The sequence below is a fragment of the Cervus elaphus genome, chromosome 24 (assembly GCF_910594005.1).
Source record: "Cervus elaphus chromosome 24, mCerEla1.1, whole genome shotgun sequence".
In the NCBI taxonomy this organism is placed as follows: domain Eukaryota; kingdom Metazoa; phylum Chordata; class Mammalia; order Artiodactyla; family Cervidae; genus Cervus; species Cervus elaphus.
In genome coordinates this window covers 56910191-58063623 of record NC_057838.1, presented here as the reverse complement: position 1 = coordinate 58063623, position 1153433 = coordinate 56910191, and the positions used below count along the sequence as shown (strand labels likewise).

The 1153433-nt window shown below is 41.7% G+C and overlaps 2 protein-coding genes, 1 long non-coding RNA gene, 3 other non-coding genes and 1 pseudogene across 11 annotated transcripts in view; 4 read left to right on the top strand and 3 right to left on the bottom strand.

The window, feature by feature from the left end:
- The first annotated feature begins 165343 nt into the window (after positions 1-165343).
- Positions 165344-165437, top strand: LOC122683366 (annotated as a pseudogene).
- A 29782-nt stretch (positions 165438-195219) lies between these two features.
- Positions 195220-1042095, top strand: CACNA2D3 (calcium voltage-gated channel auxiliary subunit alpha2delta 3). 4 transcript variants are annotated; one of them, XM_043885641.1, is made up of 38 exons: positions 195220-195495; positions 196187-196268; positions 374830-374946; positions 472852-472911; positions 566764-566926; positions 616280-616411; positions 622117-622177; positions 622272-622422; positions 635034-635108; positions 661681-661770; positions 671427-671540; positions 765829-765907; positions 778336-778469; positions 816117-816134; positions 835507-835578; positions 836834-836914; positions 844137-844211; positions 870569-870652; positions 875561-875632; positions 875895-875956; positions 877340-877407; positions 880881-880926; positions 881085-881182; positions 883283-883376; positions 886297-886392; positions 889917-890038; positions 892789-892869; positions 954936-954997; positions 956149-956193; positions 962371-962433; positions 965662-965732; positions 980224-980299; positions 982847-982899; positions 984573-984628; positions 992090-992201; positions 1036828-1036940; positions 1037145-1037227; positions 1041685-1042095. In XM_043885641.1, the coding sequence occupies exons 1-38, from the start codon at positions 195374-195376 to the stop codon at positions 1041775-1041777; spliced, it is 3276 nt and encodes a 1091-aa protein (XP_043741576.1). In that variant the 5' UTR covers positions 195220-195373; the 3' UTR covers positions 1041778-1042095. The 4 variants fall into 4 exon arrangements, 3 of the variants coding, with proteins under 3 accessions (XP_043741576.1, XP_043741577.1, XP_043741578.1); XM_043885642.1 differs by lacking the exon at positions 816117-816134 and having other exon boundaries at positions 195242-195495; XM_043885643.1 differs by lacking the exon at positions 886297-886392 and having other exon boundaries at positions 195242-195495.
- TRNAG-CCC lies at positions 229504-229576 on the bottom strand. The gene has a single exon. It is a non-coding gene; the product is annotated as a tRNA-Gly (tRNA).
- Positions 288388-288537, top strand: LOC122683368. The gene has a single exon (XR_006337715.1). It is a non-coding gene; the product is annotated as a small nucleolar RNA SNORA62/SNORA6 family (small nucleolar RNA).
- LOC122683344 lies at positions 741699-741806 on the bottom strand. The gene has a single exon (XR_006337696.1). It is a non-coding gene; the product is annotated as a U6 spliceosomal RNA (small nuclear RNA).
- On the bottom strand, positions 905172-916577 carry LRTM1 (leucine rich repeats and transmembrane domains 1). Of its 3 annotated transcripts, none has more exons than XM_043885646.1 (3): positions 916038-916577; positions 913113-913709; positions 905172-907783 (listed from the first exon to the last, which is right to left on the bottom strand). In XM_043885646.1, the coding sequence occupies exons 1-3, from the start codon at positions 916042-916044 to the stop codon at positions 907350-907352; spliced, it is 1038 nt and encodes a 345-aa protein (XP_043741581.1). In that variant the 5' UTR covers positions 916045-916577; the 3' UTR covers positions 905172-907349. The 3 variants fall into 3 exon arrangements, with proteins under 3 accessions (XP_043741581.1, XP_043741579.1, XP_043741582.1); XM_043885644.1 differs by having other exon boundaries at positions 916087-916577; XM_043885647.1 differs by lacking the exon at positions 916038-916577 and adding an exon at positions 913929-914211.
- Positions 1042096-1107396: 65301 nt separating the features above from the next.
- The window catches only part of LOC122682653, a 277721-nt gene continuing 231684 nt past the window's right edge, over positions 1107397-1153433 (top strand). Inside the window, exons 1-6 of the long non-coding RNA XR_006337466.1 lie at positions 1107397-1107584; positions 1107697-1107854; positions 1108961-1109156; positions 1112067-1112191; positions 1121645-1121768; positions 1123301-1123527. This is a non-coding gene — a long non-coding RNA (uncharacterized LOC122682653). The remainder of the gene's footprint in view (positions 1107585-1107696; positions 1107855-1108960; positions 1109157-1112066; positions 1112192-1121644; positions 1121769-1123300; positions 1123528-1153433) is intronic.

The following is a 1153433-nucleotide window of genomic DNA, read 5'->3' as shown; positions in this document are numbered from 1 at the left end:
GTCAATGTAATATACCATATTAACAGAATAGAGGCATAAACGACATGTTGTCTTAATAGTTGCAGAATATGCACTTGACAAAATCCAAAACTTTTAAAGCTAAAAAAGTCAATAAATGAGGAATAGATGTGAACTCCCTCAACCCAATAAAGGGCTCTACAAAACAAAACCAAACAGCAGAGCCAAGATCATATTTAATGGGTGAAAGAATAAGTGTTTTCCTCATAAGATCAGGAACAAGACAAAGATATTCACTCTCACTATTTCTGTTAACATTATACTGGAGTATCTAGCCAAGACAATTAGGCAAGAAAAAGAAATAAAAGGAGTTATGATTGAAAAATAAGAAATAAAACTATCTTAATTTGCAAATGACCTGTTCTTATATGTAGAAAATCCTAAGGAATACACACTCATGTACATGCATGTATACATACACACATATACACATACGGGCTTAGAGATAACAAATGAATCCAACTGGATTAAAAGATTCAAGATTAATGTACATAAATACCCTGTATTTCTATATGCTAGCAATGAATGATCCAAAAGTGAAGTCATGAAAACTACTGTATTTATCATAGAATTAAAAATAATAAAATAGGAATAAATTTCACCAAAAAAGGGGCATAACTTGTAAACTGAAGCCTCTAAAACATTGTTGGGAGAAATTAAGGGACACCTACATAAGTGTAAAGATATCATGTTCATGGACAGTAAGACTAAATATTAAGGTGATGATACTTCCCAAATTGATCTATACTTTCAACAAAACTTCTATCAAAATCTCAGTTTTTCTTTATAGAAATTGGCAATGTAATCCCAAAATTCATATGGAAATTCAAGGGACTCAAAACAGTCTTTAGTCTAGAAAAATAATAAAAGTTGGAGGACTCACACTTCCTGATTTCAGAATGTATTATAAAGCAACAGTAATCAAGATAATTCAGTACTGGCATAAAGACAAACACAGAGGGGGAGGGGCCAAGATGGCGGAGGAATAGGACGGGAAGACCACTTTCTCCCCTACAAATTCATCAAAAGAACAATTGAATGCAGAGCAAACTTCACAAAACTGAGGACATCAGGAGCCCAGAAAAGCAGCCCATTGTCTTCGAAAGGAGGTAGGACAAAATATAAAAGATAAAAAGAGAGACCAAAGAGCTAAGGACGGAGATCTGTCCCGGGAAGGGAGTCTTAATAGAGGAAGTTTCCAAACACCAGGAAACCCTTGCACTGGTGGGTCTGGGGGAAGTTTTCGAATCTCAGAGGCCAACCTAACTGGGAGAAAAATAAATAAAACCCACAGATTACATGCCTAAAAGCAACTCCCAGCAGAAAAGTACCCCAGATGCCCACATCCGCCACCAGCAAGTGGGGGCGGAATGGAGAGGAGCGGGAGGCATTGCTTAGGGTACAGACCGGGCCTGAGTGCCCTGAGGACAATCGGAGGGAGCTTTTGTGAGATTCCAACTTAAACTGTGGGAAAGCAAGAGAGAAAGAGATAATTAACCGGCCCAAACACACTGCCAGCCATTCACAGAACAAAGGCTCTGAGCAAGTCCAGAGAAGAGCTAGCCAGCTGCGGACCGGCCCGCCCAGCCGGAGGCAGAAGGGAGGGGGGAGGGGAAAGGGGCAGGCTCGGCCCCAAAGACGGCATCCCCTCCCACACTGCAAACAGGCTTCCAGTTTCTAACCAAAGACTTCCTGAGATTCTGGATGGTCGACATCTGCCCGGAGGGTCGTGGCTAAACTCAAGGCGCACACATCTGACCGGCGCGGGCGGAAACTGAGGCTGGGGCCACGGAGGGGAGAAGGCGCACCGCACCAGGGAGAGTGCGCCCGTCAAGCTCCTGGCTGCCTGAGCTGCTTGGGCCGGGGAAGGCACAAAACGCAAGCACAACTAAGTCTACACTTTGTGGAATACCCGAAAACTGGAACCGCACGCAACGCAGGGTACGCTCCACATAGAGCAGCCGGGAGCCTGAGCAGCGTAAACAGGGAAAACAGTGCCCCCCACCTCCCCGCAGCGCGACGGAACTAGCGAACCTGAGCAAGAGACCACCTCTGCCTGCCTGTGTCAGGGCAGAAATTAGGCACTGAAGAGACCGGCAAACAGAAGCCAAATAAACAAAGGGAACCGCTTCAGAAGGGACTGGTGCAACAGATTAAAATCCCTGTAGGTAACACCAACTATACCGGAAGGGGCCTATAGATATCGAGAAGTGTAAGCTGGAACTAGGAGCTATCTGAAACTGAACCGAACCCACACGGACCGCAGCAGCTCCAGAGAAATTCCTAGATATATTTTTACCTTTTTTTTTTTAATTAAAAAAATTTTTTTTTCTTTTCTATTTTTTCTCTTATTTTCTTTTAAAATTCCCTATTACTCCCCCATTACTCCTTAACTTTCATTTTCATAGATTTTATGATTTTTTTAATTAGGAAAAAAATTTTTTTCTCTTTTTTTTTTCTTTCTTTTCTTTTTTTTCTTTTTCTCTTATTTTCATTTAAAGTCCTCTATTACTCCTCTACTACTCCTTAATTTTCATTTTCATTTCACTATAACTTTGCAAAAAAAAAAAAAAGAGAAGCCCTATTTTTAAACTGAACTTCATATATATTTCTAAAATTTTTTGTATTTTTGTTTTTAATATTGTATTTTTAAGAGTCTAACCTCTACTCTAAATTTTTAATCTTTGTTTTTCAGTATGTGATATAAATTTTGGACATTTAAGAATCCAATATTCAGTTCCCATGTTTATCCAGGAGTGTGTTGATTACTCTCTCCCACTTTTGACTCTCTGTTTTCTACCTCAGAACACCTCTATTTCCTCCTTTCCCCTTCTCTTCCCAATCCAATTCTGTGAATCTTTGTGGGTGTCTGGGCTACGGAGAACACTTTGGGGACAGATAACTGCGTAGATCTGTCTCTCTCCTCTTGAGCCCCTCTTTTTCTCCTCCTGCTCATCTATATCTCCCTCCTCCCTCTCCTTTTTTTCATGTAACTCTGTGAACCTCTCTGGGTGTCCCTCACGGTGGAGAATCTTTTCACCATTAACCTAGAAGTTTTATTATCAGTGCTGTATAGTTGGAGAAGTCTTGAGACTACTAGAAGAATAAAACTGAAATCCAGAGGCAGGAGACTTAAGCCCCAAACCGAGAACACCAGAAAACTCCTGACTACATGAAACGTTAAGTAATAAGAGACCATCCAAAAGCCTCCATGCCTACACTGAAACCAACCACCACCCAAAAGCCAGTAAGTTTCAGAGCAAGACATACCACACAAATTCTCCAGCAATGCAGGAACATAGCCCTGAGTGTCAACATACAGGCTGCCCAAGGTCACACCTAACACATAGACCCATCTCAAAACTCATTACTGGGCACTCCATAGCACTCCAGAGAGAAGAAATCAAGTTCCACGCACCAGAACACCGACGCAAGCTTCCCTAACCAGGAAACCTTGACAAGCCAATCGTCCAACCCCACCCACTCGGTAAAACCTCCACAATAAAAAGGAACCACAGACCTCCAGAATACAGAAAGCCCACTCCAGACACAGCAATCTAAACAAGATGAAAAGGCAGAGAAATACCCAACAGGTAAAGGAACATGAAAAATGCCCACCAAGTCAAACAAAAGAGGAGGAGATAGGGAATCTACCTGAAAAAGAATTTAGAATAATGATAATAAAAATGATCCAAAATCTTGAAAACAAAATGGAGTTACAGATAAATAGCCTGGAGACAAAGATTGAGAAGATGCAAGAAATGTTTAATAAAGACCTAGAAGAAATAAAAAAAGAGTCAATTAAAAATGAATAATGCAATAAATGAGATCAAAAACACCCTAGAAGGAACCAAGAGTAGAATAAAGGAGACAGAAGATAGGATAAGTGAGGTAGAAGATAAAATGGTGGAAATAAATGAAGCAGAGAGGAAAAAAGAAAGAAGAATCAAAAGAAATGAGGACAACCTCAGGGACCTCTGGGACAATGTGAAACGCCCCAACATTTGAATCATAGGAGTCCCAGAAGAAGAAGACAAAAAGAAAGGCCATCAGAAAATATTAAAGGAGATTATAGCTGAAAACTTCCCTAAAATGGGGAAGGAAATAGCCGCCCAAGTCCAAGAAACCCAGAGAGTCCCAAACAGGATAAGCCCAAGGCGAAACACCCCAAGACACATATTAATCAAATTAACAAAGATCAAACACAAAGAACAAATATTAAAAGCAGTAAGGGAGAAACAACAAATAACACACAAAGGGATCCCCATAAGGATAACAGCTGATCTATCAACAGAAACCCTCCAGGCCAGAAGGGAATGGCAGGACATACTTAAAATAATGAAAGAGAATAACGTACAGCCTAGATTACTGTATCCAGCAAGGATCTCATTCAGATATGAAGGAGAACTCAAAAGCTTTACAGACAAGCAAAAGCTGAGAGAATTCAGCACCACCAAACCAGCTCTTCAACAAATGCTAAAGGATTTTCTCTAGACAGGAAATGCAGAAAGGTTGTATAAACATGAACCCAAAACAACAAAGTAAATGGCAACGGGACCACACCTATCAATAATTACCTTAAATGTAAATGGGTTGAATGCCCCAACCAAAAGACAAAGACTGGCTGAATGGATACAAAAACAAGACCCCTATATATGCTGTCTACAAGAGACCCACCTCAAAACAAGAGACACATACAGACTAAAAGTGAAGGGCTGGAAAAAAATATTTCATGCAAACAGAGAACAAAAGAAAGCAGGAGTCACAATACTCATATCAGATAAAATAGACTTTCAAATAAAGGCTGTGAAAAGAGACAAAGAAGGACACTACATAATGATCAAAGGATCAATCCAAAAAGAAGATATAACAGTTATAAATATATATGCACCCAACATAGGAGCACCGCAATATGTAAGGCAAACGCAAACGAGTATGAAAGAGGAAATTAATAGTAACACAATAATAGTGGGAGACTTTAATACCCCACTCACAACTATGGATAGATCAACTAAACAGAAAATTAACAAGGAAACACAAACTTTAAATGACACAATGGACCAGCTAGACCTAATTGATATCTATAGGACATTTCCCCCTAAACAATCAACTTCACCTTTTTCTCAAGTGCACATAGAATCTTCTCCAGAATAGATCACATCCTGGGCCATAAATCTAGTCTTGGTAAATTCAAAAAAATTGAAATCATTCCAGTCATCTTTTCTGACCACAGTGCAGTAAGATTAGATCTCAATTACAGGAAAAAAATTGTTAAAAATTCAAACATATGGAGGCTAAATAACACGCTTCTGAATAACCAACAAATCATAGAAGAAATAAAAAAAGAAATCAAAATATGCATAGAAATGAATGAAAATGAAAACACAACAACCCACAACCTATGGGACACTGTAAAAGTAGTGCTAAGGGGAAGGTTCATAGCATTACAGGCTTACCTCAAGAAACAAGAAAAAAGTCAAATAAATAACCTAACTCTACACCTAAAGCAACTAGAGAAGGAAGACTTGAAGAACCCCAGGGTTAGCAGAAGGAAAGAAATCTTAAAAATTAGGGCAGAAATAAATGCAAAGGAAACTAAAGAGACCATAGCAAAAATCAACAAAGTTAAAAGTTGGTTTTTTGAAAAAATAAACAAAATTGACAAACTATTAGCAAGATTCAATAAGAAACAAAGGGAGAAGAACCAAATTAACAAAATTAGAAATGAAAATGGAGAGATCACAACAGACAACACTGAAATACAAAGGATCATAAGAGACTACTACCAGCAGCTCTATGCCAATAAAATGGACAACTTGGAAGAAATGGACAAATTCTTAGAAAAGTGTAACTTTCCAAAACTGAACCAGGAAGAAATAGAAGATCTTAACAGACCCATCACAAGCAAGGAAATAAAAACTGTAATCAGAAATCTCCCAGCAAACAAAACCCCAGGACCAGATGGTTTCACAGCTGAATTCTACCAAAAATTTAGAGAAGAGCTAACACCTATCTTACTCAAACTCTTCCAGAGAACTGCAGAAGAAGGTAAACTTCCAAACTCATTCTATGAGGCCACCATCACCCTAATTCCAAAACCAGACAAAGATGCCACAAAAAAAGAAAACTACAGGCCAATATCACTGATGAACATAGATGCAAAAATCCTTAACAAAATTCTAGCAAACAGAATCCAACAACATATTAAAAAAATCATACACCATGACCAAGTGGGCTTTATCCCAGGAATGCAAGGATTCTTTAATATCCGCAAATCAATCAATGTAATACACCACATTAACAAATTGAAAGATAAAAACCATATGATTATCTCAATAGATGCAGAGAAAGCCTTTGACAAAATTCAACACCCATTTATGATTAAAACTCTCCAGAAAGTAGGAATAGAAGGAACATACCTCAACATAATAAAAGCTATATATGACAAACCCACAGCAAGCATCACCCTCAATGGTGAAAAATTGAAAGCATTTCCCCTGAAATCAGAAACAAGACAAGGGTGCCCACTCTCACCACTACTATTCAACATAGTGTTGGAAGTTTTGGCAACAGCAATCAGAGCAGAAAAAGAAGTAAAAGGAATCCAGACAGGAAAAGAAGAAGTGAAACTCTCGCTGTTTGCAGATGACATGATCCTCTATATAGAAAACCCTAAAGACTCTTCCAGAAAATTACTAGAGCTGATCAACAAATATAGTAAAGTTGCAGGATATAAAATTAACACACAGAAATCCCTTGCATTCCTATACACTAACAATGAGATAACAGACAGAGAAATTAAGGAAACAATACCATTCACCATTGCAACAAAAAGAATAAAATACTTAGGAGTATATCTACCTAAAGAAACAAAAAACCTATACATAGAAAACTATAAAACACTGATGAAAGAAATCAAAGAGGACACAAACAGATGGAGAAACATACCGTGTTCATGGATTGGAAGAATCAATATTGTCAAAATGGCTATACTACCCAAAGCAGTCTATAGCTTCCATGCAATGCCTATCAAGCTACCAACGGTATTTTTCACAGAACTAGAACAAATAATTTCACAATTTGTATGGAAATACAAAAAACCTCGAATAGCCAAAGTAATCTTGAGAAAGAAGAATGGAACTGGAGGAATCAACCTGTCTGACTTCAGACTCTACTACAAAGCCACAGTCATCAAGACAGTACGGTACTGGCACAAAGACAGAAATATAGATCAATGGAACAGAATAGAAAGCCCAGAGATAAATCCACGCACCTATGGACACCTTATCTTCGACAAAGGAGGCAAGGATATACAATGGAAAAAAGACAACCTCTTTAACAAGTGGTGCTGGGAAAACTGGTCAACCACTTGTAAAAGAATGAAACTAGAACACTTTCTAACACCATACACAAAAATAAACTCAAAATGGATTAAAGATCTAAATGTCAGACCAGAAACTATAAAACTCCTAGAGGAGAACATAGGCAAAACACTCTCCAACATGAATCACAGCAGGATCCTCTATGACCCACCTCCCAGAATAGTGGAAATAAAAGCAAAACTAAACAAATGGGACCTAATGAAACTTAAAAGCTTTTGCACAACAAAGGAAACTATAAGTAAGGTGAAAAGACAGCCCTCAGATTGGGAGAAAATAATAGCAAATGATGCAACAAAGGATTAATCTCAAAAATATACAAGCAACTCCTGCAGCTCAATTCCAGAGAAATAAATGACCCAATCAAAAAATGGGCCAAAGAACTAAACAGACATTTCTCCAAAGAAGACACAGATGGCTAACAAACACATGAAAAGATGCTCAACATCACTCATTATCAGAGAAATGCAAATCAAAACCACAATGAGGTACCATTACACGCCAGTCAGGATGGCTGCTATCCAAAAGTCTACAAGCATTAAATGCTGGAGAAGGTGTGGAGAAAAGGGAACCCTCTTACACTGTTGGTGGGAATGCAAACTAGTACAGCCACTATGGAGAACAGTGTGGAGATTTCTTAAAAAACTGGAAATAGAACTGCCATATGACCCAGCAATCCTACTTCTGCGCATACACACTGAGGAAACCAGATCTGAAAGAGACACGTGCACCCCAATGTTCATCGCAGCACTGTTTATAATAGCCAGGACATGGAAGCAACCTAGATGCCCATCAGCAGATGAATGGATAAGGAAGCTGTGGTACATATACACCATGGAATATTACTCAGCCGTTAAAAAGAATTCATTTGAATCAGTTCTAATGAGATGGATGAAACTGGAGCCCATTATACAGAGTGAAGTAAGCCAGAAAGAACATTACAGCATACTAACACATATATATGGAATTTAGAAAGATGGTAACGATAACCCTATATGCAAAACAGAAAAAGAGACACAGATGTACAGAACAGACTTTTGGACTCTGTGGGAGAAGGCGAGGGTGGGATGTTTCAAGAGAACAGCATGTATATTATCTATAGTGAAACAGATCACCAGCCCAGGTGGGATGCATGAGACAAGTGCTCGGGCCTGGTGCACTGGGAAGACCCAGAGGAATCGGGTGGAGAGGGAGGTGGGAGGGTGGATCAGGATGGGGAATACATGTAACTCCATGGCTGATTCATGTCAATGTATGACAAAACCCACTGCAATGTTGTGAAGTAATTAGCCTCCAACTAATAAAAATAAATGAAAAAAAATATGAGCTAAACACTTGTAAAAAAAATAAATAAAAATAAAACCTTTTGTGCATCAAAGGACACTACAAGAAAATGAAAAGACACAGGATGGATAAATTTTTTTATAGCTCATGTATCTGATGAGAGTATTCAGAATATATAAAGACTCATCAATAAAAAGACAAATAACCTAATTTTAAAATGAGCAAATGATCTGAATAGGCCTTTCTTCAAAGAAGATACAAAAATGGCTAATAAGCACATGAGAAGATGCTCAGCAACATTTAATAATCAGGGAAATGCAAACCAAAAGCACAAGAAATATCTCATACTAGGTGAGTGATACCACACATGAGGATGACTATGATAAAAAAAAAAAAAATGGACAATAAGAAGTGTTGATGAGGATGTGGAGAAACTGGAACACACCATTGCTGATGAGAATGTACAACTCTGTAAAACACTTTGTTTCACGAACAGTTAAACACAGATTTCCCAGAATGACCCAGCAATTTCACTCCTAGGAAAACACCCAAGAGACTTGAAAACATATGTCCATACAAAAATGTGTATGGCAGCATTATTTATAATAATCGAAAAGGTAAAACAACTCAAATGTCCCTCAACTAACGACTGGATAAACAAAATGTGGTATATGAACACCCTCCGATTTTGTATACCTGAAAATGTCTTAGTTTCCTCTCTCGCTCTTGAAGTGCAGTTTTGCCAGATAATCCTCATCTAAAGAATCTTAACAGTTTTTTTCTTTTTCTCTTTTTCTTTTAGCATGTTTAGTATATTAGCCACTACCTCTAGCTTCCAAATTTCTTAGGAGAAATCTGATTATCTTTTTTGAGGATTCATTGTGTATGATAAGTAACTTCTGTTTTACTTCTAAAATTCTCTGTGTCTTTGCCTTTCATCAATTGGATTATAACGTTTCCTGGTGTGGTATATGTATGCATGCACATTCAGTCTTTCTGACTCTTTGCAACCCCATGGACTATAGCCTGCCAGGCTCCTCTGTCCATGGAATTTTCCAGTCAAGAATACTGGAGTGGGTTGCCATCTTGTACTCCAGGGGATCTTTCCAATCCAGAGATCGAACTGGTGTCTCTTGTGTCTCCTGCATCTCCTGTACTGGCAGCCTGATTCTTTACAACTGTGCCACCTGGGAAGCCTTCCTGATGTGGCATTCTTTAGCAACTGGGAGTTCTTTGAGTTTCTTAGATGCTTATATTTGTGTCTTTTATAAAGTTTTGGAGGCTTTTGGCCACTATAAAAACTTTCATGGCTCAGTTAATTAGTACCCTCTTCTTCTCCCCTCACCCTCTTCCTTCCTGATGATCAGAAACTCCTTTGTGATCAATTTTATTGCAGATTGTTATTTGTTGGTTGCTATTTTTTCCTTCTTTTTAAAATTTTTTCCTTTTAAAAAATGTATTATTATTTTTTAGTCTGCCATCTTCTTGGTCAGTTGGCTTTCCAAATAAAGTTGTAGTCCTTGCCTCAAAACCTTGTCTCTCAGTTAATTGGCCTGTTGTGTGGCGAGCAGACCAAGTTTGGACTCATTAACAGGTTTTTTTTTTCCCCTCTGGCATACTCAAGTTAAGTTTTATGATTTAAGTGGCACCATGCATTTTTAACTACAATTAACAGAACAAAATTTACCTCTCATCTGGTCTCATGCAATTTTCTTGGCAGAAAAAAATTGGTGATTCATGGCCATATTTAACCCTCAAACTCTACAGAAAAAAAAAATGTTCACAGGCCAATGTATCCAAATAATTTATGTTTGTACAAACAGCTGGGAGATACAAAGTGTTTGTAGTCAGCTGGAACCTGCTTGATTCCACGGGATCCAATCACTATTTTATAGATTTATTATTAAGGTTCTGATATGCTGTTGTTCAGTTGTTCAGCCATGTCTGACTCTTTGTGACCTCATGGACTGCAGCTACCAGGCTTCCCTGTCCTTCACTATGTCCTGGAGTTTGCTTAAACTTATGTCTATTGAGTCTGTGATGCCATCCAACCATCTCATTCTCTGCCAGCCCCTACTCCTCCTTCCCTCAATCTTTCCCAGCATCAGGGCCTTCTTCAATGAGTTGGCTCTTTGCATCAGCTGGCCAAAGTATTAGACCTTCAGCTTCAGCATCAATCCTTCCAATGAATATTCAGGGTTGATTTCCTTTAGGATTGACTGGTTTAATCTCCTTGCTGTCCAAGGGACTCTCAGAAGTCTTCTCCAGCACCATAGTTCGAAAGCATCAATTCTTTGGCGATCAGTCTTCTTTATGGTCCAACACTGACATCCATACACGACTACTGGAAAAAGCATGGCTTTGACTGCATGGACCTTTGTCAGCAAAGTGATGTCTTTGCTTTTTAATACACTGTCTAGGTTTGTCATAGTTCTTCTTCCAAGGAGCAAGCATCTTTTTGTTTCAACAGGAGAATGTTGGTACTCACCAAAAAGAGATACCCTATGTTCAAGGGCAAAGGAGAAGCCATAGCAAGATGGTAGGAGGGGTGCAGTCACTTTTAAAATCAAACCTCATACGCTCCCGAGACACTTGGAGGGCACAAACAAAACCTTGTGCTCATCAGGACCCAGGGAAAGAAGTGACCTCCACAGTAGACTGAACCAGACTTGCCTGTGACTGTTTGAGGGTCTCCTGTGGAGGCATGAGTCAGGAGTGGCCTGCCACAGGGATGGGGGGGCCTCTGACAGCCGCAGCCCTGGGAGGCGCAGCATGTGGCATAAGTCCTCTTGGAGGAGGTCGCCATTAGCCCCACCACAGAACCTCAAAATGGGTGATACACAAACTAGAGAACAATTATACCAAAGAAGTTCTCACACTGTTGCAAAAGTTCTAGGCCCCACAATGGACTTCCCTACCTAGGGATCTGGCATAGAGGCTGAGAATCCCCAGGGAATCTGATTTTGACAGTCAGCAGGATTTGATTACAGAACTTCCATGGGTCTGGAGAAATAGAGACTCTTGGAAGGCACGAGCAAAACCTTATTTGGAGATAAGGTCTTTACAGAGGTTCTCAAGTTGAAGTGAGTCATTACCATGCCTTAATCATATATGACTGGTGTCTTTATAAAGAGAGAAAGCTGCGCACAGGGATACGCAGAAAAGGAAGATAACATGAACAGACATGGGAAGAAGACAGCCAGAAGGAAGGCATGGAACAGATCTTTCTCTCACAGCTCTCAGAAGGAACGAACTCTAAGGACATTTTGATTTTGGACTTTTAGCTTTCAGGACTGTGAGACAATATATTTCTATGGTTTAAACCACTCAATTTGTGATTCTTTGTTATAGTGACCCCAGCAAATGAATACATTACTTGTATACTTTTTTTTTTTTAAAGAAAGCCAACTCTTTAAGAAAGCTACAGGGACTTCCCTGGTGATCCAGTGGCTAAGACTCTGTGCTCCCAATGCAGGGGGCCCAGGTTCCATTCCTGGTCAGGGAACTAGATCCCACGTGCTGTAACTAAAGATCTCATTTGCTGCAACCAAGACCCAGTGCAGCCAAACAAAGAAATATTTTTAAATAAATAAAAAAGGCCCTGATGCTGGGAAAGGTTGAGGGCAAGAGGAGAGAAAGGAGCTACAGAGGACGAGATGGTTGGATGGCATCATTGACTCAATGGACATGAATTTGAGCAACTCTGGGAGATAGCAAAGGACAGGGAAGCCTGGTGTGCTGCAGTTCATGGGGTCAAAAAGAGTAGCACATGACTTAGCAACTGAACAACAATAACAACAACAACAACAACAAAAAGCTATAGAAGTGGGAGTATTTTGTGGCTGTTTTATTTTGCGATTTTTCAAGTTTGCAAGAATGTACAGATTATTTCTCTGTCATGCATCTATTCTTAGTGAAGATCTAATTTCATGCAATGAGGAAATAAATATTGCCCTGGCCTCATTTCTTTTCATTATTTAAAAAGAACCCTGTGACATGATGCCATCAGCTAAGTTTTTGCTTTCATGTATCTTGCTCAAAGGGAAACTCACTTTTGATGTTGTTCTCATCAAAGGTTTCAGAGCATCTGTACTTCATGGTTCTTGGCAGAATCACCTGCAACATAGCCGAGGTCTGAAAGCTGTCTTCCTCATAGTGCCTTGCAGACTGATTTGTAGGTTGCTGAACGTAGCTAAATTGAAAACTGCCCTATTTGAAAGAAATGGATGTCGTCAATCCTTCTGGAATATCAAAAGCTACAGGACAGACAGCCCACAAAATATAATGACTGCCTAGAAAACCACCTGGAGAATGGCAGCAAATGTAACCTGCTGCATTTTAATCATCTACATGACATATTGACTATGCTATCATTGAATTTTGAAAGACTCACTCTACATTTCAATGGCCTGTGTGGTAACTTGCATTGGAGTTAGAGAAAGGGAGACCTCCCAGTCTTGCAGAATCTTTCTGGGATATTTTTATTAAATTGTAGCCCACCTTTTACTAGAGTCCTCGGAGCAGAACAGACAGACAGACAGATAGCAGGCCTTGAAGAAATTAACTGATTCCCACTGACTATATGACTCACCAGGTTGGTTATGGCAGTGAGCCTTCAAGTCTCCTTCTCCTCAGGCTCTTTGATGGAATTGGGTCTCCAAAACCTTTTGGTATATCTGTATCTCCTGAATCCCTAGATTAACCCAGAGATAACTGTGTATTTGTGAGGATGGAGGTGTGTGGGCTTGTCAAATCCCTTCAAATGTTTTGAGATGATTATCAAAGCTACAGAGGGAACTTTACTTGTGGGAGGACTTAAAGTGGTTATACAATGACTAAGACAACTAAAGCCAATGTTGAAATGCCCATGATGATGTCATAAATGTGAACACAGTTTCACAGGTAGTCAAACAGGTACAGGTTGACATCTTTCCAGAGGATGTGGAGCAAGAGTAGGAGGCAGTAGGGGAACAGTCACAGTTTATCTTACATGTTTCAATTTAGTTTTTCTTTGAAAATGAGGATAATTATATTACCTATTATTATTATTTCTTTTTGGCCACGCCACACAGCTTGTGAGATCTTAGTTCCCCAACCAGGGATTAACCTGCTCCCTACAGTGGAATCACAGAGTCCTAACCATTGGACTGCCAGGGAAGTCCCTTATGTATTCATTTTATCAATGAAGGTAAAAATATAAATTTTGAACTAAACTGAAAACAAAACCCAAAATACTTGGGTAATTAACACCAAATGTTTTGATGCTTTTTTTTGGAAAATGGTAAGTGGTTGTGAACTGATTAACAGAAACATAATTTTCTTTTCTCCTTCCTGACTCTTATGTTACACTTTTTAAAATACTATCTCCACAATCCATAAAAAGTAATAGTAGCCTGCACTCCCTAAGCATTGACCTAATGTGTAGGGCACTGTGTTAAGTGTATCACAAATGTCTTCCCCTTCAGTCCTTACCAATTTTAGTATATGTGCTGCCGAAGCGAGCACTTCCCCTTCAATCCTTACCAGAATCCTTGGGATGAAAAAGGGTGACCTTTAGAGAATTGATATGATCTACAGCTACTGCATCAACTGTTTTATTCTCAGGAATACATTGCAAGTACGAAACTCCACAGAACATCATTTGGAGATACTGTCTTTTCATTGGATTTACTATCAATTTGATGAGTTGTTCAAGCAGGAATAAATATAACTGTCTTTTTCTCTTTAAGTCATCCTGTTGCTGCTAGAGAATAGATCTCTGATGGTCACAGTGAGATGTCTCTCAGAACATCTGTACCGATAACTAACGTTTCAGAGTTTTGGCTTGAAGGTCACATCCCAGACTAGAAGAAACAAAGTGTCAAGATATATCCATAAGTGAATTTAGAAATATATGATATTCTGAAAGAGACTGAGCCATCCCACAGAAGTAAATTTTTCAGATAACTGATACTCAAGCATCAGAGATTTTAATGACTTATTCTTTGCTCTTTGTTTCTTTGTTTCATAGCTGGTGTATTATTTTTTTTAATTTTTATTGGAGTATAGTTGGTTTACAGTGTTGGGTTAGCTTCTGTTGCACAGCAAAGAGAATCAGTTACACATATACATTTATTTACTCCTTTCTAGCTTCTTTTCCTGGAGAAGGAAATGGCAACCCATTCCAGTGTTCTTGCCTAGAGAATCCTGTGGAAAGAGGAGCCTGGTGGGCTGCTGTCCATAGGGTCACACAGAGTCGGACATGACTGAAGTGACTTAGCAGCAGCAGCTTCTTTTCCCATATAGGTCACCACAGAGTATTGAGTAGAATTCCCTGTACTATATAGTGGGCCCTTAATAGTTATATATTTTATATATAGTAATGTGTACATGTCAATCTTTCAATTTATCCCTTCTCTCCCCACCCCATTCCATTCCCCAGCTTCCTCTGACCCCCACCCATTTACATCTGTGATTCTGTTTTGTAAATAAGTTCATGTGTACCATTTTTTTTTAAGATTCCACATATAAGCTATATATGACTTATTCTTTTTTTTTGAATTTTCAATTAGTTCTTTTTTTTTTAATAATATATATGTTTTTTTATTAGTTGGAGGCTAATTACTTCACATTGGAAGTCTTTCAAATAGAACTGTATCACGCCTGTGGTAAACAGTATATTACTTATAATTTAATCTTGATAAAATAAGCTTATCATTATGAACATCCATTATTGTTCTGTGCTAGAGCATGAAAAAAATGCAGTTTATTTAGAAGGCTCTTTTAACGTATACCTCCACTAGGATATAGTCCTTTTCCAAATAGTTAACTCATGGGATTATTATACTATTCTAACAATGCTGTTACTGGTACAACATGTCTGAAGCGCTTCCTTATGAATGAATGTTGCACTTAGCCTTAGCAATATTAGCTGAGATTTCTTTAGTGGGGGAAGATCCCATCTTTTGAAGGTAAATTTGATTTTTGGAAATACCTTGTAGTCACTTGGAACCAAATCTAAATTACCATATGGGGTCAGAAACAACCTGTCATTATCAAGTAAGAATGCAGTTTGTCACTTGCCTTGGATATTTTCACTTGCCTCTACCTTGATCTCTGCATCTGAGATCTCCTTTTTATTGAAAAAGGAAGACACATTTCTTTACATTCTAGGACAGAAGAATAATGCATATTTATAATGATAAGCTAGATATGAGACTTTGAGGAAACAGATGAGTAGATAATTTTTAGGCTTTGCTATGTGCTGTGTGACATAAGCTGTCCTTTTCAAAAGGTCTTCAAGACAGACTTATACAAGTGTTCCCCAACATTTTATGATAATTTTTTTTAATATACAGAAAAGTTGGAGACTTTTATAGTGAATAGCCACGTATCTACCTCCTAGTTTCGCCTGTTGACAGTTTATTGTACTTGCTTTATCTTCTTATCTATCAATATTCATTTTTTGGATTAATTTCAAACTTCTAAGTTTTTTTAAAATATACTTTTTGGATATTCTAGATCCTTTCCATTTCTATAAATATTTCAGAACCACCTTATCAGTTTCTACAAAAAAGCTGCTGGAATTATGACAGAAATTGTGTTGAATCTACAGATCAATGTGGAGAGAATTCACATGCTAATAATATTGAGTCACCCATTCCATGAACATGGGCTCCATTTAACTAGGTTACCTTAAATTCTCTCAGAATGTTTCATGGTTTTCAGTACAGAGGTCTTACATTTCTTTTGTGAAATCTATCCCTAAATATCTTTTTCTTCTTCATAGTACTGCTAATGGAATTAAACACCTATCTTCAAATGGTTTGCTCTTACACATAAAATATAATTTAGTTTTATATATTAACCTTCTATCCTGCCATCTTGCTATATTCACTTATTCATTCTAGTAGTTGTTTTGTAGATTCCTTTGGATTTCCTATGTAAATGTAGAAGGCAGAAACTTTCTTCCACTCTTTTAGGTTCTGTGTTAGACCTAAGAATTAAACTGTCATAAGACAAATTAACAGGAGAAAAATATATACATTTTACCTACTGTTCTTACATGTACATAGTAGTCTTCAGGAGGAAAATAAAGACCCGAAGAGGCCATTAGGCCTCAAGGCTTATATATTTTATTAAACAAAGTCAATAAACTGTGGGGATGTAACAAGATAGACAGGCTTGATCAAGATGCAGGACATGGCCGGACAGTGTCTAGGGAATATTTGCTGAAAACTGATGGAAGACAAGGCCTTTGTTAGTAGTTTTTATGTACATGTCCTCTCTGGCGTCAAATCCCAGTTCTGTTAAAAAAAAAAAATCCAAGTTCTGTTGATAAGAATGTTCTCTTCCTGGTGCAGACAGTGCACTCTTCACAGGGGAAGTTTTATGACCTGCTTTGAGGTAGAAAAAGGGGAGGTCAGAGAGCCCTTTCTGTATCTGCAATTTGTCAAATGCCTTCAGCCCAAAATAAACAAGCAGCATATTTTGGGGTGGGATGTTCTGAACTCCTTCATAATCAAGCATGTCATCTGTAAATAGAGATAATTTTACTTTTTCTTTCTTAATTTATGCCTTTTAATTTCTTTTTCCTTTCCTCATTACACTGGCTAGGACCTCTGCTGCTTGGTGAATACTTGTGGTGAAATGGGACATCTGTACTTTGTTCACAATTTTAGCATTGAATATATCACTATTAAGATAAAGAGGATTTGCTATATATATGTGTGTGTGAGTGCATGTGTGTACATATACACACACACAATGGAATATTAGTCATAAAAAAATGAAATATTGCCATTTGCAGCAACATAGATGGACCGAAAGAATACCATATTAAAGTGAAGTCAGAGAAAGACAAATATCATATGATAGCACTTATATGTGGAATTTGAAACAAATGAACTTATTTACAAAATAGGAAGGGACTCACAGACATGGAAAACAAACTTATGTTAGCAAAGGGGAAAGGGAGGCAGAGGAAGGATAAATGAGGAGTACGGGATTAACAGATACACACTACTATATATAAAACAGATAAGCAACAAGGATTTACTATATAACAAAGGAAAGTATATTCAATATCTTAAAATAACCTATAATGGAAAATAATCTGAAAAAAATATATATAACTGAATCACTTTGCCAGGTGGTGCTAGTGGTAAAGAACCCACCTGCCAATGCTAGAGACATAAGAGGTGTGGGTTTAATCCCTGGGTCAGGAAGATCCCCTGGAGGAGGGTATGGCAACCCACTCCAAGATTCTTGCCTGGAGAGTCCAAGGACAGAGGAGCTCAGCCTGCAGAACTGCAACTTACACAATGTTGTAAGTCAACTATATTTCAATAAAAAGATGAAAAAATATTTCACTGTTAAGAAAAATGTGAGCTGTAGGTTTTTCAGGCTCTTATTAGATTGAGGAGGTTTCCTTTTACTCCTAATTTCCTGAATTGGATTTTGCCAAGTGCTTTTTTCTACATATATTCAAATGGTTGTCTGGATTTTTCTCCTTTAGTATCTTCATATTGTGAATTACACTGATTAGTTTTTGTATGGTAAGACAACCTTGCACCTTAAAAGAAACCACCCTTGATTATAATATATTATTCTTTTCTATATTTTCTTACTCAAATGCGACATACAATTTACAAGTCCATCCTTCAGATAGTGAGGACAGGTTTTTCTCTTCTTATAAAAAATTAAATGACTCGGTTGAGTCGTTTGGGCCTGGCAAAGTTTACTGAGGAAGGTTTTCTTTAAAAAAACAAAACAAAAAACTACCTGGAGAGGCTAAAGTCGGAACTTAGCAAGATGAGAAGGTGGGTGCTGTAATGAAAATAACGATTTGATCTTATTTCCCAATTCCTGACATGTGCATGTGCTAAGGCGCTTCTGTCCTGTCTGACCCTCTGTGACCCCGCAGACAGTAGCCTGCCAGGCTGCTCTGTCTATGGGGTTCTCCAGGCAAAAATACTGGAGTGGCTTGCCATTTCCTTCTCCAGGGGATCTTCCCAATCCGGGGAATGAATCCACATCTCTTACATCTCCTGCACTGGCAGGCAGGTTCTTTACTACTTGCTACAGCTCTGGGAATCTTAGGAGTGAAGAGTGCCTTTTGTATGCTAATGAGATGGCTGGTGGCTGGGGGCTCCTAGGATGGGGGCAGAAACACAGCAGAGGGGTCAGGCAAGAATTGTCCACTCTCCCAAACGACTCAACCAAGTCATTTACTTTTTTATAAGAAGAGGAAAACCTGCCCTCACTATCTGAAGGATGGACTTGTGAATTGTATGTCACATTTTAGTAAGAAAATATAGAAAAGAATAATATATTATAATCAAGGGTGGTTTCTTTTAAGGTGCAAGGTTGTCTTACCATATAAAAACTAATCAGTGTAATTCACAATATTAAGATATTAAAGGAGAAAAGTCCATGACCCTTCCTCCTTGATCTCTAAGAAGGTGAGATGGGCTAGAGGTGGAGGTCAGTCAACAATGGCCAGTGATTCAATTGATCACACCTCTGTAACACAGCCTTCATAAAACTCCTGAACTGGCACAGTTCAGCCAGCCTCTGGATACGTGAACACGTCTATGAGGCAGAAGGGTGCCCCACCCCAATCCCGTGAGACAGAAGCTCCTATGTGCCACACTTCATGCTATGTGCCTCTTTGTCTGGCCATTGATTTGTATCCTTTATAATATCCTTTATAATAAACTGGTGATAGTAAGTACAGTGCTTTCCTGAGTTTTATGAGTCCGACTGGTGAATCATTCAGGTGGGGGTGTGAGAACCTCCTAAATGCACAGCTGGTTGGTCAGAAGTGACAACCTAGGTCTTGGAACTCTGACCTGTGAAGAAGGAGGAAGTCTTGAGGACTGAGCCCTAAACTGGTGGGATCCGAGACTAACCCTAAGTAGAAGGTTAGAATTAAAGTGAATTATGGAAAAAGTAAATAAATAAAGTGAACAGTAGGATGCTCAGCTGGTTTTGAAGAGTTGGAGAAGCACTGGAAAAGAAATCACACATTTGGTGGGTTAAAAAAAAACACCAAAGATTCAACCAAGTAAATTTGAAGATCTCATTGGTTTGATTCAGAAATCCCTTTATCAAGCAGCATCCAGCCCAGTAAACAGAAGAGTGGTCTGAGCAGGCTGTCCAAAATGGACACTGCAGAGGCAGCAGAAGGGTGTGGCAAGGAAGCTATTAGCAAAGAAAAGGAAGGATTATTTCAGGCCTGGTCACCTTATTTGGGGGGAAGGCTTAGGGAGATCATGCAGATGACCTTACTGGTGCTGACCAGAAAATCCCAGTTAAGATTACATTCCCAAGGAAGGTTAAAACAGCAATTAGACATTAAACCTAAGTTTGGAATTGAGGCCTTTAGCAGAAGTGACCCCACTTTAGGCCTGTGGTTTTACTCTTTATCAGGGGTCAGCAGCATCAGGAGTTCAAATGGTTTGGAGGTGACAAAACCATCATGGGTTCCTCCTTCCTTTCCTCTCCTTCCCGTCTCTCCCTTTCCAGGATCCATTCTCTCCCTGTAACTGCACTTACTCCATTTTCATCAAGGTCTAGATCCCAGCTCTTCCCTGGTAGCTCAGTTGGTAAACAATCTGCCTGTATTGAAGGAGACCCAGGTTCGATTCCTGGGTCGGGACGATCCCCTGGAGAAGGGATAGGCTACCCACTCCAGTATTCTTGGGCTTCCCTGGGTGGTTCAGATGGTAAAGAACCTGCCTGCCAATGCGGGAGACCTGGGTTCAATCCCTGGCTTGGGACGATACCCTGGAGAAGGGAATGGCTACCCATTCCAGTATTCTGGCCTGGAGAATTCCATAGACAGAGGAGACTGGCAGGCTACAGTTCATGGGGTCTCAAAGAGTCAGACACGACTGAGCGACTTTCACACACTAGATCCCAGCTGGTTGTCATAACCCCACAAGGAACTCTCAACGTCATTTAGTTTGATCCAATATATACATTCCCCTTCTCATACATCTTAATGAACTTGGTCCCTTTGCCCAGTGAGCAGCCATCCAAAATGCTGATGACTACTGAGATTTGCAGCCAAATAAGGAGATGGGAGAAAAAGCCTTAGATCCACCACCATGAAGACAAGAGGGCTTGTGTACTTATGGATAAAGAGGTGAGGTAGGGGCTTCCCTGGGCTTCCTGAGTAGCTCAGCTGGTAAAGAATCCATCAGCAATGTGGGAAACCCTGGTTCGATTCCTGAGTTGGGAAGTTCCCCTGGAGAAGGGATAGGCTACCCACTCCAGTATTCTTGAGCTTCCCTGATGGTAAAGATGGTAAAGAACCTGCCTGCCAATGCAAGAGATGTAAGAGATGCGGATTCGATCTCTGGATTGGGAAGATGCCCTGGAGGAGGGCATGGCAACCCATTCCAGTATTCTTGCCTGGAGAACCCCCGTGGACACAGGACCCTGGAGGGCTACAGTCCCTGGGGTTACAGAGAGTCAGACACGACTGAGCAGCTATGCAGAGCACAGGGGCTTCCCTGGTGGTCCTGGGGCTAAGACGCAGTGTGCCCAAGTCAGGGGGCCAAGGTTCAACCCCTGGTCAGGAAGCTAGATCCCACATGCCGCAACTAAGACCCAAGACAGGCAAATACATAATAAAATAAATTTAAAAAAAATTTTTTTAAAGAAGCGTGGCAGTCTGAGGCAAAGGGATGTGGGGAAGGGTGACTGGAGATAAGAGAAAGGGGAAGTAATCATTGTAGTAAGCTGTAAGCTTCTACATGGGACACCTGTTCAGAAAATGGTGGGCTCACATGTTTTGAGGGTGGCGTTTCGGGCCCTCTAATGTTTAAGGGTCACTGAGTGGACATTTGCACATGCCCAACTGTAAGGTCGGCAGTCTTAACCTGCCTTGTCCAGCTCAAGCTTGAAAGTGAAAAGTGTTAGTCACTCAGCTGTGTCCAAGTCTTTGCGGCCCCATGGATTGTAGCCTGCCAGGCTCCTCTGTCCATGGGCTTCTCTAGGAAAGAATACTGGAATGGGTAGCCATTCCTTTCTCTGGGGGATCTTCCCCAACCCAGGGATTGAACCTGGGTCTCCTGCACTGCAGGCAGATTCTTTACTGTCTGAGCCACCACGGAGGGCTGACTCCAAATTCTTGGAAAATAACTTGGGCAAACATCTGACAGTTTAGGCTCCAGCTGCTTAGAGGACATGCAAGTTTTTTTTTTTTTTTTTTTTTTTGTAGCAACAATGAAAATTAGTTTGATCAGTGAAGGGAGGTTTCAGGTATAATACATCTAATTGGTGACTACTCAGTTTCACTCTTTTAATAATCAGGTGGTCCCATCTTTAACTTACCTTCCTTCCTCAGAATGTAATGTTAGCAAAGCTTAAACTATGATCCATTTCAGAGTGATTAGCTCTTAGAATGTGTTTTTAGGGGGCCTTCCCTGGTGACTCAGTGGTAAAGGATCCGCCTGCCAATGAGAGACCCAGGTTTGATCCCTGGGTGGGAAGATCCCATGGTGAAGGAAATGGCAACCCACTCCAGTATTCTTGCCTGGGAAATCCCATGGACAGAGGAGCCCGGGGGGCTATAGGCCATGGGGTTGCAAAAGAGTCAGATGCGACTTTAGGACTAAACAGCAACAACAATGTGTTACTAAGGCCTGCAGAAAGTTCTCCTGGGTCAAAGTAATGGGCTGCAAAGTGATGGAAACCCAGACACTGATACCGGTGAAGAAGAAAGCATGTGGAAGGCAGAGAAGTCTTTCCAGCTTCCCTAGTATCAGACGGACTATGCTGTTTCCTAGTCTGTCCATCCTTAAAGTTCCCTGATCAGCTGTGGGACTACTTGCTTTAAGTGACATAGTTCTTTCCATCTTTGAATGTCTACCTTCAGGCCTAGAACAAGAGACATTTCTGCGGGAGAAGTGTTTTTGGACAGCACAGTGTTTATTAATGTCTCACCTCTCTGCCTGATCTGGTCACAAAACGTTTTAAGAGGATATAAGGCTACGTTTGTTATTGGCAATCAAGGAAACACACCAGGGTTTTAAATAGGAACAGGTGCCTCTGCCCACCCCAAGTTCTATGAACTTCGCAGAAACAGGATCACCAAAAATGCATTTTTTTTTTCAGGCTCCTGCTTGGCTGCTCCCTTTCTTGCTCCCACTAGATGTCACCACACTACACAGTAATAAAGGGAAAAGACACAAGTGATGGGCTTCTGGACTGTAGAGAAATAGCTATCGGCAAATCGAGCCTAATTAGTTTATTTAATAAGCTGTATCTTTAAGGAATGAAAATCATACATAATCAGGCCAGAAAGTAAGTTACCTCGTTCACTCTCTTAAAATGCTATCAGTCCTGGAAACCCAAGCACAGAGGAGCTTACCGTCACTCTGTCTGTAAAAACCTGGCTGGATTAAATCAGCCGATGACCCTGCAAAGGCTGAGTGGATCTCACCCTGCAGGATATTAAATCTCTTTGTTGAGAGCTTGGATTACTGCTAGATCCCTTTATCACTTGAGCTGAGCTCCTGCGGCTGCTGGGGATTAGACATGATCCTTCTCCGTTGACGGCCTCTCACATCCTTCCTCTTCCCAGTGCTCCTTTGTGGTCACTCTTCTGTGACGGCGAAGATAAGATGCCAGAGATAAGGGGCAAGTGAACGTGGCAGCCTCTGCAGCATTTCATTTCCAATACCCTAGCTGCTGAGCTGTCCCACTGGTACTATAAACATTCTTCCTGGTCCCCAACATCAAACAGCCTCTGAAAGCCAGGTCTACGATTATCAGCTTGATCTCAGACCTAATTTAGGATATCAGGATGCTTGGTGGAAAGTAAAGCCCAGCAAATTCTATGTATCTCACAGGATGGGTGATAAACGCTTGGGAATGTATCTAAATCTAACGAAGCTTAGTTCCATGAGGCTGACTCCTTCCATCTCCCAGACAGTTCTCCCTGGGTACCACCATCTAACTTCCTATGGATAATAATTCAGCATCCAGGGTTCAAGAAGCTGGTGGGTCAGTGATTGCTCTGTGTTCTGTTCTTTGACGAAGACAAGATGCCACTGACATCTGGCTTTCCTTTTGATACAAGGTTTAGTTTCATTTCAGCTAGGTCATCTGAGATTGCTGTTAAAATGTCCTGGGAGTTAGCAGGCTCTCAGAAAGAAGAATGAGATTCAGCTGCCATCATTAACATCAAGCAGGTTTCCCAGGTGGCTCAGCAGTAAAGAATACATCTGCCAATGCAAGAGGTGTGGGTTCGATCCCTCGGTCAGGAAGATTCCCTGGTGAATGGCAAAGCTCCAAATGGCAACCCATTCCAGTATTCTTGCCTGGGGAATCCCCACGGACAGAGGAGCCTGGTGGGCTTCAGTCTGTGGGGTCGCAAAAGAGTTGGACACGACTTAGCAACTAAACAACATTTATAAACTATTAAACTCAGCACGGCTGTGGGGGAATCTCAAATGTGTTTACTTGAAAGAGAACACCTTCCCCTCCCCACTTCTATATGAAACAGGCAAAACTAGAGCTGCCACATGTAGTCGTGCACCACCCTAGGGGGTGCCGTTTGCGATGTTTTCTGTGTAACCATAGGTGGTACCTGGGCAGCACTCCCAAACATAAAGCAAATAAAATCAGTATTTTATTGATATAAAAATTGTATATTCTAATTTTGAACCTTTATTTAAAAGCCGGTCAGTGGGAAATACCACTTTGACTAAAATTAAACTTTGAAATTGTGAGTTGTGGTTGAAAGTTGCCCTCGACTGCATCTCAGATCATGCGGATAGGCAACTCAAATCTTAGAAACACCTGAAATCAGACAGATCCAGACACTCACAGACAAGAGTGGCAGGAATCACAGACTTTGAAATTTGGGTAATTTCTGTGCAAGAGGAGAAGGGAATATCTATCAAATGGAGGTACTGTTTAACTCAGCAATTCTGCTTCTAGCATGTTATCTGATGTACTTTCAAATATGAAAAATGATCTGTAGATGAGAGTTAGTCATTGCTGCATTGTTGGTAACAGCAAAAAACTGGAAACAACCTAAATGTCTGATAGAGGACAAATCACACAAGGGAACACTTGGGAGCTCTCACCAGGAATGAGGAAGCTCTCTGTGCACAGATGGAATGGTAGACAGACACAGGGTCCCAGGCAAGGAGCAAGGTGCAGAAAAGTGTGAATAAAAGGGTATCTTGAGTGAGTGTATGTGGGTGTGTTTATTCATCTCCTTGTATATGCATAAGAAATTCCTGGAAAGATACTTAAGAAACCAATAACACTGTTTGCCTCCAGGCCAAGGTACTGACTACATGGGCAGGGATAGAGGGCACCTACTCAATATTTATTGTACCTTCTCAATTGTAAACTACATGAAAGTGAAAGTTGCTCAGTCATGTCCAACTCTTTGTGACCCCATGGACTATAGAGTCCATGGAATTCTCCAGGCCAGAATACTGGAGTGGGTAGCCTTTCCCTTCTCCAGGGAATCTTCCCAACCCAGGGATCAAACCCAGGTCTCCCGCACTGCAGGCGGATTCTTTACTAGCTGAGCCACAAGGAAAGCCAAAGAACACTGGAGTGGGTAGCCTATCCCTTCTCCAGCAGATCTTCCCGACCCAGGAATCAAACCGGGGTCTCCTGCATTGCAGGTGAATTCTTTACCAACTGAGCTATCAGGGAACAATACAAATGTATTACCTAATCTAATAGCAACAAAAATAGTCTTATTAATAATAGTCAGATTCCCACTCACCCTCCCCGAAGAAAGTCCCCCCACCGAAAACACATGAGAATCACAGTAGCTTTCTAAAATACAATGTTCTCACAGCACAGCTGAACCCACTGCTGATTCACTTTGGTGCAGCTTTGCCCCAAGACCAGCTCCACTATTGACAAGATCGTGTTAAGTTAGCACTGAAGTTTAATCCTGCTTCCATTACTTATAAGTTGTGTGACCTACGGCAGATCTGCTTAGCTTCCCTGTGCCTCAGTTCCCTTTTTAATAAGTGATGGTAAATCCTACCTTGAAGGGTTATTGAAAGGACTGGACCATTTGGTATCTGTTCAGTGTTCAATGAAACGTTTAAAAAGAACACAACAGAACAAAGAACCCCACTGTGCTTGGTTCATTATCAGGGTGTGTGGAGGCTGCAGTGGTGTAACTGATAACAGACAGCACGTAAGTGCAACCCTTGACACACAGTATATACTTACTAAGACATGCATTCCCTCCTCATGGGAATTGGGCTGCAGGGGATTTACAGACTCTGAGCAGGCTGGGCAGTCATTTTCTACTGGACAGATTTGTGATGTCTCCATTTTAGTCTGCAGATGGACCCTTTGAGCTGTCTTAGACTGGGTCACGGTGCTTTTTGAAAACAACTATTTGGCTGTATTGTTTTATGTCAGTTTCTTATGTTTATCTAAGCAAACATTTCCATATTTTTTTGTCTAAGTTTTATATGGATTTAATTGTTTCAGTGGAAACGTGCCTTGCTGTAAAATGCAAAATCTGAGGTTCTGACTTCAAGCATAAATTGAAGAAAGTTGAGAGGCAATTAGAGGAATAACTCTTAGAGAAGCCGAAATAAAAACAAAAATAAATAGCCAATATTTTTAGAACATTAGGGGCTGTGCCCAGCACTTTACAAGGTTTATCATTAACCCCTTTGAGTTAGTTATGATCAGTTCCAGTTTATACTTGAGATTAAACTGAGGCAACTTACTCAAGGTTACAAGATAGTAACTGGTTTGTTCTTTTTGTTATCTAGTCACTAAGTCATGTCCGACTCTTTGTGACCCAGTGGACTGTAACCCACCAGGCTCCTCTGTCCACGGGATTTCCCAGGCAAGAATACTGGAGCGGGTTGCCATTTCCTTCACCATGGGATCTTCCCACCCAAGGATCGAACCCACGTCTCCTGCCTTGACAGGTGGATTCTTTACCTCTGAGCCACCAGGGAAACCCAGTAAATGGTAGAGATAGGATTTAAACTCAAGTCTGGATAATTTCAATTTCCAAATTTTGTGTAAATATCTTTTCTTCTGAGGCAAAGCATCACAAAACTTAATTTATAATCTTTAAACAGAAACTGCTAATTGATTTTAAGAGGTAATTTTCTAAGTAACGAAGGGACCACTGTTTGTTTGATTTCAATGCATTCTTGGGTTCTTGTGTGCTGGGTCTTTTATGTTTTCACATTTATTGTGAGTTAGGGATTGCCTTTGTCTTTCAGGCAAGGAAACCAAGACTCAGGGATGTTAGGTAACTTGTCTAAGATTGCACAGCAAGTGGAGGATTGCACAGCATTTAAACCAAGGTCTGTCTACTTCTGGAGTACTCAGACTTACAGTTTTGAAGAACTTCTAGTCATCTTCAGTCTTGTCTTGTTTATCCTGAGACCCTCTGCTGGCATACAGGGTCAAAGGCAGTTCCACAAAAGGCCCTCAAAATTTGTCTCAAGGAGTTGTTTCTCTTGGTTAGATACCTATGCGACCCAAAGTAAAAAACAAACTTTCACATTAAGATAAGTCTCTGTCTCTGTATTTAGATTCCATTCACTCTCTATCTGATATATTTCTCATTAGAGCTTACATTGCTGACATGAGTTTTGTAACAATGCAACAGTTTCTGCAATTCTTTATAGTCTGAGTTGTCAGTGCCTTCAATTAGGTGGAACAGAATTCCTTTCAGACTATGAGTCTCTGACGTTTGTTTCGATTCCCTTGAAGCAACGGTTTTCAGCCAGAGGTTCCCGGTCTGAGAGCCCAGAACCCGGGGGACTGACAATAGAGGAGGGGAGACCCCCACGCAGAGAATGCTCCCGGGAGAAGTTCCTGACAGCAGGGAGAGAGGCTGGGAAGGTGGGTGGGTGCTCTGCCATTGCAGGCTCTGGGATTCCGTATCTGTACAAGGAGGTTGGACCAGGTGGTCTCTCAGCAGGTGTGAAGCCCGAAGCTGGGTCATTGACCTCTGGCAGAACATGGAGGCATTTTCCACATATGAGACCTGAGTACTTACCATGTGCCAAACAAGATGCTGAGCATCCTTGAGGGGTGATTTGATCATCCCTCACAACAGCCCTGTGGGAGGTTCCGCTTGTCCCCTTGTTTCACAGATGAGCAATTTGAGACTCTGAGAGTGTCACTCATTTTACCCAAGGTCCCACAGGCAGCAAGTGGCAGAGTAGGGATACAAACCCAGGCCACCAGGCTCAGGAACTTACTCCTTAGCCACTTAGCTCTCCAACCCTGAAGTTAATAGAATTACCTCTCATTCTGCGGCTCAAGAGGGTTTCCCAGGTGGCACTAATGATAAAGAACCCACTTGCAAATGCAGGTTAGATGCAAGACAGGCAGGTTCGATCCCTGGGTTGGGAAGATCCCCTGGAGGGGGGCATGACAACCCACTCCAGTATTCTTGCCTGGAGAATCCCAAGGACAGAGGAGCCTGGTAGGCTACAGTCCACGGGGTTGCAAAGAGCAGGCCACGACTGAAGTGACTTAGCACGCACACACTGTTGCCCAGAAAGAACTCATTCTCTGTGCAAATGTATCCATGTGCATCTTGAGGTCAAAACTGGATCCTACGGTGTTACTGTTTAGAAATTTCTTTTTCTCTTAGCAATATCCTTGAAAGTTTATCTTCATTTTTAAGATAATCCCTGCAGAGTTGGGAGGATTGATGCTAAGAGCACACAAGCAATGTGGAAGGAACTCACTGTTAAAGGAACAAGCCAGGGCCTTTAAATGACCCCCAAACAGTCAGATCCTATTCAGCAAAGGCAGAAAAAAAATAAAAGAATTTTCTTGGCTGTGTTTTATAGCTTCCATTAGCTTAACTGGCATCAAGAACAATGCTGAGTCAGGACCTGAATGATCTTCTCTGCTTGGGTTCTTGTCCTGGCTTGCTGCCATTCTCTGCATGCTACAAGGCATGAAGACAGGTCTCTGCCTCGTCCATCCCTCAAGAGAGGTGGTAGATAGTATACATATTTTAATAGGGAGCAACACAGTATGCATTAGGAGGAAGCCTTTGAGTCCTGGCTCCAAGTTTGTGGAGCCGTGTGTCCTTGAGCATGAGATTTAACTCAGAGCCTTGGTTTCTTCATCTGGAAAGCACAGATGCTGAGACTGCCTCCCCTCTAGGACTGCGGTCAGCTGGAATCCGACAGGCATGAGAGTGTCTGGCCCACAGCCGACACTCCTGGGGCAATGCCACTCTGTGCTCCTCACGGCCACTGGGACCATGTTTCTATTCCTGACACACTTGGTGAGGCTACCTGGAACTTCTCTGACTAGACAAAAATCCCCACCCTGGCTCTGGGAACTCTGGGTCTTGCTACCTACCAGATTTGCAGGGGACAAGGGCATAGCTCTTCTTTTCTCAAATGTCCAGGTCTGTCTTCTTCTTCACCAGGAATCTGGCCAAGAGAAAGGACGCAGGAACCTTCTCAGGGATGCATTAGATTTATGGTTTGTTTTTTTTTCTCCTTTTCTTTTGACTTCCCCTCTTTCCCACTAGTTCCTTCCTACCAAGCCAAGGGATTTTTAATCTACCCTGGGGCGGGGGAGGGAGTGATTAGACAGGAAAGCTGTCTCCTACCATACTTTTTCTGCATCCCTGGGTTGGTTGGGAAGTTCCCCTGGAGAAGGAATTGGCAACCCACTTCAGCATTCTTGCCTGGAAAATCCCATGGACATAGCAGCCTGGCGGTCTACAGACCATGGGGTTGCAAAGAGTCGGACACGACTTAGCGACTAAACAACAAAAACAACCACGCTGTTTTTGTTTTTTGGCTCAGAGGGTAAAGCGTCTGCCTACAAGGCTGGAGACCCAGGTTCAATCCCTGCGTCGGGAAGATCCCCTGGAGAAGGAAATGGCAACCCACTCCAGTATTCTTGCCTGGAAAATCCCATGGGTGGAGAAGCCTGGTAGGCTACAGTCCATGGGGTCACAAAGGGTTGGACATGACTGAGCAACTTCACTAACTAATTTAAGGAGAGGCTTTTAAAACTCAAAAGCCAAGCATTGATCCCTATATGTGTTATGTTTCCCTATTTCAAAACAGTATCCTGCCATAGTGACATGGCTTTATTTGATGGAGAAAGCTAAGCAACTCAGCATCTTGGGTTGCCTGGCTGCACAGATGGCTGTTTCAGGATCCTCGTGTGAGGACCAGCACAAGGAACCCACAAACGCTTCAGTCTTTGGCACCCAGCACGGTGTCCGTCTGCGACACAGCAGGAGTTTCATACACGCCTCTTTAATGATATCCTATCCCATCCAAGAGATAGCCTGGATCTCTTATCTGGCTCCAACTTGTTAAATGTGATTTTTAAGGTCCTCAATGGTAGTTTTTGTGAAAAACATAGATTATTCAAAAGTGTGACTTTTTATGATTTTTAAATTAGTCCTTGATTTACTAAAGTTAAAAACATTACAAAGCCTTGTATTTATTAAGCTATTTATTTTGTTTATAAGCTCAGCAAGTTCTAACAGTCACTTTTAAGGGGACTTTGATTAATATTGGATTCCATTTACAAACTTGATTGAACTCCTTTTAAACTGCTTTTATAAATTTAATATATTCAGTTTCCATTTAAGTATTATAATAGTCTTGACTTAACAAAAGCTTCCTGCATATTTCATTAACTCTTATAAACCTAACACATTAAACTTATAAATATGATAAACCTTCAGCTCTATTAAATTACTCAGTTTGTAACATACTTATTAAGATTTGAACTTAAAAATCACAAGTCTAAATCAAGTATATATTTAAAATTAGAATCACAAAGATGACTTCTTGCTTCATAAGGCCAATTCTCTTAAACGTAAGAGAATTTAAAGTATATAAACGCCAAAAATGCACTGACTCCTTAACCTGAAAATATTAATATGACACATTTGAGATTCTTAAATACTTCTAGATTTATGTTTAAATCATCCTGGAGCTAAAAGATACTGAGGCACCTAGAAAATAACTATGTCACCCTAAATAACCTTCCTTTTCTTTCATTCTTCTCTTCTATACATTTGTTCCCCAACCAACCTGGCTACATGTCAACGAAGGCCTTCATTGCCCTGGAGATCGAATCTATTGCCCTCATGGAATTTCTGTTTCTCTCCCCGTAAGAAAATAGATGGGGTTAGGTTAGATGATCTCTAAGGCCTTATTTGGGTGCACTGGGTCTTAGTTGCAGCATAGAAGATTTCGTTCCCTGCCCAGGGATCCAACCTGGGCTCTCTGCATTGGGAGCTCAGAGTCTTAACCACTGAACAGGGACGTCCCTGGAATTCAAATTTTTATGTTTATTCACAAGTATGGTTTTCTATTTAGGCTAATAAGAATGGACAAAATTACTAAATCAGAGCACGTGCTGCTCATGGAAAGCTACCATCAGAGACTGCCCACCACTGCACGTATTATGTTTGCAGTCTGCTCCTGCTCAGGGTCACCCACATGGTGGCAAGGACCGTAATGATTTTTATCTTTAGGCTTTTGATGTAAGAGCACAAGCAGTCAAGAAGTCACATCTGGGAACATCTAGGAAGAGTTTTAAAACTAGAAGGATTCATTTGCAAAGTGTATGTTCCAGTTTATTTTAAAATCATGACGTTCATTGATGGCTTGGGTCATTGCTACTGCCTCTGAGTACAATTTGGGGGCTTCAATAAGACATCCTTTTGTTTCAACCCCAGATTCACTCCTTAAAACCATGTGACTCTGGTGACCGATTTTATGCAAACAAATTTGATAATTCAAGATGAAATGAAAAAATTCCTGGAAAGATACAAATCACTCAATGAAATATTGGGTTTCTATAATTATTTTGAAATATCAGGAAAAAAGGTCCGAAGAAATAAGAGACATTTGTTTCATTTATAAAATATACTGATATATTAAAAACCACTTGAAAAGACATGAATGCTTATTAAATGTATATTACTATGTGCAAAAAGCCAATCTGAAAAGGCTACATATGATATGAGTCCAAGTATATGACATTCTGGAAAAGTCAAGACTGTGGAGATAATAAAAAGATCAGTGGTTGTCAGGGGCTGGGTGTGAGGTGTGGGGTGAAGAGGAGGGGCACACAGGATTTTTAGGGTAGTAAAAATACTCTGTACACCATAATGGTGGACATATCATTATATATTTATCCAAACCCATAAAAATGTAAAACACCAAGTGTGAACTGTAATGTAAACTACAGATTTTGGTTAATGATGTGTCAGTGTAGTGTCTTTATTCATAATAAAGGTACCACTTTGATGGGGATGTTGACAATGGAGGAGGCCATGCATGTATGAGGGCAAGGTGTGTGTATGGGAACTCTCTATATCTTCCTCTCAATTTCTCTGTGAACTTCAATTATTCTAAAACAGCAAAGTCTGAACAATAACTTAAAAAACCCACTTACCTCTTTTCCAACCCTAAATTCTCCATCTGTAACATTGAAAACCTGGAAAGAAAGAAAAAAAAAAAAACAACAAACTTGTGGGAAACTGAAAATTTGGCTTAACAGGTCAAACAGGCAAAAATAATTCATTTTAAGGGATAATAAAAGTAGAAATATTTTGTCATTTCTTTTTATGAAATTCCAGCTTGGTAGAAGTGAAAGATTTTGTTAGCCGATGTAAACGTCAATCAAGACCCAGTAAATGTTTTTCTTTTTTATTCAAGATGTTTAAGTATGTGAAATGTTTTTATAGTTCCAAATTCAAAATTACACAATAAAGTACATCAAGAAGTCTAGCTTCTATATTCATTCCCTCTACCTAGTTCCTTCTTCACTCTACAGGTAATCCTTTTGGGGGGGGGTGGAATTGCAATTAACTCTCTGTTTTTTATTTTTTAAACTATAAGGAAATCCCCTTTCTGACCAAAAGATACCAAACATAAAGTTTGTCTCTCTGCTTCTTATGTTCACTTCACAATATATCCTTGTGATTATGCCAGGTGACAGACAGAGATCCCTGTGTTTCCGTGGCATTGTCCTCCACTGTGTAATGCACCATGGTTTTCAGCCAGTTTCTTGGTGATGAATATTTAGCTTGTTTCCAGTTTTTCACTAGTATACATAATGCTGCAATGCATAGCCTTGAAGTTGTAGTAAATTAAAGGTGCAAACTATGAACATTCCTTGGCACCTGAATGAGTCTGTCCTTTGGCAAACCAAACTAACTATGGCTTATATAACTGATCCAATACTGTTTGTCATGAAATTCCCTTTGGACTACCTGTTGCTTTGAATCACTTTGAAATTATCTTTCTAAGCTAAAGCGTTTTCAAGACAAATCCTCTATACAGATGCCATTTCTTATCGATCATCGTATGTAAATGCTGGATTGCTTAATGCCTACAACCAAATTGTTTAACTATCTTCAGCATTTATGGGACTTTTCAATTCTCTGTATCAGTTCTTGTTAAAGTGAGGAAAGTTGGGGTCTAAAAAAATTCATCAAGTCAAATGTCAGGTTTCTGGAGTCTGATAGAGCCCTAGATATACTTTGCAAAGACTTTTAAATGTCTTGAGTCTTTATAAACATTTCTATTTTTAACTTCTATTGATTTTTTAACATAACTCATCTGTATTCGCTGGACAAATACTAGGAAGTTCAGACAAGAAGAACAAACAAAAAACCTACCTATAAACCCAACTCTCAGAGATAACCAATATTAGCCTTTGTCTTTCTAAGACTTTTTCAATGAACATAAACAGCTTCTCTACCCTAGCACACATGCTTATGTAATTTCTCATGTCTTGTCCTATAGGTAGTTTAAGGGAAATTTCATCTTTTCTAGTCATTAGGTTTTTTCCCTTTAACTTTGCTGTTTGCTTTGCACACCATAGTTTTTTTTTTTTTTTTTTTTCTTTTCTGTTTCCCCATCATAGTTAGTTCTTTGTATTTGTCTCTACAGTGTTTACCTTAGAAATAGAAAATCAAGTTTTCTTTATCCAGGATAAATAAATCAAAAGCCCCCAATATTTCTTTCTCATGGTATTCTAAGTCCTTAAACTGCCCTCTGTGTTTGTACTAGGGCCATTTACTGATTCCTAAAAGGAAATAAGTATAACAGACCCAGCAGAGATCTGCTCTTAAAGAGACTGGTTATGCAGAAAGTCAAGTCAAGCAGATTGGACATGATCTTTATTCTGCTATTCAAAGATTCATTGGAAAAGGATGCTTTCTGCAGTCATGATTGCCTATATCTTGTTCTAACCACTAAAATTGAATATTTAAATAAAACCTGAGGTTTATTCACCAAAAATAAATCCTGATAATGAACTAAAGTTTAAATTTTTTGACATGGATGGATTTTGACATTTTGCACAGTAGAGTTGTGCACCGAGGGCAAAAGTGGGATATTTTCTTCTGCCATGGGTCACTAAAATCAGGGGCCACATGAAACTATTTTAATTCTTGTGTTTTATTACCTTTTCTTAACAAAGAGATCTATACAAAAGATAAAACTACCTGATTATTTATTTAACAAGTGGGAACTGAAAATATGTTTTTTTTTCTTTTTTTTTCTTTATTTTGTCATACATTGATATGAATCAGCCATAGATTTACACTTATTCCCCATCCCGATCCCCCCTCCCACCTCCCTCTCCACCCGATTCCTCTGGGTCTTCCCAGTGCACCAGGCCCGAGCACTTGTCTCATGCATCCCACCTGGGCTGGTGATCTGTTTCACCATAGATAGTATACATGCTGTTCTTTTGAAATATCCCACCCTCACATTCTCCCACAGAGTTCAAAAGTCTGTTCTGTATTTCTGTGTCTCTTTTTCCGTTTTGCATATAGGGTTATCGTTATCATCTTTCTAAATTCCATATATATGTGTTAGTATGCTGTAATGTTCTTTATCTTTCTGGCTTACTTCACTCTGTATAAGGGGCTCCAGTTTCATCCATCTCATTAGGACTGATTCAAATGAATTCTTTTTAACGGCTGAGTAATATTCCATGGTGTATATGTACCACAGCTTCCTTATCCATTCATCTGCTGATGGGCATCTAGGTTGCTTCCATGTCCTGGCTATTATAAACAGTGCTGCGATGAACATTGGGGTGCATGTGTCTCTTTCAGATCTGGTTTCCTCAGTGTGTATGCCCAGAAGTGGGATTGCTGGGTCATATGGCAGTTCTATTTCCAGTTTTTTAAGAAATCTCCACACTGTTTTCCATAGTGGCTGTACTAGTTTGCATTCCCACCAACAGTGTAAGAGGGTTCCCTTTTCTCCACAGCCTCTCCAGCATTTATTGCTTGTAGACTTTTGGATAGCAGCCATCCTCACTGGCGTGTAATGGTACCTCATTGTGGTTTTGATTTGCATTTCTCTAATAATGAGTGATGTTGAGCATCTTTTCATGTGTTTGTTAGCCATCTGTATGTCTTCTTTGGAGAAATGTCTGTTTAGTTCTTTGGCCCATTTTTTGATTGGGTCATTTATTTTTCTGGAATTGAGCTGCAGGAGTTGCTTGTATATTTTTGAGATTAATCCTTTGTCTGTTTCTTCATTTGCTATTATTTTCTCCCAATCTGAGGGCTGTCTTTTCACCTTACTTATAGTTTCCTTTGTAGTGCAAAAGCTTTTAAGTTTCATTAGGTCCCATTTGTTTAGTTTTGCTTTTATTTCCACTATTCTGGGAGGTGGGTCATAGAGGATCTTGCTGTGATTTATGTCGGAGAGTGTTTTGCCTATGTTCTCCTCTAGGAGTTTTATAGTTTCTGGTCTTACATTTAGATCTTTAATCCATTTTGAGTTTATTTTTGTGTATGGTGTTAGAAAGTGTTCTAGTTTCATTCTTTTACAAGTGGTTGACCAGTTATCCCAGCACCACTTGTTAAAGAGGTTGTCTTTTTTCCATTGTATATCCTTGCCTCCTTTGTCAAAGATAAGGTGTCCATAGGTGCGTGGATTTATCTCTGGGCTTTCTATTCTGTTCCATTGATCTATATTTCTGTCTTTGTGCCAGTACCATACTGTCTTGATGACTGTGGCTTTGTAGTAGAGTCTGAAGTCAGGCAGGTTGATTCCTCCAGTTCCATTCTTCTTTCTCAAGATTACTTTGGCTATTCGAGGTTTTTTGTATTTCCATACAAATTGTGAAATTCTTTGGTCTAGTTCTGTGAAAAATACCGTTGGTAACTTGATAGGGATTGCATTGAATCTATAGATTGCTTTGTGTAGAATAGCCATTTTGACAATATTGATTCTTCCAATCCATGAACACGGTATGTTTCTCCATCTGTTTGTGTCCTCTTTGATTTCTTTCATCAGTGTTTTATAGTTTTCTATGTATAGGTCTTTTGTTTCTTTAGGTAGATATACTCCTAAGTATTTTATTCTTTTTGTTGCAATGGTGAATGGTATTGTTTCTTTAATTTCTCTGTTTTTTCATTGTTAGTATATAGGAATGCAAGGGATTTCTGTGTGTTAATTTTATATCCTGCAACTTTACTATATTCATTGATTAGCTCTAGTAATTTTCTGGTAGAGTCTTTAGGGTTTTCTATGTAGAGGATCATGTCATCTGCAAACAGTGAGAGTTTCACTTCTTCTTTTCCTATCTGGATTCCTTTTACTTCTTTTTCTGCTCTGATTGCTGTGGCCAAAACTTCCAACACTATGTTGAATAGTAGTGGTGAGAGTGGGCACCCTTGTCTTGTTTCTGATTTCAGGGGAAATGCTTTCAATTTTTCACCATTGAGGGTGATGCTTGCTGTGGGTTTGTCATATATAGCTTTTATTCTGTTGAGGTATGTTCCTTCTATTCCTGCTTTCTGGAGAGTTTTAATCATAAATGAGTGTTGAATTTTGTCAAAGGCTTTCTCTGCATCTATTGAGATAATCATATGATTTTTATCTTTCAATTTGTTAATGTGGTGTATTACATTGATTGATTTGCGGATATTAAAGAATCCTTGCATTCCTGGGATAAAGCCCACTTGGTCATGGTGTATGATTTTTTTAATATGTTGTTGGATTCTGTTTGCTAGAATTTTGTTAAGGATTTTTGCATCTATGTTCATCAGTGATATTGGCCTGTAGTTTTCTTTTTTTGTGGCATCTTTGTCTGGTTTTGGAATTAGGGTGATGGTGGCCTCATAGAATGAGTTTGGAAGCTTACCTTCATCTGCAATTTTCTGGAAGAGTTTGAGTAAGGTAGGTGTTAGCTCTTCTCTAAATTTTTGGTAGAATTCAGCTGTGAAGCCATCTGGTCCTGGGCTTTTGTTTGCTGGGAGATTTCTGATTACAGTTTCGATTTCCTTGCTTGTGATGGGTCTGTTAAGATCTTCTATTTCTTCCTGGTTCAGTTTTGGAAAGTTACACTTTTCTAAGAATTTGGCCATTTCATCCAAGTTGTCCATTTTATTGGCATAGAGCTGCTGGTAGTAGTCTCTTATGATCCTTTGTATTTCAGTGTTGTCTGTTGTGATCTCTCCATTTTCATTTCTAATTTTGTTAATTTGGTTCTTCTCTCTTTGTTTCTTAATGAGTCTTGCTGATGGTTTGTCAATTTTGCTTATTTTTTCAAAAAACCAGCTTTTAGCTTTGTTGATTTTTGCTATGTTCTCTTTAGTTTCCTTTGCATTTATTTCTGCCCTGATTTTTAAGATTTCTTTCCTTCTGCTAACCCTGGGGTTCTTTATTTCTTCCTTCTCTAGTTGCTTTAGGTGTAGAGTTAGGTTATTTATTTGGTTTTTTCTTGTTTCTTGATGTAAGCCTGTAATGCTATGAACCTTCCCCTTAGCACTGCTTTTACAGTGTCCCATAGGTTTTGGGTTGTTGTGTTTTCATTTTCATTCATTTCTATGCATATTTTGATTTCTTTTTTGATTTCTTCTATGATTTGTTGGTTATTCAGAAGCGTGTTATTTAGCCTCCATATGTTTGAATTTTTAACAATTTTTTTCCTGTAATTGAGATCTAATCTTACTGCACTGTGGTCAGAAAAGATGACTGGAATGATTTCAATTTTTTTGAATTTTCCAAGACCAGATTTATGGCCCAGGATGTGATCTATTCTGGAGAAGATTCTATGTGCACTTGAGAAAAAGGTGAAGTTGATTGTTTTGGGGTGAAATGTCCTATAGATATCAATTAGGTCTAGCTGGTCCATTGTGTCATTTAAAGTTTGTGTTTCCTTGTTAATTTTCTGTTTAGTTGATCTATCCATAGTTGTAAGTGGGGTATTAAAGTCTCCCACTATTATTGTGTTACTATTAATTTCCTCTTTCATACTCGTTAGTGTTTGCCGTACATATTGCGGTGCTCCTATGTTGGGTGCATATATATTTATAATTGTTATATATTCTTCTTGGATTGATCCTTTGATCATTATGTAGTGTCCTTCTTTGTCTCTTTTCACATCCTTTATTTGAAAGTCTATTTTATCTGATATGAGTATTGCGACTCCTGCTTTCTTTTGGTCTCCGTTTGCATGAAATATTTTTTTCCAGCCCTTCACTTTTAGTCTGTATGTGTCTCTTGCTTTGAGGTGGGTCTCTTGTAGACAGCATATATAGGGGTCTTGTTTTTGTATCCATTCAGCCAATCTTTGTCTTTTGGTTGGGGCATTCAACCCATTTACATTTAGGGTAATTATTGATAGGTGTGGTCCCATTGCCATTTACTTTGTTGTTTTGGGTTCACGTTTATACAACCTTTCTGCATTTCCTGTATAGAGAAGATCCTTTAGCATTTGTTGAAGAGCTGGTTTGGTGGTGCTGAATTCTCTCAGCTTTTGCTTATCTGTAAAGCTTTTGAGTTCTCCTTCATATCTGAATGAGATCCTTGCTGGATACAGTAATCTAGGCTGTACGTTATTCTCTTTCATTACTTTCAGGACGTCCTGCCAATCCCTTCTGGCCTGGAGGGTTTCTATTGATAGATCAGCTGTTATCCTTATGGGGATCCCTTTGTGTGTTATTTGTTGTTTCTCCCTTGTTGCTTTTAATATTTGTTCTTTGTGTTTGATCTTTGTTAATTTGATTAATATGTGTCTTGGGGTGTTTCGCCTTGGGTTTATCCTGTTTGGGACTCTCTGGGTTTCTTGGACTTGGGTGGCTATTTCCTTCCCCATTTTAGGGAAGTTTTCAGCTATTATCTCCTCGAGTATTTTCTGATGGCCTTTCTTTTTGTCTTCTTCTTCTGGGACTCCTATGATTCGAATGTTGGGGCGTTTCACATTGTCCCAGAGGTCCCTGAGGTTGTCCTCATTTCTTTTGATCCTTTTTTCTTTTTTCCTCTCTGCTTCATTTATTTCCACCATTTTATCTTCTACCTCACTTATCCTATCTTCTGCTTCCGTTAGTCTACTCTTGGTTCCCTCCAAAGTGTTTTTGATCTCATTCATTGCATTATTCATTTTTAATTGACTCTTTTTTATTTCTTCTAGGTCTTTATTAAACATTTCTTGTATTTTTTCAATCTTTGTCTCCAGGCTATTTATCTGTAACTCCATTTTGTTTTCAAGATTTTGGATCATTTTTATTATCATTATTCTAAATTATTTTTCAGGTAGATTCCCTATCTCCTCCTCTTTTGTTTGACTTGGTGGGCATTTTTCATGTTCCTTTACCTGTTGGGTATTTCTTTGCCTTTTCATCTTGTTTAGTTTGCTGTGTCTGGAGTGGGCTTTTTGTATTCTGGAGGTCTGTGGTTCCGTTTTATTGTGGAGGATTTACCCCGTGCGTGGGGTTAGACGATTGGCTTGTCAAGGTTTCCTGGTTAGGGAAGCTTGCGTCAAATAGCACTGGTGCGTGCTATTTGATTTCTTCTCTTTGGAGAGCAATGGAGTGCCCAGTAATGAGTTTTGAGATGGGTCTATGTGTTAGGTGTGTCCTTGGGCAGTCTGTATGTTGACGTTCACGGCTATGTTCCTGCATTGCTGGAGAATTTGCGTGGTATGTCTTGCTCTAAAACTTATTGGCTCTTGGGTGGTGGTTGGTTTCAGTGTAGGTATGGAGGCTTTTGGACAGTCACTTATTACTTAAAGTTCCATGTAGTCAGGAGTTTTCTGGTGTTCTCAGGTTTTGGGCTTAAGTCTCCTGCCTCTGGATTTCAGTTTTATTCTTCCTATAGTCTCAGGACTTCTCCAACTATACAGCACTGATAAGAAAACTTCTAGGTTAATGGCGAAAAGATTCTCCCCCGTTAGTGACACCCCGTTAGAGAGGTTCACAGAGTTACATGAAGAAGAGGAGAGGGAGGAGGGAGATATAGATGAGCAAGAGGAGAAAAAGGGGAACTCAAGAGGAGAGAGACAGATCTACGCAGCTGTCTGTTCCCAGAGTGTTCTCCGTAGCCCAGTCACCTACAAGGATTCACAGAATTGGATTGGGAAGAGAAGGGGAAAGGAGGAAATAGAGGTGTTCTGAGGTAGAAAACAGAGAGTCAAGATTGGGAGAGAATAATCTTCGGTTTTAAAATAGGGCTTCTCTTCTTTTTTTTTTTTTTTGGTAAGGTTATAGTGTATTGAAAATGAAAATTAAGGAGTAGTAGAGGAGTACTAGAGGACTTTAAAAGAAATAAGAGAAAAAGAAAAATAGAAAATAGAAGAGAAAAAGGAAAGAAAAAAAAGAAGAAGAAAGAAAAAAAAAGAAAAAAAGAAAGAAAAAAAAAATTTTTTTTTTCCCCAGTTAAAAAAATTGTAAAAATCTATGGAAATGAAAGTTAAGGAGTAATGGGGGTGTAATAGGGGATTTTAAATGAAAATAAAAGAGAAAAAAAATAAAAAATAATAAAAAAGAAAAAAAACAAAAAGAGAAAAAAGTAAAATTATATCTAGGAGCTTCTCTGGAGCTGTTGTGGTCAGTGTGGGTTCGGCTCAGTTTCAGATAGCTCCTCGTTCTAGCTTACACTTCTCGATATCTACAGGCCCCTTCCGGTGTAGTTGGTGTTTTCTAGAGGGATTTTAATCTGTTGCACCAGTCCCTTCTGAGGCGGTTCCCTTTGTTTATTTGGCTTCTGTTTGCCGGTCTCTTCAGAGCCTCATTTCCGCCCTGACACAGGCGGGCGGAGGTGGACTCTTATTCAGGTAGCTAGTTCCGTCGCTCTGCGGGGCAGGGATGGGCTGGGGCTGCCGGGAGGGGCTGGCGCTGCGGGGACGGGCTGGTGCTGCTTTCTCCGTCTGCGCTGCTCAGGCTTCCGGCTGTTCTATATGGAGTGCACCGCGCTGCGCGAGGTTCCAGCCCTCGGGTGTTCCACAAAAGCGCAGAACGAAAAGCTGCGCCTGCCCTCTGTGCCTTCCCCGTCAGAGCGGTCCAGGCAGCCAGAGGCTTGTTGGGCGCACTCTCCCCAGGTGTGGTGCGCCCACTCCCTTCCGTGGACCCAGTCTCAGTTTCCTCTGGCGCCAGTCGGGTGCGCGCGCCTTCTGCTCTCCGCGTCCCCAGCCCCAGCCCCCACCCGCGCCGGTCGGGTGCCTACGCCCTGTGTCTCGCCACGACCTTCCCCTCCCCCCTGCCTCCTGCGTCCGGCGGGGCTGGGCCGGTCCCGCAGCCTGCGAGCTCTTCTCTGGATTTTCTCGGTCTCTTTGTTCTGCGAACGGCCGGCAGTGTGTTCGGGCCGGTTAATTTACTCTCTCTCCTTTGGTCTCCCACAGTTCAAGTTGGCAACTCACAGAAGCTCCCTCCGATTGCCCTCAGGGCACTCAGGCCCGGACCCTACTCCAAGCAATGCCACCTAAGATTCCCTTCCCGGGACGGATCTCCGTCCTTAGCTCTTTTGTCTCTCCTTTAATCTTTTATATTTTGTCCTACCTCCTTTCGAAGACAATGGGCTGCTTTTCTGGGTGCCTGATGACCTCAGCTAGCGATCAGAAGTTGTTTTGCGAAGTTTGCTCTGCGTTCAGTTATTCTTTTGATGAATTTGTAGGAGAGAAAGTGGTCTCCCCGTCCTACTCCTCCGCCATCTTGGCTCCTCCTCCGAAAATATGTTTTAAATGTCATTTTATAGTCAGTTAAACAGGGTGGTAAAAACAATGGTGAGGTATAAGTAGACAGAAGCAGAAAGTAGACCAGCAAAGGTGAGGAAGACAGATATGAGGGGAGAAGGGTAGGGAGATGTAGACTAAATACCATCCCTCAAAGCAGGAGAGGAACACACACTGAAAATGAAGTTGATTAAGAAAGTCATTTAGAGAGAAATTTTACAGTGTCCATCTAATATTTATGTGCCTAAATCTTTAACCCAGCAGCATTATTAATATTTCTGAGTATCTATACTATAGAAATACTCATGTAGGTATGCAGGGGTGCTTAGTGAAGCATGTTTATAACAGCAAAAACTACATACAAATTAAATGTTGAACAGTAAGAAAATGGTTAAATAGGTAAGAGTACATTCGTTCAAAGTTGGGAAAGGAGTACAACAAGGCTGTTTATTTAACTTACATGCAGAGTACATCATGTGAAATGCTGGGCTGGATGAAGCACAAGCTGGATCAAGACCTCAGGGAGAAATATCAACAATCTCAGATATATAGATGATACCACTCTAATGGCAGAAAGTGAAGAGGAACTAAAGAGCCTTTTGATGAAGGTGAAAGAGGAGAGTGAAAAAGCTGGCTTGAAACTCAACATTCAAAAAACTAAGGTCATGGCATCTGGTCCCATCACTTTATGGCAAATAGATGGGTAAAAAGTGGAAGCAGTGACAGATTTTATTTTCTGGGGCTCCAAAAGCACTGCAGACAGTGATGGTGATTGTAGACATGAAATTAAAAGCTGTCTGCTCCTTGGAGGTAAAGCTATGACAAAACTAGACAGTGTTTTAAAATGCAGAGACTCACTTTGCTGACAAAGGTCCATATAGTCAAAGCTATGGTTTTTCCAGTAGTCATGTACGTATGTGAGAGTTGGACCATAAAGAAGGCTGAGTGCTAAAGAATTGATGTTTTTGAATTGTGGTGCTAGAGAAGACTCTTGCGAGTCACTTGGACAGCAAGGAGATCAAACCAGTCAATTCTAAAGGAAAACAACAAAACCCACTGCAATGTTGCAAAGTAATTAGCCTCCAACTAATAAAAATAATTGAAAAAAAAAGTCTACGAATAAAAAAAGATATTTAAATTTCAAAAAAAAAAAAAAGGAAAACAACCTTGAATATTCATTGGAAGTACTGTTACTACAACTGAAGCTCCAATACTTCGGCCACCTGATGAGAAGAGCTGACACATTGGAAAAGACCCTGATGTTGGGAAAGATTGAGAGCAAGAGGATAAGGGTGCGGCAAAGGATGAGATGGTTAGATAGCATCACCGACTCGATGGACATGAATTTAAGCAAACTTCAGGAGATACTGAAGGACAGGGAAGCCTGGCATGCTGCCGTCCATGGGCTCGCAAAGAGTTGGTTACAACTTAGTGACTGAACAACAACAACAAACATTCATTCAGTGCAATTCTAAGCAGTCCTTGAAAAGAACAAGGTAGAAGTATGTATAATGATGTGGAAAGATAGACACACCTGTGATCAAGTAAAAAAAAAAAAGCTGCCATACGTTATGCATAGTATGATTCTAATTTTGTAAAAGCAAAAAAAGTATGTATGTATTATATGTGAATACCTTGAAAAGGAGTCTAAGTGGATAAACTTAAAGATTGATGATTTTGGTTGGGAGAGTTTAAATTGTTACAGTGCTATTTTATTAGTCTTTGAGAGGATAAACACAAGAGAATAACTCATGTGTCCAAATGCATCAAGAAGAAATTTCACAACTGGCACTGAGGTGCTCTCTGAGTTCCAGCAGGAGCCCAAACAAATTCAGATGAGGGCTGAGCCCAGCCTGAGGGTCTGCCCTGTGTCTAGTGTACACCATGGAGCCCAGACCTGCGTAATTCTGTACTTGGATATTAGTAGACAATATTCATTACACTTGTGGGAATTTTGGGAAAGCCACTGAAGGAAAGGGGATTTTTCTCATCTCTAATTTGAGGATAATAATAACCTCCTTATTGCCTTATTAAGGCAATAATATCCTTGCCTTAAAGGATTATTTTGAGAGAGAGTTAAATGTAGTAATATATATAAAATGTCTAGCTCAGTGCTTGGCACATCGTCAGGACTTACAAATGCCACTCCACCTTTGTTATTAATATTTTGGAGGGGTTCAGGATTAAATTCCCATTTTTCTATTATTCCTTGTAGAATCGAAAGCAATTTAAAATATGGAATTGGAGGTGGACAAAAGCACCTAACATTTTATTTTAGGTCATCACAGCTTCTGTTCTATGCCTGTATGAGGAAGAATCTTTTGTTCATTTTGACTCCTAACTCATCATGACCCAATTATCTGATAATTTGTATTAGTCATTAAGGTAGTCTCCAAAAAGGATCTGTTTATTTCCTGAGCATAGACTTTCAAACTTTAATAATTTACATAATAACTTATATAATTTTGGACATTTTTATTATTTTTAAATGAAGTGACTTTCAACACATTAAATTTTTTCTGAGAGATGACATTAGGCTGTGTATCTTGTCTGCTTTCTTGAGTAGATTTAATGTACTTCCACATCCTTAAAATGTTTTTATAATAGCTTCATAATTACAAGTGATGCTTTTTAAATGTGTTGTCATCTCAAAAAAGAGCGACTCTGACTTACAGTTTTTATGAATTTTGCTATTTCCTTAATGTTCCAACTTTACCGGCTTGTGGGAAGAAAAAGGTCAAGTTGCACAAAGAGCCGGTTCAGCTGCAGATGTCAGGACTCCTCATGATTATGAGTCTCGGCAGCACTACTCATGATTATCATGCATGGCGGGAATGAGATGGTTGTGTTCCTGGTCATATTTATTTAATAATTTACTTTAACAACTGAGAAAATTATCTACTTAGACAAAAAAAAATCTGCCCTTCAGTGGAGACATGTAAATAGGACATTTGAATTTTTAAAATTTTATTTATTTTTTTGTTTTAATTTTTATTTAATTTTTTTTGGCCATGCTTATAGCATGTGGGATCTTAGTTCCCCGACCAGGGGTTGAACCTGTGCCCCCTAAAGTGGAAGCTCAGAGTCTTAACCACTGGACTGCCAAGGAAGTCCCCAAATATTTGTATTTTTGAAACAGATTAAAAAAAAAAATCAAAGGGCCAAAGATTCCCTTGTGTAATAATATGTAATGATAACCCAGTACCCTCCTCCAATATGTATTATCATGGTTCGATGCCCATAACAGGGCAATATGACACCATATGTGGCACAAGTGCTGCTCCTCACCCCCTCCACTGCAACTCCCACCCACTGTCTATCCTTGTCCCCGCAGTCCTTTTCCATCACCCCCACCCCTGTGATGGCCATCACCAATCATTTAGCAAATGGATTTCCTGGGGTCACTGAGCCTGCCTGTGGCCTCAGAACCCCTTGAAATCCAGAGCCCCAGGTAACCGCTTATACTGTCAACTGCTACAAGAAGGACACCTATCAAAATTCCAAGATTAACCAAACATTAACAGCATATCCAGCCAGTGTAGGCAATTCAGCTCTCAAAGCAGTTAGCTCAGTTTTCAAAAAGATGGCCACATTATTTTTGGACATAGTGTAAATAAAAACAGTTAATTCATGGCAGAGATTTTTACTTTTCAAACTGCTGTCTCAATACAACACTGGTAAAGTTTGAACAACTAGCTATATAATTAACCACAACATATAAGGAACATTACGTGACGAAAAGTTGATTGTGAAACAGCTGACACTTAGGCAGGATCTTGTCAGCTCAGTGTGAATGTGTCCCAAATTTCTGCTTTGAAACAGATTTCTCACTGACCCTTCTTTGCTGTCCTCCCAGCATATAGTGTAGATGATGTTTTCTGCCCCATGAAAATTCATCACCATATCCCCGCACTGTGGCAGATGGAAAGATGAGTGGCCTGGCATCTTTTTTGGAGATCTTCCCTGCCTATTCACTGCTGCTGAGTAGTTGGATGACTTGGGTTCATTTAGTATGGAAGGGGAAATAAATCTGACCCTCATGCCATATATACCAATCAGAGGCACAGAAAGACCTTAGATTCCTCTCAAATAGCACAGTCAAGGCAGTTGGCACCTGGGTGCTGTGGGGTATGTTTTCTCCTTTTCCCCCATACCCTGCTGACCTTAGATGGGATTTGCAACAGCTGGTAATCCCCTAGACCGAACACCCAGGGATACAGGACCCCCGCTGTCTCGCCTTAGCTGTGCCCTTCTCAGGCTCTCTCTTTTTTTGCCATACTGCGTGCATGTGGGATCTTACTGACCAGGAATCAACCTGTGCCCCCTGCACTGCAAGCATGAAGTCTTAACCACTGGAGTGCCAGGGAGACGTCCTCAGTCTCCTTTGACACCCACGGGAACTAAGCTGAGGAGAAGCAGGGGTGAGACTCTGTCCCCCAAGGACAGCCTCTTCAGATGTTAGACTGTGGGGAAAAAGCATGAGAAAGTGTGAAATTAACACATGAAATGGAGAGAAAAGGATCAAAAAGTCATTTCATTTTTAGATGCTTTCTGCCTTACCAACAACCAGGGCCCTGTCCCTGTCCCTGTAGGACCCCACCCTGGGCTTAGTCACATTAGTCTTAGCCCCTGCCAGTTGGAGGCCCCAGGCCCCGGGCCTCACACTGGCCTCTCTGTGTGCATGTCCCTGCCTCGCCCACTCGTGAACTTCGGATAAGCTGCAGGTGTGGCCCAGAGGTGTGCACTCACACACTCAGCATGCTGTCTGTGTTCTTCTGCAAGAGCTGCCAGCTCCTTCTCTTTTGTTGCCCTCTAAGGTGACCTGGCAGCCCAACCTGCACTTTTCAGGACAGCTCAATTCCTGAGGCAATTAAGGTAGGTAATGACTGGCTAATTCATTCTCTTTCATTTTGACAATTAGAATTTTATTAAAGTAAATTCCTTACAACAGGACTTTTGATCTAAACTGCCTGCTAATGTTGTGTTTGATAAATAATTAATGGCTCATTGCTCACACTAGTCAATAATTATGAACGCCTCATTTGCATGTGAAATTAATATTCCATATGGTTGTTCAGATCATGTAAGGTAAGCCTAAGTTGACAGGAGGCAGAATGCTGACGTGAGCAGAAATTTGGGTTGCCATTGAATAAAAAATTGGGTTGTTATCAATACTTTGATGCTCTCATGCCCAGGGCTGGAGGCCAGCTACAAGGACATATTTTTCATATTTTGGTGATGCCTTTGCAATAACAGACTTGTTCTGAATCCCAAGTACCGTGAAGATCATTCTGTCATGCCACAAATATTTGTTAGATTCCTACAGTGCACCTACCACCGTGTCCAGAGCACCTGTATTAGATACTTCTATGGTTATTAGGAATGCAGGAAAAAAAAACTAAAAATTTACCTCCACTTTAATACGAAATTGGTTTCTAGACTCTAAGCACAGACTATTGTCAATGCTTTGAAACTCCCTGGTTGCTTGATATTTGTCAGTATTTGATAATGAGTCATCTAACCAAGGGGTTCTTTGAACCTTTGTTTCATCATCAACAATGGTTATCAATTAAGTTCACCATCAATATTCTATTAATAAGCAAAGAATATTTTTTTCAAGTTGTGTCCAGCCCTTTGTGACCCCATCGACTATAGTTTCCCAGGCTCCTCTGTCCATGGAATTCTCCAGGCAAGAATACTGGTGTGGGTTGCCATTTCTTTCTCCAGGGGATCTTCCTGACCCAAGGATCAATCCTGTATCTCCTGTGTGGCAGGCAGATTCTTTACCACTGGGCCACCAGGGAAGCCCATGAATATTTTCTTATATAATGGGAGTTTCAAAGCTCATTTTTATCAACGCAAGAACATAAAGATTACTATTTGTTCCCTACCATATTGTAATGGATTTTCATAAATATATGAAGAGTAGAATCTGATGGCTTAGGAAGTGTGTTGGATAAACTACAGCTTGGGGGTTCTGCCAGTGATGTCCTTATATGCTTTTTCCTTCTTTTGGTGGTAGCATAGAGAAGGATACTTCTATTTCATAGATAGGCCATGTACCAGTCAAGATAGGCAATATTATGTTTTGTCAGGGAGAAGACATAATTTTCCTTCCATTCTTCTAAGTTCTTGGCTGAGACTCCTGTAATAAATGACAAACAAGAGAAAAACTAACAGAAGTTTATAAATATGTACACCACATGTATATACAGCAGAAACCCAGGGAAAATGAGGAACTCAGGTGGCTTAGAATTCAGGATAAAATGCCATCTGAATAGGGAAATGTGAGGATAAATATAGGCTTATTAGGGAAGAGTAATAATTTGGGGGAAAGATGAATGGGACATTAGAAAACTAGATGGGAGCTACAATACTTTGTCACAAAGTTTGGGCTTACTGTTGACTTCTAGTCTTCTCTCCTGTGATAGGAGTTGGTTTTTCCTGGCAGGGGACTTATGGGAATTTAGTTTCTTTTGGAGGATATGTGCTTAGGCAGATAAGGAGATATCAGAGAATGTTTCAGGATGTGTCAGTCTTAAGCCACATCCGTGCTAACTGCTCTTCTGTGATTATTGCATCAGGGAGACAGAAGACTGAAGAGTGGAACAATGGCCATTAAATGCTTCCACCAATAAAATGTAGCAGAGGAGATTCATGCTACTTCCAGGCTCCTGGAAGGACTGCAAGTCAATTGGCCATGTTCATCTTTAAGGGAATAAGCTCTTCCTTCCATAAGCCTGGAAGTAGAGGTGTTGGAGCAATGATGAACAGGATGCTTGCCTGTTGGCTCCCTTCAGACCATTAGAAAATCCAGAAGAACTTTTATCTTTTGTTTCATTAGTGAGCTTGAAAAACAAAGGTCCCTGAATAAGATTTTCTTTACTATAAGTGTGATGAAATATGTGGGAAATGCTTGCAGATCATTGACTGTATCACAAAAATTATAAGTAACTAGTATTAGTAATCTATATATGTTGATATCTTCAGAAATAGGACTTGTTAAATCCCTTCAGGGAGAGCATATTTGGACTTCTTAGACGAATCAGAAGGATGGTGCCCTAAAAATATCCATGTCCTAGTCCATGAAACCTGTGAATAAGCTGTGTTACAGGGCAAGAAGGAGTCAGGGTTGAAGAACTTGGCCCAGCATAAATAACTGTTGATGACTGTTCAATGAATAGTCCCCAAAATCAGCAATGGTAGACACCCAACTAGGCAGGTAGTTAACAATCATTATCTTTTACCAAATCCCAATAGAAAAGCTCCCTTTTCTATCCTGTTTGCTGAAATTCTACATTGATCAGAGTAAGAAGTGCTCCTAAGCTCCTCTCTGTCTATACTAACCCATGCCACTTGCCATTATTCCCCTCCCTGCTTCCTCTCCTAATTACCAGGAGCCCTGTTCTACTCTAGAGTGCTGTGTTTCAGCATTAGTAGCTGCTTTACAATAACGATGGCAAAGATAGCTAATAGTTCTATTATTTATTTCACTCCCACCCTGTTCCAAAAAGAATTTAAGGTGGGTTGCAAAGATGCATGCAACACAGCAAGATGAAACAAAGATTAGTATAGTGAGGAAATTCAGGCAAAAGGAGGATAAAGGTGGGAAAAAGAAGAAACTAGGAGTACAAAATGTGCTCCCTGAGGCTCTGAGCCTTTGCCAGGGGTGGACTCCAATTTTGGCCCTCGCTTTCTAAAACAGCCAGGTTAAGTGGAGGAAAGTGATCAGTAACATGAGTCAGTTGATCAGAAGCAGAACAATAATCCCTGGAATTTAGACGAGAGAGCAATTTTTCTCATATGGCTTTGAAAAGAGGACCTTTGTAGAATTTTCCACCGGGAAGAAATGACAAATTCCTCAGGGTTATGTCTTGTTACATCCTTCAGTAATGGACTGTGATGCCATCCCCTGAAGAATTCAGTGAAAACCTTCTCCAGGGATCACAGGGACTTTTCCAGGTACTCTATGTGATGCTGGTTTAACCAAGTAGAGGGTAAGAGTGTTTAGAGGAACAGGATGAGCATCCTCTGGAAACACTGTTTCTTCTCAACTGGGCCCTGCAGGAGTTAAAAGCGTCTGCTGTTCGCTCTGCTTCAGTGAAAGGGTGGACAGTCAAGGCGCTTGCAGAGAACTTCAAGATCTAGGAAAGAGTTCCTGTCTCCCTTTTTGTGTTTGGGAGTTCTAGAGTGGAACTCCAAAGGGCCAGCAGAGATGTCAGGAGGAAGTAAGGAAGGGTGTGGGGATATATGGGATGTGTTACAAAGGGTGGGACGTGGAGTGATGGTGGTGTTGGTCTCAGGCTTCTCCAGGGTGGGGAGGGTCCCCTCCCAGCAGCAGAAGCAGTTCAGCTCTGGGACTTCCCTGGTTGTCCAGTGGTTAAGACTCCTCACTTCCACTACAGGGGACAACACAGTTTCCATCCCTCGTTGGGGAACTAAGATTCCGCATGCTGCACAACAACAACGACAAAAAAAAGCAGCAGCAGCAGCAGTTCAACTCTATGCTATTGCCTTCAAGGGCGCCTGGGTCCAGGAGTCATTGGGCAGAGGGAGCCCCATCCGTGTGTTGGGGACCCTGATGGTGCCCTGTGAGCTCAAGCTCGCTGGCTAGGACCCCTCAGCCATCAGGGGGGATCTGTCTCCATCTGGGGCTCCCTCCCACAAGCAGACCTCCTCCGGGACTCTGGGTGTTCATCTGGCTCCCTGACATGTTGTAAACAAAGACTGCTGATGCTGTCCCCGGCAGCCCAGCACCTGCCTCTCAAAAACTCCTGAGGCCTCAGCGGGATTTGGGAACCCCTCCAGGCTCCAGCAGTGGGCCACTCACATTTTTTCTAGCAGCATTGTCCTTGTACACTTTTGGCAGGAAGAGGAAATAATGAACATGTGTTCTTCCAAAAATACTCCAATTCATTCTCCACACTACAGTCACTGTGATCTTTCTAAAACATAAATCTCATCATGTCACTTCCCTGATGAAAACCTGCCCATTCTTTCCATGCCCCTCAGGATAAAGCTGCAGGTTTGAGTACAGTTAAGCAGATCCTCATGCTCAACTATCTCCATTTCTCTTCCTCTGTGCTTGTCACCACCTATTCTCTACAGATGTCCACATTTTTGCTTTTTTAGCTGACCCATGCCTACTTCTATTTCAGGTGACAGCCCAGAAATTAATCCCTGTGGGGAGTGGTCCTGGAGGTACCTCTGCTGGGTGCTCTGGGGAAATCTTTGCTTTCTCCAACATAACACTGTGTTAGGAAAATGCCAACTGCAGAGATAAACCCCAACATTTCAGTGGCTTTCAATTCTGTTTGCAACAGAACTGTATTTCTCCTTCATCTAACCATCCAAGGCAGGTGATCCTGGCTGTTAAGTGATTCTCTCCAGGTTGACTCAAGGCTCCAAGTTCTTCCCATATTGCTGCCTTGCCATCTTCTATTGTTGTTCAATCACTAAGTCATGTCTGACTCTTTGTGATCCCATGGACTGCAGGACACCAGGCTTCCCTGTCCATTACTATCTCCCTGAGGTTGCTCAAACTCATGTCCATTGAGTCGATCATGCCATCCAACCATCTCATCTTCTGTTGTCCCCTTCTCCTCTTGCCTTCAATCTTTCCCAGCATCAGGGTCTTTTCCAATGAGTTGGATCTTCACATCAGGTGGCCAAAGTATTGGAGCTTCAGCTTCAGCATCAGTTCTTCCAATGAATATCTGGGATTGATTTCCTTTAGGATTGACAGGTTTGATCTTCTTGCTGTCCAAGGAGCTCTCAAGAGTCTTCTCCAGCACCACAATTTGAAAGCATCAATTCTTTGGCATCAGCCTTCTTTACGGTCCAATTCTCACATCCATATATGACTACTGGAAAAAACCATAGGTTTGACTAGGCGAACCTTTGTTGGCAAAGTGATGTCTCTGCTTTTTTAAAAGTTTTTTAAAAGTTTAAAAAATACAACTTTTTAAAAAGTTGTCTAGGTTTGTCATAGTTTTTCTTCCAAAGAGCAAGCATCTTTTAATTTCATGGCTGCAGTCACCGTCCTCAGTGATTTTGGAGCCCAAGAAAATAAACTCTTCTAGGGCCTCAAAATGGATGTGAGAGTTGGACTATGATGAAAGCTGAGCGCCGAAGAATTGATGCTTTTGAACTGTGGTGTTGGAAAGACTCTTGAGAGTCCCTTGGACTGCAAGGAAATCCAACCAGTCCATCCTAAAGGAGATCAGTCCTGGGTATTCATTGGAAGGACTAATGTTGAAGCTGAAACTCCAATACTTTGGCCACCTCATGGGAAGAGTTGACTCATTGGAAAAGACCCTGATGCTGGGAGGGATTGGGGGCAGGAGGAGAAGGGGATGACAGAGGATGCGATGGCTGGGTGGCATCACTGATTCGATAGATATGAGTTTGAGTAAACTCCGGGAGTTGGTGATGGACAGGGAGGCCTGGCATGCTGCGATTCATGGGGTTGCAAAGAGTCGGACACAACTGAGAGACTGAACTGAACTGAGGGCCTCAGAAACCTTAACATGCATCTGGGACAGGAGAGACAGGGGCAGGAAGGCCCATATGCCCCTTACTGCTTAAATGTGAGGGCCTCTCTTGTCCCTCCACCTGATTCCATTGGCACGAACATAATGTCATGCTGCTCCCTGGGGCGGCTGCAGCCGCAGTGACAGTGTTACAACATGGACGGAAGAGCACAAAGCTCAGTGGGCACACAGGCTCCCCCAAAGCCTCATTTTAATTGCCTGTGGGTCGACTAGACTCTGAACTCAGTGAGGGGAAAAAAAGTGACAGATCGCTGTGCCAGCACCATCACTGGCACTCTGGGGCAAACAGTGACTGAGGAGTGCCTGGCTGAAGGAGGGAGACAGCACGTGGACAAGTCCTCCTCCCGAACCCCCTCCCCCATGCTGCGAGTGCCGGTGGAGGGGGCGGGGGAGAGCCGGCAAGCGGACAGGTGTTCCCTGCTGCTGTTGCCGGGCCAGCCCCTTGAAAAAAGTGCCAATTTCCCTCACAGAAAGGCATTCATTGTGAGTGGAGAGGCTCTGTAATCACAGGTGCCCGTCAAGGCGTGAGCCTCCTCTTGGATGATGGGGCCTTCTGATTAAAGACTTGTTGTTGGTACTTTATGGGGCAGAGAGAAAACGTGCTGCTGTTGGTGCTGGCATCGCAGCTCCACAACACAGCACATCTGGCACCTGCCTCTGAGTCCAAGGAGATGGATGGTGAATGCTTTTTTCTCCCCTCTTTATACGCCAGCTACATCTTTAAAGTGTCTCTTCGCAAGCTGTTTGTGTGTGTGTGTGTGTATGTTGCTATGAGCATATAATAGTAAGAAGGCAATCACCTATCATATTGTCCAGGTTGAAAAGAAGGAATCAATAGATGTGATGTCTAATTGACTTATGAAATGGGAAAGATAGAATTCACTGTCTCAAGTGGTGAGATTTTTTTCTATTTCTGAAAACCCTCAGGTGGGATTGTAGTGGCTTGACTTGTGAAATTGGGACCTTGTGCTCTACAATTTGAGGTTTGAATACTGACTTGAGGTCGTGTCACAAATGAAAACACTGGAGGGCCCGATCCCCACAGGCCCATGGCGGGGAGGAAGTCTGGTACTCCACTCGGCCAGGCTCCCTTCTTCTAAGTCAAGAACCCCAGGACTGACTCAGTCCAAAAAGCTCAGTACTCACTTCCTTTGTGTCACTGCACAAAGTCCAGCAGTCTTGACGATACAGTTCAGGACTATAGCCCTCCAGGCTCCTTGGTCCATGGGGGTTCTCCAGGCAAGAATGCTGGAGTGGGTTGCCATGCCCTCCTCCAGGGGATCCTCCCAACCCAGGGATTGAACCTAGGTCTCCAACATTGCAGGCAGATTCTTTACCGACTGAGCCACCAGGGAAGCCCATAGTTCAGGACATGCTATCCCAAATCTGACACCTTGGCATACTGAATATTTCAAGCAGGTGGGTCACTCTGACGTCCTGCCCCCTTGCCCTTCTTCCCTGAAATAGATCCTAAAACCTTCCTGTGAGAGGTGCCCTCCCTAGACTTGTAGGAAAGGAGCATCATTATCTCTGAAGACAAACAGATGGCAAGACAAATTTGAACAAACAAGCCTTGCTAAGTTACCCCCAGTTTACTGCACTTACATGCTTTAAGCTATCCTATTTCTCCATGACTGTCCATTTATCATCAAACCTAGCATAAAAATACACAGGTCAAGCTGGCTTTTTTTGTTGTTGTTGGGTTTTCATTTCACTATGAAGTAAAGCTCCTGTGTCTTGTAAAACTTACACTAGATAAATCTGTATGTTTTGCTCCTGTTAACCTGTCTTTGTCAGTTGACTTTTCAGGCCCAGACTTTTCAGGGATCCTAAGAGGGTAGAAGGAAACTTTCTCTTCCTACTACACCAGGCAGCCGCTGTCCAGCACAGGGGGCACGTGGAGGCCCAGCAGCGCCTTGCTGTCTCTGGTCTTGCCAGTTTTCTCAGGGTTTGGGGGAAGGAGGAAGCCTCTGTTCTCCCCTGCCAGGGGTCCTCTCAGCTGTGTGCTACTGCAGGCCAAGAGGGCAGCACGGAGCCAGGTCACAGCTCTCCATTGAGACGGTCCTGTTCCGGACGGTGATGTTTCCATCTCCAGGGGAGCCGGGGCCTCCTGTGATGGCTTCATGTGACGCCTCTCCGCTCACGGCCTAAGAGCCAGCCTCCTGGACCTGATTCTATGGACCCTTAGGGTCAATCTGACATTAATCTCACTGCCCCTCCCTAGCGCTCAGTTTTGGCTACAGCCATTTCGGGCCTAAACAGGTGCCAGTGACTTTGAACCTCAGAGATGTTTTCGGTTCTTTTCCCCCAAGAAAGCTCAGGATATCTGACCCCTTCCAGGGATCATCGTTCTCCAAAGAGTGGATTCCTACATTCCTTACGATAAATAAAAATCACTTATATTTACGAGTACTTACTATGTGCAAGCATTGTTTTAATTCTCTTACACTGATTTGCTCATTTTAATCTTCACACACACACCCCCCCACACACACCTGGATTAAGTAGGCCTTAATTTCATCCTCATATAGGCACAAAGAAAATAACTGCCGCAAACTAGGCAGTGTCTGGTTCGAACCCACACTCCTCAGGCTGGGTTCTTCACCTGCTCCCTGCTCCCTCATTTACACAAGAGCCAATTCTTCTCAGAACAGAGCTGGGCCCGAGGCCACTGCACTGCTTTGGCTACTGTCACCACTGGGGTCTCCAGGAAAAAATCAGATGGAATCGAGGTGGTAAGGTCTAACCTTTTGAGCTTAGTGGAGTTTCACGTGACTACAGGGGGCTGTGTGCGAGATCCTGCACCTAACATGTTGGATGAGAGTTTGCAGCACGGAACCCCTGCTCCCCACACCCCCAGGTTGGCTTTACTGTGTGCAGAAGTGCTGCACAGGCTACCTCCATTCAAGGTGGCAGAGCTCCAGCAGAGACGCTGTCCCCGGCACTGAGATCGGAGCTGAGCCCGGCGCGAGACCCCGCCCCCTTCCCCAGCGACCACACCCTAGAGAGCAGCCCCGCCCACCGCCTGATGGGCAGACCCCTGGGCTCTCCAGTAGGAGCTCAACCTCTTCACTCTTGAATCAAAGGATAAAACTTGCCTTTGCTCCTAAACTGAACTTGGTCTCACTCCACTGATGCAAGCAGTACCAGGCAGAAAGATCCTTCTCAGGACTCCAACTCGAATGAAAGTAACACTGACATTATTAAAAATGTACACCATGAAGAAGTTTAAAAAATACAGAGTAAATTCCTCATCCCCTACTTAATTATCCTTTATAAGAAATGAACACTGAGAGCAGCTGGGTGTATGTTCTTCCAAGCCTTCTCCCAGCCTTTGAGAACATGCCCATGGGTTTCTACAAAACAGAGAGTGGAATAGCTGGTGGTATCTTCTGCAGAAAAGTATTTTGCAAAAAAGTTCTATCTCTGGACACTTTGCTCTGCTCATAAATCAGCGAGATCTTCCTGACCACTTTTACAAAAGTAGCACACAGACTGAATGCTTGTGTCCTTCCCAAATGCATATGTAGAAACCTAATCCCTGGGGTGATAGTATTAGGAGTTGAGGCTCTTGGGAGGAAATTAAGTCACTAGGTATTAGGGTGGAGCATCATGAATGAGACTAGTGCCCTTAAAAGAGACCTCAGTGTGGCCCCTCCACCATCGGAGGTTACAGTGAGGAGATGTATGAACCAGGAAACAGGTTCTGATCAGAAAATGAATCTGCTAGTACATTGGTCTTAGACTTCCCAACCTCCAGAACTGTGAAGAATAAACATTTGTTGTAAAAGCCACCCAGTTTCTAGACTTCTGTGATAGCAACCTCAACAATACAGAAGCAGGCATTGCACATATACAGAACTAGATCCCCCACGAGCCCCGAGTTTACTGCATACCACAGAAGGGATGTGCTTTGCTTCATGTCTTGTGCTCTTCGTGCCAGCGGAATGAAAGGATAGAAGGAATTAAAAAGACATGAACCCAGTTGTCAACATGCTCTGTAAGGCACTGCATCAGACCAGGATACCCGAGCTTGCTTTGTCCAGTCATTTCATTTGAAGTCGGGCAGCGCCTCCTCACTTGCATATGGCCAGTCATGCTCTTTCTCCTGTGAGATGCTCCAGCCAGACCTAAAATGCTTAAGTCTGCAGACTAAGACCATCTGCTTCCTGGTCACTGGACTTTAAGACCCTATCAAGGGTTACCGCAGCCTTAGTAAACAGCTTTTGGGATTTCAGTTTTCCCTGGGAGGGGTACTATAAGAGCACTCTTGTGCTTTCAGAGCAGGCATCCAGGTATTCAAAACAGCCCCCGAAGACAGGGCGGGCACACGCTTTGCTGAAGGTGACTGAATGAGGCCAGAGCTGGCACTAAGAGCCTTCAGACCCTGTACTGCCAACTCCCTCCTCACATCCATTCAACAGCCTCTTTAAGACGGTACTTTTAAAAACAGATAAGGAAGCCCCCAAAGGGAAAAGTCCTCCTCTTAAAGTTGATTGTGGGCTTCCCTACTGGCTCAGTGGTAAAGAATCCATCCGTCTACAATGTAGGAGACCTGGATTTGATCCATGGATTGGGAAGATCCCCTGGAGGAGGGTATGGGAATCCACTCTAGTAATCTTGCCTGGAGAATCCCATGTACAGAGGAGCCTGGCAGGCTACAGTCCATGGGATCGCAAAGAGTAGGACATGACTGAAGCAACTGAGCTCGCACAAAGTTGATTGTACACCACCCCTCCCCAGTTAATGGTCATTCTGGTTTCTTCAGTTCAGTTCAGTTGCTCAGTTGTGTCCAACTCTTTGTGACCCCATGGACTGCAGCATGCCAGGCTTCCCTGTTCATCACCAACTCCCAGAGCTTGCTCAAACATGTCCGTTGAATCGGTGATGCCATCCAACCATCTCATCCTCTGTTGTCCCCTTCTCCTCCTGCCTTCAATCAACTATGATCTGCTTTGTGGGAAAAGATTATTCTATTTAAGTGTCAAATGTACAAAATAAATTAGGAATTGATTTTTAAAAGACTTCACCAAAAGCTTTCTTTAAACAGAAAGTTACCTTGCAGGCATTTCAAATTATTTGATTTATAAACACTTAATCTGCACACAACTTTTCAAGGAAAATACAGTGTGTAGAGAGGAAGGTAGACACGTGTGGTTTGCAGGGCACAAGGTGTGCATGCTTCCAAACCTCGAACGCATCCTGTGATCTGCTCTATATTATTCTGTATGTGGTGATTACCTGTCTTCCTGTTTGTTATTGCCATTCGAGTGTGAGTTCTCCGCTGGCAGGCAGCACACCTTAGTCACGTGAGCATCTCCAGTATCTGACAAGGTTGTTGACAGTTGGGTTCATATCTTATTAATTCCTTCTATCCTTGGCACCTAATTTTGAAACTGGCATTCAGGGGCACTCAGAAAATGTTTATTGAGTTGAAAAAGCTAACTACAAGTTTTCCTCTTCGACAGTAGTATGGACTTTTGTAATTGTAAAGTTCCTCTCATTAGTATAGCCCATTAAAACAATTATTTAATGTTCCTGGCCATAGGCTATCCATAGGAAGTCTGGTTTCCCACTGATGAATTCATTTATGGGAAGTCTATCACGTACCCGGCACTGAGCTAGTAGGTGGGGGTACAGTGAGCGAGGCAGATGGGGTTTCTGCCCCTGTGGAGCTTACGGTCAAGGGGACAAGGCAGACGCATAAGAGATAACAACAGCGTGGTAAGTTCTGGTGAGAGCACAGGGCAGGAGCAGAAGTGATGTTTGAGCTAAAACCTGAAGGACGGGGAGGAGGTAGTCAGGCAGTACAGATGGGAAAGGGGTTCTAGGTACAAGGATCCAGAATCCAGAAAGGCCAGAGACTAGAGAGGAAGTCACAGAGCAGAAAGAGATGGTGGGGAGGTTGGCCAAGGCAGGTGGGCAGAGGCTGTGTTATCTACATGGAGGAGTTTGGAGTGGATAGTGAGGAGGGGGAAGGGAAACAGGAAAGGTGACTGACTGCAGCACAGACGGTGAATTGGAGACACCAATCCCTAGGTTGGTTTGGATTTTTAATGTCCAAGGGAGCATTTATTGTGGAAATAAATGAAGACCAACCAAACGAGAATGAGCAAAGGCTCTGAGCTTGCTATACAAGGGAGTTAGCCACCATCACCTATGGTTCATCAGAGACCTGAAGGCAGACAGAGGAGGGGGAAGGCTTTAAGGTTTGAAAAAAGGGAAAGCTTGGGACTTCCCTAGTAGTCCAGTGGCTAAGATTCCATGCTCGAAATGCAGGGGGCTCTGGTTTGATCCCTGGTCAGGAAACTGTATCTCACGTGCTGAAACTAAGAGTTCACATGTCACAATTAAGAGATCTAGTGTGCCACAATGAAAACAGATGGTCCCGAGTGCCACAACTAAGACCTGGTGCAGCTAAATAAATAAATATTAAAAAACAGATAAAGGGGAAAGCTTGAGTCTTATTATCAGCAGGGAGAACTACAGTATTTATGGTTGCAGGTATTTAAATGATAGTTGCAAATAAGAGCACTTTCATTAACATGTATTAAATTCCCCTAAATATTTATTCCTAAGTATATTATTAGTCAATTAATGATAAGGATCTAAGCCACATGTTACTACATTTATAGATTTATTTAATATATCCGACTTCTTCAAAGTACTCCATATCCCTGACTGGGAGGACTTACACCTTTAAAAACTTTTTAAAAATTCCAAATCTGAAAAACATCATATAGATTCAGCAACATGCCACTAACTGCTCCATTTTTAAAGAACAAATGTACACAGATTGTCCTAAAGATTACAAAACTTAGTTCTGTAATGAACAGTACTACATTGAAGCTAAGGAACGGATCTAATAAGGGTTTCTCAGGTAGCGCTAGTGGTAAAGAACCTGCCTGCCAACGCAGGAGACGTAAGAGACATGGGTTCTATCCCTGGATCGGGAAGATCCCCTGGAGAGGGGCATGGCAACCCACTCCAGTATTCTTGCCTAGAGAATCCCATGTACAGAGGAGCCTGGCGGGTATGGCCCATGGGCTCGAAAATAGTCAGACATGACTGAGAGACTTAGCATGTACTGACCTGTAAACCATCTCAGCTTGTGAAGTCACATCCCCAAATAAGAAGAGCAGTTTTACCATCTCAGGCAGGCTAAGGGTACTAAGTAAAAAAAACAAAAAAACAAAAAAAGATTATGATTGCAATATTCTTACTCATCAATCATACCTGAGACTGTGACCTGGGACCTGATGCTACATCTTCCTAGGTAATTCTACCCCTGTCACCAGAAAACATACCGGGCCCTTGGTTAGCATCATTTTCTGTCTTTTGTTGTTGGCTGATGCCTCCCGGCCATTCCTTGCACTGGGATTTATTGCAACTAAGCACATTCAATTTCTCTTGGGAGTCTTTCAGTATTACTGATGTTTTCCCTTAACTTCAACTCTTGTCACCACTTGATTGCATTACTCTCTTTACCATCCCTTTGGATTCCTTATATACTTTGCTTGACAACCTCCCCGGGGACCCAGGTTAAGAGGCTGTCCCGGTCAGAGGCGGAGGGGACCCTCTGAAGTCCTTTGTGCTCTTACAGTGACTGTGACAGTGTTACTCGCTCAGCTGTGTCCAACTCTTTGAGACCCCATGGGCTGTAGCTGCCAGGCCTCTCTGTCCATGGAGTTCTCCAGGCAAGAATACTGAAGTGGGTAGCCATTCCCTTCTCCAGGTGATCTTCCTGACCCAGAAACACCTCTGATTTTATGATTCTCTGATCAAAGACAGGCCCTCATTGGCATTTTAAATCACCTTATCTCTTACAAAGAAACAAGGATAAAAATGATGCTGCCTTCCTTAGTTGCTGTGTTCTTTCTTTTCCCTCTGGATTATCAAGGCCCCCCCCCCCTTTTTTTTTTAAGCAGCGCTGTGTAGCATGTGGGATCTTATTTCCCCAAACAGGGATCAAATCTGCGTCTCTTGCAGTGGAAGCTCAGAGTCTTAACCACTTGATTACCAGGGAATTTGTTTCCAAGAATCCATGTCTCACACAGTATCAGAATATATACATATAAAGTATGTATATTCCATACATATATATTATGTAGACTATAACAGTCTTGAATACAGGTCACTCTAGGTTATATGTATATATTAAATATATATTTAATAAATATGTATATTCAAGAATGATTTGAACCCATAATGATAGAAAACTAAGATCATGGCATCTGGTCCCATCACTTCATGGGAAATAGATGGGGAAACAGTGGAAACAGTGGCTGACTTAATTTTGGGGGGCTCCAAAATCACTGCAGATGGTGATTGCAGCCATGAAATTAAAAGATGTTTACTCCTTGGAAGGAAAGTTATGACCAACCTGGACAGCATATTAAAAAACAGAGACATTACTTTGCCAACAAAGGTCTGACTAGTCAAGGCTATGGTTTTTCCAGTGGTCATGTATGGATGTGAGAGTTGGACTATAAAGAAAGCTGAGCGCTGAAGAATTGATGCTTCTGAACTGTGGTGTTGGAGAAGACTCTTGAGAGTCCCTTGGACTGCAAGGAGATCCAACCAGTCCATTCTAAAGGAGATCAGTCCTGGGTGTTCATTGGAAGGACTGCTGCTGAAGCTGAAACTCCAATACTTTGGCCACCCCATGCGAAGAGTTGACTCATTGGAAAAGACCCTGATGCTGGGAGGGATTGGGGGCAGGAGCAGAAGGGGACAAGAGAGGATGAGATGGCTGGATGGCATCATCGACTCAATGGACATGGATTTGGGTGAACTCTGGGAGTTGGTGATGGACAGGGAGGCCTGGTGTGCTGCGATTCATAGGGTTGCGGAGAGTTGGACATGACTAAGTGACTGAACTGAATGATAGTAATCATCTTTGCTTAAAACTCAACATTCAAAAAATGAAGATTATGGCATCTGGTCCTGTCACAGTACAGACTTAATTTTCTTGGGCTCCAAAATCACTGTGGATGGTGACTGCAGCCATGAAATTAAAAGATGCTTGCTCCTCAGAAGAAAAGCTATAATGAACATAGACAGCGTATTAAAAAGCAGAGACATCACTTTGCCAACAACGGTCTGTATAGTCAAAGTTTTGGTTTTTCCCATAGTCATGTATGGATGTGAGAGGTGGACCATAAAGAATTGCTGCTTTCAAACTGTGGTTCTGGAGAAGACTCTTGAGAGTCCTTTGACTGCAAGGAGATCAAATCAGTCAACCATTAAGGAAATTAATCCCAAATATTAATTGGAAGGACTGATGCTGAAGCTGAAGCTCCCATACTTTCACAACCTTATTCGTAGACCTGACTCACTGGAAAAGACCCTGATGCTGGGAAAGATTGAGGACATGAGGAGAAGGGGATGACAGAGGATGAGATGGTTAGATGGCATCATTGACTCTATGGACATGAGTTTGAGTGAACTCCGGGAGATAGTGAAGGACAGGGAAGCCTCGCATGCTGCAGTTCATGGGGTTGCAACGAATGGGACACGACTGAGCAACTGAACAATAACAAAATCTTTGTTGTTGCTGTTTAGTCACTAAGTCATTTCTGACTCCTTTGTGACCCTATGGACTGTAGCCTCCCAGGCTCATCTGTCCAGGGGTTTTCCCAGGCAAGAATAGTGGAATGGGTTGCCATTTCCTCCTCCAGGGGATCTTCCGGACCCAGGGATCAAACCACCGTCTCATGCATTGGCAGGTGGATTCTTTACCGCTGAGTCATCAGGGAAGCTCCAATAATAATTTTTCAGTCCAGTTCAGTTCAGTCGCTAGGTCGTGTCCGACTCTTTGCGACCACATGAATCGCAGCACACCAGGCCTCCCTGTCCATCACCAACTCCCAGAGTTCACCCAAATCCATGTCCATCGAGTCGATGATGCCATCCAGCCATCTCATCCTCTCTTGTCCCCTTCTGCTCCTGCCCCCAATCCCTCCCAGCATCAGGGTCTTTTCCAATGAGTCAACTCTTCGCATGGGGTGGCCAAAGTATTGGAGTTTCAGCTTCAGCAGCAGTCCTTCCAATGAACACCCAGGACTGATCTCCTTTAGAATGGACTGGTTGGATCTCCTTGCAGTCCAAGGGACTCTCAAGAGTCTTCTCCAACACCACAGTTCAGAAGCATCAATTCTTCAGCGCTCAGCTTTCTTTATAGTCCAACTCTCACATCCATACATGACCACTGGAAAAACCATAGCCTTGACTAGTCAGACCTTTGTTGGCAAAGTAATGTCTCTGTTTTTTAATATGCTGTCCAGGTTGGTCATAACTTTCCTTCCAAGGAGTAAACATCTTTTAATTTCATGGCTGCAATCACCATCTGCAGTGATTTTGGAGCCCCCCAAAATTAAGTCAGCCACTGTTTCCACTGTTTCCCCATCTATTTCCCATGAAGTGATGGGACCAGATGCCATGATCTTAGTTTTCTGAATGTTGAGCTTTAAGCCAACTTTTTCACTCTCCTCTTTCACTTTCATCAAGAGGCTTTTTAGTTCCTCTTCACTTTCTGCCATAGGGCTGGTTCATCTGCATATCTGAGGTTATTGATATTTCTCCCGGCAATCTTGATTCCAGCTTGTGCTTCTTCCAGCCCAGCGTTTCTCATGATGTATTCTGCATATAAGTTAAATAAGCAGGGTGACAATATACAGCCTTGATGTACTCCTTTCCCTATTTGGAACCAGTCTGTTGTTCCATGCCCAGTTCTAACTGTTGCTTCCTGACCTGCACATAGGTTTCTCAAGAGGCAGGTCAGGTGGTCTGGTATTCCCATCTCTTTCAGAATTTTCCACAGTGTGTTGTGATCCACACATTCAAAGGCTCTGGCATAGTCAATAAAGCAGAAATACATGTTTTTCTGGAACTCTCTTGATTTTTTGATGATCCAGCAGATGTTGGCAATTTGGTCTCTGATTCCTCTGCCTTTTCTAAAACCAGCTTGAACATCTGGAAGTTCACGGTTCACGTATTGCTGAAGCCTGGCTTGGAGAATTTTCAGCATTACTTTACTTGTGTGTGAGATGAGTGGAAATTGTGCAGTAATTTGAGCATTCTTTGGGATTGGAATGAAAACTGACCTTTTCCAGTCCTGTGGCCACTGCTGAGTTTTCCAAATTTGCTGGCATATTGAGTGCAGCACTTTCACAGCATCATCTTTCAGGATTTGAAAAAGCTCAACTGGAATTCTATCACCTCCACTAGCTTTGTTCGTAGTGATGGTTTCTAAGGCCCACTTGACTTCACATTCCAGGATGTCTGGCTCTAGGTGAGTGATCACACCATCATGATTATCTCGGTCATGAAGATCTTTTTTGTACAGTTCTTCTGTGTATTTTTGCCACCTCTTCTTAGTATCTTCTGCTTCTGTTAGGTCCATACCATTTCTGTCCTTTATCAAACACATCTTTGCATGAACTGTTCCCTTGGTATCTCTAATTTTCTTGAAGAGATCTCTAGTCTTTCCCATTCTGTTGTAATAATCTTTAGGCCCAGGTAATCTTATTGCCAGATGAAGTATATGCAGAATTGTTTGTCCCTGGACTACAGATTTTGGTTTCATTAGAGTTATAGAGGCACAAGTGAAAGGTTGTTGTTGAACCATGAAAGATGCCAGGCTTCTTGGCCTCCAGAGGAGAAGAATTCAATCCGGGGCCAGAGACAAGACTTGATTGCTCAGAGCTTTTGTGTAATAAAGTTTTGTTAAAGCATAAAAGAGGTAGAGAAAGCTTCTGACATAGACATCAGAAGGGGGCAGAAAGAGTGCCCCCTCACTAGTGTTAGCAATGGAGTTGTATACTTTTAATTAGTTATTATAGTGAATCAAAAGAATATCTGGAGGTTGTAAAGACCTTACTAGACCCACTCCCATAAGTTACATTTTAAAATAACAGGATTAGCCAGAAGGATTTTTCCAGAAGCAGTCCTCAAGCAGGATACATTATTGTTATATAATCCTAAGGAATGTAGAGGAAAAAAAGCATTTGTCCTTTCCTCCTCCTTGAGAATTCCAGATCCCTCTCCCCTTGGGGATCCCCAGACTTCTTATCAACGTGCCTAGGAATTGACGCTCTCACAAGTAGTTCAAAGAGATTTAGGTCTGATTAAAAAAAGAGTAGTTCACAGTCTGCCTTGCATCTTTTTTCCCTTCTCCTTTACATTTTAAAACTGATTTTTAAAAATTTCTTTCCATATCTATGAATAACATGGTCATGTTTCTCCTTGTTTATTTTTGTCTTTGTGGCTTTATCTGTTGACTTCCTACTATGGAAGATGAGGATTTAACTCTTGCATTTTCCCTCTCCTATCACACATGCTCACTTTCCATACTCTGAAGATGATTTATCATAATTTTAGTTACACCAGTATTCAGTGTTTACATATTGTGATCCAATACACTATTCAGAGCTCACCATGTAGAAAACAAGAATTACTTTTCTTTTCCTGGATAACTTTGTTTTCTCTCAAGTTAATACTTATCCTTTAAAAAAATTGCTTCCATTTTCTGTGTCTTTATTTCTGCTTCAGCTTAGTAGTGCTTCTAAAGCAATCTAGGATGAAGGACCAGCTTTTTCTTTTAAAAAAATTCTAATCTGTTACAGATGCTTTTATAAAATATAAAAAAAATTATTTCTAGAACAGTTCATGGATAGCCCCAGGCAACCAATCATACTTCATGTGGCACTGTCAGATCACCTGTTAATACAGCAAAACATATTGAGTATTCTGTCAGTTTCATCCTCTTAAAGAAGTCTTTTTGGTGCTTCCTTACTTGTCCCTATAAATTGATTACCTTCTGTATATGAGGTATGTATGCATGTGTGGTAAGTCACTTCAGTCATGTCTGACTCTTTGAGACCCTGTGGACTGCCAGTCACCAGGCTCCTCTGTTCACAGGATTCTTCAGGCAAGAATACTGGAGTGGGTTTCCATGCTCTCCTCCAGGGGATCTTCCTGACTCAGGTATCGAACCCATGTCCCTTATGTCTCCTGCACTGGCAGGCAGGTTCTTTACCACTAGGGTCACCTGGGAAGCTTACATACAAGGTATACAGTTTTTAATGGGTCTGGTTTCTCCTCCTTAAGTATCAGGCTTCTCTTTGTCTTCCTTTTTTTCTGGTTCCCATGCCTGCCTCATTCTTGATTTACTCCCTTGTTTTTACGGAGCATATCTTGCAATGCAGGAGACTCAAGAGATGCAGGTTCAATCCTTGGGTCAGGAAGGTCCCCCGGAGGAAAGCATGGCAAACCACTCCAGTATTCTTGCCTGGAGAATCCCATGGACAGAGGAGACTGGTAGGCTACAGTCCATGGGGTCGCAAAGAACTGGATACGACTGAAATGACTTAGCACACACGCATGCATCCTGCAACAGCTTCCTGGAAAAGGGTGCGTGGAAAAGATTTTTTGAGACCCCAACGTCAAAAAATGAAAATGTTGACTGCTTGTTTGACTGAGTATAGAATTTTTGATTGGAACTGATTTTTCTTCAGAAAACTTTCTTGTCTTCCAGCTTCCATAGTTGTTGTTAAGAAGTTGAAGACCATTTGGACTCCGGACCCTTTTTATGGGATCTGTTTTTATTCCTCAGTTCAATTCAGTCACTCAGTCGTGTCTGACTCTTTGCGACCCCATGGACCACAGCATGCCAGGCTTCCCTGTCCACCACCAATTCCCGGAGCTTAGTCAAACTCATGTCCATTCAGTCGGTGATGCCATCCAACCATCTCATCCTCTGTTTTTATTCCTGGAAGCTTGTAAAATGTTTCACACATTATAGATTGACTTAACATTCATTGGACTGGGCACTTGTGAGGTTTTTTATTCCTTGAAAATGTTCCTGAATGATTTCTTTTATTCTCTCTCCTTTTTTTCCCCTCTGTACTTTCTTTTTGGAAACATTATTTGGACATAGGGTGTGCTAGATGGGTCTCTCTGGTGAGGATTCCCCATGTAAATGGACTTGGCTCTCTCCTTTCCTCTCTGCTGACTTAAGAATCAGCATTCTCTAGGCTAAGTTACCTGCCTCCTCTCTACTTCTCCAGATCCAAGTAGTAATTTTTTAATAGCAATATTAGTAGGGGCTTGGGAGAGAGAAAAATTAGGTGTGTTCAGTCTTCCGTCTTTATCCAGTATCTGGTGTCTGCCTTCTACATACTGCTGTCTGTTTTCCATTGTGTTCTGGCTTCCAGCTGTCTCTTTCCTTTCATTGAGTAACATATAAGGTGAAGATGCAGCTGTTGGTTTCCTTAGTACCAGCCCCATTGACATAATTTCCCAACCATACGACCTTGGACAAATCACTTCACCTCTCAGAAATTTAGTTTCTTCATCAGTCTGATGGAAGGAATCATAATACCTAGTGTTTGTGGAGAGGAGGTAGCACTCAGGACTTAAGGTCGCTGTTCCAGAAATGGCACTTGGTGTTTCGGCTACTGCTCGGGCTTGACCCTGCCCACTTCCTCCTCCCTCTCACAGTCTGTGAACTAGAAAGTTGAATTGCCTTGCATGCTTAGACTGAAGTAAGACTCCCTAGAGGGCTCTCCTAAGGTGTAAGGGGAAACATCATTTCAGGGACTTGGCAGTGTCTAGTTTGGCTGCCCAGAGACTCATCTATTGGTTTTAGCTCTTGCAGCATCAGCCAGGGTCCTCTCTCCCATATGCAGACCTTCTTACTGAGTCTCTTGAGCCTTCATGGTACAGGCAGTTTTGCACTATGTCCACATGTCCTCCTGCATGTCCAGCCACAGACCCCCCCCACTTGTGGCTCTCAGACTCCATGCTGTTGCTTTCATCCCTGCCCTTCTAGTTCTGGTTTCCCAGCTCTGCAGATCCCAGAGACAAGCCTGCTTTTCCTGCAGTTAGGTCAGCTTTCACTCTTTTTGGAAAGCTTTTCCTGACCTCCCCCCTGAAGAACCCTGTCTCTCAGACCCCATTCTGGGTTAGTGTGCTTCACACGCCTCATCACATTCTATAGGTGTACACCTCTGTCACGGGCTTCCCCGGTGGCTCAGTGGTAAAGAATCTGCCTGTGATACAGAAGACACAGGAGATGTAGGTTTGATCCCTAGGTTGGGAAGACCCCCTGGAAGAGGACATGGGAACACACTCCAGTATGCTTGCCTAGAGAATGCCATGGGCAGATGAGCCTGGCAGGCCACAGTCCATAGTGTCCCAGAGTCAGACATGATTGAAGTGACTGAGCACACATGCACGTACACCTCTGTCACAGCACTTGTGTTTCTTCTGTACCTGGTTACTTATCTTTCTCAACTGCAGAACTGTAACAGCTCTGGGAATAGAATATGTGACCTTCTTATCTTATTCTTAGCATCCAACATGGTGCCTGGTGTATCTCTAGTGTGTGCAATTTTTGAAGTAGAATGATATTTTTGAGTTAATGAATGAACAAAAAGATCTTAAATAATAATTTGGTTTTGTGTACTTAAAGAATGAAATCCTTGAGTCAAGGAAATGATAAATGTAATTCTCTTTGCAAATCTTCAGAGATCAAAATCTTCCCCCAAATAAAAATATTTACTTAGCATTTTCCTACCAGTTTGGGGAGGGAAACTATGATTGAGGGGTTGGAAATGCTCTGATCCTTTTCTTCATGCTTGCCAGCCACTCAATGCACCGACACAAGAGCAATTACTGTATTACAATTGTCCAAGGCACGCATAGGCAGCTTTGTAACTCCTCTAATCAGCCTAGCAATAATATTTCAGGCACATTTCTGGGTGCTCGTTGCTCTTCTTAAAATACAAACTATCTTCATGCTGTTTCCAGCCAAACAAAGACAGGGCAAGCTTTACATGTCTAATGAAGGAACAGCTCAAAGCTTAGGAAAAAAGGATTTTGGTCACACCAACATGCACTGCAGACATGTGAGGGCAAGGACTCACATGCTCATATACCAATAGGTTCTGTCTGCCTCAGCTTTTCTCCTGGTCACTCCTGAAAGAACCTGGATTAACATAAGGAGGGTGCTTGAGAACCAGCTCATATCATTTTACAAAACTTCAGGGTCGAACAAAACACCAGACTTTATGTTCAGGCTGCACTACCAACAGACAATTTACTTGATGAACTATTTTCTGCTTACAGATGGAGGTTGGAGTTGTACTCACAAGCTTTAAATGTCAGCCTGCATCTTTAGACTTAGAGAAGGGAAGAAAAGACAAAACCTTGTTATCCCAAATGTGGGCACCTAGCTTCTAAAGGATACTTTGATTCCTCTCTTGGCCTCACTGATGGAGGAGTAGGCCAGGTGGAATTCGTATACAGAGGAAGTTACTGAAGAAATTCACCAATCTGTCTGATTAGCACTATCATTTCAAATGTAAACAAACAGCCCTTGAGATTTTAGGTGAAAACTGGATTTTTCAAAGATGGTTTCTCTCTGTAGCTGTAATGAGTGAACTGGACAATCCTGATTTGTGGTTAGCTTTACATCCTAAATATATTTTCCATCTCTCAATATGCCTTCATGTTTTACCAAAAGACAGGGAAGACTCATCCATAGCAATCTTTTAGGAAAGTCAGGACAAAGTAAGATCAAAGTTGCAAAATTGACACTGAGGAACAGTGATGGCATTAATAGCCTTATTATTATTAAATGGAATAAAAAGTCATTAAATGCCTATGAACTCAAAGCAAAATTGATGGCAAGAGTTAATCACTCTCATTAAGTCACTTTTCTGTACCTCTGGGTACAAGTTATCACTAATCTTGGACACTAGCTGTTCATCCCTTCAAGGGCAATAGACTCAGTGCTGGGAGCAGCCCTGTTTTAGCTTGGGGCTGAGACAGAGAAGGAGAGAGGAGAATCCTTGACCACATGGATTCCATTTATGTTGCTCAAGAGATTAGCGGTTCCACTGACTCCAATCAATTTGGATTCACAGATACATTATAAAATAACCTTTGTATTTAAAGGACTTTCATCTCATCTGGGGAGATGTAACATGTCTTGTATTCTAGGTAAATTGAATTTGTTGTTTAGTGCTTTGAGCCACATGTAGTCAGGGAACTTTATTGAATAATTACATTGATTGATTCACAATCTCTTGGCTATAAGAAAGTCACAAGGGAGAGCTATTAAGGGCCAGCCAAATGTATCCATCCAACTCATGGTCTCTCCGGGCAGGAACTGGTGGACTGTGGATTTCCTCGAGGCATCTAAAATCCTGAGACTTATCTAATATGGCTCTGCTTTTACTCATCACCCATAAATTGGACATACAGAGGCATTAATTTTACACATAAAAAAATATGACCTTCTTCTTCTGTTTCATAAAACTAAGGAAAACTATTTATCCACTGCCCATTCTGCTAGTCATTTTCCCCATCTGAAATCAAATCTTCAAGATACATTTTATTATTCCCATTTTTACAGAAGAGGAAACTGAAGCTCTGAGAGGTGAAGTGACTTGCCCAAGATTTAGAAATTGTACAGCCACAGTTTATTCCCAGGTCCCTCTGATTCAAAGGGCATCTTCTTTCCACTCTTAATCAACAAGAGATTATATGAGAGTGGAATATCTATATTTATATCTACATAAAATTGCTACTATAATCTAAGTGGAGAAAGCCTGAATTTCTAAAAAAAAAAAACCATTAAGCATGAAATTACCCCAGAAATTCCAGTCCTATGTATATACTCAAATAATTGAAAATAAGAACTCAGATACTGGTATACCAGTGTTCATGGTGGCCCTATTCACAGTGGCCAAAAGGTGAAAACAACCCAAGTGTACATTGACAGATGAATGGATAAACAAAATGTGAGATATATACATATATCTCTCATGATCACAGATATCATTCAGCCATAAAAAGGAATACCATTCTGACACATGCTACCAAGTGGATGAACCTTGAAGACATCATGCTAAGTTAAAGAAGCCAGTCACAAGATGACAAATACTGTATGATTCCACTTACCTTACCTGGATAGGCAAATTTATAGAGACACAAAGTAGTGTAGAGCTTACCAAGTCCTGGGGAAAGGGGATGTCGAGTTACTGGGGTATAGAGTTTCTGTTCTGAGTGGTAAAAACATTTTGGAACTAGATGTGGGGAACAACGTTATACAACAATCTTGTACAACATTGTGAATATGCTTAATGACACAAAAGCAGTGAAAACGGTAAGCTTTATGTTATGTACACAATTTACAAAAAAGTCTGGCATGATGAAAAGAGTCAAGCAGTTTTAGTGTGAATCCCTGACCTGCCTCCCACCTGTGTGAACTGGGCAAATGACTTAAAAGTCTCTGAGCCTCCATTTCCTCACTTTAAAAGTGAAGGTGATGATGCCTAACTCACTAGGTAGGTAGAATGTAAATCACCGAGCCTGTACTTAGCACCAAGTATGAGCACTCAGTAGATGCGGAGGTGACAACCATGGTAGGAAGTTATTCCTCTCTTTAGCTCTCAAGTTCCACACCAGAAACTTAAACACAGGAAGAGTATTTCTCACCACACACACTGAAGGGTGGTTAAATCATAACTGAGATTTTGTTCTTGTTCTGGAAGAACTTTTTTTCAACAGAATGCCAATGAAGAACCAGGTGTTTGAAAAATGTGTCTGTGTTAAGTTAAATGAGCCTTTTTTGGATGCCAGATGGGAACATAAAGCTGTTTGAAACCCCAACGGTCTTTTCTGGTTGATTTTCACATGACTGGAAAAAGATTTGACCACAGGACAGAGGAGCTGCCCAAGTGTTCTTGCTGCCAGCTCCTCGGCTGCAGTTTAAGGAAAAGAGGAGATATTTTAGAGCAAAAATGCATAACCCTTAAAAATAGGACGGTTGTGTTCGCAGCCTCTGAGGAAGCCTTTAATAATGGCATTGCTGAGGTGACATGCTCGTTACAGGCCTCTCTGACAACCCCCTCTGCTGAATGTCCTTGTCTGTTGTGTCATGAAAGGGGAAATTGAGTTCCATAGTGAAAGCAGTGGAAGAAACCTACCAAGGTGAAAAAGACCCACAGAAAGCATTTAAACACATCTGCCAGACTGATTTCTGTCTTCCATAAAGTGGATGACCAATCTCCGTTCCCCATATACATGAAATCTGCTTTCAATGCACGTGAACATTTTCTAGAATAAGTTTACGCCAAATTCTTACGGATATTGACTGTAGCTCCCTAATAAAACACAGCCATGGAACCTGGAAATGTGTCCTTTGAACATTTGGAAACATCTCTGCAGGCTCCTTTCTTTGCTTGAGATACATATGGCTACTAAAAAATAATGTGCCTTCGTATTTAACCCTTGGAGTCTTACAAGGAATTCTTTTGTGGAGCAGAATGTATTTGGTGGCTCCCTAGTCATCTCCAAGAGTGAACACACCTACTAAAAATCAAGCTTAGCTCCTTCTATGGCCCCCCATGCATGCTCTCTGTTTGTCTTGAAGTAAATAGATTGTCTAGTGTTACTTAGTGTCTCATCCAGGGTTGGATGCCTAATACCTGTCCCTTTTATGAAATTAACTAGATACTTTGTATAGAAACTCAGACTAATCACCACAGTCCAACTACTCATAAATAACTAGTTACATTTAGGTGTATAACTCACCAAACTTTTCAATACTTGAAAAACAATTATCTTTTATAAAAATGAGGTTATACTGAATATACTCTCAAAAACTCTGCCTTTGTCAAATACCAATATATTGTGAACATCTTTTCATACAATATCATTGTAAATGGCTGCTTAGTTTTTATCATACGGATTTCACATATTTTATTTATCTAGCCTTCAACTGTTGGGTTTTTAGGTTACCTAATCTATGTAGTAGCTAAAGTTAGGTTCAGCTTTATTTATAGAAAACTCCAAAGAGCAGTGGCTTAAATAAGATGAGTGTTTATTTCTCCTTAATGTTATTTTTAACCCAGAGGTGGGCAGTCTAGGAGTGGTATATCAGTCATCAAAGACTAAGGCTTCTTCTACCTTTTTGCTCCACCATTTTTATGGAGATATTCCATTTTCAGGATCACTTGTTGGCCCAAAATAACTACAGGAGCTCTGAACATCACATCAAAGTTTTAGGTAGTGCAGGACAAGGGCTTAATTTCCAAAATATACAAACAGCTCATACAACTCAACAACAACAACAAACCGCCCCCCCCCCAAAATGGCCAGAAGATCTAAATAGACATTTCTCCAAAGAAGACATACAGATGGCCAACAGACGCATGAAAAGATGCTCAACATCACTAATTATTAGAGAAATGCAAATCAAAGCTACAGGGAGATAAACCTCAGACCCATCAAAATGGCCATCATTAAAAAGTCTACAAATAGCAAAGGTAACTTTCCTACACTGTTGGTGGAAATGTAAGTTGGTACAGCCACTATGAAAATTAGTATGGAGGTTCCTTAAAAAACTAAAAATAGAGTTGCCATGTGATCCCGCAATCCCACTCCTGGGCATATACCAGACAAAACTCTAGTTTGAAAATATACCTTCACCCCAATGCTCAAAGCAGCACTGTTGACAATAGCCAAGACAAGGAAACAACGTAAATGTCCATTAACAGAAGAATGAATAAAGATGTGAGATATATATACATATATATATATCAGCCATCAGAAAGAATGAAATAATTTCATTTACAGCATTAGCAAACTAATTAAAATAAGTCAGAAAAAGAAAGACAAATACCATATCACTTACATGTGAAATCTAAAATGCAATACAAATCAACATATCCATGAAACAAAAACAGACTCACGAACAGAATAGACTTGTTATTGCCAAGGGGGAGGTTAGGGAGGGAAGAATGGGCATTTGGGATTAGCAAATTATTGTATACAGAATGGATAAACAACAAGGTCCTACTGTATACTATAGGGAATGATGTTCACAACGGAAAAGAATATATGTATATGTTAATATGATTATATATATATATATATAACAGAATCACTTTGCTGTACAGAAGAAATTAACACAACATTGTAAATCAACTATATTTCAATAAAATTAAGAATCAAAAGCCCCCCCCACCCCCCGCAAAGTTCTAGGTAGTACAGAGGAGAAAGCAAGGAAGGGTTCAAAAGGCTCCTCCCCAACCAAATGAGCTGCCTTTAAGTAGCCTCCCTGGAAATCCTATGCAACACTTCTGCTTTTTTGTAATTGGCCATATTCAGCTGCTAGGCGGGCTTTGAAGGGAATTCAAAACAGTTCTATTGTTAACAAAAAGGGGAAGAATGGGTATTGTGTAGCAACTAGTGGTTTCTGCCACACCAATTTTTTGTCCTTATAATCCACGCTGTCATGTATGGCTTCTAGCTAAATACTTTTACACACCCATGGTTATTTCCATTTAGAATTTATGCTGAGGAAAGAACTGTGTCAGGGGAACACCTTTTAAAATACTATTTTTTTCCTATTGCTAAGCAATGTATGTTTGCTGAAAGATATCCAAAATAGTAGAAATATAAGCTGTTTTCATACATGGTACTACTCTGAAATGTTAATTAGAGTGAACAAAGGGGTCAATTTCCCCGTATTTTTACCGGTTCCCTCCTGCCCTGTTGTCACATCAACTAATCTAATAAGAAGTATATTAATTTGTACTTTGATTATTCACCTATTGAGATCCTTTGCTTACTTTTCTAAAAGGGTACTCATTAAAAATAACTTAAAAGGGCTCATATATTTAATAGTTATTTGATAATTACTATGTGTTCTAATACTTTTTCAAATTGTCACTTTCTTTTATGTTGATTTTACAGTGTTTCTGTAATGTAAAATTTTTAAACTTTATACACTCAAATCTGTTAATCTTTTTCTTTAAGGTTGTCCCTTTGGTGTAGGTGCTAACACTTAAAGAAATAAACTACTTTTTATTTTCTCAAATTGTATTTGGAATTACATTGCCAAGAGCCAGCCATTAAAATAGGCAGTCGGTAAGGAAGTAACCTTTCTTTTCTCCCGGCACAGAGCTTTGCGCTGATAGCTGAGGGGGAAGATTTGTTCCAACAATAAAGCAATGAAAGTGACTCTCACCTGCAGTGGTTAGGTTTCATCTCAGTGGTTACATTTCAGTCTGATGACTGAAATGTAAATAACATATTTGCTTCACTAGAATCCTATTTTCCTTTCACTTAGGTTATGCCTCACCTTAGGGATGGCTTCCCTAGTGGCTCAGAGGTAAAGAACCTGCCTGCCAAGGCAGGAGATGCAGGTTCGATCCCTGGGTCGAAAAGATCCCCTGGAGAAGGAAACGGCAACCCAGTCTAGTATTCCTGCCTGGAAAATTCCTATGGTCTGAGGAGCCTGGGGGGCTAGAGTCCATGAAGTCCCAAAAGAGTTAGCAGGACTTAGCGACTAAACAACAAAAATCTTTGGGAACTATGTTACAAACCAAACACTTAACTCTGAGTTCAAATGGAGCCTTCTTGTGCTTGAGAAACAGCATGGAATTGTAGGAAGAACATAAGCCTCAAAGTGAAACAACCCGAGTTGAAATCCTACCAACATTTATTACTTACAGAATTTTAGGCAGGTTACATGACCTGGATGGGTCTCATTGTGTTGGGACACTAAAAGGATCAGAGGAGATAATTAATGTGAAAGCATCTAGCACCATAACGAGCTCATGGTGCCGGAGACCATCAACAGATGTTTCCCCAACCTGCCAAGAAACTGAAGACTTTAAGTGTATCAGCCATGAAATTAAAAGATGCTTGCTCCTTGGGAAAAAAGCTATATTCAACCTAGATAGCATATTAAAAAGCAGAGACATCACTTTGTTGACAAAGGTCCGTATAGTAAAAGCTATGGTTTTTCCAGTAGTCATGTATGGATGTGAGAGTTGGACCATAAAGAAGGCTGTGTGTCGAAGAACTGCTGCCTTTGAATTGTGGTGCTGGAGAAGACTCTTGAGAGTCCCTTGAACTGCAAAGAGATCAAACCAGTCAATCCTAAAGGAAATCAACCCTGATTATTCATTGGAAGGATTGATGCTGAAGCTGAAGGTCTAATACTTTGGCTGTTTGATTAAAAGAGCTGACTCACTGGAAAAGATGATGATGCTAGAAAAGATTGAAGGCAAAAAGAGAAGGGATGTGATGGTTAGATAGTGTCATTGACCCAAATTTGAGCAAACTTCAGGAGACAGTGGAGGACAGGAAAGCCTGGCATGCTGCAGTCCACGGGGTCATGAAGAGTCAGACATGACTGAGTGACTGATCAACAACAAAGGCCCCTAACAACTAACTCTAACAACAAAGAGTTAGTAGGCAGTGAGCCAGGTATCAGTCCCATGTGTGATTCCTTCTCTTGCCTTTTAAGATTTCAAATTGTTCAGATTTCTTTTCTTGGAGAGTTATGTTTTATTTGGCAAGAGTGTTTAGGACTTCAAGCTCAGGAGGCAGCATCTCAAGTTACCCTGAGAGAACTGCTCTGAGGGGCTAGAATATATAGGAATTTTGCAGCAAAGGGCAGGTAGTAGGACCATCAAGTCATTCAGATCTCACAGACTGAGTGGGACATTGATATCCTCGAGGAGTAGAGGGCCAGGGGTTTTTTGCTTATGCTCTGGCCAGACCTGGAGAAACTGAAGTCCAGAGGAAGAACAGGCTTGTGTAAAATTCATAGTCAGCCAGGACTGCAGCGCCAGGGCCCCTGTTCTTTCTCCCAGTCCTTCAATACTGATGCCTGGACACAATGAGTTGCTCCTAAGTATGAGCGGCTGAGGTCAAGACATCATTAGTTGCAGCCTGGAGAAGAGCCATTTCATATCCAAGGGGAATCATATGCCAGATTAATAGGAACATTAGTGATTTTCATTTGCTATGCACTAATTTCTCTTGAGAAAGGTGAGCAGACTTTTTAAAGCCACTGCTGGCAGATTTCAGTTTGTGCTATTTCTGAGGTCTTGGCAGCACAGCTGACGCTCCATCCCAGATCTCCGAGAACTCCAAAGAATCCGGTGCAGGGTGTTCCTGTGAATTCAGATTTTGAAGCATCAACAGAATCTGGGTGCTGTGGACAAAATGGGGATGCATGGTGAGCTACTCAGGCCCCAAAGTCCCCATGGGCTTCTGGTAAATGAACTGACTGCCAGCCTGAGGATTCAGGAAAACCATTTATGGGGCTCTTACCGCTGAGATGGGTGTGGAGGGAGTGTGAAAGTGAGGTTTGTTGGGAGTGGGTAACCCACCACGTGCCAGCCAGATTCCCCCATCTGGGGGGATACTGTTCACAAACATTAATTACCAATTATCCATCTGGGCCTGGCAGGTTCCATGAACTTACAAGCAAAAATACCCTTAATAATTTCGTCTCTGAAATTCACTGCTCCGGAGCTTTTGTTTACTCTCTGGGAAGTTCACATAACGCATGTTTGTGTGATAAGTGGGTGGGTTGTGGTGCATGCTGGGAAAATAGTTTGACTCACACATTTATTAATAAATTTAGAATTGAAAAAAATTACTCTGGCACTAGCAAAATATGCTCTGGCTCCTTTATACTTTTGGAATGCTAAAGCAGCTTAATTGGTTCAGTTCATCCTGACTCTAACAGTACCTGCTCCCCTCCACCATCTCTAGACCCTTCTTGGGGATGCATAGGGTCAAAAGCTCTTGGTAACAGTCTGAGGTTCATGTTCCCTCTCTGTGCTGCAGAAAGGGACCTTCGAAACCACTCTCTCCTTGCATCCCTGTCTCCTACATTTTATCAAAGTGCCTGGCCTCACAGTGATGGTGCTAACCAAAGATCAGGAGTCCCAGACTGGGTCTGTGGTTGGAATTCTGATGGTTCAGGATGTATTTGCTGAAGTTAGAGGAGCAGGTGGCCAGCCTCTGCAGGAATGAATTTATATGGATAAGAGAGACTTGCTCAGAGAGGAAGCTCTGTACCCAGGAAGAGATGGGAATGTGGCAGACAGGAGAAGAGCAAGCTGTGTGTTTCAGGCATGAGTTCTCCTACTGGTACCCTGAACTTCATCTGAGATCTTTGGAGACCTTTGCAGCCACAAGCTGAGCAGGAGTTTTCCTTGGGACAGTGGCTTGTAGCAGCCCAGCAGAGGCATTTCAGGGTCCAGGAGACTCAGTACAGCACACAGTAGGACAGAGGAGTGCCTCAGAGAGTTGCTTTGATGCAGTGGGAACTCCAGCGAACTGGCTTGGCCTTGGCACTGAGAGGGGTACTGCTCTGGTATTGCCTTCAGACATGAGTGTTCTCATGGAGGGTGGCCAGCATCAATGGCATGGAAGAATCCAGCCCTCGATTGGCTTTGTAAGGAGCTGACATCAACTAAGGGCCCAAATGGGGACTTCCCAGGCCACAGCTGTAAAGAATCCCTGCTAATGCAGGAGGTGCAAGAGATGTGGGTTCCATCCCTAGGTTGGGAAGATCCCCTGGAGGAGGAAATGGCAACTCACTCCAATATTCTTGCCTGAAAAATTCCATGGACAGAGGAGCCTGACGGACTACATTCCATGGGGTTGCAAAGAGTTGGACACAACTGAGTGCATGCACTTGCACACACACACACAGCTCAAGAAGAACACCAAAGGGATGTCTGTGAATCTCAGGTTCTCTTGGAAGTAACTAGATGAGACTCTGCGTGGGACAAGATCTAGTGAATTTGGGCTATTAACGACTGTCACAGAGCCCCGGGAAGCTCAGGCTGTTTTGAAATCTCTTCCTTCATCAAAAAGAAGAGGAACTAAGGAGTATGGAGTACACAGCAATGATAACAGTTTTGAGTCCCCATTCACTGTTCTTTTTGGAATCCAACACACACTCTGCAATTCTCTTCCAGTTGTCATTCAATTGTTCCACCTGCCCCTTCAGGGCTGCTACCTCTTTCTCCCCGTTCTTCCTTTTTCCTTATATACTGGCTGTTTTGCCTAACTGTTCTTTCCCCTTGCACCGACTCCAGTTTCTCCCATCCACGCTGGTGCTTCTACCACCATAGACCCTGATGCCAAACCCATCTCTGCCAAGCGAGGGTGCTTTCTCTCCATCAGAGTTAAACGTTTATTTGGCTCTTTTGCTCTTCAAAATAGTATCTTTTCCTCTCTAATGTACTTATTGCCTCCCCATTCAATGAACTTAAGAACAAGTTAATGCCAAGCATGGTTGCAAGACATGTGAACAGTTTTGCAAAATGTCTTATGGGAGAGTTCCCTGTTCACTCATAGTCAAAGACGGTCATCTCACATGATACCATAAAACTCCAGAAGAGAGCACAGGCAAAACATTCTTTGACATAAACCGTAGCAAAGTTTTCTTCGGTCAGTCCTCCAAGGCAATAGAGATAAAAGCAAAAATAAACAAATGAGACCTAATCAAACTTATCAACTATTGCACAGCAAAGGAAACCATAAACAAAATGAAGAGACAGCCTACAACCTGGGAGAAAATATCTTCAAATAATGCAACTGACAAGGGCTTAATTTCCAAAATACACAAATAGCTCATACAACTCAATAACAAGAAAACAAACAATCCAATCAAGAAATGGGCAGAAGATTTTAGTAGACACTTCTCTAGAGAAGACATACAGATGGCCAACAGCACATGAAAAGATGCTCAACATCACTAATTATTAGAGAAATGAAAATCAAAACTACAATGGGGTACCACCTTACACCAGTCAGAACAGCCATCATCAAAAAGTCTACAAATAATAAATGCTGGAGAGAGTGTGGGGAAAAGGGAACCCTCCTACACTGTTGGTAGGAATGTAAATTGGTGTAACCACTGCGTAAAGCTGGCTTAAAATGCAACATTCAAATAACTAAGATCACGGCATCTGATCCTATCACTTCATGGCAAATAGATGGGGAAACAATGGCCACAGTGAGAGGCTTTATTTTCTTGGGCTCCAAAATCACTGCAGGGGGTGACTGCAGCCATGAATTTAAAAGACGCTTGCTTCTTGGAAGAAAAGCTATGACAAACCTAGACAGCGTATTAAAAAGCAGACACTACTCTGCTGACAAGGGTCTGCATAGTCAAAGCTATGGTTTTTCCAGTAGTTACATATGGATGTGAGAGTTGTACCATAAAGAAGGCTAAGCACCAAAGAACTGCTGCTTTTGAACTGTGGTGTTGGAGGAGACTCTTGAGAGTCCCTTGCACTATAAGGAGATCAACCAGTCAATCCTAAAGGAAATCAACCCTGAATATTCATTGGAAATACTGTTGCTAAAGCTGAAGCTCCAATACTTTGGCCATCTGATGAGAAGAGCCGACTCATTGGAAAAGACTGGGAAAGACTGAAGGTAGGAGGAGAAGGGGATGACAGAAGACAAGATGGTTGGATGGCATCACTGACTCAATGGCCATGAGTTTGAACTAACTCTGGGAGATGGTGAAGGACAGGGAAGCCTGGTGTGCTACAGTCCATGGGGTCACAAAGAGTCAGATACAACTGAGTGACTGAAAAACAACAACTGTGGAAAGCAGTATGGAGTTTCCTTAAAAAACTAAAAATAGAGTTGCTGGATGATGCTGCAATCTCCCTCCTGGGCATATATCCAAACAAAACTCTAATTTAAAAAAATGCATGCCGTGTGCTAAGACTCTTTGCAACCCTATGGACTGTAGCCTGCCAGGCTCCTCTGTCCATGGGATTCTCCAAGAAAAGATACTGGAGTGGGCTGCCATTTCCTGCTCCAGGGGATCTTCCTGACCCGGGGATCGAACCCTCATCTCTTAGGTCTCCTGCATTGGTAGGTGGGTTCTTTACCACTAGCACCACCTGGGAAGCCCAGTTCGAAAAAATACACGCATCTAATGTTCAAAGCAGCACTCTTTACAATAGCCAGGACACAGAAGCAACCTAAATGACCATCAACAGATGAATGGAGAAAGATGTGTGAACACACACACACACACATACACACACACACACATACAGGTTTCCTTGATGGCTGAGTGGTAAAGAATTTGCCTGCCAACGCTGGAGACATGGGTTTGATCCCTGGGTCAGAAAGATAATCTGGAGAAGGAAATGGCAACCCACTCCAGTATTCTTGCCTGGGAAGTCCCATGGACAGAGAAGCCTGGCGGGCTATAGTCCATGGAGTCGCAAGAATAAGATGGACTCAGCAACTAAACAACAATAACAATAACACATATACACAATGGAATATCACTCAGACATAAAAAAGAATGACATAATACCACTCGCAGCAACATGGATGGAATTTAGATTATCATACTAAGTGAAGTAAGTCAGAAAGAGAAAGACGAATGTCACATGATATCACTTATATGTGGAATCTGAAAAATGAAATGAATGAACTTATTTACAAAACAGAAACAGACATCACAGACATAGAAAACAAACACGGTTATGTAAGGGGAAAGGGGGTGGGGAAGGGATAAATTAGGAATTTGGGATTAGCTGATACTATTATATGTAAAAATAGATAAACAACAAGGTCCTACTGTGTAGCACAGGGAACTATACTAACTATATTCATTATCTTATAATAAACCATAATAGAAAATATGAAAAAGAATATATTAATACATAGATACAGATACACAGATAACTGAATCACTTTGCTGTACACCAGAAACGAATACAACGTTGCCAATCTATACTTTAATTTAAAAAACACCACCAGCAAAGAGGGTCACCTCAAATTTCTTCTGCTATAGGAGAATTCTATTCTCCACATCCATCTGCTCATTGATCATTTTTCACACATTTAAAAATTCCACATTGCTTATTCTTTAGCATTTCTCCTTCCAGAATGAAATGCACTGAAACAAACTAATACTCTCTTTCAGAAGATTTTCTGTATGAAATATCTGGCAGTTGCTTCTGTTTGTTTAAACTTAGAAAAATCGATGATTTCAAATTGCAAATTCAGTTAAAATTTACTTTGTGATAATGTTGTAGGATAATATTTGCTAGAGTTTGGAAGCAGGAAGCAAATGAGGCAGGAAAACAAGATAATGGAGAGGATGATAGAAGAGGATCTCTGATTAGTGAAGCACAATTACACGGAATAAATATAATATCGACTTTTGTGTAAAAATCACCCACAGAAGGGGAAAAAAGGAGGGTCCTTTGTCATCTTTCCTTTTCATTTCTATTTTTCAAGATATTTCCAAGTTCTCTGAACCATATTAATCTTTTTTTTAAAAAAAATACAATTCTGACTTAGATGATTGATACTGCTTTAGATGCCTCTGGTATTCCCTTTTTGGAAATCTTTCTTCTGAACCCCTGTAGCCTTGTGTCAGGTCCACTCTGACATTCCTCATTTTCTACATGCTGTTATCAGTGTTAATAGTATTTGTGTTATTAGTAATTATTCATATAGCATTCATATAGTAATATTAATATTAGTAATATTTGTGTCCATGCCTTCACTCCTTTGTTTGGCTGTAAATTTATTGAGAGTAGACCTATACTCATATGTGCTTTATCAACAGTGAATTCCCTGGTGGCATGAGTAGGTGGAGTTATTTTAAGAGTAGGTTTTAAAAATTGGAGTTTATAAAATCCATCATAATTAATGAGAATTTTTCACAGGGGATGTATGTTTTGGTGAACCTGAGATGGAGAATACAATTATATCTCTAATAATTTGTAGGGAGAGAAAGGTATTTCAGCTGTAAACCAGTTTCTTTCTTTCTTTTTTTTAGTTACTTGTATTTGTTTATGGTTCCCAGGGCACATGTGAAAGACAGACACACTCACAGAAACCTTGAAAGGGGTGGAGATGCCACGGTGCCCTTGTGGGGGGTACAGATGTGTCCCTGATCCCGGCACACACACACACAGGGGATAGATGTGTCCCTGATCCCGGCACACACACACAAGGAGCAGATGTGTCCCTGATCCTGGCACACACACACACAGGGAGCAGATGTGTCCCTGATCCCGGCACACACACACACAGGGGACAGATGTGTCCCTGATCCTGGCACACACACACACAAGGAGCAGATGTGTCCCTGATCCTGGCACACACACACACAGGGAGCAGATGTGTCCCTGATCCCGGCACACACACACAGGGGACAGATGTGTCCCTGATCCCGGCACACACACACAGGGAGCAGATGTGTCCCTGATCCCGGCACACACACACAGGGGACAGATGTGTCCCTGACCCCGGCACACACACACAGGGAGCAGATGTGTCCCAGATCCCGGCACACACACACAGGGGACAGATGTGTCCCTGACCCCGGCACACACACACAGGGAGCAGATGTGTCCCTGATCCCGGCACACACACACACACAGAGGACAGATGTGTCCCTGATCCTGGCACACACACACAGCGAACAGATGTGTCCCTGATTCTGGCACACACACACACAGGGGACAGATGTGTCCCTGACCCCGGCACACACACACACAGGGAACAGATATGTCCCTGACCCCGGCACACACACACAGGGAACAGATGTGTCCCTGATCCTGGCACACACACACACAAGGAGCAGATGTGTCCCTGATGCTGGCACACACACACAGGGAGCAGATGTGTCCCTGATCCCGGCACACACACACAGGGGACAGATGTGTCCCTGATCCCGGCACACACACACAGGGAGCAGATGTGTCCCTGATCCCGGCACACACACACAGGGGACAGATGTGTCCCTGATCCCGGCACACACACACAGGGAGCAGATGTGTCCCTGATCCCGGCACACACACACAGGGAGCAGATGTGTCTCTGATCCCGGCACACACACACACAGGGAGCAGATGTGTCCCTGATCCTGGCACACACACACACAGGGGACAGATGTGTCCCTGATCCCGGCACAAACACACAGCGAACAGATGTGTCCCTGATTCTGGCACACACACACACAGGGGACAGATGTGTCCCTGATCCCGGCACACACACACACAGGGAACAGATGTGTCCCTGATCCCGGCACACAGACACAGGGAACAGATGTGTCCCTGATCCCAGCACACACACACAAAGACCCTGAAAGGGGTGGAGATGCCACGGTGCCCTTGTGGGAGGGGAACAGATGTGTTCCCAGCACGAAGTAGAAGGTTCGCTATTCCCGGAGGGCTGGGGATCACAGTTTTCAAGGGTTGAAGTTGGTGATGGGGGCCTGCTGACACTTAGAGGCAGGAACTGTGAGGCGAGCAGAAGTAACGCAACTTAGATTAGGAGTAGGCCTTCCTACTTGGTAAGATTATCAGGTAGCTTTCGCTTAACAATGACACTGTTTGCCAATTAGGACCAATTAGCATCACTTAACACTGACCGATGTTTGCCAATTAGGAAATTAGGAACGGGGTGGAAACTCCCAGGAAAGTCCCGCGAGCGCGAAAGTATTGACCAGTGAAATTGTTTAACCAATCCGCTTCTCACCCTATAAAATTGTGTAACAGCTTGGGCTCCGGGCTCTCTGACTTGCACCACTGCGTTGGTTGCGGGCGGAGAGTCCTGGCTCGAGTCAGTAATAAACTTCCCTTCCTGTGAGTTGCATTGTCTTGGAAGCCTTCTCTCTTCCCGCTCGGGGACTCGGACATCGGGCATAACAGAACTACCTGGGAGAGGGGAGGTCTGGTTGTGGCCCTGTTGACCAGCAAGCCCTCTCAACCTCACTGCTCCAAAGGAGAGACCTAGAGAACGCAGAGATGGTTCCTGTTTCCTTTCTGGATTTATTTTTTGGTGTTTGATAATTCTGAATTTGTCTAAGGACTCTTCATGTGGTTTTTAGCTTAACCCTTGGAACTCAAGGATTCTTTGGAAATTTTATTGTGTAAGTAACTGTACAGAAAGAATCTTGAATATTCCTTTGGGAATTCATGGAAGACCTGTTAGAGAAAGACTGAATTGGACTTGTGTACTCTATTTTGTGAACTCCTTAGACAGCCTAGAGAGTATAGGTCAGGTGCTCAGGGCCCAGAGCCAGAACAGTTTTTTTATTGGAGTATAACTGCTTTACAATGTTGTGTTAGCTTCTGCTGCACAATGCCATGAATCCGCCATATGTATACGTATCCTTCCTCCCACCTTCCCATTTCACTCACCTAGGTCATCACAGAGCGCTGAGCTGAGCTCTCTGCGCTATATAGCAACTTCCTGCTAGCTATTTCACACATGGTAGTATATACGTCTGGAGAAGGAAATGGCAATCCACTCCAGTATTCTTGCTTGGAGAATGCCATGGACAGAGAAGCCTGGCAGGCTACAGTCCATGAAGTTGCAAAGAGTCGGACACGACTTAGTGACTAAACCACCACAGTGTACATATGTCAATGCTACTCTCTCAATTCATCCCACCCTCTCCTTTCCACACTCACCCACCCTGACGTGTTCACAAGTCTGCTCTCTATGCCTTTGTTTCTGCCCTGCAAATAGGTTCATCAGTACCATTTTTCTAGATTTCATATACATGTATTAGTATAATATTTGTTTTGAGCCAGAACATCTTTGAATTTGGGATCCATCATGCACTAACTGTGCAGAGGCCAGTGTACCGTGAAGCTGGTGACAATAAAATTTCATCAGATTTGCTTCCTTCCTAGAGAGACCATAGCCACGTGACTAACATACTCAATTAGTTAATATTGTCAATCAGTTACTACTAATGTCTCTTTCCACTCTGATTCCCACTTGGTCTCTGTTTACTTTGTATAAGGTGGCACTGGAGTGGCCAAGGGCATTTTGGGAATATGAGTAAGGGGAAATTACGTGGAGGATATTCCATTTCAACTACAATTTGTAGAGTCGTTTTGGAATGTGTTGATAAAATAAGTGAGAAATTACATACTCCTGATTTGAATATGGGTAAGTGATCCTTTTTTGTGTCCATCTTTCAGCTCACTAAAGAACTGAAAGAAAACTCATTTAAAGATGAAAACATGAACTAGAACTGAGAAAGATGAGCAATAAAATCAGGAAACACTGAGAAACAAATTATAACAAAAATTTTTCAGATCATATCAAACTCTCTCAATTAATAGAAAAAATTATTCATTCATTTAGCAGGAAGGAAATACTGACTAGAAATAATGAAGAAGCACTTGGAGCTTTGATAATCCAATTAACGATGGGGAGTGAGTCATACAAGCACACTGAGAAAAGATTTAAATTAAGTGCTAATTCGACACAGAACAAAGATAAAGTCAAAGTCAGTATGGTGAAGATGTCTGTTGACAGCAAACAGGTTAATGAGTGTTGTCTAGTGTGATGTTGATTCAAGATTAATCATTGACAAGAAAACTTCAAGTGCCCTGAAGTCTTAAGGCTCAGATACGAAAGAAACTTGATAGAGCTTTTACCCACATTTGATGACAACCCTAAGGACTTACCTGCTATCATCTATATTGAGTCTTGAAGCTGAAAGATATTTCCTTAACTAACAATGTCGAGCAACCACAATAAGGAAAGATAAATTGCTTTTTTGTTCTCTTTGTGGAAAACAATATGCAGCCAAGAAATAAAAGAGGCATGTCAGGCAAATGATAAAAGTGACTGATCTTTTTCCATCTTTTACGATATTTGTAATACTTTTACATTTGTAATTTGTTGAATTTTGTTTCTTCATTCTCAATAGATATTTACTTAAATCCCTAAATTTATTACTTACATACCTAAATTTATACAGTATTCAGTTCCTTAAAGCAAGAATCTCCAAGTTGTACACATTTCAGGTTCCACAAAAGCAGATCTGCCCTATAGACAGATGATCCTGAAGAGGTGAAGTGCATGCTTTGAATCTCAGTTTCCTCAAAACAGAACAGGGATGTACAGATTCCTGGTGATGAAATCAAGAGGTTTAAATGGGATCATGATGATGAAGTAGTTAGCACAGAATCTGGCACATGGTAAACACTCCTGTAAGTATCATCCATCTATTCAGTCAGTAGATGTGTATGAAGCTCCTGAGTGATTAAGCACTGCAAATTCAGCAGGGAACAGGATGAGAAAAAAGCCTCTGTTTCTTTTTCCTTTTTTTTTTTTTAAGATTTTTCAATGTGGACCACTTTTAAAGTTTTTACTGAATTTGTTACAGTATTTTTTCTCTTCTCTGGTTTGTTTTTTTGGTCCTGAGGCATGTGGGATCTTAGCTCCCCAACCAGGGATCGAACCTACACCCCTTTCATTGAAGCCTTAACCCCTGGACCACCAGGGTTGTTGTTCAGTCACTCGGTTGTGTCTGACTCTTTGCGGCCCCATGGACTGCAGCACACTGGGCTTCTGGGTCCTTCACTATCTCCTGGAGTTTGCTCAAATTCATATCCATTGAGTTGGTGATGCCACACAACCAACTCATCCCTGGTTGCCCCCTTCTCCTCATGCCCTCAAAGAGCAGACTTATTGGAAAAGACCCTGATGATGGGAAAGGTTGAGGACCACCAGGGAAATCCCCAAAAGCCTCTGTTCTTCAGTTCAGTTCAGTCACTCAGCCGTGTCCGACTCTTTGCAACCCCATGAATTGCAGCACACCAGGCCTCCCTGTCCATCACCAACTCCCGGAGTTTACTCAAACTCATGCCCATTGAGTTGGCGATGCCATCCAGCCATCTCATCCACTGTCATCCCCTTCTCCTCCTGCCCCCAATCCCTCCCAGCATCAGGGTCTTTTCCAATGAATCAACTCTTCACATGAGGTGGCCAAAGTACTGGAGTTTCAGCTTCAACATCAGTCCTTCCAATGAACACCCAGGACTGATCTCCTTTAGGATGGACTGGTTGAATCTCCTTCCAGTCCAAGGGACTCTCAAGAGTCTTCTCCAACACCATAGTTCAAAAGCATCAATTTTTCGGCGTTCAGCTTTCTTCACAGTCCAACTCTCACATCCATATGTGACCACTGGAAAAACCATAGCCTTGAAGCTGGACCTTTGTTGGCAAAGTAATGTCTCTGCTTTTTAATATGCTATCCAGGTTGGTCATAAGAAGCTTATATTCTAGTTTGTTCTAACTGCTACTATTATTTACTACTCTCATTATTGGGTCTCTTTATATTCCTCTTCCTCCTAAAAGAGTTTCTGGTTTTTTACCTTTTCAAATGAAAGGAATGAAAATTTACTTGTTTTGAAAATGATGTACCATCCTTTAGATATATGGTCCCCTCAGGGATGTATAAAAATCAGAGTTGGAAATTGATGACTTGATATCCATTCTAATCTTGCAGTGGGATGAGGTTGGCTTGAACTGTGACTTGGCATTCTGGGTGGTCAGTGATGGAGACCAGCCAGCTTAACAAGGACTTCATCATGGTATCCTGAAAGAGGCCTGTCTAGAGACTTTCACTCCTAACTTCCCTTGGAACTTCAGGATAGAAGAGACATCTCAGAACTAGGACGCAGAGCTCACTCACTTCTTTTGGGAGCTACCTATTTTTGAAGAGTTTTCTGGGGTAACTCATCATTCTGGAAATACTGTTTTCTGCACTAATAGCTTCCCAAAACACAGCTTTCTAAAGCTGGCGAGGGGTCAGGAAAGGAGGCAGCACGCATGTTTCTGAGGACCAGAGGGTTGGCTTTCCACTTGGACTCTTTGAGTCCAAGCATCTGCTGAAATTTATTTATAGGTTTACAGAAAGGGTCTTGGTTCTTCTATAGCAGAAGCCCAGGGTACTGGCTTTGGTCCAGTTTTGGAAAGCTGAAATGTTTGACTCTTTTTGTTTTATTTAAGGAGTGTGCTATACTGGTGGAGTCAAATGAGGAAGCAGTGATTTTTGAGCACAATACTTTTATTTTTCTTTAAGATGAATGGCTTGGTTAGAGGTCTGATAATATTTGGTCACTTAGTGATAGCTATATTCAGTTATTAAGACCCCAGATCTAGAGAATCTACTGATTTTTTTTTCTTGCACTGTGAATCTGTTTTTGACACCTAAAATCCCACTAGTAGTCTGTGAGTTCTGGACACCTCATTTTGAACAACCCTAGGTGTATACTATAAGCTCCTTAATGGCAATAAACTCATCAGCAGAGTTCTAGGAATCAGCAAGGTATCTGGTACTTAGTAGTTGCTCAATAAATGTTTCTTGAGTGAATGAATTAATGAACAATGAATGAAGGACCACATAAGCAAACAGCATTTCCAAAATGGAAAAGGAGGCCTCCTCTATCAAAACAGGTTCCTAAGGTATTCATTTAAGGCATGCAAAGAAGACTCTGTTAAATAAAGTTTATTTCAAAAATAAAGGTTGAGTTTTGGGACTAAATCAGTTCCTGTGTTGACACAGAATAAAGTGCTTTGTAGCTGTAGAGGCATTTCTCCAAATGAGAAACATTTAAATAGTGTCAAGGTGACTGAGCTCTTTGTTAAGAACAGGGTAGGTTGTCTGAGCCATCAGGGAAGTCCAGGTCCCTGAGTTAGCCAATAGGGTTCAAATCAAAGAGCCTGGCGTCTAAACTCAACTGTGCTCAAAACATACTGGTTTTGGCTAAGTTACCTAAGCTCTCTGAATTTTCTCGTCTATGTAATGGGGGTATCAATAATGAATTTCATAGGATTGTGGGAAAGACTGAATGAGGTAATGCCTGCTACCAAGCCAAGTGTTCAATAATAAATTCTCCTCCTCTTCCTCTTCACCCTCATCTGTCCCCTGCTGACTAACCTGGGCACTGCCAATGTCTCCTGTGCGTGGCCTCTGCTGATCTCGCCTGGAAGCAAGTTAGTATCTAGGAACAGTTTCTGAAGCCCACTATTCAGCTCTACCTGGGAGTAACAATTTTGTATCCTCTTGGAATGTTCAGAGAGGAAAAAATATTCTATCCCCAGATTTTTTTTTTTATTAATTTTTTTTTTGGCCACAGGGTATGTGTGATCTTAGTTCCCCAACCAGGGCTCAAACCCCTGCACCGGAAGTACTAAGTCTTAAGCACTGGACCACCAGGGGAAGTCTCTACCTAGACTTCATGAAGAGTCCAGCACTCACGTGTTTGCTCATTTATTTAGTGAGTATTCCCCACCTACTCCTACCCTCTCCCCAAGTTGGATTTCACAAGCATTCCAAATCCTCTGGGATTGCTCTGAGCTACCCGCCCCCAACCCTGCTTTTTTTTTTTTTTTTTTGGTTGCTCCTTTCCCTGTCTTGGGCAGCAGTGGGAGCATGGAGTCTCAACCACTGGACCACAGGGAATTCCCTCTGAACTCCTTTTCCTTCTTGGAATGCAGGCCGACTTTTATTTTTCCTTTCAGAGATTTTACTGGGAGCGTTGAAGACAGTTTCCCAAGGGCTTGGGCCATAAAGGTGACTGACTTTTTCAAAGCTATTAGTGATGTCAAGAAGCCGAGCAAAACCTGCCCTTCTGGAGGGAACCACCCACAACTCTCTTAAACAGCCCTTTCTCCTAACTCCTCTGTGACCACCCAAGGTCAAGCTCGTTCGTGGTGGTGGCTGAATTTTGCTCATTTTGTATATTATTTATGTAACAGGCGAGTTGTGAGGGAGTGTGGATGTAGATGATTCATAGGCACAAGCAGTTGGGAACAGATTGCAGAAGCCCAGCTCCGTTACTTGGGTGTCCCCCATGCCCCGCCCCCCAAGCTGCTTCCTGCGTGACCGCAGTGCTGCTCCAGCTCCAGGCAGCCCTAGGTCCCCCATCCCTGTAGAGCAGGGGGTCCTTGGACAGTTTAGAGGTTCTAAGCCTATCACAGACTCTGCAGGCAAATCCACTTCCCAAGATGTAATCCTCATAAAAAAAACAAAATAATAACCTAAACCATAAACCAGCATAAGGAATTCTGAAAAAGTTATGATGACTACTTCAATGCTTATTTTTTGAAATATCAAGTTCTTAAAAAAAAAAGTTTCTCATTTTTGTGTTGCTGCCCTGATTCTCTAGGCTCTGTCTGGCACCTGTGCTTAGACCACCTCTTGGGCAGCCTGGTGCCCGGTGGGCATGCCATCCTCACATGCCCAAGTTGCAAAGGAAAATCTCTTCTCTAATTTTTACATGTTTTATCCGGGCCAGGAGACCTGCCTTCAGGTGACATCCACTACTGTGTGATGCACGGGGCAGAGCACAGACTGTGGGAGTAACAGAATTGGACAGGTGACTCCTCAGTTCTATGTGAAAATAATTATTGTGAAAATGACTCAGTGGAACACACCCCTCCAAAATCTCCACGGCTTACAAAGCATTAATTGCTCATGCTTCGGGGTGTTCAGCTAGGCAGTTTTGTTGATCTTAATGAGTTTATTTACATATATGGGGGGTTAGATGACCACCGACCTAGGATGGCCTAGCCTGGGGTAATGGGGTGTCTTGACTCTGTGCCCCATATCTCCCGCCCTCCAGCATGCTAGCCTGTACATGTTCTCTTGGCAATGGCAGACCAAGAATGAGAATGTTCCCAGTTTATGTTAATCTCATCCAAAAACACCCTCAAAGAAACATCCAAAATAATATTTGAGCATATATCTGGATACCATGGCCCAGACACATTGTACTACAGGTCTATAACTAATTATGAATTCAACAAATTCAACAAGTATTTAATGAATATTAAACACAGGTCTACTGCAAGCCTGGAACTATGTTTATCCGTTAGAATACAGCAGTCAGGATGTTATTAAGCCTGCCTTCAAAGAACTGACAGTCTAGTATGGGTAATTAAGCAGATAAGAAAACCCAGCAGGGCCAGGGCTGTGAGTCAGCATTTGTGCAGTGAGCTCACGTACTGAATGGAGGTTTTTGCCTATGCATCATCTCATTCAGTTCCTGCAACAAACCCGGGAGGCAGGCATTGCTGTCCCTATAGTTCAGATGAGGAAAATGAGGTTTGGAGAGATTAAACGAGCTGTGTGGAGGTCCCAAAGTAAGTGCAGAGCTCAAATGGAGTTCATCTCTGCCTGGTGCCCAAGCCCAGGCTGTTGATGCCTTCACTGTCCCACTCAGGTCCTCATTCTGTGACTTCTCGCAGACGCAGGGTGCAGAGGAGGAGTGGGACAGTGTGAGCCTAAGGTCAGCCTGGAAGGTTGTGTGTCTGGGGGAGCTCTGCTGTGCTCCGGGACACACGTGCCCTCTCACTCCTGCTAGCCACTTCCCACTGTCATTTCCGGAGCCTCTGGGGTGTAGGCGGCCAAGAGCCCCCAGGGTTATCCTGGAGCCTGCAAATCCATCCTGGGAAACAACCCTCTCAGGTTCTTCAAGCTTTAAAGGAACAAACGAGCTTGTGTCTGTGTGTAGGTAGCAGGATGGAAGATTAAGCCCTTTTCAAGGAAGCCACTGCTCTATCCTGCTCAGGGTCATGCTCTGGGTGAGTGTAATACACATGTGATATTTTCAGACTTTATCTACTTCCAAACTGCATGCAGCAGGGGTGCAAATAGAGCTCTATGCTGACAGATGTGGGAGAAGCAAGCTACCCATGTGACTGTTGCTCCTCTGTATGTTTAGAGCAAGCTATCCACTAAGGGCTTCGCTCCCTAGCAGCTAGCTCTGGGCTCTGCATGGCTGTGCACACATTTGCCATGGGCCTGGTGTAGCTGGCCAAAAGCCTGACCTGGCTCACAGATGAAGAACCAGCGGAGGCGAGGGAGAAGGGGGCGCTTTATGTAAGTGGTTTTTAGACAGATGGAGGATTTATTTTAACTGCGTAAGAAGCAATCTTTCTTGAGTAGAGATGTAGGTCCTTTCGCAAACCTGTGTTAGACAAAATTTGCTGCTGCTGCTGATACTTTCCTAAATGCCCCTCTATATCCATGATAATGGCGCAAGGGGGTGTCCAGTTGCACCTGGGCCATTAGCCGCTTATATGGATGCTCAGCAATTCTCAGTATACCCCCTGCTCAGTGTAAGTTGATTGTAGTCCCACTTGTAGCATCTTGAGATAGGCTGTAACCCTTCCAGTGGGTTTTGAAAACGGACAAGTAGATATTCACAACATGGGGCAATGAGGAGATTGAACAAAGCAAGTTCAAGCTGTGCCCCAAGGATGGTCCAGCTCCAGGGAAAACCCATTTACCTACATATCTTTGCCCCATTTGAGTTCACCCTTGAGAGGACCTCCAAGTTCTCCCAGACGAAACACCCATGAGAGTTAGAGGAATCTGAGTTTCAGCATCTCCATTTTTGGAGCTCATGCTGGGTACCATCTTTAGTGGCCTTTCCCTTGAGGACCTGGAGGAAGGAGAGGCTGGCTTCCTGGGAATGCTTTGGGCAGAAGAATTCTAACAACAAAGACATCAGCTTGGATCATCCAGCTCCCAGGCTGCTATAATCAAGATGAAAACACTTATACCAGCTGTTTATCAGTGAAGAGTAAAACCTGATCTCTCCAGCAGGAAGCAGCTTTTTTCGAGCTCAAAGCTCTGTAGGATGAGATTTTCACAAGAAAGAACAAAGAGGTTTGAGGTATTACATGGGGAGATCCTTTGTCCTAACTAGTTACATACTGGGTGGAAGGAAGCTCATCTCAGGAGTGGGTTTGTGTAGGCACTGTGCCAATTTTGCTAATCTCTGTCAAGCTAGCACCCTTCACTGAGAGGAACACAATACGTGTTTGTTAGATGGATAAGTGCTGAGACCAGCCAGAATGGAGGCAGCCTCAACCAAAATAATCCTAACCTATTTGTAAACAGTGTGTTGGGCCAAGTCCTTGTGCAGGTTGCAGGGGACAACTGTAGCAGGGGACAAGAAAGGGCACAGAGCTTCTCAGACTCTGTCACTGGCCCTTCCACACTGCCAGTCACAGAAATTCCAAGAATTTCTTCTCTGGTCTGTCCACCATCTGCACCTTGGAGCTTTTGCCTTCCTCCATAAGAGGCACGTTGTTTCTCAGCTCTGTGGCTCTGTCAGCTCTGCCAGGAGTGCTTCCCCTCCTCGCCTGGTGGCCTCTCTCCAGAACCAGCCCACTTGCATTTCTGTGCTGGGGCTGTCACTACTATCTGTGACCTTGGCAACTTGCCCAGATCACCTAATAATTTTCCTCTGGTGAACAGGAGTTATAATAACAGTGCCCAAATCAGAAGGTTGCTATAAGGACTGAATCAGTGAGTACACACAAAATAGCCAGAACAGAGACCAGAACACAGCACATAGCACCCATCAGCCACCGTCTCGCTTGTGATTTCTTCCTCTTCTGCCACCCTTGTAGGAGCTGTTTTCTTTTCTGCCCATGAACACTACTTTATTCTCTTCTCTTTCTCTCTCAGCACCTTGGCTGGCCTGCTTCCTTATTCAGCAACTCTCCAGGGCTGGCCAATACCCGCCCAATTACATTCAAAGCTCTTTAGCAGAACTCAAGCCTTCCACTTTCCAGGCCAGCAATTCTGACACTGTTTCCGGATCCACACTTGGCCTGTCTGCCTCACGGTGCTCTACCTTCGCCCATAACAAGTTCCCTGCCCGCTCACCTCCGTGCTCTGGCTGGCCCTTTCCTTCCCAGCCTCCGCCTGCCTAGGCGTCAGCCTGTAGGGGAGGAAGAGCCACAGCCACCAGGGTTGGCCTTTCTTGATCTTCAGGCTTCAAAGACCCCAGGTTTGGTTCTGGATGTCAGATTCTACCCTCACATTCAGAAAGGCAGTACATCCTTGGATCATATTCCGAGGTACCTTTGCACACTGTAGCCAACTGAAGCCCATCAGCTTTCAAGTTTATAAAAGGTTAACGCTCCCTCCTCACCCAAAGTGCCCTGATGGGCTTGCCTTCTTGTGACATTGGTTTTATTGCACTGAATGTGGTTACTTCAAGGGCCAGCACCGGTCATCTTGAGGGATTTTATTTTAGAGAATATAAAGGACACTGCTTGTGCTATAGAGGGTCACTGCATCTTGTTGTCCCTGAATACGTATGGCTTTTAAAATCGCCATTTAATGATTCACATGTGGCAGAAAGTGCTTATCATATAATGTTAGCTGAAAAATCAGAATATGAAATTGCACTTACAATATGATTATAACTATGTATGAATCATGTGGGTCAGGACTAGACAAGGCCTGGGGCAAATGACAATAGCTTGACTTGTTGGGGTGATAGGATTAGAGACAACTTTTTCTTCTTCTTTTTTTTTTAACTATTGTGTAAATGTTGTGCTATTATGCAAAGTAAAAATCTCAATTAGTAATGTTAATAGCTACCATTTCTGATATTACATTCACAATGTACAAATAAATGCATGCTCAGTCTGAACCACGGAGCTCTGCACTGGCTCATTGAATCTTCCCTGCATGTCTGTGAGGTGGGCGTATTCACCCCCAGTGCACAGCGAGAGAGGGAAGGATTCCTGCCAAGCGGCACAGCCCCCGAGGGGCAGTCGAGTGGCTTTCTGCACCATGGCTCCTGTCACTTTCAACCTATTCTCTTACCCACTGCCTCCTTCTTATCAAAACAAAACCCAACAACGTTTCATGAGCCAATCAGACAAACTTATTATAGAATAATTAGAGAATACCAGAAAGAAATAAACTTTTAAGATAAAACTTAGTCTGAGTGTCAAAACCTGGGAAGTCTGTTGTCAATCGTTGGACATGCCTTCCAGTTCATTTCCTTTCATGGCAGCCACTGTGATCCTCCTGCAAGTGGTTCACGAGGACTTTTGGTATGTTTTGCCCATCTGAGAGGTAGAGAAGAAGGAGAATATTTGTTCTTAAACCATAGCCTTTCAAAAAAAATTTATTATGGTGATGCATGCACAAGTCTAGGAATATATTAAAAGCCCTCAAGTTGTACACTTTATTTATTTTTGGCCATGCTACACGGCGGGCAAGATTGAACCCATGGATCGAACCCATGCCCCCTGCAGTGGAAACACAGAGTCTTAACCATCGGATGGTCAGGGAAGCCCGAAGTCTTTTTTTGTTGTTGTTGGCTGTTTTTAAATTGAAGTGTAGTTAATATACACTTCTTTATAAATTACAGGTGTACAATATAGTGATTCACAATTTTTAAATAGTTATTACAAAATATTGGCTATATTCCTCACACTGGACAATATATCCTTGTAGCTTATTTTAAGGGATTTGTACCTCTTAATCCCTTACCCCTAGGTTGTCCTTTCCACCTTCAGTTTCCCCACTGGTAAATACTAGTTTATTCTTTATATTGGTGAGTCTGCTTCTTTTTTGTTATATTCACTATTCTGTTGTATTTTCTTTTAGGTTCCACATGGAATTGATATCATACAGTATTTGTCTTTCTCTTTCTGTCTTATTTCACTTAGCATAATGCTCTCCAAGTCCACCCATGTTGTTGCAAATGGCAAAAGTTCATTCTTTTTATGGCTGAGTAGTATTCCATTGTATATATATATATATATGTACCACATCTTCTTTATCCATTTATTCATTGATGGACATTTAGGCTGCTTCCATAACTTGGCAATTGCAAATAATGCTGCTATGAACATTGGGGTGCATGTCTGAAGCCTTAGTCTTTAGACTGAATGAGTGAGTGAGTGTTGTGTGCTCAGCCTTATGTGATTCTTTGCGAACCATGGATTGTAACTGGCCAGGCTCCTCTGTCCGTGGAATTATCCAGGCAAGAAAACTGGAGTGGGTTGCCATCTCCTTCTCCAGGGAAAACACTAGCACCTAGAAAACTCATAAAATTACTGCTGGGTGGCAGAATTTCCTCTCTTGAAATCTAAGATAGGAATGACTGAAGAATTGCAGTTTGGATGGATTGAGTCTATCCCATTGACAGAAGGGCAACGCTGTGCATAATGGCTGTTCAATCTCTCATATTGCCATTGTCTAGGGAGTAGACAGATTTTAGGAACTCCTGAAAAATCTTTAAGTTTTGACCTTTAAACAACTTACACATATTTTGAATGAAGAATGAAGACCACTTTATCCTAATATTACCATAAAATTATAAAGCAATTAGATATTGCCAAAAGCTTTATGATTGTTCTACGTGTTTGTGCTCAGTCACTTCAGTCATGTCTGACTCTTTGTGACCCCATGGACTGTAGCTGGCCAGGCTCCTCTGCCCATGGGATTTTCCCAGCAAAAATATTGGAGTGGGCTGCCATGCCCTCCTCCAGGGGATCTTCCCCAACCAGAGATCAAACCCACATCTCCTGCACTGCAGGCAGATATTTTTTACCATCTGAGACACTAGGGAAGCCACTATTAGTACTATCAGAAGATAGACCAGAGTTTCCCAATATTTTCATTTGATTGAAACAGTTAATAGCTTCAATACAGTTTAGGTTTTTAAAAAAATAATTTCTTTATTGGGATGATTGCATTCTTTGTTTGGCATTTAGTTCTTTCATACTGACAAACCTATGAAGGATGTGTGAGATAAGAATGCAACAGACTTGATTTATCTTTTATTCATAATTTATTTACTTATTATTTAACCTAGTAAATACTTATTGGAAAACAACTATATGAAAATCATTACTTTTACATTTGCTATAAAATTATAGTCAAGTGCATTGCCTATTATGCATATTAATATACATTAATGTTCTATGTATGAAATCCACATGAAAAGTTTTAGAATTAAGTTACAGAAAAACACTCTAGTTTATTTGAGTTATACCAAACTTTCTCTTTTCTGATGATAGCCATTTATGCTTCCTATTTTGCCCAGGCTGCCAGGAAATTCAGAGATACTCTTGATACTTAGTCACAGCATCATATTAACCTCCTGCTTGGTATATTTATCCCTTTCTCCTTTTTATGGCCCTGATTTTCTGCTTTATTAATGTAACTATGTATCTATTTCTTTGATAGCCCACCTCAGTTCTTGTAGATATCCTCATCAGATGCATCAGTGGGAACTAGATAGAGGTGATGGTTGCCTAGCCTTGTGAAAGAACTAAATGTCACTTTAAAATGATTAATTTTGTTAGGTGAATTTTACTTCAATAAAAAAATTAAAAGAAAAGCATATCAGTGACTAAATGACTTTGATGATGATAATGGTGATGGGGATGACTAGGCTATAACTGAAGAGAGAGTGTTTTCCATGATGGTCAAAGGGAACTGTGGTAAAATCATCCAGTGAACCTGCCTCATTGCTTTAGAAAAGCAGTGATTAACATTGGCATGTATACATGCTGACTTTGAGAATAAGAGCTTTCTCCCTCCGTCTCCATCCCTTCTCCAGTCATCTTTTAAAAATTAAACAATTACAAAACAGCTTGATATTTAAATATTACAAAACAGAAATGTTTATTGTGGGAAAAATCATCAAATAAAAACCACCCATACTTCTAATAGCCAGACAGAATCACTGTTAACATTTTGTATGTACTTATAGACTTCTATATTGATTCATTAAGGCATACATTCAATTATTTATCCATCTTTCCAAAGCATGGCCCTCAGGACACCACTTTCATGATTAAATAGGTTTTAGAAAATGACCCACAATAGTACCTCCTCTTGGAAATTCATGATGCTCATTGGCATATTCAAAAAGACGTGAGAAATTTAATAGCAAAGTTCATTTCACCGTGATTAATCAAGATTTTTCCAATTTACTTGGGCATGGGATCCTTAAACTCTATAGCTAAAGGATCTAATAATGCAAGTTATTGTGGAAGACAAAAAAACTGAGGAATATTGGGCTTAAATTCTATTACAGATCATATTTAATCTATATAATTGTATGACAGACTGCCTGAACTGATTCTATGGTGTAAATATCTCTCTATGTCAATTACATACTCCTAAATATAATTTTTAATGGCTGCAAAGAATTTTATTGTTTAAGGGTCCCATGGCTTTTGGAATCAATATCTTATTGTTAGGGATTTGGATTTTTCCCATCTTTGTCTCTCATAATGAATAAACATTACTGCTAACTAAGGTTCACTCCCTTAAACATCTTATCACATGAAGGTCAGTTTTCCTAAAGAGTTGTATCTGCACAGATTCTCCATAAATGTTTATTATTTTTTTGACCTCTAGTAAAAGACCAGGAACATGAAAGAAAGGAAGAAAGAAAAAGAAAGAAAGAATAAACAGTAAGAATAGAAGGGTAAAAGAAGGGATGATTTTACTGTTAAATTGGATTTTTTAAATTAAAAAAAAAATTTAAACCTGTGTATCTGGTGGCCAGAATTCTGGTCTAGCTTTGGCCACTCCAAGAGAAGTTTGGATGTACTGAGACTGCTGAGCTTAGATTTTCTGGGGTTTGTGGGTATAGATCCTCAGACAAACGTTAGGAAACTCATGGAATGTGGGAGCATTTTGTAGTAGTGTGAAATCAACCTTTCTATGAGCATTTAACCTCATCCTTAAACGGTGGGATAAGCCCCACTGGTGTGTGGAGGGATTCAAGAGGGTGAAGAAGATGATTTTTAGGTGGCATTCTATGGGCACAGATCACATCATGAGAAAGATATTCCCTTTTCAATCCTTGTTCAGTCTTCCTGATGTTTGCTAAGGAGCCAGTCTCAGTCGGGTGCTGGGATACCCTCTAACTTCCCCTGATGACAAACTCAGAGCCTTGGCAGTGCCATTGTTTTGTTTCACTGTATGCATTTAAATAGCTATCTCCTAGTCATGGCATGAGATCTTAATAAGATTTCTTTAAAAATAAATGTCAGTAAAGAAAGCAAAATAAGCAAGTGGATATCAACGAAAATTATAAGTAAATAGTGGTGCTCAGATATGGCAAGAAAAAAAAAAAGAAAGAAACAATGACAAGTAATTGGAATTTGAGGGAAAAAGTGAGTCAACCGAGGTCTCCTGACCCCTGGTCAGTGTGAGATCATTATAATTGTATCTCTATGATTTTCATTAATGGATTTATTCTGGGTCCTCAGTCTGGCTTTCTCTCTTCTTTCTCATCTGCTTTCACCTTCCTGGAGGACCCAAGAAAGACTTCACACGGTAGGGACATCTAGCTGGGCTTTAAAAGGTGTGAGCATTTGCCATATAATGGTGAATATGTATATATATAGTAGTATAATTATAATTTTGCAATTGGCTAATCATCAAACAAAAAATATGGAAATACTTGGTGATCAGTTAATAATAATAATAATAAAAGATAATACTTGTGAAAAAAATAAAAGTAAAAAGTAAAAAAAAAAAATAGTGAATATAGAGACACCTCAGGCTTCCCTGGTGGCTCGGCAGTAAAGAATCCACCTGTGATGCAGGGGACAGGGGTGAGGGTTTGATCCCTGGGTTGGGAAGATCCCCTGAGGAGGGCATGCAACCCACTCCAATAGTTTTGTCTGGAGAATCCCATGGACAGAGGAGCCTGGCTGGCTACAGTCCATGGGGTCACAAAGAGCCGAATATGACTGAGCACGCACCCACTTACGCATAGAGATCTCTCAAGGGATCTGACCCTCCTCGTGGGTCACAGTCAGCTTTTCCTTTATCATAAGGGAAATTGCTTACAATGGGAATAAATAACTCTTGGAGCCAATAAATATAGAAGAATTCACTGAAAAACAGTTTGGCCAATAACAACACTACCCGGGAATTGGAGAAATATTTCTCCTTTCCCCTTTGGCAGCTGGGAGAGTGAACAGCCGTAACAGAGACTCAGCAAATAAGAGCAATAAAAACTTAGGTCCATGCACAAGACTGAGGGGGAGATGTGGGTGTTGAGGAGGGCAAGGACTAGAAGTGGAGCAGAACAAACAAAGGCAGGTAGAAGCCCATGAGGCACAGGGCAGATTTTTTATATTAAGCAAACAGAAGATTACAGAAGCAGGGAGAAGCAGGCTGCCTTTATTTTTTATGACATAATCAATAGAATCTAATCTAGTTTTGACTGCAATCAGAGTAAGATGAGAAATCCCAAGTAGGTCCCCTTAGGCAGTAACTAGAACATAATTGTGTCCACAAGGGATTACCAAAGTGATGTTCCACATTTCTCTCTAAGCCCCTCGGGGGCCGAGACGCTGAAATTGAGAAAGGGTGACACGGTTTCAGGTTCATGTCCCTGGAGCTTTTTTTTTTTTATTTATTTTTGGCTGTGTTGAGTCTTTGCTGCTATGTGGGCTCTTTGCTCTAATCGTGGCGATCGGGGACTGCACTTCAGTTGTAGTGTGTGGGCTTCTCCCTGCCGTGGCTTCTCTTGTTGCAGAGCACGGGCTCTAGGTGAGCAGGCTTCAGTAGTCGAGGCACGTGGGCTCAGGAGTTGCGGCTCCCAGGCTCTAGAGCACAGGCTCTATTAGTTGCAGCATATGAACTTAGTTGCTCCGAGGCATGTGGGATCCTCCCAGACTAGGGATGGAACCTGTGTCTCCTGCGTTAGCAGGTGGATTCTTTACCACTGAGGCACGTGGGAAGCCCGTCCCCAGAGTTTTGATGCTTTGTTTTATGTTGATTTTTTTCGTTCTCTGTAGGAGCTCCCGAGAGACTGTTCTCAGTTCAGAAAGGAAATGATATAATTCAGTTTCAGTTTAGTCGCTCGGTCGTGTCCAATGCTTTGTGACCTCATGGACTGCAGCACGACATGCCACCCTATCCAACACCAACTCCCAGAGCTCACCCAAACTCATGTCCATTGAGTCAGTGATGCCATCCAACCATCTCATCCTCTGTCATCCCCTTCTCCTCCTGACCTCAATCTTTCCCAGCATCAGGGTCTTTCCAAATGAGTCAGCTCTTCGCATCAGGTGGCCAAAGTATTGGAGTTTCAGCTTCAACATCAGTCCTTCCAGTGAACACACCTAGGACTGATCTCCTTTAAGACAGACTGGTTGAATCTCCTTCCAGTCCAAGGGACTCTCAAGAGTCTTCTCCAACATCACAGTTCAAAAGCATCAATTCTTCAGCACTCAGCTTTGTTTACAGTCCAACTCTCACATCCATCCATGACTACTGGAAAAATCATAGACTTGACTAGACAGACCTTTGTTGACAAAGTAATGTCTCTGCTTTTTATTTTATTTTTTTATGTTTCTGCTTTTTAATATGCTGTCCAGGTTGGTCATAACTTTCCTTCCAACGAGTAAGTGTCCTTTAATTTCATGGCTGCAGTCACCATCTGCAGTGATTCTGGAGCAGAAAAAAATAAAGTCAACCGCTGTTTCCCCATCTATTTCCCATGAAGTTGTGGGATCAATGCCATGATCTTAGTTTTCTGAATGTTGAGCTTTAAGCCAACTTTTTCACTCTCCTCTTTCACTTTCATCAAGAGGCTCTTTAGATATTCTTTGCTTTCTGCCGTAAGGGTGGTGTCATCTGTATATCTGAGGTTATTGATCTTTCTCCCAGCAATCTTGATTCCAGCTTGTGCTTCTTCCAGCCCAGCATTTCTCATGATGTACTCTACATAGAAGTTAAATAAGCAGGGTGACAATATATAGCCTTGACATACTGCTTTCCCTATTTGGAACCAGTCTGTTACTCCATGTCTAGTTCTGTTGCTTCCTGACCTGCATACAGATTTCTCAGGAGGCAGGTCAGGTGGTCTGGTATTTCCATCTCTTTTAGAATATTCCACAGTGTGTTGTGATCCACACAGTCAAAGGCTTTGGCAAAGTCAATAAAGCAGAAATAGATGTTTTTCTGGAATTCTCTTGCTTTTTTGATGATCCAGTGGATGCTGGCAATTTGATCTCTGGTTCCTCTGCCTTTTCTAAAACAAGCTTGAACATCTGGAAGTTCATGGTTCACATATTGCTGAAGCCTGGCTTGGAGAATTTTCAGCATTATTTTAGTAGCGTGTGAGATGAGTGCAATTGTGCGGTAGTTTGAGCATTCTTTGGCATTGCCTTTCTTTGGGATTGGAATGAAAACTGACCTTTTCCAGTCCTGTGGCCACTGCTGAGTTTTCCAAATTTGCTGGCATATTGAGTGCAGCACCTTCACAGCATCATCTTTTAGGATTTGAAATAGCTCAACTGGAACTCCATCACCTCCACTTGCTTTGTTCGTAGTGATGCTTTCTAAGGCCTACTTGACTTCACATTCCAGGATGTCTGGCTCCAGGTGAGTGATTACACCATTGTGATTATCTGGGTCATGAAGATCTTTTTTGTACAGTTCTTCTGTGTATTCTTGCCACCTCTTCTTAATACCTTCTGTTAGGTCCCTATCATTTCTGTCCTTTATTGAGCCCATCTTTGCATGAAATGTTCCCTTGGTATCTCTAATTTTCCTGAAGAGATCTTTAGTCTTTCCCATTCTATTATTTTCCTGTTTCTTTGTGCTGATCACTGAGGAAGGCCTTCTTATCTCTCCTTGCTCTTCTTTGGAACTTTGCATTCAAATGGGTATATCTTTCCTTTTCTCCTTTGCTTTTCACTTCTCTTCTTTTCACAGCTATTTGTAAGGCCTCCTCAGACAGCCATTTTGCTTTTTTGCATTTCTTTTTTCTTGGGGATGGTTTTGCTCCCTGTTTCCTGTACAATGTCACGAACCTCCATCCATAGTTCATCAGGCACTCTGTCTGTCAGATCTAGTCTGGTGTCTCCTCTCGGCCGTGGGGTACCTCCTCTCAGTCGCTCAATGGTATAACAGGAAAATGTTGTTCTAGTGAGGGGCGTCATATGTACTTTCTAGGGTGTGCGTGCATGTCTGCTAAGTGGTTTCAGTCGTGTCCAACTCTTTGTTGCTCTAAGGACTGTAGCCCACCAGGCTCCTCTGTCCATGGGATTCTCCAGACAAGAATACTGCAGTGGACTGCCATGCCCTCCTCCCGAGGATCTTCCCAACCCAGAGATTGAACCTACATCTCTTGCATTGGCAGGCAAGTTCTTTACCACTAGTGCCACTAGACTCAGAAAGGAGAAAAGCAACTGGAAAGTGTTAAGGATCGGGAACTGTCAAGGTGGTGGGAGGGTCAAGCTACCGTCTTCATGTACACTCTGCCCTGCTGCTGCTGCTGCTAAGTCACTTCAGTTGTGTCCGACTCTGCCCTAGTCACCCTGTATACAAAAAATTCAGACAAAATCTGAGTGCTAACCGTGCTAATGCAGCTCCAAGCTTCCCAGTGCAATCCACTTACAAGAGGGTGGGACTTCCCTGGTGGCTTAGCAATAGAGAACCCTTTGGTCAATGCAGGAGACATGCTTTCCATTCCTGGGTTGGGAAGATTCCCTTAAGAATGAAATGGCAAGCCACTACAGTATTCTTGCCTGGGAAATCCCACAGACAGAGGAGCATGGCAGGCTACAGTCCATGGGGTTGCAAAATGTTGGACACAACTGAGTGAGTGAGCACACACACACATTCTTACAAGGCCCCTAAGGAAGTAGTTTGTTACCTCTCCCATTCTGGAAGGCCCTTCCAGAGCCCCAGCATGGAGTTTATCTGTCTCAAGTCCAGATGATTCAATAAAAAAAATAAAAGAAAAAAAACAAGAGGGTGGCTCATCACATGTTGCTCGAGCCCCCGACTAGGTGCCCCTCCTCAGCACCTCACATAGCATGCTCCTGAAACCACCACTGAAAGGTGATTGTGACTTGAATTCATTGATTCTGCAAGGATCATGAGAAAAAGAAAATCCACTTACTTGCGCAGGCTTTAACATCATTAATTATATAGGATCTGACTTACAAGGTCTGGGTGCTAGGCCCTAGGGAGACAGGGCTGGGTTGGAAACCGATCTGTGCCCTTGAGGAGCCCTCTCTGTCCAGGTGGGTGACAGAGACACACAGTCAATAATGTAACACCATCAACTTGGGCTGTGATGGGGGCCCTGGCCCAGGGCTGTGGAAGTCAGAGGAGGCTATTACTCACTTTGCTGGTGAATGGGGTTGGGAAAAGAAGCAAAGGCAACTAGTGAACATTGATTTTAACCCAAAAGAGTGGTCTAGGGACTTCTCTGGTGGTTCAGTGGTTGAGGCTTTGCCTTTCAATGCAGTGGGGTGAGTTAGATTCCTGGTCTCAGAGCTGAGATCTCATGTGCCTTGTGGCCAAAAAACCAAAAACATGAAACAGAAGCAATATTGTAACAAATTCAAAAAAAGACTTAAAAATGGCCCACATCAAAAAAAATCCAAAAAAAATATCAAGTGGTCTAAAGCCATACAGTTCCTGGGATGGGAGCTGTATTATTCCTTCTGGCACACAGTTCATGTTCAAGAAGCACTTGTGAACAGTTGGATGAGGGAATAAACACGACAGTCTCCGATGAAGAAACTGGGCCTCAGAAAAGAAATAATGTGCCTGAGGTGACACAGCTCATACACAGCAAAGCTGGGGATCAGACCTAAGAACCTCATCCTCTTTCTTTCACACACACGGCATTTACTGGAAGGAGGAGTAGAAAGAGCTAGCAAGCCCCAGCAGCCACGAGAGGAAAACGATAGGAACTAACCAAGGCTGAGATTTTAGGACGGACTCGGCCATTGTTTGTAGATGTCTGTTGCCTTCTCAGTCCGGCAAGATCACAGCAGAGAGCATGCTGTTCATCTGTACTCATATTTGTCTTTAAAAACACAATATTTAAATAAACTGCTGTTCTCTTCACTCTGATATCTCAGCGGGTAGCTCTGGGCTATGCTCTGAATGAGGCCTTCTAAGAATATTCTCTTTTCAGTTCACCTGGTTTGGATATTTGATTCTGAAACCACTGATGAAGTCCACTTGCCATATGGGTAAGGGAACTTGTTTTAAGTAGGTGTTCTGCCTCCCTGCAGCTCTAGGAGCTGTTGTCATAGTAACATTTCCCCCTTCCACTTGCAGAATGCACAGTCCACAGAACCAATGGCAATGTAGGTCATGAGTGAATAGAGGTTTGGTGGCATCACTTTGGTGCCCAGTTTGGCATAGCTGGGGGTTCAGAGTGTTCTCTACTAGGACTGACTGCGGAGGAGGGGGCGGGGGAACCAGGCGGTATGGAAACTGTGAGGGAAGGCTGGCAGGAGCCCCTGCATGGAGATTCAGAACGTGCCAGAGCTCAGGGTGACCTGAGGGAGGAGGGAGTGGATCCTTGGCAGCTCGATGTCTCTGCTACCGGGTGTGTATTGGCGCCCCCTGCAGTTCAGAACCCCTTCCAAGTTGGTTCACGAAATCGGTATAGTCACTCAGTCGTGTCCGACTCCGTGTGACCCCATGGACTGTATTTCACCAGGCTCCTCTGTCCATGGGGATTCTCCAGGCAAGAATACAGGAGTGGGTTGCCATTTCCTCCTCCAGGGATCGAACTTGGGTCTCCTACATTGGAGGCAGATCCTTTACCATCTGAGCCACAGGGGTTCATGATGGCCTACATCAATTATCTATATAAAAAGTTTGCCTGCTGAGAGACCTCAGCTTCCTATACAGCTTGGAAATGTATTCAGAGATATATTTTATATGCATGCTACCACCATCTATTTATCTATCTATCTTCTATCTATCCATCCATCCATCCACCCATCGTTTGTGAAAAGGAAATTCAAAGAACTTTACTAGATATGGATATTATATTGAGAAACAAAATGTTCAAAAACTGTCAGAAACTCAGAGGCTCATCACAGAATGGTTTACAAAGTGAAAATGAGGACATTGCTTGATCTTATAATGACTGGTTATTTCAGTGGAGTTTTCCAGATACAGAGGACTGGTTAAAAGTGATTCAGTTTGGGTGCTCAGTCGTGTCCGACTCTTTGTGACCCCATGGACTGGAGCACACCAGGCTTCCCTGTCCATCACCAACTCCCGAAGCTTGCTCAAACTCATGTCCATTGAGTCGGTGATGCCATCCAACCATCTCATCCTCTGTCGTCCCCTTCTCCTCCTGCCCTCAATCCCTCCCAGCATCAGGGTCTTTTCCAATTAGTCAGCTCTTCCCATCAGGTGGCCAAATTACTGGAGTTTCAGCTTCAGCATCAGTCCTTCCAATGAATATTCAGGATTGATTTCCCTTAGAATTGAGTGGTTTTTATCTCCTTGCAGTCCAAGGGACTCTCAAGAGTCTCCTCCAACACCACAGTTCAAAGAATTCTTTGGCGCTCAGCTTTCTTTATAGTCCAACTCTCACTTCCATACCTGACTGCTGGAAAAACCATAGCTTTGACTAGGTGGACCTTTGTCGGCAAAGTAACATCTCTGCTTTTAAATATACTATCTAGGTTGATCATAGCTTTTCTTCCAAAGAACAAGCATCTTTTAATTTCTTGGCTGTAGTCACCATCTGTAGTGATTTTGGAGCCCAAGAAAATAAAGTCTCTCACTGTTTCCATTGTTTCCCCATCTGTTTACCATGAAGTGATGGGACTGGCTGCCATGATCTTAGTTTTTTGAATGTTAAATTTTTTTAAAATAAATTTATTCATTTTAATTGGAGGCTAATTACTTTACAATATTGTAGTGGTTTTGCCATACATTGCCATGAATCAGCCATGGGTGTACATGTGTTCCCCATCCTGAACCCCCCTCCCACCTCCATCCCCATCCCATCCCTCTGGGTCATCCCAGTGCACCAGCCCCGAGCACCCTGTCCCATGCATTGAACCTGGACTGGCACTCTGTTTCACATATGATAATATACATGTTTAAGCCAGCTTTTTCACTCTCCTCTTTCACTTTCATCAAGAGCCTCTTTAGTTTCTCTTCTTTTTCTGCGTAAGGGTGGTGTCATCTGCATATCTGAGGTAATTGATATATTCCTGCTTGTGCTTCATCCAGCCTGGCATTTCCCATGAGGTACTCTGCATATAAGTTAAATAAGCAGGGTGACAATATACAGCCTTGACGTGCTCCTTTTCTTATTTGGAACCAGTCTGTTGTTCCATGTCCAGTTCTAACTGTTGCTTCTTGACTTGCGTACAGATTTCTCAGGAGGCAGGTCAGGTGGTTTGGTATTCCCATCTCTTTAAGAGTTTTCCACTATTTAATTAAAAGTTAAGAGTGATTAACTAAAATTAATTAAAATTTAAAATTAATTAAAAGGTTAAAAGTGATTATCTGATATCATTTTAGAAAGATGATAAGTTTTGTTTATGATTATCAGAGGCATTTACAGGAAATATGATAAAGTTTTTCTTTATGTTCATGCAATTAGCTAGAATAAGTTTTGCTTAACTGGCTTCGTCTGCTTGAGGGATCCTCAAGCCTGGTCTCCATTTTGTTTTCTTTTAACATCATCCATCCACCCATCTATCCATCCATCCATCCAATCTACCAGTTGTTTGATCTTGAGTTGTAGACATGATAGAATGTCCTTTTGCTGCTAAATAATGAAGAGTGTACTCCTAAAAACAAGACCGTTCTCTTACATCACCATAATATAGTTATCAAAATCAGGGAATTAACATTTACACACCATTGTCTATGCACAAATCTTACTCAGATTTTGCCCATCATCCCAATAATGTTCTTGATAACAAAATGAAGTTTCTTTTTCACAGGGTACATTCATTTGTCTATTCAGTTTCCTATAATCTGGAATAGTTCCTAGTCTTTTACCCCTGATATTGATAGTTTTAAAGAGTGTGGATCAGTTATATTTTAAAAAATCAGGTGTGCCAAGGCATAATCTCCATACAGTAAAATCTACCCACTCCTGGTGAGCAGGCCAGTTATCTTACGGAACGGTACTTACTTTGGATCAGTCTGATATTTCCCCATGATTAGATTTAGACTCTTGTTTCTTTAGCAGAAACATCACAGAAGAAATGTTTCATTTTTCATCACATCAGAAAGCACATCTCATTACTTGATGCTACTGGAGACTGTGGATATCTCCTGTTACTCCCCAAACTCCTGCCCAGTAGCAGTCATTATTGATGATTCTCCCTCAAAATTTCTTAATATAGTGTTTGCCAAATGGTGATTTTCTAATTCCTTTCATATTTGTCTTTCTTCTGTCAGAGAGTAGGGGGAAGGTGGGCAACACACAGTGATGGGGAAAAGGTGCAGGTCTGTGGCAAGGGGTTTTCCAGAGGAAGGGAAGTGAGGGTGGGGCTGGGAAAGAGCCAGCTTGGTTGGATGACAAAGCAAGAAGTAGAGTGTGAGCCTAGAGCCATAATTCAGAGAGATGAAGGACGCAGGAGGTGAGCTGGGGACAATATAATTATAAAATAATAGGCAAACTGGTGATAATCAAAAAATAGCATCCCCATCTGACTAAGGAGGGAACAAGGCTCTGAGAGTTTGGAGGTAGAGAACAGGGTGCAGGGAAGGCAGGTCTGAATCTACTAACACAGAGCAGGAAATATTCTAGGACCGAACAGTTACATCTCTCACTATACACTCCACGGAAACACTCTCTCATACAGGAGGAGATGCATTCACGAATGTTCATAGCAGCAGTGACTGTAATCACAAAACCTAAATGCCCATCATTGTGGGAATGGGTGAATGGTCTATGCTACACCCTTGTCATGCTATGTTGTGCAGCAAGGAAGAACAGAACAAATCTCGTGCTACATGGAAACTCTCCAAGATATATGACTGCAGGAAAGCACAAGGCAGGACAGTTGGTCATCTGGGTAAATGGAAAAAAATACTATCCCTTCGCTCCTTATGGGTACATGGTGGTGATGGTTTAGTCGCTAAGTCATGTCCAACTCTTGCAACACCATGGACTGTAGCCCGCCAGGCTCCTCTGTCCATGGGATTTCCCAGGCAAGAATACTGGAATGGGTTGCCATTTCTTTCTCCAGGGAATCTTCCCAACCCAGGCATTGAACCTGAGTCTCCCGCATTGCTTCACCACTGAGTCACCCTATATGTAGTTCTAAATGCCCAGAAAAATGTATGAAAGGGTTCAAAGCAAACTGGAAACAGTGGTTACATAAGGAGAGTCCTAGGATTAGGGTTAGGACCACTAGGTGAGGTCAAAGGGAATTTCAGCTTTATCTGTAATGTCATAATTTTATTGTAAGCTCCCAAGTACCTGTCAATCCACATATTCCTTCCTCCAGAATTACTTTAAAGCACACTCCATTCATTGTATTCCATTCATAATTTTTCTAACAGATAAGAACCATTTAAATAAAACATAACCATAATATCATGGTCACACATAAAAGTAAAATGATAATTTCTTAGAATTTATTAAATACTCAACTAGTGTTCACTGTTCCTTTTCTTGTTATTACAATTGACTGTTCAAATCTGGATGCAAATGAGCCCTATACATTGCAATTGGTTTATATGTCTCTTATGTCTTTTTTATGTGTTTTTGACAGCACATCTCCAGGATAGATTGCTAGAAGTGACTATGTTGGGTCAAAGGTCAAGGGCATGTGTAATTTTGCTAGAGTTGTAGACATTTACATTCCCACTGGCAATGGGTGAGCGTGGCCGTTTCCCCTGGAGACTTACCAACAGACTAGTCTATCGAACTTTTGGATTTTTGCCAATCTGATAGATGAGAAATGGTGTCTCAATGTACTCTTCATTTCTTTAAATTAGGTTTCAAAAGAAAATCAGCTCAGGGAAAATTCTGAGTTTGTAGAGGAAAGAAGTAATTTGCATAGAAATAATACTATTGCCAACTACCATTCAGCACATCTATTATTTTATTGTACTTAATCCTCCCAACTCTTTAAGGAAGGTGGAGTCCAGAAACAGGAACCTACCAGATTCAGACTTCTAAGTGAGCATCCTTCTGTCAAACACCTTTTGATTACTGAAATACTGCTTTGCACAATTCACTGCAAGAATGGAAAATCTGTTTTTAGCCTTTCAACATTACTCCAACAAGTGAGGATGGCCACTTGCATTCTAGCCCCTCTCCAGAGGAGGAGACTGAGTGATAAGTTATGTCAGGGACTCTACAAGGCTGCAGAAGAAGCAAGGACCAAGACTGCAGTTCTTGGGACTTCCCTAGTGGTCCAATGGTTAAGACTCCACCGTTCCATTGCAGCGGGCAGAGGTTTAATCCCGGGCTGGGGAACTAAGATCCCACATGCTACGTGGTGTGGCCATAAGCTTAAAAAAAAAAAAAAAAAAGACTGCAGTTCCTTTAGGGAATGTTAGCGAGGATCCTCTACAAAATGGATTTTGGTCAAAGTTTGAACTTTAGGAAGAAAGGTCCTCATCTGCTTCCCTTAGCACCCTGAGGGCTGAGAACCCAACTTTTCCATCTTCTGTCTTCTTCACTCCTCAGCACCAGCTGGGTTTGGGGACTACAATGGGGATAAATGTGCAGGGCCCTCAAGGAGCTGAGAGAAGAGGAGAGGGAGGCATACAATTAGGTGACTAAAAAAGAAAATCACAAACCAGTCTCTGTCCCCTTTACCCACATGATGGACACATGCATATTCACCCAGCACTGTTCAAAAGCTCGACTGAGCCTTGGAAGAGGTGGGTTTGAGCTCTGGAGCTGCCACTTCACGGCTGGGTGGTTTGGGGCAAGTCACTTTCCCTCCTTAAGCCTCAGTCTCCCCCTCTGAAAAATGGGGTTGATAATGCTTTAGTCATGGAGATTCTGTGAAGACAAAATGAAATGCATGCAGCAGGGCCAGATGACATGGTTAGCGCAGTGTCTGGGGCAGAGTAAGTGTTCAGGAAACCTTGATGGAAGCTGATCCTGTAAGCCTCAGGACTGCTAGAAGTGAGAGGACCTGGGAGGGCTAGCATCCATTCTCATTATCCTTGGCAGTTGTGGGTAAGGAGCACTGTGCTGTGCCTTGCTCTGATTAGGGGCAAGGCTTGCCCTGGTACCAGTCTTCTGACATGTGATCTAGGCCCTCACTGCCACACAGGCCAGCTCAGGACCGTTCAAACACATGTATGTGTTCACAGGTCATTCCCATTTCCTTTCCACTAGTGCTTAAGACCAGCCCTACCACACACATCTTTCAGAAAACAGAACAAAGAGCTGCATCTGCACCTTTGTCTTTAAAACATGTTTTGAATGATTTGCTTTTCTTTACTAAGTGGGTTTTTGGTACTTTATCCACCCCTCCCCCACTTCCTATTAATCATGAGTGCTTGCAAATATTCATTTCAGGGTGATAAAGAGGGGAGTCAGTTTAGTAGGACTCCACGCACCTTTTCCCCAATAAAAACTCAACAACTCAGTAACAACTCCCCCCTTCCCCCAAATCTAAAGATCTGGTCTCTTCCCTCTCCAAGGGCTCTGGGAAAAAGAACTGGACAATTACTCTGGGCCCTGGCAGGACTTCAGATTCTTTTTTTTCCCCAATAGAAGCTCAATAATTCTCAAGATTTAGAAGCTTGTACGGAGAGCCCCGAGAAATCAGTAGTAAGACAGCCAGACTTTCTAACTTTTTTTTTTACCCAAGAAATCTAATAAAGCTATTGCACAGTCATTTCCCAAGGTCAATTTTCAGCTTTTAATAGTTTTAATGAGCTGTTTAAAAGGCTCCTCAACTTGTGCTCATCCAAGCTTGCACATGCTTGGGAGTAGAGAGGAAAGGAAGGAGGAAGGGGAATGAGCAGTAGACAGGAAAGAGGGGGGCGGTTAGTCCTGCTAACTGGGGACAGGAAGGGGACCAGCTCAAGGGTTAGTGACTCTACAGGATGTCCCAGGGATGCAAATGCAACTGCTGTTGCACCCTTGGGATCAGATCTAAATAATGCAGCGACTTGAAAGGCAGCCACTTCTATCTCCAAGCAAGACCCATGAGCGCCCCCTAACCCTTGGGGTCTGCAGGAAGGTGGAGGAGGAAGCAGAGTTAGAGAGTGATCATAAAGACAGTGGGAGAGATGAGAGAGATGAGCCTCAAGTGTCTAATGAACATATGAAGGTGCTGAGGAGGAGAAAGGAGAGACAGAAGAAAGAGAAGGCAGCAGCTCATGGGTAGTGATGCTCCAAACATAAGCCAGCACTGTGTATTAGGTGGTCTGATGCTAATAATCACCACTGTAATTATGGTAATGCCAGTGATGCCCAACACTATTCATATGCAGCGTCTGTGTTCCAGGCTCGAGGCAAAGCATGCTGTAGGTCTTCACGCTTTCAATTCTCACAACTGCTAGGGAAGTGCGTGTATGCTAAGTTGCTTCAGTTGTGTCCGACTCTGTGTGACCCCATGGACTGTAGCCTGCTGGGCTCCTCTGTCCTCGGGATTCTCCAGGCAAGAATACTGGAGTGAGTTGGCATGCCCTTCTCCAGGAGTATCTTCCCAATCCAGGGATCGAACCTGGGTCTCCTGCATTGCAGGTGGATTCTTTACCATCTGAGCCACCAGGGAAGGAGGTTCTACTATTGAGGAAAGGAGAGGATCACAGAGGGGAAGTCATGGATCAAAGTTCACCCAGTTAGTAAGGCTAATTTGCATCCAGTTTGACTCCAGAACCCGAGATTATAACCATCACTTTTGGTTTGTTGTGAGAGCAATGTGAAACTTTCAGAAAAATCCAGATACCTACACAAGGAAATAAAAATATGCCTAAGCCGACTTCATAGTCATAGCTCAAAACTCTCAAAATGTGAGAGTTTTGGTGTCTGTGGCACGCACTGTGGGCTGTTTACCAAAGCCATTCTTCTGCTTTCCACAGGGATGGAATTATAGCCAGGCCTCTGCTGCCCCTCTGGACAGCCTTTCTGCACCTCCCCGGAAGTTAGATGTGAGCAGGTGATGTGGCCGTCATCATGGACATGATGGACATGAGCGGAGCTGATTGGACCATCCACAGGCCTGGGGAGACGTGGGGGCGAGTCCTCCGGACTCTTTCACCTTCCTGATGGCGGGACCTGCATGCGCAGCCACCCAGTGTCAACCAGTGACTGTGACGACACTGCCAAGGTGGGGGCACATAGTGCAAGGAGAGGTGCCCACCGCTTGCACCACCCACTTTGACACTGTGGTATAAGAGGGAAATACAGCTCTTTGTTTTTCTGGTCACTATGTTGCTCCATCTCTTTGTTACAGCAGTTTTCTCTGAACATTATGGTATGCTTCCTTCTAATTGTCCTCTGAGGAGTTCTTTTCCTCACATTTCATGGTCCTCTCTCAGATCAGTGAGTCCAGGTTCACTGTCTAATTGCACAACAGTATTTATTAAAAAGGATGGTCCAAATATAAGCCACCCATTCCCGACCTCTTCTGATTTGAGAAAACCTTCTGTCTTGGGCCCTCAGTGGGGCAAAATCCAGTTCCCACAGTACTGTCAAGTATATCCAAAGTTTTTCAGACTGTAGGGTAATGCAGTCACCTCTCTACTTTGTGTAAGCATGAAACCCTATCCTTGCATCTTGTGCTATGACATGCAAAGCCCCAGCATCCTAGTTTCCTCATCTTGAGAATTTGGTGAGCACTATGTTCTAATTAGGACCCAGCAGGTCTATTTTATAAATTAACACACTGTGGTTCACAGAGGATCTGGTTTTCTGGGCTCCAGCCCTGGTCAAGGATGGACTTTGAGGGTCAGAGGATGTACTGAGCTCTTTTGCTTTCAAAACTGGAAACTTTTAAAAAATTAAAAAAATTTTTTCTTGTGTTTTCAAAAGTAATCTGTGTTCTTTGTACACACTATCTCAACAGCAGTCAGAATAAGCCTTTTATATCGTAAGTCCTAAAATGACAAATAACCCCATTTTTTAAATGGGCAGGGATTTGAGTAAACATTTCTTCAAAGATATAGAAATGGTTAGTAAGCACTAGAAAAGATGCTTAGGAGGAGAAGAGGGTGAGAAAGGATGAGACGGTTGGATAGTATCATGGACTCAATGGACATGCTGCTACTGCTGCTGCTAAGTCGCTTCAGTCATGTCCGACTCTGTGCGATCCCATAGATGGCAGCCCACCAGGCTCCTCTGTCCATGGGATTTTCCAGGCAAGAGTACTGGAGTGGGTTGCCATTGTCTTCTCCCAATGAGCATGAGTCTGAGCAAACTCAGGGAGACAGTGAAGAGCAGGGAAGCCCGGTGTGCTGCAGTCCATGGGGTCACAAAGAGTCAGACACAACGTAGTGACTGAACAACAACAACATTAGTAATCAGAGAAATGCAAATAAAACCCACTTTACACCTGCTGGGCTTCTCCGATAGCGCAGTTGATAAAGAATCTGCCTGCAGTGCAGGAGACCCCAGTTCAATTCCTGGGTCGGGAAGATCCACTGGAGAAGGGATAGGCTACGCACTCCAATATTCTTGGGCTTCCCTTGTGGCTCAGTTGGTAAAGAATCCATCTGCAATGCAGGAGATCTGGGTTGGATCCCTGGGTTGGGAAGATCCCCTGGAGAAGGTACCCACTCCATTATTCTGGCCTGGAGAATTCCATGGACTGTAGAGTCCATAGGGTAGCAGAGGCAAACACGACTAAGTGACTTTCACCTTCACTTTACACCTACTAGAATGGCTATAATGAAAAAAACCCAGGAAATAACAAGCATTGGTGAGAATATGAAGAAATTGGAATCCTCATACACTGCTGTTGGGAATGCAAAATGGTGCAGCCAGCTGCCTTGAAGAGTTTGGCAGTTCCTCAGAATGAACTGAAAACATGCTGCTGCTGCTGCTGCTAAGTCGCTTCAGTCATGTCTGACTCTGTGCAACCCCATAGACGGCAGCCCACCAGGCTCCGCTGTCCTTGGGATTCTCCAAGCAAGAACACTGGAGTGTGTTGCCATTTCCTTCTCCAATGCATGAAAGTTAAAAGTGAAAGTGAAGTCGCTCAGTCGTGTCCGGCTCTTAGCGACCCCATGGACTGCAGCCTACCAGGCTCCTCCATCCATGGGGTTTTCCAGGCAAGAGTCCTGGAGTGGGTTGCCATCGCCTTCTCCGTAACTGAAAACATATGTCTACATAAAGTCTTATAAATGTTCATAGTAGCATTATTTATAGTAGCCAAAAGAGGAGACCACCCAAATATCCACCAGCTGGGGAACAGATAAACAAAATGTGGTATATCCTTACAATGGAACATTATTTGACAATAAAAAGGAATGACAATAAAAAGGAAGTACTCATACTGGCTACAACATGTATGAACCTTGAAGACACTATGCTAAATGAAAGAGGCTAGCCACATATTATAAGATTCCAGTTGTATAAAATGTCCAGAATAGGCTAATCCATAGAGACAGAAGAGATTGTGATTGCATGTGGTTGGAGGAAGGGGGACTAGAGGGTGACTGCTAATAGGTATGCACTTTTTTGGGGAGAGAAGGGCATGACAATCTTCAGAAATGGGATAACGGTGATGGTTGAACGATCCTGTTAATATACTAAAAATCACTGAATTACATAATTTAAATGGATGAATTAAGCTATATGTAAATTATATCTTAATAAATAAAGTTGTCTAAAAATGTAAATTAAACTCTGTCATTTCTTTGCTCTGACCCTCCAGGATGGTCCCTGATTTCCTTAATACTCACATACCCATGTCACCCTGCAAGGCCCCTGGTACCTTGGCCTTCAATTTCCTGACTGTATACTCACTCTGCCCAAGATGTGCCAGGACCACACCTGCTACAGGGCCTTTGCCCAGGCTGTTCCCTCACCTGGAGAAGCCCCATCCCCATGTGGCCTCCCAATAAGCTCCTGTTCATCTGTCAAATCTCCTGTCCTGGAGGTGTTCCTAAGCCACTCTGTTTGGAATTACAATCCTACCCTGCCTGGCAAGCCTTACATTTCTGCCTTATTTCTTTATCCAACACACTATACTATATAATTTATTATTTTATCAAACTGTCTGACTTTTTCCACTAGAATGTAAGCCCTAGGAGATCCAGGATTTTGTCTATCTTATCACTGCTGTGGCCCATCACCAAGAATAATGCCTGGCACATAGCAGGTACTCAGTAAATAACTGTCCAATGTCATGTACACACTGCTATATTAAAATGGATAATCCACAAGGACCTACCGTATGGCACAGGGAACTCTGATTAATGTTATGTGGCAGCCTGGATGGGAGGAGAGTTTAGGGGAGAAAGGGTACATGGGTATGTATGGTTGAGTCCTTTTGCTGTCCGCCTGAAACTATCACAATCATAACTATAGCTGTTAATCAGCTATACTCCAATATAAAGTAAAAAACTGAAAAAGATATAAATATTTGCCCAATGAATGACTGGGACTGTATGGGGCAAACACTGCTGATCACTCCCAATTCCCTTCTTCCATGTCCACCTCCTACGAGGGAGCTGAGGACCCAGGTTCTCAACTTCCCCAGTTTACCTCAGTCGTGGGCGCCCATAGGACCAGGCTGCCAGGAAGTTTCTAAGTAAAATGTTAATTCCTCAGTAAAACAGAAAAAGGCCTCTTAGGAGAAGAAATGAGTGTCCTGTCTGCATCTACCCTTAGTTCTCACCTTTTAAGTGTTGACATGTAGGGCATCTTTTCAGAATTTTTTCCTTTTCACTTCCATACTTTTTATACAGTTTAACATTGGATTATCCTCTCTAGACACATTTGAAAATCTGCTTTTTCCCACTGACTATGTCATGGCCATCCTGACTTGTCTGTCATTCTGTCCCCCAGAGGGGAGCTCACTCTGCCTCTGTTTATTCGCTCACTCATCCTGCACTTACTTTGTGATGGTAAGTGCTCACATTCCCTGGTGGCTCAGATGGTAAAGAATCTGCCTACAATGCAGGAGACCTGAGTTCGATCCCTGGGTTCGGAAGATCCCCTGGTGGAGGGAACGGCTACGCACTCCAATATCCTGGCCTGGAGAATTCTATGGACTGTATAGTCCATGAGATCGCAAGAGCCGGACAGGACTGAGCGACTTTCACTTTCACTGCAGCAAGAGTCAGGCAGCACAGAACAAAGACAGTAGTGTGTCTGGGTGCAGAGAGGCTGGGGAGGAATGATGAAAGGCCAGGCCTGGTGTGGGGGACAGCTGGGATCTAACTGGGGAATGCCGCAGGGAGGATTCAGGGACCGACCCCAGGAAGGAAGGGTGGCTGGCTCATCAGTAAGGTTGGTCGTGAGTCTGCAGGGGCCACAGGGCCCCTTTTGATCAGACTCTCCCCGCTCTGGTTGCAGACACGCTCTAGGTGTGCCTCTTCCACCGGGAGGCGTCTTGCTGGCAACAATACATATACCTCTGAATCTGGGAGGAGCCAGGCATAGGGTGGGGGTGTCTCATTCTTGTACTTGGCGCATAATGCAAATGTAATTAATCATGTCTACAATGGTTTATAGTTCAGCATTTTTTCCCCATTTTGAACAGTCTAATTAAATTCATTTAAACTTTATAAGTAGCTATTTTAGAATTTTTCTTTGCACCCCCACTGGTGCACTGGTGTGAAAACTCACAATAAATATGTCTCAAGGTAGCTACTGCTGTTTTCAAAATGAATCTTAAAGGCTATTCGAGTGAAAACTATTATTGTGTTACTATAACTTGGATTAGCCATAGGAAAAAACTGGAGAACTGTTTCTTGTTTTTTTATCCTAACGGCGACAGTACTTTAAAGCATTAGGATGGAAACTGCCACAAGCTGGGGAAGAGCCACTTAGCAAGATCTTTACCCTGGACGGGTCGAGGCGTAGAGGTCGTCTGTGCTTCTAGGACACAGCTCTGCAGGCAAAGCTCTCAGCTGTCTGATTTGGAAAAGAAACCACACACATCTTCCTTGTCTCTCAAACAAAAGCCACTTCCAGATATGTTGTGCAGAGCTCATTTTAATGGTGCAGTAATTAAGTTAGAAATACGTGGAGCTTATCCCTTTTATGAATGCTCAAATCGCCGAGTTTATAATTTCTCAGTGGAAGTCAGAGAAACATTACTTAAAATGAGGATTAAGGGGGGAAAAGTCTATTAATGAAGATAGAAATGCAAAGGAAAGCAACACAAGGATGCCATTTTCCTCCCACCAAATTGTCAAAGATGTATAGCAATGATTAATATGCTGGAGTTGGCAGTGGTGCTGGCAGAAATTTGCAAAGGTACAATCTTTGTGGGGATAATCTGAACAGTTAGTAACCGGGATGTTTGTCTTGGATAACTTTTTGTTTTTGAGGGCAATTTTTTGGGGAATTGGAACCAGAAATCCCCTCCTCAGATTGTATCTGAAGCAGATATGCAGAGAAGAGGATTTGCATTCACCCAGTCATTATTGTAGACAGTTGGCCCTCCATGTCCACAGATTCTACGTTTGCAGATTCAACCAAATCCAGGTGGAAAATATTTTTTTTAAAAATTCCAGAAAATTCCAAAAAGCAAAAGTCATAGTTAGGAAGTGCAAAAGCAGTTATTTTGGTTACTTCCCCAGAATGTATTTTTCTTGTCCTTGTTTTTTCTTCTTCTCTTACCTCTCACATTCTTGGTATTACAGATAATTGCTTTCATCTAGGAGCTTGTCTTATTTCAGATCTGCTGATTATGTCTAGAACAAAAAAAAAATTGGATGGCAGACCAAGTATCTTTGCTTTGCTTTATAAATCACGGCTGTGTTCTATTGTTATGGAACAAATGCCCGTGTTCTATAAAATGCAGGCTTTGTAGAGCAAAGCTCTTCAATTTCCCAGACTTTTTTCAACTCGTGTTTTGTTGCACATGACCTAACAAGCTACCACTGTAGGGGAGACTGATAATTGCCGTTAATAACGACCATGGAATATGTTGACCTCCCATCACCGTTCCTTCCTCAGCACTTTTGGTTCCTGTGCGATGAATCAAGCCTTCTCCTCCTTCTGCTATATTAGTACACCAGAAAAGGTTCACTCCAAATGGGTATCGAGTTGGTGTATTTTTGGAGACACTGGTATGTCTGTTATTGTCAGACCAACTGCTAGTATTGTGTTACATTTGTCTCCGGTTGCTGTCTTATTCAGTGGATTTTTTTTTTAGAGCTTTGTGGGTGAGCACATTGATGGCATGCTGATCAGCCTTCCAGGCTGCCATGGCTCTGTGAGGAGAGCTAATAAACTGGATGAAAGAACGGTGAGCCAAAGCAATGGTAACAGCCTGGGAAACATCCTGGACCATCACAGAGACCAGATCAATGCAAAGCCCAGCACTTGGGTACAAATGACAACTTGCAGGAGGACTGAAGGTGATGGAATCCGCCAAAGCATCTGAAAAACGGTCATGTGATGTAGTAAATGGCAACCTGAAGGTGTGAGGTGGTTGCCAAGAAAGTGAAATTGGAGGATATGAAGACAGACAGGGAACAGCTCTGTCCTAAGTTGCTGTCACCAGGGGCTTGTGTTGAGTTTTCCTCACCATACCACAGGGATGGTACTGAGGAGACAGGTTAGGATGGTAGGGCTGAGGTCAGGACTTGAAATGTCATATGAAACTCAGCAGAGGAGCCTGGACACCTGAGGCTCTTGTGAGCTATCACAGGTGGAAACATATTCCTTTACAATTTAGGGAAAGCTCAGCTAGCAGTGGTTAGATGATAAAATGTGATTATCTCAGAGAATAAGATGTCTGGATGGGAGGCCACTCCAGGGTGAGCAGCAGGGGCTTAATGATACCACTCAAGGCCCAGGCTCCTTTTACATTTACGTTTTGCATCCCTGGCACGTTGGCTTCTTAGGTTTGTCGCCTTATGGTACAAAGATGATTGCCACGGTTCCAAGCATCAGGCTTCACATGACCACATTCGAGACAAGGAGAAGTGGGGAGAGGCAGAGCCTAGGAGCTCATCTCAAACATCTTAACCTTCTATCTGGAAGCAAACACTTTTCCAGAAGTTCCTTAGCACACTTCCCTTATACCTCATTGGCCAGACTGTGTCATGTTACTGGCCCTTCAGCTCTTTAGTTTCAAAGACTAACTAGACCTGGGGCTGGGGAAGAGATATCTTTCTTTGAACATATTTCTGTCCATCTCATAACCAAACAGTATTGGCGTTCTTTTAGCTAGGAAGGAGGAGGTATGAAGGATGGCTGTTGGGTGGGCAACCAAGTTTATCTGCCACTGGGCAGAGCTTCTTTTTCAAATCAGAGAAGGTATCTCCTCTTGGGATGCAGAAAAGGGTTTCTGAGGCTCCAGACACAAAATCCAGGCAAATGTGTGTCAATGGGTAGAAGTTATAAGAAAGCCAGTTTTTAGTCCTACCAGGGTCAAGATATTCTGAAAGCTGTAGTTATTTAGAAATAGAAGGTGCTGCTTCTACGGAGACATGAAGCAGGATTATCTTCTACCTGGTAGGGACATCATAAGGAGGATTCTCATATCAGTTGAGGGCTGTGGAAGGTGGAGAGAGAGGGTGGGCATTCACACTGGCCTGTGAGTTTCCATCCAACCCAAAGAGTCTGTGATTCTAGTAATTAGATTTTCCCTTTTGAATGTTCATTAGATAATTATGCTAATTGGAGATACTGTTTTACTAAGTGAGGTGTAATTTGAAGTTGAATGGTAGTTTTTTAATCTTTAGCATCACTTAGTGAGACACAAGAGTTTGCCTTGGACTTACATTTGTACTTTGTAACTGCTACTCATACAAAGACAGAGCAAGGAAGGACGCAGTCCCTTTGAGTTAGATTATACTGACAGATAACTTGTACTCTGTGTGTGTGTGTGTGTGTGTTGCTCAATCCTGCCCAACTCTTTGTGACTGCGTGGACTGTGCCTGCCAGGACCCTCTGTTCATGGGATTCTCCAGGCAAGAAAACTGGAGTGTGCAGCCAGTCCCTTCTCCAGGGGGTCTTCCTGATTCAGGGATCGAAACTGCTCTCCCTTATTGCAGGCAGATTCTTTACCGTCTGAGCTACCAGGGAAGCCCTCAACTTACACCGTGGGGTGCACTAACTGGCATCGTAAGTACCAACTTCTGTGGTCCCACAAATACTGCTGGAGTTCCCACACTGAGGCAGAGGATCAGCCAGGTAGAGCCACCCTCTTACACCTCAGATATTTTATGCCTGAGAAGCAGCAACCTCATATGGATCAGGGTATCAAGGAGAAAAGGGTGAAGTCCACCAACTCAAAGAACTTGCTAAGTTTCTCTTCAAATGAGAGATTTCTAGTGGTTTCCAGTATTTGAGGAAAACACTATCTTTTGTATAAAGAGATGACTGGTCATGTAAACAGTGTGGGTCACCACTTCCTACCATGAAGAGAGACCACATGGGCCAAAGAGAATGCTGAGGCATTGTCTGCTGTGACTTGTCATGCTATCTGGCCCTGGCCCCGCTTCCTCCAAGGCCGCTGGATGCTTATTAACCTCCTCTTTTGTGTCACAATTCAGAGTCCATCCTGTAACTCCTTCTCCATTTAAGCTGGTTTGCATGGATTTTTGTTATTTACAGGAACTTGAGGGAAATGTGATCTTTAGAAAGGCCTCATAGAAAGTGAGTATGAATTTTAAAAAGAATTTTTTGAAATACAGAATTATAAATGTTCATTGTAATAGCTATACATATATATATGGATTCCCTGGTAACTCAGATGGTAAAGAATCCACCTGCAATGCAGGAGAACCCAGTTCAATTCCTGGGTCAGGAAGATCCTCTGGAGAAGGGATAGGCTACCCACTCCAGTATTCTTGGGCTTCCCTGGTGGCTCAGCTGGTAAAGAATCCGCCTGCAATGTGGGAGACCTGAGTTCGATCCCTGGGGAGAAGAGCACTCCTTCTCCATTGAAGCTGGTTTGCATGGATTTTTGTTATTTATAGGAACCCGAGGGAAATCTGAGCTTCAGAAAGGCCTAACAGAAAGCGAGTATGAATTTTTAAAAGAATTTTTTTGAAATACAAAATTATAAAATGTTCACTGGAGTATATATATACTCCAGTGAACATATATATGTATCTGTATGGCTCCAAATGTGAAAATTCTAATACTGCTCTTTAGAGATAACTGCTCTCTATAGTTTAGAGGCAAGGCCATGAGCAGGTACAATCCAGCAAGTATTAAACTTAATTGGTTCTTACCAAACATGTATAAAGGACACAAATAGTAAGGACCTACAGAGGCAGAAGAGATTAAGAAGAGGTGGCAAGAATACACAGAAGGACTATATTAAAAAGGTCTTAATCACTCAGGTAACCACAATAGTGTGGTCACTCACCTAGAGCCAGACATTCTGCAGTGTGAAGTCAAGTGGGCATTAGGAAGCATTACTACGAACAAAGCTAGTAGAGATGATGGAATTCCAGCTGAGTTATTTCAAATTATAAAAGATGATGCTGCTAAAGTGCTGCACTCAAGATGCCAGCAAATTTGGAAAACTCAGCAGTGGCCACAGGACTAGAAAACGTCAGTTTTTATTCCAATCCCAAAGAAGGACAATGCCAAAGAATGTTCAAACTACTGCACAATTGCACTTATTTCACATTCTAGTAAGGTTATGCTCAAAATCCTTCAAGCTAGGCTTCAGCAGTATGTGAACCAAGACCTTCCAGATATACAAGACGGGTTTAGAAAAGGCAAAGAAATCAGAGATTAAATTACTAGCCTTTGCTGGATCATAGAGAAAGGAAGGGACTTTCAGAAAAACAACTACTTCTCCTTCACTGATTATACCAAAGCATTTGACTGTGTGGTTCACAACAAACTGTGGAAAGTTCTTAAAAAGACGGGAATAGCAGACCTCTTTACCTGTCTCCTGAGAAACCTGTATGTGGGTCAAGAAGCAACAAAACCTTACATGGAACAACAGACTGGTTCCAAATAGGGAAAGGAGTACATCAAGGCTGTATATTGTCACCCTGTTTATTTAACTTACATGCAGAGTACCTCATGTGAAATGCCAGCCTGGATGAATCACAAGCAGGAATCAAGACTGCTCGGAGAAATACCAACAGCCTCAGATATGCAGATGATACCACTCTAATGGCAGAAAGTGAAGAGAACTAAAGAGCTTCTTGATGAAAGTGAAAAAGGAGAGTGAAAAGGCTGACTTAAAACTCAACATTCAAAAAACTAACATCACGGCATCCAGTCCCATCACTTCGTGGCAAATAGATGGGAAGAAAATGGAAACAGTGACAGATTTTATTTTCTTGGCTCCAAAATCACTGCAGATGACAACTGTAGCCATGAAATTAAAAGACACTTACTTGCTCCTTGGAAGGAAAGCTATGACAAATCTAGACAGGCTATTCAAAAGTGGAGATATTACTTTGCCGACAAAGTTCCATCTAGTCAAAGCTATGGTTTTTCCAGTGGTCATGTATGGATGTGAGAGTTGGACCATAAAGAAGGCTGAGCACTGAAGAATTGATGTTTTTGAACTGTGGTGCTAAAGAAGGCTCTTGAGAGTCCTTTGGACAGCAAGGAGATTCAACCAGTCAATCCTAAAGGAAATCAACCCTGAATATTCCATTTGAAAGATTGATACTGAAGCTGAAGCTCCAATACTTTGTTCACCTGATGGGAAGAACTGACTCATTGGAAAAGACCCTAATGCTAGGAAAGATTGATGGCAAAAGGAAAAGAGAGCGACAGAGGTTGAGATGGTTAGACAGCATCACCAGTTCAATGGAAATGAATTTGAGCAAACTCCAGGAGATAGTAAAGGACAGGGAAGCCTCACATGCCGCAGTCTATGGGGTCACAAAGAGATGGACGTGACTTAGTGACTGACACCAACCTCGTATAGTTTTAACTCACTGAGTTCTTTCCACAAGGCCAGTCAGTTCAGTCAGTTCAGTAGCTCAGTCATGTCTGACTCTTTGCAACTTCATGGACTGCAGCACGCCAGGCCTCCCTGTCCATCACCAACTCCCGGAGTTTACTCAAACTCATGTCCATTGAATCGGTGATGCCATCCAACCATCTCATCCCCTGTCATCCCCTTCTCCTCCTGCCCTCAATCTTTCCCAGCATCAGGGTCTTTTCAAATGAGTTAGTTTTTCGCATCAGATGCTCAAAGTACTGGAGTTCAGCTTCAGAATCAGTCCTTTCAATGAATATTCAGGACTGATTTCCTTTAGGGTGAACTGGTTGAATCTCCTTGCTGTCCAAGGGACTCTCAAGAGTGTTCTCCAACACCACAGTTCAAAAGCATCAATTCTTCAGTGCTCAGCCTTCTTTATGGTCCAACTCTCACATCCATACATGACTACTGGAAAAACCATAGCTTTGACTAGACGGACCTTTGTTGACAAAGTAATGTCTCTGCTTTTTAATATGCTATATAGGTTGGTCATAACTTTTCACACGGCCATGGGGTAGTATTACTTCTACCTTCATTCTAAAGATGATGGAACTTAGGCACAGAGAGGTTAAGCAGGGAGGCAGGATTTGAATCCAAGCTGTCAAGCTCCAGACCCTGGGCCCTTAAAGAGGTTCCTGGGCAGGGACTCCTCTGAGGCTTGACTGGTATGGGATCCACTGTCAAGCTCATATGGTTGTTGGCAGGTGCTTGTGGGCTCTTGACTGAGGGCTTCAGAACCTTACTCACTGTTGGCCAGTTCCTCACCATGTGGGCAGTTCTCAACAGGGTAGCTGGCTTCATCACAGTCAGCACAGGAGGGAGTCTGCCAGAAAGACAGTGATCACTAAATAACGTAACCTAAACATCTCACCACTCGTGCCATATTCTACTGATTGGAAAATTCCCCAAACTAGCCTATATTAAGGAGAGAGGGTTACACAAGTATGTGAATCCAGGAGCCAGAGATCATCAAGGATCATTTTTAGAGTCTGCCATATCACTCATATTTTTCACTTTCATATTTTTGACAAATCTCTGGTAGTAGCTGGATTGGAGCAGTTGGCTTCAGGTAAGACCAAGATGGTATGCTGAATTGGAGACAGCCAGCCTCACAGCTCAGGGCAGGGATGGTTTGATCCCCACCCCCTGATGCAGGAGCAGGAGCTGGAGCAGAGACAGAAGCCTGGATCTATTCACCTCTTCTTGCCCCTGTGCCACTTGTCTCCCATCTGGGGACAGGAAACCTGGGGAAAGGGGCCTGAGAGATGGCACAAGCGCTTGCCACACCTGGAAGCAGGCGATTCAAGGTCTGGGAGGCCTCGGGTCCTTCCTAACTTCACTGCCTTCTAGAAAAGATGGCGCAAGGGGTGGTCCTCCTGGGGAGTGCGAGTCAGGGATGGAGAGAGAGGGGAGTGCTGGCTGCAGGTCTTCTCCACTCACGTGCACACTGGCGGGAAGGGGGAGGTAAGGTTCTCCCTGACCCATGTCCGACAGGGAGGTCTGCACCTTGCTTTTATCACTAGACATGCATTTGGACATCTTTTTCTGTTAGAACACAGGGATCTGATTTGTCCTTTTTTTTTTTCTGGCTGCTTAGCATTCTACAGCATCGATGGCCTGATAGAACTGGAGCTGTAGGTCTTTGGAGGCCATCCTGCCTTTGTCTGAAGTGCACGTTTGTGGAGTGCCCTTGAGGTGGGCTCCTTGGGCTGTGTCATTGTGGAAGTCTGCGCTCCTCAAAAAACTTCTTTCCAAGTTTGGTGTATGTGTATCCCCCAAGGGCCCAAAATGGGCTTCTGAGACCTTCCATTAACGAGGATGACTCCCAGCTGTCTTTGAGGAGGTCCTGGGGCCACTGAAGGGAACACAGCCAAGCCCCTGCCACTCCTGGGAAGGAGGAAGGACTCTGTGCATTAGGAGAGGCAGGTGTGTGAAACCCTGGCTGACCTCCCGCTATTAGCTCATCTCCTACCAGATGAAAGGAGGTGTTATTTCCTTTCAAGCAGCCTCACCTTTTGCCCCCACACTTGCTTCTGTTTCATGTTCAGCTGGCTCTTTCTCTGAGCACACTACAATTACCGGCGTCTATTTCATGTGCGCCACCCCAATAACAGGCTGCAGATATTCTTTCGTTTCCCCTTTGCTTTATTTAGAGTTTTAATAAAAATAACCTTTTCTCTCATCTTTTTTCCCCCTACAAAATCCAAAATCATATGATGTGACTTCTGTGTACAGCTCAGTTTCCTTTCAAGTCTCTCCTGTTTGTGTTTCCAGAGGTTAGGGTTTTAGCTTAATGATTTAAAATAATAGTCTTTATTAACTGAGATTTTAGCATGCAGTGGGCTTCTCAGGTGGTTCCAGTGGTAAAGAACCTGCCTGCCAATGCAGGATACATAAGAGAGGAGGATTTGACCCCTGGGTTAGGAAGATCCCCTGGAGGAGGGCATGGCAACCCACTCCAGTATTCTGACTTGGAGAATCCCATGTTCAGAGGAGCCTGTCAGGCTACAGTCCATAGGGTCCCAAAGAGTTGGACACAACTGAAGTGACTTAGCATGCTTAGCATGTATAGCATGCATGCATAGTGTACACCAGGCCCTGTGCTCAAAGCTTTGCAGGATAAAGTGCCTGGAAGCTTCAGCATATATAAGCCCTAGAAGATGTTTTTGCCATCCCTGTTTTACAGAGGAGGAAACCCAGGCTGAGAGAGGGCCTCACTCAAGATTACCTAGGAAGGGCCTGAATTTGAAGCCACCCTTGCTTAGAAACCCCAAACTCATGCAGAATTATCGTCCTAAGTCCTCTGAAGGTTCACAATGGGCCCGCTAAGAACAAGGTTATTCAGCCTCTCAGGAGGACAAGGAGAAACTGGAGAGCCTCCAGGGTCCTGGAAAGTGATTAAGAGGATGAGAGCAAGACTGGTGAGAGGGCTCAGAGGAATAAGAGTAATTTAATCTGGAGAAATAAATTCTAGGGGCAAAATTAATGGCATACCACTGATGTCTTCATGAGAATCAATTAAAATATTTTAAAAGCAGGAACCAGTCTGCTAGTTTTATTATACAATGTCAAAGGAAGGATTTAAATATTATTTTATGTAATGAACTCAACAAATACAGAGTAAGCAGCTGCATAGGACCAGATACAGATTAAATAGGACGAGCAAGGACCTATTTGTCTAGTAGGACTCACATTTTGGTGGTGGCAATGAGGATGGAGGGAAGAGGAAACCAGCTGTGAACAAGGAAACCACACAGGAATAGAATCATTCTAGTCAACGATAAACACCATGAAGAGACTGGCACAGGAGGATGGGGAAGTCAGTGTCTGCAAATGGGCTTCTCTTAGGAAAGGACTGCAAGCTGAGACCTTAAAGCCACGTGACGCTCAGGGAACAGAATGGAGGGGGATAAGGCTGGTGGTGGAGAATGGTGGGCCATCCACTGTGACGTCATGGTGGAGCCTCAATACTCGTGGTTCTAGGAAGCAGGTGAGCAAAGGAGTCAAGTGTGAAGGAGCTCCTCCTGACAGAGAGAGGGAATGGATTGTAGGAGGTCAAAGTGAATGATGCTGTGGCAGCTTGGACTAGGGTGGATGTAGAGGGAAGTGTATCTTTTGGATCCATCTTGCGCTGTTTTTACTGATAGATCATGGTGGATGAGAGGTAAGGCGGGGGCAGAGTAAGAGGGAGAGAAGACTCAGGCATGACCGTCAGATTTGGGGGAAGAGAAACCAACTATTTCTTTTGTTGTAATTTCACTCGGAGAAGGACATTTTGAGGGTACCCTGCTTGGGAGTTTTCAGCTGGTACTCCCGAGTCATCAATTCCAGGTGCCATTGTGGATCTCTGTATATTTTCTAGGGAGAAGACCCACACCTCTCATCTGTTTCTTGGAGGAGAAAATCTCACCCTCCTCAACTGCCAGCAATGAAAAGGCTGGGTCTGACCCAGGCCAAACTCCCCACCTCACATCATTCCGCAAGCAGGGAATCTGAAGCTCAGAGTTGTTTGTACAAAGTCACACCCCACCTGGTCCTCGGCAGAGTCTGAGGTCTCCTGATGCCTCAGCCTGGGTTTTCTCCACTGTATGAGCTGACTCAAGGCACAGGGGGACAGAGTTATGAACTAGCAGTGATTCCAGCCCTCCTATCCTGGACTGATAAAAGGTCCTTGCTGTTTTAGAGGTCAGTGCTCAGAATTGGCTGCCTCAGCTCCAGCCATGCCAGCACCTTCCCTCTGGCCAGCCTAACAAAAATTTAAAGAGGTCTGTTGCTAAGAAACATCCCCCATATTCAAGTGTGTATGAAATACAAGTAAGATCCAGGTGTCACTGGAACATAAATTAGGCAGCAGTGAGGTATGTGTGTTGATCTATTTTGGGTGCAAATCACTAAGGTTTTGGGTCTGTGGGAGGGTGGTAAGCTCCGGCAGCAAGTGTTTCCTAAATATTTCTCCAGTAAGTCCTGAATTATAGTCTATCAGACAGGATCTTGAACAGAAGTCTCAAGTCGTAATAATGCCACTATATACTTTTTAAAAGCAGGAGTTAGAGTATTAGAATAATCCAAGGTGACATGAATGCATGCTTCTTTTCAGTTTCAGCTTTCTGAAATTCAGGCACACTTTATGGGTTAATCTCTGAAGGTCAGCTAAAGGAAACAGAGGAGACAAAAAGAAGTTCTTTAAAAAAAAAAAGGCTCGTACTCGGAAGACAAAACCATGATGTTTTTAAAGGGTGGGTTGATAAAATGGAGACTTCCTCCAGGAAATTTTCAAATGAAACTTTAAAAATCTTTATAATGATCTTTTTTGTAGCCTGGAGAGCCAATGCACAAAATAATGAAAGTATTACAATTATAGTGCTCCTTACCCAGAAGCTTAATGCAGTGTGGTGAGAACTTACGAGTCTGTAGCCACGTTCCTTGTGGCATTGTAACTGCCTCAAGACTGGCGGCCGAGTTTTACAGTATGGTCCACTTTTAACCACACTGGAACTGATAAGAATTTCCAGGACAGAGAAATGTCTTCTCAACCACTAGTCTTAACTCCACTAGAATCTGTAGATTTACTTTTTGTGTTTTGTCTCATGGTAGTTTGTGTCAAAGAGGCTTAAAGCTGCTGAATCTGCTTAAAGGAATAAATGTTGTTTGGAAAATGCTATCATGGTTAACCATGAATTACATGATCAAGTTGATTGGTTGCTGAGTGGTTTTTGGCAAAGATCTGGGGGAATGAGATATCCCACAAATAAGTTTTGACACGTTAAGGAAGGGAACAAAAGTCCTGAGGCTGGGGGGGTTGCCTGGTGAGGGGAAACTCTGCACTGAGCAACGCTGGAGTGGCTGTTTGGAGTATCGAAAACCAAGCTAATCTTCTGGTCTGGCCCTACTGGGACTTGTCAAAGCTTTCTTTGCAAACAGCTTAGTTTTCCTTGAAAGTACATAGAAACCTGACATTAGACAGTTTGCTTTAAGCTTCATGCATGATGTTTATGATCCAGAGAGTGTGAGTGAGGCTCTTACTGTTCAAATGACAAAATCTGAGTCTCCAGCTAGCTGTCATTCTATCTGACAAGGGCTTGCAAAGCACCTGGAATTCAGTCACCTCTATAAAAGGAGCTACTCCCTCCCTGGAAGGGGAAGTGATACTGTCCTCATTTGAATCTTGGAGAGGCACTAGTCTGTCTTCATCTCTTGCTTAGCTAGCCAAGTTGAAGAATTATGAAGACTGAATCAGCAAAGCACATTCTGGGAGCAACATGTTTCCTATGTGAAAGTGAATTTACCTCTAAAAAGGGTTAGTTTCCCTCACTCTCAGAACTTGTACAGTTTCCCTGGATGTATACTTAGTTTTAGTACCCTAGCCACAAAACGTCAGGAAAATGTACCATACTCTTGACACCCCCAGGAGATGCTTGTTGAGTACTAGTTTAGGCTGAACAGATGAGCAACCTACTGCTCAGAGAGCTTAACTGCTTGCCCAAACTAGAAACAAATAGAGCCCGAGTTTGAACTCAGGTCCGCCTGGCTGTAAAACCAGCCACATTTCCACTGTCCCATGTTTGACAAAACATTTCAGCAAATTGGTAGCTATGGTGGGGCGGCAGGACAGAAAGATGTTTCTGGCATCTCGGGAGGGAGGAACTCCTTTTCATTATTTCTCTGGGAGGGGGTTGGGGCTTAAAAATCTCTGCTTCACTACTTCAGTTTTGAGTGACCTAGGAAATGCCCTTTCTTTTTCACTATGCCCATCTGTCCAAGTAGACAGTAGAACCAGATCACCTCTCAGGACCCTGCTGGCACTGACTTAATGTCTGCCTGACCAGAGGAGAACCAGTGGGCCATTCTGGCTGTGTGTCAGGTATGGGTTGGGTTTGCCTTAGTATCACAGATTGGCCAGGTGGCCAGAAAGTCTGTTTTCTCTTCTTAGGCACACAATTGAACTGTATTTCCCAGCCCCCTTTGCATCTGTATGGGGTCACGTGACTAAGTTCTTATCAGCGAATGCAAGGACAGATTGATGTGTCATCCTGAGGCCAAGGCAGCTGAAAGCAGTTATGCCTTGCCCAGCTCGCCCTTCCCCTTCCACACAACCTTGGAGGTGACGCGGACAGCAGCATTCCCAAGATGGAAGAAGTTTGGATTCCTGAGTCAGGGCTTGGCGGAGAGCTGCCAAGGGAGCTGCCCAACCAGAACACTCTGCACTGGATTTCGTGTGAGAGAAAAACACAGCTTAATGTGAAACCAAAGGCAACTTTAAGTATCTTACTGTTAAGATATTTGGGGTTGCTTATCACAGTAGCTACTGTTAGTCACTTTGACTAACGTGACTGTCAAATGATAATCCCAGGGCACATCTTCCAATCCATCCTGTGGGAGCTCAGATGGTAAAGAATCTGCCTGAATTCAGGAGAGCCAGGTTCAATCCATGGGTCAGGAAGATTCTCTAGAGAAGGTAATGGCAACCCACTCCAGCATTCTTGCCTGGGAAATCCCATGGACAGAGGAATCTGGTGGGCTATCGTCCATGGGCTTGCAAAGAGTACAACATGACTGAGCAGCTGACACTTTCTCCACACTTGGCTAACATGGCCATCCAGTATCCATTTTTCTTTCTGAGGGACAGAGCATCATTCCCTGTCCATATGCTCCAAAAGATATATAAGTAATACAGGCCTGACCAATCATAGCATAGCATGATTGGTCATCCTCCCAGCCATAGTGACAGGTTTCAAAATGGGCATTTGAGCCAAGCAGGGCCTTTCTGCTAGATTTGAAGCTGTGATTAGAGTACAAGCTGCTGGGGGCTTCCACATGAGGAGAGAATGGCCTTAGAAGAGAACAGAGCCAAAAGACAAGGAGAGTGAGGCTGGGATGACCTGCGCACACTGCCTAAGTCCCTGGGTTTAGTCACACTTGATCTGCCCAAGGTTACTTCAGTTGCCTAAGCCAATAAAGTCTCCTTTTGTTATCTTGAATTGGGTTGGTTTTTTTTTTTTTTTGGTCACTTGTGACCAAAAGAATATTGACTTATACAGGCAGTAAAGATGAGGAATGTCAATTTTCTACATTTTGTAAATAATCCATCTTCACCCACTCAATTTCAGAATGAGTGAGTGAATGAATGGCCACAGAGGCTGGAGTCATGGGCAGAGTTAACTACGATTCAGCCAAAACACTAGAGCATTTGGTGAAAGGTCTTAAAGTTACATCACTTGTTTTCTATATAATGTTTGAAAACGTGATGTATTAGAATAAATGATTATAACTTTAAGTTACCTAATGAGTATGCATTATAATACAGGATGTACAAATAAATGCAAAACCTGTAAATTATTTGATGGATTTCTTTGACAATTCACAGTGGTCTGCCTTAAACTCTTTCTGAATGGTGAGGCTCAATTATCATTGCAGGAGTGATTGCACAATTATAGTTAGGCTTGGTGTGAAAGCCTTAGTAATTGTGAGAAGAGAAAAAATGATCTTTATGAGGCAGAAAATAATATATACATTTCAGTAAGTATTTTCTGTATTGAGTTTTCCTTGGTCCATTTTCAAATTCATATGGATTGTGATACTTCCTTACTCGGCCAAATTCAGAATAAATGAGTGAGTGATGCAAGGTTTTATGCAAAGTTGCATAATTTAGAACTGAAAACTCAAATCAGGTTGCTTACCAGCAGATAGCCCCATGAAACTGCGAAGTCCTGAAGACCAGATGTGAGGTCAGTATTGATCCAGATAATAAGTGACTGCAATCCTCTAAGACCCATTTCTCCCAATTAATGCCTCCGATTTTCCTCATGGAGCAGTTTTGCATCGGTAGACTTCACACAGCACAATCCTGATGGGCCGGCTTTCTTCTGGGCAACAGAAAGATGGATAGAGAACACTTCAAAAAAGATACACAGATGGACAATAAGCAAAAAGAAAGATACTCCAGGGCTTCCCTCGCGGCTCCGTGGTAAAGAATCTACCTGCCAGTGCAGGAGACATGGGTTCGATCCCTGGTCTGGGAAGATCCCACATGCCATGGAGCACCAGAACCTGTGCACCACAACTACTGACAACTACTGAAGCCCCTGCACCCTAGAGACTCTGCTTCACAACAGGAGAAGCAACCACAATGAGGAGACCTCGCATTGCAACGAAGAGTGGCCCCCACTCTCTGCAACTAGAGAAAAGTCCGTGCAGCAACGAAGACCCAGCACAGCCAAAAATGAATAAATAGATAAATAATTTAAAATATGTTCCCTATCATATGTCATCAGAGAAATGCAAATTAAAATAACAATGATAAACCACTGCACATCTATTGGAATAGTCAAAATCTGTAACATTGATGACACCAAAAGCTGGCTAGGATGCAGTAGAACTACTTGTATGACACTGTAATTGTCATGTCACTGACCCATTGTACATTTGTCTGAACCCACAGAATGTACGACGCCAAGAGTGAACCCTCATGTAAACTATGGACGTTGTGTGATAAAGAGGTATCAGTGTGGGTGTGCTGATTGTGATAAATGTACTACTCTGGTGTGAGATGTTGATGGTGGGGGGGAAGGTGTATATGAGAAATCTAGGTTTCTCTCTGGTGTGAGTGAGATACTGATAGTGAGGGGAAACTGTACATGTATGGGGCAAAGTGTATATGAGAAATCTTAGTTTCTTCTGTTGCCATGAACTGAAAACTGTTGTACAAAAATACTCTTCAAAAATAAGATAGCTACAGCGTTCCATACTTTGACATCATTGCAATGTACTCTCAAGGGTGAGACAGAAGATCTTTTGAACTAGCTTTTGCAGAGGAAGAGAAATACTTTAATGCTGGACAGACTCAGCAATGTCACCTCATGCCCTTGTGTTTCACTGTAGCCAGAGAGTGAGGGACACTGGTTGACCTAAGCCAACCTGGAGTTTCAGCTTCACCTAAATCACATGGCTGGGTGGGAAGGAGGATGGCTTCCCAGGAAGAGGGTGAATGAGTGATGAGTAGGAGATAAAGATGTTCCCAATAAATGGGAAGTTTATTTTCCTCCCTGAACCTGAATATCCCCATATCTCAAAATTCTATAGCATTTCTCTGAAGAGCCATTTAATTTTGGTCCACTGAACTGGTCTCCAAAGGACACAGAAATTATACAATAGACATTACTTAAAGAAAGCCCATCAGGAAAAGTAATACTTGTAATGTTCCCATATTTCAGTGGCTGAACACAACAGAAGTTAGTTTTTGCTCCTCTGAAAGAGATGGATTGCCAGGTGGTTTATCACACTTTGATTCAGAAATCCTGGTTTCTTCTGTCTTTTGCCTCAGTCAAAGATCTCAGAAGTCTTCACTTCCAGATGATAGATGGGAAAAGAGTGGAGAGTTGCCTGTAGGAAGTTTTTATGCACATCACTTCATTCACATTCTTTTGGGCAGAACTCAGTCTCAAGGCTATGCCTTCACTGCAAAGGAGGCTGGGAAATGTAGTCCAGCCAAGTGTCAGGAAAAAAAAGTCATAAAAAAGGAAAGGAAGGACAATGAAAGAAATTTCATTCACCTAGTGCATATGCTGATAAAGAAAATCTTTATCTAAATTAAAATATATCAGTAAGACAGTAGGTGAGAATAGCTACAGGTTACATGGGACAAGCATGCTAACATTATTTAAAATCTTTTAAAAGTTGATTTGTATGGAGCTGACATGCATAAATTACAGTTTCACATAGTTCTACTTAATAACAATTCAATATGAAATCTAGGAAAACGATGAAGTTGAAAATATACTGGAGTAACTCCCTTTGAGTATTCGTGTATCTTTATTTTTGAAACAACTTTTCTGAGGTATAATTTACTTACAATAAAATGTTGGCATTTAAGGTGTATAGCTTGATGGGTTTTAACAACCTTATTACATTTTTTGATGAGGAAAATGTCCAAGGAAGCAGGTCTGTATTACGACTATACAAAGAAGAGTGTTGAGGGAATGTCTAGAAACTTCTGTAAAGCAATTTGTCTTTCTTTGAGTTAATTAATAGTGAAGAATGAATTTGGCCAAAACAGCTAGATTAACATTTCAGTTTGCTTGGACAGAACAGATGTGACTTTAGCCTTTGAGCAGCAAGAGTACTTCTAGGCTCCAGGATGACCATAAGTACTACATTCCAGATAAACCACATACACTGTGGCTAAGAGGCTTTGGCATTAAACAGATCTGGGGCTGAGTTGTGGCTCTGCCAATTTCAACCTATGTTGACCTTGAGTATTCTGAACCTCCATTTTCTCTTCTGCAAAATGGGACGATTAACAGACCTACTTGATAGGGTTAGAATGAAGATTAAAAGAGATAATGCATGAAAGCACTAGTGCAATGACTAACACCTGATAAGCGCTTAATTCCTGCTAGATGCTATCATTAGTTACTTATCTTCCATTAGAAAAATACCCATTCTTGGAAAATCATTGATTTTTATACTATATGCCCCTGAAAGGCTCCTAAGGAAATCATGCTCAGCTTGACTTCTGCAGCCCTTTTTTATTCACCAAAAAATGCCATTATTTTCTATAAGATATTTTGAATTCCCTGTGGAAGCAAGAACCATAGTAACAAGCTTTCAGCTTCATTTTGCTTCTGAGATGATCATTAATGGAGTTATTTTGATACTTTTTTTTTTTTTTTACAAGACAGCCTTAAGCTGTAACTACAAATGCTTTTTCAAAATTCCTTGATTTATTTTCCCGCTTGGCTGCGCTCTTGCGTCTGTCTTCATCTGTTTTTGATGAATGGATGATGTTGTCTTCAGATGTTCTCAACCATCCTGGGCACATTAAAATCCACTCGATGGCTTTCATCAAATGGAACACAAGAAGGGGAAACCCAAGCAAGAGACACACAGGCACCTGCTGAGGGACTAGTGTTCGGGAAGTTTACAAAGTCAGCCTCTGATTATAAAGATTCTTCCTTAAGGAGAAAAGAAGAAAAGAAAAGAAAAGCAAAAGAGAAACAACACACATTTACTTCAAAGAACTCCTGTCTGATTGAGGGAAGAAAAAGTAGCCTCGCGGCTTTGATCCCTTCACTGAGAGAAACAACATGAAAAGAAAAGAGAAAACAAGGCTCAAAACATGGGCTTTTGTTGAGAGCATCATTAGGGGTGTTTATTGGCTGCAGCAAACTCACACCGCGGCTCTGGAGAGCTCAGTGAGGCCTCATCAGCTTCTGCCTGGATGGCCAGGCCGTTCACTCTGGGCCACACTTTTTTCCAAGTGAGGCAGCAGGTCTCAAACCTCCTTGACCTCTACTGAGTTCAAGCTTTAGAAACAAACTGGGGTTTTTAAAATTTTTTTCACGACTTTGCTTTGTTTACCTTTGGTAAACACTGTCTGATTCTTTGTTCCCCTTGAAGAGAAAAGCTCTTCAAAGAGCTGATGAAAAGCCTTTTTGCACATCAGCTTCTTCAAAACAACATTGTGATGAGTTAAGTGCAAACAAATCAGGATCAGATGAATTACATTTTCCCTTTAAAATTCAGAGTTGAACAAATTTAAGGTGGTGGGGGAAGTGTTTTGTAAAAGTGCTCTTCAAATCCAGAATACTGAGTGGCAATCAATATGGGCCAAATTTGCCCCTCTGTACTTATAGGACAGTATTTCTCAACTGGTGTGCACGACCTCAGTTCCTTCCGGGTGAGCTGTCAAATTTTGATGAATGTATGACATTAATTTGTCCTGTATTTATGTATATGTATCGCTGATTCACTTTGCTGTATGATTTAGGAACTAACACAATACTGTAAAGCAACTATATGCCAATAAAAATTGACTTTAAAAAATTCGTCCTGCAATGAGGAAATTCCTAATCCAGCGACATTGAAGAGACAGAATGGGAAGCTGAGTGCACAGCTACTGCTTATTGCAAAGAGGTAAAAGGTACAATTTAACAGGAAACTGGCACCAAAGATTGAGTAATGTGGGGACTGTGAGATTTTTCTTCCATGAGCATATAAGAGTGTGGTCAGGGCGAGACATGGTCACAAAAAACTGATGGTGAGAGCAAATGTCCCATCAGCGCAAAGAAAGATACATTTTGCTGCAACGGGTCTTGCCTTTGAAAAGAGCCACAAATGCCTTTATTTCATCATTTCTGATGCTTCTCTAGTTTTCAGGGCTCTTTCAGGGCAACAGACGATGAGATGGTTGGATATTATTGACATGAGTTTGAGCAAACTCCGGGAGATAATGAAGGACAGGGAAGCCTGGTGTGCTGCAGTCCATGGGGTTGCAGACTCGGACATGACTGAGTGACTGAACAACAAAAACAACTCTCTCTTTGTCTTCTTCCATCAAAAGCATAAAGAAGAGATTTATGGAGTCCCGAAGCTAGCTCTTGTGTTTTCAGATGACTCTTTTGGATAAACTTGGGTGAGTAAATTCATATAACTAAATAGCTTATTCCAAGGGAGAGAGCTGCTTTGAGACTGTTCTAAAATAAGCAATGTTTGTAGGCTTTTTCTTTTAAATATTGAAAAATTGTTTTTACAGTTAATTTTTAAGTTTCTATTGTTTTTATTTATTGGGCCTTTTGAAGGAAAAATGATCTGAGAACCAAATTCTTACCATCCCCAAAGTGTCGAGTTTCACTATATGTATTACAATATTACTTAAATTTATATTGCAGAAAAATAGATATAAATTTATGTCTGTAATTCTTATAAACTATAAAAGGAAAAACCAATTTACAGGTTAAAACCAAACAGTCAAACCAATAAAACTCAAATTCACAACATTAATGTGAAAGATGACATAGTTTTTCTGGAACTAAATCACTGCTCAAAACAAGATGCTGACCACGTTTGCTTTTGGGGAAATTTTCTGGGCACAAAGGCAGCCCTTCAGTGTTATGTTCAACTTGGTTCTTTACTGCCTAGCCTTTGACAAACTATTAATAATACTACTGGGTGCCAAGATAAATGTAACCACGAAGCAATTTGGTTGCTGGGATTGCCTTGTATATAGGTGTATGGCTGTGTGGCTGTGTGCATAGTCATGCCGGACCCTTTATGACCCCATGGACTGTAGGCTCCTCTGTCCATGGAATTTTCCAGGCAAGAATACTGCCATTTCCTACTCCAGGGGATCTTCCCAACCCAGGGATGGAATCCGCATCTCTGGTCTCTCCTGCATCAACAGGCGGATTCTTTACCACTAGCATCACTGACATAGGTGTATAGGTCTGTCTTTACATATAGGTTGGCTATCTAGGTGATACAGAATATGCTCATATTGATTTTTTTATCTTCAACCTGAAAGCCCCAAATTTGAAAACTCCCCTTTAGACAGTTCATAGGTACTCATAAATTCTTTTCAGTAACCCAGTAAATATGTGGGTGTAGAGTTAAACTATTCAACTCAAGCTTAGAATGAAATGGTTTTGATTATAACACAAAGAACATTTTTCAGGATGGTTTTGACTTTCATAAGAACATTGTTGAGCTTATTTATCATTTACCAAATAGGGAATGCGTTTTTCAACAGAAACACAAAAGGCCTTTGAAGGAATTCAAGTACCCGTTCCCTTTTTTTTCCTTCTATCCAATTAGTATAGGCTTGGTTATGCTGTGCTAGGCTTTCCCTGGTGGCTCAGATGGTAAAGAATCCACCTGCAATGCAAGAGACCTGGGTTTGATCCTTGGGTCAGAAAGATCCCCTGGAGAAGGGAATGGCTACCCACTCCAGTATTCTCGCCCGGAGAATTCCAGGGACAGAGGAGCCTGGTGTGTTACAGTCCATGGGGTTGCAAAGAGTCAGACATAACTGAGTGACTAAGCGCACACGTGCTGCACTAACAACCAACCCCTAAAGTGCAGTGACTTAACAAAATGCACTTGTCCTGTGCTGGTTGGAAGTGGGCCTCTGCTCTTGATGGTCCCTTAATGGCTCAGGCTGATGGAAGTATGACCTTGATATGTGCTTCCAGCATCTCCCTGGCTAGGGAATGAGGTGTAATGACTCACACTCAGCTCTCTGTCAACCTAGAAGTGACACAATTACTTCTATCCATAAACCACTGGCCACAGAAAGTAACACAGGCTTCCTAATTTCAAAGAAAGGTAGCCCTATCACAAGCTCCCCGAGGGGAGAACTGGAATGTTTGTGGCCAGCCCTGAGGCCCACTATCTCTTCCTTTATCATCTCTCACTCATTACAGGGGCAGAAACTGAGGTGGGAGGTGCTGCCTCTGATGTATCTGTTAGGTTGTCTGGCTTTGTTATCCAAAAATACTCCTGCCATCTTAGAAAGAAAATGGTTAGTGTGAAATAACAAGGTCTATTTATTACTTTGGGGGAAAAAAGGAAGAAGTACATAGTGGAGGAAAGACTGAATTAAAAATGCAAATTTTATAATTAAAGGGAATTAATAAAAATGATACTATCTTCCATCCTAGAATAGAGCTTATCTCAAATGACTCTGATAGTAGGAAGGTAGGCTTTAGAATTTGAATCTTGTAATAGGTATTGGTCAGCAAACAGGGATCCCAAATCATTTGAGGTACATGGACCATTTAGGGGTATTGGGTAATTATGAATTTTTTGGTAACTGAGTTATGGACGAAAAAACTTCCATGAATATTTTGTATTTTCACTTTTGTATTTTATTTTTAAGTGGCAGTGGGGATCAAAGATAATTATGCATGTAGTTTGTATTTAAATAAGGCATGTGAGTGGAAATATCATTTAATTTTCCTCTCAGAAATCAGTTTCAATAGCAGTGTTGAAATGTGCCATTAAGAGTACCTCATGCTATGATAATTAAATATTATGTTTTCCAAAGATGCTAAATGATATCTCCTGAGGGTCTCAAAATTTGCAAGTGTCTCTATTTTATTTAATGGAACTTTGAAATGAATAAGAGTAACTATTTTATAAATTGAGGATTTAAAATGAAAATTGGACATACTCATGCTCTCAAGATATTTTATTCTATGATAAGACCAAAGATAAATCCTTAACTGTCTGGATACAGTACATAAAGACTAGAAATCTTTCTCTTTTCCAATAGACTATGTTAGATATGTTATTTTTTAGTTTTATTTTGGCCATTACATTTTTCAAAAAAATTAAAGTAGCCTCTTTGGTGGTGAAATGAAGTGAAGTTGCTCAGTCATGTCTGACTCTTTGCAACCCCATGGACTATAGCCTACCAGGCTCCTCCGTCCATGCAATTCTCCAGGCAAGAATACTAGAGTGGGTTGCCATTTCCTTCTCCAGAAGATCTTCCCAAACCAGGGATCGAACCCGGGTATCCCGCATTGCAGGCAGATGCTTTACCATTGTAGACGATGTCAATTTAGGGGGAAAACATTTTTATGTTGACTTTGATGTTAAAGTCAAAGAGTCGGACATGACTGAGGAACTGAACTGAACTGATGTTTAATTATAAAGTATATTCATTGTAGAAAAATCAGGAAATACTGAAGTACATAAATAGCCAAACCAAAAAAAAAAATTAAAAGCCTGCTAATAATCTCCCTACCTTGGAGCCAGCATTTAACATAGTATTTTTCTTACCAGTCTTGCCTTTAATGTGTGTGTGTGTGTGTGTGTGTGTGTGTATTTCTGTGTTTGTGCACTCAGAGGCACTTAACTCCATTGAGATCATGTATGAGGAATTCTATTTCCAACATTTTTCATTTAACACTAGAATACTTTGGGTGGTGGTGGTAGCAAGGAATGTACCGAGTCCTGTTTCATAAATGTTTTTCTCAGAATTATGGACTCTGCACCCAAATTTCAGACCACTGTTCTTCTTGGAATAAAGGCAACAATTCTTATGCATGATATGTATCCAGCAAAATGCTTTTGGGAGCAAGTGTTAAAAACTTGGCTCAGACTGGCTTGAACAAAAAGAATCTTTGTTATCTTGTATTATAAGAAGTCTAGAGGCAATTCAGGCTTCAGGCTTGCTTGGTTTAGTGATACAACAATATGGTCAAGGACCAAGGTTCTTCCCATCTCTCCTCTTCACTATCCACCCACCTGGCTTTATCCCATGGTCGACAACAGCAACTAAACACAATTATCAAAGTTTAAATATGCAGATATGCAGATGACACCACCCTTATGGCAGAAAGTGAAGAAGAACTAAAGATCCTCTTGATGAAAGTGAAAGAGGAGAGCAAAAATGTTGGCTTAAAGCTCAACATTCAGAAAACTAAGATCATGGCATCCGGTCCCATTACTTCATGGCAGATAGATGGGGAAACAGTGGAAACAGTGGCTGACTTTATTTTTGGGGGCTCCCAAAGCACTGCAGATGGTGACTGCAGCCATGAAATTAAAAGATACTTACTCCTTAGAAGGAAAGTTATGACCAACCTAGGCAGCATATTAAAAAGCAGAGACATTACTTTGTCAACAAAGGTCCATCTAGTCAAGGCTATGGTTTTTCCAGTGGTCATGTATGGATGTGAGAGTTGGACTATAAAGAAAACTGAGTGCCGAAGAATTGATGCTTCTGAACTGTGGCGTTGGAGAAGACTCTTGAGACTCCCTTGGACCGCAAGGAGATCCAACCAGTCCATTCTAAAGGAGATCAGTCCTGGGTGTTCACTGAAGGACTAATGTTGAAGCTGAAACTCCAATACTTTGGTTACCTCAGGTGAAGAGCTGGCTCATTTAAAAAGACCGTGATGCTGGGAAAGATTGAGGGCAGGAGGAGAAGAGGCTGACAGAGGATGAGATGGTTGGATGGCATCACCAACTCAATGGACATGGGTTTGGGTGGACTCTGGGAGTTGGCGATGGACAGGGAGGTCTGGCGTGCTGCAGTTCATGGGGTCACAAAGAGTCGGACACGACTGAGCGACTGAACTGAACTCACAACAGCAATAGGTCAACAGGCTTCCTGCTTTATTCCTCGAAGGAGAGCAAAAGACCTCTTCCCTGTCATGGAATTAAACCCCTCTCATCATTTCAGGGTCCAGTTGGTCCAGTTTAGGTTACCTGGCACAATCAGCAGTTGTCTCTTGCAGGGATTAAACCAAGGATTGAGAAGGACTGACTTAGATTTCTTGGAACCCATCCTTAGAGGTGAGAGTGCACCATTTAAGCTAACATGGAGAAGGTAGAATACCTAAAGAAATTTAAATTCTACTGGGAAAGATGCTGGATAGGCATCTGACATTATCCAGCAAAAATGGTGAATAATGCTTGGTGGTCCAGTGGTTAAGACTCCATGCTCCCAATGCTGGGGACCTGGGTTTGATTCCTGGCCAGGGAGCTAGATTTTCCCACATGCCATAACTAAGACCTGGAACTGAGGGGGAAAAAAAAAAAAAGCCCCTTACAATGTCTGCTATCCTAGTCATATTCTAGTCTTACCTTCCACCATGTTCTCCCACCTCTTTCTTGATTGCAGTTTCAAATGAGGTGGTTATATTCTCTACCTCAGGGCCTTTGCACATGCTATTTCCTATTCCTGGGCTGCTCTTCTCTCCTCTTTTTTTCTTAGCTAACTCCTACTCATCCTTCTTGCATCATCTCAGCACTCACCCTGACGAGGTCAAATCCTTTATTCTTCTCCTTGCTAGCACTGTTAGTGTTTAGCCTTTAGTGAATAGTGTCTTTTTTCCCTTTCTTGGCTACCTTTTTTTTCCTCACTAACTCTAGTAAGAAAATTACTAATTTCCTTACTAATCTCTGTTCCTTCAGGGCAGAGATTAACTCACCATTTTATTTCTTGGGCCTAACACAGAGTCTGAAATGTGTAAAGTGCTCAATAAATAATTTCTAAATAAAAACTGAGCAACTGAAGCTAATTTTAAAGAGATTAGATGCCTGTATATCAAGATGAAATTTAATGTTCAAAACATAAAGTCAGTTCTTATTAATCTCTGTTTTAAGTATTTTCTTATAGAGTAATAGGATGGTGCTTTAGAGTTGACACCTACAGGAGGTGTTTAGAATGTGGAGGCCAGGGCCTGGAGAGGATGTACCAACTGCTGGCAATACCAGGTAGTTAAATGAAAACTTCCCACATTATTGTGGCAGATCTCATGGGATTGTTTAGGAGGAAAGTTCGTCCCATATCCCTTTTTCCCTTGGTTAATGTCACCTGAGGAATCTCCTTTTTTCTATGAGAAAAGAGATCACCATGGATATAAATCACGATGAGAAATAATATAGTCATGATACGTCGTTTCCTGTGGGTAGTATTTTCCTGTTTCATCTAATGAAAAAAATGTAGGTGTTAAAAAATTAAAGAGTTTTTTCAAATGTTTAATATACATGAAGAATATTATTTACTAGAATGCTAGTAACTCACTAGATTTCAAATAATTAATATCAAACATCAATAAAAACACTAACACAAATGGTCATGGAGGTAATATATAGAAGAAATCCACTTTGTACAGAAGAGCTATTTGGTTAATATTTTCCCCAAGTATTTTATTTTATTTTCCCATGTATTTTAAACACTCTTTGTTACATTGTCTTAGTGTCTGCCTACTCTCTTATGTCTGAAAATACCATTTCTAATCTTAGATTAAGACATTTCATCCCCTCCCCCTCTTGCTTTGTAAGTAAAGCTCAGATGACCATCTCAGCATAAATCCACATGCCAGATTTTGTCCTCCAGACTGATTATCAGAAATAGCATTAGTGGGATCTCCACTTTCCACGTCCAGCTTTGAAAGGCTTCAGTGAGTTCAATGTTCTAAAAGTGAGTTGGCTCACTGTGGTTTGAAATTGGAGACGACTAAGCTGGGGAGATGAGGTGTCTAGCTCATGGTGTTTCACTGATTCACTGGTGACATTCAATAAAGGAGGACTCAGCAATTGTCCCTGGGGTGGGGGCACTGGGATCTGCCCAGATGTGCTGATTGTCAGAGAGATGGCTGCGTCGGAAAAGACACAAGGAAATTTCCTGCCTGGGCCCGGTGTGTGAGAACCTTGAGGGAAACTCAGGTGAAGTCCATGTCAGCATCTCACCTTTAAATACTGGACTTGGAATGTGATCAATCAGCAGGACACAAGGGAGGAAGTATAAATAAAACATGTCCCTTGCAAAGAGGGCAAAGCTGCAATTTGCCAAGTGCACTGTAATTGCTTCTGGTTAATTATCTCAGTGGTGTGATGGGAGCACCAAAAGCACACATTTACATTCATACTACGGATAAAAATAATGCCACTCCTTGGATGATCCTGATTTTGTTGTTGAGATGTGGACAATGCATTCCCATGTGCCCTGGATGGTAAGTGGTAGATGGTGACCTCATACAGCTCTGCTGTTCGGGTTGTCAATTTTTATCATCATTGTAATTGCTTACAATAATTATGCTACTCTAATTATTATATATTTAATTTAATATGATAATTATATTGCTGTAATTAATAAAAAGTACTGATAATTACAATAATACTGAATGCAGTCACTGGACTAAGTAGTTTGGCACATGCATAAGCTCACTGAATGCTCAAAACAACCCTAAGAGGAAAGATTCTTTTTCTAATTTTCAGATTTGGCACCTGAAGCTCAGAGAGGTTTAGTGACTTGTTTGGGATCACAGAGCAGACACTGAATCCCAGTTGTTAGGCTGGGATCCAGAGAACTTCGTCTGAAGGTCAGTAGCAGCCACCTAGGTGCCCCACCTAGACCTCCAGCGGCCCTTCTTACCATTCAGGGTACCCACCCACCCAACTGCTGGAGGTGCTCTTTTTAACAGTTCACTCCTGATGCCTAGCTGGGAACACTGCTCTTCAGAGACTAGAGCCGATTTGCCTGGAAGTACCTGAGAATAATGGCCCCCACACTGGATGAGCCCATAACTAATAACTAGCTGGTGCAGAAATATAAAAGAATAATACCCTTGTCTAAGGGGGTTCAAGTTCCGTAAGGCAGTGTGCGGTCTAGATCTCTCCACAGGATCAAGCTATGGTTAGATGTCACTGGAAACTACAGACTTGTTTAAAACTTCTCCTTCCTTATCCTATTTCCTTCCTTCCTCCCCATTCAGGTTCAGATCACTCTTTTAAATAAATCCCTTCTCAGGCTCTGCTTCTCGGAAGCCTGACCAAAGACAGTCACTATACAAAGTGGGCCCCTGGTAAGTCTGCTGACTTACTGAAGGCATCCTTGCCATGGAAGCAGTATTACCTTGTCTGTATGACCTTGGATAAGTCCCTTACCTCTCGGGGCCTCATGTCCCTTCTCTGAAAGAAGAGAAGAATAGACTGGATGGTCCCCAAAGCCTCTTCTAGTCCTGAGCCACTGACATTTCCACTTTCTAAAAATCCTTCTGTTTGTAGATAGCTTTACGGCTGTGCCCAGAGAGGGACGTTGGTTTGGCAGCTTGCACTGAATAGGAAGGCTCCCAGAGACTGTGAACATTTCTCCCCCTGCTGAGAGGACTCCGGAAGAGACTGGAGCCCCCTAGGTACTTCTGTGGGTGACCCTGAGTATCCAGTTAAATCTGGAATGTCTCTGGGAAGAAATAGTACTCCTGAGGTTGGCAAGAAGGGCAGCATCCCCCAGAGAGGCAAGTTGGGATTTTTGAGAGAGACGTGGTCTGGATGTGGCAAGGAGAAGCAAAAAGGACACTGACCCCACTTTTGGGACATAAATCAATTTTCAGCCAAGAGACCTGTAGGAAATCTGTGCTCCCAGGAACAGCCAGCTTTCAGAAGCAGGTGGTGCTCAGAGATTCCTTAAGATACCAGACCAGGCAGCGCAGTCACCAGGGAAAGAGAAAGTGACCAGCGAGTCATACCACAGGACTTCTATCAGGAAATCGTTTGTCAGGCTCTTGTGAAAAATGGAAGGCAAGTGCTTGGCATCAATTCTGGCCTCCGTTGTAAGTGTCTCCTGTTCTGCAAAGGCTGAAGAGGGAAGATGGAATTTCCCAGACTCCCTTGCATCTATATTTCCAGAGGTGCTCCAACTTCAGCTAAGCGTATATGCTCAGGAGGGAATCAGGAGACAGAAAATGAGGCAGAGGCATGTTTCTACAGCTTCTCCTGACACTAACAGTGACAGGGCTGTGGGGGGTGGAGAGCTGGGGGGTGGTAAGTAGTGGACGGGGCACCCATTTTTGGCGCTGCAGATTGTAGCAGGCAGTGAGGGTGTGGGGTTGGAGGCACCAATGGAGACTTCCTGACTTAGGTGCCTCTCTGACAATGGTAGTAATTGCATGGGTATGGGGCCAACAGTTGTAACAGAAGTTCCTGGATCAGTCAATGCTTTCTTGTCATAGAAAAGGCAGGAGACTTTTGGAAGGTCCAATTCTGCCAGTTTAGAAAACTTAAGCTAGAGTCATTTTCTTCAAGTCTCTAATGATTCTGTAGGCCACATAATACTTTGAACTAAACGCCTTCTGCCTATAGTTGCTACAATGTATTTTATGCTCTATAACCAGACCCTGATGGGTTTATGGGCCCAAGTTACACAGTAGAAGTAAAGTTGCCCTAAAAACATAAAGTACATAGGGCCCTCAATAAAAAACACTGGGTCACTAGGGAATAAGAATGTACCCAGAGCAACTATTTTTTTAAAGATTTTTCTAATGTGGATAATATTTTTAAAGTCTTTTATTGAATTTGTTACAATACTGCTTTTGTTTTATGTTTTGGTTTCTTGGCCCTGAGGCATGTGGGATTCTTACACCTCCAGCAGGGATTGAACCTGCACCCGCTGCATTGGAAGGCAAAGTCTTAACCAGGGAGCTCCAGGAACATCCCCAGAGCAGATCTTAAGAACCCATTCTGTGCTGGCCATCACCTCACGTCCTCATAAAGTCCTGCAGAGCAGACGTGATCACCCCATTGAGTAAATGAGAGAATTAAGCACAGAGAAACTGCTTCTTTTCTATGGCTACACTGCTGGGAGGTGGGAGGTGGCAGAACCAGATTAAATTGTCAGCCTACCACGGGGTTCTCCAGGCGAGAATACTGGAGTATTTCCTCCTCCAGGGGACCATGTTTTGTTAAAACTCTTCACTATGCTCCATCCCTCTTGGCTGGCCCTGCATGACATGGCTCATAAATTCATGAGTCATGAAAGCCTCTTCACCAAAACAACATGTGATCATAGAAGGGGTCAGCCTACCACACAGCCTCATTGGGTAAGGATGGCTCTATTTCAGACACAAGGACCTGGCAAAGTTCTTAAATTCAGAAAAGTGATTTTTGTGCTAAGATATATCTCTGGGGACATTTTCCCTCTTAAATGCTTTAGTAACGCTGGAGTAACTTTATTTTATGCAAGGCTGTTTTGACCATCATATCAGCACTAACACACCAAGATTCGTAAATAGTAAGGATTTGACGATGAGACAAGAAGGGTTGTTGAAATCCCGTGCTCCCAGTGATAGGGAAAAAGGAGGGTCATTGTAGCAAAGGGAAGATGGTCTGGGAGCTTCCATGAAAGGTGCTGAGCCCGGCTATACAGACGGGCAATGTGATGGATGCTCAAGTCAGGATTTAAGTTTCAACCAGAAGAACAAAGGAGTCACAGGCTGAAAAAAGAAGTGAGAGTGGAAGAGGGAAAGAGCCATCCTTCTAGAAGATGCTCTGCACATGAGGCCACCATTCTAGCTCAGAAATGAGGAGAATCCATCAGTATTGGGGAAAGGGCAGGAGAGAAGCCAATGGGGGGAAAAGGTAGGAAAAGAAAAAAATCAAGAAGAAAAACATGCATGTGGCCAAGCTTTGATTGGCTGTGAGAGAGAGAGAGACAGCAACGTGATTCTGACCCATCTGTCTTGGCAGCACAGCCACTGCTCTCCAGCCATCCTAGGATCCAACTGTCGTTAACCTAATCTGAACGCCACCTCCAAGACCCCGTGCCTTCCTTGAGGGTGGCACTTCCATGTCATTCAGCTCTTGCTTTTCCATTTCTCAAAAGCTGTTAACAGCACAAAGGCTCGGACCCAGGCTAGGTGAGGCTAGACCAGCCATGCAACCTTGGGCGAGTTACCCAGTCTCTCTGAACCTCGAAGTTCTCACCAGTACAATGAAAACAATAATCATGCTTGTGATACAGCTTAAATGAGATAATACATGCAAAAGGTTCAACCAAGGGCTTGGCATTCAGGAAGTTCTCAACTAATGGAAACTTCTGTTCTCTTTATCTAGCCTCCTGTCCTTTCTCTTTACACCTGTTACAGGTACTGTGCTGTACCCGCAAGCCTGCAAGCCCTGTGCTTGCCAACTTTAAGACCAAAGAAAGAGCCCGGAGTCAGTGACAGAGACGTCAGTGGTTTAATGGATAGGGAGATCTTACGTGTCTGAAGCAAGGTCCTGGAGCAACCCCCAACCACTGCGGCAGATGCTGGGCAGGACATGGTGACAGTCTTCGCTCCGGCAGAGAAAAGGAGGTTTACAGTGACAGTGGGAATTGATGTCAGGTTGGCTCATCAGTTACCAGCGAAACCAGGAAATAAGCTATCTCAGTGAAGATGTTCTGATATTATGCTAGAACAATAATGAGCTGGGACAGGGTCAAGTATGTTGGAAGTCATGTGAGTAGAGGGTAGGTGAAGAAGGCTCTGGTGGAGCCAGGCGTATACAGAGAGCAAGGGAGCAGCCATCCTGGGTGGCCTGACCATGCACCCCAACCCCTACATACCCTGCACGACACTTACAAGACCTGGAGCTGACTGTAGCTCAGATCATGAACTCCTTATTGCCAAATTCAGACTTAAACTGAAGAGAGTAGGGATAACCACTAGACCATTCATGTATGACCTAAATCAAATCCCTTATGATTATACAGTGGAAGTGAGAAATAGATTTAAGGGACTAGATCTGATAGACACAGAGCCTGATGAACTATGGACGGAGGTTCATGACATTGTACAGGAGACAGGGAGCAAGACCATCCCCATGGAAAAGAAATGCAAAAAGGCAAAATGGTTGTCTGAGGAGGCCTTACAAATAGCTGTGAAAAGAAGAAAGGCAAAGGAGAAAAGGAAAGATATTCCCATTTGAATGCAGAGTTCCAAAGAATAGCCAGGAGAGATATGAAAGCCTTCCTCAGCGATCAATGCAAAGAAATAGAGGAAAACAACAGAATGGGAAAGACTAGAGATCTTTTCAAGAAAATTAGAGATACCAAGGGAACATTTCATGCAAAGATGGGCTCAATAAAGGACAGAAATGGTATGGACCTAACAGAAGCAGAAGATACTAAGAAGAGGTGGCAAAAATACACAGAAGAACTGTACAAAAAAGATCTTCATGACCCAGATAATCACAATGGTGTGATCACTCACCTAGAGCCAGACATCCTGGAATGTGAAGTCAAGTGGGCCTTAGAAAGCATCACTACGAACAAAGCTAGTGGATGTGATGAAATTCCAGTTGAGGTATTTCAAATCCTGAAAGATGATGCTGTGAAGGTGCTGCACTCAATATGCCAGCAAATTTGGAAAACTCAGCAGTGGCCACAGGACTGGAAAAGGTCAGTTTTCATTCCAATCCCAAAGAAAGGCAATGCCAAAGAATGCTCAAACTACCGCACAATTACACTCATCTCACACGCTACTAAAGTAATGCTCAAAATTCTCCAAGCCAGGCTTCAGCAATACATGAACCATGAACTTCCAGACGTTCAAGCTGGATTTAGAAAAGGCAGAGGAACCAGAGATCAAATTGCCAATATCCGCTGGATCATTGAAAAAGCAAGAGAATTCCAGAAAAACATCTATTTCTGCTTTATTGACTACGCCAAAGCCTTTACTGTGTGGATCACAATAAACTGTGGAAAATTCCGAAGGTTTTCCATTAGGATTCTTTAATTTCTTACTCAGTTCAGGAGTATGATCTGAAATTTATCAGAGACCTGTACTTGTCAAAAGTCCTTCCTATGAATCTTCTTGAAGATGAAGAACTTTTGCAAGAGTATCAGATAACAAACATAACTGTCTATAAATGACAAAAAGACAAACTGACTGGTTAAACATCTTATTACAATGTAACCAATAAAGAAACTTGGTAACAATAACTAGAATTATGACTGATTATAATCTTAATCCTTAAAAACTTTAATCTCTGGCAAAAACCAAGAAGCAAGTAATTGTGCACTGCTTGTCATACCAGCATTTTCAATTGGAAAACTTATGTTTTAGTCTTTCTCTCCTAAGAAGGCAAAGGTAGGTAAACTTACGTGTGCCCAGAAATTAATGTTCCAATATTATCCTATTTGAAATGACCCAAATAGTCAATGAATTCTCATTTAATACAGTTTAGTTTCAAGTTACCCCAGAGACTAATTTTTTTAGATAGACATTCTCAAAATATAATAATTTCTATCAGTTCAGTTCAGTTCATTGCTCAGTCATGTCTGACTCTTTGCGACCGCATGAACTGCAGCATGCCAGGCCTCCCTATCCATCACCAACTACAGGAGTTTACTCAAATTCATGTCCACTGAGTTGGTGATGCCATCCAACCATCTCATCCTCTGTTGTCCCCTTCTCCTCCCGCTTTCTATCTTTCCCAGCATCAGGGTCTTTTCAAATGAGTCAGTTCTTTGCATCAGCTGGCTAAAGTATTGGAGTTTCAGCTTCAGCATCAGTCCTTCCAATGAATATTCAGGACTGATTTCCTTTAGGATGGACCGGTTGGATCTCCTTGCAGTCCGAGGGAATTTCAAGAGTCTTCGCCAACACCACAGTTCAAAAGCATCAGTTCTTTGGTGCTCAGCTTTGCTTTCTGTATAGTCCAACTCTTACATCCATACATGACAACTGGAAAAACCATAGCTTTGATTAGATGGACCTTTGTTGGCAAAATAATGTCTCTGCTTTTTAATACACTGTCTAGTTTGGTCATAGCTTTTCTTCCAAGGAATAAGCGTCTTTTAATTTCATGGCTGCAGTAGAGCTTTTTTAAGAGCTCTAATCTCATTTAACATTTGCTTAAAGTTCCATCCTATCAAGTTATTTTCCTTGCTGACAAATCTGCAACAGATATAATGAGGTCTTATTTGATCGCTAGTATACCAACGTACAACAACAATATTATACTTAACCCTGATAACTCTAAAAACACGTCTACATTAATCAAACCAGCAAGCTTCAGCTAGCTTCAATATCAGATATCGATTCCATACTGAATATTTTCCTGATCACCTGAAATTCATTCTGGCCAGTTTTTTTATATTTCTGAGAATTCACCTAAGCACATAATTTCTTTTATACTAGTTAAACAGCGCTCATTCACAAAGCAATCGTGGCAATACCATTTGGAGGCTGAGACACCTCATATTTATAAGAAATACATTCAGTTCAGTTCAGTTTCTTGGTCTTGTCCGACTCTTTGCAACCCCATGGACTGCAGCATGCCAGGCCTCCTTGTCCATCACCAACTCCTGGAGTTTACTCAAACTCATGTCCATTGAGTCAGTGATACCATCCAACCATCTCATCCTCTGTCGTCCCCTTCTCCTCCTGCCTTCAATCTTTCCCAGCATCAGGGTCTTTTCAAATGAGTCAGTTCTTTGCATCAGGTAGCCAAATTATTGGAGTTTCAGTTTCAGCATCAGTTCTTTCAGTGAATATTCAGGACTGATTTCCTTTAGGATTGACTGATTGGATCTGCTTGCTGTCCAAGGAATTCTCAAGAGTCTTCTCCAACACCACAGCTCAAAAGCATTAATTCTTTGGCGTTCAGCTTTCTTTATAGTCCAACTCTCATATCCATATATGGTTACAGGAAACACCATTGCTTTGACTAGACAGACCTTTGTCCGAAAAGTAATGTCTCTACTTTTTAATAAGCTGTCTAGGTTGGTCATAGCTTTTCTTCTAAGGAGCAAGCGTCTTTTAATTTCACGGCTGCAATCACCATCTGCAGTGATTTTGGAGCCCCAAAAGATAAAGTCTGTAACTGTTTCCACTGTTTCCCCACCTATTTACCATGAACTGTTGGGACTGGATGCCATGATCTTAGTTTTCTGAATGTTGAGTTTTAACCCAACTTTTTCACTCTCCTCTTTCACTTTCATCAAGAGGCTCTTTAGATCTTCTTTGCTTTCTGCCATAAGGGTGGTGTCATCTGCATATCTGAGGTTATTGATATTTCTTTCAGCAATCTTGATTCCAGCTTGTGCTTCATCCAGTCCAGCACTTCTCATGATGTACAGTGCATATAAGTTAAATAAGCAGGGTGACAATATGCAGCCTTGATGTTCTCCTTTCCAGATTTGGAACCAGTCTGTTGTTCCATGTCCAGTTCTAACTGTTGTTCCTTGACCTGCATACAGATTTCTCAGGAGGCAGGTTAGGTGGTCTGCTATCCCCATCTTTTGAAGAATTTTTCACAGTTTGTGGTGATCCACACAGTCAAAGGCTTTGGCATAGTGAATAAAGCAGAAGTAGATGTTTTTCTGAAACTCTCTGACTTTTTCAATGATCCAATGGATGTTGGCAATTTGATCTCTGGTTCCTCTGCCTTTTCTAAATCCAGCTTGAGCATCTGGAAGCTCATGGTTCACGTACTGTTGAAGCCTGGCTTGGAGAATTTTCAGCATTACTTTGCTAGCATGTGAGATGAGTATAATTGTGCAGTAGTTTGAGCATTCTTCAGCATGCCTTTCTTAGGGATTGGAATGAAAACTGACCTTTTCCAGTCCTGTGGCCACTGCTGAGTTTTCCAAATTTGCTGGCATATTGAGTGCAGCACCTTCACAGCATCATCTTTTAGGATTTGAAATAGCTCAACTGGAATCCCATCATCTCCACTAGCTTTGTTGGTAGTGATACTTCATAAGGCCCACTTGACTTCACATTCCATGATGTCTGGCTCTAGGTAAGTTATCACACCATAGTGATTATCTGGGTCGTGGGATTAGAGACACAAACTACTGTATATAAAATAAACAAACAAAAAGATTCTACTATATATAACACAGAGAACTATATTCAATATCTTATAATAACCTAATGGAAAAGAATATTAAAAAAATACATTTTATATACATATATGTATATACATTTATAAGTGAATTACTGCTATATACCTGAAAACATTTACAAATCAATTATATATTAATTTTTAAAAAGTAAAATTCTGAAAATACTCTCAAATTTAAGAAAAAGGGAAAAATACAAGATTAATAAATACGTTAATATAACATAATTAATAAAATGGTTACATTTTTATTTTTTACTTTTAAAAGAAAACAAACAAACAAAAAGCAGTGGCCAGTCCACAGATGTGGCTGCTGCCTTACAATTTTACTTTTTTTTCTCACTGTAATTGTGGCCAATAGCACCACAAAAGCCTTAGTTCGCTGTACTCTCGTGGCGGCCGCCATTCACCAAGGACAGCCACCACAGAGTCTCACATACTAGTGGACAACCACCGCAGGATCACCCCCGCAACTTCTGCGCCCCAAATGCTAACCGACAGCCACCTCAGGATCACATCCCTAACTTTCAGGCCCCCATAGCTTCCCCGTCCTTACTTCCCAAAGTCTCGGCACTCTTGGGAGTCTCCTCAGACTCCTAGCTGCTTCACCAATCGTTTGGACGCACCTTGCAGGCCAACACGCCCTGTAGCTGTCAGCTTGAAGACTGAAGAAACAGCCTGGTGTCAGTGACAGAGACATCAAAGGTTCATGGATAGAGGGAGCTTACTTGTGTGAAGCAAGGTCCTGGAGTGACAACCCACTGTGTGTGGTGAACGGGGGCCTCTGGACACGGCAGCATGGACACAGCGGCCATCTTCACACCCTGCAAGCCAAGGTTACTGGTTATAGGCGGAAGTGACCTGGCGTCTGATTGGTTCATTGGTTGCTAGGAAACCAGCGGAGGAACACGCCCCTCAAGGGCCCCTGTGATAAGTTATCCTGGTGCTGGTGTTTTGATTTAAAGGTTAGAGCAATCACCAGGACTTCCCTGGTGGTCCAGTGGTAAAGAATCCCCCTGCCTATGCAGGAGACATGGGTTCGATCTCTGGTCTAAGGAAGTCCCATATGCTGAAGAGCAACCAAGCTGGCGAATCACAGCTACTGAACCCCACCCTCTAGAGCCTGTGCTCCACAAAAAGAGAAGCCACCTCAATGAGAAGCCCACACAGTGCATCGAAGAGTAGCCCCGTTCAGGCAACTAGAGAAAGCCGGTGTACGGCAATAAAAACAACCCAGTGCAGCCAAACATAAATAAATAAATAAAAATTTAAAAGAGAACAATCACCAGCCCACCTGTTAGTGAGGGTCAGGGCAAGTATGTAGCAAGGTCAATCAGGTGAGGAGGGTGTAGGTGAAGCAGGCAGGGGATGTACAGTAAGCAAGAGAATACCCACCTTGGGTGGCCTGACCGTACAGCTGGTGAGATAGAAAATAGTAAGACTTAAAGAATCTGGACTTCTACTTGGCTCAACCATTTACTATGTGATTTGTGGGGAAATCTCTAGACCCTCTGGGCATCACTGTTTCCATCTCTGAAATGGTGGCACATGGGAAAAAGTTCAAATAAATGAGATCTGTCTTTCACATGATCATATCATTTCTACTCTGGCAGAGAGACTCCTGGAAAGTCAGAACTAACTCTTCTGGTCTTTGTAAGTTGAAGTAGTCTTTGTCTCAGGCTCTGCATTGATCCACTGCTGTTCCAAAAACCATTTGTTAAGGACATTTTTTTTTGGCCATGCTATGCTGGATCTCAGTTCCCCCACCAGGGATGAACCCATGGCCCCTGTACTGGAAACGTGGAGTCTTAACTACTCAAAGGGGACTACAAGGGAAGTCCTGCTTGAGGACTTCTTTATGCTAAACCCCCATCTCTAGGATAATTCATGTCTACTCTTCTTGGAAATAGCTGCAGCTCAAATACAATTGCTTTTCCTGACCTGCTAGTGGGGTGCTGGGCTGGCTCATATTGTCTTGTCAGAGCTGATTTGTTAGATTTTGGGGAATTCTATAAGGCAATTGGGCTTCCCTGGTGGTGCAGTGGTAAAGAAACTGCTTGCCAATGCAGGAGACGTGGGTTTGGATCCTTGAGTGGGAAGATCTCGTGGAGGAGGAAATGGCAACCCATTCTGGTATTCTTGTCTGGGAAATCCCATGGACAGAGGAGCCTGGAAGGCTGCAGTCAATGGGGTCACAAAAGAGTTGGACACGATTTAGTGACTAAACAACACGAGGTAGTTATTAAGCATTTATTTATTAAGTTTTACTTATAAAGCATTTAGTTATTAAGCAGTTATTAAGCAATTATTAAACATCAAATTATAACTACTTGCAATTAAATGTTATATTAAAAACAAAGATAATAAATACTTGAATCTCATCACTTTCTAGTTATCTTATACATTTTACCCATAGCCATGCTCTTGAGGTTATCTGCATCTATTTGAGATATACACTGGTATGCACAGATCTTTCCAACTCTGTGTTCAGTGACTTCATGTTGGTAGCTTGAAATCAGGCATGGTGGGAATATTTATAACTCAGAAATCAGCAGATGTTACAAATAAAGGCTTCCGCCCTCCAAGAGTTGGCTGTGAAACATTTGCCAGCACCCCACTGCCCTTAGGCACTGGGAGAAGGCGGCCTTCCCCAAGGAGCATTATTGGCAAACACATGAGTCACACTCAGTTCCACCAGCAAGTCAGCATGGCCTGCAGGCTGGAAGCTATTCTGTATTTGTCACCCATTTATTAATACAATTTCCTCCCAGCAAAAGTTTCCCAGCCTGTTCCTAAGAGGCAGATACACTTGATTCACCCACAGGCCTATTATCATTACTGCATTCCTATTTGACTCTTTACAATTTAATTAATATGGAGCAGTCAAGATGCTCCTTTTCTTTCTCTCTCTCCCTCTCCTCGTTCACCTGAGACACTGTCTAAGCACACTACAGGAGCCCTCGGTGCTTGGGCGCTTGCTGTTAAAGGCAGATGGCATACGGATGATCTGGGCTTTGTGGGGAAACGATTCCACACTTCCTCTCACCCCTACCGAGAAGACAATGCTGAAACCCCATCTCTACTCCGCCAACTGTGAACTGGAGGGACGTAAGGCGTTCCACCTTCTGGCCCCTCTACCCAGAGGGATGGGATGGAATTAGTTGTGATATCCCGGAGACTATTAATCAACTGGCCTCTTCCGATCTCCCAAATCCACACCTGGGCTGTTGGAGTGGGTAGAGGTAGCAAAGTGGGAGCGAGCTTTAAAACAAGACCCCGGTTATCACTGCAGACCAAAATCTTCCCCAGAGCAGTGGACAGGAAAGCCTGGGAATGCTGTTGAGTGAGGAAGGGCACAGACGTAGCTTGTAGTAAAGAGCCTGGAGTGGTGGTACCTTTTTGGTGCACTGGGAAACCACCTGCTTTCATACCTGAAATAAACCCATGGAAGCCAAGTGACTTTGAGGCTTAGGGGTAACTTTGCAAACAGAATCTGCAGTGGAAAAGTCCTGGCTCAAGTGGGAGGGGCCAGGCGTGCAGACAAGGTCGAGGGGGTGGGCTTTGGAGACCAACAGTTAGGTTTGGTGTCCTGGTCTGTCCTTACCATCGTAGCCTCCATGTCATCACCTTAAATGGAGATATGAATGATACCACTTGCCACTTAGAGTTGTTTTGAAGATTAAATGGAGAATGTAAGAAGCTTAGGGACACTCCTGGTAGTCCAGTGGCTAAGACTCCAAGCTCCCAATGCAGGTGGCCTGGATTTGGTCCCTGGTCAGGGAACTAGATTCCACACACCACAACTAAGAGTTTGCATGCCACAACTAAAGATATCACGTGTTGAAACTGAGACCCAGCATAGCCAAAATAAATAAATATTAAAAAAACAAAAAAAGTTTAGCAGCGGGCCGGACATCTTGAAAGTACTCAGTTGATATTGGGGCTGGGGCCAGGGGATGGGAGAGGGACATTTTACACAAAGATCTTTTTTATTGGTTCCATTTTTTAAGATTATGTGTTTATAATACCTATTTCTTTTTTAAGGTGAAAAAAATAATGCTATTTAAGCAGAGTTTTACTGGATTGGGAAAAGGATGTGAAATATTCATAAAACTCCTTCTTCTCTAGGTAAAAAATAATTTTACCTCATTTTACATCAAAATGGGGTAAAAATAGCACTGACATCATGAGGTGTTTGTGAGGATGAGGGCTCAACCCCGTGCTTGGCATGTGGTTGTGCTCTGTAAATGTGAATCCCGCCTCTATTAGTGCAAAGCCTATGGTCTGAGATCCTGCATGGAGCCTGCTCTTCTGGTCCCATGTCTGCCATCCTCTCAGCCAATACTTAAGGTGGTCTCTAGGGAGGAGAACCCCTGCAACTAACTAGCCCCAGCAGGAACCTCAGAACTCAGGGCTGAGTCTGAGCCTCTTCTGCAGTCTGGCTAAATTCCAGGGTCATCAGTTCCTGGAAGGTGGCCAGCAGACAGGTTCCAGCGGTGCTGCTTGCTTGTCCTGACTTTGGTTACCTGCAGGCAAGGATGCAGGACATAGGAAGACAAAGGGCTCTCTGGCATCTTTGGGCTTGGCAGGGATGAGAGGTTTGGTGGGAAAGTTAGGAGACCTGGATTAAATGTGGAATGAAAGGCTGACCAGGTAAAGAGCTTTCCATTGCAAGTTACAGCAGAGGAATGTGTCAGTGGGAAGCTTGCCCTTGACACCCTGGAGGATGTAGTGGCAATGACAGATTTGCAGAGAGGAATGGCCACATGGTGGTCCTGGAAGACTGGTGCTCTCCTCCCCACCCCCCAACCCTGCCCCAGGCACTGTGATAGGATCCTCAGCCTGGATGGAGGAGGGGAAGAGCCTCTGCCTCCAAGGACCATACTGGCCTGGCCCTGAGTAGCAGCAGTGACCACAGAGACTGAAGGCCAGAGGCTCACCTTGAATGTTCCAGAACCAATATGGTCTGCACCATCAAATAGCACTGGTGGGAGGAGAGTGCTGGGGGAAAGATTCATCCTGGTGAGTGGGAACGTGGAGTAAGATTTAATTTCATTAGGAAAATAAAGTAACATGATATTTACTTCAGATTCAGACCTCTCTCTGCAGTATTGATCTGGGACCTCAGTTATGCCCAGCACTGGACTGGATGCTTTTACATAAAGGATCCTATGTGAGGGGTCTTCCATCTTTTACACGCCCTATGGTTGAGGAACTGTGAGGATGGCTTATGCTCAGGGCCTTAGACCTGCCTCACGCCCTGCGGCCTGGGATGAGTAAACAGGTGCAGTCTGTAAGGCTGAGGTGGTGTCCAAGAGTGTTTTTAAGCTGGTTTTCTTGTAGGGGAGAGTGCTGTAAAGCATTCTTCTCAATCTCCTGTCGGTATAGAAATTAATGAAATGACTACACGTGCACTCAATTGGCTGGTCGGCACTTTCTCTTTGAGCAGAAAGTTCTTTCATGTACAATCTGCCACAAATGCCTCCCCAACATTGTCCCCCCACCATCTTCTGAGACACCTTCCCTGACCATGGCTCTCTTGCCAATAACGCCGCCAAAGCTACAACTGAAGATCAAAGAACATTTTTAATGAAAAAGGCCCTTTATAACCCTTTTGCTGCAAATCCACTGCAATAATTTTGAGACTGTTAGTGACATTTAAACCCTCCTAGATACTCCTCTCCTGGAGGGAGGCTGTTCATCCAACACAGTCTCAAATACTAAAAAAAAAAAAAAAAAAAAGACTCTTTACATTTCACCTGTGACCTTTCCTTTCATATAATGTCAACAATATATAAAATAAATGTTGGACGTTTCCGAGACAGATTTTGGTGCTTGGGTAGCCAACCTTCTCGCCATTATTCAGAAAGTGTCTTTGGAGTACCTCTTTTGTAAGGGTAATTTGCATATGCATGTCTCTTTTGTACTTCATGCTATCTGAGCATGACACACACTCACTTTAAAAAAAAAAAAATCCTTTCACATTATGATACTATTAAGAGGGATTTCTTAAATTAAGCATCCTGACAAACTGATCTTCCTTGGTGAGGCAAAGAATGAGTGGCTGGCATCTGAAAAACACATTATTTGGGAACCGAGTAAGGTTTGCTTCTGCACTGATGAGTAATAAATGCCCCCTGGCAATCTTGTTTGGAGCCTACAATCTAAGAATTTTTAAGCACCTATTAGTGCCAGAATTTTGTCTGCCTTATCTTATTTAATCCTTACTGCATCCTTGCAAACTAGGGGTTATCATTCTGCTTTGAAAAGGAAACAACAGGCCTAAAATGGAGTCACTTGTGCTAAGCGCCACAACAGCAGACTAAGACTTAATACCTGACTGCATTCTAACCTAAACTAACCTAACATCCTCCCCGCTTCAGTCTAAACTTCTCTGGTCAGTACCAATAAGGTAATCTGCCACATAGTCCCCTTCTGTCCTCCATAGGTAGGTTTCCTAAGCCTGGAAACAATCCACTGTTTTCCTCCTTCCGCCTATAGAGACTTTTCATTCTGTACACCTTTGAGTCTCTCTACTTGTTACATGAGATGGTGACTGAGTCATGAATCATTCAATATAGACAATGAGACCTTTAAAATTTACTTGGTTGAAAACTTTTTTTTAAAACCGTTTCCATTTCATAGAAAAGGAAGGTGAGGCTCAGAGAGATGAGTTAGCTTGTCCACTTACGACTTGGGTCATAGGCGGTAGGGCAGGGTCCTACTCTCGGTGCTGTCTGAATATAAAACCGAGGACGTCTCTCCTCAGTTGCGCTACAATTCACAGTGGAGGTGGTGCTTGGATGACATCGAGACACCCCCCTCCCAGTCCACTTGAATTAGAACTGGGGCAGGGGCACATGCAGACATCTGCTTTTAAAAGCCTCCTCTGAAGGTCATGAATGATAAGGAAAAGCTGAGGAGCAGTTATATCATTTCATATATATATATTTCCTGGGTGGCTCAGATGGTGAAGAATCTGCTTGCAGTGTGGGAGACCCAGGTTTGATTCCTGGGTCGAGAAGATCTTCAGGAGGAGGACATGGCAACCCAGTCCAGTATTCTTGCCTGGAGAATCCCATGGACAGAGAAGCCTGGTGGTTACAGTCCATGGGGTGGCAAAGAGTTGGACACAACTGAGCAAGTAACGTTTTCCCTTTAACAGGGTGAGCTGGGTATTCAGGAACTCTCTGGGCCATTCTTGTGATATTTATGGAAACTAAATAATTTCAAAGTAAAAAGCTTTAAAATTTTGTATAATTAAAAAACAAGTTTGATTTTGAAAAATAATAATAATAAAAAATAAAGCTCTCCTCAACCAAGGTGACCCCACATGCTGCTGGGGTTGATGGAGAATGACCCTGGGAGATGCCAACCTAGATCCATGGGCAACCCCTGGCTGAAGTGAGGAGGTTCGGTTTGAAACAGTTCTGTCTCCCTTATGTGGACTTGATGTATTTCTACTGCTTAAGCAGGGGGAGAAAACAAAGATGTTTGTGCTAAAAAGGGAATGACTTGACTTGGGCTCAAGAAACAGGCAAGATGTGCTTTCTGCTAGGAGGGGAAGCTTAATGATCATGATTTTTTCATTCCCCCAATTCACCCTCCCTTATTCTGGTAATAGCACATTGTGTTTAGGGGAGAGAGCCACCTCCGCCCCATTTCTAAGGTGCAGGAGTGGCCGCAGGCACAGACGTGTGACCCAGGCCTGTCAATGAGGACACAGTATCCCCCAGCTCAAGGACTGATGCAGGATGAAGACATGACCCAGGTCAACCAGTCAAGTCCCATCATCCAATCTGGAGATTTCTGCTTGGGTTTCAAAAGAGAGGTACTCTTTCATTTTTCCCCTTGGACTAGAATCTGTGAGAGGCTGGAGCTGCTAGGAGCCATCGTGGTTCACAAGAGAAGAGTTCGTCTGAGCATGGAGCCAACAAGGATAAGATGGGGCTGAGAAGCAGTGGAAGACCAAGACTTTTGAGCTTTGGACTCAGCCAAAGCTATGCTTAGAAACATCATGCTGTGATAGACAATGAATCTCCCCTTTTGCTTAAGATGATTTGGATTGGTTTTTTTTTTGTCATTTAAAACTGAGAAGAAGTCTAACTGACCCAGGGTATCAGACATCAGACTCACATAAATCTAAATAGAGGAAATATGCTTTTCTGGTCCAGTCTTTCATTCCATAAATATTTATTGAGCTTCTGCTATGTGCCATTCACTCTCCTACGTGCTGCGGGAGTTTCAGAAGCAGCCCTTAAGGGACAGATGGCCTGATTGAAAGAGGATCTGAAGTAGAAGACAAGGGTAAAACAAGGTGGGACGGGAAGCTGCCCCAAGAGATGTAGATCATATGGTAGCAGGAGCCAGGGGGGAACGCTCACACTGAAGAAAGGCTTCTCTTCTAATCACGGGACTGTATCTTCCTGTCCTCTGAGTCCCAGATGCTCAGCTCAGCGCCTGGCACAGGATGAGTGCTCAGTAAATCCTTAAAGGATGGATGGCTTTGTGGAGGGTGTAACACTGAGAAATAGGTGGACTGTACCCTTGAGCCAGGCCTCCAGGCAGAAAGGTGGGAAATCACGGACCCCTGCCCATAATTCATGCTGGCTGGCTGGTCTGGTGGAAAAGAGGAAGCTTTCCTGTTTAAGAGCAGACGTGTGAACTCAGTTCAAATTGCATGTTCAGCAGCCAACTGATTTCTATCCTTTAGGTTATATGGGAACTTCCTAGATTGGTTTTTGTCCTCAGGTTTCTTGATAAGTAGTCTTTTTAAAGAAATAGAAAAATCATTATTGATTTTTTTCCTGATCATAATTTTTCTGTTCTCACAAAACTTATATGGGATAAACACATATATAAAGAAGCAAACTCTCATAATCCTACCACTAAGAATAATCACTGCTAACACACATGGAGCTTCCCAGGTGGTGCGGTGGTTAAGATCTGCCTGCAATGCAGGAGACGCAGGTTCACTCCCTGAGTGGGGAAGATCCCTTGGAGAAGGAAAGGGGAAGCCACTCCAGTAATCTTGCCTGGGAAATCCTATTGACAGAGAAGCCTGGTGGGCCACAGTCCATGGGGGGTCACCAAGAGACATACATGACAGAAAACACACAGAGAACCATCCTGATTTAATCCACTTTAACATTGGGTCATGTCTTTCCTTGTCAACAGAGTTGTACATTATTGTTTTAATGACTGCTGAGTATTTCGTTGCAGAGATGAACGAAAATTAATTGAACTAATTTCCTGTTGATGGACATTTAGGTCAAATAGAGTTTTAGGCCATTGTAAAAACACTGAGTGAAATGAACATCCTTACAGTGAAAATATTACACATTTAAAATTATTTCCTTTGGATAAATTCCTAGAAGTGGAACTGCTGGGTCCAAAGAAATGCATGCTTCTGAAGATCTGTGACACACCTTACTAGCCTGACTTCTGGTATTTATCCTCCCCAAAGCCCAGGCTTCTACTCTCTCTCCAGTACTGGGTATTATCATTGTTCCTTCTCTTTTGCCCATCTGAAGGGCAAGGAGGTGTAGCCTTGGCAACAGCGTGGGGCAAAGGTCATGTTGGTCTCTCCTGTCCCTTTCCATATACCTTCCTGACAAGGACACCTTTCTCCAGGACATGGGTCTGAGCAGAACATCCAGTGCTCCCTCTAGGAGCCTCACTCCTAGAATTAGAGACGCCGGAGACCTCATTTCTTCAGTCTCAGGTTCCAGAAGAATTACCTCCTTCTCCCTTCAGTCCCAGGCCAGTGCTCCTCTGACCTCTTTGGATGTTAGCTTCCTGGCACACGTGGAGATGGAGGAGGGAAAAGGCAGGTCCTGTTCGCAGCCTGGAGAGAACTAGGTGTTCCCATGTCTCTCAGCGGCAGTGCAGACTCTCATCACACCACAGGCCAACCAGCCTTTCAAAGTTCCAAGGAAATCAAGGATGATTAGAGCATAAGCTTTGTTGGAAAAAAGCCTAGTTTCTTCTAGCCACAGTTCCTCTTTTTCCCCCTTTCTCCCATGAAAATTTAATGCTGCACTCTCAGCGTGGAGGTTTCTTCTTAATCGATGGGCACTCCCTCTACTGAACCACCTCAGGGGAAACCAAATGATAATTTAGAGAAGATCCAGCCCCCTTCACCAAGCAGTGTTCTCCCAGGAGTCTCCGCAGAGAGAATCCAGAACCAGTCTCCCTCATTCATTTGACAACTAATTACTGAAGATCTGTTCTGTGGAACACCCTGGGCTGGCTCAACACTGCTTCAGGAAGCTCTTTGCTCATGGTCTTCAAAGGGATTTTTCTCCAACTGTTAGGGCTCAGTCAAACTGAAGCCTTATGGTGTAGTAAAAAAAATCACAGGCTTTGGAGTCATGGGGACCTGGGTTCCATTCTTGTTTGGATGCTGCTGACACCCATCATTTCTCCTCCCTGAGCCTCAGTTTCCTCATCTGTGAAATGGGGATGGTAATGATCCCAACTTCATAGAGCTGTGAGGATTCAGCAAGGTGATCTGTGCAAAGTGCTTAGCACAGAACTGCAGGCATAGCAGGCACTCAATACATCTTAGCTCCATGAATACAGTGAAAAGACATCTATGAACCAGGAGGGGGCCCTCACTAAACACCAAATCTGCTGGTGCCTTGATCTTGGACTTTCTAGTCTCCAGAACTATGAGAGATAAACTTGCACAATATATAAGTTAAAAAAAAAACAAACACTTAGCTTTATTACGATTATCATCCGTAAAATAGAGAGACTGAGCCAATCATATAGGGCCATTATAAAGATGAAATCAACTAAGACTTGTTAAGCACATGGCTAAGAATATAGAAAGTTCTCATAAAATAGCAGTTTTAGGGCCATTTCTACTAGAAATAGCATTCTCAAAGGGTAAGGGATGGAGGGGCTTCCCAGGTGGCGCTAGTGGTAAAAAACCCACCTGCAATGCAGGAGACACAGGTTCGATCCCTGGGTCAGGAAGATCGCCTGGAGGAGGAAATGGCAATCCACTCAAGTATTGTTGCCTGAGAATCCCATGGACAGAGGAGCCTGGAGGGCTACAGTCCATACAATCGCAAAAAGTCAGACACGGCTGAAGAGACTTAGCATGCACACAAGAGAAATGGAGGTGCAGGAAGATTCAAACCTAAGGGAGCTGTTGAATTTTGAAACAGAACTTGTAGGTTTTGACTTTTAAAGGCAGAATCCTGTTCTTGAAGGGTCTCCAGTAAAAGTACAACAGGGAGGAAATAATTGCTATTTGAGAAGATAACATGTCTCTAGTTGCTTTCTGAATGACAGGGTAATATTGGAATCCATCTGGAGAAAAAGAAAGAGAAAAAAGCTCTTGGAGAAAAGGGGCCAGTGACCCAAGGGCCCAAAGAGACTACAGCAAGGAAGAGACAGTCTTGGCCAAGGGACAGTCGGTGGGTTTGGGGGAAATATCCATGTCCAGTGTTCAGCCCCTGCCCTATGCTGCAATTACTTTCTGTTGACTCCAGATTTTATTAATATACAGCCAGTCACACACAGAGCCTTGATTGGTGGCACTGGGGAAACGAAAGGGACGTGGCTTTGCTTGCATTTGACCAGAATGGGCTAGGGGCATGAGCTCTGGACAGGAATTCAAGAGCCAAAGGGGGGACTTCCATAGTGGACTGGTGGTTAATATTTGGCCTTCCAGTGCAGAGGGTGTGGGTTCGATCCTTGGTCAAGGAACTAAGATCCCATGTGCCTCCTGGCCAAAAAACCAAAACATACAACAGAAGCAATATTATAACAAATTCAATAAAAACTTCAACAATGGTCCACATTAAAAAAAAATCTTAAAAAAAAAAAAAAAAAAAAGAGCAAGAGGGTTCAGGAACATGTGTCCTTGAGCTATTGGGGAAAACTTTCGACCTGTCACCAATAGTGGGAAGACAATGTAAGTCATCTCAGTCAGACTTTTAAACCAAGGGTGACTGTCCCAGAAGGCTGAAGAACTCAAATAACCAAATTCAAATGCAACTTCAGGATAAGTTGCTTATTGAGTAAGTTTCCAAGAAGATCTCTTGGAAACCAAAGTACTTGAAAACAAAACAAAACAAAATGCAACATATGCATGAGTGTCTGGAGAGTACACTGTGCCAATTTTTTTTTTGAGAAGCCAAGGTTATTGGTGATTTCTGCCACAGTAGGGAGATGAGCTTTGACAGATCAAAACTGCGTGTATGGCAGCAGTGAACATGGTTTCCAAAATGCTTTTCCAGTCCCAGAGGGACCAATTTGGCACTCGGGGCACATAACAGTGTCCATGCACCAGATAAAGCTGTGGCATGGAAATCAAGGAGGAGGAACTTAATGATGAATTAGAACATTCCCTTCGGGTATAAATTATCTGTCTCTTAAAGTCCCGACTAGAAAGTCCTTCTTATCTTGCCAGTTGATTGTGCAAATGTCCACTAGCCCTACCCAGATTTGAGCTATCCTAGGCGTAAACAGATATTTGTTTAAGAGGCAAGAGCATCCTGGATTTTTTCCCCTTTATAATCTAGCTGGATGACTTCCCTCTTCTGTTTGGCACTGCAAGGAATTGTTAAATATGTTATACAACAAAATGAGAAGAAAGAAGAGGGAAGAATACAGAAGGTAGAATCCATGACCTTCAAATTGGGAAGAGGAAAACGGGAGAAATGAGAGCAACATTTAGCTTGAAGAGAGGGAAGGAAACAGAAAGGGAGATGACTACGCATGAAGATTTGAGACAATAATGTAGAAATAGATGCTGTTTTATGAGAACTTCCTATGTGCTAGCCCTGGGCTAGCAAGTTCGGCAAACAAGGGACTTTCCTGGTGATCCAGTGGCTAAGACCCTGTGCTCCCAATGCAAGGGGCCTGAGTTCGATTCCTGGTTAAGGAACTAGATCCCACATGCCACAACTAGAGATCTGCATACCGAAATGAAGATAGAGGATCCCATGTGCAGCAAATTTATTTGGTGCAGCCAAATAATAAATATATAATTTTTAAAAATGGTAGCTTGGTCCCTGTTCTCATGGTTCTCATTCTCTATGTGGTCTATAGCACTGAGGGTAGATTCCCTGGCAAAGTCATGTTCAGTAATATGCTAGAATCTCTCTAACGTCACCTGTTACCACTCTCTTCCTTATCTTTCCCCTTCAGTCATTCTGGAATCTTCTTGGTTTTTCCATCCCACCAGGCTCTCCTGAATTCTGGTCCTCACGCATGCTCTCCAAAGCTTCAAGTGCTCCTTGCCTGGCTCTCTCCTTTTCAACTCAACTGGGGTTCTTCCTTCCTTGAGGAAACTTTCTAGGCCCCAGGTTAGATTTGATTCTCCTGATATGTTTCTGTATCCCCCTGAATGATTTAATTAGCAACTAGTGACCTCAAGTCTGTCTCCCCCTGGGCTCTGTGAGTCCAGGAAGGCTAGGGCCGAGTCTGTTTTGTTTTCAGGGCCTGACCCTGGGCCTGGCACATGATAGACACTCCATAAACAGGGAGACAGCTCTATTTCTCACAGCCTAGAAGGTATATGGGAAGATTAGCGTGGCCCCTGTGTAAAGATGACACACGCATTCGTGAAGCATTTCATATTTTGGGGGTTTCCCTGGTGGCTCAGTGGTAAAGAATCTGCCTGCCAATGCAGAAGATGGGGGTTTGTCCTCTGGGTCAGGAAGATCCCTTAGAAAAGGAAATGGCAACCCACTCCAGTATTCTTACCTGTGAAACCCCAAGGAGAGAGGACCCTGGTGGGTTATAGTCCATGAAGTACAAAGGAATAGGACACAATTTGGCAACTAAACAACTAGAAAGCATAGGTCTTAATTTAATTTTTAAAACTTAGATTGTTGGTCCTCTTTTTGTGCTGCTTCTATGACATCCAGGTATTTTTTATTAGTACATTTAGTTTTTGCTACATCATTAAGACAAAATAAAAGGAGAGATGCAGCTAAAGAAATTTTCTTCTGACATGATAAGCAGGTCTTAAGAGAATGGAAATTTTTCTTCAAGGGGAAAACTGGAGATTTGGTAAAGATGTTGCTCTAAATCTCAGACTTGGACAGACACTCCATTTTAAACTCTATGGCATTAATCTAGGACTATGGCTTTTTCTCATTTCTCACATCTGAAGAGGAAATACACATTGTCATTGTGACTTAAGATTACAGTGCTTTATGAAGGCTTTAAGCCCAAGGACACTGAAAAAGAGAAAAATCTGCATCAGAAAATGTAAGCAAGGAAATATGCTTTCTTGATTCTGATATCAGTGTGGGCAGATGCGTTTCTATGTAAAGTGCACGCACGTGAATGCCAGATTGCACCTAGATTCACCAGCCGGCAGGAGAGCTGACAAGTGCCACACCTCTACTGCCTAGTCAAGGAAATGAAATACAGTCTTCTTTAAGGTGGAGTTTTAGAAGCTGCAAGTGGTCTACAAAGGGTTAACACAGCCACAACAGAAAATAGCAGTCACTCTGTTTGTAGCTGATTGTATTAACTTGAGTGGTGGCTAAAATCACTAGTAATCAGTGAGAATCAGATGGGGCATGAGAAGAGGTTCGAGAGCACTTGAAGAACCACAGACCAGGATTCCTGACCTAAATCTACATCTTACAAAGGAGGGCACCTTGGGCAAGTCCCTCATGCCCAAACCTCAACTTCCTTTCTGTAGAATGGGTTCAGTAACACCATCTAGGCACGTGGATGCTGGTCAGACCTGGGCCTGGTAGATACTCAGCAGAAGGGAGCCGGTTTCCCTCTAACCTCACTCAGCTCGGTTTGGGGAGGGGGGTGTCACAGGTTTCAGCCCTGCAGGCAGAGTTCTGAACTAGAAGGTCCAAGCCTGTCCCTCTGGTTGAGTCTCAGGTTTAAAGGCGATTGACAGGTTCGGAAAACAGTTTTCTTCCACTTCAGAGGTTTGGTTTATGAGAAGGGCCCAAGGGTATTCCTAGGGCCATTAGGATGTTCCAATACTGTCTTGGGTACAATGCAAAGAGACTTCTTGGGGGTCAATATTTCCTTCAACCAAATGCACTTAAGAGGGCGTTGGGGCAGAGGTAAAGGAGACTGCAAGGAGAAAAACAATGAAAAGAAGGGGCGGGGATGCATGTGCCAGGCGGACCAGCACTTACAAAAAAGAAAAGAAACAACCGGATCCTCAACGCCCTAGGGGCTCAGAGAGGAAGCGCGTCCTCACCCGCGCTCCGAGTCGGCCCGGGCGAGTGGGGTTAAGGGAGGGCGGGGGTGCGCCCAGGGGTAGCGGGGCACAGCCGCAGGTGGTCCCTTGAGGCTGCTCGAGTGGCGCTAATTGACCTGCTGTTTTCTTTATTTCCTCGTTAATAGCTTTTCTTCCCCACGCCATCTGGGACCCCGGGAGGAATGGCCCATCTCCTCCCTGCAGGGCACATCCCGACTCTCTCCGCCTCTTCCGCATTCGGTCGAAGACCTGGCTTCTGGGACCCGGTCCCTAGGATCCCGGCTGCCGTGCAGGCCGGGCGCAGGACCCCGGAGACGGGGTGCACAGGGCGCCCCTTGATGGCAGCAGTGAGCCTTTCTGGGAGCGCCCCGGGCCCCGCCCCTCGTCCCCGGGTCTCGGGCTCCCGCAGCAGGTGTGTATGAAGTCCCCCAGCAGTTCCAGAAGATTTGGAAGCACCACCCCTGGTTTTATTAGAAGAAAGGCAGAGCTGTTAACACCCCACAAAATGCGGAGACGGGCAGCCGGGCGATTTCCGCCAGCCTTGGACTGTTCCTGCATTCTCTGATGGAGGGAACACGTCCTTCCTGAGCGCCTGATGGGCGACAGGCTCTGACCGGCTCTGAACTGCTGAGCTATCACTCTGCCTTAGCCCTGGGAGTGTGACTGGTTAGTGTTTTTCTCACACTCCTGCAGGGGAGTGCATTAGAGCTCGGGGTCAGACTGAAATGGCTCAATGAGGTCAGCAATAGCTCCGGGCTTCCCTGGGGACCATTCCTCAGATTTTCCTCTTGGGGAATTCCCTTCCCTTACTCCCAGCAGGTTGGCATGGACTTGGAAGTTACTGCATCCTGATCAGGGGGAGGGGCACTTAGTTGATCTAAATCCCTCAATACACCCCACCCCTGGCCAAAGGGATTGGGGCAAGGAAGGAGTGTGACCAGCATAGGCCAATCAGGACCTGGTCCAGGATCAGGACCAGGTCCAGGCCCCAGTGTTGGAGGAGAAAAGGTTCCTTTGACCTAACCAGGAGGCAATTAGGAAATATTGAGATGGAGGCTGAGGTTGGTGGGGGGAAGGCCATCCCTGAGTCACAGTCAAGGCTGAATAATTTTATTTAAAGCCACCCACTTTTTTAAATGGAGGGAAATTCAATATCCTTATCACAAATGACAAAACAGCATTGTTTGTCTTAAATGAGTATATTGAAAGTAAAGCCATATTATTAAATTCTCATTTGATTGTGTTGCTTTGCTACAGCCGTTGAGCCTGAGGCTCCTTCTCTCTTCAGTCAGATTCTAGCGAGTTATTAGATGTCAAATGAGGCTTTCTCCTGAAGTAATAAGAAGAATTGAAAGATAATCAATTTAATAACATGGCTACCTTTCACTAAAATCACCTCACAGCTGCTCTTGGTATGTTTCCTATGTGTGAAGTGATGTTATCTGTACTCAGTAGAAGTGAAAGAAACACATTCAACCTGGGAGGTTCTAGAAAGACTGCTTTATGAAGGATCTACAGGAGATAAGAATTTTCCTCCCTAAGGCTCAGAGAGGTTAAGTAACTTGCTCAAGGCCACAGAGCTAGTGCAGAAGCAGGAATAGAATCATGACCCTTAATGCTCTTTTCATTAAACTCTCTCCTCCTGGGAAAAGGAGAGACTCATTGGAATAACAATTGAGTGCCTGGCACTGGGCCTCATATTTAGGGACATTCAATAAATATTTGACTATACAGTTACTGAGTTTTTTGTTTTTTTTTAAATGTGTCTGGCACTGTTCTAAGTCCTGGTGCACAAAGCAAATAGGTCTTGCCAGAGCTTAGAGTTTATTGAGAAAGTGATATTAATCAAATATTATATAAATAGTAAAAGTAATAAAATACACATATTTTACTATATAGTAGATAATCTAGTTAGGTAGACCCTTGTATGTAATTGAATTCTTTTTTCATTCATTGAGTCTTTACGTAATGTCTGCCAGATACTAGACAGAAACATATTTGCTGTTGTTTAGTTTCTAGATTGTGTCCAACTCTTTTGCGATCCCATAGAGTGTAGCCCACCAGGCTCCTCTGTCCATGGGATTTCCCTGGCAAGGATACTAGAGTGGGTTGCCATTTCCTTCTCCAGGGGATCTTCCTGACCCAGGGATCAAACCCATGTGTACTGTATTGGCAGGAGGGCTCTTTACCACTGAGCCACCAGGGAAACCCACACAAATATATATTGTTAACTTATTTAGGAAAGTGACTTAGATCCTATCCTTTGACATAGATCCCTCTTCTGTATATTACGAATTATGGACTAGTAGCCTATGCTAAATATTGGGCGATGTGGCGAAACTTTATTCAAACCTGTATTACACATTTTTGGTGCTCAAAAGTAAAACAAATAATCCTGTAAAATGAGAATGTACATTTGCACAAAGACCAATTGTACTGGCATTTTAGATGAATCAGTCCATAATCCCACCGTACCCAAATGGTAGAAATAGAAAACAAGACAGGACTTCCCTGGTGGTCCAGTGGTTAAGAATCTACCTGCCAATGCAGGGGACACAGGTTTGATCCCTGGTCCAGGAAGATTCCACATGCTGTGGGGCAACTAAGCCCTTGTGCCACAACTACTGAACCTGCACCTTACTGCCTGTGCTCTGCAACGAGAAGCCACCACAATGAGAAGCCCATGCGCCGCGACTAGAAAGCAGCCCCCACTCGCTGCAACTAGAGAAAGCCCGTGTGCAGCAACAAAGACCCAGAGTAGCCAAATGTAAAATAAATAAACAGATGAGTAAATAAGAAAGCGAGAAAAAAGGGGATGAATAACCTTCCTAGGATTTCTCAGCTGGTTGGATGTGCACAAGGCTTGGGTGGTCTCACTGTCAAAGGCTCTGCTCTGTCCCCTGGCTAGGCAAGGATAGATGGAGAGAATAAAGGTAAGGGAGATGTGTGGCCTAGGACAAGTCACTTCTCTTTGGGTTTAGATTCTTTCATTCAAGGACAGGACACCGAAGGACAGTTCATTCTTCTGAAGTACAGTTGGCCAAAGGGGTCTGCAGGCCAAGAGCACACGACTGTTGAATGATGCTGACTTCCCTGCTCGGCTGCTCGCCTGACAAGGAATTAACCCCTGGAGACTTCTGCTTCCTCTGACAGTACTTGTCTCTATGCAACAGAGTTGTCCCCAGGGCTTGGTGAGGTCACTGAGGAAGCAGGCAGCACAGTGGACAGTAAGCGCTCAGTGGACATTAGCTATTGCTACTGTTTTTCTAAAACTTATTTTGTCTTGAATAAAAGTAGACTTTTGCACATGGTACTTTGGAGGTTGGAAGCATAGGTCCTTCAGAACACCTGCCCAACAGGTGCGGGACACAGCAGACTGTACACTGCTGTTCTGTACTCTCTGTTGTTAAGCAAATGGCAGCTGTGTGGTGAAACTCTCCCAGGCTTTCCTTAGTTTTGGCCATTTAATTGTGGATGATGGTTCCATGGAAACTGAGGGTGAACCGAGCTCATTGAATCTGCTTTCCTCTAGCTAAGAACTGCTGATTCTGTGTGACACTATGGATTGTAGCCCTCCAGGCTCCTCCGTCCATGGGATTCTTCATGCAAGAATACTGGAGTGGGTAAGCCATGCCCTCCTCCAGGGGATCCTCCCCGCTCAGGGATCTAACCTGCATCTCTTCTGTCTCCTGCATTGCAGGCGGGTTCTTTACCACTAGCGCCACCTGGGAAGGCTAAGAACTGCTGAAGATTTGCATAAATCTCTCTAGGAGCTGATAGAGCTTCAGCACACGGTTAGTTCCTTTGTCTTTCATCGTTAAGAACTGTGATTGGATTCCCTACCAGACCCAGCTCCCTGGGGAGTTGGACTGGGTTGTTCCCCTTCCCTAGAGGGGCCAGAGTCAAGAGTCCAGCCTGGCTTCCACCCTGCATGGCCCCAGCCTGTGTTCCCACTCAGGCTCACAGGGTAAATAGAGAGCAGACTCTTTTGGCTCCTGGGAAGAGGCTATGTGGCTGGGGAGAGAAGGAGCTCTCTGTGAGAACATGGGCCTTGCTGTACGTGTAGCTTGATTGTAACTTTCAAATACGTAAACATTTAGTATATGGGCTTCCATTTGTACTCTTGGTTTACACCCATACATTTGGAATCTGGCTGCCTACCACCCCCCCCCCCCCTTTATCCCCCACCCCCAATAAAATCTAATAGGCCTTTTAAACTTCCAGGAGGTATAAACTTAAGGTGGAAGAGACAAGGAAGTGGCATTTCCACTATGACTCTAATGTGATCTCCTCCCCTCCAGCTCCTGGTTCCAACTGCCTGGACAGCTGACTGGATTAGCACATATATTTGAGCATGGAGACCATATCATCTGAAACAACTCTGAGTCACCTGCTAAGCTGAGCCTCACATTTCAATATGAATGTGTCCATGGGAGTGATGCTCTGCCATGCATGAATTTATTAGCGTATTAGTTATCTATTGCTGTGTAAAAAAATTACCCCAAAGGAAATGGCAGCCCATTCTAGTATTCTTGCCTGGAAAATTCCATGGACAGAGGAGTCTGGTGGCCTACAATCCCTGGGGTTGTAAAGAGTCAGACACGACTGAGCGATGAACACAACACAGTGATTTAAAAGAACAACATTTACTGGGACTCCTTTGGGAGTCCAGTGGTTAAGAGTTCCCCTGCTGATACAAGGGACACGGGTTCGACCTCTGGTCTGGGAAGATTCCACATGCCATAGAGCAACTGAGCCCATGCATCACGACTACTGAGGCTGGATGCTGCAGCTCCCAAAGCCCATGACCATGGAGCTCACAATCTGCAGCCAAAGAAGCCTGCGCACGGCAAGGAGGAACCAACCCCGTTCACTGCAAGTAGAGAAAGCCTGCGCCCAGCAACGAAGACCCAGCACGGCCAAAATAAATAAGTTACAGAAACAAACAAAAAAGCATCTACTGTCTCATCTCATTGTTTCTGCTGGTGAAGAATCTGGGCACAGCTTAGGTCTCTTACAGGCTGCAACTGAGATGCTGGCTGGGGCTGCAGTCATCTGAAGGCTGCAACTCAGAGGGTCCCGCCTCCCATGCTCTCTCACGTGGTGGTTGGGAGGATTCAGTTTCCTGTGGGCTACTGAGCGGAGTCTCAGTTCCTTGCTGACCATTGGCTAGAGGACAGCCTTAGTTCCTTGCTGTGTGGGTCTGTCTCCAGGGCAGCTTGTTTGATCCGTGTCAACTGAAAAAAAGGAAAGCATGAACTAAAAGTTGAGAATTATGTTTTATTTGGCAGACAAAACTTAGAACGCAAGCCCTGAAGACAACCTCTCACATAGTTCTGAGGAACCTTGCTCGGAAGAGGCAAGGGAGGAGCCAGGATACAGAGGAGTTTTGCAACAGAAACCGGGTAGTCAGAACATCAAAAGATTACTGTTAATTAAAGAAAGCCAGACATCTCAAGTTAATGAATTTAGCAGTTTTCTACCTAAGAGAAGATGCAAGAGTCTGGGTTAATTGAATTCCTTTGATACGCACCTTAACTGTGTAGGGCCAGTATCCTGCTTTTTTTTTTTCCCCCATCCTGAATCCCCTCTGGGAGCATCATTAGGGGCAGCAGCAGGGACTGCTGGTGTGATGGCTGCAGCAGCCTTTGTTTACTGATACGACAGGCAACAGTCTTGGTCGACTAGAGGCAGAGAGGAGAGGCCTATGAGCCAAAGGGAAGTTGTAGTCTCTTGTAAATTGGTCTTGGCAGTGACATGCCATCACTTTAACCACATTCTATGCCTTAGAAAGAAGTCACTGGGTCCTGGCCATACCCAAGGGAGGAGATTACACAGACTATGAATTCCGGAAAGCAGAGCTTACTGGAAACAATAAGAGGGGGCTGCCTTTCCCAGTTAATTAGTTCTATCCATTCACTCATTCAGTCTAGAGCTTTCTAGGCACTGGGCATTGGCCTTCTTCAACTCATACACTAAACTAGTTCATCTCAGTTACCTAGTACAAAATTTTATGTTACATGAGGAATTTTTAAGGATTAGAAATTCAGATTAGTATTATCACCACGTTGGCGACTTATAAATCCCCACTTTCTCAGAGGGGAATCACATTAATCAATTCTCATTTTCATGTAATTTCAGAGAATTTCAGAAAATTCTCTTTTTGATGAAAAACAAAAATGTTTCAAATTCAGTCTGTGAAGCTAAGGCATTTACTAAAGGAAAAACACAACTATATACATGACAGGCAAAGAAGGGGAGAAATTTTTAAATAAATAAGATGATGTAGGTTGATTCACCTAACCAAATTATGGTTATTTCATTAACTCCTCAATTGAATTCCAAATCCTCATTCTATTTGCTGAGGTAAATTTGTTTAACATGAAGCCTTGACACCCTTTAAAATAATTATACTTCTAAATGAAAGTTTAATTTTTAATCATTTGCTTTGCTAAAATAGCGGCAAATGAGAGGATAATATGACAATTTAAAGGATTTGCAATAGATCCCTTGGAGCTGAGACAGGAATTCTTCCTGAGTGCTACTGACTAGCAGAGGAATTAAATACGGTAATAGAACTACTTCCTCACAATGTTTGCTTGTTTGATGCAAGTTAAACTGGAGGGAATTAGAAGTCAACAGAGGTGAGGGATCAGTCTCTGACCTTAATGGGCACTGCCTTTTCTCTGCACTCTGGCAGGCTATCCCCTCCAGTGGACCTCCACAGTGCAAGTCCCATTATGAAAAAGAGCGAATCCCCAGCAAAACAGTATGAAAACCAATTTCATCTTAGGAGGCAGGAGGCAGGTGAGACTGGATATTTGCAAATAAAGGAGTCTTTACAGTAGATGTGGCAGGTTAGTTTAACTTTTGGCTAAAGGGCTTGATTGGGGGTTTATTAGCTTTTCAAATCACTGGGCAGCAGTTGAATAGAAGGCCTGCCCAGTTCAGGTTAGGAATGCAAATTCATTTAAGAGATGCTTTTAACTAGAACTCCCAAACTCAAGTGATTAATGAAAAACAAAGCATCTCTTAATTAATAACTCTGTACATGAGGGGTCTTTTGTAAGACAGTTTTGCAAAGAAGCAAGATTTTTTTTCTCTCTCTCTCTTCAATTCACAATTGTACTGATTCTCTTTACCTCCTCACATCCTCCATGGCTTCTCAAGGCAGAAGACACAATTTTCAATACCACATGTTCTTTTCTTCCCCTTGAAATAAAATGAAGAAGGGATAAAAGGGAAATGTACTTGTGTTTCCATGTTGTCAGGCTGCTTCGAGGCAATGAGCTCAGGGGTGAGGGCTCATTTTGCAATGGCCCTGACTTGTAATCTATATTTTGTTTGTTTGATTAACTGTCTCTGGTCCTTTTAAAGCCAGTGAGAGTGCAGTGACATTCACGGTAGTCAGAGTTGTTAGGAGTTCATAAATGATTTTTTTTTTAAAGCTTACTATCATTCTTTATTGCACAAGCAACCTTATAGCACTGTTGATATAAATTAAAATGAAAGAAAAAGCAGACCTACTCAAACTTTTTTCATTTTCCAAGTTCCCTCCCAAATCCTGGTTATTTCCAGAAGTAATTTTTCACAGAATTATAGCAGTAGGCTAGATAAGACTTTGCATTTTACTTTTAAACTTAAGGGGTCATACACACTTTATTTTTCTCTTCACAATTCAAATGTTAATGTCTGCATAATATTCCTTTGAATATAGTGAGACCCCAATTCACCTAATCACTTTTCAATTTTGAACATTTAGATAAAATAAAGCATATAGATATTAGTGTATATATATATATGTGTGTGTGTCACTATAAAGAATATTTTTATTGCATAATTTAAAAAATTCTTTTGAATTATTTTCTTGGTGTAAGGTGCCCAAAGTGAGGTAAAAGAGAAGAGTATGAATATTTTTACCCTTTTTGTTGTTATTGTTCAATTGCTAAGTCATGTCCAACTCTTTGTGACCCCATGGACTGCAGCATGCCAGGCTTCTCTGTCCATCACTATCTCCTTGAGTTTGCTCAAACTCATGTCCATTGAATCAGTGATGCCATCCAACCATCTCATCCTCTGTCACCCCCTTCTCTTGCCCTCAATTTTTTTCAGCATCAAGGTCTTAGCATAGCCCAAATCTGTATCTTTAATGAGTTGTATCATTTACACTGCAATTTTTGACCATGTGTCAGTTTTACCAGCTGGCACTGGGACTTCTCATTCAAATCTTCTCCTTCTTGAATGGCTGAAAAGTGGGTGCATTTTGATATCATTATATCATTCTTTCTCCAAATGGAAGTCTTTGCTCTCTGGGGAAATAGGCAATATAAGGAAAAAATATTTAGGCAGCTCAGCATAATTTAGTTTTTCATGTTCCCTCACGTTCTTTTGGGCCTCCCTCGTGGCTCAGTGGTAAAGAATCTCCCTGCAGTGCAGGAGCCACAGGAGATGTGGGTTCGATCCCTAGGTCGGGAAGATCCCCTGGAGGAGGGCATGGCAACCCACTCCAGTATGCTTGCCTGGGAAATTCCATGGACAGAGGAACCTAGCAGGCTATAGTCCATTGGGCTGCGAAGAGCTGGACATGACTGAAGCGACTTAGCACGCACACACACACACACACTTTCTTTGGTCTGGTTTCAGTTGGGATGTTAGAAGTAGAGGTGGCCACAGCTGAGACTGAAGTAGGTTTCCGTGTTGCTGATCCCCAGTTACTTGTTGCCCTGTAATTCTCATGTCTCTGCTTATGCTCTTCATGTAGCCTGGAATGTTCTTTGCTTCTATCCCCACTTAAATGACTGTGGTAAGAAGAATTCTGAAAATGGCTCCCAAGATTCCACTACTCCAATCCTTGGAGCCCACTGATAAAATAAGGCAAAATAAATAAATAAATAAATAAAATAAAACCAATAAATAATAACTGGTAGCTAATCTTCAAAGTCAAGGTCCAAAATATCCCCTCCCTGAAGTTTCTCTGGGTTCACATGAGGCTTCATAAATCACTTACGTCTTTATGCTCCCATAGGTCCTTTCTTACACCTCTGGTGTCCCACTTAATTAGTTCTGATATTTAGCATAGCCGTTTGTGCCTTTTCCTCTCATCTGAGAGCAGGGACCATGACTTATGAATATCCACATTCCATAAGTCTAAGACAGTTCCCACCATTGAGGAGGTACTCATCAAATGAGTGAATGAATGAATTGTAGTCACAGATATATCAGAAACAAACAGATAAAAAAGCACTCTCTCTCTTACTGTCCTTTGGTAAGCAGTGGTAAAGTCATATACTCCGGCCTACGTGATCCATATCATCTGTTTCAGCATCTCAGGTAATCTGATGAGCAAAGGCCATATACCCAGGCCTTGAGCAGAAACCTTCTGGGCAAAATGAGAACAGTTTTACGCAAAACCCAGCGCTGGCTGTTCAGGCAGCACACAGATGCTAGCCAGGCTCTGCAAGAATCCACCTAAATCGGATGTTCCCTTGACTTTCCCCTTCCGTCCAGCATCTAGACTACACGTGAGGAAGCCCTCTGTGTGTGGAGGGGAACATCTGTCAAGTCTTCTTGAGTTTGCATCTCCTGCAAGCAGACTGGCCTCTGTCCTGATTTTGTTAGTGTGATTGCTGAAAATGGAGTGGTCTATTAAAAAGTAATGGTCGCCACCGCCTGACGGATGTGCTTCTTGCAACATTAGTGTCACCGTGATGTATGAGCAGAATCTCCAAAGTGGAAAGGCATGTTTCCACAAAGATTTTGTGTAAACATAAATTCACTTGTAAATGTTACTCATTTTCCTTTTATTTTTTATTTATTATCCTTTGATATTTGCCATCCATCTTTCAGCACACATGTGGTCCTTACTGGCAGGCTCTGATAAGCGACTCTGGGAAAGAGCCAGAGGATCCTCAGGATTGTCTTATGCCCATGTTGAGAGTTTTCCCTCTACTTTTGGTTGCTTATAGAGGGGGAAGAGAAAAAAGAAAAAAACCTACAAGGCAGGATCAAGTAACCTCATTGGGCTAGGAAAGCTCTGAGGGGGGTTTCTTTTTATTAGAAAGATGTGTCTGTGTTGTGATGTGAAAACTTCCTGTCATTGGGGAATTGGGGTAAGGGAAGTAGGAGAGATGAACAGGCAGAGCACAAATTTTTAGAGCAGTGAAAACACTCTGTATGATATTATGATGATGGATACATATCACTATGGGCCTCCCAGGTGGCTCAGGGGTAAAGAATCCTCCTGCCAATGCAGGAGACAGGACATGTGGGATCTATTCCTGGGACAGGAAGATCCCCTAGAGGAAGAAATGGCAACCCACTCCAGTATTCTTGCCTGGAGAATCCCATGGACAGAGGAGCCTAGTAGTCTGTAGTCCATGGCATTGCAAAGAGTTGGACCTGACTAGCAACTGAGCACTCTCACACATACACAACACTACACTTTAGATCAAACACATAGAATATAAACACCAAGAGGGAACCCTAAGGGAAACTACGGTCTTTAGATAATTATGATGTTTCAATGTAAACATCATTCTTGGTAAAAAAAAAAAAAAAAAAGTATCATTCTGGCAAGTGATATTGATCAAGGAGGAGGTACAAGGGTAGAATGTGTGGGTACAAGGGTTATAGGGGAAATACTTGAACTTTCCTCTCAATTTTGTTGTAAAACTAAAACTGCTCTTAAAAACAAAGTCTTAGCAACAACAACAAAAAACAAGCCTTCTGTCTTCATCTTTCACTGAAAAACTGAATGACTGTTTCTTTTGTTGCCTCCCAACAGCTAGAAGAACCAAATCATGACATGAATGATTTCACCCACTAAGACTGGACTCAACAGCCTAGATAGCTGGACTATGATGTGTTTCCAGGGATTGCGACCAAAACACTCTTTCCCTTAAGGCCATTGCATCAAGGATTTTATAACATGCATTTAACTGGAGATAAGGTTTATCTGCCTGGGAGAGGACATTAGGAAGCTTGCTAAGTGGGCCAACAAGCTTGCGGGACCCAGAGTCCTGAGAGACTGGGTTGCCACTGGGAGAAGAGCCAAGGCTAGTTACTTCAGAAGTATCAGTGACCTGGGCATTTGAATGGAAAGAGAGAACACACACCAATGAGGATCCCTTCTCTATGTTTGTGGAGCCCTGTTTTCATCTAGGCCTGGATCTATCGATACCCATCTGCTGGCTTTGTCTGCCTGGGATCCATTCCGTCTTCTGCTGGTCGCTGCTCTCTGATCTTCCCTGTGGGAAGCTGTGTTCACTGCTCTCAGATTAAGGTTTGGATGAAGTTGACTTCCAGTTGAGCTATTTCAAATCCTGAAAGATGATGCTGTGAAAGTGCTGCACTCAATATGCCAGCAAATTTGGAAAACTCAGCAGTGGCCACAGGACTGGAAAAGGTCAGTTTTCATCCCAATCCCAAAGAAAGGCAATGCCAAAGAATGCTCAAACTACCACACAACTGCACTCATTTCACATCCTAGTAAAGTAACGCTCAGAATTCTCCAAGCCAGGTTTCAGCAATACGTGAACCGAGAACTTCCAGATGTTCAAGCTGGTTTTAGAAAAGGCAGAGGAACCAGAGATCAAATTGCCAACATCCGCTGGATCATTGAAAAAGCAAGAGAGTTCCAGAAAGACATCTACTTCTGCTTTATTGACTATGCCAAAGCTTTTGACTGTGTGGATCACAATAAACTGTGGAAAATTCTGAAACAGAAGGGAATACCAGACCACCCGACCTGCCTCTTGAGAAACCTATATGCAGGTTAGGAAGCAACAGTTAGAACTGGACATGGAACAACAGACTGGTTCCAAAAGGGAAAGGAGTACATCAAGGCTGTATATGTCATCCTGCTTATTTAACTTATATGCAGAGTACATAATGAGAAATGCTGGGCTGGAAGAAGCACAAGCTGGAGTCAAGATTGCTGGGAGAAATATCAATAACTTCAGATATGCAGATGACAGCACCCTTATGGCAGAAAGTGAAGAGGAACTAAAAAGCCTCTTAATGAAAGTGAAAGAGGAGAGTGAAAAAGTTGGCTTAAAGCTCAACATTCAGAAAACTAAGATCATGGCATCTGGTCCCATCACTTCATGGGAAATAGACGGGGAGACAGTGGAAACAGTGGTTGACTTTATTTTGGGGGGCTCCAAAATCACTGCAGATGGTGACTGTGGCCATAAAATTAAAAGACGCTTACTCCTTGGAAGGAAAGTTATGACCAACCTAGATAGCTATAAAGCAGAGACATTACTTTGACAACAAAGGTCCTTCTAGTCAAGGCTATGGTTTTTCCAGTGGTCATGTGTAGATGTGAGAGTTGGACTGTGAAGAAAGCTGAGCACAGAAAAATCGATGCTTTTGAACTGTGGTGTTGGAGAAGACTCTTGAGAGTCCCTTGGACTGCAAGGAGATCCAACCAGTCCATCCTAAAGGAGATAAGTCCTGGGTGTTCATTGGAAGGACTGATGCTGAAGTTGAAACTCCAATACTTTGGCCACATCATGCAAAGAGCTGACTCATTGGAAAAGACCCTGATGCTGGGAGGGATTGGGGGCAGGAGGAGAAGGGGATGACAGAGGATGAGATGGCTGGATGGCATCACTGACTCAATGGACATGAGTTTGGGTAAACTCCGAGAGTTGGTGATGGACAGGGAGGCCTGGAGTGCTGCGATTCATGGGGTTGCAAAGAGTCAGACACGACTGAGCCTCTGAACTGAGCTAAACTGAAGTTGACTTTGGCCTTCTCAGGTGGCACTAGCAGTAAAGAACCTGTCTGCCAATGCAGGAGACATAAGAAACATGGGCTCAGTCCCTGTGTTGGAAAGATCCCTGGAGGAGGGCATGGCAAACCACTACAGTATTCTTGCATGGGAAACCCCATGGACAGAGGAGCCTGGCAGGCTACAGTCCACAGACTCAAAGAATCAGATAAGACTGAAGCGACTTAGCACATATGTGCAAAGGTGATTTCACCTCTGACCTCAGGGCTGGGCATGTGACCCAGATGTGGTAAGGAAAGTAGTACACTCTTCGAGGCTAGTATAGAGATGGGTGCACGACCCAGTCAAGTAGACATTCAATTACTGTATTTTGGATGGGTTAAGAATTCAGCCTTCTATATGTGGAGGACTTTCTTGGTTGCATCATGTAAAAAGCTCCCTAGCAACAATATTTATTTCATTATGCTTAATACTTGTCTCTTTTTGTTGTTGTTTTCAATATTAGAGAATTTGTAATGCAGTTGAATTAACACACGCAGTACTGGAGCAGCCTTGGGGGTTAAAGATAGTTAAACAGCTGGGAGAAGAATTCATTGTCTAGCTTAATATTCAGAGATATGTGAAAGCAGGGGACTTTTGGTGGTTGAGCATTCTAAGATAAACGAACCTTATAAGAAATGAGACTTGCAGACTGGTGTCCACTGGATTGCTTCAACCAAATCTGGTTAGCTGTAAACATCATTAGCTTAAAATGTTTTCTCTTACCCCTGTTGTCTGTGATAAGATGGGCCTCCTAAAAGGGAAAGTGCTGTTCTTTCACATTTGAACTCCTTCTGGGGGTGTTAAAGCTAGCTGAAATCAGGCTTCCTGCAAGCTACATTAAGCTTGTGTTCCTCCAGGCCAGAAGGGAAATTGGAATGTCTCTCCCGACTTTAGAGGTTCCAAAGGCAACACAGCTTTCTTCCTAAAATCAAGGTTTTAATAACAAAAAATAAGTAGATAGATAGATCAGTCAACTTGTATGCTAGTTTTAAGGCAATCTTTCCTCTCCCCACTTCCCTCCTCACCAAATGCATTATGTTCTTGATGTCCAAGATCAAGATTTGCAAAATTTAGATGTTAAACTGTGAATCTGGCATTGTGTTTAGAGATGACACTTTTTGCAGTGAGTTCTTTGGTGGTTTTCTCAAATCATTCTTTAAACTGTCACTTAATGGAATAGCTCAAGTTTCTTTAAGCAATAACCTTATTTTAAAAATTAAAAAGAGGGACTTCCCTGGTGGTTCAGTGGTTAAGACTGAGCCTTCCAATGCAGGGGGGTGAGAGTTCAATCCCTGGTCAGGGAGCTGGGATCCCACATGCCTCACAGCCAAAGGACCAGAACATAAAACAAGCAACACTGTGACAAATTCAGTAAAAACTTAAGAAATGATCCACATCAAAAAATATCTTTAAAAAAATTAAAGAGAAAAAAAGTGGTGTTGACGATGGAAACTGTTCTGGATTTAAAGACGACTAGATTTTAGAAAAGAAATGGTTAGTTGGACCTTAGGTGGATCCCTAAGTTCAACAAATAACTGCAAAAGTACATTTTGGGAATCAATAGGGGAAATTTGAATATGGTTTAAATATCAGATGATATTAAGAAATTATAGGTAATTTTGTTATATGTGAAAATGGCTTTGTGGTTTTGTGAAAGTGAAAGCATTAGTTGCTCAGTGGTGTCCAACTCTTCGAGCCCACCAGGCTCCTCTGTCCATGGAATTCTCCAGGCAAGAATACTGGAGTGGGTAGCCATTCCCTTCTCCAGGGGATCTTCATGATCCAGGGATCAAACTCAGGTCTCCTGCATTGCAGGCAGATTCTTTACCATCTGAGTTAAGATGTCTATTTTTTAGAAATGCTTGCCTAAGAATCTAGGGATGAAATGTCACAATTACTAATTTATTTTTAAAATGATGAAGCAAAAATATTTGTTCAATCTAGGTTATGGTTATACAAGGTTCACTAAATAATTCTCTATTTTTTAATGCATGTTTGAAATATAATAAAAGGCTTTTTTGAAGGATAAATAACTCGTCAGCAGATTCCTTTCCTACATCTATTTTAAGAAACCAATATGGGCACCATCTCTGATGGAAACTATAGAAGAAAACTCCAAATATATGTTAGGTAGATTTAAATGAGCTTTAAAATATATTCTCTGCTGTTGGAATATAAAATTATGCAGCATTGATAAGTAAAAGTTCATGAAGCTCTCTTATTTCACCCATATTCTGTGGGTGGGTGGGGATAAATGAATAATAAAAGCTTTGCCTGTAGAAGGAAAAAAAATTTCAACTCATAAATTGAGTTCCATGAAAATTATTTAAAGTACTTGTAAGTATAATAGGTTCAGCAGAAATAGTTCTCATTTGCATGATAACATTTCCTATAAACGTACAGAAAGTAATATATAGTCATTGTAAAAAACACAGATAATCCATAAGAAGAGAAAAATCTCCCACAGCTTCACTGCCTGTTATTAATATGTTGATATACTTCTATTTAGTTCATTTTCTGAGCATGGGTATGTACCTATCTGCTTCTTCCCTCCCATCCTTCCTGCTCTCTTGCTGATCTCTTTCTTACTCTTTCCCTCCCTTTCTCCCAAACCACCATTAGACAGGGAAATAAAACCAGAAACAAGAAAAGTGGCTTCATCCAAGTGTGGATTCTACTCTAAAGCACTTCACTCTGAGAAAAAAAGCCATCTTTACTTCAGTAGCTTACAGTATTTTTAAAATAAGTTTTTAAGGAATCTTATACACGTGAGTGCTCAGTCACTTAGTTGTGCCCAACCCTTTGTGACCCCATGGACTGTTTAGCCTTCGAGGCTCCTCTGTTCATGGGATTTTCCAGGCAAGAAGACTGGAGTGGATTGCCATTTCCTTCTCCAGGGTATCTTTCCGACCCAGGGATCGAAGCCTCGTCTGTCTCCTCTCTGCAGGTAGATTCTTTACTGCTGAGCCAGCGGGGAAGCCTATATAGGTGATTAGCTCTTTATCTGAGAGATGAGTTGGAAATACTTCCCTCCGCTAGTTGTAATTTTTAAGTGTTCCATAACTTTATTATTGCAATTGATCGTATTCATGAAGATTTCATAAAGTTACAAATAGCTGTAACACAAAAAAGCAGTTATGACCAATGCAACATAGTCCATCAGCATCTCTTGATAATAACAGTATCATTGCTGGGCAACAATATTGCACAGAAAAATCTAATAACTATATATATTTTTTAAAAATAGAGGCATATTTTACACACAATAAAATGCATAGATTTTAAGCACTCAGTTTTATGAGTTTTAGCAACAGTATTCACCTATGCAAACACCACTCAAAACAAAAATGTGGATCATTTGCATCATCCCAGAAAGTGTCTTTGTGCCCTTTCTAGACAATTACCCAATGCCTCCTGGCTGGGCAAACATTTTCTGATAGATTAGTTTTTGTTTTTTCCATATTTTGGAATCATTATAGTGTACACTGTTTTGTATATTATTCAAGCATAATGCTTTTGAGGTTCATTCATGTTGTCTGTTGCATATATTAGTAATTCATTTTTAGTGCTGAGTAGCATTTCAGGATATGAATGTACTGCTTTTTAAATTTTTATTGGAGTATAGTTGATTTACAATGTTATGTTAGTTTCAGCAGTACAGCAAAGTGAATCCATTTTACATATACATATATTTCATTTTAGTTGAGGGGGAAAATGTTCAATGTTGTCAAATTAATGTTAATTACTCAAGTTCATTAGAGATTAGGTCTCATGCTCCTTAACTTCAAACATTAAATATATGATTTGCAAAAATCTACTACAGAAAAAATGACCATGTTTATTTGACCACTTAGAATATTTGACTAATCAGGCTATTACCTGATGAGGGACCCACTCCTCACCAGTCCATGTAACTGGAAATATGTAGATGCAAAATCATGATTGAATGAAACAGTCATCCAATGAAGGGACCTCTATACTCTCTAGGGGCTTCCCAGTTGGCTCAGTGGTAAAGAATCTGCCTGCCAGGCAGGAGACGCAGGAGATGCTGGTTTGATCCCTGGGCCGAGAAGATCCCCTGGAGAAGGAAACAACAACCAACTCCAGTATTCTTGCCAGGGAAATGTCACAGACAGAGGAGCCTGGCGGGCTATAGTCCACGGGATTGCAAAGCGTCAGACACGACTTAGTGACAAACGACCTCCACCTCCACTCTCTAAATGAGCCGAGGATGCAGAGTCCTCTATTCCCAACAGGAAGTTATGCTCAGTGCTTCCTGCCAAGTCTAGTCCACGGTGAGAGTGAGACAGCAGAGAACCATTGACAAAGAGTGCTTAAAACAGGGGCTCATCTCATCCACACTTACATTTGCCTTCGGAATGTATGTATGTTTAAACAGATCAAGTATTGACTTGGCCAAAAAGTTCATTTAGGTTATGAAAAAAAAAAAAAGTTAACATTTTGGCCAACCCAGTGAGTGAAAGTCACTCAGTCATGTCTGACTCTTTGCAACCCCAGAGACTATACAGTCCATGGAACTCTCCAGGCCAGAATACTGGAGTGGGTAGCCTTTCCCTTCTCCGGGGGATTTTCCCGACCCAGGGATCAAACCCAGGTCTCCCACATTGCAGGCAGATTCTTTACCAGCTGAGCCACAAGGGAAGTCCAAAAGTGAAAGTCACTCAGTTGTGTCCCACTCTTTGTGACCCCATGGACTATTTTGGCCAACCTAATATGAACCTCGGAGAAGGAAACCGCAACCCACTCCATTATTCTTGCCAGGAGAATCCCATGGACAGAGAAGCTTGGCGGGCTTCAGTCCATGGGGTCGCAAAGAATCGGACATGACTGAGCCCACACACAACATGAACCTAAATGATTTTTATCCTATTTAAAAGTTAGTTTATTTTCCAAAGTGTACCTTACTGAATACTGTGAGAGGTTACTGACTGGCATTGGGGGAAGCTGACCTGGGATGAGTAACTGAGGGTGGATCATCCAAAAATTGGCTTCAAGCAGAGAGTTTACTGTATTTGAAACCTGATTATTTCATACAAAATTTTGAATAATATATTTAATATGTAACATAGCAGAAAACCATTTACCTTTTAATTACTGATATTCCTAGAGTTTATATACATTTTATCTCCCAAACACAGTCATGAAAATACATGTTTTAACATGTGAGAGATATTTACACAACTGCAATTCAACATTTTAAAAAAACGTTGTCATCAGTGAAAACAACTCAATGAAGGGAAAGCCACAAATGAACTCGCTGTAAGAACATCGGGGGCCACTCGTCGGCCACACTGCCATCTGGTCCTGCTGATGTGGTCGTTTTCTCAACTCAGAAAACATGTATCAGTTCCTCCTGATTTGATATCCGTTCCAGCTCTGAGGAGTGACCTCCCTCCCCACCTGCCCCCACCAGCCGCTCATTCATTAGCACTGATGGATCTTCCTTTCCCACCACATCATGATTTTGAACAATGGGGTGAGACTACCCTGGTGGTCCAGTGGGCTAAGACTTCATGCTCCCAATGCAGGAGGCTGGCGTTTGACCCCTAGTCAGGGAACTAGATCCCACATGCAGCAACTAAGAGTCCTCAAGCCACAGCTAAAAAAAGATCCTGTGTGCTGCCATGAAGACCCAGCTGAAAAAAAGAAAAGAGGCGATGACACGCATATCATCTTTTTGGAACATCTGTGTTGCTCGGATGCTGCCTGGACTAATACCTCCAGACACACTGCATTCACTTTCTATACTCTCCTTCCTCATGCTTCTACTCTCTGTGCTTTTTGTAAGGATTCAAACTGTGCCAAAGTGCTGAAAGTAGAAAGTGGAATGTTTCAGTTCCACTTCCCAGTCCTGTCTTCTAGAGGGAACTGGCGCTGATAGTGTAGCGTATGACTCTCCAGTTTGTTCCATGCGTACACACTCGGATGGTATCCAGTATGATACGGCCTTACTACACTTACACCTAGGGGGCTTTCCAGATGGCTCAGCAGTAAAGAATCCACCTGCAATGCAGGAGCAAGAGACTTGGGTTCCATCCCTGGGTTGGGTTGGGAAGATCCCCTGGAGGAGGACATGGCAATCCACTCCAGTATTCTTGCCTGGAGAATTCCCATAGACAGAGGAGCCTGGCACGCTATAGTCCATGGGGTCACAGAGTTGGATGCAACTGACAACAGAGGATGAGTGAGATGGTTAGATGGCATTGCCAACTCAATGGACACGAGTTTGGGTAAACGCCGGGAGTTGGTGATGGACAGGGAGGCCTGGCGTGCTGCAGTTCATGGGGTCGCAGAGTCGGACATGACTGAGCGACTGAACTGAGCTGAAATAAAGTGACTTAACATGTACGCATACTTACACCTATACCTTACAGCCACATATTTTTAAAAACCAGAAATGGGTTTAGACTGCACATGTTGTTCTACAACCTGTTGGTTTTTTCCACTTAACATTTTCACTTGTTATGGGCCACTTGCCATGTGGGCATGGCAGTACATGGAAGTCAGACTTTACCCTTTTTAATGGCTTTATGAAATTCCATTATGTGATGAACTGTGATTAATTTAACCAGTTCTCTTTGATGGACACTTAGAAACCTTGTGTTTAAGATATTCACAAAGAAATGGATTCAATTTTGGAAGGACCTTTTCCTACATCTCTAACCCCCAGAAGGCGGCGCTGCCCTCTCTGAAAATAGGCAACTTTAGATTCAGATAATTAGAAGGTGTGCTATGCGTGAACACTTTCTGCTCTTTCTCCACTTGGCTTGATGTTTTAAATGTAAAACAAAACCAGAATAGTAGGCTTGGCATATGTTGCAGCTGTTCATTTAAGGGCTCTTCATTGCACACAAGCATTCTTCTCTTGCCTGGAGAATGGTTGCCGAGAAGCTGTGTCACTGAGTGTGTGAGTGTGGGTGTGAGGCCACTGTTCGCCAAGGACCAAGTCAGAGCTGGTTTAAGGAATCCCCTCAACTGAGCACTAGACCTGCTTTGCCTTAGGACAGATTCTTTTGCAGACCAGGTAACTGAGAAGTGATGAGCGCTGCACTCACATGCACACACATGCACAGTCACAGACACACACAAAGCATTACGTCTATACACTCGCACACACAATCACTCCCACATGCAGGCACTCACAGACACATACACAGACTTGCACACCCACCCACTCACACAGTCATACATTCACATCGAGATATTTTGCACACATATACATACATGTGCCGGTGTGCATATGTGTATAATATACATGTGTATATGTGTATATATATAGTCATAATGTATATATATGTGTATATGGGCAGAATGTCTCAATAGGAGTATATAATTATATATTTATAATATATACAATGAACACACACATACACAAAGAGAGTCACTTATTCAATAAAATGTTGTGGGATAACAGCATTGCAAATCAACTATACTTCAATTAAAAAGAAAACCACTGAATCATTTAAATAAACATTTGCCCTGCTTTCCATGAACAACAAGTTGAGGTTCACAGCATGCCAGAGCTTGGGGTTGAGGATGGGCAGGGGAGGGCTGGGCAAACCCTACTGTGCTGTTGGTGGGAATGTAAATTGGCAATAGCCATCATGGAGAACAGTATGGAAGTTTCTTAAAAAATGAAAAATACAGCTACCACAGGAGCCGAGAATCCTATTCCTGGGCGTATACCCAGAGAAAACGATCCTTCCAAGAGACATACGCACCCCAAGGGTTGTTGCAGCACTCTTTACAATGGCCATGGCATGGAAACAACCAAAGTGTCCATCGACAGATAAATGGAGAAAGAAATGCGCTACATGTACTCAATGCATATCACTCAGCCAGAAAACAGAATAAAATCATGCCATTTGTAGCAAAAATGAATGGACTAGGAGATGATCACACTAGGTCCAGTAAGTCAGACAGAGAAAAACAAATGTCCACTTATAGATGGGACTGAAAAACTGGTGCAGATGAACTATGTACAAAAAAACAGGCTCACAGACTTAGAAAAGAAACTTAGACTTACTGAAGAGGGAAACTCAGTCCCCACCCGAGAAGGAGGGGAACAGCCGCCTCTGACGTGTGTGGGCCAGCGCCTCGCCAGGTTTGGGTAAGCTGCTCTGTGGCCAGCTGGTCCTTCCAGGTCCTTCATCTGGGATAGTCCTTGCCATTGACCAAGGACAACCTCCTCAGAGTTGGGGACAGATCTTAGAGAGGAGACGTTTATCACAAAGTACCCACATACATACCCATTGCCTTCTCCTATGTTGGGAATCCAAGAGCTCTTTTCCATTCAGGGGAAGGGTTAGAAATGTTTCAAAGGGTCATCTAGTTTGGTGGGATTCACCAGAAGCTGCCTTCATGCTTGCTCTATGCAAGGAGGTTTGGCACAGTGAACCCGACACTGTCTTTGGGGCTATCTTTTCAAGGGCTGCGTTTCAGACATCTTCAGAATGTATCTTCTAAGAGTGGAATACTTCTGGCTCACAGTGGTCTCCTTGGGACACGTCTACACCCTGAACACCATTGTGGAGCTGGAAATAATGTCACCAGTGTACAGTAAATAGAATTTTCAAGATGACAAGTACATTTCTTTCCTCTAATAGCCTAAAAAACAGCATTCAGGAAGGCATTCTCATAGTGTGTTGAAACTTTCGAGTTGTCTTCCTGTCTCTCTTTTCTTCCTCCAACTAGCATCCTCCCACAGAGATGTGACCGAGCACTTCTCCCCAGAGAAACAGTTTCTCTGATTCTCTCCTTGGCAAATCTTGTGCTTTTTCAAAGGCTCTGTCTTGGGTGAGGTGGATGCAAGAGCTTGAGGAAGAAGGAAACAGGGAGAAAGGAATTTCAAGCTGACACATGTTCTCGTCGTTTAGTAGACGTGTATTGAGCCCCCATGACATCAAAGTCCTTGCTGAAATCATTATAATATTAATGATAAAGGTGGGCATGTCCCATCCCATGGGGCATACACTGTGTAAACAAATAAATCACTCCATCATTAGTGGTAAATGCCAGGAAGAAGACTGAAGCAAGGCTAAGAGCACAGAGGTGTATGAGTGTGTGTGGATGGGGAAAAGTGTGTGGATGGGTGTGTCTGTGCGTATGCATTCCTCCTTTATAGGGGTGGGGGAGTCCGGGAAATTTTCCCCAGATAAATGACATTTAAGCACAGACCTGAATACAGTGAGAAACAGTCATCCATGCAGTGAAAGTTGCTCAGTCGTGTCCGATTCTTTGCGACCCCATGGACTGTACAGTCCATCCATGAAATTCTCCAGATGAGCATACTGGAGTGGGTAGCCTTTCCCTTCTCCAGGGGCTCTTCCCAACCCAGGGATTGAACCCAGGTCTCCCACATTGCAGGCGGATTCTTTACCAGCTGAGCCAGAAGGGAAGCTCATCCAGGCAGAGGTCACAGCATATGCAAAGGCCCAAGATGGAAAGTCACCCCAAGGAGACAGGCTAGAGCACAGTGAGCAATGGGGAGAGAGATGAAAGTGAGGCTGAGAAAGGAGGGCGGCAGCCAGGGCCTTGGGGGCCTTGGCAAGCAACCTGCATTTTAATTAAAAACAGAAACCACTGGAGGATTGTGAGCAGGGGAATGACTATGGTTTGATTTTTGCTTTTGAAAAGATGGCTCTGGTTACCATGGGAAGAAGGAGCGTATGTGAGAGGGGTGCAGGGAAGGGATGTCTTTATGGAGGATGGGGAGAGCAGGGTGGGCTGGGCAGCGTGGTAGCGATGGAGAGGTGGGTTCTGTGTGAGTGTATATGTGTGGATGGTGATGGTGAAGCAGGGAGCTTTGACACTCTGAATAAGAATAAGGCACACTTTTTTTTGGTAAGCCAGGGAAATGGCCCAGGTGTGGAAATCTTGCTGTATTTGCAGAATGGAAGAAGTAATGAACATTTGTTGAATTCTTAGCTGCGTTGTCCCACTGCATCTTTATGTCTGTGTGAGGTCTGCTCTCTGGTGTTATCATTATCCATCTTTTGTGGTTGAAAAAGCATGGCTCAGAGAGGTTAGGTAACTTGCCCAATTCTCACTGCCGATGTGAGGGTGAGCCACGACTTGAACATAGGTTTGTTTGAACCCAAAGTCCATAATGCCACCAGGCTCCACACTACATTTCATGTAAAAGAAACTGGATGCTTGCCAATGGTGGGTCCATGGCCACCAGCATTAGCATCAGAATCCTCTGAAGGGGTTATTAGAGACAAAGATCCTCCTCCACCTACTAACCCAACTTGAACCTACAGAATCCAACCTCTGAGGGTTTGAGAACCACCTCTGTAGGGCACCAAGGACTTTAAGTGTCTCTCACATTCCACCCCAACGACTACTTCCTCCACTCCAGCCCTGGCCCCAGTGTCTAAACTGTTTTAAGAGCTATTAATATTTGTCTTCTCATTGTTTTGAATAAGTAATACATCCACAAGGCTTAAAAATCAAAATGGTTTAACATGATAAACGTTGTGAAATGTCACTCTGAATCCTGTCCCCATCTACTCTGTTCCTCCTAATTTCCAACAGGGAGTAACTATTAGTAGTTTCTTGTGTATCTTCCATTGTTTTCTTAAGCAAATAAAAATATCTATTCTTATTTTCCCTCTTTCTTACAGAAAGGCAATGTCATACACATTGCTATGTACCTTGCTTTTTCTTTTTTTCCTTGCTTTTTATAAAAAATTTAATATACTCAAGATCTTTTCACATTTACATGTAGAAAGCATTCTCATTTTTAAAACTGCATAATATTCCACTGTGTGGGAGCACCAGTTTCTTTAACCAAATATGTACTGATAGCCAGTTGGGTTGGTTCCAGACTTCTGCTCTTAGAGATAATGTGGTGATGAATAACTGCATATGAACATCATTTAGCAATTGTAAGATAAATTCCCAGAAGAGGGACTGCTGGGTCAAAGGTTAAAGCATTTGTCATTTTGCTTCTTCAGGGTGAACCATTTTGTATCACCACCAGCAACATCATAGCCTTTCACTGGTGTTTCTAATATAGAGCAGTAGATCTTCACCCCCTTTTGCCATTCTGATATGAAATTCTGAGACAATATAACCTACTCAAGGTCAGAATTAAAACAAAAAAATTGGTCTTCCCTGGTGGTCCAATAGTTGAGCCCACCTGCCAATGCAGGGGACACAGGTTCGATCGCTGATTGGGGAAGATTCCACGTACTGTGGTGCAACTAAGCCCGTCTACCACAGCTACTTAGCTTGTGTTCTAGAGCCCATGAGCCGCAACAACTGAAGCCTGCGTGCTCTGGCGCTCATGCTCTGCAACAAGAGAAGCCACTGCAATGAGAAGCCTGTGCACTGCAACTAGACAGTAGCCCCCACTTGCTGCAACTACAGAAAGCCAGCTCACAGCAATGTGAGAAAGCCAGCAGAATCAGAAATATATAAAATTATTTTTTAAAAAACAAAAAAATCAATATGATGCTTCATCTGATAATATCAAAGGTAAAGAAAATATTGTTTGTATCAAATATTATTATTAAATATTATTTATATTTATAAATATTATTTATATTACTTATATTAAAATAAGAAGCATTTCACTGTGAGTGCTCATGGACTTGCCCCTATATGCAGGCTGATTATGAATTCCGCACCCCAAGTGCAGACTGACATAGAGGGGCTCTACTGGTGACCTGGGACCCTGAGCACAGCTACAGTTGGAGAAGTGCTTTTCCAAAATGGTAAAACACAACCAACCAACCAAAGCCCTCTTGCTAAGATTCTGAACAAAACAGAAGACAATGTTCTTTTTATTTATACTGCAGTTGCATTCCTGGAAAATCCACTGTTTTTTTTTAAACCATGCAAAAACTTCTTTATATTTACATATTAAATAAATAAGTTCTAGAAGCAGGTGATTATAAGCAGATTTTTGTCCTACCTGAATGTCCAGTGGGTCTTTTGAGAGTCCAGTGGGACATGGAATAATTCCTTCTTGTGTGGGACTGTCCTGATCTCATCCAAGAAATGCCAGTAGGATTCCAAGTCACTGTGATAAATAGAAAAGTCCCAACCATTTAATAGTCCCTCTCCCGCTCTGCGAACAGCTGCTTTTGGGTCTCCTCTGGAATCCATTCCTTAGACCAGGACTGGGTGAGCATTTCTAAAACTTGCACCTCTTGCATTTCATCATGTTCCACTTCTGCGTAAACCCTCTTTAAATAGAGTCTGCAGGTCTGTCAGTGAAATGTTCATTGGTTAGATTCAAAGCTTCATGGAGAGTTGGGTGTGGAAGTATAGGCTTTTGGGTGAAAATGACAAGTAGGACCTGATGCCTGGGGCTGCACTTGGCATATCTGAAGCCTTTCTTGGTCCCTTGTCCTGATGTGGCTGCACAAACCCTCTGCTTTGGTTTGGAGACCCTCCTTTAAGTGGCTGTGTGTTTTCGAGTAATTGGCTAAACATTTCTGGGTCTCTTCTATTAAATCAGAGTATGGGGCTAGACAGCTGGCATTAATTTTTATGATTCTGGAAGGGATGATAGAGTTTGAAACTGATAGGACTTCAAATTTGTGACACTTTGTGACAAATTTGTGACAATTCTTATCAATATCAGATAGTTTAAATATTGTTTTTTGAGAGAGAGAGTAGGAAGTGTTTCAGAGAAGGCAATGGCAACCCACTCTAGTACTCTTGCCTGGAAAATCCTATGGACTGAGAAGCCTGGTAGGCTGCAGTCCATGGGGTCGCTGGGAGTCAGACATGACTGAGCGATTTCACTTTCACTTCTCACTTTTATGCCTTGGAGAAGGAAATGGCAACCCACTCCAGTGTTCTTGCCTGGAGAATCCCAGGGATGGGGGAGCCTGGTGGGCTGCCATCTATGGGGTCGCACAGAATTGGACACGACTGAGGCGACTTAGCAGCAGCAACAGCAGCAGCAGCAAGTGTTCAGTGGAATTTATTTTAAAAGCATTGGACCAATGCGCTGTTTAAGATGGTCCGTGTGTACGTTATAAAGGTTTAAGATGCTCTGATTCTGTAGGACTGTGGATTCCTCTCCTGGTTCACCTTCAGCTGCCCTGAAATGGCTGCAGTGTTCACCCGCATATGACTGGCTTTCATCATAAATTGTTGTCATGACCCTGGTGCCCAAGTGGTCCTCAATATAGTCCAGCAGTCTAGTGGTTGTTTGACTAAGCTGTATTATTTTAGGGTGCCTCAATTTTCTCCCAAGTTAATAGAGATAGCAATAATATGAACATTTCAGGTACTTTTTTTCTTCATGCATACTATCGTTGACCTCTTGTCAAACTATATAATTATGCATTTATCATTATGGCTTTTGGAGTAAAGCTTTTTCCCTTTGATAGTGTATAAAATCCTCGAGGGGGAGGTGTATGATTCGTTCACCGCTGGGTCCCTGGTACACCCGACGGTCCTATCACAGATGCTTGGCAGTTACTCACTGGATGAATGAGGGAATGCCTGAAGGCCATTATCATACAGATATTACAGTGGCAGTGGATTGTAGGCTTACAAATAAGGACCAGTATGCTTTCACTCACTTACACACTTACTCATTTAGAAAGAAGGCGCCTGGGATATGACAGGAAAATTATTTTTCTCCCGCCCCCAGTGCGAGCGTCAAAGCCATCCGGACCCTTTGCCCGGGGGTCAGGCCGCGCTCTTCTCGGTTTGGAACTGCCAGCACACTTCCATAGATCGGAGGTGTGCACAGAAGCGGAGAATTCATTATAACCGGTTAGTCATCCGTGGAGATTGTAGACGCTGCCCGTGGGCGGGAAGCACCTGGCGCTTCCCGGGTGGGGCCTGTTCCCTGAGCTGCTCCCCGAGGTGGGGGCACGACCCGCCCACGAGAGCCGGGGCTCCTCCGCACTCGGCAGAGACACCAAGGCCCCTGCGCGGTCCTTCTCCCCGCGCAGCCAACTGTGAGATCCAGACCCACGTCTGCCGGGGTAACTTTTGGCGGGGGTGCTGGGCAGGAGAGCCCGCCTGGCTTGTCGCCCGACACCACCAGGCGGAAGCTGGAGCCCACCCTCGCTCTCTCCCCGGAGAGCTGAGGGCGGTGAGGCTGAAGGCGGGTGACGGGGAAGAGAGCCCAAAGCCCTGTAGGGGGAGTCCCGCAAACCCGGCGAACCCAGGCGGCGGACGCCCCCAGAGACCCCGCGGTATCTTGAGCGCGCGGCTTGCCCGGGGTCAGTCGAGTTGCGCTCGGCGAGTCAAGGATGACTCAGCCCGGCTCGGGTCGGTCTCGACTGCCGGTCGGCGCGAGGGCCCCACAAAGTTCCCAGGCACATACCCAGACCTCTAGCCGGAGCCGGGGCTCCGAGAGACGGGTCGCGGGCTGGGGGCGGCGGCGGGAGAGGCCGCGGGGAAGCCTGGTTCCTCAGGCGCCCGGGGCTTCCCCGACTTCCTGCCTCCGCCCGCGCGACCGCGCCTCCTACCCAGCGGGTGGGGGTCCGAGTGGGGAGATGGTGAATCCCCGAGCTTCGGAGGACTCCCTCATTCCCGAAATCCAGGGAGTCCGCCAGTCAGGATGGACCCGGAGCCGCAGTGCCGCCCCTCCCCGCCCCGCCGGCCGCTGCAGTCGCGCGGACCCCGGGCCTCCGCGGGTCAGAGCTCGAGCTGCTCGGCAGCCCGGCCCGGGTTCGGGCGCGCCAAGCCGGCCCCGCCGCGGCCCGAAGCCCGGAGCCCCGCGCTCGTGAGCCCGCGCCGCGCCGGCAGCGCCGCCCTCCGCGCCTTCCCTGGTCGGCGCCGCGACCGGAGGAGCGGCGGCAGGCGGCCACGCAGCAGTGCCCGCGCCTGACCGCCGAGCCCCGCTGCCATCCCCGCCGCACTCCACCCCGCGCGACCCAGTACTCCGCCGCGAGCCCCGGCCCCTGCTTCAGACTTTGGCCTCTTCCTCGCACCCCTTGCCCGCCGGAAAACTGCCCGGCGGGGCCGGGGGTCGCGCCACCTCTGCGCTCCTCAGCACCCTGTGACCCAGCCAGGGGGCCCTGGCCTCCAGCCTGCGCGGCTCCCCACACCCCCCATCTCCAACCAGCTCGGGGTGCGGGGTCGCTGGGGCCGGCCGGGGGTCAGCCCGAGAGTGGCGCCCGCGGCGGCGGACTGCGGAGTTGTAAAGAACTCGGCGGCCGCAGTGGGCCGGGCGGGGCAGGGCGCGCTCCGCCGCGGCCAAGGACACGCGAGTTTGCAAGTCCCCGCCCGCGCGGCGCCTCCCGCCCTCCCGCCGCGGCCCGCCGGACTCCCGGGGCCGCCGAGGCGGGGCCGGGCGGCCGCCGCTGCGAGAGGCGCGTCTCCCTGCCTCCTCCCCCGCCTGCCTCCCTCTCCACCTCTCCCCACTCCCTCCTCCTCTCCGCCCTCCGCCCCCCACCCCGCCCCGCTCCTTTTTCTGCTCCCCAAGTGCGCCCGGCGCGCGAGAGGCAGGCGGGGCGGCGCGGAGCAGGCAGCCCGGCGCGCTCGCCCACCGCCCGCTCGGCGCAGCTCCCCGCGGCCGCTTCTGTCGCTGCTGCCGGCGCGTCGGAGGGAGCCCAGCATGGCCGGACTGGGCTGGCAGCGCCGCGCGTCCCGGGGGCCCTGGGCGCTCCTGGCCGCCGCGCTTCTCTACGCCGCGCTGGGGGACGTGGTGCGCTCGGAGCAGCAGATCCCTCTCTCCGTGTAAGTGCGGGGTCCTGCGCCGCCCGGGGAGGGGATCCCGGCCTCCCGCGACCCGCTGTGCCCAAGTTTGGGCTCCTGCAGGTGCGGCCGGACGGGACCTGCCGCGGTCGTCGGCCTCGTCTCTAGCACCTGCCGGCCCGCACCCGCGTGGGGCGGCCAGGCTGGGGTGGGAGTCCCTCGCCCCCTCCCCGGGCTGGCGAGTGAGACCTGGAGAGGAGACCTGGAGAGGCTCACCGCCAGTGACAGCACGAACTTTGAAGCCTGTTTACCGCATCCAACTTACGTGGGTCGTTTACCGGAGCTCTTTGCTATCTTGCCGTCTCACTTCTTTGGGGGGCGGGAGAGGGTGGGTGAATTTCTTCCGACTAATCTTTGCCAGGTGATGCCCAGTTTGGGTGGTCAAGTTCTCAGGCAATGATTCACGTAAAATTTAGTGATCTTTCCAGAGAGCCTGGGGGCACTTTGCGCATTTTGAACTATGTGACCCCACCCCCCCCCCTCGAGCCCCCTCCGCGGTGCGCTCTGCAGTTTGGTGCTGGCAGTTTCTACCAAGGCGCTTTTTCTTTTTCTTTTTTTTCCCTCCAGTGTTATACCTCCCGGTTCCTTCAGCCACAGCCCCCGTGTGTGCGTGTGCGTGCGTGTTGACTGTGACACGCTGTTACATTTGTTCCTCTGCCCTTTCTCCCTATAGGGTGAAGCTCTGGGCCTCTGCGTTTGGTGGAGAGATAAAATCTATCGCCGCGAAGTACTCCGGCTCCCAGCTTCTGCAAAAGGTAAGATTTCTGTGGTGGCAGGAAGCGATGATTTTTTCCAGCACAGAAAATGGAGGCAGATTTAGTTTTCCAAACAAACGTGAACCCAGAGCAGCATCAGTTATCAGAGGTGCCTCTGATCCTCCGGTTTCTTGGCAATGTACTGTGCCAGTGACTTCTCCCTACCAACCAGTTATTTTTAGATGACACTTGATTCTAAACACAAAGAAAAGCAGGATACTCAGTGGCACTGTCCTGGCCGAGGCTCGGAAACTGAGTGTTTTTTGCATGGCTCTCCTCTCTCTGTCGGTATTGCTGTTTCAGTATGAGAGCAGATGCTCCTCTGGCCAAAAAATGCTAACTTCATGCAAGGGGCAGAATCAGAGCCTATGTTATGCTGGTTTTCACCTTGCCCACGCTGCAGGCTGGGGTTCAGTGTATCAGGGAAAGACGCTGCACTATTGTTTGTCATCCCTGCAGTTGTACAATCCCATTATTCCCCAATCATCTAGACCCAGGGCTAGCATGCATTACATCATTACAGATAAGGGGAATGAATGTGGTTATCTTTCCACTCAGCTGCACTGCTGGGTAATAACCTATGAGAGTACTCCTCAAACTTAAGACATTGGTCCGCGTCCATATATTCTAGAGAGTCATGAGAATGGAGAATTGATTATTAGGCTTTTATCAGAAGCTGCATCAATTTTAATTCAAACAGGCAGCATTATGCTTAAAATTACACTGTGAGATAGATAGTCCTTTGCGCTCCCCTCCAAGGGGAAAAAAAAAAGGGGCAGGGGAAATGGGCTGGGGAGGAGAGATTAGAGGGGATAAAAAAGAATTTCAAGTTAACAAATCAATAGGATTAATCCAAGAATTCTCTCAAAGATAGAAAATAAAATTGCCCTTTCAGGGTAATTCTCTGAAAATGGGTACAAACAGCTTAAATTGTTAAGTTAACTTTTAAGCATTTAAAGCTGTGCTTTTTGGGCCAATGTAACATATGTGTCATGCATGCTGCCTGGTAACCAAGTACGTATTTTATTTATGGCATTCTGCTTTAGAGAGTAGCGTTTTTGGGGACATTGTATGAAACAGTTTGTCACATGAAATCTAAGTATCGTAATGAAGCATCATCCCACAATGGAATGACAGAGGTTAGCCTGGCTTAAAAATTGTCAGTAGCCATATTCTCTGAAACCTTGGAAAGACTGTTTTCTCACCTGTTATTTGGGGATGGAATTCATTGAATTATAGGCAGTTGATAAAACCTTGAGGTTATGATGTGCCTTTATGGACAATGGTAATTCACATACCTGTGACCTGCCTCTCAGCTTATAGGAGTTGCTTCTTTTGCTCGTGTTCTTTTAATCTGGACCAGTCTGTAGCCTGCTTTGGCATTTTGCCTGTGTGTCAGATGTTTTATGTGAAGAGTTCTGGCCTATTGCATTGCCTGTGTATTTAGCTTATGCTTTTAAAGAAGAGAATATTTTGTATAACTTTAAAGAAATATTTTTCATCTGCCTGTTGTAGTTTAGTTATAGCAACTCTGAAAGTATCTCCTCAGAGCCTGTGAGCGTTTTGTTTTTTTTTTATTGTGCTTACATATCTTGTACTCACATTTTGTAGGAGCCCATGAAATATATTTTTTCCTTCTCTCTGAAGTTCACACACACACACACCCCACACAAAATCCCATCAACCAAGCATATTGTTGGCTACTCTCTGATAGCAAACTGGAAAAAGCTAAAACCCTTCTGTTACCTTCTCATCAGCATCCTTTCTGATACTGAATTCACAAGCCTTACTTTGCTTTTGTCATGCTTACTGCTGGACAATTGGGTAATTATTTCCAGCTGTTTATGTCTTTTTTGTCATTTCTTACTGTTGCCTGGCATTCTGTAATCTGACACCAAGGGGAAGATGAGGTGTTGCTGGCCATTAGGTGCTGGGGTGGGCATTTCTTCTGCTCTGAATTGCAGTCACCGACCATGACGTCCTCTGACTGTGGCTTTCTCTGGCTAGGCAAGGACTTCCATGGGGCAGGGCATGGTAGACAACTTGGGGAGATATCTTTTGGCTGTCTTGGCCCGTTGCCCTTCATTATGCCCTTCATTATGATCTTTATAATCAACAATGAAGATTGATTTAGAGAGCTCAGAGTATGAATGAGAAATGATGTGAGGTGCTCAGAGTGTGGGGAGGCGTAGCATCATTTGGAAAAGCAAGGAGACTGTTGCCTTTCTCTTCTTTTTAAGTTTCTGGCCATGAGACATTACTCCTCTGAGTTAAAACTTTCTATACCCTTTTGTCACATCATTGCATCTTTGACAATTAAGATACTCTCGAAATGAGTTTGGAAACTTGGTTGAACAATGCATTAACACTGCAATAAGAGGATTCAAGGGTGTTGCATGATAGATTGTAATTATACTTTTAAGGCATGGACATTTAAACTTGATTTCAGTTAAGTAAGGTATATTGTATACCACTGAACAATTTTATGTACTCTATGTAATTTTTCTAATTGACATTTTATGTTATGAATTGATGTAAGGTGTTCATTTTTAGAATGGGAGTTTAGTAATTTTTGAACTAAGGCAAAAACTTTGCAAAATAGTTATTGTGAATGTAAGTTAAATAATAATTGGCCACCTATTTTAAGGAGTTTGGAGACTGGGAAAACTGCCGTTTTTATAACAGGGTAACAGGTTTTTTTTTAGATAATATAATTCAAGATAGCAGTATTATCAGTGATTTTATCAATATAATTATAGGTATTTAATAATGTGCCTCATTGTCACGGATTTAGAAAGGAGAATATTTCATTAGTTGTCTCTTTGTTCATTACCATGGCTTTAGCTTACAATAATATATCTGATATCCACTGCCAGACTTCCTATTTTTTGTCTTTTTGTTTTCTTTGCCTAGTGCAGGAATAGCAATCTATTAGTTCTTTATAAAGAGGATATTTTTGATTGTAATAAAAAAAGAATCTGCTTTTTAGCAAAGTAGACTGTTTCCAATGCAGAATGGAAGAACATGGGACTTGTATGTTGGAGTTGGAGTCAATTTTGAGAGGTTTTTCTGGTTGTTAGAAGACCTCGGGCCCCTGAAAGCGAAGTGCTCTTATGCGGCTGTGTGCCTGTGTCCTGCCCTCCTTAGCTGGCAGATACTGCAGGGGTTTCCATTCACTTCAACTTTTAATTAACTTTCCTATTTGACATATTCATGCCAATATTCAGCTGCCTCTATCTTGCTTCATTTTCCCCAGAGAATGCGCTTTGTGTGGGTTCTCTTGGAGAGGTACTGTTTCATTATCTTTCTATTTTGGGATTCAGTGAGAAGCATTCTAGTAGGTCCAGTAACCTAGTCTGTTAAACACTTGGGCTCCACACCCCTAACATTCACAATAAAAGGTATTAAACTGATGTGATTCTCATTTCATCCCTCTCTGGGAGAATTTGGTTGGAGCTGGATTTGTCGTTCTATTTAGTTCTGCATTCAGGGAATGTATGTTCACGGGAATGAAGGATTCTAATTACATTTTCCAGAATCATGGTGATAAATACACAGCGGAAATACAGGTACTGTATGTCTCTGCCATTAATGCTAGAAAAGAATTGACATTTACCTTGGACACCTCGTGCCGCACTTATCAAATGTGCTCTCCTTGGAATGCATAACCAGTTTTTTGCATTATCAACTATTTATTGAGAGGGCGGCTTTAATATATGAATGTGATGTCTCTTTCCACAGGACAGAGTCAGCAAAGTGAAAGGTTGGGTCTTTATTGCCATTTTGATAATTATGACTTTTCATCAATGTGGAAATCGATGGTCTTTTAAATAATTAAATAGGAGTATTCACTTATCAGGAATTAGGTAGCAGCGCTGTGTTGCCTATAGGAAGCCTGACACTCTACAGATTGCTTTTACTGGGGAGGCGCTACTTGGCTGAACATTTTTGTTGAATAAACACAGTTATTTGTCATCCTGCGAGATTAATGCATTCAATCTACGCTGCCCATGTTTTAATTCATGGCACCACTTCAATTACTGGACTTCTCCCTGGCAGATTATTTTTCAAAGTCTTGAAATCTTGGAAATGACAGTTTTCAGTCTTTCAGGGCAGTTTATTGGTCTCATTAGCCCAATCACCAGGACATCAGCAGAGCAGGGTAAACCGGTTGGAATTCATTTCATGCTTCTTACCCACGCATATATCTTACTGCATTTATACACTCATACTCGGTCACTTGCTGACCAGATAAAGTTCTTTTTGTACGACTTTGCTAAGCCTGAGCTTCTTTTGTTCTTTTCTTTTTCTTTCCTTCTTTTTCTCAAAGTTTCTTTTCTGCCAGAAATATTTCTGCTTTGCTTTTTCCCTTATTAGGAACTGCTGCAGCCTGCATTGCTCAGATTTACAACGCTAGTCAAAGTTAAGTGAGGTGAAAACGTAGGCATGGTTTTCTCATCGGAGGTAAACTTCAGATTTTTAATCCAATGTAGTTATTAAATTTGATCAATTGCTCTGGTGCTCTCAGGCTAGTTTTATCTTGTCTTATTTATTCTAATACCAATGTGCTTTTAGGCAAACACACGAGTACCAAGCTACCTCATAAAATCTGTCGGGCAGGGGCAAGCACAAATAACATTTCCAGTTTTGAAGAAGACATAGCCATGTATCTGGAGAAGGAAATGGCAACCCACTCCAGTCATCTTGCCTGGAGAATTCCATGAACAGAGGAGTCTGGCAGGCTGCCGTCCACGGGGTTGCAAAGAGTCAGGCATGATTGAGCAACCATCACTCACTCGCACTAGCCATGTATCAGGATGAACAAAAGTAAAAGAAATGTGAAACAGTACCCTGGGCACCTGTGGCCCTGCCGGATATCCCATTGTCCTGCACTTTGGAGCACACATTTGTGGAAGTCAAGTTTGGGGGTTTAGGTTTTTCAGTCATCGATTGACCCTTGCTAGGTGTTTAATGCTCCTGCACACCTAGAGCAATAAATGACTTGCTATGTTGGGCTTAGTGAAAGAGGTGTACATTCTCTCAAGGATCCTTTGTTTCCAGACTGTCATTAGTCTGGATCTCTCATTACAGATACCAACTCATGGCTTTTTCTTTATCCAAGTATGTAGCCTCCGTCAGAAGTGAGTGGTGTTTATTTCAGGGGTCCCCATCTTTTGCAGTCACAGTGCTTGCCAAAACAGCCTCCCAAACTGAGATCCACAGCGTCTTCCAGACAGAGACTTTTCACAGCTTTCATGTTCCCTGGGACACTCTGATTGGACTTAGAGATTTGCTATGGCTGAGACTGAGAAAAAATGAAATAGATGTCGTAAATGCCAGCCTATGAATTAGCATATGAGAGCCCCCCTCCCCCACTCCTCTTTTAATGTAATTTTTATACAAGAGACATAATGGCCTTTGCTTCATCTCCAGTGGCTGCAGTGAGGCTTTTGTGTATCATGTAGCGAGAGGAAAAGTTCCTCATGTCAGGCTCCTGGCGATATTGATAGAATCTTCATCAGCCCTCTCTGGTCCATTAAGCAAAAGTGAGCTTCTCCTTCAAGAGAAGAAAATGGAGAGGAAGGGGAGGATGCTTGCTTTCCCTGAGTATTTAGTGACCAGCACATTTAGCTGATGGTCCCTGAAATGCAAAGCCAGCCTCAGAGACTCGTTCCTGACAGTCCGACCTGGACCACAGCTCACCCTCTGAAGGTGAGGCATCTGCTCAGCTGATGTGTTTTAAGGGATTTCTCTTTGTGTAGCCAGCGTGTCTACTTTTCAGAAGAAAGTCATTTTACAGGCATAACTTTGAAAAGGGTGCAGGGTGTCTTTAATAAATGGTATAACACTCGTTGGGTGCTCATTCCAAGGCTGTTTAAATAAGGCATTACATATAAGGTGTATCATGGTTAGATGTTGCTGAGCTTCTTGGTTATCCCACATCAAGATTATGGAAATAAACAACTCGGTAGCCACCTATTAATGGGCAGTTCAAGGCCATATTGGAAAGGAGAGCATTATCTCTTGACAAGAAATAGATGCTTCTTTCTTCACTTTGTGCCCTCCCGTGTATTCATCTTGGCATCCAGTATTGGAAAACAGTACCCCCCCAAGGTTAAGAGAGCCATTACCACGTAAACAATCTGGACAGGCAAGTTGGACATGGTTATGTATGGCTGTGGGTTCGCAGACCATACTGCTGGTTATTCATTTTAGGTGAAGCAACTGCCAGATGATATTTGGGGCTGGTACATGTCCTTACCACTTATTAAGTTTGTGCATGCATGTGCACGCATGCCAGTAGAGACAGAGGCTGCTCATCACAGAATGTGCCAGATGCTGCCTGCTGATGGGGAAGGTTGTCCTTGTCCTCTTGGGCTGCTAGCAAGTGCGGCTTGAGTGGGTGAACTGGGGTGCTAGGACAGAACCGAATGATCCAGTCCACTAGGCTCAGGTTGTCTGGCATCTGAGACATTATAGGCAGCTGCAGTGGAGGACCTGCTGAGACCAGGACCAGCTACATCAGGGGTCCCTAGTCTCCGGGATCTCATGCCTGATGATCTGAGGTGGAGCTGATGTATTAATAATAGAAATGAAGTGCACAATAAATGTAATGCACTGGAATCATCCTCAAACCATCCACCCCATCCCTGATCCCATGGAAGAATGGTCTTTCATGAAAAGGGTCCCTGGTGCCAGAAAGATTGGGGACCACTGACATAATTTGCGGGACCCAGTGGGAAAGCAAAACGTGGTTCCATTTGTTAAAAAGTTATGAAGAATTTCAAGATGATGATAGCTGAGCATCACAGCAAGGAGGGGGCCCATCGGGACTCGGGTGAAGCCCCCTGCAGGACAGGTCGTGCTCATTTTGGCTTTCTCTTTTCCCTGCTGGGTAGCTCATCCTCTCATTCTATTTTGATGTTCTGGCCACAGTCAGCTGGGGAGGCGTCCTTTGCCCATCTTTTTTCATCATTGTAATAGGTGCAGAGCTTGGAGCGTTTTCAGAGACATACATCTTGGAAGCTGCAGTGTTGTTAAAGCATAGAAAAAGGTCACTGGCCTAGGAGTCTAAGAGCTGTGGTGTTTGTCTTCGTGTCTTTTCTGTAGGTATTTCCTGAGTGGCCTTGGGCAAACTGTCTAATGTAATAGTAAGAACAGGTAGCATTCCCTCAGGAGTTCCTACATTCCAGGTACCGGATGAATACCTGACATGCGTCATCCCACTGAAATCTCTTGGCTACCTGATGACTCAGGTACTACCATTCGCCCATTTTTCAGATTTGGAAGTTGAGGCTTATGGAAATGAAGCAGCTGCCCCCAGGTGACTGAGCTGGGCTTCTGGAGTCTGCTTGCCTGGCCGCAGTACTGCTGTCCTCTCTTGTCTTTGTGTGACCTTTTTTCATCCCCCCTTCCTGTTTGAAAACAATGTGAGTAATACCTGCATTTCCCTACTTCCTGGGTGTTTTGGAGGATTAAATGAGATAACATCTGGGAAATTACTTCGAAAACAATTAGAACCTAAGAAAACAGCTGAGAGGACAGGGTTTGGCGTCAGATGGACTTGGCGTTGAGTCCCAGATCTGCCGTTTCCTAGCTGGGTCACCTTGCAGCATGATGCTTCTGAACCTGCTCTCTCCAATGTGAGAGGAGACTGGTATCTTCTACTTTACAGGCTGTGATGAAGATTAAATGAAATAAAAGGCGTAAAGCACTTAGCGCGGTGCCTGGCACGTAGAAGCTTTCCGCGATTGAGCTGTGAAAGTCATTATTGGTGGCGTGAGACAGAGACGAGCTCTTCAGATAACCTTCAGTGAGCATCTGTGGGGCCAACTCCATAGACGCAAGTGAGCGAGTGCCTGAACGGGGGAGTGGGTGCCAGGTGCCGGCAGGGAGGAAGGTGGTCCCACCTGGCACCTGACGAGAGGAGTCTGAGGAGCCAGGTACTGCAGAGTGGGAGGAGGAGGCCACAGTGGACCCAGCCTCTGCCCAGACCTTTTATTCTCCTCCTCAAGGTCGGCTCACTTCCTCCTAGAGTCGGGGCGATGCCCACATGAGACATCGGGGTTGAGGAACTATCTCGGGGGCTTCCTGGTACCCCGTTCCTGGCTTGCCCTGCTGTGCAGGTGGTGGATCAACTGAGGAAGGACCACATAGTTTAGAAAATCACCCCCAAACCATTGGTACCCGGGACTGATGGATCCAGAGAGTCTGACTGCCCTGGAGGCTTCTTAAAATCTACCAAGATTCTAACCGGCTCAGGAGAACAGACTTTTCAGTGGGACTAGACAGGAAGGAAAGGGACTTTTTGGGGGGAGAGTAATGAGACAAGCATTCTTTGTATTAAAGTAGATAATGCAAGACGTCTGCTGGGGTCTTTAGTTGCACTGGGAGATGGCCTGTGTTTTCTACCTGTCACCGGTGGCTTGCGGCTCAGGGAGATGGAACGCAAGAAGATGGTGGGGCTGGACTCAGATGGGAGCGTTCTGACCCCCAAGCCTTTGACTTTTCTCTGCACTGTGCATCACCTGTGTGGGCTGCTCCCACATGAGCACAGCTTCAGTGGGGTCGTCAGGACCTCAGCAGGATGAGAAGGGCTGGGTGGGTGGATGCTGGCGGCCTCTCTGGTTTCTTTCCTCTAGATGTGCTTCCACAGGTGGGATTTCAGGAGGTGTTCTGTTGGCAGCAAAGACTGACTTTGTGGGTGATGGGCCCCCACAAGTTGGGGGAAGACTTCCCTTGTTCCATGGGAGTTTGTGCCATGATGGGCCAGGAATGGTTCCTAAGGGAGACAGGGAAGGTTGACTAGAGGGGCCCTGGCTGGCAGGGCAGAAGGGGGGCTGTTGAGTACCTTACACCTCTGCTCAACCAGAGCTGCCAAGGAAAAGAATAACCTTGCGGAGCTCCTGAGCAGGATTCAGTCTTGGCTAAGGAACAAGGCCTCAGCCATTCTGCAAAAAGCAGGGAGCATTTCCCATCACGTTTTCCTCCAAAAGTCAAACCTGCTCTTTATCCGTTTGCTCAGGTCCCTGAGTTTGGCTCCTGAGGACATGTTTCTCACACTTGATGGTTTGATTCCTTTTTCTGAGACTTTAGTGTTGTGTGTTAAAATGGAATCAGTGGTAAAATTTGCCCTTGGAGATGCCACCACGTTTTAGACACCGCCCCCCGCTCCCCCCCCCCCCGCCCCGAACCGATGCTATAAACGTGACCTTGCATTTCCTTCTTTGGAACTCTGGGCTCCCAGTAAAGAATCTGTTGTTGTTGTTTAGTTGCTCAGTCATGTCTGACTCTTCATGACCCCGTGGACTGCAGCACGTCAGGCCTCCCTGTTCTTCACCATCTCCCAGAGTTTGTTCAGTCTCATGCCATCCAACCATCTCATCCTCTGTCATCCCCTTCTATTCCTGCCTTCAATCTTTCCCAGCATCAGGGTCTTTTCCAATGAGTTGGCTCTTCACATCAGGTGGCAAAAGTATTGTAGCTTCAGCCATCAGTCCTTCCAATGAATATTCAGGGTTGATTTCCTTTAGGATTGACTGGTTTCATCTCTTTGCTGTCCACGGACTGTCAAGAATCTTCTCCAACACCACAGTTCAAAAGCAGCAATTCTTCGGAGCTCAGCCTTCTTTATGGTCCAGCTCTCACATCTGTGCATGACTACTGGAAAAACCATAGCTTTGACTAGCCGGACTTTTGTTGGCAAAGTAATGTCTCTGCTTTTTAATACACTGCCTAGGTTTGTCATAGCTTTTCTTCCAAGGAGCAAGCGTCTTTTAATTTCATGGCTGCAGTCACTATCCACAGTGATTTTGGAGCCCAAGAAAATAAAGTCTGTCACTGTTTCCATTGTATCCCCATGTATTTGCCATGAAGTGATGGGACCGGATACCATGATCTTAGTCTTTTTTAATGTTTTAAACCAACTTTTTCACTCTCCTCTTTCACTTTCATCAAGAGGCTGCTTAGCTCCTCTTCACTTTCTGCCATAAGGGTGGTGTCATCTGCATATCTGAGGTTATTGATATTTCTCCCAGCAATCTTGATTCCAGTTTGTGCTTCATCCAGCCTGGCATTTCACATGATGTACTCTGCATATAAGTTAAATAAACAGGGTCTAGATTTCTATTGCAGTGAGCCATGCACAGCTGAAAGGAGATTTTTAAAACACTTTTATTTATTTGTAAAACTGTGTTAATTTTAACTTTTGGCTGCACTGGATCTTTGTTGCTGCACCTGGCTTTCTCTGCTCGTGGTGCATGAGCTTCTCATTGTGGTGGCGTCTCGTTTCCGAGCAGAAGCTCTTGGGCACACAGGCTTAGTAGCTGTGGTACATGGGCTCAGTTGCCGCACGACATGTGGGATCCTCCTGGACCAGGGGTCGAACCTGTGTCCCCTGCATTGGCAAGCAGACTCTTAACCCCTGGACTACCAGGGAAGACCCTGAAGAGATTTTTTTTTTTCTTCAAAGCATGTGCTTTGGTGTTGAATTCCACTCTGTCAGTCACTAACTTTCTCTCTCTGGGCCTTGGTTTATGCTTTGACAGAGTAGAACTATTAATAAAAGCTCCTGTATCATAGGACTTTGGGGAGGGCTAGATGGTAGAACACAGATGACGTAGCTTCGAACAATAGGTGGCACCTGGGAAGCCTTAGTTCTCTGGGCCACTCTCTCACTTACAGTTTCAACTTCATTATTAATGAAGAGCAAGAGAAACTTCTGGAATTTTAGTCACTTTGATCCCACAATGAGTTCATAGGATAAGGCCATATATGTCTCGCACATTTAATGTGACGGGGCACAAAGGCAAACAGAAGTATTCATTATGTTCCCATGGAGGTGGATGTTTTTATTTTTTGCTTTCTTTTCCTAATTCTTCCCATCCCGTCTTTTGTACAGTACAGGTGGGCAGTTGGGGAAGTCACTTTTGTTCCTGTTATCCGTGTGTACTGTAATTTGCAAGGCAAGGTGAGAGAAACACGGGGCAGGCGTTTGGCTCTTTGTACCTGCGCCATCCGAAATACCGCTTCCATTGTGCTTTGTCAAGGCAGAGGTGGAAAAATAGTGTAAAAAGAACAATAGGTGTGGGAGGCAGTAAATCCGTTGGAGGTAGGTAATCTTTGGCCACGAGTCATAACATATGGCTTTACTCCTAGCCTCCTACCAGTTTCCATCATCAGTGAAATTTCTCTTAACTCAATATACTGCATCATGTCCAAACAGCTCAGTAAGCATAGGTTTTTGCCCCCCTTGACATCAATGAAGGGGCTTCCCAGGTGGCTGAGTGGTAAAGAAACTGCCTGCCAATGAGGAGACGCAAGAGACTCAGGTCTAATCTCTGGGTCAGAAAGATCCCCTGGAGTAGGAAATGACGACCCACTCCAATATTCTTGCCTAAAGAATAGGCAAGCATTATCCATAAAATTCCATGGACAGAGGAGCCTGACTACAGTGCTTGGGGTCACAAAGAGTCGGATGTGACTGAACATGCACGCAGGCAGTCATGTCAGTGATGATTGTTTGATTTCTGGGACCCTCAAGCTCAAGTTCGAATGTTATTTCTTTTTGATATTGGCTTGGGTTTCTTTCAGAAAGCTGTGCTTTTGAAGGCATACGTTGAAGGAATCATCGTCAGGCAACCAGTAAAAGACGTATGTGTGTGTGTGTGTGTGTGTGTGTGTGTGTGTTGGCGTGTTTTGATATACACACGCTGTCTTCCCTTTGTTAAAGACTAGTAACTACTTTAAAATTCCAGGGTCTGTAGCTAGGTTCCAGTATTTCAGAACATCAGGAGTCATCTGGTCACCCCAAAATAAGATGTAAGCCTCTCAGGAAAGGGCTCACAGCTCACTAATCTATTGAAAAAAGCCAGCAAGACACATTTCCTGGAACAGGAATTTCAGAATTATGGAAACATAGTTGGAATTCCTATTTAAACAACAAGATTTTCAGTTACTTTTGCATGAAACAAATGCCTTATGAGTGATATGAAAAATATATAAACTGAGAAAGAAATTAGAGGATTATGGGTTTTTTACATTTTATTTTAAAGAGAAGCAGTTGGTCTTGGGAAGACAGAACCATGTAGAGGTAAAAGTCTGGATCTGAGACCCACCTCCCAAGGGTACAGTCCAATGCTACTGCTGACTAGTCTCAGACCCCTGACAAGTCAGTTGCTGAACCTCAGTGTTCTTATCTGTCAAATGGGCACAATGGTACTGACTTCTAGGGTGGTGATGAGAGATGCAAGTGAGAAGATGCACACAGGATGGTTGACAATAAGTGGCTCAGAGGAAATATTTACAAAAGGCAAGCGACTGCTGCTGTTGTTATTATTTTTCTTCAGGAGCTGCTTCCACATATCAGGGCTGGTTGGCTGCTGAAGACAGTAGTTTGTGCACTGAGGGGGTAAGCTTTAAATCAGGCCACTCGGCAGTCCCTCCACCAGAGCTGCCCACCACTGAGCCCCACAGGGTCTTCTTAGGCAGGAATCATAATAATGAGGCAGGTACTTTGCATGTGGTGCCATATGTGCTTTATTTGTATGGTTTCGTTTAATTTCTCACAACCACTCCTGTGTTTGGTTCTGTCATTATCTGTATGTTAGAGATGCAGAAACCAAGACAGAGAATATTCCTTTGACCAAGAATGCCCAGCTCCAAGTGACCCAGGCAGGCATGGAACTGTGTCTTGTGAGTCCTGTTCAGCTGCCTGGCCTGGGGTGAGGTCTGAGGAGGGACATCTGGGTACTCCTAGGATGAAATATTCCCCACGCTTTGGTCTTGGCCTGCTAGTGACTCCTCAGGCGGTTGGTGGCAATTTCTTCTATGCTGTTAATCCTTTCCCCAACAGAATTCTCATTTTGGTGAACTGTCATCTGCTTTCATAATACAGAATGAAAAAGGAGCTGGAAAGAGGGATGAGCCCAGTTCGCCCTCTAGGTTTCTATACTTTTCCTTTTTTTTTTTTTTTTTTTGGTACTAAAACAATATTGCTTGTCTTTTGATTTCTTTTGAGGGTCAGCCATCCCTCCCCTTTTGAGGGCTGACTCTTAAGAAGCCTTTTTGAGAATCTCACTGAATTTGACTAAGTTTCCCTTTGTGTATATCCCATGATGTGGAAGAGCCAGGTTGGGCTCTGGGACCCCGGTATTAATACATGATGGATCTGACTTTGAGATCCAGCCTGGCTCTAGTGAGTTTCACTTCCTTATTTGTAAAATGGGATCATGGTGAGCATTGTCAATATGCAGTAACAGTCTTAGCATAGAACTGGACATCTGGAAAGTGCCCACTAAATTTTAGCTTCCCCTTTTTTGTCATCCCCACTCTTTGTCTTTCCTGGATATTTGTTGGAGCTTCTTTTTCTTTTTCTCTCTGGGAAAAGAGAATCATGCATGTTTTTCTGCATGATTGACAGTTAACTTGAAGGCTCCAGCCCTTGGGCCCACAGGGTCAGCTGTATTTTGCATGGAAAGAGTCTGGCGGATCTGTCTGAGCCCAGGCAGTTCTGGGGAAGTGTGATATCCTGAGGACCCTTATCTCTTTCACTGGGGGTGGGGATGTGGAGAAGGAGGCAGGTAAGCTGGACCTGAAATCTCCCAGGGCAGGCTCGTTCAGGGAGAGGGTCTTCCTTTGGCACTTAGGGCAGAGCTGCCTTTGGGGTGGGCTTCCGGGGCTGTCTGTGGAATGCATGAATGTGCAGATACACAAAGGAGCCTTTTCCTGATGCTCACGCGCTGGTGATGGGAACAGCGCTCTTGAGCACAGACCAAAGCATGGTCTTTCACATTCCTTTCTGCATTACCCTCCAACACTGGGTTTTCTGAGCCCCCATCATCAGGTGCAAATGCTGCAAAAAGTCAGGGCTGCCTCCCAGCTCCAGCTCTCCAACCCTGAAGCCCTGGGGATGGGTCCCTTGCCCACAGCCTGCTTGGTGCCAGCAGGGACTGCCAGACCTTCCAGCCAGCTGGTCCTCACTTCCAGCCCACGACCCTCTCTCTCCTTCTCCTTGGGGAACATCCCAGCCCAACTCCATCAGCCCCCTGAAAACGTGGCTGAGTCTCCCCACTCTGGAGCCTTCCAGCCCAGCAGAGGGGTCCTGGCGGTGCCTCCGCAGTGCCAAGCTGAGCCGCTGCGGCAGGAGCACCAGGCGAGACCGATGGGGCCGCTGCAGCCGCCGCCATCAACCTGGGGGCGGCAGCTCGGCAGAGGCAATTAGGAAGCTGCTGCAGCTAATTCCACCAAGTGCTCCACTGCCACGTTCCTGGTGACATTAGGGAGAAATGTGAATTTTAATTTCCCTTCCTTTCACCTTCGCGTGGGGTCATTACCTGGCCTTCTCCAGCGCCCTGCTGACCTCGAGATGCCGCACGGTGTTTGCTGAGCATGTCACCTTCCCTGTGTGGCTTCCTTTTGTTTTACAAGTGTTTAGGTATTTTGTTTGGTTATTTTGTACATCCTGGGGACAGTGTTTCTGCGTCTGTGCATTGCAGGCGTTTGGGAACTGCGTCTTCGTCTGCTGCAGCATCCACGGTGCAGCGCTCCCCGCTCCTGGGCATCCTCTCTGCATAGGCTCCTTCCAGCACCTCCACCAGGATGAGACCTTGTGAGAAACCAGAAAGCAAGTTTGGGTGATTTGCATTGGTATCGTGGGAGTTCAATTGTCCCTTCTCTTCCTCCGGCCTGGCCCCTGCACACGCTGAGAATCTGCACCCAGCACAGCCCCTCTGAGCTGAGCTGGAGCATCTGGCTGGGAGGAGAGAACTAAATGATATGGGTTTAATGGGGGGTCGTTTAGCTCCAGCCCCGCCTTCTCCCAGTATCAGGTCCACAGAATCTGGCATTTTGAGGTTCCTGAAGAGTCTTGAGTCTGGCTCCTCCCTGGCATGTTAGTCTATGGAGCCTGGTGAAACTTGCCGGGTGATTTTTGCTCTGTGGAGCCCTCCGTGTCTTATCATAGCGGGAATTTGCTGTGTGGTCTGTGGTGGCTCAGTGGTAAAGAATCCGCCTGCAAAGCAGGAGACACAGGTTTGATCCTTGGGCTGGGAAGATCCTCTGGAGAAGGAAATGGCAACCCACTTGAGTATTTTTGCCTGGGAAGTCCCATGGAGAGGGGAGCCTGGTGGGCTCCAGTGCATGGGATCAGAAAGAGCTGGACATGACTGAGCGCCTGAACGGCCACAACATCAACACCCCACAGCCATCAGAATTTGGTGCCGTCTCCTACCTTCCTACTGAGCCTGAAGACTCACCCAGAAGGGCGTGAGATCTCCTAGTTGGGGCAGGTTGTGGGAACCGGCCCAGCCCTTCCAACTTGGGGGTACGTGCTTGGGACCTGGTGGCATGCCCCAGGGGTCACCGTGCTTCAGGAGTGGGCCATGTGTGACCTCTGACATTTCCCCCTCAGCCCGCTCGCTTGTGTGTTGATCAGGGCACTGAGGCCATAGACGGGAGAAAGGCGTCATGACCCTGTGCTGGCTTCTCCCAGGACCAGGGGAGGCAGCCTCTAGCCTCATGGCCTCCCCTCCCTGCCCCAGCTTTTCAAAGCTCCCCTGCCGCCCTCCACAGGAAGTCTTCTCTACTCCCCAGGCAGAGGGGCCTTTGTAACAGTTCTTCGGATTACATCACATTTAAGCCTGACTTTCACCTAGAGAAACTGTTCCCCCAAGGTCTCTCTTTTTTAACAGCCAAGATATCTTGTCCCAATGCATCAACGGGGAATGGCCCCCTTAGTAACGGGATCTACATTAGTGAAGTGAGTAGGAAACTGAATGATTAATCAAGTGTGTGTGTGTATGTGTGCACGCTCAGTTGCTCAACTGTGTCTGACTCTTTGCAACCCCGTGGACTTAGCTTGCCACGGACTGTAGCCCGCTAGGCTCTTCTGTCCATAGCATTTTTCTGGCAAGGATACTGGAGTGGGTTGCCATTTCCTTCTCCAAGGGATCTTCCGACCCAGGGATCAAACCTTCGTCTTCTGCATTGGCAGGCGGATTCTTTACCACTGAGTCACCTGGGAAGCCTGACAGTTGAGTGTTTATATATTACTAATAAATCCATCTGATAACCTGAGGTCTCAACCTTCTCCTTTTCCACAAGAGAGGTTCACAGGACCAAATGCTTCTTTTGGGGGAGAATCTCATGGTTTAGGAAAATTGTTAGCTGTCTTAACAGACTTATAAGAACCCATTGGCTTTTGACCAAATGTTGGGAATGTTTTCTTGCTTCTTCCTTCCCTCATTCCTTCCTTCCTGCTTCAACAAGCACTCGTGGAATACTCAATGAGGCATGCAGGGCTGTGCGGGGTGCCAAAGTCGCTTTTCTGCTGTGGTCACCTTTGGCATCCTTGCCCCAGATGCTTTGGTGACAGCACGCCGCGCACAGTCCCACACCCGTCAGGCTGGGTCACGCCTCCGTGCCTCGGCCCAGGCCATTCCAGCCGTCGACACTGCTGACCCTGTTGTCCTTGTCTGGTTGCTGGGCCCGGACTCTGGAGGATGTCAGACTTCGGTGTGCAGAAATACCACCCGAGGAGCTGCTTAAAATGTATAATTCCGAGGGACCTATCATAAAAGATCTGGACTCAGTAAGCTTGGTCCAGGGCCCAGGAATCTGCATTAACAAGTGTCTGTTAATTCTGATGGGTTCTGGAGACCGTGCTTTGAGAAATGCTATTGTATGCCACCCCAGGAAGGCCCTGGCTTCCCCCAGAGATCCAGTTATTCCCTCTCTTTTCTGCTGGGAGGAAATACGCACATCTTTCTGCCATGGTTTGCTTCCATGTCTGTGTGTCCATGTGGAGTCTGTTCCATCCTGGGCCTGGGCCGGTGGCACTCAGCCTCTGAGCCCAGCCTAAAGCTGGCACTGGGCGCAGCCCTCTGTGGCGTGCATGGCATGACTGGAGGTTTTCTCTGCAATAGGTATGGGGGCTTTGTCAGGCATTTTATCTTGTTAGTCAGAAGGTACCCAGGAGCATGTCTGATTGTTGAAGCAGCTTATTTATAAATCACTGAGCGGGGTTACAGCGGCCATTCTCCAATTTGTAAGATGGGGAGAAATTTGTTGACCTGTCAACGATGGTTTTTTCTTCTTACCAAATAGGTTCCTGGGACCTGTGGTTACCAACCCTGTAACAGAAAATTGTTTGGTGAACATCACTATGAAAGACGCCATCTGCTTCCCATAAAGGTTATTCCTAATCGCCCTGGTACAAGAATTGCTCCCCCGGGGGCTCCTTGGGCATACAACTGCATTTTTTCTAAGTCAGTGGCTTTCAAACTTTTTTGGCCATGGTCCACAGTGAGAAAAACATGGTTCAGTGAACCCATTCCGCACAGCTTCACATGGGAAACACCAGTTTCATGAATCCACTAGGCTTTATTTCCTGCAGTGCAGTCTGGTCTATTTGATCAGACTGCACTCTGCCCTACTGTATTTTATTCTCTTCTCTTCTCTTCTCTTCTACCCTAATCTAGACTACCCTAACCTATTCTATTCTATTCATTTTAGAGGGCTGGCTGTGAGCAATACATTGATTTCATAACCTAATAAATGTGTTAAGGGAAGAAAAGTGGTCTAAATGTTACCAGGGTAAATGATTGGCTGAATTAATTTTGTTCTGGAATGTGTAGCATTCATCTTTGAGACTAAAGTTGTGTTTTCCACAATAACAATAATAGATGGTGATAGCTAATGTCCATCAGCCTCTTTTGATGCTAAGGTCTCTGTGCAAATTTCATTTCGTCTTCTCAAGAACTCCATGTGATGGGTGCTGTGAGAGCCCCATTTTCTCGATGGGAACCTTTAGATTCCGGGAGGTGAAGTGACTTATCCAAGGTCACAAAGCTAGTATAAGTGGTGGCATTGGTTCTTGATCTTAGGGCCACCTGACTGTGACCCCTGTAGTCTTAATTACCCGTGTTTGCATTTGCCTCTTCCTATTGCCAGTGGCCACCTTAATTGGTCCCAAGTGTTGCCGTTGGCATGGGAAACCCAGTTAGTGGCAATGTGGGGATGGCATGATGGGGGCAATGGGGAGGAGATGTGAGAAGATGTGAGAGGGAAGTTTGGGAAGCACAGATGAGCAGTAGTCTTCAAAATACCTGATCTCTTGCTTAGCACTTAGAGAATTTGCAAAGAATATTTGTACCCGTGTTATATCGGGTCTCCTCCTCGCAGAGCAGCCGCTGCATCTGGTATTTGTTATTATACCTAGTGGGCAGTTATTTGTTTTCTCATCTCCTCTCTGACCAGGGGTCTTCATTCAGAGGGGAGGCATGAGGCCTTGGTCCTTCTTGGCATGCCCAGTGGCTGGCCCAAGGAGATGCTGCCTGAGCATCTGTTGAATGAGCAAGTGCATGAAGAGACCCTTTCACTTTAATCCTCACAACCAGCCCTGAGTAGTTTTCCATCCTGTGTTGCATTTGAGGAACCTGGGCCCAAGATCACAAAGCTAGTGCTGGGACAGTCAGGTGGAGGACCAGTCCAACTCCCAGATGCAAAAGTGACTATTCCATTCATATTTATTTCTTTTTGGAAGGTCAGTTTGGTGACCCCACCTCCTTCCAAGAATTTATCTTCCTACCCTCTGGATGTGGGTTTGCTGACTTGGTTTCCTGGGTTTTTCTGGTTGTTTGGATGTGATGGGGCTGGGCCCGAGGGTTGCAGGTCTAGAGAGGGCAGGACTCTGGCTCGAGTCTGAGGTCCAGGTTCCAGCTCTGGCTCTGATGCTGCTGAGCTCTGGGATCTACTTCTCCCTGAGTCTGCTGCACTCCATAGAGCTCCAATGACCCTCGGCGCTGAGACTCAGCATGGTTGCCAAGGACGGCCCATCCTACACGTTGCCTGTCAGCTCCACCGTGAGATGGGTGGTACTCTTACCATTTTGCCATTGACCGTCCATCCTCCCAAGATCTGTTACTCTTCCTTTGTCTGAACCAGGCCCCTGCTGGAGTAGAGGGAGGTAGGGAGATCCTGCTGCCTCCACCTTTAGGTACTTAGAGTCTCTGAGGAGCAGTGAGGGCAAACTCTTGAGAAGACAAGGCGGACTCAGCAACATGGCCAAGAGAAGACAGAGTAGAATCCATGCTGGGGGAGGCAGAAAACACATCCCATCGTGCTAAAGTCTCCCCTGCATCTTTGCTAATGTTATTTCCCAGGAGTCTTTGTACCATAAACTTGTTCTACTTGTGTCAGGGAATGGATTCATCTTTAAATGTAAAAAAGCAAAAATAAAAGGGACTGAAATATTTGACATATGATGAAGTTCTGTGATATTTTAGTCAGTGAGTAAATTGATATTTATATAACCTGGTATATTCATTTCCCCTGATCCACCCTCCCTTGAATGTTGACTTAATAACATGCCTGACTAAATGACGTTAATTACTTTAAATTGCCAAACTGGAAAAAAAAAAAAAGTAAGCCAGCATTCATTCAACAAGTGTGCTGTGATCTTTTCTGGCTGAAGCCAGAAGAGCTGAAGTGTCTTAGGGGAGAGAAGGGTGGGATGTAACCTGAGCAGCTCAGGAAAAGGGACTTGTACATCCTGGGAACACGGGCTGCTTGGGCCAGACATAGAGTGGGGCTGGGGGTTAAGTTGAAGCCACTAGAAGCTGGCTCTGGGTTTGAATCCTGGCTCCACCTGTGACTAGTATATGGCCTCGAGAGCTGCTTAACTTCTTATTTTATATTTTCTCCCTCTTTAAGTGATCTCTATCTCACTGAACTGTTGTGAAGATTCCATTAGATCATGAGTCTCAAATTGAGCTCGGGGTCTGGCAGTCGTAGGAATCCAATGAATGGCAGCCATCATTATTCTTACTGTCTTGGAGTCACGCACCCACCATCTGAGGTCATTGTCATTGCCTGATCTGGAGGCCATCAACTCTCCAAAAAAAGGCCATTGGCTTGTTCATGGCTCTATTTTTGGTTCCCACAATAGTTTCCATCAGTGACTATTTGGGGAATAAATGAATGATTGCGGGGAATGAATGAACTTTACAGGTGGAAAGAACTGAGGCTCAGGGCGGTTGGCTGGATCATAAGGGACAGCATAGAGATTCCCACCAGCTCTGCTGTGTCCTCAGCCATGACCATAAGCTACTGGTGACTTGATGGCTCCACTCTTTGGTGCTTACCTAAATTCCTGGGAGCTATCCCATTCGTTCCCAGTGATTTAAAGGTGAAGTGTGTGTGTGTGTGTGTGCACTTTCCAGGACAGCATCCAAGAAGATAGGTCGTATTAGATGTAGCCTCCTGGTTGTTTAGAAACTAATTGGTCATTTTCATTCTGTGGCAAAATAGCAGACTGGTAACCCTTTGCTCTTTGGGGAAAAACTCCTTAAATGCTCCTATGTTCTGACATATTGCAAAGTCCCACTGGAATGTTGACATAGTTTATACCCATCAAGGCCACACTAGAGGTACTTTTTCTGGATCTTGGGAAGGGAAAGCTTGTCCCTTTGAGCTCCGTGTGTAGGTGTCATCTTTCTCTTGTAGGTTGCAATGGTGATTTTAAATCTCCCAGTTCACCTCCTAGCCCCTAAGATTCCCATTGCAATGGGCTGTGAAGCTCCACTGTTTCTCTTCTTTTTCAGATCCGTTTTGCGGGCAAGATTGCTAGGTTAAGAGAAGAAGAGAAGGAGAGGCAGAGTGGCTGAAGTGTGAAGAGGAGTACTTGCTGCTGTTTTTAAAAAGTCCTTGAATTCAGCCCTTGAGTAGTGCAGTATAAATTTGAGAGATGATGGCTATTAATTCTTTGCTTCTTGTATAACAGCTTTTAGTCTAGAATGTCAAAATATATCAATAACACTTTCTTTCTCCATTTCTCCACTTTGTGTGTAGGAGGGAGGTAGAGAGCATTTCCAGAGAGATCACTGCTGCTCGGACCGTGGCTGGTCCTTAGCAGGAGCATGAGAAAAATTCTTAATTTGATAGTTTCCTTTGTTTATTCATTCTTCATTCATTCATTTATCCAACAAACATTTTTACCTCTTGCTACTTTGTCCCGGGTACTACGTTCAGCTGGGGATAGAGGACAAGAGAAATGAAGCGTAGCCTTTACCCTCGTGGAGATTACAGTCTAGTGCAGGAATCAGGCATTCCTCAAAGAGCTAGACCAATGTGTGCACGTGTCCCTGCAGCGCTCTCAAAGTGTACTGACAGTATGTCGCTGGGGGGCCTGCTCTGGTCCGGGGCCACAGGGGGCTCTGCCGAGGGGATGAGCTTCATCAGAAAACTGAGGGATGGCAGGAATGAACATGACAGCGAGACGGAAGAGGGGACCATGGATCCTGTCCAGCCTCACCGCCTCGCCTGGGCCCATGCTTCAGCTTCTTGCAGAGGTTCTTGGCCCCAAAAGTCATCCCCCACTTTCTTTTCAGCCTTTGCTGCTTCTTATCCCACTGCCCTAAACTCCCGCCCTTGTCCCTAGAGCTGCCTGTTGAGTTTTCAGTTGAGCTTCTGCTAAGCCAGGGGCTCAGTCCTCCATTGCTGCTGCCTTTGGGAAGCCTTCTCCCATCTTGACCTCTTTTCCCTTTTATACCTCCCTATGGTCACCGTAATTGACCTTGGATTCTTATTCCTGTCGTACCCTCTTTAGACCTTTCCCCTCAACTCCACAAGCTGTTTGAAGCCCTCTGTCTTTATCATCTTCGAGTTCCTTGTGGCTTCCTTGGGTGGGCAAAGCCCTGGGATGATGACGATGAAAACACACAGATACTTGTTGAACGTTTACCAAGAGATGGACAGATTGAAAACACCTAACACATATTAACTCATTTAATCCTCACAACAACCCACAAGAGCAAGTTACTCTATTATTATCCATATTTAGCCAATGAAGAAACTGAGGCCCAGAGTCTGTTAGTGACTTTCCAAGAGTCACTTAGCTAGGAAGTGGCAGGACTGTAGCTCAGGCCTTTTGACTCCCTGGTCTGGGTTGGTAACCACCGCAGCACACTTCCTTCCTAGCTCGGCCCGCGTTAGTCGAGCTGTATGTGAGCGGTCTGGCAGGTACAGCCCGGCCCCGTCCAAGACCGTGCACACGTGCAGCCGCCCTGAGTGATGAAGGAGCAACTGGCTGAGGCTGGTCCTTCAGATGGGAGGAGAGGCAGGGGCGGGAGTCGCCTTCCGTGCTTGAGAGCTTGTTCCCATCACAGCAAGCAGGGAGCAAGGTTGATGTGCACACTGTTCATGGCAGGAGCCTGGCTGGACTCCGAGCAGATCCTTTTTCCCTAGTTTCTTTTCTTCCCAGGTGTGAAGAAGTCCCTAGACCAGTCCAAGTTGTCGTGTGAATGACTTCCCCTCAACAGAAATGCCAAGTTCATTATTACAGGTGTGGGTTTTCTGTGTGAACATGTGGGCTTCAAAAGGCACCAGAGACAAGAGTGGCCTTGCATTGCAGGGTTTGAGCTCAGACACTTCGATGACCACCTGGAAAGACGTAATGGCTGTGACAAACTATAGTTTTTAAAATTACAAAGTGTTGTCTATTTATTACACTGTAGAAAATTTTGGAAATATGGAAAAGTAAAAAGAAAGTGAAGACAAACTGCTATCGCGTTATCTTGGCCTGATTACTGTTAATATTTTGGTGTGTTTCTTCCTTTGAATATGTGTGTATATATATGCACATATGTATATTTATTTTACATAAATGAGATCATGTTGTACAAACTATAAGACATCTCAGAGTTGATCCCGGCAGGGTAGGGACCACTTAAAATAATTATTTTTCCTGTGAAAAATTAAATCAGTTGAATAACTGATAAGTACCGAATGACACAGTAAGAAAAAAAAATCCTAATCCTGTGATGCGGGAGTTGTTATTTAGTCACTAAGTCGTGTCCGACTCTTTTGTGACCCTTTGGGCTGTAGCCCGTCAGGCTCCTCTGCCCATGGGGTTTCCCAGGTAAGAATACTAGAGTGGGTTGCTATTTCCTTCTCCAGAGGATCTTCCCAACCCAAGGATGGAACCTGTGTCTCCTGCATTGCAGCCAGGTTCTTTATCACTGAGTCAGTCACCAGGGAAGCCCGTGATCCAGGAATAACCACATCAAAATTTCGTGGCATTTCCTTTGGGCTGTTTGAAGTTGGAATCAAACTGTCTACATGAAGTTATTTTGTTTTTCCCCCTAAGTTTATCTCATGACCGTGTCTCCTTTTTATTAAGTATTCTTCAAAATGATTTGTTTTTACAAAGCATTTCACTCTGTGGGTGTAGTGTCACGTCTTCACCTTTCTCCCACTGTCGGACACGAAGATTGAAGCCCAAGTTTCCCCTTGGTGTGGACAAGGCTTTGATGCACACCCCTGTCTGTCTCTGTTCCATTTCTGATCACGTCCCTCAGAGCCAGTCTCACCGAGAGAGTCTCTGGGCCAGAGGGTGGGAAGTTTGTAAGCACACCTCTTTCCTATTGCTGCTGCAGTGTGTGTGTGTGTCTGTGTGGGTGGGTGTGAGTGTGAGTGCACACCCGCGCGTGCATAGCTGTATGCTCATCTGCCCTCTTTGTTTCTCCCATAGCATCCAGCTCTGTTCCATGGCTCAGTCTTGCCTGGGAGAGCAGACAGCATAGACTGGACTAAACGGCCTTGACTTCTCTTTACATGTGCAAGACAGTTGGCATGGAGTTCAAAGCAAGACTTGGAGGTCAGGTGTCCCTGGGTTCCAACCTAGGCTCTGCTGCCTACTAGATGTGCAGACTGAGGCAAATTATCTGACCTCCCTGAGTTTCAGTGGGCTAAGGGAAAAATGATATCTACTTGTGGGGGCTATTAGGAGTATTAGATCAAATAGTACATGTCAAGTGCTTAAGGGCTCAGTAACAGCAAATGTTATTATTTTTTACTATTTATTCCAACTTTCATTCCTCAGGGCTATAGGAATTTGACTCATTTTTAAACTGCTACTGTCTGTACAAATAGAGAGGTAGAATATTCTATGGAGCAGTGGTGTGTGTTTTAGCTGCTCTCTGTGTAGTTTAGCGGGAGATTTTAGGGTGTCAGATGTTACTTTAAAAGAGTTTGAAATTTTGGATTGGCTCTTACTCTAGAAGCCTGGCTTGAAAAAGACAGATGAGGAGCTAAGTGTTGGCTGGGGGAACACAAGCTGCCTCTGTAGTCTCCCCAGTGCAATTGTTTTTGCAGTCAAATAAATTAAGGGTAACACTAATAATAGGAATTACCAACAGCTAATTATAAAATGGGGTATGTTGCCAATTATGCAGCGATATCTCAACCCCAGAGTAAGTGGAGATATTTGCAGATGCAACTTGTGCTGCACATAATATCAGGAGGCCAGGGGTTGCATTTTGAAAAAGACAGTGCCTGGGATGTGTGTACATGGACTTCTGTATCCTGGTTGCCAAACTAGACTCTGTTTACTGCTGATTTGAAAACCTGGGGCTCTAGACACTGTTAAGAATTGTGTTTTTCTTTTGAGGAAGTGTCCCCTTATCCGTTTAATAGCATTAGAACGTATAAGGAAGAAGAGGAGCAATTCCCGGGGGCTTTCTGAGTGTGTGTCTTGGGGTCTGAAACAGCAAACCTTCATCCTGACACTGAATGTTTCTGGGTCTCAGGGGACTTTCCAGGCAAGAGATGGACATAACAGAGCAAGAGAACATCGATAGAAAGAGAGATTAGACTTCCCTAGGAGGCAGAAGGGGTGAGGCTGTGGGGAGAGTGGTCAGGTGATGATGCTGTCCCTTCAAATGGTCCCTCTTCATGGTGAGCTCCTTGCAGCACAGCACCCCCCATGCATCCAGCATGGCCTCAGGGAGTGATCAGTGATCCTGGAGGGTGGAGTCTGTCTTTAGACAAGTTGCTGAATCTCTCAGCCTTTTTACCCTGATCTCAGGGAATAAGATATTGCACCTGCCTGGAAGGGGGTCACAACAGGATGAAACAGCTCACAGTGGTGCTTTATAAGCTGTCCTGGGGGGCTCAGACCTCTTGGTGGTTGTGCAGATCTGCAACCATGCTGTCTCCTAGGGACCTGAGTGGCCACTTTGCCCTGGGGAGACACTCAGAGGTGGCCCCAGGCTCCCCAGATCATGCTCAGAGCCCTAGCCTTTTCTGCAAACTGGAACCGGCAACACCCACCATCAGGGCGTGTGGTTTGTGTTCACACTGCTGCCGTGGATTAAGCATCAGAAACCAGGAGAGCAGGAGACAGACGGGGCAAAGCCATGCTGGGCCCTCCTCTCGCGTTGGATTCCTGCCCTGTGGTCCCTCCAGGTGACTGATGCCCTTTGCTGCCTGCATCCGCTTTTGACTCGTCTCTCTGCCCACTGATGTTCTGCTGCTCGGTTATGTAAATCCCTTCTCTCCACTGGAAGGAAATCAGGCTGCAACAGTTTACAGCCTGGCAGGGAGACTGCTCTCCTTTCTCCAGCCGAGGACAAATTGAGGAGCCCGTTGTCAGCTTGGTGGGAGCCCCTTTGGAGCTAACATGAAGCTGAAGCCCCATTTCCTGTGCAGAGAAATTCTGGCCCGAAGCTCTTCCTCCGCCACCGGCAGGGGTTGCAGCTTGAGCGCCCCCTCCCTGGACTCCTCTCCACCACCCTGAATTTCAGCGAGGGCAAGCGTTCTCTATCAGAGGTAGCATTTATGGAGAGTTTTCTCCGGGCAAGGCAGTGTCCTCAACCCTGAGCTTACATTGTTCGGTTTAATCCTCACCACATCCTTCTGAGATAGCTGTGCTTCTGCTCTGCCTGTCTTCTGGATGGTGAGTCATAAGTGCAAGCAGCCAAGTAACTTATTCGAGGTCCTACCATTGAGGATTTGAGGGAGACACAGTAAATACGGTAAAAGCAAACAGTTCGGAGCCCCCGACTGCTCAGCACTCTGCAGAAGGACCCACGTTCTTCTCATGGAGTTCTCCTTATGACCCAGGGACCAGGTGTGATCATCTCCACGGTACGGACAGGAGCTGTGTTTAGGAAGGGCCGGCCCAGGTCACACAGGGCACGATCCATGGGAGCCGTTTGTGCTCGGATCCATCCAACTCCAAACCTGGAACTTCAGCCCCTCTGCTCTTCTCTTCGGGGTCTACACCCGAGATGTTTCCCTGACCCTGGGGACTGTGGACTCCCTACTCTGACTCCAAAGGAAATATAGTCTGATTCATCTCCCAGAAAAATAAACCCACGGCCCAGAGTATATTTAAGAAAGAGCATGCTAAGAGAACAGCTTCCAAAAAGGTACGGACCACGACTGAGGCAGGAACTCTGTGCCCACCACCTCCCCTGCGAGGGCAGTGGGCGCTCCTTGCTCCCCCGTGGGATGAAGGGGATGGAGTCCCGGGGTCTCCAAGGTCTCGGGCAGAGTGTCTGGCTGTGCACCCAGGATCCTGCCTGGGAGCTTTGGGACGTCACCCCTCGGGGGCACTTTAGCCTGGGTGCCCCAGCAGAAGAGGAGACGGCTGCCTTGGAGCTGTCACCGTCTTGTCTTCCTGGGGCCCCACACCCCTCTAGCCACCAACTTGTTCACCCAGGACTGGGATCTACTTCCCTGGGGGCTGGCGCCACGTCCCATCCGCCTGGGCTTCTGAATCTCTCAGAGGGCAAGCCTAAGGGATTCTCCCTGAATCAGTGTTGGGGACCCCAGCTGTCCTCGCCCCCGCGGATGGGCGCCGTGTTCCCCTCCTGCGATTGCATCAGTTCGTCACAAGGTGGCAGCAAGTGGTCAGATGCGAGGCTGCGGCTGGTCTCCTCCTTGCTTTAGGAATGACCCATCTCTACCACACCCCAGGCCCGGCCACGGATGAAGCTCAGCGTCACTCATGGGCTTTTCTTGCCTGCGTGGCACTTCAGCGAGGAATGAAAATTTTGCCTCTTTAGTGCATAATGCTAATAATATACTTTGATTTCTAATTGGTTCTTTCTGCATTAAAAACCCACACTTTGCCAGGAGAACCCGTGCACAGCTACCCAAAAAGATGACAAATAAGTGTGAGGGAAGAGCTGGGGATGAGGATGTAGCTGAGAATCCCCTCTGCTCCGTCGCTTGGGCACGTGGTGTTACTCTTTGGGGGCCTCAGTGTTCCCATCTGTAAAATGGGGAAATGACAGCTTCAGCTTCATGAGGCCATTGTGAGGAGCAAGGAACTCATGCATTTGAGGCAATCACCACAGTGCCTGGGACAGAGGAACCATTAGCTCCTCTGATTCTTGTTGGAGAAGATTGTTGAGAGTTCCTTGGACTGCCAGGAGATCCAACCAGTCCATCCTAAAGGAAATCAGTCCTGAATATTCATTGGAAGGACTGATGCCGAAGCTGAAACTCCAATACTTTGGCCACCTGATACGAAGAGCTGACTCATTTGAAAAGACCCTGATGCTGGGAAAGATTGAGGGCAGAAGGAGAAGGGGACGACAGAGGATGAGATGGTTGGTTGGCATCACTGACTAATGGACATGAATTTGACTAAACTCCAGGAGTTGGTGATGGACAGGGAGGCCTGGCGTGCTGCAGTTCCTGGGGTCACAAAGAGTCAGACACGACTGAACGATTGAACTGAACTTGGTGTACAGAGTGTTACCAGGTGAATGGAGTCAGGGAAGCCCTTGCTTGGAGAATTTCCTCCTAGTTTCTGGTAAGAGAGCACAAAACAGACCCTTCCTTCTTTATCCTTCTCTGTTGCCGTCCATGGTGTTGTACGGAAGAAGAGACAACAGACTTTGGAGCCAGACAGGGTCAGGTCCTGACTCTTCCATACTCTGTGTGATCTTGGGCAAGTTACATAACTCTCTGTGCCTCTGTTTCTTCATCTATGAAGTGGAGATAACTAAGATTTTTGTGGGGATTACAGTGTCAAGACACATGGGGAACACTGGGTTAATGTTTGCTTTCATTGTCCGGCTTGGCCATCTGCTTGACTGAGGGCCAAGGCGAACTTTTCCAAAGGTTTCACAGGAAGAGTTTTGATTGGGTGGTTCTTCTACAACCGGCTTCCATGATGCTTCAGATATGCTCACTGAGGTGCCCAGGGCCTCTCACCCTTAGGTGTGTCCTCCGTTCTCGTGGGCCCAGTATGTGCTGCACTCAGGGCTGGGATGCAGAGACGAAGCTAGGGGTTCACAGTGCCGCAGGACAGCTGGACACAGAACGAAACTTCAGCATGGTCAGCAATCCCTCCTTGTACAGACCACAGCCCCAGAGAGAGCGTGGCTGCCTGGTTCAACCTCCTGGGGCTGCTTGTCGTTCAGTCGCTGAGTTGTACCCGATGCTTTGCGACCCCATCGACTGTAGCCTGCCAGGCTCCTCTGTCCTCCACTATCTTCCAGAGTTTGCTCAAGTTCATGTCCACTGAGTTGATGATGCCCTCTAACCACCTCATCCTCTGTCGCCCTCCTCCTTTTGCCTTCAGTCTTTCCCAGTGTCAGGGTCTTTTCCAACAAGTCAGCACTTCGTACCTAGTGACTCGGTGGTAAAGAATCTGCCTGCAATGCAGGAGACACGGGTTGGATCCCTGGGTGGGGAAGATCTCCTGGAGAAGGAAATGGCAACCCACTCTAGTATTCTTGCCTAGAGAATCCCATGCGCAGAGGAGCCTGGTGGGCTAAAGTCCATGGGTTCACAAAGAGTTGGACATGACTTACGACTACATGACATCCTGGGGTGCAGGAGACCTCGAAACAGGAGGGGCCTATGGAACCAGCCAGGACTTGGGAGTAGGGACAGATTTGTCAAGTAGAGGCTGTATCCCAGAGTGAGGGGCAGCTGGGCATCACTGAGTTCAGAAGGGAGGCAAATAAAGTTTTTGGTTATTCCTGGGGAGAAAAAGCAAAAACACAGAAAGCCCCTAAAACTCCAGTGAGTTAAGATGCAGCTCACCTACTGGGAACTGATTTTGTCATTTTCCAGTTTCCCCCATTTAGTTTTTACTTTAGGGGTTAGAGATTTAAACTTTGGAAGATGCTCAGAGGATTTTCAAGGGAAAATGAAAATGAAAGACAGATGGGATAGTCTTATTCCAGGGGCAGGAGGAGAATGGAACTGAATGAGACTCAGGCATCCCTCCCCACACCCCTCCCCTCTCCTGTGATCAGGGGCAGGGTCTGCGCAGACCTGCACCTCCCATTCCGGCCTTGTTTCTGTAGCATTGTGTCCATGGGGTTTAAGCTGGGGGTGATTGTGGTGTCTCTGAGAGCCATCGTGAGGTTTTGTCAAATAATCTGGACATAGTAAATTCTCAATAAATGATAACATCATTATTATTTCTATTATAGGTACCCGAACTTAATTCTCTTAAATGATAGAGCTGTGGTCACATTTTCCAGGGAGAGACATGAATCGTGTGTTAAAATAAAACCATGTAGTGGAATAAACAAGGTGGTAATTAAAATTCAGCCAGGATTAGGGAGTATTCCGGGAGGAGATAGCTCCTGAAGTAACTGCAGAATTGGTGTTTAATACATGATGGATGAATGGATATAGATGGGTGGATGGAAAGAGAAAGAGGTAGAGGGAGGGGCGCTCGGAGGGATGAACGGCTGGATTGGATGAGTGGATGGATGGATGGGTGAATGGATGGATGGAGGGATGAGTGAATGGATTGGATCAGTGGTTGGGTGAATGGAGGGAGGGAAGAAGGAGGGGAGGGCTGGATAAAGGGATGGATGGTTGATTGGGTGAAGGACTAGATAGAAGGCTGGGTAGATGGACGATTGGGTAGGTAGGTTGATGGATGGAGAAATGGGTGAATGGGTGGGTAATCGGGTGGATGAATGGATGGATTGTTGAATTGATGGTGAATGGATGGATGAATGAGTACATGAGAGGATGGCTGTGGTTAATATTCCATACTTGAAGCAAATGATATTAAATGAAAGTTTCTCATCTCAGGAGAGTGGACATTATCCTGAAGCTGACTTCATACTCAATGCCACACCTGGAATGTTTTGGCCATTGAGCTTGTGCCTCTTTCTTTAAAAGCTGCATTTCTATTGACAGATCCTCTTATTTGGTAGGACTTTAAATGGTGCTTATTCTTCCATCCACTCATTCATCCAATCATTCATTTAATTAAAAGAGTTCCTGAGAGAGTTTGGTTTCTTTTCAAAACCTTCTCTGATGAAATACATGCGAACTCAAGTCTCACACAGTCTAGCACTTAGTAGGTGCCTCAAATATTTTTTAAGGAATAAATGCATGTTTCTCAGATGTTGGTTATTTGTCCATACTGTGGCCCAAGAAGTGGACAAATTGAGAAAGAAGTGAATCACTTAGGGCCCCAGAAAGGGGAGAGGCAAAGGCAAAAGGAAACCTCAGAATGTAATTGTTCCATCTTTCCTTCTTAATTTTTAATAGTGTTTATAGAACAAAAACACATGGGTAAAATATTTTAAAGAGACATTTATAGATATTTTGAAGTGCAAGCTATGATTGATCTTTTTAATACCAGAAGAATTTTTATCTCGGTGTGAGAGAAAGTGTGCGGTTGTGTGACTCCAGTCTTATTTATTGTGACCAGATTGCTGAGACAGCCCCTCTTGTTTTACAGACTTTCCGGAGAAGCAAAGAGGTCTCCTGGGAAGGAGTTTTATCTCAGTTGGACCCGTATAGGTGACACTGGGGTTGCAGCCAGGAATTGAGAATCGTGGGAGAGTGTCCCCACACTCAGTTTCCTGTGAGCTCATTGTATCGGGTAAATGGGTCAGAGGTCCCCTGGGACCCCAGTCTCCACTTGGAGGAGAACGTAGACAAGTTTCTCTGTACTGAGTATCCACAGCCTTTGCAGGGCAGTGGGTGTCGGATTATAGTGACATGTGGCAGCTCTGTGACCTTGGGCAGATTAAGACACTGCTCTGGGCCTCAGGGTCCACATTTGTAAGATGAGGAAAATGTTCTCCTGGGAAAGGTTGGGTCACATATGTAAGCACAGACCACTGACCACAGTTGGTAGGGAAACCAGTCAATGCCAGCAGCCTACCTCAATCCCTGAGTTCAAGACAGTGGAAGGAAATAGGAAAGGAGAAATGCACACATGATACTTTGGAGTCAAAATAAATATACTTACTGAAAAATGAGTGGACTCGAGGTTTGTGGGGCTTGTGGAATAATGTAAATCTCATCAACATATTGAATATGTGCTGTGTGTCAGGCACTGGGCTTGTGTTATTGTTTATGAACAATGAACAAGACAAATGTGGTCTCAGAGAATGTGGTTGAGGGGTTCTGGCTGGATAGATGCTAAATAAAGGAATAGATATAATGACTAATGAAAGAAACCATAAAGGAGCTATAGTCCATCTTTTGAACTTTTTAACACAACTCACAGTAAGAAACATATTTACGTGGCAAAGTGGTGTGTCTGTGTGTGCATGTGTGTTTCAATTGTTTTTTTCTTAAATGTGCATTGCACTGAATTTTTTATTCTACTTATTTAAAAATGGCAGTTCCAAAAAAAAAATAAATAAATAAAAATGGCAGTTCCAACCCACTAAATTAATTATATTACTTCTTACAATTGGCTTGCTATTACTTGCAGCCTGAAAAAGGTTGTAGAATGAGATTTTTTCTGCTGGATTTGAGACTTGGCTGGTGTGTCCTCACGATAAAGCGAAATGCGATCTAACACCCTTTCAGAACCTCCATTTAGGGTAGCATGGGCACTCAGCCAGTGAAAAATGAGAGGCTAAGTAATGTGGCAGAAGACAATCACACGCTGAATTCTAGAGCTAGTTCATAGCTTTTTAGCTGAAAACTGTGTGGATTTGGGGGCTTCCCTGGTGGCTCAGTTGGTAAAAAATCTGCCTGCAATGCGGGAGACTTGGGTTTGATCCCTGGGTTGGGAAGATCCCCTGGAGAAGGGAAAGGCTACCCACTCCAGTATTCTGCCTTTAGAATCCCATGGACATATAGTCCATGGGGTTGCAAAGAGTTGGACACGACTGAGCGACTTTCACTTTCACTTTTTCACTGGTGCCTCATCGATAAGGAATCTGCCTGTCAATGCAGGAGACATGGGTTTGATCCTGGGTCGGGAAGATCCCCTGATGAAGGAAATGGCAAGTCACTCCAGTATTGTTGCCTGGAGAATTCCATGGACAGAGGAGCCTGGCAGGCTATAGTGCATGGAGTTGCAAAGAGTTGGACACGACTTAATGACTAAACAACAACAATGTGGATTTGTATCAGGATATGCATATTCCAATATGATTGGAATGGCACCTGTTTTACAAAAAATCTCCAGGGTAGTTGAGCAAAATGGCTTTTTTGATCTAACTAGCTAATTTGAATGCTATTCCCCATACAAATCATTATTTTCTTTCATTCTAAATCAAACAATTTTACTAAGGTTCTGCCCTGTACCAAGTGTAAAAAAAAAGACATAGCTATATTTCTGTACCATTTGTTATGCATTGGATTGGCCAAAAAGTTTGTTCAGATTTTTCCATATGCTGTAACAGAAGAATTCAAATGAACTTTTTGGCCAACCCAATATGAGGTACTAATCTAAACACTTAGGGTAAAAAATCTTTTAATATTCCTGGTAACCTGATTATTCTTACTATCCCCATTTCACAAATGGGACCCAAGCCTAGGAAGGTAAAGTAACTTGCCCAAGATCAAGGACTGGGTCAGTTCTTATCCAGAACTCTTGGGTTTAGGAACCTGTGTCTTTCACCATTGTCCTATTTTGCTAGCACATTTCAAGTAGTATATTGAATGCCTCTTACTGTTTATTCCCCCAGCTTATTATTATCCCCCCAACTGCAACCAATATACCTCTGCAATTTTTCTCTTCTATAATCTTCTCCCAGAGATAGCCATCAACCTCCAGTTACATGGCTTAGTCCAGGGGCAAGGGACATTGGGAGAAAAGGAGGATCAATGGGTGTTTTGTTAAAGATAACCTTGAACACAGCATTGAGGTTTCTTTCCTTTTTTTCTTAACATGATCCAAGGGATGAAAAGCAAGTTGTAGAGAGAACTCCCTCATAGTGTGGATGAATGCTATTTCATGTGAGATCATCTCTTGAGTCCAGTCTATTAAAAAACTTATCAGCAGGTCCCAGCACCGGAGCCATGACTGTGGGGCAAGTGAGGAAGGTCATTCAGGAGCAGGGCCACTTCTTGGAGCAAATATTCAACCTGGACACATTTTGTCTGTTTTTGTAGATGCCTTCCAGAAGCTTTATTTACTGTAGTTTATTTACTACAGTTTATTTCAAATTTATTTATTTGGCTGCAGTGGGTCTTAATTGTGGCATGTGAAATCTCATTCCCTGACCGGGGATTGAACCTGGGTCCCCTGCATTGGGAGTGCAGCGTCTTAGCCACTGGACCACCAGGGAAGTCCCTACTTACTGTAGTTTAAAAATACATAGAATGTGACTTTTATTGTTACCCCACCACCCCTCTGTTTTTCATGTGATCTTGCCAACTGAGGTTTTGCCAAACATGGTATTTTCTTTAAGAACCTAATTATTAGCTTACAGCTCGTTTTTGAGGCCATGAAGCCTGATTTATAGGCACTTGTTTTGCCTCCCAGCTCAATGAAAGCTCCATGAATACAGGAAGCTTGTCAGTGCCCTCCCGGCCTTCGGTTGGCTCCCAGAAGCAGAACCTGAGTTAGTAATCTCAGTGCATATGGTTTATGTATGAGATGAACCCAGGAAACACCAGCTGGGGAGTGGGGAAGTGAGAAAGGGTGTTTTTGTTAAGCCAGTTGCCATGGTGCAACTGGAGTGTAATTCACTGGGGGTTCCCACTCTAAGCCTGAGGGATCTGGTCCCTGTGTACACTGAGGCCCATCAGTCACTGAGGAGGGCTGCTCAACCCTCAGAAATTCCGGCCAGATTGGAAGGTGGGTGGGTGTGGGTGGGGCGTCTGCTCCACCCCATGGCACCTAATGGTCAGTGTCTTAGACTCCCTGGGAGCCAGATTCTGAGATGGCTCCTGGTCTTCATGTTCCTGTATAGTCCTCTCCTTCACTGGCTCAGGGCTGGTCCTTCCTGGCAGGTCTGACGATCTGTGACTTCCGAGGCTTGGTCTCTGTCCTGGTGTCTAGGATCCCTTGCTCTGCAGCAGCTAGCTGCTGTGTCTTGAGGGACCCACGTGGACAGGAGTTGAGGTCCCTGGCCAACAGCCAGCACCAACTTGTTAGCTAGGTGAGTGAGCCACTTTAAAAATGGATCCTCTGAGACTTCCCTGGTGGTCCAGTGGTTAAGACTCTGCATTTCCCCTGTAGAGGGCGTGGGTTTGATCCTAGATCAGGGAACCAAGATCTTGCATGCTTCGAGATGCAGCCAAAATTAAAAGTTAATAAAGCACACTGCCACCATTGGAATAAAAAATGGATCCTCTAACCTGGTCTCAAGCGATACCATCCCCAACTGAGTCTTGACGGTAATCACTTGTGAGACCCCACACGGGAACTGCTCAGCTGAGCCTTTCCCCAGTTTCCACCCCACAGAAACCATGAGAAATAAGAAATGACCATTGACATTTAGGTCACTAGGTTTTGGGGTGCCTTGTTACACAGCAGTCTGTAACTAACACACTCAGGGAAGCCTTCGCGTGCTTGGCCTTTGCTCGAGTTATTTCCTCTTCCAGTGAGGGATGACGAATGTGCTGAACAAAGATGATGACTTGAGTGGGAATAGTGAGAAGAAAGAGGATAAATTCTCCATGCAGAGGCTCTTTTCATGTAGCAACTTCCTTGTAATCATTACATTCAGAAGTTCTTTGAGGCTGGGGAGAAGCAACATATAATTTTAAAAGGCGCTGCGCTATTTCAGAAGGAAATTGCCAGCCAGGCCTGGAGGCATCGCAGCTCCACGGTACCGCGCGAGACTGTCCTCTCTGTTGTCTGTAATCTCTGCTTCCTGCAGTCTGCCTACTTAATGCTCCATGATTCTTTGCAGGGGCTGGGGATGTTATTAGGAGCCCCCTGGCTCGCTATTTCTGTGGGCTTCTATTTGGCTCTCTAGGGGGTATCTCTTCCAGTTGCAGCTTTGAGGTTATCCTGGGTGCAGTTACAGAAATCCCCCTACCTGTTAATATAGATCCTTTGGTGAGCTATTCTATTTCAGATGCCTTCTGTGGAAATTTTGTTCCAGACCAACTTGGAAATGTTTTCAGTATCGATTCTGCCTTTGAACAATATCCTGGAGTTCACTGCTTGCCAGGAGAGAAGGAGACCAGCTTGAGCCGCCAGAGCCCTGTGGGGTGGGCTTCTTGCACCCGACCCCTCCCAGGCAGAATTTTGTGTGGCATCTTCTCTCCAGGACAAACAGACTTTCCCTTTGGACATCAAATCTTTTTTAAAAAAATACTTAATTTTAAATGGTTACTTTCCATTTACAGTTATTACAACATATGGGCTATATTCCTCATGCTGTACAACACATCTTTGAGCCTATTTTATACCCAACTGGGGCTTCCCTGGTGCCTCAGATGGTAAAGAATCTGCCTGCAGTGTGGCAGACTCCAAGGTTCGATCCCTGGGTCAGGAAGATCCCCTAGAGAAGGAATGGCAACCCACTCCAGTATTCTTACCTGGAGAATCCCTGGACAGAGGAGCCTGGTGGGCTACAGCCCATGGGGTCACAAAGAGTCAAAAATGACTGAGTGGGTAACCCTTTGACTGTCACTTTACACCCAATAGTTTGTACCTCCCACTTCCCCATACCTGTCTTGCCCCTTACCCCTTCCTTCTCCCTACTGGAAACCACTAGCTCATTGTCTATATCTGTGAGTTTACTGCTTTTTTGTTTTTTTGCTTTTTTGTTTTACTTACTAATTTGTTGTATTTAGAAGATTCCACATATAAGTGATGTCATATAGTTTTTGTCTTTCTCTGTTTGACGCATTTCACTTTTAGGATAATGCTTTCCAAGTTTACCCATGTTGCTGCAAATGGCAAAATCTCATTATTTTTCATGGCTGTGTAGTATTCCACTGGTCTTCGCTGGTGGCTCAGCAGTAAAGAATCTACCTGCCAATGCAGGAGACGAGGGTTGGATTCCTGGGTTGGAAAGATCCCCTGGAGAAGGAAATGGCAATCCACTCCAATGTTCTCGCCTAGGAAATCCAATGGACAGAGGAGCCTGGCAGGCTACAGTCCATGGGGTCGCAGGGGAGTCAGACTTAACTTAAGGACTAAACAACAAGGATTCCATTCTGTGAATGTGTTTATACATAGATAGATATCAATCACATAATTTTTATCCATTTATCTTACATCAAATCTTGAATAACAAGAGTGTCAATACTATCAAGGGTGAAACAGATCACCAGCCCAGGTTGGATGCATGAGACAAGTGCTCAGGGCTGGTGCACTGGGAAGACCCAGATGATGGGATGGAGATGGAGGCGGGAGGGGGGATCAGGATGGGGAACACATGTAAATCCATGGCTGATTCATGTCAATGTATGGCAAAAACCACTACAATATTGTAAAGTAATTAGCCTCCAACTAATAAATATAAATGGAAAAAAAAAAGAGTGTCAATGAAGAATTGGCTTCTTGAAATTGGATGGTCATGCTCAGTTTTCAAGGGTTGGTGGTGTTTTCCTCTGTCTTTCCTTTGGAGGATTTGATCTAGATCCCACATGGTTTCACCCACTGTGCTGTTTCTGTGTTGAGGTGTTGGAAACAGGGTACTTCCTCTTGGGGCAGTGATTTCATTTGTTCAGCCAGCATGCCTTTTTGGACCTTGTGCTGCTCGGAGCTTTGGGTCAGACTCACTCATTTGCAGAAATGCAAAGAAAATTGGCTCTCTGGATCTACCCCCTGTGATGGTCACTAGTGATGTTCATGAATATTTCCTTTGTCTTCCCTCTGGGGGCATATTAAATCCTGTTGAAATGTGGTCATATAGCTTGCTTTTGGCTGATGGAATATGAGTGGAGGTGAGATGTGTTATTTCTGGCACAAGAATCCTGTGAGTCTGCTCACCCTGCAACTGCAGTGTTTCAGAGGGTAAAACTGTCAACCCCTCCATTTAAAATCATCCCTGGTAACCAAACACTCTTCAAATTATTGCAGTTTGCTTTTTTCATTTATTTTCTATTGGGGTCCTGGTTGATTCAGTCATCATTAAACTAGTACATGATCATTCACGACATTTTGGAAAATGGGGACTAAATTGGAAGTGGTCAAACAGGAGATGGCAAGAGTGAATATCGACGTTTTGGGAATCAGTGAACTAAAATGGACTGGAATGGGTGAATTTAACTCAGATGGCCATTATATCTACTACTGTGGGCAAAAATCATTTAGAAGAAATGGAGTAGCCCTTATAGTCAACAAAAGAGTTCGAAATGCAGTACTTGAATGCAATCTCAAAAAAGACAGAATGATCTCTGTTCGTTTCCAAGGCAAACCATTCAATATCACAGTAATCCAAGTCTATGCCCCAACCAGTAATGCTGAGGAAGCTGAAGTTGAATGGTTCTATGAAGACCTACAAGACCTTTTAGAACTAACACCCAAAAAAGATGTTCTTTTCATCATAGGGGACTGGAATGCAAAAGTAGGAAGTCAACAGATACCTGGAGTAACAGGCAAATTTGGCCTCAGAGTACAAAATGAAGCAGGGAAAAGACTAACAGTTTTGCCAAGAAAACGCACTGGTTGTAACAACCGCCGTCTTCCAACAACACAAGAGAAGACTCTAACATGGACATCACCAGATGATCAATACTGAAATCAGATTGATTATATTCTTTGCAGCCAAAGATAGAGAAGCCCTATACAGTCAGCAAAAACAAGACTGGGAGCTGACTGTGGCTTAGATCATGAACTCCTTATTGCTAAATTCAGACTTAAATTGAAGAAAGTAGGGAAAACCACTGAATGGAAAACCATTCAGTTATGACCTAAATCGAATCCTTTACGATTGTACAGTGGAAGTGACAAATAGATACAAGGGATTAGATTTGATAGACAGAGTACCTGAAAAACTATGGATGGAGGTTCGTGACCTTGTACAGGAGGCAGGGATTAAGACCATGCCCAATAAAAAGAAATGCAAAAAGGTAGAATGATTGTCTGAGGAGGCCTTACAAATAGCTGAGAAAAGAAGAAAAGCAAAAGGCAAAGGAGAAAAGGAAAGATATACCCGTTTGAATGCAGAGTTCCAAAGCATAGCAAGGAGAGATAAGAAAGCCTTCCTCAGTGATCATTGCAGAGAAATAGAGGAAAACAATAGAATGGGAAAGACTAGAGATCTCTTCAAGAAAATTAGAGATACCAAGGGAACATTTCATGCAAATGTGGGCACAATAAAGGACAGACAATGGTACGGACCTAACAGAAGCAGAAGATGTTAAGAAGAGGTGGTAACAATATACAGAAGAACTATACAAAAAAGATCTTCATGACCCAGATAACCACAATGGTGTGACCACTCACCTAGAGCCAGATATCCTGGAATGTGAAGTCAAGTGGGCCTTAGGAAGCATCACCACGAGCAAAGCTAGTGGAGGTGATGGAGTTCCAGCTGAGCTATTTCAAATCCTAAAAGATGATGCTGTGAAAGGGCTGCACTCAATATACCAGCAAATTTGGAAACCTCAGCAGTGGCCACAGGACTGGAAAAGGGCAGTTTTCATTCCAATCCCAAAGAAAGGCGATGCTAAAGAATGTTCAAACAACCACACAATTGCACTCATCTCACATGCTAGCAAAGTAATTCTCAAAATTCTCCAAGCCAGGCTTCAACAGTATGTGAACTGTGAACTTCCAGATGTTCAAGCTGGATTTAGAAAAGGCAGAGGAACCAGAGATCAAATTGCCAACATCTACTGGATCATCGAAAAAGCCAGAGAGTTCCAGAAAAACATCTACTTCTGCTTTATTGACTATGCCAAAGCCTTTGACTGTGTGGATCACAATAAACTGTGGAAAATTCTGAAAGAAATGAGAATACCAGACCACCTGACCTGCCTCTTGAGAAATCTGTATGCAGGTCAGGAAGCAACAGTTAGAACTGGACATGGAACAACAGACTGGTTCCAAATAGGAAAAGGAGTATGTAAAGTCTATATATTGTCACCCTGCTTATTTAACTTACATAAGAGTACATCATGCGAAATGCCAGGCAGGATGACGCACAAGCTGGAATCAAGATTGCCGGGAGAAATATCAATAACCTCAGATATGCAGATGACACCACCCTTATGGCAGAAAGCAGAGAAGATCTAAAGAGCCTTTTGATGAAAGTGAAAGAGGAGAGTGAAAAAGTTAGCTTAAAGCTCAACATTCAGAAAGCTAAGATGGTGGCATCCGGTCCCATCACTTCATGGTAAATAGATGGGGAAACAATGGAAACAGTAACAGACTTTATCTTTTTAGGCTCCAAAATCACTGCAGATAGTGACTGCAGCCATGAAATTAAGACACTGGCTCCTTGGAAGAAAAGCTATGACCAACCTAGACAGCATATTAAAAAGCAGAGACATTACTTTGCCAACCAAGGTCCAAATAGTCAAAGCTAGGGTTTTTCTAGTAGTCATGTATGGATGTGAGAGTTGGATTATAAAGAAAGCTGAGCACCAAAGAATTGATGCTTTTGAATTGTGGTGTTGGGGAAGACTCTTTGACAGTCTCTTGGACTGCAAGGCGATCAAACCAGTCAATCCTCAAGGAAATCAGTCCTGAATATTCATTGGAAGGACCGATGCTGAAGCTGAAACTCCAATACTTTGAGCACTTGATGGGAAGAACTGACTCATTGTAAAAGACCCTGATGCTGGGAAAGATTGAAGGCAGGAGGAGAAGGGGATGACAGAGGATGAGATGGTTGGATGGCATCACCAACTCAATGGACATGAGTTTGAGTAAGCTCCGGGAGTAAGGGATGGACAGGAAAGCCTGGAGTGCTCCAGTCCATGGGCTCGCAAAGAGTTGGACTTGACTGAGCGACTGAATTGATAGTAAGAGGAGAAAAAAAATCCATAATTTTATTTGCAGTATTGCTGTTATTAACATGTCATTTTTTTTTTTTCTAGACTTTTTGCTTGCTCAGTGCAGATTTTTTTTTTTAACTTGAGTTCAGTGATTTGGGATGTACAGCTTTATGTCCTGTATCCTTCTTGCTATTAATCCAAACTTTTCCTAAGAGTTCCTTTTAATGATTGTGTAATAGGATTAAGCAAACATTTAAATGAAAAACTTTTAAACTTCAAAACCATAAAAAAAAAAAAACCTTATATTTTTCATAGCTGTAGTCAAGGAAGGAATAAGTAAAAAAAAAAAATAACAAATTTCTCACTAGTACCTCCCATGTACCAGGCTTGTGCTGAACATGGAGGCGAATATGACAGAATTATCAAGCTCTGTGGGGCTGGTGCTATTGAATGCTGATGCTATCTTTAATCTCCTTGCATTTGTTACCCACCAAGTTCTTTGCCTTTCTTGGCTAATGGAATCTACCTATTTTGAAAAACACACACAAAATTTCCTCTTTTCCCAGGGGAGAACTCAAGCTTCTACATTTGGGGAGTCCACTTTATGAATACAAAATTTATGAACACAAAATTATGTTTTTTTTATGAACTTTTGTGTTCACTTTATGAACACAAAATTATGAATAGAAAAGAAATCACAACACATGATTTAAAAGTTGTATCATTTATGTAACATACCATAAACATTACAAAATCCAGAAAATAACATAAAGTTATTATTACTATTATTATTATTTTTTGGGGAGTCCACTTTATGAATACAAAATTTATGAACACAAAATTATGTTTTTTTTATGAACTTTTGTGTTCACTTTATGAACACAAAATTATGAATAGAAAAGAAATCACAACACATGATTTAAAAGTTGTATCATTTATGTAACATACCATAAACATTACAAAATCCAGAAAATAACATAAAGTTATTATTACTATTATTATTATTTTAATTCATTGCCTAACATGTTCCCAAATCTCTCTCTCTCTCTTTTTTTTTTTCCCTACAGTTTTTGGCTGAAAGCTCATTGATCTGCTTTTCACATGATGATGGTTTTGTAATATCATTTTCTATGGAAGAAATAGAAAGATGACTCATTCTTTTTTGGCAGTGGTCCTGCCCATGGGGTGCCCAGTAGAATAATCTGGGAACTGTTACAATCCCAAAGCTAAGGATGCTCCCCAGGCTAATTAAATCAGAATCAGTGGGACCCAGGCATTTGCCTTTTGTAAAAGCACTGGGGGAGAACCACCACTCTGGAATAGAATGGAAACTTGACTTTTATTATTGGTAGTGTAGAAAACTTTCACTCCTTATGACTGGTATTGTCATGTATATTTTTAGGTGTGTCAAATTTGGGAAAACTCCCATCAGACTGCTTTCATACAGGAGCTGTGAGACTTCGGGGCATTTTGCATTTTCTGTGCAGTGACTAATCTTAAATGTCCTTTGAATTGAAGACACTCGTTAACCAGTTTGTCATTGGTGTCCTCATTTTTTCAGGCATTTTAATGAGATTTCTGCTGGTTTTCATTGAGATCAGTATTTTGTGTCAAAGGAGTAAGAAATTAAATGACCTCAGGAAATGTGATTGAGACCATTTTCGCCGAAGGAAGGAAGTGAGCAGAGGCGAGGTGGAGCCAGCTAGGCCAGTGTGGATGGAGGGCAGTGGAGGGTGGGGTAGCCATGGGCGAGGTGACTGGAAAGGGAACCTGGGCCCAGGGGAGACAGTGCCTCCTACCGCAAGTGCTGGAGGGGGCACGCCTGCCATCACATAAGGGGTCAGGAGCGTCGGGGTTACTCCCTTCAGAGGCACGTGAAGCTTTGTGTGAATCCCAAACATTACTAATTATGAACTAACATTGACTATATAGGAAAATAAGACGTATATACACCCCTCTACGGGCTTCCCTTGTGGCTCAAACGGTCAAGAATCTGCCTGTAATGCAAGAGACGTGGCTTGGATCGCTGAGTTGGGAAGATCCCCTGGAAGAAGGCATGGCAATCCATTCCAGTATTCTTGCCTGGAGAATCCCCATGGACAGAGGAGCCTGGTGAGGTACAGTCCCTGGGATTGCAAAGAGTCAGACACGACTGAGCGACTAAATACAGCACAGCACACCCCTTTACACGCCTTTTGAATGGACTTCCCCAACTGAGCTTGCCCTTCCCTACATCCCTACAAGCCCCTGGCCCACCAGTGTCCCCCCACAGTGAGTTAAGTGTGACAGAGGGCAAGTTGGAGTGAAGGAGACAGTGGTCTTAACCAACTGAAGTTAAAATATTTCACTTTTGTTATTTAGACAAAAACATATGCATGTGAACACAATGCTGGGTCCCTGGGAGGGACCCGTGGGATAGGTCCTGAAGCTTGGGTCTCTTTCTCTCTCTCTCTTTTTTTTAAATAAAATCAGTTTTCTTTTTGTCTGCCCCACACAGCATGCAGGATCTTAGTTCCCAGACTAGGGGTTGAACCTGTGCTCCCTGCAATGGCAGCACAGAGTGTTTAACCACTGGACCACCAGGGGCGTCCCTTGGGTCTCTTTTGCTTCACAGTTCATCACTGAACCTCTGCTTCAGCGCAGGAATTAGTAACTGAATGTCATGTGTGCTGGTCAAATTGCAGCTTAAGAGGGAATAAAAGAGCTACTGATGACAAAGTTTCAGCCCCGGGACCTTAAGAAGTGGTTCAAACGTCTGTGCCTTTCCTTCTGTTTTCATTACATGAGAAATGACTGTCTGAGGCAGCAGGCTCTCAGCCTGAAGGATATCATGATATGAAAAGCATCATTCTTCCCCTGCCATCCTGTTTCCGTTGTGCGCCTTGACCAGAGGCTCCTTTAGGAAATACAGGAAAGGCTGAACCGCGGCCAGCCGGGGAGGGGCTCCCGGTCTCGTCACCCCCTGACATGAAGACAGCGATGATTGCTCCTCAGGGAGGAGCCAGTCACTCTGTGTTCATAGCTTCCTAGCCAGGGACACGGAGGTTTGTGGGCTCATAATCTGGATTCGCCTTCACGGTCTCGGCCACTTCTGAGGCAGACTGACCCCCAGAAATCCTGGAGGCGTCCTAGTCACAGACGGTGATGCTCCTCTGGGTCAGTTTTCTGGTCGCTTGAAAGTTCTGGAAGGGAAGGCATGGTGACCTTCTGGTCCTTGACGTGTCTCCCGAAGGGCCTTAGGAGGCGGGCACTTTGTGATGAGGGGAGGCGTGGCCTGGTGTTATCCTTGGCCTCTGTCCATCATTCCTTGTGTGGTGAACATGGTGGTGCCCAGCTCTGGGCAGAACAGGCCTGTCAGTGAGAGCCATAGCCTGCCACTTTCAGGCTGTGTGGCTTCTGGCAAGTTAGTTACCCTCTCTGAGACCTAGATTCCTATCAGGGTCCTTGTGCAGATTCAATCAAAGTGTGCAAAACCCTTAACCCAGGCCCGGGCCATGGCGAAGGCTCAGTAAATAGTACCCATCACCTCTGTTCCTGCTTCCACCTTCCTGATGGTGGAGTAGAGAGAGGAAGCCAGGAAGCTCAGATTTCTGCCTCTTAACTAGAGGGGTGAGCAAGGGCAGGATGTACCACTCCTCTGAATATTATGTTTCTTTTCTGTCCAAGATGAATGAGGGAAATCAGTTTTTTTTTTTTTTTAAATAGAAAACCTGAATGGCATTTGGGGAAGGATCATTCCGTATCTGCTGGGACAGATTCTGGCATATGTCCACACTCAATGTTCCCCTGCATGGTGACGACTCAAATATTTCTAAATGTCCTTGGGAGCTGGTGATGGGACTGCCACCGCTTGAAAACCACTAAGCCAGCAGCTCCTCCTGAACTTTGATCCTGTCTGACCTGGGGTGGGTGGTGGACTGAGAATCCAGCGGGGTGGTTGGACGGGGACCTGTTCACTGGGTCCCTCTGCCGTTGTGATTCTGAGACCGCTTAATTTCCTCTGATGCAGAAGCTTCTCGGCTCCCACGGGCATGGAGGAAGGAAAGGGTTTCTAACAAGTGAAAACCAAACCTGATTTTGTTCTCAGGATTCCTCTGTGGCTCCTACTCACATTCTTGGCTGTTGATCTATGGTATCTTCCTGGAATGGTGGCCACCAGAAATAACTTTGACCCCCAGGGGTGTGGAGGATTGAAGTCTACCACCCAGAGAAAGAACTGTGTCATGAGCACCCTAAGCGAGGATCTCAGTGCACGGTGACTACTGCTGGCTCCTGGCATTCTTGTCTCCCTGTTTGCCAAGAACCATCCAGATGGACAGGGGCTTTGTTTAAACCCTGAAAATTTGCAGCATGGATCCCTGTGGAGCTGGCTGCATTTCCTTCCAGACTGTCTCCGCATTTCAGAGAGAAAGTCCAAGGCTGGAGATTTGACCCTGGTGGGCCTCTGTGCTTTTGGTCCCCAGGGCCACTGGCAGCCCGAGTCCATCATGTCCCTTTGCCCATTTATTCTCCGGAGGTTGACAGTCCTAAATTATAATGCTCCTTGCTGAATACCATTAATCTTAAGCAAGCAACTTACTGCAAGTTATTAGCTGCTCACCTTGAAATCCTGTGAATACAGAAGAAAATTGCCCTACTGTCCTAGAGCCCCTTATTAATTGAATATGTGGCAGAAGAACACAGAGAGTGCCATTAATTTACAGATATGGGAGTTTGTTGTCCCCCTTTATTTTTATTTTATCCCTGAATGTTCATCTAATTAAATTATTTAAACCTGCTAATTTGGGGGAAGGCTTGCCTTTCTTCGCCTGTTCCTTTCATTTTAAGCATCTTAGTTAAAAGGATGTTGGTGATGCTTCTGACTCTGTGGTGCTCAGTTTATAGAAGATGAATTTTGAAGAGTTTGTTGCCTTCATCAGATAATTTTATGAACCTTTGGGAACATTTGTAATGAGTTTTTATGAGACTTTCTGTGACAATATTTTGTGTATCTCTTTAGCACAGAGAGATGAAGATTGCTGATTTAATGGTCTGAAAAATTCTGACGCCTTTATTTACATTTGACTGATGAGAGATTTTACATCATTTCTCTTAGCAAAGATATCCTGATGAAAGTTAACACTCTGTGGAAGATTTTAAGAGTTCTAATATTACCTGGATAACAGTTTTCGTAAATTTAAAAAAAAAGGCTGCTGAGATTGTTTTGGGGAAAAGGACTGTGATCCAGTCTTTGGGTGTTAGGGGAAATTTCTCTCATTACCTGTATATATATATAGTATATATACAGAAAATCTTACATTATATGTATATATATATATATAAAAGAATTTCTACTGACACAGCATATGCCAGTTTGTGTGTGTGTGTTTTGCAGTCAATTCCTTCTGCCTTGTGTTCTTATTGAGTTATTCCATTGTCTGAGTTATTGAGACAACTGTGTTCCTCAGGGACTCAATAGTAATGCATCCGCCTGCAATGCAGGAGGATCTGGGTTTGATCCCTGGCTGGGGGAGATCCCTTGGAGGAAGAAATGGCAACCCACTCCAGTATTCTTGCCTGGGAAATCCCGTGGACAGAGGAGTCTGGTGGACTATAGTCCATGGGTCACTGAAGAGTTGGGCATGACTTAGCGACTGACCACAGTGTTCCCCACTAGGGTGTTAGCTGTCCGTTGGGTGTCTCAGTCAGTCAGTCAGTTCAGTTGCTCAGTCGTGTCCGACTCTTTGCGACCCCATGAACTGCAGCACGCCAGGCCTCCCTGTCCATCACCAACTCCCGGAGTTTACCCAAACTCATGTCCATCGAGTCGGTGGTGCCATCCAGCCATCTCATCCTCTGTCGTCCCCTTCTCCTCCTGCCCTCAATCTTTCCCAGCATCAGGGTCTTTTCAAATGAGTCAGCTCTTAGCATCAGGTGGCCAAAGTACTGGGTGTTTAGAAGTCTCCTAATGGGGCATACAGATGACTGGCAGTAGAATGTTTTCAGTAAAGGTTTGTCAAAGGGGAAAAATGTATGATTTCTTTAATTCTTCAGAGACACTGCCGTGCACCAGCCATCAGAATGGGCCTGATACCCTTGTACCCTGATTATTCATCCCCAAGCTTTCTTCTTTTCTCTCTTCAAGACACAGCATCTTCCAGTGGGTTCCTTACATCCCTGGACCTTTTATTGTTGGCATACACAGCAGTGTCTGTGAAGACGGTCAGTGACAGCTCAACCTTGTTAAAGTAAGTTCAAGATGATGGGCTTCAGTAACCTTGGTGAGGTTGAGGAGGACCATGTTCAAATCTGGTTGTTTTTTGTTTTTTTTTTTCGAGGGGGGACTGAAGTATAATTTTTAATTTTTTTTAAGTTATAAAAGTTTTTTTGTATTGGGGTAGAGCTGATTAACAATGTTGTGATAAGTTTCAGGTGGGGAGCAAAGGGACTCAGCCATACAGATACATGGATCCATTCTCTCCAGACCTGGGGTTGGGGGGGACATTGATTAAGTGCAGACCCAACTTTCAGAACTAAAGGGTATGGGGGGCAGGGGCTGGGCCTTTGGTGAGGGGAGTGAATGCCCCCTGTAGTTTGGGTGGACAGGGCCACCTTGTGGGAGATGGAACTTCCTTCACTGGAGAGGTACAGGCAGAGAAGCCCCTTTGGTAAGGACTGTTCTGGGAGCCTTTGTATCCTGGGAGTGGGGGGCAGTCTGTGGGAGGGGAGTTTAGAGGAGAGGAGCTTAAATGGCTCTTTAGATTTTGAACAGTTTTCTCGAGTCTTGCCTGATTAAGGGATGAGTGCTGGGTTTATACATTTGTTGACTTAAAAAAAAAAAGCACAACATGAGAGTTGTGAGTTAAGTTATATTTGGGGCAAAATGAGGACTGCAGCCTGGGAGACAGCACCTCAGATAGCTCTGAGAGACTGCTCCTAAGAGGCAGGGGGCAGGTCACCATATATGTGATTTTGGTGAAGGGGGAATACGTGCAATCCAGCACATATTTTTTTCCAGAAGGTTTCTGCTAGTCACAGGGAGCAGTCATCACCATGAAGGATTTTAGTGTTTTTCTAGATACGGAGATACAAGAATTAAGCTCATAACATTGGCTCCTGAGACTATCTAACTCTCTGAAGGCCTGTCCTGCCAGTTTTTCCCTGAACACAGAGTGCCTCATTCTGCTCTCCACCCTGAAGTCCTTTCAGGGGGTGTTGAAGGTCAGCAGCCACAACAGCTCCTGATAACCCTTGTAGAGGGAGATGGCAAGTGCCCATTTGTAGTTGACACATTCTTCATTGCTTTCACCTCCTCCCCTCCCTAAAGAGCAGTCTCTCTGTTGTCTTCCTTTTTTCCTAGGACCCCCTTCTTCAGTCCTCTCTCTCTATCCTCGTTTTTGTCCTAAGCCCTCTCTTTCACTCCTTTCTACATTATTTTTTACCTCTATTACTCTTTCTCTCCTTTCCTATATTTGCTTCTTAGTGAGCCCTCTAATAGAACAAATGCAGGAAGGCTATCTTTGAGTCCTTCTGATTGAAGGAATAGATCTTGAGAATGGGAAGAGCTAGAACGAGTGTGGAAAATGAGGTCAGTGGGAGCCTCCCGCCCACAATCTGGGACACGGGGCTTCTCCAGAAAGGCTGGTGGAATGAATGAGGGAGGAACTTTCATTCACTTCTGCTAGCCTCATTGTGCATTTGCATAATGGTGAGTAGGTTTTGTTTTGTTAAATCGTGCAAAAATATCCATTGAGATTTCTCCCAGATTGAAGTACTCGTCTTTTAAAATATGAGGATGAGTGAACAACCTATGGGGTGAGGTTGAAGGAGTCAGGAGGAGCTGGGGTGGTAGTTGTGTGCAGGTGTACATGGAGAGTCTGATTTGGAATTTGAGGATGCTGTCCTCCCAAGGTTGCGCGGTGGGAGCTGCCGAGGTGCTCCTCTGGGAAGGCTGGCTGTGTTCTGTTTACCATCTGGATGAGATTCCAGGCATCTTTGCTGAGGATTTGCAGCCTTCTCTGCACTCCTGCCTCTATTACTGCGGTTGCCCCCAGGGCACTTTGCTCAGGCCTTACTCCGGAGTGTTATTGTTGACTCTCTGGAGTTTGCTTATGCAAATAAATGCACAAATCGATGCAAATAAGAGGCAAAAGGAAGTCCCCTTCGGGTGGCCTGGCCCCGAGCTCCACGGAGCCCAGAGGCTCAGGAGAGCACCCTCTGCGGCATTCCCTAACAGGAAACCTGCTGTTGTAAGTATTTCATCCCAGAGCTTCCATTCTGAACGCTCACCATCCTGCCAGGACGTTCTTCTGTCCGCTGGCTTGAAGTTCCCTGCCAGTTTGGGTCTGCACTGAGTCATGCCCAAGCTGTGAGATTGAAATGGACGTTTCAGGATGACCAGGAATATGATCAGGAATAAACTTCAAAACCGGCAGACAGGGGTGTTGCTTATTGTAGGAGACCGGCTGTGAGCTGTTAGGGTGTAGATGAAAGAGACGCCCTGAGTAAGGATAGGGGGTGGTCTCAAGAACGTAAAGCTGCAAAGCAAACAGAAATACATTTCTTCAAATTTCTTTCAAGGTATCCAGGTGGAAAAATCATCAAGCTCTGACCCCGAACTTATAAAGAAAATAGCGGTGGCTTCTGGGTGGTGAGGCCAGACACACCCAGCTCAAGGAAAATTGTTTTTAGCAGGAAGAACTTTTTCCTAGACTCCAAATGTTACCAAGTCAGGTCCATTTGCAAGACTGAGAGTAATGCCTTATGGTCCCTGGAATGGGATGGGGACCCAGGTTACATTTTGTGAGTGGGCCATAGCTTCTCACCTCTGACTCCCTTTCCTCCATTTATTTTTCAGTTTATTATTGCATGTTTACTTTTTTGTGCCAGACACTTGCCCTCAAGGAGCTTCCAGTGTACTGGGAGAAACAGAAAAGAAAAAATAATTAAACAAATAAATAAAAAAAATGAAATGGTGAGAAATGCAATAATGCAAACAGGAAACAGTGATAAAAAATAGTGTGCATGTGGGCTGGTGTGTGTGGGTGTGGGTGTGTGTGTGGTAGATGGGGGAAATATTTCTTAATTTTTTTCTTTTTTAATTAAAAAATTGTTACTGAATTATATAGTTCATTTACAATGTTGTGTTAGTTTTAGGTGTACAGCAAAGTGATTCAGTTATATATGTGTATTTATATATATGTATTTTTTTTCAGGTTCTTTTCCATTATAAGTTGTTACAAGATGTTGAATATAGTTCCCTGTGCTATATAGTAGGTCCTTTTTGTTTGTCTATTTTATATACAGTAGTGTGAAAGTGAAAGTGAAGTCGCTCAGTCATGTCCAACTCTTTGCGACCCCATGGACCGTAGCCTCCCAGGATCTTCCGTCCATGGGATTTTCCAGGCAAGAGTACTGGAGTGGGTTGCCAGTAGTGTGTATCTATTAAATCCAAGCTCCTAATTTATCCCTTTCCACCTTTCCCCTTCAGTAACCATAAGTTTGGTTTGGACCAAACTCTGTGTCTGTGAGTCTATTTTTGTTTTGCTAATAAGTTCTTTTGTAACATTAAAAAAATTCCATATATAAGCAATATCATATATTTGTCTTTCTTTGTCTGACTTACTTCACTTAGTATGATAATCTAGATCCATCCGTCTTGCTACAAATGGCATTATCTCATTCTTTATTGCTGAGTAGTATTCCATTGTGCATATATTAGTATAGATGCCATATTTTTTTTTATCCATTCATCTGTTAATGAAAATTTAAGTTGTTTCCATGTCTTGGCTATTGTACATAGTGCTACTATGAACACTGGGTGGATGTACCTTTTTAAATTAGACTTTTCTCCAGATATATGCCTAGGAGTGGGATTACTGGATCATATGGCAACTCTATTTTTAGTTTTTTAAGGAAACTCTGTTTTCTATATTAATTACACCAATTTACATTCCCACCAACAGTGTGGGAGGGTTCCCTTTTCTCTATACCCTCTCCAGCATTTATTATTTGTAGACTTTCTGATGATGGCCATTCTAACCAGTGTGAAGTGGTATCTCATTGTGATTTTGATTTGCATTTTTCTTAATATTAGTAATTAGTGGTGTTGAGCATGGAAATATTTCTTATACAAGGCAATGAAAGAAGACTTCTGTCTGAGGAGGTGACATTTCAGCCAAGAAGTGAGTGAGGAGAATGAGCTCTTCAGATAAAAAGTCCAGGGGAAAATGGCCTGGGAATAAGCCAGCTCAGCAACAAGCTTTGCTAAGAGACCCTGTGAGGAGGGAACCAGGACAATGCGCCCTTCAGGTAGAGGATTCCACATCAGGCCCATTAGAAGCAGAAGCTTGCTGCTTTCTAGTACAAAAAGATTAGCCAGTAAAATTCACAGCACACTTAGCAGTTGAACAAAGTATGTGAAAAAACATTCCTTATTCAGGTAATTGTTAATGGTCAGATTTTAGGACACTCCGGAGCACAGTTTGGAATTTCAGAATATCAACAGTTGTGGACTTTTTAGTATTGATGGGGCTTCCCTGGTGGTTCAGACCAGGGAATCTGCCTTCAGTGTGGGAGACCCAGGTTTGATCCTGGGTGAGAAAGATCCCCTGGAGAAGGAAATGTCTACCCACTCCAGTATTCTTGCCTGGAGAATTCCATGGACAGAGGTGGCTGGTGGGCTACAGTCCATGGGGTCACAAAAAGTCGGACAAGGATGAGCAAATAACACTTCACTTCTGTATTGATACTTGTGTCTCCAGAGAGTCAAGAAGCATCCCTCCCACCCTGCCTCTGTCCTTGCAGTCCAGCAGTATTAACCAAAGGCAGATCAGTGAGTAAACCTGTCTTCTACCAGAATCAATTTTCTTCAGTAAAAGCTTTCTATATGAGATCTGGCACATCTACATTTTAAAGCTTCTATTTAAGAAACCTAATTTTTGTGAAACTTGAACTCAGCTGGAAAGATGAGTAAGTTTTATTATGTTTGCCATGTCAAGAGACTTCAGCCTTTCTATAGGCTTTGTCAGATATTTTAAATGAAAAATATAGATGGAATAATTTTTATACAGTAAAAAAGTCCTTAGACTGAATAATCAGAGACTTTGTGTGTTATTGGAAAGACTCTTACAAAGGTGATCTGACAGTGTGGCTGGGCTGAGAGAGGGTGGTGTGTGGACTGAAAGTTACTAAAGAACGGTACAGTCTGAACTTTAAGGCTTCTCTATTTTAGGCATCTTCATAGAACTGTTTAATGATGCTTTTTAAAAAAAAAAAAAAAAAAAAAACAGACTCTAATTTAGAGATTATAACCATTTCTTAGTAATAGCTAAGTGATGAAGTTACTTGCTGAGGGCTTTTCTGAATTCTATAACTGTGTTATAACAATCACTTTGATATTTGTCCTGAGATACCAACTTGTCTGCTGTGCTGAAGTGATCTATGTGAGTTACAGTGAGAGGTGCCAAGGAAGATACCTGGTGATTCTTAAACTGAAGGCTCTTGGTTTACAATCTGGCCATCCTGAAATCTGCATGGTTGCAACTTCTTGGGGACAGGGCTGCCCCCTGGCGGTGGGATGGTTCACACCAAGACGCCTTCCAAGCCCTCAGGAGCCACTCTGACAAATGCACACAGACTGTTAACAAATTTTCACATTCCAGACATGAAGTGTTTTACGTCCTAAAGTGTTGAGATATGGTCATCTAAAATAAAGGTTGATCAAAGAAATTCAGGTCTCTTGATAATTAGAAGGACAAATGATTAGGAAAGGTGGGACTCCAATCACTTGAAAGCTTAACCCATTCAAGCCGCCAGCCAGTTGATGAGGGCCCTTTGTCTCCAGTTCAGAGTGTTTGGCTGGCACGACCATGTTGGCTGTTGGAGAAATGGCACGTTACTCCCACGCGGTGCCTTTCCATTGAACTTTGAAATACTCTAGGCTGAAACCCTTGGTTCTCTCTCTTCCTCTCCATCTATTGTCTGTTCCTTCACAAAAATTTCTCTCCATCTCCCTCTTTTCTGCTTTTCTTGCCTGCTTTTTCCTGTGACATTCATTTTTCTCTTTAGCGTCCTTCCTCCTTCACCAAGAGTCTAAAGCAGGTCATACTCTGTCATTCCTGCTCTCCCGTATCCTCTCAATGGTCCATCAGAAAGCTCTCTCTCATGAATGGCCTCTTTTTCGAGAAAGGGCCGGTCTAACATCCCTACTGCCCACATGCCTTTGCACAGTTGAGTGATCCTGATATTCGACCCTCCCTGTGTCTCTTTCCAGGCTTCTGCCACCTCCACCATTCCCTTCCAAACACAGAAATGCTGTCTCTTCTCCCTGGGCTGCCCACATAAGCCCACATGGATAGGGGTTCATTTGAGCTGGCAGAAAACATGTTATTCATATTGAGCGGACGTGTGTGTTTTCTGCTGAGGCTTTGACAGGTAGTCTTTGGCAAGCCCTGGTCCTACACACAGCAGTGCTCTGCCAGCTTGGATGTGGGAGAATCGTCGGACTTTCCCTTTTGGATTCTAAACCTAGAGCTCCTCTCCATACCTTGTACATGAAAGTGTTGCAAGAAAATGGAGCCGGGGGGATGGTCATGTCCCAGGTCTCAAGTGAGTCCCTCTGATGAGCCTCCAAGTGAGGGTCCTTTGCTTCACTCAGGAAAGAATTTGAGAGTGAGCCACGGTAAAGTGAAAGTAAAAGTCGCTCAGTCCTGTCCAACTCTTTGCGACCCCACGGACTATATCCCGCCAGGCTCCTCTGCCCATGGAATTTTCTAGGCTCCTCTGCCCGTGGATTTCTCCAGAATACTAGAGTGGGTAGCTAGCTGTTCCCTTCTCCAGGGGATCTTCCCAACCCAGGCATCGAACCCAGGTCTCCCACATCGCAGGCGGATTCTTCACCAGCTGAGTCACCAGGGAAGCCCGCAGTAAAGTGGAAGCCAGCTTATTTAGAGAGCTACACATTCCATACACAGTCCATCTCAGAAGGGGAGCACAGCCCTGAGAGAGACACATTCCATAGAGTGGACGTCTCCGATGTCCAGAGCGGCTCTGAGAGAGACGCCTTCCATAGAGTGGATGTCTTAGATGTCCAGAGAGGCCCCGAGAGAGACGTGTTCCATAGAGTGGACATCTCAGACTACCAGAGCTAGAGAGGCCCTGAGAGAGACACGTTCCATAGAGTGGATGTCTCAGGTGACCAGAGAGGCCCTGAGAGAGAGGCATTCCATAGAGTGGACGTCTCAGATGTCCAGAGCGACTCTGAGAGAGACACATTCCATAGAGTGGACCTCTCAGACGACCAGAGAGGCCCTGAGAGAGATGCGTTCCATAGAGTGGACATCTCAGACTACCAGAGAGAGGCCCTGAGAGAGACACGTTCCATAGAGTGGACGTCTCAGACGACCACAGAGGTCCTGAGAGAGACGCGTTCCATAGAGTGGACATCTCAGACTACCAGAGAGAGAGAGAGAGAGAGAGACCCTGAGAGAGACACGTTCCATAGAGTGGACGTCTCAGACGACCAGAGAGGCCCTGAGAGAGACGCGTTCCATAGAGTGGACGTCTCAGATGTTCAGAGCGACTCTGAGAGAGACACATTCCATAGAGTGGACGTCTCAGACGACCAGAGAGGTCCTGAGAGAGACGCGTTCCATAGAGTGGACATCTCAGACTACCGGAGAGAGAGAGAGAGAGACCCTGAGAGAGACACGTTCCACAGAGTGGACGTCTCAGACGACCAGAGAGGCCCTGAGAGAAACGCGTTCCATAGAGTGGACGTCTCAGACATCCAGAGCCGCCCTGAAATAAAAGCATTCCATAGAATGGCCAACGCCCAGAGCGGCCCTGAGAGAATCGCGTTCCATAGAGTGTGGACATCTCAGCTATCCCGAGCAGCGCTGAGAGGCGCATTTGCACCATAAAATGGAAGTTTCAGAGGGCGCGAGGTGCCCTGAGAGAAACTCCGTCCACAGAGTGTGCGCGTCTCAGTGGCAGCAAGGGCCCTGAGCGAAACCTGTTCTGTAGAGTGTGAAAGCCTCGGAGGGCAAGAGTGCGGCCCTGAGAGAAATTAGCTTTGCAGACAGTCGGCGGACCATCTCTGAAGGTGAGGAAGGCCCCGGAGGTGTGGGTGGTGGTTATTTTTTATGGGCTGGGTAATTTCATGGGCTAAGATGTGGGAGGGTTTTTCCAACTATTTTGGAGAAGGGTCTGGGATTTCCTGAAATTGGGTCACTGTCCATTTTTGGTGTTTTTGGGGTTTGCCGGAAACCTGGCTCGGTGCCTGTGGGGTGGCAGGGAGCTCATGTTTTGCTGTGAGGGTATAATGAGGCTTGAGGTCTACTGGAAGTGACTCTCCCACCATATCTGGGGCCTAGTTGGTTCTAAGTAGTTTATATGGTATCCTCAGGGGCTGTCATTTCTTTCAAGGTTGTGCCCTTCTCTCCTGTGTAGGAAGGTTGGTCTCACTGTCTGAATGGCCCTTTAAATATAGGTTAAGATGATGTATGATGTACACATGGTTGGGTGGGGCTTTCTTGGTGGCTCAGACGGTACAGAATCCGCTTTAAATGCAGGAGACCTGGGTTTCATTCCTGGGTTGGGAAGATCCCCTGGAGAAGGGAATGGCAACCCACTCTAGTATTCTTGACTGGAGAATTCCAGGGACAGAGCTGCCTGGTGGACTACAGTCCATGGGGTGGCAAAGAGTGGCTATGACTGAGCAGCTAACATTTTCACTTTCTTACACTTCACACATCGTTAAGCAAGGTTTTGGGTATCTAATCCTGACCAAATGGAGAAAGTGGCTACCAACTCTCTATTTTTGCATATGCAAACCTTGCTTCTAGAATAAAAGTATGTGTTGGGTTGAAACATGAAATTCCCCATATCTGACTATTTTTTACCTATAAAAATGGCAATTTCATAGTAGTTTTGAGTGAAGAAAAGGAGTGGGTCTGTTTAGAAGGACTCTCTACTTTCTATTTAATTCGTTTATTCAAGACATACCTGTGGAGGATTTTGGTAGGTGCTGGGGTTCCAAAGAGACATTGAGTCTGTTCTCTGTCCTTTATGCAGGAAGATAAACTCAACCAACTCTAATACAAATGTCTGGTGATCTAAGGAAAGCCAGTGTGCTGAGGGCATGGTGGAATGACCAGTTGTCTTGGTTTGTCCCAGTTTTAACACTGGCATAAGGCTCCATGGTGGCTCACTTGGTAACTGCCTACAATGTGGGAGACCCAGGTTCGATCCCTGGGTGGGGAAGATTCCTTGGAGAAGGAAATGGCAATCCACTCCAGTATTCTTGCCTGGAGAATTCCAGGGACAGAGGAGCCTGGTTGGGCAACGGTCCATGGGATCACGAGTTGGACACGACTGTGTGACTGACACTTTCACTTTCACTTTAACACTGAAAGTCCTGAGCAAACTAGGACTAGATTATGGTAAGGCCAGAGGTAGGGGGAATGGGGAGTGGCAGTTATGGCTCTCCGGGGGGGAAAAAAAAAAAAGAAAGAGCGAACTAAAGAAGTTTAGGACTGGAAAGAAAGCCCACCCATTTATCCTTGGAGAGGCAAGAAACACATTAGAAAAATAAAGGCTGTAGGAAGTCTCAGCAGAGAAAGCTGTTTAATTTGTGCAACCAGGATTTTGCTAACTTACTTGACCTGGGAACTCTGTGCACTTAACATTCTGTGAGCATCTTAGGGTTCTCCCCTCTTTGTCCTTTGGGGAAAATTGCACTGTTCTCTATGCTAAAATGCATATTATTACCGTATATTATTAGTCTTATCCATGAGTTGGGCGACAATTAGTATCAAAATAGCCCACCACAAGAAAATTTAATAATAATGCAACCTTGAGATGAAAAGGTTTTTCAGAAGGGTTGCTAATGTGCTCTGGAGGGTTGCAAGTACCAAAGGGCTATATTTTCTGGCTGATGCACATAGAGCCAGGCTGGCTACTTGCGCACCTCTTTCTGCAAGTGCTTTTTTTTTTTGCACTGAAGGCTTAACCAAGTTGTTATGGAAACGGAAACCGTCTCCCCTGCCTGAGAACAGCGCCTTGCTAATAATTAGAGAGCATAGCTGAGTAAACTTCAGTGGTAACGATTAATCTTAGCAAAGCATAGGTAAGCCTAAAAGATTGAACAGGTGTTTCTTGGCCTTTGCACTTCACAGCCCTAGAAAATTTCATTTTGGATAGAGCTGAGCTGGCTGAGGCTTGGAGTTTTTACTTCAAAAAGGAAAGTCATCCTTTAATATTATGGTAATTGGCTTTTTAAATTTAAATGTTTAAAGACATCTCTTAAGCCTATAGAGTTTCTGAGTGTGGTTGGTGACCCTCTTTGAGCTTGTTAAGATGCAGATTTCAGCCTCTCTACGGATCCACTGAGACAGAACGTTTTGGGCTGGTCTTGGAATTTGATTCTGTAACAAGCACTCCGGCTCAGTCTGATGTTTGCTTACTGGTGTTAGTTTTGCTGTAGGACAGGACAAACTTTTTTAAAGAGATAGGTCATTAGTAGTTTAGGCTTTTGAACTCTATCCAGTATTCTTGCCTGGGGAATTCCCATGCGTAGAGGTTCCTGGCTGGTTACAGTCTATGGGATCACAAAGAGTTGGACACCACTGAGTGACTAAGCACACACACATAGTGTGGAAGCAGCCATAAGCAATATGTAAAATAATGGCCGTGGCTGTGTTCCAGACTCTCTTTACAGACAGACAGTGGTCGAATTTGCCCCTTGGTTGTACTTTGCTGACCCTTGCCATAGGATCTGCACAGTCCTGCCCACTTAATGAGATTCCAGCTTTCAAATGCATTTGTGCTAAAAACCACCCAAGTTTCCAGGTACCTCCTTCAGTCCAGCTTGAATAAAGGCAAAAGGAGGTTACAGTTTTACTGGGGGTGGGGAGGAAGTGAGTTTTGAATGATTTAGCGGTAAGTGGTTCTCCTGACAACCATAGTTGCTGAGATGAGTTTTAAAATGGGTTGGAATCTCCATCTTTGATGATGACTAAAAGCAATTTCTTGATCTGGTAGCTAGAAGTGAATTGATGGACTTGGATTTGTTTTGAGGAAAAACCTCAGGTTTTTCTTGAAAGAGGGGATGGAAGTTTGGTGGTGATGGAGTTTGGCTTTAGAGGTGCTGTTTCCCCCTCTTTTTTTCTGCTCTACTTGTTGTCTAGGCCCTATTTGCTGAATCATACTCTGTCTCTCTGGCCTGGCCTTTGGAGTCGCCCAAAGGCCCCCATCCTCAGAGCTGGCTTTGCCTCTATGCCCTGACTTCAGAGAATATTGAACTTGTCTTTGGGAGTCCAGATATGTTCAGCGACTTGAGTTTTTCTTGCAGTCTTCAAATGCCACATTCTGTATTACATTCTTTGTAGCTAATTTTTTTTTGCTCTTAAAAGGGTTTTAAAGTGAAAAGGAGCCCAGTTCTCCAAGGGTTGGAATACTAAGCATTAGAGAATGTATGCTTCCATGCTTTGTTGTGTTAGACTTGGTGCGGGGTTCGATTGTCCTAACTGCGTACATCCAGCCAGATTATGAGTTTTTCTGCTTCCCTTGTTCCAGTATCCTGTCTTTCCAAATGGTTTGCTCTGTTTGAAATTTTCTTTTTATGTGTTTAAGGAAGAAATAGTTCCTCTGGACCACAGCCATGAATGCACCAACTAATGTTGCTTTCAGAGCATATTTCTGTTCACATCCTTGAAGCCTTTCTTCTTTGTGTCACAGCAATTCCTTGTTATTATCTTATTTTCTGGTTTCTTTTGAAGGGATAATGATGGTGGCCAATTTGTGCATTTTATAATGTTTTAATTCAGTTATGCTCATACTCTAGCTTATGTTGCAAACATAATGGCATGCACACCTGAGCTGTTCTCTTTGATTCAGCCTTAAAATCTGTTTCCCACATGGTTTGTGTCTGTATATTGTGGTATCATTAGCTTGTGTAGCTTTGCAGTGTCATTGTCATCTCACTGTTATCAAATAGAGGAACATTTTTTTTGATGCATTTATATCCACTTTGAAAACTACTTTGTAGTCATTTATCAAAAGGTGGTTTAAAGCCTTCTCTTGTTCATTATTGTTTTTTTTTTTTTAAACTTTGGCTTTTACATATTTTTTAAATATGGAAATTTATGTTTTGCTTGTTTTTTTGTCATTTTCCATCTTGATTTTTGTTTTTTAATTTCTTCTTTCCAGTGTATTTTTATCTTTCATCCAGAAAACATTTAATCAGTGCTTTCTATGGGCAACAAATATTCCTCCACTCATTTTTAAAAATTAATTTATTTTTGGCTGTGTTGGGTCTTTGTTGCTGTGCACGGGCTTTCTCTACTTGTGGAGGGTCGGGGCTGCTCTCTAGTTGCAGTGCAGGGGCTTCTCTTTGAGGTGGCTTCTCTTGTTGCAGAGCACAGGTTCTGTGGCACTCAGGCTTCATTAGTTGTGGCTACTGGGCTCTAGAGTGTGGGCTCAGTAGCTGTGCACATAAGCCTGAGTAATGTGGGATCTTCCCAGACCAGGGATTGAACTTGCATCCACTAGCAGGAGGTTTCTTAACCACTGGACCATGAGACAAGTCCCCCTCCACTCATTTACATGGACTTTGCTTATTAACCAGCTCTCTGGAGATTGTGCTTTCTCCTTTGGTTGACGGTGTTTGCAGGGACCATTTCGGGCAGCCTCATGAAGGCTTAGGAGGCTTGGGGGCAGGAGTCAGGGGGCCTGGATATCCAGCACAGGCCAGACTCTCGAACCTCAGGCCCCCTTTCTGCTACATGGGGATGATAGTACCTCCCTGAGACGGGGTTGTATCCCGTGAGTGTAAAATGTCTTGCATATGCCTGTGGGAGAGCCAGTCCCCAAACTCAGGAGCTGTTACATGATAACAAGGAAAAGATGGACAAATCTGTTCTCTTTACTTCACAGCGTGAATTCCTGCCCATCCGCTTAAGAAGAAATACCATCTATCTGAATATGCCAGTTCCCACAAACCGTGTTTCCAACCTGAATTGCTGTGATTCTTTATATTTTAATCCTGCAAATTCAGGTTCTTTATCTGTGGCTGGCTATTTTGGGTATTGGACCCACAATTATTTCACAAGAAGGATTTGGCAGCATGTCTTAAGTTTCCTCAGTTTCATGCCTGTAACAGAATGGTAGGTGGAACAGGTATATTTCACAACCAGGTTGCTGCCCTGGTCACCTTGGAGGTGTTTTTTCAACCCTACTGGACAGTGGAGGCTCCTTGTGCTTTTATTTTTAAATGGGGCAATTAGCTTTGGAGAATTCTCGGTTTCAGACTCTAATCCTGTCCCTACACTTAATCTTTCTTGTTTTAAAGCTTCCATGAGAGTTTAGTTTTCAGGAAGCATCTTTACTCAGTGAAAACCATCATCACATGGTGGTAGTGCTTACAGGAGTTGATGAGGGGCTTAAGCTAAAGCTTGTATGCTGAGCGTGGAACCTTCTACTTCAGGCTCTTGTGATTGCTGCCGAAATGAACTCATCTTAATTTCCCTGGTTTCCCGTGGTTGTATTCTTGCTTCTTTGTCCTCAACATTTATCTGTAACCTCAAGAGAATGTTGTTGCTTTTGTAGCTCATGAGCAATGTATGCTCAAATTTTAGCTCTGTGAAATTGGTGGAAAATTTAGGTAAGGAAAAATTTTTTTAAAGAAAGGATTACCTTATTTAAAAACATTACCTTATTTCCACTGATCTGTCATCTGTTTCCATGGAAATAGAATTAGGAGTTAGTTTCTGACAAGCATTTTCAGGGCTGGCTCCTGATTCCCACTCCGGTTTCCATAGAGATGGAAGCACGCTGGTGAAGACAGGGTAAAAAGGATTCCAGAAAGTAGTGAGGTGCTGTGTAGACTGTGGTCTGGACTCTGCCCTGGAGATTAGAGTGTGGTCAGATTGCTTAGGACCCCTCTGTGATGCTAGTGCTTGCTGGAAGCTCAGAGGTTAATACTTAGAAAAGGACCTTGGCCCTAAGATGGGAGGCTCTCTTTTCCACACTTTGCCTTCTAGAATCATCTTCAGAGACAGCTTCAGCCTTCCTGGACACTTACCCCTGCCTCCTCCTCGGCATTGACTCTAAAGCAGTTGAGACAGTCAGGTATTGATTGCCTGGTGATTTGGGTAGCTCCAGTCTCCCAAGTGGGCAGAAGCTGGTTTTTGTCTGCCGGTTCAATCTCCCTGAATCTATACACTGGCAGAAGCTTTCAGATTTTCTATGTACTTTTAGTAAGCAGACATAGGAACAAAAAGGCAAGGTTGAGTGGCTTTGTCACGAACCCTGCTTTGCTATTTCTGAGGATGGTCTTGGTTATTTGCCTGGAAATTATGAAATTGGCTTTCCCAGTTCAGTTCAGTTCAGTCGCTCAGTCATGTCCGACTCTTTGTGACTGCATGGACCACAGCACGCCAGGCCTCCCTGTCCATCACCAACTCCCGGAGTTTACCCAAACTCATGTCCATTGAGTCGGTGATGCCATCCAACCATCTCATCCTCTGTCATCCCCTTCTCCTCCTGCCCTCAATCTTTCCCAGCATCAGGGTCTTTCCAAATGAGTCAGCTCTTTGCATGAGGTGGCCAAAGTATTGGAGTTTCAGCTTCAACATCAGTTCTTCCAATGAACACTCAGGACTGATCTCCTTTAGGATGGACTGGTTGGATCTCCTTTCAGTCCAAGGGACTCTCAAGAGTCTTCTCCAACACCACAGTTCCGAAGCATCCATTCTTCGGTGCTCTGCTTTCTTTATAGTCCAACTCTCACATCCATACATGACCAATGGGAAAACCATAACCTTAACAAGACAGACCTTTGTTGATAAAGTAATGTCTCTGCTTTTTAATATGCTGTCTAGGTTGTTCATAACTTTCGTTCCAAGGAGTAAGTGTCTTTTAATTTCATGGCTGCAGTCACCATCTGCAGTGATTTTGGAGCCCCCAAAAATAAAGTCAGTCACTGTTTTCCCCAGCTATTTGCCATGAAGTGCTGGGATCAGATGCCATGATCTTAGGTTTCTGAATGTTGAGCTTTAAGCCAACTTTTTCACTCTCCTCTTACACTTTCATCAAGAGGTTCTTTAGTTCTTTTTCAATTTCTGTCATAAGGGTGGTGTCATCTGCATATCTGAGGTTATTGATATTTCTCCCAGAAATCTTTTTTTTTCCCATTTATTTTTACTAGTTGGAGGCTAATTACTTTATTTCCCAGAAATCTTGATTCCAGCTTGTGCTTCATCCAGCCCAGCATTTCTCATGATGTACTCTGCATATAAGTTAAATAAGCAGGGTGACAGTATACAGCCTTGATGTGCTCCTTTCTCGATTTGGAACCAGTCTGTTGTTCCATGTCCAGTTGCTTGGACTGACCTGCATACAGGTCAGTATGCATAACTGTTGCTTCCTGACCTGCATACAGATTTCTCACAGGAGGCAGGTCAGGTGGTCTGGTATTCCCATCTCTTGAAGAATTTTCCACAATTTATTGTGATCCAGTCAAAGGCCCTGGTGTAATCAATAAAGCAGTAATAGATGTTTTTCTGGAATTCTCTTGCCTTTTTGATGATCCAGTGGATGTTGGCAATTTGATCTCTGGTTCCTCTGCCTTTTCTAAATCCAGCTTGAACATCTGGAAGTTCATGGCTCACGTATTGCTGAAGCCTGGCTTGGAGAATTTTGAGTATTACTTTACTAGCGTGTGAGATGAGTGCGATTGTGTGGTAGTTTGAGCATTCTTTGGCATTTCCTTTCTTTGGGACTGGAATGAAAACTGACCTTTTCCAGTCCTGTGGCCACTGCTGAGGTTTCCAAATTTGCTGGCATATTGAGTACAGCACTTTCACAGCATCATCTTTTAGGATTTGAAATAGCTCAACTGGAACTCCATCACCTCCACTAGCTTTTTTTTTTTCTAGTGATCCTTCCTAAGGCCCACTTGACTTCACATTCCAGGATGTCTGGCTCTAGGTGAGTGATCACACCATCGTGATTATCTGGGTTGTGAAGATCTTTTTTGAGCAGTTCTTCTGTGTATTCTTGCCACCTCTTCTTAATATCTTCTGCTTCTGTTATGTCCATACCACTTCTGTCCTTTATTGTGCCCACCTTTGCATGAAATCTTCCCTTGGTATCTCTAATTTTTTTGAAGAGATCTCTAGTCTTTCCCATTCTATTATATTCCTCTCTTTGCATTGTTCACTGAGGAAGGCTTTCTTATCTCTCCTTGGTGTTTTTTGGAACTCTGCATTCAAATGGGTATATCTTTCCTTTTCTCGTTTGTTTTTTTGCTTCTCTTCTTTTCACAGCTTTTGTAAGGCCACCTCAGACAGCCATTTTGCTTTTTTGCATTTCTTTTTCTTGGGGACGGTCTTGCTCCCTGTCTCTTGTACAATGTCACCTCCTTCCGTAGTTCATCAGGCACTCTGTCTATCAGATCTAGTCCCCTGAATCTATTTCTCACTTCCACTGTATAATCATAAGGGATTTGATTTAGGTCATACCTGAATCTCGGAGAAGGCAATGGCACCCCGCTCCAGTACTCTTGCCTGGAAGATCCCACGGATGGAGGAGCCTGGTAGGCTGCAGTCTGTGGGGTCGCACAGAGTCGGACACAACTGAAGAGTCTTAGTAGCAGCAGCAGCAGAATGATCTAGTGGTTTTCCCTACTTTCTTCAATTTAAGTCTGAATTTGGCAATAAGGAGTTCATGATCTGACCACAGTCAGCTCTGGGTCTTGTTTTTGCTGACTGTATAGAGCTTCTCCATCTTTGGCTTCAAAGAATATAATCAATCTGATTTCGGTGTTGACCATCTGGTGATGTCCATGTGTAGAGTCTTCTCTTGTGTTGCTGGAAGAGGGTGTTTGCTAATGACCAGTGCATTCTCTTGCCAAAACTCTGTTAGTCTTTGCCCTGCTTCATTCTGTACTTCAAGGCCAAATTTGCCCGTTACTCCAGGTGTTTCTTGACTTCCTACTTTTGCATTCCAGTCCCCTGTAATGAAAAGGACATCTTTTTTGGGTGTTAGTTCTAAAAGATCTTGTAAATCTTCATAGAACTTGTTCAACTTCAGCTTCTTCAGCGTTGCTGGTTGGGGCATAGACTTATTACCATGATAGTGAATGGTTTGCCTTGGAAACGAACAGAGATCATTGCATCCAAGTACTGCATTTTGGACTCTTTTGTTTACTATGATGACTGCTCCATTTCTTCTAAGGGATTCCTGCCCACAGTAGTAGATATAATGGCCATCCGAGTTAAATTCACCCATTCCAGTCTGTTTTAGTTTCCTGATTCCTAAAACGTTGACGTTCACTCTTGCCATCTCCTGTTTGACCACTTCTAATTTGCCTTGATTCATGGACCTAACATTCCATGTTCTTATGCAATATTGCTCTTTATAGCATCAGACCTTGCTTTTATCACCAGTCACATCCACAACTGGGTGTTGTTTTTGCTTTGGCTCTGTCTCTTCATTCTTTCTGGAGTTATTTCTCCACTGATCTCCAGTAGCATATTGGGCACCTACCAACCTGGGGAGTTCATCTTCCAGTGTCCTATCTTTTTGCCTTTACATACTGTTCATGGGGTTCTCAAGGCAAGAATACTGAAGTGGTTTGCCATTCCCTTCTCCAGTGGACCACGTTTTGTCAGAACTCTCCACCATGACCCGTCTGTCTTGGGTGGTCCTCCACGGCATGGCTCATAGTTTCTTTGAGTTAGGCAAGGCTGTGGTCCATGTGATCAGATTGGCTAGTTTTCTGTGATTGTGGTTTTCATTCTGTCTGCCCTCTGATGCCCTCTCTCAGTGCATACCATCTTAGTGGGATTTCTCTTACCTTGTACATGGGGTACTCTTCACGGCTGCTCCAGCAAAGTGCAGCTGCTGCTCCTTTCCTTGGACATGGGCTATCTCCTCTTGGCTGCCGCTCCTGACCTTGGACGTGGGGTATCTCCTCTTGGCCTGCTTTTACCTAAATCCAGTCACTCTGCACCTTTACTCAAAAAATTGGTCAAAAGATAACTGATACCATTGACAGAAATAATCTGTTTATAAAAAAAGATGTCGTTTGAAAAAAGTAGTTTAAAAATAAATGAAAATAAAATGGGATGTTTGAGTGGATTTCTCCCCTCTGGACCCACAGCTTTTGGTGCTGGGTAGAGTGTGGGACCAGAAGGGTTGAGGCTGCCTGGGGAGGAGTTGGTTTCCAGAATCTCCAGGTTTCTGTTGGGGAGGTACTTCAGGGGTTGGTCTTGAAACTTCACTGGCACAGCCAGCATGTCTCTTAAACTTCAGCACCAGATTGCTTTGAATTGGTGGCTGATGGTACCTGTAGAGGCTTGACACTCTTCCTGAGAGGCTGTAGCTCATCTAGCTCATCCTGGGAAGGTCAGGACCCTCCTCACAGATTCACACTGTTTTTATTTCAAAAGAATAAAAAGGGAATGAGAAATAACCAAGGATTTACTGAGAATTCTACTCATTGGCCCAAAGTGGGACTGTGACCACTTGCGTCTTCTGCTGGCATCTCAGTAGTTGGATGTGGGTTACCAATGAGGAGAAAGATGTGAAAGCCAGGCCTTCATGCAGCCCCACTCCCCAGGGAAGCCCCTTTTAGGGACATCCTGCTGCTGCCCTTGGGGTATTTGTCCTCTGTTCTTCAACTCTCACCTGGCTTGATCTTGACTCTTCAGGGTGCCTGGCTGAGCTGTCTGCACCTCCACCCCTCCTGCCTGATGGTGGAGGTACCTCACTTGGTGGGATTTTACTGAGATCCTCCAGAATTGACTTCTTTATGGCTGGGACTATCTCATTCTGTGCCTTGGATATTCCTAGCTTTAGTTTCTGAAAGATATTCCCCACCCCCTCTTTTTCCCGATTCTGTGTTTTCACTAATTTTTTTTTTGTTGTTGTTGTTAAGCCATAATTGGGAAAAAAAGGAAAACCTTCCAGAAACAAGTGCAATATGAAGAACAGCCTTAGCTTGACAGAGCGACTGCATTTCAGAGACGCTAGTCCAACCGTGTGAAGAGGTGGGTGGGAGTGCATGCGGCCCTCAGTTTCCCAGGTGGGACTATGCACAGCCCCTTTGCTGCACGCTGGCTTTGTGCCTGGTGGGACACCAAGTGACCTTGCTTAGTGCCATGATACTGAGTGGGCTTGTGGAAAAGATCTGTCCAGTGAGTGAGTAATGCAGTTACTATCTGCATTTCATAGACCGGGAATCTGAGGCTCATGACTGGTGTCAGCCCAGTGCTATAAACCTTAGAGCCCCACAGCCACTGAAGTACTTGAATGCACTGCTGGGCTGGAGTCTCACCCCACTCTTACATCAGTTCAAGGAGACTGGGAGCCAGGCCTCCTGACCACCAGCTCCTGCTCCCTTTGTTAGTAGCTCCTAGTGTAGTAACTGTCTTATCCTTGGAGGCCTGGTGTATGTGTTGCTTCCTCTGTAGAGTCTTCCAAGAACCATGTCTGCCTCTTGCTTCAGCAGGGCTTTCCTGGTGGCTCAGACAGTAAAGAGTCCGCCTGCAGTGCAGGAGTCCTGAGTTCAATCCCTGGGTCAGGAAGATTCCCTGGAGAAGGGAATGGATACCCACTCCAGTATTCTTGCCTGGAGAATGCCATGGACAGAGGAGCCTGGCGGGCTACAGTCCATGGGATGGCAAAGATTCAGACATGGCTGAGCGACTAACGCTTCCACTTTCAGCAGGCCTGACTGCTCCCCTGCTGGTGTCCTGGGATGTGCTCAGTCAGCGACCAGAGCTGGGTGTGTTGCTTGCTCTAAGCCTGTGCTGTGTCTGACCTCCCAGCCTAGCAAATCCTTGAGGGCCAGGGCTGCATCCTCCACCCTGGCATCCAGCAGGCGCTCAGCAGATGTTTGTGGAAGGAGGGTACCCTCTAGATGTTAGCTGAGTGGATTCTGTGAGCTAGCAGACCATCTGGTTGACCCCGTAATGATGAATAAAGAAGGCTTCCTAGGATCCCTAGGATCCTAGAGGATATAGACCTAGAATTGCTCTCTTCTGTGAGAACAGTGGATGATGGTTCAAACTTGAGTGGAAACAGCAGAACAGCTGACACTTACAATATTCACTCTCTACTGTGTGAAAGGGTTTGATTGAAGGGTTGTTAATGAAGCTTTCAGGTAAAACATGAAGGTCTTATTTATTATATAAGGAGGTACTTTATGAAGAAATTGAGCTGTGGCAGATATTGGACACTAGTTACGTTGCTGTTATTAATCAAGATATTCATTTTTAGCAGTAACAGCTACCATGAGGGATTGTAAAAGTATATAAACTTAGCCAAGAATGAATTATACCATTTGATGATTAACTCCTTGGTAAGAACACTGGCTGTTTACAATTAGATTTTTTAAAAATTTAGTAATAACTCTTTTATTGCATTTAAACAATAGTTATGGTTAGGCATACCAACAGAAGGAGACACTGCTAATTACTTTCAGTTAATTCTAAATAAATTATTGGATTTAAAATGTATGCTTTTATTAAAAATCTGTCATAATCTAGACCTCTACTAAATAAAGAATGCTTTATTCATGCGTGTCACTTGCTCCAGGGTCACAGCTGTTTCAGCAGGATTAAAATTTGAACCTATCACTTATACTTCAAAATGCTTTTCAAGTGCTTTGCCACGAACAATGTCGCTTACTTTTTAGACAGTTCTTGTGAGCTGGACCAAGTCCCACGTGACTTGTATTGAAGAGGAAAGGGGTTGTCTGTGGACACAAGTTTTGGAGTGGATTCTGTCTTCTGTCCCAGTGTTCTTGTGGTAGGTGTCCCTCCTGTCATGGTTGTGGGGGGAAATGAAACTGTGGATGTCCTGGGTTCAGAGTCTGGCACATATTGTGCTAACACATGGGCTATTTTTAAAATGATAATCTTTAGTGGTTTGAAGCAAATATCTAAATTTGGAAGCTGGTTTTAATACCTTAAATAATCTGGTGGGCTCAAAGATCGATAAATATACCCTCTGGAAATGTGTTTACAGGCAATAATATTTATCAGAGTTGAGTTTTGTCTTGCCCCAAAGCTGAAGTTATAGTAATTTTAATGAAATTTCTTGGGTTTTCTATGCCAGGACTGATGACAAATGAGGGTGTTTTGGGTAAGCCACTTAGCAGTGCTACCTTTTCCAGCACTCACGGAGGAGACCTCATCAGCATTCAACAGCCTTGTCCGGGTGGAAAAGTCTGTTTTCTTTAAATGAGATTTCTGCTGGATTGCTATTTTTGTCTTGAAAATCCAATTTTAGCTTTTTGTCTCACATAATAATGAGTTTTCTGATAAATATTGTCACCCTTTATTAAAAGTGTAAGGGAGAGGTAACAAAGAGCTTTCTGCAATGAGATGGTGTAATAAATAAAATCAGATGCTCGAAGTCGGCTTGTCATTTGGCATAAATAAATACATCCCTTCTTACTGGACAGAGAGGCAGAGGGTGTTGATGGTAACTTTGAAGAAATTTGATGCTGCCTTTGAAAATCCAGAAACTGAAATGACTGTTACTGCCTTATTTGATTTAGAGTGGCTACGATTAGATAGCTTGGACAGTTGATTCTGGTTGGGTTTCACTGTGCTGTAGCTGGGTGCTTTAGTCATGCAGTGGGTGATCACTGGGAAAGGGCCCTAGGCAATCACTTCCACACTGTGGGTTTCCTTTGGGATGGCAGAAGCTGCTTATCATGGCCCAGGACAGAGAATAAATCCTGGAAGCACCATACAGCTCAGATGACAATCTGAAAATAGCAATCAGAGCAGGGACTAGAAGCTCAGGCACAAATTCAGTTAGCAAATAGAACTCATCTGTCAGGCACTGGATGGAAAGCCTATTTCTAAGTTTATTTCACAGCATATTATGACAACATTTCTTTAAATTACAATTCATCTCCATTTAAAAGATATAATCTACATGTCCTCCTGGGAAATAATCAGAGATAAAACTTGACTGTTTTTTTCCCCCTTGAAGTTGACCTTGACTCCTCAAAAAATATTATTCACACTGTGAAATGTGATTCACTTGACCCCAACAAAATTGGAATAAAACTCACTACAGTTAACAGTGAGCAAGAAAGTGAATTTGGGTTTGGGAGAATCAGGGATAAAAATGAGTTGTTTTTTTTTTTTTTTTGCTATTCAAAAAATGAATATACCGAAGAGGATGCTGGAGTGCCCCATAACTTTATAGTAGTTTGCACGCATTTCTGTTTTGTAGCATGGAGTGTATTTGAGAGTGGAGTTGGTGGTGGTCCTGCCCCTGGTTTGGCTGAGAGGAGCCTGGAGCCTGGGAAGAGAGGCAGGCTGAGAGTCACGGGGCCGGTTCAGGTGGGATCTGCATCTTGGACCCTGTATTCAGGGAACTGTTTGCCAGTGTGCCCTTTGCCTCTCTGGAAGTTTGCTTTCGGGTAGCCTTCTAAGTTTGTTGATTCACATTTGTTTGCGTTTAAAAGGAGCCACAAAATACCTGTCTCTTCAACATAGATTTGAGCAGTGAGTGACTGGTGGGGTGCACTTCTGTCCTCTTGGACTCACTTCCTTTCAATTTAAGGAATGTGAAATTGCCTCGACTGTCACCTGCTTTTTCCAGGGCATCTGTCCCCGTGTGTTTGTGACCAACTTTTTAGATGAGACTCAACTGTCAGAGGTCAAGTTCAAAGGCAGTATAGTTGTCATGAGAACAGGAGGATGTAGTTGTCAGTCTCTCTGAGTGCTGAAAACAAGTGCTTTTATGGAGCTGGGGAAATAGAATGATTAGAGCTTCAGGCCAGTAGGGACAAGCCAGGGCCCTAAAAATTTCTGTCTGAACATTGGCTGCACACTTGGCAAATCCTTGACTTGTCAAATCCTTGTCACTGCCTTGGTCTTTGCTGTATTCCCCAGGATGTGGTTGGTATTCATGACCTATTTGAGTGAATACCATCCACTTCTGTGATTGTTGACTCTGCTAAGGCCTTATGACCTCCCTTCTCTGATTTTAGAGGCAAAAAAGTGAGGTCTGAGAGTGTGTGTCATTTGCCCAAGGTCAGCACCCCAGAGTCCCTAGGTCTGGCTCTCATCCCAGGTTGCACTCAGCACTGGCGATCGGAGCACAGAACTTTGGAGCCCCCCAGTGCAGCGTACCCATCCCCCTTCCCCCCTCCCCACCTCATCTTTTGTTTGCCCGCTTGGTGATAAGCCATCACACGTGGAAGCCCTTTATGGCTTACACGGGTTATTATTAAACCTGAGCAACTTGAACTCATTTTGGGAGGTGGCCTCCTTTCCTAACCATGCTGCATGTTCTCATTGCTTCTTGGCTCAGATTTCTGTTTTTCCTTTGATTCAGAGTAGTGAACGTGGGCGAAATGAAGGTTTTCTCTGAAACTGGGATTCCGGAGTTTTCCAGAGCTAATAGCAGAAGGCTGCAGAGTTTGTCTCTGTCAGCAACATTCTGAGGCAAGAATCCCAACCACAGCCAGGTTCCTGGGAGGAGAATGACTTCTCAGTTACCAGTGACTGAGGCAGTAGCCCTAAATGGAGAGAACTCAGTCACATTGTGTTATTACCCAGAGGGCCTGAGTGGCAGCAGGAGGGGTTTGTCTGCACTTTCTGTAGATTCTGTTCATAAATGTTGGAATTGTTCTGATGACGGAGCAGTGATGAGCCCATTGGTTTAGAAGGTGAAATCATGCAAAAACCTATTTCAGCACCACAAAGTTAGGATTCTTGTACGTTTTCAGATTATAGCTCTTCTAAATGGCTCACAGAGTCCAGAGGCTTTCAAGCTCTGCTTTAGCCTGACCATTTTAGGATACAAAAGGAAATACTTACCTTAGAATTAAATGACTTTCTTACAGAAGAGAGGTTCCTCACGAAGTCATTTGAACAAATAACTTTGGGAAATTCTGCTTTCTCAACAATTTTTCCCTTTGGCAGTTGTGTATTTGCATACTAAAGGCTCTGAGAAGGCCTGAGAAAAGAAGCCTGTTTGAATTTACCAACCTTAATGGCATTTTGCAACCTTATTTAGCACCCTGAGCCCACAGCATACTTCTAGAAATGGAGTTCTAGGTACTTAGAGGCCAATCTCACATCTAAAGATTACATTGTAACATCTAAAGGTTACATTATATTTATTCATGGACAGATAGTCTATAGATTCAAGGCCAAATCCTTAATACCAGGAATCAGTAAACTTTTTCTTTAAAGGGTCAGATAGTAGATATTTGGAACTTTGCAGACCATGGGGTTTCTGTTGCAACCACTGTACTCTACTAGCAATAAAACTTTACTGAAATGAATGGTAGGCTGCTGGTCTGTGGGTCATAGTTTGCCCATCCTGTGTTAGATTCTTGGTCCCCAGATCACTCTGCTGCAGGTTCTGTGCTATCGCCTCTGGCTGTAATGCGTCTTGATTCAGCAACTCCTACTCCTGGACTCCCGGGACTGCTCGAGCACCTGCTCCTCTGTCCTCCCGTGGCTCTTCTCCTCCTGCCCCTAAGCAGGCTGCTGTCACCACTCACTTCCTTCCCTGCCCTACCCCCATGGCAAGCTCTGTAACAGAGACCTTATTTCTAGTGTGTCTCCAGCTCTGATCATGGGGATGGAGGCGGTCCCAGACACTCAGCAGGCACTCACTGGGAGCTTGTTGGATGAATAATATGACTTGATACAATGTTTCATCTTGTTTTGTTTGGATGAATTCTTAGAGTTAATAGTAAATACAGCAAGAGGGAATGCTCTTTCCAAATAAAAATTTCAGATGTTCCCAAAGATACGGCTCATTTGGATGAATCTGGAGATGAATCCTGCCTCTTCCCAGGATACATGCTTCTCGGGTAAAGGAAGAAATGAAGCTGCTGTGAACTGTGGTAAATTATGCGTGTGGAAGAGAAAAGCCAAGTGAAAATGATAATTTAGGGGGCAATGGGGAGGTATTTGAAAGATCTGAAGGCATATTTTTCTCCTTCTTTCTCCATGTATTAGAGATTAAATGATATAGACCTTTTTCTCTTTTCACCCAGGCCTTTAAAATATTTTTTTTCTGGTAATTTCTCTTCATATTACATGACTGCTCTAATTACATCTCTAGTTTTAAGATAATAGAACTGCATTTTTAATGTGCTCTCTGCTCTGTCTGGATTTATGATATCTCTCCTTCCTTACTGCTGAAAAAAAGTAACTGAGTTAATGCTAAAATAAAATAGGTGAATTAAAAGGAAATGAGCCTTTAAAGTCTCAGATCCAACCCAAGCGCTCATTGAACAGCTGGGCTCCTCATCTCTGAAACCATGAGAGCCCTGCTCCACTTGCCTTTACTGATGGGAAGCCCCACCAAGCTCCAGGGGTGGCCACGATCCTGAGATGGCCTGAAGAGGACGAAAGGAAAGCCTGGCCTGATGTTTCTATGGACTGGAGAAGACCCTGGAAGAGGGACTTTTCATCTAGAAAAGGCATCGTGACTGTCCCAGAGTCCACTGTTGGGCATCCGAGAATCTCTCAGCAGTTTTTCTCGGAGATCACTCCAGGGTATGGTGACTTTCAGGTGTTGGCAGGCAGAGTACTCCTAACTCTGTGCCCCTGCTGATGAATGGGGTGACCTTGGGGCAGTCACTTGACATCTTGGTCTTCTCCGAATGACTCCATTTGTGTCTAGAGTGATCAACTGGCCTCCAGGGTTGTCTTCAATGTTAACAAATAAACCTCCATGTAGTCAGTGGTATTCACCATATAGAGGGCCAGGGTGCTGAGCATTCCTCGTAAAGAAAGAAGAACTCTCCTGTAATTATCAGATCCACAGACACAGCATCAGCGGAATAACAGGAACTTGTGTTTTTTTCCAGCCAGATGCTCTGAACTGTAGAATATATGCACATGAAAGTCATGGTATAGATTGCTGAACATAGGTCATGGTTGTGCTTATTTAATCTTTTCCATTGTTACACTTGCATTTATCAAGTATAAAAGATGAAGCAAGAAAAACTGTATCTAGGAGAAACTGTGCAGGAATCACCCTGAACAGATGACACTGCTGGGACGAGCAGTCATGGTTCAGCACCAAGGACAGTGACATGCAGCCTGCCCAGCTCTGGGACCCGTTAACTCCTCTGTTGATGATTCACTGGTCTTGGATGTAACAAGGAATAGCATTCATTGCAGAGATTATATTCACTGTGCCCTCAGGGGTGCACCCAAGTCAAGCTTGACTGCCTGTCATAGGTTAGGTTATGACACCCCTCTGTTAGTATCTAAATCCACATTCCATAGTATAGACAGACCCCTTGGAGTTGGGATCAGATCTCAAGGGTTCTGCTCCTGAAACAAGTGGAAGGACATGCTTGGTATGTTTTCTGCCAGACAGTTGGCCCAAGGTTATAATTTTGTTCTCAATTCCTTCATGCATGAGAAATTTCCATGTCTTCCAGGTCATAGGTTATGAACACAGGGCCCCTTCTCTAATAGATCCCCAGATCTCACATTTCCAGAATAGCTTGTTTTTCTGTTTATCAGTAGAGTGGCATTAGTGGTGATATAAGCTGCCAAATTATGTAGCATAGAAAGCGTCACTCATTTAGAACTTGGCAGGCCACTCCAGTACCATTTGTAGTATTTGTCCCTCAGTAACTCGGGATAATGAATTTGGCCTTTGACTGACTTTTAACAAATCAATAGAATTTTCTCCACCTCTATCCAATACTCCAGCTTCAACCAGAAGTGAAGCTGAGGTGTCTGAGCCTCCAGCATGGCTCTGCATATTGTATTGGAAGCATTAAAATAACCCCTTTACATTTACTTTGGAAATGATGGCTCAACTTTGTTGAAGGAATTTTTGGGTTTTGTGGTATTAAGTCCTGATTTTTCCACTCCCTCTTAGCCAAGTTGTTGACTGAGAAACATTTGTGTGGGGGCTTGGCTCCCTGAAGATATACAGTGGAGAGTCTTATTTGTCTGTATAGTGATAGCTAGAAGGATTAACAAGAGTCTTTGCATGGAACTGGCCCACTGATCATGTGTGTGTGTCTCTGGTCTGAAAAAGATGGTTTCTTTTTAAATATGTTCATATGACTATTTCAAAACATGCTCGAGTTAGCTGTGCTCAGGAACTTTGGTCCTGGTATAACCAGGACCAGCATTGTGTGTGTATGTGTGCTATTCAGTCACATAGATTAGAAGGCTCTGCATTTGGTTTAGTGATCTGTTGCCAATTTCTTGAAATTCTTTATGCTTTTTTAACAGAGGGCCCCACATTGTTATTTTGGACTCAGTTCCATAAATTACATAGCTGGTCCTGGGCATACTCTGGTGTGGAAAGAGTGTAGCAATTAGAGTATGAGGACCTTTAAGAGACTTGAGGAGTTCTGAGGCTACAAAAGGTAGAAGGAATTTTAATAACTGTTCTGTTCCTTAATAAAGGTTGCATAACCATCATCTGTGGTAGATAGTTTTAGCATAAGGCCAGTGAGGGACAGAACCAAAGTCAAAGACAAAGGCGGTCAGTGGCCTTGTGTCTGTCCAAGCAGACTGATCCCTTTCTGTCCCAGCCCCCAACCTGTCCTCTGAGATGGAGAGCCAGGAGGCAATGGGGAGGGGTCCCAGTCCTGCTGGGTGGGGCTGGATTAATGTCCTCAGTGAGCTGGAGCAGCTGGCGGGCTGGACATCTCTGGGTATAGGATTGACGAGTTACTGGGATGCAGGATGATTCCCGCCCAGCTTTAGGAGGAAGTTGTCTGGAGCGGTGAGAGTTTGAAGAGCTCTCTTGGAAGGCCTTTCTCAGCCCCGTGGGCGTGAAGGAGAGGCAGGGTTAGCCAGGCGCACCGCAGGCAGGCCTGTCTGCCCTGGCAGCTGATTCTAGGCCCTTTGTGCGTTCATCTTAGATGCTTTTAAAGGAAAGTTTTAATTCTTATGTCATTAAGGTTAATGAAAACACACAGTTTTCTCCTTTTTAGCCTTCACATGTAACAATCCATTCTCATAAATGCTTTCCCCATTATTCCTCATCGAAGGCAGGGTTATGACCAAATGTTAGCAGCAGGGAAAGGGAGGTATGTTTCTTAAATGTTTCTTAAAACCTCTTCCCTGAATAGAAGGCAAAGAGATAACAGGAGAATACAGGATTTAGGACCAACTGCTGACAGTTAGAAGATAATGTTCCAGACAAGTGGCACCTCTCCCTGCCCTGCCGTCAGTGCACACTGCCACTTTCCCCCTTCCTGAAATCTAGAGATTTAAAACCTCACATCCCTGTAACCTTTGATTTTTAGCTCCAGCTTAAATCTCTAAGCATGTCACTATCAGAGTTTCTGTCTGTAGAAAGCTTTGAAAGTGAAGCTCAAAGCGATCCCTCTGGTGTGGTTTCTCATCTCCTCTTTCACAATGACGGCACTTGGCAGTAAGCCATTTTTCTTCCAGGGAAAGTGAATCTCTTTCTTCTGATTCTCCTTGTAAGATTATATAGGATTATAAGTACAATATTCTAGAGATATTTTCCAACCATCCTCTTGCACCTGCAGAGCTGTCCAGGTGTTGTGGATAGAACACAGGTTCGGGATCTGCAGAGCTGGCTGCATCCTGACCCTGTCGCTCAGTGCTCATATGATCTTGGGCAAAACACTTAACCTCTTTGTGCCTCAGTTTTCCCATCCGTAAATTGGGAATCTGTCTGAAGAAGAAGGGAAAAACTCTCCAAGGACTGTCACTGGGACCCCCAAGGAGGTAAATATCAGAGCCTGACATGGTGTTTGGTGTGGTTGCTACTTTGACCAGTGTTGGCGGAACCTGAAGAAACCCTTCCCTTTGTTGAGTTGGATTTATTTTAATTAGTCATGGTGAACTCACTCTTAAGACTCACATGTGAAGGACTCACATGGAGTCAAAACGCATCCTGCTCTGAGGAAATAAAGGACAACCTTGAGGCTTAGATGGAATAGGCTTTTCCATCCTCTAAAAAGGAAGCAGAACTTGGGCAGCCGGAAGGAGCAGGGGCAGTGTTTGGGGACAAACGTAATCTTCAATGTCTTTTTGTAATGGGAGAGCTCATCAGATTAATGACTTTAAAATGAGCATTTTTCTGCCTTCTGGCTGTATTTAATGTTCTAATGCTTTTTTTTAAAAAAAATCATCAACAGCATCATCATCATCATTATCAGACTACTCAGTTTAGTATTTTTGGTTTTATAACCTTGCCGAGCAGTCTAAACTGTTGAATGGACTTCATAATCTGGTATCCTGGGAGCTCCTTAGAAGGAGACAGGCAGTTTTTTGTCTGGTATCCTCACTGAGCTGACTAAGCATGTGCAACTTCTTAGCATGCGCTCCGTCCCTGCGGTAGGGGAGTGGGTGGCGTGTTCAGCCCCTCTGTGGACAGTTGCCTTGGAAAAGCTCAGCTTTGGTGTCAGGCTGAGTGGAGTTTGGGTGTCAGGGCCGTTGAGGTAGCGTAAGCTGTGTAACTTCTCTGGGCTTCCATTTTCTGATACTTGAGGATAATGATGGGTCATGGTACCCAGTTGCATAGTGCTGCTGAAGATTGAGAATGTGTGAAGAACACAGAGCTGGCAGGCAAGGAAGGGCTCTGCAGGTTTTAGCTGCTGCTGTTGCTGATGCTGTTGTACCGTAATAGCTGATTCTCTGTTTCTGTCCTGAACTTGGAAGTGGAGGACCCTAAGATATATTGACGTTGGATTTGTCTGGAGGAGGTTTGGATGTTTGGGATCTGCCAGCTGCCTTCTCGTGCATTCATGCTCTCCCTGTGAGTTTTCTTCAGAATGTCTTTTGCCATCTAAAATGACAGAACCTGGGATGCAGTGTTTTTTTTTTTAATTCCCTGTCAGTCAGCAGTGCCAAGTGACTCAAGAGTGGGTGGCCCTTCATCTTCCCACTTCCAGAAACTTCTTTTAAAGATTGCTTGGAGGTGGTGGTGAAGACTTTTCTTTTTAACACAAATGATGGGTTTTGACAAAAATATATCACCGTGGTGAGTTTATGCTAAAGGGGAAATGCTTGCTCTTACAAACTGTGCTTATTTTTCCTTCTGCGAAGAGGGCATTGACACCAAGTCCCCCATGCAACCTGGGAAGATAACTCCTGACTGAGGCAGGACTGGTGTGATAGGTCCATTCATCCTTGCTAAAAACGTCGAAACCACAGCAGTGCTCCAGCAGACTCTTGGGACATTTAAAAACCAGAGACCTAAAGTGGGGTGGGGGGTCCAGCAGCCCACGGGGAGTGCATGTTTTGTTTGTGCAAACATCAGGTCCCAGGGCTGCTGCTGCTCTGGGGTCTGGGGCAAATGGTTCTCCTCTGAGTGTGTTTCTTTCTCAGTAAAGTCACACAAGAGGCATGAAGCTGCCGCAGCTCCCCACCTGCTTGTTCCCACCACATTCAAGGGCTCTGTGTGCGTGTGTGTGTGTGTGTTCGTGTGTGCACACACTGTTGGTTATGGGCTGTCCTCTGGGGAACCACTGATGCGGATCTCCAGGTAACTCGGTGGGAGTAAAGGTGACAGCAGATGCCTACTGCAGGCTCTGCAGCTGGTGCGAAGGAGACTGACTTTTAGCTGAGTGAGTATTGTGGAGCCTCAGAGAGACTCAGAGAGTCTGTCATTATAGAAGAACCGTGATAGGGAGGAGCAGTCTGAGAATTAGGGGCAATGACATAGTGTTAGTTGTAGCCCTGTTAGGGCTGGGTAGGTTGTCCTTCAAAGGTTCTTTCTCTTGTTACTGTGCTGAGGAGACTGCTTGTGAGACTGCTTGTGATTCTAGTTAACCTTTATTCTGCACATGACCTTGGCAGGCACTGTGCTAAGTGATTCATGTTTAATTCTCACGACAACCCTCTGAGGGAGGGGCTCTTCTTATGGAATCCATTTTTCAGGTGAGGGCATGAGACTTGGAGGGGTGAAGTGACACTCCCTGTCATGAGGTCAGTTGGGGAGACTGGTTCCAGCCCAGGTGGTAGGATTTTGCGATCCTTGTCTTTGGCCTCAATGCTGAAACTGAGGCTATGGGATGTAAGGCTGCTCTGAATGAGTGTTGTGCTGTCCACAGTCACACATGTGAAAAAGCAGCCAGCAGGGCTTTTGCACATCTTGCAAATTGTGTGTTGTAGCCCATGCCTTTTCCAAGGTCCAGTTTTTTCCTGATGTTAGCTAAGGCTTCTCCTGTCTCCAATGATGGCATCAGATGACATAATGATAATAAATATATGAACCCTAGTTTCTAGGCATAAATATATGAACCCTAGTTTCTAGGCACTGTTGTAAGAATTTTTCAAACATTGTCGCATTTGATTTATTAAATAAATACTGTGATTAGACCCATTTTCCTGATGGGGAAACTGAGTCATTTGCCTGCCATTTTGGGACCAGTGGGTGACCATCTAACCTTCACTGTCTGTCTATAGAGCTCCACCCCATAACCACTGGGCTGTGCACTCTTGAGAAGGACCCCCAACCTGGGAGATTTTGTTTCAGGAAGAATGTTCATCAGGGCTGATTTAGGGTGTTGCTGGGAGCATCAGCTCCATGTCCTGAGAGACCTGGGTTCAAATTTGGGTTCCCTCACTTACAGACCATGTGGCTATGGGACAGTCATTGTTTCCCTGTGCCTGTTCCTTTTATAAAAGTAAGACAGGAGAAGAGTATCTACCTCCCTGGGACGTGGAGAGCCCAGAGTGTGGCCCATAGTCAACTTACGGAATTTGGGAGCTAGCATTAAATTCACAGTTGAGAAGCAAGGATGTGAGGTGGGGCCATCCCCCGGTTGCTGAACCCAGACGCTGACACCAGTTCCTGCTCCTGCCTCTCTTCCACGTCCCCATCTTTCTAAGCAGTATTTCTCCTGGCTTCCTTCCTCTCCGTGTGATTACCCCATGCTGTCCTTTGAGAGGGCTGCCTCCTGCCTGGCCTCCTTGTGTCTGGCTGTTCCATTTCCCACATGGTCCCCAGCTTGCTCTGCCAGAAGAGCACACCTGACCTGGTCACTTCTGTGCTGAAGAGTCCTGAGTGTCTCCCAGCCAGTTCCTGAGTCTCACAGTCGTTAGACCTGAGGAAGGCGATTAGTATGCGTATTCTGGAGTCCCACACCCTAGTGGGTCTAAGTTAGGCCCAGGAATCTGCCGTCAGGCTGTTGTCGCAGGTGGTTCTGGCCCAAGAGATCTGGACTGAAACTGATCTGTGAGAATCAGTCCAGGTTCCTTACCTATCTCCTCAGCCTGGCTGATTTCTGCTTCTCTGTCTCTACTAGGCTGCCCACTCTGTCCCCTGCCCCTGCTTCCCTTTTGACCTGGCTTCTGTGTTTTAAGATTTAGCTTTGAGAGGGACTAACATGAAGAGATAGTGGCAGAGATAATCATCATAGTATCTAGTATTCACTCATTGAAGATTCATCATATGCTGGGGAAGCTTTTACATATATTGAGCCATTTACTCCTCATAGCCCTGTGAGGTCAGTACAGATGTTGTCCCCACTTTGGTTGATGTGGAAAGTGAGGTGTGGGAAAGCTGGGTAATTTGCTGCGGGGCTGGTGGCCAGTAAGCAAGGGAGAAGGCCAGGTCTTGGCAGATGTGTGCGTGGGGGCTCCTTCCCGTGGACTTTTGTGGCACTTGTTTGGGTTGTCCCAAATCATGATGATTGGAGGAAACTGCTAGTGTTTGGTGTGCAGGGCTCAGGGGAGTCTACTGTGTAGGTCAACAGCAGGTAGTTTGCTGGGCTTTCCTACAGGTGACAAACCTGACCGTTGTGATTTGAGCCTAGAATCTAATCTAAACACATGGTTTTAAAACACTCTCCGACATAAATCACAGCAGGATCCTCTATGACCCACCTCCCAGAATATTGGAAATAAAAGCAAAAATAAATAAATGGGACCTAATTAAAAGCTTTTGCACAACAAAGGAAACAATAAGCAAGGTGAAAAGACAGCCCTCAGATTGGGAGAAAATAATAGCAAATGAAGCAACAGACAAAGGATTAATCTCAAAAATATACAAGCAACTCCTGCAGCTCAATTCCAGAAAAATAAATGACCCAATCAAAAATAGGGCCAAAGAACTAAACAGACATTTCTCCAAAGAAGACATATAGATGGCTAACAAACACATAAAAAGATGCTCAACATCACTCATTATCAGAGAAATGCAAATCAAAACCACAGTGAGGTACCATTACATGCCAGTCAGGATGGCTGCTATCCAAAAGTCTACAAGCATTATATGCTGGAGAGGGTGTGGAGAAAAGAGAACCCTCTTACACTGTTGGTGGGAATGCAAACTAGTACAGCCACTATGGAAAACAGTGTGGAGATTTCTTAAAAAACTGGAATTAGAACTGCCATATGACCCAGCAAGCCCACTTTTGGGCATACACACCGAGGAAACCAGATCTGAAAGAGACACGTGCACCCCAATGTTCATCGCAGCACTGTTTATAATAGCCAGGACATGGAAGCAACCTAGATGCCCATCAGCAGACGAATGGATAAGGAAGCTGTGGTACATATACACCATGGAATATTACTCAGCCGTTAAAAAGAATTCATTTAAATCAGTTCTAATGAGATGGATGAAACTGGAGCCCATTATACAGAGTGAAGTAAGCCAGAAAGATAAAAGACCAATACAGTATACTAACGCATATATATGGAATTTAGAAAGATGGTAACGATAACCCTATATGCAAAACAGAAAAAGAGACACAGTTGTACAGAACAGACTTTTGGACTCTGTGGGAGAAGGCGAGGGTGGGATGTTTCGAGAGAACAGCATTGAAAGATGTATATTATCTAGGGTGAAACAGATCACCAGCCTAGGCTGGATGCATGAGACAAGTGCTCGGGCCTGGTGCACTGGGAAGAGCCAAAGGAATCGGGTGGAGAGGGAGGTGGGAGGGGGGATCGGGATGGGGAATACATGTAATCCATGGCTGATTCATGTCAATGTATGACAAAAACCACTACAATATTGTAAAGTAATTAGCCTCCAACTAATAAAAATAAATGGAAAAAAAAAGAAAAAAAATAAATAAAATTTCCATGGTTTTGATAAACACTGAACTTTCCTGGAGCATGACGTTTGTAAGTTATCAGAGTTATTCAAGATTTTGAAAAAATCACATCACCAAGGACAGTGCTAATAGACGTTAAAACATACCTGTGTGTGCTTGCACTTGTAGCTGTTGAATTTTCAGTGATTCTATATCGAGGTATAGACATCTGACTGTTTATGTTTTAGTGTAGTTGTGCCCAAGTTTTTAATCTACTGAAATACCTATTACATTATTACAAACCACTTGCCTTTGATTTTCTATTATATTACAGGTCAGGCATGCTGATTTTTTTTTAAATGTTATAAGTTAATATCTCAGTTTCATTTTAAGGAAATAAAGGTGACTTTGCAAAATGATTGCTTTATTTATTTATTTATTTTAAATGATTGCTTTAAAAAGAGTCTTTAGTCTCATCAGGTGAAGAACCACTGCTCTACAAAATAAAGCCTGTTAAGGGGTGGGAGGGCAGCGAGTTCTCAGGAGGGAAACCTAATGGAAGGATCCTCACAGGAAAGTTGTTGAAAGGAAGCTTGAGTCTGGAATGCCTTTGCTAGACCTCTGCTTGCCTCCTGCCCACGTATCACAGCCCTCCCGGTTTTCTTTGAGATGTTAATTTGTTGCTAGGAAAATTATCTTGTCACTGACAAACGAAATCTGGAAGAATCAGCTCTTCTTATAAAGTGGTTCCTATGGTATCTGCAGGGCTTTGTCGATTGCAAGTTATGAATATTTATGTCTCAGGAAAAAAATTCCTCATTTAAATTGCATTTTCAGTAATTTCTCACTTAATTTCCCACAGAAAATAATGACATTTCCAGCCTTTGCCTAGGTGAATGTCTTCAGAGACAGCAGTTTTCACACTTGGACTCAGGGGGCATTGGATTATACCCAATTCCAAACACACAGGCAGGCTTACTGCCCTGCAATTGCTTCCATATAAAATAGCGCATGTGCCTGATACATTATTGACTGAAGATAAAATGCCAGACGTGATTATGATAAATTAGACCTTTTGCATTATTTATAAGATTCAGTGTAAACTGTGTTTCACTTTTCCCCCACTCACATTTACATAAAAACTATTGTAGGACTTGTTAGTAAACAGTTTTAAAATTTATCATATAATCGACCAAGTTTGAAAGGCAGTTCTAGCCCAGGTTTCCTCCTCTTTATCCACGAGCTGTTCTGTTCAAAATGTTATGCACCTATGTTGTATGGGCCTGAGCAAAGTCAAGGAGAAGCTGAGCCTGGCGCTGGCAGGAGATGTCTCTTCTGTGGCTTCACGTCTTCTCGTCCTGGACATGGCTATTTGAGCATCTGTGGGAAGGAGTTGCCATCTACAGCATGTCTTTCTCCCTTCTCGATACTCAGGACAGTATGTAATGCCTAACTCCAGTGTGGATCCACCTTCAGCATTTTCTCCTGATCAAAACTTTTCAGAAGTGGTTTTTTTTTTTTGGTGCCGTTTTTTCCCTCCTTCTGGTCTTACACTTATCTCTTGAGGGAAACAAGGAGAATGAGCCCACAGATAAAATTCCTTTCTTGAGTTGTGTGTTTTGCTTTTGCGTGGCAGGTCATCACAATAACATCTTACGTTTGTCTGAGATCTTACAGTGTCGGAACTGCTTCTGTATGTGAGCGTCTCTGATCCTCTGGCTGCTGGGAGGAGCTGAACTGTGAGTGGGTATAGGCCCTGGAGGGAACAGGGCTGAACGGGAGAGGGTCACTAGCCATCCTTTCCATATTCATTCCTCCATTTCTTAGCATATTCTTTGATGAGCCCTGTCTACACTTCCCCCTTCTCCACTTCCTCATTATCTCCAAACTGACGTTAAAAGTTTCTAGCCTTTGGGTGTTGGAGATACCCTTGGGAACCGCTTTCTCTGTGTGGAAAGAGAAATCTTGGGCTTGGGCTTTGATTAGTGAAGTGATGCTGTATCTTTGGACACACTCACGGTGAAAGTCAGAATAGCATGTGTGAAGTTCCAAGGAAAGGAAGATGTCAGAAGCTAAACTGATGCCTTCTTCTTATCAGACTTTTCTTTTTTTAACCTAAAAGAGCTAAAAGACTAGCTCTGTTCTTTACCTGTGCATAACAAAGATGAGGGCAAGCTCCTGTCTTTGTATTTCTTTGTGTGTCTTTGTCTTTGTAATATCTAAAAGAGCCCCCTTCCTAATAGGCTCCTTGTGGCTCTGCCAGTCAGACCCCCAGAGGTCTGACACAGCGAACCCGCCATTGCCATAAAGGCCTGACTTTTGTGTGTCAACTCAGCTTCTCCAAGGGGATTTTAATGTGTCTTGAACCCTCTTCACGTGGATGATCTAGGGCTAGCAGCCTGATGTTAGGCCAGAGCCTCTGGCTTCCCATGGCACAGCGTATTTCTGTAAACCAGCTGGAAGTTGCTGGCCAGGCTTCCTCCATAGAGCATTGATGGGCCAGATGCTCTGTGGGGCTCTATTTGCTAATTTATACTATTTGCCCACTTTTTATGCTTTAGTTCCAGTATGTCTGGATAATAAAATTAAACTGGCCCGTTTGTAGCACATTAAATGGCTTTGTTCTCCTGCTTTGGCACTGAGCCTCATGTGGAATTGTGTGAAAGGAAGACTCTTCACTTGGGAGCCCAGTGGAATTCAGGGTTTCATAGCCAGCTGTCAGTTCAAGGCCATAGATTTGCTCGTCAGGCCCCGGGTGGTGATGGGCTTTGTGCGTTTACCTGGTGGCATCCTCTGCAGCCCTAGACGTGGTGAGGCCTCCCTGCATCTGGACCCTGAGTGCACAGATCTGGTTGCGCAGGTCATTCACCAGGTCTTTTGTTCTTCACTTGACTTTCCTGTGCTGAATGATGGCTACTGCCATTTGATTCTTTGTGCCTGGTTCCTTACTTTTGCTATGGAATAGAAAGCTACGGGCTTCATAAAATTTATAAATTTCTTTTCTTCCTGGCATCCTATGTTTTCTTTTTCCCCCTCTCTTCTTCCTTTTTAAGCCCTTATTTCTGCTCTTATTTTCCTTTCTCACCCTGTACTTGACCCCTTTCTTCTAGGGCTAAGGATTATATTCTCTATTTATATATATATATATATAAATATTTTTTTTTTAGATTTATTTATTTAGTTAGTACTATTTTTTGGCTGTGGAGGGTCTTTGTTGCTGCACATGGGCTTTCTCTAGTTGCAGTGAGGGGGGCTACACTTGGTTGCTGTGTGTGGGCTCCTTGTGGAGGAGTTTCCTGTTGCAGAGCCAGGCTGTAGGCACTGGGCCTCACTAGTTGCAGTGTATAGGCTCAGTAGTTGTGGCTCACGGGCTCTAGAGCACTGGCTCAGTAGTTGTGGGGCATGGGCTTACTTGCTCTGTGTCTTGTGAGATCTGGAACCAGGGATTGAACCACTGTCCCTGGCATTGCAGGGCAGATTCTTAACCACTGGCACATCAGGAAAGCCCCTATATTCTCTATTTTGATACTATCTTTTTCTCTCTTTTTTGAAAACTTTAAAAAATGGACATCCTTAAACATATTCAAAATAATAAGATTATCCAAATTCTACACCTATATCTACTAATCTGTTGCACTGCCCCCTGGATTATTCTGAAGCAGTTCTCATGCATCATATCATCTTTTCTCTCAGTATTTCAGTGTGTGTCTTTAAGAGAAGGACTTCTCCTTTAGACAAAAGACTTTTAAAGGAGAGCATCATAGAAATTTGATTATTCAGAGGCTGTTAATGGTCATTGAAAGCAGTATTTCTCCAAATACAGTGTAGACTATGATAGAACTAACACTAGTAAAATGAATAAATTTTAAAATAAAAGTATTCGTATAGGGCAGTGGTCAGAAAACTAAGACTTGAGGGCCAGATTTGGCCCACTGCCTATTTTTTGTAAATAAAGTCATATTGGACCACATCCTTTCTCATTTGCTTGCATATTATTTATGGCGGCTTTTGTGTGACAGTGGCTGAGTGGAGTAGTTGTGAAACAGACTGTCTGGCCTACAAAGTAGAAGACATTTACTGTATGGCTCTTCAAGGGAAAATGTTTGCTGATCCATGGAATAGGAAGTTTGTGGGTGGAGCGTATGTTGGCACATGAGTGGCTAAAGTTTGAGAAATATCAATCAGACCCAATCTCTTGCTTTGTAGCTGATGGAGCTATAAATACCCAGGGAGGAGAGGTTTGCCTTGGGCCACACGCTGGGAAGTGGTAAGTCCATCCTGTAGCTGATTCTGCCCACTTTCCATCCTTGGGCTTTCCCCCTAAAACATGCTGCTCCAGACCTTGCACTAACATCTTTAAGCATTTCACATTGGTTCTAGGTCTTACGCTGGATCGTTGTTCTTTCCAGATCGAAATAATTTCTTATTTTTAGTAATGTAGCACAAAATGCTTTGTATAAGCTTGCTGTTGTGTAGCCCCTCAAATTATTAATGACTAGGAGACAATTTCAAAGACATGAAAAGAATATTTTTAAAGTTGAGTAATTTACTACCAAATAAAATAGATTGAAGGTCTCTTAACATAGACTACAAGGCTGACTTTACTCAGGGATAGCAATTTCATCTTTAGCTTTAGTGGCAAATATCTAGCTGGGAGGAAAGCATCAAGGTAAAATAAAATGTGAAAGAGTTCTCTAGCAGATACTTATGCTTTTCTCATTTCAGTATCCATTTCTGTTGTAATGATCAGAGTAGGGGCAGTGCTATAGGCACAAATGTTATTATGTTTTGTACCGTTCATTTACTTAGGGTCAAATAGCCATGAGGTTGTATCAACCCGTAGACTTTTCTGATGTTTCCCATTTTCCTGTGTTTTAGACAAGTGCTTAAGAAAATAGGAAGTTGTTTTTTTGGTTGAGGTTTTAAGATTTTGAGGTGAAAATATTGTTCTTTACTTATAATTCAAAATTATTATTATTATTTTCTTGTGGTATAGGCAACTTGCTAAAATGATTCTGTGGTTTACGTAGAACTTCACTGTCCAATTTGATAGCCACTGTCACATCTGGCCGTTGAGTGCTTGAAATATGGCTGGTATCAATGGAGATGCTCTGTTACTGTGAAATAAACATGGGATTTTGAAAATACAGTGCAAGAAAGAGAATGTAATACATCTCATCATTTAAAAATATTGATAATATGTTGATAGTATTTTGGATATATTGGATTAAGCCAACTTTAGTATTGAAGTTATTTGTTTTTTATGTTTTAATGTCACTACTAGAAAATTTAAACTTATATGTGTAATTATATATTTATTTTGGAAAGTGCTGTATGTTAGGGTGAAAATAATTAAGGAAAATTTTGAACAATTAGAGCAATAACAAGGAAGCTTGATTTATTTGATGCTGGAGACTTGCTATAATGTTTGAAGCTACAGTACTGGAAGGAGTGGGCATTGGTTCAGCACTCATCAATTGATGGAACAAACCATCTAGCATAGAAACGAACTCTAGGGTTTGTATTGAGTAAATGTAAAGGTGGTCTCTGATCGCTTACAGCCATGTGAGATTATTTCATAAACAGTCTGCAATTCGTTCACTATTTGTTAAAAAATTTGAGTTTGAATCTACTGTTATGTTATACCCCCAAATAAATGCCAAGTAGACTGAGAAAATAAATTTAGGAAATGAAACTATCAAAAAGAACTAAAGCATCATCTAGTCAAATGTGTATTTGATCTCAGAATAAAAGCAGTAGAAGAATTGTAAAGGAAGAGATTGATCACAGAGAAATCTAGTTTTATTCCTTAAAAGAAATCTGATAGAACTAAAAAGTTGGAGCAAGCCAGTTGTAAAACAGGAAACTCGTCTAAACTTCTGATTCGCTGAAGATACAATGTTCAGAAGACCACATTTAATGGACACGAGAGTTCTATGAATTTAATTGGCCTTATCCTTGCCAGTTTTCTGTTCATTAATAGGATTGTCAGATTTAACAAATACAAATATGGAACATCCAGTTAAATTTGAATTTCAGATAAAAAACAGATAATTTTTAGTATAATTGCATTCCAAACAATATTTGGAACGTACTTTTACCAAAACAAATTTGTTGTTTATCTGAAATTCTAGTTTAATTGGGCATCCTGTGTTTTACTTGGCAAACCCAGCCTTGGGAATCCCAACCCCCATTATGCAGAAGGAGAAGGAAGGCTAGGAGTTAAGTAGTTACATGGCTGGTCTTGGTGGAGAGGAACCTGGGGTCCGACTGCCCTGCAAAAAGGATTTCAATTAATTGCCCTCATGAACCCTGCATCTCATCTCTGCCTCCTGGACTGTGGGGCACCTGTGTGTCCCAAGGCTCCCTCAAGGTGCAGGCGGTTATCAGAGTGGAGGGATCCAGCCCCAGGTCCCAGTTACGACATCTTCTTTGTACCATCTTTTAAAATTCATGAATCTTGTTTCTGTCATTAATAGAAAAGCAGCCTTAATCAGAACACATGTTTTAATTATCCAGTTAATACACAGATTCATTTTTGTTGAGAGAAAAATATGTACACAGTGAGAGTTCTGATTCTTCAGTTCCTGGCAAGCAATCAAGAAGATGAGGGAAATGAATGTAGGTAAGAAGACTGTATGTCCTAGGACAATCCCAATTTATGCCTGATGTCTCAGTAGTTATTAACTGTTGTTATTAATAATGTCCCTCTTCTCCTCCCAAACTTTATTCTCCAAAGAGTCTTTGTTCTGGTAGGAAATTACATGGTTAAGCTAGGCCTAGGAGAGCATGGATATTAAGTGCAGGGAGGAAACACATATTAATAGATAGGAGATGGGAGACTTGTTCTTTGGAGAAAATGATTGGCTCTGGGGAAACCTGGCAGTAACACACCCAGTCCTATAGGAATAGACATCCAAGGATAACCAGACTTAAAGCAAGTCGCTAGGATGCAAGAGAGAGGCCAACCAATCAGAAAGAAGGAATCCTGGGAAATGCAGAAATGGAAGACAAGAAGACATTTAAGAAACCTACAGTACCTTCAAACATAAAAGGATATATTGAAGATAAAAGTAAGAGTAGGAAGCTATAAAAGAATATGGAAGAGAAGGGAAAAGTACCCGGAAATGAAAAGTGATAGCCAAAGTAAGTTCAATAGATGATTTGAAAGATAAAATTAAAGACATTCCCCATAAGTAGGCTAAAATAGCAACGATATAGGATCAGGTAAAAGAAGAAGAGAAAGCCAAGAGATTAACCTAGGTGTTCTGACATCTGACTAACCACAGCTCCACAATGAAATGAATAGAAGGGAGGAAATTGTCATAAATATAAAAGACAGCTTTCCTGAACTGCAAACTGGAGTCTTAAGATGAAACAGTCTCACCTAGCAGAGTAGGGGATGGCTGTAGATGGGGAGCCCCTACTTAGGCACATAGGAATGAGATTGGGAACACCAGGCCCAAGACATTCCTAAAGCATCCAGACGAAGAATGAGGAATCCAATTGGCATCAAAGTTCTCAACAGTAATGGTGGCAGCTAGCAGACAGTCTAGATGGAACTATAACTTCTGGTTTAGACTTTGGTGCCCTGATAAACTCTCAGTCGTGAGTGAGAGTAGAGAAATGATGCTCAGAACTAACTAGAGCATGGGCTCCTCCTTTTTCTCCTTCACCAAGTGGGAGATAACCAGTGTAGGACAGATAATCCAGTGTGCACCCCAGGAAAGTCCCAGCGTGACAACTGGTCAGGAAGCTCTGGTTCTGCTGGAGCAGCAGAAAGGTGGGAACCAGAGTGCGGACTCCAAGAAAAAAGGAAACAGGGCCAGTAGATCATCTGAGGTGATGGGAGTATAAACAGTCAGCAAATGAAAATACAAGGCAGCTCTTAACATTAGGAAAAACAGTGTTCCACAAGAGAGGACATGTGATGATGGCATATCCTTAGCTTCGTATGCTTAGGGTCAGTGTTTACATCATTGACTGTTTTCAAAATTATGATGACTCTATTGGGAGGATGGAGGGAGGAAAAGAAAGCAGAGGATTGTGATGAGAGTTAAATCTTTGTCACAACAGGTCATCAACTGATAATGTCTGTAATTGATAATGTGCCTATATTGCTATTTCTTGATATTTTGCAACATGGAAGAAAATGCCAGAGTGAAAAAGCTCAAAGAGTTGACAGTAGTTGCTTTGGTGCTAGAATGGGGCAGGAGACAAAAAGGGAGGTATGGAGGTTTGGGACGGAGGATATCTTTTTTATTAAATAGGCAACATTGCTATGTTAGGGTTATCACATAAAATACAGAATGTTCAATTGAATTTGAATTTCAGATAAACACTTAAAGTATAAGTATGCCCATGTAATATTTGGGATGGGCTTATTCTAAAAATTTATCCATTGTTTATCTAAAATTCCAATGTAGGAACTTCCCTGGTAGTCCAGTGGCTAAGACTCCATGCTCCCAATGCAGGGGGCACAGGTTCAATTCCTGGTTGGGGAACTAGATCCCACATGCCACAACTTAGAGTTCTTACATTGCAAATAAAAAGTTCTCATGCTGCAGCTAAAGATCCTGTGTGCTGCAACTAAGACCCGGTGCAGCCAAACAAATAAATAATAAAATAAAATTAAAACATTCAAGTGTATCTAGACAAGCTGTATTCTTTGTTGCTTAATCGGACAACCCTAGGTTATGTGTATGTATTAGCTTGATAAAAATATTGGGTTGGAAAATCCCAAATTTAACTTTTTGGCTAGCCCAATGCATAGAATGTATAATTATATACAGATAACAAAAGGTTCGAAGATGATGCATCTAACTTAGTTGTAGCTGATTCTAGGGTGTGTCATTGGGAAAGAGGAATGACCTCAATTTCTTCTTTTTCATATTTGAATTGTTTTACTGCAAGCATATATGTGGCTCGGCGGTACAGAATCTACCTGCAATGCAGGAGATCCGAGTTCGATTCCTGGGTCAGGAAGATCTCCTGGAGGAGGAAATGGCAACCCACTCCACTATTCTTGCCTGGGAAATCCCAAGGACAGAGGAACCTGGTGGGCTACAGTCCATGAAGTCACAAAGAGTCGGACATGACTGAGTGACTAAACAAAAACAATATATTCTTTTGAGGAGTAAAGAAGGAGTCAAAGAAACTCAGCAGAGTGACAGTGCTGACTGGGGCATGTGCCTGCCTTGCGGGTGTTCTGAGAGCTACAGGGCGTGAGAAGGGGCGGCTGTCTGTGGACTGGGAAGTGAGGTCAAGGAGGCTTAACTGTGGGGAAAGTCTCAGCTCAGCTCAAGGTTCTTACAAGGTCACCTCTAGGAAGACGAAAACTGCCTGTGTTGAGACTGTGTTAGCATTAGAAGAGCATTGGAGACTTTTTGTCCTGTGAAGACGATCTCATTGCTATTAACGTTTCCAAATTGTGATGGCTCATTCTTATTCTTCTGAGGTATATTGATTGGCCTTGAAAAGAAAACAGTGAAACTCGGCCATTACCCAGCACAGAGAGAGTATAAAACTAATGCTGAGCTTTGCAGTAACCGTGTTGGGTGGAGCTGTACTGGTTAGGTATGGGTTTTCAGTTGATTCTGAAAAGAAGATCCATGTAATAGCTGAATTAGTTAGGGCTGCTGAAAGAAGTAACCCAGAAATTACAGGGCCTTAATATAAAACAAATTTATTTCATTTTCTTAATAGTCTAGTGCAGTTCTCTTCCCCGGAGTGACTGGGGCACCTGGGCTCCTTTCATATGGAGGCTCCTCTGTCCCTCAGGACTTGTAGAGCACTTGACAGGACTCACCCTGCCAGCCAGCCACGAGCAAACAGTGACATGGGTAGGGGCGCATGTTTTAGGGGCATGTCAGATGTGATGTCCGTCACTTCTGCCCCCATTCACGGGCCAGAATTCTGTCCTGTGACCCCACTGTCCCTGCAAGGGAGGCTGGAAGACGTAATCTTCTTGAGTTCCCAGGGAGAAGAACGGGCTTTAGGTGAGCCTGAAGGCCGTGTCTGCCGCAAGAGCTATTGTGTGCTGAACTCACTGTAATTGTGTCAACATATTAGTCGTTCATATACATACACTGTCTCACAAATCCTGGGAGATGTGTTCTAAGATTCCCATCTTCTTCACCAAGAAAGTGAAGTTCAGAGACACTGTGTTTACTGAGGTCCCACAGAGCTGCAAGTGGGAGAGTTGGACTTGCCCGTTATCTGGTACCACTATATCCTGAGTGGTCCTCTGTTTGCGTTTTAATCATCTATTTAAAAAGAAGGGACACCATGAGCAAATTTAAGATCATGTTTAAAATCCCTCTTGGGTCCATCCTAATGTTCTTTCCTTATTGTGTCTAAGGCTTAGAGCTAGGTACTTCTCTCCCTTGCACAAGCCTGCTGCTAACCTTTCGGAATGAATGGAAATTGGTGCAAGATTCCTGGTGGCAGTCTTCCAGCCCAGCAGAGGCGGGGAGCTCGTATTTGTCTGCCTTACCGCTGGAATGTGAGGGACATCCTCTGCACGTTGTGCCGTGTGGGGAATAGGCCGTGGCCCGTGGTCACTAGACAGTGAGGACAGTGCTGATGGCATGAGGGAAAGTGACAGATCTCTTCTGCCTGTAACTGCATCATGGGAGCCTTGGGATGGAGCTGCTTGACAGAACGCATTTCCACAAGATTACTTTGGATTAGCTTCCCTGGGTGCATCTATTCTCACTTATCCATCATTCAGGAAGGTGATCTACAGCCCAGCTGGCCGAGTGCCTGTCTAGCCATATCCTGTCAGTCCAGTCCAGTGATTCACAACCCCACTAAGTTGGGGTTACTTAGTATTACTGACTCGATTTGGTGATGCATTTTCTCTACTTTGTTTTTTTCTAAAAAGTAGAGAATTTAGTGTATTCTGGAACTTTTTAATTGGCTCACTTTGTTTGCCACCTGCCCTTCAACATGTTGGTCTGCTCCAGAGGCCTCTAGAGGGGACCTGGGTACCCAGCAGGCCCAAGTAGTGGCTTGGTAAGGCTCCTGTTGTATGTGGGGTTTTGGGTTCCGCGTGGCCTCACCTTAGGTCCTGGGTAGCCTGCAGTCCTGTCCCGGGGACCTGGGTGCCACCTCCCCCTCCCCTCACCTCCAGGTTGGGAGTATCTGGTCCCAGTGTTCGTGTGCCAGGCCCCTGTCAGTCACCAGTGTCTCTGTTCTCGGCAACTTGGGTCCCTCCTGCTTCATTTTTGGAGAGGGGTATCAGTTCTGCCCTCTCTAGGTTTCCTTTCCTTGATGTAGAGCATCACGTGTGGGTGGTACTGAAAAAAATTTTTTTTTCTAATTAATCCAAGATGTTTGAACCAAGGGTTCACAGAAATTTTAGAGAATTCAAGATATGCATTGAAATAATTGGAGACCCCCGAGGATGTAGCAAAATAATGTTGGGACATAATTTTGGCCCTTGGAAAAGCCCTTTAATAAGGCCAGTTGTCCATTATGCCTCACCCTCCGGTCCCTTTGTTTGCACCTGGTGATCCTCCTGCATACTAAAACTCTGACTGGGGTTGTGACTCGAGGGATATGAAAGAACTTTCTGCCGAACTTTTAGCTAATGAAAATAGAGGTAAAAAATAATTATTCCTCTATCCATTATATACCGAGTGAGGCTGAAAGGAGTTCACCCATTAAATTACATTTTCAGTGCTCTGTTCCAATGTATGCTCCTTTACAACTTTATTTAAAGAAAGCATAACGTGAAAGGCTTTTAACTCTGATGGAAGAAAAACAGGAGCCTTAGTCAGTAATAGTAGAATCTCTCATCTCATCGTCTGTTCCAAGAACAAAGATTTTTTTTTTTTTTTTAAATTGGGACTCCAGCAGTCTCTTGGATTATATTAATGGAACGTAACCTTAATATACCTCTCCAGAGGATAATCTAAAGTGTATGTTAGTTCTCTGTAAGTATTTTTGATCTTAAACTTTTTATTTTGCTGTGTTTTCTGTGCTCTTGCCTCCATCACTTTACTGAATATCTAAGCAGTTTATTTAAAAAAACCAAAAGTCCCCCCAGAGATGAATGTTGCATATATATCTCTTTTATTCTATGGGGATTTTTAATTACTGAATCAGAGATGTATTCAGCAAGAATTTATTAAGCATCTACTATGCACCATGCACTTTCTAGGCCCTTAGGATTCATTAGCCAGCAGAAGAGGATCCATGATAGGGGATTATAGTCTAGAAAGCAAAAGACAGACATTAAAGATAAACATAATAAATAAGAAAAGCACTGCACATTGTTAGAGCTTGGAGTTGAGGCTGCTGGCCCATGGACTCACAAGTGTAGGTAGTGTGCTACACGAGGGGCAAGTGTTTCGCTAACACCACAAGGGTCTCTGGCCCAATGAGTGGAGTTGGATAGTAATACTTGCTACAAAACTATGATTTTAAGGAATGAGAGCTTATTTAAGGAGAGATGAAAACATTTAAAAAATACCTTTTTTTCTCTTCAATATTCCTAACTCTTCAGGCAGTACTTGACTTTTCTGTTTTCTCAGTTGACGTATCCTGCTCTGAGATCCTAAAAAGGGAGCGCACTCAGTGGGTCTCATGTGGTGGATGCTTGCCCGGGAAGTTCTGCGCATGCGTGGCACCATCTCCCGAGAACACCCATGGGAGGTCATGCCGGATCTCTACTTCTACAGAGATCCTGAAGAGATTGAGAAAGAAGAGCAGGCAGCAGCTGAGAAGGCTGTGACCAAGGAGGAGTTTCAGGGAGAGTGGACTGCTCCAGCCCCCGAGTTCACCGCCACTCAGCCCGAGGTGGCAGACTGGTCCGAGGGCATGCAGGTGCCTTCCGTGCCGATTCAGCAGTTCCCCACGGAAGACTGGAGTGCTCAGCCTTCCACTGAAGACTGGTCTGCAGCTCCCACCGCCCAGGCCACTGAATGGGTAGGAACCACCACAGAGTGGTCGTAAGCTGTTCTTCAACAGACTTCCACCAAAATGGAAAATAAACTGTTTCTAAAAAAAAAAAAAAAAAAAAAAGAAAAGCGTAAAGTTTGTTAGCATATGATATGGAAAAAAGTAGAGAGGTTAGGAAGGTTAGGAGTATCTGGGATGTAGGGGTGGTGGAGATTGAAGTGTACTATCCAGAGGTGTCACCTATAGCCCAGCTCACCACCCCTTCATTTTCTATTATGTAAAATCGGAATGTTGAGAAATGGTCTTTGAGCAAGAGGTAGACTTTTTAAAAATTGTCTTGTAAGATTACCTAAACAGCTGTTGTTTCTTAGGTAATAAGCCTGTTTAGAGTGTTTCTTTGTAGGAAAATTAACAAATAAGATTTAACAATTTGCATACGCTGCAAAAATACATATTTCATAGTGTAAGAAAGCTCATATTGGCTTAAAAAAGAGCTGTGGTTTTTTATATGACATTATATGTTAACTTGATAAGGGCATTAGACTTCTATAGACTCAGTTTCCTCCTCTATCAGACATGGATTGGGTGTCAGAGGAATAAATGAACATGAAAAGGCTCTGTGAAATGTCATTTGTTCCATCCTGGAGTGAATCCACGTGGGATTCACAGTAATTCACATCAGCTGCTGGGGTAGGAGTTAGTAAACCCATCAGGTTCCTGTCTCCAGGACTTTCTACTGTTTGATGTTCCCTTCATGTTTCCTCTTCCCAGGCCTGCCTAACCCCCCGACACAGGTCCATCAGATTTGCCCTCTTGTCTCTACCCTGTGCCAAGGCGATGAGTCAGGCAGAGGATGGAGGCAGTGAATTCTAATTCTTGATAGTGTGTGAATGATGATCGAATGCATCCTGAGAAAGGGGGCTGCGTACTAATGATTTAATAAAGGGATTATGTTAACAACTTATTGACCAAAGATGAGTTAATTAATACATCTTTTGATACCTGAACTTTATTGACTAGAGACACATCAATTTTCACTTACATAGCAAATTGCCAGTCACAGGCGTTAGTTTCTGCAAAAATCGTCTGGTCAATAACGTGTTAATAGAACTAGATAGATGTTTATGTGATACAGGTCACTCCAAATATATGTTCTTGTTTCCCTCTTTTTTATATAAGTGATAGCATGTTTTATATCTGTATACATATATACTTAAATTGGAGTATAATTGATTTACAATGTTGTGTTCATTTCTGCTGTATAGCAGAGTGAATCAGTTATACATATACATATTTCCGCTCTTTTTTAGATTCTCTTGCCACAGGTCATTACAGAGTATTGGCTGGAGGTCCCTCTGCCATACAGTAGGTTATTCGTGGTCTGTTTTATATAGAGTAGTGTGTATATGTCAGTCCCAACCTCCCAGTTCATCCCTCCCCGACCTGTTCCCTCTCGGTAACCATAAGTTTGTTTTCTACATCTGTGACTCAACTTCTGTTTTGTAAATAGGTTCATTTGAACCAGCATGTTATATGTGGTGCTACAAGCCCTCCTTTTTAAAAATTTATGAATGTATTTCAGAAATCTTCCCATATTAGACCCCAGATACTTCCCAGATTCCCTTTACAGCTGCCCAGAAGGGAATTTTCTGACTGGATCATTACAGTTTTAGCCAGGTCCTTTTCAGAGGTCATCCTTTTTGCTGTTCTTCACACATGCTATCATAAAACCTTGCACAGACATCATTTTACCTCTGGGCACCTTCTTTGAGGATAAATCTCTAGAAACAGAAATGTAGGGATAAAGTCTGTATGCGTTGGTAATGTTCATGTGTACTCAGCCACTCAGTCGTGGCTGACTGACTCTTTGTGACCCCGTGGACTGTAGCCTGCCAGGCTCCTCTGTTCATGGAATTTTCCAGGCAAGAATGTTGGAGTGGGTTGCCGTTTCCTTCTCCAGGTAATGTTGATAGATGTTGCTAAATTAATTTTAGAGTGTTTGTACCAGTGCTGTACATGACTGTACACCCCTATCAGTCATGAATGAACAATAATCCTTTTGTTACTCAGTTTATGCTCACTCTGCTCGCCTCATGACAGGCCAGTTAACTGAGAGACAAGGTGTTGAGGCAAGGAATACGACTTTATTCAGAAAGCTGGCTGACCAACAAGATAGCAGACTAATGTCTCAAAATAACCATCTTATGGGCTCTTGATGAAAGTAAAAGAGGAGAGTGAAATACTCACTTTTTTTGAATTAAAAAAATAAAAAACTTTTTTGGCTTAAAACTCAGCATTCAAAAAACTAAGATCATGGCATCTGATTCCATCACTTCATGGCAAATAGATGGGGAAACAATGGAAACAGTGAAAGTCTTTATTTTTTTGGGCTCCAAAATCACTGCAGATGGTGACTTGCAGCCATGAAATTAAAAGACACTTGCCCCTTGGAAGAAAAGCTATGACCAACCAAGACAACATGTTAAAAAGCAGAGATGTTACTTTGCTGACAAAGGCCCGTCTAGTCAAAGCTATGGTTTTTCCAGTAGTCATGTATGGATGTGAGAGTTGGACAGTAAAGAAAGCTGAGCATCAAAGAATTGATGTTGGAGGAGACTCTTGAGAGTCCTTTGGACTGCAAGGAGATCCAACCAGTGAATCCTCAAGGAAATCAGTCCTGAATATTCATTGGAAAGACTGATGCTGAAGTTGAAACTTCAATAATTTGGCCACCTGATATGGAGAACTGACTCATTGGAAAAGACCCTGATGCTGGGAAAGATTGAAGGCAGGAGAAGAAGGGAACGACAGAGGATGAGATGGTTGGATGGCATCACCAACTTGATGGACATGAGTTTGAGCAAGCTCCGGGAGTTGGTGATGGACAGGGAAGCCTGGCATGCTGCAGTCCATGGGATTGCAAAGAGTTGGATAGTCTGAGCCACTAAACTGAACTGATGGGATCTTGATGCTAGGTTCTTTCATAGGACAGAGACTGGGGAGGGTGAGGAAGTAAAGTAAAAAGGCCATTAATCTTACAGATATCTCCTGGAATGGCAAGCCTGAGGGCAAAATGTACTAATTTCTTTCTTCCTGTAGCCATCCGCAGGTGGGCAAGGTCCTGAACAAAGGCACCTTGGTTTAACTAGGCAGAGGGGCAAGGTTCCCTGAGGCAGGCCGTTATGTATGGACAGTATCCTTTTAGTGAACAAAAAAAGTGGGAAGCAAAAGTTAAATTAAAAGCAACAGATCCAACATGGAGTCACTTCCTCCCTGTAACACCGTGTTTCCCCACAGTCTTGCCAGGATGATGTGCTAGTGAAATTTTGCTCACCTGATAGATAAAAAAAGGATATAGTTATTTTAATTAAATTAATTTATTTGGCTGCGCCCAGTTTTAATTACAGCATGCAGGATCTTTGATCTTTGTTGACAAGCAGGATCTTTTTGGTTGAGGCCTGCCAACTATGAGTTGTGACATGTGGGATCTATTACTAGTTCCCTGACCACGGGTCAAATCCTGGCCCTCTGCATTGGGAGCCCAGAGAGAATCTTAGCCATTGGACCACCAGGGAAGTGGTGGACCAATTGGACCACCAGAGGAGATGCAGCTTTGAGAAGAAGTTTTCCTGAGTCGCCTTGTACCTCCTGGATTGCCAACTTCTCTGTGTTCTGCATCCTCCCAGGAGAGCAGGTGACTAGCACCTGGGAACCACATCCCTGGATGAAACCATAATCCACTGGGCACTGCGTGTCTTCATTGTCTTTGTATGTAAAACTCAGGCCCATTTTATTGTTTACAAACCAAATACTTCTCTCCCCCTGTGTAGATGTACTTAATGCTGTCTTGGTTGGCAGCAACTCAATTATTTACTTTTAATTTTCTCTGTCATTAGCTTCCTTACCACAGTAGATAGTCATCTATGAATTAATGCCTAATTAATGAAAGAGATTCTGCTGTTTAAAGATACTTGCAAATTGTTTTCTAAAAACTATATTCAGAAGATGTAAATGATTTCATTTTTTCTATTCTTTTACATTTTAGGTCTTTAGATGTTAGATTTGTTTTTCAAAAAGAGAGGCTGAGGTGTGCCGTGAAGCAAAGGCACCATTAAAACTGAATTGAATTTATTTAGCTAGGAAGACTGCAAGGGATGTTATGAAAATCTTGATTCCATGTCTTGCCAAGGCATCCCCCAGACACTTTGCGGACTTACTTTTTAAGGCTCAGGGAATGAAGGAAAGCCTCACCAGTACTCATGAGATAGGTGAGCTTAAAGTTGAGTGTCTTTCTGTACTTAGGTGTGGAGGGAATGGAGTGCTCAGCCTCTGGCTCGAGGCTTCAGTTTCTTCACCTGTGAAATGGGCTGGATACCCTCCTCCTAGGATATTCTACTCGGAATAATGAGATGCTATGTGACATAGTACGTGCAGCGCCCGGGCTCTGGAGGCCCTCCTTGCCTCCTTTTTACCCCACCTTACACGTTGACTCCTGTAAATATTTTCATGTTTCCTCCAAACAGCCTTTAACCTGTGAGGATCGAAGGTCTGAATATCCACTGTCAGTTGTTCCTTGTGGAACCTCCAGATAACCTGCTTCCGTGGCCAGGATGAAGGTGCAGAGCTAACAATGCTTCCATAAACTGCTCCTGGTCCCTGAAACTGGGTCACATTTCCTTCCTTTAGGAAGATATTCAGGTGTTTGCTTCCTGAAAACCTTATTTTTCACCCTTTTGAAAGGTTGTTCAAGGGATAGTTTTAAATATTAATAGAAATAATAAGACCTCTTTTCTTCTGGTCCTGTCTGGCTGTATTAATTAGTACATTGCTATTATGTTAAAACAGCTATTTACCAGCGAGGGTTTGAGTCATTGATGGCCCCCTCCTGCCCTAAGACCCTTGCCCCTGCCCCAAGATAATACCGGAACAATTGCTACCTTGGTCTTTCTCCTGGGTTGTAGTTCATTCTTCTTTACGGGATGCCTCTGTCAGTGTCTGCTTGTGCAAGGTAACAGCACTCTCTCTCTTCTGTGGTCCTCACCCCAAGGATGGTTTGTTCCCTTTCACAGCTCAGAGGGTGGAGACTGAGTTAAGGAATTCCTTGTGACCTGCTGTTCACTTTAAGGGTGGTCTGATGCCTTCAGGCTGCCAAATGCTGAGATTGGATATAGAATCCCCAGACTTGTTTTACACCACAGGGTCAATAGTAGCTAGAGTCAAACAGCATGTTTTCCTCTAATAATTAAGGACATGTGATAAGATGACATTAGGATAGAAGTAAAAATGATGTCAAGTGGAGAGACTTATTTATCTTGCTGTCTACTTGGGTTGAGGGATTTGGATAGGAATAGGGGGCAAAAGAGGGCTTCCCAGGTGAGTCAGTAGTAAAGAATCCGCCTGCCGATACAGGAAACACAGGAGACCTGGGTTCACTCCCTGGGTCGGAAAGATCCCCTGGATTAGGACTGACCAACCACTCCAGTATTCTGGCCTGAGAAATCTCATGGACAGAGGAGCCTACTGGGTCACAATCCATGGGGTCGGAAGGAATTAGACATGACTGAGCTATTGAGCACACACACAACCAGGGGACAAAAGGAAGCTTAAAGGTTTGCTGCCTCTGGCCTTGAGTTCCTCTCCAGCACCTGCTGCTGACAGAGCTTTTCCAGTACGAGTCAGACAAGTAACTGGTCTACCACAGGGGCAGCCCTGCCACTCTGGGGATGCTCAGAGCCTTGGCATTTCACATGGAAATACTGGGTTGAAGGCATTTACTGAGATCTCTTGGACCCTGGAGCTCAAGCCTTGTGGGAATGGGGCCCTCTTGACGACTCATAAAGACTCAAGATGCCTCTGGCAGAAACAAAACTGGCATTCAAAAAGTCTTCTGGGGAAATTCTCATATTTCAGAAGACTCTGACTTACTTAATTTGTTAGACCTGTCAATTACCATGCCTCAAGCATCCACTATTAACATCTTGTCTAGCAGGTATTTCCAAGTATTTGTTAATATCTCACAGGCCTTTATTTTGATGACTAAACACAGAGGAGATCTAAAATTCACCGTTACATCACAGCTACTGAGACAAGTGGGGACCTCTTTTTCTCTGGTCTCTAAGGGACCAGATCTGGAGCTGAGGGGCAGTATTGGTCAGTGTCCAGTGTGCTACCACTAAAGCACACTTTTGTGCTGTGGCTTTTGTCAAGGATGATGTAGTGCTTCCACTGCAGGGCTTATACGGAGCTACTCAAGATGTCTGCATTAGAGTTGAAAGGTATGGTTAGCATTCTTGTTCTAAACAGTTCATGGTTCTGTGGCCGTGAAGCAACCTAGGGTGTGGAGAGGCTGACCCAGCTTAGTCAGGAAGAAGCAGCTCTGATGGATTCATGTCCCATTCTAGAGGTGACAAGACCAGACAAAGATGGTGGCACCAGCACTTCAGTGTCTCATGATTCCTGAACATCAGTATCAGAGACCGTGTGAGAAGTAGTTACCATGGTTCTCATCTTGCGATACTCAGGTATTGACACCATCGATGGCTGGGCTGCAGGACCCAGATCCTCTGTCTTTTGGCTGAAGTCTTTCCTACAAGTCTGATGGGAGCATATTGTCCTGCATTAAACACAGTGCCCTGGAGGAGGTGTCCTCATACGTGACCTCTTGCCAAGTGTCTGTCAGCTGAGACACGGCTGTGACCTCATCCCATCCCCTCAAGCAGGTCCCCGCCCAAGCATGCCCCTCCTCTCTCTCAGCTGAGGTTAGCTCCTCAGAGCAGCCATGGAGTGCAGAGGCCTTGGATTGATGGGGTAGTGAAAGGTTCTGGCCCACTTCATCTCCCTTCAGATTTTCTTCTGTGCATGTGAACTTGACCTTTTGATTTTTGAAGCTAAGGTTTATCTTGTCTTTGTGTGCTAGATTTGCCATGCCTTGCCCGGGGGAACTTCCTCTTTTCCAAGTGAGTAAATCTGGTGAGGGTAAGAGGTGGGCCAACATATTCTTTTGCTTTTCATATGTCACTTCACCTTTCCCATATGATTTCCAAACTTGGGTCCACACCCCAGTGTCTGTGGGTGTTAAATTTATTTACTCTGATCTCAGTTGGCCAAAGAGAAAGAAGAGCAGTGCAGGGAGGTGTTCATATACATAAATATATTTCATTCAAGGGCTATGCTTTTTTATTCTGAGCTTGCTCTTCTTTTTTGATTTAAAATATCCTTTACAAAATAACTGTGGTAATAGATGGTGGAGTGTGTGTGTGTGTATGTGTGTGCATGCACACACACATATGTGGCTATTTCCTCTTTAATTTTCTTACTTTGTTGAATAAAAACCCAACAGTCTTGTGCTGGTCCCTCAGATTAGGTGATCCTCTCCTTTTTTGGGGTTATGGAGTCTTTTGGGAGCTGTGTCCTCTGTTCCTAGGTTCCCACTTTGAGTTTCAGGGAGGTGGCACAATTTAAGAAGCCAGCATGTACTGTTTGCAGAAGATATTTTACAACTGATGAAGCAGAGGCCTTGAAAGATTAAATCTCTGTATTCTGAACTAATAGGCTTTTTAATAGCAATCTTCTCTCAATAATACATTTCTTTGCAATTCAGTGATTTTGAAAAATTTATGTTTTGGAAATGTTTAAATATTCCATATATATGTACTTCATATAATAAAAAACAAAAAGTATTCATATAATTGTTGGGATACCCTGAGTTTGTATGAACAGGTTGTTATCCAGGTTTTCTCCCAAGTGTGTGGGGGTGGGCTTAGGGCACCAAAGTGCTCAGTCTGCAATTAAACTTGTGGATTACTATCAACATTTTAAACTAATTAGGTGAGGAAAAAGCATTTTAAAGAAGATATAATGGCTTCTTGAATTCCTGCTGGAAGGCAGCACAATATAGTTGTCTGGTTAGAAAATTTTTTTAACATCAATGATTTAACAGAGTACATTTGAAGGTAACCCAGGAAAAAAGTGCATTACCTGTTTCGTGTTTGTCAAAAATAAGCCCAGGTAGAAGAAAGCAGTGTCCAGCCAGGACTTAAAATCATCCTTGGTGTGAAGTGGGGCAAGCTTTCAGTTAGCTGTGGTTTTTCTGAGCACCTGCCCTGTGGGCTTTGAAGATGCTGTGGAAATAAGTTCAGCAAAACTCCCTGGTTTCCTGGAGCTTCTGTTTGGTGGAGGGAGATGAAGGAGAATGAAATGGCCTGAAATGAGTAATTCAGGAAGTGACAGATCCTGGAAAAAGGGAAGGTGAGCCAGTGGTGCTGTTGGGTCAGGTGATGGAGAGGCCTTTTGAAGGAGGTCTCATCTGGGCTGGGAGTGGGAGGAGCCCGCCCTGCTGGGGAGTCAGACGGGGCTGACTGGGAGGAGGGGATGGGGCATAGGGGGCTGGTGACCCTGGAGTCTGAGAGACAGGTGGGTTTCTTTTCTGATGCAGTGGGGAAGAAACCAGAGGGTTGTTCAGCAGGGCAGTGACGTAGAGGGCAGGTGGGGTTGCAGGGCACAAAAATCATGGCTTCTGAGTGTCCCATACCCCCTCATTCCCACAGCCCTGGTCAGTGTTGGGGTCCCTTCTTGTGTCTTTTCTGCCCCAGACAGTGCCCTGGCCTAGGGAAGCTGGTGATGGAAATGGAAGCAGATTGAATATTGGCCACCCCAAGAGACCAAGTGCTAATCCCTTGAATTTGTAGACATCACTTTGTTGAGAAAAACGGTCTTTGCAAGCGTAAGGAAGGATTTTAAGATGAAGTGGTTACTCTGAATTACTGGAGGGGGCCCTACATGCCTTCTCAAGTCTCCTTATCAGAGAGAGGCCAAGGCAGGTACAGACAGCTGGAGGAGAAGAGGAGGTGAAAGCAGAGCCAGGGAACACAAAGGAATGCCAATGGCCACCAGAAACTGGAAGAGAAAGGGAATGGATTCTCCTGAGGGCCATCTTGATTTCAGACTTACAGCCTCTTAAACTGTGGTAGAATGAATCCTGTTGTTTAAAGCCACTCGTTTGTGGTAATTTGCTGTGGCAGCCACAGAAAGCTAGTGCAGGTCCTAGTACAGGAGAAAGAGAAGGATGGAGGGGTGTTAGCACCTCTCTTCTTTGGACCTCCCAAAACTCCAGCATGGTGGGTGGTGATGGAGGGGGAAGAAGGGTGGGAAAAACCCACCCTCCCACTTTGTGAGACTGCCCACTCACATCCCCCCTCTTTTACGCTAAAACCGAGCTCAGTTTGGAGACGGGATTGTCCACTCTCATATGTCCAGCAGCCAGACTGGCCATACTCTGTGGATGAGGGTGGTTGGGATGGGAGTTTGGCAATCTGGACTGGCGCAGGCCGGGACTGCTACACTGCTCCTCAGCTGATGTTGCCCGTGGGATGTGGGCCAGTGGGGTCAGACATCCTAGTTTCCTGGACAAACCTGAAAAACATCTAAAAATTTTTTTTAAACATAGAATTTCCTGGCATTGAAATCTGGTTCAAGCATTTTAGTTTACAGGTATGATTTGACTATAGGGTGAGGTGAAGGGCTCTATTTTGTAACTTCTGTCCTACAGTGTTTATTTGTCCCAGAAGTTAGCATTTTAACTTCCACTCTCATTTTTAAGGGTCTGACTGGGTTTTAGTCAGTATGTTAATTTCTTATTGCTGTTATGACAAATGACCACAAACCTAGCTGCTTAAAACAATGCATGTTGATTATTTTATATTTCTAGAGGTCAAAGTTCCAAAATAGACTTTATAGGTCTAAAATCAAGGTATTTGCAAAGCTGTGTTCCTGCTCTAGGCTATAGGGGAAAATCTGTTCCCTGCCCTGTCCAGCTTAGTCAAAGCTAAGGTTTCTCCATTGGTCATGTAGGCATGTGAGAGTTGGACCACAAAGAAAGCTGAGCAGCACAGAATTGATACTTTCAAATCATGGTGCTGGAGAAGACTCTTGAGAATTTTTTGGGCAGCAAGGAGATCATACCAGTCAGTCCTAAAGGAAATCAACCATGAATATTCACCGGAAGGACTGAAGCTGAAGCTCTAATACTTTGGCTACCTGATGAGAGGAGTCGACTCACTGGAAAAGACCCTGAGGCTGAGAAAGATTGAAGGCAAAAGAAGAAGGGGGCATCAGAGAATGAGATGGTTAGATAGCATTACCAACTCAATGGACATGAATCTGAACAAACTCCAGGAGATATTGGAGGAGATAAAGGAAGTCTGGCATGTTGCAGTCCACAGGGTCGCAAAGAGCTGGACATGACTTAGTGACTGAATAACAATAGCAAAGGCATTCACAAGTCCTGGGTTTTAGGATATGGACATTCTTGAGAGGCCATTGCGGTGCCTTCCATTTCCATGCCCTGCATATAAGAAATCCCTAGCTACCTTGTCTCTCTCATCCATTCTTGCTTGTGCTGGAGCTGGCTGATACCAGATCTCAAGAGGCAGTATCTTTTCTTGGTTTCGTGTTTAGTGACTTTATGTAGGTAGCTTGGAATCAGCCAGGGTAGAGTTTACATGATTATACCATGGAAATCAACTGCTACAGTTCATGCTTTCCTACCTTCCTCCCCTAACCTCTTCATTTGGGCTGAGATTCCTGTTTTTGGGGACACCCTGTTTATTGTTCTATGGATTGTCATTGTACATTTGGGAAGATGGATATGGATGAATAACAAGAATTATGGAGATCTTGGTATGGAGGCCATAATTAACACTTGTTTGAACTTTATAGGTTTGGATAATAAACATGCGCCTTTTATATTTTCCTTCTTTCAGAGAAATCTTTTTTTTTTCTTCTCATTTCTGGCTGGCATTACAATTCTCCTTTTCTTGAGCAAGGGAAATCATAAATAATTTCCAGCTTTAAACAGATGACCTTCTCCCTCCATGAGCACTTTGGCCTTATTTCTTCTGAATCCCTTGTAGTATTTTGACTTTTGATGGATGTGTGCAGTCCCCCAGATCCTCCTAGAATATGGTGCATCTTGAAGCATGCTGGCAAGGTGGTGGCAGTTAATTAAAGAATTTGCTTAATGAAATGTCTTTCCTTAATAATTGAAAGATTCTCGTTGAGGAAATATTCTAACAAATCCTGAAGCCTGATTTTGCACTTGTCATTTTATCATGCTGTCTTTTGAATCTCTGAAATTGTTTGCTATTCTCTTTTCTAATGGAATTTCTAGCAGCTTTTTGATCAAGACCTTTCATGCAATGAGCTATCTAAAATATTAAAAAATTACAGTGTTTCCCCTTTGATGTCCACATTTAGTTAATTGTTTCCTGGTGAATGCTATGAATGTTTCTTCCAACTTAGTTTTCAGTCAGTGTCCTCTGATAGGAATAGTATTTTCATCACACAGATTGCAAGCATGTTTCGTACATAATTGCTCTTATCAGTTAGGTTTTTGGTAAAGCCTCATTAATTAGGCATGCAATTATTGTCTAACATTCCCTTTATAGAGGACTTTTTAAATAGATTTTTAAAAATAATGAAGATTTACCAAAATATTGCTAAATTTACAAAAGCTCTGATACTCTTGTAGCCAAAAAAGAATGGTTAATGATTAGCTTAGAAAATCAAGCCATTCTCAGATGCGACATCTGGTTCCAAAAGGGCTTTTCATTGGCTTGAGTCAGTGCTATACACACATTATTCAGGCTGGAGTTTTGCATGGCGGCAAGTTGCAAACAAATCACCTGTTGCCCAGGCCTGTTTTGGGCATTTCCCCTGGTCCCTTTTACCAATCTTGAGAGAAGTTGTTTTTTTGAAGCAGTGACTCTTGGATGCAATGGAAGTGACTTCCATGCTCTTGGGCCCACTTTGTTCCAGGAACTTTTTGTGGGGGATCCTTTATTTCAATTTAAGATTTTTGTGATCAGAAGAGGAATATGATCATGACCTAGTTTCTCCCTTGTAGCTCGGACACCAGGGACAGTCAAATAGTAGACTTTCAGAAGAGAATTTATTCATTCTCTTAACATTACTGATTAGAAAACTGAAACCTGTTCAGAAATCTGTATCTCGAGTCTTAACTGGTCTTCGGTTTGGTTTCCTTAGCAGATTGGGGCAGCAGAAATGAGGATTCACAACCTAGCTCTGGCCCTTAACTGAGTGGGGTCTTATGTAGAGATCTGTTTCTTTGAGTTTTGATTTCATTATCTGTACCTTGGGAATAGCACTTACCTCTCAGTAAGATTTAGACTCAGTGTATATAAATCACCCACCCCTCAATACTACTGAGTGTTGTTAAAATGACTGATCTAATATTTGTTGACATTGGCCAGACGCCTTGGTGGGAGCATGGGCCCTGTCTTTGAGGAGGTGGCCACAGTCCGGCAGTGATCTCTCTAGCAGGTTCATAGAGATTCTAGTCTTTTATTAGAATCCTTTTATTTCACACATTGAGTTCAGACCTTGAAGTCAGAACCCTGAGAACAAGGACCTGTGACCTATTTTGCCTGCAGCTTTATTCGGCCCCCATTATTGCTCTCAGTAGATCCTTACCAGTATTTATTAAGATGCTCACTGTGGTGACCAGATAATATCCTCATAATCTGAACTGAGAGATAACGGAATCACTGTTTCACAGATAAGGGTAGAGGTGCCACATTATTGCTTATATTTTCATGAGTGGAGTTTGGGTTTTCATGTATGGGTTTCAGATGTCCCAGGGGTGTGTTGATTTAGGTACATTTGCTCGTGATTCTATTCTCTCCCCTGGAAGCTCACATTCATTTTCATGAAAGGCCTGGAGATCTTTCTGGAGGCGAGGCATTCCTGCAGACATATAGGTCTGGGACTCCTCCCAGCTGTTGTGCCCACTATGTCGGAGCTTCCTGTGCGTTGTATTGAAGCATCAGGAATGAATCAGACGTTTTTTAAACTAGCAACACTGCTGGCATCCAGTCTGGGGAGACATGATTCTGTCTTGTTTGGGACTTTTGTTCCACTACAGATGATTCTGATTTTGACATTGACCACCTGGTGATGTCCATGTGTAGAGTCTTCTCTTATGTTGTTGGAAGAGGGTGTTTGCTGTGAGCAGTGCATTCTCTTGGCAAAACAGTGTTAGCCTTTGCCCTGCTTCATTCTGTACTCCAAGGCCAAATTTGCCTGTTACTCCAGGTATCACTTGACTTCCTACTTTTTCATCACAGTCCCCTATAATGAAAAGGACGTCTTTTTTGGATGTTAGTTCTAAAATGTCTTGTAGGTCTTCAGAGAACCATTCAACTTCAGCTTCTTCAGCATTACTGGTCGGGACATAGACTTGGATTACCATGATACTGAATAGTTTGCCTTGGAAACGAACAGAGATCATTCTGTCATTTTTGAGATTGCATCCAAGTACTGCATTTCAGACTCTTTTGTTGACTATGAGGGCTACTTCATTTCTTCTAAGGGATTCTTGCCCACAGTAGTAGATATAATGGTCATCTGAGTTCAATTCACCCATTCCAGTCCATTTTAGTTCGCTGATTCCTAGAATGTCAATGATCACTCTTGCCATCTCCTGTTTGACCACTTCCAATTTGCCTTAATTCATGGACCTAACATTCCAATTTCCTACGCAATATTGCTCTCACAGCATCGGACTTTACTTCTGTTGTCAGTCACATTCACAGCTGGATTTTGCTTTTGCTTTTGCTCTGTCTCTTCATTCTTTCTGGAGTTATTTCTCCACTGATCTCCAATAGCATATTGGGCACCTACCAACCTGGGGATTTCATCTTTCAGTGTCCTATCTTTTTGCCTTTTTATACTGTTCATGGGGTTCTCAAGGCAAGAGTACTGAAGTGGTTTGCCATTCCCTTCTCCAGTCGACCACGTTTTGTCAGAACTCTCCACCATGACCCATCTGTTTTGGGTTGCCCTACACAGCATGGCTCATAGTTTCATTGAGTTAGACAAGGCTGTGGTCTGTGTGATCAGATTGGCTAGTTTTCTGTGACTGTGGTTTTTTTTTTTTTTTTTAATTTTCATTTATTTTTATTAGTTGGAGGCTAATTACTTTACAATATTGTAGTGGTTTTTGTCATACATTGACTTGAATTAGCCATGGATTTACATGTATTCCCCATCCCGATCCCCCCTCCCACCTCCCTCTCCACCCAGTTCCTCTGGGTCTTCCCAGTGCACCAGGCCCGAGCACTTGTCTCATGCATCCAACCTGGGCTGGTGATCTGTTTCACCCTAGATAATATACATGTTTTGTTGCTGTTCTCTCGAAACATCCCACCCTCGCCTTCTCCCACAGAGTCCAAAATTCTATTCTGTACATCTGTGTCTCTTTTTCTGTTTTGCATATAGGGTTATCGTTACCATCTTTCTAAATTCCATATATATGTGTTAGTATACTGTAATGGTCTTTATCTTTCTGGCTTACTTCACTCTGTATAATGGGCTCCAGTTTCATCCATCTCATTAGAACTGATTCAAATGAATTCTTTTTAATGGCTGAGTAATATTCCATGGTGTATATGTACCACAGCTTCCTTATCCATTCATCTGCTGATGGGCATCTGTGACTGTGGTTTTCATTCTCTCTGCCCTCTGATGGAGAAGGATAAGAAGTTTATGGAAGCTTCCTGATGGGAGTGACTGATGAGGGGGAAACTGGGTCTTGTTCTCAAGGGTGGGGCCATGCTCAGTAAATCTTTAATCCAATTTTCTGTTGATGGGAGGGGCTGTGTTCCCTCTTTGATGTTTTATCTGAGGACAAATTATGATGAAGTTAATGAAGATAATGGTGACCTCCTTCAAAAGGTCCCATGTAGGCACTGCTGCACTCAGGGCCCCCAACCCTGCAGCAGGCCACCGCTGACCCACGCCTCTGCTGGAGGCTCCTGGACACGCATGGGCAAGTCTGAGTCAGTCTCTTGTGGGGTCACTGCTCCTTTCTCCTGGGTCCTGGTGCTCACAAGATTTTGTTTGTGCCCTCCAAGAGTCTGTTTCCCCAGTCCTGTGTAAGTTCTGGCAGCTCAGTGGTAGGGTTAATGGCGACCTTCTCTAAGAGGGCTTATGCCATACCCAGGTCTGCTGCACCCAGAGCCCCTGCGCCTGCAGCAGTCCACTGCTGACCTGTACCTCTGCAGGAGACACTCAAACACAGTTTTTGCTCAGTCTGTGTGGGCTCTCTGGGTCCTGGTGCACACAAGGTTTATTTGTTCCAAGCATCTCAGGCAGGAATGGGGTTGATTCTAAATGCAACTTCGCCCCTCCTACCATCTTGCTGGGGTTTCTCCTTTGCCCTTGGAATTAGGGTATCTTTTTTTTTGGTGGGATCCAACATTCTCCTGTTGACGATTGTTCAGCAGCAAGTTGTAATTTTGGAGTTCTCTCAGAAGATGAGTACACGTCCTTCTACTCCACCATCTTGGAGAAATCAGATTGATTATATTCTTTGCAGCCAAAGATGGAGAAGCTCTATACAGTTAGCAAAACAAAATTGGGAGCTGACTGTGGCTCAGATCATGAACTCCTTATTGCCAAATTCAGACTTAAATTGAAGAAAGTAGGGAAAACCACTAGACCATTCAGGTATGAGCTAAATCATATCCCTTATGATTATACAGTGGAAGTGACAAATAGATTCAGGGGATTAGATCTGATATACAGAGTACCTGAAGAACTATGGAAGAAGGTTCTTGACATTGTACAGGAGGCCATGATCAAGACCATCCCCAAGAAAAAGAAATAAAAAAAGGCAAAATGGTTGTCTGATGAGACGTTACAAACAGCTGAGAAAAGAAGAGAAGTGAAAGGCAAAGGAGAAAAGGAATGGTATACCCATTTGAATGCAGGGTTCCAAAGAATAGCAAGGAGAGAGAAGAAAGCCTTCCTCAGTGATCAGTGCAAAGAAATAGAGAAAAACAATAGAATGGGAAATACTGGAGATATCTTCAAGAAAATTAGAGATACCAAATGAATATTTCATGCAAAGATGAGCACAATAAAGGACAGAAATGGTATGAACCTAACAGATGCAGAATATATTAAGAAGAGGTGGCAAGAATACACAGAAGAACTATACAAAAAAGATCTTCATGACCCAGATAACCACGATGGTGTGATCACTTACCTAGAGCCAGACATCATGGAATGTGAAGTCAAGTGGGACTTAGGAAGTATCACTGCAAACAAAACTAGTGGAGGTGATGGAATTCCAGTTGAGCTATTTCAAATCCTAAAAGATGATGCTGTGAAAGTGTTGCACTCAATATGCCAGCAAATTTGGAAACCTCAGCAGTGGCCACAGGACTGGAAAAGGTCAGTTTTCATCCCAATCCCAAAGAAAGACAATGCCAAAGAATGTTCAAACTACCACACAGTTGCACTCAGCTCACACGCTAGCAAGGTGATGCTCAAAATTCTCCAAGCCAGGCTTCAGCAGTACATGAACCTTGAACTTCCAGATGTTCAAGCTGGATTTAGAAAAGGCAGAGGAACCAGAGATCAAATTGCCAACATCTGCTGGATCTCAGAAAAAGCAAGAGAGTTCCTTAAAAACATCTATTTCTGCTTTATTGACTATGCCAAAGCCTTTGACTGTTGGACCACAACAAACTGTGGAAAAATAAGAGATGGGAATAGCAGACTACCTGACCTGCCTCCTGAGAAATGTGTATGCAGGTCAAGAAGCAACAATTGAACTGGAGATGGAACAACAGACTGGTTCCAAATTGGGAAAGGAGTATGTCAGGGCTATGTATTGTCACCTGGCTTATTTAACTTATATGCAGAGTACATCATGAGAAATGCTGGAGTGGATGAAACACAAGCTGGAATCAAGATTGCTGGCAGAAATATCAATAACCTCAGATATGCAGGTAACACCACCCTTATGGTAGAAAGTAATGAGGAACTAAAGAGCCTCTTGATGAGAGTGAAAAAGCTGGCTTAAAACTCAACTTTGAAAAAACGAAGATCATGGCATCCAGTCCCATCACTTCATGACAAATAGATGGGGAAACAATGGAAACAGTGACTTTATTTTCTTGGGCTCCAAAATCACTGCAGGTGGTGACTGCAGCCATGAAATTAAGAGACACTTACTCCTTGGAAGAAAAGCTATGACCAACCTATACAGCATATTAAAAAGCAGAGACATTACTTTGCTGACAGAGGTCCATCTAGTCAAAGCTATGATTTTTCCAGTAGTCATGTATGGATGTGAGATTTGGATTATAAAGAAAGCTGAGCACCAAAGAATTGATGCTTTTGAGCTGTGGTGTTGGAGAAGACTCTTTAGAGTCCCTTTGCACTGCATGGAGATTCAGCCAGTCCATCCTAAAGGAAATCAGTCCTGAGTATTCACTGGAAGGACTGATGCTGAAGCTGAGACTTTGGCCACCTGATGCGAAGAACTGACTCATTGGAAAAGAGCCTGATGCTAGGAAATATTGAAGGCAGGAGGAGAAGGGGACGACAGAAGAGATGGTTGAATGGCATCACCAACTTGATGCTTTGAGTAAGCTCTGGGAGTTGGTGATGGACAGGGAAGCCTGGCATCCATGGGGCTGACCCCACGCAGTCCATGTCATGGCAGAGTTGGACATGACTGAGTGACTGAACTGAACGGAACAGATGATTCTAGTTTATCTGATGTTTGTAAGGCCTGAAGGACTAGTGATTTCTATTCAGGATTTGAAAGTTTGTTATAAGTTAAGGAAGTTTGAATCCTTCCTGAAGTTTGCTGGATTCATTTCTGCCTTTTTCCTTCTTATGCTCTGTTTTGCTCACATGGCATTTACCCAGTTATAAAAATTCCCATTTTCCCCCTGAGTATCAATTGCCTTGGCAAGCTTTTCATATAATGCACCAAATTTACTGTTCTTGGATCCGTTTTATTATATCTTATTCAGAGCACTCATTTCAAGAGGGAATTTTAATCTTTTGGATGGCTGCAGATTACAGAGATCTTGCTTCCATTGTCATCTTGATAAGACTGTCATGCATTCTTTGCCACTTCAACCTAAGATGCTTCTAAATAACCTGGATAGAAGAAGCATCAATCTTGACAAAGTATTATGCAAGTTGGAAATTTTGCCAAAGGTGGGTTTAATTTTAAGCAAAATAGTTAAAAATAAGTAAGTAAAATCAGTCCTAGTCACAGTGTTGACTATAAAATTTTTGTCTGTTTTGCCTTGTAGTTTAAAGTATTTTCAATTTATTACTGTTTGTATTTTCTGGTCTTAAAAACAGACATGAATTTAAGAGGTAGCATAGGTTAGTATAGGAACCAGAGATCAAATTGCCAACATTTGTTAGATCATAGAGAAAGCAAGGGAATTCCAGAAAAACATCTACTTCATTGACGACACTAAAGCCTTTGACTGTGTGAATCACAACAAACTATGGAAAATCTTTTTAAAGAGATGGGTGTATTAGACCACCTTACCTTTCTGCAGAGAAACATGTATGTGAGTTAAGAAACAGCAGTTAGAACTGAACATAGAATAATGGACTGGTTCAAAATTGGGAAAGGAGTACAACAAGGCTGTATATTGTCACCTTGCTTATTTAACTTATATGCAGTGTCCATCATGTGAAATGCCTGACTGAATGAATCACAATTTGGAATCAAGATTGCCAGGAGAAATATCAACAACCTCCAGCATGTAGATGATACCACTCTAATGGCAGAAAGTGAAGAGGAACTAAAGAGCTTCTTGATGAGGATGAAAGAGGAAAATGAAAACGCTGTTTTTAAAGTCAACATTAAAAAAACCCGATGATCATGGCATCCGGTTCCCATCATTTCATGGCAAATAGAAGGAGAAAAAGTGAAATCAGTGACAGATTTTATTTTCTTGGGCTGCAAAATCACTGCTGATGATGACTGCAGCCATGAAATTAAAAGATGCTCTCTCCTTGGAAAGAAAGCTATGACAAACCTAAGCAGTGTATTAAAAAGCAGAGACTTCGCTTTGCCAACAAAGGCTCATATAGTCAGTGCCTTGGTTTCTCCTGTAGTCATGTGGGGATGTGAGAGTTGGACCATAAAGATGGCTGAGTGCCGAAGAATTGATGCTTTTGAATTGTGGTGCTTCAGGAGTCTCTTGAGAGTCTCTTGGACTGTGGGGAGATCAAATCAGTCAATCCTAAAGGAAATCATCCCTGAATCTTCATTGGAGTGACTGATGTTGAAGCTGAAGCTCCAATACTTTGGCCATCTGATGCAAAGAGCCAACTCATTGGAAAAGAGCCTGATGCTGGGAAAGATTGAATGCAAAAGGAGAAGGGGGGGGGGCACAGAGGATGAGATGGTTAGGTCTCAAAGGACATGAATTTGAGCAAACTCTGAGAGAGAGTCGAGGAGAGAGGAACCTGGTGTGCTGCAGTCCATGATGTCACAGTCAGACACAGCTTGGCAACTTAACAACCACCACAATAGTTTTATTGTAGGAAAAATATAGCACATTTCATTTTTTCCCCTCCATTCTTCTCAGTGGAGTATTTTCTAGCCTATTTGGACACCACAAAAGATGAAGATCCAAGAGTTTATGAAATTCTTTTTTTCTGACTGCTATGACCTGAATTGTGCATTCCCTGGAAGTTTGTGTCAGAACCCTAGCCCCCAGTGTGATAGATCTTTGGGAGGTAATTAGGTTTTGATGGAGTCATGAGGGTGGAGTCTTCATGATGGGATTTGTGACCTTATAAAAGCGGGCAAGAGAGCGGGTCTCTCTGTCTGCTGTGTGAGGATATAGCAAGAAGGTACTGCCTGCAAACTGGGAAGAGAGCCCTTACCCCTCATTGGCTGTGCTGGCTCTTGAATCTTGGACTCCCTAATCTCCGGAACTGTCAGAAATAAATCTCCGGAACTGTGGATTATGTTATGGTGGATTATGTTATGGTGGATTTTGTTACAGCAGCCCAAACTGATAGAGACTTAACCATACTCATATTCAAGAAAATGTTTCTCAAATCTCATAAGAATATCTAAGCCAGTACATGTTTAAATTAGTAAATTGTGAGGGTCATTAATTTCTGAAAAGGGATAATGATTTTTGTAGATAATTCTGGAGTATGTCCTGTCATCTATGAATGAGCTCATCTTAGGAAATAGTCTCTGAGCCACAGTTAGACACAGGAGATTCTAAAGGCAAACTCTGCTGGACTCTGTGGGAGACAGGTTACAAATGTGGAGCTTCATTAAACATGTTATACTTACTGCTCAGGAAATGAAATACATTTGTATGAGAGATTATTCAGGCCACATGTCACCTCCACAGTCGTATAAAATTCTTGCCAAAGAATCTAGATTTGACATTTTAATTTCTACAATATTTTATATAGATAGATGTGGATAAATAAATCTCCCTGTAAAAAAGAAGAATTTTAAATGCTAATTCGTTCAATTGAGCTGTAAACATTTTCTTTGCTGCTTAATAGAACAAAATACCTAAAGATTAATTAAATGATCAAAAATTTCCAAGCTTCTTTTTAATTGTGTATATTGAATTCGTTGCCAAAAGATATCCAGCTCTGGTAAACACGATAGATGGTGATAGGGACACATGGTGACTTGGATCGATTCCATCCCTGGCTTCTGCCTGAGTATGTTGGCCACAGGCTGTGGCTTACAAAAAATATCTATTCTGCCAACATGTAACCCAGGGCTAAGTGGTCATTGGTTTTTGCCTGATGTCTTTAGGGTGCTACCACGTTGAGATGAGAAAGGGGAATGCTTAGTGGTTGGGGTTTTGGCTCTTTTGGAAATGGGTGACACAAATGTCATAGCTGTCAAATATCTGGGTTTCTGTTGAAATCTGATGTTGTATCTTGGTTCAATAGGTGAAGTTCTTAAACAGGAATTAGGAAGCCCATTTTCTGGTCCTTGCTCTGAGAGCTAACCACATGGAACTGTCCATCATCTGTAAGATAGGGGCAATATCACTTGTTTCTTGAAGTATTACTTTAAAGGATAAATGTACGGAGCCCTTGGAAGTGATGATTGTCAAGGTTTCTTGAAAAATGAAAAGCAGTATGCTAGTTAATATGTTAGTTGATTTACTGTGTTAGTTGGTTCTTCAAATACTCTGTGTGCATCTCTGGAGACGTAGGCCCTGTCCTGTCTGGACCAGCCTTGTGAGCAGAAGGCCCACACATTCATGTAACTAACATGCAGTTGTGTTGTAAGAATGCTTTTAGAAACTGCTAGAATGCCATCTTGGAGCTGAAAGGGATTTTTGTCCATTTTGGTCACCTTGTATATTTCCAGTGTATAAAGGAGTACCTGGCATGTGCTCATGGTTCCATAAAATTGGTTTAATGATTAACTGAATGAATAGATAGTTTGCATAGGCGTTATAGTTATTAGCATGTGGTTTTGTCAAGGTCAGGGTTATAGGTTTCATGATTATAGAGGCTTATTTATTGTATTGTATTCCACAGAGACAGGCAGCTGCCTAAAGTGAAGCTGCTGTGTGAGGAATGGCGGGGTGGTCCTAGGGCAGGGTGGGAGGGGACTTCACAAGAACTCAGCTAGTAGTGCCAAGGCTGTGCACTGGGTGTGACCCCTTGCCCCCTACTTTTGGGCCCATGACTTTGTTATCCAAGCACAGGCATATTCCCTGGAATGATCCCCTCTGTGCTGTGGTGGCTTGGCCTCCACTGTTTAGACTCACATATGAGTGTGTGTCTGCCTGACATGAAGACCTTAGCTACAGAGTCAAACAGTTCTATGGGTGCAGTCCTGGGTCATCCATTGGGTTCTCAGCTGCAGGGAGGGGAGTGAGAGCACCAGGTTCGTAGGGTTACTGTGAGCAGTAAGTGAGTTAGTGTCCCCAAGCTTTTAGCAAGTTGGGTGGTTGAATGTGTGAGTGAGTGTTGTTTGTTGCTGCTTTCATATCAGTGGTACTGACTGGGATTACTGGGAGCTGGGTCCTGGGCTGTGACTCTTAATGCATATAATCTTTGTTAATTTTCATAACAGTACTATGAGATGGGTTTTTAAGTCCAGAAGAAAATGTATCACAGGCACTGATTTACACGAGGATTTGTGTTTCTTTATTTTGACCCCAAGACCTTCCTTTTAAGAAACATGTCTGATTCATGTCAATGTATGGCAAAAACCATTACAATATTATAAAGTAATTAGCCTCCAATTAAAATAAATAATTAATTTTTAAAAAAGGAAATCTCATCTTCAGATAATCTCTGACCACCATTCCCAAATTGTATATGTTGCCCCTCCTCACCATGCTTTTAAGATTTGTTTCTTTTACACCCATTGTTTGGATTTTTCCCTGCATGGCTCTTCCTAATACTGAATAGCTTATTCCTCTAAATAGAGATGTAGAACACATGGGCAGTTTGATTGATGATAGCACAAGAGGCAGACTTCAAATTATGTAATTAGGGTACAAAATGTGTTGCAGTCTATGCCCCTATTGTTTGCAGGATCTCATGCCAGTCAGTTGCTTTGGGGTTTGATGGATCCTCTCTGGATACTGGCTCTCTGTAAAATGCTGTATGGATGAGATAAACCTAATCTATCTGTGCTCCCAAGGAGTTGTCTACTAGGGGAGACAGACAAACAGACAAATAGTTATATTCGCATAGTGAATGACCTGATAGTGCTAGAAAGATGTATACAGTGGCTGAGGAGGGTTGAGTGGTGGTGGCATGCTCAGGAAGATCCCTCTGATGAGGAGGCACTTGTACAAAAACTAGCTGTCCCCTTCCTTATTCACTCCACTTTTCTTCTCAGCACGTAACCACCATCTGATATTTTTCTGTCCCCCTTGCACTCCCCTGGAATATCCATTCTGTGAGAACAGAGCCTTAGTCTTTAGTGCTTACTCTCGTATCCCAGGTCTAGGGCCTGGACTACCCTGGTACAGCGTGGAATGAATGGATGACAGATGGAGCCACAGAGCAGTCATCCGTAGACTGTGGACAGTACGTAAGAGGTTGCTGGTTAGACAAGTGTGAGTCTCACACAGAGATGGGGAGAGGGACTGTCAGGCCACAGGAGCAGCTTATGCAAAGGCACAGTGTCTCAGAATACCGCAGATGAATGTATCCTGAGTGTGTGTTTTTAAGAGACTGCCCTGCCTCCTTGACTTCTGTGGCCTTCTGTACCTTTGTAAGCACATCCAGTGACAGAGCACTGATAAAGCAGGACAGTGGCTTTTTGTGCTCCATTTTCAGAAAGAGTGTAGGAGCACTCATTGTGGGGACAGAATTCTCACAACACTGGGGGAATGAGCAACCTGGACACAGTGAACTACCTGACAGCATAACCCAAGGAAGATTTGTTTGCCGGCAAGAGGTCTGGATCCTTTCTCAACTCAAAGGGAAGTTGAGAATTATTAGGTGTGGAGGACTTAAATTCTCTATTTGATCATCATACAGTTTGTTTTCAGTTGTCTTGTATGGTCACATTAGACAGGAACGGATTCTGTTTAAAAGACTAAGGATGGGTTGACTGTTGGTAAAAATAGAATCAAGCAGGTTTTTATGAACATTAAAGAAAGAAAAAACCTACTCTCCTGAATCTTGATTTCTAATACCATTTTCCGGTGGAAAGAACCAAGGCTCCTCGGAGAAATGGTAGATTTTAGGACTGGGGCAGGGAATTTATAAGATGAGCCCAGAACATTTGTAGTGTCAGAAAGTAATAAGTAATTTCTCAAAGACAAAAAAAAAAAGCAATAAAAATAGAATGGTGAGTATGTGCCAAAAAGACACAGGAATCAACTGGCTGTTGGTTCCCAGTGGCCAAACTAGAATAATTTGAATAACAAAATAAAGTGGTATTGTATTACAACCCAAAGTATAAAGTAAAATAGTTTCCCATGCAGAAGAATTCCAAATCATGTGTATAGCTACTGTGGCCTGAAGGAGGTGGAGCACAACTCCCACTCCTTAGCTGTGGGCTGTGTGACTTCCTTCCAAAGAATACAATATGGAAAGGGAGAAGAAAAAAGAGTAACTTTACAGTGGGAACCTTGACTATTACCACCTCAGTCATATGATCAGGGTTAACATCAACAGTGATCAAGTCATGTGATGTGGTGAGAGTGGCACTTCTTCCCCCAAACCCATAAACGCCACTTTAATCATGAGAAAGTATCTGTCGTCAACACCTCTATTTCCCCTCGGGAGAATTAATTGTGTTAAATAATTTGTGTTAAACATTACCATATCTCTTTCAAGCTGCTCATGTCCCTAGGAGGAATAACACATCTGGTGTGAAAGGGCTTACAAGATTTGCTTTGCAGGGGAGACAGACACACCAGAGCCTTGGAACCTTCGAGGCAGGGGCTTGGAGGGGGAAATGAGTGAGGCTGAAGCCCCATTGCTTATTTCCCAAATCCACCTACATCTGCCAGCGATGGCCCTGTTGCTGTTTATCGAGGAAGTTAGTATTTTATATCCCTAGCTAATCTAAGTATCCATGCAGTTTGGATTTATCTAAGTTGTACAAATGAAATGTAGGTCAAAAGCATTTTTACACATTTTCATGGTACAGATTAATCTTTACCCAAGCAACTTGATCTCTGGAACTTGACTTTTATGAAGAGGAATGCTAGCTGACCTACCAAGACTTCATTTAATGGATTCAACTTTGTAATTCTCTTTTTTCCTGCCTCTCAGGAATTGTTATGTCAACATGTTCTATGCGCATTGAACACTCCAGTATTTCTGCAGTTGACATGTGCCGCAGCAGAGCATGAGGGCTTTGGCTCAGTCCCCCTCTCTGCTGCATTTCCCGGTTTTCTTCCCTTTCCAGTGCTGAATTTCCCCAAAGCTACCTGAGTTTAGCTAGTTTAATAGATGTTAAGTGGGGAAAAAAATGGCTTCATGCATAGATGGATTTAGGAAATAAGCCTTCAGTATTTGTGAGCTCCATAGCTTCGGATTCAACCAATCATGGATTGAAAATATTTGTAAAAAATATTCCAGAAAGTTTCAAAAAGAAGAACTTGAATTTGCTGCACACTGGCAACTATTTACATAATAGTTACATTGCATTAGATATTATATATTATAAGTAACCTAGAGGTGATTTGTAGTATATGGGAGAATATGCTGTAGGTTGTATGCAAATATTAACACTGTTTTGTGTGGATTGTGGATTTCGGAGTCTGCGTATGTCCTGCGACCTGTGGGTGCTGAAACTCTGGGGGTGCTGAGGGACAGCTGTACAGAGTTAATCCAAGCTAAGCAAGTTTCTTACTGCAGGACTTTTCTGTGATGTGCGCTGTGAGTCTCTAAGACTGTGTACGGTCTCGTCTCCAAACCCCTGTGAAACCTCCTCCTTATAGTGTCTCTGGAGCCTGTTGCTGAGGGAATAGTCTTAGAGGTGCATATTTGAAAAACACTGTTTTATACTATTTTTTTTTTCAATTTCTTTGCCTTCATCAGTGTTCATTTATGTCCGTAAGTCATCTGTAGCATAATTTACACACTATTAAATTTTTCCTCCATATCATTGCTCTAATATATATGTATGTAATTTTTTAAATAGGATAGTTGAACCTCTATAGAACTTCAGGTTTTATTTTAGTCACATAAGCTCCTATACTGGCATTAGTGAATTGTTACTCACCTATGTATATTAAAAAGGCATAAGCAAGTTGCTGCTGAACCCAGAGGAAGAGCAAATCACCTCAAATGATAATGAAAAAATCCAATTTGAGTCTTTTAATTGTTTTCTTGTGGCAGTCCCACTTGCTTAGATATTTTCTTTCCATCTTCATCAAGTGTCTTCCATTAAGGACAAAAGAGTAAATTTCAAGTCATGTAGTTTTTATGGTGTCAGTTTTTATATGTGACAGTACCTGGTAGGGAAGTAGATACAATAGAGCAAATATATCTTGCTTTTCCTAAGAAGGAAAAACACTAAAGATCATTTCTGATTTAAGTCTAAATAATGTAAAAAGGGTTTTACAAGAGCTGTTGAGACAAAGACCCCAAAACACTTGGGAGTTACCTTTCTACTGTGGTCTGAATTGCCCATCATGGGGTCAACTGGGACTTCGTACAAATCAACTCTCTTTCTTCCTGTGGTTCAAGGATATTAATTTTCTTATGCCTTTTAAATGCTTACCAGAATGTAAATCACAGCACTAATAAACCATTTGAGGTCTTTAGATTGTTTTGAGTATTTTATTTATTAGCAACATTTAAACCAACATATGTGTTTATTGTTGTAAAATGCAAACATATTGAGGATGTGAGGCTTATAAATCCATTATCAGTCATTCTTTCTAATGTTTGTTAAAATGTTGTTATTTATTATGCAACAAGCAGTGGGCATCTGGCCCTGTGGCTAAAGTAAAGGACTCAAGGAAGTATTGGACAATAATTATTAAGTCAGTTAAGTAAATAAAGTGTAAAATCACTATACACTTTGGCTCTGGGGGAAGGACTTGATTGGAGTAGGATCAAGACCTTTGAAAGGCTCTTGAAGAACAGGAAAATGTAGGGATATTTTTGAGTAGGGAATTTATGTAGGGAATTTTTGAGATGCTTTGCTTTCAACCCTGTAAGCCAGAAGGCAGTTATTGTACTAGTTAAATGTGGAAATAAATCAGTAGGTATTTATAGGGTAACCACTATGCCAAGGGAAGGATGCAGAGCAGTAAACCCAACTCTTTTAGTCTTCAGTGCAATTCATTTAGAGAGATAAGACATAAACTCGGTGGCAGAGTTCATTGCCAATGCTAGGATCAAAGAATGCTGAGGTACCCAGAGATTTTCTTTCAGTAACTGCATTTGAAAAACATTACTGTGTCTGTTATGATCTGAGTTGTCAAATGAATAGTCCAGACTAAAGACTTGGGTCAGAAGAAAGATCATCATGTATGGAAGAGGTTTGGGGAGGACAAATGTGATTCTACTAGCTGCCATAGTTTAGAATTGTAATGTTACTTCCCGAAAAAGCAGAAAATTTGAGTCCTGCTCAAAATATCGACATAGGAGGTGATAAAGTATAGTGGGTAAATGTTAGGGCTTCAAGTCTAACTTAGGTGGCATTTGGGGCAGGTTATTTGAATCTTTGGGCTTCCCTGATAGCTCAGTTGGTAAAGAATCTCCTTGCAGTGTGGGAGAGCTGGGTTTGATGCTTGGGTTGGGAAGATCCCCTGGAGAAGGGATAGGCTACCCACTCCAGTATTCTTGGGCTTCCCTTGTGGCTCAGCTGGTAAAGAATCTACCTGCAATGTGGGAGACCTGGGTTTGATCCCTGGCTTGGGAAAATCCCCTGGAGAAGGGAAAGGCTACCCACTCCAGTATTCTGGCCTGGAGAATTCCATGGACTATATAGTCCATGGGGTCACAGTCTTTGATCCTCACTTTATTCATCATTAAAATAGGTATACATTTATATATATATATATATATATATATATATATATAATATACAACTATATTGTATATATATATACAATATATATATTATATTGTGAAATATATAATACAACTATAATAACTACCAACAGAGTTTCTCTAAGAATAAAGTCAGACAATACTTCAAAAATAAAACCACTTTACACTGTGTCAGGCACTTGGTAAAGTCTCACTAAACATCACCTGCTATGAGAATTGCTGTAACAACACCTGTGGAATCTTATTTGGCGCCAGGAATAGAAAATAGAAATACAGAATAGGGAATAGAAACATATTGTTAAATGACTTAATTTCCAATTTTTAATATGAAATATTCTTTTGGCATTTATGCTAGACTGTCCACAACTGCCTTGAGTGTTCCAAGACGCTGGAGGAGCTCTCCAAATAAGAGTGAATTTGGAATTTTCAACACATCAAGATGTGTGAGAGGAATTAACTAGTGATGGTCTTATTAAGTGGCCCCAAACAGGGGCCACCAAGGGTACTGGCAGATCCTGTTGGTTGGTTGTTGCAGGTCAGAAGCCCAGCAGCTTGTGTTGAAAGATCAGTGATGATAAGCAAGTCTGTTTTGTTCCAACCTACCCACGAGAACAGTCATTACTAGATATAATCATGCTTGTCAAAAGCGGTTACTGAAAACCCTCTGCTGCTTCAGCATAATCAGAACGACAGAAGTTGCAGGATGGTTTTCCTTGTGAGAGGCGTCCAGGCAGAATGCTAATTAGGTGAAGTAAAAGGAAAATGGATCAGCAGCTGAGAGATGCATTTCTCTCTAGTGAGTGAACACAAGAAAGGAAATAGGAGGAGGAAGAGTGTGACTTACCTGTGTTATGGTTCATGATGTGATTCTCTACGTTGATTTCAGGCTTTTAATTCTTCTCATCTGCTGATTTTTTAAAGAGGTGCTGGGAAAAACCACAGCAGAGAGAAAGCTGGGTTTTTCTATCTGAAACGTTGGAGGTGCTTTCATTTGGAAATAACTTTGTGCAGAGAAAAAATGACCTTAAAACTCAGTGCCAGTAGTTATCATCCAACCCCCTGGAAAGAAAGCTATCTAAAAATAAAGTTTGGAGTCTTTATTTATTTATTTATTTATTTTTTGCCCACTTCTGCTGTCTCTTGGGTGACCTCAGATGGAACTTGAATCCAGTGACAAATGGACCAAACAACTAAGATCTAGCCCCCTTGGAGTAACTCTGGTATTTTTGCTTTTATTTCCTTCCAAACATTCAGTTTGAAAGGGAAATCTAAACATTTAACCAGAAAATCTCACATGGTTATTGTCTAGGGGAACATGACAGAGGGCTTCCTGCCTGTCTAAAGCACTAATATAAACTCTTCACAAGCAGAACTTCATATAATTCTCATAGCATACTGAGAGGTCAGTCTAATTACTCTCATGAGTACCTACGTAAGAAATGAGAAAAGGTAGCACAGTGGGGTTGTACATGTGGTCCGAGGTCACACAATTCCTAAGTGATGGAGCTAGGTTTCAGCCCCCGGCCACCAGGCTCCAGAGTTCAAAGTCTAAGAAAGAAAGCATATTAATCACAAAGAGGCTTTGGAGGCAGCATTTAGAAGAAGAAATGGCCTGCAGGATAAGGTCTGAGCCAACTTGTCATTATGGAGACACAGTTGGACATGCCCAACTCTTAATTGCTTACGAGATTACAAGCAATTAGGCTGATATAGGCTGGATTAAGCTGGTATAAGACCTGTGTGCTGCTCTGGTGGCTGTTTTGGAGGTGGAAGGTGGACGGAGTGGATGGCAGGTGGCAATATCTCGGAAGGCCCTGTGCGGGTCTGTAATAAAGAGGTTGGCCTGTGGGGACCACGCAACCAGCTTCTAATGCTGAGCGTTGGTGGTGGTAGTTGGTCAATAGTTCTAACACTTGCTTCCAGTGTGACCCTGGGGAAGTTCTATCAACTTCTTAAGTCTCAGTTTCTCCATCTAAAATATGACAATAAGAATACCTATGAATGGGCATTTCCTGGCAGACCAGTGGTTAGGACTCCGCATTCTCACTGCAGAGGACCCAGGTTCATTCCCTGGTTGGGGAACTGAAGTCACACAAGCTGTTCAATGAGGCAAAAAACAACAAAAACAAAAACACCTATGAAGTAAGGCTACCTTGAGGTTAGTGGGAGAGAAATGAGTAAAAGCTATATATAATTATAGGGCATGGAACGGAGTAAGTGTGCAGTTGGTGGTGGATGTGATTGCTTTTGTTTGGTTGTTGGTCCTAGGGCAAGGGGGAGGGGTTCTGAAGATAACTGACAGTAATAAAGCACCTTCCACCCACTGTCAAAATATGGAAATGCTCTTTGGAAAGCATTTTTCCTAACATCAGAAATCCTGGAGGAGATTGGGGTCTAGGTGAATTGCAGTCAAAGTTGGCCAGAACTCCAATTTCAGATCATAAAATAAGGGTCCCCTGGTTCCACGTCTTCCCCAAGATTGTGCCCTCTGCCTCCAGTTATCTGCTCTGTAGCTCAGCAGTGCTTTTCCCTTCATCCTGTGTCCTTGTGGACACCTGGACACCCAAGGCTGCTCAGAGGGAGGGTTTACTACCTGGGAAGGCAAGGAGGCGGGGGTGTGGGAAGACTTGAGACCTAGGGGGCCATCAGATGCTTGGCAAATGCCAGGTGATGCCAGAAGCATCTGTTAAAAAATTGAATGGGTTCTTTTAGTTATATTCAGTGTTTAGTCTTCTATTGTAAGTTTACCTAGTTCCACTTTATTTTCAGAACTCTTTTTTTTTTTTTTTTTTTTTTTTTGAGGGAAGTCCTTGATTTTTTCACTGCTTTCTTGTTCCTAAAGTCAAGGTGTTGACCCATCTCCACTGTCTGAAAGCTATGTTTGGGTTAGGACTAAAACAGAAGGCTTGGGAATTATTCCTATTGCACAGAGAGCTGTGTGTGTCTTTTATGTTGTGCAAATAACCTCATGCTTCAGGTCAAAGAAGCAGTTGATAGTTTTCCTAAAAATGATTGGTAAATTAAAATCGAAAGGGGAGAAGCAAAATCAAAGCAAAACATCCCCTCCCATATACATAAAGCACCCCTTAGGGAGGCGGGGCCTTAGAAGTTGTAAATTACCTGGATCCACACTCTAGGCTTTGAATAGCCTACCAGAAAGTTCTGAGCTTTCTCACTTTCTTTTTAGCAATGTGACCATGAACAAGTCACTGATCCATCTGAGCCAGTTTTCCTTAGCTCTCAGTATGGATCATGATGCCTGCCCAGCCTTCCTGACTCAATTCATAAATTCAGTTCAAGCCTGAAACAGGCATAAATCTGGAGGCGTATATGTATGCATGCACATATAACACACATAAATGGTACTTTATGATTTCATATTGATATTTTTAATTCAAATATGAGATGATATAGTTTTTAGCCTTTTGTGTATTGTATCTGTATCTCTGTCTTTCATATCAAGCAACTTAATTCTAAGGACTCAGGGATGATAGCATTTGAATATCTCAGAACTCACAATAAATCATTTGCTTGGTCTCGCATTATGTATAAAGCATTTCAGACTAATATTAACCCTACGAATATGATTACTAGAAATACTTAAAACACTTCTTTTGCATATTTTTCCAATTATCCCTATTAAAAATAGTTTTATCATATTTACATTTTGAAGCATATAGCCATTACACACTATACTCTCACTTTTAACCTTCATTTAGTCTTAATTTCCCCAAAATCTATGTATTTAGTCTTTACCACCAGTCCTAATCTCTGCTCAATAGCCGTTTTGATTGCCTGATATTTATTCTCTTATATTTTTCTCAGAAATGCCTCAAGGGAACAATATTCCCTAAGTTCCTACATATTACTTGTGTCCTTTATATTTGAAAATGATTTTGCTGAGTATAAAATCCCTGACTCATATTTAATTTGAGTAGTTAAATATGTTACTCTATTTTCTTTTGCAAAAATTGTTACTTTCAAAGTCTAGTTATAATACTCTTTTCCTTACAAGTCTCTGGTTTTTTTTTTTTTTCTCATATGCTCTGAAAATTATTTTTCTTCTTAAGGTTTAATAATGAAAGTGGTTACTGAGGTAGAAATGGGGCCAGAAAATCTCAGCAGGCAAGCTTCTCTGGTGGCTTAGTAGTAAAGGATCTGCCTTCCAATGCAGGAGATGTGGGTTCAATCCTTGAGTGGGGAAGATCCCTTAGAGCAGGAAATGGCAACCCACTCCAGTATCCTTGCCTGGGAAATCTCAGACAGAGGAGCCTGGGGGGCTGCAGTTCATGGGTTCACAAAGAGTCAAACATGACGTAGTGACTAGACAACAACAACAATCTTAGAAAGCAACCAATATATATATATATATATTTTAATTTATTTATTTATTTTTTCAGTGGGTTTTGTCATACATTGACATGAATCAGCAATAGATTTACACGTATTCCCCATCCCGATCCCCCCTCCCCCCTCCCTCTCCACCCGATTCCTCTGGGTCTCCCCAGTGCACCAGGTTCCAGCACTTGTTTCATGCATCCCACCTGGGCTGGTGACCTGTTTCACCATAGATAATATACATGCTGTTCTTTCGCAACATCCCACCCTCACCTTCTCCCACAGAGTTCAAAAGTCTGTTCTGTACTTCTGTGTCTCTTTTTCTGTTTTGCATATAGGGTTGTCGTTACCATCTTTCTAAATTCCATATATATGTGTAAACACTACAGGCAAACAACAGAAGGGGGAGCTCTGAAGTTAGAAAGACTATTGTGAATTGTACTTTTCCCGGAATGTTTAGGAAAATTAGTTTCATATAAATATAAGCCATAGAAAAGGATGGAGATAAAATCCTGTACAGAAAAAAAAAAAAAAAAAACCAGTTTGAAAAGAGTAAGGAGCAGAGTAATCTCTCTACACACAACTCACCAAGTAGACATGCTCACCAAACAGAACTGTCTTATTATTGTTAAAATGAACCAAATTCATTAAGAAAGAAGTCAAAGATATGAGAGAACAGCATAAACCAAAATAGAAGAATCTACCAAATGAGGTGACAGAAGTGAGGAAAGCGTTGGAAGTTAAAAAAAAGAAGTTAGACATAAAGATTAAATTAGAAGGAACACACACAGATAATGCCTTAAAGTAAATAAAAGGTGAAAATTAGGAACATTTAAAACAGGAAAAATAGAAAAAAGAATTCAATAGAAAGGGACAAACATTGAAAAGAAGCAAAGGAGATCTAACATATAACTAATCGGAGTTCCTGAAAAAGAAAACTAGATCAAAGGACAGAACTAGCACTAAAACTGTATTTCAAGGAAAATCACCTGAAATGAAAAAGATTTGAAATTCCCCGTTGGGACTTCTTATATGCAAAGAGTGGCTTACAATGACCAACACCCAAGATATACTCTGGTGTCTTATATGATCATTGCTTATATCTGCCATCATGCTCAGTACAGTGCTGGTGCATAGATGGTGCTCAGACAGTTGGCCAAATGCATTCATGTTAGGTGAATAAAATAAAGATGCTCTAAAATGCCTAGAAAATGTGATAATCTTATTTTCCTTAATTATTACTTGCTCTATATTATCCTGGTTGAGATTGAGAATATCATCACAAGCTGTTATGCTCTGAATTGTGTCCCCCCTGCCACACCCCAGTTCATAAGTTGAACCCCTTACCCTGAATGTGGCTGTATTTGGAGATAGGACCTTAAAGAGGTAATTCAGATTAAATGAGGGCATCAGTCCTAATCTCATAGGACGGATATCCTTTTAAGGGATGCTCAGGCACGGAGAAAAGGCCGTGTGAGGACACAGTAAGAAGTGGCCATAAGTAAGCCAAAGAGAGAGCCTCGCTAGAAACCTACTGTGCTGGCACTTTGACCTTGTACTTCCAACCTCCAGAACTATTGGAAAATAAATTCCTGTTGTTTAAGCCACCCAGCCTGTGGTATTTTTTTTTAGCACAACCCTAGGTGACTAATACAGATTTTAAAGTTTGTGTCACCCCATCAAATAAAGAACCACCACCAGCTAAGGTGTTTGCTGAAGGCGAAAGGAATACAGAATAGGTAGAAGAAGGTAGTTAAAATACCAGGTATGACCCTGAGACTGGCTACAGAAAGGAGGACCATAACTGTCCTGAGAATTTCCTGCCTATTTTGTTATGAATATATGTCTATAGCAAATATCTTTGTTTTCTGCCCTCTGTTATCCCCTTGTCATATTGCATATTATGTATTAACATTTATGTGATAATATTTTAGTATTGTTAGCTGTACCTCATGGTACAACTCTTCAATGCAAGTCAATATCCTTGTATTATGGAGTTAAAAGATACTGAGTATATCTGCATAATCAACTTAATTTCAAACCATAGATTATTTAGAATGGAATAAGATGACCATCCCAAGATTTTTTGTGGAAGATTATTGCTGCCTCCTGCCACTGTTTATTTAGAATCTGTAGACTCACATTGTAGTGAGTGAGAATAAGTATATATTTCAGATGTTAACCTATTTTGGTCTTCTTTACACTGATCCCATCTTGTCCATCTCTTAAGGCAGTTTTGGAGATAGAGTAGTGGTATTGCCTCCCTGAACAACGTTTGCCTTTCATCTGTTCCAACACTTGGAGCCTTTCTCTTAAATCCAGATGAGTACTGTTTCTTTAGAACATAGGTATGACACTGATATGGAGCAGAATTAGTATTAAATGTACTGGCTCCAAGGGGCTAGTTAGATAAATATCAAAATGATATTTCATCAAATAATTTAATTTATAAGGCAGAACAATACTGTGAAATTTGAGGACCCACAGAGTTATAGCGAGACCCTGGTGTTTTACTGTTTGAGCTCTCCTGTTAAACTCTGCTTGGTTCCAGTATTTGAGTACTATTAGCAGCTTTTGAAATTTTTTATTCATGCAGTAATCTCTCCAGATATTCTCCTTAATTGAGGTCCTAAGATACATCTATGTAAAATGTCTGGATCCCAGTATTGCAGTTTCTCTTTTTGCAAAGCTGCCTTTTGGGCATGATTATTTCATTTCTTAAACAAAATTCCCTTTTGCTAAAGGACAAGCACATCCCTGAAGGAGAATTCTCTGCCTTTTTACAGGATGGTCTGGTGATGAGATTGTTGGAAAACCAGCTCTGGATTTAGGCTGAGCCTCTGTATTGGATATCATGCTAAAAATTATTTGAGAGAAACTTAATCATAATATGGTTATACGTAGACTTACTAGTAGATAATGTCAACCCTGCCTGTTATAGAAACGTGATGGCATTTATGGATCAGTTGTGTGGTCAAGGGCGGTGGGCTTGTATCTGGGTTGTGTCATGTTCACTAGGTTTTATTTTTACTCTTTCTTTTCTTTGTCTCAGAGGTGTTTTAGGGGCTTCTGTAAAGACTTAACTGGATAGAGACTGTCACTAGGACTTGGCTACGATTCCTTAAACATTTTTCTGTCTGGGGTCCTACACACTCTGCACCAGGAGTTTTATTGTCTCTGCTCCTTCTGGTGTTTTCCGTGCTGGCTGCCTAGCCTGGGACCCAGAACTGCCTTCCTTTGCTCTCTACTCTGTTCTCATGGGACCAGGCATTTGCCACCTGACCCCTACCAGATGTCAGTGAACCCCCAGCTCATCTGTGCCAGGATGTGAGAATGACGCTTCCTGTATCTTCCATCCTGGAGTCTGCTATCATCCCAAGGCTGTTGAATTGGAGAAATTTGGGGGTATCGGGAGGAGCAGAGCCAACAAGAGGACTTGGACCTAAGAAAAACAAAGTGGATTAACTTCCAGGCATCAGTCCTGGTTCTTATGTTAAATCCTTTCCTGGCCTCAGCATTGTGTCCACATTTCCAGAGACTTGGTTGGCCACCCTGCAGTCACACAAATTTCCCCTTTTCTATGACCCTGTGGTTTCGGCTGGTCTATTAAGGTCAGGATTTCCTGAATAATTTTGTGCCTCTCTGATTTACAGGTGGCTCTGATACTGGACTTTCAGGCTACCCGGAATGTGGCCGGCTGTCACAGGCACTCTTGCTCAGAGCATCTTGGTGTTGCTGTGACATTTGAAATACAGTCACTGTGCTCTTAACGGTGTTTCTTCGCTCAGCTCAGCAAGCCTTGTGTGTTCGTTTTTGAGAGTGAAAGGTTATGACTGGGTTTCTTTATTCCTGTTATCCCATGTTTTGATTTGGAAGAGACATTTGTGAGTTTGCATATCTGTGTGTGGCCTTTGGGGGAGGATTCCATGGATGGCAGGATGGGGATAACTTCAGTCTCTAATCCAGGGATTCTTTATAAAATCACAGGGTGGTTGTTGTTTAGCCGCTAAGTCATGAGTGACTCTTACAACCCCATGGACTGTGGCCTGCCAGACTCCTTTCTCCATGGGATTTCCTGGGCAAGAATACTGGAGTGGGTTGCCATTTCCTGCTCCAGGGGATCTTCCTGACCCAGAGATTGAACCTGCATCTCCTGCATGGGCAGGCAGATTCTTTACCACAGGTTCTTCCACCAGGGAAGCCCTTAAAATTACAGGGATCTTGTTTAAATGTGTTTTCTCCTGTTTCTTCACAGTGAGGCACTGGGCTATGTCTGGGCTGGGCTCAAGAACATGAATTTTTCTGTATTCCTAGATGATGTTGGTAGAGTCACTTGAGAGGTCCCTAAGGAGGGATGCTTACCCATAAAATGATAGTTTTGGGTTTGCAGGGATGTGTCCAGTCTCTCGAAAGTCATTTTCCACTTTCAGAGAGGAAACTGGTGTTAATGGCATCTTTATCTCACAGTTCACTGCTTCTTCCAACCTACACATTTCCCCTTCTAGGGGCTCACTTAGGGACCCCTGAGAATTGTCACTTAGCTGCTAATAAACTACTGTTGCTTTTTGGAACAATACAGTGTATTTAGAGGAGTGTAATGATGTATCCACCAAATATAGTCTTCTGGTAGCTTCTTGGCTGTGATAGGTGAATGTGTCTGTGTGTTAAGGGGAGAAGATAAGACTCAGGCAAATTACTTGACCCCTTTGACCCTCAGTTTCCCTGTTTGAAAATGGAGATGATGATGGTACTCAGCGCACAGGTTGTTCTGAAGATTAAATGCTAGCAGTGGAGTCTAGCATATGTAATAAATGCTACATGAGAGTTAGTTGCTGTTAGTATTATTGTTTTTGTTGCTATTTTATTGGAATTAAAGTGAAAAATCTTCTTTGTCAGTAATTCATAGGTGTCAACAAGAAAGATTTGGGAGAACCCTTTGCATGCAGGCTGGTGTGCTCTAAGGGAGTGCAATATCTGGAATAATCGTGGCCCTTATCTGTAATGTGGAGGCTTTATCAATGCATCTGCTGTGTAGAGCATTGCCAGGAAATTTTCCTGTGCCCCAGGCTCAGCTCAAAGGTGCTGTCAATTGCAGATAAAAGCACTGCAGTAATCTCAGTTGACTATTGTCTGCCTCCTTAATCTCATCATCAGTGAAATTAATATTTGGTTGCTGAAGGAAGACAAACATCCATACATTTTTGCCTTCTGGAATATCTCTTTGGTTTCTATTGCCCATATTTTTCTCTCAGATTAAAAACTATCTAAACTCAGTTTTTCCTTTTAAAAGTAGAATCATGTTTGACTTAATGGTAGAGCTTCGAGCACTAAGGAGAGTTGAGTCATTCTGATTTTAAAACCTTCTAAGCCTTTCAGTAAATTTTTGTTATCTCGAAACTCTCCAAATTGCACTTGGAATTCGCTCAGGCATTATAGAGCTTTGATATATAAGAGAAGGACAACTAATGACCCTGTAAATTCCTAATAACATTGTGGCCACTCTTGCAGCTTGCATATAACAAAATGAAACTTGGCATAAAGATGTATGTCAGCAAATGTCCACACAAGTATTTATCAACCTGTTGTTTGAAATAATGTCTCAATTACAAAAGACTTATTTAGGAAGAATTTGGTGTTTTATCATCATCTCTCCTCTGAATGATTGTGGCAATCTCCTAACAGGCTCCATGCTCCTTTTCCCTTCAATTCATCTTGTAAAATGATTCTTGGGATACCTTTTCTAAAAGTGTTTCCATCAGCTCAGTCCCTTGCTCAGAAATCCAGGGTAGCTCCCACTGTCGACAGATGAAGTATAGACCTTGGAGCTCTGTGTTCCATGTCCTTCCCTGTCTGCTTTCCACAGTGCTTGGCCGTCTCTCCCCCAACACTTCTGTGCTGAGGATAACATGGTATACTCTCTGTTCATCCTCAAAGCCTTTGCTAAAGTTGTTTATTCTGCCTGAGGACCACTTCCCCACCTCCATTGCCAAGCACTCTGGCGCTTGGGGAGTCCCTCAAGTCCCCTCAAATGTCTTTTAGGAGCCTTTTCCAGACACTCTACCATCAGAATTAATAATTTCCTCCTCCTTTACTGGAGTGGAAAGGGACTTATAGAGGCACAGAGAAGTTAAGTAACGTACCCCAGGTTACACATGTCTTTAGTGTCAGCTGGAGTGGGAAACAAACTCCTTCCTGAAAAAGAAATGAAAATGCAAAAGCAGAGTTGGGAAGAGAAGATCATTGTCAAATACAGGGACGAAAAATAGGATCTGTGAGGCCTCCTCAGTGGACTATATACTCTTTTCCTGTATCCTGGAAAGGGAAGTCCCTAAGCTTGAGGTTTGGTGTCACTGGGAGTGTGAATCCCCTACTGTGTGTGGTAGGAAGCCTTCTGCTGAGTCCTAGGATTGAATAGGTACACTTTCTCTAACCAAGGGTAGATGTGACATGTGGCAGTTTCTGAGTCCCTAGTCCATGAAGTTCAGTTCAGTTCAGTTCAGTTTCTCAGTCGTGTCTGACTCTTTTCAACTCCATGGACTGCAGCACGCCAGGCTTCCCTGTCCATCACCATTTCCTGGAGCTTGCTCAAACTTGTCTATTGAGTTGATGATGCCATCCAACCATCTCATCTTCTGTCATCCCCTTCTCCTCCTGCTTTCAGTCTTTCCCAGTGTCAGGGTTTTTTTCTGATGAATCAATTCTTTGCATCAGGTGGCCAAAGTATTGGAGCTTCAGCTTCAGCATCAGTCCTTCCAATGAATATTCAGGACTGATTTCTTTCACAATTGACTGGTTTGATCTCCTTGCAGTCAAAGCAAGGAGATCAAGGGTTTCCATGAAGAGGCTGCCCTAAATATAGAGCCTGATTGTGAATCAGTGGGCATTTGAATGAGGGAAAAGAGAAAAGATTTATTAGGCTCATGTGCTATTTTTGGTCTTTCCAAGTTTCTGCTTCCCAGAGAGTCAAAATTTCTCCACATAAACTAGAATATAGTGAATGGTACATACATGAGAATTTCAAATCAGTGACATTGTACTCTTTGTTACTGATGGCGTCAACATTGAAACGCAGCATTTTCTTCTCTTGTCAGGCATCCCTGTAAGAGCAGCATCTGTTAAATAAGCTGTTTTCTTCTCGGTGCACCTTCTCACCCAGAAATTCTGTAAAAAATAGTAACAATAATGAGCTTCTCTGATTAACAGGACACGGTAAAATTACTAAAAGTATTTGGAGACTTCTCTGGCAGTCCAGTGGTTAAGACACTGTGATCTCAAAGCAGGAAGCATGTGTTCAACCCCTGGTTGAGGAACTAATATCCCACATGCCATTCATTCTGCATGGCGTGGCCAGAAAAGGAAAAAAACAGATAGCTTTCCACATTATTTATTCTAACCCCTTTTGGCCCATGCTGGCACTTTATAAATCTCTGTTTGGCCCTTCCTTCTTCCACTTGGAGTGACTTTCAGGCTACACTAAACAGGGTCTAGTTATGACCACCGAAGCAGAAATGCAGATTCAATGAGTAATTATTAAGAACTTTCCAGAATATTAGCTGTTTCAGTTGCTGCAGTGACTAGTGATGGAATAGTCCATTAGACATTTCAGTTCCCAGCAACTCCTGAGAATTGATTCCCATCTGAAGCAGCCAACCACTTTGATCAATACCATAATTACTCTTATTGATGGATTGTTTTACAATGGTAGCCATCAAGGCAGTCCATCAGCTCAGGAGGCACCAGAACTGTCCCCTGCAAGCTGTAATGTACTGCAAATATCTGATTCAAATCAACTTACTATTGAGGCCAGGATGACAAGCGTGAAATTAATTGTTCCACTTCATGTAAGACCTGCATTCTTCTTTTGAGAGAGTAATTGGTTGCCGCATGTAGCGTGAGAGCTGGGGGAGCCTTGCCTCTCTGCAATGTTTATGGACTTAAGTTTTTTCCCCCACCAGCTATTTTTTTCCCCTACTCTTTTAGATGTCAGCAATGTTGTATAGCTGCTGTTCCTGCTGCTGTTGGTTTTTTAGTGGGTCTTGTCATGTCAGAGAGAATAGTTTCCTTCTAGAAAGGTTGATTGCTTCTAGAGTAAATTTCTTACATGAAAAGCTTGCTTACAAAAAGAGGGAGTTTGTTGGCCAACATGAAAACAAGAAGACCTCAAAGCATCTGAATGACTGTGTAAAAATAATTAGGTAAATGACAGTGGATCTCCTGTTCTTCTCTGGTTGCAATAGGCTAATTTAAGAAGCGAGAAGGTTTTCCTGAGATTTTTTTGAATACAAAAGCTTGACTTCAAAAGGGTGTTAATGGGAGAACGGACTAGAGCACTTCAGAAGGGAAGTCAAGGGCAACTTGAGGAAATTAGAAGATGAGGACTGTCCCAACAGTGGCTTGTCATTCAGTCCTCATGAACCAGCTGACCAGTAGTTGGATGAAAGAGTGGTCTTAGTAGAACTCGAGGGAAGTGTTATAAAATATTTTTATGAGAAAATCAAGTGCATAAGTTTATAATGGGTGCAGGACTGTGGAAGTGCTTAGAAACAGGAGCATCAAAGCACAGTAACCTTCATGGCCTGATTAGTTGGAGATCCTACTTGGGGGTGGAAATCTCTTAGATTCTAGGGATAAATCAGAAGCTAGTACTTCTAGGCATGGTAATGTCTTTAAATTTAATAGTTGTTTATTATAGCATTCCAACATGGATCTTACAGGAATTGATTACAGAAACAGGGGATTCTACAGACAACTAATCTTATACCCAAACCAATATATTAAGTGCTTGTGTTGTATAAGCATTATTTGGGACTGGGATTGCCCAAGTAGATGAGCTTCTGGACCTCTGAAGCTTATACTTTCATGGAAAGCTTGGGAAGACAGGCAGTAGTGTACCCTCAAATACGTCAGACAGTGTTTGGGGTGGCAGGTGACAGAAGGAACAAATGATGTTGAATTTCAAGGTCAAGAAAGAGTAAAAGTAAGGTAGGTTAGACTCTAACCCAGCTCGTGGCTTGCATTCACTTTCACCATTAAACTTGGTTTGCCTTTGAGACAGTCTCGTAGCAGAGCTTTCCTTTTACACTTTGGAAGGAGGAGAGTTTATGCTATCAGCATTCAATGCAGGAGAAAGAGCCAGTATAAAATACCTGATTGAGAATGTTTTGGATGGCTTTAGAGGTAAGTGATTCCATTTCTGCTCAGTCGTGTAAGGGTTTGAAAGTATTGATTGAACACTTTCCTAACACCTGAAGGGACCAGGAGTGATTAATAATAAATGACCTATGAAAGCAAAACTCAGAGAATTGCAAAGCTCCAGGCGAGGCTGGCTAGGGAGGAGGATTCCACAGTACTCAATCGCATATGTTTAGATGCAGCACATAACCTTGTTAAACAGTCCACCTTAGTGAACTGAAGTGACTGAAGTATTAACCTGATTATTGTGCTTTCCTGCCTCCTAGTTTTGCATTTCTTGGAGGATTATCTCCTCATTCCTTTTGATGCTGGAGTCCTTTAAGCTCCAGCCAAAGATGGGAAGAATGCCCAGGCTTGGTCTACCAAGGTTCTAGATCTCCCCAGACACAGGAATTGCCTCAGAAAAGGACCTGTGACTCAGACTAGGCCAATCAGAGCCTACCCTGGACTTCTGTCCAGAAAATGGTGAGAAAGATATCCTTTCTGCCCTGTGGATAAGCTGATGGGATAGAGTCTGGCATGGTAATGTGGACCTAATAGGCCCCAGAATGGCCCATGTATATGGAGGGAGATCAGGCAGAGCTGAAAGCTGTATTGGAAACAGAAACAAACACAGCAGATGTAGACACAACCCATAATTGTGAGTCATTGGTTCTTTCGGTTATCTTGTTTAGACCAGTATATGGATTAAGTAGGGTAAAAAATCATCCAAAACAAAAAAATTGAAATATGCTTCCACTTAAGCCACATCAGTGAGATTTCATCTCTGCTGTACAGAGAGCTGGCTCCAGAAGTGCTTTTACTATGCAGTGTGATTACAGAATGTCCTCCCAGAGGGAATAGCTAAGCTGAAACTCAGCCGCTTGTTTTCAGGTCTTATGAGGCCTGAGCCGTTGCCTTTGGAAGCACTTGCAGTGACTGTGAGAGTCCTCTCAAGTAACTTTTATAATGTCAGCATCATGAATATATAGCATAAAGACTTTCTGTGGAGGAAACATACAAAATTATAAGTCCATTTAGTAAAACAGAAGCCTGCCGATACATTGATGTAGCTACAAAACAGGGTCTTCTGAGAAAAGACAAAATTTGCAGCTGCTTAAGCAAAGAGCTGCTTTCTAGTCACTCAGCTTTTGCAGTGCTCGGAAATTTTCAGAACCAGCTGCTCTGCTTAGATTCAGTAATATATGGGCAAAGGGGTCTTGAATGAATATGGTTTCTCCTTGTCCTCTTTGAGTATCCTGGGTTTTAGCCCTAACTTCTTATAAGAATTGAATCCAATAGCATTTACTGACTTGCTTGTGCTATTTCTTATATAGAACCAGCACGTGACAAACTTGTCTGTCTTCTAACAGAAACTGTATTTGCCATATCTGTGCCGAGATGTCACTCTTTGGAAGCTTTCACGTTGATGTCTTTTTTCCTCTGAGGACAAGTTACCTAGAGTTGAGTGCCTTGAATTCCTCCATTGGCTTATAAAGCTCCTAGAATATGTCTCCTGTTCATTCTCCCTCTTGCTCGGCAAGGTTTCGGCCACACTCTTTTTCCTTCCTTAAACACGTCAACCTTTTTCTGTTCAGGACCTTCAGTCTCATATTCCCTCTGTCTTGACCACTCATCTCCCCGACCTGGTTCATACCCAGGTCTCAGCTCATATGTCATCACTCTAAAGGAGCTCACACTGACCAGGCAATCTTGTGTCTTTTGCCTAGTGACTAAGTCCATATCATGCAACTCTCCATCTTTTTCTTCATAGTAACTTTGTCTGAAACCCGAACTCATTTCCCATGTGTTCTGTCTGTCTTCCCACTAGAATATAAGCGGCATGAGGGAGGGTGTATTTTTGGCACCTGTGTCCTGGCACATAGTAGATGTTCAGTTTTATTTCTAGGAAGAATAAATGGCTTAGTAATTTACCCATTCCCCTGAGCGGTGAGCTCATTCAAGTAAGTTAAGCAGTTTATTTCAGCATCTCTCTCCAGATCTCTGGTCTGGAGGGTGAATTGGAATGAGATAGTCAAGTTTGAGACTTCACATTAAGCTGGATGCTTTAATGATTTCATTTAATTTTTATAAAAGGCTTAGAAACCAGCACGACTCAAGCTTATCTTCTTACTTATCGCTTGAGTCTGGTTTTGTTTTTTGGCACCTAGGTTTCTTCTAGGCACTTGCTACTGTGGGAATTAGCTGAATTTTTAATTTCATGTGTACTCTCTTCCTCCTCTGTTGGACCCTTTAGCCTGTCCTAGGACTACTATATTTGCTGCTGAACCCTCTGAGTCTTGCAAATGTCTTGGCACACAGTGGGCATTCGAGGCATGTCGTGGAGCCTAATGATAAGAGTGGAGGAAAGTTCCTGACCGAAACCCTTACTCTGCCTGGTCTGGACACAGGATTTTTCAACCACAAAAATCCTTCTGAGTAAATTCTGTTTCGTTATGGCTGGAAGAGCATTTAAAAACTCTTTGCTCACCTGTTCTGCAGGAGTTGAGGAAAATGTAAAGTCTTTCTCGCCAGCATAGGCAGCGTGAGTTCAGAAGACTCCCTTGTCTTTAGTGAGACTGGTTCTTAGAGTTAGCACCACACTACCCTTGGTTTAAGGAGGGGAAAAGTCAGGTCTGTGGTTCAGAATGCACACTTTAAGGGGCAACATGCTGTAATGTATGACATGTCCTGTTCTTCCCCCATAGAAATTGCACAGATCCCTCATGGTGCTTGAATATGACTCACCCTAATAAGCAGTTAAGATGGGTGGCTCTTTGTAGCCCATAGGGGTCTACTTGGGACTTGTGACCTTAGTCCAGGGGAGGGGGTTGGTGTAAGGAAGCAGAAGTTTCGATTTTTTGCTGCTGCTCTCTAAGGAATTCTTCTATATTTCACTTTAGCGTGTTCCCAGAGCCCATGACAGCCTGTATAATTGCTGGACCGACATAAATCTATAGCAACGATGGGTAGATTTTGCTGACGTGTTTGCTTCAGCCTGCAAGACTCGGTCGACCGTGTCTGCATATCATATCACAATCTCAGGCGTCGATGGGATGGGGAAAGAAGGCTATTTATTGTGCCTTCAAGGTCACGATGTGAGATGGGGGGAGGTGCATAATAAAAGGAGCCCTGTTTTGGCAGGGAGAGTTCCCAAATATCTATGATTTAAATGCACTGGTTAAACTCTTGACTAATCAGAACTCATACTTTGAAAGTTAAATAACTAAAGGCGCTTAGGCTTTCAAAAAAGATACTGAAAACAAAAAGACCTTATCAGATTGCTGAAAGGATTTTGGAATGTTTCTTAAACGCATTCTTTCAGTCTACAGACACATGCTGAGCACCTACTGTGTGCATAGTTCTGATCAGTGCTGGGGACACAAGACTAATAACGAGGCAGGAGGATTCCTTGCCAGGCTGAGCCTGTGATACAGCCAAGAAGAAGTCATTATCCATGTAATTACAACTCCCTGCTCAGGCAAGCACATGGAGAGCTCCCTTGCAGTGGTGTTGCCAGAGGAAGCAATTTTTCTTTTTTGTTTCATTTTTATTTTTGGTATACATGTTAAAGGTTTGTTTTAACTTTTTAATGATAATTTAGGAAAACAATTCACTTGCTTTATACTTAGAATATTACAGATAAAACTAAAGTTCGTTTATACCTCCCTGACTCCAGTCCCACTGTGTTAAATTTGACTTCGCACAGACTTCTTCTTGTACTTCCACATGTGCGCACACACTGTGTATGAGCTACTACTGTTGTTCTGACATAAAGGCAGCACATGCTATGCGTATATCTTCAGGCAGCTTGCTTCTTTTATTCCGTAGACTATTTTTACATTAGTTCGTATTGATCCCTGGGAATGTGGTTGGTTAATTTTAGTTACTAAAAGTTGTGCCTCTTCTTGGAGGCTTGTATGTTGGTGGCTGTCTGCTGACCCAGAGTAGTAAAAGAAATAGAAATAGTGTGCATGTATTGAGTGCTTCATGTTTGCCAGGCTGTTCTAAGTCTCACGTAGATTATCTCAGTTATTTATGAGAGCATCTAAGTGGTCTAAGTGCTGTTTTTATCATCATTTCACAGGAGAAGGAAGTTGAGGCATGGAGAGAGAATGTAATTTGTCTCAGGTCACAGAACTAGGAAGTGATGACAAGGTTAGAAGCCAGGTAGTGCAACTGAGATTTCTTGGCTCTCTTGAGCACCTGCAGTTTCTAGGACTTTAGGTGCTGAATTCAGTCAGTGAAGCAGGATGTGATAGGATGGTACACGACTCACTCAGGGGCTAAGAGGGTGATTTTCACGCTTACCAGTTCACTGATTCAGCAAACACCTGTTGATGCCTTCTATGTGAGTCCCCAGAAACAGCACAGGGAGGACGCAGCCCTGGCGTATGTGTCCTGTAGGATGACATTGCGTGGCCATGTGTGCGAGGCGTGTGTGATGTCTGTACCTGGTAGGGCAGGAATCTCGTCCCCTGTGGGATTCCATGGTGTTTGCCCTGTTTTTGCTTTGTTTAATTTTCTTGCATGTCACATGACATTTGTTAAATCGTGCTATTAACGTGACCCCCGTGGCGTGTTTGGAGGAGACTAGCCTTTCTGTGGTGACATCGCTGCCTTCCATCTATGTGCGTCTGTGCAGACAGAAGGAAAGGACCAGCAGCGTGTCCTGGATGCTGGTGTTTCTTATCCACTTGCTGCCCAGCCACAATATAACAGATTTGCTATTCATCCAGCTCAATCATAATTAGCATAATCGGCTCTGGTGCCTACCCAGATGTGGTGGGTGTTGTCCTCAGCTGATTACAAAGATTGTAGTTCCAGCTTTTTGGGAAACTGCTCTTACTTCCTGTCCTCCTATCACTTTTGAGCTTTTTTTTTTTTTCCCTTTTTGCCCTTGTGTTGAAAAAGGAAGCAAGGGAAAGGTTCTCTTATATTTAGTCTGTCATGTGTAATGATGAAGAATAATCATGGTGCCCGTGATTTTTTTTTTCCTTTGAGAATCAGAACCATTTAGGACAGAATAAAGTATAAGTCACTTGGCTTTGAACTCTAAGATGAATTAATTGTTCTGCAGACTGAGATATGAAGGGGGCATACTCATCTTTTTCTCTTTATTTGGACCTAGAATAGTCTTTCAGTTTAGGAGGGGAAAAGGTTTAATGTTTTGTCCTTGTCTTTTTTTTTTTTTTAATTTTTTTTCAGATTTTTTCCTATTAACAGTGAAATGGAAGAGAAGCCTGTAGGTGATGTTGAGCAGAGTTTCTATCCAGTGTTTTAGTTTGTAATGGGCTCAATGTGCTGGTGGATTTATACCAGCTGCTGTGAGACATACATAACTCTTATTTAAATCTTTATTTGGGAACACTTGGGCAAATTAAATTACGGCCTTCTACTTCTTAGTCTGTTGAAGATTTCATTGCTTAAAGAGCACATTTTTAAGAGCTGCATCATCTTTCTCCGTAACATCTTTCTCATTTTGATATGCACATGAGGGACAAATGGAAAAAACATATACTTAAGAGAAGAAAGCATAATTTTTCTCTTGGGTTAGAACCCTCTTGTACTTTGAGGAGGTTTAAATTTCAGACCGACCTAAAACCTTTTAAGGTTCAAGTTTGGTTTGTTCTTAGCTAAAAAGGCAGCTTCCTAGTTCAAAGAGGGGGGAAAATGTAAAGGCTTATAAAATACTCACATACCTTCTTGGATATCAAAAAGGTCTCAGTGAAAGCATTTGATGAATGAAGGACGTTGGAATTAGAAAAATATGAGCCATTTTTTCTTATATATAATCATGTTCGAAAACAGTGGAAAAAGTTTTTAGGTCTAAGAGAATTGGGGCTTAAATCAGTGACTCTTGGAAAATTTCGGTTGTTGCCAAATCCAGAAAATGGTTCGGTTTGGTCTGAGCCTTACAAAAATGGAAAGTTATTTAGCCATCGCTATGATACATGAAATGAATATGAGAGATGTTGGAACAGGAGATCTCAGTAATACTTCTTATAATTAGAAATGGATAGTCCTCTAGCTGCCGTCAATAATGTATTTAATGATATTTTTCTGGCTGTTATTCCAGATAACTGAAGATAGAGTTAAGGTTGAGAGACATCAAGAGTCTTTTAACCTTTCCTAAGAACGCCAGTTTCCTGAATTCAGAGGCTTTGGATTTTGGGGTTTAATGTTACCTGAAGTTACTCTGCCTCCTGGCTGAAAGTGTTGGATTATAGTTATGGAGAATAGAGGACCCTGTTGTTGCATTGCCAGCTCACAGTTGGCTGTCTCTTCAGGAACCCAAACACAAGGGCCCAATGAAACATCTTACACACGCACCTCACAGGGCATTATGGCCAGTTTGTTGCCATCAGGGTCTCCGTTCTCACACAAAGGTCTTTCATGTAATAATGGTACTGGCCGAATGACTGAGTAGGTCACTGAGTAAGTGATTGCGCCGATAAGAAACAGAATTCAAGGCTGGAGCGAGGAAGATTCCAGTTTGGAGAACCACCACTGGCAAAGGGCAAGGAGGCTGCGTGGGTGACCTGCAGCCTGACCAGATTGCCTGCTCACGCTCCTTACCGTGAATCTGTGCCTGGCTTGTTTCCCGGTCATGTCAGTGGTTGTTGGCACCAAGCCACCCAATCAGCAGATACCTGGTTTCAGTGGTTCACAAGAACAGACAAAACAGCCCTTATAAGAAGAGTGTGGAGAGAGTCCACAGCTTTATTTTCAACGGCTCTGCCTGGTCCTTTATACACTTCATCTCAGCCTTGCTCTGAGCATGGACCAAAGATGGGTTGGTGTTTATCTTAATGTGAAAACAGTAACTAGCACAACCACTATGTCACTGTCATTTGGGCTTAAGGGTAAGGCTAAAGTAGCCAGTAGGAAGAAAATATGAGTTTATTAAAAAACAAATGTTGCAGATGGTGTTCAGACTTTTCAGTTGTGGCAGTGCAACTCAAATAGTGGAAGTTAGGAAGCACTGTCTTTGCATACTCACTGATAATCATTTGTGTATCTTTACTTCTCACAGCTTGGGTCTTGCAAAGTGATATTTTTGGTGTGGAATGTGTACTCAGCCTCCTTAAATAACCCTCCTTGAATACTCTTTAAAGACAGTGACTTATGGGAGTTGCAGTGGAGGCAATGACAAGCCAGGACCTCCAGTGTTGGGTTATTCATGCCAATTTAAATATATGGTTTTAGGACTTCCGTGGTGGCCCAGTAGTTAAGACTTTGACCTTCTACTGCAGGAGGCATGAGTTCAATCCCTGGTCAGGGAACTAAGATCCCATATGCCACACAACTAAAAAAGGAACCCCTCCCCCAAAAATGTGGTTTTAAGACATTTATAAGTCTCCATGGGAGGCGCAGGGTAGACTCTCTCCTGTAGTTATTGGGATGAGAGCTTGTCAAGTTTCAGCAACATGGTTAGCATATAGCAGATACTCAGTACTTTTTAAAAAGAGAATTGTATTCCCCATCCTAAATCCATGGCTAATTCAAGTCAATGTATGACAAAAACCACTACAATATTGTAAAGTAATTAGCCTCCAACTAATAAAAATAAATGAAAAAAAAATAAAAAGAGAATTGAAAGAATCCTTTCTGAACCAGACAGAACTTAGTCACTGTTTTCAGAAGCTCAGAGGTGGATGTGAGTGTAAAATCATGATGCTTTTTACACTGAAGGCTGATGTTCAGGGCAAAGAACACTTAATCCCTAGCTGTTTCAAGATTTTCTTAAACCTGAGAAAGTATATCCTACTGAAATACAGAAGATGAGGTAACATGTAATGTTTTGGTGTCAGTGGGGCAAGGTATTCTAAGTGATTATTCCACAGCCCAGGGCTCTGAGTTATTTTTTCCATCCCAAACAGGTATGATTTTCAGAGGTTTGCAAGTCATTCATATAATGATTTTTGGGCTTAAGCTGATGGCACAAAAAGGTTTCATCCTGGGAGCAAGGATGTTTTGGGGATGTTTTTACAATGTTTAAAATACAAATCTCCTTGGTTGCTCCAAGTTAGAAATGATAACATAAAAAGAAGGAAAAGGAAGGAAGTTGATGGTCTGAAACCTGTGGTTGGTATTTATTTATATTCAGAATCGGAACAGAATGCTGGCTTTGGCAATCAGGAAATCTTAATATTCTGATATTCTGAGTTGTGGCATGAGAATTGGTAAAGTATATAGAAGGAGCTCATAGGACAAAATTTTAGCGGGAAAGAAGCCTCTGCCCACGTGTAAGAAGTATTGCTAGTCTATCCTGAGTTGCTATGTGAAGGCTCTGCCTTCACATATGTGAAGAGCCTTCACATAGCAACCACTCAAGGGGTCATGTCACTTTGGCTGATGTCATGGCTGATGGCTGCCAGTACTGAGCATCTGCTGCTCACTGCCCTGAGATGTGTGTCTGATCTCACTCTGCCCTCACAGTGGCCCTGTGCAGGAGGGACAGTTTACTGTCAGCATTTTAGAGATGAGGAAACCAAGGTTTGGAGAAGGGGAAAAGAACTCATGTGAGGTCACTCAGCTGGTGAATGTCAGAGCTGGGACTTGATCCCAGGCTTCTCTTTGTATTCTAACTGTTAATAAAAAGATAAAAGAAGCAAAGCACTTGGGAATGAGAACCTTGGAGGCACTGGTTCTGAAATCATTTTAGGTTTCTTGAATTTGATTGATGAAAGACGCTAAAACTATGTCAAATATTTAGGAGAGTGTCTGGCACGTGAGGAAAGACCTCAATACATGGTATCTATTATGTTGTCTTTGTTTAGCAATAGTAATATTAGTATCTTCTACATCTAGAAGGTAAGGGGAGGGAGAGATAGATGACACATATACTCTGCTATATATAAAATAGATAACTAATGACTAATAAGGACCTAGTATATAGCACAGGGAACTCTACTCAATACTCTGTAATGGCCTATATGGGAAAAGAATCTAAAAAAGAGTGGATGTATGTATGTATATGTAACTGATTCACTTTGCTATACACCTGAAACTAACACAACATTATAAATCAATTATACCTCAATAAAAAATTTTAAAAAAATTAGTATTGATTAGATTTTAGCCCTAGCAAACAGACAAGTAAAAACTTGCTTTGAAGTATTATACCAGAACTGGAAGCCACTGGTCTGAGTTCGAGGGTGGGCAGAGTCATAGGTGGACACCATTTAATTCAGACCTTGTGATCCTGAGCTTGGAAGCACCTTATTCTCCCTGTATTTAGCATTCTTCTCAAGCATACTGAAGATTTAATTTTTAAAGCAATGTTCAGCAAACTTTCCTGTGCTGAATTTGCAAATATGAATGAGAAAAAGAATTTCTTTTCTCTGACTTGTTTAGCCTCTACTTGGAGATGATTTTATTTTCACTGTTGTTATGATACAAATCTTGTTTTATTTAAATATAAAATGTAGAAATATTGTATAGTGAATGTTGCAGGAATTCATTGACCTGGTCCAGCCATTACCTTGATGCTCTTCTTGAGTTACCATGTCAGTCTCTTTCTACCATTGCCACCACTCCACAACATGTTGATAGTCCTCATTCTTTAAATGCGGCTTTGCCAGTCGCCCACAGGAAACGTGTTTCAGCTGCCATCTCGGCTGGCTTTCCATTCCTGCATGACACTTTACCTACGACCTGGCAATTGAAACCACTCCCATTGATGATCTGACAGTTCATTGGTCAGCAGTCCAGTGTGTCTGTCACTGACCGAAATCGAGATGCCATCTTGGTTAGGCTGTGATCTGGAGGCTCCGGGAAGAATATTCAGTCTTCAATCAGGTTTTCCACTGGACTCCATCTCTCACAGTGGTGGGACTGAAGTCTCTATCTGTTGGCTGTCTCTGAGTCATAGACATTTTACAGCATGTTAAGGCTGCTCATCTTCAAAGACAATGGTGGTCCCTTGAGGCCCTCGCAAGCTTCCAGTCTCTGACTTTCCCTTTTGTCATCAGTTGGAAAAAGTTTCCTGCCTTTAAGAAGTTACTTAGTTTTATGCATTGTTTTTATGTAAGATCAGAAACAATGAGCTACCAAGAGACACTGGAGAAAGGCGCAGGAGGGCTGCATCTCATTTGCATTTTTAGAAGCAATTCCTTCTGAGCCACAGCTGGTGATAATAGAATGACAATAAATAGGAATTCAGAGATGAAGATTCAAGTCTTGGTTCTGAGACCATGTATCTGGAGAGCTTTGGGCTCATTTTTCTGGGCCTTGACTTCTCATCTGTAAAATGAGATAGCTGGGCTCTTAGGGTCAGCTCAGTTTTCTTTTTTCCTATTTTTTTCCCCTGCTCACATGCTCTCATTCTGCCTTCCCCTGGCAGCTCTCATTAATCATCCATCCTTACTCTTCCCCACTGAGCCTGGAAACAGTCCTAGAATCCTTTTGACACGGCCCTCCAGGAAGTCACCAGCAGTCCAGTGGAGCTGGCACTGGAGGTGAAACGTGTGTGTCATCTCAGCACTTGGAGGTCCTGTTTCATCCCTAAATGCTGCAATTCTCTGAAATGAGAAATTATCAGCTCCTTTGGCCAAATTGCAGGCAGCCAGAGAAGAGCCAGTTGGCCTTGGCTTTACTTGTTATGCAGACATCTGGGGAGTGGTTTCAGTTTTCAAACCACAAATTGAGGTGTGCAGGAAAAGGCACTTTCTTTCCCTCTAATTGAACTTCATTTCTAGGTTGAGCCCCTATTCTGTCAAGTTGTTGAAATGAAATCTCAGTCAAGTCCTGGTACACCCTCTGGCTCTCCCAGGCATTGTCTGAGTCCCACGGACCCGTCTAGAGCCCAGGCTTGGAGGGGAGGCTGCTGGCACTTCACTCTCACCTGCCTGTGATGGCATCTGTGAGACATCCTTGTTAACGGTCGTCTGATTTTGTTCAAGAAAGGTTGGGTTAACATATAAACCTCCAAAGTTGAGCAATGCATGAGGTATTTTCTTGGTCTGCAAAGTCCTCCATGACTTGGGTAATTTTCCAGGGCATCTTTCAGCTGTACAGTGGTCAAGGAACTAGCGGTTTCTGTCTTATTTCAGTATGATGCTTCTAGTCACCCAGGCAGGGAAGAGAGAGCTGGAAGGTCATTGGGTGGGTCTTAAAAGCATTGATCAGGATATGACCCATACTTTTTCATTTCCATTGGCCAGGGATGGACACATGAACCCACCCAACCACAGGGAGCTGAATAATGTGTATGTGTATGGACTGACACATGGATGTCAGGCGAGCATTACCAGTAGCTACCACAGTGGTTGATTCCTTTTGAGTAGTTTCTGCATTTTATCATCCTATCTGCAAGTCCTGAGCAGGATGCCAGCTCTCCATGCTCTGCTCAAGCTGCTCTCAGCCAATGGGGAAACTTTCTGTTCTCCTTGTCCCTCCCAGGGCTTGGGGCTGTGTCTCTTCTACCCACCTATTCCACACACCTATGCCTTTTGCACACTTTTTTTGGACAACAGATGTGTTCATTACTTTACATCAAGCTGGTTTTGAGGCACATGACATTCTCAGGAACCCCGACCATGCTGGAAAATCAGCCAAATGCCAGTGGACCGACCCTTACCATGGGCACTGGTGAGCATGGGTGAGCAGGATGACAGGGAAGCAATGACTCCAGTGCCTCTGACCTCGGTGTTCCCAGGCTTGTTGATTCTGAGCTCTGTGCTTGAGAAGTTAAAGCCAGGCCCTGGACTCCCTTGCTCTGAGTCCTTCTGTGGCTGTGAGCAGAGCCAGCCTCTCTTCCTGGTTAGTACATTAGCATATGACTCTCTTCATCATGTGTTCAGTTCTCATCCTGTCTTGTTCATTGTAAACATGTCACTATAGAGAAAGGAGAGCAGATTTTTGTGGTTGCACATGCCCAAGACAAGAATATCTTTTGATGAGGAAACTTGTGGAATTTGTGAAGGTTTCAGGTTTGTTCTTTCCTCTCATCCAGCTGTGCTTATTGGCTGGAAAGAAAGGTTTGGATTCGTCTCATTACTCTTGGCTGCTGGGCCCCCTTTTTTTTCTCAACTGTTCATAAGTTAAAAAATAGATTTCTCTCTCTCTCTCTCTCTCACTCTCTCACACACACACACCTCTATCCTCCAATCCCACTCTGGCCTCCTTGATTTATTTCCCATTGCTTTTTTCAAGCTTCCTATTGTCTGCATAAATCACATCTCTTTCTGTTCCTTCTTTCTTCCTCTCTTTGTGGTATTTAGTCCACTGGAAAAGACCTTCTCTTGAAGCATCCAAATCTAAAATCTTCCCCATTCTTTAAAAATATCTCATATAAAGCAGTATGTATAAATTCTAGACAGTCTGGAAAATATAGAAAGATATATCTCTGTATTTGTCAAATTATTTCCATCTAATAGGAGCATCTAAGAAATACAGAAAAGCATAAGGTAGAAAGGAAAAACCCTTTATCACCTGGCTGTAATTATTTTGTGTCATTTTCTTTTGACTTTTTTTTTTTAACTCTGATGAATTTGAGTGTCTGTGTGATATCCTCATTTCTGAGGCGACTTCAAGTGTAAGTATCTTCAGATACCTTTTTGTACAATCACTCCCAGCTAAATTATACAAAGTCTTCCTCAGGATCCATAGAATGTTAAGCGTTCCTGCTCATTACTGGGTGTGGTCTGGGTTGTCATATAACAGATTGCCTCAAGGCATGGTGGCTTAAAACAGCAAGCCTTGGTTATCTCACCATGGGTCAGGAACTGGAGCCCAGCTTAACTGAGTCCTCTGCCTCTGGATCTTGTACACGCTTCAGTCAAATATCAGCCTGGCTGTAGCCTCAACTGAAGGCTTGACTGGGGGAGGGTCCACTTGTAAGTTCACTCCTGTGGTTGTTGGACTGAGGGCTTCATCTCCTTGCTGGCTGTTGGCTTCCTTTGGGTCTTTGCCGCGTGAGCCTCTCTGTAGAGCAGCTCACGACATGGCAAGCAAAAGAGAAGCCAGACTTTATATGATCTTGTGGAAGTGGCATCATTTTACTTTTGCCATATTCTATTCATGGAAAGATGTTACCTGATTCAGTCACATTCGTGGGAAGGATGTTACACAAAGGCACACCTGCCAGGAAGCAGGATGGGACTATTGGGGGAAGCCCCTTACCACAGACAGGCTTATTTAGTAGACTACGGTCTCCTGCACACTGGACTGAGTGGCATCCTGTGCAGAGTCTCACTCAATCACCTTCATATCTGATCTCCACAATTTAGTCAGATGATGCATCTTGCACTCGAGGTAGGCACACAGAGACCAGCTTTGCCGTGCAATAAAACAAGGTCTGTACTGTGGTTATTTCTGTGGACCAGCGCTGGTGTACCGTGGCCAGCTCCACGACTTGGAGGTGGTGCTTAGAGACAAACACCAAGTGCGTGTCCCCGGGGAACTTGCTGTACCTGCTGTCTTTCAGGTCCTCATGCCTTGGCACAAATCCACCCTGCAGGCCGCGCCACTGCCGTTTTAACAGACGTCGGCACTTTCCTTACCTCTTTCAAACATGCTGGTATCGACAGCCCAGCTACAGAGCTGACAGAATCAAATTAGCATTCTTTAATGTACACGGATACTGGAAAGATATCTAATTCACCACCATAAATGAACTTGTTTCCTCATTCCCCAAAGCTTCGTCCACTCCCCGGAGAGGCTCCAGTGATGAAGAGATTGGCTGTGTCACCTTGATGACTCACTTAATTTCCAGAGACATGAGTGGAATATACAAGTCCAAGGCAAGGGCAAGGCATGAATTCTGACTAAGGAATTGAAGCATCACAGGCCATTTTCTCAGCTCCTCTCAACCAAGACTGCAGGCAGGTGGTGATGACCTTTTCTGTGTGCATGAGGGTGGACCAAACGGGATGGCCAGCTATTACGGGAACACTGTGGGCAGTGGTCCATCTAGTTAAAGCTATGGTTTTTCCAGTAGTCATGTATGGATGTGAGAGTTCAACCATAAAGAAAGCTGAGCACCAAAGAATTGATACTTTTGAACTGTGGTGTTGGAGAAGACTTTTGAGAGTCCCTTGAACTGCAAGGAGATCAAACCAATCAATCCTCAAGGAAATCAGTACTGAGTATTCATTGGAAGGACGGATGCTGAAGCTGAAACTCCAATATTTTGGCCACTTGATGTGAAGAACTGACTCATTTGAAAAGTCCCTGATGCTGGGAAAGATTGAAAGCATGAAGAGAAGGGGACAACAGAGGGTGAGATGGTTGGATGGCATCACCGACTCGATGAATATGAATTTGAATAAGCTCTTGGAGCTGGTGATGAACAGGGAAGCCTGGTGTGCTGCAGTGCATGGGGTCGCAAAGAGTTGGACACGACTGAGTGACTGAACTGAGCTGAGGGGCAGTGGATTTATGCAATACTGGAATCCTGACAAGCTCTGTCCCCGCCTGTCTCTGATAGTGTGCCTACCCAGAGATGACCTGGGCTGTGCCAAGATTGCACTCAGTTCACACCTGGCAAGAGGCCTTGTCTACATGTGGCATGAAGATGTTTGGTTTTCTAGAACTTTCCTTCTCCATCTTGCTGTCTTAGCTACTGGAGAGCACTATGTATTTGCAAGCAACACTGCACCTACAGGTGCAAAATTCTGGGTGCTAATAATTCTAGTGCTAATAATTGAAACTCTTTTGAGCCCTAGTGTCTTGTGTACAGAACTGTCTGTGCCTTCAAATCAAGGACTGAGGACCCTGGCTGGGGAAGCTGGTGCTTTGAGTAGCTTCCTTGACTATTCACAGAGGTCAGGAGGCTGTGATCAGCATATGACTTAGTTATTTGTTTAATTTTTGCATTTGGTGCAGCCTGCACTGTCATTTTTACAAGAAGCAAGGGTTCCTGACATTCCAGTTTATATTCTGAGTTTTCAGTAGTAGATGCAATGCAATGTTGCCTCCACCTGCAGAGAATTTCAACAATTTCAATAGTAGAACAACGAGGCATAAATGAAACCAACAAATATGACTTGCATGTTTATTTGACATGTTTGTTGAATACCTGGGCCTCTTGGGACCCAGGCTTGGTGCTGGTGTGCAGTGGGGACATACACAAAAACTTAAGTGTTCATAAGAGTTCTGATCTAGTGGTGGGGGGCACCAGTGAATGGGTAAATACAAACTGTGGGGTGCTATGAAGTCCATGAACCCTGCACTAAGAGAGAGAAGGTGGGGCTAGTCAAGGTAGGCCTCAGAGAGGAGGTGACATAGAAGTTTATGAGTTCCCTTCTGGGCTGTGCCTACCTTACAAATTCATGCTGCCCACTTCTCCCTTCATCTCCCAGATAACTGTCCTCCCAGATGACTTTTTCTCTTGTGGCCTCCAAGCTTTAGCCTTTTAGACTCTGCACTGCTGTTCCCTGTGCATTTTTATCTCATTCTCACACTCATCTTTCTTAACCAACTGCTGCTAATCCTCTGGGTCTCACCTTAGGTCCCCTTCCTAGGACAGCCCTTTGTGATCCTCTAGTCTGCAGTGGGTGCCGCTCTCAGAGATTGTACATCCTCTACATCCCTTATCAAGAAAGCTGAGCACACTGTTTCTTGTTTTCCCCATTGATGGGACTGTGAGCTCAAGGAGGGTAAGGATTGTGGGTTTCTCATTCATTCCTCTATTTCCAGTGGCCACCCTGAGTGTCTGGTATGCTTAGGCTGTGTGGCCCTTGAAACACGTGGAGCTGAGAGGAGAAAGGTAGCTTCCCAGGGGGCAGCAGGGAGTATGAGAGTGCATGCTCATAGCTCCCATCTCAGTTAGGATGGAAGGCACTGCAGAAGAAGACAGCACCAAGAACAGTGCCCTTCCCAGTGGTGTGGAACTGGTAGGAATGTTGCACGATTTCTGAAAAAGGAAGGAATCATCTTTGCTGTGTAGATTCTCACACATTTTGTAACTCCTCATCTTTTCCACCGTACTTGTGGGTAGCCGAAAGGCGAATGGTGACCTAACTGTGTGTGACCAGGCAGGAGGCATGTAGACAGACCTGACCAACTTGCCCCTCTCCCCACCCCATGTTATGACGGACTCTGAGGGGAGGGGATGGCCAAGCACCGAGGCCATCAGACCCCAGACCCCAGAGCTCCCTCAAGCATGGCAGCTGTGTAATGAGGTAATTCCTCATTCCTTAGACTGCTGAGCGTGAGCAGCACAGGCGTGTGCCCATGGCGGTCACGTGGTGCCTCACACACTCAGAGAACCCATGAAACATCCAGTTGGTGAGGCTGTGTTTTATTGATGTCTCCTCTCCTCTGCAGATTCTTTCTGGGAATAAATGAATTCTATTTTGTTGTGTAAAATAAAGCTCCAAGTGAAGTGCCTCAGCTCTGTACTACAGCAGGTATTAGGAGGTGAAGTGGATCTCAGTCAATGGATGGCTCCACTCCTGTCACTTAGGAATGGGTATTTGCCTGTAGAAGGCGTACAGTCCCAGTGTGTCTGATGTCTGTTTGCCAGGAGGTTTTTACCATGTCATCCTGACCTGAGTTAACACTGCTCACCAAACATCACTGGATGGAGGCTTGTTGGCATGTGTTAATGTCAACTAATCACTCTCTCAACATTTATAATATTGAACAAAAAGGATTGATTCCTTAGGTGGTCTCAGCAAATCAGAGTATGATTAACAATAACAATATTTACAACAAAAGTGCTTATTGATATAGAAAACTTTTCATCACATAATGCATAAAAACACTTCCATAAAATGGCATATATGGTACAATTTGAATTTGTTAAAATATGTTTCAGCATAGAGAAAAATTAAGGTCACACATCAAAATATTAAGTTTTAAAAAATATTTTGGTGGGGCTAGTGGGTTGATGGAATAATCACTGGATTTCCTGTTTTTATTACTTGTAATTTTTAAAATAGACATTTATTAGTTTAGTAACAAACTGACAAAGATATAGAGAAGGAGACTTTGGAATTAAGTGTCAGCAGTATGCAAAGGCAAAAGGATATGACACAACAAGATGAGCCCCCGAGATCAGAAGGTGTCCAGTATGCTACTGGGGAAGAGTGGTGGGCAATTATGAATAGCTATAGAAAGAATGAAGCAACTGGGCCAAAGTGGAAATGAAGCTCAGTTTTGGATGATTCTGGTGGTGAAAGTGAAATCCAATGCTGTAAAGAACAATATCACATAGGAACCTGGAATATTAGGTCAATGAGTCAAGGTAAGTTGGACGTGGTCAAGCAGGAGATGGCAAGAGTGAATAGCAACATCTTAGGAAGCAGTTAACTAAAATGGACAGAAATGGGTGAATTTAATTCAGATTACCATTATATCTACTATTGTAGGCAAGAATTTCATAGAAGAAATGGAGTAACCCTCATAAGTCAATAAAAGAGTTTGAAATGCAGTACTTGAGTGCAATCTCAAAAGCAGCAGAATGATCTGTTTGTTTCCAGGGCAAACCATTCAATATCATAGTAATTCAAGTGCCCCAACCACTGATGCTGAAGAAGCCAAAAGTGATCGGCTCTATGAAGACCTACAAGACCTTCTAGAACTAACATCAAAAAAGATGTTGTTTTTATCATAAGGGATTGGAATGCAAAAGTAGAAAATCAAGACGTACTTAGAGTAACAGGCAAGTGTGGCCTTGAAGTACAAAATGAAGCAGAGCAAAGGCTAACAGTTTTTCCAAGAGAACACACTGGTCATAGCAAATACCCTCTTCCAACAATACAGGAGACGACTCTACACATGGACATCACCAGATGGTTAATACTGAAATCAAATAGATTATATTCTTTGCAGCTGAAGATGGAGAAGCTCTATACAGTCAGCAAAAACAAGACCTGAAACTGACTGTGGCTCAGATCATGAACTCCTTACTGCAAAATTCAGGCTAAAATTGAAGAAAGTAGGCAAACCCTTAGGGCATTCAGGTATGACTCAAAGTCCCTTATGATTATACAGTAGAGGTGATGAATAAATTCAAAGGATTAGATCTGGTAGACAGAGTTCCTGAATGAAGAACTATGGACGGATGTTCGTAACACTATACAAGAGGTGGTAACCAAGACTATCCCCAGAAAAAGAAATTCAAGAATGCAAGATAATTGTCTGAGGAGGCCTTACGAATAGTGAAGAAGGGAAGCAAAAGGCAAAGGAGAACGGAAAAGATATGTCCAACTGAATGCAGAGTTCCAGAGAATAACAAGGAGAGACAAAACAGCCTTTTAAAGTGAACAAGGCAAAGAAATAGAGGAAAAAATACAATGGGAAATGCTAGAGATCTCCTCCTGAAAATTGGAGATACCAAGGGGACATTTCATGCCAAGATGGGCACAATAAAGAACAGAAATGGCAAGGACCTAACATAAGCAGAAGAAGTTAAGACTAGATGGCAGGAATACACAGAAGAAATACAAAAAAGGCCTTTATGACCCAGATAACCACGATGGTGTGGTCACTCACCTAGAGCCAGACATCCTGGAGTGTTTAGTCAAGTGTGTTTTAGGAAGCATCACTACAAACAAAGGTAGTGGAGGTAATGGAATTCCAGCTGAGACTATTTCAAATCCTAAAAGATGATGCTGTTAAAGTGCTGCACTAATATATCGGCAGAATTGGAAAACTCATCAGTGACTACAGGACTGATAAAGATCAGTTTGCATTCCAATCCCAAAGAAAGACAATGCCAAAGAATGTTCACTACCATACAGTTATGCTCATGTCACATACTATTAAGGTTATGCTCAAAATCCTTCAAGGTAGGCTTCAGCAGTATGTGAACCAAGAATTTCCACATGTACAATCTGGGTTTAGAGAAGGCAGAGAAACCAGGGATCAAATTGCCAGCATTCACTGGATCACAGAGAAAGAAAGAGAAAGCCAGAGAAACATCTACTTCTGCTTCGTTGACTACACTAAATCTTTTCACTGTGTGAAGTCAAAGTCATTCAGCTGTGTCCTACTTTTTGTGACCCCATGAACTATACAATTCTCCAGGCCAGAATACTGGAGTGGGTAGCCTTTCCCTTCTCCAGAGGTTCTTCACTGTGTGAATCACAACAAATTGTGGAAAATTCTTAAAGAGATGGGAATACCAGACCACCTAACCTATCCCATGAGAAATGTGTACGCAGGTCAAGAGGCAACATTGAACAACAGGCTGTTTAAAAATTGGGAAAGGACTACAACAAGGCTGTATATTGTCACCCTACTTAGAAATGCTGGAGTGGATAAATCACAAGCTGTAATCAAGATTACTGGAGAAATATCAATAACCTCAGATATGCAGATGATATTAACCATTCTAATGGTAGAATGTAAAGGGGAACTAAAGGGCCTTTTGATGAGGGTGAAAGAAAAGACTGAAAAAGCTGCCTTAAAATTTACCATTCAAAAAACTAAGCTCATGGCATCCTGTCCCATCACTTCATGCTATGACAAACCCAGATAGTATATTAAAAAGCAGAGACATCACTTTGCAGATAAAGTTCTGTATAGTCAAAGCTATGGTTTTTTTCCTAGTAGTCATGTACAGATATGACAGTTGGATCATAAAGAAGGCTGAACACTGAAGAAATGATGCTTTCAAATTGTGGTGCTGGAGAAGACTCTTGAGAATCCCTTGGACTGCAAAGAGATCAAATCAGTAAATCCTGAAGAAAATCAACTCTGAATCATTGAGAGGACTGATACTGAAGCTGAAGCTCCAATACTTTGCTACCTGATACTAAGAACTGACTCATTGGTAGAGACCCTGATGCTGGGAAAGATTGAAGGCAAAAGGAGAAGAGGGTGGCAGAGGATGAGATGGGGTTGGATAGAACCACTGACTTAACAGACACGAATTAGAGCAAACTCCTAGAGATAGGGAAGGACAGGAAATCCTGGCATGCTGCAGTCCATGTGGTGACAAAGAGTTGGACATGACCTAGCAACTTAGCAACAGCAATGAGCTCTTTAGATCACCTCTAAGATTAGGAGAAGGCAATGGCACCCCACTCCAGTACTCTTGCCTGGAAAATCCCATGGACGGAGGAGCCTGGTAGGCTGCGGTCCATGGGATCACGAAGAGTCGGATGCGACTGACCGACTTCACTTTCCCTTTCCACTTTCATGCATTGGAGAAGGAAATGGCAACCCACTCCAGTGTTCTTGCCTGGAGAATCCCAGGCACTGGGGAGCCTGGTGGGCTGCCGTCTATGGGGTCGCACAGAGTCGGACATGACTGAAGCAACTTAGCAGCAGCAGCAGCAGCAAGACTAGTTTTACACAGTAATCGCCTTCCTGGATAGTAGCCATTGGTTTAAGTAACAAACCTTTAGATGTGAAGAATAGAAATATCAGTATAGGGACACAGAGGTACTGTGTGGGGCATTCTGGGGCTCCAGTTCCCTTATGATAAGTGGACATACCTGCTTGTGGAGATGAGGAATAGAAGCTTTACCATCTTTGTGTTAACATCACGTACATTTCTAGATGTCTAAAGTGACCTAGGAAACGAATGACTGTGGAGGATGTACTGTTCTCAGGGATCTGAAGTCATCAATCTATGCCCTGGGCTCTGAGGATGCAATGGTCATTTATACCTTCATAAGTGTAGTGTTATGATTTAAAAGACATTAAATGAATAAATATGGAAGTATTAATAATCGTGATGTGTTATGAAAAACAGGTTGCAAGGTGATAGAATAAGAAACATCACTTTCTGTAGGAATTAGCCTCTAAGATGAGTGTAAATTATCACTTTTGACTTTTTCAATCAAATACAGTTATTATTAGAAGGGTCACAAATCCTGACATGATATCATTGTTTGTGCTTGTAAATTAAAGTCTATTTTCAAATGGAGAACAATGTGCATGAGAAATAGGTCTTTATTTCCTGAAGGCAAATTTACCTTGTGATGAAGTAGTTTTGTGCTGGAATATGTAGCTTTATGTGACACTAAGGTTATTTTTTACCTTAAAAAAAAGAGAGAGTGATTTGGACTTTGAGCTAGCAGGACTTAGAAATGTGATTATAATTATAGGATACAAATTGCATGGTTTTTGTGAGAAGAAATTTTGTCTAAAGAGAATTAATACGGAAGGCATATCCATGTAGCTGAAAAATTAGTCCAGCTGTCCCAAGTTCTGATTCTGGCAGGTCTAATTCAATTTTGACCTCTCTGGAACAAATCTCTCCCTTTTTGGGGTCATAATTCTTCTTTGGAATAGAAAGAGATAGACCCTTAAAGTCCATTGTACCAATATTAATTTTTAGTTTTGATAAATGTGCCAGGTCAGGTATAATGTTCCCTTTGGGGAAGTCGGGTGAAGGATCTATAGGAATGCAACTTCCTTTGTAACTTTACTGTAAAAAAGAACTATTTCAAAATAAACCTAATTAGGAAATTTTTTATTAAAATATTTTAACTGTAAGGATGATATCTAATGTACTCAACAGTAAATATCTCAATGTTGATAACCAACTTCAGTGTGAGAATATAGAGTATAAAATGTCAATTTGGTTGAAAGAAAGCTCCTTCAATATCTGAGCTTATTAATAAAAACAGTCATCAGATTGCCTGCTTCAGCAGTTTTGCTAAAGTCAGAATCAGAGGAGCATGTTCATTGCAGCATTATTTATACAAGTAAAAGATGTTCCAAATTAAGGGATTGAGAATAAATAAAGGCCCTTCAATATCCTGGAATGCTTTGCGGCAGTAACAATGTTGAATGTATTTGACTTTAATAGTGTTCTTGCTATGTGGAAAAAGAGATCATAAAGGAGTATGTAAATAAAACATGTACCCACACACACAGGAGGGTAGAAAACATTTTAGCAGGCTGCATGCCAAATACAAATTATTGTTTTTAGTTAGTTTATTTGGAAGGTGGTTGTTATGCAGTAGCTAAATCGTGTCTGACTCTTTGTGACCCCATGGATTGCAGCATGCCACACTTCCCTGACCTTCACTATCCCCTGGAGTTTGCTCAGATTCATATCCCATTGAGTGTGTGATGTTATTGGGAAGGTACCTGGAGTATCAGGGTAGCAGTTCAGTTCAGTTCAGTTCAGTCGCTCAGTTGTGTCCAACTCTTTGTGACCCCATGAATCGCAGCATGCCAGGCCTCCCTGTCCATCACCAACTCCCGGAGTTTACTCAAACTCATGTCCATCAAGTCAGTAATGCCATCCAGCCATCTCATCCTCTGTCGTCCCCTTCTCCTCCTGCCCCCAATCCCTCCCAGCATCAGGGTCTTTTCCAATGAGTCAACTCTTTGCATGAAGTGGCCAAAGTATTGGAAGCACAGTGGGTGTGAATTGGACTTGGTGGTTGGGATGGTTGGAAGTGAACAGATTTTAGCAAACTTCATGTGTAAAACAAATGGCTAGTGGGAACCCACTGTATAACTCAGGGAGCTCATCTTGGTGCTCTGTGGTGACCTGGGTAGATGGGATGGGGGAGAGGGAGGCAGGAGGAAGGTCCAAGAAGGAGGAGATATATGTATACTTATAGCTGATTCACTTTGTTGTTCAGCGGAAACTAACACAACATAGTAAAGTAATTGCACCCCAGTTTAAAAAAATCCAAGGGAATGATTCAACCAGATCTTTCTCAGAGAGTTTCTTTGACTTTTCCCTTCCCTCTCCTATTCCTTTCGTTTCCCGCTACAGCAGTTTTACAGGAAGGTCTGCTTTGTCCTGCAGTTTTCATTTCTTGCCCTTGGCCCCCACTGCATGGACCCAGGTCTGCTGGACAGGGAATCTTACTAACATAAGATGAATGGGTTTGGCCACAGGGAGTTGCGCATTTCCCAGGATAACATTTGTCTTTATTTTAAATCATCAAAACAGCATTGAAGCATGAAGAAGGATCTGTGCATGCTTTTACTTGGCGTGTTTTCCAGTCCCTGGCATTACCCTCTAATAACGGGATGTGTACACGATAGGATACAGAGGCCGCTGGGCTACAGAGCAGTCATTAGGTTTCCCTCAGAAACAGAGAGAGAGGCTGCCGTTTGAATAATGATCCCTGGCTGTTTTCTTTGTACATGGGCCATTTCCTTAATTAGGTTTCAAGCTTCATCTCTCTTGTTTTTAACTAAAAAGCCAAGTGAGAGAGAGACAAATTGTATTGTGAGGAAATGGGAGAGGAATGTGTTCCATGCAGAATAAAGGGCAAATGAGTAGAATGGGAGATCAGTGGATGCCCAGTGATCAGGCCAACTTGACAGAGCCAAGCTTGTCGGGCTGAATTCAGCATCTTCTGGGGTCAGGGGGACCTTTCTGCACATCCCAAGGGGAATCCCTCTCCTGCTTCCCATCCAGAGTTTGTGATCCGGATCTCAGAATTTGTCTTTAGGGTCATGCTTTCCTTCACTGTACCTTGAAATGACCTTGGCATTATGTCTCTCAGACACCATGCTTACGAGTCAGGCAGCCCAGGTTTCCATCCTACCCTCTGTGAACTGGCTCTGTGACCTTGGGCAAACCAAATTATATCTCATAAACCAAGGTTGTTCTTTGGTAAAATGAAGGTGATAATGGTACCTTCCTTTTGTGGGGTTAAAATACTTACTTTTTATCTGAGGTCCTTAGTGCATGCGACAGGGTGAGTGCTCAGTTAAGTGTGGGGTTTCTGCAACCTCTATGGTTATTATTATTAGCTTCTGAGGGAGAGTCCTAGCAGAGGGTTTAGGACAGACATAGTATTGTTATTTTATAACCCAGTCTGTAGTGAGGGGAAGGGAGCCAGCATGTTGGGGCCATAAATTACAAAGAACATTGACAACCTCATTTATTTTCTCTCAGAATGTTGTGTTTTCTCACCTATTGTTTTTAACTTCTGAACTCCCTGAGATGCTGAAGATGGTGTCATATTTTTAATCTACTGAATATGATAGGAAACAACTTTCCTGACCTACCCATGTAGGTCAGGAATTCTTTATTCCCTCGGTGAGCCTCCCTCCTCACCTCCTCTCCTGCAGCTCTATACATGGAAAATGTGGAGATGAAACCCAGAGTCTCTTTCCTTTAGACCTCAGTTTGTGGTTCAGGGACCAATAGCATCATCATCTTGAGGGATCTTGTTAGAACTCCTGATCTGAATCCGAATCTGCTTTGTAATAACTCCCCTTGGGAGATTCACATGCATACTAAACTATGTCTAGTGATGTGGTATCTCACTCTCATTTGGAAGAGGGATCAATAAGCCAGTTGGACCAAAGTCTTACCCGGGGGAATGAGGGGACTTCCTATAGGTGGTGACTCTTGATCAGGTGTTGACTTCAGGTCAGGAGTTGGCTGGGGAGAAGGATGGGTGGGAGCAAATAGAGGGAGGGATGAGCTTCTAAAAGAAAAACTTGGATGTATAAAGCCCATGATGGCAAGATCATGTGACCTGCTGCTATTACTTTTCATTTGCTGAGTCATTTTTAGCACTCATGCAGGACATGTGCTTGGGTCATGTGAAATAATTTTTGAATAGCATAGGAGCACTTTGCTTCCCAAACTCTGATATATAAAATGGGAATTCATAAAACAGATGCAGAGGTATTACCACTTTGCAAAGAGATGACTAAACTCTCAGATTGATTCCTTGGGGCTAAGAAGGAAAGTGTATGAATGGGCTTTGAAGTCCTTCATCTGGGACTGGATCCAGACTATGCCATTTGTGGGAAGAAACTTGGGCCAGTTGGTAGTGGTGGTATTGTTCAATTGCTCAGTCATGTCCAACTCTTTGTGACCCTGTGGACTGCAGCATGCCAGGCTTCCCTGTCCTTCACCATCCTCCAGAACTTGCTCAAACTCATGTCCATTGAGTTGGTGATGCCATCCAACCATCTTGTCTTCTGTCATTCCCTTCTCCTAGCGTCAGTCTTTCCCAGCATCAGGGGTTCTATCAGAGCTCATCAGAGTCAGCTCTGTGCATCAGGTGGCCAAAGTACTGGAGTTTCAGCTTCAGCATCTGTCCTTCCAGTAAATACTGAGGTTTGATTTTCTTTAGGATTGACTCCTTTGATCTCTGTAATCCTAGGGACTCTCCAGAGTCTTCTCCAATACCACAGTTCAAAAGCATGAATTCCTCGGGGCTCAGTCTTCTTTATGGTCCAACTCTCACATCTCCATACATGACTACTGGAAAAACCATAGCTTTGACTATATGGACCTTTCTTGGCAAAGTAATGTCTCTGCTTTTTAACACACTGTCCAGGTTTGTCGTAGCTTTTCTTCCAAAGAGCAAGCGTCTTTTCATTTCATGGCTGCAGGATTTTGAGCTTGGGCCAGTTGGTAGCCTCTGTGATTCTCCGAGTCTTCATTTGTGATATGTACCTTTGGATGTTTCACTGTGAAGTTCATGCTTCTTTATCTTAAGATATATGGTTTCATATTGTTTTTAAGTCAGTGCTTTATAGCATAACTAAACCATCATAGCAGTGAAGTCGCTCAGTCGTGTCCGACTCTTAGCGACCCCATGAACTATAGCCTACCAGGCTCCTCTGTCCATGGGATTTTCCAGGCAAGAGTACTGGAGTGGGGTGCCATTGCCTTCTCCAGTGAGGATGAGGCTAAAGAGACACGCACCACACTCCTGGTCCAGGGCTGTGGAATCACTGCCCCCCACCCCCGCCCCCGCATTCTGTTTCAAGAAGAGTGTTGGCCCAAGTGCCTTCACTGGGTGCTTCTTCAACTAATACGTACATCATGTTTTTAAAGTTATTAAATAATTCTCTCTTTCCATTTTTGGTTGCTGTCCCAATTATTTCCTTTTCCTTTCCTTTTTCTTGTTAACCTTTTATAGCCCACCACAGTATTTAATGAAAGATGAATGAATTAAAGGAAGCATGTTGATAATGAGGAAATGGAACAGCTGAAAAAGCATTTCAATTAATGAGAGAGACCACAGAACACAAAATGAAGGCAAGGAAAGGCACGTGAATTCAAGGCTTGTTTATTAAGTACAATTCACCTTGAATTCAAAAAAGGGAACTTTTTCAGTAAAGGATAAGTGACAAGATTTGAAAAGAGTCCCCCTAGGGAAAGAGGATTAACAAAAGGAGACATTATAGAATGAAATAGAAGTGAATTAACAAATTGATTTTCTGTAAGGGTGAGAAGACATGAGATTTATTTGGAAGATAAATATTTGGTAATTGAAACCTGAAAGTGTTTTGTTGCTGGTTTTTACCCCGTGAAGCGATGCCCGCAGTGAAACGCTGATGAACGTGAATGGTATATATCCTATAGAAAGGCTGCCAGACCTCTTTCTTCTCTCAGTATTTATTTTGGTGGCCTAAGGGATGAACTGTTTTGTACCTAGGATTCCTGGGGACACAATTTGAAAATATATTCCATTGACATGTATAGGATGGTCTCACTTTGTGTGTGAAGAAACAATTCCATTTATGATCTTACATTTCAAAAATGGAAAATAGCTGTAAGGATTTTTTTTTTTTCAGTTTTAGAACTTGAGAACGTTTATTCTGTTAGAGTGCTTTTCTTAGATTATGCCACACATCTGTAAGGATTTTAATCACAGAATAGCCCCTGGTATTTTGACAGTGGGACTGGGGTTTTTTGTTTTCTTCTATTTGCTTATATCCACCTTTTGTTTGCTCTTCCTACAGTGAGAACATTTAGCTTTTAGAATAACAAAATAGTCTCATTTTACTTTCAACTATTTTAGCAGACAGGAATGGCAAACTACTTCAGTATTCTTGCCTTGAGAACCCCATGAACAGTATGAAAAGGCAAAAAGATAGGAAACTGAAAGATGAACTCCCCAGGTCAGTAGGTGCCTAATATGCTACTGAAGATCAGTGGAGAAATAACTCCAGAAAGAATGAAGAGACGGAGACAAAGCGAAAACAATACCCAGTTGTGGATGGGACTGGTGATGGAAGCAAGGTCCGATACTGTAAGAGCAATACTGCATAGGAACCTGGAATGTTAGGTCCATGAATCAAGGCAAATTGGAAGTCGTCAAACAGGAGATGGCAAGAGTTAACATCAATATTTTAGGAATCAGAAAACTAAAACAGACTGGAATGGGTGAATTGAACTCAGATGACTATTATATCTACTACTGTGGGCAAGAATCCCTTGGAAGAAATGGAGTAGCCATCATAGTCAACAAAAGAGCCCGAAATGCAGTACTTGGATGCAATCTCAAAAATGACAGAATGATCTCTGTTCATTTCCAAGGCAAACCATTCAATATTACGGTAATCCAAATCTATGCCCCAACCAGTAATGCTGAAGAAGCTGAAGTTGAACAGTTCTCTGAAGACCTACAAGACCTTCCAGAACTAACACCCAAAAAAGGTGTCCTTTTCCTTATGAGGGACTGCATTACAAAAGTAGGAAGTCAAGAGATACCTGGAGTAACAGGCAAATTTAGCCTTGGAGTACGGAATGAAGCAGGCAGAAGCTCATAGAGTTTTGCCAAGAGAACGCACTGGTCATAGCAAACACCCTCTTCCAACGACACAAGAGAAGATTCTGTGCATGGACATCACCAGATGGCCAACACCGAAACCAGACTGATTATATTCTTTGCAGCCAAAGATGGAGAAGCTCTATACACTCAGCAAAAATAAGACTGGGAGCTGACTGTGGCTCAGATCATGAACTCCTTATTGCCAAATTCAGACTTAAACTGAAGAAAGTGGGGAAAACCACTAAACCATTCAGGTATGACCTAAATCAAATGCCTTATGATTATGCAGTGGAAGTGAGAAATAGATTTAAGGGACTAGAGCTGATAGAGTTCCTGATGAACTATGGATGGAGGTTCATGACATTGTACAGGAGACAGGGAGCAAGACCATCCCCAAGAAAAAGAAATGCAAAAAAGCAAAATGGCTGTCTGAGGAGGCCTTATAAATAGCTGTGAGAAGAAGAGAAGCGAAAAGTAAAGGAGAAAAGGAAAGATATACCCATTTGAATGTAGAGTTCCAAAAAATAGCAAGGAGAGATAAGAAAGCCTTCCTCAGTGCAAAGTGATCAGTGCAAAGAAATAGAGGAAAACAATAGAATGGGAAAGACTAGAGATCTCTTCAAGAAAATTAGAGATACTATGGGAACATTTCATGCAAAGATGGGCTCAATAAAGGGCAGAAATGATGTGGACCTAACAGAAGCAGAAGATATTAAGAAGAGGTGGCAAGAATACACAGAAGAACTATACAAAAAAGATCTTTTCGACCCAGATAATAACGATGGTGTGATCACTTACCTAGAGCCAGACACCCTGGAATGTGAAGTCAAATGGGTCTTACGAAGCATCACTGCAAACAAAGCTAGTGGAGGTGATGGAATTCCAGTTGAGGTATTTCAAATCCTAAAAGATGATGCTGTGAAAGTGCTGCACTCAATACACTAGCAAATTTGGAAAACTCAGCAGTGGCCACCAGACTGGGAAAGGTCACTTTTCATTCCAGTCCCAAAGAAAGGCAATGGCAAGGAATGCTTAAAGTACCACACAATTGCTCTCATCTCACACACTAGTAAAGTAATTCTCAAAATTCTCCAAGCTCAGCTTCAACAATACATGAACTGTGAACTTCCAGATGTTCAAGCTTGTTTTAGAAAAGGCAGAGGAACCAGAGATCAAAATGCCAACATCCGTTGGATCATCAAAAAAGCAGGAGAGTCCCAGAAAAACATCTATTTCTGCTTTATTGACTATGCCAAAGCCTTTGACTGTGTGGATCACAATAAACTGTAGAAAATTCTGAAAGAGATGGGAATACCAGACCACTTGAGCTGCCTCTTGAGAAACCTGTATGCAGGTCAGGAAGCAACAGTTAGATCTGGATATGGAACAGCAGACTGGTTCCAAATAGGAAAAGGAGTACGTCAAGGCTGTCTATTGTCCCCATGCTTATTTAACTTATATGCAGAGTACATCATGAGAAACGTTGGGCTGGATGAAGCACAAGCTGGAATCAAGATTGCTGGGAGAAATGTCGATAACCTCAGATATGCAGATGACACCACTCTTATGGCAGAAAGTGAAGAAGAACTAAAGAATCTCCTGATGAAAGTGAAAGAGGAGAGTGAAAAAGTTGGCTTAAAGCTCAACATTCAGAAAACTAAGATCATGGCATCTGATTCCATCACTTCATGGCAAATAGATGGAGACACAGTGGAAACAGTGTGAGACTTTATTTTTTTGGGCTCCAAAATCACTGCAGATGGTGACTGCAGCCATGAAATTAAAAGACACTTACTCCTTGGCAGGAAAGTTATGACCAAGCTAGATAGCATTTTAAAAAGCAGAGACATTACTTTGCCAACAAAGGTCTACCTAGTCAAGGCTATGGTTTTTCCAGTAGTCATGTATGGATGTGAGCGTTGTACTATAAAGAAAGCTGAGTGCCGAAGAATTGATACTTTTGAACTGTGGTGTTAGAGAAGACTCTTGAGAGTCCCTTGGACTGTAAGGAGATCCAGCCAGTCCATCCTAAAAGAGATCAGTCCTGGGTGTTCATTGGAAGGACTGATGTTGAAGTTGAAACTCCAGTACTTTGGCCACCTGATGCGAAGAACTGACTCATTTGAAAAGACCCTGATGCTTGGAAAGATTGAAAGTGGGAGAAGAAGGGGATGACAGAGGATGAGATGATTGGATGGCATCACTAACTCAATGGACATGAGTTTTGTGATTGATGACAGACAGGGAGGCCTGGCTTGCTGCAGTCCATAGAGTCGCAAAGAGTTGGATTTGACTAAGCGACTGAACTGAACTGAACTGAATTTTAGGAGAGTTTTAGGGGAAATCAAAGCATGGGCTCTGGAGCCAGCCTGCCTGGACTTGAATTCCAGCCTCACTGTTCTATTTTTCTCCATCTTAGACTTTACATTTGCCATTTGAAAGGCAACTTTGCAAAACATGTTTAGAAAACTGGAAAAATTCATCCAAAATTCTGCCACCCTAACTTAACCAGCCATGGTTTGAATTTTGTTGTGGTCCCTCACACTCCTTTGCTCTGTGTTTTTACATGGCTTTAATTATAGACATAATGTTCTTCACTTAGCAATATTTCATGAGCAGAGTTCTCTAATAGTATGCAGTGAAATATTTTTTGACACAGTCATCTAGTAGCTGTGGACAAAGATCAGGCTTGTTCAATGGGTTGTTTAATTCATGTATCAAGTATACGGCTTCTGAGCCAGACAATTCCTCTTTTCACATTATGGGGCATTTATTATATTTTTATACCAATGATTACTAAATTTCTTTGAACTTGACACTTTATGTATTTTTAATCATACAAATAATACATGAATATATGCTCTTTGTGAAGAAATCTAATAACCCAGTGGTTACATAAGGAAAAAATTATAGTTCTCTTTAGCTCTGCTTGAATAACATGGACTGAGATAAATACTGTTTCCAGTTTGATGTTTACCCTTCCCTTACCATTTGAGAAATCATCATTTATTGATAGAGCACCCAGGGAAATTCATAAGCTGCAATCCATGCTTACATAGACAGCAGAACCATCTTCCAGAATTAATTATTACAGGAAATTTCTATAATTTGGTATGTATGTTTAATGTACATACATCTTACATTGGATTGTAAATATAAGCCAATGATCATACAGTTCTTGTGACTTACACCAACAGTCAACAATGAGCATTGCCCATCCCTTCGGGGCAGGTGCATCAGGGACAGATACCTTATCAATGTTCACACATCGGGTGATCTTTTCTGAGAACTCTTGGGGACTAGGTAGGGTGATGAACCTGTGTCCACTCCATGGAGAGAATTCAGGAGGCTGTGAACTTAGGTGGGGAAAAAAATAGCAGCTTTTATTTTCACTAACCTCCAACTGAAATTTATTATTTTAGCTTACAAATGTAGTTAACAAACCACAACAGTTCCTATGACTTTGTCACCAATGGAAATCACAGATATTCTCATGTCGTATCATGGCCGACGCAGCTATCTCTTTGCTGTTGATGCTTATCCTCGACATGGATGGCTATGAGAGCTATAGTGCCACCACTGGTTCTTGTTATTTAATGTGCTAATGACGTAACATCTGCATGACCCTATCACAAACTGATATTCTAAACATTTTGAAGACTGCATTTCAGTATTATTGGTTACTTTCCTTTGTGTTTTCTTTTTGGCATTTGAAAATATTTTGAGAAGTGGGGGTCCATGGACTTTACCACTACCCAAACCCTCTACCCACAAATTCTCATCTTAAAGTCATAACATAGCATGTCTGTAAGAATAGTAAGAGTGAGGTGAATGTGTTGATTAATTTCCTTCTATTTTCCTAAATACACTTTAGGAGAAAAATATTGGTAGCATATGACCCTGTTTGTGTGTGTGTGTGTGTATAGAGAGAGAGGGGGGCAGAGACAGAGACAAAGACAGAGAGAGGAACATTAGTTAACATTTCTTAGGACTCTAGAATTCTTCAAACTGATGTAGATCAGTCCCCATTTCAACAGTAATGTGTGGGCTTCTCTCAACATGCCTATAGATTCTTCAACTTGAGAGTCTCATCCCATGCCTAGCAACTCTGAATGCGTGAGGAGTCAAAGTGCTTTTGGTCATACATTGCAGTTTCTAGGGGAGGACATGCTCAAGTCCTCAGCCCCTGTGTAGCCAGGGAGCCCCAAATGGTAAAGAGGGCCCAGGCTCTTTCCCCACTAACTGAGACCCTGCTGAGCATCTGTCTCGTTATTGACCTCGGCTGGCTGCTGCCTTCTCCATGCCTTAGACTCACGTGGTGGTGCTCATAGCAGTGCCTGCTTCAAGGATTAGCAGGAGATGGCTGGAAACCTTCCACACACTGTCCAGCCCATCACTGCCCTGTGGGAGATATGAGACCGTGTTATTCTGTCTTGGTCTCCTCATGTGAAGATGAATGAGGAGGAAGATGTTTAGAGACATTTTGTATCTGGGCCCCAGACTGTTCAAGGAAATGAACTCAGTGGGAGATTTCACAGAAAAACATAGATTTCTGGCTTCTTTTAACAAATGGAAGATTGGGTAATCACAGTGTGCCCCTTACCTCACAGAGATGAGCAGGAGCCGAAAAGTGGCCACCATTTAGGATGAGACAGTGACTCTGCTGTCCACTGCAGGCTCTAGACTGGCCCAAGTCTTTCACTTGATATGAACCATCTGGCCTCTGGAGGCATTCGGATTATAGCTTCCAAAATGGATTATTCCTAAGGTCCTTTTGGATTCTAACACTGTGACTTTAAGGCTGTTGAGGAAAGTCCTTTGTGTTGGGCTTGATGAAGGATGTCAGAAAATCATTTGATTCTGAAGTTGGTGACATCTAAATTTTTACAGGGCTCAGATGATGTTTTTGCAACTCAGCCTACGGAAAGCCCTGTATAAAGTCTTCACTTTTGTTGATGGTGGGTGAAATTGGAGGGAGTCACCCACTGCAAATTCCTGAGGCACACTTGGGCAGGTGGAGGAAGGTGATGTTTCAATGAAGGATGCTCATGTGATGGGTCATCTTTCTTAGTCTCTGATATTAGTGGCAGGGAATTCTATACCAGAATCTTTTTACAAGAGAAGGTTTACAAAAGAAGGTTTAAACATGAGAAGGGAGACCAAGTCTTCATCTCTTCCTTTGAACAGGAGGGAGGGTGGGCTTATAACTTTTAAGTAACACCTCACCATGGTTCTCTACACTCACCAAAGAAAAGCTAGGATTCACCTGTGGCATAAGTCATCATCTCCATATTCAGTTTGTAGTTAGTCTGTAGTTGACAGAGTTAAGGATTCATTCAGATGCAGGGTCCTAACACTCTTTTCTAGCTTTTGACTTTGTAAGTACAGAAACCACTTGAGCAGCTGCAAGTAGTATTAGCTCTAAGCTTGTTACAGGTCTTGCAGACTTATCCACTGATTGCCTTCGATTTCCAGGACATTTTGGATATAGAATTAAAAAGACTTTAGGTAAGCCAATTAACTTCCGTGGCGCCTGGGCAACGAATATCCTGTACTGGAGAAGGTCATTGATGTTATTCAAATAGCAGTTTTATTTGAGCTGTGATTAAAGAAATTGGACAAAAGGTCTAAGAATTGTTTATAATGTGTTCTTTTCTGTGTGTAAGATCTTGGTCTTTACCATTGACTCCTGACCGTAATTACACATACAAGTGGTCAGGTCATATTATCCTTCCTGGAGATTATGACTTGATTGCACCAACTCTAAAGTGTCCATCTTGCAGATGGTTCCCAGCTAAGTTTTAATCTGAAGTTTCATCTAGCAGCAGTTTATATCAAGCATTTAAAGTGTGGTGGTTATGTGCATGGAATCTGGGACGATGCTGCCTGGGTTCAAATCCAGACAGCTAACACTCCTCTGATGATTTAGGCTCCCATTTCTACCGTGTTGACTTCGAGCCTGGAGATGGCTCCCCAGCCACCAGTTCGATTTCCAGAGCCCTCTTACTTTGGGTTGGACTGGGAGCTGGTTGCCGCCAGTGGAGCGTGAGCAGAGCTAATGCATGTCATTTCCGGGCTAAGGAGTTCAAGAAGCAGGTGCATCTTCTCTATCCCTTCCCCTGTGTTTCATGGCTGAATGCGAAAGACTCTAAAGCCTGGGGAGCTGATGGGAGGATCCTGGGTTCCTGAATAACTATGTGGAAAAGACTGGTGACAAAGAACCCCCTCCTGGGAGGGTTACCCGAACAGGAAGTAAACTTCTGTTGTGTTAAGCCTCTGAAGTTTTGGGATATTTTTATTATAGTAGCTAGTATTTCCTGAATTAATAAAATCACTTGCTTGGTCCAGCCATGGCTAAGTTACCTTATTTATCTGTGCCTCACTTCCCTAACCTGTAAAATGGGGAGGGGGGGGGCGGAGATAATATCTGCCTGACCCAAAGTAAGTACTTGATAAATGCTGTTGCTATTATTAGTAATAACTTATTATTGTTGTTGTTATTGTTCCCACTGATCTTTAGGGAGTAGGAAGGATGAATTATTTTAAATTGGAACATCAGAAAAATGTGTTTGAAAAATGTAAGCTGCAGGAAATAATCTATACAAGTGGTCCAGGCTTTGTAAAGTAATAGCTTATTATTTGCAGTTTGGCTGTAGTTAAATTTGTTGGCATACATAAAACACACTCATAAATGCATACATTGAGATTTTTCTTCTCTAACACACATGGATCTGTAATCATTAGTTTGGCTTTTCATGTTGTGTAGATGTATGTACAGCATAAATATTCATATTTCGTAGCCTCAGATCCCCATGCAGTAATCCAGAAAACACCCAGAAATTTGAGTTTTAATTTTTTTAGATATGCAATGGAACCATATTTTTTTTGTTTGTTCAGTAAACAGATGAATTTCCCAATTTTAAAGCAGTATGTTACACTCCCATGCTAGGACAGAGATACTTGTATCAACAGCAGGTTTAATAGCTTGCCTCTGACTTAATTTCCCTTGTATAAAACAGCATTCCTTGTATAAAAAATCTAATGCAGCATTCACACTCAGTTTTATCACTACAGAGCTAAAATTTATCAGTGGCATTTGTCCAGTTGTCTGTGTGGAACAGTAAAAGCTTATGAGACTTATCAGGATTTAAAAAAAAAAAGATTATAGACAGTAAAACAGGGAGAGAAGAGATATCCATCTTTAATTCAGGACCTGACAATCTGAAAGTAGTAGAGATCTGTCAGAGACCACCCACAGCAGAGCCAGCTGTTCTGAAGAGCAGTCTCTCTGGAACTCTGATTTAGAAGGACATTCCAGACAGCTCACTGGGAACAAGTGCTCCAGGCCCAGTGGGGCTGGGGACCCTGATAATTCTTGTGACAGTGCTTTCTTGAGGTGAATATCAGAAAGTACCTTGAGAAGTAATTTAGACCATACCACTGCTTCCCCTGATCCACCCCCCTCCCCTGCCCCTCTAGCTGGAAGTTCTTAAAAACGTGTTGAGGAAAACCACTGCCTTTAGTGGTGGTCCATTTCCATGCTTCTCACCCCATGGAACAACAGCTGCCTACAGGTGATATTCCGCATTCCTCAAGTGGTCCCCATTTCCTGCAGCCCTGAAGAAGTGAGAGTCCAGCTACTCCCTGCCTCCTCTCTGCTTATTTTTTGGTGGTAATTGGGTGCTCTTCCTCCTTTCTTTTCTGTCATTCCTAAACAGGGTCTCTAATTCTTGTGCAAATTGTCTCTTACTCTGATGACTTTGACAGAGAAAAATTTCATTCTTCAAGAATGTTCCTCAGACTTAACTAGATCTGGAAGAGCACTGCAGTAATAATTTTTTTTTTTTGACCTTGGAGACACTTGATCGGAATACCTCTGTGAAACAGAATGATTTGTACAAAATACCTTTTTCCATTTTCCAGTAGAAAAATACTCTCCTGTGACCTTGAGTTTCATGAATTCATCTAGGTTTGTTGTTGTTATGGTTAAGAAGTGTTTCTAACATCAGCTTAAAGGATTTAGAAATATATTTACTTGGAAACATAATTGCTTTGGAGTGTTGTATTTTGAAGTGACACTTCCACATGCAATAATTGAGTTGAGAGGAATACTAAGTACATTTATGTCATAATAAGAAAATGACACTGCCTATAAGGAGAAAATCCAGAAATTGTAGATGATTAGTTTTTATTGCAACATCTTTAGCAACATATCGAAAACTGTCATTCACCCTTTACACAAATAAAGACTTCTACCATCCAGTTTCCGCCAGAAGGGAACTATCTCCAAACAGTTACTGTTGAAGAACCCCTAGGCCTTGGGAATGTATTTGAAATATACCTTTGCCCACAGCAGCATTCAAAGGTAATTCATCTGTTAGGTTCTGCACCTTGGTTGGAAGTTTTTGTCTTGAGGTAAGAGAATTCATTTTTCAGAACTTAAAGGACAAAGTGAAGTGAGTGAAAGTCACTCACTCATGTCTGACTTGGCGACCTCATGGACTGTAAGCCACCAGGCTCCTCTGTCATTGGTATTCTCAAGATACGAATCCTGGAGTGGGAACCATACCCTCCTCCAGGGGATCTTACCGACCCAGGGATCAAACCTGCATCTCCTGCATTGCAGCTAGATTCTTTACTGTCTGAACCACCAGGGAAGCCTTAAAGAAAAAATGTTGGCATTCATTAGCACTTCTGCAAGAACCACTGACACTGTTTGAGTGTTTTACTTTGTGTCCCTAGCATCCTGGTGGGGTCTTCACACTCGACCTCATTTGACCATCCCAAGAACAGCAGGAGGTCTGGTATCACTCACTCTGCTATTGAAGGAAATGAGGCTGATGGAGGCTAAGCAACTTGTCACATTGCTAGGACTTGCACTTAGTATATCAGAATGGAGAATCCTTGGTCTTAGCCCCACGCCAAACAGCCCACAAGCGGGATGCACATGGTTGATTTTCCTCTGATTTGAACCCTGCCTAGTGATTCTAAGCCAAGTAAATATTGCTTATCAGGCTCCAAATCATTAGCATGCCAGCAAAATCCATGCAGATTCTTTCCCACCCACCCCATAAGGCAGAGGAGACAGAACAGGAACGCCATTACTTTCTCCTCACTGGAGGTGATTCTACCTGGTGCTGCCATTGAAATGTGTCTTTGACAAGTTACTTATTGAGTCTCAGTCTCTAATTTGTAAAAGGTGGGCACTTACCTGGGTCTGTAACATAGTCTGTTTCTTTATCGTTTCTTCTCTTTCTAGTTAAGATCCTTTTAGTAGAACAAGTTTCTATATAATAATCTTATACTTGCACAAAACTAGATGCTGGGTAGGATTTGGTATTATTAACTGTTGGATTCTTCTCAATATTTATTAAATTCTGGGTTGTTTGGCCTTTAGGCTATAATTTTTTGTACTATACAGGAAAATACTCCTGTTATCATTTTATCCCAGTTGAACTAAAATAAAGAATCAACTTTAGCCCAATTCTTAGGAGAGGTACTTTAAACTTGAAGGTATATGTACCTTATATGTGGCTGACCATCATAATACATAGTTATTTAAGCTTCTTGTCGCCCTGCATTTAAGGTTATATTTATAAACCAAAAATTTTAATGATATTGATTTTTAAAATGCTTTTTAAAATTAGTTTCTAAAAAATATTTAATATGTGTATCTATTTAATATGTATATTTAAACAGTATCTATTTAACATGTATTACATTCTTTCCTGAGACCCTCTTCCTACCTGTTGACCGTCATGTCACTCTTGTTCCTGGCCAGTTTTTCAGTGTTTACAGATCAGTTTGGATTGCCCACATTTCCTGCTACTCACCCTTCCCTACTCAGGGAGGAATACTTGTCCCGTGCTTTACAGACTGTTCTGCACTTACTGGAGCATACACAATGCTCTCCCCACATCTGGTGAAAGTGACACACCTACACGACAGACAGGTGTGACCCTGGGAGGAGACACACATGTAACATCTGTGTGGGACATCATAGCTCAGATTTTGATTGAAGTAACTAGTGTGACTCTGCTTCAGCTTATTTATTATTTATTGTTAATAAAAAGAACAAAAAATTAGCCTTCTCATATCCAAGGGAAGATGTATATTTGTCGGTGGCTCCCTACTACCCACCCCCACCTGCCTGCACGTGGTTTTTTGAAAGTCACTCAGTCGTGTCTGACTCTTTGTGACCCCATGGACTACACAGCCCATGGAATTCTCCAGGCCAGAGTACTGGAGTGGATAGCCTTGTTCCTTCTCCAGGGGATCTTCCCAACCCAGGAATTGAACCCAGGTCTCCTGTATTGCAGGCAGATTCTTTACAATGCTGGAGACCTGGATTCAATCCCTGGATTGCAGGCAATTTGTAAATATTAGTTGAATGAATGAAAATAGCAGTAATTTCAGTCTAGGTTCCTTTCTAATATTGGTGTGATCTTTACCTAAATAGTTTAATGATTTTATCTCCTGTTCTGTGTCTACTTCAGAGCTTGAAGAAGTGAGAATTAGACCAAAAATGGAATCTTCAGGTAGGAACATGAGGCATCTTCCGCTTTTACATAGCATGCCCCTTTGAAGGCTTCTGGTCTGGGCTTAACCTGTGTGGGTTGCTTTCTCAGTAGCAGAGTTTACTGGGAAACTGGGACAGGAGTTTTTAGGGGAAGTGCTGGAGGCTTAGGGGTGGGATGAAGAAGAGGCCAGTTTCTCTCAAGTTTTAGTCTTTTAGGCAACCTCTCCAGATTCTCACTTGGGGACAAGCCTGTCTTTGCTTTACCGTCTTCTCCCCTGGACTGTCTGTCAATCGTCATTTAGTGATTTAATTATACTGACTCTAGAAATGTAATTTCAGTTTGTGATGAGAAAATTTGGCCAAGAGACCATGTTCAGATGTTCCAGCTCTTGGCTAATGGTACTCCTCCATCCATCCTCTGCAAGAGGGTCTTTTGTGCTGATGTGGAACACACTCAGAGCTCCTCTTCAGTGTTTGGCTGCTATACTAATTAATTGTGATTGGTCAGAAGTCTCCTGACTGAAGCCCTGTCTCTGGGGGCTGTTCTAGGTGACTTGCTCCTAGATATGCAGTTATCACGTAGGAGAAAAAAATGACCCAAAGGTATGAACAACATTAAGTGTTCTGACAGTGAAGTAGTGCTTTTCTCTTCCTGGTGTTTGTGTGAAATGATCTGGCAAAATAGATGCTACAGAAATAATGCATTTCTGTGTCTCCCTTCTCAAATGATAAATGTTCTTGGCTCATCACAAGATTTCTTGCCAAATGCTGATTCTGCTAACAGAAGGAATGGAAGCTTCAGATGTTCTCCTGTGACAGGGAATAAAAAGTTTCTTGGACTGCCTTCCTTCTGTGTCATGAATGCTGAAAGGTGCTCTTATGAAGGGCTGTGTTCTGCCTTGACCCTGGCCTTGGCTAAAGGCACACAGGCTGTGTTGCCCAGGTGTCTGCAGCTTCTTGCCCAAGCCAGAGAGAGGCCCAGAGGATGGTCAGGGGTGGCAGAGTGAAGTACATCAGTGTCATCAACCACCTCATTGGAATTTGTCTCCTGCATTAGAAAGTCAGGAAGGCATTCGTATGAAAATACTACATATACCAGAATTTTCTATAGCAGATATTCAAAGAGTGCAGAACAGCAGAACACGAAGATTTAGAGTGGCCTGTTCTGTGTAGGCACTGTGCCGCTGTGTCTGGCCATCAGACTGCTTGATGTCTCCCAAGGAGCCCACCTCTCATTCCCTGACTCTTCTTTTCTCCAGTGCTGTTTCCCAAGTCCTGGTTATCTCACTTTCCCAATTTCTTGCCAGTTTTATGTTCCTCCTTCCCATTCTGCACACTGAGATTTTTCAAAACCATGAATCTGGTCATTGGGTCCCTTCTACCCTTAAATCCTTCAGTGGTTCTGATTGTTGTTTGAATCCATACCCTCAGCCTCCTACCCATGGTAAGATAACATCCAAACTCTTCATCCTAGCATATTACCTTTGATGGCCTGGCCCTGCTCACTTCTTTGATCTCGTCTCTCACCAGAGTCCCCTGTCCTAGCCATCCATGCACCAGGGAAGTGGAACAGGGGTAGTTCCCTGTGTTCCAGGCAGCCTTTTGTCTTGGATATCCACACCTACCATTCCTTCTGCTCATCCCTTGTTTCATCTCCCTACTTCTTAGCCTAGTCATCCTTTAGGGGTCCAGAAAGTTGGAGTGACTGCCTTGAGCACCCCATCAGGGTAGTCACAATGATGTTGTGTCTTCTTTTCTGATTTAGTCATCAGAACATGCCTGACCATTAGACCATGAGCCTTCTTTAGCTTTGCTTTACTCATCATATTCTGCTTGGTACCCCACCCCTGCCTGGCATACCAGAGGCACAAAATAGATGTTTGTGGAACAAGTGAATGGAGTTTTGGAGTCAGAGGTCCAATCCAAACTGGCCTGAATCTTTGATCAGGTGGCACAGGGTCTCTTCCACTTGGTCTTCCCCTCTGCCTTCGTTGTGTGAGACGTGCTGATACTTTCCGTATTCCTTTACCCAGTTGACAAATGGCTGTTTTTTACACAAAACAAAGTAATTTCCAGAGCAACCCTTGAGGCTATAGAAAATAAAGTGTTACTGCCATCACAGCTGTGTGGCTTCCGGTTGTTCTTGATACTTTGGAGAATAGGACAATGTGTAAACCACAGCACAGCCATGGAGTAATATATTGGATTGGCCAATAAGTTCGTTGGGGTTTTTCCATTGTATCTTACTAATGAGCCTTTTGGCCAACTCAGTATAATTAAGATGGCTTCCCTGGTGGGTCAGCAGTGAAGAATCTACCTGTAGTGCAGGAGACACAGGAGATTCGGGTTTGATCCTTGAGTTGGGAACAATCCCTGGAGGAGGGCATGGCAGCTTATTCCAGAAAATCCCATGAACAGAGGAGCCTGGTGGGCTATGGTCCATGACGTCACATAGAGGCGAACATGACTGACGTGACTGACCCCCCCCCCCCCCCCGCCCCACAATACAGTTAAGGCTCTGGGCCTCTTTCTGGAGAAGGACATGGCAATCCACTCCAGTGTTCTTGCCTGGAGAATCCCAGAGATGGGGGAGCCTGGTGGGCTGCCGTCTATGGGGTTGCACAGAGTTGGACACGACTGAAGCGACTTAGCAGCTGCAGCAGAAGGGCCTCTTTCAAGAGTCAAGAGCTGCGTCTGCTTCTCTGGGGTCAGGCTCTAAGCTCATCCCCCAAATAGAGGGATAGCATCTCCTCCTATGACATCCAGCCAGCCCTGGCCGGCTTTTGCTCGCCTGGAGGAGACTTGTAAACAGCTGCTGCCCTTCTTAACTGATGATGTCTCTGGTTTTAGGTATTTGAGTCTCTTGGTTAGTTTAAGCCACTAAAAGCTATGAATCAATGAAACAGGCACTGTGATGGCAGTGAAATGGGCCCGCTGAAACAAGATCACAAATATTTAGATTATCAGCCCTTCACCCTCTACCTGCTAAGTTCAAAAGACCAAGCAGTTTGAAGTCAGACCTTGATAAGTTTAAAACTCATTCTCTAACCATTTGACTTTCAACAATGACTAAGTCTTTCTTTGCCTCAGTTCCCCATCTGCAACATGGGGATGATACCTGCCCTGGAGGGTAGCTGTGAGGATTAGACAAATTGATACATGAACAGCTCCTGGAGCCGTGCTGGGCCTGTGACACACGGAAGACTAATTTTGCCAACTTCCTTAGGCTCAGCTAATGAAGACATGCTGCTTAACTACACAGATTCTAATTGGGGCTGCATTCCCTACAGAAATTTGTTAGTAAGTGCCCATCTTCTGTTCTGCATATAACTACGGCTCATATACATTCTCTAGTTTCTAAAATAGTATGCTCATTACAAAAATTAGAAAATACAGGTGAACAGAAAGAAGAAAGAAAAATAATTATTTGTAATAGCTCAGCCAGCTGTGAGCATTTGGCATCTGTCCTCACAATGTTCGTGTGTGTGTGTGTGTGTGTGTGTGTGTGTGTGTGTGTATAGGCAGTTTAGTAATTTAAAGCAAAAAGTCACCGATTACTATCTGTAACCAATTGTAACATTCTGTATACTAGTTTCCTACATTCTTTTGCACAATTCGGGATGGCTGTGTGGAATTTGCTATACTGTTGCCACTTACTCTGTTCAGTTGCCGGAGGTCATATTGCCTGGTTTTGTACCGTAGGTACATTTTTGATGCTTTTGGTGTATATCACCATTCTGAGCTGCTCAAAGTTTGAAGTTGATTAATGACTATCACTTGGTTACTCTCTCTGTTCTTCAAAATCTTTTGATTCCAGCAAAGAGTAATGTTTCCTAGTGAGAGTAAGACATTACATTGTTCTGACCTGATTCCAATAGGCATTAACACACCTTGGAAAGCAGAATGTTTTTTGCTTACGGGATTACTTCCCTGGGTTGGTGAGAAAGTAGTATGAGACTTGGCTCATTGGCAAAGAGGACCCATTGTCACATGTCCTAAGGGGAGAGAGCTTATGCTGGAAGAGGAGTAGAACCAGTGACCTGCTAAGTTTGTCCCAGATCTGGAATCCTTGGCTGGCACAGAGCTTCACGTTGAGCTTAATTAGCTAGGTCACAAGGCACAAGGAATCCCGGGACACCAGCAGACCTTCATAAAATCAGTGGCTCCTTTTTACGGAGAAGATTGAGAAGAGAGGATGCAGGAAGGTCTCATTGAGAACTTGGTGGATAAGTCAGAGTTGTATAAACTGGTTCCCTTCTAGAAGTCTGTTTGGAGGAAAAAAACATGAAAGTAACAGATATGATCAGAATAATGGAACTCAATGTAAAAAACAAAAGATTTAGGTAAAGGCTAATTACAAAATTCATTTTCTTTTTCTTTATCTTAAGCTTCTAGATCACCTTTAGGTTCAGAATTACGGTAGAGATTTATTTCCCTGACTGTAAATATTAGACCGACATTAGTTTTGTTTTGTTTTACTTGCTTCTTGAACTTTGTATTTTGGATAGTGAATCAACCTTGTGTCTAAGCTGGCCTTGGCTCTTGGCTTTTGGAGCACATCTGGCAGGCAGCAGAGAACCCCCAGAATTTTTGGCTCGAAAGATATCACTGGCTTGCATTTGAACTTAGGGAAAGTTTCCAGTGATTGTCATTGAAGTTTTATTCATACACCAGAGGACACTGTTAGCCTGAGCCAGGCTTGGGCTGGCTAGAGTCCCACATCCGGGGCCAAGCCAGCCAACCTCCCAAGGAGTAGGGAGGTCACCCTTACAAGGAGCATCAGTCAGCTGCATCCTTACTTGAATCTTTCTTGTATTGTAGCATTGCAGTTGTGCTGCAACAGGCTTCATCCAGAGAAGTTATGTGAGTGTCTGCTGTGGGTTGGGGGGTTGTCCTTAACTTCTGGACCACACCAGCTCTGATGCCAGGAGAGGTGAGGGAGAGGTGAGCACAGAATGCTCTGGGAACCTGGAGGGAAGGTGTAGCCTCCTTGTTTGGGAAATGAGGAGAGTCTTATGAAAGAGTGAGGGAAGGCTAGGAAAAGAAATGATGGTTTTCCAAGGAAGTGAAGGACTCAATACAAATATCTAAGATTTTTATGGACATTTTCAGGGAGCAGGGAGAAGAAAGTCACTTACAACTCATGGTCCATTATAGCAGTGGTCCCCAACCGTTTTTGGCACCAGGGACTGGTTTCGTAGCAGACCATTTTTTCATGGACCAGTGTTGGGGGATGGTTTCAGGATGATTCAAGTGCCTTACATTTGTTGTGCACTTTATTTCTATTATTATTACATCAGCTCCATCTCACATCATCAGGCATTAGATCCTGGATGTTGGGGACCCTTGTATTATTACGACCATGCAGAGCTCTCAGAGCATGTTTTAAATGATGTAGTAGATCATTTGTAGTAGTAGATCATACACATACTCCCTTCCTTGGGGCAAGGAAAGACTTCCTCCTGGTTTACATTTTTGAAGGAGATGAAGAGGACATAGAGAAAAAATAGAAATTTGTATCTTGAAATTATCCTGCATTAAAAAGTTGGTTTATTTTCCATTTTAGAAATTACTCTTAAAGTCTCTATAGTCCAGATTATATGTGGATCCTTGTGTTTTCCTTAAGTAGAAACTTGGCAGGGTGAGTAACTGATTCAGGTTTTTCATCCAAATGAGGGGAAATGTAAGGCCCCCAGTATTTTTAGTTCTCTAGACTTTTGATAGCTACATAAATGTAAATGATTCTTCTTGATATTCAAAATATTTTGAGCTCCACTTAGAAGGTTTTTTTAAATTAATAAGCAATATTTCCTTTTAGTGGGAACAAAATTAAATGTTTAGTTATATCAAACTTTTTGGCCTCAGGACCCTCTTACACACTTAGAAAATACTGAGGACCCTTAAGAGCTTCTGTTGTTATGAAAGTTTTATGTATAAATATTTGCCACGTTAGAAATTAAAACCAATAATTCATTAATTTAAAAATTAACAAATTCAAAATAAAAAAAAGACTCATTGCATGTTAACATACATTAACATATTTTATTAAAAATAACTTAAAAAGAACAAATTAAAGGAGTGGCATTTTTTTCATTTTTGCAAATCTTTTCAAGATTTGGTTTTGGAGAAGACAGGTAGATTTTATTATCTGCCTTTGTGTTCAATCTACTGTGATTTGTTAAAATCAAGTAAGAAGATATGACTTCATATAAATAATCTGTTGGAAAAACGGAGGACTTTGTGGACCCTTGAAAGGGTCTTAGGGACCCTACAGGTGTTCTAGGGTCACTTTAAGAACTGCTGGTTTAGACAGATAAATTTCTGAGTTATTCGGTGGGTTTTGACTCAGACGGTAAAGAATCTGCCTACAATGCAGGAGACCTGAGTTCTATTCCTGGGTCAGGAAGATCCCCTAGAGGAGAAAATGGCAACCCACTCCAATATTCTTGCCTGGAGAATTCCATGGACTTAGGAGCCTGGTGGGCTACGTACAGTTCATGGGGTTGCAAAGAGTCAGACATAACTGAGCAACTAACACTTCCCTTTCACTTGAAATGACAAGTTGTCCTTGAGAATTTGAGTATACTGTGGGATAAATTAGTTGCTTATGAACAGACTCACAAACCATGATATCAAGGTTATCCTAATATATGTTGCTGTTTACTGTTGTTTGTGTACATGCTTCTTTTTGCGAGTTCCTTAAGGATATATAGGAAGTCCTCAGTAACTGAGTTGAATCAAAATACTAAAAATTGACAGCAAGGACTCTCCCACTATAAAATGTGTATAAGGTGCTCTACTTTGATTGCTTTAGGGTTGAATTTTTTTTTTCCTGGTTACTAATTAAGCTTCAAGAGAGCCAGAGCCAATTTTCACTTTTCTCTTTAGTTAGTTTAATAATTTTGAAATACAGTCCAATCTCCCCAAATCCAACAGAAATTTTTATTTTTACTTATTCCTTTTAAGTAAATGTGCTCTGGCATCATGGGCATTGTGTTTTATGGTATCTTGTGCCTTTAATGTTGTCCATCCTCCTTACAGAAATACAAAGAGTATGAGAAGGATGTTGCCATAGAAGAAATTGATGGTCTCCAGCTGGTGAAAAAGCTGGCAAAGAACATGGAAGAGATGTTTCACAAGAAGTCTGAAGCAGTGAGGGTAAGTGTTTCTGGTTTCTGCTGCTCAGTATTGCCCAAAGACACAAAGGTAACTGGCATTGATGAGCCCAACTCTCAGAAATTAAAAGTTGACTCACCCATATATACATAATTTCTTAAGTCTAGTTAAAGAAGATAAGTAGGTACTAGGGGCACAGTCACCCCTTTTCTAGGGTAAACTAGGGTTTAGGTGCTAGTTTTTGTTTTATGATAGTGAACTTTCAGTGGAGGTATCCCTGATTGCTTGCCAAACAAACAAATTGCCTAATTGTTTGCCTAATTAATTGCCTAAGTACATTCAAGGGTACGTTGTGGTTGAACTAAGCAGTTGTTAAAAAAAAGTTAATCGGTGTTTACCAAAATATGGAATTGAAAATCTCCATGTAGTAAATGAGTCTAGATGAAGTCTGAAGTTGTTTTTACTATTTTTGGAATATTACTATAATTATGTTTATCTTGACTGGCAAGAGCTCCCTGAAATCTTTTTATAAAAGTTTTTTTGGAGTATAGTTGATTTACAATGTTGTTTTAGTTTTAGGTGTACAGCAAAGTGAAGCAGTTAAACACATACATATATCCACTCATTTTAAGATTTTTTTCCTATATAGGCCATTATCCCTGAAATGTTGTATTAGCAGGAAGAATGGAACTGCAGTGCACATGTGGTGTTATTTTAGATTTCCAAGATTGCCTCTGACTTCGTTCTTTGTTGCCAACAAAATGGGGCATCTGAATTCTTGATTTAGGACATGTGAATGTTACAGTATCCTTTTTAAATACTATATTGGCACAGGATTATGGGAAAGAATTTTGATCTAAAGAGTTCTTTATTTCTAACTTGTGGTTTACTTTCAGTTCAGTTCAGTTCAGTCACTCTTTGCGACCCCATGGATCGCAGCACACCAGGCTTCCCTGTCCATCACCAACTGCCGGAGTTTATCCAAACTCATGTCCATTGAGTTGGTAATGCCATCCAACCATCTCATCCTCTGTCATCCCCTTCTCCTCCTGCCTTCAGTCTTTCCCAGCATCAGGGTCTTTCCAAATGAGTCAGCTCTTTGCATCAGTTGGCCAAAGTATTGGAGTTTCAGCTTCAACATCAGTCCTTCCAATGAACACTCAGGACTGATCTCCTTTAGGATGGACTGGTTGGATCTCCTTGCAGTGTAGTTTACTTACCTTTCTGTTTTATTATCTCCAGAATGACTTTGTTATAAAAGTTCATTTCCTAGTTTTGTTTTTCTCATCCTTAATTGGCCAAACCAAATTGCCACAAGATATTTCTGCCTTAGACCCTATAATCCCATACATTTCCTTGTTTCTAAAATATGTTGTACTATTTTGATTTAGGGAAGAAGGGACTGCAGTTTAGGTAGAAGCATGAGCTTGACCTGGGTTCAGTGTCAAACAGAATAGCCCTTGTGAGCTTCCATTTCCCCATCTGTTAAATAGGAAAAACTCACACAGGGAGTGTAAAAATCAAACACAGTTGTGGTTTTGAGCCGTTAAGCACAGACCCTGGCACATGAGCAGTGCTTAGTGAATAGTTAACTTCTGCTGCTACTGTGGTTATTAATTTAAATAAGATGAGCCTTCTTGGTGGAAACTCTGAAGTGCCTTGGAAGGAAAAAAAGTGCTTTTTATGTGCCATAGACATACTGCACTGACCACCATTCCTGGAGCTGAATGGTGGCCTCTGGTGTGTGTCTCTGTCAGTGCCTTAGAGCAGGTTGTAGTCTATTCTTCACAGACATGGCAGCATGACAGGCATTGGCACCTCACAGTCAGAGAACCCTGAGGTAAACATTTAAAAAACACAGTTACTATTTTATGTTTATAAAATGAGCACCTTCTTTGTTGGAACTTTTAGAATGTATTGAGAAGTATCAAAAAGAGAAAAAAAGTCACCTAAATCCTGCTACCTAGCAGGAAAACAACACTTATTTTCTTGGGTTTTCTTCCTTCTAGTCTTTTTTCTTTACATTTATATGCATATCCTTGTGTGTGTTTTTCTTTTATCAAAGTAGTAATTGTATTGCCTGTTTGCTTTTGTATCCCGCTTTTTTTTCTTCTTTATACCTAAATAGTGTGAGCATTATCTTGTCTCCCTGTGTTTTGTGATTTTCTTTTTTTTTTAAATTAATTAAAATTTAAAATTGGAGGCTCACTACTTTACAGTATGTGGTGGTTTTTCCCATACATCAACATGAATCAGCCACAGGTGTACATGTGTTCCCCCATCTTTCTAAATTCCATATATATGTGTTAATGTACTGTATTGGTGTTTCTGACTTCACTCTGTGTAAGAGGCTCCAGTTTCATACATCTCATTAGAACTGACTGAAATGTGTTCTTTTTTTATAGCTGAGTAATATTTCATTGTGTATATGTACCACATCTTCCTTATCCATTCTTCTGCCAAATGGACATCTAGGTTGCTTCCATGTCCTAGCTATTGCAGACAGTGTTGAAATGAACATTGGTGTACATGTGTCTCTTTCAGTTCTGACTTCCTCAGTGTGTATGCCCAGCAGTGTGATTGCTGGCTCGTATAGCAATCTATTTCCATATTTCCAGTTCTATTTCCAGTATTTTAAGAAATCTCCACACTATTCTCCATAGTGGCTGTACTATTTTGCATTCTCATCAACAGTTTAAGGGGGTTTCTCCACATCCTCTCCAGCATTTATTGTTTGTAGACTGAAATGGCAGCCATTCTGACTGGCATGAGATGGTACCTTACTGTGGTTTTGATTTGCATTTCTTTGATAATGAGTGATGTTTAGCATCTTTTCTTGTGTTTGTTAGCTGTCTATATGTCTTCTTTGGAGAAATGTCTGTTTAGCTTTGGCCCACTTTTTGATTGGATCATTTATTTTTCTGATATTGAGCTTCATGAGCTGCTTGTATATTTTGGAGATTAATTCTTTGTCAGTTGTTTCATTTGCTATTATTTTCTCCCATTCTGAAGGCTGCCTTTTCACCTTGCTTATAGTTTTCCTTCGTTGTGCAAAAGCTTTTAAGTTTAATTTGGTCCCATTTGTTTATTTTTGTTTTTATTTCCATTACTCTGGGAGGTGGGTCATAGAGGATCTTGCTGTGATTTATATCAGAGAGTGTTATGCCTATGTTTTCCTCTAAGAGTTTTATAGTTTCTGGCCTTACATTTAGATCTTTAATCCATTTTGAGTTTATTTTTGTGTATGGTGTTAGAAAGTGTTCTAGTTTCATTGTTTTACAGGTGGTTGACCAGTTTTCCCAGAACAACTTGTTAAAGAGATTGCCTTTTCTCCATTGTATACATTTGCCTCCTTTGTCAAACATAAGGTGTCCATAGGTGCATGGATTTATCTCTGGGTTTTCTGTTTTGTTCCAATGTTCTATATTTCTGTCTTTGTGCCAGTACCGTACTGTCTTGATGAGTGTGGCTTTGTGGTAGTCTGAAGTCAGGCAGGTTGATTCCTCCAGTTCCATTCTTCTTTCTCAAGATTGCTTTGGCTATTCAAGTTTTTTTTTGTTTGTTTGTTTCCATACAAATTGTGAACTTATTTATTCTAGTTCTGTGAAAAAATACCATTGGTAGCTTGATAGGGATTGCATTGAATCTATAGATTGCTTTGGATAGCATACTCATTTTCACTATATTGATTCTTCCAATCCATGAACATTGTATATGTCTCTATTTGTGTCATCTTCATTTCTTTCATCAGTGTTTTATCATTTTCTGTATATAGATCTTTTGTTTCTTTAGGTAAATTTATTCCTGAATATTTTATTATTTTCATTGCAATGGTGAATGGGATTGTTTCCTTAATTTCTTTTTCTGTTCTCTTATTGTTAGTGTATAGGAATGCAAGGGATTTCAGTGTATTAATTTTATATCCTGCAACTTTACTATATTCACTGATGAGCTCTAATAATTTTCTGGTGGTGTCTTTAGGGTTTTCTATGTAGAGGATCATGTCATCTTCAAACAGTGAGAGTTTTATTTCTTCTTTTCCAATCTGGATTCCTTTTATTTCTTTTTCTTCTCTGATTGCTGTAGCTGGGACTTCCAAAACTATATTGAATAGTAGTGGTGAGAGTGGTCACCTTTGTCTTGTTCCTGATTTTAGAGGAAATGCTTTCAATTTTTCTCCATTGAGGATAATGTTCGCTGTGGGTTTGTTGTATATGGCTTTTTTTATGTTGAGGCATATTCCTTCTATGCCTGTGTTCTGGAGAGTTTTTATCATAAATGGGTGTTGGATTTTGTCAAAGGGTTTCTCTGCATCTATTGAGATAATCATATGGTTTTTATCTTCAATTTGTTAATATGGTGTGTCACATTGGTTGATTTGTGAATATTGAAGAATCTTTGCATTCCTGGAATAAAGCCCACTTGGTCATGATGTATGATCTTTTTAATATGTTGTTGAATTCTGTTTGCTAGAATTTTGTTGAGGATTTTTGCGTCTGTGTTGATCAGTGATACTGGCCTGTAGTTTTCTTTTTTTGTGGCATCTTTGTCTGGTTTTGGTATTAGGGTGGTGGTGGCCTCATAGAATGAGCTTGGGAGTTTACCTTCCTCTGCAATTTTCTGGAAGAGTTTGAGTAAGATAGATGTTAGCTCTTCTCTAAATTTTTGGTAGAATTCACCTGTGAGGCCATCTGGTCCTGGGCTTTTGTTTGTTGGAAGATTTTTTATTACAGTTTTGATTTCTGTACTTTTGATGGGTCTGTTATGATTTTCTATATCTTCCTGGTTCAGTTTTGGAAGGTTATACTTTTCTAAGAATTTTTCCATTTCTTCCAAGTTGTCCATTTTATTGGCATATAATTGCTCATAGTAGTCTCTTATGATCTTTTGTATTTCTGTGTTGTCTGTTGTGATTTCTCCATTTTCTTTTCTAACTTTATTGATTTGACTCTTCTCCCTTTTTTTCTTGATGAGTCTGGTTAATGGTTTGTCTATTTTATTTATCTTCTCAAAGAACCAGGTTTTAGTTTGCTGATTTTTGGTATAGTCTCCTTCATTTCTTTTTCATTTATTTCTGTTTGATTTTTATAATTTCTTTCCTTCTTCTAACTTTGGGGTTCTTCTTTTCTTCTTTTTCTAGTTGCTTTTGGTGTAAAGTTAGGTTGTTTATTTGGAGTTTCTCTTGTTTCTTGAGGTAGCCTTGTATTGCTATGCTTTTACTGAATCCCTTAAATTTTGGACTGTCGTGTTTTCATTTTCATTTGTTTCTTTGCATATTTTGATTTCCTTTTTGATTTCTTCCATGATCTGTTGGTTATTCAGAAGTTTGTTGTTTTAGCCTCCCTATGTTTGTATTTTAAATAGTTTTTTTTCCTGTAGTTGACATCTAATCTTACCACATTGTGGTCAGAAAAGATGCTTGAAATGATTTCAGTTTTTTAAAATATACCAAGGGTAGATTTATGGCCCAGGATGTGATCTGTCCTGGAGAATGTTCCGTGTGCACTTGAGTAAAAGGTGAAATCCATTGTTTGGGGTGAAATGCCCTATAGATATCAATTACGTCTAATTAGTCCATTGTATCATTTAAAGCTTCTGTTTCCTTGCTCATTTTCTGTTTGGTTGATCTATCCATAGTTGTGAGTGGGCTATTAAAGTCCCCCAGTACAATTGTGTTACTGTTAATTTCCCCTTTCATACTTACTAGCATTTGCTTTACGTATTGAGGTGCTCCTAAGTTGGGTGCATATGTATTTATAACTGTTATATCTACTTCTTGGATTGATCCATTGATCATTATGTAGTGTTCTTCTTTGTCTCTTTTCATGGCCTTTAGTTCAAAGTCTATTTTATCTCTTATGAGGATTGCTACTTCTGCTTTCTCTTGCTCTCCATTTGCCTGAAATATCTTTTTCCAGCCCTTCACTTTCAGTCTGTATGTGTCCCTGGGTTTGAGGTGCGTCTCTTAGAGACAGCATATATAGGGGTCTTGTTTTTGTATTTATTCACCCAGTCTTTGTCTTTTGGTTGGAGCTTTTAACCCATTTACATTTGAGGTAATTATTGATAAGTATGATCCCATTACCATGTACTTTGTTCTTTTGGGTTCGTTTTTATAAACCTTTTCTGTGTTTCCTGTATAGAGAAGATCCTTTAGCATTTGTTGAAAAGCTGGTTTGGTGGTGCTGAATTATCTCAGCTTTTGCTTGTCTGTCAAGTTTTTGATTTCTCCTTCATATCTGAATGAGATCCTTGCTGGGTAGAGTAATCTTGGTTGTGGGTTTTTCTCTTTCATCACTTTACGTATATTCTCCCATTCCCTTTTGACTTGAAGAGTTTCTATTGAAAGATCAACTGTTACCCTTATGGGGATCCCCTTGTGTTTATTTGTAGCTTTTCCCTTGTTGCTTTTAATATTTGCTCTTTGGGTTTGATTTTTGTTATTTCGATTAATATGTGTCTTGGGGTGTTTCACCTTGGGTTTATCCTGTTTGGGACTGTCTGGGTTTCTTGGAATTGGGTGGCTATTTCTTTCCCCATTTTAGGGAAGTTTTCAACTACTATCTCCTCAAGTATTTTCTCATGCCCTTTCTTTTTGTCTTCTTCTTCTGGGACACCTATGATTCAAATGTTAGGGCATTTAACATTGTCCCAGAGGTCTCTGAGATCGTCCTCATTTCTTTTAATTCTTTTTTCCTTATTCCTCTCTGCTTCATTTATTTCCACCATTCTATCTTCCATCTCACTTATCCTCTCTTCTGATTCAGTTATTCTACTGTTGATTTCCTCCAGAGTGCTTTTAATCTTAGTTATTACATTGTTTATTATTGATTGACTCTTCTTTATTTCTTCTAGGTCCTTGTTAAACATTCCTTGCATCTTCTCAATCCTTGTGTCTGGTCTATTTATCTGTAACTCCATTTTGTTTTCAAGATTTTGGATCATCTTTGGTATCATTTTTCTGTATTCTTTTTCAGGTAGACTCCCTATCTTCACTTCTTTTTTTTGTTTGGTGGGTTTTTATCATATTTTTTCACCTGCTGAATATTTCTCTGCCTTTTCATTTTATTTAGATTGCTGTGTTTGGGGTGCCCTTTCTGCAGGCTGGAAGTTCATGGTTCCCCTTAATTGTGGAGTCTGCTCTCTGTGGTGGGGTTGGACTAGTGACTTGTCAGGGTTTCCTGGTTGGGGGAGCTTGTGTCTGTGTTCTGGTGGGTGGTGCTGAATCTCTTCTCTCTGTAGCACAGTGACATGTCCAGTAGTGAGTTTTGGAGTGTCTATGGGTTTGCCATGGCCTTGGACAGCCTATCTTTTAATGTTCAGGGTTGTGTTTCTGTTTGCTGGAGAATTAGCATGGTATGTCTTGCACTGGAACTTGTAGGCTCTTGGGTGGATCTTGGTTTCATTGTAGGTATGGAGACTTTTGGGTCAGCTCTTGTCTATTAATGTTCCCTGGAGTCAGGAGTTCTGTTATGTTCTAAAGTTTTGGAGCTAAGCCTCCTGGATTTCCTGTCCTTCTCTGACAGTAGCCTCAGGACTTCTCTATCCATATAGCACAGAAGATAAAACCCCTACATTAAAGGTAAAACAATTCTCAGCAGGCAGGAACACCCAGAGAGATTCACAGAATTACATAGAGAAGAGAAGAAGGAGGAGGGAGATACAGGTGACCAGGAGAAGAAGAGGGGGAGTCAAAAGGGGAGAGAGCAATCTAGCCAGTAATCAAATCCCTAAGTGCTCTCCACAGCCCAGAACACCCAGAGAGATTCACAGAGATATATAGAGAAGAGAAGAAGGAGGAAGGAGATAGAGGTGTCTGGAGGAGAAAAGGGAGAGTCAAAAGACAAGAGAGCAATTAAGCCAGTAATCAAGTCCCTATGTGAAAATGGATACTGATGATTAGAATCTTAAAGGTACAAAATTGATAATAAATATCAAAAAACAAAGATTAAAAACATAGAGTAGAGGTTAGACTCCCAAAAATACAGTATAAAAATACAGAACAAAATTAATCAGAAAAATTAAAAAATATATATAAAATTTGTTTTTAAAAAACAGGGTTTTTTGGGAAAGGTAACAGTAGGCTATAAAAATGAAAGTTAAAGGAGTAATAAAGAACTAAAATTTTTTTAAAAATTGAAAAGTGATAATACTAAAAATACTGAAGCTGTAGGAACTTCTCTAGTACTGTTATGGGCAGTGTGGGGTCAGTTCAGTGTCAGATAGTCCCTTGTTCTGGCTTGTACTTGTTCTCAAGGTCTATAGGTGCCACTCAAATGCACATTCTCAGCATTCACTGCAGGATTTTAATCTGTTGCACCTGTCACCTCCAAAGTGGTTTTCCCTTCTTTGTTTATTTTGGCTTCCTTTGTTTGCAAGTCTCTTCGGCATCTAATTTGCACACTGACACAAGAGGGCAAAGGTAGCCCCTTATTTAGGCTCACTTCTTCAGTTGTATTGTGGGGAAGGGGGGACATTGCACAGAAATACTGCTGGCATATGTGGGGAGTGCTCACAATGGATGGACCACACTGGGTTTGCCACAGCCCAAGGGTCCACACCGCTCAGGTTCCAGGGTGCTCTGCAAGGGCACTGTCCCAGGTGGACCTTGCATTTCATGCCCTTCTCAGATCTAAGCTGCTCAGGTTCTTGGGTGCTCCACAGGGGCAAGAACCGGATGGGCTGTGCATTTTGTGCTCTTCCCAGATCCTAGCAGCTCAGGTGACCAGGTGCTTGGTGAGCGCACTGTTCCAGGTGGTCCATGCGTCTTATTCACTTCCCTGGTCTCGGCCACTCAGTTTCCTGGGTGCGGCTCAAGAGCACAGTCCTAGGTGTGCTTTGTTTCCTCTGGAGAGCTGATCTCATGCTGTGCCACTCCTGGCAGATGTCAGCTGTCCAGGATCCCAGAAAGACATGGTTAGCAAATGGGAGCCTGCTCACAATTTGGTGGAAGATGTGGTCTCTGGGGCCTAGACTGCAGCAGTCCTTTGCCTTCCAGCTCTGGCTGTCACAAGCCTGCATCTCTGCCTCCAGGGAGGGAGGGCCCTATGTGGCAGCTGGCTTGCTCTCCTTTGATATTTGCTCAGTCCGTTGTTTTGGGAGCGTGCCAGGGGTCACTGTGTTGCATTAGAGCCTTTTGCGGCAAAGGTCTTTTTTTTTTTTTTTGTCTCTCTGGCAGTCCCAAGGTTTGGGTTGCTATCTCACATTAGCTCCCTCAGATTGTCCTCAGGGCATTCAGGCCTGGTCCTTACCCTAAAGGACCGATGATGCAGTGAATATTAAGAGACAATACCTAAAATAAAATCCTACATATAAAGATAATAAAGTGAAAATTAGCATTAAGAAGAAAATTAGCATTAAAAAAGCAACTACTTCATTTATCATTTATTATTAAATTAACATTATAATTTTGTGTTTTAGGAATACATTGTACAGAATTATAAATGATATAGGGCATAATAATGTTTTTCAAAATTGTTATTAATATAACATTTATTAGTAAACAATTCTTACTGGGCTGAAAATCAAGAAATTGACAAGTCAACACAACACAAAATATGTTATGTTATTTTATTTAAATATTGTATTGTAAACTGCTTCATATCTATTTTGGGAAGATGTGGGATGTATAAAAATATAAATGTATTAACTCAAATTATTACTAACAACCAGAGCATAAGAACTTTAATGTACTTTAAATGCAACATAAACCCCTCCCTGCCCAACCCCCACTTGCTGGTGACAGATGTGAGTGTCTGGGTCACTTCCCAGTCCCTGCTTGCAGTTGTGTTTTAGGCAGGCATTCTGTTGATAGCTTACGATGATAGGTGAACGATGTCGGATTCCTGATCTCTGAAGAAGAAGATTTAGCTTCAGGACCAGGGACCAGGCTTGATTACTCAAGAGCTTTTGTGTAGCAGCGTTTTATTTAAGTATAAAAAGGGACAGAGAAAGCTTCTGATGTAGATACCAGAAAGGGGATGGAGAATGCCCCACTTGCTAGTCTTGACAAGGGAGCTATGTACTTTTTTAATTAGTTATAACAATAAATCAAAAGAATGTCTCAATGTTGTAAAGATTTTACCAGACCCATTTCCACAATTTACACTTTAAGATAACAGGATTAGAACTAATAATAGAAAGATCTTACCAGTTCAGTTCAGTTCAGTTCAGTCGCTCAGTCGTGTCCGATTCTGCAACCCCATGAATCGCAGCACGCCAGGCCTCTCTGTCCATCACAAACTCCTGGAGTTTACTCAAACTCATGCCCATTGAGTCGGTGATGCCATCCAGCCATCTCATCCTCTGTCGCCCCCTTCTCCTCCTGCCCCCAATCCCTCCCAGCATCAGGGTCTTTTCCAATGAGCCAACTCTTCCCATGAGGTGGCCAAAGTATTGAAGTTTCAGCTTCAGCATCAGTCCGTCCAATGAACACCCAGGCCTTATCTCCTTCAGGATGGACTGGTTGGATCTCCTTGCAGTCCAAGGGACTCTCAAGAGTCTTCTCCAACACCACAGTTCAAAAGCATCAATTTTTCGGCTTACCATACCCACTCCCATAATATACATTTTAGGATAATAGGATTAGTCAGGAGGTTTTCCCGAAGGAGACACTGTCCTCAAGCAGGATACATTGTTGTTATATAATCCTTAGTACAGAGCTTAAGCTGAATTGTGTTGATGTGTAATCATCAGCTTAAGGAAAGAAACATTTTATGTGATTAAGACTAAGGAATATAGAAAAAAAAAGTTTTTCCTTTCCTCCTACTTGAAAATTCCTGACTCCTATCTCCTCCTTGGGAGCCCCATACCCCTTTCTCCTCCTCAGAGACCCTGGACTTCTTATCAGCCTGCCTAGGAATTGACTCTCTCACTGTGGATTTTTTTTTCTCCCTGTTACATTGCCCTCTGAGATTCCCAGCTGCCCACTCCAGTATTCTTGGGCTTCCCCTTGTGGCTCATTTGGTAAAGAATCTGGCTGTAGTGTGGGAGACCTGGATTTGATCCCAGGGTTGGGAAGATCCCCTGGAGAAGAGAAAGGCTACCCACTCCAGTATTCTGGCCAGGAGAATTCCATGGATTATATAGTCTATGGGGCCACAAAGAGTCAGACATGACCGAACGACTTTCACTAAAATTCCAAAACTCCCCACAAACATGTCTGTGGGAAGGTTTCCTGCTATGTGGGAACTTCTCCTTCACGACTCCCTGCCCAGGACAAGTCTCCATCCCTAAATCTTTTGTCTTTGTTTTTATCTTTTATATTTTGTTCTACCTCCTTTTGAAGAGATTGGGCTGCCTTTCTGGGTGCCTGGTATCCTCCACCAGCATTCAGAAGTTGTTTTGCGGAAGTTGCTCAACATTCAAATGATCTTTTGATGAATTTATGGGGGAGAAAGTGGTCTCCCCATCCTATTCCTCCACCATCTTGGGACCGCCTCTCGTGATTTTCTTAAATGGCTACATAACATTCCAATCTGTGGCTGTGTGTGTGTCACAACTGATTTGACTGTTCCTCTCTATCTTGATATTTTAAGTTGTTTGTAAACTTTGATATAAATAATTAATGCTGCAGTAAATCTTCTTATATGTTAACAATAGATCAATGGACATAGCATTCACTGTGTGTTGGGTGCTTTTGTAAGGACTTGACATATATTCACTTATACAGGTAATGGTCCTATATAGTCAAAGCTATGGTTTTTCCAGTAGTCATGTATGGATGTTAGAATTGGAGCCTTAAGAAGGCTGAGCGCCAGAGAATTGATGCCTTCAAATTGTGTGCTGGGGAAGATTCTTCAGAGCCCCTTGGACTTCAGGGAGATCAAACCTGTCAATCCTAAAGGAAATCTGTCCTGAATTTTCACTGGAAGAACTGATGCTGAAGCTCCAAAACTTTGGCCACCTGATGAAAAGAGCCGACTCATTGGAAAAGACCTTGATACTGGGAAAGATGGAAGGCAAAAGGAGAAGAGGGTGGCAGAGGATAAGATAGCCATCTTATAGTATAGTTGTATAGATGTATAGTATATCTATACATCTTATAGATAGTATCACTGACTCAGTGGACATGCATTTGAGAAAACTCCAGGAGATAGTGGAGGACAGAGGAGCTTGGCATGCTGCAGTCCATGGGGTCACAAAGAGTTGAACACAACTTAGCAATAACAATAACAACAATAGGAGTTACTATTAGTATCCTCATTTTACAAAAGAAGAGACTCAGAACAGAAGTTGTCACTTACCTGTAGTCACATGGGGAATGAGGGATGGGCCCCAGGCACAGGGACCCCAGAGTCCACTTCCTTCATCACTTCTATGCTCTCAGGAGCCTTCATTGTATGCTGATTTCCTTAAGATGTGTTCCCAAACACAGAAACAGTTCTGAGGCTCTGAACTGGTCTTTAAGGCTCTTTATGCCTATGGAAATATTTCTGTTCAAATAAGGTCATGCCAATCCACAGTCCTTCCAGCAGGAATAGTGTGTAAATGCACATTTTCCTAATCCTCGACAAACAAATATTAATGTTTTATTTTGTTTTAAATACTAGTAACAACATTGTCTATTGAGAGAGGGAAGTGCTATTACTGTCCCAAATTGGATTTCTTCATGAATCAGAGAATTTTGGAGTGAAAGAGAAAAATAAGTATCCTTAGGTTCTGTCTCTGCAATTGACAGACAAGGAAGGCCTGGTGTCTGGAATTCAGGGAGATGGAGGGGAGGTGGGGAGACTTGTGGGTGATGCTATCACGATACAGAGTTCCAGCCAGCACCAGACCCTGGACCTGGGCCCTCAGAGGCAGGAGCCCATGTGGTGGGTGAGACATGGGCTCTGGAGTAGAGAGAACTGTTCTGAATCTCAGTTCTGTCCCAAGGTGTACAACTGGTGAGAAAAGTAGAGTGAGCGCAGTAGAGGTCTTCTTGTTCACTGCTCTGGAGATTTTAGGATTCAGTGACTTACTAATAGCTTGCTTATGTTGAGTTCACTATGCACCAGGTCTAGGACTTCCCTGATGGCTCAGTGGTAAAGAATCTGCCTGCCAATGCAGGGATACGAGATCCCTGAATTGGGAAGATCCCCTGGAGAAGGAAACAGAAACCCACTTCAGTATTCTTAGCTGTGAAATCCCATAGACAGAGGAGCCTGGCGGCTACAGTCCATGGGATCACAAAAGAGTTGGACACAGCTTAGTGACTAAAGAACAAAAACAATGCACCTGGTCCTGTGCTAAGCACTTTGCACATGGCATCGCATTTCATTCTTAAATCAACTCTGAGAATGAGACACGTTACTGTCATAGGTTTAGAGATGAGCCAACAGGCTTGGCCCTGGTTACTTGGGCAGGTTCAGTAGAGTTTTACTGGCACTCAGGCTGTGGGAGTGTGTGTATCTGTGTCAAGTGTTTAACACAGGCCTGGTAAACAGTAAAAGTTCAGTAGATGTTTGCTGTTACTGCTGATTACAGGACCTCCCAGTTTGTGAACATTTAATAATGAGTCTTGTAGCTTCAGGAAGTCACTAGATGATGACAGGAGGAGAACCTAAGTTTGAATTTTTTTTGCTTTAAATTGGTGAGGTGAAAAAAAATTACTGATATGATTGATACAGTTCCTTGGAGAAGGAAAAAACTATTTTTGCCCTATTTGAATTGAAATGTTCCCAGAGTAAAGCTATCCAGAACTGTGTGTTTTATGTAGTTTAAAACAGAGGACAAGGGCCTTTGTAAGCATACTTGATGCCATAAAATTTAGGGTAACTGGTCCAGCAATATGTGGTTCTCCCCTGCTCCCAATTGTTAAACAGGAAAGAGGGCTTGTATGTCAAATTGGGTTTGGTTTGGAGACGGTTTCTTTGTTGAGATCAGCCTGGTCCCTGTTGTGAACTCTGCCTCTCTACTGGCCAGTCACGGACCATGTGACATTTGGAGTGAGCCGAGGTGGCCACTGACAGGCCTCCTGGATGCTGGTTTATGTTAAGACCAGGGAAGCACTGGGTCTGACTGTTTTTTACACTACAGTGACACCTCTCTTCTCCAAAAGGAAAGGTTGTTAATGCCCACGAGATTTGTGATCATTTGACGTGCAAAGACTTCAGATTCCAATTTGCCGGTGCATTTGCTGTGGAATCGTCTTTTGCCACAATACAGTAGAATGTACCACTGCGCACCAGGGCCCTGCCTTTCCAGTCCATGCCACCAAATGTCCCAGGAAAACACTGGATCTTAGAATTTGCTCCATCCCTGTGATGCACTATGCCTAGCAGCCTCCCATTTGAGCCCTGATCCCCATTAAGCCAAGTCAGGTCAGAGATTCTAGAGCCTCCTCTAGTGCCTTCCTGCCCAAAACTGACTTACCACCAAGTGCTCATCGATGGTGGATGGCTAGGAGGACTCAAGAACACAGAGGAATAAAACTAGCTCACAAGCAATGTTGATTATTAAAATTTCCATTGATGTATATAAAATATTTATGAGACTGGCAGTAGCAATTTAAAAGACTGCAATAATACCTTTAGTCTGATGACGAGAGGTTCAGTTAGTGCTGGGAGGAAAAAAAAGTACTACCGTAACCCAGTCTTTTAACATGTCTGTCACCTCTTAGCTGTTAAACAGTGTTGATCTTTTTCTCTTTCTCTCCAGACTTGATTTCATCATTTCCCCCCATCACTTTTCCCAATGATTAGTTGAATCAGAGTGATTTTATCATACTCATCCCCTATTTGAATTACTCTCCACTATGCAATTATCCTATCACAGAAAATCCTGTTTTTCTCCCCGTCAGATGCCTGAAGTAAATGTGAAACCCAAAGTGGCCTGCCCATTACATAACCTCTGTCATCTGGTGGGTAATGGACTATATGTGATCTTTTTTTTCCAGGCTAGCAAATTACAAATAACATTAGCTTTAATAATTGCCATTAACATAATGGGGCCATCATTATGGTACCATTTCATAACTAATATTTTCTAGCACTGTTTAATGCCATTGGTGGTTTAAATAATTTTTTCGTTTCCACTCGGAGACTTGATGTAGGTTGTTTTAACATAAAGGCACATAGGTTTGATGCAGCAGTGCTGCTCTTTGCTTTTGTGTATAAAGATTACACCCAAAGAATCATTTCCCAGCTTCTTTGTTCAAACATATTTGTGCTACCAAGCCCTCGATTAATGTTGCTGAGCACTTTATCAAGTTTTAAGTCCCTATGAATGGACCAGAAATGGAATCAATTTGTTTTCAGTTCATTAGCATTTGGAGGGAGATATTTCATATGCTGGACGTGGAAGAAGTGATGTGTCCTCTGCCAGCTGTGTACTCCCGTGGGTCTGTTCCTGAGTGACACCTGGAAATGCTTGGCTGTGTCACAAGTCAGAGCTTATCTGATGGGAGGCAAATTTGACACAGCTTCCCTTTCTCCTGCTGATGGTGGCAAACTCTGTTCTCTGTTTGAGGGAAGGGAGAAGGCAAAGGATATGCATTCCGTGGCATTGATGCAGACAGCTGCCCCCGCCTTTCCTTTGTCTTTAAATCTGAGCGTCTGGTAGGAGTAGCGCAAACCATCACACAGCTGGAAGGATCATCTGAGGCTCCAGGGAATTCCGAGCAGGCACAGCGAAACATGGGGTTGGAGGAGACTCTGTAGGAAGTAGATCTGAGTAACTGTGGGCATCTCTGTTTATAGAGACAGACTTTTAGGACAGATTCCAACACAGCTAGGGGGAGGTAATGATCCTCTGATTTCCATACGGTCCATATCAGCTAGATGAGTAGCACACCCTGAAAAATGTAGGTAAAACAAAGAAATGACAAAAAGAATGACTTCTCAGAGAATTTATGAATTTATACTATTGTTCTCCAGGATGATTTTCTAAGGGTGAATTCCGCAGCATGTTTTCTTTCTTTCTTTTTTCCTTTCATTGTGTGGCGCAACTTTGGGGTTATCACACTGATTTGCATCAAAATTATAACATCCTTCTGGCTTCCCTGGTGTTTCTGGGTTCTGATCCACATGGCTTTCTCTGCCAGGATGTACTGAGTTCAGGACTCCACAAACTTAAAACACTCCAAAGAAACAGAAAGGATTCTAGGATGGTCTCTATTTTGGTAGCACATTAGCCAAATCATTAAGTATTTTATTTGCTGTTCAAACTTATTTTCTCCCCCACACAATTAATTAGAAGTGTCTAAATGAAGAAACTTCATTGGAAACTGTGAAAAGACATAGCAAGCGAATTGCAGCTAAACTCACTAAGTGAAGAGTCTGTTGTTTCCAAACTTTGGGTAACTATTTCATAAATTTTAAAATTTATGTTATACCGTGAAGTATAAATATTATATTTGTACTCTGATACTTATACCTGAGAATAAATTTAATCCTGTTTCACTCTTATTTTCTGTTTTATATTGATAAAATGATAAACTGGGTCCCTTGAAAAAGAGTGTTTTGCTTAAAAATAAGCATCTGTGCTTCTTGGGAAAAGCTAAAGGAGACTAGACTATATATTAAGGTTTTCCCCCTTCCTATAGCTACCTGCTGTTCATTGCGGAACTGATTCCCATTATAGCTGTGCTGTGGAAAGTAATTGCTGTTGTACAGTAATTCAATTTCAGTGCATTCACGCATCAGTTCACCGATAGGGGCTTATCTGGAGAAACCTGGGACTTGAAAGCTTTTTATCGGGAAATTCCACATGCAGCAAGACATTTTTCTTAGGTAACGAATATCAGTATTTGCATTTAATAAACATTTACCTTCTCAGAAAAAATGGATTTTTTTCTCTCTCCTACAGAAGAGATTTATGCCAGTTTTCCAGAAAGCCAGAGGGTACTATTAAAGTGACTTCCTCTAGCTGTTTTTTTGACTGGTGTATGTCTACATATGTATGACCATAAAACACATCTATGTTTTTATGTAAATACATACACTGAGGCATGAAAAGCAGGATGCACCCAAGGGAGACATGCTATGTATCAAAAATATATGCTGCAGAAGCATTTCATATTTACAGGGGCTATGAGAATACTTTTGGTGTAAAAACTCACCTATATTGGCAGGCATTGTGAAAATTGTTGGTGAGGAGTGCTTTCAGAAGCATACGCATTAAGTTGGAAATGAAATCAACCATTTTGTTTACAGATTTCTAAATTAAGGAAAGATTATTAAGACAGAACTGATTCTCCCTGTATAAAATGACTCTTAGGTCATAAAGTCTCTTTAGATGCTAAGTCCAAAATTAGCTGAGGTCTTAGGAGTTGAATAGACCAAACATTGCCAAGACAGACTTTAGTTATCAGCCAATGTAAGTAGCTGTACTCATCTAAAAATATTTTTCTGTCTTGTGTTCATTTCTGATCTCATATCAAACTTTTAAAACTTGTTCCTTGAAAAAGGAGTGAATTTGTTTCAGGAAAAAAAATGTTTTGAGTCACCAACACAGATGGAAAAGACTATTATTTTACTGTTGCTGTTGTTGAATCTTGTGATCTGGGTTTCTCTGGTAAAGAATCTACCTGCAATGAGGGAGACCTGGGTTTGATCCCTGAGTCAGGGTGTTCCCTGGAGAAGGGAATAGTTACCCACTCCAGTATTCTTGCCTGGAGAATTCCATGGACAAAGGAACCTGGTGGGCTACAATCCGTGAAGTTGCAGAGAGTTGGACACGTCTGAGTGACTAACACTTTCACTTTGATTTTGTGACCTATTTGCCCTCCTTCCTTTCTTCCTTCCTTCCCTCCAGCACTCCTTCCCTTCCTTCCTTCATTCTTTCTTTTGTTTTTGGCAAACTGGGTTGCAAAATTCCATACATATGCGTAAGGAAATTTAGAGCAGAAACCTCAAACCAGAAGAAACTTAAAAAATAGCAACAGTCTGGATTCACCAGTTTTGATGAGGTCAGCGAACCATCCTTGTTTAATGATTGAGGGCAAAACCACATGGATCTGCGTGGTCTTCGTGGGTTTCACCCCAAATTGGGTTGGGGTTTCCTCTAACTTACTTCAGATTGTATCAACCTGAGCCTCACAGAGAGGCCCAGGAGGCTGTTTTCCTGCCCACATTGAGAGTAAGCCCCCAGCCAGTCTCCTGAGGGAGATGTGCTTGCTGTAAAGAGATGGAAGGAGAATGGCTGGTCATTTTGTATCATTTCCCCTCCAGTCTCCTCAAGCCCTTCATTTTTTTTTAAGCCTGTATGGGGAGTTGGGTGACTTGGTGAACTGCATCCTAGCTTTCTTGTGTATTCTGGGGCCGTTGGCCGCAGAAAGATTTCTTTGTGGGTGGAACAACTGTGCCAAACCCTCCCCAACTTCATGGTTATTTGTCCCATTCCCAAATATTTAACTTAAGACCTCTTTTTTCAAAGCTTTATGAAAGACTTAGATTTAGGTTTTCTATGTAGCTCATGTCACCATGTTGGTTTTCTTAGTTTTTTTTTTTTTTTTTTTGCTTTGTATTTTACTGATTATACTGTATGTGTTCACTGGAAAGGAAAAAAAATGTGCAGAAAATATAAAGGAGAAATTAGATGTCACAGCCTCAGGAGGTATTGAAAGACATTTGACATCTTTCAATATCTTTTATTTTTAAATATCTTAATTTCTATGCTTCTAGATGTTTCCTTCCTGTATGTGTATGTGTATATGCATATGTGTGTGTATATAAACTTCCAAAACACTGGCTTATTCTTTCTTGTAACCAGATTTTTAAAAAGTTTTACATATTGTAGACATTTTTCCACATTAATGAATATATAGCAGATGATTGTATCATCATCTGCTTTGTGGATATCAATCAAAGAGTTTTCTCGGTGAACATTGATGTCATGTAACGTTTCAGGATTAGAAGCAATAATATGATAAACTCTCTTGGAGAGAAACTTTTCTTCCATTTATTTGATGCACTTATTAGGATGTATAAATCAAGGCTTTTGGTATGCCTTGCCAGCTTGTCCTCCAGATACTGTCCACATGCTCGTGCTCCCACCTTTGTGGTCAGAAAGGTACTATTTATCTGCTTTCCCCTCTGTTTTTGTTGTTGTTCAGTCACCAGGTCGTGTCCAACTCTTTTCAACCCAATAGACTGCAGCACGCCAGGCTTCCTTGTTCCGTACCATGTTCCGGAGTCTGCCCAAGTTCATGTCCTTTGAATTTCTGATGTCATCCAACCATCTCATCCTCTGTCATCCCCTTCTCCTCCTGCCTTCTGTCTTTCCCAGAATCAGGATCTTTTCCAATGAGTTGGTTCTTTGTATCAGGTGGCCAAAGTATTGAAACTTCAGCTTCAACCTCAGTCTTTCCAATGAGTATTCGGGGTTTATTTCCTTTAGGATTGACTGATTTGATCTCCTTGCAGTCCAAGGGACTCTCAAGAGTCTTCTCCAGCAACACAGTTTGAAAGCATCAATTCTTTAGCACTCTGCTTCCTTATGGTCCAACTCTCACATCCATACATGACTGCTAGAAAGATCAATCATATATGGGTTTTTATCAGAAGTTAGTCTTTTGGTCTTGGTCAATCTCACAACCAAAAAGCAGTGTCTCATTTTACTTTACTTTCTTTAGCAACTAACATTTGGCATGGTGGGTCCTTTCTGGCTCCCTTCCTGCACTGCATGAAGGTTTGAGACAAAGTCACAGAGAATGGGTGCAGTGCCACAACATAGAGAAGGCCCACATGCCAGTCCCTCATCTCACAGAGAAGTGTGCCCAGGCACTCGATTGGTATCTTCCATCAGTTTCTTATGTTCTTCAGAGTATAGAGGAAATACTTTCAACCTTTCACTATTGAATATGATGTTGCCTTTATGTTTGTTATATATGGCTTTTATTATGGTGAAGTGTGTTTCCTCCGTACCCGCTTTGTTTTTTATTATAAATGGATGTTGAGTGTTGTCATATGTGCTTTCTGCATCTATTGAGATGATCATATGATTTTTATTCTTTAATTTGCTAATGTGGTATATATCACATTGATTGGTTTTTTGTTGTTGTTCAGTTGCTCAGTCATGTCCAACTCTTTGCAACCCCATGGACTGCAGCACGCTAGGCTTTTCAGTCCTTCACCATCTCCCAGAGCCTGCTCAAACTCATGTCCAAACTGAGTCAGTGAGGCCATCCAACCACCTCGCCCTCTGTTGTCCCCTTCTTTCTTCTACCTTCAATCTTTCCCAGCATCACGGTCTATTCTAATGAGTCAGCTCTTTGCGTCAGGTGGCCAAAGTGTTGGAGCTTCACCTTCACCATTAGTCCTTCAAATGAATATTCAGGATTGATTTCTTGAACCAAGTCAAGTGGCTCTGACTCAGGCTTCTTTCAAACTACTGCCTCCATGCTAAGACTGAGAGAACGTGAGATTTTGCACATGCCCTTTAAGAGAAGAGCCTCTGTTTCCTGTAGCCTTCTGACTCTCCTGTACACGAGTCCCACTGGGCTTCAAAGCCAGTTGTTCTGAGGGACCACTTTCCCAGTGCAGGACTTTCAGCCTGGGAGCCCATTTGGGATTCAAGCCTTCTCAGTCCTTTGGAAGAACCTCTGTAGCTATGATTATCTTCCTGTTTATGGGTAACCCATCTGGGGGTGTGATACTGAATTGTACTCTTCTCTGCCTCTCCTCCCCATCTCATCGTGGCACCTTCTTTATGTCTTTAGTTGTGGGAAATCTTTTCTGCTAGTCTTCAGGTCATTGTAGATAGTTTCTCTGTAAGTTGTGGTAATTTTAGTGCGCCCGTAGGAGGAAGTGAGTTCAGCCATCTTGGCCATACAACCCTCCCTCCCTCCCTTTCTTCTTTCTTTCTTTCCTTCCTTTTTTGTTGGATCTGGTGAAGGAAGACTTGATTTCTAGATACGACAAGGAGAAAGTGAGTCTGGTGGGGCTGTGACTTAGCAGGAAAACCATGGCTTTCCCTGGTGTCCTCTGTGCCTGGCTGAAGGAGCTCTGCTTGTAATGCACAGGCTCGATACTCGAACTAGGGTGTGTGCCTCCAGGCCCGGCACATGTTTCTCTTCATGTAGCAGATGGTAAACATGAGCAGCTCACAACCCCCCGAGAAATAGAACAAACTGATGTTATGAGCAAGTTCAAGAGGGTCTTCATAAATCAGAGAGTGATGTCATGAAGGAAAACGGAGCGATGCTAAAAGCAGTTGCCAAATTCCTTTCCTGTATCTGGACTTGTCCCAGCTATATGTAGCCTGTCTGGGTCAGGGCACCCATGTAGAGCCCTGCCCCACCCTTGTCAGTTAGCTGTCACAGCGTCCTGCTTTTCTTTTATACAATGTTTTGAAAGTTGTGCTTTGTGTATCTCGATTTTGGCTTGCATATTGTCAGCCTGCACCGTAGAACCCCATTATCATGCAGGCAAGGACCTTCACGCTCATGCTTCCTTTCTTCAGCACCCGAACAGGGTACCTGGGTGTCTGTGAATAAATGAATTGGTCACACTGATAATGATGCTGTCATTGGGGTCAGCACCTCCTGCTTGGGATGAGTGTCTGGTCACCAGGACACAGGGCTGGTTAAAGTCTCAAGCATTTCCTGTGTGTTGGTGCCCTCTCTGCCCTCTCTTCCCCACCAAGTGATCCATTTCTCCCCTGCCTCACATATGAAATTTGAATTTGGTTTATGTTGTGCATGGTTTATATTATGTTTCTTTTTCCTTTCAAAGTAAAATGTCATTTAAACTCATGTTTCCTGTTTTCATTGCCTATTTTTATTCTCTGCTTACAAAATTGGTTTTGAAAGATTTCCTGTCACTTTGGTCAAGACCCAGTGGGTCAAGCAGCCTGGAGAAGAGGGGCTCATGGCTACGAAGACCCTGTGTGAAATTACAGTGCTGGCCACTTCTGTTAACCAAGGAGCAATTACCCCCCATCAGGGAGCCCATGTGGAGATGCTGGGCTCACCCTGCAGTGCTCTGACTGCCTTGCTCACTGCAGCTAGAAGAACACGGTGTCGTGTGCAGATGGATGACATGCTTGACACTTGGAAGTTAAGTGGTTGGGTCAGGGAGAGCTGAACACAACAGTACTGCATCAAAAGTCTTCTTTTTTTTTTCCGGAATATTACATGGTTGTTCTAACAAAACAGACCAGGTAGAAAATAATGCCACTTAATTTATACCCAGGCAAGGTGAAAGAAATCTTAAAAGGTTTGTGGGTGGGATGAAATTATATTGAATCACTGAAGTGTCACCATCAATATATCCGAATGACAGAACAAAGCAATAATAGTAATAATAATAATAAAAGACCACTAGCTGTAATTGTATAAATTACTGGGAATGAATGAAAGGTTTTCAGGAATGTTTTGAATGTGTATTTAGGATGTTTAACTGGGGATGTGTTGCCAGCATCCATTGTCTTTTTTCGTTCTTTGCTCAGTTTCCCATATGGAGGTAAGGAGCAGCTGGTTCTGTAAACACAGTGAAGTTATTTACGTTTTCTAAATTAGGTTATGAAGGGAAGATGAAAAGGTAGTTAGGAATTCAATGGCGTTTCATTTACAATGCATTCAGGGGAGGGTTGACAGCCCTTTCAAATAATCAGAGTCTTTGTTAAAAATCAGCTGGGATATCCTTGATTGCCCATCCCAAGCTGTACAGGCTGCTTGAACAGACAAATAGCGCTTAGTACAATCAAGGACGAATGGGGATTTTTGTGTGTGTGGTTTTTAACTGATGTTTTTGCTTGTCAGTTGGGGAGTAAAATCATATCCTTCGGAATATACTTGTGAGGCCTCCCTCGCTGTACACCTGGGGATTCCCAAGCATCATCTCATCGGGGTGTTTGTTGGTTTTGTAGGGAGGGATTTCTCCAGGGACGCTAGAAGACATGGTGGCGTCAGCAAGCAGATGGAGGTGAGCAGATAGGTGCAGCTTCAGAGGGGCGATGGAAGCGGCCAGGCAGCAGCACAGACAGTCTTGCAGGGGGCGATGCTGGTAGGCAGCTGTTTGGCTGGCTACGCGGTGGCCTCTGGTATGGGGCTTTTGGAGCCGAACAGCTGGTCTTCTTGAGAACTTCCCCATAACCCCCAACAAAGAGCTCAGGAAACCTTTCCTCTTACTGTGGTGAGAGTCTGTCACTGACTCTCAGTGCCTAGACTACAACCGCAGGGGGAAGTCAGACATGGTAGAGATGAACTGACTGTAGAAAAGTGTGCTTATCCTTCTTCTTTTGGCAAAATGAACATAGAGTGGAGCGAGCGGGTGGCTGTTCACAATCATAGGAATTGCTTCTGTGGTAATAGGGAAGGTCATAGACAGGTTTTGCTTGATCTTTGTGGGCTTTGAGAAAAAAATGAAATCACATATAGAAATATGAAGTAATAAAAAATGTCCAGATTTAAAGCTTGAAAAATTGAGAGGTGTAGCCACCCGAGGCCCCCATTCCCACATAGTTACAGTCCAAATGAACTGTCCAGTTGGTTGATTTCCATGCTGCTTCCCTGTCATTTCTGTTGCCACTCTGCCTGCATCGCCGACCCCGCCCCCCGCAAAGAGTTGAGTTTGCAATCCCTGGATCAGTCAGATCAAGGCCACAGCCTCTTTTAGGGAACATGGCAGAGTGTTTGAATGTATGAGGTCTGAAAACTTAGAGGTGGGATATTTGCAGCATTTACAATTTAATCTGCAAGAAGTAAGCAGGGGTCACTGTCATTTGACACAGTTTGAAGGGCTTCTCTTCTGCTAAGCCACTATCTATTCTCTATGTCTGTTATTCTCTACACCTATTATCTCATTTAAATATTAGTTTTGTTTTGGATTAAAAAGAACTTCTTGGCTGAAGGCAAAAGAAAGATTGTTCAGAAGAAAGAGGATAAGGACACCCTATAAGGAGACAAAGGTTTTCTTTGTCAAGTTTGTGATTGACTGGATGGGACTGTTTCTGAGATTTTCTTCACCTTTAACATTAATTTTAGCTTTTGTTTTGGGCTCTTATCTGTGAGTTGGGTTTGTTTCATTGTGCCTTTTCTCTCATCTCAAAGTCATGTAAATAATTCCTGATCTGTTATCATTCCCAGAATCAGGAAACAGAAATCAAAGTGATACCCTCTCTGCCTAAATCCCCTCCCCCCACCACATACTCTGCTACTAGAATGATGACTGGGATAATATCTCACATGAAGAAGGGGGTGAAAAATGTTCAAAGTGGTTACATTTGAATATGGAGCAGTTATCTCTCTGTGCAGGCATCTTATAGAAAAAATAATTCAACAGACTTTGTTCAAGAAAAAAGAGTATTAAGCCTTCAACAACAACAACATCAAGAGCTCACCATGGCAGGAATGGAACAATAAAGGAGTTATTTTAGCAGAATTAACAGGAAGAAATTAGCCCCATGTATCCTTCCTTTTTATTATGGTGTGATTCATTTGCATATTTTGAAATTTCACATTTGCATAGTCAATGATTTTAAATTAGATTCTCACATTTCCTCTCTGATATTTCTCATGTGTATAACTTGTTTTAATAACTGAGTTATTAGCATTTAAAAAACAGTTATCTAATCATTGGTTCAGCGTCCAGTTGCTTTTGCAGTTTTTTAACAGATTTACTGAGATATAATTCACATATGATACAATTCACACACCTCAAGTATACAGTTCAATTTTTTTTAGTATATTCATATAATTTGCACACCCATCACCCCAATAGTTTCATCAACCCGAAGAGAAAACCCTATACCCATTATCAGTATTCTTTCTTCCTCAAAACACTATTCTCCTTTCTATTTCTATAGATTTACCTATGCTGGACAGTTCATGTAAATGGAATAAAATAATGTGTGGTCTTTTGTGGCTGGTTTCTGTCACTGAGCGTGATGTTTTCAAGGTTTATGTAAGGTTATATACCCATAGTATATGTAACAAGTATCAATACTTCATTCTTTGTTACAGTGACGTATTATCCCACCATATGGATATATCACATCCGTTCATTGTTTATTCATTCATCAGTTGATAATCAGTTGAGTTGCTTCCACTTTTTAGCTATAATGAGTAATACGGCGGTGAACATTTGTGTACACATTTTTATATAGACATATGTTTTGATTTCTTTTGTGTATATATGAGGGATTGCTGGCTCACATGATAACTCTATGTTTAACCTTTCGAGGAACTGTCAGACTTTTCTGAAGTGGCTGTGTAATTTTATATTGCTACCACTAGTGTATGAGAGTTTGACTTCCCCATATCCTTGACAATACTTGTTTGTTATCTGACATTTTGATTATAGCCATCCTGGTGAGGGTAAAGTAGTATCTCATTGTGTTTTTGACTTGCACTTCCCTAATGACTAATACTGTTGAGCATCTTTTCATGTGCTTATTGTATATCTTATTTGTGTTTCTTCCTTGGAGAAATTTATATGCGAATCCTTTGCCACTGAAAAAATTGTGTTAGTCTTTTAATGAGTTATTTGTGTATTCTAGATACTAGTACCTTACAGGATTTATGGTTTGAACATACTTTTTCCCATCCTGTGGGTTGTCTTTTCACTTTCACTTTCCTTTGATAGTCCTTTATAACTTTGACAAAGTATAATTTATTTTTCCTTCTTTGTTGCTTGTACTTTTGGTATCATATCTAAGAAACCATTGCCTAATCCATGATCTGTGTGTGTTCTCTTCTAAGAGTTTTATAGTTTTTTAGTTCTTACATTTAGGTCTTTGATCCATTCTAAGTTAACTTTTGGATTTAGTTTGAAGTGATGATCCAACTTTTGCATTCTGTTGTTTTCCTCTATTTCTTTGCATTGATCATTGAGGAAGGCTTTCTTATCTCTCCTTGCTATTCTTTGGAACTCTGCATTCAAATGGGAATATCTTTCCTTTTCTCCTTTGCTTTTCGCTTCTCTTCTTTTCATAGCTATTTGTAAGGCCTCCACAGACAGCCATTTTGCTTTTTTGCATTTCTTTTCCATTGGGATGTTCTTGATCCCTGTCTCCTGTACAATGTCACGAACCTTCGTCCATAGTTCATCAGGCACTCTGTCTATCCGCTCTAGTCCCTTAAATCTATTTCTCACTTCCACTGTATAATCATAAGGGAATTGATTTAGGTCATACCTGAATGGTCTAGTGGTTTTCCCCACTTTCTTCAATTGAAGTCTGAATTTGGCAATAAGGGGTTCATGATCTGAGCCACAGTCAGCTCCTGGTCTTGTTTTTGCCGACTGTATAGAGCTTATCCATCTTTGGCTGCAAAGAATATAATCAGTTTGATTTCAGTGTTGGTCATCTGGTGATGTCCATGTGTAGAGTCATCTCTTGTGTCATTGGAAGAGGGTGTTTGCTATGACCAGTGTGTTCTCTTGGCAAAACTCTATTAGCCTTTGCCCTGCTTCATTCCATACTCCACGGCCAAATTTGCCTGTTACTCCAGGTGTTTCTTGACTTCCTACTTTTTTTTTAATCTTTTTTTTTTTCATTTATTTTTATTAGTTGGAGGCTAATTACTTCACAACATTGCAGTGGGTTTTGTCATACATTGACATGAATCAGCCATGGAGTTATATTTGTTCCCCATCCCGATCCCCCCTCCCACCTCCCTCTCCACCCAGTTCCTCTGGGTCTTCCCAGTGCACCAGGCCTGAGCACTTGTCTCATGCATCCCACCTGGGCTGGTGATCTGTTTCCCTATAGATAATATACATGCTGTTCTCTCGAAACATCCCACCCTCACCTTCTCCCACAGAGTCCAAAAGTCTGTTCTGTACATCTGTGTCTCTTTTTCTGTTTTGCATATAGGGTTATCGTTACCATCTTTCTAAATTCCATATATATGTGTTAGTATGCTGTAATGATCTTTATCTTTCTGGCTTACTTCACTCTGTATAATGGGCTCCAGTTTCATCCATCTCATTAGAACTGATTCAAATGAATTCTTTTTAATGGCTGAGTAATATTCCATGGTGTATATGTACACAGCTTCCTTATCCATTCATCTGCTGATGGGTATCTAGGTTGCTTCCATGTCCTGGCTATTATAAACAGTGCTGCGATGAACATTGGGGTGCACGTGTCTCTTTCAGATCTGGTTTCTTCAGTGTGTATGCCCAGAAGTGGTATTGCTGGGTCATATGGCAGTTCTAATTCCAGTTTTTTAAGAAATCTCCACACTGTTCTCCATAGTGGCTGTACTAGTTTGCATTCCCACCAACAGTGTAAGAGGGTTCCCTTTTCTCCATACCCTCTCCAGCATTTATTGCTTGTAGACTTTTGGATAGCAGCCATCCTGACTGGCGTGTAATGGTACCTCATTGTGGTTTTGATTTGCATTTCTCTGATAATGAGTGATGTTGAGCATCTTTTCATATGTTTGTTAGCCATCTGTATGTCTTCTTTGGAGAAATGTCTATTTAGTTCTTTGGCCCATTTTTTGATTGGGTCATTTATTTTTCTGGAATTGAGCTGCAGGAGTTGCTTGTATATTTTTGAGATTAATCCTTTGTCTGTTTCTTCATTTGCTATTATCTTCTCCCAATCTGAGGGCTGTCTTTTCACCTTACTTATAGTTTCCTTTGTAGTGCAAAAGCTTTTAAGTTTCATTAGGTCCCATTTGTTTATTTTTGCTTTTATTGCCAATATTCTGGGAGGTGAGTCATAGAGGATCTTGCTGTGATTTATGTCGGAGAGTGTTTTGCCTATGTTCTCCTCTAGGAGTTTTATAGTTTCTGGTCTTACATTTAGATCTTTAATCCATTTTGAGTTTGTTTTTGTGTATGGTGTTAGAAAGTGTTCTAGTTTCATTCTTTTACAAGTGGTTGACCAGTTTTCCCAGCACCACTTGTTAAAGAGGTTGTCTTTTTTCCATTGTATGTCCTTGCCTCCTTTGTCAAAGATAAGGTGTCCACAGGTTCGTGGATTTATCTCTGGGCTTTCTGTTCTGTTCCATTGATCTATATTTCAGTCTTTGTGCCAGTACCATACTGTCTTGATGACTGTGGCTTTGTAGTAGAGTCTGATTGACTTCCTACTTTTGCATTCCAGTCCCCTATAATGAAAAGGACATCTTTTTTGGGTGTTAGTTCTAAAAGGTCTTATAGGTCTATAGAACCATTCAACTTCAGCTTCTTCAGCATTACTGATTGGGGTATAGACTTGGATTACTGTGATATTGAATGGTTTGCCTTAGAAATGAACAGAGATCATTCTGTCACTTTTGAGATTGCATCCAAGTACTGCATTTTGGGCTCTTTTGTTGACTATGATGGCTACTCCATTTCTTCTAAGGGATTCCTGCCCTCAGTAGTAGATATAATAGTCATCTGAGTTCAATTCACCCAATCCAGTCCATTTTAGTTTGCTGATTGAAAGAATGTCAACATTCACTCTTGCCATCTCCTGTTTGACCACTTCCAATTTGCCTTGATTCATGGACCTAACATTCCAGGTTCCTATGCAATATTGTTCTTTACAGCATCGGACCTTGCTTCTATCACCAGTCACATCCACAACTGGGCATTGTTTTTGCTTTGGCTCCATCCCTTCATTCTTTCTGGAGTTATTTCTCCACTGATCTTCAGTAGTATATTGGGCACCTACCAACCTGGGGAGTTCCTCTTTCAGTATCCTGTCGTTTTTGCCTTTTCATACTGTTCATGGGGTTCTCAAGGCAAGAACAGAGATCTCTTCAAGAAAATTACAGTTACCAAGGGAACATTTCATGCAAAGATGGGCACAATAAAGGAAGACAATGGTATGGACCTAACAGAAGCAGAAGATATTAAGAAGAGGTGGCAAGAATACACAGAAGAACTGTATAAAAAATATCCTCACAACCTAGATAATCATGATGGTGTGATCACTCACCTAGAGCCAGACATCCTGGAATGTGAAGTCAAGTGGGCCTTAGAAAGCATCACTACAAACAAAGCTAGTGGAGATGATGGAATTCCAGTTGAGCTATGTCAAATCCTGAAAGATGATGCTGTGAAAGCACTGCTCTCCATGTGTCAGCAAATTTGGAAAGCTCAGCAGTGGCCACAGGACTGGAAAAGGTCAGTTTTCTTTCCAATCCCAAAGAAAGGCAATGCTAAAGAATGCTCAAGCTACCGAACAATTGCACTCATCTCACATGCTAGTAAAGTGATGCTCAAAATTCTCCAAGCCAGACTTCAGCAATACATGAACCAAGAACTTCCAGATGTTCAAGCTGATTTTAGAAAAGGCAGAGGAACCAGAGATCAAATTGCCAGCATCCACTGGATCATCGAAAAAGCAAGAGAATTCCGGAAAAACATCTATTTCTGCTTTACTGACTACGCCAAAGCCTTTGACTGTGTGGATCACAGTAAACTGTGGAAGATTCTGAAAGAGCTGGGCATACCAGACCACCTGCCCTGCCTCTTGAGAAACCTATATGCAGGTCAGGAAGCAACAGTTAGAATGGGACATGGAACAACAGACCGGTTCCAAATAGGAAAAGGAGTACATCAAGGCTGTATATTGTCACCCTGCTTATTTAACTTACATACAGAGTACATCATGGGAAATGCTGGGCTGGAAGAAGCACAAGCTGGAATCAAGACTGCCAGGAGAAATATCAATAACCTCAGATATGCCGATGACACCACCCTTATGGCAGAAAGTGAAGAGGAACTAAAAAGCCTCTTGATGAAAGTGAAAGAGGAGAGTGAAAAAGTTGGCTTAGAGCTCAACATTCAGAAAATTAAGATCATGGCATCTGGTCCCATCACTTCATGGGAAATAGATGGTGAGACAGTGGAAACAGTGTCAGACTTTATTTTTTTGGGCTCCAAAATCACTGCAGATGGTGATTGCATCATGAAATTAAAAGATACTTACTCCTTAGAAGGAAAGTTATGACCAACCTAGATAGCATATTAAAAAGCAGAGACATTACTTTACCAACAAAGGTCCATCTAGTTAAGGCTATGGTTTTTCCATAGTCATGCATGGATGTAAGAGTTGGACTGTGAAGAAAGCTGAGTGCAGAAGAATTGATGCTTTTGAACTGTGATGTTGGAGAAGACTCTTGAGAGTCCCTTGGACTGCAAGGAGATCCAACTAGTCCATCCTAAAGGAGTTCAGTTCTGGGTGTTCATTGGAAGGACTGATGCCAAAGCTGAACCTCCAATGCTTTGGCCACCTCATGCAAAAAGTTGACTCATTGGAAAAGACCGTGATGCTGGGAAGGATTGTGGGCAGGAGGAGAAGGGGACGACAGAGGATAAGATGGCTGGATTGCATCACTGATTCAATGGACATGAGTTTGAGTAAATTCCGGGATTTGGTGATGGACAGGGAGGCCTGGCATGTTGTGATTCATGGGGTCACAAAGAGTTGGACACGACTGAGCGACTGAACTGAACTGAACTAATGATCCAATTTCATTTCTTCATGTGAATATCAGTTGTCCCACCATCATTTGTTTAAAAGTATCCTTGCAATTTAAGGTGAGTTCCTTTCAGCTGTGACATTTAATCAACCCACTGCTATCACCTAAAAAGTTGTATCCTTACTGCTGCAATCACAACAGGGCTGCTGACTCTGATAAGCTATGTTATCTGACAAGCTATGTTTCCATATTATCTGATTTGATACTCACAATCTTCTCTGAGTTGGGTAGTGTTATCACCAGTTATTGGAGAAGGAAATGGCAACCCACTCCAGTATTCTTACCTGGAAAATCCCATGGACAGAGGAGCCTGGTGGGCTACAGTCCATGGGGTTGCAAAGAGTTGGACACGACTGAGCGACTTCACCTTCACCACCTTCATCACCAATTATTAACCCATGTGTTAGGTGAAGCAACTGAGGCTCAGTTTATTATTATAAGAAACCTATTACACTATCGGCTGTAGGTAGTTGAGATTGCAACCTAGACAGACTTTTTTCAACCTCTGTCCTATACTCCCTATCCTTAGGTTGTTAATAAGATCCCATCAACAGTGGCTGCCAGGGGCAAGTAACTATGCTAAGCACTTAAAGTGAATGATCTCAGCACTTTTCATAGCATAAATTTCATCAGAATAACCTGGGAGAAGATGGCGTTTCAGTCATCTGAGTTTACAGTTCTTATGAGTTCACAGGTGATACTGCTGCTGGTGGTTAAAGGGCAATATTTCAGGCAGAAAGGGATTCACCCATTGCTTCTCAAACTTGACTGCACATTGAAATCACTTGGAGGCTTACAAAATACTTATGGCTGACTGGTCTGTCAGGGTTCTCATTGACTTGGTTTAGGGTGTGGCCTTGGCAAGGAGGGTTTTCATAAAGTCTCCAGGATATTCTAATGTGCCGCCTGAGTAGTGTCATCTCATCCTGCAGTGAGCTCCAGGGGTAGTCACTTGAGTCTGACTGACTTGCTCAAGGTCACACAGCTGCTAAGTAGAAGAGCTGGAATTTTAGTTCAGGTCTGTCTAAGTCCAGCTTCTAACTCTTGCATCCACACCTTGCAGTGGCTTCCCTTCTGAAGGCAATTTGTAAGGGACCCTCAGTTAAGGGGGTGATGTCCCCTCTCCTGAAGGGAGTCCTTGGAGAGCGTCATTCAATGCCTATGCCCCTGGTCTGCTGAACCCCTCCCAAACCCTCCCCATGCAAGGGCTCTGTTCTCTTGTGGCGTGCCTATGGGACCTGGGCACAGGTATTTACTTTTTGCTGCTTTGACAGAATTGGGATGTGGGGTCTCAGTCCCTCTAAATCAAGTTTGTTCATGTTTTCTCATTTATCAGGTTACTTTATGAGGGAATTGGGCAGGGCAGGGTGAGCATATGCTTCCAGCTAATGTCTGTTGAGAGTAGGATAAGATACTCATTTCTTAAGAGAATTCCTGTGATTTCAAGGAGGAGAAAATAAAGGTTTGGTAATAGGGGCTCGATTTATTTGTCTTCTCTTCTGCCTAAGCCACCTGTGTGGCCTGTGTATGAGTACAAGTACTCATCTCGGCTGCTGTGTCTGTCCTCAGCCCTGCATCCTTTAACATCGTGCTCCCGTTGTGGACTGTGAGCTGTGTCCCATGAAGTGGCAAAGGGAAGGGGCTCTGGGCAGGAGCAACAGCACGTGTGAGGCTGGAGAGTGAGCAGAACACATGGCAAGTTGAAGAAGTTGAAAGAAGGATGATGTAGGTTGGAGGGAACAAGACGAGGGAACATTGGGAGATCTGGGGGGTGATGGGGCAGCACAGGGCCTGTTGAAGTGGGATAAATGTGATCTATTTATGTGGTTATTTGAAATGCTTCTCTTGATACCCCCTACTGGGGCCGTGGCTGGGTCCATCTTGCTCCCCACCTCCTGGCAGCAGCTCACTACCTGGCTTGAGGATCCAGTAGGTGTTCGCTGAGAGGTTGGAGTGTCCTCCTGAGGATGCAGGAAGCTGCAGGAGGATTTGCACTTTTGTCTCTGCATCACTTTCACTTGCTGTCTACCTTCCCCTTTGTGGGGAGGGCAACTCTGTCATCTTGCCCACTTTTCTCTCTGTTTTTCATTTATGTTCACCCTCCCTTACCTCAGGAAAGTATACAACCCTTTCAGTAATCGGAAGCGTTACCATGAGAGAGGGCTCCTCCAGATCTCAGTGGGAGGCTTGGCTCCTTTGTCCTCTGTCCCTCTCCTCCAGCCAACTGTGCTTCAGTGGCTGGAGAGAATGAAGCCAAGAGCATTGCTTTATTTTCAGCTGCATTTAGCAGACGAATCGGTTCTGGATTGTCTGACTTTGGGGTGTCTGACCCGCCCCTTTTGCATCTCCTTGCAGAAGAAAGATGATGTGGGTCATGCCTGGCCTTGCAGTGTTCTCCCAGGGGACAGCGGGCAATGCTCCAAGGTTTCACTTGGTCCTCCTGCAGCCCTGATTTGTCTGAGGGGAGGCAAGGATGCAGAGTAGAGAGAACATTTGGGGAAGAGAACTCTGTTGGTAACCTGAGCTTGTCAGCCCCAGACTTTTAGCAGGGTATAGGCTGGTGTCCAGTGCGGGCAGTCCTAGGCCAGCCTCTAATGAAGTGAGGGGAGCCCAGGAATCACACAGACATAACTGCCTGACAATTTTAATAGTTATATGTATATTTTAATCCTGCAAAGAACAGATGTAAGTGCCCTTTAAAACTAATTTATCTAAGCTATGTGCATTGATTTAAAGAAATGTAGTCAGGAAAGGTGAGATGAGGAGATGGGTTGTGGCATGGTTTGGGGGTGGTGGTTGTAGATTCTTTAGGACCCTGTCGTTAAGGAAGGGAACAGGTCAGATGTACCAGATGTAAATAGAGCAACCCATGCTGACCTGGTGTGAAACAGTGCGTAAAAGATAGAACAAGACTTATAGCATAATACAATAGTATTTGTATAAATTAAATGCATGTAAAACAACATGCATTTTACATAAACACACACACAGTTAAGGATGTCTATCGTATTCATTAGAGTGGGTGTCTATGGGGACAAGGGGTAAGAGTGTGGGTCAGAGCTGAAGGGGGAAGTATAAATCAAGAGGGGGCCTTGCATGATGATCAATGATAGGAGTATGAGTAACTCAATCTTCAGTCTGAGTTGTAGGTACATACACACACACACACACACACACACACACACACACACACACAGAGCTATCTGTCCACAGGATGATAGACTGAGAAACTGAATAGTATGGTGGTATGCTAGCATATAGGATTTCCCAGGTGGCTTAGTGGTCAAGAATTCACCTGCCAATGCAGGAGACATAGGAGACACCGGTTCAATCCCTGGGTTAGGAAAATGCCCTGGAGGAGGAAATGGCAACCCACTCTAGTATTCTTGGCTCGAAAATCCCATGGACAGAGGCCTGGCGGGCTATAGTCCATGGGATCGCAAAGAGTTGAACGACTGACAAAGCCCCTGTCTGTCATTTCTGTAGCTACACAACCCCCTTTAGTTTAAGAATTCCTTTTAAGTGGGTGTACCTTTAACAACCTGGCTAATTAGTGCCTGCATTGCTTGACTTGTGCCATCTCTACATTAGCAGAAAACAGAGCTAATTCCCCACTGTTTGAAGTTGAAGGCCCTGTGGGGAGGACTAGGTTAGATCTTTTGGGTGGAGGAAGATTTGTTGCTGCAGCCCTTTTGCTGTTTCTAATAACTTGATTTTGTTCCTCTGTAGTCCCACATTTTATCATTTTATCTTTTCCTATTTTTTTGTTTGTCATTGGCAGTATTGTCCCAATGCCATTCCCTGCACTACCACACCCTCCCACCATCCCATGAATCAGCCAGGCAAATAATTATATAACATTGGACATCTGTATGTGTGTCTTCAAAGTAATTTACCAGGAAGATGCACTATGCAGTGGGCAGCCATATCACCCGGAATGCTTTATAAATTGTTTCACTGCCCATCCTGGTCATTAAGATGTAGTCTGGCTTTTGCCTCCAAAGGGTTTGGGTGCCTTAAGCGAGAGCCTTGTCAGACCCAGCGGCTGTTGGCAGGGCTCTGGGAGTGTACCCCGAGGGCAGGCAACATCGGTGAATCGTAATCACAGTGCAACACAAGCAAAGAAGCAAACAGTCCTGAAACTGTGCTATAAATTGTCATCCAGTGATGACTCTCTTATTATGGAGGTTAAATTACAGCAATCACCAGCACACAAAGGCGCTGCAGTAAGAAAACATTTGGGAACAATGTTTTTCTTCTAAGGCTTGAGTGATGGGTGTGCAGGAATAAAACACCATAACCTGTTTACAGTGGGCCAGAAAGGAAAATATGAACTATTGCCCACTGCAAGGGAACACTCTCTTTTTCTTTTATGTACTAAACAGGCTATGAGTGTGTTGCTGTTGCCACAGAGAGAGATGATAAACTTGACTGGAAGACAACTTCCAGTTGTTTTTCTTCTTTCTGTATCTTCTTTCCTTCTCTCTTCCTCCCCTCAACGTGTGTGTGTGTGTGTGTGTGTGTGTGTGTGTGTGTGTGTGTATCTATTTGGGCTAGGATGAGCTAGGACAAAACAAACCAGAGAGCAATATCATCTCATTGATGACCAGCTTACGGATGCTGTCTTTCTCAGGTTTCCCAAGCATGCCATCAAAAGGACTTGCATATGGTGCATCACTTGATTCAGTGGTGAAGAAGAGGGACGTTGGAACTCCCTGAATTCAGAGGCTGGGTGATTTAGGGGAGTTCATTTCTCTCTCTGATCCTCAGGATCGTCAACTGCAAAATGAGAGAAGGGACTTGACGTCATTCCTGGGGGCCTGTAAAGCATGTGTTCCAATTCTGCACACACAGGAAGTGCTTAGTAATTGTTTCTTCTCATTATTATTGTCTAGCAGCAGCAGCAGAAGCAAGGATTAGCAGCATCACCACAGATCTTCAGGCATCCCTTTGTAGTGGCTGTACTGGCCTTATGTTGCCGTCTTTAGAATTTATACATAAAAGCAACTGTGTTAACTCTGGAAGTTCATTTTGTTATTGCAGAGAGCTTATCACCCTCCATTATTTCTCATTTTATTTACATTGAAACCAAAACCCATTCATTGGCAAGGCTATTGCAAGATCTTGGTCCTGCCCGCCTTTCCCAGCCTCACTCCTGCCAAGTTAGCACACAGACCTTCTGCTTGTTTTATGAACTCACCAAGCCCAGTTCTCTCTGCAGTGCCCCTTCTTGTGGGGTTCTCTCTGAGTGGAATCTTCCTTGGCAGATCTGGTTCCTCTTTTTTATTCAGGATTTAGCTCAGATTCTCCTTCTTAAGGCAGCCTTCCTTGGTAAGCTTGCCTAAGATAGAATCTGCTCCTATCCTATGCAAAACACCACCCTCACTCTCCAGCCTAACCATTGTCCTCTCATTGCTGGTTTATGCCTCTTCTTATGGAATTCTTCAGTATCTGAAATTATCTTTTAATGTATCTGGCTTTTGTTTCCTCCTCACCAGATTTTAAGCCCCAAGAAGAGGAACGTATAACCTATTCACCGAGGACAGTGCTGTCTATAGTGCAAATAAATCAAAGGTATCCCTTGAATGAGGAATGAATGTTTCCTGATGTGCAGGAGACCAGATTGGAATATTTTACCTATGAAAATATTGGAAACTAAATTTAAATAAATCCTCATTAATAGCCTTTTAAACTAGTAGAAACAACTTTTTTTTTTTTTTTTTTGGAGAGTGAGTTGTAAGATGCACTCTAGTGGGTAGAATTAAAACTCCTAGTGACACCACTGGTTCCTGGTAATTACAGGGTGGAAAATAATATGCAATATAATTGTCAAACCTTAATTTTCTCATGGCTTTAAAGAGTATAATTTGTGATGACATGTAAATATTTACTGAATAATTAATTATGAATTTTACATGCACGTATTTAATGATACTGCAGGGTTATTTTTTGGAGGAAAGATTTCCTCAAGGGTGACAAGTAGCAGTGCTTAACTTGTTTTTGATTGTGACAAAGGACAAAGAAAAGTGACATTATTGCAAGAGAAATGATGTTAGAACATTCAGGTTATAGGCAAGCAAAATCCCATTGATTTTTAAAAAATGCTTAGTAATATTACTTCCATCAATGTTATTCTTTAATTTGAGCTTATAGTGTTCCCCCAACAACATTTTGTTTTGAAAAAGTTCAAACATACAGCAAAATTTAAAGTTTTGCTCCCCAAAACTATACTTAATCTATATACTTATCACACATATCTGTCCATCTACCCATCCCATATATTAATACATCTTACTTTTGGTGCATTTCAAAACAAATTGTAGGCTTTGGGTAATATTGCTAACAATTCATTTTTTCATTGGAAAAGAAAGATGTTTTATGGAGGTTGGGTTGATATTTAAGTCTAACATTTTGCATGCAAAAGTTTGAAGTGAAGTTTTCAGCCTAATTAAACAGAAGCCACAGTCTTTCTGGGCTCTTTCCTTAGGTTTGAAATGATACGCTGTTATCATGTGCACTGTGTTAGACAGATACACTGCTGACAGATTTTAAACTTTTGAAAGTGTAAGGAAAGACACAGAAATCTCTTCAGGTGTTTCAAACAGGAAGTGCTTGAACACAGGGAATTCAAGGCTGAGGGAAGCAATATCAGAGAAAGCCAACTCTTATTTTTAGGAAACCAGGAAGTTTGGGGATACCAGGTGATATACCACCTATAATTTCAGCTGCCTTCAGTACTGAGGTAGATGATTTGCTAGAACATGCTGGAAGCTTCTGGCAAAGGCTCCTTCTGCCCTCCAGCTGAAAAAGCCTCCAGCTGAAGCTCAAATACTTGTGGCTCATTGCTTTAGGGTCAATATGACTGCTCTGCTTCTCCTGCTCTTGCAGGTCTCCCAGGAGGCCTCTCACTTTCTAAATCCAACCTGTACCCTGCCTGGAGGATACTGGGAAATGAAGTACCTGGCCTACAAGACTCTGCTATAAGGGATACCAATAATAAGCACAAGTGTATTTATTAGTAGGAAATTTTATATATATAATTCTATACCTGGCCTGTTGAGAGAAGTAGTTAGCCACTTCAGTAGTTTTTCATGGAATATGCACAGTATTCTAGTGTCATTTGGTGATACAAATGATAGTCTATTGCTATTGGAAATGTTTAGAATTAAAATCCATGACTTGTATTCTGTCATATTGAACTTGAATAGATTCACACTGACCAAACAAGTATGTTTGGGTGGATGGATGAATGACTGGTGGAAAATGAGCTTATCTAACAATGCATCAGCAAAGTGTATGTTTCAAGTGGTCTCTTAAGGGGCCAAGGATGGGAATCTTTCCAAAGTGCAGAGGAATAAAATGGAAATGATGGACTGACACAGCATGGAGTTGTGTTTACTGGGAAGGACTGCCTGGCCTGGAGCCCTGTGGAATCATTTATGGCCCTGCTCCCGCCCCCAAGGCTCTCCAGGATTCCATGTTAGACTTGCATAATCAGGTTAATGCATGTTTTGGACAGATTTGAGCTCAAAGGACACCTGCCCCTTCTGGCATGGATGTCTGCTGTGTCCTGCCTTCCAAGTATCCAACTCCCCAGCTCAGGCAGCTGCATTTTGCCTTTCTTTCTTCATTCTAGGCCATAGTGGGGTGGGGTGATGTGTGACACATGGCCCAGGTCTGGACAGTCTGTGTGTTTCTTCCCCTGACAGTCATTTATCTCAGGATAAGTGCTTGACTTGGGTCAGCCCAAAGAAACCCCATTAGGGACTTTTTCAGAAAAATAAGTGTAGCTCAGCTGCTGGGATATACTGTGGAGATGCCACAGCTATGTTCCCTTAGCTCCATAAGGGGAGTGCTTATTGAGAACAAAGCCCATCAGTGATACAGGCCATGCATTCAGGCTCACACATGCAGACATGGAGGTACACGATGACAAGGTTGATACTCTGAATCCTGCTGTGGCTACAGCTGGCATTAGGCTGTGCATTTTACTTTTATGTGCCAATTAGTTTTCTCTCCTCCCACTATTTTTAAGTTGAGCCAGTTTGCTATATCTATCCCAAGTGTGTCTTACATACCATTCATTTAAAAAACCGAGAACCCGAGCCCATTCTATAGTTTTACCATAGGGCACCTCTTTTGGACTTAGATGTTTCTGCATTGAGGCACTGCCACCCCACCTTCCCTTTTGGTATCCATCTGGGCTGTAACCCCCTGAAAGCAGACTTGGCACCCTTTGCTTCAGTACCTTATAGAGCTGTCAGCTCTCCATAGAGGGAATTAAGTCTACTTTGAATGAATAAATAGCTCCTCTCTCTGCTTTCAGAATTTACTTCTGGGCTGTGGCTGATTGAAGCTCCATAAAAGTTAGGGGTCTCCTGACCCTTACCTGCACGATGTCCTCGGCACAGGCCACCTTGGCCTCAGAACTTGCTTAAGGTTCCTGTACATCCTGGCTACATTGTAAACACTGATCTAATATGACTGTTGACCAACCAACCTATTCCTCTTTGATGCCTCAGGCTCAGATCACAAACAAAATCACTTGTTAATTTCCAGTCTCTAATGTGAAGCCTGGCCATGATCAGATCATGTCAAAACAGTGCCTGAATTGAAATAGACATAAATATGTGTTGCTTCCTAGTCCTTTATAAGGGGGTTGCAAAGTAATTACAAGCATGCAAGAACAAAGCTGTGAGAGAATCACTGTGTGGTCTTATTAATGTCTCTTTCATCAAGTCATTTTTGTCAGACTATGTATGTGTGTGTTTTCCATTTTGGGCATTGGAGTTGGTTCATTCAGATTTGCATTCCATAGAGGGAAAGCTGTGTTAGTGTTATGATTCCAAGACCCTCGAATCATCACCCGGCTGTTCAATTGTAAAACGTGATGTGATTGGGAAAGTGGGACTTGTTCCAGATGAAGTTAGTTTATTATCAGAAGTCTGTGATTTTCTGATAATAGATGTTGTGCTTCCCTCTCTCCCCCACCTTTCTTTTCTATGCAACATCCTTTAATCTACTTCCTGGTACTCTCTGATTTTCCGTGGAATCTGCCCCTTCCTTACTGTCAGTCCACAAGGTTTGGATAGAGGAGATTCTAGGCCTGAGTATGAGGGCTTGGTTTGTCTATTCAGTAGGTCGCACAGTCCTTACCACAGGGCATAAAGTCCGAGGTGCTCTGGCCTCATGATCTCCCTGACCTCACTTCTTGCCATTTTCTCCTTCACTCACTGAATTCCACTTCTCACCTCTGAGCCTTTGTATCTGTTGCCTCCTTTACCTGACCCGTTCTTTCCTCAGACAGTCGCATGGTTTGCCCTGTACTCCATTCTGGTCCCAGTTCAGATGTCAATTCTGAAAGAAGCATTCCCTGTCACCTTCACTAAGATAGCATCTCTGGCTCTTTTACATGAGCTATATAACATGAGCTAATAACATCCTACCTTGTGTAAGCAGCCTTTGAGTTAGATTTCTGTTCCTCACTGGTAAAGGAATCCAGATGGGAATGCTGCTTTTGGTCAAGCTCCTTCAGTGTTTCTTCTCACTCTGCATCTAGATCCTAGCACTCCAGACTCACCAGGGGCTGGTCCCCGCAGTAGAGCCCTGCGGTAGACCCTGACATGGGCCTGAGCTGGCACTACAGTGCCTGTCTGCTCCCAGCCAGGTAACTCAACGGAGATTTAGTGGGAGGCTGTGCAGAGAGATGATGTGCCTAGAAGTATAATATAGAGACAAATTCAGAGTCAGAATACGCCACCTTCCTCACCTTCCTTCTGACCTGAAGGGGACCCCTAAGGTTGCTAAACCCTGTCATTTGGTGTACACACACACACACACACACACACACACACACACACACACACACACACACACACACACACACACACACACACACACACACACAGGACAGCATGGCAGGGATATAAAGTCTGGGGAAGGGGACCTGGTGGTATTGCCACTAGCATCCCCTTCTGTAAGAGCTCAAAGTGCTGAGAATCTGGAAATGTTAAGAGCCTCTTTAGCAATTGATAGCTAATAGGTCCGGAGCACTTTCTCCATTCATCCATCTGCCGATTCTTCAGATAGATGCAGATCTTTACATTGTTTTAGCTCTTGAAATGACACTTGTGTAGGGTATTTATCTGTACTATCTCTGCTTTCCAAGCTACAGTGAGGCCTTTTTGTTTTGTTTTTCTGTTTTTATAGTCTAAATATGTAGCATAGGGCCTCAGTCAATAATCAGTTCAGTTGCTCAGTCATGTCCGACTCCCGCAACCCCATGGACTGCAGCATGTCAGGCTTCCCTGTCTATCACCAGCTCCTGGAGCTTGCTCAGACTCATGTCCATCGACTCCGTGATGCAGTACAACCATCTCACCCTCTGTCATCCCCTTCTCCTTCTGCCTTCAGTCTTTTCCTGCACTGGGGTCTTTTCCAATGAGTCAGTTCTTCACATCAGGTGGCCAAAGTACTGTAGTTTTAGCTTCAGGATCAGTGAATGAATATTCACTTTCAATGAATATTCAGGACTGATTTCCTTTAAGATTGACTGGTTGGATCTCCTTGTAGTCCAAGGGACTCTCAAGAGTCTACTCCAGCACCACAGTTCAGAAGCATCAATTTTTCGGCTCTCAGTTTTCTTATTGGTGCAACTTTCACATCCATACATGACTACTGGAAAAATCATAGCTTTGACTAGACAGACCTTTGTTGGCAAAGTACTGTCTCTGCTTTCTAATATACTGTCTAGGTTGGTCCTAGCTTTTCTTTTGAGGATCAAGCATGTTTTAATTTCATGGCTACAATCACCATCTGCAGTGATTTTGGAGCCCCCCAAAATAAAGTCTGTCACTGTTTCCATTGTTTCCCCATCTATTTGCCATGAAGTGATGGGGCTGGATGCCGTGATCTTAGTTATTTGAATGTTGAGTTTTAAGCCAGCTTTTCCACTCTCCTCAAGAGGCTCTTTAGATCTTCTTTGCTTTCTGCCATAAGGGTGGTGTCATCTGCCTATCAGAGGTTATTGATATTTCTCCTGGCAATCTTGATTCCAGCTTGTGCTTCTTCCAGCCCAGCATTTCCCATGATGTAATCTGCATATAGGTTAAATAAGCAAGGTGACAGTGTACAGCCTTGATGTTCTCCTTTCCCAATTTGGAACCAGTCTGTTGTTCCATGTACAATTCTAACTGTCAATTATGACAGTCGATAATTTTCAAATTAATAGACTAATAAGTAGCAATTACTGACTGTTTACAGTGACCAGACTTGGTTCTAATCCCATTACATATGTAAATTTATTTGATCTTCATAACGATATTAAGGGGGTCAGTCAGTCACTTCAGTTGCTCAGTCGTGTCCGACTCTTTGCAACCCCATGAACTGCAGCACTCCAGGCCTCCCTGTCCATCACCAACTCACGAAGTTCACCCAAACTCATGTCTATTGAGTCGGTGATGCCATCCAACCATCTCATCCTTTGCCGTCCCCTTCTCCTTCTGCCCTCGATCTTTGCCAGACTCAGGGTCTTTTCAAATGAGTCAGCTCTTCGCATCAGGTGGCCAAAGTATTGGAGTTTTAGCTTTAACATCAGTCCTTCCAATGAACACCCAGGACTGATCTCCCCTAGGATGGAATGGTTGGATCTCCTTGCAGTCCAAAGGACTCTCAAGAGTCTTCTCCAACACCACAGTTCAAAAGCATCAATTCTTCTGCACTCAGCTTTCTTTATAGTCAAACTGTCACATCCATACATGACTATGGAAAAACCATAGCTTTGACTAGACAGACCTTTGTTGGTAAAGTAATGTCTATGCTTTTTAATATGTTATCTAGGTTGGTCATAACTTTCCTTCCAAGGAGTATCTTTTAATTTCATGGCTGCAATCACCATCTGCAGTGATTTTGGAGCCCAAAAAAATAAAGTCTGACACTGTTTCTACTGTCTCCCCATCTATTTGCCATGAAGTGATGGGACCAGATGCCATGATCTTAGTTTTCTGAATGTTGAGCTCTAAGCCAACTTTTTCAGTCTCCTCTTTCACTTTCATCAAGAGGCTTTTTAGTTCCTCTTCATTTTCTGCCATAAGGGTGGTGTCATATGCATATCTGAGGTTATCGACATTTCTCCCAGCAATCTTGATTCCAGCTTGTGCTTCTTGCAGCCCTGCGTTTCTCATGATGTGCTCTGCATATAAGTTAAATAAGCAGGGTGACAATATACAGCCTTGATGTACTCCTTTTCCTATTTGGAACCAGTCTGTTGTTCCATGTCCCGTTCTAACTGTTGCTTCCTGACCTGCATACAGGTTTCTCAAGAGGTAGGTCAGATGGTCTGCTATGCCCATCTCTTTCAGAATTTTCTACAGTTTATTGTGTTCCACACAGTCAAAGGCTTTGGCGTAGTCAATAAAGCAGAAATAGATGTTTTTCTGGAACTCTCTTGCTTTTTTGATGATCCAGCGGATGTTGGCAATTTGATCTCTGGTTCCTCTGCCTTTTCTAAAATCAGCTTGAACATCTGGAAGTTCTTGGTTCATGTATTGCTGAAGCCTGGCTTGGAGAATTTTGAGCATTATTTTAGTAGCGTGTGAGATGAGTGCAATTGTGCAGTAGTTTGAGCATTCTTTGGCATTGCCTTTCTTTGGGATTGGAAAGAAAACTGACCTTTTCCAGTCCTGTGGCCACTGCTGAGCTTTCCAAATTTGCTGACTTGTGGACAGCAGCACTTTCACAGCATCATCTTTCAGGATTTGACATAGCTCAACTGGAATTCCATCATCTCCACTAGCTTTGTTCGCAGTGATGATTCCTAAGGCCCACTTGACTTCACATTCCAGGATATCTGGCTCTAGGTAAGTGATCACACCATCGTGATTATCTGGGTTATGAAGATCTTTTTTGTACAGTTCTTCTGTGTATTCTTGCCACCTCTTCTTAATATCTTCTGCTTCTGTTAGGTCCATACCATTTCTGTCTTTTATTGTGCCCATCTTTGCATGAAATGTTCCCTTGGTATCTCTAATTTTCTTGACGATATCTCTAGTCTTTCCCATTCTATTGTTTTCCTCTATTTCTTTGCATTGATCCCTGAGGAAGGCTTTCTTATCTCTCCTTGCTCTTCTTTGGAACTCTGCATTCAAATGGGAATATCTTTCCTTTTCTCCTTTGCTTTTCGCTTCCAGTCTTTTCACAGCTATTTGTAAGGCCTCCTGATACAGCCATTTTGTTTTTTGCATTTTGTTTTCTTAGGGATGGTCTTCCTCCCTGTCTCCCGTAAAATGTCACAAACCTCCATCCATAGTTCATCAGGCACTCTGTCTATCAGATCTAGTCCCTTAAATCTATTTCTCACTTCCACTGTATAATCATAAGGCATTTGATTTAGGTCATACCTGATTGGTCTAGTGGTTTTCCCCACTTTCTTCAATTGAAGGCTGAATTTAGCAATAAGGTGTTCATGATCTGAGCCACAGTCAGCTCCCGGTCTTGTTTTTGCTGACTGTATAGAGCTTATCCATCTTTGGCTGCAAAGAATATAATCAGTTTGATTTCAGTGTTGGTCATCTGATGATGTCCATGTGTGGAGTCTTCTCTTGTGTTGTTGGAAGAGGGTGTTTGCTATGACCCGTGCGTTCTCTTAGCAAAACTCTATTAGCTTTGGCCCTGCTTCAGTCTCTACTCCAAGGCCAAATTTACCTGTTACTAGTTAGTACTATTTCTTTGACTTATAGATGAAGAAACTGGGTCACAGAGCTGTTAAGTGACTAGCCGGAAATCACACAGTTGGCAAGTGGAAGAGCTTGGACTTGGGCTTATCTATATTCATGTAATTCACTTTAATAATTCACTTTAATAATATGCAAAAATAATAGAGTAGTTTTACATTTTTTCTGTGTCCCCTAAACATATGTTAGAATGTTTGTAAGAAGAGTGTCATAGGCTGCTTATGCACTGCACATTTACTGAACCATGCTATGTGTAAATGATAGGTATTAGAGAGACTGAAAGATGGGTGGGTAGTTTCAGAGTCTGAGACACTTGCAATAGAAACCTATGCACAAAGATGTTCTATGAGGTGATGGGACTGAGTGTTATGATAGAGACTTACAATAGAAATGTACAGGAGATGGTGATTGATGTTGGTCTCTGCCAGGAGAGGGCTCTGAGAAGAGGTGGAAAAGGCAGATGAATTAAAGGGAGAACCATGTGATCAATGACTTAGGAAGGGGGCATTCCCCTAGCCTCGTGTTCCTTCCTAACTTATAGGTTAGATGATAAAGCATTGATAAGAACAGAGTTGAAGAAATTACTGAGCAGTTTAAACTTCTAAAACACCTCCTGGATCCCTGGAGGTGAAACTGACATCAATAAAGAGAGTGTCTAAGATGGCTGACCAGGACTGGTTTTAGGTTGACAAGGTGGGTACCTGGCTCTGGGCAGACATGGTGCCTCTGAAGCCTAATCTGGGCTGAAGCTGCTTGGAAGAGGAGGCACCAGGCCTTTGGCTCTCTGTTTGTCTGGGGCTCTGAGCAGGAAGCCTTGGGGCCTGGATGGGAGTGGGTCTGGGGAACCCCCCGCCCTGTGTAGCTGTGTGTTCACACGCACCTGCACACCTCAGAACGGTTTACTGTCCATGCTGTTTGGAGTGAGTGTTCTTGGATAGTGAGCACTTGAAACAGATTTATTGCATTAAAGGTATTCTTAAATTGTTTTTTCCTCTTGGGAAAATGTGTTTAATCTAGAGAAGTACTTCCATATCTTCAGTGAATTTAAAGCTCACTTGAGAAGCTTTTTAAATGCAGATTCGTGCGCCCTCCTTGGAGTACTGATTTGGTAAACTTGGAGGAGGACTGGGGAGCTGAAATTTTAAAACCATCCCTACCTCTCCTTCCCACCTCCACCTGCCAGAAGGATTTCAGCCAGAGAGGTTGTGGAATCTTATTTTGAAAAGCCTTTAGCCAGAGCAGAAATTTCTGAAGGAGGGTATATCAGATATACCTCTACTGTGCAGGAAGGAAATATTAGAGGGTGTCTTTTATCTATTTTTGTGTATGTCTTATAATGTACATAGTAGAGAAATAATACACTAAGATAATGTACACAGTAGTAATATTTATGTAATTTGTTTATAAATGTACTTATTTGCAGATCTGTGATAACTTTTTTGCTGCTAAGAATATACATGTGAAAAATTCAGACAGTTTAAAGGAAATCTGGGGGATTTATATTGCTGAAATAGACCAGGCCTACTGTGTCACAGGTAATTAGAGGAAGTTGTAGCAGAGTATTATACTTCACTTATAATTAGTGAATAATAAGCATTATTATTAAGGTACACTGCTGAGTAATACTTGCCCTGCCTCTCTCTCTCTCACTCACTCACTCACTCACTCACCTCTCTCTTTCCAGGAGCCCATCTCCCTGTGGTTTTACCAGGGAGTGCCTTATTCCCTGGTGGCTGGCCCTCTGATTAGACTATGAGTTCCTCCAAGGCAGAGCCAGTGTGTCCTTATTCAGCTTTGTTTCTCTGTGTCTACCACAGTATCTGGGTCCTCCAATGTTTGGTCACTATATGAAGATGAGAGGAAGGGAAGGACGCTATTCTCTGCTTTCGGTCACTGTCCTTGACATAGTGGGAGCCCTGTGTGTGTGCTCAGTCATGTCTGACTCTTTGCAACCCCATAGACCGTAGCCCACCAGGCTCCTCTGTCCATTGCTATTTCCTACTCCAGGGGATTTTCCCAACCTAGGGATCGAACCTGAGTCTATTGAATCTCCTGCATTGGCAGGCAGATTCTTTACCATTGTGCCACCTGGGAAGCCCAGTGGGAACCATTAACAAGAGCAAATTGTGTTTTGGTAGAGATGAATGATTTTCCCCCATACAGTTCTTTTCAGTCTAGTATGCCATCTGACAGCTCTATTTCCTAGGGAGCTTCTCTTTGGATGGAGACATAGACTCACAGGACCTGGTTTGGGTTCTGACTGGGCTGTAACCTTCACATAAATTATTTCTCCTCTGGGGAGTGAGGGATGTCTCTGTGTTGCCATCAGTGAAATAAGGGAGTTGGAGTGACCCAAATTCCAGGGGTTCTTTTTTTTGCCTTCATCATTTTTGCCTCACTGAGTATCACCTATAAAAATGTTGAACTATATTTTTTCTTTACATTGAATTCCTTAAATTTATTTAAAAAACTGCCTTCAAATCACTAGCATTGGAATAAAACCTACTGGCCATAAAAGAAGACATGTAAGGCAGTAGCTGCTGCTGCTAAGTTGCTTCAGTCGTGTCTGACTTTGTGCGACCCCATAGACGGCAGGCCACCAGGCTCCTCCATCCCTGGGATTCTCCAGGTAAGAATGCTGAAGAGGGCTGCCATGTCTTTCTCCAATGCACGCATGCATGCTAAGTCGCTTCAGTCACGTCGGACTCTGTGCGACCCCATGGACAGCAGCCCACCAGGCTTCTCTGCCCATGGGAGTCTCTAGGCAAGAATACTGGAGTGGGTTGCCATTTCCTTCTCCATAAGGCAGTATAGTGACCGGGAACAGCCTTGCTCAGTTCTAGCTCATTGCTTTGGCCTGCAGGGCTTGGAGCCAGGGGCCTGTGGGGAGCGGGAGATGAGTCCACGTTGGAAAGGCGTTAGAGATTCAGAATGCTGGGCTGAGACTTCCCTTTTCCTTGTCTCAATCATGAGACTGGAAGGAAAGAAGGAAAATAAATACTTTTCTCTCTCTGAGGTTCAGTGTTATTTAATATGGTGTCTAGTGACTACCTACTGTCACTTCCCAAAGTACCTGAATCCCTACGTGACTCCCACTGGCCTCTGCCTCTGACCCTGGAGGATTCCAGGATTCCAGACCTTTCTTACCTTAGTTAGGAACTGATTAGTTACTGAGTCTCTCATGTTGCCTTCCCCCCACCCCACCCCCCGCCAAAATTGCATGTTTAGTGTTTAAATCACAGCTTCCCAGGAAACCAGGTGTTTCTTACAGCTGTTTTCAGTTTAAATAAGTATAGGGGTTTGGAAAGATCCCACTCTTATCATGACATCTGTCCTCCTATGCCAGGATTTATAGGATGCTGCCCTGTACCTATGGACTGAGCAGACCTCCTTCCTTAGACCCTTGCTTGGGGCTAAGGAGGGTTAAAATAAATGTTCCCATCTTGGAGGAGGGCTCAAGAGGTTTGAGGACCCTGCCTTGAAGTTGGGCTGTTGTTAGTTCAGGCCAGATTTATAGTGATCCCTTTGTAAGTGTCACTTTTTCAGATGATGATAAAATGCATGGCAGTGGGGAGAGATGACCGGACACAGAGCACTGAGTAACAGGTATCACGTGTCTCATCTAGCATCTGGTCCAGCCTGACACCAGGGAGGACAGCAGCCTGAAGATCCTTTGGGTCTGTCAGAATAGCACAGCATGGAACTGATTTCTCCTTCAGAATACTAAATGGCCTTTGCCATAGTTTTGTTTCCTGTTCATAATATTTAGATATTAATTGTTCTTGGGATCTCTGTAAACTGGTTTGCTATTGAATAATTGGTACCTATTATTCTCCTCTGCAATGTGGGAGACCAAGGTTCGATCCCTGGATCGGGGACGTCCCCGGAGAAGGAAATGGCAACCCACTCCAGTATTCTTGCCTGGAGAATTCCATGGACCGAGGGGCCTGGTGGGCTACAGTCCATGGGGTCATAAAGAGTTGGACATGACTGAGCGACTGACACACACACTCTGCCTTGAACATACTTTCTTCCTCTCCTAAGGACTTGTCTTCCTGAACACTTTCTCAAGGATTCTCCTCATGTATCTTTTTAAATTAAGAAACTTTATTTTTGGCCCTTCCTGGAGGTCCAGTGATCAATAATCTGCCTACCGATGCAGGGACATGGATTTGATCCCTGGTCTGGGAGGATTCAGCATGCCTCAGGGCAGCTAAGCCCGTGCCAGATTCCAGGTGCCACGACTGTGGAATCCTGCGCGCCCGAGAGCCTGTGCTCTGCAACAAGAGGAGTCACGAAAACGAGAAGTCCCCACACCACAACTAGAGAAAGCCCTCCAGCAGCAACAATGACCACCCAGTGCAGCCAAAAATAAATAAATAAACAAATAAAACTTTAAGAAAGGAAACTATATCTTTTATAATAGGTTTATATTTATAGAAATACTGAGCATAAAATAGAGTATTCCCATATGCCTCTTCCTTCCCCCTAACTGCATTCAGTATTTCCTTTTATTAACATTTTGCATTACTGTGGTATATTTGTTAAAACCAGTGAATGAATATTGATACATTATTTTTAACTGAAGTCCATAGTTACACTGGGGTCCATTCTTCGTGTTGTACAGGGTCTCAGTTTGGGATGCCATAACAAGGTGCTGTCAACTACCAGGTATGTAAACAGCAGGAGTTTATGTCTCCAAATTCTGGAGGTCGGGTATCCAAGATCAGAGTGCTGGCATGGTCGGGTTCTGATGAGTGTCCTCTTCCTGGCTCCAGAAGGCTGATGTCTTGTTGTGTCCTCACATGGCGGAAGGAAAAACCTGGCTGTCAGTCCTCTTCTTATAAAGGCACTCATCCCATTCATGAGGGCTCCACCCTCTTGATCTAATAATTCATCAAGCCTCACCTCTAAACACCATCACACTGGGGATTAGATGTCAACATCTAAATTTTGTAGATACAAGCATTCTGTTCCTAACGTACAGTTCTGCAGGCTTTAACCAATGAATAGTGTCATGTATCTACTATTTTAATGTTGTACAGAATAGTTTCACTGCTCTAAAATTCTGCTGGGTTCCTGGCAACCAGCAATCTTTTTACTATCTCTATAATTTTGTCTTTTCCTATAATTTTTTTTTTGAACTGTGGTTAAATATACTTGATTTTGTGTCTCTGAAATCCTGTGCCTTCTTGTCTTATGTGGAGTGTTTGTGGAGCCTTGACCACTGACAGAGAGCCTTGCTGTGTATTTTCCATGTGGGGTCACCTTCAGTCCCTCTCCCCACCAAAACACACATAGGGACGGAGAGGCACGGAGGCTAGTAGCTGAGCCTGCATACGGCAAAGATCGGATTAAATCCCCATCTGTTCAACCCCAAAGATCCCTCTCTTCATCAGTTCACTTTCCTGCTGGCATGGGCTGTAGATGAAGAAGTGATTTAAATGCTCTTCTGAGAGCTGTAATACTCACTGTCTTTCATTTTGGGGATCAGCTGAAATAGAGATCTTTATTCTGCCTTATTAATAAGTTTTTTAGATCTGGTTTCCTCAGTGTGTATGCCCAGAAGTGGTATTGCTGGGTCATATGGCAGTTCTATTTCCAGTTTTTTAAGGAATCTCCACACTGTTTTCCATAGTGGCTGTACTAGTTTGCATTCCCACCAACAGTGTAAGAGGGTTCCCTTTTCTCCACAGCCTCTCCAGCATTTATTGCTTGTAGACTTTTGGATAGCAGCCATCCTGACTGGTGTGTAATGGTACCTCATTGTGGTTTTGATTTGCATTTCTCTAATAATGAGTGATGTTGAGCACCTTTTCATCTGTTTGTTAGCCATCTGTATGTCTTCTTTGGAGAAATGTCTGTTTAGTTCTCTGGCCCATTTTTTGATTGGGTCATTTATTTTTCTGGAATTGAGCTGCAGGAGTTGCTTGTATATTTTTTAGATTAATCCTTTGTCTGTTTCTTCATTTGCTATTATCTTCTCCCAATCTGACGGCTGTCTTTTCACCTTACTTATAGTTTCTTTTGTAGTGCAAAAGCTTTTAAGTTTCATTAGATCCCATTTGTTTAGTTTTGCTTTTATTTCCAATATTCTGGGAGGTGGGTCATAGAGGATCTTGCTGTGATTTATGTCGGAGAGTGTTTTGCCTATGTTCTCCTCTAGGAGTTTTATAGTTTCTGGTCTTACATTTAGATCTTTAATCCATTTTGAGTTTATTTTTGTGTATGGTGTTAGAAAGTGTTCTAGTTTCATTCTTTTGCAAGTGGTTGACCAGTTTTCCCAGCACCACTTGTTAAAGAGGTTGTCTTTTTTCCATTGTATATCCTTGCCTCCTTTGTCAAAGATAAGGTGTCCATAGGTTCGTGGATTTATCTCTGGGCTTTCTGTTCTGTTCCATTGGTCTATATTTCTGTCTTTGTGCCAGTACCACACTGTCTTGATGACTGTGGCTTTGTAGTAGAGTCTGAAGTCAGGCAGGTTGATTCCTCCAGTTCCATTCTTCTTTCTCAAGATTACTTTGGCTATTCGAGGTTTTTTGTATTTCCATACAAATTGTGAAATTCTTTGGTCTAGTTCTGTGAAAAATACCGTTGGTAGCTTGATAGGGATTGCATTGAATCTATAGATTGCTTTGGGTAGAATAGCCATTTTGACAATATTGATTCTTCCAATCCATGAACACGGTATGTTTCTCCATCTGTTTGTGTCCTCTTTGATTTCTTTCATCAGTGTTTTATAGTTTTCCATGTATAGGTCTTTTGTTTCTTTAGGTAGATATACTCCTAAGTATTTTATTCTTTTTGTTGCAATGGTGAATGGTATTGTTTCCTTAATTTCTCTTTCTGTTTTTTCATTGTTAGTATATAGGAATGCAAGGGATTTCTGTGTGTTAATTTTATATCCTGCAACTTTACTCTATTCATTGATTAGTTCTAGTAATTTTCTGGTAGAGTCTTTAGGGTTTTCTATGTAGAGGATCATGTCATCTGCAAACAGTGAGAGTTTCACTTCTTCTTTTCCTATCTGGATTCCTTTTACTTCTTTTTCTGCTCTGATTGCTGTGGCCAAAACTTCCAACACTATGTTGAACAGTAGTGGTGAGAGTGGGCACCCTTGTCTTGTTCCTGATTTCAGGGGGAATGCTTTCAATTTTTCACCATTGAGGGTGATGCTTGCTGTGGGTTTGTCATATATAGCTTTTATTATGTTGAGGTATGTTCCTTCTATTCCTGCTTTTTGGAGAGTTTTAATCATAAATGAGTGTTGAATTTTGTCAAAGGCTTTCTCTGCATCTATTGAGATAATCATATGGTTTTTATCTTTCAATTTGTTAATGTGGTGTATTACATTGATTGATTTGCGGATATTGAAGAATCCTTGCATTCCTGGGATAAAGCCCACTTGGTCGTGGTGTATGATTTTTTTAATATGTTGTTGGATTAGAGACACATGCACCCCAATGTTCATCGCAGCACTGTTTATAATAGCCAGGACATGGAAGCAACCTAGATGCCCATCAGCAGATGAATGGATAAGGAAGCTGTGGTACATATACACCATGGAATTTTACTCAGCCATCAAAAAGAATTCATTTGAACCAGTCCTAATGAGATGGATGAAACTGGAACCCCTTATACAGAGTGAAGTAAGCCAGAAAGATAAAGAACATTACAGCATACTAACACATATATATGGAATTTAGAAAGATGGTAACGATAACCCTATATGCAAAACAGAAAAAGAGACACAGAAATACAGAACAGACTTTTGAACTCTGTGGGAGAAGGTGAGGGTGGGATGTTTCAAAAGAACAGCATGTATACTATCTATGGTGAAACAGATCACCAGCCCAGGTGGGATGCATGAGACAAGTGCTTGGGCCTGGTGCACTGGGAAGACCCAGAGGAATCGGGTGGAGAGGGAGATGGGAGGGGGGATCGGGATGGGGAATAAGTGTAAATCTATGGCTGATTCATATCAATGAAAAAAAAAAAATAAAAATAAGTTTTTTAGAGGATAACTTAAGATGCTTGAGCTTTTCTGCTGCTTATGTTTCTATCAGATTTGATATATGCCTTGTAATAAACACTCTTAACACAGCACCTGCTCATTTCTATGTTAAACATCAGACGTTTGGCGGGCACAGATAAAAAATCAGAAATAACTTGTTTTGATTGGGTTTTCATTTTTATTTTTTTTAATTTTTTGGTTGAGTTTTTAAAATCACCGACTTCTTTGTAGAAGGCTCTTTTGCGGTCTGTTTACCAGGTGGCCCCATGGATCTGGTCAGATCCCCCAAGGCTTCCCTCCGCCCTATCCAAGGTGGAGGCACTACTTCCTCCACCACTGTGCATACACAGATGACCTCAGGGCCATTCCATGCGCTGACCAGTCTGTGGGCCCGCCTTTCTCTCCCAGACTTTCAGCCCTTAGAAAGCAGGAACCCCTCTCAGGGCATGGTATACTGTGGGCACCTAGGAAAGGCATAGTCAATAAATGTAATTAAATAAAGGGCTATATGCTTGTCAAAGCAGGCTTGTGTGTACAAAGTCACATCTTACATTTATTCAGCTCTCATATGTCAATGCAGAGAAGTTAATGCTTCTTGAAAGAAAATTCTGGGATTGTTTTCCTCTTGGGTTCATTGGAGTGATGAGCTGATTGCAGCACAAAATTTGATTGATCAGGAACACCCAAGGTGTCAGCCAGGATCTGCACCTTGACTGTAGCTCAGTCCTATAACTATAGACTCCTTTGCTGCCTGTGAATGGGTTCAACATAGCCAGTTTTTGTTTGTTTTGGAATTTGACCTTCCCATAGCAAGTAGTGACTCGTTTTGGTGGAGTTCTTTTTAATTTTACTGGCTGACATTGTGGCCGAAAGAACTGTGATCGTGATTCATTGAAACATTTTAACTGCAAGATAAAATATTTTTTAATTGACAGAATCTCCATATACAAGTCATAATGGGTAATTTTCTGGTAATTTTATTGCCAGTGCTCTGATATCTACAGTATTATGTTTTAGTTCGAAAATGCTTGATCCTCTGAACTCATAGACATTTATTTCCTTTTAAATGGAAATTCAAGGCACATTATCAGGATTCTCTTGTTCACAGAAGAAATGCTTCTACTTCTTTACCCATAACTCAAGTTTTTCTCATTCTGTGGATATTGCAGATGGCATGAAAGTTATTTGCTCATCCTCTTTCTATTAAAAAGGAGAGATTTTTGTGTTAGAAAGACACCTAATTGCCACTGTGGCTTTTTCGATTAGCATCCCGCAGTAGGAAGTAAGAGGCTTGTGGCTCTGTCCCAGGGAGGGGGAGAAAAAATGGATCTGGGGTGGTGATGAGGATGGGGTGATGGGGCAGGGCAGAAAGTTCAGGGAGCAAGGGACTGGGTTTCTGAGCTGTTTCACAGTTGGCACTCTCATTTCCACAGTCACACTGCAGGACTAAAGAAGAGGGACTTAGGAGGATGGCATGAAGCAGAGCACGTAGCGCCCACACCCTGAGCCCACTGAGCCTGTGGATTGAATCTGCCCAGGACTGGCCTCCCGCAACCATTCGTTCTGAACGTTGCGCTTTCTCATTAGGAATCTCTCATTAAGAGACATTCCTCAGAGGCAACTCCTTTTAGGAATTCTGAAGCAAAGACTTCCTGGAGCCCATCAGTGGTACCAGCCCATCTGTCACTCCTCCTCCCCACTACCCTTAATGGCTCCCCTGACTCTGCACCAAGCTGTTTGCTTCTTATCTTCCCAGAGCATTGCTGTGTTTATCTTTATTTCACTATGCTTCCTTAATTTTTGTCTGTCTAACTTCTCATTATTTGCTTCCTTATCTCTAAAATCATCAATGAGCTTCTTTTTTCTTTTTAATTAGGTTTAAGCCTCTTTTGTCCACAAAGTTTCCTGGAAAATCACACCACCCAGGCGTCCATCGTGGCAGCCGGTAGCCTGGCTTTGTTAAGGGACGTTCTGCCCGTACCCAGAGTCGCTCCTTTGTTGGGACGGATGTCCCCTTCTGTTTAATCATGTCTTCCTTAAATCCTAACCTCTGCTTCCAACCTCAGTACTTCCTGCATCTCAGCATCAGGAACCTCTGTTATTTACCCTGTTGTTCAGGTGCTTGCCTTCTGAGAAGTGTCTGAATGCCGGCCACCGTGATGTACATTCCCTTTAACACAGTCCCCAGAAAGAGAGCCCTTGGGTTACGAAATTGCCTGTGCACTTGTCTTATGTTTTGGCTCTTAATGCAGCTTTCAATATCTTATGACCAAAGTAGTTGAATTCAGTTGCACTTTCAGCTCTGATCACTCATCCGGGTGGAGTTAACAGATCTGCCCAGTGGGCCGGGTTCCCTTCCCCATACCTGTTCAATCTTTACAACTTTTCAGTGAGAGTGAAGAGAAAGGCCTTTGAAAAGAAAGTGGACTGCCCTCTCCCCCCAACCCCCTCCAGCCTTTTAAAAATGGTGTTCAAATAGCTGCACTCTTGCTAGAAACTCCAAGTGGGCTTCTGGTTGCATAATTTAACTTTAGCTCTTATTTTGTTTCAGTAGATAGTTCCAATAAGTGTCGTATTTTCCTGACTGAAGCTTATCACTTTTCCGTTCATTTTAAAAAATTAATCCAACCTTTATTAAGCATCCATTATACTTCAGATGCCATGTTAGGCCCTGAGATAGAGAAATAAACAAGATAGCTATGGTCTTTCCCTCATTGAGCTTAAGGTCTGGGTATTTGGGGACTCAGTGTTATTTATAACATTAGGAGAAGTCTACAGAGGCTGTACCACAGAGGCGCAGAGCATTTTAGGTTCTTCTAAACTAAGCTGAGCTTCCCTGGTGGCTCAGATAGTAGAGTCTGCCAGCAATATAGGAGACCCAGGTTAGATCCCTGGGTTGGAAAGATCCTCTGGAGAAGGGAATGGCAACCCACTCCAGTATTCTTGCCTGGAGAATTCCATGGACAGAGGAGGCTGGCGGGCTACAGTCCATGGGGTCACAGAGCTGAACATGACTTAGTCACCTTCACTTTCAAGCAAAGCAGAAAAACAATTCACATTTTGTGCATTCTTTCTTGGAGCACAGTCAGAAACATCTAAAAGCTTTGGAATAACTGACTCAACACTTGTTATCAGCCTGAAAGTGAAAGTCATTCAGTCATGTCCGACTCTTTTCGACTCCATGGATAGTCCATGGAATTCTCTAGGCCAGAATACTGGAGTGGGTAGCCTATCCCTTCTACAGTGGATCTTCCCTACCCAGGAATTGAACCAGGATCTCCTGCATTGCAGGCAGATTCTCTACAAGCTGAGCTACTAGGGAATCCCTAGCTTCCTGTTTTCAGCCTAGCCTTTTGTATCTTCTTGTTCACATCCCAGGTAAATGATCTGCAGGAAAGAGCTTTCCACTTCCTTGAAGCATCAAGCCTTGTAAAATGATGTGAATTTTGTGGGACCTCTGTCTTGAATGTATTCTCTACCTGTCTGCCTACCTGCATGGTATTATAATTTAATATTTCCTTTGTGGTCTCACCAATGACTTTTAACACCCTTTGGTTGTGACATAATCATTTTGTAAGGCAGACCAAGGTTGTTTGCATCTGGGTCAAAACTTTCTGGACTGGTATGAATTTTGAGTTCGTGAGTTTGATTTTTAAACATTTTTCTGTTCCCTTTCCTTGTCAGAGTCATTAGTGGCTTCTTGCTGCTCTTGCTGCCATTTTCTATTTTTTAAAGAATGATGTTCAAACAAAAAGTTAAAAGATCTTCACACATTTATGTTCCCTGCTGTGTACAACCCTTTAGCTCTCAGCTTTGTCTTCATGTTTGAACATTCTAGGTAACAAATGGTACCTGGGATGTAACAACATTAAAAGGTAATTAATCTCAACATTTTGTGTGGTTCTACCTTGTGTTGCAAGGTAAGAAACTCTTTCAGTAGCCAATTTGTAGCCTTCTTTTTGGACTCACTCTCACCACCAAGAGCACATTAATTTTTGTGAAGAAAGTTCTTGGAAACTGAGCACTGGCTGCCTGTCCACCACCCTGTATTCAAAGCTATGCCTGCTGCCAGGTGACTTTCTGAGGCACATTGTGATTACATCATCCTTTGTTCAGCCCTCTCTCAGCTTCCCACAGTGTGGTCTTCAGCTACTCATCCTATGCACCCTAACTCATGGGGCCTCTCCCTTTTCAAAGTCTAATTTCCTATTTTCTGCACTTCTCTCAGAGCCTGGAGCTTAGTCTCTTTTCTTCTGATCCTCATGTCTCTTGGCAATTTGCTTTTGATGACCTGTGCTGCATTGATACATGGATACATATGCTGTTCTTATTTCCCCAGTTGAGGACAGGCCCTTTATGAGCCCTGGGGATTCTCCTTTATTCTTGTAATGCCCTTGCACTTGGTGTAATGGAAGGTCATACAGCTTAGGGGTCAGAGCACAGCAGGGCACCTCGTTTCCAGTTCTGCCTCTGCCTCTTTGCCCCTCACTGTGTAAGCGATTTCATTTTCATGAGCCACTATTGAGCCATTTGCCAGATGGTATCACCTCCCTACTAGGGTAGTTGTAAGGATAGAGTCCAAGGTCAGTACAATTAAAGACAGGATGTGGTACTGCTGATTGTATGATTATTGCTACTCCTAGCATTAGTATTACTATACTTCTACAAGATATTCAATCAATACTTGTTAAAGTGATTTGAATATGAGCAAATTGGTCTGTGCCAATCACAGAAAAAAACCTGGGAAACTTTAAGTGTAACTTATGGGGTCACTAGCACATAAGCCAACATGAGAAAAGGCCACAAACAAAATTGGTGACCTCTAAGGTTTTTAAAGGTTCCTCCCAACCAAATGAGGCATATCTTTGTCCCTGGGGCAACAGTGGAGCCCACCCTGGATAGACTGGCACACAGCTCCAGCAATGTGGTGTCATTCCAGAAATCACCGTGTATCTCCCAAATATGTCACTCTCAAATGTGAGCGGGTATGAAGGCAGTGGTACTCTGCTCAAAGGTATCCATAAATGTTAGAAACAGCAAGTTCCAGAAGCTTTGGAATACAGCTGTGGTAGTAAATCATAATAAGTTCTGGCCAATAAATCTGGTGGTTTTCTAGTCACCTCATTTAAGTCATATGGTTAACTTACTGATATAGCTGCTGCCTCAAAGTCAGAAACAGTTGGACAGTGAGAGCAGCAGAATTTCTTTGTAGCTCTGAAAGAAATGCAGAGATGGATATGTGAAGTTGTTGGTTAAGGTAGCTGTCCCCCGCCCCCCGACGGTGACGGGCAGCTGAGTACAGTCTTGGAACCAGGCTGATGTAGGTTTGACTCGCACCTATGCCCCTACCCTTGTGGCTCAGCTGGTAAAGAATCTGCCTGCAATGCAGGAGACCTGGGTTCGATCCCTGGGTGGGAAAGATCCCCTGGAGAAGGGAAAGTATTCTTCCACTCCAGTATTCTGGTCTGGAGAATCCCATGGACCCCATAGTCCATGGAGTCACAAAGAGTTGGACACGACTAAGCGACTTTCACTTCACTTCACTTCTGCCCCTACTGGTGGTGTGGTCCTGGTAGAGCAGGTATGGGTGTGGGGAGGTCCAGGAATGGTGTTTTTATAAAGCCACCATCCTGTCCCCACTTCCCAGGTGGTTTTGATTATCAGCTGAGTTTGGGGATCACAGCTCTAAACAGAGGTGATCTCAGTGGCAGGACATTTTGGTGAGTAACCTAGCACTCTCTCTCCTCTAGCAATGCATTAGACACGAGTGGTGTCTGAAGATGCCAGCCTCAGCTCCAAAACCTGAAATGACCGTTTGGAAACATTCCCCTCTCCCTGGCAAGCTTCAGGGAGGGCTGTGGAGTGGGGTGATGAGATGCTGGAGCCATTGGCCAAGCCACTTTCCCCCAGACTTGGGCTTTTTGCCATCTTGTCCTTGTAGAAAAGTCAGGCCAACTCATCTTGCCCCAGGTGAAGTGGTGGGACCCCCAGAAAAGGCCTCTCCAGGTAGTGCTCTATCCTGGAATAAGAACTGTTCTTTCATCTAGAAATCTTCCTGCCAGGATGCTTTTTTATCACCCTGGCCCAAGATTCCCATTACCCCTGATTGCCTCCTTTGTCTAGCTTGGGCCATTGTTTTCTTTGCCCTTTGGTGTTTACTCTGTCAATTATTTAAGGGCAGTTATCATGTCTCTTTAGCCAAGCTATACATGTTCAAGGTCTTTTCATCTCTGCACATAAATCTCAGCCTTCCAGCCCTTCAACACCTACCCAAACGTGCTGTGCAGTGTTTGCTTTGGATTGGATCATGGAAATAGAGGAATTTTTCTCTTTAGAATTATTGGCATTGTGTGCACTTTATAAGTCTGCCACAAACATATTCACACAGGGAATTAGGGAGACATGATCCAGTTTACTATTGTTTTAAGCACAGCACAGGGCCTTTTAGCCCCCCTGATGATATCTCTTTAAATTGAATTTGAGGCATGGGCAAAAGTCAACAGTGACTAGTGTTTCCATTACTTTAAAGCTTATAAACTATGAAGGATATTTTTTAAGGCCTAACACCAAGTATAATAAAACATGACAAACAGTGCTGTGGTGAGCTGCAAGTTTAGTGGGGTTCCAGTGTTTTCTATCCATGGGCTCCTCGGAAGTATCTTTGAGTCTTGTTATTGTGCATTCAGGGTTTCTGTCAAGGCTTTTGCTTTTCAACAGAGCAAATTTAGCTCATGAAAAATCAGCCAAAAGGAGAAAAAAGGGCAAACATATTTAAATATTACATTTAATTCCACTTGTCATTCTCCTCAGTGGCTAGAATGTGAGATCTAAGACCTGTGTCCTCGGGCTACATGGTTCTCACATGCCTCTCCCTGAGTTTGAGAGGGATTCTGGTGTTCAGTGATACATATCTTTTGTACAACATGGTCCACAAATGCAAGACAATTACTTAATCTTTTACTCTACAACAAAAACTCAAACAAAAATCATTTGCCAAAGCAGAGAGGAGAATGACTGTCTTGTGCTTACTGAGATATGGCTTATCAGTTTCCATTTCTTCAACAGAGTATTTATTGAGGACATTCTCTGTCCTGGATATACTTCTGGGCAGTGGAGATACTGTTGTAAACAAACTTTATAGGTGTTTATGTGTATGTGCATGCACGTGCGTACAAAAATTTATGATATGGAGAATGAAAATAACAAGATATGAGAAAGTGATTGGGTGGTAGTCTCTCAAGTCTGCAGATGTGATAGTATGACACTGGGGTCTTTATGAAGGATAAGGTTGAGGAGGTAAACAAGGGTTGGGCTATAAACAGCTCTGCAGACAGGGGTAGATTTTACTCAGAGTACAAATGGAGACCATTGAAAGATTTCAAGGAGTAACATATGTGATCTGATTTATATTTTGATTATGCCAGCTGCTGTGGGGAGACTAGTCTGGAGGGAGTGAGAGTGGGAACTAGGCTACCTAGAGGGCTCCTATGGTCATCAACTTTCAGTGGGTTGAGAACTTATGTCTACATTCATCAGCAAAGCAGTGCGAAAATGGGGTTATATCAGTAGAGATGGAGAGAGATACAGTCAGAGTGCATTTGAAGTTGGTGTCTTTGGAAACTGCTCATAGATTGGCCCTGGGGGAGTTTGTGTGGGAATGCTGAGGGAAGGAGAAAAACAAATGAGAACCCCTAGTCTTTGTTTTATATCCCCTGTTCTGTTCCAGCCACCCAAGTGTGAGATATCTGTCAGACATGCAAGTGGAGATGAAAAAGATGCCATTGGCTCTATGAGGCTTAAGCCCAGGGCAGGAGTCTGGGCTAATGATAGAGGCTTGGGCTGATTGGTGTATAGGTGTATATTAAGTCATGTGACTGGGAAGGGTGTATGGTTGGAGGAAAGAGGAAAAGAACCCAATTAGCCTACATATCCTTTTTACCTCATTAACCCTGGTTAGACTGGAAACTCCATTTTAAAAGTATACATGTACCGAGACTCTTCACTGCTCTCCTTCCATTGACTGCTCTAAAGGCTAAGGCCAGTGCCTGTGGAATTGCTTTGTTGTTGGTCGGTAGAATATTTGGAGGTCCACAAGGACTGGCTGGGTTATCCCAGTATGATTTCCTGACAGACTGCAGTGGTCCCTTTCGATGTGCTGTGTGATGACAATTCCTCAGTGTCCAGATCTGGAGGGCAGGTCCCAGAATCAAATCTGGTCAGCTTGTTCCAAGGTTAAGATAAATACTGTGTAGGTTAGTTGTCCCCAGAGAGAGAGAGCTCATAGAAGAGAACTGAGCTGAGCTAATGGTGTTTCCTAAAATAATTTTCATTTTCTTTTTTGGTCATCTGTGTTTAGGCTGCTATTCTCTACCTTTGTTGCCTTGTATAAGAATGAAGAGCTGTCTTTTAGTCTCACTTTTTCTCTTTACTGAGAACTTCCAGAACCCTGTGCCAACCTGAGTGCTCAGGTCACTGCAAAGACACTGCTGATTCAGGTTTTTGAACCTAATAAATCTTTATTGGCACTGAGATCTAACCTTGACACAGTGTGTTGAGTTATGCCTTGGCAGCCACTCTCAGGCACTGTTCTTCTGTCCCTGAGAAACCCTTTGTAAGTAATAAGGTGGGCTGACTCAGAGATGCTACCACCACAACAGTCTGTGAGTGTTGTTAAAGAGTAGGGGGTGGATGGGATGGTAGCCTTAAAATACAAGGAGGATTCAGTACTAAATGTCAATGAATATCCTCCCTCAGATATTGAGAAATGATTGTTGGTGCAGTTTATTTAAAGTGGACTATATGAATCTAACAAGTCTAAAACTGTGGTATTAATTTTTAAAGATTGCATTCCTGCAGCATTTGTATTAGAACACTTTCAGGGATGATATACACTCTTGATTCAGAAACCTCTGCCAGCACTTCCTTATTTAAGTTTTTCTGTCACTTTTCTCCCTTGATTTTCTGGCAGAGCAAATTCTTCCTGGCGACTTTTCAAAAACACAGTTGCGAGGAGTGTAAGCCCTTTGTTCTGTCATCCTAGTGATGTGTATAGGGCCCTCTCCTCAGGGCTGCATGATTGAGGGCTCACCATGAAAGATGATCACAGTTGCTTCCTCCCTTACCTAATCATACTCTCACTGGACAATCCAGAAATTATGCTGCTTGGTATTTATTCAAATGGCTTAAAACTTATGTCTATACTAAAACATGCACATAATTATTTACAACATCTTTATTTGTAACTGCCAAAACTTGAAAGCAATGATGATTCTTCAGTAAGAGAATGGGTAAACTGTGGTATATACTTATAATGGAATATTATGTAGTGATTAAAAATGAGCTGTTAAGCTATGTAAAGGCATGGAGGAACTTTAAATGTATAATATGATGAGCGAAGGAATTCATTGTGGAAAGGCTGCATATCACATGATTCCAGCTATCTGACATTCTGGAAAAATCCAAACTATAGAAACAGTAAAATGATCTTGTATTACTAGGACTTTGCAGAGAGGGAGGGATGAATAGATGGAGTACAGGGAGTTTTTGGATCTGTGAAGCCATTCTGTATGATAGAGTATGGTAGATGCATGTCATCACACATTTGTCCAAACCCATAAAATGTACAACACAAAGAATGAACCCTAATGTAAACTATGAACTTCGGTTAATGTATTGGCCTATTAGTCATAACATGTGTACCACACTAATGCAAGCTGTTAATAATATAGGAAATTGAGAGTGGGGTTGAGGTGATATATGGGAGTTCCCTGTACTTGCCCCTCATTTTTTCTGTGAATCTACAACTTCTCTAAAAAATAAAATCTACCTTTAAAAACGTAAAATAAGCAACATAAGAGGTTGAAAGGAGAGAATTGATTATACCTTTTTTCTTTGGCTTTTTAAAAAAAGTATTATTTATGTCTAAGCCAGAATTCATTAAATTATTTCTTTGTGAAGAAGAATATGTGGTTTCGTTTAACTAAGGAAAATGTTCTCCCTCTGAGGCCACAGCTGCAAGAAGGACAGATTGTGACATTTTGGCATTAACATTCAGTGTTCAAGTGAGTCGCTTGGGCAGGCCACTCAATTTCTCCTTGCCCTGATTTCATCATCTGTAAAATTAGGACAATAATGCCTGAAGATATGTAAAATCAGAGACCCAGGGAAGCATAAGAGGGGTGCCTCGTGGCCCTTGAACAATCTCCTGAAATGTGAGGCTGCTGGGGCGAGGCGCCTCCCTGCTGGCCCTTGGTTTCCTTATCTGAAAAATGATCACGTTGTTCCCTCCGGCCCTGGTGTTCAGTAATTCCTGTGCTGATATTTAGTGTGTGAAATTGCCTATGAGTCAAGTCAACAACACGGCAAATTGGGTATCAACCAGAATCAAGTAAGAGGACCAGTGTTCAGTTATTAAAAGTCAAAAGATAGAAGGAAAACTCTGGGAAGCCAATAAGATGATTAATTTTAATGGTTTATACTTGGTCTTTGTGGGATATGTTTTAGGAAAATTTCCTTGCCTCCTGCCCTCTTTCCTGTCCTCCCATAAACATTCCCTGTATCCTTCCACTTAATCATCCCTTTATGCTCTCTGAAGAGTCCCCATTAAATAATATGGGGTAGTGAGAGATAGGGGAGTATATTTAGTATATTCATGATATGTGCTTTATGGGAGCAGTAACCTTCTATTAAACTGAATGTATTGCACCAGATTTGAGAAGCTAATAGGAAAGGATTCAGTCTGTCCTCAAATTAGTCATCCAAGGTCACAAATTCAAATGGGAAGTCTAGCTTCCACCAGGATTCTGTTGCTTAGCACCAGGTTTAGAATAAACCAAGCTGCATGGGATGATTGAGTTATTATTTCAAATATTCTCTGAGCACAAAGGCCTGGGGAATAGACTTTATGGGGGAGATTGTTTAAAAGCTGAGCTGGTCCGGCAGTATAGAATTTGTCAAGCATGGGTGTGTTTCAGCATGTGTTGTGCCAAAGAGAGATTAAAAAACCCTAATGTGCAGCTCCAGGAAACAGGGTGGAGGATACACTAAAAGGGTCCTGGCAAGTGCCAATGGGAACTCTGTATAGTTGTGGGCCAGATTATAAAGGAATGTATCACATGGGAGTATTTCCCATGGTACATCCCCTGGGATGCAAGTTCCAAGTGATACTCTGTGGAAATGAAAGGTTCTGTGGTCAAAAGTGTTTGGGAAATGATTCTTGTTCCCTGAGACTGCCTGATACACTTAGTGCTTGGTGTACAGTCCTCAGAAGTCCTTCAATAAAGGACTCCTTAACTTTGTCAAAGCTAAAGTGGGCATTTCTCATACAAATGGTATTGAAGATAGTAGTACCCTTTTGTGCATAACTCACTCATGAGTATCTGAACTAACACCAGAATATTTTGGGCATAGATTTGGGGTGCTTCTCTAGCTAGTGGGAGGCACATAATGTTTGACAGGAGAAGGGCATGCTAGGAGGGATAGGGATCTGGACACAGCTGGAGGATGGAGTGGGAGGAGGGACATGTGTTGGAACACTGTCCAGGAAACCGAAGGCTGTGCCAGTGCAGAAATTATGAGGGACCTGGTGGCTGTGTTTTCTGAGACCTAAGTCAGGAGTCTGCAAATGACAGCCCGTGGGCCCAGTCTGATTAGTCCACCAACTGTTTTTAGAAGAAAGGTTATGTTGGAACATACATTGTGCTACAAAGAAAGCTGAGCACCAAAGAATTGATGCTTTTAAACTGTGGTGTTGGAGAAGACTCTTGAGAGTCCCTTGGACTGCAAGGAGATCCAACCAGTCCATCCTAAGGGAAATCAGTCCTGAATATTCACTGGAAAGACTGATGCTGAAGCTGAAAGTCCATTACCTTGGCCACCTGATGTGAAGAACTGACTCATTGGAAAAGACCTTGATGCTGGGAAAGATTGAAGACAGGAAGAGAAGGGGACGACACAGGATGAGATAGTTGGATGGCATCACTGACTCGATGGACATGAGTTTGAGTAAGCTCTGGGAGTTGGTGATGGACAGGGAAGCCTGGCGTGCTGCAGTCCCTGGGGTCATAAAGAGTCAGACATGATTTAGCGACTGAACTGAGCTGAGCTGAGCTGATATTGAAAAATAGCCATACCCACTCCCTGACATGTTGCTGTCTTTGCACTACCAACAGCAGAGTTGAGGAGTTGAGCAGAGACCATGTGGCCTGCAAAGCCAAAACATTTACCATCTGGCCCTTTCTAGAAATGTTTGTTGACTGCTGATCTGGGTGGGTGGTTGGATTGGTTTCAGTCTTTCCAGCGTAAGAGGACTATCTGGGTTTTTTAGTTCCAGTTTCTTCAAACAGATGAATGAAAAAAGGTATATAAACTCAAAATCTCAAATACTAAATTCTAGGAATTAGCCCTAACTCGAATGTTGAATACAAGTGGCAGAGACTGTGATTGTCACCTGCCTTTTCATCTCTGAAGGAACCGAAGACCTGCCTTCATGTCTGGTGGGCTGTTATGCCTTCCACGGTGGGACCCAGACTGCAGGGGCTTTCATCAAGAGGCTACTTGCATCCTTGGATTTTGAGCGCTGTAAGCTCTCAATCATTAGCTTTGGCACTGCCTCAGTCTATGTCACACCTCCCTCGGAATCCAGCTGCAATTTCTGGTTCCTCTGAGCCCAGTTTCCTCCACACACTGTTGATACTGGCAGACATTGTCTCCTCTCTCCCATGGAGAGCAACTTTATACACATATTTCTTGGGGCACATATGTTTGTACGCCATTTATAATGTAAAGTCTTGTGATGATAAAGTATGTGGTTACCCCAAAAGGTTGAGTGGAGCCATTTAACTCCATTCCTCCCACAGGACAGACTTATGTGGTCCAGGCTAGGCCTGGGCTACCCAACACCCAGTATATGTTTTATTTTATTTTTGTATCATCTATATAGCTGTTCAAGAATCTGAAAATGTATTTTTCAGTGGTGTGGATGCCTTCGAGAATCTACTAAAGTTAAGCGGGGAAACGGGAAGATATATAAGCATTGCTAATATATGTCACTTTATTTGTGGTAGCGAGTGTTTAAGAGAATGCTATATTTTCAGAGAGCTGCACACAAAACATAAAAAATATAATCTTTCTTAGCTGTGAAATCTGCCAGTGAAAATGTTCACCCCAATCATGATTTGAATATTTGCTTTTATGGAAAGTTAAGTACCAGAAAAGAATTCCACAGCTTATAAAATAGGGGGTTGTAAATGAAGTGCAAAAGTTGATATGGACCCTGTAAAGTGGACTGAAAACATTGTGTACCTAGCTAGAAGCTCTGAAGTCATGTGCAGGTCAAAGAGGACAAATCTGGCCAGTGCACTGTGTCTTCATATCCCCAATACAGTTGGTCTGCTTTTTAATTATCATGGCAAAAAGCTATATCTAAAAATTAGGAATTTTAGGTCCAATTCAATTTCCATTTGCTTATGGGAATATCTATTTTTTTTTAATTTGAGAACCAGAAAATACAGTTTGCAGTGTGATTTAAGATGGATAGAGACCTTGTTGTAATCAATAACATCTGTGATGTTTGCAAAAACTTTTTTTGAAACCATAGGAGGTGACTTATTGTAGTGAAAGAAATCTTTACATTTAAAAATGAAACTTCTATGGATTATTTTGAAAAGATAGGCTTATGATCTGGTTCTGCTATGAGCCAACTGGCTATGTGACCTTGGGTGGAGTCTGAGCATCAGATTTTTCTCTGGTGTAATAAAAATGGTGGTGTTACCTTATTGACTTCCCAGGCTTATGACAAATATCAAGAGAGATATGAGAGGGACCCAATAGATCTAAGCCAGTTTTTTAAAATGATAGGCAGATTGTTCTCTGTAGGGATACCCATGAAGTCTGTTAGAATTTTATGTGTGTCAATGTGTGTGTTTGTACATGCATATACTTTAGTACCTATATAAATAGGCCTAAATGGGTTATGAAAACTAATCACCAACATGGGCTTAACAGCTACTGTGTACTGAATGATTGAGGCATATTCAGCACTTCCCATAAATTATTTCTTATCCTTGCAGCAACCCCAGCATTAGTAGGTATGGCACTCTGTAATAGTTTCTGTTCTTGCATAACAAAGCAACAACCATTTAGTATTATTATCTATAGGCCAGAGGTCTGGACAGAGCAGAGCTGAGTTCTCTGCTCAGGACTCACTAGGCTGAAACAAAAGTGTTTTCAGGGGCTATGTGCTCATCTGAGGCTCAGGGCTCTATTCCAGGCTCATTCAGGTTGTTGATAGAACTCAGTCCCTTGAGGGGAATTGAGCTGAAGACCCTGTTTCTTGCTGGCCATTGGCCAGAGGTTGTTTTCTGCTCCTGTTCACCACCTGCAGGTCTTAGGCATATGGCCTTCTCACAGTGTGACAGCTTACTTCTTCAAAACCAATAGTGGAGACTTCCCCAGTGATCCAGTGGCTGGGAGTCTGGGCTCCCAATGCAGGGGTCATGAGTTCAATCCCTGATCAGGAAACTAGATCCTGCATGCTGTAGCTGAAGATCTCAACTCCTGCAACTAAGACGTGGCACAGCAAAATAAATAAACAAATATTACAAACAAACAAAAAATCCCCAACCCAACAGTGAATCAATCTCTCCCATTTCTACTTATAAAGCATCTTATACAATGTAATTTCATCGAGGGAGTGGCTATCCCATCATATTCACAAACCCTGCCCACACTCAAGGGAAAAGAATTTTGCAAGGTGTACTACCTGAGAATGGAGACACTTGGGGAGCAGTCTTAGAATTCTGCCTACCATACACTCACATTTTGCAGTTGCAGAGGAATTCTCAGAGAGGTTACATTCCTAGCTCAGAATCACAGTGCCAGTAATTACAAAGCAGGGACTTGATTATTACCAGGCAGGATGTACCTCTATTTTGTACCAGCTAGGCTATCACAGTGTCTACAAGAAAGTTCTGGGTGGGGACAACTGAGCAGCCATGTATATTGAGCACTGGGACAGCTGTAGTGTAGACCAGAGCTTCTAAAATTGTGGACCATGGGCTGGTGTGGTTTAGGAACTGTTATTGTTGCAGTGAGATATGAACAGAAATTGAGAGCAAGTGTTGAGAATTATATATCACAATATGACATTGGTGTGACATCAAACACACTACTTCTGTGTTTTATAAAAGTATTGCACTCCAATAAATTGGAAGACACATACAGAACAAAATAAAAACAAAACTGATAAACCAAAAGCTAGCCCTTCACCATTTATAGTGTGAGGAGCCCTTGTGTAGAACAGTTTATCAATCTTACTGTCATTGAATAGGGCCCAGTGCCTCTTGTTCTTAGAGCGAAGAGTAGAATCCACCTGGGAAATATGACTACATTCACCTCCTGGGCTGAAATAGTAGCTGAGATCTATGACAACTTTTTCTGATCAGTTGCTCTAGCACATTGTTTCTTTTGAAGCCAAGCCTAAAAATACTCCTACTGAATTTCCAAGGATTTTTTTTTTTTTTAATTTTTTTATTAGTTGGAGGCTAATTACTTCACAACATTTCAGTGGGTTTTGTCATACATTGATATGAATCAGCCATAGATTTACACTTATTCCCCATCCCGATCCCCCCTCCCACCTCCCTCTCCACCCGATTGCAGTGACTTTTGAATCAGAATGTTCAGAAGCCCCTGATGGTCATTAACGTGTCATTGTTTTTAGAGTTTGTAGAGAAGTTGTCTTGCTGGCCTGCCAAACAGTCAAGGTTAGTTAACAAGGTTGTCCCAAGGTTCTTTTGGTAACAAGTCACCAAAACCCACAGAAAAATGAGGATTTGATAGTGAAAGTGAGGATTTGATGGAAAAGCAGCAGAGGTGTGTGACAGAGCGTGACAGAGAGGTTGGGGCCGGGCAGTGGGTAGGAGCTGAGGCAGCTGCCCTGGTCTCTCACCTCTGCTGCTTCTCCTCCTGCTTCATTCTCCTGTCAGCACCTGGCTTTCTCTGGGCTCTATGCACTGTTGTTGATGGCGGCTACCACATCTTTCCCAGGCTCACACGCTTTACTTCTAAGGTCCTATAGATGCTGATAAACATCTTCAACCTCCAGTTCCAAATTCTCAGGGAAGAGTGTCTGAGGATCCCAGTTTTTTCAGATGTCCACTCTTGAGACGAGTACAAAGTGACATCTGAGCCCGTCAGCTGCGTTTTCAGCAGTTCTCAGAGAAAGGGGTTGTGGGCTGGGCAGACACTGCTGGGTGCCTTTTAAATGGACCCATGTGTAGACCTTGGGGGAACATTAACATTCTTTACATGTACCGTATGTTGATTAGCTTTCTAAAAAAATAATTAGTGAAGGCCTTCTTGACACTTTGTAGCTCAATCACTGTCTAAAACATGACCCTCTTTTCACTGAGACCAAATATCAAAACAATAGAGACAAACAATTTTATCTTCCTGAAAAATCTTTCCCTTCAGAATAGAAAGACCTTGGGTAGTGTCTAATTATTCCTGTCTCTTAATTTGATAGCTTGAAAAATGTTTGTAGTGTTTAAGAATGTCTTTGGAAATTTCCTGTCCCTGCCACAGATCAAATTGTTTAAATGATGGATGGCAATTTTATATTGAACTGTGATAATAGTATCTCATTTACTGCTACTTAAGTGATTTCTTTTCCTCTTAACACATGTAGGTCAAGTTACTCCTTCAGTTGAAAAAAAAGTGAATAAAACGGATAGCAAATGGAGGAAAGTCAATTATACAACAATTTTCAGACTTTTGAAATAAGACCATTGCACTTCCCAATATTGATTATTTTTCGCTTGATTACAGTGAGTCTCTTCAGCTGTTTATTACAATATAGATCATAATTCACAGACTGCATTTGTTCTAAACTAAAAATAAGTGCAAGGGAGCAGAGTGAGGATAGGGGTGAATGAAAAGTAGCATTTTTTGACACGAGTGAATAAGCATTGAATAAATAGTTATATTTAGCTTTTCTAAGCATCGTATTTGAGTAATAACCTATTGAAACTCAAATTTCTTCATATGCACCATCTCATGCGCTTTCCCCTTTATTTTCTGTAGGAAGTTGAAGACATTTTAGGTCATTTCAGTCTGATACAGGAGAAATGGGTCAATGAAATGGCTGACAGGAATCACAGAGGTTTGTGGTCTGAAATTAGGAAATCTTGTGTTTCTGAAAACTGAACTCAGCTCACCAGCTTGTGTTGATGAGACTGATATGCCTCACAAAAAGGACCTTCATTGAGTGAACTAGAGTCACCTCAGATGTTCTATAATCCCATGTAGTCTTTGCTGACTGACTGTGCAACAGACATTTGAGTAACTTCTGGGCTCAATAGGCTCCACTGTGTTCATTGAGAAATTCAGCAAGTTCTGGACCTCAGGGGGCTTTCATTCCAGGAGAAGTGTGTGTGAACCTATAAGAAGTGTGTCTATGAACCTATAAAATACAAGGTAGAAAACGTGGCATGACAGGAAGGATACACAGATAAGGAATTTCTAAGAAAGGAACCATCAATTGAACAACTGCGTTGAATGCTTTAAGGGGACTGGGCACTGTTTGCTTTTCTTTTGTTCATTCATTCATTCACTGATACATTTAGCCCATATTTACTGGGCAGTGACTGTGCTAGAGGGTGTAAAAAGACAGGTAGATAAGACAGTCCACTGTCCTCAAGTTCAGCCTAATGGGAAAGGGATGAGCCAGGAAATACGAGAAGTATCACTACTTATTTAACAGATGCTGGGGAAGCACCGTCATGGAAGGGGTACTCAGCTAAGCCCTATGCATACAGTTGTGGACAAGCCCAGAGTATCCAGGAAGTATTTGCCCTGTGGGTGGTGTTTACAATACATTGTAGATGAAGCATAGCTCTCTGCTTAATTCAAGTTTGTCAAATATTGCAGTGAAAAGGGTCTGCCCCCCACCCCCACCCCCACAGACTAAGGAATCCTTGCTTTGGAGTGTTTAACAAAGGTTTCACAGTACAGAGGATATTTGATTATGGTGCTGATGGAGGAATAGGGTTGGGCAGGGTTGGGCAGGATTGAAATGAGTTTAGCCAGAGACACCATATATGGAAAAGATGCACCTGCCTGCTGTTGGTTTAGATAATGTGTAATATTCAATGATTTTGGCATGGGAATTACTTTCCCAACTATACTGCACTTTATCTAGAAAGCTCCTGGAAATGAAAGAGGAGTTAGGCTTTACTTTTGACAATAACCCTTGGGCTAGAAAATAGTTTACTCTGAATCTTGGAAGGAAAACGTTGAATACATTTTCCCCCCAGGCCAGAAAATGTTTAAATCTATTAGGATGCAAAGATTAGGGGTTTATATTGGATTCACAGAAGATATGCCAACTCCCATATGTACTAGATTATTTTTTTGGAAATGATATAGGCATTTCGCCCATAAAGTAGAGTAAGGTTTCTCAATACAACTGAAAAACTAAGAATTCTTATAGAAGTGTCTATGCATTTCACCTTGGAAACTACTAGCTTAACTGTTCAATAGACATAGTTCCTGCATTTTAGTTTATTTATTTATTAATTAAAGAATAATTGCCTTACAGAATTTTGTTGTTTTCTGTCAAACCTCAACATGAATCAGCCATAGGTATACATACATACCCTCCCTTCTGAACCTCCCTCCCATCTCCCTCGCCATCCCACTGCTCTAGGTTGATACAGAGCCCCTGTTTGAGTTTCCTGAGCCATACAGCAAATTCCCATTGGCTATCTCTTTTACATGTGGTAATATAAGATTCCATGTTACTCTTTCCATACGTCTCACCCTCTCCTCCCCTCTCCCCATGTCCATAAGTCTATTCTCTATGTCTGTTTCTCCACTGCTGCCCTGAAAATCAATTATTCAGTACCATTTTTCTAGATTCTGTATATATGAGTTAGTATCTGATATTTGTCTTTCTCTTTCTGACTCACTTCACTCTGTATAATAGGCTCTAGATTCATCCACCTCATTAGAACTGACTCAAATATGTTCCTTTTTATGGCTGAGCAGTATTCCATTGTATATATGTACCACAACTTCTTTATCCATTAATCTGTCAATGGACATCTAGGTTGCTTCCATGTTCTAGCTATTGTAAATAGTGCTGCAGTAAATAATGGGATACATATGTCTTTTTCAATTTTGGTTTCCTCAGGATATATGCCTAGGAATGGGATTGCTGGGTCATAAGGTGGTTTTATTCCTAGTTTTTTAAGGAATCTCCATACTGTCTTCCATAGTGGCTGTATCAATTTACATTCCCACCAACAGTGCAAGAGCATTACCTTTTCTCCACATCCTCTCCAGCATTTATTGTTTGTAGACTTTTTGATGATGGCCATTCTGACCAGTGTGAGGTGATATCTCATGTACTGTTGATTTGCATTTCTCTAATAATGAGTGATGTTGAGCATCTTTTCATGTGTTTGTTGGCCATCTGTATGTCTTCTTTGGAGAAATGTCTGTTTAGGTCTTTTCCCCACGTTTTTATTAGGTGGTTTGTTTTTCTGTTATTGAATTGTATGAGCTGCTTGTATATTTTGGAAATTAATCCTTTGTCAGTTGTTTCATTTGCTATTATTTTCTCCCATTCTGAGGGCTGTCTTTTCACCTTGCTTGTAGTTTCCTTTGCTGTGCATAAATTTTTAAGTTTAATCAGGACCTACTTGTTTACTTTTGTTTTTATTTCCATTACTCTAGGAGGTGGGTCATAGAGGATCTTGCTTTGATTTATGTCATTGAGTGTTCTGTATATGTTTTCCTCTAAGAGTTTTATAGTTTCTGGTCTTACATTTAGGTCTTTAATCCATTTTGAGTTTATCTTTATGTGTGGTGTTATAAAGTGTTCTAATTTCATTCTTTAACACGTAGATATCCAGTTTTCCCATTACCATTTATTGAGGAGTCTGTCTTTGCCCTATTGTATCTGCTTGCTTCCTTTGTCAAAAATAAGGTACCCATAGGTGCATGGGTTTATTTCTTGGCTTTCTATCTTATTCCATTGGTCTATATTTCTGTTTTTGTGCCAGTATCATACTGTCTTGATGACTGTAGCTTTGTAGTATAATTTGAAGTCAGGAAAGTTGATTCCTCCAGCTTCATTCTTGTTTTTCAATATTGTTTTTGCTATTTGGGGTCTTTTGTGTTTCCATATGAATTGTGAAATTTTTTGTTCTAGTTCTGTGAGAAATGCCATTGGTAATTTGATAGGGATCAGATTGAATCTGTAGATTGCGTTTGGTAGTATAGTCATCTTCACAATATTGATTCTTCTTACCCAGGAACGTGGTTTATGGTTTATGGTAGGACATAAACATCTGTTTATGTGTCTTTGATTTCTTTCATCACTGTCTTATAATTTTCTGTGTACAGTTCTTTTGTCTCCTTAGGTGAGTTTATTCCTAGATATTTTATTCTTTTTGTTGCAGTTATTTCTGATTTTTCTTTGCTAGTATATATAAATGCAAGTGATTTCCATGTGTTGATTTTATATCCTATGACTTTGCTAAATTCACTGATTAGCTCTAGTAATTTTCTGATAGTATTGTTAGGGTTTTCTGTGTACAGTATCATGTCATCTACAAACAGTGAGAGTTTTACTTCTTCTTTTCTGATCTGGATTCCTTTTATTTCTTTTTGTTTTCTTGATTGCTATAGCTAGGACTTCCAAAACTATGTTGAATAATAGTGGTGAAAGTGGATACCCTTGTCTTGTTCCTGATCTTAGGGGGAATGCTTTCAATTCTTCACCACTGAGAATGATGTTTGCTGTAGGGTTATCATATATGGCCTTTACTATGTTGAGGTTGGAGAAGGAAATGGCAACCCATTCCAATATTCTTGCCGGGAAAATTCCATGGACAGAGGAGCCTGTTGGGCTATAGTCCATGGGGTCGCAAAAGAGTTGGACATGACTCAGTGACTAAACAACATGTTGAAGTAGGTTCATTCTATGCCCATTTTGTGAAGAGTTTTAATCATAACTTGGTGCTGAATTTTGTCAAAGGCTTTTTCTGCATCTGTTTAGATTATCATATGGTTTTTATCTTTCAATTTGTTAATATGGTGTATCACATTGATTGATTTGCATATATTGAAGAATCCTTGCATCCCTGGAATAAACCCAACTTGACCATGGTGTATGAGCTTTTTGATTTGTTGTTGAATTCTGTTTGCTAAAATTTTGTTGAGGATTTTTGCATCTATGTTAATCAGTGGTCCTGGCCTGTAGCTTCTTTTTTTGTGTTGTCTTTGTCTGATTTTGGTATCAAGGTGATGGTGGCCTCACAGAATAAGTTTGGAAGTGTTCCTTCCTCTGCAATTTTTTTGAAAGAGTTTAGAAGGAAGGATAGGCATTAGCCCTTCTCTAAATGTTTGATAGAATTCTTCTGTGAAGCCATCTGGTCCTGGGCTTTAGTTTTTTGGGAGATTTTTTATCACAGCTTCAATTTCAGTGCTTGTATTGGGTTGCTCATAATTTCTATTTCTTCCTGGTTCAGTCTTGGAAGATTGAACTTTTCTAAGAATCTGTCCATTTCTTCTAGGTTATCCATTTTATTGTCACATAGTTGTTCATAATAGTCTCTTATAATCCTTTGTATTTCTGCATTGTCTGTTGTAACCTCTCCTTTTTCATTTCTACTTTTTTAATTTGATTTCTCTGTCTTTTTCCCTTGATGAGTCTAGCTAAAGGTTTGTCAATTTTGTTTATCTTCTCAAAGAACCAGCTTTTAGTTTTTTTTTTAGCTTTTAGTTTTATTAATCTTTACTATTGTTTCATTTCTTTTTCATTCATTTCTGCTCTCATTTTATGATTTCTTTCCTTTTGTTAATTTTGGGGTGTTTTTGTTCTTCTTTTTCCAGTTGTTTTATGTGTAAAGTTAGGTTGTTTATTCAGTGTTTTTCTTGTTTCTTGAGGTAGGATTGTATTGCTATAAACTTTCCTCTTAGAACTGTTTTTGCTGTATCCCATAGGTTTTGAGTTGTCGCATTTTCATTGTTACTTGTTTCTAGAAATTTTTTGATTTCCCTTTTGATTTTTTTAGTAACCTGTTGGTTATTTAGAAACATATTGTTTAATCTCCATGTGTTTTTGTTTCTTACAGTTTTTTTCTTGTAATTGGTATCTTGTCTCATAGTGTTGTGGTTGGAAAATGATGCTTGATATGATACCAATTTTCTTAAATTTACAGAGGTTTGACTTGTGACCCAAGATGTGGTCTATCCTGGAGAATGTTCCATGTGCACTTGAGAAGAAGGTGTATCCTACTGCATTTGGATGGAATGTCCTGAAGATTATCAATGAGATCCATCTCATCTAATGTATCATTTAAGACTTATGTTTCCTTATTAGTTTTGTTTTGATAATCTGTCCATTGGTGTGAGTGGAGTGTTAAAGTCTCCTACTATTATTGTGCTATTGTCAATTTCTCCTTTTATGTCTGTTAGTATTTGTTTTATGTATTGAGGTGCTTCTATGTTTGCTTAGATACTTAGATTTGTTATGTCTTCCTCTTGGATTGATCTCTTGATCATTATGTAGTGTCTTTCCTTATCGCTTGTAATATTCTTTAAGGTCTATTTTGTCTGATAGGAGAATTGCTACTCTAGATTTCTTTTGCTTTTCATTTGCATGGAATATATTTTTCCATCCTCTTTCAGTCTATATGTGTCTTTAGGTATGAAGTGGGTTTCTTGTAGATGGCATATATATTGGTCTTGTTTTTGTATCCATTCAGCCAGTCTGTGTCTTTTTTTTTTTTTTTTAGCATTTAATCTGTTTACATTTAAAGTAATTATTGATATATATTGCTATTGCCATTTCTTAATTGGTTGGGGTTTGATTTTGTAGATGTTTTTCTTCTCCTGCATCTTGACTGTATAAGTTTCTTTAACGTTTGTTGTAAAGCTGGTTTGGTGGTACTGAATTCTCTTAACTTTTGCTTGTCTGAAAAGCTTTTGATTTCTTCATCAGTCTTGAATGAGATACTTCCCAGGTAGAGTAATCTTGGTTGTAGACGTTTCCCTTTCAGTAGTTTAAATATATCTTGCTTTTCCCTTCTGGCCTGCAGAGTTTCTGCTGAAAGATCTGCTGTTAAATGTATGGGATTTCCCTTTTATGTTACTTGTTGCTTTTCCCTTGTTGCTTTTAATGTTCTTTCTTTGTGTTTAATCTTTGTTAGTTTGATTAGTACATGTCTTAGTGTGTTTCTCCTTAGGTTTGCCCTGTATGGGACTCTGTGCCTCTTGGCCTTGATTGACTATTTCCTTTTCCATGCTGGGGAAATTTTCAACTATAATCTCTTCAAAAATTTTCTCATACCCTTTCTTTTTCTCTTCTTCTTCTGGGACATCTATAATTCAAATGTTAATGTGTTTGATATTGTCCCAGACATCTCTGAGACTATCCTCAGTTCTTTTCATTCTTTTTACTTTATTCTGCTCTTCAGAAGTTATTTCCACCATTTTATCTTCCAGCTCACTGATTCATTCTTCTGCCTCAGCTCTTCTGCTATTGGCTTCTTCTAGAGTATTTTTAATTTCAGTAATTGTGTTCTTTGTCTGCATTTTAGACTGAGCTTTTCTTAACTTTCCTTCCTTTTCCTTCTTTTCCCAGATTACTTGATATGAAAAAGGCAGCTGTTTAACTCCATACATATTTGCATTATTCTATGTGATCTTATAATTATGGTTAATATTCTTAGAAGGGGCTACAAAGCTTAAAAAGAGAAAAGCAATCTCAAAATAGAAGGGTGCTACAGATTGAAAGCAGAGAGCAAACAAAACTAGGGTAACAAAACAAACATATTTTGCAAGTAAATATTGTGGCAGGAATCCAGGCACCTGCCAGGTCAAAGTTGTTAGGAGTGATAAAATGGTTTTTGACTGAGAATTCATCTATCCTCTCCTGTTTATATTTGATAAACTGTGAGGTCTAATTCTCTTAGTACCAACTTGCTGTAGTTGTTCAGTCGTGAAGACATATGCAACTCTTTGGACCCTATGGACTGTAGTATGCCAGGCTCCTCTGTACTTTACATACCCTGAAGCTTGCTCAACTCCATGTCCATTGAATCAGTGATACTATCTAAGCATCTCATCTTTACTGCCCCTTCTCCTTTTTCCTTCAATCTGTACCAGCATAAAGTTTTTTTTTTTCCAGTGAGACAGCTCTTTTCATCAGGTGGCCAAGGTGTTGGACTTTCATCTTCAGCATTAGTCCTTCCAATGAATATTTAGGATTGATTGGATTGATTCCTTGCAGTCAAGAGTCTTCTCCTGCACAACAATTAGAAAGCATCAGTTCTTCAGTACTCAGCCTTCTTTATGGTCCAGCACTCACATCCTTACATGACTACTGGAAAAACCATAGCTTTGACTAGATGGACCTTTGTCAGCAAAGTGATGTCTCTGTTTTTTAATACGCTCTCTAGGTTTTTCATAGCTTTCCTTCCAAGGAGCAAGCATCTTTTAATTTCATGGCTGCAATCACTGTCTGCAGTGATTTTGGAGCCCAAGAAAATAAAATCTGTCACTGCTTCCACTTTTTTCCCTTCTATTTGCCATGAAGTGATGGGACCAAATGGCATGATCTTTGTTTTTTGAATGTTGAACTTCAAATCAGCTGTTTCACTCTCCTCTTTCACCCTCATCAGAAGTGATATATCTGCCATTAGAGTGATATCATCTGCATATATGAGGTTTTGTTTTCTCCAGGCAACCTTGATTCCAGCTTGTGATTTATCCAGCCCAGCATTTTGCCTGATGGACTCTGTATGTAAGTTAAATAAATAAGGTGCCAGTATACATTCTTGTACTCCTTTCCCAATTTTGAACCTGTCCATTGTTCCATGTCTGGTTCTAACTGTTGCTTCTTGATCTGCATATACGTTTCTCAGGAGACAGGTAAAATGATCTGGTACTCCCATCTCTTTAAAAATTTTCCACAGTTTGTTGTAATCCACACAGTCAAAGACTTTAGCATAGTCAATGAAGCAGAAGTAGAGCTTTTTCTGAAATTCCCTTGCTTTCTTCATGATACAACAGATGTTGGCAATTTGATCTCCAGTCCCTTTGCCTCTTTTGAAACCCAACTTGTACATCTGGACATTCTCTGGTCAGGTACTGCTGAAGTCTAGCTTGAAGGATTTTGAGCATTACCTTGTTAGTGTGTTCAATGGAGTGCAATTGTATGGTAGTTTGAATGTTGTTTGGTGTTGCCCTTATTTCAGATTGGAATGAAAACCAACCTTTTCTCCCTTCATGGATCACGGTCTTGTTGTGCCAAAGGGGATTGCATAACTCAATGAAGCTATGAGCCATGCCTTGCAGGGCCACCCAAGATGGCTGGGTCATAGTGAAGAGTTCTGACAAAATGTGGTCCAGTAGAGGAGGAAATGGCAACCCACTGTAGTATTCTTGCTTTGAGAACCTGTGAACAGTACTAACTGTTTTCTAGTTACCTTCTAGTACTTTCTAGTACTAACATGTTCTCTAGTGTTTCCTCTCTAATGGCTGTCCGGTCATATTGCTTAGAGTTTTTGAAACTCATAGGACTAACCAGTGTTTCTGTTAAAATATTTGTTTATTTTTGACTGTCCTGGGTCTTTGTTGCTGCATGGGCTTTTCTTTAGTTGCGTGGAACAGGGGCTGCTCTCTAGTTGTGGAGCTCTGACTTCACATTGTGATGGCTTCTCTTGTTGCAGAGCATGGGCTCTAGGGCATGTGCACTCAGTAGTTGTGATGCAGGCTTAGCTGCTCCATGGCATGTGGGGTCTTCCTGGATCAGGGATCAAGCCTGTGTCTCCTTCTTTGGCAAGCAGATTCTTTACCCCAGAGCCATCAGGGAAACCTATAGTAGTCTTCTTTTAAGCTTGCCAACTTGCCTTCCCAATAAACTTATTTTAATGGATCCAGGATCTTTGTCATGTTTTCCCAGAGTATCCTAGATTTTGTGCCCACTGGCCACTCTGGCCTTTGTAACACTCTTTTGCTCCTTCCATGTCCCTTACTCTGAAACATTACCTACCACCTGCATAGTTTAGATGCCTCCCACCTTTACCTCTACTAGTGGTGTGTCCTATGACTCCCCACCCACTGTCTGACTATTGCTTATAATATTATTTATCATTGAAGTGAAGAGCATTATTGATGATTTTCATTGAGTACCTGCATATTAAAAATTCTATTAGACAGCATTAAGGTAGTGGTTTGTTTTAGTGAAATATTGGTAAATGAAGGAAATTATATAAGGTGCAAGATTTTATTAGAATACATGGACACAAGTTGGTATTCCTTTTTTGACTTTTTATTAACAGGTATTATTTTAGTGCTTATTTTAAAGATATCAAATCTGAATTACATATAATGTTCATCATATTAAATAGCAGTGATTTGATAACATATTTATCTCCTTTACTATTTTGTGCAATCTTTGAGGAGGACTGTGTCTCATTAATCTTTACTTTCTAAATAATATTTGAACTTAACTTCTTTTGAGAGAGAGACAGAGAGGGAGAGAAAACCAAGATGAGTCCCTGATTGCTTCTGGTTCACATAAGCTTTGTTTTTAGCATATAACCAGCATATCCGATATATTCAGTTTAATAATCAGTGTATGTGTCCTGAAGTTAATATTCAGGTGTATTTCCATTTTAACCTGTTCTACTTGATATGCTAATCACCCTACTTACTTCATCTCGCCCCCTGTGAAAGCTTAGTGAACATAATAGAAATAATCTTAGATATGTATACATATGATATATCAATATTCCACGGTTATAGAAGGTCACCAAAAGGCTTGTCTTATTATTTTCTCCTGACCTAAGACTTTACAAAGGAACATTTCTCTTTTTAAAGAAACCTATTAAATAATTTAAAGACACAAATCTTTTTTAAGAATACTGATAGAGAATAAGACTATTGTTAGGTGTGATTAGACTTGACAGTGATGGGGCCATGTATGTCCTGGGCACCATCTGCGTGGTGTTCAGTGCTGGACACACTGCTTCAGTTGGTTGGCATGGGTGAACCACAGCCCTCTGCTTTCTTGTATCTCTTCACCTTTGCTCTGTTGCCATCCCCAGGGGACCCTGGCCCCTGGTTGTCTTGGGTCACTTTTCCTCTAGCATCTCTCTGAACTGATTTAGGATGAAGTGCGGCACTCACACAGTTTAGTCCAGGCTTCTGCCCCGCACCTGTCCCAGCTGTGCAGTGTCCTTGCCTGGCTGCCCAGGCTGATGTGCCCTCCATCCCCAAAAGTGCAGCTTGGCCTTTCACAGCTTTTCCTATTTATGATATCTGCCTTCTTTACTTGGAACCTGCCTAAATTTTACACCTCTTAAAGTTAGTTCAGAATTCATCTCCAGTCTCTCGGTGGTCTCAGAAGTTGGGTGTCATCACTCCATTCATCTCTTACACCACTTATTAATTGGAGACATTATTTGAAATCTGACAAATAGCATTAGGGATTGTTTTTTATTGTTGCAAGATGTGACTACAAATTCCTAGAGGGCAGAAACTACCATAAATATTTTGTCGGTCCTTTCAGTGTCTGGCCCTGTTTTCTGTATATAGTCGATGCTTAATAAATATTTGTTGACAAACTGGTTTAATGTTCCTTAAGATCAAATGTTCTAAATTAATTTAATAATCGAGGTTTTATTTCACTTTTTCTTCTTGATGTATCATAGCAATGAGGAGAAAATCTATTTGAAGTGCAATGAGATATAAATAAATAGTAATACATTATTATAAACCTTCCAAAATGTTGTTGCTGGTCTATGAGCTTTTCCTCCATTTGGTGTTTACTTTCTCAAAAAGCAAGAAAATTTTTAGTTAGCATTATGTGTTTGATAACTCTGTATTGACCTAGAATCCTGCTAGGTGTACGTGCACGCTAAGATACTTCAGTCATTTCTGACTCATTGTGACTGTAGCCTGCCAGGGTTCTCTGCCCATGGGATTTTTCAGATAAGAATACTGGAGTGAGTGGGTTGCCCTGCCCTCCTCCAGGGTATCTTTCTGACTCAAGAATCATACCCACGTCTCCTGCAGCTCCTGCATTGCAAGCAGATTCTTTATCACTGAGCCACTGGGGAAGCCCCCCCTAGGCACCATCAGTTTTATTTCTAGATTGCTGTGGTTGAATGTTCACACGAGAAGACTCTTCCAAGGATCACTTTAATATACTTACTTTTATCTCAATGATATTTATTGTTTCTTGTCACAGTTATTGCAAATGATAATACTTTAACTAGTTAATCTGAAATGCGCTGTTGTGCTAAAGGTGCATAAGAAATCCTAACTGAGAGCCAAGTAAATAAGTAAGTCTTTAAAGGAGATTTAAATCCCTTCACAGGCTTGTCCAATGTCATAGTTGGAAAACGAGAACTTTCCCCCTGTTAATGGTGATTGGCAGTCACAGGTCACGTTCTATGAAGACGGGTTATACTCACTAATCTGGCAGATGTCATGGAGTCATTTGTGCTTTGAGGAACATCAGACAGTAATGCATATTTAATTCCATCTTAATGTACCAAACACAGTGTTTTTGGTGATAGTTTTATTGAAATATAACTTATATACCATGCAATTTATCCATATGAAGTGTAAATTCACTCTAAATTTTAGCATATATGTATTTATATATTAGTATATATGTTAAATTAAATATATATACTAAATATGTATATTTAATATATAGCACATATATTAAATGTTATATAAATTAAATTTAATATATGCTAAAGATATTCAACATTTATATTAAATCTCATATATGTATTTATATATATTTAGTAAATATATTAAGCCTTAAATGCTTGCAGTTGTAAAACTATCACCAGAACTAAGTTTAGAACAATTTCATTATCCTGGAAAGAAGCCCAGTAACTTTAGCTCCTGTCCTTCAATTTTACCATCTTCCCCAGCGCTGCATCTGGTAATTTGCTTTCTGTTTCTGTGAATTTCCCCTTTTTTGGACATTTCGTATACATGGGATCATATAAGATGTGATTTTGTGTGACTGACTCTTTTCACATAGCCTGCTGTTTTCAAGTTCCATCCATGTTGTGTGCTGATGTGCTTCATTTCTCTTTCCTGCAGACTAGTATTCCACTGTATGGATTTACTGCATTTGTTTATCCATTCATCGGCTCCTGGGCTCTAGAGTTATTCTCACTTTGGGGCCATTATGAAAAGCGCAGCTGTGAACATCTGTGTATAAGTTTTTGTGTCAACTTAATTTTTCATTTTTCTTGAAAAATGAAAGAGTGGGAGTCTGGGTTGTATGATAAGTCTGTGTTTAACCTTTTAGTAACTGCCAGATTGTTTTCCAAAATAGATGTATCATTTTACATTACTGGGAACACTTTTACTGTGAGAAAATGGATCACGTTATAGATAAAAGGGTTTTTGCAGACTTGTGAGTATATTAATTAACATTTCTGAGTTTCTCTCATTGATGTTTTTTCTAACAATCTTCAGCTCAGTTCAGTCGCTCGGTTGTGTCCGACTCTTTGCGACACCATGGACTTCAGCACGCCAGGCTTCCCTGTCCATCACCAACTCCCAGAGCTTCCTCAAACTCATGTCCATTGAGTCGGTGATGCCATCCAACCATCTCATTCTCTGTGGTCCCCTTCTCCTCCTGTCTTCAATCTTTCCCAGCATCAGGGTCTTTTCTAAAGAGTCAGTTTTTCGCATCAGGTGGCCAAAGCATTGGAACTTCAGCTTCAGCATCAGCCCTTCCAGTGAATATTCAGGACTGATTTCCTTTAGGATTGAACCAGGTGTCATCTGGTTGGATTTCCTTGCAGTCTAAGGGACTCTTGAGTCTTCTCCAACACCACAGTTCAAAAGCATCAGTTCTTCAGTGCTCAGCTTTGTTTATGGTCCAACTCTCACATCAATAAATGCCTACTGTAAAAAACCATAACTTTGACAATACAGACCTTTGTTGACAAAGTGATTTCTCTGCTTTTTAATATGCTGTTTAGGTTTGTCATAGTTTTTCTTCCAAGGATCAAGCATCTTTTAATTTCATGGCTGCAATCACCATCTGTAGTGATTTTTTTTGGAGCCCGAGAAAATAAAGTCTCTCACTGTTTCCATTGTTTCCCCATCTATTTGCTGTGAAGTGATGGGACTAGATGCCATGATCTTAGTTTTCTGAATGAATGTTGAGTATTAAGCCAGCTTTTTCACTCTTCTCTTTCACATTGATCAAGAGGCTCTTTAGTTCCTCTTCATTTTCTGTCATAAGGGTGGTGTCATCTGCATATCTGAGGTTAATGATATTTCTCCTGGCAATCTTGATTCCAGCTTTGCTTCTTCCAGCCCGTCATTTCTCATGATGTACTCTGTGTATAAGTTAAATAAGCAGGGTGACAACATATAGCCTTGACGTACTCCTTTCCTGATTTGGAAACAGTCCTTTGTTCCATGTCCGATTCTAATTGTTGCTTCTTGACCAGCATTAGGACTTCCCTGTGGCTCAGATGGTAAAGTTTCTGCCTGCAATGTGGGAGACCCAGGTTCAATCCCTGGGTTGGGAAGATCCCCTGGAGAAGGAAATGGCAACCCGCTCCAATACTCTTGCCTGGAAAAATCCCATGGACGGAGGAGCCTGGTAGGCAACAGCCCATGGGGTTGCAAAGAGTCGGAACGACTGAACAACTTCACTTTCCTTTTTCCTTTCCTGACCTGCATAAAGATTTCTCAGGAAATCTTGTGCATGCATTTTCATCACTCCAATAAGGTCTCTCCTCCATTTGCATTTATTTGTTCTGTCCTTTCTCATTTAATTTGGTGATTTGTTGGCTCATGTGATAGCCAAGCTAAAGGGCTGAGAATACTTTGTGGCTAACATAAAGTTGAGAAATGCCTATGAACTTAAATTTTTTAAAGTTTGAGTAGGTTCACAAACTCGTACTCCAATTTTGTAATACAGATAGCTCTGAAGGTTGAAACTTTTTTCATAACTCATTTGGTGGAAACGAATTGAATTAACAGGTGGTTATGTATAATATTTATTTGTTCTCCTTAGTGTGAATAATGATATGTCTTATTATAGAAATATTAATACTGATTATGGAGTACTTCCTCAGCCCTCACTGGGGGTGATTTGTAACAAATATGTGATATGTGTATCACTGTACCTTTCTAGAATTCAAATAATCCTGAACTAGGCACACCTGTCACCACGGGTTTCAGATTGTGGATCTGTGTTTGAGTTAAGTAGCCAGCACCCTCAGAGCCTGTGCACTTGCTGTTTTTCCACCTGGGTGGCTCTTAGCCCAGATAGCCTCTGGGCTCCTTCTTGTTATTCAAGTACATGTTGATTTTGTGGGAATCTCTTTTCTGAGCACCACAAACATTCCTGCCCCTGTCACTTTCTACCATGCCACCTTGTTTTATAACCTTTACGACACTCATTCTTACCTGATGTGACCTACTGCATCTGTTCTCTGTTTGCATCTGTCCCCTTTGTCTCTTCCAACATAAGCCCATGAAGGCTGGGGTCCTGTCTGCTGGTTCGTGCTTGGGAGGCACTGACGGTGCAGTGGGAGGACCGTGTTTTCCAGGTGCAGCAGCCTGTTCCTGCTCAGTGTCTTGCTCCTACTGAGCTGATTCTGCAAGGCTCCCTGTGGGGATCAAGTGGAACTTGGCCTAAAGGACACGTATGAGCAGCTGCTCTCAGACCACATAAGGCTACTGCCTCTCCCATCACATCAAGAACTAGATGTTTGGTCTTGACTCTTGTACGAACTCCTTGTTACCATGGAGATGAGTTCTCTAAAAGGTCTCCAGGCCTGAAAGGGAGGATCACTGAGCTGTGAGAGATAATAGGTAATGATCACCCATCAGATTGTGTTTTTTTTTTTCCCCTCAATGATAGATTTGCATCCATGTTTTGGGGCACGATAAAAATTGTGACCAGGACATCAGTCTGTTTTTCTTTCATCAGATAATTAGATGGCAGGCACGGTTTCTGATATAGTGCAAAAGATATGAGGGTGTATCATTTCCTCCAGTCTAGCTCTTATGCCTCTTTCTACCCCATTTTGAAGCTTAATATTCATGACAGTCAGGATCCAATCAAGACATCATGTCATCAGTTTATTTGTTTGTTAGACTTAAGTCTTTGCTTAAGGACTAGTTGAGGCAGCTGCTAGTGGCCATGGTTCCAAGGATCCATATCACGACAGAGGGTGTCCACATTGGTACTGATGAGCCAAGTGTTTATAACAGCTTAGCCAAGTGGGAGTGTCCTGAGTTTCTTTGCTGGGGGAGGGAATCAAGCCATTTTATTGAAGGACTTTGGGGAAGGGTCAAAAGTCTGGGAGGATAATGAAATCCAACATCCTTCTCCCAGCCAGGATCTCCCCATCTTCATAGTCACTGGAAAATGAGCATCATTCTTAACACTATAACTCATTTTCTGGATCACTTTGGGGGTAGTCCCTTCACCTTTTAAAACTGTTTCTCATCCATGTGTTAAGGATAGTTCCCCAAGGGTTTATTGTAAAGCTTAAGTGGGCAAACAGTGTAAAGTTCTGGGCACAAAGAAGGGCCTCTGTTGTATTCATTCCCATCTTCTATATCTTCGTCGAACTCTTAGTTTGCTCAAAATAATTTTGCTCCTTTAGACTATTAAAGGGAATTTAAAGCCCACTAAAGGCCAGATCTATTTGCTAAAACTGCATAGACTTGCTGAGATTTAACTGCTTTTGATTCACAGAGTGGACATTTTATGTGGTTGAATTTACTACTGCTGTGTGTGTCTAGGGGCTGGATGTTTGGAGAAAGGCAACCATAGACTGTCAGTGTGTTGTCCATTTTGTTTGAGTCCTGTGAGAGCATTGGAAAGTTACAAGACTCCAGACTGAAGGGCATGACCGATCAGGAGGGAGTACGTGTGAGCAAAGCATGATGAATGTCAAAAGCAGGTCGATGATACTTTCCTGGCAGTCCAATGTTTAAGACTTCACCTTCCAATGCAGGCAGTGCAGATTCAATCCTTGGTCAGATATCTAAGATCCCATATGCCTCATGGCCAAAGAAACCAAAAGGTAAAACAGAAGCAATATTGTAACAAGCTCAATAAAGACTGAAAAATGTTCCATGTCAAGAAAAAAAAAAAAAAGCAAGTCTGGTGTACAAATGAATTGCATAAACATTTGAAAGAATTTAAGTTTTTGGTCTCAGATTACTTTTAGGTACTGTGGAATCAGTCCTTTGTTAGTTCTTTTCTTCATTAAAAAAAAAAAAAAATCCTCCAATCTTTTACCACTAGCATGTGTTCATATATCTGCTTACTTGATTGTCATTTTGAAATAAAGTTATAATTAAAAGTTGACAGAGGAGAAAGAGAATTGAAGCAGAGAGAATAAAGTATATGAATAACTTTCTATAAAATTCAAATCTGCTATGTAATTTCAGTTCATTACCTGGGCATTAAAAAAGGGAGAGCCAGCTTATCCGTTAAGCTGGCTTCTCATCCTTGGAATTTTAAAATGGTAAGCCTGATTCCAAATGGTGAAAATGTCATTCCTTGAATACAAAAGGGGCATATAAGAATTAGAAGGGAAAGAGAACAGAAGATGAGTTGAAGGCACACACACTTCATTCAGAACCAGCCCCTTGCTTTACTCAGCTTCCAGTGGACTTAAAAGCTCATATATAGCTTTTGTATAGCTCATATCTAGACAGGATCCTGCCCCCAGAACTGCTCCCCTTGTTGCCCAGTATCTTAAATTGAAGCAGTCATTTTTTGGGGAAAGTATCAGGCAGGGTTTAGAATGCTGGCTTCAGGATCTTCTTTCTTTTCCTGGAGGAGGGCCTTTTCTGTGCACACTGAAGCAAGGGACTTACATAAAATGCTTGGGGACCAAGATCACGGGAATGGTCTTATTTTTCACTATTTATTCTTGATTTCATTTTAAGTCAGCTTCACACATATGTATGTGTGGTTGACTTTACCTTAGAAAAGTAAAAGCCAACTTGGTCTGATAACTCAAGGTCCTTCAAAAATCAAGAGGGACCCAGGCCATTTTCATTTGTCAAGTTTCCCTGTCTGTTAAGAAATATTGTTGTTGCTCAGTCATGTCCAACTCTTTGCAACCCTGTGGACTGCAGCACGCCAGGCTTCCCCGCCTTTCACTGTCTCCCAGAGTTTGCTCAAACTCATGTCCATTGAGTCAGTGATGCCATCCAACCATCTCATCCTCTGTCACCCCTTTCTCCTCCTGCCCTCAATCTTTCCCAACATCAGGGTGTTTTCCACTGAGTCAGCTCTTCTCATCAGGTGGCCAAAGTAATGGAGCTTCAGCTTCAGCATCAGTCCTTCCAATGAATGTTGAGGGCTGATTTCGAGATTGACTCGTTTGATCTTCTTGCAGTCCAAGGGCTCTCAAGAGTTTTCTCCATCCCCACAATTTGAAGACATCAATTCTTTGACGCTCAGCCTTCTTTATGGTCCAACTCTCACACTCATATGTGACTATTGGAAAAATCATAGCTTTGACTATACAGACCTAATGACAAAACTGAGTTGAGAACTGGGATATATTTTAAATATTTGCATTTAACACATTAATTTTTTTTAAAGCAAAGAGTGCTTATACAGTGTGACTGAGTTTTTCCCAAGAAGTAAAAGATACAGTAAAGAAAAATTATATGCACCATAGGCTGTGTGGTCCAGGAAAGAGATGCATCTTCTTCCAGTGCTATGGTTTCTCTGTGACTATACCTGTGCTTTCTTTAGGAGATTAATGCAGGAAGTCTAAGTTTAAGGCTCTTTGAATTGGAGGCCTGCTAATTGCTTTCTGGTCCTCAGGAAGTATCTGAGTACTGCCCGACCTGGGTCTGCAGGGACCTTTTCATGACAGTTCTTATTACTGCTTTTTGCTTATTACTGTTCACAGACTGAGCATATTTTCACCTTAAAACCTTCCTTCACCCTGCATTCCTTTCCTGGTATGCCCCAAATCCATCCCTTCCTTCCTCCCAATCTAGATATAGGAGTCTAATCTATTTTTTAAATCATTACTACCAGATTACTTTAAAGATGACTTCAGTTTCAGAACTGATCATGTTGCTTTTATGCCCAGTCAGACCTCTTTGCTCCTCACCCTGACTGTAGTGCACAGAGTGTAGTATTCCTTGGCCTTGCTCCTTGCCCTTGCTCATCTGAACCCCACTTGCCTGCCTCTTTGTACCCTTCTCCCCACACCACTGGCCTTCCCCATTCCAAACCACCTACAGCTCTGCAGACTCATGAGGCTTCTTCCTTGGAGCCTTTGCTGCTCAGTCTCCCGTCACTTCTCTTAGCCAGTTGGCTGACTTCCACTCAGCCTTTAACTCAAACTCACTGTCACATCATTTATGAAACCTTCCTCACACTGGTACCCTGTTCCCTGGCAGAGTTATCTTACTTTGAGTTCCTTACTTTGAGTTGTCATAACACCTTAAACCTCTTTGCTTTGTGGTTCTACCATGTGTAAAGTTGGGATAAGTGTATGTGCTTTCCTTTATAGGATGGCTATGAGGATTAACTGGATTAATTGACTAAAGTACTTAGAACAGTTTGGCACTGGGATAGGAAGTGTGAAACTAAATAATTTGCTGTTATCTCCTTGTGGGGCCTCCTGTAATAGCCCACACTACACTGTCTAATTATAAATACTTGCTGCTCCTCAGAGCTGAACTGTGAATGTGTTGGTCATCTTCATGGCCCAGCTTTTAGTGTAATTCTTCTCATATATTTAATTATCATCAGCATTGTCTTGTCATCATCATCAACAATAATAAGAGCTGACACTAATGAACATTCATTAGGTACCAAGAACTTTTGCCCAGAGTACTCTAATGAAGTAGCTCAAGCCAGGATTCAAGTCAGGTTGTCTGACCCTGGAGCCTACTCTTGGACCAACATAATATGTTCCCTTTCAAACTGAAGTTGCCTGGTAAACATCTGGATGGATGGATACAGGAGAGAATAGAAACAGAATTGAAATAGCTTTTCCCCTGCATCATATTTACATAAAAATCCATCTGAGTAGATAAAATCTGATTAGACATGGAAATTGTTCAATATCTCTCTGTTTTCAAGAGTGAAGGGAATTTTCCTTCCCGGACTATAGTTGGGGCCCAGGGGCTGGGAGCTGCTTGCCATATTCACTATCCTGTTCTGTGTCTCACTGGTACCATCCGTCAAAGGAGCTTGCTTTGGCAAACACCTTAATTTCTGTGTTTGTGCCATTTTGAGGACATCAGTCAAAACTTTATAAAGGCCCTTGCCTCATTCATTTCCACCCCACTGATCACAGATTTTTCTGTTGAAGCTAAAAAAAGAGTGGTGGATTCTGAAAGCCAGTCCTTAAGGAGCAGGTGCACAGCCTTGTATTTGAGAACACAGATTTTGGAGTCCCTTTCTTGGCAGCAGAATTAACTTTCACATAACCTCCATGCAACTGTGAACTTGCATTGCTGTTCCAAGTTCTCCCCACATGGGAGCCAACTATGGAAGTCATAGACTCTGTGGTCTTTTCTTGTTCCAGTCAAACTGTGTTATGCTTGAAAATTTTGTCTCCTCCCCTGCCCCATTACCATGATAGCTTAATTACATTTGTGTGGAATTCTTCAGGAAATGTTTTGCATGTACATGCTCATCAAATTCACACATGGAGATACAGACTAAAAATGGTATTATTTCAGTTCACTGGGTAAGAAAACCAAAACTCAGAGAAGTTAAGGTTTTCACAGAGTCAAGTAACTACTGAGCAGAAAGATCTGGATTCAAACTTTTGTTCTTGGGCTGTGAGACTGTTCTAATTCTATTGAGCTGTAATATTTAAAAGGCCAAAAGCTTAGAGCCATGATTAAGTCATCTCTTCTTAGTGTCCCACTCAGTTCTTGTTGCTGTTCTGATTACTTAATAGGTTCTGAACAAATACTCGTTAAACTAAATTGAACAGAAGTGATGGGAACTTGTTGTTACAGCCAGGATTGGAAACTCTGTACCGTAGACATTCTCTCCAGGACTATCGCCTTCTTAACTTGGCTGCACCTTATCTTATCTTTCTTATCTTAGGCAGATGCTCCCATCTTCCTTAGCTAGTTGGACAGTACCCTCAATGCTCTGCCACTGTGGGTTCTGGTCAGAACCTCTGAGTCAGCCCTGGAAAGATATAATTAAGGGCTGGAACAAAATTTCGTTCAACATGGTCAGAGCCCTAAGTGATAGATGATTTCCATTGTGTAAAAAAGATATGTTTATCCTTAAATTGACTTAATATCATAGCTCTTTTCACACTGGACTTATATCCTCCCAGGAAGTTAATGACAGTTCCATTGTCCATGAAGGAAAGAGTTCAGTTATCTTAAAACTGAAGGATTCAGAGGGAAGTTAACAAGGCTCATGGTTAAGTAGCCTTGATTTTGATAATCCAACTCTATAAACCACTGTCAGGAGGATACCTACGTAGAAGACCACATTCTAAAATGCTGGATCATTTGGAAAAACGTGCTTGGGCTGAAATGTAAGACTGTCTTTTCTTTCTGTCTCCTCCCAGCTGCTTTGGCCCCTGGGTAGCCTTTTGAGCAGTTTGGCTATTTCCATGTTCAATAGTTTTGCAAATGTTACATTTTGGCAAATGCAGCCTTAGGTGTAAAATGAGATAGCTTTGGTTTGGAAATTGGCCACACATGTTGATAACAGTTATTAATCGAATCAGCCTCAAATTGATAACAGGTATCTCCTGTGGAAACAAAGATAATTTGTTATTGATTGTGATCCAGCCTTCTGTTGTAAACTCTAGGCTTATTTTGTCTTGTAAAAGGTTGGTGTAGCCTTATGCAATCTGAAGGAGACAGGAAGAGAGGGGGTGGAGGAAGGAAAGAAAACTCTCCCCACATACACACGATGTGTTTACTCCATTGTTCTGTTACCTGCTTTCTCTGGAAACTTTATAGATTAGCTTTTATAATCTACTTTGAAATGTTTGCTGTTTTTAAAGCAGAAGCAATCTTTGTAGCTTTCAAGCAGAAGGTCATTTTATACAAAATGTTCATTCGTGTGCAACAAAGCTTATTTCTTCTACAGGAACAAAGAAATAATGAAGTCTCCTTAAAAGTTGTTTTTCTCTAAAGGAACGATCATCTTGATAGCTAGTGATTTGTATATGCCTTTTCTATTGGAGTTGAAAAGCAAAAACATTCGTATCAATAAGGATTACTGAATATTATTAGACTCAGATATGACTCTAACTTCAGCCTCAGTGTTTCAGAGTAGGAGGGAAAGATGTCTTGGATTTCTTGTCTAGTTGGTGTCCATCTCTCCAGGTTATTCCTTTTGCCCTGATTTACTACCTGATGGTAATCTAGCCATTGATGTGGTCTCTGCATAGCTCTACAAGATCCAGCTCTTTCTAGAACAAAGTCCTAAATGTTTTCTTGTCTCCAAAACTTTGTTTGCCATGTTTCTTTGGGCTGGAACACTCTCTTAGCAACGTCCCGCTTTCCTTTAGAGCTCAACTTAAATGTAATTTTTTTTTCCGGGAAGCTTCGTGGCTTATTGTTACCATGATTTGTCATTTAGCTCTTTATTGGGAAATAGCTATTTTCTTTATGCATGTCCTCCGCCTTTATGCATGTCCTCCACCCTCCAGCTCTTTATTGGGAAATAGCTATTGTCTTTATGCATGTCCTCCACCCTCTGTAAACCACCTCATGATGTTCCATGGTTCACTGGTGATACAAGTCCTTCAATTACTTTAGCTACAAAAGCATCAAAGATTAATCTACACTGTTGCCTCTGCGCTTAGTTGTGTCGGACTATGTGACCTTACTGACTATAGCCTGCCAGGCTCCTCTGTCCATGGGATTCTCCAGGCAAGAATACTGGATTGGGTTGCTATTTCTTTCTCCCAGGTATCTTCTCAACCCAGGGATTGAACCCACATCTCCTGGGTCTTCTGCATTGGCAGGTGAAGTCTTTAACCACTGAGTCTCTTGGGGAGCCCTAATCTACACTGTAACAGAGTGATAAAAATTCTATCCAGATTGGAGAAGAGATTAACACCAGATGGAGTGAAAATGTAAATTTAAATATCTTAGTTTTCCCCCCAATGTGACAGTTCTTAAACTGTTGGTTTCTGACTCTTCATACAAGGATGCAGTGTTTGGAATTAATCCTGGGACAAATCAGTCTCATTTTGTCCAGATTTCTGGACAGATCTTTTGATGAACTAATGGCATTTAATGAGAATAGAGATTTGTCATTTTTATTTCTAGGATCAGTTGAGTTTGAAATCTGTGACTATAGAGAGAACCTGGGTTTCCTCTGTCCTTATCTCTTCAGGTGGTCAGTATGTCAAGTTTAAGACATGATCGTGATGTGGTACTAGGATAATAATCACCTGCTGTACACACTGATCTGCACAGCATGTAGCTTTTACTCCATCACACTCATCGGCAGTCCCTAAAACAAAAGCTGCTAACCCTTTGTGGAAGGAGAAGATGAACCGTGTCACGCTGGGTGTGGTTGTGACAGTTAGTGTTGCTTCTCTTTGATTGCTCCATTTAGCTGCTTTTCTGCAAGTTTAGCTCTTGTTGATTTGAAGGAAGAGTCACGTGATCTTTTTAATGGTATTAAAGACAATTTAATAACTAGTGTTATCTTAACATGACCACAGATTTTCCTTAGAATCCCTTCTGTTGAATTTAAGCATTATTTGAGAAAGAATCTTACACTCATTTCAGAGAAAAAGGGCAATAAAAACCGGATATGAGCATTAAATGTCTTTGTAAAACACAAAGTGAAATCACTAGTCATATTAAATAGTTTGAAATTTTCATTAAAATTCCTGTATCCCATGATCATAGAATTTACAAGCCAAAGCTTTTTATCTTTAACATGAGAAATAAAAATAACATTCTTATTTGCTTTTCATGTGTTTTTTAAAAAAATCTATTGACGTATTTATTTATTTTTGGTTGCACTAGATCTTCGTTGCTGCCCTCAGACTTTGTCCAGCTGAGGCGAGTGGGGTCTCCTTTTTGCTCTTGGTCCACGGGCCTCTCACTGTGGCGGCTTCTCTCGTTGGTGGAGCACAGGCTGTGGGCTCACGGGTGTCAGCAGTGCCGCACCTGGGCTCAGGACCTGCGGCTCAGGGGCTCTAGAGGACAGGCTCGATAGTTGTGGTTCATGAGCTTAGTTGCTTCTCAGGATGTGGAATCTTCCTGGACCAGGAGTCAAACCTGTGTCCTCTGCATTGGCAGGCAGATTCTTAACCACTGTACCACCCGGGAAGTCCTGCATATGGTTTTTATATTTCTGTTTTAAGGCTTTTGGACCATAGTTGTCCCTGCTCCAATTTTAGGGATATTTATTAAAAACTTTTTTCACTTGTGCACAATTTGTTCACCTGATAGAATCAGTAGGATTCCAGTAATAAGTTACTTTGGTTGTGGAACTGCATTTTCCATTACTCTCCCCACTTTTCACTGCATATTTCTTTCCATCTTTTCTCCTTTTAAGCCAAAAAGATCTGGAACCAAAAAATGAAATAAAGTAGAACAAAAAATCATTTTCTTCTTCTGATCCAGGTTTTACTTTAACTTGGTGTCCTATTTTCCCCCCATCTGGACCATGACAGAGAATGTGACATCTCCAATGTCTTTAACGCTAACCTTGATTTAAGTGTTTTCAGGGGAGGAGATGGGAGACTGTGCATTCTGTATTGTTGCATGATACATGTGGAGTCATTGTAACAACAAATAAGATGTGATTTTAAATGAAATGCCTTAATACCCCTGCTGTTCCCCTTGGCAGTTTTGCGTTCACCAGAGCTATAAATACTATCTATGGTCCATGGCTTATAGCATTTTATATATATAAAGATAACTTTTGTGTTTATTCCACTAAAAAGGAACAGTTATTTAGAAATCTTAAAAGCCAATGTAGTATGTATCAATTGATGAATTGCAAGTTTTTAGCTTGTAGGTGCTTTGTTTCAAGGCCAGGATGTATATTCCACTATATTGCTCCCATTTTTATTTAGTAAGGAGATGCTTGGTTATTAAGGGGGAAAGGGTACCTATGGACAAAACTGCTGCTTTCTCAAATCTCAATTTTGAATACCAGTCTTCAAAACCATTTTTATTTCCAGTGTGTAGTTTTAATTAAAAAACACACAATTCTGTAGTCCCATCTGCAAAGCCAAAAGAGGAATTCATATAAGAGAAAATTAACTTATTATTAAAAGAACACTGCCTTTCTAATAGATACGATAGAGTAACAGTTCTTCTCAGGCTCAGTGGCAGTCCCTTATATAATAACTAAAATATTAGCACATTTAAATTGATTTTCCTTGCCTGCAAGTAATAATCAAAATTATTTAAATAACATACCTAATTTGACTTAGATGATAAGGATATTTGCTCAGAAAAGGACACTCTGGGCTATTATTTTCTGCTGGCAAGCATGAGTTGGAAGTTGAGTGGTTTTGATTTTGTTAATGATGATTCAGTTTATTTTTATTTTATTAACAATGGGAACACTGTCTCCAGGACTCCTCTGTTTTAGGTAAATTCATGGCACATGATTTCTTTCTTAAATAACATTTCTTATATTTCATTTATCTTTATACGAATGTTTTGAGAAAGATCAACAATGTTTTGTTCTTTCCAAAAGGTGTCCATGGTTCTTGATGTGCTTTTTGTCATTATCACTGTGCATAGCAACTGAGTCTATTCTTGTTGGTGTGGGAGAGGCCAGGGGTTCCCTGAATTCTCTCATATGATGTAAGCCTGTCCCCTGTTGGCATCAGAGCACAAACGGATAACTCCATCACAGGAAGGTTATGTCCTTTCAAAGAGCCCTGTTCCAAAGTGCTTCCGTGCTTCACATGAGACAGTATTATGTGTGGCTGCCAGTTAACTAACTTTTTCTGAATCATATCTCCTAAAGCACTGTAGTGAGCATGATGGGAAAATATCTTTATGGAAACAAGAAATGTGTGAGATAAATTAAGTTAAAAAAAGGCATGCAACAGATTTAACTTGAAAATGAACGTAAAAACCAGCCAGCAGGATTCAAATTCTCATGGACTCACCTGCTCCACACAAAGATCAGTGTTCTGGCTGGTGTCAGTGGTTTGTACAGTATTATAGAATTGTTTCTAGTGTGTTATCTTCTTGTGCCCTGTGGCTTGTATTGCAGTATTTGGAGTTGAAATACTGTTCATGTTATGCCATACACAGATTTTTTAAAAGATATTTTAATTAATTACTTTATTTTTGGTTGTAATGGGTCTTTATTCCTTTGTGGGTTTTTCTCTGGTTGCATTGCTCAAGCTTCACATTGCAGTGGCTTCTTCTGTTGCAGAGCATGGGCTCCAGGGCTGGCAGCTTCAGCAGTTGCGGCGTGTGGGCTCAGTGATTGCCGCTCCTGGGCTCTAAGGCTCAGGCTCAATAGTTGTGGTGCATGGGCTTAGCTGCTACACTGTGGCATGTGGGATCCTCCCAGATCAGGTATCAAACCCGTATCTCTTCCATTGGGAGGCGGATTATTTAGCGCTGAACCACCAGGGAAGCTCTATACACAAATTTGTTTATGGCATGTATGAGATATACATAAATATAAATGTAAATAAAACATCATATGAAATGCATTTAATGCTGTGTTGTTTCCTGATAACTTCAAGTTCCCTGTTTCTTATTTGTTCGTCCCATACTGCTTTATTGTTTTCTGGGTTTCCAATTCTTCACTTTTTTCAATATTATCTGTCTCATTCATTAAGAAATTTTTTTTTGTTTTTGTCTTTTGATCATTTGTCCATTTCATTGCAATTTCTTTTCTGCGTTCTACAAGTGCTTAGACACCATGAGAAAACAACTTCTATGACTGTAAATACACAGTCAAAATGAATGGCTTTTTTGATATGTAAGTGTTCAAAGATGTATAATATTTATTATACATACCTTATAACAGTTTGTAAATGATTTCATGATACATGCATATACATTCGAAATCTGTTACAGTGATTAAAAAATTAAGCTCACACAAACACAGATTTCTTTTTTTTTTTTTAAATTAATTAATTTATTTATTTTTTCAGTGGGTTTTGTCATACATTGACACGAACCAGCAATAGATTTACACGTATTCCCCATCCCGATCCCCCCTCCCACCTCCCTCCCCACCCGACTCCTCCGGGTCCTCCCAGTGCACCAGGCTCGAGCACTTGTCCCATGCATCCCACCTGGGCTGGTTACCTGCCTCACCATAGATAATATACATGCTGTTCTTTCGCAACATCCCACCCTCATCTTCTCCCACAGAGTTCAAAAGTCTGTTCTGTACTTCTGTGTCTCTTTTTCTGTTTTGCATATAGGGTTGTCGTTACCATCTTTCTAAATTCCATATATATGTGTTAGTATGCTAACACATATATATGTGTTAGTATGTAATGTTCTTTATCTTTCTGGCTTACTTCACTCTGTATAATGGGCTCCAGTTTCATCCATCTCATTAGAACTGGTTCAAATGAATTCTTTTTAACAGCTGAGTAATATTCCATGGTGTATATGTACCACAGCTTCCTTATCCATTCATCTGCTGATGGATATCTAGGTTGCTTCCATGTCCTGGCTATTATAAACAGTGCTGCGATGAACATTGGGGTGCACGTGTCTCTTTCAGATCTGGACAAACACAGATTTCTTAAATCACTGTCAGTCATTTTTCTTTCAGGGTCCACATTGATACATTTGCAAATTGTATCAAGTCATCACAGGATGTTAATAAGCTTCACTGACCAGGATGTTTCCAAAAAGACCAAGGCCCACTGAAAGTTGGGTCCAGTGTGTCCAGTCTACATAGATAGTGTCTCTTTCTTTTTCTCTGTTTCTCATCATCTTTATTTTATGCCTTTCTCCTATAAAGTATTTTATGTCTTATAGTGAAAAGACATCTATATGTATATGTGTATATACATACACATATTTTTAAAAAGATAAATGAGGTTGTCCTTAGAAGGTTGGTGGAGCTCATTACAAGGGGATCTGGGATGAGTGCTATTTGTAGTCAGTGGCCCTCAAAGTTCTGCAGCTTCTGAGCCATCCAGAGAGCTCCTTAAAACAAATTGCTAGGATAATTTCCCTGTTGGTCCAGTGGCTAAGACTCTGTGCTTCCCAACGCATGGGGACCAGGTTCTATCCCTGGTTGGGGAACTAAATTCCACATGCCCACGTACTGGTGCAGCCAAATAAATAAAAATAATAAATATTAAAAAAAAAAGTTTGCTGGGCTCAGCCCCAGAGCTTCTGATCCTGTAGGACTGGGATGGGACTTGAAAATGTGAGTTTCTAACAGGTTATCAGGTGAAACTGATGTTGCTGGTAGGGGACTCCACTTTGAGAACCACTGATCTGGGATTGTCTTTTCATATGTTTGGGATGAGGAAACCATCCCAAGAATTAGACAGGGGAAGGGCTTGCCCAGATTTCCCAACGGTAGAAGATTGCACCTTCCCTAGAATTGGCCCTGGATCTTCTGGCTCTGGCCCTGTAATATTTTCCTGGGATCTGTTCTTTGACTGAGCAGAGAAGGAGAAGCTTCTTCCCAACTATCTGAAGAGAATCTGGGAAACCAGATTGGCCACGCTTCCCAGTTTCCATTCCATGGGCAGCATTGTCTCTGGCTGACCTGTCACTTTCTTTAAGTGTCCTCTGGAGAGAGAAGGCTTTAGGGCTTCTACTGGTGCCCAACTTACCCAAATATATTTCAGCCTCTGTATTCCCATGTCCAGTTTAATAATTATTCATGGAACATTTATCTGTTGACTTGTGATCATTTAGAAATTAATGTCATAATTTTTGAATTTGAGTTTAACATGGCCTGTTAAACTCAGTTCTATAATATGTGAAAAAAGCAAGCTAAAGACAGCATAGGCTACAAGAATAACTGTGGGAAAAATATAAATGGTTTAATTTTTACCTGGATCTGAAGTTTTTCTTTAAATTCAATAAAATTTCAATGAAATATTATTTTACTAAATGAGTTTTCTGCAATATCCTGTAGCTTACATTTTCATGGGGAGAAATAACTTATTGTTGGTAACTTTAAATTAAAGAATAAATGATTGGCATTAAATGGAATTTTATAAAAATTGTTTCATAACAATACGTGTTGGCTGAATTTCATTGGCAAAGAAGAGAAACAACAGTTGTGTATTTATAGTTGTTAGTTGTTGATTTAATTTTAGTGATTTTCTTATTGGGATGCAGATTGTCAAGATGGCATTGATGTACCATTAACTTCAAATAAATGTTACCTGATAATTATGCACCAGAGCTGGGTGCAGAAAGAGTTGACCTTAAATGATTGAGGAAATAAAAATAAATATTGTTTCCAAACCACTGGGAAAGAAAGCCCACTTAGAGTTGGACTCAGTTCAATTCAATAAATCTTGACCGTGGGCTTTCTATGCCTAAGGAATATACTTTTCTAGGTAGGTTTTGTAGTCCATATCTGGCCTCATGAGCCAGTGTCTTTGAATTTTTATGAAAGTGGATACAGAACATGTGTGCATTTATATACATATATGATTGGATGATGAAAGCAAAAACTAGATTTTGACACTGATATTATTTTCAGTTTCGTGGGAGCATAGGCACTAGGTCACAGTTTGCACGCCATGGTATGATCTGTCATCTTGGGGCAATGAAGAAATGTCAGTGTTTTCACGATGTTGAAATGGGGTCCAGGTCACACTTCTGATTCTTTGTGTTGCTTTCTATCTTTACAGCGTCTTGTGGAGGCTGCGGAAGAGGCACACCTGAAACATGAATTTGATGCCGACTTGCAGGTAACTGATTCTAGTTTGAGTTAAACTGCTTTTTGTGCTTGCTGCTAAAGGAGAAACACTAAGTATACTGGGAATACCAGGGTTCAGATGTTTGGGGAGAAGGCTTTTTAGAGTATGGTACAGAGTTGAAATAAATGTACCTATTTCTTAACAAGACAGGACAACGATCCTCAACCATTTTCTACTGTGTAAATTACAAGTGATAATGCATACTTACACGCATGTAACCAGGTTTCAGTGAACTCCTAATTCTGGGGGAGTTAATCAGTCAACTGACAATAATCACCAGAGCTTTTAATGATAAATTGATAAGATAGATGGCAGAATATATCCAAATCCCTCTTCCATGACTGCATTTTAAGTGACTGAAAGAACATATGGATCTAACGTTGAATTTACTGTTAATTATATTTAAAAATTACATCATTCACAGACCTGGATTTGAACATCTGCTTAATAAGTTTCTTATAGTGAATCTAATATCTAATCATAGCACACATGTTTCTGGTTGGGAAGGATTTCAATGCTGCCATGTATATAGAAAACATAGTAAAAGGCAAGAAGTGAATTGAATAATACTTTGAGGTTCCTTTGGGTCCTTCCAGAAGGAAATTTTATCTGTATTGTCATTTTGAGTTTCTGACTTTTCCTTACTGCTGGCAAAACAGGAGTGAATCTTAACTCCTTAAGGCTGTGCTTTGCTAGAACATACATACTTCTTTTAGTGCCATGTGGTCACAATTAGGAAATAGTGTTTATTTTGCCATGTTTTCACTCATATGGAAAAGATAAATCTTCAAGCACAGAAAAAGATGTTGATACCAAAGATAGCCTTTGACTGTGTCTCTGTCCCTTGGATGTCCCTCTTGTCATCGCTTCCATCTATATTTTTTGCCTTGTGGATAAAGAATGCCAACTCAGATGGAGTAATAGAGGCAAGTTTAATAATGAGAATATTTACAAATACGTGGTAAAAGAAACCAACAAGCAATGTGTTATATTCTTGGGGCAAGCCACACACTTGGCCTGAAGGAGCAAGGGGAGGGGGTGGTTTCTAGAACCCAGGGATGGTAGCCATACAGAAAGGGTACTTGGTAGTGAAATGGTGAGGTGATAAGGGTAGAATTTGGGGGAAAGGATACCTCCAATAACTGTCTCTAGTCTTCTGATTTCTTGCTGTAACCCACCATTGACTGAACCTAACTGTTGGTGTAGTTGATTTGGTTCAGAGTTTCTGAGACTTATGGTGGAGAAGGTTGAAGAATGGGTCTGGAGAGGAAACAATCATTTTTAGTCATAACACTGAATGTATGAAGCAAATAGAACCAAGAATGCAGTTAAGCATCAGAGGCTCCAGGAAGAGGTGGGAAAAGGCTTGGGGATTGTTGGTAACACCTGGAGAGGAATGGGGCAGACAGCCCTGCTCTTTGAGCAAAGTTACAAAGGGCAGAGTCAGCTGAAAATAGCAAGAAGCACCTTGTCTTCCTATAGCCTTACCTGCTTGGTGGCTCCAGGAAGAACCAGGGGGCATTTGTTGGCCCCATTTGTCTGCAGTGTGCCTCCTTTTCAAGGGTTTGAACTTCCTAGAGTGGACTGGAAGGGATTTAATGGAAGCATTAGGAAGCATCTTTGCAAGTGTGACAATTGGATGGACCTTTTAAGTGCCTTGCCAAGGAAACTAACTATCTCTTCTTGGGAGTTCCAGAAGTTTTTTCAGCAATATTCTGGTTGTAATTGACAGAAAGTCAACTCAAATCAACTTAATTTGATGAGAATCTGTGAGTCCAAGCTGATAATAAATAAAAAACAATCTGCGTGCTCAGTTGCTCAGTAGTTTCTGACTTTCTGTGGCCCCATGGATGGTAGCCCGCCATGCTCCTCTGTCCGTGGGATTTACCAGGCAAGAATACTGGAGTGGGTTGCCATTTCCTTCTCCAGGGGAACTTCCCTACACAGGGATCAAACTTGCGTCTCTTGTGTCTCCTGCTTTGGCAGGTGGATTCTTTACCACTAGCGCCACCCGGGAAGCTCAAATAAACAAACAGATGGATAAATAGACAAACACATAAATAACAGAGAAGGGAAAGCTCTTTTAGCCGTGGTCCCCAACCTTTTTGGCACCAGGGACCGGTTTAATAGAAGATCATTTTTCCATGGATGCGAGGTGAAGGATGGTTTCAGTATGATTTAAGTACATTGCATTTAGGGTTCATGCTTCTGTGAGAAGCTAATGCTGCTGCTGATTTGACAAGAGGCAGAGTTCAGGAGATAGTGTGAGCAATGGGGAGCATTATCGGTACAGATGCAGCTTCACTTGCTTGTCTGTTGCTCACTTCTTGCTATTTAGCCTGGTTCCTATCAGGCCATTGTCCAGTACTGATCTTATAATACAGTTGTGCTCATGCTCAGTCACTTATTTCATGTCTGACTCTTTGGGACCCCATAAACTATAGCCTGCCAGGCTCTTCTGTTCAAGACATTAACCTGGCAAAAATACTGGATTTGATTGCCATTTCCTCCTCCAGGGGATCTTCCCAACCCAGGGACTGAACCTGCAACTCCTGCATTGGCAGGTGGATTTTTTACCACTGAGCCACCTGGGAAGCCCCTTATAGTACATTATCAACTACTGAATACAGAAAAAATGATGGCATTATAAAATTATGTTAGTAATTGCTTCAGGCAAGAATCTTCAGTGGATGCTAAAATTGGCAGGTTTGATGAAGAACAAGACATTGATAATTTCAAAGTATCTGTCCACAAATTGCTTATTATTAATAATTACAAAGGGAAAATAGCTTTATTATGGATAATCCTGGCAGACACCATCTTAAACAGGTAATCAAAGTTAATATCAATAATGGCACAAAGAGACAAAGTGCCTTCAGATGTGATAGCCAGGAAAAATAAAATATTGCTTGTGCAGACTCAAATTGATAACCTGAATCTAACTATGATAAAATATCATCAAAATTTTGATTGTGGAACATTAAAGGACAATATAGATACATGACAACTGAATGCAAACACTCATGATCCTAAATAAGATCTGGAGCCAGAAACAAAGATTTGAATACAGACTGTGCTTTAGACATTAATATTGTCTCAATTTTGAATTTCTTCATTTTGCCCCCTGTATGGTGCTTATGCAAGAGAATGTCCTTGTTCTTGAGGTTTTCTGGGTCAAACATTTGGATTCATTGGTCCCAAAGGAAGAAGTAAGTTTGTAAGAGATTGAAAAAGATTATTGGAACTCAGGACTCTTGGAAAGTCAGGTGTTTATGACTCATTTAGTCAATTTTATTTTGAGATCAGTTGTCTTCAAAAAGTAATTGGGTGAGTGAAGGAATGATTTAATTGACTTATAGGATTGTTTTTCCTTCAGGAGAGGAAAATGTTCTGTGGTTTAGTTTAACAAGAGCTCTCTCTCTCTCTTTTTTGTCTTTTTGAATCAGTTGTGATTTTCTAAGAGTGCTCTGACCTCCTTCCTATGATTGAACCCTTACAATAAAATTCTGGTGCAGCATACTGATTCCCTTGTTGAATGTGATGATGGAAACATGAATGCAGCATGAGCATCTCTCTCTGAAAGTATAGAGACTGAGAGAATAGGTCTCTGGGTTCTTAGAGTTTTTGTTCTCTTGGGGACAAAGATGATGGGCTCAGCTTTTCCTCTCCCATTGTCATCTGTTCTGTATAAGTACAAGACGAATATCAGAGGCTATAGCTGTGGTTTGAGCGCAGAGTAGATGCTGAAATAATCTGTCAATATTACAGAGTGTCATTCAGTATCTGGACCATGACAGAATATTCTCTGGGTCAGAGTAAATCACATGCACTTTTGTGGAAAAGTGGAAGAGAGAAGACTTTGAGAAAATAGACGTGCATCCAAGATGTATGTCTGCTTCGATGAAGGTTTTGAAGCTGTGAAACACTGATGCAGTTACGTGCAAGTCTGTTAACAGCGTGGGTGTCGGCCCCATTGCTTTTCCTGGAATAGCAGGTCTGTCTGTATACAGTCTCTGAGTTTATTGCTATGACGGTTCATTAGAGCTGATCAATTGTTAATCTGGGTTCCGCTGACCTCTCTCCAACCCCTGCCAGTAGATTGTTTTTATCAAAGAAATTTCAGACTACCATCTGCTCACCATGAAATAATGCTGAGGAGGTTCCCGTGCTGTTAGCTAACTAAGGAGGAGCAGAAGGAGCTGGGAATCTGTTTTCCTACGTTTAAAAAAAAAAAGTGTTTTTGTGAAATTTCCTAAACTGTGCAGCTTCAGGGTCTATAATGTTAGCCCCTATTTCCCCTCCCCATTTCCAAAATGAAAAAGAAATGCTGGGTCTTCCTCTTCTTTCACTTTAGGTTGGAGTCTTCATGTCTTTGGACCATCTTGTGCTTTAAAGGTGAATAATTTGTTTTTCATTTGTAGAACTATCATTTTGTAATTTTATTTGTCATTTAAATTTTCTCTTACAGTTTCTGCAGAGGTTTGACTCTTTCCTTATGGGCTTACAGCTTTGATATTGTTAATCCTTTCTGTAGGTCCTTAAGTGTGGCACTGAATTGTTAGTTCTTCAGAAAAACTATGTTGGGCAACAGGCAAAATACAGCCTTGAAAGGATGGCATATGTGAGCAACCCACAGTGCAGCGTCCTTCACACACACCGGAGCTGCATGGGTTCACTAGCTGGGAAACTTTCTTATAGACACTAGTGTTGGTTTAGCCCTTGAGCTTGTTCTGCTATCTCGTGTCCTGTGGGTTCCAGACTGGCTTCTTGGTTTTGTTCTTTGTTGCCTGATATTGCCATTTGGGCACTTTTCAGTTAGAATTGATGCAAAAGGACACCTTGTTAAAATGGCATCTTCCCTATTTTTAATCGCACACTTTGAATTAACATAGGGTTTTTAATGTAGAGCTTGTATGAGATTGAAAATTTTAAGAAAGCAGTTTAATAACTTTTAATTAATCACATATGATAATTTTAGCATTTCATTCTCATTATTTTGATGGCAAAACCTAACTCAGGACAAGGGTGGGATGGTGAGCAATAGCCACTCACCCTGATTATTCCAGTTATTAATGAATTTCTGGCAATCTAGGTCTGCACATGTAGTATAATTCAGAGATAAGCCTTCTCCTCTTACATACTCTTTCTTTTTGGATTTTTCCACCAGCAGCAAAGAAGAAAAAAGTCCTTTTGACAGTTTACTAAAAACTTACTTATCTTTGAACTGCAAACATATTTTCTTTGAAAGCTGTCTTAAGTAAGTGCCAATTGCACAGAGCTGTTGCACAGTGGGGGAAAAAAAAAGAATTGTGGTTTTGAATTGTGTATCCTGTGGAAACCTTTTGATTACAAAGTTTTCTATAATAATTTTTCTTTACTGTTTTGTAAATAGTACTGGGAAAAAAAAAAAAGCCTGTAGCCATTCAGAAGGATAGCAAGCTGTGCGTGGAAAGAACTGGGGAGATGCCTTCCTGGTCACTGCCGAGCTGCTGTCGCCTGTTTTGCATACACAGTGTCCTGATTTCAGAGCGGGGTGAGGGGTGTGGATTGGAAGTGTTGTAGAGACCACTAATGGGATATGTTGGGGTGGGGATGGCTTGTGATATTTGCTAGAGCATCTTCTTCCACCTCATTACAACTGCCTGTTGCACTGGGAAGTTGTGTTGAAGGAGACCCCAGGCAGTAGAGAGGGTGGCTCCAGAGGCCCAGAGGCCCCTTTAGAAGTTCTAACTTTAGCCACTGGGAGAAGGAAGCCTTTCTCGGAAGGGTTAGGAAGGGCATCCAGCAAACGGCAGACCAGAGCAGTGTTTCCCTGCTGGCAAGTAAGGCTTTGCCCTGGGGAAAAACCGTATGCTGTGAAGGAGAGCAAAGGACAGGTTTAGCAGAAGTACTTCCTGAGTGGAGGACACGACTGTCCTTACGGGGTTTCTCATGTATTTCTGTCAAGACCCAATCTGTCTTTGTGCTCTTGGACAGAATGAGGTATTGAGCTCTTTCCTGAGGAACAGGGTGGAACACAGAAGACCCAGACCCCAGAACTGGAACTAGAATTGGAATTAGAAGTTTTTGTAAAGATAACTCATCAACTTTTGTGCACTAAATAAGGAAGATAAGGTTCATTTCACATCTAGAGGAGAAATAGATGGAAAGGAAATTTATAAGCACCTTTTTTTTTTCTGATCTAATTTATCAGAGCACGCTTTTCTTTTTTCTTTTTCTTTTTATTAGCTTGGCTAAGGGTCACTCAGCCAAGTGACCTTCTTCATTTTAAGATCTTAAAATGCATTTTAAGATCTTACATTAGATGTTTCTTAATTAGACTGATGTGTAAATAGTTTCTGAGGAATCGTTAAGTGTGAGCATTTAAAAGTCAAAGTCAAAAAAACAAAACAAAACAAAACAAAAAAAGTCAAAGTCATTTCTCTGTTGTTACACACACTGTCTTTTTTGTGTGTATTTGGCTAGAACGTTTTAACTTTTACAGAGAGTACTTCAGTCTAGAGGTCTGAAAAAGTAAGTTCTGATAGTTCTGGTCCAACTGGACTATTTACATGCTCAAAGAACTGATTGCTCATCCAAAAAAGACAAATTGTAATATCTAAATGATTTCTAAGATGTGCCAGGATTCATTCAACGAATAGTTATTAGTGATGTCCTATGGGTCAGCTACTAGGTTATGGTTATGGCCACAAGCTAGACAGATGCTGTCTTTGTTCTCACGGAATTTGCAATCTAGTAAGAGTGACAGATGTTAAAGCCATGACAACAGAAATAATTTTCAAATTTTGATCATGAAGAATGACATGAAACAGAAGTACAGGGTATTATCACAGCTCAGGACAAGGAGACCTTACCTAGTCTGGGAGCTCAAGGGGCCTTGCTACAAATCCCTGAAGATTAAGTCTTTTTCTAGCAAAAGTTTTATAACTGTAGATTCACATTCAGTTGTAAGAAGTAACATAGAAATAGTATGATAAAAATATGCCATGTACCCTTTACCCAGTTACCTCTAAAGATAGCACTTTGCAAATCTATAATACATAGTCACAACCAGTATACTGACACTGACACAATCAAGACACAATACGTTCTTATCACAACCGAGATCCCTCGTGTGTCCTTTGCAGCTACACCCACTTCCTTTCAAATCCAAGGCCACATATTGTTTGATTCCATTTATATGAAATGTTCAGAATATTCACAGCTGTGGAGATAGAAAGTAGAGTAGTGGTTACCAGGACTGGAAAATAAAGAAATGGGGAGTGACTGCTAATGGGTATAGAGGAAGTATTGATGGAGTGGAGATTCTAGATTCACCTCCTCCACAGCTAGAAGAAACCTCTCCACAGAGTAACAATGTTCTAGCCCGGGGAACAAAAACGATAGCACAGTGTATCTATGTGTGTGTGTTTGTGTAACAACAGAGAACCTATAATACCTGTGTTTTTCCATAAGCGTGAAATTACATTTATTTTGTCTTCTTTCTATATAATATAGTCTTCGTCACCTCTGAACTCTGATGATACTTTATTGTTGCCTCTTTTACGGTGCTTATCACTGCCTATCCTGTTACTTTTTTTATTCATATGTTTACATATACTCTTACTCTTGAAAAAGCAAGAGAGTTCTAGAAACACATCTACTGCTTTATTGACTATGCCAAAGCCTTTGATTGTGTGGATCAAAACAAACTGTGGAAAATTCTTAAAGAGATGGTAAAACCAGACTACCTTACCTGCTGCCTGAGAAATCTGTATGTAGGACAAGAAGCAATAGTTAGAACTGGATGTGGAACAACAAACTGGTTTGAAATAGGAAAAGGAGTACGTCAAGGCTGTATATTGTCACCCTGCTTTTTTAACTTATATGCAGAGTACATCATGCAAAATGCTGGGCTGGATGAAGCCCAAGCTGGAATCAAGATTGCCAGGAGAAATATCAATAACCTGAGATACACAAATGACATTACCCTTATGGCAGAAAGTGAAGAACTAAAGAGCTTCTTGATGAAAGTGAAAGAGGAGAGTGAAAAAGCTGGCTTAAAACTCAACATTCAGAAAACTAAGATCATGGCATCTGGTCCCATCACTTCATGGCAAATAGATGGGGAAACAATGGAAACAGCGAGACTTTTATTTTTTGGCGGGGGCGAGGAGGGGCTCTAAAATCACTGCAGATGGTGACTGCAGCCATGAAATTAAAAGACACTTACTCCTTGGAAGAAAAGCTATGACCAACCTAGACAGCATGCTAAAACGCAGACATTACTTTGCTGACAAAGCTCCATTCCATCTAGTCAAAGCTATGGTTTTTCCAGTAGTCATGTATGGATGTGAGAGTTGGACTATAAAGAAAGCTGAGCACCAAAGAATTGATGCTTTTGAACTGTGGTGTTGGAGAAGACTCTTGCGAGTCCCTTGGATTGCAAGGAGATCCAACCAGTCCATCCTAAAGGAAATCAGTCCTGAATATTCATTGGAAGGACTGATGCTGAAGCTGAAACTCCAATACTTTGGCCACCTGCTTCAAAGAACTGACTCATTGGAAAAGACCTTGATGCTGGGAAAGATTGAAGGCAGGAGGAGAAGGGGATGACAGAGGATGAGATAGTTGGATGGCATCACTGACTCGATGGACATGAGTTTGAGCAAGTTCTGGGAGATGGTGATGGACAGGGAAGCCTGGTGTGCTGCAGTCCATGGGGTCACAAAGAGTTGAGCATGACTGACCGACTGAACAGAACTGAACTTACATTTGTTGCTTAATTTAAATTTATTCAGAATTCAGCACCTGTTAGGCCCTCTTCTAGGTTGTGGGACTTCCATAAACTGAGATGTTACCCTCATCCTCCAAGAAAGTTCTAATCTCCCTTTTAAAATGTTGTTAGTTGTGACTTTTAAGGATTACAATAGGTATCTTTAATTTAAGTGCACAGTTTATCTTGAGTTACTTTACTATCCAAAGTATCACTCTTACTGAAATAAGAATACCATATGTCTACCTACCACTATTTTTGTGTAATCGTATATTTTACTGTGACATGTGTTATAAACACCATAAGATTTTAAAATTTTTGTTTTAGTTTTCCTTTAAACCACTGTCTTCTAAAAAGTTAAATAAGAAATAAGGTAGTATATGCCCACACATTTACCATTTCTAGCACTCTTTATTCTTTCATAAAGATTTCTGTTACAATTTCCCTTCAACCTAAAGAAACTCATTCTATTTTTCTTTTCTTTTTGCATTGAATGTCTGGTAGCAGTGACTTCTCTCAGCTTTTGCTTATTTAAAAATATCTGTATTTCACTCTCATTCTTGAAGGATAATTTTGCTGGATACAGAACTTTTACTTGACAGTTTATTTTTTCTTTTACCACTTTGAAGATATAATCCTATTCTCTTCTGATCTTTAAAGTTTCTGATGAAATGTCAGCCATCATTTTTATCTTTGTTCCTCTGGATACAGTGAGTCATTTTTCTCTGCTGCTTTGAAGATTTTTTCTCCTTATCTTTGATTTTCAGTATATTATATAGTATGATAGGTTTAGGATATAACTAGATGTGATTTTCTCTACATTAATTCTGCTTGGAGCTTGCTGAGATTTTTTTAACAATCAGTTCTTCAAAATTTTACCTGCCCAGTTCTCTTTAGAAAAGGCAGAGGAAGCAGAGATCAAATTGCCAACATTTGTTGGGTCATAGAGAAAGCAAGGGAACTTTTTAAAAAATCTGCTGCTGCTTCATTGACTATGCTAAAGCCTTTGACTACATGGATCACAACAAACTGTGGAAAATTCTTAAAGAGATGGGAATGCCAGATCATCTTACTTGTCTCCTGAGAAACCTGTATGCAGGTCAAGAGGCAACAGTTAAAACCTTACATGGGACAACTGACTGGTTCAGAATTGGGAAAGGAGTACATAAAGGCTGTTTATTGTCACCCTGCTTATTTAGCTTACATGCAGAGTCCATCATGCAAAATGCCAGGCTGGATGAATCACAAGGTGGAATCAAGATTGCTGAGAGAAATATCAATGACTGCAGATATGCAGATGATGCCACTCTAATGACAGAAAGTAAAGAGGAACTAAAGAGCCTCTTGACAGTAAAAGAGGAGAGTGAAAAAAACTGGCTTAAAAGCTTAGCCTTGAGAAAACTAAGATCATGGCATCCAGTCCCATCACTTCATGGCAAATAGAAGAGAAACAGTGGAAACAGTGGCGAACTATTTTCTTGGGCTCCAAAATCACTGTGGACAGTGACTGCACCCATGAAATTAAAAGACTCTTGCTCCTTGGAAGGATAGCTGTGATAAACCTAGACAGCATGTTCAAAAGCAGAGGCATCACTTTGCTGACAAAGGTCTGTTTAGTCAAAGCTGTGGCTTTTGCAGTGGTCATGATGGGTGTGAGCTGTGCTTTGCGTAGTCGCCCGGTGGTGTCTGCCTCTTTGTGACCCTGTGGACTGTAGTCCGCCAGGCTCCTCTGTCCATGGGGATTCTCCAGGCAAGAATACTGGAGTGGGTTGCCATGCTCTTCTCCAGGGAATCTTCCCAACCCAGGGATCAACCAAGATCTCCTGCAATGCAGGCAGATTCTTTACTGACTGAGCCACCAAGGAAGCCCAGTGGATGTGAGAGTTGAACCATAAAGAAGGCTGAGCACTGAAGAATTGATGCCTTCAAACTGCGGTGCTGCAAAGACTCTTGAGAGTTTCTCAGACAGCAAGGAGATCAAACCAGTCAGTCCTAAAGGAAATCAACCCTGAATATTCATTGGAAGGACTGATCCTAATGCTGAAGCTCCAGTACTCTGGCTACCTGATGTGAAGAGCCAACTCATTGGAAAAGACCCTAATGCTCGGTAAGACCGAAGGCAAAAGGAGAAGAGGCGACAGAGGATGAGTTGGTTAGATAGCATCACCGACTTAATGAACAGGAATCTGAGCAAACTCTGGGAGATAGTGAAGGACAGGAAGTCTGGCTTGCTGCAGTCCATGGGCTCTCAAAGGGCCAGACACAACTTAGCAACTGAACAAGAACAGCAGCATTCTCTTTACGTTTTTAAGTCACATCTATGTTTTATTCCTTAATATCCTACATGTTACTGTGGCTCTTGTTTTGGTTTGTTTCTAATGTATTTTCTATTAATTGGTCTCCAAGTTTACTAGCTGCTTTTTTTCTGTAGTTTCCAATCTACTGCTAAACTCACCCCAGGAATGTTTCATTTCATATATTGTACTTTTAGCTCTAAAAGTTTCACTGAAGTTTTTTTTTTAAATTGAATTATAGGTAATTTACAATGTTGTATTAGTTTCTGGTTTAGAGCAAAGTGATACACACACACACACACACACACACACACACATATAAATTCTTTTTCATATTCTTTTCCATTATAGGTTTTAAGTTTCCTGTGCTATACAATAGCACCTTATTGTTTATTAAATCTTTTAAAATAGTTTTCATTTCCTGCTGAATTCCCTATCTATGCACCCATTATGTTCATGATTTCTCAAATATTGCCTGCAGTAGCTGTTTCAGATTCTTTCTCTGCTAATTCCAACATCTAGGTCATTTCTGTTTCTGTTGAGTGCTATTTTCCCTTTGAACTCTAAATTTTTTTTCTTCTTCACATGTCTGATTTTTGTTGTGGGGCTTCCCAGATAGCACAGTGGTAAAGAATCCACCTGTCAGTGCAGGAAATGTAAGAGACATGGTTTTGATCCCTGGATTGGCAAGATACCCTGGAGTAGGAAATGGCAACCCTCTCCAGTATTCTTGCCTGGAGAATTCCGTGGACAGAGGAGCCTGGTGGGCTACAGTCCATGGGGTCCAAAAGAGTCTGACATGACTGAGCACACACAATTTTTATGGTAGTTTGGGCATTGTTATTATGTCTTTGAATGATTTTTATAAATTTCCTCAGTGTAGCTTAGCATAAGATGTGCTAAAAATACCAAGTTTATTGAATCCCGTTAAGTTGGAACTAGGAAACCATTATTAAAGAGATGAAGAGAAGAGAATGATAAACTGTACATAAGAGAGAATCCTCTGGTGGTTTGATCTTTTGCATTCTAACAACATAAATAGTGAGTACAATATAGACTTCCTTGTTCCAAAAATACCACAAGGCCATCTTCTAGCTAAAAGAAAGAGAAAAATGCATTTTTGTTATAGAATCTCAGTTACAAATATTATTTCACAAAAGATTATAATTTCTACAGCTTAATTATATTAGTACTATCCTCTGTTCTCAGTCCAGATAAAGATTTTAATATTAACAAATATAAAGACAAAAAGTGCCATTTTATGGCAGTGGTAATTGATTTAGCTTTGTTTGAACAGTCACTGTACTTCATAGTTCAGAGGGGGAAAATGGCGTTATTTTCTCTCCCCAGAGTTGTCGTTTATCTGTCTGTGCAACATTTTCACATTAGTGACTCTTTTTTTCCCTTTACTACTTACGTGTTAGGAGCCCTGGGTGTTTAATTTTTATTAATAATGAATAATCTTATAAAACTCCTATGTGTTTTCTTCTTTGTCTAATCTTTTCTGCTACACCAGTCTTTTGTCTGTCATGATTATGTACAGCTTAAATTTTAGGTAATAGTGGCTAGAGAAATCTGACATTTTGCTTTAGAAAGACATTTTTTTTCCTGTCAAAGTCATTGGTTCTTTTATGATTCTTTTTAATCTTGAAATTTCATAATTGGTTTTCTTAAAACTAGAAATATTTATTTAAAATAAATATTTTTAAGAAGCATTTGTTTTAAATGTGTTTTAAACATAGTAAAACACTAAGGCTTCCCTTGTGGCTCAGTAGTAAGGAATCTGCTTACCAAATGCAAGAGATGTGGTTTCCATCTCTGGGTGGGGACGGTCCCCTAGAGAAAGAAATGGCAAGCCACTCCAGTATTCTTGCCTGGAATAATCCCATGGACAGAGAAGCCTGGTGGGCTACAGTCCATGGGGTTGCAAGAGAGTCAGATACAACTTGGCGGCTCAGCAACAGCAAAAGCACTACCAATTCAAACTTGTTAAACATGCCAATTAAATAAATACTTTTAAAGTGTAGTTTTGTTGTTTCCAGACACATAGTGTGATTGTCATCTTTCAGGTATCAGCCAGTTTGGAAAGGGGACATTATGGGATATCACGGCCCTCTTGGCATATCTGCGGTTACATTAGATAAACACATTGTGGTTCCCACAGTACATTTCCAGAAACTTCAGTGTGTTTCATTAAGACGGCTGACTGTGGAGGTCAGTGGCAGATCTCAGAAGTTACCTTGGGATCTTTCTCCAGCTAATTCTTTGGAAGCCCTTAGGAATGTTCTTACTTTGCTGATTTTTCACCAGGGGTCTATGGTCTAGGAATTTGCCAGTTGTTATTGAATTTTTAAGGTAAAACTTGAATCTGGTGACAATGCAGAAACTCAGCAGAAAATTTCGTTTAATCTCATTTAAGCATAAAGTAGACATGAATTAATTCTCACCTTTTCCACTTTCAGTTTAGTTTACGATGTAGATATTCATAACATAAATAACTCCAAATTCATGCCTTTGGTGTAGTAAACCTAATTCTTCAAATTAAAAAAAAAATTGTGACCAATATTTTTAGGGTAGTTCTCTTTGTTGGTTAATTAATACTAATAGAATATAGGTTCAATGATGAGAGTAGTAGGTACAATTATTAAAGATGTATTAGCTGTATAGGCACTGACTTAAAATGCTTCCCTGGCATTATTTCATTTAATTCTTCTCCCCCAAATCCTATGAGATAGATAACTTTACTGTCTCCATTTTTCCCTAAGGACAAACTAAGATTGAGAGGCCAAATGAGGGGCCCAAGGTTATTTGACAGTGGGTGGATGAGTTCAAGCCAAAATTCACACCCAAGACTGTTTGGCTCCAAAGACCAATCCGTTAATGTTGCCTAAAAGGCAAAATGGTTGTCTGAGGAGGCCTTACAAATAGCTGTGGAACGAAGAGAAGCAAAAAGCAAAGGAGAAAAGGAAAGATATTCCCATTTGAATGCAGAGTTCCAAAAAATAGCCAGGAGAGATAAAAAAGCCTTCCTCAGTGATCAATGCAAAGAAATAGAGGAGAGCAACAGAATGGGAAAGACTAGAGATCTCTTCAGGAAAATTAGAGATACCAAGAGAACATTTCATGCAAAAATGGGCTCAATAAAGGACAGAAATGGTATGGCCCTAACAGAAGCAGAAGATATTAAGAAGAGGTGGCAAGAATACACAGAAGAACTGTACAAAAAAGATCTTCACAACCTAGATAATCACGATGGTGTGATCACTCACCTAGAGCCAGACATCCTGGAATGTGAAGTCAAGTGGGCCTTAGAAAGCATCACTACAAACAAAGCTAGTGGAAGTGATGGAATTCCAGTTGAGCTGTGTCAAATCCTGAAAGATGATGCTGTGAAAGTGCTGCTCTCCATATGCCAGCAAATTTGGAAAACTCAGCAGTGGCCACAGGACTGGAAAAGGTCAGTTTTCATTCGAATCCCAAAGAAAGGTAATGCCAAAGAATGCTCAAACTGCTGCACAATTGCACTCATCTCACACGCTAGTAAATACTCAAAATTCTCCAAACCAGGCTTCAGCAATACGTGAACTGAGAACTTCCAGATGTTCAAGCTGATTTTAGAAAAGGCAGAGATTTTAGAAAAACCAGAGATCAAATTGCCAATATCCTCTGGATCATTGAAAAAGCAAGAGAGTTCCAGAAAAACATCTATTTCTGCTTTATTGACTATGCCAAAGCCTTTGACTGTGTGGATCACAATAAACTGTGGAACATTCTGAAAGAGATGGGAATACCAGACCACCTGACCTGCCTCTTGAGAAACCTGTATGCAGGTCAGGAAGCAACAGTTAGAACTGGACATGGAACAACAGATTGATTCCAAATAGGAAAAGGAGTACATCAAGGCTGTATATTGTCACCCTGCTTATTTAACTTGTATGCAGAGTACATCATGAGAAATGCTGGGCTGGAAGAAGCACAAGCTGGAATTAAGATTGCCGGGAGAAATATCAATAACCTCAGATATGCAGATGACACCACCCTTATGGCAGAAAGTGAAGAGGAACTAAAAAGCCTCTTGATGAAAGTGAAAGAGGAGAGTGAAAAAGTTGGCTGAAAGCTCAACATTCAGAAAACTAAGATCATGGCATCTGGTGCCATCACCTCATGGGAAATAGATGGGGGGACGGTGGAAACAGTGTCAGACTTTATTTTTTTGGGCTCCAAAATCACTGCAGATGGTGACTGCAGCCATGAAATTAAAAGACGCTTACTCCTTAGAAGGAAAGTTATGACCAAGCTAGATAGCATATTAAAAAGCAGAGACATTACTTTGCCAACAAAGGTCCGTCTGGTCAAGGCTATGGTTTTTCCAGTGGTCATGTATCGATGTGAGAGCTGGACTGTGAAGAAAGCTGAGTGCCGAAAAATTGATGCTTTTGAACTGTGGTGTTGGAGAAGACTCCTGAGAGTCCCTTGGACTGCAAGGAGATCCAACCAGTCCATCCTAAAGGAGATCCGTCCTGGGTGTTCACTGGAAGGACTGATGTTGAAGCTGAAACTCCAATACTTTGGCCACGTCATGCGAAGAGTTGACTCATTGGAAAAGACTCTGATGCTGGGAGGGATTGAGGGCAGGAGGAGAAGGGGACGACAGAGGATGAGATGGCTGGATGGCATCACTGACTCGATGGGTATGAGTTTGAGTAAACTCCAGGAGTTTGTGATGGACAGGGAGGCCTGGTGTGCTGCGATTCATGGGGTCGCAAAGAGTTGGACACGACTGAGCGACTGAACTGAACTGAACTCTGGGATCACAAATTTTAACACTGACTTTCAATTGCACTGGACAGAATCTTAAAAAGAAATTTAGGGTGCAAGTTATCATGGATTATTTAAAAGGTCTATGAAAACAAAAGGTCTATCAAATATAACAAAAACATATCCTAGAATGGTAAGTTTTGAACCATAAGCCTGAGTAATAAAAAAAATCTCTTAATATGATATAATGATTTAGTAAAAATGATTAAGCACCACTTTACTGACATTATTAGAAATGAACATAAGGGAGACATCCCTCATTTGGCAATTGGGTCTATTTTCTACATGGTAACCATTGTGACTTTTTAAAACACAAGTTACTTATTGCTTACACTTACACTTTGCTTTTACTAAGAACAAAGTCTGGATGACCCCACATACCTTGCAGAGTGCCACACAATTTTCTCAAGATTACAGGTGAATTAGCAGCTACTTTCCTTTCCTTTGTGTCTGCTAGGTTCCTGGCTTAATCCTTCTGTTTTTTAAGCTCCCGAATAGGATTTGTTTACTTTCTGTCTTCTCCAGCAAAACATAAGTCTCATAAGAGCAGGCATCTGACATCTAGTCATATGTCCACAAATATTTGTTAGAACTAATTGAAATTCATAATGGTGGTACAATCACTAAAATCCACAGCTAACCAGAGTCGTTAGTAATTCATGAAGTTGTCATCTGTTTATTTCAATTAGAAAAGTTAATTCTTTCTTAAAATAAATATTTATGGTTTGACCAGAAGTGATTTAATTTTTGCTGTAATATTCAGACATTTTTGTATGTTAATAGCAGTTTTTATTGAAACAGTTGGCTTTTGCTGTTACTTATAATAAATTCATGAATTGGCTAACTGTCTTCATCCAAATGAGATTTTTCTGCTGTTTAATATGCAGTTACAAATTTATTAGTATACTAATTATACACGGGATAATTGATTAATCATATTTAATGAATATTATATTGAGTATTTATTGTTATTTTATTAAACAGATATGTTCTTATAGAGAAAACACATTTAAAATTGGAAAGAGATCAATTAGAAGGGAAACAGACTCTTCCAACTCAGTTTTCTCTCTTGGGCCGGTCCCCATCCACCTTCCCAGCTCCCGTTGTCAGAGCAAAGACACCTTATGTCTGTGGCAGGGGTAGCCTCTAATAATATAAGTAGGGATTCAGAAGAGACATAATCATCCTCTAAGAATGAGTATTTGACAGCAAAAATGGTTGTGACTTGAGGTCATATCTGAGTCTTTGTGTTTACCAAAACTCGAACTTCTAACATCATCATCTCCTTAGAATACCTTTAAAGTCATAAAGTCAGTCCCTTACTGAAAATCCTCAATCTTACATTTCTCTTGTTCGTTGCAAAATAAAACAACAACAAAATAAATAAAGTCTTCAAAATAAGACAGCTTTTCTCATGGTGCTGTGCTTGGTCACTCAGTCATGTCCGACTCTTTGCGACACCATGGACTGCAGCCTGCCAGACCCCTCTGTCCACGGGGATTCTCCAGGCAAGAACACTGGAGTGGGTTGCCATGCTCTTCTCCAGGGGCTCTTCCCAACCCAGGGATCGAACTCTGGTCTCCCCCATTGCAGGTGGATTCTTTACCATCCGAGCCACCAGGCATTAATAGAGGGGGGAAAAGTAACTTTTTCTCCTTGGAGTGTTGGTTAATAACTAGGGGTCTTGAAGTTTAACTAATCAACTATGTGACCTTGAGAAAGTCAAGTTTCCTTTCATACTTAAGGTTAACCTTGGGTAAATGAGGACATGGGACTGGTTTGCTTTTCCTGCCTGGTCTAGAACTGCCTAAGTCTGTGAGTTTGTGATGTTTTAAAAAAATTTTTATTTATTTTTTATTTTTGGCTACTCTGGATTTTCCTTGCTGCCACAGGCTGTCTCTAGTTGTGGCGAGCGGTACCTCCTTTTCTTTGGGGTGCTTGGGCTTCTCATTGTGGTGGCTTCTCTTGTTGCGGAGCATGGGTTGTAGGACATGTGGGCGCAGTAGTTGTGGTGCATGGTCCTAGTTGCAGTATTGGGATCTTCCCTGATCAGGGATCAAACCCCTGTCTCTGGCATTGGCAGGTGGACTCTCCAGCACTGAACCACCAGGGAATCCCCAGGTTGTGATTTTTTACAGGGAAAGTGTAGCAGTTATTGTTTCATAGAGTGTGCGGGTATTATTTTAGGAAATCCAGCAACTTCCACAAACATAGCATTGTCCTAAGGGAAATATCTCTGGGAAGAAAATCCTGTCTCTATTCTTTCCTCCACAAATAGATATGAACTTTCTACTTTAAAGCTGAAAGAGATAAATTTCAAGGAAGGATTGCTTGATTGAATCATGCACAGTTGCCTATAAATAATTCTATCATTTTAGATTTAACAGGGTTCTTTCGAATAATATAAAGAACTTTGTGTGTGTGTGTGATTTTCAGAACTTAACTCTGGAACGGAAATGGCTCCAAATCTTAGTTTCTGTACCGTTAAAGAAATTCAGGACTAAGTTAAAGCTTTGCTTTTCCTTTATTTGGCAGTGATTACATTGTGCATGTGCATGTAGTAATAATAATAATTGATCCTTCTTCCTGAAAGATTTCAAGTGGCTGAGAACATACAAACACCATGAAAAAAATTTTTTTCTTTAGGTTTTAAAGCCCTTTGTCCTTTCATTCTCCATGAGAGTGGCTGCAATGCAGAGGCTGTTCTGACTAAAAGGGGCGAGATTGGATAGGAGGAGGTAGAATTAGAGCTTCTTAGTAATATATTCTAAAGCACAGGTCAGAACAGTGGACCACAGACAGCTTTTGTCTTGTCAAAATGCTGTTTTGATTGCAAGGAAATACAAAAGGATTCAATTATGTCTGCTTATATTTGCTGATTAATATTCTGGATGAGGTAGATGAGGTGGCTATGAGAGAATGTTTTCCAAAGACAGAAAGACACAGGTTTGAAGGCTGGCTTCTTTTTTCTTACTGGTGGTGAGACTCCTGGCAAATATCCTAGCCCTTTGGAGCCTCAGTTTCTTCTTCTGTATATTTCGGGTGATGATACTTTTCTTGTAAGGATGTCCAGTTTCCATGGGCTTATTGATCTACACAAAGTATTGAGCACACTATGTGGTACAGGTCATGATCCCAGTTCAGGGGAAACATTATCATTACTGTGATCATTATTTTGACCAATACTCCTGAAATACAACGAAGTTGATTACATTTGTTATTGCATATTTAGTCTCTGCCTCTTTTGAGGATTGTGAGTTCTGTAGGGCAGGGGCCACATCTGTTTTCAGCATTTTCATCTGGGCTTAGGCACACAGCTGGCACTCAATAAATATTTGGAGAAGGGCTAAATGACTAAAGGAAAAAAAAAATGAAGCATTATCTCAAGAGTTAGATGCCCAACAGGAAGGAGGTTATCATTAGGCGTCTTTTGCCTAAGAGAAAAATAAATGTGATGGTGCTAGCAGAATTGGTAGTAATTTTGTAGCAGGAGGGCTGTGCCCACTCAGAGCCTGAGCCATTTCTAGCCTTTTGGGGACTCTGGTGGGTGACAGAATTGGGTGTTCTGTATTCATGGAGTGGCTGAATTCAAACTCTCTTTGGTTGTATCTGTGCCTTCATTCTCTGAGTGTATGTGGCAAATGTGTGTGTGAGGCCCCTGTCTAAGTAGACAGAGAGAGCGAAAGACCTGGAACAATTTCCCTTCATAATCATCAGTCAATTTTGGAGCATTGGTCTAGCTAATTGTTCAGTTTTGCTTTCACTGTTTTTTTTTTTTTTTAAGGTTCCTTTATCTGTCAGAAGACAAACATAAATAAAAGACTGCTGTTAGGACATATTGTATATTCCTCTCCCAATTTCATTAATGGTTTTAAAGGAAATCTGTCTTGTGATTGCCTTAAGCATTCTGTCTTCACTATTAAATACCAGCTATTTACTATATTCTACACTTCTTTATGACTCTGTGTGCCATTTTTTCTGGGACTTTCTGAATTTATAATAACATTGAACTGTAGGGCAGGTGGTTCTGAGAGCATGCCCTCCCATTTAAATTTCCAGGAGCACTACCATGCTCTTAGAAAGACAGCATAACTATCAGATTAAAAATCAGCAGAATTCTTTTTGGTTTGGAGCCACACATTACGCTTTATAGGTCTCATACATCCCAACCCTAACATGGGTTCTGATTCTGAATCTCAGTCACATCTCTGCTGGATCCACATCCAGTCTCAGGTTATTATTTGAGAAGAGTTATAAGACGTTGACTCAGAATTAAAAGGAGTGCCTTAAAATCTAGACCATCGCGTTTAATCCTCATACCAGTCTGGTAAGGGTTCAGTTCAGTTCAGTCACTCAGTCATGTCCGACTCTTTGCGACCCCATGAATCGCAGCACGCCAGGCCTCCCTGTCCATCACAAACTCCCGGAGTTTACTCAAATTCATGTCCATCGAGTTGGTGATGCCATCCAGCCGTCTCATCCTCTGTCATCCCCGTCTCCCCCTGCCCCCAATCCCTCCCAGCATCAGGGTCTTTTCCAATGAGTCAACTCTTCGCATGAGGTGGTCAAAGTATTGGAGTTTCAGCTTCAGCATCAGTCCTTCCAATGGACACCCTGGTAAGGGTAGGTACTATGAAACCCCCACTTCAAGAAAGATAAAACTGGCATTTAGAGAAGCTAAATAAATTACTCTAATAAATTAAATAAATTACCTCCACACAGGAGGGCAAGATGAACCCTAGGATCAGAAACTAACTGGTTTTGGTTCCATGAACAATTTATGCCTTAAAGAAAAATTTGTTTATGAGTATTTGTTTTACAGGTCTTTCTTTGACCTGGTGTTGATAAGTGGTTGGAAATGATAAGGAATTTGGAAAGCAGATTACCAAAGGTGCAGGTTGAATCCAGTTGTCAATAGCTGTTGTTTTTATTTTCTTGTCTCATTGGGCTACAGCATTGTCTCCTTCAATATTTGATGCTATTATTCCTATATTTTCTGAAGTCACCCTTTACAAGACACATAATGCTCTTCTAGGTCAGAGCCTCTGTTTCCAGATGAAGGAAGAAGCACCTCTGGCAAGATGATCCTACAACGAGCTTGGTGGTGGTATGGGATCATCTGTCATCTGCAGCATTTCTGTACTAATGGTCCTGAGTACTCATTCATTCATTTATTCATTATTCATTATTTTCTTGAATCTACCTGCAAAGGAAAAGATTCTAGAATATTTCCCCTGAGACTTGGGACAGAGGCCAAGAAGTCAGCAACAACTGGAGGTGCCTGATACAGTGAGTCAGACATGCTGTGCACTCTTTATTTGCTTCCTCTGCCTTTTTCTACTCTCTTTAAGTTTAGTAGACAAAAGATGGGGAAAGGCAGAGCAGGTGACACCTGGTCTTGTGCACCGAGGGCCTTAGAGGGTCCCTTGGGAGTGTCAGCAGATGGGATTTAAGTTATTGATGTCTGTTCTTTCAATGTGGCAGAAATTAGCTCTGGGTTTGAGAAGTTCACCTGGACTCCACAGGAGGGAGGGCTGTTGTTGGTGGATTTGCTTTTCTGAGAGAGGTAACCATTTCCTGCCGCATGATTATCATGTTGGGGGGTTGGGAACACAGGGCACATTGACAATAAGGATTTAATGAATATATATGAGGAGAGGAGATTCAAGCCACTGAGCAGAGTATTGCCCTAGGCCACTTGCCATTTCAGGATGGTAAGATATTTATGGGAGTAGATTTCAGGCGACCGTGGAAGGAAAAATGTTCAAGGGGCATTGAGGTGAGATGTGTCTTGACTGATGTTTCCCACAGCAAGGAGGGTGTCCACCTTGCCGGGAGCCATATAAATCACCTCTTAGGTTTTTCCATTGTCTTTGTTTTTATAATCCACTTACAGCTTTAAAAATACGATTAGGGCTGTCCTTGTGTGCATTATCCCACGTGTCAGTAAGGACATGGTTTTAATTTATTCTTTGCTTCTAATTGTAGTGTCAGCATGTCAGGGTTCATTGGTTAGAGAGGGAATGAGCCTGCTTTTGTAAAGCAGTTAATTGGACCTGGTAACGATTACTGTCAGAAATCTCTGGGGGCGGTCCTGGTCCCCAGGCATCGTCCTTCATAGGGGTTTCCAGTATCTAGCATGCTAGTACACCGAGGGTTTGCCCCAGGGAAACAGTAAATTGGAATTTGTGTACTGCAGACCCCAACTGCAGTCCTTTTAGTGATCCTTTCTGAGTCTGGTTTCTAGGGACTTCTTGAAGAGAATGTTTTCAATTTCAAAGTGTTTGATAAAACATTTGCAATACAGGCAACAGACAAAGGACTAGTATCTAGGCTAGAGACAGAACTCCTCCATAGCAGTCACCAAAATATCACAATAAAATATCCTCCATTTCAATCTACTGTGAAAAGCAGTGGAAAAATGGGCAATCGATATGAAAAGTTAGTTGATAGGAGGAGTAGAATTATGTGGATGAAGAGAAGGTACTCAGTCTCACTAGCAATCATGGAAAAGTAAGTTAAAGCAGTGAAATACCATTTTTACCTATCAAGTGGCAAAATCATAATGATGATGGTGATGATAAAAATACCAAATATTGGTAAGACCTGGGGAAATAGGTCTCCACTGGTCCAGCCCTACTGCAGGTCAGCTTTGCAGAAGTTTGTGAATCTGAAAATGCACAGACCCTGGGAACCATCAACTCCACATGTTGTACCTGCTTACAGAAACATTAGCACCTGTGCACTGGGATACAGCATTATATGATTTAACAAAAGTCCACAAACTGCCTAAATGTCTGCCTGTGCAGCAAAGGCTCATGAAACAGTGGTGTGTCCATGGACTGGGATGCTAGGTAGTAGCCGAAAGGGATGACACCCATTGAGAGGTAATGGCAAGGATAATGCCCAGAGCATATTTTTAACTTTAAAAAGCAAAGGCAGAATTTAGAATTAATTGTACAATGTGATATTGTTTAGGTTAGAAAGAAAACTCTCTTAAGATATTGAGTGAATGTCTATGTATATCTGTTACTACAGAGGAAAAAGTCTGGTGGTGGCACTTGGGGCAGTGTGGTCAAAGGGGACATGACTCCTATCTGGGATGCTTCTCTGATTTTACATGGAAATTATTTGGGATGATTAAAATTGAATTTATAAATTTCTTTTTTTTTAAGAGAAGAAGAGATGAGTTAGTGGGTAAGTACCCATTAGGTCTGCTACTTGTCTTCCATAGAGGGAAGCAGAGATCAGAACCACCCACAGCAGGGTGCTTGCAGCCACTCACTTCCATTCTCTTATCAAGCCCAGAGGGTTTCTGGTGAAGATTAAGTGAGACCATGTGTTTTGGTCTCTCCTCCATCCTCAGCCCCAAGCATATTGCCTGGTATGAAGCTGGCACTGAATAAATGTGCTTTGAGTTGGTATTAAACTTGGAGATCTGATGTGGAGTGCTTTCTTGACTGCCTGCAGGAATGCAGCTGGTGATGGATTATCATTATCTGCCTTACATTCAGAGGTGTCCTAGCTTCTAATTGGACCTTGTACACAGGCTCTGGTTTTCCTTAAGCTTCCACTTGTCTCCTTGAGCAGAATGGCCCTCAGCCTGTGTGAGAGAGGGGCCTCAGCCCTTCCCGCCTGAGGCTTTAGTCTGACTTGCTCAGAGCAATAGATCCAGGACCAGCTTCAGAGCTAGTGAGAACCCTGGAGACTGATGGGAGGAGAAGGTTCTGGCATGTGGCTCTGCAAAAGCAGATGGTACTGATGTTCTAGGTACAAAAGCAGCTCTTTATAACAGTGTGGACTTTCAAGTTCCTCAGAGGAGGCCACTGGATTCTGTTTATGTTTTTCCCAGAGGGCAACAACCACTTCCTCCTCTTGTGCCTGAATGCACAGTAGACCACAGTTCCTGATGGGCCTGCATTCTGTGAAGGGAGGTTATCATTGACCGCTGAAGGTGATGAGGTTTTTATCCTACTGGTAGATGACTGTTCTTCGTTTCAGTTAGTCAGATCCTGAGTATGCATCCAGCATCTCTGGTGGGCTCCGCTTTCTGGGTGATGGAGCAAGTAGCCAGGGGGCAGCTTTTATTACTGGTCCAGCAGCTTTGCTGTGGTCCATAGCGCTTGGATTTCTCCACACTGCTCTCCTCATCATTTCCATCCTCTCTCCACATCCTCATATCATCCTCTATACCTCACACATCCTTGAATTTCTACATCTCTGTATCCCTGCATCCCTTCATTCTGGCATCTCTGTATCTCGCACATCCCTGTATCTCTGCATCCCCACACCCCTGTACTTCCGCATCCCTTTTGTCTTGTTCAGAGACGTCCCTGGCAATATAGGAGGAGGAGATGAGAAGTACGCACAGCTGTTTCTTCTCTTCCTTAAAGCAGTTTAGCTAATAAAGGAATTTAGATTTAGGAGTAAGGTCTAATTTCAAAGCCCACCATGGCCATTTAATAGCTGGGTAAGTTTTTAGGCAAGTTACTTAGCTCCTTTGAGCCACAAGTGGAGGATTATATGAAAACAGGATCTAAGGCACTAGACTCAGGGTTGTTTAAACACTTTCACACTCTTCTGCTATTCTTCTTTTCTGGAATTTTCCACTAGCTTCCCTGTTGTCTCCTCTCCCACTCCCTATCCCATCTGAACAGCTCTGGGGATACCAGAAATGGCCAAAGAAGAGTGGGCTTGGATTTTCCTCTGAAATGCAGATAAAGTTAATATACTTACACATGTTCCGTTAATCACTTGGGGAGCCTCAGCATTCTCTGTGGTTTCAGGGAATGAGTACTGAGCTGCAAGTCCCTCTGAGGTACCAGGCCCGTTTCAGGCATTGAGGATGCCAAGAAGGGCCAGTTCCAGCCCGTGAACATCTCACAGCTCCGCCTTCTTAACTAGCAGCGAGTAAAGCCTTTGGAGGGCTTCCCTGGTGGCTCAGATGATAAACAATCTGCCTGCATTGTGGGAGACCCAGGTTCCATTTCTGGGTTGGGAAGATCTCCTGGAGAATGGCTACCCACTCCAGTATTCTTGCCTGTGGAGTTCCATGGATAGAGAAGCCTGGCGTGCTACAGTCCATAGGGTTGCAAAAAGTCGGACACTTTACTTCAAAGCCTTTGGGAGACCTGGTTCATTGAATGATCTTGATGCTCTTCCATGAATATAGATTGGAAATGGATACATGAGATCTTTGGAAGCCCAACTTTCATCTGAGCAGTTCAAACCAGAGTATTCTTTGCCTTGAAGGCTTTAACCACCTTAGGACACAAGGAAGTTGGTTGGTTTAAGTGAAAGTTGAGTTTCTTCTCCTACTCAGACAATTCAGTTTACTGATTATTGAATTTAATGATTATTAAGTGTGTATCCTGGATAACTTTTCAGACAGATGTTGGTCACTGGCTTATACTGGGCAAGAGAAGAGACAGGAACATGTGTGTATCTTGGATTTTCTAGTTGGAGAGAGTTGGTAGACACATTTTTATTTATATTTTAAAAATACAGGATGTGTACAAAGTTTAGTTCAGGCATCAAACTCTTATATAAATATATTTATGTTTCAAAAATGCCATAAAATAGCAATAGTTTGTATAGTTCCAAATTGTTGTGATCTTTTCAAGCCTTCCATCTTTGTTAACAACTGCACTTTACATGTATGTCATAATATTTGCCTTTCCACTTCTTTTAGTGGGTCAGGATATTTTGGAATCAATTACACAGTGCTTTTGTTTTTTCTCATATTAAATGTAGCATCAGTTCTTTACTTAAATATTTTGAATATTGAAAATAATTTCTTAGGTGACATTAATTATGATGCACACCTCTGCTGAGCTACTCTTCCCTAGTGATATTAATGATAGTGTTTCAGCTTTCCTGACTGTCTTTGTTATTAACCCGTCATAAATACCAGCCCCAGTTATAGTGCAGAAGTGAAATCAGTTCAAGAGTGAAATATATGTGCAGCTGATAAAGAGTCGATGCTGTGTGGAACAACTGAATTTTCTCAATTGTCAAATCTGCGTGCTTAATGGTTCTTTTTGTATAAAAATGCATTCTTTGATTTTCCCCCCATTTACAAAATAATTTGTAACCACTGTTGGTGGTGGTGTGTGTTTGCACAGTCTTGTCCTTTGATTCCTTTCCATTCTGTTAAATCAGAGAATCCTTTTTTAGATTCAAAGATATTATGCTGTATATCTCCTTAGTAATGTCTGTTTGTACTATTACTTTTGTATCTTTCTTTACTCTTGACTTTTTTCCCTTTTCTTCTGTCTCTCCAAGCCCCCAGCTCTATGTTTCCTTCCTCCTCTCTCTTAACTCCTTTCTTCCTTCCTTCCCTCCCTCCCTCCCTCTCTCCTCCCCTTTCTCTTTCCTTCCTTTTTATTCTGTTTTCCCTTTCTTTGTTTTGAAATGTGTCTCCAGAAGTCGGGACTCAAACTGTTGACTTGTGTGTATGCTGTACTCAGCCTAGGATGAACCGGAAATGCTTTCTTCCTGGTCATTTGGCTTTATAGGGTGTTGGAGAGTCCTGACATTTTTGGATTATCAATATATATCTATAGACTAATGAGATTTTTCATAAAGCATATTTTTCAAAGTGTGTAACAGAGAGAAGATTTTACATTAGCAAACATCTTGGGTCCATGTGCTTCTCTTGGATTTCCTTTCCAGAAAATAACTGTTCCTTTGGTTGTTTAAGATGTGCGTCAGGGCCTCTTACATCCATGGCATTGTGCTTGGTGTAGGCTTGGAATTAGGAATCCAAAAGTAGTTTTGCTCAAATCAGGACACTTTTAAAAGTGAAAGAGAAGCTTGTTAAAATACTCTTGGACAAGAGTTGTAAACCAAGATTACTCCAGGCAAAGGAGTAGTTAAGATTGCCAGGTAAAATATAGAATACCCTGTTGAGTTTGAAATTTATTTATTTATTTATTTATTTTTTTATTTTTTTTTTTTTTGAGTTTGAAATTTAAATGTAACTAGAAGTGCAGTGTTTTTGTTATTCTGAATACCCTGTTTGTATTCATAAACACGTGGAATGTGCTTCCTGCCTGCACGGTGCTTCTCGTCCAGTAATCATAACCAGGTTATCAAACTCGGGCACCCAGTTGATTACTTACAACTCTCAGAGGTGGGTAGCGCTTTCCCCCTTTACAGGGGATGATTAACAGGTTAATAACATCCCCAAGGTCAGACAGCTAGGACCTGCAGGGTGAACTAGGAAACAGGGAGTCAGGACCAGCTCCTTAGATCCTTCGACCTTGCAAAATCTGTACCCTGTCTGCCCCACACCCTCTGCCTTCCAACTAGCATGTGATATCAGTGAGCTCCTTTTTCAGGTTTTAAAAGATCCTGCAGGAAAGTGAAGAGTTTTCAAGACTACTTCTCCACTGCTGGATCGGACAGGCAGCAGGAGGCAACCAGCTGTTTTCACTGTATCAAACCCGAAACATGTCACGCAGAAAAAATGTCAAGTCATTTTGAAAAATGTCTGAAGCATAATGTGCTTGACAGGGGTGAAATAGCATTGGCCATAGTCACGTAATTACTACCTCGGTGTTTGTTTACCGTGCAGCCCTCTTTTCTTCCACTCGAATTAAATCAATCTGAGCAGCTATGCAGCCTTATAAAACCCAGGTCTCAGCCTGTACAACAGTCAGATTTTCTCTGGTTCTTCCTAAGCATGATCCTTGCCAGGCTGACTAAGCAACTTAACAGTTTCTTCCATGTTCCTATCTTCAGACTAAACTCAGACAGACTTATTGAATTAAAGTAAGTGGAGGTCACTTATATATACATACGTGTGTGTGTGTGTGTCCCCACCCTACCCCCAACCCCCGCCAATGAAAAATGTTAAGATAGGGTGAGGTACTGAGGTCTGAGATCTGATTTGAATTGAAGCTATAGTCAGACACGTCAATATTGCTGTCCACTAGATGTCGCTGATGATTCACACCAGTGCAACTGTGGGCCCATTTCTGGATGTTAAAAAAAGTCCTTAAAAATGTCAAGCTGGAGCTAAAAATCTGCACTTCCAAGTATTTCTTTTTTTTTTAACCTTTTACTTTTTAGTATTTCTTTGTGTTCATCCAAATGGATCTTCTTTCTCCTTTCAGTGATCTCTCTCTCCCTTTAGCAAAAAACAGTGAAGAGGTTAAGGAAAGCTCTTTCATTTAAACCATCTCACTCTTTGTGTAGGTTGCTTTTGTTTAATTTTTGCAAGACTCCTCAGACTTCATTTCCTTGATGAATTTGGTTAGTGTGTACTAACACAACTTATCTAGTTGCTGTAGATTTCCTCAAGACAGTGAAGTTGATGTGCCTTTTACAGATCTATGCTTGGTTTAGTTTGAAAATGGAAAAAAATATTTATTTACCACTGGCTGTTTGCCCCTGACAATAGGAGGGATTGGATGCTTGTAGTCCAAGGAGGTTGAGTCTTTGGTCAGTCATTCTGACTTAAAGATTCAAGCTGGAGGGATGCTCCTAGAGAAAGATAGGGTAGTTGGATGTGGAGGTAATGAAGCCAGTCCCTCTGGTATACAGAGTAAGTTCTAAGCTGGACAATAACAACAAAAGCAGAAAAACTGGCAGCTGCTGTAGATTTCCACTCCTAATGAGCTACATTTCTTCCCCCAGAGCATGGCTAATAAGGGATGAGATCGTCAAATTTAAAAAAACAATGTTAAAAGGGAGTTAGGATAGCTTTAATCAAACAACAACAACAAAATCATCAAACTGATCTTCAGAAAAGCTTGAGACTCATGGAAAGTTATTTTGTAAGTATTACAATGGCAAAGGCTCTTTCTTTCTTTCTTTTTTTCATTAAAGAGGAAAGAAAATCTCCTATTTTTTAAACAACAAACCATCTGGTGTGAATGTGTGTATTGGGAGAGTTGTTAGAGCCCAATACTAGAGTGGGGATTTGTTCTAGATCCTGTTTTCAACACAGCGGAGCTCTGGTGGTATAGTATCTTCTGCAAGAGTGGTCTTACACTTCTCAACTGTAGTTGGGATGTCAGCAAGAGTTGAAAGGGACTAGTAGATTTCCTGTGGGTTACACTGTGGTGGTACTTTATTGTCAACCGCAGAGTGAATGGCCCTTTGCCAAGCTTTCCTGCTCATTTACCATGCCTACCTTCATACCCAGCAAACTGAAGCTCCTTAAAATATGAAGTGGTTGGGTTTTTTTTGCCATAGACTTTTCTTGGACTGAAGCACTTGCTTGAGTTATTTTTTTTTAAATAATCTTCTTTGGATTTCATTATTTGCAGAAAATGTAACATCCATGAAGTAAGAATAATGTAATCATAAGAAAGTTAGATTTCCCAGCCTTTGGAAGAAAAAGGCCCAAGTTCCCTGATTATAATCTGACATTCTGTTTAGAATTTCAAGGAATGAAAACCCTATAAATGTCTACTTTACTATACTGTGGATGGAGACTGGGGAGAAAAAAGCCACAATGCAGTATCAAAACATAAAATACTTCCTGAGTTTCCTCACAGTATGAATTAATCATATTTGATACTAATTGTGTCCTTGCTACACAACAACTTCCTGTGTAAATTGTGGGAAAATGTGAAAACATTTCCAAGCCCCAAGCAAGTTTTACAATGAGCTTATATATGTGATTTGTTATTTGCTAGATAGCTTCTGCAGATTTACCAAGATGCAGTATTGCTATTTTTCACTTTTGGAAAAATTACAAATATTTCTCCTCCTTCAATCAAACTGTTAAAAGTATTGGGGGTTGGATCAGTAATATAACTTTGATCGAGTTGTTGGGCTCATTTAGAATTATTTGTGTGTATATTAATAAGCTCCCCAATGAATTGTTTGACTTTTGTAATTTATAACTCTTTGTCCCAGAGCCAACATTTAGAATTTAAACTACCAAGTAACCATTTTTTATATCTTTGATTAAAGCTCCTTTTCCAACTCAACATTCTCAGAAGTACGCCTAGTCCTGAACATGGTTTGATTTCCTGATGGTTCTTAGGGTATGTTCAGGGTCTACTGATAAACTGTGGGTCTCACATTTGTTCAGGGTCTACCCTACAGTAAAGTCTGAAACCAGCTTGCCTCTTGAATTTCCTCCAGACCAGACTGTAATGACTTCAACAATCAGCACTTTCAGACTAGAGTGAATAATCTTAAATCTATAAAGATACGGTCAGTGGAGGGTTTCTTTACATTTATTTGATTATTGTGGAAATTTGCTTGAGAATTAATTCTTTCATACAGTAATGAACATGCGTTTGAGCAAATTACGGAAGATAGTGAAGGACAGGGAAGCATGGAGTGCTGTAGTCCATGGGGTCTCAAAGAGTCAGACATAATAGTGACTGAACAACAAATAGATGGGCAACAATGGAAACAGTGAGAGACTTTTATTTTTTTTGGCTCCAAAATCACTGCAGATGGTGACTGCAGCCATGAAATTAAAAGATGCTTGCTCCTTGGAAGAAAAGCTATGTCCAACCTAGACAGCATGCTAAAAAGCAGAGACATTTTTTGCCGACAAAGGTCCATCTAGTCAAAGCTGTGGTGTTTCCAGTGGTCATGTATGGATGTGAGAGTTGGACTATAAAGAAAGCTGAGCACCAAAGAATTGATGCTTTTGAGCTGTGGTGTTGGAGAAGACTCTTGAGAGTCCCTTGGACTGCAAGGAGATCAAACCAGTCAATCCTCAAGGAAATCAGTCCTGAATATTCACTGGAAGGACTGATGCTGAAGCTGAAACTTCAATATTTTAGCCACCTGATGCAAAGAACTGACTCATTGGAAAAGATCCTAATGCTGGGAAAGATTGAAGGCAGGAGGAGAAGGAGAAGGGGATGACAGAGGATGAGATGGTTGGATGGCATCACTGACTCAATGGACATGATTTTGAACAAGCTCTGGGAGATGGTGAAGGACAGGAAAGCCTGGTGTGCTGCAGTCCATGGGGTTGCGAAGAGTTGACATGAATGAGCAACTGAACAACAACAATAATGGTACAACAGGTAGTACAATATTATATGTAATTATATGTGTAGTACTACACATAGTACAATATAACATATATTATATATGTTAATATGCATATAAATATATGCATTAAATATATTAATGTATAATATAAATATATATTACATGTATATACTATATATTTAAATTTATGTCCTTCAACTAAACAACCTTGTAGCTTCATGAACATATGTACATATAAAGTACAACATGTTGCTAAAGTTGGTTGTTCAGCTCTAATGTCTACCTGTAGGGGATTGAGATAAATTATGGTCTTCAAAACTATGAAGAAGGTCTATATTCATTACTGTGAAAAGATGGCCATGCTACATTCTCAGGCAAAACAAAATAAAAGATAAACTGCAAAATGCTCTCGTACTGTTGTGGTCCCATTTTTACAAACATGGGTGTTCATAGATATCATGTAAAAGACTATTTATCACTGGAATAGTAGAAGTATAGCTATTTAAAAATTTTGATCATTCTGTGCTCTCTAATTTTTATGATGAAATTTTATTATTTTTATTATCAGAAAATAAATAAGAAACCCTTTTCTTATTGGAGACAAACAAAGGTGTTTGTTTTGGATCTCTCAATTTATTGTGTGTTTTCAGATGCTGATATGAAAATGTGACTAGAGCAAAAAATGCTGATGCATTTCTGTAGCAAAGTGGATTCTAGAATACAATACCATTCTTCAAAATACTGAACTTCATTTTAAAGGAGAAAGTAAAAACATGCTCTTTATCTCTGAGTTTGCCCCTGAAAACAAAAGCATTGAAATCACTTTTTCATGTCTTTCTTCTCATGAGCTTTGGTTAGGATTCTGTAAAGGTTTTATTGGAAAATTACAAATATATTAGGATTTTGAGGCTTTCAGCATATGCATATTGCTGTTGCTGTTTACTATGGGATTTTTTTTTTTCTAGATGACTCCAGGTATTAATTTGAAGGAAGCTTGTCTGGATTTAATTTATTTTAATTGAAATATAAAGTGAGGCTACAGTAGAAGTTGACAGTGTGGAAATTCCCCATTCATGCTATCTGCATTGTATTTTCTGAGTTCCAGTTGCAAATAATGACCAAGAATTACTGGGTATTACTTGATACTGTATTTTTTTTTTAAACCATGCCTTTTGCTTGGGCAGCATTGATTAAGTAGTGGAATTCTTTTTAAAAATAATAAAAATGTTTTATTTTAGGTAGGCTGCACATTTTAATCAGAATATTATAGAGCTGATGTGTTGATGTTTTGATTCAAAGCAAAAAATGAACACAAATCCTCTTGTGAAATGGATAATAAAATGACTTTGTGTTGAGCATTGGAGGTTGAAAAGGGAAGGAGTGAATACAGCTCTATGGGACAGTTATCACAGTTGTAAGTAGCCAGGTATTTATTTACTTGTTCAATGTCTGTCTCTCTTTCAAATAGTACACTATGTGAGAATGGAGACAATGTCTGGTATTTCTTCTTGGTTTTTGTAACTCCAGCAACTAGCCAGTGCCTATAACTTAGTATATGCTCAATAGATAAATATCAAATGAATGAATGTTCTGGACATGGTAGAGTTGTCTTCAGATACTTCGTTTTTGAGTTAGTTTTCCTTTGCCCAAATATTCTTCAGGCTTATATAAAAGTAATATTTGAATTGTACAAAGTAATACTGGACTCATTCTTCCTTAAAAAAAACTTTGGAACATTACTGATCCATCCACTTCTAGGAAAGATGGAGTAGTCTCATTATATCCAGATCCTCCCACTTATAACTAAAAGCCTCTAGACATCACATAAAGAATGAGCTTAGGAAGACTTTGAAAGGTAGAAGGAAGAAGACGGATGGCCTGAGGACCTTCAGACTTGAGGAACCACATGGGTGTGAACCCCCTGGGTTTCTTCATTACTTCTCATGCATTGTGAACAGAGCATGCCAGAAGCCTCCCACCTGGACTGCCAACAAGCACAGACTACAAGAAAATCTTCTTCCCCTAGACAGAGGACTGGAAAAAGAAGGCCTAAGAGCAAAAACCCTCTAAGGCACTATTCACTCTACACCAGACAAATACCTATGAAAAAAATAGTCTCTCAACCCCACCCCGCCCTGTCTCACCCGCCATGGTTTTAGCAGGGGCAAGCAGAGAGCTGATCTTCCACCCCATGCTCCCAGCCAGTATAATCAAGCAGCAGAACTTCAATTCTCCCACCTGGTGGTGTGAATAGAACCAAGAAGGAAGCTGGTCTCTCATTCACTGTGTGACTGAAGCAGGCAGTGAGAGCGGCACCCACTGTGTGGTATTTGTGTGACTGAATGGGAAGCTGAGCTTCCAGGCCCTGCTTGGGGGACACAGGCAGTGCTCCTATTCCAAAGGGAGCTGAGCCTCCACCACTGCCCTGTGTCAACAAGGCTAAATGAAGGAGCTTCCCTGGCAGTCAAGTGGTTATGATTCTGCACTTCTACTGCAGGGGGTATGGGTTGGATCCCTGGTCGGGGAACCCCTAATGCCTCATGGTGTGGAGGGGAGGGGAAGAAACAAACAAAGGACTGAATGAGACAGTGCTCACTGGGGCTCATCTGTGTTCTCCTTTCTCCCGCCCCAGCGGGAAGCTGACCTTGTACTTCCCCACCCCCACAGCAGCAGTGATACTGAATGGGATGGTATAAAGCAGAGCTAGCTGGCCCTCTGGCTTTTGGCCCACCCTGGTACGTCACTAGTGCTGATGGGGTCCTCAATGGCATCAGGGAGACTGATGAAGCTGATGTGAGGTGGCTGGCACTCCAGTCTCCCCAATCCATGTGAATGTACTCAGAGGGCAGCTGAGCCTCCACCTTCACTGACATCAACAAAGTGGAATGAAGGTGTGGGAGCTGGACCAGTTAGCACTCTCCTCTCCTCTCCCTTGGGGTCAGTAGGACCCAGTGGGCAGCTGGGCTTCCTTGTCCAGTCTGCAGTAATAAAACACTATGTCACATCTCTCATTGCCCACTCCTCTGGTGGTAGTGGAGCTCAACAGGAAGCTAAACTTACACATCTACACAGAGCTTAAAAGATGAAGTGAATTGGGTTGGAGTCCCACCTTCATTGGGAAGGTATCAGCAGGGCTGAGAGCAGAGTTGAACTGCCATCCCACCTGAGTGCAATAAGATGTTGTGACTCGATGTGCCACTTCTGCTGTGATAGTGTTGACAGGGCCTAGTGGAAAGCTACATACACACTCACCCCAGCTCTCCTGCTCAACTCAACAGAGAGAGAGACTGCTAAAGGAGAGGAAATGAATAGGATTTGGAGTCTCATAATATCCAAAATGTCCAGTGATAAAATTGAAAATTACCCATCGTTGTTGTTCAGTCGTTAAATCATGTCCGACTCTTTACAGCTCTATGGACTGCAGCATGCCAGGCTCTCCTGTCTTTCACTATCTCCTGGAGTTTGCTCAAATTCATGTCCATCGAGTCAGTAATGCTATCTAACCATTTCATCCTCTTCCCCTTTCTTCTTTTGCCTTCAATCTTTATCAGCATCAAGGTCTTTTCCAGTGAGTCAGCTCTTCCCATAGGGTGGCCGAAGTACTGAAACTTCAGCTTCAGCATCAGTCCTTCCAAGCAGGGTTAATTTCCTTTAGGATTGGCTGGTTTGATCTCTGCAGTCCAGGGGACTCTCGGGAGTCTTCTCTAGCACCACAATTCGAAAGCACCAATTCTTTGGCACTCAGCTTTCTTTATGGTCCAACTCTCACCTCTATACATGACTACTGGAAAAACCGTAGCTTTGAATTTACAGACTTTTGTTGGCAAGGTGATGTCTCTGCTTTTTAATATGCTGTCTTGGTTTGTCATAGCTTTCCTTCCAAGGAGGAATCATCTTTTAATTTCATAGCTGCAGTCACTGTCCTCAGTGATTTTGGAGCCCAGGAAAATAAAATCTGTCAGTTTCCATTTTCCCCCTTCTGTTTGCCATGAAATGATGGGACTGGATGCCATGATCTTAGTTTTTGAATGTTGATTTTCAAGTCAGCCTTTTCACTCTCCTCTTTCACCTTTATCAAAAAGCTCTTTAGTTCCTCTTCACTTTCTGCCATTAGAGTGGTGCCATCTGCCTATCTGAGGTTGTTGGTATTTCTTCCGGCAATCTTGATTCCAGTTTGTGATTCATCCAGCCTGGCTTTTCACATGATATACTGCATATAAGTAAAATAATCAGGGTGGCAATATACAGCTTTGTTGTACTTTTTTCCCAGTTTTGAGCAAGTCTGTTGTTCCATGTCCAGTTGTAACTGTTGCTTCTAGACCCGTATACAGGTTTCTCAGGAGATAGGTAAGGTGGTGTGGTACTCCTATCTCAAGAGTTTTCCACAATTTGTTGTGATTCACACAGTCAAAGGCTTTAGTGTAGTCAATGAAGCAGAAGTAGATTTTTTTCTGGAATTACCTTGCTTTTCTCTTTGATCCAGCGAATATTGGCAATTCGATATCTGGTTTCCATGCCTTTTCTAAACCCACCTTGTACATGTGGAAATTCTTGGTTCATGTACTGCTGAAGCCTCACTTGGAGAATTTTGAGCATTACTTTGCTAGCATGTGAGATGAGTGCAATTGTGTGGCATTTTGAACATTTTTTGGCATCACCTTTCTTTGGGATTGGAATGAAAACCGACCTTTTGCAGTCCTGTGGCCACTGCTGAGTTTTCCAAATTTGCTGACATGTTGAGTGCAGCACTTTAACAGCATCATATTTTAAGATTTTAAATAGCTCAGCTGGAATCCCATCACTTCCAGTAGTTTTGTTCTTAGTAATGCTGTCTAAGACCCACTTGATTTCACACTGGAGAATATCTGGCACTGTGTGGCTAACCACACCATCATGATTATATGGGTCATGAAAACTTTTTTTGTATATTTCTTCTGTGAATCTTGTCACCTCTTCTTAATCTCTAGCTTCTTTTAGGTCCTAACAGTTTATGTCCCTTACTGTGCCTATCTTTGCATGAAATATTCCCTTGGTATCTCTAATTCTCTCATTTTAAAATTAATTAGTTAATTTTTAAATGAAGCAAAGGTGAATATTTTTAATGCTAAAAGTACTATTCACAACGAAGATAGACATTATAAATCATGAGAGACCTAACAACAAAGAAAAATACATAAAGCAAAGATCAGAAGAAGTATAAGGGAAAATAAAAATATATATAATCATAGTGAGACATATTAATCTCTAATTTTCTGGAAGAGATCTCTAGTCTTTGTTTTCCTCTATTTCTTTGCATTGTTTAAGAACACTGTCTTTTCTCTCTTTGTTATTCTCTGGAACTCTGCATTCAGTGTGGAATATCTTTCCCTTTCTCCTTTGCCTCTTACTTTTCTTCTTTCCTCTATTTGTAAAGCCTCCTCAGACAACCACTTTACCTTCTTGCATTACTGTTTCTTGGGGATTGTTTTGATCACTGTACAATGTTATGAGCCTCTGTCCATAGTTCTTCAGGCACTCTGTCTTCCAGATCTGATGCCTTGAATCTATTTGTCACCTGCACTGTATAATCATAAGGGTTTTGATTTAGATTATGCCCTAATGGTCTAGTGATTTTCCATACTTTCTTCAATTGAAGCTTGAGTTTTGCAATAAGGTGTTGATGATCTGAGCTACAGTCAGCTCCAGTTCTTGTTTTTGATAACTGTAAAGAGCACCTCCATCTTTGGCAGTAAATAATATAATCAGTCTGACTTTGGTTTTGACTATTTGGTGATGTCCTTGTGTAGAGTCATCTCTTGTGTTGTTGGAAGAGAGTGTTTGCTCTGATCAGTGTACTCTCTTGAGAAAACTCAGTTAGTCTTTGCCCTGCTTCATTTTGTACTCCAAGGCCAAACTTGCCTATTACTCCAGGTATCTCTTGACTTCCTTCTTTTGCATTTCATTCCCCTATGATGAAAAGAACATTTTTTTTTTTTTTTGGCATTAGTTCTAAAAGGTCTTATAGGCCATCATACCAAGAATCAAGAAAAATCCCAAGTTGAACGAAAGAACAACTAACATGAATCAAGAATGAATCAGATGTTGGATTTTATCTAAAATATCTGATGAAGATTTTAAAGAAGTCATCATAAAAATACTTCAACAAACAGTTACTTATTTTCTTTAGGCAAATGAAAATTGGATAATCTCGACTAAGAAAAATAAGTTATAAAAAAATGGAAATTATGGAATTGAAAGATGCAATCACCAAAATAAAAGAAAAACTCACCTCACTGGATGGGCTCAGTAATAGAGTGGAGATAAACAGAGTATAGAATCTGTGGGATAATAAAAAAGGACCTAACATTCATATCATCAAAGATCGAGAAGGAGAGGAGAAAGTGAGATTAAAAAAGTATTTAAAGAAATGATGGCTGAAAACTTCCTGAATTTGATGAAAGACAAACTGTAGATCCAAGAAGCTGAAGCTGAGTAAACTCCAAATAGGATAAACCCAAAGAAATTTACATGAAGATATATCAGAATGGAACTTCTGAAAACTAAAGGAAAAAATGAACTTGTTACTTATATGGAAACACCTACTTGAAATATGACAGATTTCTTACCTTAATCCATGGAGGCCAGAGGAAGTAATACAATATTTTTTTCAGTACTCAAACTGTAGCAAGAATATCCCTCAGGAAAAAAGGGAAATAAAGACATTCTCAGGTAAGTAATGATAAGAGAATCTTTTACTCCCTTTAAAGAATGGCTAAAGGAAGTTCTGTAAATAGTAGGGAACTGATAGCAAAAGACTTAGAGGTTCAGAAAGGAAAGAAGAACATTGGAATGGATGACAATAGAGGTGACTATAATAGACTATTCTTCTTATAAGTTTCTTAAATCATGTGTTATCATTGAAGCAAAAATTATAAAACCTAATGTGGTGCTCTGTTTATATAGCAAAAAAGAAGACAATTATAGTTACAAATTGGGGAGTATAAAGGGGCCTAAATGCATGTAAACTTTCTATGTGTCACTAGAAACATCTCTTTCAGCAGACTGTGATAAATTATGCATCTGTATTGTAATACCTAGAACAAACCAGTTCTTTAAATTGGTGGTTCTCCTTAATGGCATTTTTCAAAACATGATTACATGACCATACACATACTTTACAAAATTCCGAGTGTTATTAGGATTTTGCATGTTGTTTTTGCTTGGCCGCTCAGTTATGTCTGACTCTTTGTGACCCTATGGAGTGCAGTATGCCAGGTTTCCCTGTCCTTCACTATCTCTCAGAATTTGCTGAAACTCATGGCCATTGAGTTGATGATGCCATCCAATCATCTCATCCTCTGTTGCCCCCTTCTCTGTAATTTGCTTTTTTATATTCATTTTTTTTACAATAATTGCTTGTATTCACTGTGTTAGATATGAATGCACCACTTTAGTTTTCTATTCCTTTATTGAGAGACTTTTCCCCTGGCTTTAGCCACTATAAACAGTGCATAATGGTCATGCTTGTTGGAGGTTCCTTGAGTACATTTGTGTTTGTTTTTGAATTTTTCCAATTGAAATGAAACCCCTTGAGTATTTCCCCCTGTATTGTTTCCTTGGCGCATAGTCACCCACATACTAAATCAAGATTCTCGAAGATCCCACTTTGCAGGAGATAGCTTTCCTGGAAATGCAAGCTCTAGAGAATCAGAAGATGTGCTCCTGCATCATGACATGCCTTCAGCCAAGGAATTCAGACATTACTGATCACTCCTCCCAGCCCACACAGATGTTTAAGAAATTTTTTCATTATGTTCAAGGATCCCTGATTGCCTACAGGTCGGTTTCCTTGAGGATTCCTGGTGCCAATACAACACTTGCTCCATTCTTTTTTCCCTTGATTTTTACAGAGTGGATGGACATGAATCCTTGCATCTCTTTGGTCATTTAAGATGATTAAACACAGGTAGTCTGGAAGCCCAGTGAATAACAGAGGTGCTAACACTGTACTCAAGTGACAAGAGAGACAGATGATCTCTGCCTGAGGGTGTTTGCAGGTTGGTATACTGTCACTCACTGGCCAGAAGTAGACAGACATTGTATATGCTTGACAGCATATTGGTGGGGTGTGGGAAAGAGATATAGATGTACACACACTGTAAATATGAGTTTTGTAGGGGTTGTATTAAGGAAAATATTAGAGACAAATGGAATTATGATAAATTAGTGATGATCAAATGGCTAACTAAAATTCCTCTGAGGACAAGAAAGGCTTTGTTAACTCCATGGGAAGGGTAGTAGGAAGAGGGGCAGAATCACTCCTTTTCTGCTTCTAATGCTCTTTGAGTACGGAAAATCTGTTAGTTTCTAAGTAAATCTTTTTACCCCCTTAACTTTCTTGTGAGTTGCTTCCAAAATATGGTGGAAAAATAATTTGGAAGCTGACATGTAGGGGATTTTAGTTACTAATTTGTGTTTTATGATACTCCTTAGGATAAGTGATTTGTCTTTATCAGCCTCCAAATAAGGAACATGAAGACTTAAAATTTTCAGTTATGAAAATCGTCCAAAGTAAATTTTGCTTTAGGAAATCAGGATGACCTCTTGTTGTTGATTTTCAGTGAAACTTCCTGGAAGATGGGAAAAGTCTTTGAAAAATCAATGTATAATTAATGCATATTTATTTGTTTAAAAGAAAGATTGAATTGAATTATTACTAAAAGCATTTAAGGTGACCTGTCTTTCCTAGCAAGGGCATTTAGATGGCTAAATTATGATAAAAGGAGTATTGTGTTTGTTAGCTATTATCATTCTAAATTTGCATAAAAGAAATCATAATAGTGAGAGATATTAAATGCATTAATTATCCATTAAAGGGGTAATTTAACAATCATTAAGAGAGGCACTAGTAGATTGGTGATCATCTTTAAAAATGATGTACTTGATTTAAGCTTTATATAATATCAAAAAGATTAATCTGCCATTTTTACTTTGGTAAAATACATTTTGTTTTGTTTTCTGGTATTCTCTCGAGATAATCTTCCGAAGAGTGTAAGGTCCTTCTCCGCCATTTTGTCTCCAATCCCTCCTTTGGCTGCTGTCGTGTAGGGGGTTCCTTGGAGTCGACTGAGGGTGGCCGCCCTGTTCCGGGCTCCTTGGGGTCACGAAGTCGCCTGAGGGTCGGCCATCCTGTTCCTGGCTTTTCGAGGTTGTGGAGTCACCTGAGGGTGCCCGTCGTGCCTGAGCTCCTCAGCATCTCGAAGTTGCCTGAAGGCCGGCATCGTGTCCCTGGCTCCTCAGAGTCACTTGAGGGGCGACCTTCCTGTCCTGGGCTCCTAGGGGTCGCGGAGTCACCAGAGGGACAGATCTCGAGTCTGAGGCACCCGGTGGTGGTGGGGGCAAGGCGGGGGGTGGGGGGCGGCAGGCTCTGGACCCGTCAGTGCCGTCTCTGACCCGGATATCGGGGACTCTGTTCAGGGTCCGGGTTACATCTCCAGTCCGAGTTTACTTCTGATTGACTGACCCCTTTATGCAAGGTGAGACCTGCTCCTGCTAAAAACTGCTTCCTTCCATGCCCATTATCTTAAGTTTTTCACTGAGGAGGTTTGAAGCTGGTAAAATACAGAGTTGTAAATGGTTTATTATGAAAGGATATCTAACTCTGGAGCAGGCAGATGGGAGAGAGGTATAGGGCAAGATGTGGGGAAAAGGCTGGGAGCTGCCATGCTCTCCTGTTTCAGTTTTCTGGTAGCTTCTGTTAAGAATTGAATATTGGAATGAATGAGCAAGCATACATCTTGTGCCTGTTGTATAACTTTGCACTAGAAACTTGGGGATACCAGTACCCAATCTTTGACCAGATATGAGGTGGTCACATTGGCTGGCTGGGTCCCTGTTTCCACCTGGCGTGGTAGAGAAACCTTGCCATTGTCTCAAGATCAATAGTTATGAAGCAGCTTCATCACTCTCCCTGGTGCCTCCCATTGTATTGATCTTCGGGCCATTGGAGTTGCTCACCTCCTCCCTTCTGGATATCATAGCCTGCAGCCTGGGTCACCTTTGTTCAGCCCATTTCATGTCTTATTTTTAAATATCTGTCTCCATTGGGACTACTATGCTTGAAGTGAAAAAAATACATTCAAGCTAGCCAGTATGAAGGAGTTTTTGTTTGTTTGTTTGATTTTTATGTAAATCAGGGTAGAGAATTAGCTTTTGGAACCCAAGGGCATCAGGATAGCCAGGACTCCCAAGAATACTTGGGGCAGGGAAGAGGAGAGTTCTTAGCAAACAAGGCACTCTCTCTCCCACCCACTGGCATCTACTGCTTACTTTTCACCCTCTTTGCAGATCTGGTTTTTCTGCTTTGCAGGGACATGGGCCCCACACCAGAATTGATGTGCCTTTTTGAGGCCAGTGCTGGCATTTAATGGACTAGAGAGTTTGAGTCCTGATCCCAAATTCCTAGAAGGGAGAAAGTGTGTTTTCATCGTGTACCCACCCCTGGTTCAATAAGCCATGATCACGGGACAAGTTTGTGTCATAAAACATGTATCAAGCAACCCAGTTAGAGAAGACTGGTGGCTGGCAAACTCCCTAAGTCAGTGTGCCTTTACCTCTGGGATATATGCTCTCCTCTCCAAGGGAGACCAAATACTCCTCTGAAATCAGGAAAAATGGAACCAGCTCCCTCACTGTTTTCCTTCCCTCCCCTCTGCCCTTTTCCCTCTTCCCTGTCACACAACTGTCTGATGTGTTTCTTCAGTGTAGTATTTGTACCACATCACTGTTACACTTAATAATGAGGGTTTTTCTGATACCCTGATACTGGCAAATCCAGACCTCCTGGTATTCAGAGGGCCCTCAGATCTTGCCTGGCCAGATTTGTCTTCACTCCTCCGTGGGCTATTCCTGCACCCAGCAGGGTTGGCTTGTGACCTTCCCTTTTCTTACCCATACCCTGGATGTGTGCTTCTGCTGTTCTCCTTGTCTGGGGTGCTTCCACCTCTCTTCCCTCCAGTTCCAGAGATTCAGCACAGTTCAAGTGGACCTGGGTTAAGGGTTATACCTGTGTTGAGGCTTGAGGGATAGATGTGAAGAGCAATCTTCTCTGAACTCTGCTCTTGGGGCTGACAGTGGTGGTAGAAGTGGTGTGAGTACAGGAGATGTTTTTCTTTAAGGTCCAGATCAATCCTCATCCTCCTTAGGAAGTTCACCCTAACCATACTCATTCCTGTCTTCAAGCTGCCTCTCTCTGTTTTATACTGGCTCTTGAACAAAGAAAATCACAAAAGAACTATTCTTTTTGCTTGAATCTGCTTAAATTCTCAATGATGTTTTATATAATGAACCCATTATGGTAGACACTAGAGGATAATTCACAGAGCCTATTTCAACCCTTATTTCCCTTGTTTTCCTCTCCTTGATCTCCCAGACTCCCTTTCATCTATGAATGCCCATGTCACCTAACTCTGGCCAATGGGATATTGGCAGACATTCCTAGAGAAGATTTCTTCCATCACTTAAACAGATGGGTGAAGAAAGAACTTCTCCCCTTGTGCCTTCTTCCTGTTTGGAACACCGATGCTATACCTGGAGTTGCAACAGCCATACTGCTACCATGAAGATGAAAGCCTTTGGCTGAGGATGGTAGAGTAGCAAGATGGGAGAAGCTGATACCTCAAAGAATGTTCTTGAATAGCTGTACCTACCTACGTCTGGACATAAACCTTTTTTTTTTTTTTTTTTTTTTTAGCTGTTGTTGAGTGGCTCTTTTGTTCCTTGAGTTGAATGCACTGTCATGAACTGACATTCACACAACAGTGCCAATTCTGTAGCTGAAGTGTATTAAGAATCATGCCCCTTGGTTAAAATAGCTTAGTTCAGTTGCTCCCTGAATCAGCATTTATGCACCCATGAACCCATCCTTCATTAATCTAATCAGTCATTTAAATGTCCATCTGATATATATGAATAGGGCAAGGGCATACTCTGTGTGCAAAACTGGGCCAGGTCCTCCAAGAAACAGAGTTCCCATCTTACTTGTGGTCAGGCACTTTACGAGTTGCTGAGATGAAGGTCAGAGACAGAACAAGGAAAGAGCTTGGACTTTTGGTGGATGTGAAACCATCCCTATATTTGCTGACTGCTTGGGAACTTGAATGTGATCCATTTTTCTCTGACCCTGCCTTGTCTGTACAAATGGCTATTAATACCTGCCTTTAGAGAAGGGCTGCTTGAAACATTTAAAGATGGAATATTTGTCCTGGCCCACAGAAGTGATGAATGAAGGCACATGGGGAAGAATGCAAAGAGGAACTGTTGAAGAGAAGCACCTTGAATAAATTCCTCTTATTTTATTGGTGAAAAAGACAACATACAGTGGGGGGGATAAAGGGCATCTTTGTACACCAGAACCAGTCTCTGAGTCTGGGGAATTCAGACTAGACCAGGAATTCTTCTCTGTCACCAGCTGTCTACCTTTTCTCTTGGTTATTTAGCTTTGTTGTCTCAGTGAATGTGTGTCTGTGTGGTGGGGAGGCCAGCGGGTGGGCATGATAATCAGGCACAGTTCCCTTTAGGCAGTGTCTTACGTTATGGTTAATTTGTTGCAAAACTCATGGCTGGTAGGCTCCAGTTTACATATACTGGATTGTCATATAGGGAATCCCAGTCTATTGCTTTTAATTCTTTGAGACTTCTTTGCTAGGAAGAAGTAGGCAAATGAGAGGGGGAAGGACCAGGATAGGAGATGCTTTCTTCTCCTCACCTGGCTTGTCCACTCAGTATTTACCACGTCTTGCACAGGCAGCCTGGTACAGGGCTCTGATCTCCATATACAGCGTCCTCTCCTTATGGAGTCAGTAACAGTGTGTTCAGCCTTCATGCTTGTTTTTTGCCACCTCTTGTCTTTAACAAGATAGAAGAGATTGGGAAGGAAAAGGACTTTCACAGTTTCTCATTTGTCCATGAAATCATTCTCTCCTCATCTCTCTCCCCCGACTTTGAACAAAGTGAACCTCTGCTGTCTGTGAATGAGTTAGAACTAAATATTCCAGAGACTGCAAGCTCCAGAACACATCTGAGCCAGGCAGGTAGCAGAAGTCTAGTAAGCCAGGTGTCAAATGATAAACAGTAGTGATTCCGAGTCTTGTATCGGGAGTGGGAGAAAGTGGGAGAGAGTGGGAGAAGTACAACACATCGCCTCGCGTTAGGTCTGCTGCTGCTAAGTCACTTCAGTCGTGTCTGACTCTTAGTGACCTCATGGACTGCAGCCTACCAGGCTCCTCCGTCCATGGGATTTTCCAGGCAAGAGTACTGGAGTGGGGTGCCATTGCCTTCTCTGCTGTGTTAGGACACCACTGCTCATATCCAGTTGCTACTGCTACGTGGAAAGGTAGGCCCACTGTTGTCAGAGCTGGAAATCGGTTTTGCAGTGAACCATCCCATTAAAAAGAAATGTTGGTGATGAATTGAAATTCAAAACATTGTGTATACCTCACTACTTGGGCCAAACTAAATATGCCTGCAGAGTAATATTAGCCTGGGGTATCAAGAATTCTTGACCTCTATACTTTTAAGGAACCAAACTTGAGCAATAGTAATTCATAGAGAAAAACAATTGGCAAAAGATCATGCATAGAATGTATCTACATCTATCTGTATATAGATACAGACACAGATACAGCTATAGCTATCTATATATGTATGTGTATATATACATACAGTGTATACATGCATACACACTATTCATGTGTGAATACTGTTTGGTGACAGACATCTTGCCTTGGTAGTCAGAAAAAAAAGGAATACAACTAAAATGGGAGGAGAAGAGTTCAGGGTTGATAGTGCTGTGTTTGTACCATTACACAGCAACTGCCTTGTAAGTCTGGTCATCCTTATCTCAGAGCTCCCTGAAGGCAAGAAACATCTCACTTTTGTTTCATCTCCAGTGCCTGCCGTAGAAGCTGCCCCAGCATGTAGGTGACTGTCAGTATATTTGCACTGAGTTGACTGAGTGAGCGGTGAAGTAGGTTGATAGAAGCAGCTCTGATAACAAACTTCAGAATGGGATTGGGCTTCCTGTGTTAACTGTATAATTGCCTCAGTGCTGGGCTGTGCTGGTGCCTCATGTGTTCATGGTACCTGTGGTACCTGTTACCTGTGCTCATGAGAGAGGGACATTTTTATGTCTTGCTTTGCCAGTGTACAGTTTTACAAGATGCTTCAAGTTTGACACCCTCCATCTCTTTTGATTAATCTGTCTTTTTTTAACATCCACACACATTCAGAATCAATGCCTTAATTATTCAGATTCTCAGTTTCTAAACTTTGGCCAGTTTGGTTAAAAAGTTTCTTGAGGGACAAATCCATAGAGCATAGAGAAGAAAGAGCTGTCTCTGCGCAGATGAAACAGGTGTCAAAGGCAGCTGCTGTAGGTAAGGCCCCACAGGTGGTGAGGTGGAGGGAAGAGGTGGGAGGTCAGGCGTCTGGGCCCAGACAGGCCTCTTCCATACTGTGCTAATGCTTTGTCTTTAAAAACTTTCAGAAAAGGACAATGAGTAATCCGACAAACACCAAGATTATCACTCAGAATGAATGAATGCTCACTTTTTGTCATTTTTCACATTCTGGGGTGTTCTTTTGTTTCATGTCTTTACAGAGTACTGCATCTTTTTGATCAAGTCATATTTGTAGTCATAATGATGGAATTCCTAAATGATGATATGTAAGAAAGTATCATGGGGACTTCCCTGGTGGTCCAGCAGCTAAGACTCTGCACCACCAATACAGGGGGCCCGGGTTTGATCCCTGGTCAGGGAACTAGATACCACGTACCACAAGTAAGAGTTAACATGCAGCAACTAAAGATCCTGTGTGCCACAACTAAATAAATAAAAATAGATTTTTTTAAAAAAATGAAGCATCATGGCATTGATGTCCAAGCCATCCCAGAATTTAGGCTGTGGATGACTTTTCTCTCTTTCCTGCAGTGCTGGGGCACCTGCAGTATGTGCAGTCTGACCCGTCTGCCCTGGCATTCCATCCTCAGCCCCCTCAGCAGAGAATGAGGGCTCTCTGCACCTTCAACTCTCCTGGAATGGGGTGTCTCTGAACTGTCTGCTCCACAGATGAGGCTTCTTCCACATTCCAGATTCTTCAAGGTGGGATCTGGGAGGAGGGCACCCCAGGAGAAACATTTTTCAAGCCTAGTGCTGACATCTCGCTTAATTACACAATAGACACTTTTTTCAGCCAACAAGACTGTCCTTGTCTTCCAGTGTTGTGAACCAGACATTCTGAGCTCATTTTCCTTTGATCAGTATTACACAACTTTTCTGAGTGCTAATCTGTTCCAATTCTAAATAGATTAAAACCGCCACATGAATGGCAGCTGTAGGTTTTTGTTTTTCTTAAAAATTATCTTAGGGGGAGAAAAATCTGAGAAATTGTATTATTCTGGGTGAAAGTATTAACAATGGATTCTTTGCCAAGATGATTAAAATCGGGAAAGTATGAAAATAAAAGAGAAATCCTTTAAAAGCAACTTGTCTGAGGAGCACATCAGTAGCTTCAAAGGCTATTTCAGAAGGGGTCCTGACTGGTTCAAATCTAAGAACCTCAAATGGCTGTAAGAAGAAGTTTCCAGAAAATGAGCTATTTCCAGTGTTTTGTTTTCATGTCAGTCAAATGTAGAATACACAGGGCTTGTAAGCCAGACCACAGAAGTGAAGGCTCTCCATCTCATGTGGTGTGCTGAGGCCTTTGTGGCTGGCAAGTAGTATAGAGCTTTTGTTTGTTTAGATTCTTCTTGGCCTTGAACAATGATGTGAGGGCACTCGTCTGTTCTTCTACTGACATTCAGGCAAGATACTGCTTGGCTCTTAATAAGTCATAGTTAGATACCAGGGCAATTTTGAGCCAGGGAGCTCAAGTTCCCTATTCTTTTATGAATGGTGCTTTGGCACTGGTGGAAGATAGCCATAAGGATTAGTCTTTTTTACAATGACACATAGTCCTGTGAACCTACCTTTGAGCTATTTTAGGTGACATTTCTGGTCATACTAGGATAGATCATTCTAATCTTTTTGAGTCCTTAGTAAATGGATTCGGTCCTTCAATAATACCTCTGGAAGAGAGTTCTAGAAAGAATCAGCTCATACCAAATTTAACAATATAGAAAAGACTTTATTATGTCTACTTTAGTTATAACAGAAAACCCAATTCAAAGTAACGTAGCAACAAGGACATTTACAAAAAGTTTCAAGGGGCGATCTGGCTTCAAGCAAAGATGAATACACGGACTCAGATGATGTTACAAGAACACCTGAATCCTGCATCCATGTGTTCATTACTCAGTCCCATATTCCTAGGCCAGTCTCAAGTGGGCTGAGGCACCACTCAACTTACCAGGGCAAAAACAAAATGGAAAGGGAAGTATCTCCTTCCCTGGAAGCTCAACACAAGGGTCTCAGAACTGAGATTCTTTCACCCTAGATCCGCTGAACAAATTCAGCCTAAGTCGCATGCCCAGTCTAAGTTGATCACTGAGCACCAGTTGCTGAGTCCTGGATTGGGAGCCTCTCACTGGAAACAGGAGAAACCATCTCCTCCAGATCCATAGTCTAGACCTTGTTCCATCCAGGAGTTCAAACAGTGTCATCAAGACTTGGAAACTTTTCCTATATTTTGATTTCTTCTTCCTGTATGTTGTGTTTTACTCTCAAATAAGTTATGTCCCTGCCAGGTCCCCAACAGAAAGTAGGAGAGGTCTGGTTCCACCACAAACCTGGAGGGTCCTGGCGGGTGAAACGAGAAGTAGAACTAGGGCTGCTTAAAAGACCCACATCTCATGACATCTGTTACAGAAGAGTGCCAGTGCACTAACAAGTCCTCATGCTCTTCATCCTCTGTGGTCACCACTGAACCGTGTATCAAACCACCCTAGACCTCTAGTTTGTTTGTGAACCAGATGGACTCAGCTGTTTCTCTTGCCCAGAACTGAGGTCTTTGTATTAGGTACATCATCAGTACAGTGTCTTAGTTTGGTAACTGCAAGATGACCTATGTCTTTCCATTTTGTCCGCAGAGATTGACTCATCTTCGTCTCTTTGTGTCTCAGTTGACTCAAAATGAATTTAGTAATGGGCTTTTTGGAAACGTGAGACACCATCTTGTATTTATTTATTTTAAAGTGATCAATATCACTCAATCAATCCTTCAATGAAAAACAAGAAAAAAAACCCCTACTTTTTAATGTCATAATTAAATTGTGTTTTTGAGTCCTTAAGTTCCGCCTGCTACATTGGAATAACATGGAGCAGAAGAACTGGATCCAAGAATCAGTACATGTTCTGTTATTAATTATACTCAGTGAATATTTCTTATATAGTGGATTATGCAAAACACAGGAGAGAGAGTTCTTGCTTTGTTTGATATAAACAGTATAAAAGGAAAGAATTGCTCTTCTTGGCTAATATTGAAGAATTGGCTAAATATAGGAATTCGTCTCTCTGTGTAGTTGAATATATAGGACAAGTCAGGTTCACTTCATTTAATAAATATAGCATGTTCATATTTTAAGTGGAAAAGTTTTGCAAATTTTGCATTTTAAGTTTTGTTTCAAATTTGCTTTTCTTTATGTTAAGGAAAAGTAATAACCTCAGTGCCAATTTTATATTTCTCTGTTCTAAATAAATATATACCCACAAGCTCTAATATTTTCCTTTCTCTTGCACATGCTATCTATAAATGCAGTAATTGGAACAACCATTTGTTTGTGGAAAAATAGCTATTAAATTATTTATTTATTTAATTTCTGTTTGTTCCCCTTTGTTAGCTAAATGAATCTATAAATCAGATCCACTGTTCACGGTTTTGCCGTTGTGACTCTAGGCAACTGGATGAGCCTTTACCTGTATTAATTTCTGAGAACTGCTTTAACAAAGTACCACAAACTGACTTAAAACAACCAGAATTTATTATCTCATGGTACTGGAGGATGGAAGTCACATTCACAGATACCTGGCATTATGACTTCAACATACCTTTTGAGGGGACGCAATTCAATCCACAAAAGTCTGCCCTAACCCCTTCCCCAAATTCATATTCTCCTCATGTACAAAATGTTTTCAACTCCATATCAGCATCTGCCAAATCTTAACTCATTCCAGCATCAACTCTATATCAAAAATCTCACCTAAATCAGTTCAAAAGTTCCCACATCTCATCTTCTAATCTATCTGGATCAGGTATAGGTGCGACTCCAGGTATATTCCATCCTTGGGCAAAATCCCTCCCATCTGTGGACCTGTGAAACAGATTCTTGGCTTCCCACAATATAAGGTGGGACAGGAATAGGATAAGATATTCTCATTCTGTATGGGAGAAATAGGAAGGAATAAAGGGATTATGAGTCCCGAGCAAGTTTGCAGCCCAGCAGTGGAAGTTCCATAGATTTCAAGGCCTGAGAATAATGCTCTGTGGCTTGAGACTCCACTGTCTAGCCCCCAGGTAACAATCCCACTGTATTGGTTCCACCTTCTTTGGCCTCTGCAGATGTGGCTCAGTCATTTTTCCTTCATTTCATCCCAGGTCTGTCTCTTTTCATTTGAAAACAGCTGGTATGTCTACTGGTATAGCAACCTTCAATACCTTGTCAGTCTTACAAGAATGTCAAGAGGGTGCACAACAATAGGCAAGGTGGTTCTGCACAGATTCCTCAATAGTCTCATCTTTATTCCTGTTTCTATTTAGATGGTTGATTAGGTCCATGAGTTACACACGTAATCTCTCCAGCTATGGTTTGTCCAGCCTGCATTGTTGGTTTTCCCTCTAAAGCCTGCTTTCTCAGATTTTGTTATCTGGATAGCTTAAAATTTTCCCAAATCACCAAGTGCTAGTTGCTTTTTGTTTAACAATTCTGTTCTCATTTTATCTATTTCCTCTTGAATTTTCTGTTAGCAGCAAGGAGAAACCAGGTCACATCCTCCACATTTTGCTTTTAAGTCTCCTCAAGCAAATATCCAAGTCCATCATTTACAAATTCTACTTTCCACCCAACAGTAGAAGATAGTTCAGCCAAGTATTTGCCACTTTATAACAATGATCACCTTTCCTCCAGTATCTATAATATGTTCGTGGTTTCCGTTTAAGGTCTCACTGCGAGTCCTCTTTGACATTCCTATTATAGCAACATTCTGTTGATGATGATATATGCATTCTCTAAGATGATAGGAATCTTTTCTATCGTTCTTTCTTCTTTTTGAGTCCACTCACAGGAATTGCTTTTCATGTTTCCACTAACAGTCATCTCAGGGCAGTCTTAGGTTTTTTCTATCACGTGCCTTGAATTCTTCCACCCATAACCCATTACCCAATAACAAACCATCTCCACTGTTTTAGGAATCTATTAAGCTGTACTCCTCTTCCTGGAAGCAGAATCTCTTAGTTCTCTAGGTCTGCCATAACGAAATATCACAAACTGATCACTTAAAACAATAGGAACTTATTTTCCCATGATTCTTGGGGCTTGATGTCTGAAATAAAGATGCTGGCACAGCTTTACTCCCTCTGAAGCCTCTGGGGAAGAGTTCTTCCTGGCCTCTTCTTGCTTCTGGTAGTTAGTCCTTGGCATTCCTTGGCTTGCAGCTGCATTACTCCACAAATTTGGACTCTGTTTTCACATGACCATTTTCTCTCTGTGTTGGTCGACATTGCTGTGTCTTTTCTTCTTCTAAGGACACAAGTTATGTTTGGTTTAGGGCTTACCCTCATCCAGCATGACCTCATCTTATTACATCTGCAAAGACCCTATTTTCAATTTTTCAAGAAGGCCATATTTCAAATAAGGCCATATTTATAGTTATCTGAGATTAGAACTTCAACATGCCTTTTTTTTTTCAGCATGCCTTTTTGAGGGACATGGTACAACCACGGTGCTATCCTTCTGAGATTTTTTGGTTTCCACCTTTATACAAATAGGATCTTTTTAATCCCAAATGACGGAAAACACAAACTGGCTTAGGCAAAATGAGCTTATTTGTCTCTCATAACTCATATATAGTTATGGCTACTTTAGATTTCAGGCATGACCTCATCCAGGGATTCAAACAATGTTATCAGGACCTGCACCCTCTTAACTCCTTCTCAGTTCCTTATTTTGTTTTGTTGTCTTCACTCTCAGATAGATTATGCTGTATTTGTCCCCACCAGGTTCTCAACTGCTGATGTCTCGGAGAAAAATAACATCTTTTATCATAATACTTGGACTGAGATCACGGAAATCCATCTGTCATTACCAAAAAGTGGGGAGAGGGGATGGTGAGTGCTTGCCAGGCTAACACAGATGTGTGTCCATCTCAGTCAGCACACTAAGGGGCCTAGCAGGTTTCTAAGGGACCTTCAGCTCTGACTTTGCAATGAATCTCACTATACACCCTCTGCTGATTCTCGGCCAGATAGTTACATAGGATGACATTAGTTTCTTTGTCAGTAAAACATAACTTCATAATTTATTTTAATTTAAGTTCATAATTTAAAATTGTATATTTAAATAATTTATTTTAAATTCATAATTTAATTTTTTGGATGACCAACTTTTGGTGAAGTTTCTATACAATAAAATTCACTGACTTTTAAGTGCACAGTTTGATGAGTTTTGACAAATGCGTTCCATTGTGTAATGACCACCATAATCACTGTGTAGAACATTTCCTTCACCCCCAAGGTTCACTTGTGCCCCTTGATAGTTTCGTCACCCTAGTCTCACCCTGTTAACCACTGATCTGTTTTCTAATATTGCATCTCTGCATAGGGGTTTTTTAAATTATAATTTATTAAAGTATTTATAGCGCTAAAGGTCTGGTACAAGTGTAAGTAAGCATTAGCTTTTATTAACGTGGATGGGCTTGGTGAAATTACACAGAAACCTTTCCTCATTTTAGGATGAATCATATGTAATTTCTGATGTTCAATAGTTTTTAACCTATGAAAAATGATACCTTTTCAATGTTCAATCTGATAAGAGTAGGAACTATTCCAAAGGTTAGTGCATAGGGAATTTGGTGTGGAACCTCTTTGTCCCTTTTGTTTTTTATTCATTCAATTCATGTGGCCTCATGCTTAGTGATGGCATTTTGGGTTGTCGTCCGTGCTGGTGGTGATCTGGAGGAATGAGTTATCACTGTAGGACAGAAGTCTCATACTGAGGATGGTTTCTCTAGCCAGCTTGCATTTCTTCCTCTTAGAAATTTACCCATGATCTTCATTGGGGACCCACTGACCCCAACTCAGCCCACCGGGTTTGCATGCTTTGATCTGTGTGGTCAGTCAAAGTGTGATTTACACAACCCTGTCAGAGCCAGTCAGAGCCCAACCCTGGGCCTTCGCTGGATCTGTCAGGGAGGACATTGTCTTCTACAGCGAAGGTGTCAGCCCAGGGCTGTGGTATCCCATCTGCTGCTCTGTGGGGAAAGCCTGACAAAGCCTCACGGGAAGGAAGTGGAGCTGAGCAACAGAGGAGGCAGAAGCCAGATGACACTGTATGAGGCTTTGTTATGTCCAGCTCTAGTCAGACCTATTTCTGTACTCCTCAGTTACAGGAGCCAGTACATTCTTTGCTTACACCAGTTTAACTTTTTTTTTCCTGTCACAAGGGTAGCATTCCTGTCTGCTGTAGAATGCCATCCCAAGCAGATATGTATATGATCCTGCCTCTGGAAATTAGTTATTTAAAATATGACTCAACAGAAATCAAAACCAAAAATGTTGTGAGAATGTATTCTTTTTAATTGAAACAATAGAAAATCTTCTATCTTGGTTCATCCTGTTAATGAAGAGAAAACTAACCACTTTCTAAGATAAGACACAAGCATTTTAAAGAAAAAAAAATTCTTTTGCTTCAGTCTGTAGTTTAAGCTATAAAATTGCTTTTAAGAAACATTGAAATATCGGTGGGGAAAGAAGAACATCTGGTACTATGAACTTTGCATCTCCTATTTATTAATATAAGGGCAAGAAGGAAATCAAATTGGTCAATCCTAAAGGAATTCAACCCTGAATATTCATTGGAAGGACAGATGCTGATGCTGAAGCTGAAGCCCCAATACTTTGGCCACCTGATGTGAAGAGCGAACTCATTGGAAAAGACCCTGATTCTGGGAAAGATAGAAGGCAGGAGGAGAAGTGGACAACAGAGGATTAGATAGTTGGATGGCATCACCAACTCACTGGGCATGAGTTTGAGCAAGCTCCAGGAGATGGTGAAGGACAGGGAAGCCTGGCGTGCTGCAGTCCATGTTGTCGCAAAGAGTCAGACATGACTGAGGGACTAAGCAACAGCAACAAAGAAGGGTCAAGGAAATAGTCTAAGGAAGCCCTAGGGTTCCACTTGGGAGTGATTTGTGCCCACAAAGATTGACTTCTTCCCCCTTCAGTTGTTTTAGCACTTTCTTCTCCTGCTGAAGCTGGGCTTATGTGAAGAGTTCTAGGAAAATCCTGTCCCCACTTAGTAGTCCTAATTTTCATTCAGATTTATGTCACAGTCACTCAACTTCTTTGAAAGAGGCTGGTAAAATTTACACTAGGCTCTTAGAGCTATGATTTTTCAGCAGAGCACACACTTTTTCTGAATTACTGTCCCTTCATCCCAGATCTGAATCCTGATTCTGCTACATATTAGGAGTGTTTCCTTGGATGAATAGCTTTGTCTCTTTGAAACTTGGTTTGTTTATCTTTAATATTTTCAATAATAGTAAATAATAATAATTCTTTAGAATCATTGTGAACATTAAATGAAATATGGCATAAATAACGAACATTATGGCCAATATTCGAATGTGTATTTTATGCTAGACCCAGAGCTTCTACAGAAGATACTTGGCTGCCCACCCAGCATTCTTACCCATCTCTTTCATCCTAATGGAACTCTGATGTGGTTCAGGAATTTATTCCTTCTCCAAGAAGCTCTGTATGCATTCCCAAGAGTCTCTTCACTTTGGGCGAAGCTTGTCCTTTCTTTCCCTCCTTTGCATGTGTGGTCCAGGCTTGGGCATGAGACCAGACTCTGGCCAATGAAATTTGACAGGAAATCTACTAGGAGTTATCTGGGAAAATATTCCTATGATTATAATCTTCTTTCCCAGCAAAGCAACATTTCTGAATCCAAAGACCAAAGCAGTTGTAGCCATCTTACCAACTGGAGAACAAAATCAACACAGATTGGCAGAGCAGAGAGATGGACAGAATCTGACCCACAGAATCTGGGTCTTCAGAGTCATTACTTAATGAACCAGATTTTCCTGCCCTCGGTTGGGACTGCCTGTCGTGTCACCTAATGCATTTTTCTACCGTTTAAGCCAATTAGACCCAGAAGTTCTGATTCTTACTAATTACCAATGCAACTTTATTTATTTTCATTTAATCCTTAAAATAGATCTATTAAATTAATTCTTATTCTTGTGCCTGACTAATACTGGTTGTTCAATTAACAGTCACTCTTTCAGAATACTCTATCATCCTCCAGTCTGCAAGATTCCTGAAGGGTTTTCAGTGTGCTTGTTATCAGCTAAATGGCCCTTTTCATGTTGTCCGTTTGCTTTTGGCCTCTCTCATCAACTTCAAGACATAACACTTGTGTCTATCTTATCATAACTTTACTAAAGAACTTTATGCCAAACGGCTCTTTGGACTTATAGAAGGAAGGGATGCTCTTAGTATATGTTCTGGGAGGAAAACTGCTTAGATTAACCAGTCCAAGTGTGTACAATTCATTTTGGAATCCTCTAGCACAGAGCCACGTGCATGGTAGGTGCTTACTTGTCTATTGCTACATAATTAACTGTCACAAATTAGCAGCTTAAAATAACATCAATTTATTATCTCACAGTTGTGTATGTCAGAAACCTCAATAGGCTTGGCTGATTTTCTCCGTCTCACAAGGCTGAAACCAAGGGGCTAGCTGAGCTGCGTTCTTATCTAGAGGCTCTGGAGAGAATCTACTCTGCAGCTCATTCAAGTTGTTGACAGAGTTCATTTCCACATGGTTGTAGGATTGTGGTCCCTTCTGCCTAGCTGGCTGTCCCTGGGAACTGCTCTCAGCTTCTAGAGGCTGCTCTCTGGCCCTTACACACGGCCCCTCTTTTTTCAAAGCCATCAGGGGTCTGCATCCTTCTTGTGCTTTGAGTCTGTCTGACTTCCCCTTCTGCCAATAACTGGTAAAAACTCTGCTTTTTTAAGAGCTTGCCTGTCTGGATTAGGCCACCATCTCATATTTTAAGGTCATCTGACTCAAGACTTCAATTCCATCTACAAAATACCCCCAGATTAATGTTTAATTGAATAATCAGGGACAGGCAATTTGGATGGGACTAGACTATCTTTAAAATTCTGATTGCCATAGTAGGTATTGTGTACATATTATTATCATCATTATTATCACTGTTACTTTGGTATTGAATCAAGAAAAAAAATAGTAAGAAGTTTTTAAATAAAATATTGAGTTATACTCTGCTAATTGCAGAATTCCTTCAATATTCTATCAGTGTTACTCTGGTTAGACTGCCCATCATTGTAAATAAGAAAATCAGAATCTAACAGAGGAGAAAAACAACAACCAGTAATTATGCTGATGTTGTTGCTCTTTTTATTTTTGGAAGGAAGAGAAATTTGCTGATCTGGCCAACTCTTTCCCCTCAATGGCTGGCACTGCTCAGTAACATTGCAAGTGTTATTCATATATAGTGTTTATTTCTTTTGGGGTCCTGGGCAACAAAGTTACTTTTAAAAAACAGATTTAAACATGTGGAAAAGTTTAAAAGAAGAAGGGAAGTACAATCAATATAAAATAGTTGTAAAAAGTGACCCACTTCATTATAATGTTGTGATTCTCAACCGTGTTGAGTTTCATTAGTTGCCCAACACTATAATTATAACTAGAAAAGTGGGTGCTCTTGAAAACTTTGGGACAGTTGCTTGGGATTTTGTAGGCAATCCAGTGTTGAAAGGTTTGCTTCATCATTTTGTGGTGTTATCTTTGGGTTAAAAACCAGGATCATCCAAAAAGAAAAGTTCAGAGAACTGTGGTGGATTTTGCCACAGTGTGGCTTGTAGTCTATTTGTTGGAAGCACCATAAAGTTCTCAGTAGTAAAAAAAATCAACCTTAATTAGCTTTTAAATTGAAAAGCAAATATTTTTGCGTGTGTTGTTTTAGAATGAGAGGTCCAGGATGGGATTTTCCCCATATCAAATAAATAACAATAGGAGTCCTGACTGGCAAAAGGACATAGACCACTGCCTCAGTTGATCCATCTCCAGGAAAATATGTTCAAAACAAAGCACCAAATGGCATCTGAATGAGGGTCTAACCAATTGGAACTGGCAAGAGGCACCAACTCTGTGGGCTGACAACCCGTGTGGGCTCCCTTCTGTGCCATTAACTGTAAATCTGGGAGGAGGATTGGAAATACCTCAGTGCTGCCTGAATCCATGTAGGCTTGTGGCAGGGGAGGAGGAGGAGGTAAGGAAGAGACAGGTCAGTGGTTGAGAAGTAAGAGTTATAAAGTCAGCCATCCTAGGCTTCAGGTCTTAGCTTGAACAAGACGTCAGCAAGTTGTTGTGAGACTTTGGGCAAGTTGCCTTATCCCTTAAACTCGAGTGTCCTCATCTGCAAAACAGAGATAACAATATCAGCAACAACAATAATAGTAATCTCTGATGTGGACTGAATATTTTTGATCAGTCAGAGACCCCATGGACTGTACAGTCCATGGAATTCTCCAGGCCAGAGTACTGGAATGGGTAGCATTTCCCTTCTCCAGGGGGTCTTCCCAACCCAGGGATTGAACCCAGCTCTCCCACATTGCAGGTGGATTCTTTATCAAATGAGCCATCCGGGAAGCCCAGGGTCTCTTTTATAAAAGGGCACTAATCCCATTCATGACAGCTCTACCATCATGATCAAATAACCTCCCAAAGACCTCACCTCCAAATAGGTGGGAATTAGATTCCAACAGATGAATCCTGGCTGATCACAAATACTCAGTCCGTATCAGAGAGTACTATTATTGTTGTTATCTCTATTTTGAAGATGAGGACATGAGAATTTAAGAGATAAGGCAACTTGCCCAGAGTCTCACAACAACTTGCTCACGTCTTATTCAAGCTAAGAACAAAGAGTTGGACATGACAGAGTGACTTTCACACACACACACACACACACACACAAGAGACCCCAGAGAGCTCCCTTGCCCCTTCCACCATATGAGAGTGGGAAGAGAGTCATCTAGGAAGTGAGTTCTCATCAGGCATTGAATCTATTGGCACCTTAACCTTGCACTTCCCAGTCTTCAGAACTGTGAGAAATAAATTTCTATTGTTTATAAGCCACCTGATGTTATAAAACATATTTTGTTATAGCAGTCCAAATGGACCAAGACAGTACTTCTTATCATTGGATGATTATATTAAATGATGCAAAAATAAAAAGCTTTTAGCAGAGCAGCCAGCATACAACTACTTAGAAAATGTTTCCTGTAATTGAATGAATCAAGGAAGAGAGGGAGAGAAAAAGGAAGAAAGAACAGAGAAAGAAATAAAAGAAGGATGAAAGGGAAGAGGGGGAAGGAGACTACTAGATGCAGACAGAAGCGGGAGAGTGTCCTAGATCACCAGGATCCAATCTACTTAGAAGAATAATTTAAGTTCAAATTGAAATATTTCATTGTCCCAGTAAAATTGAGTTCCATGATGAACACTGTTGCTTATATCCATTTGATATGCTAGGTTTCTCTGTCCTTTTTTTGAAGCTTTAAGAAACTGGTTAAGGGTGCCCACAGGATGTGTCTGTAATCAGTGTTAATACTAAGAGAGCCTAGGAAATATTTTGTAACCACCAGGCTTTTTGTTTGCAAAAATGTGGCATCAAACTTTTCTCTCCAGCTCTGGGCAAAGCCAGCTCTCCAGGCTTTGGGGGAACTGAAATCTAAGTAAAATATTCCCTTAAGTAGCATGGCAAGTTGAGAATGAATGAAGCAACTCAGGAGATAGAGAGTGTCCCACTGGAGCCCGAGAGCCAAGAGTGGTGTGTACTTCTGCTCAATGGTAAAGAATCCACTTGCCAAGCAGGAAGCAGGTTTGATCCCTGGGTCAGGAAGATCCCTTGGAGAAGGAAATGGCAACTCACTCCAGGATTCTTGCCTGGTAAATCCCATGGACAGGGGAGCCTGGCTGTATAGTTCATGGGATTGCAAACAAGTCAGACATGACTTAGTGACTAAAGAGCAACAGCCTTGCTCAGTGCTGAGCTTTGCTCCTGGATATTCAGGAGTGACTGTCCTCTTTGTCATTTACAAAGGAAAGAACACATTTTCATGATCATCAGAATCTGAATTTAATTTAGGGCAGAATATCTCAAGGTTTGCCAGTGATTCTGTTTTTTGAAGAATAAAATACTTGAATTACCTTCCTCTGTGAAACTGCAAATGGCATGGAAAGTCTTGGTTGCAGCAAGGGGGAAAACAGGAATAAAGCTCTTTTTGCTTTGTTTTGCTTTGAGATTTTAGTAGTGAAATTATTTAGAATAAAGACAAAAATCTCATTTCAAGAAAGTTGACCACCATGCTGGGGTAGTGTCATAGATTTCCTTGGGCTCTTCTTGGGGTCATGAGGGAGATCAGAGGCCCTAGCCCCACCAAGATCAGCTGTTATTCTCTACCTCTAGCTTGTCTCTAGTTCAATCCTGCTTTGAGAATCAAACCAAAGAAAAAACAGAGCATTCTAGTTTATAACTGTGCCTAGATTTGAAGCAGTTTCATAACTTTTAAGACTTCAACAACTCTTCCTTTCACTCTTCTAGATGTAAGTAGGTAGTAAATAGGAACATGACCACCTCTCAAGTCTGCCACAGAAGAAGCAGTAGATAGGATGACGATTTAGTGCCTGGATAAGTTTGTTAGAGAGTACAGGTGGGCTGGGCCTGTTGAACATGTTCAGCAGGTACTAGCCAAGGGCCTAGCTTACGTTGATCACTGTAGGGATGGTTGTTGACCAGCATTATCAGGGTAAATTTGTCTTTTAGGAATGAGACAGACAGCTGATACTCATAGGATGTTGATTGGTTCTTGTGTAATGTGTTTAGATAGGTACCTGGAATACAGTACCTGTGTCCTATGAGGGAAGAACTATCCTCAGTATTTTGAGATGGGGAAACAAAGGCACAAACTGATTAGTAGCTTGACCAATGCCATTAAAAAAAAAACAAAAAACAAAACCTAGGAAGTGGCAAAACTTGCATTCTGAGGCCAGACATCTGGACTCTTGGCCGTGCCTGGTTATCCACCATGCCAGACTGTCTCCCATTATACCTTGATGCCAAGCATAGGTCCTTTCCTCCACCCCAACCTGCTGTCTTCTTGTGCTTCCTCTCTCCAAGGAAAGCTCATTTTACATAAACCATAAATATGAGGCTCATTCTTGACTTGCCTCCTCCCATGCTTCCTCCATCAACCAGTCATCAAATTATGTCAAATTTCACACCCCCAGGATCTCCCTCATCTGTCTGTTTCTCTCCATCCCCATGGCCACTATGTTGGTTTAAGTCTCATTGTCTTTTGCCTGGATCTTTGTCTGTCTTCTAGATGGTCTTGTAGTTGTCTTTCTTCTAGTCTGATCTTCACATAGTCCCTTGAGAGTTTTGGACTTCAGGTCTGACCCTTTCTGAAGTTAAAACTCCTCAGTGGATTCTCCATCCCGTGACACAGAGTGATCTTCCCTATAGTATCCCCTTTTATGTGTGATCACTGAACAGGTGGGACCCAAGAGAAATTTGAGTAGACTTTCACAGGGAAGGACATTGGCCCAACAATCATATTGTTATTGTTTTTCAATTAATTCCCCTGACAACCTAGGAAGAAAGTCTCAATTTAGAACTAATATATGTTCAACATCTTCCTAATTCTTGACTATCTCAATTTTTAACCAAGAGTGAGCAAGCGGTTATGGTTATGTTTAATTTAATACCCCTTCTTGTTTTTATTGTATTTTTTGGTTTCTTTCTACTCTATGACTTGAGATAGGTTTTCCCAGTTATAGTAGCAATGCAGAGTTACATTTTAAAAGGAGTATATTTAAAATTTAAAATAACAGCATTTACAATTTATTAATTAATGAAAATAACAGATGATATAGGGAAGTAAAAATTGATCATGGCACAAAAAGGCTGGAACTTGGGAAATCTTATAGAATTTTTTTGGAACCCACTCCCTACCTATGTTGCTAGCTTTGGTTCTCCCATATTTCCTACATTTTGAATTTGTCTCTTGAAACTGACAGAGTCCTGAGCTATGAGATGGCTCCTACCTCTCTCTCCTGCCATCCTTGGAAAACGTCATAATTCAATAGCAGAACTATTACTCCACATGTCATGAAGCCACAGAACTGTCATTGAGAGGCATTATTTTACTAAAGACTTTCATTAAAAGAAATTGAGTAGTGTTATAAAACATGTGGCCAGACCCTTAGATGGTGTATTTTAAGATCTTATAGTAATACATGCTCAGTGGGCAAGCTGTTAAGCTTTTTATAGTTATTTATTCATTTGAACATCATACTATCTTTAGAATCTGGGAAACCCAGCACTGCTTAGCAGGCTGTCTTATCCTTTTGGAGTTAATTCTATAAAAAATCCAGGAGAATTTTTTCTCCTTTCAGTTGTTCACCAGATTCTGAGAATCACAGGAAACTTCATTCCCAAACTCTGCATACCTGTACAGATTCATACAAGTAGAGTCCATAATAGGGCTTAAAATTCCTGCTAAATCCTAAAGTTCTATACAGGTGCTCCTCCTGAAACAGTTGCACTGAGAATTTCTGACTCTAAACATGCATTAACTTTTTTTCTCTCATCCTTCCTCTTTTTGGAGTTTTGAAGATAAAATGTTTTTTTTTTTTTTTTTCTGAGATTGTTGCTCGATACAGAGCCATATGGATTTGCAGTCATGGAGCCTGCATTCCACAATCAGAATCACTTTTCTACTCCTTGGGTCACTTCATTATGCTTTCTCCTCCTATTTTACTGCTTTGGCCCACCACCAGTGCTTACTAGCCACCAGTTCCTGGATGGTAGTTCCTTGTTCCTTGTTCCTATTGTGGAAACGTGGGGTCTTATAATAAGAAAAAATGAATTCAGGGTCACAGAGAGATAAGTTATAGCATATAAAATGTGCCTTAAAAATGTAAGCTGAAACATGGAGCTTTCAGTAAATTAATGATTATGGCTGGATAACTTGGACTGCCTCCTGATTTCTAGGGATATTTTAATTTCTTCTCCACCTGGGACACTCAAGTGGGAACTGTGGACTTGTGCTTCCATATCTAGTGTGATGGATGGTGTTAAATGCCTGAAAAGCCTGGGAACAACCTCCAGAATCTGAAGCTTATGGAAGCTGGTTGGGAACCCCTTGGGTCATCTGGTGGAAATGCCTTCCTGACAGATGGCGAGACAGAGGCCATTCTCTGAAAGTTGGAGAATTGTCTGGGTGGAAAAACAATCCATAGGAGAGAATCCAGGCCTTCTGACTCTTAGACCTGAGATCATTCCTTTCTATGATGACTACAGGAATCCCTGGCACCTGGGACACTGTCTGACCCTGTGTGTTGCTTTGTTGTGGAGAACTAGCAAAGTCCTAAGATGTTCATTTCCTGATGGCCCCAGGAATACAGGTTCCATGGAGATGGACAGCACTTCTGCCATTGCTCCTAGGAAGAGAATGTAGAGGTCAAACATGAAAGGGTGGCCTCTAGCCACATGGCCCTTGGGTAATGAAACAGAAAGGAAGGATATTTGGTGAGAAGCCACATATGCAGTTTTTCTTCCAAAACGCTGGGATAATCCTCAACTTCTCCCAAACTTTCACTCCCTTTTGATGTTTCAGATGCATAGTCAAAGTGGAGTTGTGTTTTCAGTGTGTTCCTAGGTTTCCTGCAAGATTTCTCGGAAACCTGAAGCAGATGGGTAAATGGTGTGATCTCCATGAGCACCCTCTGGAAAACCTGGGCTAATATTTCACAATGTCCCTGGAATTTGGGGTGACTTCTTGGTGACCTGGCTTCTGTGGCTTCTCTGGGGGAGATCAAAGACTTCTAAACAGTCTGAGCATGTTAAATGATTGGTAATTGTGCTTCGTTCTTCCACAGTGATATGTTCTTGCAAGCCCAGCCTTACATCTTTTTCCGAAAATTGTACATGGCAGTCATTCTCTCGAGCAGTTGAAAAGCTAATAGACATTCTCATTTTATTCCACTCCCAACTACAGGCAACTCTATCACTAGATGAGTTTATCTGAATTCCATTTGCCTAGACCTTAGGAAGTGAATAAATTTGAATTAATGTGTGGCTTTCAAGGAGAGAGAAGTTACACTTTGAGGGGTTAAGCAGTGTTAGCTTATATAAGTGGATCTTTATGGGTGAAAACATACTCACAGCACATTACCATATTGCCTCTATTAGTTTATACAAAATTTTCATTAAGTGATGCTAAAATATACACATGGGGATTTCTAAAATGAGTTTTTCCTTTTGAACAGTCAGCTATTTATGTTTCTTTGGGTTGTGTTGGCAGATAAATATATTTTCTCTTTTAAGGGTAACACTTGGGAGAAATTTATATCAATAGCATGTAAGTTACAATTTCAGTTCCCAACAAATTGCATTTGTTGTGTTTGGTAACCCTCTAATAGTATTTCTTCCTGTAATAATTAGAGCCAAATTAAGATGTCATAAAGGAAACTGATATTCCAGACTTAGTTGTTGTTTGGGGGCCAGTGGGGAGGGGAAGGAGGGGAAGCATTTGCTTTCTTTGTAAGTTGAAATTTTTATTATTGTATTTGTATTTCTAAATTGACTGAATGGTACTGTGGTGGGTAAGCTCATGAATGTTAATATGGCTATAGCCTCCGCTTACATAACACTTAGTTATTCTGTCCTTTATTACATTCTTATAGACGTTGATGGTTCAACAATTGGAGCTTTTAAACTAATGGAAGGCTTTCAACCAAATAGAATGCCTTCGTTACTAGTGAGCAGGGAGATCTGAATGTGAATTGAGGTGGTTTAAACTAATGTAAGAAAACATTTTTATAAAAGACTGTTACTCATAATTTATATGTTTATTTTCAGTTTTCTTTGATTTCAATAAATTAGAGTAGGGATTTGTATTATTTCTCTCCTTTTCACATGCCTAGCCCAGTGCCCAATTGCTTTAGTCAGTATAAGGAACAAACCTGAAACCTCAGGGAATTAGCACATAGTTTATTTCTTGCTTGTATGAATACCTTTTTGAAATCAAGAGTTTTCCTGGGCATTTCTCTTTCAGTGGGTGACTCAGGGACCCAGGCATCTTTCATTCTGTCATGTGGAATATGACAGGGAGGGAATTGGAATTGTTTCTGTAATTGCTGCAAAGCTTCCGGAATTGCTACAAGGAGGAAAGACAGTGTAGGGTATTCAAAGCCCCTTCTCAAAGACTTTGGATAGAAGGTGACACATACCACTTCTGCTCACATCCCATTGACAAATTAGTTACCCATCTCTCACCAGCTGTGAGGGATGCTAAAAATATATGAGATTACATGAGATACTTCACACTACTACTTTGACTACCCAGCACATGGCAGGAACCTAGCAAATATTGAAGAATGAATGAATGAATGATAAATCATGTTAAACAGCCTAGCTCTCAGAGAATGCTAGTACTGTTTTAAATTGATAGAAGAGGGATTGAAAATGACTTTAAAATATTAACCTTCAGGGCTTCCCTGCTGATCCAGTGGTTAAGATTCTACCATCCCAATGCAGGGGTCCCAGGCTCATCCCTGGTCAGGGAACTAGACTCTACATGCTGCTACAAAGATCCTGCATGCTGCAATTAAGATCCCACACAGCTAAATTAAAAGAAAAAAGTAAACTTGGAGGGATTTTGTGTATATTTACATCATTGACAGCTGTAAGAGCTTGTTACTGGTTTAAGTCTAGATGTCTGTGCTATGCCACACAGTGATTTTTTTTCAAGGTCCTGACACATGGAACCTAAAAAAATTCCATTTTCTGATCTTAAAGGCCTCTAAAGCAAATAGCATCTTGCAGTTGATTAAATGAAGTGTTGCAGAGCCTTCACGGTGTGCATAGTGGGAATGGACCTTGTTAAGGTTACAGAGGAGGTTAACCTCCATTGACAAGACAAAATTGAAGTCGTTTCCTCTTGCCACAGAGTAGTTCCCAATCTGTATTGTCAGCACAGAGGAGTTTATCCATTTTCTCCAGAGCATTATCTCAAATAAGGTGTCAAGGCACTAAATGGATTTACCATCTTGTATTACTTTTTTCTCTTGATGTTTAATTTTTTTTATCCCACTTATTGTCATACGAAGTCAAAACAATGACACAAAAATAAATAGGGAAAGCTGAATGAGAAAAAGATCACAGTCTCACAGTCTCCCATCTATTCCTGAGTAGTTGGTGCAGAATCATTATGGAATATCATTGCATTTAATCTCTAGTTTTTGTTTTCCTGATTCATGACATCTCATTTCTGTAACTTTGTATGATTTAGATAATAGGTCAGTTCACTCAGACGTATTCAGAATACTCACTATATGCAAGAAAATATATTATATAGGTATGCTGTAATAGATGACTGCTTTTCCATGATATCTTGTGAAGCTACTGTTCTGGAAAGCAGCCCAGAACAACCAAAAGTGGAGTAGGTGTTGGAGTTGCTCACATCGGGTTTCCAGTGTAGATTCTGCCACCTCCTCGCTGGGACCTTCAGACAGTTTCTTAATCATGCTGAGCTGCAGTGTCCTCACAGAGGAAGATGAGAAAGAGAGTTGGAGTAAGAACTAAGCAAGAGAATAGTACAGGACCTGAGCACGTCACCCTCAATGTGCCTTCAAATAACACTGGTATTTTATGAAATGATACAGAACTTACTGTATATTGAAAATTAAACACCATTTTTCTAGATTTTGCAAAATTCTAGATATTCTTGGTATATCTAGAAAAGCTTATATTTCTTTTCTGTTCCATTCTCTACCTTGTGCATGTGACCCCCATGTCAAGTGTGTAATGAGTTAGCCTTTGGGAAACCCAGCACTGCACGGTAGCCACAGTACTGGTAACAACACTTGTTTAGTTATCACTCTTTTTTCTTTTGTCAGAGAAGCCGTCCTGTGTCTTAAGATGCTAGGTAATGATGGAAAAGATAGTGTGATTTGTTACCTTGGTAACTGGAGATGGATGTCACTTCCTTTTGTGTGGTGTATGCTGTGGCCTTTATGTCTCTTCCCCTAATTAACATCCTGTGAGAAATGCAGAAGTAAATCACGAGAGCAACTGGACCACTGCAGTATTAAGTGCTAGAACATTCTAAATTGCAGTAATAATCATGATAATAAGTCCAAGTAGTCTGTTTCTATCTTTTAATTGCTTCTTAACTCTTCTAAGTGGGAATGGCAAAGTTATTAAGATATAGAAACTAGGGGGTGATTTATTTCTTAAATTGGGCTTTGTGAAGAAGCTTATTTATTCTATTTAGTCTTTAGTCTGTGGGTAACTGTGAGTTCCCTTTGAAGAACAACTTGGGTAGATTATTTTAAATATAATTTAATACTACTAATATGTAGCATCCAAAATCTGGATTTGCCTTAGGGTCGGGAATATTGTCATGCATAAAGTAGTATGCTCTAAAACCCTAGTGCCCTAATTGAGACTTGTCCTGTCACATTTTGCCACTTATTTATGGATTCAAATTCATAGGTGGGTTTGTTTACTTGAACCAAGTGAGTCTCATTATTAGATGCAAAAGGAGCACATTATAGAATGGTTAGTCTTATAAATTGGCTTTCTCGTTTGTATCCAGAGGCCATGTGTTCAGATCCAACTTATAGTTCTTGAGTGTGAACCGTGTAACCATCCATTATTTCTTACTGATGACTTCATGTATAGTATGTTAGCTCAGTAAAGCACATATAAAAATGCTCTGTAGCTCCTTCATTCATGAGAGTGGGCCCAAGAACAGTATCTGTTCAACTTAACCCCAGTACCCTTCCACCTTCTCCATTCTTGTTGTTTGGATCATCAGTGATCTTCTCACAAAGGGTGAACTAATTAGATTCCCTCTCTTAGGATTTGGGAATTGGATAAAAAATTTCAATGTATTTTGGCCAAATCTCTGAATTGTTGTTGTTGTTCAGTCCCTCAGTTGTGTCCAACTCTTTTCGACCCCATGGACTGCAGCACTCCAGTCCTCTCTGTCCTTCACCATCTCCAAGAGTTTACTCAAACTCATGTTCATTGAGTCGGTGATGTCATCCAACCATTCATCCTCTGTCATCCCCTTCTCCTTCTGTCTTCCATCTTTCCTAGCATCAGGGTCTTTTCTAATGAGTTGGCTCTTCCCCTCTGGTGGCCAACGTATTGGAGCTTCAGCTTCAGCGTCAGTCCTTCCAATGAATATTCAGGGTTGATTTCCTTTAGAATAGACTGGTTTGATCTCCTTTCTGCTCAGGGGACTCTCAAGAGTCTTCTGCAACACCACAGTTCAAAAGCATCAGTTTTTCGGTGCTCAGCCTTCTTTATGGTTCAACTCTCACATCCACACATGACTACTAGAAAAAAATAGCTTTGACTATAAGGACCTTTGTTGGCAAAGTGATGTCTCTGCTTTTTAATATTCTGCCTAGCTTTGTCATAGCTTTTCTTCCAAGGAGCAAGGGTCTTTAATTTTATGGCTTCAGTTGCCATCTGCAGTAATTCTGGAACCCAAGAAAATAAAGTCTCTCACTGTTTCCATTGTTTCCCCATCTATTTGCCATGAAGTGATGGGACCAGATTCCATGATCTTAGTTTTTTGAATAATGAGTTTTAAGCCAGTTTTTTCACTGTCCTCTTTCACCTTCCATCAAGAGGCTCTTTAGTTCCTCCTTGCTTTCTGCCATAAGGATGGTGTCATCTGCATATCTGAGGTTAATGATATTTCTCCTGACAATCTTCACTCCAGCTTGTGCTTCATCCAGTTCACCATTTCTAATGACGTGCTCTGCATACAAATAAAATAAGCAGAGTGACAATATACAGCCTTGACATACTCCTTTCCCAATTTGGAACCAGTCCATTGTTCCATGTCTGATTCTAACTGTTGCTTCTTGACCTGCATACAGGTTTCTCAGGAGGCAGGTAAGGTGGTGTGGTATTCCTATCTCTTTAAGAATTTTCCGCAGTTTGTTGTGATTCACACAAAGACTTTAGCATAGTCAATGAAACAGAAGTAGATGTTTTTCTAGAATTCTCTTGCCTTTTCTATGATCCAGTGGATGTTGGCAATTTGATCTCTGGTTCTTCTGCCTTTTCTAAATCTAGCTCAAACATCTGGGAGTTCTCAGTTCACTTACTTTTGAAGCCTAGCTTGGAGAATTTTGAGCATTACTTTGCTAGCATGTGAAATGAGTGCAGTTGTTCAGTAGTTTGAACATTCTTTGAGGTTGAAATGGAAACTGACCTTTTCCAGTCCTATGGCCACTGTTGAGTTTATGGAGAACCTCTGATATTTCTCTTTGTTCTGTGAACCAGTGAGCCAAGACAGCCAGCCTGTAGAGAGGACACTGCTACAAACACTGAGAAAGAAGCAGAAACAAGTGAGGAAACTTGGCCCAGGATCCTGATGGCTTCTTGATTGTGGTACCAGGCCTTTCCTGAGGCCTGGCTTCCTTTGGTCCTTTGAATTCCAGCAAGCACTTCTATATCTTGGGATAAATTTCATCATTTCTGGGCTAATAACTAACAGAAGTAGAAGTTTTTGTTCCTCTTTCACATGTGAAAAACCCTGAAGTTCTGGAAAGCCAGTCTTATGGCAAATGTTGATGGCAGTGTCTGATCTCTTGGTCAGGACTTCAGCAACCCAAGGCAAATTAGAATAAAAAACAAAAGGGATTTTTTTGATTCAATCTGGGCATTCCAAGGTGTGACTCTGCCTTTAAGCTTTACTAGAGTCAAGAATTTTCCCAGAGTCATTTGATCAAACTTCATCCTTACTTATCAGCTCTGTTTGTTTCTATGAAGTTTTGATTTCAGAAGAATGATCTCTGTGTTGGGAGCAAGATGGCCATTGGCAGCCCAGAGCAGGAACAGTATAACTTGTGATCCTTGACCAAAAGCACAAGAATCTCTATCTCCCAGAACTCATAGCGTTGCCTGAAAAAGGACTGATTGGCCAACCTGGGTCACAGGCTGGAATGTGACTAACAGGACTGCCTTGATTGACAGTTCCTCCCCCCCTTGATTGACATCTTCCACTGTATGGGAGAGTTGGAGTTCCATTACCAAACAAGGGAGAAGAGATGCTGACCAGGCCAAAGCAATCTTATTCACCAATATTTGCTGCTTTTTTCTAGAGTGGAAATGACAGATGATGCTCATATGAAATGGGAGAGCTCTGGACCTTGCATCTGGGATTGAGCCCTTAACCCCAGTTGCCCTTTTTTGAGTTTAAGCACCAGTTTTGATGTTTTCATTGTAATTTTGCTCTTCCAGCTGTTAATCACCTATTCTGTCTCCCACTTAAGAAAATCAATCTGGATACAAATGATTGGGTATGAGCTTATTATTCAGACAACCTTAAATATACTCTAATGACTTAGAAAAGATAGTCCTTTGCAAATGTGAGTACTTCCACTATTGACAGTAACAAGTGTGACACATCTCATAATTGCTTGGGGCACAAATGCTTGGTCTTGAATGGATGTTATGAAGATAATTGTATCAACACATCTTTTGATACAAGCCTACTTATTCAAAGCACATTTGTGTGCCTCCCAACAGCCAGGCACTCTTGTAAACACTGGGGTTCCAGCTATGAAGGCAAAAAAAGCCCCTGTCTTATATGAAGCTCAGATTTCTAATGGGGGATGATTGGCATAAATTTATGAACAAATGAAAGGAATTCATATATTGATTACAATAAAGAAGGTACAACAGGGCATTGGGTGTGGTGTCCAGTATGGTATTCACTAGTCATGTGTGGCTGTTTAAAATTTATTGAAATGAAATAAAATTTAAAAACCCAGTTCTTCAGTCACCTTAGTGACATTACATGTGCTCAATAACCACAAGTCACTGATGGCTACTGCATTTAGATAGTACAGATATAGAAGATGATTATTATTACGCAAAGTACTGTCACATTGTGCTTTAGAGACTGGGAAAGATATGGCTGGAGGGGTTTAGGGCAAGTCTTTCAGCAAAGCTGATGTTTATGCTCAGACCTAAAACCATCCATGCAGAATTTTTGAGGAATACCATTCCACTCAGAGTGAACAGTAAATATAAAGACTCTGAGATGGAAATGAGCTTGACCTTTGTGAAGATCCAAAGATGGCCCATGTGTATGAGTTGGAGAGGCAGAAAAGAACCAAATCAAGTATGACCTTGGGGTTTATTCTATGCTAATGGGAAGGCATAGCCTAATAAGCAGAATATTGACAGCTTTATTTAATTTCTAAAGAATCATTTTGACTGCTGATAAAGAGGTTGGGTGTCAAGATTAGAGATAGCCTTTAGTATGCCTTCAGAAATCATTTGACTCATGAAAAGACTGATGGAAGGCCCAGCCAGGCTGGTGTGTCCGTGTGTCTGGGAACCTCCAGGGGGGTTCCCAGCTGCCTTGAGAGGTCCATTATTCTAGTGGCTGACTGAACAATCAACCAGATAAGCCACAGAGGAGCTAAAACACTCATCATACCCTCCTCTGTAGGCCACAGCTTGGCTCACTGTTGGCTGCCTTCAGCCTCTCTGAGTTCCTACTATGTCTTAAGAAACAGTGCCAGGCACTGCTGCAGTGGCATATTCATCTGTTCATAATTCTTCAGTTATCTTTACTGAGTACTGTTGTGTGCTAGGTATTGTATTAGGTGCTGGGATTACAGTGGCACAAGAAGAAACATCTCTGATCCCTGAAGACAGACTGTGCCACACTGTGAGTGGAGGCAGTGTCAACCAAATAATCAGATAAGTGTGTGATGACCCCTGCAGTAAGTGCTCTGCATCAGAGTCTCATGATACTTCAGGAGCACCTGTTAGGGATGTCCCCATTCTGGAAGGTCAGAGGTCGCTGCCCTGAAGATGTGGTAATTGGGCTGGATTTAAGGAGCAATGAGGATTCCGTAGGTGGCAGGTGGAAAAAATGTTCAGTCAGAGAGAACAGTGTGGCTGGAGGCCACGTGGCCCGGGCATCAGGAGCAGTGAGGGACTAACAAGAGACCAGTAAGGGCTGGGTGGAGGGTGCAGAGGTGATGTGGTGCTTGGTGGGGTGTGGGCAAGGTGGGTGCTGAGGAAACCCCCGCTGGTGAGTGGAAGATGATCATCTTGCCTTCCCTCTGCCATCTGTATGCATCAGTTCCACCTCGGTAGTGGCCATTACCATTTATCAAAACCCTGTTAGGTAGAACCATAGGAAATTACCAGTATGCAACCATTTTTGACCTACAAAATGGACAACCTTATACGCTTCAACCTAATACTATGAGTCAGGTAATAAACTGAGTGCTTTTTTCTTTCTTTTTGTCCCTATCTATTTATTTCTCACGATGACTACACCATTATGGGGTGGTTGTGATCCCATTTTATGGATTTGAACCCAGCATGCTAAGTTAAACACTCTTCTCCACGGCTCTTAAAAAGGAATGCCAGTGGCTAGCTAACCCTGTAGGGACCTGCAGTCTGAGGACTGCATAAGTAGCTTGTTAAGTAGGCCTTTAATACTCAGACTTGAGAATTCTCAGAGGCCAGAGATTCCAGATGACTGGGAGAGGGATATTCATTATCTGGGTTTTTAAAGGAACTGTGACAGTTGGGGAATTATACATGAGTTAATATAACATTAATACCTAGAAATATTCTGGAACAGATCATTTAAAGATCAATTTTCACATATTAGGAGAAAATGAGGTTACTAAGTAGTAGCCAGACAGCACTAGACCTTTGGAGAGGGGCACGGATGAGTAGCAATCTCTGTCACTTCCCCACAGGATACACATGCATAGGGAGTTTGGTATTTTCTTGGCTCATTTGAAACTAACACTCCTATTAATTTTTATTTTTTAATCTAAGTTATAAAAAGCTGGCTGTCATCCCAGAGCAGGGAAGGAGAAAAAAATAAGGACAAGAGGAAAGAACCAGAACACATTAAGAGCTTGCTCTGGGCACTGTGCCTATTGTTTTGTACATTTATCCCATTCAGTTTTCCTAAAGACCTAGAAAGATAGGCATCTCCATCCCCTTTTCATAGAGAAAGAAGTTGAGTCACAGAGAGGGTGCCGTTAGGAAGCAAGCACAGATCCTCTCTGGGCATTGGGCTCCAAAGCCCCTCTTTTCATTGCCATACCAGATGGTTTCTTGCTTCATGAATGGAGCTCTCTACAGGGTGAAATCCAGGCAGAGGGAGGTAACATGTTGGAAATCAGGAGGCCCACCCAGATTCCTCCCCTGGCTTAGAACTAACTTCTGGGCAAGAAGTGGGAAGAGTTTTCCCAGCTGGTGATGAAACATGAAAACTTCTCCCTAAGTGGTACAGACAAGGATTGATGTATACATCATTTATCCTATTGCCTGACTGAAGACCTCCAGGTACTGTGCAAGGTGCCAGGGATGTGGGAGTAAGAAAGGCATAGTGTCTCTGGGACGGACCCATGCTCCTGAAATCTAGGAATGCCTGGGTGTCCGCTTGTTTTAGAGTGGCTCACCATCCCTCTAAGGGATGCAGGAGAGGGAATACCATGATGGAAAAGGTAAAAGAACCCACTGATTCTCTGAGCAGAGGGGAGATCAGAGGAGGCAGGGTAACAGGAAAGGAGAGAAGAGCTTCTGGGAAATGGGAGAGCCCTGGGCCTTGCGTCTGGGATTGAGCCCTTAACCCCAGTTGCCCTTTTTTGAGTTTAAGCACCAACTTTGATGTTGCCGTGTGACGATATTTTTTAGATGTGATTAACATATGCAAGCAGTACACTTTCAGTAAAGTAGCTCTTTCTCCAAAATGAGGGGTATCTCGCAGTCAGCTGAAGGCCTTAAGAGCAAAAACATTCCCTGAGGAAGAAGCAATTCTGTCTGGAAATTGCAGCATGAAAAACCTGCCTTAGTTTCTAGCTTGCCTGGCAAGCCTTGTTGAATTGGACTTAAGACTGCCATGTTATCTTTTACCTAAATTTCAATCTGCCAGCTTACCCTATAGACTTGGACTTGACAGTCCCCAAAATCAAATGAGCTAGTTCCTCTAATCAATAATCAAAAATACATCTCTCTTTCCCTTCCTCCCTGATCTATTTCTCTGGAGAACTCTGACCAGTTTGATTATTTACTGAGTAAATAATCAGTTTACTCAGTAAATGTCCATATGTTCTGGATCTAACCGGTTCTTGGGGCTGTATTTTCCAAGTCAGAGGTGTCTTTGGGTCCCTTGGGGAGTTAGGCAAGCAGAGCACAGGCCCACCTCCTGGGAAGTTCACAGTTGGTTGGTTGTCACACACACACACACACACACACACACACACACACAGTTGGTTGGTTGTCACACACACACACACACACACACACACACACACACACACACACACACAATTAGATAACTTCACAGGCAGGATTTCATTAAAGCCAAAAATGTGTGGAGCAGATCCTTCCCACCCATGAAGCAGGACCTCTGTGGTGGAGCCATGCAGTTCTCTTATGCAGCTTACCCAGCAGGAAGGGAAAGCAAAAGTTGCCTATGAAAATAGTGCCTTTGGCCTGGGCTGCTCATTGGAATCACTGGTGGGGGGAGGCTGAAAAAAATACCACCGTGGGATTAAGATTTAATTGTTCCAAGTTTTGATGTGGGCATCTGGTTGTTGGGAAACTCTGCAGCCTGAGTTGAAAAACAATGCCTGAAGACATTGTGATTTGTGAAATTAGGTGCCTCTCATCTAAGAATCCGCCTGCACTGCGGGAGACCTGGATTCGATCCCTGGGTTGGGAAGATCCCCTGGAGAAGGGAAAGGCTACCCCCTCCAGTATTCTGGCCTGGAGAATTCCATGGACAGTCCATGGGGTTGCAAAGAGTCGGACACGACTGAGCAACTTTCACTCACTCACTCACTCACTCACCTGAAAAGAGTTAAAGAGGGAACTAGGGTATCTTCAGGAAACAAGGCCTGCAGGCATTTCCTGCCAGCTGCCTGTTTTTGTAAATAAAGCTTTATTAGAACACAGCCACACCCATTTCTGTATTGGCTACTTTGGCTAAAACAACAGAATTGAAAGTTGTGAAAGAAAGTGTCTCACCTGTAAAACCTAATGTAGCTCTTTACAGAAACAGTTTGCCAGCCACTAACCAGGAAGTATTGAGTTTTCAAGGATGTGGGTGATGTGGGAGAGGCTCAGCCACCATTAAAGGAGAGCATACATTTGTTCCTTAGGTTGAGATATTACCTCAGAAGTCTTAACGCTTATAGGCAGTCACCACCAATCAATTAAGGAGGGCACAGACTGAAACCTATTTGCCATCTCTTGATATTTCCTTTTGAATCTGAAGCTTAACCTGTGTGGTGACAGTAGTGTAGCTGAGTCATTGAGAAGACCTGAGCTGTTGGATTCTAGAGTTGGTGGAGGGGCAGAGCAGTGAATTCTTTTCCCTGGTAGCATTCCTATCAGAACTGAAGACTGACACATTCTGTGACAGTGGTGTTGAAGAAGAGGGAGTTCATGGCAAGGGGATGGATGCCCAGGAGGTATCTCAGAGTTCCTGCCATATATTCTTCAACTTAAGGTGATTGGCACAGACCAGCAATGCCAGCCACTTCTGGAGTTACATTACCCATTTCTCTGGATGCAGTCATCTGTCTGGATTTGTGACAGAGGTCATGCAGTATTAATAAGATCTTGATCTCCTACAGCTTCCCTTCTCCAAGCCATAGGAGACACTGCTAACAATATGATCTTTCTAACCTGTTGGGAACTTTTCCTGCTGCCACAAGACTTTGAAGAGTTAACTTTGAATGTAGGTTTGTGGAATATGGCTAACCACAAGGATTTGGATATTGGTCCTTTAATCAGTTAGTCAACCAACAAGTACCAGGGGCTGGGGATACAAAGTGAGTAGAGAGAGACACAATTCCTGCAGTTGCAGAACTAATCTCATAGGGAAGTTGCATTGTGAGTACCTGTCAAGTAGCTCCCACAGTGGATGCCGAGAAGGACAGCTACATGATCAGCTATATTTGAGGAAGGCTGTGTATAACACCCTTCCCCTGAGATGCTCAGAGTGCACATAGGGTACTCTCGAAGTGAATTAAAGGCCCTGAGGATTCCTGAAATGAAAAATCTCCTTGCCTTTTCTTAAACCCCAACTTTTCCCCAAACCTTTGCAATGGCACACATTCAAAAAAATTATTCCTTGTTAGTATTCCATGGAATGGCTTTCTCTTGCACAGATCATACTTTGGAAATGCTACTTTGGGACACTGGAGAAGTGCTGCACCCAGGGGTACACAAAATGAGCCACTGGGATGCTTAAGAAGAATACATTTTATTTCTATTTTATTTTATTTCTATTCTGATTTTTAAACTTTATTTTATAGTGTGCTGTTGTTTAGTTGCTAAGTCATGTCCAACTCTTTTGTGACCCCATGGACTGTAGACCACCAGGCTCCTCAGTCCATGGAATTTTCCAGACAAGAATACTGTAGTGTGGTACCATTTCCTTCTCCGGGAGTTCTTCCCCACTCAGGGATCAAGCTCTTGTGTCCTGCATTACAGGCTAATTCTTTACCATTGAGCCCCCTGGGAAGCCCCTTATAGTGTGTACATGTTAGTATATAGTTGATAGGTAGTACCCATGACATCAGTGAATGAGATGCTACTCAAAATCTTTAAAAAAATACTTTATTTAGATCAGTTTTAGGTTTACAACAAAATTCAGAGGAAGATACAGAGATTTCTCATATGCTTCTGTGTATGCATAGCCTCCCACCTTATCAATATCACTCACCAGAATGGTGCTTTTTTTTTTTTTCTTTTATATTATACAGACACACACACACACACACCAAGAATGAACCTACATTGACACATAATCAGCCAAAGTCCATGATTTACCCACTTGCTCTAGGGTTCGCTCTTGGTGTTTTATATTCTGTGACTTTGGACAAATGTATTATGACATATATTCATCATTATAATATCACACAGACTATTTTCATGGTCCTACAAAAATAAAATCTCTCTGTTCTGCCAATTTATTCTTCTCCCCACCTATCCCTGTCAAACACTGATCTGTTAGTGCTTCCACTTTTACCCCTTCTACATGCCATGAAGTGATGGGACCAGATGCCGTGATTTTGTTTTTTTGAATGTTGAGTTTTAAATCAGCTTTTACACTCTCATCAACAGGCTCTTAAGTTCCTCTTCTCTTTCTGTGATTAGATTAGTATTATCTTCCTATCTGAGATTGTTGATATTTCTCACAGAAATCTTGATTCCAGCTTGTGATTCATCCAGAACAGCATTTTGCTTGATGGACTCTGCATATACATTAAATAATCAGGGTGACAGTATATAGCCTTGTCCTTTCCCAATTTTGAACGAGTTAGTTATTCCATGTCTGCTTCTAACTGTTGCTTCTTGACTCTCATGCAAGTTTCTCAGGAGACAGGTAAGGTGGTTGGTATTCCCATCTCTTGAATTTTCCATGGTTTGTTGTGATCCATACAGTCAAAGACCTTTGCATAATCAGTGAAGTAGAAGTTTTTCTGGAATTCTCTTGTTTTTTCTGTGATCCAGCAGATGTTGGCAATTTGATCTCTGGGTCATCTGCCTTTTATAAATCCAACTTGTACATCTGGAAGTTCTTGGTTCATATACTGCTGAAGCCTTGCTTGAAGGATTTTGAGCATAACCTCACTAGCATGTGAAATGAGCACAACTATATGGTAGTTTTGAAGATTCTTTGGCATTGCCTTTCTTTCGGATTGGCATGAAAACTGACCTTTTCCAGTCCAGTGACCACTGCTGAGTTTTGAAAATTTGCTGACATATTGAGTACAACACTTTAACAGTATAATCTTTTAGAATTTTAAATAGCTCAGTAGGTATTCCATCACCTCCACTAGCTTTGTTCGTAGTGATGCTTTCCTAAGGCCCACTTGACTTTACACTCCAGGATATCCAGCTCTTGGTGAGTGACCATACCATCATGATTTTCTGGGTCATTAAGACCCTTTTAATATAGTTCTTCTGTGTATTCTTGCTACCTATTCTTAATCTCTTCTGCTTCTGGTGTCTTCTAGAAGTTTTATAGTTTTACATTTTATATTTCGGTCTATGATCCATTCTGAGTTAAATTTGAAGGGTGTGAGGTTTGTGTTTGGGCTTTCCAGGTGGTGCTAGTGGTAAAGAACCCACCTATTAGTTCAGGTAGATGTAAGAGATGCAGGTTCGCTCCGTGGGTCAGGAAGATCCTCTGGAGGAGGGCATGGCAACCCACTCCAGTATTCTTGGACAGAGGAGCCTGGCAGGCTGCGGTCTGTAGGGTCACACAGAGTCAGACATGACTGAAGTGACTTAGCAGGCATGCATGAAAGAGTTGTGTTTAGATTCATTTATTTTTGCATGTGGATGTCTAGTTGTTCCAGCACCATTTGGTAAGGGAGTATTTGTTCCTGTTTTCAAGATAAGTTGACTGTATTTATTGGGGGGGATCCATTTCTGAGCTCTCTATTGTTTATTCTTTAACCAGTACACAGCACTGTCTTGATGTCAGGAAGTCTTGAAGTGGGGTAGCATCACTCCTTCAATTTTTTTCTTCTTGTTTAATATTATGTTCAGATACTTTTTAGTGAAAATAATGCTTGATTCCTTCTAGCCAGAGGTTTTTTATTTCTGTCTATTGAAAATCTCATAACACCCTCCTACAAGGGTTGGCAAACTCCAGCCCACATGCCAAATCCTTTTTGCAGTTTCGTAAATCTTTGGTAAATAAAGTTTGCCTGGAGCACGGCCAGGTCCATTATTTTATGTATTGTCTAACCACTGTCATACTGCAACAGTAGTGTAGAAGAGATGTAACAAAGGTTGTGCAGCATGTAAAGCCTAAAATATGTACTGTCTGACCCTTTACAGAAAAAGTATGCCTACTCCTGCCCCACCGAATCAGTTTTAGACACTTACTCATTTGATCATCACCTCCTATACAATGTTACAAACCTCCATCCATAGTTCTTCAGGCACTCTGTCTACCAGTTCTAGTCCCTTGAATCTATTTGTCACCGCCGCTGTATAATCATAAGGGATTTGATTTAGGTCATTTTTGAATGGCCTAGTGGTTTTTCCTACTTTCTTCAACTTGAGCCTGAATTTTGCAATAAGGAGCTGATGATCTGAGCCACATGAAGTGACAGTTAGAACTGGACATGGAACAGCTGACTGGTTCAGAATTGGGAAAGGAGTATGTCAAGGCTATATATTGTCACCCTGCTTACTTAAATTCTAGCAGAGTACATCATGCAAAATGCCAGACTGGATGAATCACAAATTGGAATCAAGATTGCTGGGAGAAATATCAACTGTAGATAGGCAGATGATACCACTTTAATGGCAGAAAGTGAAGAGGAACTAAAGAGCCTGTGGATAAGCATGAAAAAAGAGTGTGAAGAGGTGGCTTGAAATGCAACATTCAAAAAATTAAGATCATGGCATCCAGTCCTATCACTTCATGGTAAATAGATGGGGAAAATGTGGAAAAAACAGGGTCTGGGATCCAAAATCAATGAGGATGGTGATTGTAGCCATGAAATTAAAAGACACTTGCTCCTTGGAAGAATAGCTATAACAAACCTAGACAGTGTTTTAAAAAGCAGACTTCACTTTGCCAATAAAGGTCCATGTAGTCAAGGCTATGATTTTTCCAGTGGTCATATATGGCTGTGAGAGTTGGACCATTAAGAAGGCTGAGCACTGAAGAACTGATGCTTTCAAACTGTGTTTCCGGAGAAGACTCTTGAGAGTTACTTGGATAACAGGGACATCAAACCAGTCAATCCTCAAGGAAATCAGTCCTGAATATTCATTGGAAGGATTGATGCTGAAACTGAAGCTCCAGTACTTTGGCCACGTGATGCAAAGAGCTCACTCACTGGAAAAGTCCCTGATGCTGGGAAAGACTGAGGGCAAGAGGAGAAGAGGGTGACAGAGGATGCAATGTTTGGATGGCATCACTGACTCAAAGTAGGAAGTCAAGAAACACCTGGAGTAACAGGCAAATTTGGCCTTGGGGTACAGAATGAAGCAGGACAAAGGTTAGTAGAGTTCTGCCAAGAGAACGCACTGGTCATAGCAAACACCATCTTCCAACAACACAAGATATGACCCTACACATGGACATCACCGGATGGTCGACACCAAAATCAGATTGATTATATTCTTTGCAACCAAAGATGGAGAAGCTCTATACAGTCAGCAAAAACAAGACCAGAAGCTGACTGTGGCTCAGATCATGAACTCCTTATTGCCAAATTCAGACTGAATTGAAGAAAGTGGAGAAAACCACTAGACCATTCAGGTATGACCTAATTCAAATCCCTTATGACTATACAGTGAAAGTGAGAAACATATTTAAGGGACTAGATCTGACAGACAGAGTGCCTGATGAACTATGGATGGAGGTTCATGACATTGTACAGGAGACAGGAATCAAGACCATCCCCAAGAAAAAGAAATGCAAAAAAGCAAAATGGCTGTCTGATGAGGCCTTACAAATAACTGTGAGAAGAAGGGAAGCGAAAAGAAAAGGAGAAAAGGAAAGATATACCCATTTGAATGCAGAGTTCCAAAGAAGAGCAAGGAGAGATAAGAAAGCCTTCCTCAGCGACCAATGCAAAGAAATAGAGGAAAACAATAGAATGGGAAAGACTAGCAATCTCTTCAAAAAATTAGAGATACCAAGGGAACATTTCATGCAAAGATGGGCTCAATAAAGAACAGAAATGGTATGGACCTAAAAGAAACAGAAGATATTAAGAAGAGGTGGCAAGAATACACAGAAAAACTGTACAAAAACAATCTTCATGACCCAGATAATCATGATGGTGTGATCACCAACCTAGAGCCAGATATCCTGGAATGTGAAGTCAAGTGGGCCTTATGAAGAATCACTACGAACAAAGCTAGTGGAGGCGATGGAATTCCAGTTGAGCTATTTCAAATCCTGAAAGACGATACTGTGAAAGTACTGCACCCAATATGCCAGCAAATTTGGAAAACTCAGCAGTGGCTACAGGACTGGAAAAGGTCAGTTTTCATTCCAATCCCAAAGAAAGGCAATGCCAAAGAATGCTCAAACTACCAAACAATTGCACTCATCTCACACACTAGTAAGTGATGCTCAAATTTCTCCAAGCCAGGCTTCAGCAATACGTGAACTGTGAACATCCAGATGTTCAAGCTGGTTTTAGAAAAGGCAGAGGAACCAGAGATCAAATTGCCAACATCCGCTGGATCATCAAAAAAGCAAGAGAGTTTCAGAAAAACATCTATTTCTGCCTTACTGACTATGCCAAAGCCTTAACTTTGTGGATCACAATAAACTGTGGAACATTCTGAAAGAGATGGGAATACCAGACCACCTGATTTGCCTCTCGAGTCACCTGTATGCAGGTTATGAAGCAACAGTTAGACCTGGACCTGGAACAACAGACTGGTTCCAAATAGGAAAAGGAGTACATCAAGGCTGTATATTGTCACCCTGCTTATTTAACTTATATGCAGAGTACATCATGAGAAATGCTGGGCTGGAAGAAGCACAAGCTGGAATCAAGATTGCCAGGAGAAATATCAATAACCTCAGATATGCAGATGACATCACTCTTATGGCAGAAAGTGAAGAAGAACTAAAGAGCCTCTTGATGAAAGTGAAAGAGGAGAGTGAAAAAGTTGGCTTAAAGTTCAACATTCAGAAAACTAAGATCATGGCATCTGGTCCTATCACATCATGGCAAATAGATGGGGAAACAGTGTCAGACTTTAATTTTTTGGGCTCTAAAAATCACCGCAAATGGTGATTGCAGCCTTGAAATTAATAGATGCTTACTCCTTGGAAGGAAAGTTATGACCAACCTAGACAGCATATTAAAAAGCAGAGATACTCCTTTGCCAACAAAGGTCCATCTAGTCCAGGCTGTGGTTTTTCCGCAATCATGTATGGATGTGAGAATTGGACACTTTCTTTCTTTATAAAGAAAGCTGAGCACCGAAGAATTGATGCTTTTGAAATGTGGTGTTGGAGAAGACTCTTCAGAGTCCCTTGGACTGCAAGGAGATCCAACCAGTCCATCCTAAGGGAAATCAGTCCTGAATATTCACTGGAAAGACTGATGCTGAAGCTGAAACTCCAATACTTTGGCCACCTGATGCTAGGAGCTGACTCATTGGAAAAGACCCTGATGCTGGAAAAGATTGAAGAGAGGAGGAGAAGGGGACCGCAGAGGATGAGATGGTTGGATGGCATCACTGACTCAATGGACATGGGTTTGGGTGGACTCTGGGAGTTGGTGATGGACAGGGAGGCCTGGCGTGCTGTGGTTCATGGGGTTGCAAAGAGTTTGACATGACTGAGCGACTGAAATGAACTGAACTTACTCAATGGACATGAGTTTGAACAAACTCAGGGAGATGGTGCAGGACAGAGAAGCCAGGCCTGCTGCAGTTCATGGGTTCGCAAAGAGTCGGACACAACTTGGCAACTGAACAACAACAACATTGGGCTGCTGCATCCTAAGTTGGTGCCAAGCCAGATTTGGGGGAATAGCACACCTACCATTTTGTCCCTGGTGTTTTCTTTGCCACATTTCGTCCCCTGGATTAGTTTCATTTATGCCGCATCAAACTTGGTAGGTGATCAGATATACTCACAAAGCGTCAGCCTTTTCAAAATCAGTACAGAGAGAACAAATAGATATAGGGAGGATAAATAGAACATAGTCGTTTGTGGTAAAGAATGGGGCAGCATTGAGCAAAATCCTCCGTGTGTTTTCATCCTTCCTTTGGTTGCATTTTAGGTTGTGCAAGTTATTCAATTAAATGGCAATTTTGAAACTGCCTTTGCAGAGCCTGTATGTGAGCATTGATGGCACCGGCCTTAGCTAAGTAGTTTGGACTTTGTTAATTTATATGTTTTCATTTCTTTTAAGTAAATACATAGACATGAAATTTGCTGCATCATAGAGCATGTTTAAATTTACAAAAAGCTGCAAATGGCTTTCCAAAGTGTTTGAAAAATATGGGATTTCCTCTTACTTCACATTTTTACCAACATTTAATATTGTCTGAAAATTTAATACTTGCTGTTCTAGTGGGTATAAAATCACATTTGATAGCAATGATGGAGTTTTATTTTGTCCTTCCTTGATGACTAATAATATTTAAAAATTTTTGGTTTGCTTACTGGACATTTGTATACTTTCTTTTTTATGGTGTCTGTTTAACATTTTTGCTTGTAGTTTAATTGTGTTTTAAATTGTGTTATAGGAGTTCTTTACATATTCTGGGTACAGGCCACTTGTCAGATATGTGTACTTTGAATACTTTTTCCTCAGTGATGTCTTTACTGTGTGATTACTATTAATAGTAGTAAATTTGATGATCAAAAGTTTTCACTTTTCATAAAGTACACAAATTTTAAGTACTTTCTATAACCTAAGAAATCACTGCCTACTTGAAGGCAGCAAAAGGTATTCATCATTTAAAAGATGTTTATAAGTATTATATCTTTTTCATTCAAGTCTTTCATCTATCTTGAATGAATATGTGTTTATTGTGTAAAAGATGTTGAGGATGTTGTTTTCAAATGATTGACCATATGTGTTAGTTGCTCAGTCGTGCCCAACTCTTTGTGACCCATGGACTGTAGCCCTTCAGGCTCCTCTGTCCATGGAATTCTTCAGGTAAGAATACTGGAGTGGGTAGCAATTCCCTTCTCCAGGGGCTCTTCCTGACCCAGGGATTGAACCCGGGTCTCCTACATTGCAGGAGGGTTCTTTACCATCTTGAGTCACCAGGGAAGCTCTGGTTGAACATATGTTCCACCACAGTTTGTTGGAAATCATTTCCCCATTGAATTATCTAAGCACCTTTATTGAAAATTTGTTAATTGTATAAACATGGCTTTATTTCTGGATTCTCTTCAGTTCCATTAATCTGTTTTTCTGCTCTAATGCCAATACCACACCATTTTGAATAATTAAGTTTAGAGTAAGACTTAAATTTAGGAAATGTGAGTCATTGGACCTTTTTCTTCTTTTTAAAAATTATTTTTGATATTCTCAATTCTTTTCATCTTTATAAAATTTAAAGTTAACAATTACTACAGCCAGCCTATTGACATTTTGATTGAGATTTCTTTGGAGTTTTAAATCAATTTGGGAAGAAATAACATTTAAATACTGAGTTTTCCAATTCTTAAGCACAAGGCATTTCTTTCAGTTCATTTAAGGCTTCTTTAATTTCTGCCAGCAATATCTTTTTTTTTTTTTTTTGCCAGCAATATCTTATAGTTGCCAGCATACAGATACTATAGCATTTCCCTGGTAGCTCAGTTGGTTAAGAATCTACCTGCAAATGCTGGAGACATGAATTTGATCTCTGAGTCAGGAAGACCCCCTGTAAAAGGAAATGGCACCCCACTCCAGGACTCTTGCCTGGGAAATCACATGGACAGAGGAGCCAGGCAGGCTATAGTCCATGGAGTCTCAACGAGTAGGACATGACTTAGTGACTAAGCCATCACCACCATACAGATATTGCACATGTTTTTAAATTTTATACCAAAGTATGTATTTCCAGCTTTTTATGCTATTTGTAAATACTCTTGTTCTTCCAGTTGTTCTTAGTATAAAAAGAAAGGAACAGAAAGTGAAGTTGCTCAGTCGTGTTCAATTCTTTGCGACCCCATGGACTAGCTTACCAGGCTCCTCCGTCCATGGAATTTTTCAGGCAAGAAAAATTCCTAGTATAGTGAAATATAATTGATTATGCTATATTGATCTGATATCCTGTGACCTTGCCAAACTCAGTGGTTATAGTAGACTATGTACATTTCTTAGGGTTTTCTTTATGGGAAGTCATGTTGTTTGCAAAAAAGATAGTTTTTTTTTTTTTCCTATCCAATACCTATGGCATTCTTCTACTCATTCATTTATTCATTCATTGTACTGTATTTGCCAGAACTACCTGTACAATGTTGAATTGAAGTGAGAAGACATTCTTGCCTTTTACTGATCTTAGAAGAGAAATATTGAGTGTTTTGTTATGAGTTTAATGTTAGCTGAGGGTTTTATATAGATGGTTTTTGTCAGGTTGAGGACTTTTTATCTTATTTTAAATTTTCTGATAGTTTTTATGAAGAACAAAACTGGATTCTTTCAAATGTTTTTCTGCATTTATTTGGTCATAAGATTTTTTAAGAAAAATTCTGTTAATATGATGAACTGTGTTGATTGATTTTTGAAATGTTAAACCAACCTGGAATTCCTGGGTTAAATACAACTTGGTCATGATATGGGGATTTGATGCAGTATTAAATTTGTTAAGATTTTTCATTTAGGTTAATGAGTGACATTAGCATGTAATTTTTCCAAAATGTGTTCTTTTTTGGTTCTGCTGTCAGTATTATGCTGCCCTCATAAAATAAGTTGGGACATATTCCTTACTCCTGATTTTTTGTAAGAGTTTATTGGGTTCAATTCCTGGGTTGGGAAGATCCCCTGGAGAAGGGAAAGGCTACCCATTCCAGTATTCTGGCCTGGAGAATTTCATGGACTGTGTGGTCCATGGGGTTGCAAAGAGTCAGACCCAACTTTCACTTTCACTTCATGTAAGATAGCTTATATTTTTTCCTTATGTATTTGATAATATTCATTATTTAAGGCATTTGAACAAGGAGTTGTTTGGTTTTTCGTGACTATAAATTGTGAATTCAGTTTCTCTTTTAGAGCCAGTCATATTTTATACTTCTTTCTGTGTCAATGTTGGTAATTTCAGTTTTTCAAGCAATTTGACTGTAACTTTATATAAAATTTTAACTTTACATAAAATTATGATGTAAAGTTGTTTATAACATTCTTTTTTTTATCTGTTGGCTCTTTAATAATGTTTTCTCTTTCATTTCTGATTCTAGTATCTTGTGTGTTCTTATTTTTTATTCATCAGTCTAGGTAGGGTTTTATGATTTCATTAATCTTTTTATAGAACCAACTTTTGATATTGTTGACTTTTTCCCTGTTATTTGTCTTATATAATTGATTTCTGCTTTTTTCTCTATTGTTTTATTTCTTCTTTTTGACTTTTTTCTTTTTTTCTATTTTCTTCCTTGAGGTAGTATCTTTGTGCATCTTAAAAATTTCTCCTTTTCTATTATAAACTTTAAAATCTACAAAATTTTCTCTAATTTCTTAGTTACATCTTACAAATATTTATTATTATTATTTATTTCAAAATATTTTACAATTTTTTCTGTCATTTTCTTCCATTACACATGTATTAAGATACTTTCAAAATCTTTTAAGATTCTTCTAAACATTATTTTTTCTTAGATGTTCCTGATATTTTTTGTATCTTTATCATATACTGAATTCCCATTTTTATCATCTGGAAAAGAAGGTGTGCTCTGTAGTTGTTAGGTGTGGAACTCCTGAAATTCAATTAGCATTAAGTTGGTAAATAGTGTTACTACATGACCAACACCCAGTAAAAATCCTTAACACTCAGTATTTATTGAGCCTCCCTGGTAGGCAACATTTCAAATGGGTTGTTACAGTTCATTGCTGGAAGAATTTTTACATCTTATGTAATTGTACTGGGAGAGAGATCTTGAAGGCTTGCATCTGGATTTTTCTGGACTTTGTCACATGTGTCTCTTTTCCTTTAATGGTTTTGCTTCTTCATATCTTTTCACTGTAATGCATCTTTTCAAAGAACCAACTTTTAGTTTCATTGATTTCCTTTCTTTTTTTGTTTTAATTTGTTTTTTATTGAAGGATAATTGCTTTACAGAATTTTGTTGTTTTCTGTCAAATCTCAACATTAATCAGCCATAGGTATACATATATCCCCTCCCTTTTGAATCTCCCTCCTGTCTCCCTCCCCCTCCCACCCCTCAAGGTTGATACAGAGCCCCTGTTTGAGTTTCCTGAGCCATACAGCAAATTCCCGTTGGCTATCTATTTTACATATCATAATGTAAGTTTCCATGTTACTCTTTCCATACATCTCACCCTCTCCTCCCCTCTCCCCATGTCCATAAGTCTATTCTCTCTCTCTCTCTCTGTCTTTTTTTTTTTTTTTCCCGAGAGGAAGATATCCTTTTTTTTTTTTTTTCTTCTTTAACTGGAGGCTAATTACTTTACAATATTGTGGTGATTTTTGCCATGCATTCACATGAATTAGCCATGGGTGTACATGTTTTTCCCATCCTGAACCCCACTCCCACCTCCCTCCCCATCCTATCCCTCAGGGTCATCCCAATGCACCAGCCCTGAGTACCCTGTCTCATGCATTGAACCTGGACTGGCGATCTATTTCACATATGATAATATACATGTTTCAATGCTATTCTCTCAAATCATCCCACCCTCACCTTCTCGCACAGAGTCCAAAAGTCTGTTCTTTACATCTGTGTTTCTTTTGCTGTCTCGAATATAGGGTCATTGTTACCATCTTCCTAAATTCCATATATATGTGTTAATATACTGTATTGGTGTTTTTCTTTCTGACTTACTTCGCTCTGTATAATAGGCTCCAATTTCATCCACGTCATTAGAACTGATTCAAAGGCATTCTCTTTAATAGCTGAGTAATACTCCATTGTGTGTATGTACCACAGCTTTCTTATCCATTCGTCTGCCAATGGACATCTAGGTTCCTTCCATGTCCTGGCTATTGTAAACATGCTGCATGATCATTGGGGTACACGTGTCTCTTTCAATTCTGGTTTCCTCAGTGTGTATGCCCAGCAATGGGATTGCTGAGTCGTATGGAAGTTCTGTTTCCAGTTTTTTAAGGAATCTCCACACTGTTCTCCCTACTGGCTGTACTAGTTTGCATTCCCACCAACAGTGTAAGAGGGTTCCCTTTTCTCCACACCCTCTCCAGCATTTATTGTTTGTAGACTTTTTGATAGTAGCCATTCTGAGCGGCATGAGATGGTACCTCATTGTGGTTTTGATTTGCATTTCTCTGATAATGAGTGATGTTGAGCATCTTTTCATGTGTTTGTTAGCCCTCTGTATGTCTTCTTTGGAGAAATGTCTGTTTAGTTCTTTGGTCCATTTTTTTGATTGGGTCATTTTTTTTCTGAAATTGAGCAGCAGGAGTTGCTTGTATATTTTTGAGATTAATTCTTTGTAGTTGCTTCGTTTGCTATTATTTTCTCCCATTCTGACGGCTGTCTTTTCACCTTGCTTATAGTTTCCTTCATTGTGCAAAGGCTTTTAAGTTTAATTAGATCCCATTTGTTTATTTTTGCTTTTATTTCCATTACTCTGGGAGGTGGGTCATAGAGGATCCTGCTGTGATTTCCATCAGAGAGTGTTTTGCCTATGTTTTCCTCTAGGCGTTTTATAGTTTCTGGTCTTAAATTTAGATCTTTAATCCATTTTGAATTTATTTTTGTGTATGGTGTTAGAAAGTGTTCTAGTTTCATTCTTTTACAAGTGGCTGACCAGTTTTCCGAGAACTACTTGTTAAAGAGATTATCTTTTCTCCATTGTATATTCTTGCCTCCTTTGTCAAAGATAAGGTGTCCATTGGTGTGTAGATTTATCTCTGGGCTTTCTGTCTTGTTCCATTGATCTATATATCTGTCTTTGTGCCAGTACCATCCTGTCTTGATGACTGTAGCTCTGTAGTAGAGACTGAAGTCAGGCAGGTTGATTCCTCCAGTTCCATTCTTCTTTCTCAAGATTGCTTTGGCTATTTGAGTTTTTTTGTATTTCCATACAAATTGTGAAATTATTTGATCTAGTTCTCTGAAAAATACTGTTGGTAGCTTGATAGGGATTACATTGAATGTATAGATTGCTTTGGGTAGTATAGTCATTTTCACTATATTGATTCTTCCAATCCATGAACATGGTATATTTCTCCAACTGTTTGTGTCATCTTTGATTTATTTAATCAGTGTTTTATAATTTTTTATATATTTCTGTATATACATTTCTATATATAGGTCTTTTGTTTCTTTAGGTAGCTTTATTCCTTTTGTTCTTTTCATTGCAGTGGTGAATGGAATTGTTCCCTTAATTTCTCTTTCTGTTTTCCCATTGTTAGTGTATAGGAATGCCAGGGATTTCTGTGTGTTAATTTTATATCCTGCAACTTTACTGTATTCATTGATTAGCTCCAGTAATTTTCTGGTGGAGTCTTTAGGGTTTTCTATGTAGAGGATCATGTCATCTGCAAGCAGTGAGAGTTTTACTTCTTTTCCAATCTGGATTCCTTTTATTTCTTTTTCTTCTCTGATTGTTGTGGCTAAAACTTCCAAAACTATGTTGAATAGTAGTGGTGAGAGTGGGCACCCTTGTCTTGTTCCTGACTTTAGGGGAAATGCTTTCAGTTTTTCACCATTGAGGATAATGTTTGTTGTGGGTTATCATATATGGCTTTTATTATGTTGAGGTATGTTCCTTGTTTGCCTGCTTTCTGGAGAGTTTTTATCATAAATGGATGTTGAATTTTGTCAAAGGCTTTGTCTGCATCTATTGAGAAAATTGTATCACATTGATAGTGAATAATGAAGAATCCTTGCATCCCTGGGATAAAGCCCACTTGGTCATGATGTATGATCTTTTTAATATGTCGTTGGATTCTGTTTGCTAGAATTTCGTTCTTCTCTAGATTTTTGGCAGAATTTAGCAGTGAAGCCATCTAGTCCTGGGCTTTTGTTTGTTGGGATATTTCTGATTACAGTTTCAATTTCTGTGCTTGTGATGGGTCTGTTAAGATTTTCTACTTCTTCCTGATTCAGTTTTGGAAAGTTATACTTTTCTAAAAATTTGTCCATTTCTTCCAATTGTCCATTTTATTGGCATATAGTTGCTGATAGTAGTCTCTTATGATCCTTTGTATTTCTGTGTTGTCTGTTGTGATTTCTCCATTTTCATTTCTAATTTTATTGATTTAATTCTTCTCCCTTTTTTTCTTGATGAGTCTGTTTAGTGGTTTGTCTATTTTATTTATTTTCTCAAAGAACCAGCTTTTAGCTTTGTTGATTTTTGCTATGGTGTCTTTTGTTTCTTTTGCATTTATTTCTGCCCTAATTTTTATGATTTCTTTCCTTCTGCTAACCCTGGGGTTCTTCATTTCTTCTTTTTCTAGTTGCTTTAGGTGTAGAGTTAGGTTATTTATTTGATTTTTCTCCTGTTTAGGAGGTGGGTCATAGAGGATCTTGCTTTGATTTATGTGTGAGTTTTCTACCTGGTTTTCTCTAGGAGTTTTATAGTTTCTGGTCTTATATTTAGGTCTTTAATCTATTTTGAGTTTATCTTTGCATATGGTGTTAGGAAGTGTTCTAATTTCATTCTTTTACATGTGGCTGTATATGCATGTATGTGAATGACCCAGTGAACAAAGGAAATTAAAAAATTATATTTACCAGTTAAGAACAAAACTAACTAAGGGAACCAAAAGTTATGTCTACCTTAACAAAACTAACTAAAGCACAAACTGGAAAACAAAACTAAAGCAAGATGCCAATTGTGGAATAAAGCAATTAAAATAAAACTAACAAATATGTTGAGAGGAAAGGAAAAAAAGAATAGATATGCAAAGTTAAGTAGAGGTAGATAAAGAAGATTCATATATGTTAAAGATTAACTGCAAAGGGAAAAGAACAGTAGGAAAAGCAAGCAAAATAATAAATGTAGAAAAAATAATAATAGGTTTTAAAAATTAAAATTAGAAAATGAAATTAAAAATTAAAATTAAAAACAAAAGAAAAAAAAGAGGAAAACCCCTCAGAACTTCAAAAGCTCAACAAAGGGGCAGAGATTTGTAACAACAATTAAAAATGTGACTGAGAAAAAAAAAAGCTCAAGAGCTTAATTAGATTTCATAGTGCCAATAAAATCGATAACTACAACGGTGGTGGGGGGAAGGAAAAAAAATCCCAAAGAATCTACAGAACAAGTCAAAACATAAGAATAATAAATGTTTTTCTTCAGTCACTTTCAGAGTCGTTTACCTCACTGGGAGTCACTCAGTTTACCTCAACCTCCCTAGGATGCCCTCTAACACTGTGCTGATCTCTGGACCTGCTGTGGGGGCAGCTCAGATTCAAATCTGGTTCTACACCTCTGTGTTCTTGCCTCCAATGTCCACAGCTATCAGAACTAGTGCGTTTTCTTTTGTAGGAGCTCTCAATGACCTTTTATATATTCCGTAGACACAGAGTCTGACTAGTTGATCTTGTGGATTTAATCTGCAGCTTGTGCAGCTGGTGGGAGGGTTTTGGGTCTTTTTCCTTAGTCACACTGCCCCTGGGTTTCAATTGTGGTTTTATTCCCACCTCTGCATGTGAGTCGTCCACTGGTACAGCTGCTTGGGTCACAGGGGTTCTGGCAGCACTAGGTACTAAGGGGAGTTGGCAGCTAGGGCAGCAGGAAGTATTGTGCTCTAGAAGGGTATGGCAACCAGTATTGGCCAATACACTCCAGTATTCTTGCCTGGAGACCCCCCACCCCCAACCCCACCCCCCTGCTCTCTGACAGAGAAGCCTGGCAGACCACAGTCTACAGGGTTGCAGAGTCAGCTACTACCCAAGTGACCCACACAAGACTTTTTTAGCTTGTGGCAGCTCTGCCCCAGTGAGAGTTGAGTGTGAAGGTGGTGCAGCTGCTTGGCTTTTGGGGACCCTGGCAGCGCCAAGTGTGTAGGGACATGGACTGCCTCCACCACAGGAGTTATGGCCCTATCAGAGTCTTTTTTCAAGCCTCTTGTAGTTGGTGATCAGAAGGCCTCTTTGGCCAGACTTTCTCCATATCTCTGCCTGTTCAGGCATTTAGGGGGCTTCCTTGCCTGGGGTCCTTCTCTGCTGTTCAGTGCATCAGGCACATAGAGGGCCCCCCCTGGTTGGTATCCTACTCTGTAGTTCGTTGCATCAGTTACTTAAAGGAGCACCTTGGGTGGGGTCCTACTCTGTAGTTCAGTGCGTCAGGCATTTGATGGGCCAGCCTCTCTATTGTTCAGTGCTGGTGTGTTGGGGGAGAAAGGCTATGGTGATGGCTCCACCCGCTATGCGTGATTCTGCAGTATCACCTTGCTGGTGTGTTGGGGGAGAAAGGCTATGGTGATGGCTCCACCCGCTATGCGTGATTCTGCAGTATCACCTTGCTTCCATGGCTGCCCAGGTTTCCTCCACAGGCATTTCCCACCAGAGTCTCCTCCCTCACATTCCCTCGATCCATCTCTCCACAGTCAACAGCAGCCCTTGCCTGAGGATTGATCCATAATTTCTAAACGCCAGCTCCCAGCCACTGCACCTTCCAGGGGATCTGCGTCCCTGTCTGGGGTATGTATGGCTGCAGCAAGGACTGTCTGATTCTCATTCCATTTAGGCTGCCAAAGATTAGTAGTTTCATTTTCAGCCTTAAATATTTCTTCTCTGACTCAGACAATTGCCCGGATGTGGGGATCGGAACCCTGCTTCAGTTCACCCACCGGCCAAGGGCAGGTCCAGTCCTACCAACACTCTTCTTTATTCCCATAGTTCCTTCGTCCTATAGAGTTTTGAGTGGGTCTATGTATTCTTTTCTGCTGGTCAGGTACTCCTGGCCACTCTCAGCTGGTGTTCTGCATGCACTTCTATGTCTGAAGGTGTATTCCTGATGTATCCATGGAGATATTTACTCCACATCCACCTACTACTTTGCCATCTTGTTCTTTGAGTCATTGATTTTCTTAATTGATTTCCTGTTTTCAATTTCATTGATTTCTATTTAGGAAAATTAAAACAAATATTTTTTCCTTCTGCTTTGGATTTAGTTTTCTACTTTCTTGAAGAAGAAGCTTAGATGATTGATTTTAGATCTGTTTTCTTTTCTAATAAATGTATTGAATGCTGTAAATTTTCCTGTAAGCACTGCTTTTACTGCATCTTGCAAATTTTGATAAGTTGTATTTTGATTTTAATTTGGTTTAAAATTTATCTTGAGACTTATTCTTTGACCCATGTGTTATTTAGAAATATGTTATTTAATCTCCAAATATTTTGGGATTTGTCAAGCTATTTTTCTGTTGTTGATTTATAGTTTAATTTCAGTGTGGTCTGAGAGCATACTTTGTCTGATTTCTATTCTTTTAAATTTGTTAAAGAGTGTTTAATGGCTCAGAATGTGGTTTTTCATAGTGAATGTTCCATGTGAGCTGGACAAAAATGTTTATTCTGCTATTGTTGGATGAAGTAGCCTACAGTCAGTTTGGTCCAGTTGTGCTGTTCAGTTCAAATTGTCGTTGACAATATTCTGCCTGATAGATTTGTCAGTTACTGATAGAGGGGGTACTGAAGTCTCCAACTTTAGTAGTGCTGGTTTAGTAGTGTTTAGGATTAGCTGTTTCTCCTTGTAGTTCTGCCATTTTTTATCTCACATATTTTAATATTCTGTTAGGTGCATCCACGTTAAAAATTGTTATGCCTTCTTGGAGAATCGACCCCTTTGACATTATGTAATGCCAGTGTTTTTTTCCTGATAATTTTCCTTGCTTTGAAGTCTGCTTTGTCTGAAGTTAATATGGTCACTCTGGCTTTCTTTTGATTAATGTTAGCATGGTAAAATTTTCTCTATCCCTTGACTTTTAATCAAGTTGTCCTTTATATTTAAGGTGAGTTTCTTGTAGACAGCTTTTATTTTTTTATCCACTTTGACAGTCTCTTTTAACTAATCTATTTAGACCATTCACATTTAAAGTGATTACTGATATGATTGGATTAATATGTACCATGTTTGTAACCATTTTCTATTCATTGCCCTTTTTTTCGTCTTCTACTCTTTTTATGCCTTGTCTGGTTTTAATTGAGCATATCATATTTTTACTATAATATTAGTATTTTTTCCTTCCTAAACATTTATACTTCTTTTGAAAAATTGGTTTAGAGGTTGTTTTATAGTTTGCATTTTGCATTTATAACTAATAAAAGTCCACTGTCAAATAACCCTGTACCACTTCATGGATGGTATGGGACATTATGATAGAATATTCCCAATTTCTCCCTGCTATTCTTCATAACACTGTGGTATTCATTTCACTTATCCATGAGTGTTTATAATCCAGTAATTTGTTGCTATTATTATTTTGATCAAACTATTATCTGAGAGGTCAGTTACAAATAAGAAAATTAAATAATTTTACTTTTATTTATTTCTTCTGTGAAACTATCTTTTCTTTATGTAGATCAGGGTTTCTGATGTGTATTGTTTCCCTCCCTTTAAAGGACTTTTAACACTTTTTGCAAGGCAGGTCTGTTTGCAGAAAATTTCTTGAATTGTTATTTGTCTGAAGAGGTCTTTACTTATTTTTCAGTTTTGAAGGATAATTTTGCTGGATACAAATTCTAGGCTGGTCGGCCTTTTCTTCAAGCACTGAGTGTTCATGTCGCTCTCCTCTTGTTTTCTGTTTTCAGAACACAAGCCTTGATGTAATCCTTGCCTTTGTCCCTCTGTAGGTGAGGCTTTCCCCCCTTTCTGGCTTTCTTTAGTAGTTTCTCTTTTTGGTTTTTGTAGTTTGGATGTGACATGTCTAGGTATAGTATATTTTTGTTTGTTTTTTGTTTTTAATATTCATGTGCTTGATGTTTTCTGGACTTCTTGGATTGGGTTTGTTGTTTGTCATTAATTTTGGAATATTACTTCACATATTTCTTCTGTTCTTTTTTTCTCTTTCTCCTCCTCTGGTATTCCCATTACATATCTGTTACACTTTTTGTAATTGTTCCGTGGTTTTTGAAGATTCTGTTATTTTTTTCCTTTTTTTTTTTTCTTTGCTTTTCAGTTTGAGAAGTGTCTACTGATATAGCTTCAGGCTCACTGAATTATTTCCTCAGCTGTGTCTCAGCTGGCAGTGAGCCATAGGTGTTCTTCATTTCTGTTATGGGTTTTTTATTTCTAGCATTTCATTCTGATAGTTCATTAGAATATTTGTCTCTCTACTTATCTATTTCATCTTACCTGTTTTCTACTTTTTCTAGTAGTTCCCTTAGCATATTAATTACATTTGTTTTAAATTGCTGATCTGATAGTTACAACCACCCCTGCCATCCACCATCTTGCAATACTGTGAAGCAGATAAGTGCCCAGTCTTTGGAAATAGACTGTCTCTATTTTAATTCTGTTTCTGCTTCTCAGTGGTGTAATTTTTGACAACATACAGAAATTCTCTCTACCTCAATTTCTTCATTTGTGAGTTGAAAATACTCTTAAATCCTAGTTCTTAGAGTTGTTAGGAGAAGTGGATAAGTTGGCATATGGGAACCACTTAGAATAGCAAATATGACTATCTAACATATTATATATTCACTTAATTTTTGTTGTTTTCCAGTCTCCTTCTACTTAAAGTTAGGCTGATTAAGGGCAGAGTCTGTAAAGTCTTTAAAATCTTCAAACTCAAGAATTGAAATGTTTTTGTGCAGTTTTCTCTATATTTACATAAGGAAGTACTGAGAAGCTTCTTAAATTTGTTTTTCAAGAGTACTTAATGATACTGGGAAACATTTATCTAGTGCTATCATATCACACTAGTGCAGAAACAGCCATAGATGGTGTGAAAGGCTTAAAGAGATTATGTGACTAGAGTAAGATTCACAAGTGTAGGGGATGGCCCATCCAGGTCAGCCATACCCAGGTCTGAGTTCACAGCCTTCTCCTCTAAGCCACATGTTGTGTTTTCTTTTTTTTTTCACTTTCTTTTTCAGTATGAATACTTCAATGCCGTGCTAATAAATGAAAGGGACAAAGATGGGAATTTTTTGGAGCTGGGGAAGGAATTCATCTTAGCCCCAAATGACCATTTTAATAATCTGCCTGTGAACATCAGTCTGAGTGATGTCCAAGTGCCAACGAACATGTACAACAAAGGTAAGCCTTACTGCTGCTGGTCTTTTAAGAGGGTGGAGGGAGCAGGGTATGAGGGGCAGGGGTAGCTGGTTTGAGATATTGTGCTTTTTCGAAAAATGCGATTATAAGCCTAGTGTTTCAAGCATTGGCAGTATAGGTGAAGTGTGTGCCTCTTCTGCTTGGAGACTCTATGCTTGCTATTTTTCTGGTTCATGTTGCATTAGGCTCTCTTAACTTACAGTCCATAGGTTGGCAAACTTTTCTTTAAAGGGCCAGATATTTAATAATTCCTTAGACTTTGCAGGCTGTAAAGCCTCTGTTGCAACTACTCAGCTCTGCTGTTCTGGCACAAAAGCAACCATAGGTAATACGTAAATCAGTAGATAATATATAAATTGACTGTGTTCTCAGAAAACATTTAAGCTACAAAAACAGTTAGCTACATTGGACCTGCAGTCTCTAGTGTACAGAGCCTTTTCTCTTCTTCCTCCCTTCCTTATGATGGTTTTGAGGGTTCTGGAGCTCCTGGTATTACCATGGAATTAGTTGTCGTTTGCCTGCAATGCTGGACACCCCGGTTCAATTCCTGGGTCAGGAAGATCCCCTGGAGAAGGGATAGGCTACCCACTCCAGTATTCTTAGGCTTCCCTGGTGATTCAATTGGTAAAGAATCCACCCGCAATGCAGGAGACCTGGGTTCAATCCCTGGGTTGAGGAGATCCCCTGGAGAAGGGAATGGCTGCCCACTCTGGTATTCTGGCCTGGAGAGTTCCATGGACTATACAGTCTATGGGTACTCAAAGAATTGGACATGATTGAGCGACTTTCACTTAGAGTACAAGGCAGGATGAATCTTAATGAAGCTCCATGTTTTCAGGCTTGTGTTCCTCAAATCCAGTTTTTTCATAGATTCTAGAGTTCTTTTCCCCAAATTCCCATCTGCCCCTTTGAATTGGGATAATAGTAGCCACGGATTGGGCTTTGGCAACAGAGGAACTCTGGTTAGACCCTGAGTTCCACTTCTTACTGGATGTGATCTTGAAAGACTGAGACCACTTCCTTTCTTTAGACCTTAGTTTTCTTGTATCTAGGATATGGATAATAATTGTGTCAACATCATGGGATGAAACACATGATGTGTCCAAAGGGGTTAACTGAGGGAGGATATCACCCTCCTCTTCTTCACCATTACTGAGTAGGAGTTTGCTCTGCTTTGTCATACCAAGGAGGAGCCTAAGCAAAGAACTGTCTTCCCCCCAAAATAAATCAGGAAAACATGGCATTTTTAAAGTAAAAATCTACTGTTATGTCCCATTGATGTTTCAGAAATATTGGGATCTAGTTTCAGTATCTCAGGAATGCAGTGGTCAAGAGAAGGCTTGGATCCTGCTCTTTCTCTTGCTGGCTCTGTGATCCTCAGCAAGCAACTTTGCCTCCCTGAGCCTCAGTTTCCCTCTTTGTAAAATAGGGATAAGTGTACTGCCTCCTTTGGGGGGTTATTGTGAGAATATGAAATGATGCCTGAACAGTCTTAGCTCAACAGTTGCTCATAGAAAGTGCCTAGTGCATCTTAGTTGTCATCATTATTATTGGGAAATAAGATGAATATACATTTCTAAATGGTTTTAGGTTACTGTTTAAAGAATGTGGTCAATAATTAAAGAACTTCCCACTCACCATCTCTGAAGCATTCTTCTCATGCCTGTCATTTGAGGTTGGATATCTAATATCTCCCTTTCTTAGTTGACCTGTTATCCATCCTTGATGTTCTGTGAAGCAGTACCCTGTCCATTAATTTTTTTAATTATTTATTTGTTTATTTATTATTATTTTTGATTGCTCTGAGTCTTTGTTGCTATGCATGGGCTTTCTGTAGTTGCAGAGAGCAGGGCCTACTCTTTGTTGCAGTGCATGGGCTCCTCATTGTGGTGGCTTCTGTTGTTCAGGAACATAGGCTCCAGGGCGCACGGGCTTCAGTAGCTGTGGCACAGGGGCTCAGTAGTTGTGGTTCATGGGTTTAGTTTCTGCATGGCATGTGGAATCCTCCCAGACCAGGGATCTAACCCTGTCAGGCAAATTCTTATCCGCTGTGACACCAGGGAAGTCCCATTAATTATTCTGATGGTTAATGGAGCCCCTGTGGTGAACCAGATGCAGCCCCTTCCTTGAGAGGTTCACAGTGAACTTAGGGACCAGACAGGTAAAGAGATCATAGGATACTGTGTGTCATCTGCTGGCCACAGTTACTAAAAGCCCGGGACAGTGGGAGCTCTGAAGAGGGGGCCTGACTGTTTTTTCCTGTGAGCAGCCACACATTTGTCTTCATTCTTTCTCAGAGAAAATGATGTCAGTCCAAGTAGCCTTCAGTGGGCTGTGGATTGAACTGTATCCTGTGACCTAATCTTCACTTTGGACTCTTCCTCAGAGAGCAAATTCCTAAGAATGCAAGCCTTAGAGAATTGAGCTTAGCTTTGTTAGGTGGAGTTTAATCCTTCAGAGGCGTCCTGCCAGCTGAGAAGGAAACCACCTTTTGTACAGTGTGGCTGTAAGGGAACCATCCTGTCAGCATTAAATGCATTCTCAATGGAAGAGGAAAAGTTCAGATTTTGCAGAGCAGTTCCAGACGTAGAACAGTTCAGAATGATCTTTTAAAATATGGCAGCTGCTTGAAGGTTGCTTGAACTATTAGCACCATTATAGATATTTAATTGCACCTTGAGCTTTAAAGGAATAATTGTACCTTTCCGTGGTGACAGCACATAGGGGACTAGCACTGCCATTGATCACACAGACCGCAGGGCTTGCTAGGCAGAATCCTAGTAGACAGTCAGATTCTTGAGTCATGGAGGTATATAATTTTATTTAAAGTCATCCTCAGCAGCCCTTATGGTGTCTGCTTACCACCAGCATTCAGATTCAGTGGTCCCCCAGCTAGGCTGTGGGTCATAGACTAAAGTCCCCTGTGTCTTGTTTCTGCCAGGCAGTGAGTAAGCTGCCCAAAAAAAGGAGGAGGCGACTTCGGGAAAATTCCTGTCTCATTCTACCTAATTCAAACCAGCCCCAAATAGTCTTTTTTCTTTTCATGTTGCAGAAATGTATTTCATGTTTAGAGTGCCCTCCAGCTCAGATCTAGTTATTGATGACATGTACAAAAAACACATGCTCAAAGCTTAGTCACTGGCTGAGATGTTCTTGGGTTAGAAATCTTGCCCCCACCGAAGGAAACCAGTACAGGGGGCCATGCTATCCTGGCAGCTTGAACCCCCATGTGCACAAGCAGAGTGATTCAATCCTTGATTATGCGCTGCTGTGTGCTGTGTTCCTGGGCATAACATCTAGGCATAGATGAAACTTGCTGATGAAATCTACCTGTTTTTGCCTCCGGGACTGGGCCTTTTGCTACCAGGCTGTTCAGCCAGGTCACTGTTCACCTCTGTGCTTGAGGTGCCCTTCTTGAAGGCACTGATAGAAACTGCAGGTTCCGAGTTGGTGACATGACAGTAAACTGACCTACCAGCCACGAGAATTCAAAGAGCCATGTTCCTAAAGTCTTTAGAAATGTGCAGCAGCTTCTTCCTGAAACTTCTTCAGCTGATGTTTGCTGAGTGGCTCCTCTGGCATCTCCAGCCTACTAGTCTTGCTACATCTGTTGAGACATCTTTGGAGACTAGCTGCCCTTGCCATTCAAACCCATGAACAACTCCATTTCCTCTATGAATAAAGCAGGGTGCAGGATGCTTCTGTGAGAACTGAGGATAATCTGACAGTGGATTCAGATAAAGCTGAACTCTTTTAAGTAATTTATGGGCTGAAATGGTATAAAATTTACACAAGCAGATATGTAGGTACATATACACATACGTACCTATTACACAATATATACGTGTGTGTATATCTGGGTATGTGTGTTTGTATATGTGTCTTTGAAAGAAATATGCTCTGCTGGTAACCTACCCCTTCATCCCCACCTCTCACCTCTGTCTACCCATTTGAGAACCCCTTTCATTCACTGAGTGTGCCTTTCTCTTTCCTCCATTATATCTTATTATTCACTCCATTTCTGTTACCCTGCCTCCCCCTTTATTGCTTTTCCAAATGCTTGTTCTTCAAAATCAGCTCAATACAAACTCTTTAATTCCTTCACTCTTTTGTAAGTGACTTTGGTCCTTTGTTCCAGTATCGCTTTGTTCCAGAAGTAAATTCCATGCGTTATTTTCCTTCCCCACTTGGAATTCTCTGAGGGCAGGGGCCTTGCTGATTCAGCCTGTTGGTGCCCTCCTTTGCCCTGAGCACTGTGCTCTTTACATAATGGATTTTCCACGATGGGTGAGGTAGGGGATGCCACCTAGGCTGTCATGTTCTCATGGTATCTGCCAGCAGTAGAAACATACCCTGGCTGCTTTACATGGAAAAGATACTTTTTGAAAGGACACTGGGTGGCTCACAGACTCTCCCAGAAGACTAGAGAATAAGGTTTTAGACAGTGGTTGTGTGAGAGGACAGCCAGGGTCCAGAGCCACACCCAGAGCCAGTCTGGTGAGGACCACCTGCCACCATGGCTGACCCCATGTGTCTATGACTGCATAAAATGGCTTTGTCTCATTTTCCACATTCAGAAACCAGAGGTGATAATCTCAGTGACATTCTTAGGGGGTTATGGTGATGATTTAGAAGGCCACCCAGTACCTGAACGTAGGCAAGTTTCTCTTTTCCTCCAGTCCTCAGCATCCTTAGCTGTTAAATGGGTGTCATAACAGTACTGACCTTATAGAATTATCATGAATGAGGTAAGAATAATGCTTGTGTAGGTTGGGGTGCAGTGGCTAGCCCACTGACCTTGTCTCTTGTCACCTGCTGGAGGGGAAATAAGACCCATGTCACCATGTCGCAGTCAAATAGCACAGGAAGAGAGTCTGTATCTGATGAAGGCCAGTGCTTTCTGCTGTGATTATCACTATATTAGCTTGTTTAATTCTCATATGCAATGATGATTAAGAAAGGAAGAACTTGAACTGAGAGTAACAAAAGGTTACATGTTCCCCAGCTGGTAGAAACAGGATCAGAACCCAGCATTTTCATTAACCGTGTCCTCTCTGGACTACACGCCACCCCAGTGTCTAGGCTGCGGCCTGTGAGCCATTTTTCGCAAGGGTGTCTATAAAGGGAAAAGGCAATATTCTGGCTCCCAAATATTTTTATTTTAAAGTGGTTGAAATCCAAAAACTGGAAATACATCAAAGTTCAGTTCAGTTCAGTCACTCAGTTGTGCCCAACTCTTTTCAACCCCAAGCACAGAAGATTTTCCTGTCCATCACAAACTCCAGGAGCTTGCTCAAACTCATGTCCATTGAGTTGTTGATGCCATCCAACCATCTCATCCTGTGTCATCCCCTTCTCCTCCTGCCTTCAGTCTTTCCCAGCATCAGGGTCTTTTCCAGTGAGTCAGTTTTTCCCATCAGGTGGCCAAAGTATTGGAGCTTCAGCTTCAGCATCAGTCCTTCCAATGAATATTCAGGACTGATTTCCTTTAGGATTGACTGGTTTGATCTCCTTGCAGTCCAAGGGACTCTCAAGAGTCTTCTCCAACACTGCAGTTCAAAAGCATCAATTCTTCAGCGCTCAGCTTTCTTTACAGTCCAACTCTCACATCCATACATGACTACTGGAAAAACCATAGCTTTGATTAGATGGACCTTGTTTGGTAAAGTAATGTCTCTGCTTTTTTTTTTTTTTTGCCTCTACTTTTTAATATGCTGTCTGCTGCTGCTGCTGCTAAGTCGCTACCATCGTATCCGATTCTGTGCGACCCCACAGACGGCAGCCCATGAGGCTCCTCCATCCCTGGGATTCTCCAGGGAAGAGTACTGGAGTGGGTTGCCATTGACTTCTCCTAATATGCTATCTAGGTTGGTCATAACTTTTCTTCTAAGGAGCAAGCATCTTTTAATTCTATGGCTGCAGTCACCATCTGCAGTGATTTTGGAACCCAAGAAAATAAAGTCTGTCACTCTTTCCATTTTTTCCCCATCTATTTGCCATGAAGTGATGAGACCAGATGCCATGATCTTCATTTTTTGAATATTGAGTTTTAAGCCAGCTTTTTCACTCTCCTTTTTCACTTTCATCAAGAGGCTCTTTAGTTCTTCACTTTCTGCCCTAAGGATGGTGTCATCTGCATACCTGAGGTTATTGATATTTCTCCTGGGAATCTTGATTCTGGCTTGTGCTTCATCCAGCCCAGCATTTCTCATATTGTACTCTATATATAAGTTAAATAAATGGGGTGACAGTAGACAACCTTGACATACTCCTTTCCCAATTTGGAACCAGTCCGTTGTTCCATGTTTGGTTCTAACTATTGCTTCTTGGCCTGCATACAGATTTCTCAGGAGGCAGGTAAGGTGGTCTGGTATTCTCATCTCTTGAAGCATTTGCCACAGTTTGTTGTGATCCACACGGTCAAAGGCTTTGGCGTAGTCAGTATATCAGAAGTAGATGTTCTTCTGGAATTCTCTTGCTTTTTCTAAGATCCAACGCATGTTGGCAATTTGATCTATGGTTCCTCTGCCTTTTCTAAATCCCACTTGAACATCTGGAGTTTCTTGGTTCAGGTACTGTTGAATCCTCGCTTGGAGAATTTTTAGCATTACTTTGCTAGCGTGAGAGTTGAGTGCAATTGTGCAGTAGTTTGAGCATTCTTTGGCATTGCCCTTCTTTGGAATTAGAATGAAAACTGACCTTTTCCAGTCCTGTGGCCACTGCTGAGTTTTCCAAATTTGGTAGCATATTGAGTGAAGCACTTTAGCAGCAGCGTTTTTAGGATTTGAAATAGCTCAACTGGAATTCCATCACCTCCACTAGGATTTGTTCATAGTGATGCTTCCTAAGGCCCACTTGACTTTGGACTCCAGGATGTGTGGCTCTAGGTAAGTGATTACACCATCATGGTTATGTGGGTCATCAAGATCTTTTTTGTATAGTTCTTCTGTGTCTTGTCACCTTTTCTTAACATCTTCTGCTTCTGTTAGGTCCATAGCGTTTCTGTCCTTTACTGTGCCCATCTCTGCATGAAATATGCCCTTGGTATCTCTCATTTTCTTGAAGAGATATCTAGTCTTTCCCATCCTGTTGTTTTCCTCTATTTCTTTGTATGATCTCTGAGGAAGGCTTTCTTATCTCTCCTTGCTATTCTTTGGAACTGTGCATTCAGATGGCTATATTTTTGCTTTTCTCCTTTGCCTTTAGTTTCTCTTCTTTTCTCAGCTAATTGTGAGGCCTCCTCAGACAACCATTTTGCCTGTTTGCATTTCTTTTTCTTGGGGATGGTCTTGATCACTGCCTCCCATACCATGTCACAAACCTCCATCCATAGTTCTTCAGGCACTCTGTCTATCAGATCTAATCCCCTTGAATCTATTTTTCACTTCCACTGTATAATCATAAGGGATTTGATTTAGGTCATACCTGAATGGTCTAGTGGTTTTCCCTGATTTCTTCAATTTAAGCCTGAATTTAGCTATGAGGAGTTCATGATCTGAGCCACAATCAGCTCCTGGTTTTGTTTTTGCCGACTGTATAGTGCTTCTTTATCTTGACTGCAAAGAATATAATCAATCTAATTTCAGTATTGACTATCTGGTGATGTCCATGTGTAGAGTCATATCTTGTGTTGTTGGAAGAGGGTGTTTTCTATTACCAGTGTGTTCTCTTGCCACCTTACTTGGCTTCCTCTCTGAGCATGAGCTCTAAGAGGATGGGGACTTATTCTCACAGGTATCTGGGGCTCAGTTACTTCTGAGTCACCTTGGGATCTGGGACCTTTTGCCCAGGCTGAGAAACTTCAATCCTGGACCCATCACCAGCCTTCCTTCTGAAGCTCGGATTCTTCCTGGGCCCTGCTCCCTGTAATGAGAACCCAGACCCTTCCCTCGCCAGGCCTCCTCTTCTCTCCATGATACCCAGTATCATGCTCCAGTGAGCTAAGGTCCCCACGTGAACTGGGGAGAAGTACTGATTCACCTAGTATTTGCATATCAGCCCTGCATATCCTTGATGCAAGAAGTGCAAAGGTTCTGGCCATCTTCTTGGGTCAGAAAGTAGGACATAGCAGGGAGGACAGGCAGAGTATTGCCTGTAATTATTTGTTCATCTACTCATTCATTCTTTTCTTATTTCATTCATTCATCAAATGTTGACTGTGCTGAGCTCTAGAGATATGCCCACAACTAAGAAAGACTTGGGCCCTGCTCCTTGAGCAAAGGGGAGAAATGGATGCTGAACAAGTCATAATCAGGTAAATGCAAGGCAGGATATGATGCTCGGTGACTTGTAGCAGGGGCTGGGCCTGGGCCTGCAGCTTCAAGAAGGGCCTCCCTGAGAAGAGGTAGAGAGGAAGGAGTTAGGCAGGCAGGGCATGGTTGGGAAGGAAGTGTGTCCATCATAAGAAGTAAACAGTGAGCAGATGTTGGCGGGGGTTGTGGGGGGGGAGCGAGTGGGGGGACTGGAACACTAACAGTGAGAAAGTGTGGTGTCCTTTGGGTTTGGGGTGGGGAATAGCCGGAAACATTAGGCTATGGGACCTGAAAGGGCTGGCTAGGTGGTGAGAGGCTGTTAAAGCCATCAGAAGCTTGTGGAAACTGTGGGACAGGTAAACTATGGTTGAGAGCTTTTCTGGGAAGAGGTTTACAGAGGAATAGTAGGCTCAGACACTGAGGAAGAGGGAATAAAGGAGAGGAGGAGGAGTTCAGGGCCTGGTTTGGAGAAGGCCTAAGGGAGACGAATGGTGTGCAGCCCAGACTAGATGGTGAAGATGCAAGCCCTTGGGTCTGAGGCCCCAGAGGATGAGCCTCCAGCAAGAGCATCAGCTCCACCAGGGCAGGGACCTTCTCTGTATTCTTCTCTGGTGACTTTCCAGCCCCAGCATGGTACCTTGTACCTAGTAGGTTCCCAATAAATACTTATTTCCAGGTGAGCAAATGAATGAAGAGAGCAATTTAGAAAAACTTCTCACTTGGTTCTTGCACAGAAGATGCTGTGCTTCTTGCACAGAAGAGCTTGAAGAGAAAATGCTGGAAATAGCTCTCAGTCTCGATTCCCTTTCGAAACTCCAGTGGTGATGGAGAGCCTGGGAGAGAGTCATTGGCTGGCAGAGGTGGGGTGAGGTATGAATAATAGGATGTCTTCTTATCTAGACATCCCAGGTGATTGCCCAGTGAGGCCATCGTGGACTGTAAGCTCTCCTGTATGGGGGGCCTGGCCCCTGAAAATGAACACAGATCCAGGAAAAGGGAGACCCATAACTGTCACTGCAGAGCCTGAGAAACCAGCTTGTCTGTTAAAATCCAGTAGGTTCTTCTGAAAAGCCCAGGGAAGGGGAAGGTCTCGCCCAGTGGACATGAGTCCAGGGCTGCCACAGGGATGAGCAGGATTGCTGGGTTTACATTTGTCAGATGTCTCAACCTATTTTTCAGATGTTGGGTTTGATAAAATGCAAAGCATTTTGCCAAACACTTTTCCTCTTAATTACATGTGTATATTTTAAGGGAAATTTAATCCATATGTTTCTGATTCGTTTACACAGAAATCATTAAGATGTTTTCTAGGAGAAATTTGATGTGCAAGAAGGTTTATGAACCTTTTTAAAAGCTATGTTTAAAATTTCTTTCTTTTTTGTTTCTTTTCCCTTTGCTTGTGTGTGAGAGAGAGAGAAAGAGAGAGAGACAGACAGAGAGAGGGAGGGAGGGAGAGGGAGAGAGAAAGAAAGGGAAAGAGGGAAAGTGATTCCAGGCTGTCAGGAGCAAATGTGGACTCCTAAATTGTTTGTTTTCTCCTTGGAATTCAGAGCTGAACATTTGGAGTAGGCTAGACTCCCGCTTTTACATCTGTTTACAGCACCAACTGTATGTGATGGTCCTGGGGCCATAAGAGTCACAATGAGAGGATCAGACACACACTACACACACTGCTTCATTCGAGAGAAGGACATTTAGATCCTTCACCATCACGTGGCCCTTTGGCATCTGCAGTCCCCCTGCAGGCCAAGTGAATGTCCCCAACCCTGTGTCATCAGGGAGAGCATGACGAGAGTGTTTGGCCAGATACACAGAAGATAATGCTACTGAAGTAACCCCACAGTTGTCATTCGAAAGGATTCATTGTTTTTCTCTTCTGGTTTGGAAATTATATTTTTATGTCACAGAGAAACTGTCTCTATCTTAAAATTCACCATTTGGGTGGTGGCTGAGTTCACGTTCTTTTGGCAGCTTCTTCACAGTTCTGACTATGTGTGTGTGTGCATAGCACAAACAGGTGTGCTATGATGTGTACATGTGTACACGTAAGTGGGGTCTCTCTAACCCCTATTATCTCAGACGTGGTGTTAGTAAAAGATGTGAAGATGTGTACATGTGTACACGTAAGTGGGGTCTCTCTAACCCCTATTATCTCAGACGTGGTGTTAGTAAAAGAAGGATGTCCTTTACCTCACTGTGCCGTCTCCTTAGGCTTATGTTCAACACAGATGTTGCACTTGTTGAATGAATGAATGAATGAATGAATGGAGTGAATGAGCTGATTACTTATTGAGAGGCATGTTCTGTACTGAGCACTTTAGCTGTAGTATCTCACCACTACCCAGTGTGTTGCAGTCAGGAAGTAAGGATTGCCATCCTCCAGAACCTCCTGTGAGAGAATTCCAAAACCAATCTCCCATACTCCGTTCTAGAGTCAGGTCTAGCATGTTAAATGGGGTGAAACTCAAATGTATGACTTTTGGTGCTGGTGGATGGTTTCCTGAAAAGCAAATGGGAAGGAGTTTATACCTCCCACCTAAGACTCTATGGAACACTTTCCTGTCCCTTTGGTCCCCTTTCACCCTGGTACTGACCTGTATAGTCCCCATCATCCCTGTCCTGGTTTGCTTCCAGGCTCTTTCTAGAACCATCAAGGAGGTGCTGGAGTGTGGCCGGCTTGGACTTGCTTCAAACTTCTGTGAGTGCCTGTTCAGTGGATTGGGGAAAAGCATTTTATGCTCTGAGCCTCAATCTCCCCATCTGTAAGGTGTGAACGGTCTTCTTGGGCATTAAAGGAGGTAATGGTATAGACCCAGCACAGCGCCTGGACATTGGGACACTTTATTGGTACACACTGACTTCTTACTCCAAACTATCTCCAGCTCCCTGCTCCCAGAGGGAGCAGATGTGGAGTTTCCATGTGGCTCTGCCCAAGCCAGGCCCTTCCCTTCAGTAGTGTTTGTAGAAGAAATGCAAATATTCACAAACAGATGCTGGTTCGTGCCCTCTTTCACTGGCCTCCCTTTTCTTCCTCCTCTGGTTCATGAGACCAGGACTTGACTTCTTTAATGCCTACCCCTGGGCCCTGCCATCACAATGGTGTGATCACTTACCTAGAGCCAGACATCGTGGAGTGTGAAGTCAAGTGGGCCTTAGGAAGCATCACTATGAACAAAGCTAGTGGAGGTGATCAAATTCCAGCTGAGCTACTTCAAATGCTAAAAGTTGATGCTGTTAAAGTGCTACATTCAATATGCTACCAAATTTGGAAAACTCAGCAGTGGCCACAGGACTGGAAAAGGTCCGTTTTCATTCTAATTCCAAAGAAAGGCAATGCCAAAACTTGTCCAAACTACTGCACAATTGCGCTCATCTCACACACTAGCTAAGTAATGCTAAAAATTCTCCAAGCAAGGATTCTGCAGTACATGAACCAAGAACTTCCAGACGTTTAAGCTGGATTTAGAAAAGGCAGAGGAACCAAAGATCAAATTGCCAACATGCGTTGGATCTTAGAAAAAGCAAGAGAATTCCAGAAGAACATCTACTTCTGATATACTGACTACGCCAAAGCCTTTGACTGTGTGGATCACAACAAACTGTGGCAAATGCTTCAAGAGATGAGAATACCAGACCACCTTACCTGCCTCCTGAGAAATCTGTATGCAGCTCAAGAAGCAATAGTTAGAACCAAACATGGAACAACGGACTGGTTCCAAATTGGGAAGGGAGTACGTCAAGGCTGTATATTGTCACCCTGCTTATTTAGCATACATATAGAGTACAACATGCGAAATGCCAGGCTGGATAAAGCACAAGCTTGAATTAAGATTGCCGGCAGAAATATCATTAACCTCAGATATGCAGGTGACACCACCCTTATGGCAGAAAGCGACGAGGAACTAAAGAGCCTCTTGATGAGAGTGAAAAAACTGACTTAAAACTCAACATTCAAAAATCGAAGATGATGGCATCCAGTCCCATCACTTCATGGCAAATAGATGGGGGAACAATGGAAACAGTGAGGGACTTTATTTTCTTGGGCTCCAAAATCACTTCAGATTGTGACTGCAGCCATGAAGTTAAAAGACGCTTCTTTGAAAGAAAAGCTATGACCGTTATGCTAGACAGCACATTATAAAGCAGAGATATTACTTTGCCAACAAAGGTCCGTCTAGTCAAGGGTATGGTTTTTCCAGTAGTCATGTATGGATGTGAGAGTTGGACCATAAAGAAAGCTGAGCACCAAAGAATTGATGCTTTTAAACTAGTGTTGGAGAAGACTCTTGAGAGTCCCTTGGACTGTAGGGAGATCCAACCAATCCATCCCAAAGGAAATCAGTCCTGAATATTCATTGGAAGGACTAATGCTGAAGCTGAAGCTCCAATACTTTGGTTACCCAATGTGAAGAACTGATGCATTTGAAAAGACCCTGATGCTGGGAAAGATTGAAGGCAGGAGGAGAAGGGGATGACATAGGATGAGATGGTTGGATGGCATCACTGTCTCAATGGACATGAGTTTGAGCAAGCTGTGGGAGTTGATGATGGACCAGGAAACCTGGCGTGCTGCAGTCCATGGGGTTACAAAGAGTTGGACATGACAGAGTGACTGAATTGAACTGAACTGGGCCCTTCCCTCCCCCAAGCCTGCTCTCCTCATGCAGAGGTAGGCTTACCCTTTCCTGACATCTTAGATTCTTGGAGCCTTGTCTTGCTCTCTGGCCTCAGCCTTTTTCTCCAGAAGAGTTACCTGTCCTCCTCTGTCCCCTGGTGTAGTGGTTTCTTTCCCCTTCAAGAGAGGGGACTTGGAGGTAGAGGCGGTGCTTTCTTTATCTCCTTTGGAACTTAGCAGGAGTGGAATAGAAAAGGTTTTCCACGGATGTTTCTTGAACTGAGTCCTGCTTTACTCCCTGAGTACTTTAGTCCTGCTCTACTATAGGTTATCATGAACAGATGGCTGATTTTTTTCTGCTTTTGATTTCTCAATTCTATTTCTATTTGAATTTTATTTTGGGGGTAGGGGTTCCTTTTGAAGATAATAGTCTTAGATGTATGTCTAATGAGATAATATTACTCTAAGGATCTTTTAATATGTTTTTATTTTTTAGTGTCTTTTCTTTCAGAATAATAGAAATCAAGATAAAGTGAAGTCATTCAGTTGTGTCCAACTCTTTGTGACCCCATGTACTATAAAGTCCATTGAATTCTCCAGGCCAAAATACTGGAATGGGTAGCTGTTCCCTTCAGGGGATCTTCCCAACCCAGGGATCGAACCCAGGTTTCCTGTATCGTAGATGGATTCTTTACCAGCTGAGCCACCAAGGAAGTGCAAGAATTCTGTAGTGGGTAGCCTATCCCTTCTTGAGAGGATCTTCCAAACCCAGGAATCGAACCAGAGTCTCATACATTGCAGGTGGATTCTTTACCAACTGAGCTACCAGGGAAGCCCAGAAATCAGGCTGGAGGCTTGTAATTGGTAGAAGCTGATTCTAGGCTTTGTTGTTGTTCAGTCTCTCAGTTGTGTCCGACTCTTTGCATCCCCATGAACGGCAGCAAGCCAGGCTTCCCTGTCCTTCACTCTCTCCTGGAATTTGCTCAAACTCATGTCGTTTGGTTGGTGATGCCATCGAACCATCTCATCCTCTATTGCCCCCTTCTCCTGCCTCAATCTTTCTGAGCATTAAGGTCTTTTCCAGTATGTTGGCTCTTCACATCAGATAGTCAAAGTATTGGAGCTTCAGCTTCAGCATCCATCCTTCCAATCAATATTCAGGGTTGATTTCCTTTAGGATTGACTGGTTTGATCTCCTTGCTGAATGTAGGCTAGAAGAATTCTAAAATGAGGGACCAGAGCAATAAAAGATAATGTAGAAGTAGAAATGATGAGTAACAGTGTTTTGTTTTGTTTTGTTTTCCAACCTGGTGTCTTGTCGATATCTGTGAAATGTCAGAGAGTCAGAGTTTGTAGGTGATTTATTATTCTTTTCCTATTTGATAGCTTAGAGGAAATTGAAGGTCATTCCCATGCTAACATCACACTTAGGCACTTCCTTTCTGATCTGTGTTTTGATTGGGAGGGAGGGTCCATCTTCAGCACTCTGGAAACGACAGCAGTGAATGTTGCAGCCTGGGCTGATGGTCAGATCAGTGGGGAAAATAGTTCAAAATTGTTATACTATAGGTCCCCCAAAATGAGAAGGGGATTGCTTTGCTGAGGGAATGCAGGTAGGGCTTCACAATTTTCGGGAAACAAGGGAGACATGCAGACGGTTCTGCATTTGACCCCAGGCCTCTTTAGCAGCTCTTCGCAGGGTGTGCTGGATTGGTCGGGGGCTTGCTTGTTCAAGGGCCTGGGGTCTGAGTGTGAGTGTGAGTGTGGTATGTGCTTGTTGCTTTCATGTTGACCCTTATTGCCACAAGGGTTCAGGCTTTGCTGTTGCTCATTTGTTAAGCAGTCATTACCATAGCAACTATCTATATAGGGTTTATGAGAATTAAATAAAATGTTATGTATTAAATCTTTAGCCCTGTGGGTAATGTGTGGTAAAAGCTTACTAAGAGCCACCTTTGTTAGTCCTGTTATAAGTGAAAAGCCCACAATGGCATAGCCTGTGCCTGGCAGTATCTATGATACTGAACAAAGTTAACATTCTTTTTCCTCCTGCACCTTGGAAACTCTTTTATCACTGGAGTTGTACACCAAGAAACTCAGTGAACAGAAAGTTGTGTGGAGCCAGAGTTGCTTGGGCATGGGAAGCCCATGAATGTCTTCTGCAGGCAGCCAATCCCTGGTATCTTCACCGTGTACATCGTGATTGGGTTGACATGGGGACAGCTCTTTGTGTTCATGCCCTGCTGCTCAGCTGCTGAGACCCTTGGTGGTGTTGTCAGTTAAATGCCGTAGTGTTTAAAATAGCACTCTTTGCTTTCCTTCTGTATGGGATTCAGGGCTCCCAGAAGTGTCTGAGGGCCTCAGCAGTTTGGTGAGCCTCCTCTTGTAGGGGAGAGGGGGAGTAAAGGAAATCTTCCTTTTCACTTTTCATTTTCTTTCCTCTCTTCCTAGCTCCAAGCTTATGGACTCTTCTCTCCAGAACACACCAGACATTTTCCTTGGAGACACTCACTTGTGTATTAGTCCACCCATATCCCTTTCTCTCAGTTTCCTTTCTCTAGGTAACACTTATGTGGTGTTTACAACTTGTAAGCACAGCATGATCTAATATAATGCAATTCTACCTACAACTCAGTGAAGTAGAAACAATTATTATTCCAATTTTACAGATGAGAGAACTGAGGCTTAGAGACTTGCTTATTGTGACTCATCTCATAAAACAGGAAAGTCAGCACTGCATCCCCAACACTGACTTCAGCCCTGCCTGGATACCTTGTTTAGACTGTCCTTCCTGCCGCCGCCCTGTGGCTGTGCCTGAATGTTAAGATAGCTGTGTCAGACCTGCTCACATGCACACTTCTTATGTGAGGCAAATGGAAAGCCCAGTTTTTGCCAAACGGTGCTATTTTCTTCCCACTGCGTGAAAATCTATCGTAAATGAAAACTCATCTTATTTTGCATAAATTCTCAGTCTCTTCCCGTGATCAGAATAAATGTTGCAGCAGGAAGTCTTTTTAAAAATATAAAGCAAATTCTGCATCAGAATATCAATGCATCCCAATGGCTCAAGTGTTGAGGATATTTCTGTCAGATATGAGGCAGTTCCACATTTAATCCTGAAAACCTGCAGTACCAAGATACATAAGAGAGCAGTGAGTAAGGAGATGGCGGTCCAACATGCAAAAAGGCTCTTTGCCTCAGCAGAATGGTCACTGCAGTAGGTTTAGGAGAAGTGAATTCTTTCCTAGTAGGGAATGGACTGACATTTGCAGAGTTGGATTCTAGGGACACCACTATCATGTATTTATTTAATAGATGTTCATAGAGCACCTCTGGTGTTGCAGATACTAGGCATTATGGGTGGTGATGAATGTTCGGACACTGCCCATGCTCTCCTGATGTTTATAGACCAGCAGGAAGGCAGATGGAGACCAATCACACCACTGAGCATTTAATGCAACCAGAAGGAATGAAGTGGAGGGGGCTGTGGTCCAGTGAGAGTATGTCCCAGAGTATCTCAGCCTGGGCCAGGGGTGAACCAGGGGTGAGGGATGGCCATGGTCAGGATGTTTTCCTGAGGAAGATGAGCTTGTCTGATGCCTGAGGAAGGGTAGGAAATAATTTAGCCAAGAGCTAGGGCAAGGCTGGGAATATCACGCAAAGAGATCACACTGTACAGGATGTAGGTAAGCAGTCCTTGAAAAAATGTTTTGGAATGAAATAAAGGAAGGAGGTGTTATGTAAAATCTGTCACTCTTGACAGTCCATGGTGTCCATGAGATATTCAAGAAACTGGAGTTTCTATCAGAGAGAAAGCTGTTTAATAGGATGAGACAGCTTTCCCCAAACTTATTTGATTAGGGTGTCCTTTTATCTTAGAAGAGCCACTAACATCTCAGAAGGTGGTGTTCTTTCTGGGACCTGAAAACTCAGAACTATAGTTCCGTGTGTTCAGGTGATAGGGCTCCACGATATGCCAGTGTGTGACAGAGGAAAAGGTAAGGATGAGAAAGAAAATGCATAGTGACTGCATGAGTGTGTGTGTGTTTGAAGGATACACATAAATGGTTGAATATACTGATCACTTCTAGAGCGATATACAGGAAATCGAAGTGCCTACTTTCCACTTTCTACCCTTCTGTTCAGTTTGAATGTAGTGCCAGGAATATGTTGATTTTTTAGGAATTAAAAGAACAAAAGAACTTGTTTTACAAAAGCTACTTATCTAAAGTGCTTTCCAGGCACACATCTATTCAAGGAAAGGAAGTGTATCTGTGTGGTCCCTGTTGATGGCCTTCCAGCTGTTAGTCCTTTCAGCGTGTCGTGGATGTGGCTGACAGTGGTTTTGTTGAAGGTGGGAGGGCCACGGAGTAAGTGGACTCTGTCTTCACTGGAGATGGTATTTAGTGTCATCTATCCTTATGGTTGCAGCAGTTATTTTCATACAAATGATGTTTGCCTGGAAAAAGAGAATCTGTTTCCTTGTGAAGGGATTCCATGATGCCCTAATCACCTGCTGTTGGCTTTCAAGACATGGGGAAGCCCTGCCTCAACTGTGGAGAATATCCTGCACTTGGAAAAGAGCATGTCACTGCTTCCTAGAGTCACACTGAGAGCCATGATTAGAAGTTGGGTTTTCTGGTCTCCAGCCAAAGGCAGGCAGCCAGGTATATTTCGCTGTGCTCTCATTGGCAGTCTCAGGTACCCTGCAAGGGGTTTCAATGAAGCAGCTGTTCCTGAGCCTCACTGGACCCTCTGGAGGTGAGGGGTTGTCTGACAGAGGCCCGAGGCTAAGGCATCTGGTCCCTTCTGCTCTGTCCCCTGTTTCAGGCCCCCTCCTTATGCCTGGCTCATCTCCAGCACCTAAAGAGTGACTGGCAGTACAGGGGTCTGTGAGGGTGGGACACTCACTTGCCAGTGTATCTCTGCTCAGGGCTTACCACTTCCTCCATGTGCCTGCTTGTGAGTCTGGTGACACCCAGAATTTCATGGCTCAGTTATTGGGGTAGATTTCTAGTAGGAACAACATGTTTACTTTGTTTTCCAAGATGTCATTCTCTGCACAATGTGGGCAGCTCCATTTTGTTATCTCCAAAGGCCCAGCATCATCATTCTCCCTCCATTCTGAAGGGGGAGTGTCACTTTTGAGCATTACTGATCTTCTCTCTTGCCCCTCACCCCTTACTCCATGGCAGTGGGACCGCCCCTGAGTGGCCTCTGCCTCAACAGCTACTCCTGTGTTGCTTCATGCCTACATTGGTGGGTATTTTCCTAGCTCCATATGCAGATAAATGCGACACACTGTGACTTTATCTTCTGGCAGGTGATTAATAGACATCTCAGAGAGACTTGGGGCTTCCCTTATAGCTCAGCTGGTAAAGGATCTGCCTGCAATGCAGGAGACCCTAGTTTGATTTTCAGGTTGGGAAGTTCCCCTGGAGAAGGGATAGGCTACCCAGTCCAGTATTCTTGGGCTTTCCTGCTGGTTCAGACTGTAAAGAATCTGTCTGCAATGTGGGATACCTGGGTTGGATCACTGGGTTGGGAAGATCCCCTGGAGAAGGGCATGGCAACCCACTCCAATATTCTTGCCTGGAGAATCCCCATGGACAGAGGAGCCTGGTGGGCTACAGTCCGTGTGGTCGCAAAGAGTTGGACACAACTGAGCGACTAAGCACACACACACAGAGACTGAAGGCGTAGAACTCTACATCGTGAAACTCAGACTGGAGAAGTCTTCTGGCTAGACTAGAAGTCTTCTGGCTCCAAATCTGTGGTCTTCCCACTAGAGCTTTAAAGCAGAGCCTCCACAGTTGAATCCAAGTGGTGTCGTCTTCCCTTGGGTCTACTTTATTCACAGTCCAGTGATTGGGTGCCAGAAAGTTGGACTATTCTTGTCCTTCAGAGACTTTTCTGGGGTGGGTTTTTATGTATTCACTGACATCAAAGGCAAAATGAAAGAGGGGAAATAGTAGACCAAGTGCCTCAGGAACCCAGATGAAGAGGTGTCTGTAATGGGCCAGCAGTGGTAAGATAGTGGGAAGGTTTTCTCAGCTGGTGCTGGAACCTCGAGGAAAGACAGACCTGGCTGAGCCCTCCCTCCTAAAGTGTGCACAGAATTGGGTGGTGGTGGTTTGCTTTTTCTTAAACCAGGCTTTAAAGACTCACTAGAGACTTTGCTTAGTAAGGTTTTACAGTGCTCTGGAATATTCTCTTGGGTTTTAAAAAAAGGTTGTCATAGTAGTTTTGTTGTTTTATTGTCTCTTTTAAGAAAGCTTGTCTCTGTAGTTTTCTCTGTTTTGTTGTTAGCACTTGTCTCAAGATCCTTCCCTATTAGTCACTCATCAGTGGAATATCTCTCTTTTGAGACATAATTTCCCTATATATTAATTTATAAGGATTTTATTCTTTTCCTGTTTGCCAGTTTATTCTCCTTTCAGAGGAGATTTGGTGTGGGTATACTGAAGGTCACCAGATCAACTTTGTTCCTGCCCCCACACCGGGCCAGATAGTCTTTTCTTCTTTTGTCCTTCTTGCTCTACCCTCTTGTGCACTGAGTCCAGCAAACAGCTGAGTGATATTCATATTCATTTATCCTAAAGGCACTGTTTTTTTAGTACTGTTTGGGGCTACCATGTTGAATGAAAAGAAGGATACTAAAGAACAGTTTTATGAGTAAGAAACACTAAAATCACAGAGAAGCTTCATTGTGTTCACCTTTTTTGAGGGAAAAACCCAGCAGGTATTAACATAAAATCCACTGAGATTTTCATGTCTCTGAAAGGATAACAATAGTTAATTAGAACAGCAGCCATTGTGTTTGTGCTTAAAATCACTGGGGAGGTGTAGCGGTGAATGCTTCATCTGCACTGTCTCCCGGTATGCCCTCAGCACCCCCATGAGGAGGAGATAGTCAAATCTGGTGAGTCAGTGGACGGGCTCTGAAGCCAGACAGCCTGAGTTAGAATCAGAGTGCCACCACTCACCTGTGTGTGATTTCAGGCAAAATACTTACCACTCCATGTCTCAGGGGAGAATAACTGTACCCAACCCAACAGGTGGACTTTGGAGGGGGGTGCTTGATTAGAGAGAGATAGATAACTTTGGCATAGAGAAGGCACATAAAGTCTTAGTCATCATTATTTCCATTGCTCTGAGGCTCAGGGAAGTTAAGTTACTCATCCGAGTCTGAATTCAGACTCAGGTCTGCCTGATTGCCATGACAGTTGCCTTATTAATGAGCAACGAGAGCCTCCCAGGAGAGGGTCATGGGAGAAGTCAAGCACCCAGACTGTTCCTCATTCACGATAAGGGTCAGCCTGATTATAACCTGATTAGAGAGTCTCCATGGCTAGTTCTTAATGGCAGTTCCTGCTGCCTGGACCATCCTCCAGCTAGGAAGCATTGGTGTGGCTAAATCAGGGGCTGAAATATTGAAACAATGTGTTTCCTTGATGAATAGCCAGTGCTCCAAGGCCCCCTCTCCAGTGCCCCTTGTCCACCCCAGTATCTCCTTACAGCTAAGAGTTTGGCGTTGTAGGTGAGTCCTGCTGGAGGGCTGAGTTTGGTGTCCATAATAGCTGCTCGGCACGTGCCACATAGGCTGTAGACGCTAAGCACTGCCTGGTGCTGCACCCTGTTGGCTATAACGTAACAAGGCTACTGGCAGTGACCTCAGAGTGGGTAAATGTGTTTGTCCCCTGATGGTCTGATTCTTCTCTGAGCTGAATCCTGAGAACCTCACAGTGGGCCCAGGCTTTCTGTCTCCTCACTCCTGATTCACTCCCTGGCCTCAGCTCTGCATTTCTCCAGCTGTGCCACTCTGCTTGGTCCGCACACTTTGGGAGCTGGCTGGCTGAGGAGACCTTCCAGGGCTTTCTTATGGCTAGTGGGCCAGGACCCCACTTGGCCAGGAATGAGCGTAGGGTTGCCCCAGACATCCTAGCAGAGAGCAGTGAAGATGGCTGTGTACACCCCAGCTTTCTATCCCTCAGAATCCTTGGGGTTCTCATTTTGGGGGAGGGAGGGTAGAAATTCCTGACATCCTTCTAACAAAACACAATAAGCTTCCATGATTGTCCTGGGTAGAATGTTTTTAGGAAGATTCTGGCTCTGTGGAGACTTGTTTTAAACCAAGGTGGGTGAGGTTGGGAGTGGTGTAAACTCTCTCACTGCCCAATGCAGAGCCAGGACTAAGCCTGTGGGGTATCCCTGGGGATTTTGAGTGAAGGCTTGGAGTCTAGTCCCCACCCCTCCACCTGCTGACTGTCAGACTGATCCAGTTTGTTCACCTCTGTGAGAGTTAGTCCTCTTCTGTCAGGTCTGGGATCCCACTGGCAGGATGGGAGAAGCTACCTGGGAAAATGGGGAGGACTAGAGAAGAATGGTAGGGTGGTGAAAGGAAAAGACTGATGGAGGGAAGGTGAGAGAGAAGATGAGAGAGTGAATGGGGACAGAGGAGGGAGGGCAAGGAGGGAAGAGGGGAGGAGGGCAGGGAGGGACTCCTCTGGGCCTCAGCCACTGGCCAGTTCCTTCTGTGACTGGTATTACTGATAACCTGACTCCAGAAACACTCTCTACTTATCCTGACACATTTCATTGTTGAGTTTTGGATTTCTTTCCCCCTGTACCTCATTCTAAGGAGTTCACTGAAAAAGATTTGATTAGAAGCTGTTTCAGCTGTCAAATTAGGAAATATCTTTTGACACCCTTTCACCTTTTTCCCCCCTCCCTCCCAAGTCTCACTTGAGTTAATAAAGAAGGAAACAGGACTGGGAGTTTGGTGGTTCTTCTTCTTCTTCTTTTTCTTTTTTTTTTTACTTACATAGGAAAAGCCATCTTCATCCTTCACATTCAGAGTCACATAAAATATTTGAAAATGACATTTATTAGCTGATGTTAGGAATTAACAAGTATGTTGTCACTTGAGCAAAGAAAAGGACTTGGGGGATGAGAGTGGAAAACTAATGAGCCTTCACAGATGTCGGGGCCCTAATGCTGCCTTCACAGAAGACAGGGTGATTAGTGGCTCCCTGAGTGTTTGCAGGGGGGCCTCTGCATGCTAGCTTTCACTGCAGGATGAGTGGTGAGAAAGAGATACCAGCACAATCTGTGGTGTGTCTGTTGTGATGGTGAGTTGTTGCACACTCACCAAGTTCAGCACTAAAGAAAAGTGGTCCTCAGGGACCGGGTAATAAATTAGAGGTCCATCTCCAGGTGCTAACAGCAGTGACTCTTGCCAAGGAAGGAGCACTCTTCACAGAGATGGGAGTGGACCTGGCCTGCCTTCAGCCCAGATACAATCAAATGGCTACTTCCCTTCATCTGCCAGGATCTCACTGTGCTCTTGTTCATACATACTGGCATTTGGAAGTCAGGCATGACCACGGAATCAAAATCTTCATGGAATCAAAATCTAAAGACCAGCAGAACCACACCAGAGTGACTTGCGGATGAAGAAGTCAGACCTTTGAACAGTGGGAGTCTGCTCTGAGCTCTGGCCCCTTTTCAGACAACTCGGCAGCAGAGATAATATGCTTTTCCCATTTTAAGTGTCCCTGTTTCTTAATAAATAGCTTAGTCATAGGAGGCACGCAATACACTTTCAGGTTGTGCCAGAAAGAGCTTTATCTTCCATTTCCAGGCCTGTGGCATATGTTTCTGTATAATGGATGGCCAAGCTAGGAGGAATTGTTTCAAAGATACTCTATCTCTGCAGGCATGTGGTTTATACTAGCTTAGCTGACAGAAATCGAAGTCAAATGCTCTGTTGACAAAGGATAGAGACTATGATCTTATTTTAAAGGGTGAGTGATAATTAACATCATTGGTGAGAAGTGCAACCATGTGCTGGCATTGAATGGCTTAAATCAAGGCCACTGTGGGCTTGTCCAGCCTCAGATGGAGGTGCAGAGATACCCGGGGCCAGGGAAGTGCCAGCCAAAATGTAAAGCAAAGATTTTGAACACATCTATAATGTTTTGGCGTGTCAGAGTTGAAAATTAAAACACCAAGATGGGGGACTATAGTATTGTGGAAGTTGAAATGATGAAGTGGTGAGGAGGCTGGGGCTGGGTTCTTAAAAATATAGGTGAAATTCTTCTCTTTTTTTTTATGTTTCCTTAGCACATGCATGTATTTCTAGTATTTTTTTTTTTTTTTGCTGGGAAGGGGGTGCAAAGAATACTGAATTTATTTGTAAAGCCAGCAATCTAGGATATGTTATCACATCCTTAACTCCACATACTCATTGTGTTAAGTAGTTATGATCTACTTACTCTTTTATAAGAGAGTTGAAGACATCAAACATAATCTCTTGGCAGAAACTGATAGGAACCTCAAAAGAGTCATTCATTTTTTTTTTTAAATAGCAGAACTCCATTCTTTCCATAAGCATTTTGCCACCAGCTATAAGATTTTATATCCCAGAACTCCTTGAAGCTAGATAGGTCTTCATGACTTAGTTCTAGCCAAGGAGTTCTAAATAAAGATGTATGATATATTCATAAAGCACATTAGAAGATCTGGATGTTGCCTTTTTTTCCTACATTCTCCAACTTACTGCCTAGATATCAAAACTAATTGTAGTGACGTTTATGCTAAAAGGCAGGCACTTTTTTAAAAAAAGAGAAGGGCCAAGTTAAAAGGGATGAAAAAGACTCATTGCATGTCATGATAAAGTATTATTTGGGGTCTTTATCAAATGTTGTTTCAATGAAGAGAGAGGAGTAGAAGACTAGGTAAAATTCTTAATGGTTCTGGTAACCCTCCTCATAGATATCTAGGAAGACTAAGATTGTTTACATGTCCAACAGTTGATAGTAACATTTTAGAGGCATTTACTATGCACCAGGTGAATATACATCTCCTTTAGTCTTCACAGCAACCCTGTGAATATCAGCTCCCCATTTTATAGATGAAGATTCTGGAGATGGTATGGAGAAAAGGGAATCTTCATACACTGTTGGTGGGAATCTATTAATAAATTGGTGCAGCTGTTTTGAAAAACACTTTTGGAGGTTCCATAAAAAACTAAAAATAGAGCTACCATGTAATCCAACAATCCCACTTCTGAAAAAATTAACAGTGTAATTTGAAAAGATACATGCACCCCAGTGTTCCTAGCAACACTTCACAATATCCAAGACATGAAAACAACCCAAATACCCATCAACAGATTATTGGCTTAAGACATATATGGATGTACACAATGGGATATTACTAAGCCATGAAAAAGAATGAAAATTTTGCCATTTGCAACAACATAGATGGTCCCAGAAAATATTATATTTAGTGAAGTAAGTCAGAGAAAGACAAATGTTATGTGATATCACTTACATGTGGAATCTAAAAATAATGCAAATAAATCTATATGCAAGAAGAAACAGACTCACAGACCTAGAAAATAAACTTATGGTTACCAAAGGGGAGAGGTAGAAAGGTAGGAAAAATATAGGAAATGGGATTAACAGATACAAACTACTATACATAAAATTGATAAGCAACAAGGATTTACTGTAAAGCACAGGAAATTATATTCAGCATCTTGTAATAACCTATAATGGAGTGTAATCTGAAAATAAAAACTGAATCACAAAATAAAGAATGAAGCTCAGAAACATAGAGCAAATAAATTTCCAGGGTTGCACAACCCCCTGATGTACTCATGCCATGTATTATTGCCTGAATGTGAAATTCTTTGTGGGAAATGGACACCTGGAAAATTGTTCTGTGTTGACTGAGCTGAGAACAGGATAGATGTGTCCTTTTATGGTCCATCTCCCAGACACAGACGCTAGCACTGCCTCGATGGGCCCAGGTAGGCTTAACCAGCCAGAGTATCCTTTCCTCCTGTGTATAATCCTGAGGGGATAGAGCCCCTTTTGTTTATATAACATAGCATTCAAGATATCAAAATTAAAACCCTTGAAAGTATACAGAAGAGAGAGGCTGGCAGCTGCAGTGGTTTCAAGATGTTGTTCTGCTTTGTGTTCTTGTCAAGGATGGATTATCAGAAGCTGTGAAAACAGATGACATACTCTAGTTATTGGTCTGATTCTGATTTTTGTACTCTGTACCTTCCAGAAGATTCTTACATACCTGCTTGTGGTAGATTATCATCTCTGCATACCTACTGGGATTAACTTGGGCTGGGACTTCCAGTGCTTCAGGATTAAAGGTACACTTGGCCCAACTGCTGCTTGGACAAAGATGATAGGGGTATATGATAGAAGGATATTCATAGCTCCCTTTAAATGGCAAAGTGAAAAACCCTACTTAATCAAAAAAGATGGAAATGGCTCATCACTCTTCAGTCTCATTAGGAGCTGCTTCTGTAGCCTCAGAAGAATCCCCCCGCCCCCCCAACCCCTGCAAGCAAAACTTTTGATTACTGCCGGCCTTTATCAACTTTGACTGAAATAAGCTTGTCTCTGAGCATGGCAGTGAGCGTCAAGCTCTGGAAATGTCATTCAGAGGAGGACAGCATCACTTGCTGTGCTGCAAAATTCAAGGGAAGCAAAGTTGAGTGCATTTCTGTGAAGTCAAAGGTGGGAATGTCAGATGTCATCATTCAAACGCATGCAGAAGGGTTGGCTAGTCACTGAGAAAAAAACTTAAATTGCTGAGGTGGAACCCTGTCAAGGAGGGCTTTGAGGCAGAGGAGATGATATTAGAAATCTGCAACATTGGCAAATGTGCAAAAGGGAATTTTGGTCCACTTGTTTGATATGTTGTCTCTGTCCATTTTTCCTGTTCAAAACTTAAAATCCTTCTACAGGTGATCGGAATGCATGGAAATGGTGGGCCCTGAACTGCCTCCTTTGTCAGTTTGTTCTTGGGCTGCCGGTGCCCCTTCTCTCAGATGTACCCATCCTGCCTCTCTGACTTCATTTTCTACCCAAGCCATCATGTTTCTCCCAGTACAGGGTGGCCTGTTTTGTCACTTCTGTGAAGATACCCATCTTCTCCTTATGGTCTGTGCAGAGTGGTCTCCCCTGCCTGGCATCTCCTCTATGCTTTCTCCTGTCTGTCTACATCCCACCTACTTGCAAAGCCACCTCACCTCCTGTTGGGCTCAGCCATGTTCCTGAAAGCCTCCCGCATCCTGATGACCTCTCCTCAGAGAACTTGTACGGCTTGTTGGTGGAATCATGCAATACAGGGCTTAAAGACTTTTTTCCTAATTTTTTAAATTGTGATAAATGTAAACATAACACGAAATACATCATCTGAACTGTTTTAAGAGTGCAATTTAATGGTTAAGTATATTCATATTTTTTTAACCCTATCACTTCTGTCACCTCTATGCACCTTCAGAAATACTTTTCATTTTGCAAAATTGAAACTCTTTACCCTTGAAACAGTAACTCCCCATCTCCCCTCCTCCAAGCCTGGCAATCACCTTTTTAAAAACTTTCTAAGGTTTTGAATACACTCAGTTACCTCATGTAGATGAAATTGTACAGTTTTTGTCTTTTAGTGGTGGACTATTTCATTTAACAAAATATCCTCAGGGTTCACCCACATTATAGCATAATTCATCATTTCCTTCCTTTTTTAAGTCTGACTATTGTTACGTTGCTCCTTGGAAGAAAAGTTACAACCAACCTAGACAGCTTATTAAAAAGCAGAGACATTACTTTGCCAACAAAGGTCCATCTAGTCAAAGCTGTGATTTTTCCAGTAGTCATATATAGATGTGAGAGTTGGACTGTAAAGAAAGCTGAGCGCCGAAGAATAGATGCTTTTGAACTGTGATGTTGGAGAAGACTCTTGAGTCCCTTGGATAGTAAGGAGATCCAACCAGTCCATCCTAAAGGTAATCAATCAGTCTTGAATATTCATTGGAAGGACTGATGCTGAAGCTGAAGCTCCAATACTTTGGCCACGTGATATGAAGAACTGACTCATTTGAAAAGATCATGATGCTGGGAAAGATTGAAGGCAGGAGGAGAAGGGGACGACAGAGGATGAGATGGTTGGATGGCGTCATCAACTCAATGGATGTGAGTTTGAGTAAACTCTGGGAGTTGGTGATGGACAGGGAGGCCTGGCGTGCTACAGTCCACAGGGTCGCAGAGTCAGACATGACTGAGCAACTGAACTGACTGACTGAATGTTATATTGTATGTGTAGACCACATCGTGTCATTCTGGTGGTACTGGTTCCTATCTAGATCATGTCATGGGTTGCTGCTGTGTGCTCTATAGACCTCAGTGTTACGACCACACAAAAGAGATGCTGCATAAGAATGAACAGACATATCAAGCTCAGGACGTTGTAGTTCTAAGATATTAAGGAAGGAAGGACTGTGTTGTGTGTTGCTTGTCCACAAGTAGTTTGGAGAGGAAAAGTGTGTGTGTGTTGTGTTTGTGTGTATCTCGGTAGGGAAAGTGTGAAGTTGTTAAAGCAGTGGGATAAATTGTTAGCAATGGGAGAATCTAGAAGTGAATATGGGAAGGGATAAACGTTTTATCCCTTCAACGTTTCTGTAGGCTTGAAAATGTTTCTAAATAAATGCTTTATTTCTACCTGCCACCACTCCCCCCACCCCCATAAAAATAAGACAAAACACTGTGGTCATTCTTGAGCCTTTTTTCCCTGTCACACCACAACCCATCACACAGGAAGTCTGTCTGCTCCCCTGGGAGATCATCCTGTCCTCCGTTCTCACTTCCATGCCAGATCTGGCACCACCAGCCTGATCCAAGCTGCCGTCTTCTCTAATTGCCTCCTATCTAACTGGGCTTCATGCTTCCATCTTGTTATTGGACAGTCTTTTATCCATGTCTCAAAATAGCCAAGGGGTTCTTTTTAAAACACTTCTCCATTCATCACCTTCCAATAAAATAAAAATCTTATCAATCTAATCTGCCCTTCTGCCTATTGGGAATTCATCTTCTTCCATGTTTTCTCTGCTCTTTTTTCACTGGTTGCCTTTCTGAAGCAGTGAAAGCTCATTACCACCTGGGATTCTTCCATGAGATCCTCCCTTTGTTTGGATTCTATTCTCGGCTTTGTTCATGGACTCTCCTCTCGTCATCCATTTCATTTGTTTGAATGTTACCTCCTCTGAGATGCCTTCTCTGATCATATTCTTTTAGAAAATGATCCCTACTTCCTCCATTATTCTCAGTTCTCTTCTGACTTTATTTTTCATGGGAGAATGATAATGAAATTATTTTACACTGAATTGTCATCACTCCAAAGGAAAGTAAGCTCCAGGAAAGAGGGGATTTTATTTATTCTCTGCTGTATTTTCATAACCTGAATGGTGGTTCTTATATTGTGGTCCCAGAATAGGAGCATCAGTATCATGTGGGAACTTGTTAGAAATGCAGATTCTTGGGTCCTTCCCAGATCTACTGAATCAATTATTTGGCGGTCAGGGAGAAGGAGCAGAAATCTGTATTTTACAAATCCTCCAATTGATTCTAATGAATTTTAAAGTTTGAAAATCACTGCTTTCAAATTGTGCCTCACATAAGGTAAGTACTAAGAAATATTTAAATAAATTAACAAATATCAGTGCCAATCTGTATTATAATGTCTACTTTCTGTTACCTTCTTGGTTCAGAACCTTAAAATTTTATTCTATAAAACATTTTCATTATAGCAATGTCATTGTTTTGATTTTGGACTTTGTGAGGATTCAGGGTTAAAATACATGGTTTTATTCTCTCTGCCATAGTTGCCAACTTTGTTTTATGCAGAAGCTAAAAGGTATAGCCCACCTTGATTTACGTTTCTGGTAAGGTTGTTATTAGGGAAACAAAATATTGATAGCTCCAAATTATGAATAATTACTGACCCAAGTCAACATTTATATCAGGCCTCACTGCCCAGCTAACAGTAGAGGCAGGTGGACAGGTCACCTGCCAGGATGTTGACTAATGTCTGGTGTGAACAGGACTTCTACTGATCAATTTGTCTTTGTCAGCTCTGTACTCATTCTTGTCTGGAGAGCAGATGAAGTGGCCCCCAGGCAGAATGGCCAAAGCAAAGGCTATTTGTTGGAAAATTAGAAGTTCGTACCCTGTTTCCATATGAAGACCGGGCATCTCTTTGCCTTCCCTGACCAAAGACTTCTCAATCCAAAATAACTTCCATGCAGTCACACAGGTAGAACAGTGCTTACATGGGTTAAGTGTGTGTGCATGCTTTGGATATTTCCAAAGCTTTATCTCTTTGAAATTGGTAAACTTGATCCTGGGGAAGGCAGCTCATGAATTGTGATCATGAGGGGGTCTCCTCTTTTTGATTAAGGTAATTGTGAAGAAAGAAATACATTAAACTGTGAGCCCAGTGAGATGAGGATTGTTAGGGAATATTCTCAGAGTTCACCAATTTGTGGCCAGGCATCTCAGCACAAAACAACCTGTGAGGAGCCAGCTTCACTGCTGGACTGAAAGAGGTGAACACCTATCAGTTTTACTCAGAAAGAGTGAAAGAGTGGCGCCTGGAAACCCTATGGGTAGCAGTGAAATTACCACTGACTCAATTTGCAGTCATCTTGGAAAGGACAAGCTGCTGTCTCTCCCCTGGTGAATTTCTGCAGAGCACAAATCCTGCAAGTGAACCTCATCTCTGTCTGTAATCAAGTGGCAGCTGGGCTATTGAGCATGGCGACTGTCCCAGTTGTCCTTTTCACTTGGCTTGTGAGGCAGAGCTAGTCTTGGCAGTTCTTGGAAATAATGACCTTATATAAGAACATCCAATTTAGTAGCAGCTTCAAGCTCCTGTTGCCTTCATGGGCAGAAGTGTTTGCGTTTCTCCCATAGTCAACAGATTGTTTATGAGTACATTTTCACCTGGGGTAACAAACATTAGTGAACTGTGAAGCTGCTGCCGAGTTTTATCTATAATTCAAATACCAAAGGTAAGACTAAGTATAATTTGAAGTTATCACTCCCAAGATACCAAGGGTGTTTTAAGTTTGTTTGATACTATTTTAAGAAATTAAATGATCCTGGAAGTTCCCTGATTATCTAGTGGTTAGAATTCAAGGCTTTCACTGCTGTGACTGGAGTTCAATACATGGTCAGGGAATTGAGATCCTGTAAACTGCATGGTGTGGCCAGAAAAAGAGAAAGAAAAAGAGATTAAATGATCCTTTTCACCTGCTCAAACTGTCTCATAAAAAGATAATGTGAATAATTACCTAACAGAACTCCTAACCTAGTCATTGTCCAAAAAATACATTTTAAACAACTGAGTTGAAGAACATTTTAGTGGATTGAATAATGTTCCCTCAAGAATTCATGTCCACCTCAGACTGTGTGGCTTCAGTTGGAAATAGGGTCTTTGCAGGATCTGGAGATGAGATTGTATTGGATTTTAGGGTGGGCCCTAAATCCAGTGACCAGTATCTTAAGAAGAGAAGAGCCACTCAGAGACAAACGTAGAGGAGGGCCACGTAAATACCGAAATAGAGATTGGAGTTGTGCTTAGACAGGCCATGGAATGCCAGGGATTGCCAGTAATCACTAGAAGATGTTAATAGAAGAAGAACATGGGGCAGTTTCTCACTTGGAGCCTCCAGAAGAAACCAGCCTGCTGACACCTTGATTTTGTACTTCTGGTCCCCAGAAGGGTGAGAGAAGTAATTTCTGTTGTGTTAAGCTGCTCAGTTGGAGGATTTTGTTGTGGCAGCTGTATTAAAGAACAGACTAGTCAGGACTTCTCTGAGTCCTGATAGACAGTTTTCTGCAGGACTGCAGGGGGAGGTAGAAGGTATCCACATCATGAAAGACAGAGAAAGCCTGAGGAGCTATGTGATTTAGAGGATACTAAAGATACTGGATGGACTTCCCTGTTGGCTCAAGCGGTAAAGAATCTGCCTGCAATGCAGGATACACAGGAGACTTGAGTTCGATCCCTGGGTTGAGAAGATCGCCTGGAGGAGGGCATAGCAACCCACTCCAGTATTCTTGCCTGGAAGATCCCATGGACGGAGGAGCCTGGTGGGCTAAGGTTCAGGGGGTCACAAAGAGTTGGATGCGGTTGAGCACAGAAAGAGACAGGACAGCTGCTGTGATGTGTGGCCCTGGATTGGATCTGGGACTGTGGATGGAGTTAAATAAGATCTGTAGATGAGGTGCTAGTATTATATGAGGTGTGGTTTTGACTATTGGACTGTGGTTTAGTAAGAGGTTAACCTTTGGGGAAGTTGGGTAAAGTACATAAAGGGTATATGGGATTCTTTTTTTCCCACAATTTTTGCGAATGTTTTGAAGTCTGAAAGTATTTCATAATGAAAAGTTGAAACAGTGATACTGTCTGTTTATAGGAGAAAGATGAGAGAGAAAGGTTTGGGGGGATCATTTTGGACATGTCAAGAACAGTGAGCTGTTGAACTGGCTTATGCATGTACATTTCCGTAGTGGAGACACAGGCTTTGTTTCTCTGCACACTGACACGTTTCTTCTTACACATGTGAGGAAGTTATTTGTCTTAAAGCAAATCCCTCCAAAGACTCTAGGTATGGAAAATACCACTCAGGAAAATAGACTTCTTTACTTCTCCCCATTTTCAGTAGAATGCTCTTCTGCTATTACTGATAAGGGTGGTGTATATGTTTTGGTAACCTGATAAATGGAACAAAAAGGAAGGGTTTAAGTTGTGAAGGAGTACATACAGCACAATTCCAGTTTATGCAAGCAAAATGTACAGAGAAGGGAATAGATGACTTTAACATCAGGATGTCAGCAGTCGTTATGAACAGAATTAGAGTGGTTTCCATTTTCTCTCTGATCATATAATTTTTTTTCAAATATTGAGGATATTTTTGTTAATTATGAGAAGTTATTTTTTAAGGGAAAGAATAAAACTGGTGATTTCCATTCTGTCCCCCAAGAAAATAGCTCTATATTTGGTCTAAGATTAAAAGCCCCAAGTGGAATCTTCTTACAGAATTCATTTATTGTTCTGCTCCCTCACCATCTAGAACCAAGGCTTGGGCTGTCACTGTTCTCAGAGCCAGCCAGCATGACAGCGGAGCCTGTCTTGGTGGTCTAGTCAGAGTCTGAGGTATCCAACTGAGGATAGTCCTTGGCTCGAGACCTCAAGAATTTTTTTATTTTTGAAACGCTGTCTGTATTTTGTTTATCAAAAGGTCTTTCGTATGTTTCTCTTTGGCACAATTAAGTAGATTTTAGAATTTGTAGCTGTGGGTCTGTAATATATTCATCCCAAGATGCCTTTGTGCATCTGTTATGTATTTCCATATTGCTTTTGCTAATAGTTTTGGAGAGATTTTAAACATTTGAACCTTTTTTTTCTCCTTTGCTTTAAAGACAGTGTCTGGAGAAAGTTAAGGACTCAGAAAGTTATTAATTTTTTTGTACTCCTAGGTGCCCTGTAGTCCACTGCTTTCAAAACACAAGAGCCCTTTTTTTCCTGTATTTCTTTTCTTTCCTTTTCTTCTTATATAGACTGTGTTGTTCAGAAGGATTGGATTGACCCTCTGGTAGGAATTTGTATTGATCCCATATGCTAATTAACTGTGTCTTATTCTTTATTCAATTGTGAGAGATAAGGTCTCCATATATACATGGTAAATACATAATATGTTTTAGAGAGCAAATATTGAACAACTTGAAATTAAATTAAATATTTGCTTTGAGTAACATATTTTCTCTTAAATAATTCTATATTTGATGATAAACTATTGTTCTGAAACAAACTTTATTATCCTCTTTTCACATCTTTTCTTTTTCTTGTTGTGGAGTCCACTCATCTAATGACCTCACAGTGACCGGCTTGCCTTTTAAAAAAAATATAGTTTATTTACTTTTTTGATTGTGCTTAATCTTCGTTGCTGCACACAGGATTTCTCTAGTTGCGGGGAACAGGGGCTACTCTCTAGTTGCTGTGCTTGGGCTTCTTATCATGGTGACTTCTCTTTTTGCAGGGCACAGGCTCCAGGCGCATGGACTTCAGTGGTTTTAGCAATATGGTCTCAGTAGTGGCAGATCGAGGGTTCTATAGCGCGGGCTCAGTATTTGTGGCACAAGGGGTTAGTTGCTCCATGGTTTGTGGAACCTTTCCGGACTAGTTATCAAATCCATATCCCCTACATTGGCAGGTGGATTCTTATCCACTGTACCACCAGAGAAGTCTCAAAGTAGCCTTTTTTGTTTTGACCTTGTAAATTCTGACCTGGCATCACGGATGGTCCTTGCTTTGGGACATTCCATGAGTAACATGACTTTCAATTCTTACACATACTTTGTTATATTCTAATCATGTAAATATTGTTGAAATAGCATCAGCTTTACATTTGCATTCCCTTTAATTTACATACAAAATAGAACCAAGCTATTTAACAATGATCAAACAGACCAAAGGGTGAAATCATGGTAGATTAAGCTGAATTCTATCGTATTTGCATAGATGGCTTGTCTTGTTAATAGTTACCTTCTATACTAAAATTATAATCAAATGTATTAGGACTCCAAAAAGTTACTGGAATTTTGATTTACTCTACTTCTAGCAGTTTAAAATACATTGAAACTGTTTAATCAAACTGATTAAATAAATTGCACCATCGCTATATATAAGTTTTAGCATCTTTATTGCTAGAAGACCTTCCTGAATAAATATTTCCACAAATAAGAAAATAATAAAGTTTGGACAACTAAAATTTTTAAGAAAAGATTTTTCATGCTTTGACTTGAAAGCATGCTCTTCTTAAAACAATTCCAACTAAAATCTGTAAGTAGGTCTGTCCTTGAAAGCTTTAGAGATCAACTTCCATTTCTGAAGACTGTCCTTGTCATACATCATTTTCGTAGCAGCTGGCTTCTTCCTTGGTGAAGTTGCTGTTAAATATGTATGGTCTGGTTGGTTTTATTTTAGTAGCAATAGCATTTTTTTCTTTTTCATTGTTATTTGTAGCGTGTAATCTTCTGAACTTGATGCATTATTTCCCACAAAGCATTTCTTTCTCCCGTCTTTGATTTTTTTCCCTTGTATCTCAAGAGATCTATCATTTGCATTAAACTTTCCTTGATTAACTTTCTTCTGTCCGCCATGTACCTTTAGAACACTGAACAAACTTTTTGTACCCTGGTGTGGTATGAAAATGCTTCACTTGGGGAATGATCCTGCCAGATTTAAATTATTTAACAGAATTAGTGCTTGGTGAAATCCCAAGTCACATGATTTTGTGGCCTCTGTGATGACTCTTTAGGTGTTTGTGACCATATTGAAAACTTGGAGGAGATATTTCTGGTTTGTCACCCTGTCTTTCTTCTTCCTGCCAGTGCCACCCCGACCATCTTTCATGGCTACTGGGCTTTAAATCAGACCCAAGACTTAGTGTGTTGAAGCAGATTTGATCAGTATGCCTCATTCTTCTCCAAGTTTTCTTTTTCATTTTTTAACCCTTTAATGTGTGGTGCACTTTATTATGTTTTTAAATTAATTTTTTAGAGTATAATTGCTTTACAATGTCGTGTTAATTTCTGCTGTACAGTGGAGAGAATCAGCTGTCTGTATACATATATCCCTCTTGTTTGTATCTCCTTCCCATTTAGGTCACCACAGAGCACTGAGTAGGGCTCCCTGAGCTATACAGTGGGTTCTCATTAGTTACCTATTTTATATATGGTATCAATAATGTATGTATGTCCATCCCAGTTCATCCCACTCCCCCTTTCCCTTCCTGTTTTTGATTAGCTCGGGGATGGGCGTACAGTGGTCAAAGTCAATTAAAGTAAGACATTTGAAAATCTCACATTCCACCTGTGAGTCGGGTGGGAAAAATGTTCATGATTGAAGTGCCCCAGCAATTCTCTGGCCATGAGAGGAAAGCTTGGAGATGCTGGGGCAAGGGCTGCAGGGTATAAGGCTAGGATTTGTGAGAAATAGGGTCTGAGGATGGAGCCAGCCCAGTGAGATACAGAATAGAAAGACAGAAACCAGAACCTCTATGAAACCATTGGCAATCTCTGCATGACCAACCTGCCCTTGAAGCAGTTTCTACTCCTAAGCAGTTATATGGGCCAGAATTTTTAAAGGTATTTTAATTTGGCTATTTGGTTCCTTAAATTGGAGAGATTCCCAGCTTGAAGAAGTAGAGGATATATTGATATAATTACAGTAGAAACTGTCTTAAGTAGCATCCAGTTAAGCAATTTAATGGATTAATTAATGTTCTCCGTTTCTCTTCCCATCAATAAAACACTTTGGCTGAACATTCACAGTTAGCCATCTGCTCCCGATACTCAAAAGGCCATGGTCTTATGTACAATGATTGGCTAAGTGTTAAAAGAAGGTGTTTGATGTATTGTTATAAAATGATTCATGCTCCAATCCTTTTTGATTGTGTGCATCATGATCACATCAGAGATCACACACACTTGCCTGTGCGTGCACACACACACACACACACACACACACACATACACACAGAGTCACTGAGCTCCATCCCGTGTGGAATGGGATGGGTTATAAATGGAGTGTCTCTCCATTATGTCCTGCTGACAATATACTTACACTACTTATCTCTATATATTAATAAAAATAATTCCTCTCAAAAGTGATCCAGTTTGAATAATTATATGCTCATGCTAGTTACAAATCATGAAATAGAATTAAACCTACAGCCTTTGATTTTTATAATCTTATGTGACAAGAGAAAGGCAGCATCAAGCGCCCATCCCTGCCACTCAGGATCCAGTGTGTATTAGCCTCTGAAGATCCATAAACTCAGTAATTTGGTCTCAATTAATTGGGCCCACTGCTGTTGTTCAGCAAGCCAAAATAAATAAATAAAGTGGATACCAGCATTTATGGGGTGAATGAGGTCTGGTGGAAAGATGGCTGGTACATCCTTGTTATTAATTCTTGGCCAGCATTATTAGAAGCTGGCATTATTCCTAGTGGACATCATGCTCTTTGGGAGAAGTTTGAACTTCCAATGCTAGGGGTTGGGGTGGGAGTGAAGGGAGCTTATGACCTGAATATCTTCACATGAAATTGAGCATCAAAAGAAAATTCCTATAATGTTTTAGCCATATGAACCCAGTTCCTTGGTGCCATATCCATCAAAACCACCTTGGCATGAAATTGGCTTCTTCCACGAAGCTCTTGAAGGGGTGGATCGTCCCTGCAGCTTATTTGCAGGGAACATTATCTGCATCTTAGAGCATCCTTCTGCCCTTTCTCAGGCCTACTTCTGACTTTTTAAAAATACTTCTAGCAGTGTTAAGCTAGAAATGCCCTTGGTTATGTGATCATAACTATATTTTCTTATTCTTGGGGCTGAATGCCTTCAGTTTCAGAGCTAGAAGACATAGAGGATATATCATTTACATATTTTTTTAAAGAAAACCCACAGTTTTCTTTACACAAGAAATGTGTTCACAGGTCACCTGTCACCCTTCTGGTGTAGATGCTGTTAAGGTTGGGGTAAGAGTTACCTAGGCAGGAAGCTGGGAGGAGGTGATGAACTTGACCGCTTTGAACCACTGGAGCTACATTTCCCCAGTCCCAGTCATTCATGGGCCATACTCACACCTTCATCTGTTTCTGCCCAATGCCTGTTTGATTACTTAGTGCTTATCTTTAAACCGACTCTCTTTATTTTATCTAAATACATTTAGCCTTGTTCCAAGTAATAATCTGTGTATCTATGGGTTTGATGTTTTGCTTAAAATTACTCTGATGTAATGAAATATACAAAGGCCAAAGTCTTTAAAGATTTGTCTTCTGCCTGAAAGTACTTACCTGGGATGGCATATGGTGTGTGTGTGTGTGTGTGTTGTTTTGAGAAGGAGCTGAGGGCAAGGCATAAACCCCTTGCCATCCATGGTTCGAAAAAAGAAGATTAAAATTTCTTTATTTTGCTATATCAGTGGCTATATGTAGCTCTGATATGTAGCAGTAGCATTCCAAATTTGAGAAAGGATGCTCTCTCCTGGGAATTTAAAGGTAAATGAAGGCACAGAAGACTGTATCACTAGAGCTGGTCATTCTGATTTTCAAACCCCGGCCACTAACTAGAACCGCCCCCCCATCCCACAGCCCCTGCATCCTCTTTCCTCACCCTACCTCATCCAATTATAAAGACCACGGTTTCCAGCATCTCAAAGGATGATGTGATCCTGGTACAGAGAGGAGAGTGTGTATGCACCTCCATTATCTTGACTGTCCCCGTCCCCATGACCACTGTGTGGCATCTTAAATCAGTGACAGCGTAGATGTGGGCAGGACTGGCACTGAAATGCAGGTCAGAGAGGTTCTGTGGTCCTCCTCAGGGCTCAGCTCAAATCTTCCTTCTGCTGTACCTTGTCTATCAGCAGGCTCATATTTCCTTCTTCCTCACTCAGAACTCGTCTTTCATCCATATTCACCTCCATCTTTCCTACCCACAAGCCAGTTTTTCAGGCTGGTACCTGTGACAGGTCTTAAAAGCAGTGCAGATTATTAATTCCTTACCATGTCCCAACCTGGGCCTCTCTCAGAAGCCAGACTCAAGGCTGCTTGTCATCTCTCCATATAAATCAAAGCAAATGCCGGAGAGTCAGCTGTCTGCCTTTGGAGGTTAAAAACAAACAGCCAAGTTCCGCTTGGCTCTGTCTGCCTTTCTGAGTGTCCACAGTCCAGGTATCTCCCTGCCTGTGGTTTCTGGACGTACCGCCTGGTGAGATGCTGCCTTGTTCCCTCTGCAGCCCCCTGCTCCTTCAGCCTCTGGTTCAGCGCCTTCCGTCCATCCCGCAGCCCTACGTCTTCACACTGGCAATGTCCCTGACAGCTCCTTAATTGCTACACACATTTGTTCAGTTCCCTGGCAATTATATTTCAGACCCTGTCAGGGTACCTGCTAGCCTCGGGGCTGTGTTTATATTAAATATCAATAAAAACCTGATAGCATCAGTGCAAATGGCAGGCTCACAAAATCATATTTTACTGGGAGCCACAAGACGGAAGAAAGGAAGTGAGTTTAAACTCCTTTCTCTCTTCTGACAGGTTAGAATGAGAGTAGATTTCCTGAGTTAGCATCAGGAACGGGCTCGTGCCAGCTGATGAAAGCCATGGATTCTCTTCTCTAGTTGGGGGTTGTCTTTTATCGCGTATGATTTGTTTGAACATCAGTTTTCTCCAGAATTGTTTCTTTGTGTAGCTGTACTGCCACCCCCCACCATGGAACATAGAACAAGAATTCAAGTACCCTAGGTATTTTTAAATGCTTGTTGACTGAGTGGATATGTTTATTTGGCTTTACTTTGCGGGGGCAGAGGGGCTGTATTTGGGGCAGAGGCCCAGGACTAAGTGTCTGTGAGCCCCACCCAACCCTCTACCCATATCCCCTGCACCGCCTCCACTGAGGGACATTTTAGGGGAAAAGGACCACCTAGCCCATCTCGGACTGTGTAGCTCTCCCCTCACAGAACCTCGGTTCTCCCATCCTTCAGCAATAGCATGTGCTTTTCCAGGAGCTTTGATCGTAAGGCGCAGGCACATAGGGCAGCTGGCACCGTGTGAGCCTATAGCAGTGCCCAGAAAGGGTCTTGCTGAAGGTTTCCAAACCCAAATGTGTGGTCCAGGGCTGCTGCTTCTTCTTTTCCATGTTTCTTATGAATAAGTTCTATCAGTTAGAGACACACTGCAAGAATGCCTGGCAGGCATGTACATTCTGAGGACTGTTGCAGCAAAGAAATCAGTGTTAGCTAATCTGTGACAATACAGCTGCTGGAGGAAAAACTGTTCCCCGTCTCCATCAGTAGATTTTCCCCACTCGTGCGGTAAGGAACATGCCAGCTCCCTTTGGGGCAAGTGCCCCCAGGATGCAGTGCTCTGGAGCACTGTCCTCCATGCTTCCTGCCGTTGAGGACTCCCTGCTTGGATGCTGGGACAGTGCAGAAGAGAGCGTCTACCTCTGGAATAAGTACCTGACTTCAGAGCACAAAGCATGTTCGGTGAGCTCGTCATTTCTGTATCAGTGCCTTCTCTCACTCTGCCCTTCTGTCACCCTAGTGCAGGCACCATCTTCTACCCCTGGAAGGGCAGCAGGAGCCTCTACACAGCCTGTCCACCCCCACCCTCCTGCCTCTGCTTGATTGCTCTCCAAATGGCAGTGGTTTGTGCCTGCCTTCTAGGGGCCTCCATTGCTCCTGAGATTACCAACAGACTGCAGCCTAGGGTCTTCAAGGTCCTGCTAGGTTCTCATCCCAAATTGCCCCCACTCCCCACCAGCTTTTTGCCCTCTGAATTCCAAGTATTTAAATTTCAGTTGGCAATGGCAGGGCCACTCTGCCCCCTCCCCCTTTCAGTGCCTATTTATTCCTCAAATTCCAGCTTGATCAATGATATACTATGGAGACCTTGCCTAAGAACATGTTCCCTAGCATCATGTTTTGCCCCTTCTGATACTAATCATGACTATACTCTTATATTTAATTAGATAATTATTGGATTCTCTGTTTTCCCTACTGGACTATACTTGCTGCTGAGTTAAGGCTTTGCCTAGTTTTCCCCATTGCTTTGTTCCCAAATCATAGCACAATGCCTGGCACATAGTAGTCATTCAGCCACCTTTTTCTGAGTGAATGAATTAATGAATGAATAAATGCATCCAGTATAGGAGCTGAATGCTTTGGAGAATGTTAGAAAATATGATATGACTTATACCCTTTAAATGGGTTGTCCAATGGCAGTAGGAACAGCTTCTATAAATGTAACAAGAGAAAAAGCATCAGTAAGATTGTTTAGGATAGGGGTGTGGGTATATGTTGGGAGCTGAAAGGGAACTGGATTTGGAAAGGGCTCCTGGGCCAGGCCAGAGCATCTTAGAGCACTGGGCAGTGAGATGTAGTCTCTGAGTGATGAATTAGCAGAAACTACTGAAACTTCTGGGTCAGACTGTACAATCTGGCCTTGGAATTCAGCACAGATTTGCAATCAGATTTGCCAAGGTCCAGGGAGCTGCAGCAAGGCTTTTGCAAGGCTGGCATTAGCTAGTACTTGTTGGTGGGAAATGGGTGACAGTGTTCACCCTGTGTCTGAACCTGAGGTGAGTTTTATTCCCTTTCCAATCAGAGCAAATCTTCAGCTTTTTGTTAGAGGCCTCAAGGGAGACTTAGTTAATGGGACAAGATCACATATCAAATGAGGTGTTTTACATTGATGATACCAGCTTAACTACAGTTTATCAGATGCCACTTTAGAATCCAAAGCCCCACAAGATATGCTTATCTTCAATCTAGAGTGTCTTATCTAAGATTTTATGCCTTGTAAACATCCCCTCTGCAAGCAGCCCCCAAACCCAAATGCTGATGGTGTTGAAAGAGCTTCACTGTGGCTCTGCAGCAGAGGCCCCAAGGGGACACGTTGAAGGACCCTTGCAGATGAACTCTACCTTATCTTCATCCACCATGTCCTCTTCAGCTCTCTCACATGCCTGGAGCACTAGGTGTGATGATATTTTGTCAGGGACCCCAAGAAAGCCTGATCCCAGCCCCCTCGTAGGAACTCCCCCTGACTTCATTTATTTGGTGATCGCTGGGGGCTGGCAGTCTGCTCTGCGCCTCAGTGTTACCTGGTGTCTAGACTGCACCTCGCATGCTACCTTTTCTCTCTACCTCATACTGTCTGGTGGGTAGTAAATAGAGTTCAAAGCCTCTTTCCACTCTTCTTCCATTTAATGGCTTCGACACAACATGGAATTTAGCTGATCTCTACCTTGGGCAGGTGATATACTGAGACAGTGGACTTCAGGACTCTCAGAATCAGTTTTCTTATCTTTAATATGGAACTAGAAAGAGTTTGTAACTGTCCAGCATAGTGCGTGGCACGTTATAGATGTTCCAGACCTGGCAGTCTCTGCTGCTGTCATTATCATTGTTGTTTTGATTTCTATCTTATAATATTTCTATTTCATAATTTGCTTTTTCTTTGTATCTCTGACAAAGACTTGGGAATGGTTTATTCCAGGGGGGATAAAAAGTGACAAGGAGGAAGAAACACAAATTTCTCCACAAAAATTTAAGTATGTTAAAGAAGGACTATTTAACGTTGCTATATTTAGGGCAAAAAATCCTAACAAACAATTTCAGTCACTAATGTGAAATCCCACTGGGGAATGAGCCCTGAAGTCCAGCAGGACAACAGACTGCAAGTCTGGAGTTTAGGTTTTGCCAAACTGGTAGGTGCGTTCCCTGCTTATTTTGCTCCCCAACTCCATCCAGATGGTTCAGCCCTGGACTGTGAGTCTTCCTTATCCATCTCATCCCAGGACTGCCAGAAAATACCTCCAGATTTGTGAAAAGCAGGCTGCATTTAATATCGTAACACATCTAAGTTTTAGAGGAAGGATAAATGTTTGGCTAATAAATCTATTTTATAATTCAACACACATTAAGGGCTCTTTTCCAGTACATATTAAGTGCTTGATAATTAGCATCAAAAGTATTCATTATTTAATCTCTTATCTATTTAGAATGAACCAGAGATGCCATTTGCTTGCCGAAATGGGAGACATGAAACCTCTCCAGCCATTCTCCTCTTGAATCTGGTCCAGCATGCAGTGCTAAGGAAGGCTGTGTGGACTGTGTCCCTAGCAGTTCCTGTGCTGGCATAATTTCACATCCAAGAGTCACACACCTTCAAAGACCTTTAGGAAAGTCCAAAATCCTCCCTCCAGCTTGTTCAAGGCAGGAAATAAATACCTTCTTTAGAAGGGCCATACTTTAGAAACACAGTTGAACATGAATTCAGTCCCTTCCCTTTTAACAATGGCTTTTGGGTAACAGTAGTTTGTAATTCTAACTATTCGTGTATGCTCAGATTCTCTAGAAATGGACACTTATTTTGTGGTAGAAAATGGCAAGTTTCACACATTACTGCCGATTCACTGTAGAATAAATGATACTGAAAAAAAGGATGGCAGGAGTATCAGGTAACTTTGAGGTCTGGAGAGGAAACTCAAATAGTAAGGCATCCATAAAGATCCTGATTGCTGGAAGGGTGTGTCCTGGAAAAAAGGAAGAAGGCTATGCTGGCTGTAGATTTTAGAAGAAAATAAATTTGATTTTGGAACCACAAATAAAAGCGTGATGGGCCTTGGCACTGGTGGTGCACAGATTATATCTGTTAGAAAATGTATAATTGGCAGAAAACTTTTACCAAGCTAGTGAAATCCTCACCACACCCTGCCCACCTCTCCCATCCCATCCTGTACTCTCGTTTTTGCTCACAAGTCTCCAGCAACACTCCTAGCTTTATTGTTTTGCTCCCCAAGACACAGGCTTCTTCTCTGCCCTGAACATTCAGTTCAGTTCAGTCGCTCAGTCGTGTCCAACTCTTTGTGACCCCATGAATCGCAGTACGCCAGGCCTCCCTGTCCATCACCAACTCCCAGAGTCCACTCAAACCCATGTCCATTGAGTCGGTGATGCCATCCAATCATCTCATCCTCTGTCATCCCCTTCTCCTCCTGTCCCCAATCCCTCCCAGCATCAGGGTCTTTTCCAATGAGTCAACTCTTCGCATGAGGTGGCCAAAGTACTGGAGTTTCAGCTTCAGTATCAGTCCTTCCAGTGAACACCCAGGACTGATCTCCTTTAGGATGGACTGGTTGGATCTCCTTGCAGTCCAAGGGACTCTCAAGAGTCTTCTCCAACACCACAGTTCAAAAGCATCAATTTTTCAGCGCTCAGCTTTCTTCACAGTCCAACTCTCACACCTATACATGACCACTGGAAAAACCATAGCCTTGACTAGATGGACTTTTGTTGGCAAAGTAATGTCTCTGCTTTTTAATATGCTATCTAGGTTGGTCATAACTTTCCTTCCAAGGAGTAAGCGTCTTTTAATTTCATGACTGCAATCACCATCTGTAGTGATTTTGGAGCCCCCCAAAATAAAGTCTGACACTGTTTCTACTGTCTCCCCATCTATTTCCCATGAGGTGATGGGACCAGATGCCATGATCTTAATTTTCTGAATGTTGAGCTTTAAGCCAACTTTTTCACTCTCCTCTTTCACTTTCATCAAGAGGCTTTTTAGTTCCTGTTCACTTTCAGCCATAAGGGTGGTGTCATCTACATATCTGAGGTTATTGATATTTCTCCCAGCAATCTTGATTCCAGCTTGTGCTTCTTGCAGCCCAGCATTTCTCATGATGTACTCTGCATATAAGTTAAATAAGCAGGGTGACAATATACAGCCTTGACGTACTCCTTTTCCTATTTGGAACCAGTCTGTTGTTCCATGTCCAGTTCTAACTGTTGCTTCCTGACCTGCATACAGGTTTCTCAAGAGGCAGGTCAGGTGGTCTGGTATGCCCATCTCTTTGAGAATTTGCCACAGTTTATTGTCATCCACACAGTTGAAGGCTTTGGCGTAGTCAATAAAGCAGAAATAGATGTTTTTCTAGAACTCTCTTGCTTTTTCAATGATCCAGTGGATGTTGGCAATTTGATCTCTGGTTCCTCTGCCTTTGTTAAAACCAGCTTGAACATCTGGAAGTTCATGGTTCACATATTGCTGAAGCCTGGCTTGGAGAATTTTGAGCATTACTTTACTAGCGTGTGAGATGAGTGCAATTGTGCAGTAGTTTGAGCACTCTTTGGGATTGCCTTTCTTTGGGATTGGAATGAAAACTGACCTTTTCTAGTCCTGTGGCCACTGCCGAGTTTTCCAAATTTGCTGGCATATTGAGTACAGCACTTTCACAGCATCATCTTTCAGGATTTGAAATAGCTCAACTGGAATTCCATCACCTCCACTAGCTTTGTTCGTAGTGATCCTTCCTAAGGCCCACTTGACTTCACATTCCAGAATGTCTGGCTATAGGTGAGTGATCACACCATTGTGATCATCTGGGTCATGAAGATCTCTTTTGTACAGCTCTTCTGTGTATTCTTGCCACCTCTTCTTAATATCTTCTGCTTCTGTTAGGTCCATGCCGTTTCTGTCCTTTATCGAACCCATCTTTATGTGAAATGTTCCCTTGATATCTCTAATTTTCTTGAGGAGATCTCTAGTCTTTCCCATTCTATTGTTTTCCTCTATTTCTTTGCATTGATCGCCGAGGAAGGCTTTCTTATCTCTCCTTGCTATTCTTTGGAACTCTGCATTCAAATGGGAATATCTTTCCTTTTCTCCTTTGCTTTTCACTTCTCTTCTTTTCACAGCTATTTGTAAGGCCTCCTCAGACAAGCGTTTTGCCTTTTGATTTTCTTTTCCATGGGGATGGTCTTGATCCCTGTCTACTGTACAGTGTCACGAACCTCCGTCCATAGTTCATCAGGCTCTCTGTCTATCAGAACTTGATAGAACATTAGAATATTAGAACTTGCTCTGAACATCAGAACTTGCTATTCCCTTTGCCTGGAGAGCTTTTGCTCCCAATGAGGTTTTGATCTGATTCATTCTTAACATTCAGGTGTCTCCTTGAAGAGGTCATTTTTGACCACCCAATTTGAGTAACTCCTCTTCACCTGACTAATCACATAAGGTAACTCTCAAGTCTACCATCCCTTTTAATTTTCTTCATCACACCAATTTCTATTTGGAATTTTTTATCTTTTTCCTTGTCTCCCCTGATCAGATTGAAATGTTAGCTTTATCATCTGTCTGTTTCAGTGCCGAATGCCTGAGATAGTAGATGCTCAATAAATATTCATCAACTGAACAAATGGAAGAGTCATCAAGAGTGCCTGGCCCTGATAATTTGAGGAAGGGAGGAAGATACATAGGTCGAACCTTACCTGGGTGGTCCTAGGACAGCTGGACTACCCTGGATGGGGTGTCAGGGGCTTACCACAGAGCTGCAGCTGTACCCACTGATAGTTTTGGAGCCCTCCTGCTGCTGAGACTTTGTATTACCAATTCTTGAGGGAGGCCTGCTCTCATCTGCTTTCTAGAGATGAAGACACCGAGACTCAGGGAAGTTAAGTCCCAGATCCAAACCATTAGCTCACAAGTATTGAGTGAGGTCTTAAACCTGAGATTCCAACTCTAGAGCCTGAGTTCCAGGCTAATGCCTGCACCAGTACTGCAGTACTGCCCAGAGGCCCACTGCAGAGAACAGGGAGGAAAGTTGGGAGTCGTCTCAGAACTTTATTTATTTGCTAAGACATGGAGAAAATAATGGTCACTATTTATGGAGTGTTCTATATGTGCCAGTTGTTATGCTAAGTGCTGTACATACATGAATTTACTTGAGGCTGATCGTCTCAGGACACAGGAAGATGGAACTTGGGACTGAAATGTGATGGCTACTTATTTACAGAACTAAAACTGAAAGGAAATGTGTGTGTGTGTGTGTGTGTGTGTAAGGGGAGTGTGCAGAAAGAAAGCCATCTGCAACATGAGGTGACCTCTATGTAGCAATGTGCAAGCTTGAGAGGAAAGCACCTATGAGAGCAGTTATTTAGGGAAAATAAAAAAGGAAGCTACAAATATGAGTTTTGATAGGTTGTATGATACATTTTAAAGACAGACCAGGGATATGTGAGTGCTTTTCAGATACAAATTGCAAATTGATCAGTGTGGTGTGGGACTCTTACTCTCTAAACATCTGCTAGTAGTCTGTTTTACTAAAAGCTGAACGTCTGATAAATTTTTGACTGGCATCAAAAGTATTTTAATCTCTCAGAAAGTAGAGGAAACAGGAGGTAGAACTACTGTTCCTGGAGTTGATATTGACCAGTATGAATCATAAATTGATGCAGAATGGGTAGGAACATTGGAGAAAATGAACATGTTATGTGGAATTCACTGAATTGAGCTAAGAGCCTGGGCATTGACACAACACTAAACATTAAGGGAAATGATTTGAATCCGATTTGGTGCACTACAGGTAGGACCCATTGTAAGAGGTCAGGAAGAATCGTAAGCGCATAAAATTATAATGCAGACATGAAAATCTGGATTGTTCCCATAAAGAGGAAAAGGGAGAAGCCCTTTAAACATCCTTCACTAGGATAAAAGAGTGCACGTATCAAACTCAGATGTTAAAAACTGTACATTAACAACCCTGGAATATGGGTATGTTGTATAGGAGAATTAAGAGAGTATGAGTACATGCACTGGATTGAACAGTGGCCTCTAAAGGTGGCCTGTATGTTCAAGTCCTAACTTCTGATACATCCTGCAAATGTGACCTTATTTGGAAATAGGGTCTTTGCAGATGTAATTAAGCTAAAGCTTTTGAGATGAGATCATCTTGAATTTTAGGGTGGACCCCAAATCCAGTGACTGGTTTTCTTAAAGAAAAAAGAGATTTCATACAGAAACAGGCCTGCAGAGGCCAAGTGAAGATGGAGGCAGAAATTGGAGTGATGCATTTATTAGGCAAGAAATGTCAAGGGTTGCTGGAGGGAGGCAAGGAAGCCAAGCCTCCAGAAGGAACCAACCCTGCAGACACCTTGATTTTGGAGTCTTGACCTCTGGAATAGATTTCTGTTATTTTAAGCCCCTGCTGCTACCCCCACCCCAATATCTGGTCCTTTCTTTCAGCAGCAATAGGAAGTTAATAGAGTCCATTAAACCCTATAGATTAGGGGTGAAGGTAAAGCCCCAAACTCAGATTAATCTAAGACTCCTGAAGAACCCTAACTGAAGCAAAGGGAACTTTTAACAAATTTTGAAACAAAGCACAAACAAGGGAAAAGGTAAAGCTGCTTGCTTAGGAGGATGCTGTCACTTTTACAGGTGGCCATAAGAAAGCAACTCTGCTCAGCACCCAGAGAGGGAACATCTGAATAGGCTGCCAGTCTGCACCCTAATGTAGTGTTCCCGCCTACTCTGTAGACAGTGGAGGGATCTGGGGACCTGGGTACACAGGGTACAATGTGTAGACTGAGCTACTTTGAGCTACTTCACTTTCACTTTCTGTCAGTCAGTGCTATTGAGAAAATCATTTTTAACTTGTCTTTAAAAAAAGCTAAATGTTTAGATGAAGTCTCCATTTAATAATGTCACAGTTTACCTTTTTTTTTTTCCCATCTCTTAGATGACTGTAGCAATGGACAGCAGTTCAAGACTTTCCCTTCTATTAAAATTACTTGCTAAACAGGCTTGTGAAATCAATACACTGATTATTTCACAAGCCCAAGGAATTCTTATTTCAAATATTTGATCATGTAGACATGTGTAACACAGCCTCTATTCTAACTAGGCTATATTTTTTTAGTGATTCTACTCCCATTGTTCACCATACCCTTGGAAAACCAAAGCCCCCTTAAAGAGGCATAATTTCCGTGCAAGTTGTGGTGTTCAAATGAAGTGGGTGAAATGATCCTCAGATACTACAATTCTTTTTGCATTTCTGAAGGTGCTTACAGTTCCCAGAGGGAGGAGCAATCTTACTAGGTTCCTAGGGTTACCTGGAGACACGGGAAGCCTTTTACCACCACCAGAGAAACCATGCTCAAGAAAAAATTGTCTAACTGGAAGATGGTGAACTCCTTAACATGTTGAAACACAGAGAGCTACTGAAATGGAATTTTTGCTTCTAATTTGTGGAAGGTTTTTATAATTGAGGTCATTGATGGACGAGACAAAGAACTGTGGATTTTTCAATGTCATTATTGTATTTGCACCTTTGTGGATTAATTTAAGTGGCTTTCACAGCAAGGAGTGAGTCACAGTAATTATTGTCAAGCTTGGACAGGAACAGTAATGCACCACATTTTCCAAAATGGTGAAGATAAAGTCTTAACTCAAAATTACTTTGCAGGAAAATGTTGATTGTTTTCACTCTCCTAGTCTAGGATGTGGTTTATTATAGTCTACAAGAGTTAGAATATTTACCCTTGAGATGAAAGTTAGAATCCCAATGGCCTGTTTAATCTGGGTAAGTGATCTAAAAGAATGAGATAGGCTGGAGGTGAGACAGTAAGACAAGGTGCCATGTCTGTCCACTGAGTCAGACTCATATCATGAGCTTTGGCTCCTCCTCAACCTCTTAGAGGGAATCAACTGGCAAAGGCAGGCAGCTGGGGAGGAGGAGTAGTGAGCGCCAGTACCAACAGTGAGCTTTCTTGCAGTGTACCTCATTTATATAAGCATTTCTAGAGTTGCTTTGCTTGTTGGCTTGCTGTGTAACTTGACTGGACTGATGGAATCTGTGCCCTTTCCCACTGTCTGTGAAGTATGGAAAGATTTTGAAATGAGGATGCCACAGTGGGGTTGCTGTGATTCACAGTCCCACAGGAATTCTGGTGAGGGTGCTGGACTCCAGGGGAATGGGCTGGCTTCCACTGATGGCTTTCTGAATGCCTGTGACCATTAATCCTTTTTTGTCAATGTTTGTGTGTGTTTTTTTTTAAAGATTTATTTATTTTATTTTTTGGCCGTTATGGGTTTTTCGCTGCACAAAGGCTTTCTCTAGTTGTGATGAGCTGAGGCTGCTCTTCATTACTGTGTGTGGGCTTCTCTTGCTGTGAAGCGCAGCTCTAGGCGAGTTGGCTCAGTAGTTGAGGTTCACAGGCTCTAGAGCATGGGCTCACTAGTTGTGTCACACTGGCTTAATTGCTCACCCTAACCCTCATCATACTGGGAGTGGACAGTTATCTATTCCCCTATAACAACATTTTGCCGAGTGCTTCATCATTTTGAAATAGAACCTTCTAAGGTTAAAGAAAAATGGCCATTTAAAGAGCATCCTCAGTGGGATCAGAGGATGATCTTTAACCAGTATACAAGAAATATTTGTTTATTTTCTGTCTTTGTCTTCACTCAGAATTCTCATCTGTAGACAAAAGGCAAGGGGTTATCTTTGGACTGCTATGGATGAGGAAAAGAGATTTACTCATGGATTCACAGGGCAGAAGAGTAGACAATTGTCTGGAATTGGAGAATAACCTTTGTTTTATTCATCCATCCATTCATTTCTTTATCCATCCAACATTTCTGGTGTTTCTGCCATGTGCTGGTCAAAGGTGTGCAGCAGACTACCAAAGCAAGATGATTCCTGCCCTTACGAAGCTCATAATCTGCTGAACAGAAGAAGTAGAGAGATTTAGTTGTGTAATTCCAATTTGCTTATTTTTGAAACAAACTTTAATGTTAGAGATGGAGAGAACTGAAACAGGACTGTGCTGACTTAGGTGAGTGCAGTGGCAGAAAACACATTTTTCCTGTTTTTAATGCTGAGTTCTGACTCAGGAGCCAAAACGCAGAACAGAGTGCTGAGAAGGTCTCTCTTTCTTTCTAAGGAACTATTTGCTCAGCCAGATTCAAAGTTACCCAAAACGGGATGTGCCTTTCAAGTAAGGAGTTATAAATAGAGGCTCCTGGGTGGCTTGGAGGGCTCAAGCAGGATGGGGAAGCCCTAATGTATGCAATCCCTAGGAGCTAACCATTTTGGGAGGTCTAACTTTCTTCACATCTTCCTGCCGGATAGCCCCCGTGGTGATATCTGTCAGCTATATGAAATGCCAGCCGGGTTCATTTTCACTTTGGTTTATAACATTTCCCTTCTTTCTCTCTCCCACCTCTGTTTTTCTCCAGATCCAGCAATTGTCAATGGAGTTTACTGGTCTGAATCCCTAAACAAAGTTTTTGTAGATAACTTTGATCGTGACCCAAGTCTCATATGGCAGTACTTTGGAAGTGCAAAGGGCTTTTTTAGGCAGTATCCAGGTGAGTATCCCTGCATTGAGAATTACAATTCAAGTTACTGATTCTGTGGTGTTTTCCTTTAGGGTTCAGGGTTAAAAGTTTTTTTCTCTTCCCTTAGGAGAAAGTGAAAAATTAAATTCAAATATTTTAAATCTGTTGACAGAGTACAGGATAGGAATGCAGTGTGGCATCTGCATATGTGTGCACACCCATACAAGGACCTATGTGTCATTTCAGCATCTTTCTCAATAGAGGAGTTCATAGACTCACCACCAAAAGTGAGGAATTGGGGTGTGAAACATAACATACTTAATCTTTCTGCACAAGAGATTACTTTTATTGCTATTACTATTATCGTTGTTGTTATTACCAGGGAGAGGAGAAAGCCATGATCAGCTGAGTTAAATTCCAACTGAAAAATGTAAGAAATGGAAAAATTTGAGCTTAGGTTTCCCCACTCCAAGGCTGAGAGGAAGAGGTTGAAATGGCCAAAGCGCTACTGATGTCAGTGCCACCAAGAGCAGCCTCAAAAAATCCACCATGACTTTGGAACAAGTGTTCCTGCTGTGGCCTCCCCAGGCCTCTGCTTTGCAATAGGAATGTAATGCTGGCTAGGTTTAAATTGTAATTAAAAAAGGAAGTTTTAATTTTGCTTACAAGTTGTGAAACAGGACTCGAGGCTGCAATTGTGCCAGCATCACAGCTGTAGAAATTAACAAGCTCAACCTAAAAGAAGGAAAAAAAAAAAAATGCCCTGCATAATCTTGGAGCAATTAAGTAGAGTCTTTTATGTTTTCATTAAGTAAGACTAGGCACCTGATGTCTTCTCACTTTGAGTCTCTGAGACTGCCAGCCTCTGCCTGCAGGAGCTGTTTGCCCTGCACACAGCATCTGTCCCCTGAGACTTGCCTGCCGAGTGCCTGCTTTGCCAGATTAGTCAACATTTCCCAAGAGCTGTGTTCAGCAGGGCATGCATGGTTCCTCCTGGAGCTCACAGAAATTTAAACAATAAGCATCCTTTTAAAGATAACATTATAATAAACAGTGGTCTATTAAAGTTCCAGTGTCACCAAATTGCAATCTGCTCTGATACACTCAACAGTGAGTAAATTTAATGCAGATGTGAAAATAGAGCATGGTGGGGGAGCTGATCCATCAGGAAGCCACAGGAACAACTTAACAACGCTGCATTTGAATGAAGGTGGAGTAAATAAGAAGAAACCACAGATTATCTATTGTCTCCACCAGCAGGAAGTCTTCAAACTGAATTTGAAAGTTTCAAATTTGAAATTTGATAATAGAGATGTATTAGTCATCTTCGGCCGCCTTAACAAAACACCACAGACTAGGTGTTTACGATTTAAGCAATAGACATTTATTTTTCATTGTTTTTGAGGCTGGGAAGACCAAGATGAATATTTAATTCTTGATGAGACCCCTCTTTCTGGTTTACAGATGGCTGCTTCTCCCTGTGTCCTAACATGGGAGACAGAAGAAGCTCTTGTTTTTCTTACTCTTTCTGGAAGGACACTAATCCCATCATGGGGGCTCCAGTCTCATGACTTCATCTAAACCTAATTGCCTTGCAAAGACAATTATCTATTAATATCAGAAATAGGGGTTCTTCAATCTATGAATGTTGCTGGACACAAACATTCAGTCCATAACAAAAGAAAATCCTTATAAAGGGTTTATCTAATGTTGTTCAGTGGCTAAGTCACGTCCGACTCTTTATGACCTCATGGACTGCAGCATGCCAGGCTCCTCTGTTCTCCACTGTCTCCCAGAGTTTGCTCAAATTCATGTTCCTAGGAGAGATTAATTTGTGTACAAGATTTTTATCAGTCATAATCAGAAAAATTGATGCAGAAATGCTTACAGTTCTTTTATGACATTTGTGGCAGAATTCTGACTTTGTAGAATTTCTGCATATTTTCTGTGTGAATAAAAACATGTGTCATAGTCCTCCAAAGGGCTTCAGTACCCTGATACATCTCAGGGCTCACTCTGTGCCTGGTATTGAACAGAGTACACCTCTTGTCTCCTGGACGGAAAAAGATTATTAGATGAAGGATCCATGTTTTTTTCTTTCTTTTAAAATCTAAGATCCTTTTTTCTTTTTAGGATGCTTCTTTTCCTGTTTAGAGTGGTACAATGGAATGAATCAGTGGTAAATGTACTTGCCCTTAGGCAGAAAGGATGTTTCTTCATTCTTACAAAAGTGTGTCCTGAGTTCTTACTTTGTTCTAAGCCCCATGTGAGGCCCTGAGGATAAAATGGTGACCTAAGGAGGGAAAGTCACTGCCCCCATGAAGCTCCCTCTTGTGGGGAAATGCATTCATCAGAGATTTTGGTTACCAGTGAAAGAGACTCAGTTCCAACCTTTTCCAGCAGGGAACACATTTATTGAACCTTCTGACCTTTGAGGATGCCCGAGTTAGGCTCTGCCCTGTTTGCCCTACTCTTCATTTTCATGTGGCAGAAAGACTATGTTGTGTTAGATGAAATTAATTTCCCTCCAATGTTACTTTATAATACCTTTGGGAGACAAACAATAGGGTATTGGAATATTGCACAATATTTTAACATTAAATCAGATTTGAGCATTGAATCTGCCGAAGAGGTTTCAACATTATTTTCAGTTTCTCCTATGGATATACTGAATATTCTAGGGACATAGTCCTATAAAAGCTGAGGAAGGTAGGCTAGGCATCACTGAGGCTGGCCATGAAGTCTGGAGTGCCGCAGAGAGAAGGCTGCATGGCAGTGAAATCTGCTGCTGAACGGCACTATTCCTTCTATCTTGAGATGCATGCCCCAGCCAGCCTGGGTGGGATCTCATAGGCATATTGACACTTCCAGAAATTATGTGGTTCCTAGGGGTGCTTCTTGGTTAAGTGATAGTTCCCTGGATCTCAAAGATGTAAGATGAATCACCTATTATTTCTCTGAAGAGAATTTGATTACTTGAACATTTTAAAAATACTGCTGTGTACAAAAAGTACACTAAAATGTTGAAATATCCTAGGAGAGGTAGTACCATCTGGGACAGGGTTTCCTGAAGTTTGTCTCCTAAAACATTTTGTTATTAGATTCTTGGGAACAGAAGGGCTCAATATTCAAATTAATTTGGTAACTGCTGCCTCTTGCTGTCCCAGCAGCAGAGGTTGAAAATGAATTTAAGCAGATTAAAGACCCTCAGATGTTCCTCCCATGGTGTAGAAACCAGTTTTACTTTTATTCACTTAACTCTTGCTAACATCCAGTAAATTCTCATGGAACTGCCTTACACTGCTTGTGTAAGGTAGAGAATGGTGGCATGGAATTTGGGAGATCAAGTCGTAGTCCTGGCTGGAAATCTCAGGAAAACCTGTTAAACTTTGAGAGCCTTGGAGTCCCTGCCATGAAATGAAGATCTGGGCCCAAAGGTCAAGTGTGAGTAAGATCATCCTTCAGAGCCCATCTAGCCCTGATTTGAGTCAAGATATTATCTTTGTTATGACATCAGGGCAGCTGTGTGGAGAGTTGTGTTGAGGTACTCATGTCAATATCATATCTCCTTTCCTAGCCAGGAAAAGCCTGTACCTCCTGGTCCCCACTGTCACCCAGCCCATTCCTCAGTGTAGACACCTCTCTGCACAGCCACACCAGCCTTCCTGTGGCTCCTTGAACTCTACATGCTATTCTCAGACTTTGGCAGACGTGGTTCTCTCTGCCTGGGATAATTTTGTTTGCCCTGTGGCCACTCCTCACGTTTATTTTACAAGTCCTACATGTTTTACCTGTAGTGGGTTAAATAGTGTCCCTCTAAATTCATGTGCCCCTGGAGCCTCAGTTGTTACCTTTCTTGGAAATAGGATCTTTGCAGATCTAATATAGTTGGGAAGTGATCCTACCGGGTAAGCATTAAATCCCATGTGGCAAGTGTCCTTATGAGAGAGGGAGGGCACACAGACACAGAAAGAAGACGGCCATGTGAAGACGGAAGAAGAAATTGGAATGATGCAGCTACAAGTCAGGGAACACTAAGTGTACTGGGATCTGCCAAAAGCTAAGAAGAGGCAAGGAAAGATTCTTCCCTAGAGCCTTTTTGAAAAGCACCAAGTTTCAGCATTACCTGTGTGGAATTACAAGCCCATTTTCTGGGACAGGATCTCAGTCCAAAAGGAGAATATAGAGTATCACTAATTACTTTCCCCTAGGCCCTGGCCTGAATGCTGGGGCAGTAAAACGGAATTGCATGTTTCTTCTCCAGCGGAGGACACAGTGATGAGGCTGTGATGAAGGAAGAGTGGTAGAGGAGGGTGAGGTGGAGGATGAGCAGGTAGGGTTATGGTCTAAGAACACTGGCCACAGTTCAATTCAAGGAATGTCCACTGAATGTCTACTATGGGTCAACATGTTAAAAATAATTTTCTTTATTTGGACTCAAGCCAGTTCTTGGTGGAGTTATACATTGGAGTATTACTTAGCCTCCCTATGGTTATAATTTCATTTTATGTGTCACGACTGTCAACCTAGCTATACTTGGCTTTATACAAATGCAGTGTATCAGATGTTTTTAAAATAAACTATATTCTTCTCCTGTAGTGTACACTATCATGTCACTTCTATTTTATCTTCATTACCTAATAACCTTCAATTGGCAGTGGCTTCTCTTACTTCTATTTTCTGATTTGTTATGGAAAATCTTTAAATTAGGTCCATTTGTGGGAGGGAGATGTAGATATAAGGAGAACAGAACAAAATGACTCTTCATTTTACAAACTTCTATCTCATAGTTATTTCTGAAATGATTTAGCAGTGTTATCTTAAGCACATACCTATTATCAGCCCAATGTGGTCCAGAGAACTGGCACTTATTAATTGGAAAGGAGAATCTCAATGCTACAGTCTCAGGCCTTTCTCCTGTGAAAATAATTTTTATTTGTTTATTTTCTTAACTGCAAAATCCTCCATCCCTGAGCAACACTGATGGTTGAAAACAAGGATTTTCTATCTTACTTTTAGGCAACAAACACTTTTCTTTTTAAATTAAAGTTTATTCTTAAAAACTAGGTTTTAAATAGAGAATGTGAAGTTTGGATATATCCTGACCAGCCTGCAAGCCACAAGGCTGAGGATGTTGGATCCCATTTTATGTATGGGGAAAACCCCCCAGGCTTCAAAGACTGAAATTCAACTATTATTATGCAGCATAATTAGGGCCATTTTATTTCATTTCAATGTAGAAGGCCAAGCCAAAACAGGGCTGACAAGAGAACAGACAGACGTACTGAATACTTTCTAATGCCCCCGCCCCCACCATGCTCTAAACATTACCTATCTGGGTCCAGGAACAGGGCATGACTCTGCCCAGAGATCTACAAACGATGCAGCCACGTCCAGCAACTTGTAGAGCAGTGAGAAATGGCCTTGGCAAACTTTAACTAGCCTTAGGAAGGAGCTGCAGTCATGTCCTTTCTTGATGGACAGCAGGTTACTAAAGATGTCACCACTCCCTAGCAGATCCTGGAGCAGCTGAGCTGAGGCCCTGTTTGCTATGGTGTTCCAGCCCTAAAGCACCTTCCCAGAGTTGGTGATGGAGCATGTGATGAGCCCCAGGGTTGGTCTTTGCATGTGATTTTTCACCCTGTTCATTCAATCAGCAGAGCAGAACAGCCTTGAAATGCTATGAATAAATATTTGAAGTTTCTGGGTTTCTCATAACTCCATTTTTCTTCTAGGGATTAAATGGGAACCAGATGAGAACGGAGTCATTGCCTTTGACTGCAGGAACCGAAAATGGTAGGAAATGGTCAAGCCTCTTAGTTATTTTTTAAAAGAGAACATTTGCAGAGAGATTCAGAATTCATTTTTGCTTAATTTTCCTTGGACATAGGTACATCCAGGCAGCGACTTCTCCAAAAGATGTGGTCATTTTAGTGGATGTCAGTGGCAGCATGAAAGGGCTCCGTATGACGATTGCAAAGCAAACAGTCTCGTCTATTTTGGATACGCTGGGGGATGACGACTTCTTCAACATAATTGCTGTGAGTGCAGCTGTTTTGTGCTTTCTTTGCACTTTGAGTTCTCTTGATCTTTTAGCAGCAAGCAGTTAACATTCTTACTGCTTTTGTTATACAACATTAGATGGCCTAGGACGAGGGCCCGTTAGTCCCATGTGAGTTCACTGAATCATGATATTGGAAGGGTTTTGGGGTCTGGGAAAGCAGTTGGGCACATTTTTTCTCACCTGGCACTCAGGCACTGTCATCTGGAAGAGTAGCAACAGATTTGGGAACCAAACCTTTTAGAACCTTGGGGAATAAGACTTAGTGAGATTTTCCTTAAACTACTAGATTTTCTTATATGGAAATTAATTTTAAGCTAGGTTTGTGTGATGACAGTGATAGCAATCATGATGATAAGATATTAAAAATGCAGAGAGCAGGGTAAGGCTCAGAGAGTACTCCATCTTAGCTTCAGAAGCAAAAATGGTACTTATTAAGTGCCTACTGTGTGCCATTTGCTTACATTTCATATTTGCATTATCCTCATTCCTCACAGGGGCTCTAGGAGTAGGGGGTGGTTTTGACATTTTCTCAGGTGAAATTGCAGGGATTGAGAGTGTCTGTATCTTAGTAGCTGAAAACTGAGAGATCTGGGAAGCAAGCCCAGTTAGGAACATGCTGCCTGGGCAGGAGCACTGATTCAGGAGTCCATCTCCAGTTATTTTTCCTCTTCTCCTCAATGCTCTGGTATGAGTCTTTTTAATGGTCATATATATACACCCTTATTTCCCTCCAACTCTTTTCCAAAGATGATAGCCACATGAGCCTGATTCTTTTACTTAAATACTTAGCTCGGTGCCCCTGTGCGGTGGTTACCTGTGCTTTGCTGAATCACCTCTCTCTGGAACACGGAGTGAATGCAGCAGGCAGTGGAGGCAGTGTGGTGAGGGGGACAGAGCTTGGCTTCAGAGTTGGGACTTAGTATTGAATCCTAATTTTGCCACACACAGTGGCATGTCTTGGGATGAACCACTTGAGTCTGCACCTCAACCTGCAGCTGTGGCAGGTGCAGTCTCATTGTCCACAGGGTCCCTGCCAACATAACCTGAACTGGTGCACAGGAAGCCAGTGGTAGGGTATTAAAGAAGGGCTGCTATTTGAAGAGTGAGCGGCGAGGGCATGCTCCCAAGAGTACTATTGCTGTGTCTGTATGGCTTCTCTGGGCCTCTGAGCAGAGTGTGTCATCATGGAACCCTATTTCTGGGCAGTCTTCTGCATGGGCATGACATCCATTCTTATTTGCCGGCCAGAGGCACAGGTGTTGGAGTGACTCTGGGCTTGCAGAAGGGATTGCTTGATTAGTGTCCTGCCTGCTTCTGATGAGACTTGGAGCACAAAGGCACGACAACAGGGCACCATGATTTAATAGCTTCAGATTTTAAAAAACCCTGAAAAGGAAAAGAAAGAGAATAATAAATTCCATGGGACCAGAGGCTAGTCTTATTTATTCATTCAACTGTCCCTGGTGCCCAGGACAGTACCTGGCAAATAGTAGTTTAAATCCTTATTGAATGAGTTATATCAGCATTTTCTTTCCATGGAGTACCACTGCTAAGTGTCCCCATGTAGATGATGTCATTGGATCTTCACCCCAGTTCTGTATTGCTTGACATGGAGACAGAGGTACCAGGAGATGACACAGTGAAGACTCAGAAACTGCCCAGGTTCCCCACATCCTCTTTCCTGAGCAGAAATGAAGACAGTGTTGTTGAACTACTCAGCCGTCTTACTGTGAAACTGTGTGGCCTCAGGAACAGCTCTTTGAAGATTTTTTAGATGGAACTTTGGGGTTCCAAATCAAGAAAAGTTACTTTGGTTACCAGTCTCATTGTTAATATGCAGACGTGGCCTGATCCTCACACATCCTGAAGCATTTACAGATAAGAAGCAGCTAATTTCAGACTATCTTTCTTATTAATCTTTAATTACTCATTACAGAAGTATCAGAAATTTGCATAATAAGAAGAGCTAACTAATTACATTGTGAATCCTTTATCAGTCAGGATTTATTGTTCTGTTAACAAAACCAATCGATTGAAATAATCTCTGTAAGTTCATTAAGATATACAAACAGTGTCAGCTCAATAATGAAGAGAGGGTGATTAAAATAATTAAAAGTAGACATGCCAGTTATTATAGAACAGTTAAGGAAAAAAATTATTTTTTTTACCCCAAATTGGTCCCTTTTATAAAGAAACCCATTAGAGGGCCCATTAACCCTCACTGTACATCTGTTTATTAGTTTTCTACATAAATGATCAGCTTCAAGACTATTTGCATAATTATTTTGACATCTATAAGGATTCTCTGAACTTTTTTTATTTGAAGATTCTATAGTAAAATTATGAACTCTGTTCCCTTAATGGATAAGGGGATGGATCAAATATGTTCAAATTTATTTTAAAAGCCTGAGGTCATAAAAGGAACCACTAATTAGTAGTAACTCTTAATACACTGATTGCTTTTAATGTAGGCAACATATATAAAAATTTTAAACAACTGTGTAATGTTCCCATTCCCTTTCCTTTGGCACATATTCTTCCAAATTTTTCTGTATATATGAACACATATTTTTCCCACAAAAATCGAATCCTATTTTACAGAATATTCAGCAACTTGCTTCTATACTCATACTGTATCAAGTGTATCTGCAGAACAGAGAATCCCATCTTCTATGCAGCTGCTGCTGCTGCTGCTAAGCCGCTTCAGTCGTGTTCGACTCTGTGCGACCCCATAGATGGCAGCCCACCAGGCTTCCCCGTCCCTGGGATTCTCCAGGCAAGAACACTGGAGTGGGTTGCCATTTCCTTCTCCAATGCATGAAAGGGAAAAGTGAAAGTGAAGTCACTCAGTCGTGTCCAACTCTCTGCAACCCCATGGGTGCAGCCTCTATAGTTTGCCTTCATTTTTTAACCAGTCCCCCCTTTGTTGGACACTATACAGTTACTAATCTCTTTTCTACATAAGAGTGCTACAATCCATGGACTCATGCATGTATTTTTGTAAGACTGGGTATGCTTCTGTTGAATAAACTGTGCAACTTAAATTGCTTCACTGAAGGAGGGTCTGCACAGAGTTAGGAATTATCAGAATGTCCACTAAGTAGGGTATAATATTTACATACTTAGAAACTGTATTGTCAGCTTCATCTGACATAACTAAATACCAAATATTGAGTGGCTCAAACAACATTAATTTATTTTCTCCCAGTTACAGAGGCTAGAAAGTTTAAAATCAAGGTCTGGCAAGACAGTTTCTGATGAAAATTCTCTTTCTTGCTTGCACATAGCCACTTTCTGGTCTGCGCATATGGCCTTATCTCTCTATGCTTATGCAGAAAGAAAGAGAAAGAGGGCAAGCTTTCTCATATCTCCTCTTATCAGGGCACAGTCACATCACAAGATTGCTACCTTCCTGACCTCCTCTAACTGTAATTATATATTATATATGGCCATAATAATATCTCCCACTGGTCCTATCTTCTAATACCATCACACTGTGGATTAAAGGGCTTCAACATATGAATTAAGTGGAGGACACAGACATTCAGTCCATAACAACAGTATTTTGAGGGTCCTAATCACTAGATTTATAATTGGCAAGTCTTCATTTGCATGTCCTTAAATCACCTCTTCCAACCCTAAATGTGTTTCACCAGTTTTACCTTGACAAATTGTGTGGTGATTTATTCCTCTATCTCTTTTTCCAATTTTTACAGTGGCAGAATTGCTCTAGTAGTATGTTGTATGTTTTTCCTTTGTCTGTCTAAAGTGGTCACTTGGCTGTCTAGAGGAAGACCCCGTTGCAGGCTCTTATGAGTATAGGGGGCTGTGATATTTGAAACTCCATCAAGATGCCCTCCAAATCTGTTTGAGCTCATTGTTCTTGTTGACTGGATTCCATTTATAGGAAGGGACATTATCATTTCACCCTTCATTACACTGTCAATTTTCTCTTGCTTGCTGGGTAGGTGTTTGAGAAGACTTTTCAGTGTTTTCAGTTCAGTTCGGTTCAGTTGATCAGTCATGTCCGACTCTTTGCAACCGCATGGACTGCAGCACGCCAGGCTCCCCGTCCATCGCCAGCTCCCGGAGCTTACTCAAACTCATGTTCGTTGAGTCAATGATGCCATCCAACCATCTCATCCTCTGTCGTCCCCTTCTCCTCCCGCCTTCAATCTTTCCCAGCATCAGGGTCTTTTCAAATGAGTCAGCTCTTTGCATCAGGTGGCCAAAGTATTGGAGTTTCAGCTTCAGCATCAGTCCTTCCAGTGAATATTCAGGACTGATTTCCTTTAGGATGGACTGGTTGGATCTTCTTGCAGTCCAAGCGACTCTCAAGAGTCTTCTCCAACACCACAGTTCAAAAGCATGAATTCTTCAGTGCTCAGCTTTCTTCACAGTCCATCTTTCACATCCATACATGACCACTGGAAAAACCATAGCCTTGACTAGATGGACCTTTGTTGGCAAGGTAGTGTCTCTGTTTTTTAATATGCTGTCTAGGTTGGTCGTAGCTTTTCTTCCAAGGAGCAAGCGTCTTTTAATTTCATGGCTGCAGTCACCATCTGCAGTGATTTTGGAGCCCCCCAAAATAAAGTCTGTCACTGTTTCCACTATTTCCCCATCTATTTGCCATGAAGTGATAGGACCAGATGCCAGGATCTTAGTTTTCTGAATGTTGAGCTTTAAGCCAACTTTTTCACTCTCCTCTTTCACTTTCATCAGGAGGCTCTTTAGTTCTTCGCTTTTTGCCATAAGGGTGGTGTCATCTGCATATCTGAGGTTATTGATATTTCTCCCGGCAATCTTGATTCCAGCTTGTGCTTCATCAAACCCAGAATTTCTCATGATGTACTCTGCATATAAGTTAAATAAGCAGGGTGACAATATACAGCTTTGATGTGCTCCTTTCCCTATTTGGAACCAGTCTGTTGTTCCATGTCCAGTTCTAACTGTTGCTTCCTGCCCTGTATACATATTTCTCAAGAGGCAGGTCAAGTGGTCTGGTATGCCCATCTCCTGAAGAATTTGCCACAGTTTTTTGTGGTCCACACAGTCAAAGGCTTTGGCATAGTCAATAAAGCAGAAGTAGATATTTTTCTGGAACTCTCTTGCTTTTGCAATGATCCAACAGATGTTGGCAATTTGATCTCTTGTTCCACTGCCTTTTCTAAATCCAGCTTGAACATCTGGAAGTTCACAGTTCATGTAGAACTGTTGAAGCCTGGCTTGGAGAATTTTGAGCATTACTAACATGTGAGATGAGTGCAATTGTGCAGTAGTTTGGGCTTTCTTTGGCATTGCCTTCCTTTGGGATTAGAGTGAAAACTGACCTTTTCCAGTTCTGTGGCCACTGCCGAGTTTTCCAAATTTGGTGGCATATTGAGTGCAGCACTTTCACAGCATCATCTTTCAGGATTTGAAATAGCTCAACTGGAATTCCATCACCTCCACTAGCTTTTTTCGCAGTGATGCTTCCTAAGGCCCACTTGACTTCACATTCCAGAATGTGTGGCTCTAGGTTGGTGATCACACCATCGTGATTATCTGGGTCATGAAGATCTTTTTTGTATAGTTCTTCTCTGTATTCTTGCTACCTCTTCTTAATATCTTCTGCTTCTGTTAGGTCTATACCACTTCTGTCCTTTATTGTGCCCATCTTTTCATGCAATGTTCCCTTGGTATCTCTAATTTTCCTGAAGACATCTCTAGACTTTCCCTTTCTACTGTTTTCCTCTATTTCTTTGCATTGATCACTGAGGAAGGCTTTCTTATCTCTCCTTGGTATTCTTTGAAACTCTGCATTGAAATGGGTATATCTTTCCTTTTCTCCTTTGCTTTTCACTTCTCTTTTATTTATAGCTATTTATAAGCCCTCCTCAGACAACCATTTTGCCTTTTTGCATTTCTTTTCCTTGAGGGTGGTCTTGATCCTTGTCTCCTGTACAATGTCACAAACCTCTGGGGAGAAAGTAAAAAAATACAATCTTAATAATGTTGGAAGGTTTTGTACTTTATAGACTTTTTGTTCAATTCTAATTTATCCTTGCCATTTGATTTTCAGTGCCATAATGGGGAAGGGAGGAAGGGAATTTAAATAGTGGAAAAGATTTTCCTTGCCCATTCCAGCCATTTTATATTTTCATGTTTGTATTACCTTCATTGCTAAGTGCATCTTATATGTTATACTGAAAATTTCTTTCCAGATCTTTCCAGAGAATAAAAATGAAAAGATAATGCTAAAACTTGTTTTAGTTTTCCTGAGCAGGATATTGCAAAATCCTTCTAAGATCAATGAACTAAATGATTAAATTATGAAAAAATTGTTGAAATATGAGAGTGATTTTGTGCAGTTGAAGTTAAAATTTAAGGTCAAACCACTGGTGCATGAAAAGAGATGTTTCTGACAAGAGAAAAGCCATAGTTTTCTGATTCACTTTGAAGTCTAACTCCAAGCCATGCATTAAATTAACAATATTATCATAAAAATGAGAGTGCTAATTCTGTTCCATGCTGAAATTTGAAAAATGATTTTACAGAAGCCTAAGCCATGCATTAAATGAACACGGTATTAACTGGGCTGATATTGTTAAATCAATTTAAATGCCTCCTGTAGGCCGGTTTGTGCAGAGTTGAATAGAGAAGAGCGTCATTTGTTAGTTCAATTCAGAACTTTCTGGTGCCCTGGTTTTAATTTGCAGATTTTCTTCAGAGCTGTTTCTCCTGTGCTTTGCCTGCTGTGGATTTGCTTTTTAAAGTAATCGATTCCGTATTAAAAGTATAAGGATGGTATTTTCTTTCGGCGCTCATTTGTTCTGTATTGCTAATTATGTCCAGTTGTGTTTCAGATTACACAAGAAGCTTTTGTAATGCAAAAGATCCCTGGGATGCCTTGCGTTGGTGAAAATATTGTGGGTTCATCTGCTTCATTACATAATCTCTACACATTTTCATTCTAAAGGTTATTTAATCAAAAGTGCATCAATAAAGCCATAAAAGTATTTAATAGAGTTCCAGCAGTTCTGCATCACTTTCTTGCATTGTATAATCATGCCAGTATTTTAACTCTATGCTTTTTTGGTTTTTGTTTTGTGCCACTTAGGATTCTCTAAAATGTACCGATTTACTTCCTTTGCATTTTTATTGTCTGTTTTTTGAAGAGGCTAGAGATTCTCATCATATTATTTAATTTATTTTTTTGTCTTTGTGTCAAGTTTTTTTCTTCTTTAGGCTTTGTTTCTAATCTTTTCCATCAGGAATCTTTAATTTTGCCTTTCATTTCTTTGTTCTGGTTATTTATTTATTTAGCAAATGCTGTTGAGTGCTATGAGTTAAGTACTGGGGCTGCTTTGGTAGGTAAGGAAGACAGGTTTTCTTCCCACATGAGCGTCAAGATTTTGGGTTTGTATGTGTTGGGTATGGATGCAACCAGGAAGAAAGAAGGTGCTCGCAGTTGAGTGTAGACAGAGCAGTCTCAGAGAGGGGCAGGATAGTGGGGAGGCTGAGAGAGCAGAGAGCTGGTACATGCAGTCAGCTAGCGACTCAGCGGTGGCTTCTTGGAATAAGTGATGATGAAGTGAACACTTTAAGACAGATAGGCATTAACCAAGGGTATGCAGTGAGGTAGGGCAGGAAAAATAGCAAACAACTGAGGAGGAAAATGCTGTTTTCAGATTGTAATAAATCTTCTCCCACCCTCAGGAAGTGTAGACTTGGCTGGCTTGACTGAAAGGAGTTCAGTGACTGGATGTAGTGGACTGGGGGGTGAATGTGGGAAGCAGAGAGAACAGGTGAGTGGAGGTGACGCAGAAAAGAATGGTACTGGGTTGAGAGGGTCGGTCCAGATCAATCTGTTTGTTCAGCCAAGTAAAGGAACTAGCACATCCCCTGAAGACATGGAAGAAGTCTGAGCTGCAGGGTGACATGTCCAAATGTTCCCTAAAGTCTTTCCCTTCTTCATGAGGTCTTTCCTCAGTCTCTTTTATAGGCAGCTGATCATCTTGTTCTGTTAGGCCTGAGAGATGCATTGCTTTTGTTGATCACCTCCAGCTTCCAACATTAAACAGGGTTTTGAATCCCCAGTAACCTGCCCTTTGCTCTTCAGTCTCTGGGCTGAAATTTACACAAGCCAGCATGTGACACGATTCTACACCAATGCTAAAGCTTCCATGAATCTTGGCTGGTGAATCCAACCCATTTATTCTTTGTTTTTAGATTCTTCTCCCCGAAGTTCTGGCCATTCATTGAATGAAACTTGGCTTTCCTCTTTTAGATCATCATTAAAATTCCCATTGAGGATTTTGCTATGTCCTTAAAATGAGAGATTTGGGAGTACTTCCAGAGATTGGTAAAAAGAAAAGAAAAGGCAGATAGTGTAGAGTTTGGTGGTTGGCTTGAAGAGAGAGTAGTGGGTTGTAGCCTAACATATAAAGAGTAACATGGGTTTCTTTTGAGTAACCCTCCCTGCCCCCTGCCTTTTTTTTTCGTGGACCATGGGCACTTCCCTGGTAGCTCAGATGGTGAAGAATCTGCCTGTGGTGCAGGAGATCTGGGTTCGATTCCTGGGTCAGGAAAATCCCCTGGATAAGGGAATTGCAACCCATTCTAGTATTCTTGCCTGGAGAATCCCATGGACAAAGAAGCCTGCCAGGCTTCTTTGCAGGGGTCGCAAAGAGTCGGACATGACTGAGCAACTAACACTTACTTAAGGACAACATCACAGATAAGTACTTTTTCTTGTGAGAAGGAAAAGCCTATATTATTGAGCATGTTCTTTTACTAATAGAGGTAAGAGGAAGTGTTTCCATGATTACTTCACAGTGATGATCATGGGCAAATTTAGCCAGTGTTTGATATCTGTGACACACGGCAAATGCTTAGTTAATATTCAGGAGGGAACAAAGGATTTCATGGCAGATACCTTCCTACAAGGGGATTTGGCAGTAGGCCACCAGCACTGTCTTGGCTCCCTGTCTGCCAAAGACCCAGGTTCTTGGGAGGGTTCAGAGTTTGGCAAGGAGTAAGGCAACGTGAAGCCACACAGTGTGGTGGATTCTGCCTCAGGTGTTTAGGGTCACATATGCATAGTCGAGCAGTGCTTCTTTCCAACAAAGACGGTGTCTGTGCTCTCTGGGGAAGGCAGGGGCATGCAAGCCCTGTTTCCAAGAGTAGGTCATGATCATTGCCCCACCTTGTTCCTGCTTAGCAAGTACCAACTCCTGTATAGTCTGTCTGTCAGTCTTCTACGAAGCACACAGCACAGTGACATAAATATTTTCTTTCTTTCTTGGTCTCATGCACCCACACACTTTCTTTCTCTTTCTTACATGAAGGTTCCGTGTTGACTCTTCACTGAACCATCTCATTTCATCCTCACAGTAAGTTCATGAGAGATGTTGTTAACAATCCCCATTCCCCTAATATGAACACTGACTCTAAAAAAGCAGAGATGCTTTAGCCAAGATCACCTAGCCAGTGTGTGTCTGAGCCCAGATTTGAACCCACCCTGTTTGCCCCAGTTGCTTTAGCTCTGCACTCTACCCTGTGTCAGTCAGAGGAGAAGAGCCAACCAGACAGGCAAAAGGAAGAAGGAAGCTGACGGCGACTGATATCTTGAGTCTGTGCGGCAGATTCTAAGTTCTTTAAAGAGTGAAAGTTCTTTGTCTGTCTCCTCACCATGTGATTAGTGGGCTGGGTGGACAATCTCTAGGGCTGCCTTGATTCTCTCTTATCCTGCTAAGAGACTCCTTCCATTTTCCAGAAACTTGCAGGAAAGACTAAAAAGTTTGAGGAGAGACGGAGGTCGTTGAGTGCCTCCCTAGAGTTCACTCCTAGTCATGGGAGGGAGCCAGAGCAAATGACAGAACATTATTGCTCTGGCTAATGATTATGTGGGCTTATTCAGTGGCTCAGTGGTAAAGGATCTGCCTGCAATGCAGGAGTCACAGAAAACGCAGGTTCAATCTCTGGGTTGGGAAGATCCTCTGGAGGAGGGCATAGCAACCCACTCCAGTATTCTTACCTGGAGAATCCCATGAACAGAGGAGCCTGGAGGGCTATAGTCCATGGGGTCACATAGAGTCAGACACAAATGAAACGCCTTAGTATGCACGCAGGCAATGATTATGTGCGTTGCATCCTTTTCTGTAAGACCATTGATATCTAATTGTTTAAGTAGAGATGAAGGAGAACTGAAGGAAGCCTTTGTATCTTAGGAGTGGAGGTGACCAGATCTATTATCGTAAATTGACTCAGCCATCTAACATCACTGTATCACAGAGTAGAAATATAGGGGACATCCATTAAAATGCAGAGATGGAAAGTTTTCCAAATGGAGAGCTGCTGGGAGCCTGGGAGCCGCTCTGCACACAGGGCACTCTTGTCCCCTCTGGAGGAGCGCTGGGTAGCACGGTGAGCATGCACAGCCCATGGGCCTCTTTGGCACAGCCGCCTGGTGTGTGCTGTTCCCTCACATGGACAGCTGAGCCCAGCTCCCTCTGGTGATACAGTCCAGATTGCTCAGCATAGTTTTGTCCTGATGCAGTCAAGGGAAATTAGTTAACTGCAAGCTTGGATGATGCCACTAACAAGCTGGCGGGGGTTCAGAAGAGCAGATTCCTCCATTGTGGCCACGACTTGTACAGTGACAGTGAGCATGGTTTTGATTACCATACATGTTCTTCCTTGATGAGGGCAAGAACTTCTTGGTCTTCTTTACTTGTAAGCCCCCACTGCGGCCCCCCACATATACAGACCTTTACATACCAAAGCAATTTCAGGTATTTTGCCTTGTTGGATCTTCACAGGGGCCTGTGGAGGGTTAACAGAAGGTGAATTAGCACGTTATACATAAGACTCTGGGATCAGAGATGTTTAGTGATTTCCCCAAGACCACACAGGTAGTGTATGATTGAGTCAGGACTTGGACCCAAGAGTTCTGATTCCTGCCTCAGATTACGTAACACTAAGAAATCAATATTGTGAATGTGTTTCAGGCAAAATATACTTAAAGTTTTTAAGTTTACCTGGAAAATACAGTTGAAAAGTTTTGGGCTGTAAGTTATGGAACAATGAAATGAATGAATGAAAGTTGCTTCATTATATAGACATCTCATAACCTCATGGAAAAGGCCTCAAGGAGGGCAACTGCAGTTTGGTACAGTGGTTCAACAGTGTCAACAAGGACCCACACTGGATCTATCTTCCTGCTTTGTCTTCCTTGGGCCTTGCTGTCCATTTTTAACCTTGTCAACTTTTGCAACCTCAAGGTTGCAAAATAGCTGCTGCAGCTCCACAGTAGCATCCCAAGAGGGAAAGAAAGCAGTGGATATAGAATTCTGAGTTTTCCTTTAATGGAAAGAAAAAAAGTTTATGGAAACTGCCCAGAAAACTTACCTCTTGTGTTTTATTGGCTAGGAACGGATTACTTGGCCACTCCCAGTTGCAAGACATGTTATGAAGTCCTGTATCCAACAGGGGGGGACCAAATACCTTTGATTGACTAAGAATAATTATGCTTCAAAAATAAAAGGAATTAAGCTTTAGGAATGGACATAGCATCACCTTAGACCCAATCAGTCAACAGAGGCCACTTCCCAGAGGAAGTAAGAGTGAGGTGGCCCAGAGGATGAATAGGCACCATTTGGGAGATGCCAAAAGAGAACTTCAGGCAGGAGGCCCAGTGGTGGAAGGTATGAAGGTAAAGATGGGTCATCTCAGAGGACAGGAAGGGAATTAGGGCTGACCAGTGCTGAGCTGATGGGGAGGGCTAATAGGTGAAGGTGATAGAAAGGTTAATGGGCCCAAGTGTCCAGAGCCCTGCCAAGCCCTAGGATTGTTCCTCTGCAGAGCAATGGGGAGCTCTGAATGGCATTGACAAGACAGGGCATGATTAGATTTGTGTTTTGAAATGTCCCAGTTTAGCTACAGTACCATGCTTGATGAGAAAAATTAAAATAAGAACACTCAAATGTTCTCTTCCTTGTTTTGACTTTTGGACAAAAACAAAGCTGTATTGTCTGGGTATTCTGGAATCAAAAATGATTCCTGGCATTGGCCTGAGTGGATAGTTGTGTCACTACACATGTGTACTGCTTTGACCAATACTACAAAGCCTCCTATAGGGGAACATCAAGATTTCTGCTTTCCAACCTTCCGTCCTCACTCATATGTGACCTGCACATGGTTCCTTGGCTCCGTGAAACCAAAGGCAGGAGCTAGAGTCCTGTCCACCTAAGTTTGGAACGCTCTTTAGATCTCAGCTGGACCACATGCTGTCAGCCATACCCCGGGAACCCCTGTGTTTGGAGTCATCCCTGAAGCATTATCAGTTAACTGTGCACACTCTGGTCACTGTCATCCACCAATATGTGCTCAATAAGTTTCCCGTTCAAACAAGAAATGAATAAACTTTGTCTTTGCACTTAAACACACTTTTTTAAATAGGGCCACCAATTGAGAAAGTCACCTAATAGAAATGAATTGAGCAGGTGATCATGCTGCTTTTTTGTTTGTATGTGTTATCTTTAAATTATTGTGTACCGTTCAAACGCTTAATTGTTTACTCTTCACTGTTTCTTCCCTTTGCAGTATAATGAGGAGCTTCACTACGTGGAACCTTGCCTGAATGGAACGTTGGTGCAAGCCGACAGGACAAACAAAGAGGTAAGGCCTGCTGCTGGGCAGGTGCCTGGCACACCCACCTCCCTCACAGTGATCACTTACAATAATTCTGTCCTAGTTTTTAGAAACTCATCAAATGTACCGCCCTTTCACTGAGGGCCTTGGAACCCAAGTGTATAGAACATTTATGAAGAGACCTAAATAAAATCATGGCAGTGAAATATATTGAGTTTAGATGCTCACTGGTTATGAAACATTCACATTGATTTTCTTTTTCTTTTGCTCTAAGCACACCCTGTGTTGTACTTTTCACCTGTATTGACACCACTGAAAGCATACAGCTCTTGATGAGATTTCAGAGAAAATTGAACCCACTTGCTGTATCTCTTCTTGCACTTAGTAAAAGTGATTAAGTAACTGTTGGGAAATATTGGGGTTCAGTTCAGTTCAGTCGCTCAGTCGTGTCCAACCCTGCGACCCCATGGACTGCAGCACGCCAGGCCTCTCTGTCCATCACCAACTCCCGGAGTTTACCCAAACTCATGTCCATTGAGTTGGTGATGCCATCCAACCATCTCATCCTCTGTCGTCCCCTTCTCCTCCCGCCTTCAATCTTTCCCAGCATCAGGGTCTTTTCAAATGAGTCAGCTCTTTGCATCAGGTGTCAGGTGGCAAAAAGTATTGGAGTTTCAGCTTCAACATCAGTCCTTCCAATGAACACCCAGGACTGATCTCCTTTAGGATGGACTGGCTGGATCTCCTTGCAGTCCAAGGGACTCTCAAGAGTCTTCTCCAACACTACAGTTCAAAAGTATCAATTCTTGGGCGCTCAGCTTTCTTTATAGTCCAACTCTCACATCCATACATGACCACTGGAAAAGCCATAGCCTTGACTAGATGGACCTTTATTGGCAAAGTAATGTCTCTGCTTTTTAATATGCTGTCTAGGTTGGTCATAACTTGCCATCCAAGGAGTAAGCGTCTTTTAATTCCATGGCTGCAATCACCATCTGCAGTAATTTTGGAGCCCAAGAAAATAAAGTCAGCCACTGTTTCCACTTTTTCCACATCTATTTGCCATGAAATGATGGGACTGCATGTCATGATCTTAGTTTTTTGAATGTTGAGCTTTAAGCCAACTTTTTCACTCTCCTCTTTCACTTTCATCAAGAGGCTCTTTAAGTCTTCTTCACTTTCTGTCATGAGGGTGGTGTCATCTGCATATCTGAGGTTATTGATATTTCTCCCGGCAATCTTGATTCCAACTTGTGCTTCATCCAACCCAGCATTTCTCATGATGTAGTCTGCATATAAGTTAAACAAGCAGGGTGACAATATACAGCCTTGATGTACTCCTTTTCCTATTTGCAACCAGTCTGTTGTTCCTTGTCCAGTTCTAACTGCTGCTTCCTAATATTGGGGTAACTTCCTGGATTAAAAGGTAAGCTTTACAAGGATAGGGAGTATGTTACTCTTGACTGTATCCTTAATGCTCTGGGCATTGCCTGCTCCATAAATATATTGCCTGAAACAATATAAAGGTATGTTAATGGAATAAAAGTTTCTTTTACAATTGGAGCATTCCTGGAAAATTTCCAGGATACATTTCTATAAAAGTCTATTTTCCTTTGGCCACCTTTAAATATGTCAGTGCCACCAGCACAGCCATCACCAGAAACCTCTACAGGGCCAGGTGACAATTTAGGCTGAAGGTGTAGCTGTGGCTGCAACAATATCACACCTCCTGGGACTCAACACTGCCATCACTCACTGTGTTTGGTTGTACCTGCCATGTGGTTACAGTAAAGTAATGCTCCTCCCCTAGAGAGTAGGCGTGGCTTCGGCAATGGCCAGGGTAGCCCTCTGTGACGCTCTGTGCGTGTGCTGTAGGAAGAACCGCTGGCCCAGCTGGGGAGCGAGTGCTATTGGTGCTATGCTAGATGCAGGGAGTAGAAGTGTGGGCATCTCTGAGGGAGTGAGCATAGAGGATGGGGAGAAATTCATTACAACTGGAACACAAAGTGAGAAGGAGAAGTTATACCAGAGTTAGTATCCAACCTTCAGTCTGAGGGAGAAGCACACTATAATGAGTTTGCTTTTAGGAGAGAGAAGCAAGTACCTTGTAGTTCAAAGAACAAGTGTATCCAGGGGCTGTTTGTTTATGGTTATTTTTTAGGGTAAGATAGGAAAAAATAAACTTACAGCCAAATTTCTCTAGAGACTTTCTCTTTTGTTGGCCATTGCCTGGGTCTAGAGTTCACCCCCTTGCCAATTTTGTAGCATCGGCATATCTTCCAGAGTCTTAAGAAGGTGTCCAGTGATGGTGCTTGCAACAATAAATAGAAAAGACGCTTAAAATGCTTCCTTCAGGTGGATTCCTAGATGTACACAGGCAGTGTGATATTTGGAGATATGAAGTCTTATGAATGAAAAATTATTAGAGAATGTGAGAAAAGAACTTCATTTAAAATTGTTTTTGAACTTCTGAATGTTGACATTTGAAGTAGTTTTTATTAAAATTAACCCAGGCTTTTGATTCAGCCAGTATAGAGTAGCTGTATTTTAATCAGATCCCTCCCCTTAAAACAGAAAAACTATGAGTATAACACCACCAGTGAGTATAGGAAGACATGCAAGGCAGAAAAAAAGTGAGCTGCCTAGACTTAAAGACTTGGAGGCAAGTTCCCTTGGTTTTTTATTGATTCCCAGGTATCCCAAATAGAGTGCTCCAGAAGTTTCCTGCCTGTGCCAAAAACAGGTACAGACAAAAATCACACAAACTGTAGCCAGTATTAACAACAATCTGATGTTGAAATTTAAATTAAAAAAATAATTTTTAAAAAATTGAAATGTTTCAAAAGCAGTTAGGAATTTTCTTGAAATAAATGCAAACAATATAAAATCTCAACAAAGAAATATAAATGATAAAAAAGAGCCGAATGGAAATTATAGAACTGAAAAATACAGTCACCAAAATAAAAAGCTCACTGGATCAGCTCAACTGGAGATGACAGAAGATAGAATCAGTAAACTTCAGGACAGATCAATAGAAATTATCCAGCCTGTGCAACGGAGAGAAAATAGATTGGAATGAAATGACAAGAGTCTAAGGGACGCGTGAGACAGCAGAGGGCTAGCATTTATGTTATAAACGTCTCAGGAGATGAGAGAGTGGGACTAGATAGATATTTTAAAACATATTGGCTGAAAACTTCCCCAAATTAGTGCGTGTTCAAGAGGCTGAGCAAATTACAAATTGGATGAATCCAAGTAAATTCATGGGAAGACAGTATAATTAAATATAATAGTGTGTGTGTGTATGTGTGTGTGTGTGTGCGTGAAGTCACCTCAGTTTAGTTCAGTTCATCCGCTCAGTTGTGTCTGACTCTTTGCGACCCCATAGACTGTAGCACACCAGGCTTCCCTGTCCATCACCAACTCCTGGAGCTTATTCAAACTCATGTCCATCGCATAGATGATGCCATCCAACCATCTCATCCTCTGTCGTCTCCTTCTCCTCCCACCTTCAATCTTTCTCAGTATCAGGATCTTTTCCAATGAGTTGGTTCTTCGCATCAGGTGGCGAACGTATTGGAGTTTCAGCTTCAACATCAGTCCTTCCAATGAATATTCAGGACTGATTTCCATGTATTTAATTAATTGTTAATTAAAGTATATCAAACATATAGTTAAGATCCTTCACAAGAGTTATTTACATTTTGATAAGTAGCTCTTCAAGCCTAAAGAGATTCATGACACTTGGAAATGAGTGTATAACAGTATAAATTTCACAGACAGGTATTGGGAGAAAATAAGGAGATAGCTCAACTTCCTCAATTGTTGCCATTTTGCCTGCTGCCTACTTACAATACCCGTTCCTCTCATCAGGTGGCCAAAGTATTAGAGATTCAACTTCAGCATCAGTTCTTCCAGTGAATATTCAGGACTGATTTCCTTTAGGATGGACTGGTTGGATCTCCTTGCAATCCAAGTGACTCTCAAGAGTCTTCTCCAACACCACAGTTCAAAAGCATCAATTCTTCTGCGCTCAGTTTTCTTTATGATCCAACTCTCACATCCATACATGACTACCAGAAAAATCATAGTCTTAACTAGACGGACCTTTGCTGGCAAAGTAATGTCTCTTCTTTTTAATATGCTGTCTAGGTTGATCATAACTTTTCTTCCAAGGAGCAATTTTAATTTAATGGCTGCAATCACCATCTGCAGTGATTTTGGAGCCCAAAACAATAAAGTCTCTGACTGTTTCCATTGTTTCCCCATCTATTTGCCATAAAGTGATGGGACTGGATGCCATAATCTTAGTTTTCTGAATGTTGAGTTTTAAGCCAACCTTTTCAGTCTCCTCTTTCACTTTCATTAAGAGACTTTTTAGTTCTTCTTCGCTTTTTGCCATAAGGGTGGTGTCATCTGCATATCTGAGGTTATTGATATTTCTCTCAACAGTCTTGATTCCAGCTTGTGCTTCTTCCAGCCCAGAATTTCTCATGATGTACTCTGCATATAAGTTAAATAAGAAGGGTGACAATATACAGCCTTGATGTACCCCTTTGCCGATTTGGAACCAGTCTGTTGTTCCATGTTCAGTTCTAACTGTTGCTTCCTGACCTGTATACAGATTTATCAGGAGGCAGGTCAGATGGTCTGGTATTCCCATCTCTTTCAGAATTTTCCACAGTTTGTTGTGATACACACAGTCCAAGGCTTTGGCATAGTTAATAAAGCAGAAGTAGATGTTTTCCTCTCAAGTTGCCTCAGTCGTGTCTAACTCTTTGTGACCCCGTGGACTGTAGCCCACCAGGCTCCACTGTCCATGGAATTTTTCAGGCAAGAATACTGAAGGGAATTTCCATTTCTTTCTCCAGGAGATATTCCCCACCCAGGGATCCTACATAAGGGAAAAAAAGTGAAATCTGCCAGAGAGAAAGGACATATTATTTAAATTACCAATTTGAATAACAGCAGATTTTTCATATGAAATCATGGAGATTGGAGGAAATTGCCATAGCGTTTTTCAAATAGTGAAAGAAGTGCACTGTCCACCAGTATTCTATATTCAGTGAAAAAAATTGTTCATGAATGGAGGAATAAAGACATGTTCAGATGAAGGAAAACTATGAGAATTTTCTTACCAGCAAACCTGCCATTAGAGAATAATTAGAGAATTTCTCCAAGCAGAAAGGAAATAACAGAAAAAAAGCTTGAAACTTCAGAAAAGAAAGAATATTGAATTGGTTAAATATAGGAGTAAGTATAATGTAGTGTCTTAATTCTCAGGAGATTTCTAAAAAAATTTTATTGAAGTTCCCAGGTGGCTCTGTGGTGAAGAATCCCCCTACCAAGCAGGAGATGTGGGTTCGATCCCTGAGTTGGGAAGATCCCCTGTTGAAGGAAATGGCCAGTATTGTTGCCTGGGAAATCCCATGGACAAAGAATTCTGGTGGGCCACAGTCTGTGGGGTCACAAAAGAGTTAGACATGACTTAGCAACTAAACAACAACGATCATTGATTTACAATGTTGTTTTAATTTCCGCTGTACAGCAAAGTGACTTAGTTGTTAATATATATATATATACACACATATATATGTATATGTATAAATGTATATAAACTTTTCCACTGTAGTGTACTCACAGGATTTTGAATTATGGTTCCCTGTGCTATACAGTAGGACTTTGCTGTTTATCCATCCTATATATAATAGTTTACATCTACTAATCCCACACTCCCAATCCTTCCCTCCCTCATCCCCGGCTTCTTGGATAACTACGGATCTGTTCTCTATGTCTGTAAGCCTGTTTTTCTTTTGTAGATAAGTTCATTTGTATTGTATTATAGATTTCACATGTAAGTGATATCGTGTGGCATTTGTCTTTGTCTTTCTTTTTTAAAATTTATTTATTTATTTATGGCTGCACTGGGTCTTCGTTGTTTTCTCTAGTTTCAGCGAGGGGGGGGCTACTCTTTGTTGTGGTGTGTGAGCTTCCCATTGTGGTGGGTTCCCTTGTTGCCGAGCACAGTCTCTAGGCACATAGGCTCAGTAGTTGCCCTGTGGCATGTGAGATCTTCCTGGACCAGGGATCAAAACCTATGTCCCCTGCCTCAGCAGGCAGATTCTTAACCACTGGACCATCAGGAAAGTCCCTTGTCTTTCTCTTTCTGACTTACTTTGCTTAGTATGATGATCTCCAGGTCCATCCATGTTGCTGTAAATGCCGTTATTTCATTCTTTTTAATGGTTGAGTAATACTCAGTTTTGTGTGTGTGTGTATCACGTCTCCTTCATCCATTCATCTGTCAGTGGACGTTTAGGTTGTTTTCCTGTCTTGGCTATTGTAAACAGTCTCGCTACGAACATAGGGGTGCGTGTATCTCTTCAAATTATATTTGTCTGGGTATATGTCCAGGGGTAGGATTGCTGGATTGTATGGCAACTCAGTTTTTAGTTTTTGAGAAATCTCCATACTGTTATTTATAGTGGCTGCCCCAGTTTACATTCCCACGAGCAATGTAACAAGGTTCCCTTTCTCCACACCTTCCAAGATTCTCAAATCATATTTGATAGTTGAAACAAGAATTATAACTTCATATGATGTGGTGCCCAATATCTGTTCAGGAAATTCTTAAGTTATATTTGAAAGTGTGGAAGGTAAAGGAACCTAATTAGAAATAAGATTTCTACATTTCACTGGAAGTAGTAAATGCTGATATCAATAGAATGTGATAAATTGCATATTTATATTATAGTACCTAGAGCAAACATTGTGAAAACAATAAAATGAAGAATACTTAAAAAGTAATTAAAAATAAATAAATAAATAGCATTTTCAGGGGGAAAGAAACCTGATGTGAATATTGGCCTGTCAAATTTCTCATGCTTTGGTGAAGTTCAGAAGATGGTATTATAATCTTAACATATGCTTTGCACAAATATTGTTATGTTGTATTTTGTATTGCAAAAACGAGCTGCTTCTTTTAGGAAAATCAAAAGGCTTATATTTACATCTCAAAATGCTAATAGTTATTTTTCTTAAAAAAAAAGTAGCTGACAAAAATGTAAGAAAAGAGAATTAGAGATGAGAAATTCAGAAGAAATGAGCAGGTACAAAAGATAAAAAAGAAGACTTAATCTCTAACATATCACTAATTATTTTAAACATGAATGGTCTAGGCATGCCAATTAAAAGATAGAGATTGGCCAAGTAAGATCTAAAAAAAAAAAAATGAGCCAATCATATGCTTACTACAAGAAATTTGCTTCTAATACAGTGACAAATGTATGTTAAAAGTAAAATGATGGGAAAAGATGCACTAGGCAAGCTTTAAAAGAAATAGAAGTGGCTGTATTAATATCAAGTAAAGTCATCTTCAGAGCAAAGAAAAATACTGGAGACAAAGAGGGGCAGTATCTAATGAGTGTCAATCCACCAGGAAGAAACAACAATTTTAAGTATGTTTGGACCAAACTATGGAGTTTCAAAACACATGAAGCAAAAATTAAGAGTTGAGAGTAGAAATAGAAAAACTTGCAATTATAATTGAGAACTTATACACTTCACATTTGTGAATTGCTAGACCATTAAACTGAAAATCAGCAGGGATATGGAGGAACTGAGCAACACCATCAATCACTAAAATCTAGCTACCATTCATTGCATACTTTACCCAACAATAGTCCAATGTATATTCTTTCAAGTACGCATTGAACATTAGTGAGGATAAAAGAGATCCTGGGAATTCCCTTTGTCCATTTTGTCCTTTGTAGAAGGAAATGGCAACCTACTCCACTATTCTTGCCTGGAGAATCCTGTGGACAGAGGACCTTGGCGGACTACAGTCTATAGGGTAACAAAGAGTCGAACACAACTGAAGAGACTTAGAACGCACTGCCAGCAGTTAAGACTCTGGGCTTCTGGGACTTTCTTGGCAATTCAGGGGTTAAGACTCCATGCTTCCAATGCAGGGGGTGCGGGTTCAACCCCTGTCAGGGAACTAAGATCTTACATGCAATGGGGCATGACCAAAACCCAAAAGGTAAAAGACTGTGCTTCCATTGCCGGGGGCCTGGGTTCGATCTCTGGTTGGGGAACTAGGATCCCACATGTCACACAGTCAAAAAAAGTAAAAGAAATGATAGACCTTGGGTCATAATACAAACCTCAGCAATTGTAAAAGAGTTAAAATGATGCAGAGTATTTTTATGATTATAACGGAATCAAATTAGAAATTATTAGCATAAAGACATCAGGAAAATCTCTATAAACATTTCTAAATTAAAAAATATACTGCTGAATAATTCATGGGTCACAGAACATCTTGGAGGCAATTTTAAAAATATAAAGCTGAATGAAAATGAAAAGACAATGTATCAAAATGGGTGGGCCAAAGCTATAACAGCATCCAGAGGGAAATTTATAGCACTGAATTCTTACATTAAAGAGGAATGCCTCACACTAATAATTTAACTTTTACCAAAAGAAACTAGAAATAGGAGAGCAAAATAAACCCAAAGCAAACAGAAGGAAAGAGATAATAAAGAGCAGAAATATTCTGCCAAGAGACCCAGGTTTGATCTCTGGGATGGGACAATCCCCTGAGAAGGAAATGGCAACCCACTCCAATATTCTTACTTGGAAAGTCCCATGGACAGAGGAACCCAGCGGGCTACAATCCATGGGGTCGCAAAAGAGTCGGACACAACTGAGTGACTAAACAACAACAGAAATCAGTTACAGGCATACTTCATTTTATTTTGCTTCAATTTGTTACACTTTGTAATAATATTGCAGCTTTAGCATCCCTACATCAAGAAAGTCTGTTGTCCCTGTCTTTACAACAGTTATGGTGATTTGTGATCAGTGATCTTTGATGTTAGTGATCTGATTGTTTTGTGACGCTACAAACTGGACCCACTTAAGATGGCGAACTTGGTCAGTAAATGTTTTGTGAAAGTCACTCGGTTTTGTCTGACTCTTTGCGACCCCATGAACTGTACAGGCCACAGAATTTTCCAGGCCAGAATACTGGAGTGCGTAGCCTTTCCCTTCTCCAGGGGATCTTCCCAACCCAGGGATCAAACCAAGGTCTCCCGCATTGCAGGAAGATTCTTTACCAGCTGAGCCACAAGGGAAGCCCAAATGTTTTGTGATTTAGTGCAGTTCCAGCAAGGTTTTTGTAGATATAGACAAGGAGATTCTAAAGTTTGCACAGAAAGGCCCTATAATAATAAACAGTCTTGAAAACGAAGGAAGGAAGAGTCATCCCCACTGTCCCCAGTGCCTCCCCTGTGTGTCTTCTGCGGACTTTGATTCTGCAAGGTCAGGTGCCCATTCTGGATCCATAATTGCATCTCCAGTGGGTGGAACAGCCCAACCAGCAGCCTAGTCTGGGTGTCTACAGCTGTGGGAAGGAGGCAGGCCTGTGCCTGACAGATCTACTTGGTTTTCCAGAATGAAAAGACTGGGCAACTAGGTCAGTGCCTATGAGGCTGATGCTCAGTAGAAGTATTAATGAATGAATTAACGGATAAATGAATGAATGAATGAATAGATAAGCTACCTGGGAGAGGGTTCTCACTGAATAAGTTTTCTTTCATTTCAATAGAAGATCCACAAATGTTGAAAACAAAAGCATGAAATGCATTACATTTGAATATAATCAAAACATTCTGAACTTGATTGTGAATGAAATTATCTGATTCCAAGGTTGACATTCCTTACTACTCTTGTCTAGTTCAGTCGAATCCCCTGAATGGCAATTTTGATGCCATTTTCTCTTTTTCTTTTTGAAATAGGGATGGGGATTATGGCCTGTATAAACTGTGTATAACTGGCATTGTGCATACACATTGATGCTAGCCTTCCATCCTGTTAGTTCAATAATTCTGACTAAAATGTGTCAAATCCTTTGGAATATTTCATTCTTCACTCAGAAACTCCACTGACCTCCTGAGAAGTTCTTGTGACAGTGAAATAACAGATTCTTTCTTACCTTTTCATCTTATGACTATTTCCCTGATGGCCACCGAAATGCTACTTGCAGTTAATGAAAGGGCTTCTACAAGGTGACATCTGGGGTTATTATGTCATGTACCTTTAGTTCAATGACAGCTAACTCTGGTTTCCAAATATTTAGATGACCTCCTAAAAAAATAAAAACTGGGTAATTTTAATTAAAGCAGTATTTGATAAAATTCACTTTAGAAATTTAAAAGAGGAATGAGAGCATCTTGATGTCTTGAAATAAAAGAATGTTAGAGCAAAAAACACTGGCCTTGGACAGACTGAATAGTCCTGTTTCACAGATTTCCTGTGATTTTACTTGACATGGCCCATGACACATCATTCCTGAACAAGTGATCTTGAGATTCTATTAAGCTTTTGTCTTTTAAAGGCATTGTTTACTGTCTAGAGAGAATTTTCTTTTGCTGCTTTATGTACCAAAGAACTGAAATATTTTTTCTTTAAGGAAAGAGAAACCATGACAAATTGGGTGAGCCTGGAGTTTAAATATAGCATTCAAATGAGTAAATACTTGTCCTGATCTACTTCAGACCTTCTGAACCATTCATCAGACCTTAAAATGAACCTCCTGTGGTCTTTCTCCAGGATGGGAAGGAAGATTAGTGATACGGTTTTTCTCTGGTTTTATAATGAAGATGTTCTGAAATCCACTGAACTTCATGGCTCTGTTTAAGATGCATTTCTATTTATTTCTAAATCAGCTGATCTTAGAAACCCATGTCACTCTCATCTTTCTCCGAAGTTTTGATCTTTTCCCACGAGATCAGGAGACACTGAACTTCTGTGAATTAACAAAAATACACATCAGAGTTGTTGAATTTTCCCTAGTGTTGTTTCTGCCAGCCTGAACTTTGTCTAAAGAGATATCCTGGATTCTGAAACTTCCCACTTCTCATGGCTTTTTGGGCATCCAGTGGGCAAGTACGTGTCCACTGTACAAATTTACCAATGTTATGGGAGTGAGGTGTATGTTATGAACTAACTGTAAGTGCAAAGTAACTCTGCTGCCCAAACACCAAGGGAGAGAAAATTGCAGAGTAAACACACACTAAGCCAGTTTTATTCAATTCAGAGTTAATAAAAGGTAGTAAGAATTGCATTGCTTTAAAAATGTCACATTACATTAAAAATCCAGAGAAAATTTCAGAATAATTTAAATGGAAGCAAACATTTTTAGATCTAGTATAACTTAACACAGTGCAGCTCTAAACAAGAATAAGGTGGGTTTATGTATTTTACCACAAAAGACTGACAGTGGTCTAGTCTATGGTTAGGTGAACTACAAGCATGATGTTGAATAACAGATCTCTAGAACTTATCTTGAAATATTGAACTATTGGTTCCCTCCTTATTGTCTTCCATCCTATGCCTCTCATTTATCTATCCATTTTCTTCTCTTGCTATTATGACATTTCCCCCCACTCCTGTTCTCCATCATCTCTTTCTCTCCCTCCCTCCTTCCTTCCCTCTTTCTTTTCAGTTCTAGTCATATTAAAACCTCTATAGCCTAGAAGTCAGTGTGAACCCTCTAAAACCTTACATATATTCTGTTTTCCGTGTCTGGAACATACAGATTTTTTCCCCTTCCTATTCTCCTGCATCTCCTGTGCCCAGTTAACTTTTTCACCCTCTGACCTCAGATAAAATAACAGTGCCCTTTGTGGCTTCCCCATGAGGCCATGTGGTGATCTGGCTTCTCTCTTCCCTCCCCAGTGGCCAGAGTCTTCTTGATGATGTTGTATTTGCCACTGTTTCTATTGCATCCAGCATAGGGCCAGGCCATCCATAAAGGGCACTGAATGGAGGAAGCACTTGATTTATCAGATCAAGTCAGTCTCCTGATCAAAGCCCTTCCAAGACTTCCTATTCCACCTAAAATGAAAGCTAACCTCCTTTATAGTGAGTGCAATGCCTGCTGACCACCATGTGCTCTTTCTTCATCCACTCAGGGCATGGGGTAGATTTCTTTGTCATCACACTCTACACCAGGCCCATTACCACCTCAGTAGGATCTCAGCACCAACTCCTCCTCCTAGAAGAAGTAGAAGCATTCATTTTTGGTTAGATCTTAGTCCAGAGGTCACCTTCTCTGACCCCTCCTCCATGTGACCTTACTCTGACTCATGTGAGCCCTTGTGACAGATGTTCCTTTCTTTTTATTTACTTGTTCATTTGTCTGTCATTCACTACCTGAAAGACCACTCTGTGGACACATACTCTGTGTTTCATCACTGCTGAGTCTCTTATACGGAGCCCTTGGCCAAGTGCTCAGATATTACTGACTAAACAGGTGAATGAATGGAGAAAGGAGTATTCATTTTCTCATCCTGCTATAGTTTAAAATGAAGTCTTAGGTCTTGAGAGTAAAAGAAAAAGCTAGAGGTAGGCAAACTGGCAGCTGGAAAATGGAAGATGATAGCCTGATTTTGTAAGGAAAAAAGGCCAAGGCTGGTTTAGATGAAAACAGCTGAGAGTGTATAAGCAACAGCTTGGAGTGTCTAGGATTTTGATAAAAGTTAGAGCAGTATACTTATATCCACCAGAGTTACTGTTTAGCATGACAGTGTTGAGTTGTTGGGGTGAATTGAAGTTCAGATCAATAGTCTCTGTTTTGGAGAGAGAAGTAGTATTAGAGGTAAAAATGCCTAATTGTTAAGAACCAAATGAATGTGGCTATGAGTCTGACCACAGTGAGCAGCTGTCAGGCAGTGTGTGTGACCTCACCTCTGTCACACAGGTGAGCATCCTCTCTCCCCTTCCTTCTTGTACTATCACATAGGATTCTGGGAAGGTTTAATGGGAGAACGGCGTTAGGGTGTTTTGCAGGGCCAGCATCTTAACAAATTTGAGTAATTGATTATTTGCTTAAGTAGTAATGATTATTAATGATTTGTTAAGTTTTCCTGCCCCAAATTTTAATGTATAGAAAGATAGAGTATATAAAGAATAAACTGCGGTTCTCAGAACAAGCCACTTCCCAGAGCATCTCTCCCAGAGCGACCAGCCCTTCTGCATGAAATTCTCATGTTCATACATACCACCACGCTTATCCACCTTTTGACATTTTTTTTTTTTAATTTTTTTATTAGTTGGAGGCTAATTACTTCACAACATTTCAGTGGGTTTTGTCATACATTGACATGAATCAGCCATAGATTTACACTTATTCCCCATCCCGATCCCCCCTCCCATCTCCCTCTCCACCCGATTCCTCTGGGTCTTCCCAGTGCACCAGGCTGGAGCACTTGTCTCATGCATCCCACCTGGGCTGGTGATCTGTTTCACCATAGACAGTATACATGCTGTTCTTTTGAAACATCCCACCCTCACCTTCTCCCACAGAGTTCAAAAGTCTGTTCTGTATTTCTGTGTCTCTTTTTCTGTTTTGCATATAGGGTTATCGTTACCATCTTTCTAAATTCCATATATATGTGTTAGTATGCTGTAATGTTCTTTATCTTTCTGGCTTACTTCACTCTGTATAAGGGGCTCCAGTTTCATCCATCTCATTAGGACTGGTTCAAATGAATTCTTTTTGACGGCTGAGTAAAATTCCATGGTGTATATGTACCACAGCTTCCTTATCCATTCATCTGCTGATGGGCATCTAGGTTGCTTCCATGTCCTGGCTATTATAAACAGTGCTGCGATGAACATTGGGGTGCATGTGTCTCTTTCAGATCTGGTTTCCTCAGTGTGTATGCCCAGAATGACCCAGCAACACCTTTTGACATTTTTAATGGGAACACTCAAACGGTTAAGCTAGAATGTGCTGTCCATGATTTCACAAATATTTAGTCAAGAATCATGGGAACTGTACCTTGTAAAGTGGCATAGAAACAGGTCAGCACTTGGAGGCACACATATGGGCTGGGCCATCATCGTAAACAGAGCAACCTAAGTTATTTTTATGGCAAGTGTCGCTGATGTGAAAATAGAAAAGAAAGTACAAATGGCATGAGGTCCTATAGCACATTGTAAAATCCTGCCTTTTTGAGTGGCAAGCGCAGCCACCTTAGCTATTCTGCTGTAACCTGCTAGAACATTGTGAATATCAGGGTGATGGGAACCCAGTCAGGCCTCCCTCACACATCAACACATCGGTTGTGACTCCTTAATTTCCAAAGCCTCGTCTTCTCTCTCCTTTCACTGGATCATCACTGATTCTGGGACAGGAAGTCTCACCCTGCCATCTCATATTTTATTTTGGACAAAATGAATTCAGAGCAACTTGATCAGAATAAAAAGCTATTATGAGCAACAGTATTAAATTGCTATTTTTGTAGGCAAAAAATAGTCTGATAGTTCAGCATTTCACTTATTTATTATGGACAGTGCCTGTTAGTTGGGCTGCAACATTAGGTGTACCCCCATTAGCCTGTCTGCTCCCAATAGGTTATGCGGCTGATTCATTTAATCACTGTTAATTGTATAAATTAACTGTACAGGAACCTAGATGCAAATAAAGTAACTAATTAATAAGAAAAAAACAAAAACAATCTGGCAGTCAGAACAATGGACTTTCATATGCAGATTACCCCAGCAGTGTGAAAACATGGCTCTTCAGTCTGCTCTCTAACTTAGATTATTTCTGAGGGATTAAACCTCTTACTTTCGCCAGATTTAGTTAAAATGACTTATGAGAAACCCCTGAAAGTCTTAAAGCTGTGTGACTTCACTTTGTGATGTTCCTTTAGTCTGTGTATGGATGTCAGGCCATCCAAGCATTAACTAGTACTCTGGCCACACGGGCAGAGCCCGTGGACAGTGGGGAGCTGCCAGGGTCTCTGCCTCAGCTGCCACCACTGAGCCTGGGAGGACCATCCAGATGCCAGGCCCAGAGCCTCCACTCTGCCTGCCAAGGCCCTGGTGGTGAAAGCCAGCTGGCACAGGCTGTGTGCAACCCTCGAGTTTGCAGCCAGTTAGTTGCCTGAAACACTTTGGAATTGGATTGGCACTGAAGGCATTTCTCAGGAAGGAGCTGTTATCTGACTTCAGCATTGTCTGAAGCATTGTCTGATGCAGCCTGTCCCTTCCCCGGGTGTTAGGGCTGGGGGTGGGGTGGGGGTCGGGGGTCGGAGGTACAATGGCACACTTGGTTAGAGGACTCAACAGCTAACAGTAGGAAGCTTCTGCAGCCTTACTCCCTCAAGCCTGAGCCCCCTGAGCTGGCTTCACACATTGTGTGTGCCCTGTTGCTAATTCAAGAGCACTCCTCTCCATTAAAGGCATTCAGTGCACAAAGCGGAAGGTGTTTTTGCTTCTGTAGCTGCCTCTTATCTTTAGAGAGAGAAGATGTTCTTCCATCTGTAATACTTAAAAAGGTTTGCTTTAAGTCTAGCAGATTTGTAGAGTATTTGCTGTAAACTCTTACTGGATTGAGCTAGATTGACCTCATTTAGCAGCTCGCTGGGTCTTGGAGGGGAGTATCTAGCACAAATCAGTGTGCCTTGGTTGAAACTGCTATCTCATGATAATTCCACTAGGGAAGTCAGAAAGCTGCATGCCTGGCTTTTTCTCAAGGACTGGTTTGATTTTAGGGACTACAGACTACTGAGTACCCAACATAATGGGATGTGCTGTGAGGCACCGAGGGAGCTAACTCATAAATGGAGCCTCCTGCTGTACTTGTTTTTGGCTTTCCTTCCTTGCCAGCTGCATGAGCCTTCCATACCCTGGCTTCACTGTATGTACATCTAATGAGCCATGTGTGGAAGCTGCAGGTCTTAGAAGGGGCAGTTCACTGAGAGCAGCTCTGACATAAAGTCTGGGGCCCTCCCTGTCATTCTGCTCCCTGGATGCTGCTCTGGACCTCCTTGCCCAGAGGTTTCTTCACTTGGGACTCATTTTCCTTGATAATCAAATGTTTATCTATCTATTATTTTTTGATGATGCCCAGATCGTGTGCCTGAGGTCTTGCACTTGGATTTGTGTGATCCAGAGTAGCTGACCAAAACCAATCACTCAGATTTTTATCATGGACACATCATGTTGGATGAGACTGGTCACGTTTGGCTAAAAGCATTTCGACTTAAATAATTTTGAAATTCCCATTCTTGTCCTCGGGGTGGTGAATGATTAAAACTTGGCAGCTAGGCATAAGAATCCCAAGAACAATATTAAACAATGTGTAGATTCCTGAGCCCACTTGAGATCTACTGGATTAGAATTTGTTGGCCTGGAGTCACAGGATGTTTTTAACAAGTTTCTGGTACTTCTGTTGCAGTCTGTTCATGAACATATTATTTAGACATCACTGGGGTCTAGTACAACCCCAAAACTTTTGCTTGAGTCACCCCACAGAAGTTAGCTGTTCTCCTTGGATTCATTTGAATGTGGAAGCTTCTTATTAAGCATGGATCTTCTGATCTCTCATTACTGTTTCCATTCTAAACCTTGGGAGCCTGACTTAAATATTTGAGTTATTTTTAGAGTGAAAATATTAAATATTTTCATGGTTATGAGATGCCTTCTGAATCTCTTAATTTTTCCTGATATTTGATACTAGATGATTTTAATACCTAGCATATCAAACTAATAGTTGTGAAGGACTCCATGTATAGTCCTAAGTTAAAGATAAAATGCTGTATTCTTGTTTTATCCTTTTAGGACACTAGGAAATAAAACCAGGCATTGATGAACATGAGTAGACATTTATGTAGAGACAAAAGTCTGTGAGCTCAGACAGTCTTCCAGTACGGTGCCAAGTTCCTGTCCATGTGTCTGCCCCAAGCCACAGCTGCCATCGGGATTGGCTAAATCACCTGCAGGGCCTAGTACAAGATGAAAATGAGGGGCCACTTGTCCAAAATGTAAGAATTTCAGGACGGTGTCATCAGATCATTAAATCTGGGCTCTTCCAAACATGTATTCTTGTGCAAAGCCAGTCCCTGGAATTGGTGTCAAATTATTTAGTTCTGAAAATGAATATTTCCTCTTTTTTATCTCTTTATAAGATGACGTCAAAAGATCATTCATACAATAATAAGGAGAAAAGAGTTCTGAATTATTGTAGAGATTTTTGAGGTAGGTAGCTGAGTTTTAGTGTTTTTGTCTTTTTTTTTTTTTTGAACCAGTGTTAAATTTGTTTCTACAGGAGGTATCTCTTCTTTACTACCACATCAGAAGGAGCTTCCATTGGGACCTTTTAAAAAACACCAGCCCCAGAATTTGAGATTGCAAACTGGAGTTGAAGCAGTGCAGTGTCGGCTGTTGTTTAGACATTTCCATTATCTGAAGTTGAAGGTTTTTGTGTGTGGTCCCTCTCTGTTTGGTGTCACTCTCAACAAACGTGTGGAAAGAAGAAATAACCACAGATGCAGCCAAGCTTCAATCAGCTCTGCCTTAATTGGCGAGTCGGTTGCATTTGTAGCACAGGCAGAATCAATTAGGGAGCTGGGCTAGGAGACAGCGCGGGCCCTGCCATCCCCCCTGGCGGAGAGTGTGGGTTGTTGGCTCCACCAAGAGGAATAGGTGCCGTCGCTGGCCTTATCGTAAACGAGGCTCCAGGACTGCTTAGTTCACCCAACCAACTGTTTTCGGTTCTTTTATTTTCCAAGAATTCCTCCTGCCCTCCAGGCTTTCTCTGCCTCATCTCTCCACTCTCTTCTTTTCTTGCAAGGGCCTGCCCCTCTGAGGTGTCATTGTGTGGATCTTTCTGGTTCCCTTCAAGGCAGGGGTTCTCTCTTCTTCCATTGTCCCCAGGGCTCCAGGCCCCGAGTCAGGCACCCAGTGGCCACTTGGTAGTGTGTCTTGTCTGTCATGTGGAGCAACCTGGTATTTTTGCAAGTTGAAAGGTGGCTTTGTGACTAAGATCCCCAAATTTGAAATTCTACAAATATGGACATGTTAGGAAGAAGGGATTCATTTACAGCAGTCTTTGTCTGTCTAATGATGCTTTCATTTTTAACATTTCTTTTTATACCAAATAATAAAGAATATGGATAAGCAAAAGGAAGAAAATTTTAAAAGTTGCATGTAATCTTAACAAAAAGAACCAACTATACTGCTGTATTTGTCCTGAAGGCCCTTACATCAGGTAATTGTGCTTAAAAAAAAAAAGTAGATTGTTACTTCTTTAAATGTCCTTTAAAATTATTACAAGTTGTGATAACCCTTCTAGTCCCTGAAATATTCTTCTAAAATATTTCAGATGATTACAAAACATTTCAACCTCCTTATTGTTGAAAATACAGTTTGGTTTCCTTTTTTCCCCCTGTTTTTATAAACAGTACAGTGATGAGCATCTGTATAAATATTTGCATATTTGCTTGATTAATTCCCTATAATAAATTCATAGAATTGAACTTGGGTCAAATCATATTTAAGTGTTGCATGAATGTAAGGCCTTTTATATATTTTAGTTTGTCCATTGAGTCAGCAAGTATTTGAGTGTTTGCCTTGGGTTGGCTAGGTACCATAAGGGTGTTGGGGCCATAACATGAGCGAGACAGATGAAATGAGACATCTCCTTTCTCTCATGGAGATGCTGACTATAAATATACATCTCTTTGTAGCCGAAGTTTCCAGAGCTTGGCACTGTATTTGGAGTGAACTGAAGTTGTGACTTGTATCTGTTCTCATGTAGTGAGGCTGATGAAAGCCTCCTTCCTCCAAGAAGCTCACTTGAGTCAAAATCAAGGTTTTTATAAAGTTTATGAAGGATGGACTTGGACCTTCAGAAATACCAGAAAGTTGTGAAGGGTGAGATCTGCCTGTTTACACACATGGCATCTTGTCAGGAGAGACACAAAGCAGGCACTTCTATATAAGTAGCATTTGGACTGTGACTTTCCTCAGTCGCTAGAAGGTTCTCAAAGCTGGCTCCCTTAGGGGCCTCACAAGGAGGATGGTGAACTGATAAGATCAGCAGGGAGTCCTCCTGAACCCTGACTTGTCCCGCTGTGCAAAGCTTCCATGGAGGCACCAGTTCCACTTCAGATATTTCCATGTCACAGAGAATCATCAGTTCTGGGCTCATCCGCATCATCTTAACATGGGACAGTAAGTGCTTCTGCCATTGAAATGCAGTTATAGTGCAGCTGACTTCCTAGTATGAATTAGTACTCATTGTTCACATCCAGGAGATCTATCTGGTCTCTAATTTGGCACTAGCGTTAAACATCTGCTACCTTCAGACACTTCAGTTTGTAATATACAACATTAAGGACAAACGGGGACTGACTCAGACAGAGTTCTATCAGGTCTGTACTTTTTCCCCCAAATGGCAAACATCTGGACCTACCTCTTTAATATCAGTTTTTTTGGGTCATTGTGTTTTCACGTTTGAGAAACACTGTCTCACAGTCTGCCTTCCCCACCAGATCTAATCACAGTCTGATTCACTTTGAGATAGTGGTGTCATAAGAAGTGTACAAAGTGCTTCTCTTTCCAGCATGTAGAAGGGAAACACGTGTAGTGAAGAGATAGAAAACACAGGGGAGCTTTCCCCAGGGGAAAAAATCACAATGTGCCCCTAACACATGATAGAAAAAGGTTTCTAGAAAATAGGTAGTCCATGGGGCTCATTTGAGGCCTAGTAGAGAGAGCATTCCCAAGACAAAGCAAGGTGATACTGACGATCGCAGTGTTTATTAGATGCTTTCTGTATACCAGCCTTGGCTTGAGCACTCATGCCATAGATCCAAGATATATTCCCAAAAGATGGCGTAAGATTCAGCCAAGGAATTTCTCAGACTTCACTGGAGCATGAGAGAATTATCCCAGAGATGAGGGTGAAGGAGGGTTTGTTGCCAGGAGGAATTATATCATGATGAAGAGGCCATATTTATATGAAATCATCTTGTGGCCTAGTATCAGGTATGGAGGCCATCTGGGTCTCTGGCAAATGGCCTTCTGTGGTTTGGGTTTGTAGCTCAATAGTAATGGGACCATTGAGATGTGTGAAGGCATGTTTGGAAATTTCCATGAGGCATTTGACATCAGAATGAGGCAGTCATGATCCCTGGGACACTGCTTATTTATTCAGGCTGATTTTATGTTGATGTGAGCAGTATCACTATTTTAGGAGAAGGTGAGTGGTACCATGTCTTGTTACTGATAGAGCTGAAGATTGGAGAGCTTCCACAAGGCACTCTTACCTTTAGCTCCTTAGTTTTAGTCTGTCATCTGATGACCACAGTACAAAACAGCCTAACATAGCCAGGCACGTCTGAGGAACACCTGCTCTGTGGCTGTCCATCAGAATTTTGTACTCCATGGGCACTGCCAGATGCTAGGTGTGACCCAGGCAGCAAGGAACAGGGGCCTGCACACTTCCCATATCTTCTTTGCTCACATGCATAATCTGTTCCACTGGATCTCATTTAAAAAAAAATAGATTCCACAGTAAGTTTATTAAGAATTTCAAGGCAGTAACAGCACAGTGTTAAACCAAGCACAGGCCCTTTGAACATGGGGCCCTGTGTGGCTGCATCTGTCTCGTGCCCCTGAAGCCAGGCCTGTGTGAGATCCCCAGGGCTGTGTATGCTGCATCATCAGGGATGTCAAGAGCTGCACCCTGTGCATTGGGAAGGGCTGACTGAATATGAATTTAAATATGGGGCTCTGCACTTTGAAACCCACCTTCCTCATACTTTGCTCTGCCATCCTGGACAAATATTTCACCATTCGAAGACTCCATTTGCCTGTGTGTTAAATAGGAACCTAATAGTACCTTTTAGGGGTGTTTAGGAAGATGGAGTGCAGTTATGGATGAAAAGTACCCAGTGCCCAGTATACAGTTACCATCCAGCCAGCGTTGGCTGCCTTTGGAGGAATTGGGTGAGGCAGTTTCTGAAAGCCTTCGTGTGACTGCAGCATCCCTTGTCCAGGTGTAATGGGCACAAAATACAGGTCTGCTGAACTCTAGTGACCTGGATGGGCATCACTGATGTTAGCCTTTCCCCCAAGTAACCCCAGTCAGAACCACCGACTCTCATCAACTCCGTGGATGTGGGATTGTTTTGTCTCCTGATGTCCACTTTTTATATTAATCCCTTGCTCTTAATTGGGAGGACTCAGACATGCATTATAATTACATAGGAAAAAACATGATCACTATTATCCCAGAGTTATCAGGATTGATTCAACTAAATCAAATGCTGGTGGAGAGAGAGGGTTGTGTCGACAGGACCTTCCACTGGCCTGGATGTTGTGACTGTTTCGCAGAGATAAGCGGCCTCGCTGTGCCTGCTGGCATCCGGGCGTAGGCAGCCGCGGCACTCGTGCTGGTTCATCTCCCCAGGCGTTAAGCTGCGCTAATTGCTTTGGAAGGGAGGCCTTCTCCCGGACAGCAGCATATGCTGCATGAGCGCCTGAAGCAAAGATAAAAAGCCACCCTCCTCCTCCTTTATTGAAGTTTAATAATAAAATGGAACTGTCACCATTCCCAATAAATTGTTTATTTTAATTTAGAAAAATAATGGAAACTGGCCACCTCCTGGCACAGTTGTTGAGGAACGGTTTCCTGGCTCAGCTAATTTTGAGCCAAATACTGTCCTTCAGTAGCTTGCTCTAGAAGACACTCAGTCCTCAGTGTCAGTAAAATCAACCGCATGTCTCTTCACTTAATAAAACCTAGCCCTTTAAGGTGAAATGAGTCATTTTTCAAGGTGGGTTAGACTGTAAAGTTGCAAACCAGGAAGTTGGCATAGGTGTTTGAGGCATAAAGTTTTGTAGGATTTTTTTTTTCAAGTATTTCTTTTAGCAAGTATGAAATTAAATTTCACATGTTTCTGTCATCATGGTTCTTTCAGATGTCTTCTTTTTTCCTGTAATAATAGTGAGAAGTCAGCTTGATGCCTTTTGAATTAAGTCAGAAAAGAAGGCATTGATGAAGGAAGTATCTTACTAAGGCTTATAGAGGGAGGGTGAGTGGCAGAGTGGAAACTGGACTTCAAGCCACCTGGCTCCTGCCTACTGCTCTAAGGCACGGATGCTCTCATTTTTTACCAAATACACAGAAATTTTCTCACCCCCATTTCATAGGTAGCAAAACTGAGGCCTGAGAACCAAAGCTACTTGTCTTGGGATATCATAGCTTGTAAGCAGTCTAACCAAAACTAGGGCTCAGTCTCCTGGATCCTAATTCAGTTTTATTCTTGCAGAGTCCATAGGGTCTATCTACTGGTTGCTAACATACAAGTATTCATATAATATGATTGCATTAAATATAAACATTTTTGATCTTATAGTAAGCAGCCATACCTGAAAATAGATTTAAAAAAATCTGTTTGGGAGGCTGCAGGACATTCAGCCAGGTCCCTTTGTTCCCTTTCGGACACTACCCTTGGAATGCACACAACTAGAGTTCATCTTCAAGAAATTAGTCCAGGCCATGGGGAGGGAAGGCCATGGGGAGGGAAGGCCATGGCTGTTCCATCCGTGTGCACTAGGAGTGTGCTGTGTATGAAGTGCCTGGCTCTGTCCGCATGGGCACTCAGACAATGTGTAAATCAGGCAATGAAATGACAGTGATTAAGAAGAGGAAAGAGGGGGCATAGGTGAGGTGAGAAAGGTCATTGTAACGCAGGGAGGTCTTTGGGGATATATTGCCTCAGTCAGGGTTATGTGATGGGCATGGTCAGCAAGGTCCTTTGAATTGAGTGGCCCCAATACAGCTACATCTAGTCAGGCAAAGAATCAAATTTGTTGGCTCACTTACCCGAGAAAAGTAAGCATGGCTGGATTTAGGGGCTCATGTCACGCTGCCGTGACTCTGTCTTGCCCCCTTGCACTGTGGGCTCTGTTCTCCTTGGCTGTCACCTTTGTTCCGATGAGCTCTTCCTGTGCAGTGGCTTCATGGCTGCTGGCAGCACCAGCTGCCTCCCTGACTTCTTAGTAATCTCAATGGAGAGAGAATCTTCTTTATCATGTTTCAGGAGAAGCCCAACTATGGCTGATGGGATAGAATTCACACATTGAACGGGGCTGATCAGGGGAGCCAACCCTTGATTGGGGAAGGAGAGAGATGTTAGCACTATTCAATTCATATAAATTATGGGGTGTTGGGGAAGAGGGGAAATCAGCAGAAGGGAAAAGAATTCTGCATAGGAGAAATCATACATATCCACTGGCCTTAGAGTTTCCTCTGACTCACCATCAGGCGATGGATTAGTAAGGAGGAAGGACTAGTCTAGCTCTTGTGTCTCCAGGTTAGTATTATCCAACACAACTTTAGGCAATGATGGAGATATTATTTAATCTTCACAGTCCAGTCCAATGACCACTAGCCACATGGGGCTGTCAAGAACTCGAAATGTGGCTTGTGTGATCAAGGAACTGAGTTTTTAATTTTAGGTAATTTTAATTAAATTTAATATTAACAGCTACATGTAGCTCATGACTACTGTAAAGGGCAGAGCAGCTCTTAGTAGAGATCACATCACAGGAGATAGTTCCCTGGAAGGCAGGACCCCCTGTCCCCACTTTGGAGGAGGGTTGGACTGAGGGTTAAATGCAGAGCCTGGTTGACTTAGGATGATGAAGTTGAGTTGTTTAGGTTGTGGAGTAGGAGGAAAGGGGGTTTGAATGTGAGAGAGAGGACCAGGAGGAAAAAACAAAGAATCCTTCATCTGTGACATCATTTAGAAACCTTTAACATGAAGAAATATTTTTTTCTATTTCATGTAGGAGCTCAGTTTCTATCAGGAAGAAACAAAATCACAATTGACCTTGTTATAATAGCAAATTGAGGGGAATTCCATGACATGTTATTGCATTTTGCTCTTAAGTGTCCAACAATAAAAGCAGCCATTGCCTGAAACATCATTCTGCACATGACATGCAGCTACACAAGGATTCAAAGAAAAATTGCTATGTTATAAAAAAAAAAGTCCTGTGTAAACTTGTGTGACTGAGCACAACTAAATGCAGTTGACAGAAATGACATCAGATGAATAGAACTAACGTGTCGAGGCAGAGTCCAGCCAGTGTGATGTGAACCTGGGCCTGGTTAAAGAACACACTTTCCACAGTTTGTGTGATTGGCCTGCCATCCTGCTTTGTGTCCTATAAGATGTGTTGGGCCCACCTTGGGTGACACTTCCCAAACCTAAGTCTTCTTGGTGGCCACCACTCACTCACAAGTCAGGTTTCCAAGGGTGGAGTTTCTCGGAGAAGGCAGACTGATTTGCTCTGACTACTTACCTACCCACAGTGGGACCCATAAGCTTCCTAGATTCAGTCAAATTTCTGGGTTTATCCACTGAGTGCTCATAGAGGCGATGCCATGAGTTTGGCGTCCTGCTGCCAGTCAAGGGCAGCAAGAATAGAGAAGCAGGAAACTTGGTTCCTGGCTGTGTCGTTTGCCTAGTTCCCTGACCCTCCGCATGCCACTTGATAATCAATTGTAGATTCAGTTGAGTGCAGAGACTAAGAGCAGGCCTACTGGAGACACACTGGCCAGGTCTCAGTCAAGTTCATAGCCAGTGCCTGGCGTTCAGGTTACCCCCTCTCCCACCACACACACACACAAAATAAACAGCAGTGAGTGTGTAGTAGAAAGGAGAGAATTAGAGCAGCTGAAACTGACCTGGATAGAACCTGGGCCAGGCAGCTTGGAGGTATGTGAATTTAGGTGCAATACTGGACCTCAGTCTTACTCTCTGCAGAGGGGAATGATGGACCTTCACAGGGTTGTTATGTGGACACAGTTGACTGGTTTTTGTTCAGAACCTAACATCGAGCAGGCTTCCAGAACCAAGGCTGCTCTGGTGAGCGTCACAGTGTGGTTGCTATGAGGGAGGGGTGGCCCAGGGAAAAGGTCTTGTGGTGTTATGCGTATCTCCAGGGTGATTTACCAGCTTCACATCCAGCCTTGATTCATGTTCAGCTTGGATGTCATTAAAGCTGATTGCCCTAAGGATCCCACTCAAGCTTTCCAGTCCAGTTTGCCAGCAAATCTGCAGCCCATCCTGATGACCAGAGCTCCAGGCAGAACAGCATCTTAGAACTATAAGTCATATCCTAGGATCAGTGTCTATGATGGCTTTGATCTTTCAGAGTCCCAAGGCAGACACATTATGGGTGGGCGTCACCATGTGATTTCTGATGGCATACTTGGAGTACTGTTGGGTCGCAGGCACAGTAGGAGAAATGAAACCACTCCTAGGCCAGGAAGTCACTAGCATCCCTTTTCCCTAACCCACCCCTCTTGTCCCTCTTCCTCCTAGTGTCTTTAGTGACTTCTCCAGCTATTTCCCCAGCAGACAAGGGTTGGATGCCTTTGAGAACAGAATAATTCATTTCAGTAGAAAACAAGTGGTTTTGGGTTGGGTCAGTTGGAAAATGTTGCCAAGTGCTGTGCTGCTTTCAACATGGGCTTTGGGCCGTTGACCATCATGTACATTCCCGTGTACCTGGGCAGAGGCCTGGACCTGCTCCTGTCTCTTTTTGGAAAGAGGAGATGTTTGGTTTCACAGTCAGTTTCTTTGTTCCCTTTATTTTCCAGCTGATGCTGGGCTTCTGTGGAACTGACATAGTGGAAAGGCCTGGGGCTGCTCCTGAAGAGCCTCCTTCCCATCTGCCTGTTCCTCGAAGCCCTCTGTATTTGTTGCCTGGATCTACCTCCCATAGGCATGGGTCTCATGTTGTGACCCAGTCTTTAGCCTCACTCTTTGGCTCTTTGGGGGCTTCCCTTGTGGCTCAGCTGGTAAAGAATCTGCCTACAATGCGGGAGACCTGGGTTTGATCCTTGGGTTGGGAAGATCCCCTGGAGAAAAGAACAGCTACCCACTCCAGTATTCTGGCCTGGAGAATTCCATGGGGTCGCAAGGAGTCGGACACAACTGAACGACTTTCACTTTCACTTTTGACTCTTTGGAGGTGGCTTTTGAGCGTCACTTATATGTATCAGAAATGTGGTAAATGTGGAAAACAAAAGACCATCAGATGTGCCCTGTCTTAGAAACATCACAGTCTTGAGTGGGGACAGAATCTAATCAGGTGACTATACACCTGGAGTGCTAAGTGCATGGTGGATCTGAGCCTGGTATGGCAGCCTGGGCTTGCAAGGAAGCACCCCACACACTCAGGGGTGGGTGTTCTGGGAAGGCTTTCTAGGGCAAGAAGGGGTGAGTGTCTAAACGGACACTCCCTGAGTAGATAAGACAGAAGTAGATAAGACAAAAGTAGATAAGAGGAAGACAGAAGATGGATGGAGAGTGTGCTCCCAGTGGAGGGGGAGTATGTATGGAGTCTTAAAAAATGATTGAGTGGGAAAATAGGGGAAGGGAGGGGAAGGTGGAGCTCATAGCACTCCCTGGAAGAGTGGAGAGTCACAGGAGATGAAACTGGAGAGGGAGGCAGAAATTTTCAGCAAATTATAAACTTTTCACCAAAATCTTAACTTTCTTTCCCCTAAATTGTAATCAAAGCTAAAAAAAAATACATATGGAAGGTAAATTTTATATTAAGTTCTTATGTTTTGAATTTGGAAGGCAAAAACTAAATTATGCCCATTGAGGCCTGAGAATCATGGGTTTTGCCTTGGCATGTGCTTGTTCATTCAGGGTTGGTATTTCGTATAACAGGACAGATGCTAATGGATTTTTTTGCTTTGTTGTTTCAGCACTTCAGGGAGCATCTGGACAAACTTTTTGCCAAAGGAATCGGAATGCTGGATATAGCTCTGAATGAAGCCTTCAACATTCTCAGTGATGTAAGCTCCTCTTTGATTTCCCTTTCTCTCCTCTAAGAGAATAGATGGGATTTTCATGGGCCAGCATTATTGTTAGCCAGGCATAAGATAAGAGGGTAAGGTTGGGGAGCCAGGTCCAACTTGGGAGGCCATCCCAGCCCCCTGCTGGGCAGAGTCGATGGTACAGTCTGGTCAGGGGACTCACCTGCCACTGTCATTGACTCTGAGGCCGTCAGTGTCTCAATAATAGAGCACCATCTACCACAGATTTCTTTCCATCTGAGAAACTCTCAGTTTCTTCATGGAGTGGATTCCTTATTGTGAGTCACACTGAACCCCTGCCTGTGGTAATGTTCAGAGGAAGAAGGCCTTCTCTGTGTGCTGTGTTTAGGGAGTGTTACAGGCGCTACCTATCCCAACCTTCCCCTTGTCCCCCTGGAGATGCACAATATGCGGTGCACACTGGGGGCTTCAGTAAGTACTGCAAAAACAAACCCCACTGCACCTGCTATCTCTCCTGCTTTGCTGAACAGAGAATTTCAAATATTAATAGCACCTGTTAACATCCTGTGAAATATGTTGTGGAATTTGGGGCTGGTGATTCTGCCCCTTGAATGCAATTGTGTTAAGCTAAAACATCATGCGACTTCTGTGTTCTTTTTACTCTGGGAGGGCAGTAGGAAAATAAATAACTATCTTTATTAATGCAGACTCTCTATTATTTATTTAACTACTATAGGTTGCATGCTTTTTAAATGTCAGGCACTGGGAATTGTACACCAGTGAACAGAATAGACTAAGTATTTGCCTTAGTGGCCCTGACATCCTAGTGAAAAAGTCTGCAAATTATGTCCCAAGAGGAAAATCAGCCTCCATCTTGTTTTTGTAAATAAAGTCTTATTGGAGCACAGACATGCCCACCTGACTACATATAGTCTATGGCTGTTCTTGTACTACAGTGGCAGAGTTGATTATTTTCAATAGATACCATATGGCCTGTAAAAAATAAAACAGTTACTATATGGCTCTTTACAGAAGAAGTTTGCTGACCCAAGTTCTAATGACAGGAGACATATGAAATGAGTAGTTTTACGGAGAACAATAATTCTCCTGTTCCAAAATGATAAGGGCTTGTTCCTTTATACAGTGAGGTCAAGAGTTCTCTGGCTAGGGGAAGAGCTCTCTGTTTAGGTGATGTTGGAGTGCAGACCTGAAGGAAGTGAAGGAGCAGCTCTATGGTATCTTGAGAAACAAGTTTTCAGCAAGAGGAACAGCAAATGCAGAGGCCCTGAGGGAGGGCATATCTATGGTACAACAAGGAGACCATCATGACAAGAGCAAGTAGGAAAGAAAGAGTGTCCTAGGAAATGAGGTCGCAGAGGCAGCAGCAGCATGTGGCGCCTAGTAGACACAGGGAGGACTTTGGCTCTTGCTCTGTGTGGGATGGAAAGTCACTGGAGTCTGAGCAGAGAATGACAGAGTCCAACCTGGATTTCAGCAGCATCCGCTGGCTGCTCTATTGATAAACAAAGACAATAGCAGGAAGGCCGTTATCTGAGTGACACACAGTGGTTGCTTTGGACCAAGGAGGTAGTGACTTAGATGTTAAGAAGCAGAAAAATAGAAGCTACTCTAGGTATTTCAAACAGCAGGAGTTGAACTCAGGAAGTTGGTTGCACAGGGGATGGAAAAGCTGAGAAATCAAACAGAGAGTAAACCAATCCATGGATTAACACCAGCAGGAGGCAGCTCCCCTCTGGGTTGGGAAGGACCACAGGAGGGAGGGCTGTCATCAGAGCCTCATCACTGTGGCCATCCAGAGCAGAACAAAACCACTGAGGGGCCTGCCCAGCAGGAGCTGGAATGCTAGGGAAGGGCCTGTCCTGTGGAAACTAGTGCCTTGGAGGCGATGCTGCCATTGCTGGAAAATGCCGAGGCCTCCAAAGCAGAGAGAAAAGGAGAAATGGCTTAGAAATACCTTGGCCTCTCCCTTGAGTCCTTCAGTATTCACCTGAAGACAAAACTTGTCAAAACTATTGCCCAGTCTGGGAAATGTGATTTTCAGGAAAAAAATATGGGGTGGAGCTGAGAGCAAGTAAGCCCTGAATGGGGTGACAGCTATGTTGAAGTTCCACAGGAGCTGGGAGAGCAACTGGATGTTCAAAGGCTTCTCCTCCAGGTAGCTCTGCAGGCTACCAGCCCTCAGTTTCCAGGTGAGAATTCACCTAGCACTGCGTGGCTTGTTTTGGTGGTCAGTTATGTCTGACTCCATAATTTGAGTTTCTACCACTAAGCTACAGTGGCTCTCAAGCCAAGGATAGGTCCTAATTCTATACTCTTTTTTTTACCAATAATATCTGCTGGCACATAGAAGGCTATTTACATCTCAGTCCGGAGCTCCTATTGTGTATCAGTGAAAATACAGTGAAAAATAAGGAGGGAGGGTGTCATTTCAGCTTCCGTCATACAAACCGGAGGCCCTTCCTACTCACCTGGCTACAGATAATTAGCATTTATGGACAACTCAGTGTTTGGGACAGCACATACCTATTAACAGTGTATTAATAATTGATAAATATGACTGATCAGAGCCAAGGACCAAGCTACATCTTTAAATTCTACTTTGAATCTTGGATAGCTTTTGACATAGCTCAGATGGTAAAGAATCTGCCTGCAATGCAGGAGACCTGAGTTCATTTCCTGGCTGGGGAAGATCCTTTAGAGAACAGAATGGATACTGACTTCAGTATTCTTTCCTGGAGAATTCCGTGGAGAGAGGAGCCTGGCAGGCTACAGTCCATGGGATTGCAAAGAGTCACACCCAGCTGAGTGACTAACACTTTGAACCCCGAATAGGCACCTCTGTAGGGCTTGGAGATGTTGATCTCCACAGCTTAGCAGGTTTTTTCTGGAGGGTGATATTGAAGGGACTTGCCACATTTGGGAAACTGGCTTTCTTTATTTCAAAAAACCTGGTGTTTAGTGCAGGGGGAGACTACTCTGAGATGGGGGAAGGGAGTCCCTTGCTTGGAAATGTACCTTGCAGATTTCTGTTTTCCTGATATTTGACAGAGGTGGTGAAGGAGTAGAGAGTTCGGAGATGCTTGTTGTGTTGAAGTTTGTCGCTTCTGGAGTCAGGCAGGTTGGGCTGAGAAGCCTGACTCACTCAGAGCTTGCTGTGTGACCTTGAAAAAATTCTGCTTGGTTTTACCTTTATTTTCCTCATCTTTAAAATGAGGCTAGGAATAGACCCAACACTGGTCACTTAATTTATGAAGCCCAGTGCAAAATGACAATGCAGGTGCTTGTTCAAAAGTAAATAAGAATTTTAGGAGAGTGATACCAGAGTGTTCAACCAAGTGTGGGGCCCTGTATAGCTATGTACATCACATGTCATGAATCCAGCCATGCTGGATGGGGGTTGAGGATTCAGCATGAGGCAGTGGCACCCAGCTCCCTCTTAGTCATGCTGGGTTGGGTAGGAAGTGCCATCACCATGACCACAGAGACATTAGGCAGCCTCAACTTTTGCCAGGCTGCCTGAGATTTCTAGAAGCAGCTCCTACTCTTAATGCTTTGGTCCTACTTCCTGCCCAAATCCTCAGGAATATCTACTTCCCTTCACCCCCCTCTCTTCTTTTCCTTGCCCTGGTACTTTTTCCTCTCCCCATGCCTTTCATTTACCAAATTTGTTTTAAAACTCTCCTAAGCCAGTGATCCCCTGGAATGCCAAGTGGAATGCTGTCTGCTTCAAAGCTCCAACATAGGTGTTGTGGTCAAGGTGTGGGATGCCATCCTCCTTTTGGAGACTCACAATTCATTTGCTACTAGGGGCCTTAGCAGTCCTACAGTGAACAGACCTTTTAAAATATGTCTATACCAGCACTGAAATTATTGACCCAGGAACTCTCTGCATCATGTTATAACCTCAGGATAGAATTTGTAGAAGTCACAGCTCCCCAGGCACCCCTTCAGGCATAATATTTTTTTATCCTTTAAGAGGATGTAGTATTTCCAATACCTCCAAGAACCAGAAAATCACCAATACATGGTGGATTTTTTTCCCTTGAATCCTAGTGAGAGAAGCATTTTTGAACCAGGGAAACCTTCCACATACCTGTTTGATCTACCTTTATCGGTAAAAGCCCTTTGAGGTCTGGCCAGTCAGGAAGTCTGAGGGGTCGAGTGTAAATTCCAGAAAGTAAGAAATGGAAGGAACAAAAATGTTTCAAAATGTCCCTGCCTGAGATTTGTTGACAGTTGGCACCATATTGAGTGCACATTTATCCCAGAGAGAGAAACATTTCCATCCCATTTCTTGCCACGGGGCTTTTAAATAGCCAAACACTTTGAAAAACACAGAGATGGTTAATCTCCCATGAAAATGAAGCTTTAGCTATTTTCCACTTCATCAATATGACCTTTAGTGATATAATTCTCTTCCTGTGTATTATGTCTGCTTTTGCAAGCCAGTATGAAATAAAAAGCTATTTCTTGAACACACAAACACAAATACACACACTCTCTCTTAGACACACACAATTGAAATGCCAATTGTGGTTATGGCTTAGAATGGTTCAGAAGTTACTATAACTAAATGAAGTTAATTCTGTTTTGCATTTACCTACATTTCAGTTTCAGTATTTGCTCAGATGATTTAAAGGCTTGCAGTTGTTGTACAAATGGCTTTGAAAGGAGCATTCAAATAAACTTCTAAGACCCTTCTAGCTATTGATCTCTGCTGCATTCATTAGATTCTCTTAAGAACACAGAGCTGGTTTGCTACAGTAGTTAGCATCTACCTTGTCATGTGACAACTGCAATTATCTTTTTTGGCGATGAATACAATCTTTGCAGTGATTACCTTTTAAAAATTTTTCTTAGCCAATTAAATAAAATTCGGTGACATTTCAAAGACTGTTAATCACAACCAAATGCTCTAAATGTCAGGATGCATTGAAATTTTTGCTGCTAACTGATGAATCACTGAGCTAATTGTAGTTCATCATCAGGCCCTTGTCATTGTTATTATTATGGAAAACACTTTCATCACTCCCGCTATTCAATAAAAAAAAGTTCTAGACAAATATGAAGAGAAGAGATATTACTCATCAAAGCATTTGAATTTAATTGCATTCTTCAAAATTCTCCCAACTGCAGATTGCTTCAGAGGAAAACCAGGGACTCAGCCATGGAAGAAAGTAATGGATTTAAATAAACAGCTTGGGGCAACCCCTTCTTCCAGTGTGCAGTATTCAGATATCTTTATTTCCCTCTCTTCCCTCTTGCCTTTCGTTTGGGAGAGTTTTTCCTGGGTGTTTTCAAATGAGTTACATGAACAACAGTCTCGAGGTGTCCTGATCTTTTCCCTTTTGCAGCCTCTGTGGTCAAATGAATAGATCACTTGTGTTTGGTGGCACATTACTGGGTTCATCCAGTGACATGAAGGCTGTGTCAAATCTCAGGCTCTCCAGAATATCTCCAGAGCAACCTGTTGATAAGACAAGGCTGCAAGACTGTTTGTTCTTGTGCTATGATAGAATCTTAGCATCTCAGAGTGGAAAGGGCAAAGTCATTTATTGAGACTATGAAAGTCTAGCTGAAAGTGGGTCCTCAGGGTGGAAGAGAGGGAAAACACTTGGTTAAGACAGGGTAGAAATCCTAAATTATAGTTTACAGTTGGTAGATGCAGCAAGGGAAGATTTTGAGGTCAGAGGTTCAAAGAGTCTCACGCTATGAATTGTCCTTTGCTGCTTTTTGTTCAAGAGTTGATGGGTTTTCTAGAATAGTAGGTTATGAATAATAAAGACAGTAAAAAAGAAGTTATGTGAAAAGTTTTGTGGTCCAATGGTCTTAGTTCTCAGATATTTCTACCTACTGATACTGTATCATGTGCCTTGTGTGTTTATTAATTTAAGGACACCTGCCCAGTCAGAGTTGCAGGAATGACTTCCAGGGTCAGGACTAAAGTGAACCACATTCTAAAAGCACAGAATTTAAGGAGCACTCACTCTCAGGGTAGTGACCTTGGTGTCTGCCATGTGACCCTGGAACACTAGAAAGAATAGAACAAGGGAGAACAGGAGAAGGAAATGAACACTTGTGGAGCTATCAGATTGAGGAGCATCATCTCTTTATTGGGAGGCCATAGGTCGAGCATACTGAATCTAAGAATAGATTCTGGAGCTGGACTGCCTGGGTTCACATCTCGGCTATGACAGATAGTTGCTGTGTGATTTTGGGCAAGTTAGCTAATCTCTGTGCCTCTGTTCCTCACTGGTCAAATGGGGATAATGATAGTATGTACCTCAGAGACTAGTAAAGATTAAGTAAGTTCATACTTGTAGCCCAGCATATAATGGACATATAATCTGTGCTGTAACAACCTTATAAGCATGTTATTCCCATCTTATAAATGAAGAAAAGGATATTCTTCTAAAATATTTATTTATTACTTATTTATTTTAAAATTTTATTTGATTGCACCTGGTCTTAGTTGCAGCATCTGGGATCTTTTAGGTATGGCATGTGGGATCTAGTTTCTTGACCAGGGGTCAAGCCCAGGCCCTGTGCACTGAGTGTGTGGAGTCTTAGCCACTGGACCACCAAGCTAGTCTCTAGAAAAAATATTCTCAAAAGAGAATTTATACTAGGCACCAGTTTGTGGTGCTGAAATAAGATTGAATATCTTCCACTATACTATGATATTCCATCCATGTTTTGAGTTGGTTTTACTCTGTCCTAATATGACCAAGAGGCCATCGATTCCATCCATCCATCCATTCATCCAATCTTCTCTAAAGCCACTGCAACTTCAAACTCCACATTAGAAACCTAAGTTCATGGAGACTGGGCATTACACTTCATTGTGAGTGCTCTGGTAGCTCTGGTTCATTCAGTTCAGTTCAGTCGCTCAGTCATGTCCAACTCTTTGCAGCCCCAGGCATCACAGCACGCCAGGCCTCCCTGTCCATTACCAACTCCCGGAGTTTACTCAAACTCATGTCTATTGAGTCAGTGATGCCATCCACCTACCTCATCCTCTGTCGGCCCCTTCTCCTCCTGCCCTCAATCCCTCCCACCATCAGGGTCTTTTCCAATGAGTCAACTCTTTGCATGAGGTGGCCAAGGTATTGGAGTTTCAGCTTCAGCATCAGTCCTTCCAGTGAACACCCATGATCTCCTTTAGGATGGACTGGTTGGATCTCCTTGCAGTCCAAGGGACTCTCAAAAGTCTTCTCCAACACCACAGTTCAAAAGCATCAATTTTTCGGTACTCAGCTTTCTTCACAGTTCAACTCTCACATCCATACATGACCACTGGAAAAACCATAGCCTTGACTAGACAGACCTTTGTTGGCAAAGGTCTCTGGCAAAAGGTCTCTGCTTTTTAATATGCTATCTAGGTTGGTCATAACTTTCCTTCCAAGGAGTAAGCGTCTTTTAATTTCATGGCTGCAATCACCATCTGTAGTGATTTTGGAGCCCCAAAAAGTAAAGTCTGACACTGTTTCCAGTTTCCCCATCTATTTCCCATGAAGTGATGGGACCAGATGCCATGATCTTAGTTTTCTGAATGTTGAGCTTTAAGCCAACTTTTTCACTCTCCTCTTTCACTTTCATCAAGAGGCTTTTTAGTTCCTCTTCACTTTCTGCCATAAGGGTGGTGTCATCTGCGTATCTATGGTTATTGATATTTCTCCCGGCAATCTTGATTCCAGCTTGTGCTTCTTCCAGCCCAGTGTTTCTCATGATGTACTCTGCATATAAGTTAAATAAGCAGGGTGACAATATACAGCCTTGATGTACTCCTTTTCCTATTTGGAACCAGTCTGTTGTTCCATGTCCTATTCTAACTGTTGCTTCCTGACCTGCAAACAGGTTTCTCAAGAGGCAGGTCAGGTGGTCTGATATGCCCATCTCTTTCAGAATTTTCCACAGTTTATTGTGATCCACACAGTCAAAGGATTTGGCATAGTCAATAAAGCAGAAATAGATGTTTTCTGAAATTCTCTTGCTTTTTCAATGATCCAGCTGATGTTGGCAATTTGATCTCTGGTTCCTCTGCCTTTTCTAAAACCAGCTTGAACATCTGGAAGTTGACAGTTCACGTATTGCTGAAGCCTGTCTTGGAGAATTTTGAGCATTACTTTACTAGCATGTGAGATGAGTGCAATTGTGCGGTAGTTTGAGCATTCTTTGGGATTGCCTTTCTTTGGGATTGGAATGAAAACTGACCTTTTCTAGTCCTGTGGCCACTGCTGAGTTTTCCAAATTTGGTGGCATATTGAGTGTAGCACTTTGACAGCTTCATCTTTTGGGATTTGAAATAGCTCAACTGGAATTCCATCACCTTCACTAGCTTTGTTCATTAGTCAGCAGCAAATCCAAGGGTGACCATCATCCTTCCCCCATGTCATGGTTAGTAGATAGAACATGCCTATACATTGTCACTCATGCCTGTGCATATGCTCTTTGCCCTCTCTGAAAGGCCCTTGCCCCAGATGCTCACCTCCTTCTGGTATTATTCAAAAGTTACCACCTCATTAATAGCTCCCCAGACTATATTTTCTAAAGTTACCCCTCTGCATTTTCTATCTCCCTACTTTTTTTAAACTTTGCATCACCATTTTCAAACATAAAACATAATTTACTCCTTTACCTTGGTATCTCATCAAACAATATAAATTACATGAGGGAAGAGATTTTTCTGTGTTTCATCCTCAGCACTGTGTGGGCACTTAGCAAATAATTTTAAAATAAATGAAAAAAAAAAAAACAGCAACTTCACAGTTTGTAGCGGTGGGAGTTTTCACTACTGAAGGTTAAAATCTTTCTGTGTGTTCCTCATTGGTATGTAACTGTAGGGTTTTTAAAGGACCTACTTTGAATTTGTAGCATTAATAGCATTCATTAAGGGGATTCTTCACCTGTGATTCAAGGGGAGGACACAAACCTCTGACAGCCGTCATCTGGTCACTCAAGCTACCACTCACAAAAACTGGGCACTTTTGAAATGCTCTGTAAAACTGAAAGTTGAAGTACAGCATTAATACCACAGTGGGCACAATCTTGGAATTTCAGCAAGCTGTACATACTAACATACATAATATATAGTGTTACATGCTAACAAATACATGTTTAAAACAAACCCTAAAAAGGGTGCTTACAGTATATTCTGAATTGGCATGCTCCTGACTTTATTCTCCATGTTTACAAAACCTCCTTGATTTTATTACTTAGCACAATCTGTATCCATTAGACTCATTCAGACTATATTCATTTAGATTTTGAAAGAGATGTTACTCATCACGTATTCTGTTGCCCATAATTGTGTTTCTAAAAGGTTGCTCTGCCAACTCCTTTGGGCTTATATTTTGAAGCACTATCCATGTTTGAAGGTAAGACAGGTTAACTATCCTAGAATCTCACTGCCTACCTTGTGTGTATATTTAGGAAATCTCTTCTGTGGTCTGTATTTAGTTGCAATTTCTCAGAGTAAATATGGAGATCCATAAGTGGGCAAAGCCTCATCCTGTAGGTTCTTTCTGGTGGTGCATAATGAACTCTCATGTTAACTCTCTTAACATGAACCTAAGATCTCATGCTTCCGAAGTCTCATGGGTACACATAGCCCTGTGGGGTGTTTCTCAGTTTGCACTTATTTCTCTCCACAGTTCAACCACACTGGACAAGGCAGCATCTGCAGCCAGGCCATCATGCTCGTCACCGATGGGGCAGTGGACACCTATGACACTATCTTTGCCAAGTACAACTGGCCAGATCGAAAGGTAAGGCGATGTTGATGGCACCATGGTGCCATCATCTCTGGAGGATCTCTATTGCATTATTACTTCCAGCTTGTCCATGGATAAGTATCCCATGTGGACTTCATCTCATAATGACCTATGGTTTCTCAGCCTTGTGTTTTCTGGTTGACCAAAACCGAATACTATGGCTTTCCTTGTTTTCAAAATGAAACTTTTTTGGTAGCGAGAAGAAACCCATGTAGAAGTGTTCAATATGTTGATTGAAAAGAGTCACTGTGAGGTGTGCTTTGTCCATCATGAACAGTGCTTCTCTTTGTTTTTGTTTTCCATGGTAGCCAGAGCTGCTTGGTGAACTCAGCACCAATAGAATGTGGAAGGCAACCATGTGGCCTTGTAGCCATTTCCTCTGTTTCCATGTTCCTGTAGTTCCTTCCTGTCCCCTCATTACCATCCAGAATCTCCTCTTCATCCCCCAGTGCCATTCCTTACCCTTGTCAAAGCTTGTCTCTTCTCTATTCAAGTTCTTTTTTTTTTTCATTTCCAAGTTAACATTTATTTATTTTATAAACCCATATGTTAGGGTGTCAGTGAAAGATATCAATGTTTTTGGTGTCTTTTGAGTGCCTTAACCCAGAGGTTCTTCAAGCTGTTAGCCAGTTTGAATTTCCTGTGGAGAGCTTTTAAATTATGGATTCTGTTGCATACTTACAGAATCAGAATTTCTGAGGATGTGGCCCAGGATTCCATGTTTTTAGTAAGTACCTCAAGTAGACACCAGTTAGTAGATTGGTAGCTGGTGATCACTACCTCAACTAAATGGTGAGGTCTCAGCAAGAAATAGAGGTTCATCAGAGAGGGTGCTAGCCTGCAGGTATCACAAAGGCCCTTTTCTATCTTTCGTGTCAGTGGCATTACTCTTGACTGTCTCTGTAGGGGCATGAGACTGTTTAGACCAAGTCTGTTTTGCTTCTTCCACTTTGTATGTTTAATTTCTGGGAATTGAGCTAACCACATGCATGGCAAAAAGAAACAGATGACAACTGTGCACTCAACTGTATCCAGAAAGTATGCACGCTTGAGGCCCTGTGAGCTGCCATCCCTTGTCCTTTTAGCCATTCTTGGTCCTCCTGTGTCTTTGGTAACAGTCGTCTCACCTCACCAAGCACGACTCTGGTGCTTTAAGATGCATGTGTTTTGTAGAATGTGGTCCCCAAATGGATAACATCTCCTTCCCTTGTTGTTCAACCTTAGAGACAGCCATCATTTCTGAAGCTGGAGGGAAAACTAGCTGTTCTGGGCTTGCTGAGAGTAGGTGGGCCTCTGGCCGGGCACCTGCCTGGGGGATATCCAGGAATAAGTATGGCTGAACGCGGCTCTCACAATAAGCACTGACTTTAGAGTTCAGTAGTTGAATAAGATGGAAGTTCACTGTTGGACAAGTGATTTTAAGTGAGATGTTTCAGGTGATGATTTCCAGGGACAGGTAGAGGACAGAGTTAATTCCTGATAAATGTAGGAGGATGCCGAGGAGGGAGCATACTGTTTACACCTGCACCACCACAGCGCAGAGCACATTGCTAAGCACATGGCCACTACCTAAGAATGCATAGCCCTAAGGGGTGGCCGAGTGACTGCGGAGCCTGGGGGCACAACACTAATAAACATGTCATCAAATAAGACGTTCACAGGGGCCATGACATCTCACAGCATGTTGAAGGGTAATTTACATTATCTGGAACCATCTTAAATCAAAGAATGAAGTAAATGGGCCTATTAATAAGCAGCTCCATTAACAGCAAATGTATTAACATGTGAGATTTATATGCTGAATCACATGAATCCCTCTTGCTTGGTGATATGTGATGGATAGCTGTAGCCTAGGAATATTGAAATTTAAACATCCTATCCTTACTTGCTGGGAGAGGCATAGGATGAAGGCTGCAAAATTGTAACTCTTCAGACAAAACAGGAATTTCAACATATCTTTCCAAAAAAACAGTGTTGACTTCAGGCCAGGTGCTTTCTTGGATTAATTGGAACCAGGGTCCTGCAAATTTCAGCCTTCCATGAAGCAGTTTGATCTACTTATGAAGTATTATCAAGCAGAGGCAGACTTTATTTCTGTAGCAAGAGGGCCTATCTAATCTATGATTAAAAATTAATAGCAGGATCCCTCTCCTCCTGCTCCATTCTGGAGCATTCCATGACATTCATATGCATATGCATTCATCTTCTTGATGACTTCTCTGTGAAGATGCAGGTAATAAATTTGTATAAAATGCAATGTGATTTAGTACTGTGTTAAAGTGAGATGCTGCATCATGTCTAAGCAGTCATCCTTCTCTATTATTTTGAATGTTAGGTATTTAGTAGAGGGTTGTACTGTGCTGTTGTTTGCTATCTTCAAAATTATAGAAACAAGAAATGGTTCAGGAGAGAGTAAAATGATCTTAAGGCTAGAACCTGATTCCTATAACATGGTGATTCTTAAACTTTGGTGAGAATAAGAATCATCTGGAGGGCTTGTTCCAACACAGATTGCTCACCCCAGCTCCAGAGATTCTGATTCAGTTGGGCTGGTGGGGCCTGAGAACGTCCATTTCAAACAAGTTTGCAGGTGATATGGATGGTACTAGTGGGCAAACCGCACTGGGGAACTAGTGCTGTAGAAATAGCCCAAGGGATAGGGTTTGGTTACTCAGTGGCTCTGCCACTTTTGCTTCCCTATGTTTACCTTTTGTTGTTGTTTAGTTAGTAAGTTGTGTCCAACTCTTTGTGACCCCGTGGACTGCAGCATGCCAGGGTCCTTAGTCCTCCCTTGCTTTTTCCCAGAGTTTGCTCAAGTTCATGTCCACTGAGTCAGTGATGTTATCCAGCCATTTCATCCCCTGTCGCTGCCTTCCCCTCCTGCCTTCAAATCTCACCCAGCAAAACGGTCTTTTCCAATGAGTCGGCTCTTTGCAAAGGTAACCAAAGTATTGGAGCTTCAGCATCAGTCCTTCCAATGAATACTCAGGGTTTATTCCCTTTAAGATTGACTGGTTCATTCTCCTTGCAGTCCACAGGGCTCTCAAGAGTCTCCTGCATCCAGCACCATAATTCGGAAGCACCATTTCTCCAGTGCTGAGGTTTCTTTATAGTCCAACTCTCACATCCATATGACTTCCCGGTGGCTCAGATGGTAAAGCGTCTACCTACAGTGCAGGAGACCCGGGTTCAATCCCTGGTTCGGGAGGATCTCCTGGAGAAGGAAATGGCAACCCACTCCAGTATTCTTGCCTGGGAAGTCCCATGGACGGAGGAGCGTGGTAGGACTACAGTCCATGGGGTCGCAAAGAGTTGGACACGACTGAGCGACTTCACTTTCCTCCTTTTTTACATCCGTACATGCCTACTGGAAATTGACTATCCAGACCTTTGTTGGCAAAGTGATGTCTCTGCTTTTTAATATACTGTCTAGATTTGTCATAGCTCTCCTTCCAAGGAGCAGGCGTCTTTTAATTTCATGGCTGCAGTCACCACTGCAGTAATTTTAGGGTCCAAGAAAAGAAAATCTATTTACTGCTTTCACTTTTTCCCCTTTTATTTGCCATGAAGTTATGGGACTGGATTCCATGATCTTAGTTTTTTGAATGTTAAGTTTTAAGCCAGCTTTTTCACTCTCCTCTTTCACCCTCATCAAGAGGCTCTTTAGTTCCTCTTCACTTTTTGCCATTAAAGTGGTATCATCTGTATATCTGAATTTGTTGCTATTTCTCCTGGCAGTCTTTATTACAACTTGTGATTCATCCAGCCACAAGCGTCTATTCCCTCAGTCAAATCCAGTGCACAGGTATGTGTTTCTTGGCTCATACTTTGTTTAAAAAATTGTCAGTTACTGATTATCATTTCAAAATCTGGAGACAAAACAGTAATATTAACAATATTAAAGTTTTAGTTTCACAAAGATGTACACATGGCACTTTGGAGTCAACATTCTCATATGGCAAAAAATGACTGGAATTGAAGAATGGCTGTCCCCTTCAATGGCAGATGTCTGGTTCTTTTGGCCATGGTCTTCATCATGCTCCATTATCTCCTCTCACCTACTTCACTTGAATGCTTTGCATACCCACAGGTGTAGAATTATGGACCACTACTCTGGATGAACACAGGCACGGTCTAGAGTACCCAGCCTTTAGGTGTTTGTTCCTTTCTCTTAGGCCTGCCATAAACTTTCCTTTCTCTTCTCTAGCCAGATGCCATCTTGTCTTTACCTGAGTTTTACAGGTCACACTCCCTCAGAACCATATAAGGGAAGTGTATAGCTTCAAATCCAGCACTGTAATCACCTCTGGGCCTGTTTTTTCATCTTCATTGGTTTAATAAGTCCTCAAGGAGAAGTTCTGAATCTCTGACCAGTCCCATCACCATGCACTCTATCCTGTCCCTGCAGAGAAGTGTGGCATTGAGTCCCTAGAGTAGTCTCATGGTTCCTGCCCACTGATGTTTATGCCCTGTTTAAGAGCCTCACCTAGAGTGTGGGTGGGACCTGTGACTTGTTTTTAAATGATAGAATATGGTAAAGGTTAGAGAATTTTGCAGATATAATCAAGGTCTCAAGCCACTTGATTTTCAGCTAATTAAGAGGAATATTATCAGGAGTAGGCCTAACTTAATTGAAAACCCCTAAGAGAGAGACCGGAGAAGGCAATGGCACCCCACTCCAGTACTCTTGCCTGGAAAATCCCATGGACAGAGGAGCCTGGTAGGCTGCAGTCCATGGGGTCGCTAAGAGTCGGACATGACTGAGCGACTTTACTTTCACTTTTCACTTTCATGCGCTGGAGAAGGAAATGGCAACCCACTCCAGTGTTCTTGCCTGGAGAATCCCAGGGACGGCGGAGCCTGGTGGACTGCCGTCTATGGGGTCGCACAGAGTCGGACACGACTGAAGTGACTTAGCAGCAGCAGCAAGAGAGAGACTGGACACTCCCTAAGGGCAGGAGACTCCCCTGGCTGATTTGATGGGTAAGCAGCTGTTTGGAGAATTCTGTGTGTCAAAGAACTGGGGGCAGTCTGCCTCCGGCCAACAGCCAGCAAAAATCTAGGCCCTCAGTGTTAGTCACAAGGAAATCCTGTCAACAGTCTGGCTGAGTTTGGAGGCAGATTCTCCCCCACTGGAGCCTCCAGATGAATGCCTGGATTGCAGCGTTGTGAAATGATGAACAGAAGATTCAGCTAAGCCATCCCCATTCAGACCCACTGTAATATTACCAATGTTTGCTATTTTAAGCCACTGCATGTGTGGTCACTTATTATGTAGCAACAGAAAGCTATTTGAAGAAGCAAGGTGAAGGGAGAAAGGAAAGAGAATCATCTCATGGTAGCAATGCTGTGAAACATCCCCGAACTTAATGGTTTAAAATAGCAAATAAATCTATCATTCCTTTCAATTCTGTGGGTTAATTAGGTGGTAGTTCTGCTCCCCATGATGTCCGGCGGGGTCCCTGAGGAAGCTGTGTCGGTCTGTGAGCTTGGTGGGGCTGCCTTGGTCCTCCTCCCTGAGGGCTTCCTCTCCACACTGCGTCTTCTCTCTTCAGTACAGTAGCCTGGACTTGCTCACCGTACGGCGGTCAGATTCCAAGAAAGAAAAGCAGAAGGAAGTGGGATGCACTCGTGCTTGTCACGTTCTAATGCTTCCTAATCAGGGCCTTGTGCAAGGCAACTGCTTAGGAAAACATTATAGAATGAATTGGAAGAAGGAAGGCATTAATGGTGATTTAGCCTTAAGTCTATGAAGGCGACATCATGATTGCCTATGCAATGTGTCCCTTGCCAGTGTGTTATTTCTGGAAGCAGAAATGAGGAATTATTTATCCATTTATTGGATGCCATTTACTTTTAGCTAATATCCATTGGTTAGCGGCTTAATGGCAGCTTTACACACTTGGAATAAAATATGAACTCTTCAGTATGAACGGGACTCATTCCAGGATCTGCTCAAGAAATAAAGCTGCCTACATTTCTACATTTAAATTAGAAAAATGGCTATGCCTGCCATCTATGTAGTTGCTCTTCCAAATGAACTTTTTTAAAAAAGAAAAAGGTCATGGAATTATTAGTCATTACCTCCCATGATGAGTAAGACAGAGTGGACAGGTAAGAAAATGGTAAGTTAGTGATTTGAAAAAAAGGTTGGCAAACTGTGGCCAACTGCCTGCTTTGGGAGGTTCTTGAGTTAGGAATGATTTTCACATTTTTAAATGGGAAAACAATTACTAAAGAAAAAGAATATTTCATGATTTGTTAAAATTATATGACATTAACATTTTATTATCTGTAAACAAAGTATTGTTATAACAGTTATACCCATTTGATTACACATCATCTGTTGCTGAAAAGTTGAATAGCTGTGGCAGAGACCATCTGACCTGCAAAGTCTGAAATATTCATTATCTGGCCTTTTAAGAATATGTTTTCCAATCGTTGATCTGAAGGAATCTGTGAGGAAATTTAGACCAACGAGTACATGGTTGAGAGTCATTGTGATGCCTTTAGAAATGTATGCATTGGCTGAATTCAACAGAAGATGATAATGGCAAGTTCTTCCTGCCTTTCCATTGCTTTTGTTCTACTCAAATAGATGAACCACGTTGATAGGAGAGTTCATGGCAAATACTTCTCTCTGTGCTGTAGGTATCTCTTCCCCAAATGTGATGCGACCCTTTCTTTTCCGTCATGAGCTGTTTCTGTCCTTCCTTGCTCCTGACTTCTCCTTCAGTGCTGCCCAGGGCTGGGTCACAGTACACTGTGATCTGGTGGTTTAGAAGGAGAGCCAGTGGCGGGTACACAGCCTGGGACTGCACCCGGTGCCCAGAATGTCAGATCTTCATAAATGTGACATGGAACTGCCCCTCAAACCCTATTTTGGTGGTGACATGGTGCATGGCAGAGTGTCACATCTTTTGGGTCACTGAAGCAACAGAGCGGACACCCTAGAGAGAATCAGATTCCCCTTTTACCAAGACCCAGGAAACTAGAGACTCCCTGAATCCAAATAAAATGGAATTCATGGAATCCCTGACACTGTGGGGTCAGAATGCACCACTGTGGTTTCACATCTCTTATTTTGCTCTGTGTTATTCTTCAGGAAGAAAGATTTGGCTGCAACTGTCACCTAACAGACCATGTCTTAACTCACTTCTGTTGTAGGTAAACTGTGAAACCCTCCCTGGGTGTGCAGTGCAGACCCTTCTGTATGTGGTAGGTGTCACCATACCATCTGTCTTTCATGTGAGTCTGTGATGAGAAACACAGGTTGCTCAATTTACTTCCCCTTCCCAGGTCTCCATCAATAAGAGAATGTTTTAAACCAATTTCCTGTACTTAAATATATAAAACAAAATGAATTCTTATTGAATGCTCTCAGGTACCATTCTGAATTCTTCTTGTGTACTTAATTCTCACAGAAACCCCATAAAGTAGGTACTGTTACTATCCTGTTTTCAAAACTGGGGGAAACCGAGACAGCAAGAGGCTACATAATTGACTCAGGATTCCATAACCAATCTGATGGAGCCGAAATGACAACCCAGCAGTTGAACACGCAGGCTGAGCCCTTAACCAGGATGTACACAACTTGAAGGCAAAAGTACAACAAAATGCCCTCATGTCAGAGAAAGAATTGTCCACACTGAGGACTCTGTCATCAGGACAATGGGTTTGTCTCCTTGGCCTTCCCATCCCCAAGTGTGGGAGAATCTGCACAGTGTCAGAGCACTGGGGACCTCAGAGCCCACTGGGGCCACAGGCAGAAAGTTAAGCACAGGGCCAGTTGTGCAGCCTCAAAAGAGGCTGTCTGGTTTTACTACCTAAATGATTTTCTTCTTCTGAAAGCACAGGGCAACCTCAAATGTGACTGCTGCTTCAGTTATGAGTATCATGTGTTTTATTTTTTACCAGAACAAAAGTGGAGGTGGTAGCTATGAGGCCCCTTCAGAGACAGCCAGGACTCAGGGTCCTTCAAGGATGCCCGATGGGGCTACAAGGAGGTATAGGCACAAGCAGCTTTTGGTTTGAGGGTGAAGGGAGGCCCTTGATCATAAAATGATTTGGAGACCTGGCTTTGGAACACTTTTGAAAACTGTTGGAAATCCATCTTCTTTGAGCTGGTGTCTGTCACATGGAACTCTTGGGAGTTTTGCCCCCTACCTCCCTTCTTTGGCATAATTTGGGAGCTAACGCCTCAACCAGATGGGTCCTAGTGGTCTTGGAGGAGCTGAAGGATTTAGCTCTGCCTCAGTACCTCTGGGGTAGTTTTGGAAAGCTCAGGAATCTCTCTCTCCTCTTGGGGTAGGGGGTGGGGAGCAGATGCCAGTCTGGAGAGCAGAATTCCTGAGCTGAGTGAGGACTGAGAGTTTATCCTTTTAAGAATGCCTGCCCTGAAATAATCTTAAGTGATTTGTAAGGAAGGTTTTGTTATTTCTTTTTTCCTAAACTGCTTTGTTCCCCTTGACTTTCAAATGATTTTACAAAGCCCCTCCCATCTGTTTTTGCATTCCTTTGAGCCCATTAAGAGGAGCAGGGATTTTCCTGACAGCACAGGCAACTGGGAAAGGAGTTAAATCCCACTGCTCTTAGAGGAGTGGTCCCAACAGTCTCCTCCCACCCCACCCGCACTCTGGCTCTGTCATTCCTTATCCCATAGAACCAGCTTAACGTGGGGGCTTAGGTGGCAAGGGGCTGTCTGAAGGGAAAGTAACAGGGAGTAGCCATACTGGGGGCAGAGGGGGCGGGCAGCAGTTCATTTTTATTGAAGCCCTTCTGTGTCCCAGGCCATTGTGTCCCAGGCCATTGGACCAGAGCCCAGAAGTATGGGACTGACATGATAGCTCCAAAGAGATCTCAGAGAGCAAATAACAGATTACAGATAAAAAGTGAGAAGACCAGTAATTAGACATATTCTGAAGAGACCAACAAGGGCCAGAGACAGAGTAATGGGGTGGCCAAGGGAACCAGCCCTCTTCAAGCAGAGTGCGTGTAGGGAGAGGAGCTGGGTGGGAAAGGGTAGAGGAACAGTAGTTTCAAAGGCCCTGAAGAGAAGTTGTGTGTGTGTGTGAGGAGCTGGATAAAGAACAGCCGGAAGGAGCCTGGTGGGCTGGGGCTGTGTCATAGGTGGTGGGGTACTGGTGGGACAAGTCAGGGCCGGCTCCTCTGGCCTGTGATTGGCTCAGTGGGAGTGGGGATTGTGCTGCAAGGCCAGTGGGGAGTCACTGCAGGCTCCTGAGCAGAGGAGAGACATGCTCTGGTTGTCCTCAGACGCTTCCTCTGGCTACTGGATGGGAGTCAGTCTATGAGGCATGGACATGGGCTGGGCATGCAGTTTGGGTACTGGCTCTCTTCACCATAAGTAATGTGAGTGGATGTCCATGAAGGTAGTCGACTTTTAAAAATTCCTATGAAAGTTCCCAGCTGCTCCTGTTTCTTACTGCTTTTTCACTTCAGGGCTTGATTGGGTGGTTACATTTCTTTGTTCCCTCCCTCCCTGACTAAAGTCACATTTGGTCTGAACGTTTTGGGTGAGTTTGTGTCGTTGCTGTATTTTCTCAAGGGTGATCAGTCCTACAGCTGTCTTGGGAAAATAGCAGGAACATTCATTTCTCGTGGTCAGTCAGTGGTATGACAGGGAAAGACATTTCTAGTCACCGTGGTGAGAGCTCATGCAGGCCCTCCTCACTGCTGAAGGGAGAGTCGAAATGGTTCACTGTCTCCCAGTTTATTTTTAATTACTTCTGCTGGTACTAGACATCCTGTGACTCCAGCAAGAACATGATGAGACAAGTTAGGAACGAAATCTAGTGATGCATGCCTGCTGCCGGCCATTGCAAAAGGTCTTCTTGTCAGGGACTCAGAACAGCTGTGTGGCCATCTCCCCTGCTGCTACCAGTGCTGTTTCTCTGTGTGGGCTCGGGGTGGGGACCTTGGCCTCCGCCCAGACACTACTATCTTCAGAAGGCAGGTGGGCGGTCAGTGCACATTCCCAAGTAACCCCCACACCCTCCTGAAAATGGCTGTCCTGTAGCTACTCTTCAGGGAGTCCATCTCTGCTCCCCATGCTGAATGCAGGGTCAAACCTTCACTTGGTTTTGTCATTTAATTCTTAGCTCTGCTTTATTACCACCCTCATGTCATAGGTGAGGGATCTCAGGCTCAGAGGGGTTAAGTCACTGGCCCCAGAGCCCACCACTCTGAAGCTGGGGATCTTGATCGTCATCTACATAAAATTGTTCACAGCTGTACTTGAAAACTGAGGGTTGAGTGGTTGGGGGAACTTTAAAAATGTTTCCTTTGTTCCATTCTCTGTAAGCCCAGCTCTAGAATTGGCATTTTGATATGTGGCTCATAGACCCGCCTCTGCTCTAAGAAGCTGGGCCTACTGAGAAATGCCACTTACCTGGTTTGTGTGCCCAGTGGATCAGGCAGGGTCCAATCAGTAATAGAAATCCACCAGTTATTTTAGCAAAGAACATTTAACATTAAGAATTAGTAAGCAGAATTACTCACTCCCCACTCTTTGCCAAGTTTAAGCCAAAGTGCCAGTAGAGTCCCTCAAGACCTGGTTTGGTGGGTTCCCGTTCATTCTGACTTTGGCTCCACTCTGCTTCCTCACACAGCCCACTGCTCTTGGCCTTTGGATGTCTGCATTTCTTATGCCCTCAGGCTGGGGGACTTTGTCCCTCAGATTTTCACATTGTCTCACTCCTCACTTTCATGATGTCCTTGCCCAGACATACCTTTGCAATGAGAGCCACCCTGACTACTTGATTTAAAGTTACCCATGGCCCCCTAAACTCCAGCAGTCTTAGTTACTACTTTGATAGGTTTTTCATCTTGTGTTATATTAGATAAACATCACAAGGAAATGAAGTAACTCTGGTAATTGTTCCATCCATCAGAAGCAGAACTTGATCCCAACAACCCAACAGGAAGAATTCTCAATCCCAAATCTGAGCCTGAGCCTTGCACTTCCTGGTACTTTTTGCTTGTTTTATGTTGATAGGTCTTTATCCCAGAGGAGCCCTTTGCATTTTTAGCTATTGATACAAAGAAATCACCTTTATGCCTCAGAAATGAAACTCCTTCTTCCAGTAGATTCTTTGAAATCCAATATTCTCCATTGGCTGACCCTTGCATTACCCCTTCAAACATCTGGGGATAAAACCTGAGATTCCCAATGCCAAATGATTTTGGCCATTGACCTGTTATCCTTCCGACTGTATTTTTATTCACTTAAGTCGTGTCCAACTCTTTGCGACCCCATGGACCGTAGCCCACCAGATTCCTTTGTCCATGGGATTTCCCAGGGAAGAATACTGCATTGGGTTGCCATTTCCTTCTCCAGGGCATCTTCCCAATCCAGGGATTGAACCCATGTCTCCTGCATTGGCAGGCAGATTGTTTACCACTGAGCCACCAGGGAAGCCCATCTGTCCGACTACCTTAATCATTTCTATAAAAAGTACAATGGGAGGAGATTTATAGGATTTAGTGAATATGTCCCATCACTACAACCCTGCACTTTAGAACCTTCTCTTGGCTCAGAGCCTCTGTAGGAGCCTTTCTGCTCCCTCCCAAGGTCTTCACATTAAAAGATTTGTTCCTATCTTCTTCACTCCTTGGAGATTCTCATCTACAAAACAGAACAGCTGATGATGGTGACTGATATGGGAGACTTATATAAACTGCATGGTAACTATCTAGCAGGAAGGCTGCTGCCTGACGTGCCGTATTAGAAAGCCAAGAGGCTTAAGTGGAAATCACACTGGAATGCCGACAGAACTGGAGATGTACAGGGAAGAATAGTTACGTGGCTTCGCAGCCTCCTGGGGCCACATCAAGCTCGGGAATGATGCCTTCTGATTTGAAGAGGGTTAACCTGGTTAGGGGCAGGAATCTAGAGCTGTTTGGGTCAGAGCCTGAATTTTTGGCACTCTCAATCCTTGGTTCTGTGAATCTGATCCTCAGAACTCATGGCTTTTAAGATTTGGATCATTTTAATTTTGCTTTCACATGATTTGTTTCTGTGCCTCAATGGGACAGAGACAAGAAGTGGTGGTTTTAGAATTTTGAAGGAGACTTTTCCAGTTTATACTTCAAACGGAAGGATGTCTATATGAGCCAAAGAGATACTGAAATGTGTTTTTACTCCCACGGAATAATTGTCTCAACTTTCCTGAAAGTACTAATCTTTTCCCTTCCCCTGACTTAGAAATGGCCTGTTATGCATTCTTCTCATTAAAAACAACAATAAAAAAATAGACTTTCAAGGGGAACTTGCCCTTCAAAAAAGAAAAAATCCAGTGAAAGTAATCTTGATCTAGGAATGAACATTTGGCCCCCTGACATCAGGAGAAAGAGGTGGAACTCTTTAAGCTTCTAGTTTATAAAATAGCTTTGTAGCTGTTGTAGCTCTTTCCCAGTTTTTTTGCAAGAACCATTAAAACAGGCATGTGACAATACCTTATGGTCCATGGAATAGAATAGGACAAACTTCTCCAGGGAGACAGTGTGAATGAGACAGGATCCCTGAAAAGATCTAAATGGGACCTGAGACATCAGAATGCAAAAGTGTTTGAGATGAGTCTTCCTGGCCTTTCTTGAAGAGTGTCTGTCTGCTTTGTTGTGGCTATTGTCTTCATTGACTTAATTAAAAAAACTTGTAGCTGCAGCCAACCACTGTCTGTTCTCCCATTGCCTCTGAGATCTGCCAGTTCATGGTGGACAGGAGAGCTCTGTGAGCCCCAGTGTCCTGAACTCATGAAGGGATTGGCTTATTGTAGGAACAGTGCAGGGCCTCCTGTTGTCCTCAGCCTAGCTGAGACTGAGGAGTAAGAGTGAACTGAGTTAACCACCCCTCTCATCACCCAGTTTCTCCACATTCTCTGTGCAGTTACTTGGCCTTCGAGGTGCTGGGACTTTGATCAACCTGTGGCAGAAGGTTTGTGTGAAACCCATCCTGGTTTCCCTTTTTTTTTTTTACAAACACGAGTGGGATCTGGAATTGATCCCAGATAATACATCTGCCTCTTAATTTCACTTCAGAGGGGCAGGATGACAAGAAAGGCGATGAAGACAACTAAATGCATTTATGATTTATGCCCCCTGTGATAAATCAATGAATGATTTCTCCCCAAAATGTGGTCACTGCCTGGCTAACTCATACCAGCTGACACATCTGTGAGATGCATAAGGTAATAGCAGCTGAGCCCCCTCCTTGCCATGTGCATGCCAGGCCTCTAACTCCGTACCCCGAGGATGGGAAGGTGGACGTGTGAGAGAGGGGGTTGTCTACACACAGGAAGATGCTGCTTTGCTGCCACCTTTTTTTCTCTCTGGGTCTGTGTTTCCCTTTCTTGTGGCCTTAATGGTGCAGCTTTGTTCAGCCCGTCCTTGGTTCATCTCCAGCATTCCTTGCTGTGCTTGCCTTTCTCTGTGGTGAGTTAGATTTTTCCATTTCCTAAAGGTGATTTGATCAGGCCAGTTCTCACTAGAGTCCCTCAAAGCAAGTGGGGAGAGTGGAAAATCACATTAACTCTTTCACTAACTCCAGCTGCCTGTGCTGAATCCCAGATGGCAAGGAGGTTCTGTGTCGAGGGCCAGCTCCAGGCCTTTGGAGGCAGGTCTCTGGCTTGCTAGCAGAGAAGGATAGCATGGGCCCATCTGACTGGAAAAGGGGCAGGGCCATGACCAATGGGCAGACTGCTGGGCACAAGAAGGCCAGTGGTGGCCCCCATGCCCATGTCCGCCATCCCTTTCCTCTGTGCTTTCTTTGTATCCCACAGGCCCTACCTTTTCTTTCTGGACTTGGAAAGCTATATCTACATGTTCCAAAATAGACTGTCATTAGAAATTTTCAAAAGTCTATTGAACCATTTTTGGCTGCTTGGCAGTCACATAGCAGCTGGATGACTTACTTCCCCACCTTTTATTATTTTTTTTTTTAAAGCATCATCTGAAGCTAATTTATCCAGGAGTAACTTGGGCTTTGGGGGAAAATGTCACATTCATTTTATAAGTTACCTGCAAATGAAATGAGAGGTTGTGCCTTTCATTTTCCTCTTGTTGAAAAATGTCTTTGTTACCCCATTTTTCCCCTTCTTGAGAAACACTCTGGGTTGCCATTTGAAGAGTTATGCAACATTATTTTCCTTACCTTGCTTTCTGGAAAAAAGTGCCAAAGTCATTTCCTGGGCCTGGACTGGGAGATGCAATCCCCTTTAGATGGGAAAAGGCAGATAAGAGGGTCCAGAAACTGACGCTTTCTCCTGGAGACAGCAAGATCGCTGATGCTCCTTATCAGAGTGAAAGCTCAGCATGGAGGGCTGGCTAGAGATGGAGGTGCTGGCTGTAGGCTGGGAAGTGTGAGGCTTCAGCTGGAGTCCCTGGTGTTGGGACCTGATCTCCCTGCTTCATACAGACAATGTATAGAAAGGGGAAAAAAGTAAGCCAGCTAGTACAGGTTGTTCATTTGGTGTCTCTGCTGATACCTCATATTACCATTGCCCCAGCCAGAAATAATATACCCGCAGCTGTGTTTCTGTGGGACAATGGGGACATCTAATAATATATCAGGATAATCTAAGCTGTCTTTTCTTCAGTGAGGCCCCAAGGGGAAGATATATACTCTACCTTTATGTTATCCAGTGATACTAATCAGAAACCATTGCTGTGGAAACAGCTTGTCCTGTTTGGTCCCTTTCTAATGGGAAATCATAAATTAAAACAGAGCTTGATAGATTCAGCTTAATGCCAAAGTGAAATCCTCACATATTTTGTTGGCTGTTACATAATTAGTTGACTTCTCAAAGGAGTTCTAATTATGCCTATGGAATAAGCACAAGATAATGAAATGCATTCATCTCTCTGGCAAGCCGTCTGTCGCTCAGTACTGAGCTTTTGAATCAGTCCTCTGGGGTTCTCCTAGCTCGACCAACGAAGCTTTATTTACAGCCAGAGAACTTGGAAGTGAAATACAAACTTATTTTATCATGTACTTCTTTTTTATTCCCTGTAAGAAAATCAGTTTTCCTTAGCTTCCTAAGCTTCCTTCCTTATGCTGCATAAATAGCCATGTGTAAAGTAGCTGTAATAATCCCAAAACATTGATTCACCCTCTTCCCCAGTGCCTTACTATGGTTCATAATCCCACAAAAACTGCCAGAGACAGAGGGAAAAGGCCAAAGGGAATAAGTTATTTGACTCTGAATTTCATTATCTGTAACATTAATACTTAGTAAAAGAGTTGGAGTGATGGATGGATAGATAGATGGGTGTGTGAGTGGATGGTTGGATGAGATGGCAAATGTGTATTTGAGCAGATGGATGCATTTTTAATCAGGAAGGGATATAGATAGAAAAGAACTAACTCAGAAAAGTCTACTTTTGGATATATTATCATGGATTTGATTGTTAGAGAAAATTATGAGGAAAAAGAGGGAATTTATAATAATAAATTAGGTGTAATTAAAAAATAGAGTGAGTCAATTAAACATAGAATATCTTGAATTCCTTTTTTTTTTTTTCATGATGAGTCATCAGCATGTGACTAAGAGGGAAAATACCCTAGTCTTCATTCTTTCTTCATACAAAAATGTTAATAGTAGGGAGGTGGGAGGGGGGATCGGGATGGGGAATACATGTAACTCCATGGCTGATTCATGTCAATGTATGACAAAACCCACTGAAATGTTGTGAAGTAATTAGCCTCCAACTAATAAAAATAAATTTAAAAAAAATGTTAATAGTAATATCTACTCAAGTATGAACAGCCTGAAGAGTTCAGGAGGCCAGAATCTACAAGCAGGAGTGCTTCTAGGGTGTTTGGTCCTACATTCTGGGGATGGACAACCATAAAGTCAGGATGTGGATATGGCTCCAACATTTTTCAAGGAGGCATCCTTGGCCTTTTGCTGTGTTGAATTACAGTACCAAAATCTCAGCCACTGTTTACCAAGATTTATTTCTCAGGTGTAGAATTGTACTCTGAGCTCACTCTTGGCATTTGCTTTGCATCAAGAGGAATTCTTTGTCTTTTAGATTACAAACAAAATCATTCTGTTTCTTCTGATGTTACAAATGTAAGTATCTTCTGAAAGCCTGCCCAGATTGCTGCAGTGGTCATTTGAGCCACTTGATGCAAGTGAGGAGGACCCTGGAAGGGAACTTACACAATTGATAAGGAACCACTTCATTGTGTGCTTGCCATTAATGTTCTTTTAATACTGCCATGGCCTGCAAGACCCTGAAGGGGTCTGGCATCTTTCTCTCCCAGACTTCACTGCAAACCTGGCCTTTTTTGTGCCAAGACACCTCTCTTTGTTCCTAAGAGGGATTTGCAGTTACTACTCCATTTCAGGAGATCCTCCTGTTCATTACTCAATAAAAGAGGTTTTACCATATGTCCTAGTTTGTATTCGTTTGTCTTGCTTTTATGTAGGGTAGTATTTCTTTCCTTCTGAGCGTTAATGTCTGTTTCTCACATTCTTATCAGTGGAACTGTCTCACTATTTGACTCCTTCATTAAACTGTGTGTTCCACATAGTACAGCAGGACCATCTTCATGGGCATGCTACTGGACTGACAATTGCTCAGGGCTTCTCGTTCAGAATGGCTGTAATGCTCTACTATTACCATCTTGAAATCCTTTATGCTTTTCTGAACAAGGCTGCTCACAATTTAATTTTGTACTGGGCCCTGCAAATCATATGGAAGGTCCTGGGTTGGAGCCATGTGTTTCTATCAGATTTCCAGCATGTGGTATATGCTCAACACATATTTTGTAAAGGAATGTTTCAGTGACAAAAGATAGTCCCCTCTCATTAGTGTGTGCAGTATAAAATGCCTAATACCTAATATCAAGTCAGGATGCTATATATTTCCTTGGCAGCTCACTACTTAATCTTATTCTTTTCATAAAGTTTGGCAAATGCAACCAAAATTGAATTTAAAAGACATGCATAATATGATCTAAGAAAAAATTGATTATATAAAAGGAAGTATAAAAACGTGCTGGTCTGTTGTTAATTTTTTGTTCTATATTTGAATTTAAAGCGTGATGTTTAGAGAGCCAAAATGCTAATTGTCTTGCAATGAGTACTGTAATAAGCTGGAACAAACACTGCATTGAAGAAAATATCCCTCAAATGATAGAGGGAGTTTAAACAGTGACTGGGGTTATTGTGTGGTAAATATAATGCTTTCCCCTATGCAAGGTCAAGGAAATCCCTGAAATTAAAAAAAAAAAAGTCCAGTTTGATCTTTGCATCACATAATTCGGGAGATTTTGCACTCCCTTATAGTAAGCTTGGCCAAATATCTGCTGAGGAGTTCATGGAGAAATGGCAGGCATCCCCGTTTTACACAGTGTGCCCATAAGTTTTCTGTCACTTGTCTGAGCTGGACACGTTTTTTCCATTCTCTCTTGCCCACCCCATAGGTGACTGCCACAGATTGCAGATTTGGCAGGATTTTCCAGGCTGTGCGGGCACAAGCTGTTAATAAATTAGGTGCACAGAAGTGTGATGGCAAGGCGTTTCCTCCTGGAGTTCATAGGCCTTCCAGAACATTTATGTCTCATTACAGCCGGTACAGCAGTTTATGCCCTAATAAATCAGAGAAGCTTTGCAGAGATGGGCTGGACCATAATGAATCTTTCTGTTGGCATTTTCCCTTTACAGAAACAAATAATGGAGCAAAACCGCCCCATCTGGCCACTCAGTAAGAGAGAACTCACAGCGGGAGCTATTTGCTCAAGCATGACAAAGGTCACTGCAGGTAGCAAGAGCAAGGGGTGACTGTGAGTGACAAGGTGGAATGAAGCCATTTATGAGCCTTTATCACTGTGATTATAGGCATTAGCTGGACTGTCAGGGTCCTGTTCTCCCTTCTTGTGATGGGCTCCGGGTCTTCACTGATTTTTCACACTTAATTTCCAGACCTGTTGGATGTTTTGAAGCAGTACAAGTAGACACACACCGCCAGCCAGCATGGCTGTGTGGGCCCATTCACTTTGACTTTGACTTACATCCTGTTATCTTAATAGGGTGGGCTTTCAGGTAACTGGAAATGGTTGCCAACCAGAGTAAGGGGAGATCACCTTCTCTCTCTGCCTTCCCTTGCCAGTGCAAGGAGATGTATGATGAAAGCCAAGTAAATATTGAAAATTATTATTAGTTATGTGGTTAGGAAATCAACTTGTTTCTAGTGGAGGTTTACTAGATGTATTATGAAAAAACAGAGGGAGTTATGATGGCAGGCATCCCCATTTTATACATTAAAAGCAGTGCCTAGAAATAAGTGAGGAATTTGTTTTTGATCATTTATGCATTTTCACAAGAGAACCCAATCCTCCATTTTTGAAGTAAACATCTATCATTCATTCATCTATCTATCATTTCCTTTGTTCCTAGTAACTGGAATTTCTTTTTATTTGGAGGAAAATTTACCTTGTTTTTTCCACCCTAGCTGGTCTGAGCTCCTACCCTTTGCAGGGATATGGAGGAGTTTGAGTGTGCCTGGGCTTTTTGTTTGTGTTTACTGAGAAGTTTCTGGGAGCCCTTGGGGAAGGGAGTATATCCGGCTATTTCTATTCCACAAAGACTTGCTTGGTGCCTCTTAAGTAATCACTTTGCTGCTGGGAAGGCAGAGGAGAAGCAAGTAAGGGAGTGCGCGATTTATCAAAAGTGACAAGGAGAACAGAGCTCCTCCATCAGCCTGAGCTCCCCTCATATTTACATAACACCTTCCTTCCAGAGTTTTCCCCAGCAGATGGTCAGGTGGGGTTCACCGACTCTGCATGGAAATACAGCTGAAAGGGGCAGGCACGGGGAATATTTTGGGCTATCTCCCAGCAGAATTACACAACGGTGCATGGAGGGAGGGAGGAAGAGGCAAGGAGGCAAAGTCACTCCCCAACTAAAGAGGCGCTGAAAATGTGGACTCGGTGCCAAGGGCGGCTTGCAGTTCGGGAGGTTGCAAATGCCCAGTACCCCAAGACTCGGGGAGAGAGTTAAATCCTTGAGGAGTCAGTAACTGACTACAAGTGAGTCTGCCCATCTGCTCTGCTGTAATGGGAAAGTTAGTGAGACTTGATGGGGTCACAGAAGGACATTAATGCATTGACTGAGGTGATTGGGTTCTGCTGAGGGCAAAAAGAGCCTACCCTTCTGAGGGAGTCTCCAGGTAGGTGGAAAGTTCTCTCGTTGTCCTGTTTTAAAAAGATCCCAGAAGCAAATGAGGCACCTGCTCTGTCTGTGACTTGGCTCTGGGGCTGCTGAGTCCGTATCAGGAGACCCTCTTTGGTACAGGATTTTGAACACACGTGGCTGCTTTTTTTCTTTTTTAAAGTTTCCATTTGAAATCGACTGAGCCATAGCAGGTAATTAGCACCTTTGCTCTTGGAACATGTGGCACTTCTATTGGTTGGATTCTTAATCAGGTTGACCACTTGGTAGTTCTTAGTAAGGAAGCCTGCAGAGAGAAGAGCGAATGCTATGTGTCCCTGGGATGAGGCCAAGCTGAGAAAACACTCAGAGGGTCTCGGTTCAGTGCCCCACCCCCACTGCCATGTTCTAACCCCACCATGCAAGTTCTAACCCCACAAAGGGCTTTTTCTTCCCCTGAGATCCTGGGCAGATACCAAAACTTGCTCATATATCACATTTCTAGTCTCTAAAATGCACTGCTATGGACTCTGGCCTCACCTTAGAATACAAATGAAGGATACAAAGGGTTTGTTGGGAACAGTCTGTGCTATCCCAGACCTGAACATGTTGGTTTTGTAACTCAACATCACATTTATGGCTTGGACAAGACTGTGGATGTGTCCTGGAGATGACAGCTTGGCATAGCCAATATGCCAGCTAAGCCACTTTCAAACTGGGTGATTTTGTGCAAAGGCATCTGTGCATTGGTCTCCTGTGTATGAATAAGGATGGCTGTGTTAACTCTCTCAGGGTTATGGTGAAGGTTAAAGCAGATGATGCATGTAATGCCATGGCATGGTGGCTTACACAGAGTGACTACTCAATAGATGATAACTATGTTGATGAGGACAGTGACAACACTGCTACTTTGGAAAACCGGAGTCCAAAGACCTGGAAGCTAGCTTACAGGTGACAGATAATTTTACCTTCAGATGCTATCTTCTGTTGTGTTGAGCAAGATTCCAGCGCTGTGTATGGGTTCAGTGAGAGAACACTGAAATCAGGGGTATATGCTTAATGAGAGAGAGAATCAAGGGTGATGGTGTTATCGCTGATGTTTCACTGCTGCTTTAAATAGCTGTGTAATATAAGAATAAATTCACCTCTTTTGGACCTATTTTTTTTAACCTATAACATGAGAAGGTTAGGCCAGATCAGTTTTCTTGAAAGTGTCCGGATAATTTAATGATTACTTTTCCCCACCACAAACTTTTCACCTTCACTGAAATGCAACTCCTTCTGAAGAGCCACATTTAAATGATGACTCTTCATGGCTTGAAACAACTTTGAAAAATACCAAAGGTAATATTTGGTAAAGCCTTAATCCTTAACGTTTATAAACTCTTCATTCAGAATCTCAACTTTAGTTGGAAATCGTTCTGATGGATTTGGCTCACACTTCTTTCTCAATATTTGACATTCCTATGTGGAGTGGTCTGCTCTGAGGACCTGTCTACAGATTGACATTGCACTTTCTTCTCTCCACTTTATACTCCATTTGCCTGCTCAACCTGTCTAGGCTGCCCAAGAGGCAAAGAAAAACCCCAGTCTGCCTTTACCCTTGCCAGGCCAGCATCTGTGTCTTCCATGGTAGGTAAGGAATAGCAAGGGAAGTGGCCACGATGACACTGGAAATCTAAAGGTTTGTGTTGATTTCTCATTAATAAATAACTTTCACTTTGTGTTATGCCTAAACGTTGTTGAAAACAATTTTTTGGTAGCAATAATCCCATGCAGTGACTGTGGGGAATTTGTCTCTTTTAGTAAGCAAAACCTTAGAATGTGCTTGGGACATAGATATAGCTGCTGGTGTTCCTTTATTCTGCTGCATTATTTCCCCAGAGTGAATAAGTAAAAGAAGAGAAGGGAATGTTAGAGGTTAAGAGTGAAAAAGTTAGAGGGATGGAGGTTTGAGGAAAAAAACAGGGGCAACTGTTGCCTCTGGAAAGTTGGACAAAGAATTGACCAAGAGTAAAGTGAAAGGATGCCATCAAAGAATAGGATTCCGTGTGAGATATTTAGTGACTGAATTAAAGTGAGACTGGTCAACACAGTTGTGTATTTTTCTCCAGGTGTATTTAGCTGCTTGCTTAGCAACACAGAGGAAGTAGAAACTTGGATGTAATCAGGGTTGAGGTGCCAGTTGGATGGAAAGAGTTAATGTAATTGAGAGTGGAGTCAAAGGAAATGAGCTTTGGAATCTCAGGTGGGTGAGGAAGGAAGTGAGGGTAAGAGACAGGTGATAAACAATGGAGGATCAGCTATTTTGAGGTCCCAGTGGAGGGAGATGAGCTGGTGGTCTGATAGTTGAATACATAAAATTGAGATTTTGGAGTTAACTTGGTTTGGCAGTAATAAAGTATGGACAGTGGCCATGATTTTTTCATCAGGCTGTGCCATTCATGTGCCCTCTTGTTGATGCCATCTCCTGACCTCCTGACCACTCATGAATACTTTAACATTGGGCTCACTGCCTCCTTCTTGCCATTTTGTTTCATTCTTGGTGACATTGACATCCACACAGCTGTATCATCTGATTTCTGAATTCCTTAACACCATCCCTCACAAAGATGGTCTCCTCTCTGCACTTCCAATACCTACTCCCATGCTTACATCCTAGACTTTGACTCAGTTTTTCTTTCTTCCGTAGAACCACTTTAAAGGAACTGTGCTCCTTACACATTATGGAGCTGATTGAAGGAAAAGTAAATTGGGGGTTGGAATGGATGCATTGGTTTCATTGCCAACTTGTGCCTAAGTCTTGGTGTGACCTTTGTAGGCATCGTAGTATTGCTCTGAACCTCTTGCAACAGGGTGTATGTTGTAGGGTGGTGAACAGGGGTGTGTGCTGGGCCCTACATGCTGGACTGTTTGCAGAACAGAGGAGTTCAGATAAATGAGCCAGGTGGAAGTGGAAATCTGAGAAAATGACCTTTTGCTTCATCTCAGTGTCTAGATCACTGGGGTCCATGGGCTGGCAAGAATTCCAATGAGCAGAGACCCAACTCATTTTCTCCAAGGAGTACTCCTGACATTCTGTTAACCAAAGAAGGTCAGAGGACTGCTGCCAGCTCTCTGCCAAAGAGAGGGCAGAGTGAATTAATTAAAACTAAAAATAAACCTTGACTGGAATTGCTCTTGTAGGTGGAGGGAAGATAGATTGGCCAGAGCTAAGAATTTTGAGGCCATCTCCTTTGCATTTAACTGTGACCTTTAAAATGACCGAGGTAGAAAACTGGCTTTTGGTAGGTCATGCCCATACTGTGTTAGTTCTGGTTCAGCACATTTAGGGAGTTATGTAATTGTTTTTGCTTTTTAAACTCTAATGATGTGTGATCTTTGAGGTAGAAAGAAGTTGACACATACATATGCATGCCCTTGAACACAGCCCCCTGGTTAAATAAATATATGTTTTCCCAGGAACAAAACTTTTCTGATCTACTTTGGGTGAATATGGACAAATATAAAACTTGGTTTTTCTTTTTTGTACCACTAAATATATAACTTTACATGCTAAACTTAAAACTGTTAAAATGTTGGATGCTCTTGAATGGAAAATAGTATAAGTACTTGGTTATCATGAGCCTTATAGCCACTTGCTAAAAAGTAAACTTAGCTGGCTTATTTTATACAAGGAAACTTACTTTTGGTAGTTCTACAAAAGGAGAAAGTAAAAAGGAAAGGCAGACCTGAGCATGTATGATATCTTCCAAGTTTTCCTTTTTTTTCAAGGCCAAGAACTGTAAATGGCAAGATTAATTTGACATTTGAACTAAGAAAAATTTAGCTCTCATCACCTGAGCTTACAAACCGTGATCGTCAATAAAAAGAATTGGACTCTATTTCAAGACAAATGGATGTAAATTCACTTCAAATAAGCATCAAGGTTTAACATAATTTTGGAAGTGATGTGTTATTAATTATGGATTGTTTAGTGTGACTAGATGAAAATTCAATTAATGGTTGAAACAATTACAGTAATGGTATTTGAAGAATTGTCTTCTGTAGCCAAAGTTTTTTTTTTTACTCTTCTGTCCCAGGAATATGTTAAAAATCACGTTTTATTATTATGAAATACTGTAGCTTTTATCCTAGTCAATTCATTATTTGGGAGGGGAAAAAGTCAAGTCTCTGAACCAAAGTGAATATTGGAATTGTGTTACAGTGTCCAACACTACAGTGGGAGAGTTGAATTGATTAAGCCTTGGAATAGGGGGAGAAAAGAGAGGAATTTTAGTATTATTAATAAAAATAGATATTTATCAGAGATAGAGTAAGGATGATGGGCCACAGTATTTAGAAGTGAAAGTTGAGTTACCTTTAGAATTTTCAGTGGTAAATTTGTGATGAGGGAAAGAAATGAAGTAAGATGTAAAAATTTCAGTTTTTCGGGAAAAAAGATGATTTTTAAAAAGGAAGGAGTAGGTGTAGGTAGATATAGATGGGCCTGGTTTTTGAAGACTTTTATTTAATATGATTATCTGAATCTGAGGGATCTGAAAAAATGTCTCAGGGCTTAGGTCATTGTGGGGGAGGGGCCCAAGGGAGCCCTAGGACATTAGGTTTGCCTCCTATTTTAGATGGGCCCTTCTGATTTGGCTAGAGATTTCCAAGAGTGAAACCTTCCCTGGGTGACTCAGACCACAGAGAATCTGCCTGCTTATGCAGGAGATCTAGGTTTGATCCCTGGGTCAGGATGATCCCCTGGAGAAGGGAAGGGCTACCCACTCCAGTGTTCTTGCCTGGAGATTTCCATGGACAGAGGAGCCTGGTGGGCTACAGTCCACAGGGTTGCAAAGAGTCAGACACAGTTGAGCAACTATCACTTCACTTCTAAGAGTAAAGAGATCTGACCATAGCAGAAGTTAAATTGCCTTCTCCTCTAACATTCAATGACTGTGTGATTTCAAGTTGCTGTCTGTGAAAAAAATAAGGTGGCAAGAAGGGAGACTACCATTGAAGAATTCAAGAGGGGAGCTTTTAATAAGAGAGGAGGGACAAAGAGGAAATCCCAGAACTCCAATAATACATGAGGGAAAAGAACAAAATTAAGAGTAGATGAACAAGTTAATTAACTGCATAGAGGTTTCCGCATTTGGGAAAATTTGCTTTTTCTTCACATTTAAAAATATAAATGATAATGTTCCAGGGAATTGAAGACAAAGACACTGACATTACGATCAGATGGGGAAAACATATGGTGGTGGCTCAAGTAAGGGACTGTGCTGGAATCCTGAGGAAACTGGCTCTTAAACATAAGTATTCAGAGTTCAAGTATAAGTCTCTTCACAGTGGACAGTGACATGAGTCAGGATGAAGGACGCTTATGTTGAATAATAAGAGCTGAGAAGATGGGTTAAAGTGCTCAACACTTACCTGCCAGTTATGCTCTGTAGAGAATATACCCAAGCTCCAGTAGGGACCAAGTCTCTCTTGTCTCTGGGATGCCCTCCACTTGAGCCCCTTAAGTCCTTTTCTTAGCATCTCTATTATTTTAGTTGCGAAAACATCATGTAGTCATCTAGTTCATTTGTGACCCCGCAGATGACACCACCCTTATGGCAGAAAGTGAAGAAGAACTAAAGAGCCTCTTGATGAAAGTGAAAGAGGAGAGTGAAAAAGTTGGCTTAAAGCTCAACATTCAGAAAACTAAGATCATGACATCCGGTCCCATCACTTCATGGAAAATAGATGGGGAAACAGTGGAAACAGTGACAGACTTTATTTTTCTAGGCTCCAAAATCACTGCAGATGGTGATTGCAGTCATGAAATTAAAAGACGCTTACTCCTTGGAAGGAAAGTTATGACCAACCTAGACAGCATATTAAAAAGCAGAGACATTACTTTGCCAACAAAGGTCCGACTAGTCAAGGCTATGGTTTTTCCAGTGGTCATGTATGGATGTGAGAGTTGGACTATAAAGAAAGCTGAGTGCCTTAGAATTGATGCTTTTGAACTGTGGTGTTGGAGAATACTCTTGAGAGTCCCTTGGACTGCAAGGAGATCCTACCAGTCCATCCTAAAGGAGATCAGTCCTGGGTGTTCATTGGAAGGACTGACTCCAATACTTTGGCCACCTGATGCGAAGAGCTGACTCTTTTGAAAAGATTGGGACGCTAGAAAAGATTGGGGGCAGGAGGAGAAGGGGACGACAGAGGATGAGATGGTTGGATGGCATCACCGACTCGATGGACATGGGTTTGGGTGAACTCCAGGAGTTGGTGATGGACAGGGAGGCCTTGGCGTGCTGTGGTTCATGGGGTCACAAAGAGTCGGACACGACTGAGCGACTGAACTGAACTGAACTGAGACGGTAGCCAGCCACACTCTTCTGTCCGTGAGATTTCCCAAGCAAGAATTCTGGAGTGGGCTGCCATTTCCTTCTCCATTTAGCCTCCCTAATGCTCCCTTGAACTCCACAGTGAAAGCAGAGGGGCTTTGGGGCTCTTTGAATCCTGTGGGTATAAATACTGCTAAACAATCTGCCCATAAGACGGCCAGAACTGGCCGATTCTCAGCATGTTTTTGGGTATTGTTACACTCAAAGAGGCTTATCTCTTCCTCGATCTTCTTAAAGTGCACTCTTCTTATCCTACCTTAGATAGATAGCCAAGGAGAGAGGCTGAGGAAATAGGAAGTTCAATGACTGTTGAGTCAGAGACTGAGGACTCCAAATATGGGATGAGGAGCCTCTTTACATGCATCAGTCCCAAGGGAGTTGGAATAGCAAAGAGTTTTAGCCATGGTCAAATCCCTTTGGTTTCTTAAAATGTGATGTACCTCCAAATATTTGTTCAATGCCATACCCTCTGCCTAGGATGATCCCTAATCTCTCTCTCAAATTCCTATTTGTCTTACAAGTTCTCACTGAGAAAACTCTTAGTGCTGGCAATTGCTGATTTAAGAACTGGATTCAGAAGTCCATGTAGACCATTCCTTGAAAGTGTGCTTCATAGTGGGTTCAAGGTCAGCAAAATAACAGACATTGAGGAGATCAGCTGGACTCAAAGGAGAAACCATTTCTCATTTTTAAATAATATGGCAACTCTAATCTAAATACTTCCTGTAGTGAGTAAGATGACCTTTTGGGCAATTGCCAAATTTGAAAATTATTAGTTTTTACAGTGCCCTGGGGAAATAATTGCTTGTCAGTCTGACCCAATTAAATTCTGGCCTCTTTATATAGGGGTAGTCTTAATTTAAATTTTGAAACTTTTAAACTGCAGAATCAAATCTTTTATTGCCTCTCTGACCCTGAATCAGTGTGATAGATATGAGTGAAATTTTTTATTGATGTTAATTTAAATTCTAAAACCTATACTTTATGAACACTGATACCAGTGTAAAGAGATATTTCAGTCCTTCATCTTTCATGTGGGAACAAAAGATACTTTTATTATGCAAATTAATTTTGTAAGAGTAGGTTGTAGGGCCTGAATGGGGGGAGGCTGGAATTGTAAAATATCCTACAAATTCATTTAGAGACTACAAAATTGTTTACCAGAAAAAAAAAAAAAATCAATTATATCACTGGATCAAATGTATAGATATCTTTCACAAAGATACGCCTTAACATAATTGTGGAAAAAGAGAAGCTGATAATCTTACATAGCTCAACAACGTTTCTTTTCATTTTAAGGTTTTGTTCTGTTGGCTGCACAGATGTTTTTAATTTTTCGGGTATGTTTATATGTTTGCAAGTTTCTGAGGCTGTGCTGATGAATGGAGTTTTTATTGAATTTATATGTAGCTTTCAGATAGTAAAAATGTGCTTAAGCTTCTTCATCTTGTCCCTACCCCTAATCTAGGCCTTATCTGAGGAAACTTATTCTACTGTCTTAGTATCTTTTGCATTTCCCTGATCTGTGCCTCTATATGCTACTATAATTAAAATATTTGAAAACGGAAAAATGACATTTAGGAATTTAGTGTCAGGACCACAAGACACTGGGTTCCTTCTTGATGGTTTTCCTCTTGGTTGGCAAAAATTGATACAGCAGAAGTGATCCTCAGTGTGCATCTCATTATGCCATCTTCTACAGAAAAAAACATTCACTTAACAAATTACAGTCAGGACCTTTGAATGCTTGGGAATTTTAGGGAAGTTATAACCATTTTATTAAATCTGAAAAATGGAATTATAATCAACAGAATGTAGAGATGCGGGAGCCCTTCCTCTGGGTCAGTTACTCTCCCAATGTGTAGTGAGCACTCCCTCCCTGTCCAAAAGCTGTGCTGGCCACGAGGGGCGTAGGGCAACAGCCCAAGGGAAGTGTAGGTGCCTTGGTCCTCCAGGTGGGAGAGCTCTGCTCTGCTGTCAAGAGACAGAACGGATCTGTTTTGTTTGTTTGTTTGATTATTATATAATGGCTTCCCTCCCCCCCACAGACCTTACAGCTATGTGAAGTTCTTATTTGTGAAATTTACCCTTTGTGTTCTAGTTCATAAAATTCTAGGGACCTAGAAATTAAGTGACTTGTCCAAGGTTACAGCACTAATATATGGGGACTTTGAATTTGAGTCCACGTTGGCATGACTGCAAAGTGTTACATTCTGCTGTGTTGCACTGCCTCCTTTTTGGGTCTTGTTTATACAAAACAGAACAAAAACAGCACACACCAAACCCTAATCATATAATGATGAAAAAGAAGCTTATTTCATACAATATAATATAAGATATAAGATAATGGAAAAGCATAATTATGTGTGTGGACCAAAAGTTCTTCTGTTTTATATTGTTAGAACATTGAGAATGCAATAATAAGGAATAGGATTAAACCATTTGAAGTTCAAAAAGCAAATGTTGTTAATGCACTCAGAATGGACTTTAAATATGCCCTTTTTTTATAACCGTGTCTGGAAACCTGAGAAGGTAGATGTGTCTTCTTCTCGCAAGACTGTCAGTATTTATTCCAAAGCAGCAGGATTAGGGAGGAGCCGGAGGTGACCAGCTGACTAGTCTCTGCTTGGGGAGACCAAGTTGACGCTAAACGTGTACTCACTGCCTCAAGGCCCAGTGCCTTCTGCACAGCTGGGTCAGCCCTGGTGGCATCTTTGAAGCTGAGCTATTATGTTTAGCATCTGAGGTGATTAAGTTTATGTCAAGACAGTGCTGTGAAAATATAAAAAGTGAAAATTGAATCCTAGTTATCTTGCAAAAGCAACTAGATAAAGGTTCTTATAAACAAACCAATATAGATTGTATCCTCTTCCTTTGCATTCTCTCTAGAAAGTTTTTCTCTGACATGAATAAAAAGAAAGAAGAACTAGAATTTCATTTCTGAAATGAAACACTCAGCATCAGATTTCTCCATGCATTTGCTAGATGCCACTCACCTACTCCTGCCTAAAGTTACTGGATGATAACTTGTGTGAGATGTGGACTCCTTACAAAGAGGAGTGCTAAGCCCTCTGTTCCCCAGGGGAAGGGCTCTTGGAAAGAGCTTCTCTGTATCAGCCAGCTTGCTAGGTCCCAAAATAAAAACCATAGAAACAAACACACAAACCAAAACCTTCCCTGTGGACGTGGATGTATGGGTTACAAGCTTGGATTCAGAGTCCAGTGACTAGCATTTGAATCTAGACACTGCTACTCACTAACCCAGAGACCAGGGACAAGCACTCCAGGAGGAATTTCTTCAACTAAAATGTGGAAATAACCAGTACTTATCTCAAAAGTGGTGAGGATTAAAGTAATGCACACCATGTACCTAGCATGGCGTTTGAGGCATGGAAAGCTCTCCCTCAATGATTGCTGACATTCTTCCTCCTTTCCCAGTTTTATGACTGCCACAACTGTCAACATTTGTTAGTTTCCTAGGCTGCTATAACAAAATACCACAAACAAAGTGGCCTTAGACAATAGGAATTTATTCTCTCAGTTCTGGTGGCTAGAAGTCCAAAATAAAGGTGTTTGCAAGACCATGCTCTCTCTGAAGGGTCTAGAGAAGAATCTGTTCATGCCTCCCTCCTGTCATCTGGGAATTGTCAGCTGTCCTTGGTGTTCTTTGGCCTGTGACAGGATAACTCCAGTCTCCACCTCTACCTTTACGTGGCTGTCTTTCTGGAGTGTGTCTGTGCCGAAGTTTCCCTCTTTGTCTACTGCTCATTGGATTAGGGTCCACCTTACTCCAGTGTGAGCTAATCTTAACTTGATTATGTCTGCAAAGACCCCGATTTCAACAAAGGCCAAGACCACAGGTACCAGGGTTTAGGACTTTAGCATACCTTTTTTGGATACATACATCATCAAGCAACAAACCGTATCTTAATTTTAGGCCCAAGAGAGCCTTGACTTCATCTGTCACATCCTCAAAAGTCACCTGCTTTGCCCTCTGCTGTACCTTCTTCTCTTTGCACATGAGTGGACCTTGCCAATGGTGTTAACATTTCCTTAGCAGTTGCTTCATGAGACTTGTTCTGTCTTGTTTTCCTTTGATGCATTTTGCAGTTTCAGTAGTTATTGTAGATACCTGATAAAACAGCAGGAGATACTCTGACCTTCCTCGTTTCCTGTGAGGCCCAGGAGGCATCATGTGAAATTCAAAACTGTTATTAAATGTTTGTCATGTTCAAAAATGTTCCTCTCTGTCGAACAGCTCTCAACTGATCATAGAAAGCAGTCCAGTGGGCTCAGTCTGATAAGGGTGAGCACTAGCTGGATGGCCTGCATCTCAGCCAGATAAGAGGAGGTCTGAAAAGTCGCTTTGTCCTTCAGTCCGTTCTTTTTGCTGGCTGTGATGCATGCTTTCCACCTGCTTGGAGTACAGGAATCTGAAGAGATCTCTTTTCACCTTCAAAGTCAGTAAGATGGGAAAGCCCTGATTTTGAATAAATGTCGCCTTATGATTTATCATTTCCTGCATGTGTGTCTTGGTGGCTGGGCCAAATGTGGAAAATGATGATGTTCTGGAGCACAAAGACCTGTGGACCACTCAGGAGCTGGAAGTGAAGAGGGATGGACTCTGGGAGACAGAGGTCATGGGTTAGTTCCAAAAATGAGAAAGAACTAAAACAGCTGGAGTGAACAAGCAAGCGAGCAAACAAACAAAATCCTTGAATTGAATGAATGCATCAGAGATCCTCAAAGTTTTTCTGCAAAATGCCAGATAGTAAATGTTTTATGCTTTCTGAACCATTATAGTCTCTGCTACAATTACTCAACTCTATGTTGTGGCACAAAAGCAGCCATAGATAATATGTAAAGAAACGGTTATGGCAGTCTTCCAAGGAAACTTTATTTGCAAAAATAGGCGGTAGGCCTGCTTTGGCTCATGGGCCATAGTTTGCCAACTCTTGGAATGAATCAGTCAACTTGACTGTTTTCCTTCTGATTTCTAGAAGCCACTTCCTATTATTTTCTTCGCCACCTAGAATCTTATTTCATTCTTTTTTCTAGAAACTACATGCATGTGCTAAGTTGCCTCAGTCGTGTCTGACTCTTTGCAACCCCATGGACCGTAGCCTGCCAAGCTCCTCTGTCCATGGAACTCTCCAGGCAAGAATATTGGAGTGGGTTGCCATGCCCTCCTCCATGGGATGTTCCTGACCCAGGGACTGAGCCCACATCTCTTATGTCTTCTGCATCGTCAGGCAGGTTCTTCACCACTAGGGCCACCTGGACTTTTGTGGTGGCTAAGCTGGTGAAGAATCCTCCTGCGATGTGGGAGACCTGGGTTTGATCCCTGGGTTGGGAAGATCCCCTGGAGCAGGAAATGGCTGCCCTCTCCAGTATTCTGCCCTGGAGAATTCCATGGACTGCTTTCTAGAAACTATACAGTACAGCAATTAGGAGAAGAATTCTAGAGAAAGAACACCAGGGTTCAAATCCTGCCATTGCTGTTGACTAGAAAAGTAATTGTAAGCTCTGTTTTCTCCTCTGGGAAGATAGTATAATCATATAAAATGCTTAGCGTGGTGGCTGACTCATTATAACTACCTAATAATTGTTCGCAGGTAGCTGTGACTATAGACAATTTCAGAATGACTTCTTGTTTGTCAGCACCACCCTCTGGATCATTTTGTGTCTTGTGGGATTTTTTTCAGTTGCTGTCACCTGTTTATTTCCTCTATATCCTCAGGTGAAATCACCACACTCTCTTCTCTACTTTCATGCTACAATTATCATCTTACTTGGTGGGTATCCTTATATTTTGTGGGATGCTAGAGGACAAGGTAAGCCCTCTTGTCCCTCTGCCCCAAGTTGTAATCAGCAGGTACTTGCTTAATTACCTGTCTGTTACAGAAACACTTCTTACTAAGGTGTGAAGTATCCTGTTTCTCATAGCAGGGCTGTAGTACTTCAAATCAGGAAATAGAGCTGTCTCCCTATCTAGCTAGACCAGGGTTTGCCAAAATACAACCTATGAGCCAAATGTGGACTGCCGCCTGTTCTTGTAAATAAAATTTTATTGGAACACCACCATGCTCGTTCATTTATACATTGTCCATGATTGCTTTTTCACAAAGTGGCTTAGTTAAGTAATTAGGATAGAGACTGTATGGCCCTCTAAGCCCAAGATATTTACAGAGAAAGTTTGTTGACTTCAGGCTAACACTTCCTTAGTACCCTAACACTTGCTGCCATTAAATTGCAGGTGGTTCAGACCTAGTACTTGAAACTTATGTGCACATAGATATAAAGTTGTCTGCCAATATCAAAATTCATAGTCAAGTGTTAAAGTAATAGATTGAATCTACAGACCAGCAGGGCATAAAAGAAAGTTTCCATTACTGGGTTTAGGTTTAAATGTCTTCCTAGTTTACATTGTGTTGGTTTTCAGACACACAGAAAGTTAAGCTTAGTATTTGGCTGCAGTCCCAAGTTGTGTGCCATGGCATCTCAGGGCATGGCAGTGTAATCTCAGGAGCTCTGCTGGATATTTAAAATTTCCAAAGAAAGCACAGTGACACTTCTTGAGTGATCAGCTTCAGTGGATCATGCTACTTTCCTTTCACTGATGTTGTATCTTTGTGAGGATGGGTTTTTGGCAGTTGTTGTACCTGAAAAAGCAAATACATGGTATTTGCACATGGTATTTTCACATGTGAAAATCAAGGAAAGGAAAGTGTTACTACCTAGTCTGATTTCAAGACTTGCAAACTTGTGCCTGGTTCTTCAGAAGTAAATATACAGCTGTTGAAGAGTGATATAAAATATTATTTTTCCAATGTCTATTAAGTTGTTGGGATATAACTACTTAATAAATGAAAATAGTAGAATATTTTCTCTTTTGACCTAGGCTCATCATGAGTTGAGAAGATTTTGGCATCTCTGATCTATAGTCTTTATAAATGCTAGGAAGAAACACTTGATATATTCTGATATTCAAGTGGGACTTTTCTGGGGAAAAACAACTTCCAAAATTTTTCTTTTAAGGAAATCAGAACTGTGGTAGATAGAAGGGAAAACAGGAAGTGGATCAACTTAAAATTAGCTGGTTAATATATCCAAAAATTTTGGAAAGAATTAACTAAACCAAAAGGAATCACTTGGATTCATCAATAAATAATAACTTAATGCTTGTTGTATGTGGAGACATGACACTGAGCAGAAAAGCATGTTTTTGCAGGAGTCACTATGGGAATCATTTTCAGAAAGCAACTTGACTTTCTAGGTGCCATGAGTCTCCTATACCCCATCTGTTGTGTGTGCTAAGTTGCTTTAGTTGTGTACGACTGTTTGTGGCCCCGTGGACTGTAGCCCACCAGACTGTTCTATGGGTTGCCATTTCCTTCTTCAGGGCATCTTCCTGATGTAGGGATGAAACCCACTTCTCTCCCGCATTGTACGTGGATTCTTTACCACCCAACGCTTCCTGGGAAGCCCTATACCCCGTGTGTGTGTGTGTTGCTCAGTCATGTCCGACTCTTTGCGACCCCATGGACTGAAGCCCAGCAAGCTCCTCTGTCCATGGAATTCTCCAGGCAGGAATACTGGAGTGGGTTGCCATTCCCTTCTCCAGAGAATCTTCTTGACCCAGGGATCAAACCCGGGTATCACACTTTGCAGGCAGGTTCTTTACCTTCTGAGCCAGCAGGGAAGCCCCTACACCCCATACTCAGCTGAATTCTATTTTCAAGGAGATACTTGGAGCAGTGCTTTACAAGCTGCTCCTCCACACTGGCAGAGCACCTGGAAGGCGTTCAAAGTCATACTGGTGTTAGATACACGTAATCACTAGAAAACCTCTACTGAGAACGATGCTTCTGCCTGTAGGCACCCTTTGTCTCTATACCTTGTCTGACAGCTTTTTTTTTTAACCCATAAGAATAACTCTGTGAAATTTTTTGTCTTTGCATTACCATTAACTAGAATACTCTCACTTAATGATATACTTTGATTTCCCTCCTAGTTTTATTATCTTTCATGTTATGTAAGCAACTTTTGATGTTTCATATTTTCTTATTGTTTATAAGAATCACCATGGCCTTTAAAAACAGAAGACAAGGGCTAGTGGTAAATCCTTAATTAATGCCTTACATGGCTGTTTGTCCCTAAGAGCACAGAATTCTTATTCCTTACTTTTTATTAATTGGTCAGATATTCATTATAAATGTCCTGCATCTTCCAAATTACCTGCTGTGGTTAGCCCAAATAGAAGCCATTTGTATCCATAAAGAGCCCTTTCTTATTTCTTTATTTCCTCCCTCTTTTCCATACTCATTTTCTGTTTACAGTTTTTTACTTTCTCCTTTCCTTCTTCCCTTTGTCTTCTTTCCTGGGGATGTCCAGGAAAAAACAAGAAGGAGGGAGGAGGAAGGATGAAAGAAAAGAAAGAGGAAGGCAGTTTGCACAACTGTTAAGAGCACCACGTTTGGAATCAGTGAGGTTTGTATTTCTGTTTTCTCTCACTTGGCTGCACACACACGGTATTTCAGACCTCAGTTTTCAGCCTGCGTTACGGTGACAGTAGAATGGGTTCTAAGGATTGTTCTAAGGCTGAATGAGGTCATAGATGTGTGGCATGTGACAGGGCTCCTGACACAGAGAAGTCACTCAGAAGTCAGAGCTGCTCTTGCTCATGCTAATAATCGTAGTGATAGTCGCTAAACCATGCGGTTTGGTGACTTTCTCTTCCTTCTGTTGGCAGAAACACTTGACAGAGTTGCTCTCTCCCCTCCTTGAGGTATTTTGTTTACTTGGCTGCCAGGATGCTCAGGTCTCTTGATTTTTCTGCTCTGCTCAGCCTCTCCTCAGTTCCTTTTTCTCGTGCATTATTGATCAGTGCCTAGTGAAACAATTTTCTGTTGTTTGTTGCTTTTTCACTTATACAGCATCTAGAATAGAATCTCTGGAAGGATTTTGGCTTGTCTTCTGGAGAAGGCTACCTTTTAGGAGTAATACAGCAAAACCCAATTCATTTGAGGACCTGTCCTTCCTACTGTGTGATTGATTCTATTTCATGATATTGTGTGGCCTACAAATGACAAGAAATTATAAAGTTTGTCCATTAAGCTTTTTTTTTAATGCGTTTTTTTAAAAAAAAAATGAAAGATGACTTTACAACTAAGATCATGGCATCCGGTCCCATCACTTCACAGCAGTTAGACGGGGAAACAGTGGAAACAGTGGCTGACTTTATTTTCTTGGGCTCCAAAATCACTGCAGATGGTGATTGCAGCCATAAAATTAAAAGATGTTTACTCCTTGGAAGGAAAGTTATGACCAAGCTAGAAAGCATATGAAAAACCAGAGACATTACTTTGTCAACAAAGGTCCGTCTGGTCAAGGCTATGGTTTTTCCAGTGGTCATGTATGGATGTGAGAGTTGGACTATAAAGAAAGCTGAATGCCTTGAACTTGATGCTTTTGAACTGTGGTGCTGGAGAAGACTCTTGAGAGTCCCTTGGACTGCAAGGAAATCAAACCAGTCCATCCTAAAGGAGATCAGTCCTGAGTGTCCATTGGTAGGACTGATGCTGAAGCTGAAACTCCAATACTTTGGCCACCTGATGTGAAGAGCTAACTCATTTGAAAAGACCTTGGTGTTGGGAAAGATTGAGGGCAGGAGGAGAAGGGGACGACAGAGGACGAGATGGTTAGATGGCATCACCAACTCAATGGACATGAGTTTGGGTGAACTCCAGGAGTTGGTGATGGACAGGGAGGCCTGGCGTGCTGCAGTTCATGGGGTCGCAAAGAGTCGGACACGACTGAGTGACTGAACTTACAAATATCGTAACCCTCTATCCTAATGGCTTGGGCTGTGCCAGTTCTTAGGAAGAGGGACTGGGTTCTAACCATGCAAAACCTTCTGTAGCCTTGTGATAGCTTCCTCTGAAGGAAAGAAAATGAAAGCTGCATCACAGGGCTTTGAAATACTTATGAATAAATGTCAGGCCATGGAAATAGCCTCCTTCTCAGCTTAAGTGTGGTCCCACCTTGGGCTGACTCTTCTGCTCCCCTCCATGGAGTGTTCTGTCCAGATTTCAGCAGCAGCTGGGCACTCTGCTGTCAGGTGATATTGTGAGGGCTCCAAGATGCCACACAAGTAGTACGACTATATAATCAGCAAAAGAGCACATTTGGGGGTTCACTGATTAGCTTCCAATCACAATGGCAGGATTGTTCAGTTCAACGAGAAGGGGAAGAAGGGGTGTGTGATGGAGGCCTGGCTGCCTTCAGCCTGCCTGGCCAGGAAGAGGTTATCAGAACTCCAAAGGAGGGTGCCAAAAGTACATTCCCAGCAGACAGCTTAGAAAGAAAAGTAATTATACTAATCTCTAGCTTAAAGTTCTTAGTTTATTAACATGAAAATGAGCAAATGCTGAGTTCCTTCAGACCCAGGTGGTAAGGAGAGGGGGCAGTTCTAGGGTATGTGTGAGTGGATGGTGTTGCTGCCTTTGTGTGTAGGACACTTTTACATTTATTTACCGTGTGCTTAGTAATATGTTCATATGAGCAGGAGTTTTTTTAAGCCTCAAGAGCTGGTTCTTGGGTGAGACTGCAGTAGAGGTCTCCATCAATCTTTCTGTATCTTTTAATAAGCTGCCACCAGTCATCACAGCAGCTGATAATTAGTTAAATTAGTAAGATTAATTTCTGTTGATCCTCTGGTCAGATGTGTTTTCCTTCTCCTCCTCTAAGAATTTCTTTTTTTTTTGTTGACAACTATCAATTATTTATTGTCCTTGTTCAGTATATTATTAACAGCTCCAGGAAAGCACACAGTCTTTCTTTCCTGCTTTCTCTCTCTCATGTTAATACTTGGCTCCTCAGCTTATAGGCGGTTATATATATATATGTATATATATATATATAATTTATTTTTATTAGTTGGAGGCTAATTACTTTTCAATATTGTAGTGGTTTTTGTCATACATTGACATGAATCAGCCATGGATTTACATGTATTCCTCATCCCAATCCTCCCTCCCACCTCCCTCTCTACCCGATCCTTCTGGGTTTTCCCAGTGCACCAGGCCCGAGCACTTGTATCATGCATCCAACCTGGGCTGGTGATCTGTTTCACCTTAGATAATATACATGTTTCGATGCTGATCTCTCGAAACATCCCACCCTCAACTTCTCCCACAGAGTCCAAAAGTCTGTTCTGTACCTCTGTGTCTCTTTTTCTGTTTTGCATGTAGGGTTATCGTTACCATCTTTCTAAATTCCATATATATGTGTTAGTATACTGTATTGGTCTTTATCTTTCTGGCTTACTTCACTCTGTATAATGGGCTCCAGTTTCATCCATCTCGTTAGAACTTATTCAAATGAAGTCTTTTTAATGGCTGAGTAATATTCCATGGTGTATATGTACCACAGCTTTCTTATCCATTCATCTGCTGATGGGCATCTAGGTTGCTTCCATGTCCTGGCTATTACAAACAGTGCTGTGATGAACATTGGGGTGCACGTGTCTCTTTCAGATCTGGTTTCCTCCATGTGTATGCCCAGAAGTGGGATTGCTGGGTCATATGGCAGTTCTATTTCCAGTTTTTTAAGGAATCTCCACACTGTTCTCCATAGTGGCTGTACTAGTTTGCATTCCCACCAACAGTGTAAGAGGGTTCGCTTTTCTCCACACCCTCTCCAGCATTTATTGCTTGTAGACTTTTGGATAGCAGCCATCCTGACTGGTGTGTAATGGTACCTCATTGTGGTTTTGATTTGCATTTCTCTGATAATGAGTGATGTTGAGCATCTTTTCATGTGTTTATTAGCCATCTGTATGTCTTCTTTGGAGAAATGTCTGTTTAGTTCTTTGGCCCATTTTTTGATTGGGTCATTTATTTTTCTGGAATTGAGCTGCAGGAGTTGCTTGTATATTTTTGAGATTAATCCTTTGTCTGTTGCTTCGTTTGCTATTATTTTCTCCCAATCTGAGGGCTGTCTTTTCACCTTGCTTATAGTTTCCTTTGTAGTGCAAAAGCTTTTAAGTTTCATTAGGTCCCATTTGTTTATTTTTGCTTTTATTTCCAATATCTGGGAGGTGGGTCATAGAGGATCCTGCTATGATTTATGTCGGAGAGTGTTTTGCCTATGTTCTCCTCTAGGAGTTTTATAGTTTCTGGTCTTACATTTAGATCTTTAATCCATTTTGAGTTTATTTTTGTGTATGGTATTAGAAAGTGTTCTAGTTTCATTCTTTTACAAGTGGTTGACCAGTTTTCCCAGCACCACTTGTTAAAGAGGTTGTCTTTTTTCCATTGTATATCCTTGCCTCCTTTGTCGAAGATAAGGTGTCCATAGGTTCGTGGATTTATCTCTGGGCTTTCTGTTCTGTTCCATTGATCTATATTTCTGTCTTTGTGCCAGTACCATACTGTCTTGATGGCTGTGGCTTTGCAGTATAATCTGAAGTCAGGCAGGTTGATTCCTCCAGTTCCATTCTTCTTTCTCAAGATTACTTTGGCTATTCAGGGTTTTTTGAATTTCCAATTAAGCCAAGCCCTTCGCTCCAGGAGAGTTTCAGGAGAGCACCACCTCCCTGGTCCTGCAGCCCCTGCACTACCAGCGCCGCCTGCAGGGGGAGCAGCAGACACGACCAGATGCAAGCCTGGGTGCAGGGCTGCAGGCTCATAAGCTCCCTGCTTGCTTTCTTCCTTGGTCAGGGTCAGATGCCTCTCCAGATAGTAGTTAGAACTGAGCTTCTGTTTCAGCTGTGTATCCTATCAGCATTTCTTTGAAACTCCCAGGTCTCAGCTCTTGATACAACCCATCAACAAGCAAGATGGACTTCAGCTCGGTTACCTGTTTCTAACCGCCAACAAGCAGGATGTGCTATAGCCCAGTTACCTGTTTCTTTCATTCTGCAGGTAGATTTTTGTGTTGTGACACCCTTTTTGGAAAGACTTGCTCTTGTTTCACAGATGTCTCTGCTTGGCCAAACCTGTTCAACGTTAAGGCAGTTTTTTATCATCCTCTGCTGAGAATTTACCCAGCAAGGGCCTGAAGGAAAAAGCCATTAAGGTTTTGCTCCCACAAATGAAATTGCCGACTCTTCTTAATCACGGCTTATAGGTTGGACAGTTGTGTACTAGTTATCTGGATTTCGTAGATCAGAAAAATGTCAAAAGAAAAATTGGCAGTGTTTTATTTTGCTTAGAATGTTAAGAAAAACAAAACAGAATAACTATTGTCTACTATCTATCATCTCATAGAAGAATGGACATTTTAGCACTAAAATGTAGGCAAGATATTCTATCATAATACAAGACAGTTCTTTGAATGAACTATATTTCAACTTTATGGAAAACTGTATGCTCTTGCCATTTTCCTTGCATCCCTTGGACTGCTATCGATGTCTTCTCTCAGACTGGCTGCCCTGCCTGTTACTGTTCAGTGGCTGCAGGATGAATTAGGGAGAGGATTCTGTCGGCCCATCGCTCAGATCCTATGACAGAGTGGTGGGGGATGCTTTATACTCAAAATGCCATAATTCACAGACTCAAGGAGTTACTTTAAGAAAGAATCCAAGGTTCTTCTTGCTGGGTTTCAGAACCTTCTGTCTGAGAGGATCCATTCTGTCCGCTCTCTCCTCTGCTTGCTCCCTTATTAATTAGTCAAAACCCTGATGTAATACAGAGTGAAGTAAGCCAGAATGATAAAGACCAATACAGTATACTAATGCATATATACGGAATTTTAAAAGATGGTAATGATAACCCTATATACAAAACAGAAAAAGAGACACAGATGTACAGAACAGACTTTTGGACTCTGTGGGAGAAGGCGAGGGTGGGATGTTCAGAGAGAATAGCACTGAAACAAGTATACTCTTAAGGGTGAAACAGATCACCAGCCCAGGTTGGATGCATGAGACAAGTGCTCAGGGCTGGTGCACCGGGAAGACCCAGAGGGATGGGATGGGGAGGGAGGGGGGAGGGGGCATCGGGATGGGGAACACATGTAAATCCATGGCTGATTCATGTCAGTGTATGGCAAAAACCACTACAATATTGTAGAGTAATTAGCCTCCAACTAATAAAAATAAATGAAAAAAAAAAATTCTGATGTAGTTTTCCTAGCCTTCTTTCTATGGGCACCTTCCATTGCCCACCAGTTGTTCCTAGAGATGAAACCTCAGCTTTAAAAAACCTTAGCTGTTGGATTTGTCTATTATCTTGACTGTGGGGATAGTGTCATGGGTGTTTGCATATGTCCAGACTCATCAAATTTTACATATTAAATATGCACAGTTTTTTTGTATATCAATATCTCAATAAAGCTGTTAAACTAAAATCCCTTAGCCAATCCAGTTACAGAATAAGTGAAACCTCCTCTTAATTAGCAGCTCTTTTATTACTAATATGTTTTTGTACAGTCATATGTTTTCCCTTCTCTGTGAATGACTTAAACTCTTTGCCTCCTTTTGTTTGAAATCAAGGGATTAAATCCAGAAAAGTCATCTTTTTCCTTACCAGTGTGTAAGAGGCTGTTTTATGTAATAATATTAACCTTTGTCATCATCCACAGGTATTCTTCTCACTTTTTTTATTTGCCTTCTGATTTTTATGGTGGCTCTTGCCATGTCAAAATTTAAAAATTTTGTGATGTCAGAAAATCAGTTATTTCCTTTATGGCTTCTACTTTGGCTACAGCTTCTGAACAGGACTTTGCTTTCGTGCTTCCTCTTCTTCCTGCCTCTCATCCTTTCCCTCCTCACTTTTGGCTGGAGAGGTGGGTGGCATGGCCAAGTCCAGGAGCAGGTGTGTTTCCTGCTTGCCATTTTCCTCTCTGGTTTGACTCCTCCACTGCTTTGAGATTTGCTTCTTTTCAAATCTCTGTGCTTCTAGCTTGTAGTGACTCCATCATTATACACATAAAAATCTTCAAAACTTAAATTACAGCTGCTGACAGCTGTAACTTTACAATAATTACTAGTGTTACCTGTGCTTCGGGCCAGTGTCTCCCTGAGTCAGCAGGGGACTGCTGCAGGCTTCACATTTCATCTTGAGGTGGTTGGTGAGAAGGTTCCTATTCTGCGCACAGTGGCATTCTGCCTGGTAGGGGAGGAGGTTACTTCCTGCTACACTGACATCCAGAAACTATTTCTAGATACCTATGAGGCTTGATTCTATCTGCAGTGCATAGAAATGCATTTGCTGTCCTTCATCAGCTGATTTTATCATTCACATTGTTTGCTTTTCCTTGTCATAGGATGTTTCCTTCAGAGATGATTTTGTTTCCCGGGTTGAATTCATGTACCTATCCTCACCACATTACTTGCACACCCAGTCTCTCTGTGGTTCCACTTTATGAAAATCTCTGATCCTCTGCCCCAGGACTAAACTCTCCAGACAGCATTTTTAAAGGATGCTAAAGTTAAGTGTAGTCTCCTAAATTATCCAATAAGATTATGATGAAAATCATCCTTTCTTACTTTTCATTATCTCTTGGACTGGTTTCCACAAATTCAGGGGTGTCCACAGAGTTCTTCTGTTTGCGAAACCCGGTGGTAAGAAGCAGTGTTTCTGAACCTGTTTTGAAGCCTTCTGGCTTGGGAGTCTCCTGGAGGTCTCTTAAAAATCAGAATCAGAGCCCCAGCCTCAAAGTTTCTAACTCTGTATCTGGAGTCAGTCCCAGGAATCTGCATTATAACAGGCACCCAAAGTGATAATTATTCACAATAAAGAGGAGACCCACTGCTTTAGAGAAGCCGTTTCATTTGCATAGAGAGCCAGCCAGCCCTTCCCTCCCCAGCCTACTACTGCAGGGTCAGCTATACCAACTCCAGAGTTTTCCTCACCTTCATATCTTCATGAAGATTATGTGGGTAAGAGCAGGACCACGCCCGCCTCTGCAGTAACTCCACTGGCCCCTCCTTCAGACTCCGGTCCATCCCAGCCTGAAGCTGGTGTGTGACCGTACTGCTTTTCCCTTACACAGGGGAAAGATGTATGGGCAATTAGGGGTTGAGGCACTTTGGGGTCATGTGGCTCTTCATGCCTCTTTTTCAGCATTTATACAAGGTGGCGCTAGTGGTAAAGCACCCACATGCCTATTCAGGAGAATTAAGAGACACTGCTTCATTCTCTGGGACGGGAGGATCCCCCAGAGGAGGGCGTAGCAACCCACTCCAATAATCTTGCCTGGAGAATCCCATGGATAGAGGAGGCTGGCAGGCTGCAGTCCATAGGGTGGCAAAGAGTTGGACACGACTGAAGCGACTTAGCATGCACGCACGCACAGAGCCATAAAAGAAGTCAAGGGACCAATTCGTGGGCATGGTGCCTACATGGGTAAGCTTAATTGGTCAGTACAGTTTCTCACATAGTCCACCTGGACTGCCTTAGAACGTTGGACTTGGACCCCACAGGAGCAAGGGCTCCAATTTTAACAAGTGATGGAGGCACCTTCTCTGGGAGCCTGACCCCTGGCATCTTCCATACATCCTTCTGTGAGACTCAAAGAGTCTTCGTGTTTCCAGGGAGGGTCTTGACAACCTCAGTTGAATTTCCTCCAAGTTTGATTGGGAATAACAACCTTCTCTTCCATGGTGGACTCTTGGTAGCAATAGCATCAGTTCTTCCTAATCCCACCAGTTTCAAGGGACAAGTAAAGATTCTGAGTTTGTGGGGAAAAGTCCCTCTCCAACCATTTGTATAGAGATCTTGCTCTCAGTTATACATGTCCATTACCCTTTCTTGGACTCTTCTCTTTCCTTTTCTTTCCTCCCCGTGACTACATGATGCCCCACTCTCCCTTGCCTGGGAAGGGAATGGAGCAGTTCGCACACTGATTTTTCATGCATTCCAGAGAGAGGGCATTGCAGCTAGAGTGCTGGAGCCAAGATACTTCTAGGCCTTTTCTAACTACCTTCCATGAATTCACATCACTCATTTTAATGGACAGTAAAGATACTGCTGCGTAGAGGGTAAGGGAGGAAAGAAGGGAGGATATCTGCTAAATATCTACACTGCAACAGGTAATTCATTTAGCCGTTTTCCCTTTGCTAAACTTTTTTTTTTTCCTTCCAGGGTCTCATTTTGCTTGTAGGCATGGTGATCTGCATTGTTGGCTTGTCATTCATTCTTATTTTTTTAAATTGTGCACAATCAATATGTTATCTTAGCAACAATTTCTACAAACAGGAAATTATGTTGTTTGCCCCTTTTGACTCTCTGCTGTCATGGTTGCTGTTGTCTCCTTATAGTCATTTAAAACAGTCAACTGCAAACAATCTGCATAACAATATTTTCAAGCTGTTGTCAGATCACAGTGACAATTGATTACTCACGGTGCTTCCCAGGAAACTTCCTTGTAGACACCGAATTAAATAGCAACAATAGGAGGTTTGTAACCAAGGAGCAGTCTCAGGAATGTGAATAGCAAATTGGGGGATAAGTTTGGACATCAGGAGCTATGGGGAAGTTTAATTTATTGACATACCAGGATGGTGGTATTTGTTTAGAAGATGAGTCACAATTCTATTTTCCTTTGAACTCTTTAAAAAGAACTGGCTTCCAGACAAAGGGAAATAGAATACAGCGAGAGTTGTCCGTTTTCATAAACTTTCAACTTGCTTTGTTGCCAATCCTGTTTTTAAAAGTCGTCTTAGAAAAACATGAGACATGTTTAATATTCTGCTGTGAACTATCTGATATTAATTTTGATATGTTTTCAGTCCCTATTGATTTTTAAAATGCTGAACACAAATACTTGACATTCAGGAGGGCAAGCAAAAGATTAAAACAGAACCTCTGCCTCTTGCTTGCCATCATCTTTGAAGAGATGAAAACGTTCAAGTAAGCAGAATTCTTACAGTCAGAATAAAACATGATTAGAACATTTGGGGAAGGAGATGCAGTATGACTGGGAAAAATGTTAACAGCATAGAAATAAGAAAAGCGTTTGTGTAACACTTTTCATCTCTTATGATGCATTTTATAAATTGATACATGGGCAATGGCCCACATATATTCTTCTCCTACCCTTTGTGTTTTCCAAAAAATATAACCATTTATACAAATACAAGAAAGTGTGGGAGAGTGAGTGAAAGCTTATACAAATCACCAAAACCATATAAGTGCAGGCAGTTCAGCAAGACTGGGATATGAAAGGTTATTGAGACCATTGAAAGGTATTTAGGGTGCAATTACTGTTACCATTTAACGATTACTAAATGAATTTGACAGTGTGTTTCATTAGAAACATAAAAGATGCTGAACTTGCTCAAAAGACTTAAGATAAATATAAGGTATTTTATATTTATATCACTTTATGTTGCTTCTCTCTTTTCTAAGATAAATAAGGCATCGGGAAATGACAAAATCGAAGGGTGTAAAAAAATAGCTCAAGTCATAGATAGTTGATGGTATCTAGTTACCAGTTTTACAGTTTGACTTTTCCCTTTTGACCCCATGACAGCCAGTCTTTGATAGAGCAAGACAGTGATAGGATGCTTGAGAAATGCAGCAGGCGGGAGAAGACCACAAGGAGAGAACACTGGGCAGGGTGCTGGAGGAGCGAGGCGAAAGGGGGCTGATGACAGGTTTAACAGGGCAGAAAGTCCCATTTTTGCTGTTAGGAACCACAAGCATTCCATTCCTTGGAAAACAGCCTGCTTGTTCACCTGACCACTTATTCCACATCCAAGTTACCTAGAAGCTAGCCTTGTGGCCTCTTTTCTTCTCCTGTGTGTTGTGTTTGTCTTACCTTCATTAGACTAGCAGAGTTTTATTATATAGGCATACTCCATTTACTGTTGTAGTTTTTGGCAGTGGTTCTTTTGAACTGAGACTTTATCAAGCTGGATTTAAGTTCCTGCTCTCCTCTGTGCCTTTGCTTCATCCCTCAGTTTATCATCTCCATAAAATGAAGGTTACAACATTGACCTCAAGCTGTGCATGTATTTAGCATATGCTGAGTAATGTTAGTTGAACTTTCACTCTGTCCCAGTAGATCCCACCACCCAGCAAGGGTGGTTATTAGTTTAGACTCTTGGTAAATGAATGACCAAAAATAAGCAAACCATCCTATTAACCGTGATGTTACATTGTGTATTTGCGTGGGTGCTTGTGTGTTTATAACCTGTGTGTGACACAGACACATAAAGATTGTCACTGCTGGGTTTCCCGATTGTAGCAGAACCCATTTCTAGCCTTTATTTTCTATCCCCAACACCTCAGCATAGCTGTGGGCAACCAAGGGTCGGAGAATCTGACAGATCTGACCAGGCTTACACAACCTGTCAGCAAAAGATTCAGAATTTTAACTCCCAGTTCACCCTCATCTGCTCGGACCCATGTGATCCCCCAGATGTGCTGGGTAAGTGCTAAGTAATTATTGTCATTCAAATAAATGCTGCTTTCCCCACTGATATTTGTTTGTCTGTTTATGTTCTTCAGCCTATTTTCTCTCACTCCAGGGTGAGTGTGCTGTCTAATATGGTGGCACAGGCCGCATATGACTACTTGCATTCACATTTAAATTAATTAATATTAAATAAAATTCAAAATATAGTTTCTGGATTGTACCTGCCACATTTCAAGGTTTCATGGTTACATCTAGCCTATGGCAACCATATTGGCTCAAATGTATAATATTTTCTTCATGGTAGCAAAACCTATCAGACAATGCTGCTTCATGGTCTACTTTCAATAAATAATAGCTATGATGCTGAATTTTTGTCTTAACATACATAGTTTTGGTTTTTATCATTTATGAGATATTGAATAAGCAGTTGGTAAAAGAATAGTAGTTACACTATACATTTTGATTTAATTGACTGTATACTATGTGTTAGGCTTCATTAAAAGTATTTTTTAGGAGTTGTCTTATGTAATTCTCGTAGTAGTCCCTTGCCATAGAAGTTATCACCAGTCCCTTTTTATGGGGTGGAAACATCACCTGCTCTTAATGGAGAAACATGGGCCTACGCAACACTTGTCCTTTGCCCTGCCTCCCCCAAAAGTCATAGCAAGTTTTCAAACAGTATGAATTGTCAGTAATTATTCTAAAGGCCAAGGCTGCAGAATTCTCTCTTCTAAATTTAAATGGAATTGGGCTAGAGTGGATGAAAGAAGTCAGATTCTTTTTATACTGCCGAAGTGTCTCTGGTTCCTGAAAGAAACCAACTTGGCAACTGAGCTGAAATTTTCTTCCAGGCTTTAAAAATCATCGCTTGTCTTTATCAGTACCAATGAATTGTAGACAGCCCACCAACAGAGATCATCTGATGTTCAAAAATGAATCAGAAACAAACTGTAGGAAAATCTGATTGTATCACTAAGGATTCTAAAACTACAGATTTTAATGAAAATAATATGAGCCCTACTTTGTGCAAGAAGCCTAAAAACTGTTTGCAAAAATACTGTAGGAATTCTGCTGGATTTTCTTTCCCATTCTCTCCATACCCAGTGTACCTAGCTTGAGGATGGGCTTAAAGGATTGGATTTTATGTTGTAAAAAATAAACATTTATTTCTCATGAAAGTCATTGAAGAGTTTTCGATTGGATGTGGTGCCATGGAATTTGCATTATTCTTACTAACCTGCCCAAGATTCATATCAGCCATTTGGGGCTACAATTTATCTTTAAGAATTTGATAGGCTTAATCCTACTCCAACAAACTAAATATTAAAATAGTTCCTAGATTCTTGGGTGATAGTGGTATTAAATTTTCTTCAGACTAACTATAGGGTCCTCACAGTTGTAATCATGACCTGTTACTCAGGTGTTTAATTTTAGACAGACATATTCCCAAAAGTGTGAAGCTCAGTGTTGGTCATATAGCAGGGATTTAATAAACATGTGTTATCCTCTGACCAGGTTTTGATTGAAATTACCTAGAATTTCTATGCAAATTTCCCATCACTGCAAGGGTCTATTTTTCTTGTTGGTGTTTAGGAAGAAGGTACCATATGAAAGGGCTTAGGGCTTCCCTGATAGCTCAGCTGGTAAAGAATCTGCCTGCAATGCAGGAGACCTAGGTTTGATTCCTGGGTTGGGAAGATCTGCTGGAGAAGGGTTAGGCTGCTCACTTCAGTATTCTTGGGCTTCTCTCACGGCTCAGTTGGTAAACAATCTGCCTGCAATGCGGGAGACCTGGCCTGCAATGCGGGAGACCTGGGTTCGATCCCTGGGTTGGGAAGATCCCTTGGAGAAGGGAAAGGCTACCCACTCCAGTATTCTGGCCTAGAAAATTCCATGGACACAGTCCATGGGGTCACAAAGAGTCAGACATGACTGAGCAACTTTCACTTTTCACATCATGAAAAGCAGTAGAGGTCACACATTGTTGATATCCAAAAGTCCTGAGTGTCACTCACATTGCAAATCAGAAAACGTTCAGTGCACAGAGCTCAGGATAGACCCCAAAGGAAAGCACTGGTTTGGTAAGGAAATACAGTCATTGGGATGTAGATGGAGATATTAGCCAAGAGTCACATTTGTTTGCAGCACTTTTAACTACTTAAGGAATCTTGAAGTGACTTAATTCCTGGTTCAAACCCCTGCCTCAACCCCCAGGTAATCACAAGACTGATGAAAAATGCGACATGTTCCCTTTCTTTCCCTAAGCTCACTTTAATCTTGATCTTTGAAAAGCAAGTGGTTTTCTTGTGCAAACAGCTTCACAGCAATGTCAAATCTGGCACCCACCGTCTCTGCTGAAGGGGGAGACTTGGTACAAAAGGCTCAGTGCTCAGGGCCTGGGCTTTGAAACCACTCCAGTTGTATTGCCAATGCAAATGCAGGAGGGAAAAAAATTACTGGAACAAATTGAAAGGTTATTCAGACTGGAATTTAGAATCTCAATAAAAAAAGGCTTTTATAAGCCAAGGCCCTCAGAGTAACCGGATCATTTAAAAATACATCTTTTCTGCATTAAATGTAGTGTGACAGCCACATTAGAAATGCTGCAGTCTAAGTATGTTCCTTAAACATTTCTAACTGACTTGTAAGGACAGCTAAAATCTTCTGTTGGGGGCATGCTGGATCCCCAGTCCATAAATAGTTTCCATTTCTTTATTTTTTCTTACTTTTCAATACCTGATAAATGGGTTTTTGCCATTTCCCTCTATTGCTTGCTGCAGGCTCAGTGATGTCCATGGACTGTGTGTCTTGATAAAAATTGGTTAAACTAGTCTTGTTTTGTTTTGTTTTGTTTTGTTTTTTGACTTGGTAGAGAACAGTCTTCTGATCATCCTACTATTGGTGAACAGAAATAGCATACAGTTGTATTCCAGTGGAATCCCTTTTACAAGAGATGTTTAGGTCAGAAGACACAAACAAAACTCATCCAATGTAAGGCAGTGACCCAACCATGGGCCTCCCTTTGATTTGTTTAAAACCTCTTATTTCACCACCTTTAGAGAGAAATGACCCAAGTCTGGTTGTTGGTGATGTGGATGATAGTCACCTCCAAACCTCACCTTTGGACATTAATTTTCTTGAGGCAAGTGGAAGATATTTTTCAAGGGAGAACATCCCTGAGAGAGTGGAAAGTGAATTGAAGTCAAGGCAACATGCATTTCTTGTGGGCTTCAAGGGTTCTTTGTGCTCTTCTGGGCACAAGGCTATCATGGACCCTGGCACAACCACTTCATTTTGTCACCTGTACATGTACAGGTCTTCCTACCTGTTTATTTCTATTTATAAGGAATAAATATGGATCATTCTCCAAATGATGAATTCATTGTTTTTAACCTGTGGAATATTTCAAAGGTACTGAATACCCACTACCTGAAGTTAATGAATATTCACATTTTGCCATATTTATTTCAACTCTTTGGTCTTATTTTAAGTCCTCACTTCCTTTCTCCTCTGGGGTGGGGTGGGGGTCATGTTATTTCCTTTCCCAGGCAAAGTTAGCTCTAAGTGCTGCCAAATTTTATTGTATTAATGTCTTAGGAGTTATATTATTGAGCTAGTGTTATAAGATAATGTCTCTGTAGCCCTCTCCAGATTCCACACTCCTTGAAAACAAATGTGGCCTTTTCCAGCTTTGTCCCTACCCCCTAGTGACGTATTAGCCCTGCAGTTGGCCCTTGTGAGTTTTTCTTGTTGTTGCTTCTTGTTTGTTTTGAGTGAGTAGATGACTTGGAGTTTGAAAAATCAGTAAACATAGGAGTTTCAGAGAACACATAGGCAGTCTCTCTTCTCATTGATGACCAGTACTTTTAATGAGAGCTTTAGCATAGAATCTTAGATTGATTTAATTCCATAGTCTGAGCCTCCCAAATAATGTTTCTATAGCTAAAACCTTTGAATTAACCCTGTTTGGATTATCTAATATAATTATAATCAGACATCTTCCTGGGTACAATAACGTACTAATCCTAATTTAGTGAATTTGTTATTTGGTATGAGGATTTGTGTCTGAAGACTATTGTCTTGCTCAAACCTGAAAATGGATATTGTCCTAAACAAGTACTTCAGTAATAATGAAGTTCACCCTTAATAAAGTGATGATGAAATGATGACGACAGCCTCTTTTCTCATCACCTATTTCTAAGGAAAGAGTAAACTGACCTGTTCTGGTTTCTCTGCCTCTTTCATGAAAGCATCACCAGCTCATTTCTATGTTTTCAGCACCATGCTAATTATACATTGTAAAACCATATCATCTAGAGCCTCATTTGCACATTTAAGTCTAGTTCTTCCAGGGATCCAGTGGTTCTTTGACTATTAGCATGCTCTTCAAGACCCAGGAGTGCACCATTTCATTCAATCCAAGTTAACCTTTTAATACACAGAGATTTAATACATTGAAGATTTTCTTCAGCTATCATGGAAGTTGAGTGAAACAAAACCATGCACTTATTTTGTTTTTGGGATTGAGAAGTCAGCAGAAGGTTAGCATAGGGTTCTTCACCCCCAAAGAAGATATTTCTTCTTAAAGAAGTGGCAGTTCTTAACACTCCTTCAACAATGAAATAAGTAATGCATTCTGTTGTTGTTCAGTCACTAAGGCATGTCCAACTCTTTGTGATCCCATGGACTGCAGCACACCAGCCTTCTCTGTCCTTCAGTATCTCCTGGAGTTTTCTCAAACTCATGTCTATTGAGTTGGTGATACCATCCAACTATCTCATTCTCTGTTGCCTCCTTCTCCTCCTGCCCTCAATCTTTCCCAGCATCAGGGTCTTTCCCAATGAGTCTGCTCCTTGCTCAGGTGGCCAAAGAATTGAAGCTTCAGCATCAGTCCTTGCAGTGACTATTCAGGGTTGATTTACTTTAGGATTGAAATGCTTTGATTTCCTTGCTGTCCATAAGACTCTTAAGAGTCTTCTCCAACACCACAATTTGAAAGTATGAATTCGTTGGCACTCAGCCTTCTTTATGGTCCAACTCTCACATCTGTACATGACTACCGAAAAAACCGTAACTTTGACTATACATACTTTTATTGGCATAGTGATATCTCTGCTTTTTAATATGCTGTCTAGGTTTATCATAGCCTTTCTTCCAAGGAGCAAGGGTCTTTTAATTTTATGGTTGCAGTCACCATCTACAGTGATTTTGGAGCCCAAGAAAATAAAATCTACCACTGTTTCCACATTTTCCCCTTCTATTTGCAAAGAAGAAATGGGACCAGATACTATGATCTTAGTCTTTTGGATGCTAAATTTTAAGCCAACTTTTTCACTCTTCTCTTTCACCCTCATCAAGAAGCTCTTTAGTTCCTCGTCACTTTCTGCTGTTGAATGGTATCATCTGCATGTCTGAGGTTGCTGATATTACTTCTGGCAGTCTTGATTCCAGTTTGTGATTCATCCAGTCTGGCATTTTTCATGAGGTACTCTGCATATAAATTAAATAAGCAGGGTGACAATATATAGCCTTGACATACTTCTTTTCCCATTTTGAACCAGTCCATTGTTCAATGTCCAGTTCTAACTGTTACTTCTTGACCTGCATACAGGTTTCTCAGGAGACTGGTAAGGTAGTCAGGTATTTCCATCTCTTTAATAATTTTACACTGTTTGTTGTGATCCACACAGTCATAGGCTTTAGCATAGTCAGTGAAACAGAAGTAGATGTTTTTCTGCAATTCCCTTGCTTTTTCTGTGATCCAGTGGATGTTGGCAATTTGATCTCTGGTTCCTCTGCCTTTTCTAAATCCAGCTTGTACCTCTGGAAGTTTTTGGTTCCCATACTATTGAAGCCTAGCTGGAAGAGTTTTGAGCATTACCTTGCTAGCATGCAAAATGAGCACAATTGTGTGATAGCTCAAATGGTAAAGAATCTGCCTGTAATGCAGGAGACCTGGGTTCGATCCCTAGGTCAAGAAGATCCCCTGGAGAAGGGAATGGCAACCCACTCCAGTGTTCTTGCCTGGAGAATCCCATGGACAGAGGAGCCTGGTAGGCGACAGTCCATGGGGTTGCAAAGTGTCAGAAACAACTGAGCAACTAACACTTTCATTTTCACACTTTGAACATTATTTGGCATTGCCTTTCTTTGGGATTGGATGAAAATTGATGTTTTCTAGTCCTGTAGCCACTGCTGAGTTTTCCAAATTTGCTGGCATACTTAGTGCAGCACTTTAACAGTTTCATCTTTTAGGATTTGAAATAACTCAACTGCAATTCCATCACCACCACTAGCTTTGTTTATAGCAATGCTTCCTAAGGACCACTTGACTTCAAAATCCAGGATGTCTCGCTCTAGGTGAGTGACCATACTGTCGTGGTTATCCGAGTCATTAAGACTGTTTTTGTACAGTTCTTCTGTGTACTCTTGCCACCTCTTCTTAATCTCTTCTGCTTCTGTTATATCCTTTCCGTTTCTGTCCTTTATTGTGCCCATCTTTGCAAGAGATGTTCCCTTGGTATCTCCAGTTTTCTTGGAGAGATCTCTAGTCTTTCCCATTCTATTGTTTTCCTCTATTTCTTTGCATTGATCACTTAAGGGTTTCTTATTTCTCCTTGCTATTCTCTGGAACTCTGCACTCAGTTGATATATCTTTCCCTTTCTTCTTTGCCTTTTAGTTCTCTACTTTTCTCAAGCTATTTGTAAGGCCTCCTCAGACAACCACTTTGCCTTCTTGCATTTCTTCTTTTGGGGGATGCTTTTGGTCACTGCCTCCTGTACAGTGTTACAAACCTCTGTCCATAGTAATGCATGACACTGCCGTATTTGAAACGTGCCAATGCTTGCCTAAGTTTGTAAATCAGTCACCTCTTTTCTTTCCATTCAGGAACATCCTTTCGAATGCAGGTGAGTGGGCTGACATTATTACTAGTATGATTAAACTCTGTCTCTATCTTCCTAAACTTTGGTGCTTGGACTTTTGATAGTTCCTAATCTCCCATGACCCTTGGCAGGTCGCCATTGAGACTAGCTGCCCTTGAGTGACAGTGTGTCTGCAGAGTGAACGTTTCCTGAAATGCTGTGTGTCTGGTTCCCTTAGAATATGTTCCTGTGACTGATTTTCAGGGGCACTGTGGGAACTGACGCTCTTCAGTTTTAGACCCTTACTCTCAGGGTGAGGGCAGTGGGAGGCTTTGATAACTTTTAAAGCTCACAGAGGGAAACATTTTTTCACTAACTATGCCAGAATCCCATGCTCTCTATGCAGCATAATGGATTTCATTCAGAGTCCTGCACAAGCCAACTGTCATGATATGGTTGGGAAGCTTTCCGTCAGCTACTGTGAGCTCTATCACTCTGTTCTCTACCTCTGTTTTTGGCTTCTCCATTCTTGGGCACATTTTATGAAGCAGCCAACCATCCAGATTGGGATTTCATGCTCTGCTGCACTGTTGCCCACGTTATTTCTCTCACAAAGGCCTCCTTTACAAAGTTCTTAATCTAAATAATGCATAGAAGGTGTATTAAGAAGTAACAAGTGAAAGGAGGCAAAAGCCAGCAACTTCCTGAAAATTGTTATCATTAGAGCATTTCCATGAAGGCCCAGTGATTGATTCATTAGGGTGAGTCCAGGCAAAAACCCCATTCCCAAAACATATGTAATGAATTCAGACCTAATTGGCCATGGTCCAGTCCAGTTCTAAGGAGGGCATTCTTGGCATTTTGGAGGTCAGAGGAGAGATTTTATTTGAAGCTTCTCATGTGTGTTTCCCATATGTTCTATTTAAGTTTGTTTATTACATTCACTGGATGTACCCATTGCCTTTTAATTTCTGGACAGAGGTCAGATCAACTAGACAACTAAGGCTCATCATACCATCAATCCAATGCCTCAGTGCAAAAGACATCTACACAGTTATCCCAGTATATGGAAACAGTTCACAGAGCGATCTAGAGTTTGAATGGGAAAGAGACGCTAATTAAGATGGACACTGATTATTTGGCCAGAAAAGAATCCTGACTCAGTTGGAAAATTTACTTTGCAGTCCTAGTATTAGGGCGTGGCTAATGTCTCCAAAGTTTACATGGAAGCTGTATTATTAAAAAAAGTCTTCGAAGTAAAAGCATCCCTCCATAGAATTCTTGCTGACCTATTGAATTTCCATGGTCTGCTCATCTCAGAATTTCACTGTGTGGGATAGCTGGAGGGAATGGGGAATTCTGGGGCATGCTGCTGGTTGAATTTTAATTTGCTTGTCTAACTTCAGCAGGGGAGTGAATAGCATGTTCTATTTATCTATCAGAGGAACCATTCATCTGATGGAAAGGCTCTTCCAAATCCTGTTTTCATTTCCTTTTTTCTGTTGGAGTCAGATCCCAGCTATAATTATCAAGCCTTGGGTGTGTGACTTTTAAGTTCATCTATATCCATAGAGAGGCTATAGATATGCATTGTTTGAAGCTTTGAAGTACTCTTCATGTTGAACAATGAACAAGACTTATGGCCTGAAAAACTAATTGTTTATTTGAAGCCAAAAGTCAGAGATGTAGGAGACATAATTTAAGGAGCTCAGGGACCTTATATTCCTTGCCTCAATTGAATCAAAGAGCATATAAAGCCATCAGGTGAAACGTTTCTGAGTTTGCAAGTAAATAATATATTCCAATTCACTGATCTATTATCTCTGAGAGTGAGAAGTAATTGTATGATATCACATTATATATGCAAAGTTTCTGTCTAATTTGATGGCAGGCCAACACTATTTTGCCTATGTGTTCTATTAAAAAATCGAAATTTCAATTCAGTGGGATAAATTTTAAGGTTTAGATGACTAAGATTACTAACAGTCTATAGAGCTACCAAAGACAAAGTGACAGAAAAATAACCCAAGTAAATGCTTTATTTGAAGGATGGAATTGAATAAGATCCTTTTGATTGGAAACCTTGGGATTACTGCCGAAGTGGACTTTGGGTTGTTTATAATAGGTACCTGTTGACTGAGCAGAGACATATGAGAGCTGAGTAGCCCCAGTCTTGGTCCAAGTGTGTGGGAGGTAAAAGGCTGGACCTATTTGGAAAAAAAGACAGATATCTAAGTTTTTCTTAAAATTTTTTAAAGAGAAAAATGCTTTCAAATGCACATTTATAAGTTAGACCATAATTTAAACATTCAAATACCAAGAGACCCTAGAATTTCCTCCAGCCCCTGAGTTCATGATGAATGAGTGATGTCCCAACAAGCTTGCATAGACTTCTAGTTACTCATTTACTTTCCACCAGCCCAGTTTGGTTTTGACTTAAATCTTGGATCTTAAGTTCCCTCTTTTTTTGGTAACTCCATCACTTGAAAAGACATGTTCTCTCTTAATTTTCCACTAATCTTGCAATAATAAGATGAGACCAATTTTAAATATTGTTTACATATCTTTGTTAGCGCTAAAATATGACTCTGTACACCTTTCCTCAGTTTTTAAACTCCATTGCAGACTGCTTTTTGGATCTTATCTTAAAAATGAAAATCCAGTTCCTAGCACATAGGAGAGGTGCTTTCTTTCAAAAAGAAAATATGCCATTGGTTTTCACACACAAAAAAATGGGCAGAGATATGGGAGCAGAACTCATAGAGTAGATTCATTCACTTACTAAACATCCATTTTGTTGTTCAGTTCCCAAGTCATGTTTGAGTCTTTGTGATCCCATGATCTGCAGCACACCAGGCTTCCTGTCCCTCACCATCTCCCAGGGTCTGCCCAAGTTCATGTCCATTGAATTGGTGATGCTGTCCAGCCATCTCATCCTCTGTCGTCCTCTTCTCCTTCTGCTTTCGATCTTGCCCAGCGTCAGGGTCTTTTCCAATTAGTCGGCTGTTCGAATCAGGTGGCCAGAGTATTGGAGCTTCAGCATCAGTCCTTCAAATGAGTGTTCAGGATTGATTTTCTTTAAGATTGACTGGTTTGATCTCCTTGCTATCCCAGGGACTCTCAAGAGTCTTCTCTAGCACTATAGTTCAGAAGCATCAATTCTTTGTCACTCTGCCTTCTTTATGGTCCAACGCTCACATCTGTTTTACTCCTACATTAAACAAGTATTTGTTGAGCATATATTGTGTACTGAGAACTGAACTAGCACCCAGCCAGTGGATAACATAGGTGAACAGGGGTTACTGAGGAGGCAGAAAATAAACAAGGAAACTCCAAATATATTTCATCACAAACTGTGATAAGTGGATGCAGGAGAAGTATATGTCTTGATGATAGAATTTGTATTAATAAAGTTAGGCTAGACTTTGTTTCTATAATAATAAATAAATACTGTTTTGATAAATGGCTTAACAAAAACAAATGTTTCTTTCTTTTCACATTCCTATGTGATGCAGATTGACTGTTTCTCTTGGGAGGTAGCTGTCCAACTTCTTTCCATCGTTGGTACTTGCAGTTTTAAAATGTTATCTCCATATTCCTGGGAGGAGGGAGAGATAGATTGAAGAGTATTACACAGTCATGCTTTGGAGCAGCTAGGAAGTGGGTATATCATTTTTGCTCATGTTCCATTTGCCAGAAGCAAACCACGTGAACCCAACCTAAGTGAGATTGGGAAACACAGTCCTTTTTTTATTTAAAATATTTTTTACATATACATGTATCTATTCTTTTAAAAATTCTTTTTCCCATTTAAGCTGTTTCATAATATCAAGAAGAGTTCCCTGTGCTATACAGTAGGACCTTGTTGGTTATCCATTTAAAATATAGTAGTGTGTACATGTCAATCCCAAACTCCCTAACTATCCCTTCCACATGGCAACCTTAAGTTTGTTCTCTAAGTCTGTGAATCTGTTTTGTAAATAAGTTCATTTGCATTATTTTTTAAAGATTATGCATGTAAGTGATATATGATATTTCATTTTTTCTGTCTGATTTACTTCAGTATGACACTCTTCTTCTATCCATGCTGCTACAAATCACATTATTTCATTCTTTTTAATGGCTGAATAATACTCCATTGTGTATATGTACTGCATCTTCTTTACCATTCCTCTGTCAGTGGAGATTTAGGTTGCTTCCTTGTCTTGGCTATTGCTAACCATGCTGTAATGAACATTGTGGTGAATATATCCTTTCAGACCATTTTTTTTTCTGGATATATGCTCAGGAATGGGATTGTAGCATCATATAGTAGCTCTACTTTTAGTTTTTTAAGGAACTGTCATACTGTCCTCCACAGTGATTATACCCATTTACATTCCCACCAACAGTGTAGGAGGGTTCCCTTCTCTCAATCCTTCTCCCGCATTTATTGTTTGTGGGTTTTTTGACAGTAGCCATTCAGACTGATGTGAAGTGATATCTCAATGTCATTTAGATTGCACTTTTCTAATAATTAATGATGTTGGACGTCTTTTTGTTGCCTCTTGGCCATCTGTATGTCTTCTTTGGAGAAATTTCTGTTTAGGTCTTCGGGTCATTTTTTGATTTGTTTGTTTGTTTTAATGCTATTAAGCCACGTGGGCTGTTTGTAAATTTAAAGGACTAATCTCTAGATTCAGAAAAGGCACTGGCAACCCACTCCAGTATTCTTGCCTGGAAAATCCCATGGACGGAGGAGCCTGGTAGGCTGCAGTCCATGTGATTGCTAAGAGTCGGACACGACTGAGTGACTTCACTTTCATTTTTCACTTTCATGCATTGGAGAAGGAAATGGCAACCCACTCCAGTGTTCTTGCCTGGAGAATCCCAGGGACAGGGGAACCTGGTGGGCTACCATCTGTGGGGTCACAAAGAATCGGACACAACTGAAGTGGCTTAGCAGCAGCAGTAGCAGCAATCTCTAGATTTGTCGGTCACATCATTCACAAATATTTTCTCCTATTCTGTAGTTTGTCTTTTCATTTTGTTTATGATTTTCTTTGCTGTGCAAAAACTTTTGAGTTTAATTAGGTCTCATTGTTTATTTTTGTGTTTAAATCCATTACTCTGGGAGATGGATCAAAAAAGATATTGCTGTGATTTATGTCAGAGAGTGTGTTGCCTGTGTTTCCCTCTAAGAGTTTTATAGTTTCTGGTTTCACATTTAGGTCTTTAATTCATTGTGACCTTATTTTGTGTATGGTGTTAAAGAATGTTCTAATTTCATTCTTTAATGTATAGCTGTTCACTTTTCCCAGCACCATTTATTGAAGAGACTATGTTTCCTCCATTGTATAGACTTGCCTCCTTTGTCATAAATTAATTGGCCATAGGTGCATGGGTTTATTTTTGTGCTTTCTATCCTGTTGCATCAATCTGTATTTCTGTTTTTGTGCCAGTACCATACTGGTTGATTACCATAGTTTTATAGTATGTCTGAAGTAAAGGAGCCTGCTTACATTCAGCTCTGTTTTTCTTTCTCAAGATTGCTTTGGCTATTCAGAGTCTTTTGTGTCTCCATACAAATTTTAAGAGTTTTTGTCCTAGTTTTGTGAAAAATTCTGTTGGTAATTTGGTAGAGACTGCACTGAATCTATAGATTGCCTTGGATAGTATAGTCACTTGACAATATTGATTCTTCCAATCCGAGAATATAGTAGATCTTTCCATCTGTTTGTGTTATCTTCGATTGAAGATTGAAATCATACCAAGTATCTTTTCCAACCACAGTTCAATGGAAATAAATAGAAATAGATAGAATAAATAAATAGAAATAAATATCAGAAGGAAAACTGAAAAAATTTACAAATATATGAAAACTGAACAACACAATTTTGAATGACTAGTGGGTTCCAAGAAGAAACGAAAAGAGAAATTAGAAATTAGAAAATATCTACAGATAAAAATGAAAATACAACATGCCAAAACTTATGGGACACAATACAAGCAGTTCTAGGAAGAAAGTTGATAATGCTAAATGCCTATATTAAAAAAGGAGAAAGATCTGAAATAAATAATCTAACTTTACACGTCAAGGAGCTAGAGAGAAAGAAAAGAAACTAAGCTGAAAGTTAGCAAAAGAAAGAGCAGAAATAAAAGAACTAGAGAATCTGAAGAAAAAAATCAATCAACTGGTTTTTGGAAACTTTTTAAGAGCTATGTTTTTGGAAAAGATAAAATTGACTTTTAGCTAGATAGGAAAAGAAGAGACATTTAAGTAAAAGAAATAAAAGAGATCACCTTACAACTGATGCCTCAGAAATAAAAAGGATCATAACAGATCCTTTTCCAGGATCATACAACCTACTGAGAATGAATCATGGATAAAAATCTGAACAGACCAATAACTATAAATTGTAAGGTGATTGAATCAGTAACCAAGACTTCCCAGCCAAGGAAGATCAGGATCAAGTAGGTTCACTAGTAAACTCTACCAGTATTTAAAGAGAAATTAACATCAGTCCTTCTCAAACTCTTCCCCCAAAATGAAGAGGAATGTACACTTCTACATTGATTTTATGTGGCCAGCATTATGCTGATTCCAAAACCAGAGGTTACAGAAGGAAAACACACACACACACACGCACACATACACACAACAGGACAGTATTCCTAATGAAAATTGGTGAAAAATCCTGAGCAAAATACTAGCAAACCAAATTCAGAAGCACAATAAAATAATTATATATCATGATCAAGTGAAATTTATCCCTGGAATGCAAGGATAAGTTATTAACTTGATGAATTAATATGACATGCCACATTAACAGAATGAAGTATGAAAATCATATGATCATCTCAGTAGATAAAGAAAAGGCATTTGTCAAAATTTAACACACTGTAGTGATATAAAAAAAATTGTCAACAAATTGAGTGTAAAACATACTTCAAGATAATAAAGTCATTATATAAAAACCTCAAAGCTAATATACTCAGTTCAGTTCAGTTCAGTCACTTAGTTGTGTCTGACTCTTTGTGACCCCATGCACTGTAGCATGCCAGGCCTCCCTGTCCACCACCAACTTCCGGAGCTTGCTCCAACTCATGTCCATCGAGTTGGTGATGCCATCCAACCATCTCATCCTCTGTCATCTCCTTCTCCTTCTGCCTTCAATCTTTCCCAACATCAGGGCCTTTTCCAATGAGTTGGTTCTTCGCATCAGGTGGCCAAAGTACTGGAGTTTCAGCTTCAGCATCAGTCCTTCCAATGAACATTCAGGACTGATTTCCTTTAGAATGGACTGGTTGGATCTCCTTGCAGTCCAAGGAACTCTCAAGAGTCTTCTCCAACACCACAGTTCAAAAGCATCCGTTCTTTGGTACTCAGCTTTCTTTATACTCTCACATCCATACATGACTACTGGAAAACCATAGCTTTGACTGGATGGACCTTTGTTGGCAAAATAATGTCTCTGCTTTTTAATATGCTGTCTAGGTTGGTCATAGCTTTTCTTCCAAGGAGCAAGTGTCTTTTAATTTCATGACTAATGACTACAGTCACCAGCTGCAGTGATTTTGGAGCCTAAAAAAATAAAGTCTGTCACTGTTTCCATTGTTTCCCCATCTATTTGCCATGAAGTAATGGGACCGGATGCCATGATCTTAGTTTTCTGAATGTTGAGTTTTAAGCCAACCTTTTGATTGTCTTCTTTCACGTTCATCAAGTGGCTCTTTAGTTCTTCTTCGCTTTCTTCCATAAGGTTGGTGTCATCTACATACCTGAGGTTATTGATATTTCTCCCAGCAATCTTGATTCCAGCTTGTGCTTCTTCCAGCCCAGCATTTCTCATGTTGTACTCTGCATATAAGTTAAATAAGCATGGTGACAATATATAGCCTTGACATAATCCTTTCCCAGTTTGCAACCAGTCTGTTGTTCCATGTCCGGTTCTAACTGTTGCTTCTTGACCTGCATACAGATTTCTCAGCAAGCAGGTAAGGTGATCTGGTAGTATTCCCATCTCTTAAAGAGTTTTCCACAGTTTGTTGTGATCCCACAGTCCAAGAGTTTGGTATAGTCAATAAAGCAGAAGTAGGTGTTTTTCCTGGAACAGTCTTGCTTTTTCGGTGATCCAGCGGATGTTGGCAATTTGATCTCTGGTTCCTTTGACTTTTCTAAATCCAGCTTGAACATCTGGAAGTTCACAGTTCATGTACTGTTGAAGCCTGGCTTGGAGAATTTTGAGCATGACTTTGCTAGCGTGTGAGATGAGTGCAGTTGTGTGGTATCACACTCAATAGTGAGTTAAATGAAAGGTTTGCCTTTAATCAAGGAACTAGATGTTCTAGCCAGAGTAACTAGCCAAGGAAAAGAAACAAAAGACATTCAAATCCAAAAGGAAGAAATACAATCATCTCTGTTTGTAGATGACATGATCTTATATGTAGAAAACTCTAAAGACTTAAAAAAAAAAACTGTTAGAAGTAAAAAATTCAGTAATGTTGCAGGATACATCAGTATCAAAATCAGTTGGTAAATCAATATGCAAAATCAGTTGCATTCCTATACACTAACAATGCAGTAACAATCTGATAAAGAAATTAGGAAAATAATCCATTTATCGTAGCATCAAATAGAGTAAAATATTTAGGGACTTCCCTGGTGGTCCAGTGACTTAAGCTCCATGCTTCTAATACAGGAGACCCAGGTCAGGGAACTAGATCCCACATGCCACAATTAAGAGTTTGCATGTTACAACTAAAGATCCTACATGCTGCAGCTAAAATCAAAGATCCTGTGTACTGCCACTAAGACCTGGCTCAGCCAAAAAAGTAATTAATTTTTTTTAAAAAAGAATAAAATATTTAGAAATGAATTTAACTAAGGAGATGAAAGACTTGGAATATTTCTGTCTTCTCTGTTCCCTTTCAAATGCTAGACAAGAAATATTAAACTTGTTAGACAGAGCCTCTGTTTTCATGAAAGGAATAATAGGGAAAATTTTGATAGGAGGAGCTTCCTTGGAGAATCAGAGCAAGGGCTCTGGACAGTTTGTCTCAAATTCTGACTCTTGTACTTACTAGTTGGATGACCCTGGGCAAGATTCTAAAACTCTCAGTGCCTTGTTTCTTCATCTGTAAAATAAAGATCATCATCATAATAAAACCTGCATTTAGTAGTTTTTAAAAAATTTTCTGTTGTAACAAAGTACCATTACTGCCAAATATATTGACTTAAAATACCTCAAATTTATTAATTTACAGTTTAAGTTCAAATATCTGACATGGCCCTCACTGGGCCAAATGTCAGCAGGGCTATAATGGTTTCTGGTGACTCTAAGAGATACTTTGTTTTCTTGTCTTTTCCACTTTCTAAAGACTACTCCATTTCTTGGCTCACTTCCCCTTTTCATCTGGAGAGCCAGCAATGGCCAAATGAGTTGCTTTCAGATCACAGTACTCTTGACTCTTGCCACCCTCTTCCACTTTAAAGAACCTTTTCATTACATTGGCCCAGGGGGATAGGGGATAATACAAGATGATGTGTTTTCAAATCAGCATATTAGCAATCTTAATTCTATCTGCAACTTTAAGTCCCCTTTGTCATGTAACAACATAATAAAAAATTCCAGAGATTAGAATGTAGACATGATGTGGGGACGGGCCAGCAGTGTTATTCTGCTTCCTTATATTATTCCATAGGAATGTTTTGATGATTAAATGAGATGACTCTTGTAATGGCGTAGAACAGTGCCAGTCACGTAAGCAAATGCTCAGTAAATGTCAGACATGACCCCGTTAGTCAGACTGTTTACTGAGTTTGTTTTGCAAAGGGGCAGAGTGCTGGAGGTTCTGTCTTGAGGAAGAAATTGCTACCTTGTTCACTGCTGGAAGGGATGATGAAAGGATGTATATAAGAATAAGAGCCAATTGCTCCTTGAGTCCTGCACTTTGTTTTCCAAAGCCAAAGCTCAAGGTCTGAAATCCTCTCGGAATTATGTGACTCTCTTCAGAAAGCATATGGTGTGTGCACGGCCAATTTTATGAGTCACAAGAATGAAATAAACTGGACAAGATCTAAATAGATAGTGTTATACTCACAGAAAAGTGAACAGTAGAAAGGTGAACTACCCTGCCTGGAATCACATTTTATTAGTTTGTGATGGAGCTGGAGTCCAGGGTGTAGTTAAGATAATGGACACTAGGGTTGGAATTTTTTCTCTTCTTTTCTCACTAATCTGGAGATCTCAAGCCTTTGCTTCCTCATGTGACAGATGTGGAGAAAAGTAATGCCTACCTTAACACGGGATGAGCCAACACAGCTGTAATGCTTGCCACAGGGAGGGTCTGGCAGTAAATGCTAGATATGAATAGCTCTGGCATATTTTATATGCACTAAGGACCTCATTGAAAATAATTGGAGTCGGGACGGCCATTCTCTTGATAATCTGGGACCAAACTAGCAGGATTCTGAGTGTTATCTTAAAAAGCCTATTATCATGTAGTTAAATGTTAGGGTAATGTTTATTCCATTAAACGGCCCTCCCCAGATTGCATGATATGTAATTAGGAGATGAAAATATTGTCTAGAGAATGAATGTAGCCATTGTTCAATTTTTGTATGTGCATTGATGGTTTTTGAATCTTCCTTGTGGGCTGGAGGCTGGGTTTATTGGTTGAGGTATATTATGACAATTGGGCTGAGAGACAGACAGCAAAGAGCCATGATTTCTTGGTTGGAAAGAGATATGTTGCAAGTTCTGAATGCAGCAAAGTAATCTCTTGTCTTGGGCTGTTTTCATCCTACAGTGGGAATAACTAAAGATAAACATGATAAAAGACAAGATGATATTTTAATGTCTCTAGGCCTACATACAAGAGTGCTATTCTTTGCAGACAGCCTTTGTTCATCCCTGTGAGATTAGCAGTGGCATTAATTTATTCAAGATTATAGTTCAGAGGGAAAGTCTTCAAAGCTGAAGCTCTTTCATTGATGAGCATGTTGTACTGATTCTGAGATGAAGGAGAAGTGGTGTTGTGCTCAGTGGCCAAGGCATCTCTCTGAGGAGCTGTCTTTTAAAAAGAGAACAAGCCTTAGAATCCACCTTTATCTGCTTCTTGGCCACACTCAGGATTCCTTCATAGGCTTGGGGCACCTCAGGCTTCTTTAGATTTATAATGGTGAGAACAATGGCCATGCTTGAAAAGTAGAAATTGAACAGGTTGGCAGGTTTGACCTAGAGCTACTGTGGATTAGTCCCGTTTTTACAGGTGCCCAGATATGTGCACAACATTTCGCAAAAATATTGTAATATTCTTTCCTCACTAGGCCAGCTTCTTACCTCTCAATCATTTGTACTTATTGTCATGAGGATAATGGTAAGCATTGGGTTATCACAAAGACTAACTTAAAAAAACAAAACTCTTTAGTTTAAAATAATTTTGGACTCACAAAAAATGCATAAATAGTGTTGAGTACTCCCATGTACGTTTTTCCAACTTCATCTAGTGATATAATCTTACATAGGCACATGACTGTGACTCAGATCATGAGCTCCTTATTGCACAATTCAGCCTTAAATTTAAGAAAGTAGGGAAAACCACTAGGCCATTCAGGTGACAAGTAGTTTCACAGGATTAGGTCTGGTAGACAGAGTGCCTGAAGAGCTACTGACCGAGGCTCATAACATTGTGCCAGAGGCAGGGACCAAAACCATCCCTAAGAAGAACAAATGCAAGAAGGCAAAGTGGTTGACTGAGAAGGTTTTAACAATAACTGAGGAAAGATGAGAAGTGAAAGGCAGGGGAAAAGGGAAAGATATACCCAACTGAATGCAGAATTCCATAGAATAGCAAAGAGAGATGAGAAGGCCTTCTTAAATAATCAGTGCAAAGAAATAAGGAAAATAATACTATAGGGAAAACTAGAGATCTCTTCAAGAAAACTTGAGAGATCAAGGGAACATTTCACACAAAGATTGGCACGATAAATGACAGAAACAGCAAGGACCTAACAGAAGCAGAAGAGACTAAGAAGAGGTAGCAAGAATACACTGAAGAACTATGCAAGAAGTGTCTTACTGACCTGGATAACCTTAACAGTGTGATAACTCACCTAGAGCCAGACATCCTGGATTGTGAAGTCAAGTGGAAGCATAGGAAGCATCACTATGAACAAAGCTAGTGCTGGTGATGGAAATCCAGTTGAGCTGTTTCAAATCCTAAAAGATGATGCTGTGAAAGTGCTACATTCAATATGCCAGCAAATTTGGAAAACTCTCTGTGGCCACAGGACTGGAAAACATCAGTTTTCATTCCAGTCCCAAAGAAGTGCAATGCCAAGGGGTGTTTAAACTATCATACAGTTGCACTCATTTTGCATGCTAGCAAGGTAATACTCAAAATCCTCCAAGCTAGGCTTCAACAGTACGTGAAATGAGAGCTTCCAGATATACAAGCTGGGTTTAGAAGAGGCAGAGGAACCAGGGATCAAATTGCCAACATCCGTTGGCTCATAAGAAAGCAAGGAAATTCCAGAAAAACATCTATTCCTGTTTCATTGACTATGCTAAGTTCTTTGACTGTGTGAATCACAACAAACTGTGGAAAAATCTTCAAGAGATTATGGGAATAACCAGACCATCTTATCTGTCTCCTGAGAAACCTGTATGTGAGTCAAGAAGCAACAGTTAGAAGCAGACACCAAACAACTGCCTGGTTCAAAAGGGGGAAAGCAGTACAAGGCTGTATATTGTCATCCTGTTTATGTTACTGCTGTGCAGACGACATCATGCAAAATGCCAGGCTGAGTGAATCACAAGCTGGAATCAAGATTGCCAGGAGAAATAACAACAACTTCCAATGTGGAGACTGTGCCACACTACTAGCAGAAAGTGAAGCGGAACTAAAGAGCTTCTTGCTAAGGGTGAAAGAAGAGGGTGAAAAAGCTGACTTAAAGTTCAGCATTCAAAAACCTGAGATCATGGCATCCTGTCCCATCACTTCATGGCAAATAGAAGGGGAAAAAGTGGAGACAGTGTCAGATTTTATTTTCTTTGGCTCCTAAATCACTGCAGATGTTGGCTGCAGCCATGAAATTAAAAGACTCTTGTTCTCTGAAAGAAAAGCTATGTCAAACCTAGACAAGTGTATTTAAAAAGCAGAGACATTACTTTGCTGACAAAGGTCCATAAAGTCAAAGCTGTGGTTTTTCCACTAGTCATGTACAGATGTGAGAATTGGACCATAAAGAAGGCTGAGTGCTAAAGAATTGACGGCTTTCAAATTGTGGTGCAGAAGAAGACTCTTGAAAGTCCCTTAGACTGCAAGGAGATCCAACCACTCAATGCTAAAAGGAATCAACCCTGAATATTCATTGAAGAGACTGATGCTGAAGCTCCAAAACTTTGACCTCCTGATACAAAGAGCCAACTCATTGGAAAAGACTTTGATGCTGGGAAAGACTTAAGGCAAATGGAGAAGAGGGCAGCAGAGAATGAGATGGTTAGATAACATCACTAACTGAATGGACGTGAATTTGAGCAAACTCCAAGCGATAGTGAAGGACACAGGAGCTGGGCATGCTGCAGTCCATGGGGTCTCAGAGAGTTGGACACTGCTTAGCGACTGAACAGCAACAACAGAAGTCAGCTAACTTTTTTAAGACCTTATCTGTGGAATGTTTCAAAGCATCTATGATAAGGTACAAAAAAATTGTGTTCAGTTCTGTGATTTTTTTTTTTTTTACCAGGTGACCCCTCCTGTGTGAATGCTGTCGAGTTCACGTAGAACCTGCCAGCACCTTGCGAGCTTCCCTTGTCATGCCTTTGTCCAGTCACTGTGTCACCCCAGTATAATTGCTTTTCTAATTTCCATCACCATGGTTTAGTTTTACTAATTACTGAACTTTATATTAATGGAATCATCTGGTATATACTCTTTCACGTTTGGCTTCTTTTGATCGAGGTTATGTATAATTTTCATCCACGTTGCTGTTTGTGCCAATAAGTACTTTGTTCTTATCATTGATGTGTTGTACCCTGTGTATGGCTGTATCATAGATTATTTTCTCTTTGGGGTGTTACAAATTATGTAGCTATAGGAATTATTCCACATGTCTTTTATGGCATAACTGTGTATGCGTTTTTGTTGAAGATATACCTAGGAGTAGAATCACTGCCTTTTAAGATATATGTATGTTAGGCATAGAATTGCTACCTTATAAGATATATGTATGTTAGACTTAGAAAGGCTGCCTTATGTATGTTAGGCATTAGTAGATACTGCCAAGGAGCCTTTCAAAGTGTTTGAAGCAATGGGATTTCTGGTTCCTCTCTATCAACACTTGATATTCTCAATTTTTTTATTTTTAGCCATTCTGATGTGTGTGTGTGTGTGTGATTTTAACTTGTATTTACATGATGAGTAATATTGATGAGCTCTTCATATGTTTATTGTCTATTTGGATATCCTCATGTGAAGAAGATTTTTTGCCCATTTAAAAATTAGTCATTTTTTATTGATTGTTATAATAGTTCTTTATATATTCTGGATACTAATCTTTTATTGGATGTATATACTGCAAGTATCTTCTCCCACTCCATGTCTTCCTTTTTCTGTCTTATGATGCTATATTTTGATAATGTTTACTATATCAGTCTTTTCTTCTATGAGTGATTGTTTTTCATGTACAGTTTAAGACATTTTCCTGTGACAAAGATGGATGATATTCTCCATGTTCTCTTCTAGAAGCCTTATTATTATGTTTCATTATTCCAGTTGTTAAGGTTCATCTAGCATTTGATTAAGGTTTATTCTTTCCCCACATGTATAGTCAGTTGATCCAGCAACATTTATAAAATCACAGTTTTCCTCATTGTGTTGTAATAGCACTTTTTAAAAAGAAAGATATTTTGATTTTACTGTCTTGATCTGTTTGTCTAAACTTAACATCAGTTCTACTCTTTTAATTACTTGAGCTTTATAAGTATTGTTATTTGATAATGTGAGTCTTCTAATGTTATTTTGATTCTTCAAAATTGTCTTTTCTTTTGTTAGTTGTTTAGGTCTATAAAACTTTTGGAATCAACCTGTTGATTTCTAAAACTAATTTGCTTGAACTTTGATTGGACTTGAGTTGAGTGTAAAAATCAACCAAAGGAGAATTGACACATCTTTAAATATTAAGTCTTCCAATCCATGAACTGGCTCCTTCCCTTCACTCAGTTTTCTTTCCTTAATAGTTTTTAGTCTTTTTTTTTTTTTGAAAGTCCTACACATATCTTTTTAAAATTTACCAACAGGTATTTGAGGGATTTGCTGCAATTATAAATTGATAATCATTTAGAATATAGTCTTAAATTTTTGTTTGCTAATATATGGAAACAAAATAGTTTTTATATTGACCTTTGTCCAGTGATTTCACTAAGTTCACCTGTTAATAAACTCTAATTGTTAATAATCTATATATCTTTCTTGATTTTCTGTGTGCAAAATCACTTTTGTTTGAATAATGACTTGTTTTATTTCTTCCCTTATAATCTATATGACTTTTCTTTCTTTTATTGCCAGGCTAGGACCACCAGTATAATTGAAGGATAAGGATTAGTTGATGTGGTTTTCTATGATCTTAGCATAAACACTTTTAATGATTTTACCAATAAGTATTATGTTGATGGTGATTTTTATGCATATTCTCTTTAAGGTTAAGGAAGTGATATTCTGTTTGTAGCTTGGTAAGAACTTAGCTGAATGGGTGTTGAATTTTATCAAGTGCTTATTTTGCATCTATTGAAGTGATCATATTTTTTCTTTAGTTTTTTTGATGCTGTGAATTACATTGTTCAGTTTTCAACTGTTAAACTAAACTTGCTTTCATTGCATAAAAACAACTTTGTCATAATATGCTAAGTGTTTACATTTCACCGAATTTGATTTGCTATGATTTTAGGATCTTTGAGTCTTTGTTCAGGAAAGATACTTCTTTTTTTTTTGTAATGCCTTTTTCCTTTTTTGTAATGCCTTTTTAAGCTTTATGATCAGAGTATGATGGCCTCAAATTGAGTTGGGCAGTATTTTTTTCTTACTCTGTTCTCTGTAAGGATTTATCTAAGATTGTTATCTCTTCCTTAATTGTATGTAAGAATTCACCATTGAGGACACAAGGAATTGTAGTTTAATTTGAAGATAGCTTTCTGTTGTTGTTGTAGTTATATATTCAGTGACTTTAATGTATGTGAGTCTTATTTATATTTTAAAATTTCTTTGTAGATCAGCTTTAGTAAGTTGTGCTTTTCGAAGGATGTGTCCATATCTCTCAGATTCTCTTGTTAGCTTAAAATTGTTTATAAAGTCTCTTTATTTTAAAAATATATAATAGATCTACAGACCTTTCCAATTTCTATTCCTAATATGATGAACTGCTAATTTTCACTCATTTTTTTCTTAATCTACCTTGTTAAGGATTTAGTTTTATTAAATTTTCAGGAAGTAATTTTTGGCACGGTGCGTCTGTTTTCTGTGTCTTTGATTTCTATTATTTTATATTTCCTTCCTTTCACTTTCTTTGGGTTATATTCGACATTTTTATAGGTTGTTAAAGTGCACTGATTTTTTAACTTTCCTACTTTTTTGTTAAATTCATTTAGGGTTATCAATTTCCCTTCAGTTGCTTTAGTGATATCCTGCATGCTTTTAAATATCGTATTTTCATTATTATTGAATGAAAATTATTTTCTATTTTTTTAATGTAACTCTTCTTTGTCCCAGGGAATATTTTAAGTATGTTTATTCTTAAGGTAATTTGGATTCCAAATTTTCTAGTTAATATTTTATGATTTTTAGCCTATTCCACTGAGATATAGAATAACTTCTCTATGATTTCCATTCTTTTAAGTTCATGTAGAGTTATTCTGTAGACAAGCATATGATGTGTTTTTGTCAATAATCCTTGAGCACTTATAAACAAAATGCATTCTGCATTTGGTGGATACAGTGTTCTACATGTCAATTAGATCAAATTGACTGATAGTAATTTTCAGATATTCTTGGTCTCTACTTCTTATTTTGTTTCCTTATTCTATCAGTTACAGGGAATTGTGTCAAAATGCCCCACTGTGATGTTGTATTTCTCTTTTCCTCCTTTTAATTTGGTCAGTTTTTACTTTATGTATTGTTAGGTCTTTCCTATTTTTGATATACATATTTCAGGTTGGCGTTTTTCCTGTTGTTAACCTTTTTATTATTATATCTATTAAAGACAAATAGTATTATTTATAATTACAGTGTGCTTACAAGATTTGAAAGTAAAAAGATAGGCCAAAAGGCACTAAAATATAGTTAGTATTCAATATAATTATTAATATATTTGAGCTCACCTATCATGATGCTCTTTGCCCCACCTATTCTTTGTTTTTTTTTCCTTTAGTTGATTAATCTGAAAAAAAAAAAGGCAAAAATGTTTCATTACCCAATTTTCTTCTGTATTAACTTGCTAGTAGTAAATTATTGTACTATATATTGGAGTTGTTATCCTAAAGATTAAAACATTGTTCCTTAATTTATTATAATCTACCTTAATTTATTACTTCTTTCCTATTTCATATAACTCACATACCTTCAAACAGTTTAACTCCATTTAACCACTCATGTCCTTCATGTAATTTTAACCCCAAAACCATGATTATTGTAATGTTAATCAGATAATATTTACTTTGATTTCCTCATACAGTTTTTCTTCTTCTGTTAGGAATATTCCTTCCTGCATTATCATGTTTCCTATTGGGATAATCTTCCTTTTGTCTAAAGTATTTCTTGGAATTCTGCTAATAACAAATTTTCTGAAAGTGTTTTGAATTTATTGTCATTTTAAAGGATACTTTTACTCAACATGAAATTCTAGTTTGATACTTAGGTTCTTTTAGGCCTTTAAAGATGTGTTCTGTTGTCTCTGCCTTTTATTTCTATTGAAAAGACAGTGGTCAGTTTAATTATTGTTCCTTAGAGAGTAGTGTCTTTTTTTTTTCCTTTATCAGACTTAAAGATATTTATCTTTAGTTTTTACAGTTTTCATTATGGTATGCCCTTAAGCATGTTTTATTTTGTATTCATTCCACTTGCTGTGCACATATGTTCTTGAATCTATGACTGGACGTGTATCATCAGTTTTATAAAACATTTGTCTTATTTTCTTTTCAAATATTGTCTGTGCCCCATTCCTTCTCTTAATTTATTTGACATTCCGATTACATCAGACCTTTTGACCAGATCACATATCTATTTTTTACTTTTTCTTTATTTTTCATCATCTTCTTCTCTGTAGTATTTTCTACTACAGTCTGGGTATTTTCTACTTATTTATTTTCCAGTTCTTTTTTTTTTTTTAAAATATGGAACGCTTCACGAACTTGCGTGTCATCCTTGCGCAGGGGCCACAGCTAATCTTCTCTGTATCGCTCCAATTTTAGTACATGTGCTGCCGAAGTGAGCACTATTTTCCGGTTCTTTAATCTTCTCTTCTACAGTGTCTGTCTTCTATTAATCCTATATGTTGAATTCTTAATTTCAGTCACTGTTTTCAGTTCTAGGGATTCTATTTAATTCTTTTTAATGCTTCATATTTTCATTTATTTAATATTTAATATCTTTGTTGTTTAGTCACTAAGTTGTGTCTGACTCTTTATGACACCATGGACTGTAGCCTGCCAGGCTCCTCTGTCCATGGAATTTCCCAGGCAAGAATACTGGAATGGGTTGCCATTTCCTTCTCCAGGAGATCTCCCCAACCCAAGGATCAAACCCACATCTCTGGCATTATAGGCAGATTCTTTACCACTGAGCCACCTGGGAAGCTCAATGTTTATTATTAGTCATTGATATTTTAAGTCCATGCCTGGATAACTGTAATATCTAGATCACCTGTAAGTCTATTTTTCCCTCCATTTTTAGTTATTTGATTCTGTTTCTTGACTTGCCTAGCAATTTTTGATTGTTTGCATGATAGTATATATGAAAATTTTTTGAGGCTTTGAAGACTTTTCCTTTTGAGAGGAATAAATTCTTTGGCAGGCAGATAGAATGCAGGCTGAGTACCTTGAACCAATTACAACTTGTTTATTTATGATTTGTCCTTACTTTGGAGGAATAGCTTTTTCAGAGGTTTCACCTGCAAGTCTGTGCTTTCTATCTCTTGCTGAATCCTTAACTTCAATTTTTTATTTCCTAGCATTTTGCACCTTCAAAATTCTCTACTTAATGTTTCAATCTCTTTGCAGCTGCTTTTTGTTTAGTTTTGTGGAGTCTTATCTAACACATGCACAGTTTAGGAATTAGCAAATGCTTTGTTATGCTCAATCGTTCCATAGTGTCCTACTCTTTGCAACCCCATGGACTGTAGCCCACCAAGCTCCTCTGTCCATGGGATTTCTAGACCAAGAATATTATAGTGAGTTGCCATTTCCTGCTCCAGCAGGAAGTGCTTTAATTCAGGAGAAATTTCCTGTTGAATGTGTAATTACTTCTCTAGGGTCTCCTTTTCTTTGGGATTTTTTTCCCTTATATTATGACTTTCTCTGTAGTGTTAATCACTCAGTCATGTCCAACTCTTTGCGGCCCCATGGACTGTAGTCCTCCAGACTCCTGTGTCCATGGACTTCTCCAGGCAAGAATCCTGAAGTGGGTAGCCATTCTCCTCTCCAGGGAATCTTCCCAACCTAGGGATTGAATCCGGGTCTTCTGCACTGCAGGCAGATTCTTTACCATCGGAACCACTGCTGCTGCTGCTAAGTTGCTTCAGTCGTGTCCGACTCTGTGCGACCCCATAGATGGTAGCCCACCAGGCTCCCCTGTCCCTGGGATTCTCTAGGCAAGAACACTGGAGTGGATTGCCATTTCCTTCTCCAATTCATGAAAGTGAAAAGTGAAAGTGAAGTCACTCAGTTGTGTCTGACTCTTAGTGACCCTGTGGACTGCAGCCTACCAGGCTCCCAGCAGCCTACCAGGCTCCTCCGACCATGGGATTTTCCAGGCAAGAGTACTGGAGTGGGTTGCCATTGCCTTCTCCATCTGAGCCACTAGGGAAGCCCAAGGATATTGGAATGGGTAGCTTATCCCTTCTCCAGGGGATCTTCCTGACTCAGGAATTGAACCAGGGTCTCCTGCATTGCAGGCAGAGTCTTTACCACTGAGCTGCCAGGGCAGCTCAAAGTGTTAGTCACTCAGTTGTATCCAACGCTTTGTGACTCCATGGACTGTAGCCCGCCAGGCTCCTCTGTCCATGGGATTCTCCAGGCAAGAATACTGGAGTGGGTTGTCATGCCCTCCTTCAGGGGATCTTCTGGACCCAGGGATCAGACCTGGGCCTCCTGCATTACAGGCACATTGTTTACCACCTGAGCCACCAGAGAAGCTCGGAAAGAGAGCCTTCCCTGACCCGGAAGTGAATCTGGGACATGGTGGTGAGAGCGCTGAATCCCAGCCGCTAGACCTGAACCCAGTTTTGCTTGGTGAGGCTGCCAACTCTGGGTTTCTCTTTTCTGTTTGGCTTACGTGCCCTGCTCCATGAATTGGGAAATACCATGATGAGAGAAATGGTGTGAATATAGAACTTTGCTCCATGTAGTTCTCTTCACTCTGGGATCTAGTACATTCAAATCCTAGTTTCCACCGTTTTTCTCTGATGTCTCCAAATAGCTGTGTGTTTGTAATTTATCCTATCTTAGTAGATGTTCTCAGGGTTAGGAGTCATCTTACAGTAGCTAGTTTATCATAGCTAGAAATAGAATTTCCCCAGTTAACACTTTCTTTTTCATTTGTAAGTTGTAAAAGTTCTTTCATTCATGAAGCTGTACTCAATCTGCTATTGGTATTTGATTATGTACAGAGTTACAAAGTAGTGGTGAGCATACAGATGCAGCTTTCTTGATGAAATGCTCAGCACAGAAACACCTGGTCCTTCAATTCATATTTTATTGGTGGGAATATTGCCTTTATCTCAATACAGTCCTGAATTACTTCTTCCTAAAATAGGAAGTTCTATGAATGCTAATCTTAAAGGTGCTCTACGTCTTTAAAATTAATAGAAGCTTCATAGAAGCTTTATTTTTTTTAACTGTGTGTAGGCAGCTTAGGAAAAGCTTTAAAAGCCCCAGTTTTCACTTGAAAACAAATTTGCTTCGTAGTCTTAGCATATTAAACACACAGACCAGGACTTCCCTGATGGTCTGGTGGCTAAGACTCCCTGCTGTCAATGTAGTGGGCCTGGGTTTGATCTCTGATGAGGGAACTATATCCCACATGCCACAGTTCAGTTTGCATGCTGCAACTAAAGATTGGCACAACCAAATTAACAAAAAACAAATGTTAAAAAAATATGTAGACCAGCATCTTTCACACTTATGCACTCAGGTTTACTATTCTAGATGTTGAGAGTAAGTAATGAACAACATCCTTTGAGGGGATTGAAATTTGAAATTTCCTGTGAAATCCACACTAGGAGCACCATCATGGAAGACGTTTGTAGAACACTGTGTTAGACTAGTTTCTGTGGACATCTGTTGGCCTTATTTCTGCTTCCAGTGGTTACTATTTCCAAAGGCTAGCAGGAACATGTAGATATGAAAGACTATATAATAGCTATGGTTATTTTGGAGTGTTTTGTTTCCTCCAAGGAATATATCAGATTGAAACAGTACATATGACAGCACCGTGAGTCTGACTCTTAGCTATGCATTGTCACACTTTTTAACAAGCATTGCAGCATTACTGAAATAAAGTTAATATAAGTTCTCTTTAAACACATCTTTTGGTTTGATTTTCTAAATTGAAACTGTCAAGAGATCAAATAACAGTGTCATTGTATCAAAAGACAGGGAACTAGGCTTTAAACACTATCAGTGCATTTGATCTACCGTATAGAACTAAGTTGGCAATTATCCTAAAAGAGTCAAATCAGCAAGAAAATAAAGAATCTGAAGAGTCAAATTAGTGAGTGCATGTAAATCTGTCCTGTGGTTTTATGTAGCTATACATCTAAATGACTGCATATATAGACATACATACACCTGTGTATACACACTTTGTTTTCACATTCCTAGACTGGCTCTTAGATAATTAGGAAAGATACACCTTTTTGCAAGTCATACTGCTTTTTGAAATGGACACATAGAATTTCTGACATTAATACTATCCATTGTTCTCTTCCTGTTATCAGTGTGGATAAATGACACTTGATTTTGTCTTTCTGATTTAGCGAGTTTGCCTGACCCATATATCAGATCTATTTACTAAGACTCTATGTAACCCCCAAAGTTATTGAGGACTGCTTTTGTTTTCATGCTGTGAATTGTCAAAGGCAAGATAGAAATGTAAATATGCTTTTTTATGTCACAGTCATGACTTCCTCTGCTCTTTCTTCAGGGTCACACTGTGTGTGCTGACTTTGCATTTCATCTAGAACTTGTCCAGGGCTTATAGTGGCCCTAGAAGAGTCAGAAGTGTCATGCTGAGAGTAACAGTGAAGGATTTTAGAAAATCCTGTCTTTTGATGGGGAGTGTGACTTGTGTCCTAGGGAAATAACTGCAAAACCCACATCTTCAAATTTTTTGGTGCAGGATCCAGAACTCTGTGACTGTAAAAATGGCCAAGTCCTCAGATTATAGATGAGGCAGAACTATAAAGGCAGGTGATGTCTTCTGTGGAGACACTCATGTATAGAGGCAAGCATTTTGGTATAAGCAAAAGTGTACGTGGCAATGGCATGGATCAAAACATTGCTATGTAATTGCAGCTGACTTTGTACTGGGTTCTTTCAGTGTCAAGGCTCTTTCGTTTTCCTTCTGAAAGCAGCATGTTCTGTCTTATCTTCACTTAGGTCTATATTTCCTTAATCATCTTCAAATGTTTTTCAGTTGATGTTCAAATGTCCCCATTCTGTTTTTCAAGTCTCATTTGTTGCCATTTTCTCTTACATAGAGAGGAAGTATTATGTTTAGGCTATGTGTTTAAGGGTGAAAAGTGTTTATAGAATCTTCATCTGTTTCCTCTGAGCCTGATCTATTTGATGACATCATTCTGTAATTTTACATGATTTGGACAATGCAAAGTGCATAGGTAGAATGTTCAGGACAGTAAACAGAACGTGTTTTTGTCATTAGCCAGAGAACCCAGGCTATAGCTTGTAATTCTTTTTAAAAAAATACACTTACAAAGGCAGGTGATGTCTAAATCCAACCAGAGAACATGGTCATAACTGATACATTTTTTTGTGGGGTGTTTCATTGCATTGAATGCTGTGTATGGTTGAAGCATGGATCTGGATGGAGGTTCAGTCTTTGAACACTGTGTTAACAGTTTTGATCTGGACTAGGTCATTGATAATATCAACGATCAGGGCTTTTGGATACATTTGAATAAAATCTCTTAGTGTTTGGAATTTTGAGACAGTGATAGATGGTCATATTAATTTCATGTTAACAAGCGATGAATATATACACGGGTCACTTCCTCTCGTGCTTTGTTCTTATTTTTTATTGCTCTCCCATGATGTCACATTTTTTTTTCTAAATTGGTTATCCAGGGGCCTACTTAAAACTGCCCAAATGACTGAATACTTCAGTTTGAAATACTTTTCACAGCAGCAGTTGAGGCATCATTTCCTATGACCTCCATGTCTTGGTCATCTGAGCTTTGTCTGACCCTTTAAATAATAAAGAGGTCAGAGCATAGAAGAGAGAATCTTACTGAAGATTTATGAAATGTCAAAGTTTAACAAATGTATGATCTGTTTAATTTCAGTAAGAATAAAAGCTTGAACAGACTTGTATGAAAACATCAAGGGAAGTAAAACTTATTAGAACTTCCAAAAGTAGGGACTCACTGGTTCTCCCACTGTAATGCTTAGGGATTCATCCTGGTGGAAAAACATCATCTGGTAAAAACGTCCTGTTTCTGTCGTACTGTGTGGCACACTTGCACCTTGAGGGTCCTGCTCCAATAAAAGAGTTAATCCAAGTGCTGAACACTGTTTAGCTGTCTTGGGACATTTGTTCTCTGTTCATGGATTTAGTAATTTTAATGTAAATAGGCACCCCAGCAGCTGTGTCCCCTTAAGCATATTTTATTTAGCAGCTGAGTTATCCACGTCACTTGGCAGCTATAGATTTTCAATTTTTCCTTGTGCCAAGAGGGCAGCTGGAATAATTTGAGTACTCATTAATTTGGGAGAAATATGAGCTGTGTACTACAGACAACATGAGTCTTCTGTATGGTGTTGTACCAGGATAAGCAGATCAGAGTAGAAGCAATTTTCCCTATCCCAAAGGGCCCCTAGGATTTTAATAAGCTGGTTATGAAAATTCTATTTCTTTGCAATTTGAAGCATCTAATTAGAGCCCGTAATTTCTCTTTTAGAACGAGAGTGGATGAAGGTTAACGTTAGGCCTCCCGGGTCCTTTCACATTCATTTACAGAGAGAAATCAGGTAACAGTTGTAGCTAATTAGCACAGGGAATTAAATATTTAGTCCATCTTGATTTAACTTGGAGAACACATGCATGTTTTGGGGGGTATGGAAAATGATAAAGAGAAGTGAAATTTAATTTTTAATCAAAGATAAAGGCAGTATAATAATTTTAACACTGATGATCTTAACCCGACAGCCAGAGTGGCAATTGCCTCTAGCCGTCTGAACTGTCAAGATAAAGGAAGATGATGTCAATTTAATTTCATCACTCAACATGTTTCTCAAGTTCAAACAACTGGGATTTATGCCATCTGCGTAAAGTGCAAAGAATTCCATGATTTCTGTCATATCAGTGACATAACAAAACTACCTTTTGGATGTTTCAGAATTTGGATTTTGAGTTTGAATGAGTATGTGTTTGGTAACCATCCTAAGGAGATATATCATTCATAGACGTTTCTTTTAAGAAAGAACCCTTGTCTAAAAAAATTGCTCCCTGAGAGGAAATCTGTGAGGCAGGACCCCTGTGGAAATGGGACTGCATTGTGTGGAATAAAGTCTGACTTTGCCGTAAACTGACACTGAAACTCCTACATGCTGAAGACAATAAGTCATTCTTCTCTTGTCATAACCTGATCCAAATTATCTTCCTAAAGTTAGATTCAATTAAGTCAGGACGTGCATATCTGAAAGAAATCCCTCAGATCCAATCCCATGATTGATCTTTTCTCCAGGGCCTGACACAAGAGCAAAGCATCTTCAGCGTGCAATCCGTTCATCGGATAGCTCCCAGGACTCCTGTAACTTACCCAGAAGCAGGGTGTTAGGATGCCAGAATGCTGTGAAAGGGTGACTGTGAAGGGAAATGATGAGAGGTCTTCAAAAAATAGAAAGATTCCAAAGAGTAACTCTACGACAGCATTTCTCTAACTTTTCCAGGGAGGTGATTTATCATGGCCAGTGAATCCCATCACAACTGTGGTTATTTCATCTGGGTGATGCTTGAAACATCTTTGCAGATTTGTGTAAAATAAATGGCAGCTCTCAAAGACCATCTTACTTTGCTACATTGGCTTCCAGTTGCCAGTTATTATAAAATGGTTTCTGACGGCAATAATCCTTTGAAAATCGCCTGTTATTGGGGATAATAGCTGGTTGTCAGAGCATTAACCACTCTCGACTTCTCTTTGGGCTATTACATAACAAAAGAATGAACTGGTGGTGAGTCTGCCAGGTGTATTAAATTATATCATGCATTATAGAAGTTCTGTGATGGGGATTAGCATCCAGAAAAGACCATCAGACATTGCCAAACTCATTATCTGCTGAGGCAGGAGTCTGGCCTCAGGCCTGGGCATGCAAGGCTTGGGTTGTAGCTATTATAACCCACTGGGTCCAGTCCTTCTCTGCCCTAGTATGGAGATGGACAAGTAGCCCACCAGCATTTCTTCTCTGTTTTCCACGTCTAAAGAAAATTGAAGTATACTGCTTTAACCATGCATTTCTTCTCTGTTTTCCACGTCTAAAGAAAATCGAAGTATACTGCTTTAACCATGGTCAGCTTCAAAGCTGTAATGACTTATTTATTCATTTGTCTGTTTTTTTAATGGCAGGTATACCTACTGGGCAGTCTTCAGTAGTCACAGAATTTGGTGGACCCTCCCAACACCTCTTGGGATACTAGGTTTTGTTCTCTAGTTCCCCTAGAACAAGAAATGTAGATGGTGGGCATGATGTCTGGGAGGCTCTGCTATAGTGACTCAGGCACTTACAGTTTCCGAAAGGGAGAACCATAAAATGAAACGATGGTTGAATATCCATGGAAATAAGCTTTCAGCTGCAAATATTCACATGAATCAGGGCTTGCCTGTTCTCAACAGCTCTGAATGATCCTTCAAGTAGCCATTGGCCCAGACTGTTTCTGATGACCTATGGAATGGTACTGCTTCCAGTGTTCAGTGGAACATCCTTATGAGACCTATTTAATAGCATTTCATCTCTAACATGTAAGCCCTCAACTGTGCATTTTCCTACCTGAGTGTCATCTGTATGAAGTCAGGTCTTGTGTCAACATTGAACCCCTAGTGCCTCACATAAAGCCTGATGTATAGTATATGCTATGTAAATATCTGCTGAATGAAAATGAATGGAAATTTCTGATTATCTTTTACTGAAAAATATTTTCTTTTTAACAAAAGTATTTTATATTTACTGTAGAAAATTTGTAAAAAAAAAAAAGCAGTTAATAGGAAAGAAGTATCACTGGCATTAAATACTTTTTACATGTATCTTTTCATTATTTTTTTCTATGTATGCATACTTTTAATTTTTTATAGATTGGATAAGACTGTCCATGGCATTTTGATAAGAACAGACACTATACTGGATCTTAGCCATAAAGCTGAGAAGCTATGTCCATGGCATTTTGGAACCTATTTTGTCTGTTTAGTGATGTCTTTTCAAGTCATTAAGTGATCAACTTTACCATTATTTGTAATGGCTTTATTAAAGTCATTTAATAATTAACTGAATAAACATGCTACACTCCCTTTCTGCGGGCACGTTTAGATTATAATTTTTCTCTAGTATGAACAGTGTTTTCCAATAATATGTTCTCTAATGAACATATGTCCTTTATGGAAAATCTTTGCTTCACTCTCTGATGTTGTCCTTGGGCAACATGGAGAGACAAACAAAGATGATATCCAATATATTAAAGCTTCTGAAAAGACAAATTAATTTGGTGGGTAGAAAGGAAGGCAAATCACGCTTTCCCAGAATATAAAGCATCTGAATTTTTTCTAAAATAGAAAGGACAACATCATCTTACTGAAATCATCAGTGGCTAAATGTTTAGATGCCATGGAATTTGGATTGTTACATTGGTTCTATTTGAACATTTTAGCAAAAAAAAAAAAAAAATTCAACTTGGTGGTAAAAAAATAATTCCTAGAAGTGATTTCCAAGAAATGGAATTGCCATGTCAAAGGTCATGTGCATTTCACATATTTGAAACATATGGCCAAGTTATTTTCAGGAAGCTATAACAATTTATATTCCCACCAGTAGAAAGACTATTTCCTAATATTTTTATTGTCATTAACAAATCATTTCCAATTTAATAGCAAAAAAAAAAAAACCCAAAATAACACCTCAAAACTCTTATTTTTATTTTAGTTTATATTTGTATTTATGCATAAAAGTAGGGTTGGACATTTTGATCTGTTTTTTGTTTTGTTGCCTTGAGTATTTCCTCTTCTGTGATCTGGCAGTTCATGTCCTTTGCTAGTGTTCTCATATCATAGTGTTGCAATTAAGAAAATGAGCTTTGGAGTCCTTAAAAGGGTCCAATAGCTTTCACTTAGCTGCTATGTGACCTGGAACAGGTTCCTACCCTTTCTAGGCCTCACTTTGCTTATCTGTTAAATGAGAATAATGATAGTGCCCTCCCATTGCAATCCTGCTATGTATGGTATCTGGCAAAGGGCCAGTGCTCATCATCCTCAAGTTTTAGTTCATCAATACTCATTTAATCCCTCTATTTCTCTTGGCATGTTCCTACTCCATATGCCATGATGGATTATCCCCATTTAACCTGTGTTTATATCTTTTAATTGCCTGCAGTAACCACATTAATTCATTTATCTGACACATATTTCCGGGTATCTGCTATGGGTCAGGTGCTAGGTTAGAAGTTCAGCAATAGTGAACAAAACACATTGTTATTTTCATCATGAAACTTATACTCCTGTGTATGTGTGTAGGGAACAGAACATAGCTAAGTAACAGAAAAATAAAATAACTGTAATTGTACTAAATACTATGCAGAAAATCAATAGGGGCTGAGATATAATAAAAGGGGGACTTATTTTAGATAATGCTAAGAGGGAGAGATTTTCAGGGGTAGAAAGTTTTATGGTAAGACATCTATTATTATTATCAAAAAGATAAGAGATAACAAGTGTTGGCAGGGGTATTGGTGTGGATAAAAGGAACCCTGGTGCATTGTTGTTTGGAATGGAAATTAGCACAGTTACAGTGGAAAACAGCATGGAGGTTCTTCAAAAAATCAAAAGTACACTACCATGTAATTCAGTAATCTGGCAATAGATACCCACTTCTGAAGGAAGGAATTTTTCTGAAGGAAATGAAATTATTATCTTGAAGAGATAGCTGCATCACCATGTTCAATGCAGCATCATTCACAATAGCCAAGACATAGTAACAACCCGTGTCCATCTATATATGAATGGAAATATATGTGTGTATATATATGTATATTTACATGATATATATATTAATATATGTAACACAGTCATAAGAAAGGAAATCCTGCCATTTTTGACGTGGATCGACCTTGAGAGTGTAATGATAAGTAAAATAATTTGGACAGCGTAAGACTAGTACTACATGATCTTGTTTATATCTGGAATCTGAAAACAACAAAACAAAACATGATAGAATGGTGTTGCCAGGGGCTGTGAAGAGATGAGTATGGGGAGTGGGGAAGAGCTTGTCAAAGACTGCAGAGTTCTAGTTAAAATATAAATGAGTTCTGGGAATCTCATTTAGAGCATGGTGACTATAGTTAATAGCTGTGGTATCAAATACTTGAAAGTTGCATAAAATAAATCATAAATGTCTCACTAGGAAAAGAAAGTAGTAATTGTGTGAGGTGATGAGTGTGTTAACTAACCTTATTGTGGATATCATTTTGCAATATATCCATATATCAAATCATCATGTACAGGGCCATGCACTAATTATATCTCAAGAAATCAGGGGGAAATAATTTAATGCTTTTAAAATGCTTATTTTATCAATTTATTAATAAATGTACCTTTCTTTAAGCATTGACATGTATACACTACCATGTATAAAATAGATAGCTAGTGGGAAGCCGTTGTATAACACAGGGAGCTCAGCTTGGTGGTCTGTAATGATCTAGAGTGGTTGGATAGAAGGGGTGGGAGGGAGGCTCCAGAGGGAGGGGATATATGTATACACATAGCTGGTTCACATTGTTGTGTGGCAGGAACTAACACAACATTGTAATGTAATTACACTCCAATTAAATACACACATACACACACACACAAGTTCCTCTTTATCAACTGGCATTTGGGCTACAGAGTTCAAGATGGCCTGCATCCTGTTCAGGGAACCAAGGTGTTTGAGGGAGAAAGTGCAGAAATGATGCAGTTTTAAAAGAAGGTGATACTCTTTGGGGCTCTACCATGGTCCCCTTAACCAGAGAGAAAAATAAGTCTGTGTCCTGTCTTGGTCACAAAGTTAGGACAGAGATAGTGTAAAAAAATGAGGAGGATCTCCAACCAGTAACTTCTGTGAAGTCGGCAATAACAACAGAAAAGCAGTCCCATCTCCTCTCTCACTTTTTTTCTTTATATCTCTTTGCCTTCCTTGTTCTATAAAAAGTATTTTCAAAACTTACAGCTTCAGTGAGAGTGGAGACCATATGGTTTTTTCCTCCCTGCAGGAGACATAAGAGACTTGGGTTCGATCCTTGGGTCAGAAAGATCCCCTGGAGAAGGGCATGACAACCCACTCCTGTATTCTTGCCTGGAGAATCCCATGAACAGAGGAGCCTGGTGGGCTACAGTCCATAGGGTCGCAAAGAGTCGGACATGATTGAAGCGATTTAAGGCACAGGCACCATTAATACTCGATAGGAAGAGTAGATAGGAGTGTGGGTGGATGGGAAATATAAAGCAAAAATGGTAATACAAATTAGAGGCCAGTAGGAAGGTCAAAGTGAGGGTTATAAAAGTAGAGCCCAAAACACCTAATCTCTGAGAGTGGAACCCTCTTCTTGAGGGAACCCAGGACAGCTGTTACTTAAAACGTAACAGTTGCTTAGGATAAAATAGAACTTACTGACTGAAGACAATAAATTTCCCCTGGAGTTTCTTAGAAAGAAGACAGTGGCTCTCCAGAGAAGAAGACAATGGCCCTCCAAATCCCTCTGGAACTTTAATTTACTTTCCTCTCCCATCCACATGAGGCCTATACTCATATTTATGTCAGTTTAGTGGCTCTCTAGGGTAGGATCTTCAGAACCCGGGAACTTGTTCTCTCAGTGGGAGTTCTAGGTTTGGGATGCACTGGAACCTCTGGAGAGGGGCAAGGTTGGTGTATAGATAATGAACAACATATATATTGCCAAAACCCTTCAGGTGATTCTGATATACACACATTCCTTAGCTGTCTCCAAGAGCCAGGTTCCTACCTGTCTGCCTCTTGGAGAATCACAGGTAAAATGGAATGAACACTGTCTTCAACAATATCCTTGCAGATGTCTGAGAAGCCCTTGACTTTTCTTACTGATATTTAAGCCCCAGAAGGCAGCAGGTGAGATGACAGCGGAAGCTGCTATTTTGGACTAATTGCTAGTGACAGGAAGGATTGGTTGGGGAAATAGAAGTGACAAGAATCTTGGGAGAAAACAACTGTGCTAGCTTAGCATTCACAACAGCTGTTGGTTTTAATGAGTTTGAGAATGATTTGGGCAGAATTCCAGACTCCTAAATCCTTGACCTGTAACCTGCCACTGCACTGAGTGACCAGGATGCTTTGTGGAGGGGGCGCTCTCTCTGCATCATGCTGCTGCTTTCGTGGGCTTTGAGCCACAAATCCCAGTGAGGACACACGAGCACCACACCTGTGACCAAGGCCAAATGGTCCTTGGTCCCATACCTTGATTTGGACTCTTGGAGCCTCCCCAGTCCAGAGGTAGAGGAAAGCAAAGGGAGACAAATTTCAGGGAGGGATAATAAGGGAAAAGGAGCTTTTCTCTAAGGTCTAGAGAGGCAGTCCTAGGTCAGGTCTTCAAGCTTTGCCCTCCTGAGCTTTTCCCCAGTCTAACTCTCTTTAGGGTCCGGGCAAGGAGCACCACTGGAGGTCTCCTCTTAGAAAGAATCTCTTGTCAGACACACACTTGCAGGATTACCTCCCCATCCAGCCCCTACTATTTTACTTTGTTTCACTTAGCAGCAGTTCTGCCAAGTAGGTCCTGTTAACACCATCCTATTTTACAAGTAAGGAAAAGGAGGTTTCGAAGAATTTCAGCTCCTTCAGAGAAGACAGATTCTAAAATGAGGTGTGCCAAGTTCCCAGTTCTTAACCTTATCTTGTATCCACTGCATTCTGCTAACCTGCCCACCCAGTCATCTCTATTTTTCATCAAGTGATGCCATCTGTCCAAACTGTCACAAAGTATGGGGGAAAAGGAGAGAATTCTACTCAGAGTTGCTAGGAATAGCAAGTGTCACATCACTATTTTAAGATGTAGTCTTTTCCCTGCTAGGTAATCTCTGAAGCAGGCAGTTATTTAAAATACCATTGGCTTCGATCTTTGCATGGTTTTCATCTAGAATCAAGTGGGAGAACCTAGGAAAAATATATTATAAACCCGATCATCCACCCATGGAAGGCCTTAAATATGACACCATTTTATGGCCCCAGAAGTGGAGACTGTAATAATAAAGACCAGAAGATTTTTCATTTCTCCCTTTCTTCCTGTTTTATCATTGAGCTTCAGTGTAAAAGAGACAAGGGAACTGAGCATAGGGAAAGTAAAACTTCAGCTGATTGATAGCAGGCCAGTTTGAAAAAATAGGAAAGTATTTGAAATGGAGTTAGTAATGAAGGAAAGGACTCTAACTCTGACAAATTCTAGTATATCCCATGCTGACCTCTTTCGATTTCCAAAATTTGTGAAAAGAAATGAAGAGGGGTGGGTGACCGATATCGGTTAGAAGTCTATTCTATGCTGGATGCTGAGTTGGGCACAGTTGCTTCATTGTGCCCTCACAACATCTACATTTCTATGGAGGGAGAAATAGGTGTAAATCAAGTAAACAAACAAATCATAATGATAGCTGCAAAATGTACCAGGCACCATGGAGGGGACAAATGGAAAGATCCAAAGGAGGGGAACTGGGGTCAGAGGGAGTCAGCTGTGCAAAGTGGAGGAGAACATTCTAGGCAGTGGAAAAGCTGGCGGCATAGACGCTCAAGCTGGAAGGAGTTTGTCGTGTTTCCATATCTTCCAGGATATCCAGCTGTGATATGAGTTTGCAGTATAGCCTAAGTGCAGTGGAAAGACATTGGGGGGTTCTATCCCAGGGAGTTGCACAATCCCATGATGTCTCATGACCATAAATATTGCCACCCCAATTTGTGGAACAATTAGCTTTTCTTTTCCATAAGCAGATTTTCTGATGTTTTGCATAATTTATCAGCCTTATACACATGAGTTTCTTTTTGTTTATGGTATTGAATCTGTAAGTCTTCTTGGAAGAGTGGGCACGCTTGTAAGCAAATAACTGTCACCACCTTCTCTCTCTGGGTCTGAGGGCAAGAGAGGCAGAGAGGAATCTCCCAGCCACAGAAATCCATGATGAGTTTGTTTCAGGAGTCAGCCGAAGGTGACTTTTATGCCATTGCCAGTCAACAAGTGGTTGAGTGCTGACTCTTTGCCAACCAATGTGCTGGATTCTTTGAATTCAGATAGAAATGAGACAGGAGTCATGTCTGTCTGTCCACTCCATCCCTGCGTCTTTTAAGTTCACTCCTTCAAAGGCTCCATGATTAGATGTCGCCCTAGGAACTCAGGGTTTACATTGAAGCCCATTTTTCTCAGGATTCTTGATGTCTTGTTTCTCCATGTTGAGAAACTTACTCCTCATGTGACTTTTCTGGATCTGATAATGGATATCCAGTATCTAGTACTCACTAAATCAGCCAAGATGGAGCATGTAAATGAATGAACCTCTCTCTCAATTTGGCAAACACTTAAGTTGAAAGTACCCATCTTGGTTGTCCACAGAACATAATCTGTTCTTGAGAAATTTATAGTGCAGAATACGAGAGTATATAAAAACAGCAGTTTTTAAACTGAAATCTAGAGGTTCCCAGAGAACCTGAGTTTGGGCTTCGATGGAGGACATGCCCCAAACCTCATAAATCTTATCTGAAATGTGAATGTTGATCTTTGGGGCATTTTTTGTGGAGAGAAAGTCCATAGCCCTTGCCAAATTCTTGGTGGATCTTATGACTGCAAAGGTTAATAGAAGGTTTCATTGTTATACCTCTAGTGTTATTCTGATTGTGTTAGGAATTGTCAATCTCATTATCCTTAGCTTGTCAAAACCCTTTTGTAGGAAATAATCCTCTTCTTCACTTATGAAAGTCAGTTTCCTCTTCAGCCAAATCTCTGGGTATGGTTAGGGAGGCATCCATGAATAGGGGTTTTGGCTCTCCTGGGCTCACCTTGTTTGGTTTAATGTAATAATCATCTGAAACATAAGTGGAATGCAACCCCAGCTGACTGGAACTCATTGCTTCTGACTTGTCTTTTCATTTATTAACTCATTTGCTATTGATCACAGTAAATGAATGAATGGGTAATCCATGTGTAGGTGGAAAAAGCACAGTTCAGAGGGTTTCACTAACTTAGTCAAGATTGCCAAGATAGTAAGTATGGAGTTTTGACTCACCTGGAACCAAATTCTCCTGATTCGCAACCCATTTTAAGGGTACTCAGTATTTGTTTTAATCAAATATATTAAGCCACATAGACATGGAAATGAATGTCATGAAGAAAGTCTCATTGACCCCTGGAAGCAAGAGGCGTATCATTCTATACAGAGTTTCCTGCGGAAGCACCAATATAAAATGAGTGACCAGAGAGAGAGGGGGGAACTGGTGGGCTAAAGTCTTTACTGTGGTTTTCTTGGGAAGAAAGAGGCAAAACAAGATAAGCAAGCTTAAAATTGAATAATTTCAGTTGGCTCCGGAAGTGTAGTGGCTACCCTTAGTTGTCTGGTACCTGCCTGGCCCTGGAGTGATGAGGGCAGGTGGATACTGGCCCAAGGTATGCACACCTGATAGAGAGAACTGAGCTCAATGGGGTTTGGGTTGGTTGGTTTGCATATCAAAGGTATACTTGAAGGCAAATTGTTTACTGTTTCCAAAATTGGCTAACCCTGGCATGGACAGTTTCTCCAGAACTATAAGGCCCCAGATATCAGAGCATCAAAAATACCCTGTGAATGAAGTTAATGATGCTGGATAATCTAATGAATTGTATCACCCACCTTTGAGGATGTTTGTAGCCTGACTTCCTACTGCTCAATGAAGTGGTGTGTAATCTCTTTTCCAGTATGCTAAACTAGGTTACAGTCTCTAGGTAACCCTGAGACAGCCATCTCTTTCACTTGGCAAATAAAACTGGATTTCCATCCCTGGCCAGAAGATTACACATGGCAGTTTTTTCTGAATTAGGATATTTTCAATACCTCACATGAGATATGAGGCACTGTGCTTGAGAGGAAGGTGATTTTACAGACTCTTAGAGCATACCCAAAATGACAGTCTGTTTTTCAAAATGATCTATGATATTCATTTGTTGAAATTTTATTACTTTTGTAATTTAATTCAATTTATCCCATTTTATTGCTGCTCAGGGCACTACTACCTTATTTGCCTCTCTTGTCCTTCTGGATAAGGATGTTTCTTATTTTATTATAAGCATGATGGCTTCTAGATTAAAGCAGCCTGCTCAATAAAACTGTTTTCATTGGCATCAACCATCTCTGAGCCCACCTCTACTCTTGTAGAATTTTCATGCAAACAAATATTGGCAGTGATTTATGAGGCATTTTTGTGGTTAATCAAGTTCCAGCTCTCATTTTCTGCTTAGAGATTAAATATTTTATTCAGAAATGCTTCCCTGCATCAGAAATCATAGAAAAGAGCAAATTGCAATAGAAGTTGGTTGTGATTATTTTTTGTGAGGATACAGACTAAGAATATAGTAATATCAAATTGACTTTAAAAGACAAAGCCGTCAGATGACTTCTTTCTGAAGCCAAAGTTGTGTACTATTTTTAAGAAATCATGGGGATATTTTAGGGGATAGTTGAGTTGGTCTATGAGTCAAAAGGGATAGGAGTAGGTGAGAAGGTGAGTCCACATGCTTGTTTGCAGAGGCTGCTGCTTCAGTTCAGTTCAGTTCAGTCACTCAGTCGTGTCCGACTCTTTGCGACCCCGTGAATCGCAGCACTCCAGGCTTCCCTGTCCATCACCAACTCCCGGAGTTTACTCAAACTCATGTCCATCAAGTTGGTGATGCCATCCAACCATCTCATCCTCTGTCGTCCCCTTCTCCTCCTGCCCCCAATCCCTCCCAGCATCAGGGTCTTTTCCAATGAGTCAGCTCTTCACATGAGGTGGCCAAAGTATTGGAGTTTCAGCTTCAGCATCAGTCCTTCCAATGAACACCCAGGACTGATCTCCTTTAGCTGAATGGAAATATGGAACATGTACATAGGTGTGGGCAGTGATATGTACTGGATGATTCTTTTAGCAAATTTTATTTATACTTATAATCCATATGAGTTGCATGTTTTTATAGTTAAGGATACTGGATTTGTAGTTAAATGCTATTTTAAAGTAAAAGGTCGCCTTCCTTTCTAAAAATAAGAGTAAAGACTGTATATTTGAAGGCTCCTCAGTGCCCTGTGCAGCCCTTTCCTTTGTATTTGGATGCGGTAGTGGGGCTATTGTAGTTTCAAGAAGCAATGCTTTGTGTATGAACACCCAGCTCAGCAGCTATAGACATCTTAGTACAGGTCTGCTTTTTCTTGAGAAAAGAAGAAACTGTAGTTGACTGATCCTGCTTGCCCAGTCTGATTGGTGTCTGATGTTCCTGTTTGTAGGATTGACACAGACTTCTTTAAAAATACCATCTTGATCCAGCTTCTCTGTTTTTTTGTTTTTTTTTTTAAAACCATCCAATGGATTGTAAACTCCTTGAAGTTTAGCCTCAGTCCTTGGCAGTATGTAGAAACACCTTTATTGGAAACGACTTCAAAGATTTCTTAGTTCCCATTCCGGCTTTTTGTTCAGGCCTTATCTTTTTGGTATCTTTCTGAAGTGTTGGACTCCAGTCACTTGTTTCAGACTCACCATGGGTGCTTCTAAAAAACACAGTTCCCTGGGCCAACTTAATCTGAGTTTTTGAAGAGCAGCTGCTGGGGATTGGTGATTCGAATGCCCAGTGAAGTCTGAAAACTTTCACCCCCGTGGCCAGGCCACTGCCATTTCTCACTTTCAGTGTTTTGGTGGCCCCTACTTAGTGGCTCTGCTTCTCTTATCCCCCTGTGGCCGTGGTTCTCAAACTTCGATGCACATTAAAATGTTCACAGGGAGATTAAAAGTTGGGCCTTGCCTCCAGAGGTTCTGATTTGATTGTCTGGAATGGGCCCTGTGTATTCAAAATTGTAAGAACATCACGGGAAATTGGAATGGACAACCAGAATGAGTACAACTCTCCAAGGCCTGTTCACACTGCAGAATGATCCTTTCACAGGATGTGTCAATTCTTGTCAGGCTTCTACTCAGTTCCTCCTGTGGCTTCTGTTCTTGCTACAGAAAAAGCCTAGCCTCTTAACAGAGGCTGCAAGGCCCACATGATTAGGCACCTGTTGTCTGTCCAAGTTCATTCCCTACACTCTCTCCTACTGGACTTCACTTCATCCACACTGGTCTTGTCAATATCCCTTGAGTAGCCCTATCTCAAGACTTTGTACCTTCAGCTACCTTCACCTGGAACAATCTTCCCCAATAGCCATATGTCTTGCTCCCCTACCTCCACCCACATTTTGTCCAGATCTCTGCTCAAGTATCACCTTATCAGGGAGGCCTTCCCTTCCTCCCTTTCTAAAATAGCAGCCGTCATCACTGTCCATTGTTTAATTATTTCTTCTTTTATTTCTTCATAAGCTTTTAATTTGACAATTACCTAAATGTTGCATATGAATCTGCCATTTATCATCTGTTTTACTCTCATGAGAATGTATGCTCCCTGAGCACAGAGAGGTTTTTTTTTTCTCTTCATCCATTGTATCCCCAATACCAAGAATGGGCCCTGGCACATAGTTGGTGCTCAGAAGTTACTTGTGACAGATGGATGATGGATTCTTGGACTGTCTCAAAAGCCAGGGCTTCAACACTGAAGTGAGTTGTGAGGGCAGCAACAGCCTGTTTGCTGGCTGTGCAATTGCCCCATTATGGCTCTACTGGCAGCCAGTTTCCCTCCCGTCTTTTAATGTCTGTAGAAAGGAAATAATTTGATTCATTATCTTCACAAGGGGACTTCCCTGATAGCTCAGTTGGTAAAAGTCCACCTGCAATGAAGGAGACCCCAGTTCGATTCCTTGGGTTGGGAAGATCCCGGTGGAGAAGGGATAGGCTACCCACTCCAGTATTCTTGGGCTTCCCTGGTGGCTCAGTTGGTAAAGAATCTGCCTGCGGTGCAGGAGACCTGGGTTCGATCCCTGGGTTGGAAAGATCCCCTGGAGAAGGAAAAGGCTACCTACTCCAGTATTCTGGCCTGAAGAATTCCATGTCCTGAATAGTCCATGGGGTCGCAAAGAGTCGGACACAACTGAGTGACTTTCATATTCAACAACATCTTCACAAAGTCAAGCTACCCTATGTTCACCAAAGGTAGAGAGGAATGGCACCCCTCTATGTTTTTGGAGAGAATTGCATCTATATGAGCAAGAAGCAACAGTCTGTTTTGGAAAAACTGGACTGAGTTCTTTATGTCATCTGGGAAACTTTATACTAAGTAGATTAAGTGACTTTGAACTTGGAAATATCCACATCCTAGCAGTTTATTGAGCTTTATTGGATTTGTAGAACATTTAAAGACCATCCAAACTCAACTGGGAGATCAAAATGAACTAACAGGTTGATGCAGACCTCTCCCCTTCTGCCTTTTTGCAGCAGTACTGAAAGTGATGCCCTCATGCCTGTGGATGATGAACACAAAGACCTGGCTTTCTGGTGTGTTTTGCTGTGTCCTGATAACTTCCCTGGTCTGATCTTTGCCATGGACCCTCCCCATTGCCATCCGTGCTGTGAACCGGACCTTCAGAACTATCCCTATTGCCTCTGCTAAGGAGCCTTGCCATATATTGTAAAAGTAGTTGGCCTCAAGGCAGATTTGTTAAAGTTTATTTGATGGAGGTTCTTAAGAAATAAATCCCCAATTATTGGAAATAAAATCCATCAGGTTACAGAATCTGCTAGAGGCAGAAATTAGCAATTTGACTGTTAGTCACAGAGGTTTTGCATTCATTTCATTGAGCAATGGAAGTAAGGCAGCCCACTCTGCAAGATGCAAGGACAGAACTTAATTTCCACATATCATCTCTTCTCCTTTTTGATTTTCACTGGTAAATTTACTCTTCCTATGTCCTTGAAGAATGGTTCAGGAAGTAGCAGTGTCATTACTTTATTTTCATTTAAAATGATCTTCAATTATTAAAGCTATGTTTATTCATTTGTAAAAACATTCAGAGGATATAGAAGTTTACAGAGTAAAACGTGTAAGTCCCCTTTTAGAAAAAAAACAGGATTCTGTGCTACACAATATTCCACAACTTGCTTTCCCCCTTGCTAATTTATAATGGATATATTTCTTATGAGTACATAGCTGTATGATATTCCACTACATGAATGTCCCAAGACTTTTTAGACAATTGGCTATCAAAAGAAACTAGGGATTTAGCAGGTTTTAATCATTACAAATGATCAGTCTTGGGTGTTCATTGGAAGGACTGATGCTGAAGCTGAAACTCCAATACTTTGGCCACCTCATACAAAGAGTTGACTCATTGGAAAAGACCCTGATGCTGGGAGGGATTGGGGGCAGGAGGAGAAGGGGACGACAGAGGATGAGATAGCTGGGTGGCATCACCGACTCGATGGACATGAGTTTGAGTAAACTCCGGGAGTTGGTGATGGACAGGGAGGCCTGGTGTGCTGTGATTCATGGGGTCGCAAAGAGTTAGACACGACTGAGTGACTGAACTGAACGTCATTCAGAAGTGAACTGAGCTGAATCATTACAAATAATAAAGGTGAATATCTTTAGCCTTTTACAATTTTGTGTATTTATGAAAATGTCTAAAACCAAGTCATAGGACTTTAAGAAGACATGCATTGTACAACTCTTCATACTCCTGTGACTTCGTGTCATCTCTGTTATCTGCATGGCCCCCACAGGCATTTTATTTGTTATCCTGACTATAAGATAAATTCCTAAAAGTAGAATTACTCAGTCTGAAAAAACTACAAATATAAAATGCTATTGTTACACTGCGCTCCAAAATATTTATTTTGGAATAAAGTCCCTTTATGCTGTTGCCAGTTGAAAGGCATTATTGTGAGAAATCCAGGGCATGAACCCAGTATTGTTTGATTATGTTTATTTTATAGGCAAAGAGACAACGAGTCATTTCCATGCCATTTCTAGCTCAAATAAGGGGGCCAGTACACTGGAAGCCAAAGACTGCACGTAAATGGAAATATTTAACATGATCCTGATTTTTCTTTCTTAAGCAATCAAATGCAAACCAACCAAACAAGTATAATGCTATAGATCTCTGCACACACCTGAGCCAAGGGATGGTGCTGACTAGAGAAGCTGTGGTAGTGTCAGCAGGAGAGGCAACAGTGCTGGTGAGGGGTTCATGGTGCTGGTTTTTACGGTTGTGGTTGTAGCTCAATTATTGTTGCACAATCATGTCTGGTCTGAAGTTTGATGCAGTCCTACTGGTTTTCCAGATATGCTGCGATCTTTTAAAATCAGGAACTATAGACATTTTTCTAATGGTTCACAGTGTTGTTTGGGGTTTTAACTTTGCCCCCAGGAGAGAACTCAGTTTATTCTCTGGTTCTGCACCTGGATGGCAGAGGAGGTTTGGCACCTGCAAGTGCCTTTGCTCACAACAAATACGCTGTTTTGTGTCAGGTCTTTGCCTTTTGCCTGCAAAGATAGACTCATAGCTTCATTCTCTAGAGCTCTCTCTTGTGCTTCCTGCTTTGTTAAAAACTTGCTTTCTGCAGTTTTTTTTTTTTTTTTTGTAATCAGTCTGAAGCTTCCTTTTAAATAACTTGAATTACAAATGAAAGCTGAATATTTATTTAAAAAAAAAGAAAAGCCTGGGACTGGTTCGGCTCCTGTGGGGGCTAGTTCTAGGTCTTGCAGCTGGTTGGGTTGACAGATCCAGCATCTCCAGGAAATTAAGAGTAGACCTCAGTGTTATCCTGAGGTCTTGGAAGACCTCTCTTATTATATCAGGACTTGATGAAACTGAGCAAGTTTACCTCACTTTACTTAATTGAGTCTCAATTTTCCCCCAAATCAGTCATCTTCAGCTAAAGCCACCAGTGGCCAGGCAGGAAAAGTGAGGAGGGGACAGCTCTGTGTAGAAAGGTCAGTGGTAACCGGTTAGGGCATATGAGGTTGCATCTTCTTTTTTTTTTTTTTTCCCCAAAGACTCAGAATCTCCTAATTAAAAAAAAGAAAAGTATCCATCCTCCCTGTGTGATTCCATTGGGAATAGTGTCCAAAAGAGCTAAGAAAACGGGAGAGGCAAAGGCATGTGTGTCTGCTCATGCCCTGGAAGCCCCCTTGCAGGTGCTGTGATGGATGAAATGACTGCCTCACTGAACACAGATGAGGACAGACTAAGGCAGCACAGTGATAATGTGTGTGTAAGCATCTCTTTAAGCTGGAAATAAACCATCCCATAAGAACTAGTCTTCAAGTTATGTCTCAGACAAGAGGGTACTCATAGCTAAAACAAAGTCTTCCTTTTCACAGTCAGCTATGAGTATTTACGTTTTTATCCAGTCATGTACTGAGTTGTAACGTTCCAAGTTGTGTGCCCCATCAAAGCAGAACCACCCTTATTCCTTGTCAGCTGGACGGTCTAGTGGAGCTCAACCTCACAGATGTAAGCGCACAAGATACTAGTTCACTATAGTCGAAGTGAAGGCTCTAAAGGAACGGTAGGGATTCCCGACCCAGACTGACTGAGCGGAAGGGACATCACCTGGAAAGATTTTGGGGCCACATATGGAACATAATTCATTTAACACCATGTCTGAATTTTACTCAGTCACAAACCATTGTTCAAGGACTGACTTGACCTGCTGGAAGAGTTTTGTTTGGACTGCGTGGTGCTGATCCACATACCATTTAAAGTTTAAACTGCGTGCTGGGCTCAGTCGCTTCAGTTGTGTCAGACTCTTTGCAACCTATGGACTGTAACCCGCCAGGCTCCTCTGTTCATGGGATTCTCCAGGCAAAAATACTGGAGTGGGTTGCTGTGCCCTCCTCCAGGGGATCTTCCCAACTCAGGAATCGAACAGATATCTTCGGCATGCTCCTGCATTGCAGGCTGGTTCTTTACCCACTGAGCCACCTGGGAAGCCCAAAGTTTAAACTAGAGGATTTTAACCCTTTTTATTTCTTGGTTTTCTTCCATCTAACCCTCATGTACAACTTTGGGAAGTGGGTTGCGCTTTTTTTTCAAAGAATTCTGGCCTTATGAGAGATTTGAGAAGGCAGTAGAAAATGAGAGATTCAAGGTTTTACATGTGTTCTTGAGTCTTTAGGAGCCAAACTTTAGGAAGGCTAGAGAGGGTTTCCTTTGGTCTCCTGGCTACAGGCTGTGCCTCTCATTCCAATTAATTACCACAACAGATGGTAAGAGAGTGTCTGCAGCCTGTCCTCACCACTGAGGGAGGGGGGCATGCCGAGGGTCTTTCAGTGATGTTTCTATTCCCAAGAAGAGCACACTTCGTACTTCCTGTACAGATGAGGAAAATGGTTGCCGATTTGGTCCAGACCTGGATGATCTCTGTCCATATGTGCGTAGCAAACCCAGGCCTACAATGCTGCCAGTCTCCTGTTTCAAGTTATTCTTCTCTGTTGCAAGTTGCACACCGAAAAACAACCACCACCAGTGCCATATGGTTTAAAAGATCAAAGACCCAGTTCTGAATATATTTCTAGCTGACTGTACTTCAAATGTCTTAAACATGTTTCTACAGATGGGGGGCTTGGAGCATTAAAGAGGTAAACCACATGTGTGTGAGCTGTGCTTGTGGTCTGGGCAGGAGGGTGAAAAGTGAAAACCACTGATCTGTGCGTTCCTCTTCCTCTTAGGTTCGCATCTTCACGTACCTCATTGGACGAGAGGCTGCTTTTGCAGACAATCTCAAGTGGATGGCCTGTGCCAACAAAGGTAGGTCCCCTGATGAGTTCAGTTCTGAATAACTTCTCTGTGGATGTGCAGAAATAGAGATAGTCATGAGGAAGTGGAGAATTCTACCAGAAGGCTGTGAATTCTTAGATAAGGTCTGGATGTTTCTAAATTATTATGATCGATTTGGAACAGATTTCTCCAAAAATGTATGTAAAACGTTGAGGTTATAGTAAAGTGGAATGGTTAAGCCGTTCTACTCTATTCCTTAGTAGCTGAGTGACTTTGGGAGAATTACTATGGCAGAACCATTTACTGTGCACCAAATATCAATGTGCTCACCATTCCCAGCCACCTTGCACTAGTTCAATAGGCCAGTAGGCTTTAAGCAAATCCAACCTGGGTCATTTATGAGCTAAAACACATATGGGCTGATGTGGTGGTGTCTACACTCTCTTCTGCTCTGGTGAACTCTGAAGTGACATAACAGGATAGATGAGATAGTGAGGGGGCTGTGCTTTTGATTTTCTTTTTCTTCTTGGTTTATTTCTATATCCCATGGCATTTTTCTTGTCTATACATAGACTTTCTCTGCTAGGGCATGTGCCTATCAAAAATAGCTATCTCATGCCTGCTGCTAAGTCATATCAGTCATGTCTGACTCTTAGTGACCCCATGGACTGTAGCCTACCAGGCCCCTCTGTCCATGGGATTTCCCAGGCAAGAGTACTGGAGTGGGTTGCCATTGCCTTCTCCCATCCCATGCCTAGCATACTCATTTGTTCATATAACACCTGTGTGAAAAAATGAGCTTATATCTCCTCCATTTGAGATTGATTCAGTTCAGTTCATTTGCTCAGTAGTGTCCGACTCTTTGTGACCCCATGAACTGCAGCTAGCCAGGCTTCCTTGTCCATTACCAACACCCAGAGCTTGCTCAAACTCATGTCCATCGAATTGCTGATGCCATCCCACCATCTCATCCTTTGTCGTCCCCTTCTCCTCCTGCCTTCAATCTTTCCCAGCATCAGGGTTTTTCCAGTGAGTCAGTTCTTCGCATCAGCTGGCCAACGTATTGAAGTTTCAGCTTCAGCATCAGTCCTTCCAATGAATATTCAGGACTGATTTCCTTTAGGATTGACTGGTTTGATTTCCTTGCAGTCTGAGGGACTCTTCAGAGTCTTCTCCGACACCACAGTTCAAAAGCATCAGTTCTTCAGTGCTCAGCTTTCTTGATATTCTCACATCCATACATGTCTACTGGATAAACCATAGCCTCGACTAAGATGGACCTTTGTTGTCTCTGCTTTTTAATAAGCTGTCTAGGTTGGTCATAACTTTTCTTCCAAGGAGCAAGCGTCTTTTAATTTCATGGTTGCTGTCACCATCTGGAGTGATTTTGGAGCTCAAAAAAATAAAGTCTCTCATTTTTTCCATTGTTTCCCCATCTATTTGCCATGAAGTGATCAGACCAGATGCCATGATCTTAGTTTTCTGAATGTTGAGCTTTAAGCCAACTTTTTGACTCTCCTCTTTCACTTTCATCAAGTGGCTCTTTAGTTCTTCTTTGTTGTCTGCCGTAAGGGTGGTATCATCTGCATATCTGATGTTACTGGTATTTCTCCCAGCAATCTTGACTCCAGCTTGTGCTTCATCCAGCCCCACATTTTGCATGATGTACTCTGCATATAAGTTAAATAAGCAGGGTGACAATATATAGCCTTGACATACTCCTTTCCTGATTTGGAACTAGTCTGTTGTTCCATGTCTGGTTCTAACTTGCTTCTGGACCTGCTTATAGATTTCTCAGGAGGCAGGTCAGGTGGTCTGGTATTCCTATCTCTTTAAGAATTATCCGCAGTTTGTTGTGATCCATGCAGTCAAAGGCTTTGGCATAGTCAATAAAGCAGAAGTAGATGTCTTTCCTGGAACTCTCTTGCTTTTTCGATGATCCAGTGGATGTTGGCAATTTGATCTCTGGTTCCTCTGCCTTTTCTATATCCAGCTTGAACATCTGGAAGTTCACAGTTCATGTACTGTTGAAGCCTGGCTTGGAGAATTTTGAGCATGACTTTGCTAGCGTGTGAGATGAGTGCAATCGTGCAGTAGTTTGAACATTTTTTGGCATTGCCTTTCGGATTGGAATGAAAACTGACCTTTTCCAGTCCTGTGGCCCCTACTGAGTTTTCCAAATTTGCTGGCATATTGAGTGCAGCACTTTAACAACATCATCTTTTAGAATTTGAAAAAGTAAAACTGGAATTCTATCACTTCCACTAGCTTTGTTCGTAGTGATGCTTCCTAAGGCCCACTTGACTTTGGACTGAAGGATGTCTGGCTCTAGGTGAATGATCACACCATCTTGGTTATCTGGGTCATGAAATATTTTTTGCATAGTTCTACTATGTATTCTTGCCACCTCTTCTTAATATCCTAACTGATTAGCAACTCTAAATTCTGATTTCAAGCCTCCTTCTTCCTCCCCCCTGCAAAATTATGACACCCAGATTGGGCAAGGTCTTCCCCATCCTGAATTACATAGGCAAAGATAAGCCCACAAAGAAAAATACCAACAAATATGCTCTGCAGGACTAAGCTTTGAGGGTAAATGGATATGGAAACTTCTCAGAATATATGTGTATAGCCAAGCAAGTAAACCTCTGCCTCAGTTTTCTTTGCTTCACATTGTCTTTAATTATCTGCTTCTACTTGAAGCAAGTCTCAACTTCCTCATCTAAAAAGTGGAACTCTGCTTGAAAGATTTGAACATTTCCTTGAATCTCTAGAATAACATGTTCAATTATTTTAGCTTATTGGCTGGCCCACCTCACTCAAAGGTATCAGTAATTCTGATTGTCTCAGACTTGGCTTCATTTGAGGGGGGGATATAAAAAAAAAAGTAGGCACAGGGAGATGAAGGCTGCATGGATCTTAGATTGCCTCTGAGTAAAGAGACCATTGAATAATTTTTGGAACTTTGTTGACATTTGAACGAGCTACACTTTCCCTAATTTTTCCTTGATTTTGTGGTCTTGAAAAAAGACTCCTTTCCATTTTTTTTTTAATTTTTAAAAGTTTTTCTGTTATTTCTGCCACATCAGACTGCAATTCTTCCCATCAGCGAGTATGCATTTAGTCATGGGATATTGTTTTTACCACTGTCTGTGTCCAGCTGATGAAAATTACTGAAGTTGAAGTCTTGTCTTAATCAACTAATATTACACCATAATTTAGTTTTAGTCATTGTTTATAAGAATCCTTGAAGCATCCTTTTGAAGACATTTTAGTCAGCTCAGAGTATTTCAGGGCCTGGCCATAGAATATAGATTTGTAAGTTCTGAGTGCGGCACTTGGAAAATCCAAGGAGGTAATAGTAGCTGCTTAGCTGGCCCAGCCGCTTGATTCTGCTGTGATTCTCCTTCTCTTCCTGTCCAAATCCAGTTGTTTCCTTCCCTGCCAGAGTCAGTCCCTCACAATAGTTCCACCTCCCTACTCTGCTTCTCTTCTAAAGGTCTTTGAGAATAAAATGCCATTGTTTGCCACTCTTCAAAGTAGCAGTTGCCATCAAAATGTCAGGTTCCAGTCATCTGTGCCCATATAAACATCGGCTTTGTGTTGCGTCAGTTATGAGGTTTAGCCCACGTAACGTCGGTGAGCAAGTATTCTTCTATGGTCATTAATTAAATCATTGTTTATACTCTCAGATTGTTATAGTATGGAGGCAGCATAACATTTTTCATCTCAAGTGACATGAGGTCCAGGGAGGCTTCTTCCCCACCCACCACATATTTTTGCCCTGACTCAGCCAAGTTCTTCAGTGAAATGAAACATTAGCATTTGGGGACCAGAGCGGATCCAGGGAAGCCCAGAGAGAAGCCTATTGACTGACTGACCAGAGTGACCCTGGGGAGGAGCGGGAGTCGTCATGGCCAGCACACTGTCCCCGGGTCAGTGGTCAAGGACCTGCTATCGGCGCAAAACTTCTTGCTTGGAAGCCTGGTAGCCATGAGACAGTTCTCAAGTCAGTGGACCTCTGGAAATAAGTATCTGGGCATATTCATATCCCTTACAGGAGTTCTCTGCCTCCTCCATTCCACTAGCAAAATCCAGAGAGGCCTGGAGCTCATTGGTTTGTCTCATTTTATGCATAAGTAGGTCCTATCTTGAGGGAACCAGCCCTAATGAGGCAAAGCAGCAAACCCCATTTTAAATACATTAAAACAATCATTGCCACTGTAGAATGGCTTATTGGAATTTAAAATTCTACGTTCACACTGTTGGATAAACAAGTGAACTGAGAAAACTGAAAGAGGGGCCAACTAGCCCAGATACTCCATAAAGCCTTGATGACCTTCTGTAATGTTCACTGTGCCAAGATTTTAAATAAGCACTGCCTGATTCTCCTTCAAAACTCATGGTAAATGGAGTGTTTTCCAGCTGTGCAAATAAAGAGGGGTCTCTGTGTTTGGTTCTCAACCTATCCGTCATCATTAGGTCGAATGGAAATGCCACATGAGTCTCTCTTGGTTGTCTGCTTAACCTGTCCCTTTTTAATAAGCTCATGGTCATTCTCTCCTTGTTTGAAAGAGAGCTGGTGGCCTGAGCCCTCCTTGGAAGTTCAGACCCATAGCATTTTTCCACTAGAAATCTCTTAACCTCACTATACATTTCCAAGTGTCAAATTTATGAAGCCAGAATGATTGTTTAGAGTAGGGGAAAATGGCAATTAAATTTGTTTTGCTATTTCAGAAAAGGTAGAAGAAGGCAATTGGCATTTATTCTGATACCTTTGTGTAATTCTTTTTTTTTTTTTTGTACTCTTTGACTAATAGCTCTCCAGCTCCCCAATTCCCAGCCCCTGCTTAACCCTCTTTTGACTCTGTTGCTATGATTTTCACTTTTTAAAAATTCCACATTGAAGTGATATGATACAGTATTTGTCTTTCTCTATCTCACTTGTCTCATTTAGCAAGATATACTCAAGGTCCATAGATGTTGTTGCAGATAGCAGGATTTCCTTCTTTCTTATTCTGATTAATATTCTTGTGTGTGTGTGCGTGCACTCATGGTACCTTTTTTATTCATTTGTCCATTAACAGAGACATTTTTGTGCACATTCCGTAGAACTTGAGAATTATAGTGGAAAGAGTAAGAGTTGTGAAGATTTAAGTGGTGTTACTGTTGTTAATAACAACTAAGGGTGACAACTGCTTAGTAAGTGCCAGGTAGAGTGTAGAGTACTTTTTTGTATATTTCTCTTTTGACCCTCATTACAGCTGGATAGGGTGCATGAAAAGGAAGGAAACTGAGACTGAGAGAGACTACCAGCTTACCCCAGGTTGCCAGCTAGCAGGTGGCAGAGCCAGATTCAGGCCCAGTTGATCTGATGTCTGAGCCTAACTCTTCACCAGGGTGTGAGGTTGCTTCCCTGTAGGGAAAAGAAAGTTGTGGTTCATAGAAGAATGTTTCCCATGATTTTAGAGACTCTAGGAAAAGAAATGTAGCTGTTGAGAAAGGAATTTAATGGTCCATAGCTAATAAAGACTGGGGCTGGGACTTACACCCAGCCTTCCAGAAATGGTCCTGCTTCAGTTTGTGTAGGCATGCGGTCCATTTTCTGACATTTTACAAATGGAGACATTAAGGCTCTCTGAGGAGACCAAGAGGGGCTGCAGGCAAGCCAGCATTCCTGGCTCCACAGTGTGATCCTTTAAATTGTTTTCTAACATGCAATTTGAGATTAAAAATTTCATATTATTCATACACAAAAAGGCTTGCTCCTAAATCAGAGGTTCTGGCTGATACTGGTCGTTTTACACTTAGGAGCCCTCTTCTTCAGATGCCACAGGCCCACTGAGGACCCTGGCTCCCCACCGGAGTGGTCATTCTTCCTTGGTTTGTCCTTTCCAGTTCGTCAGACATGTGCCCTTCACCTCTCAGGGCCCTTGGACTGTTCTTTGTAAGATTCCAAGGTCATGTAGAGGTAGAAAATTGTTTATAAACTGCATTTTTTCTATAGAAAAAAAGTGATTTTCAGTAGTGTGTAGTGATAAAGAGGATGAAGATGGGGCAGACTATTGTGAGGATCTTCCCAGAACACTGTTGCTCCCTAAGGGGATGCACACCAGGTAACACCAACAACATCACTGCCCACCTTACTGCCCTGAGAAGACTGGAACTTGGTCACTGTTTTCATCCTGCCTTATGTCAGAGGGGAAACGAGTCTTTGAAAAGACTCAAAGGGAGCAGTGCTCATTCACACTGAAGGTAGAACTAGGACCTTATCTGACGAGGTAGATAGCCATGGTTTCCCACCAAGGACCAGACTCTGGGGTCCCTCAGATCTGGTGTCATTGCAAAGTGGAGTGCTCAATGATGTGCTTTTGTAGCATCTCATGCAGAGGCAACTCTTAGATGTGGAACTCTTAAGAAATCTCTTAAGTAAGGGGAGTAAAATATCAGAAGTATAAAGCACCAGCCTGCATGTGGTTTATCACACTGAGTAGTGTAACCCAGAGTTCACAGGAGGCTCTGTAAGAGAATAAGGTAAATAAATTGATGTTGTGGAGAAAAATGAGCAGACCATTTGTAATAGGTGGCTAATTTTAGCATTAATTACTCCTTGGTAATTACCAAATGATTGCTGATTCTGTTTTCTTACATGATATATGAAGTCCAAAAAGGCACTAAAGAAGAGAATAAACATTCAAGAGCTAGGATTTAAAAGAAATAAAAAGAGGTGGAGGAAGGGGAGGAAAAGTGGCCAGTTGAATGCAGAAGGAGAATGAGGGAAGCATCTCTGGTTACAGCCGGAGTCCAGTCCTTAGCGACTTCCTGTTATTCATCAAAACGTACATTTGTTAACTAAAACTTCTATGAAAAACATTTGAAAACAAAAGAGACTCTTTCACAAAAGTTTTGCAGTTTAATGGGTTGAGGTTAGGTGATTAGATTTGCTTTAAGCTTTGCAGTATACATCATTCATATTATTTGTATAGTTCCAGCTTTTCTTACTTTTCTACATCTGCATCCCTGGTCTGGATACTGAAATGTAAGTTAGAACTTTGGTATTGTTTTGGGTATACTGCTGGTGCTAACTTCTGTGCATTTGCCAGGAACCTCATAGGGCAATCATATACTTCCCTACCCCATCTTCAACCTGTCCCAGCCACAGAGATACAAACAGCCCATTAGGGGTATCTTTCCAGGGGAGGGCCTCTGAGCAGCTGTGATGTCCCTTCCCTTTATAGGAAGAGGCGTTGTCTTCAGTTGTTAAGAGCAAAGATTTTGGAATCAAATGAATCTGGATTCAGATTGATCCAGGACAAATAACTGAATTCTTTTCTTTCTGTTTCCTCCTTATACAAGGAGCATACACCCCTGTTGAGCTGTTGTGTTACCCAAGTGTAGAGGCAGGTGACTCACAGTAAGACCTTGGTGAATGTCCGCGTCAGTGATGGCTCTCACAGACCTGTCTGCTGGTTCTGGGAATACTGCTCTGGAGAACATGGGCACCAGCTTTTTGTAACATTTTGTGGAGCCAATATTCCAGTGATAGAGGACAAAATAAACAAATAAATCAGAATTCGATATGGATGAATCTTAGGAAGAAAGTAAAGACCAGGTGAAATGAGAGGAAATGAGTTCAGACAGTTGACCCCTGAATGGTCAAAGGAGCCATCCTTGGAAAACTGGATAAATGGTGTGCTAAGCAGAGGGTACAGCAAGGGCAAGTGCCTGGGGAGGGTCAAGTGGATGGGCTTGGTGTGGGAGAGCAGACGGGGATGAGGTCATCCAGGTAGGCGGGGGCCTGGTGAGGGAGAGTCTTGGAGGTCAGGGAAGAAATCTGGATTTTATGCTAACTCTAAGTAGAAGCTGTTTTAAAATTTTAGGCGTGGAGATGATCTGCTTTATACTTCATGAGGCTCCAGTGGCTGCTGTCAGGCGTCTAGATAACAAGGAAGGGGATTTGTGGGGCCAGGGCCTATTGCTGTGCCCTGGGGCAGAGACAGTGGAGTCTGGAGTAGGGCCAGAGCAGTGGAGATGGGGAATTAGACTTGAGGCATATTTTAGAGATAGGGCCAGAAGAACATGCTGGTGGATTAGCGATGGGGTGGGTTGAGGAAATGATGGCTGTCAAGGATAATTCTTAAGTTTTTGGCCCAGTTGGATAGTGGCGTCATCGGCTGAGATGGGAAAGACCCCATGGGGGAGGAATGGGTTTGGCCAGGGAAATCAGGAGTTGGCTTTGGACGAGTTCAGTCTGAGAATCCTGCTAGTCATCCCTGTGGAGGTGTCAGGTATACAACTGGCTATGAGTCTGTTGCTCTGGGGAGAAGCCAGCTTTTTGTAACTTTTCAGAACTTTGATTATGATAAGCAAGGCCAAGTGAGGATGATCCCTCAGCTCCATCCCTTTCCAAATGTGTGACTGCTTTTCCTTCTCACTCCCCCTCTATACTGAGAATCTGTCTCTCCCATCCCCCTCTTTCTATTTATTCCCTCTCTTCTCTTGGCCCTATTTTGGAAAGCCCAAATCAGGGATTTTTACTGTTGGCTTTGAGGATCAGAATGAAAACACAGACAACCGAGAAAAACTCCTCCCAAGAGAGGCTGTCTTTACTGCACATTTAGTACAGGAACCCAAAATAGGAATAGTACTGTACTGTGAATTGCTCACGCGGGTATCCCCTTGATCCAGAACCTTGGAGTTCTCTCCTCTTCCTTTCAACATGGCAACACATCTCTTGGTTTGTCCTCTGTGGTGTTTGTCTCTGTAAGACCCTTCATGCAGAGCCAAAGGTTTATCTACTAGAGAAGAGATGAAATGCTTTCTTTCCTGTTCAGACACTGTTTACAGTCATGGTTTATGGAGGGATGATAACTGTGGATGCTTCTGTCATCCAGCAATCTTCTTTAGAGCATGTTTTTCCCACTGTGCCTCCAAGAGGAGCCACCTGGAAGCCTTGCATGAAGAGTGATCTGGATGGATCTCTGTAGGTAGTGCCTGAACTCTGAGGGAGTGCCATGGTGCACATGGGCCCTGCTTCAGAATCCTGAGCTAAAGTATGGTCTCATCGGCCCCTTGGGCTGTTTCCACTGGGATGGGCGAGTCTCTGGCCTTGGCCAGGAGGGTGGAGTGGACAGGAGTGACGATGCATGTTAATTAGCACTGTGCAAAGCTGTCACCAGGAAGCCAGAAGCCACATGGTCCCAACCTGGTTTGGGGTTGGTACACCAAATTTAAACCAGCTGGCTTTTGTTTGGAAATGCCCTGGGAGGGTCCTGGTCCTTTCTGGATAACAAAAGGGCTGGCATTTCCTTACCCTGAGCCCTGTATTAAACACTAAGAGGTTCTGTAAACAGTACAGCCAGTGCTGTGACAGATCTGGCTTCAGAGGCACACATATCCTCTCTTGTTTGTTGGCAAGTAGAAGCTGGCATAAACTTAACTATGAGGGTCCTTATTTAGCGGCATGGGGAGGAAGCATGAATCCGTGTCCATCCAGTGTCCCCCTGCTTAAAAGGCCTCTGTGACCACTTGTCTGTTGGATAAAGTCTCAGCTCCTTCCCAAGATCTTATGTGACTGTCCCTCTGCCCATTCTTCTGATCTCATACCACCCTACCCCTCCTCACTCTCCCCCAGCCTTTTACTCCAGCCATTCTTAACTATTTGCACTTCCTGGAATGGATCTAACTCTGACTTTGAGCCTTTACTTACATTCCTTGCTTTGCCAGACACAGTCTTTAACCCCTCTTTTCTCTAGCTAACTGCTCCTCATCCTTCAGGGTTCAGCTGCACTAACTCTCCCTCAGGATAGCCAAGTGATTGACTCTCTCTTCTGTGTGCTTCTCTATCATGTTGATTTTGCTACTTTGTAATTGTCCGCTTCCACAGACCTCACAGGCCCCAGGAAGCAGGGATCATGCTCATCTAGTTAACCTCTGCTCCGCCAGTGCTAGGCACCAAGACAGCCTTCCATAAAATGTTTGAATGAAGGGCCCCATCCTGGGGATCCAGACCTGTGCTCTGTTCAGCCCTTTTCTTCTAACATTTCCTAACCCATAGCAAAGCCAACAGGATCCCTAGCTGAACAGGAGCATAGCAGTAGCTGAGCATAATGGCCTCTTCACCCTCAAGATGATAGCATGTTTAGAACTTTTTATGTTACTGACAAATCATGTCTACCCAGCATATTCAGAAGGCAGGTCTGGTACCACATGAGGGTTGAGCTGGAGTTTCAACCTCAAAGACACAAAGGGAACAATTCTGTAGAAGCAGAAGGTGTAGATTAAGAGACTTAAGCTTGATTCACCTTCAGTATTTGCCACTTGATACCTGTGAGAACATGGGTGAAATACCTGTGCTTGGTCTGCCTCAGTCATCTTATCTTTAAAGTGGGTACAGTCATCCTCCCTTCATCATGTTGTCAAGAGTAAATAAGGCTAAACTTATAAAGTGTTTAGCAAGTTTTGTGCGCCTTAGCAAATTAATTATAGGGTAGAGGGATAAATTGGGAGATTGGGATTGACATATGTATACTTCTATATATGAAATAGATAGTTAAAAAGGACCTATTATATAGCACAGGGAACTCTACTCTGTACTCTCTTATGATCTACATGGAAAAAGAATCTACAAAAGAGTGGAAATATGTGTATGTATAACTGATTCACTTTGCTATACACCTGAAACTAATACAACATTTTATTTTATTTTATTTAGGAACTTAATACTTAATTTTATTTTTTTTTTTCAGTTCAAAATCTTTATTTTTTTTCCATTAATTTTTATTAGTTGGAGGCTAATTACTTTACAATATTGTAGTGGTTTTTGCCATACATTGACATGAATCAGCCATGGATTTACATGTGTTCCCCATCCCGATCCCCCCTCCCACCTGCCTCCCCATCGCATTCCTCTGGGTCATCCCAGTGCACCAGCCCTGAGCACTTGTCTCATGCATCCAACCTGGGCTGGTGATCTGTTTCACCCTTGATAGTGTACTTGTTTCAGTGCTGTTCTCTCTGAACATCCCACCCTCGCCTTCTCCCACAGAGTCTAAAAGTCTGTTCTGTCCATCTGTGTCTCTTTTTCTGTTTTGCATATAGAGTTATCATTACCATCTTTTTAAATTCCATATATATGTGTAGTATACTGTATTGGTCTTTATCTTTCTGGCTTACTTTGCTCTGTATAATGGGCTCCAGTTTCATCCATCTCATTAGAACTGATTCAAAAGAATTCTTTTTAATGGCTGAGTAATATTCCATAGTGTATATGTACCATAGCTCCTTTATCCATTCGTCTGCTGATGGGCATCTAGGTTGCTTCCATGTCCTGGCTATTATAAACAGTGCTGCGAAGAACACTGGGGTCCATGTGTCTCCTTCAGTTCTGGTTTCCTCGGTGTGTATGCCCAGAAGTGGGATTGCTGGGTCATATGGCAGTTCTATTTCCAGTTTTTTAAGGAATCTCCACACTGTTCTCCATAGCGGCTGTACTAGTTTGCATTCCCACCAACAGTGTAAGAGGGTTCCCTTTTCTCCACACCCTCTCCAGCATTTATTGCTTGTAGACTTTTGGATAGCTGCCATTCTGACTGGTATAACACAACATTTTGTATAACACAACATTTTAAACCAACTATACTCCAATAAAAAATTTTTTAAAAATTAAAAAAAAATTATTTATAATGATATTATTATTTATAACTATTTATAACAATATGTAACTATATAACAGCCTTTAAGTGATGTGCTTTGTAGTTTTTCCTGAATTTGTAAGTAATTTATTTGGAAATAAATACACTAAAATGAAATTAGGAAGGGGTTTACAAAATGGTATGTAAAGAGGACTCACTCTGTTTCTACCAGAGAAGGTGTATACATATATGTATAGACTGAGCGACTAAACAGAAAGAAAGCATCAGAAAGAAATTCTTCAGTGGATTAATGGGGGATTCTTCTGAGGGCTAGAGGCTTCCCTGGTAGCTGGGCTGGTAAAGAATCTGCCTGCAGTGCAGGAGACCGTGGTTCGATTCCTGGGTCAGGAAGTTCCCCTGGAGAAGGGATAGGCTACCCACTCCAATATTCTTGGGCTTCTTTGGTGGCTCAGCTGGTAAAGAATCCACCTGCAATGAAGGAAACTTGGGTTTGATCCCTGGGTTGGGAAGATCCCTTGGAGAAGGGAATGGCTATCCACTCCAGTATTCTGGCCTGGAGAATCCCATGGACTATACAGTCCATGGGATCGCAAAGAGTCGGGCATGACTGAGTGACTTTCACTCTGGGAGATGAGTCTGTGGTTGATCTTTATTTTATTCTTTCTGCTTGACTGTTCTCTTACATGAACACAGTGCTTGAAGTGGGTAGAGAGGAGACATAATACTGCTACAGAGACAAGGTGTGGGCATGCTCCTCAGTTGTAGCTCTGCCTGTCTTTACTAAAGGTGCTTCTCCATTGGCAGGATTTTTCACCCAGATCTCCACCTTGGCTGACGTGCAGGAAAATGTCATGGAATACCTCCACGTACTCAGCCGGCCCAAAGTCATCGACCAGGAACACGATGTGGTGTGGACTGAAGCGTACATTGACAGCACTGTGAGTACTTGGCGGCCCCAGGGGACAACCTGAGGGTGCCTCCTGGCACAGGAGAGTTTCCTTGGGTTTATTCTGAAAGTTGGCAGTTGTATTGTTTCTCCTCAATAACAGGTTCAATGACATCTTTCTTTTTGTACAGTTTGCATTGGTCTCTTGATAAGCGAGGCTGGTAACAAATCTTAATATCTGAGAATGCAGTAGGCTCTTCTGGAAGGTGTCTGGTCAGCACAGAAAACTCACTTTTGGCTTCTGTCTTCTCTACTTTGTTCCCTGTCTCACAAGTGTACAAATTCTCTCATTGTGGCCATGATAACAGACATGTTAGATTCAGTCCTCACCATCATCGGAGAAGCTCAGTCCTAGGAATGAATCTTGGGTCTCAACTTGGGAATGTGGAACCAAATTTCAGTTCTGACCGTGAATTGGAGTCACTGTAGAGACCATGGCTGCCTTTTCTTCCCATGGACAAGTGAGAAGATGCTTCCTTGGTGACTATATAGGTAGCGATTGTTATTGCAGCTGTGGCCATGGGCTTATTCTAAATCTAACTTCCAAGCAAAAAAGATTCTAATGTTGAATTAGTTTAAAAGAAGTAGCGTTGCCAATCATCAAGTAATGGCTCAGTGGCTGGGTTTCTTGTGTAATTGCTGCGTGATTTTTCATAGTGATAATGAGTCTGATGGAGTGGCATTTTTCATTTATTGATTGTAAATGTTCTCAGAGGGCCCCTCTCCCATCATTTGTGTCAGGATTAACATCACATTAATCACTGTAACCCGGACACAGCCATCCTCAAGAGTGATCTCAATGGCTGCTGTGGGCTGGGTTTTCTCTCCATGAATTCTCATTCCTGCTGCTTTTCTGGCAGCTGCAGGCAAATGCAGGGCAGGAGCAGCATGTGAGAACCCATCTCGGGGGACAGCACAGCAGTCTGCACCCCCCAAAGCCTTAAAAGCATACAGTGGGACCTTGGAAATACGAACTGGTCAGGAAAGGGTAGCCCTTTCCCAGGAGAAATCACCCTGAGCAGAGATGGGTCTTAAGCTGAAAAATTTAATAGTTCTGGTGTAGGAGAGACCAGGGAGACTGAAATTTTATCATGTTCAGAGTCTGAACCCAGTTTGGTTTAGAATCATAGAAGTGAAATAACTAAGCCACCCAGTTTGTGTCAGCATCATACTAACAGTAATAACAGAACAACAGTGGTGATGGTTTCATCTCTTCCTTGTACGTGTGATTGAGTAAGGCCAGGGAAGAGGAGAGGAGGAGGGTGGCCAGCCAGGATCAGAGTGATCCAGACACTCAGTGGTTCCCTGTACAAACTCTGAACATCCAGTTGGGTCTGTCATCTTGTTTCATCCTATCTAAAAAATATAGAACAGAGTCTCTATGGGACCATCGCTTGGATACATAGAAACATCAGTCGAACTTCCAAAACAAAGTGAAGTTGCTCAGTCATGTCCAATTCTTTGCGACCCCATGGACTGTAGCCTACCAGGCTCCTCCGTCCATGGGATTTTCCAGGCAAGAATACTGGACTGGGTTCCCATTTCCAAAAAAAGACCTACCTATATATGGAAATTTTGTATGTCATAAAGCCGGTATCTCTAACCAGTGGGGCCAGGATGGGCTTAATAACTGCTTTTGGGGAAACTAGATAGCTATTGAGAAAAAGATAGAATTAGTTACTTTCTTCACATCATGCCCAAGAAAGAAATTCAAGGGGATCAGAGGCCTAAACTGTCGAAAATGAAACGAAAGCAGTAGGACAAAAATATAGTGAATTATTCTATGAGTCCAGAGAAAGGCTTTTAACAATGACTCCAAGATCGAGATGCAACATAAAGAAAAATAGGTTTGACTACTAATATAAACAAAACCCAACTTTTGTTAAGTAAAAAAATCACTAGAAGCAAAGTCAAAAAGCAAATGGTAAAATAGGAGAAAATATATGCAACATATACACATATAAAGAGTAATTCTAATGTGTAAAGAACTTTCAAAAATTAAAGGGAAAACCCCAAAATTCCTATAGAAAAAAATGAACAAAAGACATGAGCAGACAATTCACACAAAAATAATAAAAATGGTTTTTAAAAATATGAAGTATGTACAACTTTATACATAGTAATAAAAAGGCAAATAAAAGTATGGTGAGACACCATGTCTTTTACCTATAAGAGTACCAAAAATGAAAAGCTTTGTTGGTGCAGCTGTGGGAAAGAGACACTCGTATGTTGCTTGTGGGATGACAGAATGGGGCGTTCCTAGGAAGGAAGATGTACTTTCACCTCTTGACCCAGAAATCCTACTTCTAGGAATTAACCCTGAAGATAAACCTCCAGCAATCCAAAAATACATATGCACAAAGTTTGTTCACTGCAGAATGTCTTGTAATTTCAAAATATTGAACCTGGAGAAGGGATTGGTTGCCCACTTCAGTATTCTTGCCTAGAGAATTCCATGGACGGAAGAGCCTGTGGGCTTTATATAGTCCATGGGGTTGTAAAGAGTTGGACACAACTGACCAACTTTCACTTTCAGAATATTGAAAGTTACCTAAATCCCCAACCATAAGAGATCAATTGCATAAACTCTGAGACATGGATGTAATGGAGTCTTACTGTTAAAAATAAAACAGAAAAAAAGCCTGGAATATTTTGTGCCAGACACTAAAGTCATGTCAAAAAGCCTAGGAATCAGCATGAATGGGCTCTCAGTGGTCAGCTCTGGGACAATTTGAACCCCAAAATTAAAAAAAAGTAGAGTAATGGACTATAACTTGAATAAAACAGAAATCCATGTGTTCTAGATAAATAAACAAATTTCAGACAGATGAGCTACATAGGTGATGGAAGTGTGTGGGAAGGAGTGGAGTGTCCAGTGGGCAATGGAACGCCGCCTGGTAGGTGTGGAGGGAGGGAGTCATTAGATTGAAAATCACCAGTGAACAGCTGTTTTAGTAAAGAATGGTTAGGGCAGTAGTCATCATCCATGGATGCTAAGCCTAGGGGAAAGTTTGATGATGGGTGGGATATTTTCATGGTCTCAAAGTACTTCCCTAGAGATTTTTGACTAGTTGGGAGGGGAAGAAAACAGTGAAAGAGAATCCAGCAAAATCTTGAGTGGGTCGCCAAATTACTGTCACCAATGAGAAGCTGATGGACATCGTGCCTTTGGTGAAGGACACATGACACATATAGAGTATCCAGGCTGGGGTTACATAACCTGAAGATCCTGGGGAGGAAGAGGATAGAGCTTTGTATTAATGTAACATCTAGCTTTAGGTACTGTTAATTATTTAAATAAATTGCTCTAGATTTACTAATCACATACATGCATACACAGTTACACACATTTATATGTTTATATATTGGGGGCAGTTACAAGAGAGGGAAAACCCATTGCTACAGCTGCTTTTCCACTAAAGAACTGACAGAAGAGGCAAAGAAAAAGATCTGGAAGCAGCTCTGGGCAAACAGTGCAGAGACATTATCTTTGAAGTCTTGTGCTTCATCTTAAACATTTATATGAAATTTGCATTCTGTGCCATAATCATCTTTACTTACTTTAAAATAAAATAATGCTGTAAGTGGCTCACTATTAATTGAAATGCTGGGTGAAGATGACTGAGCTCATTTTTTCTGTCTCTTCAAGAACCTTTTGATGTACATAAAACTAAACCCCCAGAATATGCTTGTCCCTGAAGTGATAGCTCAGCACTGCCAATGTGTTCCCTCTTTGCATGTAACCCTGATAAGTTAATCCCCCAGTAGAATGTTCTGTAGTAGATTCTTTATCATCTTGGTGGTTTTGAGAAACCTGTTGAGCTAGGAAGGACATTGGGAATGCCGTCTTCCCCTTGGCCTATTTGGGTGAGCGGCTACTGCTCCAACAGGTGCCTCGCCGGCCAAGGAAGCAACACCTCTTCAAACTAGTCCTCTGGGCCTATAACAACCATGGCAAGGGGAGATTCCCTTTGTTATTTACATGGAGTCAAAATCAGAATCATATGCTAAACTCACCTGCAGAGTCTCAATTCTAAGATGAGGCCACCAACTTTGGAACCAACCAGATGAAGAGGGTGTGGGAATCAGCAATTCCAAGTTCATTACCACCTGATCCATCCAAGGCAGTCTCAATCCAGGATTACCCTAACGTGTCCCAGCTTGTGGTAATAAAAGAGACCAAACTCAGGAGCAGCTGGCACTGGCATGATGACCCCATTTAATAATATGCTTTGGAATTTTTTTTGATATTTGAACATATTTATTATCTTCCCTAGCAACTTTCTTTAGAGTCTTTCCAAGACATTTGTTTACATAGTCAAGGAATAACAACTTTCTTTTTACATTTATAATATATGAATTTCAATAAGGTTGAATTAATTTATATAATTATGGCAAAATTACATCTGTTCTTCATCATAACATTTCTGCTAAACAACAGTGTCTCCAAGAGCCTGGTTCTCCTTGTTACATTGTAGTCTGAAGGTGGTTTTGATTCCATTAGGACTTGTGAACCTACTGATTTATTTATCATATTACCAAACACTAAGAAAGTAGGTACTAGTTGATTATCAAGTAAATTTGAACACTTGATCCCACAAGTTTGCTTAATTAACATAGTCTTAAAATCTTCTTTCTGTTTGGTTATCTTCTGGTGAAGGCAAAAATAATTCCTTTTTGCTTGACTCATCAGTTATGGTTGAAAACCCTGAAGTAACAAATATGATAATATAATTGATTTAATACTTAAGTGAATAGCTTGAAATGACCTGCAAGGATAGTGCTTTCCCTCCTTATTAATTATACATGCATTTATACAGTTCTGGCTCTGGACAAGATCAAGATAAAAGTTTGTGAAGAGAAGCTGAGTTTGGATTTTTATGCATGAGAATCCAGGGTTGCAATTAATCCAGCCTGATCTAAAATCAAGATGGACAAAGTTTTCCTTTCGGGATCCATTTTCCCTGACTATTACCACCAGTCTGATTAAATATTCTGTTTCCTGCCTGGCTGTTCTGTTCAATTTGCTCTCGTGGTAAAGCCCAAATAAATGAATTAATGTTAGCAACATTAATTATGTTTAATCTAATAAGATCTCATGTATTAATTGACAAAACAGCAAACACTAGAATTCTGAAATTCGTGGGCTTCTTATCTGAATACAAGTGGTGCTGCATAGTCACTATCTCTTAGGTGCAGAGCAAAAAAGCATTAACAGTGGCATTTGTTCCATTTGTAAGCAGATGACTTGTATTTTCCAGTTGGGCCCTGATCACCTTGGGGATGCTGCCCAACTTGCTGTGCATCAGACTGAGGAAGCATCAGCATTCCTGATGAACCCCTCCAGGGGAGTTTGCACAGACCACAGTGACGTGCAGAAGGGAAGCAAAGAAATCTTTTAGAAAACAGTGGGAAAGTGACCATTTAAAATAATGAGAATCCATTACCAAGCCCCCCTGCCCTCCCCTCTGCTGGTAATACAATTCTGTATGAAATTTGTAGGAACTTTCAAACCAATTTAGTTACGTTTGCAAATTGGACATGTATCCCTCCTCCTCACCCCCTACTAAGTCCAACTTGGAGAAAATGCTTTGCATTTGATAAACTGCACATTTAGCTTGGTTTCCCATCTCAGAAGGGCACCTAGGCCATTTAGGAGTCGTTTGGTGATTGCTTTAGGCGACAGTATCTCACTGCCTAGAAGCAATTACTCGGAGGGTCGAAGCCATCATAAGGAAGTTGTTGGGGCTTAGAAGCTGAATATACGGTGTTTTCCCCAAGACACCACTGCATATCAAAGAAGTTCAAATCGTCAAAGCAAAAAGACACACGTAAAGAGAAACATAAACCGTCCTGCTGGGTTGTGGAACAGAGAATGCCATCTGCATTACATGGCATGGAGGAAACTGATTACATTGGGACCTCTATTTCATAGCAGATGGGTTCATTAAATTTAATAGCCTCCAGAGCCTTTAGAAACCGTGTTAAAAACATGCGGAGCATGCTGTGACACTTCACTTCTGGCCCTACAGTCATTATAACTCTGGCATAGACTATAAATATTATAGTACTTTATTTTCATTGAAACAGATTACTATTATAATTTTTTTTTTTTTTTTTTTTGCTAGGGATGGTGATGTTAAAAATGGGTGCATTCTTGATTTCTGGTGCTATTTATATTCATCCAAATATTCTCTTCCATATAATTCTAAATTTTTATATTAAATAGAACTTTGTTAGCTCAACTTTTTTTTTCTACTTTGGATTGGTGTTACAAGACTATGAACCAAAGGTATAAAATTATTTTCTTTATTTAGGAAAGATGTTCTAACACCCTGTATGGATGACTGTCAACTAGCAGAAAAGTTTGAGATTGAAAATGAAAACAAAATTTTTTAGATTTCAAGTTTTCTTTTTTTTTTAGATTTTTAGATTTGTTGTTGTTTCTGCTATTATGGTATAATAATTTTCAACTATCTGTAATGAAAGGATAGCTTCTGGAAATAAGCCCTTAAACAAAATCACTAAGTCTGAATAACAATTTAGCATGATAGATTATTCAGCAGTCTTTGTTTACAAGTGACAGTACCAACTCAAAGTAGTAAAGGTCATAAAGGGAATTTGTTGATCTAGAGTCAAGATATCTATGTAGTTCTCTCTTGAGGCATGACTAGATTTAGGGATCAATTCTGTTTATTTTGACTTGCTCCGTGACTCTTATTCACTTATTCCCAGCAGGCTCTCTTTACTGGGTAACAAAGGTGGTCTCTACCAGCCACTAACTTTCTTTATCTTTATAGTCCCTTTCCTTCCAGCATCAGTGTCAAGCCTATAAGAGATTGTTTGGGTCACAACCCCATACTGCGAGGAGAGATGGAGCTACTCACTGATGGTCTGAATCTCACAGAGTGGGGAAGAAAACAGTCCCAGAGGGAATTGATACTGGAAGGACTGAGAAATAATAAGAGTCCTGCATGTGGCTTGTCTGTAGAATCTAAAACTAATCTATGACCAAGATCACATTTCCCATTGGTATGGTGGTATGGTATTCATCATGGTTCCATGCTTTTAGGCACTGGAGCCCTTTATCTATGTTAATCAAATGTTTCCATGGATCCTTGATAACTCAGACATATAGACACAGAGTACTTTGGTAGATAATGTACTGTGTCTTTACAACAGGGTACTGGGATGGGTCCAGTTAGGAAAGATTAAGAGGTTGTGATTATGGTTCTATTATAAAACCAAATAGTATTTTCATATTTTCGGGAAACCATCATTCATGGGTGAAACATAGTCTTCTCCAAGCTGTAGTACTTTACACGGTGCCCTAGTTCAAACCCAACAGAGAAGAGCTCCGTGTTTGTGTATCCGATTTCATTTTTGAGCAAAGGGTGTAACTTACTCTAGCCCATGGCTCCACTGAGGTCAGATGTCTGCCATCCAGTCAACCAGGGATGAGAGAAGGTCACGTGATAGAAACAGGTGAGCCAAGGCTGTGAATAGCAGATTCTGTAAGAAATCTCTTTCTTACTGGAGTGTCAAGAAGTTGGCATTTCTAGGTTTCTGTCTTTCTAAGTCTTCTATAAGTTGCATCCCCAGCTGGGCTCTAATACTAACTCTTCGGAGCATGTCTCCTTTCCCCTTTTATTCCTAGACTCATGGCTTCATTTTAGCCCATGTTGCCAGACAGATGTCCCCAGTCCTCTCTTGCCTCCCACATCTTTGACCCTGCCCTCTCTCCACCCACCATTCTGCTATGTGGGTGGTAGGAACCTCTCTCCTTTGTGCCTTGGGAGAGCTGAGGAAGGTATTTTGGCCACTAAACCAAATTTGCACTGCTTTTTTCCCCTTCACGGCCCAGATATTTGGGCAGCTTAGATTCTCAGAGCTGATTCTCATGCTTTAAACTAAAATGAACACATTTCTCTTATTACCAGCATGAAGAACAATTGAAATAATCCCAGAGAGTCAGCCTGTGGCTTGATATCAACTGCCAGTTTCTCTTCTCTTGCTATATACAGGATTTTCCCCATGTAAAATACTTAATTCTTCTACCCTTAAAACATCAGGTTTGCTGTGCCAAATATAAATGTAATTTCTATGAGGCTATGCCCCAAAGATACCATAGATAAGAATATTTCAACTGACTTTGGCTTTTAAACTACTTCTGTTGAACAGTGTCAGAGGACCACTATTTTGCTTCCTCTTGCCATTAAAAATTATTCCTTCATGGCCTTTCACACCTGCTTATGAGCAATGTGGCATCTGGGAGCTCCTTTGATCTTAATCTACTGATGATATGCCCTCCTATTAGAGGTCCAGACCAAGCATGAGGCTCCATGCTAGTTCCTCAGGGGAAATTCTCTCTTGTTCTGAACAAAGAAAGGGAAAAAAAAAAAAGACAATAGTTTACTCAGGCAAAAGGAACATGTTTTCAGATCAATTTCTGTTATGTCTAATAAAAAAATCTGGAACATCAATGTGTTTGCTGGTGGGTGGAAACAACTATTAATCACTCTTATAACTGATTTCTCTTCTGAAGTGATCAAATTAGAGGTGGCCTGAGATGAAGCAAAGCTGAGTACTCTCATTCCACAGTCTGTTTCTCTCCCACTGTTAAGGAGCAAATGTTTCCATGGGAAGGATCCTTGCTTTGAGAAGGACAGGATTCAGGTGCCCTGCTTATTCATCAGTTGACTTCCCGTGATGTTCCAATGGAAGAATTTAGCGAGTAGAGGTGTCCTTACACCTTACCCACTGTTAAAATGCAAAATAATTTTAAAATAATGTTTTGGCACTGCCAGAATTATATTTGGTTGTTGGGTATATAATGAGTATTCAGGAAGTCCTTACAAATAATGTCTTACATTAGTTTTGCATTTCCTGGTTTTCAGTTTACTTTCCTGTATGTTACCTCCAAATAAAGACACTTGATCATGAAGATCATTATCAACAGAACCCCACCATCACCGACTTCTCTCCCTCACTCTCAAAACATCGGCCATACTGGTCGCCATTTTTCTCTGTTTGTTTGAATTCCCCAAAACTTTCTCCTTTTTCTGGGCTTTTGAGCAATCTTCTTCTGAACTGGAAAGACTGCCCTCCCATTCTGCTTCTTTACTGGGGGGGAAATTATTCCCATTTTCTGTGTCTCAGCTAAAATGTCCCCCTCATATGCCTATTGACCTTCCATCTCAGATTCCTATCTATTTCCTTCATAGAAAGTATGATCATTTATACTTATAATTATTTTAAGTAAGTACCTAGACATTTTTTCCCTCTTTAAAAATTGTTTTTGGTTAATATTCCCAGTGATAATGTAAGAACTGGGGCAAAGTCTGCCTTGTATCCCTGCAACCTAGCTCTCTGCCTGGCACACAGTACCACACACTCAATATTAGCTCAGGGAAGCCAATATGAGATTTATTTTTAGTCATATCACCAGTCTCTTTTTTACTACTTGCTAGAGTTTGTTTCTTCCACTCTACACTAAAGCACAACGAAACACTAAGAACTAGGGAAAAATCATAAAGAAGATGGACTACGAAGTCGATGGTGGTACCAAGACAGAGTTTCAGATATTATTCCTGAAATACAGTGGTCATACTTGTCTTTCCTTTTGAATACCTAGCTGAATGATCAAGTTTAGGTCTAAAGCAGCTGGTTTTTCTGAATGCCAGCTTAAGCTACTCAGTGTCAGTCACTGATTTTAGATGGAACAACGGGGAACTTCTGGGAGTAAACCAGATTTCTGCAGTGCTCCCTTTCTATGTGTGTTGTTAAAAGCAATATGTTGGGGAAAGGGTTGATTGCTTGAGGCATATTGTTTATACTACATTACTTAGGTCTGATGGAAAAGTTCCTAACGGTGGTTTTCTTGCTAAAGATATGGTTTATGGATGAAGAGTGGAATGTGATTTTTTTGGTCAGGCATCATCATAATTTAGGTGGACTCCAAAGAAACCTGATATTGGGAGAGGCCAGCAAAAATATTCAGGTCCGTGGAACTCCTTTAGCATTAACAGTCAATTCTCCATCAAAATATAAATGCTGTCTGCTTTAAATTACTGTCCTGATTCAGGCCAAGTTAATTACTCTGGGCCAGACTGGAAAGGAAAATTCCCAGAAAGTCTGATATGATAGAATGGTAGTATGTTTTCTGAAGACATTGAGAAATGCTTAATGAATTAGTATTTCAGTTTAACTTTTGCAACAGAATACTAAGGGAATGAGAGGGGGGAAAAAAAATCATAGCTTTTTGGCAGCTGTTTGCCATCATAGCACTTGACAATCTGCTTCTTATTTAGTTTTCTGTTATGTGAAAGCATGGAATTCTCAAGTTAAGAAATATTGATCACTGCATGACAATACATATGTAACAAAACTGTATTGCGTTAAAAAAGCTCTCCTTTTAAAGTGAGATTACTGACTCTATTTTGTTATTAAAATATGTGGGTCATTTTACTTTGAAAATAAAGTGGTTTTGTTAAACTTAAGTTATTTAAAGGTTAAAATAATCTTAATTTTAACTATTAATATTATTAAGAACAGATTTTTCAACCAAGTACAACTAAATGCAAACAAGAACAAACTTGGAAAAGAAAATTAGTGGCTGGAAATGCAAAAATGTGTTGAGGGCTGTATCTTTGGCCATAATACATAGGTTCACAGCAGCCCTTTGCTATATTGGCAGAACCATACATTTTTGAAGGTCTGTTGATTTCCCCAGACTTCATGGAATCTAGACAAAGTTTGTCAATTTCCCATTTTTCTTGCGATGATAAGCCAACCTAGGGATGAATTAGGAGCACTCAGAATGTATGGACTTTATGGCCCTTGTTGGGAGGAAGAAGTTTTTCTTTTTTAGGTTCTTTTGGCTGGTGTAAGAATTAAACAGACATGAGACAGATTAATAGAAGAAAATCAAATGAAAGTTTAATAATAGGGATGCATAGGAGAGATCCAGGAAAACTGAGTATCTTGCCAAATGGCTGAAATTCTCGCCTTAAATATCATCTTCAGCTAAAGACAAAAAAAGATGGTGAGCAGTAGTTTGGGATTTCAGAGGGGAGGAAAACAAGTGGCATGGAGACGGAAAAGGCAATGTTTGGTAAATAAATGTTAGCTGCGCCACATAGAGACAGGGGGCATAGAGCAGACTCAGACCTCTTAGGAGTTTTCCTCACCACACCTAGTCCGTATTCTTTGTATGTATCTCCCATGAAGCTCTCTTCTGGAAACGGGCTATTTAAATTCTTTCTGGCAGTTAGGGGGAAAGTCAAAGTTTCTTTCTGAGTCATTTGGGGCTTGATTATTAGAGGAAATGGCACCCCATTCCAGTATTCTTGCCTAGAGAATCCTGTGAACAGCGGAGCCTGGTGGGCTGCCGTCTATGGGGTTGCACAGAGTCAGACACTACTGAAGCAACTTAGCATGCATATTATTATTATTATTATTTTCAGCTCAAAATAATCCTCATGCCAACGAGACATTTTAGCATGGCAAGTTTTGCTCCCCTACACCCTCTTATCAGTTATGTTGCTCCTTCTCTGTAGTTGTTAGCAAATAGGAGCATCTACTCTGGCCATATGTTCTAGGGACACTTACGGAACCAGATGTTTGGTTACCTAGTTTACTGACGAAACACCTACTAAGTTGAGGGCCAGTCCCTATAGTGGGCGCTACTGTGTCATAGCTTTCATTTTCAGGAAATATGGTTTAAGTCCCTTCAGTGAACAATCCTGGTCAATTAGGTAATTTAAAATTTATTAGATTATTTTTCATAGTGATTGGTGTGCTCAGTCATGTCTGACTCTTCACAACCCCATAGACTGTAGCCTGTCAAGCTCCTCTGTCCATGGAGTTCTTCCGGGCAAGAACACTGGAGTAGGTTGTCATTTCCTACTCCAGGGAATCTTCCTGACCCAGGGATCGAACCTGTGTCTCTTGTGTTTCCTGCATTGGCAGGCAGGTTCTTTACCATACCACCTGGGAAGCCACCTTCAACATTTAAGGGCAAGGGCTATTTGTCCTGTCAACAATCTTCTAGGTTATAGTGAAAACAAATCTCATACAAATTCTGCCGTCCATGGAAACATTTATTGGAAGCATGCACAAAAGCCAACTAACTTCTGAAAGTTCAAGTCCCAGCTCTCTGTCCTTTTAGATGTTCTGATGACATCTTGCATCAGAACAAATGCATTATTTGCATAAGTCAGTTTAATCTTCTGTTTGGAGTCAGGTGACTGAAAAGCTGGAGTCAGCAACTGGAGGCAAGACTGTTTAATAATCAGGCATGGGGCACTATTTCTAAAGATAGAGCCTGTTGAGCTCTCAAAGCCTTTATATGGGTTCAAGCAGAGAAAGGCTGAGCCTTGGCAGTCTATGAAACCAATCCACAAAGAATGGATACCTCTAATTTAGCAATAAGATAATTTCTAATGCCCATTATGGTAATTGACAAAACCTCTGGTATTAGAAATCAATAACTAAGTTACATTGCTTTTTGCCTATGTACTAGCTGGAATGTGTATTCCTGATTAGAGCAGTTGACTACCTCTGAGATATAGATTGCAGTGAGATACACATGTATATCACACCAATCTATGCTGAAGTATTCTGTAGTAAGTTATATACCACAGGGCTTCCCTGGTGGCTCAGTGGCAATTTAAAAACAAAACACCTGCCAATGCAGGAGAGAAACGTTGGATTCCTAGTCAGGGAAGACTTCACATGCAGTAGACCAGCTAAGCCGTGTACCACAACTGCTGACCCAGTGCTCTAGAGCTGGGGAGCTGCAGTTACTGAGCGCATGCTGCAACTACTGAAGCCCAGGTGTCTGGGAACCAGTGCCCTGCATACAAGAGAATCCACCATGATGAGAAGCCTGTGCACCGCAACTCAAGAGTAGCCCCTGCTCACTGCAGCTAAAGAAAAGCCCATGCAGCATGAATACCCAACACAGCCAACAATAAATAAATAAAATTTAAATAAATTGCACACCACATAGCAGTGATGTATTGTATCAATCAGGGTTTCTTCTTTGTGAAATGGGAATAATAATAGTGCTGATCTCATGCAGTGAAGATTAAAAATTGTAAGACTGCTTAGTACATGTCAGATACATAGCAGGAATTCCATAAATGGTCATCATTATTATCTGGAAATTCCAAATAGCATTATTTACTGTTCCATACATAGAGTCTTAGGGAATGAACTCTGCCTTCATTTTATTTGAGACCTGCCAAATTCTGGCATTCTCCAAAAGAAAGGGGAGAGAGTTGGTCATGCATTTATTTCCCTTCCCAGCAGAAGGGAGTCACCTTCACTCTTTGCAGCAACATCCCTACTCTTAAGTTGTGTGTCCAGCTTGTCTTGCCGGGAAGCTCCATCCTATGCTTAGGAATGAGAGAAAAAAAGTGCCTCTCACTGTCTCAGACATCTTTATGATGGTGTCATTTAGAAACAACTAGAATAAGATGTAATTACTGTGCTAGAATCTCATGCTAGGTCTGGCAAGTATGGATCAAGAAACTCAGGAGGAAAAGCTGAGCTGTGAAAACTAATGGTTACCTTCAGGAGCATCCTCTCCAACAGTGCAGTTAGCTAGGCCATATTTGAGCAACACAGTTAGAATAACTGGAATGCTAGAGCCCTCAGTGTGGGGCACTTAAAATGCACCCCAGGCCCTGTACTAAGTGCTTTTACGTTCTGGTTAGATGGACTCTATTATCTCCATCCTCCCAATGAGGAAGCCTAGGTTTAGAGAGATGTGCCCAAGGAGATGGGATAATTAGTGGAACAAGTGGATTCAATCCTGGGTTGCCTCCTTGTAGGTAAGGCCTTTTCTCTCGGATGGGACATGGTGGGGGGTATCTCACATGTAGGTATGTGCTCTGATGAAGAGCTAGCCCAAATGGCTACATTGCTGATGCCAAAGTCTTTAAAATGCCTGATGTGAGATTAGAAATGTCTTTCCCATTCCCACAAGTTTGAGTTACATTGCTTCTACTGAATTTTAAAAATCTCACAGAACCGCTTTGGAATATGAAGACAGGGAGCCTGACTTACTCTGAATTAGGTTCTCGTAGTTTGGCAACCCAAGATAGGAAACTTTAAATTTTGTAACTTGTTGTCTCTCACATGGAGAGTTTTCTGTGCTGTATTAAATGACAGAAGGAAAACTCAGCTCATCACACTTGTACACGAAACCACAGCATTCCTGGGTTTAAATCTGGAGTCATAACAATTCTATTTGATGGGCTTTTAAAATATCCTGGAATTTGCATTTTGAATGTGTTATACATCACAAAAGGATTTTGATGGTGTTATCACAGCAAACGCTGTAATCATATCCTATAATTTATATAACACCAACTGCTGTCACTGTGTCAAAAATCATGATACGCTATTCCTAATCTATACAGCTTCTCTTCTGAAGGAAATTGAGGGACCCGAATCAAACTCCTCAGAGGCATTATTCATGACTTTGAATGGAAGGTCTGGCCACCTTGATGGGTAGTCTTGCAAGCCAAGCAGTGAGTATTAAGTGATCTATTAAGTAGATCAAAACTTCAAATACAAAATTGAACTAAACAAAGTGTCCTGAAAGCATGCCATTTGAACCTTGGGATTTAGGAAACTGAGCAATCTAGGAGACCCTACATTGTACTGGAGGTCTTGTAAGAGCCTCTCCAATTAGCCTTGGGGCTAAGAGTTTGTCTCTCTCAAAAACCTTGTCTGAACCTTTGCTCACAGCCTGCTTTACACAAGGTCAGGAGGGAAAGCAGTTGACATTGTCAGGCATTTCTTTACTGAACTCTGTTTTTTCTAACCTCCCAAAATCTACTTCTGTTTTTCTTTTTTAAGAGAAGGTGACCACATTTAACCTCTTCCCTCTAGGCCCAATCACTGCCAAATGTTCCCCTTCACATCAGAATTCCTCAGGGAAGATTTGGGACCATTAGGAAGTGAAAGAGAGGCCCAGGGGCAGAGCCTAAGATGAAAGAGGGGCGAAACAGAATTGCTCTGTACAAGAAAATAGGACAAATGAAAAAGCAAACTTGCTTCCTGAGAGAAGAGAGGGCATGGCAGCCTAGCCAGAAGGCTAGGCTGACCCCAGAAGTTTGGGCTTCTAGAGCTGGTAAATTGTGGGAGGGTAGATACATGGAGGAAAATTAATGGAAGACAAGGACTACTTTAGTAAGGTCCTCTTTGCAGATTCAATCTTATGCAGTCTCTGAGGTGATAAGAACATTTCCCATGATTAACAGTTGTTTTCCTATTCCTGATGTGGGAGAGGGAAGAGAGATACCTTCACGAAAGGAAATTTATACCCTGCCTTTAAGCAGAAAGAGGGAGGGTATAGAGCTTTTTCTGCATCTGCTATTTGTTAATTGCCTTCAAGTTCAAAATAATCCATATGCCAAGGTGTCATATTCTGGGGTGGTATACTCTGATTCAGGCAAAATAGTCTCCACTTGAAGGAATGTGAGTTGATTCTTACTGTGGTTGAATCTGTTTGCCTAACACTTAATTCCATTCTTAAAGTCTCTTTTTAAGTACTGCTTCCTCTGGGGATTCCTTCCTGCTCTCACTTCATAGCTCAGTTATACAGTGTGGTTATCTTTATTTAATTCCTATATCTCTCCCATTTGTAGCATCCCAGCACGGAGTAATAATTAAATCTTTTATGTCTACCACTGTTCCCTGGCCCAGGGGCTGATGCTTAATGGATATCTAGTAAGTAAATGAAAAGCAGAGAATGGCATTATTTATTCTGATAGGTTTAAAAGCACCTCCCCCCCAAATCAATGTAATGAGTTTATCACTTAATTATAATCCAGTGGATAAACAGTTTCCCATTTTGCATCCATCTGATCCAGTCATGGTTTGAAAAAAAAGTGCAACTGATTGACTTTATGTGTGTAATATTAAAACTGGGGACAAGGTAGTGATATCTCAAACAGCATGTAGATTCTTTATCTTTTTATGTGGGCTGCGTACCCAGTACTCATTTCAGTGTTCATTGTGTGACTGAGGAAATGAGTTCATAAATATATGACTTCAGCTTGCTTTTATGATATTAGATTTTCAAATTTCCTAATGTGGAGTTGTGGAAACTGTTGTTATTTGAAAGAACGATGTGAGTTTTATTCCTGCGGATTCAGGAAGGTCCCACCTTCACTCAAGTACTCAGTGTCTATAAGTGTGGGGGCACATTTGTTGGGGTGCCAAGATACTTTACTGCCCTCAAGACTCCTATGGCTCTGTAGTGACTGCCTTACTGTTAACATCCATTGGAGAGTCAGTCAGGTGTGCCTCAAAAAAGTCACTTGAAATTCTCCAAATGAGAAAGGGTGGGAAACCTGGAGTTACTGAAGAACTGATCTTTGCCTTTCTCAACACTGTGCTCTCAGTGTCCACTCTGAAAAATTTCTGAGACCCCTAACAACTGAATGGACATTGAGGAAAGATCACTGAACTTTGAATTTGAAGACTGAGGGTTAGGTCTTTGCTCTACTCCTCACTGGCCATTTACCCTTATATAAATCACTTCCCTTTCCTGAGTTTCAGTTTTCCAACCCCATAAGGGTTGGCTGCTGTTTAGACTATATGCTACATAAACTATAATGTGTAACACGAAGTTTAAATGTTACAGTGGATATTAAAAATAGTCACATTATGATAACCATTCCAGTAATGACTCAGTGGCCTGAATTTGCCTCTGGAAAGAGTGCCCAGTTATTTAAAAGTTTCCTTGATCACTTCTAAGTATCAGGTATGAAAGGGATATTTAATAAGCACTGTTAAGTGAAAAAAATACCATTCCCTGGGTCTGTGCAGTACTGTTTGAGCAGCCAAAGTAATGATAATAATTGTACCCACTTTTATTACATACTTACCATGGGCTCAGTGTATCAGCGAACTTGACACATAACTATATGTCAAATTATCTGAAAATAATGTATCATTGATATTGTGAAAGTGAAAGAGTTAGTAGTTCAGTTGTGTCTGATTCTTTGCGACCCCACCGACTGTAGCCCGCCAGACTCCTCTATCCATGGAATTCTCCAGGCAAGAATAGCAGAGTGGGTTGCCATTCCCTTCTCCGGAAGATCTTCCCAGCCCAGGATCAAACTCAGGCCTCCTGCATTGCAGGCAGATTCTTTACCACTGAGCCACCAGGGAATCTCTGTTCATTATCATATTTAAATGTAAAATTAAATATATCATTAAGTATAAATATATAGCAGTCTTACAAGATAGGTGCTATTGTTATGTCAATTTGTAGATAATGAAACCAAGGCACTGAAAGGTTGTATAACTTTTGCAAATACCCATAGAGATATTTGGAGGGTCTTTTTTTGGGGGGTTTTGTTTTTGCCGTACGATTGCACTTACATGTGGACTCTAAAAAACAAAGTGAAAAAACCTAAGGTCATATGGAGAAGTGATTGGTGGTTGCCAAGGGCGGGAAGGTGGGTTGGGGGTTGGGAGAAATGGGTAAAAGTGGTCAAAAGGTACAGACTTCCAGTTACAAAATAGTGAGGGGGATATAACGTACAGCATGGTGACTATAGTTAAGAATGCTGTATTACATATTTGAAAGTTTCTGAGATAGTTGATCTTTAAAGTTCTTACCACGAGAAAAATAATTTTGTTATCATGTTTGGTGACTGATGTTAACCAGTCTTATTGCGGTGATCATTTCACAGTGTATTTGATATATAAATATCAAATCATTACATGTCAGTTATTCCTCAGCAAAAACAACAACAAAGTACAGATTGCTGGGATTTATCACCAGAGTCTGTGACTCAATAGATGTGAAGTGGGGCTTAGAATTTATATTTCTAACACATTTAACATTTCTCACAGATGATGCTGGTAGTGCTGGTTTGGGGACCAATTTTGTATATGAACTGCTGAAGCAAGCACAGGGGGACCAATTTGGGAAAAACACTGTTAGCTTAAAAAAACCTCTCAAGTGCCATAAAAAATGACCCATGATGATATATTGTGATTTTTTTAAAAATATGTCACAGATAACAGAGAAAGTCCTAAAAGTAGGAGTGAGAGGAAGTGAATTCAAAGTCTTAGGAATCAAAATAGCTCAACTGCAAAATCAGAATTAGGCACTCTTTCTCAAGAAGCTCCTGGAGGATGTTCTTCATCCAGACAAGGAAGTAAACCAAGGAAGAAGAAGACAGTGGTCCTTCCTGTCTATTTTGCCTTCGGGCTGGCATGCCTGGGTGACTCCCAGCCGGTATCTTCCAAAGGGAAAAGTATGAGGACCCTGCCTGGGGGCAGGGAGGCCTGGAGGTAAGAAGCATGAGTGCTCAGCATAGACTAGGCGCACAGTAGGCGCTGGGGGGTAAAAATCCTCCTGGCATCATTCCCAAAACAAAGTGGGCCTCCTTGAGGTCTGAGGAGAAGGCACCAGAATCCGCTTTACTGGAAAGCTTCTAGGTTGCCGGCCTGAGTCAGGAGTGTCCTGCCACCTTACCCCCATCACACCACACGAAATATTTGTTTTAAAAAACAACACCTATCCATTCTTCAATAGAATGCAGTATATTAAAATAAAACCAATGAATTTATTGTCTGTTTAAGACACTCACCTTGTGCCTGAACCCCCCTGGATTGCTTTCTATGTAAACATCTAGTGGTGTGTTGAAATTTCTTTATGATAAGCAAGTGGAGATTCCTGTAAAGTTGTTATCATCACCCCTGGATCTGTGTGCACTACCATATTCAGAAAGTAGGCTGGGAAAATCCACGTGGCCATGGCCAAACTGTTTTGCCAAGCATGCTTTCTCTCCTCTTAATTGAGAAACCTGTGGTTATTTGGATGGAAATTTAATCTGTGCATCTGATTCACTTACTCATTGCTCATTAAATTGCTATTTAGTTCTAGCTATATGAGCTATTAGAGCTTCCTCTAAAGCTCCTCTAAACGAAAAGTGGATGATGTCCACATTCAGTGAGGCCAACAAGAGAAGGCACAGAGACTATGTCAGGCACCCAGCCTATTACTCTACATTTTGAGATCCACCTGATGTAGTCTCCCAAAGAATTGCAAAATGGAGCTTTTGGAGAAAGATTCAAACTTTTTTGTATATAGTTCGCCCTTCTTATCTATGAGTTCTGCATCTATGTATTCAACCAACCTCAAAATGAAAATAATGGAATTTTTTTTTCTAGAACGTTTCAAAAAGCAGAACTTGAATTTGCTATGCCAGCAGCTCTTTACTTAGCATTTGCATTTGTATGAAGTATTATCAGCAATCTAGAGATGTTTCAAAGTGTAGGGAAGGTTGTGTGCGGGTTATATACAATTGCTATGCAGTTTTACATATGGGTCTTGAGCATCCTAGGAGTTTCGTACTGTTGAGGGGGAGCGGTTGGAGGCTGGAACTAGTTGTCTGCAGATACTGAAGGATGACTGTAATGAGCACTGTCTTCTTTTTCTTTCCTTGTAAAGTGCATGTGTCACTTACAAAAGCAGCAGGGGTGTGCCATGCTGGTTGAAGACACAGGGATGGAGTGAGGGGCTGGTTCAGATCGGCTCTGCCACTTAGCAGCTGTGTCACTGGGACCATTTACTTAACCCTTTAGTGTCTCTAGTTTGACCGTATATAACAGGAGGACAGTGACAGACTCTGCCCCAGCGGGATGTCATAGGGATCACTGCTGTAGTGTCCTCTCCAGGCGCCTGCCTAATCCCTTCTCATGGGTGCTTTTGTGGCAGCTGAAAAAGGGTTCTCCACTGCTACTGCAAGCCAATGCTTTTAACATCCGTGTGCTGTTGATCATCCATGCCAACTATAAATGATCTCAGGAGCTGAGTTGGTGAAGTAAGTGCATAAGAGAACTCTGAGTAGAAGAAAATTATGGTTGTGTCTGGGGGAATGTGGTGACCTAGAACATGCATGCACAACCTGAAGGTAATCATTTCAAAACTTTATTATAGATGGCCGATGGGCAGATGATACCCTATGAGCATAAACTGGTAGGGGCTGGAAATTGTTTATACCAATGTCATTCACTGGAAAAGACCCTAATGCTGGGAAAGATTGAAGGCAGGAGGAGAAGGGGGCGACAGAGGATCAGATGGTTGGGTAGCATCACAGACTCAATGGACAGGAGTTTGAACAAACTCCGGGAGATAGTGAAGGTCTGGGAAGCCTGGCGTGCTGCAGTCCACGGGGTCACAAAGAGTCAGACATGACTGAGCAACTGAACAACAACAGATGTCATTCACAACATTGCTTTGCCTCTCACCTCCTGCCTTTCAGAATCTGCTATCCTCCTCAAATTACTGAAGATAATTATTGAGGGCACCTCCTTCCTGTACACGAGATGCATGGCAGCGAGAGTGGGCGCAGCACAGCTCAGTCTTTGCGCTTGCAGCCCACCCTTCATGTCCCGCAGGGCTCACAGCCCTGGAGCCTGTCCTTGCCCGCCACTGTGCTCCCGCTGCTGGGCTGAGCTCACTCTGCCCTGTCCTGTGGCCCTGAGACAGCAGCCTGTTGTCTAGGAAGAACTTCTCTCACTTGGCTTGTTCAGAGGCGCCTTTGTTGCTAGGCAGTGGCAGGAGAGGTGAGAAGGACCAAGGACTCTCAGGCTGTGTGACTTGAAAACTCCCACTCAATGCTGAGAGTCTTGGCTCCTGTGGTGTCTCTCCCTGTGCACTGTTAACCAGCCGTTGCCGCTGGGCCCGTGAAGATTTTGCTATCTAGTCTTTATCTTTGTAGTTTTATTTAACTGTTTTTTTTTATTATTATTATAGGTCGTATATGAAATTAGTTCCTCTGAGCTCTGCTCACTCAATAGAATGGCTGCATAGGATGGATGCTTAGGCAACATGTTCTGATCAATTGATTCTGTCTTCTCTCCGTTATCAAGAACCTGCTACGGTTCACAGGCACATGGCATTATTTGGGGCATGACCCAAAGCTGTTCACACCCATTTCTTGGTCTCATTATATAAAGAATTCGAGGGTGTAGGAACACTCAGGACCGTGGGCAGGGCAGTGTAAGGGCAGGTATTATTTGTGTTCAGAGCAGGTACAAAGACAGAAACACGGAGGCCGAACAAACGAGGAAGAGAGATGCAAGCTCAGTTCACATGTAATTAGACACTTTCCATTTTTAGCCTTCTGGCTTAAATTTGCATAATTCTTTTAAAAAGAGAAATTAATTATTTATGACTGTAGGTTTTAACCAAACTGTGCATTTAAAGTAATCACTCTGGGTAATTTAAATAAAATCTTTTCTGTAAACAGTTTATGCTCATTAGAATGAGAAAACTGTTGGTTTATTCAATTAAAAAAGGACATTACTGCCAGTTTGGATTTTCTCTCTCCTTTTTTTTCCACTTCAAAATAGAGGGCAGCCACATTGAGACAGATGGGACTTAATTGACTTGTCTCAAAAGTGACAAGATTTTGCTTTCTTTTAAGTTTTAAAGATGATGGATTCCAAAAGTCTTTTCAAAAACCAAACCACTATTTCAGAATACTGAAAAGAAGTTCTGCCCTTTACTCTGACAGGCAGTGGGTACAGAAATAAATTTGTTCCCTGGCAAACAAGTGGGACTTCCTCACCAGCCCAGAATGAGTCAAAGAAGATAGTTCTAAACAAAGCTCTCCAGTGCTGTGATCTTTAAAAATACAAAAACATGTGCATGCTTGGTGCTTTTCTGGGGGACACCGTTTTCATTGTAGTTAAAGAGACTCTTTCAATGAAGCCTACCATGACTTCAGGTTGTTACTGTCTTTTACTCACTAGTCAGTTCCCTAAATGTTTATGGCCCCTTCATACACTCCACAAGAGTGACGCCTGGGCTGTTTGATCAGAGCATGGCAGATATGCAGCTCCGTCCTCAAGGTATGCAGGTACCAAGGCTGGAAGTCCATGTTGGATCCTCCCTGTGTTTGGGTATAGTGACTGGAAGCCATAGATCCACTTCCATTCCAGAAACAAGACCCAAAGCTGATGTGAGAAGTACTGGGGATAATGGGTTGTGTGCTGGATGGATTGCTGTCACAGACTCATTTTGTAAAAGCCACATGGCTTTTCTAGACCTCTAAAATTAGGTGGTTGAACTGAATAGCTTCTTTTATTCTTATTCCTCTTAATTAGCACAACTGTTTTATTCAAATAAAATCATAGCAGCCATCATATGAAAATAAGAGCAGCCTTGATTAATTTGAGGTCAGGGGCTCTGGTTCACAGAATTCGGAGGTTCCACAAAGAGTTCATGAACCACTGGTATGTAGATAGTTGATAATACATTGCCTTAGTGAATCAGGTCTCTTTGACGATGGCAGAAATCCAGCTCAGTCAGACTTGTGTGATTAAGGAGGATCTATTGGATCATAAAACTGAAGTGTCATAGTGTGGATCTCTTCAGGCATGGCTGGATCCACGTGCCCAAGCACAGTCAGGAGTCTGCCTCTCGCCATCTCTTGGCTCTGCTTTCCTCTTTGCAGCTTTATTCTCAGGTGAGACTCTCCTCTCCTTGTGGTTTGATGACTGTCACCAACAGGCTCCAGGTTTATATTTTGCCAGTGGAGCCCCTTTCCCTCAGAAGAAAAAAATAATCTCTTTTTAGCCTATGATTCCAGCTGAGACCCTAGTGCTGACTCTCATGGCTTTAGCCATGTGTTATCTCTTTCTGAGCCAATCACAGTAGTCAGCAGGTTGGCGCATTCTGATTCACCAGGCATGAGTCACATGTCTCCCTTGGATTTAGAGGATGAGAGGAGTCAGCCCCAGTCTTGCCACAAGACCTGAGTGTAGGGGATGGGTTTTGTCTCACAGGAAAATGCAGTGCTATTACCAGAAGAAGGGACAAATTTTGTTCAGACAAAAAGGTGATCTGTCCATCTTCCTTCCAGATCTTACAGCCTATGAATCTAAGCAAATCCAGCTACATTTCTTCTGCGTCTGCAAAGACAGTGTTCAGGTCTGATGATAAGACATATACCTCTGCAGAGGATAAACTGGTATTGTATAAAGGGAAAACAAGAGAACAGAAAATAGAAAATGCCTACCCATCTCAACCATCCTGAGTTAGTCATCTTTCTAGGAAGGAAATGATTCAATTACTTTTTGTTCTGTTATCATAAATACTTGTCGGTTCACCCCCTGATATCCCGTCTGCACCAAAGGGGGAGCCAAGACTCTAATAGGTTTTAGTCCTTTACTTCCTGTGCTCTTTGCAGCTGTTTGGCTAGATTTTTTTTAAGCTCACGTTTCAACCAACTCTTGTATAAATGCCCAGAATTCATGGCTGATTGAGCTGCTTGAGCTTTGTAAGTGTAGACCTTGGGTATATATCTTTGCTAAAGGTTTACATAATGAGATAGTTTTGGCTCTGTAACCCATGCATATCAACCCTGACCTCAAGTGTCTTCCTGAGAGAAGAGAGTTATGGGGGCAGATCTTCATTTTGGTGATGAAGGGGCCAAGGCCTCTTACAGCCCTGAGCTAGAGCCCTGGTGAATGAAGTGGTGTCATCCTCGGGACTTGGTCTAGGTCAGGCTGTGCAGTGACTTGCAGAGAAAGTAGGTTTATACCCCTGCTTTGCCACTGCCACCCATGCTCATCTGTTCAAGTCACTCTCATGAGGTCGTTTTCTCCTTTTAAAGCAAGGATCATGATATTTACCATCTGTTACTATTGTTGCTTACTGAACATCCCCAAATATAGTGGTGTGGAACAATAATTTTCATATGCTCCGAATGCTCTGTCGAGAGTCTGGACAGGGATTATCAAAGATGGCTTACTTACCCTTTACTTCAGGACCTCTGGTGTCCTAACTGTAAAGACTTAAATGCAAGCGACTCAATGCTTTATCTCTCCAGTGCTCTACCTTGCAAATGCCAGCCACCTCAGCCTCTATAAGCTTTGATTCTTTCCCCCTCAACTTCTGATTTCTAATTGTCATTATCTTCCCTGTTCTGGGGTCTTGCCAATGACTCCAGGTAGTGTTTTAGAGTGATCACGAGTCTCACCTTACTGTTTTGCTTTCTTTGAAGAAACGAAGTCAGTGCTGATTATTGACCAATATCAAAGGACATTTGTTTCTTTTTTGTACTATATCCAGTTATCTTGTTGTTTGTGATAGGAGGGTTGAAGCAGTGTAAGTTATCTGTTTCAACCACGGTAGAAAAATAGAAATAAGAGATGACATGAATATTAGTTTGTTTTACCTTTAAGATTATTTAATTAAATTGTTCTAGTTATTTATTTATTCATATTCAAGACTAAAAGCATGTTGCTTTTAGATTAATTTTACCAAAGAATAATGCTTATCTTGTAAACATTTAAAGACAATGACAGTTTATTGGATACATTGAAAGACAATGACAATTTATTGGCTATGACATTGAGGTAATTTTTATTTAAATATGATACTATACTAAGTCAATGTAATTGTGAGATAGCCCTTTCTTATGCTTCTCTTGATTTCTTTATCGTGTTACCTAACTTGTGTATTCAGTGTGAATGGCAAAATTTTATAGGTCAGTTTTTGGCATTTGGATTCCTCTGGTTCTTAAAGATGAACTTCAGAAGCATATTAGCCTCTTTGAGATTTGAACCAAAGTGGCAGTGATAGAACCTGACTTTCTTAACTAAGACAAAAAATGTCCTGTAAAATAAAAGGGACAATAAAGATGCTAGGAAATGAATTCAATAAGTTACTCTGTTTTATGATTTAATTATAAATCAATCAAGACCATAAGAAAAACTTTACTGGAAATACACACAGACTTCAGTGTTATAGGAACATGTGTTTGGAAAAACGCACTTAAAGATTGCCAAACGCCAGATTTGGGGGGTGGGGAGAGAGTGTATTTTGAGAGATTAGCAGTCCCAGTATATTAATAGATCTTCTTTTCTAAACATGCAAAACAGAATCCTGAAGTAGTATGGTGATCAATATGTCAGCAGGCTTGATTGGTAGACAAAGCTCTCTTCTACCTTATTGGCAAGCAGACCACTTCATTTTTATGTTTACTTTATATTATCTTAATTATGCACTGATGGATTATTCTAAGTTTTTGAAAAAGACTAATTGGATTATTTGACTTATTAACCCATTTAGATTAAAAAAAACAAAAACAAAAAACAACCGAGTTTAGAGTCAGTCTCAGTTTTCCTGTCTGTAGAATGTAGATGATTGTATTTGGCCTCTATAGTGGTCTTGAGAATTTTTCCTGAGGATATGTTCAGAGCACTTAGCCCCAGTTTGGCATAAACGCTCAGCATATACCTGCTCTCACTGTTAGTGAAGAAGATCCGATCTTGACTTGAGAAGTGCTTATGTACAAAAAGAGAACCAATATTATTCAACCTGTGGTCTTGGCCGTTCTTTCTATGTGCAGGTAAACATAAAAATATGTACTGATGGGCTAAGGTGAAAACAATATATAAGTAAAGAAAATTTTCATAGAAATAAACTTCTCACAGACTAGAATCACAGAGCTGGGGGTTTCCTGAAGAGTCCCCTAACTGACAGTGTCAGCACAGGTTCAGCTGTCACCCACAGCTCATACCTTTACCCTTTACTGTATCCACTTCTATAAGATACAGGCTTGATGGATGAAAGAACTGTATTATCTCTTGCTTTTACTTAACAGCTTGTTAAGTTTTTCATAGGTGACAGGAAGTGGAAAGGACCAAGTTGAACCTTTGAGATAGGGGTGGTGGTGGTCGCGGTTTAGTTACTAAGTCGTGTCTGGCTTTTGTGACCCCATGGCCTGTAGCCTGCCAGGTTCCTCTGTCCATGGGTTTCTCCAGGCAAGAATACTGGAGTGGGTTGCCATTTCCTTCTCCAGGGGATCTTCCCTACCCAGGAATTGAACCCAGGTCTCCTGCATTGCCGGCAGATTCTTTACTGACTGAGATATGAGGGAAGCCCCTGAGATGGGGATAGAGAGAGAAATAAAGATAGAAATAAATCTATCCATGAAATGTATAACTTAACAGATTGGCCACTAAAAAATATGTCATTGATATGGTCTCTCCTTTGTGAGGATGCAGAACACTTGTTTACCTTTATTTCTGGCAGAACATTTGTCTCCCCCTTTTTTTTATGTCAACTACTGTCTATATACTCTTTCCAGTGCAGACATGGAGGGTAACTGGAGATAATTCATTTTGCAATTAATAAAGGATGTGTGTTGAGGGGAGGTTGTCTTTCTTGGGGGCCCGATATTTCTAGTTAAGTTGCTACACAGATTTGTGGTCCAGCGGTTTGGCAGATCCTTGCAAGTTCTCTTGAAGACATCTGTTGAGTGAAGTAATGGTTTCATTGCAGACTCTTGAGTTTTCATTAATTTTCCTCTGAGGGTTTTGTTTTGTTTGTCTCCTTCTGTGGAGACATCTATTTTGGAGGATTTCAAGTTTTTTGGCTCACCATCTCCCCTGGTAAGGCCTCTCTTGGAGGGCCATTCTGGTCATTGATGACCGTTCTGGTTCTCTGAGTCTATGACCTGCCAAACGGCTCTCTACTTTTAGACATCACGGCCCATGTCTCTTCCCAGGTGGCTGCAGATCCAGGTGGTGGGAGGCTGAAGCAAAGTATTAGGACTTTCCTCTGTTGAGCCTGTTGGTACTTCTCTTTCTGCATCCCTTTCCTCCCCCGTCCTTCTCAGTACAGTGTCTCCTTATATGGCCCTGAGTTGGCTCCAAGTTCATAGTCTCAGAGGAATTACATGACATGCATAAATTATGAAACATTTTTGCAAATTAAGTTTTAATTAAAACCAGCAGCTTAGAATATCCAACTGGAAGCAGTCACAATGTTGAAAAGTGACACTGGTAGGGTGGGAGTTCAGGAGAAGGTCTGAGTGGGTTTGCATCCTGTTCAGATATTTCCAAAATGAATCCTGCAGAAAAGAGCTTCCTTCCCTATCAGATCCTCCTTAATCTACACTGATCCCTGGCCTGCCATGTGGAACAATGTGGTTTCCAAGCAGGAAATATATCCACATCATGGTGGTGGTTTTTTATCTGTACTTTGCCAGATTTCCTTTTGATTCTACCAACCCTGTATTCTCACAGGGAACCAGCAGGGCCTTGGACTTCCCCACATTGCCAGAACTCCAGATAATTTTTTGAGCAAAATGACCACCCATAATAATGCTGAAGAATGACAATTTTAATTGGGAATGTATTTTTCCAGTACAATGCAGGTTCAAGGCTGATGAGAAATGACTTCTTATTGTGAGAATTTTCAGAACTTGGTAACAAGTAAAAATGTCTGGGGCTTTCCCCCAGCTGATAGTCCTCAGCTATATGTAATGTGAGAATTGTTCTGGTCTACCCATTAATAATCCACATTTTCCATGTCCCCAAAAATATCTGCCATCAAGTGACTAATTTATGCAGGCTTGCTTTTCATCTAATCAGGACTCCACTGCTGCAAAAAAAGACACTGGATTTTTTCATTCAAAATTCAGTTTGAAAAACCTGACCCTCAGTTATCAGTCTTCATCTTTTCTATGAAATAACCTGAGTATGCTGGTGTACAGTGCTCAAGACAGTGTTCTCAGGAGACCTGAAACACAGTGAGCTCTTGACCCTCTAGGCATTTTAAAGTTTAATATTTTCCCTGCTTTAAGCTCTTTTGGAACATGGAAAAGACTCATCCATATAATCTGTATTTTTAAATTGCTGGGAGATTTTTAAAGAAGACAATACTTAGAATGTTGGTTTGGAATGTTGAAACTGACATCGGAAAGAGAGAATCCTGGTTAGAGGATATGCAAATCAGGAATACGCAGTGCCCTTTGATCAATAATTAAACTTCTTGAAAAGTAGATAGTGTATGTAGGATGTTTATTACAGAGTCATCCATTTAGTGACAAGGTGATAGATGGCTAATGATAAGGAATTTGATAAGTAATATTTTTATATTCAAATAATTGAATAATTAACATTAGCTGAAATCAACAGTGGGTGTTAGTACCATCATTGGTTTTAGATGTTTTCTTTTGCTTGTCTTTGATATCTAATTTCTTGGTCTCCAAAATCACTGAGGACAGTGACTGCAGCCATGGAATTAAAAGACCCTCACTCCTTGGAAGGAAAACTATGACAAACCTAGACAGCACATTAAAATTAGAGACATCACTTTGTTGACAGAGGTGGTTTTTCCAGTAGTCATGTATGAATGTGAGAGTTGGACCATAAAGAAGGCTGAGTGCTTGGAGAATTGATGCTTTTGAACTATGGTGCTGGAGAAGACTCTTGAGAATCTCTTGAACTGCATGGAGATCAAACCAGTCAATCCTAAAGGAAATTAACCCCAACTATTCATTGGAAGTACTGATGCTGAAGCTGAAGCTCCAAAACTTTGGCCACATGATGTGAAAAGCTGACTCATCGGAAAAGACCCTGATGCTGGGAAAGATTGAAGGCAAAAGAAGAGGGGGGTGACAAAGAATGAGGTGGTTAGATAGCATCACCTATTCAGTGGACATAAATTTGACCAACCTCTGGGAGATAGCAAAGGGCAGGGATGCCTAGAGAGCTGCAGTCCATGGGGTCACAAAGAGTTGGATGTGATGTAGCAACTGAACAATAAGAAACATTCATTTCTTGTGTGATTTTTTTAAGAGACATTTTAAATAACACCTTTATTGCAAAGAAGGGTCTTTCTGTCTTTATTTTTCTTGATTTTAAATATGCTGTTGAGCCGAGAAATTAATATTCCATCTGTATCCCAAACTAGATGTTGAGAAATCACTATTAAATTGTATATAGTCAGGCAAGATATTACCTAAACTAATAAAAGTAAGACAATTTGGAATACATGCGTACCATTCTCTTCATGATCTTTCCAACAAGGTTTGAAAAACTTACAGGATATGATAGGAAAATTGCACTGGGTACTTATATTATTTTGAAGTAGAAAAGTCACTTATGTTTATCTTCTTTTATTGATCCTGTTTTTCTTCTTGTCTTCCACCCTGCAGGGTTACCTATCTCTACCTCTGCTCCTTTTCTTTCCTCCTCATCCTCCTTCACCACTGCTATGACAAGGTACTAAATAAAGCCACTGGACTAGGGATTATAGAGGGAGCAACCAGGTTGCTAGGAGCTAGGGAAAGAATATGGAGCAACGGGAACAAATTGACACTCAGGAGAAAGCCTGGGGAGGAGGAGATTTTAAGAAGGAGAATGACTCTGAGAGACACCCTTTGTCTTCTGACTTATGCAATATTCTCAGAAAGGCCAAGATAGCTTCTAGTCTTTGGAAAAATATGATGCCCTGTGTGTTTGTAATACACATACCCTTGGAAATCTTTTGAGGAAATTATTGCTGAGTATTTTTCAAGCTAAGCAAATGGTAGGGAAATATTTTGATAAATCTCTTGATTTGTATGAGTAAAATGTAGTTGTGAGTAGCCATGGTTTGTCTCTAGAGATGGCTAACTGCAAGTATCTATGGGAATAATGAGAACAACTCAGTTCCCTCAGGATGTCCCCATGGCTCATACTGAGCTGGAAGCCTCTAGAAGCTAAATCTCATGGATGGACGTGGGTTCCCATGATGCCACTGGTGCTGAGTTCTGCTGGTCTCACTGCTCTGTCTCCACGGTGCTGGCTTCACTCTCAGGCTACGTTTGATGGTCTGTCCCCAGCAGCACATCCTCTCAGACTTCAGTGGAGAGAGGAAAGGGAGGAGGAGAGAAAGATGGAGGTGGTGTAATATTTGGTTACTTCTAGAAAAGTCCTAATTAGACCAGGCGAGGTCACATGTCCACCCTGAGCTAGTTGTTGGGGCCAGTGATGAATTAATCGGCTGAGATCTGGGCACTGCCCACATCACGGGACTTGGAGTAGAACCTTACCCTACTACTAGGGGCACTACTAGGAAAGAAGGAAGTTAATGGTGAGAGCAAAGGGACGCACATCCACCATAAGAGTCACACACTGCCTTCAGTTCAGTTCCGTTCAGTCACTCAGTCATGTCCGACTCTTTGTGACCCCATGAGTCGCAGCACACCAGGCTTCCCTGTCCATCACCAACTCCTGGAGTCTACCCAAAGCCATGTCCATCGAGTCGGTGATGCCATCCAGCCATTTCATCCTCTGTCGTCCCCTTCTCCTCCTGGCCCCAATCCTTCCCAGCATTAGGGTCTTTTCCAATGAGTCAACACACTGCCTAATGAACCTTTATTCAGGCCTTAGCACTTCTTCATGTAACCCACTATGACGAGGTGATGGACAATTGAGGAGATTTGTGATCTCCAGTCTGTGGGTTTATCTATGGGCCATGAGGTCTTTGCTTATTAGTGTACCTCTCACACACCATCAGGTTGGGGCAGTCCTGAAAATTCTAGGGGTTACAAGGTCATGGGGGCTTCCCAGGTGACACTAGTGGTAAAGAACCCCTTTGTCAGTGCAGGAGATGTAAGATGTAACAGATGTGGGTTTGATCCCTGGGTCAGGAAGATCATCTGGAGGAGGGATGGCAACCAACTCTAGTATTCTTGCCTGGAAAATTCCATGGACAGAGGAGCCACTGAGGGCTATAGTCCCTAGAGTCTCAAAAAATCAGAGATGAGTAAAGTCTCTTATTACACATGGACATAAGCGACTTAGTACACGTGTACATACTATGATTTCTCTGTTGAGAAATCCAGAGCTCAGAGATGATACATTGTTGCCTAAATTCTTTTTTGTTGTTGTTGTTGCCTAAATTCTTATGGATCATAAGAGATAAAAGTAGGATTGGAAACTCTAAGGCCCTCCTTCCTTCCTTTCTCTTTCCTTGTTCCTTCCCTATCTTCCTCCAAAAAATACTTCTTCCTGAATTCTTACTAAGGGCCACGTATGGTACAGGTCTAGTTCCTGGTGATAAAATGATGAATAAATTTTTAATTTATGAGCCCCCTAGATGGATCTTGGGTTCTTATGTAGAGAAGTAAAATAATAATAATAATAAAGAAGATTATAGAATGCAATAAACCTTAAAACTGGAATAAATAAGATCATTTCATAGAAAGACTACACAACTTCCCTGTGGCTCAGACGGTAAAGAGTCTGCCTGCAATGTGGGAGACCCAGGTTCGATCCCTGGGTCAGGAAGATCCACTGGAAAAGGAAATGGCAACCCACTCCAGTATTCCTGCCTGAAAAATCCCATGGACAGAGGAGCCTGGCGGCCTACAATCCATGGGGTTGCAAAGAGTCAGACACGACTGAGCAACTTCACTTTCACTTTTTCATTTATAGAAAGACTTGGGGTTGAGAAAGGAACTGCTGTCAGAGGAGGTGCCTTCAGAGCTGATATCTAACAGATGTGTAAAAAGTAGTGGGTGTCAGGAAAATGAATGGTGGGAGAGCCTCAGCCAATCAGAAGAAATCCTATTGAAGGCTTTGTGGAGAGTGAGGCTTAGACAGCAGGGCCAGCAAAGCACCGGGTAATACTTTTAGATTGTTCTAGGTGCAGTGTAGAGGAAGGATGAGGGGAAGGAGTATAACTGAGATGGATGAGCAACAATCGTGGCTTAGCGTGGGGTGGCAGACATGGATGGAAGTGGACGGAACCTCCACCACTGTATCCTAACTCATCAGAGACCTGCTTCTCATGTAGGGTTAGGAGTTTGAACCAGTGAACAGAACTTCCTCTGATATGTAGAGGAGTAGGAGTCTTTACCAACATTGCTTAATGAAGAAGAATGGAGGATTATAAATGGAAACATCATGCACAGAGTGGGGGAGGGGGAAGTCAGCGAACACAGGGAACCTTTGCAGCAAACAAGGATTTGTCACTCATTCATAACGGCCCAGGCAAAGGGCCAGTTTCACAAATGAAATAAACATATGTAGACCAGGCTTTTTTCGTTTTCTCTTATACAGTTGGCAGGAAAATACTTTATGTCCCATTTGGTCTTTACATATTTCATAGTAAATGTGTTGTTTTGATCAATTGATCTTTAATTGAGCTTTATTTTCAAAAAAAGAGTCCACTCAACTCAAGAAGTCCGTTCAGCTGGAGTGATGAATGTCCCCTCACTTGCCGCTGTGGTTCTTAAGTGGGATTCTGAGATGTAAGCGAAGTAAATGAGAAAAGTTAAAACAAAAACATCCCCTTCCCCTCAGTGCAGGAACTTTCTTTTGAAATACCTTTCCTTACCATTAGGGACTCAAAGCCCACTCGGATCTTTCCACTTCCGGTAGGGCTCCTTACAACTGTTTTCCCTGGCTCACCTTAGCACACAGGTCTCTAAAATTGCCCCACAATTCGGTCCCTGCACTCACTTCCTGGGTAATCTCGTCTTCAAGCTCCCTATCCTATACCTCTGCATGCAAGTCCAGGAGACATCCTCAAGTTGTCAGTTTTAGACAAAACGGAACTTTTTTTTTTTTCTTCCTCAAATATGCTTCTCGAACAGTTTTCATCTTCTCATTAAGGCTCCTTTTTTTTTAATTTACCTGGCCCAAAGGTTTTAGATGCAACCTTGATGTCTCTCCTTCTCTCATATTATCAGCCAGTCCATTATCTCATGTCTCAAATAGATCTAGAATCTGACCACTGCTTGCTACCTCCACTACCAGCACTAACTCTTTCCATTCAGATTATTCAATAGTCTTCTCACTGGGCTCCCCACTCAAACACTATCTTTGCTGCTCTCTGGCTATGTGACCTTGTAGTTTCATGGAAAATTGGGATGATAATAGAACTTACCTAATAAAGTTTCCATGAGTTTTCAGTAAAGAGTCAGACACACCTGAGCATGCACACAAGCAAACACAAGGCACTTAGAATGATGGATAGTATGTCATAGCTATTATGACTGCCATTACTGCTGTTGTCAACATTGCAGCATGTGGTTTCCATCCAAGAAAACCTGATGGCCCAGAATGACTGGTAAAGCACCAGCAATGACATCTACCTTCCTTGCAGCAGGATGGAAGGAGTCCTTTTAAGGGTACTGTCTGAAAAAGCCACATCCGTGGATATCTCACTGACCACAACTGAATCCCACCAAGTTCTAATAGAGTCATTTAGTTGAGCCTGGCAAACAGTTGGGTTGCCATTACCAAAAAAGGGCAGTGTGGCAGTTACTGCAACTAGCAGTGACTGTGCTATGAATAGGCAGTATGTGGTATGCTGATGACATTTGCTATAAGAGGTCAGACGGGATCTTCTTTGAGACAGTGACAACCAGGTGTTTGCTGGACAAGGAGGGAAGGTAGGAGAGAGCATTCTGAAATGAGGGAAGGACAAGTATGTCTGTGATAGGAGAAGGCATGGAAATATTTGTGCTGCATCATACATCATGGGCTTCTGAGGTGGCATTAGTGGTAAAGAACCTGCCTGCCAATGCAGGAGGCATGAGATGCAGGTTCGATCCTTGGGTCGGGAAGATCCCCTGGAGGAGGGCATGGCAACCCACGCCAGTATTCCTGCCTGGAGAGTCCCATGGACAGAGGATCCTGGCAGGCTACAGTCCATAGGGTTGCAAAGAGTTGGACATGACTGAAGTGACTTAGCCAGCACACATACATCATACACCACGTGCTGCGAAGCATGGTAGGCTAGATTCTCCGTCCAGACTCTTCTGTAAGGAGTGGTGCCAGAATTTCTCATTCCCACTTCCTCATATGGGGGACTCCCAGGTGGAATGGCCTGAGAGGCCCCCCAAATCTTGGGTTGGTGCTAACACCTTTGGTCTGCATGAGAAGCAAAACTTTGAGCCTGACAGAGCAGAAGTGAGGGCTGCAGAGAGATATGATTCTGAGTTGACTTTCAGCTCCAGCATTTCCTGACTGGGTGACGTTGGCAAAGTTCTTAGCCATACTAAGTATTCTCTATTTCCTCATCTATGAGACTGATACTAATATATAACCCAGAGGTCTGCTGTGGGGACCAGAGCTGCTCAAGATAGTAAAGTGCTTAGCCAAGTACTGCTGCATCGAGAGTGGTCACTCAAGACAGGCTGCTTCTGTTACTCTCTATCTCTGTCACTCTCTTGAATGACACATTCTCAGTCTTTCCAGGTTTGAATGTGAAGTGTCCCATGAATGCATTTTACATCCCAAGAATTTTCCCTGGGAATGTGCAAGCCTACCATATACTACAACTTCTTTCTTTCTTTATGCTTCCTTTAAAAAAGTGACTAGAGGATGTGAATAGGTAGTTATAAAGTCATACTGTTAGGGGGCATTTGGTCTGAAGGAATCTGAAGCTGCTTGTGCAGATCCTGATGTATTAATAATAAGTGAAGAAACAGACATAGGGAGGTGGAGCCTGGTTGGCAATGCCTGACAAAGTGACTTTGGAGAAGACGAGGTCTTGAGAAAGAGAAGTTGCCTTGCCTCAGGCTGAGTGACGATGGGAAATTCCCGGGCTAGTTTTTTGCACATCCATGGGTCAGTGAGACAATGTGCACATCTGCAGACATCTGTACCAAGGGTACGGGGATTATCCTTTGGCAGAAATATTCCTTTTTCTCTTGTTAGCCATTATCTTGGATTATCAACATGGTGTATGTGTTTGTGAAGGTGTAGACTGCAGTCAGTTAACCCAGTTGTCGTTCCTTGGCATTCACCCTGGGCATACCCTAGTAATAAGGTACTTTCTTTAACCAGGTGGGCACCAGTCACAGTCACAGGTAGAGAAATGCATAGAGACTACCACACAGAGCAGGTCCCCTCATGTCCTTATGGAGCTTGTGAACTGGCAGAGGAGAGACATTAAACTAACTTACATAGATAGCACAGATATTCTCTGAACTACAAAGGAAAAGTACAGTGAGACCTTCAGAGATCATTGTGTCCAGGAGTATCCTTTGCTGTTCCTTATTTTCTGAGCCCATTACAGATATTGCTAATTGGTTGTAAGATTCTTCCCAAAAAATATAACTTCAAAATCTTTCTCAACATGGCCCTATGGAAATACATTACCAATCTGTCAGACTTGACTCTTGAAGCTAATCTTTTTTGCCATCTAAGAAGTGGCCCATTCCCCAGCCCTCGCTGGATCATCCTTTTATACAGATAAGCGCTCTGACCAAAGGCTAAAATGCACGTGCCTCAAGACTTCAGCTAGAGGCCAGGCTGAGTCTAGTGTCCCGCTGTGTGGCTCCCAGGTCAGAGCGCTGCACGCTGTGAACGCTGCGTGAACCATGTGTCATCAAGAGCATGTATACTCCCAGCCGGCAGCATCTTCAGCTGCCAGTGAGCCCATCTCAGTTTGCTGTGTTCTATTCTGAGGCTTCTTTTCCAAGGTCCAACCTGTGTGTGGCATTGCAGGCTATAATTTATGTTATTTAAAAGCTCTGGTAGGAAAGTTGCTCTTTGTTCTCATGAATTATTTCTTAAGGAAAATATATGCTTTGCGGAGAACTTGAGGGCAGCCTTAAACTAAGGACATCACCACAAAAACTTGGTCTCTCATTTTCCTGCCCAGGATTTCTTCTCTTGTGCTTTAAATGGGTGACTCAAAATGAAGCGTTTCCTGCTCCACCAAGATAAACCTGAGAGAGAGAAAAAGGGCAGCTCTCATTTTTAAGAGACCTGTCAAGTCCCACGGTTTGTGCAGGCCTTGACTTTGGAATTTAATTCATCAAACAGTTATAATTCTCATCACTGTCCAATGCATTTCATATCATCTGTGATTCAACACAGATTCTTTCCTAAGGAAGCATACATCTGTCATTCTATTAATGTTTGCATTTCCAAAGTTTCTTTTATGTTGTGAAAAGATATTTAATATTTAAGACTCTTATTTAAGTGACTCTTCATTTTAGGCTCAATTTCTCACCTCTTGATACATTTCTGCACTCTTGAGAAGTGCTGGAGAAACATGTGAGCTTCCTTTTTAATAGTAGCAGCCATAAGTAGGAGGAAGGAATCAAGAAATCATGCTTGTATTTCTGTCTTCTTAAATTGAGAGACCTTGCAGCATAAAAGTGCTTGGAAATTGATTGTTGGGAGGTTGGAGGTCTGCCTTTTGTGGATATTCTCTGGGCCATTCTGGAGCAGTCTCTGAGATACAAGACACCTTGTTGGTTTGAGTTTATCCCTTCGATCTCTTATTGGGCTCCATCCACAGGGCCAGGGCCTTATGATGAGTTCAAGAAAGCCCCAGTCTTAGTGTCTATGAGGAGAGCATATTCTTCACAGGGAGAAAAGAACGGGAAAGGCAGGAGGTTCAGACCATAGGATGCCTGGTTTAGTTATCTTTCATATTCTGGCAGTTCCAGTGTTACAAACCCTAGAGACACCGAGAGTTTGTTGTCATAATTCCCAAGTGTTTGTGGCCGTTTTTAACTTGTGAGTTGAATTGAATTTGTACATTCTAAAGTCAAATGGACAGGGAAGCCTGGCGTGCTGCAGTACTTGGGGTTGCAGAGTCAGACACTACTGAGCAACCGAACTGACTGAAAGTCAGATAATCCTGCCCTCGAATTTATTTTCTATGGAACATCATATAATTACATAATGTCTAAATGGTCATTGTATTTCTCATCTGTAAAATGAGGATAATAAAGAGAACCTGGTATTGGGTTCTTGTGATTTAGGGGGGGTGATGCAAATAAAGGCCTTAACACTGTGCCGGCTGACAAGTTCACACTTGATAAATGTTAGTCTCTATGAAAAGACTTGAAAATGATGTAATTCTTGCATTTGGTATTTAATATATGGATAATGTTAATTCCATTCCAGATTAGAAAATTGCTTTTTGAAACACTGCACGCTGTAATGGCAATTACAAACACCATGACACTAAACCACAGCTTAATAGTCTCACTGTAGAAAAATAGATAAATATGTTTCATAAATATTCAATCTTTTCCCACATACCTATAATCTCAGTCCCTTCCCTGTGCCATTGGCTTAGCTATTATGTCTTATTTTATTTATTGACTGACTGCCTTTTCATTGTTCTTAGAGTATCAGCCTGACTTCATATGCATGAATTCTTGCGCATGCTTCCTTAACCAGCAATAAAGGGAACAGTTACTGTGCTACAAAGCAAGAAAAACTGACTTCAAATTAAATGACCTTCTTCAAATGGTCTTGCCTCTGTGTACAGCAGAACTTCTCAACTTTGGCACAGTGGACGTATGGGCAGTGTAATTCTACCACGACATGTGGTAGCGGGGGCTGTTCCGTGCATTCTAGGAATATGCAGAATCCCTGGTCTCTACCCACCAGAGGCCAGTAGCTCTTACTCCCTCCCCCGCCCCAAGTTTTGACAGCCCCACATGTCTCCGGACAGTCCTCAGCAGTGGGGAACTGTTGGCATACAGGAAGAAGGAGCTGCCTTCTGTTCCTGTGGAAACACTTTCATAGTGCTTTCGATCACCGGACGGAAGAACCTCAGGTCCAGCTTTGCAGAAGGCCACCAAAAACTACTCAATACATTCACTATCAAAGTTACAGATCGTCTGTTGACACTATGAATTAAGGTTGCAGGTGAAATAAACAGCACCATAACTTTATATGGGGAAATGACTTGGCTTTGGTTGTTATTTTCCTGTTTTTCTCCCCATTTTGGTCTTTCCGTTAGCCAATGACAGTCACATGAAGTTTTACAGTTAATCTTCACTTCTTGTATAATGACTTTTTTTCCTTTTTTCTCCTTATTTTTCAGCTCCCTCAGGCACAAAAGGTAAAACTCTTTTCCATCACATTCCAGTCATCCCCAGAACTCACGAATCATGCATGCCTCCATGGTCTTGTGCGTTCGGCATTGTTCATGACCAGTGAAATGGTTTTCCTCTTAGGACTTCAGGAGCCTGAAGTTGGACAGGAGCAGAAAGACCCACAGACTTGACTGTCCACTAGCCCTTTGTCAACTGAATCCCACCAGAGAGCCCTTTGGTGGCCAGTGGTTTGGGGATGAATCTATGCTCAACCATTTTGCCAAGAATTCTCAAATAATAGGTGGAGAGTAAGTTTGTCACATTCCTTCCGACATAACATTCCAGATCGTCCCTGGGATACTTTCCTAGGGAGATAATGTAAATAATTAGTACGGCCCAGTAATCATTTTAGTTTCTGAGCTCTTAAGCCAAATCCGTCAAACTCCCCTTAAGTTTCATTAATTGAAAAATCAACAGCTACCTTGCTTGTCTCAATACCCATACCACCCAGAGAGCATTAGAGCAGAGTTCTTGCCGACAGTCAGACCCTTTCACTGGTCCTCATTATCTGTCTGAGATGATGTGGTGCCGCCATGTAGAATGTTTGCTATCCAGAAAGATTCCATGTGGTTGTAGTGCTGGCTTTGTTGTATCATCCATGGCTTGTCACTGCATCCTAAGGACAGTTGTGGCAGAGGACATGTCACATGATGCTTGGTGTGCTGTTCCTGTGTATTTCACAAATGCAAGCAAGATTTTCAGACAACACAGCAATTTCTGGGGCTCTGATGTGAGTTGGTTTCAAGAGTTGAGGTAGGGCACCACTGTGAAACTTAATCTGATCCTCCTAAGCTCTCCAGTTTGGAGCAGAGATGATTTGGTTTTGTCTCACTAAGATAGCACAACTGCTTTACAAAAGACAGTCTGTTCAGACCATATGGACAACCAGAGGCCTAGAAATCATTACACAGTTACTCAAATACATTTGAGATATTTAAACAAGGCAAGACATGCTAGTGTGTGACTTGGCTTGTGGTGATGTTTGATTACACTTCAGTGCCATCACAAAAGGACTGAACACTTCATTAAAAGTTAAAGTATTTGTGTAGAGCAAGAGCTTCCAGGGTAAATATATGGTCAGAATTCCACATTATCTGGAAGGCTTGGCATCTTTGATAGGTTATGCTTGCTTAATTGCCCACATTAGAAATTTATTTGCAAAGAGAGTTAAACTCAGTATCTAAAAATGGACTGGCCTCAACTTACTGGTATTTATTCATCAAATTTCCACTGATCCATAGACAAAAGCATTCTGTTGTAAAAGATTCCTCATGAATTTGAAGTGCCATCAGCCGTGGAATTTTAAAACCAAGTTCAAAACAAACCAACATAGAATATGGTAATAACAAATGTTGCTGGACCGTATGAGTTCTCAATAGCACTTAGCTCATCACTCTTTTCTTCTATCATCATATCTTGACTCACATCACATGCCCTGCAAAGTGAAGCACATTATTATTTACGGTCATAGAAAGTTCAAAAGTGAGGAAGATGCTCCAGTGACTCTGTTCCAAAGATGTTATACTGCCCAACAGACTTGTTCTGCAGCCCTGGATGACAAAGAATAACCCTGCCTTCCCTTTCTCACTGTGGCTACAAACTGTCTTCTTTCAGTTAAGATAGAGGAAAGGTATTTATTTTAAACAAAAAATTAGAGGAGTCTTGTGTGAAATGATTTCAGAACTCTTTGGATAATTTCTGGGTGGTTCAGCTCTTTGGAGGAGTTTGACTATAATCCTTGGGGATCTAGGCTGGAAGATGAGGTGGGTTGAGGAGAGGCACACTGCAGATTGAAAGCATTCCCCTTCAGGACCACTAGTCTCAATAGATTATGTATGAGCATCCCTGCCCCTCATGTTCCTTCCCTTCCCCTCCCCAGTGTTACCAAAGGCTTTTGGTAGAAAGTTCTTAGAAGCATCAGTTCCCCTCAAGTAATTGTCTTGCTAATGAATTGTCAAGATATGACAAAAGAGCCCAGAAAGAATGTGATGCTTCTCTTGTTTCATTAAAACTGTGTATCACCTGCCTGAACTGCCTAGATGAAGTCAGAAAGAAAGGGAGACTGAATTTGAAACCCCAACAAAGCAAAGGCTTTCAGAAACAATTGTTTTGAGAGATTTCTTCCCGAAGACTTTGACATTACCCATAGATTTCACTCATCCATGTACATGATTATAATTAGTCCCTTCCAAACCCAAGAGTTTGTTGTTCTGGGGGGTAAAAGGGAGGTATCTCCAGCTGCTGTGTCTTTGGCCGGCTTTTCACATGAGGTCACGAGTGCATACGTTGAACCATATGGTGTCTACATTTGTACTGTGTTTTTGTTGGAATCTCTCTTTGAATCATCTGCAACTGTTTTCTCTATAAATATTTTAAATAGTTATGTCTCTGTAAACATGCTTATTTTAATCTCTTGGCTGATCTACAACTAAAAATGTCCCATTTGGATATCCCTCTTATGTGTAGCAGTAATTAATGATTGTTGTCTATAAATTATCATTTTTGTGATTCTAATAATTTGAGAGTTTTCCAAATATTCTATCCCCTTTGGCTATTTTCTAGAACAATGGTTTGCAAAAAAAAAAAAGTTTTATTTTTCCTGTGATTCTTAAACACCTCTGAGATAATTTCTAGATTCTATAAATTTTAACCCTTAATACAAAGTAGGAGTGATATTATACTAACTGGTCATACACTTGATCAATAAATATTTTCACCAAATACATAGGCAGTGTCCTGAAGTCTTGGTTAAAAAACCTGTAGCAATACAGACCTAAAGCCTTCAGGCCAATACAAACCTGTTCTTTTTAGTGAAAACTGAACCACTTTCTCCTTTGGATTAATTGTTCTTGAGTTCAACAATGAAGAAAGGTCCATATTTTGTAGAACAGTACAACAGTTTGCATCTTTTCCCTTATATTGATTCTTGACGTCTACGAAAATGTCTGGGAGATTCCATTTTATAATAATAACAGAATTGCCCAGAGTTGTTTGCAAATGTATATTCAGTGGTCACAAAAATAATCCAGTTTTCAAACTGCATATTCATCTAAGTACGTTCTGTCTATAGGAACTAGACATCAGTTGTTCACTGTGTGATTAACTTAATCTCTGTAACATGGAACCTTGAATACTTAAAAGAAAATAAATACTTTTTGGGCATTTCAAAATTGGCTGTTTATGTGATTAACTTTTCAATTCAGGTGCACCTTTCCCCTTCATTTTGTGTTGTCTTTACACAAATTTGGAGTTTCTCGAAGACAGTGTCTTGAAGGTCTTGAAGGTACTCTGTGTCTTGCCTGGCATCATATTAGTTAATATAGGCTTGAAAATTCAGAGCAGGCATAAGCATTTTTCTCAAAACCATAGTTAAAGAAAACCACATCTCTAATCCTGTTTGGAACAGCAATTGATGGAGTCAGAGCTATACAGTATGGCAAAACGATCCCTGTTTAATAGCCAGACCATGTGTTTTGTTTCCTGTTAGGAATAGCTTAACTTGCCTTCTTGAACAAACACAGCAGGGTTTGAGATCTGTTGTTCTATGCCTGCTGTGATATTCTGTGCTGCTTAACTTGTATGAGGACTCAGGAGTGCATAAATTAGCTTCTTAAATGAGGGTCGATTTTCGGTTTTTCTTTCAGGATGGGACTGTTTTATTAATCTCTCCCCCTAAGTGTAAATGGGATCCTGAATCCATTTGCATTTTCTTTATATCCTTGTTATATTATATTTAGGAGGAATAAATGAAAGCAATCATTTAACTAAAGACTCCTTTCCTTCCTTCCTTTCTTTTGTCTTGTTCTTTAGGTGTAAAGTCATGCGAGTAGAATTTGGCCAGCTCTTATCTCAGTGTAATCAGATTTCAGCAATTGTGGAGCATCATTTATCATTCCTTGTCTCATTTAACTTCTGCACTTTGAAATGTTGACTTGTCATTGAAAATGGAAAATTGAAAGTTTGCAAAGCTGCTGTTTTCAGAGAACCATAGGGCTAGTGATTTCAGTGTTTCAGTACAGCTCTGTAAGCGGCTAAACGGGTGCAAATGAAGTGCAGGATGGAGAGGTGATGACTCCGTACCTTTGGGTCTGGTTTATGACTCATTTGCTTTTACCTTGACTGGCTTTCTGTGTAAGCTATTATGTTTTGTTTTGATAATTCTGTTTTCTTCCTCATCATTTACTCTTATAAGAACACTTGCAGGCATCTTTTATATGCATTCTCAAGCTGGGGCTGTTAAAATTGACTAAACTCAAGAGTCGGAAAGATGGTAGCAGTACAATGAGCTATGACTTAAATTAGTAGATTAATTTTGTGAATAAGGCAAGGGAAGTAAGAACTGGAGCAAGTCCAATCACTGTAGCTCCCCCCATGGTCAGTGTGATGGATTCTGTGGAAATCTCAGTTACAACATATTGTTTCCACCATAATGATGATCGCAGAACTAAGCATTTTATTCTTCGTGGCAGTTCTGTGCGAGTGTAGCTATGGCATTCCAGAGAATGCCCTGTTGCTGTGAAAGGAGGTAAACTTTGCAAGGTTCACAGCCATGTGAGTCTGTTTCCAGGTAAGAACACTGGAGTGGGTTACCATTTCCTCCTCCAGGGGATCTTACCCACCCAGGGATCAAACACAAGTCTCCTGTGTCTCCTGCTTTGGAGGTGGATTCTTTAACTGAGCCACCCGGGAAGCCCTTACGTGAATCATGGCCAATCCCTTTCCCATTGGCCCTGTTAAACTGTGTGTTTGAGACCATACAGAAATGAACGCAAAACCGTCAGATTAAAAGTGCATGGCTTCCTGACGGCGGGATGACCCTCAGAAGAGTGCACTGGGGCTCTGGCTGAAGCCCCACATGGGCTAATGGGGGACCGGAGTGCTCCATTTTGGGAGCAGGATGCTATTTGCATTTCTTATTTAGAGGAAATGATTTGTGACTTGTTAAATTTAAACAACCTTATAATGTATCTTTTTGTGTGTGCCTGGGAAAAAATGTTCAAGTTGTACCCATTTCATATATATTTGAACTTTTGTAGCATTTATGTACTGTTTTAGGATAAGGAGAAGAAGGAAGTGACAACAGAGAAGTACATGAGCAGCACCTACCAGGGCCCACACATGATGAATGCTGAACTCAGTGAAATGCTACTGACCATGCTAGTCCGTACCTTGTTCAGTAGAGGCACATTGGATACAAATAAAGCAGGAATGGTTTTGAAACACTAGCATAATTTATGTAAAAAAAAAAAGACTAGATATTATAAAGTAAAAAACTGAGAATTGATTTAAAAATCCCATATATATATCAGTGCTTTCTAGTCCCAGACTTACTTTTTAGTGTCTTAGAAATTTAAAATCTTCTTTCAAAAAATCCCCCTTTAGTTAAGATGTGAATGTCTTCTATTATTTATTTATATCAAATACAACTATAAAATATGATTCTCTTGAGGTGTTGAAACAATGCAAACTCTGCTCACAGCATTGCTAAAATGAAACTGCCTTTTCTTTTGAAAGTCAAAAAACATCTGAATAAAAACAATGGGATTTTAAAGCTTATTTTAAACTGTTCCTACATCCCCCCCTGCAAAGAAATTTATATACCTTTCTTCCTTCCATACAGAAGGGAAGGCAGAGGATTGAGAAAATTACTTTTATAAAGCCCAATGAATGGCAATATTGTGCCATTAATATCAGCATAACCCATATTAATCCTGGGACAGTCTTAAAGAGGATATTCCTGGACACTGGTTGTTCTGATTTCCTTGCTTCTAGATGCAATTCTATACATCATTCTTACTGATCCTCAGTTGATATTGAACTCAAAACTGGACTGACATTTTGAGGTTACCCCTGTATTTATTGATAGACTTAGGAGCCGCTATCCATCACGATATATGAGATGTATTTCCTGAAAAATCAGTAAATAAATCTACACTTTATTGGTCAAGACCCTGGAGAACTGTATTGTTTAAAGGACAGCTGTATGGAGTAGCTTAATGTAGTAAAGAATTAAGCAAACTAGAATGTGTGAACTTGAGCCAGAAATACCTTTTTTTTTTTCGAATTGTGTTACTATGTTTCCATTATCTCAGAGGGGCTAGGAAGAGAGAGAGAACACTCAATGAACAGCATTTCAACACAGGACTAAGCAAAATCAGTATAATTCAGTGATTAATTTGAAAGCTCAATCTATGTCAAAATATAAATCCAAGTCAAATCTATATTAAATCAGTGGTGAATCACCGTGAGTGATTTTAATCTGACTCTGTAGTTCTTCACTTTAGGGGATTTCCTGAGTGGCAGGTGTAGTAGGTCATTCTCATTAGTTACTCTAGAGAAAACATATACTTGCACTGTATACTCATAGGCATAGCCTTTATTTTCATCACTTTTTTTGGCATAATTTTTTTGATACAAACAATTCTAATTTGCACCAACATAATTTGTCTACTTTTATTGTTTCTGCATATTAAAGTTGGAAAACTGGTTTGCCTTTTCAGTTTTTTGTATTAAAATCACGTATTTGTTGATCTGATCATAGTTTAGCCACCTGATCCTTTTTCCTGTCACATTATTCACAGGTCACACCCCCCCAGTTAATGGGTATATATCCACTACAAACGCCAACACAGCCCAGTTCCGTGAGAACTGGAGGGATCGCTCTGTGCATGCCTCCACACATCTCATGCCAAAGGATTCAACTGAAATGACCCTCTGGGGTAAACTGGAGCAATTGTGCAATCATGTACAGCAAAACTACTGAGAAGTCCAAAAGCAGAAAGTTAGATGTTTATCCGTTCAAATTAGCTGGAAGGATTTTGGAAAACCCATCCTAGTTTCATGAGGTAGAAAAATGTCAGGCAAAGGACTAATGCCATGGTATGGACTTTCTTTTTCCAGAAATGACTAATGGAATTGAACCACTCGCTGAATCATGAGCCCTATGTGCTTGGATTGGACCCATCCATGTTTTCCCAGGCCTGGGACACATTAGATGATTTGGCTGGGTGCTTCTGAAGCATCTCCCCTTTCGTTCTGACCTCCTTCCTCTCTAACAATTTCCTTCCCATTGTGCATCATTCCCTACCTTCTTTAATATTTGCAGTGACAACTACCACCACCTTGAACTACTTTCTTAAGCATGTTATCTATATTGTGGGATAAAGGAGAAAATTTTTAAAATATTTTGTATATGTAATTTGAACGCAGAGATAGATGAAGTTCAAGTTTGGGAGAGCAATGGATGGACTTCAGAGAAGCTTAAGGACTTCTCTCCCTAACCTAGCATGGTTGTTATGAGATCAGTTGCAATTATTGGATGTCTCAGGCACTGTATTAGGTGCTTTACATCCATAATTCTATTTAATCCTCCCCCAAACTCTGGAGTTACTCCTTTTAGGGATGAGTTTTTGTTGCCTCTTTTGCCACACTCCAAGATCCTTAAGGCAAAACAGATCATTTGTCTTCGTACCCTGAAAGCAGGAGCCTGAGGGCAGAGTGATTTCCCCAGGGACTGAAGTGTCAAGTATGCCAAGGCATGAACCTGTACCCTGCTGCCTTTTGTGACCTAGAGCAAGGTACCTTCCCCTTTATCTTTAACTGATTCAACTGTAAGATGGCTGTAGACACTTCACCAGGGTTACACTTAGTGCTATATAAATGTTAAATGTTTAAAGCAGTGTTCAGTAATGGCAAGACAAGTTTGGAAATAGAACATGACTGGGTGGATAGGTGGATGGATAGCTAGAAGGAAGGATGAATACATGCAAAATGACTCAACACATTTGAGTTACTTGTTCAGAGATAATTCAGGCCCATTTGCTTCTGTAGCTCATTTCTTCTCTCTGTTTTGCTTTCCAAGGAAATCATAGTCTTCAACTAAACTGTTTTTTTAAAGTCCTTTTCCCTAATCTCTGTGACATCATAAAACTTTTGCCCCTATCAGAAACAACAGCACACAGGTACTAGCCTCCAAGACCCTTGTTACAGTCTAAGTTTGACCTCATCATCACAGGCAGGATACCCTAAGAGAAGGTGGCAAGAGTAAGTAGAGGACGCACAATATAAAATGGATAATGCTAGCCCAGAGTCGTGTTCGGATTCTGGTACCCATTCTCAGTGACTCCTTTTCCTCTCTGAGCCTCATTTATAAAATAAATAAAAGGTCAGGATTAGAATAAATTCATTCAAGGATCATTTGCTGAGCACTTCTTATGTACCAGGCTCCCTGTGCCATGCTGTGGATAAAGAGAGGAACCATTCCCAGCTTCTGCCCTTAGAGTTCACAGGCTCTACAGAAACCCCAGCTTTGCTTCCAGCCCCGGAATTCAATGACTTTACTGTATTAACCGTTAGCACGAATTTGGTCTTAGATTGTATCCTAGGTTGCTTTTATGATTATCTTTGTAGTGAAGTTTGAAGGCTTTCTTTTCTCTCCTTGCTATTCTCTGGAACTCTGCATTCAATTGGGTAAGAAAGCCTGTTTAAGTGAACAGTGCAAAGAAATAGAGGGAAACAAAAGAATGGGAGAGACTGGAGATCTCTTTAAGAAAATAGGAGATACGAAGGGAATAGTTCATGCAAAGATGGTCACAATAAAGGACAGAAATGGCAAGGACCTAACAGAAGCAGAAGAGATTAAGAAGAGGTGGCAAGAATACACAGAAGAACTATATGAAAAAGGTCATAATGACCTAGATAACCATGATGGTGTGATCATTCACTTAGAGCCAGACATCCTGAAGTGTGAAGTCAAGTGAACCTTAGGAAGCATTACTACAAACAAAGCTAGTGGAAGTGATGGAATTCCAGTTCTACTTTTTCAAATCCTAAAAGATGATGCTGTTAAAGTGCTGCACTCAGTATGTCAGCAAATTTGGAAAACTCAGCAGTGGCCTGACTGTAAAAGGTCAGTTTTCATTCCAATCCCAAAGAAGGACAGTGCCAAAGAATGTACAAACTACCACACAGTTGTGCTCACTTCACATGCTAGGAAGGTAACGCTCAAAATCCTTCAAGCTAAGCTTCAACAGTACGTGAAATGAGAACATCCAGATGTACAAGCTGGATTTAGAAAAGGTGGAGGAACCAGAGACCAAATTGCCAACATCTGTTGGATCAGAGAGAAAGTAAGGGAATTTCAGAAAAACATCTACTTCTGCTTCATTGACTATGTGAAAAACTTTGACTTTATGAATCACAACAAACTGGAAACTTCTTAAAGAGATGGGAATACTCGATCCCCATACCTGTCTCCTGAGAAACCTGTATGCAGGTTAAGAAGCAATAGTTAGAACCAGACATGGAACAATGGACTGGTTCAAAATTGGAAAAAGAGTACATGAAGGCTGTCTATTGTCAACCTGCTTATTTAACTTACATGCAGAGTACAACATGTGAAATGCTGGACTGGGTGAATCACAAGCTGGAATCAAGATTGCCGGGAAAAATAACAACCACATCAGATATGCAGATGATACCAGCCTAATGGCAGAAAGCAAAGAGGAACTAAAGAGCCTTTTGATGAGGGTGAAAGAGGAGAGTGAAAAAGCTGTCTTAAAATTCAACATTCAAAAAACTAAGATCCTGACATCCATTCCCATCACTTCATGGCAAATAGATGGAAAGAAAGTGGAAGCAGTGTCAGATTTTATTTTCTTGGGCTCTAAAATCACTGTGGACTGTGACTGTAGCCATGAAATTAAAAGATGCTTGCTCCTTGGAAGGAAAGCTATGACAAACCTAGAAAGCATATTAAAAAGCAGAGACATCACTTTGCCAACAAAGGTCTGTATAGTCAAAGCTATGATTTTTCCAGTAGTCATGTACTGTTGTGAGAGTTGGACTATAAAGAAGGCTGAGTGCCGAAGAATCAATGGTTTTGAATTGTTGTGCTGGAGAAGACTCTTGAGAGTCCTTGGATAACAAGGAGATCTGATCAGTTAATCCTAAATCAGAAATATTCTTTGGAAGGAGTGATGCTGAAACTGAATCTCCAATAGTTTGGTCACTTGGTGCGAAGAGCTGACTCACTGGAAAAGACCCTGATGGTGGGAAAGATTGGGGGCATGAGAAGAAAGAGGTGACAGAGGACAAGATAGTTGTATGGTATCACCAACTCAATGGCAATAGGCTTGAGCAAGCTCTGGGAGAGAGTGAAGGACAGGGAAGTCTGGTGCGCTGCAGTCCATGGGGTCGCAAAGAGTTGGACACTACTGAGCGACTGAACAGCGACAAGTGAAGTTTGAGAACATATGGTTCCCATTTCCACTTTGTTAGGGAAGGTTTTACGGAGGAAGCAGCATTTCAGGGGGTCTTTAAACAGGGGAAAGATTTTGTCCCAGGGCCTTGAAGCCCTGACTGTGGGCTTGTGTTTTCAGGCATTTGGGAGACATCTAAGCCATGTTTGTAAAAATACAAATCTTTGGCCACAGTTTGGGGGGGGGGGGCAGTGGTGGCGGTGGTGTTCAGTTATGTGGCATAGCTGATCATGAATATTGGCCAAAATCCAGTGCCCCTAATAATTCCTATTTCCTTATTTTGAGGATTCCTGAAATAAGCCTGTTGTATGCTGTAAAGCAGTTCCCTAAGACAGCTTTCAGATATGTTACTCTGTGATATTCTTTTCTGCATGAGTTTGCTTATATACATGTCCCTGGTCAAAGACTGCATCCTCCCTGTCTAGATGTTTACCCATAAAATGTAGTCCCTGCTTAATGACCTGGATCTTTGAAACACTGGGGTGGGGTGGGGTGGGGTTGGGGGAGAAACAGCGACAAAATTTTCCTGAATAGCAACAACTTTATTAGAAAAAAGTTATTTTGAGATTCTCATTCAGATGTTCTAACAATATCTAGCATTATCATTCACAAAGTTGTCTTCAGGTTGTTAAAAAGAGAAAAAGAGAACAAACAAATTCAACAATTTAGTTCATAAAAGATGCAGTTAAAGTTCAAAGAGGGAAATCTGTTTACTTTTATATTTAGGCAACTTAAAATACAGTGAATCCCATAGAAATTCGGAATCTCCAGATCTCAGATGAAGGTAATAATGGTTCTATAAAAAGAGGAAAAGTCTTGGCTAACAGCATTGTGTCATTTATGTAGCATTTCAAGGATTAAGTTATGACAATTAAGACAATCAAATGCAAAGCAAGGTGGAAATATTACTTAGAAGGTTTGCTACTTCTTTATAATTTTTCACTGCTACTTTCTTAATGCCTTAAGTTATTTAGGGTTCAGGCATTTTGCAAGAATATTGAAAAATGCCAGTATAAAATGGGAGTCTAGACAGTGGTTGGTGTTCTTAATTTGTCTAGATTTTAAAAGGAAAGCAAATCATCTGAGTAGTATTGTAAAAGACAATTCATATTGCTTACACTGAAAGAATCAACTCAATTAAAAATCATAATGCCTGCTTTTTCTAAATATCTTGTTATAAAAAATATCCAAAATACTGATAATCAGAAATGTTTAACCTAGACTATAAACAATTATTCTAATAGCATTTCCATATCAGAGTGTTACCATGGTTTGTATAAAGGACTATTTTGATCTTTATGCAAAAAGGGATTTAAATAGTAATATTATTATTTATTTGTTTTATTTAGTTTAAGACATTACTGTTCATTGCAAGCATATCATACCCAATGGTTTTATTTATAAAATGTTTTCTGTAAGTGAGAATTTATGGAATGTTCTTTTTATTAAAATTTTCAATCATACAGAAAGGAGATAAATTCTTTAGAAAGCACTTAAAGATACACACACAGAGCCAGCAGTGATTTAAGAATCTTTTGGTTTTATCACTGAAGCAAGCTATTCTTGCTCTCCCTTCTCATTTCAAAATGACTTCTTAGATTATTGAGTAAATTAATTTTAACTGTGCTTTTATATGTAAATCCTCTTGTTTAAAATCAGCCACTGTTGAAACAGCCAGCACATTTCATGATCATCACTAATAGCTGTGGCAGCCTAAGTAATATAAGAGTAGAATTCACAACCAGAGTCAGATAATGTTAATATTAGCCAAGGAGACAGTGTTGATACTGAGAGTCCTTTTCAGGCTTAAAAATACACCAATAGGATTTAGTTTCCATGTTTCAGTGGCTTTTCACGTATGTTCCACCTCTGATGAGTGTCTATATGTTTCTCCTAAGAAAAGGTCTTTCTGTGTATACCCAGTACAGAAATTTAAGACAGACCACTGAGTATGGTTCTTACCAAACTCTTGCTCTGATACTTGTGTTCATATTGAGGATAAGGGGTGTTGTGATGGTAGAAGGAGGGGGAGATTCTGGGGAGGGGAAATAGGCAGACATTGAAAAGGAGTAGATACAGAGCACCTTTTTGGTCTGGGAAAGGTGGAAAGGTCCAGGGATCTTTTCTGTGTGTGCGGTGGGGGCAGGGGTGTGGGTAGGAGGGACTCTACATATCTACATGCTCTGCACATGTCCTCTTTTCTAGATCTGTGTTTCCCTGACCTCCTCTTTAGTGCTGTCTCACCAACTAATTTGTACAGTGTGTTATTCTGTTAACTTTCTACTATCCAGCTCTTCCCTCACCACAGGGTGTGAAAACTGGAGAACATGAATGGCATCTGCCATCTTTAAATCCGTGTTTGAGAAAGCAGATGGGGAAGAACCCTCCCTTTTCCTGCATACTCCCATCATGTTCTCAGATCATGAACACTTTTTTTTTAAAAGAATCAGTGGTTCTCCTTTCAAAATGTTTCATCTGATATTTAAAGATGTACACAGCTGCTTTATTTCCCTCAGAGGTTATTGGCAGAAGTAATAGTTGATATCACCTGTGTTTCAGTTTGATGGGAAACTAAGTGACATTGGTTACAATTTAAATGCATTTTTATTGGTAAGGCCTGTAAATGATTTATTTCCCAGGACCTTGTGCCTGCAATTCACCCTAAGTGCCTCTAGATGGTGGTAGTGTCTTTTTCTGGAGTGCAAGTTCATGTCATACTAGGTGTTGGAAGGAAGACAAAAGAGATGCAGCTGTGTACTCACAAATTATGTACACATATATAAAGTATTTCTGTATTATGTTATACATTTGTATGATGTACTCTATTAACATGGTCAATATGCTGATCAACTTTAATAAGAAAGTAAAAACATATAAACATAGGAGAAAGGATAGAAGAAATATGATATTTGTGGAGAGATGGCCTTTGTTCTTGGCTTAGAGCCATTATCTTCCCAAACTGAGTTCCCCACTTGTGCACAACCTTCTCTTTCAGCCCAAACCTCCAGGGCTGAGCAGATCTGGCAGGAGGCTCTGCTGAAAACCACCTGGCAACCCTCAAGTGAGCTGCCAAGCCTGATGCCCTTGACTCATTCAGATGCCTTCTCAGGGCCAGGAGTCTTGCTTACCTCCTTTCTTTGGGGCTTGGCACGCACCACCAGGGCCCTCCAGTTATAGGATAAACAGAGAATTCTGCCAGTGGCCTTGGCTAGCATCCTCTGAATGGAGATGTGAAAGAAGGCAACATAGCAGATGTCCTTGAAAAGTCACAAATCCAGTGCATGTCCTTTTGGGCAAAGAGAAAAAATTTACTGCCTCAATTTATCCCAATAGAAGAAAGCATGGATGGAGTTGATCTTAGGGTTGAATTGAAGGCTTTTAGGACTGGTGCCTTCCCATCCTTTCCCCCTTCCTCCCTCCCTCCCCTTCTTTTCCCTCATTACAGACACACACACACACACACACACACACACACACACACTCATCTCTCCTCATCTTTCTGGGTTGACTTTATTTTCTCAGTTGCTTCTCTGTGAAGAGGGGACATGGCTATCAGGCTTATTTTCCTAAAGCCACACACAAAGCAGTGTAGAGAGTTTTTCTTACTCACTCCAGATGGAAAAAAGGAAAAGTTCCCAAATAGCCTACTTTGAGTCCATGTGTCTAATTAATAAAGCAATCAGTGTGACCTGGGCAGAGAGAGAGAGAGTGAATGAGTGTGTGTGTGTGTGTATGTGTATGTATGTGAAGGGCTGTGGTTGGCACAGTCTGGTTGGATGCCCAGCCACATGTGCAGGGTGGGAGAAATTAACTGTCAATAAAACATTGTGTATGGAAAGGCTGAAGAATATTTTCCCAAAGGACAGGGTTGGTATTTGCAAACAGAAGAAAAAAAGTGCTAGGCAATTTTTTCAAAAGGTCTACCCTGCATTGTTCCATTTGCCAATATTCTTAAGTAAAGTAATTGATGAAATTGCTGTGCAGCAGATAGCTTGTTACTAGTGTTGTTAACCTGGTTTTCAGAAAGCTTCTGAATTGGTCCAAGAAGCCCGGAAGAGTATTTTTACTTTTGTTCAGGCTGGTCATGAAGAAGATAGCCTTCTGCTCATGTAATGAGAGCCAGCGTGCCTGGCCTGGCCAGCTCTTGCCTCTCTGCCTCATTCTTTCCTGTCCCTGCTGGTGGACCTGTGGTTCCTCAGGGGTAAGACCTGTGTCTTTCTCCTGGTTGTCTTCCCAGCACGTGGCATGAAGCTTGGCACGTAGCTGACGCTCAAGGAATGTTTATCGAGGGAATCGACGAATAATAATGACTAGACCTGCAGTGAAATTGGTAGACCACAAACCCGCTGCTGTTATCCTATCTGGGCCGCACCCTATAGCCGTTAGTGGGAAACTAACCAGGCGTTAGGAGGAGAAGCCTGGCATCACTGCATGTACCTCGCACATGAATCCAAATGCATATTCATATGAGCCCACATGCATGATTAACTTGGGAAGCTGACAGGAAGCAGTCAATCTGTTGAGCAAGTTTGTGTTTTATAAACCAGATGTTCGGTATTATTATTCATCATTTCCTTTGATACCAGAATGGTCTCCATTATGTAGCATAGGAAATGAAGGATATGGAATAATATACACTTTTTATACAGCTGAATACCACAACCAAGCATTTCAGAGGCCTGTTCAAAACCTGGGCAAGTGTAATTGAATGGCAGTTCATTTTGGGATTCACACTTGGACTTAAGTTAATGGGATTTTGCCCAGATGGACCACTGTGACCCCCTTCTCCCATTCCTAACCTCGGAAAATGAATGTTGACTTTATGTCTGCATTTTTCTTGGAAGATATGTCTATGAATCATAAGCAGTGCTCTTGCCTCAGTAGCCATTACAGGTTAGGGAGCCACAGAAAAGCAGGGACCCGCTAGTGTGGTGTGGGGACAAAGGGTGCCTAGCTGTGGTTGGCTGCCTAACTCTTGATTGGTGGTCTTAAGAAAAAAACCGTTTGCCACAAGCTGATTTTTCTTATGGCAGGAGTACAGAATGCTTTTCAATCAAAAGGTGCTTACTGTACAAATTAACTTTCAGTTTGATGTTCCTTCTCCATGAAATGTTTAAGGTTCACAGAACCCAGACCCACTGGAGAGTGGGAAAGATGGAGCTGGTGGGTGCAGAAGAGCGTCTTCATGTTGTGCAAGTGTTATTTCCGGAGTGCTGCCAGCCATCATGGCCATACTGATGAGTTGGTATATCATCGGAAGAACTACAGTTTAGGGTTCTGGCCAAACCAGGGCAAATCTGAGCCAGAACTGTCCCTGAAAGAACATGTGAGCTCATAGCAGTGGCTAGACTGAGTCCACTGCATTTCATTTGTTTACCTGTGGCTGCTTAAAAATGAATGGTTTCTGTACAAATGCAATATTATGGTTTTTTTTTTCATTTAAGTAATGGTACAGTAATTATATTTGGAATTAGCCCCTGAATGAAGTCGATACTATATCCTGGCTTAATATTTAGAAGTTCATTTACCATGATCTTGTATTTGGGCCAGGACAATTACCAGTGACTTATAACTGATTTTTACTGTTTGCAGGAAAAAGTTTCATTTCTCATTATTGTCAGTGGTTATGTTTTTATTTCATCCATGATACATATTGGCATTGCTTGAAATTTTGATTTGAGCTCCAGAGTGGAAGTTGTCCAGGGTTATGGATTAGCTCAAATCAGTTTTCTTTGTAGGATTAAGGTTTAATCAAGGAGTCAGAATGTGGGAAGATTTCTGAATCTGGGGGAATTACTTATCATGGCTTGGTTGTGCCTTTGAAAATGGCATCGCATGCCCCCATTGTTGGCCATGGTATACTTTAAGTATATTTAGCAAGGTGTTAGAACCATGGTCCCAGAAACTGTTATATACTGGTTGGCTTGGTTCCTGGCAACAGTAATTGTCAGCATTATCTCATAGTTAATATTATTTGGTTATTAATCTTATATATAGTTCATTTATACTAGCACCAAAATTAGGCTGCCCCAAATAATAGATTACATGATTAAATGTGTATTACTCCCAATTGTCCAGAGAAGGAGAACCATAAGAGATGCGTATGTATGTTTTTTCCTTAAATGTAAGATAAGTGTACACACACAAGGAGGGAGGGAGAGAGAGATTTTAAGCAATTGTCAGTTAGATACGTGTTGGGGACTGACACATCTGAACACTGTAGGGCCAGTTGGCAGGCTGGAAATTCCAGCAGAATGGGGTTTTACAGTTTTGGGTCTGAAGACAGCCTGGAAAAAGAATTCCTTCTTCCTTGGGAAAACTTTTTTTGTCTTAAGACCTTGACTGATTGGCTAAAACACACACAGATTGTGGAGAGTAATCTGCTTTATCAAAGTCTACTGATTTTTTATTGAAATATAGTTGACCTGTAATATGATCTTAGTTTCAGATGTGATTTGACATTTGCAAACATTATGAAATGATCATCACTATGTCTAGTAACCATCTGTCCCTGTACAAAATTATTATATTACTGACCACATTCCTTATGTTGTGTATTATATCCCCATGGCTTATTTGTTTTATCACTGGAGGTTTGTATCTCTTAAGCCCCTTCACCTATTTTATGCTTTACCAATTTCACCCACGCTCCACACCCTCCCCTCTGGCAGTCATCTGTTTGTTCATCTGTGAGTTTGTTTTTATTTTATCTTGTTTATTTTTTTTTTTTTTAGATTCCGAGTATAAGTAAGATGTCTGACTTAGGTTTCTTTTAAACTACTGCCTCTGTGCTGGGAATTGAAAAGTATGAGATTTTGCAAGTGCTCTTTAAGAGCAGAGTCTCCATGTCCTATAACTCTATGCCTCCTCTAAAGATAAGTCCTGCTGATTTTGTAAGCCACATGTTCAGGGGTCTTGACTTCCCAGCTTAGGACCCCTGGGCTGAGGAGCCTGGAGCTCAGATCACTTGCTCCTTGGGTAGTGCCTCTATAATTATGGTGTTCCTCCTGTTTGTAAATGCTGACTTGGAGGTACGGGTCTTGACTTTACCACATCTCTGCCCCTCCTATCCATCACATTGTGGTTCCTTCTTTATGTCTTTAGTTGTGGAAAATCTTTTCTGCTAGTCTTCAGGTTGTTCTCATAGATAGTTGCCCTGTAAGTAGCTGTAATTTGGTGGAGGTGGTGAATAATTTGGGAGGAGGTGATTTCAGGGTCTTCCTACTCCATCATTTTGGCCATCTCTAAAGTCAACTAGTTTAAGTGTTAATTACGTTTGAAAAATACAGTTAGAGCATTTAGGCTGTTGTTTGAGCTAATGACCATTGCCTAATCAGGTTGCCACATAAAATTTACTGTCACATCATGAATTCCCAGTCCTTGAGGGATCATGAGATTCTTGCATTGTTTTGCTTGTCATGGAGGAATAGGCCCATCTTGACATAGAGGTAAAACTAATGAAAACATGGTTTTCTCAGTCCCTGTTAAAGGTTTTCCCAACTCATATAAGTTTCTCTTCAATTATCATCGTTATTGATGGTGTAAAGGATTGCCTTTTAACAGTGCTTCTTGAATTTTAATATGCATACTAATTATTAAAATAAAGATTCATATTCAGAGAATCTGGAGGTTTGGGATTATGCATTTTTAGGGCTGAAGGTGCTGAAGGTGCTCCCATTCTGCATACAACATTACAAGAAATGCTGTCCTAATGCTCAAATAACCTATTGGAAGAAGAAGACTGGTAAAATATTGACCAAGTTTAATGACCTGTTCTCAAGAGGCCTGCCAGTCCATGGGGACTTCAGTCCATAGGACCCTCTAGATTTCAGATCTTCTGTTTATAATAGTCTTTTCAAAGAAGACTGAGGGAATGACACCTTCTTTTCTGTGAAATTGAAGGTGACACAAAAGTGCCCAAACATCAGAAAACACTCTAGCCTGAAGATAGTGGATTCTTATTCACAGATTGCTTTATTTGAAGCTTGAATGGGCTGTGAAACCTCTCCTACTGATTGGCCAATTTTAGCCAATTTTGGTCCCTGTCATCAGTGCCACATGCCTTAATCTTACTGGAGACTCTGCTACTTGCTAGCCATGTGATCTTGAAGGCAGGGAAAGGAAACTAGCATCCTTTGAGCACTTGCAGATGCCAAGTACTTTGATGGGCAGTTTCACATTTTATCTTCATGGCAACAATGCTGAGGAATAGTTGGTGTTATTTTACATGAGAACATGAAGGGTTAGATAAAGATTCAAAGTTGAGAACTAGAACCAGGTTTGTCTTGGACCAAAGCCTGCTGTTATCCAAGACTCACTTTCCCCACTTGCTCACAGAGCAGAGTAGGTGTTCATACCTTTCTCCTGACACTGTTGTGAAAGACAGATATGATGGTGGGTCTCAGTGCACTTGTATGCAATTCAGTGAGTTACAGAAGTATGCCGTGGGCCAAATTCAAGGGTTGTTCTTCCAGGAGAAATGCTCAGCTTCTTACCAGTGATTCAAAGATGAAATGATCAAGTTATTTTTTCATTTTGTTTGTTTTCCATCTGGGACTGGCATGCAGATATATGTAGAGATTCAAAAGGGCCGTGATTCAGCTACCTTGGGGAGAATAAATGCTTCCAGATTCCGTTGTTTGCAGCAGGGGCAACTCGTAAAACCCCTTATGCTCATGCTTTCTGATCCTCAATTTCCACATTAGGGGGAAGCATTAATATTGCACATATTGAACATAAAGTCTATAAAGTAAAACAATAAAATCAATCTGTAGTAATAAAATAAAATGAATCGCTAGGATCCAAACAGGGCTTTATTTGAACCCAAATGTCTGAATGCAGTAAACAGGTCAGCTGGAGTGACTGATGGTAGCTGACATTGTTTCCCCTGCCCGTGAGGAGGGGCTCGGATCCTCATCAGTACATCCAGGTAGAGGAATATTGCCCTCCCACCTATGCTATAAAGACTTGAGTGGACACTGGTCCATTTCCAACAGCCCCTGGTCAGGAAAAGCTATGGCCTCTGGCACTGTTTTTTCCAGACCATCCTCAGGTAACTGGCTTTTCTCTCTCCATTCAGCTTGCCGATGATCAGGGCCCTGTCCTGATGACCACGGTCGCCATGCCTGTGTTTAGTAAGCAGAATGAAACTGTGAGTACAGTGACTGGATTTCCTTCTTGATGCTAAGGGGGTTGTCAGCTCAGACCCTTTCTGACTCAAGCTCTGGTAACCTTTATTTACCTATTTAATTTAAGGATGGAGGATGTATAATTTTTCCTCACTTTTAATCCTGTTAGAATCATGAAATCAAGAGTAGATGAGAGGAATTCAAGCAAGCATCTTTTTACAGTATGCAGCACTTTTCCAAAATTAAAGTGTTTAAATGACCAGAAGAAGGAAGTCTCCAGAAAGAATTCTTGATTGTGATGGGATGATCTCGCTCTCATTTATAGGTCTCAACCTTGAATTAGATCCCCAGGGCTGTGACAGTGAAGTGTCACAGATGGGATGGCTGACTATAGAAGTGTATTTTAACAATTCTAGGGGCCAGGAGTCCAAAATTAAGAAGTCGATTATAGGGGAGACTCCTTCCTTGCCCACTCCAGTCTGTGCCTCTGTCTTCGCATGGCCTTCTTCTCTGCTTACCTCTGTGTCCTTTCCTCTTATAAAGACACAAATTGTTGGATACAGGCCCCATCCTGCATCCAGGATGATTTCACTTTGAGATCCTTAATTACGTACATCTATAAAGACCCTATTTCCAAATAGGAACACGGCCTGAGGTTCTGGGGGCAGTTGCATTGGGGGGAAACAGCAGACAGGATAGTAGCAATGTGTATCTTGTTCTAGAAGGCCCGTTCTGACATCAGAACGTATAGCACGTCACGTTGACCTTGGAACCTGGAACCCTAGAGGCCTATTCCTTTACCTCAGTCCTTGGTTCCAACTGTCTGGAAAAATGTTAGGGTTTTCGCATCTTTCTCTGGCTTTATAGTCTCTTTCTCCTGGGCACCAGATGGCAGTATAAATTGAGAACATAGTTAACATGCTAAGTGTTTCCTATAAAAAGTTTCTGTAAGAGAAACTGATTAATGATTGAAACTTCTTAGCCTCTTCAGATTCTTAATTTTCAGGAGAGAAAAGGAAATGGTTCTTAGGGTGTCTTGGTATGGGTGTGTGTTAAAGGGTTATAATAGGCAATGTTTGACCTGAGAAGCTGCCATTCTGGCCTGGAAATGTTTTGGGTAGGGAATAGAAGTTACCTCTTGCAAATCTGGATTAAGCTTCAATTTCTCTCAGTTTGAAGAAGGCGCCAGACAGTGCCTATGGTGTGTGACTTTTCAGGAGATTATATTTATTCTGCCAAACTAACATTCTGTTGTTGTTTAATGTTTCTTTTCAATAGAGATCGAAAGGCATTCTTCTTGGTGTGGTCGGCACAGATGTTCCAGTGAAAGAACTTCTGAAGACCATCCCCAAATACAAGGTAATGCGTTGCTTAATTAAGAGTCGAGAGCCAGATGCACGAGATAAACTCACAGCCTGCCATGGTGACAAGAAAAGCTTGAAGGAAACCCACTCTTTCTAGAGGGTTCTGTGTTGTTTTGTTTCAGTAGAATAATAACAGTCCAGGAAGATCTGATTAGGTCTACCTGTGCCCACCCAGGTTTGTGTGGGCCTGTGGAAGTCTACACAAGTCTGCAGGACTATACAGGTCTTACATCTCTGATGATTTTCTAAGCCAGTCTTGACTCACCCCAATCTGAGGACCCCCTAAAATCTGTTGCTTCTTAACAGAAACCTAATGAGGCACAAATAAAAGTGGTTCCTGCTTCTATTGAATAAATATTCCCTTTATCCTGAAAGGTAATGGGGTACAAATTAATATTCCTTTCCTAGTGCTACATTAAACCTATGGCACTAAGAGAAGTGTAAGTTTGTTTTGAATTCTGGGGATAGTTGAGAGGGTGGAGTAGGAAAACTTAAATACAGGGTCTACATGCCACCTGAAATCATTTCACTGTATAGTGTTTTTCCTAAGAAAGCAAAATAGGTCATGCGAAGATTAGATAGAGGGCTGAGGAGTGAGATCCATAGGGGATTGTTCGGACTCAAGGTGTGAACCCCTGCCTTCTGAGGCTCCCCTTAGCTGTGGACGTCAGCACATCACCACTTTCCATAAGCCCATGCCGCACCTCTGCCTGTTGACCCAGGCTTCTCAGAGAACCCATAAGGTCAGGTTCTTCCCAGTGCTTCCTTAGAACCTGATCCACTCCTAGAAGAGGAAACTTCTTTGAATAAGCAAGGCTTGTCTGTTCCCATGTGCTGATTCCATTTAGGTGATCAAATTAGAAAGCTACCTTCATAATAAAAGGAAAGCAACTCTAAGCTAAAATCAGGTGTCCAGGCTACAAAAGGTGGCCTCATTAACAAAAGAAAATTTCTGATTGGGTTTACTGAGATGACAAAGGTCTTTCTTTCTGCTATCACCCTGGAGCTCTGACAGTCAGGGGGCTAGGGAGCTATTTGAGGCCCCTAAAGATAGTGGACTTTACTCTTACTGAAATCCTTAGACTTAGAGGCCCAGAATTGCTGGCTCATTGTTTAAGAAAGGGCATCCAGCCTTTACCACTCTTAAGCTTCTAGCATCATATAAGATGTAGAAGCCCAAATACAGGGCCACTATTTAATATATGCCCAGTAAATCAAGAAAGGATGAACATATAGGTGTGTGTGTGCTCAGTCACTCAGTTGTGTCTAACTCTGCGGCCCCATGAACTGTAGCCTGCCAGGCTTCTCTGTCCATGGGATTCTCCAGGCAGGAATACTGGAAAGGGTTGCCATTTTCTCCTCTGGGGGTCTTCCTGACCCTGGGATGCACGTCTCCTGCATTGGCAGGTGGGTTCTTTACCACTGAGCCAGCTGGGGAGCCCAGAACATAAAGAAAATGGTAACAATTACCCTGTGAATTTGTTTCTCAAAGCTTCTACTAGACAATGTACTAAGATCTTTATAGCATTATCTCACTTAATAATGGGTAAACACTGCTATCCTTGGCTAAAGAAGCAAGAGACTCAGAAAATTTAAATATCTTGCCAAGTCTCAAACTAGCAGTCCATGCTTTTAGCTATTAGCAACCTATACAGCATATTAAAAAGCAGAGACATTACTTTGCCAACAAAGGTCCGTCTAGTCAAGGCTATGGTTTTTCCAGTAGTCGTGTATGGATGTGAGAGTTGGACCATAAAGAAAGCTGAGCACTGCAGAATTGATGCTTTTGAACTATGGTGTTGGAGAAGACTCTTGAGAGTCCCTTGGACTGCAAGGAGATCCAACCAGTCCATCCTAAAGGGGATCAGTCCTGAATATTCATTGGAAGGACTGATGCTGAAGCTGAAACTCCAATACTTTGGCCACCTGATGCAAAGAACTGACTCATTGGAAAAGACCCTGATGCTGGGAAAGATTGAAGGTGGGAGAAGGGGATGACAGAGGATGAGATGGTTGGATGGCATTACTTACTCGATGGACATGAGTTTGAGCAAGCTCCGGGAGTTGGTGATGGACAGGGAAGCCTGGCATGCTGCAGTCCATGGGCTTGCAAAGAGTTGGACACGACTGAGTGACTGAACTGAACTGAAACCTAGAGCCATAAGGAACAATAAAGGACAATAATAGTAATAGTTAAAATATTAAAAAAAATTAGTAGCTAAAAAATACAATAAGACATTCATTGAACTTTTCACTGTGTATTTAGTATGGTAAAAGTGCTTTATATTCACTGTTCCTGCTGAATCCTCATTACACTTCCATGAAATAAGTACCACTTGGTCCCATTTTTAGATGAAGATATGAGAAATAACTTTCTTATTATTTCTTGTTATAACTCAGCAAGTAAACAATAAAGGAAACAAAGTATAATAAGGGGATAGAAGAAGATCAGCTACAGAAAATTAGCTGCTCTCCCCAAAAGGTCTGGGAACCAGAGACCCAGGTGTGACATACCTTAATCTAAGTTGTCCTTCCTCTGGTTCCCAGCAGAGCTTTGGGAAAAGGTATACATGGCAGTTGGAGTGAACTATGGGTGAATGGGGCTCTCTCATCTAGGAGAAGAGAGCTGCAGGGATCAGAGTGCAGATCACACCTTTTTCTCTTGATTAACACCTTGTAAAGATGAGTCAGCTCTTGGCTCATGTGGTTTTCCCAGAAGATATTGATAGAATTCTTTCTTTTCCATTAGCTTCACAGATTTTCCCACAAGCAATCAGACTTCCTGTAATTTTTATTAAGAATTCCAGACACCCCAGCAATAATTTCCAGACACCACAGCCTCTGTTAATGTAAAGAGCCATTTTATAATTGGGTTCACTTCATTAGTCCCGATTCTCTGCACTTGGAAGGGAAGCACCCCAGGCTTTTGAACCACAAGGCTCCTCGCCTCCAGAAGAGCGTGCTTCAGGATGGGGGAGTCCCTCGGGCAGCCCCAAGTGCCAGGAGGCCTTGTGTCCCATCTGTTCTCTTACTGCGGCACAGGACTGCATGTTAGAATGGATAGGATGGCTAGTTCTATTTCAGATGAAACAAAAATTAGAGATTTCATCTGTATATTGATTTGAGGCCCTAAACAAATGTTGGACATTGCCATCTACAAGTTTTAGGTTTTTTTGAGAGACTCATCTGCAGAATGGGGAATGTGTTTTGAGATTTGCTGTTTCTCTTCTTACATCTACATTAGGTTATATTCATTTGCAGTCAACGAACCAACAAAACATTCTGATGTTATTTTCTCACTCTTCTCCTGGGAAGGATTTTAGCCAGATAGTTTCTGAATGTCAAGAAGCCTTTCCAGCTTGAACCTGGAAGCCAAGCCAGATACAGGCTTGAGGAGAACTGACTATGTACCACCCATAGCAAATCAGTTTCTTCTTTTCAGCTTACGTTTGATATTTACTCTAGCTCAAATTTTAAAGATGAATGAGGTAATATTTGGGTAAAGTGATGACTATCTTAAATACATGCAGACCTTAACTGGAGCACCTGCCATGTGCCAAACATTATGCAAGAGACTGGAACGGTCAGAGGATGAGTGAGAGGGCTCCTTTCCCACAGAGAGCCCGTTCTGGTGGGGGAGCGTCTAGAATAAGGCAGATGAAGGAAAGACAACCAGCTAGGGTCGAGAAGCAGGCAGAAGAGTAAGTGCAGCATTTTCATGCATTAGGGTGAAAGTAATAATGGAAAAATTCTCAGGGTTTTATGGATACATGATATGGAAAGGCGGGCACAACAGGAGAGACATGTTACAGGAGAAGATCCTGAGGCTGAGCTCATAGCTTGGGAGAGATGAGAAGGAGTAGTGCTCTGCACAGCTTGCATTCATTGAGTAAAGGTCTCAGTGGGAGAAAAAAGCTGCAGGGTGGTTATTGTTGCTGTCATGAACTCTTGAGAGGCAATGAGTGGAGGAAGGAAGTGCTGGGTAAGTAGGTAGGGGCCAGACCCCAGGGAGACCTGATGGATAGACCCATAGATTCTATCTTACACATGAAAGTGAGAGAGAGCTTCCCTGATGGCTTAGCTCTGCTGGTAAAGAATCTGCCTGCAATGTAGGAGACCCCCAGTTTGACTCCTGGATCGGGAAGATCTGCTGGAGAAAGGACACGCTACCCACTCCAGTTTTCCTTGGGCTTCACTTGTCGCTCAGCTGGTAAAGAATCCGCCTGCAATGCAGGAGACCTGGGTTCGATCCCTGAGTTGGGAAGATCCTTTGGAGAAGGGAAAGGCTACCCACTCCAGTATTCTGGCCTGGAGAATTCCATGGACTATGCAGTCCATGGGGTCGCAAAGAGTTGGAGACGACTGAGAGACTTTCACTTTAACTTTCTGCACATGGAAGAGGTCTTTAGTGGATTTTACAAAAGGAAGCAACAGGGTCAGAGTTACCTTTGACTTTGATTAATCTGAAGGATAACTTTGTTGGGGCCAAGCTTTGAGGCAGGAAGAACAGGTAGGACCATTGTGGAAATCTGCTATATTAAATCACATGGATGGTAAGGTGGGGAAGCAGAGTTGAATCTGAATGATTTCTGGAGAAAAACTTAGTGATTACTTTGGTCAACAAGTTGGAGAGGAAAGAGAGAAAGGGATCTCGAGATGGTTCTTTAGTTTCTAACTTGGGAGCTGGGTGGGTGATTGGTGGTGCCACCAACTGAGAGAGAAGTGCAGGAAGAGCAGCACTAAGGGAAGGAGCCACCACGTTGGACTGGGTGAGTCTGGGGCACCTGTGTGATGTCCAGGCAGAGACACACACTTGAACCCTGGGGTCTACCACTGAGGCGAGAGGCCAAGGCTGGAGCACACATCTGGAGGTCAATAGCATCCAGGTGGTTGATGAATCATGTTGGAGGAGAAAGAGCTAAAGCAGGCAAGGGGCTCTGGGGACAGAAACTTACTGCTTCCAGGGTGAGTACAGGACGAGGATCCTATGAAAGGGAGGAAATCCAGGAGTGTGGAGCCTGGAAACTGAGGGATTAGAGTGTCAAGGAGGAGGGGCAGTAGGCTAATACAACCAAGAAAAGAGGGTGCATTCTATTTGGTTTGGCAATTAGGAGGCCACTGGCAACTGTAAAGAGAGGAGTTCTGGTGGCATTTTGGTGGTTGAGGGCGCATGACAGAGGCAGGTTCTGGTAGAGTGAAATGTGAGTGAGCAACGAGGAACCAAGATGGCAGCTAAACAATGAATGGAGGACATTGGGTGGGAAGGTCACCTCAGTCTCTGCATCCCAGGGAGGAAGCAGAGAGTTTAAGATACTTTGTAGGATCTGCACTCAATTCAGTTTCTGTTACTTCCCTTCTTCCTCCTTTTCTGCTTCCTCCCTTCTTTACCCATCTTCCCTTCATCCTAGCCATCCCTCCATAACTGCATGGTATGACCTTGGCTGTCACAGAACTTATATTCTGGCAGGGAGATAGGCTTTAAATAATCAAAGGCCTTGACTGATATCTTGATTACTTATACTCAACCTCACAAATAATTGATTATCACTGGTAAGTTCTACACAAGAAAAGTAGAGGGTTTGGAGGGGGCATATGCATGGAGTTTTACCTTCTTTTGAGTTATTACTTTCTACAGGCAAACCAAGAAGTGAAGGAATGTACACTAGAAGGCACTGAATATATTAGTTGACTATAAAATATTATTTGTTTGGTCTCATCGTGAGTTTGAATTTCCAACCAAAGACCACTTTTGCCTTTAATGGAAAAAGTCAAACTCTCTGAGTCCGTTTTGACCCCTTCAGTCCATATTAAACAGGGACATAATAAAGGTAATTAATGCAGTGTTGACTGTGTCTGACATTTTTCCAAGAGACAAGATGAAAAGAGACGATATATATCTCAAAGGATAGGAAATCTCTGGTTTATCTTTCACAGCATAATGAAATATACTTTTATCATTAGAATCAAGTAGAATCTTATTAAGACTTGCTGTGCAAGGTAACTCCAGAAGAAAATGTCTGTTGCCCTTGACTACCACGTGCATATTTTCTTTTTGTAATGCAAGGAAAACTTTTAATTGCTGGTGTTAAATTCTCCGAAGTTAATTTCACATCACCTTGACGTTAAGCTAACAAGCAGACAGGGTCATTCTTGGTTTGTAAACTCTGTTGTCTGGATCATTTAATAGTATCATATTCAAGAATGTGAGCAGCAGAGAATTTTAAAGAAAATAACAGTGAAGGCTCAGGACTATGAAATAACTCGTTGGAAGAAAGGATTTTTTTTTTCTTCTCCCCTTTCACTGCTCTGGCAAAAGTGGGTTACATTTTCTTTCTTCAGAGAGAGAGATCAGTATGGGTTTTATGCCAGAGGCCATTTTAATACATGAATGATTTGTAGGTAAATTTATTGTAGCCAATGGATTCAGTCAACTGTGTAATAGAAATATTGTCAAAAAGCTGGGATTATTATTTAAATAAGTGCAGTGTTAAATTTGATTACATACTTTTTAAAGCTAATAAAACATTTCATTGCTCTCAAACTATTTCCCATAGTCCTATTTAGTCAGAAAACATAAATTAAGTGAGGCTCTGCATAGAAAATTACCCAGGCTTTGTGTCGATGGAAGCATGCATGGAAAAGCTTGGCGGCCTCACAATTTAAAGACGAAAAGATGTAAAAGGGGTTGGCAGGCTCCTGTATAGGCTGGTGGGGACACTTTTCTCCTTGAAGAATTATGGAAAATGACTGCCTAGGAGAATGCATGCTTGAGATGGCCTTGGGGGTGTGGAATTGTCGGGAGCCTAGGGTGCGTCAGAGGGAGGCCCCTCTTGCTTTATCTCAGGTAGAGAAAAGACACCCAGGTTGACAAAATTCTGTTCACTTGGACATAGGGTCTCCAGAAACATGAGCCACTTGCTTTTTAAAAATTATAATTGTTTTTGTTTTAAATAAATCAAAGTGAGGTCTTTGGATGCTAACATGGGTCTGTGACATTTTAAATTGTGCTATTTGCTGAGCTTATCCTGTGACAGGTCTTCATTTCCACCAAATGTCAAGGATCAGTGCCTTGCATTCATTTTAATGAAATACTGTGTTGATAAGGGTTATGAATGCCAAGTTTAAGCTGTAAATTACTAAATGTCGGGCTGCTTTCTGCTTTGTGAATTCACCAGGGAGCAAGCTAATGAAGCTTTCTTTCTCACTTCTTCTTACAGTTAGGGATTCATGGCTATGCCTTTGCAATCACAAATAATGGATATATCCTGACGCATCCAGAACTCAGACCACTGGTAAGAGAAATACGTATTTCTGTGTTTCTCCTTTTATGATTTTTAAAAGGTTTTCTTCAGTTCTACAGTTTTCACTTGAAATGCTCAATTCATAATACTGTCTGTGAAAAGCTGTTTTAATAGTTTATAACTAACATTTTGACATATAATATGCAAATAATATAGGGTAAATATATTTGCTATCATGCTTTTATATATAAATCCATATATGTCTTACACTTATTTATTTCATATTTGCCAATATATGTAAAAAGTTAAACTCTCTTCAGCTTGAAATATACAACATAATAGGTAGCTTTATGAAACAAATGATCTCTCACCCTCCAGCCTGAGACCAACTTAAAAAAAAAATTATTTCTCCACTTATTTATTTATATTGGAACTTGGTAGGTCTTTATTGCTGTGTACGAGCTTTCTCTGGTTGCAGTGCATGGGCTTCTCGTTGCGGTGGCTTCTCTTGTGGAGCACGGGTTCCAGAGTGCATGGGCTTCAGTAGTTGCTGCCGATGGGCTTAGTTGCCCCGTGACATGTGGAATCTTCCCAGACCAGGGGTCGAACCTGTGTCCCCTGCATTGGCAGGCGGATTCTTAACCATTGGACCACCAGGGAAGTCCTGAGACCAACTTATTGAAAGTTACACTTGATACAACAAATAAGTCAAGATCCCTGGAAATCCATTATGATGGAATTTGAACATTATCCAAGCCCAGTGCCTGCTGGCTTGAAGGTACTCAATAATTCCTTTTGTGTTTCATTGAAACAGTTGAGATTTTTCCCCTTGTCCTGCCTAAGCTGTATCCAGTAGCATTGTTTGGTGAGCTGACATGTAAACCATTTTCTTTCAGCATCGTTTTAACTCTCTTTGAAGTGAGTGGAGTTAGGCCTAGTCCAAGACAGCTCAGAATGTCATGGTCTATTCCGGTCCCTGGGGAGAGGCTGCCTGGAGCACTGTGTTTAGGAGGATTCTGAAGGGCAGCTGGGTTTGGCCCACTGTGCATTCTGGAGTGGCATGGCAGAGAGGGCACCACATGTTTGCGCTCCCTGGTCTAGTTGCAATGTGTTGACAAAAAGACATCCCTTTTGGTCTGTACTTAGCCAATTTTAAAGAAGATATAAAAGTATAAAGAGTAATATAGCAAACTCTGCTTTTGAATGTTAAGAAAGTGTAATTCATTTCCTATAGCTGTACACACACACATACACACTCATACATACCCATCCACTCCACATGTCTTTTCTCCTTTCATCAAAATTAGAAAATATCAGCAGTGCCTGCTATACAAGCATTTATTTGTGAAACGTCTTGTGGATCAGTTTGCTTCTCACTTGAATCATTGTTTAGAAGAAGTTCGTGTTTTAGCTCCATCACCATCCAACTTCGCTCTAATCGCCCTGGTATTAATGGAGTCATGGCCACATCATGTGGATCCCATATGAATGCTTCAGGATGCAACTTTAGGTAATACTTGACTTCAACAAGCTTTTTATCAAAAAAGGATTGAATTAGCTGGTTAGCTGATTCCAAACTTAATTCAGAATCGCTGAAAAGTCTGATTGAAAAACCTACCTAACTTTTTAAGGATATTTAAGTCTAAAAATGTATTTAAGCTTTAAAAGCTTAGCACAGTACCCATTTCTAAGTCTTCCAATTGGGGTTGCTTGTTGAGGGTGGTGGGAGATGTATGTTTGATGTGGCTGACAGTAGGCTCCTAGTGCTTATTTATTCCAAGTTGGAGTGGATCAGAGTAAATGAAGCAATCAAACCTGGATCTTCTGCCAGTGAATGAATTAACTTTCCTATTTATCAGCTTTTAAAGAAGGAACAAAATGGAACCAGATGTCAGAAGTCACCAGGGTACCTTCCCTTTCTCTATAATGTGGAAGTGAGCAGCTCCCATCTGTGCAGTCATTTCAGAGACTTCCTGGTCTTTCACATCTTCTGGTCATGCAGCAAATGGCCTGGTTGCAAATAATTCATTTCATGGACTTCAGAACTGTAGCCACTGAGAGGGCAGCTGAAAGGCTGTTAGAAGAACAGGCCAACCAGTCAACACTGATCATCTCCCGACAGTGCAAATACTCACAAAACCAAGTTGTTTCTGTTCTTCTCACTGTTGAAACATGGCAGTGAATGATTTCACTGGAAATGGCAGCTAGGGTCAAATTCCCATAAGTGTGGCGGCCCAAGCAAATGCTGCACGTCTCACTTGTGAGGACCCAGACCAGATGAAGCTTTCTGAAGTTGATCCACAATAAGAACATCAGGAATGGCCAGGTCAATGGACCATCTATCCCATTTTTTCAGTCTGTGACCCTGAGGCCATGACATATTTAGAAGAGGTTTGGTGTGAGGCCCATTGATGAGGATTCTGTGAGCTAACCCATTTGTGTAATCAATAGTGGGTATTAAGCCTCCCTTGAGTTTTGTATTTTCCTGCTGGGAAAAAGACAGCAGTCAAGTATAAGGAATTCAACTTCAGCAGTACACCGGTTATCCTTGATTCCTAGTCCCATCATAAACCAGCTGTGTGACTTTGGGCAAGTCACACAGCCTTTCTAAGCATCATTTTCTCTTGTAATCTTGTCATAACCAAAAAGTATAATATTACGGGTTGTCAGTGTAAATGGGATAATGCAAGTAAAGAGCCTTGTGTGGCAAATCAAGCCCCAAGACATTGTGGGGACAGTGGTAGTTCTGTGGGCATTCTGTTTGTGTTTTATTGACTACTATAAAGATTGGGAGAACTTGGTGATGGTGGATGCTCGCAGGGGAGGGGGTGGATTTAAAGACCATTCTTAAATTATTCAACTTGTTCAGGTTATTATGATAAACATTGGTGAGGAATTGTATCCACACACACACGAGTAAACAGCCAGAGTCCTTGGGATCATGCAGTCTGCATGCAGTTCTACTTTCAATCTGACATCAACTTAGTCTGTGCAACCTCAGCTACGCCTGTCTGTGCCTGTCTGTCTCTCCCCGTGCTCTGTCTCTCTCTCTCTCTCTATCTGTCTGTCTGTCTCTCACACGTTCACACCCTTACTTTTCTTGGCCAGCTCTGAGCTAGAAGAAAAGCAAACAGTAGCTGTACTGGGAAGTTCTGTGTGAGCCCAGGAAACCGAAGTGTTTTGTTACTGTTGTCTGTTTGTTTTTAAAGTAGCACTGAGGATATACTAGCAGCTGCAGTAACTAAAGTAGGACAGTTAAGAATCAATCCACGTAGGGGGAATAACCCAGCTCTGGTGCCTACAAGTAGTTTGTTTGTCTTTGTCTTGTTCACCTGAACAACAAAAGCAGAAAACTTAATCCCTCCTTCTCCCTCACCACCAGTCACTCAGCATAGAGGAGGGACTTTGAAGGAGAATGAATGAAAGAATCCTCCAAAGCCATTGTTTCATTTCCAGTTACTTTGGGTCCTTCGGGATAATGTAGTGTAATTGGGGCACTTGCCCCAGAAACCTGGTGTCTGCACCAGACGTAAACGGACCCAGTCAGAGTCTCACCCCAGCTGGGGACAGCCACCATCAGCAGCTTCCTTGGCCAGCTCTAGCAGGGAATCCTCACTCCAGCCTGACAGGCCTTCTCCAAGCCCAGCCATACAGTCAAATCCTTGTTACAAATGGATGTTCCCCTCGGTTCTGGCCGAGGCTGCCAGATTAGCACAGTGGGTGTGAGTGGGAGATTGTGGCCAGCATGGAGGACGGAGCCGACTCACTTAACGTAGCTCCTATTCCCTCTCCATCTGCCACTGAGGCTGTTTCTGCCCCTGCAGCCAGAGGAAAGAAGTGGGTTTCCTGAAGCACAATACCAATATTTTTCTAATTTGTCCAATAAAAATTTCCCCCCAAACTTAATATTTGGCTTGATTTATCCAGTATTTTCTTTCATCTTGTATGATTTGGGTGTGAATCATGAAGTGTCTCCAAAAACAGCTCAGATGTAGGAGCCTTACTCAGCAGACTGGCTTTGGTTTAATTGGCAAAGCTGCTCAAGCAGGACTTTTCTGTTGATAACTGGGCTGTCTGTAGTCTTTCTCCAAGTGTTTCTCAGTCACTCTGTCCTTGCCACCTGCTTGTGACTTCTGGTAGACTAACTGATGCTGATTCAACAAACATTTATGTGGCTCCCAGCGTGCTGGGATCCATATGTTAGAATGGGGTTGAAGGAACACGTGGGCTGCGGCCCTCTCATGGGTGGGGACTCGGACAACAGCAAAGCAAGAAGGATTCAAGTCAGACCTTGAGGAATGATTTTTTAGTTGTTATTACACATCTGGAGGTTTTTTCCTTGGTCTCTGCCCCTCTTTAACATTCAGGTTAAAACTATTTCAAAGCGTAGTTACTTAGAATTACTGTCTAGATCAATTTTTCTTGCACTTTATTCTTCCCATAAAGCTCTTTGAGAGCTTTACGAATTTTTCTTAAAATGTGGAGCCCCTAATATATCTTTTTTTCTTTTGCCCGACAGAGTATCAAGGGAAATAAAACTATGAAGGGACCACCTTTTGCATGATCTGATTTTCTTTTGAGATTTTCGTAATCCATGTGCCCCTCCGTTTTAGAAAAAGGGACATCTAAGTTGATTGCCTTCCCCATGGAGGCCTGGAATGTGGACCTCGTCAAACCACCAAGAGAACACAAAAAAGGCTTCCTTCCAGCAGCCACAGCACAGGCAAGGCTCCACAGAGGAGCCTGGGGCAGGCAAAATCTAGGACTTGTTTCCATGAAACCACGTTGACATTTGCCAAAAGCTGTTTGCTCTGTGTCTGCAAGCCCAGAAGATGGGGAAGGATGCTGAAGAGTTTCTATTCTGGATAAAAATTAGCCAGTCACATGGGCCACTGGGCGTAAGGGTAGATGAGATGGAGAAAATTCTCAGTTCCTTCCCTCAATATTTGCTAGATGGCTACTATGTTCGAGGGCTAAGCAAGCTGCCCAGAGTGGCTGCAGAGAAGTGCTCCAACACAGAGGGCTCAAAATCGAATAGGGCGGATAAGATTTTATATGTAGGGTGGATAAGTAATCATAGACACAACTAGGGAACATGCATTTTTGTATATGTTATTGTTGTTGGTTATTCTTTTTTGTGTGATAGACACTGCTCAAAGTGTTTTAAGTGGTTAAAGCTTTTAATCATTAACTAATTTAATAGCAAGCTTAGGATGCAGAAACAATGGAAAGGCTCAGAGGCTCAGGGAAAGGCCTGTGTGACGCCAGGCCTGTGTGGAAGGTGGGTCTGGAAGGAAACCTGGAGTCAGATTGTCGACAACCAAGGGTGTCAGGAACATCTCCGTGAGGCAGTGCATACCCTCATGTTACGTACAGGAGTCTGAGGCACCAAGCGATCAAGTAGTTAAATGACTAGAAAGAGTCAGAACCAGGAGCCCCCAGATCAGTTTAGATGCACTAAATTCACTCTTCTATATTGGTTGATTCTTCAGGAAATGGGAAGCAGAGTGGGAACCTGATCTTTGCAGCCATGTGGATGAATAACAGGGTCATCACCAGGCAATTACAGTGAGATTCTGCCTAGACTAGTAGTGTCCAGGAAGAATGTAATGTGAGCCACAGTCATGAGGTGCCCGTGTAAGTTAACATTTTCTAGAAGCTACATCTAAAAAGGAAATAGGTGACCAAACTGTGCAGCCCAGGCGAGGGGGTGGGAAGCCGGAGCTGTCGGGTTATCTATATCAGACCCCAAGCCGTTTCTGTTGTTCTGTCAAACTCAGCTGAACTCTCTAACGAATCCAGATTCTGCAGATAACAGTGTCATCTTCCTGTTACAGAATCTCTCCACTCCCTCTGGAAGTCAGTGTTCTTGCTGTTCCCACAGCCTGAGTTCTGCCTGATGTCACCAGTCAGTCCCTATGGACTCCTTGACTGTTCCCATTCCACTCCAAATGTTGATTCCATTTCTTTGTTCTTACAGATGCCCAGCCACTTCATTTTTCCATGCCTTTTTGCTATTGAACATGGGTTATAGATCAGCTCTGGTAGAAGGTCATTGAAAACACAGATTGACACAAGGACATTCTGACAAATTAAATATTCTTACACCATTGTCCTCTCATATGGAATGAAATGGACATCCTATGGACTTAGGTAAATATACTAAATGCTAAGCAGACTGAGGAATGCCTCAGTCTTCCTGCATTTCTCCTTCCCACTCAATGCAAATGCTAAGGGTTCTTTTGAATTCAACAAGTGTGGATATGGCCTTCACCACTGTCTTTTTCTGCCCCATTCGCCACACCATCCACCGTCATTTCCTATTGGTTCCAAAATGCACCCTAAGTCTACTCCCCTCTCGCTGTCACTCTTGACAGGCCCTCTGTCTTGGCTCTCCTGGGTAACTTCTGTTCCCTTTCCGCCCTGCTCTGGGCACCTGTCTTTGTGCCCCCTTCGCCCCAGCATTATTCACTCAGCAGTCAATGTGGGCTTTCACAGGCATCACTCAGTTGATCTGGCTTGTCTTGGCATCTAGAGTAAAACCCAAACTCCGGGCCATGGCCCCAGCTCCCTACCATATCTGACTTGACGTCTCTGGCCAGCCAGAGTGGTGTGGCTGCCCGCTGTGCTCACCTCTGCTTCAGTCTACTCCAGCCCTTTTGTCCATCCCTCAGAAGCCCCCAGGTCCTCTCTGGTCCAAATTCTTGTGCCTACTCTTCCCTCTGCCTGTAATCTTGTTCCCGATACACCATGACTGCTTTTGTCTCACCTTCCGTGTCTCATCTCAATGTCACCTCCACAGAGAAGCTTCCCTGCTCTCTGACCAAAGGAGCCACATGCCTCCTGCCTCACTCCCCATCACACCCTGTATTTTAGTTTCCTCCGATCACTTATCACTCTTGGGAAAGGTCTGTGTGTTCAGCCTCTCCTGCACCATCCCTTGTGAATTCTTGTGACTTTGCTGCTGCACCAAGGCAGTGGTTGATAGATATTTCTTGGTAGATTTTGATGGCGTTTGAAGGATGCTGATGACTAACTATCTGGGTACCAATTTTCTACAATAAATGAGAAGTACAGATGCCACATTACCCATCAAACACTTACTGAGTCTTTGCTTCATCACATGCAAACTTTGAATCTCACGTAATTGGCCAAGTCCTCCTTTCTTTCCGCCCCTGCCTCTGCTGGACTGCAAACATTCATGAGATGTTCCTCAAGTCAGGCACTGTGCTAGCTGACGGAGACAGAGAAGCAGGTAGAACAGCATCTCTGTCCATAAGGAGCTCGTTGCTAGAAGCCAAGAAGAGTTATGTGCTTGCAGGGGAGGCATCTGCTTTTCTTGAGGAAGGGGACCCTGAGATGCTGGAGGGCTTCCCAGAGGAGGTGGCAGGCACACCAACTTCATCCACAGCCCACTGTGAGGGACATTTCTTTCCAGACTCAGCAGGGGTCCCACACACTTCCTGAGATCTCTGTCCTCATGCTGGACCAAGTACTACTTTTGACTTCTGTCTGTGGTCTCAGAACCATGCATTCTGCTGGCCCCAGCCATGCTGGGGTGTAGCGGGTGGGAACCTGTCATCGTTTATGTAACTCTGTGGCTTTTAAAGTCTGGAATCTCATCTCAGTCTCCAGCTCTGCTCTCTGCTCAGACTGCTGGGAACTGAACGAGATTGGCCAGTAGGTGGCGCACGGGCACCGCCATGTGCCCGCTCCCTGAGTGCATTCGCAAAACACAATCCTTTTATGTCGGGTCTGAATCCATCCCGTTTTATTTTAAAAGAAAGAATCATCGGCTGCTTAGTAAATGTATCTGCTCAGAGGAGTGTGTTCTTGGAGAAAAAATAAACAAAACTGTATGACCCCCGTGGAGCAAGCCTGGTATTTTTGAAATACATCGTTTGGTGAAAGAGAAAACAGAACCTTGGATGCTTTTTCCTCTTGATGAAATGTTGAGGGCAACTGTCTGAGCCGCCCCGGTCTGGACACTTGAGTGGAAGCGTGGCAGCCCTGAGCAGGGAATGCTTACACCTTGTAAGCTTCAGGATGAAGCAAGTTAGAGGGGTGCCTGCCTCTCTGCCCTGCAAACCTCAAGAACTCTATAGCCACTTGGTCCCCAAGTTCTGTGGCTGGGTGTCTACAGGGACACCTAGGGCATAGATGGGCTTTAGCAGAGAGTGGGTTAGCAGTGACGGTGCAGCTGTTCCTTAGAGTTTTAAGATCCATGCTGTGTGCTTATCATCTCTGTGTGTTTTGCCTCATTACGTCTTTGTATCATCCTGTGTGTTAGTGCTTGTTTTAGAGAGATTAACTGATGCCTAGGCCCAGGACTGTGTCAGTCAAAAAGCAAATTTGACTCAGTCTTCAGAGGAAAGAAAAAAAAAAAAGACAATTATGAACAGTGTCGTTTTTCATCAAGTTAAACCTATTCAGTTGCACAGACTTCCTTAATTCCGAAGCAGTGTTATAAGGTTCTTTTATAAAATGAGAGCTGGGCTGGTGGGCCTCTCTTGGCTTCTGCAGACAGTTTTCTTCTTTGCTTCTGCCGTCTGCTCCTGCACACCACCTGCATGGCACGCAGGGTGGCGTCTTTGATCTTGGCCTTGGATGGAGTTTAGCTGGTGGGGGACTCACACCCAGAAGAAAGGAGAGGAGAGTGCAGTGGGCTGTGTATTCAGCCCTGTGTCCCCTGGCGCTGGCAGCACCCGATCTAAAGCCACATTAGCCTTTTGTTTTCTGTGGGCTCCGCGATTGTTCCTTCCTCTGTCCCTTCATGCAGAGTGGGAAAGAAGGGCCCCACTGCTTGTGACTTCAGGGTACTACACCATTTCTTATAGTTTCCTACACCTGCCCCACTGTTACAATAGCCTCTTTATTAAAACTTCCTTAATTAGCCAGCTTGACGATGCCATATGCTTCCTGCTGGGGTCCTGACTGATACAAAGGTAGGAGTAGATGGAAGGTTTGTTTCTCTTAAGTGCTTACTAAAAAAAAAAGAGGGGGGGATAAATAAAGGAAAAAGAAGAAAAGTAAGAAGGAAGAATGGAAGGAAAGAGGAAGAATTAAAAGAAGAGGAAAAAGAGAGAGGGAGGAAGGAAGGAAGAACAAGAAAAGGCAAGAGGAAAAGGCCCTCCATCCTGTCCTTTATTTATTTATTCACTCATATTCATTAATCTCACATTGTAGTGGGAACAGAGAGCTTCCAATATACACTTTTATTAAATTCCTTTTTTGCTCAAGTGATTAAGAATTGGTATCTGTTGCTTACAACCAGAGCAGCCTGGCTGATGCAGTTGTGGAATCCCCAGGTCTGGGAACCATTGCTGGGTGTGGCTCGGACCCCTGCTCTCAGGGAGCACACAGTCTATCATCCCTCCCTCTCTCCCACGCCCACCCCCAAAACCTTCCTCTCCACACCACCCTATGCCCTCATCCCACCAGACTTCTTGCACAGGTCTTTGAGTTTGGGCTCCATACTGCATTACAGAAATCCCTCGACACATCTGTCCCTTCACTGCACTGCCAGCAGCCTGAATACACTAATCAGTGTTTTGTTCACCCTTGCATATCCAGGGCCTGGTAAAATACCTAGAAGAGGAAGTGTAATAACATACAGGAGAGAAGACCCATATATAGGTAATTGATTACACAATGACACAGTATATTATTAAGCACCAGAGTGGGAATACTGGCAAGAAAGAATTTATAAAAGGACGTGGTGTCTAGCTGTGACAGGGGTGGGCCAAGAACTCTGCAGGGAGCTAGTTTGCAGCCTGTAAGCTTCAGTTCGCAGGTTGTGATCCAATCCAGCACATTTGGAAACAACAAAAGGCCCTTCAGACACTAGATGTGCAACTTGCTCCTTCTTGCATTGCTGGAGCCCACCTTCCCTCTCACCTTTCCTTCCCTCATCTGGCATGTATTATCGAACACCTCTTCTGGGCCAGGCACTCTTTTATATGCTGGAGATCAAGGGATAAAAGCAAGACTGACACAACTCCCCCTTCATGTGGTCGTGGATAAGATAGGTTGTTTGCAGGCTCATAAGTAAGCAAATAAAAAGTGTTACCCCATTCTGGATAATCTCTCCAAAGGAAGGAAGGATCTGAGACAACAATAGACTAGGGACATGCCCTACTTTTAGTTGAATGGTCGAGGGGAACCCTTCTTGGGGATGACATTTTAAGCTGAACCCTATAGCCCTGAGGGGGAAAAGAACTTGCTGTGCCAAGATAATGGAGACTAGTTTCGGCTGAGGGAACCATGTATGCAAAGACCCTGAGGCACAGAGAGACCTAAGCTGTGTCTGGAATCTGTGAGTAGATTCAGAGCAGAATTCCAAAGACCAAAGGAAAGCGCCTGGAGGTTTTGTTGGTAAATTCCTACTTGGAAACATGCTTAGTGAAGTAGTTCTGTGGATGGCCCACCCAGGCCCCCTCAGCCCTCACCTCCGTGGGTTCCAGCCTGGCTTGCAGTTGCCAAAACCCTAGTGAAGACTTTCTGTGACCTCTGGAGTTCACTCCTTTCAAGCACACAGCAGGCAAGGAGTGCCGGGGAGTTAGCATCCATCCACCAAAAACTGATGAGCACTCCCTCCTCCCGGCGGGCCCCCTAGAGGCACCTGCTGCACACTGGCTCCTGGACCCCTGCAGTGGGATTCAGCTTGAGGTGCCCACATGCTCAATGATGCAACTTGTGTCTGTCTCTGAGTCACTTTGCCATGTCCCTACAGGCATTTCCTGGCAAAGTAAAAACTTTGCCCTTAAATCCTGGCTTTAGGATCTGCTTCAGAGGAGAGTCGCACCATGATCCCAGTGGACTGATACATCTCTGCAAAAATTGATTTGCTTCAGATACAGTCTTGTGTGCATACAGACCATTGCTTTCAAGTGTTGGGATCAGGCACATTTCCCATTCTGTTTCAGGGGGCTACGCGTGTATTCACCTCACATCAGCCTGCTTGCGCTGAGAAGCACCAGGGAGTGTTAGCTTTATGCTGTTAATAATGGAGAAGGCACTTTAAGGGAATTGGGTTTAGAGATAGGATTCTTTGCTGCTTTATTGTTTGGCAAAAGGATTTGATGAGGACAGAGCTTTTCTTTACACTGGACGCACTCTGACCTTTGTTTTACTAGATTAATTTCATATCTAGAGTGCCCCATCTTGGATGATGAATTAGCAATAAAAGGCTCATCAAAATGTAATTACAGGCAATGTGTTGAATAATGATCTCTTAAAAATTCCTATAGATTTGTCTGCACCTACTTCCCCTCATGGGGGAAATGAGCGTCAGCTGCTAGCTACTAGCCTGGACTCAGGAATGCAAAGCCTAGCCACATCGTGAAGCTGAGATGGGAGAGCTGGCTTCCATCATTGTCCAGTGTCATCTAATTGATCAATTGCTTCTCTCCATGTGATGCACATCTTTATATAATTTAAAGGACCATCTCCACGGGGGTAGGAATACACAGAAAGTGGAAGCTCAAGGCAGAGTGAAACCCTCACCTCCTCCATCTGCAGCAGCCTGTTGTGCGGAGAGAGTTATTAATTAAAATGTTAACTGTCCAGACAATAGCAGGCAGAGCAGCATGAAGAATGCTGGGAAGTGAGCATTAAAGCTTTCATAACTGTAAATTCCAGGAAAGTTTGTTCCTCCTTAAAACAGGCAAACAGAGCCATCTGCATCCAAGAGAAGGCCAGACTGGGCTGGTGAGTGAGGTTAGGCTTTCCCGGGGAGGAGTCAGGCTGGTTTCTCTTCAGAGAGTTGGACTGGGAGAAACCTAGCCTTCCCCTCAATGTACTGAGGAGCCCTGTAAAACCTGCAGCTTGAGCTGACAGCAGAATATTCAAATGATTCAACAGTGTAGGTGCCCACACTCATTTGAATAACTGAAGAATTCAGTCATTTGAATGCCAATGATGATGCCTCTGCGAGTTTACATTTTAGAAAGACAGTGCATCTGAATCCCCATGAGAGCATTAAATTGCTATCTAATTAGCAGTCCCAAATTATATATATTTAAAAGATAATTAAAGGTTTGAAGGCTGTTGGAATAGCTGGTTATACATTTAAATGAATCACTAGAAATTTGTTAGTAATGTGTGGAGTTTTCTTTTATTTTTTGCTTCCCTCTTTGAAGTTCAATAGACCCAACCTTGAGGGGTTAAGTCTGGTAGCGGTAAGATAAAGGCAGATGTTTTTAATTATTGCAACTCAAACCTCCAAATAATTATAAGCAGCTGTCATTTTTACATAATCCTAAATGATAAGACGCAAAGAATGCAAATAAAAAGGTTGAGAGCATGGGCTTTGGGGCACAATCATTTACTCCCCACCACACCCCTGAACTGACCATTGCCCTTCTTTGAGGAGGTGCCCAGACCATTATGCACTTTACTCAACTTTTATAATCATGTGACAGGCCATGTGTGTTTCTGAACACCTCCCACCTGCCATTTCCACATACTCTGTGGATGTTTTCAGGGCAAAGGGAAACACGAATGCATTTGAGATACTCAGTTTGGCTAAGCCAGTCAGGGCTTTTGCTGATTGTTATTCTCACGTACCCCTTTCTCTTTGGGACAGGACCCGGGTGACTCCACCCCCACTCCCACAAACGTACCAATAGCTGGCATTTCTTTGGCTTGTGGCTGGGGATTTCATAAGATCAAGTGCTTTTGTGCCTTAGCTGGCCAGGGCCAGAAATCCCAAATGACAGGCTGGCCTGCCAGCCACACCCCAGGGAGCTCTGGGTTCAAGTCTGAAATTTGATGCTTTGTGTCTGTCCCTGGAAGGACAGAGACCACCTGAGGAGCAAGTCAGGGGACATTCATCATTGTCACAATGACTTCTTTTTGGACCCAATGACTACAAAACCAACATCCCACAGATAGAGGCACACAACTTACCACAGGCACAGTGGAGGCCAGACTCTGCAGGAGACAAATTTAGAACACATCTGAAAGGAACACACACACACACTTACACACTCCAAATTAAATCGAAAGCCCAAAGAACCCTCTGCTAGGAATGCTCAAGGCAGATTTAAATAAACAAGGACCGCACTTGGCAGAAATGTGCCCCCAAAGAAAGAAATGCCTAGTGAGATAAACTTAATTTCCTGGGATTGGGAAGGATAAATAGAGGAAAGAGGAGAAAAATCCTTTATCTGGGATGTTCAGAAGCTGACAGGCATCACACATGGAGTACTGTCCCCTCTCCCCAACACAGAACCATAGAGATCCCAGCAGTATATCCTGGGTATTAGAATCAGTTGAAATGTTCTGTTTCTCTCAGATGCCTGCTCCTTGCCCCAAAAAAGCCTCCTCTGGGGTTTCTAAGTTTCTTGCTACACTTCAGGAAGAGAGTCTATGTGTGACTGGGTCAGGTAAAGGTGTTTATCTGACTCCCAGTACTGCAGCAAGTTTGAGAATACTATGGCTTGGATGCCTTTAACTAATGCCTATTTCATCCAGGTTCAAATACAAGTATAAATAGTACTTTCATATGTATTTCATGGAACGATTCCTTTGAGAGTTAATAATTTGAAACTCAGCTGTCCTCAAGGCGGAGTTCCAAGGAGCTGGTTGAGGACAGCCACAGGTCACTTTGCCATCATCAACTTGCTATGCCCTTGAAGGACACATCTCAGGCAGGCACCCAGCAGCAACCTCAGGTTTATATATGGGAGGTTCACCGGTACACACGTCTCCATGGAGCAGAATAGTGCCTGAGGCTTTGTGTCTAGGGTCAGCTTCAGCTCTGCTGCCATCAGCCGTGTGACCATGGACAAGTTATTTAACCTCCTTCCATTCAATTTCCTCCACTGAAAAATGAGGACAAAAATAGTGCCTACTGCATGGAATTACTATGAGGATTAACTGAGTTCATGTTCACAAAATACCTAGAATAGGCCAGACATATGGTAGGTGTTGTACATGCTTATTAAGTAAAGACCCATTATAATTTGTTCATTCACTTTGTTTACTCATTCCTCAAATATTCATGAAGAATTTACTCTTTGACGAATACTCTCTTAGGCACTACAAGTTTGATGCTAAATAAGTTGTCCAGTTGCTCAGTCATGTCTGACTCTTTGCAACCCCATGGACTGTAGCATGACAGGCTCCCCTGTCCTTCACCATCTCCCAGAGCTTGCTCAAATTGATGTCCATTGAGTCAGTGAGCCATCCAACCATCTCATCCTCTGTCATCCCCTTCTCTTCCTGCCTCCAGTCTTTCCCAGCATCAGGATCTTTTCTATTGATTCAACTCTTCACAACAGGTGGCCAAAGCATTGGGGCTTCAGCTTCAACATCAGTCCTTCCAGTGAATATTCAGGACTGATTCCCTTTAATGGACTGGTTTGATCTCTTTGCAGTCCAGGGGACCCTCAAGAGTCTTCTCCAACACCACAGTTCAAAAGCATCAATTCTGCGGCACTCAGCTTTCTTTATGGTCCAACTCTCACATCCATACATGACTACTGGAAAGATGATAGCTTTGACTAGATGGACCTTTGTTGGCAAAGTAATGTCTCTGCTTTTTAATATGCTGTCTAGGTTTGTCATAGTTTTTCTTCCAAGGAGCAAGCATCCTTTAATTTTTTTGCTGCAGTCACCGTCTGCAGTGACACTATTTCCATTGTTTCCCTGTCTATTTTCCATGAAGGGATGGGACCAGATGCCATGATCTTCCTTTTTTGAATGCTGAATTTTAAGTCAGCTTTTTCACTCTCCTCTTTCACCTTCATCAAGAGACTTTTTAGTTCTTCTTCCCTTTCTGCCATAAGGGTGGTGTCATCTGCATATCTGAGATTATTGATATTTCTCCCAACAATCTTGAGTCCAGCTTGCGCTTCATCCAGCCCAGCATTTCACGTGATGTACTCTGTATATAAGTTAAATAAGCAGGGTGACAATATACAACTTTGACATTCTCCTTTCCCAAATTGGAACCAATCTGTTATTCCATGTCTGGTTCTTATGGTTGCTTCTTGACCTTCCTACAGGTCTCTCAGGAGGCAGGTAAGGTGGTCTGGTATTCCCGTCTCTTTAAGAATTTTTCAGTTTGTTGTGATCCACACAGTCAAAGGCTTTGGCGTAGTCAATGAAGCAGAAGTAGATGTTTTTCTGGAACTCTCTTGCTTTTTCTGTGATCCAGTGGATGTTGGCAATTTGATCTCTAGTTCCTCTGCCTTTTCTAAATCCAGCTTGAACATCTGAAAGTTCTCGGTTCATGTATTGCTGAAGTCTGGCTTGGAGAATCGTGAGCTTTACTTTGCTAGCTGAATAAGAAATACCTTTCTTCCCAAAGATGCGTGGGACAAAGGGGAGGAGATAGGCCAGGAAGGAAGAACAACTTTGCACTGTAGCAGTACAGTGTGTTCGTCACAGAGATAGAGATCCCACGGGATACTGAAGAGGATGCAGGAAGGAGCTGAGCTGACTGGGGACAGGGCAGTGTGGACTTCCAGAGGAGCTGACGTCTTGGCTGGGTGCTGAATGGCCACTTGACTCTGAGTTGGGTTGGAGTGTACTGGGAGCAGGTGGAGTGGCATGTGCAGAGGCCTGATGGCAGGAATGATAATGACACTTTTAGGAGTCAGCACAGTCTAGCTGGAGAGTATGGAGTGAGAGGCCAGAGGAGCAAGCAAAGGTGGTGTGATGGGGACGTATGGCATTCTGGAATGTTGGGCATCATCCTGCAGGGCATGAGGCATAACAAGGATTGAAGGACGAATGGTAATATGTAGGGTTACAGATGAACTTCCATGGCTGGACTTGGGAAAATGTATGGAACAACGGAGTCCATTCAGGCAGGGGTGCTTAGGAGACATGCACCATCATTAAGGGAGAGGTATTATGGAGACCAACACCACGCTGAACACAAGAGGGATAGAAAGATGCCATCAGTTCTAGCAGACACTTGGTAAAAGCAATGGATGCAGTAGTTTGATGAACCTGGCTACTTTGCCTGGCCCACTGGCCTCTTCCTCTATTATAATTGTCTATTCCAACCTTCACCCATGTCTTCATGATCCCAGGCAAATATTAGAGGATTCAGTCAGCCTTGTGGGGGACCTTTGGTTTTCCTATAAGTTATGAACAACATTACAGGTCTGTTGGGCTTACTCAGACCAGCATACATCCAGAAACACTTTTAAAAATATATGTTAGTATAATTGAGAATCACATACAAAAAAATTAAAACTAAACATTTTTCTCAGTCACCAGTCCAGTGGGCTGGGTAGACCAGTGGTGGATGAGACTATTGAATTTGGTGTCAGGACAGGAGGTGAGTGGAAAAGATGGTCACATGCATTTAATGCTGCAAAGCCCTGTGTCCTCAGGGAGGTGCAGAACAGGAGCCCTCCTGAGTGAGAAGGGGGAGAGACTCTAGCAGGAAAGGTCAGAGAAACTTCCATGGAAGATGTGGCCACAAAAATGGATTTCTACATGTCTTTTCCTTCTTCACAAGTATCCTTAAAATTCTTTAGCAGAAAAAAAGTAAAAACAAAATAAAGCTACCCTGCCAAGCAGGGTTCCCAAATTACATGCAAACATTCACACATGCACATACGATGTAGGCTCAGCAGTATGACGTAGGGTGATACCATTACTTGCATAAGGCATATACCCGAGGCAAGAGGAATGGCAGCTGGCTTGGAAGGAACTTTCCTTTCCCTCTTTCGTGCCTCCTTCTTTTTTCTTTGCTTGCAAAATATTTTTCTTCATGTCAATAAACACAAAGACCTTGAAAATGAGAGATCTCTGTTCTGAATACATCCCTCCAACAAGGGTTAAGACTAGGGTTTTTTTCACAGTGACTGAGCTGGTTACAGGCACTGGGAATGTTACAGAGGACAGCAGAAAAGCCAGTACCACGGAGAACTCACCCCACAGTGAATAGTTAGCTGTAGCATCATTTGAAGACTGACACATTACTGCATTGCAGTGCTGCTTGATACTAGTTTGTGATATTACTTGAGTGAATAAGGAAATTCATTGTCTTTGCTGTTTTGAAACTGGAATCAATTTGCGGTGCCTAATTGTACCCCATGTTCAAAATGGTCTGACAGGTTCCACATACCCAAGAGTCTTTTGATATATAATTAACTTCTCAAAGGAATAATGCCAAATAAAGTTCTGTAAATACAAAAAAAAAAAAAAAGTTGCTTGTCAAAAGCCACAGACATATTCTCAAATTATAGAGGTCCTCCTTTTACCCTAGATATTATCTCCTAATTACTCAGTGGTCTTTATATAAAATCAAGTTTGGGATATGGCACATTTCCATGCTCAAGAATTCAATGCAAGTCTTTTTGAAGCTTTGAAATTCATTGTTAAGCCTGTCTTGCCTCTAACCTTTGCCCAGGAAGCTTTAGAGAGCATTCTGTCTCAAAAATGTTCTAACCTATCAGAGCAGCCATCTCCTAGGTACCCACATGCATCTTTATTTTGTATGTAGCCTTCATGTACTCCCTTCTTTCTTCTCTGTGGAGAGGTGGTCTTTCCTCAGCATCACCCTTTCACCCGAGTCAGTGGACCCGAAGATACTTCTCTGTTCTTCATCAGAGTCCCCTAGTCCCTGTTCCTTTGCTGGCACAAATGTTCTTCCCACTCCAGCCAGTCAGCATGATGTTCATTTTTATGACTAACTTACTATTACAAGACAGACTGGCTTTTTGAGAAGGAGAATTTAAATCCAACCACCAGGTAGTAAGCCACATTTGACCTGCAGAAGCGATGATGGTGGGGCTGGCTACCTCCTCCCCACACACAGCGTGTGACTCATTCCCAGTGATTCAGAGGACACTAAAGATAAAGGTCATTTCGGTTTTCAAAGCTGTCGGCTAATTGTTGTTGTTTTTTTTTTTTTAAATACCAGTGCTATTACAGTTTTAGAGTGATCAAAAGGATTTTGTAATCACACTAGAAGAGCACATAGAACTTTTCATCTTTGAGACACTTAAAAACATTAATTAATAAGAGCAGGGTACCTTTTAGGAAAAGGGAAAAGCTTGTTGTCTCGACATGCCCTGGTTGCCTCTCTCCCACTTTCCGACTGCCTTTACACACCCCCGTGGCCCTGTTTCCCTCGGTATATCTGGTTGTCTCATCTTCCCAGGAACATGAAGGAATTCAGCTCTGAATACAGACTCATTGGAATTTCTCTTCTGCCATAGGGCCTATGACACCCAACCATGTGTCTTCTCTGAGCTGTTGTGTGATTGCACAACCAAAGGGTCACACTTCTGGTGGAAATCCTTTATCAATACCATCAGGTACTACCAGGCTTCTCTGAGGCCTTGAGTTGGATATTGGTTGTTAGGCATCATGTGAATATGATATCATACATTGGACATGTGGCATGATGTTGTACTTGTTCTTAACCTAAAACTGATTCTCGCACCCCTGGCCATCAACGTTAGTTTCAAGGCAGCCCCTGTGAGTTGGCTGTTAACAGAGGCACAAATGGCCCGTGGGCTTGGACTCCCGAGGCGGTTCTGCAACCATTCACGCGCTGGCTACATGAAGTCCTATCAGTGCTTGCCCTGAGTTGGTGAGAAGGGGCCAGGTAAGGAAGGCAGTGCAGAGGGTGGCAAAGACTGGGAAACCAGGCAGGGTTGGGGAGGAATCCCCGTTTCCCTGCCTGTTAGCCATGCCACTGTGCTACCAGCATCCCTCGTCTCTGTGTTACTCCCCTCGTGGAGTTGTGAGAATTAGCAGGAGATGGGTGCAGTACTCAGCACCATACCTGGCACAGGAAACATACCCTTTTCAGGAAGAATGATAGGGAGCTGAGGGGAAGCTAGCCAGCAGAAAAGAAACAAACTTGTTTTTGTTTTTGTTTTCCCTGAAAGCAGTCACTTGGAAAGCAGAACAGATTGGTTGCTACATTTTATAAATTCTTGTCAGAGAAACAATTAACTTAGAAAACTGAAAACAGTAACCGCTTCAAAATACTTGTCCTTTGGGAAAGATAATAGAGTGTCCCCTGGTGATCCCTGGGTTGTGATAGTGAGGACAGTCTTTTTTCATTTCTTACACTTTTCATTATTTTCAAATTTCTACAATGAACAGTTGTTAATGTATAACCAGGACGAGTCAGTGGCGGGCGGCGGGGGGGGGGGGGGGGGGGGGGAGGGGGGGAGCGGATTAAAAAAATGTTCCATTTAGACTGTAGCAATAGAGCAGGGACTGATACAGACCCCTGTGATTCCCTTCCCTAGGGGCACCTCCTCTGGGGCAGGACATGCTATAACAGTAAGAGACCTTGATTTGCAAATTCTAGGGGAAAGAGACCATTACTCTGTCAGAGGCCCCCCTGGCCACCTGCCCTTGGAACCATGCCCTTGTTTGAGACCCTTCCTTTTGACCTTAAAAAGAATAGGCCCCCAAGCCAGGTTGAACTGCCTCTTTAAACGACTAGAAAAATTTGTGAATAGCCATACTGTGAAGAGGCGTCCCTGTGGCTCAGATGGTAAAGAATCCACCTGCAATGCGAGAGACCTGGGTTCGATCCCTGGGTTGGGAAGATCCCCTGGAGAAGGGAAAGGTTCCCCACTCCAGTATTCTGGCCTGGTGAATTCTATGGACTATACAGTCCATGGGTTGCAAAGAGTGGGACACAACTGAGCGACTTTCACTATACTGTGAAGAACCGTTTTACCCCGTGAAGGTCGTCTCTAGGGACGGGCATGATGCGGTGGGCTGCCCTGTCTCATGAGCAGCTCCCAGTGCTGACCCAGCGGCGCATTGCCCCAGCGCTGCTTGTCAGGATGCTTGCCATGCCCAACCGCGTCTATGCCCATTTGCTCCTCACGGCAGCCCCGTGTGCCGAATGATCTTACCTCCATCCTGCAGAAGAGCACGGTGCCCTGGGAGAAATGCAGCCCAGCCCTGGGCACACAGCCTGTAGGTGCAAACCTGGTTCAAACCACAGTCTCCCTCTGGGGCCCTGACTTTTCCCTGTTCTCCTAACTGGCCTTGTGAATCGTGACCTGCAGTTGGAGGGCAGAAGGTGATCCGTCACAGTCAGCTTCTGACTGAGTGCTTGCTTAAGGCTCACCTGGGCCTGGCTTGAGGCCTGATGAACAATCAGTGTCCAACAGTACTTTGAAAAGACCCTGATGCTGGGAAAGATTGAGGGCAGGAGGAGAAAGGGACGACAGAGGATGAGATGGTTGGATGGCATTGCCAACTCAATGGACATGGGTTTGGGTGGACTCCGGCAGTTGATGATGGACAGGGAGGCCTGGCGTGCTGCAGTTCATGGGATCGCAAAGAGTTGAACACAACTGAGCAACTGAGCTGAATGGAACTGAACAGTATTTTTGGATATGTGAATGGACAGATGAATGAATGAATGAAGGAGTGAAGGAATGAAGTGCCCAGTGGCCACTAGGTCATCCTTTCTTGTGCGTGGAGGAGAGAAAGACGTGTAACTTTTCCTTCTCAAATGGCCACTTAGCCTCTAAGACAGGAGGAAACCCAGGACCTCAGAGGAGGCGGTGAAGGTAGCCACCAGCTGAGGACGTGACTGCTCCAGAGAGAAACGTTTTCCCAGACAAGGCTGGTTCCCAGGCCCTGGCCATGCCCCTTCTCCAGATGGCACTGGTTTTGGGCAAGGCCTCTTCCTCTCCAGTTATGGGCCCCTCACCCCCATCTCCTTCCTTCCTGTTGGCAGCGTGGAGCAGCACAAACTGTTTATCAATTATTAGCACACATAATATTTGTTTCACAGAGGCTGCATGGATGTGTATAACTGACTTCCTTTAGTCTTTCCCAAAAGAACACAGAAAAGCAAAGGCATTCTTGTTTCGTTCAAACCCACATGAACATGGCCATCACCTTAGCCTATCCCTTTCTGCTTCCACAATCTATCTGCAGGTAACCCAAAGGGGCAGTCACATTCAGACGGTTCAACACTGCCAGGGAGGTTCTGGCACTTACGGCAGACCCCTGATGGTTCCGGCTGGCTCCTCAGATGGGTGCCCTTCTTGCCCCGTCCTTTTAGGCCACAGGCTGGTTTGGTGTGTTCACCACATCTGGCCTTTATTTGAAACTCCACCTCAAAGTATTTCATAGCACAGAATATCTTTCCTTATTAAATTCTCCCCCACATATTTTTTTCATAAAACAGGCACCAAAAACTACAAACCTACCCGTGGCTCTCAAAGTATCTGTTTATAAACCTTTGGAAACCGTTTGCAATTCGTTAATCACATTTTCAAAGGAAGTTACAGTTTATAGATACACTAACAAATGCCATATCCGATGCCTCAGCCCCAGTAACGAGATCCTCACGGAGGGGAAGAAGGAGTGCGGCGGGGACCCGGGATCCATCCCAGGCCAGATCCCATGGGAGAGGGGAGATCGGACCTGGGAGTCAGAGGTTCGAGGGTTTAATGCTTTCTCTGTCGCCCTCAGACTCCATAGCCATGCGTATGTCCTCTCGGGAAAAGCAGGTATAGAGGGTCAGCAATGCCCAAACACAGTGGACTGTCTTGATTAGCAGTGAGGTGTTTTACAAATCACAAGTTTCTAAAGAGTCATTAAAGTAAAGTTTGTGAACACTTCACTTAAAATGTACTTTTAAAAAATGGTTCATTTAAAAAGAAAAAAAAAAAACCACAAAACTAAAGACACTTAATATATACAGGTTGGAACTGATGACTACTTATGCTTGAAACCTAAGACAGCTTTTTAAAAAAAGCATCTTTAAAAAGAGAAGGAGGGTAATGTGGAGAGAATGTGTTGGTACATGAAACACCCAAGAGTATAAAGATTGCAGGCGAAGCTTGATCCAGGCACGTACACCGTGCTTTCAGGACTCTGTTCATGTCTTTTCTCTGCCTTCTCTGCACTGGCTTCATTCTCAGGAAGGCTATCTCCAAGCAGTGGCAGAGCTGGCTACAAGGAACTCAAGTTCCCCTTCTGCCTTAGTGATGCTAGTAGACAGAGAGCTACTTTTTCCAGATAAATCCAAGAAAGCATCCCAGATTGAGTCTCATTTGGGTTGGTATGAGTTAAGTCCCCAGTCCTGAGCTACTACTCACCACATCCTGGAGAGTTGTGGGTCTCCTTCACATACTCAGGTCATTCATTGGCTTCCCTCCGAACCAGGATGGTCTTGCCATCCCTAGAACTGCATTTACTGAGTGTGAGGTCCATGGGGATTCCCTGTAGGAAAACCAAAGAGATTTCCCTGAAATATGTGGGGGATGAGTGGTGGTGGTCCATAGCCCAGGTATCTTCCTAATGGAGATCTATTCTCTAGCTGAGCAATAAGTTTTTTTCTTTTTTTTTTTTTTTTAACTTTTAAAAGCATTTGTGTTTTTGGCTACACTGGGCCTTTGTTGTTGTGTGGACTTTCTCTAGTTGTGGCAGGTAGGGGCTGTTCTCTAGTTGCAGTGCATGGGCTTCTCGTGGTGGTGGCTTCTCTTGATGCTGAGCGTGAGCTCCAGGTGCATGGGCTTCAGCAGTTGTGACTCTTGGGCTCTAGAGCGTGAGCTCAGTAGTTGGGGTGCACAGGCCCGGTTGCCTCACAGCGTATGGGATCTTCCTGGACCAGGGATCGAACTGGTGTTTCCAGCATTGCAAGGTGGATTCTTAACCACTGGACCACCAGGGGAGCCAGCGTTCTTTTACCAAGAGAAAAAGATAAAGTGGATTTAGGATCATCATTCTGAGTTTATTCATTGTCCTTGACCAGTTCTATCTATGCCCATTGACTTTTTCTTTTGTTACTCAAAGTAGTCACTCTGCTACACTACTGTATGGATTTCTGTTTGTATTTTAAGAGCCTCACCCATTAATAAAGACTCAAACAGAAAGTATTGACTGTTTCATACCTACTTCACTGGTTTAGCAGATATTGTAGAGGGGCATTCCAAAGGGTGTATCCCTGGTCCCGTCTGTTTCTTTCAGTGCAGTTAAATTAGAGACTTGCTGGAATATGATGACTTTCAGGCCAGCATGCTGGGAAACCTTTCCTCCCCTTACTCTCTAGTCTCTGCTAGTTTCTTGAATACTAATAGTGCAGTGTACTGAATTTCTTGAGTGGTTTTATTAAAACAATGAAAGAAGATATCTAGGAATGGTCAAAAGTCATGGGATCCATCTCTGTGGATTCCACTTTTGCCAGGTATCATCTAAAAGGACTTGGGTTCTGTAGCACAGGTGTGAAGTTTTCTGCCAGGAGAGTCTCAAGTCCCAACCTGGTGTTTAGTATGTAAGAATCTTACACATGAAGAGGAGGCATATGAGTGTGACTATCTGACACCATCATCTTCAACAAACATCTTCTTCCTGCCTAATGTCTGCACAACAGTGACCCAACAAATTATTCAGTGGGTCTCCTTCATGTCAAGGAAATGACATATTAGACGTTTGTATGCCGTGAGCTAGTGTCTTCACCAAGGTTATTACTTTTTCAGGACTTACACTAGCCACATGCATATTAAAGGTTTGTTCCATACTGAACTTGGAGTGTGCTTACCATCTTACATACAGTACCTAGTTAATTGTCTCAGCCTACCTTGGCTGCAGAGGTATTACTGTTTTTCACAATTTTGCAGTTGAGCCAGGAAGGAAGGAAGCTTGGAGCAGCTGAGTGCCTTACTTCATGTCACATGCCCAGTGAGCGGCAGAACCACTGTGCTCACCTGTTCTAACAAAGACAGGGACACACTTTCTCTAAGGATGAAGGACTTTGGGGGTCTTTTAAAATTCCTTCCCTCATGGCTCAGCTGGTAAAGAATCCACCTGCAATGCAGGAGACCTGGGTTTGATCCCTGGATTGGGAAGATCCACTGGAGAAGGGAAAGGCTACCCACTCCAGTATTCTGGCCTGGAGAATTCCATGGACTGTATACATGGACATGTATAGTCCATGAGGTTGCAAAGAGTCAGACATGACTGAGGGACTTTCACTTTCTAAAATTTTAGTGGCAGTTGAAATAATGGTGGCTCAGACGGTAAAACGTCTGCTTACAATGCAGGAGACCTGGGTTCAATCCCTGGGTTGGAAAGATCCTCTGGAGAAGGAAATGGTGACCCACTCTAGTACTCTTGCCTGGAAAATCCCATGGATGGAGGAGCCTGGTAGGCTACAGTCCATGGGGTCGCAAAACGCTGGACACGACCGAGCGACTTCACTTCACTTCACTTCACTAGCCGTGAAAATTTGGTCAAGGGCTTGGGGGTATGTGATATACTGGCTATGTGATCTTATTTAACTTGCTGTAGGCACCATGGAGAGTAAATTGACTATAGGCAGACAGAATTAAGAGTGATAAATCACAAACAAGTCCTTGGGAAAGAATGAAGCACCATTTAATTGACTTTACTTATATTCTTAGGACCTTGTGCTTGCTAGGTGTCCAATAAATGCATGTTGACAAAGTGATTAAAAGAGGATTTTGAAGTGACCAATGGGAGAACTTCCTCCAAAAGACAGCATATACCTAGCATTAGACTACCCAAGAAACCATGAAAGTTTTACCTTTGTTGGTCAGAAGCTGAGCTGCAGAAACTTCTGGGCTGCCTAGTGGCTCCCAGGAATTATTCTTACCAACATGGAACCTGAGGACCATCAGTACAGGTAACAGAGGTCCGAGAATGTCTGACTCTAGGGCTTCTTAGCATCGTGTGCCCCTCCCCCATCCCACCTCCTCACCCTGAGAAGAGGTGAGCACCCTACTGCCCTCCTTCCTGTTCCACCCGCTCAGCCCCAGCCTGGCTCTCTCAAGGGCCAAACATAGTGAACTTTCCATAACAGGATCCAACTGTGAATCTGCTATCGTTTACAGCCGCTTCTGAGGGAACCACTTCCCTTCCTCTTCATCTGGAGTGGATCTGATGTCATAAAACTGACCGTGACTGTCTGTTAATTGAAAACCTGAGAGAAGGGAGTAGAAGGGCGGTAGACCAATATGGTCAGAGCCCACTCCCCCTTAGAGCTGAGGCAGCCTTCCTGGGTGGTAAGGGCGGGTACTCTTCAAGGACACCCCAGCGTTCCTGAAATGCAGCCCAGAGGGAAAACAACTTAGCAGGAAAACTGCTGAGTCCCATCTGGCCCCACAGTGATGGGAGACCTGCCCTGCCTGGCCTCTGTCTCCTAGATCCCACTGCGGGGCCAGCGTGGACCTCTTTGGCCCCATGCACCAGCGGTGGTTTTCTCCTCCACACCGAGCGCTTCAGCACCTGCCTCCGTAGTAACTGAGCAGTGTCCAAAATGGTAACCTGTGGTCTGGGGGTCTTAAAACACCTAGAGTGGTGCTGAGTTAGCATCCTGCCCATTAAAGCCAAAGCTGACTAATTTAGAAACAAAAGGAAAAAAGAAAAATAAAAGCTATACATACATAGGTATTTTTTCCAATATGCCATCAGCCATATCTTTTGAACTGGCACAGGGGTTGCTTATCCTGAGCCTGCAGCAGAGGGCAGACTTTCCTACATTATAAATACAGCATTAAGGTCCCGAGACACAGGAACAGCCAGACCCAGGACTGTCTGATAAAAGAGTGGGCTTGCCAGGTGACTGTAACATCAGTGCTTTAGGGAGAAAAAAAACTCAAAAAACTTCCTGTGATATTAATGCACTCATCAGCTTTTCCAGGGAGATGTGCTAATGGCCATTAAATCTGGCAGTGATTCCCAGTCTCCATGCTCTTTGGGTTAAGTAGCCCTGCTTATCTCAGCACTGCTGTGGCCAGTGTAATAGCAAGTGGAAGGTTCCATGTGTTTGAGAAATGTTACCAGGATGCTAAGGCCAAATATGGAGATCAGAATACAGACTATGTAAGATTCCCTATCCTGTATCATGAAGTTGTGTGCTATAAAAGCTTTAGATTAGATGAGAAAGGCTCCATTCCACACACAGAATGTCCAAGGATGGGGGAAACTTTGCTTCACACCTGGCATGTTTAGAGGTAAGGAGTCTACCAGGTAAATTCATATGAAACAAAGAATTGGCTTGTATACTTACTCCCCCTCTATCTGCTCAGCGGTGTCCAACTCTGCAAGCCCATGGACTGTAGCCTGCCAGGCTTCTCTGTCCATGGCATTTTCCAGGCAAGAATACTGGAGTGGGTTGGCATTTTCTTCTCCGGGGATATTCCTGACTCAGGGATTGAACCCTCATCTCTTGCGTCTCCTGCATTGGCAGGCAGATTCTTTACCACTGCGCCACCTGGGAAGCTCACATGTTTGCTAGTGACTCAGTTCAGCTTTCCTGATCTTGAAAACTCAGGAGTGCCCCTCTGCTTCTCCCTGGTACCCTCCACTCACAGTCCTCAGGCATGAACCAGGAATTCAGATGAAGGTTGCCCTGGCCGGTGGTCTCACAGAAATATTTTCTTCGTTTGTCATATGCTTTCTCTCTCTTCCTCTTCCGCCAGTACGAAGAAGGAAAAAAGCGGAGGAAACCCAACTACAGTAGTGTTGACCTGTCTGAGGTGGAGTGGGAGGACCGCGATGATGTGGTAAGCAATTTGATTTCAAGCCTGGTGAGAAGAACGCTGCGTTTTACCCTCCTCTGCCTGGAGCCAGTCAAAGAGGCCCACCAGGGGAACACCTGGCCATCAGAGGGATGCAGAGACCATGGGCCCTTGTATGCATTTGGGGTTTTATAACTCTCCTGCCGGTAGGTCCACGTGCAAATGTGTTTCCAGCCACCCTGCCTGCTTTGTGTAGTCTAAAACCATCCGCATTTGGGCTCTGGTTCCTTCTGCAGCCGATCAATCTGGACTCTTTCTGAGTGCCATTGATGGGACCTGCGACCCTCGGGGGAGCCTGGCCAGAGCCTCGCGGGGCAGCTGCACAGCCAGGGCCAGAGTTTACCTGTCAGGATGCCAGCCAGGGCTTGGCAGACCCACTTTCCTCCTCTTTGGTTGACTGCCCTGTTTCCGGGGCCATCCCCGCCTTTCCCCTTTCCACGCCACACTTTAGTAACACATGCTTGTTTCCCAGACAGCTTCAGCCTTCAGGACTGTATCAAAAGTTTTCCTCATGCCTACGATTTAGCCTCAGCAGTCTTCTTGTTCCTTCCTCAGTAAATCAGATTTGTTAGACACGCCATCTTTTGTGAATCCAGGCAGACTGTCCTTAATTGAATCCTAACTTCCCAGGGTGTCTGGATCTGGACCCTTGCTCTTCCCTTTCCATATGGAGCCTTCATGCCCAGGCAGTGTTTCTCTACCTGTACCTCCCTGATTTGTCTGAGGGCCTTTCCTGAGCTTCATCATTGCATCAGCATTGTTTCTACCCCTCCCTCTGTCTTGCTTTCCAAAGGGATGTTGAGGGGAGCCATTTGAAATGCACAGGCTGGGTTCCTGTGCTTTCAGAAATACAGCCAGCATCATGGTCCTCTTGCTGCTTGCTTTTCCTCTCTTCACATCCTCTGCAACCTGGACATTACTTAGCTAGCATAAATCTCTGAGATATTTCCTTGCTTGTAAAATGCAAGAATCATATCTGTTTTAGACATTTAACCTATTTCCTTCTTCATCTGGGCTGTCTCTTTTAAGCCCCAATTCAGACAAAATCTTTGCTGTTTGATTTAAAAAAAAAAAAGTCTATTTCCTCATCCATTCTCTTTTCCCAAGTGCTGGTGACCTGACGTCATGTCAGCTCAGTGACCTGGTATAGTTTTGTATCTTCTTGTTCTTTAAACATCATCATCAGGATTCATGTCTGGGCTTTTGATTGTACCGCACCTGATGTACATATCCTACCTTTTCAACCTGCTCCTAACCAAGAAGCAGGCTAGCACAGTCCTGAGGAATGCAGTTCAGGCATTTGCCTGCCTGGTTTCAAGCCCCACGTCTCCTATTTGCTGGCTGTTGGTCTCAGGCAAGCCGTTATCTTCTCTACATCTCAATTTTGGTATAGGTTCTTTTTTCTCAGTCAAATGAGTATGATGGCAGTAGTACCTCACAGAACTATTGTGAATGCTAGTGTGTTACTCAGAGAGGGCAATGGCACCCCACTCCAGTGCTCTTGCCTGAAAATCCCATGGATGGAGGAGCCTGGTAGACTGCAGTCCATGGGGTCGCTAGGAGTCAGACATGATTGAGCGACTTCACTGTCACTTTTCACTTTCATGCATTGGAGAAGGAAATGGCAACTCACTCCAGTATTCTTGCCTGGAGAATCCCAGGGACAGAGGAGCCTGGTGGGCTGCCGTCTATGGGGTCACACAGAGTTGGACACGACTGAAGAGACTTAGCAGCAGCAGCAGCAGTGTGTTACTGTATTGAAAGATACAAAAGTGCCAACATTGTTGCTTGAACATGGTGAGCATTCTGAGTGGTAGCTGTTATTAGTATTATTCTCAGTATTATCAACCCTCAAATAACCTTCTTATTAATGTATGTCTGTTGCTAAACTATATCATGTAATTTTAAAGGGTGCATTCCATTATTTTGCTTTCTCTTCCCTCTCTATCAGTTGCTTTATTTTGACTTCACTGAATCTTTTTGTTTTCTTTCCAAGAAGTTTTGAACCCTGTCATCATCATGCTTCTCCATCCCTTTCTTCATTTTTTTACATTTTAATTGACATGGGAGGCAAACTTGATGCTCATTCTTACTTGGGAGTCCCCACATCCAGGAAGCTGGCCTTCTGCTTGTTAAACACTAGGCAGACACCTGCACTTATCCTTTTTAGGTTTCCTGAAGAGATCTATTACTTGGCTCATCTATACCCCAGTTGTCAGTCATCATCACCTGTCCCCAGGTTGATTTTCCGTGAGCTGATACCACCTTTAACTAATGATGATTTGACAGATGCTTTCTGTTTCCTTGCCCTTTTCTTCCTTTGTCATCGGATTCCCAGCTGTGTCCCTCACCTTGACATGATTGCCAGGACTGGATTCTGTGTCTGCCTTCAGAGTTCCCACACCTCTAGCAAGTCAGTGCTCTTATTCTTCACCAGTAGGTCTCTGGTTTTGCGTATTTAATTTGGGTCTCTTGTCTCCTTGAACAGAAGGTGCAGTTGAGACATGAATTCCTTCACTATCAATGTGCTTGATTGTGAAAACCCTAGTCACCATTTCTCTCCTAGGGATTTGCACATCTGATTAGAGAATTCTGGAATCTATGTAAAGCATCTTTGTGAAGGCTACACAAGTGCCCCCGTGCCCATGTGTCTGCCAGTGGGGTTTGCATAAAGGTAGCAGAGGGCAGTTTAAGTCAAGATCTCGAAAACGCCAGACAGGCAGAGTCAAGGAAGAAGCAGCATGTGTCTGCCCAGCTGTGGAGAAATTCTTGGAAGGAGCATCCTACTTCTCTTGGCAGCTAAGCTTGTGTTGAATTTCATGACCACATTTATAACATAGACCCTATGTACTTCCAAAAATGATGTGAGGTCATATCTGTGTCAAGCAGACTGGAGTTTGAATCCTAATATTTTAAGCTATTGAAAGGAGTCTGACATGAAAGAAAAGTGAGGCGGATAATAATGAAGATGCTGCTGGCTGGTGAGGATGACCATGGAGGACAGCTCACACCTATGAATGCTTAGGGTGTACAAGGCACTCTTCTACATAGTAGCTCATCAGATTCTCACTGCAACTTTATGAGACGTGCTATCATTAGTTCCATTTCACAGAAAGAGAAACTGAGGCACAGTGGGGGTCAGTGATCCGTTCAAACTTCTGGCTCCAGAGTCCATTTCTGAATTACGTGCTGTCCTGCCTCAGTGTTCAATACGTGTAATCTATTTCCATTATAACTGAAGGAAAGGGAAAGAGAGAAAGTGAAGCCGCTCAGTGTCTGACTCTTTGTGACTCCATGGAGGATAGCCCACCAGACTCCTCATCCTTGGAATTTTCCAGGCAAGGGATACTGAAGTGGGTTGCCATTTCCTTCTCCAGGGGATCTTCCCTACCCAGGGTTCGAACCCTGGTCTCCTGCACTGCAGGCAGGGAAAGACTACACTAATCATCTAAGCTTCTGCCTCCAGAAAGTATTAGTGACCCTGGCCTTGGACCCTCCCAGGTCCTGGCGCGAATCATCCTCTGCTACTGGGAGTTGGGGGTGGGGTGGTGCTGAGGCATGGAGAAGCTTACCTAATCTCTGACTCGCCTGGGGAATGTGAGAGGGGCAGGTCCCAAATGGCTTTAGGCAGGCACCAGAAAGAGGAAAAATGAAAACCATGTCGAAGATAAATCGAGCTGTTCTTAAGAGTTAGAAAGTAGACTTAATTAGGACCAGCTCTCCCCATCCAAAACCACAAAAGTTAAAATGGGAAAATATTTCCAGAAATGCCCATTATGTGTTGTTAAAAAATATCTAGAGTAAAATATATGTTTTATTTTATACATGCCTCCAGCTAAAAATTATGCTTTTACTCTCTTGCACAGAAGATGGGAATGTGAACCCAAATCTAGACAGGCCCCGCATCAAATTTAGGTTGCTTGCAAGCACTGCAGTTCTCTATCGGCCAGATCTTATTCAAGCTCCTCAAAGGAGAAAAGAGGGGAAAGAATTAAAAGAAAAAAACAAGCATGGGGCTGGGAAAAAGCCTTTCCTGACAGGCTGTGGCATGTCAGCATTTGCTCCTATTTCATTAAATGGCCTTCCAGTCGTCTCCTATTGGTGCCCATGATGGCACATCTTTCATCACTGTGTCTGCTGTCCTTCTCTGAACTCACAGAAGGGCCACAAGTAATTAGCAGAGATCAGCCAGGGGTGGGGGAAGGGACGAAGGCTCACGGTTCCCAGATGAGACCTTCAAAAATCAGATGCAGGGTTGCCCCGTTCACTGCCCATCAGCCTCAGTCAGGCTTTTCAGTGGCCCAGATTTCTCAGAGAGTATTTGAAGATGGTTCATGCTGTGAAAAGCTAATCCCTGTCTTCCAGATGGTTGGCTTTTGAAAACAACCAACCAAACAAAAAAATTACTATATAGGAAAATATCTTTAACTTGATTGTGTTTTGAAAAATTATTTTCTCCATAACAAACCAATACCTTTTGTGAAAATGTAACTTGTGCCCTGAGATTCCTTGTTTCTTGAGTATTTTAGCATTTGCTGGGGGTTCGTTCCTTGACTCTCAGGATTTAACATTGTACAGGTTTTTTTGGTCACTGTTGCCCTGAGGTTTACATGAGCACCCCAAATTGAGGTTGATGGTCCTTTATTTATTTTTATTAGCCTCTCTCCCCCTAGACAAGAGCAGTTGGCTGTTTATTCTTCCAGAGTCGCATTTCAGAGATCTGAGAATAGAATTTAGACTTACTGCACAAGTACACGAAGAGTGGATGGGGAAATGGCCCAGCCCTGCATACACAAGCCACCAAATATGCATTCAAGCTAGATGGTGAAAGGTGTCCAAGACAGTATGGTAACCCTGGGAAGAACTAACCCCGATTTTCTTTTATCATTTTAGTTAAGAAATGCCATGGTGAATAGAAAGACCGGGAAGTTTTCCATGGAGGTGAAGAAGACAGTGGACAAAGGGGTACATTTTTCTCAAACATTCTTGCCGCTTAATTTAAAACAAACCACTGTGAAAAATTAGCTTTGAAAGCTCTATCTGGAGTAAATATCATTCACTGAGCTCATTTTTCTCTTGTCTTTACTTATCTCAAACAAGATTCATGTAGTACTGTTAACCTGATCATAGTGTGTCCATTTATTTTTATTTATTTCTGAAAACTTCACCTAGCAGACTAACCATGTTTTCTTTTCTCTACGACTTTTTTTTTTTTTTTTCAATCTAGAAACGGGTTTTGGTGATGACAAATGACTACTATTATACAGACATCAAGGGTACTCCTTTCAGGTAGAGCTGACCATAATACATGGACATTCCATCAGACCCATCAGTTGTGTTTGTACAAAACCTGCTGACACTCTCAGAGCTCATCATCTGAAGATAACCAAACATCCTGCCTAAAGGCTGGAAAGAGTGAGGAAGGGGCTTTTCCCAGGCTGCTTTTGTTTTTGTTTTCCATAAGGGGAAAAATGGTTCAGGCTCACCTAGGAGAACTCATTCAATTTGCCATGGCTTTGCATCTCATTATCAAGCAGATAAGCTTTGGGGGTTCCAACTAAGGGTGGAGAGATAAATTCAGCGGGTTACCAGGGTCCTTAACCATCTAACTTGCTGCCCTTTATTTCCATGATCAAAAAGAGATCCTTCACACTTCGAGGCAGCATATTCATCCCTACGTGTTGCGCTTCGGTTTTAATTTCTCCGTACTGTTCCTCTGTGCTTGTCTGCCTTTCAATCCTGTTATTTATCTTTGTAAAAAAAAATCTTGAAAATTGCACCTTCCCCCTTGCCTGCTTTCTTATGTGGCATTCTAAAGTTTCCCACTTTTAACTTAGTGTGATGATGCTTTTTGTAAAAAGTTATTTTGGTAGGGCTGCTCTGTGTTCTTCAACTGATGCCTCACAGGGCTCAGGGAAAAAAGAGTTTACTGACTCTGGATCCATCGTAATAAAATCTGTGGTGTTGTCATATATGGCCAGGGATCTTGGGTGAATTCCATTTGGAACCAGAGCACTTGAGGAAACACATGACTGCTAAGTGGGTTTGCCAAACGATGAGACTGTGTTATCAAAACATATTCTCTGACTTTAGGTGAAAAAGGAAGGAGCTTAAATCAAGACTTTTAAGAGTATGAGAGTGTGAAAAATCTATCAGACAAGGAAGAGGGTTGGGCAAAGAAACCCACCATACAGTCATGTGGTTGCATTCAAGTGACAACAGAAGTGTTCATTTTTGCCATTGGAAAGGGGTTAATTTTCCCTCATCTCAAACTCTATGGTCTGGAAAGACCCTTGTGTGGCTAAATGTAGGGCAGGGGATGCATAAAGCGGTAATGAAGATTATTAGGGCATGTAGCTCTTACAAAAGCATCTAAGAGAAGGGCTTGCTCAAGGGCTTGTAGCAGTTTGCCACACCTCTTTTAAACATACTCTAGAGCCACCCATTGTTGCTGCACTTCCGATCAGAAATTACTTTGAAGCAGCTGATCAAATCTAAGATCAGCACCAACTCTAATCAGTGGAGTTTTGAAAGTAAACTTTTGGAAAAAAAAAACAACATTGCTTACAGAGCATGAAATGGAAATGTGAAAATGGAAAATAAAAAGTTAGCTCACAAGTCTGTTCCAGTCAATGTTATGGATTTCAAGATCTGCTTTGTTTCTCTGCACAGTTTAGGTGTGGCGCTCTCCAGAGGCCATGGGAAATATTTCTTCCGAGGGAACGTAACTATTGAAGAAGGTAAGATGCTGTCTTTATCCATCTTACTCCTTTCATGTGGGAAGAAAGCCCTGAAGCCAGCCATTGGGTTAGCTGAAGAATTTGCTCAGCTATCCAACCCTTTTTCTAATTCCTAGACATTTGACTCAACCATTTACCCCCCTGATTTTACCTTGCTCTCTTAGACTGTTTCAGATGCCTGGGACTCCCAGATAGTGGGGGCTTTCCTTATGGTTTCATTTATTTATGTTGTGCTTTTATCCACAAAGTTGTCGAGGCAACTCATAGGAATCATCCATCTACCAGCTGTATTCTTCTCATACATAAAAATCAGTACCAAGAAAAATATGAATTAGTATAAAAACTCAAGCCCAGGAAAAGGAAAACAAAGGTAGGCAAGCCTTAGTCTTCTCCACATTGAGCTACAAATTTCGCTTGTGTTTTGAGGCAGCCTAGGTCGAAGGGAAATGTGATCATTCAAATGATTTATCTAAGTCAGAAGGAATTAGGAGCATCTTGAGGTTCTTAGCTCTTCTTGTCTTCATAAAGCACCAGTGCTCTGGGAACGCCCAGTAAATTGTAGCAGTTCTTACAGCCCTTTAATCTTTAAAACTGCTATCACCCCCGTACTGTCCTTTACATCTCCCAACAACCCAGTAGCTCAGAGAAGTTAGCTTTACCAGTATCACCAGTCATAAGGAGCACTGGAGCTAGCCTGTGAAAGGCTTCACTCCCAGAGTGGCACTACCCAGGTGTTAAATTTTGTGTCTTAACAGAGAAGGAGTTAGACCAGACCAGTGTTCTTTTTGGGTATCCTCAGGGAGTGTGGGTATCCTGGGTATCCTCGGGGAGTATGCCAAGAGTGGGAAGGTCAGTTATAATCAAGCTTTTCATGGGTTAGAGCTGGTTACAAATGAGTGTAGTGAACTTCCAGAAGCTGGACTGCTTTGTGATTCATTCCAGTGAGGTAGCAGAGAAGGAAGAAGGAGATTGGAAATCCCTGAAATGGCAGATTCCATATATGGCCTTCTGGTCTACTGCCCAGGGTCCTCACAATGTTTCATGGACTTTGGGTTTTATCTCCCAACTGATTGTGAGATCTTAAGGAATAGGAAGGAGAGTGAATGTGGGTCATTTTGATCCAGACAAAGCTCAGAGTGTCCCCACTGCAGAGGTAATCAAGTATGTGCTTCCTCTTCCTAGAGACAGGCAAGAAAAAACAGGCAACTTTGTGATTTGACCAAGATACTCAACACGATGTTTTCTCAGGGATCTTTTTTTAAAACTTCTTTAATTTTCTGGCTCCATGAGCCATGTGTGACTCTGTAGATGTCCTGCTCATGAAGACAGAAAATTCACATCTAAGCCATCTGAGGTCAAGGTAAGGAAATAGCTCATGGTCAGAACAGTCCCTGGGGGCTCAGATGGTAAAGAATCTGCCTGCAATGCGAGAGACGTGGGTTCAATCCCTGGGTCAGGATATCCCCTGGAGAAGGGAGTGGCTACCCACTGCAATATTCTTGCCTGGAGAATTCCATGGACTGAGGAGCCTGGCAGGCTACAGTCCATGGAGTTGCCAAGAGCGTATGACTGAGCGCATGTGCATGCGTGCATGCACACACACACACACACACACACACACACACACACACACACACACACACATCTTGATATAGATATGTTGTACACAGTACTTGTTCAGTCAGTTAGAGCTAATGTTATTGTCAGCATTATCAATCAAGAGTAGATGTGATTTTGTCAGGAGTATCTAAATTGGAGGTGAGAGAGTTAGAGAATAGCCATATTTCCTTGGTGGTCTAGGAGCTCAGAGAGGAATCAATCAAAAAGATCTTCCCTTTACGGTCTAGGCAGAGAGAGATTTGTAGATGAAGACTGATGAGAACAAAGACTAGAAATATATATAGACCTGATGTCATTAACCCAATATTCCAGGAAAGCGGGATCCCGTCTCAGGGCCTCTGCACCCGTGATTCCTTCTGCCACGAGCACCTCAGTTACTCCCTGGCTCTCCCCTCACCTCTTGCAGGTCTTTGCTTAAAGTCACTGTCTCAGTGAAGCATCCCAGACTCCAGCAGTAACACTGACACTCCCTCATCCCTCCCCATCCCTTGGTACCCTCTCTGCTTGCTTCATTCTCTCCCTAACTTCATAGTCCTCACTAGTGATACGTTATGTATTTTAACTTTATTTTCTTATCTCTTTTCTGCCACTAGAAAGTAAATATCATGAGACAATCAGTGCTTTTTCTTTTGGTCTCTGTTATGTTTTCAAGGCTCTAGACCTAGAATAGTACCTGGCTCATAGTTGATGCTCCATAAATAAATGGAAGGAAGAATGGAAGGGAGGGAGGGAGGAGTGGAAGAAGCAAGGGAAGAAAGCATGCATTGGTGCACGGATTGCCCTAGGGATTAGTCACTATCCCATTCAACCCTCTCCTGTAGTCTGTGACCTTTGGCACTACTAGTGACGTTCCCAATCTCATTCCGCCAGTAGGTGTTGGAGCCAGGATATGGCCACTTGCGTCATATAGGATGATATTCTATATAATTTATTCACAACTAACTATGAAATCAAACAAGAGTGTGTGATGCCAGTTCTAGTATTTTGCTGTTTATTGTGCACATTTGTGTTTGAGGAGGGTACTGGACTCCTGAGTGCAGTAAGATATCATTGGTCATGAGGGAGACTGCCATTCTCAATCAGTGGGGTTTCTGAGGTGGTCACTTAAAAGTGTGTGTCTGCTGATGACCCATGAAAGTGAGTCACATAAAGAGACAAGGAGAAAGAGTGGTTTTGTACACTTAGGGCATCTCGAGCATTCTATAAACACTCTCCAATTCCCTGCAAGCCTCAGTGCTCCTAGCTACCTCTCCAGACTGATGACTCATTTCTACTTAGGATCCTGTATCACCTAGCAGTTTTTGCTGGTTAAAACCAGTTGAGTTTTGGCGGTCTCATACCATTCAACCTATAATTGCACCCTCACAACCACCTGTCCCTTAGGGATGATTATTATTACTGTTTTGCACAAAAAGAAACTGACATTTAGAAAAGTAAAGCAACCTGCTGACATCACACAGGAGTTTAGTGGCCCACTCAAGTTCCTGACTCAGGCTGAACTGTATGGGCCTCCAAAGTTGGTGTCTCCACTGTTGTGCTAAGCTTCTTTCCCAGGACTCACTGGTGCATCATTTATCTTCAAGGAGTTGTGTTTTCTGGGAGACTCTGTCTGGGGAAGTTGCAGTAGTGGCTAAATGAAGTGGAAGTTGGGGGAAGGTTCTACCTGAGACAAAAATGTTTCCTATGTGAGGGTCCCTTTTCCCAGGCAGGTGTCTTTGGGATTAATGTCTACTCTTAACCCCCTCTCCCCATGGCCATAACCCTAGAACATTTGAAGCACAGAAGAGACTGCGGGGAGTCAATGCCCCGCACAGATGATACATACTCATGATGCCCTTCTCCTTGACCTCCAGGCCTGCATGACTTAGAACACCCTGATGTGTCCTTGGCAGATGAATGGTAAGAATGAAACAGTCCTTCTCAGCATTGCTATTTATTGTCCTCTTTGATTTCAAGTTGCCTGTACTTCCTTGACCAGTTCTCCTGATTCAAAGGCAAAGGAAAGTGATGCCATAAATATGTACACATTCTTGTTTTGGGCCATGTCATGTTCCTAGGTCCTACTGCAACACTGACCTACACCCAGAGCACCGTCATCTGTCTCAGCTAGAAGCTATTAAACTCTACCTCAAAGGCAAAGAGCCTCTGCTCCAATGTGAGTGTGCTTTCAAATGCACATGTTTGTGCATGTGGCGGTTGGGTAGTGGAGGGAGGTGTGGATGAATTCAAAACTATACTTCCTCTCAGTTTTTAAGGGAAGCTTTGCTTTGACAAAGGTGATCAGTCACAAGAAATCCAGCCAAATGGCTGCCTCCTGTAGGAACAGGAGAAAGAATGTGGGTTGTCAAGAGTCATGCAAATCCCCAATCCCAAATTAACCCTTCACATTGGATGTGTCCTATTACCAAACCATTTAGTCAAGCACCTGAGTAGGATGAAAATGTTACAGTTGGGAGGAGACTATCAACAGCTACTCTCTTATTTTGCAAATGAGACACAAGGGCTGAAAATAAGACTTGTCTCATCCAAGGCCATACTCTATGTCTCCTGGTTTCTGTCCAGAGTGGGACTGCTGCCGTGACATGTTGCCTCTTGCAGTGTACATTCTGCTGCCCTTCCTCCTACCAAGTGCCCTCTAAGGGAGCTCGGTGAATCAGAAATGGCCAGTAGCTGGTGCAGGGGGAGAAGGCGTGGGGTAAGGGGAGAGCAGCAGCAGGCCTGGTGCTCACCAAGTGCAAGAGCAGTCCCCTGCACCAATGCAGGTTTGTGTTGGTTAGTTCCGGTAGCTAAAGTCTGGGCACAAGGGATTCACCAGAAACCAGCATGGCACTCATCCCTACCCCTAGTAGATACCACTTATTAGTGGTATGAAAAGTTCTTTGCATGTGTTATCTTACAGAAAAACCTAACAGCCCTATGAGAGGGGTAAGATTATCCACATCCAAACCTCATCTTCATGATGATGGGATATGCTCTGGTAGAGAAAGGATCAGATGGACGTCATGTGAACTCAGTTTTTTGTTTTATTTGCCTTTTTGAGTGATATATTTAAGAAACAAAAGTGGACACTAATATAAAGAAGCGCTTACATTTACCATCCAGCTTTGTCAAATTTTAAACTTTTTGCCATATTTGCTGCAGGTACTTTTTAAGGAATGAAACATCAAAGATAATGTTGAAGACCCTGAGAGCCCCCTGTGTGGGCCCATTTCCCTCTCAGAGAGAATTACCTCTTTGTATTTATTCATCATTCCCGTGCATTGTGTAATATATGTATATATATACACACACACCAAATATATACATATATACCTATGTATCCATATCCATTATATGCCATTATGTTCATTACTTTGTATACTGAAATTTATATATATTGTATAATATATATTTTCCTACAACTTGTGTTTCACTCATCATACATTATATTTTTGAGATTGGTGTTGATCATTTAGCTCTGATGCATTTGCTTGAATTACTGTGTGGTATTCTACTATGTAACTATGTCTCAATTTATTCACTGTCTATTTCATGATGAGCTGTTTCCAGGTTTTGCTTTTACAGCAAAGCTGCACCATCTTCTTGGCCACCAGCCACGGTGAGGACTGGCCTGCTATAGGTGATAAAGCTGGAGGGCTGTAGGATGCCTCTGCTAGACTCATGCTATCCTCCTGATTTCTCATCCTCTTCCACAGAGCTCTATCAAGAATTCATCTGGATAAGGATGGATGTCCCACTTTAAGATGAAAATAAATAAATAAATAAAAGCTTAGATGGAAGAAGTCACAAAATAAAGAGTCCCAGAAATGATTAGCTATCATATCCCCCTCCCTTACAATAAAGATCAGGGCCCTGAAGAATTGCAAATTTTGATAGAGGGCAGAAATGGGGATGAAAAGAGCAGACTTTCTGAGGAGTGCTGCCTTCCAATCTCCAAATCTCCAAATCCCGGAGTTGGCTTGCTGGTCTATGGCATCAACTACTCGATGGGGAGGGAAAGCGGAAACTTGAAGTGTGAGACACCCAGAGCTCTCAACTTACTATCCTCTTGTCCAGATGCTTTGGAGTCCCTTGTCTTATGGTGTATCAGGTGTCAGAGCTGTTTCATATTTTCACCTGGGGGTCAGTTAACACAGCAACACACCATAGGAGATAGTAGCCTGCAGATACTGCAAAATGAGCCTGGTGAGCACCTCTCATGCTGGAGTTTGGGGTCCAGCCAAAGACATCTTTTCAAGTCTGATCTTCCCAACAGGTGATAAAGAATTGATACAGGAAGTCCTTTTTGATGCTGTGGTGAGTGCTCCCATTGAAGCCTATTGGACCAGCCTTGCCCTCAACAAATCTGAGTAAGTGGTTGCACGTGTCCCCTTTTCATGGCCATTTCCCCACAAGCCGTCCGAAATATGGTTATGGTTTAAAGAACTAAAGCTGCTTTAGGAGGCTGGTGTTAAAGTTCTTTAATTTTCCCCAAAGCTCCAAACCACAAGAGCTAGAGCAGATTAGCAGCTCTGACTTGGATGGCAAGCTCCTGAGTTTGACATATAATTTGTTTGAATTTTAACATTACATGAAATTTGGTCTGCTGAGGTAGGGTGACACTTCCGAGAGAGAGGGAGGCGGAAGGAGCATTTTGCTTCCTGCCCTGCCATGGCTCCCTCTCCTTCACAGTCTGGAGGGAACTTGGGATCTGGGCCAGGCTAGGTTGTGAGGAGGACAGGAAAGTGAGAGCTCTGTTCCATTAGGGTGTCAGATATAACTCTGCGGTTTTATTTCTGAAGTGGAGGATGTAGGGGGAGGAGGGCAACCCATGTAAGTTGTTGTCAAAGACTAGGGTGAGAAGTGCTTCAGTAGCTTATTATTATTATTACTATTATTTTACTACTTTAAGTAGGCTGTTAATGATTAAAAATTTTTTAAAAAGTTCCTTTTGTTCTTTGCCTTCATGTTGTATATTATTCAATTCTTTCTCCTTTTTTATTCTTTATTCATTCCTCTCCTTCTTTTATCTTCCCTTTTGTCTATTCTCCTCTATTAGGTCTGTCATTCACTCTGCTCTCATTTTCATTCATTCATTCATCAAATATCGATTGCATGTGTGTTATGTGACGAGCACTGGGCCAGATATTGGTGAAATGGAAATAACTCAATCAAACATTGTCCTTATCATTGTGATGCCTATGATATATAGTGTGATTGAGAATTGTGATAATTATGAAGGAAAAATTAGACGTGTAGACTGTAATAAGACCTAGAGTGGAGATAGAAGAAAGGAAAGGCTTTTGTGTCATGGAGCTAGTTCAAGTGTTCCGTGGGAGAATTCCAGAGAAATGGAACAGCATGTGCAAGACCCTGAGGTAAGAGGCTATTTGGACGGTTGAGGAATTTAAAGAAGGCCAGCAGAGCTGAAATGTAGAGGATAGGCTGGAAGATGTCAGGAGATAAGGGTTCACTGGGGCCTGATGGTTTAGAACATTGGGAATCAGGTTAAGGATTTTGGACTTTATAGTCAGAATATCGGAAAATCCCTGAAGAATTTTAAGGACATTTTAAGATTTTAAGAAGTAGATGATCAGATTTGCATTAAAAAAATCCTTCTGATATGTAGATAATAGAGTGTAATGACGGTAAATATATATATATATATATGTGTGTGTGTATATATATATATGTAGCAGTTCAAGGGATTTGTCACTTGGACCAAGGCAGTGGCTGTGGACACAGAGAGAAGGGATGCACGAGAGGCATGCTTTGAAAGTACAACCCCCAGGGCTTGGTGATGAGTTCACAGTATGAGGGGAGGGAGGCTGAGCTGTCAAGAATCATTCTCAGGTTTATGACATGAATACCTGTGTAGATAGTCATGCTATTTCTGTGGTCAGGAGACAAGGAAGCAAGAGCAAGCTTGGGACTGGACATGGACTGGATTCTTTTCTAGACATTTTAAGGTTAAAATGACTCCTAAGAAAAAATGTAAGGTAGGTAGTTTAATACATGAATCTGGAGTCCAAAAGTTATAACTAGCTACTCTCATTATATTTGGGGGGTATCCTTGGACTGCTTACCCGCATGAATCTTATTCCCTGGGAGATTTGGAAAGAGTCAGAACCTTTTCTGTGATTGCATTCTCTAGTGGAAATGTTTCTTTTAGGTTCTTGGGAAACAAAATCCTGTGCAAGGATTGCTGATTCACCCCTAACAGATGCTAAAGATTTCCAAAATGGTAGCTTGCTTTGTAGTCCACATCTGTTACTGATTGGGCAGCCTGGCTTTCCTACTTGGTGTAGGCTATGAACAGAAACTAATACATAGTGTTGGTTTTTATTCATCCCTTAAATACTTAAAAGCAGTATTGACCACTTTGACAACCATCAGAGATCAAGTAACTGAATGATCTTATATTGAAGATGACATGGATAAAGCTTTGAATCAAATTGCTACTGGCATCTAGGGCAAGGAAGCAAACTCAAGAATCAGTATTCTCTTCATACTTTTTTGGTAGAATAAAATTGTATATTTGTGGCAAAAGACTATTTGCTTTGTTTTGAAGAAGTATGCACTGAGAATAGCCTGAAGAACATGTTCAAACATAAAATTTACCTTGACTGTTGAAAAAAAATTTCCAGTGAATCTTCAAATGAGTTTTCTTTGCTAAGGCCTTCCTTAGAGTTCCTACACATGGCCTCCCGTTGGACTCTTTACAGAAGTCTTTTCATTACTGATCCTTCTGGGGTTGATGGTGAGGGTAAAACTTACATGTTGGTGCCCCCTGAATGGTGAAGCATTCAAGTTCTAAACATTTTCAGGCTGTGGGATACTGCAGACTTGAATCAGTGGCTCAGTTGCTGGTTTTTGCTAATGGCAGATTTCACTGATGACCTCAGGACCAAGAATGGACTTGGTAGCATAAGTGTAGAAACCTAGCTCTAAGGCTTTCCTTCCTCTCCTCAAAGTTGGCCTGCTTTCTGAGCTTGCACCCAGAACCTTGAGATAAAGGTGTGTTTATTTATCCTTCAGGGTGCATTTTCTTATGCCCACCAAACTAGATCATGGACTTCATAGTTTTTCTGGCAAAAATTACCATGAAAACCTTTGTTAGGGATCAGAGTCTGCATCCAGTGTATACGTGTGTGTGTGTTTCTGTAATTTCTACCAAAATTTCAGACTTCAATGCTGTTATTTCATACATTCCATGAGTTTTAAAATGCAGAAGCTGTTATCTGCTGACTGTCTGACAGAATCCCCCTGACTTGTGCTGCTCTGTTTTAGGAATTCAGACAAGGGTGTGGAGGTAGCCTTCCTTGGCACTCGCACAGGCCTCTCGAGAATCAACCTGTTTGTTGGGGCAGAGCAGCTCACCAATCAGTAAGTAGGGAGCTCCTGAAGCAGGATAATGAAAGGGGTGTTTATATCATTCATTGATTCCAGCAGCGGTGGAAACAAAACTCAGACCTGTTGATATTTTCCCTCTCTAGTCTCCTTTGGGGACCACAGTGTGTGTGTTTTTGGCTTCCCTGATAGCTCAGTTGGTAAAGAATCCCCCTGCAATGCAGGAGACCCTGGTTTGATTCCTGGGTCAGAAGATCTCCTGGAGAAGGGACAGACTACCCACTCCAGTATTCTTGGGCTTCCTTCATGGCTCAGCTGGTAAAGAATCCACCTGCAATGCAGGAGACCTGGGTTCCATCCCTGGGTTGGGAAGATCCCCTGGAGAAGGTAAAAGCTACCCACTCCAATATTCTGGCCTGGAGAATTCCATGGACTGTATAGTCCATGGGGTTGCAAAGAGTCAGACACAACTGTGCGACTTTAAATGTAAATATAAAATGTGTGTGTTCACCTGCCCATTGTTGACCTTCCCGCAACTCTGTTCTTCACACTTGTTGGCATCTGTCCACTGTCTTGGAGTCCTCTCCCGCCCTGGTGGGTCACTTAAGGACTCTAGAGATAGTGTGGCTACTGGGGGAGCAGCCAGAGGAAGGACTCACTCAACTCCTGACAGATGACTAGAGGGCTTTCAGCCGTCTTGCAGCTCTGCTGAGGAATTTCTGCTTGTCTGAGAAGCAGTGTTTCAATTCTGGTGTGTATTTGTGTATGTTTCAGTAAACCCCTGTGCCTCAGCTCAGAGTCCGAGCCCCTGTAGAGCCCCCAGCCAGGACTGGGCATTCTGGTGGCCCTTGGTTTGACGGTGTTTCCATGTTCTAAAGATATCAGATGGACAGTGGGCTGAGTGTCACCAACTTCAGTACCCAGATGCCATTTAAACCAACACTGTTCAACCCCGTATCTTCAGAGAGTCCCAGGGTCTTAACTCTTTAAATTGGTGTTTGACCAGAGCTGGGATGAGCCTGGGAAGTCCTTCCTGAACCTATTAATAAATTTTCTCAGTTTCTTTTCTTTGAAGTAAGAGGCATTATTAGGCCAGGGATGAGTGGAGTCTGAGGTACAGAGTTTGCCAAGTGTGTGTTTGTGATTCCAGACCTCACAAATCCCGACCTTCAGGGATGGTGGGAATAGTGGAGGCACTGGGTGTCCAGTGATTTGAGAGGGGTTGGCCTGTCAGGAGCACTATGTACCATTAAGTCCAGTTTAGCTGTGCTTTTGTGTCTCTTAGATGAGTCCTGGACACCAACCATGTCATCTTATAAAACCACATCTTTAAGTGGCAGATCCATAGATTTGTGGTTGTTTTGTGGACTGGCTTTTAATTCCCACGTGAAGGCTCTTTCTTTCTCAACTCCTCAAGTTTGTCATTTATGAAGCTGACTATAGTCGTGACTTGATTCTTTCGAAGTCCTCTCTGCACCTGTGCGTGCATGCATGCTTGCATGCTCAGCTGCTAAGTTGTGTCTCACTCTGCAACACCATGGACTGCACCCCACCAGGCCCCTCTGTCCCTGGAATTTCCCAAGCAAGAATATTGGAGTGGGTTGCCATTTCCTTCTCCAGGGGATCTTCCCAAGCCAGGGATTGAAACCACATCTCCTGCATTGCAGGCAGATTCTTTACCACTGAGCCCCCTGCAAAGCCCCTGTATCCTGAGACAAATACTTTACCAGAAGGCAAGTTCCTGGGAAGGACTAGAAGTGTCAGGATACACATCCTCTTCTCATTTTAGGATCCAGAGAGGTGAAGGAAGACACAGAAGTAGACTTTCTAATCCTCAGAAGGAAAGCCTGTTATGTGTTTTGAGACACAAATAAACAGACAAACAAGAAAGCACTAACAATATACCCTAACACCTTGCTAGTCTCATATTTAGGTGATTGTGATGGATTTGAAAGATGGCAGGACCACACTCAAGACTGTTGGCTAACCTGCAGTCTGGCTCACCTCACTCACTGCATCTGAAAAATGGGTTAATGGTCATTGGATATCTGGATGGATGAAATGATAACCCTTCTGTCTTCAGGAAACACCTATCATTGATTCATATAGAGGAACCTTGGCTTGCATTGTCTTAGGATCTTGTATCTGCCTACCCCCTCCAATCAAATGGTATTTGTTGATATCCCCCCTATTTGGATACACTATTAGCCAGGGCTAGAAAGAGTTTAAAATTTCTATGTTTTTGTTAAAGAGAGTTCAAAGTATTGGGAATAAGTTTGGATAATATAAAGTTCCCATGCTAGAGCTAACCTATAGTGTCATTAGGCTCCTACACTGAGGTTCTATCTCCTATCCCCACCACCTGATTTTGGAAGTGTATCTAGTATAGTTCATGGCCCCTATAACCTGCTATCATCCCAAATACTAGCCATATATTCTGTGCTTTCAGTGGATCACATGTACTAGTACACATGTAGTAACCAGTGATGTCAGCCTCCACGGCATGGGTACTGTTCTCCCCCTAAGTCCTAAGTCAGTTCTGAGTCTAAGAGATGGCCATTTCACAACTTTCTTTTAAACCACAGAAAATGAAAGAAACTCTTGAGCTTTAAGATTGCCCACATATTTGTGTGAGCCACTTTCAGCTTACATAGCCCTTTCACACATGGTGTTATATGATTCTGATAGTACTGCAGTAAGTGTAATATTATTATTCCCACTTTACAGATGAATAAATGGGGCTAAGAGACTCAGTAACTAACCCAAGTAACTCACTCAAGATCATTCAGCTCTGCCTAAAACTTAGACCTGTCTCACCCAACACCACAGCAGCCCCTCATATCCAGAAGTAGGTGCAGTCCTGTTTGCTGGAGAATAGGGAGGGAAGGGCTTCCCTTGTGGCTCAGGTGGTAAAGAATCTGCCGGCCATGCAGGAGACCCGGGTTTGATCCCTGGGTTGGGAAGATCCCCCGGAGAAGGGAATGGCAACCCGCTCCAGTATTCTTGCATGGGAAATCCCATGGACAGACAAGCCTCGCAGGCTACAGTTCATGGGGTCGCAAAGAGTTGGACTCGACCAAGCAACTGACACACAGTACAGAGGGAGGGAAGGAAAGAAGCAGCAAAGATTCTCACATGAACCCAGTTTACGTTCTTTACACTTTTTCTAAGAAGAGTGAGACCTATTTAAGATGTTGATCCTCTCGAAGATATGTATCTATGTGTCTGAATTTTAAGGCAAGACAAAGCTTTCTGACCCTTTGGTCTTCTGATAGGATTTCTGGAGACTTTATTTGCTTGCTTCAGATGCTAAGACTGTTTGTTCACTAAGTATACTAGGAAAAATCATTTCACCCACTGGGAGTCTGACTGCAGGGTTATACAAGATATTTCTGAGTAAGCTGGGGTGCATGCTACACAGGTCCTCTCTGTAGAGAGAAAAATCAGGTCAGCGTTCTAAAAGCAACACTGGTTTTACCCAGCAGAAGTTGCTGGGATGTACTTGTGTCTGGCTTTTCCTCGTTCAGTGACACCATGCTCTTATTCCGTTCTATTTCAAGGGACTTCCTGAAAGCAGGAGACAAGGAGAACATCTTTAATGCAGACCATTTCCCTCTCTGGTACCGAAGAGCTGCCGAGCAGATCCCAGGGAGCTTCGTCTATTCGATCCCATTCAGCACAGGTGGGTGCCCTTGTTGGAGGCTGGCTTTGTCCCTTCGGTCCTGCTGGCCTGAGCATTGCATGCAGAGGATGAGGGAGCATCCTGGAGGCTAAAGGGAGCCAAAGGCAGCCAGGAGAGCCAGTGCTGAATATTTGTCTCTCCTGAACCAGTGACCAGCTCCGTAAGTGTTGTTACCCCAAGTGCAAGGAAATTTTTACTTGACCAGACTCTGCAAAACACATACCAGGAAGCAGGACTGTTATTTTGTACCATATAGAATTTGCGTACAAACTTCTCAGTAGATTTTTTTTTTTTTAAATCTAAAATGTGGTCATGGTCCTACTTAGAGAAAATTCACACAGCCATAACATCTTTTGCCAGAACCTTCAGCAAGTCACATCACTCTGGAGGCCCACAATTCCTCATCAGAGCTGATTTAAATCAACACACAAAAGTAATGACTAAGATTTTGCGTAGCTTTTTGCTCTCCTGACAGGGAGCTGCAGTGACCAATGAGAGGCATGTAGCCAATGATCCTTCTAGTCTTTAGGTTTTACGATATTATAAAAAAATGCTAAGGTCTCCTCCCTCCAAAGGAGAACTGAACATTACCTTATTTCAACCAGTTTTAGAAGCAAGAGAAACTGGAAGGGCTTTTCAGTCTCCCTTGGCTTTTTCTTGTCTCGTTGTTCAGTCGTTCAGTTGTGTCCGACTCTGCAACCCCATGGACTGCAGCACACAAAGCTTCCCTGTCCTTCGCCATCTCTCAGAGCTTGCTCAAACTCATGTCCATGAGTTGGTAATGCCATCCTACCATCTCTATTTCATGTGTCTGATATTTTTAGTGCTCATTCTGTGTAAGGCTCTGTATTGTGCATTGTAAAAGCTTCAGAGATGAATAAGACATAGTACTAGAAACTTGGATTGCTCTGGACAGTTCAGTATCTGCTTATGTTTTATATTAGAGGCTTCTGTATTAATCTCTTACAAGCATTCCCAAGTCACCCCTAGTGGGGACTCTCTAATGGTTTAGTGTCAGAGCTCCTTCCTGAGTTTTGGCACTTGCTTATTTCTCTAAATGAAACATCTTTAAAAATAAAGCTTTCAAAAATTTTGGAAGACATGTTGATAAAGAGTTGTCTAATAATTAGTTGAATGAACTTATTAGGAATAGGGTCCCTCATTAATGAAGATATTCAAAAAAAGACCAAATGTTATTGTAGAAATTCCCTCCCTAGGTGGGATTTTAGAGGAGATTATCAGTTAGATTCCTTTAAGAAGCAAGTTTCTTGGAGTCTATCTATACTCCTTTGCTGACAGGCCTGTGTTAACTCGCACCCATGCACATGTATGTGTTCTCAAATATAAATTTCCAGGTACTAAGAATTTCTTTATGTTTGTCTGTATCACATTTTATTGCTGAAAATATCAGCTAAGAAACAGTGGACTTTCTAATTCTGCAAACCTATCAGTAATAATGTCTTCTTTTATCATACACTTCCATGATACTTTCTTTTTTGTAGTCTTCTGAAGTAAAAAAATAAAACTTAGCTTTCTAGGTCTGGACTGGAGCCATTAAATTATCCAGAAGGGGATTTTCCCAAACCTGGACAGGGAGGAGGAGTTGTGGGTAATGAGAACGTCTCCCAGAAGTGTTGCGTGTGTGTGTGTGTGTGTGTGTGTGTGTGCATGTTTGTGTGTAATGGCTCCTCAGTTCAGTTTGCTTTGTTGTTATTCACCATTTTTCCTACAAAGAATTATGTCTGGAAAAGAATTCTGATTAATTAAGGCTGTTGTCTAATTGGTTTTTGGCAAGTGGGGTTTTCACTGAACTTTGAATGAAATCACATAATAAAAAGGAATTTACCTTATTCATGATAAAGTTATGGATGACATAATATCTTAGGAGATTTTGTGGCCCCTTTAGATTTGGAGAAAATGTTAAAAATCACCACACACAAGTATTCTGGTGGAGCTTTCTTGGGTTTTTCTCCTGTGTGTTGAATACCTATACACACTGGGAAAGAAGCTGGTTTTTATTACGGCTTAAACTCAGGCCAGAAAATTCTTAATTGTTTTGGTCATAAGTGTACTTAAATTCAGATCTGCCTTCTCCCTGCTTCTAAATTCAATTGGATTGCATTCAACTCACATTCACTGAACCTTTTATAAGGCAGCCACTGGAGTAACAGTTATTAACTATGGGCATTAGGAATTTGTGTTCAGTGTCTTTTAATGCATGAGTGTTAGAACCATCACTAGTAATTAAAAATCTCTTTATACTAATACCATATTGTTACCACATTAATAAGAGTATGGGGCAAGGATTTAATTCCAGCTCTATCCCTATTTAGAATAGTTTTGCTCAGAAAAACTTGGCTTGAAATTAAAATTTTATATCTCAGTAAAGTTTTAACCAACAAATCACAGCTAAAGTTCTCAGCTCACTGTAAAATAGTTTCAGTACTTTATCTCAAGCAGCTCTCTGTGGCTATGTTTAGAAAGGCAATGTAAATATGATAACTGACAGTAAACACTGATATTAGTAACCACAAATTTTTAAAAATATGGTCCCTCTGTGGTGATTAATAATTTTGATGTGAAGTAGCTAGATGTTCCCCAGTGGGGGTGTCATAACTTGGTGCATTGATTTCTTAAGCTAAGAGGACTGCCTACCCCACACTTTAGGCCTAACAGGGCAGATCCACTCTGAGTTCTGGGAAGTGAGAGCTGGTGCAGATTTGGTGACTAATCTTTCTTTTTTCTTATAGGAACAGTCAACAAAAGCAATGTGGTGACAGCAAGTACCTCCATCCAGCTCCTGGATGAACGGAAATCTCCTGTGGTGGCAGGTAAATGATGTGTTTCAATCAATGAATATAAAATGAGCATGATGTCCATTCATCATTCATCAGCTACTTCCATGTCTCAGAAAGTTGGCTTTGAAAGGTTAAACAAACAAACAAACAAACATTAAAACCTAAAAACTCTTTAGCTTGGCATCATCTCCTCCAACCCAAGGTTCTGACAGCTGGTTGAATTTGATGTGAAAGCAGAACCATTTCCCAGGACTTTTATCCATAGACTCTGAGCCAGTAGGAAATTTTTGGTATGTGCAGAAGATCATTTCTTGACAGTAGGTGCCATGTCAATTTAAAGTAAGCTTCAGATCTCCCATTTCTATGTCGTTGGGATAACAGGGTCCATGCAAGGAAAATGTGGGTTTGTTTTTGGCAAATACAAGCTGAAATGTGCCCTTCTCTGGAGAACCTGAGATTTTCATCACCCTAATCCCCCTGGGGGGATTAGAGTTAGATGTATCTGCAGGTGCTGGGTTTGGGACCAGGGGAAAAGCCGTTTCATGATTGAGTTTTGAATTGTCAAAGAAACCCTGTATCTGGCTTTTCCCATCTCTCTCACTCTTAAGAGTGTCAGTAGATTTTTTTGACTGACTGGAGGCTTTCAATTGGTGATATTTTGCCTATAGGGCCAGAAACTGTCATAAACCCTCCTTTGGAAACAGATGCTGAGAAAATGGAGCCTAAGAGTGTGTCTGGCACATTGTTTGTTTCTGATAAATAATTGTTGGAGCCTTTGGTTAATGAATGAGTGAGACTGTCTAAGTATCATCCTGATAATTGGCTTTTGGTAAGTTGTACCATAGAATGATTTTGAATATCTACTTCTGTGACTCCACACACTGTGGGATGGAATTGAAATGGATCAGACATGTTTGAAGTGGTTGTCCTTTGGCTTTATTTTCTGACATAGCCTATACCTCATAACTGTATTAAATATTAGCAGGACTGAAACATTTGGAGACCATTGCCCTGGTTATTCCTGGGCTATTGGATATGGCAAGGAAGACAGTCATACATATCTGACTGGTAGTTCATTTTCAACTAGGCAGACCTATAACTAATCAGCCAGGAGATAAAGACTGTGAAAATTCAGGGCTGTCTTCACATTTTGTTCTTGGTGTCTCATGTTCCTTGAGGAAAGTAGGAGGCAGGATCATTTAGCTCAGCAATATTTATTTTTGTTTGAAGGTCAGCCTTACTCACCTCCAGCCTGACCCAGCCAGCTAGTTCTGGAGGCATGTTATCTCTCTGGAGTTGACGCCACATGCGCCACCTGATAACGACATGGTCTGAACCAAATTGTCTGTTTGAAATTTCTTTCTAAAACCTTTTCCTTGAATTTCTCATAAAGTCATCATGAAGGATGCTCTCTTTTGGCTCTAGGATCACTGTGCCCATCCCAGCCACATCTGTCCAAGTTTACAAACCATGTTCAAATGTTTCCAAATGACTTAGATTTCATAAATGTCTATTTGACTGAGTATGGACGAAACGTGGACTCAGCCTGGGCACTGTGTATCTAGTCTGGAGAAGATCGAGACTTTTCCAAATGGTGTGCTTGTCTACTGTTGAGTTATATAGTTGGCCAGAGACCACAGGCCAGTCATGAGACATGGTTGGCCCACCCTGAGTGGGTAGAAGAGCCATCCTCCTGGTCACTACAACTCAACGTGTGTCCATTGGTGCCCATTTTCAGGAGGCAATTACAGAGAAAGACAAAAAACAAGGTTTTCCAGGGAACTGTAATTAGTCATTACCTTTTAAATCTGGTGATTATTAATCTTCTTTTTTAAAGTAGGTTGAGTAGACATTAGATAAAACAGAATTGCTCATATTTGATCTTGAAGGCTGACATGGATGCAGCATCATGAAGGCAGTGACCTCAAAAGAACCTTTATGTCTCCAAAAGCAGAGAGGCCTCCTCAGCACTTCCCCACATTTCATTGGCTCTGACTCATCCGTCATGTCACTGGATGATTAGGTTCGGCAACTTTCTTCTGTGTATTCTCTACAAATTAAGTAGACATTGTTTACTGCTTTAAAATTAAAAAGCCCATTTTAATTGGGGAAGAAACCTTGTTTTGGCAGATGAAGAAGAATATGTGAGCAGGCTTGTCCCCCAACCAGTGTGCCTCCAACAGCACATGGGATACAGCCAACTGGCAGTAATTTGGGATTTCAATGAAATCCTTGTGCTGAATTGAAATTTATCTGAAAAGAAAGGTGTGCAACTTTGCAGTTTATTATCAAGGACTACTTTGCAAAGCCTGCAGTGCTCCCAGATCTGATCTGGTGTTCTCATGTTCATTGCCTACATGTGTCTGTTTGCGACAGAAAGAGTTTCTTGTTTTCGTTTTATGTATGTGTGTGTTATTCTCTTCTTTCTCTCTTTTTTTGTTTTCTTTTTCAAACAAAAACATTTAGATACTCATCTGTCAATGACATCTTTGAAGAAAGGGCAGTCAAACTGGGCCGGGTTCCATTTATACGTCAGCCTCAGTGCATAAATGGGCCCCATCCATCTTCTTGGCCTATGACATTGCTTACAGTCCTTTTCTTGAGGAACTTGCCAACTCTCCAGCTGCCACTAGCATGCTAAATTTTCTTAATTGCTTTCCCACTGCACAGGAAGGAGTGGTAGGACTTTCTCTCTGGCCCACCAAGTCTCTCTAGAGTGCTAGAACCTGCTGTGTGTGTCAGGCCCCTAATCCATTTTTCTGGTGTTATTGGAAATGCAAACCTGGGATTCTAAGGGCCACATAGTTTTGTCACTCACTCTATAACTTGCTAAATGTGTGGTCTTGGGTCCCTGAAGTTCTATCTAAAATAGGGTTGGGATTACTATCTCCCTCACCTTACTCTGGGTTGATTTGGGGATAAAATGAGGAAATAAATTAAAAAAATATCAATATCAAGAAGTAAAATTTACCAGGATTTGAGGCGGCCTATTTTTATCTTCAAGTTGGCAGTGTACTTCTGTATTCATTCATTTATTCAATAAATAATTCCCAACCTCTTTCTTTTGCCAGCCCTCTAGATAGAAATGAATAATAACCAGACTCTGTGATTGACAGTCTCTCCCCTTACTCCCTATCCTCCTCCCCCCCCGCCCCCCCCCCCACCACCACTACCCGAGACCTTTAAAATAGCAGCTATTTTTAAAGCCGTGTCTGCACAGGATAAGTGAATTGAAAACAGTCATTTAGAAACTCCTAGAGGTCAAAGACTTTCTACTTTTCATCTTGTCCTTCACAGCATAACCCAGTGTAGTCCCTGGAGTATAGTAGACACTCAGTAAGGGTTCTATACATTGGATTGAACTTACAGAAAGCCCTTTTGCCCTTAGTTGTTATGACTTGAGTTCTTTAAGTTACCTAGATCATGGTGTTAATTCTATACTACACTCTCAATGAAGAGACCAGGCCCAATAAACCAAGAGGCAAAGGTACTGTTTCCATCATGCTGGGGTGGAGAGAACCAGGAGAAGAAAATAAATACATAGATGGGAGGAACTGAGAAAAATTGGAAGGTACAAGGAGGCAGGGAACTTCTTCCCCTCCTTGGAGTGTTTTCTGACTTCCCTGTGCTTCTAGACTCTCCCTCTGACAAATATAAAATACTTAATCTCAATTTCCGATAAGCTCATATTTCTGAATTTTGAAAGTAATAGAGAATAAATTCTGAATTATTTGCTTTAAAATGTGAACTTTAACATATCAAAATCTAAAACTCTTCTAAGGTATTCTAATTTTATTTCCTAAATAATTTCTCTCCAGAGGCAAGGGCCATCCTAATTATATTTTTATTCCCGGTGCCGAGGTAAGAATTGATATGGTAAATACTTCAAGAATATTGACTAAGTGACTTGAGAAAAGTGGGGTTCATTTTTACCTGTTCTCTATACTACCCACTCCAGTGTTCTTTCCTGAAAAATTCTATGGACAGAAGAGCCTGGCAGGCTACAGTTCATGGGATTGCAAAGGGTCGATCACAACTGAGTGACTAAACACATAGGCACACATGCTTGCAAAGTTTACTGACCAAACAGTAGGAACGCAGAGCTTGACCAAAACTCCGAGAGAGGCACTCAGCAGCTGAAATTCCAATCTACACCATAGTGAAGTGATGCAGACCAATATGGATATTTTAAGGAGTAGAAAAACTGTTAAGTGTCCCATTTTGATAGCAACTGTTGTTAGCACAGTAGTTGTCTCTGCATTAGCAGATATTTTTTTCGAGGTCCAAGCATCTGACCTGATGCCTAGGGTAGCTAATCTGTTCGGCACCAGAAAGAAAGGCATTGGCTACAGAAATGAAGATTTTAACAGGTTTATAGAGAGATGAATGATTTGCATACCTAAAATCACCTGTCTTAAGTATAAAATTTAAGGATTTCTTGTAAATTTTGGGAGACTCTGATCTCTCAGTCTATTCCTTTGCAAGGAACACAGCATGTTAGATCCATTCATGGAGAAAATTGGAAAATGTAGGTTAAATGGTCTCATTTGTATAATTCTGGGCCTTGTAATGAAGGGGGATGCTTGATCTTAGGACAAAAGATCTCATTTTAACCAGTTGATTAAGAAAGAGGTTGCTGAACATCATTGACCATTAGCTATTGTCAGGTACATGTTATTTAAACTGAGTATACTGTTTAATATACAGCTTTCCTTACAGTTGCATAAATAATGGTGCCAAAATGTTATAGGCAAATATTCAGCTCATCAACATTTCTTTGGTGGGATTTCATATATGTGGTATATATGAGTTAACTAGTATTTAGAAATTAATTATGTGTCAAGTCTCCATGGATAAAATTCTAGTTTGTAGGTGAGCAAAGGGAATGTTTTATTATAGCAGAAGTTAATATTTATTGATCACACTAGTTGTCCTTAACCAGGGACAGTTTTGGCCCCCAGGAGACATTTGACAACATCGGGAAATATTTTTGATTGTCGTGACTGGTTAGGAGGGGTCCTGCTGGCATCCAGTGGGTAGAGGTCAGGGATACTCCAGAACATCTGACATCACACGGGACAGCCCACAACAGCACAGGATCATCTGGTCCAAAATGTCAGCAAAGGTGAGGTGGAGAAATGCTGGGTTACACTGACAGGAAAACTTCAACTCTCAGTGCTTTCAAATTCAGCATTTTCCCTTGTAGGCTTATTTGCAAAAAGACCTTATTTCTTATCTTCATTTTTTTTTATTAAATAATTCAATGAGTGTATATGTATGTATGTATGTATCTAGCACCTACCATTTTCCTGTTGCTGGGGATACAGCTGAGCACAAGCACCCCAGAGGCATTGTGGAGTGAGCTGGGGGATGATGTTTGATGCGGTGAGTGGGCACTGTTGGCTCTCCTGCCCTGAGGCTGAGGTGGCAGCAGCCCAGTGAAGAATCATTCTGACCAAATTGCTGCCGATGGAGGAGAGCCTCCCCTTGTGGGGGAGGTACAGACAGCAGACAAGTGTTGCAGGAATGGGAGGAAGAAAGGAAGAAGGGCGGGAGGGAGGAGGAGGAAAGGGAATTTCCGGTCATGGTTGATGCTCTATGAAAAATGAAGTGTGGTTGGGAGTACCAACGGCAGGGAAGAATGCTGGTGTTCATACTTCTTTTTTTTTTTTATCGTGTTCATGCTTCTGTGTGGCAGAGGCAGTGCTTCTCCAGACTGGGGGAGGATGGGGACTCAGAGAAGGCCTCCCTGAGGAGGTGACCTGATCAGAGATTGGAATGATGAGATACAGCCATTATGCAAAGATCTGTGGGAAGAACGTTCCAGCAGAGGGAACAAACTTCCTCAGGAATCTTGAGTGAGATTCCTCACACATGTTGTGTCTCAATGGTTTCTCTGAGACACAAATGAGTCTCTCAGGTTTGGGTGGTATTTACTAAAATCTAAAAGCATGACTGATGGGCAGATGCCCCAGGGAGAAGTGAGGAACCCAAGGCAAGTTGTGGTCTAAATGTCAGCTATGAGATGGGGCTTTTTATACATTCGGCATTAATTTTTTTAAAGTTGACTTACAAATGCACTGCAGGGGCAAAGGGGGCTCTAAGCTGGTAGGAATGACAATAACAAACTTCAGAGAAATGGATTAGTGATGTAGCTACTAACTATGCTTTATTTCAAGTCTGCAAGAGAATCTGAGTTAGAGTTGGCCACATAGAACAGCTGCTCTGCATACCACAGTAGACAGTGACAGGCACACTGAGGATCATCGCTCCAGGAATAAAAATAGCCCAGAGTTTGGAGAAACTGAATCTGTGCTCACTCTCCAGGACACTCACTCCCATGAGCCACTGTCCTTTTATAAACCTTACCAAAAGCCCCAACACATTCTCCACCCCAAAATCAGCAGCAGAATTTTGGAGTTATGGGTCCTTATACCCAGTTTTTGAGTTCTGTTTTGGCAGGCCTCTGCTTTCCAAGGTCATGGTGGGATTTGGACATTAAAGCCAGTGTAAGCCAAGGATTTAGCAGTGAGCACAGGGCCATTTCCCCCTTCTTGCTCTGGGATTGAATGTTCACATTTGTAAAATGAGGTTGATTGGTGCTTTGGTTGGATTTCTAGCAGCCTAGTTTTTAAGTATAGAGATTTGTTTCATCATCATAGAAAAGGAAAAGAATTAACCAATAATGGGCTATTTCTTGCACCCAGATTCAGCCTAGCTTTGGGGGGACCCCTCTAGTTCCTTTTGAGAAAAATAATTTATATAAAGAAAGTGCTTGGTGAATACTTATAGCTGAGTGCTCAGTAATGGTTAGCTGGTAAATTATCACTGCTGTTGTTAAGAATGATATATGTTACACCGACCACACTCATTAGCCAGTGCTTTTTGTCATGTGCTGTTCCCTGTGAAAACTTGCATAGGGGATATCATTATAGTGTCTTTAAATGTTTCATAGTAAAATTTTGAAAGTCGCACTTTCTTGTACCTACTTCTCAGAACAGAGATTGACAAACTGTAATCCACAGAACGAAATTTAGGATGCTACCTTTTTTTTAAGAGTTTTATTGAGGTATATTTAATTTACTATAAAGTTCACCATTTCAAGTCTACAGTTGATTGGGTTTTGGTATTTTTTAGGTTGTACAACTGTCACCACAGTCTAGCTTTAGAATAATTTTATATTCTCCCAGAAAACCCCCATACCCACACACCCTCCTCATTCTTTATATCCCATTCCCTACTCAGCCCCAAGAAACCTATTAATCTCCTTTCTGTCTCTATGGATTCACTTACTCTGGACATTGCAGATAAATAGAATCATACAACATAAGGCCTTTTGTGATTCACTTCTTCCACTGAACTTGATGTTTTCAAGGTTCATGTTGTAGCAAGGATCAATACCTTGGCATTTTAAACTGCCAAATGATATCCCATTGTGTGTATGTATAACATTTATCCATTTATCAGTTAATGGATACTTCTGGGTTGTTCTCACTTTTCAACTATTATTACCAATGTTGATATGAACATTTATGTACACATTTTTGTTCAGATACATGTTACAATTTCTCCTGGGTAAGAATTGGGATAGAATTGTTGGGTCATAAGGTAATTCTAGATTTGATATTTTGAAGAACTGACAAGCTGTTTTCCAAAGCAGCAGCAGCTTTTTACAATCCCACCAGTATTGTATGTGGCTTCCAGTTTTTCCTCATACTTATGAATGCTTGCTATTTCTGTCTTTTTTAGTTTAGCTATCGTAGTGGGAATGAAGTGATTTGCATTTCCCTAATAACTAACTACACTGAACATCTTCTCATGTACATGCCAGCTCCTTGCATATCTTCACTGGGGAAATGTCTGCTCATATCTTTTGCCTGTATTTAAATTAGGTTATTTGTCTTTTTATTGTTGAGAAGTAAGTTCTTTATATATTCTGGATGCAAGTACCTTGTCAGATACCTACCACTTGTTTTTATAAATAATATTTTATTGAAATACATCCCTGTCCAGATTTTCTGTTTTCAACTTCTTGTGCAAATGGCAGAGCTGAGACCATATGGACTAAAAAGCCAAAAATATTTACTGCCTGACTCTTTAGAGAAACCGTTTGCTAACTCCTGATTTAGATAAAAATATGTCATGGTCTGTTTAAAAAAAAAAAAACACCAAAAATGCTAATTCATTCACTCACTTATTTTGCCATATTTTTATCTTATAAAAATGAAGAAGATATTTAAATCAGAGGTGTGTAAGTAGGTGTTGAAGACAGAACTTCCTGCATCAGAAGGTATCCATCACTGTGCCTAGTGTTTTTGTGTATGTGGTTACAGAGATATCCCAATCAAAGGTCCTAAGCTTTCTAAAAATATATGCTCTCACTGTCAGTCAAGACAGTGATTTGCTTAATCTTCACTTTAGTTTATAAACCTCTGAACAGTGTAATCAGTATAATGCTTGGTAGAACATTGGAAATGCCCTCACATGCTTTGGTGGAAAACAGTTTCTGGGATTTCCCCCCACCCAACACGACTCATGAGAGATTTGGGGATTTATTTAGCCGCCTTTATCCAGGCAAATCTCCTAGTGACCTTAATGGGATTTTGATCTTGGTAAAAACTAGTATATATACGACTCAGGCTAAGTGAAGGGCTAAAGAGGATAAATGAGCTGACATGCATTTCCCCTCTCTGGGAAGAGAGGGCATGACTGGGGGCTCTAGCATAAATGCTTTGACAGTCAGTCTGTGGACTCTTGCTCATGGAAAATGCTTTTGCCAGTCTGTGGTGGGAAAGGGACAGTGCTGATCAAAGGCTCTTTATTCCCATGGCCTCCTGCAGTTTGCACTCACCAAGAACTCCCACATTCTATTCTGGGTGAAAAGATCTGCATGAGGTCAAGATCAGTGTCTGAATGTCATTCCTACTTCAAGGCCAAATTATATGTGACCAGGCTCAGGCAGACTAGAGTGTACAATTGTCTTAAAACATAAAAACAAAGTTCAGAATGAAAACACAGTGCGTGGGCATTTTTATGCTTGTACTTCACTAGCCTTCTTCGACCAATTCCCATGTTTTTGCTGATACAGTAAGGTTCTTTTAAGCCAAAATTATTTCTGTTATTATGTTATTTTGTGTTATTTCTTATTTTTCTATGCTCTTCTCACTTTCTCTGTTTCATGCTTTCTGGAACCCACTCCAACCAGGTTTCATCCATAGTGAATCATTTCTCATCAAGGTTATTTATAGCTCCCACATTACCAAATCCAAAATTGAACGTCACAGATTCTTTTTCCTTGATCTATCAGCAGCACTTGACCTTGTTGCCCACATTCTCCTTGGAAACCTCTTTATTTGGTTCTTTGCCTACCTCACTGCCTACCCTCTAGGTCTCCTTTGCTGATTTTGTTCATCTCTTGATTATGCATGTTGGAGGGCCCCAGGGCTCCTGTCCACTCGCAAGGCTTTTAGCACCATTCATGAGGTGGTGATTCCTAAGTCAGACCTCTTTCCCTTGACTCTCTCTTGTCTGATTAGTGTTTCTGCCTCTCCCATCAAAAAAATCCCATTCCCAAAAGCCCATCAAATGCAATTGACTCCAAGCTTAATTTATTGCAGTTATCTGGTTATTCAGTCCAAAAAGTTAGGAGTCATTTTTAAAAAGTATTTATTATGGATAATACTGAATATAATCAAAAGTAAATAGAAGCATGAGAAGAAACCCAAGGAAACCCATGCATCCTTCATTCAAATTCCTTCTCCACTAATCATTAATGACATGACCTTGAACAAATTACCCAAACCCAATAAATTATCTTCATCTGTCATATGGCAGTAAAATGCTCTCATGTTTTGCTTAATTTGAGACTTAGAGGAAAATGAAAATATGACACTAAAAACAACTGGCACACAACCTGGTGCTTAATAAAAGTTGATGGCAGTGCTATTATTGTTCTTATCCAAACAATTAATATAATAATGCTGTAGTTATTATAGTGTGGTTCACCAGAATGAGTGAATAATGGCAGAGGTTGGGTTGTATTATACATGCTAACCCTTTGCTCCTGTAATTGTATTTATCAGATCTGCAATTAATTTTCTGTGTGACTTAGGAAAAATTCCTTTCATTTTCCATTCTTCTATTTCCTGTTTGTAAAATAAGAATATGAAACATAAGTCAACTCCAGTTGATCAGGAGTAGGTACTTAGAAAAGAGATTTTAAAGGATTCTGAGGCTTTGACTGGAGTCAGTAGATAAGTTTGCTGAGATCTGTTAGTAATGTCTGAAGTAGGTAGGAAAGCTGGTCACAGCTATTCTGAAATTGGCCACACCTAAACTAACTGCTCTCAAAGGACCTTCCCAATACCCAGTCCTTTGGTTCTTTTTCTTCTCTTCTTGGTAAGCCTTTGAAACTGGATAACATCCTATCCATCCAAATGAATACTCAGTGTCCTTAGAGTGAAAAGTAGATGTGGATACTCCAGTCAAGAATCTGAAAGCAAAGTGAGGGATTGCAAACCTGCCTCTCCCAATGGGAGGGAGGTTTCTTTGAGTCCTTATTAAAATTTGAGCATAAATAAATAAATAATTTTCATCATAAGGGAAAACAGGGTAGTTCCCTGAAGTTGTGTATAAGCCACACCCAGTGACACCATGTGGAGTTGGAATATCATTTGCTGGTAGGTTTCTGTCTAATAGCATTTAGCATTGGATACCCTGGTGGGTTTGACCCAAGTGAAAATAGTTATTTCCTGATCTGCAATAGAAGGTTACAGATTTCTAACACTTAGTTGTATAATTATGATAATCAGTGCTACAGATGTTTTGGAAATTGATCTGCTTCCTTTGATATTTTGGATCTAAGACAAGAGTGTCTAATTTCTGGAATAACTTGGTTAACTTGAATAATGAGATTTCAGAGCCTTCAGGAGGAAATCCTGTGACTCACTTTTAAGTCTTCCATTTTTGTATGAAAGAAAAAAAATGAAACATCCATTGTTTGTGGGCATTTTATCATCTGAAGCGCAAGATTATTCCTGGAAGGTCAGGGATATTTGCCTTAATTTTAAAAGCTTTCCAAGTATAGATTTGACACTATGTCTTCTTTCTCCACAATCTCTGTGGCAGAGATTCCTCCTACACTCTTTCATTATATGCCTCACATTTTGGGGTCCTGCTATTGTGAGTTTGTGACCTCTGGCAAAGCAAAAATAGTGATACTGTTCCACTAAATATAAAGAAGAAACTATATTTTACAAAATTTTCTCAGAGCAATCCACAATAAACGTGATATTTATTTACAGTATTCCTTCAGTAAGGCTCTATGATGGAAGGGCATTTTATAGGAGAATCTATAAATATGACAGCAACAATAAACAGCTGAAAATAATCTATGAGGCGTTTGCAAATTACCCCTCATGAGCTGTAGTGGTTGTGAAAGATAATTTGCGGTTCTCACAGAATACCCTGCAAATTGAGTCTTTCATCTGCAAGTTTTTTACAGAGAAAACATTTCATTTCTCCTATTAACGAATGATAACTCTGCATTTGTTAATCTAAACAATTTGATTTATATTTTTCTGTGCTGAGAGACTTGTTGACATTTTAGGGTAAGTAAGTATTTTCATCGCCAACTTCTCTTTGAGGTGACTGTAGGCAAAAGATCGACAGCTGAATATAAGAAGGCATCATTTTAATAATTTTCCTTAAAGACATCTCGTAAAGCAGGAACCTATTTGCCCAAGTTATCGTCTGTGCTTAGAAATCTAATAGGACGTGGGTGTCAAGGAGTGAGGATTCTAGCCACATTCGGGGTTTTCTGCGGTGGATTGGAAGCTCTGTCATGTAATCGCTGTGGGCAGGGGGATGGGGTCGACCTGCACAGTCACCAGACCTCCGACAGATGTCTTAAATCACAGCAGTGAAAATAAATAAATCAATAAATTTTTAAAAAATCACAGCAGTGAAAGAGGCACACGATGTTGGTTTCAGTAGTTTCCAGCTTATGTAATATCTGTTCAAGTATCTCATGGGTTGGATGCCAAGATTACATGAATGTTCATGAGAACACCTCTCACCATGCATGGTACGTAGCACGAACTCTCGAAACATTTGGTGAAATGAGGACAATGTATAAAAAGATCTCCTCGATTTCCTTTCTCATATTGCTTTCTTAGCCAAGGACTCATAGTCCAGGGCAAGGAAGACTTTTTTCTACCTGGAAAGTAATCCCTCCATCCTTGGACGGGATGCTTGGTCTTACCTCTGAAGTAGTGCATGAAGAGAGCAGAAAGGGGGCATCGGGCCTGGGATGGAGCTGATCCCAGAAGCCAGCTTTCCCTGAGATCTCTTTTTGATCTTAAAATCCACGGTAATTTTTCAGTCTACTCTTTAACATATCCAGATTTATTTTAATATTCAGAAAAAATTAGCATCAAATGTAAATGTTTTCCCCCAGAAGAATCATTTAGCAAAATTGCTGTTCCAGCGAGTTGGCCCATCTTTAACTTGTGGGGTGGGAGACAGTGGTTGTGAAGCACTGTGAGGAGGTATAGATGTTCTCTGTGATGTGTGAGTCCTGCAGGGTAGGCTAGGGTAGGTCCATCCGTCTTTCCCCTGACCTCTTTACGCTGCTGGGCAAGGCTTTGGCTGCATCAGACAGGGAAACAGTATTTCATCCTGTATAGACCTCCTATTCATGTGCCAGGTTAGGGAATCAGGACTACTGATTTAAGATCCAAAACACTGTTACATGCCCTGAAGAAGTGAATGCAGAGCCAGTACCCTGAATGGCAAATATGCTTTATCCTTTGAACCAACTCCAGTTGATTAGTTCTGGTTGCCTACAGTGCTGTCTTAAGAAGGCATCTGTGGTGCATCAGGGCTCAGGGGGAGGAATGCTGGGATTGATTAGTGATGTCTGTCAAGGCCTCTGGAGGGACAACTCACCCTGTTCTCTTCTTTTGCTGAGTCCTTAACTCCTCTGTGTAATGATTTTAATACTAACAGGTGACTCTAAATATGAGATGGGGCATCATGAGAGAAAGAACAGGTAGATTCTACTTTAAGAAATCCTAGCCTGAGAAAATGCAAATTTACAAAATACATAAATCTGGAGTCAATTATTGCCATTACAGAAAGATTCCATGAAAGGTTCCTTTAAATAGTGAGCTCCCCTACTGCATTAAAATGATGATTCAATTTACAAAAATTTCCTTTGCATGCAACTCTTCAGGACCGTGTCTGTGGAGTTAAGCAAGCCACACCTGATTTTTTTTAAACCCTGGCCTAAATAATGTTCAGGATGGCTGCTGCCACATATCTCAAGTCTCTTGATAATTCCCACTCTCTTCAGACTTCCTCTGACTTCCTCTCCCAGAGTGTTGAGTAGACAATCTGGGTGGTGGTCAGCAGCTGCTGGCTTCCACCCTGCTGCGGCTGCATTTCATTAGTGGGTAAACTGATTGCTCTGTGTTTATGTGTGGGTGTGGTTGAACAAGCCTATGCACTCTGCGCACTCTGTACATAGACACAGATACATATAAGCCATTATCTCCCTCTCAGCCCACCCTAAATTCATTCCTGCTGTGAGAGTTATAAATGGAAGGTTCCAATCACCTGGTGGGTATGGCCTTTTGGTGATATGTGCCCTGAATTCCGCCACCCCGTCCTCTTTGTGTTTGTTTATATGTTATTTCCCGTTGCATCAGAAAACTTCCCCAGACCCTGCGCCTGAGTCATATTATCCACTCGTGGAGCCCTCTTCTTCTTCTGTGGCCTAGAGAGCCCCAAATGGTTTTCTGATTTAGAAAATTAAATAGAATCTGACTCTTGTGGCAAGCTACAAAAATTCCCAACCAACAGACGCTCCCGCTAAATGTATAACATACCTAATATCTAAAAGTATCACTGGTCTAGCATGAACTTGGATTATAGAAGCACTCAGTGCTCCTTGGGTAAGATCATCAGCTTCTTCCCAGGCACTCAGAATTGGGCAGTTTTCCAGTGGACCATAACGCTCCCAGGAATGCTGACTGGCATGTGGGTTTGTGTTTCAGCTGCTTTGTTAAAGCAACTTAATGCAGGGAAGAGTACCTTGAAAGGGATGTACCTTCCCTTTCTCCATGGACAGCCTTTCCCACATAGAATAACTTCTCAGGCACAGAGCACAAGTTATCATATCTATTTCAACTATGGTATTAATATTTTTTTTAAATCTCAACATAAATTTCTTTCCATAAATATGTATATATATATGCATACATATATATATGACCCCATGAACTGTAGCCTGCCAGGATCCTCTGACCATGGGGATTTTCCAGGCAAGAATACTGGAGTGGGTTGCCATTTCCCTCTCCAGGGGATCTTCCAAACCCAGGGATCAAACCTGGGTGTCCTGCATTGCAGGCAGGAGAAAAAGAAAAGGAGGCAGTAACAGTGACCTGTCAGCCCTACTCAGAAACTGTTTTCTGGTTTAAAATGATTATTATTCCTATTTGAGATGAAAGTTCTCAGGCCAGTGAGCTGTCAAACAGCTCTCTTCCTTCTGTCTTCGTGGGCTCATTGGTTTGAGCCAAGCGTCCCCCATGGTACTGGGCTGTGATAGCTGCATAGGTGCAGCCGTAGATGGCGGCCGCCAGCATCATGAGACTCACGATCCCACACACCACCCCTGTGATGACAATGGTGGCCATGGCGTGGCGCAGATTGGCCGGCCTCGGCTTGGGTTTGATCTCACACTCCCGGTGGTCTCGCTCCCCTGCGCTGTGGCTCTCGGAGAGCCTGGGGACAGCCTGGTGGTCGGCACCTAGCTGCGGCACCTGCGAGGACTGCAGGTGTAGAGAAGGAAACGGGCAGGGGTGGTACAGCTCGTGAGGGATTTCAAGGAGGTCCTTTCCCTTCCAGGTGTCTGGTGATACACAGATGATGCTGTCCGTTATTCCCCCTTTAAGAAACAAAGACAAAGAATGATAGCAGAGTCTGATACAACCAAATTCCCAAATCCTCAGCCTGCAAAACTTAGGCAGATGGAATTTATAAAACACCTTCCCCCCGGCCCCGGAGTCAAAGAATTTAACAGCCATATTTTATGATTTTAAGATTCCTAAATTGGCTGCATGCTAAAAATGCCACACACTAAATGGGCAATTATGTATGACCAAGAATTCATTAGAAGCCAAGTCACCTTTACCTTATAAATGCCAAGGGAAAACAATGCAAAAGCTGACAGGAAGGGGCGCTGGAGGCCAGCCTGAGGGCACTCTTGCACGCCCTAATGAGCCCTGCCACACAAGAAATCTATTGTGCCAAATCACCACTGGAGATCTAAAAAATAAATAATTAAAACAAATGTCTTTTCTTGTGATGTTATGTGTTAATTTGAAAGACCCTGTGTCTCTACCAACACTCTTCAGTGATGCCAAATGGGGAAGTCAGCGGTCCTGTGAGTGTTTTGTGTATCTGAAGGTTTGACAGGAATATGTATTACGTTCATGGGATTAAGTACAATTAACGTGCCTCCTCAGACCTCGAAACATTTAGTATTTTGAGTACCAAACTTTCTAAGACTCAATTTCCATTCTGTGTAAGGGGATTGATTTCCTCAGGTGTTTGGACTCCAGGGGAGATTTGAGTAGCTAGAAATTCTTTTCTAGAAAGAGCAATGAATAAACAGATTCCATCCTGGCCAAATTTGACCACCAATTTGCTATTTGACCTCAGACAGATAAACTTCTCTGACTAATTTTCACGAAAACATCCTACTTGTGTCTCTTTTGATGGTTTACAAAGCACTGTTAGATAAGTCCTCACAACTCTGCTAAAATGGATAATTCTTGTCCAGGGTCATTCAGGTTAAAAGTGGATGGATCAACACTGAAATCCAGCCCACTCCTATGATCCCAGTTTTTCCCACTAAAGTCACATCCTCTCTCTCTCTCTGGAATGTTGTAAGGTCCATGGAATTAACACAGTGACCCTCAGTAGATCCTTACCTCCGTGAGTTGTGACACTAATCTTAGACTGGAGATTTCTTTGTACACATCATAGGTGGTTTATGAAACTATACCAGAAATTCCCAGGCAGGAGGTTGTTACTTCAGTGTTTAGAACCTTCCTGTGTACTTCCTTTTAGTACGTCACAATTTGGGGAATGTTCTCACATCCATTCTATCTGAATTTATAAGCTGAATCCTACTGTGACCCTATTAATAGATAGGGCCATTTTGCAGTTCAAGGGTTATTGTGGCCCAGGTCACACTGGGGTTGGTGGCCATGGAGAAATTCAACACTCATGTCTTTTTGGCCTTTGCTGCTTGAACTGAATCACCTATTGTCAGAGTCTCCTGAGCCTGATCTGGCTTCTTCAGTGATCCCCTGAGGCAAGAACCTCAACTCCAAAGCAAAATGATAATAGTAATCTCTCCTTTCTTGAGCTGAGGTGCAGCAGGCCAGAGGTGTGGTGTGCCTCCTCTGGATGACCCCAAGGTGCCAACAGGATGTGACTGAAGATCTCTGTCTCAGGGAATGTTACAGTACTTCACCTGGGGAACCAGCAATTCCACTAGCTGACTTAGACCTAGACTGGGGCGGTTCACCTAGCCACTCCAGGGTTAAGTTCATTTCTCCTGTTACTGGCTTCCTGTTTTAAATATTAGGGTGAGAGGCATGGCCTCAGGACCCAGAGCCAAGAGAATACACAGACTAGAGCCTGGATGTGGCTGGAAGGCCAGGGTTGTGGCCATCAAAAGCTCCAGGGTCTCCTGCGTCCTCAGCCAGGACTCACTTCCCAGCCTTCCTCCACCATCTCTTCAGCCACTCCCCAGGAGGCAGATCTGCCAACGACAGCTTGAGGGCCTCAATCTCTTCTGGATTCATAGAAGTTGACAATTCAAAAAGTTCCAGCTTTCCAAGCACTCTCATTATCTATCATCTGGCTGCTAGCAGCTCTTAACCCCTGTCTTGAGGTAAAACGAGATTCACATCCCGAGTCTGACCACTACTTAGCTTTGCAACCCTAAGCAAGTTACCTGACCATTCTGTGCCTCTGCTTGCTCATCTGGAAAGTGAGAGACCAGGGTAATAATGAAATTCACTTCACAAGATTGCTCTGAGGACTCAGCTGAATAAAGTATGTCAAGTGTTTAGCACAGGTCCTAGCCCAGAATAAATGTTTAGTACAGTTAACTATTGGCATAAAGATGATTTGTTAACTTATGAATGGAGGGAGAGGAATGCTAATTAGAAAATCTATGCACATGTTCTTGAAGGAGACATTATTAAATATTCATCAAAGCACTTTTTTTTTTCCTTTTATTGTTGGGTCCAGAGGAACGTGAAATTTCCCCACCCTTTGTGGTCAGATTGAAGCCACCTGACTGAGTTCTGGCCAGTGGACCCACTGAATGACACTTCCAGGCTGCAAAATCCCCTGCTTCATCCTCCATGTATTTTGTTCCCCCTCGGAGGGAAGTAAGGTCTTGATCAATATCTATTACCTTATTTTGCCTTTATTCCATGCATCAGTAGTCAGAGTGTCTCCTACATTTGCATTTATTTGCTGGTTTTATTTAGTCATTTTGACACCCAGGTCTTATTATCCCAGATCAGTTTTGCCTTCCTGCAGAGAAAGGCTGTTTTCTGGGTGGGGTAGCTCTGCCATGAGGAAGTGTTGAATTGCATTGTGGAGCCTGAGGACCAGAATCGGTCTTAGGAACTCCCTGGCTTAACACTGTCACTTTCCACCTGGTGACACTGAGGGCGAGAAAGAAACATTAATTTGCCCAAAGATCACCAATGAGTTCGTGGCAGAGCAGGGGGAGCTATATCCCTCCCTATATTGCTTTTAGTTTCCTGGACCTGGGAACCATTTTTGTCAAGAAATATTTTCCTTTGATGAAAACCATCTTTCTGTGATGGTTTGCCTTATGCTTACTATCTCATCCAGAACACAGTAGGTAAAGCCACTTCACCTCTAGATGTAAACAGTTTAATTTGAAGCCTCCTTTAAGAAAGATTTTTGTCAAATCACATGACATCTATTGTAGGTCAACTTGAAAATTAGCTGGTTAATGATAAGCTACTGACTATTCTATTGTTCAGAGAGATTCTTAAATCAATAGTGTTTACTTGATCCCATGTGTTCTCCTCCACTTCCTTCTGTATAACTGCTGCAACTATCCAGACTCTCTTGATTCCCTAAGCCATGTCTGGATCTCTGATATCTTCCCAAATTATGGGCTCAGATATACATCCATCAACTCAACATCACTCCTTGACTATGTAATGGGCATCTCAAACTTGACATGCCCCACGTTGAGCTCTTGATGTACCACCTCCCACACATACTTGCCCATTTCCCCCATTCCACAGCCTGACCCTTGTCAGCTACTGGCATCACCATTTATCTGCTTACTCCCGGAGGACAAAACAAAATTGTATTTCCTGTAATATACTCTGTTTTCCTTATATCCAGTTCTAACCCATTAGTAATTTCTATCAGTTCAATATTCTAAATATCTCCCAAAGTTGATCATTTCTCATCATCCTAGTTTGGGCCACTGTCATCTTCCCTGAAAGACTGAAATCACTTTCTCCCTCATCACCCTGCTGCTTTTTCTGCAGGCTTTGGTTTGATCTCCCTAGAGTCACCAGAGTGACCTTTTAAAATGTAATCAGATCATATTGTTCGCCTGACTAAAATTCTTCAAGATATTTCCATCTTGCCTAAAATAAAATCCAAATGTCTCGGCCGGCTCTGCACGTTCCAACATGACCCGGCCTCTCTCACTCCCGTCCTCTGCGCTAGCCACTCGTCTGTCCCTCTTTCTGTCCCTCAGTGGAGCCAAGCTTACTTCCCTCTCAGGTCCTCTGCAACTACTGTCCTTTTCCCGAGTTACCTCATGGCTCTTTTCCCCTCTTTATTCCAGTTCTGCTCCCCCATATTACCTCCTTGCAGGGGCCTTCCCTGTCCTTCACATCTGAAATGGAACCCTTATTCCATCACTCTCTCCCTTCATGCTGCCTCTAGCACTAACTGCTCTCTGAACATAGATACATATATTTGTCTTACTTAACATGTTTCTACTGTCAGAATGTAATGCCCATGATGATAGGGATTTTCTTATTCACTGACTTTTTCTCAGCACCTTGAAATGTCCATGGCATGTAAAAGTCACTCAAGTTTAGTATGAATGAATGAATGATACTTAAAAGTCAGGAGGAAAGAAGCACTGTGATGTAGAGGAGGGAATGTAGGGCCAAGACCTAAAGCTGCTCCTTCTACTCTTATCTTTGCTTCTACTCTGTGATCTTCATCAAGTTACTAAACATCTTTGGGCATCCATTTCCCATTGATAATAGACTAGCTTTGAGTTAGGAGGGGTTGGCAAACTTTCCTATAAAGAGCCAGATAGTTCATTTTTTAAGCCTTGCCATAGTCTCTGTCCTAACTATTCAGCCTCAACCCTTTAATGCAAAACAGCCAGACAGTAAATAATAAATGGATGTGAATGTGTTCCAACAAAACTTTATTTACAAAAATAGGTGGGCCAGATCTGGCTCTTAGGCTACATAGTTTGCTGACCCCTGAGTGATTTCCAGATCCCCTCATCTTTAATATTCTGGGATCTCTTGCTTTGTTTTTGACATCTGATTAAAGAAATACTTGTTCCCTTCAGAAAGGGAGCCGTATTGTATTCAGTTTTAGTAACAGTGGTGTCTGCTAAAGCAGAATGGGTAATGTCAGTGAAGTTTCATAGCTGTCAAATGGTCAGAAACAGAGAAAGAAGGAGGGGCAGTCCTAAGGAGAAATACCATGCCCCCAGTTGGATCACACTTGAAAATCAGAATCTGTTGTCACTTCAGAGTTGAGTAGTTATTGGATAGGTCAAAAAGTTCATTCGAGCCTTACTTATGAAAATTTGGCCAACCTAATATTTAGGTGGATTGAATTTCGTTCTTTCTTAACGGCCTACAGTTTCCAGATAAATAACTTAATGGTGGTATTAATCAAAAAGTGGAAAGTTGGGGTGGAGAGGGGAAAAAAGTGGAAAGTTGTTTCCATGAATCGTATCTGTAGATGACTTTAAATACATGATTTGAAACACCCTTAATGACTCACTTGCCTCTTTTGCCATACCGTGAAATGACATCAGTGCGCAAAAGCTTACACAGATCCCTCAAACACTTTTCAGCATTCCTTCTACTGCAGAAAACCATTGAGGTTTCTCCTAAACTGATCATACACAGATGGGGGGATAGGCATTAGTTACTGACCTTTATAGACAAATGTCTCCAGCCAGAGTTTAAGACTGAGCAAGTGACAGTTGCATTTCCAGAGGTTGTCTTTGAGAAATAAATGCTTCATTCTGGGCATGGATTCTAGGAGGGCTCGATCGAGCTGCCGAAGCCGGTTTTGCTGGATCGCAAGAACGGTTAGGTTCTCCCAAGGCTCACCTAAGGATGCAGGAAGGTGACTTATATTGTTTGATGACAAATCGAGTTCCCTCAGCTGTGGGAGAGAATGGAATAGTCTGCTTTCCAGAGAATGCAGGGAGTTCTGAGTTAGGTTTAAGACCCTCAAGTGCTGAAGTCCATGGAAAACTCCGGGGGTCAGATTTGAAAGAGAATTGTTGTACAAGTTCAAGGTTGTGAGCTGTGGCACTGATTTAAATGCAGAAGTCGGAAGCTGGTGGATCCGGTTATCTTGTAAGTGCAGCGTTAGAGTCTGAGGAGGCAAATCAGAAGGGATTTCAGCCAGACCCTGCCGGCTGCAGTCTACAGAATTTGAAGGTGAGTGACAGCGGCATCTCTCTGGGCAGCCGCACACCACCGGGAGCAGGAAAATCATACTTGAAAGCAGCAACACTTCACCTACAACAAACAGAAAGAATTGAGATAGGAACCAGTTTCTAAGTGGTATCTGCTTTTGTTCCTGCTTTAAGTTCACAGGTAACCAGAAGGTAGATGACATAGGTTATCAAGTAAAAATGTGAAAAAAAATATTTTGGGGGGCATGTGCCCTTTGTATGAAGCAGAAGAATTATCTAGGAGCAGAACTTTAGGAGCATGAGAGGGAGTTCAGATACTCACATTTCTCAGAAGTATGCTGCAGACTGTGCTGTCCAATAGGACTCTCTGTGGTGATGGGAATGATCTGTATCTACTGTCTAATATGATAGCAACCAGCTTCATGCGACTTCAGAGCTCTTGAAATGTGACTACTGCAGTCAAGAAACTGACTTTTTATTTCCATTTAATTTTAATCAGCTAAAATTTAAATAGCCATATGGTGCTAGTGGTGCATATTAGATGGGACAGGTCTGAAGCATTCTTACAAATTGATGTCCATCTTTCAAGTGTAATACTTCCATGAATGATGATTGTCTCTGCTCCTTTTTTATTCAAGAAATTTTAAAACAAAGAAAATCATTAAAATAACATAATAAATACTCATGTTCCTGTAACAAAGTTCTGTCAGTTATTCATAGGTTGCCATATTTGCTTCATCTCTCTTTTTTCCTTAACTCAAAGAAACAGTGCATTGCTGATAAGTTAAACTCCCTTTAAGTAGCACCCACATCATGTTTTCCAGCAGGAACCACTCCCCACCAGCGCCTTCCCTACCATCACTATTCCATCCTACCAGGCCTTTTAAAAACAACAAAATCACAAATAGCCTTATAGCTCATATTTTGAGCCAGGCACTCTTGGAAGTGCTTTATATATATATATTAATTCATTTAGCCCTCCTAATCTTGTAATTTGGGGTCTTTTACTACGCACATATTAAAGGTGATGAAACTGAGGCACAGAGAAGCTAAATCACTTGTCCAAGGTCACACAGAAGTAGGAGAATCATGATTTGAACCCAGGCAGTCTGCTTTCAGAGTCTATCAGTGTTCTTACCTGCTGTGCTTTACTGCCTGTAAATATTTTTACATACAGACACATAACACACATACATGCACAACACACACATACACATACTATAGAATGTTTTGCATAGTGGTTTTTTAAAAAGCTAAATAATCATTGGTATGTTTCATTTTGCAGTTTAGTCACTCAAAACTGATCGATCCACAGGGATGCATAGAGAGCTCATTCTTTCCTTCTAGCTTCTGTGGAGTATTTGATGTTGAGGCCTTGCCAGATTTATTATTTAGCCACTCCTGTACTGACGAGCATTTGAGTTGTTGCAGTTTCTTTCAGGACAAATGATGAAGCAGAAGGCATCCTTACACAGGGCTCTTTGGCTCTGTAGAAATGTGTACGGGGGCTCTAGATTCAGTACGTGCCTCCTTGCCAGGTTTGAAGAGGATGCCGAGTTAACATTCTCTCAGGCACTGCTAGGTCAATCTCCAGTGGAGCTCGATCACTCCCTTCTTTTTTCCTGAGACTTGAATTTCAAAATGGCAAACATCCATCAAGGACATTTTGTTAAATTGGTAGAGGAATTCACAGGGCCAGGCAATAATATTTAAAACTCAAGATGATTATCTACTTGTAAAGAAAGTTCTTGAGAGGAGATTTTCAGTTTGTCTGTCTGTTTTTGGCCTTAATTAGGGAAATGTACAATGTGGCTGTCAAATGCACACATTTGTGCATGGAGCCTTTCCCTCTCTGTCCTTTCAATTCTCTTTCTCTGATGCTGTGAACAGTTCTTTAGGGCAAGTGGGGAGATGTTTGGAAAGCCTTCTGAAGGAGATTTTGCTCAGTTTAGTTTCGCTCAAGAGATGCAAAGCATTACAGTCCAGTTCCCTCTTGCAGCATGTAAAAGAGAAAAACCTTGTTTTCTTCTCTGTAATTTTGCAAATAATATACATCTCAGTGCCAAAGCAGCTTCTGATCAGAGGAGAGTTGTCACCCCTCACTTTAGTTGTGCCTCACCCACGCATTCATTACCTGCAGAAAATCATGCCGCTCCCACCTCCCCCGCCCCCGCCAAGTAGATGATGTATGAACTCCAACCTGAAGGACTGTATTTTCTCTGAAATGGCCCATAACAGGCCAACTGCATATCCATTCATGACTAGGTACGTTTGTCCACTCTCTCTTCCTCTGACCCAGCATGGCACAAATACGAGACATTTTTAGCATCTGTTTGGTCTTTTGAGAAAGACAACTTCCCACAGATACCTTCCTGAGTTGGGGGGGGAGGGTCCCACTTTCTAAGGCGTGAGGGAATTAATCATGGCTCACCTTCCATGACTGAGTCTCCACCGGCTTACCCGCTGAACCCGAAGCCCACCTTTATTAATCTGCAGGTCAACACATCGAGGGCATGGCAGACTCCAAGTCCAGGTTTTCATTCACTTTTTTTCTGAATCCTGCCAGTGCTTTTCTTCAGCACAGGGAACAGTGGTCGCTTTCAGGAGACCACTTATTTAAGCAGCCCTTTCCTTGTCTCCATCTGGATGGGATTGTTTTCCATCAGAGGATCGTTTGATTGTGCTCCCCGCCTTCTTTCTTAAAGCATTGCCCTTCCCAGGATCATCGCTGCCTTTCCCATTGAGACGAGGAGCCACAGAAAGAATGTTTGTCAAACCTCAGTGAACAGCTGTAGCATTCAAACATGACCCCGATGGCTCCGGCTTTTTGATTATTTAATCTGCTTGAAGTCCAGGGCACCAAAATAAAACTGCCTTCTTAATCCGGTCCTGTTTTCTGAATTCTGTTGACTTATTAACCCTGCCGTGTCAACCCATGTCAAGTTGGGAGATGCTCGCTGTGGATCCTCGATCTGGGGTTCTAGCAACAGAGCCAGCAAAGTGTGTAACATGAGGACAAATTGACCTGCTGGAGGCTGACACGTTTTCCACAGTGCACTGTTTGGTCACCAAAGGCTTATTCAGCCAACATCCGTAGGGATTAGCTGTGTTGACAGGGTCTTGATGCCCTGAAATTCATAGCCATGGTTTCCTTTCGTGGACATCACAACCTCTTCTCCCTGGTGCCGCAAATACTTCTCAGCTGCTTCTTTGCTTGTTCTCCTCCCACTGCTCCCCCTCCCCTGCCCTCATTGAGTTGACCTCTCAGTTTGCATGCCTTTAGAAATACTTCTCAATCTTTCATCATTTCCCTGATGGTGAGGTTCTGGCCCTTTCCTCATTTTTCACATATAAAACAATAAAGCCGCCCTCGTGAGCATCAGGCGTCAATGAACTGTGACTGTTCTGTAATTGAAGCCACTGGAAGCTTTCCCACCAGGGACTGGAACGTTTCTTTGAATGTGCAAGTGCCATGCCATTTACTGAGGCGGGATTTCAGTGTCAAAGCTGCCCTTCAGCATGCCAAAATGTCCCACGTGCCTCCAGCAACTCGTGTAAAGAAGGTAAAAGCCATGCTTTTCTTGAGGCAGCATGAAGTGGAATATCTGGCCACAAGCAGTGTAATAAAGTGGTTGAGTTTAGGGTTTGAAATCAGCCTGATCTGGATTTGAATTCAGCTTCACCATTCACTAGCTTGAGGTCTCTGGGCAAGTAACTTGCCCACTGAAAACCCATCATCGTCATCTCTAAAAGAAAGACAGTAGTTTTTCTTTTACAAGATTGCTCTCAGGATTTCGTGAAACAATGCATTAATATTGTACCTTAATAAACGGTCACAATTACCCAAGAGTGCTTTCCTAGGCTCTTATGCTGCTACCATTCAACTTATCCTTGACTCAGTAGGCAGGACGGGGGTCCTAACAAAAGACCAGGAGGCCTGGCCCCTCATGCCACTCTGGTGGTACTGAGGGAAGAGGCCCCTTGGGAATGAAGTGAAAAACTGGATTGTGACTATCCTTAACGGCCTGCTATTTGGGATCCCATTGCTCCTTTGGACAAGCTCCTTCCAGCCTCATGGAGTCTAAGGTACTCATCTTGCCTCCTTCCTGAAAACCTGCTTCATTCAGTCTGTCATCTTTAGTCCTTCTCTCCAACGTTCTTTGAACATCCGAAAAGTAATGCAGTAAAGTAAAGCATAGGCAATAAAGAGGCATTTAAATCTTAATAAGGACTAAAGGGTTCCTTTCTTTCTCCCTTTCTTCCCTCTGTTTTTCCTGTCTGCTTTCAGATGCACAGGATTTAATAATTATTCCTGTATGATGCATGACCATCAGTGGCCTGTGTGTAGCAGTCAGTCATCAGTGGGTCATAATATAACAAACACCTGTGAACCTAACAATCATCCTAAGAACTAGAAAGCTTTCAATAACTTACAAGCTGTGTGCTCCTGTCTTTCCCAGGGGCCAGCAAACGTTTTTGTAAAGCGCCGATGGTAAATATTTAAGACATTATGGTCACGCAGTGTCTGTTGCAACTACTCTGATGTTATAGCATGTACCAACCACAGACAATCTGGAAACAAATGGTGTGCCTGAGCCCCAGTAAAACTTTATTAACAAAAACAAAGCAGGTGGAGGACTGGATGGACCCAGAGGCTATGGTGGTGAAACCCTGCTCTGTCCCACTGTCTAGCCACCACTGTCGCTGCCCCACCACAGCTAGCTGTCACCTGCTCCCACTGCCACCACCCCACTGGGCATATCCACCACCCTGTTTCCTTGTCTGTATGATGAGAAGGCTGAGGATGAGGATCTTTAGCGTCTTCTTATGTCTAAAACCTTGTCATTCTGGTAGAATGCTTGAGTGGGCTTGAAAGGCTTTGTACTTACAGACTTAAGGGGAGCTTGGGCAAATAAAGAATTTGAGTGTCTCTTTGGGTTGCAGCAGAGCTATTTGGTGTCCTGCAGAGTCCAGCTAGGGTCCAAGTCTCATGGACTCAGAGGTCTGAAAACAATGTATCCATTGACGGTGTAATTGGGTACAAGAGGCCAGGACACTTCCAGGAAAACTGGGCAGTCGAGCATACCTGCGGTTAGAGCCAGCCTGTGTGGCTCAATGAGGAAGCACACTTTCATGGTGCTTGTACTCTCAGGTTGTACGGTCTTAGGCAAATCATTCACTTTCTCTGAGACTCAGCTTCCTCATTTGTGGCATGCCAGCCTCGCAGGATGCAGGGAGGATCAAGGGCTGCATGTTAAATTCATAGCACCGGTCTGGTAGAGCAGATAATCAGAAGTGGTGTCTCCTGTAAGTAGTATGTCTTCGCAGACCTCAAAGGGTCTTGACTCACTGCTCCCAGCTAATATATGTGAATGCCCTGGGAACACACAGTAAACCCCCACAACTGATGGGCTCCTGGAAGCTGTGGCCTGTTGCCCCAAGGGGCTCTTTGGTTCAGTTATACTCCTGCTGACTCTAAAGTGATTCAAAATGGCAGTGCACACTTGGAGTGGAAGGGGCTCCTGGACCTAGAAAGGCTTTGCATGCAGAGGCTGATTGATTTATGCCACCTGACCTCAGCCCAGAGAATAAAGGGAGGGTGTGTGATAGGCATGCTAATGCCTGCAGCGCCTTCTATCCCTCCCTATGTCCGAACAGAAACGTGGTAAGACAACTGTGTGTGCAAAAGACTCACAGGTCAGGTGAGGCCAAGCCACTGCTCTGAGGGGCTCCCAGTACCAGGATCTAGTTGAGAGCCCAGTTCTCTGCACAGAACTTGCTTCAGACACACTCTCAGAGGAATATGGTGGTTACTGTCACTGCAATTTCAAGAACTTCCTAGTTTCTATGTATTTTTATATAAATATATTTCCTATACACTTTTGTCCATTTTAAGTCAGAATGTTTCCCTATATTTTTTTGCTCGTTTTAAGTCAGAAAATTTCCTCATATAAATTGGTCTATTTAACATTCTACCTTCCTCCAAAAAAATTAACGTTTAAAATGGATGTGGCATGGAGCTAGTGGTAAAGAGGAGACAGAAGAGATGCCAGTTTGATAACCTGGGCTGGGACGATCCCCTGGAGAAGGAAATGACAACCCACTCCAGGGTTCTTGCCTGGAGACTCCCATGGACAGAGGAGCCTGCCAGGCTACAGTGTCCACAAGGTAACAAAGAGTCAGGGAAGTTTGAAGAAACTTATCATAGCACAAAATGGATGATGTCTTAAAACCCAGCAAACGTGTAATAGCTCTTTTTCTGAGGTGATATTGTTCAGCTATTTTAAAAGAATAAGTTAGAGCTAAATATATCCACCTAGGAGGATATTCATAATAAATTGTTAGGTTACATAAAGAAATTTGAATAAGAATGCACATTGTATAGTCCCGTTTATGTTGAAATGACAACAACAAGAACAATAACAACAAACGTGAGAGGTGGGAATATTAACTCTAAAAATGTGCATTGATTTGTCTGAAGATTGAGTAAGTGGGGGATGGATAGACACTAGATTGATAATACTGATTATCTAGGGGACAGGGTGATTTAAGAAGAAAGAGAAAAAATTTTTTTTCTCTTTTTACCTCTGCATATTCAACTTGCTACAACAACCATGTATTACAGCTGTAATTTTCAAAATGCAAAGGAGAAGAGCTGACGTTGGCTTCCCTGGTAGCTCAGTGGTAAAGAATCTGCCTGCCAATGCAGGATACACGAGTTTGATCCCGGCTCTGGGAATATCCCACATGCTGCAGAGCAACTAAGCCCATGTGCCATAACTACTGAGTCTTTGCTCTAGAGCCCAGGAGCTACAATAAGCCCAAGCACTGCAGCTACTGAAGCCCACCTGCCCTAGAGCCCATGGTCCACAAGAGAAGCCACCACAGTGAAAGGCCCACGTCCCTCTACCAGACGGTAGGGCCCCACTCCCAGCAAGTAACTCCTTTCAGCAATGCAGAACCAACGCCGTCAAAAAAAAAAAAAGCTGACTTTTGTTAAATAGCAAGGAGAGGTTCGCTTTGTTTACTGGCATATTTGAGATGGCTTATCCCCCAGTAACTAGCTGTATTATATGTGTAAATAGAGCATCCTTAGAGTTTACTTCCTCTCACTCCAGGAAGATTAGCCCCAAAGTGACACCTGTCTTTCCCTGCCAAATGATCGCCACATGTGACCAGACCTTATAACTCATAGGAGCATTTCTCCCAGTTTTAATGCCTGCTTTGGTAAAATCTTGGCAAAGTGCCCCCCCCCACTCCCTGTCAGTGAGCCCCATCCAAAGCAGGTGCTGGGAGGATCCGATGTGGGAGAGGCAGCCAAGCCAAGGGACAGCTGCAGCTCAGGATAGCCTGGAGGAGGCCCTTGGCACCACAGATCCACGCAGACATTTCATTTAATAATTAAGAGAGGTTTGGTACTTGGAAAATATTTCCCTAGGGTTGTGGATGACCAAATGGCACCTAGGTATAAAATTTTTGCAGAGCTTTTAGAAGACCTCAGTATTATTTTGTCCTTCCTTCCTCCCTCCCTTCCTAACCCTTACTTCCTTGTTTCTCTTTTTCTTTTTGGTCTTATGAAACATACAACAAGAGAATTAGGAATATATATTTTAAATGATTATCATATCATTTATTTAGTGCTTACAGTTGGCCATATATTGGTAAGGATTTATATTAGGTAATTTATGAATTGTTAATATTCATTAACAATTGTTAATTGTTAATGGCCATATATCGGTAAGGATTTATATTAGGTAATTTATGAATTGTTAATATTCATTAACAATTATTAATTGTTAATGGCCATATATTGGTAAGGATTTATATTAGGTAATTTATGAATTGTTAATGTAATAATTGCTGTAACAAGTAAACCTCCAGATCTCAGTGGCTGAACAAAACTACTCATTTGTTCTTATCACAGTCTAGGTCAGGTTGACAGGGGCCAGATACCCATTCAGCCACTCAGGGACTCAGGTTTCTTCCGTCTTGCCACTATGCCTTCCTCTTAGTTCTCAGAGTTCTGTCCATCAGCTGACTGATGAAAGAAGAAGATGAGGACCAGACATTGGCCAGGCCTGGAAATGGTACTGATCAGTGCATTTATACTCTGCTGGGCAGAATAAGGGCCTTCCCCGATAGCTCAGTTGGTAAAGAATTCACCTGCAATGCGGGAGACCCTGGTTCGATTCCTGGGTTGGGAAGATCTGCTGGAGAAGGGCTAGGCTACCCACTCCAGTATTCTTGGGCTTCCCCTGTGGCTCAGCTGGTAAAGAACCTGCCTGCAATGAGGGAGACCTGGGTTCAATCCCTGGGTTGGGAAGATCCCCTGGAGAAGGGAAACGGTAACCATTCCAGTATTCTGGCCTAGAGAATTCCATGGGCAGAATAAAATCACATGATCATATCCAATAGCAAAGGGCGTTGAGGAATATAATGTAGCTGTGTGTTTTGTAAGAAGAGGAGTCACAGATGTTGAAGAGCGTAAGTAGTCTCCACATTTTATTTGCATTCTGTCACCTAAAGGTGCAATAACTCATTAGTCTATAAGCTTAAGATGGCTTTTGTTTCTTCCCTTAGTTTCTCTAGTACCATGTAGTATGCATATTAAATTAATACTGAATAAATGAATGAATGAAAAAACTAAGGCACAGAAAAGTTAAACAACTTGCTCAAAGTCTCCAGAGTATTTATTGCGAACACATGGATTGTGAGCATCTATATTGAGTAAAATATTCAGGGAACCTATCGTTTTATGTATTTTATGTCTTAAGACCTTTTTAAAAACTGTAATCCATTCTTTTTTATGGTAAGCTACAAATTTTATCATCTGGAAGCTCTAAGTAACTCAGAAGATAAAAATACGGTTTTCATTTGAGCCACTCAGTGGAGAATCGAGGCTACCATATGGTTTCTCTAGTACAAAAGTGAGAAGGATGTGTGTACATACTCATTCTTTCTTGCCTTTTGGATAAGGTAAAAATTCAAGTTCAAGGACTACCTAGGGGCATTCAGTTTACTTTATATGACTATGTATAGAGTTTAAATTCCTTTCATCTGGCCTTGAAATGATTGATAAAATCAGTGGAGTAGTGAATATGAATGTGTACCTCCAGCCTCCCTAAAGCTCAGGAAGACAGAGAGAGGCCAAAATGAATGAGACTACCTCTCAGCATCCACTTGTCTAGTGAGCCCGGGGCTGAGCTAGGGCCATGGGAACTAGAAAACACATAGCAGGCTGACTCTTCGCCGTCAAAAAACTTACCAGTTTGGAAGGTGTTTTGCAATTTTTACTTATTTATCAGAATCAGTGCTGATCATCTCATCACCTTGCACCTGTTATACCTATGTAAAGATTGCAGATGGCTTGCTTGGACACTGACACTGCCCAGCTCTCTTAGAAAGTCCTCCAGCTCTTGTAAGTCCTCTCCTGTAAGGCCCTTGTAAGTCCTTCGGCTAATAGCAGAGACAGACTTAGACGCTGCTTTTTTTTGGCCCATCTGCTCTGTCAAGGTTAGAGGAAGTACAGACTCCCCATCCCATTGTCTTCCCAACCTCAGCCGCCCAGCACTTGGTTTGCCTGCATACAGGATGTATGTGAAGATAAAGATGCATTTCAGATAAGTATGATTAAAAGTAATTAGCGAGCTCATGCAGCTGGTGAAATAAACATAGGCAGATGCTGGTTGATACAAAGCTAATGAAAGAAACAAAAGGATCAAGAAATATGGCAGCTTGGGAAGCCTGGCCAAGGCCTCACACTGACACATTGTTTTACTTAGATCTTTTGATTGGCTACTTTTGTCCCTGCCCCAAGAATATAAATTGGAATCAAATTCATGTTCTTGTTTGATTGTTTACTTATGTTACACATAAAATGAGTGTTTTGTGCAGCTCTTCTTGGTAAATTTTTATTTGCTCTTGTACTTTTTTTATAACATAATAGTCCAGTTTCTGAAATAGGTGACGGTCTGTTCTTCATATTTTCAAGCTAGTGTTTAGTGTATGTATATTATGATGAAATAATGAATCAGTGTTTTTTGCTGTTTTCTCTTTAAAACAGTTTGCTCTGTGTTGGCTTGAAAATGTTCTGGAAAACACAGTTGTTTCAGGCAGGATTGTAACTCACCAGTTAAAGATTCCAAACTTTAGGAATCTTTTTCATTATTCTAGCCTTCATCTGTCCTACCATTTCTTTCTGGCATCCCTGTTAAAAGCATGGAATCTGGAGTGAAACCATCTAGATTCAAATACTACCTTCTACATTTACTGGCTCTGTGACCATGAGTGAGTGATCTTCAATTTCATCATCTGTACAAAGGAACCCAACTGGAAGATTAGCAAGGAGGGTTAAATAATATTTTTATGCAAGAATCCAGGCAATGCATTTTCTATTAGTGTGTCTGTATGACATGGATCAACTAGGCACGTAGGCTGTATCTACTTGCACTAATCTGTTTGGGACAAAACCAAGCAAGTTAAATGCAAAGGTGCAGTTTGCTTGTGTGACAGCATTCACCATCTTTTAGGATTATAAAGCATGCATCTATGTGTGTGTGTGTGTGTGTGTGTTTGCCTGGAATCATTTGCAATCTAAGTGAATTTGTGCTCTGCATATCTCTGCTTGTCATCAAAATAGTTCTACAAACAAAAGAAAGTTGGTTGTTGATGTCGTGTGACTACAACCTTCATGTGGGACTTTTGTTAACAAAATAAAGGGCCTGCATTGACTTTGATGCAGCATCCAGCCATGTTTTAATAGTCAGTTTTATAATAATTTCCCATTCTGGTGCCACAGTAGAGGTCTCATCCTTTCATTTCATCCAGGAAGCACATATTGGGTTACCTACTATGTGTTGCTATTTTTTTAAGGTATACCTACCAACCTTCCCTCTAGTCAGTCTGTCCTCAGTAGGAGGCCCTTTTCCCCATCCTTGTGTAATTACAGAAAACATGCAGTCATCTCCCCAGGGCTGTTTAGCTTTCGTCATGAAGCATGACTATCAGAGTTTCGAGGTTGATAGGAGTGGAAACATTTGTGTTCAACAAACAGGCTCCTTCATGTGTTGTCAACATTTCATTTGTGATTCTAATTAGGGCCAAGGAGAAAATAAACTCAGTGTACTGCCCTCCACTGCTATAGCTGATGTTTATAAGTTTCTGTCCATGGCCCCAAGTTGCTCCTACCACAAAGGCATTTGGAAATACAGCTGCATGCTGCTGCTGTGTGTGATGAAGAGCTGAGATGGGTAAATCTACTGGGACGTTACTGAGAATGGGCAGTGTAGGTGTTTATTTCTTAGAGATTGGACTTGCTTTACTTTTTGGCACTTTAAATTTTCCTGAAGGCAAAATCACCCTTTTATAAAAATAGAGTATGTTGCCCCGGAGGGCTGGCAGAGGCAGGCCCTCTGCACCCCGGGGCCAAAAAAAAAAAAAAAAAAAAAATAGAGTATGTTAGAGGGACTCTCACTGTGCCCTGTATCTCATCTCTGAAAGTCCACTATAAATTTCATTATATATTATTTATTTATTAAGGAGACATCTATTGAGTGTTCCTTACCTGTTAATCTCTGTGTTTGAGGATATTACGGACATGAAAATAAGACAGAAAAATAAATAGTCCTACAATCTTGATGGACCCTACAGTCTCACAGGGAGATACATATATTTTCAAATACATGAAAAGTGCTAGGAAGAGGAGGTACATGGTATTGCAAGGGAATATCATCAGGGTACCTGACTTGGGAGGTTGGGGCAGCCATTCCTATGGATGTTTTAACCAGCTGAGATCTGAAGGATGAGCTACACTTTGACTGAAGAAAAAAAAAAGAGAGAAGGGGTGACAAGGTAAAGTCACATGTAAAGCTAACAGGTCAGACAGATAGCCCAAAGCAGCCATCTAGAAGCTACTGGGGGACTAGTGTGGCTACAGCACAGAGGGTGAGGGGAGAACTCAGGCAAGCTCGTGCTGGAGAAGAGGTGAAGAGGCTGGTGGTCATGCCCCAGGCCCACATCTCCCATTATAGCTGTAGTATTGATATTGAGAAGTTCTCTCTCCCTCCCCTCCACACACCCCTTTCTGGAGCTGGGATTGGGATTTGAGCTGGACACTGAGCCCGGAGCACTGTAACATACTCTGGGAGGTGCTGTGACTTCATAGAGTGTGTTCTTTGTCTAATCCACCTCTCACTGTAACTGGAGAGATGCCTCCTGCCGTCCTTCATGTGCTTCTGGGAAGAGGTAGAGAGGACTGCAGTTTCTCAAGTGCTGTGAAATCTCAGCACATGAGTGTCAAATCCTGATCTTTTACTTACATATTGTGGTTGTGGGTGAGTCCATCCCACGCATGTCTGAGGGGCTACAGCGTGGGCCGTCAGCTACATACACAGGTAGTCGAGGAAGAGTTGGCCCTGCTAGGGTGCTGAAACCACATTGGTGGAACAGGACTTTCCCTCCTGAGTAAAGTGTGGACGTGATAGCCAGCAGTCCAGAGGTGGCAAATAGGTGCTTGAGGTAACTAACATCTGTGGGCCCAGACGGGGTCCCACCCAGCAAAGCCATGGAGCCCAGCATGGCCTTAGAATCCTTTCCAGCCCAGTGGTCGAAACAGAGAACAAACAGCAGAAAACCAGTGGCATCCTGTGAACATAATCCTAGTCACTGTTCCTGAAGCAGATCCTTGCATGCTCAGAAGTGACTGATAAGTGTGGAATCCAAAATCAAGGGCCAGTTTGCTGAGGGGAGAATTTGAGTCACCCCATAGGAAGTTACTGACAGCCCAACTGCCTCCCAGCTTCTACATCTTGCTGTAAATCTGGTATTTTCTTCTTGACCTTGTGAACACAGTAATTTTTCTACAGTGATAAAAATAAGTATTTTTTAAAAGAGACTTCAAAAAGGAGAGACAAAATATTAGGGCATACTTAAACAAAAGTTAGGCTGTGGTCTATGCATTTGCACAGAAACTTCTGGTGTGCACCAGCAATACGACTGAGCCAGGGGATGGAACAGGCATTCTGTTTCTCCATTTGAGTATGTAGGTGGTCCCAAGGTAGAGCTCCCTGTGATTGCCAAGTGTCTGGGGGAGTGGCAGGTCAGACTGAGCTCATGTGGGTTATCTTGCTGAAACTTTCCCAGCAGAGAAGGTCCCGTGCCCAGTAAAATGAAGTACCTGGTCCTAAAGAAGTCCATCCAAAAGGGTAACAAAGGTCGGACAATGAATGGACCAAGGGGAAACTGTGACTGTAGTTTCTCAGTGTTTTCTCTTCTAGCACATGTGAGGCGACAGAACACTTAGATCAACAGCTTCTGTGTTTAGTTCTTCCTCTGTCTAGAAGTGAGATTGCTCTGATGGACACAGTGAGTCCCTAAGTTCTCAGAGCTGAATTGAAACATCTAAAACTCATAGAAGACTCAGAAAGTCTCAGGCACAGGATGCTTTACCTGAAAACCATCATGAATTCCTCCTCCATTCCATGAGTGAAACTATTATTGTCTGCAATGAAAACCTGAATCTTAGCACAGGTGAATCACTCTCCAGAGATAAGTTTGTAAGTAATAGAGTGGGGACTTGAGCCTGCATTGCCTGATTTTAAAGCCTTTTAATTCTTAAAAAAAAAAAAAAAAAGCCTTTAAAGAATTGCATTCTTCCCAGCCCCTTACCTTTCATCAGCAAATGAGGGGTCCTAAAACAGTCGTAGCTCAGACACAACGGACTTGGTAGAAATAATCTGCTCACCCCAACCCAGCAAGACCTCTACCCTCATGGTTCCCCATTGCCCATTGCTTCTTGGGGCCAAGGGCCACCAAGAGAAGAGGCCAGCCTGTCTGCTGTGACTCCGGGCTGGGAAAGTATCCTGGGGCCGGAGGTGAAGAAAGCGGGGCACTTTGTGCATGGAGCTAGCACTAATCTGGTCCATCCCCAGGACGGTGCTATCAGTCAGATCTCGGCCGTATTTGTCATGGCTGCTCCGCAGTTCAGCAGCCGCCCCCACAGTCCCGCCCTCTCTCCATCACTGGGCAGGAAGGGGAGAGCTGTCTTTGATCTCTAGACCGGTAGCAGGAAAAGCATGGCATTTCATGGGTCTATTCCTGCCCCTCCGCCAGGCGGTGGTTTGGACAGCCACGTGAACAAATCTCCTGGGCCATGCTGGCTTTAAAACATCCAGACTCACAGAGAAGCACCGCCTGCCTTCACACGGAGGGATTCTCAGTCGTCATGCAGAGGAGAGGATACTGGGACTCAGAAAGAGGACAGAGAGGGTGAGGGGTTCCTGACCACCGTACCACTGGACAGCTGGCTTTCCAGGGTCAAGAAAGAACCACACACTCGGCACTGTGGTTTACAGTGTCCATCACCCCGAATAAAAGGTGTTGGCTTGGAAACAGATCAGCTAGCTTCTGAGATGTGTCCAGAGTTGAGAAAGTAACACAGGTAGCTCTTGGGGGAGACTAGGACTACTTTCTACTTACCCTCCTTCAGAAAGAAAAGTTTTCAAGTCAAGTAATTCTAATAGGGAACATTTGTCTTTTAAAAATACATTCAACTTCCCTGTAGTATAGTATACTTTGATGTATTAAAATACAGTTTGCCCCACTCAAATTACTGCTTCGGTACCTATTGCTATAAAATTAAACTATTCCTCCCTGATATTTTATTAAGCTCCACCAGCATTTCAGACGCAGACATCTCACAGAGCTTCAGGCCACATGTTTTATATGCTGTCAGGGTGAACTCTGACTTTAGTCTGTAAAGTTCCCTTCCCCCATATCTTTATATAGCACAGCATTTTCAAAAACTTTGCTACAGGCTACACACAAATCGTGGACTGCTAGAAGTAAATGTCTCTGGTTGTGTAAATACCTAAAAAGACCAAAAAAGATGGTTTTGTGAAAAGTTCTTGTTTTCTGCACATCACTTTTGTGTATATTCTGTTTGATATTATTATGTTTTCACCATTTTAGGGGGTGTGCATTTTTGGGAGGATGGAATTTTTCTGAAATCGTATGCAAATAAGGGTATGCATTTATGCACAATGAGATCAGCTCTCTAGCAGGGAGCTAATATGTTTGCATTTTCAAAATCAATGGATATAGCCATAAATGCCGATCCTCTTAACAAGACTAACTTTGTCATTTAGTAAGGGAGATTATTTCATAGATTTAAAACCAGTTAACACATTTAAAACTTGATAAGACAAGGCGATCCTGGTATGTTTCCTGTTCTCCTGTGATTAAAGCAAATCGAACGCTGAGACTAGGGGAGGTTTTCCATGGTACGAGCAATGCCGTGAATGTTTCTCCTGGTAATGCAATTAGGAAATATTGGCCCCAGTTAATGTAACTTAAACAAAACATGTTGTCCTCGTCAAACTTGTTCAAGTTGTTAAACAGGCAAAGCCTTGTCCAAAAAGTTAAAAAACAGGGGCATATAGTGTTTCCATGGAAACTCTGTTAAAATACTGATTTGTGGATATGATCATAATCAGCCCCATAATCTAATATGACTGAATTAAATGAAAAAGAATCTCAGTTATGAAGTAAGCCCCCTGTGCAGGAGTGTTCTTACACATGCAGAAAACATTCAGATCCTGATGGACATTATTTTCAAACTACTATTGGCTCAGGGATAAAGAGCATTCAGAGTTGTTTTTGTCTGTCGGGTTTTTCCCTCTTCATTCATTGTTCATCACTCTTTTAATGCTGGGATTATGTGGGGGAGCAGTAAATAAAGTCTTGATGACATTTGGAGTTTTTAATATGTATCATTGCTCCCCACACAACACTGCATATTGTTTTCATTGTCTTTTGTGACAAAAGAAGATAACTCATATTGTTTAACCACTTGTGGGCTTTTAGGAGACTAGGTTTTATTAAGGTAATAATTTCTTCGCACTAATGGCATCTTGGTAGAAGATCTGTTCTAACTGAATTTTAACAATTCAGCTTCAAATGAATGGCTTTGATGTCTAGAGGAAAGGACCTCATGCCAAGGGTTACGTTGAGTGTCCATGGGACCCTGGGCAGAAACTTCAAGGACATGCCCTGGCCTCCCACCACAGGCGTCCACAGCTCAGCTTGCACCTGTTTGGGCTACGGTAAAAATGGAAACTGCTCACCATGGGATAAACTTCAGTCTGGTGCCATGGCAGAGACAGCTGCCTCTCAGCAAACCTATTTGATTTATTTGGAAGTCGTTCCACCTCGAGACAATCACAAGTGGCGTTGGTGGGATCTGTTTTCTTTCGAAAAACTATGTCCTCAGTCATGTATGAACTTCAAATGGGGTTTACCATCTGATTATTAACAAGAACCTAGCAATCATTTGTACCTTATCTTGGCATTCTAGAGCATCTGTGGAAAGGCTGTTTCATGTGACCCTGCAGTAACATGCAAATGCACCCCTGAACATGTGATGTCTATATATCTCATATCACTGTAGTCCCCTGATGTGTGGGGCATGGGTTCTGAGGTCACAATGTGTCTGAGGCTAACTTTCTGGACAGAGGCATGCTAAGCAGAGTCAGACAAAGCTCAAAGAGTCAAACGCTGACCTAAGGTGCAGGGCCTGACTTCTCCCTATGTTCTCCCATCCACCTCCCAGAGCAGTTCTGCCTTCCAGATGTACACACCTCTTACTCTTAAAAAAAAAAAAAAAAAACTTCTTATTTATTTCTATTGGCTGCACTGGGTCTTTGTTGCTGTGCCCAGACTTTCCCTAGTTACAGTGATCTGGGACTATTCTCTAATTGCCATGCTTGGGCTTCTGTTTGCTGTGGTTTCTCTTGTTGTGGAGCACAGGTTCTAGAGCACTTGAGTTTCAGTAGTTACCTTGTGTGGGCTAAGTAGTTGACCCAAGTTATATGGAATCTTCTCAGACCAGGAATTGAACCTATGTTCTCTGTAATGGCAGGCAGATTCTTAACCACTGGACCACCGTCCCACACCTCGTCTTACTTGGGCACAGAGAGGAATAAATAATGATAAAAATAGGTCAGGCTTGAGACTTGTGCCAGGAGATTATATCTGCTGGTTATTTACTCCCCTTAACATTTCACTTCAATTTCTAATTAACTTGGTTTTATAGCAAAGTCATGTATGAACACAGTTTTTAAAAATTAACTACTACTGAAAAGAAGCTTCTAAAGAGAAAGAGTTGACCCCTTGACTCACCACTCCCGCTCCAGTCCCACCTTCTAGTTCCACTTCCAAGAGACAATGGCTTCCACCTCTGTTAGCAGCTCTCACTAGCAAATTGAGATTACTGAGTTTTACTTAATATCAGATATTTTTCTAGGAAAGATTGAAGGCAGGAGGAGAAGGGGACGACCGAAGATGAGATGGTTGGATGGCATCACCGACTCAATGGACATGAGTTTGAGTAAGCTCTGGGAGTTGGTGATGGACAGGGAGTCCTGGGTGCTGCAGTCCACGGAGTGGCAAAGAGTCAGACACGACTGAGCGACTGAACTGAACTGATTCATTTACTTCCTTTAATGCTGGGTGCTTTGTCTTTCTTAAACCAGCTCTTCTTGCCTTCTCACTGTTCCACCAACACAGCTGCAAAGCCATCTCAGAGTTTCAGGTTAATTGGTGATTACATTGTTAGGCCCGTCTATGTTTGTCGCTTTCAAGTTAAATCACAGGCTGTTGTGTTTCTTTTTTATGATACTTTTCTCTGGACTGAAAAACCCTTGTGCCTTTTTCTTTGCTCAGTTTTCCTTCAAGCCATCCTTATTCCTCCCTCCCCCATGTGCTTCATCAGATCTCTCAAATGCCTGTTATAACTTGGTGGTTGTACTTGTTGAGTTGCTCAGTGCTGTCTGACTTGCAGCCCCATGGACTGCAGCATGCCAGAGTTCCCTGTCTTTCACCATCTCCTGGAGCTTGCTCAAACTCATGTCCATTGAGTTGGTGATGCCATCCAACCATCTCGTCTTCTGTTGTCCCCTTCTCTTCCTGCCTTCTGTCTTTCCCAGTGTCAGAGTTTTTCCAGTGAGTCAGCTCGTCTCATCAGGTGGCTAAAATATTGGAGCTGAAGCTTCAGCTTCAGCATCAGTCCTTTCAGTGCATATGCAGGGTTGATTTCCTTTAGGATGGACTGGTTTGATCTCCTTGCAGTTCAACGGGCTCTCAAGAGTCTTCTCCAACAGCACAGGTCAAAAGCATCAGTTCTTTGGTGCTCAGCCTTCTTTATGGTCCAACTGTCACATCCATACATGACTACTGAAAAAATCATAGCTTTGACTATACAGACCTTTGTCAGTAATGTCTCTGCTTTTTAATACACTGTCTGGGTTTGTCATAGCTATTCTTCCAAAGAGCAAGTGTCTTTTAATTTCATGGTTGCAGTCACAGTTTGCAATGATTTTGGAGCCCGAGAATATAAAGGCTTTCACTGTTTTAATTCTTTCCCCATCTATTTGCCATGAAGTGATGAGACTGGATGCCATGATCTTTGTTTTTTGAATGTTGAGTTTTAAGCCAGTTTTTTCACTCTCCTCTTCACTTTCATCAAGAGACTTTAGTTCCTCTTCTCTTTCTGCCATAAGGGTGGTGTCATCTGCATATCTGAGGTTATTGATATTTCCCCCAGAAATCTTGATTCCAGCTTGAGCTTCATCCAGCTCAGAATTTCTCATGATGTACTCTGCATATAAGTTACTTAAGCAGGGTAACAGTATACAGTTTTGACCTACTCCTTTCCCAATTTTGAACCAGTCCATTGTTCTGTGTCCAGTTGTAACTGTTGCCACTTGACCTGCCTACAGGTTTCTCAGGAGGTGGATAAGGTGGTCTGGTATTCCTATCTTTTTAAGAATTTTCCACAGTTTGTTTTGATCCACACAGTCAATGAAGAAGTAGGTGTTTTTCTGGAATCCTCTTGCTTTTTTGATGATCCAGCGGATGCTGGCAATTTGATCTCTGGTTCCTCTGCCTTTTCTAAATCCAGCTTGGACACCTGGGAGTTCTCAGTTCACGCAGGGCCGAAGCATTGCTTGGGGAAATTTGAGCATTACTTTGCTAGCGTGTGAAATGAGTGCAATTTGTGTGGTAGTTTGAACATTCTTTGGCATTGCCCTTCTTTGGGCTTGGAATGACCTTTCCTTTGACCTTTTCCTGTGGCCACTGCTGAGCGGATTGCCATTTCCCACTCCAGGAGATCTTCCTCACCTGGGATTGAACCCTCATCTCCTGTGTTGGCAGGCAGATTCTTTACCACTGAGCCACCCGGGAAGCCCTAATTATCAATGTGGATGGGTATAAAATTCTGCACTGGAGATCACTTTCCTTCAGAATTGTGAAGGCATTACTCCATTTTCTTTTGATTTCCAGTGTTATTGTTAAGAAGCTGGATGCCTTTCTGATTGCTTTGATATTACCAGGTTTGCCCAGCCTTCATCCTAGAAACTTTCAGAATGTCCTCTGGATCTATAGGATCCTGAAATATCTTAATGCTGTGGTTCCTATGCATTCATTGTGCTGGGCATTTTGTAAGCACTTTTGATTTAGAAATGAATGTCCTTCACTTCTAAGAAATCTTCTTATGTTATTTTTCCAAGTCTGTTTGTTTCATTTATTTTTCTGAGATATTTTTCTTTCTCTGTCTTTTTATTTCCTGTTCTTCAGTGTTTATTTTGACACTTTTAAACTTCCAGGAGTCCTCTTTTACAGCAGCCTTTTTTTGTTGGTCCAAAGACACAGTGCCTTCTTTGATCTTTTGGAGTATATTGTCTAAAGTTGTTTTTTTCCTGCTATTTGTGCTATTAACTCAAACTCATTTTTTTTCTGTTAATTTTTGTCTTTCTTTTTTCATGTTAAAGACTCCCCACAATTATGTGTGGCCTTCGTTCTTATTTAGCAGTGAGGCACTAAAATGAGGATTGAATATTTCTCCACCAATGGACTTTACTGTTGGGTTAATCAATGGGATCCCAGCCAATCTGGGAAATGGGAATATTCTAATAACTCTAAGGCTCACTGGTGAATGAAGAGGGGTACAGAAGAGAAGAAAGTAGAGACAATGTGAGGGATAGAAGCAATGTGAGGATCCATTAACAGCAGGAAAGAAGATGAACATAACTCTTACAGTGGATAAGAAAAATTAAAAGTGTAATTTAGCAAAGAAGAAAAGCAGGTTCACGTGCAGTGATACCTTGCTCCAGAATACCAAAAAAATAATGGCAGTGGCTATGTGACTCCAAGGGAACTGGCTCCCTTCAAGAGTTCTGCCCAACATTGAAAAAACACTTTGCTTTGCTCTCCTCTCAGATGAATGAAAAGAATCCAATCCTTTCTTAAATACTTGAAACAAAGGAACAGATAAAAGGTAAGAAATGCAGCTTTGGAAGCAGATGCAGTTTATAAAAAATTCCCTGGGACTGTTTAGTCCCCAGCTGAGATTATTCCTAAGGAACAGAGCTCTAGGGTGAAAGATCTTCAGCTGTAATTGTAATACTCTATGGATAAAAATAGTTAAGCATTGTGAAAAATTAATCTGCCTGTGACCGTAGAGCATTTAAGATGATTAGAGTTACCTGGAGAGCCTTAGGCAGGGAATAGGCAGCTCTTTGCTGTTGCCTGCACTAAGCAGTGACAATTCAAGCGGATTTCAATGTTTTGTTATAGGATCAGTCCGCAAGAGCGAGGGGGAGAGGGAGGGATACAGAGAGAGAGTTCCAAGGGGACTTTGTGGATCTGAGAACCTGTTGCTGGGGAGGGGACAGTAAATGGTTGGCAAATAGGTCACCATTAATCCTTTTTGGAACCCGGTAAGGAGAGTGATCTTTCATTCTAGGGGTTATTATCACAGTAAAGCTAATGATTCTTGAGTTCTCACTATGCACCAGATGCTGTGCTTGATCCAGCTTTATCATCCCTGCTTTTACAATGAAGCCGAGGGAGGTTAAACCCTGAATTCTAATCCTGAGTCCACCATTATTCTGTATTGCCTCTTGATTTTTTCAGTACACTGAAGGAACAGGAAAGGGTGGACTAACCTTCCAAGCAGCGCTAAGACAAACCTAAGAGACAGAAGACAAGGAGGCCGAAGGCTATAGCTGGGACTTGCTGGATGGAGATAAAGCAAAGGAGTTGCAAAGTCAGCCTGGGCTGCCTATGCAGGGTAGGACTTTCCTACCAATGCAGGGTAGGACTGGGACATTTTTGCCAAAGATTTGCAGGAGAATATTGTGTCTATGGGATAGTAGCATGGATCCCAGCATCCTGAATGCTCAATATCCCCCCAAGTGGTCTGGTGCCCTGAGGAAGGACCCTACTCATGGTGTGGAGGTGGTGGAGACCTAGCAGTGTGCAAGATCTGACTGTACACTGTGAAAATAGAAAGTCCTCCGTCTATCAGTTAGGACTTGGTCCTAGGATCAGAAGCTTCTCTAGGTGTTCCAAGTATAAGGGACTTAAATACAGGGAATCAGAAGCTTTTATAATTGCTGAAGGGTGGAGAGATGAGGGTCAGGAAGCTTCCATGCAGATGGGTCTAAGAATTCACATGGGAGCTGCTTCAGACTGCGCCTCTTCCAGCACATCTGCCTGCAACTGCCTCCAAAGCCACGTGGCCTCTGTCTCTCTGCCGCCTTCTAAACCGAGCACTCAATTTCTGGTTGACAAACGCTAATCCAGAGTCACACATGGGGGAGATTCTGGGAAATGCAGACTTAGTTTTTCTTCTTTAATGCAGGACAAGCCTCCTAAGGAGGAGATGGTGATGCCAACTTAAATATCATCCACTGATGGACAAATATCATCCATCAATACCCTGGACCTTCCTGTGACCTCAAGTTAGAGTGTCATTCTGTTTGTACCACCACCCTCCCCAGCTCCAAACACACATGCCCACTTTTTTCTTTCTCTTTTGATTGTCTTGGTGATGGGGTAAGATAGGAAATTTTTTACCTGGGAAAGTTTAGGTATGGTGTGAGCCTAGGGTCTCTTCCAGGTGATCTCCTGAGTGCCCAACAAACTGAGTGGTTTTCTCCCTGTATCAACTGAGGCAGAGTTTTTACTCTGCCTCAGTAAAAATTGCAAGATTCTTGATAATTGCCCATGAGAAGAAAGGATAGTCCTGAAAGGTTAGCAACCAGGCCTTTAATGGGCATGCATGTTTTTGCCTTCTTCATTATCCAATGTGGTTACTGAGAGCAGTTAAAGGACTTTGACTATTTAACTGGTCTGTGGAAAGGGACCATGTAAGGCTTCTACTACGAGCCCCAGCATGGTCATGATGACCTGGCAACACACAAATGTTTGTGGTGCCAGGTGCCAGACACAACCATGGCCCCAGACAGGCCATGGTTGCCTGGGGAGTTGCATTGGATGCATGGTGAGTTTCCATAGGAAGCAGTACCAGGATTCATTAGTTATTCTTGACATGAAGTCAGGAACGGCAGCATAGGTGTCCCAGATTTGCCCTCTATGTTGGTGATTCTATTTGTCTGTGCATGGATGTGCTTATATACTAGACCTCTGTACATGAAGATAAGTTGCCCATCTCCCATCAGAAGGACACACCAACCTAGACTATAGCTGTATTTGTCAGACTGCCATCCATTGCAAGCAGCAAAAATCAAACTTATTATCACATTAAGCAAAGTTAGTAAATTAAAGGAAGTTGATTATTTGATTGGTTGGGATGGGTGGAAACGTCATTGTTTTTTTAACTAAAAAATTGAAAGCTGTATCTGGCTACATCCCCTAGAGAAGGCAATGGCAACCCACTCCAGCATTCTTGTCTGGGAAATCTCATGGACAGAGGAGCCTGGCAGGCATCAGTCCATGGAGTCGCAAAGAGTCAGACATGACTGAGTAACTAACATACTTGGCTTCAGGTACAGTTGGATCCAGGGCTCAGATGAAGTCACCAGGGTTCTTAGTCTCTTGTTTCACATGTCCTTGTGTCAGCATTGTTCTCAAGCAGACCCTCCTCATGCTGTGCTTCCAGCACACTTCTGATCGGCTTGGCAAGCTCAGTGGAGAAAAGCCCCTCTTTCCTGAAAGTTTCAGTCTGAAGTCTTGGGACTGGCTCTCATTGGCAAAGCTTGGGTGGATGCTGTTCACTATGGTAGGGGTCGGGGGGAGGATGCATTCCTGTGCCTGTGGGGTGGGGGGCAAACCCTATGTAAACCATATGGACTGAAATTGGAGACAAGACATGTCCCTGAAGGAAAGAGGAGTGGGTGTGTGTAAGTGGAGTGGGGCTCTGCAACCCCTCACCCCCAAAGGGACACACATCTCCAGCTGGCAAAAGCAGCAGCTTTATGTTATTCCAGCCCAGCTGGAGTTAGAATCAGTGTGGGCCATCTCTGAATCATCTCAGTCAAGTTGCTAGCTTCTTTGGACTTGAAGTTACTCATTTGTGTAATAAGTAGTTTGGGTTCAATGGTCCGCTCCACCATTCCAGCTATAAATCTGTGCAGATCTTCCCATCTGTGCCACTGCACTGGGATCAGGATCTATTAGCAACGTTCTCGACAAATGGACGGGCCCTTATTTTAGGTCTCCTTGTGCTGTAAAGCATCAGAAAGCAGTCTGAAAAAAACGGCCCAGTGGTTTTGTTCGGGGTCTCAGAGGAATTCAGAATGGATTTTGAAGGGACACCCTCCACAGAAGCAGCAGTGGTCTCTGCCCCAGACAATCCATCCTGTTGGATGGATCGTAGATAGAAGATTTCTTTTGCCTGCAGTTCTCTTGGAAACAGGGCCCCCGCCAAGCTTATCCGCTGTACTGTGCTCTGGGTAGAAGTAATTGTTTTTACGAGGCTTTATTCATGTCTCGTCTACCTGTGGGCCACCCCAAATAATGTTTCTCTAGCTATTAAAGGCTTTATCACGCATGAAGCCTCTCTAGTATTTTCCTTTAGGGGAAAAGAAAAAGATTCCTCTTGAAGTTTACCACCTCCAGCGGCAATTTGCTGCCCATTTCAGGGCCACGTTAAGTGGTTGGCACCTGAAAAAAGGGCAGTCTTTCTCTTTTAAGTGCAGCCGGAAAATGGGAGTCATAAGTGAAAGTAGGGAACCGAGAGAAGTATTTCCATGCGGCTGAGGTAGCTTTCTTGTGTTGTTGTGAGCTGGCAAACTTCAACATGCTCAAGCAGTGTTTTGTCAAATTTCTTCAATGCTGAATGTGGCACTGGCCCAAATGAATGTAGATGTTATTTTAGTGCTAGGAGAGATTTATTTTAATGTACAGATGCAGCCACTACAAAGGCCTCTTTTAATCTACTGGGAACTCTGTGCCTTGCTCTTTTACTCTCTGAAACCCTCCTCCTCATTCTAGGGAAAACTGGTGTATGCTGTGAAATTGCAGTGTATTCCCTCCTTCCTTCTTCATCTCCCAAGGCAATGACATAAGTGCTGACAATAATTATAATTAAGATGCTTTGTGCAAGAAAGAGCAGTTTGCACGGCTTCATTCCCTTGCACAGCCTGCCTGGAATTCAGAGGCAGTTCTGCTTGATAAAAGAAAACCTGCCAGCAACAGAACCCACTCGCCCAGTTCCAGGCTCAAGCAGAGCAACCCCAAGAGAAGCAGTTCCTTATCTAGGACCTCGATTCTCTCACCCACAGAAGGAACTGTTCCTTTATCGCCCACCTCCAAGATGGGAAATCCATCCGTTGAGCTGAGCCTCAGATACCAATATCTTACACCTTGATCGAGGCCAAAATAAACGGGAAGGGAAGCACAGAGAAAGCCATGGCGATATGTGAGGTTTGGCCTAGCTAAATCTATGCTTTCAAGGCAAGACAAGATAGGGGAGCCATAGACAAAAGCAGGGAGTTTCTGTGGCTAGTTGGGGGCGGGGGAGATATGCAGAGTAAAGGAGAAATAATCACCAGACTCAGTAGCAGAGGAGAAACTGAAGCCAGGACAGTTTTCAGTTCTATCTCATCCAAGGATCCCTCTTTATCATAATTTGGAATATTCCCTTTACTGTCCCAAAATGAGATACATAGAAAATATAGCCTGTTTTCCTACATGCTGCCCCCAAAATAATCTATATAATGTTTCCACTATAATATCAAGAAATAAAAGTAATTCCTAAGAAGATAAGATACATTTTAGTGTGTTAATATTTGGGCAGAACTATAAGAAGAGACAGAAGAAAGAGTCTGGAAGCTTGCATGGGATCTCTGTGAATGCAGTGGCTGCTCTATGGCCCTCTTAACTACAAACTATGCCTCCTTGGTGATGGGATTCTCTGAAATAGTCAAGTTTCAGGCAAGACAGAGGGTGTTGATTTCTCTCTTTCACAGGACTGAGGTTGCATTTGTAAAAATTTTCATGTGCAAGGCATACTTTGTGTTTAGATGTGAAACAGAATTCAGTCCAAGGCCCAGCTGCAGCTTGTGCTTTCCAAGCAATCCTTATCAGGCAGAGCACTTGAAGTCTGAGGGGCTTGGAACCGTTTTTTGTTGGGGGCTGTCTCCAGAATTGTAGGCCTTCCAGTTATTGTGACACTCAAACTGCAAACTTCCCAAACAGTCCCCTAGGGGGTGATGTAGTCCTGTGGAGAACCATGGAGGAAACCAGACAGCAGGCTCCTGAGTCAGGCTTGTGGGCTCAAATCCCAGGTCCATCAAGTCCGAGCAGTTGTGTGGCCCTACTTAAGTCATTGAACCGCCTACAGCTTGTCTTTAAAATGGAAAAAAAAAAATCTTCTCCCAGAGATTGCTGAAAAGTTAAGTGGGATGTTTGTCGGGTGCCTGGCTCATAGTGTGTGTCCTCTGTTACTGGGACCATCTCATGCAGCCCTGCATGTCCTGGGCCGTTTCATCTACCATCTGCCTCCGAAGAGACAAGGCTGTGTTCTCCACTCAGCGGTGGGTACAGGTTTCCTTTGGCTACTGTGTTGTTTTCAAGGAGCCACCTCTGCTGTCTTCTTTCTTCGGAAAGAGGCAGCAAGCACAAAGACCTGGAGGTGTTGACAGTTGCCAGGAGCACCTAAGAAACTCTTTTCTGACCTGCAGGAAACTGATCAGTTCACAGGAAATAGAAAGAAAAATCAAAACATAGAGTAAAATGTATGAGAAAGTACATAGTTTTACCAATCTCATATGAAGCAGATGTTAATCTTTTCTACAGGGATAGACTCATTAAGGGCTTCCCAGGTGGTACTGCTGCTGCTGCTGCTAAGTCACTTCAGTCGTGTCCGACTCTGTGTGACCCCATAGACGGCAGCCCAGCCCACTAGGCTCCCCCGTCCCTGGATTCTCCAGGCAAGAACACTGGAGTGGGTTGCCATTTCCTTCTCCAGCGCATGAAAGTGAAAAGTGAAAGTGAAGTCGCTCAGTCATGTCCGACTCTTAGCGACTCCATGGACTGCAGCCTACCAGGCTCCTTTGTCCATGGAATTTTCCAGGCAAGAGTACTGGAGTGGGGTGCCATTGCCTTCTCTGCCCAGGTGGTACTAGTGGTAAAGAACTGACCAATGCAGGAGACATAAGAGATGTGACTTTCATCCCTGGGTTGGGAAGCTCCCCTGGAGGAGGGCATGGCAACCCACTCCAGTGTTCTTGACTGGAGAATCCCATGGTCAGAGGAGCCTGGTGGGCTACAGTCCACGGGATCATAAAGAGTTGGACATGACTGAAGTGACTTAGCATGCATGTAGACTCATTAAATACATACTCTTTTTGAGTGATTTTGGGGGCTCCCTTTAGTCATTTGTTTTAGGTTTTTTTGTTTTTAACTTCTCTGAAGTTAAAAGATCTGGGTTCAGATCTTATTCCCCCAGGGTCCCTCCCATCTTCTAAATCAGAATTTTTTTACCATGTCCTCTAGGTGAACGACTCAGAAACCTTCATGTCCTCAGAATTAAAACAGAGGTGATAGTGACAATATCTACCTGAGAGGATTTTATCAAATCCTCATATTTTACAAACTCTCAGTGGAGTTGTGAGTGTTCTGGGTAGTTAAGATTACATCAGGTCCAGCTTGTTTAACTTTTATCAAAAAAGATGAAACATTCTACAGTGGTTTGAAGCCCAGGGTCCTTGCAGGTAACTTGGATTCTATAAGGAGTCCAGACCAGGAAATGAAGTTAATCTGGGGCCTCTGATAGAGGGATGGCAGCTCCTTAGCAGACAGATTGATGAGGGATGTGCAATATATCAGTCTCGGAGATTCAAGTATAGGTCAGTGCCATGCATGGCCTCCTCATGGCCACCCAGGGTGGCCCTGGAGTCAGTCTGCGGCACTCTGGGCCTTACTGACAAGCCATCAGGAAGCCTCGGGCTGGGCTTTCTGTCAGTGGCCTCTGGTAGCAGTATCAGGGGTGGGGTGGCTGAGTTCCAGTGTCCGGGGTACTAGTGGGAAAGGACATCCCCGCACAGGTCGTTCCCTTGGGCCCCCAGCGCTCTGGCTTCCCTTGGAGTCTCTTCACTTTCCAGTCAGATCATCTTTCCCATGCAGTCAGTTTAGGGGCTGGAGGCAGGTGGAGAGAAGGAACTGGCCCAGGCAGTTGCCATATTGTCCGTTCAATTCTGAGATTCCTCTAAGCCTCAGCTTTGGAGAATCAAAAATCCAGAATTGACTCCTTTGTTCCCCGAGTTCCTCTGTACCTCCCTCCCTTCCCCGAGGCCCTAAGCATGGAATGCTTTAGCTGAGGGAATGGAGAAGAGCCAGGGGGTGCCAGGAAACTCTGGGAGGAATGTTGGTAACAACTGTGTTTCAAAGTGTTATCCCTCAAAGAAAGCACGGGAGGCAACTGATTAACTGCCTAGTGCCTGGAATACAGTGCATTTGCTTGTTCAGTCAGTCAGTCAGTCAGTCAGCCTTTACTGAGAGCTCCTGGGTGCCAAGGAACCTTTGGAGAAGGGATATATCCCCAAGTAGAGGGGCATTGAGGTCAGGCAGCTTGGCTCACCCCTAAGACCTCTGTCTGCAGTGGTATCTACCCTGCTGAGACAGATTTGAACTTCCTGCCAAATCAGAGAAGGAAGCACCCGCCCTGCCCCACGGTCCGCCCTGCCCCCACACCAGAACATGACCAGTGCAGTCTGTTCTGAAAAGCCAGTTCAGGAACCCAAATAAGAGACTCGAGTATTGCCAAGTATGTGTTTGAGAGCAATCATTTAATGACAGAAGATGGTTTTTCCATCCTCAACATCTGCCTGATTAAATTATGGGACAAAACTGGTATCCTTAACCCCATGTCTAATTCCCAAATATTCCAGGCTCTTGAGATTCCAAGAGGTTGGAGTGAGGAGAAGAGGCTTAATTACTCCAAAATGCTGTCCAACCCGCTCATCAATACTTCCCATTCCCTTCTCCCTCCCTGCTCATAATCACCTTGTGTGCAGCTATTGTGGGAGGACCTGTCCAGGTCGGCCAAGGCTGAGCACATCGCCACCCACGGATTTGACTTCAGAATGGGTGTCTGGATGGAGAGAGGGAACCAGGCCCAGGGGTGTGCTGGTCTTGCCTTTCCAGGCTGCCTTCCTGCATGCGCACACTCATGAGCACATGGTCTTTCCCTTGACTGTTTCTGTTGCCGTCTTTTCCATGTCAAATGAAACGGAGCCACTCGATAGTGATTGGGATAATGGTTTTATTGACCCACCCACCATCAAGAGTGCAATTCTGCTTCTGAGGAGCTGTCCCCAGAATGATCATCAGATTTTGTTTGAATCACCTTGTTTGGTCCTGTTTGTTATCTGATAAAGATAGAGGAAATGTGCTGTTTTCACTTGCACTGGACATGCAGATCTCAGACACTTCAAGATTATTCTCAGCTTGGAACTTTGCATGTGGCCTAAAATGCTTTTCCTACCCTTACCAGGTCACTAGATTTTCACCCTATAAGTTCTCCCTCTTAATTGAATACTTCCCTAATACTGTCTTCTGTAATTTAAAGACATGCCTAGTGAGCAGAGAAACATGTTTCATGAAATAATTCATTTACAAGCAAAATCAAAACATGCTGAAATTTACCAGGCTGAAATGATGGGCCCTTGAAATTGAAAAGGTGGATGGTATCTGGCAAGACACAGGTGAGGTTTATGTGCCAATGCAAAAATTCAAGGTTCCCGGCTTCAATCAGTCAGGAGAGATTAGAAACAAGAGTACACCTCTCCATCTGATCCCAGGCACTGCTTTCTGGGCGGAAGTCCATCATCTCTCACCTTGTTGGATGAATGCTACCAACTCCTAACCAGTCCCTTACACAAACCATATAGCCCACTACCCTCACCTGAAGATATGTCCTAAACACAGATCTGTTCACATCTCATGTTCATCCTTTTATTAGAAGCTATTCATGGGTCTTCATTTCCCTCAGAACAGAGCCAAAGATACCTGGATGGCAGGGGTAGGTCTCCTAGGAGAGAAGAGTGTCTGAAAATAGTTGATGTCACCATCAGCACAACATCAACCCAACTGCCTGTTCATACCTTTGACTTGTATCATAAGTACCTACCTGGGCTGGGTACTTCTCTGGGCACAGAGAATAAAGATGTAAACAAACAGTCTCTGCCCTCCAGGAGCTTAACACTAGCCAGTTAGGAATAAAACACAATAAATAATACATAATATAATTTAATACCAAATATACATTAACGCTTTGACCAAAATAAAGTCAGTTTGACTGTTGTCAAGAAGACCATCAGATGAGTCCATGGACCAAGCTACATCAGCCTTATTCCCTATCTCAGGAAGAACACCTTCCTGACAGGGTCTTACTAGTATCTCAGAAAGGGAAGTCGGGCAGGTGATAGGGTTCTGGAGTCTGGGTGGGTCTCTCAATGTGGGGATCTGATTGGGACTGGGTTAATTTAAGAATGGTGTGCCTCTCAAGTCTTGATAAATCAAAAGAGTTGTTTGATAAGTGAGCAGTTTCCCTAGTTGAGCCCTCTCTTGTTCTTAATCAGTCTGTTGTTGAGATGCGCTGATTTAGGGGAAGTTCTCAAGTAAATCAGGAAGTACTTTTATTGGTTTATAGCCTTATCTTTCTGGTCAAGAATCTTCTGAAGTAAATAGTAAAATCATGAAAGTCGTGCTGAAGGAGGCGACCTTGGTTTCCGGTCCTGATATTTCTCTGCAGAATGCAAGCTGTCTCAGTGCCCTCAGGTCTGAACATGCAACAGAGGCCACCCCAGGTCATTGCCTGGGATGTGCCATGTGACCCTCGGTGCAGGGTGCCAGATTTAGCAAATCAGAAATATTTTATCTGGTAACCCTATCGGAGTGCTGTGAATTTTTCAGTGAATCGTCTGTGCATTATGTTTAGGTTCTCAGCTTCTCACGCAGCGTTGGAATAACTGGCAGTATCCAGAAGACACTCCCACAGGGCGTCAGCTGGACTGAGTTGAGTTGCTCCCTTGACACCAGCACAGGGGTGCTCTCATTCACCACAGTTCCCACCCACTCCTGAAGGAATCTGAGTTTTAGGGGGTCTGGAATGGACTCGGGCTTCCTAAGATGAGCTTGGTGTGCTGGGACATGTCCCTTTCCTTCTCTGTGCCCTAGAACATGAGCTGGAGAATCAGAGTCATTGGACACCTCCCCCCAGCTCCATGAACCATACATGTGGATTTTTTTTTTATTGACACCTAACTGATTTATAATATTGTGTTCATTTCAGGTGAATAGCAAAGTGATTCAGTTATATATATTTCTTTTCAGATTATTTTCCATTGTAGTTTACTACAAGATATTGAATGTAATTCCTGTGCTATACAGTAAAGCCTTGTTGCTTATTTAATCTATATTTAGTAGTTTGTATCTGTTAATCCCATGCTCCTATTTTATCCCTCACTGTCTCCCCTTTCCTCTTTGGTAATCATAAGCTTATTTCCTATATCTGTGAGTCTGTTTCTGTTTTGTATATAAATTTTTATTACGTTTTAGATTCTACTAGAAAACTAGATATTAGTGATATCATATAATGTTTGTCTTTTGCCGTTTGACTTACTTCAGTTAGTATGATATTCTCTCCGTCCACCCATGTTGCTGCAAATGGTCATGTTTCATTCTTTTTATGACTAATAGTCCATTGTATGTACATATGTGTGTGTATATGTGTATATATACACCCACACCACATCTTCTTAAACCAATCGTCTGTTGATGGGACTGGGTTGTTTCTATATCTTAACTATTGTAAATAGTGCTGTTATGAACATTGGCATGCATGTATCTTTTTAAATTAGTGTTTTCTTTTTTTTTCCATATGTATACCCAGGAGTAGAATTTCTGGATTATATGGTAGCTCTATTTTTAGTTTTTTAAGGAGCCTCCTTGGTGGCTGCACCAATTTACATTCCCATATGGATGTTTTAATGCTGCTTCGCATTAAATACAGTCATCAACATCCAGGTCAGAGGTGTTTGGCAAATATATGTGACCATTCTATTATGGGTTTTGAAATGTTTGGAAATCTGACCCTTGATTTTGTTATAATCTCTTTGGTAACTGTTATTAGGTGGTGACCTAATAAGAAATTATTAACTAGGGAGCTATAATTTGGAAACTTATAATTTTCTTAATGGACATTGATTTGTGTAACCCTGATTAAAATACAATGAAGCCTGAGGCTTAAATGTTTTATTCTGAAAGTTTGAAAGGATGGGAATTGACTTTAAAAATGTATTGGCTTGAAAACCTTATTGAAATAATATTATTCGAAGAGTTTTGTGAGCATAAAATGATCTGACAAAAACTATTCGATGCCAGCACCAGTGGCCTTAGAAAGCTGAGGGAATATAGGTTTCTTTAGATGAGGTCTGGAAAAATGCTTCCAGATTACCTCAGGGGTGAAAAGAAAATTATTATTCCATTCCACGGCCCTGCTAATTCTTTTCAACATTGATTCTGTCAAGTAATTAGAATCTAAATGGAGGAAACATTCATAATTGTCATTTATTATACTTTACTGAAGGTGACTGCTCCCAAGAAGCTCTGACAGGACAAAAACAAAGTGATTACGAAAGAAATGTGTAGGCGAAAGGATCAGGCCTTCCTACACACATTCCCAGAAGTCAGTCACGGACAGTGGGTGGGGATGGTTCCAGATTAAAATAAGCCTCTGCAGCTCTGAGTCTTCAAAGACAGTCCTCTGCTATCGCGTTGTCAATCGAGTGATAATGAGTCCTGTTTCCCCTCCCTCTCTCTCACCGCAGACATACATCATGTAGCTCTTTGTTACTTAAAAGCATGTATGAGAAAGATTACCCCCCTCCACCCCAGCACCACAGGGTGTACTGCAGAAGTGAAATATGCAGTCGGTTAGGGGTTATATTTAAAATACCTCCTCCCCTTTTATCATTGTATTTCTTCACTTGGCATAGGCTAAAATGTGAGGTGTGTCTGCTGCTGTGAGAATGTTTTTTCCCCCTAATTTCGGAAATAATACCATGCCTTGGAGATTAATGTTTGGGCTTTATCAAGATTATAATAAACAAATATGGCTTTGATCTAAATATTTTTCAGAAGATTGTTGCTGATCGTTCTTGGTTCCCTATAATCTTATAAGAAAGCCTTTGGGCTTGCCAGTCTGACACCCAGGGGGCCATAAATGCAGCTGCCTCTTCTTCCCCCTCATTTCCACGAGAATACTCTGTTCTCAGTTTCGCCCAAATTAGTCCCAGGATTTCAGTTGTCTTTTTTGTCCAACATTCCATCATGCAATTCATTAAAATCTTCACATGAAATATTTAACAGATGAGTTATGTCATAATTCACATTACAGTTTTAAATGGTTGTTCATGTGGTAAGTCATTTATCCTGGACATTAGCAGACCCCTGGAATGGGCTTGTACTTGATGTAAGCAAGGTTAGGGTTCTTTTCCTCAACACTGCAGGACAGTGGCCTTTTTCCAAACCCCCACTTAATCATGAAATATTCCAAAAAAATGACATTCAGATTCATTGTTAGTTCTACTTGCAATTAACTATTTTGAAAACAAACAGAAGAAAACATTTAAACAAATGTGGCTTGGCTAACATCTATGACGGTTGACCGTTAATTAAGGCAAGTTTTAATCCAAATGTGCCATGCCTTGTTACTGTCACTGCTAGCATCATTACTGTTGGGCACAAAGGAAGGAAAAATCAGGGACTCTGTCAGAGGGAGGCTGAGGACAAAGTGTAAAGAGAGACACTGCCCTGCTTGGGAAATATGACCAGTAAGGAGCTCTTTTTCTGGTTGAGAGAATGTATGGCCAGTATTTACTTGTAGAATTTGGGTTTTAAGAAAACTTGTTTCACTCCCAAGTGATGAAATGCAGAGGAAATCCTTACACATATTTATTAACTTATTAGAGTTTTATTTTCTCTAATAAGATTACAGTTTTCTACCATGTCCCTACCCATGGGTTGGAATCGGTTAGGAGAAAACACTCCTGTATGTGGGCCAAGCCAGCCCAGGAAAGCCCTGGAACCTGATGTTCTGCCTGAGCACTGGGGTGAAATGACTGGCCCCGCGCTGCCGGCAGTAGCAAGTCCCTCGGGAAACTCTGTGAGCAGGTCACCTGGCTGGAGAGCACATGGAGCCGACAGTGACAGTGTCGGGGACAAGAACTCTTTTGGATTCTGGATGCTGATCTAGCGAGCCTTGTCCTGGGTATGCACAAGTGATCGTGATTCTCAAAGGGGTGAGTGATAGGATTTGAAGAGTGGAGTACATCTTTCATTAATCCTGAAGGGAAAAAATCCACTTCAGCCTTGCTCAGCTGAAAAAGAATCCTTACCTTCTGTTTTTTGCTTCTTTTTGCCAGTGCTCACATGGCCCTCCCCCTCACCCCCCACCAATGTATTATAATTTTGTAGAGTGTTTACCCCCTAACATTACATCCTCAGGGACCTTGGTAGTAGTGGACAATATGAATTTATTGTGGTTGAGTTTTCTGTTGAGTATCAATATATTGGGGTGAAAAGTGTACTTGATGATGAAATACACACATAAAGGATTGAAACTAGGACTAAATCATCATATGAATGTTGACAACACTGTCAAACCTTTAGAGTTTTGATACACGTAATTTGATTTTGTGTTATTTATCCCCATCCCACAAAACTTCTGTTCATGTGACTCTCTTTGTAGAGACAGAGAAGTGAAGTGATGTACCCAAGGGTACTTAGCTGTCTTAGAAGCAGGGTTCACAACCAGAGCTCTTGGTAAATATTTTCCTGGTTATAATTTGTTGATGGCAGTAGGATTATTTTTCTGTCTCCTGGATTTGTATGTGAATATATCACATGGCTGGGGAACTGGGCAAATGGAGGTAGGGGTGTTTGTGTGAGCTTGCGTGCCAGGCATGATGAGCACTGTTTTACAAACCGGATTTGTGCTCTTAGGAGTATGTTGCAAGTTGAGGCCAAGCCCACAGAAAATTATTTCTAAATGAATACAATATGAAAAAGTTATTTTATTTCTAATTTTACATGTAACATTGTTCTTTGGTGAGTCTCGGATTACACTTGAATGCATGTCTGTTAACCTGATATGAGATGCATGCATGATTTCATCTTGAATGCATTTGAATATAATAGCACTGGAAATGTAATTTGTATTCTCAAATTTTATAAAGCAAAATAAATAAATCTTGGGGGTGGTAGCCACATTGAGCATATTGCATTGATTTCTTTGGGTTTTTCTCAAACTAATTACCAGCTTCCCCTTGCAAATCCAGGTCTTCTCACATGGGCAGGTCTGTCTGTTCTACATCTTTCATACGTAACTCATCCTCATTTCCTCCACCTCCAGGGAGTGGGTAGCTTGGACAGATCTGTGGGGAATGTTAACTTTAATTCTCAGGGGACATCAGTCTTCAGTTCCTCTACTGTGTTCCTGTTATCAGTGATGACTGTCCAGGTAAACTCTCTGAGGTGATGAATATGTTCTGGCTCTGTTGGGTCCAGTACAGTAGCCACTAGTCTCCTGTGGCTATTTAGCACTTAAAATGTGACTAATGCAACTTAGGAACTAAATTATTAATTTTATTTAATTTTTATTTAAATAGCCGAATGTAGCTGGTAGCCACCAATTTGGACAATGTAGGACTGGAGTGTTTGAGGTCAGCTGTTGGTCCCAATTCCAGTGTACTAACCACTGACTAAAAAGCCTCTTGATGAGGGTAAAAGAGATTGAAAAAGCTGGCTTCAAACTCAATATTCAAAAAATGAAGATCATGGCATCTTGTCCCATCACTTCATGGCAAATAGATGGGGAATAAGTGGAAACATTAACAGTTTTTATTTTCTTGGGCTCCAAAATCACTGGATGGTGACCACAGACATGAAGTTAAATGATACTTTCTTCTTGGAAAGAAAGCTATAACAAACCTAGATAGCATATTAAAAAGCAAAGACATCATTTTGCCAACAGAAGTCCATATAGTCAAAGCTGTAGTTTTTCCAGTAGTCATGTATGGATGTGAGAGTTGGACCATAAAGAAAGCTGAGCGTTGAAGAATTGATGCTTTTGAACTGTAGTGTTGGAGAAGACTCTTGAGAGCCCCTTGGAATGCAAGGAGATCAAACCAGTCAATCCTAAAGGAAATCAACCCTGAATATTTATTGGAAGGACTGATGCTGAAGCTGAAACTCCAATACTTGGCCACCTGATATGAAGAGCCAACTCATTGGAAAAGACTCTGATGCTGGGAAACAGAAGGCAAGGAGAGAAGGAGGCAACAGAGGATGAGATGGTTGGATGGCTTCACCGACTCAATGGACATGACTTTAATCAAACTTCGAGAGATGGTGAAGGACAGGGAAGCCTGGCATGCTGCAGTCCATGGGGTCTCAAAGAGCCAGACACGGCTGAGTGATTGAACAACAATCACTGACATTCTGCAAATGAAGTGCCTGCATGTTTCTGTGCTCTTGTCTGTCAGCTCTGAGCATCCTGAAGTGTGATCCTTTCTTCAGTGATTTGACTGCCCTCCCCAGGCCTCCATCCCTGGCTGTTGCATCTCTCATGTCTTCATTTCAATCCGTTGAGCACTTAGCTCATACCTGATTTCTGAAAAACATGGGAGGAAGAGAGGGAGGGGAAAAATAGAAAGGATGTTAGAAAGTTGGGGAAAAAAGAAGACTGGATGGAAAGGATTACACGGAAGCTCTGTAGTCTCTATTGCTAAGCTGAAAATGAGTACTCAGGTGTACTTTAGAGTATTGAGGTGTGTTAAGGAATAGTAACCGACTAATTGAAGCCAAATTATGAAATGTCAGTGCTCTCGATGCATGAATATTTCACGTGAAAGGCTCTGGGGCTCTTTAGGGTGGCTTTTCTGGTGAAAATGACTTTGCTATTTTGTTGATTTCCAAAGACCATCCCGGTATCTTAGGGTCATTGTCCTAGGAAACTTACACAATATTAGGGTGCTGGGAAGGATCTTAAGGAACACTTTTTTTCTAGGTCTGTTCTGTCCCTGGGAGGTGAGTAAGGAACCACCAGGTGCAGTTATGGAAAGGGAACTCCCTGTCTCCATCCTTGTGTTAAAAGTTCCTGATAGGGAACCATGGAGCCTTTGTAATCAGATGAAAGTTAGGAGAACCATGAATCCCAGGAGAAATATGTTGATGATTTTCTGGACTGTCTAAAAAATTTCAAACTCCAGGAATGGTGTTTTAATTTTCTGCATTCTCTTTGGGATTTGGGTTTCGCTAAAACCATTTCAGTCCTTGTTTTTCTTATTAAATTAGCAAGATTGACTTGAATCAGAATATACCATTATGGCTTGAAATGTTGAAAGAACAGGATAGATGGGCATGACAAATATCTCAGGTTCCATTTAGGATGTGTGGGGGTGGAGGAAGAGGGGGAGGACTTGCTAAAATAATGATGATTTTTTTTCTGTTAAAAGTTGTAAAAAGGGAAAAAAAAAAGAACAAAAAATGAAAATAGTGAGAAGAAGCTAAATTTATGTTTGTGTAAGCTTATATTTGTTTTTCTGAATAAAATTGGCATGGGATGCCCTTAGGCATTTTTGTTTGTGATGGGGAATTTTTATTCTGGTTTTTAAAGGGTTTTTGGTGTTTGTTTGCTTGTTGTTTTTTGCTTTAAATCAGTTTGTACTTAAATAACTAGCCAGATGCACCCAGAGGCTGTGACTGAGGAACTCAACTCATCTCACTCTCGTCTCTCACTGTCCAGGCCATTTCCCTAGTACTTCTTGTTCAAGGCTTTCATTGTGGACTTTCTAAAATATGGATCTGAGGTCCTTTCACTTGTCTACTGAAATATCTTTAATGGCTCTTCAGGCCCGAAAGCAGGTCCCAGCAAACTTTTTCTGTAAATGACCAAATAGTATGCATTTTAGGCTATGTTGGCTATTCAGCCTCTGTTGCAGCCACTCAATGCTGCCATTGCACTGGACAGTATATAAGCAAATAAGGCTGTCTGTGTTCCAATAAAGCTTTATTGACAAAAAGAGGTGAATTTGGCCCTTGGGCCAACTCCTGACCTACAGGGTACTCTTCAGGTTTGTTGGCCTGACATTCAAGGACATTTGCCATTTGACCTCAGCCTGCACGACCAAGTTCCCCACTCCCATTCGTATGGTCTTTTAAAAGGCTCCACCCTTTTGCCTGTGCTGTTTCTGCACTTAAGTCTCATCTTTCCTCTGTTCTTTTCCTATGAGTCAGATTTCCGCGCTTTATCTGATACAAAGTTCTTGTCAACTCCCCCAGGCCAAGTCTGCCCCATTCTCTATGAGACATATATTAACTTGTAGGTGAACAAACTACAAACTCAGAAGTGGGAAACCATGGGCCAGAGTTGCTGGAGGGGATGTGGGCAACAAAAACACAGCCAGGGCAAAACAGTGCAGATCCATTGTAGTCAGTATTGTCTGGGAGTCCTTTGGCATCGACCTCATGGCCCAGACAGGGAGTGAATGAGGAGTGAGGGAAGCAGTGTCTAGTTTAGGGCATCAGGACCAGGGAGAGGATGCAGCCTGCTGGAGGGAGATCAGAGAGAAGCAGCACGCATGATTAATGGGATGGAGGGACTGACTCATGAGGCAAGATTAAAGCACTCTGAGGAGCTGGGGTACAGACCGAAAGGGGCAGATGATAGCAGGCTGCAAGTATGTGAGATGGATAAACACCCAGGAGGGAGCAGCTCGCTTCATTAGAGAGGTGAAAATGGGGCCTCCCTCAGAGAATGGGGAGGGTGCTCAGAAAGGGCACGGTGACTGACAGGGGAACTCAGCAGATGATGGGTGGGCCAGGGGCAGCTCTGAGTTGCTCGGACTAGAAACACCATGGAAAGGTCACCATGGGGTGACTCTTTCAGGGAAGCCTCTGCTTTTATCCTGTGGAGTCTCGAAGCCTGCTGTGACTGCTGACCTGGGCCTGCGAAAATATTAAGTACCAGTCATTAAATGTTTCAGCAATCCTGAGGCCTTCTGCAAGGAAGTCAGCCTTCTGCCATCCCTCCCTATCTTTAGTAGAACCAAAGATACTTGGTCCAAGCCCCTTCTTAAATCCAGGGCACACTCTCACCCCTGCCTGCTGGTGGATCTGACCAGAAACCCAGCCAGCACCTTGATTTACAGCTTCCTCAGTTGGCTCGTCTCCAATAGGGATATGGCTTGTCAGGCATTTTGGAAGACAAGATTCATTTGAAACTGCATTGACTATCTTCAGACTTCAATATCAGCTTCCTACAGGTATTCTCTGAGATTTTCTCCAGAGCTCGGAAGAGCAGATTCTGCTGTAGTCTGACCAAATGGTCCATATTGTGGTAGTTCCTCCATGGACAACTTACTGTCTTTAGTAAGACCTGTAGAGTAGCCATGCTCAATTTGACTGCACTATCAAATCACTTGGGGTGTTTTAAAAATAGCTGTGCCTAGACTCCACTCGCAGGAATTCTGATTTAAATGGTCTTACTGTGTGTGGGTGGTGCCGGGTGGGGGAGAGGGTGGTTGCTTCCCTGGTGGCTCAGATGTTAGAGAATCCAGCTGCAATGCAAGAGAACTGAGTTTGATTCCTGGGTCGGGGTGATCTCCTGGAGAAGAGAATGGCAACCCACTCTGTACTCTTGCCTGGAGAATTCCATGGACAGAGGCGCCTAGTGGGCTATAGTCCATAGGGTCGCAAAGAGTCAGACACAACTGAGTGACTAACACTTTCACTCCCCACCCCCCCCACTCTGGAGGGGGAAGGTACCAGGCATCAGAACATTTTCTTTAAGTTCCCCATATGGTTCTAATGTGTTGAGAACTGCCACGGAAAAACCTTTATTTGGGTATGATTATAATTCACACTGATGTTACTCTTCTATCTAGCTAGCTAGCTAGGTACTGACTATGCTATCACCTGAACAGTTTTTCTAAAAAAGCAAGCATTTACCAATGGGCCATCTATGTGCTTGGCCCCTTGCTGGAGGCAGGGATCCAGCGGGGAGCAAGAACGTGTCCCTGTCCCTGGGGAGCTTATGGTCCAGAAGATGGTGGTCACTTAAGGCAAAGCAGGATGAACCCAGAGTGCTGACATGGTACCTTTCAGAGAATTCCATTCTGTGTGTTGCAGCTATGCTTAACTTGAAATTCTAAGTGCAAAGATAGAGGATGAGTCTCTCTAAGTGTACATGTCCTAGTTAACTATGACTCTCAGGTCTTGCTTCAGTGATTTGTTTAGGAAGTAGAAATGCACTTGGTAGTAATAAGGGTAACAGCCCAAGGTCTTCGTGAATCTTCAAGTTCCTGAAGCCAGCGCAGCAGTGTTTTCCCAAGGTGGGAGGTGTTGGGGGGCATCTAACACGGTGGCAAGATAAAAGCATATGAGTGAACTTTGAGGGGGGTTTTGGTAATCATGTATTTCTTTTACTGCTGCTGCTGCTGCTAAGTCACTTCAGTCGTGTCTGACTCTGTGCAACCCCATCCCTGGGACTCCCCAGGCAAGAACACTGGAGTGGGTTGCCATTTCCTTCTCTGATGCGTGAAAGTGAAAAGTGAAAGTGAAGTCGCTCAGTCATGTCTGACTCTTCACGACCCCATGGACTGCAGCCTACCAGGCTCCTCCGTCCATGGGAGTTTCCAGGCAAGAGTACTGGAGTGGGGTGCCATTGCCTTCTCCATTTCTTTTACTAGATATCATTATGTGGATTGAAGTTACTGTAGGTATTCCAGCAAAAGAAAAAAGTGAGGAAAGATAAATAACAATACTGTGATGGTGATGGTTTAGTGGCTAAGTCATGTCTAACTCTTGAGACCCCATGGACTATAACCCATCAGACTCTTCTGTCCAGGGGATTTTTCAGGCAAGAGTACTGGAGTGGGTTGCCATTTCCTTCTCCAGGGGTTTTTCCTGACCCAGGAATCAAACCCAGGTGTCCTGTGTTGCTAGCAGATTCTTCACTGATTGAACCACCAGGGAAGCCTTGATAGTATGCAGATATGGCAAAAATTGGGAAGATTAGGTGCATGGATTGAAGTTTGCATAACTTCCCAGGGCTAAATGGTGCCCCTTGTGGGGAATGTAGTGTTTCTAGCACAATCTCATTTTTTCTTTCCATCTCCTCTAAAGTCTTCTCGCCATCTGATGAGCTTTCTCCCCTGACTTGAGTACTTTCTCTAATGGCTTTAAGAGTTACTAAAAGAGTTACTTTTAAGTCTTGACTTAATAGAAATATTGTGAGCTTGTTCATGGCATAGTTCTGAGGTTCCCTCGCATTCTTCTTCCCAAAATTTCAAAGCACTTTCTTAACCTCTTCCATTTCTGTACCTTTCTCTCACTAGAAGTAGCTTTCACTCTTGCTTTAGGGAACTTTTCACAGACAAGCAAAGAACTATATAATCCCACAGAGTTCCTGCGGAGAGAAGATCATTGAGATGTGGATACTGGGGGCCAGTTAAACTAAGTCACATCATGACCAAGTGACTCACTTCCAAACATCAACCCATGACAACTAACTTTTCAAATTTCATATCTGAAAACTCTTGCAAAATATACAAGGTACACAAGTTTATGTATTAATGACAGAAACAGAAACTCTGAAAAAAACCATGATCTTCTGAACATGCTTTTTATTTCTATTTCTGTTTTCAGCTGTGCTGGGGAGAGTGTTGACCACAAGTGTATGAATTTTAGAAACACTCAACTAACATCTCTCCAAAGAGCCATATGCACTGTGCTCAGTTTGTTCTGTCAAAAGTTATATGAGTGTAGGTAACCTTGAGAATTCCTTACCTGAACAATAAAATGTCTTAGTTGTATGCTTCACTGTAAATTTAGTTTTTAAGTGTTCTTATCTGATATGCTTACATCAGCATCTTGCCTTGACAGATAATTTTCTGTGATAATCTTAAATAATTGTGTAAAGAGATCTCTAATGCCTTGTTTTATTTATAATTTGTCCCAGCTGTAGGCATTCAGATGAAACTTGAATTTTTCCAAAGGAAGTTCTGGACTGCCAGCAGACAGGTAAGTTATAATCAGCATGTTGAAGCATTAGCAACACTGTTATTATACAGGTGTTCACATTTGAGTACCCAGAGCCTAAAAGTGCCAGATTTCCGATGAATGTTTGTAAAATGAACCGCTGGGCTGCTCAGGTTACCTTTCATTTCAGTGCAAAATAAAGGACTGACAGCATGCTAGACACCACATGCTGAGAAAGCAGAGAATTTGCTCCTGAAAACAGCTGTAATTGTGAGATCAAAATAGTGACCGTCTTGAAGAGAAGTTTTTCTTCTAAATATCAGGGACTTTTGTGAATTTGCGTAGTGACTTTTTAAACATCTTATGATGCCCAATTATTTGTGAATCTCTTTATTTCTATTTTTGAAGGATTCTGCGTAGCTAGGTTATACTAAGCATGCATCTGCTTTCTTTGGCCGAGGGCTTCTCTGCCTTGGATAATCTGGGAACATTCTTTACTTGCACTGTGTATTCTGTACTAAGTAATATCAGTGGTGTTTGTTCAGTAACTCAGCAGGAATGGCAACACATAAGATGTTTCCATCTGTCCAAGCCTATATACTGAGATGGTATATAGTTTCTTAAATGAAAATACTTTAGGAATTTATGCCTCAAGAACACAGAGTTTTTAAAAAAGTCACTGGGAAATAATTTAAAATTAAATAAATAATTATATCTATTGTTACTGAAAGATTTGAGGTCTTAAAAAGATATCACTGTTGAATAAAGCATAAATTAACATGGACAACATAAATTAAAATGAAAAAGAACCAGGTTACTCCTAAGTTGTCTTTTTAAAAAATTCTTTATGGAATTTGTTACGGTATTCCTCTGCTTTATGTTTTTGGTGTTTTGGCTGCAAGGCATATGGGGTTTTAGCTCCCCACCCAGGGATCGAACTCGCACCCCCTGCATTGGAAGGTGAAGTGTTAACCACTAGACCGCCAAGGAAGTCCCCCAAATTGACTTTTATATTACTGTCTGGGGCTGGTACTCATCCTAGAGAGGATGGGCAGATTCATCCTGGAGCATTCCCTTTGGATGAAACAGGCTAGGACTTTGATGGGCCATCCTTTAGTAACCAGGTGGCAGCCTTAGCAGATGCTGGTGTGTCCAAATGACACGTTTCCTTTTGTTTCCCCCTCACCTCACAGTGCGCCTCTCTGGATGGCAAATGCTCCATCAGCTGTGACGATGAGGTATGATGGTCTCCTGGGCCTGTGTCTGCGCTGACCAAGTTGGGGCGGGGGCCAGTGGCGGTGGCTGAATGACTGAGGGTGCCTTCTCACAGGGGGAATGTGTCGCAGAGCCAGACCTAAGAGATTGCTGTGAACCAGTCTCCAAAAACCCAGGGACATTTGCTTTGTTTCTTTCTCTTTCTTCTCCCAATCAGATAGTTTTGGAGAGCTGGGGGAGTATGATTTAAATGTCCCATGAACAGCACTGTTGGGATTTTGGCATGTTATAGAACACGCTACAAATTACTGACATTTGAAACTCTCACTACAATTCTCAGAGTTTTCTACCAATGTGGTACCTCTTCATCTTCTTAACCACCTAGTGAAATGGATAGGAATATATGTCCCACTTTGCAAAGGGGAAAACTGAGCATAAGGGAAATTAAATGTCTTGCTTAATTCCATGTAATAAAGAAGCTTAAAAATCTAAGTGTTGAAAACTCAGAATGTTGCGTCCTAGCATACTGCTTCCCTTCTACAACTCCCTTTCCCTCCCTTCTTTCTTTCTTCTTATCTCACTCCCTAAGTCTTGGGAAGACAAATTTGAATTCCACACATGAGCAGTAGAATAAAAAAGATATACCACTGTCCCAAGTTTGACCATCAGATGTAAGTTTTTATAGCATCCAGTCCCATGTACCTTCTGCCCCACATCTTAGATCAACCACATGTGAAGTAGCATTTTCACCTTGGCTCAGGCAGCCTTCCTCTCTCTGAGTCAGCCAAACCATTAGTCAATACATAAAGTGGAGCTTATAAATGATCACTCATTTATATTCCTTCTGGTTACCACAGGAATTAAAGAAATCCTAACCAAACATCATTCCAACACAGAAAACATGGATTAGAAGTATATTTCCAAAAAGTAGGCAAACAAAAGAAAAGTAAGGAAATATAAAAGAAGAAATATAGGGTGAAGGTAAAGTACAAAATGCTCAGTCCTTAAATATCTGCCAGTTTAAAAAGAAAAAAAATCATAAAGCTGTGTGAGTAATTACTATTCAAAGAGTAAAAGAAAAGTCCAACGTTTCCTGACCATTAGATCAAAAATAATTTTCCCAAAGGAAAGAGTACCCTGTGATGTTTTATGACCAGGACCCTTTCAGTAAGTTTGGGAATGCCACTCATAGTCTAGTCAAGTGGCTTCAAACCTCTCCTCTGTCTTTAAGGCATTACTTGTCTTATTGTAATGCTCAGTTCAAGACAACACAGCTCAACAGTAGCATTGATTAATCAGTGTCACGAGGCCCTGTGTTAAGCTACTAACTCCAATTTGTGTTAAAAGAACGGAGGACAGCTGGTTGGTTAGTTGGGTGACTGAATGGATGGTTAGTTGACTGGTGGGATTGATGGTGTTCTGGATAGTTGGTTGGTTGACTGACTGGTTTCTGGTTGATTGATTGGATGGACAAATAGTTGGTTGAACAATTTGATGAATAAAGTCAGAGGCGGTAACCTTCCTACAGCCTAACACTGCCTCCGTGCATTCTCATACATAAAAATAAGTGGAAATGGATTCCCGCTTAGAGTTAGAAAAGTACAATATATGTTACTTGTTCAGTGACTGATTTCAGAGGTGGTCTAGCATAGTGGTTAAAGGTACAGGCTGTGGAGGCAGAGTAGCTTCAAACTGTGGCTCTGAAAGTAATAAGCCTTGCCTTAGTTTCCTCAGCTATACAATGGGGATGGAAACACCCCCAGAGACATGGTGAGGATGAATGAGATAATACATGGAAACTTTATAGCACTGCTCCTGACCTGTGGTAAGCCCTCAATAAACATTAGCTATCAAATGGAAATGTCTGCAGACACATCCTTCCCTTAGAGAAGTGGTTCAGTTGAACCCAAAACCTGAGGTGGCAGCCACACACACATTTTAGTCCTTGGGCGTCGTAAGCGCAAGGTAGGATGCCTTCCTCACTACTAATGTCTGCTTTAACAGCCTTGGGGATGGAGCCTCATTACGATACCATTTTGAAGGTTCACACTTTGAAAATTAGTGTGGCACAGGCAGGATTGTTGAACTTGATCTGATGCTCAAATGTCCCCATTTTGTACTTTAAAGCTATCATCCATTTCCCATTTTGACTCTAAAGTTTTGGCTTCAGGCACCTAGTTGACATAGTTTTAAAAGGAAAAGCCAGGCCCCTTTCCATCCTTTCAGCAGACTCTTTCCATGTGTCATTCCCTTTCATAGATTTTAATTAAGTCTTTGAGACCATGTCCCTCCACTCCTCCAACTGCCCTCAAGTGATCAGGTCCCCATTAAAAACAGCTGTGGGGGCTCATTAAGTTCACGTGCTTCTGGCTTCTCCTCTCTACTGAAGACCTGGCGCAACTCCCACACACTTATCAGACACACTTTGCCTCGGATCCGATCCAGTCCCTCTGTCTCCCCCTGCAGTGGCCTCCCTGGGCCCTTGACTTGAGTGTCCTGGGCTGCTGGGTGGAGTCGGTCTGGCCAGATGTCTTCCAGGCTTATAGATACATCTTCATGGAGGGCCTGGCCGTGGGCCTCACTGAGGACTTTAAGGAGCTCCATTCCACCCAAGGGGACTGTTAACTTCAGAACCTGAGAGGCAATCTCTCTCACACGCACTCATTCCTTCAGGACCTATTTGCTGAGCCCTCCTGACATCCCTGGTACCTCCAGCCCCTGAGGAGTCAATGGGATGCAGTCAGAGATGGACCCTGTCCTCCAGGAGCTAACTGGTTAGAAGGGGAGATGAGCACATGTGCTTATCAGCTGACTTGTCTCCACAACCTCTTGCTACAAACTGTGTGATAATTTCTGTCTCCAAGAAAGTCAATGTGCAGCATTAAGATACTTATGCAGAGGGCACATAGTAGGTGCTGAGTAGACACAAACATGGTTCTTTGGGGACTCATAATGCACCTTGCACTGTGCTCAACAATTTGCACTCACTGGCCTACTTAATCTTTTCTCTGAGATAGTTGTTGCTATCTCCATCATTGGGATAGGGAAACTGAGCCTGGAAGTGTTAAAAGGCTTTGCCCAAAGTTGTACTGGTTGCAAGTGTCCAAGTCTCTGACTCTCGAGCTAGCCTCTTAGCCTCAGAGCTAATACCACCTTCCAGGTAACTCAAGTTTGGTGCTGTGCTTCTCACTTCCAAGTACTCTTCCTCCCCAGTTTTCCTTACTATCTGTGATGGCCCAATTACCATGGCCAAGTTTGGGGCTCTAACCTCAGGTATCTTACCTAACCTGCCTTTGTGACCTGAAATCAGACTTCTCTGAGCAATGTTAAGGCAACAAGCAGATGAAGAAAGTTGCCTTTTTTTAAAAAAGGCAACTGTCACCAGCTCTTTATTTCTGCATTTTTCAAACAACTTCATCGTTAGATGTTTTGTCATAGGGGGCTGTGGAGTGGATGCTTGCCATGTCTGTCAAAACTTAGAGTTCCTGGTTTGCCCAAGCCCTTCAGCCTGTCATTCTGCCCTTGTGACAAAGGAATGGGGAGACTCCTGAGAAATTTGGCTTAATTTGGGGCAGAAGTAGCATAGTGAGGGAAAGCCGACAAAATATCTCTTCTATTTCCTTTTACTAGAGGAGGGAGAATGGAGAAGACAATTAACTACTGTAAAGAGACATAGAGAAAACAATTTATCCAGACTTGAATCTGGCTGATTCTACTCTGATTCTTTCATAACGCAGCACTCTGCTCACTTAACTTCAAGGGCCTTACTCCATTCCACTGTACTTCCCAATAATTTAATCCAAGTGGTTGTTGGCAGGGAGATGTTTATGAAGGCGTTACAGTGACTGAATATCCCTAATGCAACAATATTGCCTGTAATGAAAATTAAATGACACCTTTCAGATTAAGGGACCCAGTTCTACATCAGTGACACATCGTTGCTTCTGACCTGTGATTTTCTCAGTGATTTGTCAATCGCAAGGTTGACAATATCTGTTGCATACTGTCACTCCTGTTCCTTCCACATCGGATGAGAGTAGAAACGGAGGTTGATAGCTGAGAAGTGAGTCTCCTAATGCCCACTCCAACGTTGATTCCATGCAGTGCTGTCCATTATAAGGGGCACGAGGTCATCATTTCCAAGAAATGAGGGTGGGGAAAGAACCAAATATTTACGTCAAATTATGAAACATTTTATTGAAGCTTCATCTCTAAATAGAGTGGAAATGGTGAGATATATTTATTTTACTTAACAAATTTAAACTTAATACATTTATAACTGCAGTCATATCCTAATTCTGTTAACAAAAAACACGTTTGGTTTGGGAGTGGGGAGTATAATATTTCAGATAAAATTATAAAAATCAAAATAGTTAATCCTGCACTTTATATTTGATTTTCTCAAAGTGGTCACAAGGGAGGTCAAATATAGTGGAGTCTAATCAGTTTCCCCAGGAGCTTCTCTGAGTCTCTTCCTTTTGAAATCATTCTCTCTGGGAGCGTCTTTCATGTTATTGGTGGTGATGTTGTGTTTTTCCTGCATGTTTTATCTCTTATGGGTGCTAATGTGGTTTCATGTGTGATTGGAGCCGATCTCCAGTATCACCCTCATAGACTTCAGGAAATATTGCTTCTTTCCCAAGATTTTTAGTTGCCTTGTGTTTGTCCTGTATTGTCTAATATTTGCAGAGAAAGACTGACCACAAAGTTATAGGTCTGATAACAGTAATACCAATTGACTAGGGATGTTTGAGTAGGAATTTATTTTATAGTTAGGGATGGAGGGTGAGTTATGGTGACTTTGGATTCTCTACACAATTGTAAGGATTTGGAGAGTCAGTATATGGAGGCCACTCCTATGCTCAACAGGTAGTTTTATTGATTGAATGAAGGTTAACCTCCCTTTGCATCAAGGTCTATGTCTCCAATTTGTCTCATATGATCCAATTAACTTAAAATTAAACGTAAATCTGCACATACTTCGTGGCTGCCATATTGGATAGCCGGGCTCTGCAAGTGTTTTCGTAGTGCTATGTCCTAGAAAAGGGGAGTGTTTGTCAGGACTCTCAGCTGGGCCAATGTAGTGTCCGGGCAGCCAAGGGCTTCTGTGAAGAACAAGAGTGTGACCTTCATCTGGCCCCTTTGAATAACCGAGAGGAACTTGCTCACCAAAGCAGCCAGCTCTTTTCTGAAAGGTGCTAGCAAGGCTTTTAATTTCCTGCTGAATCTCCACCATTACCTACTAATAAAGGATGCATCTTTCTGACTAGCTTACTGCTGTACTTTTGTGTCTCGCTAGAATCAACTCCATGGATAGGTAAATGTCCCAGAAAAATACAACCCTGCAGTGGCCTGGAGTTAGGGGACTTTAGCTCAGGGTAAAGATATGTTACAAATTAAATGTTGCAGTCGGTATGTAAAGCTGCAATAAATAGAAACTGAGTTACATCAAGGATGGAATTAAACCTTAAATTTAAACTCCACAGCACTGTAATTAAAACTTAGCCTGTAGCAAATCATTCACTTGAGATTAAAGTAGTGTGGGGGAAGCAGAGGTTTGGGCTTACCTTGCTACAATTTATAAGTCTGAGCTACCAAAAGCTAACAGCCCTGCCCCCAAATCCAGCTCCCAATTAAAAACACAGTTTGAAAACCTTTAGGAGGCCTGAGGGGCCCCTTTAACAGAAGTCTGCCCCTTCCCCCCTGCCTAAGTCTATGAACAAATTAAAAAATATTACCTGGTCCCCTGATGGTCTTCTGAGCTGACACGGTGTTTTCATTAATACATCATTAGAGTAATGGCATTGTGCTGTCGTTTTGCTTTCAAAACAGCCTGCACTTCAACCACTGTTAATACAGGTTCAGAGGCCTCTGGACACTTTGTTCCTGGGAAATATTATTCAGGTCATATAAATTTTTAAAAAGGAAGACAAACGGTAATGAATAATTTTTAAATGTATTTTTTTTTTATCCCAATATGGGATGTTCAAGGCTTGCTTAGTGTTTTAGGTTTATTTGTTAGTTTTGCAAAACAAGTGCTGGGGTCAGCTTAACTCTGGCCTTAACTCCAAGAACCAGCTGGCATTTCCAGTTCCCCCCAAACAGCCTACAATAGGTGTCTCTCAAGTTGGAAGTACATCATTGCATGTAAAAGCAGTCTGAGGACCCAAAATTGAAACTGTGGTGTTTTTATTTTCTAGACTGTGAATTGTTACCTCATAGACAATAATGGATTTATTCTGGTATCTGAAGACTACACTCAGGTGAGTGAGGAATCTCTACCTACTCACAGTAAGAATCCCAGACTGTGCTTGGTTCAGGGGAAGTGAAATATGGTGTTGAAACTTTGAGACAATGATCTGTATTTAAGAAGTAATAGCAGGAGATTATAAAACATTATTTCCACCCCTTTAAGAATGTCACAGCCTACTTCTCAGCAGGCCCCAAAGAGATTTTACCTCCAGGGAGGAGAGGAGGGGTGCAGAGCCCAGGGTCTGCTCTCTTACACATAAAATGTTCAATTTATAGAATTCTTTACCTCAAGTGTGGAGGTGCCTGAAAGAGTTTGGGTAATTTTAAGGAGGTTTCCTCCTTTTAATATTTTGATGTTTTATCTTTATATATAATTTATACATCCACACAAATATATGTATGTATGTCAACATAATTATTCTTTATGGCTTTCTTTCTGGTTTTTCCTTTTTAAAAGTCAGTTATCTGAGTCCTTGGATTAACTTGGGTTCTCAACACTGAGGGCCAAGAATCCACATGTAGATGAAGAATGTTTCTCATTTGATCCAGCCATGTGCAGTGTGGGGGCAGAAGGGAGAGATGGAAACAAACCAAACTAGGGTGCTCAGCAAAGAAAGCTCCACTTTTATTTGGAAATCAAAGTAAGAGTTAAAATCAATAGCATTGTTACAGAGAAACGTGAGTTTCTCCTTTAAAACGTGGTGCCTGAACGCTTTCTCTACAGTTAGAAATGAAATTAGCATGTTAGAGTCAAATCCAAATCAGTTTAGCCGTATGGTGTAGGAAAGTAACACCAGAGGTGGAGGCAGATGGTTTCTGATGTGAGCTTTCTTCCTTAACTCGATTTGGGATATTGGGTACATCCCTTAACTTGCCGGGACTCCTGGTGGGTTCTATGAACAGAGGATGGTTGACTGCAGAAGTCGTCTTCTAACTCTAATACTTGAGGATGCTAGCATTTTATAATGAGGTTTCATTTACATCATTTAAAATGTTTCAATAGTCAACAGTGTGATAGACCCATTAATGCCTAATAAATTAGTTAATTGTCCTTAAGTATGGCTCCTTAGGGTCTGAGCTCTGTGGCTTGTTAATTTGTGAACTCTGGCTCCAGGTAACATGTGGGACTGTGCTTCGGTTTTCCCTCTTATCTGTGAGAATGTTGTGGGATTTTAAATGTACCTTTGGTCGATGATAATTACATAGTTGGGACTCAAACTGCCCACACATGGTCTCCTCAGATGCTGGACGTCACTGGATGTTGGACAGTTGATGGACATTAGATAGGAAGGATAAGCACGTGAAACTCAGTCGGTTTCTTGGGAGCAGGAATGGCCATAGAGAGGCCTATGGTAACATACCCCTGTGTCTGGGAGGAGTGAGAACCCAAATTAATCTCCTGTGAGGAGGAGCTCTGCTGTCCTGCCATAATCATGGAGGGCTGGGATGAGAACCTGATCCTGTGGCGGGGGCAGGGTGGGGGGCGGGGGGGACAACATGGCAGATGTCTTTAAGTGCTGAGTCTTGGACCAGCCAACAAAATGAACCACTGAAATAGTGACCTCTCCTAAGCCATAGCCACTACATGTGGTCTCTGTTCCCTCCTTTACTTCTGGGTAGAATAGCCCATGGAGCCTGCCCTGCCTTGGCTTGTTTAATGTCTGGTTTCCTGTACCCCAATTAGGTTAATTCTTCTTCATCTAACAACCAGTTCCATTGACACTGGCATATTTACACACAGGAAATGTGCATGTCCTTCTTGCTCCCAACAGCAGCACATACCCACAGAGTTTGCCAAAAGTTCAAGTTTCCCTGGAGTGAAAAAGGCAATGCTCAGTCTTCAATCAGTGAAATGTCATCTCCTTCTTTCCTCGTCTTTTCTGACTGTTTGGCAAAGCCTGTATGTGCCCTTCTGCCTGAAGACTCCTAAGAGCCTACTTGAGGTCACGCCATTATAAGGAAATCAGGATTTAGTTAATACAAAGTCTATGAACTTCAGGTAGGAGCTTCCCCAGTGGCTCAGCTGTGAAGAATCTGCCTGCCAGTGCAGGAGACACAGGTTCAATCTCTAGGTCGGGAAGATCCCCTGGAGAAGGAAATGGCAACCCACTCCAGTATTCTTGCTGGGAAAATTCCATGGACAGAGAGCCTGGAAGGTGCCAGTCTGTGGGGTTTCAAAGAGTTGGACATGAATGAGCACATACCACATGTGGAATTTATGTGATTTGGGCTCTGAGTGTAATGCCCTCTACTCTCTGCCACATAAGATACAAATTCTCAGAGCACTCACAGGAGAGATGGGGATTCTCTACTGGTCTGCACTGGCCCCTTCCAGTCTGTTGGCAGAGGAAGGCTGTTGGTCCAAGCTCTGTTCTGCCATATTCAATACATCATCCCCCTTGGCTCCAGGAGTCTGGAGGGATGTCCGAGGATGTTAATCCTTCATTCCACCATTCAGAGTTTGCAAATCTCGGCCAACACCAAGAACTAGACTTGCGGAAGCATAAGCTTAGCACTGGGGGAGTACCCTGAAGACAGTCCCAGAGCCGGAGTCAGCCATTGGAAGTCTGACTGGCCGAGCCTTCTCTTCCCAGATCTGGACAGCTTTCTGTCCAGATTCTTGGTCAACATATTAGCTGCCTACGGACAAAATGAAGGTGTTCCTCAGAAAGTGACTTAGAGAAAGCAAGTGTTCTCCACTGTAGGAAATTTATAGAGCCGAGGAAGAAGACTGCTGTATATCCCTAAACAGGTCATTTAGGAATTATAAACAATTCTTTTTATTACTGCTTAGGAAGCCCTTTCACAGTCTGTTTCTGTCTGTCTGAAGTAGTGTTTTACTCACAAGGAATTGAGAGCAGATTAATGCCTACTGCCTCCTTTCAAGAGTGTGTGTGCATGTGCTCCTACATGTGTGTATGTGCACATATGTGCACACATGTGCATGTGTGTTTTATTTCCAGCACTTAGCACATGTTATGCAATGCCACTCTTACCCCACCCCCCACCCCTGCCATGCATTTGAAACATCCACATCTGCTTATTTGTTTGCTCTGTAATCCCATAACTTCTCATGACTATTAAGACCTTTTCCATGTTTATGTAACAGTACTCCTGAAAACCTCCTTTTGCCCCTGTCAGCTCCAGGACACAAACTCTGTCCATTTTTATTTCTTCTCTGGTGTTTGGGCACATTATTTATCTACACTTCCTCTTGGGTCGTCTTTTCTTCCCCACAGACTGGAGACTTTTTTGGTGAGGTGGAGGGAGCTGTGATGAACAAATTGTTAACAATGGGCTCCTTTAAAAGGTAAGGATTTTACGGTTCCTTGCGCCCCCCCCCCCCCCAAGAAAGGTTGCTTAAATAAAATAAAACAAACCAAGGTCAAATAAAGCAAGCCCAGACTTGACCCCATGGCTGTGTTCATGCTCCAGAAGATCTCCTGAAATTTGATGCCTTTTGCATGAGGGTTAAGAGTCTCAGAAACTCAGCTCACAATGCGTTCCCTGTTCCCTTAGCATAGTATTTACTAGAGGCTGGTCCTGAAGTCAGAGCCTGAACTGGAAGGAGATTATATTGGTCTGAAGCAAGTGATTGCAGAGAAGTAGGAACCATTTTCATTTGGTCAAAAAGGGAAGAGAGTGTCTTGTCTCACACTGACAAACTGGTGAAACTTGCTAGCAATCTGGAATTCAGGGATGGAAAGTGATGTTTAGAGACTCGATATAATTTTAGAAAATCAAGGAAAAATTCACAAAACATGCTCCCGGATGGAGATAAGTTTAAATCTGCTGATAGAACACAACCAAGAGGTTTCAGAATTCGTGGTAGGGACCACTCAGTTGAGTCGCAAGGGCTCTTGTTGACTCTTGAGTGACGCTCACAGCCCCGTGTCCCTCATGGGCAGGCCAGCCATACTTGTGGGAATACCAGAGCTGATGGGAAAGGACGTCACCCTAAGAGATCAGGATCCCGGTGATGTGCCCCCAGGAGTCAGTTCTCCCTCACCTCAGCCTCCCAGGGAGAATAGTGGCCTCTGAAGTGGTACTTTCCTGGACATATTTGATGCTGTTAAATATATAATATCAGGAAATACAAGGATAGAACCCAGTTCTCCTGTGAGAACTATTGCACATTGGTTGCCAGTGGGGAAGACAGTCCCCGAGTTTATTACTCCCCTGCAGCTGAATGGACAGGAAGTGTTAGCTCAGGAAATCAGACTTTTAAGCTAGTCAATAAGACCAACTGAGCGCTGTGCTGAAAGCAGGGAATTCAAAAATGATGACCCAATTTTTGAGATTCTGTAGCTTGTTTGTGCCAGAAAGAGGGAAACAAGAAATGATATGTTAAAATGGCATAACTCCAGCACTTCTGAAACCTCTGACACACTTGCTTTCCAGCCTGCCTGAGTGTTCACCCCTGCTAGATTCCCTCTTTAAAATTCAAGTACATTTTTTGCCAGGAGTCATTGTACATAAGCTTGAAAATTGGGCATGGAGCTGGACTGGGGTTGCTGTGCTGGATTGTCTGCCGTCCGAGGCACCCCTGGCTTCTCGTGCCTTTACATGGTATACGTTTGTATTGTTTTAGCTTGTTTTCAACTTGGTGGGGGTAGGGAGAGACAAAAGAGGGAGAATAATCACACACGTGTTTCTCATTTGAAAGCATATTTTTCAACTTTTTTTTTTTTTTTAACAAAATTACTTTCTTCCCCCCTCTTCCCTCTTGGATTTTCCTTTCAAACAGTTTGGTGGGAGAGAGGAAAGGTTAAAGCAGTATTTTAAGTTCCTAGATTTCTCGTTACTGTGGGTGAAGTATGAATGACTTGAATTTAGAACTTTCTTCTACAAAAGTGGCTAACATCTGAGAAAGGGGGAAGGCTAGGACTCTCTCCTCGATTTTAACAGCAAGTGCTGTCATCCAGGAATTACCTGACAAACCTCCTAGGCCTCTTTGAAAGGCCCCCTCATGAGGCCAGGACAGAAATTACAGTTTGAGATTTGAAGTCAGATGGACTGGGTTCAAATCCAGGCTCTTGACATTTTCTGGCTGCATGGCTCAGCGTTAGTCATGTTACCACCCCAAGCTTTGCTTTCCTTACGTGAAAAATGAAGATGCTAATAATAATTACTTGCAAAGGTTTCTGTCAGAGTTAAGGAGATAATAATAAGCATAAAGTTCTGACACAATGCCTGGCATATATTAAAGGCTCCATAATTGCTAGTTGCTGCTATGATTTTTGTTGCTGTGGATCTTTGAGTTTCCTTTTTACCTTGCACCAGATGATTTTTTTTAATTCATATATTTTACAACAGGCTTCCCATGACACCTAGCGATGGGGTCTCCATCCAGTGTTGGGGTACTGCCGTCCTTTTGGAACTCAGACATTCATGCCCTTGCCTTTTCCAGCATGCTTACTCAGAGAATAAGGTTGACAGTCCTGTTTATCAGAAAAAGTCTGTATTTCAGAAGCCCTGAAAGGATGTAGCCAAAAGTAATGGTGTGATGTCAGGCACCATATTTAACTGTACCCCACTCCCAAACACAGGGTGCATGGAGGCTGAGTTGCTTTGGTGACGTGGCTGAGCCGTGGTAAAGGTCAAGGTCCATTCACCTAGTTGATCTGCCATCTCAGCATCTTGGACAGTGTACCCTGGCACAAAGTTTCTTCATTTGGTCTGCTCATACCCAATCCTAAAGAAACTCCTCTCATACCCAAGAGCCCCGCACACTATCTTCTTCAGAACAGCAGAGCTCAAAGTGAAGAATGAATGCCATCTCCCTTCATCAACCTCCTTTTATCTCTCTCCACTGGTCCATAGTCTACTGCCTCTCTCTCTAAAGCAAGGCGATGCTTGCCTACTTGGCATGGACTCTTTCTTTGGTTGCTTGGCCACTTACCAGGTGTCTTGATGGCTAGTCTACTTAGCAGTGCCATCAGAGGGAAAGAGCATCTGCTTGTGGTCTGCAGTGCCATGTGGGAGGAAGAGAAGTCACTGATTTGTGCAAACATATTACCAACTTGAGGGAGCTTTGAGAAGGTTCTTCAGCTTCACATGCAAGCAGTCTAAGAGGTATAGTGGTCTCTCTTGGTTGCTTAGGCTGAGTCTTTGATTCAACTCTATCCACCCAGCTTATAGAAAACAGTGCTCAGGGCCAGATAACATACGTGGCCTCAGCAATATGAGAATAATGCAGGTAGCAGTAGCTATCTTCCAGGAGCACCTCCTACATACCAGGCCTAGGTTGCAGACCGATCTTAACACTTGCAGTCCTTTCCAACAACTCGAGAGACAGGTATAAACAGGACCAGCACCTAATCTGCAGTGTCCAGTGCAAAACGAAAATGGGGGACTTTGCTCAAAAATTACTGAGAATTTCACGACAGCAAGAGCAGAGCAGTAAACACAGCATGCAGCCCTTCTAGGTGGTAGGGTTGTGTGCAGTTACACAGGCCACATGCCCGTGAAGCCGGGTCTATGTGTGTATACGCGTGTGGGTGTGTTAGTTGCTCAGTCATGTCTGACTTTTTGCGACACCATGGACTGTGGTCTACCAGACTTTTCTGTCCGTAGAATTCTCCAGACAAGAATACTGGAGTGGGTTGCCATTCCCTTCATATATGCATATATATGAAGTGGAGCTTGGAAAGGTTAAGAACTTGTCTCCATATAACAGAGTGGTGACAGAACTGGATTCAAACACCCTGCAGTCTAAGCAAGCATCGGGAGAATTTTCTAGCCTCTGCTTTTTACCTGGTTCTGTATACAGTAGCATTGTGTAGCTCATGGCGCTTCCTTCAGTTTTGTCTGAGACAAAGTGAAGCATAGCCAAGGAGGATGTTGGCTCAGCAGTAACTTATCTGGGTGAGCAGAACTTTCAGGAAGGGAGGCTAGCCGAATGATAAGATCACCCAGATTTCTTTTAACTGAAGTTGATAAATCATTAAACCAAGTCATGTTCCCAGGCTTCACATATTTTCTCATAAGATACCATATTCCTGGTCAGCTTTTTGTGTTTCAAACAGAGAACTTGAAACATTTCTTTATTCTTATCATGGAAAGTAAATGAACTCCCTAAGTAGCCCTGACTCATTTAGGGCTATTCATTTTAGCTGCTTTCTTTTAACTCAAGTTCATGTCCAGTGAGAGCTTGTATTCATATTTCTCAGAAGCCACACTCTATGGCAGTGACATTGCCCTTTTCAAAACTACTAAAACAATATCTGCTTTCAAAATATTTTTATTAGCATTCATTTATTTCCCCACCCCTTCTTGCCCCCAGTGATGCTAACTCAATGTCAAATATCCAGGGGAAAGTGAGAAAAAAATATATATTTTGCCGATCATAGGAGAGTCCAGGTTTCTGATAGGGTTTCTTTGATACATGGGACTTGAACCATGAAGACTTCAGTTTGAGCCTCAGAACGGCCACTGTGTGGACTTGGACAGATTCCTCAGGCTTTCTGAGCCTCAGTTTGTTCGTCAGCAAAATAGGAATTTCAGTGAGATGGGACTTTTGTGAGACTCAATTAAAATAAGAGAAGTAAAAATGCTTTGCAGATTGCAAAGCTATTACACATAGGAGGTAAAAGATTAGCTGTTGGATAAGATCTCCAGATGTCTGAAATTTTTTTTTCTTCTAATTTTCTCCTCTCATTTTAAAATCACTAATAACCCCCCACCCCCAAAGTAGTTACTGCACATCAGTGGCCTCCACAGTATAGCACTGGGGGTGGGTCTGTGGGCCTGAACTCCACTACCATCCCTGAAGAGCTTTGAGAACACACCTCTGCTCCAGCTGTGCCCCCACGAGATTCATATTAAACTAGTCTGGGGATGGAGCATCCATGCAATTTGCAGGTACTGACAGGATCAAGAAATACTAAGTTCAGTGCACCAGGGTTCGAGTCAAGGTGCTACCTACTTTGAAGCTGTCTGACTCTTGGCAACTTTAGCTCCATAATTTTGACTTTTTTTTTTTTAATAGCAAAATGAAATCAAAAGAATGATTTTTATACCTGCAGTGAGAGTTAAATGGAATAATGCATGCTTGTACCACAGATCCTTGTGGTCTCTGCCAAAGGGTCTTCCGGTATTCCTTTGTTCTCTGTGTATTAGAGGAAGCTTGAGAAAGGGAAGACCAGTGGGCATGCCTGGGCCTTGACTTGCAGAAAAATGAAGGTGGCTCTAGTGGTAAAGAACCTGCCTACCAATGCAGGAGACAGAAGAGACACAGATTCCCTGGGTTGGGAAGATCCCCTGCAGGAGGGCATCACAACCCACTGCAATATTCCTGCCTGGAGAATCCCATGGACAGAGGAGCCTGGTGGGCTACAGTCCATAGTGTTGCAAAGAGTTGGACATGACTGAAATGACTTAACGCACAGCACTAATAGTTTGTTTTTGCCTTGGGAGCTACTGAGTCTCCTGAGAGTCTTTTGGTTGTGTCTTTCCTGTTTTGTTCTGTTTTTTGTTTGTTTGTTATATGTGAGTGGTGCAGCACGCCTGAGATTTCACCCCTCCAAGACCATGTTTAACTTTTCCCTGTAGAGTCCAGTGAATGTCCTCCTCACCTCGCCCCGGCCCCTGCCACCACACACACATTCATTAACATAGTTGACGTGTATAGAATTCACTCTGGTGGCTTTTTCTAAATTGCCTTTCTAAAAAGATGATTCACCAGGTATGTTGAAGACGTGTACTGTTTCTACCCCTGTCTCCATATGATGAAACTGCGCTGGGCTCCATGGTGGATGACTGGCACTTTTGCTGTCTTTGGTGACTGCATTACATTTCAGTGAATGCCCTGGCCCCAGAATCCAGAGAGTGTTAGAGGAGGAGTCTGTTATGTTTGGATGCCTGCTCCCTGGTGCCGACTGCCCCACTGATGTCTTGATACTCAACAGCTCATGTAAGGAATGTAATGGCTTCTTGGCTTCCTGTTGACCTGACCATGTCCACAGAAGTGGTTTGTCAGAGGTGGCATTGAAGGGAACAAGAAGGCACATTGGCTTGGGCAAGTGTGTTTCTGGGCCAAATTTTATGGAATGCAGAGACATGGAGATTCCAATGAACTGCTCTTGAAAATCCTAAAGCTGCTGCTTGAGGATCCCCAATTACAACAATTACAGTAGCCACTCATCTTCATCCTAACAGCAGCATGTCTCGTTTATTGAGTACTAAGTGCATTTGGCCCTTGAACAACACGGGTTTGAACTGTGCAGGTCTGTTTATACATGGATTTTTTTTTAATAGTCAATATTAAATACTACACAGTCTGTGGTTGGTTGAATCCATGGATATGGAACTGCGGTTATAGAGAAACTGTGTATACACAGGGCAAGCTGTACTCAGATTTTCAACTGCAGAGAGGATCAGCTTCCCAGCCCTTATATGGTTCAAGGGTCAACTATACAGGTGAGGCAGTCCAAACAGTTTTCATGCATTACCTTAATTAAGCCTCGTGTCAGATTCATGCAATAGCTATTGTCATTGTTGACATTTGACAAAAGAGGACCTGGATATGGAGGCTTTAAGTGTTTTAGTAATTTTGTCAAGTTCACCCACAGTAGTGAGTAGTTGTCATTGTTTAGTCACTCAGTCATGTCCCACTCTTGGCGATCCCATGGACTGTAACATGCCAGGCTTTCCTGTCCTTCACCATCTCTTGGAGCTTGCTCAAACTCATGTCCATTGAGTCAGGGATGCCATCCAACAATCTTGTCCTCTTTCGTCCCCCTCTCCCCTGCCTTCAATCTTTCCCAGCATCAGGGTCTTTTCTAATGAGTCAGCTCTTTGCATAATGTGGTTGAAGGATTGGAGCTTCAGCTTCAGTATCAGTCCTTCCAATATTCAGGACTAATTTCCTTGCAGTCCAAGAGACTCTCAAGAGTCTTCTCCAACACCACAGTTCAAAAGCATCAATTCTTCAGTATTCAGCCTTCTTTATGGTTCAACTCTCACATCCATACATGACTACTGGAAAAACCATAGGTTTGACTGTATGGGCCTTTGTTGGCAAAGCGATGTCTCTGCTTTTTAATACACTGTCTAGGTTGGTCATAGCTTTTCTTCCAAAGAGCAAGCATCTTTTAATTTCATGGCTGCAGTCACCATCTGCAGTAATTTTGGAGCCCAAGAAAATAAAGTCTGTCACTGTTTCTTTTGTTTCCCCATCTATTTGCTATGAAGTGATGGGACTGGATGCCATGATCTTTGTTTTTTGAATGTTGAGTTTTAAGCCAGCTTTTTCACTCTTCTCTTTTACCTTCATCAAGAGACTCTTTAGTTCCTCTTCATCTTCTGTCATAAGGGTGGTGTCATCTGCATATCTGAGGTTATTGATATTTCTCCCAGCAATCTTGATTCCAGCCTGTACTTCATCTCGCCCAGCATTTCACATGATGTACTCTGCATATAAATTATAAATAAACAAGGTGACAATATATAGCCTTGACATACTCCTTTCCCAATTTGGAACCAGTCTGTTGTTCCATGTCTGGTTCTAACTGTTGCTTCTTGACCTGCTACAGATTTCTCAGGAGGCAGGTCAGGTGGTCTGGTATTCTCATCTCTTGAAGAACTTTCCACAGTTTGTTGTGATCCACACAGTCAAAGGTTTCAGTGTAGTCAATGAAGTAGAAGTAGATGCTTTCCTGGAATTGTCTTGCTCTTCTATGATCCAATGGATGTTAGCAATTTGGTCACTGTTTCCTCTGCCTTTTCTAAATCCAGCTTGAACATCTGAAAGTTCTCAGTTCACATACTGTTAAAGCCTCACTTGGAGAATTTTGAGCATTACTTTGCTAGGATGTGAGGTGAGTGCAATTGTGCAGTAGTTTGAACATTCTTTGGCACTGCTTTTCTTTGGGACTGGGGTGAAAACTGACCTTTTCCAGTCCAGTGGCCACTGCTGAGTTTTCCAAATTTGCTGACATATTGAGTGCAGCACTTTCACAGCATCATATTTTAGGATTTGAAATAGCTCAGCTGGAATTCCATCACCTCCACTAGCTTTGTTTGTAGTGATGCTTCCCAAGACCCGCTTGAGTTCAACACTCCAAGATGTCTGACTCTAGGCAAGTGATCAGACCATTGTGGTTATCTGGGTCATGAAGATCTTTTTTGTATAGTCCTTCTGTGTATTTTCTTAATATCTTCTGCTTCTGTTATGTCCCTGCCATTTCTGTCCTTTATTGTGCCCATTTTTGCATGAAATGTTCCCTTGGTATCTCTAATTTTCTTGAAGAAATCTCTAGTCTTTCCCATTCTATTGTTTTCTTCTATTTCTTCACTTTATTCACTCTGGAAGACTTTCTTAGTTCCCCTTGCTATTCTTTGGAAATCTGAATTCAGATGGATATATCTTTCCTTTTCTCTTTTGCCTTTCACTTCTCAGCTATTTGCAAGGCCTCATCAGACAACCATTTTGTCTTTTTGCATTTCTTCTTCTTGGAAATGGTTTTGATCACTGCCTCCTTTATAGTGTTATGAACCTTTGTCCATAGTTCTTCATGCACTCTGTCCGTCAGATCTAATCCTTTGAATCTATTTGTCACTTCTACTGTATAATTGTAAGTGATTTGATTTAATTCATATATGAATGGTCTAGTGATTTTCCATATTTTCTTCAATTTAAGTCTGAATTTTGCAATCAGGAGTTCATGATCTGAGCCACAGTCAGCTCACAGTTGTGAGCTGGGAGATGGAATTTGAACTCCTGTCTCTGAAATTCCAGGCCATGTTTTCCTAGTCACCGCTCATCTTTTCCCATAGATGGAGAAAACTAAAGTATTTTCTGGAAAGATATTTGTTCATCTTAATCCTTGTTTTGTTTCGAGAGAAAGTAAAAGAAGTCTTTCAGACTTGGAGTCCAATGTATTGGTTAGTTGATTGTACTAAAAATAATAGGAAATTCCAAAATATCAAAGGGTTAAAGAGTACAGAAGTCCTCTAAATGCTGAATCCTACTTCCTGTGATATTCACTTTGAAGCCTTCCAGAGATGAAGCTGGATTCCTGACTCCTAGTTTTCTCCACATCCCACATTCCCAGCACAGTCCTAAACACACGTGGTCATGGCCACCATGTAGCACGTCTGTCCACGGTGTCTGACCCCAGGCAATGAAAGCAGGGGCACTCAATAACACGTGTTGGGTTTGACTGATATCAAGGACACTGGCAACACCAGTACCCTTAGGTTCTGACATCCGAGCCTCGGTCGTGTGCCCCACGATGTGCCAGGAACAGCCCAGGCGTTACCGTGGCGCCCGTGCTGGGAGATGTGCACACGGCTCCAGGAACCTGGCTGGGCCCAAGGATGCGCCTCCAGCGTCCGGGCTTCCTGCCTCAAACGGGCTTTGCATTCACTCATTCCGCAAGCAGAATTCAACTATTTCCTTATGTTTTTTACTCAAAGAAAGAAAAGAAGTTTTACCTTTTCTACATGGGATTAATCATGATTGCATTTTCCCCCTTCAGTTTCAAGGAAGGCTAATTTTCATGGGCCAGTTGAATGAGCAAACAAGCAACTGGCTAGGTGGACCTACTAGGCACTTGCGTATGTTATCCTGTGCCCCCGGATTGAAGCAGGTGTGGCTGCTTCCCAGAGCCACAGGGACTTCACCTCTTGAGCGTCAGTTTCCTCTCCATGCCCCAACATCCAAGATAACACTTGGGTGGCGCAAAGTAATTGATAACTTCTTACTGTTACTGCTTTTACTACCTGGGTGAGGTGCTGATGTGGCCGTGTCTGTGACTTTGTTTCTTTTCACAGTCTCAGCACCAGTTGATGAAAAGCACTTGAGGCTGATCAACCTCTGTTTCATCTATAAAAGAGTGAGGCTCACCCTCAGGGCTCTGTACCCGACCCCGAGGGGCCCTGATGCCTGGTGTGCTAGGCTTCTGGTTGGTGCAGCCTTGTGGCACTTATTCTGTTCTAATGATGGGTGCTCATTAACTAGGTAGGTTTTAGTGATTTTCCATCAGAGGTTTCAAAGGCAGCTTCCACTCATCACCTCTGCTGTGTTAGATGTGCTGTATTGATCTTAAAGAATAGTACAGTCTCTGTAAGAAGAGGCTATGGGATGAGTTGGCCACCTAGGCAGAAAGGAGAGAAGGAAAAGCTCCTTTTGGATCTTCTATTAGCGTTCAGATCAACAGATGGAGCTTTCCACTCTCCTGGCTGCTAAGGTGTAAGAAAGAGTAAGGCTTCCCATGGTGACAATCCATTTGTTTAGAATTTCCTATGTTCCTGCTCCATGCCCTGACGCTTGGAAGTTGAAAACTGCTCCAGAGAACACATTTTATAGCCCAACAAAGAATACATATTTTTTACATGCTGCCCTAGAGAGTCACTTTGCTTTTCCTACTTTTTGATTGAAAATTGTTTAAATATGACCCTCAGTGGGTCTTTATGTTCTTAGGGCCATATTTGTAAACGTTAAGCTGTTTCAAGACTGGTTTGGGGGCAAATTTTTTGCCAAAGTGAATTAGAGTCATGGCAGGTAAAGTACCTGGCCTCATGGTCACATAGTAGGTGTTTAATAAATACTGGTGCCCACCATTAGTAACAACCTTAAATTAGCTGCACTCACGCCTTTGAAATTCAACCTTGTTTTTTTAGGAGAAATCTTGTTCTTGGTCGTAATTTTTGTCTAGTTGGAAAAGAGCAGAATCAGGAAAATGGCTTTAAGTAAACCATAATGTCACGAGCCGGGCACCCAGTACAGGACACATAGGGTTGCCCATGCTTGGTTTGCATTGCTTTGAGTTTCTTCTTCAGAGACTGTATCTGCCCTCCGCCACAGTTTCAAAGAGACCCATCTGGGGAGCACAGAGATGCTAATGATAAGGTCTCCCCAGCAGCCCACGGTTGCCGTGGCCTGGTGGTGATGTCATGGAGATTCAGGCATGTTATCTGTAATAAGAATAAACCCTGCCGCTGAGTGCAGCAGTGCACCAGCCCAACCTTGGGCTGGGCAGGTCGCTCGGGCTTATTTTAGAGCCAAATTAAAGCAGGCAATTATCATGTTCTTTAACTATAATCAGCCGAACAGGATACAGGTAGCCACAAAATGGAGTTATTTAAAACAGTAACAAAATCACTTCAGAAAGGGCAACAATCTGGAAGTCTCTCTGCAACATCTAGTTAAAGCTGTCTTAAGTGTGGAGAAGACAGAGCAGGTTTGTTTTGCAACCTCCTCCCTGGCAATCAGATCAGGAAAGCTTCCTTATGAAATGAAAGGCAGGGACCCTGACCCGGAGGCTGCCCCCAGAGCAGTTGAGTTTGACCCCAACTTGTAAACTGGAGCCTTTGAAAATGATTCCCGCAGAGTCCTGAGCTTCCAGCCATCTGTCTGTCAGGGAAGTTACCAGGGCAAAGGGGTCTCACTAGCCTGGGCAGTTGGTCCAGCCTGGCCTGATGACCCCGTAACAGCCCCTCAACTTGGGTTGAAAGTTGATTCTGGATATTGATTATGAGACTTTATCTTGGGTAGCTTTTCCTGTGACATTCCAGTAAGACTCTGGGGTGGGACACAGGGCTGAATTCTAAGCATTTCCTAGGACCTGTCAGAACCTGCTGCTGAGCAGAAGGCAGAGTGAGGTGGATTCAGCGTGGCCCCCATATAATTCTGGCTCTGCACCTGTCAGGTATGTGACCTTGGGCACATTTTTAGGCTGGCCGAGACTTGGTTTGCCTCTCTGTGAAATGGGGATGATTAGACTCTCGCAGGGACATCCTTAGAAGAGTACCTTGCTGACAGTTGCTAAATAGACTTCAGTAAACATCAGCTATTGTTACCCTGGTCTTCAGCTATAAAGCTCATGGACAGAAGCTGCCACATGATCCCTTGATAACCCCAGCGTGGCTTCTGAATGTGTCTGTTACTGCAGTAACAAGTGTGAATTTTACACTGCATCATACATGCCAATGAGCTAAGAAAACCAGGAGGCCTATCCAGCCAGCTGGATAAAGCCTGAGTCAATTCCCAATGCGTTTAACACCACCCCCATTAATTAATAATGGCAGTGAAAACCAGACTAATAAATTACAACAGCAGCTGCAGCCCTGCCTTCTGCTGAATGCCTCTTCTGTACTAGGCACTGTGCTAAGGGCAGTACATGTGTATAACCTCATTTAATCCTCATGACCACCCTATAAGGAATCCATTGCTCTCACTATTTTACAGATGAGAAAACTGAGGCACAATGAGGGTTAAATAAAAACAGCATTGTAATATGTAGATGAGTTATGATTTGAGCTTAGGTCACTGGCTTCAAAGGTAGATTGTTAATCATTAAGTTACACTACCAGTCACTTGGGACTCTGGGAATAGTGTAGCTTTAACAGTCCAAGATCCAGCAAAGAACAAAATCAGGCTTTCTGTTGTAAGACTTATGATGAGACTAGCATGATGCATAGTGTATTTCAGTATCCTTCTGATTATTTAAATAATAATTTAAATTATCCTTGCCCGATTATTTAAACTCAGAACATCTCTGGAAGTTTATTTATAAGTGAAAAAATAAAGCCTCAGAAGAAGGTGAGCAACCTGCTATGATTGCACCCTGGATAAATGGCAGAACCGACCTTTTAAGCCAAGGCCCTACTTCATCCATGTCTATAAGACGCCAAGCACAGCCATGTTCCATTCAACCCATGCTGCCTTTCACCAGCTCTCATCCAGATTCCAGCTGCAGAGACAGAGTTGGCTAGTAGGAAAAGGATGAAGCTAATAATAGTTCTGGTCAAATCCTAGAAAACCCTTCCAGGGGCACCTGCAGAAATCCCCTGCTGAGAATGCAGACTGGCGTGGTGGGCCAGTCAGGGGCCAATTAGCGTTGTCCATTGTGGCCTACAGCTTATTCCGTGGCTGAATTAGTGTCAGGGCTGCATTAGTGATGAGTGTTTCCGTGAGAAGTTTATTCAGGGAGTTCCCCAAGCCAGATGCTTGGATGGCTCATAGGCTTCATTTCTTTCTCAATGTACACTGGTTCTGCTTGCATCTGCTGAGAGGGAAAAAGTCAGAGGACAGTCAACAAGACTAAAAATGTCCTGAAGAGGAAGGGGCTTTGGAGGACTTGCCAGGAGATTGTGCAGCACAGGTACCCACTTTGGCTTTGCCGCCTATGGATGCCTGTGTGGTGCCCATCACAAACTGGTTTCCATCTCAATATGGTCAGAGTGGCCAGTTTTCTTCTGGGTGCCCATAGGTGCTCTTTGGTTAATCTGGATGTGTAATCTCTCTAATTTATTTCTAAAGGTGGAAGCCTTCACATCACGTTTTGCAGTTGATCTCTTCAATCTCAGTTGCCTCATCGACTATTCAAGATTCAGGCAATCAGATGATCTTTCATGCATTCGACCTTTTAAGCCAGAATAGTAATACTTTCTCCATGCTGGGTGCTATGCTAGGTGTGAAACAGATCCAACCCCAGTCCTGCAGTATGGAACTTTTATTCTAGCATACGTTCCCAGCCCAACATTAAGTATGTTTCACATTAAGCACTGCCTTATTTCAGAAAGGGATTCCTGGAGGGAGAATTCCTTCTAGTCATTTAGAAATTCATGTATTACAGTGTTAACGTGTCATCTGGCAACTGTTACATAACTCAGGTTGGACTTTAAGTGTCTCTCCTTTGGGATGCCAGGAATAATGGAAAGAGGAACTGGGGGGAGGGGTGAAATACATGTGTGGGATAAAGTATTTGCTCCATCTTAAAGCTCTTAACTGGCTACTGGAAATTGCCATTCCTTTTTGCTTTGTAAAGGTGTTAATAAGAAACTAAAATGTCTGGAAAAAAATTGAAAATAAAATATCGTTCCAACTGAATAAAGGTCATAACTAGAATAAGAGCTATATTTTTACCACCAAGGCAGAAAAATACATCCATTTTCTTGTTTCATAAACTGCATTGTTTTCAAAAGTAAGTATATACTCACTACTATGGTGGTGGTAATGAAAGAGAGGGAGCAGGGTTCCAACCAAGGAGTCAGCTGGTTTTCAACAAATAGTCAAGGATCTGGCTTTCTCTTAGTCTGAGCCTATTTCTTAGTGCCTAAAAGAGACAATGGATCCTGCCATTTCTTAACCCCAAGTGACCTTCCCCAGCTCTTCTCAGCCTTGGAGACAGTCCATGTGGGTTCCAGCAGAGGCCCAGGATTCAGTTTATTTATTTATTTATTTATTTCTTCAGGATTCAGCTTAAAACAGCATATTCCTTTGGAGTATCTTTGTCCATGCAAGTCATCCTTGTTCAAGCCAAAATGACTATTTTATCATGCTTTTTCGGGAGGAAGGTTCTGCTGCCCTTTTTCCATCCCACTGATAACCTTTGTTCTCTTTGTTCTTTAAGTTCCAAGTGTGACATGACTGTGTGTGTAGTCCTGGACTTTGCCATGTCCCATGCTTGTCACTCTTGTTGTTGTTTAGTCACTGAGTCGTGTCCGACTCTTTTGTGACCCCACAGACTGTAGCACCACCCCCCCCGCCCCCCGCCCAGGCTCCTCTGTCCATGGGATTCTCCACGCAAGAATACTGGAGTGGGTTGTCATTTCCTTTTCCACGCCATCTTTCCAACCCAGGGGTGGAACCCACGTCTCCTGTATTGGCAGGCGGATTCTCTACCACTGAGCCATCTGGGAAACAACAGCCTTGTTAGGCCTGCCTTGGTTTGTGTTTGTCACTGTTGTGCTGGCTGGTGGTTCGTGACTGTTCACCTGCTGGTTGGTCCACAGCACCATGTGGTTCTCATGTTCTCCCATTTAGTGAAGCTCCTTTCCCTTCTCTTCTGTAGAATTACCCTTTATGACTATCAGGCCATGTGCAGGGCCAACAAGGAGAGCAGCGACGGCGCCCATGGTCTTCTGGATGTAAGTACAGCGCAGTCACTCAGAAGACAGATGTGTGTTTTTTCCTGTCTCGGTGTGTGAGCGTATAGTTTTCCTTGGACCCATCAAGTTTATCTGTTTCAAAATAATGAATATTTAAATGTGTTTCCTGATTTCATTGATTAAGAAAAGTTATTTCTGTTAAATCCAAATCCAGTGATTTCTGGAATGACAAACAGACCTAAAGTCTTTGATGGATTAATGCAGCAGCCCCCCTTTTGATGGGCAGAAAAGGGGAGAAGTTTTGTCTGTTCTGTCATTCTCAAATAAATGAGACTTTGGTTTGGTTCAATAGAAACCTTCTTTTTTGTTATAATAGAGCTGCTAGCCTGTGAACAAATCCACATTTTGATCAGATTCTCCACTCTAATTGTCCTGCTGCTTTTAACATTGTTTTCCCTGGAGCTCACCCATCCATGGTGTCACAGTTGAGGATCCATCAACATAACTTTGTATCATTAGGAACTGGCTTTCAGATCACCAGAAATTAACTTAAAATTTACCCTTGGTTTAAAAATATAATTTACAATATGCAAGCAATGTAAGTTTGGCCACCAATAACTTGAAAACACAGAAAAAGCAGACATAGATACGTCTACATAGTCTGGCATATAGGTATAAGTATAACCCTTACATGTTATCATTTTGTAAATTCCAAAAATCAACCTAAAATTTGGCTTGAAACACAAAATTTAAGAACCATTTTGGTTTTAAAATATAAATACACACCTTCTCATTTGCAGATGTAAGATCTTGCAAGGGGATTATTTAAAAACCAAATATTTAACACAGTTCTCCTACACTAAGGGAGCAAGAAATGATTCTGAGCTAGGACATTTCTGAGAGGCAACTTGGAACTAAAAATGGGACGATTTGAAAAACACCACTTTTTAGAATGAAAATCAACACATATTTCCTAACCCAGTTTCCCTAACCTTAGCATAAGTATTTCCAGACTTAAAATGTTCCCAAGATATGTTTTTATCATTAGGCTTAAAAGCTCAATGGCTTTGCCCTTCTGAAAGTTAATGTGCATTTAAATTTTTAATCCCATATTTACATAATCCCTTTGTTTACCCTGCATTGAGCCAGCATCTGACAGAGAATTCTTGAGTATCCTGCCCCTGTGCTTCCCCCTCCTCACTTCCAAAACTTTCTTAATCCCTTTATTCATTCTCTCCTCCCACACTGAAATGTCACTACCCATCCCAGTGGGTACAAAGACCCAGAACTGTCCTATGGTCTGAAAGAGAGATGGTTATTTTCCAAGCCATAAGAAGTGTAATGGCAGAACCACAGGACTGCATGGCTGCATTTGGTTTTACGAAATAGTTAATAATTCCCATCCTTAGATGACCCTAATCCTGAAAGCCCTGTGGTTCAGGGAGTGATGAGGACACACTCAATCAGAGTCAGAGATTCAGTCTGCCATCTGGGTGGGCTGGGAGTAACCCCCGCGGACTGTTGTTCCGTGTATTTGCTTATTGGCTTGAATAGGGATGTTTTTAAAAATGTTCAGGGGTATATAAATTTGTTCTTGTTTTATTTGAAACTGGATAATCCTCCCATTCCTAGTTCTAGTCCTTATCATCAAAATGCTTTGATGGTAGGATTAAGCAGCCATCACATCAGAAACCAGGATTAGGCATTTCATTTCCCTGCTACCTAAAAGAAACCACAAAAGGTTCTGAGGCTTTTCTGGACCTGCAGCTTGGGGCCCGGGCTTTGCCAATGTCATTGCCTGTCTCTCAAGTCCACCCACTGCTCACATATCTGGCATACCTAGGTACAAAGAACTGACTGAGGGGGAGACCTGGTATTTTCCAGAATTCAGGAAATTGAATTATCCACATAGGAAATATCACAGGGTAAACAATCCCACTGCTTTTTTTAATTAAAATATTCTGAAATAAAGATTAGCCTGTCAATGCCTTCTTTTATAGAGTGAAGGGGATTTTCTGCAAGGATAAAATCACATGTTTATATGGTTATCATTTTTTTTCAAGTCCGAATATGTGAGTGTAAGAAAAGGCAGCTTAAATCCTACATAATTCATGGGCAACATTAAAATCAAGTATGTGCAATTTTTGCTTATTTCAATGAATGACATACAGTGATGGAGAACAGGGAATCACCTTTCCAAAAGGCAGCCCTGAGAATTACCATTTGAAATTAGTTATATGATTCCTGCCGCTCAGCATTAGGCTGCGAAATATTAGCCCCCAGAGGGTAAAGGTTTAAGCATCGTTTGCTGAACTTCCTTTTTCCTCCCAGAGATAACCCCTGTATTAGATCATGTTTATTTGACTTGTAAATCACATCTTACCACAGGGGAGTTCAAAGTTTTAAAATGTTAGTTTTGGGATATAATATCCAACCATTTTCGTCTTTAAGGGAGAGCTTCACTGTTTTTTGACATGATATGAATCTCTCTAGAAGAATAACATTGTCTTTATGTAAAGCCTTAGGTTAAACTACAAATTTTGTGTGTGATACATTGTTTTTAATGAACCGAATTCTTCTCTGCAGCCTTATAATGCCTTCCTTGCCGCAGTAAAATGGATAATGACAGAACTTGTCTTGTAAGTACAATTTGCTGTATTTTTTAAAAAAGCATTACTTTACTGTGTTCTAAAGTGAATTGAGAGATTGTGCTTCATGCTTCCAATAAACATTAGATTATTGCTAATACTCTGCGATAAACTCATTGAACATCTCGAAATATTGAACGTAGAGTCCAAAAGATCATCTTTTAATAGGTGAATCGTGGTCACTGCTTATGCCCTTATGTCACTGTTTAGCAGACTAACAGCTTACAGTACACAAACCAAATTTATTTATTGTGGTTACTGTTAAATTTAACATGGATGTCTGGCTGTTTTTAGTGCAGCCTGGGTGGGCTGTGGTCAGAAGAACAAATTGCCAGGGCTGTCCACTGTGCTGCTTTGGATGTCTTGGCATGTGCAGGCGTGGGGGCCTGTGCAGTCACGGGTCAGGGGCTTTCTCAGGTGTGATTTAATTGTTTACCTTGTCAAATTACAGTCCTGCTGGATGCATCTGTGACTTAGGTCAGACTTGAAATGGCACAAAGATGAAAGGCTTGACTTCCAGATGAGATATTGGACACATTACAGAAACACTGTGTCCCACAGAAGGAAGGAATTCCATGGGCCAGCATGGAAACCAGATCGTTCAGGCTGCACCAAACTCTCATTCTTACTTTCCCCATTAAATTTCCAGTTCTGTGTGTTTAAGGCAGATTTCTTGTTATTTCGTGAACAAACAATGTCTTATTTATTGCTTTAATGTAACCTATATTAAGTATAACTTCATGTGGAGAATAAGTTCTTCATGTAGATAAGAGACAGAAAATACAGGTAATAGTGGGATTTTCATTGTGAGCTGTGAGTGATAGCAGCCATGAGCCTGAGAAGGAAATGACTAGATTTTGATCTATTTCCTTTCATTTGGGTTTACCTGGTGGCTCATCTGGTAAAGAATCTGTCTACAATGTGGGAGACCTGGGTTTGATCCCTGGGTTGGGAAGATCCCCTAGAGAAGGAAATGGCAACCCACTCCAGTATTCTGCTGTGAAGAATTCCATGAACTGTGTAGTCCATGGGGTTGTAAAGAGTCAGACACGACTGAGCAACTTTCACTTTCACTGGCATTCTTTACTAGCAATTGAGAAATTATGATTTTTGTGAAGTTGCATTGGGACATAATTTCCTAAAAAGAAGTTTATTCCAATTGTCCTCACCACCTTGCGCTACACACACACACACACACACACACACACACACACACACACACTCAAATGCATTTGTGTTACAGTATAAATTTTGAAAGCATCCTTTATACTGCAGATCATAGTCTTAAGTAGAGACTATTCTGTTTATATTTCTGAACCAAGGCAGGAAAAGCCCTTTGAATGTGGACTTTTTACTGTGGACTCAGACTATAACAAGAAAAAGTTTTCCCTATAAAGCATGATATTTCTCAAAAGAATCCCTGAGTCTTAAGTGAACCTGATTTCAGGGTTTGGCTGGCATTGGTGATAAAACAGTCTTTCACTAGTAAGACAAAACCTAGTGAAAATTTGGTGGTAACCGAACCAACCATGTTGATATATCCAGATATCAGATGATGTTATTCTTTCAAATGAGGTGAGTGATGTTGAATAACACCGAATGTCACTCTTCCATTCAGGGTGTGGGTGACCAAGTAACATTGGGCTTTTCCATTCCCTGCTTAGGTTTCTGGTGGAATTTAACCTTTGCAGTTGGTGGCACTCAGATATGACAGCTAAAGGTAAGGAGCAGCTGTCTTCATTTTCCTTATTCAGAGTGATGAACCTGGGGCTCACCAGCTACTTTTCACCAGGGATGTGCTCACATAAAACTACCCAGGACAAAGTGATGATTTCTCCTTTCTGTTAGCAGAAGGCATCCTTTGTGCTGAGGGCAGCACCGTTCAGTCTGACAGAAATTCCACAGTGCATGTTGAATGTATACTTTGACCTGTTTCCTTAACTCAGTCTTTGAGGTCATACACTGCACAGGTGAATTCTTCAGAAGCTAGTGGGCAGTGCTGAAATCTAAGGGTCACAGATACATCGGCTTTCTCAGGCTGAATGAATGAACGACCATTACCTTTTTACTGTTACCTTTCATAAAATATAAATCTGATCATTTTATTTTCCTTGCTGAAAAAGCTATCAATGATTCGATCAATAATTAGTAGAAACTATCAGAGGCCTGAGTTTAGAGTTAGATTAATATCAATATAAGTTCTGGCTCTGAGGTTGACCTTTGTCAAGTTAGCTGATCTCTTCAAGGCTCAGTTTCCCCACAGTAAGCTAAATAAATAAAATAATAAGTAATATTTATCTCTTATTATTTGTGTGTATTTGTGCATTTAATGGTAAGATAAATCATGGTGTATACTGAGTGTAGGACTGGAATATAGTAAGCCCTCTAAAAGGTAGCTGTAATTAATTTATGATAATGGTGATGATGATGTTGACTTGTGAAAAGGATGAAATATTGTCATTTGCAGCAGTATGGATGGAACTAGAAAATATATTTAGTAAAGTAAGACAGACAAAGACAAATACTGTATGACATCACTTTTAATACAAATGAATCTATATACAAAACAGAAATAGACAATAGGAAACAAACTTACAGTTACCAAAAAATGACAGCCCATTCACAGAAAGCCATAGGAAATAATTATAAAATCTAGTAATATTTAGCAAGAAAAACAATATGCAAAATTGTGTATGCCCCCCAAATCCCCAATGACTGGGGAGAAGGAGGATGTAGAATTAACTTGGATCAGCAGTCAGGCCACTGGGGAGTCAATAAACAGGGACCAAAATATGAATTAGGAAGAGAAGGCTCTCAGATACCCCAAAGAAAATTTTACCTATAACATGAACCTGCTTTTGTTTAAAATTATAGATGATTTGCAAAAGGAAGATGAGAAGGAACTTACCTAATGGGTACTTGTTATCTTTTTCTAGTCACTTTTCTTACTTGGCTACCATGTCCAGATTTTTACTATTAGGGGTGGAAAAAAAAGGTACATGAGATTAAATGAGAGAAAAGGAAGGAAAATGATCAGTGGAGGCCAAGCGAGTGGGTGGTAGTTGGTCAGACGGCTGCCGTTTCTGCGGCAGCAGTGCCTTGGGACAGATCTCAGTCCTTCCCAGTCATGCTTGGAGCCCGGTTTCACCTAGAGATGAAGCATCTGACTTCTGAGTCAGGCAGCCTTCCTCCGCCACTTGCTGGCTGTGCGGTTCTGGACAAGTTGCTTGGTCATTATGAGCTTTGGTTTCCTTGCTTGTCAGCAGAGATAAGATGTGATACGGCTGTGAGCAATGGACTCAACCATGCGTGCAAAGCCCACATGCAAGGTGTGGCACAGGGCAAGTCACCATGCGTGGCAGGCAGGGCTCCCGTTTTGGGAGCTGTGACTCCTTTGGCTTAAATGTCTGGCTTCTTCTAAGGAGTGTGCTCAGTGCCGGGGCAGCAGGCTGGTGGTCTTCAGTCCTTCACTTTCTGGCATTTCTCTTTTTTCCTATTCTTATTCACATGGCCTGCCCACCCTGCCCACCAGGCTTTTGTGTTGAGTGCCAACCTTCTTGCCACCAACCCCACTCTTACCTTGGCCGGCTTCCCTTCCCTGCTGCCACAGGCATCTGCCCTCACTCTTGTGCTGGTCCTTGACATGGACAGTTCATTGTTGAGTTACTTCTGAGTGCCAGTCTCTGTGAACTAGGATATCTGCTTAGACCAGTGGTTTTCAGCATAGGGGTGATTTTGCCTCCCAGGGGCCATTGCAATGTCGAGACATTTTTGGTCACAACTGGGGATGGGAGAGAGCTACTGGCATGCAGTGGGTAGAGGTCAGAAATGCCCGTAAAACACTCTGTAACACATGGGACAGCCCCTCACAACAAAGAATCATCTGACTCAGAATGTCAATAGTGCCACTATTGAGCAATCCTGATGTAGACTGAGGGGTGTCGGGTAGGAGAGAGGAATTATGAGGAGCGGCACAATCTTTGCACTCAGAAACTCGTGGAGGTTCTCATTCTGAAATTTCACCTTTCTTCTCCCTTCTTTCTCCTCCAACTTAGCTAAAATTTTAGCTAAGAGGAATGATGTGATGTTTCAGGTCTGTGTTTTCCGTCTTAGAAACTTTTTAAACAACTCTTAATAGATAATTCCAAATCATCTCACTCCATTGACAGACTGCACAAAGACCTTGTCAAATGGTTAAATCATCTGCAAGTGCTGAGCCCGTATGTAGCACTTTTTCCCTTCCAGAGTGCCAGCACTGGGTTCTCTTCAGATCCCTTCAACATACCTGAGAGGTGGGGACTGCTGGAACGTGTCGTTGAGCGTCTCCGAGGCACCTAAGTCTGGCAGCTAGGAGAAAATAAGCTCAATGGTAAACCAAAACCGGCCACCTCCGCTGGAGGGCGGCGGGAGACGCAGCTGGCCTTCTGTGAGTCCTGTGTTGAGCAGGCTGCCGCACGTGGATTGATTGTTTCATTCGGACCTGCAGCCCTCTGCTGGGCATGGCTATGACTTTTTCCATTTTATAGATGAAGAAACTGATTGCAGTGGGGAATGCTCTCACCCACAGAGCTGCTATCATCTGAATCTTTGTTAGATGTGAATGTGAATCTCAGACCCAGTACAAGCCGGGAAAAGTTCCAAGCACCATAACAATATTGCCTTGCGAGGTTTCTGCATTCTAAATTTACCCTTCTCTCACTGGATAAAGACCCTGAGCTGAGACATACATCTTTGTTTAGCTAAAAATGGAATCCATAATTATACTGTTTATCTGCTTCATTTCCTTAATGAAGGGGACTGTGGAAGGCCATTTCTGCTTGATTATCACAAAGGTATCATTTTGGCGAAGTTGCACAAAGAGAATGGGGCTTGCTGGCACCCGGTTATGAATGAGGGTGCATTCGCAGAGACAAAAGAGGAGGAAAGCTTTTCAAATGGCAACTCTATTCATTCCTGATTGTCTGCACATAATTACTGTGAACCCAAGTCCGTTATTCTCATCAGGGACATTTGTTGCTAAGGGAAAATTAAAGAAATCCAATTGTGTGGATGTTCCACTGGGTACCTCGTTGTAAGTGAATGATAGGTCCTGGCGGCTTCAGCCTGAGACATCCAGTGTAACTGGGGTGAGAAGCAGACAGGGTGATGGCCAAGAGTGAAGGCTCCAGGATGTGAGGAGGACGTGCACATGCATTTGGGCTTCAGAGCATACAATGGTGTGACAGGCAAGCAGTTAACTTCATTTCTCTGAGTTTTAGTCTCTTCGTCTGTAAAACAGGATAGCTGCAGGGCCGTGCTCACCGTGAGAGGGTGAAAATTCGATCCATCAAAGGATCTAGTGTGGTGTTTGGCTTGTAGTAGGCACTTAGTGGGGCTTCCCATGTGGCACTAGTGGTAAAGAATCCTCCTGCTAATGCAAGAGATGTAAGAGACCTGGGTTCGATCCCTGGGTTGGGAAGATCCCCTGGAGGAGGAAATGGCAACCCACTCCAGTATTCTTTCCTAGAGAATCCCTTGGACAGGGGAGCCTGGCGGGCTGCCATCCATGGGGTCACAAAGAGTTGTTGGACATGACTAAAGCCACTTAGCATGCACCCATGCACGCACGCATGCGGGCGCTTAGTGAGTGTTGGCTGCCAAGGTGGTTTTACTGTTCAGGTAAATGATGATCATGATAAGTCACTTTCCGTGGGGCTCAAGGCAGGCTGTGTCTACTTCCTGAACTTCAATTTTCTCTTCTGGAAAAAAAAAAAAAGAATCAGTCTAGCTGAGCTCCACGATCCTATGTGCCAACACCTTTGTAAGATGATGAGTTTTAAATTCCTGAGAGTTAAAACAGTACCGATCAGATGACTGACAGCCTTAGTTATTGGTTTGAAATTCCATAAATAAACAGTAACAACTGGCAAATATATGTGGTGTTTTCCTGTAGCACTCCAGACAGAGAAACATCTTCATAATAAACCATACTATTTAGATTAAATGTGGCCATGGTTTTATATGATAATTCATGTGTTTCCCAAAAGCACCAAGCAACTTCTAGCCAATCTATAGTCTTACTTCAAATAAACTCAAGGGCTTATTACCACATCAGTATGGGTGACCTAGAGTTGTGAAAGGAATAAGAATTTACCCAGAAAGGATCAGAGCCAAATGAGTCTCTCCACTGAGATTTGGACTCTTTCCATTGTAACTGGGCCCAGACAGTTAGAGATGGTGTGGTTATCAGGGTTATTTAAATCACGTGTGCTACCTGTCTCAGCCTGCCCCCCAAAGATCTTTCTTCCTTTCTCTCATTGGCCAAACTTCATAGAGCAGTTAAATATATATGTGTGGGAACCAGACAGCCCAAGTTCAAATATTGGCCCTGCCACATACTCACTGGATGAATTTAGGCAGTTCACTTCATCCTCTCCTCCATTCACTAATTTACAAAACAGAATTAACACTTTCTCCTATCTCATAGTTTGATTTGTTTAAATTTTGTCATGTAGTACTAGATAAATATGCGTAAAGTGGAATGACATCTGGCATATAGTAATTTCTTAATAAATTTAGCTGTTACCATCGTTATATGCCATCTGCATGCTTGCACTGTATTAACTTATAAACTATGCTTTTATTTACTTAATCTTTGTTTCAGCGAGCTGACTTTTTGAAAATTAAATATTAAAATGCGGCTTCCCAAATTAAAAGTTAGTCCTGCTTGCTGTATAATCCATTGTAAAAAATAATAACCCTGAAAATAAACTGTATTATCATATTATAGTTAGCTCCTCTGAGCTTCATGTTTGGCCTCCCTAGAATAAAGGAGAAAAAGAACAAATGAAAGAAAAAAAAAAGGCAAAAACTGCCTAGCATCAAAGTCATCTTCCTGACAAGAATCAAGGACATTGATAAAGAAATGAGAAGAGAATGATGTTCCAACCAAGTGCCTCTGTGTTGTTACTGTTGAACCTGCGCCGACTGAAATCCCCTTGCTTTCCACTCAAGGCAGGCCATTTGCCATTAGGTACTGAGAATCTCCCGTTTCCTTTGTCAGTTTTATTTGCCTGAAAAACACCATTCAAAAGAATTATTCATTTGCTCAGCAAGCATGTAAGAACACTTCCTGAGAGCTAGCTCTGCAGGCTCAGGGGATAGACAGTGTCTGGAACTTGGCCCTTTCAGGCGCGATGGCTACCAGCTTCGTACCCTCAGTGCTGTCAGGATCAGGAAGGCAGCTATCTGTTTGCTATTCCAACCAAACAGTGATGGCCCAATAAGGCTGACAGTCTGAGGATTCAATGAAATAGCATTCACAGTAGAAGTGGTGGTGGCTGTAAGCGTGTACACTTAAGTAGCACTGGCAATGTACCAGCCACTTTCAATAGATGAAGTTGTTTCATCCTCAAACGACCCTTTGGAGTTGGTTCTGTTCTTCCCATTTTGCAGAAAGCATCACAGTGTGGAGAAATTAAAAACCCACTTAATGTCACACAGCAGCAGCAGAATTCACAACACCCAGAATTTGTGCTGTTAGCTACTCTGCAATTAGCGTGTAGAGTAACATGAAGATGGTATGTAGGTGGTAACATGAAGGTGGGGAGAGAGGGGCAAAAATGTATGTGAAACGATGCTTGGGTGTCACTCTGTTCAGAGTCATGCATGCATTAGACTGTTCGTTCCTCAGAACAACCCTGTGAGTTAGTATGTGAATCACTGCTTAACGTCAGCGACCAGTTCCTAAAATCACGTTTTGCACAAAAAGCTGATTGAGTCTACTTCCTTTTGTTTTAAATAAGAAAAACTACAGTGTATTATGCTTCAACTCCAAACCCCCAATCAATTTCCTCAGAATAATTAAAGCTCAGTAAAAAGGCCTGTATATAAAAGAATCACGTAAGGATATAAACACTTAAAACATGGCTTTCTGCTCACCCAACAATTACCTGGTTGTTACCAAACGGTTGTTTTGCACTCAGTAACTCTGTGATGCCTCTCTTAGTGCTGGCAGGCTCCCAGATGGGCATTCTATGAAACATCTAATGGTGGTTCTGACATCCAAACCAGTTGCGTTTGGAATATACCTAGAGAGATTATTACAAATATATGTTTATATCCACGTCAACATCAGTCAGAAACTTCATACGAAGTTTGAGTATTGGGAATCTATAAGCAAATGTTCTACTGGAAAAATGGTCATGAGTAAACCTCCTGTGAAGAGTGCCTATACTGCCGGCATCTCCGTTTTACAGATGAGAATACTGAGGATTAGCTAAAAGTAGTGAAGCAGGAATTTGCACTCCAAACTCCTCTGACTTTACCTTTAACTAGTCTGCTAATGGTATCTGTCATCATTGTCATCATCACTAATGGCTTCATGACAATACTGGCTTTATTTTTGTTTTTTAAAGAAAAGAAAAGAAAATTTTTGCTTTTATTATTAATTGACATTACCACTCATTACGTTCCAGGTATTGCCCTAAGTACTCAGCATATATTATTTGAGTTCTCACATCAACCTCTAATAGAAGAAGTTTATCATGCCTAATTTACAAATTTAAAATATTAGGTTTTGAAATTCGCCTACTGGACGTAACTTGTTTAAATTATTTAATAGACCACCAAGCCCTTACCAAGTACCTACTATGTGCTTACCCGTGTACCAGGGTTATTTAGTACTATCTTTCTGCACAAGGAACTTCACAATAGTGGGATTAGGTTCATGGCTGTGTTTCATAGACATTACGTATTTTATTATTCCATATTTCAGTTTTGTTTCTGTAATAAAACCGTGCAATAGTATTATGACCTTTATCTCACCCTAAATAATACAGTGTAGCTTATATTTTATACATTTATTCGGATGTATATGTGTGTGTGTGTGTTTGTTGCTGAGGTCACATAAGTCTGAGGCCAGAGACCCAGTGAATGATGTTGTACCAGAAAGTAGAATTCTTGAGATGCATAAATGATAGTTGATCATGCCAACAGAACTGCTTGAGGAATTATAGCTTATAGAGTTGCTTGGCAGATGAAATCACTTGACTAATTAGAAAATAATGCATTATGCTGTGCCTAGAAAAATCACAGAGCAGCAGGCGCGGAACTGCGTTCTGAGTTACTATGGGCTGCCAGTCACAACAAAGTCAGTGCCTTGTATTCTTTATCTTTTTTTTTTCTCCCCTTATCCCTACAGCCCAGAAATTGAAACAGACCCTGGAGCCTTGTGACACCGAGTATCCGGCGTTCGTCTCTGAGCGCACCATCAAGGAGACCTCAGGGAACATTGCTTGTGAAGACTGCTCCAAGTAAGCACCCCTGCCCCACCCCGCCCCCTTCTGTTTGGTCGAGACCTTTCCCGGAAGGGCCGGCGCGGCCGCCATGCCCAGGATTGCGCTGCGGGCTGGAAACATGGCTGCCCTCTTGTGTGAGAACTGTTTCCATCAGCTTGGAAGGAGCACCACTTGGCTTTGTTAGAGGGATCGTTTAGAGTTTGGGAAGCATTCAAATGTATGAAAATATGTCCTAGAATATGAGATTTTTAGCCCAGTTTGTAGATGGTTGGAAGAAGTCCTAATTGGTTTTTTATCCCAATTAACAGTTGGCAATTTATTTCACCAGTTGGGGGAAATTTCTCAGATGTTTTTATTCAAGGCACCAAGCCTTCAGGATTCACCCAAATCTGACACATTGGGAATTATTTCTTGGTGGCTTAATATGAGTGTCCCTGATTATTAATGAAGCTAGACCTCTTCTGCTGGTTTTATTGATCATTTGGGGTCTCTAGCTGCTTCTTTCCTGTTAGCAGTTCTCCCTTGAGTGGTGGGTCTATTCTTACTGATTTGGGCATTCTTTTTGTGTTTCAGATATGATTTCTTTGCAGTTCTGTGCTTTGTATGTGTCTTCTTATTCCTTGATCTGTCTTTTCACTTTTTATAGACATCTTTAGATGCATATAAATTTTCTTTTGCTTTTATTTTCATGTGGTCAAATTTATTATTTTCTTCTTTGACTTGTGCATTTTGTGCCTTGTTTCAGAAACTAATCTCTACCCTAATGTAATACATATATTTTTATTCTGAACACATTAAAAAGTTGCCTTTCACACTTAGAACTTTAATGCCTCTGGAATTTATTTGTGTGAGTTTCATGATTTAGAGGTCTAATTTCATCCTTTTTCATATAGTTGGCCTGTTAACCAGCACTTTTTACTCAGTATTTTTTAATTTTCCAATAGATTTATTATGACATCTGTGTTATAGGCTGGGTTCCCATCTATGTGCAGCTCTGCTTTTAGGTTTTATGGTTTATGTGTCAACACCATATCTCTTTAATTATTATAGCTTTGTAGTGTGACTTGATAGCCGGGAGGAAAAAAATCTCTTTCTCTTATTCTTCTTTTAAGTCAGCCTAACTGTCTTTGCCTCTTTACTCTTCTATATTAATTTTAGAGCCAGCTTATTAATTTTGATGAATTAGGGTTTGATTACAATTACCGTAAGTTATAGATTAATTTGTAGATAACTGCTATTTTTATGATATTAGACCTTCCCACTTATAAGCTAAATATCTCTGTTTATTTACATGCTTCTCAATACAGTTTCATGATGTTATGTTAGATTTATACCTAAACAACTTATGGGATTTTTCTTTCAGAAATGGCATATATTTAATACTATATTATCTGATTGGTAATTGCTAACATATGAGAATCTCACTGATTTCTGTACATTATATATCCTGCACCCAGCTGCTAACTGCTCTTTTAAATCTAATAGTTTGTGTTTGGGTTCTTTTGGACTTTTTCTCATACATAGTAATATCATTTGTAAAATTTTTCCTTTCTAATCTCCACACTTCATTATTGTTTTATTGCACTGAACTTCTGATACATTTGTTGAATAGAAGCCATGAGAGTAGAAAACCATGTATTATTTCTAATTAAAAGAATCACTTCTAATAATTCCATGTTAAGTATGATGTTTGCTATAGGGCTTTTAAATTGTAGGAAAATATAAATAATATAAAATTTACCATTGTAACTATTTTGAGTATATAATTCAAGGGCATCAAGCACATTCCCAGTGTTGTGCAACCTTAATTATTATCCATCTTCTAAATTGCTATGAGTTTTTGGTAACCATTTATTAGGTTAAGGAAAACCTCTTCAAGTGTACTTGTTGCTCTGGTTGTTACTGTGTGAAACTTGAAACTGTATGAAACTATGAAAATGTATGAAAAAATATTTTTTTGCATCATCACTAAAATAATTTTAATTTTTAATATGTTGATTCACCGATGTAATTTTAAAAAATTTAAATCATGAGCTATGTCATATATATTATAAATGTCTTTAATAGTAGATGGGTTATGTAATATGAAACATACTTGCTTTTGCAGGATTGACTTTCATTGATTACAAAAAACAGGACAAAATTCATATTACTAGATTCATTTGCTCATACTATGTTGTGAACATTTGCGTCTGTGTTCATAAAGAGGAGTGGTCTGCACTTTGCCTTCCTTTCATTTGACTTTGCTATTAAGATCATTTTATTGTCACAAATTTACTTGAAGAGTCTTTCCTCTTCCTCTAATATCTTTAACATTTTGTGTAAGATTAAATTGTCTGCCTCTTATAGATTTAGTAAAACTCATAAAACTATCAGTGATTGATGGGTTTTTGCTTATTTGTTTGTTTTTGTGTGAGTACATTTTCAGTTACTCTGTTAGTTTCTTTAATGGTTACATAATATCTCTTTGGAATTTCCATTTCTTTTTTAGATGATTTTGGTGATTATATTTCTCAGAAAATCGCCTATTGCATCTTACTCTTAAAGTTTATTGCATGCTTGCATGCATTTGTAAATAGTGTCTTTTTATTACACGGTTACCTTATTTGTGATTTTCCCCTTTTAAATCACTCTCATTCTCCCCATCTCCCTCCCTCAGTCCCTCCTGTTTCCTCCTCTCCTCTCTCTCTCCCTCTCACACTGGCACAGATATGTCTGTTTTGTTTTTCTTTCCAAAGAATCATCATTTAGTTCGCTTCATTCTCTCTGTTTCTTTGACTTTCTGTTTCATTTATTTTGCTTCTTCAGTGTATCACTATCTTCTATGTTTTGGGGATTTACTCTTTTTTTTTTTTTAAATTTTTCTACCATTTTGTGTTTGATGCTTAACTTTTTCAGCTTCATTTGTATATAAACATACATATATATATATATGATTTCTCCCTACATTCCAGTTTATCTTTGTAAATTTAATATAGTTTCATTGTTATTCAGCTCTAACAGTTTTCTAACTTTCACTTTTTTTTTTTTGATCTGTAAATTTTTAAATAGTGTTTTAAGATTTCCTAATCTATGGGTTTTGAGGCTATCTTTTTTTTTTATTATTATTGATATCTAACTAAATGACAGTGTTGTCTATGTAACAAATGTGTTTTAATATGTGTGGAGACTTGCTTTGTATTCTAGAATTTGTCTCTGTGGTTTTAAAAGCAAGTTTTATTCTCTAAAAGCTGAGTGTAGAGATTAATATGTATCCATGGATCAGGTGTGTTTATTGTGTTTCAAACTTTTATTCTTGGTCTATTTTAGATGTCGAGCTCTCACCAGGCTTATGTATTTTTCCATTTTTTCATGTCATTCACTTTGTTTTGCTTTCTATATTGTGAAGCTATGTTACCATGGACATTTCTGTTCAAGGGTGGTATAGCTTCCTAATAAACCATTCCTTTTATCTTTTGTGTACTAACCCTCTTTATATGGAAGTGCTTTATGCTTTAATGCCTCTTTTGTTTGCTAATAGCATAGGATTAGAACTTCTTCTTTAGATAATATTTCCTAGGCACATTTACCCCCCCACACACACATTTTCGACTTTTTTGTCATTATGCATTACAATTATAAATAGAATGTAGCTGGATTTAAAATTTTATTATCTCTATTATTGACAGATTTAATCTTAAAATTTATTGTGCTTACCAGTAAGTTTGGATGCATTTCTACTATCATTTTATGTTTTTCCTTTCCCATGTGTTTTCTTTTCTTTTTTCTTTCTTTTTTGCCACCTATTATATTCATTATCTTTTCTCCATTCCCTTTTTCCCCTTATTAGTATACTAGTGTATCCGACTAAAGTATACATTCTATTTCAGTTGGTCAGGATTTCTTCCTTCCAGGAAGATCTGTTACTCCAGAACAAACAAGGCCTTAGGACCTCTAACTTGGATTATATCTCATCTCTTTCATGTAGTATTTTCTAACATTTTAGTTCTACTGTGTTCTTAACCTACCAAATATATTATTATTATTATTGCTGCCTATAGTAAATGAGATGCTTACTACTTTGTTTACTTACCATTGCCTTTTTTAAAACTATTGTTTTTGGTTCTACAGTATATTAGAAATCGTTTTCAAGAATGATCTGGGAGTGATAAATTATCTCATTCTTTATTTAAATTCTTATTCAATATGTACTCTACAGTGATACTTTAACTTCGTACTATCCAAATTGATATTTAAAAAATCCTATTCCATTGTCTTAGGACTTTTAGTTTTGCATCTTTATAAGTAATCTGGCTTTTCATTCCTCTCTGATGGTTTTTAAAATGTGTCTCTTTAATGTTCTGATGTATCACTGAAGTGTATTTAGATTTAAATGTATTTCTGTTTGTGTACTTTATTCTATATAATTTCCTTAAGCATATCACAGTTCACTAATTTCCTTTTGATTGGGTCTAGTCTGCTTCTTAAAGAGTCCACTGAGATTTTTTTTTTAAGTATTGCATTTTTGAAAAAAATCAAGTATAGTTGATTTACAGTTTTATATTATTTTCAGGTGTGCAGAGAATCCATTGTGATCTTAATAAGGTTGTTTTTTGTTTGTTTGTTTCTAGAAGTTTTATTTGCTTTTACTAAAAATTTGTATTTTTTTACATAGAGCCTTATTCTTAAGTTTCTACACATGATAATAAAGGCCTTTTAAGATTATTTTAATAGTTAACTTTCTGAAGGTACCAATCCTGTTGTTTCTTGTGTCTGCTTTCTTTCCTGGTTGATCATTTCTCATGTGTCTTGTCATTTTTGACTGTGAACTGATCTTTGCTATTTATTATTTTTATGGGAAGAGATTAGAGCCTGGGTTTCTCCTCACAATAGACTTACACTTGGGCTTCGATCATGTGTCCTATTGGTATTGACTGCCTGGGAATAATTGTTATGTAAGCTTTTGTATTTAGGAGTCCCTGCATTGTATAACTAGAATAAATATTTTTCCTAAGCAGCATGTAGTTTAGGCTTAAAGTTTTCTCACACTAATATTCTTTATCCCATTCAGAGTCCTGGACAGCAGCAGATAGGATTTTACACTTAGCCTATAAATGTGCAAGTGGGCTTTTAGTGTCTTTTCTTGTAAGTTCTTTTGCATTTAAACACACTTGTTTTATTTTATTATTTCATCCAGCATCTCTAAGTGTTTAGAACAAACCAGCTTCTATCTTTGCCCAGTGTACCATCTTATAGTTTACTGTATCAGCTGAGGAGTTCAGAACCATCACAGGAAAGCACTGAAGTACAGTGGTTTAGTGCAGGGCCTATGGAGTCAGAGGGTTCAGAGTGTGAGTCCTAATGTCAGGAACTGCAAATTGTGTGACCTGGAGTAAAAACCAAAACTCTGAAACTCAGCTCCTTCCTGGGTAATTTGGGGGATAATAATAGTGAGCATAGCATTGGCTTTTTGTAAGATGTAAGTGGGAAAATTTATGCTATGAATTTACATAATGCTTGAAAGAGAGTAAGTATTCAATATATAACCACACTTAACTGAAAGTAAAAGTCGCTCAGTCGTGTCTGACTCTTTGCGATCCCATGGTCTGTACAATCCATGGAATTCTCCAGGTCAGAATACTGAAATGGGTAGCCTATCCCTTCTCCAGCAGATCTTCCCAACCCAGGAATCAAACCAGAGTCTCCTGCATTGCAAGTGGATTCTTTACCAGCTAAGCTACCAGGGAAGCCCATGGCAACACTTAACACAAGTATAATACCATACCAACTTAGTATAAAAAATTTTTAACCTCGAGAAACCATTCTGTTGAAATGTCATTGTGCCTTTTCATAGTCTACCATCAATTCATGTCTATAGAATTCCCTGGAGAAAGAGGTCTCTCAGATGACCAGTTCGTGTATAACTTAAGTTCTGTTGACTATTCATGGCTCTGTGGCTCTGTCAAGTGACTCCATTGGTTTTATAATACTCCTGAACCCTTTTGAGCAGAGGGGTATCATCTCCCCAGTCATCATGACTGCAAACTCCATGAGGTGGCCAATATCTCTTAGCAGATGATAGATGATCATACTTAATGGAGTAAGTTAACTTTCTCATTTCCATTCTAAGTGAGAAAACAAATAGAACCAAGAAGGACAACTTCTAGGGCAAGCAGTATTTTTCCTTGTTGACTTGCAGTTAGAAACCAAAGAGATGAACACTGCTTGATGAAAATAAAGATTTCAAACTAAACAGAAGACCACCTTTCATTCACTGGGAGGTAAATGTGTTCTTGCTACATCCTGGAATCTGTGTAGGGTGCTTTAGGGAAGTCCAGGATGGATAAGATAATGAAGTAGATGCTGAGGTATTGACACCTCCCATGACTAGTCTGTTTCACAGTGTAAATTCCACACTCACAGGAGTGTGGGTTGAAAACTGATAGGAGGTTGGGAAGTTAAGAAGGCCATGTATAATTTGCTGGCAGCAGTGAAAAGATAAGATTTTTCTTTCGAAGCTTTATTTCAAGGCCACTGCCCAGCAGCTCTGGCAAAAAACAGTAATGGTTCTGGGGTCTGAGTGAGGAGAAAAACAGGGACTTGTGCGTTTCCTTTTTTTAAAATTAATATTTTTTTGTGTTTTTGACTGCAGCAGGTCTTAATTGCAGCACTCGGGAGCTTCAATATTCATTGTGGCATTGGGAATCTTTTATTAATAGTTGGGGCATGTGGACTTAGTTGTGGCATGTAGGATCTAGTTTCCTGGCCAGGGATGGAACCTAGGCACCCTGTATTGGGTGTTTTAGCCACTGGCTCACCAAGGAAGTCCCTTTTCTTTCTTTTTAACTAAAATTTTTATTAACATAGAGCAAATACAGAGAAGTGTACAAACCGTAAGTTTGCTGGTTGGCTAGTTTTCTCACAAAGGGGACACATGTATGTAACCAGCACTCAGGCTAAGAAGTGAAAGAACATTACCAGCCTCACAAGAGGTCCTCCACCTCCCCGTTTCTGAGCACAACCTCCACTTACCATATGATAGCCACTCTCTAGATTTCTAATATCATAGATTGGTTTTGCCTGTTTCTAATATCTAGTTTGTTGTTATTATTCAGTCCCTCAGTCGTGTCCAACTCTTTGTAACCCCATGGAGCGCAGCACACAGGCTTCCCTTTCCTTCACCATCTCCTGGAGCTTGGTCAAACTCATGTCCATTGAGTTCGTAATGCCGTCCAACCATCTCATCCCCTGTCTTCTCCTTCTCCTCCTGCCTTCAATCTTTCCTAGCGTCAGGGTCTATTCCGTAAGTCGGCTCTTTTCATCAGGTGGTGAAAGGATTGAAGCTTCAGCTTAAGCTTCAGTCCTTCCAGTGAATACTCAGGGTTGATTTCCTTTAGGATTGACTGGTTTGATCTTGCTGTCAAGGGACACTCTAATTTGTGAGATGACAATTTAGCTTGTAAGATATGAGAGCTGATACATAAATTACCTTAAAGGAGGTTTCTAAGAAATTTGCCAGGGGGAAAAAAATAGGACTTTAGGAAAAAAAATTAAAACTAGCTTAGAACTTCAGTGAACATTTCTTGATTGTGTGTCATATCCTAGACACTGGGCTACAATGTGGGGAGTTAGCAATGAATGAGGCAGACATGATTCCTTCCTTGTGTAGTTTACAAAGAAGTAACTAGGCAGTGTCAGCCCTCCTTGCTTCACTCCAGGACTAGAGAGTAAATTTCACACAGCAGCATGGAAGGGAGGCTTGGAGTGGTCAATAGAGGCTTCCCTGGGACTTCCCTCATGGTCCAGTGGTTAAAAATCTGCCTTGCAGTGCATTGGATGCAGATTTGATCCCTGGTAAAAGAAGTAAGATCCCATATGCCACGGAGCAACTAAGCCCACGTGCCACAACTAGAGGGTCCATGTGCTGCAACAGAAAGATCCCATGTGCCACGACTAAGACCCCAGCGGAGCCAAATAAATACATATTTTTTAAAAAGAATGCTACTTGAAGAAAGCATAGAATTAAAGAGAGAGAGAGAGAGAAGCTTCCTAGATAAAAGTAGCATCTAATGTAAGAACACCAAGTACTGAGGAGTTAGCAAGTAGGAGTATCCAGAGAGAAGGAAGAGACTTGTGGAGGCAAGAAAAATTGTGGTTTGTTCAATAAGTTTTTACACGGGAAGCTGGGACACAGAGGTGGAGGTGAGAAGTAAGGAGACGAGGACTGTGGCCCCTTTGGCCCTCACAGAGCACTGGTCCTGTAAGGACTTAAGCTGCTGCCCTGACCCCAGTGTGGACCAACAGAAGTTTCAAGGAAGGGAAGAAAAATGATCAGATTTCAGATGATGGGAGAAACGACAATAACGGTGATGCTAGACCAACCTTTGAAGCAGAAACTTTTGATTCAGACAGGCCATTTGCTGCACCTCTGAATGTAGCCCCCCAGCACACACACACAGTCTGGTCCTCATCGAGCCGCCTCAGCTGTTTCTTCCTCTTCGTTCTCCTCCTCCTCTTTTTAGGGATTAGAAACTAACAAGTTGGCTGGGGTGACTAGTGGAATGAAAAGTCAATTCATGATTAGTTTTTTTTCCCTCATCCAAAAATTTTTGTGAGGCTTTGTTACCAATTTTTGATACGATGCTCTTATGACATCAAAATAGATTCATAAAGAATAGTCTCACTGACAGCTCTTGAAGGATTAAATTCTTTTATTCTTGTTTTCACGTGTCTCATTCTCTCTATCTTTCCTTGTTCCATTTTATGAAGTAAAATTTATTAGAAGATGTATGTATTTATTAAAGAAAGAAGAAAGCATTTTGCATTTTGTATGAGCTTTGTATTCTTGGACTGCAGTATGTCAACGACGGAAATACTGTTATTTGGCTTTTGTTGACGGTCCCTTTGTGACAGCAGGTAGACTTTTCAGTACAATGGCCAATAGGTTTAGTGGCAAACAGGCAGCTGAATTTGCCCTTCTGCTTTATGTTCTATGCGTGTAGAAATTTGTCAACTTTTGCCTTGGAAAGAATGAGCTTTTGCAGGATGAGTTCTCTAAAATAGTTACTAATTTTTGACTAGCTTCGTAGGTAACTTCAGGTCAGCTGCAGTGACATTCAAAAATAACACAATTCTACAGCATTTGGCGACGAGTGAGTTGGAAACTGAGTTTGGTGAAAATTACAGTATTTCAAAAATTACGCACTAAGATCTTTTTCAAAGAAAAACATCTCGCCTCCCGCAATGGAACATAGAAAACTGTGTCCATTACAAACCATTTTCAAGGCAGCGATTACTTTCCTCCACAAGCAATAGCAAACCAGAGAGCAACCAGAGCACTGTGCACTTCCCACGGGAACGTGCTTCCTGCGGCAGTTTGCTGGTGGCTGTTGTTAAGTGTCTTCAGATGGTCAGACATCAGATAACCCTGGTGTCTACACATCTTGGTAAAACTCAGGAAACCGTGTCAGGTGGTTCTAGCCATATTATAAAAGTCTTTTTGGTCTCCAACAGTCTTTGAAGACTGGCTGCTCCCAGCTCAGTCTCTGTGTCCTGTTTCCAGAAGCCCTTGTTGGTTTTATATGGAAAAACCATCAAGAGGTGACTCAGTTGCTCTAAATAGAAACCATCATATTGGCAACTCCAAAAGTGGACATTTATCTGTCTATAGCATAGACAGATATATTTTAACAGAGGGACAGTATGCAGTGTTTAAAAAAGGATTTTCAAAAATATAGGGTTTATTAAGAATGCAGGAGCCTAAAAGAAAATAAGAATTTACATAAGAATGTCATTAGGGTTGGTGGTTTGGCTACTTTAACCAATAATTTTCGTCATTCAATATCCCACTGATTATTAAATTAATCTGTTATTCAAACAGCAATCTAAAACAACTCAACCCATATTTTCTGGGCATTTGTGACTGTCAACAAGCTTAACAAAATTGAATATCTAAAAAGAATGTGATGTTTTAACTATTTTCCAGTACATTGCTGTTTTTCTTGATACCCCCTCATCCTTTGATGAGAAAGGGATCCACAAAGGTTCCCTTGGAATGGGAATCAATTGAATCAATTGCTGAGTTAAATATTTTAACAATTTAAAAAATAATTAATCAGAATGAAATTGAACATGTGCCACATATTTAATGCCAGAACTTTAAAACTCTTGTCACATTTCGGTGCTGGCAAGATATTACTTTCTAAGGCAAATTAGATTTTTATATTGTTGTTTTGTGTGTCTTTGTGTGTGTGTGTCCTTTTTTTGGGTAGTATTACTCACTGCTTTTCATAAGAATTATGTTGCCATCAGTTTCACTTTCGTATCTGCACACAAGTTTTGCTCATCTTCCTGGAAGCCCCAAAAGCTGTGGCTACACTTCTCTTCTCTCATCACTTCTCCCCACGCGCCTTTCATTTATCCGCTAAACTGAAAGAAAGTAATTGGTCTGGAAGCTGTGTTGACATGTTTCGTGGGCTACAGTTCAGAGAACCATAGTTCAGGGATTCCATTTTCCTACAAACGAATCCAATTTCCTGTTGAGGTCTTAGGCTGGGTGGGCGATTTTACCGCAAATTCTTCAGACTGTTCTCAGCGAATGCCCTGCAGGTGTTGTTACCAAGTGGGTCTTCTGGAAACAACCTGTAAAACGCAACCACTGCACAAGGGGGACATGGTGTCTTCCTGGAATAAAGACTGAGAGAATAGATTCTGGGACTGGGCTATCATCTGGGCTGCAGCACTTAAGCATGCAAGGATTTTCACCAATGAGTATTGTAGGTTTCAGTCCGCTCAGCTCTGAAAGGGCTATAATACCTGCCTCACAGGATCTGTATGTGGGGTAAAAAAAGAAAAAAAATTGTAGCCCCCATATTTATCACAGTGCCCAGCCCAGAGTAAATGCTTCATAAATGGGAGATATTTTTATAGCACACCCATCTGTGTTGACAGCATTGTAGGAAAACCACAGAACTCCAGTCAGTCCCCTCTTCCAGATTTCTTAGCCTGGAAGGTAAAACTAATAGTTTCAATCAGGAAAAGTAGTTGGTGAGGTTTTTTTGCTCCAACGAGACAGTCCTAGATAAAGTAGATCTTGGAGTTTTGCCACTTCTTGGATCTACTTGAGCTCTCGGTTCATAAAAAACTTGGAATTCTGAATTAGGGACTACACATACTCACTAGTGATCAGATACTTCATTACACAAATTAGATACAGACTTTACCAGTGGGAGTACATTAGTGTCATGAATAATATAATTTGTAGGCGTTAAAATGTAACAGTTTTTAACCACTTAATTTGAAAGCATACATTAATTTGTTGAAATATTTTTGTATCTCCTGCTCTATAGATTCTTGCCAAACTACTGTACTCAATCTTGTTTTAAATGTGTAAATAAATGTGATTCAATTTCCCATGAAATAATCATCGACCCTTTTAAGCAGGCTTTAATTCAGTTCCAAACAAGACAACTTTCCTACTCTACAGTGAAATTAACACCAAGGGTCAAGTTCTTTCCTTTGAAGACTGAGGGTTATGCACTTTATTTTTCTCCAGGTTTTCTCTTGGTGTAATTTACTCACTTAGATCTCACCAAGTTGGCTGGCAATGTGCAGAGCATATATCACTGAAATCAAAATAGTTCCTCTGTCTTTGAGTTTTACAGTGTCAAGTCCATGCATCTCTGAAGGTGGTATATTGGAATAACTCCTGGATTCTAAATAGATGTGATTCTTTCCATCACCAAATACTTAAAATAGGACTCTATCAAATCTGAGTTTTTCAGCAGTGTGTCATGTAATGTTGATGACCTGCCACTCATCCTGTAATAAAGAGCTACCTGCTTTTCATATTACAGTATGGAGCTAGGCTTGAATCATTTAATATTAGCTCTTAGAGTGAACAACCTAGTTAGTGCTGTATATTTTTGGTTGCTAAAAACATCTTGGCTTTAAAATTTATAAGGGAGGAGGGAGAAGTAAATGCTTGTCTTGATAGCTTTATTTTGAATTGTTGAAATATTGCCAAAAGATGAAAATGTGGTCCAAAAACATTAGAATAATTGGGATTAAAACCTCTGATTGATTTTTGTACCAATTCTTCTGAGTCTCAATTCAGTAAATCACTTTACTGGAGACAGGACTTCTGATTCTCTTTCTCAAATGCTTAAAGAGGGAAAAGTGCCCTATTTCCAAAAGCAACGATGATTACAACTTTTGAGGTTCCAGATAGAACGGCCATTGTTGTGTAGATGTTACTATCTTTACTTGCCCTTTGATAAGCCATGTTTGGAGAGGTTTTAGTACAGGAAATGTTGTAAATTACTGTTTTCCCTCAAGAGTCCATGATGCAAAATGAGAGGGGCACATGTCTGTAATGACTAGGCAGGTCTCTACCTGACATGAATTAGTCTCACAACAATTTCCCATTTGTACGTTTCTTAATGTGTGGGAAAGCTGGGTGGGAGCACATGTAAGTTTGTCTGGGCTCAGAGCACAGTGAGGCTTTCCTCTTCCATGCCGGAGGGTAGGAGACCAGCAGAGCCCAAGAGTATTTTTAGAATGTTTATTTGCATGCGGAATGGAGGAGTGCAGAGCTGTATCCACACTGTTGACGTTTGCGAGCGGCCTTTCTGCGGTGCATTGTCTCCATCCTGACGGCTGTTTGCGCTGTGACGCCCACCTCCCCTACCTCAAAGGGCTGTCTGTGTTCCTCCCTTGGGCTTCCCAGTGCTGCACCTGAAGTGGCTTAGCAAGTTGCCAAAACCCTATAGATGTGTGTTTATTAACTCTCCAGCTTGCCCTCCATTTGTTTAGCTTGGAAAGAGTTTATATATTCCTGTGGGTATTAAAAACCCATCTGATGTATTAAAGGAGCTCAAAGGATCGAAGAAGAAATGCTGCTTGAAATGCAGCATATTGAATGTAGACATAAAACTTCTAGACACAAATCACTTTTTCAAGAGACATATTGTACACTCAAGAAGGAAATTCATTTTTTAATTATCAGCTTTTCTTTGGGACTTGGATTTTCTCTTTTTCCTCAGTTGACCTCCACTTCCCTCGTTTTAGGATTGCTTATGATTTTGACAAGAAGACCCCTTGGTGACATAAGATGAAGAAAGGCATTCACCTCAATATAGTTTCCATGCCTAAGAAGAGGTTACTCAAGAACCTTAGCAAACACAGCATCCCCTGGCATCTTTGTGCATTTGGAAGAAAAATGGGTGGAGAGGGTACAAGATGAGGCTAAGAATCACTCATGATCCATTATTATTGGAGGTGTAAATGATCAAAGTCTGAAGGAAGTGGGATAAATTCTCAGGCTATAAGCATTATCTCAGATGTTTCTCAAACGAAACACTGATACACTGACTTTTGGGAAACAAATTATGCATTTCGCAATGATTCCATTTCTACTGAAGTACTTGCCTGTGGAATCTTGGATTATTTTGATAGATCCAAGTCTATATGAGAATATGATGACTGTTTATTGAATGCCTACTTTATGACAGGAGCTTCGTGTTCGTTTTTCCACGTTATTTTTCTTTCCATTTTTTCATTTCATATGCATTTCACCAAGTAGGAATGTGAGGAGTTAAGTCTCCAGACTGGTGTTACAAAGCTACTGAGTACCAAATGTGAATTGAGTCAAGGTCTCCCTGACTCTGAAGCTTCAGAGAAAATTCCTGTGGCATCCAGTTGAATGGCTGTCTGTCATGGTACCAAGTCACTTGTGTAGCCACGTTTCAGACTGAGCTCATCCCATGGTCAAGGTTTGCTTTGAAAACTGGCAGTTTAACCATTCACTTGACCTATGGGAAGAAGTCTACAAACATCCCACTGGAAAAGAGCAGTATGCTTCCTGAGTGCCAGCTTCATGCAAATATCCATCAGACGTGTTTAGAGATTCTCTCACAGTACTTACCCCATCAGTGATCAAGCATCTGTTTGTCTTCCTGTCCCATCAAATCAGATGCCATGGGCTGGAATTATGGTAAAAAATAGCTCAGGCCTGGTGTCATGCAGACTGGGTTTTAGTTCTCAATGGGATTGCTTCTTAATTGGGTGACCTTTGCCAGCAAGTAACTTACCCCTCTTAGTTGCCACCTGCTCATTTGTCAAAATGAAGGTACTAATAATGCCTACAGGGTACTGGGTTGATGTGAACATCACAAGATATAATTATAAAAAACACCTCATCAAGTACCTGGCATTTAGTTGGCATTCAATAACTGGGATGTCTTATACTCTTATATTTCTAGTACTTAACCTAGCCTTGTGTTTAAAACAGTGCTCAGAAAACTGCTGCTTGAGACAGTTTCCCAAGTGAATGGCCTTGTAAAGTGTGAGCGACAGGGGAGAGGATGTGTATAATTCTGGTAGCTAAGACACCTGTTATTTTGTGTGATATTTGAAAACAAGTATGTGTTTTGAAAACAACTAGAAACTCAGATTCCCACGAGTGAAAAGTGAACTCTGTGATTCTCCTTAGGGAAAGAGAAGGTGGTCCAGAGTAAGGAGAGTCCTTTCCCAAGGTCCCTCGGAGAAGGAGCTGCTGATGCCAGATTCAAAGCCCTATGATCCTTTTAGGAATCTTTCTCTCCACAATGTTTCCTCTCCATATCTGATAATTTAAAAATAACTATTAACTAAGTACATACATAAATGAAATAAATAATGATAGAAAATATCATACACAAACTTGGTTGTTGTTTAGTCTCTAAGTAGTGTCTAACTCTTTTGCAACCCCATAGAACTATAGCCTGCCAGGCTCCTCTGTCCATGAGATTTTTCCAATAAGAATACTGGAGTGGGTTGCCGTATCTTTCTCCAGTGTATCTTCCCAACCCAGGGATTGAACCCATGTCTCCTGCATTGGCATGCGGATTCTTTACCACAGATCACTAGGGAAGCCCCCACAGACTTGGTAAATAAATCAAATAGTGCATAGGGACATGATGAAAACTAAGTCTTCTCCCACCAGTGACCCTTTGCACTCTTTCTAGGGGACAATCATTTCCAGAGATTAACGTATTCCTCCAGGGTTGTCATATGCAAATATTAGATTGGTGCAAAAGTAATTGTGGTTTTTGCATTGTTGAATTTGCTGTTTGATACTAGGATATATTCTTTTTTTTTTTAATTTATTTATTTATTTATTTTTTCAGTGGGTTTTGTCATACATTGACACGAACCAGCAATAGATTTACACGTATTCCCCATCCCGATCCCCCCTCCCACCCCCCTCTCCACCCGATTCCTCTGGGTCTCCCCAGTGCACCAGGCCCGAGCACTTGTCTCATGCATCCCACCTGGGCTGGTGACCTGTTTCACCATAGATAATATACATGCTGTTCTTTCGCAACATCCCACCCTCATCTTCTCCCACAGAGTTCAAAAGTCTGTTCTGTACTTCTGTGTCTCTTTTTCTGTTTTGCATATAGGGTTGTCGTTACCATCTTTCTAAATTCCATATATATGTGTTAGTATGCTGTAATGTTCTTTATCTTTCTGGCTTACTTCACTCTGTATAATGGGCTCCAGTTTCATCCATCTCATTAGAACTGGTTCAAATGAATTCTTTTTAACAGCTGAGTAATATTCCATGGTGTATATGTACCACAGCTTCCTTATCCATTCATCTGCTGATGGGCATCTAGGTTGCTTCCATGTCCTGGCTATTATAAACAGTGCTGCGATGAACATTGGGGTGCACGTGTCTCTTTCAGATCTGGTTTCCTCGGTGTGTATGCCCAGAAGTGGTATTGCTGGGTCATATGGCAGTTCTATTTCCAGTTTTTTAAGAAATCTTCACACTGTTCTCCATAGTGGCTGTACTAGTTTGCATTCCCACCAACAGTGTAAGAGGGTTCCCTTTTCTCCACACCCTCTCCAGCATTTATTGCTTGTAGACTTTTGGATAGCAGCCATCCTGACTGGCGTGTAATGGTACCTCATTGTGGTTTTGATTTGCATTTCTCTGATAATGAGTGATGTTGAGCATCTTTTCATGTGTTTGTTAGCCATCTGTATGTCTTCTTTGGAGAAATGTCTGTTTAGTTCTTTGGCCCATTTTTTGATTGGGTCATTTATTTTTCTGGAATTGAGCTGCAGGAGTTGCTTGTATATTTTTGAGATTAATCCTTTGTCTGTTGCTTCATTTGCTATTATTTTCTCCCAATCTGAGGGCTGTCTTTTCACCTTACTTTACTTATAGTGATACTAGGATATATTCTTAAGTAAATGTGGTTATGTTGAGCATCATTTTAATGCACATTTCTTTATTTTATTTTTTTTGCTAGTGACTTACTACTTGCTATTTATATTTATTTTAGACTAGGGTCTAAAACTAGACTATTTTAGACTTATGATTTAGTATTTTAGACTAATGATGTTAGACGAAAAGCAAATTCGAGTGATTTTCTTATTTAAGTTCAAAATGGGTCATAAAGCAGCAGAGATAACTCACAGCATCAACAACGATTTGTTGTTGGCCCAGGAACTGCTAATACAGTGCAGTGGTGGTTCAAGAAAGTTTTGCAAAGGAGACTAGAGCCCTGAAGATGAGGAATGTAGTGGCTGGCTGTTGGAAGTTGAAAATAACCCATTGAGAGCCATCATCGAAGCTGACCCTCTTAGAACTACAGGAGAAGTTGCTGATGAACTCAGCATCATTTGGCATTTGATGCTAATTGAAAAGGTGAAAAAGCTCGATAAGTGGGTGCCTTGTGAGCTGCATGTGCTAAATTGCTTCAGCTGTGTCTGACTCTTTGTGATCCTATGGACTGTAGCCACACCAGGCTCCTCTGTCCAAGAGAGCCTCCAGGCAAGAATACTGGAGTGGGTTGCCATGCCCTCCTCCAAGGGATCTTCCCCACCCAGAGATCGAACCTGCGTCTCCTGCGGCTACTGCATGGCAGGTGGATTCTTTACCACTGAGCCAGGAGGGGGAAGCCCCTGCCTCAAAAAACAAAAACAATGCAACAACAATGAAGCATAGAATTGTGACATGCGATGTCACATGCACGTCAGACTGTGACGCGAGGAAAACTGGATTTTATAAGACAACCTGTGACAACCAGCTCAGTGGTTGGACTAAGAAGACGTTTCAAAGCTCTTACCATAGCCAAACTTGCACCCGAAAATGATCATAGTCACTGTTTGGTGGTCTGCTGCTGGTCTGGTTCAGTATAGCTTTCTGAATCCATCTGAGAAGTATGCTCAGCGAATCAGTCAGCCAACAGTGGTCAACAGGAAGGGCCCAGTTCTTCTCCATGACAACACCCGACCACGTGTCACATAACCAACACTTCAAAAGTTGAATGAATTAGTCTACAAAGTTTTGCCTCATCCTCCATATTCACCTGACCTCTCACCAACCAGCTACCACTTCTTCAAGCATCTTGACAACTTTTTGCAGGGAAAATGCTTCCACAATCACAGGAGGCAGGAAATGCTTTCCAAGAGTTCCTCAAATCCTGAGGGGTGAATTTTTACACTAAAGAAATAAACAAACTTATTTCTTGTTGGTAAATATGTGTGGATTGTAATGGTTCCTGCTTTGCATAATAAAGAAGTGTCTGTGCCTACTTGTAATGATTTAAAATTCACGGTCCAAAACCACAATTACGTTTGCACCAACCTAATAGAGAAACACAGGTATTTTAGATGTTTCACCATTCATTTCTTACAGGAATGACAGTGTTGACTATACATACAATACCCCACCTTTTTCACTTGCTAGTTTGGAAACTATCATCATGTCATTATATAGGTTTGCCTTTTTTTTTTTTTTTTTAATGGTTACCTGAGATTCCAATTTGGAGGATGTTTTTATTTAACTTTAATTGAACTTTCAGGTTGTTCCAAAATGTTGGCTACTTGAGACAGTATAGAAACGAATATTCTTGGGTAATAAGTAATTTATTTGTATATATGATAAATTATTAGAAGAATCAATGGGGCAAAATGTGTAATTTTGATAGATCCTGCAAAAATGCACTCTGGATATGTCAAACCAATTTGTATTTCTACTAGTTTAGGAGAATATACGTTCGTTATACTGTTAGCAACACAGTATCTTATCAAAATGTTTCACCCCTTGCCATTCTGATACCTGAAAAATGGAATAGCATTGTGGGTTTTCTTTTAATGAGGTATGTTGAATACATTTCATATGTCTTAAAGCCATTTATATTTCCCTTTCTGTATACACTCTAATTATATTCTCACCTCTGCTGAAAATTCCCTGGCAGTCCAGAGATTTGGACTTCATGCTCTCACTGTGGAGGACCCAGATTCAATCCCTAGTTGGGGAACTAAGATCCCACAAGCCATGCAGCACAGCCAATATATATATATATAAATTCCCCCCCCACCTGTATTTTTCTCTGAGGTTTTTAGTCCTATGTTGTTGGTCTCTTCTTTTATATTGAGCTTATATAGTAAGAAGAGTAACTATTTATCCTATGTATTGCATTAGAAAGTCATAATTATGTTTTAAACACTTTTTGAATCATAATTATGTTTTAAACACTGATGACATAGCCTTTTTTTTACTTGAAATGTCATAAATATATTTCCTTGCCCTTAAATATTTCTGCAACACAATTTTTAAAAATAGCCACACAATATATAGATTTACTATTTTTTAACCAACCTCACTTAGGCTGTTTGTAATATTTGCTTTATAAGAAATGCCACCATACATGAATATCTTTACTCCTAAAACTCTATGTATTTATGTAACAATTTATTTTAATATCAATTCCTACAAGTACAATAAAATAGGAACCATTCTTTGTTAAAATAAAACTTGATAAGAATCAGTTTCATAGTATAAGTAAAAAATGTTTATTTTTCTTTTGATTCCTTTTTCTCTTGACTATTTTTGAACAAAAGCTATAACTTTTATGAAGAACAGATAATAGGTAGAAGTTATTTTCAAGAAAAACTTTCTTCAGGAAGATATGACACCAAATGAGAGTAGAAACCTCAGTGGTGTGAGTTTTTATTTCTCATATTCAGGTGATAGGATAAGCCCGTTTGTAATTTAGCGTAAGACATAAGAGAAACAGAAAATACATTAGTGATAGGTTTATACATTTAGTGCTTTTGTTAGTAGTTATAAATCTCCTTACATTATTTTTGAAAGTTCAGTTTTAACAAAAGTTATTGCCAGTTTCGCTCTCTTTTCATTTTGGTGGTGGGCTGGTTGAAGATGGAGTCCACTGAGGAAGGAAAGCCTGGGTCTTCAGCACCACATGTGCCAGCCCAGAAGCAGCAGTGTGAAAACCTCTATAACATCTGCAGACCCCTAAAAATTAAGGAGACTTTGATTTGGACATTCTCAGTAGGAATGGTTAAAGGCTAATGGGAACATAGAGAGATGCCAGATGCTTGATAGATCCTGTAGTTCAACTTGATTCCTAGAGAGAAGCTGTTCATATGATCCCAGAAAAATGAAATTTCAGGAAACTAGACTGGAGTCTCACTTCTCTTCCAGCCCGGAACTCTTGGGAGCTGTAATCCTGGATGTATAGTAGATAATAACAGCATTTTTGTTTTATGCATGAAGGTGGATGATTCTTCAAATTAAAGATAGACACTGACTTTTCTCATCAGAAATGGTTTATAAGAATCAACTTAAGAGGCAGTAAAAGAAAGAGTAAAATATTTTCTTCTATTATTCTTCGATTCTTTGCTAGATTGTATACTCCATGAAAGCAGGATAACTTGCTTATCTGTAATGCCTGACACAGAATAGATACTCAAGAAATACTTGAAGTTAATTAAATATCTGTAGAATTTTGGTTTTTTTTGAATCTCTGGAAATGACAACCATTTTAATGGCATTTCAACAAGATTACATGGAATACTTGGGACTTAAATTTTTACTTGATAAACTACCTGGATAGCAATGAGTCTTAATAATAACTTGTTATAATATGAAACCTGTTCTCTAGATTAAGATTCTTCTGTTAAAGCAAATATAAATATCAAATTAGATTTAGAGTAGATGATGCTGACTATCTCAGATTGAAACATAACTAGGAAAATTATTATTTCTGAAGCTCTTAGAGAAATGTGGTACATAATATAGCCACTAAGTACTTATAATATCTAAACAAGATCAAAATCAAACTTCATCGTAAAATACCAGTTAAATGGTATATGATAATGAGTGCACAAATTGTGCTGTCAGAGTTTATCCAGGCTTTTTATGTTAAGAAGAATGGATAAAAGATCTGTAAATGGAAAGCAAAACTTCAAGCCTATATAAAAGCAAAGACTATGGCACTGTGATATTGGATTAGCCATAAGGCAAAAGAAAGACTGATACATTTGTATACACTAAAATTCAAACTTAAGTTTGCATGCAATGTAACTGACAAAGGCTCCATTTAAATCAAGAAAATGATCAAAGGATATGAATGGGCAATTCATAGATGAGGATCCCTGAGTAGTCATTCACATGAAAAGATGCTTAATCTAACGACTGATAAAATAACTTTACATTAAAACAACACTGAGATTCCATTTCACTGCCATCAGATGGGCAAATTCAAAACAGAACAAATGAACTCTGACACGTAAACATGTTGCCGAGGCTGGAGTTGCTGGTAGCAGTGAAATTAATTTATTACCTTGGAGAAGGTTTGGCAACATCTTTTTTTTAAGATGATTATACCCAATCGTTGGGTATTCTTAAGGAGTTCTTGACATGTATACTCAAGGAAATGGGCACAGAAAGTTTATTGCAGTAAAATATTTTTAGTTGTAAAAACCTGGAACCAATGTCCATTAGAAGAATGAATAAATAAACTGCGGTTTGTGGAATTTGACTGTTAAAATGAATTAATATAAGGTATGTGTATTAACTTTACATCTCAAAAAAAAAGACTTAAAAGTGGCCAACTGATATGTATTGTGTGAGATTTAGTAGTTTGAGAACATGAAAACAAAGTCTGATGTATATACATATTAAAAACCTGTATGAGATTGATAAACCCCCAAATCTGGCTTGTTTACCTCTGGAGAGGTAAGAGGAAAATGGATTGTGTATCTGTAACTTGTTACCTCATTAAAAAACATCAAACTTGAGAAAAGTTTGGGTTTATTAGATTGAGTGATGGTCAGTCTCCACACATTTTTTATATGCTTAATATGTAATAATAAAAACCTATTTTTTAGCAAAAAAAAAAAAAGTTATTGCCAGTTTCTAGCAGGGTCCCAAGTTCCGTTAATTATTTCAACTTAATAATAAGCAACATCTGAAATGACATCACATGGACTTGTTGAGAGTCACAGGAAAGTGAGCTTCGGAAACACTTTTTGAATGTGTGAGCTTGGCTATAACTATTCAGGAAAATTAAAACAATATGAAAAATTGTTGAGATTAATGACTGCTGATTAAAACAGGATAAAGTCTCAGGATGTATAAAGTCACACAGTTCTCTACAGGTCTGTGTGTTCCAGAATGCTGATCTCAGTCTATAGTAAATCTCTCAAATGAATTCTGTTAATACTATTGATTCCAAACATTTCCTGACTGTCCTATTCATCTATTCTTATGTCACTTGTCCATTATAAAGGACTTGGGCTTCAGATGCATGCCTCTGAAGCTCTGAAAATGGAATTGTTTTTTGAGAAAGAGGCAAAAAGAAACCAGAGACTTGTTTTCTATATTTTGAAATTGTGCAGGCTAGAAAAGGAATTGTTGTACAGTTAGGTTACTTTGGATAATTCTAACAGTACTTTCAAGCTAGGTCTCTACATGTTATATAAAGTGGTGAATTCAGATAACTGTCTACTAAAGATGGGTTAGGTAGAGGTTAAAATATGTTAGTGCCAGTGATAGAGCTGACTCAAAAGAAAGGTCTTGAATACACATCAGCTTGAATTCCGCACCTAACCTTGCTCTGTGGATACAGCATCGGTCACATCAGGTGTTTCCTAAACTGTGGTCTCAAGTCGGTTTAAAAAGTAAATTAGGGTCAAGGTAATGGCTATTCTTTTGTCACCTGTGCTTGTGGGCAGCTTCATTAAACCATTTGTCTAAGACTATTAACCATACACTAAGTCAGCTGGCCATATGGTGATTACCTCTCATCTTAGATTATTAGAATATCCCCTGTGATTTATTTATTTATTTTTGGCTGTGCCAGCTCTTACATAGTTGTGGCATGTGGAATATAGTTGTGGCATGTGAACTCTTAGTTGCAGCATGTGGGGATCCAGTTCCCTGACCACGAATTGAACCCACGCCCCCTGCACTGGGAGCATGTAGTCTTAGCCACTGGACCAACAGGAAAGTCCTGTAATTTATTTTTAAGATAATCACTTAGAGCAAAGGAATTTGATTTTTTAAAATGATGTCATTTTTATACTTTGTTTTCTCTGACAGAATATTTAGCAGTTGTTTTTAAACACAGGACGAGGCTCATCAGAATCAGCTGGTGGTACTTGTGAAAATGTATGTTCTTGGGCCTCACACTGCACCTACTGATTCCCAGGCTCCATGAGCAGGGTCTGGGAATCTTTATTTTGGCCAGATTTTCCAGATGAGAGAGACTTTCTTGGACTTCATTGCCAGAAGCATAAACTCGGCATAAAGTTTACTGGCATAAACTCGGGGGAGAAATCAGAAATAATTAAGCAGAAAAGAAAAGGAGAAGAAAACTGAGAGTAAGGCAATGCCAGAAGTTACATGAGCATCTCTCCTCCCCAAAGATTCAGAGGTTATTCATGGCGGTGTATCACCACTGCATATTCAGGATTGTAACAGGGAGATGTGGCTATAATTCAACCAGGTTCAGAGAAAAATGGCTATCCCAGTATTGCAAGTTGAGTTTATGGAAAATGACTGACAGTTAAAAAGGGATGAGTAATCATAAATGAGCTGTGAATCAGGGCTTCGAGAAAACCTGAACAGAATCCACCCAGGCATCACTGGCACCTTGGGAGGAGAGATTTCAGAGCTGTGTTACAGAATTTTGGAGAAAGCAGGTAATAAATACCTCCCTGTAAGAAGGTGTGCCAGACTATGAACAGAAGCTAAGATGCATGCAATAAGTTACTTCCATCAGTTTAGAAAGGGGAGAAAATAAACAGGAATGGAGTTCTCCAGATTACTACCATAGTGATTTTTAAAGAATGAGGCAAATTAACTGTTGAGTGTATCATGACATACATTTTTCTTCTCATTTTATTATATATCCTATTTCTTTTTATAATTTGTCTTCTGTGATGTGACTTTTTTCTTTTGAAGCAGTCTTTTTTTTTTTTTCCCCCTTCTAGCATTAAGTACATTTTAAAGCAAAAACTATGGAGTATAACAGTGCTATTTTTAAATGAAAGTAAGTATAGTTTATTAAATGCATTTATTTATGAGATTATTTGTTCTCTCTGCACACATGTGGTGGCAGACACTGTGGTAAGCAGCGGAGAGTGGGGATTGAGATTGTCTTTGTTTTTTTATCACAGCTTCATAGTGTGCTACTGTATGGATGTATGAGAGTTTATCCCCATGACTTTCTACTACCGATAGGTATTTTGGTTGTTCAGAGATCTAACCTGCATCTCCTGCATTAGCAGGTGCATTCTTTATCACTGAATCACCAGGGAAACCCTGTATTTAGAAATATTGTCTTTTTAAATAAAACATGTTGCAAATAATTTTCTGGAGTTTGCCTTTTAACTTTTTCAAGGAACTATTCTTTGATTTTTTTTAGAAATTTCCTTTATTGTTCATCTTATATTTCTTTGATTTTTGTTTTAACTTTATATTTTCTTCTGTTTCTTTTGGGTTTTATTTTATATTTTTTCTAATTAAGGTAAAAGCCTCAATCATTATTTTTAAATAATTTTTCTTCTCTATAAACATTTAAATCTATAAATTTTCTTCTAAGAATGATAATAGTATATATTTCACAGACTTTGATATGTTGCCTTTTTACTGTCTTCTAGCTTAAAAATATTTTATAATACAATTTGTGATTTCTTTTTTGACTTATGTGTTATTTAAGGCGTGTGGCTTAGTTTTCCAAATATTTGGAAAGTTTATGGATTACTTAATATATTTTATTTCTACTTCAATTCTACTGCAGCTTGAGATCATATTCTGTATGAGTTAAGTCCTTTTAAATGTACTGAAACATTTTATATCCCAATATATTGCCATCTTGGTGAATATTCCACATGCACTTGAAAAGAGTTTGTATTTGGCGCTTGTTGGTTGAAGTACTTCATAAATGTCAGTCAGGTCAAGATGTTGATAGCATTGTTTGAAATCTTCTATGTCCTACCTGATTTATGGTCTAATTGTTTTATCAAGTGCTGAGAAAGAGTTGCTAAAATCTCCCAACTGTGATTGTGGATTTATATGTTTATATTCCATAAATATTTTATATTCCATAAAAATCCTTTATTCCATAAATATTTGTTTCATTATTTTGACATCTGTTATTAGATGCACATAGTTAGGATTTTTATGTCCTGTTGACTAATTATCTAATTTTTACTATTAGGAAATGGCTATCTTAATCCCTGGTGATATTACCAGTCTTTAACTGATATTAATGTACCAAACCAGATTTCTTCTGCATGTTGTATCTTGTACCATTGTTTTACTTTCAACTCATCTGTGTGTTTATTTTTAAGTGCACCTTGTGGAAGCGGCATACATTTTTGGTCTTACTTTTTTAGTCCTTTTTGTTCTTGATGTTGTTTATGGTATCAGTCAGTTCAGTCACTCAGTCATGTCTGACTCTTCATGACCCATGGACTGCAGCATGCCAGGCTTCCCTGTCCATCACCACCTCCCAGAGCTTGCTCAAACTCATGTCCATCAAGTCGATGATGCCATCCAACCATTGCATCCTCTGTCATCCCTTTCTCCTTGTTCCTTCAATCTTTCCCAGCATCAGGGTCTTTTGCAGTGAGTCAGTTCTTCACATCAGGTAGCCAAAGTATTAGAGCTTCAGTTTCAGCATCAGCCCTTCCAATGAATAGTCAGTACTAATTTCCTTTGGGATTGACTGGTTTGATCTCCTTGCAGTCCCAGGGACTCTCAAGAGTCTCCTCCAACACCACAGTTCAAAAGCATCAATTCTTCGGTGCTCAGCTTTCTTTATGGTCCAACTCTCATATCCATACACGACTACTGGAAAAACCATAGCTTTGACTAGATGGACTTTTGTTGGCAGTGTATTATCTCTGCTTGTTAATATGCTGTCTAGGTTGGTCATAGCCTCCCTGTCCATCACAAACTCCCGGAGTTTACTCAAACTCATGTCCATCGAGTCGGTGATGCCATCCAGCCATCTCGTCCTCTGTCGTCCCCTTCTCCTCCTGCCCCCAATCCCTGCCAGCATCAGGGTCTTTTCCAATGAGTCAACTCTTCACATGAGGTGGCCAAAGTATTGGAGTTTCAGCTTCAGCATTAGTCCTTCCAATGAATACCCAGGACTGATGTTTAGGATGGACTGGTTGGATCTCCTTGCAGTCCAAGGGACTCTCAAGAGTCTTCTCCAACACCACAGTTCAAAAGCATCAATTTTTCGGTGCTCAGCTTTCTTCACAGTCCAACTCTCACATCCATACATGACCACTGGAAAAACCATAGCCTTGACCAGATGGACCTTTGTTGGCAAAGTAATGTCTCTGCTTTTTAATATGCTATCTATGTTGGCCATAATTTTCCTTCCAAGGAGTAAGTGTCTTTTAATTTCATGGCTGCAGTCACCATCTGCAGTGATTTTGAAAAATAAGAAAATAAAATCCGTCACTGTTTCCACTGTTTCCCCATCTTTTTGCCCTGAAGTGATGGGACCGGATGTCATGATCTTAGTTTTTTGAATGTTGGGTTTCAAACCAGCTTTTTCACTCTGCTCTTTCACTTTCATCAACAGGCTCTTAGTTTCTCTTCACTTTCTGCCATAAGGGTGGTGTCATCTGCATATCTGAGGTTATTGATATTTCTCCCAGCAATCTTGATTCCAGCTTGGGCTTCATTCAGCTTGGCATTTCGCATGATGTGCTCTGCATATAAGTTTATGATATAATTCATTGTATTTTTTCATATTTTTAATTTATATATGATAAAATTGGACAGGGAAGCCTGGTGTGCTGCACTCCATCAGGTAGCAAATAGTTGAATATGACTGAGCGACTGAGCTGACTGAAACTGATGATGAAATTTGTTATTTTTGGCATAGAATCCTATCAGTTTTGACTAATACTTATAGTTGTATATGTAGCATCACAGTCAAGATATATTAATAGCAGTTCCATTACCCTAGAAAATTTTCCTGAGATACCCCACTGTGGTCAACACCATCCCCAAAGCACAGCTCCTAGCAAACAGTGATGTTTTCTGTCCCCATGATTTGGTCATTTCCAGAATATCATGTAAGTGAAATCATGTAGAATGTAGCCTTTCACATCTGACTTCTTTTACTTGATGTAATGCAATTGAGATTTTGTCATGTTATATCTTATGTGTGTGCTCAGTCACTCAGTTGTGTCCAGCTATTTGCAACCCCATGAACTGTAGCCCCCAGGCTCCTCTTCCCAGCAAGAATACTGGAGTGGGTTGCCCTTTCCTCCTCCAGGGCATTTTCCTGAACCCAGGGATCAATCCCACATTTCTTGTGTCTTCTGCATTGGCAGGTGGGTTCTTTACCGCTGAGCCATCTGGGAAGCCTGTTATATCTTACAACGGCAGTTAATTCCTTTTTATTATTGAATAGTAGGCCAGCATATGTATCACAGTTTGTTTATCCATTCTCCAGTTGACAGACAGTTGGGTTGTTTGGATTTTTAATGATTATGAATAAAACCAGTGTAAACATTCACATCGTTTATATGAACTTAAGTTGTCATTTCACTTGAATGCATACCTAGGAGTTGAATTTCAGGACTGTATGTTTAAATGTATAAGAAATTGCCAAATTAAATTTAAAAATGGCTGTACGATTTTGCCTTTTTGCCAACAGTGTATGACAGTTTCAGTTGCCCTTCATCCTTGCCAGCTTTTGATATTGTCATTTATATTTATTTATTTTTATTTTAGCCATTCTGAGAACAGCACACTGGCATGTCATTGTAGTTTAGCATTTCTCTCCTGGATAATGATTTTAGAGTTCTTTTTTTGTGCCTGTTTGCCCTCCATATATTTTATTCAATGAAATGTCTATTTAGTTGTTGTGCCAATTTTTAAAACTGGAGATATAATTGATGTATGACATTACATTAGTTTTAGGTGTACAGCATAATGATTTTATTTTCTCTGGAACTTTCTCTTTGACCTCAGGTTATTTAGAAATGTGTTGTTCAATTTCAGAATATTTGGGGGTCTTCCAGAAATCTTTCTATAATTTATTTTGGGTATAATTTAATTTCATTATGGTTTGAACATTCTTTGTATAATTTCAGTTCTAAATTTGCAAAGATTTGCTTTATGACCTATATAACATGATTGAACTTGGTGAGGGTTTCCATTCTTTTAAAATGTATATTTTGCTCTTGTTAATTGCAGTGTTCTATACATGTCAGTTAGGTAAAATTGTTTCTATATCCTGAACAATTTTCTGCCCACTTATTCTTCTATCTGTATTGATTACCAAAAGAGGACTGTTACAGTCTCCAAGCATAACTGTGGATTTGTCTATTTTTCCTTTCAGGATGTATTAGTTTTTGCTTCATGCATAATAATCCTAAAGGTGTTAACAGCATTTAGTATATATGTTATTACATATTTTGATGAATTAACTTTTTAATTTCTCTGTGATATCCTTCTTTATATTAATATAGTCTTTGTACCTTTTTACAATTAGTATTTTCATGATACACCTGTTTTAATATTTTTACTTTGAGCTTATCTATGTGTTCATAATTACAAGGTTTCTTATAGACAGTGTATAGATGTATTTCACTTTTTACTCCAGTATGTCAATTTCTTTTAATTGGTAATGTTTAGGCCATTACTTTTTCATTTAGCTTTTGATATGTTTGGCTTAAAAGCTACCATCCTTCTAGTTGTATTCTGTTTGTTGTTCTTCTTTGTTTCTTTTCTCTTCTCTTTCTCCTGCCTTGTTTATATTTAATGTTTTATGATTCCATTTTTTCCTGCTACAGGTTTATTACATGATTTTCAAGTAGATTTTTTAATGAATATATTAAGGTTTACAACATATTAATACATCTTTAATTTCTCATGGTTTATCTTCAAATAATATTGTTTCGTGTGTGATGTACATACCTTATGAAAATGAACTCCCAATTCTTCTCTCTCGTTTTAAGCAACCTGGTATTTTTGTCTATATTTTTTTGGCCCAGTCTCTCTTTACTCAGCTAAGATTCCAAATTCTGGTTTGTTACACTGCTTGGTACTGTGTCACTGCTTATTGAGATGCTGTTCATTTTTGCCTGCATCTTTTTGTTTTCTAGTTTGGTGGTTCCTGTTAACTTGGCTTGATATTTATTTATCTTTTCTTCTATTGTGCCTAATCAGTTTTTAATGTCTTTCAATGAATTTCATTTTATTATTTTTGTATTCAAGTATAATTTGCTTCCCTCATAGCTCAGTCGGTAAAGAGTCTGCCTGCCATGCAGGGGACCCAGGTTTGATTCCTGTGTCAGGAAGATCCCCTAGGGAAGGAAATGGCAGCCCACTCCTGTATTCTTGCCTGGAGAATCCCATGGACAGAGAAGCCTGGTGGGCTACAGTCCATGGGGTCACAAGAGTCGGACATGACTTATTGACTAAACCACCACCATGGTAGTGAGGGGGAGGTGGTGACCTGTAATAAATTTACAGTATTAGTTTCAGGTATGCAACATAGTGATTCAGTAGTTGTTACAAAATATCATCTATATTCCCTGTGCTGCACAATATAACCTTGTTATTTATTTATTTTATGTATAGTAATTTGTACCTTTTTAGTCTCCTACCCCTATCTTGCCCCTCCCTCCTCCTGTCTCTCCACAGGTAACCGCTAGTTTGTTTTTTATATCTGAATCTGTTTTTGTTTGGTTATATTTATTCAATTTGTTTTATTTTTAGAGCCATATGTAAGTGATGACTTATAGTATTTGCCTTTGTAATACTCTCCAGATCTGTCATCTGTCCATGTTGTTACAAATGGCAAAATTTCATTATTTTTATGGCTGATTAATGTTCTGTTATATATGTGTATATATCAACCACATCTTCTTTATCAGCTAAAATTCACTGTATTTTAGATTTCAGGTACTGTATTCTTTCTGCTTTAGGATTTATATTTGGTGATTTTATGCAGTTTTCATATTTCTGTTGGAATTCCTTCATTCCTTTGCCCAATATATCTATGGTTTTAGGTTCATTAACATAAATATATTTTTGCATCTACACATTTACAAATTCTAACATTTGAGTCATATCTTGGTCTTTTTATTAACTGATTTTTCTCCTGAATGTTTTGTCACGTTTTATTATTTATTCATGTGGCTACCTGCACCTACTGGTAGGTGCCTGAAAAATTCCATAGACAGAGGAGCCTTGGCAGGCTACAGTTGCAAAGAGTCAGACTGAGCAATTAAAACACACACACACACACACACACACACACACACACATACTCACAGAGTTATTTTTTCATACAGTATTATGGATGGTACATTGTACACGCCCTGGAGTTTGCTTATCTTCCTTTGGAGAATAAGCTTGATTGTACATTACAGTGTAAATTACCATTGGATCACCTTGCTCTTTGGCAGGTTTGGTTTTAACGCTTTAGTAGGTTAGTCTATTTCATCTTTGCCCCTAGTCCTGGAATGTAGTATTTATTCATTAACATTTTTTTTACCTTTATCATGTACAGAATTTCTCTGCACTAGTTAGAATCATAAGTGTCACCCTAGGTTAATATAGCATTTAGAATTTTTGGATTTTTAACTAAACATCTTTTTAATAAAAAAAAATGTAGATCTAATTCATTTTAGTTTTTGCAGTGGAGGGAGCTAAACAAAAGAAAAGATGATAGTAACAACTAATCAAAGTCTGTTGTATCAGCTTAGAGAAATGTTGAGAGTTTCTCTGCAAGGAGGAATCAATGATGTGAAAGCCTAGTACTTTAGCAGTTGTTAGACTGGGAATGTACCTTAGAAATCACTTTTGAGATAGGAAAACTAGGCTGAGAGAGGAAAGGGGATGATTCCCAAGGTGGTTTTCTTATTAATTTCACTCTGGGAGCTTGATTCAACTCCACTGATTTTTTGAACCAGTCAGCGTTTAGTACCCTCTGCTCTTCTCCCCTCCTTCATTTTATTCTTCATATCTACTCCACATTGATATTTTTTATGTGGATATGGAAGAATAGTTCTCATTTTTATTCTGGGATACCTTTTTTTCTTCTGTGTTGGAGTATCTCACCAGTAGTCACAAAAATCTCTGTGAACACTAATGTTTCAAACCTACAACATTGCCTCTGCTACAGCATTTCTGAATTACATATTTGTCTCTTGGAATTTCCCCATGGCTCTACCTTCAGTGCTTACATTCTTCAAAATGAATAAGTATGCTGTTTTGTGATAAGGAACTATTTAACAGTGATGGGACTGATGGGCAACGTTAGTTTCAGAAGTCAGGTCTCAAAGTATACCAAACTACATGATTTGTCTGACTCTCTGGGGAGGGGGGGCGGGAAACTGATTCAATGCTACAAAATATATTATTCAGAAAGCATCAAAGTAGGAAAGCATGGGTTCAGCCTTTATTCCAGTCAGTGGAAATATATTGAGTTTCAGTTGTAGATCAGGCCGTGTTAAAGATGATATTATAGTGTCGCTCAGAGAGGGCTCTTTGATGGGAACTTACCTCGAGGATATGTAGTCAAATTGGTCACACAGAAGAGAGTGGCAAGGCCACTAAGGAGGTACTTCTGTGTTCTTTCAGTTAATGATTTTGGAGGAATTTCACCTGATTTTAGTTTTTCTGTTAACAACTGAGATTGTAAAGCAGATGCTGATTACTGAGATTTAGTTTTCTAAATATGTATGTCTGTAGTCTAAAAAATAGAAAGCTATTATTCCATGGTTCTGGTTCCAATTAAATGTAATTTCTACTCATTGCAGAAAACTTAACAGTAGAGAAATACAGAAAGAATAAAGTAAAAATCACTTGCAATTTCACCACTGAGAACTGAGGCAGAGATGTTGATGCTTACACTCTAAAGCCAAATAGTCTGGATCTGAATCTCAACTCCATGTCTATCAGTTCAGTAACTTCAGGCAAGTTACCTAGTTCCTTCATCTGTAAACTTGTGATAAGTGAAAGTATGTAGGTGGCTCAGTGGTAAAGAATCTACCTGCCAAGTAGGAGACGCAGGTTCGATCCCTGGGTTGGGAATATCCCCTGGAGAAGGAAATGGCAACTCACTCTAGTATTCTTGCCTGGGAAATCCCATGGACAGAGGAGCCGGGCTGGCTATAGTCCATAGAGTTACAAAAGAGTTGGACACAAGTTAGCAACTAAATAACAATGACAGTATTTCCTTCCAGGCTTTTTTTTTTTTTCCTATGCAAGACTTACACTTAGCCTCATTGTTTTATTTTCTCTTAACATAATGTGGTGGACAAAATGCTTTTTTTCCCATGTGATGCAAGATGTCAAACATTTTAGAAAGCAATTATTAATGGTAAAATATGACTTTTCCAGTTAAAATTAGATGTTTAACTCCCTCGTGAATTCTTTTTACTTCTGAGTCTATTTAGACCTCCTGATGGTTCATTCTGATGATGTTCTATTTTGCTGAATGAAACCATCCATTCACCTGAAAATTGTAGAAGATAGTGTAAAGCTAGAAAGTGGAAGATTGTAACTATGAATCCAAGGTAATGTCAATTTGAATCCTTCAATCAAGAGACAGGTTCTCTGTTCTCAGTTTATCAGTGAAATTTGCCCAATATACTTTTCTGTGTAATATTTGATTTTTATAGGTTAAGATGGTGGGAGTAAAGTCTGATAGCTTAAATCCAGAACTTGGCTCTGATATTTGTGCTATCTTAAAGCAAGATGGGGCCAGATTACTTATGTTCTCTAAGTCTCAGGCGTTTTTTCTATAACTTGGGAATAATATGACCTGCCTCCTAGAGCTGTTGTGAAATAAACCAGTTTTAGGTAAAATTTTAAAAAAAGCTTCACACAATGACTGCCACGGTAAGAGCTCAGTAAATGGTAAATGGTGTTGACTGTGACAGTAGGGATGATGATGATGGTGATTAAAGTGTAATCATCAAAATAAAGACTTAGAGTCAAATAGGTTTGATTGTATAGAGTTTTGATACTTGGATATTTGACGGGTTTTAGGATTTGGAGAAATTGTTTAACTTATCAAAGCATATATGTTTTCATCTTTAAGTTGATAATTCTTTGAGTTGGTGTGAAGATTAAAGGGGAACTGCTTAGAAAAGTGCTTGGCACTAGATAAATACTCCATAAATGTTAGCCCTTATTCTCATTATTTATAAGAAAAGACACTAATAGTTCCAGTGAAAATATTTAACAAATTCCTTACTCTTCTTAAGGGATTAGAAGAGAATGGTTCATGTCATAATTAAGAGGATTTACTGAAGACGCTAGTACCAAAATAAATAAATAAATAAATAAAAGACCAAAAAGCTAAAATAATAGCCAAGTTTTAAAAATATCTTTTGTTGTCAGCTCTTTTGAGATTTCCTTCTTCTGAGATGAGAAAAGAAAATTGAGTCCTTTTTACTTTTCTCTCTATGGGGCTCTTTCCCCCATATTTCAAACACAAAATAGCTTTCCTTGCCACCTGCCTTGGGCTGATAATGCCAAAGAATCACTTCCTGCCCAAGTGATTTTCAGGCTCTGAGTTGGCACCATAAATCTCAACAAATCCTTGGTGGGGCTGAGGATGAGTGAAAGTCATTATTATGGGTCTTTTGGACTCATTCTCTCTACAGTATAATAAATACCACCGTGGGACACTGCCCTGCAGACAAAGCATCATTTGAGTTCTTTGTGTGCACTTCCCATCAGCGAGTCACAAATGGAATGCCATAATATGTCCATTGTATATACATTTTTGAATAAATAAGTATAACAAAGACAATATGCTTGTCCCATTTAATCTCAGCTCTTAACTATGAAAATACAGCACGTTTCCCACTCTAGTGAAGTGATGCAGGAAAGGCCTGAACCAGTCTGGCTCCTGGCAGGCCGTCTGGGGAACACCTGGCAGAAGCGATCATGATGTGTGCTCAGGCTCAGTTCCCCGGCGCCTAAGTTTTCCAATTATAATTTGATCAGGCAACATAATGACCATCATAAGGAATTTAAGAGTGTACTATCTATTATCCTTTCATTTACAAATAACAGAAGATTCATCTCAAGCAAGCTTCAACAGAAAAGTAAGGTGTAGGCTTACTGAAGCTTCCCACAGGTTACGACCAAGACCCAGGTTGTCTCCTTGCCTTTTTTCCATCCATGAGCATAAGAAGACTGCCCATTTCTCCAAAGGCTGAAGTTCTGATGTGTTGAGAGTAGAAATAAAAGAGTTTAGGGTTTCAGTCTGATTGGAGTCCCTTAGGTCCAGTGCCCACCTCTGAATCAGTTACTTTTTTCAGGGGAGGAAGTTGTCCCAATTATTTCAGTTGTCCCAAACATGTCTGGGCAAGGTTAGCTCCTCAGAAGCACCTGAACTGCCTGGAGGAAGGGTGGACTCCTGCACAAAGAGTAGGGTATTGGTACCAAAGACGGGAGATTGAATATCAAAGAGAACTGCTCTCGCGGGCAGGGCGGGGACCTCTTTTTTTCTGAAATCAGCTAGAAGTAAAGGGATTTTGGATCTTGAACAATTGTTCAAATAAACAGTTCTGGTCTGCTAAACCTTGTACTTTATTCTGCACAACTCACTTGCCTCAGAGCTTGTACTACTTTGGATTATATTTTTGTCTTTCATTCTTTTTCCGTCATTAGTCAGTAAGCTTTAGTACTGAGCTGATGCATAGAAAACAAAAATGAAGATCTATGCCTCACTCTCAGAAGTCTAGGAGACCAAATTATCTAAATTAAAAAGAAAAAAAGAAAGGTAACTTTGTCTGGTTATGAACAGAGATAGAGGGATGAGGAAGGGAGGGAGAAAGAGAGGAAGGAAGAAAGAAAGGAAGAGAGAAATGAAGCAGAGGGAGGGAGGAAAGGAGAGAAGACTGGCTGGCTTGCTCACCTACTGTATTGTTAAGTAAATCAGTCCCTCCTGCCACCAACCTTGTGTGTGTTTGTGTGTGTCCTCCGTCACTGAGATCATGTCTGAAGCTTTGAGACCCCATGGACTGTAGCCTGCGAGGCTCCTCTGTCCATGGGATTTCCCAAGCAAGCATACTGGAATGGGTTGCCATTTCCTACTCCAGGAATAAGCTATATCATGGGGCCAATAGGGGAGCCAAATAACTCCTGAAATTTGAAGCATCTGTTGTCATGACTTTTGATTTGAGCTTATAATAGGGATTCATTGTTTGTTTTGTTCGTGGCTTTTTTTTTTTTTTTTTAGACTTCATTGTTTTTCCTTTCTCTTGTGTTGGCCAAAATGTTCATTTAGATTTTTCCATAAGATGTTAAATTTTGGCCAACCCCAGATATTTTTATTCTGAAATGGTTTCAAAAGGCAGAAAATGTTAAGGGCAGTACAAAGAACTCCAGCATATCCTTTATGTGAAAACTCCCTTAAAGTTTCATTAATGGTCTCAGGAACGCCTTTCATACTAGATGGTCCAATTTAAGACCACATATTGCGTTGAGTTGTCAGATCTCTCCAAACTCCTTCCATCTAGAGTAGATGCCTCACTTTTCCTTAACATCTGCAGGCTGGGCATTTTGTAGAATGTTTCTGGGTTTGGGTTTGTATGATGTTATCCATGATTAGGTCCAGGTTACAAATTTTTAACCAGAATGCCTCCTATCTGACACCCAGAGGGACCTCTTGTTGAACCTCATCTTTACTTACTCTATAGGATAACTCTTCCATGTGTTTGCCAGTATTACCAAAAGAGAATTTTCCATAGCTTACAGTGTTCATATGGTTCTAAATGTAGCCTAGAGTGTTGATGTCTATGTTCCAGCCTTTTTGGGTGTGGTGGTACAAGAGGGGGAAAGGCGATTCCACTCCACATACATGTAGAAGTTTGTGTGTATGGGTGATCCAGGTACCTGCAACAGGTCATGGGAGAACAAAGGAGGACCTACTTCCTCGTGTGAAGGAGCACTTCATGGGAAAAGTAACAGTCAGTCATCTAGAAATGAATCAGGGTTCTCCAAGGGTTTGGAAAGAAGTGACTGCAACACTCAGCCTTTTGAATCCTGAGCGAGCAGCATCAGTATTATCTGCGAGCAGATGAGAAAGGCAGAATCATGGGTGCCATACTAGTTCTACTGAACAGAATCTGCATTTCAACCAGATCCTCAAGTCAGTTGTAGCATGGTGAGTTTGAGGAACGCTTATCCAGGCCAGTATGAATCAGTCAAGTAGCTTAAAAAATACAGAAGCTTTGTTACTACATTGAGGGATTCTAATGTAATTTAGTTTAGGTGCAGTCTAGGCATGCATTTAAAGTGAAGTGAAAAGCCCCCCCAGGAAATTCCAGCAAGCCACCCAGAATAATAGAGCTTTGCTTCGATCTCAGTACTGAAGGAAAGGAAGCATAGTGCATTCAAGGACCCATGGTAGGTCAGCAAGCCTGGTTGTTGGGAAGGAGCATGCTAACTTACATGCCAGGGCAGTTAACACATGGAGATGGAGAGAGAGTACGCTGGATCAAACAGGGCTTTGTTTCACTCCACTGTAGACCATTGACTCAATGCGAGGGGGCCATGGGTAGATGGGAAGAGGGGGAAGGATTCCACCACCTCAAGAATGGAGAAGAGGCTATGTCAGGGAAACTGCTTGGAAGGTACGCTAAAAATCAAGCAGGGTGGCAGGGCCAGCTGCATAATTTATGGGGCACAGTACAAAGTGAAAACATGGGCTGCTTGTTCAAAAACCAGGAAAATGGTGTTATGTAAGTTCTGAAAGGTAAAAGCATTTCCTTTTTTCTGTGGGCTTTCTTGACCCGTCATGACACTTTTAATCACCTCTCTAATATCCTGCTCCTTCAGGCACAGGTACATTCACTGGGTAGGTGAGGTCCTCACAGACATCCTGGATTCTGTCTCTGTCACTCAGTGGGATGTGCAGCTCGTGCTGGGGGTCCTTTCCACTAGCACAGGACTGAGGTGCATGTCCTGCTTAGAGAAGAGGACTCAGTCTCCCCTCCATGGGCCCACCACTTCATCTCATAGTGGATGGGCAATCCCCAGGGGGTTTGCATTTTAGCATCAAGACACATTTAGTACCTGGAGAAGGGGGTAAGTGAGAGGTCTACTCCTGTTAGGTCTCTGGTTGAAAATGCTGTGGTACTATGTATGTATGCTGTGGTACCGCCCCCTCCCCTCCGCACCCCCAGGCCTTGATGCTCCCCATTCCTGCACCCAGCACGTCGCCAGGGCTGGAGGGTGATAAGGTTGGTGGTCCAGGGCAGGAGCCAGACAACTAGGAACCTCTCACCTTTCATGCCCCTCATGCAGGCCCCGTTCTCCCTTGGATTTCACTTATAAAACACAGATTCAAAGATAAGATTAAAAAATTCAAGCTAGCCCTGCCTGCAGAGCAGTAAACCTGAAGCGCTGGCCAGGCCTTCTAAGTGTAACTGCTCTGTCACTGTCTCCCTGTGTGACTGTACTGATCACTTGCCCATAAAGCTGGCCCTGGGGATGGGAGGTGAAAGGATGGGTTTGAGAGGTATTGAGGAAATGGTCAAATCAGGGCATGGTGATGTTAAAGAGGAAAGCCCTGTGAATAACTTCAAGATCTCTAATCTGTGTGACTCATTAGATGGTGGCACCAGTAAGAGAAAAAGGGAACCAGGGGGAATAATTATTGAAAATGGGGATAAGGGCATGTATTAGGTACCTATGAATACGTCCTTTGTTACAACATTTAATCATCCCTCATTTCTCTGGTTTAATTGCAGAGGTTGATGGTTTTCAAACAGTGGCAAATAATAAAGGGGGAGAATGAGCCTCCATGCCTTCTTCTGCCTCTAGACAGCTCTGAGTGTTCTGTCCTGCAGTATGATGCTAAATTTGGTTCACAATCAAGTGCCTATTTCTGTTCTCTTGAGGACTGTTTTCAGGGATGGAATTTTTGTCAAATGTCTTGTAGGCACCTATTAGACAGATCCACAGTGCTGGCTCTTTTCCAACTCTGGATAGGATGTCTTACATGAGTACATTTCCTGGAAGGATGTGGAAAGGTTAAGTGGGACTTTCCTTGTTGCCCCAGACTGAGGACAAAGTGATGTGAGCACCACAATTTCTAAAGGGAAAAACCATTTAGCTGGCTCTAATTAATGGAAGCCCTCCCCCAACCCCCACCCTCAAGTTTATTTGAAGGTTAACAACTGGTCCATCTTTAGTCTACCACAAGAAGAGAGTGAGGGGCCTAGCAAGGAGATTGGGGTTCATAGAAAGAGGTGTTTTCCTCCAGGGAGTACTTTTTCCTGCTAGGGTCCAGATGGGTGGTGGGAAATTCTCTAAGAGTCTTCTGTGTTTTGGGAGTATCTGAAAGAGGGCAAGTTCAGCCCTGGCTAAGTGTCTGCAGGGTGGCAGGTGTGATGATGTGTCCTGTCTGAAAAAGAGATCTGGAAAGAGAGGCCTAGGCTTGGGGAAAGAGCAAGTGGCCTACAGCTGGGCCAGCAAAGATACCTGTTTCCCAGGGGACAGGTTGACAGTATGGAAGATTGTCGCCATTTTGCTTAACTCAACAAAGGGTTGCTCTCCAGGTGAGATACGCACTAAGGGCAGGGGGCTGTGGGGAGAATGCTGACGGCAAGAACTGCATGGATGGTCATGTCGGATCTGTGTTGAGGAGCCCTGGGTTCTCAGGAGAATCCACGATGACCTCACACACACACACAAAAGCCAGCATTGGGGTGCTGGGCCACACAGAGGACACCAAAGGCCAAGCTGTTACAAAAGCTGTTGTGAGAGCTTGCACCAAGGCCTGGTGAGTAGGAGAAACTTGCTTCTCTGCTGCTCCATTTTCCCCTTCTCCTTTCCCGGAAGGACTGAAGTAGCTAGAAAATAGAACCTTGAAGGAATGACTAGTGTAGAGCTTCAAACTAGATACGAAATTAAAGTCGTAAACTAGATTGGACTAATTTTGTTAACCTCAAGTGGTCAGAAAGTTAGAGAATCTATACATAGTATCATTTGGAGTTGAGAAAGTAATAATTCAATACAGTGGGGTTGAAAATAGAGACAAAAAATTGTTTCAGAAATTCCCTGGTGGTTCAGTGGCTAGAACTCTGCATTTTCGCTGTCGAGGGCCAGCTTCAATCCACGATCAGGGAACTAGGATCGCACAAGCTGCGCCATGGGGCCAAAAAAAAAAAAAAAAATTGTTTCATGTTGCTATCTCTATTAAGCTGAGACAACTCAATAAGCTTGCTCATTTACATTCCTGGGTTAATCCTCATGCTGTGTGCTATATTTTAGTGTCCTACCGAAGTGTTTGCTGCATTTCATTTAAGATCTTTGCATCAATATTCATAAAAAGAGATTATCCCATAGCTTTTATTTCTTTTTTTTTGTTTTTTTTTTTTGTATAATCTTGGTCAGATTTTACATCAAGGACCTTGATAAAAGGAATTCAAAGTATTTTCTTCTTTCTCTGTGCTCTGAAGCAGCTTAAATATTTTAGAACTACTTGTGCCTTGACATGCTAATGTGATTGACCTGTGAAATTTCCCTGACACTTTTGAGTGTGAGCAGGGGAGGCCCTGCTCTTCATTCTTTCACCTTGTTTGAACTGAACCGTGAGTAAGTGCTGGTGTTCCCCTTATACTTCTTCCATGCCACAGGATACCACGGCTATGGCTTGGAAGACAGCCTCAATATTTAATTTCTAGTTTAAATTTAAGCCATCTGTCACCCATTGCTTGCTCTCCACAATGCATGGGCCTGGGTCAGTGTAGGACATTTAGGGGCACATTGGGAGAAAATGAGCATCTCCCCACCTCCAAAGAGTAGGGTCCTTTGGAGATCCACATACCTGATCCACTCAGAGAATAGTACAACCTAGAACATGATCATTGTCAGATTCGAATCAGTTCCCTGTGACTTACTCATTGTCCTTTATCTTTGGATAAAATATGGAAAATTTGTGAATGATAAAAATTGATAAAAAGTTAAAAAACATTTAAAAGGTTTTAAGATTCTGTCCTAACCAATTATTTTTTAAGCCATTATTTTGTACCCAGTTAATCAAAAGCAAACCAACCAAGTTCCCCAAGCGTGCATCCTGGGGTCCTCTGGGAACTTAGCTATAGGTTCCCCCACCACTGTCACACATGCTTGTCCAGGCAGCATTTGGGGGGAGCAGTGCAACCGCTTTCCTCATCTGGGTAGCAAAGCCCCTTGGCAGATAGTCAGTCCCTCTTGTCAAGAAAGGCTGTCTTAAAATTGCATCATCATTTTTCCTGTAGTTCTTTCTCTGTCTGCTGTGAATGGAAGAGGGAGGACTGGGTTATTTCAGTTCCAGCAATGGACACATCAAAATTGCTTCCCTTTTCCCTACTCTGTTTCCCTTGAGGACCTAATTTATTTCACGCATTTTGACCTATCTCTGCTTGGAAACGACCGCTGTGGTTCTCTGTTGAGGCATTTCCCTTCCGCCTTTTCTGGCCCACAGGCCAACCCCCCAGGCCACAGTTCCTCTGCACAGTGATGTCAGTCTGACTGCTGGGCCCAGCTGGATGGAGGTGTGTTTTATGAAGTTCAACCCTGCACCCTGGGCCATAAATACACATTGTGTGCATAAATGTACAGCTAACATTGGCCAGACCCCTCCAAAGAACCATGTTAATAAGCAGACAGTAAGTCTTTAAAATATGGAAAAGCAGTTAATCTTTCCGCTGGCAAATCCTTCATAGGGGGTTGTTTTCCTCCACTGCAATAATAGCTGCCTGCAAAGATTTTCATCTCCTAGGACTCGAGGTATAAGTGGGGGGTTACTGTGGAGCTTCATGAGCACACTTGGGGAGTCTTCACCTTACGGGGTAATGTGTTAAAAGGAATAATGTCCTATACTGGTCATCATTAAGCATCCATATTGAGTCTGGGTCTGCCCTCAAGGGGCTTGAGCACTAATAATTCCAGTGTAAGACAGAAAGCCGGTTGCCTATGATTGCAGTCCCACAACAGGCCTGGCTCCAGAGGTGTGCAGCTCTGCCTGTGTTTCTCTAGGAAGTCACTTAATCTATTGTTTCCCCATCTTTGAAACAATCACATCTTTTTTTCATATAGCTTCTGTAGAAGATTACTTATGCTCTCTGAGTCCCAGTTTTCTCTTTTGTAAAATAAAAACATCAATACTCTTTGCTCCCAGCACAATATTCCATTTTATAAATGTTTGAAAAATACCTGTACACATTCTCTTTATAGAGAACTCCAGTGTTATAGATTACATTTGTTTCCATGGACAGTTATTCCCAGTCTTCTCCTCTTTTCCACCACTGCCATCCTGTTCTCTCCCCGCCATCTCCTCCTCCCTTGCTCTCTCTCCCACTGATGATATGATAGGAGGATCAAACTTGAGGATAGGGATGGGGATTCATTAGGCAGAACGTGCGTGGAGCCAATACATGCTTGCTTTTTGGAGAGACGAAAGGTCAAGTTTTTAAACTGCCTCTAATCTGTTGAGCAGCCATGACTTCTATCTGTGTGTCTCAGGTAGAGAAAGGGAGTTGCCAGTGGGTTGACTTGAAGGAGAACATAGATGATGGCTGTCAGTCTGGAGATGACATGATTTGTGCCTTAAAAAATATTTAATTTCACTTGGTCCTTCCATTCCTTTTATCACTAGAAAGATACTTCATATGTTCTGATCTTTTTTGTGTTCTACCCACGTGTGTTCCACTTGTTTTGTACATTTATTCCTTCTATGTTATCTCATGTTATTCCTAATGGAAATGATAAGTCTTATCCATCCTATTTATTTTTCCTGTTCTCTGTAGCAGAATCAAATGCTGTTAGATGAGTATTTTGAAATATTCCTGAAAATATTTATGTATAGTTTTTCAACATTATTTTCCCACTTACTATGTTTTGGATAATCTTTCATAATACTAAATAGACATCTTTTACCCTTTCATCTGTTGCCAAGTAAACCATAGAACAGATACACTGTTGCTTATTTAATCATTCCTATACTGATAGACTTTCAGATGGATTTTGTTTTTTCCTCCTCTCCATGAACAAGGTTACCAAGAGCATCTTTATATGTTGTCTTGGGTTTTTGAACAATAATTTCTCTTACTGAGAAGTAAAACTACTGGAAAAGTAGGATCTAAATCATTTTCACTGAAACAGTAACAAATTATTTATATATTGCCTATAAAAGTTTACTTTCCCACCAACAGTGTAAAATAATAGTCACTTCTTCAAACTCTCAGTCATTTGATATTACCATAAAGTTTTGCCATTCTGATGGTAAAAAATGAGTTTGATTATTTCTATTTCATTTTAATTTACACATACTTAATTTTAGTGAGATTGGACCCCTTTTACATATCAGTTGTCCATCTGGGTTTCCTCTTCTGTAAATTATCTCATGGGTTTTAATACTAATTAGGGACAAACAATTTCCTTCTTCTCTCTTTTTTCTTATAAACTCAATTTTATACAGTTGTCCAGACTATATTTATATGGAATCTTAGGATCATCACCTCAAATTCCATCAAAATTCCTGTTGGGATTTTATTGAGATTACTTTGAATTAAATGATTTCTTGAAGGAGAATGACACCTTTAATATATAACTGTTCCCTTTCACTACCACTGTGGAATTAGGGTTTTTTTATGTTTAGTAAAGTTTAATCATTTTCTTCATAAAGAAACATCTTTTACTAGATTTATTCTTGGGCATTTCATAGTAATTATTGATACTATCAATGGTTCTTTATTTCATAAATATTTTTTCATTGGTTATTGCCAGTGTCAAGGAAAGATTGTGGTTTTATATGCTGATTATGTAACTGGTTAACTTGCTTGGTTCTTTTTTGTGTTCTAATAGTTGGTCAGTGGGTTCATATGGATTTTCTACAAACACAGTGATATCTGTTCTTTGGGTGATTTGGTAGTTTTCATTTGTGGGTAGATTCTCAATGAGCATTTCAGATTTTTTTCATGCAACTGGTTTGCTTGTGTTTTTATAGCCTGGCCAAATGTTGATAATTTATACATTATCCTCCAACATGTGTTTGCTCTAAGTTTTCAAATTATTTGTAATGATATACATAATACTCACTTAAAAAGTTTACAATACCTCTGTCTCTTTTGGGTTTTAATGTAACTTTGTAACTTCTTTTTCTTGATTAGGAGTGTCAGAAGTGGACTTATGTCCTTGTTCTTTTAAGTCTGAGTTTGATTCTTGTAGGTATCTTCACATTTTTACTTGCCTTTTCTTCTTCTTTTATCTTTATAAATTCATTCTGTCATTGGCTCAGCAAATATTTACTGAGCATCTGCCCTGTCCCAGTCATAACTCTAGGTGCTGGGGATAAAAGATGACCATGGGCAGACACAGGCAACTTTTTTCCCATGGAAACCACAGTTTGCTGTCAGGGGGCAGACAGTGAGCAGGTAAGGAGGAAGTGGAGGCAAAGAGATTTGAGAAGAAAGGCAATGAGGTTGTTTATTTGGTGTCCTTGACAAGAACCAATTCAAGAGTGTGGTAAGGACAACAACCTTATTGGAGTGGATTTTTGAAAGGAAACAAGTGAAGAAGTAGAGAAACTGAAAGAGAGGGAATGAGAAAAAGGGAGAGAGAGCAAGAGAGAGCGATTGTTAATACCTCTTCTTAGGAGTTGTATTATAAATGAGGACAGGGAAACAGGGTAGTAGCTAAAGGTAAGTTAAACTGAAGAGAATGGCTAGAAAGACAGGAGGAACTACTTACACATGCAATGATCACCTCTCTCCTCTTCCATCGGTCACATCTTTGCAGGAGCCTGAGGGCTGGACTTTGGAGAGGGGCATTAGTCCTTAGTCCTAGTATACCACAAGGGGGACTGAGGGTAGGACACAGGCACAGGTTTATGTTCTTACTTTTCCAGCTTCTTGTTTCAAAAACACAGTTCATTTATTTGCAGATTTTTTTCCCAATAAAAAATATTTAAGGTCATACTGCACAGATTTGAGCCTGGGCTGTTCTCAAATTGATGTATTTTTAACTATTAATTTCCACTGTTTATATTTTTTTGCTATTAATTTCTAATTTTATCCAACTGTAAAAGAATATGTAATTGATGCCTTCTGCTCTTTGGAATGTGTTGCAGTTCCCTGAATTTGAAAATAGCATATTCTGTATTACTTAGGTCTGAAAAGTTTTTGCTGTCAATTTTATCAATAAATAAGTCATGTGTTCATCAAATACTTTTGGTATTTCTATCAGCTTGTACATCATGATCATAAAAATTCATGTCATATCTTATTATACTATATATACTTTAAAGAATAGAATGTATTTATTGAGAGAAAGATGAATAAAGATAACTTACAGAGAAATTGCCCATTTTTTTAAGATTATAGTCTAGTTCAACTGACTAAACTGAATTTGGTAAAAATATCATGAAAAATTTATGTGACAGGATTCTGGACTTGGGCTAAATATTCAGTTAATCTATTTGCTCTAGAAGAATATGGGATTTGTTCTCCAACTTGTTCCTCCAACGATCCGATATTTCTGGTTCAAGAAGTATTATTATGATGACATTACTTTGTCATTTCAGTGTAGTAGGTCAGATGAGAAAGAGGTATCATTAAACTTACTTATGTTGGACTAACTGTACAGATTGACCCAGAAGATTTTTTTTTTTTTTAACGTGAGGAAGGAAAGCCCAAAATGGCAGAGTCAAAGTATGTGTACTCATCTTCTCCTGCGAAAACACCAAAATCATGACTAGCCATATGGCCTTAGTGCCAGCATAACTTGGTCTCTGAGAATATTGGAGCTCCTTAACCAACTAGCATTGATTTCATTCTAAACAATATACCTCTGTTATGGGCAGACATTGTGCAGAGTGATTCAGGGAAAGGTCTAGGAAGTTCATGTTCTTTTATGATTACTATGACATGGCTTCAGTCTATCCTTGAGGTTAGGAGGAGAGAAAAATACACTCAGAAGAACATCAAATGCAATTTGCAGTGGTGTTTAAGCCCTAGGAGAAGAAATGAGTCTTGGAAAAGTCTAACCTCTTAGAGCTTAGAAACTGAGGTAATTTAGCCAACTCTGACTCTCCTGTTTCACGCACATAAAAGTCTAGTCTTTCCAAGATGAGTTGTATGAGCTATGTATGGACGTAGCTATTGTCTTCTTAGTGAAGCTTCAGCTTTGAAATGAAGAGCCTCATGGAAAGAGGCAACTTGAGTAGTAAACCAGTCTCTGAAACTTGTTTTCCAAAATACTATAGCAGTTCTCCCACTCTGGAGGAAGTTTTCCTCATGGCTATTAACTTGCAGGATGGTAAATGACCACTCACTATCTCTCTGCCTCTTGTTCCAACAGGTCCTTTGTCATTCAGCAGATTCCGAGCAGCAATTTGTTCATGGTGGTGGTGGACAGCAGCTGCCTCTGTGAGTCTGTGGCCCCCATCACCATGGCGCCCATTGAAATCAGGTATATCCTTTTGTGTGTCAGTCTAGCCACTACTAATGAAGCTGGTAAGGGGGAGACTTAGGGGAAAAAATCTTAGAGAGGGAGAGATGATGTTCTTTCCACTGTTAGAGAGAAGTTGTTAAGGGAGCCAAGTGCCAGGTTTTGACGTCTGAAATGCAGAATAAGGAAAAGGAGCATCTTGGAAATATGCCTTAACTACAGTCAACATAATGAATCCCTTAAGTGTGAACGTTTAAAGGCCCAGAAGATCAGAAGGCGTCCGGAATCTTGTCATGGCTTCCATCCTGAGGTAATCTGACACCCCCTCCTATTCTTTTCCCATCAGATTCTCCATGAGGATCTCACAGCCATCAGAGAACTATAGCTCAAAAGTTTACTCTTGAGAAAGTCATCCCTTTCAGGCAAACCAAGAAATTATACAGGAAGGCTAATGGTACTCTACGTTCGGCCTCTCAATGCCTTCTTATTTAGTCTATACTTAATAGTCTTTTCTTATTATATTCACATATATTTTTTAAAAGCCTCTTTACTATCTTCCCTTTTACAAATGTGCTATAGTTTTACCATTTTCTACTATTACACATAAAGTGGCTCTGACCATCTTGTTTTACTTATTTTAACTTGTAGTTAAAATTATTTTCCCTTGCTTACTTTTATTTATTTTTCCTTGCTTACTTTTAGACAGCCTTTTACTTATAAAAAATTCATGTAAAGCAAAAGTCTCAATATTAATGTCAGATTAAGAGTCACAATATCTAAATGTGGGATAAGCCTTTAAATCCCCTATAACACATGAGGTCACAACTATAAAGGCACTACATTTACACCAAAAGTGATGATCAGAGAAAAAATTAAGCTTGTATTAAGAAAAGTGAACTTATCATAGATGTAGGTGAATTATGTCCTTCAAAGGACAAAAAAATTTAAATATAGCAAAAAAGTTACAATTTAAAAATACTCCACCTCCATCTTGAAAAATAGAAAACTGGCCTAGACCAATTACTATAGGGATACAGAGAAGATATTCATTTTTTGTAAAATGCCACCATAGCCCACTGAGTGTTAATGTCACCTATAAATAGAAAATAATTTTAATGTTATTTAAACTATCCAAACACTAGAAAATATTTTAAAGTCAGTGTAGTACTAAGAAGAATTTGGAATTTATTGAGAATGTTTGCTTCTGTGTTCAAGGGAGAGTTCAGTAACAACATATGCTGTAAAGGCTTTTAATAAAGTCCAATGATCACCTCTAATGAAAGGTCTATGTAAAATGGAAATATGAACAATTGTCCCAAAACAATTAAGCCGCTTCATTTGAAACCAGAACTGCATGCTGCTGCTGCTGCTAAGTCGCTTCAGTTATGTCCGACTCTGTGCGACCCCACAGACAGCAGCCCACCAGGCTCCTCTGTCCACAGGATTCCCCAGGCAAGAATACTGGAGTGGGTCACTGTTTCCTTCTCCCCAGAACTGCATACTTAGCACTAAATTCACAAGAGTAAAAATCTTTTAAAGTTAATAAGACAAATTGCTTTGGAAACTAGATACATGATAAACACTAAAAAACAAAAGAGCAACAACAATGACAAAAAAAAAAAAAAAAAAACCCAGTTTTCTTCTTTAAGGTTCTAGATCCAATAGGATAAAGTCAGTGGAACAGAATAGATACTCTTATGTATGACAGAAATTCAGTTCAAAGGAGAGAACATAGAATTGACTTAAATGGTAAATGATGGTCTCATAAGAAATTATAGGGATTGGACCCATACTTCTGGATTGGAAGAATTAGCATTATTAAAATGGATGTAGTACACAAATCAGTCTACAGATTTAATACAATCCCTATCAAAATACCCACAACATTCTTCACAGAGCTAGAACAAATAATCTTAAAGTTTATATGTTACCATAAAAGACTCGGATCACCAAAGCTGTTCTAAGAAAAAAGAACAAAGCAGAAGGCATAACCATCCCAAGTTTAAGACAGTGCTACAAAGCTACAGTAGTCAAAACAGCATGGTGTTGCCACAAAAACAGACATATGGATAATGGAACAGGATAGAAAGCCGAGAAATAAACCCACATGCCTATGTCAATTAATCTTCAACAAAGGAGGCAAGAATACACAATGGGAAAAAGATAACCTCTTCAACAAGTGGTGTTAGGAAAGCTGGACAGTCACATGTAAATCAGTGAAGTTAGAACACATCCTCACACCATACACAAAAATAAATTCAAAATGCCTTAAAGATTTAAATATAAGACATGGCACCATAAAACTCCTAGAAGAAAACATAGGCAAGACATTCTCTGATATAAATTGTACCAATGTTTTCTTAGGTCATTCTCCTAAGGCAATAGAAATAAAGCAAAAATAAACAAATGAGACCTAATCAAACTTATAAGCTTTTATACAGCAAAGAAAACTATAAACAAAACAAAAGGAAAACCTAAGGGGTGGAAGAAAATATTTGCAAATGATGCAACTGAAAGGGCTTAATTTCCAAAATATACAAACAGCTCATACAACTAAAAAACAAAACAAAGCCAGACAGCCCAATTGAAAAATGAGCAGATGACCTAAATAGACATTTCTCCAAAAGACATACAGATGACCAACAGGCACATGAAAAGATACTCATCATCACTAATTATTAGAGAAATGCAGATCACAACTACAATGAGATACCATCTTATACCAGTCAGAATGACCATCATTAAAAGGTGTACAAATAACAAATGCTAAAGGGAATGTGGAGAAAAGGGAACCCTCCTACACTGTTGATAAGAATGTAAATTAGTGCAGCCGCTATGGGAAACAATATGGATGTTCCTCATAAAGGTAAAAGTAGAGTTGCCATATGATCCAGCAATCTCACTACTGGGCATGTATCCAGACAAAAATATCATTTGAAAAGATATGTGCACCCCTATCTTCACAACAGCACTGTTTACAGTAGGCAAGACATAGCAACAATCTAAATGTCCACCAACAGATGAATCTATAAAGATGTGTAGTGCATATATATATATATACACTACACATATATATAATGGAATATTACTCAGCCATACAAAAGAATGAAATAATGCCATTTGAAGCAACATGGAGGAACCTAGAGATTACTATACTAGCTGAACTAAATCAGAAAGAGAAAGACAAATACCATATGATATCCCTTATATGTGGAATCTAAAATATGTCACAAATGAGCATATCTACAAAACAGAAACAAACTCACAGATAGAGAGGTGGGGGGAAAGGACTGGAAATTTGAGATTAACAAGTGAAAGCTATTATAAATGAGATGGATAAACAACAAGGTCCTACTGTATAGCACAAGGAACTTTATTCAGTATTCTGTGATAAACCATAATGGAAAATAAAATGGGAAATATATATATATATATATATATATATATATATATAGAGAGAGAGAGAGAGAGAGAGAGAGTACACTTTGCTGTAAAACAGAAATTAATACAACATTGTAGATCAATTATATGCCAATGAAAGTTTTAAAAGAAATAAAAAAAGAAATTCTAGGTATTGGAGAGACCTTCCTATCCAAGACCAAAAAAATATGGAAGAAAAACAGATTTATTTAACTATATAAAAATTATAACCTTTGATGAAAAAAGATAACTGAGAGTCAGTATCCAATTTATAGAACCTGAAAACATTTATAAATCAAAGTATAAAGAGCTTTTTAAATTGATGAAGCAAAAACTACATTTAAAAATAGATCAAGCTCTGAGACTTCCCTGGAGGTCCAGTGGTTGGGACTTTGCCTTCCAATGCAGGGGGTGCAAGTTCAATCCCTGGTTGGGGAACTGGGGTCCCACATGATTCACGGTCAAGAAACCAAAATTTAAGAAACAGAAGCAATGTTCTACCAAGTTCAATAAAGACTTTAAAAATGAACTACATATATATATATATATAAAGATCTTTAAAAAAAAAAAGAAACAACCAAGGACATGAAAGATACAAGTCATTGGATGATCAGAAAATACAGGTACCAGTGAACTATCTGGCAATAGCCCTTGAAGGCAAAAATATCCTTTAGCTCTGCACTCTTATTCCTGGACATCTTTACCTTAGGCCAGAGCAGGAACAAATATCATTTTGGGGGAAGGACTTGCATTCAACAGTCTTTGTAACAGTAGAGAACACATGAGAAGATGAGCAACAATCAATAAAAGAAAAAAAAAAAGACTGAATAAAAGAAACTTAGAATAATGGACATGGAGAAATTTCTATCAATTAGTGGATGAAAATCATGGTACAGAAAGGAGTAAATAATATGATTTAATTTTTGTAAAACAGAACCTCCCTTCCCTGCAATTAAAAAGAAGTCACGTGTTAATAAAACCTTCCATAGCCAAGTCTCTGAAATGATCTGAGATGTGATCATTTACTTAGAAGGTCAATATTTTGCTTTTATAAAATAATCACAACAGACATCTCTACCAACAGTCCTTTACCTCTTGAATGTTCTGCATTGTAGCATGCAAAAAGTCATTTTGAGTATTTTATGCATTGACAAGTGAAGTCAGAGGTTGTCTTTACTAATGTGATGAAATGTACACAAGCCCATTTCCCGGACATTATCTAGATTCCAAATGACTTTGTTCGTATGCTGGACAGCAGGGAGAAATCTGGGGACACCACATACCTTGGGAAGTTTAAGGCATCTTGGAATCCGTCTCTGCTCTAACCAACCCTGCCTTTCCCTGTAGGAGAATGCGAGGGAGTGTGGGGGTGCACCGAATCTCCAGGCCAAGATGGTCCTTATCCTGTTTCCTCTGCTTTTGATGCTCTTCTCAAGGTGACACTGATGGAGATGTTCTCTTGGCATGCTAAATTATGGATAAACTGTGAACCAAACTATGGTGCGACATAGGAGACATGAAATATAGTCCAACCATCAGCATCTCATGATTTTAAACTGTGCGTGATACAAACTCTTAAAAATATGTTGACAGAAAAGTTATCTTTTTACTTTGCCAGTCATGCAAATGTGAGTTTGCTACATCATTATCATCCTTCATCAGAAATGGGACTGCAAGTGGGCAGCATCCCTTCTGCTTGAAACCCATTGAAACCAATTTAAAACTGTGTACTTTTTAAATAAAGTATGTTAAAATCATAATCTCCTGGTTTGGGTTTTGTTATCATTTTATTGCTGAGAATACAGACTGAAAAGTGCATGAAAAAGTCACCCATTCCAGACAGCAAGAAAGAATGGTTGTTGGCAGAGACTTTACTCTAAAGCAGATTCTAGACAAACATTTAACAATTGTTTAGATGCCGTACTCTGTTTTAAAAATATTTACAGAAGTAAATCAAAATATCATCTACATCAGAAGAATTTATTACACAGAATCCTGAATTTTGTTGAATAAAACTTCAATAGAAATCATAATTTGGATGAGAACACAAGCTTCCATAATATTTAAGTGTTGAACTATTTGGGAATAGAAATAAAGAAGTCATAAACCCTAGGAATTTGTTCTGAGAAGACTTGAAGGAGGAAAGAATGGTGACTACAAATGACTCAACCTTATTGCTTGAGAATTTGGCTTCTAGCTTTCCTCATAAACAAGAGATGAAATTCTGTCTTATATGTTACAGAATGTGAAACTACTCAGACCCATAAGCATTAAAACACTGGATCGTGAACCAAAGAAAATAGATTCCATTGGATTGTGATTCCAAAATAACCATTCCAAGTGGAATAATTTCTGTGCCTAGATAGAAATGAGAATGCCTTTCTTTAGAGTACAAACATCTAAAAGTCATGTGGAGAAATCAAACACTTTTAAAAAAGGCTACATTATCCTATTAATATTTTAGAAAAACTGATGTTATTATACTACTTTATACTATAATGATTCCAGTATTTATAAGAATAACAGTACTGCATTGTTACGCATCTTTCAATTACTATTTCTCCAACCCACAAAGTCTTCCTGCTCTTCAAGCATGCTAAGTGGACACCTGCCTCAGGGCCTTTGCACTTGCTATTCCCTCGTCATGGGATGCTCTTTCTCCCAGATATCTGCATGCTTTCCTCCCTTACCTTCTTCAGGTCCTTCTTTTGTGGCAGTCCACACTGACCTCCTTGTTTATAGTTGTAACTTCCACACCCGTTCACCCCTTCTCTCTTCCCTGCTCGATATTCTGCCATAGCAGTTATCACCATTGGAGTTGTTTATTGTTTGTCTCTCCCCAGGTGAATTTAAACACCAAGAAGGCAAGGATTTTATTTGTTGTTTTTTATTTTGTCACTGCTGTATGCTCATCTCCAAGGAGAGAAGAGTAGAGTGTCCAGCTCAGAGCAGACCCTCCATAAACATTTAAGCAAGTAAGCAAGTGATAGTAGTAGCCAGAGTTGCAGATCCAGCATAGAGGGTGGTGGTGTGCTCCTGTCCCCACGGCATAGCGCCGAGTGGGAGGGTCAGCGTTACTGGAGAGAGCATGGAGTCGTAGAGCGTCCTCTGTTACCCTGCCATTGCCAGTTTTTGAAAACTTCTGTTGACAGTATTAATGATAGATGCCAATTGTCTCCAAAGGGATCCCATCACAGAAAGTTTTATTAAAATGTTTGGTTTGCTACTTATAATTAAGAAGATAAACTTCAAAATGATACAGTTAAATCTAATTGTATGGCACAGTTACTAAAATTATAAGCTTTGGCATTCAATATAATAGGTTAATGGATTCAGAAGTCACCTGGAGCTAGCAGTATTCTCCCTAAACTGTAGCAGTATTCTTTCTAAACTGTAGAAAACTTTCGAATATGTGAACATTCACAAAAATATAGTAGAACACTTGCAATAGTTATTGAAGTTAGACTAATAAATCACAGTATAGACAAGAATATTTGTGTGATGCCTTTATCTGTCCTAAAATAACAACAGGGCAACTCCACATGCTATACGTTCATTAGATTAAGATGATGTAAGACACTAAAATAAGATCGTAATGACAGTGGTAAGAAGTACTATTCAAAGTATGAAGCAGTTGTAAAATAAGGAACTGTAGCATTATTATTCAAATTATGAGAAGTGCAACACTGCAGAGGATAATATTTCTCTTGTTATAAGAGTCTGCATAGCTTAATAAAATATTAAAATAATAGGCAGAAGAGTGCAGTTTTATTACTCTCAGTATTAGGGGTCATAATAATTTAGCAGACCCTTGAGGGCCATTTGCAGTGTGTGTGATTTGGGAGCTTTGTGAAGATGCCTCTAATTGGCACACATATGCTGGGGAGCCTGTCAGGGGCATTTCTACTTATGTGACTTTGTCTTACATATCTAGCTCTTAGCAGCTGCAGTTCCTACTAGGAACTTTGCAGGCATCATTTCCATTAGGAAGTGTTTCCTAATCCAGTAATTACGAGTCCTGGGCAGCTTTGCCCACTAGAGAACATTTGGAAATATCTGTAAACAGTTTTTGGTTGTTACAGTTTGAGGCAAGAGGAAGTTTAAAACAAATTAATAGATGCCACAGACATTCTGGATTCCCATGTGGCATCTAAATTGTGTACCTTTGCTCCGCCAATGCTAGGAATCCCTTACATAGTGTAAGCTCCTAAAGTACAGATTCAGTTCAGTAGCGATCCATGTATATCATATCTTAAAATACTCAGATGATGGGGTCCTTCTTGTCCTTCAGGCCTCAGCAGTCTTCCACTGAACACCAGGGAATCCTCGCTCACCGCCTGCCGTTTCCTTCAGAGCAAGGTACTCACAGGGCGCTGGCATTTCCCCGTTCACTCTCAAGTCTCCCCTCCCACACCTTGTAGGAGGGAGCTCAACTGTCTGAATTCCCCACCCTTTTAATTACTTCTCAAGATCAGTGACACCCAGCAAGTGTTTGCGGAATGAATAAACCATCGCCACGATTCTGTTTATGAGGCCTTCTATTTACAAGTTACTGTGCAGAGAATTTCCATCATCATTTCCTACACCTGTTATTATTCCCATTTCACTGATGAGGAAACTAGACTTGACAAGCAAGTTACCCAGATTGCTAGAGCCGATAAGAGGCAGGGCCTTCTGCCTTCCCCGTTACAATACTATGTACCATATGCGTCAGGACCGTGTATTACAGTCCCACATGGCGGCAGACCCAGTTCCCTCAGACAGGTATGAAGTCAGGATGGCAGTACTTTCTAGTTTAGGATGCTATAATTCAGCAGCGTTTGGACACACCAAAAGCAATATATGATAGTAGATGATAGTGATATTTTTTGTTAACTATGGTTGGAAACAGCAGAGTAATATGGCACTCTGGCTACATCTGTAGTGTATTGATAATACAGTACTTCCTACTCATACACACATTTTAGGTAATGCAGGATGATTTAAACCAGGAGTCCGCAAGTTTTTTCTGTAAAGGACCAGAGTGAATATTTTAGATTTTGTGGGCCATGTCGTCTGTGTCTGTTGCAACTATTGAACTCTGCCATCATAGCACAAAAGCCCCTTGTGTCCCATTAAAACCTTCTTTAAAGGACACTGAATCTGAATTTCATATATTGTCACATGTCGCAAAATGTTATTATTCTTTAGAAATTTCAAGCATCTAAAAATGTAAAGATCACTCTCAGCCTGAAAGCTGTACAAACCAGGAAGTGGGCCACATTTGACACGTGGACCATAGCTGGTCAACCCCTTGATTTAGAAGATTGCTGCTGCCAGTTTTTAAGGCTCTCATGGTGTGATAAATCAGCAATCTCCTTGCAACTTACAGTCATGCGTGCTAGCAGGTGTCAGCACTGTCAATATGGGAGCTTCTACAGTACAAATATGACCATGTGATTTTGACTTTAACGTCACACGACCTAGCACTGTTTAAAACATTGTAAGTACCTGAGTATAATCTAATGCCTTTATATGTGTATAACTAAAAACATAAAAGAACATAACTCATGATAGTGTGCAAGCATTAGTGCTTCTCAGATTGTCAGGGGAGAGTACTGGCTGACATAATGTCGTTCAGCACCATATATGATCAGTTCTGGTCCCATAATTATATGTAGTAAAGCAAAATATGCTGTGAGAGGGGCACAGTGCATACGACAGATGTGAGGTTCAGAGACGACTTGGCTAAGGCACACAGGCGGTGATGGAGAAGGAAGGCCCTGTGTACTTTCCACCTTGTTGACGTTCCCCTTGTCACTTTCTTTTCCTGCCACATGCTTATTCTTGAGACCCAGAAAAGAACAGTTCCACCAGCCATATTGCACTATGCTGTTGGTAATGCTGGCTGCGGCATTATTCCTGTATTATCCCATATATTGTCTTTACAGGAAATTTGACAGTATAATTATCCCACAATATGGTGCAGCGATGACACTCTACTATCATTTAAGTCACAATAACACAATTGTGCATCCTTTTTCCAACAGTAAGGCTATTCTCCTTGTCCATAGTCCTACGTCGCTTCTAGTTATGACAACAATGCAGCTTCTATGCTGGTGCAGCCTGCAGTTTTAGCTGAAACAACACAAGTGCTAATAGGGAGCCCAGTGGTCTATACAGGACTATAACCTACATCTGGAAAACCACCATTGTGACTGCCAAGTTTTCAGAGAAATAGTTAAGGAAGCATCCTGCTTCTCGGGAAATCAGATTTCCTCATTTCACATCACTAAAAGCTTGTAATTTGCCCAACGCACTTGGCGACCGCTTGGGTTCTGTGCCAGCTCTGATATTGAGAATAGTCTTTGCTGCATCACTCTACATGGTAGAACTATAATTTTAGCATTGTTATGATATTATTGCTAAGCTATGTCACACTTGTTTCCAACTCAGGAGCAATTCTGCCACTACAATAACTAGTGTGTAATATCTATAATTTTAGCAAAAGTACACAATCAGTCTAGCACTTAAATAGTAAGTATTCACTGAAGAGATACACTGCACAAATATTTATAGAACTGAGGTACCATAATGTCTTTTGGTTTAGCACAGTAATAAAACAATATCCTCAAAGACCATACATTTTCAGTTCAGTTCAGTTCAGTTGCTCAGTCGTGTCTGACTCTTTGAGACCCCATGGACTGCAGCCCGCCAGGCTTCCCTGTCTATCACCAACTCCCAGAGTTTGCTCAAACTCGTGTCCATTGAGTCGGTGATGCCATCCAACCATCTCAACCTCTGTCCTCCCCTTCTCTTCCTGCCTTCAGTCTTTCCCAGTATCAGGGTCTTTTCCACTGAGTCATTTCTTCGCATCAGGTGGCCAAAATTTTGGAGCTTCAGCTTCAGCATCAGTCCTTCCAATGAATATTCAGGACTGATTTCCTTTAGGATGGACTGGTTGGATTGCCTTGCAGTCCAAGGGACTCTCAAGAGTCTTCTCTAACACCGCAGTGTGAGTCCTAATATTTGTAATTTGTAGTTTTAAATAAGTATCACATACTTTGCTGCCAATATTTAACATCATCCATGTTATTCTTCTTTATTATTGTAAATGCAGTGCATGTAAGATATAGTGCATGTAAACACCGCTCAATAATGCATGCATGCTGTGCCGTGCTAAGAGCTCTACATTGTTTTACATTATTATCAGGTATGTTTTAATGTTCTATAATGTACTTTTTCTCATACCAGGGTAAATAATAATCTCTACTGAGTTTTCTTTTATTCCCATAGATCTAGAACCAACATTGATACCATAATAAATCTCTTATCTCCAAAATGTGTATCAACAAACAGTTAAATTAGATAGAGCTGTTTTGCAGTTATTTAGCATCAGTTTGCTACTGGTAAAATATAACGTGTACTGTTTCTTAACTTGTAGCAATAACACCAAAGTGCTAAAAATTCAGTGTTATTTTAGTTTTCAATGTATTAGTTTTAGTGTTGCTATAACTACAGTAGGTCACATTTAACGTATTTCTCTGACACTACCGAGAGGAATATGTGGCTGTTATATAAGGCACAATCTTTGAAGTCAGAATCACACATAAATTTGAGTTATAGCTTCACAACTTAATCCTTATGTGATTTTTCTCAAAATACCTGGTAGTTGTAAGCCTCAAGTTTTTCAGCTGTATGAAGGAACTAATCACAGAACCCTACTCACAGTATTGCCTTTAGGTTTAAATGAGACAGTATCTAAATGAGGAATACTTCTAATTAAACATGATGCGGTGATTTGGATAATTAATAGTTACTACTATTTTAATTATTTGTACTATTACGTTAATACTGCATACTCATTCTGATAATACTACTACTAGTAGGCTACTTAGAAATAATATTACTATATAATATGCGGTCAACTATTTGAACCAGTTTTGTAAAAGCAAGTTGTCATCTTATCCTATGCTGCTTTGATAGCTTCTAGTTTCTTTTGCTTTGATATTGTTTATAGTAATTTGGGGCTTCCCTGATGGCTCAGATGGTAAAGAATCTGCCTGCAATGCCAGAGACCAGGGTTCAAATCTTGGATTGGGAAGATCCCCTGGAGAAGGGAATAGCTTCCCACTCCAATATTCTTGCCTGAAGAATTCCATAGACAGAGGAGCCTGGTGGGCTACCCCATGGGGTCGCAGAATCGGACACGCCTGAGTGTAACACAGTAATGACATGGTAATTTTAACTCTTTTCTTTTGCTCACAACTTTATACCATTCTAACCTAAGTTACCTTTAACAATGGTAGTTCTGAGACATTACTACTTACAACAGACAATCTGTGATTGAGTCATTTTGTGCTTGCTGTCAAGCACAAAAAAGGTACTTATATAGCTTAACCTACAGATTGTTCTACTTTAATTTTACATCCCAGTTGAATGTAGTAGATGCATCTCAGTCTTGATAAACTCCAAGTATATCTCTGTATTTTCTCCTCCAAGCTGCACTCCCTCTTTTCTCATGTTGGTAGAGAGCTTCAGCAGCCCCACCACCACGATCCAGTGGTATAATCCAAATGCTATGGACCACCTTTGACTCCTCTCTTCCTCACTCCGCATCTGGTCCCCCAGGAAGGCTAGCCCTGCAAAACATATTTGAAATCTTCCTACAGTGTTTTATCTCTATCGCTAACCTTAGTACAAACCTTGAGACTCTCTTTGCAGAACAACTGGAGTAACCTGCTCAGAGGTCTTTGTGCTGCTCTCCACCACCACCTCCTACATGGATCCATTTCAAGTTTTGTCACTGCTATTTTTTTCGCTGAAAGTGCACTGATCGCTCTAATATCTTTCAAAAGGCATAAAAGTAGAGGATGGCTTGGTGGGTGAAGAGAAAGAGAGTAACTGAGTAACTAAGGGTCAGTTTCTTAACCTGTCTGAAATGTAATCTTCTCACCTGTAAACAGGGATAATAAAAGGGTGATTGTTGGCAGTAAATGTCTTTGTGTAGGTCAAGTGTAGAGATGGTTCCTGGCACACAGGAAGCATACACTGATATCATCAGTTACTTGAAGTCATGGTGTAGACTTGAAGTAATCAAAATGAATTTCACTAACAACTATCTTGGAGTATTCCATTTTTTTTTAGTTTGAAACATCAAGGGACTTCCTTGGATTCACCAAATAAAACTCAAAAATCTTAGCATGTAATTTTGTTCGAGTTCACCTTAACCTGTCAGGATCCATCCTAGAAGCAGCTCTTGTGCTACCCATCCATGCTTCCTGCAGACACAAGTACAAGCAGAGAGGGCATTGTCTGAACCTCACATTGCTCCCTTTTCAAATCTCAAATAAAAATTCCCAGCCATGTGGTGGGCATCTTAAGTGAATGCAGACGTTGCCCTGTGGAAGCGTATGAAACCCATTTGGATGAAAGCTAGTGCCACAAGGCTTTGACCAGCACCATGGACCCTCCCCTGAAGAATTGCAGTTCGGAACTAGAACTGCTTTTGGTTTTAGAAAGGACAAAATTATTGTAAGATCTGATGATAGAAAATCAGCTGGTGTGGGGAAGGTAAAAGGTGCTGCTATTCTTAAAAGGACAAGGCCTTTGGAAGAAAATGCCTAAACCTACCAGAATTAAAATACAACATTTTGTTTGTAAACTTATAAGATTATGGGTTTAGAATTAATTCAAACTGAGTCCTTTTCAGTTACCAGTAACCTAAAACTTGGGTCCATTATGCAATCATGACTCAGTAAGTCCTTCATAACATGACTTCCAAACACGATGGGAATTAGACCAACTTTGTAAATATTTGAAGTTGCTAGTTTAAAAATTAATTTGACTTATTTGCTTGCTAGTTGCCAACAACTTACAAGAGTTGGAGCTTTCTCTGTAATCATACATATCATTCATGAATCTTTTAAAGGATTTATTTGGAAAAACTATAGGGTAGAACTCAGCATACCCATTGCTAAAAACAAAAGTTGACTGTAGTTGATAATAGAGAGAAGGGAAAAAAGATGAAATAAAATTAGCCCTTGGTGTGTTGGTTAAACTTAAGTCTAAGCACCATAATTCAGTTATACATGTAGATGCTGTTTTTAGTTCTATTGTTGGACCCAATGAATTTTTAAAAACACTTCGTTGAAATATTAATTAACATACTATACAGTTCACACATTTAAAGTGTACAATTCAACACATTTTTGTATAGTCACAGAATTGTATAATTATCACTACAATCTTATCACCCGAGAGGAAATCCCATATTCATTAGCAGTCACTTCTCTTTTCTCCTCTTTCTGCTCCCATCCCTAGGCACTCCCTAAGGTTTTGTCTCTACAGATTTGTCTCTTCCAATCATCTCATATAAATGGAATCATATATGATCTTTTGTGTCTGACTTCTTTCACTTAGCATATTATTTCTAAGGTTCATTAATGTCATAGCATGTAGCAGTACTTCTTTTCTTTTTTTTTTTTTGGTGAATAATATTCCAGTGTGACTTGGCCGTATTTATTCATTCATCCATTAATGGCCATTTGGTTTTTTCCTTCATTTCATCTATTATGAACAGTGCTGTTGTGAACATTTGTGTACAAGTTTTTATGTGGACATATATTTTCATTTTTCTTGGATAGATACTTAGGAGTGGAATTAGTAGATCATATAGTAACACCACATTTAACATTTTAAGGAACTGCCATAGTGTTTTCCAAATTGGTTGCACTATATTACTTTCTCACCAGTGTATGAGTAATCCAGTTTTTCCATGTCCTTGCCAATACTTATTATTATCTTTTTTTAAATTAGTATTGTAGCCGTTCTAGCAGATGTGAAATAGTATCTCATAGTGGTTTTGATTTGCAGTTCCCTGATGGCTAATGATATTGAGCATCTTTTCATGTGCTTATGGGCCATTTGTATATTTTCTTTGAAACAATGTCTATTCAGATCCTTTGCTCATTTTTGAAATTGGACTATTTGTCTTTTCATTGTTGAATTGCAGTAATACTTTATATGTCCTGGGTACAAATCCTTTCTCAGATAAATAATTTGCAAATATTTTCTCACAATCTGTGGGTTGTCTTAATTTTTTTTAAATGGTAAATTATATTGCTTCTCTCTTAAATTTCTGGCATCTGTCCAGCTTACAAAATGATTCCTTGTTTCTCTGTGGATGTTTCCAAGAATTTCAGACCTCTTATGTCCTGTCCGTAACTGAACTTCATACCTTCTTTTCCCTTATCCCAGATCTGCTTCTTTGAACATCTTTCCTATTCAGCCAACTGGTCAACCAAGGCATACACTAAGTTGTTAAATCTTCTTTCCTATTATCCACCTCAGGTCCTCTTGTGAACTAAGTAATGTTTCATTTCTGCTTGCAGCCAGGTGTTTGAAATTCTGCTCATCTACTGTCAAAGTCTGGATCATGTTTTCATCATGTCTCTTCTGGACTCTCTAGTAGCTAGATCCATATCCTTGCCTTCCAGGTTGGCCCTTCTAAGTCCAAAATCAATGATTAAACTCCATGGGATACTAATGATTACAACTGCTGTCTCTGAAATCATGCTTTCCTAATTCAAATCCTGGCTCCTTCATTTGACCTCTGTTCCTCAATTTCTCATATATAAACTAAGGAATGATAATAGTCCCTGCCTCACAGGGTTGTGTGAGAATTAAATGAATTATTATCTGTAAAATGGTATAAACAGTTGCTGGAATGTAATAAGCATTTGTGGCAGCTACTATTATTATTGCAATTGAAGTTCTTTTTTTAACCATTAATTAAAACTTTACCAAGGCTTTTCTCACCTACTGGATAAAATTGAAATGCATTTCTTTGGTACATAAGGCACTCCATGATGTGCAATATAAGCTGAGAAAAAGCTTGAGGACAAGATCCTAGCTGTGGTTTTATACCTTCACTTTTCAAAATGTGACACTGAGTTTAGAATTGTCAGGTGTAACTTCTTTCAAGGTATTATTGCTTTGCAACCCCTGGAGAACATGTGTTGTGGGCTTACTCCCCACCAGGCAGAGTACTAAGTACTTTCTATGCACTGTCCACCGTAATTCTTACATCTGCCTTATCAGGGGGTTAGTATTGCTATGCCCAGCTTCATAGCTGAGATAAATAAGATGGTAAATCTGTTTGTCCAGGATCACACAAATAGGAAGGAGAGAAACCTGAATATGGTTCCAAGTCTCTTGGACATCATGTTGCAAGCTCTTGGCTCTGCCTGAGGAAGTGTCTGAAGAGGTATCCACAGACAGACATTCTCAAAGGCAGTGTTGGAAAGAATTTTGAGTACTTGTATCATACTTGTCATTCCTGAATGGGGTACATCTTCCATCTGGAAGTCTTTACAATGTTATCCAGACATCTGAAAATTCCTAGGACAAGGACATTCTTAATGTAGCTTCTGAAAAAGCTCTTGCTTAGCGGAAATATCCCTCCACTGGGGGTAAGTGCTTTCATTTGCCGGTTGGGCTATGGTCAATTAACTCACTTGGCTGAAGCCAAAGGATCTTAGACCCAGCTTTCTTCCTTTCCTAGACAACTCCTCACACAAGGTGAAGGATCAGAGGAGAATATGAATACTTAGGAAAGTCATCTCCTTCTTCAAGAAGTAACTCGAGGTACTCAAGCACTGGTGAGTGACTCAGGCTGTCCTCTTTATATGCAGAGACAGCACATTCCTAACTGTGTGCACAGGAGGTCTTCATTATCCAAAGATAATTGTTGCTGTGCTGGAAAACTACTACTTAACATAAATCCATCAAAAATAGGGACTAGATTTTCAAAATAAACTGTAAAAAACATTGAGGCTTTAAAAACAAAGACAGCAATTATGAAAACAAGCTTATTTTATTTAATATTTAACAAAATAGATCAAAAGAGAGGGCTCGATTAAAACTCTACTCTCTCAGAAAATATAATATGAATTGAATATTTTTTCAGTTCTGACAAAATTGTTTAAAAGCAAAATTCAGCTTTCCTTGAACTTCTGTAATATTGTCATAAAGTATCTATCTCTCTCAAAATTATTGAAGGATTTTACAAATTTTCTGAAGGTTTCTCTCACTCTTTGATATTCAAGTCATTCTCACTTAAAACTCCAATTATATCCTCAGTGATTTTCTCTTTTGGTTTAACTCTGCCCAATCCTCCTTGGTCCATGGCTTTGAGTGTAGCTAACTTGATTCAACTTTCCATCCTTTGTCAAATTTGCAATTTCATTTTCTAATCAGTTTGCCTTGTATATGTTTTGTGTTGTCCAGTGTTTACATTGCACAATCAACATGAGACAGACCAACAAAGATGTTGACTAGTTGGGTTGGGGCAGGAGCTAATGTTAAACAGAGGACTGTGTAAGAGGGGACAATTTTAAATGGTGTTTTTATGCTATGCCTTTGCTTTTTTATGCAAACTCAAAATTTTGACACCTCTTTGTGATGCAAATTTGCATTATTGTCATCTGGTTTTCTAAATCCCAGACACAGAGATCCATACTGGATTCAGTTTACCTTGAAGCCTTTAATGTTAGCTAGAGTTTGGTGAAATGCAGATTTGTTTCTGTGGCCAACAAGTCCATCAGGGTCTCACCAGCAGCCCCATAGTTCTGCATCTTCGTCTCATCTTATGCTTTTCCTCCTTGCTCACTCTGCTCTAGCCAAACTGGCATTCTTTAATACCTGCCAAGCCCTTTATGAACTTCAGTCCTTTTGTTCCTTCTGTCTTGAATGTTCTTCCCGTGGCTAAGTCATGTTTCAGATGTGAGTTTAATATGAGCTTCTGAAAGAGACCTCCAATGACCATTCCACGTCATCCTGTAATCACCCTTTACACAACCTCCAGTTTTTCTCCTTAATAGCACTTAGTAAAGGAGATAGGGATCTGATTGGTCTACTTTCCAATTTCTGAGTCCAGGACATAAGTCTTAAGATAACAAGGACTTTGTCGATTCTTTTACACACACACACAAAACCTGTCTTAGTCTTTGTTATGTGGAAAGCTGCACTTTACAATGTGCAAAGAGGTATGTGCAGAGAGCTTGGAGGCACTCCGAGTGCCCAGTTTCCTCGATTTGAAGAACTTAAACCTCTTCCTTGGGGCCTTTGAAAGAATCTTTGCTCCTTTCTAAGATACAGAAGCCACCTGAGACATTTTAGATTGTGGGTAGGCATTCATGGGGAATTTTCTAGGATTAAGAATTAGATACAAAGGAAGTTACTAATTTATGTACATTCCCCCTACCTAAGGATTTTTGCCTTATTATCAAATGAATTCCTTCATCTTCCCACTAAAAGGAGAAGAGAGACACGGGAAGCCAGATAAACGGTTCATTTGCTCATGACTTTAATCAATCTTTCTCCCAGGACTCTGAGGTTCACTTAAAGGGCTATTTTCCCTACATTTTAAAGGCTAACTAAAATTGAGAATATCATGAGAAAAATGCTTCCTTGTAACTCAGGGGCCATTACTGGAAGATCCAGATCAGATTCTGCTTGGTGCCAAAGGGAGATAGTCCCCCAGCCGTTGAAACAAAAGAATGGTAAAACTAAACAAGATACAGAAAGATCAGGAATCCGTTTTCCATTGCTAAGACCTCAGAAACCTATAAAAGCAGTTGTTTTATGGGAACACTTAGCAAAGTACTGCCCAAGTCCATTTTAAAGGTTTGAAATCCTTTGACATATGGCAATCATTATGTGTGCTCAGCTGTCTATCTTGCACAACACTTTTTTTTTCCCTCCCCAAAGAACACATTTCTGAGGCCCTACATTTACCATATTTTACAAGAAGCATTTAGTGGTAAGCAAGGCTCAGAAGCAGACTCAGGAAGAAGAACCCTGGCTAAGAGCTCCAGGAGCACCAAAGCGTTTTGTCTCAAGATGGAAGCCTTGAGTTGAAGCTGTTTCAGATTAGAAGCGGGTATACATTGCTAGTTGGGTTTTACTTTAGAAAAATATTTAATGACGCAGATGTTCTAGGCAGCAAAATGGAACATATTGTCTTGCTCAACCTTTTCCAAAAGATATGTAGGTGTCATCAGGCCGTTCGGGTGTGCTGGGTTTAAGAGCAGGTGATGGAAGTGACAGAAAAACAAGTCAAGGCAAACTTTCAGGATGCTTCTGTGGTTGCCTTTGTTTCAGAGAATGCACTGTGCTCTTCAGCACCAGCACACTCATGATAAAATGTCCCTGAGCTCTTGGAAGAGCAGGTGGAGACTTTCCCTGTAGCCCTCCTCCTGCATTCTTACTATGAGAACAGCTGGTAGAATATATCCATATTGTATTCTTGGAAAAACCTCCCCAAAGCTGCTTTCATGTGGTTCTTCTTAGAGAAAGCATCCAGAATGTCCCCAGGAAATAAAAGTAGTTGAACCCAAGTGTGTAAGGCAGTGCGGTCCAGGTTCAGATCAGCTATGGGAGCCATAATATGTTCTCAACATTCCTTCTTGATCTTGGCCCAAACCAAGATGAGCGAGACCTACAAGAAACATGTGATTGCCCTACTTTAGAGTTTACCATCCATCAGTAAAATCTATCCTCTACACCAGAATGCCTGGAAAGAAATTCACATGGGTATTTGCTTTCCCAAAATGTTAAGTGCTTTTATCAAAAGAGCACACAACGCACTTTTATTTTCTTCTAGTGAGATACCCTTTACACCCTTCCTACAGTACCAAACTGAAATCAGACTAGAAAAGGTGGGGCCAAAGAGGGTGATTTCTCATCTTTTACTCATTCCGAGCCAAATTTAGACTTCCAAAAGAAAAATAAGTTCATCTCTAAAAACACTGAGTTGTGACATGTTGCCATTTTCAAGCCTTTTGGACAGATGGAAAATGGGAGATTGTACTATGCAATACACAGCAAAACTTATGAATCCCCTTTGGGCATCCATCTTCTAAAATCTTATGCATTACCTTAGCAACTCACACCCAAACCTTCTGTAAAAACCAATGTCTCCTTTCAGCCAACTCCTCCCAACTTTCCCTCTTGAATGGCCACTTTTCTTTTTTTAGTTACTTTTTACAGAAGTTAAATTTTTTTAAAAAAATTGGTTTATCTGTTTTCTTCTAAATATTTTCTCTATTATCCTCACAAGAACAATAAATCAAGCCATGAACACCTTAGAATGCAAGGTGAAGGCAAGGCTATGAATACTTACAAAAAAGTTCACCTAACACTCATCATTTCTTAAACGTGCACACACACACACATATTAGATTTAGTCAGTAAGTGTCCTTTGCAGCATTATTTATTGTAGTGAAACTTTAGGAGCAAACTAAATGCTTCTTAATCAAGGATTATTTAAATGAATTATATGAACTCCTTATGATTGAACATTAAACGGTTGTTAAAAATTGCATTTTCAAATGATATTGATGACTTGAGATATGCATATGATACAATATTCAGTGGAGAAGTGAAAGCAAGGTAAAAAGTATGAGTAAACATATTGGCGAGTGTAAATAACTGAAAGCATATTTACATAGGAAGGAAAAAGAGAAGGTAAGATCCCAACATTTTAAGAATAATAAGATTGTCTTTGGACCATGGGATTGTGAACACTTTTTGATATGAATTTTTTGTATTTTCCTAGTCTTTTAGTTTTTCCATCATGTATTTTGAACACCTTCTAGGTACTGGAGGTATAGCCATTAACAAGCCAGACACAGTCCATGCTCTTTGGCATCAATGCTTTTTTTTAAAATACAGTAAACTCCTTGAAAGTAGTATCTGTGTCTATCCTAACGTAACATACTGCTAGTTTATCTTTTTTGTCTAATGTTCATTCACCTTTTACTGTTAAAACAATGTCCTAGTTTCTCCTTGAGAAATCACTTCTCTCCCATTGTCCGCCTAGTAGCTTATGAGAAGTTGACTCAACTCTAAAATCCAGGAACAAGCCTAGGTTGGTTTAAACTATCAATCTCTCCTACTCACATAGTGATCTCTTTAGAACAAGAGATAGGTCCACTCTAAACCCCGAGATGGTGTCCCCTCCCACTCAGAAGAGGATGCAAACACCTGATTGTAGATTGCAGGAGCATGGTGGGGCCGCTGCTCACCTTTCCAAATATAACTCTCCCCACTGGGCCCTGCTTCCATGGCATGCCCACACACCTCCTTTCTGTTCCTGTCAGTCCTTGGAGCCTCTGTGTTTGCTGGGCTGTCTGTGGACAGTGGCATGGTTAACTTCTCACCCTTGGGCTAGGATCTCTGTCCCCTCTCAGAGGCAGCTTTGACAGCTTTGACCACCCTGGCTGAAGGAGTTTGCCACCTTGCCGTTCTTTCCCATAAAATTGCCTCACTGTAGGGGCTCTGAAGCCCCAACTAGCACCTGACATTGTGTGTGTGATTGCATGTTCATTTCTGCTGAAACCTGGTCTCTTTTGTTCAATGCTATGTATATCCCAGGCTGTGGAAGTGTGCCAGCATAGAATGCTCAGTGGGTGTAAGTTAAGTGAATAAATAAAAATCCCAGCAATGTCTGTGAGCCATGTAGGGTTGGGGCTGTGAGGCTCTCTACCCATTGGTTTTGAATAGCGCCATCAGAAGTTCCTTAGCTGACCATCCCATTCGTTCAGATCCTATGTTTTCATTTGAGAGTCACAGGCAGCCCCATCAATGAAAGAAAAGCTTTCTGTCAGCCATACCACATGTGAAACAAAGCTTCAAAATGAGCTGTAAATGAAAACGCATTTGGCGGCCCATATGGGGGAAGAACATCTCAGAGCCAAGAAAGGTGCCTCTGTTTGGGGGCTAAGGGTTGGGCTTAAGCAGATATCGTAGCCCAGGAGAACAGAACACAGACTTGGGAAGGAAGGAAGGCCCGAAGTTGACCTGTCACTTCTACATGAAAAGCTATTTTCTCTGCAACCATGCAGCCTATGGTGAGAGACCTGCTCAGCCAGATATCCAAGCTGCAGACAGGGCAGATGACCTCCTTAGAAAAGAGAATGGCAACCCTCCCTCCCTCCCTTGGGTTCGTGAATATGTGCACTAGAGAGATGATCCCAAGGCAGCTAAGCTACCACGTGAATGATATGAGCCCAATCAGTTCTCCACTGTTCGTGCTGGTGAAGGCCAAGTCAGCCTGGGGAGGGGATGCAGAGGAGGGTGGCTGCTGGTAAAACCCCTTCAGAAGATCCCATTAGCCAGCAGAATCACTCTGAGGTTTCCCTGTCCCAGAGGAGCAGCTGGCTTTTGTGCACTTGACCAGTAGTTACTGCAGCAAAACTCTAGGTCATGCAACAGGGCACATTTTCCTAGGAATTTGCTGCTTTGGAAATCGACTGATGACTTCAAACAGCAGGTGGGACTTAGGTTACTGTATACTCTGAGACACTTCTTTAGGGCTCCTAGCCTTAGAGCTGAGCATCCTTCTGGTGAATTCATGGCTACTTTCCAGCCTTTGAGACTTGAAGCTACCTGACTACATAAGAAGCTAGTAAAACAACAAAACTGGGCTTCCCTGGTGGCTCAGTTAGTAAGGAGTCTGCCTGCAATGTGGGAGAGCCGGGTTCCATCCTGGGGTCGGGAAGATACCCTGGAGAAGGAAATGGCAACCCACTCCAATATTCTTGCCAGGAGAATTCCATGGACAGAGGAGCCTGGTGGGCTACAGTCCATGGGATCACAAAAAGTCAGACATAACTGAGCAACTAACACTTTCAGGCACTCTCATCATGATTCATAGCTTTTTACAGTTCACAAGGTGTTTCCATATTCATAATTTCGTTTGTCTCCACTCTGTGAGACTGACTGAGTGAGTATTCCCATCTCCCCACAGAGATTAGGAAATTGAGACTCAGAGAGGCTCAACAACTTGTCCCAAACTAAGTAATGGTAGTGCTGGGGTTTACACAGGCTGGTGACCAGAGCACCAGCCCACTGTACCACACGTGATGTATCGGTTAGTGAGGTCTATGCCATCAAATTTGTATTTTAAGGAATTGAATCCTGACTATCATCTGTGACCCCAGATGTGGCTGAAAACCAAAATTATGAAAGGAAGCATCCTGGTTTAAGAGTCAAGTGTCAGGTCCCTGGAGCAAGCCAATTGAGGATTTGGGGCCCATTGGTTTCCCTATACTGTTGGCTCACCAAGAGCAGCCTCAGCATGACCACTGCCTAGAAACTAAACTTAAAAAGGAGGAAGATGAGCTCTTCTAGAAGAATGGAAATTCAGTGGGAGACATCAGTTGGGTGTGCTCTTCCCCTTACACTCCTTTGTTGCTGGAACTGCTCACCCTTCAGTATGTTGGCAAGACCCCCCAGGCAGTACATTCAGCACATTCATTATCATATGGGAAAGATGCATGTTTGTTTAAAATGGCAGGTTCTTTAACATCTATGACTCTTACAACTTCCTAAAGACCCCCAGGCTCTTTGTTGAGCTGAAGAACCAAATTAGGCTTAATACGATCTAATGTAAAGGTCTGAATTATGCGTTGAGTATACTCTCTTGGAGATGAAAGGACCAATATGCTTATAAAGTTCTATTACTCTTTAAAAAAGACTTTTAAAATGTTGGAAGTACCTCCTGGCTAGGGAAAGGATTAGATGCCCTGCTTTCAGTTCATTACTCCTAATATAAACACACGGTATCCCCAGTGCTCAGCATCACTTGACTGTCTTTATACAAACTAAACAGATGGAAGGCCCTGGGCCTTTGTCTCTGAAGTCAGTTTAATGACTGGGGCAAAGTGAGATGTTTTGTCTGATTAAAGGCTCCGCTCTTCAAAGCCATACCTTCTTCCATTTGGGAAATGACAATGTTTATGGCACCTGCGCTCTGTTGGTGAATGGATGGAGTAGGTAGTAAACAAATCTCTCTCTGTGCCGAAACGTACCAGCCCTGGTAAAAAAGAGGAGGTCCAAGCGGTCCATATACTGGCATACGATGCAAACTCAATGGCACATAAATCCTCTTGGGGATGCTGTCAATCAGATACAGGTATCAGATGCACTGGTGAAGATAAGTATAAAGACATGCTGCTTGCAATTTTAAAATATTTCTCATTTTTTGAGTTACATATTTATTACAGAAATTTGGAAAATACAGAAGCAAAAAAAAAAAAAAATCACCACTTGATCTTGCAAGCCAGAGATCAACGCTATTATCATTTTGTTATCAATGTTTCCATTGTTCTCCAAATATTTAATACAAGGGTTTTTTGTTCTTGTGTTTAATCTGAGATCCTGCAGATTTGGGAGCTCTTTTTAAAAAATTGATTTTTATTGGAATATAGTTCCTTTACAATGTTGTGTTAGTTTCTTACTGTATAGCAAAGTGAATCAGTATGTAGGCAGACTCTTTTTTTCTATTTCTTTCCCATTAGGTCACCACAGACCATTGAGTAGGGTTCCCTGTGCTATACAGTAGATTCTCATTCATTATCTATTTTACTGGGGGATTTTTTTTTTAATTCACTAAAGTATTATGAACATCTTTCTAAATCAATTAATATAGGTCTATTTCATCACTTCTGGTAATTTTATCTATTATTTGAATGTACCATTTATCCTGATTTAATTAAGCAATGTGCAATTGGTGGACTTCTAAGTTACTTTCAGTTTTTGGTATTATGGAGGGCTGAGGTAAGGAAAGTAAAATTCCTGTGCAGTAATCTTTTCTGATTATATTATCAGGATAAATTGCTGTAGGATCATAGGGTCAAAGGGAATGTACATTTTTGATCATGACATTTACCCTTCACAATTTGTACCAGAAACTTATTTGTGGGTTCATTCCTTTGTATTCATATAAGATATCATTTTAGTATATTTTTCTCAATTTTAGAGGTTAAAAAAAAAGACTACACATTGCCTTTCTGATTGTCTCACCAGCATCCACATGAAAATGAACATGTTTTGACTGTGTGTTGGCTATCGATAATCTCCCTTTATTGTAAATTTTGTTTCCAATTTTTTTCCTCACCTATTGGTTAGAGAACTTATTGGTTAGAAAGTTATACTCTTCACCTTTCACATATGTTTGCAATTGTCATTTACTTCTGCTTATAGCATTTTTTAAAAATCTGAGGTCATATACACCTCTTTGTAATTCAACATTTCTCTGTATATGTCCCAGTTCTGAGGAAAACTTCCTTTGTCCTGAGGCCAGAGGGTCATCATTATCTCTTCCATCTTTGAAAATACTTTCTTTTTATAGTTCAATTAACCTGAGTCTTTTTTTGCCATTAATATTTTTTAAGTGCAAAAATGGCAAGGTACTTGAATTTCTGTGGAATTTCAAAGTCCAAAAGACAAGACAGAGTCCAACCATTTCTCTTTCTAGCAGAAAAAGAAAGAGAAACTAGGATGACTGTAATGGGAAAGAGGTCAGGCTGAATATGCCTCTCTTACTGTGCTAAGTAAGGTTTTATGCTCTTTATGAATTAACTGAATTAACTTTATGAATTAATTTATGAATGACTCTTCATGCTAAGAATCACTTTTAAAAACTATGTATTTATTTATTTGGCTGTGTAGGATCTTAGTTGCAGCATGTGGATCTATTTCCCTGCCCAGAGATCAAACCCAGGGCGCCTGTGTTAGGAGCGCAAAATCTTAGCCACTGGACCACCAGGGAAGTACGACGAATCACTTTAACATTAGTGACTGATTTATTTCAATCCATCAGCAAGAAACCGTGCCTGAAGTGAAAGTGAAAAGCCAAGAATTATAGTTTCCGGATCTTCATATATCTGAGCAAGTCTGGCCATCCCCTTGAGACGCCAAGACTTCAAAAGAGGAACAGGTCAGGGAGAAAGCTGTGCATTTGTGGAAAAGGCTGATCTGCACGAGACACATCATGAAGTCAAGTCAGTGAGGACATCCTGAGAGAATAGAACTTGAACTGAGCTTATACGATTGGATGGATTTAACTGGAGGAACAAAGGGAAACAGAAAGCAAGACAGGGGCCAGAGAGAACAGAGGTACTTAGCCATGCAGATGATTTTATTATGCAGTCGGCTATTATATAGGAAGTTTACATTTCACCACACACTTAGATACATGTCTCATCTTTGAACCTCATTTTATCATTTCCAAAATGGATATTTTACATCCAACCAAACAATACGTTTCCTTGAAAAATTTCAACTAGCACGGCTTAGTTGAGAAGGAGCTTTTTTTGGCTTAAATAAAAGTCCAGGTATAGCCTTCAGGTGTTAGTTAATTCAGGGATTTAAATAGTGTCAGCAGGACCTGATGCCATCCATTTTCAAGTTCGCTGTCATCTCCACTGGTTTCATGACCAGAGTCCATATGATCACAAGACAGCAGCTCCCCACTTCCATCCTTTTGAGTTTTAAGTCCAGTATTCACTCTGATTATACTTGGTCACAAGCCTGTCTAGGAAGCAATCACGTTAGCATGTGGTCAGGCTGATGGGGATCTTCTGATTGGCCAGGCCCGAAACACATATTCTACCTTGGAGCCATGGACCTGGCTGAAACCCATAGCCTGAGTGTCAGGGAATAATGTTTCTCCCCAAGGAAATAGTGGGCACTGTTCCCTGAAGAAGAGAGAATTGATGCTTGTTAGGCTAAAACAGCCGTCCTTTAGACCAAGAACTTTAATGTTTTATGATTCTGTAAATTAGCCCTCAGAAGTTGATGGATTAGTTATCATCCATCCCAGTGTTACAGTTGACAACATGGAGGTTCAGAGAGATTAAGTAACTTTCCTCAAGGTTTCCCAGCTGGTAAAAAGCATGGCCACAGGTCATGCTTGGTCTTTTGACTCCAAAGCCAAACCTCAGTGAAAGAATATTTCAGTCAGGGCGGCTTTAGGATCAGGCCTGGCCAGGCAGCTGCTCTGTCACCTTCTGACTGGCCAGCCGGGCCACACTGTGGCCACCCTCACCATGTCCCCCACTGACTTCATTCTGTGAACAGAGCCAGTGAGCCGTCAGTGTGTGCCTGCCGTGGGTTGGTAGGGATTAATGACCCTGAGAAACTGACCTGACAGGTGTGAAAGGGAAATTTCTGAATGTAAACTGCCCCTGCCACATGCAATCGTTCGTGAGTCAAAAAGAAGAAAGAGATGACAAATTGGCCATTTTCTGCCCCCTGTGACACAAAGGTAATAAATCTAGTTTATCTGTTAGCTGGTATTGCCTACGCAAAACAAAATGAAGCATTTAAAGGACTTGTGTAGTGGTTGTTAGGCCAGTAGTGGTTCAAATATTTTGTCTCTCATAAAGATCCAATTTCAATCCACAAATGAGCCTAATATGAAAGTGCCCACCCTAAACAGTGAGACCTTCTTACCAAATACATAACCCCTGAAGTGCCCTCATGGCAGCAGGGGTCTGTGTCCAAAAGCAATGGTTTTACAATACAACAGATTGCAGAGCTATCACTGACCAGCTCTATCAACTCCCTGGGCCTCAGTTTTGTCATCTGAAAAATGGGAATACATGATGGTACCTTCCTCACATGGTTGGCCATATGTCCATTTTTATCTTTCACTCCTTTGGCATTTAGTGTACATTTTGCAAGTCATGTGCTGATTTAGAAGAGGATACAGTATGGGCTCCACAGTCCAGCTGCTGCCCTCTTAATCCTTGTGGCCTATTTTAAAATGCTATTAATGCATAAAGGTGGCACTGAAAATGCATATTAATCAATGAAACCCCCATATAAATCTAAAATTTATAATAGTGGTAAGTGCTACAAAGGAGGAATAAGTGGCAATATGAAAGTAGAGAACCATGAGCCAGTCCTGATATGAGTGGGAATTAGCCAGACAGGATTAATTCCCACTCATTTTAGTAATTGAGCCTGATTCCCTGGTGGCTCAGATGGTAAAGTGTCTGCCTACAATGTGGGAGACCCGGGTTCGATCCCTGGGTTGGGAAGATCCTCTGGAGAAGGAAATGGCAACCCACTCCAGTACTCTTGCCTGGAAAATCCCGTGGACAGAAGAGCCTGGTAGTCTACAATTCATGGGGCCACAAAGAGTTGGACACGACTGAGCGACTAAAAAAAACTAAACTTAGTAATTGGGAATTAATGTATCAAAACGTAAATGGGCTGTACTTTATCTGTATCCTTGTTCTTTACAGTGTCCTGGTCAGTGGAAAATGGCAGTGTAAAAAACTAAAAAGTATAATGAGTGACAGGGAAAACAAATCTACTATTATTTCTGGATAAAATATGTATACTTGTATAAAATCCAGTAGAACATATTGTTCACACTGTTATATCGAATTTATCAAGATTACAGGATATAAGGAAGATAGGAAAGAAATGCATTGTTTTCTATATAAAATTATTGAAATACTGAAAAAAAAATTTAAAACTTTACAAAAGTAATTTTAAAAATTACCAAAATAACATTTAAAACTTATAGCGACTTCTCTTGCAGTCCAGTGGTTAAGACTACGCTTCCATTGCAGGGGGCACGGGTTCAGTTCCTGGTCAGGGAGGAACTTCCTGCTTCATGGAGAGGCCAAAAAGAACCCCCACAAAACAAACAAACAAAACAACCTTTACAGGAATTTTTAATATGTTAGATTTATAGTAGCATTAAGAAACATCAAATGCCAGAGGAAATAAACAACGGGCAAGATATCCACGTGGAAAATCATAAAATGTTATGTAAGTTAAAGGAGATCTAAATAACTTGAGGAATATGCATGTTTTATAGATCAGAAGGCTCAATATTTACAGAGGTTAATATTAAAGATTTATATAGTAGATGCAACCCTGATCAAAAATCGTTGCTATTGCTCTAAGCCAAGTGTTTTTTTTTAATTGGAATGTAATTGCTTTACAATGCTGTTAATTTCTGCTATACAACATCGTGAATCAGCCATATGTATACATGTATCACCTCCCTCTTGAGCCTCCCTCCCACTCGCCCATTCCGCTCATGTAGATCCAGAACCCTGAGCTGAGCTCCCTGGCTACACAGCAGCTTCCTGCTGGCTGCCTGTCGTACACTTGGTGGGATATATATGGCAGTGCTACTCTCAATTCGCAGCCCCATTTTCCCCCACCCCCGTGTCCGTAAGTCTGTTCTCTACATCTGCACCTCTATTCCTGTCTTGCCTACAGGTTCATCAGTACCATTCTTCTAGATTCCATGTATATATATGTGTGTGTTAATATACATGTTTTTCTCTAACTTATTTCAGTCTGTATGACAGGTTCATCCACATTACTTTAACTGACTCAGTTTACTCATTACTTCAACTGACTTCAACTCTTCATGGCTGAGTAATACTTCATTCCGTATATGTAGCACATCTTCTTTATCCATTCATACGTCAACGGACATCTGGGCTGCTTCCATGACCTAGCTGTTGTAAATGGTACTGCAGTGAACATTGGGGTACAAGTATCTTTTTGAGTCATGGTCTTCTCGGAGTATATGCCCAGTAGTGAGATTGCTGGGTCATATGGTAGTTCTCTGTTTAGTTTTTTAAGGAACCTCCATACTGTTTTCCATAGTGACTGTACCAATTTTCAGTCCCATCAAAAGTGTAAGAGGATTCCCTTTTCTCCACAACCTCTCCAGCATTTATTGTTTATAGACTTTTTGATGATGGCCATTCTGATCACTGTGTAAGGTGATACCTCATTGTAGTTTTGATTTCAGTCAGTTCAGTCGCTCAGTCATGTCAGACTCTTTGCTACCCTATGGACTGCAGCATGTCAGGCCTCCCTGTCCATCACCAACTCCCAGAGCTTGCTCAAACTCATGTCCATTGAGTCGGTGATGCCATCCAACCATCTCATCCTCTGTCGTCCCCTTCTCGTGCCTTCAATCTTTCCCAGTATCAGGGTCTTTTCCAGTGAGACAGTTCTTCATGTCAGGTGGCCAGCGTATTGGAGTTTCAGCTTTAGCATCGGTCCTTCCAATGAATATTCAGGACTGATCTCCTTTAGGATGGACTGGTTGGGTCTCCTTGTAGTCCAAGGGACTCTCAAGAGTGTTCTCCAATATCACGGTTCAAAAGCATCAATTCTTTGGCACTCAGCTTTCTTTGTGGTCCAACTCTTACATCCATACATGACTACTGAAAGAAAACATAGCTTTAACTATATGGATCTTTGCCAGCAAAGTAATGTTTCTGCTTTTTAATATGCTGTCATAGCTTTTCTTCCAAGGAGCAAGCGTCTTTTAATTTCATGGCTGCAGTCACCATTTGCAGTGATTTGGGGGCCCAAGAAAATAAAGTCTGTCACTGTTACCATTGTTTCCCCATCTATTTTTCATGAAGTGACAGGACCAGGTGCCATGATCTTCATTTTTCGAATGTTGAGTTTTAAGCCAACTTTTTCCACGTTCCTCTTTCACTTTCATCAAGAGTCTCTTTAGTTCCTTTTCACTTTCTGCCATAAGGGTAGTGTCATCTTCATATCTGAGGTTATTGATATTTCTCCCAGCAATCTTGATTCCAGCTTGTGCTTCATCCAGCCCACCTTTTTGCATGATGTTCTCTGCACTTAAGTTAAATAAGCAGGGTGACAACATATAGCCTTTGATAAAATACACAATTTTGATTTAAAATATACAGTTTTGATTTACATTTCTCTAATAATTAGTTATGTTGAGCATCTTTTCATGTGCCTCTTGGCCATCTGTTTGTCTTCTTTGGAGAAATGTCTTATTTCAGTCTTCTGCCGATTTTTTTTATTTGTTTGTTTGTTTTTGGATATTGAGCTCCATAAACTGTTTGTATGTTTTGGAGATTAATCCTTTGTTGTTTCATTTGAAAATACTCTCTCCCATTCTGAGGGTTGTCTTTTTATCTTGTTTATGGTTTCTTTTGATGTGCAAAAGCTTTTAAGTTTAATTAAGTCCCAATTGTTTATTTTTGTTTTTGTTTTCATTATTTTAGGAGGTGCGTCAAAAAGATCTTGCTGTGATTTATATCAAAGAGTGTTTTTCCTATGTTTTCATCTGTTTTATAACTATACCACTATCTATTTATTCATATTAGTGCTATAGACAGCTGACTTATTTTCAGACAGCATTGCCTCTTGTCTCTTTCATAAGCCTGCATGAACATATGTTCACATGCTTCAGTGCAGATAATAGGTATGAGCGATCATTCTGGCTCAGAAGGAACAGAGTTTTCCGCCTCCATACTTCTGACATTGGTTCAGCTTGAGATGGTTCCTTATCCCACCAACTGGATGGTACCACCATTTCGTTTGAAGAAACCATTGCCCTGTCCCAGATATAAATCAAAACATACACCTTGCAATTTTATGTGATATGTTTCTGGGAATGGGCAATTGCTAACGCCATTCTATGGGACAAAAACAGATACAGAGCATACCACATAACGATGACATACAACATGACAATTCCATGCAACAAAACCATTCTTTTTGTCTGCATATGAGTAAAGCTCCAGATTAACCCACTCTGGATGCAGCTGTCTCTTGATATACCCCAGAATTTTCTTCAATTCTAGCTAGTGTTTTTTTTAATTATTGAAGTATAGTTGATTTGCTAATTTTTGTTGTATAGCATAGTGACTCAGTTATACACATATATACATTTTTTAATATTCTTTTCCATTCTGGTTTATACTAGGAAATTGGATATAGTTCCTTGTGCTGTATGGTAGGACTGTGTTTATTCTCTCTAAATGTAATAATTTGCATCTACCAACCCCAGACTTGTGATTGCCAAGGGGAAGGGGTTGAGGGAGAGGGTTAAACACAAGTCTGTTCTCTATGTCTGTAAGTTTGTGTCTGTTTTGTAAATAGGTTCATTTGTACCATATTTTAGATTCCATATATTAGTGATATCATATGGTATTTTTCTGACTGACTTACTTCACATGACCAGTATGATAATCTCTAGTTGCATCCATGTTGCTACAAATGGCATTATTCCATTCTTTTTATGGCTGAGTAGTATTCCATTATATATATGTACCACATTTTCTTTGTCTATTTATCCATTGATTGACATTTAGGTTGCTTCCGTGTCTTGGCTATTGTGAATAGTGATGCTATGGACATAGGGGTGCATGTATCTTTTTGAATTATAGCTTTGTTTGGATATATGCCCAGGAGTGGGATTGGTGGATCATACAGTAGTTCTATTTTTAGTTTTCTGAGGAACCTCTATACTGTTTTCCATAGTGGCTGCACCAATTTGCATTCCCACCAACAGTATAGAAAGTGTCCCTTTTCTCTACCACACCTTCTCCAGCATTTCTAACTAATGGTTTTGATCTTCCTTAGACCAGGGATCTTGCTGAGAGTCTGATGAAAGCCATGAAATGTCTCCCCAGAATGACACATTTGTACAAGTGCATATTCTTATCATCATCTCTAAACATGGACCCAGGAAATCCTTGAAACTCAGGTGAAGAACTTCTGTTGGTCCTAGGATAACATAACTTCTGATTTGCACTATTTGGAGAGAAGTATTGAGATAGTGTCTAGGGCTGATGCATTTTTCAGAAGCAAGAGTGCCATGTGGTCTGGAAGGAGTGTGGCAGCCTGATATCAGGTGTTTGCCATCCTTTTCTAGATTTGCAGGCCCATTTTCCAAACACACTTTGTGTCCCCCCGCTCTGTACTTCCCCTCCAGGTGCTGACTTTACCTGGAATGCCATGGGCTTTCATGGGAAGCAGCAGAGATCTCAGAGGAGAAGATAAGAATGCAGGCTCCAGAGCCCAGGGCTGGCTTACCCTTTAATTTATGCCTGCTCATGCCTTGACCCACCATTGGGGCAGAACTTCTTTCAACAGAGTCAGGGTGGAAGCAGCATCTGTGAGAGTCACACAAAAGGGTTTAATTAAGTTCTCCCAGGACCGGGTCTCAGAGCTGATAGAGGGGAAGGGACCTCACCAGGCTGTTTTCTTTCCTGGGTGCTTACAGCCTTCATAATATCATTTAAAGTTAAAGTACAGAAGCTTAGTTAATTTATGTCCACTTCCTACACTCTGTTTAATACATTAACTGTTTACTTAACTTACTGGGTGATTTTGAAGACTGCTCAAAGAGTTTATTGTCCGGATGACATTTCAGCTTTTTATTACTGGTTTTACTTTGCAAAAAAGGAAGGAAAAATTGCAGTATTAAACTGATCACAGATGAAAAATTTTATTAGTGGAAAAGGGTTAAAGAAAGCCACATAAGCATCTTCTCAGCTTTTCGGCACTCATGGACTGGTGCCCGTTTCCAGCATTAATTGTATATGAACAGTTGGATCAAAGCTGCTGTAAATGAGCCTTGAAGTTCATTGCATTCTATGAAATTTAAAGTCTTGAGAAACAGTTGTGCATAAGTTTTCTGCCCAATGCAGTAGACAAAATTTCATGAGTATATGGCCCAGAATCAGCTAGGTTAGTATCTTTAGCTGAGAAGGGTGATATCCATCAAGACTAAGGAGAGAGTGAAGAGCTGTTTCTATGAGCTTCAGGAAGGAAAGAGGGAGGAGTGGTCAGGAATACATGAGAGCAGTACAACTGCCTTAATCATACAGGTTAATCCATGCAATGTCCAGCTTCAGTTGTAATGTTTTGTGAATCACTGTTGTTTCAATAACAACTAAATACAACACTACTAATTCTATGATCTGGAGAAAATCACTTTGCCATTTCGTAACTTTCACTTCCCCCTAGGCAGATTGGACACAATAGGGTACACATTTCACAGGACTGCCATGAAAAACAGAAACAAATGTAACATGTATATGTAGAGGAAGGGCAAGTCGCAAGCCCTCCCTTAATAGGAGCTCTTTTTATTCTTGTTGAAAATAATAGAATTGGTCTAAAAGTTAAGAAGACTTAAAGCCTAACATAGAGGACACATAACTCCAAATTAAATCAGCATGTGCCAGACACTACTAAAGGTGTCTCATTCATTCATTCCTAAAGCATGCTCTTTCTGTTGGATATATCAGGTAGCAAGTGAATATTTATATGAAAGAGATTGTTCAGATTAGAGTCAGACCTAGAACAGATGGCTACGTGTGAGTCACATTGTTGTGGAAGATCGAGTGTGCTCTCACTAAGCAGTAATGATTGATCTGTCCCATGGAAATAGGTAGGTTGGGTCCAACGATGCTACACAATGCAGAAGCTCAGATGATTAATGATCGACCAAAGACCATGAAGGGACTAATGATTAATCTTTGTTGTTTTCATTGACGATAAGAATATTGCCAATTCAGTTGGAAAAGATTACTGCAAAGGGGTGGGGAACCTTGAAACAGAGACAAATGCTACATGCCCAGAAGCTAGTTTTCTTCAGCAAAAGGAAGATATTCATCATAGGATTACCATCACGGAAAGATAAAGACCCCAAAATAAAGGGAAAGAGAAGACTAGCTTTCTCACAAGGGTGTAAAGCCATGCCTACGGGGACAATGGAAGCAACGCTGTTCCCTGAAAAGAAAGGCCCCAGAATTAATGAGAGACTCATCGAGGGCCAGTGGGTCATAAATGACATTGGGGACCATGACAGTTAATTGCTATTCAGTTCAGTTCAGTTGCTCAGTCGTGTACGACTCTCTGTGACCCCATGAATCGCAGCACGCCGGGCCTCCCTGTCCATCACAAACTCCCGGAGTTTACTCAAACTCATGTCCATCGAGTCAGTGATGCCATCCAGCCATCTCGTCCTCTGTCGTCCCCTTCTCCTCCTGCCCCCAATCCCTGCCAGCATCAGGGTCTTTTCCAATGAGTCAACTCTTCACATGAGGTGGCCAAAGTATTGGAGTTTCAGCTTCAGCATTAGTCCTTCCAGTGAATACCCAGGACTGATGTTTAGGATGGACTGGTTGGATCTCCTTGCAGTCCAAGGGACTCTCAAGAGTCTTCTCCAACACCACAGTTCAAAAGCATCAATTTTTCGGTGCTCAGCTTTCTTCACAGTCCAAATCTGACATCCATACATGGCCACTGGAAAAACCATAGCCTTGACCAGATGGACCTTTGTTGGCAAAGTAATGTCTCTGCTTTTTAATGTGCTGTCTAGGTTGGTCATAACTTTCCTTCCAAGGAGTAAGCGTCTTTTAATTTCATGGCTGCAATCACCATCTGTGGTGATTTTGGAGCCCCCCAAAATAAAATCTGACACTGTTTCCACTGTTTCCCCATCTATTTCCCATGAAGTGATGGGACCAAATGCCATGATCTTAGTTTTCTGAATGTTGAGCTTTAAGCCAACTTTTTCACTCTGCTCTTTCACTTTCATCAAGAAGCTTTTTAGTTCCTCCTCACTTTCTGCCATAAGGGTGGTGTCATCTGCATATCTGAGGTTATTGATATTTCTCCTGGCAATTTCGATTCCAGCTTGTGCTTCTTCCAGCCCAGCGTTTCTCATGATGTACTCTGCATATAAGTTAAATAAGCAGGGTGACAATATACAGCCTTGATGTACTCCTTTTCCTATTTGGAACCAGTCTATTGTCCATGTCCAGTTCTAACTGTTGCTTCCTGACCTGCATACAGGTTTCTCAAGAGGTGGGTCAGGTGGTCTGGTATTCCCATATCTTTCAGAATTTTCCACAGGTTATTGTGATCCACACAGTCAAAGGCTTTGGCATAGTCAATAAAGCAGAAATAGATGTTTTTCTGGAACTCTCTTGCTTTTTCGATGATCCAGCAGATGTTGGCAATTTGATCTCTGGTTCCTCTGCCTTTTCTAAAACCAGCTTGAACGTCTGTAAGTTCACGGTTCACGTATTGCTGAAGCCTGGCTTGGAGAATTTTGAGCATTACTTTACTCGCATGTGAGATGAGTGCAATTGTGCGGTAGTTTGAGCATTCTTTGGGATTGCCTTTCTTTGGGATTAGAATGAAAACTGACCTTTTCTAGTCCTCTGGCCACTGCTGAGTTTTACAAATTTGCTGGCATATTGAGTGTAGCAGTTTCACAGCATCATCTTTCAGGATTTGAAATAGCTCAACTGGAATTCCATCACCTCCACTAGCTTTGTTTGTAGTGATGCTTTCTAAGGCCCACCTGACTTCATATTCCAGAATGTCTGGCTCTAGGTGAGTGATCACACCATCATGATTATCTGGGTCATGAAGATATTTTTTGTACAGTTCTTCTGTGTATTCTTGCCACCTCTTCTTAATATTTTCTGCTTCTGTTAGGTCCATACCATTTCTGTCCTTTATCGAACCTGTCTTTGCATGAAATGTTCCCTTGGTATCTCTAATTTTCTTGAAGAGATCTCTAGTCTTTCCCATTCTGTTGTTTTCCTCTCTTTCTTTGCATTGATCGCTGAGGAAGGCTTTCTTGTATCTCCTTGCTATTCTTTGGAACTCTGCATTCAAATGGGAATATCTTTCCTCTTCTCCTTTGCTTTTCACTTCTCCTCTTTTTACAGCTATTTATAAGGCCTCTTCAGGCAACCATTTGCCTTTCTTTTCCATGGAGATGGTCTTGATCCCTGTCTCTTGTACAATGTCACAAACCTCCGTCCATAGTTCATCAGGCATTCTTTCTATCAGATATAGTCCCTTAAATCTATTTCTCACTTCCACTGTATAGTCATAAAGGATTTGATTTAGGTCATACCTGAATGGTCTAGTGGTTTTCCTTAATTTCTTCAATTTAAGTATGAATTTGGCAATAAGGAGTTCATGATCTAAGCCACAGATCATGTTTTGCCAAAGCAAAAACAATACCCAGTTGTGGATATGACTGGTGATAGAATCAAGGTCTGATGCTGTAAAGAGCAATATTGCATAGGAACCTGGAATGTTAGGTCCGTGAATCAAGGCAAACTGGAAGTAGTCAAACAGGAGATGGCAAGAGTGAATGTCGACATTCTAGGAATCAGCGAACTAAAATGGACTAGAATGGGTGAATTTAACTCAGATGACCATTATATCTACTACTGTGGGCAGGCATCCCTTAGAAGAAATGGAGTAGCCATCATGGTCAAAAGGGTCCGAAATGCAGTACTTGGATGCAACCTCAAAAATGACAGAATGATCTCTGTTCGTTTCCAAGCAAACCATTGAATATCACGGTAATCCAAGCCTATGTCCCAACCAGTAACGCTGAAGAAGCTGAAGTTGAACGGTTCTATGAAGACCTACAAGACCTTTTAGAACTAGCACCCAAAATAGACGTCCTTTTCATTACAGGGGACTGGAATGCAAAAGTCGGAAGTCAAGAAACACCTGGAGTAACAGGCAAATTTGGCCTTGGAGTACAGAATGAAGCAGGGCAAAGGCTAATAGAGTTTTGCCAAGAGAACACACTAGTCATAGTAATTGCTATTAATAATGCCTAAAGAAGAAGCCCTACAATTATCAATACTCAAGCCAGGGGGAAACTTGAAACAGAGGAACACTATTCACGTCCAGGTGTGGGGACATCACAAAAACTCAAGGATGTGATAAAACAACCTTATTTACTGTGCTAAGGATGAGAGTCAGAGGCAGTCTAGATTTCAAATCTGAAAAAAATAAATACTACATGAGTGCTAATGGTTGTACCAGCTGAATAGGAGACTTGACCAGAGTTAGGGTCGCTCACTTCTTCCCAGCTGGAGAAGACCAAAGCCTACTCGCCACTTGAGGCTTAAACAAGTAAACATCTAGTTAACATCTAGGTGTTCAGAAACAGTGAACATCTAGTGTAAGGTCAGCCTTGTACTTGGCTCTAGGAAACTTGTACAGGCTCTGAAGAAGGGTAATGCAAGTCAGCAAACACATCTTAAAACCTTGACAAGCGTATGCATTACCTTTCTGATAGAGCCATGGATTCTTAGGAAGAATAATTCTTATTTTTACTGTGATGTTCAGGTAGACTCAGGACTGCTGATGTACCTGGAGATGGGGGCAAGAATTTCTTCAAAGCTCTAGGGTAATAAATTGTTTTCTTTCATGGAAGATATAGGCAAGTTAGAAGATATGTCAGGGACTGGGTCATTCAGAGTTTCAGGCGCACGTGAGAAGCCATCAAGGCTTAATCCAACTAATGTTTTAAAAAGATGGTTCAGGGGTCAAGATACAAAAGAAGCTGTTAAGCCTGGGGAGATTTTTTAAAATGTCAATGCCTGGGCCCTGTCCTAGACTAGTTAAAGCAGGATCTCCGTGATGAGGTGTATTTGGGGGCACTTTGCAGTGATTCTCATGTGTAGCCAGAGCTGGGATTCATTGAGAAAAATGGATCTCTTGGAGCATGACACCTGGGTGGGCTTTTTTCCTCCTGCTGGTCGGGGGACATTTTAATACAAAGGAAAACAATTAACTGAAACCTCCCATACTGGTGCAGGTATTAGATTAACTCTCAGAAACTCAAGCACAAAGCCATTCTAATCAAGAACCTGAAATGCTGTATCAACTAAGTTTGATAGAAGTCAAAGGCAGGGGGAAGCCTACCGAACAGAAGGAGCCTGTGATATTAATTACGTATCAGCCAAAAATAACACCGTTCAGCACACCATGCCTCTGCTGTGTACTCCTGGTTGGAAATACGTCATTTGCCATGCACACATCAAGCCATTCCCACTAAGGCCCTATTAGGGAGCTATTTGGGGCCATGTGGAATCAGTTAAGTCCCACAATGCTGTGAACTACTGTGCTGTGACGCTGCCCGAGCTGTTCTCCAACTAATGAACCATATCATTAATTACAGTCACCTCAAATAAAAACGCCTGAAAGGCAAGCATGATATACACAATAAATAAAAAGGTCGTGATTTGCAAAGGGGCCAGCTCATTCTGAAGCAATTGTCTCTTGTTTTCCTGGGCTGTAATTGGAGACATTAATTTGATTTATCACACTGGGCTGGGAAAGATCTTGCAGTTCCAGGAGATTAGAGAGTTGTGAAATCTGTGGCCCCCCCAAAGTGCTTTCACCAAGTGCAGACAACGCGTTTCAGATTGGGTTTGTTATTGAAGTGACTCTTTCCAAAGAGAAAGATAAATTGCACAGAATAATGCTCTCAAAAACCTTGTCCATCCATTTTTCAAAATGACACTTCTGGTTTAAAAAGGTGGAGGTAAATTAAGCAGCCTCAGTTACTTCTAACAAAATCGGATGAAATCCTTGAATTATTGTATTTGACGGTAGTGACCGTCAAGTTCTTTTAAGTAACTGTAACATTCTTTAAGAGAAACAAGCCTCAGCTAATATTCCTTACAAAAATGTTTCGTGGGCGTCTGACTTTCCTTCTTTTCTCTTGTTTCGTATGTGTACGTGTGTGTTTGTAGTTGACTTTTTATATATATTAAAGGAAATTTCTTAAAGCCTAATTTGTCTGAATAGTCAAAGGATGGAAATTAGCCTGTTAAATATATCATTACAGCAATTGCAAAAACAATCCTTTGTAATTCTATGATAATTCTCATTTAAAAGGTACATCAGTAATTAAGTATCAGTTATTATTGATCATAAAAATAAAAGAAACAATACTAGCCTGTTTATTCAAAGTAATGAGTCAGTCTGTACTAACTTCATGAACACATATTGTCAATAATGACCATCTATTGAATGCCTACAGTGCTCTGGGACCTTGGCCTTGGGAGGCACCTCTAAAGCCCTATTTACACCCTACACAAGTACAAGCCATGAATTCTGGGAGGCTGAGGACTCAGAATCTGTTTTGCTCACAATAAAATCCCAGTGTCTGGCACATCATAGGTGCTTAATAATATTTGTTGAGTGACTAAGTGAATAAATACCTTGGGTCTTGGGCTTTCCAGAGGTTGAGCATGACCTAGGATGTTTTCATTTTTTTCAGATTCCTTTATATTTGAAATGTAAAAAGATTGTCATGGTACCTGAGAACTTTTCATAGTTTCTTTCTTTTTTTTTTTTTTTTTTAGTTTATTTTTATTGGAGTACAGGTGATTTATGTTGTGTTAGTTTCTATTATATAACAAAGTGAATCAATTATACATATACCTACTCTTTTTTAGATGCTTTTCCCATATAGGTCATTATAGAGTATTGAATAGATGTTGTGCCATACAGTAAGTCATTATTGGTTATCGATTTTATATATAGTAGTGTGTTGATCCCAATCTCCTGATTTGTCCCTCCCCCTCCATCCCTCTTGGTAACCATAAGTTCATTTTCTACATCTCTAAGTTATTTCTGCTTTGTAAATAAGTTCATTTGTATCATTTTTTAAGATTCCACATGTAAGTGATATGATATTTGTCTTTCTCTGTCTGACTTACTTCACTCAGTATAATAATCTCTAGGTCCCTTTATGTGTCTGCAGATGGCATTATTTCATTCTTTTTTATGACTGAGTAATATTCCATTGTATATATGCCACATTTTCTTTATCCATTCCTCTGCTGATGGATATTTTGGTTGCTTCCATGTCCTGGCTATTGTAGATAGTGCTATGATGAATCTTGGGGTGCGTGTATCTTTTTGAGTTATGGTTTTCTCCATATTTAACCCAGAAGTGGGATTGCTGGATCATATGGTAGCTCTATTTTTAGTTTTTAAAGGAACCTCCATACTGTTCTCCATAGTAGCTGTACCAGTTTACACGCCCGCCAACACTGTAGGAGGGTTTTCTTTTCTTCACATCCTCTTCAGCATTTGTTGCTTGTAGTTTTTTTTCCCCTTTTCTTTACAAGTGTATTTGTTTATCTGGAGGAAAATTGCTGTGCAATGTTGTGTTTCTGCCATATACATCCCCTTGCTCTTGACCCTCCCTCCCATCCCACCCCACCCCCCCTCTAGGTCATGCCAGAGCGCTGGACTGGGCCCCTGTGTTATACAGTGGCTTCCCATTATGCTTGTAGAGTTTTGATGATGGCCATTCTGACCAGTGTGAGGTGATACTTCATTGTAGCTTTGATTTGCATTTTTATTGCAAAAGATGTTGAGCATCTTTTCATGTGCTTTTTACCCATCTGCACATATTCTCTGGAGAAATGTCTATTTAGATCTCCTGCTCATTTTTTTGATTGGGTTGTTTGTTGTTTTGATATTAAGCTGCATGAGCTGTTTGTATATTTTGGAGATTAATCTCTTGTCAGTGGCTTTGTTTGAAAATATTTTCTCCCATTCTGTGGGTTATCTTTTCATTTAAAGAATGAAAGTATAACAGTTTCAAACAGCATACACAGAAATAAACTCAAAATTCATTAAAGATCTAAATGTAAAACCGGATACTACAAAACTCTTAAAGGAAAACACAGGGAGAACATTACCCTCTGACATAGATTGTTATTATTATTATTATGATTTCTTTTGGCTACACTACACAGCTTGTCAAATTTTAGTGTTCTGAACAGGGATCAAACCCGGGCCCTCAGCATTGAGAGCAGAGAGTCCTAACCACTGGACCATCAGGGAATTCTCAGCAAGACTTTTTTGATCCACCTCCTAGAGTAATGAAAACAAAAATAAACAAATGAGACCTAATTAAACTTAAAAGCTTTTGCACAGCAAAGGAAATCATAAAGTCTCTTGCATTTCCCTGTTAGCCGCTAAGGTTGTTGCTGGAAATGGTAGTAAAGGTCTAAATATGCCACCTTCTGTGAATAGCAGACCTGTCCAGAGTCCTCATTTCCCTCTGACCTATCCCTGACTCTCACTTGCTCCAAGACAGGCCTGACCTGCACCCTCACTAGAGGGTTTCTGGGCAGGACAGCATCATACACCAGTCTTCCCATAATCCTGCCTGTGCCTCAGGTCCTGAGCCCAACTCACCCTGCAGGTTTCATAATCTGATAATCTGTAGCATTATCACTATCTCACAGGCAATTTTAGCCAAAAAGACATGACCTGTGTTTAGTTAAAACTCCCATTAAGCAGATGCACTGGAAAAAGGAGGGGTGTCAGCGGTTTGCAGAGGGGAATGAGAATGTTAGGCCAACAGCGTGGGTACCAGGGTTCTAGACAGGGAGACCATCCCAAGGAGGATTCTGCGGAGAGTGAAAGGATGTGTTACTCACGATGCCTGGGCAACTGGCTAAATGTGGGCTGTGTCTGACGAGGTCATATGGTGGGGCTCACTTAGTTCTTTAATTCCTTCCCATTTTCTGTGTCTTTTTGAGCACTGAAAATCATATTAATTTGTTGAATACTGAATCCCTCCAAGGATCCAGTGAAAGTCATGACTGTTCTTCTCAGGAAACTATATAAATGCAAAGACCCACAAAACGGTGTATATGGTGTCTAGGGGTTTGTGAGACATCTGACCCCCATTCATGGTTCTGAAATAATCAAAGACCTCCTGAACCTTGATGTATCTTTAATGATTTTCAAAACAAGTCTTTACACCATAGTGTGGCATTCCACTTCCGCCCATATTTTTTTTCCTTCCCTTTGCTAAACCACAATGTTACCTTAGCAGACAGAATATTAGACCAACATGCTGAAGCAATGGATGCCAAGCCAGTGGTTTTCCAGAGAAAAGAGCCACATGAAAGCCCATGAGCTGCATCCCTGTATTTTTAACTGTTTAGTGGTTGGGGACTAGAGAAAATAATAGCCAATAGGTACAACATCTAAATTTACAGAGAGGATAAAAGCAGCCAATACTATAAAGTGTCTCCACTTTTGGAAATGAACAAATACTTGAAACCACCAAGGAACCCAGTTATTTTCATTTCAATTTTATTAGAGGATTGTATAATATCCAAATATACAAGGAAGGTTAAAAAAAATAAAGCGAAAAAAGATTGGGGGAAAGGCTGGCACCTCAGGGAGGTTTCCCAGGAATGTGGGGACATTTCCACCGGGTTGAATGGGGGGTCAGTAGTTGCCTAGAAATTGTCTCCCAGAAGCACAGTAATGTTTAACGGTTTCTATTCACAAGACAAGTGCTGAGCAGCTCTGCCAAGAGCCTGTGTCACGGAGAAGAAGCAAGGACATTGACTAGGTGAGGAGTCCAGTAAGAGAAGGAACTGCCAGTTCAGTTTTCGTTTTCATTTCAGTGGAAATATTTCTAGTTGTCATGAGAAATCTCTGCAGTCTCAAATTAGGACTTCCTTCCTTGCTGTAACCTTGAGGCTGAATGAATCTCTTACTGCTGTTCTTCCTCAGCGGGGTGATTCCCATAAAGCAAACAAGAGATGGGCAATTGGCTGCCCTCGTGACAGGGCCATGCATGCAAAAGGAGGCCCTCTGGGGGCCCTGTGCTTGCTGCCACCTCGGACACTTTCTGCTCTTGAAAATTAGCTGTCTGACAGCAATTCTGTCAATAATTGAAAGACAGCCTCACTTGTTGGCTTGGTATGTGTGTGATATGTGTGGGTTCATTGGCTGCAGGGAGGGATGAGGTCTGATAGCCTTGAACATAGCCCTTTCAGATGACACCCAGAGAGGTAAAACTGTAAGACAGGGAAATAGGGACACTAGAGGTTTTCCACGTGGGTTGATCCAAATGAAATAATTTGATCACCCTCATGGTTTAGCCATTCTATGCATCAAAAAGCAAATGACCAGTTTGCAATGCCTATGAAATAACCCTATTTGGGTAAAAATTAAGAATAAATACAAAAATCTTTAGGCAGACTACTGATGAAGTACTAGATATGCAAATGAGGCTAATATATGATCCTACAGATACTTATTGCTCATAAAAGAAAAACCTATCACTGTCACGACCTTATGTAGAGACTGATCTTGACATATGTAGTGGTGACATATGTGGCACCAGGCATGACATGTCCCTAATGGAAGGCAGTGGGAAGTACCTAGCCTCGACTACCAAGTATTCATGCCAAAAAAAATAAATAAATAAAACTAATGGGATTCTAACACAAAGTTTACAGGAAACAGGGGAGAGGAGACAGAGGAGCAAGTTCATCAACACCTTAAGGAGCCAATTAAATCCAGAAGTGGGGCATTCCAAAAGACAAGTGACCTGGTCTCTTTGCCTTAGGAAAATAAAGTAAGGATGGTGGTGAAGGCCTGATCTGTGAAAAGAGACTCAAAATAAATAATAATCTAATAAAATGTATGAGTTTTTCATTTTTGACTGAACCAGAATTTTTAAAAGATACTTGGGGACAATGAGAGAAGTGGGAACAAAGATTGGGTTTGGATGATATCAGGCAATTATTAGTCTTGTTAGTTGTGGTGCTGACGTCTGGTTGTGTAGAATAATGGTCTTCTTTGGGATTCATACTGAGCTATTTTAGGATAAAACATCTTGATGTCTATAATTTACTTTAACATCAGGGGAAAAAAATGACTCAAAATTACAAAATGTTAACATTACTAAATATAGAAAATGGGTTTGTGGATGTTCATTATTTCATGCTCTACTTTTCTGAGTCTTAAAAAGTCAAAACAGCGGGAAAAAATAAGAGCATTTTCCAGAAGAGGATTGAGATGCAGAGAGGAAAGCAACAGATAGTGGGAACACACATCTTACAACCGGGGAGTGATGCCAGAAGGGCCACAGTTAAGTCCGTCCATTACATAAGCTTCCCCTCCCCTCACTCCTTGAACCTGTCACAACTTCCCATAACATGCTCGTAACATGAAATTCAGACTCACAGCACAGCCTCCAAGGACTACACCAACAAGCTCTCCCTGCTTCCCCAGGCACCCTGAGGCCTCCTTGCCCCATTCCTTCCCCAGACGCTGTGGTCTCTGCTCAGACCCTCTGTGCCCATGACTTTTGTCTTTACCACTGACCTTGGCATGTGACGTTCCTTTCTTGTGGAAGATACTGTCAACACGCCTCCACACAGCTCTTTTCAAACCTGCATCCTTTCCCGTGCCTCAGAGCCACACCTTCTTGATGGATGCCAAGAGATTAGGAGAGAGGCTCAGACCATGCTGTCTGAGATCTACAATGAGTCAAAAAGGAAAAAAAAAAAGAATTGCTTCAAAAGGTTAACATAATCATTTATTGAAACTTAAATTGGTTTATTTAATACACACAATTATACTGGTAATGCAATGGCCATATATCATCATTTGGGCAACAAAGCCAAGTTTAGAGTTGAGGCTGAGCCAGGGTCAAAACATTTGTACCCCATAAGCTATACCCTGCTCTACCGTCACTGCTAATTTTCTGTCTTCTTCCCCCTTTAGACTGCATGAGGGCAGTACATTAGTTTTCTATTGCTGTTGTAACAAATTACCACAAACTTAGTGACTGAAAACAGCACAAATCTCATTATCTTGCATCTTGTAGGTGAGATGTCTGGTAGAGTCTCACTGGTCTAACATTGTTAAGCTAGGTCTGCCTTACTGTAGAGGCTCCAGGGAAGGACCTGTTCCTTGTTTATGTGGGTTGTTGGCAGAATTCTGTTCCTTGAGGTCATACAGCTAGTGGCTATCACTAGATTGGTGGTCTTCTCAGCTTCTGGAGACTTCCAAATTCTTGACTAGTAGTCTCCTTCCTCCATCTAAATGCCAGTCCTTCTCATGTTTCATTTCTGTCTGAAGCTGGAAAAGACTCTGCACTGTTATGGACTCATGTGGTTAGACTGAGCCCACCTGCAGAATCCAGGATAATTTCCAAAACTCAAGGTCCAAAGCTGTAATCACATCCTCAAACCCCTTTATGCTGTGAAGGTAACAAATTAACAGGTTCTGGGAATGAGGGTATGGACATCTTTAGGGGAGCATTATTCTGCCTACCACAGACAGGGACCAAGATTTTCTCATTCCTAATATTGAATGGTTTTGATATGATTGTTATTATTCTACATTACTCATTATGATCCAGCAAATTGCAGATCAACTGCTCATTAAACTGGGCAAAAAAAAAACATGACAGTGATGGTTCTGAATGGGGGCACCTCACATCTTTTATGTGAGTTGGGACATCTGGTGTATGCAGATAGTTATCTTTGATGGTTCTAGAATTAACTCTGTGTTAGCCACTGAATATATTTATTCCTGATGGTAACCAAGAGACTCTGAAAACAAGAACAGAAGGTATATAGAATTAGGTGTTAGGGATAATTAAGTAAAATAACTCAACCATTGGGTCTCATTTATCACAGCCCAGAAACAGTCCAGGGACAAATTATTTTTCTTGTTGCAGGTACAACTTAAGTTTGTCCAGTAATTCCAGATGAAAGCAGACTTTAACCTTAAATTAATGGGACCATAGTTGTTCATTGCATTAGATTTGGTTTCTGAGACCAGAACATTGATAGGAGCTTCTGTAATGAGTGTCTGGGCACAGGAATTGCAGGATTCTCATCCCTGGATCTCTGGAACCAGAGGTATAAGGAATGCTGGCTGTTCATGTTGCACACAAAGAGGCCACATCTATGCCTCTTCTCCCCAGACTGAAGTGGCAGTTACCAGCTTCCATAATTCCTGCTGGACAACCAAACACGTTTCTCCCCCTCCTCCTTCAAAAACTTAAAAATATGAGTCTAATGTTTAATGGACCTGTATTCACAACTGAATGATTAACACAGAGTAGGGCAGACATAGGAAAGGAAATACTTTTCATCTTCAGAGTGTGTCTGAACATTCTCTCTTCACACCTGTGCAGTCAGAGTTTCTCTCCTGGATGGTGTGACTGCTTATGGATGTGCCTGCTTAGAAAACTCGATTCAGAGGAAGCTTTGGAAATCAATCTTTTGTCCCCTCAGCTAGATTCTACCAAAAGTACAAGATTTTGGTTAAAATACTTCTCAAAATCTTCATAGTGTGTGCTTTGCCCGTGGATATCAAACTAAACAATAGAAGCAATTATCCTGCTAATCTAATGTGAAAGTAGTTTTACTCCTCCCTGCTTTGTAAATGTGAACCTTACATTACCTCTTACCCAATTACTTCAACCTGTAAATCACAAGTTTCCTGCTTCATCTGAAGGTGCTCTGAGGAAATTCAGGAGGGTGAGAATCAAAATATCACCTGGGTCAAGATCCACTCTCCATAACCACAATAGATCACCTAGATTTAGTATCTCAGCAGTTTCCATTGCTTTTGCAAGATGTGTACAGATCTGACTCGCCATGGTATTAGATCTTGCATGAAGCATTGTGGGTCAAATGACTCATCCAAGAGCCTTCTGAAGGCTAAGTGTTTAAACAATGAGAAACGGTAGAGGAAATTGGGATTGGTCTTCTTGGGCATGAGTCAACTTTGTGGTGATCAAACTGGTGTTTCTAGGGGTATGAGGCAGTCTGACCAAATTGATGTAGACAGCCTTTTCCCACAGGCAACAGCACAAAAACTAGATGACATAATTCACAGTGTAGGAAATTAGGAGCAGATAGGAAATGCACACAAGACTACTGTATTTCTTCCAAAGGGAATGCACATATTGAATAGATTACTAACGAGGATCCTCAAAGTTGGCAAAATCAATTCATTCACAAGATAGCAGAAGAGTACTAGAGAAGATGAAGGGCAGGATATAAAGGCAAGGAACTTAAAGAGTTAAGGAGCTTGACAGGAGCTTATTTGGTCATCCCATCCTTAGAATTTCGGTCATTCTTCTGTGACCTTCCAAATAAAAAAAAATTTATTGCAGACCTAACAATACTGTAATTAAGCATTGACATTCAAGCTAATGGATCTTTGCTATTGAATATTCAACAGTGGGTTGATGCATTAGTTATTTTCCATTGCCGAGATCAGGCATTTTTTATGTAAATTTGAATGTAAGAAATTAAGTTGAAGCATAATACTTAAAAATTACCCAGAACTCTGGGCTTATGGAAACACTTTAGAGCAAAGGGCAAGAATGGATTTCCCCTTTGTCAAGTCAAGCACTTCTTTAGTAGAGTGGGAGAACTATTTCCTTCTCTCTTGAACCAGGAAAAAAAAAATATTATTGGAGCTTCATGACTATGCTAAACTGGCCAAAATTTACTCAGCAGTGTCCGCAAGCAGCCATGTCTTTCAGCACGTCCCCTTTCCCTTCTTTGAGAAAACATTGGAAAACCATAGATAGTCTTGTAAGCGAGACGTATATTTTCTCTTGAAAGTAAGGATAACGAGTGTAGCATTTCCTCAGCTATCCTACACCAGTGGAAGACAAAGTGAGAATGACACCGTTGCACAGCTGGAATTGCAAGCACTTGAATTCCCCGCAAGGACTCGAACATTGCTTGCCTCTAGGAGGACCAGGCAAGCATGAGCAAACCTCCTGGTCTCCCAGTTGTCCCCTTTGGAATTAGCTCAAGTGAGACTGTTACAGAAGTTAACTCTAATTTCTCAGGGTGAAAAAGGGTGCGAGGGGCCACTTTTCTGTAGTAGAGTTGTACCTACTCTCTGGTGGTGTTGTTCCTAAGTAGCACAGAACTGTAGAAGAGGGGAAGCAGAAAACCAAATTTCCAAGTCCTTTAACTGTTCAGCAACCCATGCTGTGTTGATTGCAGTTGCTCTGTGAATCCTCTTTTACTTCCTGAAATGCCTTCAGAATATGGCACAGAAGAGTAAATTATGGCTCAGATCTGGAATGGAAATATATCAAGATAATGGACTCAACTAATAGAGTAATATGGGTTCTATTGGAAAGAGAGACTTTTTTTTTAAGTTGAGGTACTACTGATATGTTATTGTATTAGTTTGAAGTGTACAACATAATAATTTGGTATATGTATATCTTGCAAAATTATTATCAAAATAAATTCGATTAATGTCCATCACTACACATAGTTACATTTTTCCTTGTGGTGAAACCTGTTCACATCTACTCTCTTAGTACCTTTATTAAATATACAATATAGTATTGTTATACTATGCTGTATATATTATATCCCCAAGATTTATTTATCTTATGGCTTGACGTTTGTAACTTTTGTCCACTTTCACACATTTTCCCCTACTCCCAACCCCCTGCCTCTGGGAATCAATCTATTCTCTGTATCTATGATCTTCATTTTTTGTTTGTTTGTTTCTTTTAGGTTCCACATATAAGTAATATCATAGAGTATTTGCCTTTCTCTAACTTATTTCACTCAGTGTAATGCCTTCAGATTCCATCCATGTTGTTACAGATAACACAGTTTCCTCCTTTTTGTGGCTGAATGATGTGTCATTCCCTATATGTGTGTGCATATCTGTGTGTGTGTGTGTTTCATGTTTTCTTCATCCACCCGTCCATCCATTAGTGGACACTCAGGCTGTTTCCATGTCTTGGCTATTGCAAATAATGCTACAGTGAACATAGGGTTGCAGATATCTTTTCAAGTTAGTAATTTCCTTTCCTTTGGATAAATATCCAGAAGTGGGATTGCTGGATTATATGGTAGTTCTATTTTTAATTTTTTGATGGAACTTCATACTGTTCTCCTTAGTGGCTGCACCAATTTTCATTCCTACCAGCAGTGCACAAGTGTTCCCTTTTCTCCACATCCATGCCAACACTTGTTATTTCTTGCCTTCGTGATAGAGTCATTCTGACATGTCTGAAGTAATATCTCAGTGTGGTTTTGATTTGCATTTCTCTAATGATTGTCTTTGTGAGTCAAGAAGTAACAGTTAAAACCGGACATGGAACAATGGACTGGTTCAAAATTGGTGAAGGAGTACGACAAAGCTATATATTGTCACCCTGCTTATTTAACTTATAAGGCAGAGTACATCATGTGGAATGCTGTGCTGGATGAATCACAAACTGGAAGCAAGATTACTGAGAGAAATATCAACCTCAGATAGGCAGATGATGACATTCAAATGGCAGAAAGTGAAGAGGAAGTAAACAGCCTCTTGATAGGATGAAAAGGGAGAGTGAAATAGCTGGCTTAAAACTCAACATCCAAAAAACTAAGATCATGGCATCTGGTCCCATCACTTCATGGCAGATAGATGGAAAAAGTGGAAGCAGTGACACATTTTATTTTCTTGGGCTCCAAAATCACTGTGGATGGTGACTGCAGCCATGAAATTAAAAGACCCTTGTTCCCTGGAAGGAAAGCTATGACAAACCTAGACAGCATATTAAAAAAACAGAATCAGAATGTTGCCAACAAAGGTACATATAGTCAAAGCTATGTTTTTTCCTATTGTCATGTATGGATGTGAGAGTTGGATCAAATTCTTTTGCTGAGCTCCAAAGAATTGATGCTTTTGAACTGTGGTGCTGGAGAAGACTTTCGAGAATCCCTTGGACTGCAAGGAGATCAAACCAGTCAATCCTCAAGGAAATCAACCCTGAATATTCATTGGAAAGATTGATGCGGAAGCTGAAGTTCCAATACTTTGGCCACCTGATTTAAAGAGCCAACCCACTGGAAAAGACCCTGATGCTGGGAAAGACTGAAAGCAAAAGGATAAGGGGGTGGCAGAGGATGAGATTGTTAGATAACATCACTGACTCAATGGACATGGATTTGAACAAACTTTGGGAGATAGTGAAGGACAGGGTAGCCTGGCATGCTGCAGTTCATGTGGTTGCAAAGAGTTGGACACGTTTTAGCAACTGAACACCACCACCAACAAATGATTATGATATTGTGCCCCATTTCATGTGTCTGCTGGCCATTTTTATGTCATATTTGGAGAAATGGCTAGTCAACTCCTCTGACCTCTTTTTAGTCAGGTTCTTTTTCTATTCAGTTATATAAGTTCTCTATGTATTTTGACCATAATATTATAAGACACATGATTTGCAAATATTTATCCCATTAAGTAGATTGCCTTTTCATTTTGTTGATGGTTTCCTTTGGCATACAGAAGCTTTGTAGTTTGATGTAGTCATTTACTTTTGCTTTTGTTGCTTTTGCGTTTGTTGTCAACTCTGAAAGATCATTGCCAATGCCAATGACAAAGAGCTTAACCCTTATATTTTCTTCTTGTAGTCTTATGGTTTCAGGCTTTACATTCAAATGATTAATCCATTTTGAGTTGACTTTTGTTTATGAGTTTAAGATATAGAGATCTAGTTTTCCTAACATAATTCATTGAAGAGACTATCCTTTACACACTATATATTCTTATCTCCTTTGTTGTAAATTAATTAAGATATGTGGGGGTTGATTTTGGAGCTTTCTATTCCGTTCCTTTGATCTATTCCATTGTTTGTTTTTATGTCAGTGTCATGATGTTTTGATTATGATAGCCTTGTAATATAGCTTTGAATCAGGAAGTGAGATGCCTTTAATTTTGCTACCTTTTCCCTCAAGATTGCCTTGACTATTCAGGTTCTTTTGTAGTTCCATGCATATTTAGGAGTGTTGATTCTGTTTCTGTGGAAAATGCTATTGAAAAAGTGCTCTTTTTATTCACTGGAGTCCAAGTGTTCACTGGAGAGTGGGGCATGATCGAGGAGGGGCTCTGCCATTTATTTCTCTTTGGGGCTGATGCCTAACCTGGGAGGTAATAGTATTTAGCATTTAAAAATGTGCGAGAGTCAAGTCAACTAGGATTCTCATGTGCTTAAGAGAAATGGAATTCTAGACAAATGCTTAATCACCCTGATTGTTTTCTAGTTTATAAAATGAGGGTATTGACTACCTCATAGGATTGGTCTGAGCATTAAAATAGATAATTGAAATGCCGAATCCACTACCTGGCACCCCATCATCTCTCAAAAATTCTCTTGGTCACCACTCAAAAAAAAAAAAAAAAAACACTGGAGAAGCATTTTGGCTTTTGGGCGAGCCCGTTTTTGCATTGCTCCCACCTCTGGGAATCAGATATTTTCAACTCAAGAGGGATGCCAATGTTCTGATAATGGGAAGATTTTTCAGAAATCAGGACAAACCATACATGATGGGTTCCACAAATGCGGCCCATATTTGGAGGCATGGTGTGCAGAAGTAGCTGGTGATAATTGTCAAAGGCAGCAGCAGTGCAGTTCAGGGCCCAGTTTGCAGCCTGTCAGTTGTAAGGAGCTACAGGGCCTCCTGAGTGGAGTCTCTGATAAGAAAGAGTATTTACAGGTCCATGAACATGATTAAGTACCTTCCACTTACTCTCAATAGAGATTTAATTAAATGCACTGTATATTTCCTTGACTGTCTTCACTAAAGCTGCAGAGATTCTGAATGGTTATTGCTGCAATTATTAACATGAATAAATGATTCGAGGGGTGATATTAGGAATTATAATGACACTTGGAATGGCTAAGAGAAAACAATCACAGTGCAGACAATATTAGTCTTTTCCCTTCTTCCTAAACTGGTGGTTGCATCTGCTCCTAACAGCCATATCCTTGAATATTTAAAAAATTTCTTCTATTGATTCATCCTCCAAAATCAGAGCAGCATCACGAGAATGAATAACATTATGTTAATGGATAGATGACAGAGGAAGGGTGATTGCTATTTCCTTCTTTGTTTATCTCTTTTCAAATTGTCTACAATAAATAGATCGAGAGATGATTTGTTTGGCCAAGAAGCTCTGAATCATAAATATATGGATTTAAGCCCGAGTTGTGCTGTTTTTGTTTTTGTTTTCTTTAAATTCCTTAATGTTTGGTTCTTTGTTTTTGCATCTATGCAGTGGAGGAAATGACACTCCCACTTGTGAGGATTATATGAGACCATAAAGGTATAGGAAGTGCTTGGTACAGTGCCTGGCATACAGGAGAGTAGTCAATCAATGGTACTGATTTATATGTTTTGGTTCATTGCTCTTATAACAATAATTATTATTTTTACTTGAAGAAAAAAACATAAATGAAGGCAAATATGAAAATGAATATACTTCAAAATGTCAAATAAGAATACATTAGCAGGTGAAAGGGGAAAATATTTCATTCCCTGAAAGATACATGGGACACTGCTTATGTAATAAGGAGAGTTTTATTCCTGTGTTGATGAGGGGCAGCTCAGCCAGTCTTTCCCCACAAGTAAGTTCATTTGATCCCTATGTGAAAGGTCTGAGTGGGCATTGCCTTCTCACTTTGCAGAAGAAACTGAGCTCAGAGAGGTAAAGTTTAGCCCAGAAACTAGAAGGAACTACAACCCAATGCCTTTTCCCCAGGCGATTTATGCAGAATGCTGCTGGGCAGGTAGGGTCAGCTGCCAGTGTGTGCACTACCTCGAGGGAGCTGGGAGCTGAAATTCAGTCCCTGAATGAGACTGCATTCTTCGGGAGGCCAGGCACCTTTCCATAGCACAAAGACCCTTCACATGCCAAGTCATGTGCTCAAAATGCTGCATCCACCCAGAGGGGGCGCCTTTTGCTTATTCAAACAAAGGAACACTACTGGTTAGCTGGGCACTCAGCCAGGCTCTAGCTTCATTTCTATAGTTCCTCTTTGGGGGGAGGGGGTGTTCCTTCTTTTTATTGTAGCAATGCAACTGTCTTTCTCATTTGCTTTTTTTCCTTCATTTTTTCCCCTCAGGATATAGAATGATGGTGCAGATTTTGTAATTCTTTGTGTGTGTGTGTAATTTCTACATCCTGTCCTTAAATTTTTTATTGGGTTTTATCTAATACGAAATGCTTTTCCTATCAATTAGACAGGGTATTTAGAAGATTTATTTTTCATCCTCATGGTTCTTCATTATTTACAATTCTCTATGACTTGAGTTTATTTGAAAACTTGGATATCTCACTTCTCAGACCAACATCCAAGTTGTTTCTGTAAATAAAAAGCCTGGAGTCACTTAACTTAATTTCAAAGACTCCCCTACACGAAGTTAAATGGAATAGTCTTGAGTTTTCTGGTATTAATCTATGATTTTATTTTAAATAGTAGTATTATGTTACCATCTTATTTTATCATAATTTTTTTTAATGTTCTGGGATCACTCTTGAAACAAACAAGGTTATAATAATAAGTGATAATTCTTAAGAATTCTAAAGCTTCTCTAATTTCTGCCTATTTTTATGAATGCTCAGGACAGTATCATTTGGTTTTCTAACCTTATCATTTCAGACCAGCTGGAGCTGCATTTGCAATCCTGGTTGATGAGGCCATCCATCATGGAGCCTGGTGGGTCTTGCCTTGGCCAGGAATGGGATCATTCTGCACTAGGCTTTGCTCTTGATGAAGTATGTTGCTGTGAGTCAGACTTCTCTTCGAACAGGCATGAAGTCATGTCCCCCACTCTGAAAATGTGCTTCTTCCTTCAAAGAGCTGAGAGTCTGGCAGGGGAACTCATGTGTATCTGAGTTCATTTCACAAACAGTTTGTATTATTTGTGTGACTGTGAGCACCTAGGGGCTGGGGCTGGGCTGGTTCTTAACCACAGTTGTATTCCCCACCCTACTTGGCATGAGCTTTGTGATATGAAGAACTCAGTGTTTTCTGAATTGAAAAGAAATAGCTACCAGAGGGGCTGGGGCTGGGCTGGTTCTTAACCACAGTTGTATTCCCCACCCTACTTGGCATGAGCTTTGTGATATGAAGAACTCAATGTTTTCTGAATTGAAAAGAAATAGCTACCAACCTCTGGTAGACTATAACAACAGCAATACATGCAATGGAAAGAGAGAAAGAATGGAGCATTACTCCAGGGGAAGATATCATTTGTTCATCAGTTCATGCAAGTAGTCATTCTTTTCTTGCCTTGTATCTGAAAGATATTAAGTCAATGAGGTAGGAAGACTTGAAGGATCAAGCAGATGAGCTGGCACCTGCTGAATAGGTAAATTTTGAGTACAGAGGTCATGAAGAAAAGACAAGAGGAATAGCTTTTGCAAAGGCACAGAGGTTGGACATTGAAGGTTGGACTTGGGGAGGTGTGACACGTGTTCTCTGGCTGGAGCTCAGGGGTCTGTTCTGTCAGTTGAACAGAATCTGGAAAAGGGGCTGGAGTCCAGTCATGGGATGGCTGTTCACTGTCCCACCCCAAGGAAGCTCCTGATGAATGAGAGATCCAGCACAGTTAACTGGAGAGAACCACCCTCTGCAGTCAGGTGGTCCTGGGCACAAATGGCCCCTCTGGATACATGATTTCACATTTCTAACTATTTATGCATTTGTAAAATAGGGTGCTAATAATGGTTAAAAGAGTGCATGGTCCTCTTAAAGGTGACTGGCATAGACAAGGACTGGCATATAATAGATGCTCAACAGGGTAGGTTACCCCTTGTCTCCATTTCTAAGCAACTTTGATCAATATAATTATCTTCTAACAGAGTACAAGTTAAAAGCTATATCTTCTATATATTTTCAAGTAGCAAATATCTGATTCAGTTTTTAAGAACCACACCTTCAGTTGGTCATTCCTTGAGTAATCTGGTCATTTTTTGATTAGTGGTATCCTGTTAGCAAATTCCTATCCTTTCTGGTATCCTTCCCACACTTCATGTCCTTTGAAATCTATCAGTCTGGCCACCTGTGCCTACCCTTCCCCATGCCCTCCACATGGCCTCCCTTTAACATGAAGAAATTTTCATGCACACCTGAGTTACATTTTAAATTGGCTGTTTGTATCTTCAGATAGCAAAGTTAAAGGTTATTTGCAAGCACTACCTCCATGAAAATTTAATAGGCAGTTATTTTCCACGTATACTTGGTAGTAAAACAAAAGCGAAAGAGGAATGGTTTTTGTTACATGAATGTATTTAAAATTATACTTCAGCATTTTAATTATCCTTTCAGTAAGCTCTCTTTCTAAAAAGTGAAACTCAGGTCCAACACAAAGTTTTGTCCACAATGAACTGTGTAATATTTGTATTTGCATTTCCTATATTTGATTTATCATCAAGCAGGAGGCCCTTACTTCCTTGGTCACATGATGATGTGTGTGTACTTAGTCACTACAGCCGTGTCCGACTCTTTGCAACCCAATAGACCATAGCCCTCCAGGCTCCTCTGTCCATGGGATTCTCCAGGCAAGGATACTGGAGTGGGTTGCCATACCCTCCTCCAGGGTATCTTCCCCACCCAGGAATCAAATCCGCATCTCCTGCATTGCAGGCAGATTCTGTACCACTGAGCCACTGGGGAAGCTGAGGTAAATGCAAAATACTTTGTGAATATTTAACTATTTAGATATTCTTAAAGAACCACTGTGTTCACCAATATTTTGCCTATCCTTTTTCCACATAATTGGCAAAACTGAATTTCGCTACTTCCTGGAAGCTGGTAAAATCAAAGGTCTTGCTTTGGCCAACAAGACATGAGGAGGAATGATGTGTCACTTGCAGGTGGAAACCTTTAAGAGCCAGGGAGAAACTTGCTATGTTCCCTTCCCTTGACAAGGTGACTGGTGATGTTCCAGATGGTGGAAGCTCTAATAGCCTGTGCCACCCACATAGACTAGAACGCCCAGCCATACCAAGTAGGACATATGGCACAAGTGAGAAATAATCCTTTGTTGTTGTTGCGTAACTTTTTATTATGAGATAATTGTATATTCACATGCAGTTGTAAGAAATAGTACAAAGAGATCCCACATACCCCCCATCCGGTTTCCCCCAGTGGTAGCATCTTACTTAACTACAGACCAATACCACAACCAGGAAATAGACGTTGATGAAATCCACTGATTTGATTCAGATTTCACCAGTTGTATGTGCACTCATCTGTGCTTGCTTGTGCATGTGTTATTTTGTTCTATGACATTTTATACTTGTGAGATTTGTGTGGCCACCACCAGAATCAAGATGAAGAACAGCACCATCACAAGAATCCCGAGTGCTACCCTTTCATAGCCACAGTCACGCCCCTCCTTTCCTCCTTTTCCCTAACTCCTGGCAACTGCTAATTTTCTCTCCATAGCTATACATTTGCCATTTTAAGAATATGTAAGTAGAAGCATATAAGATGTAACATTTAATTATTTTTATTGTGGTAAAATATGGAAAACATAAAATGTTCCACCTTGACCATTCTTTAGGAAGTGTGCAATTCAGTGGCATTAAGTAAATTTCACAATGATGTGCAACTAAATGTGCAAACTTTTAAAACTGGCTTTTTAATAAAATTCAGCATAATTCCCCTGCAATCTATCCAGGGTGTTCAGGAAAGATACTGGGATGATAATACCCAATGCTTAGGTGTATGAAGAGGAAGAAGAAGAGAAAAAGGAGGATTGGGGGAGGGGCATGTAAGAGGAGAAGAGAAAGCAAGAAGTAGCAGCCACCACAGAAATTTCTACCTGAGGTTTGGCATTTTCTCATCTTGGAATTTGGCTGCTGAGTGTCTGTGAGGCTACTGGGAAGCTTGTGAGAAGATTCTCATCCCAAATGAATTTAAACTCTTTGAGTTCAGTTGATATTACTTAACCAAGATTGCTAGAGAATACTGTAGCCAATTAATGGAACTCTAGTTACTAGAATAGGGGATAGTCCCTTTTTTCAAAAGTGGAAACACTCCTTTATGCTCCCCAAAAGCCAGCATCCTTTTCCCATCATGACCCTGATAGATTTGGAAGCCCACCCCAGGTCCCAGCATGCTTTTCAGTGAGCACCGGAGAGGAGAACCACTCACCAGGAGCTGCGCCAGGCTGATTCCCTCTTCAAGGAACTGCTTGCCAAGGGAGCTGCCCATGGTGGTCATATTTTATTAGCTTCCTCTCACCAAGAAGTTATTTGTCACACAGAAGGCTCCCCATCCTTACTTGGATTTGGTTTCAAGCAAATGGGATGGTGCCTTGCCACTCTCTGGCAAATGGAAATGGTTGCTCAAGGCAGAGATTCAGGCTGTGGGGAGGGAATTTAGAGGACTGGAGGGTGTAGGACTTTGAGTCTGAGATGGAGCATGATAGATGTAAGCATGCACTCTGCTTCGGCTGTTAAGGCCACTTGGCGCTATGAGGCAGGGAGCTTGAGTATCTTGATTCCAAGAGCATCTATTTTTTTCTTACTCATTCATTCAACTAAAAGTGCCTATTCTGTGAACCAGATCTTTCCAAACTAAAGAGGCAAGAAGCGTACCCTCATGGGGCTTACATTATACAAGGAAAAGAAAGATAACCAAGTCATATGTAACCAACTTTATGTAATATCTTAGAAGATGAGAAATATTGTGGACAAAAACAGGTAGAGCAGAGTGAGGGGGATTGGGAGTGTTGAAGGTGAGCAAGTGGTAGCACTAAGAAGGTAGTTTGGGCAAACCTGGGCTTCCCTTGTCGCTCAGCTGGTAAAGAATCTGCCTGCAATGCTAGAGACCTGGGTTCAATCCCTGGATTGGGAAGGTCCCCTGGAGAAAGGAAAGGCTACCCACTCCAGTATTCTGGCCTGGAGAATTCCATGGACTGTATAGTCCATGGGGTCGCAAAGAGTTGGACACGACGACTAAGTGACTTTCACTTTCACTTGGGCAAACCTAAGTGAAACTTGAGAGGGTTGAGGGATTAGCCAAGAGCACCTGCAGGAAGAATGCTTCAGGCAGAGGGAATTGCTGGAGCAAAGACCCAGAGGTGGGTCTGGCACATTTGTGAAACAGCAAGGAGCACCTTGCAGCAGAAGCCAGGGGAGCAGTGGGGAAGTGCTAGGACATGGGGTCAGAGGATGGACTGCAGATGTTGGGAAGACTGGCTTTTTCTCTGAGAGGGAGGGTCATTGAAATCTGATAGAGCATGTTCTTTGGTTACTTTGTTGGGATCAAACCATAGGGCACAAGGTAGAAGGAAGCCATGGTTAGAGGCTAGAGCTCCAGCCTAAGAAAGAGGTAGTCATGGCTTGGACTGCAGTGGAGAGAAAGTGTTAGAAATTACAGAATTTTGGATCTGTCTTGAAGAGAGAGTCACCAGAATTTGCTTTCCCATGTAATGGATGTGGGATACAAGAGAAGAAGTAGAATTCCAATGACTGAAAGAATTTTGGCCTGAGCAAAGGGAAGGCTGATCTGGGGAAGGTGGAAAGTAGAGCAGCTTTTGCAGGCGGATCAGGAGAGAGTTTTCGATGTGCTGAGTTTGTGACATTCAAGTGGAGGCAGTGGGTGTGTGAGTTTGGGGTTTGGAAGAGAAGTTTGGTCTGGAGAAGATGGGAGTTAGTGGCATATGGTTGACATGTGGGACCACCAAGGGGACTGCAGACGGAGAAGAGGTGAGAATCAAATGAGCCCAGGATGCTCCAGTCTGAAGAGCCAAATGAGATAACATATAGCAGAGCGCACAGGGCACATGTGTGACACATAGTCAGTGTTCAGTGCATGTTACCTCTGATGGCTATATTTTTTATTTTGTTCATTATATCCATATTGCCTGTTTTTTGTATCCATCTAAGTTAAGAAGCGTTGACATTGAATATATCTTTTTTCTGGCCCTTCAAGAGTGACAGTTCAGCTCCCCAAAAGTTCTTGCTGTGGTATAAACAGATACTTGTTAAAATTGGGAGGAAGTTTGAGACTACCTGTGATGATCACTGGCCATTTTCAAGTATTTTAAGTTTGGCAGGCCGTGCATTAGGCCTGAGGAACAGCACAGAGATGACTAGGAGGACCCCACTGCTGTCCTCAGGCTGTGCATAGGCTGGCAGGAAGCCGCAGAGCTATGGGGCTACAACTAAGTACAGAATGAAATAGAAAGAAAGTTTAATTGTGAATTCAGGGTTTCAGATGAGATGGCTAGTAAGTGTGGGTGAACATGGACATTTACTCACATATATGGATCAATACATATGTATGTTTATTGGCTTTTGGAACATGTAAGCGCCGAAGGGATGTAATCATCTGATGATTGAACTAATGGACAGTTAAAAGGACTTGGGGTGGGAACAGAGAGGCAAGTTCAGCAATGTGTCAAACTGGAAAAGTCTGGGAAACAATGGAAAGAGTTTTCAAAGAAAGGACTCAGGCCCCGCCCAACTTTCTTTGATGTTCTGCCAGCTTCCTTCAGAATCCCACACTCATTCACCTTGACCTGGACCTCTGGCTTTCACCAGTGTGAGAAAAGTACTTTGATCTGCTTAAAAACAGGGTCTTGGAAAGGTGATGAGGTTCCAAGGGGGTTCTTGGCAGACAGTCCTTGCAGGCTGCCAGCCTCAAAGGCAGTTTGGGGTCCTGCTGCTATTGGCTCCAGCAGTGGCACCTCGGTGAGGTCTGGAGAAGACTGCATTATTCTGAAATCCTGAACCAAGAGGGAAATTGGAACTCAGGGTGGAAAGTCGGGTTCCCATTGGAAACTCTGATGTCACAGTCAAATACGCTACTGTTCACAGTTGGGTTCCCTATTTGACAGCTGAGGCTTGAAACAGAATCCTTTTTGAAATCAGAAAAAAAGAATGCATTGGGCTGAATTTCAGGAAATGCCCTAATGATGAAATCTGGGAAATGGCAAACGTGCATAACAAAGGAAGTGGTAGGAGGCCCAAAACTTGAGTCATTCAAAACCATGTTGGAGACATCACTGGAAAAAAGTTGAGGGAGAAGGGGCCTTTCTTAGTGGGAAGTCCATGAACCACCCCTGCCCCACCCAGTGTTATAGTGGCACATTTCTCAGAGCACTTGACAGAGGCTGACTTCCAGACGTGTCCTGGTTTCTTCTACATCATATACCGTGTACTTAGAGCACAAATAAATCACAGCACAAGCTTTCTATTTTCTCATGTCCTAGACATCATTATCTCTTCAAGTCCAAGTTCTGAAACTTTGGAACTCAAGACAAAGTTCCAAAAACAGATTTAGGAACAAATATGATAAAGAAAAATAATAAACTCTAGTTAATTACAAATCAGTGTTACAAAGCCAGGCCCATAGATTGTCTCCTTGGAGCCCAGTCGCTCCTCTGGATTGGGCATTCTCTTTTTGTATGTTAGATTATTAAGATTTCATGAGGTTATGATTAGCCTGGACTTCTGACTTCAAGAGATGATCATGGTCATCATTAAACTAGTGACTTCATCTCTGTCTCCAGAGCTGACCACCATAACCTTTTTGAAACCCCCATCAAATGATGTTTCTGGAACACAGTAACTGCTTAGTTCTTCTGTTTCCCTTCTTCTATCCTCTTTTGTAAATACACATTTCAAGTCTATTTCCTAGAAACTTTATTGCTTATAAATACTCTTAGAGGACCATCCTGTCATTCTAAAGGCTTAACTTTCACTTCGATATACATAATACCCTAATCTGAGTCTTGTCCTTAAAATTGTACTGAAATTTAAGTCTTTGCATGTGAAACTCCTCTGACAAAGAACAAACTGAAGAATTTACCAGCTACGTTTTTTTTTTCATTTTATGAATGTTGAATTTTATTTATTTTTTTTTTCATTTATTTTTATTAGTTGGAGGCTAATTACTTTACAGTATTGTAGTGGGTTTTGTCATACATTGACATGAATCAGCCATGGAGTTACATGTATTCCCCATCCCGATCCCCCCTCCCACCTCCCTCTCCACCCGATTCCTCTGGGTCTTCCCAGTGCACCAGGGCCGAGCACTTGTCTCATGCATCCCACCTGGGCTGGTGATCTGTTTCACCATAGATAATATACATGCTGTTCTCTCGAAACATCCCACCCTCGCCTTCTCCCACAGAGTCCAAAAGTCTGTTCTGTACATCTGTGTCTCTTTTTCTGTTTTGCATATAGGGTTATCATTACCATCTTTCTAAATTCCACATATATGTGTTCGTATGCTATAATGTTCTTTATCTTTCTGGCTTACTTCACTCTGTATAAAGGGCTCCAGTTTCATCCATCTCATTAGAACTGATTCAAATGAATTCTTTTTAACGGCTGAGTAATATTCCATGGTGTATATGTACCACAGCTTCCTTACCAGCTACTTTTAATTCACTACACCCAAAACCGAGATCATTTTCCATGACTCCATCTTGGTAACACCATCCCAATTCATCTCCTGGGCATGAATCCTGGAGACATCACTGACTCCTCCTCTCTTGCTTCTTACATCCAATAGCCTCTTAACTTCCCCATTCTGCCTCTTAAAGGTACACATATCCCTTCCTTTTGTTTTACACTGTCTTAGTTCAGATGCTCATCATTTCTCACTATTGTCACAGCTTTTTGATTGCTGACGATGATAACAATAGCTAATTTTTTATGAGAGCCTAGTTGAGGCAGGCTTCCCAGGTGGCACTAGTGGTAAACAACCCACCTGCCAATGCAGGAGACGTAAGAGACACAGGTTCGATCCCTGGGTTGGGAATATCACCTGAAGGAGGAAATGGCAAACCCACTCCAGTATTCTTGCCTGGAGAATCCCATGGACAGAAGAGCTGTGGTTCAAAAGGTCACAAAGAGTTGGGCGTGACTGCATTGACTTGGCACGTATGCATGCACTGTGTTGAGGCACAGTTCTGAGCAGTCTGTGAATAACCCAGCACTGTGAATCAGCCACTGCCATGATCCCCACTTTACAATGGGGAGACAGAAGTTCACAGGTAAAATATTTTCCAAGGTCACATCTTGGATCAGAGGAAGAGCCAAAGCTCAAGTTCATTTGAGTGCCAATGCCTGAGCTTACATCTCCTTTCCATATTGCTTCCCAACATAAATATCAGTCTGATCATCAAAATGCTACAAAAAGTTGTCTTAGCCCACTTTTCCAACTTTAGTTTCCAGTTTATCTGTTCCTTTCATTCTAGGTGATCGCTTTTGCAAAATATGGTCCCTTTCTCTCTACAGCTTTCCTTCCCATAATATCAACCTTTGAGGTTTATATAAAAGCATACACCTCCCAAAGATTTCACAGGTGACCCACTTGGCATCCATTTCTCCCCCACACGCCCTCTGTGTAGTTTGTCTCAGCACCAGGATGATGATCTGCCTGCCCTAGTATTAGCTGAGTGTACACACGTCTGTCTCTCTCTCTTGTGTCTCAAGAACAGACTATTGTTCAACTCTTCTCTGTTATACTCCCAACCCTCACCTCAGTGCCTAGCGCAATGTCTGGCATATGACAGTTCTTCAGTATGTTTTGGCAGAATCGAATAGCAGACTTGTGTTTGCTTAGGGTTTGGATGGTTAATGATGGTGCCAGAGGGAAGTGAGATGGTCACTCTAATCAGTCTACTTCTTCTGATGTTCATATAGATCCTGAAGGGTTTTTAAGCTTCAGAATGCACCCTATACAGCCAGCTTAGAACTGGAGCCCAGTGTTCAACCTCCATAAGCAAAACATTTTACTCAGTCATGGGCACTAATTCCCTCTGAAATAATATATTCTGTTCTTCAGCTCCACCACCTAGTTCCACAATGATAAAAGCTAACGGCTACCAAGCTAATATCTCCCAAACTTTGCAGTTATAATCTCCATTTGATCTTTAGAACCATTGGATGGGGTGGACTACTACTATTTTCCCTCTTTTCTGGATGAGAATGTTGAGGTTCAGAGGACTGAGCCACTTTCCAAGATCACTCATCTAATGCGTGGTGAAGCCAGATGCAATCCGACGCCTACACTCTTAACCACCCAACCACACCATCTCTCTAGAGGCCTGACATCAATAAATGTTAGTTTCTCTTCCTCCCTCTCATGTGTCCCCCCTCCCCGCCTTCCCCCCACCCCCCACCACACACAACTCTCTACCAGCAGAGTTAAGACATAGCAGCCTTAGCTCAGCATAGCTGATGGTTCCTGGCTCTCTGCTGTGTCCTCGCGTGCCTGGGCAGGGCACATTTACAGCTGGTTGCTCCTATGAAGTTGTCCACTCACATCCTGGTCATCATTCACCCCCCATTAAGCTGCTTGAGAGGACGAAACAGTGGGAACGACCATGGCGCTATGCGGGTTGAGCTCCCTTGGAGATGGGACGTGAAGTCTTGGCACGTCATTGGCCGTGAGTCACAGGGAGCCCGAGCTGTGTAGCAGGCAGGCGGCCGGAAACCACAGGCCCTGGTTGCGCTCTTGCAACCACAGGCTTTCGAGAGGCTGCGTGACTGTGGTGGCTTAGCTGCTTGCCCCTGGCCACCCTCCCACCCCCGGCAGCGCTGGGCCGTGTTTGTCTTGGCCGATCGGCACGTGGAACCCTTCCTGGCTCTGTCGGTGCTACTGAGGGAGACGCATCCGCTTCCTGAGGCTCTGCTCCCTGCTCTGGCAACCACAGCCATTTTGTGCAGCTCCTTCCTGCTGTTCGAAGACATGTTTATGGGCAGTTGGGACACAGGGACTCTTCACCTTGGCAACAGCTTCTCACCAAGCCAACAAATGGTCTTTGAAGTGGTCTTCTTTCCTGAGTGAACAGAACATTTATCTTCCAGCAACAGACACCCTTTGTTTGGCTCCCAGGTTCACCCTATCCCTATCTTGATATGAGATGGTCCCTCCAACCTCAGCTGCACCCCAGAGTCTTCCACTCTCCTGTTGACATCACTCCTCTCTTAATTAATTCCTGTTAGACTCGGTGCATGAAAAATTCCGTATCTGAAAAATTCTGTATGTCTTTTTCATTGAAAAAAAGCTTGTTCAACTCATTGAGCTGTTTTTGTGTCCACTGTACTTTGTGATGCACACAAGAGGCTGAAACACAGTTCCAGTCATCAGGAACCTAGGGGAGACTTGAATGACTATGAAAAGTTGGGTAGCATTGTACACTGATCAGCACAAGAGTGGAGCTGGGTGTGAAAGGAAGCCCCAGGTAATTCTGTCTGCGGTGAAATAACCAGAAAAAGGTTCATGATCCTAACCATAGAACAGCTGAATGTACACCTCTCTCTCATGACTGCTTGTGAGGATTAAGTGAGACAATGTCATATCAGAGTCTCTTACACTTATTATCACCTCAGAACTGGAAGCATTGATTGTTTCTCATGTTTAGGACATGGAAACATACAGGACATCCCCCTAATGTATAAAAGCCCCTTCTTCCAACATGAAGTTGTGCAAAATCAAGGTAGAAAACAGTTTCTTATGTCCACCCAAAGCAAGAGTATCTGCTTAGAACTAAAGCAGCCTTTGCTGAGATACCTACAGGGGTTGCAAAACTTGAAATCATTAAGTTCTTTGTAGGAACTCATCTGGACTTAGCCCTTTGGGATCAAAGACAGATGGCAGAAGCTTTCACTTAATCCAGCTTCCAAACCTACCTTCTGCCACCAATCATGCAAGCAGTCAGCCTCTCTGCACTGAGAGCACCTCAAGAGAGGGGCCTGGGATGCTCTCCCATCACAGCCTGACTATGAGGTCCCAACCATGATGCTGCTTCAAAGCATTTAGACCTTGCAGACCATGAGACTGTATTTTAACATGTCACCCAGGATTCGGATTCTACTTCTGTTCCTACCTGGAAACTCATGTTTGCCTCTCAGGTTGCATCCTTCAGGCTTTGAAAATACCAAATGGTGACCACCCTGGATCATGCACTCTGAGGAAAGACTTGCACTCTGGGCAGGCCAGTTTGAATGCTGAGCCACAAGTACTGACTTCTGAACCTCTCCTAATGTGTCTCTTTGGTGCCTTATATATTTTTGCTCAAGGCTAAGATCTGTTCTCATTTTCTCTAGATTTTTTTTATGCATCCCTAATAAATGCAAGTTGATGTAGTCTAAACACTTGAATTTGTAGCAGCTGCAGGCTTACCTATTTGAAGTTTGTGGGTGAGACTTCTTCCTTGGAGGACATACCAAAAAGCAAGGCAATGAAGTCATGAGAAGTACGTAAGGGGTTTTTTTGTTGTTGTTGTTTTTTAAGTAAAAAGACTGAACTCTGAGAGCATATATCTTCATTCTTCAAGGTTATGACCTGGTCCAGATGTTTTCTACTCTGTCCAACATTTCCAGGCTTCTTTTCTGTGGCCATAGGTGTACAGAGTAGAGATTTGACTTTCCTTTGAATTTTCTGCCATTAGTAAGGCCCAGGGTCAATGTAAAATATGTATTGACTAGATACATTTTTCAGAAAGCACTAACAGTCTTCTTCATGGAACACAGTGTTTGGTGTACTTGAAAGAGTTTAGCTTGTTTAGAATATTCACCTTTGAAGAAGTTGGAAATGTCTTCCTTGATTCCTTTCCTCCCTCCCTCCTTCCACCCATCCATCTATCCATTTCTCCATTCAACACATGTGTACACATTTATGTTAAGCATCTATTGTGAGCCAAGCAGTGAGCTAACTATTAGAGATTTAAAGCAGAATAACATACCACCTGACTTTTAATCTAGTAGAGAAGAAAAAAGATGTGAAGTTAAACGGGGAAAGTGATGTAGCCAATACATGAGTTCATTGAGGAAGTTGCACTGACAGATGGGGAAGAGCTTGCTTATGGAATCAGGAGGATCTGATCTTCAAACTAGCCTTGCCACTAACAAGCTCTGTGTCCTTGGGCAAGTTATTTAACTCTAGTAAGACTTTCCTTCCTTGTCTTGAAATGGAGGTCACAATAGTATTTGCTTCATAGAATAGTAGTGAGGATTCCTGAATGAAATAAGATCATCATGGAAAGTGTTGAGCACAGTGTTCAGCACTTAGTAGATACTCAACTTTTCTATCATTAGAATTAGTGATACTGTCTGAGAAAACCTTACAGGAGAGTGAACCTTGGCCTTGACCTTGAATAATAAGTAGAGATTTCCCAGGTGGAAAGGGGGAAAGGACACTGCGAGTGGAAGAAATAGCATGGATGACCTGGAGTCATTTCAGGGGATGGAATCCTGGATTGAGGAGGGGAGGGAGGAGTGGAGAATAATAAGCAATTTCTTAGCTGCCAATTAACCTCCTGAGCGCCTAATCTTTACATTTTATTGTTTTATTGTCCACCCTCAAAACCTCAGCAACTCTCAGGTATTTTCCAAAGGAGACCAAGATATTTGGCAAAAGAGTCAGTAGACCTCCTGTCTTTCCTCTTTCTCTGCCTGCAGACACCTTCCTGGTCTTCTCTGATACCAGTAATGAAGGGCTGAGAATTGGAAATTCTGGAGTGTCAGGGTAAGACTAGTGAGATGATGGTTGAACAAGATGATCTCCAGGGTTCTTCCAGTTCTGACTCACAATTTCAATCCACAAGGATTCACCAGCCATGTAAAGGAAGTGATAAGTTCAAGGTCACATAATGAGCAAATAGCTGAGCCAGTATTTGAACCCAAGCCATCTAGTCCTAGGCTTTGCTCTTATTTTTTTTAAAGCTTTGTTCTTGTCTCTATGCTCTTGTGCCCAACAGTTCTGTCAAGGACAAGTATAACGTTCCCTGCTTGTTGTTAATTTGTATCTTAAGGACTGCAGTTGTTCTCAGATTCAGACTTAGAATTTAGTTTGGGAGCAAGTGGGTTTTGTGGTCTGTTTTGTTAAAATTCTAGAACACAGAATCTTCAGCTTTCCTTCTTTCAGGATAGGAGATTGCTCTGAAAAGCATCACATGGGGCTGAACCCCATTCAAAATATGGGAGTGTTTGCAGGAAAATTTCCCCTGTACTGTGGGTGGGTCTCTAGGCCAGAAGCCCCTGGAGAGGAAATTCATTCGTTAGTCTCATTGATCTTGTCACACTCAAGGTGGCCAGATAGATTTTGCAGCACAGGTAAGAATGAGAGAGAGGGAGTGTGTGTGTGTGTGTGTGTGTGTGTGTGTGTGTGTGTGTGTGTGTGTGTGTGTGCGTGTGTGCCTATAGTAAAGTGCATCAGCTTCAAGTAAGACTTCTTGTCCTCTTGGAAGTTCAAAGTGCAGAGGTGACATATCCTGTTTTAAGTTGAGGATGGTATTTTCAAATATGTTAAAACAGCGCTTATTATCAAAGGGTAGAAAGGGATATGCTTAAAGGTAATAACACCTTATTGGCTTAGAGGCACCTCACTGGCTTTAAAATGCTTTCTTGGCATAGAGTGTAAATGTTATTGGCTTTGAACTCACCCCTGAATTATGCAAAGCTTTTGTCCCCCTCTTCACTGCCAAATGTTTCCGAGCCCACTTCAGCAGTGTCTCGCTGAGAGGCCACACTGCCGGAGATCATCCGGCGGCTGTAAAATCTGACAGCCTGAGTGAGGGAACCCAAATCTGTTTCTTATTGAGTAGCCAAGATGGTTGGGTGACTCCACAGCCAGCTATAGATCACTTTAATGGACGGCAAGGGACACGTCATCTCAGTAGCATCTGCGTGGAGTATCTTCCTGGACCATCCGAGGCTGAAGAAGGGCCAGGTGTGGCTATGCACTTTCATAACACCCCTTGACTGCGAGCAAAGCCCACCGCCCCACACGTCCTAGGCTTTTCCAGGACCTCTTCTATCATGAGCTTGGTAGCTTGATCTTTGGAATTCAAGAACTGAGTTAAAAGATAACTTTCTGGTACCAAGCACTCTGCTCTCCTTCTCATGCTGAATTCCCTTCATTATCCAAGCTCTTTCGTCTCTGACTTACAGTAAATAATTGTCCACAGCTGTTGTGAGCTGGTTTATCCTCCAATAAAGGTCAGGATGGCTGACTAGACATCAGAGGAAAAACTTCTAAAATTTGGTGTTTAGACTAACTTCCATCTATGTTTATCTCTTTTGTGTTTGTTGTAACTAAATAGGCAAGTGTGGGTTGTGGTTAAAGCATGACCAGGCAACCTGGCTGTCATGGTTTTCTTTCTTGTTCTAGTTAATTCTGACCCATGTGAAATTCTCTCCATCCTCCCGTGCCTCAGTTTCCCCAGCTTGCCACACACAGACCAGTAGTCACTGGTTTCTTTTGCAGACTTCCTCAGGGGAGTCAGTGGGGATCCGCTTGTCCATAAGTCACGAAACCACATACTGGAGACCAGTTTTCTTTACCAGACTGGGGGAGGGTCAGTTCATCTCCATCGCCTGACAGACTTCATCTAAAGCTGAATCAGCCACAAACTCAGACTGCTGGAGATCACAATGTAGACAGAACTGCTCCAAGGAAAAGTTTACCTTTAACACCAGGAGGCCTAAGAAGCAAAAAGAAACCGTATCCCAGCAGGAAGTGGGATCCTTCGGTGCATTTCCATTTACCGGGGGAGAAGCGGGAAGGCTTCTGCCACTTACGTTTCCAGATGGGATTTCTGGGCTTGGCTTGCGGTGGGGCCCACACAGGCTTTCCAGCTGTGTCCTGAGATCTCTAGAGGGAGGCCTAGCAGCAGGATGAAGCGGGAGATGTCCTCCCAGGGATAAAAATTTATTAGGTTAAAATCTAATGCAAACACAATTTTCTCTGGAAAGACCAACACAAGGAGCAAAAAGATAAGCAAAGATGATTCCAAAGAAAACGCAGCCCATTGCAATGAATGGTTAGGAAGGAAGGGAGGCAAACTTCAGGCCTGGGACAAAGAACAAGGACCTTCTGAAGATTTCTGCAAAGGAAGCTCCTGACCCTCCAGTGGAAGACATTATCATCTCATGCCTAGAATATTTCTGAGGCTGCTGAGCGGGCCTCCCTGACCTCAGTCTGTGATTTGTTGAATAATTTACTCCCATCATCAGACTAATTTGGATACAGAGCAGAAAGAGCATGGTATAAAGTAGAACCTCTTGAATCAGGCAGACCTGAAACTGTAAGAGTTATTTAACCTCACTGGATCCCAATTTTCTTACCTATAAATTGAGGATAATAAGAATATTATCCCCCTGTAGGACCCTTGTGAAGATTAAATGAGATATTGCCTTAGTATACTACCAGGCACATCTGAATTCTTCAGTAAATGGTAACTGTTATTCCTCCTAGCACCATCGCTTCCCAGATTACAACCCTTTCTTGCTTTTTTTTTTTTTTTTTTTTTACAAACTGTGGCTTCAGCTTGCTTTCTAGACTAGTGCTGTGTAATAATGGAAATGTTCTCTATCTGTGCTCTCCAAGATGGTAGCCACTGGCAAGAGATAGCTACTGAGCACTTGAAAAAGGAGTATGATTGGGAAACAGAATTGTAAATTATATTTCATTTTAGCTAGTTTAGTTTTAAATCAGCACAGGCAGCTAATTATATTAGACAGGGCAAGTCTTAGACTTTTGCATTTCCCTCCAAAAGCATCTGCTCTAACCAAATGGATTGCTTCACCTCTTGCTTTTTTCCCTCTAAACCTTAAAGTCTACAGGGTACTGCATACAGCCATGTGGTTTGTGCACTGCGAAAAAAATTGCCCAGCTGAGGAGAAAATAAGATCAGAAGCGAGCCAGTGCTTGACTTACCAACATTCTCATTTCCTGATGCTGGGCTCTATCTACAGGGGGATGGGCCATTTTTTATAACTCTCTGCATAGAAGAGGGGCCTCTCTCAAAGGTGCCTTATGCCAGCAGTATCCTTGTGTGCCCGTCCACCTGCTTATTACCTCCCTGGCCAAAACCATCTTGTCTTATGAACCTAGCCCAGACTCCTGCTGACTCATTAAGTTTCTTCCTTCTCTAAACTTCCAGGACATTCTTCATCTATGAGACATGGTAGAGGCCAGTGATAAAGAGTTCAGTTTCTAATGTCACATGCCTAGTTGGAACCCCTAAGTTGTCACCTGTATGTGACCTTGGCCATGCTATTTTATCTAAATATGTACTCCAGCTGTATAATGGGGCAACACAACAGCACTTTTCTCGAGGGTGGTTCTAAGAAGTAAATGACCATGTGGTTAGGTTCATAACATGGTGCTCAAAGTGAGTGTGGAGTCTATGTATACGGTCATTCTTCCAATAAGTATTTATTGAGCATCTACCACATTCCAGACACCTTGTCAAGCCCTGGAGATCCAATAGAGGGTAAGCACAGATAAAACCCTTGCCCACCTAGAGGTGTGTGAGGAGACAGGTGATATTTCAGTGATGATACAAACAACTGCAGAATTCCAGTGGGGTAAGTCCAACAGAAACAGTCCTGTGCCCTGAGAGCCTGTGGTGGGTTTTCTCCTACCACAGTGGGGAAGTCAGCAAAGAGTTTTCTGAGGACATAATCCTTGAGCTGAAATTGGAAGAAGGGTGAATAGGTCTTATAGGCACCAAACAAAGATCAGAGGAATGTCAGGGTCTGTTTTTCTTCTACATGAGCCCTCTTGGCTTCCATGCAGAGATTTGATCAGATGTTACACAGGGTAGAAGTTGATAGATCTGGAAACTACCACAACCTTCTAGGCAAAAGATAGTGCTGGGAAAAGGGACTGAAAATGTTTGGGTTTGAGAGCTATTATTATATTCCTCTCATCCAAGAATTAATGACATGCTATTTATAATGATTAACAATCTGGTATTTCTCTTTTTTTCAGGTCTCCTATCACTGTTTGAAATGCTCTTCTCTGCCATTCCAATTAGAAGATAAGATCTTTTGAGGCAAGAATTATTTTATATTTTATGTGTGTAACTTGCCTGGCACCCTGCTTACAGTAACTGTAAAAGGAATATCCGCTAAGGTGTTTTCCGAATTTCATGAACTAATGAGAAGGGCAACGGTATAAATGGCTGAAAATATGGAGAGTCATGGAATATGAGATAACAGAAAGCTCTTTTTATCTGTGTTACCAGAGGAACCAGGCAAAACCAATAAGGGAAAGATCATGTGCAGTTACCCCAACTGGACAAGGAAGAGGACTTCTTTTCCAGATGGGCAAATTTTACCTGACGGGAGCAAGTAAAACCAGCATAACAATACTTACCTCCCAGGATACATGCAATGAAAGACAAGACCTAGAAGTGATCTTCATGTGTGCACTATGTGCAAAGGTTGGTGTTAACTGCTGTTGGAAACAACACAAAATAGCCCATCCTTCTTTATTATTCTGTTCTCAACTTCAGACTTTTACTTTATTTTGTTTTGTTTTGTTTTCGTTTCAAGGGAAAGCAGAAGAAATCCTGACTGAGGCCAGAATGAAATGACTATCAAATAATAGGTGGTCTGGAATCTGGATGTTTTCCAGGAAGATCCAGGAGCTCAACTATATTGTCAGGGATGAGATGCTTGCCCATTCTGTTTTGTAGAGCATCAAACCAAAGGTGAGTCCCCTCAAAAGTCATAAGATAAGGAGGGCAGCCCTGGCAGGGTCTTGCTGGCAGGGAAGGGAAAACTCTAGGGCAGCAGATAGAGTAACATGCATCCTCACCCACCTCTGTCAGAAGAAATGGACAGTTTCTCCCCATGCCACGAACTTAAACTCATCCCTTTCAGTCTGATTGGGTTGAAAAAGGTCATGTGCCTATGACCAGAATAATCACAATTTCCATGAAATGTCCCTTTCTCTGATTGACTGGAGTAAGATGGACTTGCCCCTGAGGCTGAGGTTCCAGGGCTTTCATAAATAAAACATGTAGTCACAAGTGGAAAAGGGAAAAAGGTGTTGGAAAGGCAACGGCTTCCTAGGACGAGCTGCTCTCTAGAAAAATGAGATGACTTTATAACTCACTCCAGTTCCACTTCATTCATCCATCTGTTCGTCCACTCACTCATGAATATTTATTGGGTGCTTACTCTGCACTGGCTCTAGGCAAGCTTATTGAGGCATCTCAAGAATTTTTCAACTACCTCTGCATGTATTTTTTCATTCACTTGCCACATATGGAGGCAAGTAGCCATATAAGAGACAAACCTATTCACGTGGCACATTTTTAAAAATCCATGCTCCTAACACTCAGTTTTCACATTCAGATCTTCATAAATCTGGATTCCAACAGGACCAGGTCACAATATCATTTGGTGCCATTGTCAAGGATTTATGATGGCTGTGTGCATGACCCAACCATATGCTGTGTCTGTGGAAACACTCTGGTTAGCCTGCTTTGACGTATGCATTGATGACAAAGAAAGTTACACCATACCCCAGGAAAAACACAACATGAAGACATTTCCCAGTTTATCAGTGAGCTGCCTATGGAAATCATGACCTTCTTGGTAAAATCAAGACATGATTAAAAATAATTAATAAATCCCTCTTGAAAAAGACATAACAATCAGAGGATCTGGAAGCCAGCTGTCTTAACATTTCTTGAGAAGGTGCGTTTTATTGGCTCCATGAAACCTGTGCCTTTCGCCCCTTAGCAAAAGGCCAGGAAAGGCAGACCTGACCCACAGATAACGCTGTTTTTTTGTTCTTAAATCCTTTCAGCACAGAACCCAAGTCTTGAGAAGCAGGGTACAGTGTTCAGGACTGAATTGATTTTTCCTGTGCCTTATCTGAGAAACCTGAGTGTCTTAACATGGTGATCTGAGAGAATGGGCTGCTTTGTGTTCACACACACGAATTGCTCAACTTCCTGAATGAAGCAGAGAAAGAAGGAAGAATCAGTATATACATCATGTAGGTGGGTACAAATATTAAACAAAGTACTGTACGTAGAGAATACCTGGAAGGGAAGAGGGTAGAGAGAGGGGTTGATGACAAAATGGAAGCATGAGGATATTTTTTATAAAGATGGTTCTGTTCAGTAGTGGTGGACACATAGCTTTGTGCATTTGTCAAAAGTCATAGCTCTATGCATAATAGAGTTACTTTTAATATATATACATTAATAAAAAATAAATAATGTGTCCACACACAATTTTTAATTAATAAATCCTCAAGTGCCAAGCTGAATTTTCAAAATAATAATTTGAAAATATAGCCCCTAGCTTCACGAAGGTAATGTTTCAGGGACAGACCAGTAAAATGTTAGCTTCCTCACCATCTCCATAAAGATCTCTACACATACACTTGGTGCTCTCCTCAGATTTGTCACTCTCCCAGCCCCTCCCACTATCTGGAATAATTTTCTCTTTTCCCCTGCAGCTGGTTAGTTCCTCTTTACCTCTTAGATCTCAGCTTGGGCACCTTCTCCAGGAAGCATTCCAGGAAGGCCTCTTCCCTGGCTCATGTGTATGCCCCTTTTTGGTGCTTCTCGGCACCTCCCGTCTATAACTCTGTTTATATGCCCAGTGGTTCCGTGGATTGTGGCTTGGTGAGAGTGGGGACTCTGAATCTTGTTTGCTTGTCTAGCCTAACACCCAGGACAGTGCCTAGATGATAAGTGCATGATGAAAGCAGAGAAATATTATTTAGTGGATGGCAGGTTGATGGAAGGATGACACAGAGGTTCTAAGTGAAGAATAAATAAAACCCACCCTGATGTCTCTACTTAGTTGTGGTTCTTGACCTTGACAAGTAACAGGAGGTAACTTGAGCAAACTTACACAAAATAAAGAATTTATGGACAGGATATCAGCAGAACTCTGAAATTTGAAAGTCATTGGGTGACATGAGAAAATAAAGAACCAGCAACTAAATAGCTTTTGGAGAAGCAGACAATGTTTTTCCTCCACCTCTTATCTCTATTCTTCCTGCTGTGGCTCAACTTCATTCTCCTCTGTCCCAGATGCACAAGTTGGAAAAAGGCCACCCAAGAACTATTAATAAAACCTCTCCTTTCCTTGAAGGGGCTTCTCTGGTGGCTCAGATGATAAAGAATCTGCCTGCAATGTGGATTTGATCCCTGGGTTTGAAGATCCCCTAGAAGGCTACCCACTCCAGTATTCTTACTTGGAGAATTCCATGGACAAGGGAGCCTGGCGGGCTACAGTCAAGGGGTTATAAAAGACCTAGACACGACAGAGTGACTAACACTTTCACTCTTCCTTGAAAGGAACTAGGCCAGACTAACTGGCTGTCTGAATCCCAGTGTCAAAATCCTGGAAAGAATAGGGTTGTTTTGCTTGGGGCCAGATCTCTACCTACAGGTCAGACAGTGTTGTCAGGGTGTCGTTTCCCAGGGCACACACACACGGCTGCCAAGGCGGACTGTTCTTAGAGAAAGACTGTTATTTTGGGGCTGAGCAGACCCACCGGTTGGCCACCATTGTTATGACAGACAGATTCATTTGGTGACCCCATGATCCTCATTCCTGGTGTTTGTGACCTTGAATGTGGGCAAGGCCTGTGGCGTGCTTTCATTCAATAGCATAGTTCAAAGGTGATACGTGTGATTCTAGGTGTACGATTGTACCACATGAGAGTGTAGCATTCACCTTGCTGCAGTCTTCACCTCTCTAATTGGAGGTGGCAGGTGGTCGTGTCAGGAGCCAGTCAGACTGGTTCTATCTTGGCTTTTGTCCTCTTGTTCTTCCTCATCAATCCTCCACCCTCTCCACTAACCACCGTCCCTAATAAGCCCATCGGCTCATGTGGGTCAGCCTGCTCCAATTCCGAGTGACATCTCTGTTGGAAAGAGCCAGCAGGAGCCGCCTCACTCCCCCTTGGCGTTTACCAGGAGAACCATGAATGGGAGGGAGCCCCTTGTGATCTTGCGAGGCAGCAGAGGATGAAGCCTGACTTTCAAGGAAAACTCTTTGGGCTTTTGAGCTCTCTTCTGTCAGGCTTCGCCCCACCTTCCCTGGCCAGTCCTTCTGGCTGCTGGCTGTGGCTTCTCTGAGACCCGGCCAGCCAGGCCTGAAATATTTGCTATGAGGGCAGGTTCAAGGACAGGCAGGAATTGACTGCCTCTGTTGAACCAATGGACCCAGCACTGCTGCTGCCGCTGCTAAGTCACTTCAGTCGTGTCCAACTCTATGCGACCCCATAGACGGCAGCCCACCAGGCTCCCCGTCCCTGGGATTCTCCAGGCAAGAACACTGGAGTGGGTTGCCATTTCCTTCTCCAGTGCATGAAAGTGAAAAGTGAAAGTGAAGTTGCTCAGTCGTGTCCGATTCTTAGCGACCCCATGGACTGCAGCCTACCAGGCTTCTCCCTCCATGGGATTTTCCAGGCAAGAGTACTGGAGTGGGGTGCCATTGCCTTCTCCTGGCAAATAGAGGTGCTCCAGACCCCATAAAACTACATGGCTGTTTGGTCTCCAAGAGGCATGGCTTGCACAAACACAATTAATGAATCCAAAGTAATAAAAAGGAACAGAGTTCCTTTACTCCTGTATTTTGAAAATAAGAAGATGCAAGTCCTTATAGTACTTAACTACAATCCCATTTTTTGTCTTCTATTATATCTCCCCAGACCCTGCAGCTACACTAGAACCACCACCCCAGCACACACAGAAACACACACTCACAACACAGACACATGCATGCGGGCACAACATACACACAAACAGTGTGCACACGTGCACACACCCCTGCCATGCACTGAAGGGGCGCCTTTTTTCACTCCTCTTCCCCCCACACTGGGTGTGTTATAATGGAGAGTGACTCGGCTTCTTCTGCCTTCTAACTGAGTTTCTGTTTTCTCACAGAGGATGCCTGGTGAGGAGAAATGGAAGACCCACCATAGGATTCTCTCCTCTGGGCTGGGATGGAAGATGGACCTATCAACACTTCTCAGCCCATTTATCCTGTTACGAACCATTATCACAGACAGGTGAGAAATTAGGTATAACCAGCTGCTTAAAGACAATGTTCTGACACGAGGTGAGAAAACTAAACTTGGCCTCCCCTAGACTGTGAGCTCTGTGACAGGGGGCCTTGTGCCCTACCCTCGGCATCTCTCTCTAGCACCTAAGTCACATCACACTTGGCACTAAATTTCCTGAAAGGAATAATGTTTTGGGTGGTTATTATGTACAGGCAGGTAATTTACACATATTATTTAATCTTTGCTCCAGTCCACATCATTGAAGAGTATGAATCCTGATATAATAGCACTGAACTACCTAGCTAGGAGCTTCCCAGGTGGCTCAGTGGGGAAAGAATCTGTCTGCACGGCAGGATACTTAGCCTCGATTCCTGGGTTCGATCCCTGGGTTGGGAAGATCCCCTGGAGGAGGGCATGGTAACCCACTCCAGTGTTCTTACCTGGAGAATCCCATGGACAGAGGAGCCTGGCGGGCCACAGTCCATAGGGTCACAAAGAGTCGGACGCGACTGAAGCGACTTAACAGGCACCCACACACCTAGCCAGCCCTTATCATGCACTGTGCAGAGTTTTTAACAAATATTAACGCATTTAATCTTCACAATAATGCCAAGAAGCAGATGTTGTGTAAACCTCATTCCCTGTTCACATGGGGAGGGAAGGGTGCTGTGAGGCACAGCGAGGCTGCCCCTTGGCAAGGTGATGGTAAGTGACGGAGACCTGATGGACCAGGGTCCTGTCCTTACCTGAAACTCGCCTGCCTCTCACGGTGTTGGGGTTCAGGGCACAGTTTCTGGATCTAGGCAGCTTCATCTGGAGGTTGACCATGCACACTCCAGCTATATGAGCTGAAGTCACTTACATACATACATACATACATATAACTGCTAAGTCGTGTCTGACTTTTGGGACCTCATGGACTGTATTCCGTCAGGTTCCTCTGTCCATGGGATTCTGTGGGCAAGAATACTGGAGTGGATTGCCATTTCCTTCTCCAGGGAGCGACTGAACCTGGGTTTCCTACTTTGCAAGCAGATTCTTTACGTCTTTACAGACTGAACTATGAGGGAAGCCCCTGAAGTCACTTTCTTAACCCATTGAAGCCTGTTTCCTCAACTGGACAAAAAAGATAGTAGAGATTTTAAACTCAAAAACTTCCTGTGAAGCCTGAGTTAATATATATCTTTCTAGAACATTGCTTGGCATGTATTAAACTCTTTATGAAAAAAGCCATTATTATTAATATCAACACCATGCTGTAGTTGAGGAAACAGAGGACCAGAGAAGTTAGATCTACTTCAAGGTCACACAGCTAGTCTGTGGTAGATACAAGGCAGAAACTGAGGTCGATTTGCTTTTAAACCTTGCATTCTTTTATCGGGCAAACTTGCTATGATGTTTTCATTGAGACCCATGGTAGGAAAATGCAGCGGAGTGTTTTGCTAGGTCGTCTTTTCTAAGCTAGTAGAACTCTCGCATAGAGCCAGCTCCCAGTGACACTGGTTGCTCCAGGATGCATGTTCCCAGTGCTGTAGATCAGCAGCAGAATTAAATCTGAATGTCAAATTACATCCTGTCTGGCCTTTCCTAAACACACATAAAACTCAAATCTTTGTAGACTGTTTTGCTCTTTTCCGAAGCGTTTTCCAGATGCTTTATTCTCCACACCCATCAAAGTCCTGTACTAGCCCTTCTCCCTCAAGGGCACCTTGGCCTGGACTGTGGTTCAGTGGTCTCCATCCCACCTTTGCTGGACAAGGTCGCTTGGGCGTTGTCTGCACCGTGTGAATCTCCAAAGGGCTGCAACTCGGGTTTGGAGAACTGAGGCTCTGAGGGTCATGTGCCGTTCTTGAGGGGGTGGCTGGTGTCAGCCCAGATGTGTGCTCCAAACTCCTAGGTCACTACCGGAGAGAAGTAAGCTGAACCCAAATTAAAGAAAGCCCCATTGGCATTTCGGGGAGTAAAATCACTTAATGCTTCACTCCCTATTCTTGAAAAGTGATGCAGATTAAATGCTCAGTTGCTTCAAATTAAACTCTTAATTGTTTCAAGAACATGTTTGGTATCTAACAAATTCTTAGTGAGTTACATACAAAGCAAGAGGTGCTAAAATTCAAACTGACATATTTGTAAATCTTTGATTTGGAGGGTTGGTTTGTCAAAAGGAGAGTCATATTTTCCAACGAATTTATCAGACATGATTTTGGTAAAAGTTTTCTGATTCACCAAGCTATCACCCCTTTTGAGTAAAATTTTAGTAATGCTTTATTTGCATATAACTAATTCATAAATACCATATGCTTATACATTAAAATAAAAAATATTATTGTTTGTAAATGAGAGTAATTGATTTTGATAAAACATATCATATGTATGAATAGACTGGAGGCTAGAGCAGGTCTGTGTAACGTTTGCACTCAGATATAAGGGCCATAATAAGCAAGAGAGCTGCAGTAAGCTTTAAAGCATGGTTTTCATTAGGATTTCTCATGTCTCTGGTGTAGGACGAAAATGTAACTATGCATACAAATCGTATGGCATTGACTAAAAATGTTGCTTGCTTATAGAAAAGTCCAAATTAAAACAAAACAAAACAAAAATGGATTAACAGATAATTTTCTCAGCCAGAGATGGATTCTACCCTCTTTTTATTAGTTGACAAGTGTTTTAACAAAGTATCTTAAATTACCAGGACTATTAAGATGTCCTGTTACATCCCTGCCACAGAACCTAATATTTTATGATTCAGAGATCCTAAGGACAAATTATTTTCCTAAACACAACTGGGAAAAAAAGTGCAGACTTTTTAAAAGTTAAATAAAAACTATAAGGGCATCAGTGGGATATTATATTTTAAAGCAACCCTTGGGAGATCTTTCTGTGATGTCAATAATCAGTTCCTGATGTTTCTGGTTTTTTCCCCAAAAAACTCATCTTCTTGTATCGAAAATGAATTTAATAATAAAAAATAGAAGTCCTTCTTATGCTTGTGTAATTCAGACATTTGTGATCCACTGCACTAGGATATGCTGCATTTTAAACATATTTGATAGTACCATCTTATTAAAACTTTGCTTTCATTGTCTCTAGGAGAAAACTTTCTCCTTTATTCCAGTCATCATTCTGTTGAAGCTCAGTGCTTTTTGGAGAAATGATATGGATTTTTCAAAAATCTCTGCCCAGCTTGTTGCTGTGGTCTAGACACCGTCTGTCAGTCTGCTTGGATCTAGGAACTTTCAAGGCATAAGTATTTCTTTAATTAGTTACTTTATTTTAATTGGAGGATAATAACTTTACAATACTGTGATGGTTTTAGCCATACACTGACCTGAATCAGCCATGGGCATACATGTGTCGCCCATCCTGAGCCCCTCTCCCGCCCCTCTCCCCGCCCTGTCCCTCTGGGTTGTCCCAGAGCGCTGGCTTCGAGCACAGTGGAGCTGCCTGCTCCTTACAGGGCTTTAACAGTTGCCATGGAGAGTGTGGTTCTGCTCAGTTTTCTTCCTCACCTGGAGTCTAATATCCATCCTATTTCCTCTTGCTACCAAACCAGTTTAGAAGAACATTGAACGCCCACAAGGTTTGATCAGTTTTGAGGATTCCTAGGGCTTCCTTGGTGAGTCAGGCAGTAAAGAATCTTCCTGTAATGAAGGAGGCCTGGGTTCAATCCCTGGGTTGGAAGATCCCATGGAGAAGGGAATGGCTACGCATTCCAGTATTCTTGCCTGGAGAATCCCATGGATAGAGGAGCCTGGCGGGCTCCAGTCCATGGAGTGGCAAAGAGTTGGACATGACTGAGCACATACACGCAGAGAAAACTAAACCTGGTGTCCTGAGAAATGTGAACACCTGGGTGAGCAGAGACTCAGCTGAAGGGATAAGTGGGAACTCACCTAAGATCTCTAAAGCTGTGGCAGCATGTCGCTGAGGCCCTGTGAGGCAGGTCTCAGAGCCCTGCCTCAGCACAGAAGCTTCTAACTCTTAACAGATATTTCCACAAACTCCCTGTCCGTCTCCCTGCTACTGGTTGATATTGACCATGCCTTTTCTTGGAAAACATAGGACTCTTCCTTACTTAAGCTATGGAGAACACTGAAGATACCAAACACATGCAGAAGAAAGAAATGGTACCAACAGAATAACAAATTTTATGGCAACATATTACATTCCCGTGGGCTGTGTACACAGTTTCACCTGGGTGTTCATTTTTCCTGAGACTTAATTTTCTATCCCGGGTGTCTAAATATAGAGGATGGATTCTCTTCTGCAGTTCCTTCCAGCTTCTGAGTCTTTGGGCACAGTGTTTAAATTAAGTTTTGTTCTTCAGTGGAATTACTTATTTCTCAACTATGAAATGTATGATCTGGCAGAAGAATGGATGGTTCTAGGGTTTATTACCTCTTTCATGCTTGTAAGAAATACCCTGGATTCCTCTCAAGGGCAAAGATAGTACCTGATTCCCCTCAGGATCTGCATGAAGCAGGGAGTTCAATATATTCTAACGTAATTTGAAATGGCATGTTTTGATCACTGAATAGTTAAGTTCCTTACAAACCTGAGCTACCCCAAGAAGGCTAAGGATTTAGTCTTTAAAATGTAAGAATATTTTAAAATTATGTAGATCTATATGTCCTGAGACAAATCTCTAAGATACAATCTTGAGAAAAAGGAAGTGTGAAACCGTATTTACAATTTGATCCCACTTACGTTGTTTTAAAAAGAAAGCAACCTCCAAATTATTTGTTTCCTTAGGTATAGATCTCTGAATGTGAATAGACAGAAAAGCAACAGCAGCAACATTCTAGAGGCTATTCAACACGCTGACGACTATGCAGTCTCTGGGGAGAGGATAAAATGGAGGGAATAAACCTCAGCTTATCTGATGTATTTTTAACAACCAAACAATTAATTCAGTACTCGTGTTCTTAAAGTAGAAGGTAAAAGAATTCTCAAGCCATCTGAAGAATTAAAACAAAAAATGAGATAGATCAAAGTTTCATGGCTTATGAAAGCGGGGTGGAAACGCACAAAATGCCTCTTAAAACGAGATCAGAGAGATGTGGAAAGGGTAATGTTGAGGGCATTTTTCAAATGTACTGTGGAAAGTGATAAAAATTAGCAGAAGTCACCCTAATGTGCACCAAATGCAATGTGGAAGCAGAGTCATTTGGAAGTGTTACCTATTCTAAATACAGATCTTAAAGTAATATGCTGTAAAATGGATGCCAACAAATAGATATATATTTAAATTGAAAATAACTTGTTATTTTTATAAATTTCCCTTTTGGAATGAATAGACAAGTGAAAGATATATTTATGTTATAAAAAGATAATTCTGTTAAAATCTTTTAAATAGTTTGATACTAATGTTTTTTGTGGGGATTTATAAATTATCTAAATATTTTTAATGAAAGTCTCTTCACATGAATGTTTAACAAAATATTTACTAGGAAAAATTTCACATTGGCTGAAAATGGAATTTCTCCACCAACCTAGCAATATCTCCTTTTCCCTACTATTTTGTTTATTACAATATTATTTTACTGTAAAGCATTTCAGGATCACTGCAGAAAACCAGAAGTCATAGAAATTGAAGAAGTAAGATAGTTAGGGAAAAATTTAAATCCTCATAATTTAAACAGCAGTAGCAACCTTGGATTGCATCTTTGCCAACCCTCTTATGCATATGTTGTTGTTGTTGAGGAACTAAGTCATACCCGACTTTTTGCGGCCACACGGACTGCAGCACACCAGGCTCCCCTGTCCTTCACTATATCCCAGAGTTTGCTCAAATAATACAAAAAAAGATACTGTTTTGCAAAAGCTTTTTAAATTTAATTTACCAAAACATTTTTCAGACTAATAAATCATTATATATGTTAAAACCTGGCGACAAGAATGCCTCCTATCCATCAAAGTACTCTAGGCAAAAATTCACTCAAAATTCTTTGATTGTTCAGAGCAATCAATCACATGACTTTTGAATATCCCTTTATAAGGATTCTCAAATAAATCACTTCATTTGATCCTCCCAAAATCTGGTGAGGGAGAAGGAGCAGGCACTGTTAACATCCACACATTACAGGGGACACCGCAAGGTCTGAGTGTGATAAAACAACCATTATTTGAACTGAAAAACAAAATCCCAGCAGTTGATTAAAAAAAAAAAAAAGTCTGTTCCATGGAGGGGAAATCAGTCAATAGTTTCATACTATCTGAATAGCCATATTATGGGATTTTTTTTGACTTCCCAGCCAGCCTTTTCTATGTGTATCATAGAAAATATTGGTGGCACACCCTGCAGTTTATTACTCCTTTCCCTGTATTAAAGAAGGACCACTAGGAAGGCCCCCTAGTGGCCAGTTACCAATTCTGTTTCTTTCTCCCTCATCAGTACATCCAAAACGCTTAACTGGAAACAGTCCTGCATTTCTATTTAAGCACTATTGTTATTCAGAAGCACTTTTAAAAAACCAGTTTTTCTCATAAATGGCTGAAATTTATGCAGTTGAAATATTTAGTCTCTTTTAATAATTCTGTCTTTTCTATGTTTACAAACATAAGAACTCCTACTTAGGTAGCTAAGAGAGAACAAAACCATATTTCTGTTTCTCTCTTGACTACTAGTCTGTTTGAAGGTTTTGCTTCTTCCTAACCATTTTCTTTTCTCCAGGGACTCTCACCCAAAGAACTTGTGATGTACTACTACATATTTCACAGTGGAATGTCTTCATTATCCATTTTTTCTCCAATCTGAGTTTGCCTCAGTTGAATGGTAGCATAGTTTAAGTTGTATTTGGAAATAATCTATTTTGAAGTGTAAGTTTACTTAAAAGAATAATTTGCTTCATTTTCAAAAATACTAAATCATTATTTGAGGAACATTGAGGTGAATGTGATATCACCAGGAATTAAATCACTGAAAAATGTTACATCTCAAATCTTCATAACAAAGCAACAATAACAATTTATATATGCATATATATGTATAAAATATGTATTTTTTTAAAATAGGACTTTTCATTAGGGAAAAATGATGTCAAAATGTACATATTTTAAATATCTTATATTAATATTTTCCTAAAATCCACTCCCTGAAAAATTGAATTCTTAAAGCATTTCCTGTTCTTGTGATGACAGAGTATTTCTGCGTTAAATGGAAACATCTTAATCTTCCTTTAAAAGGAAGCAGTAAAACAAAAAACACGTAACCCTCGGTCAGTTCTCCCTTTGGATAAAGTTAAGTCTTCTTTTAAGATTCACGTTTGCTGTATGTACTAATCAAGTCCACGGCATTTCAGGGCATGTAAAGGCAAAGGAAAGGCAGTTTGAGGGACTAGTGATGGGTGAGTTTGATTTTGTGATTCTGGCACTCTCGCCTCGGCTTATGCAGTTTCTTCCTACTAATCTTTATTATCTCGTTTCATTGTACTCCTTTCAATAGATGAGTGACTTTGACCATTTTTCAAAGATGAAAACACCCATGAGACATGCTTAATAGTGTTTTTCGGACCCTCTCTGAACAGAATTATGCAAACAAAAGAAGACACATCTTTCCATTTCCAAAACATAGCTCATGTCTCATCACTAATTTTGTATACATCATCATTTCAAGAAGCTCCTTCTTGTGTTATCATTGGTGGAGTGGTGGGGTAGAAAGGTAATTCTGGCCATGGAAATTTTTGCTAGTATAATTATTCATGTATACATAAAATAGAGACTTCCTATTCAGGTATTTTGGTTATTTTTCAAGTGATAGCTGATAGTACACATTCTAAAAGAGGGTAATTTAGAGATCATTTATAGCTCAGTTGAAGAAAGAGCCAAAAATATCTCCTTAAACATCCTTTAAACTCAGTTAGGGGTCACCCACCTCTCTTTGTGCGTTTGTAAGAGATAACATATTAATATGAAATATTGCTGCTTTATTTTGGACTTTAGCTGTGGAGGAAGTGGAAAATTTCAGACATGCTAACCCAGCAGACTAAAGAGCTAGCCTCTGTGCTTCCTTTGTGTGGGATGAACGATCAGCCCGTACACACTTCCAGGCTCCTACCTTCCCCAAGCAGACAGCAGGCGCTGCACCACGCTGCACACACAGACAGGCCTTGATGTCTTTGCTGTTAGAATGTATAGTCACCCAGAGTTAGAAGTGGAAAATGGGAGCCTCTGATCATAAGCTCATAAAAGGCAATTTCAGTGTCAGAGTGGCGGACTGAGTAAATATAGAAAGGATTTATTATGAAGCGCTGTAGTGATGTTGGCACCAGCAGCACACTGCTGGGCAACATTCTATCGCCAGAATCCAGGAACTCGCACAAACACTGAACCACTGTGTCCTCAGTGACAATAACAAGCATGGCTTGATGATTGGCTGGCATGGCCACAAAAGACACATGCTGGCATGTTTCGGAACATAAATGATAGATCTGCTGCTGGGAGGTTATAATTATTTAATCAAACCCAGACTGTAGGACCTGAAGGGACGTCGTGTGTCCTCCCAAGAGCGGAGAAAGGACAGAACTCAAATTTTGACAGGCTCCAGGGGGACCCTGAAAGGCAAGGGGCCGTGGGGGTATGCTTTCCCTACCAGCCAGGGTCCCTCCTAGGCCTGGTGAAGGGTCCCTTTCCCCTGGGTCACATCATCCCCCAGCTGGGACCAGGAGGAAGTGAGTTACCGGCTATCCTCTTGATGTACTTATTGGAAGTGGAACCAATTATATTTCCTTTCATGGAAATGTCCTGCTCTGAACGGGAAATCACTCATTTGATCCAACCCCTTCTCCTTAACACACACATGCATAGAGAAGACTTGTGCCAACTGCCTGCTTTATGTATACATAGTTTTCAATCCTGGCAGAATAAAGAGCTCCACCCCATTCAGCCTCCACAGATCATGTTTGAAAAATAAAATGGTAGGTACACCATGGTCATGAAGTGTCCCTTGACCCTGAATGTTTGGAAACCAGGGTCTGGGACACCACTAGGACTTTGCTCTTCAAATCAATTTTTAATCCCATCACAGACTGATGAAAAGAGAAAGGAAGGGGGTGAGGATTTCACAAGCAATGATTGTGTGTTCTGGTGGAAAGAGAACAAGTTAGTAAATTAAATTAGCATTACATTTCATTCCTAGCTCCTAAGAGATTTGGGAATTTAAATAAGGTGCTCTCTAGAACTTTGGTTGTGACATGTTAACTTTAAGTTTCTGTTTTAAAGCCGCAAGAAACGGACTGATGATGTCATAAAGGCATAGTTGTTGTTGTCGTCATTTAAGGATATTTAGTTAAAGCAAATGAGCATTAGGGAAAATGAATTCAATGTGATCTCAGTCTAACTAATCAAAGTGTTAATTCTTAAAGCTTTCCCATTAGAAACCTTCCATTCTGGGCATTGGATTTTTTCATTCTACTTCTGCTGACTTCCCCTTCCCCATTTTTATTTAATCTTTCTGTACAGAAGTGTTCTAGAGAGTGGATGCTACCAGCAAAGCAGATAGTGATTCCTCTCTACTCTTTCCATCCTGTAACCCTATATGCACTGTTCAATCCTAGGACACCATGTCACTTTTTAAACTACCCATGTAAGTATTTTTTTTTCCTCCAAATACAATGTTTTCTTCTTAGAGAAAGAAGTGAGAGCCCTCTTCTGTTGCCCCCAAACCCAATCCTATTCCCTGACCCCAAGGGTAACCATTAGTAATTGATAGAGTATGTAAGTTTTCCCTCCATATGCTCTTTGTAAGGAATAAATTTCAGAAACAAAGTATGGAAAATATTTAACCTTCTACCACGATTATTAAGTTTTGATGTTTAAGAGGGAAAAATGCCCAAACACATAAAAGTGGAAAATCCCCAAACAATTTGGTAGGATATGCACTGTAGATTTCTTCGTTCTGAAAAGTCTTCCAAAAATTTGACAGACATGCTTTCAAACACATGTAAAGACATCCCTATTTCTAGAAAATAAACTAAAAATGAGGTCAATTTCTTTAGAAAATACAAAATCTTTCATCAGTTTCCAAAGAGGGGGAAAGGGGCTAGAAGAAAAAAAAAAATTAAACCATATTTCAACCACTCACATATAATGTTCAAATTCAGCCAATTTTGTCTTTTGCTTTCTACAGATACAGTGGCATCATTCTTAAAACGTTTTTTGAATTTGGGCAACTACCACCTAGTCTCTTTCCGTGATATAAATGTACATTTTAAAAAACTTTTTTTAATTAACATTTTAATAAGATAATAATCTTTTATCCTTTCTTTACGTACCTTCAGTAATTCTAGAATAGTTTATATAGAATCTGTAATTAAACAAAGATGTGGACTTAATTTAAAGGTTGCAGTCAACACTCCAATTTTGTTTTATAAATGAATTGAGGAATTCAAGCTAGCAAAAGAGATCAGGGTGATAGTGATGAACAGTCTGCTTGTGTATAAAATAATTAAGCAAAAATGGTAATAAAATTATCCAGAGAATCTTACGTTTTCCCTTTCCTGCCCTCTGAAGATGCATGGGAATTTCATGCTCATGTTGTAAGCATGTTCCCTGACTAATAACTTACTGTTTACAGTTGTTAGCCTCTGCTAAATTTCTTCAAGGGCATTAATTATCAAGGGTACCATTTTCTATTGCCTGTCTGAGTAAGCTCAGAAACAGGATGACATTTTAAGTACACCTTTAGGCTATGCTCTGTCTACACATGATGCTAAATTCAGAGAACAAAAGACAAAACCAATCTGAAAAACCACCAAGCCATTTGCCTGGCACCACATAGTCAGCAGGTCCAGCCAGAGGATTGAAGGCTCATGTTTTATTTGCTTTTTAACTGAGATCCTCGTGCAGACAGGGGGGGAGAGAGAGGGATGCAGGAACTGTGTAGCAAAAGACATGTGATCATTTCACTTCAGAGGGTGCTGTGAGTGAAATGAAGTATCCAGTCCCTGACTTTGAGGAACCCACAGCCTGGTACAGATGGCCAGACAAACTGTGTAAGGGTAGAGGACAGTTCTGACCAAGGGCAATAAGACAAGATTCACGTTGTAAAGTTCTGAAAGAACTTCACGTAAAGTATTTCTAGGTGGTTTTCTTTTCCGTGTTGTGTTTGTTTTACAGGGAGATGGAATTGAATGATATTTCAATGATCTGCATCCTAGTATTTTCCCCCAAAGTTCAAGTTATCTTTAAGTATCTTAACTCAAATCATTCACCCAGCAACGATTTATTTCTTGAGCAACTTCAGTGTTTCAGCAGCAACCTATTAGTGATGGAGTGACAAGAGTCAGCAGGACGGGTGCTGGACAGGTGCTATTTCAAGGAGAGTGAGGAGTCTGCAGATAAGGGTAAGTATAGGGCTGGAAAGAGCTCACTTACCAGTTTTGGGAAGCAAGAAGTAACAGGAGCTGACATGGGGGAGGTATGAAGGGAGTGACTCTTAGAGATGAGCCAGAGTGAGTGAAGGGAAGGGAAGGGAGAAGCCAACCAACGTGCTTGCAGAGAAGGTCCTGTATTCACTCTCAGTGGGAAGCAATATTGCAGTAGTTTTAGAATCCCTCCATCTTTGTACTTCTCTGGAAACCTTGAATGTGAATGTCACTTACTCATATATTCATTTCCATGAATGCATGGTTCTCCATGGACAGGGATTTCTCTAGAGCAAATCATCACCATATTTCCAGCACGTAAACCTTGTCTGGCTTTGAAAGGGCCAAGTAGCATGAATCGATGTAGTGTTTATCAACAGAGTGAAGTCAGAGTGTGATTCATGGTTGTCAAGTTTGCCAAAGCAAAGGGAAGCCATTTTTTTAGAATCGTCTAAGCCCAGTTCACAGGTCATGGTTGAATATCTCTATTTGGGAGAATATTTCTTTTTTGGCCTCACTCATGTCATGTTACCTGAAAGAGCTTGGCTTCATGGAGACTTTCGGAGGCAACAGCACAACAGTGAGTGTGCCCAGACCTCCTGGTGGCTCTGACTTGTGGGGGCGAGTGCTTGGAGATATCAGTGGCTCTTTCAGAGCACTGGCCTTTTCCACACATGGAGATAAAATTTTCAGAAAAGATAAGGAACATTTGTATAAAATTCTTCTAAACAGGCTTCTTTCTCTATTAGAAACCTGATAATTTCATACCCAGGGAGAAAACTCTGCTTCCTAGTCTCCAGTGTTTTAAGGGTTAAGATGGCATTTATGGTCTCAAGTCCATCTCATAAACTTGAAAATGAGCCCAAACCATCTCCTTTTGGACTCATTAATGAAGAAAAGTGGCTGAACTAGACTCTGAGCTTTCTTTGAGTTAAAGGAGAAACAGATATATCATCTCAACAGAAGAAAGTCAGTCTTCTATTGAAAGTCTAATCTATTATGTTTAGCTTGAAGACTTCTTCTAAAGGAGAAGAGAAAACCTCAGTCTTCAGCATGGTCCTTTCCCAAGGGCCACCAGTAGAAGTTCTGTGCAATGCCAGCCATGAAAAAGAAGGGGATGGAAACTAGAACATGAGGGCTGAGAACTGGAATGTGCGTGGTTGCTTTAGTCATGTCTAACTGTTTGTGATGCTGTGGGCTATAGCCCACCAGGCTCTTCTGTCCATGGAATTCTCCAGGCAGGAATACTGGAGTGGGTTGCCATGCCTTCCTCCAGGGGATCTCCCCGAAGATCCACTAGTGCCATCTGGGAAGCCCGGAGAACTGGAAAGGGGATGGCGAACAGGTGTCAGTTCTGATTGATGAGCACTGGGTTGGAAGGATGGGAAAGTTGCATGTGGGGTCATTGGAAAGGGCACCACGATTGATTATCAGTATCTGCCTTGGGTACAGAGAGGAAGGTAGGGCCAGATGCCATCTCCTACACTCGCCACTAAGTGTTGGTAACATTCCTCTCACTTAAACTTGTGTGGGTCTGCGGAGGCAAAAGTATTATTTGGAAACAACTGATAACTTTTTCAAAGATACAAATATAGAAAAGACTAAGATTGTAAGTAATTAAGTGGTATGAGAGACTAGAAATAAATCAAGTGGTATGATATTTAGCAAATTGCCCATTGGGGATATTTCTAATTAAGTATTGTAACTACCCATGCTAAGATAGTCATATATGTGTGAGCATTAGTTTATAATGAGCTGAAAATATTATTAATGATGGTAGCCATAATAATTGACAGTAGCAACAACAACTAGTATTTAGCATCAATTAGGTGGCAAGCCCTCTTCTGTTTTATGTATACATGATATCATTATTCCTCAGAAAAACTCTTGAAGGAGATACTATTATAGCCCCATTTTTAAAATGAGGAGACAGGCTTATAGAGGTAGAATTAAGTTGGCCGAGGTCACATAGGTAGAATGATATGCCAAAGCTGTGGTTTAACATCAGGCAGTCTCATTGGGAATGACCTACCTAGCTTTCAGTATTTGCCACAATATTACACTGCCCTCATGTCTCGTATAGAGTCAAAGGTCAATGTTTTGATGATAAATAATAATACACAGTGACTACAAAGCCTTTTATATGTTGGAAGCTATCCTGAGGTATTTTCTATATAACAGAAAACTTTTCATTTCATAATCTCAGAGATTCTGCCTAACCATGATTGAATACCTCTAAACAGCCATCAGGGACTGCCTTAATCGATTTTGATATTTAACACAGGTGATGTCCAGGAGATCATGGGAAGTAACTGAAACCCATACAAGGCATGTAGGAATAATTTCTAGGAAGCAGATATAGGGCTTTGTACTTCCATGCATTTACTGTGAGCCTTTTATGTGCTAGATTTGCTGAGAAATGACCCAGACAAGGCCCTTTCCATAAGACTACAGAGTCTATGGGGCAGGCCAGACAAGTACATATGTAAGCAGAATAGAAGGCTGAAAGTGACTAAAAGGGTAGTGTAGGGAAAATATTCTGGAGAAGAGAGAATCTGAATTTAGGTTTGAAGTTTGAATAGTGGTCCATTGGCATACAACAGAATTCTTTGGCAGCTGGAACCAAGATAGTCAAAGGCCCAGACATGGGTCAGGTCATTTGTACATTGGGAGACCTCTGGATTTACTAAAGCAGAAGAATACGTGTGTATCTAGGAGGGAGGTAAGAGGTTGAGGAGGGAGCTGGAAACATAATCGGGGCCTTAGAAATCATAAAGATTTGGATTTCGTTCTATAGGCAGTAGGGAGCCATGGAAAGATTTGGAGTGGAGGAAGACGTTCAAAACTATATTTTCATTTTTTTACATTTATTTTTAATTAGGGGACATGTACCCCAGTGTTCATAGCAGCACTATTTACAATCACTAGGACATGGAAGCAACTTATATGTCCATCAACAGATGAATGGAGAAAGAAAATGTGGTACATATACACAATGGAATATTTCTCAGCCTTAAAAAGAATGAATTTCAGTTGGTTCAGTGAGGTGGGGGAGCTTCCCAGGTGGCTCAGTGGTTAAGAACCCACCTGCCAAAAAAAGAAAAAAAAAAAAAAAACCAACCACCTGCCAAGATAGGAGACACAAGAAATGCAAGTTCAGTCCCTGGGTCCGGAAGATCCCCTTGAGGAGGAAAAGGCAACCCATTCTAGTATTCTTGCCTGAAAAATTCCATGGAAAGAGGATCCTGGTGAGCTATAGTCCATGGAGTCACAAAGAGTCAGACACAAATGAGCATGCATGCACACACACACACACACACACACTAGTGAGGTAGATGAACCTAGAGAATTCAGAGGGAAGTAAGAAAGAGAAAAACAAATATCATATATTAACACACATATATGGAATCCAGAACTGTGTTAGTTAATGGTTATTATGCAGCAGGGCAGAAGCTGGGTTGTAAGGAAAAGCACTGGAGGCAGAGACACCCGATCAAAAGGCTACTTCAAAAGCCTGGGCAGGAGCTGATGAAGGCTTGACCAAGGTCAGGGGCAGGGGCCTGGAAGAAGGAGATGTGCGGGGGTCTGTGTGGGAGACGAAGCTGCCAGGAGGCAGGTGCTGCAGGAACTGCCTTGTCTCGTGGTCATGGCCAACACGGCCTCTCTCTGAGGCCTCTCTCTCAGTCTCACACTGTGTTTTGGTAGGGGCAGAAGGGCAGAGGCCTTCCAGGGAACATGTCAGCAAGCTTCTGTTTTAGGAAAACTGTATCGGCCTCCTGCGTTCTTCTAGGACCTTGACATTGACTTGACCCCGACCAACATTTTTCTTTCAGTCATGCTTGTCCTTTTCCATTTAATTGAAACCCAAGCCTAGTCCCACAGGTATCCCAGGGAGCCGAGAAGGGATTGTCTCCTGTCTTGGAATATAATGGGCATAGTACAGCTTTTTTCAATCCTAGATTCTGGGAGTTGGGAAGGACCTTAACCATTCCATCTGACTCCCCTTGGGCAAGAGAGAAAAGTATGCAAAACAGATCACCAACAATAGCCAGGAGCTTGACAGTGATGGAGACACAGAATATTTCATCTGTGGGGGGCCAAGACTTTATCCCCTGTCTGTCCAATGGCTGCCCTGCATCCGTAGCAGGAATCAAAGAAGCCCATGTTTATTACGGTGCATTTTTGGAGGGTAGCACATTGGTGCCACATTCACTTATTTCAGAACAATAACCTATTAAATTGCTATGGATATGTACCTCGCCTTGAAAGAAATCCCCTGAGTTAATACTTCTGTATTAAATTAGTCTAGTGCTGTATTAGGCTAATCCGATACTGCACTAATCCGGATAGTGAATGAACTTCGATATGCATATTAGCACTTATTGGATTAAAACAACCGATAGCCACATGCTCCACCAAAGCTTGCTTGATGTTGCTAACACAATTATAATTTACTGTAATGTCCCCTAGATGCCATCCTCCACATCAAGTTTTATTGTCATAGTCTTTTGATGGCAAGTCGTGTTTCCAACTTAAATTAAGGACATTTACTTGTTTTCAGATTCAAAATAAAACTGATTTTGCATGATGCTCAGATTGCAATGATGTTCCAGAAGGAAATATCTTCAGTCCTGCTAGACAACTGGAGCAGGGCACCCGTACATGTGGTCAGTCCCTTTCCTGCCCATTCAGATGTTCTGCCTTTAAGAATGGTCTTGTGTCTGCAGCACAGCCGTCTGACTCAGGAGTCAGAATGTGGAAGGAGTCAAAAGGGCTCTTTTCACAGATCCGCTGTTCAGTTCACTGCCCTTTCACAATATGCAGGCGAAAGATTGTGAACTGGTAGAGTGACGCAGCCTTTCTCCCTTTCTTGCTCACAGCTGTGACTATCCATCCCAGCTTCCCTTTCTAAGCCCTCCACAATCCATACTGGGGTGGGAGTATTTGTAGTACAAGGGCATTATTCTGAAATCTGTCAGTCTTCCTGTTAAATGGGTTCTTGCATGTTCGCGCCTGTGCTTATTTTTAAGTAAATTTATGTGTGGTCATAAGAGCATACAGACAGGGAAATTACTCAAGGGGCCGTTGCACTCACTCGAGATAAATGGAAAGGGAGAAGTTTGAGCTTGGCTATTTCTGGGATAAGAGCACCTTGGGGGGCATTAGCCAGCTGTCCAGGTAGATAAATGGTCTGAGGCTGATTAGAATAACTCACCTGGAACTGTCTTATCCAAGGTACAGTCTGAGAACCGACGGCATCGTCATCCTGACTTTTCTCCAGCATCATCACTGACCCACTGCATTAGGCTTCAGACCAAGCCCAGCAATCTGTTTTATCACATTCTCCAGGTGGTTTTCATGCATGCTAAAGTGTTAAAAGGTTGGATGGCATCACTGACTCAATGAATATGAGTTTGAGCAAACTCCGGGAGACGGTAAAGGACAGGGAAGCCTGGCATGCTGCAGTCTATGGGGTTGCAAAGAGTTGGACATGACTTAGTGACTGAACAACAGCAATAAAGTGTGAGAAGCATTGATCTAAGATGTGGGGTGTGCCATCCTCTCAAACAGTAGTTAAAGCCAAGCTTGCCTGTTGATCTGGTACCATCATTCCCATGATAACTTCTTTCCCCTTCAACCCATGTGCTGGAAACTTAACCATAAATGGAGCCCAAGTTTACATCCTTTCTCATTTCCTGATAGTCTTTAACACGTTGCTGGGATATTTTGAAATTATTTGTCTTAAATATAGAGCTGGAAATGTGATATGGAGTTTAACATAGATGAACTCCATGTTCAAAGACTGACATCTACAAAGGTGCTAGAAAAGACTAGTATTCAGCCAATCATATTTTTTGTTTGTTTTGAAAAGCTGTCTGAAAAACATTTCAAAAGCCCATTTTAAGAGCTTATTTCATTTTATCTGCTCATATACTTTGAGGCATAAATGGTAGAGCTAACTTCATTATTCCCATTTGATAAGTAAGAAATCTGAGGCCCAGTGGAGTGTGTTCTGAGATTACCTTTAATCCGGAAGCCTAGCTGTGCTTTATCATGTTTAAAAACGTTTCTGGCAAAGCATGTTTCAAATGTCCACAATTCAAAGGAAGGCCTAGCTGTTGAATCATATAAGCTTGTCCTCTGGCATTCCTTCTATGGGAATCTTCAACCCCAGATGAAGGGGGAGGACCAAAGTGACCAAAAGGATGCATTCCTTGTCTGCTGGAGCTCTGCTGCCCGAGGCTCCAGGGCCATCAGCCGGTGGTCAGATTACTCAGTACCAGTGGAGGGCCAAAAGTGTTTTGATTTTAATAAGTCCTAAACTGAAGATGTCCTAGTTAAACTAAGGCTGGGCAACCACTTAGCAGTTGGTTAATACTTAGACAATTTAGTCATTCGAAACAATGCAATTAAGGATGAATCATGGCTCAGTAACCTAAACAAAATCAAATTAACAAATGGGCAGCCCTTCCTTTGGTCTGAGAGGCTAATTCATAACCTCCCACCTCGAAATTCCCTGAAACCTTGTTGTACAGATTTCAGGGCATTCAGACTCATGCTGGCACAGACCCAGTTGTGGTCCTTTGGCACATAGCTGAATACTAAACGGAAAGGGTGTTTTGAAGAGGCTTGCTATGTAGGATCTCTTGCTGACATGACAGGGTATCTGGTACCAGTACAGCCTTTAGGATCAAACAGACTACAACCTAAGTCCCAGCCCCACCCTCTTACTATCTGAGTGACTATAGGCAAGTTAATCAGTTTTCCTATCTAAGATGCAGAAATAAGAACAGAGTCATATGTAACATGTATGTGTATGTGTGTGTGTGTGTGTGTGTGTGTGTATCCAATAAGGATAATTAATAATGGATTTAGCTTTTGAATCAAGTCTGTAATACTAGCATAACTCATTACCAGACAGTTTTCTATATTACATCTTAAATTCTGACTTTCTTTATGTAGACCTGTGATGATTAATACCTATGGAACTCTAAAGATTTTCATGGGATCATAGACACTTGTAGTGTGAAAGAATTCTATCAGTTTTTGAGAAGGGGGTCTGTGGAAGCGTGGTGCCTTTCCTAGGGTCGTGCTGTTTGAGACAAAGATGTGAGTAGAGTTTGTTCCTGTCCAGGGGTCAACTTCTCTTTGAAACAGAGACAAGTCAGCTTTCCTCACCTGAAAAGTGAGATGTGTTCTCTACAACAATACTACTCAGTAGAATTATAGTAGAAGTCATGTCAGTAATTTAAAATTTTCTAGTAGTCACATTTTAACAAGTAAAAAAAAATAGATTAAATTAATTTTAATACTATATTCCACTTAACCCAGTATATCCAAAACATTAACATCTCAACATGGTATCAATGTAAATTTATTAATGACACATTATGTTTTGCACTACATCTTTGAAATATAGGGTGTGTCTTATTCTTAGAGCACACCTCAATTCAGAGGCTAAATTTTCTTCAGTCATATTTATATATATTTAATTTCATAAATGTTATGGGTGAAAAAGTAGATTCCTATACCCGGGTCATTCCAAACTTAAAAGTTTTCCAGTATCTGAAATGAGTGTCAGTTTTTAAACTAAAATTTACTCAAATGAAATTCAAAATTCAGCTCATCAATTGGAATAGCCACACAGCCACATTCAAGTGCTCTGTAATCACATATACCTAGTTAGCCGTCCTATTAGAGAGGGCAGCTCTGGGCTCTTCTAGCCCTAAAGTTCTAAATCTTGAGAAACCTTGCTACCATTTCCTACACAAAGATAAAAAATGATGACAGAAGAGGTAGGTGGCTTGCCTGGAAAGATGACAGATTTGTGGTTGAGAGAATGGGCAGAGGTTCAAATGCTCTTACTTGGGTGAATTGGGCAATGGTTTAACCTGTCTGAACTCCAGATTGCTCTCACATGAAACGGGGATTATAACACCTACTTCAGAAGTTATCAGAATGGCGCAATGTGAAGGTAATTGTAGAGAACTGACTCCAGGACAGGAATAGCAAGTGCAGAATAAAATGCAGTCTAAAAGCTTCTGAATGGGTGGCCCCAAATATATGCTTATCTCCATTTGACAAACATAAGCCTTTCGTAAAGAGTTCATCTTTGATCGTAGAGACAGTGTAATTGCCTAATAACCCTCTAGTCATGCCTTTGGGACCGTTGGGAAAAGTCCACTGACACTCTGCAGTTAGAAATGGTTGCCGCTTGGTGATGGAATGAAGCCGAATGCTCTTTTTTGATACCAGGCTTTTGCACATGATGTTCCCTTTTTTCTGGAATGCTCTCTCTGGTTCCCTCCTCTCTGCCTGGCAAGTTCTTACTCATTTTTCAGAACCCAGTTCAAGTGTTTGCTTGAGTCTCTTGTAAATAGAATTACTCAGTGCTTTCAGGCATTCTCTATTGTTTCATATTGAAAGTCATGACAGCTAAGAGGTTATGTGGTGACAGTACTGTCTCCTTAAATAGGTTCATAGGTGGGCTATGATAGAAGCAGACAATTTACTTCAAATAAAAATGTAATTTTTTGAGGTCAGTGGGATAGTAGTAATATGACTAATAATGATAATAATGTTTGGTACTTCACATGAATTGTTTTCTCTAGTCCTAAGAACAACCTTATAGGGAGATACTGTGATTCCCCTTCGGAAATGAGGAAATCTGGTCAAGAAAATCTGATTTTAAAGCCATGCTCTTGGCCACCAGGCTGCCCAGACTTGCCATTTTGGAGAACTTGACAAACATTTGCTGTTGTCTTCCCCAAATTCACCCTTCTTTTCTCCTCATTAGAAGAATCCTAGATTTGTTTGAGTTATCAGTGTATCCAGTTAGAATCTGTCACTGCTCCAGACTCCCTTGCCACATGCATAAGGCCCCTGGAACAGGCAGCTCTAACAGGCCTTTGCTCCTTGCTCTTTTTCCTTTCTCCAGCCTGGAATTTGCAGTTGATGCCTAGAGGCACAGCAGCCTTCTTGTGACTATGAAGTCAAGTCATTATTCTAAGGGTCACAGGACAGGAAGCTAGGAGGAGCTAAGATATTTGAAATTTTGTCCAGCTATACATCCCTGGGCTGCTACATCCAGACTTCCCATTAGGTTATCAGTATTAAATCTCTATTCAATTCAGCTGCTATAATCAGATTTTAGCTACAAACAGCCAAAGGTAACCCTCATTATTAATAGAATTTTGAGCCACCAAGAAACCTAACAAGCTACGTCAGACTTCTTCCTCTTCACAAACTGCTACTTGTTAGAATCTCTTCTAATTTGCATTTGCTGCAGGACCTTATCCTTATCATTTCAACTGAGTGGACAGATTTCCTATGCTCCTTGCACAAACTGGTTTTGTTGCCTCCGTGATATTTCCCAAGAAGGGTATTTTCTTGGCTGACTGGAATCATTCTTCCTGGACTATCTGCATGCTTTCCCACCAACAGCACAGAGGTTTCATCTGTTAAAACTGAAAGTTGCATGATCATGATGACAAGGATTCCTGCCTCCCCCCACGCCAAAGATTAAGTGGTGTGGAAGCTGGGAGTCCCAATCTCCAAAGCAATCAGATAGGCAACTAAAGTGATGTCCTAGGGCAAGGGATTGGCAACCTGCAGACCGAATTCCTCCCGCATCCTGCTTTTGTGAGGAAAGTTTTACTGAAACACAGACATGGTCATTTGTTTATGTGTTGTGTGTGGAAGTCTTTGTCTTGTACTGGCTGAGTTGAGTAGTTTCAACAGAGACAGTATAGCCCGTAAAACCTAAAATATTTACTAGCCCTCGACTTCCACAGAAAGTTTATTGACTCTTCTTGAAGAGCAGCTAGCAATGGAAGACAGACATATCAGAGATCAATCAGGAATAGTAAGAAGAAACAACAACAGTTCCAGCCCCCTTTTATCCTGCCAAGCATAGTGCCAATTTGATCCTTGCCCCAGTTCTGAAAGGTGCATTTGAGCTGACCATTTTGTATGTAAGGATGCTGAGGCTTGTAGGAGGTTAAATACTTTCCCTGGAGTCACATGTCATGATTGATGAAGCCAGAATTCTAACCCAGTTCTGTTTAGATCTAAAGATGACAATTTTAAGTATGAATCATTAGCTATCACACTACATTCCTCCTTTTCAGTTTAATCCAATTCCTATGGTAAATCCTAAAGGCAATACAGAGAGTATTTTAAATTTAAAAAAGATTATGAGGAAGAAGAAAATCCATTTAGTTCAGAAAGGTCCAGATCAGGATATATGTCCCAAGATAGGCAGCAGAAAAGGAGATGTGCAACCTAAAATGGGTGAAATGAAAGTGCCAGTGATGATGGAGGGATGTTGTTCTCAGTTCAAACTGGGCCCGTCAGTGTCTGTCTATGCAGATGGTCTGCCCGAATAGCTTGCCTTTCATCAGATCACACAATATCTGAAACACCGCCATTAGCCCTCAGCTGAAAGAAGAACTATCTCACCAAAGGATGGTGCTAAGCCAGCAGGATGCCTCCGAGGACCTAGGTCACAGGGCCCCAGGGCTGAGTCCTCGGCCTGCTTCTGTGCTCTGATAGGTGTGAGGCCTGACTTCACGCTTGAAGAAAAGAGAAGTGCGTGACAGATGTGGAGATGGCGGACAAGTGCTGAGGCCCCGGGGTTTAGAGCATGTGTTTAGCCTGGGAACATCATACCACAGGAGAACACATATGGAAAGAGTGGGGTGTGTCTGAAGACTTAATGTAAGTCTGATGTGAGCCCAAGTGTGGAGACGGCCACTGGAAATGCTAATTTGGTCTTTGGCTTCACATTAGTTGGAAGTATGATATCCAGATCATGGGAGGTGACAGTTCCATTTAACCGACCCCAGGAAGAACACACCAGGATCTGAGAAGGTGGAAATAAAGGATATGAAAGGTCTGGAGATCAACAGCTGATCCAAAAATTTTGAGAACCTACCATATACAGGGCATAATGGTCTTTGTTGGATATGCAAATGATTTTACTTTTGAGCAGGGCATACGGACACTAAATCAATGATTACACAAACATGGAATGAGGAAGCATGGCTGTGCCATGAGGGGAAAGGACACAGTGATGATGTAGATTATAAGATTCTTAGGTTAGACTGGGTCTCTGAAGTGGCCTATGAGAAAGAAACTTGAAACTCAGACCTGACAGGTCATGGGAAGCAGCCTTTCAACTGAGATGAAGAGCAATCAAGGCAGAGGGAACAGGAAGGGTGGAAGCCTGGGGTAAAGAGGAGGAGAAGGCCGCAGGGCACTGAGGCCAGTTTAGGGAGTTGGATTTCAATCCAAGTTTAGTGAAGAGACCTTGAAGGATTTTAAGCCAAGACAAGATAGGGTCATTCTGTATCTTTACTTTTTTTCTGGCTTTAAAGGCATTTTATCATACACACATATATACATATTTTATTATATATACACATATTTTGTTATATATGTTTTAAGTTTTCATTGGAGTATAGTTGCTTCTCAATGTTATGTTAGTTTCTACTGTATAGCAAAGTGAATCAGCTCTATGTCTACATATATTCCCTCTTTTTTTGGATTTCCTTCCCATTTAGGCCACCACAGAGACTGTTATACAGAGTGAAGTAAATCGGCAAGAGAAAAACAAATATTATATATTAGTACATATATGTGAAAACTGAAAGAATTTGTGTACACAGTCTTATTTACAAAGCAGGAATGGAGACACAGATGTAGCGAACAAGCATCTGTATCTTTGCTTTGGCTGCTGTGGGGTTAGAGGAAGAACCAGATCAGAAGGGGAAAGGCCAGCTCTAAGGCTACTGCACCAGTCCAGCCTAAAGGGGATGGCAGTAGAGCCATGGATGCATGTCTGGAAGCCCTGGGAATTGAATCCTGGAGAAACAAGTCTTTGTAGGGAATGTAGAACTGGTCTTCCTATCTCCAGACAGCAAAGATGTGGAAGAGGGACTGGTGTCCCTCAGTCCTGCCAAAGAAAGCATCAGTAACAATGGCAGAAAGCCAGCGAGGAGGAGGTTTTCACTCAGCCTTCAGAACCTGCAAGCAAGAGTCACCTGGATGCTGCTTTCTAAAGCATACTGTAAAGTGGGACTTCTGAAGTCTTGTTCTGTGACCTTTTAGACCCAAGAAATGCTCCAGCAGAAAAAAATTCCATACCTAATTGAACGAGACATGCCGTACACTCTGTGTCCTTGGAGAATCACCTCGTACCTAACCGCATTCTTCAGCAGTACTAAGCCCTGCTGCTAAGAAACTGATTTGGGAAAATTTAAACCACTATTTACTAAACTTAACTGCTATGGAACAAAAACTACCTATTAATACTCTGTGAAACCAGTGGTTTCTGGGACACACTTTGGCGAGCACTGCTGTGAAGAGTTTACACAGAAGTTTAAGGGCGAGTACTAAAGTTTTAAGTCTGCAGTCTGATGTTCTGTGTTAGGCTTTACTCTATTCTTCCAGTTCCCTTTTACAAAGGGGGTATTTCTAATGGGACAGGAGTTCCAGTGCTGAGTGGACTATGATGCATGTGAAGAGTACTCTAGACAGATGTGAATTTAAACCTTGACCCTCCCACTTACTAGCTGGGTGATCTTGAGTCATCTCTAACCTCTGTGATGTCAGTTTCCTCATTTGTAAAACGGGAAAAATGTTAGTGCCAACCACAAAAGTTGCTGAAAGGACTAAATGAAGTACATAAAGGGTAGTAAGTATTCCATAAATGGAAGCATAGGGTCAGTCAGGAACAGCCCTGGGGTTTACCCAATGAAGCAGGCCAGTGGTTCTCAGACTTCAGTGGCATCAACATCATCACATAATCTGGAGCACTTCTCACCACACAGTTGTGGGACCCCAAGCAAGAGTATCTGATTCACTAAGTCGGAGGCCCCCTATTTTGTATTTCTAACAAACTCCCAAATGATGTCGGTACTGCTGGTCCAGGGACCACACTTTGAGAACCATTGAACTAGGTTGGTGTTCAGAGTCTCCCCTCTAGTTTTTCTTCTGTTCTGGCAGACGGGATCAGGCTTAATTTGCAGATTGTTAATGTGTTTGTGCTCAGTCATGTCCAACTCTTTGCAGCCTCATGGACTGTAGCCCACCAGGCTCCTCTGTCCATGGACTTTCCCAGGCAAGAATACTAGAGTGGGTTGTCATTTCGTCTTTCCGGGGATCTTCCCGACCCAGGGACTGAACCCACATCTTTTATGTCTGCTGCATTGGCAGGCTGATTCTTTACCACTAGTGCCACCTGGGAAGCCCATTAGGTTGTTAATGAGACAAGTCCAGAATTATCTTCTTCTTACACAGTTTTATTCTTGGGGCCAAAACTTGGCTCTGAAAGGGAGTCCCCTGTCAACTCCACAGGTGCATTTAGAGTTGGGGTGAGGGGGATGGGAGACACAGGAAGTGCAGACACACTTCAGGAGGGGAGAGGATCACACTAGCTCACACATCTTGAGGGGACTTTGGAGTAGATGCTCAGATTCAAAGACTGCCTCCAGGGCTTGGCTTGGCTCCTGGAGAAGCAATTAATCTTTGGTTCCATTTTCAACCATTTTTCTCCCAGTTCAGAGCCCCTCTGGGGGATTCTCCTTCTCGCTGGAAGCTCCTAAAAAGACAAGTCCATTTTTCTGGCTTGTCTCCATTGTTCTCAGGCATGTTTATATTGGTTAAAAAATATGCCCATATATTATCCTAGATTCAAAGTGTTTTTGCAAGTTCTGACACTTTTCCTTGTACCATGTTAAAGACATGGGCAGAGTAAGAGATGAGCTCAGTAGAAACAGTATTTATGGATTATTATATTTATAAACACCTGACATTTATATAAACAAGGGAACTGGGATTCTTAACAAGGTAACCTCTCCAGTTTGGCATTCAAATGGAAAACATGCTTTTTGTATTTTTCCTGTGCATAGAGAATCTCATTGAAAGTACTTGGCACCCAGACAGTATTTTTATAAACAGCGGTTTTAGTCTCTGGTGAGTTCTACATTAGATACAACACATGTGATATTGCTATTGTTAATAATTCTCCCTGGTTTATTTTCATTTAAGGAGTGATGAATGTCATCTCTATGATGATAAGTCCCCTTGAAGGACTTTGTCATGCTAGTGGTGATGCTGAACCGAGAAGGGTGCATGAGGAGATGGAGCTTCATGAAGGTCACTGTCTTATCCAAGGTCACAGAACTCATAAGTGGCACAACCCTAACTGAACCAGAGTTTGCCTTAGTCTACAGTATCTTCCACCCAGATTACAATCAAAATATTTTGTAAAATTGTAAGTTCCCATTTGTCTTGTTTTTATTTCCTGACCGTAAACAGGAAAAAACCTTCAATAATTAAAAACTTTTTTTTCAGTATATATATATATATAGAGAGAGAGGGTGAGAGTTAAATGGTAGAAAGATACATATATTAAGCCTCAGACCCTGATCTCAAATGTGGCCATCACCATCTACCTAGATGGTGTGTATAACTTGGGCAAGTTGTTTAGACTTGCCATCTCAGTTTCCTTATCTGTGAAATGGCTGGTGGTTGTGGTAGATCATGATGAGAGAAAATACCTTCCTTCGGGACCTCTGGAAGTGATTAAATGAGATGCTCTTTGTGATGTGCCTGGCACACAGTGGAAACTCACTTCGCTTTGCTATCCATTTTGTTTCTCATTATTCCTCACCGTCTTCCCCTGTGCTCCTAAGTGAAGGCTGGGCTTTTCATCAATGGTTTGCTCCATTCTTTAGGAATGACTTCTTTTCCAAGCTCTGAGGCTCCCAGGAGATACACAATCCTGTAGCCAAGCACATTCACCAAGACTCATCCATGTGAGTCATGGATTTTCTCTCTAGGACCTGTGCATGGTGAGTTCATTTCAACATCTTCTTAATCCCGTGTCACTAACAACAGTAGAATCAATAAAACCCACGTGTGATGGGAGACCACAGATCTATTTACCTGTTTGAATCAGGCAAGCGTCTACCCTGTTGGCTCTGTCATTAAACTTCTGGGAAAATGCTTTCCACACCTGGAAATATGAACTGGAAATCTCATCATGAGAGATTTTTCCCGATAATTCCCAAGCTTCACTACATGGTGATTCTCAGGAAATTTTGAACTTGCTTTGTTTTGTTCTGGACTAGAGTCAAAAGCATCACTTAAATGAAAAATCATTTTCAGAAGGGCTAAAAATGTGGGGCCATTCATTTTGATTGCCACTGGATACTTTTCATTCTGATCAGCCTCTTCATCCCTAGCATTAAGAAAAAAAAAATCAATGTCAAATTGACTAGAGGCCAAGTTGATTGACTGTCGGGGGGGGGGGGGGGGTATGAAATAAGAGATTAGAATCACTGAGAGCTTGAAAAGAGTATAAAAGCTGAAGGAAAAAAAAATGGCCTTGTCTATTTTTTTTTTTTTTTTGTCCAAACCGAATACATTTTCCAGGCCCACAAGTTTAATTAAAGTCAAAGGAGCATCTCAAAGGCAACAGGAAAAAATAAAGCAGACAAGACATTGAGGTGGCAGGGATAAGAAGCTGTGTAGAATGTTACAGAAAACCAAAACCAAAACCTAGGAAAAGAAAGGGAAGATGATAGGAGAGGAGGGGTGGGGGTGGGGAGGGGAGGGGCAGAGGAGAGAAGGGCAGAGAAAGGAGGGAAATATGAATTTGCTAAGTCGACCACACGAAGTGAACTTGATTTACATCAGCAATCTTCAGACCTCTCTTTTAGGCACTGGTACTTTGCTTAGTTTCTAGATGGTCACAGAAGCGAAATTATCTGTCTCATCTAAGGACACCCACTAACAAATGGCAGAGTCAAGACCAAACAGTTCTGATTCCACAGCCCATGTTCTTTCTGATCTAACCCACTACCTTGGCTTGCCATTTATGCATTTCAATTTTTGGTGGTGGAGAAAGGGGTTAAAAATAGCTTTATTTCCATTTCTCCCTCTAAGGGCAAATTTAGGTTCACTCGAGCAAAGTCAGTACATCTGTTGGTGCAGTAATAATAACAGGGCTCCTACCTTGTGCCAGGTCTGGGCCACATGCCTTGGAGGAGTTACTTCATCTTCACAGCTCCACGGTGTAGGTACCTTCGTTTGGGATCTCCTTTTACATGTGAGGACGCTGAGGCCCCCCGTGTTACATATACATGCTCCAGGCTACAAAGTTATTAGAAAGGGAGCTAGGCTCGGAAGCCAGAGGTGTGACTTAGCCTGCCTGCCTCAATCGTGGTCCCATCCAGGCAGTTCTTACTGAGAAGTCATTAGGAGAATGCTCTGAGAGTTTCTGACAGCAATTTTGTTAAGAGATATTCATTTGTTAATTGTTTTAACTCGCTTTTTGTTTTCTCCTTTTATTTACTCTTGTCCTCAACTGTCATATCTGTGAGACCATGGTTTTAATGTGCTAGTTTCAGATTTTTTAATATATAAGAAACTAAACACACATTAAAATAAATGAAAAAAATGATACAATAAAAAAAATTCATCTGTGTGCCACCTACCATTAACTTTTATGCTCTGCCAGTGGTAAGAATATAGTCCTCCATCACTTCTCAGAAATATTGATTGTTAATGAGGCAGAAAGAGATTGGACCATATCCAGCACCTTTGAGTGGGGAAGAAAGAGGCAGGACTGTGACCCAGACTCTAGGATTCCACTCCAGACCTTTCCTTCCACACCACCAGCCTCCATCCTGCACCTCATCTATGTTGCCTGGAAGTCCAGGGGTGCAACAGGGTGCTTCGGAAAGCTTGAAGGTACAGCCGATCCTGTCATTATTTAAAATGTTGGTATTTTTGTTCATCATGGATACTTTAGGCATTAGTCTTGATTCTTTAACAAATATTACATTAAAATGGTGTGTGTTTTGATTAATAAATTTATTTAAATGTTTTAATACATAAATATGCAATGCAGGAGACCTGGGTTCAATTCCAGGGTTGGGACGTTCCTCTGGAGAAGGAAATGGCAACCCACTCCAGTATTCTTGCCTGGAGAATCCCGTGGATGGAGAAGCCTTGGCAGGGATCACAAGAGTTGGACATGGCTTAGCGCTGTCTTTTTTTTTTTTTTTTTTTTTAATGTTGTCTTTATACCAACATAGTCAAAAACATATTTTTAAATATTTTTTTAACAGAGAAAGAGGCCCACAAATGTCACAACATGGCCCTTATGAAGCTGATTACTTCCTACCTCCAACACATCCCCGCTTCTCCCTCAGGACCTGGGACTCTGAGAGACCCAAACTGTACTTAACAGTGTGCCCGACAGCATTTTATAGCCACTTGGCCTTTCAACTGCAAAACATAAATGAGTTTTAAAACCTTTATCTCAGTGCATTCTGTTTCTGAGAAACTCCATTATATATAATTTTATATTTCTGGTGACTTACTGATGCTTATAACCCCTCTTGAAATCTCCTCAGCTTTTCTTTCTGGGACACTTGAGTCTCCAACCTTCTATCCGTGATAAATCATCCAGCATAATCAAACTATCTAGCCTAAGTATTTTTGGTTACTGCTTTATTTTTTTTTTAAGGGGAGCAGGGCTTCCACCAAACCAGATGTGACTGTCTCTAGTTTCATTCCTTAATGTACAAGTTGCAGGTTCCTTATAGATCCTCGGGGGTAAATCACAAACAAGAATTAACACATCACCAACCCAACTTCCTCTTCTCAGCATGTCTGTTTCAGGTTAAAGTGAACGACAGACTCAAATATCAAAGGCATATTGCCCCTAAATTAGCCAATCAGCTCCAAATACAGCTGGAAATAAGAGCAGGGGATAATGTTTTTCAATCAGTGGACAACCCTTTGAAAGTTTAATTATAAATGCTAACCGTTTATTTCAAGCTAAATGAAATTTGCCACTTCTATGTAGGCAATGAACAGTGTATGTCACCCCAGTCCAATCTCTGTCTCTTACTGCCTACAACAGGGGGAGTAAAAATTATATAGATCCCCATTCGCTAACTTCTGTTATTGCATTTTCTTTTAAGGGAATGAAAATGCTTGCTACACAATTGTTGGAAGAAATCAATTTTCTGAGCAGCTCTTGTACAAAGAAATTGGTCTGGGTTAAACTGACAAGGCAGATTAGAATCAGTGTCCTTGAAATTGGCAATCACATTATCCATCAATGAGGATGGTTTTCCAGGTCAGGGGAAGAAAGGAATGGTCAGTTTGAGATGGGTCTCGGGTGTCAGATCTGGAGAGGAGTGAGGTTGTTATCTGTTCCTATCAGGGAAACGGTGATCTCCATTTCATGTGTTCACACTCTGGAAATAATTGCAATGAATCATTTTCAAGGCAAGCCTGCAGAAGCTTCTGCATGGGTGCAGTGAAGTCTTCCTCACCCACATGGCCGCCCCCTGCCCCACCAGCCCCAGCTCACATGTCACTTCTCCTTGGGAAGGAAGATACAGTGGACAGGTATAGATTTGTCTGCCCAAACCATCACCATCCTTAGGAAACTCTTCCTCCCCCACTTCATACAAGAGCTCCTCTCCTTAGCCTTAGCCTCTTAGCCATCACATGCGATGTGATGACTGGCCAGCTTGAGTCAAGAGCCATCCCTTGGGTGAACATCTAAGTGAGATTCAAAGTGTGATATGCCCATTGATTTGCAGGATTCCTATGTTCCTTGGAATCAAGCCCAGAAATGGAAATCTGGTGTAGAACTAGTGAGGCAGTGAAGTCCAGCCTTTGAAAATGGAGAGACCTGCCATGTAAGTAGCTGAGTGACTTCATGCAAACTGCTTAAACACTCTAAGCCTCCCTCCATAGTTCTATTTTTAGAATGGGGACAATATCTGTCCTGTAAGATTTTATTAGGATTACAGTTACTGCTTGCAAAGTTCTGAAAATACTGTGGCTACTAGAAAAATAGTAACCGTACGTAGTCTTACACCAGATTATCAAACCTCATCAGCCAGTGATGATAAAGTGGGGTCATAATTTTGTTTAATTCCCAAATGCCCATGATCCTGACTGCAAGTAGTGTAGCACCTGGGTGCCAGTTCTGCCCCTCCAGAATCCCTGAAGTACATCCAAGTTTCCCCAGTTGCTGTCCCTTGTATTCACAAAATGGTCCGGCTGAGACCATCCCTAGGAGGGAGCCTCTGTCTGGTAGTGTCCACCGTGTTTTCCTGCCCTTTGTTGTCACTGCACAGTATGCTCCTTATTAAGTCACCAGAGCCCAAGCCAGAGGTGCTGTCCCTGATGTCCCCTTGTCATTGCTCCTGAGGTGACCCCGTGGGGCTGGGTTCTGGAGGTGGTGAGGAGAAACGACTCTCCTCAGCTACCTGGGCCTCCAGTTCATTCTTTATTTCCTGAAACAATTCAGCAAATTTCAAAGAATCAGCAGCACTCAGAAATGATTCCATCTCCATTAATCCACACCCTCCAGAAAATACAATCTGTCAAATATGAATTAATAGTTTCAGCAATAGAGATAGAAACCTTTTGGGAACTGATGGCTGCTTTTCTCCACACCTAGCAATACCCTTCACTCCATCCTAACAATTTCAGAGATTCTAGGGCTCAGTCTCATCCAGGTCACATGTGGAATCTGAGTTAACTCTTTATTCATCAAAACAAACCCATAGTATAGACCCCACCCACAGCCAATGACCACATGCTTAGAGGACAGAGGACAGATAACATGGGTTTGTAGAGATCAAGGAGCTCCAAGAAAGGATGTGAATAAGATTTTCTGAAGAGTACATAAATCAATTTTTCTCCCTCTCACTTTCTTACATATGCTCTATGATATTTAAGGTTTTCTAATAGTAAATACATTACGTTGATAACAAGGTCAAGGTACAGCATTATTATAAGTTGTATTTCAATTTGACTTTATAAGAATATATAGATATTGGATCAATAAATAATTTTTGTGTATTGAATTATTATCCATATACTATGTCATTGTTCAGTCACCCAGTCATGTCTGACTCTTTGCAACCCCATGGACTGCAGCACGCCAGGCCTCCCTGTCTATATACTATATATTAGTATAATATACACTAATGTATATAAAATTATACATACTAGTATGTTACATATATATTCCTTTTTGTAATTAAATATAAAACTTTAGACAAATTTAAGTAATTAAGTCTCTATTAATGGAGTGAAGACAAAGATAGGTGCTTTAGGGAATCAATTCAATTTTTGTAAACAAAACACTGATTATAAATAGTAACATATGAATTTATCAGGACTTTTATATTGATCTTCCTTCAAAGTTAACTTTTACTTGCATATACCCAAAATGTCATGCTGTGGTTGAGAAAATCTGCCCACCAGATCTCATAGCCAATTGTTTTCATGCCAGAGGTGCTATGTGATCATATGTGTAAAGGCAGGAAACTGAGGGATTCCAGTGACCCATAAATGGTCCGTTGCCTAGGAGCAAGATTTCAGTAAAAACCCTGCTTGAAATGAACCTCACACTTAAAACATAATGAGTTTGAAACCATCAAAAAGTGGTATGAGAAAAAAAAAAAAAGTGGTATGAGGTTCATGACTCTATCATAGGGCTAACTTCAGGAGACAGGCAGACCATAGGAATGCAAGGAAGATTCAACTCATTTTTTGCAGCCAGCTTTTTTTTTTTTTTTTTGGTCACAAATGGTTATTCTGTATAAGTGTTCCTGAAAGTTCTCTTTTCTAATGGTGGGTCTTAGCAATATTTCACCATACCACAATTTTTAATGGATCATTACATTGCATTTTATCTTAAGGTTACTTGTCTGTCGTTTCTGTAGTTGAGTAAACTAGTATTTCTTCTCTGTTTCTTGTATTTCATCGTCATTGAAGATAGTATGACTCCTTTACCCTTTCAAATTTATGAAATTAGATTGTGTCTCTCTCCTTAATTATCTTAAATTAAATGGGTAAGACAGTCATTATGGATGGGTGGTCTCTTCCAGACTGCCCTCCAGTGTAAAATGACTAAGGAAATAAAGCTCTGAGAGCTGAATCATGACATCTAACTAGGCCTGCTGAGCAGGGGAGTGTGAAAGTGCCTGGGTAACTCTTTCCTAAAAAGCGTAGTGGGGGAAATATAGCATATCTGGGTAAAACCAGATGTCTTAACCAACCAGTTCAGTTCAGGTAAATTATTTAGTAAAACAAAGCCAAATATGGTAGCACTATTTTTAGTTTTTTAAGGAGCCTCCATATTGTTCTTCCTAGTGGCTGTACCAGTTTACATTCCCACCAGCAGTGGAGCAGGTTCCTTTTTCTCTAAATCTTCTCCAACATTTATTATTTGTACACTTTTTGACATTGGCCATTCTGACTGGTGTGAGGTGATACCTCATTGTAGCTTTAATTTGCATTTCTTTTAATAATTAGTGATGTTGAACATCTTTTCATGTGCTCTTTGGCCATCTTAAATCTCTGGAGAAATGTCTATCTAGATCATGTGCCCATTTTTTTTTTTATTGTTTTCTTGATATTGAGCTGTATGAGCTGTTTATGTATTTTGGAGATTAATCCCTTGTCAGTCTCATGTGTTAGAAATATTTTCTTCCATTTTATATATTGTCTTTTTGTTCTGCTTATGAATTCCTTTACTGAGCAAAGGCTTTTAAGTTTAATTAGGACCCATTTTTTTAATGGTCCTAATGACAACAAACTCTGTAGAAAGTGGGCATAGAAGGAATCTACCTCAACATAATTAAGGCCATATACAACAAAGCCACAACTAAAAGCTGAAAGTGTTTTCTCTTTCCTGATCTTAGGAACAAGACAAGAATGTCCACTCTCACCCCTTTTTTTCAACATCATTTTGAAAGTCCTAGGCACAGCAGTTAGAGAAGAAAAAGAAAGAAAAGAAATCCAAATTGGAAAATAAGTAAAACCATCATGGTTTGTAGATGACCTGATACTATGTATAGAAAATCCTAAAGATTTCACCAAAAAACTACTAGAGCTCATCTATGAATTCAGTAACATTGTCAGATACACAATGAATAACCAGATACCTGTTGTTTTCTATCTGCTAACAATGAAAGTTCAAAAAGAGAAATGAAGAAAGCAACCCCATTTACTATTGCATCAAAAAGAGTAAAATATCTAGGAATAAACTTACCTAAGGAAGCAAAAGACCTGTATTCCAAAAACTTAGAAGACACTGATGAAAGAAATCAAAGATGACACAGACAAATGGAAAGACATACCATGTTCTTCAGTTGGAAGAATCAGTATTATGAAAATCACTATACTACCCAAGGCAATCTACAGAGTCAGTGCAATTCCTATCAAATTACCAATGACATTTTTCACAAAACTAGAACAAAGACCTTAACATTTGTATGGAAACACAAAAGACCCTTAGCCAAAGCAATCTTGAGAAAGAAAAGCAGAGCTGAGGAACTAGGCCCCCTGACTTCAGACTATACTACAAAACTACAGTAAGCCAAACAGTGCAGTATTGGCACAAAAAACAAACATATAGATCAATGGAATAGGATAGCAAGCCCCAAAATAAATCCACACACGTATGGTCAATTAATCTATAACAAAGGAGGCAAGAACATGCAATGAAGAAAAGACATTCTCTCCAAAAAGTGATTTTGGGAAAACTGAGCAGATGCCTCTAAAAGAGTGAAAATTAGAACATTCTCTAACACCATACACCAAAGCAAAATGAAAAAAAAAAAAAAAAAAGCAAAATGGATTAGAAACCCAAATGTAAGACCAGATACTATAAAACTCCTAGAGGAAAACAGGCAGAACACTCTTTGACACAAAATCACAGCAGTATCTTTTGGACTTATCTCCTGGTGTAATGGAAACAACATAAGGTTTTTTTAATCATAAAGAAGAGAGAGAGAGATTGCATTTATATAGATAGAGATATATTGCTGTCATCATTGTTCAGTCCCTAAGTCATGTCTGACTCTTTGCAACCTCATGGGCTGTAAGATGCCAGGCTTCTCTGTCCTCCATTATCCCTGGGGTTTGCTCAAATTCCTGTCCATTTAGTTGGTGATGCTATCTAACTATCTCATCTCTACTACTCCCTTCTCCTTTTGCTTTCAGTCTTTCCCGGGATCAGGGTCTTTTCCAGTGACCAGGCTCTTGACATCAGGTGGCCAAAGTGTTGGAGGAGCAGCTTCAGGATCTGATCTTCCAATGAATATTCAGGGTTCATTTCCTTTAGGCTTGGCTGGTTTGATCTCCTTGCAGTCCAAGGGACTCTCAAGAGTCTTCTCCAGCACCACAATTTATATGTCCAGCAGCAAAATGTAATCATGCAAAGTACATAAGGCAAAAGATGACAGAAATGAGACAGGTAAAAAGTTTTTGGAGATTTAAAAATCACTGCTCACAGAAACTGATGTGTTGAATTCAATAAGAATGGACTAGAATAAAAATAAATAAATTAATTAAAAATATTTAAAATATACTAGAATATAGAAGATAGTAATAAAATAATTGATATGCGTATAAATTTATATTAAAGTTTGAACCCCAATGTAGACTGCATACTTTTTAAAGAATAGATTGTTCATTAAAAGAAATCACATACTAGAGACAAAAAGAAAATGCCAATATATTTCTAATTCTTATTATCAGACAATGTTCTCTAACTTCAATGTAATAAAATTTAAAATAAGTAAAACTGAGTTAGCTAAAAATATAAATCAATATATTTATAAACTAAGAAAAATTAAGACAAAAAATTTACTGTCAGGTAGAACTTGGGGGAAACAAGAAAACAAAAGGGAGTAATTCTATAGTAAATAAAATGAAAGTAGTGCATTTGCTGGATGTTGCTAACACAGTTCCTAGAGTGCAAGTTCTAGCTCTGAATACCTTCTGAAAATAAAGAAGATTGAAAAATAAATAAGCTAAATGATCATCTAAAGATGGGAGGAAAAGGACAACAGAGCTGTCTCAAAGAAACAAGTAAGATGGCAATATAAAGATAAATGACAGCTGCAGAAGGTTTTACAGATGAGGTAAGGAATACACAATTCCTAACTTATACACATTATCTTAGAAATTTGAAAATGGGGGCAGTCTGGGCAGCTTATTTCATAAGGTGAGTATAATTTTAATAGCTAAACCAGATGAAAAGAGTTCAAGAGCAAAAAAAAAAAAAACACTATAATTCAGTTTAACGTCTGAACTTAATTTTGAAAATCTTAAATAAAATATTACCTATTTATTTCCAAACTATATTAAAATGATTCAAGGATAGCCTAACATAAGAAAAACTAGCTATATAATTCACTTTAAAAAACAGAATAAAAGACTGCAGGGTCACAATAGAAATAGAGAAAGCAGATGATAAAGATCAACATCCACTTCTGAAAAAAAAAACAACAGAAAACTAGAAATGATGTGATAAAGTTTATCATCCAAAAATCCATTAAAAGCATCATTTTAATAAAGAAATTTTATAAGCACTTTTTAAGGTCAGGAACAAGATAAAACTTACCTCTGTAACAGCTGCTATTCCAAGTATTTGGAAAAGCAATAAGATAAAAAAATAAGTAACAAAAATATTGAATTGGAAAGGACAAGACAAAATATACTTTACATAGAACTAGAAGGAAACCTTTAGAATTTGTGAGAGAGTTCAGCAAGCTTTCCAGAAACAAGATTCAGTTATAAAAACCCTTAGTAGGCACCTACTACAGCAAATTCCTATTAGAAAAATGCAATAAGAAAATTTACAATGGCAATTAAAACTGTGAGTTATCTATAACTAATATAATAAAGATTGCACAGGCTCTTTCTGGAAAGATTTTAAATTTTATTCTAGGATGGTAACAATGACCTGTATATTCTGCCTAAGGTTTGGGTCAAGTAAACATTGAAATGGTATCAGTCAATATACACTGAATTAGTTTGAAAATAAATGAAATTTCAATAAAAAATTCAAGCATTTAAAAAAAAATACTCTCTAAGATATATATGGATGAGTAAAGTTTCTTGAATGACAAAGAATATTTTCAAATAGAAAGGTAGGAAGATTCTTCTTGCCATATATTAAGACATATTAAAAAGCAATAGTAATTAAGACAGTATGGCAATAAAATAGGAGCAGAACAGTAGACCAAGGGAGGAGATTAGAGCATCCCGTGGACTCCTGATGCCCCTGGGACAGAGGGCACCATGTTACAGAGAAGCATTACAAAACACTAGGAGAAAAGACTGAGTATTCAGTAAAGACCATGGGAAAAGTAGCATCACTCTATGGAAATTTTAATTTAAATAATTTCCTCATACCAAGTAAAATAATCTGTATATGGAGTAAGAACTAAACTGAATGTTAAAAGTGTAGAATTAATGAAGGATATGTAGACAAAATCTTTACAACCTTGAGTTAGGAGAAGCTTCTTAATCCAGATTCCAACATATAAACCCTAAAGAGATAAATCCATGGTCCTGAATGAAGGATTTCCCCTCAAAATTACATCACAGACAGTTATCAGGCAGGTGTCAGACTTACTTTTGACCCTGTGATGTCATCAATTAAACAGTGGCACTGTTAATTGAGCAGTTACTATGTATCAGGCACTGTTCTGAGTACTTTATATACCTTGAATCATTCACTCTTCTTGAGTACTATTGTTAACCCATTTTACAGATGAGGACACTGGGTTAGTAAACTTGTCTAAAGTCAAGTAACTAGTAAAGGGTAGAGCTGGTATTTTAACCCTAATAACCTGGCCAAATCCAGAATCTATTTCCTTAATTGTGGTTACACAGCTTTTCAGGATTTCCCTTGCTGACACCACGGGAAGCAAGTCAGGGAAAAAAAGAGCCGAGGATGTCAGGTACTGCACGCGTGAGGAGAGACCATTGAATGCAACACTCCAGTGACTTTTGCAAGTACTGTTGTGGTGGAGGTGTGCTGACTTGTGGAAAAGTGATCAACCAGCAAGACAGCGCAATCTTGTAAACTACAGCTCTAGAAAGTTTGAAAAGGACTTTCCACTAATCCCAGCCACTTTAGTGTTCTGTGGCTTGCAGTGTAAGAGTATATATGTTTTAAATTCTTTGGATAATGCTGCTGATTATGAAAAACATGACAGATATAAAATTCATGATCCTTACTCTCCAGAACAGACTCTCCACAAATTTAGGGTGTCTGGCAAGTTACAGCCAAAGCCTCTAAACAAATTGGTTTTCAAACCAGCATCTCCAACTAATATTTTCCACAACGCGCAACCCCATTCTTGTTTGCAGTAAAACATTGGAATGAAACCATACTCTGTTTGTTCTCCGGCTCACATTATGAGCTGCTATAAAATGAATTAATATTCATAAATCTTTTTTACTGCACTAATCTCAATGTTTTAAAGTAGTGATTACCACCTGACATGGGGCAGGCCAATGACTAAAGGAATCTTCAGACAGCATAAGCTTAAGCATGTTTGAAGAGTGAAGTGAAGGAAAAGGTTCACATGTCAAATTTGGGCATAAACACGAACATTTTGAGAAGATTTTCCATAAGGACTCCAGATACTTTGGGGTAAAAATGTCCTGGAACATTTTTTCTTTAGAGTATCTGGGAACATGAGCAAGGATGTTGGACATGGGTTATGTAACATGGAGTATACCCTGTGGACAACCTTTTTGAAATTTTCCAGATGAGATACATCATTTGGAAAGCTTAGAAACACCTTCGGTGATCTTCATGTTTTCTGTAATTAAAGTTTCTTCAGGCTCTGACACCTGAGCAGTGGATTAATTTTTGACTGTCCATATCTGAAGCTCCTGAGAAATCCCACAGTTCATAAAGCTGCCTGAGGAGAGGTAGACCTCAGAGCTACCCAACGGGAAACTTGGAACACATTGGAAACCAAGAATGGCACAGCACATACAGCTGAAGAGAAACTGCGAAGAGAAGGAAGCAGGATGGTTTATACTGTTGAGAATACTTACTCTTAGTTTGGGACCTAAGTTTTCAAGAGTAGAGAAGGACTGAGGAGAGACTCGTTCATTCAATAAATAGTTAACTGAATTTCTCCCACACCGGAAAACACCACGTAAGGCCTTGGGGATCTGATGTTGAACAAATGCAGAGTTTTGAATTTGGTAGTCAAGGTGGGCAAGTAATGAGATAAAGGAAAGTATTTAAGTATGAGCTGAGATCAGTGATTTTAAGAAAGTACTAGAGTTTCAAGAGAGCAACAAAAGAGGTTAACTGGGTCTTGAGAATCATGGAGATACTAAAGAATTTGAAAGCATTCACTCGGTGAAGGGAAACAGTACCTGAGCTCTCTGCCAGAGAGACCCGAGAAGGGCTGTTCTCCCCAGCAATGTCAGGGGGAAGGTGGTGGAGGGAGAATTTGGGGAGCAGGAAGAGCAGCAGCCCCCCACCCTTCCCTGAGCACATTCTCCCAAAGAGATGTCTTGTCAATAAGAGTTTTCAAATACCCCATTGCCAGGAGCATTACGATTGTGGAAGGACTCTGAAGGGAGCAGTGAAGAGCAAGTCCAAGCTCCCAACTACAGAGATGGGGCATGTTGCAGGCGTGCTCATCCCTGAGGTCCCACTGTCGGCCGGGCCACACCACACACTTGCTGCTCCGTGGTGGTAGAGCCCAGCTCAACTCTTTTCAGAACTCCAATCTGTAGTTTTACCACGTTGTCTTTCCTAAGCTGCCGACCTACAGAGCTATAAAACTGTCTAACGAAAGTTTTATTTGCCTGTTTCTCATACATTTCAGGTAAAAAGGGCCCCAAACTGGTCTTGTCTTTCAACCCCAAACCTGCTTATCCTCTGGTTTCCCACCCTGGTGAATGTCACTCAGTTACTCAAATGTAAAACATGGTGACCAGGGCATCCTTCTCAATACCTCCTGTCTGCTTCATCTCCTCCTACCAAACCAATCAGTGAATAACTTTCAGGTCTACCCACTTGACAGTCTTCCTCCCACCTCTGCCTGTGTTGAGACCACATCACCTCTTCCCTGAAAGACTGCAGTCACCCTTAACTCCAGCCTGGCCTCCCTCCTACACTTCTTGCCCATTCCCTCTCCCCACCTCCCACCCAGTTTTCAGCAAGGACTTAGAATCTTGAGTGTGTGAAGCTTCAGAGAGAGAGAGAAAGCATGACTGCTTGCATCCTCAGGCATCTCAAGGCAGCCCTCCTCATGCTCTGGGGAACAGGGAAATCCTTGAGCTTCTATTGACATATGGCAGGAGACCCATACAAAAGGCTGCTGCTTCAGAGGACAGGCCGTTACTGTGTGAACTTTAGGGAAGATGAGTTCCAGGAAGAAAAGACCTGAGGGAAACTGGTGCATCACATGCTCTAAAGCCTGGCTTTTCTGTTGTTAATCCAGAAGGTTTTTCTATAAAAAACAGAAGTATAATAACCCTGACACCACCACTGCTAGTATGCTGTGGCTGACATGGTCAGTGTCCACCATATTTCCTTGGATCCTGTTATCATCCCTTCCTTTGATTACTTTTGTGCACAGTGTCCCATGTACATCCCCAACCTGCACTCAAGCCTCTTTGTCAGCGCTACCTTCCACGTTAGTACTTGGCCACATGCACGTAGATGCCGCCTCCCTCAGAGGTATGTCCACATTGTCTCCAGAGCTCCCCGAGGGATCTGGTCAATATTACCCTTGATGCAACTTTGCTTGATGTCTTTGCTTAGCTTCCTTTCCCTCCCTCTCCCACATGCCTATGCTGTTTCCTCCTGATAATCACTTTCCCATGTGACCTGGTCTCAAGTTCTGTTCCTGGAAACCCCGACAGGATGGGAACCCAGCTCTCTGCACCAGGCACAGGCTAAGCACTTTCGATGCATTCTTTCCTCCGGTCCTCAAAATAATGGCTTGAGGTCAGGCCTACCCATAGCTCCAATTTATCAATGGCAAAACACAGAGTCAGGGACATTTGGTTTCTGTCACACAGCCAGTGCCGGGGAGAGGCAAGTCTGGCCCCACCCATGTCCAACCCAACTCTTGACCATTTTGCTATACCATGAAGTCACACCCACTCCCCTCCACCTTCCCCCACACAAAGCAGTGTCTGAGGAAAGGGATTTATTGTGAAGAGTGGTCCTGGGAAACAGGCGGGAGAAGCAGGGAGTGTGACAGGACAGGGGAAAAGCAAACCAGAGGCTGTGTTCCAGCTGCCTGCATGGCGGGGCTTGATCCCATTCAGTCAGACCCCTAGAGCTGTCGTGTGGAACACACCTCAGGATTGTCTGCCTGAAACATGGAAGGGGGAGTGTTTCTTTACCAGCTCTGTCCCCCGCTGGTCAGGGGTTCCCAAACGTTCAAAGTCTGTCCCACGAACATCTGTGTCTCGTCAGGGGATCCCCCCGGGGAGAAGCGCCGCCAAGTACGCCTGGGTTGAGTGGCTGCCACAGCACTGCCTGGGAATGTGAGCAGGGCATGGAGGGCTTCCAGAACACACGTCCTTTTACTGTGTCATGCGGTCCCTGCCTCTCGGTGGGAATCTACGTGTGTTGAGCATACTGTGTGCCCAGCCCAGTGCCAGGCACTTCCTATGCATCAGTTTGTTCACACCCGGCCACACCTGACTGGGCAGGTACTGGTGGTGTTCTCATTTTACGTCTGTGGAAACTGAGGTCCTGAGTGGTGGGATGACTCGCTTCTGGTGTGTGGCACTGCAGGGACAGGGACTCCTTGGCCCTCTCTTCCCAGCTCCTGCTCTTACCATCACTGGGGGCTGCTCCGCAGGGCAACCCGCCTCACAGGCCATGGCAGCCTTCCACAGGCTGGGCAGGCCCCCGCTCTGGGCCTGGTTCTTATTCGGGGAACCCAGCCAGAAATCCAGCCAGGGACCGGATGGCGTCTTATAATTTCTCTGTATCCCCCAAGCTGCCTAGCACTAAATAAATACTTGCTGACTGATTGACTCAT

Excerpts from the sequence above, each read along its gene's own strand:
- CACNA2D3 (XM_043885641.1), top strand. The coding sequence starts at position 195,374 with ATGGCCGGACTGGGCTGGCAGCGCCGCGCGTCCCGGGGGCCCTGGGCG. Across the intron at positions 844,212-870,568 it reads ATCCAGAACTCAGACCACTG|TACGAAGAAGGAAAAAAGCG; the intron begins GTAAGAGAAATA and ends CTCTTCCGCCAG. Across the intron at positions 980,300-982,846 it reads GCGCCCATGGTCTTCTGGAT|CCTTATAATGCCTTCCTTGC; the intron begins GTAAGTACAGCG and ends TCTTCTCTGCAG.
- LRTM1 (XM_043885644.1), bottom strand. The coding sequence starts at position 916,147 with ATGAAAACCTGGACTTGGAGTCTGCCATGCCCTCGATGTGTTGACCTG. Across the intron at positions 913,710-916,086 it reads TGACCTGCAGATTAATAAAG|GTGAAGTGTTGCTGCTTTCA; the intron begins GTGGGCTTCGGG and ends TGTTTGTTGTAG. Across the intron at positions 907,784-913,112 it reads GGAGACATTTGTCTATAAAG|GGGGAATAACGGACAGCATC; the intron begins GTCAGTAACTAA and ends TGTTTCTTAAAG.